Raw genomic sequence first — 1153433 nt, 5'->3', positions numbered from 1 at the left:
TCAAGACCGACCCCTTGTCCTGGGCAGGAGAGAATACTGGGTTCGTATGACCCCAGCTAGGTAACTATCCAGCCTTCTCTTAAAGACCCCCAAGGTTGGAGCCAGCACTTCTCTTGGAAGTTGGTTCCAGATCCTAGCCGCCCTGACTGTGAAGTAGGGCCTTCTAAATGTCCAGCCTGAACCTACTCTTGAACAGCTTATGGCCATTATTCCTTGTTATTCTGGGAGGTGCTCAGGGGAACAGGGTCTCTCCCGTTCTCCACTGGTCCCCCCTGGTAAGTTTATAGACAGCCACCAGTTTCCCCACTCAGCCTTCTCTTGTGAAGGCTGAACAGGTTCAGGTCTCGTAGCCTCTCTTCATAGGGTCTTCCCTGCTGTGCCGGGATCATGCGAGTGGCTCTCCTCTGGACCCTCTCAATGCTGGCCACATCCCGCCTAAGGTGCAGAGCCCAGAACTGAACGCAGTACTCCACCTGTGACCTGACCGGTGTCGCATAGAGGGGGAGCATCACCTTCTTGGCCCTGCTTGTGATGCATCTGTGGATTCATGACAAGGTGCGGTTGGCCTTATTGATCTCACGTTCATTTTGGAATCAATAATGACTCCAAGATCTCTTTCTGCCACTGTGCTGACGAGAAGGGAGTTCCCCAGCCTATAGGTATGCTGCTGGTTCTTACTGCCCAAGTGCAGTACCCTGCACTTGTTAGTATTGAATCCCATCCTATTCTCATTCACCCACCCCTGTAACCTGTTCAGGTCCAGCTGTATCCTGTCCCTCCTTCTAGCATGCCCACCTCACCCCAAATCTTGGTATCATCAGCAAATTTGAACAAGGTGCTTTTCACCCCCGTGTCCAAGTTGCTAATAAAGAAATTGAACAGTGTAGGCCCAAGGACTGAGCCCTGGGGGACTCCACGGCCCACATCCCTCCAGGTCGAATATGACCTGTCCACCAACACTCTCTGGATGTGGCCCCTCAGCCAATTGGCAACTCATCTGACTGTGTAGGTATCAATGCCACAGTCACCTAGCTTTTTAATGAGAATGGGGTGGGAGACAGTGTCAAAGGTCTTCCTGAAGTCCAGAAAGACTACATCCAGTGTGACACCAGCATCCAATGATTTTGTGACTGTTAAGTCCCTTTCCCCACAACCCCCTGTATTCTGACCCAGAGCACTTCAGCCCATCCCTCCTCTGACCCCATCCTGTTAGTTGAGAACGTGTATTGCTCTTTGACATGGAGCATCACACCCCAGCCTTTCCACCCCATTCTGTCCCACCTGTATAGTCTGTAGCCCCTAATGTTTACCGCCTAGTCATGGGATGAATCCTACCAGGTTTCTGTGAGCCCTACTATGTCCGGTTTTGTACTAGCTATCTGGAGGTTGAGTTCCTCCCTGCTTATTTCCCATGCTACATGCATTAGTGTAGAAGCATTTCAGGCCTTGTATTGGTGCATGCACCCCCCACCCCCCATGATTCTTAGGACTATCCAGACCCCTGTCACTTACCTGGGTACTCCTTGGGCACATCACCTGTCTTGGCTGGGTGGTGGCCTCATGTCCTCCTGTGGCCCTATACCCCAGCGAAGCTAGTTTAAAGTTTACCATATGAGATCAGCCAACCTGGAAGAAAAGACACGCTTGCCTTTAGGGGAGCGATGTAGCCCATCACTCCCAAGCATGCCCCCTGTGCGAAAGTGTGGGTTGTTGTCCAGGAACCCAAAGCCTGCCTGGTAGCACCAGCTCCATAGCCACCAGTTAACCTCTACTTACCGGGAGGATAGAGGAGAATACCACCTGTGCCCCTCTCTCCTTGAGCTTGGCCTCAAAGGCCTCAAAGTCCTCCATGGTGTGATCTGGATTGCCCCTGGCTGCATCATTTGTTCCCACATGGATAAGGACCATGGGGTACTGGTCCGAGGGTCGAATGTAGGCCAGGATCCTCTCTGTGATATCTTGAATCCAAGATCCAGGCATGTAGCAGACCTCACATGCCATGGGGTCGGGTTGACAGATGGGACCCTCCATTCCCCTTAGGATGAAATCCCCGATGACGAGGACCCGGTGTTTCTTCCTCCTGGTGCTCCCTTTCTGTGCCATCTGTGTCATGTGTGATGTGGCACCGTCCCTGCCGGAGGCATCCCCTTTGTCCTTCTCCTCCAAGGCTGCCAGGGCCTCATATCTGTTCCTGAGTTGTACCTCGGGAGGCTCCACCACACTAGCCGGAGAAGCCCTGGTTCTGGTGGGTACCTTCTGCCACTCCTGTGTTGGACGTCTTTCTTGGGGGATCTGTACACTGGACGCCTGGTCCTGCAGTGAACGGAAATAGGTGTCAATTTTGTCTTCTGCAGCCCTGATCCCCTGCAGCCTGCTCACCTTAGCCTGGCGCTCCCTCACCTGCTCCTCCAGGGCCCTAAGCTGGGCACAGGAGGGACAGGCAAGGGAACCACCAGACCCCACTCCTACCACTAGTCTCCGGGTCCCCTCCAGACTACCCCCACAGACAGGGGCAGGGGGCCGCCAACCCTCTTATGAGCTCCATCCGGGTGGAGGCCCCAGAGGAGGCCAGGACAGGTGGCATCACCGGGGCAGGGCCCCCAGCAGCTGTGCTCCGTGTTTGTACCATGTCTGTGGAGCTGTGAGTCTACTTCTCTCGTCTGCCAGAGGTCCCTTCTGAACCACTTCCACATACCCGCCTTGTGTGAATGCCGATGCAAATGCCGGCGCACCCTTACAGAGTGCGCCTGTTTGTGTGCGCTGTTCTCCCGCACCGCCCGCGCACGGCCCATGAGCTTGGCTCCCTGCCAGCTGAGCTGAAAGGGATCCACCCCTAGCTGTTGACAGACAAAACTTGTGACATGGGTGCTTGTGAAACTGACTGTCTCTGTCTTAGGGCAGTTGATTGTCTGTATTGATTCTTTCCTCTCCTGAGTCTGTGGTTTTGTAGGCATTAATCCTTGCTGGTTAACTCGTTACATTAGCTAGCTACTGTGTATTGAACTGATCCCTGAGTGAATCATGATTTATTGGTAACACAGAAACCTAGCAGCCAGGCCTGCAGTAGCTTCAACACCTCCCCCCCCTTGTGCCCCAAGACAGACATAGTTGCACAAGCACTCATGAGACGAGTTTTGCCTGTCAGCAGCTACAGGTGCCAGGCCCCAGAACCCAGAAGCCCTGCACCTATCTCCTTGACAGCTGGCAGACTTTGTGGCCACAGCAGGGGCTACCATCCCTGCAGCTTTCACCCTGCTGTGCCTTAACACACGCTGTCACCCATGTGACATGTTTTTCTTGTCTGCAGCTTGAGGTGCAATTTCCCTCAAAGCCCTGCACCTATCTCTTTGAAACTTGGAAGGCTTTGTGGCTTCATCAGGGGCTACCATCCTGGCAGTTTTCAGTCCAGTGTGGCTTAACACATGCATGTGACATGAGTTTTGCTTTCAAGAATTTGGGGTGCAGTTTCCCTCAAACTCCTACTTCTATCTCCTTAAAGTTTGGCAAACTTTGTGGCCTCAGTAAGTGCTACCACCTCTGCAGTCCTGACCCCAGTGTGGCTTAACATGCACACGTGACATGAGTTTTGTTTTTAGAAATTTAGGGTGCAGTTTCTTAGAAACCCCTGCATCTACCACCTTGAAACTTGGCACACATCATGCTCTCAGTAGAAGCTACCATTCCTGCAAGTGTCATCTGAATCAATCAAAAGACAACAAAGTTATAGATATTTCATTTATTCCCCATTATACCCTATGGCCAAATCTTCAAATCTTTTCTGAATCGATTTGGAAGCTCCAAATCTATTTGGAAAGACTAAAGCTTCCTGCGATTTGATTTGGATTCATAGATTCAGCCTCCGAATCATCTCCGAATCTAAGTCATGATCCAAAGCTTTGCACAGCCCTACTACTTGGCTCTGCAGTAAATGTCTCAATGTCTACATCTGTGCCCCTAATAGGGGCACAGGAAACTAATAAACTCCAGAGCAAGGTAGTACTTGTATTTACAAGTACTACCCTGATGTGGAGTTTTTTTTGTGTGTAATAGCACATGTGTAGACACTGCCCAGCTGGCTGCGATATGAGTGGGGCTGTCTGCTGGCTAGCTCCATGCTGAGCTCCTTTCTGCCCCAGCCAGGCCCTCCATAGCACATTTAGCCTGGGAAAGCAACACTAGGCTGGCAGGCTGACCTACTGCCTGTTGGGGCTCACTGCCCCAGAGCCCACTTCCAGCAGCAGGGGCAGCTTCGCCGGAGCTGCACATGCTGCTCCTGAAAAAACTGTGGAGCTTACAGTTTCAGAGTTAATTGCTCCTGGGTGCGCATTCAAATGGTGCACCTGGGAGCAATGAACCCAGGAGCAGTAAGCTCCGTAGTTTATTTAGGCACTGTAATTGCACATGTAAATGCACCCTGTGAATGTCATTTGCCTGCAACTTATTTTGGGGTAGTTATTTTCTCAAGGTGGATAGGCCATTACTTGCTCTCCAGCCATACAGCTGTTGGGTGCCGTAGTAGATACCTACTCCATGCCTATGCAATTTACATTGGTGTGGAAAAACGGATGAATTTACATGCATGTATACATGTGCACCCTGTGACATCTGTCCAGGATGTCAATCCATGATAGGGCCTTTTCCCTGGCCCCCTGAGAAGCCAAAAGGAGTTTAGGGTTTTTTGTTTTTTTTTTACTTTGACCTTTTTACACATTGTAGCTCTAGTTGGCAGAAGAGAGTGAAAGTGCTGAAACCTTGTGGGGAAAAAAAGACTTAAGACAGTAGATAGTCTGAGTAAATTTTCAGGTAAGCAACCAAACTGGGGAGTGCCTATTGGAACTGAATACTAACTCTAAACTTGTTGAAATTATGCTGTCATTATGCAAGGTGACAATTGAGATACGTTTTTAGGCCTGTGTGAGAGAAGCTTTCAAAATAGCAGCCTGGTAAACATTTGTTATAAACACTTCCCCATATTAATTGCCAAAAATTCTGCCAAGTCATAGTAAAAGTTAAAAAAAAAGATTATTTAAACCCTTAGACCTACAGTTCCCAAACTTTTTCTATGGAAACCCTATTTCTGAGATTGCCAAATGGGGTCACAGCCTCTAGCTTGGGAGCTGCTGCCCTAGATCTAAATAGTCCTACGTTTTGAATGGCTTGAAATCTTGAACTAGATTTCAATTTTGCATTTGTGGTCCACGGCTACTAAAAGCCAAAGACAACACTGAACTTTAGCTCACTTGTACCTTTTACAAGCTCTCCAAGAAAACACCCAGAGACAGGAATTTGTGTAACTAAAAACCTGATTACTGTGGGATCTACATGAGATGAAGCAAGAAATGGTGGGTAATGTCTGATGTTATCACATGAAAAAACAGCCCTAGAGCTTGAATTTATTTAATGCTCCTTTGGTTTCCCATACTTGTGTAATATTGATTATCCTGTGACAAACACTACCAATATTTATGTCCATGGGTACAGAGAGTTATTTGTTTTAAATCAGACTGTGAAGCCACCTTATTTCTGTCACCCGGGTGTCCCCAAAATGAGTGTCCCCATTCACCAATAGAAGGGGAAAGCCAGCAGGGCACATGTGCTGGGGTGGAAACTGCAGTCTACTTGCAATTTTTGCAATTCCCTCCCATCTATTGTGTCTCAATAGAGGAGGAACAGAAAGCGAAGTCTTAACCAGGTACAAATCTTATATATATTATAAATATGAGGTAGCAAACTAAAGTGAGTATTTACAGGTTACAAGTACATACAACTGTATACTTTCCCAAATGCAGACAGGTAAGCATAATGGTCCCAAATGGTATGAACAAGTAAGTACATAAATGGCACTCTAAAATACAAGGCATACAGTTAACACTTCACTCCAAAAATGCATAGTGTGTATCGAACAATCAATAATACGAGACGCAAGAGTTCTCTAGTGGGTCTCTTCTTCCTGCCTTTTTACTGAGGCTATCTTCCCCTGAGTGTCACTCCCCAGTGGGAGACCCGTTGCCCCACTGACTCATGTGTCCCAAGGAGCCAGGTGGGGCAGTATTCATAAGCTCCCTGGCCTGGCTAATGTTTCTCCAAGGGAGGGCTCAGTTTCAAGCCTCAGGGGAGAGGCATGACTTGCTCATGCATCCCAGTGGCTCAGTCCTTCTCAGGGGGAGTTGAGGGGGAGTTGCATGCCCAGGGCTGTGCCACACTAAATACTGCTCCCTGGGCTTGGGAACCGCTCCATTCCCAGTGGCCCTTGTGGACCCACTGCAGGGAATAGGTCCCAGACCTCCTGGCCCCTCCTTCTCCAGGGCCTTATACAACATAATGACTCGCCCCATGGTAGCACTGGCTCCTGTGCCCAGCCTCATGCTGCTCTAATTACTGTTTTCCCACCCCGCCCCACTCGCCTGCCATGATGGGAGAAAAAGAATACAAAGGGGTTGACAGTGAATCATGTGACAATGGATGTTTGGTGCTCCAGTCTCTGCTGCCTGGCCCATGTCCAGTTGACCAATTGGCTTCCTTTTTGGACACAAGAACCTTCACCCAGGTTATTTCTCCAGCGCACTGCTTCCCTGCCTCAATACTTCGTCTAGGTGGGGTATTTCTCTCTCTACCTTCTTATGTTTGCCCCCTCAAGTCCCACTTTAGAGCCTCCTCTACTTGGGCTCTATTTGTAACAGTTTTTACTTTCTTGAGCATTCCCACACAACCTCCAGCTGGGATCCCCCGTCTTTCCCCCGTCACTCCTCCCAGGGGTTCAGGGTCTCTCCAGGGCACTAACACTCACTGGAGACTATCTTTTACAGGCCCTTCCAGCTTGAAAGACCAATAAGCAGAGGTTTCCATGGTGGACCTTCTAGATTCTGGAGTCCCTGCTAGTGTCTGACGTTGTCAGACATGGAAGTAGTGCAATGGATTTGCTGCAGGTAAGGGGTCCGCCAGGGCTTTTCTATCCCAGGAACAGAGACTGGTACCAGTCCTCTGTTATAGTGCACAACGTAACCAATTGCCTTTAGGTCAGTGATGAATGATGATCATCAACCTTGTCAGGATGTGGGCCAGAATGACCCAGATCAGGTCAGAGTGGGAGGGGCAAGTGCTAGTACCCAGATGCTGCCAACAGCAGCATGGGAATGCTCCCACCATTGCTGCCACAGGGCAATCTGTTGCCACTGCTGCTTCTCTTTACAGTGGTACAAGAAAGCGACTATCACCAAAGCCCCCTCTTCTGAACACTGCCAAAGCCCCATGCCTGCAAGCTAGATCAAATGATTGTGGGCCATAGGTTACGACCCCTGCTTTAAATCATGAACAGTATTTGGGACTGAGAACTTTAGCACTAAGCCATGTGCTGTTTCCATTTGAAATAAACAGGCACCTGCATTAACTGGCAGCTGTGCTAGATGCAAGTTTATTCACAGGTTTTTAAATTTCTGAATGGGATCAGTTATGAGCATCTGTGAAACAAAAGATCGGACCTAATGACCCAAGGAGGTTCTTTTCAGCTCCAGGCCCTATGTTCCTGCTCATTCCTAACCTTTTTGTGAACCAGTCACTAACAGGAGCATAGATCTCTACTGACCTACCACCTCTGAAAATTAGTTCAAGTGGCTATACTTAAATGCTAAGGAAGAGCTTTTGCTCCTTAGTTAAACTGGGTATGCTATTTTTGGTAGTGATTATAATGATCCTTTCAATTATTTTCATTAACTGTAATACCACTGGCTCACTTAAGGGGTATACCTCCAGTCAACATTTCAAAATACAGCTTCATGGTAACTAGAAGAACAAATAGTACACTCTGGACTGCAAACCCATGTCATTTGTGGATGTTGTACTTAACAGAGAAATTAGTATTAGTATGATATTATAGATTAGTTGTCACCTGTCATTTACATTAAAACCTCATTTTCCTTCTTATCCCAGGGGCAAAACAGAAAGCATTTTTTGTTAAATTCATGATGGAGTCATCCAAACTGAAAAAAAGGAAATTCCTGGGCTGGGAAAGAAGTACCCTATAGGTTCCATAGGTGAGATGTGGAAGGCATAGAAATTAATTTAAACTGAACATTATTATATTTTTTTAAAGATTGACTAAGAAATACAGGGCCAAACTGTCCTAATGCATGTATCAGGAAAACATCCAAAATTACAGCAAGTATTAGATAGGCCACTCCATAAATTTGGAAATAATTCTTATTAGTAGTATTTTCAGCTTTTTCAGGCTACCTAATCCAAGAAGAGAAAGATAAAAAAAACTATTCTAAACTTGTAATGTTAACATTTTAATCAGTTCTATTACTGAAACAAGACCAGTAAGAAACAATTATTATAAGAAGACCTCATACTTCTATACTGATGTTCATCAGTAGTTTTCAATGTACTTTACCACAAGAGTTCCCCTTTAGTAGAGGGGACATAATGTAAACCAAATCTTCCTGTGTCCAAGGCCTGTATCTATCCATAGCTCCCTCTGAATGATGGCTCAGGATCCATCATTTAGGAAGAATGAAACCACCAAGGCAATAATTAAAGAAATATATTGGGCTGGATGCACAGCCCCTAGTCATGAATGGGCCTTGCTCTGAACACTGTGCAGGCATGCACACACACACACTCGCTCATTGGCAGACATTCAGTGCTCCAGAGAACTTCCAGACTAAAAAGAAGAAGGACGTGAGGAAGAGGTTCTAATTTTTCTGCTTCAATTTAATAACCCTTAAATGATGCAGCATAAAGCATTTAAACAGCCTCAAACTGTTCCTCAAATGTAATGAGGAAACTGTAAGAATGCCATGCAGCTAAATACATGGAATGAGTTTTTCCTTAGGTAGGGAGTGCGGGAACTGGGAAATTTACATCATGGACTAGAATCCTGTTCCGGTTCTCTTAACTTTCTTCTGCATCCTGTTGTTGTCACTCACTGCTTTAGTGCATATGATCATGTCTCCCTCTAGCAGCTGGCTCCATAGATTTTACAGACTGCTATTGTATCCCAGCAAAAGGAGAAGTCTGTATTCTCTCCTTCTATTAGCTCCTGTTATTTTCCTAGAGACTGAAAGTAATTTACTGGCTGATAATTGCCATGATCATTCTTTTTTTTTTTAAATCCTCAGTTCTCTATGATGCTATTTGTGAGGTGTTCTGTGATTTTCTTAGCTGCCTTACCTCATTGAAATTAATGTTATTCAGACTCATTTACTTGTCCAAGTATAATCTTACCTGTTCGCTATTCAGAGCTGCTTTTCTAAACACTGTTTCCTAATTGTCCAAACTTAATATATTATCACTTTCAGGGGTTTTCATATTGATCCCTTCCTTTCATACAAATGGCTCCATCTTTCCCCTAAAATTTCTCTTTTGTCTCCTTCTGATACTTGTAGAAGCCTTTAATTGTTCACCTGACCCATGCTGGCTTAAAACTAACTTGTTCTTTTTTGCTGCCATTACTTCTTTCCTTTCAAACCCTAACTGGTTCTGCCTTCTTGTTTAGTTTCTTCCTCCTTCTTCATTTCCAGTAAAAATTATTCTTTGTCCTCAGAGCTTTGAGGAGTCTGGTGTAAAAATGTTGTAGGATGCTACTGCTGCTGCTTTTTTGATGTATGTGGAGGCAGTAATACTGGGACTTTCATAATGGAGACCCTCCCCCTGTTACTTAAAGTCTATCTTGCAAACACTGTTGGGGAAGGGTAGAGTGCACATTAATACACAGAAAGTAGCACCAGCTGCCTGAAAGGAAGAAGAATGAGCAACACCTAACTTAAGAACAAAATGTAGGTCATATGATAATGTGTCTCCCAGTGTAACTGGTATAACATCATGCAGCATAACATGCTTTTTTTGTTTATTTGCTTGCTTGCAGTTTTTTACTTCCCATGTATATACAACTAAATTATAAGTCAGGCTCCATGTGAGAGTCAAGGAAGAGGATTTCATCATTTTATGACTGGTAATAAACATTATAATGATAGATATTCCCAAACCCAAAGTAAAGATTCCAAAACAGCCCCTGAACTTTGAAGGTGTTCAAAATGGAGCCTCAGAACCTACTCTGAAATTTAACAGCACCTCATTTTATAACAGGTTTATCTCTAGACCTGAGGCTTGGATTCAGAGCCACATTTTGGGGGCTTGTAATAGCAAAAGAAAGGGCTAGTCCAGACCTTATACACTGGGCCTACTTAACACAGGAGTGAGGATGGAGTTTTTCATTCAGGAGCAACAGAGCAGCTAGGTAGTGGTGTGATTGATGTTTCGTCATTTTAAAAAATGTGTCTTCCTTTAGCACATCCAAGAGAGGCCATTGCTGATATTATGAATTGGATTTGGATGATGTTTCTGATCCAGTAGGGTGGACTTTTTCTGCTCCCATTACAGTTTTAAGGGAAAGCATGTCCTTACTAGACAAGGAGGAGAGTTCAGATTTGGAAACATACCCAATTTTTGCATTAAGTCCAAGGATATTTAAAAGCAGGCTGAGACAGATTTGGAGCTGCTCTGGAATAATTTATGAATACTGCCTGTTAACTTCAGTTATTAGGATGTTTACTGTATGAAAATATTGGTTTAATTTCATAGAAAGCTGTTGGGAAAAACTAGCAGGAAGGAACAGAATGGCTCAGGGAAAGCTACTTCTCAGCAAACATTTGAGAGTTAAGGGACATTGACAGGATAGGAAGAGGCCTGGTATACCAAGGGAGCAAAAAAACTAAGGCAGACTGAAAAAGAAGCGCTCTCAAGAGCACTGACAGTTATGTGAGGGAACCAGACTGAGGCACCTCTATGTACTGCTGAAGCTGTTTGAAGGAGTTAGGCCTGTCCAGGTTACTGCCAGGAAATGGTAAGCCTTTGGGTAAGATGGCAATAGCTGGGGGTTTTGTTGATTCTTGTGGGGGAAATGGGTGAAAAATAGAGTAAAGACCAAAACATATTTTGATTAATTTTCTGCTTTGCCTCTGAAAAAACATTTTTTAAATTGAAATTACTTTTCTTTAAAGTTTCCTTTGATTTTGTTTTTTAAAAGTTTAAATATGTTTTTAAATCAAAAAGAAACATTTTGTTTCAAGCTGAATGAAGTATCTCATTTGACCTGCAGAAAATCCTTTCTTTTTCCCCAACTTCTTACTCACCAAACAATTTCAAAAGCCTTTCATTTTGGATTGAACCAAAACAATTTTGGAGGGAGCTTTCAGCAAAAAAAGAGAAATATTCACAGCTCTCTCTTGAATGTGTGTTCTCTCTCTCTCTCTCTCTGAACTGCTTGTTGTTTTAATTTTTTTTGCCAGCTTTGTTTCTGTAGAACAAATAAACTGTTCTTCTGTTTTAAGAAGACTGTCTGATCACTAGATAATATTGGTCTCTGACTCCTAGAGGGAAGAACCACAGGTATCTGAACTTAGCTGGACCTGGTGAGTAAGAGAAGGAGGATATGCAGGGTATTTTAGTCCAGGGCTGAGATTGAGCACGTATATTTTGCTATCATAGGTGTAATTGTAACACAAGAAGATGTATCCAACTGGCCTTTAACTTAGTTAGTGCACTAGAAATCTAATTCTTGGAATGAAGCAATGTTGTCTCTTTGTTTTGAAGAAACCACTAGGATGAAATACCAATTGCTTTAATCGGGGGTAGATCCAGAGGAGCTCCAGTTTTGTAGAAGCACCCCCTTTTCAAACCATGCTGTAGGAGCAACAGCTGGGGATTTTTTTTTAGTCCACAAAAGGTAAGAATCCCTCCATCCTACAGCTCTTGGCACCCCCTTCTTGTCCTTCCCACAGCAGGGATCTCTACCCCCTGTTCTTCCCTCTCCACCAGCTGCTGCTGCAGTCCCTACTGTCCCCAGCTGATCTGGGAGTGGGGTAGGGGCACAGGGGGCTCCACAGCCACTCCTGCTCCAGCCAGGGCAGGGAGGGGAACCTGCCCACCACTACCGCTGCTGTCCCCTGCTGATGCAGCTCTGGAACGCTTCCCCCACAACCCTCCCAAACCACAACCCAGGGGGAATGGGGAAGAGAGAAGGAACCCGCCTGCTGCTGTTCTCAGCTGGTGTAGAGTAGAAGCAGCTTTTGAGCTTCTCCTCCTCCTCCTCCTGAGTCAGCCAGGGATAGTGGGGGCAGTGGCACTGGTGGGCAGGGGAGGTAGAAAATGGGAGGAGAGAGTCTGTTGGACCCAGTGGGGTGGAGAGTAGAGCTAGGAGCACGGGTGCAGCCACTACTGCAGCAGTGTTCCCTGCTCCACAACCCTCCTTCATAAAATCCTGGATCTGACCCTGGCTCTTCTCATAATGCTCATCAAAATATATCAGATGACGTGGATCAAACATGACAGAGCTTTCAGAGACTTCTTCTTACTCTTTGAAGTGCATATTTATATTTGTCAGCAGAAGCTGCACATTTGAGTATGATGGTCAGAAGAGGCATTGGGTAATGACTTGGATGTGTTGCGTTTGAAGGGTTATCATCCCAAAGTGGCTGCTCATTTAAATGTTCACTTAATTATAGTGGCGCCAGTCTGTCCCACCTTGGCTAAAGTTATGCCAGTATGTTCAGAGTAAACCTTCATTTTCTCAGTTTTACATTTGCCCATAAAAAAATTGCTCCAGGCCAATACATGGCATACAAGATATGGAAAAGAAAGAGAAGCCACCCAGCTTCATAATACTGGTAGTAGCACTTGAAGAGAGTAGATGCAGATAAATCCTTTGGATCCACTACTGCCAAGACTTGTGGTAGTGGTGAACCTACTCTACAGCAGACATGAGTTTGATTTGTCCTTAAGACCATGTGGAGAGAAAGCATAACCCCCTTATGCCTGTGCTGGCCATCACAGATTTTTGTCCTTGTCTGGCATCCCTGCCAACATCCAATCCAGGTCTGCCTTTTCCATGATTCAGTTACCAACAGGTCACATTTTATCCCATCTTTCCAGGGTTCCACTATTGTTAAACTGTGATCCCAAACTCCATATCTCCTTTCCACCTTGAGTGCTTCTTTAGTTCCACTCTTCTTTTCAGAGAAAGAAGCCCCAATGCTTTTTCCTGGAACCACCCACCAGCAATCAAGAACAGCTCCAAACAAAGCAAATTTCATTTCCTCTCATCCCATGTTTGAGTTTCTAGTCCTTCCTGGACTCCTCTAGCTTCCCACTCTTCTTTCAGACCGGCAGTCTGCATTACTGACTCCTTGTGGCTTTACCTCTTATGCAGTGCCCAACAGAAGTGTTCACACTTTGCATCACCTTCCAACTGAGCCTTTATATTCCTTTACCTGGTACTCTCTTCACATGATGCTTTTTCAGCCTTATTTTAAAGGAAACCTACCTCCTCTGCTGTTACATCTGATAACTCAACCTAAACCCCTTTCAGGTGCAGTCATGAGGGACTAGTTAATCCATGCTCCATTCTCACATTTTTTCTGGCAGTGTTAGATTCTTGTACCCCAGAACAATCCTCTTGCCATTGGCTGGATGGCACTTGTCTTCAGTGTGGAACATGAATCACAAGGAGAAATCAAAGTGGGAAATCTCTGGGCTCTAGGAGGTCTTAGAATCCTTTTCTCCATTATCAAAAATAAAAGTACCTTCAAGTAAATCATTTTTCCTACCTGTGGCTCAAATTTTAGCCTGGCTACTGGCTAGGTTCTTGTATAGCATCCATCCTCATTGTATCTGGACAATGAGATCTCACTGTAGTCCTGTGAGGTGGAGAAGTGCCATTATACCCATTTGCTAGGTTAGAAATAGAAGTGCAATGAGACAGAATGCCCCAGACATCTCTGGAAGGAGAGCTGGATGTTCTGAGTCGTACTTTGCTGTTTTAACTGAATGTTCAACCTTCCTCTCTCTTGTTGGACAAGGCCTTTTTGAAAGAAACCTTTCATTCAAATTCTGGATCAGGATTCACCTTAGAGTGTCTATGGTCCCAAGAATAGAATTTTCAAGGGAATTTTGGCCCCGTGTCTACATTTGCACGTGTTTTTTGCTCCTCTCAGGTATACGCATACAAATGCTTTTGTTTGTGCAAATTGGGTAAATGGAATGTGAACAAGCTCATTTGGTCATGTCTTTGGTTGATCTTCTTTTTGCCTAGTGCAGAGACTGCTTAATAAGAATTAGCAAAGCAAATGTAAACATTTGTTCAAAAGGATTGTGCTTGGAAACCTTAATTAGAAGGCGAGAAGCCATTAAGGAGAAAAGCCTGCTGCCCTGAGGCTGACGGGGAATGCTGGCCTTGACAGCTACAAGCCCAGCCAGTTTCTCTTAGCTCTTTACCCTTTTGTTTCCCTTTACAGAGCCACACTGGGGATAATTCATTTTATTTGCACTTCAGATTCAAGATAACCTTGTCTTCCGTTCCCAAACTGGGACTGTGCTACTGGAATATTTTATATAGTGTCTTCTTTCAATATGGTCTTACAGGTATAGATGGGCTGCTGTGGACTTTTCCTGCTGGTACCCGCTGTGATTTGCAATGTGTATTATGGAATTACAGTGTTACTATGGGATTGCTCATATTGTAGAAATTCACTTATTTATTTGCTAAAACACATGCAAGGAAATAAACCGTAATCAACACATGACAAACAGATGTTTAATTGTCTAGCATAGGACCTCCAAGATCGGTGATTTCTGTTACAACACACATTCTGCTTAAGGTCTTACAATTTGTATCATGTTCTTTGGAGCATGCATCTTCTTTTTGGAGCTTCCAAGGAACTCATCACAAAAGGCAGAATTAAAAAAAAATTACATCTGTGTAGGATAAAAAAAACACAGGGGAAAGAAGAGAAAGAGAAAAAGGCAACTGGTGTTTTTCTCTTGTTGCAATATAAATCCTGCTGCTGTTTATGTGGCTTTGAACCTGAGGTTTTCTTATTTGGCAGGACCTAGATAAGGGAATCCAAAGGAAAAGTAAGGGTTGGGTATTTGGGCCCAAAGTCTGAACGGGCATGAAGACAATCTTTCTAAAGCCCATGGTCTGAGGCTTTGGAGTTACTTTTCATTCACCACTTTGGCTTTGACAAGGTTTATTTCCTGTGATGCACAGAGAATGTACAGATGCAGAGAAGGTGAAGCAGGTCACCAGCATTTGCAGCATGTGGAAAGGAGAATGTCTAAGGATGAGAGGCTGGTGTGTGAAATGTGAATACATTTTCTCCAAAGCTCAAGAGAGCTCATGTTTTTCAGTTATGAGGATATTCTTCAAAGAATTTGGCTTAGGTACATACATTCTTCCCTTGCAATGGGGCATGTAGAAGACAGTCTCACTCTTTGAGAACTGACAATTAAAGTACTTTATTAACCAATGAAATACTAGTTATCAACTCCTTACTCTATGTATTTTCTTATTCAGCCTTGTTCCATGAACCACAGTCTTCAAGGACTTTGACATTGTGTCAAGAGTATAGAGTTTGTTCTCTGTATAAGTGAAATATAATCTGATATTACTTATGATCAAATATTATCATCTATTGAAGGCAATGGGAGTTTACTCCTTGACTTCAGTGAGCTTAAGATGAGCTCCTTAATTAGGATCAATAAGGTTATCAGCTGATCAAAATATCCCATAAAATTTAATATCTGTTATACTACCCAGAGCTCTCCTGCCAAATAAGAAGACAGCTAGGATAGTATTATGTTGCTAACTATGCTAAGTGAATGCAATCTCAGTGTGACTACTTCTAAAATGCATAGCAAAATGAATTATAGAGCATGATTGAAAGGGATGAGTCAGGTAAACCCTCTTGATGGCAAAATAGCTTGCAGTATATGGCTTTTCTTCTACTCGTGAGGATTTCTCTGCAACCTGGTATTCAGGCTGTGATCTGCACCTCTGAACTGCAGCTCATTTTTCGGCTGCAAGGTGTGTTCTTGCTTGCATGTGCGTATGCATAGTGCAGTTTGCTTTCTGATATCAATGCACTATTGTGCCTTAGAGATTTATGAAGAAAATCCAGCAAGTGCTGCTTGAGATTTTCAAATGACAGGCAGATACCTATTAGAACTAATCCTCTTTCTGCATCCTCCAAAGAGCTCTTTGACAAGGGTGTGTGCAGGACAGGAAGCGCCTGACAGGATTCAGCTCCTACTCAAATCCCTCTATTACAGATGAAGAAAACCGAGTTACCTCCATTTTTATCCCAGGCACATGAGTAGGGCAGCACTCCAGATTCCTCTTCCTTCTTGCTGGTGATGGTGATACTGGGGTGGGCCTCAGATACACAGAAGAGAGGCCTGCAGGGAGTCCATGGTGCATTTCTTGCAAGTGGCCAAGTGAAGGGAGTGCATGGGGGTACGTGCACCCCCTGAGAGTGCTGGTGACCCCCGTCAGCCAGAGTTCCTAGGCGGTGGGGGGTGGGGAGGTAGGTGAGAGTGCTGGTGTCCCCCCCCACCCCTAGAGTGCCGTCTGGGGTGTGTGCCAGGAGAAGCGGTCCCCCCATGGCTGATTCTGCTGACCCAAAAGTGCCAGCGGTGTGCCTGAAAGTGCCAGCGGTATGCCGCTGCCAGTTGCAGGCACTTAGGAAGCACCAGTCACCCATGTTTCTTGCTGAAGCTCTTCAGAATACCACCTGGAAAGTATTTTAGTAGTGATTTCAACCTGGATGCTGTGGCAACTTGGGGTGCCTTGAGATCCTTTTGAGGGTACCGTGGGGTGCCATGCAACATTAGCATTGCTAGGTGTGCAAACATGATTCACAAGATAAACCCAGAGGTCACATCCAGACATGCAGGAACATGCAGTTTGTCGTGCTGCCAGACCTCTTTGTGACACCACAAACTGCATGCCCAGAACGTTAAAACATGCCCTGTGCTGCAAATTTGCAATGTGGGAACAAAACTTGTTTCCAGGATTTCCCAGTGCCAAAAGAAGATGCTGAGGGGAAATATCAGTGTCGCACACTCTACAATAGTATGCACTGGAACAAACGGAGGCTCGGTTCTCCAGCTAGATGCTTCCAGCCAGTGTGTCTGTACTATTTCATTTGTGCCCTGGCTGCTCCAGCACACTGGGAGCTGGGAGGAGCAGGGAAAGAGAAGTTTGCCGAAAGCAGGACAATTTGTCCCTCACCAAAGCTCACATGTAGGGACATGCACTGCAGCACAAAGTAGCAGCACAAATTTTTGCCTCTGTAAGCACATGGCCCTGCACATCTGGGCATGGCCAGAGTTTTCAAATAGGAATCCATTGTGTTAAAAATATCTGGCCTGGTGTGGTCTTTCTGAGTTCTTTGCAACAGAAGAATTGCAATAGTATTATTCTGTAGTCAAAGAAAGAGTGAAAACTAAGAGCTGGCATTTTCTGAGGGGTGCTTTGAATCTACTGAGGGGTGCCTTGCATCTAAAAAGGTCGAGAACTACAGGAGGGGTCAGAGTGGGAGAGATATGAGGGACCCTGAAACTTTTGTGCCCAAGGAATGACAGAGCCTTTCTGTAACCTCGAGTGCTTCCTTTCACACCCTGCCTAGTGTAAAACATATTACTGTTGTACCTTGCCTCAGAAGTATCGTGAGGAGTAGTTAGTTTAGACATGACTGGGTGGGTGTTGTAAAGATCCAAAGGATGTGATACTCTGGGCGGCAATGGTAACAAAGACAGTTAAGAAGGGGAAGGTCATCATGGACTCAGCCCTACTCTCTTTATTCATGTGGGGTTGTACCAGTCTCTGCAGATAGTTCTATTGGCCAGAAAGATGATTGGAAAAGTAGGAATATAGCAACATTTAGCCCTCAGAGACCAATGCTTCCACTCTTACTGGTCAAGAGGAAGTATAACAGAACTGGACCCTATACATATACTGCTATAGCTTAACAATATAGTAGCAATTGTCTTCCCTGCAATTTTGCTTATTTTGCTCCTGTAAAAGCTAAACAAAAGGTTGAGAGCTCGGAGATTTCCCAGAGATTAGGGTCAACCAGTGCAGGTATGGTCCAGACCAGATGGAGGTAATGTTGGTTGGTCAGAGATAGCAGTTAGAGACTTTTACAAAAATTATAGCTCTTCCCCACAAGATCACTGGCAGCAGTTTAGTTATTGCTGGATGACCATCTTTCAGAAGTAAGCCAGGTGACCTGTCATTGGCATCTGACTGGGAGCTTGCAGCTATGATTTTCTATGTGTCTATGATTTTCTTTCTGTTATGGTAATTCATCCTGTGTTGCCTTAAAACTAGACTTTTTAAACATGTTCTACTTTACTCTTTCAAACCATTAAGAATCAGAAGCCTAGAATCACAGGAGTCTGCTTGGCAAATGAAACATCTTACTCTGACCAATTCACTCACTTCTTTATGATGAGTAGTGGCTGCTGGTGACAGCTGATCATATTCCTACACAGGATGCTACCTGAGCAAGGAACCATTCATAATGCAGAATGGTGTAGTAGGTGAAGTAACAAGGAGGAGGTGAAATTATAGTTGCAGTAGGCTGCAAGATTTGGGTGAGGGAGTAGGTAATGATTTCCTGAATTCTTTATTACTGTGTTGGTGGTATAGTCACTTGAGCAGCCTTAGCAAATATTGAACAAATATTTGTTTGGAAGAGCAGCAATCACAAACTTAGCTTTATGTAATTCCTACAGATTAACGATGGTTATTGCTGAAATATGGGTTTTCACAATTTGCTGTCACATTACAGGAAAAGCTGTAGACACAAATTCCTTTACCCTGTTCTGATGTTTGTATGTTATTAACTTACTGCCAATCCTTCAAAAAGAAACTGTATATTCCCTGTAATTCTTTTATAATTTGCAGCTGTGAATTGTAATGGATTTACTTGGGAGTTAGAGGGAAGCATTTGGCCCACTGAGCTGAAGGTGATAAAAGGAAACTTCCTTGCCGGGTCATCTGTAATCCCACATATTATAGGCATCACAATTTGAAGTATTAATTCTGCCCTCAGATACACCAAAGTAAATTTATTGTCTTTTAAATTATTCTCTTTTTTACAACAGTGTAAATGAGATTAGAATTTGCCTCACGGAGACTAAGCCTTCCTTCTTAAAATATCTACGTTTCCTTGAACCAAGTTTGCAGTTGATCCACAATTACGGAGTCAGTTTGACTCTGTAATTTCAGTCTTTTCTGCCAAAACCCATCAGCCTTCCCTATGAAGATCTGAGCTTTTCTTTGGGAAGGAAATAATTTAGTTAATTTGCTGAATATGTATGCAGTAGAGTTTTGTGGGTAAGCCTAAGGGGGAAGATTGAAATCACAAAACACATTGCACATCAGCCTGCTTTGTGATATTCAAGACAATGACAATAGTAATTTTGTAGTACCTTGTTTTTTAAAAGACTCTTTCCCAAAATTTTGCACTAAGGTGGCAATACTGTAGTACTTGAAATAGCTTATACTTGAAATACCCCATAGCCAGTCTTACCTTAAGGTTAAAGACATTCTAATCAGTGCAATATTTTGTCTATTTGCCGAAATGTGGGGCTATTCTTCCCCCCTCAGCTCTTTAGTAAGTCTAGCTATCTCGTCAAAAAGCTCTTTGTAATTTTGTAAGTATATCAGTGCAAATGGAAGTCATTAATAGCTTTCATTCTTAAGATAGGTTATTTTATTTTTAAAGAATATGCTTACTGCTACAGATGTGGTAGCAATAACTGTATGATCAGTTCTGGAACCATATGATATGTTGCATTTATCATGCACTTCTGATTGCTTCACTGGCTTCACATCCATCTCAGCAAAAGCTCCTAATATTCTACATCTTTGAGCATATTTTAAACAGCTGTTATTAAAAAAAAGACTGCCCACAAAAATGTTTCCCAAGACTAAGGGAAGCTCATCACCAAGTAGTTGCTGCTATAGCAGAATCATTGCATCATACTGCTGAAGTTGCAAAGTCTGAAGGAGAAGAAATGGTGAGAAATGAGGTGAAGAGAGAAATGCAGTCAAAGGGAGAATTAAAACACCTCAGGGGAGGGAGAAGTTGGGAGCCAAAGAGGTTTCTCAAGTTCCTAGAGAAAGAGGTGAGAAAATGCCTCTGAAGTTACCCTAGGGATGGATGGAATGGACATTAAAAAGCCTTTTCTTGATAAGAAGCAGTTATGTAAATCACATGTAAATTTATGCAAATAACTCCCCTGGCTTTTATATAGTTCATGTTGTTGGTAGATATATTCTCAATGTAGGATGAATCCAGGAAGTGATAACTGAATGCCACATAACTGCAAATCATTCTTTGAACAAGTCAGACCTCTAAAGAGGAGATAGCAGCATGTCTTGAACTTCCTCGGAGGCCTATCTCCAGCCTGTTCATTCTTTTCCTCCATACTGTGTTTTCTTTTACTTTTGAGTTAAGCAGGGATCTTATCTTTTTATCTAATTGATCTTATCTTTTCATTGCTTGCTGATGAGGTCATCTGATGAGGTCAGTCTACATTCAGTACAGTTCATATATGTATTTTTTTATTTTATGAAGTGCCCAAATTCAGGGCATTTGGGATGTTCCATACAATATAAACCATCAACATTAGACCCAGTGGCTCAAGAAAAACAGATTCCCTATGCCTGAAGAAGGGTGTTTGTGCCTGAAAGCTTGCAAATAACTTTTCCCCAGCTACTCAGTTGCTCTTACAAAATATATCACATCTACCCAAAGAAGCTTGCCTGCCTCAAGAAAACCAGGCACTGTAGCAAAACAAGTGGGACCTAGTCCTACAAAACTCACGGAGGCCAAAATGGCAAGAAAATTAGGATTTGTGACAGGGGGTTTTAAGGCCATATTGGCTCTTTTTGCTGATTTGCCTGGGTAAGGGTTACTCTAAGGGAGTTTTGGAGGCTTTATATCAGAGGTCAAAAGTGTTTTTGGGCAGAGTGCCAAAACCCCCCACAACTTTGACTTGTAAGATGTTGGTATGCCAGGAGGGGATGGCAGGGGGAGCTGCAAGAGGCCTAATCCTTGTTGCAGCAGCACAGTCCTGGCCCCTTCATCAGCACCTGCCCCAAGGCATGCGTGCATCCACTGCTGCCAACAAGCCAGGCTGAGGCTCCCTGGACCCTGGTGCAGCTGCTTCCAGTCTCCCTGCAGTCTGCTGCAAGCAGGCCGGCTCTGTGACCAGCAGCAGGGACTGCCCAGAGCCCAGGCTCACTGTGGCATGCTGAGAAAAATGGTTTCATGTGCCACACTGTGGCACAGGTGCAGTGGTTGCCCTGCTTTACATGATTATGGAAGCTTGACATTTGAACTAGTGTTGTCTTTTCAGGCTGGCTGTGTTCAGGCTGGTTAAAGGATGATTCTGCATTGGGACAAAAGTTGTTCAGAAGTCACTAGTCATGAGGATGCATTAATATTTAGAGGCGTTTATACACATGCTCCAGGAGGGTGTGCGCGCTTTAATTAGAGCAGCTCCAAGAGCCATTCTAATTAAAGCTCCCAGAGCCTCTCATGTATCAGTGTCTCCACATTGAAAAATGGTGGCGGGGCACTCATCATTGAATGATCTTTAGTTAAAGTGCGCCCACTGCCATTTTTCAGTGCAGGGACACTGTTACACGAGACATTGGAGTCTGCTGGAGCACAGTAATTACTGTGGTGGACTTACCTGCTTGAGCTCTGGTGCATCCTGGGCTTGAGAATTCTCAATTTTGATTGATGGAGCCCATCTACCAATTGGGGAAATCTGAGGAGGAGCCAGTACCGCCCCTTTTTCTGAAGGGAGGAGGCGAGGAGCTCCCAGACTGAGTTTGGACCTGCAAGCTGCACGTCCACTGGACTTTGGGGGTGGAGCCCCTGAGGGTATAAAAGCAGCAGCATGAGCCACATGATGGGATGCAGCAAGAGACGTTGGAGAGGGAAGAGCCTGAAGAGGGCCTCCACCGGGATCCCTTCTTCTCCCCAGTGGTGCACAGATCAGCACGTGGGGCTCGGGCTCTGAGTCGAGGCAGCTCAAGCCTTGATCCCCAGCAGGGGGCCAGACAGAGCAGTGTGCAGACCAGTACATGAAGAGCTGGCCCTCAGAGCAGCTTGAGGATGCTCAGGCCCCACCCAGCGTGCAGATGGGCACAGAGAGCTGGCTCTGGGAGCAGCTCGAGCTTGCTCAGGTTAGCTCCGGCATAGGCCAGATAGCTGGAGTCCTGCAGTGTGGCCTGGCTCCGAAGCTTAGAGCAAGGCCTGGGAAAGGAAAGCTGAGGCATAAAGTTGGATAAAAACCAGCCAGCACCAGCTCAGTTCCCCCCTAGGGGCTGGAAGAACCCTCGGTGCCCAAAGTGGGGCACAGGGCCGGGGGGAGAGGTCTCAGCATGAGGCAGACAGCGTTGGGGGGCGTCTGACTGAGCGGAGGACCCTGAGATCCAGTCAGCGTCTTCTCAGAGAGGACTGTGAGTTGCTGGTGGAATCGGGTCCTGCAGGGGAGGCACTCCTGAAATAAGGTGTCTCCCCCACGCCAGCGGGAAGCCCCCGGTGAAAGGTTCCCTCCCAGCTAGACCCGCAGGAGGGGAGGTACCCCTTGCTAACTGGAATCCAGGGGTAGACGTGCCTTATATTGTATAAAGCTGTGCCTTATATTTTGTAAGACTGTTATCATGATTGTGGATATGTTGTACAGTATGTGATGGGATTGGTTTAGTTCTGTATATTTAGTTCCTCACTGGTGTGCTGCCTGCTCACACCTTTTCCCCACTCCTTCCTTCTTTCTATCCACTTGTACTCTGCTAATGGTTCCTCTGGGTTCCTTGTAAACCTGTTGACTCTAAATTACCTGGTTCATCCATCTGGGTATCCTCCCCACCTCCTCACACAAGCACCCTGAGGACCCTTCAGTTGTGCCAGGCCTCTGTAGGGCGCAGGGTTGAGAAGGCCATCCCTGAGGTGGGTTGCCCGTTAGGATAAGCAATCCCAGGAGGGGGTTCCTGGCTTACCATATTACAAATACTTATCTGTATACCCTTAGTGCTGTTGGATGATATCATTGGAAATACGTACCAAAAGTTTTCCTTTATTCGTTGGGTGATACCTACTGAGATACTTACCTGTGTATATTGGATAAGGATAGTCTGTATATTATAACTTAATACATTGTAAATAGTTAAGAGCATTGGCATGGGGCAGACTCTATAGAGGAAAGAGGGACCCAAGCTCAAATTGCAGGTGTCCCTTTCACAGCACTGTTGCCTGCCTCATCTATCCCTTCCAATTGAGGATGGGTACACCCTTGGGTGTTCCATGGGTTACATTACCAAGAAGACTGATTTTTAAAATGAGTCTAGCACCTACACTCTGAAACTGTCCCCAGGCTAAAGTAAACTGTGTCAAGTTAAACACCAAGAAAAAATGAAGGCAACCATCATTAGAAACCAATTTTAAAAAATCTTGACTTAGTTTCATAACATTTTCCATGCAAGATCTGGAAAAGGCTTTAGAAGTGTGCAGTATTGCCAGAACCTTAGTCTTCAGAATCATGAGTCAAGGTCTAAAAACATCATGGGAGTCTTTCTCAAGTCCTTCCACAACAACGATGTGTTTTTTTTCAAAACTGAGTACATGGTGTAGTTCTTGCCAGATCTTCAGTATTAAACAGCTCTTCCAAAATTGTACAGATCACTACGGACAGAATTTTATTCCCCTTTGTGTGCCTAAATGTCAACCTAAGGGTATGTGAGGTTTTTGGCACTTATGTACAGGTTGTGATTCTGTTCTTGTGAATGGTGGGTGTGTAAGCATGCACAGCAGACTATACAATGACCAGTCAGGTACACACACCCATTCTGGATTCATAAGAGCATGTATGTCGCAAAAAGCTGGATGGCCAAAAACTCATGACTAACCTGTGTCAAGTCACCAAAGGAGGAGGGTAAGGACTACTCCATGTTTTAGCTCTAACAGCAGAGTGCCTAGGGCATTTAACCAACAGACTCTGGATTTGGGCTCCCGTTGCCAGGGTCTGAATATGTGTATCTCTGAATTGCCAGCATAGTGCTGTAACTACCACACCACAGGCTAGGTATTATCTAGGCCTCTCCCTAGCATTCCTTTGAAGCTGGTCCCTTAGGCAGCCAAGAGAGGTAAATACATCCTATTCTGTGGCCACAGGGAGCCCCGAAGCCAAGGGGCCATGCCCCACTGCGCCATGTTTAAAGGGCTCGATGAAGTCGGGGAGCCCCTTCCTGGCTGAGCAGGAGAGGAGTTCCTGGCTCTGCTCCCACCATGGCCTTGGCCCCAGGGAGGGAACCCAAGTGTCCCCAGCATGTACTGCCCCCACCTGCATCCCCTGCAGTGCATCCCACGTACACACAGCCCGGCCCCGACTATTTTATTTCAGTGAGTTTATACGGCAATCAACTGCAATTTTGATTTTTTGTTGGCTCAGGGGGCCCCCAAAAATTGTGGGCCAGCCCTGGGTAAATATGGGGGGCCAGGAGAAAGAGCTCAAGGGAAAGGGTATGTGGTTCAGTGAGCAATAGATGCTCCCCTGCATAGGAGGGGATTGTGGGTTCTAGCCTGAAGCCTTGCTCCCACTGGAGCAGAAACCTCTGCAGTAATCTCCTTCCATTTTATCCAGTGAGAAGTAAATACAAGAGGTAGTGGCTCAGCTTTCAAAGGAGCACTGGAGAAGTAATGCCTATGGTGTGACTAGAGCAACAGGCTGGGAAGTCAAAATAATTCAGCTTCAATACTGCCCCAGACAGTGGTGACCTAGGACTCCCATTCTTTTGGCAGGTACTCAAACCACTCAACCTTTGGGAGCTAAACCATGGGAGGGGACACCTTTTTCTGGCCTTACACTCAAGGCCAGTGCGTAGCTTACTGGGCATGCTCATCCTTATGCATCCACAGTATAGGGGAATGGGCCAAAAATGCACAGGTATACAGCTAGAAAGCTGCCCTTTAGGTAAACAGAGACATCTACCTCAGGTGTACCATGCTCTGTGTCTCTGAATTCACATGCCGTGTATTCAGTGACAGCAATGTTGATTTTTCAATACCTCACTGATCAAGTTAATTTTCTATACTGCATTTTGAAAACATGACTTTAACTTCCAAAATAAAACATGATTGTAAGTGTGTTTAGTGATCTTTATTGCGGCAATCAAAGACAATTGGATTCACTTACAAAGCACGTTTTATTTGCCTCCTGTTGTTTGAGAGTTTAGAGGTCACGTTTTGCTAAGTTGTCTCTATGATCAAGAAATCTAAAAACTCTTCTAAAGTGAAAGCTGAGATTTGTATGTAATCTTTTGATTGGACCCAGAAGAAAAATGATAAATATCATGAGAGTCGTAGTAAAATATGAGCATTAGCAAATTCAGCCTCACATCACAGCCATGGGAGGAAGGGTGAAGGAAGGTAACATACTCTTATTTTACTGGTGGGGAAACTGAGGTACCAAGTATTACTTGACCAGTGTCACCTGGTGCAGAAGCAAAACCCAGTAAATTTGGCTTTTTGTCCTTTTCTTCCACTCCTCTGTTCTGCCTTGGCTAGAGTTTATTAGTCATGCTTAGAGCTGGGCAACAGGCAACTGGTATGACTTTCCTTGGGGTTATATTTTTTTTTTTTTGGTGATTATTGTGGTTTAATTTATCCACATTCAGAGTCCATATGAGTGGCATTTAATAACTGAAAGGTGCTTTCCATTTCCATCTTTTTCATAGTCCGTGAATTAAGTCACCATGGAGAGAAGCCAAATAATACACCCTTTTTGGCAAATAAATATTAAGATGCCTCAAGCATATTACATGCTTTGCAGGAAATTCCCAGACTTTAATATTAGAGACACAGGCCAGCACCATAGAAACTCTTCAGAGTGATAAAACATCACAGCTATTTACATAGGTGGCAAAACTAGAGGACTTAAAATGTCAGCGCTCATTTTCTCAGATGTAGAAGCTTTCTGAGCACATATACCTGTGCTTAAAATCATTTGCTTTTGTAGTGACCAGGATGTTCAGCTGCTGAATTTTATTATTCAAACCAGGGTTTTCATTAGCTCTCTCATATATCACAGTTTTCAAAATCACAAAGAGAAGAACACAACTCAGTTTGAAGGCATCTGTATGTATTGTCATCAGCTGTTCTTCTATCCCAGGATGATAGAATTGACTGGTTATTGGCACACAAACATTTCTTTCAGATTTTTGGTAATAATTAAAGTAGATGGGAATAGCTGAAAGTGTTCAGGGAGCTACCAAATGGTCAGTTTTCAAGTGATACGTGACAGATAACTAACTAGTTAATGTTCCTGATGGTGTAATAGAAAGTGTGGAAGGGTAGGAATTAGAGCTATTAGGTTGATTTGTGGCTTTACAGGATGTGACAAATACCCTTTTAACCCTAAATGTATTTTAAACATTTTGTGTGGGCTAGAATTGTATAAAGAAAAGCTGCACAGAGCAAAGTGCTGGGTAGCTGTTAATCAGTTTTGACTTACCAAGAGAATGTGAGCTGATGCAAGTGATGATCCATATGCCTTTGGCTGGTTTTTTTTCTTTGGCATTTTGTACACAAACAGAAGACAGAGAAAGCCTGGGTTGTCTCCTGACATGGCGCACTCTACAGTGGGGCAGAACGCCGCCCTTGGGGTTATATAAGGCAGATTTGACCCTGCATGTCTACATTCCTTTGCCTCTCGCTCCCTAGAAAATGCACTTAAGCTTGGAAAAATTCAGCTCCAAACCCAGACTTTGCAACTCAGGCCCAGAGCTACTTTTATGTTTTAGAAACAATGGTTGCTAAATGATAGCACATGTACTATGACTCATATGCGGAGTGTGTAGCACTGACTTTCCTCTCCACGCCTCATGGTCCTATCATGCCTGAAGCTGAAGGGAGCTAAGACAGTTGCCAGGTACAGAGAAGGTGGTAGATGTGGAGATTGCTAAATGTGAAGACAGAGATGCAGGGGATGAGAAGTTCAGTAAACCTTTGACCCAGAATCCATTGACTTCCAAGTTGCTCATTAGCTTCAGTGGGCTTTGGATCAGATATTACTACAGAGGAAGAGTGAAGAGCCAAAGTGTAAAATTGTCGGAATGGCCTGAGTGATTTAGAAGCCTAAAGTTGAATGCGTGGCCCAATAATTGCAACCTTAGTGCGACTAAAATTTCAAGTCCTATTTTCAAAAGTTACTAAGTGACAATTGAGAATTTTGGTGGGCTTCTAAGTCACAAGGGTGCTTCATAATTTTACCAGGACCATAATCCTGTCAGCTACCAAAATTACATGGAAAGGCTAACCAATCCTTTAAAACAAATGCATTTGTTTCCCTTTTACTCCTCATTTTAATGCATTCATCTGGGTGAGGAATGCTGGGTTTCAGCCATCTCTCTAGGAATGCCTGAAATTAAAACTACGTCGAGTCTGTGTGATTTTTTTTCTCCAGTCCAGAAAATGTTTTGTGGTCTGGGAGATACTAAGATAATTGCTGTTACTTCACATCTCTATGTAGTGCCACAGGTGATTTACATAGCATGTGGAGACAGGGCCTGGGCCCATAAAATCTCACAGTCTAAATTGAATTCTATAAGGCAAGATGCTGGGGAAGATAACAGGAGGCAAGGAAGTGAAAGAGGTGTACACCAGACAGGTGGGACTGTGTGGGAAGCAGCTCACAAAGCATATTATTCTCTTTCTGTTTTTTAAAAATTAAGGGATTAATAAGAATGTTATCATATGAAGGTATGGTGCTGCTTGAGGGACTGTAGGTAGAGGTAAGCAATAAAGATTAATTGCATGATGCCCCTGATAGGAGCAGACATAACTGAGTATCAGGTTATGGACAAATAGCCTGATACTTAAGTGCTTTAAAAGAGGAGGGGGATATGCCACTTGGGAGCTACTCTATAAATGTTATGTCTGTCTACTCCTGTAGCAAAGGAAGATAGTTAAATTGTCCTAACTTTGATCCTGAATAAAACAGGGTTAAAGCTGGAATGGTTTCACTACATTTGCATTGCTACAGAAGCATGGGGATGTGACAGACACATTTTAACATCTTGTATTGGCATCATTTGCTATCAAAACTGTTGTTAGGTTTGTCTGCCTTCTTGGGGCAGTGACAACTGCAGAAGGTGTTTGCTCTGAAAGAAATTTTGGAGAAGAGCCTCCAAAACTGTAATTTGCTAGCAGTGCACTAGAATGGCAACTGAATTTGAATGAAGATTAGAGGCGCTCACTTAGCAATCTCTGTCCCAAATGTTTTTTAAATTTAAAAAGTTATACAAGAAGTCCACCTCTCCCCTACTTTATCAGACAACAAGCAAACCTCAAAACTCTCTTCTTTTTCATATGGCATCAGATAGCAGCTTCCAAATCTATGAGCCACTGTTTGGTATTGTCACTCAATGGGTGGATTCCATCTATCCTGTCTGGGCATTTGTAGCGATTGCAAATTTTGATTTAAGTGCTGCGCTGTTTGCTGGACACTGTGTTCACACAGGGGGCTGTCCAAGGTGGTTCAAAACAACACTTTACAATATGAACAATTCAGATCCAGATCGCAGTCTGTTCAGCTTGACCCATGCTTCTCTGTTAAGGTCATTCCTAAGGGGGGGACTAATGAAACACTGTAGGAATAGGTCTGACCTTTCACAGAGGTTGGCCTACTCCATTGCTGCCCGTAAGTTTGATTCAGCATCTCCAATCTCTTCTATAGTTTCATAGTTTCTAGGGTCGGAAGGGACCTGAACAGATCATCAAGTCTGACCCCCTTCCCTGGGCAGGAACGAGTGCTGGGATCATAATACCCCAGCCAGATAACTATCCAATCTCCTCTTGAAGACCCCCAAGGTAGGGGAGAGCACCACCTCCCTTGGGAGCCCATTCCAGAGCCTGGCAACCCTAACCATAAAGTAATGCATCCTGATATCAAGCCTAAACTTACTCTCAATCAATTTGTGGCCATTATTCCTTGATATCCTAGGTGGTGCCTGGGGGAACAGAACCTCACCTATTTTCCACTGGTCCCCACAGTGAGTTTATAGATGGCCATGAGATCCCCTCTCAGTCTTCTCTTGTGGAGGCTGAATAGATTCAGGCCCTTTAGTCTGTCTTCGTAGGGCCTGGCCTGCTGCCCCCTGACCATGTGAGTGGCCCTCCTCTGGATCCTCTTGAGGTTAGCCACATCCCTCTTGAAGCGCTGTGCCCAAAACTGGACACAGTACTCCAACTGCGGCCTGACCGGCGCTGCATAGAGGGGAAGGATCACTTCCCTGGACTTGCTTGTGATGCATCTGTAGATGCACAACAAGGTTCAGTTAGCCTTACTGACCACTTACTTGCATTGGCGGCTCATGTCCATCCTGGAGGCAACAATGACTCCAAGATCCCTTTCAGCCACTGTGTTGTTGAGAAGGGTGTTCCCCAGCCTATAGGTGCGTTGCTGGTTCCTTCTCCCTAGATGCAGCACCTTGCACTTGTCTGCGCTGAATTCCATTCTATTCTCATCCGCCCACCCCTGTAACCTGTCTAGATCTAGCTGGATTCTGTCCCTCCCCTCCAGTGTGCCCACTTCTCCCCATATCTTTATGTCATCAGCGAATTTGGATAGCGTGCCTTCCACACCCACCTCCAAGTCACTGATAAAAATATTGAATAGCACAGGCCCGAGGACCAAGCCCTGGGGAGCTCCACTGTCCACATACCTCCAGGTCAAAAATGACCCATCCACCACCACTTTCTGGGTGCAACCATCGAGCCAATTTGCCACCCGTCTAACTGTCGCCTAGTTTTTTTATGAATTTTTTTATGTCACAGTCGCCTAGTTTTTTTACGAGCATGGGGGTGAGAAACCATGTCAAAGGCCTTCTTGAAGTCCAGGTAGACAAAATCCACCTAAACACCCACATCCAAGGACTTTGTGACCTGGTCATAAAAGAAAACAAGGTTAGTCAGGCAGGGGGTGCCCGCAGTGAACCTGTCTTGGTTGCCTCTGAGCATTACCTCCCATGCTGGGGCCCCGCAGATGTGCTCCTTGATAATTTTCTCAAAGGTCTTCCCAAAGACTGAGGGAGACTAACTAGCCTATAGTTACCCAGGTCCTCCTTTTTCTCCTTCTTGTAACTGGGGACTGCATTGGCCCTTTTCCAGTCCTCTGGGACCTGGCCTGAGCACCATGAGTGCTCATACAGCCGTTTCAGGGGCCCTTCTATGACCTCCGCCAATTCCCTCAGTACCCTCAGATGAAGAGCATCCAGATCCGCTCATTTAAACACATCCAGACCCTCCAGAAGTTCCCTAACTAGATTGTCCCTGACCCTAGGCATGGTGTTGTGTTCCCTGACCCTAGCTGGGGAGTTGTCCCAGTCCCTGCTCAGAAATATGGAGGCAAAGAACTTGTTGAGCTTTTTCCTTTGCTGCAATCACCAGATTGCCAAGCCTGTCCTGTAGGGGCCCCACGTTACCTAGTGCTTTCTTACTCCCTATGTATTTGAAAAAGGTCTTTTTGTTATCCTTAATTCTGGTTGCCAGCCCTAGTTCCATCTCTGCCTTGGCCTTCCTAACTGCCTCCCTACAATCATGAACAACAGAGGTGTAATCCTCCTTGGTGATTGCCCCTTGCTTCCACTGATTGTATGACATCTTTTTTGCCCTCAGGCCCTCCTGGATGCCTTTACTGAGCCAAAGGAGCTTTAGCACTCTTGGTTCACATTGGGACTGATTCCCTCTGAGCCCAGAGGATCCTCTCCTTAAGGAACAACCACCATCCTGGACTCCCATATCATTGGGCTCCGAGTCCCCAATATCTCTCTTACTAATCTCTTTAGTTCATTGAAGTCGGCCCTCCTGAAGTCAAGGACTTTTGCCTTACTGCTTGTTTTCACCACCCTGGGCCACATAGTAAATTCCAGCAGATAATGGTCACTAATGCCTAGCTAGTTGAGCACCTGCAGATCCCTCACCAGGTCATTGCCTGTGGCAAGGACCAAGTCCAGGAAGGCATTTCCTCTGGTGGGATTGTGTACCTCCTGGGTTAAGTAGAGGTCCTGTATGCAGGCTAAAAACATATGTGAGCATTCAGACCTGGCTGACTGATCCTCCCAGCAGATGTCTGGGTAGTTTTGGTCACCTATGACAACCACATCCCTTGTCCTTACAGCTTCCGTGAGCTGACCTGAAAATTCCTGGTCCAGCTCATCCCCCTGGTGAGGCAGTATGTAGTGGATGCCCACTATCAAGTCCCTTTCCCCATGACCCCCTTACATTCTAACCCAGAGCGCTTCAGTTTGCCCCTCTTCTGAACCCATCCTGATCATTGAGGATGTGTACTGCTCTTTAACATACAGCACTACACCCCACCCTTTTTTTTCCCTACTCGATCCCATTTATACATCCTATAGCCCTTGATGTCTACTTCTCAGTCATGGGTAGACTCCCACCAAGTTTCTGTCAGCCCAACCAGGTCTGGGTTTTTGCTAGCTAGCAGGAGGTCGAGTTCATCCTGCTTATTCCCCATACTTCTAGCATTTGTGTAGAGGCAGTTGAGACCTCCTGTGGGTGTTCATGCTGCCCTCTTGTTTCCAAGCTTGCCCAGGTCCTTGTCACTTACCTGGGTTGTTCCTGTTCACATCACCCGGCTTGACAGTGACGTGTCCTCCTGTACCTCTGCATCCCCATCCCCCGATGAACCTAGTTTAAAGCTCACCATATGAGATCAGCCAACCTGAAAGACAAAGGGGGCTTCATGTACAAATGGTTTATGACTTCTAAGCCTCTTAAGCCTCCATCTATTTGGGTCTTCAGCTAATAGTTGATGGAGCAGGTGATTTTTTTGTCATCTCTTGCCTGTAATGCCAGTAATGATGTTAGGATTTGTCTTTTCATTCTACTTGGTCTAATACCCAAGAGTACGGAGAGTACATCTGTGTGTGTATTAGTTGTGCAACCTGTTATATGAGTCTCAGCACACTGTTAAAGATAGTGTTGAGCTTTTTAGCGTGACAACTTGTGGACCATATAGGAGCACAATATTCTGGGGCATACAGCATTGCAGGTGTGGTGGTTCTGAGCACTTTAAAGTTGGCACCCCATGTCATGTTGGCTAAACTTCTTAAGGCAGCTACTAGGGGTGTGCAAAATGGGCCATATTCAATTCAGATTTGGCCCAAATCAGGGACAGTGATTCAATTAATTGATTTGGATCACTGTCCTGATTTAATTCAGCCGAATCTGAAGATTCAATTCTGATTTGAAGAATCAGCGATTCAACCATAAATACAACTTTAAATGTTTTTTTCACATACCTCGAGGTACCAGGTACAGCTCGTGAATGCTGCAATGCTGGGGCAGATGGAGAGTCCCACAGGAGCATGAGATGCCCCCCTGCATGCTCGGCAATAAACTTGGAAGTACTTCTAGTCACTTCTGGGTCTGCTGCCAAGCGTGCAGGAGGGGTCCCCCTGTATTACCCCTGGCTCAGCGATCAGATGTGGGGGGACCCTGGGTGGCCCCCCAGACCCAGGAGGTACCAGTCACTGAGCCGGGGAAGTGTGGGGGGACCCCGCAGCATGCTCTCTGGCAGACCCAGAAGTGGACCGGAAGTGCCGAGTGCGCTGGGGAGCCCCCTGTGCTCCTCCATCCATCCCACTATCTCAGTGTTCATGAGCCACCTGGTACCTTGAGGTATGTAGAAAAAATATTTAAAGCTATGTCTATATCTGAATCACCAAATCTTTCCGAATCTCTCTGAATTGATTCGGAGGGTTCCGATTCGATTCTGAGAGATTAAAGGGTCTCCTGATTCAATTCAGATTCAGAGATTTAGCTACCAAATTGGGCTGATTCTCCGCTGAATTGAATCAGGGACCGACACTTCGCACAGCCTTAGCAGCTACCCATGCAGAGACTTTACTATTGACTTTCTGGATGTGATGTTTACAGTCAAGGGAATGATCTAATGTTACTCCTCGCTAGGTTGCTCATGTGGTTGCCTACTCTGATATTCATAGTGGTTCTGGCTCAACAATTGCTCAGGTGGAAGAATGATGATACTGATTTATTTATGCTCAACTTTAAGTGTCACTTGTGAAGACAGTCAGTGAAGAGTTCCATTTCAGTACTCAGTGTTTTATCTAGTTCTGTATATCTGTTCCTTGGACTGCTATGGAGACATTGTCAGTGTATATATATTGCTTAGATGTATGCAGGAAGTCTGAGATATATACATTGAACAGTATTGGTGCTAGCACTGACCCTTGTGGTACTCCATTCTTCAGAGTTTATACTCTGCTTTTTTTTCCTTGGCTGGTAGTGAGTTTGAATAATCTGCTGGAGATCATGTTCATGATGAAAGCACATAGCTTGCGGTTGGGTATCATGGAGTGCAGTTTATATCTGAGGCTTTGATGCCATACATCATACATCTACATGAGTAGCCTATTAACACTGAGTGGTAGTGTAACTATGGTGCATTAATGAACATGTAGATGTGCCCACAGTGTCACAGGTGGCTGTGAAGTTGATAAAGACTGCATCTGTCTTCTATCTCACTTAAAATCCATTTTTTATATCAGATGTAAGTAATATAACTTGGTCAGTGGTATACCACTTTTTCCAAAAGCCAGCTTGTTCTTTTGGGAGCTGGGGATCAATGTTCTCTACTCTATTCAGGATTATGTGCTCCATGAGTTTGTATGTAACATGAAGTAATGAGATTGGTCAGTAGGTCTTTAGATCTTCTGGTGGTTTATTGGGTTTTAGGATAGCAGTGATGTCAGCTTTTCTCCACATTTTTGGAAGTCTGTTACTTTGTAGACATTTATACATATATTTCTGAAGCCATCTTTTAAATGTAGTTCTGAGCTTGGTAATGAATACTGGGAATATCTTAGCTGGTCCAGCAGCTTTGCCCGTCTTGATTGCTTTAATAGCTGTCTCAAACTTGTTATCAGAGATGGAAGCAGTTAAATTAAGGTTGGTGGGGGTGTGATTTAAGTTGTTCATGAGTCAGGTGTCCAATCTTTTCTTTGTGTCACTTCCTTGGGTTACTGTATTTGCTGTACCTCAAAACTGATCTTTCTGCTGGTTCAAAAATGTTTGTAATTATTGTTTAATCCTTTTTTTCTTTCATGTCCAGCCACACTTTCTGCTTCTGGAAGACTCCTGATTCCCTGCCCCTTCCATATATTCTTTTTTCCTAATCCTTTGCTTAGTTTTCAGTTTTTCATCATCATTTCCCCACAATCAGCCATCATATTTTCTTCCCAGTCCCACATTATTTTTGTTCTCTTTCACCCTTTCTCCTGCCTTGTACACTTACATTTTCTGAAAATACTTTTCTACCAGCTCTCACCTTCAAGATATAGCTATATGTTTATTGCCATCTTCTTTTATTCCTCACCTGACAGGAATGCAAGGAATCAACTACACAGTGCCAAATCTCTAGCTAGCCTTCTAATCAGTCCTTTCAGACAGACACATCTGAAGTCCTTTACCTATGATAGCTTGTAACTATGTCTGGAATTGCATTTCAGTTACATTTATATCAAAATAAAGGTGTAGTATGCTTTGTGTTCCCACCTACTCATAAGGTGTGTTGCCACTACGAGATAGTGACATAACTCAGGAAAAAAATCACTTTTGGTTAACAAAGCCTATTCATCAAAGGATAATTTTTGTTTATAAAAAATAAAACACAATGAATGGCATAAACCTAAAAGATTAATAGGAATTTTCCCAGGCAGGAGAGATGGGACTATGATCCAGGGTGAGAATCTGTAGGGATGTCCCAAAGATATTCCCCCAGTGTTTCCTACCACACAATCTTGAACTAACCTCTGCCTCCCCATTAGAAATCTATTCTGTTCAAAAGTCTGTTTTACAGACACCCTGCTCTACCCAAAGTTCTTGTACTATACAATACAGCTGTTATTCAAAAAGAGGCAGGAATTTTCCCAGTTGTTTGCCTTCATAGTTATTAAAGATAGTACTCATGTTCTGGAACAGAATACTCCACAGGTTAAACCACATTCAAGATGGTCTACCTTTGTTTCCTAGTTCAAAAAAGTTATGCCTGGTACATGCCTTTGTACTGGTGTTCTGTACGGGTGTACGGATACCTAACTCATCTTACCAGTCATCTGAAAGCTTAAGGTAGTAGCATTGTTTCTTCTCTTTCCTTTCTGAAGGCTGGCTGCAAAGCAGAGTTGATTGCTGACCCAAAATTGGAATATGCCCCTCTTTATCAAAAAATAAGTATTAACATATCAGGCTCTTTATGTAATTTCCTGGTGCAGCCATTTGGCTCTTTCCCATTTATTGGCAGATACTATCTTTATTCTTATTCACTGACAGATCCAATTCTGCCTTGGACCTCCCTTGGTGGAGAGTGCCAGTCGGCTATGAGGCATTATTTGTTCTATTTTATATTAAAATACACAAAAAAATGCCTCTAGCTGCCTTGGAACCATATTTAGAATAGAGGCAAGGATTCTGAACTGTGCTTCCAGGACATACAGCCCAGAAGGGGGGATGACAAAGGTGGCTTTATTTCAGCTTTGCCCTCTGTGTATTCTAGGCTTTCCTGGGGCTGCTGCAGCCCCTGCTGGAAAGTACAGGCAGGGACTGCACTGCTCTACAGTGATCTGCCCCAGAGCTTCCCCAAATCCCCATGGCAGCATGTGCTACAGAGATCCTGGTTCTGCATCATCCAACGTCAGGCATATGTGAGACTATGGCAATGCTATTCAGAGCCAGTTCTGGAGATGATCCTCCAGAGGTCATAATAATAACACTGCAGTTGTTTCACTTACCAATAGGGTCCTGCCCATGAATCTTTTCAAATAAACTGGACTAAAGCTTCAGAATATGGGTAAATCCTGCCCTCTAGACTTTATAGATGCTAAGCACATAACAGCAAAGGGGATTTGGCCCGATTTTTGCATGGGGCTGTTTGAGATCAGAATTCAGCCTGCTTTATTTTGCCATCATCAATAAAACACTTGTGAGTGCTGGAAGGCGCCAGGGATCCTAAACTATGAAATATGACCACAGCTAGGGTCCCTCCCTTCACTGTTTCTTCTGAGAGCCAAAGCAACATTGTCCTGCCTCATGATTTACGGCTGCTCTTTATAGGAATAAAAAATTTGGAAGGAAGCTTCCTGGCACCACTTGCTGAAGTTTTATTTTATTTAATACAGTCAAATCATTCATAATTAGAAAGAGTGAGTATACTTTGTTTGTTCTGTAGTGGTTATGCTGAAACTCATTAAACACCATTGCATCCAAGTGCACTGTTTTATGTAAACAAGACCTCTGAGAAAGATATACATGTGTAATAAAGATGAAAAGGAAAGCAGCAAACTAATGTTAGGACAAATTAATAATGGCCTTGTCATGCTTTAAAGGAAAAAATCATTTGCTGTGTAATAATTGGACATTTAAAAACAAGATGGCAAAAGGTTAGAGAGACCAATAGACTGAGAGAGCGGCAAAATGGGGTAAGGTTAACTGCAGATGTTACCAGTAATAATGAGGGTCAACTCTAGTTCTGAAGCTCTTGCAGAGCTAGAATGAGCAATAAACCAAGTCAGCATCTCATTTGGCACCAAACTCTAATGGTCAGTGTCTTTTTAAATATTCTTTGATCTGACCCAGAGGGTAGTACAGTGATCCACACTGAATTCTCCTTCATGCACTTCTGTTACCAGGAGTGTATGCTAACAAAGTTCATGCCTCATTTCTCTTAATGGGGTTTGAATTATCAGGCAGGTACAGCTACACTGGGCAGCTATTATTTTTAGACTACTAAAGCCAAACCTCCTTTTCTAGCTGCATCTCTCTCTCCCTTATGCTTCAAAGGCAATGGCAGCAGCTTGTGTTCCTTGAGGCTGCTGGTGTTTCTTCTTTTCAGTACTTCCTCCTCAAGGGAGTAAGGACCTGGGGCTAATCTCAGGCCTACAGCTGTGCCCTGCACTACAGTGGTATCAAAAATCTCTTGGTGCTTTTCCACAGTGGGTTCTATGCTACCCTTTCCAACAAAGACCTGCTGTCATGTGGGAGTAATCAGGATACTGTTGTATGGGTTGTGTGGGATTGCATAGAAGCTAGGAGGGAAGGCTAAGAGCACTGTAGGTTCCAGGGCCTTGTAACTTGGAAGATGTGGATCATGTGAACTCAATCTGTAACCAAGTCTTGCAGAATTCATTCATTCTATTAGTTACATTTCCTATGTCTGACTAGGACTAGAATTGGAAGAGAGGCAAAAGAATTCTTTAGGAAAGGATGTTCCTGGGAAATTTACAGCCAAGGCTGGCAGAGCAGAGAGCTATGGGGAACTCTAATACATTAGGCATTCTCTTTTAGAAAAGTCCCACAGGCCTATTAAATCATTTAAAAAAAATCATGTCAGTAAGTTATATGAGAGGCAAGGATTTATTGTGCTATCTTTTATTGGATCAACTGTATAGCTGGTAGAGTTGCTGGACAAGCTTTCAGGCAGGCATCAAGTACCCTTCGGTCAGTAAATAACTAAGTTAAGCTTGCTTAATGTAATTTGAAGTGTTAAAGGATCTAAACTGTCAATACTAGGTATTTGTACATGTTTACTGAAGCTGTTTTTTAAAATCAATTTAGTAAATAGGTTTACTTTTATAGTAAAGACAAATTCTTAGGCTCTGCTGATCTGGGACACAGGACAGTAACTTGTGACTTCCATCATATGATTTACTCCTTCCTAACCAGACAGTACTGAACTCAAAATATGTCACCAACAGCCTTCCACTGTTATTGTATACAATAACAAAACAAAAAGTAAGATAAACAGAGAAAAGTCCTGTGTCCAAAATCTTATGGGCACACATAAAGTTTATGCTAGTTTAACCATGCCTTTTGAACTCGAAATGGGTAATTTAAAATGCATTTTAGAGAAACACCTGAACTTGGGTACTTATCTTGACTGAACCACCTAACTTTTTTGCCTGTCAATAATGGCATATAGCCAGACTCACTCTGAGATGTGAAAGCTAAGCTGAATTCTCTTGGTCATCCCTAAACAAGCATGACTCTATGAAGAAGCAAAATAGAAATTTACTAAATCACCCATTTTCTATATTTATAGGACACCTCACTTGCCTTCAGTGGGAGTCACAGTCAGTCAATACTCACTATTTTTGAAAAGCACCTTAGTCACTGGAAGCATCCACTATTGGCTTCTGTTTATGCCAAGAAGGAATGAGCATGGGGAGACTTCCTTTTTGTTTTTATTTCTTTTATCATTCTCCTTTCTTTCTTTTTGTCTTATTTCAGACTGTGGTGATGATACTGATTATCAAGAGCACACAGATTTGGTCCAAACTTTGGAGAATCTATTCAGGGTTATTCATCTGAATAATAAACTATTGCTTTGTGTGTGTGTGAGAGAGAGAGAGAAGCTCCTGATGAATTAAATTATTCAGTTATCCACAAAGGCATTAGGTATGATTATGAGCAGCCATTCCTCTCATTTCTGAGCATGGTAATTAGTGGATTATGCCATTTGGAATGCTGCATCATCCAAACCAGAATAAATTGAGTAATTGAAGAGATCACAGATTAAATAGTCACCAAAACTCCTGGCCGCACAAACTCTTGAAAGCCACAACGTGTTCATTATAAATATGCAAAGTTTAAAACAGCTGGTAGGACCCATGAAGGCAATATTCAGAAGAATTCAGCTGTGGACCATTTGTCATTCCTTAAGCCTTTTTTGGAAGACTTGTCTCGGTTACAAAGTAGACTCTCAAGTAGGAAAAGTTGAATGAGTTCAGAGCCCATAAGAGCAACCACTGTGGAGTTAATACTGGATTGATTGTTTTTATGTTAAACTACTGTGTTGCATCCACAACTAGCAGCAGAATTTAAAAACAGCTTTACAATGAGAAAATATGAATGGTATTAATGTGGAAGATTGAACGGTATTTTTTTCTTACACATGCCATACAGATGGGTGGTGTACATGTTAAAAGACAGAGAATCTAATGTTCCCAAACAAATTGCCATTTTGCTTGTCTGTCTTCCTTAAGTGATTTTTTTGGTTATCTAACTCACAAACAGGTCACACAGTGGCAGCAGAATGGCTATATACACATGGTGGGAGGCACCTGCATAAATTGCCTAACAGCAGAAGTTCACTAGTGACAGACACTACTGCATTTCTTTCTGGCTCTTTCCCTCCCTTCATGAAATAACTGAATTCCATGCAAGAGACTTAAAAGCTAAAGATAATTATGTGTCTGACAGGTACACTGCTCTTAACAGTGTGGATTTTAAATCCAGAAACTGCAAAAGTGAAGATTATTGGTCCATTTGTAACAAGGAGGCAGTGCTTGTTTCAGATGCATGCTGATTTTTTTTTCTACTAATGCAAAAATCCCAACAAATGAACTAAAAAAACTACTGGCACTGGGATGTGTGGGTTTTTTTTTTTTTTTTTTTTGCCTAGTAGGGTTTTTCCACCTCCCCCCCTTACAAAGCACAAACCTTAATGAGTTCCAGGGGGACAGTGGCTTGTCAATCACAATATACTTTTCAAGTATAGTCATCTCTGCCCCATCACAGAACCACAAGGCATGAAATAATTAGAAAGCCCAGAGTAACTGCTCTGTTTTACAAGAGCAAAATCCTTGTGTGGATCATTTACATAAACTTGTCACTTCCCATTACTGTTCTAATGCAGGCTGGGTAATAATCATGGGATTGGAGGAGGGAAGGTCAAGGTATGATATTCCTCCATGTTTGAAGCACAAGGTACGCATGTGCCCAGCTTTCCATCCCCCCACTGAATTAATGTAAAGTATCTTTTATTTTCCATTAAATAAGAACTATTCATGCTGCTATGGCAGCAGACCATGTGCAGCCTCCTCTTCTTAAGAGAGAAAAAAAGGCTTTTACGTCAACCCATTGTTAGGGGAGAATTCACTTTGAGGAAGAGCATTTCAAAGCTGATCCGATTGGGGAAAGAATAATGTTAAATATTTGGTATGAAATATTTATAAGACACGCACATGAGCAACTGACAAAGTAGCCTAGAAAATAAACATTCTCCTTTCTGGCAATTTCAGGTTTATGTTTTAATGTGGGGGTCGAGTGCGGGTGTGCACACGATGGAAAATGTGTGTATGTATAAATACATATAAACACACGCAGACAGACACACTCATGCACAAACGGTTGAATGGGTTGATGGGATTTAGAACAATCTGCATCTGAATGCTGCTTCCCAAATATGGTAGCAATAAGAGGTTGCTGAAGACTGTTTCAGTAATTGTGAACAAGAAAGCCCTGTGCTAATGCCAATAGGAAGGGGCATCCATGGAGTATCAGAGCGACTGCTGCTGCTATTCTCCCGCAACCATTTTGTTGGTATTCTTCACAACCGTCATAGGGGATCATCCACTTCTGAGCCACAAGAAAGCCAGCCTTTTTGTATTCTGAAAGGGATTGACCCTTGATAATAAAATATGTATATTTTTTAGAATGAGGGCATATAAAGATGAGCAAAGAGCAGATTTGCCTACAGGCAAACCAACTTATATTTTTTTAACCTTGTTGTGTTTAATGTCTTTGGGGTAGAAAAACAATGTAGTTTTAATATTTTTCCCCTGGGGGTCTGATAGGGGCTTCATAAAATGGGTTGTAATTGCAGTTACATCCCTGGTGGCAATGAATAAATGTGTAATTTAATGGATTGCTCTTCCTAACATTTATGGTGAGATGCATGGTGCAGCACATGGTAAACAAATACTGAAACAAATCACATGATGTGCTTCACTTGTTACATAACACTCTTCCGGGAACAGCAGTTCCTTTCTTCTTGTCTTTTGTTGCCTATTGCACTTCTACTGGCTGTGGTTTGTGGTCTGTTGTTGTTGTTGTGATGTCTACCTAATTTAGACTGTAAGCAACTTGGGGCAAGGACCTGACTTCAATATCTGTCTGTCCAGGTCCAGGTATACCTATGGTGCTGGATAACTCATGGCAATGTTTCTGATGGAGCAAAAAGTCATATATTTCTCTCCCTATGGAAGTCACTTGGGAATGAATTATTGTTTTAAAAATAGTTATATCAAATACATCAGGTGGGCTCCACCTGTTGTATAACATGGCGCATGTGAGCAGTCTGACTGATAGCTAACAATATTGATGCCCTATTTGTGCCAGCCTGTGCAAAATATAAACTCTTTTTCTTTTGTCTTCTGAGTGGGGTGTTGTGAGGTGTGGGGAAAGGTAGCCTATGCACTGGGTCCATACTCTGTTTCTTATCTCTAAGATCACCAAGAGGGAAAGCATTGTTGATGGATTTAAATCAGCTCTTTCCCCCCACTTGTGCACAACAAAAGTCTAAATCCCTTTTCAGGGCAGATTGCTCCATTTCGCTGCATGGGCTAGGCAGATTGAAAACATGTTTGTCATTCAGCTTTTCTCCCAAGCTAATCAGTAGACACTGGGGTGGCGGGATTTCAGTGTTCAGTGTATCGCCTTTTAATCTACGGAGTCTGCCTTTAAAAGCTGCTGCTGTTGCTGCTGCTGCTATGTGTGAGCTGCTTCTGTCTGTCATCTCCAAAGACAGATACAAAAATAATGTTAACCACGAGCATAAGCAGAGGGTTTAGCAGGGATTTGAATCTAAAATGTGTTACTTCACACAGACCAACTTGATTTGGTCCAGCAGAGCTGAACGCCTTATTCTGTTATAACAAAGTGTGTCGTATAATAGAGGAGATTGTAGTGGGATTTACTGCTTCTCTGTTTTAGTTCTGATGCTGAATAGGCCTAAATGGTGAATAAACATTGGCTACAACAAACTTTGGTAGATGAGCAAAGTGGCTTGGCAGAAGTCACTACAGGTTTCAAAGGTCTCTTTGGTAATACCACAAGTTTATCTGTGTCTTCAAGCTCGGTGAGGTTCAGTTGATAGCAACAACAGGGGTTTTCAACCTTTTTTGAGCAGTGTACCCCCAGTGGCCGGTCAAGGGGTGGGGGTAGTGGCAGTCGGCCGTGGAGCGGGGGAAGGGAGGCAGTGGCTGCACACGGAGAAGCGGTGCGAAGTCGTGGATGGCAGTGGCACCTGCTGCATGCAAGCTTCTCCCCCCACATCTGGCCAGCTGGGTAGGGCCTGTCTGACCTGCAGAGGGGTGCCACTGCCTTCACCCTGCCCTGGCCCTACTCCTGTGAGGTGGCGGTGTGGTGTGGCAGTGTCCATCCTTGCCTGCCCGCGCATACCCCCTGGGACCTTTCGAAGTACCCCTGAGGGTACGCATACCCCTGGTTGACAACCCCTGGCATACAAGATCCATCTGTGCCAGCTATGACAATCTTAAAGTGATAAGCCATGACACCACACAAGTGTACAGAAGGAGGCTATCTTTGTGCTGCATGTTTGCAAATATAATTAGCATGCTGGCACATGGAATTATTTAATGGTGTTAAATTGTAATATGTCTTGTGAGAAATTGTATTAAAAATTAACCTGTTAAGTAGGTTTCTAGCTCTTCAGGGCAAGGATTGTTTTCTTTCTTCGTGTATACATGTCACTTAGCAGAATGTGATCCAGATCTTGGCTGAAGCCTTGAGATGGTCCCATAACACAAATAATTAATAAACTATTTAATCCTTAGGAGAGATGTTTTGCATCAGCTGGATGTGCAATTATACTTCCAACTTTATCTGCTGTTACACAAAGTTGCTGTGGGTAAACAACTGCACATCCATAAAGCTACATTCAAACCCACAATAAATGCTTGTTACAGCCTATGCTGCTCTGTGGCACTGAAGGGTATTATTACCAAATGGAGCCACGTTTACCAGCTTACATTGTATTCTATGTTGCAAAGGGAGTGTGGGGTATGCAAAGAATGCAGGATTGGGTACTTGGAAGATAGTGTTGATTCAAGAACTGGTCAAAACACTTTTTCATCAAAGGAAGGTGATTGGATGCAATCTAAACATTCTGCAGGAGCCTGCCAATTCCATAGAAACTTTGAGCAGAGGGGCTGCTGTCTGGGGAACTGGGTTGCTGAGTGTAAGGTAAACTACATTGTTTTGGTTCTTAAAAGATAATTTTCCCCCCATCAAAGCATTTTTTAGACTTTTTATATGCAGACTTTAGTAAAAAAAAAATTCCAAAATTTTGAAATATTCCATGGGAGGGAATTCCAATTTCTGGTGAGCTCTAGTTAATGTTTCCTTGTTCATGGCTGTGAAGAACAAGTTATTTTATTATTTCAAATATAAGCAATGTCCTGTGGCTTTGTTGTCCAAAAACAGTGGGAAAATACCCACTCCTGACCTCAAGGAAAGAGACAAATATTTAATTACTCTTCAGAATGCCAGGACTCACATTTAAAATGTGCAGTAGTCTTAAAGGGAAGTTTTCCAGTGGGGTTTGTCTCTCCTGGGACTCTTCACCATTCACAAGATTGATTTCAGTGGTGACGGAGGATACTCCCAGCGCCTGCCTGGATCAGGATCTAGGAATTCCCAACAGACAGTGGCATGAATATGGCAATAGAATAAAAAATCGTGGGTTAAAGAAAATATTTTGCAGACAGGCAGCCACATGAGGACAGCAATTTGCAGGGTTGATTCATAGATGTTAGGGTTGGAAGGGACCTTAATAGATCATCGAGTCCAACCCCCTGCATAGACAGGAAAGAGTGCTGAGTTCAGATGTCCCCAGCCAGATGCCTATCTTGAAGACCCCCGGGGTCAGGGAGAGCACCAGCTCCATTGGGAGCCCATTCCAGATTTTGGCCACTAACTGTGAAGAAGTTCCTCCTAATGTCCAGTCTAAATCTGCTGTCTGCTAGCTTATGGCCATTATTTCTTGTGATCCCCAGAGGCGCCTTGGTGAGTGGAGCTTCACCAATTCCCTTCTGTGTCCCCATGATGAATTTATAGGCAGCCACAAGGTCGCTTCTCAACCTTCTCTTGTGGAGGCTGAAGAGGTCCAAGTGCCCTAGTTTCTCCTTGTAGGGCTTGGCCTGCAAGCCCTTAACCATATGAGTGGCCCTTCTCTGGACCCTCTCCAGGTTATCCACATCCCTCTTGAAGTGTGGCACCCAAAACTGCACGCAGCACTCCAACTGCGGTCTGACCAGTGCCTGATAGAGGGGAAGTATCACCTCCTTGGTTCTGTTTGTCATGCATCTGTTGATGCATGATGAAGTGCAGTTAGCTTTGCTGATGACTTCGTCACACTGACGACTCATCTTCATCTTGGAGTCCACTAGGACTCCGAGATTGCTTTCCACTTCTGTGCTACCGAGCAGGTCATATCCTAGGCAGTAGGTGTGCTGGACATTTTTCCTCCCTAAGTGCAGCACTTTGATCTAAAGAAGGATAACTGTAATGAATCCCACCTAGAACCTTTGAACGGGGGCAGATGGGGAGGAGGTTAAAGTGAGGACAAAAATAAAGTTTTGCCTCTCGAAAAGACTTAACTTCTGTTTCAAACACAGCAAATGAAATTCAGGACCCCACTGAAGTAACATGGAGAACTCCAATTTATGTAAATGATCTGAGGGCTTCACCCCATGTTTCTGAATCTCTATTTGGTGACCTGATATCAGGCTGCAACATATTATGAATGAACGCCAAATGCTGGGAGGCAGAAGGGGAGATGATCTCCAAGAAGAACTCTCTCTCTTTCAAAGTGGCTTGCATACATAATTTTGAAAACAGCCAATTTAATTAAACAAAATTCCTTGCAGGCTGAGACATCACATGACAAGATACAACTGGGAATTAATGTTTTTTTAAACAGCAGTGTTCAAGCATAAATCTGTAAAATGTAAGAGCTTGATATCTCAACACAAAAAAATCTGAGAGCTGCTAGCTGGTCAGACTGATTGACCTGGTTTGCAAAAAAGGCCAGATCAAAGCAGTTTGATTGTCCAGCAAAGGTCCAGTTTAGGACGGTGAGAATAAGTGATATTTTGGTTCTGCAATGACACTGAAAAAAAAAACTGGAACACAATATTCAGTATGCATCGACCTGAATTTAAGACTTTTCAGTTTTTTCTTATTGATGTGGAAAACAGGAAAATTCTATTTAATTCAGTACAAAATGTTCCATTTGGCATGGTCAGGCACTTGCAAGGAAAGCAAAGAGAGTAGAAAGTAGTGGTTGTCCATTTAATCCAGTAGCCAATTGGATGTGGGAGACCTGGGCTCAGTTCCTTCTTCTATCTGGGAAGATTTGATCTCCCTGTTTCCATGAGTCTACCCTAAGCCACATCCTGCATGGTGCAGGGGGAGGGAAATTCTCTATCCTTCTTGTTGAAGCAGTTCCACATTGCACAGAATAATTAAATATTCATTGGGCCAGAGAGAGATAGAGAGAATGAAGCATCTTGGGGCATTTGCCTGAGAGAAGGGAGACCTAGGTTTCAAACCCTGCAGACTCTCTCTTTTTTTGTCTGTCCCAATGAATATTTAATTCTTCCAAGCAAAACAGAGCAACTTCAGAGAGTCTAAGATTGCTCCACACCAACTCATCCTATAACCTTGCAGTTCCCGCATTCACTGGGGAACTGGAGGTTCAAATCCTGAAGCAGAAGGGGGAAATGAATGCAGGTCTGGGTGAGTTTCCTGAACATGGGTCTATTGAACGAATGGGGAAACCTCCTTTGGCAGTTTTGTGAATCACGCACTCAATATTTTCTGTCCAGTTGAAACTATCGGATACATATGGACAAAACTGGACAAAAAATTAAAAAGTCTTGACTTAGGTATATCTGCTAACACTGTGAAGTTTGGGCTTGGTAGCCACACTTGCTGTCTATTAGTTCCTATGGCTGAGAAATTCAAATTAAACCCAGCAAGTAAAAACCTTGAATATTTTGAAATTCAACTTGAGAACCAAAACTCCTTGAACTTTGTTGGATACCATTCACCTTACTAGATCAGACAGTATTTTTTTAGAGAAAATATTATGCATGTTAAATGTTCACAGACCAAACACGAGTGTGCCTTGAAAAGGCAGGGTATGGTATTTTATTTCTTTTCTCATCTTGTTTCGTATTAGCTGTGGCTATATCCTGCGTCATACTCATGCAGAGTTACAAGACAGCATAGGGAGCCACAGGAGGATGAAATTAAAGATGAAAACATGTTAAAATTTAGTCAGTATTAAGAAAGAGACTTCTCAGGGATGACATTGATTAAATTAGAACAGTCTCCCACTTAGGTCTGAGTCCTCAAGAAAAGATAGGAAAAAGCACCTGAATTACAGAAAGGACAACCCAGTGATGAGAATGATTTTGGCAGTTTTTTCCATCTCTAATTTCTTTTTTGAAATGTTTTGACCTTGAATTTGAATTTTGAATCATTTTTACCTCATCATCTTGCTTGGAAGGTGCTAGATGACAGCCAAGTATTATCACCATTCCTGTTCTTCCTCTGCCATGCACCACTTTTTTCTCATTGGTGTATATTACATTCACCCTGGTTCCTTTTTTAAGGAGCCATATCCAGAAGAGCTGGGTATTTTGGTAATACTGAACTGAGGAATGCTAATTTTGCTGCATCTTTCCTTCATTCTGCAGACCCCCCCTCTCTGAGTGTTCAGCTGCACTCAGCACCTGTAAATGGGGAAGGGGCAACATCAAACCTCAGGTCATTCTTCTTGCATTGCCTCCCCTTTCTCCCTGCTCATGGGGAATGGCCACCAAAATTAATAGTGAGGATGTGGTTCTGATTTAGGAGAGTTCCTCCTCTGCTAAGGCCCTCTTTGATGGCGAGAGGACAGCAAACAAGGGAATCCATGCAACCAAAGCAGGATACCATGGAGGCGGGGAAGCACTGTAGAATATGACAAGCTTCAAGTCACTTACTATATGACCACCACCATACTATACAGTGTGAATTTGGGTCTCTCTCTCTCCCTTCCCCTTAACATAACTTCATTAATTCTTTATAGACTTCTCCACCAGAGCAACAACACAAGCCCAGTAATTGGATACTGCCGAAGCAATTGTGATGTCATGCATACGGTTGTGACTCTAGCTAGAAGAGGGAAATGTAAACTGCTGAGACATGGACATCATGTAAATGTCTTTAAAAATAAGAGTAAATAAGGAAAGAGAAATGCCATAGATAAGTTGTATGGGTAACATCGTTTCTAAACAAATTATGCTTTCAAATTAGGTAAGAGGCTTCAGCTGCGCTTCAATTTACAGTACTTGTGCGTCATTTCTAAAAGAAAATGGCTTGTTTTATAATTTCTTTTCCAGGAATATCCTCACCTTAAAGTGAAGCATTTGGTCAAGATATTCCAGCACTGATGTATGGAACTGATAATAGGCACAGATCCTGTCTAGAAGCATTGCCATCAGAAGAGTGTCTGTTTGAAAACAATGCCAAAACAAGGCCTTTTGGAATCCCATCTCCCAATAATATTCTATCAGGAATCCCAGCAGAGACAGATGATTTAGATTTGGCACCCACCCAGTATATATTCTAAATAAATTCTTAGTGCTCCCCCCCACCCCAGGTCCCTGGATATTTAGATAGATGTATTTAGAGACTCATAAAATGAAGAGAACAGCAAGCTTAACTCACTTTTTTCTGTTTAAATGACAAAAATATACTATTACCATGGAAAGGAAATGAGAGGTTAAGGCCCAAGTACTGTAGAGAGCACTGGGGTTTTTCCCATTTCTTTCAGCAAATATTGTGTATCATTCAGTGGAGGTGTGGAATCTCTTCTTTGCTAAATTCCCATGGGATAAGATTTCACCCTCAATAACATTTTTTACCAGAGATGGAAGAATCTTAGAAAGATCAACAAAGGAAGCCTTGTAATATTTTTGAATTTCAGTGGAATCCAGATCCCTAAGTCTGCAAGGTTCCCGTGATCATCCCAGTCTCAGAAAAGCATTGCTATTTTCTCTTATAAGCTTCATGAGGAAATAAGGTTCTTTTCCCTGAGTAATGGCCATGTTTATGGCTGCTGCCACCTTTCAAAGAAAGTATTACACCTGAATGACTGATATCCCTGCAGGAAAAACAAAAGAATTAGTTTCCTTTACAATTCAGTGGACCGACAAATAAACCATAAGAGTGTCTACTTAAGAGCATCGTGAAAAGCATGTCATTCTGCCTTGTTTGGTTTGGCAGGGCCAGAGCATCAGTATGAAATGAAGCTGCTACAACATGTCTGTCCTTTTCCTAAAGACGTGAAGACTCCTGTGCCACGAGGAGCGTTCCAGTGCAGCACACGAGGCAGGTGAGCGTTTGCCAAATGACAAAAACCCCCACAAACCGCCGAACAAGCATGTGAGGGTAGGGTGGGGATTCCAAATAGAGACAAATCTATGTCCCTCAGGGAATCTGGAGTGAACTGATCAGTACAAGAGCTATTTGACTGCTAATTAAGTCTTGATCCTTTGGCTGCACTTGAAACAGCTTGGGAGTGTATCAAATTTGAGAGCAGGTGCTGACTAGTTTGAAAGCAGTGGTCCATCAAATCAGGTAAGGGTTTTACATACAGTAACTCCCTTTAAAAGGGAGAATGTAACTTGCTAAGTGATATATATACCTAGGTCCTTTCAAGTATAATACGTTATTGACAGAGTTATAATGCCTCTGACTTAGTTTTATTCCCCAGAAAGTTTGTAAAATTCCCCTCCTGGCTGTAAAAGATCCACCTCTGTCTCATAGTCTGCCCTGAGACTTTTTTCTTGTGTGAAATGAGTGCTTGAGGAGCTAGGCCAAGGAGTAGCTTGGAAACAAAGAGAGGCTATAGTTCTGCACAGGTTAGCTTGGTTAGTGAACTTCTGGTTTGATGGCAGCAGATAGATTTATCATTCAGTTGATAACTTCATATCTTTCCAAGGTGGAAGATAACCCAAAAGATCATGTGCTTAGCTAAAATTCAGATCTTGCTACCTAGAGGTGTAACTAGGCAAATCCAAGTCCTGGGCAGTGGTAGTGCAGGAGGCTGTGGCAGGGGCAAGACTTCAAGCTGCTACTTTTGCACCCCCACTAAGTCGGTGACTGAGCTAGTGCCCTGGTTATCCCTTCTTAGTTACATTACTAGCACTACCCAAGTTCTTTGGAGATGGGTCTCATTATTAGTAGTCTGCAGATTTGTTGCTGGTCAGAGTCAGGAAATACTGAGTTCTGCAAACAATGTAAAACATTGTTAATGATAAATTTGATCATTTTTGAACCCAGAAAGAATCCCTTCGGGTTGGAGTTAAGTTTTATATTATGTTTAACTTCACATTGAAAAGCTTCTATATACTTCGTCTGAATGACCTCTACACTAGAGTAAAAGAAAGCAGATAGAACAAAAGGAAAAATCTTGATAAGAAACTGCAGTGCATCTCTCCTCTGATATGACTATCTGATCTGAATGCAAAATGGCAGCTGTCTTTGAAGACAGCTAGTACCAACAATGCCAAATTTTCCCAGTCATGAGATTAGCTTAAAAAATTATGACTTTTTAAAATACATATTTGCTTCTGGTGTTTGACTATGTAAGGTTTACTTTTTCAATCTTTCTTCATAACCATTTACTTTAGCAATTAGAGAGAGTCTCAAATAATCATATGCCTCTTGAAAGTATGGCTCCTTGCTCTGTTTTCCATGGTGCTCCCTGGCTCAGGGTAGAAGGGCTCAGTTTCCTTGCTCTACTCTTAACCAGGCCATGTGAGATGAGGAAGGGTGGAAAGAGTTGATTGTAGTACGTACAAGGATAGCATTTAGCAGAGAGAGCTGCACCTACTTCAGACAGCCATGTTCCTCAAGGATTTACCCATCAAATGGGTCCCAAGGCAGTAGAGTGGAGAGCTGTTATTTATAAGGCTCGGAGGATGCCCAAGGACATGTACAGCCAAGCTGCTTTTCTACACCCCCAGGAGCCCTGGTGAAGTGGCATGTGTCACTCCATGGTAAGCCAGCCAAAGTAGCCCTGAGCACAAGGTCCAGGCAAAGCTCAAATGCTTCTTGCTGAAAAAGGCCTATGAAATTGTGCTGACAGACTGGAAAGCTAATGTGAAAAGCTGGTCTGTGTGTAGCCCGTGGCAGTTTTCAGTTGGTGGGCTGCCTAGTCATGTGTGCTGGCTCGTTCCTATATTCTGTCCTCAGTCATATTGCGCCTTGAAGAAATTCAAGACATTTCTTTTCAGCCTGGTTAAGAACTTGACTACACTCACCACCCCCTCGTGAGGTCTGAGACACCTGCGATGCACTTGTAATTCTGAGGAAGTCCACTTTTGTGTACGGTAAGCAGTTATCTATTGTGGAACCAGCCTGATTCAGCCAAACCATTGTTCTCTGCCTATTTGCTGATGATTGGCCTCAGCAGGAAGAACTTTGGGATGATCTCTAACAATACCTGCAGAGCTTTTTAGTCATTTTCTGGAACCACAATAAAGTGCCCCAAAGAGGATATACTCTTCAAGACTGTGCAGGCTTCCCAGCAAAATGTAAAGGATGCAAGGCAGGGTCTGAACAGCTGCTGAAGGAGAGAATAAAGGATTGAGAGGTGCAGAAAGGCAGGTTGAAACTTCCTGAATGAATTACTGACCAGGGAGTACCAAGGATGCTGCTGCATTGGTTCCATTCACTCCATAGCATAAGCAATACAGGCAATCCTCCGACTTACGACACAATTGGTTCCTGAAAACCGTGTCTTAAGTCGAAATATTGTAACTTGAAACCAATTTTCCCATAGGAAACAATGTTATAAATGAGGGATTGGTTCCTGAACCAAAGCCCCATACCTTATTTTGACCAAAAATAACCCAGATTTTTTTACAGTACTTAATCAATTACTGATGAGTAATATAGCTACATTTAGTTATTTTATACTGTTCTGGGACTTATCTTTTTTCAGTACAGGTAGTGCTGCAGAGGTGACAAGCGAGCACCAGACGAGCTACCTGACAAATAGCTTCCAGAGGAGTGGCACACTGCTACCCTGGCCGTATGTCCAGAAGGGCATGGGGAGGGGGGAGCATGTGCTTCTGTATTTGCTCTGAGCACAGCCCACCCCACCCTGCCTCAATCATTTCTGGGAGCACACATCCCCATCCTCCACTCCCCATGCCCTCCTGGACAAGTGCAGGAGCTGCAACTTCTCCCACACCCACCCATAGCCCTCGCTCCCAGTGCCACTGTGGGCAACTGGGCAAGCAGGCACTGAGGGGCCACCCCACTGCCAGGGCCTAAGGCTCCAAAAATGCCTCCCCCAGACCCCCCGCTTAAGTCTCCCTGGCTTCCACCCCTCCCCTTTCCCCGGTGCCTCCCCACCCCGCTAGTAGCCTGCTCCCCTCCTGTACCTCCCATGGGGCAAGCCAGCCTGAGGGTCAGAGGGACCTGCTTCCAGGAGAAGTGGTGGTGGGCCTGATCCTTGCTGCTGCCGAGCCTTCAAGCCTGTCCCGGGGCCAGTGGGTGACCTACTGGCAGGCCACCCAGTCCCTGCCATGCAGGGGACCCTAGGCCTTCCCTTCAAAGTGGTGACACTCCCCTGGTGCCACCCGCGGGGTGGGGCAAGCTGAGCTGCTGCTGCCCAAAACCTCAGGTGCCAATGGGGGGAGACTTTCCAGCCTTCCAGCCCCCTGTGCTGGGTCCCCACCAGCTTGTGTCACCCTTAGCAGCCTCAGTTGCACCCCCACACTGCCCCCAGGGACAGCCCGGCCCTTCCCGGAGGGCCCCTGGGCTCATGGCGGCCGTAGGAGCCTCTAGAAAGCTAACGCAGCAACAGGCCTAATCCTTTTTTCCTTTGGGGCTGATCCAAGTCCCTAGCCCGTATAACCCTGGCAGTGCCTGTGTCACCCTGGTGGGAGTGGCAACACAAACAGCTGGATGAGCCACAGCTTCTGCACTTTACCACAGTGGCCAAAAGCTCCGAGAACTTCTTTGATTAGGCACATGGCCATCCAGAGCCAACCTGAGGAGGGTACAGGGCCTGGGGCAAATAAGCTCGTGCGGGGCCCTGCCCTCACCCTGTTCCCTTGCACCCTGGATGTGAAGAAGCTGCCACCTCTGGAGGGGAGTAGCAAGCATCTGGATGCAAAGCTGGCGACGGTGGCACAGAGTCGCCACAGCCACTCTGGCATGGGGCTCAGGGCGGTCACTCCGATTCATGCCCCCCCTAGGGGCGGTCCTGTGGCCATCTGTGATGCATGGACAACCAGTCTGCACCTTGTACTTTGTATCCATAATAACCTGTAAAGATAGTGAAGTAAGAACTGTTTGCTGCGTATTCTGTGGTGCATGGTGTGTTGTGCATGGTGTGTTGTTCGCTAATAAAGTATTCATTGTTTGCAAATCTTCACGCTTCTTTGTTTCAATTTGTGGCATTAAAGTGCTGCCTAAAGTGCTAGAAAGTAATTTGTATAGCTAGAAAGGATTCTGTACCTTATTAAGTAAATTAAACAAGTATTTATTTATTTCAGAAACAATTTCCTTTGCTTAGTCTGTATACAGCCACAATTATTTTATCATTGCTCTCTGGTAGCATTTCTTCCTTTAATAAATATTCCTTAAAATAGATTAATTCCTTAATGTTGTCAAATAAAATGCATCACCATTTAGGTACTAAAGATCAGGCAGAAACACTAGGAGTCTATAACCTGATGTTCAAGGAAGCTTTTAAGCAAATCCCTCCACTGAACTGTACCAGCTGTTGCTAATCAGCTTACTTTCAGCCTACTGGAATTCAGGTGGACAGCCAGCCAGACCACTTCAATCATCAGTCCTGGCAGTGGGGTCTTACCCATGCTCTCAAAGGTATTTAACAAGATGCAAGATGCATCAATAACTGCAGGTATTTTTGTATGTGCGATCTAGTCTTGTCATGGGACATCTTCACCTGCCCTTCAGGCCTCTCAGGCAACAGACTAATCTCTCATTGTGTTTGTTCAGTGTACCAGTGTATGGCGTAAAAGAGGGAGGTAGGGTCACCACAATTCATGTGGCACAGGAATCCTATTAATGTCATTTGGATGGTTCAGGTTTTGGCTTGTCAAAAAGAGCACTGTTTCCAAAAGTCTGGGCAACATGGACTTTTCCAGATGAACCCAGCTTTTATATTAGTAAATTGTTGTCGCTGATCCTGCAAGGCCTGCATAATTACTGAAAAATAATTCTTTTGTGTTATGTACTCAGTGTCTTGGAAAGTGAGATATGAAGGTGAGCTCACTGTGGAGACAGGTGTCTCAGTAATCACTCCGAGCCAGAAAGAGAAGTCCAGTGCATTGATTTAATCTGTTTATATCCTAGGGTGGCATTTCTTAGTCCTCTTACAACCCAGTACTGACACTCCACTGAGTGCAGTGATAGTTTGAACCATTGTTACTGCTTTCAGCTGGCCAGGCAAGCCTTTTCCACAGGTGTGCAGTAGGGATGGGAAATAGGGAGTAGGTCACAGCACTGCTTCCTGACCAGGCCTAAAACCCTGCTCTGAAGCTAGAGGGGAGAGTGCTGGTGTAGAACAAGACCTAGAAAGGCCAGTTTATTACTTTAGAAGGTGTTGAGAAGAAAAGAGAAGAATCTAAGTTGCTGGGGCTATGGCAGCTAGTACAAGGTAAAATCCCATTTTAAGATATGGCAGTTATTGAGTTAGCCAGTCAAGGTAAACCCTAGTCTCCCCTGTAGTCTGTAAACAAATGTGAAAATCATGTTGCATGCTTACTATGTATTAGCCAGTGCAGCTCAGAACACACCTTTTTTTCCTGGTGACTGCATGCCCTAAAGGTAGTGCTAAGTATTAAACTAAATTGAAAGAGCAGCTATTAGTAACAAAAGAAAAAACAACATCCAGGATTCCATGTGCTGCATAGAAATGTTGCCACTTCCATAACAGATGCAAGTGGCACATTTAGTAATAGGCTTATGACTCAATTTATTAGGAGGAGGAGAAGAATGAAGCTGAGCAAAGTTAATTTACATTCCTTAGACATCATTTTCCTAAACACAGAGGAGGAATCTTGTATCCAAAATTCTATGAATGGCTCTACACTTGACCTTAGATGTGGTAGCTCACAGCAATACCTAGGAGAGGATTTTAAGTAAAGCAGACAAGTACATTTAGTTGTTATCTTCTTGTTAGTCTGAAAATCAAAGGGAAGGCAACATCAACATATAGTAAACAATACTTATGGTATATACAAGACATATAGTTAATGTTATCACACATCTCTTACATATGTAGCTGAGATGCTGAATCAAAAAGTCTCTTTTGGAGTAAAAGCAAAAAGTCTGTGAGCATTAGGCCATCACTAGTATTTAACCGTTTCATTTTCTTCATTCTGTGTCAGGAATGGTTATTATGAAGTCATTTTCCAAAGTCTGCTTTTAATTTGGATCTACAGTACAAACTTCTTTTGGCATCATTTCTCTGTCTTCCCATGTCCTCTTTGGTCTGTGCGCTTGATGGGAGCAGTTCTTAAGGAATTCTTACAGTGTAGAGCTCTCCCAGGGTAGTTCTTTTTTTCCTGGTGAGAATTCAAATAGGAATTCATGGTGTTAAAAATGTTTTGACCTGCTGTGGTATTTTTGCAACAGGAGAATTGCTGTATTATTTGTCTGTAGTCTACAAATGAGTAAAAACAGAGAGCTGACATTTTTTGAGGGGTGTCTTGAATCTAACAAAGGGGTCATCAAGTCTAAAAAGGTTGAGAACCATGGCTTTAAAGCTCTAGAACATAGTGGAAACTGTACAGATTTCCTGTGATGCTTGGAAAGTTGTGTGTCATAGTTTGCAATACAGTACCATGGAAATAAGATCTAAGTTGTGGTACTTTGTGGAGGGTGGGGATTTCTGAGCCCAGCTCCTCTCTTTAACCCAGTTCTCAAATATGTTTATAAATAAGTGTGTTAGGCAGATTAAATGAGAAGCAGTCTTCCTGTTTCCTACTTTTACTGTAATACTTCCTTTGGAAAGTGAGAATTCATTTTTATCAATAGTGCTGGTCTGTGGATGAACCAAACAAAGCCCACAGAAATATTGCAACAGTTGGTTCCTATCTAACGTTTATCTTCTTTCCACTCTCCTCCTAGGATTAATATATACCACCTCTAAGTTATGGCAGGCTGCCAAGTGCTTGTGAGCCCATGTCCACACACTTGAGCTTGGAGCTACCAGCTGGCAATGGCAGCAGTCCTGTGCCTTCAGAATGGCTACAGCCAGTTCCTTTGAAGTCCTACCCTGCAGTTATCTCTTATTGCATAGTAGTTGTGATACATGAATCCATTTCACGCAGCTGTCACCATTTAAGTCAGAAGACATATGAAGATATGCTAGTTACCCCAGTGAAAGGGACAAGAGTTTAACAAAGTGTTCATCTTCAATTAAGCTGCAGTAAGAATCTGATGCACCTTTTCCCTATAAAGCCAAGGTCAGATCAAGGCTCTGTAATAGAAAAAAAAAACCACTGACAGCTACCAAGGTGTCTGATAATAGTGAAAAAGTGGTAAGGTGGTCGAGGTTTGAACCAAAGCAGTAGATCAGTAATGGGAGTGATTAGTTCTTCAGCTGTACATGCTCAATTTAGATAGTGACCTCAATATGATGTGCCTCGCCTTAACATTGCTGTCTTCCTAACAGACGATTCCTCTGCAAGCCCAAGGTTGAAAGTTTTCAGTTGAACACATGCTGTAGGAAGCCACAAAGCTAACACCATGGCAGCTGAACCCATTAATGCAAGCAGAGAGCTTTTGAAAAAAAGATTTCCTCACATGGAGCCAAATTCATCCTCAGTGTAAGTCTGACTCCTTTTCAAGCCACATCTGAACTTGCCGTTGAGCTTGGGTCCCCATCCCTTGTTGAAGCGGATGTCTCAGCTACTTCTTTCACACTATTGTAGCTTCATTGACTTCAACAAAGTTGTTCCTGATTTACATCAGAATAAGTGAGAACAGAATAAGGTTGTTGTAGCCACGTATTCCTGGGATGAACTTGTCAGAGTGTCTGTCTCTACATATACCTGCTTGTTGTGAGCCACAATAAAGCTATGGCTACAGATTGGCCACTTGCATTTCCTCCATTTCTCTAAGTGACATCTTTCTGAAAACCAATTTCTCTACCTCAGAAAAAGAAGAGATTCCTCAGCACTGTGAATGATGCATGACAACAAGCAGCCTCGTAATTTGCATTAATTCTACAAGCCTATATCAAAGCTGTGCTTCTCAGATTTATTTGTCTGTTGCTAAAGAAGTTTCTTTTCTTCAGTTCCAACTTCTGGAGTGAGTGGGACAGAGACTGCACAGCACAACTATTTACAGGGAAGGCTCATAATTGCATGGTTATACTCTTAAAGATCGGGCTCTTGCTCTCACTGACCAGCTGTCCCCCTTTAGTGACTAATACACATAACAGTCCTGTGAAGGAATCAAATGACAGAAAGTAAATTGCTCATTTGAAAAAAAAAATCAACATCAGGAAAAGCTTGCATCAGCTAAGTAACAAGTTGCCGTCAGCCTTGAGTGCCTAGCTGGCATTTCAGGATGAGACTAGAGATTTTGCTATTGAAATGAGTGAAAAATTTGTCATTCACAGCAGAAGAGCACCAAAGGAATTCAGGGTATGAGCGTTGTCTGTCTCCCAATGCATCTGTATACACCATGTGCTAGGCCACTTGGCAGACCAGGAGATTACATAAAAAATCTTGGAAGGTCTGCTGTCTTGTTTAATATACCAGAAACACTTTAGCTGCAGCTCTATTGTTGAGGATTTTAAACAGAGAAGAGCCTATGTCCAGAAAAAACCAAAAACGGTTCTACTCCTATTCATTTTGTGGACCTCAGTATGGTGCACTGGAAACAGAATACCTATAATGAAAATTCATACTGGGCTCCAGCACTTAGTCTATACTTTTTCCAGAGAAATTCATTCCTGTCTAAAAGGAATTTGGGCAAACCAAATACAGTCATACCAGCTACTCTCTAAAGAAACTAATAAGGCACATGGCCTGGGTCAGGTAGTGGGAGGTTTTCAAAATGTGCCAGGGAATTTAGCCACACTTTATTAATATTAATAATAGCTGAACCTGGGTGTTCCTGATCATGCTTCATGATACTGTGGGTGTGGAATCTGAGGGACAGCACCTTCTTATTGGAAATCAAATATTTATTCTTTAAAGATAAATCAGATGTTTGTACCTAGGTCACAAACACCACCCTTTATAGTTTACATCAGAAGGCGTTTATATAAAAAAAATTCCTTACTATTTTTTTTTCTTCGCAGTTAGCTTAGGCTGTAAATGGCATAGTCTATTTTCATTTTGCCTTTTGTTTATAGTTGCTGTTCAATCACTTTCAAGTTCATTTGTATTGCCACTGTGCAGTTTTTAATAAATAGATGTTCTTCAATCAACAAATTCTTCAATAAATTAAGATTCCACAAATTTTTATGGGATTTTTTTTTCCTTAATAAACCTTTACATTTCTGGACAAACTTGATCTAATATTCCTCTGCTAAAAGAGCCATCATACCTTAAGGTACTGGAAAAGGATTGGCGTGACCTGTAAACTGAAAGACAGAATCAACTTTTTAAAAGCCATACATTCTTTTCTGAAATTTGTGTGATTACTGTTATATCAAGCAATGCCTGAGATCAATGCAACTTAAAAGGATTAAAGAGAAATGATGGTCCTATATTTTTCAGTTGCTTTTCATTGTGATTTTTGCTGCCACTTTGGGTATAGTCAGGTTCACCCTTTTTCCTCTGAATTGTCTCACTTCAGTCGTATAGTGAGCAACCTGTCCCAAGAAGAGGTTTACACTGGTGTAGAAATAAACCATGATTCATGTAGCCTTATTTTGTCATTATTTTTGTTAATCAGTCAGAGTTTAGGGAGATTTTTCGGCTCTACAAAGTGTGTTTAGAACTGAGTAGAACTCTTCTGACAAGTATGTGCCCTAGTTGTATTTGTGATAGCTTCTTCAAAATCAAAGGACAGTATTTACATTTTTATTTTACAATAAAGCACACTATAAAGTTGCTTATATTCTATTTAGTCCTGCAGGCTCCTTTCCCACTCTGCATGACCTGCTGTACTACACTTCCGTCTCTAGAGACCTATGGAGCCTTTAAGCTCCAGTGGCATTTATGGGGTTATGCTATTCTGTAAATCATTCTGGATTGGATTTCTCCCTTGGGAAATGTTTCCTAGCCATATTATAGTCTGAATTCCTGTTTCAGTTAGTTAACAATTTTCCTATCTTTCAAATGTGCACAGCTTTTTTAAAAAACTATTTTGGTACTCAAATGTGTTACCCCATTACTTCATTTGAAATGAATAAAAGCTACTGAAAGTCAGCACCTCTGAAAACAGGTAGTTATTTAAGTTTTAAATCTTTTATTATCCTTGCATTAGGATAATAATAGTGTAGTATGTCTTTAAATCGCCGCTGAGCCCTCTTGTGGTGTTCTGCATTCTGTATTTTAGATGGCACTAAAAACCAGCCAAAATAGTGGATGTGTGTATCTGAACCTGGTGTATATTTTTTATGTAGTGCATAAACACAGTAATCTGGAACCCAACTGTGCTCCAGAGTCTCTTCATATTGTTTTTGTTATGTAAAGAGTGAAAGACACAGCAGGTCTCAAATACTGTATTTGAGAAAGGCCTTCACTTGTTTATTTATCAGAAGGTGTATTTCAGCCAAGTTCCCTTGACCTAATAGCAACAGTTAACTGGACAAAGGACATCAAGGAAATCGCAGAAAAGTTATTTACATCAGATAGTAGATATGATATGATATGCTATAAGACAAGCTTAATTAAAAACAATACATCACCAGGAAAAATTCTTATCAGACATCTGTACTATGTCCATCCGTCACTCCTTAAACCCAAAGGCTTTCAGAATCCTTCAGGTACACAAGACATACTCCATTTGACTGCAAACCCAGTCAAACATATTTTTGTGCATCTCCTGTTTTCTGCTATTTGCAATGTTGCCATACTATGAAATAATTATTCTTATATAAAAGTCTCATGTACTGCATTAGGAAATATTAAAGTTTGTGGGTTACTTGAAATGCTAGAATTTAATAGATTCCATCTATGGAACTCCATAGCATCGCTCCAAAAATGTAGAAAAAGAAAATGATTCTATGTTATAGGTGGAATTCTATAGAATTTCTATAGAATTGTATCAGTTTCATCTCAGTTGACTTTTATTGGACTCTTCCATAATGGAATGGCCGTGAAACATTATGTTACAGAGGGAAGGGGATTTTCTGCTTCAGCTATTTCTCAGATTTGGTTCGCATGTGCGTAGTGGTATGAACCTACTCATTGTCAAATAGTGTTCTTGCCAATGTTTGTCTCTTAACTCTTCTCAGTTGCTCTGGTCCATTTCTAATGGGCAGTTGCACTGATAGCAGTGCAGTTGCCTCTGGGTCTGTCATGAGGCTAGACTGCTGATGAATTTTCTGAGAATTGGCACAATGCACTTTCACACGCTAGAAAAATAATTTCTTGTGCTAATCCCCTGTGGCATTTACATATTATACAAGCCCCCTTTTTATGGCAGAAAAAACAGTGTTTTCCCATGACCACAGTTAATGTACTGTAAATCTGTGAATGGTTTGGAACTCTGAGCCACCTCGTAGTATTCTTACGTACTGAGAGTTTTCTCTCTTCCAGAAAAAGGCTTGATATACCAGTATCTTTACTTCTTATACAGTGAGGAAAGTTTAGAAATGGTTAGGGCATTAGCCTGGGATGTGGGAGACTTGTTCTTCTGCAGATTTCATGTCTGACTTTGGGCAAGTTACTGAAGGTCAGACTCTATTCAGCTTATTTAAGTGTGTAACAGGTACTGAAGGGCATTTTTACAAATGCTCCAGGGCTGGAGGGGGACACTTTATTTAAAGCGGCTCTGAGAGCTGCTCTAATTAAAGCACCTGGAGTGGCTCATGTACTGGTGTCCCCTCACTTCAAAATGGTGGTGGGGGCACTTTATCTAAATCTTGTCGCATGAGGTTTAGATAAAGCATCCCTGTTGCCATTTTGAAGTGTGGGGACACTGATACATGAGATGTGGAGGCTGGCTGGAGTGTGGTAATTACCGTGCTCCAGCAGTCTTGATTGATTGAGTCTGTTCCAATGTGCTATAATTACAGTGTATCAGAGCAGCCTGCTGGCTCATGTACAGGCACCTTAAGTGTCTAAATACAGTTCTGTTCTACCTTGCTCAAGTCCCTGAAAAACCATTAACGTGTCTCCTCTTGTAACACACCCCTGTCTCGCCTTAAGACTATTCATTAAAAGGGATAAGGAAGAGGAGGACTCCACCTTTTCCATTAACACTTTTTCCAGGACTTAACAGGGTGGAATAAGATTTTGGCTTTAGTCTCCCTGTCCCTGTTTCTCATCTATAAATCATATTATTTTTATGTTTATTGTGAAACTGTGTAAGGGCCAACCAGGAATGGGGCCACACTGTACAAGGCTCTTTGCAGCTAAAGAGCAGTTAACAGTTTCTGACCCTGACCAAAGAGATTCCAATCTGAACAGACTTTGTTAGACCCAGTGTTAGGAAGGTTGTATATCAGTTGTGATATCAACAATGTTATTTCTGTAATGTTTGGGAGGGAGGGGAATTAGGAGGGGAATCATCTACATGGATAGAAAAGTGAAAGAAAGGGAAGGGAAATGACAAGAACAAGAAGGGTGAAAGAGAAAATGAGAGTGATGTGGAGGTGAGGAAACTGGTTCTTTCCTCCCCACCACAAATTTTATTCCCATTCCTCATCATTCTGGGCACAAGCCTTATTTTGGCTCTTTCCGCAGCTGCTCTTTCTGGATGAAGTCTCTTCCTGGACACCTTTCTTGATCTAAGCAGTTCATCAAAGTTCATGGACCTACTGATTGTTTTTGTTAGGAGGAAAATTGATGATGGGGTCAGGTTTCTTTGGTGCAAGCCTTTTTATTAAAAAAAAATCTAAAGTCCAGTACTGTAATTATGGGTAGAAACAGGCATATGTAAATGAGAAGAACTAAACAATGAATTTTATTGTGGAGCAGTAGGCAATCTCTGTAGACACTTGGTCTCTCTCTAACTAATTCACTAAGTAGCTTCTCCCTAACTGAAGGACTGTCTCTCAGTCCCAGCTCTCTTAGTCTCCTGTTAAGGATCATCTCTAAATTATATCTTTTATCACTAGCTTGTTCCTTTTTTAACAATAACTACAAGAATCAATTAATACAAAAATCAAGTAATACCTATCTACAGAGCCGAGGTGAGGTAACTAGTACATGATTCTGAAGTGAGTCTCTACCACCCACATTCCTGTTTCCCCTTTTCTGAAGCTCCTTTAGCAAGTCTCTAAGAGCCTTTCAGGAAGTTACAATTTCCTCTCAGACCAAGGAAGTACCAGACTATCTGAAGCATCTGAAAAGCTTGCTTGTTGATTATCTGATTGTTCTTCTTTACAGGTACTAAGTAGTTTCATAGTTTCATAGTTAGTAGGGTCAGAAGGAACCTGAGCAGATCATCAAGTCCGACACCCTGCCATGGCAAGAAAGAGTACTGGGGTCAAACAACCCCAGCAAGGTGATTGTCTAGCCTTGTCTTAAAGACCCCCAGGGTAGGAGCCAGCACCACTTTGTTTGGAAGTTGGTTCCAGATCCTAGCTGCCCTGACAGTGGAGTGGCGCCTCCTGATGTCTAGTCTGAATCTACCCTCTGCCAGCTTGTGACCGTTATTTCTAGTCATTCCTGATAGTGCTCAGGGGAACAGGGACTCCCCCAATGCCTGCTGGTCCCCTCTGACTACTTTGTAATGGGCCACTGGATCCCCTGTCAGCCTTCTCTTGTGGAGGCTGAACAGGTTCAGGTCCCGTAGCCTCTCTTTGTAGGGCCTGCCCTGCTGCCCCCCCGATCATGCGAGTGGCCCTCCTCTGGACCCTCTCCATGCTGTCCACATCCCTCTTGAAATGGGGCGCCCCGAACTGGACACAGTACTCCAGCTGTGGCCTGAACAGTGCCACATAGAGGAGGAGTATCACCTACCTGGACCTGCTCGAGATGCATCTGTGGATGCATGACAAGGTGTGGTTGGCCTTCCTGACCGCGTCCCCACACTGCCGGCCCATGTTCATCTTGGCATCAATGATGGCTCCAAGATCCTTTTCTGTCTCTGCACTGACAAGAAGGGAGCTCCCCAGCCTGTAGGTATGGGTGCTGGTTCTTCCTCCCCAGGTGCAGCACCTTGAACTTGTCAGTGTTGAATCCCATCCTGTTCTCATCCGCTCACCCCTGTAACCTGTCTAGGAGTAGTTAATTGAGAATAGTTCATGTATGGAATTGTAAGCTTGTGATGCTTTGGTTCTTTGTGTCTGTAACTTAACTCATGGTAAAAGATCATGGCAACTCTATAGGAAAAGTTGTGAATTAAGGTAGCCTTGTAGGTACATGTGTTAGCACTTTAAATTTTCTTCCAGTTATGGATCAGGTGAACTTGCCTAAGACTGGTCATTGAAACCCACACAGGAATCACTACTACTACAGCTGAGACTCCCATCACTTGTAGTTTTGGTAACTGTATTTCTTCACATAGCTCTAAATTCATTATCTACAGACTGTCAAGGCTTATTTCTTCTTTCTGGATGATCATATTTATATTTGTGTCTGTGAGCACTTTTCTTCCCATAAGGATATGGTTGCTTCTTATGTTGTGAAACAGTTGGTTTCTTCCTAAGAAAACTGTCCAGATTTGGGTTGTGATAGCCAAAAAGATATCATCAGGAAGCAAGCATGTATCTTTTTGTACTGCAAGCTCACAGTTAAGTAAATTAGCTGCCAGACACAAAATTGATGTCACCTCCTGGGGTGAACGGGAGTTTGGTAGCATGGTATATCAAAATATAGTACACAGTGCATCTCCGTTTCACTGCTATATTTGTTCCTGAATAGCCAGTTATTTTGGTTTCAATTTTTAGTTTTCTACATTCATGCTCTGGTAAAATATTAACTGGAGCTCCAGTGTTCAATTTAAATGAAACTATTGTTCCTTGCACTTTCACTGGCAAAATGCAGTCCCTCTTATTGGTTCTGCTCAGTTCCACCATATCAATGTAAAACTTCCTACTCAGCTGTATGAACTTGAAGTTTTTGTGTTTGGAACCCATACCACTTGGCAAAATGTTTCCTCGTCACAATTATAATTTTCAAAATGAAGCACAACTTCTGGCGCCATGTTTCCTTCTACATTGGCTGCATGCCTTGTCTGTAAGCTCTCTTTTGCTTAGCATACTCCTTGCTAATGGAAAATTCTACCCTGTGAGAAAATTAGGGTTGGAAGGGACCTCAGGAGGTCATCTAGTTCAACCCCTGCTCGATCAAGCAGGACTACCCCCAACTAAATTATCCCAGCCAAAGCTTTGTCTAGCTGGGTCCTGAAAACCTCCAAGGATGCAGAGTCCACAACCTCTCTGGGTAACCTGTTCCAGTGCTTTCCTAGCCTTCTTTTTAATATCTAACCTAAACTTCCCTTGCTGCAACTTGAGACCATTGCTCCTTGTTCTGTCATCTGCCACCACTGAGGACAGTTCAGCTCCATCCTGTTTGGAACCCTGCTTCAGGTAGTTGAAGGCTGCTATCAAACTTCTCTTCTCCAGATTAAATAAGCCTAGTTCCATCAGCTTCTCCTCACAAGTTATGTGCCTCAACCCCTTAACAGTTTTTGTTGCCTTCTGCTGGACTCTCTCCAATTTGTCTACATCCTTTCTGTAGTGGGGGGTGAGGGGAGGAGGGAAGACCCAAAACTGGACACAGTACTCCAGAGGAATTACCATCAGAAAATTTCACTTTGTGAGGTGGTTTTTTCTGGCTGTTTTTTGTCATACCTACTTCATGGATGCCCCCTTTTGGTGTATTCAGCTCTCCAGCCTGAGCCTTTGCAGTTTCTGCTGTTAATACATTTGGATACTCCTGAGAGAAGTCTTTCTCATGCAATAGCCTTTGTTGTACTACAGAGCCTTTCTTATAATGCAGTATCTGCAGTGTCACAAATAATCTCTATCATTTCTATCATTAATCATAGATTCTGTCAAGTTTCCCAAAACATATTCCTTTTTCAGTCTCTTTAGTTCAGTAACATATTGATCTATTCTTTCCCCTGTTGTTTGTCTGCACATAAAAATTTGTCTTTCAATGGATAGTATTGCATTTATCTCTGTATTATGGCCTTCTTCAAAGGTAAAGGTGTTATAAAGAGCTAGCACTTCCTTCCCCATAATATGCAAGAAAATTGAGGATTTGACTTTTTCATTCTTTAATTCTGCCCCCATAGCTGCTAGTTACAACTCAGACCTCTCTCGGAACATCCTTCAGTTCTCTGCTCTGTTGCCTGATGTCAGAAAGGCAGGTGGAGAATGCAAAACTTCCATGACTTACTGTCTTTTTACTTAGATTGTATCTGTGCAGGAAGATAGCTTATAGTGGCCTTTGCCCTTTTATGTGGTTAAGTTGCTCCACTTGCTTTCAGTTTCCAACTTATTTTTCAGTTTGGAACTCAAATTCTTTCAAGTTCTTTCTCATCTGCCACTTTCAACACCATGTAGTGATCACCAAGTTCAATAAAAACAGGCATATTTGAATTAGAACAACTAAACAATGAACTTTATTGTGGAGCAGTAGGAAACCTTTGCAGCTGCTTGGTCTTTCCCTAACTAGCTAGCTGTTCCCTAAGAGAGAGACTATCTCCCAATTCTCAAGTGCCTCAGTATCCTGTTAGGGAACATCTTTAAAGTATAACTTCTATCAATGCATACAATTTCCTAGTACAATAAGTATCAAACAATAGCTCATTTCTTTGCACATAGGTTCAAGGCTCTTTCAGATAGCACTTGGCCGAAAAGGCCTTTCTGTATTCTTTTTCTTCTTCCACCCCTCCCTTTTTTTCTATAGCCATTAGGGGTGTGCGAAATGGGCTGTATGCAATGCAGATTCAGATTCAGATTCAGCCTGAATCAGGGACAGTGATTCAATTAATTGATTCAGATCATTGTCCCAATTCAATTCGGCCAAATACAAATCTGAAGATTTGATGCTGATTTGGAGAATCAGAGATTTGGCCATAGACACAGCTTTAAATGTTTTCTCTACATACCTCAAGGTACCAGATGCGGCTCATGAATGCTGCAATCGTGGGGCAGATGGAGCACCCCACAGGAGCGTGGGGGGGAGGGGGGGAGACCCACACATGCTTGATGGCAAACTTGGAAGTGGATTGGAAGTACTTCCAGTCCACTTCCAGGTTCACTGCCAAGCATGCGGAGGACCCACTCCCCCCTGCACTACCCTCTGGCTCGGGGATCAGCCATGGGGGGACCCCAGGTGCTTCCCTTAGACCCAGGAGGCACCAGTTGTAGAGCCAGGGGGTGGGTCCCCCGTGCACTCCCCTGTGAAGCCAGAAGTGGACCAGAAGTGCTTCTGGTCTACTTCCAGGTCCACTGCTGAGCATCCTGGGGGCCCCCCTTGTGCTCCCGTAGAAGGCTCCACCTACCCCACCATCTCAGCGTTCACAAGCCGTGCCTGGTGCCTTGAGGTATGTAGAAAAAACATATAAAGCTGTGTCTATGTCCAAATCATCGAATCTCTCTGAATCAATTTGGAGGGTTCCAATTCAATTCAGAGAGATTAAAAGGTCTCCTGATTCAATTCAGATTTGGAGATTTGGCCGCTGAATCAGGCTGAATCTCCGCCAAATCAAATCAGCAACTGAAGTTTCACACATCCCTAATAGTCATGTTACTAGTGTTTCTGTCACTATGCTTCTTTGCTGCTTTCTGTCTCAGAGTGTCTGCTGTTTCTGCATGCCTTTTTGTGTATACACAGACAAAAGCCAGGAAAACCCTTCTGCCTACATAGGCTTTACAGGCATCTTTTTATGTCCTTGTATTTCAGATGGAGGCTCCTGTGGCTGCAGCCACTTGATTCTAGACAGGAGATGAATGGCTTCTGAAAACTATCTTAAATAAAAGGTGGAGTTACATCTCATCTACTGCATCACCCCAGATGTTCAGCTTTTCTATGAAATTTGCTCATTGAGACCATCCTGCCCATTTTGTTTTAATGGGAACTCACCAAAACCCATCCAGCTTATGTTTCCAACATTTACAGCGAGCAGTCAGAAGCCCCTTGGGTCTTCTTGGGCTAGGAACAGACATTACACATAAACCAGTTTAAGTGAAATTGGTTTGTACCTGTAACAGAACAGATGTTCAGTGCACATAAACCAGTTTGAAAATGGCTGAAACTGGTTTGAGATAAACCTGGTTGAATGTAGTAGTATTAGACTTAACTGAGTTGGCCCAAACCAGTTTATGCAGTGTTTGTCCCAGATCCCTTGCTGGTTTAAGATAAACCAGAGTCCCGCAGCATCCCAACATGCTCTCTGGGGTGGGCTGGGCTGGGCTCTCTGCTGCACAGCAGGGCTTGCCCCTCCCCTGTTTCCTGATTGGAGCTCCAGAGACTGTGGGTTGCTTCCCCTCTTCCCCTCACCACTACCTGCTAAGCAGGAATTCCCTTCTCCCCTCTGCCTTGCTGAGGAGGTTTCTGTGTATTATCTAGCAGACCACATGCTGGCTATGGTCCATGCTGAATCAACAGGCAGAATCAACAGGTAGCTGGAGTGGCAGAAGGCCACCTCTGTTACTCCCCAAAAACTCTGCTCTGTGACAGTTTGGGCCCTGCAGAGGATATACACCTTACCCTATCTCTTTTAGGCAACCTGAGCTGAGCTGGATACATTCCTGAGGGAGCGGGAAAACCTGCTCCCTCTGCCTACATGACTGGCATCACATACCTGGGTGAAGGGCTTGGCTTCCTGGTGGGCTAGGGATTGCCAGTCTGCCCAGCACCCAGTGATGCATTTCAAATTGGTTGGCTGACAGCCACCAGGTGCTGGCCTCCATTGGACCAGGTAAATGAGGTCATAAAGGCTATATAATTTAAGGACTGCCCAGGAGGAGGAGGCAGCAGCCATGAGGAAGACTCAGAGGGAAGGAAGAGTTGGACCATCTGAAATTTGCTCTCTCTCCCAAAACTCATGATCAAGGAACTGCCTGCCTCCAGAGGGAATCTCCACCTGCCTCTGGATGATACTTGTGAGTAAGCTACCTGAGATCTAACTAGATATATAGCTTGCAGTAACTCAGATGTGTGATCAAAGGCTACTCTAGCCACCCTCTTTGCTCTATGGGATTTCTCTGATACTACTCCACTCTGTACCCTATTCCAACCCTACTCCTTGTAACCAATAAAGTTCTTTGTACCTAGCATGGGATACTTATTGGGAGTAGGTCTAGATTATGCCTTGGGTTCCCCTTGGTTCGGCTGATTAAGGGAGACCACTACTTGGGCTTGCAACTGAGGGAAGCATCCCAAGTTCTTGAAGTGGGTCAAGTACCCTTGAGAGCTACTAGGCCTGTGTTTCCTAGGGGGCGCAGTGCCAGAATCAAGCCTGTCCCTGGGTGGTAGCAGCTCTACTGTCAGGCTAGCAGGTGTGCTCCAGGAAGGGGTCAGCCAGACGTGAGATGCCCTCAGGGAGGGACAGTGAGGTGGGTGGCTCAGCACAGGAGCACCCCCTACTGGCCCACCACAGCTGGTAAGGTCTCTCTGTTTTCTTAATAGGGTGATAAACACTGTTATCAATTCCCTGTTGGGCTAATCAGAACATCCTGCTGGAACCTGACCACACCTCCCCTTAGCTCATTGCTGTGGAAGGGATGGGAGGGCTGCTCTAGCACCCCCCAGCTTCTAGCCTAAGCCACTGTAGGCATGTGTCTGCATGTCTGGGATGTCTGTGCAGTTACAAACTGGTTCAGCCTAGCCAGGTTAGACTAACCTGCAAAGATTGAATCAATTCAGGCTTTTGAATGTCTATCCCTAGCCTTGGAGACAAAATGGAGACCATAGAACTTACTACACAGGGCTGTCATGCAGATAAAAGCATTACACATTATGAAGTGCTCTGATGTTATGGCATAAAGGATCATGTAAGTACAGTAGCAGAATAGGTTTTTCTGCTGTCCATTTCTTACTTCAGCTCCTGCTTTTATCTTTGTTCTTAAGTATGGGCCAGGGTGTAGGGATTTATGTGCTGCCTCATGCTTAGTTGGTGACCTTGGGAAATTAGCCTGTAGGTTTCTGAGTAGCAGTGAAAACTCTTAAACTCCCATTGAACTCAGTAAAGAACTAAGCAAGATTGTCTGCCAAAGCCCAAATGCTGACTCTTGGAAACATACCACATCTGGCACTCCAAAGTCAGGAAGTGCAAGAGTGAAGACTGGCTTTATAAACTGTGGCACAATCTTTAATTATATGATGCCATAACATTTCTCAAACAATAACAGAGTACATTCTTCTATAACATCAGATACATGTATCTAACCTAGCTTGCAATAATACATGCATGCTCTTTAATTATATGCAAGTGTGGCAGGCTGGTTGGTGGGCTTATTGGCAGCTCTGGACTCTTAGCTTGAGCCTGAAGGGCTTGGGCTTCAGTGCAGAGACAGTTTCCTTCCCCACCAATCAGGGGAAGGCAGGAGCAAGTTTGCCCCACCCTGACCCAGGGGTTGGGGGGAGAAAGAGGACCTGAAAGGGAACTAACCCCTTGAGCTTCCTGATTGGTGTGCTGCCAACCGGGGGGTGGAGTCCCTGAAAGGAATAAAAAGCCAGTGTGCCCAGCACACAGGGAGCTGTTGGTGAAGGACAATGAAGACGAGGGCTGTAGAAGAGCTGGTTGAGCTGACCAGCAGGGTGGAGTAGTTGTCCCAGAAGTGCCCTGAAGACACTTCTGGTGGGGAGAAGCAGCAAGCAGCTGTGTCCCCAGGCCCATCGCAGAGGGAACTGCAATGACGGTGCACAGATCAGTGCACAGAGGGTCCAGGAACAGATGGGACCTTGGTGGCTGTACAAAGCTGCATGGGTCCCCAACCCTTCATGAGGCAGGAGCCCAGCCTCCTTGGTGCACAGAGCGGTGCATGGGCCTGGTGGAGAGCTGAAAAAGGCCACAGTGGCTGCACAAGGCAGCACAGATCCCTAACCCTGCATGAGGCAGGAGCTAGGTCATCAGTGCACGGATCAGTGCACAGGGCCATAGAGCTGATAGGACTCCACAGCTGTTCGAAGCAGTTTGGGTCCTGGTGCACAAGGCAGTGTGCATGGTGAGCTGAGAGACGGCTGATAGGCCCTGGTGGCTGCACAAGGCAGCTCGGGCCTTCTGCCATGAGCAGTGACTGGACAGGTCAACCACTTCTGCGAGGGAGAACACTGGAAGTCATGAGTTACGCAGAAGGAGATTCCCACAGGGGAAGAGGGGCCTTCCTCACTAACAGTTATTAAGGGGAAACCCATGAGGTGAGGGGATGATTTGCCCCCGGGCATAGAGGGGAGTCTAGGGCCTCTGTTAAGGGTGGTGTCATGGTTACAGGCTCCTCCTAGTTGAGTGACCTGGGAGAGGGTAATGATGTTTTATTAGGTAACAGGATCTTTCCCTGGATTGCCATTTCTTCTTTGGGCACAGCTGCTGTGTCACTGTGGTGGTCTTGTTCCTTATGCTGTTGGGATTCCTCTTATAACCCTGCATTCTTATTATTGTATTGTAAAATATTGTAAGTTGTTTTTATATCTGAACTCATTGTATGGGTTATTTCTACATATGTGTATTTCATTCGCTGTAAGCTTACGGTGTGTGTTTAATTATTGTCCCATCACTGCCAGATATTCTTGTCATTGATTTGTAGACTTTGCTTTATCATCAAGTGCTTCTTCGCCTGCTGCTGGAAGGGCCCTGTCAAGGGGGCAAGGCTTCAGACTAATTGGAAATCCATAGAGGGTTAGGCCTGTGCTTGAGTTTGAGGTTAAAAACAAAGAGTTATTGCTATGTAAACCTCTATCTGTAAATAACATTTGTGTATGTAGATACAGATATGTAAGTATGTTCATGGTTGTAAGTTTCATATCATGGTGTACCACTAAACCTGTAAATAATTAAATATCACTGGGTATCCTTGGTTCCTGAATAGCTGTGTAGGAAAAGGAGGTGAGCTGTCCTGCAGCTAGGCAGCCACACTTCCCCACAGCGTACACGCACCTGCTGAATCCCTTCAATTGGAAAGGGGGTACCTTCTGCATACCACCCATGTTACACAAGCCAGCAGAGTATTTGAAACACCAGCTTGATTAGATTTGTCTTCAATAAGGTTGGGTGACTGATAGCAATAACAAATGACTGCACATCTCCTAGCATAGACCGTGGGGGGCAAAACTCCTGAATAATTGTATATGAGGACCCATGGAAGTCTGGGCAGGTCCACCACATGACAGCTGTAGAGTTAGCAGGAGATAGCACTTTGATGGTCTGGGAGCTGGGCTCTGTGCCAGCAGAGGCCTATTGAGAAGGGTATTTGGGGGCTAGAGTGTAGTCCATTGGTCAGTCATGCAGTGGTAATCCTAGGCTGTTTACTGAGAAGGTGAAGAGAGGTCAACACATTTATTCCAGTCAAAATCTAATACAGTGACTGTAGATGGACCACTCTTAAGTATGGGTAGGTTTTACACGTTTTCCTTTTCACTGAACAGCTGAGGGCACCACCTCTGACTTAGCATGAGTGCGTGTGTGTTTCCTCTGCTAAGGACAGAGACAATAAAGAAAAAAACAAACAGCCAAATGTCTGTTACAATTAACTGTTTTAAATAAATAAAGTACAAGAGGTTTTTAAGATTAAATAAAGATCATGGAAACGTTTTCCATGCCTGGCAGCCAGACATGCAGCAGTAGCAGAAGCTGCAAGAACTCCACTTGAAGAGCTGAATAGTTGCCAAATAACTCCCCTTCTGTAGATAACCTTTACATAACCCTTGGAGTGTTCCCAGAGGTCCCTACAGCCTCTACCTCCTTCTTTCTTAATACTAAATTAACCCGGTTGCAAAACTCATTTTGTCTGAAGTCTACTTCTTTCCCTAAGCCAAGGGGAAATTTAATTAAAGAAAAAAAAAGATGGTCTTCAAGGGCTCATCCTTTTGAATAAGTGATCTGCCCTAATGAGGCTAACAGCTCATTTGAGAATTCCTTTAATAGCAGGAAAAATAGGTATGAAATGAAGGGCAAGAGGATAGTTGGCCAGCCAGAGAATTAAGCTAGACATGCATTTGCTCAAAACCCAGAAGTTTGTGCTCTTTGCAGCTAGATTCATAACTCTACAGGTAAGTAAAAGGATGTGGAAAGAGGAAAGTGGGGCTGAATTCCCACCCCCTGAAAAAGAAAGAGGATCTCTTTCTGTGAGGATTGTATACCTTTAAGGGGTACACAGTCACTCAGCTCCCTCCAGATTATCACTGTTATACATTGCAAGAGATGGATGAAGTTGGGAGAGGCAGAACAAGGAGTCTCATGGCTGTCTGGGTGATTTAACAGTAACCTAGTGTATGACTCCTGTAGTTGGCAGAAGGATTATGTAAAGACTCCCATTTCTATGGTTGCAATATCTCTTATTTCTTCCTCCTCCCAACTGTTGAAATGTTTAATTAAATTTTGTAACTGCAGTATGCAGTTTAGGAGGAAATAAAGATAATGTTCATGGAAAGGAAAAGAAATTCTTTTTAAGTCAGCTTCATTAACCGCTGGGCTCTTAGAACGAGGGTCACTTTGCCCAGACTGAAATAACTGCATATCCCTAATTGCATTTTATTTAAATTATTTCTTTATTTCAAACATGTTATGCTTATTAGTGATTTAATATGGCTGGAAGCACAAATTAATTATACCTGGCAGCTAATGCAAGAAAGTTTTGGTGATCAATGTTTATGCTAGTTTTTAATAACTACCTTTAGTGTATGTACTTGGGTGAATTTCTTCCCAAACATGCATAAATGTTTACAGCTCATGTTTCTATGAAAATTAGACTAATTTTGTCATATTCACAATGAAGAGACATCATCCCCAATCCTCAATATTTAGGCAGTTGAACAAGTAAAATGGTATTTTTTTAAAGTAGAGAATGTACTAGTTAGAAATAGAGAGAATTCAGCATAACTATTCTTATCAAAAATGGTTTGGGGGCTACCAGAGAACTTTAAATGAACTTTAAGACAATCAAAGGACTGAGCAGAAAAGTGATTTCTTCTGGGTCATCTCATGTTGAAGATGGAATGTGAGTTAAATACTGTCTGGGTAAATGGGGTTACAATAAGATAAACAGGGTTCTAAAGAGGGTTTAATTTTTGGTTATGATCCAAATTCAGTCCTTGCTCGCATCCCTACCCCTATAGCCACCTACCACCTCCCTTGTTTCTAACATCTCTTTCTGGAAGACAGTCTAATCTCTTAAGTGAGGCATTGGATGGGGATTTGGATTCTATATCTACATTTGGCATTGGGTATTGACCAACTAAGCTGATAGCAGAATTTTCTGTATACTTTTCAAGTGCTACTGTGAGATTGCTAGGAACCCCCCCCCAAGACATTTCTCTGGTAAGTAAACAAGAGTTACTCTGTCCATTACAGACAGGGAATGTAGATATAAATCTATTGAGTGATTTGTCACAAAGGGCTGATTTGATACATTGTCATCTCCAAAAGTGACAAGATCATCTGAAATTGGGGGATGGATTTGATATCTACATTTCCTATCCTTCCATAATTTTGAGAATTAATTTTGTTTTCCAGCCCAAAATTGGAAAGAAGGGGACAATATACAGAAAATATTCACAAACAGAAAATCCAAGAAATAAAAAAAAATGGGGCAGACACATTGAAAAGGTTATTTTAATAACCTACAATTGTTTTGCTTTGATTTTGACTTCTAATTCCTTTTTACATTTTTTACTATAAATAAACTTATATTCAGTATAAGGTAACTTTAAAGTTCAAAATTAAAGCTTGTTTTAAATTAAAAAGATGAAATTTTAATTTAGAAAATGTAAGAATGCCCTATTAAACACTTTAGAAACTTCTTGCAAGTGTTTTAAAATGTCAAATTTACTGAAATCAACCCTTTCCTATGAACAATTTTGCTTTTTAGCTAAATCAGCATTTACTAATATAAAATTTCCTCATAAATTCCTGGCCAGATCTTGTTCTGTTGTCAATTTGTGGCTCTGCTGTAGACTTAACCTCTCCATGCTTCAGACCTCCATTAGTGAAATGGGGATCATAAGGGTTCCAGAAATTATGGATATTATGGGGAGACATTTCATTATGACTGGGCACATCTACACATGCGGTAAACACACATAAATAAACTGTGGAGCAATTTGCTCCACAGTAAACATGCACATGGGACAGCAGCAAATTGAGCCAGAGAGGAGCAGCTTAGGTCAGGGCTGCTTCTGCCCTGCTCTGCCCCCTGAAGCTGTCAGGGGGAGCTCTAGCTGCAGCTGCCTGGGTGCCAGCCCCAAGTTGGCAGGGAGCACAGGGGTCAGGTTCAGGCAGTGGGTGGTTGCATAGGGTGGCAGAGGAGCTGCAGAGCCATGTGGCTAGGCAGCAGGCAGAAATGTGGCCCCCTTCTGGCTGGGTGCAACTTACTCCCAGGTCAACATCTACATGGTATTGCTGTACAGTAAATAACTCTGCAGCAGGCTAGTACTTGTATTTACACAAGCTATTGCAATTTGCAATGTCCATTCTGCATTTATAAGGGACTATGAACAATATGTAACATAATATTGTCACTGTTGTATTTACAAGTACTAGCCTGCTGCAGAGTTAATTTGTTTACTACGGCCTAATAGGGACACCTGTAGACATGCAACATTTACTGGACAACCGATTAGTCTACTGTGCAGTAAATGTCTCATGTAGATGTGGCCACTGTGAGGTATTTGATATGACAGGATGTGGCAACATATGAGGTATAAGATGAAATGATAAGGTATGATAAATAAGTAGATAATACTGAGATACCTGAGTGCCTTCAACTCACATTACATTTAGGAAGAGCTGAGTTCACCAGCTTGCAAAATTCAGCTTTCTGTCCTTCCATCTTTTTCAGTGCCTTTTTGAGCATGTCATCCTTACATTTTGTACAGACTGCATTCCCTGAAGGCCAAGCAATTTGCTTTTCTTTCTGTACAGACTCCCTCTGATAACCTCCTCACCTAAAAGGCACCTGCATGCTTTTCTGCACCTGAACTGTTGTTCAACCTACAGTAGTTTTTTGAGTAACTGTCAGGATCTGAGCAGACTGCACAAGCTATTGCAATTTGCAATATCCATTCTGCATTTATAAGGGACTATGAACAATATGTAACATAATATTGTCACTTTTGGAGATGACAGTGTATCAAATTAGCCTTTTGCAGTAAATCACTCAACAAATATATATTTATTTTCCCTCTGTATAATTGGGAGAGTAATTCTAGTTTAACTACCAGAGAAGCATTGTGGACTTTATTAGTAAGCTTAGAATAGCACTTGGAAAGCATACAGAAAAATTCTGTGTATTTTTTCTTCTTTAGCTATCTGTTGAAGAGTCAATATCCAATGCCAAAAATCTATCTCAGAGTCTAAGGCAGTGGTTCTAAACGCTTTTAGACTTGAGGCACCCCTCGAAAAATGCCAGCTCTTAGTTTCCACTTGTTTTTAATAACAGAAAAATAACAGAATACTTCTTCTGTTGCAAAGAACTCAGAAAGACCACTACGGGTCAGAATTTTTATGAATCTACAGATTCCTGTTTAAAATCTTTTGGTTTATCTTAGAAATCATGTGTAGCTGTTTGAGCACTCCTCCATACTCCATGACATATTTTGTAGCACTCTGTGTTTTGTGGCACTCCATGACACCCTTGGAAGGATCTTGTGGCACCCTGGTTGAGCATCACTGGTTTCAACCTTTTCTATTTCTTTTTCACATTTCCAGAGAGTTTTCAGTTTGCTGGGTTTTTTAATTGCGCCATTCTTTTACTCAAGGCACCACTGTTAGCTCTTTGTTATTTCTGCTGCCATATGGAGTTCAGAATTATACTTCTTGAAGGAGATCTGCTTTATTCTGTGTCATGTTCCAGCTGGCTGTGCATAATAGCCACACCTTCACAGCACTCCATTTACCCTCTGTCTGGGAAGCTCAGCCCTTAGGGTATGTACAAACATTACAGTTCAGCTGGTGGAATCATAATTCCACCAGCTGAAATGCTATGTGAACAGGTGTTCATATCATTGCAGCCATTTTTAAACAATGGCCAATGTGGTGGAAATCTCCACTGATTCAGACAAGGTTGAAGTGTTGATCAGTTGGGGTTCAAGCATTTTGAGTCAACCTGTGTACACAACCCCAATCAACTGGGGCTTCTGTGGGGCCCTCCAGTGCCCCCAGCATGCACTGTTCCCATTCTCCCCCTCCAGGAAGTAATTCTGTGACCTGGGATTCACTCTACTGCTGCAGCCCAAATCACAGAGAAAAATCCCACCTCCCTAACTGGTCCTTCAGTTTAAATGCTGCCCCCACTGCCCAATGCAGGTAGTGGCATTTAAATGTAAGAGGCCAGTTAAAGGGGAGGGGTTTTACTCTGTGACTTGGACTTTAAATGCTGCAGAAGCAGCATTTAAAGCAAGGCTAGGAACAGGGGTGGAAAGTTGTTCGCACTTACTCCCCTGACTGGAGTCTACAGTGTGAGAATTTCATGTGAGAATTTTTCCTTGTTGCTTTTCTATTTATACTCAAGTAATCTGGGAGAGGAAGGGAGCAGGGGATAATGTTCCTTGCCTCTTCCATATAACAGGGACTGCTTGGCCTGGGAAACAGGCTGGGAGCTTTTCCCCCTGTTCCCCTTTGCTCCCGGGGGCTGCACATACCAGCATTTATGTGCCCTAAAGGGGGTTGCTTCCACCCCACTTCCATCATGCAGGCAAGCATGCATGCATGCTTCCACCATGCAGTCATGGAGCTGAAGGTGCTGCTTTTAAAGTGCCAAAGGATGGGAGGCATCCCCCTGTGGGGCACATCCAGAGGGCTGATCCTGAAGCCCCACACGTGATATTGCAGGCACAGGCTTTTAACTGTTCCTTAAGAGAATAGTTTCCCTCTGCAGCACTTTAGAGCGTGCCTAGTGCCCCTGTGTGGGGCTGCAGCCTAGGCTTTACAATGTGAGGGACCTCACTGAATGCCCCCCGATTAGCATAAACCTGCTGTCCTTGCCCCTGGAAACCCCTGACCCCTCTCCATCCCTCACCCTACAAGAACGTGGCCTGGCCTCACTTCTAATGTCCCTGGCAACCCTAATTCCCCCTCAGCCTTAGCATGGACATGGTCTGGCCCAACCTAGCACTCCTGTTCCCAGATCCCCTGGTTCTAGCCCCCTCCTCCCCCAGACCCTACCTGAGAGATCCTGGGTCTTGTCTGTCTGGTGGGGAGGGAGTTGGATCAGGGGTCCCTGATCCCAGTGGAGGTGAGATCCCAGATGTTTGAGTCAGGAATGGGTGGGGTCTGGTGGAACTGGGTCCAATAAAGTGGGACCTGTGTCTGCCAGATCCCGCTTCCTCAACCCAAAGAACAAGGAAACTTCTCCCCCACCCCTGAGACTGGGGACCCCTGACCTGCCACCCATATATAGACAGGGGAACTCCTGGACCCCCAGAAATCCCACCATGGACCCTGGCTGAAGGGCTGGAGAGATGAAGAGTGAAGACTTTTCACCCAATTTGCACTGGATCTGATAGCTGGTGCTAGAGGGGTAAGGAATTATTGAGCATGGAAAGGAAATGGACAGGCTTGAGAGACAGCATACTCACTGTCATAAGCTATAAGGGAGGGTGGGGTGCTGTAGGGAGGTGGGGCATGGCTCTTTGGATCACCAGTTGGTTCTGACCTGTTCGTTGGAGGCTGCTGTCACTAGGCAGACAGCAGAGCCTGAAAAACATGCTGGGGTGTGTGCTTTGTGTCCCCCTGGCTGGGTGTTTTTAGCATTACCAGCTGTCTGCTTATGTACTTGTGTATAGGTTTCAACCAGCTGAATTTCAAACAGCTTAAAGTAACTGGCTGAACTTCAACCAGTTGATTTGAATGCTTGTGTACATTCTTAGAGGGACAGTTCTCAAATCCACAGATTATGCTTTTTCCTCACTCCTGAGATGAGGAAAGCAAAGGGGCTAAAACAATACCTTACTTGTATGCATAGTTCTTTGTAACTTCCTCAAAATTCATTCCTTCATCCCTCTCAAGGGCCAGGCACAATGTGGTTTCCTAGTTCCTGATGAATGCTGGTAGGACTTGGGGATAATATTCATATTGCTGTGGTCTGAGGGTGCCTTGTCAGTGCAGAGATGTATCCTTTTCTTGGGCTTCCTTCTCTTTTCCCAATTTTCCCAGCAATAGCTGGGGGTCGTCTCTTATAGAAAAGCACACAGTTGAGAGATGCTGATCTGTGCATATGTCAACTGAACTGAATTGCTGAATTAGCCTTGAAGTGAAAAGCCTTTTTAGTTGGGGATGTGACCCTTTCAGTTTTTCTGGCAGATTAACTGGTTGTAGGAATGTTGTTCCTTTTGACATAACAAGTTGCTGAGGGGCCAGTACATTGTTCTTGTGCCATAATACAGTATCAGGAACAAGAGCTGGGAGACAAAGGCCCAGGATTTATGCACTGTTGCAGCTGCTGAGAGCTGGTGATTAGTTCAGTAATGAAGTGACTCTCAAAGTTTTTCAAACTGAGAATTATTCCTTATGAGAGAGATCATCTTCTAAGAGCTCCTGCTTATCTGGTGCTTTTGAAAATCAGGCTGTTTATTTGGGCATCTAAATAAGGATTTAGGAGCACGTTTTTGAATCTTGAAGCTCAAAGTTTTCACCCATGATTTTAAAAGAGCAATGATTTTAAAAGAGCAACAATTCTAGCTCATGAGTCAGCAGTTAGACAGTTCCTTTACTGTGTGCAATGATTAAAGCATTTTTCTACAGGTTATATCCACTAGCTTGGCTATTGTTTTAGATTATATAAGCTCTCTAGGATAGAGACTGTCTTTCTGTGATGTGTGTCCTTGGTGCTTGATCTTTGATATTACAATTAAAATAATTACAACAATATACAGGAAAACCCAAGTATTGTACCCATTGATAGCTATGTGAGTTTTGCTTGGCCCCAAGTATATATGAAAAGATATTCAAAATCAGGTCATACAGTTCAGTTATGAAATTATTAAAATGTCTTCGATTAAACAGGGAAATCACAAACAGGAACGGGCAGGTTATATTACCTCTGTATTTGGAACAGCGGTGACTACTTTGTCCTGTTCTTTTGTCAGCAGCTTAAGAAGAGGACTCAGAGAAGAGCCATGACTGAACATGATTAGATGATTAGAAAGCATGCATGAAAGGGAAAGACCCCAGGAGTACAGTTTGTTTAGTTAACTGAAGAGAAGATTATGGAGTATCTTGATCACAGTCTATCATACTTTTGTTCTTCTTGTGGGTACTTAACAATGGATTCTTGAAAGATCCAATGGCTAGAAGGTAAAGAACACCAATTTTAAACTATGGAAAAAGTACTTAAGAAGGATGTGGCCTGCCTTGAGAAGGTTCAGAGGAGGGCCACCTACTTGGTTGGAAGGCAACAGGGCAGGACCTATGAGGAGAGGCTGAGGGACCTGAACCTGTTCAGCCTCAGCAAATGGAGGCTGAGTGGGGATTTGGTGGCTGCCTACAAACTTGTTAGGGGAGATCAGCAAATAGGAAGGGCCCTATTCCCCCCAGCAGCACCTGGGGTGATGACGAACAATGGCCAGAAGCTGCTGGAGAATAGGTTCAGGTTAGAGATTAGGAGGCACTATTTCACTGTTAGGGTGGCTAGAAACTGGAACCAACTTCCTAGGGAAGTGGTCCTCGCTCTTACCTTGGGTAAATTCAAAAAGAGTGTGGATGAACACCTGTCTGGGGTCGTGTGATCCCAGCGTGTGCTTCAGCCAGTGGCGGAGGGGGTACTAGATGATTTGTTTGGGTCCCCTTATTCTATGATGGCACCATTAGGTTACAAACAAAAGCATTTCAACATCATTATATAAAAAGCGTAAACTCCAGACCACTTTGTGAGGCTTCTCCAGTCATAGATTTCATAGACATTAGGGCTGGAAGGGACCTCGGGAGATCACCGAGTCCAGCCCCCTGCCCAAAGGGCAGGAAGTCAGCTGGGGTCATAGGATCCCAGCAAGATAAGCATCCAATTTACTCTTGAAGGTGTTCAATGTAGGTGCTTGAACCACCTCCGCTGGCAGACTGTTCCAGACCTTGGGGGCTCGGACAGTAAAGAAATTCTTCCTCATGTCCAGCCTGAAATGGTCTTGCAGGAGTTTGTGACCGTTCGACCTCGTCATCCCTTGGGCACTCTGGTGAACAAACATTCCCCCAGATCCTGGTGGTCACCCCTGATAAACTTATAGGTAGCCATCAGATCACCCCTGAGCCTACGCTTTTCCAGGCTAAAGAGTCTCATGGCTCTCAGCCTGTCATCGTAAGATCTGTTTTCCTGACCTCTGATCATGTGCATGACTCTCCTCTGGACTCTCTCAAGCTTCTCCACATCCTTTTTGAATTGTGGAGCCCAAAACTGGACGCAGTACTCCAGCTGCGGCCTCACCAAGGCCGCGTACAAGGGGAGAATGACGTCCCGGGATTTGCTCGAGAAGCATCTATGGATGCAAGCCAGCGTTTTGGTCGCTTTACTAGCCGCAGCATCGCATTGCAGGTTCATGTTCAACTTGTGGTCAATGATGACCCCCAAGTCTCTTTCTTCTGTAGTGCTATCCAACGTAGCACTGCCGAGCCTATAAGGAAGCTGCAGGTTTTTCCTCCCAAGGTGGAGAACCTTGTATTTTTCGGTGTTAAACACCATGAGGTTCTCGTCTGTCCATTTGCTGAGCTTGTCCAGGTCAGCCTGGATCACCCGCCTATCTTCTGGCGTGGATGCTTTGCCCCAAAGTTTGGTGTCATCGGCGAACTTGGCCAGTCCACTCCTGACTCCAATGTCCACATCATTAATGAAGATGTTGAACAGTATGGGTCCCAGGACAGAGCCTTGAGGGACCCCACTGGTCACAGGGCACCACGATGAGTGATTGCCATCAATTACAACCCTCTGGGTCCGACCACGGAGCCAGTTTCCCAGCCAGCGGATCATGGTGGAGCCAAGGCCACAACTGGCCAGTTTGGCCAAGAGGTGATCATGGGATGCCAGATCAAAAGCTTTTTTGAAGTCAAGATATATGACAGCAATCTCTTCTCCCTTGTCTAGGTGATAGGTCACCTGGTCATAGAAGGAAATGAGATTGGTCAAACAAGACCTACCCACAACAAACCCGTGCTGGCTATCCCTTAGAATGTTAGCCTGGGCCAATCCATCAAGGATGGCCTCCTTAATAAACTTTTCTAAGATCTTCCCCAGGATAGAAGTCAGGCTAATGGGCCTGTAGTTAGCCAGATCCACTCTCCTCCCTTTCTTGAAGATCGGCACCACATTGGCCTTCTTCCAGTCTTCGGGTACTACACCAGAGCGCCAGGAGTTTTCAAAGATCCGTGCCAGGGGCTGGGCTATGACGCTTGCCAGCTCCTTGAGTACCCTGGGGTGCAGATTGTCAGGGCCGGCTGACTTGAAGGTATCCAGCTTCTCAAGGTGTTCCTTCATAAGGTCAGCATTTATGGAGGGTAGGGGATCCCCATCACCCGGATCTCCCTGTCCTATAGCAGGCATGGGCGTCCCATGGGACTGATGAAAGACTGACTCAAAGTACCTATTTAATAGGTTGGCTTTTTCCTGGGCGTCAGTTGCCAGTTGCCCCATCTGGTTTAGCAGGGGTCCAACATTGCCCTTGCTTTTCCTCCGGCTCCCCACATATCTGAAAAAGGACTTTTTGTTGTCCTTGATGCTTGAAGCTAGTTGGAGTTCAGTTGCAGCCTTGGCTTTCCTGGTTTGCTCCCTGCAGGACCGGACCAGCGCAGAATAATCCTCCTTGGAGGTGAATCCCATCCTCCATCCTTTGTATGCTTTCCTTTTTAGCCGCAGGAGGTCCGCTAGGTCCCTGGAGAGCCACGAGGGCTGCTGTGCCTTCTTGCTGCCTTTCCTCCGTGTTGGAATAGATTTAGCTTGTGCATTGAGGATTGCTTCCTTGAGAAGCAACCATTCTTCTTGAACTCCCATCTCCCTGGGGTCATGGTCCCTGACGGCCTGACCGACAAGCCTCTTGAGCTTGTCAAAGTCGGCTTTTCTGAAGTCAAGGACTTCTGTGTTGCTGACTGACTTGCCAGCTTTACGGCGGATGGTGAAGGTGATCAGCTTGTGGTCGCTGTCACCCAGCTTCTCATCGATCACTAGGTCACTGATTAGGTCGTCCCCCATAGCCAGTACTAGGTTGAGCAGCGCTTTGCCTCTCGTTGGCCCATAGACTTCTTGAGTCAGGTAGAGGTCATCCACGCACGAGAGAAAGCTTTGCGACTGCTCGGATTTTGCTGAGTGATCTTCCCACGAGATGTCTGGGTAATTGAAGTCAACCATGACAACCAAGGTCCTGGAGCAAGCGGCCTCAGTCAGTTCCCGGGTGAACTCCTGGTCAAGCTCAGGACTTTGAGTGGGAGGTCTGTAGTAAACTCCCACCGTTGTGTCCCCTGTGCCGTATTCCCCACAAATTTTTACCCAGGGGGTCTCTAGCTGTCCATGCTGGTCGCCAGCATCAGCTTGCAGGGACATGTAGCTTTCCTTCACACAGAGAGCTACACCCCCGCCCTTTTTGTCAACACGATCCCTCCTGTACAGGGTATAGCCCTCTATACCCGTGGTCCAGTCATGGGTGGAGTCCCACCAGGTCTCCGTTATCCCAATGACATCATAATTCTTTGCACTGAGCAGGAGGACGAGCTCCTCCTGCTTGTTGCCCAGGCTCCTGGCATTAGTGTACAGGCAGGCAAGTGTGCCCTTGGGGGCTCTTGCCTTGCCCACAGATTGTGCCAGGGCTGGGGCAGGGGTGGGCTCCCTTAAGTGCCTTGGTCTGCTGGCTTTGCAAGGGTCGCTCAGCAGGCCAGCAGTGGCAGTAGTCCCCCCATCCCCCAGCGGGCTTAGTTTAAAGCCCGGTGGAGCAGGTCAGCCAGCCTGGCTGAGAAGAGCCTCCTCCCCAGGGGAGGGAGGTGGAGGCCATCTCTTCCCAGAAGCTCACTGCCTCTCTCGCCAAAGCATGACTATGCTGCCAAATTACCATGCAATGGTACACTTCAATGGGTCCTGCTGCCTCCTAAACATGAAGGAGTTTAGCTGTGTTCTTGAACAGTAGTAGATGGCTTAGTATGGTGAGACAGCCCATCACAAAAAGGTGCCTGTAACAAGTCGCCCTTCCCAGCACCATCTTTTTAGTACCTGGCGCCTTGCATGGTGCACCCTTCGATCCTTCTTTGGGGTTCTTATGTCCCATTCTATACTAGCCTGCCACGTCTTAGGATGATGTTCTTGTGAGTGGGAGGCTGCCTATTGTATTGGGTATGTTGGGGCCTTTCTCCTATGTGGGACTGACCCCTGATTTTCTCTAGCTGGGCCTCCCCGTCTAAACCCACTAAATAGGGTTTGACTCCGAGGCTGTAGCCTATTCCATTGTCTTTAGGCCCGGGGCCCCTTTTCCTGCTCCAATCTGGAGCCTGATCCAGAGGCTCAGGTGCCACCCCACAGCTGGAGGGCCACAAGCCCAAAACCAGGGGACAACCCTGAGCCTGCAGCCTCCCAGGCCACAAAAAAAAAAAAAAAACCGAAACCAAAACACCAAAATAAAGCTGCACCACAGGCGCACCAGAGCTCCCTGGCTTTTAAGATCTCCCCTCGCTGGCACTGGGGTTTACGTCCCCTCTCTGGGGCTGGAGTTCCCACGCTGCCAAGGGTCCCCTATGAGGCCTCCTCCAACCCCTAATAGCCTCACCCAAACCTCTGGTATAAAAGCAAAGAAAAACACAAGCCCTTGGGCTCTAACATAACTTCAAACCATCCTGCTAAAGTCTCATTGAAGCCCACCCCAGGATTGCTCCATCCCTCACCAGTCTCTGGGGCTGCTTGAGTAGTTCAGACCTCTTCCTTTTATTCATTCTGGCATAGTTCCTTCCCCCTTGGGCTGCCAGCAGGGAACTGCCTGCCTGGGCTGAGTCCTGGGGTTTAAATGGGAGCCAGGCCCTGCCCCTTCTGGTCAGCTGACCGCTAGCAGGTGTGGGTCACTGGCTCCCTCCAGTTGCCCTAGCAACCAGCACCTGAGTAGTTATTCTGGTTCTACAAGTAGCAGGCACCTTAGTGCCATGCTACACACCTCCCCGCTTAAGATTCAGACTCACTGGACCGGGTCCTGATTTTTTTCCACCGCACATCCTTTGTCTCCGTTCTCTCAAGTCCTGGCTCTAGTTCTTTGAGCATTGAAATACATTGAGACAGAGGTTTTAAGGTGCCTCCTGCTTGCCTTTTCCCCAAGGTGCACAATGTGGGATTTTATGGGATTTGCCCCACCATGGGCAGTACCCCCACACTAGCCAACCCTGGTAAAAACCAAGCTGCCATCCTACCTGCCAAGCTACTATCCTCAGGTTCGTAGTTCCCTCCTTTGGGCCACTCACCAGCTTCTCTGTGGAGCTCTTGGGGGCACTTCTTCCACTTCTGCCATTCCGCCCCGGATTCTTATCCTGCCCCTTTCCAGTCAGTTGACTAGTGGGCCGGGACCCGTCTTTAACCCCTTCCACTGCAGTACTCCAGGCCCAGAAAGTTCTTGCCTTAAAGGGGCGGGTCTGCTGTCTAGTGACAGGGTTAGGGTTCCCTGTTATACCCCACCCCCTCTTTTGTCTGGGGTATTTCTTTCTCCTCTGGACTCTCCTCCTCTCCATGCTGTCTTGACAAAAAATCTGCACTTACATTTTTTTCCACAGGACAATGCTCCACCTCAAAGCAGGAGGGTTGAAGACTGAGGGCACATCTCATTAGCCTAGCGTTATCAGTTTTCATACTCTGTAGCCATCGCAGTGGAGCATAGTCTGTGATTAAAGTAAACTTCCGACCTAATAGATAATACCAGAGCATTTCTATGGCCCATTTGATCACCAAACATTCTTTTTCTATGGTAGCATAATTTCTTTCTGGAGGATGTAGCTTCCTACTGATATATACTATTGGATGTTCTCCTCCTTCCGCCATTTGGGCCAATACCACGCTGATAACCCAGTTGGATGCATCAGTCAACACCACAAATGATTTAGTGAAGTCTGACATATAGTAGTGGCTGTGTACACAGTGCCTCCCTCACTTTTTTAAATGCTGCTTCCGCTTCTGGTGTCCATCTCACTTTGTTTGGGGTCACTGCCTTTACCTTTTTGGTTAAAGGTACCACTAACTGTGAAGTGAGGGATGAATTTCCAATAATTCCAGGTTCCTTTTCAATTGTGCACTTCTTTGGGTTGGTGGTCAGCCCCACCTTCCTTAAGTCCTGCAATACTGCCCACAGTGCTGTTAAGTGCCTGGGCCAATCTGCGGTATACACAATAATATCATCTATATATGCCGCAGCGTATCCCCTATGCGGAACCAGGACTTTGTCCATTAGCCGCTGAAATGTTGCGGCAGCCCCATGTAATCCAAATGGCATGTGTCTGAAATTAAATAGGTTGGCTGGAGAAAAAGGGCCTGTATGAAAATATGCTGAACATATGAGCGTGCTATACTGTAAGAACACTGAAGATTTTGGTTCAGATCCAAATAATTTGAAATGGGAGGGACTTTTAACAGTTACTTCAGCTTTTCTACTGTCTTAATGTATTTCCTTTTTGGAGGCCATTTGATGGAATCCCATTCCCTGGTGCCTGTGGAGAATCATGGTTTCATGCAAGAAGGACAGGTTTATATCCCAACAGGGGCTAAACAAGGTCCCTGCAAACACAGGTTGCTCACTGCCCTGAGGATGCCCCATCTTGGATGCACCTTGGACCTGCAATGTAGGAAGGGTTTGACATTGCAGCCCACTTCCCTCACCTGTAATTTTCGTTGATGGTGCTTGGTGACAGTCACAGGATCAGGTGTAAATGAAGGATGAATCAGGCCCTATGTCCTTTGTGCTATAATATTACATGCAGCATGGTTACCATATTGTTGACCATATTTGTGATAAGTCTTAAAAAAAGTTAATATAGCTTCTCTCTAATTCCTATTTACTTTGTGTTACTGCAACTATCCTTTGAATGACTGTTTGGGATATTGTGTTTTAGTTCTGGTTTTGCCATGTACTTTTATCTTTTGTTAAACCTCAAACCCTCTTTTTCCCTCTCTTTTTTCTGCCCCTATTCTTTAATGTTCCTCTCTTATTTTGCACTATGGCAATGTTTTCTTAACCTCATAAGGGCCCAAGGCACCCCTCAGGAATAACCAGCTCTCAACTTTCACCCATTTTTTTTTAATTACAGGAAAAAATAATAGAGCAATACTCCTGTTGCAAAGAATTCAGAAAGACCACAACAGGTCAAAATGGTTTTGATATTATGGATTCTTATTTTACCCTCTAGATTTATCTTGTAAATCATGTCTGCACACATAACAGTGCTAATATTGTGCAGCCCCTCAACAGGATTGTCTGGCACCCCAGGGTGGCAGCAGCACCTTGGTCGAGAATCATTGCTCTAGAGTATGACATCCTAAACACAAGAGGTAGTCTCCTCTACAGCTTTTACCCAAATTCAAGATGACTTCAAATTTACGGTGAACCCTTCCAATAATTATATTTCAAATTATAAATTTGTTACAGTTTTCACGTATGGAATCTAATTACTGGAGGGGAAAGCAGTGGGGGAGGACGGGGCGATGGGCCAGGCCCCCACCATTTGCTCTCCCTACTTGTCCCTCCTGCTGCCTGCCTCACCTACAGCTTGGCCTCCTAACCCCTGTCCCCCTTCCCTTTCCTCCCTGTGCCTGTCCTCCAACTCCCTACACCCCACCCCACCACTTACCTTCTGCTGCTTGGCTTCAGCTCTGGCTCTGGTTCTTGCTTCAGCTTCAGGGTAGCCAGCGGAGTGGCTTCCAGCCAGCTTTGTCCTGCCTTGCCCACCTAGGCAGAAGTAGTGGCAGCAGCTATGAACCCAGCTGGATCAGGGCTGGATGGGCTGGGGCCAGTGTCAGAGCTGGAGCTGGAGGTAAGTGATGGTGGGGGCACAAGCTGGGGGAGGTCTTTCCTGTGCTCCCCTGAGGTCACACAGGTACATCTTCCCTGTACCCTCCCTTGCCCCATGAGCCACCCCAGCCCAAGCTAGATGCCAGCTTGGCTCCACCTTCAGCTCTGAGCCTGGGGCTGACACTGGATGGGCTTCCTACACTGGGCTAGTACTCAAATTTAAAACGAGGCTTCCCCCCACTTTTTTGGGTGGGGAGAAAACACCTCATCTTAGATCTAAGTAAATATAGTAATACCACTTTGTGCTTATCATGATACAGAGAAAAGGAAAGATGATAATAGGCTACACTGTCAAAACTGTGACGTGGTCTTTCTTCAGCCAGGATATTTGCTGAACTCTGCCAGATGTATCTATCACAGTGAACTATGCATTTCTAACAAGTGTGCTACTTATTTCTTTTACATCTGGGAGTTCTAATGTTCTCTATAGCTTTATTAAATCCACTTAGATCGAGGCATATCTTCAGAGACATTTTTTATGCTACTGTTACTTGAAGTTCCCTGCATACATTATTGGTGAGAAGTGTAATGGTTTACATCAGCCCATTAAAGAGCAAATATCATGATTACTATTCAAACAAAAAAATCCCACTACTTAGGAAGAAATGGGTGGAGAAATTAGCTGATCAAGAGACAAGAACAAAATGTAAACATTCCTTCTCTCTCCCACAGAAATTTTCTTGTATCCCCCTTGCCTTTATGTGTCTAATAGCAACAATCACATTTTATCAGACATCTGTAGCTTATTTTATTGTGTGTGTAAGTGCTACATAACTAGCATCTAAGGGCATTTATACATATGCTCCAGGAGCGGGGGGAGGGCACTTTAATTAGAGTGGCTCCGAGAGCCGCTCTAATTAAAGCACCCGGAGCATCTTGTGTATCAGCATCCCCACATTTAAAAATGGCATCGGGGTGCTTTATCTAAAGCTCATTGAACAAACTTTAGATAAAACACCCCTGTAACCATTTTTAAACACGGGGACACTGATACATGAAATGCTGGAGGTTGCTAGAACGTGGTTGTAATTGATGGCAGTCACTCATCGTGGTGCCCTGTGACCAGTGGGGTCCCTCAAGGCTCTGTCCTGGGACCCATACTGTTCAACATCTTCATTAATGATGTGGACATTGGAGTCAGGAGTGGACTGGCCAAGTTCGCCGATGACACCAAACTTTGGGGCAAAGCATCCACGCCAGAAGATAGGCGGGTGATCCAGGCTGACCTGGACAAGCTCAGCAAATGGGTAGACGAGAACCTGATGGTGTTTAACACTGAAAAATACAAGGTTCTCCACCTTGGGAGGAAAAACCTGCAGCTTCCTTATAGGCTTGGCAGTGCTATGTTGGATAGCACTACAGAAGAAAGAGACTTGGGGGTCATCATTGACCACAAGTTGAACATGAACCTGCAATGCGATGCTGCAGCTAGTAAAGCGACCAAAATGCTGGCTTGCATCCATAGATGCTTCTCGAGCAAATCCCGGGACGTCATTCTCCCCTTGTACTCGGCCTTGGTGAGGCCGCAGCTGGAGTACTGCGTCCAGTTTTGGGCTCCACAATTCAAAAAGGATGTGGAGAAGCTTGAGAGAGTCCAGAGGAGAGTCACGTGCATGATCAGAGGTCAGGAAAACAGATCTTACAATGACAGGCTGAGAGCCATGGGACTTTTTAGCCTGGAAAAGCGTAGGCTCAGGGGTGATCTGATGGCTACCTATAAGTTTATCAGGGGTGACCACCAGGATCTGGGGGGAACGTTTGTTCACCAGAGTGCCCAAGGGATGACGAGGTCGAACGGTCACAAACTCCTGCAAGACCATTTCAGGCTGGACATAAGGAAGAATTTCTTTACTGTCTGAGCCCCCAAGGTCTGGAACAGTCTGCCAGCGGAGGTGGTTCAAGCACCTACATTGAACACCTTCAAGAGTAAATTGGATGCTTATCTTGCTGGGATCCTATGACCCCAGCTGACTTCCTGCCCTTTGGGCAGGGGGCTGGACTCGATGATCTCCCGAGGTCCCTTCCAGCCCTAATGTCTATGAAATCTATGAAATCTATGAAATCACTATAATTACAGTGTGTTGGAACAGCCTCACTGCTCATGTACAGGTGAGCTAAAAAGGCTGTCTTCTGGGTCCAGTACCAAATAGTTGAATGAAGGAATCCCAGGGTATTACTCTGAAGAGAGAGCAGTAGCTCATAGTCTTATGTTTAGTGAGAACTGAGACTGTTACCAGTTATTCTTGAACTTTTTGCTGGGGATGTTGTGGAATTGAAGTTGAACCTATCTGAGGTGTATCAAACATTCTTTACTTTCATGCAAACCTCTTGTTTAAACTCCTTTGGACTCCAATGGAGCTTCTCTTAAGTTTTTTGCCTTTTTCCTACTACTCTGATTTTAAAGCCTCTTAGGTGACAATTGAGAAGGCATGACAAAAACAGAATGAAGGCAGCCCTAATCTTTGCCTATCTCATCCTTAGGACCAGATAAATGTGAAGTAGAAGGGGGCTGAGATTTTGCAATCTGTCTGTGAAATAAATGCTGGTCAAAAGTTGAATTTGCAGATCATTTATCTGATTTACTGTGCTGATCTGATGTTATTTCCTTCCTTAGCACCTAATAAATCTGGGTAAACTTCATTTCTGCCTAAAGAGCCTCTAAAGGGTCTTAAGCTTCATCTATGATTCAAAATATGCTCTAAGTGGAACATAAGTGATGTAGCTAGTTTTATAGGTTATAATTACTTGTAGGTTATAATTTCCCAGAAGTTCCCAATTCCTGTGATGCAATTACACCCTATAATGTTGCATTTTGGGGCCTAGAATGTAAAGTATTTTTCTATATGTTAGTATTTAAAGCAATCTACATCATTCCAGGGGTAGATGGCAAAACTAGAACTGTTAGAAGTTGCATGTGAAATAATTTTTTAGTTCTGAAAGTATATGTTAAATGTAATTTTCAAAGATTTTAAATGTAGGTATGTGAGTTCATCTAAAGGGCAAACAACATGATCAAATAATACTTCAGAAATACTTCTTTCAAAACTTGGGTGCCTAAAGCTCATTCAACAAGCTTTAGATAAAGTGCCCCTGCTGCCATTTTGTTTGCAAGAGTTTAACCTTTGACTGAAACTAGAGTAGAATTGGTTTTACATTAAATACTACTGAAAGTCCCGCTCTAGACCATTTTGGAATTATTTTCTATGTATTTCAAAGTATAGATGCATTACAATCAATATTTAGTAAGGATGCATTCATAATTTTGTTGAGATTTCAAGAAAGGGTTTAATGCAGAGCTGGTGAAAAAAAGGAAAAAATCAAAAAGATATGGAGTGTTTCTTGAACTGTGATTTTTTTTTAAGAGGGGTTTGCAAACTATGGATGTAGAAAGACACTAGTAATTTAGAATCCTATAGCACGAGATTAAAATTTCATTTTACAAAGATTTCCCCCCTCAAAAAAAAACCTGTTCCTGGAAATTGTTACAGTCTGTAACCTTCCACTAAACGATATACTTTAAATTACAGCCCTTCATAATGCTCAGGCATAAACTACATTTTCAACTGACTACATAGAATGCTCTTCTGATATAAACAGAAATTGCACTTTGCCTTTTAAGTGACTACAAAAATGCTTTGAAATGTGATTAGTAAACAATATGTTTGTTTGTGTTTTAGCAACTCTATCACAATTTTACAGTTTACAAATAAAAAGCTGTTTTCCCCTTCCTAACTGCTGTCCTTGAAAATTAAACGTGGAATATAAAAGTTAAACTACACATTATCACTATTCATAAAAGTCTTGCAACTGGATTTTAGATCACAATTCCAATTAGGATGCCCAAGCCAGAAAATAGCTTAGCTCATTCTTCTTTCTTTTGTCTTTGATGCCAAATGAAACAGAAAAAAGTAAAACTGTTTTACCCACTAAACTAATCAAATGATTCTCTGCAAAAGGAGAAAAGGCCTGTTGAGTGAAATGGAGTCAGTACTCTTTTTACCAAGTAAAATCTTTACTTTACAAAGCAAAATCCAGCTATGCTTTTAGATGTGACGGGCTAGCTGCCAGTGACCTAGCCCAGGGGTTTTAAAGGGCAAAAGATGATTGGAGGACTTGGGATTCCCTTTCCTCACCAGTCTGGTAATGATTTGGCCTAGAGGTTTTGAAGGGGTAAAAGATGATTGGATGACTTGGGATTCCCTTTCCGCACCAATCAGGCCGCAGAGTCACCCCCCTGTGTCCCGATTGGCCCCTTGGGTCACCTGGAGGGGGAGAAAAGGGGCAGCATGGGCTGACTCAGAGAGAGACCAGCAAGGGACAACAAGGAAGGAGCTGTACAGACCTGAGCCAGCGGGGCAGGAGCAATGCCCCAGAAGAGCCTGAAAGAGCAGGACCTGCAGGCAGCTGTGGGACCCTTAGCAGCGCGGTGTGCGGCCGGCAGGAGAGGCTGCCTACTGGGCTCCAGGATCCCCTACAAGAGGCTGCAGCCAGCAGGAGAGGCTCCCCCAGCTCCAGGAAGGATCTGAGCAGGGACCTGGGGGTTCCCAGCTCTGTTTCCAGCTCCTCCAATCAGAGGCCAGGCAACTCAATGTCAGGCCAGGCTTTGGGAAGGTCAAGACGCCTAACAGGCTGGAGCAGTGCTACCAGTGGTGGCTGTGTGGCAGTGTTCCTACCTACTATGTGGGAGATATGGTTTTAAGTCCCAGCTGAAGTGACTTGGGTGAGTGAGATCACTGCAAGAAGATTTGCCCTTGTTGAGAGGGGCCATTGTGTTTTCACCCCCCCCCCCCTTTCTCCCTCTCCAGGTACCAAGGCCCTATATTTCCTTGTCATTTGACATTTTGGTTTAAGGTACAAAAGTCTGATTGACTCTTGAGTCTATGACTCTCAAGACATATGGCCCAAACAATCTTAAGTAACAAATAAATGAATTAAGAATATTTGGCATTAATGAGGTGCTGGTCTCATACTGGTGCAGCGGGCAATTACAATTATTTACTTTTGGGTTATTGTCTCTACTGACAGGCTACTTTTGGCTTCCATTGTCCACTGTTGCATGGTGTTCCTATGGTAAAGGATATGTAGGTGTTGCACAGACTATTTTACCTGCTCTGTAGTCTTGTCTTGATATCCTTGGTAAAAGTCACCCATGACAGGGTAGTTGTTAGCAGCACTGCCCATCCTTCAAAAATGATACGGTCAAGGAACTTTTCATTTACCTCCTATTTCTTTGACCTTTTAAGGTTCATATTTTCAAGATTTTTCTCTGAAACCATAACAAGAGACTTTTTAAAAAAATGAAAGCTGTGATTGCACACAATTATAGGATTCTAGGATCCGTCGCTTTAAGAAAAAACATCAAATATGAGAATAGTCTATATAAAATTATCAGAGTTGGAAACACTGTTGCTCTGCCAGTTCTTTTCACAACAGTGACTTTCATGGCATGCAGGAGCCACAAAAGATTGTAATTTCTACCACCCTGGGGATGCCGCACCATAGACATGCTTGGGCACAGGGCATATTTGTCCTTCTTCCTATTTGTCACCTCTGCAGGTGGGCCACTGAATTTTTTTCCATGAGATTGGTGTAATGTAGAATTTTTTTTCATTACTTTGCTGTCTGCGTTTTGTTCCCCTTTATCAGTATTTGTGGTACAGAGGCTGATTTCTACAGCAAGGGTACAGAGAGGAAGGGGCCACACAAAATATACAACCAAGGAGAGGGAATAACACAGCTAGGACTTCAGTGTTTGTATTTTTTTTGTTATAATGAGTGTGTGATATATACAGTTTTTCCTCCCTCTGCTAAATTACCTGCCCATCATGTAGGATTCACAAAACCTGGACTTGATCCATTGTTCTCCTTGACTATGTAGTCAGTTCAGGAGCTAATGCTAGCATAAGATGAAAGGTAAAAATAAACACCTCCAATATATCCAGTATATATTATACATGCTTTGCAAACTACCAAATGGTTGCACTCCAGAGTGTATTCTAGTCTTCGAATACTACTGTACGTCTCAGTGCCAAAGGTCAGCTCTTTTAATCTCCCACAATAATAAGAACTACATGTGCCCCTCTAAGAACAAAGGAACATAATTTTGCCCCATTAAATGAGCTTTTAAACTGATTGAACCTAGTTCATTGTTAGCACCTGAACTCACAGCAAGCAGTGAAATTAAAATTTTAATATATACCATTGAATCCACATGAATAAAAGAGAAAACAAAAGCAGGCAAAAATAAATTAACTATCAAATGGGAAGTACTTAAGGCTAGAGTTGCATGATGTTTCAAAGCATGAATTGTAATATGTGTTTAAAATATGACTGATCCTTTATTCTCAGCATGTGGGTTATACTTTGAATATGGAACAAGAATTTAGCTCTTTTTCAGAAGCTGCATTCTTAACAAATTATTCTTAAAATGAAACTGTTTAATGAAACAGCTCTTTAACTACTGTAAAAAGCCATGCATTATTAACAGACAACCATACATAATACAATACAGCACTGTGCAAGGCTACAACGATTCTACTAACTCATCCACTATACAGTTTTGAACTCTGTATATTTTTTTAACTTAAAAATATAGTAGGCCTGGTATCAACTCTACAGATACTTAGGAAGCTAGTGTGTGGGACAGTTAAACTGGCACAGCCTCAGATCTGGGAAGTTTGTGGTGTTTTGCAGAAAGCAGGTGGGTGAGAGACCTACACTGCAGGGCAGATTGCACAGCTGTGAGATGTGGAATTCCCCTCAAAAGGATCGGCACGTCTTTGAAAATAAATTCATCATTAAACTGAAAGAGATTTCTGATGCTGGGAAGAAAATGGGGTTTGATTAATTTCAAATTAACTCTTTTTGTATGTGTTTTGCCTTCATCTTTCTCAAACGACTTTTTCAAGAGAGATAAAGTAACAGCCTTTTTTTTAAAACATCCTTTAAAAAAAATTGTTCTAAAATGTTACCAGAGATACTTTTGTGCAGTCTGCTACACACACGGTGCCTGAGACAGGAAATCAGGAAATTAGATGTAGAATTTCTCCTACTTATCTACCAGAATACGTTTTTCTGATTTCCTCCTTAGATATTTAGTTCTTTAGTTTGTTTTCCTGGATAACAATAGCAAACCACACAGATTAGCACCTAATTTTAATGAACATGTTTTATTTTCTATTGATTTGGGGTTCAATTTTGCAAGATGCTGTTCTCAGTGGGAATTAAGGCTCTTCAGCCCCCAGCAAGGCCCCTAGGCTTCTCTGTAACTGATGAGTAGTGGTAGTATTTATTCAGTTTTTAGCTGCAAGAATGAAGACATCATATTGCAGTACCAGGTTTCTCCCTTTATGTTTTTAATGGAGTTTGAACTTTGTCTTTATAAAGAGGTTAGGCATCAATAAAGATGTGCATGCATGAGCAGCTATATCTTTGGCCAGTAAATATACCATTTATATCCACCATTAGGAGCTGTCATTTAGTGGCTGGTAGCATCAGACCACATGGAAAATGTCAGATTACCACAAACATGTTCCAGTTTTTCATTTAATTTGCGATACTAGAACTTTCTCTTGCCGATCAACATTTTCCTATTGATGGCTTTGTGGCAGTGAAACTCATCCAAATGAAAATGTTTTTCTGTTGCATCTGATAAAATTTTTATTACAAAATCAAGCTCCAAATAAACTTCACCCTTTCCTAAGCAATTCCTCAAAAACACAAATTAATTTGGGTTTGAATAATTCCCCCAAACTATTAAAGCTGCCAAATGAAAAGGGAACAGATAATTAGAAGATGACAACAGACAGCACCAAGCCAATGGTGGAAAAACTGGAACACAGCTAGACAGCAACACTGGCCATCTAATCCATTAACAGCCTGCTATAATTATGTTTTGCTCTTGTATTAAACTGGTCTAAGCACAAAGAAGACATTACTGAAGTTTTAATCTCCAGTAAAAGAAATCTCATCCTGCCTAACAGCAAGCACTGCACACAGAAATGTGACTTCAATTAGCACTGCTGTAAATTTTAATTAAGCACTTGGTAGGAGCATCGTATATATATATATATATATATATATATATATATATATATATATAGTGTGTGTGTGTGTATAAAGGGGGGAGGTTGTAACTTTAGGCATTTCATATTATTGTCCCATTCATCTGCTGGTGTCTTTATGAATTTTATTGGGGTGGAGAAAGAGGGATTTATTGTGCTCATGAAAATGCCCAGTCTTTTTTCTTTCTACTACATCTATTTACGTAGTTAAATATACTCTTCTTATCCTCATGTCAGTGACTGTTGATGTCTCTGAAATCTTCTGTTTAGGCTTTGAATGGAAAAGCATGCTCAGCAGTAGCACAAGCTTCCTTACTCTACTCTTCCAATATATTGTCCTGGACTTTGAGAGGCATCACCTGTCAGAGTCTTTGAGCCCTCTTTATTGCCACTACCAGTTGGGGCCTATTATTGTGGCTTTTGTGCTGTGAACCCCGTCTTCTACAGACTTGACTGAGGCCATCACTAAGATCACCTGACCACTTTCATTTCATTCCATCGCGTTGCCTGGAAAATTGCTGACATCCCAGTGGGTTAAGAGTTAGCAACTGTGTACATTTAAATGCCATATTGCAATGTGGCATTTGCTTGTTGTCATTCAAAACAACTTGCAAATTTTCTCTAGTCAGGTTTTAGGATTCAGTTCAGTCATGGTGCACGCAGCTCTTCTTTCTACAGGATTATCTTATGTGAGCAGCATACAGGTTTAATTCCAGCAGTCAACGACAGAATTTGAGTTGGGTTTAGCGCATTAAAGCACCAAGTACTTCTGTTTGTTGCTGTTGAATATTATTCCCTGGTGGCAGTGCTTATTTGTATTTAAGCCACAGACAACCATATTTATACAATTTAAATTGTCTAAAATGTCACTATTATTATTTGTTTTAAAAAAATTATGCTAGGTTTGCCACAAAGTATTCTGTGGTTTACTGTACAGCCCAATGTTATGTCATTTTAGTAAGGATCTTAAAACAAGGCCCTGTTTTTCTTTTCCCTTTTGGTGTTTGTTCTACTCTTTAATTACATTCCTATCAGCTACTTTGAAGTTAATGAGAATGTCGGGATATGTAAAAGAGAATGCTGTATTGATTTCAGTCCTAATATCTTATCTTATCTTTGCATGCTTTTTCCTTTCCTGAATGTTTCATGTTCCAGGTCATATTAACTGACATGTTGTGACTGACCCAAGAAGTTTTGACTATCATGGGACTTTATCATTAATAAATAAAATAAAAATGAATTCACTTTTTTACTGATAAATAACAAAATGCAGGTGAAATATTGCTCTGATTTTGGCAAGATTTCTACCATTTGGGCCAAATTCTTGGATGATCAGATGATCGTGAAAGGTTTCTGTGGTTCTGAAACCTGGGAAGAACAAATCATTTATGTAAGGGTTCTGTAAACTTGATCAGAAATTGAATCAGAATAATTAACTTGTCAGATTTCATATAGGCACATGCTAAAACAAGGCAATAGTCATTTTGTGGTTCTGGGAAAGACTCAGAACTAACCATGAAGGCAGGGGCAGGTTCGGCCATTCAGCTGCCAGGGAGAAATACCAGCACCATTTCTAAAAATGATTTTTTCCCCTTTGATTTCATTTGACAGCCCCCTGACTCCAGAAACTAAAAGATGAAGATATGCATTGCTTTGTTTCAGAATCTCGCCTAGCTGGAATCATTAAAAACAGCTGCACATTTTTAAGGGGTATATGCACTAGGCCATCTTCCTTTCATGAGGATACTCCTGGACTACATGTGGGTGGCTTCTTATCAGAATGGATACCTTGGTGTCGATACAGAACCATTCATTGGCTTCTGTGTGTCTACACATCGCCATATGGCACCGTTGCTGTGGCACTGTGGACATGGCACACAGATAATTTTTACCACTATGTCGCTGTAGCAGTGCTCTAAAATGGGGGAGCATGCCACTACAGTGACGCAGCTGCTGATCATGCGTACTGTAACATAGCACATCACTATGGGAATGTAGAGTGATATGTAGACATGCCCTGTTTGTTTTAAAAGCTTTAATGAACTCTACAGTCTTTTAGTTAACCTATGCTGAATCTGGAGTTTGTAATGAAGCATGAAACTAAGTGAGTTTAGTTGCTAATTTTTTTTGCATAGTTCTATTTATCATGAGACTTAATGTATCTTCCAAAATTATTATACTGAATTCAGAAATTACTGAAAGAAGTGTATGGTAGTATTAGAGTGATGCTGTAGTCAAGATGGTCAAGAATTTATGCAAGAGGCAAAGCTTTCTTAGGGTGATATCTTTTATTGGACTAACTACGTACTTGGGATAAAGTTAAAGAAAGAATTTTAAGAATTTTAGGGCCTATGTTTTAAAAAAACCTCCTGACATTGTGCACTCCAAGCATATTTTTCTTTGCTTGACAAGAAATTAGTTAAATAATTAGAGTACAACAGTCCACTTCACAAAGTTTCCCCACCTCACCCTCCAACCCACCTCAAACATGTATGCATACAGATAAATGCTACAAGCTTGTTCATGGCCAGTGCATCACACAGATAAATGACTCGGTTGAGTGACACCACCCTAGGTCTAGAGGTATGTGCCGTAAGTGCTGTCCTGTTATTTAAAAAGCATTTGACACAAGTAGTTCTGTTGAAATCAGCTGGATTACTCATGTGTTTAAAATTAAGCACGTGCTTAAGTGCTTTATTTTACTAGCAGTGAGAGAATGCCCTGCATAGCAAGTCTTCCTGGGTTAATCCACTTCAGCGGGAAAGTACAGTCTCCTTGTCCAGGTAAACACAACTCTTTTCTCTGAGGCTTTCCATGGCACTGACAGCTTTCTTGCCTCTGGTAGGCTGGGAATCTAGGCATTCAGGAAGAGGAACCTCAAAAGGGTGGCTGTCTGTCTAGATTATGAGCTCTTGCAATTATTATTTTATATCAAGCACTGGTGTCTGCAGTTTATTCTGTTTATGTTTCATTCTTAACCTTCTTCAAAAATGAAGTGCTACTATTTGTAGAAGGAACCACTGGTTTGATGAGTAAAATGCTAACAGACAGCAGCAGCAAATGTCACTATCCTGACTGCTGTACAAATTACATGCCATGTCCTTCCAGCTGAAGTTCATGTGGCAAAGATACTTTCTCAGAATGGGGGACATATTACACCTGACATGCCTTAGCAAGATCAAATGAATATTAGAAGTGAAGCATACAACCCAGCTTGGTCTTGACAGGACGTGGTACTTGGAGCTGAAATAAACATGTTTAGCATTCTCTCTCTTTCTTTAAGATGGGCATTTGTATTTTTTTCCTCACCAGGTGCAAATAGCAAAAGCAACTTTGAGAAGGCATCACTAAAATGTTTCCAGGTGCTTTCCCTGTTAAGTTTTACCTTCTGTCAAGAGTTGCTCTCAATAACCTTCAGCCTTAATAGACTGAGACCTTTTTGAAGGCCTTTAAAAAACAAAGTAGAATGTGAGACTTTTGCATTACATAATAGTGTCTGGAGTTATTTATCCTATCTCAGGTAGTGAGAACCACAAAGGATTTCAGATTACCATGTTTACATGTGTAAAGGTCAATGATATAGCCTAAAATAGCTCAGAATATAACCTGCACTGGTTAAAAGCCTGATCAGTTTATGGCTTAAGAAAACTAACTTAAAGGTGAACTAAAAACAGTAAGTGTAGTTCACTATTTAGCTTTATTGTACATATTTTGCACATTCCATGTGAACTAATGTTGGATCGTGATTCCAAACTTGAGCTACAAACTTGAGCTACTCCAGTGGTTATGGTGCTCGCCTGATTTCCATTCTCTGTTTCTTGCACAGTCCAGCTGAACAGGTGGTGCTACAGGCTTGCTATCCAGTTACTAAAGTCTCACTCTCACACTCCACTCCAGATAAGGAAAGGACATTGCAAACTGTACCCACCATTTTCCCGTGTCTGACTGCCAGTACCAGTGTTTGAAGGAAGAAGCTGCTGCTTCCCACAGAGCATAGGGACTATTGTAGACTCCCATTTTGCTATTCAGATGAGCACGGTGGAACTGGAAACTAGCACACAGAGGCCCAAATCCCATTTTACCACTAAGACATCTTGGATTTGGTCTCCCTTCTACTAGGTGAATGTAATCAGATCTGGGGCAGGTTTTTTTCCTCACCTGTGGAGAGGCAGCAATTTCCTTTTCTTCCACTATAGAGTCTGTGACAGGTCCCATGCCCTAGGGATGCAGTGACACCCCTTGGTGGACATGTGGCTCCTGCTCCTTCTGATCCCATTGGGCTGCACTTCCCTGTTGTTTTGCCTGCTTGCCCAAAAGGGGTAGTTAGGATGCAGCGAGGGCCCAGGGTGGGTCTAGTCCACTATAAACTTGTACCTCAGGCAATCGGTTGCAGCCCGTCTGGCCCTATCGGTGTCCTAGGACAGTGGTCTCCAAACTTTTTTGATCGCACACCCCTATCAGTAAAACATTTTTGAGCAAGCACTCCCCAATATATGTATATTTATATTCATGCACCTCTATCAGTAAAAAATTTTTGAGCAAGCACTCCCCAATATATGTATATTTATATTCATGCACCTCTATCAGTAAAAAAATTTTGAGCACGCATCCCCAATATATGTATATTTATATAAATATACATATAAATAGAGGTTCTAATATTTTCTTCTGCATCCCAATGGATCACCTTGTGCACTGCCTGGGGTGCGCACACTCCACTTTGGAGACCACTGCCCTAGGATACCAGATATCTTATGGCCTGTGTTTGTGGCCTCTGTCCTCTCTATAACTATGTCCATGTCTCATAGATGGTATATGGCAATGATTCTCAATCCATGGCATGTAGGCCACATGCAGACGAATCATCACACTGCTGAGGCCCATGTGACATCCTTAAAAAAAAAAAAAAAGTAAATATTGCCACCCATGGTTTGTTAGAGTTAGGCAGAAAAAATGCAGAAAACTGTGGTTTTCTCCTTGCAGGCTGCAAGGGGCTGCCTAGGACTGGGGGGAGCAGAAGGAGGGCAGTTGGAGGCAGGGGCACCACGTACATGTGCACACACACATATGCATGCAGTAGCCAGGCAGCACGGAGTGCAGCTCCCTCAGCTCCCTCCAGGTAAGTCTATGGTGGGGTGAGGAAGGGAGGAGGGCAGACTGAAGAAGCCACAGTGATGGAGGGAGAGAGGAAGGGAGTCGGGCAGGACAGGGCAAGGCTGGGGGTGCTGCTCAGGTGAGGCAGTGCGTGGAGCCTTGGGCTGGGGTGGGAATGTGCGTCCACGAGGCGCAGTTGTAGAGTGGGATGGAGCCAGAGGTCGCGCATCTGTGGCAGAGCAGGGTCGGGTGGGGAGGCTCAGTGCTGCTGCTGGGAACCTCATGCCATCCATGCCACTATGACAAGGTGCCTCCTGCCAGCCCAGCAGAGGAGGTGGTTGTGGTGGTCAGCGGTCCTGAGTGCCAGTGTAACGGTAACGAGCTCGGACGAACAGGCGGGGGCTAGCGGGGCAGAGACGGTACTGATGCTTGGTGGTTGCAACGTAGTTTTATTACTTATGCTTGCTGGGGGAGCATAGGTTACAGATGCAAGCTTTTGTTAACAGAACAATTGATTCCTAAGTTGAAATAACTAACTGACTAATAAACAAAACAAAGTAGATCAGAACTAAACGAAGTAATCGTAAAACAGTAGAAAGCAGAACGAGGCGGAGCAGAACGGGTGGAACGACAGCTGACGGAAACGAGTCAACTAAATCACGAGATCGAAATCAGAATCACGAGCATGCAGGGATGGGGTACGCCGGGAACATCAGTGGCGGAGAGACAGAGTTCGCAGGTGGCCGGCCTGTGAACTAGCCCTAGGTGTCAGCGGGTCTCTGGTCTCTGAGAGTCTGCGTCTGTCTCTGATTTTCCTGAGCTGGTCTCAGAGAGTCTCTGGGCTGGTCTCTGTCTGGGTGGAAACTGTGTTGGCTTAAGTACCTTTTAAACAGCCAATCACACAACGCCTTTTGTGGAAAGTTCTAGTTGATTATGTCACGGCTATTTGCTAGCACATGACTGGGCATGCGCGTCCTGTCAAATTGAATACCTCCTTACTCACATAGTGGCCCTGTGTGCGATGCGTGTCTGAACATGCGCACTTACTTTAGGAACTGTCTACCTGCATGTTGGAACTTGTCTCTCTTAACTTGTTGTCATTTAACTTGCTGTCATTTAACCTGGTGTCAGCAGCACCTTTAACTTCGGCTCTGACAGTGGTGTGGAGTTGTGTCCCCCACTACTGCTGGGCAGGCCGGGGGCACTTCACCAGGGCGGTATGGCTGGTGTGGGGCTCCCAGCAGTGGCACTGAGTCTCCCTACCCACCAGCACTAGGTCCTGCCTGCTGGGCCTTGGAAGTCCCATGGGGGAGGGCAGAACAGTTCTGGACCATGCTGCCAGTGGGACGGGGGGAACAGCGGGGAGCCAGGCTCTCTGCTCCACTCCAGCTGCAGCATCTGCTGCCTCCTGCAAGTGGCAGCCAGGTTTGGGCACTGCTGGGGGAAGGGCAGGGGCCTGCAGGCCCTGGCCCTTATCCCACAGCTCTGGTAGCTGGGGACCTCCTCAGCTGTGGGGTGCAGCCCACATAACACATTGAGAGCTGCAAGTGTGGTCCACTATGACAAATAGGTTGAGAACCACTGGTATATGGTATCACTTCAGAGGGGCTGCCCAGCCCTACTGTGATGTTTGGCTCCCCCAGGCCTCAAAGCTTTGTTGGGGCTTCAGCCTTCCTGGCTTTGGCTCCTTTTCTCTGGCTATGCCTCAGTCAGCCTAGGTCTGCTGCCCTGGACCTTGGCTTCTGGGCCCCAGCCCCAACTCAGCCCTCTTGGGCTCTGGACCCTGTCTTGCTCTATCTCAGTTTCAGCCCCTGGAATCACTAGCCCAGGCAAGGCTTTAAAGTGGGTGCCACTCTGGGGCCCCTATGGCCTCCAGACCTTCCCCTATAGCAACAACTCAGTCCTCTGACAGTAAACTCAACTACAAAAAAAGGGTATAAGCAACTGTTTTCAAACAAAAACTTCCTCCACTCTGGGTGAAAAACATCTTGCCAGCCCACTTTCCCTTGAAGCTGTCAGGGTCTTCTGGTCCCTGCCTGGGTGTCTGAAGTCCTGATCTCCTGGGAGTTGTTTTCTGCTATGGGCAGGGTCTGACTAACCACTTTCCTCCAGGAACTGGGCTTATGTGCCTGGATCCCTGCCTCATTTGGTCAGGTAACTCCCTAATCATGCACAGGGGTTTCTTGTTTTGCCTAAAGGGGAGCCCTGCTGCTTGCAGCCTTTATCTTCTGGCTGCCTGTCTGCACAGCCAGGCTAGCCTGCTGTGCCTGCCTCTTTTAAGTAACAGGGGCTTTTGGCTTCCTGTAGCAGAGCCCAAGGTGCCACTGCTAGTACATTCTTCATTTCCCCTCCAGAAATGCAGGTTCTTCCATTCTTTTTCCAATGGGTAACGTTGCCTCCAAAGCACGTTGTTCTCTGTTCTCTCAGTAGGAGTTTAACATGGTCTAGGAGAGTTTCACCTGGTCACAATTCTATTTGATGCAAATGGCATAAGATGATATATTATAAAAACTCAAGATCTGAACTTTTGGCTCAGATCAAGTGAATTAGGCACCTGGATGGCTATCTTGAATCACTTCTGAACACAGACAGTAGGACAGGTTTAATTGTTTGGGGTGAACATGGAGACATAAGGGATTTAGATATCTTTTCAGAATTCAGGCTATTGCAGGAAAAAAGTAGAAACTCATTTTGTGACAGACACTTTTAAAACATAAGTGCTACCTTGATAATTTAGGGGCCAAAGCGGAACTGGTCCATGATAACGTTTGGTGTGAAAGGACAGGAGAAAATGGGAAAAGAAAGAGTGGGAAGAGGAAAGAAGGGTTTTAAGAACCCAGTGGTTCACATTAAATGGTTCAGATCCAGCTTTCTGCCCATATGTTGGACTCCCAAAAAAGCATCCATCAGGTCTTCATATATTCTCTATCAATCAGATCACCACACTTCATCAGAATTTACCTTTCAGCTGAAAGAGAGTCTCTTCACTTCTAAAACCCTTTTCTACTTGCCTCCTCCTCCTCTTTCTTCAGTGGGGAAAGCTCTCCACAGGATAGCTATATTCTGTATGAAATGGAGATCCCATTACAAACCCTTGTGAGACACTGCATTTCTCATGATTTTTTTTTTTATCTTTCTTGTACCTTGTCCACAAGTTTGTTTCTTCCAAGACTACATTCTAACTCTAACACATCACATCTCTGAGCAACTACAAATCTTTTCCCACACAAATGCAAAATCTCTACTTCCAGACCTACACTGCTTCAACACCCAGCATAAGCAATATTCAGCACTGGAACAGAGACATAAGAAGATGCAATATTTCATGACCTAAAATAATTTTTCTGCCTGGAATTGTAATACAGTCATACCTGCGTGGTGAGGCCATACCAGAGAATAAGAATTATGGAGCACGCTGGTCTCCCCTTAGGGGAAGCTACTCTACATGATTTTCAGGACATGCAGTGGAAGAGGCAGCAAACTGAACAGGCCTGGATTCTATTTTGAGCTCTCTGGATGACTGACTGTGTAACATTTTGCAGGTCATTTCACCTCTCTGTGACTCATTTGCCCTGATGAGAAGTAATACTTACCACCTATATAAAGCTCTACATCAGTGTCAAAATATTTGTATTACATGCATTCCCACACCCCAGAAGTGTCTGGCTGATATCATATGTTACCAATTTCCTTAATCACAGATTTCTATGGGCTCTTTGTGATTACTAAAAGTGTATGGTTTGTCACTCATCAAAAAAGTCTTTTATATTTTCTATTGAAAATCAAATTATTTTTGCTGAAAATGGATTATTCCTCTCACAGTTTCATTTGCAAAAAGTATCTGGGCGCAATTAAACTACTCATCCTTTCAGAAATAGATTATCTGAAGACTACCAAATCTATTAATCTTTTCCTAATTTCAATATTTTTTACATCATTCCATAGGAAAAGAATCTTTTAGTGTTTGAAAGTAAAATTCCCTAAGTATAAAGTCCCATTTTATTCTGTAAAATTATGTTGTCAAGGAATGGCAGATTAAGAAATCCCCTTAATAGACTGAAACACTTCACTGGCCCTTGTTATGCCTACTCTAAAGTATGGATTTTACAAATCATTAATCATATGTTTGTTGTAAGACTGCAAGAAGACACATGATACTAAATAGAAAGTCACTGTTTAGATTTCTGGTTCCTATAGTTTCAGAGTGATCTGTTGCAGACAAGGAAAATTAGGACATAACTGGCAAAAGTCTCATCTCCAGAACGAGGTGCTTATAAGACAGATGTGCTCCCCTCAGCCGATCCATGTCTCAGTAGCACTGAAGTGTGGGGAATGAATAGTTTCATAGTTTCATAGTAGGTACGGTCAGATGGGACCTGAGCATATCATCAAGTCTGACCCCCTGCCATGGCAGGAAAGAGTACTGGGGTCAAACGACCCTGGCGAGGTGTTAATCCACCCTTCTTCTGAAGACCCCCAGGGTAGGAGCGAGCACCACTTCTCTTGGAAGTTGGTTCCAGATCCTAGCTGCCCTGACAGTGAAGTAGTGCCTCCTGATATCTAGCCTGAATCTACTCTCAGTCAACTTATGGCCATTATTCCTTGTTACTCCCAGTAGTGGTCAGGGGAACAGGGTCTGTCCCATTGCCTGCTGGTCTCCCTATATATAGACAGTCACCAGACCCCCTCTCAGCCTTCTCCCATAGGGCCTGCCCTGCTGCCCCCTGATCATGCGAGTGGCCCTCCTCTGGACCCTCTTGATGTTGTCCACATCCCTCCTGAAGTGTGGCGCCCAGAACTGGACACAGTACTCCAACTGCGGCCTGACCAATGTCATATAGAGAGGGAGGATCACCTCCTTGGACCTGCTCGTGATGCATCTGTGGATGCATGACAAGGTGCGGTTAGCCTTCCTGACTGCATCCCCACATTGGCGGCCCATGTTCATCTTGGAGTCTGTAATGACTCCAAGATCCTTTTCTGCCTCTTTGCTGATGAGAAGGGAGTTCCCCAGCCCGTAGGCATGCTGCTGGTTCTTTTTTCTTACGTGCAATACCCTGCACTTGTCAGTATTGAATTCCATCTTATTCTCATCTGCCCACCCCTGTAACCTGTCCAGATCCAATTGCAGCCTGTCCCTCCCTTCTAGCGTGCCCACTTCTCCCCATGTAATAAAATAAGTGCATCTCCTCTGATTATCCCATCCCATTTAAGCAGGATGGCTAAATGCTCTTTAAATTAGAAAAGACTTCAGTAGAACATGTCCTAAAAGCCATGTAGAAGAGCAACCTCCAAGACAGGGCTGTCCAGCTTATAATGGGCTGGGGGCCATGGGCCCCATAGGCTACACCAGTTTGGGGATGTATGTCACAGGTGCCACAGGCTCCCCAGGCTGCATGTCATACATACACGTGTGTTGGCACTCCCCACCTTACTGCACTGTTCATGAGGGAGTGAACACCCTCACCCTTGGCCCATGTGGCATAGTGCTCTGACTCACCTGTGGCTTCCTGTGGGTTCCCCCATGACACTGCATGGCACAGGTGCTCCTGGCTGAACACCCACGCAATACTGAAAGCTGTGCTATGTTGCATGGCCCTGCCCTCTGGGGCTGGGTCCAGCAGCAGAAATCAGCCAGGAGCGGGGAGAAATCAGTAGAGGGAAGGGGAGCCCTGAGCCCCAAGCTGCTATTGCAGCCATAGCAAGTGGCAGCAGTGGCTGGATGAGAGCCCAGGGGCTGGATGTGAGCTTATGGGCTGCATGGACTACCAGCTGGACAGCTCTGCCCTAGGAGGAGACCAATATGTTCCATAATTCTTATTCTCTGGGGCTGCTTTCTCTCCTCCTACTTTGCCTTGTGTAAAGTGGTACATATAATGCCCCTCCCCCCCAGTTCTTGTTGTGTGTGAGTGTCTCACAATCTTTAGTGTATTTATCCTCACAGCACCCCCATTTATAAAAGTGATCTGGTCCCTCTTTTATCTAGGGAATGGGGAACCTAGAAATGGTGGGTTAGATGGAGAACATAGGAATGGTAAGGTTAAGTGACTCATCCAACATCACACAGAAGACCTGTGTAGAGAGGAAACTGAACAGTAGTTCCTTGTGCATCAGATTAGTACCCTAAATACTAGATCTTCTGCCTGTGATCAAGATAGAGTAAGTCCTCTTGGACATACGGGGCACATCTCTATGAGATGCAGTAGAGCAGTTTACTGTGAAGTAACCACGTGTCTACACATGTGAATGCTTACTATACAGTAAACCTTGCTAATCACAAGTAAATTTGCTACCTGCCAATGCAAGTAGCAAATTTACTTTCGATTAGCAAATCTGCTCCTGGTTAGCCATCCACAAGGGGGCAGGAGATTTCTCCCTGTCCCCAGGAGCTGCCTGCTGCCTAAGTGAGGACCATGTCCCCCTGCCCCGGCATCAGGGAGCTCCAAACCCCCTGCTCAGAGATCATGATCGGGGGACAGAAGCTGGGAGATCTTTATCTCCTAGTGCTAGCTGTGTGGTCATGGAGCTGGTGCAGGGACATAAGGGTCTCTCAGCCCCACAGTCATGGAGCTGGTACAGGGAGATAAGGGTCTACTAGCGCTGGCCCCATGGTTTGGAGGTGGCACTGGGAGCTCCCTGTTGGTGGGTGCTAGGAAGCCTGTTCCCTGCCTAGCTCTGTGAGCGCACAGCTGGGTGTGGAACAGGCTGGGGAGCTTGTTCCCTGCGCAGCTCCACATTCATGAAGCTGAGTGGGGAACAAGCACCCCAGCTGGTTCTCCACCCAGCTCCATGCTTGCAGAACTGAGTGGGGCTCCCCAGCCTCTGCCCCGTGTGCGGGGTAGGGGCTGGGAACTGTCCTGATAAGGGGCAGGTCCTAGCCCCCTGCCCTGATTGGGTGATTGAATCACAGGGTTTGGAAAGAGCTGCAGGGATAGGGTAGGTCTCAGCCCCCTGTCCCACTGGTGCATCAGTAAACTTACCTCTGGACTGTAAATAGTTGTATATAAAGTTTTGTAAATAAAGGCCTGATTCCAAATTACAAAACTCCAGGTACTACAGTGGCTCCCTTACCTGGTGCTACCCCTCCAGTATTGTATCCAAGGACCTTACATTCAAGGACCACATTTTCTGTATGTGTAGCCATTTGTGAGCACATCCCTTCAGGTTGTGTATGTTGTACTAGAAGTACTGAAGAGAGACTTAATGACACCCACTTAAACTTTGGACCAGCTTGGTTTGGATTAGTTTCTACCCATTATTAATTTAAGTGTCCCAATCTAGCAAAGCCTTTACACTTTGAGGATCATCTGAAACCCCCCCCCCTTTTTTTTGTTAATTGACTAGGCTAGAAAATGTCAATATTGTGATGAAAAATCAGAATTTTCCAGTACATTTTTTCCATTGGTTTCTTCCGGTTTTTTGAATTTATTAACAAGTCCAGCTTATCAAATTTAACATTTTAAATTTAACAATTGAACAAATTTAACATTTAAAGATCTATCCATTTGCCTAAAATATATGTATAGATCCATCAACAGATTCTGGGAGGGTTTGGATAGGGAGGATCCCTGCCCAGAGCAGGGGGACTGGACCCAATGATATCATGAGGTCTCTTCCGGACCTAAACTTCTGTGTGAATCTGTGAACAGTGTTCCCTTAACCCAAGTCAGTGTCTGTAGGAGTCTTGTGTTCTTTTCTTCTCTTCCTTTCAGTCTCTGTGAGTTCCTTTGTTTCAGTCAACGTTAAGCATCTTTGTTTATTCATTTCTATAGAATAATTCACCCCCTCTTTTTTCTCAAAACTCTGCATAATACAAACCTTACTATCTTCTATTCTGCTTTTAAATTTTAAATTTATTCCAAATTTGTTCTTAAGTGTTGGCTTATAACTTGTACTTTCCTTCAGCAGTCAATAAAGTTTCTCAAACTTTCTGGAAGCAGGAAAAGATTATTTTTAGCAAATTCCAAGAATTTCCATTAAATTTCTAAGTAAGTGTCTTTTTTCCTTCTCCCTTGTAGAACACAGACTTGATAAGACAGCTTTTCCATTAGTAAAACTTCTCAAGCTTTTTGAAACAAGTCAGTGATTTTAAGGGTGTTACTTCTTTTCCAGGCTTTTGCCATTTTAATTCTTGCAGCCGTTAGAAGAAGAGCGATCAATTCTGTATGATTCCTATATGTTGCAGCATTCTCAGAAAGGTTCAGTAAGAACACTAAGTGTTTCTGTACCTGTGAACCAGGGAGGTGGGGTGTGTTTTAATTAGAGCAGCTCCCAGGCAGCCGCTCTAATTAAAATGCTGCAGCGTCACATGTATTAAGCATCCTCTGTTTCAGATAGCTTCAGGGGCACTTTAACTAAAACTCAGTTGACAAATTTTAGTTAAAGCATCCCCATGGCCATTTTGAAATGTGGTCCAGCCCTGCTCCCCCTCTTCCCCCACCCTTGCCACTTCAGGTTCAACCCTGTTCGAACCCCTCCTCCCCGCCGTTTCACATCTGGTCCCGTTATCCCACTCCTCCCCACTGCTTCGGTCTGACCTTGCTCCTCCCCTCCCCCCCGGCCACTTCAGGTCCAGCCCCATCCCCATCCCCACCCCCCCGGCCGCTTTGGTTCAATCCCACTTCCCCCTCCCCCTGGCCACTTTGGTCCAGCCTCACTCCTCCCCCTCCCTTCCCACTACTTTGGGTCCAGTCCTGCTCCCCCTCCTCCCCCCACTGCTTTGGGTCTGCCTGGCCCTCGTTCACCTGCCTCCCCACTCCCCTCCTTCCATCCCTGCCTGCTGCCTCCCCTCCTTGCCAGCTGTTCTAGGAAGCATCCAGGCTGGACAGTGGGAGGGTGCTGCCACCATGATCCACCCCTTCACCCTCAGGCAGGGCGGTGGGAGGCAAGCCCCACTGCTTGGATGGCTGGGGCATGCTCCCCACTGCCAAACTTCCCCAGCAGTAGCACAGACTTGGGCCCACACAGCCTGGGCCACCCAGCCAATCATTGCCCACCCGCTTGGCAGGATATGCTCAGCTGGCCAGAAGCATTATGGACAGACAGACAGACACACAGACAGATAGACTAAGCCTTTTATTGTATTACAATTGTTTTATATAACACAGACAGTAGGCTTATGTGTTTCAGAGGCATCACCAATATGTTCTCAAATTTTGTCAAACTTGTACAGAGCTTTATCTTTCTTTAAAAATATTATCAAATGTGACTCATTTGCACATATTGGAAAAAAGGGTACTTGCAGTACATTGTGGGTGAGAAAATATAAATATATTCTCCTTGAATAACTGTCCAAAAGTATTATATTGATATGTTTTCAGATATTATCTTCCTAATACATTATTAGGATTAAACTCAATACTATTGTGTATAGTTGCTAGAGGTGATGGGTATGAACTTAATTTCTTATATGTGTTATCTTAGTTCTTCTTTATAGTTATCAATAAACATTTACCCTGGAACTTTTCTTTAGCCAAGGTCTTTTCAGGATGGAATTTCTGAATCGAGGTTTCTTATTGCCCCAGATAAATGTATCTTACTCTGCCATTCACCTAAGAGATGTGTTGGCACTATAAGAGGTAGAGTTTGAACTAAAACTAATAATTTGAGCTAGACTATTTATTTTAATTGCTGTGATTCTACCTAACCATGAAACTTCATATTTTGATAATTTTCTAAATCTATTTTGATTCTTTTGGTCAAAGGACTATAACTGGAGCTGTACAAGTCCCATAATTTTTTAGTAATATTTACCCCTAATTATTTTAATACAGTAGTTACCAATTTATATCTATAACTATCTTTCATCTCTTTTTGTGCATGTGGTCCTACACTAATGTCTAGAAGTTCTGACTTTTTGCAATTAATTTTATATCCTGAATCTGCTATATTTCATTTCCTTGTATGTTTCTCCCATCTTTTAAAAGCCTCTCTTCTCAAGGACTGTAGATGGAAGAGACAGATTTAGGAGTACGATTATTCCATTAGTGTCTTCAAGAGCAGCAAACCACCTTTTTGATGTGTATTTAACAAATCTCCATGACTACCTAAGTACAAAAGGGTGCACCTGATTCAGCCAAGACGCTACAACTGGAAAGGCCTGTTTTAAAGATCTTAGATTTCTCTATGTATGCAGTATGTAGACAGAAAGGGTGTTCAGTTCCTAATAGATTTTTCATGGCCTAGTCACGTATTTTCATGGAGACCAAGCATTATGATTTGAATAGTTTTTAGTAGTGCATGGAATAATTTTGAGGAGTCAAATCCATAAGCTGTATAGCCCTACATAGGTCTATGGGCACACACGTGGTTCATACTGCTGCTTTGCACTTACTGGTAAATACTAATGCTTGGAAGAAGCCATAAAGGGTCTGAGGGACTAAGGGAGTCTATTCTCATACTGGCCTCCTGACAGCCTTATTGCTAGGAACATTAATTAAAATTTAAAAAGCAAACTCTAACTCCTGCTTGTTGGCCCCTGTAATATCAATATTTTGGTTCTAATTATGAACTTCAAAACTAAAGGTGTGACATGCTTTGTCTAAAACTCACTCCATTTCCAGGTTTTATGTGGTGAGGAGATTTATGCAGTTTTTGTTGTTTGTGCTTTGGCCTGAAGTGTGACACTGGTGAGAGGGAGAGAACAATGTGTACACTATTCTGGCAGCTTTCCAAACAGCAATGTATTATATGTCTCTTTGCAGCCTCCCTATGATGGCTTGGGTCCCTGGGACACAGGAACTGCCATATCAAGGCAAACCTGTTATCTGGTACCCCAGTCTAGTATTCTGTCTTTGACATTGACCATTGGCTGTTGATTTCAGAGCAAGGTGCAAGCACCCTTGTGTTTATAGGATACAATTCCACAGGGAAAGTTTTTTTCCTCAGTTTCCTTGCAACTTAGTTACTTTATGTCCTGAGGCAGGAGGATTTGTATCATTTGTAAAACCCTTTTGTAAATTATTTTTATTTCCTTCTAATCCTGGTTGATGTCATTCTTGTGAACTACATAAATGGCAGATCTTTCCTTGAATCCTTCGAGGCTAAGTACAGACAGTCAAAAAGCCCGAGGCTGAATCGATTCAATCTTTGCAGGTTAGTCTAAGCTGCATACATTCAACCAATAAGCAAGTGAACAGACATTCACTTTTTATTCTGAAAATGCTGTCACATGCCAGCAGGGGTCCAGGCCAGAAGCTGGGAGGCACTAAAGCATGTCTCCCCACTCGGTTGGAGCACAGCTTGGGCCAAGGCTAGCCCACCCACTCTGCAAGGTGGGAGGCTTGCAGAGGAGATACAAAGCATCCTGGGATTCTGGGAAGCTGTGAGTTAACTTGAATCTGGAGGGGATCTGGGACAGAAGTTCAGTAAACTGATTTGGCTATTTTGAGAGCAGTTTATGTGCACTGAACTTCTGTTGTGTTACATATGTGAACTGATTTCTGATCACTTATAGCAGTGTGTGTGTAATTTTTGTCCCTAGCCCAAAAGTCCTGAACTCCTGAAGAATAAATCAGGAGGATGGAAATCTGTGTACTTGTGGATCTCCTACCAACTTCTTGTTGGGATATGAAAAATAAGTTGTTTTCCTCTTATCTAATGGCTGGCATTTTTCAGTTTAATATGCCAAATCTTGCTTTAGGATTTGTTTGCACTTCATACATTAGCTCAGAGGGCTTCTAAAGGAGGACAGATAGTAGACAATGGGCTAGCTAAACAGGAATCCCAAATGTTTCATCTGCATTGTCATATGCCATAGATCAGTATGATATAACAGTGTCAAGACAGTCCTGCTTCCCAATACTTTTGATAAAGTCTTAGGAAAAATCCTATAGAATTTAGAGGGAATGAAAGAAAAAAATTCTACAGAATGGGTCAAAGCCTGTAGAATGGAATTGAGAATAATGCCCTTTCAATAAAATTTTTAGCCATCCTAAAGATTTCTAAATTAGGAACATAATTCTCTATTAAATATGGGAAGTGGATAAAAAATCTATAAAACGAAATCTCCCTTCAATTGTAAAGGATATTTTTGTGTGGGAAGAGTTGTCAGAAATATGTAACTAAACCATGAAATCCAAGAACCTCAAGATTTGTCATAATGTCTCAGACAATATAGTCAGTACACGTATTTCTGAGGTAGGTGAACCATGCAATTAGGCTATTATGTAATATAGGACACTTGGGTTAGGCACATTTCTGTTCACCACTGGATGATCAACTTATACCTTGAAACATGAGATTTCATTATCGCTGTTTTAGATTGTGGAACAGCAAACTTTGGCATTTGTCATCAGTTTATCCCACCCTCTGAAAATTTATTGCTGTTCATAAAACCAGTTAGTAATCCCTAAAAAAAGTCAATTTTGATTATCTACTCTGCATCAGACAGTGTCTTTCTAACTTGTTTTTCAATATGTTTTCATGCAAAGGAATTTGCAGGCATTAAATTACAAAAAGAGGTAGAAGGAGCAACAATTGTGTTACTTCTGGCAACATCTAGATTAACATCTGGGCTTCTATCTTCTGGACCATTAATTTTAAAATTAGATTCTCCAAAACTTTATTGAGCTTGTGTTAAGGAATTATAGAAATATTGATTTTGGAAACTGAGTTCTTTATCAAAGTTCTAGTAATAAAACTGTTCTTTCCAAGACAGTATGTCAATTGTCTTTTACCCTAATTAGGGTCACTCTCTGTGGGTGCATTTCCCTCTAGTAGCTATACCAGACAGTTCTAAGGGACAACAGCTGGCAAAGAGATGGAGGGCCTACGTAGCCCAGGACGCTGTACTGCTCCAACATTCCTGCTGATATTTCTTATTTTCTAATTCTGCACCAAATAGGGTCTAAGCAGCAGAGTGTTTTGAGCAGTTTGTTAGAGGGGCAATTCCGAGTCAAGGACTACAGTTCTGCAGTAGTAGTCTGCCTAAGTTTCTGGCTTAGACCCACGAAACTTTAAATGGAAATTAGCCCTCTTATGAATACCAATAAAGCCTGTAGGAAGACGTTTATACTGCCTGTACTAAGGTATGGCATATCTGCTCAGTGAAAGGAAGAACTTATTGATATGCGTCTATTGATGACTTAATGCAGCTACTATCTTGCTATCTTGTTCAGGTAGGGTAGCCAGCGTATGGCATGCCTTTGTTGCTCCTTGGCACCATATTGTGGAGTTTTCACATTGACTTGGACTGGAGTTCAGTGGACCTCTTATTGTCCATCTTGTACTACAGCACCATTTCCCTCCTCTCTCTTAACTATAAGAGAACTGTTTCAATCTTCAGTGGGACAAGATTTAATATTTCAAATGATTTGGTATAACATTTGATCTACTGTATCTAAAAAACACATGGAAAAAAACCAGGGTGGCACACACAGCTGCAGTGCATGCCACCTGCTGTAGTAACCTTAGGAGAGGGCAAACAAAGTGACCCTCAAGGCCCCACAATTTAGGGGGCCCAAATATTTTTGAACTGTAAAAAAGCTGTCTTTTGAATCATAAAAAAACAGACAAAAAGCACTTTTTATGAATCATAAAAAATAGTCAAGAATCTTTTGTCTGACTGATATGTGTATAGCATTGGGACTGGACCTGTTTTTTGACTTTGTAACTGCATTGATTACTTCATTCATTTTTTTTGTATAATTGATTATATAAGAAGGTGACAATTATTTATTAAGGGGAACTGGGGAGAAAAGAATGAGAGTTAAGGTGAGAAGTCAACTCTACATCTGTATTTTCTTCTTCGTTGAGTTTTGGAAGGGGCAAAGGTAGATGCCTGCTCCTTCAGAATGGAGCCTGTGTCTATTTGTCTTTAAAAGTATTACCATACAAAAGTCCACTTCCCCTCTGCATTGCTTGTAGGTCTTCTGGTCCTTGGGCTACATAGGAATATTTAGCACTTCTAGAACATGTATAATGTGTTCTTCAAATACACTGTACAGACATTAATTCATTAAGACAATTGCCTTTTCATAATCACTTGACCCTTGTACTTTTAGTGCTAGCACTAATGCTTTTGCTGAACTCAGTAACTCACGCTGTACAATTCCAAAATAGTAGTGTCTGAACAACAACCAATGAGCATGCTACCTGCTTAAGCAAACTTTATGTGGGTAGCATGAGCATTGTATAGGGGGGAAGTATCAAACTTATGTGGCCTTGGGTCCACCATGATCCACTGGCTGGGAAATTGGCTCCGTGGTCGGACCCAGAGGGTGGTAATTGACGAAAGTCAATCATCACAGTGCCCTGTGACCAGTGGGGTCCCCCAAGGCTCTGTCCTTGGACTCATACTGTTCAACATCTTCATTAATGATGTGGACATTGGAGTCAGAAGTGGACTGGCTAAGTTTGCCAATGACACCAAACTCTGGGGCAAAGCATCCACCCCCGAAGACAGGAGCACAATCCAGGCTGACCTGGACAGGCTCATCAAATAGGCGGATGAGAACATGATGGTGTTTAATACTGAAAAATACAAGGTTCTCCACCTTGGGAGGAAAAACCTGCAGTATCCTTATAGGCTCGGCAGTGCTATACTAGCTAACACTACGGAAGAAAGAGACTTGGGGGTCATCGATAACCACAAGATGAACATGAGCCTTCAATGCGATGCTGTGGCTAGTAAAGCGAGCAAAATGCTGGCTTGCATCATTAGATGCTTCTCAGGCAAATCCCAGGACGTCATTCTCCCCTTGTACTAGGCCTTGCTGAAGCCGCAGCTGGAGTACTGACTCCAGTTTTGGGCACCACAATTCAAAAAGGATGTGGAGAAGGTTGAGAGAGTTCAGAGAAGAGCCACACGCTTGATCAGAGGTCAGGAAAACAGACCTTATGATGACAGGCTGAGAGCTATGGGACTCTTTAGCCTGGAAAAGTGCAGGCTCAGGGGTGATCTGATGGCCACCTATAAGTTTATCAGGGGTGACCACCAGGATCTGGGGGAACGTTTGTTCACCAGAGCGCCCCAAGGGATGACGAGGTCAGACAGCTATAAACTACTGCAAGACCATTTTAGGCTGGATATAAGGAAGAATTTCTTTACAGTCCAAGCCCCCAAGGTCTGAAATGGCTTGCCATCAGAGGTGGTTCAAGCACCTACACTGAGCACCTTCAAGAGAAATTTGGATGCTTTTCCTGCTTGGATTCTGTGACCCCAGCTGACTTCCTGCCCCTTGGGCAGGGGGCTGGACTCAGTGATCTTCTGAGGTCCCTTCTAGCCCTTATGTCTATGAAATCTATGACATCTATAGAGGCATTCAAGTTTGTGGCCTTGCCATGGTGGCCCCTCTCTATGCTTTTGATTGGCTGAGGGGGTCTGGTGGCTCTGCCCCTCACCACTGATTGGCTAAGCGGACTGTCCATCATGTGGCCCTGCCCCTTGCCCCTGATGGGCCAAGTGGGCTGTCTGTTGTGTGGCCCTACCCCTTGCTGCAGATTAGGCCACATCCCCTTCAAACCAGCAGCTCCCTTCCCACCCCAAGAGACTGTGAGGCCAAGCCACAGTGGCCAGGAAAACTGCTGGCTCCCACTGGGGAACCAGCATTTTATTTTTAGTAATTTTTAAAATTTATTTTGTTAATGTTGCAGGCATTGCCCAAGTTCATAGACAATGCCTGATTTTGTGGTTTCCATGAAATCCGCAAAATCACTAATTCAGTATGTCCCTAGATATAGGGAATGTATATATGTAAGTTTAATAGAACAGCTGGAAACTGTATGCAAATAAATTAAGAAATCCCAGAAATAGACAGTAGAATGAGTTTCTATTTGCAGGGTGAAGTGATACTAATAATTCTCCTGTGTCACTAAATGAAACCATAGAATCCAGTCCTGTTATCAGAGCCTCTGTTCCACAAAGAAAGCTAGAAGCAAAATCACTTAAAATGTCAGGTGTTGTGGTGAGTAGAAGGCAAGTTTAGTTGTTTTTGAATGTGGAAATACCTGCTTGGCCTTTGTGGGGTTCCTCTCCCTGTCTCCAGTGTCAACCTGGTGACCACAGCCCTGTGTTTCAACATACAGTACAGAGTAGCTGGTAACATTTTTTACTTTCTTTCTCTCTCTCTCTCATATGGCATCAGATATCAACTCCCAAATCTATGAACCACAGTCTGGTTTTATTGCTCAGTGGGATGATTCCATCTACGCCATCTGGGCATTTGTAAAGATTGCCACTTTCAATTAAGTGCTGTACTATTTGTTGGACACGACATTCACGCATGTGGCTGTTCAAGGTGTTCATCTTGTGAAGTGTTGTTTTGAAGCGTCCTTATACAGATCTCAATCTGTTTAGCCTGACTGACACTTCCCTGTCAAGGTCATGTTCAATGGGGGACTCATTTGGAGTTAGTATAAAATGCAGTAGGAATAGGTCTGATCTTTCCCAGCGGTTGGCCCACTCCATAGCTGCCCATAGGTTTGGTTTAGCATTAGCAATTTCTTCCAGGAACTTGTGGGCTTTATATATAAGCAGTTTATGACTTTTGAGCCTCTTAAGCCTCCATCTATTTGGGTCTTCAGTTAACAATTGATGCAGCAGGTGATTTTTGTTATCTCTTGCCTCTATTATCAGTAATGATTTTAGGGTCTGTGTAACATTGCTCATCCCAGGAGGTGGCCACAATGTCCCTTGATGGCCACTATGCTTTTTTTTGGGTGCTCTCCTCTTTACTTACTTACCAGACCTTCCTTTTATTGTGTTTTTGGGAAAAAGGAGGCTGCCTCTGGCCTTCCCGAGCCTGATCTTACTCTTACATGACCACAGGTGTCCATGATCAGTGTCTTATATGACTCCATCCACCCCTTACACCATGCCTACACCTTGAAGGTGTCACTGTACAAGCATTCTCTTGTTGAGGCATTGGCCTTCTCAGCCTCCATCCCTTTCCTCTAGCTAGGCCTTTTAGCCTGGGCCCACTGTATTGGACCTCGTCTCTAGCCCTTATTTTGATCACCTTGGTCTTGAGGCCCCTGGCCCTGTCTCTGCTCCACTCTGGTTGCTGAGCCTCCCTGGGCTTTCTCTCCCTCTGGCCCCAAGCACTGCCCTGCTCCAGGTTCTGGGCCTTCTGGCTCCAGTCTTTGCCTTGAACTTGTCTTCTGGCCAGACTCAATGCGGTCACATGCTGCTCAGGCATGATTTGGGCTTCTGCCAATCCCTATTAATCCAAAAACCCAAACTGCTGGGTGTAAATTGTAACAAAACATAACCTGCTTCCAGACTACCCCTTACCCAGGTTGTACTCCTTTGTAAGGCACCAGTATTTGGCTGGCAGTTCCAAGAACAGCTCTAAAGTCAGCCTGGCATTGTCCCAGCAAGCTCTCTTGCCCAGAGCTCTTACAGGGCTAGACTCAGGGGCGATACGTAGGGGGTGCACATGGGTGCACTTGCACCCCCTGCATGTGGCAGTGAAGCCCCTGCAAAAAGGCGCTGCTGACACTGTTGGCGGCACCCTGGCCAATGCCAGTGCTGCTGGCAGCACCTGCAGGTTGTCACCGACCTGTGATTGGAGCTTGCCACCTCCACCCCTGCCACCGACAGTGCGGGAGCTCCCTGCTCACTGATGCTGGACTCCCACCTCTGCCAGCACACTCCTGCTGCTGTCGGCACAGCTGTGCCCCCCCCAGCTGCCGGGGGCACATAACGTTCATGGCTAGATTGCCCAACCAGCTCAGGACCTGGATTTTATATGCCTCAGGCCCAGTCCCCTTCTGGTCAAATGACTCCCTAACCACCTGTAGCAGTTCCTCCTCAGGGCCTAATGTCTGGTTGCCATGCTGAGTTCCTGCTCTAACAGCCTCCTGCTGCTCAAGTCAGGCATTGCCATTTTGGCTTATTGTGGGCTGCCAAGCCTGCAATAAGCAATCAGTGGCCTCAGGTTTCCAGCCACCTACTCCCTTGTGCAACCCTTTACCCTGATGGCCTCTCCCTTGCCTGGGCAGCAGAGTTTTGCCACTGCCTGGCTTCTCTGGCCACATGCACACAAGCAGGAACATGCAGCTTATGGCGCCTGAAAAACTTTTGAGGTACTATGATACACATGCGGTACATGTGGATCCATTTGCTGCACTGCATGTTTTCAGCACAGTGGCAAAATTAGATACTAGGAAATCCAGGTATCTAAAAAACACATGGAAAAAAACCTGGGGTGGCACAGATGACTGCAGTGCGTGCCACCTGCAGTAGCAGCCTTAGGAGAGGGGAAACCAGGAGACTGCTTAGGGCCCCACACTTCAGGGAGCCCCACTTTGTTTGGGGAGGGCCAAAGTTTTTGCAAGGAAGTGGCTCTAAGGGGCCCCTTATTTGGGGCCCAAATGATTCTCTTGCCCAGGGCCCCAACAACCCTAAGGCTACCACTGCCACCTGAAACCAGAGCCTGGTTGGCCAGAGCCATGCTCTGGCTACCGGTCAGGCTCTGCTGCCCCATGAGACCCCCAGAACCCCAGGTAGGGCTACTGGGGCCATCCCAGGTGTTGGCACCAGTCTCCCCTACCCCACCTGGGGCAATTTGCTGTGCTCCAGAGTGCACATGTAGCATTTCCCGAGTACAAGTAGCAGCAGCACAACTGTGTGTTGCTGCTGTTTGTCCCCAGGGAAACACATGTGCCTGCTTATCTAGATGTGCCCTTTAGCTGCAGTTTTCCTTCTTAAAGGAGCAGGAGTCAGTAGCTCTGTTACAGTCTGTTTTTAATAGCCTTGAGATACCTTCTGGAGATGAAACAATTCATTCTGTGTGCCTGTACCCTCTCCTTTCTCGGTCAAGACTGCCAACCAACCCTTTAGTGTGATGATTGGAACTGGTCAAAACTTTTTATTTTCTGCAATATGTTTTAGTTTGGGGATCAAAAAACAAGCAGAAACTTCTCTGCCACACAATTTCTTCTCATTCCAATGTAAAGCAAACTACAGGGGATGAGACCGAAGTAGAAATATTTTTGGTTTTCAGTTTGAAAAAACTGAAACATTTTCAATGTTAGGGTTCTTTGAAACAAAACTGAAAACAAGACTGTTCAGTGAAAACTTTTGTTTATTTTTTGTTGTAAGGGCCATTTTTAAGTAAATGAAATGTTTCTGAACACGTTTCTGGCAATTCTAATGATGATGGCTTTTCTGATTATGGCTTGGTGGTTGGAATAGGAATGTCATAGTGGTGCTCAGAGGCCTACATGAAGGACCCAGATCCAACCATGGCAGGCAGTACACAACCACAGCACAAAAAGATGGTTAAGGAACCTACACTCTAAGACTAGAAATATCGGGTGGATAAAGACAGATGAATGGAAAAGCCCCAGAACACCATGAGACAGCAGTGGACTGTGTGATAGACTGTGATCACAGCAAAGTGGCTGCCAAACCTGTTGCTATTATTTTGGATCTCTCATGGCTAACGTAACAACTTGTTGCACGGATGCCTGCATTGTTTAAAAAAATCTGTTATCAAATTACTCCCTTTTCCTTTTGGAATTTAATCCTGAACCCTTAATGCTCTCAAAACATGCGCTATCCCAGAGTTCCCTGTACTGTCAAATGTTTCAGCCGTGGAAGACAATAACTGATCTTTCATATGTGGGCTGTGCTACTGAACCTGACAAGAAGACTCTGTGATGCAACATCTGTGTGGTCAGAGGCTAGGTTTCTGATTAATGACTTTCTTGTAGCCTCCCCGGAATTGCGGGTTGGGCACTCCATCTTCCTGAGGGTATATACTAAGAGGCCTGTGATCTCCAGGCAGCTCTCAGGAAATGAATGAGCCAAAGGGAAGGGGCCTCAATGAATTTTTGTTTTACAAGAGATTCTGAAATTAATACCCACAAAACGTCAGTTGGAATGAATGGAGCCATTCATCTCAGCGGGTGCGTGTGTGGGTTGGAGATGGGATCAGAGAGAACCTGATAGACTTTGAAAAGGCCCCCAATCTATTTATAGCCTGGATGTCTGACAGTGCTGACCGGTTTCACTCAGGGTACTCATGCCCCTGGTTTGTCATGTCACTGCCCCATGATTGTGCATCTTATTGCTCCTCTGGCTAACGTATGTTTCTGGACCACCACAGTCTCTTGCCCTCATCCATACTGACTTTCACTATGGCTTCCTGCCTGACCCTTTAACCTCCTGCCTCCTCTCCCTCACACCCTCCTTTGACCTTCAGTCCTAGATCAATACTCCCACTCTCCAAAATGACTCTGCTCTTTTCTTCCCAAAACATGGCTCCTACTCTAACCATTCCAGTACTGAGTTCCCTCTCTAACAATCACTTGCTTTCTTTCAACAAAGCCCACTTACCCACTGCACTCTGACTCACCTTGTACCTCCGAGACCTCCCGTCCCTTGTCCTTCACTTCTCTGTCACTCTCAGCACCCTCTCCCTGCTGTCCCTCTGCCCTCTCAATTGACTGACTCATTGGCTCTTCTAGTTCTCTCATTCCTTCACCCTCTGTTCTTTCAGAAAACTACCCCATCACAAAGTTTGTCCAGTGAACAGCCCAACTCAGGTTCACCTCCAGAAATGCCAGTCTTATCTTTCTGTTTGCTTTTTTGTATGCTGTGTAAGTGCTTTCTCCGGCACAACACATTGCATGAGGAAATCATCAGAAACTTCACCATTCTCTCTTTCAAATTCCTTCTTGGAGGCTACTTTTATTGTAATGCCTAAATAGCAATCTCTGAGTTGAGGAACAGTTTAGGAAAGTTAGTACTGATTTTAAAAAGCCCTATATATTAGGCTCCCCCCATACCCCTTCAAGTTTGTCTTTGGAATATTCCCTTGTGCTTAGGCTTTCTCTCACATACTTAGCATTACCAAGAAATGATGCATGGATATGAAAAATATAAGCCAATATCTGAAGAATATAAGTCAACCATATCTCCTTCACAGTTTTGCTGAGTAACCTCTTCCAGGTTTTACTACTTTCTCAGTGAGCAAGTTTTTTCTAATATCTAACCTAAATTTCCCTTGCTGCAACTTGAGACCATTGCTCCTTGTTCTGTCATCTGCCATCATTGAGAACAGTCCAGCTCCATCCTCTTTGGAACCCCCCTTCAGGTGGTTGAAGGCTCCTATAAAACCCCCTTTTAATCTTCTCTGCTCTAGACTAAATAAGCCCAGTTCCCTTAGCCTCTCCTTATAAGTCATGTGCCCCAGCCCCTGAACCATTTTTGTTGCCCTTCACTGGACTCTCCAATTTGTCCACATCCTTTCTTTATTAGGGCACCCAAAACTGGACACAGTACTCCAGATGTGGCCTCACCAGTGCTAAACAGAGGGGAACAATCACTTTCCTCCATCTGCTGGCAACACACCTACCAATGCAGCCCAGTATGCTGTTAGCCTTCTTAGCAACAAGGGCACATTGTTGGCTCATATTCAGCTTATTGTCCGCTCTAACCCCCAGGTCCTTTTCTTCAGAGCTGCTTCTTAGCTGGTCACTCCCCAGCCTGTAGTGGTGCATAGGATTATTCTGTTCTAAGTGCAGGACTTTGCACTTTTCTTTATTGAACCTGGTGAGATTTCTTTTGGTCCAATCCTCCACTTTGTCTAGGTCCCTCTGAATCCTACCTCTACCCTCTAGTGCAGTAGTCTCCAAACTTTTTTGATCGCGCACCCCTATCAGTAAAAAATTGTTGAGCATGCACCCATATATATGTATATTTATTTATTTATAAATTACATACATGTACTACTCGCATACCGTATGTAACATGTGACCATCTGACATACAGACCGAGTGAGGGCACCAGTGTCAATCTGTATATTAAATATTAGTAAAGCTTAATTTCTTTCTTATTTTTTTAGATAAAAAATAAATATAAATAGAAGTTCTAATATTTTCTTCCCACACCTCAATGGATCATCTTGTGCACCCCCTGGGGTGCACGCATCCTTCTTTGGAGACCACTGCTCTAGTATAGCTACTAATCCCTTCAGCTTAGTGTCATCTGCAAACTTGCTGAGTGTGCACTTTATGCCATGCTCCAGGTCACTGATGAAGATATTGAGCAAAACTAGCCCTAGGACCAACCACAGGGGCACGCTACTTGATACTGTTAACTAGACATTGAGCCATTAACTACTGTCCTCTAAGCCCGATGATACAGCCAGTTTTCTATCCACCTTACAGTCCATTCATCCAACCCATACTTCTTTAGCTTGGGAGACGGTATCAAAATCCTCGCTAAAGTCAAGGTATACCACATCCACTGGCCTTCCCACATCCACAGAGCCTCATCACAGAAGGCAATCAAGTTTAGACAATCTCATGTCACATTACATATTTCTCTTAAACAGCCTGTTTAGCAGGCCATATGCAAGCAGCTTGAAAATGGGACTCACCAATATTAGCAAGTGTACTTATGCAGATAATGGAGGATGATTCCAAAAGGAACAAGTCCCAAGATGTTACTGTTAAATTGCTGTTGCATCAGATCCAAACTGCTGTTGCATCTGTTGAAAACCCCTGGTCTAGGACAAGTACATAGCTTTCCTTTCTTCTCTTCCCCTCCCCCCACCCCAGTAAACATCATCATAACATAAAAAACTTGTGCTTGCTTTGCTTCAGCTCTAGTGAGCCAATTTTTCTTTTATCACCAAGATAGGATCTTTTGCTTGATTTGACCTTTTAGTGTTGGTATGTACAACAAGACTTAACAGATTCTTCACTAACACTATCTACATGAGACCACTAGACCAGTATAGAACACACGCCCACATATCCGCACAGTAGCACTTATCATTTATGTATGAATTCCTGTACACAATTTCTTCTGTACCATGAAACATTTGTCATATTTTCCAGTGAATTTTCCTTGGGTGCTGAACAAAACCCAAACAGCAGTTTGCAGAAACAGTGTCCCCTAGGGTGCAAGCAGATGTCATCCTTGTGCCGCTGTAAACTTTTTTACAGTGGTGCAAGTTGCAAGCAAATAGATGTCCTTGCCACTGGTCAGGCTCCAAATGCCCCCAAATGTTGCTGCAACCAAAAGGTAGTCACAGCTTGTGACACCTTAAGTGGGAGGATATTGGTTTGCTTATTGCATGGCATAGATGTTCTCCTACAGGAGAATTTCCAAGATACATCTGTAGATGTATTTCCTGCAGACATATGCCGTGGAAATCCCTTGCAGGGGATTCATACACATATTCGGCTGCTGCACCCTGACTTGGGATGCACATCTACAAGCAGGGGAACCTCCATGCATGCTCTGGGTTAGGGCATGGTAGCAGGGGCTGTTGTCCTGCAGGATCAGGTCCCTGAAGCCCCTTGCTGGGGCTGTTGCCTGGCTCTGAGGGACAACAGCCACTGCAAGGTCTGTAGATGGTAATGAAGCAGATTAGCTGTGCCAGGATGCAATCCAGCACAGCTGATTCTTTTCCAGACACGGCATCTGTTTATATCCTTAGAGGGAGTATTCAACTTGTACCAACATGAGCTCTCTTTTTCTAAGACAGCTTATCAGAAGCCTGCTGATATTTGGTGTCTGCCATCTAAACCCAATATTTCTGAAGTGAAAAATATTCTCTTTATATGTTTGTATGATTTGATTGTGTACATGAACAAGAAGGTTCCACCTTTCTGTTCCTGTGGTGACCAGTTAATGCACCCACGCTCTCAATTTTTATTGACCGATTCCTATGGCATTGAGCCCACCCAGTTCTACTTTTAACTTTATCCATAGGGTGAGTAGAAGTTTCCTAGGGTCATGAATAGTTAGTGCGGGTTAGGCACTTTGAACTATTTTCTATACTTGTAAATTCTCCTGTCCTCTGGAAGATCTCAAACTCCTACTCAACTGTTTTAACCTCCTGCCTCTCCAAAGGGCAAACTTGCTGGATGAGACCAATGGCTTGACACATTTTCAACTTAATAATAATTGGTCTGTTTCCTTATGCTATTATAAACTACATCTTTTCCAATTAGACCACTGAAACTACACCCATCTACACCCACTGAAACTACACCCATTCATTTTGACCACTGAAAGCTTTGTTAGTATTTTAGAGTCGCTAACGTTGTGGAATGGCTAACATGGACTAACATGGCTACTCGTTGTTATTGTCCTGACCAGTGCCTAATTTATAAATAATAGATGTTCCATTTGTTTTCATCTTGTGCTGCATTATCCTATATTCGTCATAAGAAAAAATAATCTAAACTTATTAGTGCTGTCATTATCCTTTTTGCAGGAGCAAGTGAATATTCTGCTGGTACTTAAAACTTACAAAAGCGATTTAATCCATTTTTTGCTACATTTTTATACCTGTCATTATCCTTATTCCTGTGGATTCACTTGAGTTCCTTATGGTTTTATGCTTTAGATCTGTTTCCTGGGAGCTTTTGGATTGTTAATCATGTCTGCAATGTCAGCATGCTCCACTCCTGGTAAGCTTCATTTTGGACTGAGTGACCTTTGCTTGATAAAGCATTTAGAATTTGCCAAAGATTTAATCTAGGTCTTTTTGGAGTCTCTTGCTGAAATTGTTTGTTCCTGATTCCAGTCACAATCTGATCTCTTATCAGAGATACAGTTAGCCTTAGGTAACAAGACTAGGTAGCAACAAAGTGCTCCTCCAGCTTCAAATGTCTAGTTTTGTCTTCTCTAATGAAAACTCTTGAATTCAAGTGTTTCAGAGCCAGTCTATTTTCTGAAGTCTTCCTTTTTTACTGGCATCCATTTCTTGCAGACAGAGACTTTGAATTTCCTCTAGTTGTCTTCCACTACAAATGCCTTCCATTCAGGGTATGTTTTTTTTTTTCATTCAGGGTACTACGTGGTGTTTCGTGATCACCCACCCAGATGTCTATAAGAGCCTCAGGTAGGCAGGTTCTTTGAGTAGATGTGATATCTTTTATTAGACCAACTGAGTAGATGGAAAAAGGTTCTTGGCAAGCTTTTGGGTGCAATCACCCTTCTTCAGGCATAGGGATATCTCACTGATATCTTCTTTGTTTGGTTCTAACTGGATGTCTGTAACAGGAGTTTCGCAGAACATGTCCTAGACTCTGTTGGCAAAATTCTGTCTTTAAAGACATGGTTTCTAATGCTTTGTGTTTCTTATTCCAGACAGAATCAGAAGGAAAAGCAGTTATGGTCAGAATGCTGGCTTTCGGCATCTCTGCAGCTATCTTTGCTAACTTTGAGGTTATGTGTTAGGAGTTTTTTTTCTTTTTATGGACACAGCTATTTATTTGTATGCATGACATTGGGTAAAGCTTGGATTTACTTTGAATTTACCATGTTTTAAACCTTTCTGCCTTATTGACTTTGGGAACCATCTGAGCTCTGCTGACTATTGACTTAGGATCACCTGCACAGTATTTCGTATATTCTGGTCCACATCTTGATTTTTGAGTCTTGTAGGTTATACTGGTTTAATTTTCTTTGTCTTCAAATAAGCTCACATTGGGTTTATATATGTTTTGAGTTTGTTTGGAAATCTTGAACTATTTGAATGTTGCTGAAGCTATTTCCCAGGGAAAGCTGCAAGATGACTTCTAACTTCAACTTACCAACAGGTTTTTTGGAAATGTTTCTGACTCTTGAATTACAAAGAACAATAGGAGGTCAGGGCCCTGAAGGATATGTTCAGGTTCAGATACTGCCTTTTCAGAGAGAGTCCATTTAGACCACTAAAGATAGAATCTATCAACTGAAATCCGGTGGCAGCTTTTGTTTCTAAGCTGATCCAGGAAGATTGTCTACATTCAAAGCTAGTTGTGACTGACTAAATTGGATTATATTAAATATTATATATGATGCAATAATGAACTTGGACAAAAATGTTCACTCCTTTATAGAGTCCTTGTTTTATTACTACTGAGGCAAAATCTGAACTCCTAGAACATAATACTGGTTACAAAGATTGTTAGGGCTCTCCAACTGAGTTGACAGAAGTATTGATTACAGAATACTCTATACTTGAAGGAAAAATGGAGACTTGAAAAATTTTTCCAAGCTTGCAATTTGAAAAGGGAGTTGAAGTTGATGACTGAATTAATCCAGAATGCATCTTCCTTTTAAGTCTGCTTAAAGGTTGCTGAATTCTCCCGAAGTGTTGTGGTCGTTCTTAAAATATTTACTCACTTTTGAAGCGTCTTTACTGGCCTCCATGGAAATCTCCATCTTACTTATACAGCAGTGACTCTCCAGTTTCCCATATCATGAGCTCACGTTATGACAGAAACAGTTTCCTTCCATCTTGTCATAAAGAAAAGAAAAGGGCAGTTCCGACTCTGTCAGACTGAAAACCTAAGCAGTAGGGGATCTCTCTCAAACTAGCAAAACTTTTCAAACAGGAAAAACTAACAACTGGTTTCTAAATGAGGCAGACTACATATCCCTTACTTTTAAATGAATTGATGCAAAGGCACAGTTCAAAACCTTCCCTCCTGTAGCTTGCTTAGACAGAGAGTTCCTTCTCTATTTTCTGTGATGTCACTTTCATAGTTACTTAACACTCGCTCCATCTATTATTGCAGAATAACTTGGAGTCCTAAGAGTTATCCTGGTGCTCTGGGAAAGCTGTAAGAGGCTAAACCCTAAACCCTTGGTGATCTTTCATAAAACTCTGGCTCTGACTCTGCAATCTTGTATCCACAGGGAGTCCTGCCTGAGGGCAAAGACACATTACACTTAGACCAAGGGCACTTGAAGTGCAAGTGTTCACATGTTAAAGCTCACTAAGTGTTCATTATCCATGTTACTGAACATGGATAAAGACATATCTCCCAGTTAGATTATAGGCAGGCACAAGAGGCACCCCAACCCACCAACAGTTTGCATGGACCTAGTGAAGGGACACTTGGAGGGGCTGGATGTGTTTAAGACAGCAGGCCCAGATGATCTTCATCCAAGGATACCAAGGGAATTAGCCAATGTCACAGCAGAACCACTGGCAAGACTGTTTGAGCACTTGTGGCACTCAGGACAGGTCCTAGCTGACTGGAAAAGGGCCAATGTGGTCCCTATTTTTAAGAAAGGGAGGAAGGAGGATCCAGGTAACTATAGGCCGGTTAGTTTCACCTCTATCCTTTGGAAAACCTTTGAAAAAATTATTAAGGATCACATTTGTGGGAGTCCAGCAGGAAAAACAATGCTGAAGGGCAATAAGCATGGATTCAGAGCCAGTAGTTTCTACCTGACTAACCTTGTTTCTTTTTATGGCCAGGTCACAAACTACTTAGATGCAGGAGTCAAGGTAGATGTAATTTACTTGGATTTTAAAAAGGCATTCGATATGGTGTCTAATCCCATTCTTATAAGTAAACTAAGTGGCTGTGATGTAGATGGTTACACAGTCAAGTGGGCGGCAAATTGGCTTATGGGACACACCCAGAGAGTGGTGGTGGATGGGTCAGTATTGACCTGGAAATATGTGGGCAGTGGGGTCCCCCATGTTCAGTCCTTGGACCAGTGCTGTTCGATATCTTCATCAGTTACTTGAATGAGGGCACGGAAAGCACTCTGTCCAAATTTGTGGACAACACCAAATTATGGGGCAAAGTAAACACATGGGTGGGCTAGGAATGGATTCAGGCAGATTTGAGCAGGTTGAAAAGTGGGCAGAATGGCATAAGATGCAGTTTAACAAAGATAAGTGCAAAGTGCTGCATCTAGGGAGAAAGAATCACCAACACACATACAGACTAGGAGGTGACTTTCTAAGTAGCACAGTGGCAGAAGGGATCTCAGAGTCATAGTCAACTCCAAGATGAACATGAGTTGTCAATGTGATGAAGTGATCAGTAAAGCTAACTGCACTCTATCATGCAGGTGCATCACAAACAGGTTTAAGGGGATGATACTTCCTAGGCCTGTGTGAAGCCGCTAGTGTTCACTCTGGATTTGGATTTGGCCGATTCAGCTCCCAGAGGCCCCGATGGCTGCTGTGGCAGCCGGTGAGTGCAGGGCATTTTTTTTTTAAAGCATGGGAACACTGGGGTCAGGCGGGAGCAACAATGGGTGGGGCTGGGGGAGGGTCAGGGGGCACTGAGGAGGCTGGGGGAGCAGGCAGGGTCTGGGGCTTGGAGTGGGGTCTCCCCTCCTTCAGTTCCCACCTTCCCCCTACTTTCCAGCATGGAGTCCAGGTCCAGGTTCCTGAGGCGGTGAGCAGGGACTGCCCGAATCTTCAAAGTTTCTCCGAATCTCTTCGGAATCAATTTGGAGGCTTTGAATCGATTCAGACCCTTTTATTAGTCTCCCGATTTGATTTGGATTTGGAGATTCAGCCGCTGAATTGGGCCAAATCTCCTCTGAATCAAATGAGCAACTGAAGCTTCACACAGCCCTAATACTTCCCCTCTATGCAGCATTGGTAAGGCCACAGCTGGAGTACTGCATCCAGTTTTGGGTGCCGCACTTCAAGAAGGATGTGAATAACCCTGAGAGGGTTCAAAGGAGAACTACTCATATGTTTAGGGGCCTGCAGGTAAGGCCCTATAAGAAGAGATTGAGGGACCTAGATCTCTACAGCCTCCACAAGAGAAGTCTGAGAGGTGATCTTGTGGCCATCCACAAATTCATGGGGGAGCAGGGGGCAGCAAGAAATAGGAAATACTCTACTTACCAGAGCACCCCTCCGGGTAACTAGAAGCAACAGCCACAAACTGACAGAGAGCAGATTTAGACTGGACATCAGGAAGAACTTCGTTACAGTTAGGGTTACCAAAATCTGGAATGGGCTTCCAAGGGAGGTGGTGCTCTCCCCTACCATGGAGGTCTTTAAGAGAAGACTGGCCAAACACCTGGCTGGGGTCATCTGACCCACCGCTCTTTCCTGCCTGGGGCAGGGTTTCAGACTTGATGATCTACTGAAGTCCCTTCCAACCCTAAAAATTTATCAAATCTATTAACTCATGCTAAGTGCCCTCTGAGTATCTCACAGTTAAACTACTTTGGATAAGAGTTAACTATGGGCTGTACTACCTACCTTGTGTTAGGGCAACTTCAGCCTACTCCCTAGTGACAAAACGAGCACTGCTGCCACCCCTCCCCACCCCCTGCCATCGCTGGCTTCTTTGGCCACCCGCCAAACCCCCACCAACCCTCACACTGCTGCCGTCTCCAGCTTCTTCACATTGGGGGGCCCCAACACTATAGTTTGCAGGGGGCACCAAAAAATTGTGGGCCGGACCTAGCAGGGATAGAGCTCAGGTGTCCTGGTTCCTAGCCTCACACTTGCTCATGAGCTGTGCAAGAAATGGTTTTAGCCCTTAATGTGCGACTGCTCACAGCATGTTCTAACTTTTAACAGTTTAACATTCTACAGATTTAGTATAGTCTAAGTTTCACATGTGACTTTGCCCTCACGAGTCAGGACTGTAGACTCATGCCTCTAAGAAATCTTCGCTCTTCTTTTTTTCCCTCCCTCTTTCTTCCCAGTAGATGATCTCTGTGCTGACACTTGCTTTAGCAGGAGAGCTTGACAGAGCTTCCTTCAGGATCGGTCAAGGCCCAATCTGTCCTATTAGGGTGATCGAAGGCTCTTTGCTGTCCCTGAAGCAGAACACAGTAACAACTATTCTTCTTGGTTCACCAGGCAAGAGGACAAAACTAAATTAGTGTGTGGCAAAAACAGGCCATGCTGGCTGGCTGGAAGCACATAATTGTAAATCTCTAGCCTCAGTGTGTGTCTGCATGTGCATGTTTTTAATAAAAGAGCTATTGGATGATGATCTTTCTGGGACAGAGACTTCTCTACAATACTTGTATTTTCAGTACTAAACAAATCTGTCCTGTTTTGGTCTCCTTTGCCTGTAATGAATACCACTTTGGGTGCATCTACACAAGACATTTACTGTGCAGCTGACTAATTAACTATGCAATAAACATCTCGGCATCTGCCTCTTAGGGCACATAAAACTAATAAACTTTGCAGTGGAGTATTCCTCTAAAATACAAGTACTACCCTGTTGCAAGCTTTTTTGTGCTGGCCTGGCTGGCTGGTACACAGGGTACTTCAGTTCAGGGCTAGCTGGCAGGCAGCCCCTGCACTGAGAAACCCTGTGTCCCAGGTAGCTGCTCTACAGAACATGGAGATGGGGGTGGTCCTGGCTGGGGCACAGGTTTTCTCAGTGTGGGGCTAGCAGCCTCCATGCTGAAGCACCTTGTGCCCTGGTTAGCCGGGGAAGCATCTACACATGCACTGCTGTGCACGAAAAGACTCTGGAGCAATAAGCTCCAAAATGTTTTTGTGCAAGTTAATCACATGTGCAGATGCACCCCTTATGGCTTAAATATATCTCATGGGACCAATTGTGAAAATTTTAGCTACCTTGCTCAGCAACTCTGCTAATCTACCTTACTGTTATAAGGGAGAAAGTAAGTGATTTTTATCATTTCCACTTTACCTCCAGCTACTAGATGTGAATCCCTTGTGGTATTCAGATTGGTGTGAACTCTCAGACTCTGGGGAAATGGGGATCTAAATCCCACTTGGATTGCAGAAACACAAAAGAGCCTTTGGGTAATTTTTGTTGTGTTCTTTTGGGGGCCAGGAGAGAGTCCATAGTTGCGAGCAGAACCAGTTCATAGAGAAACTGCCCTAAATGTGCATTGTCTGTCTACTCTCTAGATTCAACCCACTTGTGTGAAAAGGTTCAGTGCAAGGAAATAAGAAACAAATTTGTGTACAAGTTTTAAGTCTGGTTTCAAAGAGTTTGACTTAGAATCCCAAAATTATCCCTGTTGTAACTTCAGTGACATCACTGTAAATTTACAAGGGCTGGGAGGGATGAAGGGCAGTCGGGTATGTTTCTGAATATTAAAATAATAGTATGGTTCTACCCATTAATTGTGGGCATTCAGGGACTATATAAATAGCAATTAAACCTAACTAAAGGCCTTGGGAGGCAAGGTGGGGGTTCACTGTTTGGAGGGGATATTGAGGCCTGCAAGAAGGAATGACTTAATGGCTCCACTGCAACTTGGTTATACAGCTGGGATTAGAAGTAGTCAGTTCTGTTCCTTGAGTTACTGCTCCTGTCCCTAGATGATCAGTAGAAAACTTGTGATCAGCACGTGTGGTATTGCAAGAGACAGAACATTGTTCAGAAACTTCTTTTTAAAATTACTATGAGACAATGAATAGCCACTAGCTAGGGCACTAGCCTCAGGTTCTGGGGGACCTGAGTTCAGGCTTCGTAAGGGCATTACAGACTTCTTGGCCATGTTCACATGAGCAGGGACATGTGTTTGCAGCAGCACAAACAGTAGCAGCACAAATTTGTGCTGCTATTTTGTGATGCACTGCATGCCCCCGCTTATGCAGTTTGTAATGGAACACATTGTCCTGCTGCTCCATGTGCTGCAGGGGGGCTGGCTGGGGCAGATGGTGCCTTAGGACAGGGCTAGCTGGCAGGCAACCCCCATGCTGAGGCACCTTGTGCCCCAGTCAGCTGGGGAGCAGCATGTGGAGATGGGGGGAGCAGGCAGTCCTGGGGCTGCAGGCTCCCCCATCTCCATGTGCTGTGGAACCCCCCATGCTGAGGCACCCTGTGTCTCAGACAGCCACTCTCCAGCTGGCTGGGGCTCAGGGTGCAGCATGTCCCCTGTCTTTGTGTGCCTCAGTGCAAGGGCTCCGCTGTGGAGCCCCTGTGCTGAGGCATGTGGAGGCCCTGTCTTGAGGCACGCTGCGCCCCAGCCAGTTGGGGTGTCAGCTGTGGCACACAGCCAGCTGGGGTGCAGTACGCCTCGTGATGTACTGCAGGGCTGCCTGCTCCCCCCATCTCAAGGCACACTGTGCCCCAGCTAGGCAGGGAGTGGCTGTCTGGGGCATAAGGTGCCTCAGTGTGGGGGCTCCGCAGCATGGAGACAGGGGAGCAGGCAGCCCTAGGTTTCCTGCTCCCCCATTTCTGCATTTGTCCTAGCACAGGCACTTTGGCGTGCTTTGCGCTGCCTGTTTTCTCAGGGGGTGTTTTGCTACTTGGAAATCCCAGTAGCAAATTTTGCCCCAGCACTGCAAATTATCAGTGTGGGTCATGGTTTAACATTCAACATGTTCAGTTTGTGGCTCTGCGAAGAGGTTTGTGGCACCACAAACTTCATGTGCCTGCACATCTGGATCTGGGCCCTGTGTGACCTTGGGCAGATCATGTGTTGTGGAATTTTTAAAAGGTTAGGCACCAGGTTAGACACTTAATTCCCCTTTGTATTAACAGGCATTAAGTACCTAAAATACTTAACAGTTCTAAAAACATTCCCCCAGGTTACAAACAGACGTCATGGGAGAAAATGTTTTCTTGTGAGGTAAAGCATGAGCATCCAGACGTCTTTGACTCCTGTCATAGGACAAACACCCAAAAAGTTTCATTGAAAAAGATGTACTAACACTTTGCCTCACACTATCATGATGGACATCTGAACAGTTGTCCCATAATATTCTTGCAGGGCTGGCAGACCAATAGGTCCTCCAGGCATCCTACAGTGCACTGTTTTGGCCCTGAACCTGTCTCATCTTGAATTCTGTCTAGCTGTTCCGGCCCTAACTACAGGACTGTATTTCTCAGAGACTCTACTGCCACCCTCGCCTATAAGTTATCTTGTATTGTGACTTGCTGGCCATGTCTTGCTCACCATTCACCCAAGACCAGCATCAGAGCCTATATCCCTCCTTTAAAATGAGTGGGAGTTGGACCACAAGTACCATTTTAAGTATCTGTGCATCAGTTCCCCACCTGCCTACAAGGAGAAAGTATCTCCCTATATCATAAGTCTCTTGAAAGGATATTCATCAAAGGTTATAAGGTATTAAAGGCCTTGTCACACAGGACACTTTGCACATGTAAAATCTATGTGGTGGTGTTAAAGTTAGAAAATGTTCTGAGCAGTTGCACTGTAAAGTTTACTACAATCTCTAACAGGCACAGATTGCTGATTATCAGTCCCAGCTCCCACACCACACTAGAGTCTTGAACCAGCTCTATAGTAGTGTCAGGGTTGGGGCTGGGGCTGAGACTGACAATCAGCTGATTGTTGATCCCAGCCCCAGTACCAGAGCCCTTTCAGTGAGGAAAGAAAGCAAGATTGGGTCTTGGGTGGGCTGCGGTGCCATGATCCCATTGGGGCACACTGATTGTAAAGCCCAGAATGGAGTTGGGGGCTGCAAGAATCAATCCATCTGCTTGCTGTTGCCACTTAGAATTTGAAGGGATGCCTCAGAGGCAGAGATGATCTGAGCAGGGTGCGGGGCCTAGGGCAAATCAGCGTGTGTGGGGCCCTGCCCCAACATGCGAGGAAGCCAGGGGCAGATTCGGTGGCAGGTGGCGGGGGGGATGGGGAGTGGCCAGACGCGCCAGATTCAGCAGTGGATTCAGCAGGGGGGGTGCCGAGCAGCCAGACGTGAAGCTGGTGGCAGCACGGAATTGAGGCACAGCTCCGCCTGGCTCCGTGGGGTCCCCCAAAGCATGGGGCCAGGGCGGTCACCCTGATTGGTCCCCCGCGGGAACGGGCCTCCTCAGAGGACCCCAGATTTTCATATTATCTGCACAGGAGAATAGCTGAGTACATGTTACTTAATACAATCTGGACTACAGATTGTACATTCTGTGCTTGTTCTACAGATTGTGTATTCTGGGAAGTCATGACTTGCTATGATATAATTGCATGTAGTACGTGTTTTACTGCCTGAACATTACATCACGGATGTGATGTTTTAAGTGCAACTAACACATCCTAAGGGCAGGTTGTACATTACACTCAACTTCCTATGCCCCTATCTACCTGCCATCAACAGCAGAAACCTGGCTTGCCGGTGTGCCGGGGCAGGCACCCCCAGGCTGGGCATGTGACAGGGAGGGTGCAGGTTTCAGGCATGGGGGTTGCCTGTCCTCACAGGCAGATTTGTGAGCTGCAGTGCCTGGTGCTAGGGTCAACACTGGAAAGGGGCATAGCTGGTTCCAGCCCCGTCCAGAGCAGGCTGAGATCATAAGAAGCATTACCATGCAGCTGCTCAGAACATATTTTGCATTTTAATAGGGCACGGTAATGCGTACTACGATGTCAGATAAAGCATGTACTATGCGCCCCATGTGACAAGGCCCTAACTGTAATGTGCAGCATGGCCCCAAGGTACAACACAAATTGAGGCCATATTAATACCCTAGATGAAGTTTGTTCTCTTTGCTCATGCTACTTGCACCTCTCTAAGTTGCAAATTAGACTAAAATTAATCCAGTGTAGCTTTTTCATCCTTGTAGTAATTTTATTAAGGAGCTTGTGCTTTAAAGTACTGTATTTTGGCACTTTTTTCCTTTAGGGCACAATGCAATGTAGTGCTGTCTGAGAACTGGGGATAAAATGGGACAGAGATGCTGAACATGTGGATACCAAGGAGATGGTTTCCTAGCAACCATAACCATGTGAAAACTCCTAGAACTTTCTCTTCTTATGCTTGACATTCTCGCTCTCTCTTTCCCCCCCTTTGGTTTTAAGATTGTGATAAATAATAATACAGTTCAGAGGTGAAAGCACTCATCATTAGCCAGATTAAAGATTTAAGTGAAGCCACTTTTGAGGGTGAATCTTCAGGATTAAGTGAATGGTTAAATCTCAGCCAATTGACATTAACTCTCATATTATTACATTGGTGGGCAATTCAGACAAAGTCAGAACAATGGTTGCTTTGGATTACATGGAGAAAGGTTGAGGTTGTTCTGTTTGCCAGCTCAGAAAAATTTCCAATACTGGAGAACACTTGGAGGTTCATCTGGAGAGCCACGAAGGAGGGAAGGAGTGAAATGGGAGGAATAATTGTCTCAGTGACTTTAAGAAAGTCGAGCTTATAAGAGAAGCCACCTAGGTGAGACTTTCATGTGGAGAAAAGAGATTATATCTAGCTATATATCCAAACTGGTCCCCACAGTTTCATATCCAGAGATCTCAAAACTATAACAAACCAGACTGGAACATCTGGAAATATGCTAACGTTCATATTCGAATCCAGATGTCAAGCTATCAAGTGCAGCAGTGGTTGGATCTAGATTTCTGTAAAAATAAAAGGACAAAGCATTAGTTCTTATCAAAAGATCTGGAAACTTGGGGGAAAAGACAGTGATTTACCACTTCCTCTGCCTCTGTGTTTTCAGGCTGGTCAACTGTGTAAACGAGAGCAGCCTAAATGCTCCTTCAGTTTACACCTGGCTAGGTATTATCACAAGGAGCAGTCCTGGCTGTCAAGGATGGTCACTATATAGCAGTTCTTTGACCCCTTTCCTATGGACATGGTACTTTTTTTTGGTAAACTTTTCAATCCCTCATAACAAGTAGCTATACTGACTGACTATGTTACTACTGGAGATTTGCAAAGAGGCTGTAGCGTAACTGGTACAGTTGAGCTGATAGAGTTCAGCTATAGCTCTGGAATTTGCGTCCAGGATTTTGGTTCAAGGCCATCATCTCCTTTTCCAATTATAAAAAGCCATTGTGACATCTGGAACGCTGTAGTAGAAATAAAGGTTTTACTGATATACTGTAGACAATATGTATTATTTTCTGGGTGGTGATAATCAACTCTTACTTAGCTGGCCCATAGAAATCAATGAACAGAACAGGGAAACTATTGTGGATTGTGAGGGTGGGGCAGAAAAAAGAAGGAAGCAGTAGCTGAGCATCTGGGGACGAGAAGCCTTGAATGAGATTTTTTTCCTTCTAACAGTAGGAACGAAAGGGGGCACAGGGAGAGCCTAAGAACATCAGTACTTGTGTCATGATACATCTACTGTTTGGCTGCTCTAGAGCTAACTCTCTTCATCCTTAGCTCTTTTTTCTGGTTCCCTGGTACTTCAGTAGGGCCTCGACTAAAACCGATGTGAGAAAAGTGTTAAGCGGAACTTTACAGAAAAATGCTTGGATGGCACCTTTGAATATGGTTTCCAATATGTCTTTCACAAGACACGACAATGTTTTTAAACTTGGAGAGCAGAAAAATAGTAGCAACCAATGAGTATGTTATCTGCTGGGCACTATACTGACCTACCTAGGAAGCAGAGGTCTTAGTTGGAACTGACTGCCTTAACATTGTCTCACTGCTAAAGTAACCAGTTCCTCATTTGCAACACTTTCACTAAAATGACCTCAGTGCTTCCCTGCATCATGCTGATGTTGGCATACCTTCTCTGACACTTGAACAAGCTGCTTTGCTTTCCTAAATCTGCCACTGCCAACTTAAAAAAAAAAAGGGGGTAAGGAAGGCTTACGAAGTCAGGCTATTGAGTAATTGGAGTAATGGTATTTGTGACCTCAAACCCTCAAGAAGTTTGTGAAAATCCCTAAGAGGTTGAATGAACTATTACTGAGGAACCAAAAAATGACTGCCACCTCAGCTACTGAAGCTATGGCCTTGTTTGCCTCTGAGACATCTGCCATTTGGGAAAATCAGAGTCAGATGAGGAATTTCATGCTTTCTGATGCCAAGGACTGCACAAGTGGATGGGCTAGATGTGCTTGAGTCAACAGCCAGGGGGGCTATAAAGGGTAGGGATGGGAAAGAGAAGGAAGTAGGGTGTGTTTGCTGCATGACTGAAGTGGTGTTGCCTACAGTGCTCAAGCAGGATGCGAGGTGTATGTTGGACAAAAATGTAAATATTTGTGGGGTTTAGGTTTTCAGGAGGGATAAAAATCAAGACTTTAGAAATCTGCTGAAAAAAGAAGGTTGCTTTGATGATTCTGTTCTGTTGCAGGACTGTCATTTTTTGTGGTTTCCAAAACCAACTCTTTTTAAAATATATATATATTGAGGTGGTCTATGGGGAAAATACTTTCAGAGATCTAACCTCAAGGATAGAAATACCTGCACAGGCATCTCAATGGAACTTAAACTGCAGCCCTAAACTATATTCATTGTGGTAGTGACAGACAAGGCTCTAAGCAGAATTTTTGAGGGTCCCAAGCTACTACTTAATGGAGGTCCTGCTCTTGCCCTCCATGAAGGAGTGCTAGAAGATAGTCACAAGTGAGAAAAAGGGAGGCAACCAGCTAAAAGGACCCTATACTAAGATTTTAGGGTCCATCCACATGCTGCTTGACAATGAGGTTTCCAAAGCCAGTACAATTGCTATTGCAACTTGCATGTGACAACATGTAGCCCTGACTAAATTTGGATGAATAGTGAAGATGCGTCTAAGTCATTCCAGGAACACCAGTGGTTGCCCAAGGTAAAGTCATGGCTGTCCTACTATGAAACTGGACCTGTGTTTAATCAGATAGTTTCACTGTCTCTTGTGTAAGAAATGTAAGCAGTATTTTGCAATGAATACCTGCATTCTTTTCTCACGTGAACATCAGCATCTTCATCATGCTGCTTCAGAATATGATAAATGCATCAACAGGGAGAAATTATGAATGACAGATTAATGAGTTTGAGCTGGGATTATAAACAAAAACACCTATTAGCTGTGAAACTGAGTCTGCAATTTTTGATGGACCTTATTTGTCATTTGCATAGTATCAGTAGTGATCTAGGTGCCCTGCTGTCATGTCTGTCTTATTTTTAATGAAAGTCTACCAAAAGAACCTAGCAAATGTCTGGTTCAGTTTTCCTAAGACTGTATGAACCCACCATGCTGCCTCTTCCATATTTAATATTGATGAACATTTTTTGCAGTGCTTAGAGACTCTGCAATGAATCTTCATCCATTTGTTTGGCATTTTCTTATTTGTATCCTTTCTGATTTTAGGGTCTGGTCACATGACTGTTGTTTGGACACTGGTGTCTGTGAATGATATTTATGGCCCTTTGCCTTAGCCTGCAGAAATTTACTTTCTGCCTGCCTTTCCATCCTGAGTTAAGTTGGTTCCTTTCACTGTGAAATAAAATGATTCTTTGCCCTTAACACAGAAGCTGCTGTCTTACTAGAAGAGTAGGTGTTGCCTTAAGAATGAAGGCACAACGTTATCTGGCCCCGTATGGGTATGCAAGGTGGGGCCAGGAGAATGGTACGAAAACTGTTTTAAACTCTTGGTCTTGAAAAGTAAAAAAGGACTGCTCAGGGCTAGAGCAGGCAGTGCTGCAAGTCCCTTACCCCACAATGACCAGAAGAGCAGGCCCAGCACCAGTGAGAAGGACTTCCAGTAGGGCTTCTCTGGCTCTTGCCCTCCCAAAGCCCCTGGAAGAATAATCATAGAACCGTAGGAAAGAAGGCCTTGAAGGGACCTCACACGGTCATCTAGTCCATCCCCCTGATCAAGTCATGATTATCACTGACTAAACCATCTCAACCAAGTGTCTGTCCAAGCTGCTCTTGAAAATTTCCAAGGATGGAGATTCCATGGTAGCCTGTTCCAATGCTTGACCACCCTCATGTATTCTTAGGCATAACAGGTCTGACTCTCCTTGCTCATGGAAGTGTAAGTCTATCATCATCATCATCAATAAAAATAACCACAGTGTAAACCAGCTCACAATCACAGCTTCTTCCTCTAGATAGCTGCATTGGGCTTGTGTACCCGTGCACTCTCCCACTATAGGGCTGTCCTTATGCATGGTCTAATGCTAATTTAGTTCTTATTGAAGACTATGCTACTAAATGGGCTATGAAGGAGCTACTTTGTTTATGGATAATGTCTCATCTTCACATTAAGTCACATTCCAGAGCACCTGAATCACTTCACTAATAACACACCTGTTAGCATGACTCATGGTGTGTGCACACTCCTTGTTGTGTCACAGGCTTTTCTTCAAACAACTGTTGGATCCATCTGTCTTTACATTGATATCATCTTGCCAGAAAATGCTATCGTGTCTTGAATCCAGCATGCAATTTATGCCATACCAACAACACTGTTTCAAGCTAAGATCTCTTCGTATGACTCACTGGGTGCTGTCTGGCTAATTACTCTTACCCAGCTCAAAATGTAAGGTGTAGCTGGAATGAGTCTAGAGCCTGTTCTCAGATGCCCTGTTGTAGTTTTGTGCAGTTTGTGTACACCTGTGTATTTGAGCCCATTTTTTTAAATAACAAAAGCAGTTTCCATGGGCAACAGTTCCTAACTGTCACAGTCAAGTTGCTTAAGCTTAAGCAGCTGCCTAAAAAAGGTCAGTGGAAAGTCCAGTGGACAGTAAATAAATGTTCGCAGCTTTTGGTAGTTGGAAAATCTTTGTATTATTTAATATTATGGTCCCACATCAGAGGCATATTAGGATACAGTCAAAACGTTTCATAATTTTTAACGCAAGTTTATCTTTGGCTTCTGAGAATCCCTTTGATCTTAGAAACAGAAACCTGTTTCTTCACTGAAATTCATTGTTCTCATTCAGCAGATTCCTAGATATTCGTAAAATCATGGGGTTGGTGTCGATCTCACAACTCCCCTTGTATAACATCTTGCATAGATGGTGGATTTACAAAACTATCCCAAGGAAATACCTATCCAGCCTCTTCCTGGAAAACTCAAATGGACTAAATTTCACAACTTTCATAGAAGTAGTGAGCTGAGTTAAGTTGAAGTCAGGCAGAAGGTAGGGCTGTGTGGCAACTTTTAGAGACCAGCTGGGTCAGAAAGGCATGAGCTTTCACAGGTAACAACCTACTTTGTCACAGCAGGTGACAAAGTAATGACAAAGTAATATTTGTAAAGTACTTTGAGAACCTTGGATGAAAGAGACTCTAAATTCACATTTCAACTGCTTTGAGAATCTGATCTTTCCATGAAGTTACATCAGATTAACACTTGCTTACGATCTAGTACTGCATATTTCATACAGAGTCAATGTGTGGAGTTTATAAAAGGAACAGGAAATAAGTAAAGTCAGCCTAGCTAGCTAACAATTGTGGGCCGAATCTTCTTAAGAGCAAGAAATAGCATCTGTGGTGAAGAAAGGCAAAACATGTAGGAGGAAGAGAGCAGCATAGGTTGTAATGGAAAATGAGCAAAGAGGCAGCATGATGAATATTTTCAAAAACATTAAATAACACCTTATATTTTTTAAATACTGTACTTTAGTTAACTGTCTATGTAACCAGTTGCTTTTGTAGCAATCACAAAAGTATGCATAGTCTGAGTGATGGTGAATGTGTGTGTGTTGTGCCCCATCCAATGAATGAATGAAGAGGTGTTTTATAAAACTCCTTATGATGTGGTCCATATACCGAAGCGGTAGGAGGGAGGGAAACTGGCAAACTGCTGCTAGAGAAGTTATAGTAACATTGTATAGTACCATTGTTATAGTAACATTGAGTGCCATCTCTTCCCCAGCTTTCCTCATAAGAAGCATCCCCCTTTGCTTCTGCTTCCTGCCAGGTCACATCCATACTTGGATCCCACTGGTGTAGAATCAGAGAAAATTAGTGTTGGCAAGGACCCCAGGAGGTCTTCTAGTCCTGCTCAAAGCAGAACCATTCCCAACTATATCGCCACAGTCAAGGCTTTAATCTAGCTGGGTCTTAAAGACCTCCAAGAATGGAAAGTCCACATCTTCTTTGAGTTGCCTGTTTCACTGCTTTACTACCCTTCTAGTAAGAAAGTTTTTCCTAATATCTAATCTACACTTCCTTTGCTGCAACCATTGTTCCTTGTTATTTGTCACCACTGAGAACAGTCTAGGCTCCATCCTCTTCGGAGCCTCCCTTCAGGTATTTGAAGGGGGATTTAAAAACAGTCCTCAGTCTTCTCCTCTTCAGATTAAATAAGACAAGTTCCCTCACCTCTCCTCAGAAATCATGTTCCTCAGCTCCCTAACCATTTTTGTTGCCCTCTCCTGCACCCTCTTGAATTTGTCTACATCTTTTCTGCAGTGGGGGGCCCAAAACTGGACACAGTACTCCAGATGCAGCCTCTCCAGTGCTGAATAGAGGGGAATAATCACTTCCCTTGATCTGCTGGTAACACTTCTATGAATGTTGCCCAGTATGCTGTTAGCCTTCTTCACAACAAGCCACACTGTTGGCTCATATTCAGTTTATTGTCCACTGTAACCCTCATAGCTGTTGCTTAGCCAGTCAGTCCCCAGCCTGTACTGGTGTATGGGATTGTTCTGACCAAAGTGCAGGACTCTGCACTTGTCACTCCTTAGTGTTGTCTGTACCTGAGAACCTAGGACTGGAGAGCATACGTTTTCCAATAAGACCAAAAGCTGACACTGACTTGCTGAGATTTATTACAGGAGCCACTTGCCTTCTCTGCATGTCAGTTCCCCCTTCCCTGCCCACCCCCTTCCCCACCATGTCAAATGGGGTTTGTGATAATTAATGGTTTTCCAGGGGTGATCTGATCTAATCATTGTAGTTTGCTTTGAAAGGGTAAAAGGCTATGAAATCTTTTCAAATGCTTCTATATTGTGTGTGTATCCTGTAGGTTGAAAAATATATACCTATTTGAAACTGTTGATAATTAGTAAGTCAGGCAATGGCAATTAACACCTTTAAACATCATGCTTTTCTCCAAGCTATAGCTCATTTAAAATTCTAACCCTATAATTTATTAGCAATATTTAATACCTCAGTGACCATAAACCTTAGTGTTTTATTACCACTGATTAACATATCTTTGATGTTCTGCCCAGTGTTATACAATCCAAAACAAATTACTTTCAGGAAGCTGGATATTATATAAATAGAAGAAAGCAATAAATAATGCATAAAAGGAACATTTCTACGGGTCCTAACATGCCACAATCTCTTCAAATGACTTTGACTTCTTGCACAGTTTTTCAGTCCTCCAGGGGTGTTTTCACCTAGATGTGCATTACACACCACACCATGGTGCTCTTACCAGACAATCAGTGATTATTGTTGGCTCATCAACCACCAGTGCTGTACAAGAGAAAGCCTGATATGAACTGGTCAAAGAATCTTGAGTTCTGACTTTCTTCCCAATTGACTACAGATGTACAAGACAGAAACTTTCTTTTACTTTTTTCATTTTCCTTTTTTCCTGTCTCTTCCATTTGGCAAGAGGAGAAAGGGAAAAATATTATAGGGCAACAAATTAAGAAAAACCTGACAGTTGGCTGCTGAGCCATGCTAAGCCATCTTGGAAGCATCTGGGTTGAGGAGGGGTAAGAACTGATCCTAGAATTACCATATGTTACAGCTGAGATCTTTCAACTGGGTTTTGATTCCTTACTCCCACAGGTATGTTTGAAAATCCTATTCTAGTCAGTTAACTTTTTTGGACCTAGGACTCACCTCTTCAGGGACAGCCTAGTGTTGTTGATCCTAGAAGACATTTGAACAGGAAGCCATGTTCAGATTTCTGGTCTTCTTTTCATATTACTGGGAGGCTCCCTCTTCCCCTCTTAGTTAGCTACCAGCTGGGACTGGTTTGAAAAAAAAAAAGGAAGGGGGGATTTTGTTGATGAAAAGTTAACTTTTGCTTTGAAAACTTTAATTTTTAAAAATGTTAAACCAGAGTACTCTAACAATAGCCAGGAGGTGGTGAGTAAGTTACAGTAAGTGCCTGTAAACAGGAAGAGAAAACAAGAAAGCAGAAATGATGTATACAAACAACAACAATAGTGTTATTTTTCCCTCTGTTTGCTTTGTGGCAATATTTAGGAGTGTCAGTTATGAAAGCAATGCACAGTTCTGTACGCTGTACATACACAGAACAAAAGGGCAGTCCCTGTCACAGAAAGATGACTATTTGGTGTAGAAATAGGGAGACAGGTATTATAGTACTGATCAGGCTCCCAAACTATTATAATCCACAGTTTCAAACATGCTGGGCTGTATTTAGGAGTGAAGCAGTATATGATATATGAGCAGAGAGCTGAAAAAAGAGTCATCTCTTGAACTCCTATAGGTACTGGCAAGATTGCACAGGATCTCCTTCCTCTCCATAGCTATAGCACTCGGCATATTTCAGGAAGAAGTTAAATGTTTATTAGTAGAGTTGAGTGAATAATAGACTCCTTAGTTCAGGGAACTCCCTGAAAATCATCGGGGGAAAATGTGAGATTGCATGAACTGAAACAGAAAGTTGCTGGTTTTTCAGTGAAAAAAGAATCTGCAAACTTTATTTGGTATCAACCTGAAAAGTTTTTTTTGGTCCTGAAATAGAATATTACATTTTCAGATTATTTAAAATCCTTTTAAAATCTTTTCTCTTGTTTTTTTAGTTATTATTTATTTAATTTATTAGTGTTGGGGGAAAGCTGTTACAAAACGAAAAGGCAGTTTTACTTTTTAAATGTTGAAACTAAGTATTTTAGTATTTTCATAACCCTTCCTTTCAAAAGTGTTGAAAGAAAATGTCTTGATGTAAGTTTCAATTAAAAAACAGGGTGGGGAGGGGAATGTGGAAAATTTTTGCTGAATTTGGATGGATTTGAAGTACAGTTACAATCTCTACCAAATTCCATTTTTTTCAGTGAATTTAAGAGTAATAAAATGTTAACAGCTCCTTAGCTATATAATAATCAGACTGGTTCCAGTCAACCCTAAGCCAACCACCTCCATGAAGAACTATCTTCTTCCTTGGCTGACAGATTGATATATTGACACTGGAGAAAATGCTCAGAAGGAAGGAATTATATCATAGAGAAAAGTCTATGAAACCACCTCTCCTCTAGATATGCTTGTCTCTGGGCTAGTGACAGTTATTGGAGAATGTGTGTACCTACCAGCCATCGCTCATGCATCCAGATATCCTTTAATAGCCCAGGCTGTTCTCAAAACACCAACATTTGTGACCTCACTACTGTTGACCTGACTTTGGGTATGTACAAAAGTGCTCCATGCACGTTTTACAATGCTGGAATTTAGAGCACTTTTTATAGCACTACAAAGTTACAGCACTCTTAAATATGACAGAAGAGGAGTGTTTGGTGGAGGGGAAGGGCCTCCAAGCTTCCCAGCACTTTTCAGGCTAGGAGGCAGGGGGTGCTCAGTTTACAGCACTGGCCATCATACAGAAGTTATTTAAAATTCTGTAGGTTACTAGAGTGTTGTAAAATTCAGTACTTCAGATTTAATACTTCATTGAACAAGAGTTAATTTAAAGCACTGTACCCATTTTTAGAGTTCTGTAAAGCCATGCACTTCTGTTAAGTCACAGCAATAAAGCACTTTAAATGGTGAAAAAAGCAACTTCTGTACACATTTGCAGAAGGAATAGTGGTGAGGTAACTGAGCAGCTGCTCATGCAGATATCATTGCCATTTTAAATCAATGTTGTCCCTAGGGAACAGATTTCTTCAGGCAGTGACGATGTTAATATTATGACCTCACTGAATCTGCTAACTTGCAGCCATATGGTGGCTAACAGGCTTAATTTTCTTGTGTAATATTCCCATCCAAACCTAAACCAACCTAAGTTAATTCAACTCGTGTTTCTTAAAAACAATCAAAGACCAGATTTTTAGGTCTCAGTAAATATTTCATGAGTCTGGGGTCCCTGATAACTTTGTGTCTTGCTACAGAAGTATTGCAACCCTCAACTGTGAAAGCACTGACGCTCAGCTCCATCTAGACAATTACAGATTTATTTCAACAAATCTTGCCACAGTCATCTTTTGTACTCTGAGGAACACAGAGTAAGTGGTTATGGGAGGAGTTCTGTGAAATACACAAATATTTGTTATTTGCCTACTTTGCAGCTAGGCAAGTGAGAATTAGGTGCCAAAGATACAAAGCCTTTGACGCTTTGAGATTTATATATTAAGAAATCTCTTCCTCTCCCCATCTTATTCCAGTGATCATTCCATGTTTTAATCCTCATCTGTCCTGCAGCAGTGCTTTCTGGGAGAGGCTAAATCTCTAAAGCAACTGCATATTCTCTCAGAAGTGCATGTTGGTGCCTGTTCCCTAATTGCACATCTGGCTAAGGTGAATTGGGATGACTCAACAGTTTGTCTACAAGCTGAAATTTCCCTTTCTCCTTGTTTGTAACTACAGTGAGATCAAGCTTTAGTTTCTTAATTTACTTCCTATGGACCTACTACTAATGTACCCCGACAATTAATTAACAGCGAGATACTAACCGAGTTGCAAGAAGAAATAAAACTACTCTCTGGTAATGGCTAGACATGCTGAAGTATACTTGCTGGCATTATATGAACTATGCATGCAGATGGTTTATACTGGCACATCTGTTTCTGACGGCTGTTCCAGCTTCCCTTCTCATTTGTTTTTCTTTTTTCCGTTACATCTTGTGTTTTGGACTATAAACCCACTGAAGGCCAAAAATGTAACTTGTCATTTGTTTCTACAGCACCTAGCACTCTGGGGCCTTGATTAGGTTGAAGCCTGTAGGCCTTACTTCAAAGTAAAGTTTAAATAATAATTAAAAGTGACATTCCATGAAAGTACATGATTTTGTCAAGACATTTCATATAACAGGTTGCTGTTTCCTGGAACAGGCCCATGAGATAATTAGTAAATAATTTGATTTAATAGTTTAATTACCTATACTGGGAATATCTAATCATAATCATCATAACCATCATCATCATCATCAAAATCATAATAATTATTGTTAGTTTGATAGCATTAGGAACCATTCTAAGCCTGCACTAGAACTTGAACAGAGCTATTCTTGGCAATTCAGAAGGTGTTAAATTTTTTTTCTTCATTTTTCATTGTCTCTTTACTTGAAAACCTTGGATGGTAACAGACATCCCAATGTACACTGATAGCTGTTAAAAGGGCAACATTTGCCCAAATTGCACCCAGCTATTGGTAAGCTGCTGAATTCAGTTCCTATTCCAGGTATAGAGAAATAAATGTGAATCAGGATCAGTGCTGGGTTCTAGCTGAGCTGCACTGATGCAGTATTTGTGACAGCATGTGCTTGGGGTGAGGTAGTAGGCAGAAGTGGGTTCTGTGCCACCTTTACTATCTCCCCTCCAATTCTGCAGCCTGCTGGGATGCAACTCTTCAAAGACCCAGCTGTAACAATCTACCAGGGGCTTTGGAACCACCAAGGACAGTTAAAGTGTAGTGGCATTCTGACATTTCCTAAATAATGGGAAGAAGTGGTATATCAATGCAACTTTCCCTTCAACTAGACTAGGGCTGCCCAACTGGTGGCCTGTGGGTCACATTCATGCGCAAGGTGTTAAGTTGTGGCCCCTGGGCTTCTCCCCAGCTGCCATTTACCCCCTTCCAACAGCAGATGGAGTCTCCAGGCTCCCACTCCTTTCTCTGGCTTTTACTGCCTACCCCTGTCCTAGAGAGTAGCACAGTGCAGCAAGGTTAGGGGAGTTGATGGTGAGCCTGAGGCCATGCCAGGAATTGAACCCAGGCTCCTACCTCAAAGTTGCCTGTTCCAAATGCTGGAAAATGCTCATGCTTTTCTTGCAGGGTCTTTGCCCTGGAGATACACAGTGGAAGTGTCCCTGTTTGCTTTGTGTAATGGTGGAGTAGGCCCAAAAGGTAGCTTGGGGTTTTGTGGAACTGCTTTTCTGCGTGGACAAGACAAGCTAAATAAATAAAACCGAATCTGTGCCTTCTACAGATTTGCAAAGGTAAAAATTGTGCAGGAGTCTCCTTTGCTGTGTAAGAGCAGGACGGCTGCTTTCTCTTCTTGTACCTATCTAGGGGAATCTTACTGCCAGTCTGTTTGCCATCCTGTACCCAAACAAGTAACATGTGTAATCAATGGTTATGAGTCAAAATTAAACCAGGTGCTAACATTTATCTGTTCTTGGTATCTTTTTTGTGCAAATACAAACCAAAGCAGACTCTGCCTGAGTAATACTGACAGAGGGAGTTTGCTTTGAACTAGCTGCTGATTAAGCATAATACGCTGTACAGTTTATTTCAAATAGGTGTTGGCAGTATTGCTAAGGACACATTGTGTGTGATGCCGTATTCTACACCCAGTACAGGCGTAAATTCCCCAATAGGATGATCTCATAAACAGTGGGCTGCAGGCTATGTCCTCTCCCAGGTGCATTGCTTTATGCAAGCTTCATGAAACACAGTGTTCATGCATACTTGGAACATTCTAGGGGGAAAATATCCAATACTTGGAAACAACAATAAAAAGTTGATTTGCCATCTATAGCTCCAGGGCTATTATAGTACAGAATTCAGAGTCAGTGAAAAGAAGCCTCAAGTCCGCAGTCATGAAGAAATTGAGTCCAGTCCAATTCTTGTTCCTGTACTGTTTGCTCATGTATGAGACTGAGTATTGTTCAAAGACCCCCCTGAGAGGCAAGCTTGCTATCTTGCAATACCCAGGTAAAATAGTGTGAGTTCAGGGGTGTGAGCCTCTATTCTGAACTGACATTCTAATCATGAGTTTTAAAGAAGTCACTGTGGCCCTGTTTACTAGAATAGATAAGCAAATTTTCATGTCTTGTCAGGTTCACAATTCTTACATAACTATTAGTTCTACTCTGTAGGAGTTTCTGAGCTTTATCTTAAACCAGCCTCTGTAGTACCAAATGAGGGAAACCAGGGTTATAGTAGCAGTCATATGCTTCCAGTGCTTTCACCAGGGGCATCCACAAAAAAAGTGTCCGTCTTTGTCCAGGATAAATTGCATAGCCTGAGGGCATATGTTTCTAGTGAATAAGACAGTGAAGGTTCGGGGAATATGTTAATTTGTTTCCACACCTAAGCCAAAGTACAATCTCATAACCATATTCCAAAAAAAAAAAGACAGTGCCACCTCTTGAATGCGCTATTTTGCTGGAGACATTTCTACCTTGCTAATCAGTAATGCAGTGAGTGTATTGATGATCCAATGAAGTCTCAACTTGTGTAGGTTAAATTGGTGGCATGAAGGGCAAAGACCTTGGCAGGGAGAAAGAGGGAAAAGCAAGATGCCCTGGGGATTTCTCTGGAGGGTGGGAAGGTGGAATTTAGAAAATATTTTACTTCTGGTGCAATCTGTGCTATTCTGAAGGCAGATGTTTTGTTTCAGCAGGATTTTTGAGTGACTCTGGGATAAGATGTCTTAGTAAAGATGATTTAGCAGCCTTGGAGAGGGTGGGAACTGCAGCAGAATCAGAGAAGTTTCCCCACCTTTTTTTTGGTAAGGCACATCAGTGTATTTTAGGCATCAGATAATAATTCATGTGCTTTCAGAACAAGAAACTTTTAACTCTGCACCCTTGCTCATTTTTTTCAGGATGTGTTTTCCTGCAAATATGAATGCCTGCTTCTTCTGTAAGAGTGGAGTATGGATCTGAGAAGGGGTTTTTGCCCACAAAATTGGCTTTATTATCTCTATTGGCTTTATTATCACTTGTTAGTGGGGTATGACCATTCTTAATACTTGCTGAAGCTTTCCAAGCGCAATTAATTTATACCATTCTAAGGCAATCGTTTGCAATAGGACAAACTTCATCTTGCATCTGGACAAAACTGACTGTGAGCAGTCGGCAGATTGCTCATATATAATCATATTATCCTCTGTCGGCAATAGTGCTGCAGGCCTCTGGAGAGGATCCAGGGCCATATTTATCTTGTTTATTTTTACTTATGACTTCTCATGATGGATTGGAGTTTAAGGAAAATATAATGTTCAAAGAGTAATGCATTTGCTTTCTAAGTATTTGTTTTAGATTCTGTGCCTTGTCCCAGAAAACACCAATCTAGTAAGGCTACAGTGGAGAAAGTAACTGGAAAGTGCTCTTGCGTACACCAACTAAAAGAATATGGATCTAGTTCTTCTCCTATTTAGTCAGGCCCACACTGATACAACTCTAGTGGAACTTGTCCTGAGTTTTGCAAGTATGAGAAAGAATCGTATTGGATGTCTGTATAGCCACAGGGCAATTAGGTGGGTCATCATGAGTCTATTCAGTTGGAGAATTGTTCACTTGTAAATGCTATCGTTCATTCAGCCCAGGTTGCTAGTAATCCAAAGTCATTTTGTCTGAGGGCTTTTTAGTAGGCTGCATGAAATGGGCATTGTGGGCTTGCTTCTATTCCTAATTCCTAGGGTTTACCTCATAAATAGTACTATCATCTTTGTGGGTGTTTAGGCTAAGGAGACTAAGGATTGGATAGACATAAATAGTGAACTTGTGCTCTGCAAGGTGATGCCTCCAGGTTAAGGAGCAATGACACAGAGCAAGTAGCCAGGTATAATCTTTGATTAATGATCAGAGATTGAACATTTTGCAGAAGGTATAAAATTTGTACAGCAAGTTATGGGGTTACCCAGTTAAGTCACAGATACATTATTCCACTTAACCCCTTTTCTTCTTAAAGCAAGCTATAAAGAAATGTATCTGCCATTCTATTCTTTTCAGTGAGGGTTCAGTGTACATGCTGGAAAAAATGCTTTTCTTCTTCTAGTATTCATATAATAATTATATACTGAACAGAACACTATGTGCAAAACTACCCAAACTGTGTGCCCCTTTCTTGTTTTAGTGGATCCTCTATTTCTGTATCAATTTTTGTCACAGCCTGTATGGTCAAACAGTTTGTGCAGGTCACTGGTATCCAGAAACAATGAAAAAGGTCATGGAAAAGATTTCCGTTATTTATGTACCTGGAGATGAGGTTGGGGAGAAAGCAGTTTCATGGAAGGTTGCCAGAAAGAATGCTTCTAAATTTTGATCAGGAATTTGCCCCAAAACTGTTCTCAATTTTGTAAAATGAAAGCTGCAGTGATTCTAAAATAAAGTTTTTCAAGTTATACATCGCTCCATTTATGAGTAGCCTGGAGGAGAGAAATCATCAGGCACCCCTTTCTAGTTTTCTCAAATTACCTAAATATCATGATACATAATAAGGAAATTATCTTGTATTAAATATAAAAGACTTTTCAACAGTTGGGATTTGAGACAATTATAATATAGCTTGAAACTTTTATTGCCTACTTATGAGTCAGAATTTCATACTTATTTCTTCTTGGATGAAGGATTTTTAGCATGAATGTCATGATGGCTGGAGTTTAGCTTTAAAGCTCCAGCTGAGGAAGATGAGCAGTGGTGAGGCACTGATGGTTTCACTGAACAGAGGTTGTTTCTAGCCTGTGTGATTGTAGCTAAAAACTTGAAAATCTGACTAGCGAAAAACCTATTTAAAAACTGAATTAAAAAATCCAGCATTTTGATATTTTAAAAGAAATTTCCTGCTCCTGCTGTTTAATCCAGGGGTGCTCAAATCCTGGTACACGTGCCTCATCTGGCCTGCGGGCCTCTCCATGGGTCTGGAAATCTGGCGGCAGAAGAGTGGTTGCATTGCTCCCTCACCACCTAATTTCCCAACCAGAGGGGAGCCCTGGGCCCTGTACCCTGGATCAGTGCCTGGTCTCAGCATGTAGGACCATGGAGCCAAAAGGGTGAGAACCACTGGTTTAAACCAATCTCATGATTTTGGGGGAATTCAGTCCTTCCTTTTGTAAATTTGGAGTTGTCAATACTGCAGACAAGGGGCAAGTGGTTTTAAGTAACTTTAAAAAATGCAATGTAGAGCATGTCTACATGGCCTCAGAATGGCACAAAGGGGCATCACAATGATGAAGGCTGTGCCCCTCCCATGCTCTCCCACCATAAAGCAAATAGATGCAATAAAGCATCACAAATGATTACTACCTTCTGTTGTAGCCACAAATTTTGGCATTTGTAAAATGACAAAAGGTATGAATGTCTGTTTGCTTTCACTTTGTTCCACCATAGAAAATACTATGGTCTTGTTATGCTCTCTGTTCTTTCAGTTTGGGGAGAGAGGTTAGTCTAAAGTTAGGCAGAAGGCAGGGTACAGGTGAACAGAATAAGAGGTGCGTAAGTTTTCATGAGCCACAGCTCACTTCATCATATGCTACGAAAGGACATGCAGAGAGGAGGCTATCAAATAGGAGTGGGTAGCATGCATAGAGCAAGTGCCTTGTGCCTCAATATGGCACTCCTTGATGTTGTGTTGAGTAAGTGTACACATGCCCTTGGGTTCCCAAATCTCCTATACATACTCCAAACTTTTACCTGAGGCCTAAATTTGCCACCATTATGAAAACGGTGTGTGTTTTCAATTCCTTGTATGTCTGTTGTTATTCATTCCATCTGGAAAAGTTGCTGAAAAAACAGGTTAAGGAACTAATTTGAACTCAAGCAGTGTGTTGGTCTCTCAGCTAAGATTTTAGAATGAAAATTAATTTTATTTAAAGACAATCTAGTATATTAAGAAGGTAAGTAGAGATAGTTAAATAAGATAGCTTTTAAGTTACAAAAACAAATCAAAAAGGGAAAGGAGGGAAAATGAAAGCCATGGTCCAAGAATTTTAGGTGACACATAAGATTATAGCCTATGGAAGCAGATGCTGTAGGAGTTAGATGGAAAAGAATTACCCCTTTGGACCTTAAATGATTAAGATTTTCTTCATTAGAATATATTTTTCTAGAGCAAAATCTTGCCTCATCTATAGATGGGTACATGGTATGGGTAGGGAAAAGAATAAAGGCTTTGCCGCTTGCAAGATCTGCTGAAGACACATTCAGAATTGTAGTGGGGGTGGCGGTTGCAAAAAAGAGAAGAGTGACTGCTTCACAGAGAGAACACAACACTCCAAAGAGGATAAAGGAGAACAGGAAGTCACTGGAGGGATATTACTTTTTTTTTACCTTGCGTGGTGACCAGCTGCATGGAGGGAGGGTGCTATACACTTTACAGAAGCATAGTAGTGTACAGAAAAAAATTCTAAAAGGAATATACCTTTGGTGGTGGTGTTCCCAACCCCTGTCAGCACAGAGTTGTGTAGAAGAGAATGCCTACATGAGACAATGTAGGAATGTGTAAAGACACCTGAGCTAGTTCTGAATGAGCTGACTTAGATACTAAAACAGTATAGCTATGTTAATGCAGTTCTCTGCCTAAGACTGTGTGTAGACGAAATGCGGGGCATCTGTGCACGACACTTTAAAGCAGGTTAAATGCTTCTGCACCACTTTAATGGTGTTGGTGTTTGTACACATTGGCAGTGTATTGCACTGTAATTCCAACCACTGTAGCAAATTTGGTGGTGTAACGCGCTTTAAATGACTTGGGTTGCAGCAAGCTAAAACTCCTCCAAGGAGTTTTAATTTGCTGCCCTACAGCTGTGGAGCGAAGCACTGGGCTCCACACAGGTCACGGGCTCTGCACAAAGCCTGTACAGGCACCCTGGCAGCACCCCAGAAAGGCAGGTCCCACCCAAGAAAAAAAAAGCGGCAAGCCTGATCTTTTTTTCCCCCCGCCCTGGAGCCTGCCTGCCTGCCTTCCTGAGCTGTGTGAGGGCCTGGTGTTTCCCTCCATGGCTGCGGTTCCCTCCAGGACCACCCAGGCTGGCAGGCAGGTGCCGCCTGTGGGGGGGTCACTGCTGCCACCCGTCCCCCTCCCCTTGCCCGCAGCCCAGGGACTGCTTTGTCCTGCAAGGCGGGTAAGTGCATGGGTGTGTGCATGACACAGGTGTTTACTTGGCCCTAAATTGAAGCAGTGTTTTCAAAAACTCACTGCTTTAATTTAGGGTCCCCATTTCGTCTAGCTAATATATTCTTTGGCACGGCATTTTGCCATGTAAACATATCCTTAAGTGGCCTAATAATGTTCCTAGTAATCTGTCCATTGCAGTTTTAAATGTCTCAGGCAATGGGACTCCTACTGTTTCCCTTGGGAGACTAATTAAGGAAGGATTGGGTCTTACAGACTAGATACCACTTACCTGTGTCATGTTGGGTGGTTCTATTGAGAAATCACACTCATGAGCAAGTAAAGAGGAACTGGCTTTAAAATAGCTAAACTGTACTCTGAAAGCTAGTGGAACATTTGGATATATCTTTATGTATTGGCAGTATGGATAGGCCCTCTTTCAAAGAACTGGAACTTGCTTCTTTACAGAGCAATGTAGGTCTGGCCCTTTCCATTTGGAAATACCTAGGTTGAAATCCCTTCCTGACTAGAATGAACATAGCTAATTTGCCACAGCTGACTATCTTTGCTGGGGACCAAGGGTTAGTTAGTTAGACTACTGCTCTCTCAGATTTCAAGATGAAGGTCACAGCAGAAAGAAGGTGATGGACAGACAGCCACACAGGTTGCACTTGTCCCATGAACAGCAAATGTGGCAAGTGTACCTCTCTGTGTCTGGGACCCTGACCTGGACCTCCTTCACAGCCAGAGGTAGGTGGGGCCAGTGGCAGGGAGGGAGGGACCCCAACCCCAGACAGCTGTGGGGCAACTGAGTCAGAGCCAAGGAGGAACCCCCCCCCCACTTCGCCCAGCCCCCAGTGAGCCACGCACCCAGAGCCTTGCGAACAGGCCACATAAACAGGCGCGCTTGTCTGCCCAGTGCATGAGTTAGTGTGGGAGTTCATGCAGAAGGGTGAGCGGGAGGGCCTGCAGCCCTGCCTGTGAATCCCTAGGGTAGGTAGTCACAGTTAGCCAGACTACCACCAGTAAAATGCAGATGGGCATGTGCCACAACCCAAGGGTCTCCTTGGGGTTTGCAGCTGCCCTCTCTGGCACCTCAGAGGCCTCCGCCTAGATGGAGCTCATGGTTTTGGGCTTCACACAGATGAAGCCTCTGGCTCTCGGCTGCGGGAGCTGCCTGAGACTTTTTCAGGCCCAGGGGTCTGGGATCATGGCCATCTCCCCTTGTGAGGTCTGGTCCCTTTTGGGGTCTCTGGCGTGCCAGCTGGAGGAGCTTCAGGCTGCAGTTCAGAGACTGCGCGCAATCAGGGATGGTGAGTGGGAGATCAACTCCTACTACCAGGCCCTTCATGCCCTGGAAGCAGAGGGTAGACCAAGGTCACCTTCCAGGACAAGGGAGGACACGGGGACCTCCCATTTTGTCCAGCCCAGGGGTCAGAGCAAGGTGGTCAAGGGCCCCAAGGCCCGCTGCACCAAGGTCCCCACCCCGCCCTGCCCCGCCCCACTGGAGCTTTGCAAGAGGTACAAACCTCTTGCAGCCCCAGCAGAGCCTGCTAAGTTGCCAGCTCCGGTAGACAGCACAGGCTCAACTATAGCTACCACCCCCGCTCTCCCCAAGACAAAAAGCTAAGTATTTGTTGTGGGAAATTCCATCCTGAGGGGGACTGAGGGGACAATATGCCACCCCGACCCCTTAGCCTGTGGCACTGGTGTCATCAGGAAGGCTTCAGCTTCCATGATGTAGTCCAATCTATGGTGAGAGAGGCAGCAAGCTGCTGGGAAGGGATGGCCTCCACCTCTCTCCACTGGGGAGGAGCTCTTCTCAGCCAGACTGGCTGACCTGCTCCATTGGGCTTTAAACTAAGCCTGTCAGGGGGGGATGGGGGGGACTACTGCCACTGCTGGACCATTGAGCAACCTTTGCAAAGCCAGCAGGTCAAGGTACTTGAGGGAGCCCACCCCTGCCCCAGCTCTGGAATGAGTTGTGGGCAAGGCAAGAACCCCTAAAGGGACACTTGCCTGCCTGTACACAAACGCCAGGAACCTGGGGAATACACAGGAGGAACTTGTCCTCCTGCTAAATGCACATAATTATGATGTCATAGTGATAACGGAGATCTGGTGAGACTCCACCCATAACTGTTATAGATGGCTATACCCTGTAAAGGGGAGATCAAGTGTACAAAAGGGGCGGGGGTGTAGCTCTATGTCAAGAAGGGCTACACGTTCCTGCAATCTGACATTGGCACCCAGGGTGGATGATTGGAGACCCTCTGAGTTAAAATCCATGGGGAACACGGCACAGGGGACACAATGGTGGGAGTCTATTACAGACCTCCTACCCAGGATCAAGAGTCTGAGCAGGAGTTAGCCAGGGAATTGACTGAAGCTGTGCGCTCCTGGTGCATGGTTGTCATAGGAAACTTCAACTACCCTGGCATCTCGTGGGAAGAGCACTCGGTCAAATACAAGCAGTTGCAAAGCTTTCTCTTGTTCATGGATGAGCTCTACCTGATGCAAGAAGTCGACGGGCCGATGAGAGGTAAAGCACTGCTTGACCTGGTACTGGCTGTGGAAGATGACCTAATCAGAGACCTAACAATTGAAGGGAAGCGGGGTGACAGATCATGAGCTGATCACCTTCACCATCCTTCGTAGAGCTGGCAAGTCAGTCAGCAATACAGAAGTCCTCGACTTCAGAAGAGCTGACTTTGACAAGCTCAGGAGGCTTGTCGGTGAGGCCCTAAGGGACCACAACTCAAAGGGGAGGGGAGTTCAGGAAGAGTGGTTGCTCCTCAAGGGAGCAATCCTGGATGCACAAGCTAAGTCTATTCCATCTGAGAGGAAAGGCAGCAAAAGGGCACAGCAGCCCCATTGGCTCTGCATGGAACCAGTGGACCTCCTGCATCTAAAAAGAAAGACCTACAAAGGATGGAGGACTGGATCCACCTCTAAGGAGAAATATTTTGCACTGTTCCGGACTTGCAGGGAGTGAACCAGGAAAGCCAAGGCTACGACTGAACTCCAACTAGCTACAAGTATCCAACTAGCTACAAGTCCTTTTTTAGATATGTGGGGAGCCGAAGGAAAAGCAAGGGGAACATCTAACCCCGGCTAAACCAGATGGGAAAACTGACAACCAATGCCCAGGAAAAGTCCAACTTGCTAAATGGGTACTTTGCGTTAGTCTTTCACCAGTCCCAAGGGACGCCCCTGCCCATTACAGGACAGGAACGCCTGGGTGAGGGTGATTCCTTATGTTGACCTCATGAAGGAACACCTTGAGAGGCTGGACACCTTCAAGTCAGCCGGCCCTGACAGTTTACATTCTAGGGTACTCAAGGAGCTGCAAGCATCAGAGCTCAGCCCCTGGCACAGATCTTCAAGAATTCCTGCTGCTCCGGTGAAGTGCCCAAAGACTGGAAGAAGGCCAATGTGGTGCCTATCTTCAAGAAAGGGAGGAAAGTAGATCCAGCAAACTACAGGCCCATCAGCCTGACCTCTATTCTGGGGAAGGTCTTAGAAAAGATTATCAAAGAGGCCATTCTTAACAGACTGGCCGATGGCAACATCCTAAGGGATAGCCAGCATGGGTTTGTTGTGGGTAGGTCTTGCTTGACAAATCTTATTTCTTTTTATGACCAGGTGTCCTATCACCTGGACAAGGGAGAAGAGATTGATGTCATATATCTTAACTTTAAAAAAGCCTTTGATCTGGTATCGCATGATCACCTCTTAGCAAAGCTGGCCAACTGCAGCCTCACCATGATCTGCTGGCTGGGGAATTGGCTCTGTTGTCAGACCCAGAGGATGGTGGTTGACAGAAGTCAATTGTTGTGGTGCCTTGTGACCAGCGGGGTCCCTCAGGGCTCTGTCCTTGGGCCAACACTATTCAACATCTTCATTAATGATGTGGACATTGGTATCAGAAACAGACTGGTCAAGTTCGCCTACGAAACCAAACTTTGGGGTAAAGTGTACACACCTGACAAGAGGAAAGCAATCCAGGCTGACCCTGACAAGCTCAGGAAATGGGTGGATGAGAACCTGATGGTGTTTAACACTGAAAAATGCAAGGTTCTCCGCCTTGGGGAAAAAACCCCTGAGCATTCTTATAGGCTCGGCAGTGCTACGCTGGCTAGCACTATGGATGAAAAGGACTTGGGGGTCATGATTGACCACAAGATGAACATGAGCCTTCAATGTGATGCTGTGGCTAGTAAAGCAAGAAAAATGCTAGCTTGCATCCATAGATGCTTTTCAAGCAAATCCCAGGACATCATTCTCCCATTGTACTCAGCCTTGGTGAGGCCGCAGCTGGAGTACCGCTTCCAGTTTTGGGCTCCACAACTCAAAAAGGATGTGGAGAAGCTTGAGACAGTCCAGAGAAGAGCCACATGCATGATCAGAGGTCAAGAAAACCAATCTTATTATGAGAGGCTGAGAGCTATGGGACACTTCAGCCTGGAAAAGTGCAGGTTCAGGGGTGATCTGGTGGCTGCCTATAAGTTTATCAGGGGTGCTCACCAGGACCTGGGGGAACGTTTGTTTACCAGAGCACCCCAAGGGATGACAAGGTCAAACAGTTATAAACTACTGAAAGACCATTTCAGGCTGGACATAAGGAAGAACTTCTTTACAGTCCGAGCCTCCAAGGTCTGGAATAGACTGCCGCTTGAGGTGGTTCAAGTACCTACTTTGAACACCTTCAAGAGAAATTTGGATGTTTATCTTGCTGGGATCCTATGACCCCAGCTGACTTCCTCCCCCTGGGGCAGGGGCTGAATTCAATGATCTTCCAAGGTCCCTTCCATCCCTAATGTCTATGAAATCTATGAGAGTGACCAGCTTGGCTTAGCAGAGAACTCTTTGGTGAGCTTAAATATAAAAAGGAAGCTTACAAGAAGTTGAAGCTTGGACAAACAACTTGGGAAGAGTATAAGATTATTGCTCAGGCATGCAGAGATGAAATCAGGAAGGCCAAAGTGCAATTGGAGTTGCAGCTAGCAAGGGATGTGAAAGGTAACAAGAAGGGTTTCTACAAGTCTGTTAGCAACAAGAGGAAGGTCAGGGAAAGTGTGGGTCCCTTACTGAATGGGGGAAGCAAACTAGTGACAGATGATGAGGAAAAAGCCTTTTTACCTCAGTCTACACAGGCAAGGTCAACTCCCAGACTACTGCACCAGGCAGCACAGAAAGAACAGGTTAGGGACTATTTAGAAAAGCTGGATGTGTACAAGTCCATGGGGCCATATACAGTGCATCTGAGGATGCTGAGGGAGTTGGCTGATGTGATTGCAGAGCTGCTGGCCATCATCTCTGAAAACTCATGGAGATTGGGGGAGGTCCTGGAAGCCTGGAAAAGGGCAAATATAGTTCCTGGGTTTAAGAAAGGGCTGAAGGGGGATCCAGAGAACTACAGACCAGTCAGCCTCACCTCAGTCCCCAGAAAAATTATGGAGCAGGTCCTCAAAAAATCCATTTCTAAGCACGTGGAGGAGAAGAACATGATTAGGAACCATCAGGATGGATTCACCAAGGGCAAGTCTTGCCTAATTAACCTGATTGCCTTCTATGATGAGATGACTGGCTCTGTGGATGTGGGGAAAGCAATGGACATAACATACCTTGACTTTAGCAAGGCTTTTGATACTGTCCCCCACAGCATTCTTGCAAGCAAGCTGAGAAAGTATGGGTATGGACTATAAAGTGGATAGAAACCTGGCTGGATTGTTAGGCTCAATGGGTAGTAATCAATGGCTCAATTTCTAGCTGGCAGCTGGTATCAAGTGAAGTGCCCTGAAGTGCCCCAGGGGTCAGTCCCATGGTTTGTGTTTAATATCTTCATTAACAATCTGGAAGATGGGATGGATTACACCCTCAGCAAGTTTTTGCATGACACCAAGCTGGGGAGTGTAATAGATATACTAGAGGGTAGGGCTAGGATTTGGAATTACCTGGGCAAATTGGAGGATTGGGAAAAAAGAAGTCTCATGAGGTTCAACAAGGAAAAGGGCAAATTGGAGAGAGGCCAACAGAAGGCAATGAAAATGGTTAGGTGTTTATTTTATTTGGAGAAGGTAAGACTGAGAAGGGATTGATAGCATCCTTAACTACCTGAAGGTTGATTCCAAAGAGGATGGAGCTAGACTGTTCTCAGTGGTGGCAGATGACAGGACAAGAAGCAACGGGCTCAAGTTGCAGCAAGGGAGGTTAAGGCTGGATATTAGGAAAAACTTTGTCACTAGGAGGGTGGTTGAAGCACTGGAACAAGTTACCTAGAGAGGCTGTGGAATCTCCATCCCTGGAGGTTTTTAAGGCCAGCTTGACAAAGCCTTGGCTGAAATGATCTAGTTGGGAATGGTCCTGCTTTTAACAGTGGGTTGGACTAGATGACCTCCTGAGGTCTCTTCCAACCCTAATTTTCTTTTGTCCCCACTATGTGATATTGTCATTGTCTTTCAGAAGTAAAAAAATGAGATGGAACAAAGGAGGGAGACAAGCAGAGTTTTTGTCCCCTGCCAGTACAGGATTGCAGTTCCATGAACACATGACTACATAAATGGTCAGCTCCAAGCAGCAAGGACACATAAGTAGAATAGACTAGGGATCTGTCAGTGAACATGCAGGAACTTTGGCAGACAAAAGGAACATCAGTTCCTTTACTTTTGAATACTTTTTCACTTTTATATACTGATAATAAGTTGGTGAATGGGAAGGGCCTAGAGGAAAGAAAGAAGGGAAGTGGGACAATCAGACATATACTTTAGATAGAAATAGTAGGCCTTCCTAAGGAGAGGAAAAGCTAATCTTTCAGTTTGAATGATAGGGGGCTGGACCAATTTTTGTGATGAGAGATGCTGAATGGCTTTGTTTTTAAGTGAATAAGAATTACTTAGTGCTCAACACTTTAGCATGTCTGGCTAGTACCTAAAATATGGAATTTGGGGTCTAATTGTATACTTCTACCTAAAAGTATGTTAGCCATGAACAAAAATGAAGTGGCTGATGGAAAGCTTTGGGAAAAACAAACCTGCGTCAGGTTTGAATTGCACTATGGGTGCTGTGGTTTTTCTGTTTTGCCACAAAAGGTTGTGATAGCAAGTGGTAATCTGCATCTGCCAGCCTTGGGGTGCTCTACGGCCAAATACCCACGAAGTTGCTGCTGAAGCTTTAGTCCTTGGGCAATCTCTGATTTCATAAGCATATAAATGACCTGTAAAGCAGATGATAGCAAGGATTGGGGGACAGTGGGGAGACTCTTGGGGTGGGAGTAGAGAGATGCAAGGGAGGGAGGAGTTGGGAGAACGATACATTTCCCAAGTGAAAAGAGGAAATGGGAATTAGATCAGTTAGGAAATTCTAAGGGAAGAAGGGGAGATTGTGCATAAGAGTTCTCATCATCTTAGTTGAGTCAGTGTCTGGCGCTGTTTGCTTATTTTAAATAGTGTTGCTTTTATCTTTCCAGAGGACATAATAAAGCTCTTAAAATTATTATTGGCATTCTGCATGTTGCTTTATTAAATCTTGGCAAATAGAGCTGCCTTGGTGCATCCTTCTTCCACCCCCCCTCCACCCACCAATGCAATGTTAAATCACTAAAGCCACAAGAAATAATTCACATTACTTAAGTAAGACGGTACTTTCCATTTTACTTTACCTCAGGCAAATTAAGCAGGCCCCCTTGAAACAGTGACAAGAAGAGTTATAGGAGCTTAAGAGCACCAGACACCAATTACAATTTGAAAACTAAATGCCATAATTAACAAGATACATACTTTAATCTAAAGCAACGCAAATATGTGGCTGGATAAAGAAAAAAGGTACAGGTAAACTCTGTAATTATAATAAACCGGTGTGTGGGGGAAATGTGTACCTTTGAGGGATATTCTTTTATTCTGCAATTAACTTTTAAGTGTTTCACTAAACACCCCCCACATGCCAAACTTACCCTGTTTCTCTTATGTGTCCCTAACCTGATGGTGCTCAAAGACACCCCAACTTTTGCATGGAGATGTTAGATTTGCAAGTGCAGCTCCATATCCATACCTGATATGTGATTTTCACAAGCACACAGCACTGGCCTACCTTTGCACGTATTGAAGTCAATGAAGATTGTCCTGTAGTTTTCAACAGGAGTGGAGTTAGGTGACTGCTAGGAGCTTATGAAAGACCCATTCAAAATGTCTCTAACATAAAAGGAACTACACAGAGGTACCATTTCTCCTAGATGCATAAGCCATATATACTTGTATACTGTGCTTTACATTTATTCTAGTGACTAAAGGCATGCTCCCTCTACTTTTGCTATTTAAATACAACAGCCTAACATATTTATTCTTTAGAGAAATCCTATTTATACAAACCTCTGCTTAGGCCATATTTTTCCCATCTTCAATAGGCATTCAGAATATGGGTTGGTAATAAACCATCTTGAATTCCCCAATGCTCTTGCTAACAAAGATAAGTGAGAAAATTCATTTAAAAAAAGAAAGAGACAGCAGTAGCCTCTTTAATTTAAAAAGGCATGTGCCAGAACCAGACAGCTATGAAAGGGAAAGGAGAAGGGACTGTTAAAAGTGGAGCTTTGTGAGTATAAGATGAATGTGTCAAGGTTAAAGTATTCCACTAATCCCAGGGTCGGGAAAGAAAGCTGCAGCTAATAAAGTCCATCCATGCAGTTTTATTCACTTGCATGCACATGAGTGAAGGAAGAAGTGCAGTCTGGAGACCAATTACAAATCACTCGTCTGATTCTTTTAATCCCTTTATTTCCATTTCTGATCAAAATAAAGATTCCCCTCCCTGCATCCCTGCCCCCCACCCAAATGAATAAAAATACCAAACTTGTGTACAAGGTACTGTGTTCAGCAACTGATGTGTTTTATACACACAACCTCCTTCTGTGTTCAAAAGTCTTTTCATTCCTCTGGTTTTCAGCATCATGCTGGATGCATGTTGATTTAGATGAGTGATTCTCAGCCAGGGTACTACAAGATCCTTTTAAGGGTGTTATGGGGTGCCATGAAATATTAGCATCATTAGGCGTGCCTAAATACCTATACAAATTCACAAGATAAACCCAGAGATTTTAAATAGAAATCCATATTGTCAAACCACTCTAACTTTGTTGTGGTCTTTTTGAGTCCCTGTGATAGACAAATTGTTCTATTATTGTCCAAAAATGAATGTAAGCTAAGAGCTAACCTTTTCCAAGGGATGCCTTGAATCCTAATGAGTAATACCTCTAGTCTAACAAGGTTGGGAACCACTCGAATTGATATTCAGACTTTTGGCACCCAAAGCTGCAGATAGACTCTCAGAAGGCTCAATATTCAGTGTGCATCACCCAGTGTCATGGGCTAGGGACAGATATTATACATAAACCAGTATAAGTGATTGGGAACAGGTTGAAACCTATAGTATAACAGAAGTTCAGTGGGCATAGACTTGCAAAATGGCTAAAACCTCTTTAAGGTAAACCTGGATGGATGTAGTATCAGACTTAACTGATTTAGGTTAAATTGGTTTGTTGACCTTCTGTCCCAGAGCCCCTCCTGACTCAAGTTAACTCTCAGTCCCCCAGCATCCCAGGATGCTTTGCACCTTCCCCACAACCCTTCCCTCTTCACAGGATAGGCGGGCTAACCTTGGCTGAAGCTGTCTGCTCCAGCTGAGCAGGGACGCAGGCTCTAGCACCCCCCCAACTTCTGACCTGGGCCACTGCAGGCATGTGTCTGCATTTCCAGAATCAAAAGTGAATGTCTGTTCACTTACTTATTGGTTCAGTCTATGCAGTTTAGACTAACTTGCTAAGATTGAATTGATTCAGCCTCAGGCTACTTGACTATCTGTACTTAACCTTAGCGTGGTATGTTAAAATGTGAGCTGACATCTTCTGAAAATCTGGGCCATAAAGCCTTCTATTGTAATAATTTGTACTGCATCCAGTGCTACTAAAGCCAAAAGGAAGCTTCTGTGCTTAGTGGAGAACAAAACTGATTCCATAATATATTTTGCCAATGCAAATATAGATAAAAATATATAGATACAAATATAGATAAAAAGTCATTCCCAAGTATGAGGGAGTTGGTTTCTAAACAGTCAAATTCTGTCCCTGGAGCCTTTCGCACAACTTCTGATTACTGTAAAGGGAGCTACACATGCCTAGTTGAGGGCAAACTTAGAACCTTTACTTGCTAATAGTTAGATCCTAAATAGTCAAACATCTGCTTGGGGGAAAACAAAAGCCATAAGTGCTCCTCAGTTAAAGAAATGATAGAAACAGGAAGCAATCACAGGGAACTACATAGAAAATCAAATCAACTGTCTGGTGCTAATTATGATGTCCTCGGTGATCAAAGAACCAACAATGTTAGGTGACCAACTAGTAGGTTTATAGAAGCATGTGCCAGTTCTGGTTGTTTGGTTAACTCTAGCAGTTGCTGGTCATCAGAAGGAGCCATTTGGTGATTCAGAGGTCTTCTACAGTTTCTCACAAAACTTCTCAATACTGTGGCAAAGGAGAAAAGGGGGCACAGTTGCCCAAAGCCACTAATTCAAGAGAACATAGGTTCCAGCACTTTGCAAGGCATGCCACTTTAGTGCACATGTGTTTGGAGATAAGGATGTCACCCTTGGTAAACAATCTTCTGCCTTAACTGACTACCTCAGGGTATCTCTAAATGTAGCAAATGGCATTGGCCTTCATTTTTTTATGACTTCAGTGAAGCCACCTAATATTCTTGGTTCTTTGATCACTCAGGACATAATAATCATACACACACAATTTGTTACTAGAATTTCATTGGTTTAAAGCAGGGGCGGGTAATTATATTTGGTAGCGGGCCACTTACTGAGTTTTGGCAAGCCATCAAGGGCCACATGTCAGGCAGCCCAGGGCAGATAAATATTAATTTTCTGAATTTTTTAGGGGACTTGCAGGCCAGATAGAATGGCCTGGTGGGCCACATCCGGCCCATGGCTGCATTTTTCCCACCTCTGGTAATATCACTTAGACTGGGACTGAATCAATATGGAAGACAGTTCTGGCATTCTGTGAATATTTTATTCTCTTGATCATTACATACCAGATGCAAGAGATACCCCAGATCAGTGAAGTGAGTTCTAGTATTAGTCTGCTGTTCTTCCTGCTTTCTGCTGCTTAATACTGGCTTCCTCCCTACTATTCTTTCTCTCTAAGTTGAGGTGCCTAAAGTTGTTCCTGAATAAAGTGGCTTCTTGCAAGTTAACAGACATCAACGTCTGACTGCTGCACTAGTGGTCATAAGATGTTAGCTAGGATTTCAGAGTTCTTCCTGTGAAGTCCAGTTGAGAGGAATACCCTAAACCAGTGGCTCTCAACCTTTTTTGGACCAGGGCCCATTTGCAAACATTGATGGCCAGTCCCAACCCAGTGCCCCTGCCCTGAGGCCCCAGCCCCCCAGTGTGTGGGACAGGGTGTGTGTGTGAGGGGCAGAGGCGTGGGGAAGTCATGGGGGCCCCAAGCAGCCCCTTGAAGGCTGAAACTCTGCCAGCCTACAAGGAAAAAGCCATGGTTTCCCATGTTTTTCTCCATTTGAAAGAGAATCCATTTTTAAAATTGGTTGATCTATTTTTAAAGTGTGTTTGCAACGCTTTCATATATTCTTGCGATCCGCTTTTGGGTCTGCCCTAAACAAAGCTCAATGGCCTTGATGTTGTCCTCAGATAGATAGTGCCCTTGCAATGCTGCTTATCTTGTCAGTCAACCTCCTAGTATTACAAGATTTGTAGAGAGCTGTGCCCTGCAGCTGAGGCAAGCCTGAGCCCCAGATGTGCATTGCACTATCATTGATTAAAGTATATTTCACAGTACTTTGTATTGTCACTTAGAAATTGTGGTTTTTATTCTGCTGACTTGGACTGAACCAAATAATTTCCACAATCAGGAGGTCTGTTGTGAATTACCTGAGGGTTATGAATTAGAAAATACAAGCCAAGCAATGGTTGGTAATATTTGGTTGTCCAAGAAAGAACAGAGATTTGTCTTTTCCCTCATTCTCAGTGCTAGCCCTCCACCTTATGCTAGCCTTCCAAAGATAGAGAGGCAGGGTAAGGCTGGGGCCTTGTCCTTATGTTCCCTTTTATGAGCAAACAGAGCTAAGTACCTTCTGCAGCAGTTTAAATTGTAGGGAGCTGCAGCATTTGCTCACTTCAGGGCTCAAGAAGGATTCTGGTTAATGTACTGTGCCCCTCTCTGGTAAGGAGAAAGAGCAAAGAAGAAATGTAGGGGCTGGGGTGGGTATGCATGAAATAATTGTGTATGGGACAAGGAAGGGAAGCAAAAGCCTCTTAAATATTCTATGCTTTAGGTTCCTGAAATGCATGCAGAGTCACCCTCTCCATACATACATTTGTATCATCGCCATAGTATCAGAGTATCTTAGTTGTGTTGTGAATGTGGTCTAATAGTTAAAAGTGATGCCTGAGTTTAGTTAAGCCTTTGTCAGTGACTAGAACCAATATCTGTCCTTTGAAATCCAATGGACTTTTCAAGTAATGCAGCAGGTGTTAGCCAGAATGAAAAGTGCAGCTTAGATTACAGTTCATCTTTTTTGGACCCCAGGGTTCCTGCATACTGAAAACTCAGTAGTTTTGTATTTAAATATATAAGCTTAGTGTTTGCACTTGGAGAGGGAGAGGAGGTTTGCAAGGACAAAGGAAAAGCTCATTGCTGCTAGATCTGAATTTGTAGTACACTATTTAAATAAATAAATACATCAGTAATAGAAAAATTAAGTAAAGAAAAAGAGTAAGTAAATAAATGTAATTCCTTAAATAGAACTCATGACTGAAATTTGGAAGCCATTTGGAAGATCATTCATTTTGGAAGATGCATGCCTTATATCTCCTAGAATGGTCTGAAGCTGTCAACCCCTATCTTGAAACATAGGAATCAGGGGCAGAGTTGAAACAAAACATTGATTCATTTCATTCCATTGACTTTCCGTGAAGCTTATTTTTTTCTCTGGCTAAAGTCACTTTTGAAAACAGGACTTGGGCTCTAAAGTCACTTTGGGAATGTCCTCACTGTAGAGTTAACCCAAGTGATTGGCACCCAGGTTACCCTCACCCAATTGTGAATGAACCCACAAGAAAGCCCAGTGATATCCTTATAATATCTGTACTTGCCTGTATGAGTCCAAGGAGACATCCTATGGCACTTCCATTAATCTAGCTACTCTTCTCCCTGCCAAATCCCCAAACCCCATTCCCTCCACAATGGTTGGAGCCAGGCCATGTCTCCTTTTCTCCATGGGGATGGGTTGGAGCTGGACCATACCTCTTCTCCTCACAAGGCTGGGCCATGTCCTCTTGCCCCTCATGGGACCAGGCCACACCCATTTCCCTGCAGGGCTGGCTTAGGGCTGAACTGCGCCCCCTCTACCCCCACAGGGCCAGGCCGTGCCTCCTTCCCTGCCATGGGGCTGAGTCAAGCTCCCTTTCCCACATTGTGGCCAGGCTGAGGCCAGGCTGTTCCCCTCCACACTGATTGATGGTGGCTTCCATACCAGTCTGGGATGCTGGATCAGGACCATCATCTGGCCCACAGTTGGACCAGGCACTGCCTATCCACGCCACCAGAGACAAAGGTTGTGGACCACTGATCTAATCTAAGAAAATGGAAACTGAGGAATTGATTAGTGAAAATCCAAACACACATCCTTAGCTACTTTTTGAAAATTTTGATCATGTCAATGGCAGGTTCCTAAGGCTCCCATAATAAAGTATTCAAAAGTACCTACATCAATGAAACTAAGGTATCTAATAACTTGGATATATTTTAAGTAGAACTTTAGCACCTAAAATTTCTTAGGGTGAAGTTGCATATTACATTTAGACCATACTAAGGGCACTTAAAACATGAGCATCCACATGTTAAAGCTCGTTAACACGTGCTAAGTGCCCTCTGAGCATCTCAAAGTAATGCCACCTTAAGCAAGGATTAACTGGGCCATGCTACCTAACTTATGTTAGGGTAACTCTGAGTAAATTGTTGTCCTCCAGCATCCCAGGATACACTTCCCCCAGCTTCCCCTTTGCCCAGAGCAGGAATAGAGCCCAGGTGTTCCTAGCCACACCCCTACTTGCCAGCCTTCTAGTGGCAAGTCAGAGGCAAAAATAGTATTACCCCTTAACATGCAACTGCTTACAGCACAATCTAACTTTAACACTGCTTGATATCACTTTATGCATCTATATTTACTCAGCCATTATAAATAGAGACAGATTTGGGGGTAAAAGCCACACAATAGTGTTTGAGGACAGAGCTGAGTGTCCTATTCTGCTTGAAGGTTTTGGACCCAGACAGAAGCCTTTTAATCCAAGGGCAATTGTTTACTGTGATGGCCTTCAAAGCTGGTCAATATTTGTTTTATTAACCTGTTGGCTGGATTCAGTTTAAAGTTTCACTGTAGTTTGTTTGAAGCAGTTTGCACTTGGAACTTCAGGGTGAGGCAAACAATGCCGAGAGTCACTGCAACAGTGGACTATTGTATTGAACTACTTCTAAATTCACAGACCGTTGGCCATTTGTGTTGCTTTTGAGGGCAGCACCACATGTTTCTTTCCTGAGACAACCTCAAAACTCCAACAGGTTAATAAATATTTATCAAAAGATGCTTAGAACATATTTTCCTCACCAGGATTTGCTGGCTTTGTGGTGCAGTTTTCTTCTTTGCTAATACTGCAGTCTATGCATGAGGATGTGAACAATGTCTTTATTAGCAAACTTCAAATGCAGGGCAGCTGCACCTAATTATGTTAAACCACATGATACTGCAGCATGTTTTTGGCATACGCAGATTTACTTTATTGTAAATGAACCCCTGAAGAATCTATTTTCATTGGTTAGAACATTAGTGTTTTGTCTCTTCATGTTTTGCATTATTCAGATTCATCATGGGCTGAGAAGTTTATTTGTGTAATTAGCTCCATGTGCTTTAACTATGCTCAACGTGTGTTTGCAAGTATAAGGGGCTGCTATTTCTTTAAGAAGCTGTCTTGCCCCTGGAGGCAAGCCTGGGAGATCCTCCATGGGAATTTTCACCGGTTTCACAGAAGCCTGAAAGCTGCCTCTTTGTGGCTGTTAAATGTATCCCTTGCCTCAAATCAGGATGGACAAAGGAAACTTCTTGAGGAATTCTGACTTAGATCACTACTAGTTATAATAGTCACTCAGGAAAAGATATATTGAGTGGTCAAATTATTGAGACATCAATGTATAAAGGATTTCCTGGTCTGGTCTTGGTTTGAAGAGACATTTCTATATACAGGCCAGTTGTATTGAAACCAACTGTCTAATTCATTATAATCCTGGGACATTGACAGTGCCACCAATGCTTGTGCATTCAAAAATCACAAACCGGGTACCAATGCCATCATAACATGTTACAATAATAAACTTTGACTTCTCTTTATTTGCCTCCTTGTATTCAACCCTTTAGGAGTCACATTCTCAGTCTTCTGCTTGAAATCACGAAGGCTAGCATCTTCTTTTTTAATTTTAATAAAAGCCAAGGGTCATCCAAAATGTCACGATTCCAGGGACCAAGGTCTTAAAAAGACTTGAGAAACAACATTGTTAGGAGTTGGCAATAGTGGGCAGTCTACAGTGTTCTTCACTAATCCTGCTCTGTATACTTCATTTCTGCACAGGTTCACCATCTGCTTCTTGGCTGATAAACAATGCAATGAATGCCACATGTTCTTGGGTGGAGCAGAGAAGTGCAAAGATGAAGTAGCAATGAAATCTTATCTCAAAAGGAAAGATATCTTAAGATCTGTGTCTGGGTCATGGGTAGGAGGAAAGCAGACTGGAATCAGAGAAAAGGGGAAAGGAATGGGAGACCTGAATGGAGTCACAGGGGATGGGGAAAGGAGGGGAAAAACAAAATGTGTAGAGCCCTTATATACAAAGTGCGGGTTATCCTGGTTTTGCTTTCCCTTACAGGCACACAATTACTGAGCACGAGCTGTGAAGTAGCTTTGCCACAAAGGTATCATGCTGCACTGCTCTTGCCTGGGAGTCAGACAGCAAGAGCCCTGAACCCAACAGTATATCGGGAGGGGGGAGCAGAGGGGTGGAAAAAGTTTTATTGTGGGAAGCAAAGGCCTATACCCAGGGCCTGGTGGGGGTGAGAAGTAAGAGGGCAAGGCCCCAGGGAGCCCACTCTGTTGCCTGTTTCTTAGTAGCAGTAGCATAGGTGTTTATACACGTGTTCTGGGAGTTGGGGGGGCGCTTTAATTAGAGCAGTTCCGAGCTGCTCTAATTAAAGCTCCCGGATGGTCTCGTGCATCAGCATCCCTGTGCTGAAAAATGGCAGCTGGGGTGCTTTAACTAAAGCTTATTGAACGAACTTTAGTTAAAGTGCCCCCACTGGCATTTTTCAGCGTGGGGGCACTGATACATGAGATGGTGGAATTTGCTGGAGCACAGTAATTACAATGCTCCAGCAGACTCGATTAATCAAGTCTGCTCTAATGTGCTGTAATTACAGTGTGGCTGGACCCTGGGCACAGCCTGGACCCAGCCTGCTTCACACTGCCCACCTGTGGCATGTTGTGCTGCCCCCTGGGCACACAAAGGGACTGGGGTGGCTTTGCAGCTGGACTGCCTTTTTAGGCAGCCTAGGCAGCAGTGGCTCCAGCCCCCCAGTACCAGTGGGGACCCACGCTGCACAGCCCCAACCCCATGTGCCTTGTGACTGCTCCAGGCTTACTCACCCAGGCTCAGCAGGGACAGAAGCTGATGCTCAGCATGGGGTAAAAGCAGCTCCTCCCCCTCTCCACTGCTGGCACTTGCTGGTGTAGCCGCCCAGAGCCTGTGCTTGGCTGTCCTGCATCTATGCTGCATCACCGCAGCCTCTGGGCTGCCCAGCAGGGCAGTGGTGGTAGCATAGAACAGATGCAGGGCAGCTCAGTGCTGCATGGGCTCCAGGTGGCTACACCAGGAAGGACCAGCAGTTGTGAGGGGAGGGGCCACTTTTACCCCATGCTGAGCAGCAGCTTCTGCCCTGTGCAGCTGCTGCTGAGCCTGGGCAGGCGAGCCTGCAACAGGCACGGGTTGTGCAAAGTCGGGGCCATGGCAACATATAGGGAGTGCATGCAGATACATGTGGACCCCCTGAGTGTGGCGGTGCACCCCCTACAAAAAGGTGCTGCTGCTTGCCACTTGCCACCCTCCCCCCCACCAGTGACACTGCCGGCAGCATCTGTGGGTGGTCACTTCCCCCTCACCAGTGCTGGTGAAGTCTGCAGGAGCTCCTCACTTACTGCTGCCATGCTCCTGCTGCGACCAGCGCCGCCATGTACCCCCCAGCCACCACAGGCATGCATCAGTCATGGTCGGGGCTGTGCTGTACGGGTCCCCAGCAGCAGCTGGAAGGAGTTGCCACTGCCTGAGCTGCCTAGAAAGGCAGTTCTGCTGCAGAGCTGCCCCCACGCTGCTGCATGCCCAGGGGGTGGCAGGATACTCCATGGCCAGGCTGTGTTTGGGCCAGGCGAGACCAAAGGACCCGCTGTGGGCAAAATCTGGCCCATTCCTGTGTTAAAGGCTTTTTAAGATGTTAGGGCTTAGATGATTTAAGATTTATTTCTTTAAAATGTAGTATGATTGTCATTTCTTTAGGTGAATGTGAATTTTATAAATTCTAATAATTTCCTTAATGTCTCACCTGTCCAGTTTGATTATTTACAGGTTTCCCTTGCTTTATGCTGTGCATGTGTTTGATATAAAAATCGTGGTTCGTTTCTCGGGAGGTGGAAAAAGACCTTCACAGACACACTCTATTAGCAACACAAAAGGTATATATTTGCAAATAGGGTCAGAGAGAGAGACAAAAGATCAATCACTCTGCCCCCGAGCACAATCATTAGCAGGCTTTTATCCCCCCTCTCCTGACCACGTGTGTAGAAGGAGGAATTTTTACAACTCATTTCCGGTTCATACAAACATATATGTAAACATGTCGCTTCATACGTCCCATTTGCATTATAATTAACTACTTAAGTATGCGGGGCGGGTAGGCTTAATATGCATTAGGCTATCACGCGTGCGTGGATGGAACCCAAGGTTACTCAAGGTTCAACCTGAAGGCAAAAATGGCATTTGCTCTTATCTTAGCCTTAGGAATGTGGGGTCATGAAAGAAAGTGTGATTTAGTGTAACAAAGAGATAGTAAATTTGCAGGACAGAGAGGGAGTGATACCTTAGTACAATGGGCTTTTGGTGGTTTTTCCCATCAATTTCCAACCCCCCCCTTCCCTCTCCCATTAAGGAGACAAGGAGGGGTAGCAGCTGTGTTTTTTTTTTTTTCCCTAAATCTGCTATTGATAATGCATTTTTAATAATATTTCTAACAATATCCCCCCTCGAGATGCTTTCTGATCTTTACTTCATTCGGGCATATCAAGATAATTACGAGGAATTTTTCTGAGGACCATGACCTTTGCAGCAGTCTGTGCTTTTAGAGGGACTGCTGCAACCTGCATTCCTTCCACTGTGGTGGTTATCAATCTAGTGAGACAAGGAATAAGGCAAGGGATAAAAATCAAACCAGTTAGAGCACACAAAAGCACAAACCCTACCTTTTTCCACCAGGGTCCTCCAAATAATTGAAACCACCAGTCCTTATTCCATGTGGTTTCCCACGTTTGTATTGGTACATGGGCTATTTTTCTAATCTCTTTGGCAATCTCTAAGACTGCTTTCCCGTTGTCATCTATTTGGAGGCAACAGTTAGAAAGGTTGAGCTTTCCGCAGACTCCGCCTTCCTCTGCAAGTAAATAGTCTAAGGCCATCCGATTTTGGTATATGGCTGCTCTCATCTGAGAACTTTGTCGGGCCAATAACTCGAGAGCAGTGGCGGTCTGGTTAGTAATTACTTCCAAGACTGCCTGCAACCGGATGATTCTATTCAGCATATATATTGGTGTCCGGTATCCCCAACTCCCATCATTAGCCCATGTAGCTGGTCCATAATACTCAATAATCCTCTGAGGGGGCCACTCATCCTTCTTCCACTTTTGGGAGCTACCCTGTGTCAAACTTACATCAATACTTCTCTTGGCCCTTTTCCAATCATCATACAAAGAGACTCCTAGCTTATTTCCAACCTCAGACGGTAACAAAAAGAAAGCTGGTACAATTACTCCCATATAGCAAGTTCCCGTCCACCCCTGTGGTAGTATTGTATAGGCCCGTCGTCCGCAAATCCAATAGTATCCTCTTAAGGCCCTATTTTCTCTATTGGTGGCATTTGGAGGGGCCCAACCATAGGGCATCTCGGGAAACCCCAAGCCTCCTTCTGGACCCAAAGGACCAGCAACTGCGTGGCCTCCTTTCATGGAACATTCCCATAGCCCATCCTGGTTCTTGTCTGTACAATCTGTCCGATCATCACTTTGATTTGTGGCACTCCAATATTTATTAAACCACACAATTGTTCCATTGGGATGCTGCCACACTAGCCGATTATACCCTGGGCTATTAGGATAATAAAGCCGTTCTAATCTTGTAAGGTTCATCCACCTTACTTTTAAAGTCCATATGCAACGGCTGTGTCCCAACCTTTTTCCTGTACCATTATTACTGATGCAATACTCTCCTAACGCCACTTGGGAAAGTTCCCAACTGTGGTTCTCATCCCATTTTTGACTAGTACTTTTAACATCTGCCTTACTACTTACTAGCCATTTCGGGGCCAAAGGAAAAGCCCTCCAAGGCCACTGGCCTCTGGCCTCCCGAAGCCCCCCACAGGCCCAGCAGTTGGTAAGATTAAAAGTACCTGCAATTCTTTCCATCATATCAACATACAAATTTGTCCCTGGGGGAGCAATTTGGGAAAGCGAGGGTGTGAGCCAGCGGTTAAGGCTGCTCAATTCTGCTTCTTTCATTATGCAGATAACAACAAGGCACATTAAGATTCCCACCATATTTTCCCTTTTACTTTCTTGTCTAATTTTCTGAGCTTTGATTAAGCCGTCTCAGGCGCACTTGGAGATCACCAGTAGGTTCACAGCTCCACTTGCTGGCTTCTTGTTCCGAAGATGACTCAGCTTCCGGAGTGAGTTCGTCTTGGGAGTTGTTGTCCTCTGATGCTTGTGGATGTCGTTTCACACGGGTATGGTGTATCCAGCGATCATGGCCAGTAATCTTTACAGCGGTGTGGGTTGTTAGAAGTACCTGGAAAGGGCCACTCCACCTCTCAGTCAAAGGCTCCTTTTTCCACCGCTGCACCAAGACCCAGTCTCCCGGGGAGAAGTCATGTACCGGTACATCTAAAGGCAGACGCTGAAAGGAGGCTGCATACCTTATCCAAGGTTACCACTGCACATCCTGTTCGTCTTTTTCCATCGATGACAGAGCTGGAGCCGTCCACAAAGTATTCAACATCTGGGTCTTCAATTGGGTCCTCAGCAAGATCAGGTCGCACCTGCGTGGTCTGATTCAGGACCTCAAGGCAGTCATGCATCGGTTGCCCTGGCTCTGGCAGCAAGGTTGCAGGGTTTAAGGCTGTAGTATGTTTGAAAGTAAGTCCTGGATTAGAGAGCAAAAATATCTCATACCGTGATTGTCTGGAGGGGTTAAGAAATTTCCCTCCCTCAGTCCCTAGGATCTGGGGAACTCCATGAGGAGTGAGTATTTCCATATCCGCACCCATGACTATCTTCTGGGCTTCTTCAACAACCACTGCTGTGGCTGCCACAGCCCGAAGACAGGCTGGCCACCCGAGTGCAACTGGATCTAGAACCTTTGAATAATATCCCACGGGTCTCCAGGTCGGGCCCGATGGCTGTGTCAGCACCCCTGATGCAACCCCTCGATTCTCATGAACATACAGTCGATATGGCTTTTTACTGTTTGGGATGGCTAAGGCTGGGGGCTGGGTTAATGCTGCCTTCAGCAGATCAAAAGCATGCTGCATTTCTTTATTCCATTTCCATTTAGTGAGACTCTCCTTAGTCAGGGATTCATACAGTGGTCTAGCCTTCCCACCGTAATCTGGTATCCATAGTCGACAGAACCCAGTTAGCCCTAGGAATGCTCGCAGCTCCTTGGGTGACTTAGGTGGGGTTAGACCTTGAATCGCCTGTATGCGATCTGCACTCAGGGCTCTGACTCCTTTTGAGAGCTTATATCCCAAAAATGTGACTTCAGGCTGACATATTTGGGCTTTTTCTCTAGAGACTTTATATCCTTTTTTTTCCCAGAGTGTTTAGGAGTGACCTCGTGGCTTCCTCGCAGAGCTGCAAGTTTGGGCTTGCAACTAGCAGGTCATCCACATACTGGAGGAGAGTCACTGCGGGGTGTGATCCCTTCCATTCCCCCAAGTCCTTCTGAAGGGCAAGTCCGAAAATATGGGGGGCTGCTATAAATCCTTGTGGAAGAACTGTCCACATGAGTTGGGCTTTATGGAAAGTATCTGGATCCTCCCATTCAAAAGCAAACAATTTTTGACTCTCTCGGTGAAGAGGAATAGAGAAGAAAGCATCTTTCAAATCTAGCACTGAAAATATTTCAGCTTCCCCCGGTACTTGTGTCAAAATCGTGTGAGGGTTCGGGACTACAGGATGGTCTGAAAGGACCTTCTTATTTACTGCCCGTAAGTCTTGGACCAGTCTGTATGAGACCCCATCTGCCTTTGGCACTCCAAGAATGGGGGTGTTATAGGGTGAAGACCCTTCCACTAGCCATCCGTACCTCTTGTATTTCTCTATTAACGGCTTGAGTCCAGCTCTGGCCGCTCAGCTGAGTGGGTACTGCTTTACCCGAACGGGCCCCTCCCCATCCTTGAGTACGATCCTTACCGGGGAGACGAACTTAGCTCGCGCAGGGGTTCCATCAGCCCATACTGAGGGGTCTACTCCAGTCATGTGATCTTCTGGACTTACTGCAGGGCGTCGGTCCTCCAGGAGAGCCATCTGATAGTTCGAGCTCTGCTTGACAGGTAGCTGGACCACCATCTGATCGTCTCTGAAAAAGATTTCAGCTTGCAATTTTGTGAGTAAGTCCCGCCCAAGGAGTGCAACCGGGCAACTTGGAGAATACACAAAGGAGTGCTCGAGCAAATGGTCTCCCACCTTGGTGAGGAGTGGTTTACAAACAGGGAGTCGAGTTTGCATTCCCTCAATCCCTTCTACAAGTACATGCTGTTCACTAGTTCCTGCACAGGGGGGGTTTTTCTGGAATCATTGAAAATGTAGCCCCAGTATCCACCAAGGCTTCAAAGTTTTTGCCACCAACCCTAATAGTTACCATGGGATCTTCTCGGGCTCCAACCCGAAGGGTAGTGGTCTTAGATCCCTGTCCCCTTCATTCTGAATCCTCACCCTTGTCTTCTGCCCGCATGAGGTGACCTCTCGGTTCCCCCTCTCTCTTCTCCTTCAACTTCGGGCATTCTCTCTTCCAGTGTCCTTTCTCCTTGCAATAAGCACAAACATCTGCTCCCACTCTTTCTCCCTTCCTCTTCTGTATCCCAGCCTTTCCAGGGTTCCCTCCAGTTATAGCAGCTGCTAGTGCTGCCATCTGTCGCTGAGCCTTTTTATCCTCCTTGCGCTCCTGCACTTGCTCACGATTCCCATACACCTTATATGCAATTTCCACCAGCTCTGAAATCGGTTTCCCAGCACCTCCCTCAGTTTTCTGTAACTTCTTACGGATATCAGCAGCAGATTGACCAATAAACATAAGATTTACCATGCGCTGGTTATCTGGGGCTTCTGGATCCAGATCCGAAAACCTGCGAAACGCCTCATACAGCCTCCCAAGGAAAGCTGAGGGATCCTCCTCTCTTCCCTGTCTCACCTCATACAATTTAGACAGATTGGTAATCCGAGGCACTGCCTTTCCCATTGCTTCCACTATAATTCCCAAATACCGTGCACTCAGCTCTCTGCCCTCTGCAGTATGATTGTCCCATCCCGGCTCTTCTACCGGGTAGGTATCACGCAGAGTACGACCAGCAGCACCCTCTGACTCAACTCTGGCTGCCGCAATACGCTCTGCTGTACCTAACACTAATCTCCTCTCCTCCGGGGTTAGGAGGGTCTGGAGCATCATCTGGACATCAGCCCAAGTGGGTCGATGAGTCTGCCCAATAGATCGAAACAAATCCCTCATCTTTTCAGGGTCTTCACGAAAAGAGGGGCTCTGATTTTTCCAGTTAAATAAATCTGAAGTGCTAAATGGGGTGTAGACAAAAGTTGCAGTGCCTCCTTCCCCAATAACCTCTCGCATCGGACAGTTCTACACCGGCTGTGACTCTACAGGCTTGCGCAAATAATAACCCTTATTTCCTGATTCAGATGAGGCACTTGGCTGAGGCTCACGCTCTACCTCATTAGGTATGCATTGGTACGTCGGTGGTGGTCTCTCTGAGGGAGGGGGCGGTGGTGCAGAAGGACTGGATGCTGAGGAGGCGTCTGACTCATCTTCGCTACCCGACAGGGCAACCGGAGCACGGGTCCGGTACTCAGCCAATTCAGAATTCCCCCCCTCATTAGACTCAGGAAGTACAGGCGGCCCCCCCCCCCGAGCCTTTTTCTTAACAAGCATCACATGAGACTTTGCTAAGTAATTCTTAATCCAAGGTGGCTGATTTTGAACCACCCACAACCAACAATCAATATAAGGAAACTGATTCCAATACCCATTTTGCATAACAATTTCATGGATAGCTATCACTTCTTTTAGCACAAAGGATCCTTTCGGGGTCCAGTGGACCCCAAATGTTGGCCACTCGAGTTGACAAAACTTAGTTAAATCACCTTTTTTCATTTTTATTCCATAATCGGCCGGCCTTGCAAATTTATTAAAATGACGTAATAAGACTTTTAGAGGGGTATCAATATTGTTTTCTACACGAGAGCTACTCGTTCCCATTTGCCCACAAAAATGCGCCCAATGCACACCAAATACCAAAAAGATCTCAACAACAGATGATTTACAATGAGAGCTAAGCCTAGAATTTCTCAGCAAACTTACACATCCTTTGTTTTAGATCCGTACACCAGATTGGGCAAAGGGAATTCGTATACTCACTCAGATACCCCAGAGATCTCGATCCAAATTCCAAAGTGTGTCTGCCTCTCCAGAAACTCAGAATTTACATAGGATACTTCCTTTAACTTCCCGGATATTTGGACTTAAACCTCAAATACCAGGGTGAGTCCAAAGTCGGCTCGGTGTGCACAAATCCCTGGTACCTGAGGTGCTCCGTCACTGAATTCCGGGGTAGTCCTTGAGAAGCCCCACGTTGGGCGCCAATTTTGATATAAAAATCGTGGTTCGTTTCTCAGGAGGTGGAAAAAGACCTTCACAGACACACTCTATTAGCAACACAAAAGGTATATATTTGCAAATAGGGTCAGAGAGAGAGACAAAAGATCAATCACTCTGCCCCCGAGCACAATCATTAGCAGGCTTTTATCCCCCCTCTCCTGACCACGTGTGTAGAAGGAGGAATTTTTACAACTCATTTCCGGTTCATACAAACATATATGTAAACATGTCGCTTCATACGTCCCATGTGCATTATAATTAACTACTTAAGTATGCGGGGCGGGTAGGCTTAATATGCATTAGGCTATCACGCGTGCGTGGATGGAACCCAAGGTTACTCAAGGTTCAACCTGAAGGCAAAAATGGCATTTGCTCTTATCTTAGCCTTAGGAATGTGGGGTCATGAAAGAAAGTGTGATTTAGTGTAACAAAGAGATAGTAAATTTGCAGGACAGAGAGGGAGTGATACCTTAGTACAATGGGCTTTTGGTGGTTTTTCCCATCAATTTCCAACCCCCCCCTTCCCTCTCCCATTAAGGAGACAAGGAGGGGTAGCAGCTGTGTTTTTTTTTTTCCCTAAATCTGCTATTGATAATGCATTTTTAATAATATTTCTAACATGTTCCTAGAAAACAGTGCATAAAGAGGAACCCACTTTACAATGTAACAAACAGGGATACATTCTAAGACCTCGACTGTACTGACCCCCAGGCCCATTTCTACCACATTTACAAGACTATTTTGGTACTCACCAACAGCAGACAGTACACACAAGCAGAGAGTAGTGGTGAATGTTACCATAATGGGGATGGCAATTACAGAAACATATGTTGCAGACAATGAGCAAGAAGCACAGATCCACACGGGAGACTATATTTTGGTGCATATCACTCCCACAGTGCACCACACAAAGCAGCTGACTACAGACTTCCACCCCACCAATCGCATAAGAGTGAATTTACCTTGCATATAAAGAATTTTTGGTATAAAATGGGTCATGGCATAAGAGCAAATTTGCACATACAAAACCTACATAAAGTGAGGGAAACCTGTATTAAATTTACTATTCAAATTGATTTACATTTCTCTTTGTATTCGATTCCAGTGGGACTAGCTCTTCAAACCTTTCTTGGTTCCCAGAATGACTCTAGGACAACACAGTGCAGGAAAGTGAAGAATTTTGCTATAGATTATAAGATTTTCAGTAGTCGAGTGACTAGATTCAGCACTGGCAACCTAGATGTGGAATGGTGTCGGTTGATTTGTGATGAAAGTACAGGCATTCATTTGATCAGGATGAGAAACTGGCGAGAGCAGGCACAGGAGCACTTAAGGCTCAACACATATCATTTAGACAAGAGGACTAGGGACAGAAGTCACACATAAACTGGTTTAAGTGATCAGAAATTGGTTTAAAACTGTAACAGAACAGAAGCTCAGTGCACATAAACCAGTTTCAAAATGGCTGAAACTGGTTTAAGATTAACTTGGTTGAATATAGTATCAGACTTAAGTCAGGTAGCCATGTTGGAGCCATACTGGTCTAGAGGCAAAAGGAATCAGAACTCGTGGTAGAGGTGATATGTTTTATTAGATGAACTAATTTTTGCAAAAAAAAATCTTTAATTGCAAGCTTTCAGGTACAAACACCCTCTTCAGGCATAGTAAAAAGATTGTGAAGTTCTCCCACGTAGAAATTAAAGTTCATATTTCATAGTTTAGCCTGGGTGTACACAGGTATGTACTCCCTTCTCTAATTGAAGGGGATTGTTAGCTGGCAGGGGTGCTGTGAGCAAAATTGCAGACTACCCAGTTTCCCTCTCTCCCAAAGGAGCCAGGCCCGGACAATATGGAACTTAACTATGTGCAAATTTATTATTATTTGCAAAAATGGATAAAAAATAGACATAAATATAAACATATGTACAGATATATATGTATAACAGTATCTATATATATTATATATATAACTATAAACCTTATCCTCTAAAATGAGTCACTACCATCAGGGTTGTAGGTAAGTGACAGATAAACACAGGGAAGTAACAGCAAGGGGTCCCAGTGGATTCCCCAGGCAGGGATATAAACTCTATTAGACTATCAATATACAAATATAGAAGTACACAAAATATAAGACACAATACTACAACATATAAGTTGCTCACCTTCAAAATATAAGGCGCATCAACATCAGGTTAACTTTAACTTTTTAAGCCCCTTCCCCCAAACCCTTCAAGTGGCCCACTGGCTGCACTCCAGTAACCAGTGGGAGGGGAAATCCTCAGCGCTCTCCAGGTTCCACTGTTACCTTCAGGGACAGGCCCAGAGGGAGAGACTTTAGACCTGGGGAGCCTTCCCTCACTTAGGCTTCCCCTCCAGCCTCACTACCCAGGGTAACTTTCCCTTCCCCCATGGGAATCCCCTTTCCCAGGTAACTCACAGCTCCAGGGTCCTGGGTGGGTGGTCTGCCTCTGCTGGCTGGCAAGCTAGCACCCCTCCTGCTGCAACCCAGCTGTCTCTGCTCCTTCTGGTCCACCGGCCAGCACAGGGCACGATTCACCCTCATGTGCACCCAAGTCTCTGCCTTCTGCTACAGGGATGGATGCCTGGGCTGCCTTGTGCAGCACCAAGGTTCAGTCCCAGACCTTCTGTGCAGTGTCATCTGCACCAAGCTGCTGCCCCAGTGCTAGCAGCTGTAGATCTAAGCTGCCTCAAGCAGCTCCCAGGGTTTCTCATCCTCTGTGCAGCGCCTTCTGCACCGAGTTCCCGGCCTCATGCTGGGGGTTGAGGACCTAAGCCTCTGCAAACGGCTCCCAGGGTCTTGCTCTGTGCACCGTGTCTCTGGCTGCAGACCTGAGCAAGCTTGCGTAGCTCCTAGGGTCTGGACGCTGTGCTGCCCACTGAGAGCCTGGCCACTGGAGCCATCTGCCGCTTCCTGCTGCCAACAGAAGTCTTTGGGGGTGCCTTTGAGCTACTGCTTCACCCTGCTGAGCAACTCTTCTGAGCCTCACTGTTCTCTTCATAGCTCGACATGTCTGCCATGTGCTGAACACTCAGCTCCTTTTATTCTCTTCAGAGGCTCTGCCCCCCCATGAAGTTCTGCCTGACCAGCACAGTGCAGTCTTGAACCAGGTCCAAGGCTTTTCTTTTTTTTTCTTTCTCTCTCTCGCCCTGAGTAAGGGCAGGGCAAAGACCCTCCCAACAGTTACCCAGTTGGTGGATAGGCTCCACCAAGCACGGAGAAGATTCTCTGAGCCCAAGGTGCACCAGGCTGTACCTGTAAGTCCACCACAATAGGAGAGTTAAAGGTGTGGCAAAATCTCCTGTTTGGCACAGTTCATTTTATGCAGGTTAGGCTCAGAGAAAAGTTGGAATAGTCTGTTTACCTCCAAGTTGTATTTCCTTCTGGTTATGATATTTCATATTTCACAAAAGAGTAAAAAGATAGAATGCTCTTTTGGTCAGGAATTTCTTATGTGGTGAAATGTCTCTGGGCTCTATGATGATGCAAATTACCTTGAACAAAGGGAGCAGGGCCTCAGGTTTCAGGTGGTAAAGCTTGCTTCCTCTTTGTAAAATTATGAAGATTTCATTTTTAAAAATTGGCTAAAATTTGATATCTTCCATGTGTCAAGTATCCAGGTTGACTTAACTGATTTGGGTCAAACCAGTTTATGAAACTTCTGTCCTAGACTCCTTCCTGGTTCAACTTAAATCACAGTCCTTCAGAATCCCAGCATGCTTTCCAGCCCTGGGCTGGGCTGTGCTGTCTGCTCCAGAGAGCAGGGCTGACCCCACCCCTCTGCTCCCTAGCTGGAGCAGTGTGGGCTGGCTGATGCAGGGCAAGCCTGGCTGGGGGCGCAGCCCAGTCTACTGTGGGGGAACTGCCTGCCCCAGACAAACCCCAGCTGGGGGCTGGGGCCAGGGAGGGGGGTTAAACACCCCATCCCCCTGCTCAAACTTATTGCTGGTTGCAACTGTGGACTACAAATCCCAGAGGCAGCTGGAAGCAGGAAGAGGAAGTGATGAACAACCCTGTAGAGTCCTGCTTCTGTGATTGTGGACTGCAAATCCTAGAGACCTTGGGGACAGCAAGAAAAGGAAGTGAACGCACAGCTAGAGAGCTGTGTTCTAGTACCTCCCCCTCCCCCAGCTTCTGGCCTGAGCCACTGCAGGCATGTGGCTGCATTTCCTGAATCAAAGGTTCACTTCTGTTTCAATTTGATCTGTACATCTTAGACTAACCTGCAAAGACTGAATCAATCCAGCCTTGGGCTTTTTGACTCTCTGTACTTAGCTGAGAAGTTTGTTTCCCTTATGCCACATGGTAGTCACGATATTGGACGAAACAAAAGGACTTAAGTGGTAGGAACAGATACCCATCATGCTACAGATGAATGCTAACAGCATGGATAAATTTAAGCCTGTCAGCACTGCTCAAGCACAGGATCTATCCTGCTCTAAGCAGTTCAACCCACAACTGTACTCTGATTGTTGCACAAACAGAAAAGTGTAGGTGGTGAATGGGACTCTGAAAGATTGTTTGACCTGAAAATGAAATGTGAGCAATGCCATGTGTTTTTACCAGTGGACAACACACCCAGCTACATAATCTCCAAAGACCAGGCAGACATCCAAGTGAAGTTTTTATTGCTAACAATCACCAGTCCATTGTGGCCAATGGGAGCAGCAATCATCAGTGGCTCCAAAGCTCACTACTGGTTTTAACTCTGGCATTTCCCATTGATTCGATTGATGGCTCAGGCTGTCAGATAAGGCTAAGTTGGGCTGAAATAATTCTAGTGACCAGCAAGAACTGTGTTGATGCCACAGTGGATTTGGGCAATAGGGGCAGCTGCTATAGCTATATCAGCTTCAAGTAACAATATGGTCCTTTTGGTAATGTTGCAGTATGACAATTTCAGAAACTTGTTTGAGCAGCTGATGATTCTGGCAGAACAGCTGATGACCCCTGCTGAGTATCTGGCAGTCAACTGGCAGCTTCAGATGTGCAAGCTGATGATGGATGGGCAGATCATTAGTTTTACTATCAGCCGCACTGACTGCAGCAGACAACAGTTCTCAAGATGTTTGGGTAGCTCCCAGCTTATTTAGGCTAGAATCTGCCCCCATCTGGGGCTAAAGACCTAATGGGTATTAACTTCTGCAGCTATGCTTGAGTGAGCCAAATGTAAGCTGTAATTTACTGGAAGCAAAGGTCCAGAAAAGGACCCTTTTACAGAAAGGGGCATATATAGACTTCTAACAAAAACATGTAATTTCTTAGCAAAGAGAAATGTTGTGTGACAGATTCCACATTGTCGCTGTCCACATTTGACATAGATCCTGATACCACATCCTTGTTTAGGTGCTCTCTCTTTCTATTGCCATTGTCTCATTCCTCTTCCACATGGTTCTGGAGAAAAAACAAGCTTTCCCATTGCTTGTATGTTCTTTTTCCTGTTTAAAAATAATTGATGGCCCAACCACAGGTCAGCCATTAGCCTCACCCTTCTCTGGCATGCCATTCAAAGCTGACCCACTAACATAGTCCCTGCAAACAGTGAATGGAGGGCAGTGCAGAAGGAAATTTCTGCCCCACTGGGCAAAGCCCCCTCCCCTTCCAAGCACATGCTATCTTTCTTGCTCCCTTCCTCCTGGTCCCAGATGTTTCCCACAGAACTCCCTCATGTGGCTGTCCAGGCTGCCAACTTCAAAAGAGAAGCAGAGCTGGCTCTGGCTACTGGTTCCTCTAGGGCTGTGTTGGGAGGTCAGGAAGACCTAGGTTCAATCCCCCTTGTGTGAAAGAGGCTTAGAGCCCAAGACCTCCAGCTTCCCTGGTGAGTGCCCTAGCTACTAAAAGAAGAGAAGAACAGATCCATGGCTGTTTCTTCTATCCCGGCATTGGACTTTGGAAGTCATGTGTTTTAAAAAAGAATGTCAGTTTAATTTAGGGGAAAAAAACCCCAAAACAATCTGCATCCCAGGCTAACATTCCCTATGAATTTCTTTGAACTGCTTGCTCTCTTCCACAGACACAGGGATTCATCTCTATATCATTCTTCAGATTATCCCTCAGGACCTGGACGTTTCCTCAGAGTATCCTCTGGCGCACCAGTACATTGATGAAAAATGCTGCATTTCTATTCCAGTTCAGGAGGAATCTCTACTTTGTGTTAAATCAGCATCTGCTTCCTGGAAACACAATTCTCTGGGGTAATCCATTGCTTCCTGCCAGTGACTGTGGGTACACTACATGTTAGTGCAAAATGTTGGTGCACTAAAAAGGTCCGCTGTGTCTTTCTGCCTAAAATTAATTACAGCACAAGCAATGGCAGTGTAAGATTCCCTTTCAGCCCCCAAGTCTTTGAAAGGAGAAGCTGGCTTTCAAGGTACACAAGGAGTTCCAACTTCTGAGTCAATTCATAGCTTTCCTGCCATGTCCCAACCACCAATATGTTCCCAATATTCCTGGTCATGTGAACATTTGTCTGCTGAGAATTGGGCTGATGCCCTGTTCTCCTCTGTCTTCAGACCCATCCAACTAAGTATGCTGCAGCTGGTATACATAGGCAATCATTGATCCTCTGAATCATGGTGTATGTGTGAGAAGTCTAGGCAGGTGCCTGATGAATTTGCTTGTGGCTAGCAGCTCAATTCAAGAGACTCACAGCTTGTTACAAATTTCACAGATCCATCTATCTGAGTTGGAGTCCAAGTTTACAGCATGCTGTTTTCTTCTTTCTTACTTTGCTTCATCCTCTGGATCAAAGCTGCTTCATGTTGAGCTGCTCCCAGTACCACATGCTCCCTCTATTTGGGATGGGTGTCCTGTCAAGCAGGCCTGTATGTTTTTTCTCCTTTTCCCAGGCTCATGCCACCCACCAGCCATCTAGTAAGTTTGTTGGGGCCCTGTCAGACTTACACTTGCACTTTGCACCATTGACTGTAAGGAAGAGAAGAATCAACACGTTGGAAAAATGTAGGCTGGACAACTACTACAAGGTGAAGAGTCACTGACTTAATAGCTGCAAGTAAGGATCAATTTTAAATGTATCCATGTGAGAATGGCAGGAGTCCTGCAGGGGCCTGTCTTGGGCCAAGAGCTGCTCAACATGTTTATTTTGACTTTCATGCTGGAATAGATTGCTTCCTGAGCATCTCTGAAGAAGACATGAAGCTGAGAAGGATTGAAAAAACACTGGAAGACAGGAGCACAATTCAGAAGGATCCAGGTAGCCTGAAAAAAAGATTAGAGTCAACAGGATGAAGGTCAATGCTGAAAAATGCAAGGTGCTGCTCCTTGGAGAGAAGAATCAAAAACATAACAAAACAGGAGAGACATGGCTGAATGGCAGCTCTACAGAGAAGGATCTGGGAATCTTGGTAGATCACAGACTCAACAGGAGTCTGCAGTGTGATGCAGCTGCAAATGGCAAATGGGGTTTTGGGCTGCATCAAAAAAGTACTAGATGAAAGAGAGAGGAGGTGATAATGCCTCTCTACTGGGCCTGGCACATCAGGTCTTAATGACTCTGGCACTGGTTAAGCCTCACCTAGAGTACTGTGTGCAGTTTTGGCCTCCACATTTTCAAAAGAATGTGTAGAAATTAGAGAAGGTCCAACCATGTGTGAAAACACGATAAAGGGCCTGGAAGGCAAATCATACAATGAGAGACTGGAGACCTGTAGCAAGGTCCTTAGAAAAGGGATGGCTACAGGGCCCATTAAACTGGGATACCCATGCATAGCACCCCACAGCCTAGACCAGGGGTGGGCAATTATTTCGGGCAGAAGGCTGCTTACTGTGTTTTGTCAAGCCATTGAGGTCCGCATGACAGGCAGCCAGGGGCAGATAAATATTAATTGTCTAAACTTTTTAGGGGCCCCATGGGCCGGATAGAATGGCCTGCAGGGCATTTTGCCTAACTCTGGCTTAGACTAAACACATAGTAGCAAAGCTCCCACAGTCCACCATAAGGAGGAGAGAACAGAAAGTGAAGCTTCCCTGTTCAAGCCTCCTGTAAATAAAGTCATTTTTTTAAACCAGAGAGGGAGTTGTTGTAATCCAATGGGGTCCAGATCATTAGGCAGGTTTACCCCATACTCTCCCTGATGCCACTTTGATCTCTTTCTCTTGCCTGATCTGCTGCTTTGCATTCTGCTTCCTGCTGTATCTTCTGTTGAGCTGTCCATCCCCTCCCTGGTTTGCCATATGTCACAGACAAACACTGCTTGTGCTACTTGTGACACCCATGTCGCAGGTTGACCATCTCCGTTCTAATCCATCTCCATCACCTCATCCCTGTGCTTATCCCTCTCCATCACTTCAGACTTCTGTTGTTCTTTCTTGATTGCCTTGTCCCCCTTCTCCTCCCCACCACTGGCTCATGCCTCTGCTCCTTCACATCCGTTAACTCCTTGCCTTGCTTTTCACAATCGATCAGCTCCTCCCATTACTCCTCATATTCCATAGGCTCAAAGCCTTGCTCCTCACAATCCATAAACTCAGGCATAATCATTTTGACACCAAGCAAAAAGAAAACTGCTACACAACATTGCTCTTCTCAGGGTAGAGGAAAGCAAGAATAAGGCAAATAGAGGAAGTTGAAAAGGAGTCAACATTTAATGACATCACAAAGGATTTGACATGTTGTCCCACTGCCCAATAGCTTGAGGCCCTCTCCAAGGCCCTGTGATAGCACAGTGGAACACACTTTGCAGGACTGAAGTCCTGACACTGGCCAGCCCAGCCTGAGGTTGAAGCCATTTCCCACTTTGTGCACTGGGTCACCCCATTTATATACATTCTTCTGGGGGCCAATCAGATGATGCATTAATACAGCAGAGACTTTTCTCTAAGTGACTCTGACTTCTACCTTTGTAGGTAGGGGGCAACTGTGTAGGTTAGGAGGTCAGAAGGGACCTGAAGATGAAAGCCAAAGTTCATGTCTAACATCTCAGACACAATGCATTCAGCAACAAGGTGCAGGTTTTAATATTGAGCTTGACTGACCATTTGAAGCAACAAATGAGGGCAGTGATGAATTCTTCATTGCTTAGTATCTTCCTGCCAAGACCAATGCTTTTATGGAAGATACATATCAGGCAAGCACAAGTAATTGAACCCATGACAGGACCAATAGGAGGAAATGTAATCTCCATGGGAGGTCAGACTGGATGATATCACAGGCCCTACAGGCCATAAATTTAATAGGCCTGTTGTGAAAGTCCTGTGATTTCCTAGTGCTGCTTTGTCAAAGAAGATTTCTTCCAGATCATGCCCCAGGTCCTTCCTTTTCACTCACTCAGTCCAGCAAGTCCATCCCCAAGGATGGCCTGACCAATGCTGCATAGAGGGGAAGGATCACCTCTCTGGACCTGCTTGCAATGCATCTGTAGATGCATGACAAGGTGCAGTTAGTCTTACTGACCACTTCCTTGCTTTGCCAGCTCATGTTCATCCTGGAGTCAACAATGGCTTCAAGATCCCTTTCTGCCACTGTGTTGACAAGAAGGGTGTTCCCCAGCCTATAGGTGTGTTGTTGGTTCCTTCTCCCTAGATGCAGCACCTTGCACTTGTCTGTGTTGAGTTCCATTCTAGTCTCATCTGCCCACCTCTGTAACCTGTCTAGATCTAGCTGGACTCTGTCCCTCCCCTCCAGCATGCCCACCTCAGCCCACATCTTGGTGTCATCAGTGAACTTGGACATCATGCTTTCCACACCCACATCCAGATCGCTGACAAAGATGTTGAACAGTACAGGCTCCAGGACTGAGCCCTGGGGGACTCCACTACCCACATCCCTTCAGCTCAAAAATGACACATCCATCACCACTTTCTGGGTATGACCGTCTAACCAATTTGCAACCCATCTGACTGTGTAGGCATCAATGCTGCAGTCACCTAGTTTTTTTAAGAGAATGTGTTGATAAATAGTGTAAAAAGCTTTCTTAAAAGTCCAGGAAGACAACATCCACCAATTGTTCCTCAGCAACAGTCTGAGGCTGGAGCCTTAACAATGGTATGGATAGATATTAGGGCTCTGTGAAAAGGCACTGTTCCATTTTGACTTGAGTTTCAAGGTTTGAATGCAATAGTGTTTTGTTTTGAATTTCATTTCAAGTCAAAACAGCTGTTTCATTTCACTTCATCGAAAGTGAAACTGAATGCTGTTTCAACGTTTCACTTGACCATTGTGCTGGGGGAAGGAACTCAGGGCTGAGTTGGTTTCCCCAGCCCAACCATCGCACTGGGGTTGGGAAGTCAGTCCATTCCATATGGGGAGGGTGCTAGAAAAGGTGCCCCAGACATAGGCTGTCCCCCCATATCTTACCTGACTGGATAGCTGCTTTCCAGGAGGATCACTCAAATTGTGGTCAAAACCAAAAAATGTCCTTTGCATCCTGGAATGTGTGAACCCTAATAGACAACCTGAATGAACAATGACAGACCTGAATGTAGAACAGTTATTGTTGCCCAAGAACACTCAAAATAGAACATCGATATTGCTGCTCTCAGCAAGACCAGATATGCAGTCAAAGGCCATCTGAGGAAGCAGCAGGGTAGCCATATGTTCTTGTGGAAAAGAAAACCCGCAAACGACACGCAAAGGCACAGCATTGGTTTCACCATTAAGAGCCAAAACGTCAGCCATATGAACAAATTCCTTGTTGCCATTAACAAGCTCCTCATGACTCTCCACCTACAACTGAGCAACAATTTGTTTGCTATTGTCATCAGTGCATATACCCCAATACTCAGTTCTATGGAAGAACAGAAAAAACAGTTTTATGCTGACCTTGATGTAATCCTGACTGTCATCCTGCAAGAGGATAAGGTCTTTCTCCTTGAGAGTTGGCTGGGACTTTAACACATGGAAGGGCATCACTGGGAAGGAAGGAGTGGGCAAGGCCATTTCCTACAGCATCCTCTTTCTCAGTAAATGTACAGAGCATGAGCTTGTCATTACTAACCCTATCTTTGGACAACATGGCAATTACAAAACAACATGGCAACACCCCTGGTTGAAACAATGGCTCCTCCTTGACTATGTCATTGGAAGAATGCATGATCTAAAAGATGTTCATATCATGCATGTTATGAGAGGAGCCAATGACTGCTGAACCAATCATTGCTTAGTGAGATCAATCATGTCCATTAGGGTTGCACTGAAACATTGAAAGCAACCCATATTAGTCCAAAGACAGTCCAACATCAAATACCTCAGAACTCAAGACACTGTGAAGACCCTCCAAACATATCTCAGCAAGAAATTCAAGAAACTTAGGATTGAAAATGATAATACTTGTGCTGAGAAAAATTGGCAAGCTCTAAAGGATACCATCCATGAGGCTTGCCTGGAATCAGTTGGCTTTATCACCCAATGCCATCAGAACTGGTTTGATGAAAACAATGCTGAGATCAAAACCTTTCTAGATGAGAAGAAAAAAGCTTTCTGTGACTGGGAAAACCATCCCACATCCATTCAGAAGCAGGGAACTTTTCAACAGCTTAAAGCTGAAGCCCAGAGGAAGATTTGAGAACTCAAAGACAAATGGTGGAAAGAGAAAGTGAAAGAAATCTAACGATTTGTTGACAGTCATGACATGCAGAGCTTCTTGAGAACAATCAAGGCTGTGTTGCAGACTCACCCTGCTTAGATCTGAAGATGGCAGTGTGCTCCTCAAAGACGAGTTCATCAAAAACTGCTGGAAGGAGCACTACCAAAAGGTTCTGAACCAAGAATTGACAGTAACTGATGAAACCATTGAATCCATCCTGTAGCATCCAGTAAGGAAAGCACTTGCCAGTCTACCAACCTCTGAAATAGTTCACTCGGAGATAAAATAGATCATTTGGCTCTGATGGCATACCAGCTGAGGTCTTCAAAGTTGGTGGGGAAACTATAACCAACAAGCTCCACACAGTTTCTCAAAATCTGGAACGCTGAAGAAATTTGTGCTAAGGAATAATAATATTGTCACCATTTTTAAAAAGGGAGGTAAGTCTGACTTTGTAAACTATCAAGGTATTGCCCTCCTCTCTATTGCTGTGAAGATCCTTACTCAAATTTTGCTGAACCAACTGCTTCCTCTTGCTGAGGAAATCCTTTCCAAGTCTCAGTGTGGCTTCAGACCTTTGAGAGGCACTACAGACATGATTTTAGCAGCCTTGAAGATCCAGGAAAAATGCCAAGAACAACACCAGGAACTGTATGTGGCCTTTATCAATTTGATCAAAGCCTTTGACTCTATTAACCATGAGGCTCTATGGAAGATCTTATTGAAGTTTGGCTGCCCAGGGAAATTTATGACCATCCTAAGACTCCTTCATGACCTGATGACTACCTCCATCTATGCAGTGGCTCTTCCATGGAGCCCTTTGCCATTTGAACTGACATAAAGCAGGACTGCATGAGCACACCAGTTTTGTTTTCCATCTTTCTTACAGACATCAAGATGCTGCATGATCATATCAATTGTATTTTTCATCTTTCTTGTAGTCATCAAGATGCTCATCCATGACTCTCTGCTGCATGGCATCAGCATCAAGTACAGGATGGATGGGAACCTTTTCAGTTTCTCCTACCTGTGTACCAAAGCAAAATTACTTTGGCCTCAATTGTTGCACATAAGGAGGGTGACCAGCTAATGGCTCTTAGCTGCTTCTCACAAATATACCAATACCTGGGACTGATCCTTATATCGGAAAAAAAAGGTGCTTCACCAGCCTGCTCTGAGCCAATCAACTCCTTGGCAAAGATCTTCATTGACAGACAGGAGCTGGCGAATGTTGAAAACTTTGCATACCTTGGCAGCCATCATTCAAAGAAGGCCAATATGAGTGAGGAGATCCAGTATAACATCAGGACTCAAACAAGGCTCCTACTATATAAGGTTGTGGTAATCCCAACTCTTCTCTATGTCTGTGAAGCTTGGGTGACCTACAGGGACCACCTGAAAAGCCTGGAATACCATCACCAAGGCTAACTCTGGAAAATCCTTGGCATAAAGTGGAAGGACCATCACACAAATGCCAGTGTCCTCACCCACACTAACACCATCAGTATGAAAGCATTGATTAGTCAACATCAGCTGCAGTGGACAGGGCACTGTGTGTACATGCCTGACGTACATTTACTAAAACAACTGCTATACTCCCAAGTCAGCCAAGGACGAGGGCATGAGTGATGTGTACCCTGGCGGCTGGGGGGGTACAGCAGCAGCAAGAGCTCAGTGGTGGTAAGCGGGAGCTCCCACAGATGCTACTGGCGCTGTCAGTGGCAGGAAGGGAGGGGGTGGTGAGTGCCAGCCAGGGGTTGGCAACCACCCACAGATGCCACCAGCACCATTGGCAGTGGCCAGCAGGGATTGCTGACCACTTGCAGACACCACTGGTGGTGTTGGTGGGGGTGGGGGTGGTGGTGAGTGGCGACTGCCCACAGGCACTGCCGACACTGTCAGTGACACCTTTTTATAAGGAGTGCACTGCCATGCTCAGGGGGTGCACGTGCACCCCCTACACATCACCTCTGGACAGGGGACACGCAGGGGCCAGAGGAAACACTTCAAAGACACCCTCAAGGTGAACATTAAGAAGTGTGGCATTGACACCACAAGTTGGGAAAAATTAGCCAGGGACAGGGTTACATGGCGCTGCCTTGTGAGAGAAGGTACATCTTATTTTGAGGAAAACCATCTCACTCTGGAGGCAGAAAAATGACAGAAATGGAGACAGCTGGGAGACAGTGATCATCGCTTGCTGGAATTCACCATCCAGCGTAAGGTGGCAAAGGGCTGCAGCAAGGCAACAGCCCTAGACTTTAGGAGGGCTGACTTCAACAAGCTAAGGAGGATCGTTGGGGAAGCGCTGAGGACCCAGAGGGGAAGGGAGCCAGATGTCCAAGGTGAGTGGTTGCTCCTTAAGGAGACGATCCTCCATGCCCAAAGGGAGGTAATCCCAACAAGGGTCAAAGGGAGCAGGAGGGCACATAAACCCCCATGGCTCACTAGGAGCATCCGGGAATGTCTCCTTGCTAAAAGGGAGGCATACACCCAATGGAGGGATGGGGTCATCACCAAGAAGGACTATGTTACAGTCGCCCGAGGATGTAGGGGGGCAGTCAGGAAGGCCAAGGCAGAGATGGAGATAGGACTAGCTTCCCGGATTAAGGACAATAAGAAGTCCTTCTTCAAATACATAGGGGGTAAAAAGAGGGTCCCGGGTAATGTGGGGCCCCTGCAGGACACGATGGGCAACTTAGTCGTCATGCCAGATGACAAAGCTAACATATTTAACGATTTCTTTGCCTCTGTCTTCCTAAGTAGGGACCAGTTCAGCCACCTCCCTGCTGGGCCCCCCTCGGGCCCCGGGAGAGACACGCCTGGGCCAGGGGTTAGCGAGGAGTTAGTTAGGGTACTTCTGGAGAGGCTGGACGTGTTCAAGTCCGCTGGTCCGGACGATCTTCACCCTAGGGTTCTACAGGAACTGGCCAAGGTCATTGCGGGACCCCTGGCGCGGCTCTATGAGCACTCGTGGTGCTCTGGTGAGGTGCCGGAGGACTGGAAGAGGGCCAATGTGGTCCCTATCTTCAAAAAGGGAAAAAAAGAGGACCCGGAAAATTACAGGCCAGTTAGTCTTACCTCAATCCCAGGTAAGCTCTTTGAAAAAATTATCCTGGCACACATCCAGGAGGGCCTTGCGGGGGAATGCATGCTCAGGGGCAACCAACATGGGTTCATCAGTGGCAGGTCTTGTCAGACCAACCTGGTGGCCTTTTACGATCAGGTCACCAAATCATTAGACGCAGGGGTTGCTGTGGATGTAGTCTTTCTGGACTTCCGGAAGGCTTTCGACACTGTCTCTCACCCTGTCCTCATCAAAAAGCTGGGAGACTGTGGTGTCGATGCCCACACGGTCAAATGGGTTGCTAACTGGTTGGAGGGCCGCACCCAGAGGGTGGTAGTGGATGGGTTCTTCTTGACCTGGAAGGACGTGGGCAGTGGGGTTCCGCAGGGCTCGGTCCTCGGGCCTGCACTGTTCAACATCTTCATCAGTGACTTGGATGAGGGGGTAGAAAGCACCCTGTTCAAGTTTGCTGATGACACTAAGATGTGGGGGGATGTGGGTGCACTAGAAGGGTGCAATAGGCTACAAGCTGACCTTGACAGGTTGCAACGGTGGGCGGATGAGAATAGGATGGGGTTTAACACTGATAAGTGCAAGGTGTTGCACATGGGGAGGAAGAACCGGCACCACACTTACAGGTTGGGGAACTCCCCTCTTGCCAGCACGGAGACGGAAAAGGATCTTGAGTCGTCATTGACTCCACGATGAACATGGGCCAGCAGTGTGGGGAGGCAGTCAAGAAGGCCAACCGTACCCTGTCATGCATCCACAGATGCATCTCGAGCAGGTCCAGGGAGGTGATCCTCCCCCTCTATGCGGCACTGGTCAGGCCGCAGCTGGAGTACTGCGTCCAGTTCTGGGCGCCACACTTCAAGAGGGACGTGGACGATATGGAAAGAGTCCAGAGGAGGGCCACTCGTATGATCAGGGGTCAGCAGGGCAGGCCTTATGAGGAGAGGCTACGGGACCTGAACCTGTTTAGCCTCCACAAGAGAAGGTTAAGGGGGGACCTTGTGGCCTGCTACAAACTGGTCAGGGGGGATCAGCAGGTATTGGGGGAGTCCCTGTTCCCCCGTGTGCTGCCAGGAGTGACCAGGAATAACGGTCACAAGCTGGCGGAGGGTAGGTTTAGATTAGATATTAGGAGGCACTACTTCACAGTCAGGGCGGCTAGGGCCTGGAACCAGCTTCCAGGGGAAGTGGTGCAGGCTCCTAGCCTGGGGATTTTTAAAAGGAAGTTAGATGAGCACCTTGCTGGGGTCATCTGACCCTGGTGCTCTTTCCTGCCAAGGCAGGGGGTCAGACTAGATGATCTACCTAGGTCCCTTCCGACTCTAGCTACTATGAAACTATGAAACTACTATGGAAGGAAAGAAAACAAGACCAAAAAATCCATGGTCTGACCCTTCCTTTAACCATCACCTATGACATTTTCCAGAGTCTGTGGCTCTAGTATTGGCCTTCGTAGTCATCGTGGACTCATTACAACCCCATACTTGACCTGTGGGAGTAATCATCTTCAACTATGAGAGATCACCAATGATGATGATAATTTGGGGGCACAATTCAATAGCAAATGTTTGCATAATAATGCTGTACAATTTAAAATGCTGTCTATCTGTGGTACATAAAGCTCTCACGTGGCTGCTTCCCCTCTCTTACTTTAAACAGAAGTTAATTGTAAACAATATAGAGCTTATAGAATATAAGGTTCTTCTTAAATAGCAGCACTTCAGTATATTGCTATGATAAATGCATATATGAGCACAGAGCATGTATTTATGTACTTGATCCTTACGATGGATTAACTTCCAATTTACAGGTCAGGAACTAAGATGCCTGCTGGATGGAATGACCTGGCCAAGGTCTCACAGAGAGTCTACAGCAAGACTTAAAATTAAACCTAGGGCCTTGTTGCACATTAATTTTAGGCAGCTTCTGGAGCTCTTAACCCATGGATTGTTCACACATTAACATCTGAAACTAGTTTTAAGCACACTTTAGGCAACTTAAATTTATGCCACTGCAGGGCAGGTTTATCTGTGATCTGTTTTACCCAGCTTATGTTCCATTGATTTGTAGCTACTCCCCACAGATGAGCTGCCTAAGTTGAAGTCCTAAGAGCATCCCAGGATTCAGTGTCCTTTCCCTCACCTTCCTATTCTGTGGGCACGTCTACAAGTGCAGTTAATGAGCAGAAAGCTTACTGCACAATAAAATACTGCACAGTAAGCTTTCCCTGGGAGCTCCTGTTGGGAGAAATGTGTGCCTGTTGGAAGCAAATTTGCTCCCAAAGGGAAAACGCCAGGGCAGAGCTACTTCTGCTCTGCTCTACTTCCATAAGATAGTCAAAGGAGCTCTAAACTCCCCCAGGTGCCAGACCCAGGTTGGCAGGGGACACTGGGCTCCAGGAGGTGTGTGGTATGTGGGGATTGTGCTGCCTGCCAGGTAACTGTTTCCCAGCCCTGTGTCTCAATCAGAACACTTTTGCAGCTCCCTGCCCTCTGCTTTCTAGGCTGACTAGGAGCAATTTGCCCTTGGTTGGCTGCCTACATGAGTGGTACTGTGCAGCAGCTAATGCACAGTTAATCTACTCCCTGTATTTATAGATAGTAGAAAATCATGTTTCCACCTAATTTACTGCACAGTAGCTGCTGCGCACCGTTAAATGGTGATGCTTTACTGCACAGTAGATTAGTCTACTACACAGTAAAGCGGCTGGTGTAGACACAACCTATGTGAGCAAACTTTCCTCCCCTTAAACTCTGCTGCCCAGGGGGCAGTTCTGGCATCAAGCCAACTCCTTCTCTTGTCCCCTGGGGTGTGAACTTCCAACCCACACAGGTGCAATCCCATGCAAACAGCCTGCAGAGCACATGTCAGATGGCCAGGTCACAGGGCATGGATATGTCTAGGACAGGGGTAGGCAACATTTTATGGCCAGAGCACTGAAAAAGCCACAGTGTCTACCTGGTAAGGTGCCAGAGTGCCAGCATGCCAGAAAAAAAAACCAGGGCAGGGGGTACATGGTAGGACATGCTGCATATTAATATAGTTAATAATCATAAAAGTTGCCCTTTTTATTTTTATTTTTTTACAGTAAATACAAGGTTTTCTAAAAATACTTAACCTGATGACAATAAATAAAACTTCATCTATTACCTTTGTTGTTGTGTATTCCTGTTTTGTTAAGCATGTTGCATTGAGAGAAAAAAAAGAGAAAGAAAAAAGAGGAGAGAGTGAGAAAAGGAGAGAAGAGAGAGAACCAAGCACATGCACACACACACAGAGAACCAAACACACACGCAGAACCATATGTGCACAAACACAGAGAACCAGACACACACACACAGAACAGGGACCGAATCAGCCCCCCACCAGCCACCAGCCACACAAACCCAGACAGAGGCAGACAAACACACAGAACCAAATGTACATGTGCACAGAGCCAGGCTGCTGGGCCACCAGACAAAGTCCAACACAAAATGCCCTGGGCCTGCCGCAGCCCCTCTGCTCCCCTGGGGAGCCATCCCCTGGGCTGCAGCGCAATCTGCCGAGGCCCTGGTCCAGAGCCGCTCATCAGCCAACTGCTGGGGAGGCACTGGGGGGCTTTGGGGATTCTCTTATCATTAGACAGTCCAAAATTTGCCTTAGCCCTCCTGTAGCCATGCCTCCCAGCACTGTCACCACCCACCCACCCCGCACAGTTATGCCTGTGAAGATGCAATGCTCCTTGCAGGGGCAGTGCCAACCTCATCTCGGTGGGTGGGCTGGGCCAGGGCTGGGCTCGGAGCAAGTGGTAGTCATGTGGGCTCAGCTGTGCAGGGTGGGTGGGTGGCAGTGGCAGCACTGGGAGGGGTAGAGCCCCCTGGCCCAGCCCCACCTATGGGAGACAACTGGTGCCGCCCTTGCTCTGGAGCCCTGGCATCAGCTCCATACTGTCGGCATGCCTCAGAGTGGACGATGGGGAAGGGGCCTGAGATGGTGCAACCCTGACGTCTCCCCCACTGTCCGCTCTGAGCCTGGCCTCTCTCCCAGTGTTGTGCTTCAGAGCCAGGCCCAGCTGTTTGTAGCCAGCCTGGGCTCTAGGCAGCTGCAGCAGGCAGGCTGCAAACAGCTGTACTAGGCTCTAGAGCCCTGGCATCAGCTCTATGCTGGTGGCAATTTCACGCACACCTCTGAGTGGACAGTGGGGAGGGTTGTGCTGCCTCAGGCCCTATCCCCACTGTCCACTCTGAGGCTTGCATGCACCTGCTAGCAGTATGGAGCTGATGCCAGGGCTCTGGAGCCCAGAGCAGCTGTTTGCAGCCTCCCGCAGCCGGCCAGGCTCTAGGTAGCTGCTGCCAGCCACAGAGCCCGGGCTGCTTGCAGCAGGGCTTGCAGCCTCCCAGCCACCTGCTGGGAGCACCTTCCCTCACTGATCCCACCTCCCATCCATCCCAGGAAGCATGACCAGCACCCCACACATCCTAATTCCAAATCCCAATTTATTAAAACATGAGGCTTTCTTTAATTGAATTCCTCTTTATTTCTTCAGGTTTTTTTTTAACTTTGTTTTATTTTATCCTTCAGTTGCTGACTTCCTTCATTTCACCACCCTTCCCCACAAACCCTTTCCTTCCCACCTCCCATTTTATTACCCAACCCATCCTTTTAACTCACTGCCTCCCAGCTTCATGTTCCTGCTCCTTCCCCTCCCACCTCCCTTTATCTCTCACACCTAGAGCAGGAATAGAAGCAGCCTGTCTTGGCTCACCAGCTGTAGTGGTAACTAACATTTGTAGCGCCTAGTCAGGCCCCTGCTTGCTAGCCCTCTAGCTGCAAATCACAGCTGTGCAGGTGGGGGACAGTTAGAGAAGGTTTTTTAGCCTTAAGGTGCAACTGTGAGCTAGCACTAACACCAATAAATATTTTAGTGGCTCAAAGTGCAACATGTAAAAAGGCCCAAAGTCTCTTGAGTCCCATCCATTGCCTAGTCTGTTTTCTATCATGTTCCACGTAACTTAAATAAGATCAATAGGCTGGATTTATCCCTTTTGTAACTATTGTTGTTGCTGTTGTTGCTTTATTATTATTCATCCCTTTGTAACTATTGCTGTTAGTGAAGTTCCAACAGGGAAGAATTAAATTTTGTGATTTTGTATGTATCCACTTCTGGTTTTTTCTCTATCTTTGTGTCTTTGTCCTCCAGCTTCCTGTCTGTCTTCCTCTGCTCCCCTGTGTTCAGTTCTCTTGCAAAGTGGTACTTGCTTTATAGGCTTGACTGATACACAGGTATAGATTTTTCTCAAAGAAGCACTCTACATATGTTCTTTCTCAAGTGAGCCTGTTCAAACAGATGTAAGCAATTTGTGAGTGTCCTCAGTCATTTCTTCCTATGATATCCATCCCCTCACTATGATATCTTTCCCCCCAGTCTTTGAAACACATTGGCCACCAGACTGAGTTAAGCACCACTGTCAGTTATTAGACTATACAGGTCCAATCACATAGGGAATGCCACACTACTCTTTAGAATTAAGCCAGTGCTCTGTGATTATATAGTATGTCATGGACAATGCACAAGAACAGTTGTTTTATCCATTACTACCTCTTTCACCCCCTTTTCTTTTCCAATCGCCCTGCCTAGTCTCTCCCCTACGTATGCCTCTAACATTCCACGTAAACAGAAAAGAGCACCACATTAAGTCCTAAATATTCTTGTCTTTCTGGATAAACCAGTAAGAGAAGCATTGCTTTTAATTCTAACCAGTCTTGGATTTATAGAAGGGAACACTCCTTGAGTTACCTGAAACTCAAATGAATGGTTTGGCAAAATAATAACATTAAAATAAGCACATAAGATTTTTTTTTTCTTGACAAAGTTATTTCAGTAATTTTATATCACCTCATCAGCTAGCATTTAAAAGGTTTAATCCAGTCTGTGCATTGTACAGATTCTTCTCCTGTGAACATGTAAGGATTGTTCATTCATCACATACTTTATTTTTCCCCCTAATGGAAAGAGACAAGAAAGGTTGGAACAAAGATGACTTTATTCCTGTTTTCTACTCTCTCCTTTTTTTGCCCAGGACTTAAATGGGAATAGTATTAAAAAAAAAAAAGAAAGAAAAGAAGTGTGATTGAATGTAAGCTCCTGTTTAAACAGGATGCATTTCATGCTGCCAAGAGGACTCTCACAGAACTAAACATAAAGATCTTAATTGAGAAAGAAAATTGATTTAATATCTTGACATGGCCTTTATTTTTTAATTTATTTTGACAAGGGGCCATTCATGGATGTGCGTGATTTCTCAGGCTTATATAAATGACACGCTTTTTTTTTCCATCTATGAATATTCAGGTTAGTACATGCAGGGCACTGACTATATGGGAGCTGGTACAAAGGGCAAGTCAGATACCTGATTTTAATTTTTTTTAAAAACACCATAATTTGTGTCTCAAACGCTGCTTTGTTCATGAGGAGATGGACAAAAAACTCTCCAGCCTGTATTTCATACTGTTAGACTTTTTACCTTCTTGCTATCAGATAAAAGGATGAGTCCACTAATGATGTTTACACACCTCCGATTATGTTTGTCTAATATATGAAAGGGATTCTCTTATCATTAGACAGTCCAAAATAAATACTTTTACAACATCAGCCGAACTGGGAGGAGGGAAAGGGGAAAGAGGAGGCGGTTAGAAGGGAGGGAGGGAAGTAGATATTCTATTACATTCCCCCACCATTTGCTCTAATAAAGGTTAGGTCTCTCTATTTATTCAGTACCATCTAGTGGTAGATGCTAATATAGCATCTTTAAGCATAGGCTAGAAAGGAAAAGACCATTTATAATAGGAATCAGCAACCTGTGGCTCACAGACTGGATCCAGCCCATGGAGCCATTTTATCTGGTTCAAGGATCCAGGGGACTTCTGCAGCGTTTCAGTAGCAAGGATGTTTGCCAGTATTTCTAGGACAGGGGGCTTCTGGATCTGCAGTGACGGAAGAAAGTGGTGATTTTATCTCCAGATCTGGCCCTGGTGGCTCTGCAGGCTAGGTTGGAGGCGGCCTATACTCAGAGCTGTACTCCACAGAAGCAATCCTCTTCTGCAAAAATAGATTTAAAAGGGTCCTATTCATGGTTAATATCATAGTCCAAATCTCTTGATAAAATATAACTCTGCCCTTTTTGTTGATCATATTGTTCACATGTGACCCTGTTGCTACTGTACCGGTGTGACAACCTCTCTGTGGTGCTTATTTGCATGCCATCATTGGTATGGAAGGTCAGATTATGGGGATTATACCTCTAATCTATATATCCTCCATTGGTATGCATGGGTGAAGGAGTGAAGAACTCTTTTGTAATTGTTTTGACTATAATAATATGTTTTAACTACTTTTAACGTTTTGAATATAAAAGGCACAGGAAGTTAGGTTTGTGTGCAATGCCCCTGCCTTCTAAAATTGTAAAGTTCACAAGGGGACTGATTTGGTAAGAGAAAGCTGAGTAAATGTAGCTGAGAGGTCACTGCTCACCAAGACTTGCATGGAAATCTAAGGTGAAGGGTCTCCCGGCTCAGGAATTGCAAGAAGAGGTAGGAGAGGCCTCACCTGACCTCCATTGTCTGGATAAAGAAGCTGTACACCAACATAAGCAGCAGGGTGCTGGAAAACAGGTTGGAGTTGGGAGTCTGGCAGGACTGCCCATTCTCCCTTATCCTATTTATCTGTGATGGAACCACTAGTCAAATGGCTCAGGGCATAGATGAGGCCACCCCGCTGTCAGTGCAGAAATGGGGTGAGGGGCAAGATGGGGGGACAGCGACATGCTCAGGCAGGACCCTAGGATCAAAAGAATAGAAATCCCCAGAAGTAACCACGAAGAAATGAGGGTCCTGGATGATCTAAACATCATATGAAAGGACAAGTGGTCAATTGAAAAAGTGTTACAACACATCCAGATACATGGAGTGGCAGCAGGTGCCAAACTCCATGTGAGCAAAAGCATTTGCCTGGCGCTGGGCAACCTTGGGGACCTGTCAGTTCTGGGGTCTCTGTCCCCCACAAGAGGGTGAAGGGTAGAGTTTGATCCAGAGCTAACCGGACAGAGGGCATGGGAAAAGACTGAGGCCAAATTCAAACAGACTGGGACTATGACAATTGTGTTGCCTGTCAAGGGGGGACGGGGGGGAGTGTACATGGCACTCATGAGAGCAATGTTGCTGCTGGTGCTTCTGTACACCATGCTTATCTTCCCCCTTCAGAGCAAGTCTCCCATAAAATTTAGAGAACCATGTGCATGTTCCTCTGGGGCTCCAGATGGGAGAAGGTTGCAAGGACTACACTGTAAAAGGCAAAATGGACTGGGGGCCAAGGAATGCCAAACGTCCTGTTGTTCCTCTGTGCCAAATACACAAGTCAGATCTGCAAACTGGCAACTGGGGCAGAATCCAAAACAGCCTGCTTTGTAAGATACTTTGAAGGGCACCTGCTGCAGCACTGGTGGATGTACACCCTGCCCAACACAAGCCCATGGACTATGGAGACACCATGGATCTACAAGGTCCTGAAATGCTTCCAGAATAAATACTATCTGCACAATGAGACCCCAGTTATCCTGGTGGAACATCATAAGTTGCAGGAGGTGGTAAGAGCAAGAGACATTTTGTTGCCCACTGACTTATCTGGCAACAGCTGCCAGGCTGTTTGGGAGTAATCCTTCACAAAGACCTGCAGAAGTAGCACACGGATTTGAATTGACAGGCAGCCCCCCAGGCGCCCCTTGGGCAGGTGTGGAAAAACAGTGGGGGCAGAGAGCCCCATAAAACTGCCCCAGGCAAATCTGCCATTGGAAGGTACAAACAATCCAGGAAGATGTGGAGGAGAGTAATTGTACTCCTCATGATGGTGACAGGGGTCAAGACCCTGACCAGAGAGGTAGTATTTTTTGGTCAATTGACCAAGCAGCAGGGAATCCTGGATAACTCGTGTCAACCAATTCATTTCCTGCTTCAAGAATGCTCTGTGGAAAAGCAGGTACCTGCTCATAAACAGACACACAAATCCCTACTCAAGGCCTGCATCAAAATGGGACTGAGTCAGATGCAGGGATACTACAGAAAGATGGTTACAGATGATGGGAAAGACATGGCAGAGATCACACAAAAGAGAAAGGACTGCCATGGACTGTTCAGAGGAGAGAGAGACAACAATGACAGAGATGATAACAGTGATGATGGCGATGAATGAAAGGACCGAGGAAACAAGTGGGAGATTAGGAAGGGTGGAGGAGAGGGAAGGCGGGCACAGAGACAGTTCTCCGTGTGTTTGTGACAGATAAAAATGATGGTGACGGGCACGTGGATGTGCAGGAGTGCAGATGCGCAAGTGCACAGTGCAGTTATTGTAACAGGAATGAGAATGGTGTCACTGTAAAGGTGTGTGTTGGACTGTCAGTTGGTATAGGTACTGGTGTAGAGAGAGAGCGAGAAATATTTTTGCAAAAGAAATGAAGCCCCAAACTGATGAGTCTGGGAGAGAGAATACTTGCTGGTGGTAGCGCCACACAGACTTGACAATTGGGCTCTGCCCAGTTGAAATTTGGAACTTCATTCTGGACTGATTTGGCCCTAGTAATTAAATTTAAAAATCAACTAGGGGGATGGTATTGTATCTCACAAGCCAAGCATAAAAAGATAAGTGCTAGTGATCTATGCATCCCTTTAGTGGGCTCACTCTGAGCCTGTTACCCACTTGGTCCTAAAGAACTGAAATCCTGAGGGTACCAGTAGGTAGAAGCCTGTACCTGCCAGATCCTGAAGGACTGAGAATTGCATCTAAAAGAGCTAGGTTGCCTCTGCAACCAAAACTGGTGAGGAGCAGCAATGGTGAGGAACAGTGCCCCAGTGGTGGTGAGGCATGGGAAACCTTGGGTTAAGTAAGAGCTATTCCAGCTCTACTGACTACACTGTTCATCCTGTGTGGGCCTAAGTGAGATCTCTGAATCTATTGACTGTGCTGAACTGTTAATAGTGGGTTGAGGTGGGCTACTGATTATTAAGGGGTTCTTAAATCTGTCTCTCATTCCACCTATAACCCTGCTATCATTTGGTATAGCTGGCAGTGGGAAAGTTTATTCACTTTGGAACGCCCAGACAGAAATTATTTTCTCAGGTTTCTGAGTGGGGGCTTGAGCCAAGTAAATCGATTTGTGTAAAATTTGTAAGGTGAAGTCGGCCCTTGTTGCTGCCCTCTGGTGCCTTGCCAAAGGGTTACAAGCAATTACTACTGGGAATGTTTAGTGTAGGAGAACATAAATGGTGCATAAGTGGCACCTGACTCCCTCACCCCAGCTGTGCAGCGCCTGCTCCTGCCCCAGCTCCACTCCCTCCCTCCCTGTCGTTGTTGGGCGAGCAGATCAAGGCCCCAGCGCTGAGGGAGGAAGTGGAGCTAGGCCTGGGGCCTTGATCTGCCTGGCTCTCCCATGGCTTTTTCCCCTCCCCCTGCCTCTTCCTGCTGGGGGGACACACTCCCAAATAATTTTTTCTCCCTCTGCCTCAATCTGTCTTCCCCCTTCCCTCCCCACAGACTTACCTGCTGGGCAGGGGGGAGGTGGCAGCGCACAGTAGATCTTGGGTTGCCAAAAGTGATCTCCTACTTAAAAAGTTTGGAGATCACTGCTTTAGAATGACCACCCATACCGATACTTAAAAGTACCTAGTTGTTTCAGGTGCTCAGTTTCACTGGTTCACTTGCACTTTGGGAGTTTAACAGTCAGGGGACTTGTAATGCTTCATCCAGAATTCCTGCCAACTCACATCCATCCATAATCATTCATCTGTAATCTGCAGATCTGGTTAGGGAGGAAATTTCTGAATCTGAACAGCTGCCGAGTAAGGCACTATATATTTGCAGTTTTGATATCTATGTAAATATTATTTGCCTTTTGATGCTCACTGCACAGAACTGATTTCCTAACTGTAGTTTCTTTCCAGAATATTGGCCTAAGAATGTGTTGAAATCTTGAAACTTTGATATCCAAAATCACTAATGACATTAGTCCCAAGAAGTAACATGACCGTTCTGAGAACCAATGTAAGAAATTGAACCTATTGTAGATACACATTGTAATTCTCTGCCTCAGTTCTACTTCTTTGGTGATACCAGAATAACAAAAACGAGGTGTAGTCTGGCTACAAATGCCTAGTTGTGAATTTCCTTCCCCGTGGAGGGAAAACTCTTGGCTAGTATCAGGCCTCATATTAATTATGCCATAGATAAATTGATTATGTTCATTGACTTTATGGCACCATAAAATGGCAAACCAGCCACAAACATATTACTTAAAAATGTGTAACATCTTTGTGGCTGGTATGTATGATGCCATAAATGTGTGGCATTCCCCATCATCCCAATACGGACAATCAGCTGATTCTCAGTATCAGAATGTAGGCAGCCCTGGGGCTGGCCCCCCTGGTGCCCATGCTGACAGGCTGATGATTGTCTGCTCATGATATGGGCTCATTAGGAACAGGCAGCTTTAAGATATGTGCCCTGCAGTCCCCATCCTTAAGGCATTTTAGGGTGCTGGATCCTGACTAACCTCAAGGTATGGGGCAGCTCTGGGGTCTAGCAAATAGCCCTCTGCTGCCTGATCCCTAGGATCAGACATGGGTCACCCCTGGATCCAAACCAGGCCAGGGCTGCCTAGTGCTGACACTAAGCTGAGCATTGGGGACCAGCACCAGGCAGCCCTTCAGTTCAGGACAAAACTTCCCTGGCTGCCACTGCTCTATCCCTAGAGGATGCTGGGCATGCAGCTGGGGATAGGGAAACTTCTCTCATCCACCCCTGCTTGTGCCTATTTAAAAACATGCCCAACGCATGCAGCAGGGATGAGTGATCATCTCCTAATTTTTGTTGCTTGTATCAGTTACCTCTTTAAATCAGCACTGTACAGCAGGCAATAGGGGACCTCCGGCTGCATCCCCAGCTGTACTGTGGGGATACCATGAGCTCATAATTAGGGAGTCTGTCCTCAAGGTTGGGCTAATAGCACTCAGGAAGCTTAAAAAAGTGGGTGGGCATTCAACCAAGGCTCCCAGCTGCATGCCCACTTTTTAAAGGTCTGGGAAACTATAAACCCAACATCAGGGAGATGGTGCATGAGTTCAAGCTAACTGTGTGCTGGACCATTAAAAAGCAGGCATGCAGTTAGGAGCCCCAGCTGCACACTCACATTTTTATATCCCTGGGCACCAATGAATCTGACACCTGGGGAATGGTGAGTTCTCTGTTTCCCTGTTGCCATTTCCATGTTTGCAGGGGTGCAGATGGAGAACAGGGAGCTTCCTGCTCCTTAGCTGCAGTTTACCCCTGTACTCTGGCAACTGGTAGTTGTGCAATGGGGTCTGAAGAATTTTATGCCTCATTCTCAGATTTGCATGACCTGCCATGCATGTGCAGCATAGCAAGTCATACAATTTAGGAAATGGGGCATAATCTTCCTCAGACCCCAGACCCTGCATGACTGCCTCAACATCTGCCAGAGCCTTGGACTGTACCAGCTGCATCTCACCCAGCACTAGTGTTGGGAGGTAGACCTGAAAGAAACTCACCAAATTCACAGCTTGTGTGAGGTACCTTTGTGGCCAGAGCCAGATGGCATGAGGCCCCTCTAACTAACACCAAGGCAGCAGCAGATTGAAAGATCACCTCAGTCTTCTGCACCATAGTTTCATAGTTGGTAGGGTTGGAAGGGACCTGAGCAGAACATCAAGTCCAACCCCCTGCCATGGCAGGAAGAAGTACTGGGGTCAAACGACTCCAGCAAGGTGTTCATCCAGCCTCCTCTTAAAGACCCCCAAGGTAGGAGCCAGCACCACTTCACTTGGAAGTTGGTTCCAGATCCTAGCTGCCCTGACAGTGAAGTAGCGCCTCCTGATATCTAATCTGAATTTATCCTCTGCCACTAGATCCCCCCTCAGCCTTCTCTTGTGGAGACTGAACAGGTTCAGGTCCTGTAGCCTCTCTTTATAGGGCCTCTCCCTGATCACGTGAGTGGCCCTCCTCTGGACCCTCTCCATGTTGTCCTCATCCCTCTTGAAGTGTGGCGCCCAGAACTGGATGCAGTACTCCAAATGCGGCCTGACCAGTGTCGCATAGAGGGGGAGGATCACTTCCCTGGACCTGTATGAGCTGCATTTGTGGATGCATGACAAGGTGCGGTTGGCCTTCCTGACTGCATCCCCACACTGCCGGCCCATGTTCATCTTGGCATCAACAGTGATTCCAAGATCCTTTTCTGCCTCTGCACTGATGAGAAGGGAGTTCCCCAGCCTGTAGGTATGGTGCTGGTTCTACCTTCCCAGGTGCATCACCTTGCACGTGTCAGTGCTGAATCTCATCCTGTTCTCATCCGCCCACCTTGTAACCTGTCTAGGTCTGATTGCAACCTATTCCTCCCTTCTAGTGTGCCCACATCCCCCCACATCTTAGTGTTGTCAGCAAATTTGAACAGGGTGCTGTTTACCCCCTTGTCCAGGTCACTGATGAAGATGTTGAACAGTGCAGGCCCGAGGACCGAGCCCCGGGGGACCCCACTGCCCACATCCCTCCAGGTCAAAAATGACCCATCCACTCTCTGGGTGTGGCCCTCCAGCCAGTTAGCGACTCATTTGACTGTGTAGGTGTCAACACTACAGTCCCATAGTTTTTTAATGAGAATGGGGCGAGAGACAGTGTTGAAGGCCTTCCTAAAGCAAATCTGGTTCTATATTTTCATTAAAAAATCAAACAAATTTGTTCTTCCAGAAGCTTTTCTTTTAAATGAGCTTCAGCGTACAAACCAAAGAGAATCTGAGCTACATATAGGCTAGTTGCCAAGATTTCTAAATATATTCTTAGTTACTTTATTGTAAACCTGGAGTGACTTCAAGGTTGGTGAAATTATACTGGTATAGTGAGATCAGGTCCACTATGAAGTTCCCTCATCATGTTTCAGATAATGTCAAGAACAAAAGAATTGTGCAATCTATACATTTCCCAGTTCCAAAACAGGTGGGAGGATTGTGCAGTATGCATAGGTCATATCTTCCTTAAAGTTGTACTTCATGTTGCATTACAGATATGATACTGATTGCAGGAGAGTTGGGGAGTTTGTTCTGGAATAGGAAGCATTTCATAGACCTGGTGTACAATTGTGAGGCCACACGATACTATCATCTCCCCACCTCAATAAGGAACTTCCCCTTTTATACAGAGCTATCTTTGAGTAACTGTCATCTGATACTGTTTGATGGGGAGACAGGCCCTGATATTTTTCAAGCTGAATAGAAAGCTGTTCATAATTTACTCTTAGGAGTTACATATTTCCAGTAACATTGCAGGAAAAAAAAAAGGAGGCCACAAAAGAGGACCTTTCTTGGCTTTATACATATATGTTATGTGATGCCACGTGTTAACTGAAAATATTTGCAAAGCACAGACATTCAGTAGATAGCACAAATACTTGGGCTTTGCATACTATCACAAATTGTGCTCTCAGTTACAGTGCCATAAACCCAGTGTCATAATTGGCTGTATGAGTTTGGGTGGGGAGATGAGGAGGTGGATTTACTAGGGGATGAACTAAATGAGATAGTGATTGTAACAGGACACTGACTTCAGTTCCTGTTACGAGTCCAGGTGTCCTACCGGACTGGAGCCCACAGGAAAATGTACTGGTGGACTCTGGGACAGTTGCATGGTTACCAGAGCTGTATAGCCAGCTTCTTGAAGCAAAATGTTGTCACTGCCAACCCACTGGAGTCACATGGGGCCATGTGCAACTGAAGATAGTTCCCATTGGCCAGTGGGCATTCCACCAGAAGTCAAAAGGGGCTGCTGGAACAGTTGAGATTCCCCCAAAGAGGGGATGCATGAGAGAATTGAGCTTGCACAATCTGTGCAGAGGCACAGAACTAAGGAGAGAAGCCAAGATGTCAAGCCCAAGGCATAAATAAGGGCCTGGTATTAGAAGATCCAGTTGTGACAAACTTACTGTTAATCATACTTAAAGTGAGAATGAGGTCCCAAGGGACATCAGATTCCTGTGCCTGGATTGGCCTAGTGAGGATAGGGTGTAGGGGAGGAGGAGCCCTGTGAAGAAAGCTCTTGCTTTAATCCCTATCATTATTGGAAAAAAAAGATCTTACCTCCCTTTTTCTTTTTCTTTACATTTTGAACATCAGGGTATGGCAAGTGTGTAATAAGCAGGGGGAATAAGCAAAGGATTTGAGACACCACCAAGGTACAAACTCCCACAGTGATCAATACCCTTTTGAGAAGGGCATCCTAGTAATAGAGTAAGAACTGAGTGTAGCAGCAGCCATCGAGTTTCCAAGTAAAATAAAGCTCTGTATTCAGAGCTTCTCAGAGATACTAGTACAGTAAAAGTTGTGTTATCCGGCACCTTACAAGCTGGCATGCTCTGTTAACCGGCATGTGGATTTGTAAGACAAAAATGAAACCAAAAATGTCCATCATGACACTTCTGGTTTTGCAGAGCCTCCACAGCCCGGGGCAAAGCAGCCTGCATGGGTACCCCTCCTGGTCCCATGGGACCCGCGGGAGGGGCGGTGATGCGGCAGGAGGGGCAGCAACGTGTCGGCAACACCCCAGATGCGGCAAGACAGGTAGCAGCCCAAACAGGCAAAGATGCCTGTTCAGACTGCTCAGTTAACTGGCATATTTTGTTATCTTCCACCCTCCATTCCCCATGGATGCTGGATAACAAAGCTTTTACTATACCTTCTGAGCCACTAAGTTTCAAGACAAGACTTACTCGTGGTCCCTAAAAGTCTAAATAGTGGTAAGAGGTTACAACATTTCTTAAAGACCTCATGATTTCCTAAAATCACTTAGGGGTGTTAGCACCCTAGCAGGACACAGATCAAGGGACCTAAGAAAGGCTGTTTTTCCCTTTGCACCATAGTACCAGTCACCAGAAGTACTTGAGCTGGATGCATTCATTTTAAAAGAGAAGGGAAAATTGAAAGAGTCATTTGTAAATCTCTCATCTTCCCAAACACCAACCCTAAAGCCCCCATTCTGAAATAGCCCTGGGTTTTGACCTTCAGGGAACTCTGAAAAGGAAACCTATTTGTGTGAGTAGCAGATTGAGGGTTGTTTGTCTGTAGGGCTCAGATGTGTGTGAGAGGAGGATAACGTTTTGTTCTTCCAGGTGTTTAATTTGCTAGTAACAGGACAGGCATGTATAAGGGCATCAGTAGTTGTCCCTTGTTATTTTCATAAAAATCTCCACCAAAGCAGATAACTAACCAAATCACATTGGGTTCTTACATTTCAGAGCTGCCAGTAGTTGGTTTACATTTTCATGAAGCATTTTATTTTTCAAAGGTTTCATTGTATTTTCATAGACTCATAAGTCCTGGACAGGAACTGCAGAGGTCATCTAGTCCATTCCCCTGTCCTAAAACAGGATAAACTATGGGCAATCTGTGTTTGTCTAACCTAATCTTAAAAACCTTCAATGACAGCCATTCTATATCCTCCTTCTGTTTCTTTCCAGGTATCGTTTAGAGAAAAAGAAAACAATTTCTTGAACAAGTCGGTTCTTTCCAGAGTTTTTCTTTTTAAGTGGGCTCCAGTGTATAAACCCTAGAGGATCTGAACTGGATGCAGCCTTGTTGCTAATGTTTCTGAACAGACTCCCTGTGTAATTCTTTAGATCAGTGGTACTCAACATTCTGGCCCCAAAGGCCAGAGGTTGAACACCACTGCTTTAGATTATCAAGGGCTCTGGGAGCTGTCAAAAAGGCTTGAAGGTTTGGGTTTTCACTAAATCTCCAGGCATCTGGATGTCTCAAACCCTGAAAGTCACCTGAGCTTTCATCCTCAAATGAGTTCACTACCCCTGCAACTGACTTCTTGTGGATAGGTGCGGTGGGCTGATGCCCCATTGAGCAGGTATTTTTCATCTTTAGGAAATAATGGCAGGACTCTTTTCCTTGCTCCTGTGTCTTCACAGGTTATCTTCCTTCCTCTCTCTTAGAAGGAATAGAAGGTGTGAGTTTCTTTCCTCTTTTCACCAGACACCTGATCCAAATTCTTTAAAGTTAGTGGGAATCTGCCCATTTCCTGCAATGGGCATTATAACAGGCCCAAAGAAGGAAAGTATGTATAATCTTAGGGTTTGTCACCTCTGTAATTGGTAGTGATTGTAGTATCCCATGTCTATCTGTCCCTTTTATCTGAAGCCCCCTTTTCCACATGGCATGCTTCCCCACTTGAGATCTCCTTACTGGAGATGACATGCATCACGGGTGACAGCAGCTGTAAATCACAGGTAGAAAAATGACTTGAGGTTAGCCTCTTAGTCAGGCCTTGCACCTGGAATAATTTTAAAGTTCTCCCCCATAAATTACAGACCTATGTGGGACTGAGAGAAGGGGTCAAGAGTTTGATGAAGAAGTGAATAAGTGTCCTGATAGACTTCACTCTTCCTCCAATTTCCTGACAGTCATAAACAGGAGAGCATCTACAAGTCTTTCCTTCCATGAACAATGGTCTGGGGAATAACTTATTTTCTTACTACCTGATATTTGGCAGTATCCATGCATTTGTGAACTACTAATTCTGAGAGCTAATTTTGCCTCGGTTGGCCCTCACCTCAATCTAAAGAAAGGTCATGCTTAGCTATGCATCTAATTAATGTGACTGCATGACTGTTAAATGGATTCTTTTAAATCTTTTTTAGCCTTTAGACTCTTAAACTAACAGACAAGATGGTATCAGTTACCTACCTTCACACTCCAGGCTTTCTTCCTCTGCATCCACTAGTATAATTATGAATGTCTGTATAGATATGCACACAGATATGAAGAGCAAAATATTAAACAGATGTCAAATGTAAGTATGACAGACATGCATGCATGTCTCCATTTGTATAGAAACATGACTTCAGAAATATTTGGTTGTGGTCCTAATCCAAATTTACTTCACCCGCCTTAGGTGCTTGCAGAACCACTTATCTCTAATCCTAGATTACCTCAATACAGGGATTTCCCATGTTACTTTCACAATGCCAGAAGCACTTGTCAAATGGTAATAGGACCTGAAGCAGCTGTACTGAAGAGCACAAACTGGAATTGCTTGTCTGCCTATGGGCAACTCTTGCTTCACATATCCCAGAATGTCCAAGGATAGATTAATGTGGTTTGAGTAGCAGTATCAGAGGTAGTATCACTGGAGAACATTACAGTACCCAAAGCAGTCATGGACAGATCCTCAGTTAGTGTCATTTGTTTTATTTCCATTGAAGTCACCATCTGCAGCATCAGTATGAAATTCTGTTATATAAAGTAGATTGGTTGTTAAAAAAAGAATAAAGTAGAGAAATCAAGTAGTCAGCATATCAAATTACCAGTGAACACAATAAAACTAAAGAAATGTCAGTATCTCTATAACTTGCTTATTTTACCCTGAAAGAGATAAACTTTTAGCCTAAGGGTTACTATACATTGTGCCTATTTTTTTCCTTAAAGTCAATATTATATCAATTTATAAACAAAGAGTCAAGTTGTCAAAGGTCAGTATATCAAGGTTTTTGAGAACACTCAGGTTCCTCCTCACGTCCAACTAGTAGAATTTGTGCGTGTTCATTTGTGTTTTTCAAAGAGCACAGATTTTGATTCATAGTATTTCTTTGGATTTTCTTCTGCACAATTCAGTGCTAGATATATTACACGTAACATTTTCCTTTCATGTATGGGATTTTATTCAGCTAAGAAGTGGGTAGCAGAATTTTCAACAAGCCTTGTTCAAAGATTGTTTTATGTAGGTGCTTGATTTCCACTTGCTCCTTGTTCAGCTACTCTACACAGTTTGCTTCAATACATGTAACTGATTTCTCTTCTTATTCCCTCCACACATATCCCCTGGCCTCTAACTTTCAGTGGTCCTTCATACAAGCTAGCCACAACGTAAAAGTCAGTTTGGATAAGGTCATCATTCCTTCTTTTTCAATCCCTACTGACCCATACTAAAGGCAATTAATGTACTCATCCAGGGTCAACTTGTAATCAGAAATAGAGCTGATCAAAGCTTTTCAGACAAAATTATACATTGTCAGAATGTGTAGTTGTATTCAAGCTAAAATATTCACAGAGACATGTAAGTTTTGACAGAGTTTTAATTGGGAAGTTCTTGTATGTATAAGACCCCTATGTCCCTTCTGGCAGAAAAAGAGAGAGAGAACCTGGATTTAAAAGCTCAATTTCTAATTAAAAAACACTATTTCAGTTTAATTTCCATGTGGACTCTCAGAAAATTAGGATTGAAAGCAATTTCAGTAAGGTATCTAGTCCAAAAGGGATTTCAGTAAGGCATCTAGCCCAACCCTCTGCTCAAGGCAGTGTAACCTCTTTCTAAACCATTCTGGTCAAGTGTTTATGCAGCCTACTCTTGAAAACTTCCTAGGATGGAAACTTCACAGTTTCTTTAGGTAATCTATTCCAAGGGTTAACCGCCCTCGTAGTTAAAAAAGTTCTTCCTAATATCTAACCTTTGCTGCAATTTCAGAATATTATTTCTTGTCCTGTTCCCTTCAGCCAGTCTATCATCATCTACTTTATAGCCACCCTTCTTGTATTTGAAGACTTATCAAATCCATATCCCTCCCCCTACTGCTGTCTTTTATCTGCAGACTAATAATCCAAGTTCTTCCAACCCTACAGTTTGTGGAATTAACAGGGAACTGCAAGTCATGTTTCTTAGACCTCTTACCATTATTGTTGCTCTCCACTGGATTCTTTCTAATTTGCTCACGTCTTTCCTGAAGTATAGTACCCAAAACTCTGCAGTTTTCCAGATGAATACTCTGTTGCCAGGGCTGAGGAGAGGATGAATCACTTCCCTGGCTTTTTTGGGTGGGAGGGATCAGGAGCATCCTGTTAACTCACATCCAGCTTGTGGTTCAATATAACCCCCAGGTCTTTTTCTGCAGTACCACAGCCTAGACAGTCAGTCCCCAACCTGTATTTGTGCATGTGATTGTTCCATCATAAGTGCAGCAAACAAATTTTTAAAATGTCAAATCCTTGCTCTGGGTAATTCTAGAAAGAAACCATATCATACTATCATCAGCCTAAGACAGCTAAACATTAAGTTCCACCAAATGTTTCGCTTCCTTCAGAACCTGGCACTCACCCTGCCACTTTTTTGCAGCTTCCTCAAAGGTCATCTCACAACTGGATATGAGCTGAGGATGCTATAAAGAAGGTGATAAACTGTTCCTCATTCACTCCTTGTCCTTGGAGCATTTGGTCCATAACACTTCAGGACACAATTTGGCAGCAGTTCTCTGCTTGTCAAGATGTTGACAGACAGAGCATGTGGTTCCTGATGGTTGATTATATAATTTGTATCTATTGTGATAATATCCTTACTTAGGAAGTGAAACAATGAAGTTCTAGGAGTTCACCACTGATAGTCTTCCTTCTGGGATTTACAAAATTTATTTATATGTATGTAGACAGAGCTCTGTATTTTTTGGAGATTGCACACTTCAATATAAATTGCAAAAACAGACACCCACAGCAATTCAATAAGATGAGCTATTTTCATAGTTTTGCAGTCAAAATCCATTTTCAATTACGTTCTTACTGCCTTTAATTTACAATTTGATTCCATAGTCCAAGGCCAGACTCTTATTCTGTCAATGATCCTAATTAGAATATAACAGTTTCTAAAATTCTTTCTACTGAATAGATGAAAAGAGAAGTACATAAACTTCCTCTTGAATTTCACAGATGTGAGGATATTAAATTATACTTAATAACCATGTTTTTGTCCAAAAATGTTGTACCGACAATTATGTCACATCTAAAATGATTTTAAAATGGAAGAAAATTAGTAGTGGGAAAGTTTTTCAATGTGTTTGCTATATTTTCAATATTTTTTTCCTAATAAGTTTAATTCGATTTAATTTATGCAATTCATTTGTTACTCCTGAAAATACTTTATAAACCTGGCTGTGTGGAATACAGAAACCTGTATGCAGCTTCTATTTTTTTATTTCTATGCATGTTTAAAAATTCATTTTTTCCAAAAATTGGATTTGTTTTCTTTCAAAAGTTGCCAGCTTAAAAAAAAACAATTGATAGTCTCCCTTTTGAGCTATGCCAAATGTCTAATGTTACAGCCAATCAACAGAAAATACCACAAGGTCTCCCCATCTATGATACTTTATTTGTAAGAGTGAGCTTAGCGTTGATGGCCTCTCACACAATTCTGTAGCCGTTTCCAGCACATATACTGACTTAAACAAATAAACACCAGGTTGTTTACTACATAATGTTTATATATAGTATATACAGAATACATTTTGAATATTGATGAGCTTTTGCTCTGACTCATTCATAAACAAATGCAAAGGCTTTATGAAGGCCTGTTTTTCTTCTCTTTCTGAAATGTCTTTCTTCAAAGAGATGTCGAATTACTTATTTTTTCCTGAAGTGATAAATGTGACCAAAAGGTTTTCAAGGCTTAGTAAATCAAACTCTCAAGTGGTAGTGGACCTTTAGCGGTATGTGTTGGCAGAAAAAAAACAGCTGATTGGTCTTCTGCAACACCAGAGACACAACCAGTGAGGAGGTGAAAGTATAAAAGGTAAAATTTAACAACTGCCTTCTCAACAATGGGGTCTTATAGACGTCCTCTCACTTTGGCAGTGTGTGCGAATTACTTATCTATTAAGCAGTCAAACTCGCTCTTAGAAATATTCCTATTTCTCTTGCCTAAGCAAGCACAACCCCACTTTAATAAAGCCATGCCTATATCTCTCTTCTTAGTAGAATTGATTGTAAAATCTTAAGTATTTTCATCATAAAATTTCACAGAAATGAAAAAATACATTATTCTGTATTTAAGAAATGTTTTGGGCCTTTTAATAAACACCTGATTTTTTTTTATAATCAAAACCAAAATTTTTGACAAAAAATAAATTACTTGGTGGGGGGGAGGACATTTTCTGTCCAGAATTGTTTTTATGTAAACATGTTGATTATGCCTTCTCTGTTTGTCTATCATACACCCAATATTTTAGTATCTGGGTTCCAGTTCTCAACAGTTCTATAAAATAGTAAAAGCCAAACTCTTACTATGTTTACTCACATTAAGTAATAAATTACTCTTCATTGATTTCAATGGGAATATTCAAAACTATGATGCTTGTCAGTGAGAATAAGCACATCAACATTTTCTGTCAAGAGATGTCCCATCAGGTTCATATTTTTTGTAAATCCACTGTCTTTGAGTTACACAATGGAAGAATTTAACTCATCAGCATCTGTAGATGATACCTTCTGTGTAGAACAACACTTGGCAATCTTGGTTCTTGGCACATAGTAGCCTAACACAAGCAGTTTCAATACAGAGGCAGGGCAGAGGACAGGTTGAGTCAGGAACTATTAAAGTCACACATAAGAAAATGCCCCAAACCATTATATTTCTACAGTATGATTTCTTGCATCATGTAGTTAAGTGCAGAAACAGAGGCAGAAGCGTTGGACTTAGCTTGAACAAATGGAGCTCTGAAGATGGTATAGCGTGGACAAAAAAACAAAATGTAGGGTCCTTTGATCTCAGTGGGAGGATAGGGATAGAGAAAGAGGGAATTTGTTACCCACTAACAGAAGTAGTTTCAAGCCTCCTGCTCCAGCAGACATAGAAATAATTTGCCTTTGTGCTCCACTCTATTCCAGTAGTCAGAAGAACTTCACAAGGTGTACCTGATGGGATGCATAGCAGGAAATGCCTTTCTGATATTCAGAAAAAGTACCATATTTACTCAAGTATGAGTTTCCCCACCCCACCCGGTCAGCATGGGGAAAAGCCCCTCACCTTATATTTGCATAAAAACTGGGGGGCAGGGTGCAGTCAGGAAGCTGTTGCAGCTCTGACTCTGGCCTTGAGCCTGGATCAGGTCCAGAGTCAGACCCACAGCAGCCTCCTGCCACCCCCACCCCACATGCCCTCTGCAGCTTCTGTCCTCCCCTGCCCCCTCCCCCACAACTTACTATCGGGTGCAGCTTGGCTGGAGCTGGATTCCCCACCAGGCATGGAGCACAGGGAAACTCTGTCCCCTGTCCAACCACTTAGCAGCACCACCAGTGGTACATGGCTTGACATAGTCTCTGGTTCCTCTATGACCCAGCAGGATACAGAGCCCCAATGGCAATTGACAGTAAGGGGAGTAGGGGGGGAGTCAGAGACTGTCAGGAGTTGGGGAGAAGGGACAGAGATTGTAGGGGTTGGGGGAAGGGGTAAAGACTGTGGGAAGCTGGGGAGGGGGCAGGAAGGCTGCAGGGGCAAGAAGGGGGGCAGCAGGCAAGGGGGCTGTCTGATCCCCCCTTCCCCAGCCACTGGTCAGCTTTCAGCTTCCTGTAGCTGTGTTGGGGAAGTTGGGGGGAGAGGAGGCAAATGTAAGAAAACCCTCCAATAATTAAATCCAATGCCTGAAAAATTATAACAAATGTATCATTTTTCTATATATAGAATCTAATGAGGGGGTCATCATAAATTCAGGGTCATCTAAGATTCAAATGAATACAGTAATCATCCCCCAGATAATATGCATTTTAATTAAACATGGCTGAGTTAGATGTATATACTACATTTCTCCCTTCTCCTGGAGAACTGTATTAGTATAACTGCATTTTAAGCAATGGGAAGAGGATTCCTTCTATACCCTCTCCCTTTTCCAAGACCCTAAATATCAGATTGAGCAGCATTTTGGTTAGGGAAGGACTCCAAGTTATCTCTGGATATGGCAGTTCTTCTGACCAACGTAGCTGTGTCAAGGAGTTATGAGCCAAAGCACCTAAGATAAAAAAATTGAACCAATACAATATGCATGATAATTGGAAGGTATGTCAGAGCTTTTACTAGCTACATACAAATCCACATCCCACTATTGGGAAGAAAGCTACTCTACCTAAAAAACCAACCTAGATCCAACAGAAAGTAAAAGAAACTAATCCAAATAAAAAATACAGACTCAAAAACAAAAACAAAAGCAACAAAGCCAAACAAACCCCTAAACAGCCCACCCTCTAAAAAACCCTAAAAACAAAAAAAGCACTACAGGCATGAAATGTAATATATAACAAATAGGGAAAGGAAAGCAATTAACTTCCTTTTTTAAAATGTTGTTACAAGTTAAATTGAGAAAGATATATTGTTGCTGAAATAGACTTGCGTGAGGCATTTGATTTAGTACCTTGAGACAATTTGCTGTAGAAACTAAAGATACAAAGTCAACATGGCACATAATAAATGTATTAAAAACTGGCTAAGTGTCAGATCTCTAAATTGGGGAGCATCTAGAAGGTATACTTTTAGGGCTGAACTAAAGATATTAGTTCTTGTCTCTGTGCTATTAAATAGGTTTTTTGTCAGTGATCGGGAAGAGACTTTAAAACCATTCTGATTCAAGTTTTCAAGTGACATGATTGGGAAGCTGGTAAATAATGAAGAGGACAGGTCAATGATACAAAATAATCAGGATTGCTTGGTAAACCTGTGTTTCAGTGAAACCAGATGTAAAGTCACTCTATGTAGGAATATGAATTGCAAGCTATAGTTACAAGTTAGGGAACTCTGAAAAAAAATTCAGGGTTCAGGGTAGACAGTCAACTGGACATCTGCTCCCAGTACAATAGGCAATAGGCAAAACAACTAATGTGGCTGTAATGGGTCCACTACCCCATCACTAAAAGAGAGAGGAAGCCAGGGATCAGCTGGCTGGCTCTGGCCTCCTGGACAAACTGGCAATGACAGAGGGCCCTTGAATAATATGGCTGCCCACACTATGTGCATTCAGCATATTGCGGCTGGTGATTGACAGGCCTAGGGTGGAAGCTAGAAAGAGGCATATAAGCCCAGGGCCTGAGGCAAGAGGGCAGTCTAGCTCTGCAGAGCTGAAGGGAGAAGCAGGACCTGACCAGACAAGGAGGAAGGACTCCAGCCTTCAGGGAAACTTCAGGAAGCCCCTGTACCACCAGACAGCCAAAGTATTTTGGGGCCTAGCATGATTGTTTTGTCATGATGTGATGTTAACCCCAGGACCTTTTGTTTGAGAGCAGATGCTTACATCTTTTCATTTGTGTTTAAACACCAGAGGGTCAGATTGTGGATGTACGGGTAGAGGAGGCCAATGAGAAGGATGCCAAGAGCACCCAAGGTCCTTGACTCTTTGAATGGTCTACCACTGCTGTTAGAAGAAGAACTGTGGTGTCAGACAGCAATGACTGGGGGTGCAACTCTAGAGCCCATGAGGGTGAGACCAGAGTCCAAGGACCCAGGGGCTATGAGGGCAATGCTGAAGCTGGGTCCCAGGAGCCTATGGAGGGGTCCAGCCAGAGTCAAGTGGCCCAAGGCCAGGGGGCCTCAGCTCAGACAAGACCTTAACACCCCAAACCCCCATGCCCTCTAGGGGCGGCCTCCCTGTCCAATCATAATATCAAGGTGTGGCAGGAAAGACAACAGGGTGGGACCCTGACAGGCCAAAGAAGGTAAGCAAGGTGAGGTCCAGGCAGCTGCCAGGGGGGTGACTTTGCTGCCCCAGTGCCAGACCCACTGCAGTGACTAATGTGAATAGCAGGTAGGAATAAAGAGACTATATTATTTCTCTGCTGGGACTGGTACAACCATAAATGGAATATTGCACCTAGTTCTGGTGATGACAGTTCAAGAGAGAAATTCAAAAATTAGAGGGTTCAGAAAACAGTCACAAGAATGTCTTCTGGTATGCGACAAAAAGAAACTTCATCTATGTAGGTAATAGAAGGCAAAGTAAGGGGGTGATTTGATCATTGTTTCTGAATTGCTCCATTTGATAATAAAGGGCTCTTTGATCTATCTGACAAAGGTATAAAAAGACTGAACTGCTCAGGAGTGTGAAGCTGGGCAGATTTAAACTGGAAACATGTAGACATCTTTGCAGTGAGAGCAGCAAATCATAGAAACAGTTTGCCAAGGGCTCTATTGGATTCTCTGTCTTTGAAAACTTTTAAATCAAAATCAGATTTTTGTCTCCTGAAAGATATGGTCAAGTTCAAACAATAACTAACTCAGAGAGATGCTACTGCCTGTGTTATACAGGAGATCAGATTGTCCCCAACGGGCCTTCTCGCGTCGCTCCTGGGAGCTCTGCCCTACTGGCCATTGGCTACTCCCTGTCCGGACCTGTTTGTTACCGTGGTTGTTCGTCCTCCCGCGTCGCCAACCCTGCTCTCTCCTGCCATGACTTGTTGTTCCCCAGTGTGGCGGGGCTAGTTCACGGGTCGCTCAGTGGCCCGGGTTTGGCCCGCCAGTTGCACATGGGGCTCCGCCACCCCTACACCCCGGCCTCACACCACCGATGGGCTCCACTTCCCCGTGCCCGCTCAGTGTTGGTTCTGCAGGCTTCTAACATGGCTCTCGTCTTTGATCCCCAAAATCCATGGGATACTCCTACCCTAATGTTGACCACTTCACACCAGCCTGCACCAGTACCTCAGCCGCAACCTCTATAGACCCCACACCACAAGCCCTTCACCCTGTGCACCCCGTGCGACACTCCCCCACTTGGAGGTTCTGACATCCTAACTACCTGGCTGACCCTCCACCAGATCCCTATTAGCATGGACGGGGGGGAGGGGCTCCCCTCGGTCGCTCTGTAGTTGCCCTGCTCGTGTTCCTTAATCGATGTCCACTGGTCTTGGCGGCGATCCCGCCCCAATCTCCCTCCAGCTAGGTGGTCATCCGTTTTTCGCTCCTCTTCGTCGTAGCCTGCACCCACCGTCTCGGCACTTACTTCGGGGTCCTCTGAATCCTCCTGGATAGTCCCGATCTTCCGTCACTCACCCGATCCGTCGCTTCTGGGTTGACCCGCTGGTGTTCCAGTCATCGGGCTTCCCTTCTTGGCCACTGGTCCCTTCGGCATGTTGGCTCTTCGTTGCCCGTCCCGTGGAGCCTGCGCTGTCGCTGGCCCTGACAGCAGTCTGGCCTCCGAGCTATCCGCTGCCTCCGGAGTGGCAGCCACCATTTTTAATTCCGCCAGCCAGCATCTGACGCCGCCGTCAGCTGCTGGCCGCAGCTGTACGAAGAGGTGGCTAATGAGCTGAGCTGGTTCTCCCTCCAGCTCTGCATCTCTCCTGGCCTGGGCTTCAGGTAAATGTCCCTTGTTACCTCGGCCCCCAGGACACAGATCACAATGAACTAGCCTTGCACTATATGCCAAGGCCACTATAGATCCAGGCAGGAGTTAGACCTTAAAAAGTAAAGTCAGTCATAGAATAATATGCACATATAACCCATAGCCTACTTGCCCTGGTCCCTATCAAATTCAGCAGCCTAATTAACAAGAATAGCTTTTTAGTCACCTTGCACTAGAAATCCAATATTCTTGTTCTTGGTACAAATAAGTTTACTATGTAAAAATCTGAATTTATTCCATGTTTTTTCTCATTATGACATAACTCTCTCCCTAGGAAGAAAATTATCAGTACAGTATGGATAGAGTAATTGGCCTTATGGCTGTATAATCTGCCCCAATCAGTCATGCACCATCACCCACTGGTTTGTGCTATCACAGATGAAAGAGGAAAACTCTGTCCGGTGGCGCTGAACAAATTCTTCCTTAACTAAACATGCATATGAGTGGGCTGGGTCCATTTGTAGGGGCTACACCAACAGGCTGCTGTTATATTTTCTTGCCACTGTTCTCTAAGTTTTTGATAATCTAGCATATTTAGCCATTAAGAAGCTGTCTTATGGGTCTATATATACAGGAAAAAAATAATCTGAGGTATGGTATGTAGTTAATTGTCTGAGGCAAGAGCTAACAGAGCCAGTGTAAAATAAATTACTTCCTTCTAAGAAGCTAAGTCCAGTGTTGTTTTATAGCATATGTAGGACCAGATTGTCCCCTTTTAACTAAAAGTTCACTGTATAAAAAGATATTCCCCAAGTTACTCTCAGCTAGGGAGGCCTGAAGGACCATATGTGTTTTTAACATTACCATCAACTGATAATTTTAGTTTCATTGATCTTAAATGAAAGGGATATAAGGAAGCGATATTGTTTGCTCATAGGATTCTATATTTAAAGCATCCTCATTTATAACTCCTGGAGACTCAGAAAGATTGTTCATAATCAAGCTTATTGAACTGTGATATTTTGTAGTGTGCACTGCAAAAAGCTGGTGTGAGTAGCTAGTCTTAGCTAAAGATACACACAATAGCAAGAATACAGATGGGTGGATAATGGGAATCTTTGGCAATACCTCGCAGTCATCTTCAAGTGAGGATGAGTGTCATCCAATGATTTTATATCTGTGAGTCTGAAGATGGCTGATGAGGCCAAAGGGATCAACAGACTCTGTTGCAACTTGGGCATGTGTTTCTGTGTAGGGTGGTTGGCTCTGGATTCTTGATTTGGTCCACAATGCACTGTCTGTTGCTCCCACTTTTCCATCTCCTCTTGTTGTCGTAAGATTTCAAAGTACTGAGACCCTTGCGGCAGACTCTTCCTCCATTTGGGGTGGTCCTAGGCAATAGTCTCTCATGAGTTGATATCGATGTTGCATTTTTAAGCCAGCCTTGAGGACATCCTTGAAGTGCTTTTTCTGCCCTCATCTTGACTATATGTCTTGACTAAGCTGGGAGAATAAAACTTTCTTTGGGAATCTGGAGTCAGATATCCAGGTGTGGCCAGCCCAGAGGAGTTGATGTTGGATGATCATTGCCTCAGTGCTCATAGTGTTTGCTTGCAAGAGGAATCTAATGCTGGTGCATCTATCTTCCCACTGGATTCAAAGGATCTTCCTTAGGCAGCATTTATGGTGCTTCTCTAATGACTTGAGGGGTCTCCTGTACATTGCCCATGTCTCAGCTCTGTACAGTAAGGTGAGGATCAGAACGGCTTGCTAAACCATGACCTTGGTTTTGGATATGTCGTCACAATCTTTGAACACCTGTTTCCTCAGGCATCCAAAGCCTACATTTGCATATTCGAAGTGATGTTGGATTTCTTTGTCAATGTCAGTCTTCTGTGAGAAATAGCTTCCAAGGTATGGAAAAAACTCAGTGTTCTCCAGAGTTTCATCATGAATCTGAACTAGCAGAGCTGGGGATTGCTCATTAAGAGTTTGTTGATGGAGGACATTAGTCTTCTGAATGTTAAGGACGAGTCCCATTTTCATATATACCTCGGTAAAGACATTGGCAATTACCTGAATGTCTGCTTCAGAGTGAGCACAGACTACAGCATCATCAGTGTACTTGAGCTCAGTGATTGAGGTTAAGGTGGTCTTGGTTTTGGCTTGGAGTCAGCTGAGATTAAATGGCTTACCATTCATTCAGTAGTTTAGCTCCATTCTGACTGAAAGTTGGTTGGTGATCAGATGTAGCATTGCGGTAAGGAATATGGAGAAGCATGTTAGAATGATGATGCAGCCTTGCTTAACTCCCACCTTAACCTCAAAGGATCTGTGATATATCTGTTACTGAGAACTATCGCTTGGATACTATCATGGAGCAGACAAAGAATGGTGACGAATTTGGTGAGTATCCATACTTCAGAAGGATCCTCCCCAGCGCTTCTTGGTTAACAATCAAAGAATTTCTTGAGGTCAAAGGAGACCGTGTAGAGAGATTTATGTTGTACCTGTGACTTTTCCTGCAGCTGACAAGCTGTGAAGATCATGTCAGTTATGCCTCTTGATGCCCTAAACCCACACTGAGATTCCAGGAGGAGCAGCATGTGGAAGAAGACAGTTCAGAAGGGTTCTCACAATGATCTTTCCTGTGGCAGACAACAAGGTGATCCCTCTGTAATTTCCAGAGTCAAACTTGTCTCCTTTTTTGAGGATTGTCATGATCATGGCATCCCTGAGGTCACCTGGGATTTGTCCATCATTCCAAATCCTTAAGATTAGGGCATGGAGCTGTGATGTGAGTTCCTCTCCCCCCTGCTTGAATATTTCAGTGGGGATTCCACCAGGACCAGATGCCTTACTGTTCTTCTGCTTGATGGCTTTCCTCACCTCATTAAGACTTGGAGGGATTCCAAGAACATCTCTGACTGGGTGTTTCAGGAAGGTGTTGAGAACACTCTTGTCAACAGCAGAGTCTTCATTGAGAAGGTCTTCAAAATGCTTCTCATGGGCATTGATGGCTCCCCTTTCTTTGATCAGGTCTCCTTCATCCTTAGGTCTCAAGGGGGTTGGTCCCTGAATGCTTGGACCATAGATGCCTTTGGTGATATTGAAAAAAACCCATGTATATCTTGGATGTCAACAAGATGTTGAATCTCCTTCACCTTGTCTTCCCACCTTCTATTATTCATATTATGGGGCCTTCTTTGGACCTCGCCTTGGCTTATTGGAGTTTCAGTTTATTTTGCTTGGAGTTGATATTATTCTGCCCAGCACAAAATGCCTTGACTTGCAGGTGATCAACTTTTGGATCTCCCGGTCATTCTCATAAAACCACTCTTGATGTTTCCTGGTAAAAAATCCAAGTGTTTCTCTGAAAGAGCTGATGACAGTGGACCTGAAGGCACTCCAAGCACTGCTAGCATTCTCCCATTGTTGTTGATTGGAATTTGCCAGTTTTTCATGGATGAACTGGTGGAAGAGGTCTTGGTTTCTTGGGTCCTTGAGTCCTTTGATATTGATTTTCCATTGGCTTTGCTTCTACTGCAGCCATCATTTGGGAGCCAGTCTGAGTAACATAACTGAGCAGATTGCAGGTGTTGCCACAATGTCTTGTGCCTGTTTTTTGGCAGAACAGGATAACAGAAATATAGTTGTGCTATGAGAGAGAATAACTGCTGAAAAAGGAGTCAATCAGCAGAGTTCAAATAAGTTGTGGTTTTACTCTACAGAAGATTATATGGTAAGTCCATTTGGACTGACTTTTATTATACCCTAGCACAGTGGCCCTCCAGCTTACTTAGGGCTGCAAGGTGCTGCTGGAATGCAAACAGTAATGAATGGTTACCTGAGTCAAATGCCAGTGTATACAAAAAACAGATACTGTGGTCTGTCGTCCTTGCTGGAATCAGCCATCTCCTCCTCCAGGGCTCTGCTTAGCCAAAGAGGATGGGGAAGGGGCCAGATCTGGCTGTTGTGTGATACAGAATTCTTTTTATGAGTGTCACAGAACCAGAGTTATCAATGTCTCCAATAGAGGATTATTTTATATGCAATACAGAGGGTATTAGTTTAATGGTTATTCTTATTTATCTATATAGTGCTGTGGGAGATGCACAGTAGAATAATTATACTCAGAAAATAATTTTGAGTCCCTCCTCATAAGGGCTTACAAGGCAGTGTAATACAGAATAGTACAAACTGGTGTAGATAGGACAGGAACATGGCAGCAGGGGGAAGTATGGCAGAACAGAGCTGTGCCTCAGTAGTACTCCCCTGGAATCACTCTGGCACAAGCTAGAACTCCTCAGAAGCAGCTCTAAGGGTATGTCTACTCAGCACAGTGCAGTACTCTCCAGACATGCTCAATGCAGGATGTGAATGAACTAGCTTCTGTACTGGAGTCTATATGGTCCAAAGCAGCACTGTGTAGCAACACCCATGCTAGCTCTGCATGGTTTACTCTAGAACTGTAAGCAGTAAAATGTATGGGTCTGTGCCTGGGCTAATACAAGTTGCTTCTCAGAGGAGTTAATTAGCCCAAATACAGAGGCATGTTAACACAGTATATTGCTTCCAATTCTGGAGCTAAAACATACAAAGCTAGTTTGGGGTATCTCTGCTCAGCTTGGCCTTGCTCCACACAGATGTGCCCAAAGGCATGGTAGCTACCAATTATTTTAAAACATCAAGCATCATGAAACTCATTATAGAATCATAAGAGTTGGTAATGTTGGGCCATCCTGTTCTTTCTTACACCGGTCTTGTATTAGTATTGCTCTGTTGGCTTTTGAGTCATTCTTGATTTACCCACTGTAAGGTAGGGAGTACCCAAGCCCCTTATGCCTGAAAAGTAGCACAAGAAGGCAAGAAAAACACTACACCTTTGTTCAATTTTGCACTGCCTTAAATTCTTAAAAGGATGCTGGAAACAAATCAGCTGCCACAGCTATCCAGCTGAGAAGTGGGGCAAGTTAATGAAGCTAAAATATGTGAAGAGAAGGAAAGATCAGAAAAGGAAGTTTGTCTTGTAACCTCAGAATATAATAGTATATTGTAGCCAATTTGATATACCTCCTGAAGTATGATTTGGGAGTTCTGGCCATGTAGCCCAGCTTTAGCCTTTATTGTCATTTTACTTGCTGCCCCAGGCAAGGTTACCTCTAAGCTGTGCATACACATGGCCACCCATGGTTTAAAACCATGTCGCGCATGAGCTCATTAATGCCAAGTGAGGAGCTGGGCTGCGGCTTTGAGAGACAACAAGCCGAGAGTGGCAGAGGCACTGAGGCTGGTGTGGGACACTTACTGAGGTAAGCTCAGGCAGCTGTCTCTCCCTGAGGCCATGTGCTGTCAGAGGCAGGGGCAGGGGCTGGCACTTGGAACTGCTCCGCTTTTGAGCCCCAGTGCTGTGTACCTCCTTGCTCCCAGAGACATGGCAAGGTGGAGACAGGGGCTGGCATGGGCTCTGCTGGTGCTGGAAAACTGCTCCGCTCCCCAGCCCTGATGCCACATGCCTCCTTGCTCCCAGAGGTGAGGCAAGGCGAGGTGAGGTGGGGGCTGAGGCCAGGACCGGGAAACTGCTCTGCTCCTGGTGGTGATGAGGGGGCTGGTGCTGGCGCGGGCTCCGCCGGTGTGGAAAAACTGCTCCACTCCGCAACCCCAATGCCATCTGCCTCCTCACTTTCAGAGATGAGGCTCCACTCCCAGAGGCAAAGCGGGGATGACTGGTGCATGGCTGGGGTGTAGGAGAGGTGGAGCTCCAGGAACACCGCTAGTGACAATGACCAGTGCATTCCCCATGATGGAAGGGAACCCTAATACTGAACATAACACCCAAGACATAGCAGGAAAGAACTGGGGTATCTTCCGAGGAGAATGTGACCTTGCATCGCGACACTGTTCTCCCAAGCACCGCCAGGAGTGACCAGGAATAACAGTCACAAGCTGGCAGAGGGTAGGTTTAGGTTAGATATCAGGAGGTGCTACTTCATGGTCAGGGCGGCTAGGGTCTGGAACCAACTTCCAAGAGAAGTGGTGCAGGCTTCTACCCTGGGGGTGTTTAAGAGGAGGTTAGATGAACATCTTGCTGGGGTCGTTTGACCCCAGTATTCTTTCCTGCCATGGCAGGGGGTCGGACTAGATGATCTGCTCAGGTCCCTTCCGACCCTAGAAACTATGAAACTATGAAACCAGGAGTCATCCCCACAATAAGGCCCTAATGCACGCTCCAGGGCCACATGGGAGAGGCTCCACGAAGTCAGACAGACACACTTGCATATTCATCCTTTAAGCAGTTTTAGCACAAATGAAAAGGCACTTCTACGCATGCTCTGACATGGTCTGGTTAGAACATGTTGGAGCAGACTGATTCAAGTCTGCTAGAGCATTCTGATTTTCATCATACTGCAGCATCTCATGTATTTAGCATTCTTGCATTTTGAAATGGCATTGAGGGTGCTTTAACTAAAGCTCGTCAAATAAGCTTTAATTAAAGTGTGACCGCCACCATTTTGAAATGCAGGACACTGAATACACAAGATGCTGTGGGTGTTTAAATTAGAGTGGCTCCCAAGAGCCACTCTAAAATGGTCCCCCCTGCCACCAGGGACCATATGTATGGGAGCTTAAGTCTGCTCCCATTGAAGTCATTGGCAAAAATCCCATTGACTTTGATTCAGGATCAGGTTTCAAGTCTCCAATAAGACATACAATGTATTCTATTCCTAGAATAGAATACTGTTCTGCCCAGATAACTACATAAAGCAGAGCTCCCTAGGACTGATTTACTGTTTGCTGTCCACAAGCCTTTTTTCTACGGACTTTGGAGTAGTGTATAAATGCACCATACTTGCTCTGTGTTTAGTCATGCCACAGTCTTTGTCAACCACATTCACATCTTTCTGCTTTAGGATGCTTCATGCACTCTTAACATGTATTTCTAGACTTAGATCAGTGAGCATAAAGGAAGTATTTATTATATAGCTCCTGTTTTCACGGACTTTTCCTGATTTTTCTTGACATGCTGTCATTAACTTTGTCTCTCTCTTTGTTGCCTTTTGTATGCTGTATAACAGACAAAACGATGAGGCCTTTTATATCACATGTACTCCAAAATGACCAATAGGCTCTTAGACTGGCCCAGAACTTGGTTGGTTGGTGTAAACTCATATACCTTTATGGGCTTCTGTAAAACCATCTGATTAATTTCAGCTGAAGAGCTGGCCCGTGGAAGTTAGTCTTTTTTCTTGACTTTACTGCAGTGAATCTTTAAAAAATAGAAGAGTTGTAGGAGGAAAATATTCTTCCACTGAAATAATCTAAATGACCAGATTTCAACAATTTTTGTTTCTTGTTTCTTTAAGTAGATTTAACCAGCTCTGAGGTTGGAAACAAATTGTCTAGTGTATCACTGTTCTAAACTAGTGGGGTTTTTTCTTGTTCTTGTCAGGATTTTTAAATGGACATTTTAGAAAAATGGAAGAAAGGAATCAATAGTGCTTCCCCCTTTAATTCAACTACTAAATGTTCAGTGCAGTTTCAGGACTTAAATGGTCTATCCATTCACTGAGATCTCTGCTGCTGAATGTTTCCATGGTCCAGGTTTCTTGCAAGTTCTTCATATTATTTTAAGCTCTCATTGCTTCTCTTTGGACTCCCTTGACCACAATCTATCATACCCAGGAATGTAACTGAGACGAAAACTAATAAAGGGCACGCACAGAGCATTTTTTCTGTAACTGAAAACCCCTCTTCCTCCAGGATTATTAATGTGCCCCACCCCCTCAGGAAAAAAAAAAATCTTTTACTTAAAACAAATAAAACTACGATGAACCTATGTTCATGACTCCCATTGTCTCCAGCTGTAAAATCCAAGCAAGTGAACAAAGAGATAGTTCTGTCTCCCGCAGGGTCTGGATTAAGAATGAAGAGCTACTGTACAGTAACAGTTTGCTCTTTGATCTCATGAACACACCTTCCCTAAAGTAAACACAGGTAAATAGAAATCCCAAAGGTGGTTACCACAGCCTGATTTCTTTCTCAAGAGTTTAGTTGGCTTCATGTTTCTGAACCACGAACATCCATTGCTGTTGCTATAAATTAAAGGAGAGAGAGAAATGCCAGTGTAAACAGAGTAAAAGTGCCAAATCCTGAAACGTTTATTTTTTTCACTGATGGTTAAATCAAAATCTATAAGACACACTGCCTCCTTATACAGTCTAATGGGAATTTCAGGCAGGTATCCAAAAGCAGAACTTGGCTTCCAAAATAGAAATATAGCACGGTTAATATAGTGACACATAAAAAAGCTGAAGGACTCCATGTCCCTTTCTGCTTATTTTCTTGTCTCCTTTACTTTCTGTCTTTTTCATTAGTATATTTGGCTAGGTACAGACATTTAAAAAGCCCAAGACAGAATTGATTTAAGCTACGTGGCTTTCTGTAAGGAGCATAGTTTAGATTGGTAGCATACAGAACGCATATTTCCCTTGAGGAGGGAGGTGGGGAGAGTAAATCTCAGACTAGGTTCTGCCATTTTTAAACCAATCTTTGTGTACTGAACTTCTGTGCTGTATAGATCGGTTTTGCATGCTGAACTTCTGTTCTATTACAAGTATAGACCAATTTCCAATTACTTTTACCGGTAAAAGTGTAATGTTCGTACCTGGCCTTTAAGGGCATTTGTACACAACACAGGAGTTTTATTCTCCCTAAATTGAAGCAGTGGTTTTTTAGACTGTGTTGTGTACACCCATGTCAGAGCCTGATCCTTACTTGCCTCTCCAGCAGCAGGGAAGGGAGAGTGAGCTGCTGCTGGGCAGAGTGGTCCCTGAGTTGCAGTGTGGGGACTGCTGCTTCCCTCCGCGGCAGCAGCGGCCCCCCCCGGCAGCACCTGCAGGCACCCAGCTCAGGCAGTCCCAGGGGGCACCACAGCTGCAGAGGGAAGCACTGGGCCCCCACGCAGCTCAGGCAGGCAGGCAGGTTCCAGAGTGGGGGTAAAGATCGGGCTTGCCGTTTGTTTTTGTTTTTTTCCTTCTGTGAAACCTGCTTTCCTGGGCTGCTGCCGCACAGAGGGCCCCTGAGCAGCACAGAGCCTGGTGCTTCCCTCCACAGCTGTAGGTGGGAAACCAAAACTTCTTGGAGGTGTTTTACTTTGCAGCACCCCAAAGTCATTTGCTGCATCGCAAAATCATTTAAGGTGCAATGCGCCACCGAATGTGCAAACAGCAATGCCATTAAAATGGTGCAAAAGGCATTTAACCCACTTTAAACTTGCTAAAAAGTGTCTACAAATGGCCTATGTTCCTGTCTATATTAGTTGGTAAAACTTATAAAGGATGTTGATATTTCAGTTGGCGTTCAGCTGAGGGGTGAGATTCTGTGCTTCTCTTGCCAGAAGTGCTGCACATAACCCACAGAGCAAGGACAGACTAAGGTGGCTTTAAACAGTCTTTTTGCTTTCGGGCCCTTAATATAAACTAGGCAGCGTGGAAGCCTTTTAAGTTAAACCAGTCATCCCAGCTGCCTATTAGCCAAGCCCCTACACAAAACGTCCTCAGCACCGTGTGTACTTTCTCTGGATTTTCAGGCTACCAGAGCTTCTAAGGGAGTGTTCAGAAGGCAGCCTTCTGGCTGTCATCCCTGATTCCTGCACTGGTAGAGCCCTAGATATGTCAGGTCTTTAGAACTCTTTACCCAATTCCAAGTGGTTTTACCCAATATAAAGGACAATGTTATCCCCTCCCCCAACTTCCCCCCACCCCAGCCAAGAATAGAGATTGGGATTTCATTTGCATGAATATGACCATACAGCTACCCACACATAATCTTTTCTTTTTGTCCATGGACAGTTTGTTGTGAAAATGCAAATGAGATTACTGTCACTACTGCCAGCTGCACTGAAGGCGCTCTGGGAAGAGTGACTGATACACCTCTAGTTACAATCCCCACATCCTATTAGTGGAAGACTACTGTGGTGCTCAGGCCTTTGAAGGCTGCATCAGTGGTAGACTCCCAGTGCAACTACAACTGTCACACACAGACTTGCAGGCAGCAAAGATGGAAGGCACATAGCAGGGACTATAAAATTCTGTGGAGCCGCTGGGATCTCGCAGCTGAAGCAGATCAGAAGGTGCTTTGCTCCTGCAGTTTCTGACCTTATCTGCTTTCTCCTAGAATACTGAAGAAAGAAGGGCTATGAAAAACACCGACTGACTGAGAATTGTTCCCCTTCCATCCTGCCTATTACTATAGAGTTCCATTTTTATTGTTCTGAAACAAGGCATGAGAGAGGGACCCTTTCTTCTTTATTCCCCACCAGTCTCTTATGTCTCCCACTACAATGAATTCTTGTACCTTCTGTACCCATAGACCTATATCTTAGGAGGAGGGGGGACATTTTCCCCTCTATTTAATAAATAAAGTGTCTGAGAAAGTGGCTTTATGGAGTCTAGATGTAAAAAAGCCAAAACAATCCCCATTCATTTTACAATAAAAATACTAAAATTTATAGTCGATATCTAATATTCAGATGAAGTTAGCAAGGCTTTTGTTTGCATATGATCTTCTGAGCTGGACCCAAAGAATGTTTTTTATACTCACTACAGGTCTGTTACTGAGTTCCTGAATACTGTCTTATTTTATCCAATCATTGCAGGAAAGAAAGATAATGGGTACATTCTGTCTTTGGTGGAGTATATTTGCATTGTCATTATCAGTGGTTGAGATATTGTACACTGGAATAGCTTATACATTACATTCACAGGTAGGTCCTAGTGATGCAGCAGCCATACACAACAACAGTCTCCTTCCATGCCAAAGCAGCAGGTAAAACAGATACCGAGAAAAGCTTTGGTATTAATACTAGAAGGGGAACAGTCATTCATGTGAGTTGTCCCACTGCAATCAATGGGACTGTTTGCTTGAATAACACTATTCAACATGAGTGAGAGTTGTGCAGTCTGGCCTAGTGATAGAGAGCCTTAATAAGAATAGGGCTACAGGTGTCACTTGTAATACATTACTTAGTTGTTCTTTATTTCATTTTGAACTGTAAGTTCTATTAAGGAAAGAGAGACAAACAAGTCATATCATGACAGTTCTACCTTGGTGTGTTTTGCGGGTTAGGGTGTGTCCAGATGCAAGTGATTTTTTCTAATAACATGGATAACAGCTAGCAGGATGATTCACCCCGTGTACACTAATGAGCAGCTATTGCATCACCTTCTGTTGTTTATTGCACCCTGAGGCTTTTTAGAATACAGCTTCCTTGATAAAGAGATAAAAGAAATTAATATAAAACTCAGGTAAAAGAAAAATCCTTATTAAATGGAGCCTACCTTTTCATCTCATCTTTCCCTGGTTCTTTATAGATTACTATTAATAGGGCCACAGTAGTGAGCAGTACTGCTCGCATGATTAGGATGGGATTGCTTCTATGAGGAACTACTGAGTGCTGTAACTGGCTTATGGTAGGGCCCTTGAAAATGCTGCCTGAATTAATCCATTTTTATGCCCAGAGGAGGGGCAAGTATGAAACTATGAGGTTTTACTAAGGTCAATGGTTGTGTGCCATAAACAAGGGCTGAATAAAACCTGAGCCAGGCCTCAGGCTTTGGCAGGATAACAGTTATGTTCACTTCTAAGAATCCTTCCATCTGGGGAAGTCAACATCCATCAAAAGGTCAAAGGTTCCCTTAAGCCAGACAGCAGAAGAAGCGGCATATAAATCTACCAAATAAGTCAAATAAATACAGACAGGTCAGTTTCTTTAGCCAGTAGAGTAGCAATTCTCAACCAGGGTGCCAGGGCACCCTGGGGTGCTGCCAGATTTTTTGAAGGATGTCATGAGGTGTGAGGAGATAAGTGAGGTGTTACAAGATAAGCAGATAAACTAAGCAAATATGTGCAAACTCAGGCTTGTCCCTGCTTGGCCAATCTTCCATTCCTACTGCCAGGCCCTTTTGCAAGTAAGCAACTGCTGTAATTGTTTTTGAAGCTGGGTGCCATTCAATTTACAGAAGTTATAGAGAGGTGCCTTGAGCCCAATGACGGGTGCCTTGAGTCCAAAAAGGTTGAAACTGCACTATACTATAAGGGAATGATAGCATTACATCTGGCTGCCTGTAGGTGACTGGGGGCAGCCTTTGGTGAAAGTCTGAAGTTGGGGTTTTGTTTTAATTTTACTTTTGATGGCACCTTACCCTCACTGCCACCACATCATACTTGATAGCCATAATGATCATTAATAAAATAAGTCTTCCAACCTTTGTGAGAAAGGAAGGAATTATTGCACCAATTTACTAACAGGGACATTCAGGAAGTGAGGGATTAGAAACCTTTTTTTTTCAAAGGGGGGTTCTAACTTTGGAGGCCCCAATTTCTTGGTACTTATCTTGAGATAGGATATCTAAAGCAGGCATTCAGAATCCACAGTAGCCAAAAGTGGGCACTTCTGAAAATGCTGACCAATCAGACTGTTTTTCCAGTGGTGCCAAGCACCCACAATCCCCAGTGACTTTAGCCAGAGATTTAAGTATCTATTGCTAGAAAGAACGCCAGTTTTGATGGTAAGAACCAAGAAGTCTGAAAACAGAAGTTAGAGTAGCCACTGAGAGCGAGAGGGTGGTGAGCACGTTTCACCTACACCAGGGCGCTACATACTAAACTCAGCAATAAATATATCTTACACTATTAATCTCAGAGGCTGAAGACTTCCCATTACTTCTTAAATAGGAAACCCCTCAAGTTATCATTCAAATAATTTAATAAGTATAAATGAATAATTTCTTGCTGCAAAGGCTTGTATCAGATTTCTCTCTGCAGTGAAGCTTTAAATTGTGTTAAATCTTCAGAAATAGGGCTTTGCAATGGACCTGCTAGTAGAGCCTTTCTTACAGCATCACCAGCATGGTCCAACAAATTATTGCAATCCAACGCATCTAGAAAATGAAGATTTACTTTGTTATCAGTGGGCCCAGGCTTAACTTCCTTCCATTGGCAAAACTGAGGGACAAGAGGAGTTATGCCTATATAAGCACTCCAGCACCTGTATATTCACTCCCTTACTAAACCATACAGGGAACTTTCATTCCTAGGAAAATTTGAGAAAAAGAAAAAAAGAAAAGTTCTTGACTAATGATGTTCAATGTTTCTTTTGGTGTGACTGAAGAAAACTAGGGCCTGATGGTGACATGGCTACTCAAGGAGGGAGGGCAGATATGACCTTTACTTCTTACAAACCATGCAGTGGCAAATCTTGTGCTCCTTTGAGTAGAAGGACTGCTTGTGCATAGCAGTGCTTCCAGTGCTGACTGCCTCCTGAAATGTGGAGAAGGGGTGTGGAGGGGAGCATCCTTTCTTATGCTACCCTTTGGTGATCACACATAGGTGGAGTAGGACACTAATTACAATGGCTCTTGGGAGCTCTTTTAATTAAAATGCTGCAGCGTCTCATGTATTCAGCATCCCATGTTCAAAATGGCCAGAGGGTTATTCCATAGACTGAAGAAGGGGTCTGCACAAACTGAGTTCCCCCTTATGTGAAAGTCCTCAAATGCATCCCTGCTGTTGTATGGAGCATATACCAACAAATATCCTAGACTTATTTTCACTCTTTTGTGTCTTTGTAGTTCTCATAAAACACTCTGAGCCATATGGAGCACTAACATTGACACAGGTGTCAGACCAGAATAGCTTCTCTGAGATAGATGTGGTAAATCCAGACTTACAGTGCTGTTCCAGACTAGAATTTGTCTCATATTGCACAACCTTTTTATCTTATTTATAGTATCTAGATCACACCCTAACATCTGATTTTCTAACTCTGTCAGACTTATCAGACTAATCAACTTTTGCCTCATGAATAACATGGGACTTTTTTCATGGCAGAGTGGCCAGCAGGAGGAAATTAACCAGACAGTCTGAATGACGGCGGAGAGGGGATGAAATAAGCCTCTTTAGGACAATGCTTTTTCCTGCTTCTGGAAGTTCCTCCTATTTCCACACTGGCTTCTGTATCCGGTACGTTACCAGGATCCTCTTTCACATCAAAGCATCTCTCCACAGGCTGCACATGTAGGGGCACAACCTTAGTTTCTATGGGAAAGAATCATATCCCAAAGGAAAGGGAAAGAAATGTTTAGTTTAACTATGCTTAACACTCCCCCTTCTGTATAAAACTCTCTGTTACTACACTTTCTCTAATCCCTTGGGGTAACAACATGTTCTTTACAGAAGTCATGCTTGTTTCTCAGTGGAGGTGTTTAAAAGAGGCTGTGAAGCAATTTTTCTCCCATCCAGCATCAATAAAGTAAACATGTATTATAAAAGCAGGCTGATTTTATGGGCTATATTAACCATACTGGAGCCCTAGTCTGTTCAGTGGTCTTGGCCCACTTCTGTCATTTAAAGGAACCCCACACCTCAGACAAAACAGAATATCATCCTCTCTTCTTTGGCCATAAGCTTCATGAAAAAAGCAAGTGAGTAGGTATTACCACCCTGCTATGATAAGTAGAGACACTGAAGTCCACTAGTTGGAGTGAAAGGCTGTGACCATGGAAAATGCTAGCAACGGGCTTTAATTTCAGATACAGGCTCCTTGGGTGCATCCAGACAAATGCAATCGTGTGGTATGTGGCGCTGCAAACAAGGACTGCATGGTCTGGTGTTCTCCATGCTGTAAGGGCATGCTGCCTGAGTGTGCGCTGCTTCGCTTTTTTTCCCCACAATTTTTTTTGACTCCTGGATATCCAGGGATCACAAAAAACTGGGAAAAAAAACCCTGAAGCAGTGCACTCGTGCTGCTAAGAAGTGGAGGTGGGTTGCTCGGAGCTGTGCTGTGGCTGCCGGCCAGGCTCCGCCCAGCAGGATCACCTTGGCTGCAGCTCTGGGAAGCCCCCAGGACCCCAGGCTGCCGGGGGCTAGTGCAGTCCTGGCCTCTGCTACTCCAACACAACCCGGGGCAACTTGCCATGGCCCAAATCGCCGGTGCCACGGGTGTTCCCTGGAGACAAGAAGCGGCAGCACAAGGTGCATCACTGCTACTTGGCCCTGGGGGACCAAACATCCACACACATCTGGACGTGCCCATTACATTGTTCTGGGCCATTCTTATGACCACAGGCAACCTGCAAAAATTAGGAACCTTGGAAAGGTGAAGGCTGCACCCAAGTGGAGCCTTCCTCAGTAAATAAATTACAAACAAAAATCACAGCCCTTCATTCACCTCAGCTCTCACTGAAGTCAGTGATAAAACTTCAATGCAAAAGAGGTCAGTAAAGGCCAGGTGCTCTTGAAAATCCTAACTGCTTTGTATTTTTGGCCTCATCCATTTATTCCTGATACACACAAAATATAATTAGTTCGGTTCCCCAATCATTAACTTAAAAAAAAATCTTCTCTTCTTTTCCTCCTGTGCCTCCTACCTTCTATTTCCTTACTCTTTCTGCCAGTTGGCATTTAATCCTGGTGTGATATGGGCACATTCCTTGAGAGCGACTGGGTGTTCACCTGCACCAAACTCGTTGATTCTCCTGGGCCACGTACTTGGGCTGGTTAGGTCTTTAATTATTTTGACTGCTTTCAATTTTGGCTTTAACTGAACAGCTTTGTAAGACACACTCACTTGATTGGGACCCATTTTCTACCACAGTAAGAGCTCCGCTTGAGCAAGGACTGCAGGATCAGGTCTGAAGTAGGTGAAATAAATTTAAAATGGAAGGGAGAATTGGATGCTTCATTGATCAGACTGAGAACATTTCTGTGAGCATTTTGTAGAGGAGACACCACAGCTACTGAAGACCAATAAGGGAAACTTCATTCTGTGCTAGTTGCATTCAGCTATCACACTTGAGCACAGTAGCCTTTTTCTTAACAAGTACCAATTTAAACTAAACTGTCAGTGCATGCTGTGGAAAACCCCTGAAGGCAGGGAACAGAGATCTCCTGATGCTAAGTGCTCATGCAGATGTGTGAAACATTTTAGGGATAAAGATTATCAGTTGTGGCCTAGCAAGTCCCGGCAGAGTTGAAGATGTAGACAAATTGGAGAGAGTCCAGAGGAGAGCACAAAGAGTAAGAGGTTTAGAAAATATGACCTCCGAGGAAAGGTTGAAGGGATTGGGTTTGTTTAGTCTAGAAAAGAGAAAACTAAAGGGGGACAATGATAACAGTCTCCCAAAACATGAAAGGTTGTTATAAAGAGAATAGTATTCAATTGTTCACCATATGTCTGTTAGGAGAAGGACAAGAAGAATTCATCTTAATTTCATAACGAAGAAAAATTAGGGAAATTTTTCTTTCGGGGTGGTGGAGCTCTTGAATGGGCTGCCTAGGGAGGTCCTGGAATTTCCTTCTTTGAAGATTTTCTTAAGAACACATTAGACAGACATCTCTCCAGGATGGCATGGGTATACACGAATCCTGCAGGTTGGACTAGGTAACCTCTTGAGGTCCCTTCCAATATGGTGAGAGGGATCCAAGATGCTCCATGTTGTACAAATAATACCAAGGAATGGTTATGGCAGTCAAAGGTAAGGGAAGCAATGCCTCCCTCTTTGCCAGTCGTGTCCCACAAGTGGGTGCCATGACAGTTTGACAAACCAGGCTTTACAGTTGCTATATTATTCAGAGATGCTTCTGCAAGGGAGCACCTTCTGGGCCATGGATCTGCCAAGTTCCACTGGTGGAATGGTGGACAGTGATGAAAGCACAGCTGAATGCTGCTGGTAGTAAGATCTAGCAGGTGTATTGTTTACACCTGATTACAAATGAGAGGCTTCTGAAAGGGAAAGTGGGTGGGTATATCAGCTGTCAGTGTCCTAGCCACCCAATAGAGATTTCTGTTACCCCCACTTTCATCGTAAAAAGAGTATAAGTTTTCTGCAGTACCCCTAGGCATTGACTTAACTTTCAAGAAAACAGTTTTGGGAATAGCAAAAGACAGTGGGCTTAACACATCTCTTAAAGCAGAATTCACTTTCCCTGGTAAGTACAAGCTTACATTTCTTTTTCTTATAGAAACCTTATAGTAACTTTTCAGTGCAGAAAAGATGCAAGAAAAGCCTTCCCTAAGTAGCTTTATTGGGGTACTTCTAGCAAGGTTTGGAAGATCCTCCTGCAGCTTATTCCAGTATTATTAGACATTACTACTTGTAGTCATAGATCACTTCAGTCTTCCCAACAAGGAAAATAGCACATGGCTTATGTGAGAGGGTGATAGAACTCCATGTTGTAAGAGCAGTAGTACCAGTGCATTAATAATGAACCAAATGTTCTTTGCCTTGCCCACCATATTCATGATGCTTGAAAGCATCAGACTCCATTCTTCCTCTCAACAGCTGTTGTCATAACCTGTTCTACTTGAAAAAGTAGAAAGCTTCTAGGACATCAAGGATGCACTGAGGTTCTGATTGTGTACAAGCAACACAGATAGATGATGCCCGCTGTAGTAGCCAGTTGATAAGGAAAGCAGCCAAGTGGGAGAGGTTAATGAAGTCACTAGTGGCATGTCAGGAGGAGCTTTAAAATGTATGGAATAGTGCAAAACGTAAATATTTAAGTAATACAGTAGATGGGCAAGGAATTTACAAAAAATGAATTAATGTTATTTTTTCTTGGAAAAATTTTGCATGGAACCATAATTAATTGCTATTAATTATGTCAACTGACAAGGTGGGACAAAAGGCAAGATGTGCTAGATCCTCCATGTAAAACCTGAAAACACATTAAGGCCCTGAGCCAAAGCCCATCCAACAGCTTATGCTTTTTGGTACCCTTCTTGGCAGTTGTAGCAGAAAGACCAAGGCTCGAATGGTCCTGGAAATAGAATGACCCTTGTGTGTGAAGAGGTGACATCCAAATCAAATGTGAGAGGAACCTGGTGCAGGTGGTGTTGCATGAGATCTACTTGTCTGCATCTAAAATAGAAATCCATATATACCTTTCAGCAGCATTTCAATTAAAAGTATAGAGGATACATTTTTAAAAAAACAAAAAACAAGTAGCTTAAAGAAAAAGTGACTTCTGCCAAAATATGAGCTTTCATGTTCAACTCCCACTTAAGAGTAATTTCCCGGGAGCTAAATTTATCTGGAGGAATAACCCATTATCAGATAAAGCAAGTACTGAACAAGAAAGATGCTTCTTTATTACCAGGTCCTCTTCTATCATGACCTCCTCCCCAGCACTGAATGTTCATTGACTTACCTGTGACTGAGATCTCTTTGCACCTTAAAATTTTGCCACCTGAATGCTAACTTGCTCTAAGGGTATTTTCCTTCTTGGAGCAAAAGTTGGCAAGATGACTGGAAGAAAGCAAACAGAAATGGCTTCAATCACTCACCGTGCTTAAAAATTCATAACCATTTCTATAGCCAAAGGCAGAAAAGCTAATTATTTACTGTCCCAATCAGTCTCATTGCCTCCCGGGAGATTGTGCTGTTGAGCTGGCTGCTCTGATACATCTGCAGGAGATCTCTCTCATAACTGAACACTCGAATGTACTAGACAGCATCACTGGTGGGGATGTTTTCAGCTTTGAACCTGTTCAAACAGGTTAACTATGAAGTCGATGAGGTCAGCCTATGAAAAAAGGAGAGAAGACAGTGCTGTATATTACTCCCTAGTGACTGTTCTGGCCATCTGGGACATTGACAGTAAAGAAGAGTTAAGATCAGGGCTGGATTGTAATTTTTAAACCACAGCCTGCTGCTGGTGGGATATAGACATGTTGCTCTGCTGTAGAAGATGCCTTGAAGGGATTCTGGTTGACCCAGCCAGGCACCTTCCCTGGAAATGGGCATTGCAGGGTCAGTTCTGCCACCTTTTGGGAGGAAGTAAAGCTCAGCTGACCCGTGTGTGTAAGCATGGGTAGGCACATGCATTCATCTTAACCCCATCTGATGCACCACTGCTTCAGGCTCCAATACTACAGGCTTTCAGACACCAAGGTCGCTTTGCACCTCAAAGCTTGTCTAACATCTCTTGTCCAACTACACAGTTGGTCCAATAAAAGGTATCACCAAAAAAACCCTTGATTCTTGCATATTTCCTGGACCCTCATGGCTATAACACCACTCCAACCCTGTTGCCAAGCTTAGACAGGGAAAAAAAGAGGGAGAGAGGCAGTGGAAAGAAGTTTATACCTGGTGGGAGGCTGATGGCAAGGACTGCTAGGGTCTCCCTAGAAACAAGGGTGTGATATCCTGTTTAACTTCTTCTGTAGTATCATGCAGAACTAGTGAGCACCTATCAAGCATCAATCAAGCTATAATCACTATTGCCTAAAATTTGAGGGCTGTCATTGTAGCTAGAAGCAAAAGCGCTGTGAGAGATGATCTGGGAACAGAGACATAGCTAAAGTTGGTGTTGTTAGGGATGACAATGCAGTGATGATTTAATGCAAGGGGGTGAGATGATATACAGCAATGGCATCATGTTAAGTACCACTGTGGCTGAAGTCAGCAATGCAGGGAGAGATAATTGTGCTGAAATGGCACTGCAATGGAAAGTGGCAGCATGCTGAGAAAAGATATAGGGGCAGTCAAAAAACTAGTCACAAAAGCCAAGGAACATTTTTCTAAGGGAGCTGGAAGTGGACCTGCCCAAGTATATTCCTGGGCTCTGGAACTTTATTCATCACTGATAGTGAACCACAGTTGAGCATGAGAGGGAAAAGGAGGCAAGTAAAATCTCAAAGAGATATTTGTCTATCAGATGTTCACTCTGGCAAGTGGGCAAAATGAGGCAAAGATTACAGTTCAAGACACTGTGTGGGTGGCTGTTTTAATTGCTAGTTATATAAAGTCATGGTTGATTTTTATTGTTGTTGTGTTTTCCTAAATGTGTGATTTCTCTTTGCTGTAATAAATTTGTCTTTTTTATGCATAGATTTAATTAATGCTGGAGGAAAGATATAGAAGGCATTTCATTTACCATATTTCTGACTTGGGGGCTCAAACTACTGCTATTTGTTAATTTTAAGAGGAACCTCTAGATATTCAAACCCAGCCTTTTTTGATACCAACCATTCCTGACAGAAAGTTCACACTGGCATATGTACCTACACAGTTAGTCAAGTACTGCATTCATAAAGAACTTACATAAACTGGTAATTAAAGAAACTTTTTCAGGGATGTACTATACTCATCATTTAGGAAATAATACCTATACTGCAGTCAGAAAATAACATTGGGACTCTTTCCTTGGAAATGAATGCAACTAATGACTTTTTGCTGCAAGAAAAGCTTTTATTCCCTTTTCCTTCAGGTTCTTTTCTCTTCCCTTCATTATGGGGGTGTGTGTGCATGTGTGTGTGTGTGTGTGCGTGTGTGTGTGTGCACGCGCGCGCGCATGCACACATGCATATACACATACAGGGCACAACTTAAAATTGGTTTGGTAGTATAAAGGGTACAAAAGGCTGGTGACATCTGGGTGATGACAGTGCATCTCACACATGGCCAGCATTGCAGATTCCTTGTTTTTCCAAGATAAAAGCCTAAATTTCAAAGCAGGTTAAAAGAATTTTAATGAATTGGATTGAAGACAGCAAACTGCATAGATCAAGGATTCCTTTTTCATCCTTCACTGCCCTCTATTGATGATTAATTCAACTGCAGGAAAAAATATGAGTCACCCTTCTTCAGGAAAGAAGAGTCTTACACTGCTGTTTTGACTAGTCACCTCCCTCAGGTTCTTTTTGTCAGAAAATATTTTTGACGTGTAAAAAAATATACATGATTTTGATCTAGTTAAGCTGTCCACTACATGCCTGTTCAAGATGTGAAGGCAGATTTATTAGAAACCTCAACTTCTGGCTAATACTTACTGGGCATGTCTACACATTCATTAATGCACTGTATTTACAGTGCATTAAGTTTAGTACCTGTAATGACAGGTACTTAACTTACTGTGCCATAATCAGCACTACTGTACACTATCACAGATGAACAGGGTTTTTGTGATGCTACTGCGCATTAGACTAAATCTGCTGAGCATTATTAGCACATTAGCATGGGTTTTTCACACCACATTAATGCACAATATAATTAGTCTTTTGCACTCAAAGCATCTTATGCCGACACACCCAGTGAGAATCTGATACCTACAAAATATCTCAGACTTAATGGTGCCAAGAGATTCACGTAACAACTTCCCTTCTCTTCCTAGGTTGCTCTAAACAACCTAAACTTCAGTGAGTGAAACTTAAAAAAAACAAAACTATACATAGAAAATCATGCTTGGGAATAGAAATGAGGATAATGAAAATATCTGACAACCTGACTTTAAAATTTTGATGGAAAACAGATTAAAAAAACTTGTGATGATACCAAGAAAGTCAGGGAATATTATAATATTCTGTCACTTTTAAAGCATCTCCAAGTGTTTTACAGTCAATTAATTGAGCCTCATGATGTCTCTGTGAGATATGTGAATATTAGTTTTATTTCCACGTTATGGATAGGGAAAAAAATCAAGCATTTGTACAAAAATATTAAATCCAAAATGTTTAAAAATGGGATCCCTAAAAGATCTTATAGCTATATTTTCATTTCTAAACAAAAGAACTGTCATTTTCTCCTGCAATTAAGGCCTTCCTGTCTCCCCCTTCCCCCTCAACCACGTTTCTACTTCCCCATGCTTTTATGATCATCACATGCATGCTCACACAAGAAGCACAACTTCAAATGGTGGGAGTGCTCCAAGCACTACAAAGAGATGATGACACCTGGGTGATGGTAGTAGATTACACAAGTGGCCCATATGTCTCACACTTCCATGGAAAGCAAAGGATTACCACTAATAAGCCTAACACATGAATCTTCAGGTACATGGAATTATCACATGTCGTTATCATAGAGAAGTAAGGCTGAAAGGGACCTCAGGAGATCATTCAGTCCAACTGGAGACTCAAACATGCCATTATCCTTTTAAACATGGAGTTGAATGGCATATTTCTCCAAAATGTATAATTTTTAACTATGGACAGAGCTCAGAGGATGTCATCTTTCTGGAAGAAATTTCAAGTATATTTGTACCAGACTCCAGACCTCTCAACTTGGAAAAGCTGGACGCGAAATCAGGCCAGAACAAGATCTCTCAAGATATTAATGTCAATTCCTGCTTCTTATAGGTAGGACTGGAAATATCAAGGGAATTAACTGCCTTTCTGACTACATTTTAGCATGTTCACCCTTGGGAGTTTTTTTTGGATCTGTCTAGAAAGAACCCAGAAGTACAGACTTACCTTGAAGTGGATAGAATTTTAAAAGAAAATTAGCCACACTTTTTGAGCTCCCTAAAAAGCTTTCATTCCAATGAAGGACAAAGTGTTTGGGGGACCAAGGAAGGTAAGTTTTTCACTCCAGCTTTCACATTTCTAACTATTTATTAGCCGCTATTTCTAGATGACCTTGTTTCATGTGCAAAATTCTACAGATTTCCCTGTACAAAAATACATTATGCCATTCTCCTTTAACAGAATTAAGTGTTGTGAAGGTCAGATTTTCCTCATATTCTTATGAACTCTTCTGCATGAAGGGAAATCAGCTAAGAAGCAAAAATGCCAGGTCTGAAAAATCCTCAAATCCTTGAAATGACAGATTTACATTCCAATAATCGTAGTCCTTCTTGCTTAAGCAGCAAAGCTAAGTTCTTTGCAGTATACTGAATTGGAACCTTTCATATCAGATTAAAAAGCCAAGGCTACCTCCTCCACATAGACATTAAAGATCCAATGGCACATCTTAAAAGTAGGTTTGTTCTTAGTTTAAAAAAAAACATTCTCTCACATAGCTGTGAATTGTCCTACAGCATCTATGTAATTTCTGTCTATACATAACTTGGAAACTGCTTTAGGACAAAAGCTACTACATGAGCCAAATTATGGCTGTTCTACCACAGGAAGATGATACAGAGAGGGCTCTTTCACCACAGCCCAACCCTGCAAAAGGAAACCACAGCTTAGCTGAACATCTTGGGGAATGGATGTTAGAGGTGTCAGGGTTGCATCCCCAAAGGGTGTGGTATACGAATGCCTATCTTCCTGCATACCAGCAAGTCTTCACTGAAAGAAGCACTGGCTGCACCTCTTCTGTAGGAGTATACAGACAATTGCCCCATCACTTCTTGAAGCATCACTAGTCATCCCATCCCTACAAGCAGTCATCCTCTGCCAGGTGAGCCCTGCAAATGTAAGATATTGCTCTGTAGGTAATGTCTGAAAAGGCCTTACATACTTTGCATTGTTTTTGAGAAAATAAATCCCTCCAAAATTTCCTGCATTGCATCTTGATGATGAAATTCTTCATTCACACAAGGTTTTCTCATGGAGTCACTTGCAGTTGATGAGAAGCCCAAGAAGCACAGACGACCATATAGACTAGAGATGCAGAAGTCTAAGATGAACTGGCAGAGGCAGCCTAAGATGAAGTGGCAGGCCAGATCTTGCAGCATGATTCTGGGGACTTCCGGAATTTGGGGTGGCCAGTGCAGAAGAATACAAGGCTTTAGCATACCACTAAACTAGTGACATACAGATGAAAGAGACTTTGCACAACTTCTAATGAGGATGGTGCTGGAAGAGCTCCTGTGTCCCATTATAACAGCTTATACTTAGGGTCACACCTGGTACCATAGCAATGAAGTTTGGCACCCAGGACAAAACCCACAGCGGCAGCCCGCCCTCGCCCTTGCCCAGTGCACCAATTCTGGGAGTGCATGCAGTGGTGGGAGCACCCTTCCCCCACCCCCTCAACCCCACAAACAAGCCACTCACAGCTCCATCCCGCCCTGGCTGGGCAGCACCTATTGGTTCCCCTTTGCTTTGGCGCCCAGAGTGGTCACCCTGATCACCACCCCACGCTTACTACAGCACTGCCCAGGCAAAAGTCTTCAATGGCAACCTGCCCTCACCCCACATACAGATCCAGGGGGCACATGTCCCCCCCCATGCTTGCCCAGGAATGCATGCAGCAGCCGGAGATGCCCTCCCCCCTGGCCCTGTGTCCTCCCAGATGAGCTGCTTGTGGCTCTGTCCTGTGCCCCACCCCAGCTGGGCAGTGCCTACTTGTGACCCTTCACTTCAGCGCCCAGAGCAGTTGCTCTGCTGCCCCCCCTCCCACTTGCTACAGCACTGGCCACATCTTGAGTATCAACCAAGTTAAAATCAAAACACACAAAGCAGGTTCCACTAGCAAACCTGAGCTACTCACAGGACAAATCCACACCAGTAGCTGGTCACAAGGCTCAAAAGATACCAAGTACAAGCAATGCGAAGACAGAACAAACTGCTTCTGAATGAGCAAAGTGGTTTTGATGATTGGGCTCCATCCTGATTCCCAGTGGTAAAACTAGGGAGGAGGGGTATGATAGGCACAACCACCCCAGGCACTGACTTGGGGGAAGGGGGAATCCCTATGGAAAATTCACCGATTGCATCCTAGAAAAAATGACCTCTCACAAAGCAACAGGAGTAAATTCATCCCTACCATTAACAGGCTTCACTCCATTGATTACATTGTCTCGGTGGCTCCTTACCAGAATGATACCAGGGTGATCCACAGCAGTTTACTAACTATTCTCCAGGAGCAGAGGAACTTCTGGTTCTATTTTTTTTTCCCTCTGGCACTGGATTAGAGAACGTGATTGACAATATATCCACTAAGAAAAAAGAATATTTTTTTCAATATGGGAAAAGAGGCATATAGAATAATTATCACTGTGATTGAAATAGTCAGCTCATTAATTTTAATGTAATGTAAATGTGGGTCTTTATGGAGGGGGAGGGTGCAGCTGAACCTGATGTAATAATTTCCTATTGCTATAGGGACCCTACCATGCTGTAGTCAGATTCTCATCCTGTTCCTGTAATGCTGAAAGCCTGTTAGTACTCTGTAAAACGATGAAAGCAACTGAGATTGAATAGCAAACAAAAAAAAAAGTTCAGACTTGATCAGTGATGATGAGAGAGCTCCAGCTGGCTTCTCTGGGGAGCAATGATCAAGAATTAAAGTCTTGATTTTTTTTAAACTAACAAATGAAGCTTCTTTATTCTACTTAAATGGGATAAGAAAAGGCCTATTAAACTGAGCTAACACTAGTACTAATCTTCAAGCCACATCCCTACTGGCCCCAGTGGAAAAAAGAAAGGGATTTGAAAAGAGTTTAGCAAAACCCACACAAAATGAGAGGAGCATAAGATAACTCAAAGCCATACCCAACTTTGCCTCCATAAAGAAAGAAAAGCTGAATCTTGAAAATGGAAGTGGCATTAGGAAGGAGAGGGAGAGGAAGCAATTTTCCTACTCTGCCAGCCCAGACCTTGAAGGCTGCAAGCCATCCTCAAAGAAGCTCTCCAAACCATGAAAAGGGATGGTCCATATGCTTTACTCCAAGGATCTGGTCCCCTGTGTACCTTCCCTTACTAGGATGCTAATCTTAGCAGGTGGCTGCAGGGAGGCTCTGTGCCCATTCTTGGGCAAGCCTGAATCAATTGGCTCACTTCCTTGCCATGTTGGCACCATTTAATATATACTCATTTCCATATAAATACTGCTTAGGCCGTGAATTTGGCCAATAGTGTAGTTATTCCACCATCTGCGATCTGTGTGCTCTTCTGTGCTACTGGGCTATTCACCAGCTGAGGAGAGTTGTCACCTGTGCCCTTCCCACCCTACATATGTCAGCACTGCAGTTAGTGGGATGATTGTAGCTGGGGAGGTGCAGTCATGTTAGCTCTAATTTTGCTAACTAGAGAAGAGGATCTGTGAAGCCATAGTGGCATGGACATTAGGGGTGTGCAAAGTGGGGCCTATTTGATTTGGATTCGGGTCGAATCAAGCACAGTGATTTGATTTGTTGATTCAGATCACTGTCCCTGATTTGATTCGGCCAAATCCAAGTCTGAAGATTCGATGCTGATTCAGAGAATCAGCGATTCAGACACAGACACAGTTTTAAAAGTTTTTTCCAAATATCTTGAGGTACCGGGCATGGCTTGTGATCGCTGTGATGCTGGGGCTCATGGAACATCCCACAGGAGGGCGGGTGGAGGCCTTCCACGTACTCAGTGGTGAACCTGAAAGTGAACCAGAAATACTTCTGATCCACTTCTGGGTCTGCCGGAGAGTGCGCTGGGGCCCCCCCAGTACTCCCTTGGCTTGGCAATTCACCACAGGGGGACCCCGGGTGCCCTCTCAGACCCAGGAGGCACCAGTCACCAAGCCAGGAGGGGCGTGGGGGTGCCCACAGCATGCTTCCTAGCAGACTCAGAAATGGACCAGAATTGCTTCTGGTCCACTTCTGGGTCTGCTGCCAAGTGCACTGCAGAGCCCCCCATGCTTCTGTGGGACACTCCATGAACCCCAGCATCATAATGATCATGAGTTCCTGCTACCTAGAGGTATGTAGAAAAAACATTTAAAGCTGTATCTATGTCCAAATCTCTCCAAATCGATTTGGAGGGTTCCAAGTCGATTTGGAGAGATTAAAGGGTCCTCTGATTCGATTCGGATTCGGAGATTCAGCCACCAAATTGGGCCAAATCTCCACTGAATTGAATGAGGGACCAAAGCTTTGCACAGCCCTAATGGACATCACAGTGGGATAACAACTTGGGTATGTATGCGGTGTCCCTGTACAGCTTGTTTGTTGATAACCCCTGCTGAAGGTTGATAGCCCCTGCAGAAACCCATAAAGCTGCATCTTCCTGGCTATTGTTCCCATGGTAGCTAGATTAAGCAAGTGCAGCTCTACCTACCCAGGGAACAATAACACCTTCATTTTGTGGCACAGGGATACCCTTGGTCAGGGGAAGAGAGAGGTGAGGCATGAGTGAAATAAAATAAACGATGTACTCGTGTATAGATCCTTCTCCTATGTGGACACCAAGTAAGTGATATGTGTTACCTCCAGGAAGGGAGGGAATTAGTGAAATGAGAATGGGAGGGATGAGAATAAAATGTCTCTGTTAACCCAGAATACTTAAATAATAGGAGGTTGTTGCGGGGTGGGGGGGAAGGGGAGATGTTGCTCCCAGATCTATATTAAGCAGTGGTTGTACCTTGATTTTATACTGCCTTTCTAGGAGGCAAGCAGAGCCACGCTGAGAATCTAGCCTCCTGGACAGTATGCAAATTGCTCATTACCTAAAACTGGTGTTCATATGTTAGTGATGATAAAATTATGGTATCAGAACACAGATGAGGGCCTGGCATCAGAAAATTATGCCTACACGTGCAACCCCATGCTTTAACATTGTACCTGAATAAGGCTGAGTTTAATGCATACTGATAGTCTTTACTGAATTGGGTCCTTGCGACGGGAGGTGAGCAAACAAATTAAAATAGAATAAGAAGGAACTGCATCCTTCACCTCAAATGCAGAATGAACCTATACTGAATGCTTTGAAAGAGTTTTGCTGTTGTTCATCATTACTTTTTATTTTTACCTGCTTTGCACTTCCACCCAGGACTGGAGAGTACACAGGGAAGGCTATCCTCCTAATCCAGAGCTGTCCAATTTATTTGGCACTACAGAGCTGTTGCATTGGCACAACTCTGGAATCCAGCAGGTGAATGCTGACACCATGAGCCCCCTTTTCCCATGCCACTGGTTTGAGTTGACAGCTGCAAGGGAAGACCCTGAATTTGGCGGGATTCAAGAATGGGGGAGGGAGGGGAGGTCCAGATCAGTGGCAGCGCTCATCCCTTGGGTTCTGGCATAGCACCAGGGCAGTAGCTATAGCAGCTGCACCAACAAGCCCTGTGGACCACAGTTTAACCCCAGGCCTGTGGGCTGCCATGTGAACAGACCTGTCCTAACTAATTGCAAGCAGAAAGCATTGGAAGTCTTGTGAAGGCAGTGCTGCCCACAGAAACAATCAGGCTCAGGACAAATTCTTAATTCAGGCCCTAATCATAATTCAGTGGCTGCCTACCTCTTTCAGCCACTGAATTTAAGATTGTGAGTGGGTTTAATCATGGTTCTATAATAAAAGCAAGAGCCCTATGAAGATCTTACTGTAAAAAGAAAAGTTACTAGGTTCCATCTTAAAGCCATTTGTGGCTTATTAAAGAAAAAAAAGGCCAGTCCAGATCCTCTGGATTTCTTGGGCTTGGGACAAAATTTGTAGTCCCCACACCTACGCTCGCCTCTCCCTGAACAATGGAGAGCACTGTTTAAAGCATATGACATTATCTGCAGCCTTGTACCATATGAACGTATTGGTAACCATACAAAGCAGGTGTGCAATATTTCCCTACTGATTTCAGTGCATTTGATATCCACTTTGAAATCCTACTCCATCTAAGTAGGAGTTTTGCCATTGATGGGAGTAGGAACAGAATCAGGACCTCTGGGTTTGGCTGCCAGAATATCCTTTTGAAAGAACCAAATCTGACTGATAACATTAGGAGTTGCTCTCTCAACCAACATCACTGTATGTTTTAAATGGAAATTCCCCTTAATAACATGGATTTAAATGTGTTTTACAATGTATTTATTATCTCACACTGTGATATTTTGTAACTTACATTTTTGGCTAACGAGTAGATCATCTAATGAAAATAATGATTTTTTCATGCTGTACTACATGGTAATTTAAAGTATTTCAATTAAACAAACCGTCTCATTAGTGTGCCTTGATAATACAGTTGAGTTTTCTTTGATATGGTCAGAAATATCTAGCATGCTTTTGGGATGCAATCAAACTCTCCAATAAACTTGTTGCTAAAGACGGCTGCGTTGCACCATGTATTTTCAGAACAGTCAAATGACCTACTTTTAGAAGTGTTTGAAGCCATTTTATACTGTGGAATAAGAACAAATTAACCTTGTTTAACAAGTAGTTTTCATTTGGTGTTCCAAAGCTGCACTGCGCTCTGCCATCTCAGATGAAGTAGCACAGCATTATTTTATTCTCTCCTTCTTGTAGAACATACATTTAGTAAGATAGCATTGGAAAGCATCCCTTCCATGCTGCACAGATTAGGGTGGGCTATACTAGACTCAAAGGTATCATAAGCCACAAGATGTGTTTGCTGGTGGTTCCTTTCCTTTGTTCTTTGTATGTAGCTAAAAAAAGTCAAGGTAAAATTGTTTCCCTTTGATTTGTTTGGCTAAGGACTCCCAAAGGACTTGCTTGAATGAAAAACCTGGCAAAGGGAGCACAGGAATATTTACAACAGAAATAAACTTCTGTATATTTATAGTCAAAATGCAGCGTCACTGAGGCAAGATATTTTTTGGTAGGCAGGACCAGATCCTCAGCTGGTATAAATCAGTGCAGTGCTATGGAAACTGGTGGAGCTTTACTGATTTATACCAGATTAAGATCTGGCTCCTGGTTCACAGTACTCTCATGTTCCCTAAGAGTGGGGTTTTGTGTGTGAAACACAGTGCAGTGGCCGGGTGCACTGACGTTACAATAGGATACTGCAGTTTAAGTGATGTAGGTCTGGATATCGGTCTTGTATAATTAGCTTGTTGTCACAGGAAAAAAATAAGCCAAAGCCCATTGAAAGAGACCTACATTTACATGTGATGTAAAGAGTTGAACATTCTGTTTATTCTCATCATAGACAAAATAAGGCCTGTTGAATATCAGAGACCCAGAGTGTCAACACAATTTGTAAGAGTGGAGAGAAAACTCTGCATATGTATTACCTTCCTACAGTATAGAAAAAAAGGGAAGAAGGATGACCACCCTTCTAATGGTTAAGGTACCCTGGACTCTGAAAATAAATTCCTTACTTTACTACAGATTTCCTGTGTTACTTTGGGCCAGTGATTTTCTCTCTCTGAGCCTCTGTTCCCAGACCATAAAGAGATAAATATATTAAAGACTATAAGGGGCTCAGGTATCAGCATGGGCAATTGGTGCCTCCTCTGTCTAGGGGAGCACCTGTAGAAGCTAACAGCAGCGGCAGGGATGGCTCTGTTGGGGGGGCACGTGCCCCCTTCCCCCCTGTCACTTTTGGGTAGCAGACACCTTGAGTAGGCTTCCTTACCACACAAGGGCCTCTCTTCATGTTCACTAAGTATGCTGGAGGAGGAAATAGAGCCTAAGGGTTGAGAAAATACTTCAGGAAACTTAGCTGCAAATGTAAAGCAAGAAAAACAAAGGGTAAACCTTTTAAAGGAACCCAAGTCCTATTTTGAAACCTGACTTAGGCACAGGAGCTTAAGTCTTGAAATGAGACTGAGAAGGACATTGGCTCCTCATCTCCTAAGCCATTTTTGAAAGTAGGATGTAGGCTATTTGGGATGTTGTACACACTTAAAAAAATCCTTGTCACACTACATAATAACAACCTTAGTTACTACTTGAGATAAATCTAAAAAATTACATAGTAATTAATTTGTGTATTTCACTCCCATTCTAGTGAAAATAGTCTAAATGGTATCATTTTCCATTTCTGACCACGTTTGCTTGACAGTTCTCAAGCACTGTGGTGATAATGTGCTTGGATTTATGAGTTGCAAGGAAATATTTACAACTTGCAAGCCCAGCACCACCCTCCTTTTAAGAAAACTGAAATTCTAAGCCTAATCTAAGATAACAGTATCCTTTTAATCAAAATTTAATGCTTGTCTTCAATCTCCTCTAAGCACTTTAAAATCTAGAGGCTTTAGAAAGAAAAGACTCATTAGCATTGCTTCCAGAGGGTGGGAGCTTTGACCTGGAGGTGTTGTGTTAATTGTTTGTTATTGTTTTGTTCTATATTGAACACATTTTTTTTATCTAGGGCTGTCACACTATTGCTCGTTCTGCTGTTTATTGGGGAAAGAAAGAGGAGGAGTGCAGAATGATTTAAAATCTTCTTAAGAACCAGATACAGCCAAAAACATTCCTTCAGAAGTGCACGAGAGCATCTGCTCACATTTACCCATTACAGAATAGACAGGTACAAACTGAAAAACATATCTGAGTATGTCAGAAATGTTGTGTGCTGTTGTGTAAAATCCTGTCACTGGTATGGCTGCTAAAGCAAAGCTAAGCAATTAGGCCAGAATTTTCAGAAGAGCTCAGCTCCCTTTTAGGTATGGAAAGCAGCAGTCACGTTGGCTCTTGGGCCCTTTTTGAAAATCTCACTCAGAGCTTGGAAGTTGAGCACATGACAAACTGGTTCTGAGCTCTTTGGAAAACAGGGGTATGTGCACACACTTGAGTCCCCTATCGGAAGTCACTCCCTGAAGATAATCTTGATTCAAATTGTGAGCAAGACTTGTCACAAACTCATGAAAATGTAATGTCTCCGAGGGTTTCCACCACACGGAGCAAGGTATGCTGTTGTATTTTTTGTGTTTTTTGTGTCCTCCTGTATGAAGCCAGATGGTTACAGGAATAGCTGCAGCTTTCATTAATGATCCAGTTTTCTGTTCAGTGTGATAGTTTGTAATTCGATGTACTTGCTTTATTGTTTTAAGTGTAACTTGCAGTATTCTTTTTGGATAGTCCCAGTTCTGCCTGTTACTGCCCTCTCCCTCCCCTTTTTTTCTTCTCAGAATACCCTATCTTTACATTTTTTGGTATTAGTCACACCCCATATTTTGATAGCCATTTTATTGTGTAGCCTAATTTCCTTATTGCAAACCATTATACCCAACATATAGTTTATATAGTTGCCTGTGGACCTTAGCTGTTCTATTTTTGTTTGTAATACTCTTTCTATCCAGCTTGCTGCACATTTCTGATATGCCCCTTATCAGAACTAATTAAACTTTTAAAAACTAAACTAAGATTATCCAAAAGGCCTTTATACAATCTGTCTTCTGTCTGTAATATTTATACTGCATTCATTATCATAGCATAGAGCCTGTCTGTTCTTTCTAGCTCCTAATTTTTGTCATTTTCCTCTGGAGAGAAAAGTGATCTTAGGAAGTATTCATTACATTATATAGTGTTACCATTCAAGGTGTCTTAATAAATGCAAAGCGAATCTGGTTATTAGTTCTAGAAAATACCCTATTTCTCACATATAGTACATACCACCAATTATCTAAACCAGGGGTGCTCAACCCTAGACTGTGGCCCTGATCCGGCCCCTAGCATCATGTCATCCAACCTTCAGGGCTTCTCATGCACTTGTGGGGAACCCTGCAGGCTGTGGCCCTGTGCACTAGATCAGGCACACAGGGTGGTGTGGGGCACAATCCCAGCATGCAGGGGCAGAACAGGGCTCCAGAGCCTGTTCCTAGCTGGGTGGGAGTATTATGGGGCCCCAGAGTCCAATCCCAGTTGGGAGGAGGTGGCTCAAGGCCCCTGCAGCCTGATTGGGGGCCAGGCAGGGGCAGCCTTTGGGCCTGATTCTGGTGCACGGGAGTGGCCTGGGGCCTGATCCAGCCTTGTGCTGTTCTTCTGGCTCTGGGGCCAAAACTATGAGCACCACTGATCTAAACTAATAAAGGCAAACACCCACTTTTGCATAACTATATGACTGCCTAAAAGCTGGCTTCATTGTGAAAAGCCTGAACTAAAACCTTACATTAAAACAAGCTCAAACTTTGAGGAACTGCAGCGATAGCTCTGGACAGAATGCTGGGATTTGAGTCCTCTTAATTAGCAAAGCTGTCTCAAGTCTTGCTCCATTTTCTGTTGTCAATAAGGAATTACAGTCTATGAAACTACTTGAAATTAGTCATCACAGTCCTGAAAGACTGTGTAATATGCTGAGGTGGAGAGGGTAGATGTCTTGCCTTCATATTTTGGGTCAGGAAGTTGTATGAAATTCTTTGGTTCCCAGCATGTCCATTGCCTGGACTGATGTGGCTTACTTAATCCATTCTCCCTTTTTGGCATACTTTAAATCTTAAACTTAAATTTCTCCCTGCTCTAACATGATCAAGAGAGGTCCCAATACAGGTATCCCTCTGCTCTGCAACTTGCATTTTAGAAAAATTCCCAACTGCAGGGAAAACGAGAGGCACTTTGAGCCAGCTGCTGCACCAGGACTCAAGAGACCTGGGTTCTGTTCCTGGTTCTGGTGACCTGTCATGTAACCTAAGAAAGTCCCTAAGAGCTGATATTATGATAATTCAGGCACTGTAAAGTCTAAGTAGTTTAGGAGCCTAACTCTCATTATCCACCAGTGACGAATATACATAGGGGATGTCTACAGTGCACAATACATTGTCACTTGAAGAAATAAGAATTAGCTCTGGGAGGAATAGCTGCACTAGCACAGTGTCCATCTTGGGATGATTTACCCTGATGGAGTAGGGTAATTTACTCCAGAATAAGAGTATTCACACATGCAGTTATTTAGGAATTGCCATTATGTCTTATATCCATGCTGTCTTCCCAGTAAATCTGCAAGGATAGACAAGGCCTCAGTCTGTCCCATTCATTTCGATTGTGTGCTGTTTGTAATGTTCATTTACAATATGTTAATATAATGATTCTCACAGTGGGATCAGACCCCAGCTGTACAACACAAATAATACTAATACAACACACATAATACATGGTTATTATTTTCAGAAATGAGACCTTGCCCAGTTGCCACTTTTGGTATCATTTATTTAATTAGTTGATGTATGCAAACACCCCACTCTGCGGGACTTTCTGCAAACAGTGAGTATGAGGGTGTTCCTTCCCCAAAGAGCTTGCAAAGTAGACAAGACCTTCAAAAAGTGAATGAAAGGAAATGTTATCCCCACTTTACAGATGAGGAACTGAAGCACCAAAGAGATTAAAGGATATGCTCGATATCATATGGGAAATCTGTGAAAGGTAAGAATTAAACCATGTTCGTCAAGGTCTTAGTCTAGTGCCATGAACAGGAGTTCATTCCTCAGTCCAAGACAGACAGTTCTTCACAGCTCTAACACAGTCACTTAGCAACAAGAAAATAAAACACAGTGATCCTGACATCTTTCCCTTTTCAAGAAAGATGTGCATGTGTGTATTGGAGAGGAAGCTGGGGGACAGGATGTGGCTTATTTTACTATTTTAATTCCATAATATGTATATGCTTAATTGAGGGGGGAGATGAATTCTTCTGTCTTTAGATGATGAAAATAAAAAGTGATCAAGATAGATTTCTGTTGTCCTCTGGGCACTAAAAGCTTAAATGTAAAATGCATGACTTATTATATCTAGTCTACTCTTAGGGGTAAATATTCAGTGTGGGGAATTAGTTGTTGTTAATTGGACTTGTAAGCTGAATTCCCAGGGTGTTGCACTGAAAATGTATCCCTTTGTTTTAATATTGAAATAGGGAGAAGCCGGCTCTGTGATCAAGGAAAATGTGTGTATTGCATTTTATTATAGCAGTGGATTCCAAGAATCATCATCGCCCAAATGCTGAATTGCAGTTATTTAATATCAATATTTTGGGGTGAATTGTTAAATGCGCCACAGGAGGTGCATGCTTGGTAAATTGTTTTTATTATATTAAGCACACCTCTTGCATATGCCATTTTGAAAGGTTAGGTACAGAACCCTAGCTGGTAGAATACCATATAGTTTTATTTGACTTTGGAGCAGCTAGTTGATTTACCACATCTGAAGACATGGTGCATTGTTCCCTAATGCACTGCCTACATGCATAAAACATTATATGCAAAAGGCAGTGGGCCCAATTCTGCTCTCAGTGACATCTGAGACACCCAAACTGAATTAACTGTGATTGCTTGGGTGTAGCTGAGAACAGAATTTAGCACTTAATCTTACAGTTGGTTTTATGGAAAGTAATTTCAATGAGAGGATTTTGAACAAAATGAGTGGATTTGAAAAGGGTCTGCTTTAAGAAGCATATTTTATGTCATTACATAAATCTGTAAATATTGCATGGTATTTCAGTTTCTCATGTCCATTCTCTCACTGTCTCTCTCTGCATAAGTTTTAATAATTATACACACACACACACATATACATACATGTACATATACATACACACACACACACATACACACACACACATACATATATAGGTATATGCATACACACCACAGTTTCATATATACAGTTTCATGTATGTGTGTGTATACACATACAAACAAGTAGATGTGCATCAACATATTGGTTACGTATCAGATCAGCACTAATAAAAGGAAAATTAACATGATTGGCTATCGGCTTTTTTTGACTGGTGTAGCTGATAATGTCACCAATAAATATGATATGCCTTCTGGCAGGGGCCCCTGGATTCCACATGCATGTGCGCAGCCACACACATACATGTGGACAGGAATGCAGCCAGGCAGCATGGAGAGCAGTGCCTTGCAGGTAAGTCTGTGGAGGGGAAGGGGTGCCCCTTCCCTCCCTCACATCTCTTCCCCTCCACAGACTTACCTACAGGGAGCTACTCTCCACGCTGTCGGTATCAGCCAAGAAATTCTTTATTGGTGCACCCCTACAAACAAGTATATATATGAAACTGACTCAGGAGACCAAGAAACACCCAGAGTCTGTGCTTCAGGCTTTTGCTCCCTAAGCCAGTCCATTCTGCAGAAAGTGTGATAAAACACCAATCTCTCGAACAGAGACCATAGGTCAGACATCTTATATAACACCATTTTTCAGCTGATCCTTTTTGCATGGTTAATTGCTACTGGTATAATCCAAATAGTAACAGTTAAACCTTGCCTAGATTTGCATGTTCCTGTCAGTAAAATGTTCTCAGTGTTCCTAAAAGACCCAGGAAAATAAGCTGAGGGGATATTTAAATGACTTTTAAACCCCTCAGAATATCACATTCTCAAAGTCTCCCATTACCCTTCATTTATCTTATAAGTGAAGAGCACAAAGATATATATTAAAATGTAAGTTGACTCATGATTCCCTTTTTCATTGTTACTCCCTGCTAGGTGTGTTAAGGTAGTCCTGCACTATTTTATAGGAGTCAACATGGAACATCACTTCCCTCCCACCTGCTGTTATGTTTTTCATTCAATCCACAGCTCAGGTTTGCACTTACTGAAGTCAAAGGAAGTTTGTTGTTTGACTGGAAGCAGGGTCTTACCCACATCTCTTTCTCACCTGCATTGGTAAGGTCAGTTTCAGCAAATGGCAGTCAAATTCTCACAATGAACTTTTCCCAACCTGTGAGGGTGGGAATTAATTATGTTATTACTGTATCTCTGTTTTACAAATGTGGAGGAGATGGGAAACAAGGAAGTTAAGCCCCCCAAAATTAATCAATTTGATTGCGTTAGGTTTTGAGTGCCCATCCTGAGACAGCTTACCATGTCTCCAACTACTGAGAAAGATGGAGGCATCCATAATCAGCAACCACTTTTGATTATGTAGCCCCAAGTCACTTGTCTAAGTCTACAGAAGGAAATAGTGTCAAAATCAGGATTAGAATTCTGTAGATTTTGCCTTCCTAGTCCTGTGTTTGGGACACTGAAATACAGCAAAATGCCTCACTTTTTTTAATGGAATACAATGAAGGGGTGCACTGATTTTGCAGAATGCTCTAGAGGTTTCAGCAGACATTTCTAGAAACTTATGAATTTAGCATATCATTATGTAAAAAATACACCCTACAGATGACTGCAGGAGAGGGTTTTGTAGAGAGTAGGCCTCAGATACAAACAAAATTAGTTTGCATCTGACATTAAAGATCAAATTTACCCAAGCCTGTACAAAATCCTCCTATATAAGGGATGTCCTAATGTAGTCTTGTAATTAGGGGATGAAGGCAATGTGGTATGACTCCCATACCTACTTTGGACTGGGGTGGAGGTCTCTACACTGATCTCAAATCATTTGGTGAGGAGAGAAACATTAGGCATGAACCAAAATTGATGCCACTCTATCAGCAGTTACAGGTTTTCAGTGAACTGAACCGCTCAATACAATAGCCACTACTGCAGCAGGAGTTGGAAAAGATGCAATGGAGGGCAAGCTTGAGCGTTGGATTCCATCCCAGATAACTCGTATGTGGGGATGTGCACTAAGCCCATTTAATTGGGCTTTCTGCAGGAAGGCTGAACTTCACCCCAAGAGAAGTGAAGGATTACAGGTCTCCTCCAGATGGTGATTTTTTTTGTTCAAGGTAAGAAGAAGTAAGCAGGTGTACAAATGGGGTCTACCTATGTTGGTTTTAATCAGCAACTTCAAGCAAACTCAGTTCTCTCATCAGAAAAGGAGAAAAATAAACAGCTGAGCACTGTGATTCATTTACACTTCAAATATACTTTGAGTTGGTTATTCCTCAATTAATCAAATAGCTGGTGTATCCCTAAAGTAGTATAAAGTGACACGCTGTGTGAAATCAATTTTGCCTTCCAAAATCATTAAATTCAGTAGCCTGTGACTACATCCCTGCTAATTCTAGCACTGGTCCTTTCATCCTCCATTAACTTTGGCGCGCCTAACAGGCTGTCAAAAATAATTTCCCAGAACGTAAATAATTCAGAAATTAAAAATTAATAAATAATAACAGAGAGCTACTGGGAGATAGACTGGGTCAATTAGTCAGCTCTGCATTCTGTTTCTTCGCAGCAGGGGGGCAGCCACATTCGTTACTAGAATCTTTCCTCCGATTCCTGGGTCTGATTTACAGCTCTTCATTACTGGATCCAGTCAGACACAATTACCTCCATCACTATCTCAGTTCCTAACTTCAAAGAAACACACATTTTCTTGTCTGCTTTTTTTCTCCTTGCAGCAGCCTCAGCTTGACGTCCCTGGAATTTCTTCCACGCGGACTAATTAATAAGACTTTGACTTATCATATTCACTTCTCTTCTTTGATGTCCTACCTTAGTCAATCATCCTATTTAATTAGAATTTCAATGATAACTTTACTTATCTTGTGGCTAGATGTAAATTAAAATAACGGGATTTTAATTCTCTTTCTTATGGGGTTATGACATTTTTGACAGAAAAAGTTTCAACCCAAATATGATGTTATGTACTTCCTATGCTAGGAGTGCATTCTGCTAAATTGTTTTCCCCTTTGCTACAAAATAATTTTGCTTGTTTAACAAGCTCCACTGAAATGGAAATGAACTCTAGTTTTTTGTAACATAATTTCCACAGGTCCATGTTGTGAAAGGCTACATTGACTTAAATGAACACAATTGAATCATGACACATGCCATGCAGTTAACAGGGAAAGAGGATGTAATTTTTGAGAGTATTTTCAGAGGCACCAGGAGTTAGGATCTTCACCCCCTCAGTTCGTTCCTTTCAGTCAATTTGTGGTATAACTCCAAGGTCTGTTACCTCCAGTCCTTGTTTAAAGGCCTAGTTTCACTGCACTTATTCAGGAAGGACTGTGGGGTCAGAGTTGTATTTAAATTTTTAAAAGTTTGTGCAAAACAGAATAAGGCTTCATTGCAATTAGTGGAAATACTGACTGAAAAAGGGCTACACATCAGGCCTTCACTAAGAAATGAGTGGCTCTCAAAGTATAACGATATGGACAAACAACAGGATAGCAGTACAGTGAACAGCATTTTTGATCTCCAAATTCATACCTTAACTGTAAATAGTAAAAGTATCTGGTACTTTTTTCATCCATAGGCAGGAATTTAGAATCTGTCAAAAATGGGATTAAATCATAAAGTCAAAGTGTTTGGTCACATAAACAGGTTGTATCACTGTACCAGCATAGATAAACCAGCACAGTACTCCTATAGGGCACAGAGATAGAAGATACCTTTATATTCCTATAACATGCCATGGATTACTTTAGTACAACCACCTCAGTAAAAAATAACCCTCCTTACCAACATAGTTATACTAGTGCGAAAGCTGTGTTGGCCAGTATAACCAATCTTCCATACATAGCACATTTTCTCACACTGTTTCATCCTCATGCATTGCAGGTTATACAAAACCATCCTATTTGGTCTGTACTGCTTTCTTCCTGCATGTGTGCTGGGGTATCATTCACCTCTGCAGATGCAATTGGATACAGTCTATACCAGTGGTCACCAACCAGTGGATCTCAATCCACAGGTACATCTTGGAGCCTCTTAGAGTCAATCTGGGCTGGGGCATGCACATGTCCCAGCCCAGCAGGTCAGTCCATGGGGGAGGGAAGGGGCAGGGGCTAGATCGGGGCCCCTGTGTTGAGGGACAGTGCCACAGAGGCAGGAGCAGGGGTTAGTTGAGTGGGGCCTCAACCAGGTGGGACTTACCCAACTAATTTTTTCTCCCTCTGTCTCGATCTGCACCCTTGTCTTCCCTCCCCACAGACCTACCTGCTGGGTGGGGTTGGGGCGGCGCACGGTAGATCTTGGGTTGTTTTTAAATTCCAAAGATGATCTCCTACTTAAAGAAGCTGGAGACCACGGGTCTATACACACACTCCACCAGTAAGACTAAGTGCAGACATTTGGGGAGGTTAGATCACATTAAAAATGGCGACCTGATTTAAGGTAAGTCGGGATGGGGGGCTAACAGAGGGGTTGGGGGATAGGGAGCAAGCAGGTTAGGGGGAAGAATGAGGGGTCCATAGGAGGAATAGAAGGGCAGGCAACATCCTCAGGAGTTATTGGAGGGAGTAGAGGGCAGGTCGGATCCGCTGGAGGGATCAGAGGACTTGTGGGGGGAGGCATGTGGCATCCCCAGGGGTATTGGGTGGGCAGGTGGCATTCATTGGCAGCTCAGGGGGCAAGTGGGATCGACAGGAGGGACGGGGGGCAAGCAGCATCTGTAGGAGTGATCAGGGGGGCAGGGGGGTCCATGGGGGGTTCATAGAATCATAGAATCATCATAGAAGTCGGGTCGGAAGGGACCTTGTAGATCTTCAAGTCCGACCCCCTGCCTGGGCAGTAGAAAAACTGGGCTCATATGACTCCAGCCAGATAGACATCAAGCCTCTTCTTAAAGACCCCCAGGGTAGGAGCCAGCACCACTTCCCTTGGAAGTTGGTTCCAGATCCTAGCTGCCCTGACTGTGAAGTAGTTCTTATGGGTTGCTGGGGTCTGGAAGGGTTTGGCACGATCAAGGATCTCATGGGGTCTGTGGTGGAGCTTGGGGGGCCCCAGGGACTATTTTAGGACCCCAAAACTCCCCTAGGGAACCTACACCCCTATCCCTCTGACCCTTCCCCCCCACTGATACTTACTTGCTCAGCTCCTGGCAGCAGCGATCGCTAATAAATCTGGTACCCGGTGTGGCTTCCAAGGTGAGGAGTTTGGGGGTGCTAACTGGTTTTGGGGGGGAGGAGTGTGGCAAGTGGCCAGGGGGCTAAAAGTAGCCCAGCACCAGGTGAGAGGGTATGAAAAGTGTAGCCCTGGGAGTGACACAAGCGGCTGGGCTTTCCCAGCCCTGGGGCTGTGCAGGTAACTGTACTGGAAGTTCCATGCACCGGTCTAACCTACATCAATTCAGTTGGAGTGTACATTGGTCCAGCTCTATCTTAGATCAGATTCTACATTTTAGACTCGTCTGTGTGGGAAGAACTTCTGTACTGTTCCAGGTTTAGACTGATTTTCAGTCACTGAGACCAGGTGTCAATGTAAGGTCCACACCTGAGCGAACTAAGTTAGATGGGTGGCCATTTTAAACCAGTTCTAACCTCCCTCTACCCTCCCCCCCGAATGCCTATACTTAAGCTAAGAGTGCACATATTGAGTTGGGGGCTTAGTCTGGAATTGGGCAGGTGGTATTTGTTCAGCTGCCTTTTCTGGGGAGTGGAGAGGTAAGATGTTCTCGCAGGGACAGTAACTTCAACCTGTGGCTGTGGCTTAATCAGTGTGTTCTCCAGCTGCTACTTTGCTTTTTTCCTCTTCACCACTCAGTACTTGCCTGCACACACAGTACTTGATTTTTTCCCAATGCCTCTCAGAGTTCTGGTAGACTATGTAGATAAGTCAATGAGTGAATAAAAAAACCAACAGTTAAGTTTTAAAGTTAAGTCTTATTATGAACCAGAAGATCCCATAGGACAGCAGAGGACTACTACAGTCTAAGGCAATAGTTGTCAATATTTTTAGACATAAGGCACTGCTCATTAGGCTTGAGGAACCTCTCGGAAAACTCTAGCTTTCATGTTTTTATTTGTTTTTTGACTACAAAAGTTAATACAGCAGTTTTCTTATTGCAAAGAACTCAGAAAGTCCACAGCAGGCAAATGTACACAAGACACTTAATGCTCAGAAACCTAATTCTACTGTGTATTAACAGAGAGAGCAAAACCCGTGCTAATGCACTATGTGCAGTAGATTTAATCTAATGCACATTAACGTCACTAAATACCATTCATCTGCGCTAATGCACAGTAGCACTGATTACAGTGCATTTAGTACCTATCATTACAGGTACTAAACTTAATGAGCTGTCATTATGGTGGATTAATGAACTTGTAGACATGTTGAGGTAGTTAGAATGCTTTGAATACTATAGATTCCCATCTAAAATATCTGGGTTTATCTTGTGAATCATGTCGGCACACCTAACAGTACTAATATTTTGTGGCATCTTGGGGCATCCCTGAAAGCATCTCAAGGCACCCTAGGGTGCTGTGGCACGTTGGTTGAGAGTCACTGGACTAAAACAAGTCCATGAAGTCAGAACAGGACATTTATAGAGGAGGCTTAAAACATCAGACTACCTGAGTAAGGCAGGATAGTCAGGTAAAGGAAATGAAGCTACTTTTTAAGGACCCAGATCTGTAAGCATTGCTCATGTTGAAAAATTAGATCTTTTACTCTCACCTTTATTTCAGAAGCACCATTCAGTAAGTGTTCTGCAATGGAAGGGATGCACAACTGGAGGTTCTGGGAAGAGAGAAGGGTAAGTAGAATTGTGTGAGGGAGAAAAGAACAGTAATTAATTATTAAAGCTGCCGAGAGAGGCTTTTAAACTATTAAAAAAGCATTTAGAGACCCAGTTCAGCTGAGGGAATTTGGTTATATTGCGTTGGCCAGTGCTAAATGCTGTCTTGTACTCAACTTCTCTCAGACCCAGGAGAACTGAGTAAAGAATTTAGATTCTCTCTGTGGACAAAGCCTGGGAACAAATCTTGTACAACTTAAAATGCATTTAATCTTCACTCAGCTGTTGCCCAACAAAATACAGAACAGATTCTATTAGATAAAAAACCTCCTGGGATTCAATAAATAGCATATCATTCTGAAAGAAGTGTGTCAGGCTTGCCACCTATATATCTGTCCCATGAAATGGTACCACAGTTCCCTCCTCTTGGAATAATCCAGAAGAGGGTGAAATGTCCACTGGAACTTCTCTGAGGTCCCTCACACAAGTTATTTTCCTTATCTACCTCTAGAGATCTGGGGCTTTCAGATCTGTGTTGAGGATGTGGCCTGGAAACTGTTTGAAGATCCAGATTCAGTAAGGAAATAAGGCCTTCTCCCTAGCCCTTTTGTCACTCAGGATCATCTTTGCAGGAAAAGACCCTTACGGGTGATCATGCTGAGTCCCATCCTGCATTTGACATTCACTGTACGACAGTACACTACACTCCATTTAAGGAAGAAGAAGGTACCGAAAAATCTTATGCTTTAGTCATAGAAAAAGTGCTATTTCCAGGAAAGAGAGCTTATCCCTATGCAGTGGTAGCACCAGTAGAGGGAGGGCTGAATCACTTGACTAATATCAACAATATCTAATTAGTCTAACCCTACTTGAGATAGTATCCACCGCACTAGGAAGTGTTCAAAAAATGTCAGAAAAAAATGTTTAAAGATGCCCTTGCATGCTGTTGGGCTAAGTGCAGACATTCAGAGGGGAGTTAAGAGGAGGTTAGATTGGGTTAAAATGGCCACCTAATCTAACTGAGTTTGCCCTGGTGTAGACCTTAAACTGAGACCCAGTCGAAAGACCCAGTCGATCACTGAGACCCAGTGATGGAAAATCAGTCTAAACCCATTACAGTACAGAAGTTCCACACACATACGCTGGTCTAAGATAGACCCAGATTGATTTGCATTCAAACTTAATCAAGCTAAGTTAGAGCAGTGCATCGAACTTCTGTAGTTACCGATGCAGCCCCAAGGCTGGGAAAGTCCAGCCACGTGTTTCAGTCCCTGGGCTGAGCTTTTTCTATCCACTCCCCTGGCACTAGGCTATTTGTAGCACCCTTAGTCCCTTGGTATCTGCCCCTTTGTGGACCATCCAGACCCCACCACCACCACCCTATCCTGCGAGCCACTCCAAGTGCCAGACTCCAAGCAATTGGTGGGGAAGGGGTGGGCTGGATGCAGGTGCAGGTATCCTGGGGAGAGTTAAGCAGCTAAAAATAGCATCTGGTCCTCTCCAACCCCACCACCCTCCTTGATCCCATGATTCCTCCCCCCACCCCCCTTCCCGATCCCTCCTGGACCTCAGCAACCCCCTGAGGACCCCATGCCCCACCCCCAATGGTTCCTGCAGATCCTGCCTGCCCCATAATCCCCACACAGATGCTGCCTGCCCCTCCACCCTCAATCCTTTCTGTGGATCCTGTCTGCCACCCTCCCACTCCAATTGATGTTCTCTCATATCCTAACTTACCTTAGATTGGGTCACCATTTTTAACACGCTCTAACTTTCACCTGCCCTCCCCAAATATCTGCACTTAGCCTTGGTCTGATGGCCCTGTTACTTGTACAAAATAAATTGCATGTGTTGTAAAACAATGAGCCAGCCCCTCAGTTGATGAAAATTACTACAATATCATGTCTCTGATTCTACTTATACCAGTTAAGGTCATCACCCAGTTTCGCTAAGTTTAGGTAATAGTACTATTGCTGACAAGAGGGCAATCTTTTGCATTCATACAATTTCTCCAACCTACGTTATCAGTAAGGTAATAGTATTGTTTTTTAACAATTGCATTTTGTTATATTTTTATAACTAGAGCATGATTATTTAATTTTATTTAATTGGCTTCTTTATTCTCCTTAGGGTTCTGGACCCAGAAAGTTCAAATTAAATGCTCTAATTGTCCTGAAATTCACTTGTTTCCTAAAATAAGCTGCATTTTAAAATGTTACTCTCACATCTAGTTCATACATATTTTCTCTTCTTTCATGAAGCAGAAAAATACTGGTGCCCATAATTTGCATTTTAAAAAGAGTCAATAATTAACCAAAATAATTATTATAGATATAAGACAGGGAGTATGCTGCACAACAAACTGTGAGTTACAAATCTATAAATAAAGCTATAAACACACACATCAAAGGTTTTTAAATACATGCTACTTCCAAGAGCAAAGCTCAAGTGGCTAATGATGGCATCAGAATCCTGAGCTACGTGCCTAGGTCCTTAGTAAATATATACAACATGTTTTATATTTCTATAATATTGTTTAGGCAAAAGCAGCAGAGGACGCTTCCTGGCTTATCCTCATTAGGCCAAATTCTGCTTCCAGTGTATACAAAGCACTCCCATGAAACTCTTGTGAATACTCTGTTCATCCTAAGGCAAAACTTGGCCTGAGAAATAAAACATAAATAAGCTGTGTTGATGACAATATCACCCACAATGTGTTCTCCTGAGCTGTGTGAAGAAAAGAGTGGACTTTGTACAGCACAGCAGGACAGGCAGAGTGCGACCACCAACAGCAATCAAGGCAAGGAAGCAGGAGGAATTGAAACACATGTTTTAGAAGATCTTGTTCTTTGATGCTTCAGTGCCACACAGCAGGATGGGAATGGGATCCATTAGGGAGCCAACAGAATGAAAAACATGAGCTGCCTTATTGCCAGCCAACCCCTGATTTCAAAGTGAAAAGGCCAACCAAGCTTGTCAACATGCTTCTCAACCTGTCAGGGCCTTCATGGGCGGCATCTGATCTGAGACAAAGGTCCAATTGAAGAAACATAATAGGATGGGACTCCTTAGAGCTAGCAGTCTTTTTTTAATATAAATGACCCTTTCAGTTGTCTAAATGTAATTGAAAAATCTGGATAGAAACCACTTTTTAAAATAAAATATATAAGTTTTGGCACTACTAAGTGCACTCTCCTTGGCTGTTGGCAAACCATCAGAAGAAGTATCTCTGTGCCCAACTCTTGCCATGTCTTGCCTGTCTAAGTGTCTGTACTGCCCTGTACAGAGAAGGCTAGAGGTAGTAAAAGTTCAGATAAGGATGTAGCTCGTTAGGAAGTCATCCAGGCCCTGCTGCATCAGATGCTTCACTTTTGTGTTTATGATCTAACATGGTAAGGTAAGTGGAACTTAACAGGGACTGTTGACAAACTTCTCCTGCCAGGTCCAATGTCCAGCCCTGGAGCTACCAATCAGGTAGGGTAGGTGGTCATTTCTCCTGGATTCCTTATGTGGTGTGGAAGAAGGTTTCAGTCAGCTTTCCCCTGCCCCCCCAACAAAAAATGGTGGCTGTTGAGAAGTGCTCCCTGCACAGTGAGAGAAGGTTGTGAAGCCTTCATATCCCAGGTCTGACACCCAATATTTGGTCTACTTCAGGCTCTGCCTCTTGTTGGGCAGCCAGTCTTGCAGGGAAATGGTTGGGAATTGGGCACTGCTTGCTGCTCCGGACACATTTTGTCCAGACCCAGTCACCTTTCCTCATAGACACTCTCACTGCTTGGATTGGAAGCATGGGGCAGAATCAGGTGCCTGGCACAGCACGGGCCATGAAACTTTGAGCAGTCAATGCTTTTGCACTCCCTACATGGTATAAGCCAAGTGGGAGGCTCTGCCAACCTAAAATAACAAAAAGAAAATTTGGCTGCTTCCTGGAAGTGCCCTCTGCCCAGGACGAGGAGACTATAGGCAGCTTTGATCTCACACCTTTCACTTCCTAGGTGCAATGCCTACTGAGAAGATAAGGTGTGTGTGTAGGGAGTATTGTTTCTCTCAGACTCCTTATGCTGTATAGACTTGGCTGGCTCAAAATAAAAAGAAAATTGGGCACAGAGCCTGAGAGGCCAGCAGGTTGACCAGTGGGCTAAGATTTGGCCTTTCTCAAGTTTTATCCTTTGTTGGGGGAAATGGACCGAACCTCATGTGCTGCTCAGCCGTATTTTGCTCAGACTGAGCCATCCATTTTCATAGACACTCCCAGGACTTGGATTGAAGAATGGGCCCAAAATGAGGCCCTGGCATGTCTATACACTGCTGAGACTCTCTTTTGAGAAATATTGGAGCTCGTTACCATTGGAACAGAGCTCATATCACTGAATTTTGGATGGCAAAAGAGGTTCTTGTTGAAGAAATGAGTAAGTCAGGAATTATGGGCAGAGAAATGGGGAACACATATATGAGAATCTGGTGTGGCAGGTTCAAGAAACTTAAGATTTCTCACTCCCAAGTTTGGTGGTTCAGTGTAAACTCCTGGGACCTTCGTGTCCTTGTTACACCAGAAAGGAATACAGTCTTGCTCAAAAAGGTCATTCTTTTTAAACCAAGCATCCTGCATACTGAAGGTGGTAGCTGTGCCACTTCTTAGACAGCTATGTCATCTGGCCCTGATCAGAAAGCATCTTCAGGATTTCAGGAATGTTGTTAAGAAAATATGGAGTAACACTGTGGATACTATGGACTCTCTTTCACTGGAGGTTTTGTAGAAGAGGCTGAGTAATTAGGCTTCTATCTAATATGGTATAGGAATCATGAGGAGGTTAGTGGAGGGAATTGGACCAGATGATCTGTGAGGTCTATGCCAACCTTATGGTTCTGTCATACTAAATTCTGCCTTTGCAGAGGCCAATTGAAAAGCCCACATTGACTTCAGTCGAACCAGGATTTCACACACACAATCTCTGCAAGAAAGACTAGATGTTCTTTGAGGTTCTTTGTCCGGCTTGTCCCATTAAAAAGCATAGTTCATCTGTTTGTGTATTGGGTTTTCATTTCTTTCTCTCTGTGTCCATAATGCCTCACCTTTTGATGCCTGGGTGCTCAGAGACCAGTATTTTCAGGCTTCTGAGGAAACATCTCACATGAATTCCATACCTCTATATGTAGGAATCACCAAGCCTTTGGCCTCAGACTCAAGCAGAGAGGCTTCCAAATCTCAGGATTATGGGCATAATGAATACTATCAGTGCAGTAGGTCAGCAGCCCTAACCCTATTTGATGACAAATAAATTAGATCAAATAGATTAGAGGAGAAGGCAAGAGACAGCTGCTAGACGACAGCTCTGGATACACAGAGGCACACTGCTGCCAGAAATCAGGTAAGGCCTGTGATAAGTCAGCTTTTTTCCTGCTGTAAAATAACATAACAACCAGATACCATTTGTTTTCCCTCAAAGAGACAAGCAGCAGCCACAAAGAAAAGTTTAGGCTTTCCAGTTCCTTTAATTTGGATGGTGTGTATTATTATTGTCATTCCACATTTTTGTACAGTAGCCTTGAGATGGTGTAAGAATGTTTGGCATGTGTGCAAGGTGCTTTAACAATGTCGGTCTTTGTGCCAAGTGTCATTTTAAGACTTATCATCCTAATATTGTTGGGGTGACCCCATGATTCAGCCTTTAAGGCATCTCTGATCAATAGGATTAGACTGTGTGCAAATGGACATCTTCCTCTCTCTGGCTGTGCTAAATGGCTGGGCCAAAACCAGGAGGCTATGCTGCATGTCGTAGGCACGTTGTTGTCTCTGAATCACAGGCCAGTTAAGACAATTGGCATTTCTGAACCAAAGAATGGGTCCATAAGAGAACCATGAGCCTGGGCTTTAATTGGAATCTGTGCAGGTGCAGAGAGCCACACTGTGTTGCATGGAGTTTGAATCACTGTCTTTGGCCTGCAAAAACAGCCACCAGCCTGGGATGTACCGTATCCATAAGACTGGATTGCGTGGCACGTCACTGTCAGACTGAAGGGCTGGCTGCAGTGGATTTGCCTCTCCAAAGCATGCATCTTATGCCAGAGTTTGGGGGTAAGAGATTCCCCCGCTGTTACCAGCGGGTCAGTTCTACTTGTGTGGGTTAGAGAAGCCAGGATGCTTTTGTCCTGGGGCCTTTAGCAGTCATCAGTCCCAAGTGACTGGCTCTTCCCGTCCCCATCCCCCCGGGGGGGGGGGTGAGTAGTGCCTGCAATGCTGCAAACGGGGCTGGCCCACAATTTTTTGGGGCCCCCTGCAAGAATTAGTTTGGGTCCCCCTGCTCCAGTGGCATCAGTGGCAGGGAGGGAGGGGGTGTTGAATGGCCAGACACAGGGGCCTCTTAGTGTGGGGCCCCCTGCGGCTGGAGATTTTGCAGGCTAGGGTGGCCGGCCTTGGCTGTGAGACCTCCTGGTGCTGTTCAGTTCTAATATGAGCCCTGCTCTGTGTGGTGCCAGGGCACAAGCCTTGTCCCTGCCCAAAGGAGGCAAGGCCAGGCCTGCCCCCTGCAATATTGCTAACTCATGGTTTTTGGCATTGTTCTTAAAATCTATGCTTCAGGAATGTGAAAACCATAGCTCTGTCTTTTATATCTACTTTAATATTTTAAATAGATATAAAAGATGGAGCTAAGTGTTTCGCGTTCCTGAAGCGTAGACTTTAACAATGCCAACAATCATGAGAACTGGCAATGCTACCCCTGCATCCTGGGTATAACACGAGAGTTAAGCTCCCCCTGGCCCTGCCCAAGGCAGAGGTACTTCTGGATCTAGGGCAAAGGCTCTGGGGCAGGCTGCGCAGCCCCTCCTGCCTGTCCTGTCTCTTTAAGCACCCCTGAACGGAGAGGTTAGGGGTAGACGTCAGAGAACCCGCGGGCTACGTTCCGGGAACGCAACAGCAGTAACTCAGCAGTAACCCCTCCCATCTGCTGCTGCGTGACCTATCAGCTCCCGCCCCTGCTGTTCGTACAGCATGGCGGCGCCTACGTCTCCCTCGGACACAGAGACTACTTCCGGGTTATGCCGGTCACTATTTCTGAGTTGACCTGTGCCCTTTTCTTTCCTCTTCCGGTTCCGGCGCCGCCAGGTAGGGTTGCTGTGTGCGCTCAGTCCGTGGCGGGGTCTGCGGAGATCCGCATCCATCCGCGGGCTGACGCGGGCAGGCGACACGGGGGAGTGAGTGCGGAGCACGCACGGGGCTCCGGGGTGTGAGGCGGGCCCTTTAGTGCGGAGCCGGGAGTGGTGTCGCGGCCCGGATCGGGCGCCACAGCGGGTGGGGGGCTCCTGGGCAGGCTTCTGCTGGGGTGGCGCTGCAGCGCCTTGGCTCCGCTCCTGCCGGGCGACGAGGTGGGCCCGGGACCGCGTTGCCTGGGGCTGCTGGGGTTTGCTCGGACCTAGCTGCTTGCTGCGGGAGGCGGTACTAGGGTGGGGGGGCAGGAGGGAAGCAGAGCCCTGGCCCCGGGGGAGCGTGAAACAGCAATCCGCCTCCGGGAAAAGCCCTGGCCTGGCAGGGTGATGCTTTGTAGTGGGCTCGCATGAGGTCAGTGCCTTCCCTATAAAAGTGCAGAAAAATGAGACCTCGCATGTAGCTTAATTTTTTGTCTCCCAGCTGGGACAGTGTGTTGGTGGGGCTGTGACAGCTCCATGTGTTTGGTTGCGCACCCTCAAAATGCAGCCTATTTCTCTGTATCGGCGTGTTGCCGTTGTCTGGGCAGGGGGGATATAATAGGATTTCCAAATCCTGTTTGTGTGGAGGAAACCTGTAGCTTAGGTTAATAACAGTTTTGGGCACTGTTACAGTGACAGGCAAGGAAAGTGTTTAAGAGTGATTTAGCGGAGACTACTGACAGATTTCATTCAGGTGTTTTCTTTGTAGTTCTTGAACAAGAAGCATGTTCATTCTTCAGCTGTTCATGTTGATGTAGAGTGGTTGGTGGTTCATATCTGTGCTGCATTTGCTGTTAAAATGCTGTCGGGTTTTTTTTTAAATGCTTTATAAATAAAAGGTCCTTTAAGTCTAACAATGTTTTTTCCCTTCGCTCATTTAGATATAAAAAATGGTTCAGCGCCTGACCTACCGCCGTAGGTTATCCTACAACACAGCCTCCAATAAGACCAGGCTGTAAGTAAGATCAAGAGTCTTTCTGGACAGTTTATTTGAGTTTTGGTCCTTGCATACATTATATGTATTCTTGTTTTCCGCCCAGGTCCCGAACACCAGGTAACAGGATTGTTTACCTTTACACCAAGAAAGTTGGCAAAGCACCCAAGTCTGCATGTGGTGTGTGCCCAGGAAGGCTTCGTGGCGTAAGTATTGTACTAATTTATACAAACTTTTTTCGGTACGAAAAACAAATAATCCTGTTGACATGACCAGCCTGAGACTGATTTGAACTCCCCACTCTTTTTTGCTTGCTGATGTGTATACTTTTTTTTTCTTTTTGCTTAAATGCCTTGTTCACATGCAGTCTTTAAATTGAGACAGTACCTCTTATATCTGGGTGGGTTGATTGATGACATGAGTTTTCTAAAAGCAAAATGATTTGATGGACTGTGATGCTATTTTTCTGCCTCCGATATTCATAGGATCCCTGTCATTTGTGTCTTGTCTGAATCTCGTTAGTCAATGAGATGAGCAATTAGCAAATGCCTGTGTCGACTTACATAACCAAGGGATATTATAGATGATAATCATGCAGATTCTTAATAAGAGTTATAACAGTTTTATTAACAATATTAAAAATACACAAGTTGAAAGTGAATTTAATCTTCTCTAGGGTTACTTACAAAATTACTCGCTATGCTTTGTGGCATGTCGAATTGTGAAAGTTGGTTTAACTTTTGGTTTTTAAAGGACACTGATCTCTAAAACTTGTTAAGTGGCTGACATCCTCTCTGATTCTATCACTTCTGAATAATGTCAGCATTGCTGATCAGTGTTTGAGTGACATGTCACAGTCCCCTTGCAAGGAAGCTTATTTGAAAAAAGGATTTTGTTTTTCAGTAATTAGATGTGCAAGATTATATGAAAAGGGACACTACCCAAGTATGTAAAAAAAATAAATTTCTTCAATTGTTTGTTGTATCGCTTCAGGTTATTGAAACTAGTATAAATTTGTTGGATTTGTTTCCCTTGTGTTCTAAATGGAAGTGAAATCAGTAAAAGTACGTTGATAAAAGGAAAACTAACATTATTGGCTGTTGGCTTTATTGGCTACACAAGCCAAAAATGTTACTGATAAGTATAATGTGCCATCTGGCTGGGGCCCCTGAACTCTGCGTGCATGCGTACAACCACACGTATGCACATGTCCAGGAATGCAGCCAGGCAGCACACCATGCAGGTAAGTGTGTAGAGGAGAAGGGGCCTGTGGTGGATGCAGATTGAGGGCCCCACAGAAAGGGAGGGAGTGGGGCTAGAGATGCTACCGAGCCAGGGCAGTGCATAGGACCCAGGGTGAGGAGCAGGATGGAGCCATGGGCAGCTGGTCCAGGGAAGCTGGTGGAGGGGGTGGCTCCCCACTGCTGCATCCACCCCCAGCATAGGAGGCATTTGCCCCCTCAGATTTGTGTGCAGGGCTAATGTGGGCTTGGGGCTTTCCACCCTGCTGCCTTTGCCTCAGGAGCTGTGTGCTGGCTATGTCCCCTCTGCCCACTCAGCAGCAGTGAGGGGCAGCAAGTTATGCCTCCTGCTGCCAGACAGGCTGGGGACAGGCAGCCAGTGTGCGGCTCCTAGGGCAAAGTCACCAGAGCGGAGAGCCCTGAGCCTGCAGTGGGCAACCTACCTCTGCCCTGCTCTACTCCTGAAGTGTGCCGCCATGCTTAAAAAATGGTGACAGCAGGGCTTGAACTAAGGTCACTTGATGATTCATAGATTCATAGATTCATAGATGCTAGGGTCGGAAGGGACCTCAATAGATCATCGAGTCCGACCCCCTGCATAAGCAGGAAAGAGTGCTGGGCCTACATTACCCCAGCTAGATACACATCCAACCTTCTCTTGAATACCCCCAGGGTAGGGGAGAGCACCACCTCCCTTGGGAGCCTGTTCCAGACCTTGGCCACTCGAACTGTGAAGAAGTTCCTCCTAATATCCAATCTAAATCTGCTCTCCTCTAGCTTGTGGCCATTATTTCTTGTAACCCCCGGGGGCGCCTTGGTGAATAAATACTCACCAATTCCCTTCTGTGCCCCCCTGACGAACTTATAGGCAGCCACCAGGTCGCCTCTCAACCTTCTCTTGCGGAGGCTGAAAAGGTCCAGTTTCTCTAATCTCTCCTCGTAGGGCTTGGCCTGCAGGCCCTTAACCATACGAGTGGCCCTTCTCTGGACCCTCTCCAGGTTATCCGCATCCTTCTTGAAGTGCGGCGCCCAGAATTGCACGCAGTACTCCAGCTGCGGTCTGACCAGCGCCCGATAGAGGGGAAGTATCACCTCCTTGGACCTATTTGTCATGCATCTGCTGATGCACGATAAAGTGCCATTGGCTTTTCTGATGGTTTCGTCACACTGCCGACTCATGTTCATCTTGGAGTCCACTAGGACTCCAAGATCCCTTTCCACTTCCGTGCCACCCAGCAGGTCATTTCCTAGGCTGTAGGTGTGCTGGACATTTTTCCTCCCTAGATGCAGCACTTTGCATTTCTCCTTGTTGAACTGCATTCTGTTGTTTTCTGCCCACTTGTCTAACCTGTCCAGGTCTGCTTGCAGCTGTTCCCTGCCCTCTGGCGTGTCCACTTCGCCCCATAGCTTAGTGTCATCTGCAAACTTGGACATGAGTTTTAGTTCAAGTGCTTCAGCTGCCATCTTTAAGTGCAGGCATGCTGATCCCCTGGATGAGCCTCCCGTGGCGCAGTCATGTTCCCTGTCCTGGGGTCCTGTTCACCGCTCTGGCTGGGCAGCACCTCCAGCCCAAGCCCTATGCCCTGTCTCACTGTGGGGGCTTCGATCTATCCACCCCCCCTGCCTCTTCCTCCCCTCCTTGCCCACAGGGGTACACTAACCAGCTGTGCTCCTGTAAATCTGTTATTGGATCGGTATCGGCCAATGTGCTTGGTGAATAATCCGCTATTGGTATTGGTCAGGAAAATCTTTATTGGTGCACCCCTAAAAATTAGGAATGGCTTCTGTCTTTTCATGCAATACCTGTAATGTTTTTGTTTGTTTTTAAAGACAAGCAATGAACTGATCTAATTGTTCACAAGTTGTCCTATAAAGGCCCATGTAGTTGTATAGGCCTGTGTGAATAGGGACACATTTGACTCAGCCAATTCAGAAGACCAGTGATTCAATTCGGATCGCCATTCTGAATCAATTTGGCTGAATTGGCTTTGGAAGATTCAGTGCTGATTTGGTGGTTCGAGTGAGCCAGGGAAAGGCAGGCACAGCCAGGCGGCTACAGGTTCTCCTACGGCTCCTTGGGCTTTGCCTGCCTCTCCCTGGGCGATGAGGAGTCACAGGAGAAGCCCCATGGCTGCTCTGCCCGGCCCCAGCCCAGTCCCGGAGCTTAAAAGCGCTGCACTCACTGGGTGCAGCAGCGCTGATTGTGGGGCCTCTGTGCAGGGGAGGTGGGCCTGGAGGCCGGGGGGGGGGGAGTTGTTCCCCAGTGGCTGATCGAAGCGCACAAAAGTGAAACCAGAAGTCCTGCTGGCGCTTCCGGTTTCACTGCTACAACCTGAGTCCCACCTAGAGGAACTTGGCATCCCGCTGGTTGAGAGAACCTATTTTATTAGACTGACTGAGTAATTGAAAAAAAATTCTTAGCAAGCTTTCAGGTGCAGTCACCCTTCTTCAGGCTGAGTCTCAGAAAAGCATCTTTGCTTTTCTGAGACTCAAAGACTCTGTTTCTTGGGGTCTCAGAACAGCAGAGACTCCGTATGCCTGATGAAGAGTGACTTCTTAGCAAGCTTTTGGGTGCATGTTTTTCCAGTTACTCAGTTGGTAAAAAAAAAAAAAAGATATCACATCTGCTCAAAGACCATTGCCTGCCAATACCCACACTTACAATTCAAAGTGGTTCTAACCTCCATTCACATTACTTCATTTCAAGACCCCTGAAACAAAGTTGAAAACCACTGCTATAAACAATTGAATTGTAGCTTGTAAAAGCATATCTTGAAAATTTGGGTGCAGTAACATTTTTTAAAATTAAATATTTGTGATGCACACAAACATTCCATGTGAGTTTTATCATAGCTAATAAGTAAAATAAGCACAGGATTATAAATTGCTCTGTATAATATTTCAATCTTTTTTTCGTATAGGTTCGTGCTGTACGTCCTAAAGTCCTTATGAGACTGTCCAAAACAAAGAAACATGTTAGCAGGGCTTATGGTGGTTCCATGTGTGCTAAATGTGTCCGTGACAGGTAAACTTTAATTACATTATGTAGCCCCCTAAATATTGCAAATTTATTTTCGATCAGCCTGTTGTTGATCTAAGGACATAGGCAGACAAGGTTCTTTGGGTAGATGCAAGATGTTTTATTAGACCAACCAAATAGTTGAAAAAAAATTTTTTTTAGTCTTAAATATTTTAAGTTCTTTTATTGTAGCTTTATTACAAATACAGTTTAATGTTATAGGACAGTAATTTTATTTTAAGGAAAATATCAGTGCTGAAACTTCCCATCCCTTTAAAATGGCACTGGGTAGACCATTTATAGGTCATGCTTCTCCTCACCACTCCTGCCCTTACTCTACACACAGGAAATATTTGCTGTTACAGCTAAATTATGTAATAATTCTGTTTTCCTGTGTGTTCAGTGCCTGAAAGAATAAGAGTCTTGCTTGTAATTGGAAGTGCACTTTAGTTTAAATGTGAAACTTTGGAAATTTTAATATGGGAAAGTGAAGTCTGGTTACAATTGTCCAAACCTGAGAGTAGGTTTTCTGCAATTAAGACTTGTGTCACTGTTTTTAATTTACCCAGGAAGGGAAAGCTAGTAATGAATTGAATTGTTTCTTTTGCTCTTGGTTAGGTAGGGAAGGAACAATATAAAATTGATACGTTGTTATCAAGAAGCTAAACAATACTCTGAGGCAGGCAGATATTGGAGACGGTTGCTGGTCTGAAGGAGAAGAGATCTTGATTGGTAGGGTTGTGTGAAATTTTGCTGGTGGTTTCTTTTCAACGCTGTTTCGACTCATTTTGAGATTGAAACAGCAAAATTGAAATGAAGCAGAGAGTTTCAAAACAGCCTCGAAATTAAACGAGGCAAGTTTAAAACATTTCGAACGTTTTAAAGTTCAAGCTGGGCTTGCTTGCGGGGAAACATAAACTAAAGTAAGAAGTGGGGGAAGGACCACTCTCGTTATTGACTGTGTAGCTGGCCAGTGACTCATCCTTTCCTGAGGTACCTTCAATCCCACTGCTCTGGGGGAGGGATGGAAAAACTGCATAAAAGGCAGCATTGTTTGAATTGCCCTGCTTTCTGCCTTTGTGTCAGTTGATTGAGGGCACACCTTAACACACACACAGTGTCACCTATCCATCTCACGAGTTTTGCTTGTCAGCAGCCAAAGGTGCAGGGCCCCAGAACCCCCTGCACCCATCTCCTTGAAAGCTGGTAGGCTTTGTGGCATCAGCAGGGCCTAGCAAGCCTACAGCTTTCACCCTGCTGCACCTTAACGCACACAGTGTCACCCATGTCATGAGTTTTGCTCGTCTGCAGCTTGAAGTGCAGTTTCTCTCAAATCCCTGCACCTATCTCCTTGAAACCTGGCAGGCTTCATTGTCTCAGCAAGGGTACCACCTCTGCAGTTTTGACCCTGCTGTGGCTTAACACATACATGTGACATGAGTTATTTGCTGTCAGGAATTTGAGGTGCAGTTTCCCTGAAACCCCTGCACCAATCTCCTTGAAACTTGGCAGGCTTCATGTCCTCAGAAGGGCTGCCATTCCTGCAAGCATCATCCAAATCAGGCCAGAAATGACAAAGCTATAGGCTGTTTTGAGCTTTCCCATTATAGCCTGTGGGGCAAAACCAAAACTGTTTCAGTGAAATGAAACAGAACAGCAGTATCAAAATGAAACGCTGTTCTGCCGAAACAGAACTGTGCCGTTTCACACAGCCCTATTGATTGGGGCGGGGGCAGGGGTCCTGTTCTTGGAAATGGAAGGAGTCACTGACAGAGTTTTTGGTACAAGACTCTGCGTGCATGCATGTGTGCACACACATGCTATCTGTACAAATAGAAATAGGACGAATATACATGGATTTGAGTCAGATTGATATAATTAGTAACATTTGCACACTCCTTAACTAATTCAGCATGCAGAGACTTGGTACTACACTCTCATGTATCTACTTCTGTATTTAATTTTTAACTTGGCATTTTTATTGTACTTTCGTGCTTGGGTGTTAGCTTGAACATCAAACAATCTGCTTGGTGGGACTTTAAGAATTTAATGTTTTGAGACACCTCCACATAGTAATGCCATAAAGTTTTAAATATGATAGTGGCCTAGTATTTTTCTTAACAGAGGAAAATATTTGAATCATGGAAGAGAAGCTAACTAAAATTACTAATACTTTTCTTCTCATTCTGCTGAAAAAAAAATCTTACAACTAACTTCTGACTGTAAACCTGTATTTCAGTATGACATAAGTTTCCCACTAAATTGAACAGTTGATATAGAAAAAGATTAAGCTAGATGTGAGGTTTTTTTTTTTTTACATTTTTATAGCAAAGGCATAGTGTCTGCTTTCCTATTAATGAAGGCTTTTCCCCCCCCCTCCTCCCTAGAATCAAACGAGCTTTCCTTATTGAGGAACAGAAGATCGTTGTGAAAGTCTTGAAGGCACAAGCACAGAGCCAGAAATCTAAGTGAATCTGTTTGTACTGTCTACCTAATAAATGAGAATCCAACTTTTCTTGTGTCCTCTCTTACTTTATACATTGTCAAAGCTGGGAGTATCTATACATCAACATGAAAAAACAGCTTGTTAAGTCAGTCCTCAGTCACAAGTCTTCTCCAGTCTTCACAACAGTTGCTGCAACGTGAAAGTTGTTAAAGGCCTCTGCACAGATCAGGATCGTGCAGCTTTAATCCCACCCCCACATATGCTCTCCCTCTGCATAGGAAAAGAAATAAGGTTTGGCTTAGTCTTGTTCAGATGGGTTGCCAAGGTAGTAATGAGTGAATCAACTTTAAAGCTCTACTCCAAACCTGAAAATAGCTTAGACAAAAAGTAGTCTTGCTAAGCAGGGCTCTTGGCTTTGTCCCACTGGACTAAAGGGATGGGTATTACATTTTTGTAACTATGGAAGAACCTGAAGCAGCAGCTGCATGTTGGGTAACTGGAATTTGCAGAACAACAGAAGAATCCTCCCTAAGAGGAAAGAAATAAAGACACTGAAGGAAGATTGTGCCTGAAGGGAGAGTGCAAGGTGATGAGCAGAGGTGGAATATTTATTTTCTGGATTCTTTGAGGATTACATGACCTTTTTAAGATGGGGGCAGTTCTAGGCAAAGAAGGAAACACAACCAATAGATCAGGGATTTAAGGACAGAATGCAGGGTAGGTTCTTCCAGAGTTAGGCATAGTTGAGTGGGGATTTTCAGGATTTCAAGTTTGGATTTATGTGGAATTGTGATGCTCATGTCGAATGCCAGATGCTAAGGTCTCTTGGATCTGGACTTTTTCTACTAGCTCCAGTTTAGCCATCAGTGAAGTCTACAGAGAAAAAAATAAGAGTTTTTTTCACTCTTCCTAGGTCTGTTATATAAAGATCATTAGCCATGTAGCTGGCATAAATAATCTGCAAGTGCCTTACAAAAATGGTAAGAATTATCCCCATTTTAAAGATAGTTTTGTTTCCCTACTTTTTAGACATCGGTTCTGTCTACAACAGACTATGACAAAAGGTCAAAAGGAAACACATTCAGCTAAAGGCAGCCACTTTTTTGTTTTTTTTAAAAGCAGAAAAAGGCCTTTATAGATACTTAACTGGAGAAATAAGATTATGTATTTTTTTAATTTAAAAAATGGCTGAAACATCTATTTTGAAGGGGTTCTTTATCTTTTGTGGGTGTTTCTTGATCACTCTGCCTTGGTCACTTTTTCACAGAGAAACAGTTCAATTTTTAATACCACTTGAGTAGCCTGGATAGTAGTGAAGTGAAACTACCTATCAAGGAAATGTTCTTTCCAAAGCTCCAGGGCAATGGGAAACAGTACATAATAAAACTGAATAAACATACTCTGACTTGGAATGCAGAGAAATGGCTGTAATAGGTCTTAGCTTGGGATCTCATGAATATATTACGTTAGTAAACTCAAAAGATATCCTGGGACTGTGGTGTGAGCTAAACTGTCTGAAATGCCAAAGTATTAATATACTAAAATAAACTTGTAAGGTTGAATTTTGTATTCAGTGTTTTGTTGCATTAGTACAAGGTAGCTTTTCAGTGGGCTAGAAAAACTGATTTAAGATTAAAATGGAGAGGGCAGGTGTGTGTTGTAATCTGCCCCATAGGTACTTTCAATTTGGCATAATTCAACAGTCACTATATATATTACAATCTATTAGTCTTCCTTCAGAGCTTTCCAAAGGGAGGGGAAGATGATGTGAAGAATGGAAGTTAATGTTTATAATCCTCCATTTTGTTTTGTGTAACACTTTCCACTTAATCCTAAAATAGCAAGCTAAACAAGCAGGAGGCAAGAGAGAAAAAACAACTAATTACATAAATGACGTCTGAATGAACAACAAAAACTAATGAAATTCTAAATTTCACTATGATGGCTCTGCTACTAGCAAAACTAAAAAAGCAGTCATTAGGCAAGTGTCAGGCTTTTTGTTCTTTTTTGGCATTTTCAAAAAGTAAGTCTCAAAGCAGACAGCTACAATTTAAATTTTGAGATGGTATAGAGGTCTGATGGGCTTATTAACTGTCAATGTCTTCAGTTACTGGATTCAGTTATTTGGAGAGACAAGGTATTTTTGCTCAGAAAGAAGCCTATTAAACACTAAGCAGTTGACAGTCTTAGGTTTCACTGTTTCAGTTTTGGAGTCAAATGACTGCTGAAAGGGGTCAACCTCCTTTGGGAGGCACTCTACAGATGCATTGGAAGATAGGATGCCAGCCCTGTTCTTAGGGGCTTATCCTCTTATCGATCAGAATTTTGATACTGATTGGCAGGAATATAACAGATTCTAACTTGCGTGTTACTGAATAATGATACTAGTGGAAGTTAGGGGGATGCTGGTTGTGGAAGCATCACGCAACTGACAGATGCTGCTTTCTCACATATCTTTTTGCTTAAAATCCGAGAGGTACAGTCCCAGAAAGGAATCTATTCATTTTCCCTAGAAACTAATGCAAATGCATCTCAAGGGAACAGAGAAATTATTTGCATTGTGTTGCTAATTAAAGGAGTGATAATGAACCAGAAGCAACACTGGTTTCAATATCACAGTTTTAAGTGGGTCTGTTTTCTTAAGCAATTCTCAACTGGTATGCTGCCACCAGGTCCTTCTATGGGTGTCATGGTGCCTGGCCCAGGAAGTAGAGGTAAGTAATAGTTCCTCCCACTCGGCACCCCAGCATCTTGCAAGCAAGCAGTGCCCAAGGTTGCTCCCTGCCCCCCAACACACCCCACAGTCCCAGCAGTGAGCTCTGCCATGCAAGCAGAGTTGGATATGGAGCTGTGGGGCATTTTTCAGCCTGGCTTGTTTCCCAACCTCTCTCTCCTCTGCTCCTGGGACCACAGTGTGGGCACACAGGTGCATGTAGCTCCAGTCACTGGAGGAACAGCTACATAGTGGGGGCTGAGCTTGCTCCTTCAGGTAGAGACCAGGAAAGGATCAGATGCTGGAAAAAGCAAGGCACAAGTGGCATGAAGTCCTGTCCCTGTCACCAACTAGACTGTAACTCAGTGGTTCTCAACCATGTGCCGCTAAATTCCAGAAGATTATGGAGGGGTACTCTAAGGCTAAAAACCTTAAGAACCACTGCCTTAAACAGTGTTTTGTTGCTTTCCTTCAATTTTTTTTCAAAGAAAAGTCAAATTAAGTGTATCAAGGTCCATTTGACTGATTCTGGACAGAAGTAAGTCAAGCCTCTAAATTTGCTGATGGGTTCCTACATCACACCTTCCTCCAGTGATGCCATCAACTGCCTCTTGATTGATCCCACTGGAAGTTCTTCCTGTTTTCTTCTGTGGCTCTTGTATCATTGTGTTAAGGGAGGGCATTTCATGAATAAGTTTATTCTGCTGAAAAAGGCTAAGCTGCAGTGAGCTGACACACTGCTGGTGGTGCTCTACAAATACTACTAATCATAGGCAGGCTGAAGTCTCCTCTTTAACCCCAATGGCACTGTGAGCTTTGTTTCAACATTGGTGGGGCAAGTACCAACTACTACCAAGTGAAATAATTGTTCTATTTCCTTGTCCTTTACAAACACTGCTACCAATTTGATTTTTTCCCCTAATCCAGGCACCTGTCTTCTAAGAGCTGGCATGAATCCAATAGATCTATTTCACATAAGACATGAAAAAGCACTGAGTTACAGTTAGCAGTAAATATTTATATATTGGTATCATCTAGATTGTATTGGGCTAGAGCTGTGCAAACTAAGAAGAGAGCTGGAAAACAACTTTAAAAAATTTAGCTCAGGTTAATTGAGCTCTAATTAATTTAGAAGTGGAAGACTGGAGTTTCCTCTCTAGTTCTTTGAAGAAACTTATTCCCCTTCCTTATACAGAAATGTTTTTCAGGATGTGGCTATTATCCAACCCTCCAGTGACTCTTTTGTTGACCTGAATCTACCTTTTCCTTTTATAGTTCTTAGTATTTTCTCTCCCTTTGGGTCTGCATCTTCCTTTTCTGACCAAGTAGCATGACAAACCGCTGGAGCATCATCCAGAATGTTAAAGGTTTTCCATTTTGTCAACATTAAGCTGTAGTGGGTCATAACTACAATTAAAGAACACTCCTGCCACACTGTGGCTGTATCAGTCAGCTACAGGCTAACTGCTACATTTGTCACTATAAAATAATATTTAAGTTTGATCAGTGATTAAACAAAAATACTTTCAAATAGAACAGGATTAAGTGCACGTCTAGGTTTAAAATCTAAGGAGGAATAAATAAAAATGAATACTAAAAAGGAAAACGGGAGAAAAACAGGCAGAAATTGGAAACAAAACAAGTGAGATGTTGGCTATACTAGGACATGGGTTCATACAGATCCATCAAAAAGGCTTCAGCTAAAAAGACTGGAAGCTACTTACATACATATATGGAGATGTTATCATCTAGTTAAACTGACGATAGATGGATTTAATTCTAAATACTATGGAGCCAGAAGTTTCTGTAGTCTTTTGAGTAGTTTTATATGTGGTTTTGTTCTACATTATTTGCAACGCACAACAATGCTTTGCATTATTTCTTTTTAATTTTCTGGACTATATTACTGATATCAGTTTCATTTGGCTGTGCTAAAACAAGTTACACTGCATTTATCAGAACAGATGATAAACAATAATTTGAGTGTAATAAGAATTTGTTGCTACATGATGTGTGATGGGGGCCATCTCCAGGGCCCGCCCACCATGCTTTGATGCATTAGAAGTGGATGAAAAGCTATGGGAGGCTGCCCATTTAATGCTCTGATGGCATAATACACTGCTCCAACCTTCCTTCTGTGTCCCATGCCTTGCAGATGGTATCCAAAAATCACTTCCACTATAACTCCCCTGGCTCCATTGCTGGGGCACACTCTGCCTTTGGCCCAAACTTGGCAACAGGTGTCCTTAGACATCCCCCTCACTGGGGCCTCTGGGCTTTATGCCCCTTGGGCCTCAGGTGCCTGTTGACATGGTTAGATCTCACTCTCAGCCTATGGCCCACTCAGGCCTCAGGTGACTGTCAACATATCTGGACCCTTGGCCCTGTGCTTTTCTGTCAGGGTATGCTCCCCTAGCCTTTCCCCTCTCCACAGGGTCACCCACAAGGCAGTGGGGGCTGAGGGTTTCCAGCACCCCATAGTTTTAGGTGTGGTATTTTCTGGACACTGCCTTGCCCCCAGGCAGTCCCACCACACCATCCAACCCCAGAAGGGTATAGTTTTAGGTCATTCCCCAGGACCACCACAGGCCTATCTGCCCTTGTCTTTCATTCCCTCATTTGGCTCCTACAAGTTCTCCCTGAGCTATGCACTCCTGGGCACTCTGTTGCAGCCTCCATCTCATCGCACATCCTCAGTCACTGACCCCATCTCTCTCAGGCCCCTTGTAGGATGTCTCCCATTTGGAGGTTGGGCTTCAGCCTCCATCATACCAGTATGTTGGCCAGCTGACCACCTAGCCTCTCTTTGGCAGCAATGTCTCCCCCATTGAAGGGACCTTCAGCCTCTTTTAGGCTCTGGCCCCACCTCCAAGCTGGTCAGGGTGCCAATAGCTCTCCACAGCCCTGGCCTGCCCATCATGGTGGGCTTGTCTTTTAGGCTTTCAGCCCTAGCCCCCTTGCTTTGACCAGTCAAGATTCCCTGGCATCAGCATAGCAGTAGCTGACCTCCCTACTCAGCAGAAGTCCCCCCATACATCTCATACCAGGCTTGCCTAGAGCCCCCAGGATCTTACACCATGCAGCCCATGACTCCATTGGGCTCATCTGAGCTCTGGCCCAAGTCATCACTAGTTCTATTCAATGGCTAGTCTAGGCTTCTCAGTAGGGCCACATTCTCTAAGCCCATCCCCTTCCTAGGTTAGCTTAGCTCTTGCTTAGGCCCATAGCCATTTCCTCAGGGCTTAGGATCCCCGTGGGTCCCTAGGAATCTCCTCCATCTCCATAGCTCCAACCCGGACTTGACATACATGCCTAAGAACAGAAGAGCTCCAGCTGGACAGTATTACTTCAGCAGCAACACCCCTCCAGCAACTACTACAGGTCTCCTCAGGGCCTGCTCTTATGCTGAGGCTGCTCAGCCCTGCTCCAATCAGGTGGCCTCCTGGCTGTCATATGATAGGCTCTGCAGTCACCTGCAGGCTGCCTTGCAGTCTGCTTCAGCCCTTAAAGTGGCAAGCACCCAAAAGGTACTCCACCATAGGTCTAATTCTAGCTCTAGCAGATTCTCTTTTACTGTTATTTTGGCCGAAGCTGAATAACTTGTGACAATTATTAAATACACAGAAGAAGAAAAATCTTTTCATTCTACATTGTATTGTTTTTGATAATACTCAACCAGGGGGCCACAGGATCCTTTCAAGAGTGATGTGGGGTGCCACGCAATATTAGCAGTGTTAGGTGGGCAAACATGATTCACAAGATAACCTAGTGAGTTCAAACAGGAACCCACAGTGTTAAAGAAAGGGCAGTTTGGGTAGATGTAATATCTTTTATAATACCAACTGAGTAGCTGAAACAAAGTTCTTTGCAAGTTTTTGGGCACAAACACTCTTCTTCAGGCACAGAGAGACTCTGCTGGTGTTCTCAGATCTCCAAGGTAGGCAAGAAGCTAAAATGGTGTGACAGTGAAAATCTAAATAGGTGGAAGTTTGGAAAACAATGGATAAAGAAGGGAGGGGAGAGGAGGAACAAGAGGGGTAAGCATGGGAGACTGCTGTAGTACTGAGATCTTCATGGCAGAAAAGAGGCAGTCTGTGAAAATGTAAATAGGTGAAAGTTAGGAAGACAATGGGTAGAGAAGGAAGGGAGGGGTGAAGGGTGATGGGGGGATGTGTAAATGTTAAGTTCAGGCAGGTACCTGGTGAATCAGATGTCAGGCAGGTTATAATGTATGGTAACAGCTACAACCAACAACCCTACCACAGTGTTAAAAACATTCTGACCTGGTGTGGTCTTTGAGTCCTTTGCAACAGAAAGAATCGCTGTTATTTTTCTGTAATCAAAAAACAAGTGAAAACTAAGAGATGGCCTTCTCTGAGGGAGGCCAAATAAGGTTGAGAAGCACTCATCTAGACCAGTGGTGCTCGGAGCTTTGGCCCCTGGGTGAGATGAATGGTATAGGGCCGATCCATGGGCTGGACTGAGACCCGTACTGCTCACACATACACTAGCAGGCGTGCATCTGTTACGTGTAGCCCCTGCTCTATGTGTCTCCAGGCTGTATGTGCCTGTGTGACCATTGCCAGACTGCACGTGTGTGTGTTCATCTGTCCCCAGGCTGCGTGCACATGTGTGGGCCAGGCTGTGTGCAGGTGTCCATTCCTCCCCAGGCTGTGTGTGTGTACGTCCATCCCCAGGCTGCATGCATGTGTATGTCCATCTGTCCCCAGGCTGTACGTGCATGTGTGCCCGTCCCGGGGGAGAGGGGTGTCTGCCCGTCCATTCCTAGGCTGTGTGTGCATGTAGATGCCTAGACTGAGTGCGTATGTCCATCCCCAGACTATGTGTGTGTCCGTGCGCCCATCTATCCTACGTGGTATGTGTACGTCCGTTCCCAGCTAATATGGGGAGAGTCCGAGCAGCAGACCCCACCTCGCACCACGCCTGCGCACAGAGAACTGCCCCGCCCCGTGGGCGTGGTATCTATAGGCCGACCCCGCCCCAGATCCGCCAGCGCGGCAACGTCAGTAACAGCTGAGACCGCCTGGTACCCGGGAGCTCCTCCCGCCAGCTTCCGCTTCCGCCTTCGTGTCGGAGGCGGGACGGCGGCCGCGGCGGGTCAGTCAGGGCTCGGAGCTGACTGCCGGCATCATGGAGACCCTGTACCGGGTGCCGTTTGCGGTGCTCGAGTGCCCCAACGTCAAGCTGAAGCGGCCGAGCTGGGTGCACATGCCCTCGGCCATGACAGTGTACGCCCTGGTGGTGGTGTCCTACTTCCTCATCACCGGAGGTAACAGTCGGGGATGGGGTGGGGAGCACTCCTGGGTCACGTGACCGGCCCGCGGCCGTTGCTCCCAGTGCCCAGTGAATGGGCGGCTCGCGGAGGGGATGCTACGTGTCGCTTCCATCCGCTCGCTGCCGGTTGCAGCCCCTTGCCTCTGCCCCCATCTCCGGTCCCGGATGCAAAGCAGAGATTCTCAACTGGGGGTGAGGGAGCTGTTACACGTTGCTTTTTCCCATTGGCTGTCAATCTGCTGGCCCCACCCCCTGCACCCAGTGATGCTGTCCCTCGTGCAGGGTGCAGAGCGGTGATTTTCAGCTGGGGGAAAAGGGGAGCTTTGAAAAGTGCAGGCCTCTCCTGTTCTGCAGGGGGGCAGTGGGCCCATGGTGCCCAGAAGCTGGCTGCCTCCCTGGTTAAGCAGCAGGCATCAGGGCAGGTTACTTGGAGCATGAGGCTGCTTATGGATGTGGAAAAAGCAAAACCAGTGCTTTTCTTTCAGCTCAGTCCCCCCAGCAGGGACAGCACGTTCATTGGGCCCGATTTGCAGATAATTTGGTCCTTTTATCTAATAACTGATTGGATCCCTTTTAGATAAATGCGCTAAAAAGTCCAGCTGAGTGCCTGATCTGTACAGATGCTGTGGAGCTGGGGCAAACTAATGTGCTGCTGCTTCTGGTAAAGTGCTGGCTTGTTTTGTGGGTGTAGGTTGTAGCTGTGTTGGTCTAAGGACATAGGCGGACAAGGTTCTTTGGGTAAATCCTATATCTTTTATTAGACTAACTCAAATAGTTGGAAAGCAATTCTTCTTTGCAAGCTATCAGGCTGAGGAAGCATCTGCAGCTGGTCTATTTTTTGGTAGTGAGGGGGTTGTTTTCACTTCTGTCATTGCCCCTAGAGAAGTTGGGCTGGAAGAGATCTCTTGATGTCATGTAATCCAGCCTCTTGCCTAAGGCAGGATTCTGAGAATAGCCTCTCCATTGATTTGAGATCTAGTGAGGGAATGGTATGGTAGAAGGGAAAACCTATCATGGCAGCAGGCTTGCCAGGCCATGAAAGGGAACCTGTTTGGGAATATTTTAACAACAAGAATGCACTTTTTATAGAAAATGATGATTAAATTGAGGCTTCCTGAGCAGTGATTTAAATCATGATTTAAATCAAATCCACTCTGTAAGCAAGTGGGGAGTCTCCACGTTTTTAATTTACATGATAAGTTTTTAGACTTAAGTCAGTGGCGTGGCAGATTTGAGCCTTCTCAGGATGTTTTCAAATGGCTGCATTTTAGAGAGGTGTTGCAAAGAGTTCCCAAGCAGAAAACTTGTGTGTTGGAGTCTCATCGACCAAAACTAGGCTTTTAGAAACATAAATAGTATCCAAGTTAATGAATGTAAATGTAACTGTGTAAGAAAACAAGGTTAATGGTCTTAATGCAAGATAAAGAGTATTGAAATCTTGGAGTAGGTAAATAGGTCAGTCTGGAGCATTGTGTGTGTACTGCATTTAAGTGGATATTCTAGGGCCTGAAAAGGATTGCAACTCCACTTTAAACACTGATCATTACCTACGGGAGTACCCTGCAGCTTTTTACGCCTTGTTGAAACTTGAGGTTCCAATTACACTTTGACTCTTTGGCAGGGGGAGGGTCTGCAAAAAAAAAAAAAAAAAATTGGGCTGCCTGTCACAATGCACTAATAAAATTGGAGGACCCCCCCAAGTTATGTTTTTCAAATCTTACAGGGAGGCTTATGGGGGGCTTAGCCCCTCCTGAGCTCCCCCATAGTTAGACGCTACCTTCCTTATTCCTCAGAGCACCGTACACATCTAACAGCAACCTTGAAATTAGGACCAAGTCAGTTCATGACTGCTTCAGAAACCTTGAAACTAGTGGGTTTCACCAATTATTCAATGGGTTTCACCAATTATTCAATATAGTTGACAGTAAGACCAAAGAGTTTCTATCCACTTAAGTATTTTCTGCTCTCAGTAGATAAATAACCAGTGTTTGTTTATTATGTATCCAGCAGGCAAAAAAAATGGGACTGCTGTCCTCTTATGCAGTTAGTTGAATTATGGGCTTATCTGAGATGTATATAGTGGAATTGCTATATAATATGCTGTATGTATATAACACAAGTACATTTTAAATTTCCCTCTTCTCAGTACTAAAGCAAAAATGAGATTTCTGTTGAGTAGTCATTCATTGGGACCTAAGGATGTACTTTATTAAAGTGATCAATCATGTTGATTTGAAAATACCTACTTAATAGCTTTCATTTTAATTTTAAATAAATTTAAAATTATGTTTGTATTGAATTGTTTATGCTGGTGATGGAAAGAAACCCTTTTGAACATTAGGAATAGCTTATGCTTGCTAACTTGCTCCACAATTCAAAACTAACATGGAACATTGTTTTTCTTTATAGGAATAATCTACGATGTGATTGTAGAACCTCCGAGTGTTGGATCTATGACAGATGAACATGGGCATCAGAGACCAGTGGCCTTCTTGGCATATAGGTACAAATTATTCTTTGCCTTAAAAGATTTTTTTTTGATTTTTCTGCCCCTGCATATGCAAGTGAAACCTAGCACTCTTATGGTGCTATCTGACTTTTAAGTTCTGTATGGACCCAAGGGTCAAGCTGTGCATCTGACTATAAGAATGGGGTCTTGATTTCCAAGTGATCTGTTTAAACATGCTGTGAACATTTAGTCTTGGCAGAATTCAATCTTATTTTTGTTCCTTTTAATAGATAATATTTCCAGGTATTTTTGTCAACATTGATTCTTTGCACTATAAAGGGGAAGGTTTGCTATTAGTTTTAATTTTTTTCCCCATATTCCTTATGATTTGACATCAAGATTGACAATAGGATGATGGGTGTATGTGTATGTATATATAACCACTATTTCATAGCTATATTGTCTTTAAGTGTTTGTCAGGTGAGTGAGTAGAAGTGAATTGTAGGACACTGGTTATGTGCATTGTTTCATTAGTATATTTGTATTAATTATGCTGTATTAAGGTTAGTTACTGCAGAAAATGTCCGTTTACACAATTAGCCAGAAATGAGTCCATAAAGACTATTAAGTTAATAGAATAATCTTGGAATGTTTAATCATTTGAAGACAGTGGTGCCCAACCTTTCTGCCGTGCAGGTCAGATGGGCAGTGCCAAGTCTGGCTGCAAGTCAGATCCGGCAAGTAGACATGATCTAGCCAACAGAGGGGCCCCATCCCGCTACAGGGTAGCGTGGCCTAACTAATTCAGGGAGGCAAAGGCAACCCCAATTCCGACAGGGAAGGGAGAGCAGTCCAGCCCTGGTCTGGATGCCACGTGGGTGGTGAAGTACCCTCTATCTGCATGCATGAAGTGGGCAGGGGTAGGCCTGGCCCTGATTCTACTGCACTGCAATGGCTTAGGCAGGGCTGGACCTGACTGCACAGAGTTTTCCCTACTTTCCACTTGCCAATTTTTTCAACCTATGGGGATCCCTGCAACCCTGAGGTCATGGTTTCACGGGCCTGAGGTCGAGCACCACTGTTCTAGGAAATTGTATGAGTCAGTCTCAGAGGCAAAAAAGTAGAATCCAGTTTACCCATAAGGCAAAACTTGCATGCGGTACTTGTGAACTCAAGGTATTGTGATATGTTTTGAGAAATAAGTCCTTCCTTATCTTACAAGCTACTTTTTGCATGAGTGCAAGAAGTCACTTGTAGGTACAGGACTGAAGCTAATTTTTGTTTGTTTTTTTTAATTCCGTGTAAAACTGTCTGCTCTTCAGAATGAGTTCACATATCTCCTTGCTTAAAATCTAAATTTCTAATATTGATTCAGCTAATTTAATCAGAAGTTACTTGAGAATATTAAGGAGTAAGCCTATAGAATCTTGGATAGTGGCTGCTGCTCTTAGATGCTGTAGTAGATGCTTAATGTATTTTCATTAGAACTACTACACTATTTAAAAAAAAAAAAGCTAAACATTTTAAAGGAATTGACTTAAAAATACTTTCTATATCTTGGTGTTCTTGTTCAGTCTTGGCATAGTTCCAATATACTGATGTAGCTTAAACAAAGCCATGTAGTATTTCCCCTTTGCATTTGTTTGGGACCATTGCAACACAAGTGAGTTGAGGAACTCCAAAAGCAAGAATACTTCAGTAAAAATTTATTTGGGGCAATAGATAAAATCACAGACCACTTCCTTTTATGGTAGGAAATGCTAACATGTAGAATATTTTGCTTCTGTTGTATATTACAAAGAATATTTTAGTATTACAGGTGGGAACACAGAGACAAAGAAGAAGGGTTAAGGAGCTTATTCAAAACCATAGCTAAGGAGCAGAGTTAAGAATTCAGTCAAGAATACTTGACTCCTAGTCCTGTGCCCAACCCACCTGGTAGAGCTTTAAGTAATGTGTGTGTGTGGGGGGGGGGAGGGGTTTGTTTGTTTGTTTGCTTGTTTGTTTTTAATTTTGTCACTTGCATTTCAGTATCCCTTCTAAACATCTGAATGGGAAACAAATTTGAAAGCTCAACAACCTAGCAGTTCTGGTTCCCTATTTATATTTTTGTTTACTTAAAACCTTGGTATCTTTATTCTTAAATTAACTTTAAAATTCTCATGTGTTAAGTATTATTTTATTTAGAGCTCACTTTTGTACATCACCATATATTATGCATGCTCCTTGCCAGAATTAAACTTTTGATCTGACACCTCCTAAACAACTTGTCTGTGAGCAAAATTACGTTTTAATCCATTGCTACAATTGATTTTGTCAAGAAGCAGAAGACAATTCACGCTGAAGCTACTAGTATGCAGGCATCAACTGCCTTGAACTTTTTGTAAATTGAAGTACTGTATGTAAGTTTTGAAACTGAAGTGGTATCTTTAGTTCTGGTGTCCTAATGAAACCCCTCTTGCTCTTTTTTTTTTGTAGAGTAAATGGACAGTATATTATGGAAGGGCTTGCATCCAGCTTTCTCTTCACGATGGGCGGTTTAGGATTCATAATTCTGGACCGATCCAATGCACCAAATATCCCCAAACTCAATAGATTTCTGTTGCTTTTTATTGGATTTGTCAGTGTGCTACTGAGCTTCTTCATGGCCAGAGTGTTCATGCGGATGAAACTGCCGTAAGTTTAGAGCGCTTCATTTTTCCCCTCCCTGTTAATTCACATGCAGTTTTGTAAGCTTAAACTGATGTAGGCTACACTTTGAAGCTAAATTGTGAAAGTGTTTTAACTAAAAATGAATGTGAACAGGCCCCCTTTATTGAGGTGGGATGCAACATGATTCTAAAGTGTTGCAGTGGAGAGAGAAGATTGATGGACTCCATTATTTTAATTGTAAGCTTTGACTTACTCTGGGTTGGTTAGATTCTGAGGAAAGATTGTACAGTCTAGGAACATAGGCTTGGAAGGGGCCTTCTTCTGGGCCGTGAATTCTGGTTTCTTGTAGAAGAGTGTAGGAAAAGTACCATGCCCCCATCCTTCAGAGGAAAACAGAAATCCCTACAGACTGTGTATTTTGGTTTTAGAGAGGAAATTCCTCTCTGCATCAATCTGTATGTCCTTAGTAGAAGAGTAAGACCCTCTAACTAGGAGTCTCTGGGTTTCCCAAATGCTGTCAGAAGTATTAATGCAAAAAACCCCAACAAAACAACCCCGCCCCCTCCCCCAACCAAACAGAAAAAACAAAACACTGGAGCTGGGTGGGGCAGCCATTGGCAGGGCTGGGAGAGTGGACAGGGAATAGGGCCTGTTTTAATTTGGAGATTCGGCCTATACGGCAGTGACTGAATCTCCTAATTGGATTTTGCTGAATTGATTCAGGACAGTGATTGGAATTACCAAATCGAATCGCTGTCCCCTGAATCGGCTGAATTCGAAGCAAATACAAGCCTGCTTCCTAGATTTCATAGACATTAGGTTGTAAGGGACCTTGGAAGTTCATTGAGTCTAGCCACCTGCCTGAGGGGCAGGAAGTCAGCTGGGGTCATAGGATCCCAGCAAGATAAGCATCTAAATTTCTCTTGAAGGCATTTGGTGTAGGTGCTTGAACCACCTCCCATGGCAGGCTATTCCAGACCTTGGGGCTTCTTCCTTATGTCCAGCCTGAAATGGTCTAGCAGGAGTTTATAACTGTTCAACCTTGTCATCCCTTGGGGTGTTCTTGTGAACAATCGTTTCACCCAGATCCTGGTGAATACCCCTGATAAACTTACAGGTGGCCATCAGATTGCCCCTGAGCCTGTGCTTTTCAAGGCTAAAGAGTCCCATAGCTCTCAGGCTGTCATCATAAGGTCTGTTTTCCTGACCTCTGATCATGCGTGTGGCTCTCTTCTCTGAACTCTCTCAAGCTTCTCCACATCCTTTTTGAATTGTGGAGGCCAAAACTGGCTGCAGTACTCCAGCTGCGGCCTCATCAAGGCCAAGTGCAGTGGGAGAATGACATCCCGGGATTTGCTTGAGAAGCATCTATGGATGCAAGCCAGCATTTTGCTCGCTTAATATACCATTCCAGTCAAATGTTTGTCTAACCTGCTCTTAAAATTTCCCAAGATGAAGAGTCAGCAACCTTTCTAGGTAATCTGTTTCAATGCATAACCACCCTCATAGTTAGAAAATTCTTTCTTATATCCAATTTAACTGTTCTTAGCTGTAATTTTAGAGCTGTTATTTTCTTGTCTTGTTCCTGGCAGCCACAGAGAATAGTTTGCCAGCATTCTCCATACCCCTTCCCCCCATCCCCTTTTCTTTTTTTTTTTTTAAACTACCCTTCAGGTATTTGAAGACTGTTATCAAACCTTCCCCCTCCCCCCCTTCCGTACTCTTTTTCCAGATCTAAATAATCCTAGTTCTTTCAACCTTTTTGCCTAAATCATGTTTCTTCAACTTCTTATCATTTTTATTGCTCTCTGCTGGACTCTGGTCCACATCTTTCTTCAAGTGCGGTGCCCAGCACTTGGCACAGTAATTCAGGAAAGGTCTGGCCAGTTCTGAATAGTGAAAGTATCACTTTCCTCGACTTGCCAGTGACACTTCTGTTAAGTCAATAGCATACTAGTTTGTTTTGGGATCCATTGTGGCCCTTTCCCCCTTTTTTTGCAATACTGAAGCCTACCCAAGTATTTCCCAGTCTCTATTTGTGTATGTGGTTGTTCAGTCCAAAGTACAGGACTTTGCTCTTATCCCCATTGAATTTCATTTGATTCATTTTGGAACATTTTTTCCAGATCATGTATTCTAATCCTGTCCTCCAGAGTATCTACAACTTCACAAAATTTGGTGTCTTCTGCAGATTTACTATCTGTACACTCCTTTCCATTCTCCAGATCATGGATGAAGATATTAAACTGTACCAAACCCAAGACAGACTTCTGAGGATTGCTACTTAATACCACTTCCCAATTTGACATTTAGTCATTTAATGACTATTCTGAATATGGTGATCCTACTAGTTCTGTCTGCCTTACAGTAGTTTCTTCTAGACTGTAGTCCCCAAACTTATCCTGTGGTATCTAACCTCATTTGCAATGACTAAAGTTTTAAAAAAACACATTAAACTTATCATCATCTATTATTAAGGAACTTACAATCTCCTTGAGCCTCCTCTTACTTGTAAAATGCTGCTGCTTTTTTGATTATGTCCCTTGCTAGCTGCATCTCCTTTTGTGCCTTGGCTTTCCTAACTTCTCCCTGCATGCCTGTGCAATGCTCTCATGCTAATATGGCCAAGATTGTTGCATTTATAAGATTTTTTTCTTTCAGGTTTCTCTTTCACTAGAGCGGTTTTTTTTCAGCTAACCTGATCTTTTGTTGCACTTCATATCCATTCTTCACACTGGGAGAGCCCACGCTTGTACCCTTCATGTGGTGTACATAAGGTACAGTCAGCTCTCCTAGACTGTCTTTCAACCTTGCCTCATGTGGGATCCTGCCCATGTTTTCCATGAATGTGTTAGTTAGCCCTTCTGATATCCAGTGTCTCTCTTGCTACCATTTCTTCTCCCTTCCTTTCCTTAGTATCTTATTTCACTGTTTTAAGTTACCTTCTATCTTCACATCTTTATCTAATACCTTCCTATTTGTAAGCAGCAAATTGTTGAGTTTCTTTACCATCTGTACCAAAAGGTTATCCCCATCACCCTTCAAGAACTTACCGAACTGCCTGTGCACTGCTCTGTTACCTTGGCTACAAGTGTCATGGTCATTTAAAGTCCCCTATCAGCACCAGGTCCTGTAATCTGGATATTTCAAATAATAGTTTGAAAAACAACCTTGTCCGCCACCTGCCTGACAAGGTGGCCTCCTGCTTTCGTGGTCAGTGACAGATATCCACTGTGATATGCCCCTTGTTCTGACACAGTAAGAAGCAGGGGATAGGCCTGTTAAGTCTCCAAGTCGAGAGAAAAAGAGAAAACAAGGATTATGTCAAAAAGCAGCACTAGCGTCTACCTGCTTGGCCTCCTTGAACCAAGTTATGCTCATTCATGGTAACATTTTAGTCATGCCAAGTTATTCCATCAAGTCTGTTACTGCAGCTATAGCACTACATACTGGTGTGATCATATCAGGACTTCAGTTCTTACTGCTTGTTCCCCATGCTTCTCTCACTGATATGTAAGAGTTAGACCAGGGGTTTTCAACCTTTTTTAACAAGTGTAGCTGTTCTGTCTCAAAGTTTCAGCTCATGTACCCCTTTTATATTTTTTTGTTTGTTTGTTTTTAATGTTACCAGTTATCTTCCTGAGTGCTGCCCCAACCCCAGCTCTCAGTGACAGCCCATCCTCAACCTGCACACAGATCCAGGGTCACATGTTGCCCCCTCCCCCCCCCCCGGGCCTCCTGGGGTGCCTGTAGTGGTGGGAGCTGCCACACCCCACGTCCCCTGGACAAGCAACTCGCAGCTCCATCTTATGCCCTGCCCCACTCTCTCCCTCACCACAGGGCCCTTCCCTCACAACAGACTTAGCAGCTGGACCTGGCTACTCATACCACAGGCAGCCAGGAGTGCAGCCTGGCAGCGTGCTGCACTGCAGCTGTGCACATGCACGGGGCATTTATCAGCCGCATTATCAGCTACACCAGCCAAAAAAAGCCGACGGCCAATACTTGTTCATTTGTTCTGCATATCCACTATGACCTTTTTAAGTACTCCTAGGGGTACACATACTCCTGGTTGACAACCACTGTCTTAAACAACTAAATTATTGTTGTGCTGACTTTCTTCTAAGAATACTTTGCACCTAGTTTAAACCTTTCCACACTGTTAGTGATTCTATATATAGTGTTCCTCTTTTCCCATTTTGCTCAGTGGACCTTGTCTCTGCCAAGAGGCCTTGGAATGCCACTCCATATTCAAGGCAGTCCAAGCCCTGCTGGGTAACACTAGCTATAGAGCTACACGTTAATATCAGGAGTGCATCTGCTCCTGCCTGGGCTTTTACCCTTGACTAGAAGGATCAGTGAGAACATATAACCTCTGTCCCTTTCACCTTTGTGCCCACAGTCCTATACTCACTTTTGATCAGCTCAGCATCATCTGTAGCAAAATTGTTGTGCCTGCATAGATGAGCAGCATGGGGCCAGCCGTCAGAGGTTTAGCTGATCTTGGCAGCCTTTTATAAGATCTCAGACTTGGGACTTCTGGTATGTGTAGGCCTCCTGAGATAACAAGTCTGCCTGCCAGGGGATGCTTCTTTTTCCTACAACAGAGAGTTGCCAACCGCTATCATGCGTCATAACAGTAATGATGGGGTTGTCTTGGAAAACTGTCCAGCAGCCAAAAAAATAAAATATTATATGAGGAAAGTAGCCTAACCTTTTGTTCTTGGAAATATTTAACATGAAAATAGGAAAAAATATTATATCCTACCTTACGTAAGATATTTTTTCATGGAAATGTCCATGTAATCCAAGGATTAAGAAACTGAAAAGACCTGGAAAATTCTCAAGATTATTTGGTAGGTGATAAGCAGGGATCCAGGTTTTCCCTGATTTTAAAAAATTACAGATTCTTTCCTAACTCCCCCCCCAATCCGTGAGTAAACTTAAAGGTTCTCCACAGCCCCCAACCAGCCCTGGTCGAGCCTCTAACCCCTCCCTGCGCGCCCCCCCCCCCCCCCCCGTCTTCCTGGTGCCTTTCTGTGCAGATCTGTGCATGGGGCAGGCATGGGCTGCAGACTTGTGCTCCTGCCCTGCTGCTCTCCAATGAGGCCTCCATAGTCTGGCCAGTGCAACCTAGCACAGCAGGGAGTAGTGGAGCCACACAGAGAAGCTGTGAGCTCCCTGCTGCCCTGGCAGTGTGCCCTCTGCTCATGCCACTGCTCTTGCTGCAGTCCTGCATGCAGGAGGCACGTCACCAGGGCAATGTGGAGCTTGCAGTGGCAAGCAGGTTCTTCATGAAGTTCCAAAAAAGGTGCAGTTCTCTTTCCAAAATGTCTGTAGTTTAAACAAAGTACGAGAAATGAGGGTGACAAACGAGGGAAAACTAGGAAAGGAAAGACAAGGGCTACAATAATATACAACTGTTCTCTAAGGCACATGCGTGTCTTGGCAGTTCTGTTACTTGGGTTCTTTGGAGTAAAGAATTGGAGGAGACAGGAAGGCTGAGAAAATCCAATGAAAGCTGGGGTTGAACGATGTAGGGATATGATGAAGAGCTTGAAATTGATAGTCTGTGTGAGCAATGCATATATGGAACCTTTTGTAAAATGTGATGAAGTCCTCAAGTGTTTTGTGATCAACTCAGAGTGAAAGACTGAATCTGTTCCAGAGATTATATCATGAAAGAAATAGGGGGCCTTTTAAGCTAATTAGTAAAGCAGAGTCTTGTTTGAGGCAGTCTTGCCCTTGATTCCCTCACCAATTGCTGTGTAAAAATGTATCTGAAGTTAATGGTCTGAATGTTATGGCCAGGAATGCTAGAATATTAGTGAAGAAGGATCATATTAAAGGTTTGCTCCCATGACTTACCAAGATACAGGCATGCCAGTTTCTGTAGTTAGCAGCACACAAGGGAGTAATATGACTAGTACTGTACCTGGTTGTCTTTGATTTCCACAGTGAATCACTAGGTTTAGTTGGATCAAGTAGGGGAAGCCTTTGACCCAAATATAGAAAAGGGTTTGCATTGTCCATCTGGAACAAGAGGGCACCCCTTGAATTTGACTGTGAAGTCTTTGGTGTCTGCTCAAGGCCATCTTGCTATAACTGCCTTCATCCCTGGCATTTGTAGTGCCAGAATGATAAATTCTTTCAAAATTTGGATCACTGTCTGAAGCACGTAAGAGTGAAGTGTCAGTAAAATTTTATAAGCTTCCCAGGCACCTGTATCAATGTTGGTCCTTTTCTAAGGAACATCGTATAACAGTTATTCTCAACCAAGCTCCACAGCACCCTGGGGTGCCTTGAGATCCTTTCAAGGGTGCTGCAGAGTGCCACACAATATTAGCACTGTTAGATGTGCAAATATAACTCACAAAATAAATCCAGAGATTTCAAACAGGAGTCTGTAGTGTTAAAAACATTCTGCCCTGTTGTAGTTTTTCTGAGTTCTTTGCAACAGAAAAACTACTCTATTACTTGTTTCTGTAGTCAAAACGTAGTGAAAATTAAGTTGGCATTTTCCAAGGGGTGTCTTGGATATAAAAAGGTTGAGAACCACTGTCTTGCAGAATCTGTATGAAAAAAAAAATATAATTAGCCCAGCATGATACTTTGAGAAATCTATAGGTGTACTTAAGACTGTAGGCTTTCTAGATTACTATTAGGAATTTTTATTTTATGGATATTCAAGGTCAAACTTCCCACTTTGGCTGAACAGCTGTTTTGTGATCTGATAGTATGTACAAACCACAGATACAAACGTAAGGAAGTGAAGTGAAGACTCTGATTAGTTATATTAACCAAGGATACTGTCTTCATGGTAAGAAGCATAGGGTTGGAAGCTGCTTCTTTTTTTTCCCCCTCTGGTATACCTGTTAGTGGAGAGGTAGGAAGAACCTCTCTTTCAGCCAACACAGCTATACCAGCAAAAATCCTAATATAGAAGCAGGAGAGCAAAAGGTCACTTGTATTCTGTGGGGGAAATTGGTTGAGCTGTAGGTCTAAAACAACTAATTTGTCTATATAAGCAGCTTCTGCTAGAGCACTTGACAATGTAACTTTTCAGTAATAGCAAATACCTATGTGTAAGGCAGGTCCATGGACTAAACATGTTACATGTTTAGTGTTTATTGAAATGTCTCTCCAGTAACAAAAATGTAATCCTACTTATTACAAGTTTTGCTTGCTGGTGTTTCAGGAACATGAATGAAGTTTCATAGATTTCATAGACATTAGAGGTGGAAGGGACCTTGCAAGATGGTTGGCTTCAGCTCCCTGCCCAAGGGGCAGGAAGTCGGCCAAGGTCAGATCACCCCAGCAAGACAAGGATCCAAGTGTTTCTTAAAGGTATCCAGAGTAGGTGCGTGCACCATTTTGGGGGGGAGTCTATTCCAGAATCTGGAGACTTGGATGGTAAAGAAGCTTTTCCTTATGTCCAGTCTAAAACAGTCTTCCTGCAGTTTGTGACCGTTGGACCTTGTCTGCCTTTGGGGTGCCCTGGTGTACAGATACTCTCCCAGTTCCTGATGCATGCCCCTTTATATACTGACTTCACTATCAAAATATTTATCAGATGTTAACAATTTCAGACAAACTTTCTTTCTCTTCAGAAAATGGCATGGGGGTACTTGATTCTTAATTCTACAGATATAAAAGGCTTGGTCCATCTGTAATGCTTTATTCACACTCTGGCTGTCACGGCGTGACAGTGGGGACAGAGACCAGGCCAGTACAGCTGCCGCCTCCCCCCTGCTCTGTGGAGGAGGTGGCACTGGGGTGGGGAACAGGGTCAGGGCCGCCATGGTGAGGGGAGACGAGGAGGAGGAGCAGCCCTGGACTCAAACCCCAGCCACCAGGGGGAAAGAAGTCGGGCCCAAACTGGATGGGGGGAGGACCGGATGAGGGTAGCGGGGGTGTAGGGCCAGACATTTGGGCTCTGTCCCTGCTGCGTCCCCAAGTGGGGGGAGTGGCTCTGGCCCGAAGCGGTGGGGGAAAGTGTAGGGGAAGTGAGCTTGGCCCCAGGCCTCTGTTCCTGCTCAGTGCCCCTCCCCCCTCCCCCCGCAGATGGTGGCAGCGACGGAGCAGACAGCGGGGGGCCAGTCTGTCTCCCCTGCTCCCTGCAGGCCATGAAAATAAAGCAAACGGGGGTGGGGGGGCAAGGCAAGTGCTGCTGGCCATGCTCCCCGCCCCCCGGCTCTGCAGGCAGCAGTGATGGGGGCATGGCTTGGCCCAGCCCTGAAGTGGGTGGGGGGAGAGACCAGGAGTGGGCCTGGTCCTGAAGGTGGTTGGGGGGCAGGGCTGGACATAAGTGTCTGTCCCTGGCCACCCCTTCCCCCATCCATCATTTTTGATGAGCAATTGGCTAGCTTTTTTTTTTAATATAGATCAAAGTAGGTCTAGAAGCAGTTACTGGAAGTTTCCTTCAATGTCTGGTTCTGGAACTGGAAGAGCAGAGAATCACCAAATCTATATGAAGATCATGATTTAATTGGATATTTCATTAGTATTTATAAACAGCTTAACTGCCTTGGTTTCACTTTTTGTGAAAACTGTTCCTAAAAGTGGCTCTGAAATTTTGGAATCAAGCCCATTATTGAATACTGCATGTAGATATTCAGTGGTTTCGTGCTAGTTTTTACTGTTTCTGGTGTGGGGTTTTGGGGATTTGAGCCATAACCATTTTGGAAAACTATGGTTTCATACTTTTTCATTGCTGACTAGATTAATTAACCCATTTTTCCAATTATTTAAAAAAAACGGTAATACTGGTAATCTGGTACAGTTTTAGTTTTCAGATTTCAATCTGTTTTAAGCATGGTGCTGTCTCTTTGTTTATACTTCTAAACTATCTTTTATGTTTGCTTTTTTCTGTAGGGGCTACTTGATGGGTTAGAGCCTTGTGATTTTTATATAGAAGCACAAGCTGGATTTGTTCCTCTTCCTGACAAGTTAAAAACAATCAAGCAACGAATTCCACAGTACCCTCCTCAACCAGGAAAATGTTCCACCTAAGAGAGCTGTCTCCAAAAAGAATGCTTTCAAGTGTCTCCTTTTACAAATCTTCACCTCCTATTGCTAGTTTAGTTTTTTTGAAACAGCATTTTATTATCTGCCTTTTTTAAATGGAAATGTTTCCTCTAGCTCTAGGTACAAATTTTTGTTTCTTGCAACACTTCAATATAAACAGAAAACTGGCATTTTCCCCCTTGCCTGTAATAACCCTTAAACGTGACTGCAGTATTTAGCTACAGTTTTACAGAGTTTGTTCTAATATTTGCAGCACTGTGGTCTGTTCTCTCTTGGTAGGAGGATTCTGTGTAAATCAGGGAAACTAGAATCTACCCTATTCCAAGTTTTTACTAGAACGGTATCTTTTGATACTTCGCTATCAGAACAGTGTGCCTAGCGGAAACTGTTTCTGAGGCACCTATTGCCTTGATATTCATGGCACTACCCTAATTCCAGATGTTCACTGGAAAGGAGGCAACATTGTGTAACTGTATCTTTGGAACAATGTATGAAAAGAGCCAGATTAAACGTTTTTTTTCTACCAAGCTACTTGTTTTCTGCAGTTTTTTAAAGGTTTTCTTAGATTTTACACAGGATTTAGTCTAGGTCTTAACTCCCCCAATCTAGACATGCCGTAATGAATTGCTGTATAATGTTTGTTCCCTGTTTTTTCTATTAGTGTGGGGGTCAAATTTGTAGTCTCACAAGAAGGTGCAGTTCTTTACAAATGCTGTAACTAAAAACTAAGCTTTTTACCAATAATGAATTGAACTCTTACATTTACTTCGCAGCTTCCTTGCAGGTCATGTGCCATGCCATGCAAGCTCCCTAGCACTTACCTCCTGGGCTCCTGTCATATTATGTGAGCCCATACTGGGTGAACTTGCTGCACCATGGACTCATCCTATGTGTATGACCCTACCCTACCACCCTCCCAACTCACCCACCCCACTACCACATGCCACCGTCACTGTCCCACTGCACTGCCCCAGTGGGGTCCTGGGTCCCTCTGCCCCACAGGCAGCATCACTGTCCTGCCCCCATGGGTGGAGATGGGCAGTAGGTGATAGAGGAAGGAGGGGCAGCCCAGGAATTCTGGTGGCAGCAGCACCAACAAGTAAAGTGGGGAGTAGTGCCTGGACCAGGAACTTGTGGGCCTCACTTCAACCACAGGGGGTCCACATGTGGACATCCATAGTGTAAATAATTTGTCCATAGTAGTGTGATATTAGTTTTTAATGATATTAGTTTTTAAACCTCTTCCCCCACCCCACCCAACACACCCAACTTAAGTTCAGAATTACTGGGTTCCTATATGTCTTTTTCACAGGCTGGATATTCTAGTTGTTCCTGTCTTGCTGTGAAATACTTTCTCAGAGGTTCGATCTTTGGGTGTAGACACTGGTACATTTGGAGCCATTTCAAAAGGAGGAATAGCCCTTATGTTCTAATTGTTATAATTTTTTAAATGATTACAAATATATGTATGCCCACAATCTTATATAGATTTAACAAAATTTGTGTTAAGTGGATTTAAAACCGGCTTATGGGCATCTGAAAATGTAATTGTAATGGTTAATTTCGGAGACCTAAAAAAATAGGGCCATTGCTATCAACTGCTATTGTTCTAGCAATCGGTTCTTGAGCCAGTGCTTTGCTTCTCTCTCTTTTTCATTTCTTATTTGTTAGGGAGTTGAATGACAATGTTTTGTTAAGCCTGCACAGCATACAAGGATTATAGTGGTAAATGCAATTTACCAAATATAAGAACTAAAGGTAGGTTATACCTCTTGGACAGAAATGATCTTGGAAAGCTGTGTTTTGTAAAAGGACTTGAGGCCTACATACATTAACACCAGTGTAAATAATAGCTTACACTGGTGTACAAAACAGTTATGATGGTGTTCCTCAGAACAGCTGGGATGACCAGGTTGTGTTATTGTGAGGACTACGACAGCATCTTGCCATTATGTTGCAGACAAGTTACCAATAGCTTATTTGCACTGGGCAAACTGCTACTGTGGGATAGATGAGAAGAAGCAAGACTGGTTAGGACAGATGGTAGATGAGCTTTCAGGAAAACCTTTTGTATGTTCCTTGGCCCATTTTGGCTACAACAATGCAGTGACTAACTTTTGGACAGAAGCAAACAATGCAGATTTAATTTAGCCCCTCATTTCTTTCTGGGGATAATTCTAGACTGGATTTCTGTCCATTACAGCTGTGTATGGCTGTGCTTCTTCCAAGGGGTGCATTACAGCAGTGTAAATGTATTGTTTCATTAAAATCATGAGCTGTTCCCTGAAACAGTCAGCAGATGGCCCCAGCTGTATGATTTTCAGGGATAGGCAAGTGAATATGCAGATGACTTCAAAACTTTCACTTTTCACAGTGGTGGAAAAAAACAAACAAACTTCTCACTGTGTTTTCACAGCAGTCAGAAAAATGCCACATTTAGGAGGCTGTAGTGTGGGTCAATTCACATGGTAGGAAGAGTGTTTCACTTTTCCAAGAAAGGATAGAAAAACTGTGCTAAAGCTGTGCTTTGCCCATGAGAAAATATCTTTCTAAACTGAAAAGAAACGTTAGGTATATTAACTTACCAACTCTGGTTCTTCCAACATGGTCCCGTCATGTAAAACCATGTCCGTATCAAAGTAGAACCTCTAATGTTGTGTTGTCTCCTAGCGTGGTGTTCTAGAAGCAGTTGACTCTGGTACTCCTTCTTGGTCCTTCTTGACCATAGGAGTCGATTCAACACTGTGCAAGGAGAGAGGTGTTAGACTGCAGTAAAACACTACCTTGATAAAGAGATATAAAGACTAGGCATTACCCTGATTCCATTCTTCCTAATGCTACCTCTCATTTGCTGAGAATTATGGTAGCAGGAAGTGGAGTGTCCATAGTATTGAAATAACCCCCTGAAAAAGAATACTTCTTTAGTTTTGAAGAAATTCTGATAAATGCATTTATCTGGAGTAGCAATAGCAGTAACATTACAATAACAGTGTGGTAACAATGTCCTAATACGGTAGAACTTGCATAATAAAACCCACAAATATTTTTAATTATTTGATTAATTCAGGATCAATAATAAAATTTGTGTTTTGAAGTGTATTAGCATCTTTTTGCTAGCACAGCAAAAAGTCCTTAAGGTAGCCAAACTGGCATGCATACTACAAATGACATGGGTAGCCTGTGTGTGCTACATGGCAAATCGGAGGGGACAAGAAGCACAGTGGGAAATAGGGCAGGGAGCAGAAAGCAGAGCAGCAGATCAGGCAGGGGAAGGGGATCAGTGTGGCACCTGGGGAGGATTTGCGGTTAATCTGTGGCAGGCCTGTCATAAAGGTTGGTCCCCACTGGCTAGACGTTGTTAACTTTTGTCAGATATACTACATGCATGTAGTACAGTGTTGGGATGTAAATATCACTTAAAAATATTCATTTAACTTCCTGTAATTATATTGGTTAAATGATTAACTGATAACAAGCTCTGCACTGGGATGGAGGGGCAAGGGTAACTAATACCTACAGCCTAAGAGGAAAAAGCCAGTAGCTTAATGATTTCTCAATTGAGCACTTAGTTGCTCTTCACAGGTGTTTCCCCTCCCTGTCCACCATCTACCTTCTGATTCTTGCTGGGGCACTCTGCAGCTTCCCTTTGCTGCCAGACTGTGCCTGCTTGGAGCCCATAATTTACCAATAATGTAAACCTTTAACTGCTGTATGCATTTGGTCATCCACTTAGTTTGGTGCATCCCTTAGTTTGGTGCATCCCCATTAGAAATACAGCAATAAATATTAGCATGACAGAAAAGGAATGTGGATGTGGCATGAGCTTAAAAGTAGGGGCCTACCCAAATTGTGATTTCACAGATTTTGCAAAAAGTAGGATTACCTGCAAAATCCATGGACCAAAAACATAATGAAAATAATCAGGGTAGTGTGGAATCCTGCTGGGGTGTGGGAATGAGGGGCCTGCCTACTTGAAGGGCTGCCACACCTGCTCACCTCAACCCTCATTGCTGATTGGCCGTGAGGGCTGTCGGTCATCTGGCCCCGCCCCTCCACCAGTCAGCAGCAAGGGCTAGGGCTCCATGACAGGCAGCCAATCAATCGAGCAGTGTCGCTGTTCCAGTGGATGTTCCTAACAGCGGACATTTAAGTGCATAGAGAACTCTTCTGCTAAAAACTTAGGTACCTAGGAACTTTACACACCTCCAGTTGGTGTTTGTTGAGGATCTGCATTTTTGAATTTAGGTACCTGTAATGGACTTTCGATGGCACTTGCTTTTAAATCTCTTTTGGCCTCCACTCCTCAAGTCTTTCCGTCTGTTGATTGCAATTGTAAACAAGACAATGAAGTGCTATTGGATTGATAGCAGAAGAGTTGTGTGAGGACACATTGCAGATTGCTTGGCATTATAGTAATAGAGAGCACCTACTGCCTAGATGGCATCTACTCAAGAGGGAAAAACAATTTAATAATGTTTTTAACATGCATTATTCGCATTGGGCCATAGGTGGCAGAAGGTAAGTCCTAGTGGGGCTTAGTCCCCCCACAAACTGTTTGTGGCGGCTGGCAACAACAGCAACATCAGCACCGCCGTCCTGTAGCACCTAGTGCTGCTTGGCATGAAGCTGTTCCTTCACCACCATGTATAGCACCAGTGCATGCTGGCCCTGCAACAGCCCTCAGACAGGGCTCCGCCCCTGAAATAATATTTGCCCCCACTGCTTATGATTGAGGCTAATTCTGCCAACCCTTGCTCCTTGGGTTCATAATCTGAGTACAGTTAGGTACAAAACACTCTTATTGTGGAAGTGCTCAGAACAATCTGAGTTGGTGCTGTTACACACTGCCCAGTAGGGCTGTGCAAAACACCATTGTTTCATTTTGAAGGAGCAGTATTTCATTTTATCGTTTCATTTCGAAGGATTGTCCCATTTCATTTTGTTGAAACTTTCGTTATCTTGACACATTTCAAGGTTTTGTCCATATGCTATAATGGGGAATCATGCAAATGCCTAATGCTTTGTAATTTCTTGCCTGATTTGGATGAAATTGCAGGGATTATAGCCCCTTCTGAGGGCACAAAGCCTGCCAAGTTTCAAGGAAATGGGTGCAGAGGTTTCTGGGAAACTGCACTTCAAACTGTTCAAAGCACAGCTCCTGACACTTGCAGACAGTGGCAGCCTCCTCTCATCTGGCACGCAGATCTGGAGGCCCGCAGCCCCGGGAGGGCTGTGGGGCTATGCTGGACTCTTCCCAGGGGTGTAGGCCCCCAGATCTGTGCACTGGATGAGAGGAGGCTGCCTCTGCCATCTGGGACTGGTGTTGGGCCTTCCAGATGAACACAGCCATCTCCTACTGATCACAACTGAGGTAGAGAGGAAGCATCTTTTAAAACAAACATTACTGGGTACAGTAGAAACAAGCTTCCTACTTTTCAATTCAGTAGCTAAATAAAACCTGCTTTCTGAGATGGTCCATAATGTATTTTATTAAAAAGACGGGAAAAGGCATGATAATGAAGGCTTCTCAGGCAGAGTCCTAGAAGGTAAGAGGCAGTCCTAAATTTCTGAAAGAGCATATTACAGGAAAATGTGATGTGATTAAAAGCCAGTCATGTTGGTGACACCCTGGTGAAAATTTCTGCTGTACAAGGTATTTTTCTGCTGCATTCCAGTGTTTGACAATGTAGTCAGCTCTATACAACTGCAGTTTGAAAACAAGATACAGTTGTCAATACTAAGGGTTCCTGCAACAATAGCTCTTGCTTATGTGTATGATTTCCTCATGCTTCTACAAATAACTGCAGTTATTTTAAAATAGTTTTTAAAGATTTATAAGACAGTGAATTGGAATCCTAGAGAAAATAGCACAGATAGCCCTGCTGTGTGTGTTAAAATTGTGTTAGTATAGGATATAGTATTTGTTTAGTGATGACCATTCACTTGGCATCAAAAGACACAAGATAAAGACATGTCCTTGCCTTGAAGGGTTGATGCTTGAAAAGACACGCACACAACCAAAAAAGGATCCAGTAGAAAAGTTAGAGGAAGCAATACTCCAGAGTGGTGTATTTTCTGCTATTCTTACTATTACCATAGATTTCTAGTGGAAATTTTGGAAGAAGTGCTCTTTAAGGAGAGATGTGAAAAAACAAAATGCTTGCCTTATAATACTTGGAGGGAAATAATTGTCATCTACTGATTTGAAAGTCTTTTTCATCCAGATATTTTCACTTTGCATGAAGTGAAAATATTTAGATATGTTGATTCAGATGATTCAGATATGCTTGTCATTTTATTTTTTCTTCGACAGCTGGAGTCTGTATTTCTGCAGTAGGAACAGAATACAGTCAGAACAGTGGACTAATAAAACCATGGCAGTGTTTTTGTGAGAAATGACTACTAAGATTTTGAGAGAGTTTAGGCATTTTCGTATCTCTGCTTATTTCTAATTATGTAGATGATTTTTGGTGTGCACACCTGTCAGATAATACTACTAGACTGAAACTATATACTTATTCTAGGTCAGCAGTTCCCAAACACTGACAGATTGTGCACCACCAATTTAAAACAATACAACCTCAAGTACCAGTAGCAAATTTTTTGTCATATAAAGAAATTATAATAAATCTGTTAACACATACTACTGACAGATTGGGAACTGCTGGTCTAGGCCAAGCTACAACAGTGGGATTTTAATAAGAATCAGTCATTTCTGATTTTGGCCACATTTTATTTGGTGATGTGGAAATGAAACACTAAATATTCAGTTACTTAAGGTCGGCTTCTTGTAGACTATTGATCTATCTAGCAATTTACTTTACAACTGGAGAACATTGAAATGATCACAGAACAGTTCTGTATTAGTTGTCCCTAATGCAATCTGAAAACAATAAAATGTTCCTTGATTATGGATGCATGTCAGTGGTCCTGATTGTTCCCTTGCAATGTGGATAGCTGGGGAAGGCGGATCCCTTGCATATCAAAAGAAAACAGAGTTTTTGAAGAGCTGCCTCTTATCTAAGTACTTCTGTCTTTTGCATAAAAGATTACTGTTTGTAGGCAGGCATTAATGACTTGACCCTTCCTATGGTATCTGGCCACGCTTTCTATTTGTTCAGATAAAATGTGCCCATGGCAAAGGACTAGCTAATATGGCTAGGCAAAAATAGAAAGTCCTTCCCAAAAGGAAGTAGAAGCTTCCCGAAAGTTTCCCACATTGGGATGAAAATTTGAAAGCTGATATTTTTTTCAGAAAAATATTTCTTTTTCTGAATGTTCTGAATATTTTTTTAAATATTTTCAGAAAAAGTATTTTATTTTTCATTCATCTTATACAAACATTATGTTTTCATAACTTGCTATAAAATCTTTGACAAAGATGATATGTCAAGCTTGGAGAACCAGTCTTTCTTCATGAAATACTCCATTTGATTAGCCTAATTACCTCCTTCAAGCTGGTAGACTTGTCCACTAATGATTTAAAACAGCAGATCTCATTCTCCCCTCCCAGTTCAGCTATCCTTTTTCTTTCATACTTTTCTTTCCTATTCTTTTCCCATGTAACTTTACTAGTAATTCTAATACAAATAAAGAAATGTGTCAAATAATCCAATATGCTTTCTGTTAGTGTGGCAAGTACATACAGAAAGGCAGGAATGGTGATCATAAAGCAATAATACGAATGACTTTTAGCAGGCAAGGCCAGGGTAGGGTGTGGGGGGAACTCATGCCTGCTTGATGTATGTCACCATTTCTGTTGTCAAAGGAACAGCTATGGAAAAGTAGTGTGCTCCACTGCATAGGTCCCCAAGTAGAACAAGGACTTGAATCTGGGTTGTTAGGTTATCAATTAGTCTTGGACAAGTAATTCCATTTCTCTGAGTTTGTTTCCCAACGGTAAAATGAAGGACCCCCAGCCATTTCTGTAACATGCTCTCTGGCCTACCTACATAGTGTTGGGTGTAAGACAAGACTAGTTTTTACTTTTCACCCAATTTTCCAAGAGCCAAATGTTCTGTATTTGAACCAACAGAGGCACTCACTACAGTCTTTGGTACTTTCTAACCAAAACACATACACTTATGTCTGTGTCCATATCTTCAGCAAATCCAGTCACATAGTCGCAACGAGGACTGCGTGCTTTGAAGCTGTGCTTATACATCTACGTGGGGTACTGGGAAGGGTTTTTGGTAGCAGTGTTGGTGGCACTCTGATTCTTCATATTCTGTGGTCCAGTGTCCTCCTTTCCAGAATCTACATAGCCTTTTAGTTTGGTTTGGCTTTGTTCCAAAGGAAAGAGTATGTGCACATATATCTTTCCCCTAATCTTAAAAAATAAATAATTGTGGGAGTTCCCCAATGATTCCAGGAGCTACTAAATTACTGCTCAGGAACTGAATCCGGTTAGGCAATGGTAAGGTCTTTGCCTTCAAACTTCTTGCTGAATGATGTTGTTTGCATCTGAGAAGGAAATAGCATGCTAGGGAATTGGCATAATAAGGGATGCTATTTGCTACCCCAGCACTACTCAGACCAGGGGTGGATGGGGGGTGCGGGGAGAGGGGAGGATGCAGTGGTGCAGTTGCACTTCCCCTTAATTCTTGCTCCACCCAAACCTTAAAAGCAAAGCGATTGGGGGAGGAGGGGTGGAGGCTGCTGTCATGCAGATCTGGGCCCCCCAGACCTAATCAGCACAGTTGGGGAGGGCCCTGTTGTGAGGCCTTCCTTCAGCTGGGCATCATGGCCTCCAGCCCTGTCCCCCACAGCAGCTGGCTGTCAGTATTGGGGGTGGTGGGGAGTGAAGGTCCATGTTACAGCCTCCCTCCCCCACCCTCCGCTGGCCCAGGTCTGGGGAGGCCAGGGCTGGGCCACGCTGGCCAATCAGGGGTGGCCAGCTGCTTGGCGTCTTGGTATTATCCAGCAGCCTGCTGAGAGGTGTGCAGGAGCGCCCTCAACCTGCTGGCCTTGGCCAGTGCAGGCAGCCTGCATGCCTCCCATCAAATGGCAGATGTCTGTTCTGTTCACTCCCAACCTAACCTAGGAAGCTTCTGCCTCAGGCTTTTTGAATGTCTGTACTTAGCCTCAGTTTTACTTTTGAAGCACACTTACTGTGTGTAGCTACATGATGTAAAACCAGGGGATTGGCAAGGTTTTGCAGTGGGGTGGAGGAGGGGGTGCAGCACTTAAAAGAGATTAACCCTGAGCATGGGATGCTTCCAACCCAGCTTGCCCCACTTGTGCTGGACCCACAATCACAGTCACTGCTCTCCTCCCGCAGTGCCAGTGCCACTGCTTCTCCTTGCCACCTGGACAATGCTCCCCACTGTTAAAACACCACAGAAGCCCCATATCACTGTGAACCATATAAAATGGCTCTGTGGGCTAGAGGCAGCCCACTGGCTGTAGGTTGACTACCCCTCCCTAAGACGGATCCTTTTCTTTCTCTCTTCAGTCTGAAAAATCTAGTAGTTTTTCCATCCAGGCATCACAACAGAGGTTGTGTTTGCTGAAACAGGAAGCAACATAGTTCTTGGGGCAGAAAAATTAAAAGACCTAGATGGATTTATGGGGCCTTCATCCTCCCTGCCCCTTTTTGTATTAGCTCAAAAGTGGTTTGTTACTAAGACTGCTTGCCATCCTCATCAAACATGCTGTTATCACAATCAAGTGGCTGTCAAAATAGAAATTGTACTGGAAAATAGCAACCGACTAGTTGGGTGGATGCATGTTGTTTTGGGAAATAGTAGGCTAGTGCTGTCCTCTCTCAGTTCTTTTGTCTGCTTTGATGTGAAGTAGCCATCATGAGCAACTGTGTGTATAACACCAGGTTAGTTGTTGTCAGTCCTCATCCTTGCTTTGTTAAGCTCTGGAGTTTTACTTTCCCCTGTGCTATGCTAGGTCTTTCTCAAACTGACTGTAGTCATACTTGCCTCACCAAAACTATCCTCTGTCCTTTCCCTGTGCTGCTCCAGGTTCTTTTTTTCATAGCTTTATATTACTGTCTTTCAGCCTTTCCTGTTCCTTCTGTCACTCCAGTCTTCTCTATTCAGGATCCCTCTGCTGCTTTAAGTTACTGCTTTTTGTAGTAACTCTTCTGTTTATTCAAGGTGTTTGTTGACAGTCCTTCCTGCCCTCCCAGTATAGACATTGTCTATTACTCTTCGGATATGTTTTGTATTGTCTTTACCATGTCAAGATCTGCTGTATTTTCTTGCATTCCATACAGCCTCAAATAAGACATGCATCTTGCTTTTGGGAAGGCAGAATGAAGAAAAACAGGGGGGGTTTTTCAGTTATGATTGCATGGATTGGGGATAGAGCCTAATCTTCATCTTGTTCACCCGTTTTTTCCCTCTCAGGCAAAATCTTCCATTTTAACCCTTTCACCATTGTCACCAGTTTTAAACCTGCTCCATTGTCAGCAGCTCTTGGCTACTCAGCCAAAAGCTGAAAGCATAGCTGCTGCTGAAGACTGGATTCCAAGGGGGAGTTCTAGGATTTTGGAAGAGCTAAAAACAGTATGCAGAGCTGAGAAATAGGAGAAGAGAGACCAGGAATAGCAAGCAGACAGCAAAATTGACGAAAAAAGGATAGCATGATCTGATATGCTTTGCATAGGCACTGTGAACAAAGCCAGTAAATCTTAGAACTTTGTTCAAAATTCATGCTATGGCCAAAGCCTCTCATCTCAGAGAAATCATAGTTAGCCATCTTGCCACAGTGACCCATAACTTGTTTTAGTCAGAACAGCTCAAATCATGCTAAAATATAGTTATTTTAATTTCATTGAAAAACCTGTGTCAGTGGAACCAGAGAGAATCTGGGTTCAGTAACACCTACTATTAAAAACATTGAGATGATTCAGTTACTGGCAGAAACAAAGGCTTTTTCGGAGGGGAAAGGGGAGACTTAGTTTTTATTTTGATTCAAAATCATCAGAGTGTGTTTAGCTGACCACATGAAAATATTTTTTTCTACCCTTCAGTAATTCAGGTATCACCCCAAACACTGAACTCCACTAGTTTCCAACATGCAATACATACATTTACCTAAAGCTGAAAAGTAGTTGCAGATTGAAATCTGCTCGAATTCTGGTTGAGCACTGGGTGGTGCTCTATACAATACTATTCACTTGGGTCTCAGAGTATAAAGGGGAAGAAAGGGACAAAAAAAATCTTTAAAAAAAAATATAGAGGAAAAAATACTGAAAAGAAATCAAGCAAGCACATCTTAGTAATTTAGCTGCTATTTGAAATTCCAATATAAAATATTACTGCTGTATTTAGCAATGTCTTTATCTTATTAAAAGTGAAATGATTGGAGAATTTTATTTTCTTGAATAGCATGTAACTGAGTTTTTAAAAATCTAATTAAGTTGCATGGAATTTCTTCAGCTGACATTTTATATTGAAACATTCTCTGTTTCTTTCTTAATTAAATCTGCTTGAAATGTACCACATGATTTCACCCCTTAGTAAGGATCTTATGAGCCATCTGTTGTCTACAAAAGCTTATGCCTCTGACTCGGTCTTAAAGGTGCACTCTGCCCTGCCTTCTGCCTGATTTCAGACTAACACAGCTAACTACCTCTCTGTAAAGGCTAATTAAACAATGGTTGCCATGAGCAAGTCTTGTGCATGTTTTAAAGATAAATAAGTTATGTAACTTCATAGTCTTATTTTTTCACTGTCATGGTACAGCTGTGGAAGGGTGAGGAATACAGGCTGACTCTGAGTTTAGTGTGTTAAGGAGGGAGAAGAGCTGTATGGTTAAAATTAAATGAAATTGCCAAAAAGAAACCTTGTTGATTATACTTCACTTTGCAATGTGCCAGTTTTTCAAAGTTACTCCAAACTGTGTCCATATATTTTGGGGGCCATGAAACTTCCAGCTGCTCAGCTTGCCCATGTAAATCTAAGAGCTATAGATTTTGGTTTGAGGACACCATGGGCATGCCCCCACATGCAGAGGCATGTGGTTGCCACAGCAAAAATATCAGTAGGACAAATTTGTGCCACTGCTTTTTTGCTGCTGCACGCAACCTTGCACATGGGGTTGGTGTGGGGCAACTTGTCCTGGGTAGGGGAGGCTGGGGCCAGCACTTGTGCTGGTCCCAATAGACTTACCTGGGGTCCCGGGGGGCTCCTGGGGCAGCAGTGGCAGCAATCTGGCAGCTTGGAGCCTGGCTAGCAGCCAGAGCATGGCTTTTTTTAGCAGCAGTTTTATTTGACATCAAGATCTCCCACTGTCCAAAAAAAAAAAAAAGTTGCACATGCACCACATGCAGTCTGTAGTGCCTCAAACTGCTTTGAAGTGTTGAAAACCGCATGTGTGCACTCATGGGGATGCACCCCATGAGTCCAAGTTCAGCAGGCAATACAAGACTGATACTCTTCTTCCTGCAACACAATATACCTATGAATCAAAATCAAAGGTTCAAAGCAGTAACTTTGGAAAAGCATGATTTGTATGTCACAGCAACATATGTTAGGTTTGAACAGAACTACCAGATTTCAGAGTTCTTAACCTAGAACCCAAACTTTTTGGGTGTATATAGGTTAATTAGCGAGCCATGCTAATTAAAAGTGCCTGAGCATCATGTGTATCAGTGCCCCTGCACTGAAAAATGGAGGCAGGGCACTTTGAACTAAAGCTCATTGAATAAGTTTTAGTTTAAAGTTCCCTGCCACCATTTTTCAGCACAGGGACACTGATACACGTGATGCTGGAGGCTGCTGGAGTGTGTTAATTTCTGCACTCCAGCAGACTTGATTAACTGAGTCTGCTCTGATACATGGTTTTACAGCACATTAGAGCAGTCTTGCTGCATGTCTATAGGAGCCCTTTCAGCTCAAGCCTCTCCCTACAAATAATGTGAAACTTCCTTTTTGCTATCCCAGCTTATTAAAGGCCACATTCGAATGTGTGTTGCTGAAGACATTGAAGGGAAGTCTATGTCACTTCTCAACATGTTGTGAGCACTCCATGGAAAAGTGTCCTGTCCCAGTAGAGTAGCTAAGAGGGTGTGACTGGGACACCATCTCTGTCTGGGTGTTGAGTTAGGAGTGGGGTAGGGGGTGGAAAAATTACAGCTTCTGTGCTTCTGGCCTAGCCATCACTGCTGGCACTGCCACCGCCCTATTTGCTGTTGCCATGCAGGGAGCCTCTGCTCTGTCCTGTTTCCTATTCCATAGGAGCCAGACGCTGAGAAAGCATCATGCAGTGCACTTAGTGTTCAATTTGTACCCAACACTTTTCTGGACATGCTTATTGTGTGCTCAGTACCACTCTAACAGCAGCTACATCCCTCTTTCTTTTCCACCATTTGGCCTGGACTCAGTGAGAGGAAGGGCGGGGAATGTTTTCCCAATAGTGCTTCCCCAGCATGGTCAAGCAAGGTATAAAAATCCCAAAGGGGGCTTAATATCAACTTCTGGTGTCAATCTGAAATTTCTGCTGAACTGAATACAGAATGAGCAACCCACCACAAATATCTTTGTATAGACATGTTGAATGATGTTTGGGACATTAAAAAAATGACAATTGGCGAGAATGAGTATGTGCCTGCAAGGGTCTGCTTGGTGCTGGGGGCAGTGGGATGCAGGGGACACTATTTGCATGTGTGCGCATGGACACATGCATGTGGCCAGGAATACAGTCCCAGGCCTTGGTGAACAGCAGCTCCTCTAGCTGCCTACAGATAAGTCTATAGCACAGCTGAGGGGGAGGCAGATTGAAGCTCCCACAGTGAGGGAGTGGAGCAGGGTTGGCAGCTGGGGCTGGGGGTGCTGCCCAGCTGGGGCAGTATGTGGAGCCCAGGGCAGGGATGTGCAGCTGTGGGGCCTGGCCAGGGAGCAGGACTGAGCCACAAGTAGCTCATCCAGGGGCTGGTGTGGAGGATATGCGTCCTGCTTCTGCTTTGCAAAAAGGTGGTCACTCAAGACTCCATACAAACCCTAATGGGCAGACTTCATCGTTCATTTGTAATTTTTAAATAGACACCAGCATGGTTTCTCCCTGGCATGCAGTTGGAGATGCTTCATTATTCTTGTCCAAATCCCTCCTTTTACACTCTCCTTTGCTGTGATACCTACTTAACTACCACTCTTTACCCTGCTGAACAACTGTGTCTCATTTGTTCCTTGTATTTCCTCTATCTGTGTACCCATCCCTTGTTTTAAACTTAGATTGTAAGTTCCTTGAGGCAGGAATCATGTCCTTTCTGTGCATGACACTTCATCCATAGCACTACAGGAACACACATAATTATAATGAGCTTTTATGTTCATTAAATTAAATCCAGGGAAAGCTCCCACCAGTTTCCTGATCAGCTCTGCTGTTAAAATCAATTAAACCAATGGCTCTCAACCTTTTTTAGACTGAGGCATCCCTCAGAAAATGCCAGCTCTTGTTTTCACTCCTTTTTTGACTATGGAAAAATACTGGAACAAATCTTCTGTTGCAAAGAACTCAAAGACAACAGTGGCCAACTAATGACGCTATGGATTCCCATCTGGAATCTTTAGGTTTATCTTGTGAATTATGTTTAGGAGTTTGCACATCTGACTGTACTAATATTGCATGCCACCATCATGGCTGAGATCCTTTTAAGGGTGGCTGAGAACTACTGAATAAGACTGAGGCTTCACATTAGTTTAGAAAGCTATTTTTTGGAGCTTCTCCACAGCCTCATGTTCCTTCTCCCTTTCTCTCTTCTCCATGGAGACCTATTTGCTGAAAAGTGCTGATCCACTAATTAGGCTGCCTGTGTTCGAAGGTCTCTATTAAAATCTCTCACTAGTAACTTTCTCACACTTTTGATTCTGACCCTTTTTCTACCCAGGAACAAATGCACGACACACCCTCCCCTGGTGCCCAATCCATTTTTGTGCTGACGCAATGTGTTTGTGGCCTGCTGCTTGTCCTAAAATAACCTCTCACAGTGTCTGTGTACAGTCACATTCTGTTACTTACTGAGAGGGATATTTTTTTAGCCACATGTTGTTGATGAGATGTACTGCTATAAACAGAGAATGCAGATAGAGCCTCTGCGAGACTGAGCATGTAAATGAGCATAAATATATTTGTGCTTCATGCAACTGCCAATTAAAACAGGAACACATTTTGCACTGGAGGAGATGAGTGGTTTCCCAGTAATAATGTTATGGCAAATTTAAGGTAGGGATGTCAAACTCAACTGGGGCCAGATCTGAATTGTAGGGACTCCTCCTGGGCTGGATATACAGACCCAGCAGCTGGCAAGTGGGGCGAGGCTCTGCATTGCCGTGGTGGCATGGGTACAGGGGCTTACTGCTAATAGCTATATCCATTAGGATCCAGGGACCCTGAATTCAGTGACCAGGCTTTCAGATTTCAGCGGTGTTACACCCTACAGGGCTGCTCTAATTCCTGAGATAGTGGCTGTTTGCGGGGGGGCCTCTCCTAATCTCTTCTGCTGAAGCAGCTTCTTCTCATGTAACTAATTAAAGAGTATTGGGCCAGAGAGAGACTAATTTCACACTGAAGCAACTGGACTTTCACGTGGAATGTGGGAGATAGTTTAGCCCAGGAGATACTGAGCATGTCTCATAGATTTCAGGTGTAAACACCTGGCTACAAAAGTCAGTGATTTCCTTTCTAGACCCATCAATATATAATAGACGGATGACACACAACTCTGTAACAGTGCTTCTGTTGCCTTGGGTTTAGGGCATTTGTCTGTTTTGCAGCCACTGGATTGTTGGCTTGTCTGGGGCAAGTCTCTCTGTTTCCCTCTGTCTCTCTTTATGTAAACCACACATCCCAGACAGAGAATAAGGAACAAATTTCCCCTAGGTCGAGACCAAGACTTGTGTCCCCTGTGAAAAATGTTGGTTTTGACAAATTTGGCATTTCCTGACCAAAGGAATTAAAAGTTTTGATTAAAAGAAATTCCTTGCCAGTTCTAGTTGTGGCATTCCTTGTACATGGTGTTTAGTAACACAACTTACCTAAGGATGCAAACATTATGGGCACTCAGAACTGTGGCCATCAGCAGTAACTCCACTGAAATTAGTGCAATTATATCCGTGTGAAAGAGATCTAAATGAAATCTGAAGCAGGCCCTAAGTGCATATATTATGCAAGGGACTGTGTTCTGCTGCTGTCTAGCAAACAACATGATTAATTCCACTGCAGTGTGTCACAATACCTTGTACTGCCCTAGCCTCTAGATATAGAGAAGTTCAAGGAGATGATTCTGTGAAGTGCGCCATGAGTTTAACTCTCACATTTTCATACAAAGTTTCATGACAGCTTCCTGCTGCACAAGTGGATTCCAACTATCCATCTTAGCAGTTAGTCTGTGTCTTTGTATGTTTTCAGGGCTCTGCAGAAAGTGAAAAGAGAGACCAGCTCATTTTGAAATGAAAACATTTTTTTTTTTGGGTGCAATGAGAAGGAAGCAGCAACTAACAAAGGCACTCATGTGAGCCACTTCTAACTCATCAAAAATTAAGAACATCTCCTTCTCAATGTTTTCCCAGAACAATCTTCTGGTGAAGCTGTCTATCATTTGGTCCAGAGAAAGCCATAAGAGGAGGATGGGAATTGGCAATGGAACAGATGAAGGTGATGTAAGGTTATAGTTATATGCTTTGCTTTACAAGTAGGTTTTACTGTCAGTGTTGGTAATTCTTGATGATAGTTTCCTCTTGGCCTGGAAAAACTACTCCTGAAGAAGCTGCAATGTCCCATATAGTTAGAAAGACCAATGCTAATCCCAGTTTTAACTAGTATTTTGTTTTGTGGAGGAAGCTTTGCTTAAACTAACTCAAGCACACAGCAAGACTACTGACTGAAATTCAAGCTTCCTTACTGTATAGGTATATACAATATGTGCATATTTGTTGGCTTGTTACAGAGAAAAGCCATAGGTAGCAGCTATGCATCTGAATCAGCTCCAATCAAGTTTGCACAAGGCTTGGAGATCTGGCCTCTCATTTCACTCTTCCACCTGACTGAGATTTTCCTCTGCTTTCTGGAATGCAGCAGTGAGCTACTTTAGTGCCTTCTGGACTCCTCTATGTTACTGCAGCAGTGGAATGGACTGGAACTGGGTGTATTCTTTGCCTCTGGTTCAATAGACATAAATTATTTATTTTCCACTATCTCAGCTCAGGCATAGTTTAATGTGGTCACAGGAGACTTATTTAAATGCAGCTTAATGCTTTTAAAACTATGTTCATCTTTTTGTTGTAGTCATAGACAGTGGAGGGAGGGGGCTAACTGGGGTCATCCCCCCAAATGCTGGCAGGGAGGGCCCCAGGGCAGCCTGGCCACAGGCTGCTGCAGCAGCGGGGGTGGGCCACATACACACACATCCTGCACAGCCAGGATCACAACCAGCTGAGCAGTCAAGTAAGTATTTTTCTGTTTTCTTTACCTGGGTTTGAGTGGGGGGAGCAGATCAAGACCCACATAGTGCAAGAGGCAGTGGGGTAGGGGCAGGAGCAAATCATTCACCCCTGCCCTGCTCCCTGCTGCACTATGGGGATTGCTCCCCTGTTGGACTTAATGACTGACTTAGTGCCTGATCAAGGTCACCTAATTAGTGGCTGACTCTTCAGCCTGGTATCCAAATGGGGTGGTTTTTGCCCCCCAGTGCTGCTAATGAGTTAATCCAGGCATATCTATTCACCGCCCAGTAAACCTGGCAATGGTTAAAGACAATAAAGACAATCACTCCAAAATATAACTGACATGAATAAATGGTTTATTAAGAACACAGGTGACTGGTAGGGGTGGCACAGGAGAGGGCGTGGGGGCATGTGCCTCCCCTAGGATTGGCCCCCGACCTGGCACTGCTCAAGATGGGGCAGTTTTTTTGCTGAGCATGTTGGTGGCGTGTTGGGCTGGGGGGGGGGCACTAAGCCATGGCACAGAAGTATAGGAGTGGATATGGGGCTTCTGGCCTGCCCCCGGGCCCACCCACTAATTGTGCACACCCAGACTCAGGAGGCACCAGTCACCTCTGATTAAAAAGAAATAACACAGGTAAGTAACCACACACACACTGCTAATTGGTAACTAGTTCTACTCAAATCTATCCTATAACCTGATTCTATACTAATTTCCTGGTTTAACAGAATTAATTCCAATTAGGTACAAAGCTTTATTAGGGAAAGGGAGCACTCAGGACAGATTTTATTTAACTTGTCTCCAGACCTGGTCCGCACCTTAGATGATCACTCTGGGTCCCTGCTGGCTGAGCTGGGAATATGGCACCTGGTATGGGAGGAGGGAGGATCGGGTAATACTCACCCCAAGAAGTAAAGGCCTGCTCTTTATGTGTGTGGTACATGAAAGTCCCTCCCCCGCAATTTTTTTTTTCCCTCCACCTATGCTTGTAGTCCAAGGCTCATCTGCCCTTGCCCTGCTTCTGCTCTCTCTCCTGCAAGGAGACCAAGAATAGGGCCTTGGACTGCACCATGCCAGACGCATTCTTTTCTAGGGGCATTGCTTGGGCCCATGTCTGCTATTGCAGTGATACACATGGCCAGTTTGTGGTACAGAATCTATCTCCACCTTGGAGATTTATGACCCTAGGTCAACAAAGTTGAAATGATGTCTGTCTTGGAATTCAGGGGTCAAGTAGTCTCATTCTTCCGGTGGCTAATATAAAAAGGGACATAAATAAACAAATAGTTAAAGTTGCATACAACTAAAATGTGGCCGCTTTTTCTTAATATTTGCAGAAATGTTCAGCACTGATCTAACTCTATTCTCAACAATGTCAGCAGTCAAACTCCCAATGAGTTTGGAAACAAAGTTAGGCCAATGCTGACTTGTATTGGCAATTTTATCATCAAATTTAGCTATTTTTATTTTCATAAAAATGTATGAAATTTGTGCTATTAATTATATATACTTAGCATTGTTTATAGTATGATAATGCTTGGAGATACAGTACAGATTGAGACCTCACTGTCTTATACCCTATAAACACCCATAGGAAGCATAGTGGATATATTGGCATTGCCCTGTGAAATGGAAGCTCATAGGCAAAGGAAAAGGATGTGGTTAGTTGCATGCTAATGATCAGTGTTAAATAACTTTCTGTACTGGAAACTCTCCCCAAAGGCAAATGGATGACTTGGGGAATTGGTAATAGGACATAACACTTTGATATCTAGACTGCTGGTCCAGATCTGTCAATAGAGACTGAAAGTAACAGCCTAATGACTATTCAGTGGCTCATGTGAAATGAATTTGTCCTCAGTCATTGCCACGTTTGGCTGTCTCAGAAAAGTCTAAAGAATCATTTGGAATCAGAGAATAAGCCATGCTCTCACCTGGACAGAAGGTCCAGAGTGAAATGTAGAGAAATTTAATGTTGGTAAAATTATTTATTTCTGGTAGTGTGCCCTTAGTGTGTTAGGACTCACCAGACCTTCAAGACAGCGTGATCTTTACTGAGCCCAAAAAGAGGTAGAAAGCTATTCACGAATCGCAACAAAAGACTTTTTTTAAAAGTCCAAGTCAATTTGGACAGCAAAACTGAAGAGGATCTTCAGGGATATGGGCTGTGCAGTGAGCTCAGAGAACTCTCATCTCTGACTGTGTGGAAGTGACTATGAGAGGAGCTGACAAACATGCATGAGGCTGAGAGTAGAAAAGATTCTGATGAAGGAGGATGGCTAGGAAGAGGCAGTGATATACAGGACTTTGAAGGTGGTGGCAGGAAGATTAAATGTGTTGTGACAGCAAATTGTATGTTAATGGTGTTATACTTACCTGGGAGGTATATGGAAGATGTCATCTGATCAGCAGATTATTATTATTATTTTTTAATGACTATTGTACAGCATGTTTCAGGGAGGGCTAACAGTCTATATTCATTCCACACATTATCAAAGAGTCTTGCCCCTAAGCTAACAACACCTGTTCACAGAGTATTTGCTATTTTGCATATAATTATCAAACTTGTAGAGCCAGAGCAAGATTGCTTATCTTCATCATCACAGATGTTCATTTGAGATCTAAGATCTCACCGTCCTAGGGGACCTTAGGGTGGATTGAAAGCTTGAGATGTGTACAGCTGCAATGACCATTCTTTTTGGACCATGAAATATTGATAGCATTTTAAAGCTGCTTGTAAAGGCAAAATTGGGCTTTAGTAGATGAGGACAACACCTATAATCAAACCAAGAAATCATGAGCAAGATTTTGCTTTATTGCTATTAGGAAAGCAATTAGTTATTAATCACCTTATTGGCATTCTCAGTAGACAGCCCAGTGATTCAATGAGCTGTATCAGCTGTATGACACATATCTCTAAGACCTGCTGGACTGGAGGAAGCAAGAGGCAAAAATCCATGCCTTGCTAATAAAAAATATCAGCACTCCCACACCCTCTGTTTCACTTCAGCAAATTTTTCAGACCATCCCTTTTGGGTGATGTGATTTAACATTTGTCGTATGGTTCCTTCTATCTCAGCTTCTCCTCAGGGGGAAAACTGAGTATGCAGTACTGTGCTTTGGTTTAGCAAGGGTTTTTTTTTTCCTTTTAAATGTATCTAGACTATGTGTTCATCTTACAGAGAGTAAGCAGTTGGTCTTTCAGCTGATCTGATTCTTCCATCCTAACTAACGCAAAATACTATGAAGTTCAATAGGAGTTTTGCCTGAGTACAGACTACAAGACTGAACCCTGAAGGGGAAATTCATTTTTGTGAGTAAGCCAGCAATAGAGCTGCCCCCAAAGTAAAGCCGGGATTGCACAGGGTGGAAGGGTCCTAGGCCTTGTGCACCGTCAATCACCTGGGGATAATTTCACCCAGAGTGAATAATGCCCCATCCTCAAAGTGACCACACTTTCAACTGCTGCCATTTGATTTACAGAAGGATATTATTCTTCAGCATTCCTACCACAAACTTCATGGGGCTTTAACATAAGAGCAGGCCATCAAAGATTATCAGTGTAACTGAACCTGGAGCTATCTCGGACAGGATAAAACCAGTCAACTTCAAGCAGACAGCCCAAAGGTCAAAGAACTAAAAGCCTAATAGCATCAGGAACAGCTTAAGTTACAAGGTTACAGTACAGAGAGGAGAGGAATGAAACAGTCATTTGGTAAACACTTGGTCAGCTCTCAGAAATAGAAAGTGGTTTTGATCCAATTTGGGAGAAATACGAAGCTACTGTAGAGTATATATACACCTGCCATTATAATTGATCTATTGCCAGGAGGAGATCAGCTGGTTTCTAACCCATCTCCAAATCTCACGGCTCATTTTAAATTACATTTATATCCAATTAAGAATTAATTTAATTTAAATCGACTGTTCAGCTATGTTCTTCATAAGCAGTACAGAAATTCTTAATTTTGGAAAACTAAGTATTTTGGTCAGCAGGACTGAGTCCAATTTCCGATCCTGCAAGTCTCATTCAGGCAAAAATCCCAGGGGCTTCAACTGGAGTTATCTAAATAATGAGTGCAGAAATGGGTTTAGTATCTTTCCTGTCTAGATGCAAGACATTATGACAATTTTTTCCTTTTTCTGTTCTGTAATGCAGTCTGTAATGCTCCATTCCATAGTTTTGTAAAACTTTTGCATGCATTTCTCTTACTAGAGCAAATAGGAAAAAAATAGGCCTGCATGAATAGGGAACTATTCGATTCGGATTCGGCCGATTTGGGCGCTAGCGATTCGATTTGGCCGAATCGGCTTCAGAAGATTTGGAGAGATTTGGAAATTCAGCCATAGAGTATAATGTGGATCAATGAAATATCTATAACTTTGTTGTTTTCTGGCTGATTTAGATTAAACTTGCAAGGGTTGTAGCGTCTGCTGAGGGCATGAAGCCTGTCAGGTTTCAAGGAGACTGGTGCAGGGTTTTCTGGTAAACTGCACCTCAAACCACTGACAAACAAAACTCATGACATAGGTGACATTATACGTGTGTTAAGGCACAGGGGTGAAAACTGTGGCCCCCTGCTAGGGCCTGCTTTGGCCATGAAGCCTGCCAGCCGTCAAAGAGATAGGTGCAGGGGGAGTCTGTGGCAAAACTCGTGACATGGGTGGGTGACATTGTGTGTGTGTTCAGGTGTGTCCTTCCTGGCGCTGGGGCCTCTGCACAACATGGCAGTGTGTCCCAGTGAGGCTCCTCCTCCCCTACAGCCTCGGTCCAGTCCACCAGTGTAAACGGCAGCAGGTAAAAATAATGTAGGTGACTCAGCGGTCAGCACCAGTAGCACCAGCAGCTTCTAAGGTAGGCAAACTGAACTGTCGCAGAGACTTTCTTTTTATAAAAGAATTGACAGCAAGAAGTAAAGATGTTGTGTTGGATATATGTTACTCATGGTATGTGATGGCTTATCTTGTTTATTATGAAAAAAGCCAGAATAGTTAGAGAAATATATCTTAGGAAGCTTTCAGGTTGAAAAACCCTTTGTCAGGCTGAGGAAGTACCTGCATTTGGTGTGTCTCCTGGTCCTGGATGGAAAGAATAGTACAGAAGCCAGAGGCTGGCCTGGCACACAATGCAGGCAAGAAAGCCCGTCAGTGAAAATGGGAAGCTAGTCAGGGGATGAGGGACAGGCTGGGGGGGAAGGGGATGTAGCAGCACAAGTAAAAGTGCAGGTGTACCTGGGGTGTCAGATGTCCAGCAGTGTGTTAGAATTCATCTGTGTATATTGAGTCCATGAGTTTCTGTACCTATTATTACCTAGGAGGCTGATGAAGTGCAGTTCATAGGTCCAGCTCTGAAAAGTGGTTTGTACATTCAAACAAGCACCTAACCTCATCACTAGAACTGAATCTAACTTCCTACGGCTCAAAGCACAAAACCTGCCAACTACCTCCAATACCACCAACAAACTGTACGCCAAAATCTATCAAAAACAACAAAACCCAACTGCTTGTTGGGGCACATTCCTCACCAAAAAAACACTCTGCCTCGTCTCTCAGGCCTGATCCTGAGAGGGAACAAATTACAAACCACTTTTCACAGCCAGGCCTATGAACTTCATTTCATTAGCCTCCTAGGTACAGAAACTCATGGACTCAATATAGATTGGACAGTGGAATTCTGGCACACTGCAACCTGCCAGACATCTGACTCCCCAGGTACATCTGCACTTTTACCAGCACTACTACATCCCCCTTTCCCCTCCTCACCCCCTGATGCCTCCATTTCCATTTTCACTGACTAGCTTTCTTGCCTGCATTGCCTGCCGGACCAGCCTCTGGCTTCTTTACTATTTCTTCCATCCAGGACCAGGAGACACGCCAACTGCAGGTACTTCCTCAGCCTGACAACAGGTTTTTCAGTGCAAAAGCTGGCATCCCAGGCAGTTAAGCTGAGCTCACCAGGAGCCTCACAATTGCAGTGCAGCCGGCAAGCCTCAGGCCTGTCAAAGACGTGACGGATCTAGGCTTTCCCCACCCAGGACTCTGTGTGTGAATGTGTTAGCTGGAGGTTAGGGTGCCTGCTACCCACCTTTCACTGGAGGATCATTGGTCCTGGCATTTATGGGGCTGCTGCACTGCCAGCAGTTCCACCAGGCCTGCCTACCTTGGCAGGGTGCAAGTTTAGTGGTCATGCCCAGGACATGGGGTCTCCTCCTTCCCCACAGCCTCAGTCCATACCTCCAAGTTCATCCTGGCAGGGGAGCAAGCTCAGCAGGACATGTTTTTCCCCTGCTGGCTGGCGATGCAGTGAGTGCTCCCTCCAGCTGAGAGCGGAGCATTAACTGTTTTTTTAAAAAGTGAAAAAAGTAAATTGGTGCAGATGGAGTGAGGAGGGTGGCACTCAGTCTGTCTGCAGGTAGAGCTTGGGGAACCCCAGCAATGGGAGGTTTACCCTCAAGAACACCAGCTGGTGCACCAAACCAGGATCCAAGCAGGTGCAGTGGGGTGTCACAACATGCCCAGCAACGCTGAATACCCTCTCACTTGGAACAGTGGTTGGTGGACAGGACATCTGGCTGTGGTTTGCCCAGTAGGCCAAGAGGTCACAGTCCAGAGGCTCCACATCCTTGGCGAGATAGGTAGGCACCGAAGTCTTGGTGCTACCTGCCTGAGGCTGGGGTCTGGTGCATCTGAACCCCAGCATTGAAGCCATGCCCTTGGCCCACGTTGGCAGTGGTAGGTGTGGAGAAGACTGGCTGGTACTGGTGCCAGTGGCAGTGCTGGTGCTGAGAGTGCTGGCACAGGAAAGTGGATCCCCCTCTTCCACATCCCCTCAACTCTGCACTTCAGCCTCCCTGACTTTGTTGACCAGCACCTACATCCAGTGATCGAGGGTTTTGGTGCTGCCAGTTCACATGGTCCCTTCAATCTTGGGTCACGCTTGCCTGCCAGCATGTGGACCATACTGGACTGCAATGGAGTGGCCTGCCCCAGCCAGGAATATTGATCACCTGGAACTTCTCCATTTGGTTCTCAAGTTCCCTTGCTATGGGGATCACCTGGATAAGGAGGGCATCGCCAGCACTAAGGGTCTTGGTGGCCTTGAGGAAGGGCTTGAGGACCACCAAGATCTGGGAAATGGTACCCCACTCAGCTTTGTTCAGGGGGCCACTGATACTGATCTCCCTGAGCAAGGCCACCTCATGGATGGCCTTCTGCTGCTCCACCAGGTATGTGGAGTTCTACCAAGTCTCCACAGCCTGCATGATTTTGTGCTGCAGGATGTTCAGCTCTGCCTGAAACATTGTTTCTCTCACAGTATCTTGACCCCCCCCTTGATGCTACAGTGAAAGTAGCACTTTGAAATCAGCTGGCTTGTGGCAGTAGTGGTGGCGATACCATCACAGACCGCATTGACCATAATAGCCCTGTTGTCAGTGACCATGAATCTGCTGGTGAGCTCAGCCTGTCCAATAAGCCACTGCTGCACCATGGAGCTCATGGCCGCCATGATCTCCCTTGCCACCTGAGAGTCATCCAGCACCTCAGCTTGGAGAAGAGCCCACTCAATGGTCTGGGTGATCTTGCTCCCCTTTGGAATGCACCCCCCTCTGCCTGCAGCTTTCGCCCACTGTTCCAGGGTGGCCTGCCTCTGCTTTGTGGGGAGGGAGGCTTTGGAGCAAGTGGGGGACTTCTCTTTGGGCATGCTCACACTGGTGCCAGGCTGAGCAGGAAAAATGGCAAGGGGGTGTTGCCTCTTGAGATGCAGCGGCATCGCTGTGGTGGTGAAGTATTTCACCTCCTTGCCCCAGCTGATCTGCCTTCAGCGGTGCTGGCAGATAGCAAACCTGGGATCATCTGCAACTTAAAATGCTCCTACACTATGCTACTCACCAACTTCTGGGTTGAGGGTGGGGATTCTGCCTTATTCCCCTATTCAGCAGGCTGAGACACAACAACAGGAGGAGCTGCCTCAGCTGAGCCACTTGCCTGAGCCTCCACAACCTCAACCTCCTCCAAGGTGCTGCTTTCTGGAGAAGAAGACCTGGGTCTAGGGGAACTTTGAGAGGTGTGGAGCACAAACTCTGATTTCTCCTTGGTCTCCAGAATTGCTTGAGCCAGGGTGGTCATGTCCCCTGGTTCCAGCTCCAGCTCCTCTTCTGGCAGTGGGAGGCTTACATTGGGAGATGACATTGGGGTGGAGGAGACAGTGATTCTGCTGCTGGTGCCTATTTCTGGAGTTAGGGGAGGTGGTGCAGGTGCAGGGACCTCAGGTACTGTACCCACCTCCTTGTTTCCACTGGCAACAGAAGCCTCATGGCTGCTTGGGAAGAGGATGCATATATGTTGGCAGGGGATGGGGACACTTTCAGCTCTAGGTTTCCCCTACCCCCTCTATCCCCTCTCCCTCCCCTGCCAGAAGACCTGGCACTTGCCTTTCCAGCATGCTTCAAATTAATGTTTCCTGTTCTGGGAAAGGTGTGTGTGTATATGTGTGTGTTGTGTTCTTCTTTGATCTGCTCTTGTTCTGAATCTGAATGTGTAGCAGGCTGTCAGTGGCAAGTTCTTCTGTTCGTGAGTGCCATGTAATTTGTTAACTGGTCTGATTGATTATTGATTATTAATACCTATATTAATACCTATATATTATTTATACCTATATATATGGTGTGTTGTGTTCTTTGATCTGGTCTGAATCTGCATGTGTGGCTGGCTGACTAGTTCTTTTGTTCTTCTGTGTTGTCTCTAGTCCGTATGTAAACTATTAAAACTAACTATAATTAATAATATTAATAACTGATGTAATAACTATACAATCTCTTCTACAAATATGTGATTTTTCTTCTTCTATGAGTGTGTGTGCATATTGTGTGCTTCCCTGCAAAATGATGGATCACACTGCCAGGGAAAACACTGAGCTTTTTTCTTTAAAAAAAGTATTGCAAAAAAAAAAAAAAGAGAGAACAAACATAAATTGAAAGACATGAATTGGATAAGTATTAAGTAAAGAGATTCTAAAAAAAGATAACCTAAGCAAAGCTATATCCTATCCAATACTTTCTAAGAACAAAAAGAAGCAGGCGACTGACTGACTAGGAAGCAAGCCAGGCACTCCAGTACCTTTCTGACACTGTTGCTCACTCAGAAGCAGCTCACAAAAGACATAGCAAGCCTTCAGACAGAGGCTTTTATGCTGTTTCTATGTCCCTCCCCAGACACTGATTGGAAGGGCAGTCAGAGGCAAATTACACTTACTGGTTAGCTAGAGATGTCAGTCCTTCACCACCCCATCTCCCACTCCCCCCTGTGCTCCCCCTCTCTCTTCTAAGTTTCTGTTTCCCCATAAAGACTGCCCTCTGATTCACCAAATCTTTTCCAAATTGATTTAGAAGCTCCAAATTGATTTGGAAAATTTTAAGCTTCTAGCGATTCGAGTCGGATTCCGAGATTCAGCCTCCGAATCCGGCCGAATCTTCTCCAGATTGAATCACAAACCAAAGCTTCACACGGCCCTAGAAAAAAATCTCTTCTAGGGGCCAGAGGCCCAGCTGGGTAGTTTTGCACCCTGGGCAATGGTAGTGCACAGGACAGCTACTGCAATTTTTTTGTACCTCCCCCTGCCCCACCTCCTCCCAAAGTCGGCACCCAGGGCTGATGCCCCACTTGCCATCCCTTAGTTATAGTACTGTCAGAGACCCTTTATTACCCAATATTCTTCTTACATTTCTGAGAAGAATGCAAAGGAGAGGTGTGGAATTCTGAATAGAAAATTGAAGAACTAGAAAGCCACCAGCCACCATAAGCTTTCAAGGAAACCTATGATCCCATATAATTTCTATCCTGTCACCTATGCCAAATGTAAGATACTGGGTATAGCCATCTGACACCAGCAGAATGGCAGGTTGTAGTCCTGAAAATCATATTATACTTGTAAACCATAGTGGAAATAAATAATGCAAGCATATGGAGTAGCACCAGGAAGGTCAGCTGTAATGTTTCAAGTTACTTTTGACTTGGAGGTAGGAAAAGTCAAGGAAAAGGAGAGATTTTGGCCAACTGATGTGATACTGAATCAGCAGTCTGATTTGTCCAGTGCAAACCAGATTTTTATTTGCTGCCACTATATTTCTGAGTCAGCATTGTACATGGGCTTAATCAAGGGACTGAGAGGTGGGAATGCTGCCAAATCTCAGTCCTTGTTTGGCCTTATAGCACATGTGTCAACATTACAGCTGGCCAGAAAATGACAATTCCACTTCACAAAAACTTCTGTTTCAAAACTTGTCCTTTTTTTGTTTTGTATCAGAACAAGATCAAAATCTTTGGAAAGGTTTACGTAAATGGCACTTGACCAGTGTCAAACAGGTCAGGATTTCATTTTGGGTTCTTTCTCTCTCATCCTCCCTGGACTTGTGAAATTTTCCTATACATTTTTTTTTTAATTTGATAAGCTTCAGCAAATATACCTTGTTGCAACCAAACAGGTTTTTTAAACAAAAATCCTCCCTTGGCAGATCCAGTGTTTTTGTGCTGCTCTAGTCCTATAAGGGGGGAAGAGCTGTGTTGAGGATCTCACCTTCAGACTCATAGGATGAGTTTTGCATCCTTTCAGATGCTTCAAAGCTCCCTCCATGCCCAGTCTGCAGAAGCACTTGGCTCAAAGGTCTAGCCAGTAACTTCCATGAAAACTTCCCTGAACAAGGGCTAGGTGCTGACTTGAACATAATACAGTTGATGTTAGCTTTGAACTTTGGCTCTATTTGTAAGGTACTCGGAATGTGCGTAACATGAAACAGATCAATGCATTTGCTGACATCAATATGCTAATGTAAGCAGTGTCTCTAGGGACATTCTTTTAACTAGTTCCTTTTTATTATCATGGAAGGCCTGTAATGATTCTATATAATAAATTAATGTCTCATCTGTTTTAATATAATACTGGGCTGTCTGAACTCCAGAGCAGCATAAAAGTATTATAATTTGGTTTATTTGTTGGTAACCCAATTCCAATTTGATCCAAGTACAAACACTGTAGATTTTTGGCTTCTGTGCAAGGACATATTTATATGCCCAAACAATTGATTTTTTTTCCTAGTTAATTGTGAAAGATTTTGCATTAGAAACTATTATCTTGCATTTCATTGAAGATTGTGTCAGTACATACAGGGTGCATCTACATGTGCTATTAGCATGGAGCAATAAACTCCAGCATATATGGTTCCAGAGTTTATTGCTCCAAAGTGCTGCATTTGAATATGTACCTGGGATCGCAGCACGTTGAGCCAGGTCTGAGCAGCTGACCCAGCTGACAAGGGACCTGGGGTATCCCCCTGCCAGCCCAGGGTTGCTCCAACCTGGCTCAACAACATGTTGCGGGGGGGCTGGCTAGGGCATGAGGGTGCTCCAGTGTGAGCCTAGCTTGCAGGCAGCCCCTGCCCTGAAGCACACTTCTGCCCCAGCCAGTCTCATTAGTGTCTACACATGATTCTGTGCACTAAAGAACTCTGCCATATGATAGTACTTGTATTTACAAGTACTAACCTGCAGTGGAGTTAATAAGGTTCCTGTGGCCTCATAGGGCTCCATGTGTAGATGCTGAACCTTTACTGCAGAGCCAATGAGACAGCTCCACAGTAAATATCTCATGTAGAAGTGCCCACAGAGACTGCCTTTCACACACTATTAGGAGCCCTAGGTATAGGCTAGGACCCCACTGTGTTTGCTGCTATACAAATGCAGAACAAAAGGACCTGTAATCTTACTAGGATCCATTTGCAAATGGATCAGCTTGTCATTGATTACCAATAAAAACAGTCTTGTTATGTTTGCACCACACAAGGCAGGGCTATGTGTAGGCATCCCAGGTGTGCTCTGCACATGATAGTGATCTATTCCAGCTAATAAACCCTGCTTTTTAGCAGACCTATAATGCTTCCAGCTCTGAAGCTCAGCTAACATGGCATAACCACAGTATAGAGCTTAACATGTACAAAGCTAGACTAGGGACCTCTGCATGGCACTGCCTTGCTCCTTTAAAGGCATGTATTCTGCTGACAGTCACCCAGGACTATACGCTAGATAGAGTCCAGGAACAACTATGATCCTTTGATTTTTTTTTCCTTTGTTTCTTTTTTGAGAAGATCTTGGGCCAATTTCAATACAGTAAAAGCTGAGCTATCCGGCATCTTACAAGCCGGCATGCTCTACTAACTGGCAGCCAGCTTTAAGATAAAGTGAAACCAGAAGTGCCCACCACGGCACTTCTGGTTTCTCTGAGCCCCCATGGCCAGGGGCAAAGCAGCCTGTGCTACTGAGCCCCCACAGCCCACGGGCATAACAGGCTGAGTGGGTTTGTGTGGGGCCCGGCTCCTCAACTCACAGGGCCTGCAGGACTGGTGGGATGGGCGGTGATGTGGCGGGAGGGATGGCGATTCCGTGGGAGGGGTAGAGGGATGCCCCAGACACGGTGGGAGAAGTGGCGGCCGGGGCCACTCAATTAATCAGCATATTTTGTTATCCAGCATCCCCCATTCCCGGGGGATGCTGGATAAGAGAGCTTTTACTGTAATTTATTTTAAGGACGTCCAACTGCTAAGCTCCCAGGGGCCACACAGCAAGGGGCCTCACCTGAGCTAGGGACAGAAGTTACACACAAACCAGTTCAAATGATCAGAAACTGGTTTAAACCTCTAACAGAACAGAAGTTCAGTGCACATAAACCAATTTCAAAATGACTGCAACTGGTTTAAGATAAACCTGGCTGAATGTAGTATCAGCCTTAACTGATTTGGGTCAAACCTGTTTAATGAAAATTCAGTCCCAGACCGCTTCCTGGTTCAAGTTAAATCACAGTCCCCCAGCATCCCAGGATGCTTTCTAGTCCTGGCTTGGGCTGTCTGCTCCAGAGACCAGGCCTGGCTCTGCCCCTCTGCTCCCTAGCTGGAGCAATGAGGCCTGGCTGACAAGAGGGGGTGGGGGGGAGAAGTTTTGCTGGGGATGCAGCCCAGTCTGCAGGGGGAAGAGAGGGACTGCCCCCTCCAGGCAAACTCTGGGTGAGGTCTGGAGCCAAGGAGGGAGGTTAAACACTCCTTCCCCTGCTCAAATTTACTGCTGGCTACAACTGTGAACTACAAATCCCAGAGGGACCTGGAAGTCGGAAGAGGAAGTGACGAGCAACCCTGCAGAGTCCTGTTGCTGTAACTCTGGACTGCAACACTCAGGGGCCGCAGGAAGAGGAAGTGAACACACAGCCAGAGACCCAGGTTCTAACACCCCCTGGCTTCTAATCTGAGCCACTGCAGGCATGTGGCTGCATTTCCTGAATCAAAGGTAAACATCTGTTCACTTCTGTTTCAATTTAGTCTGTGCAGCTTAGATTAACCTGAAAGGACTGAATCGATTCACTCGCAGACTTTTTGACTGTCTGTACCTAGCCCTAATGAGCCATGGCTCACTGAACCTCACAGACACTCCCTACCAACCCCCCTGCTGCCTGGTGCAGCCACACAGTCACCCCCATCTCTACAGTGGACACCCCTACCCCCTGCTGAACTGTGTGGTTTTCTCCCATCCTTCAACACAGAAGCATGAGTGCATTCCCCCCCCAGTGACTACCCCCTCCATCATTACCTCACCCAGGCATGGTCCTACTCACGCAGCCCCATCCCCTTCTCCCACACATGGCCTCAAGCTCACCCTCAGCTCCCCATACTGCTGTACTGCCCTACCTCCCTGGGGCAGAGGCAGGAAGCAGCAGCTGGAAGAGTGGCTTCTGTTGCAGCCAGAGGGATGTGAGGAGTGACAGCTGGGCTGGAGCTCTGGGACTGCAATTTAACATCACATGGGCTGCATGTGGCTTCTGTGCCACCAGATGGACAGTTGATTTATGTTATTCAGGATAGATATTGTTGAAAATGCAATTTGTGATGGAGAAAAAGTCCTGTGCTATTTTAGAGTCCTGTGCTTTGCTGTCTTATTCCTACTATGTTTGGGCCTTTGCAGTGTGGGACAATTTATAAAGTCAAATGCTAGCTACTTAAGTTGGGAAAGATCCCCTGGGTCTTCCAGTCAAACCTCACACCTGGTCAGGCTTTTATTGTACATCCACTAATCCTGTAATCCTACTAGGATTTTATATAACCTCCTATTGAATCCCTCAGATGAAAGTGACTTAGCTTCAGTAAGCAGTTTGTCTACTGGACTGTTTCTGTTAGTATTAGAAATGGACCACAGCCACAAAGTTTGAATCAACAGATCTGGGATATCTGGATCATGTCTACCGAATACCACTGAGCCGGCTCAAAAGGGCCCAAATAAAGTGAATAAATGCTGGGATCAGTGCTTTCAACTGGAAATTGGAAAGGAAGAGGTAGAGAGAGGCATATTGAGAAAGTGTAAGATCATTAGAACGGAGGGTGACACATTTATGTTTGCACAGGGAGGCAGCCCAATGGAGTCCTGACCCTGATCAAGGCCTCTGAATACTACTCTTAGGTAACCAAACCTGATCTTCATGTGTAAACTGGAGTCCCCTGATTTCTGTTAATTCAGATGTGAACCAATGTAATAATTCAGGACAGACCTTGGTGCTAAGAGATGGAAATCTGTGGGATGTTGCAGGTGCTGATGAACGATGGAAAGTCATGCTGCATAGAGCCAATGGGGGGGAAAAAAAAGCAAGCAGCACAGATGACTGTTTACAGGGATGGTGGAGTGGAGCAATAGAGGAACATGGATTTATTATTCTCTTGTGGAATGATTATGGGAAGCTATCTAACATCTCTTCTCTTAGTTCTCTGCCCAGTCTTACTCCATTCACTGGGCTACTAGATATACTCTCCTAAAAGGTTTAGCTATATCTTGATTGACTGGAAGTATGGTAAAAGAGAAGGTGAAAGAATTAACATAGAGCATTGATTCATGCTTGCTCATGTGCACAGATGGGCCTCTTGCCTCTTCTCTCCCACCATCTCTTTTAATGGTCTTCAGCTACTCAGCCCTGCTATGTTCCATTAGATATGACGTGACCACTTAGTCATCCTCAATTTCATGTTTTCTTATGTCATTTCAAATGCTTGGGGAAAAACCCTTTGGGCACCTTCTCTGTATTTTTCATTTGCCTTTTAAAAATGCATTCATTCTGGCAGGCTCACTAATTATAATTTCCATTCTGGTGCTATCTTCTCTCTCTGCTGTACTTGATTTTTTGCCTTCCTGTTTTTGTCTGAATGAAAAATGAGGTCTTCCAGGGATGGGGCTCTCCTGGGTTTGTTGAGTGCTCAATAAACCTATAACCCTCTTAAAGCCTGAGGACAAAATTATTTAATTCTAACCTAAATTTAGACACCTAAATTCAGATGTAGATGGCTGGGTGAAATCAGCCTTCTTTCCAGATATGCTGAAGATGCATAGCACCTGTTAAGCATAGTCACCTGTATTAATAGAAACTGGGTGCATCTACATGTACAATTAATGTACCTGAATTTATAATGCAGTAAATTTAGGTACATTAAAGTGTGCCTGGGCATGTGTCTACACATGTACATGGGTCAGGGGCAAATTGAACCCAATGGGAGCAGTTAAGTCCAGAGCTGCTGCTGCCATACTTTGTCCCCCTGCAGCAGCCAGGGGGAGCTCCAGGCTCCAGCCACAGCTGCCTGAGTGTCAGCTCCAGGCTGGCAGAGGGCATGGAGGAATCCTCAGGTTGGCAGGGGGCTCCAGGGGCAGCCTTAGGCTGGCAGGGGGCACAGAGATCAGGCCTGGGCTCTGGTGGCAGGGAAGGAGCTGTCTCTGGCTGTAGGGGCAGCCCCACATGGCACAGAGCCAAGCTCCAGCTCTGGGTGGTGTGGAGCTCCGGGATAAGGGATGGGGCGTAAGCTCTATGGGTGTGGGGCAAGCCCCTAACTCTACACTGCCCAAAGCTGCTGCCCGAGCTGCAGACAGCTCACCCTCTACCCCTTAGAGCTTGAAGCTAAGCTGAGCAAGGGTTGTGACCCCCTGCTGCCTGGGCTGACTGGGAGCAATTTGCTCCCAGGTCAGCATCTACACGTGCTGCTGCCCAGTAAACTCTGCAGCAGGATAATACTTGTATTTTACAAGGCTACCTTGCTGAGGAGTTGGATAGTTTTATGTGCCCTAATAGCTGTGCACATGTAGACGTGATGCTTTACTGTGCAGCAGATTAGTGTGCTGCACAGTCAAGTGGCTTATGTAGATGTACTTACTGTGGTTGCTTTGAACCTCTGGACATTAAGTTATCTTGTTCTGGTTTTTCAATATGGATGCAGATATCTAACAAAACATTAACATGTGGGATTCTCAAAAATGCTCAGACTTAAACTCAGAAACCCCAGTGAGAGTCTTTTAAAAACTCTGTTCACATGGGTCAAGCTGAAAGATCCTACTCAGCTGAATAGTCCCACTGAAGCAGATACAAGCATTATACCTGACAGGCATGTTGTTTTAGAAAGATCCTGGCTTCTAAAATTATTCAAGTCTGCAGGAATACTAGCCACCTTTAAGCCAGGCACAGACATTACACTTTTACCAGTATAAGTGATCAGAAACTGGTCTATACCATGCAGAACAGAAGTTTGGCACACACAGACTGGTTTAAAAATGGCAGAACCCAGGCCTAAGATTTGCCACCCCACACCAAAGGGCAAATGTGTGCTCTCTGAGCTACTGATTTGAACTATACCACTTACACAAAATCGCATAACTTAGATTAATTCTACCTCAGAATTTTTGAATGTTTGTACCTAGCCTTAGGGTCTGCTCCTGCAGTTGATTCATGACATTTTAAACGTGGTATGTCTGCTCTTGTTCCATAAGCACAGTCACATGCACTGAGTCATGCTGTTTGCTTTCCTGGGTTGCTATCTGAGCTGTACTCCTTGTATCTAAAAAGAGCCCGCTGGGGCACTGATAATGAGACCTAAGCTTCTCCATCCTGCTGTAGGAGGGTAAAGATGGATTTCCTAGTCTCGTTCAGCCAGTCAGGTATACACCTCCTAAACTAGGTACGGACATTCAAAAAAACCCAGAATCAATCTAACTTACGTTTTTTCTGCAAGCTGCATGGTTTGGATCAGTAGCAAACAGAACACACATTGACCCTTTGGTGGCGAGGGGCAAATCTAAAACTGAGTTCTGCCATTTTTAAACTAACTTATGTGTGCTAAACTTCTGTACTGTTACAGGTATAGACCAGTTTTATGTGCCAAACTTCTGTTCTGTTACAGGTATAGACCAGTTTCTGATCACTTATACCAGTAAAAGTCTAATGTCTGTACCTGACCCTAGTGCCTGCACAAGAAGTTTAATAGAATCAGTGCGCATGGGTACAATCTTGAGTCCCAGGTGCAGCAGGACGTTGGATAGCCATTTAGTGCTAAATTAATCCTTCATTTAGAAGTGGGGATCTGAAGACTTAGGCACAGTCCTCCAGTGCCTAGGCTTCAATGGGCCCAATTCTGCCTTGTTTAGTCACTTACATCTGTTTAGAAGTGAACACAGAGTACAGCTGTTGTGATCACATCCATTTGTTGCTTGCCTTATACAGAAAGCAGGGTAGAGATGCACATCATAGACTAAGTGAATCAGAGATGCCTAAACTTTTGTGAGCAAGAGCTCAATTCATCACTTCTGTGAAAACACATGCAGAGGCCTTAGAGGGACTGAAGCAATTTCTGTGGAATTGCTTCTGCTTTACATCAGTATAAAGATCAGAAGCAGACTCCATAAATCTGCAGTTGTGCCACCACCAAAGGAGTGTAGACTACTGTTTGGGACAAATTGTCCCTAACTAAAAAAAAAAAAAAAAAAAAAAAAAAGAAGTATTCCAGGTTTGTGGTTCACCTTTTCCAAAAAACCTTTTCTACTGTAATGAATTTAAAAGCTGGGCCCATTTTTCTCCTCAGATGCCCCCATGGATAGCTTTCAGTAGCTGGCAGGTACTTGTTTTGAACAGCTAAACATCCCAGAACACGTGGTGCCAGACATTCTTATAATAGTGTCCCGAGTCAGATGATGCAAGAAAAGCTGAGTGCATGTGAGGGTAGAATGTTACATGATCATTTTGAACAGTACTAGGAGGTTGGAATACAGCACGACAGGCAAGCCCATTTGCTATATAAGGAGCCTGATTCTACAACCCTTCAGCATAAAATTACTGTTGAAACTGGGATTCGGTTGAGTTAGAGAACCAGCAACAATACTAAGAAAGAGGTAACATGGCAAGCAATCTTACCCTGCCTCTGCCCAGTTGATGTTACTTCAATTCAGTGTTAGCTCTACACTAGAATAAGCACTTCCACACCAAAATGACTGCTTCTAATCTGGGAAAGGAGTAAGGTATACAACTTTTTACTTATACTGGTACAGCCATGCACTACAACTTTGGGATATAGAAAAGCTTTACACCCCTTTTAGAAAATGTAGTCTCCATACAACTCTTGCAATTTAGAGAGTGCAACTCTCTTGATATTTTTGCACATCCCTGGGTGGGTCTACATGAGATATTTAATGCGCATAAGACTAATTCTACTGCGCATTAGCACAGCTGGCAAAAACGATGCTAATACACTAATGTGTAGTCTAATATGCATTAACATCATTTAAAAGTCTTCATTTTTGCTAATACATAGTAGCACCAATTACGGCACATTGAGTTAGTACCTGTTATTACAGGTACTAAACTTAATGTGCCATAATTACAATGCATTAATGAATGTATAGACATTCCCTCCGTGTTCTAAAAAAGCTAAGTCTAGTGGACAGAGTTTTCTACAGTATTACACAGGTGGTCATTTACGCCCATGCAAAGTGAGTGTGTCATTATACAAGGGTAAGACAATGAACAACAAGCCAACTATGTCACACACAGTAAGTTATTGTCAAGTCTTCCTAACCTAGGGTATGTCTATATTGCAGTCACTGTAGCTCTTGTAGGTTTAACTGTGCAAGCTTTAAACCAGGTAGCGCAGATACCAATAGCATCATGGCCAAAGTAGCATGGAGCTCAGTGGAGACTTACAAGTACATACTTTCCTTTCTGGTAGATTTTGCAGCCACTGCTGAGTTCCTTGCAACTACACCTAGGGTGTGTTTATCTAAGCTGGAGTCTCACCAGTGGAAATGTTCCCCTAGATAATCCTAACACAGTTCTTCAGTTATTTTATAGGCCCCCATAGCACTCCAGTTAAAGTTAACAGGAGCCTTTCCACTGACTTCTAGTAACAATTGGATTAGGTCCAGGATTCCCTGCTTTAGATCTGTAGATGGGAAGTGTGGCCAAAGGGCTAGATATTACTTACAGTATAAAAATATTGATTGCAATTTTCTCATTGTTAGTTCATGGTTCTCCCTTTTGTTGGTTGTGTCCACCTGTCGTCTCTTGTATAGAAAGAAACACTTTGTGGCAGGAAGTGTGCTAGGTACCATACAAACCCATAACAGAACATAAGGGATTCACTATCCAGTGACTAGACTTCATTATCACCATGCTTAGAACCATGTATGTCTTAATTATGTTTTGAATTCAGGATGCTAAACCTGAAAAAATGTGAAATTTCCCTGAGTAAGGAACATTGTATCAAGGCCCATAACTTAAATGCTGTTACATGAGGGTGTGTATTAAATAATGCAAAACTTGGGAACATTGAAGTCATTGTAGTTCATGTATAGCCCCAATGCTTGCAGACAGATCGCTGTCTGACAATCTCAGCTGTCATTCAGTGTTTTTCCGCCCAGGAATTTTTTTCAGTACATGTTTTTCTGTTATAGCCTAACCTTTTTTCAGCAAAAGTTAAACTGCCAGGGATTAGCTTCCATTTGTCATGGGGCAGGAGAATGCAAATGTGCAGTTATTGTACAATTTCAGATGTTCTGTAGATTCACACCCTCACTTTCCTCAGGATAAATTGTGCTGAATAGTTAATCCACATGGATTTTCCCAAGGCTCTAGTGTAGACAAGTTCTTTGGCTCCAACTCTTTTCAGGGTAGCTCTTCAGTGTGATTGAAGTGTTTTCCTGAGCGGTTGGGGCCCCCAGGGAAGGAGGGAAGAGGCAGGTTTATATAAGGTTTCAGTCACCAAAAAACATTTGTTTCCTGGAAAAAAAGTGGAGCCAGTTTGTAGCAACATGCATTGTGAACAGCAAAGAGGTTGTTTTGCATAGAATGTGGGTGTGACTACTATTCTGTTAACTACAGACAGAGACTTTAAGTTAGTTATTGTAAAAATAATGGCCAGGGGCAACATTGATCACAAGTCAACACAGGTAGCAGTCTCTTTTATTTTTTTAATATTCCCACAAAATTGGAAAAAACTCTCCTCAAGTGCAGCTCACCGAAGTCTACTGAATCCTCACTCCAAACTTATCACCCCTGTTTACAAAGGTGCTTTGATGCAATGGAGATTCTTCTGCAAATTGGACCAGGAGGCCAAATTTGGAGGAGACTTTGCTGGCATTAACCATATGCTTCTGTGTAGTGGAGCTTGTGGGCTGCAGTGCAGGCAGCTGGGAAATGTCTTGTGGATCAGTAGCTGCGCAGATCCATCAGCTAGCACAGCAGGAGAAGAGGAACTGATAGGGTTACTGCAGCCTTGGGGCTGTAGTGAGAACTACATCTTGCTGTGGAGTGTGGAGAAATTAAACTTCCCTTACAACAGTACACGTAAACCTGCTACTATGCCTGTGTGAAGTGGCTACTATTTGCTTTGGATTTGGATTTGGATTTGGGGGACAGTGATTTGATTCGGTGATTTGACTCACTGTCCTGAATTGATTCAGCCAAATCACTGAATCAGCTAGGCCCATCCCCTGTATGCTCTCCCAGCCCAGCAACACCTGACTCCACACTGTCCCAGCCCCTGCCCCACATGGCTACCCCACCTGCCGTGGCTCTGGCCCTTTAAGAAAAAAAAAAACCTAAGAAAAACCCCAGGCTCACCTTGCCTGCCAGTGGAGGGCGACCCCTGCTGCCCTGCACTGCATGGGGGGCTCTTCCATAAGTCCCCCAAGGTCCCAAGGCTGCTACAGCAGTGGGGAGTCCCAGGATTTTTCTCATTATTTTTTTCTTAAAGGGCCAGGAGCTGGAGCAGGAGGGCAGCCATGGGGGAGGGGGGGGGCTGGGGGAGCAAGGGGGAAGTGAGTGAGGGCTGTGGCAGAGCCCCCCCCATGCAGCATGGTGCAGTGGGGGGCAGCGGGGATCACCCCTCCACCCGGCAGCACCCAGTGAGTGTGGCTTTTTTTTAAAGTCCCAGGAGCTGGGGCAGGCTGGGCAGCCATGGGGGAGGGGCTGGGGGAGTGGGTGGGGGTTGGAGAGGTCTGTGGGATTAGGCAGGGAGGGGGTGGGGGCTGCCAGGGGTCCCCCCATGGTCATTTCCCCCAGCCCCCAGCCCCCTACTTATCAGCTCCGAGTCTGGCTGCAGCTCCCTGCTGCAGCCACCGGGGACTGCCTAATCATCAATGTTCTCTGAATCTTTTCCAAAGATTCAGAGAGCTTTGAATCAATTCAGAAATTGGTCTCCCAATTTGATTCAGATTCAGAGATTCAGCCACTGAATCAGGCCGAATCTCCTCCAGATAGAATCACCACCTGAAGCTTCACACAGCCCTACCTGCTACTTAAACCAAAGGGAGATTTGAAAGCAGGAATGAAATGGGACAGACTGTAGTTTGTCAAAAAGTCTTTCATCCACTCTCTGTTGTAATCAGGTTGTTTTTTAAAATTTAATTTTCTTAGTCCAGAGCCTCAGGTAGATCAGTTTAATGTAACTCCACTGAACTCAGGAGAGCCAAGATGACTTACCACAGCTGATGGTCAGGTTCACTTAAAGCTATGTGGCTTATTGGGTTGTTGAGAGACAGAACAAGGGTTTATTTCATGTAGAAATCACTTTAAAGATTGTTGTGAGGGCTCCTCTGTCTGCTAGATTGTTCTACATTTAGACCTTTAAGTGTGCAGGAATTCCTAAGGAATCAGAGAGCTCTGTTAACTGTTGAAATGAACAGTTAGTTTGGAATAAAAACAAGAAGCATGAAATGGAGTTCTCCCTTTGTCAGCTTCTCTTCTAAGGTTCTGCCCAGACTAAGGCACCAAAGTCCATTTAGGCAGTAAATGATTCTTTCATGTGATTCAGGGTCATGGGGATCCCATGCTCAGGCTGCTCCTTGTCCCCCAGGCCTTGGTGCCATTAGGGGCTTCCCAGCAGCACCTGGAAGAAATTATACGAAATATTGAAAAAATCTCCAACCATTTGAAATAATTATCATAGAATCATAGAACATCAGGTTTGGAAGGGACCTCAGGAGGTCATCTAGTCCAACACTCTGCTTAAAGTAGGACTGTCCCCAGTTAGATCATCCCAGCCAGGGATTTGTTGAGCCGGGCCTTAAAAACCTCCAAGAATGGAGATTTCACTACCTCTTTGGGAAACCCATTCCAGTGGTTCACCATCCTCCTAGTGAGAAAATTTTTCCTAATATCCAACCTAAACCTCACCTGCTGCAACTTGAGACCATTGCTCCTTGTTCTGTCATCTGCCACCACTGAGAACAGTCCAGCTCCATCGTCTTTTGAACCCTGCTTCAGGTAGCTAAAGGATGCTATCAACCCCTTCCCCCCAGTCTTCTCTTCTGCAGACTAAATGGGCCCAGTTCCCTCAGCCTCTCCTCAGAAGTCATGTGCCCTAGCCCCCAAACCATTTTTGTTGCCTTCTCTCCAACTTGTCCACGTGTCCTATAGTGGAGGACCCAAAACTGAGCACATTACTCCAGATGTGGCCTCATCAGTACAGAACAGAGGGGAATAATTACTTCCCTCAATCTGCTGGCAACAGTACTACAGTAAAAGCTGTGTTATCTGGCACCTTACAAGCTGGCATGTTCTATTAACTGACATGCTGGCTTGTAAGGTAAAAGTGAAACCGAAAGTGCCCACCACGGGAGTTCTGGTTTTGCTGAGCCCACACAGCCTGGGGCAAAGCAGCCTGTGTGGGGCCCACCTCCCTGTCCCTCAGGGCCCATGGGAGAGGTGGCAATGAGGAGGGGCGGCAGCCCAAACAGGCAAGGGCTTCTGTTCAGGCCTCTCAGATAACTGGCATATTTTGTTATTTGGCATCCCCCATTCCCCATGGGTGCCGGATAACAAAGATTTTACTGTACTAATCTAGCCCAATATGCTGTTAGCCTTCTTGGCAACAAAGGCACACTGTTGACTCATACAACTTATTGTCCATTGTAACCCCCAGGTCCTTTTTTGCAGAGCTGCTGCTTAGCCAGTTGGCCCCAAGACTGTAGCGGTGTATGGGATTGTTCCACTGTCAGCGTAGGACCTTGCACTTCTCCTTGTTGAACCTCATAATATTTCTTTTGGCCCAGTTCTCCAATTTGTCTAGATCACTCTGAATCCTAGCCCTACCCCCCTGTGAATCTGCTAATCCCCCCAGTTTGACGTCATCCACAAACTTGCTGAGCGTGCAATCTATCTCATTTTATAGGTCATTAATGAAGATATTGAGCAAAATTACACCAACAGATTACCCCTTCTCAGGACCTCATTTTCAAGCATAGATGTGGTGAGTGTAGCTATTTAAGTCATGACTTTTACTATATCCTGCACTATCTCTATTTTTTGCAAAGACTGGCAGCCATTTTGGATATAGTTAAATATAGACCATCCTCAAGTGGTCATAAACTCATAGGCTAGGGACAGATATTACACACAAACCAGTTTAAGTGATCAGAAACTGCTTTAAACCTGTAACCGAACAGATGTTTGGTGCACATAAGCCAGTTAGAAAATACCTGAAACCTGTTTGAGATAAACCTGGTTGAATGTAGTCCCAGGCTTAACTGATTTGGCTCAAACTGGTTTATGCAATGTTTGTCTCAGCCCCCTTGCTGGTTTACGATAAACCAGGCATCCCCAGCATCCCAGCATGCTCTCTGGGCTGGGCAGGGCTCTCTGTTTCACAGCAGGGCTGGCCCCTCCCCTCTGCTTCCTGGGCAGAGCTCCTCCAGCACAGATTTGCAAACACAGCAGGGTCTGCTGGCTTCCCTGTGCCCTGCTCCCTTTCCCCTCTCACCACTTGCTGCTTAAGCAGAGATCCCTTCCTCCCCTTTCCCATAGCACGGACCATAGCCAGCATGTGGTATGCTAGCTAGTGCTGCAGAGACTGCAGACACAGCAGGGTCTGCTGGGTTCCCCCTGCCTTACCCCAGCAGGAAATCCCCCCCACTCCCTCCCCCTCCCATCTCCCACAGCACAGCCCCCAGCCCCACAGACCTTAGGCATGTGGTGTGCTAGCTAATGCTGAGAAGTGTCTGTGTGTGTGTCTCTCCAATTTCATTGGGACAGGCAAGCAGGCAGAACAGGGCTTTTGGAGCTAATCAACAGGTCACCCCTGTAAACTGTTTAATAAGAGCTTGAAGTAATGGAGAAAGGCTATTGTTTTTCTAATCAGGTGATAAAGACTCTTATCAGCTCTGGGCTACCTTGCTCACCTGTCAGTTTGTTGCAGACAGTCTGACAAGCAGGGAGGGAGATTGAAAAGCTCAGTATTATCAACAGACACATGCACTGCACACACTCTCTTGCCTCAGAGTGCTAGCAAGGGTCTGGGGGCTGACAACACTCTCACCCCTTGAGCAGCCATCAGGGAAAAGCCTGGGATGGTGCAGGCAGACCTCCCTAAGCAGAGGTCCTGCCAGGGCCTGGCTATGACCCGCATCAGCTCAACTCTGTGCATGGGAAGGGAGGGCTGCTATAACACCCCCAGGCTTCTAGTCTGAGCCACTGCAGACATGTGCCTGAATTTCCTCTGCCTGGAGGGATTGTCTGAACGTTTGGAAACTGGTCCAGCCTAGCCAGGTTAGACTAACCTGCAAAGGCTGAATCAATTCAGGCTCAAGCTTTTTGAATGTCTGTCCCTAGCCACAGACATTCCTTTCCTCCTTTTCTGTTTTATTACTTTCTTACTCTAAAATAATGATAATTCAGACTGAAACTATCCGCTGGCTCCTTCTGCGTAGAGGATAATAATGATCCTACCTCGCACTTGTCCATCAGGAGATCTTAATGCAGTTGATAAAGGAGGTCATTTTATAGCTGGGGGAATTGTGACACAAAGGATGAGACTTGTTTAGCTTCTACACCAGGTTAGCAGCAAAGGTGGAAATATATTCTAGGTTCCATGTGTCCCAGAATGGTAATTTATCCATTAGGCTTAACTGCTATGTCAACCTAATCATCTGTTGTTATGAGCTTCTGAATTATACAGTTAAGTATTTCAATCACCACCATCACTATCTCACCACCCAAATATATTTCAGCAGCCAAGGGTTAGTTTGAGCCCCCAAATGGGATCTGCAGGTGAAATGTAGCCCCCTGGCCTACAGAAAAGAGATTAGGAATAAGATAGCAGGTTTTGCACATAATGGTATGGAACATCAGTTCATAGATTAGTCAGACTTAGAGATGTCAGTGAAAATTGCCTTTGTTAGCCTCCCAAAGTTATGTAACACAGTCTTCATATGGGTGTTATTTTTATTTGTAAATTTCTTCTTTTTTTTGTTGAATTGCAGCCTTCTCAGATGTTTGTGCTTTGCTCTAGATGTTTCACAATTCTGTACTGTCTGGATTTGTAACTCCTTGTGTAAGCAGTTAAGAAAATAGGCCTGGCTTATGGAGCAATAGAAAAGAATTTGAAGTTTGTGTAGAATAAGTCTCTCTTTCAAGGAGAGGCACTTCTTGAGAAACCAGCCTAAAGAGTTGCTGAATGCCAGTGTCATTTTCTCTGTGTACTGAGTCTTAGTTGAAATTTGTTCCTGTACAATGACTCAAATGTTGTATAAGATGACAGACTCATGTTAATCAACTATTTCATAGCTCACTAGACAATAAACCAGTGCTACTCCTCCCTCAACCCCTGCAGAGTTATTTGTAGAGTGTTCTCTATGCACAATACTTTTGGCTTTTGTGGTTCTGCAGTTTGTGTATATGAAGATATGCTTGGAGATCCTAGTTTTGCTTGGATCATTAGGTACAACGTGTCAGAGAATTAAAAGACAACACTAGAAATTCTTTAAGGAAACAGTTCTCTTTTGGTGACACTTTCTTCACTGCTTCTCTTTTGTTCTAACTGAAGGTCCTTATTAAAGCTAGACAAAAGGACTGCAAAAAGAAGGATGGGAAAAGATGAATCAGTGAAGGAAAAGCAGAATTCATGTACTTAAAATAAAACCCTGAACTCCAAATGTTATGCATCAGATTCTGAATTCTCCACCAAAAAGTTTTGGTGGCAGAACACAAGTTTGAGTCCCTCCACACCCATTGCTCTTTTGTGGTGGTAGAATTTTTGCTGGTGGAATTACTCCGTTTCTACTGAGTGATGTAAGGCTTCTGTTACCATCCAAGCCTCATCTCACAGCTGGATGAGGGCTTTAATAGACATTCCCATGTCATTTGCTGACTACTACAGTCCCCTCAGTAGCTAGTCCCTTCTCAGGCTTCATGTTGTGCTCTGGTAATCCAGCTGTGGAGGAGGGCTGTGTGAAGCCACGAGAAGTCATTGGGCATGCATGCCTTGTAGCAGCTTGGTGGTGGCGGTTACTGTTTGCTACCAGAACTTTTAACATGGATTAGGTTGAACTGGAACAAGGCAGTTATTCCAGAATAAGTGTCCACTGAGTTACTTAGGAATAGCTATTTCATTATAAATTCACAATATCTTAATCAGAATTTATTTCAAGTATAGATGAGCCCTTTGATTACAGATATGACTACTCTGCAAAATACTTGTAAGAGTTCAGCGCATAAAAACTGCAAAATTGCCTTGATGCTACTTACAGCACCTTTGATTTGTTTTCCAACATGTATGAGTAGACTGACTTCCATAAGAAAGAGAGAATATTGTAACATTTTGAGAAAATGTATTCGCACCAATATTTGCATCAAATTATTTGATCAGGTTGTTTCGAAAGCTCGTTGTTGATCTGGGAGTCATCAGATTGAGGAGAAGAAAAAACACCATGGAATTCACAGAATTCATTCTAAAGTACAATCATTGAGTTACTCAGTGTAGTAGTTTATAAAAATGATCCCTGGTTAATGCAGACAGTAACTTAATGTTTGACAAGCATACCACTAAACAAAAATATGCCTACAAATAAGTTTTACACAGGAAGTAGAATAAGATCTGTCATATAGTCCAGTCTTTTTTCCATTTATGCACAGGTGTCGGTAGAACAATATTTCTCCCCACAATATGCTTTAACTCCAATCTGTTGGTCAGTAGGAGAATAGGGTCTCCTATGTAATTTGCGCCATAGTTCAAGTTACTGATGAACCTTTCCTTGATATTTCCATGGGAATTGTACCTGCTTATGTAAGAGATAAATGTGGCACCTTATCCTTTGCTTAATCCAAATTAAACTGTTTAAACTTTAGTGACTATGGAAATAGTGTTTGGCTCTGCACACACTTTTTCTGGGCAGCTACTCAAACCTTGGTAAGCAAAATCATTTTGTTTAATCTTCCACTGCAAATACATTACATAAATGGACTGATAATGTAAATGTCGTGAGGCAGCTTTTTTCCATTGGAATCAAACAGGTGACCAGATTTGAAGAGCATAGAAAAACAGGCAATGCAGAAGCCAAAACACTGATGGAATAAGCAAATGTAGTCTCACTGGATTAGCAGAAGCTGCACCTCATTTTCACAAACAGCAATTTTGGTGCTTATTATGTAAAATAAGTCATTGAAATCTGAAAATCTAAGCCACTTAGATTTACTAGGCCCAACACAGGGAAAATGTAAAGTTTTTGCTTGATTTTTTTTTTTGTCTTGATATTTTGATTTACAACCTGAAATCCAGTTTAGACCTACACAAAGGACAGGCCAACAGGAAACCTCTGCTACAGAAACATGCTGAGTTTTGTTTTCTTCTACATTTCCTTATACCCATAAACAGAGGCCTGATCAAAATAAAGTTGACTGCTTGTAACATGTGAGGTTCAAAATTATTCTTATATCTGAACTTTATCTTTTGACTGTCTGTAGTTGCTGCCCGTGTCTATGATTTTGTAAAAGGAAGGACTTGAAGGAGGTGGTTAATGGTAACCTGGCAGTACATCCCTACTACAAACATTCTGTTCCAAACTTTAGTACTGAAAATTGGTTTATAGTTACAGTGTATACAGTGTATGTGTGTTTAATATTGGATGACAATGACAGAATGTTATTCTTGGAATGAATAATCCTTTTCTTAATATCTTTAACGGAATTATAAAAGAAGATTAAATGACAAAGCCACAGATTGGACAGTTAATAAATAAATAAATAATTTGGCATTCATCCTTAATTGGAACAAAGCAGGATACCTCCACAATACAGCTTTGCAGAGTTGCATCAAATGAGGACCCAGCTCCAGATTTTTAAATATGATGATTAAAGAAAAAGAAAACAGTTTACCTCTCTTTTCATTCAGTTCTACTAGACTTCTGAAAATTCATAGCTGCAGTTTTTGAGCTACTTAATTATGATACTGATGTAAGCAATCCTGTTTTTAGGTCTGATCCACAAAAGTAAGTTTGGTTTCTCTTCCCAAAACACATTTTTTTTGTATAAGCTACTTTACATCTACATACAACTCCTCTTTATAGTGACAACTCTATTTTGTAGTTTTGCATAAACTGCTATCCCACAGTGCTGTGCTTTGTATTGGTCTGGTTGCTTGTGTTCTCTCTTCTGAGGTTGTCTTGACCAACATCTTACCTAGGTTTAAATTCTGGAACACATCTAAACACATTGGTTTGCACCTTCAGGTTGTGCTGTGTTTATAGATGCCAAGTCCATTGCAAGCCCCATGCTTGAGTATGTTTGCATCAAAAGATATTGGACTCTGGGAACAAGAACATATTCAGTCGCCTCTTTCCAGCAGTTATGAGAGTGCCAAGATCTACAGCAGCCAGCAAAGCCAATGCAGGTGAGAGACTTGAACCGTAGCATGGAAAAATGTGGCCCACACAGCTGCCTCACCCTTCCCTTCCACCCCGCCATATTGAGTGCAGTCCCAGGAACAGAGCAGAGCCAAGCCATGTGATGGAGCGCAAGATGTACTGGGAATTGCGGGTCTCTGGACTGCCAGTGTAGCTTGCTGCTCCCTGGGGAAACTTTCACCCATTTCTGGCAGCTGAAAGCCATATCTGGAGGGGGGGGAGAAGCTGAATTTGGCACCAAAAAATGGGAGTCACGTTGGTTCACTCCACTGCTGCTCTGCAAAACGAAATTTTCAGAATGTCTTGTACTCTGACATCCCTTGCCTGGCCCAGCTGCTTCCTGGACCCACAAAGTGCTGGCAGAGTGAGCAAGGCAGTAGGTATCAGTGAGGTAGGCTGCAGCAAGTAGCAAGCTCTCCCGCTCCCACCCCTTACGTGGTGCGCAGATCACATGCCCTGTTTGCGTACTCCATGTTACACTACTGTAAAATCCTAGGATTTTTGTCAGTGCTGATTCAAAGCCAGAAGCTGCAGTGGAAGCGCACAAATGCAAAATCAAGGGGCAGGGGAATGCTTCCAGTGACATTCACACTGGCTCTTGAGTTACAAGTGGCTTTTCAACTTACCAGCAGCAGTTCACTGTGGGGAATGTTATCTAAATGCTGCCTGATGGAGTTCATATACAGTTTATTTAGAAATAACATCTGGTCACTGCTTCTAATGCTGGGCAGAAGCTTGAGGACATTCCTGTGCTATGCCTTGATTTAACATACAAAACACAGGGGAAGTAGTTTCAGCCACTGTAAACAAAGCTGTATGGGGATGCTCCTCAAATCAGTTATATGCATTTCATTATATGGAAAAGAAACATGGCAAAAAATCTTTCCTGTGTCATTAAAGCCTTAATGAGAGATTTGCCTTCTTCACATTTCTGTCGACAGTATAGTCATCACTATTGCTCAGCTGGAGACCATGTGACATCAAAAACTTTGTAATATACACCACACGTCTCCCCCATGAGCAACTGGGTTGGCTGAATGCAAATGGTGGCCTGGAAAAGGATCTCAGTGGCTCTTGGCTTAGAAGGTGCTGCAGGTCATTTTGTGATGGAGGTGAGCAGCTGTACTGAACCCCAGAATCTGCACCGGAGCCAAAAGGATGGTTCTCAAATATATATGGGGGATAGGGTCACAGGCCAACTGGCCAAAGAAGTCTGGAAAAACACAGGTGAGCAAACATTAAGATACATACACTTAGAATATACATAACAGACAATGACTTACTGATAAAACCCTTCAGGGACAGATAGCAGGATAACAAATATGGAACATTAACAATGTGATGCAATACAATGAACAAACTTTAAGCCCTCCCTTAACCCAGGGGGACTCTCAAACTAGTCTTTAGCCTCACAAAACACTCAGTGACTGTTTCCCCACCTCCCTGTCTGCAGCGTGCTGCTGTGGCTTGCAGTCAGCCCAGCTGCAGCTCCTATGTCTCAGCCTGCATCTTGCCAGCTGCTGCTTCTCTCTCTCTCTTTCTATGCCAGCCAGTTTCTTTGCGCATAATCCCGGCTTCCTTTCCATTTTCTTCCTCTTTCCCCAGCAGCCTGCTGGGAATGGTAGCTCCTGCCGTGATGTTACAGTTCATTATACAGAGCAGATTCCTATGCTTCCCTGAGTTATGGCTAAGAAGCATATTTCTCCCATAGTATTTTTCCTCTACATGCTTTAGTTCTTTTGTGTCTGTGCCTCCATTTATGCATGTTTGCCATGTTTCATGGTCCCTTTCTGCATTCCTTCCACCATGGGTCCTAAAAGGTGCTCTAATGTGACTGAGTCCTTCCAAGTGCATCTACATGTGAAATTAAGGCAAAGCAAAAAACTTTAGTGTAGTTTGTGCCAGAGTCAGCTGCTTTTGGGTGCAGAGTCTAGACTTGCACCTAGGACAGCAGCACTTTGAGCTGGCACAGAGCAGCCTTGGGCTTTGAGTGGTGGTTTCAGGAAGTGGAAGGGCTGGCCAGGGCATGAGGATGCTAAAGTGCAGGGCTAGATAGCAGGCCGTCCCTGTACTTTAGCACCTTTGTACTCCAGCCAGCCCCTGTCACAGCCTACACATGTGTTTGATCGTATGTAATTACCCTGCCATAAGATAGTACTGACACTACTATCTTACAACAGAGTTATTTAATTTACTGTGCTCTACATGTGTGTGAACTGGACACTCTACTGCAGAGCTAATTAGTCTAATCTGCAGTAACTGACTGAGTATAGATGCACCCTCCTTGTCACAAGCTGCACTATACTTGTATGTCAGCACGACTTGAGCAACAGGAACAAGCAGCAGCAGCATTGGGTAGCCGTGGAGAAAGAGTAAGCAAAAGACAAATAGCAGATAGGGCCATGTGAAATGGCACCATTTCAATTCAACTACCATTTTGCCATTTCGACGGAACACTGTTCTGTTTTGTTTCATTGAAACTGTTTTGCTGTTTTGACGTTTTGCCCATAGGCTATAATGGGGAAGCACAAAACTGCCTATAACTTTGTCATTTTTTGGAAGATTTGGATGAAAACAGCAGGGATGGTAGACCCTTCTAAGGGCATGAAGCCTGCCAAGTTTGAAGGAGGTAGGTACAAGAGTTTCTGGAAAACTGCACCTCAAGCTGCTGACAAGCAAAACTCATGTCAAGTATGTGTGTTAAGGCACAGCAGTGAAAACTGCAGGTATGGTCACCCCTACTGAGGTCATGAAGCCTGCCAGGTTTCAAGGAGATAGGTGCAGGGAGTTCTGGGAAACTGCACCTCCAGCTTCTGACAAGCAAAACTTGTGACATGGGTGATGCTGCGTGTGTATTAAGGCATACACCCTCAATGGCTGGGGCCTCTACATGACATGGCAATGTGCCCCAATGAGAGGTCTCCTCCTCCCCTACAGCCCCATCCTGGTCCACCACTTTACCTGACAACAGGTAATAACTTAGTAAGCAGTGCAGCAGCATCTCAGGCAGCCAAACAGTCAGTCAATATGAGAGCAGTCCTTCCCGCTTCATTCCACTCCCTTTCCTTACTTTGTTTCCCTGCAGACAAACCCAGCTTCAAAATTCAAAATGGTTCAAAACTTTCAAAATGTTTTGACTGCCCTCATTTTGTTTTGTGGCTGTTTTGAAGCCCTCTGTTTCATTTCGATTTTGCTGTTTCACGCTTGAAACAAATCGAAACAGCGTTGAAATGGAACAGCCAGAGAAATTTCGCACAGCCCTCGTGGATATTGCAACAGAGAGTTAGGAGGTGCTGGCTTATGGAGGTATCAAAAGCTGCAGAGCACTGTTGAGTATCAGCTGCGCACAAGAGACTAACCTGTTCTGGTAAGAATGAGTTTTTCTAGGCTGCACAAGCTGCAAAACTTTCACAGGTGCAAGCTTAATATGCTTGATCAGTGGGATGAGCTTGCATCTGTGCTGCAGTGGTCTGACATAAGAATGAGAGTAGTTCTGCCTTTTGAGAAGTTGGTGAGAATTGCACTGTAGAAACTTTTCAGTGGTGCTGTGGGGTACTACACAATGTTGGCACTGTTAGTGTGCAAGCATGTTTCATATGATAAACCAGAGATTTCAGATAGGAATCCATAGTGTTACAAACATTTTGCCCTACTGCAGTCTTTCTGAGTTCTTTGTAACAGAAGAATTGCTCTAATATATTTCTGTAGTAAAAAATACAAGTGAAAACTAAGAACTGGCATTTTCCAAGGGATGCCTGAAGTCTAAAAAAAGGTTGAGAACCACTGTCTTACATGAAGGGTTTAGTGACCTCTAGGCCAGTCTGCCCTACCAAACAGGGAGGGATTGAGGGATATCCTAAGATGGGGTAGTTTAATGCCATCTAAACATAATTAACACCAGAACTGAAAAAAAATAATACATTATTATGATAATGACAAACTGCATATTGCTGCTTACTGCAAGAGAGATCAGAAAGCAAACAACCAAGCAAACACAATGTACTTCAAAAGGACAACACCCATAAGAACAACAAGAGAATGCAGATTGCTCTTGCAGACCCACACCCACCCATCCTCGAGTGGGGTGCCAGATGATCAGGGAACTAGTGTGCACTCCTGCTGGGGACTATGCATTGTAGGGTGCCCCATACAGGATGTTCTCCAGGACCTGAAGAGAAGGAAGGGTCTTGGAGCAGCACACACAGTCTGAACAGCCAGATTCTGCAGCATTTGTCTGCTACCTGAGGACTAGCATCATGTCAACTTGCACTTGCTTGTTGGCCCTCTACTTGCTAGTCTTCCATTGCTCTGGTGGTGGTGCTTCTCCCCCTGGTGCATTCCTTTCCACTGGAGAAGCAAATTTTTCCTTCCACTGGTGCACCTGTCTTCTGGTACCATTTATCCTATGCCATTTATCATCTCTATTAAATATCCTTCATTGATTAAAATCAGGTAGTCCTATCTGAGAGTCTTGATTAAATGTCTTCCATTGTTCTTTGAATCACTGTCAGCGGACTGGCTACCAGTAGAGTCCTACTTGCAGCCAAGGACATGGACAATGAAGAATGAGAGTATGTCAGATTTACAGCATTAGCTTATAGAGGAAAAAAGAAAACGATGAAAACACTTCAGTTTTTAATTTGTAACCTTGCTACAGGCACAGTGCACCTGCCATTCAGCTGGCAAGTCTTGGTTGCTGTCCCACCTGTTTTCACCCTGCTGTGCCATGATAAGTTTCTCTTGCTGGTGGCCACAGAGTTGCATGTAGCTTCTTGGGCTCCAAAAGGTGCGCAAGTAGGGAAAGACACCCACAGTGCTAAGCAAACAGTTACAAATGCTTGGCAGGCCATGGTTCTGGCTAAAGTCTTCCTGGTGATGGTTACCAAAGCTGGGTGAAGAGAAGAGACTGCAGGTATGTGTTTGGGCCATTTTTCTGCCTGTCTGCTTCCAGCAATAGTCCCAGCAAAACCAATAGTGTTCTAATGGGTGCTTTGTTACAGAGGGAGATATAAGGAGGACTTGCCAGAATATGTCAGAGCACTTTTTGGAGGTTGTCCCCCAAGGAAGAGTGGGATTTCCATTTCAAAATGAACAAGATTCTCTTGTGGGATAGACATAGTATAGCTGTTTGGAGAGCATGAGCCCCAACCTATGGAGACTGTGAAATCACGGTTTCCCCAGCAGAACCCTATGCTGCCATCTAAGCAAGGTACATTTCAATAACCTCAGCTAACTTCAGAACTCCGGAAGCTTGTATCTACACTGGGAGTGTCTACACGTGTATTTACATGCACCTAAACTTAATGTGCCTTTGCTTAAGGCACATTAAGGTGATTTAGGCATGTGTCTACACATAGATGTGCTAATGTGCATTAAGGCACATTAACTTTGAGGCGTGATTAGCTAAGTCGCATTAGCCCATATGCAGATGCGTCTCCAGATGCAGATACATTAAGCATCTACATGCGGGCTAATGTGACTTAGCTTATCGTGTCTAAATTTGCTACTTTCTGAGTATTAGCCTAAAATTGCCATTTTTTAAGGCACATTAAAGGTCTGTACATGTGGATACATGCCCTTAATGTGACTTAAAAATGGTGATTTTAGGCTAATCCTGCTTAAGGGGTACATGTAGGCACACTCACCATGTTTATAAGCAGGCTTCTCTGACAAGAGCCACCCTACTTCAACCAGTGACGTGCTATTCACTCACAAACCCACAAAGTTCTCATGACAATGATTAGTGGTTTTCAAGACTTAATAGCTACCACTAGATATGGTAAGAATAGAGGGTTGTTTCCAGGAATTACTTTTTTTTCCCTTTCTCCCTCCTTTGCCTATACCCTTTATGTGTCTGAGCAGCCAGTGGTCCATAAAGCAGCACTTAGGACCCTCCCCACGGGGAAGCGGGGGTTTAATGCTTTATCGGTGAAAATGTTCCCACCAACCTGATCGGGGCACGGGTTTGGAAAGAGCTGCAGGGGAGGGACAGTCCCAGTCCCCTGCCCCAATCCACTGCTAGCTGCCCCACTGGCAGATTAGGCCTCGATCACCTGATTGGAGCACAGGGCTGGGACCTTCCCCTAACCGGGACAGTTCCTGGCTAGCCCCAGGCTACATATGCAGCCCAGAGCTGGGTGGGGACTGCCCCAAACAGGACAGTGCCCAGCCACCTCCAGGCTGCCCATGCTTCCTTGCATAGCCTGGGGCTGGCTGGGATCTGTCAGGTCCCAGCCAGCTTCAGGCTGGGCAGGCAGTTGTCTCCATGCAGGGGAGCTCCCAGCTCCTGCTCCATGATTGCAGTTGCGATTGTGGTGTGTGGGCTGGGGAGCCTGATCCCTACCCAACTCTGTGAGTGTGCAGCTAGGGTGGAGAGCAGGCTGAAGAGCTTGTTCCCCCTCCAGCTCTGTGCTCCCAGAGCTGGAAGCAGGGAACAAGCTCCCCAGCCCCAGCCAGCAGGGAGCTCCCAGCACCAGCTCAGCCATCATGGTGCTGCTGCTGGGAGATGCATATTTCCAGCTTGAGTTCTGCAGTCATGAGACTTGGGCTGGGAGATGAGCATATCCCAGCAGTGTGCCTACAGTCATGGGGCCACTGCTGGGACATAAGGGTCTCTCAACTCAAGCCCCATGATTTCAGGGCTCAGGCTGGGAGGTAAGTATCTTCCAGCAGTGGCCCTGTGGTTGCGGAGTCTCTGCTGGGAGATAAGGGTCTTCCAGCCCCCTGCTCACTAATTGCAATCTTGAAGCAGGGGGCTTGGAGCTTGCTGCTGCTGGGGCAGGGGGACATAACTCCCTGCCCCCAGGAGCTGCCTTCTGGTGGGGCAGGCTCTTCCACAGGAACCCGGGCAGGGACTATCTCCTGCTCCCTGGTGGACAGCTGACCTGGAGCAGAGTTGGCTCCTGGTCAGGCATCTACACAAGTACTTCAGCACTGTTACTGATGCTGAGTAAATTTGCTACTTGCATTTGCAGATAGTAAATTTACTCGGGATTAGGGAGATTTACTCTGACGTAAGCATGTGCACGTGTAGATGCACATGCTTACTTCACAGTATACTATGCTAATTTGCTATTAAGCATCTCATGTAGATGCGCCCACATGCCCCTAAAAGCTTGTTGCGTAGTTGCCCAGTGATATGCCTAGTGCAGCTCTTTTTCTTTGACCCATTTGTGACTCCTCTCATACAACCAGATCTGCATTCTTGCTACAGTCTCATTATAGACGTGCTAGCTTTTCCTGTTATCATGGACATAGGAGTGGACTCACACCAAATACAGAGAAGATCCAAAGCCTCCTTCCTGCTCCAGGCAGAAGTGTGTGGGCCTCATTGCAAGCTTGTCTCAGCTGGTAAACATCTTTACTGTCTCTCAGGCTGGCAGGGAATTAAGGCATTCAAAATGTCTGTCTGCTTTTAAAGCCAGGGGAAGGGTTATAGACTAAGTTCTGGTTTGAATGTTATTGAGTGGTATTGGTCTAAGGAAATGTAGAATTGTTGCTGAAGGATTGTTAACGCTAACAGAGGCAGAGAGGCCCTATTTCATCTAACTGTATCTAAAGGCTGTTTTGGTATCAAAAATTGTCCTCCCTCCCTCCCTTCTCTCTGGAGAACTCCCTCAAGGTTTTGCCAGATAGACTTGACACATGGATGGTCAGAGTTTGAATTACACCTTAACTTTTTTTTTTTTTTTTTTTTTGGGGGGGGGGGGGAGAGGGAGGAGTCTGCAAAAAAAAAAAAAAAAAAAAAAATCAGTTCACTGGAAGGAGCAATCCAATTGGAGACACCCCCCTCCAGCTTATGGTTTTCAAATCTTATACAGGGGCTCTTGTCTCTTACAGGAGGGGGTCAGCCCCCCCTGACTTCCCGCCTCCTACTTCATACCCTGCTGATAGTACTTGCAAAACTAGCACCTTGAATTGTGCCCAGAAGGCTAGCGAGAGCCAATGCAGATGCTGGAGGACTGGAGTTACATGCTCTTGCTAGCTTATTCCCCACCCCCCTGGAGAAAGCAGTTTTGTACCAGATTCAGCCTCTAAACAGTTTTCAAGTATAGCCTCATGTAGAACGCATGGCAGTAGTCCAGATTTATGACGGTATGGTGGCCAAATCAAAATCCAAAAGAAAACTGTTGTGAAATTCTCAGCAGATGGAGTTGTTGAAAGACACTCCTAGCCACTACCATCACCTGAAGATGCAACAGAGGATCCAGGAGCACCCAAAATGCCTCTAATTCAGGAACATTTATTCACATTTGCATATTTTTAGGTTCTATTTTCACCTGCTCAGCTAGATTTATCCTCTGAGTATGCCCAGAAGGAATCCAGTGCATCTGGATGTCCATGGCAATCATATTCTACTTGGGTTTGGACCAGGGTCTACACGTGCCCTCTTCTGGCTTCCATGTGATGGCAGGGGACTTCCATTGTTCAGGAGGTGGTATCACCGGGTGTTCTGCTGCCTTTAAGAAACATCGTGTAGGTGCTACTGCTGTCACCAAAACTTGAGTTCTACTGACCAAACTTGTAGCATAGACCAGTCCTGAAAAACCACTGTCACATTAATGGACCTCATTTACTATCACTTGTGACGTTGTGTAGTCCTTTAAAATGCTAGCTTAATGTTAGCTAACTGATAAGTTCTTTTAGCCTGCTTTTAGTTTACATACAGAGTTTTACACAGGCCCTTGCTTGAGCTACTCATAAGCTCAAGTAGCATCTGCCTTCCTCCCACCCCTCAGACCTGAGGAAGTGTATTAATACATGAAAATGTGTTTCTATCCCTCCCAATTATACAGTTGATTCAATAAAATATAATCACCTACAAAAATCCTTGCCTCTCATCTCTATCCTGGACCATCATGGCTGCAGGATCATCCTAACACTAACATAACATGTTTATAGAACTTTTAACTTACTGGGGAGGTGCCAGACAGTCTCCGTGTCTTTTTTTCCTTTGGGTGTGTCTGATCATTTCTTAATGTTCAAAGCAGTCAGAACTTGACTTTATACCCAACAATCAGGCATTGTTTCTCAGCAAGATCATGGCTCTCTCAATAGAACTGTGTGGGTAAGTAGGTTATACAGGAAGTAAGGAAAGAGCCTGCAGAATACTAAATTACAGTAACTGCACCGCATCAATATACAATTTATTCTTCCTACTAATAAATCATGCTTATAATTAGGATGTTTTCAGTAATTTCAGTAACTAATTAAAATTTCCTCATACTGCAGATGCAGTAGAGACTATTACAATTATATTTTGTAAAAAGGGAGAGCGAGGCACGGAGAAGTTCAGTGATCTACCTACAGCCATATTATATGTAGCCTGGGTAAATCCAGGGGTGTGCCATGTCCACAAGTGGAAGGGATGGGGTAGTCAGGCAAGAGTGCTGTGAGAGGGGCCTGCCATCAGGGAACAGTTCCCTCTTTTCTCCCTGGAGCCAGGTTGGGACAAAGCACTTAGTAATAAATTTGTATATAGTTAAAGAAAAATAAATATGAAGAGACATTAAATATATACAGTAGAATTAGTATGCAACACCATATACAATAGCCTACTGAAATTGGGCTGGCTGCCCCTTGATTTCATGGTCTGAGCATTGCTGGGTTCACAGGCTCAAGCTACCTCGAGCTGCTCCCAGAGCTTGAGTGCCATATGCCAATCCATGCACCGTCAAGGCTCAGGCGGGGTCCCGATGACAGTCTTCTCTGGAGCTCCTCTTTCCTTGTTGTCCCTTGCTACATCTGCCCCCAGCCTGCCAAGCATGCTCTCCTTTTATGTGCTTCAGGGGCTCTGCCCCGAACTCTGGTGGACTGGCTGTGCTGCAGTCCACAATCCAGTTGGGAGCTCCTCTCCCACTTCCTTCAAGAAAGAGTGGTACCCACTTTCCAACTTGTTCCCGACTGGTGGACTGGTTCCACCTATTGGAACTGAGGATTTGAGACCCTGGAAATGTTGGAGCTCAATCAGGTAAGCCTGTCACATATACATTGATGAACTGAACCCAACTTTCCCCAATCTATACATGTTGTAGGGACCCAAGATAAAAGATAGTCATCCCAGGGCTTCGCTTACAGGTTTAGGTAGATGGACAGTCTCTTTCTACCTGGGGTTTTATGGTACTTCTCTCACTTCAGCATCTGATAAATAAATTAGCTGTTGTTGAAATGGAGGCACAAAGAGATGAATTTCCAAGTCACCCAGTGATTCAGTGGTAAAGCCCAGAGTAGAACTGGGTCTTCATACCTCCAAAACATTGCAGCTTCCACACACACACAAAAATTTTTTTACACATTTCAACTAAGAGAATAAACAAGAACCATCAGAGACTGATCTCACTGTTTTCCAAAAGACTGAAAAAAAAAGGAAGGGAAGGACTTAGTTATACGCTGGCCAACACATAGTGGAAGCATGTTGCCAGCAAGGAATCTGCTATTGCTGAAACCTACCAGTGTTTTGTCCACAGTAGGATTGTACCACGTTATCTACCATGATGCAGCCAAGCATGCTTTTAATAAAACTTTGTTTGATTTGCGAGACCACAGAGCCTGGGTGTGTGTATATACATGTATAATAACAAACCAATCTTCTCTTAGCCAGCCCTCTGAATGACTGACTCCCATTCCCTCAGCTTTTAAGCACCAAGCCTGGTATTTGGGTCCCTGGCACATGTTAAGACATGATTAACTGGTTAATCACATCTTAAGTGGTAGCCTGGCCACACATTTTAGCAGTTAAAGGCATTATAAAACACAGAAGAAGCCAAGAAATAATTACACAAAATATGTGCAATCATTTTATGGCTGGTTCCCATCACACCAGGCCCTCTGGCCTCTTGAGTAGCTTTGCCCCTCTGGCACCAGGCTCTCGGGCCCTTGTCTGGTGCACCTCTCTGAGCACTAATGAGGCTCTGAACCTCCCCTTAGAGTCTCATCCCAGACCTCCGGTTCAAACAACACCACAAACATAAGCCCCTGGGTTATAACATAACAATTTTAAGAAAGGGGCCACACTTTACCACTTTAAGAATGCAAACTTCTCCCCTAGTATAGTGTACCTTCTAGCCCTGGGTACCTTATGAGCTCTGAGAGCCTTACTAGTCTTGCAGGCAGCAGCACAGGCCATCAAACATCCCTGGATAACTTTCAAGTGCAGAAGCTCCTTCACCTAGAAGCTGCCAGAGACCTAACTCCTACCAGCCCCAGCCTTGGGCTTCTATGCACTCAGGACTCTGCCAGTCAGCTGCCCATCTGCAGGTACCAGCTAATTACTTAATTAGCCAGTTGCTCAGTCAACCTGCAGCTGTGGTGCCCTGCCCGGCCTGCAAAGCCCCTGGCTAGGCTGCTTCTGTCCTTAAAGGTACAATAACATGGTAGTGCCCTGTGACACAATGTAACCATGTCCCTTCCTCAGAGCGGGATGTAAAGGGTAAAGCAGGCAGTTGGCAAGCCACTGAACTTGCATAGCCCCATCCTTTTTCCACCTCCTATTCTGGTTCCTGCATGCCTGGACATCTACTTCAACCTTGCGTGGTCTCATCCCCTGCATCTTTCAGTTTCCTGACCCCTGTATAGATCAGCAGTCCCTGACCTTAGCTTGTTTGGGGAAGGGGGAGGCATAGTTCTGGCTCAACTCCTTAGATTTTAATCCACCTCTAGCCATTGCTTTAGTCTGCTAATGCTCCATTCCTTGACAAGTTAGGCCCCTGAATCTCTGCCTTGTGTTCTCACAATTTAACTGTACTCATGCAAACCTGGTTCTCTTTAATGAGCTTTTCACTGAGCTGGCTCAAACTAAAATTGCTTCTTAGGGCTGAAGCCAGAGTGTTTTGCTTTGAGAATAGACCTAGGTGATACTTGCTTTATTTTCATTCCTGCTCAGTGGCATTGTGTTGACATGGCAACCCTCTGTTATGTTTCTTTTCCCAGAACAGTGGCTGGGGAGGGATGCCTTCAGGTCCAACCCTGATGGAATTGAATTGAATTAACTGGTAGTAGATTTGGGTCCTTGTTTTGTACAAGGGTCTTTTCTAAGCTTTTTTAGCAGGTCCATGTCTGTTGTCTCTTCCATTGCTTTACTTGCCTGTCAAATAAAAGATCTGAGTGCACAAGAGGAAGTGAGAACATTGATCAGGTGGGGAAGGCAATGGAGAGTATGACTGTTTCTAAAGTGAGGAGAGCATTCACTGCCCCACAATAATGAAAGCCTGGTCTCTGGCCCTCATTGCGAAGACTAGTTCTGCTTTTTGAATCCATGCATGCCTCATGTGAAATGAAAAACCAATCCAGGGAGCTGGTTTAGGCACAGAGTCACCTATTTGTTAAATCCAAAACAGCCTTAAGCAGAATTTAATCACATTTATGCTTTGCTCAGTGAAGATGGAACATGCAGGGGTCCACATATGCATATAGTTACAGTTTCCAGCAAAGCCTGTGTGCCTAAAGCTAGGATTTCTCATGGGGGTGGGAGGAGAAGGGGTTGGTGTAGCACCCACTGGAGACTATGCATAAATTCCACTTGATGTACAATATAAGCATTTGCCTTCAATTTGGATCTAGTCCTTGTTGGTTGTTGTTGAGGTTTTTTTTCAATCCCTAGCAAACTTCAATACCTAATGCTTCACTGCCTTACACTTAATATGGTTATTTGTATTGCATGAAATAGGTACAAAGCGCTGCCAGATCAGAAGTGTTTTCCCTTTCCCTTTTGCAGGTATGAAAATCAGAGATGGAGTTACATTTATTAGGGCCCTAGGCAAACACAAATTTGGGGTCCCCTCTAGAGCTGCACCGATATATCAGTCACATATCAGATCAGCACCGATAAAAGGAAAATTAACATTATCGTCTGTTAGGGCTGTGCAAAATGGCACCATTGCATTTCACCTTGAGTTTCAACAGTTCCATGGAACAATGTTCCATTTCAAATTTCATTTTGATTCGAAACAGCTGTTCTGTTCCGTCAAAACAGAAAGGCTATTTTGACGTTTTGCTGGGAATGGGAAGTCAGACCAGCTAGGCTGACTCCCTGTCCCAGCGCGATCTAGCGTGGGGGATGGGAAGGCAGCCCAGCTGGACTGATTTGCCATCCCCAGTGCTATGGTCAAAATGTTTCAACTTTCAAAATACTTTGACTAACCTCATTTTGTTTCGAGGCTATTTTGACAGCCTTTGTTTCATTTCAATATTGCTGTTTCAACCTCATAATGAGTCAAAACAGTGTCTAAATGAAATGGGCCAATGAAGTTTTGCACAGCTCGATTGCCTATTGGCTTTTCTTGGTCTGTGTAGCCGATTAAAGTCATCAATAAACGCACCGTGCACATGGCCAAGAATGCAGCCAGGAAGCTTGGAGAGCGGCATCCTGCCAGTAAATCTTTGAGGGGTAATGGGCATGGGGGAGGGAAGGAGTGTGGGGGGGCAGATTGAGGTCCCCATGGTGAGGGAGGGAGTGGGGCAGGAACTGGGGCAGGAACTGGCTCAGTTAGGGTGGTGAATCTGACTTTGGGGCAGGCACTTTCTCCGAGTGTTCAGGGGGATGGGAAATGGGGGCAGCCCCCTGCCACTGTGCACACCCCTGGGGGAAGCATGGGAGGCATGTGTCCCCTGGATTTGTGTGTGGGGTGAAGGCAGACTGCCCACTGAGGGCTTTGGGATAGTGGTTGTGCTGGCTTCTACCTGGCAGGGGAGCTGGGCCAGGGTTGGGCTTGGGTGGGTTCAGTTGCATGTGGTGGGTGGTGGTGGCAGCAACACTGGGAGGGGTGGCTATGGGAGGGGCTAAAGGGAATTTAAGGGTGGCTATAGCCCCCCAAGCCCCTCCCCACCAGCACTGCCCCTGCTTGGGGTAGTCCACTCTGCTGTGTTTCCCTTGGGAGCCCCACATGGAGTGCCCTAAACAGGGGCAGTGCTTGGAGGAGAGGTTGGGGGGACTGTAGCCACTCCAGAATGCCCCTTAGCCACCCCTCCCAGTGCCACTGTGGCTGCTTGCCCCACACAGCTGAGCCTGCTCCAGGCCCAGCCCCCAATATTGGGTAGAGGCCAGTAAAGCCCCTGGCTTGGGGCCTGCAGCAGGCATCCCACCCTTGCCTTGCACACAAATTCAGGGGCACATGTCCCCCATGCCTCCCCTGGGGGTGCACACAGTGGTGGGGCTCTGCCCCCATACCTCTGTGCCCTCCCTAGATGAGCTACCCATGGCTCCTTCCTACTCCTGGCCCTGAGGTCATATTCACTGCCCTGGCTAGGCAATGCCTGCCCCACCCCCAGCCCCACTCGCTCTCTTACTGTGCAGGCCTCAACCTGCCTCCCCTTCCCATGCCCCTTCCCCCTACAGACTTACCTGCAGGGAGCTGGCTGCCCAGTTGTGTTCCTGGCCATGTGCGTAGCAGCACCTTTAATTTTGCAGGTCCCTGCACAACCCTCTGCCCCGTCAGTTGGCTGAGGGGCTCTAGTTGCAGCTCACTCCTTGGCAGGGAAGCAAAAGCTGCAGCTTTAAACTTGGCACCATTTTTGTCTCCCCACCACTGATTGACTGAGAGGCCCTGGTGGCCCTGCTGCTTCCTGCCCCCCAGCAGGGAGACAAAAATGGTGTTAGGTTTAAAACTGCAGTTTTCACTTCCCTGATGATGAGGAGTGAGCTGCAAGTGTGGCCTCTGATTGACAGGAGCCCCTGGACCCGGTCCCTGCTGGCCCATGCATTAATCTGCCTATGATGAAAATGACTATACAAGGTCCAGTGCATCAGAGAAGCTGGCCTACTGCATTGTAAATCACTTTAAAAATCAAATTAGCATTGCTAAAATGCTTTGTTTGATGTGTGCTCCAAAACAGGAGATTAATGATATGCACAGCATTTGGGGCCATGATCCAGATTTTTGGGCTGTGCTGCTTGAGGATTAATGTCCTAATAAATCACCCAGGAGCCTGTTGGATGGGAACTAAGTGCTACTTGTTCTCTGTGTTGCAAGTATGACAATATATACTAGGTCACGAGCTGTGCAAGTCTAAAATGTGCTTTTAGTTATAGCTAGGGACCTACTGAAATTGGGCTGGCTGCTCCTTGATTTCATGGTCTAAACATGGTGGCCCTCCCCATGCCCCTTCCTGGAGATTGACAGATGGCCATCTGTTAATCTCTGGAGAGAGGTGGGACTGCCAAGCCAGATGGCTATCTGTCAATCTCTATGGAGGGGTGGGAATTCCAGGGCCCCTTGGCCAATCAGCGGCATGGGAAGGAGGGGTGCTGCTACACTCCACTGCAAAATGTCCCTCCCTCCACCCCTCTGTGTTTCAGGTCACCAGGTCTTCCTGCCATTTTTTGTTTGCTGCTCTCTTTTTTCTTTTTTTCCACCACTTGCTGGCCATTTTCACACTTTACCATGGTCCCTGCACTTTTTTGTGGGGACCTACCGATTTCACAGTTTTTGCAAAAATTATGAAATCACAGTTTTGGTAGGTCCCTAGTTACAGTCCTTAGCCATAAGTGATATTCCGTCTCAGCAGATGCTCTCAGAGGCCACATACAGTGTTTTCTACAATACAAGGGGGCAGCAGCCAGACGGTGAATTTTTTTTCTGGATGGGTTTAATGTATTTGCATTTCTCCTCCTCCTCTTACCCAAATTTATGCTTCACAGGCTAAGTGCATCTACACAAGACACTTAATGAGCAGAAGACTAATTCTATTGTGAATTAGCAGTAGAATTAGTCATTATAGGTACTAAACATAATGTGCCATAATTATGGTGCATTAATGCATGTGTAGACACACCCAGGGTGGCCTACATTAGAACAAATCTCAAAGGAGTGTCTATAGTTATGTTAAGTAACTTGATTTAACTGGCACTTGATTAACACAAAGATTAAAAATATCTGGTGAACAGAGGCTGCTTAAAAGACTGAATGTTACTGGTAGCAAAGCACTAAGAAAGAACCAAACAAATATTTACGGGGGTGTAGGTTGAAATGTCCTTAGCCGGAAGAAGGGTTTTTGAACCTGAAAGCTTGCTTAATAATTGTTTTCCAACTATCTAAGTTGGTCTAATAAAAGATATCAGATTCACGCGAAGAACCCTGTCTACCTGAACAAATACTTAGGCACTTAAACCCAAGATTGACACTGAAAGTTCCCACTCAGCTGCAACATAACCATGGAGCAACATAAACTCCTTAGGCAGACAAGTTTCTTTGGGTAGGTGTGATATTTTGTATTAGACCAACTAAATATTGGTCTAAATATTTAGTTGGTCTAATACAAAATATCACACCTACCCAAAGAACCTTGTTTGCCTATGTCCTTAGACCAACAAGGCTACAACCAACAACCCTAAAGTGTAAGTGTCCTTATGTTTTTACTTTAAAGGTCCTCAGGTGTGTAGAGTTGCCTCTCTGTCCAATCCTACAACTGCCCCAGTCTGGACAGGAATGAGCAGCTTTGTGCCTAGCTCACACCTAAAGCTTTATTGAGACTGACCCATAGATGATGTATTCCTTTGCCTAAATCCTGAGTGGTGCTGAGTGACATTTTCAAAACTTGCATAACATGCAATCAGATTCCTCACAAAATACAGTAGTAGCTACTATTTTCTTTTAAAACACAAGAAGAGAACCTACCCTTTTTAAAATAGGCTATTTGTTAGAGCACTCACTTATGAAGTAGAGAGATCTACATTTAACACCCTCTTTTATCCAAGGCGGGTCAAGATTTGTGTGGGGTTTCATATTGGGAGACAAGCTTTTGAGCATCAGTCATCCTTCATCAGGTCTGGGAAAGAGCAATCACAGATCAGGCTAAGTACAAGTCAGAGCCGGTGTTTTAGTTTAATGTAATCATCTTAACATTTCTTTCAAGTGATCGAATTCATTACCAACAGTGGAGTAGAGCTAATTTAGCAGAGGAGAGATGAAGTCTGCGAACCATTAAAAAATGTTTTAAATCCATAGATTCTGGGCTCCATTAGTTATAAATTCCTGTTCCCAAAACTGTCTTCTCTAGGTATTATACAGGTTTCTTTCTGAGGGCAAGGACTGTAAAGTAAGAGACTATAAGAAACACTTCTGTGGAAACTGTTCTCCCATTGGTGATATAGTATTTCTATCCTTTATCATTTTTACCTCTGGGAGTTCATTCTGAAGCATAGTGCTTGGTTGTTTCATATGTGCCAGTTTGCTTCTACTAAGGAATTTGGTGAGGTTAGAGGTTGACTGAAAGCTGGGCTGGGTTGTTTAGGAAAATGTCTTGCACCATGTGGTATTTTTTGGTATAGATTGTAAAGGTTTAATGATCTTAATTAAAGGTTCCAGTGTGGAATAGCATGTAACAACAATCAAGGGTGTGCAGTCTGTAACAGGGAGAAGGGAAGGAGGAATGCAGTTCTTTTTGCAATGTAAGTTTGTATAATATATGTGGGTGGCCCATATGAATGTATGGTCTATTTTCCTGATGGAGCATCCCTGTTGGGCGAAACATGGTCTTTAGACTGAAATCAATATTCTCCTCACAGAAGATGTGGCGGTATCTGGGGCCTGACTATACAGCACAGAATTTGTGGTGTTTGGGGTGGCTGCTGGTTTTGTGTAGCAGCCTCCTGAAGTTTGTATGGCTGTTTGTAGGTCGCCATTATTTGACCACAATATCTGGAAAGTTGATGTTAGTATTAGCGTATTTCAGACACAATTTGATGGAAGGATGGTTGTAGTATGTGTTTAGTCCAGAAGATGATGCCATCTAAATCTTGTAGGTATAGCATTTGTTTCAGGACAACTTTTTTCTAAAAATTCTTCAAAATGGCTCATGAACAGGTTGATACATTGAAGGACCTCTTTGTCCCCACAGCTATGCAGGAGGCTTGGATGAAATTGTGGTAGGTGTGGGTAGCAAGTGCTGGGCCCTGTGGGGGTGGCTGTGCTGCCTCTTTGTGGCCACACACCCCTTCCTCTGCTCTGCCTCTAGGGTACCCTTCTTCTCACCTGCCATGCCTCATGTAATTATTGAAGCTTAGAAAGGGAGGCTACCTAAGGGTCCTAGAGCAAATCCTCAGTTCTTCTAATACCTGCTGGTATTGCTTCTACTTTATGCCTGGTGGGCCTTCTCAACCTGCTTGTGCCCCTTAGGGTACTTGTAGCCTTAAGGGCTATTCACAGCCTGAACCTCCCCTACAGCCATGCCCTTGCCTCAAAGACTTTATCGCTCTGTTATCAGGGCTTCGGCCACCCATTTTCTCTAGCTGGGCCTTCTATCCCAGGCCCACTGTACTGGACTTGGCTTCTGGGCTCCTGCTCTTATCTTGACTTTCTCAACCCCATTTTAGGCACTGAGCCTGCTTTGGCTTTGTCTGGGCCCCTGGCCCTAAGCCCTTCTCTGGGAAGTGAGCCTGATTTGTGGCTCTGTCTAGGCCCCTGACCCTCTATTATGTGGGCCCCTTGCCCCGATGTGGCTTGAGATGTGCTCTGATGCAGTCCTTCCCTAGGCTGTGACCCTATAAGGCTCAAGTCCCATCTATGTCTCAAGCCCCTGATCCATGGCAGTGCTCCAGATACTCTCATGCCCTCAAGCATGGCTGGGACCTCCATACCACCCCTACTAGCCCCAATCTCAAAGCACCAGTATAAACTATAATCAAGGAATAAGCTCTCTGTCTATAACACCCACCAATTTGCTCTGCGTCCGAACATAAACAGCGACTACCTGTCTGTACAACAGGGCTTCCCCCATACATTCCTCTGCAAGGCAGCAGCAGTGTGCTTGCCTCCTCCAGCGTAGCACCTGTCCTAGCTAGGAGATCTCCTGGCCCCTCCTGCTCTGGATCTCCTTCCCCTGCACCTCCAGGGCCAGACTGGCTGCGTAGGCTCAGGCCCTGAGTTTATATACACTGTAAGCCCTGCCCCCTTCCAGTCTGGTGACCGCCCCAGATTGACTGCAGATGTGTCCTTAACCTTGATGGACCGTAGGGTGACCATACGTCCTGGATTGGCCGGAACAGTCCCAGATTTTGGAGGCTGACTCAGTGCCCCAGCCATTCAAGAAAATTGAAGCAAAAATCCAGGATTGGTGGGAACCCACCTTCATGTGCTTGGCTCCTGAATCAGAAGCTGGGCACATGCAGGTGGGTTCAGGCCAACGCAGGACTTTTTCTTCCATTTTCTCCAGGGAGCATAGCCAATGGGCTGCTCCCTGGTCTGGACTCTGCTGGGCTGTTAGCAGAGTTGCTTGCCCAGTATAGTTGGGGGGCTGGGGGGCAGGAGGAGAAGGAGCTGCAGAGCTGTTGCTTGGCCCCACTCCTGGGAGCTGCGGGGTTGGGGCTGTGTCTCTGTGTGTGTGTCCTGCCCAGCAACACTCCTGGGAGCTGTGGGGTCGAAGTTGTGTGTATGTGTCCTGCCTAGCTCCACTCCTGGGAGCTGTAGGAATGGAGGTGGGGGGGAACAGTGTATGCATAACATGTTGTCCTGCTAGGCCCCAACCCCTGGTGCCCCACCCCATGTACTGGATTTCTCTTCAATTATTATGGTCACCCTATCTAGGCTTCTTTCCTCAGGTATATCTGGTGTTTCAGATGGAGAGGATGCCTTTAAGCAGGAAGATCCCTGGCAGTTTGCTTGTTTGCAAACTATAGATATTAGCAGGTGGCTGGACAGTAGACTGTATAGCCTATTTCTAGTGAAAACTGAAAGTAGGGCAACTCCCTCTTTATAGATATTTATTTGGTTGAACCAGGGTGTTTTGGTGTAGTATAAGTCAATTGAGAATACATTTTAACTGCTCTGATCTTTAAATATGAGCGTCCACACAAGGGGTTAGTGCTGGTTATATAGTAAATTGGCTTAAAAATCTGAAATTATATCAATGTAACTTTCTCATGCAAAGAAGGCCTAAGTGTTTGCAGAATCAGACCCTTGCATTGTTAGTCACAGTCATGCGGAATATACCCATTACATGTTAAAATTAGCCTAGCACAGATGTAGGACATAGAAAGATGTAGGACAAGAGTTTTGCTTTTAGAGAACTGTTTTAAAAACTGGTTGTTCTAGAAAGGTGTCTCTATCCCCCCACATCTCTCTCTTTTTTTAAATCTCAGCATAGACAACTACGCATAACTAATATATAATTTAGGTAACAGCCATGTTATATTTTATGCTGCCAGTAGTTGTATATAACTATTAACTTTTCAAACTGGGGTTGATGGTAAAGGAACAGGCCAAAACACTAAACCCAATATTACTTTCATAATTGACTAACTGTGTGTTTAGTAAAGAATTCATAAATCAATTCAAAACACAAACAACAGCTTGACTTTCAAATGGTTTCAATTTTTGGAATAATTAAGGAGTAGTAAACAGATAATGAGCTGACTCAGTGGCATCAGAAAAGTTCACATAGGAAATGCCAATATTAATATAAACAATAGTTAAAGGTATAAAACTAGATATTGTATTCTAAATTTTCAGTCAGATATTTAGTCATTAGCCGCAAGTATAAAATAGGAAAACTTGGTGCATGACTATTATAAAGCTGTGTTTTGTCAACTTCTTAAAACCCATTTTAAAAAAAACCTCACCCTCTTCCATAAATCTTAGCTATACATATGCTAAAATGTAAGAAATCCAGTCAGATTTTAACATTCAGACACTGTAATGCATAATCCATACTGCCAGAAACATAAAGCAAGTCTGAAGTGTCTGATGTGAGAGGTTTAGCACCAAAAGGGACGTCATCTGAGCTATGCTTGTGGAAACTTGGTGCAAGATAATGTTGCCTGATGCCTATGTTTTCACTGTCTTACTATTGTGTGGATCAACCTTTTTACTATTGTATCAGTTAAGGCCTATTCTGTCTGGTACATGGTACCGTTAAGGTCCTTTGACTGCAGTAAGAGTTAATGGTATTCAGCACTTCAAAAGGAGAAGGCACTAATTCCTAGGACCCTAGTACAGCATTGATGCATCTAAAAACCCTCATGCAATTTGAGGTTACTTCTGGAAATCTGACCTTTAAAATACCTTTACCTTTAAATGAAAGGAACTGATTTTTTAAAAGAACTACCTGTGTAGTTTGTGCCCAGAAAGAAGTGCTTTTGGTTTTAAGCAGACTTTTCACATCAGGTTTTCCTCAGATTACCACTTGCCACGGATAAAATTTAACAAATTTGCTTTGTAGAAAATTGCGATCTAAATTCTTCTCTCTGGATACTGAGTATGAAAATATTGCATCTTGCATATATCCATATAATAGGACCAGATCCTCAGGTGATAGAAACTCAGTGCTGCTCCATTGGCTTCTGTTCCCATCAGCTGAGGACCCAGTTCATAGGATACAAATGATCTTCCAGTGAGTTGCGAGTCAAACTTTGTAATAATATCAGCCATTAAAACATGGAAAATAATTAACATCTCAATATTGCACATTGAAATTTCAAATATAGTGTTATAGTTCTAAAAAAAAGATTTAACAGGATTGGTGCTATGGCTAACACACACCAGATTCAGGCAAAGCAACACATGCATCTCCACAGATTCACTGGAGTTGCATCTACTTACATAAAGCCCCAAATTGGCTCCAGCTGGTTAAAATGATAATTTTATCAGATACTTATTCATGTCAAGTTAAGGGCCTGACCCTACTACTTATGTACATGAAAATGCATTTTAAAACTCCTAATGAAGCTAACTGGAGTTCTTTTTTTTTTTATAGGAAGACCAGACTGAGACCCAATTAAATCAGTATAACAGGAACTATTGCACATATCCACCCATTCTTTAAAAAAATATATACACACACACAATGATCTAAGGAAACTCCCCCTTCAGGTTCTGATCCTTTTACAAGGCACAACATGGTTATCAGTGTAGAAGCCATTTTCCTGTCTGCAGGCATTTCCATTGATATGGTTGACGCTTTCACCAAGACAGTCTGACTGGAGATTCCCCTCATTAGTCTGAAACAAATAATATTTCAATTAATACAATTCCTATCAACTGTTAATCAGGACTTTGACTTTATAATTTGAAAATGGTGTGTCAGATTCTCTTCTTATAATATAGATTATCTCTACTTAATGGAATGGAGTTACTTCAATTTTGTACAGATATGTTTGAGGAGATGTAGGTTCTGCATATGGTACTCTACAATAATCATTACCATAGGATCGCTGCAAATGGGAAGTTACATTATGGCTCCCAGGCAATTCTAAAAACCCTTGGAAAATGCACTTAGTACAGGCTCTGCAAGCCAGTAATATGCATGTTTTAAGTGCATTATGTCTAACACTATATGATTTGTCAAAGGTCAGTTATGCTGATTGGTCATTCAAAGGCATTGAATGGAAGCATAATCACGGCATCATTTTTGCATGTTTATATCAAGAGATATAAGAAAGGCAAATTATCAGTTGGTGAAATTAAAAGTTCTTGACTTGTGGATTGACTCAGCAATACACAATATTCAAATACTGACTTGCCTTATTTGTACAAATCTGACTATGCTATGCATGTCAAGTCAAGCTGACAGTCTCTATTGCACAATTCTTCAGAAGTGTGCACTTAAAAAGTCTTATCAGATTGCACTGATGTAACTGAGATCAGTATTGGAGAACAGAGAAAAAGCTCTTAAATAATTTTGTACCCATTTCAGTAGCATCACACTGGTTTATTTTACTTTAAGAGAAGCAAGCAAAAAAAAATTACATACTTTTCTTTTACACTGCACATTTGTAGGTATCTTGTTTCCAGTTGCCTCTTCCATTTCTAAAGAATAAAATACCACGAAAAGTAATGTGTTCACATTTTCATTGTCTAAGTAGTCATAAATAGCTGATTGTTAGATTTTTTAAAACATGCCAATTATCAGTTGACATATTTACTACAGAGACAGATAATAAATTTCATTGAAGAATGATTTAACCCTTCCTAGCAAGTCTTCAGAAAATACAGTCAGTGTATCATGATTGTTAGCCTGCGGTGATGAACTATCCTGTACAAATCTAAACTCTGGTCAGCTCATAGAAGTACCTTTAAAAAGACAGAATTCTCACTTAAATATTTTTAAAACTGGCATAGCTTCACTGCACCACATTCTCTTCTTTGATAATCACTCAGTGGAGGTAAGGACTGCAGAGTGCAATGATGCTTTTCTGTGTCCTCCATTCTGGGGTCATCCTGTACTGGCCCAGTCCTCACATATCACAGGTAGCCTGAAGGCTTGCAGTTGTATGTGAAGTCATGATCTAACTAATCACATTTAAACTTGAGCAATGAAAAACTAAGTCAAGCATGGGTACCTGTGAGTAGTGCATCAATTTGGTCCACTACGAACTTTGCATCTTCCTGAGTGAAACTCATTGGTGGTTTAAATTTCAGAATGTTTCTGTGGGGTCCATCTGCACTAAGGAGGATGTGCCGTTCTTTTAGTCTGTTTAAAAAAAGAGATATTGATGAATGTACAAGAATGCAAGTTATTGCAAGCTTAAAATGTATATATCAGACAAGTCAGATCAATACAGATGTACTATATACTATAAGCAGGTTCAATTACACTGAAGTCCATGGAAGCACTGAAGTCATCTCTGCTTACACTTGATTGGGGTTTGGGCATCTGAGCTCTCTAATGCTATATTCAAGAGTACATTTGTTTCAGCTTAGAGCTTTATGTATATGTATCTACTAGAGAACAATTTAAAGTCTTCCATTACTGCATATTAAAAAAGAGGTTTGTAAATAGTTAGATTCAGATCACTACAGTATACTTTGAGGATGGACTCAAGAAATATTTACTTATAGACAAGGTGAAGGGCTTCTGCTGTGGCTGGTGTCCTTTTCTGTATATCCTTCACAAGATCTACTCCAACAAACAAACCAACACCCCTAGGATAAAAGAGAAGAAAGAAAAGTAATATCTACTGTCCAATAATCAAGCCCTTCTCTTGCCCACATAGACAATATTGAAGATCGTAAGACGTGAAAACTTAGGGAGGGTCTTTTGGCTTTTCACTCACTGGAATTGTTGGAAAAAGGCCTATTTCAGAGCAAGGCACATAGCGTGACAATTTCTGTAGAAATTAATTTAGATAGCTTAATCAAGTTGCTTTGTAACTTGAGAGCTAGAAAAAAAGCTTCCTCCTCCTGATCCTGCAGGTCTAAAATCACAAAGCTATACAAAACAAACTGGCCAGAAAAGAATTCTGCTTGTGTAAATTTGAGGTTTCCAAATTTTCATTCCATTGAAGAAAGAATTTTTTAACATGGTAAACACATGATGTCCTCAGTCTATAATGGCCCATAGCTGGGTCGGGCCATTCATCTGGTATAGCAAACACCTGCATTCAAGTTCCACCTCTGAATCAGGTATCATTGTAGTGAGTGCCTTTTACCTATTCAAGATGTACATGAGGATCTTGTCCTCCTTATCAAAATTGCATCTTGGGCTTGAGAAACCCTTCTAAGGAACAGCTTTCAAACTAATGCTACAGCACTGATGAACTGGAATTTTTGCTGAAAAATGTTTTGGCTGAGGGAAAAAAAAGCCCCCAAACCAATTATTTCAGAGGGAAGGCCACTTAATAAGTTTTGAGGATCTGCTGTGGGCTATATTCATCTCTCTCTCTGTCTCTCTTTCTCCTGTCTCTCTTCTCTCCTGTCCCTCCCTCCCTTCCTCCAGAACCAGCCAGAGCTGTAGTTCACTATGAGTCCTGAAGCTCAGCTGTGGACACAGATGAGGATTTCTGCTGTGGCAGGAAGTAGCAGCATCAATTGTGGATACAACCAGCAGGGTCTGGAGTCTCAATGCAGAACCTACCAGTGGTGTTCACAATTGATGCTGCTGCCTGCCCACTGCAGTGGAAGCCCTGCCTGGGTCCATAGCTGATGCCATCAGATTACAAGCTGATGCTGCTGGGCACCAGCAGTCCCTCCCACCCACCCAGCACCATGTGGCGGCTGGAAGTGCCAGCCGCTCAAAGGCCAGATCCAGTGAGTTGGCAGCTGTCCACCTGTGGGCTAGATAGAATCTGTTGTCAGGATGGATCTGGCCTGCGGGCCATATTTTGCCCACTCCTGTAGTAAGGGATCTGTTTGCTTGTATAAACAAGTGAAAACAGAGTATGTTCACCATTTATACCTTCTTCATTTTTGTTCTCAATTTCTTATTTACTGGGCTAGCATAATAACTCTTTCTCTGATCAGTATTCTGTCAGGGATACATTTTCATTGTTCCCAAGGTACTTACCGGATATCTCCCACTAAAGGATGTTTTCTCTTTTGTTCATTCAGCAGCTCTATTAGGTAATTTCCTACTTGTGTGGCATTTCCTTGAAGATCTTCTTTTTCAATTACATCCAGTACAGCCAAGCCAATAGCACAAGACACTGGATTGCCTCCAAACTGAAGGCAAAGGCAAATGGGGAAAACAGAGTGAAAAAAAAACACTGATACACCTTCTGCATCAGTGGCTTCACTACCATTCTCCAAGCAGTGACAAAAGCCAAAAGAAATGGAGGCTTTGGGAAAACCTACTTAGTCCCTGCTTTGTTACACAGGAAGACAATGGGAACCAGAACCCTCTTCTCTCAACCATGCAGGTACAAACACAATTTTGGTCCTCAATTATATCGGGTTGTATTCACTTAGGATCACAGGGATCAGCCTACTGTGTTGAACCTGAGATCCATCCAGTCCTACTACAGGCAGTGCCTAGTACCAGATGTTTCAGAAACTAATGCAATAAATCATGCAACAGGTAGCAATAGGTTAATCTTTGATCTCTTTGGAGGTTTTGTACTTATCCTTATTAATAAATTGGTTTGGAACATAATGTTTTTCTTTTCTTTCCTTCTTTAAACATTAACTATTGCAAATTTGGATAATTTGTATTTGGTCCTGCTTTGCAAAGCTCCTGATTGTATGTACAATTCAGCCATATGGTACAAGCTCAATTTAAGTAATGGAACTTCACAACTGTTACTGATATGACTCAATCATAATGGGAAGCATGGCATAGTGACTGAATTGGCACAAAGACTCACACCTGAACAAAGACTGAATTTCTGACAGCTGCACACTTCAAAAGGTTCCTGATACAGAATCATTCCTTGGTTGTAGTTGATAAAAAATGAAGAGCCACTTTAGAATCTGAGTTTAATAGGACTTTTAGCACTTCTGAAAACCTGGCCACTTGATTTTAGGTATCAGAGGGGGAAGATATCTTCTGAATATCTGGCCTTCACAGTTTCTAGCACTATGAACGCAACTCTCTTTTATAAGCACTAAGTCAGGGTGGCCAACCTGCAGCACACATGCCACAAGTGGCAAAGGCAGCTTCTGTGTGTGGCACATGACAGATCAGGGATGGGATAGGTAACAAAGTACCAGATGAGACAGGAAGCAGAAATCAGAACAGATCAGACAGGGGAAGGAGGGCAGAATGGAACCTGGGGAGGGTGGGGAGCTAGTTTGTGGTGTGACTGCTAAACAGGTTAACCCCCACTGCACTAAGTACAGACTGAAATACTGTAAGAGAAAAAAAAAGGAAAGATTTCAGCTGGAAACTTACTGTATTGAAATACTCTAACCCCGAGGCACCAAAGGCTTCCGCAATCTCTCTTGTTGTAACAACACAAGACATTGGATGGCCATTGCCAATTGGCTTTCCCATGGTGACAATATCAGGTACAAAGTCTTCCCCTTGTAGCTGGAAAGCCCAAAAATGTTTCCCAACTCGACCAAAACCAACCTGGACTTCATCAGCTATGAATACACCACCTGCCTCATGCACATATCTGAAAACAAAAGGAATGGTACAAATGTTACAGCATGCAATGAGTCTCCAGTATCCAGTCACAGGATGAGAAAGAGTATATTACAGAAATTTATTTTTAGACTTAAGATCTGCCCTATCAAGCAGATGATTCAGACTTTAAAATATTATTCACAAACGCTTTTCATGGCCAGTGTTTGAACTGAAGTCAATAGTTTGCTTTTTCTGTGATGATACAGAGATCAAGTACAGTTGTTCTTCAATTATTAATATTAAAAAACATATCCCTCTAAGAGACACAAGCTGTATTAGTGTTTAGAAAGTAGGACAAAAAAGAACAAAACTAAGGGTAAATTTCTGTTTCCCTCTGTGTGCAAAAATGGCACCATTTTAGCCAGGTAAGTGCCAAAAATGTCACTTAAGCAGAAGCAGTGATTCTATTACCCCTGCAGTGTGGATGCATAAGTGTGCAGCATAGATTGAGAATTTACATAAAGCTATGCACTTGCTGGGTATATACCCGTGACCATTGTGTTCATGTGTCTAAGCCCAGAAAGGGGACAGATCCAGAAACCTATGACAAATGGTGTCACTTGGGAGGGGGGCACAACCAGGTTTTGGCCTTAATAGTAGAGAGGTTAAGACACTCACCCAGAAAACTGGAGTCTCAGGGTGGTGGTCAGGGAGAGGGAGGTGTTGACTCTACATCTCTGATTTCCCCAGAAAAGTGCTCTAATTGCCATGACTCAAGTCCGGCATAATCCAGCCCCCTCTACTCCTCTCCCTTTCTCCCGCCCCAGTGAAGTTGGGTTCCTGGACAGGCAAAAGAAGGGCTGTATATGGGGCCAGGAGAAGAGAATACAGCAGAGAACTGTCTGACTCAGCAAGATGGCTGGTGCCCTGCAAGGGAGCAGGCTCTAGCCTAGAACCTTGCTTCCACTGAGGTGGAAACTTACCCACTGTGTTGTTCTCTGCCCCTTTTATCCAATGGTTATTATGCACAAGGGCGAGTGACTCCGCTTCAAAAAGAGTGCAGGAGAGGCCCTTGGATGATATTTTCTTGGTAGGGTTAGAGTAATAATCAGGGAAGTCAGAGAAATACAGGTTCAAATCCTCTTTGGGCAAGGGGGTGGGGATATAACTCAGATCTCTGGCTTCTGTTGGCAAGTATCCTAGCCACTGCGGTTAAAACATGGGAGGGCCTTTCCCTCCAGTCCTTTCTCCAAGTGACCCTCGTTACTTTCTCATCCAGGCCTTTTCCAAATCATGTACGTACTCTGCCACTTGCTGGAAGTAGCCTGCAGGTGGAATTACTTGGCCTCCACAACTCTGCATCGATTCAGCAATAAAGGCAGCAATCTATACAAAAGAAGTACAGGTAAGAGCAGCATTCCTTTATCTAGCCTTCACAAATAAACTAACAGTTATAGAAAGAAATGTTTAAAAACATGGCTTGCTTTAATAAAAATATTGGGGTGGAGAGCTGGGTACTCCTGTCAATGGCTATGGGAAAAGATACCATCAGGGGTGCCCAAATTTGCTGTATCAAGTGCCATACCAGCAATCTATCAGGGATGCAAAGGCCATACCCAAAGCTTAATAAGCAACCACTGATACCAGTGGAAAGGCTACTACTAGCATCAACAGGAGATAAAATAGATACTTGATGTGCTTGTAAGTTCACATGCACAGTTCAGTAAAAATATTATATTGGCATTTGCCATTGCCCCAACAGATAATCAGAAATTGCTTAGTGACAAGGCTCACCATCAGTATAAGCCTATGGTGATCAGCTTTGTTCTCACCGTAGTCACAGGGAGAAAGCAGGCATGTGATGTCTGCATTTTAGGCCATTCCTGAAGCTAAGTTTTGGGCACCCCTGCCTCAGGCAAATGACTATGCAAGCTGTATACAAGGGTGTGTCGCTTCACAATACAAAAAAAAAAGATATATACTCTATAAGTGAAGTAATTCCAGTTGCTAGGAATGAAAAAAGAAAGTTATTCCAAGTCAGGAAGGGCAACAGCAGCTGATCGGATCACTGGAATATTAAGGTTACATTTCTTGTTTATGTGTCTATTCAGCACAGATACAGTTTTACCCCAAATCTTCTGGGAGTGTCAGCATAAGCCTGCTATTTAACAGATTGGTTCCCATACACAAGGATTGCTTGTGCAACCCTCCCTGAACCTCAACAGGTCCATCTCAGCTGAACAGTGCAGTCTTCCTGGAAACAAGGTCGAGCAGTAAAGAAGCGTACACTACATTCGAAGAGGCACACTACAGCCAAACAGTACGAGGCTTCCCAAAGCATGTGAGACTTTAGCCTTTACCACAACTTGTCCTGCCACAGGTCTATGTCACCAAAACCTAAGAAGATAGGCAAAAGGAGGGAAAAAAGGAAGAAAAGAAAAAACTATGTATTAGTAAAATAAAAGAAAAAGTTGTTGTAGAATCTAAAAGGCAGGTGATCTAATCCTTTGGACTTAATGGGATTTTTTGATCCAATAGCTACTGAAGTCTTCCTTTTGACTTCAGCAGACTTTAGATCAAACCCTAAATGTCTCTGAAAATGAGACTTGTTGCACGAAACACCTTTATAAATATGGGTTTTAAATAAAAAGCTTTACAGATGTTCCTTATCAGTTATCACCAGCTTGTGCCTGACTTAAAGCAACAAGGTTTGAAGTATTATAAAAGCATCTCAAGGAGCAAGAGTACAATAGAAAATTTAGAAACACGATTACCTCTTATTTTTCTAGGTGTAAGTTTGTCTGTTTTTCAGTCTATTATCATAACCTCTCAAACATGATTGGAAAGTGTGACTATATTACAAGTATTTACAGAAGACAAACTCTTACAGAAGACAAACTCTTACACTTATATTTAACTCTTTTATATTTACATTTTTAATTTATTAAACTACTTTGGATCGATTTGCTTGTTTATGAATCTTATGTCCTCTTGATTCTTGCATGCATTTTTCATTGAGGCTAACATAAGCCCTGAAAATATTCAAGGGGAAAATGGAACCATTTGAATGTAAAACTTATGACAGAAGAATGGAGTGAAAGAGGGGAAATCTTAGTGTATAGGTCAGTTTCATCTCCTTTTCCCCATTCCCATTCTGCCTACAACATGTTGTGTTTCAGTATTCATCCAGCTAGACACAAACCTTGCGCCCATTCTTCTGAGTTTCTTCTATAATCTTTTTCACCTCCCCAGCATAAGCACCAGCTGGATCCAGATGATCTTCTCTGTATTTGCCTCTGTAAGTATCTGGTGAAGGTGCCTAAAAGTATCAAGAGGATTTATTTCAAATCCATGATGCCTTGAAATACTCTCTTCTATTGGGCAGTTCCCAGTACTTTTTAGAAGAGATGTAATTGTATAAAAATATCACAAGCCATTGTTCCATCTGTTGTTTAGATTTACTATGCCTGCTTCCTTCCCAGAGACCTGAGGAAGGGTACTGTAATATCTAGAAGTTTGTTTAAATCTATCCCTACTGTGCAGCTAATCCAATAAAAAATACCACCCACAAAAAACTCTTGTCTCTCGTATGTCCATATATCATATGAAGTTCAGATTAATGCAACAAATCAGACATATTTTACACAAACTTAAAAGGACTGAGAGCTTCTGCCTGGCCATGAAAGACATATCTGATATCATGGAGCACAGTTTTTCAAAGTGTTTTCCATCCCATTTTCTATTTGACCCATCAGGCACAAGCATTGCCAATTTTCCCATCCACAGGCTTAGCTGGCTTGTACACTTGCAGACAGTGAGAAACATGCATATTCCTTTCTGCCACTGGAAATCTGTGCTCTACCACTTGACTTCCTATTTCATGAGAAAAGGTGGAGCTGCTTACCTACAAACCTGTGGGGAGTGTTTCGGTAGCTTTATAGGAACGAGGGAAAGAAGAACAGGAATAGCAGATGGGGGGAGACTAGCTTGGGGAACATTGGCAACATGGAGGGAAAATGTTATCCTGCCCAAGTGATGGAAAAAAAAACAAAAAAACTTTGGCCTGGAGCTGTCTTTTTGTCTCAGTACTTTAAAAATATAGGTTGATAAAGGGCAAGACAGAAATAACTGGACATTCCCTTAGTTCACTCCAGATACCTCATTGCTTTAGATCCAGATTTTTAAGTATTGTACATTTGTATGTTAAAAAAGATGATGCTTCAAACTTTGGAGGAATTGAGAAGCTATACATTGTGGGGCTCTCTAGGTTTAACTAGATTAAGCTCTAAATTGCACAACAGTTGTTTACTGTTTTTTAAAACCACAAAATTATCTTACTGCTTGGTGTAGTACATCATGTTAGACTTCATGTAACATGAGGGAATTCAGCCTCTAGAGGCAAACATTTCTGTTCATTTTCATCCATAGCCATAAACTGACAGGAATGTGTCCTCTGAGAAGATGGAAAATTAGTTTGGGGAAATAAGGCAGATTCTGAAGTAAATGCAAGAGCAGAGGGGGAAGGAATCACTTACAAAGGGGTGTAATTCATGTGCACTTAGAAAAACAACCTCTGCCCATACACACATAAAACACCACTTACCACATGCACAAACTCCTTTTTGCTTTCCTTTCCCAACTGGTTAAATTTATATGGACTGATGTCAATTAAAGAAGTGACATGGCCATGGTAAGCACTGCAACAAGAGTTAAATGCAAAATCATTTTCACTAAGGTTACAGAAAAACTAAATTTACAGCTACATATGCACAAACAGAACCAGAATAAGATTTACCACCAATCTAGGTGTGGTGCTCATGGGGCCTCTTCAATCTGTATTTGCTCAATCCAAAACCTGAAGAAAATGGGAATTTTGCTATTGGCTTCAGTGACAGCAAAACTGGAATCAGCTGATTTTTGGCTGTCATGAGCCAATGCCAGTATAGCCACACTGACTCCAAAGATAGTTCACAAGATTTTGTGAGGTTGTAAAGCAGCTGGAGAGTAAGTCATCCTTGGTCATATTTGTCTACACCACGTACAGTTTGTTGCCTGCATCCAAGACTCTTGTAAAGCTGGATACAAGCATAAGGGGTGCTCTTAAAGGGCTCTTACATTGTGCCAGTCCAGAGCTGTGCAACTTTTGAGTGGCCAAGACACTGGTTACACACTGTGAGCCACACCCTCCCTTCCCCAGTGCAGCATGCTGGCATCTATGCAACATGCCCTGTGGTACTGTCTGGTGCAACACATACCCTAGCCCCCCCGTGAAATACTCTGCCACATGGCAGGTGAGCCCCACTGGGCTGCATGAGATTCCTGGGGGTTCAGACTGTCACGGGATCAGGCCCTTTTAAAGAGGTCTGCACTTGTGCTTGGTCATAACTATAGAGTACTTTCTGGGGCCAGAGCAGGTGAAAATTGTCACTTCTGTCTGTACCCTTCAGCTTGCAGTGTATTTGTCAGGCTGCCTCTCAGCAACTAATTAGCACTACTTGAAATGAAATCTTCTATACTGTAACTATAAAGATATGCCTGGTCAAGATTTTTTCAGGGAAAGTTTTTTTACCATCAGAAAACGTTGATCTGTCAAAGCCAAAACCTTGTGCTGAATGTGTGTACTAGTATTGGCAAGGATGGAATTTCTGGTCAAAACCCAGAGAATAAGGGAGCCTAGGGGGATAGGCAGAGACTCTGATGCACCCCAAAATAGCCAAGAGATACTAAGTAGTGCATATGCCTGGGATGTGGGAGACCAAGTTTGCTCTCCCTGATTCAGACCAAAGCCTTGAACATCAGTCTCCCACATTCCTAGTGACTGTCCTCTCAAGTTCCCCTAATCAAGCTGTTCCACTTCGCTACAATGAACATTTATTTATTTATACAGACTTGAACCTTGATATCTCACATCACAGGTGAGTGCCCCAGTATCTATCAAGCCCAAGGAACAATTATTTATGTATGGAAAAACATTCCAACTGGCGAGACAGAGTCCTTCCCAAAGTAACTCTGTTGGTACACCACTCACCTGAGGTGTGATTGCTGTTCAAGTCCTTAGCCTGAAATAGGCAGAACTTGACCCAAGGTTTCCTAAGTCAGTGTCATAACCACCAAACTTTCGAGAATCTGAGGTGGACTAGGAGGAGGGGTTTTGCTTTTTCCATTTTTTTTTTGTTTTGTTTTTCTTAATGCTGAACAAGAAAATTATTTCCTTTCTTTCCCATCTAGTGCAGTCGTTCTCAACTTTTTTTGACCTCAAGATGCCCCTTGTTAAATTTAAGGCAGTCCCCGGAAAATGCCAGATTTTGGCTTTCTTTCTTCTTCTGACCGCAGAAAAACGCCACAGTAATTTTTCTGTTGCAAAAAAATATAGTGTGCAGCAGATCAGAACCTTTTTGACACAATGCCACTCTGTTCGAAATCTCTGGGTTTATCCTGTAAATCATGCATAGGTGTTGCACACCTACCACCATTAATACTACACACCACCCCAGGGTACCCTTAAGAAGGAACTCATAGCACCCAGTGTGCTGTGTTACTCTGGTTGAGAATTAAATCTGTTCTTTCATTAGACTATGTGATAGAGTTGTATAATGTTTGCTAAAATCCATGTCTAAAGATACTGGAAGTGGCTGGTTACATTCACAAAGGCCATACTACAGACTTACTTATCAAGGGTGATCACATCTTGATGTCCGCTAAAATGCCGAGCTAGTCGCAAAGCAAGGTCATTAGCTTCAGACCTACAAAATAATAAATACATTAGGGGACTCTACAAAAAAGAGATTTCAACTCCCAGATGAGATAATTAGAAAGCTCTTATGAACAAAACGTTTATGCTAAACTAGAGAAGGGGTGTGGAACAAAAGGATACAAATAAACAATCAGCACAGAATGACCCTATTGTCATTATACAGATTAGAATGCTGGATTCTTGATGTAAATACCACATAAGAAGGAAAAAAAGCTCTTTGTATATGCAAGAAACAAAGGGATGCTTTATTCCTGTAATCCTGTAGCTCTGGTTGCTTGTGGGCACTTACCTCCTCTTTGTATACATCATACCATTCCATAGAAGGGCTAGCAGCCGGAAGAACAATGTGACTGCTACCCATCTTAAAGGTAAAGGCCCCAACAGCTTTCCAGCCTACACAAGGACTGGATCCTTCCTGGTGCCTTGCAGCACAGATGAAAACCCAAGTCTACTTGAGAACCCAGCAATCTCTTTTAGCACTGAAAGGTGCTTTTTAACCAGCAGGTATATATCAAACAGTCTGTAAAGAGGCTCACAAAAGTTCTTTTGTGGGTCAGTAAAGACCGCAAACAGAACAGACCTGTATAAAGGAAGGCAAACTCCTATAAAACCTAAGGAAACCTCCTCACACCAATGATCCATTCACTGGTACCACAAGAAATAGGTCTTTTAAAATGTGTAAAAGGGAGAATATGGGGGCTGTTATATGACTGAAAAAGGCTTTCATCTACTAGAGATACGTGTATATTCTCCCTCTGCACTATAAGAGCACTGAGGCATATTCAGAGACAGGTACTGACGGGTTCATAGGGAGAGATACAGGTTCACAAATCTGCTTAAACTTAGGAAGGAAGGTCTCCATTTAGCAAGTTTTGTAAGGACTGCTGGATAAAAACAGAATGCATGATACATGAAATAATTTAGAAAACAAAGTGTGATCAACAGATACCTCCTAGCCAGAACTGGGTATATTTCTTTGCTGAATGCTAATATTTCTTCCTCTCCCTCTTTCTCTCTCCAATTCTAAAAACACTGAGTTATTTGGAGAAATATTCTTAATATTACTCTTGCTCCTGTCGTTTCCTTTGGTCTTTACAGACATGGATTGTCATTGGTTTAAAGTTTCTGGAGAGTGGGTCAAATTTGCTCCTCATAAAATCAATATGAGATCTGTCACTGACTTCATAGTTAGCAAGTTTTAGACCAGTATTTTGTCTCCATTAGGCAAAACCAATCAGACACTGAAGGACCAGCCCACGAGGCAAGTGAAACTTCAGGGATTTATGACAGGGATAAAACTGGTGCAATGTATATATTTTTTAAATCTGGGATTAGAAATACATTGGAACATGTAATTTATATTTTAGGTTACTTGAATGAAATTAAATAGTTTTCCATTACTTACAGGGTGAAATGGTGAGGAAGCAAAGATTTTCTAGTTCTGGCGTTTCTCCTGAAATGTCTGTTTAATGAGGGGAAGCAGTAAATGATAAACTCTCTCTATAATTTGCTCTTTAATTTTAAAAAGTAACTTCTGTGCCTGGATGAAGTGCCTGAACAATAGCCTGGAGACAGATATGACAGGCTAGAGCCGCAAAACTATTATGACCCAATTAGCAGCTTCACAGATTTCTTTCCCTATATTAACTTTGTTCTGGAGGAAGAGCCTCTGGGGATGAGAAGATATATTTAAATATAACAATAAAATAACCAACACAATCTGATTGTCAGATGCACTGGTCAGCATGAGACATGGATACATGCATACACACTCTAAAGACAATAGACGTTTCCGGTGAGCATCACCTTTGAAAAATCTTGCCTCTTTTATTCACGTATCCATGTGTAGGTTTAGACACTTAATTTTAGGCAAAAAATGACTTGAAAATTTAAGTTGAGCTTCTTAAAAATGCCTTGCCTTTCAGTGTTCCTGTGGATCAGTGGAGCTAACAAAATGTTTAAGGTAAAGTAGTTTACTTTTCACCTTTCCTAATGTTTATTTCCCTAGTTTTGCATACCATTCAGCCTAAACACAGAATACAGACTAGTCTATTTAACTTTTCATTAAGATCAGTTACACTTTCCAGTTCTTATGCATTCAGGCAATACACCCAACATGAGGTTGTAAACTCCTCAGAGGACCTTTTTTTTACCCTGAACAAAAGAAACCCCAAAACCTCTGGCCTGGCACTATTGAAAATAAATTTCAACAAAAACATTTCTATCACTTCTATTAAACACTTTTTACAAGGCTTAAAATGTGAGCTTGCGTTAACCAGACACTATCCTTGTTTACAGAAACAAAATAATGGCAATGAAAAATACTTCAGACATACCCAGAATTAACAAAGTAGCAGACAGAGAGTTTTTCTGGCATGGTATCAGTAAGTCGCTTGGCATACTGGACGAGGTTGTCATGGAGGAATCGGGAATTTGTGTTGAGCAATTCCATTTGTTTCACTGCAGCCTTTATGACATCTGGATGGCTGTGGCCAACTGAAGAAGACAAATTATAAATACTTACTAGCAAGTAATAATTTCTAACTCAATCTGAAACACAGTTGGGGAACACTCCTACGTTTAGCATTGTCAGACTTCTTGGGAAAAGTATTCTGTTTTGTTTGTTTTTGAATGGGGTAGAAATAAATCCAGGCACTATTATGAACTAAGCAACTTACCATGTGCAACATTGTTGATACAGTCCAGGTATTTTTCTCCATTTTCATCAAACATATACTGTCCCTGAGCTCGCACTATCTTGAGAGGGTCCTTAGCAAAGAAAACTTTGCATGATGGCCTTAAAAAAAGTATAAAACAACATTATAAGCTCTTCAGAATCTTGAGGGAGTTTCTGACTTCTCCACTTAGAAAACTCTATTTTAGGACATGTCTGTGAAGCAGACACAAATCTTTTTTTCTGCCATGCAGTTGAAAAGATATAACTGTATTTGTATTTTGCTTAAAATACAAATGCTCTTATTGAAATCAGTGCAAAGGCATCCACTGACTTCAATAGGGGAACAGAAAGGCCCTTAGTGAGGTTATTTTCAAGCCCTGTGTCCGTATCCCAATAGGTATCAGTGATTCCATGTGAGCCCAGTGGAACGCAAATCATACTGTATCCTTGGATATCTGGGCATGTTTGCAGGATGGAGTCCTGTTGTTTCACACACATTATGAATCAATATCAAACGGACTCTATGGAAATCAGATTAGGTTGTTCAGAATTTTAACTTTAGAACCAATTTCTTTCTTCCATCAGTAACCCACTGACTGCCCTGCTGAGATGCTGCTTGGCGCAATGTGCAGTATTATTTGGCCAAAGCCTACTGATGACGTAGTCAAACAAAGGTAGTAAGGGACCTCCAAAAGGCATCTGGAAGGGGCTTCCATAGGGCATCTAGTCCAACCCCCTGCCTGAGGCAGTATCACCCCTATCCAAACCACCCCGTACAACCACAGTCTAAATTTCACAGAAGATCTACCATCAACCCTGACACAACACTGACCTAACACCCTAACCTGCCACAGCAGCTAATGTCCTGCTTCTGTGAAATGTTGTCAATAGGCTTGCCAACTCTCTTTGAAGCTATTCTGGGAGGTTTCATCCCATGACATCAATGCCGTTATATCAGGAAGGCATATACACATTACTGTTACATTATAAAAACCCACTGGACTACTATATAAATCAGATTCCACATTTCATATTTATTTTAATGCATGCCCTATCATTTATCTCCTGGGTGACTCTCAGCAGCCTCCTGGAGATTTATATCTAATTCCTGGAGACTGCAGGGAAATCCTGGAGGGATGCCAATCCCAGAACTTGTCAATAGACACTCAAGAGGTATATATTTATAATTCCAGTAGAGATGCAATAAAACTGTGAAGTTCTGCTTTCCAGCTATCTACTCCATTTGTGTTTCACAGAGCATTATTAGTTACTTCCAGTGCCTCCATATGATCTGTAAGAGCAGCTGTTTGTACTGAGTCCTTAGGCAACATTTCCCCTCTCTACTACTACTCAGTACTGGCTGGTGACTTCCCTGCAGGAGACCCTGTGCTTCTGGGACAAGGGCAGAGTTCAGGCCTTGCTGACATTCCCTGAGCAGACAAAAATCACAGCAGCTCCCTGAGGGAGGCCTTCTGCTTACAGGGCTCTAGTCTGCAGAGAAGCTTTGTTTGAAAGAGGTAGGGGGCACCTACAAGGGGTGGAAGAAGTGAGGCTGGGTACTGTGCATCTAGTGCAGGTGCAGGTGCCGGCTGCAACTGCATGGGAATTACGGGGACAGGAAACCCTGGGGAGCAGAGGGACGCACACATGTGGACACATGCACACACACACACGTACAGACACACGCACACACGAACACACACCTGCATGGATACATGCGCGCGCACACACACGCACAGTTATGGACACATGCACACGCATACACATGCACACACACTTATGGATACCTGCCCACACACACACACATGCATGGACACGTGCACACGCATACACACACACTTATGGATATCTGCACACACACACACACACGTACACACATACATATGCACACGCTTGCAGGCACATGTGCATATGGACATTTACACACACATACACACACTGATACTTACAGATGTATGCACACACACACACTTATGGACACATACATGCACATACACACACGGACACATGCACACACACTTATGGATACCTGCACGCACATACACACGGACACATGCCCACGTACGCACATATGTGCACACATACACACCCGCATAGACACATGTACCCCCCCCCACACACGTACACATGCTTACAGGCCGATGCACACATGGACACTTGCACACACATACCCACGTACATGGACACACACACAGGTACACACACACATGCACAAGGATACACACATCTGCACACGTCACACACACACATCTGCACGCACCTGGGCACACAGACCCGCGCGCGCGCGCCCACATCTCCCCGCTTGCCCTTGCCGTTGCCCCTGGCCGGGCGCGGCGCGCGCAGGCGCCCCCGCTCTCCCGCCCGCTGCTCACCCGATGTGCTTCCTCCGCAGCGCCAGGGTCTCCGCCTTGCTGTACGCCTCGCTCATGGTGATGGCGCGCTGCCCTGCTCCGTGCCCGGCTCCGTCGTCCCCGCCTGCCCTGCCCTGCCCCTGGAGCCTGCTGGTGCCTGGCCGGTGCCTCATCTTCCTTTTATCCCCGCACGGCCGAGCCGCTGCCAAAGCCCTCCTCCCCCTCCGCCTCCGCCCCCGTCGCAGCTGCTTGGCACAACCTCCCGCTAGACTTTGCACCGTCCCCTCAGCAAGGAGCCATCCTCCCTCCTCCCCCACCCTCGCCACCACGTACCAGGGCCTCTGCCTTCCACCCTCCCCTGCAAATGTCCCACTCCCGGGTTTTGAGCCCTGTCTGTCCTTAGCAAGGGGTTGAACCCTCTTCCCGAATTAACCAGAGGGCTCTTCTTGGCATTGCAGCTCGGCCCTTCCCTCGGAAAGGCCTGTTAAACATTGCCAGAGGGGCTGCTACTTCTGTGGATGATTTCCTTTTATGATTTATGGACTCAGGCAGTGAGGTTGAATTACCTCAGCATAAGAGGGATTTCAAGCGGGGAAGTGCTATTTTAGTATTAGAATGGCTTGGCCGGACCACACCGAAGGGTCTTTCTGTGCTGACATAATTCAAAGGAAATTGCATTTTAGCCCCTGAACCCCTCTGCTCCTAGGGAACTACGTCTAATCAATGTTTTAATCTAAAGGGCAGGAAAATCCCTCCGGACCATGGTTTTGTTACCTGTTTGCACTGCGCTTGCCAAGACGGGGCTGATCCATAACTGTGGGCCTTTGCAAAGGTGCTGCCACTGCTGCAGTCGTACCTCCAAAATACATACAAAATAACAACCTGGAATCCAAATGGAATTTGTCATCTTGCTTCGCCAACATTGAATTCATGTGTCCTCACACTATTTTGAGGAGGTAAAGATCAGGTGTTAGGTCTCACTTTAGCCCCGTGCATGAATTGTTGCCTCCCTCCTCCCCAGCTCAGCCCAGGCTGCTGTCTTTGAACCCAGGATCTATATGCTTCCATCCGAATAAAAGGAAATTCTCTACCTGTCACAGCCAGGAAGGAAAATTTTCAGAAACTGAACTTGAAACTGGCCTATATTTGACTGGATTAGTTGGTAAAAGTATTCTGCTATAGGTATGAGGCCCTCAAACAGTGATAAGCTTTGCCTGAAGAAGCGTGTTTGTCCCCGACAGCTTGCAAAGAAGAATGTTTCCAACTATTTTAGAAATAAGAGATATCTGAAATAAAAGATAGCAGATTTACCCAAAGAACTTTGTCTGCCTACATGCTTAGACCAACACGGCTACAACCAACACCCCTGATGCCAGGAAAGGGGCATCTGTACTAGTTATGGCTTATATCAGTGTCCTGAACAGAATAAACTATGCTGGAAAAAGCATTTTGGAATGCTACAATTGCATCGGTACCAGTATGGAAACATCATCAATATCACAGCCCCATTCAATTGTTATGCTGGCAAATCTCTTCCAGTGGAGCCCTACCTATACATATAACTGATGTCATGTTGTTTACCTGAGTGAACAGGATTTCTGAAATGGGCAAATACCCTGGCGGGCTTTAAACTAGGCTCGTCGGGGGAAGGGGAAGATGAGGGCAGAGGAAACATCAGACTGCCAGACCAAACAGCACCCACAACTACAGCCCAGCCCAGACCAACGAGCGAAGCGAATAAACAGGTAAGAGATAGGGGCCAGGGTAACGCTGGGACTAGGGGGTCAGTACACACACCCACAGGAGGCCTCAAATGCCTCTACACAAATGCTCGTAGTATGGGTAACAAGCAGGAGGAACTCACCCTCCTGCTGGCTGACACCAGCCCGGACATAGTGGGGATTACGGAAACGTGGTGGGACACAACGCATGATTGGGCGGTGAATGTCAAGGGCTATAGGCTGTACAGGAGGGACAGGATAGGAAAGAGAGGTGGGGGCGTGGCGCTCTATATTAAGGAGGAATACACATCCTCGTCAATTAGCAAGGAGTCAGGGGAGGGGCACTCTGAAGTGCTTTGGGTTAGAGTACAAGGCAGTTGAGGGGAAAGAGACTTAACGGTGGGAGTCTACTACAGACCTCCCAACCAGGGAGAAGAGCTTGACCAGGAATTCTTGGGTCAGCTCACAAAGGTAGTGAAGGCTAAGGATGTGTAGTCATGGGGGACCTGAACTTCCTGGGCATCTGCTGGGAAGAACAGTCAGCCATATCTGAACGCTCACGTAAGTTCTTGGCCAGAGTGCAGGACCTCCATCTAACCCAGGAGGTGCACAGCCCCACCAGGGGAGACGCCTTGTTGGACCTAGTGCTGGCCACGGATGATGACCTGGTGAGGGGGCTGCGGGTGCTCGACCACCTGGGCGACAGCGATCATCGCCTGCTGGAATTCACCATCCAGCGCAAGGTGGCAAAGGCATGCAGTAAGGCAGCGGCCCTAGATTTTAGGAGGGCAAACTTCAACGAGCTAAGAAGAATAGTTGGAGAAGCGCTGAGGTCCCGGAGGGGAGGGGAGCCAGGTGTCCAAGGTCGCTTCTTAAGGAGACAATCCTCCAAGCCAAAGGACGGTAATCCCAACGAGGATCAAAGGGAGCAGGAGAGCACACAAGCCTCCATGGCTCACCAAAAGCATCCGGGAATGTCTCCTTGCTAAAAAGGAGGCTTACACCCAATGGAAAGAAGGGGTCATCACCAGGGAGGACTATTCTGTAGTTGCTCGGAGATGTAGGGGGGTAGTTAGGAAGGCCAAGGCAGAGATGGAACTGGGACTAGCTTCCCAGATCAAGGACAATAAGAAGTCCTTTTTTAAATACATATGGGGTAAAAAGAAGGTCCCGGGTAATGTGGGGCCCTTGCAGGACGTGATGGGAAACTTGGTTGTCACACCAGACGGCAAAACTAACATGTTTAACGATTTCTTTGCCTCCGTCTTCCTAAGTAGGGACCAGAACAGCCACCTCCCGGCTGGGCCCCCCTCAGGCCCCGGGGGAGGCACACCTGGGCCACGAGTTAGCGAGGATTTAGTTAGGGAGCTTCTGGAGGGGTTGGATGTATTCAAGTCAGCCGGTCCGGATGAGCTCCACCCCAGAGTTCTAAAGGAACTGGCTGAGGTCATTGCAAGTCCCCTGGCACAACTTTACGAGCACTCGTGGTGCTCTGGTGAGGTACCGAAGGACTGGAAGAGGGTCAACGTGGTCCCCATCTTCAAAAAAGGGAGGAAGGAGGACCCGGGAAACTATAGGTCAGTTAGTCTTACCTCGATCCTAGGCAAGCTGTTTGAGAAAATTATGCTGGTACACATCCAGGAGGGGACAGCAGGGGACTGCATGCTTAGGGGCAACCAACACGGGTTCATCAGTGGCAGGTCCTGTCAGACCAACCTGGTGGCCTTTTACGATCAGATCACCAGATCATTAGATGCAGGGGTAGCAGTGGACATAGTCTTCCCGGACTTCCGGAAGGCTTTTGACACTGTCTCTCACCCTGTTCTCATTAAGAAACTGGGGGCCTGTGGTGTAGACACCCACACAGTCAAATGGGTCGCCAACTGGCTGGAGGGCCGCACCCAGAGGGTGGTAGTGGATGGATCCTTCTCAACCTGGAAGGACGTGGGCAGTGGGGTTCCGCAGGGCTCGGTCCTCAGGCCCGCACTGTTCAACATCTTCATCAGTGATTTGGACGAGGGGGTAAAAAGCACCCTATTCAAATTTGCTGATGACACTAAGATGTGGGGGGATGTGGGCACACTGGAAGGATGCAACAGGCTACAATCAAACCTAGACAGGTTACAAGGGTGGGCGGACGAGAATAGGATGGGTTTCAACACAGACAAGTGCAAGGTGATGCACCTCGGGAGGAACAACCGGCACCATACCTACAGGTTAGGGATCTCTCCTCTTGTCAGCACGGAGGCAGAAAAGGATCTTGGGGTCATCATTGACTCCAAGATGAACATGGGCCGGCAGTGTGGGGAGGCAGTTAGGAAGGCCAACCGCACCTTGTCATGCATGCACAGATGCATCTCAAGCAGGTCCAAAGAGTTGATCCTCCCCCTCTATGCGGCACTGGTCAGGCCACAGTTGGAGTACTGCATCCAGTTCTGGGCGCCACACTTCAAGAGGGATGTCAACAGCATGGAGAGGGTCCAGAGGAGGGCCACTTGTATGATCAGGGGACAACAGGGCAGGCCCTATGAGGAGAGGCTACGGGACCTGAACCTGTTCAGCCTCCAAAAGAGAAGGTTGAGGGGGGATCTTGTGGCCTGTTATAAACTAGTCTGGGGGGATCAGCAAGCACTGGGGGAGTCACTGTTCCCCCGAGCACCGCCAGGAGTGACCAGGAATAACGGTCACAAGCTGGCAGAGGGTAGGTTTCGGTTAGATATCAGGAGGTGCTACTTCACGGTCAGGGCGGCTAGGGTCTGGAATCAACTTCCAAGAGAAGTGGTGCAGGCTCCTACCCTGGGGGGTTTTAAGAGGAGGTTAGATGAACAGCTTGCTGGGGTCGTTTGACCCCAGTATTCTTTCCTGCCATGGCAGGGGGTCGGACTAGATGATCTGCTCAGGTCCCTTCCGACCCTAGAAACTATGAAACTGAAATTTCAAGGTGGTGTTAAGGCAAGGCTAAATGGCAACATTGCCAAGTTCTCCTCATGGCACTTAAAGAAAGATAAAAGTGATCAACTTGGGAAGATCTGCAAAAATGAATATGTAAAAATGAAAAATGCAATGAATAGCAAAAAAAAATGAATAGCAACTCAGGGAGGACAGACAGACTATAGACATTTACAGATGGATGGAAGAAGCTGCCAAAGACTTTGGGTGGGTCAGTGTGGTGGAGAAGGGGGATATAGGTGATGTAAGGGCAGAAGAATGTACACACACTTGCATAAGGCCTCAGTGTATGACAGAATGCCATGTCAAGCCCTAGCCCGGCTTCAATGCTTGTTTACTTCCTTTTTCTCTTGCTGTCTTTTCTAAGCGCTGCAAGAAAATGATGTATGGTTCACAGTATGTTGTAATAGACATGACTCAGGAAGTGCAGATTTCATACTGATCCCTTTATTAAACTCATGTAAACAAGAAAAAAAGCACTGCCCAGACATTATTCACTGTGCTTTATTAGTGTTTTATTATGAAACGAAAGCGTGTGCCTCAACTGGAAAAGAGGATGGAAGAGCATTTAAGGACAAGCCATTTGCTTCTGTTGTGTGCGTCTGCCCTCTGTTGGTAAAAAAAATACAGTCTGATGTCTGGCCATTAGAATTCTGTGCCGAGTGTCATAAAAATATGATTGGCGGTAGGGAAGATTATCAATAGGAAGTTCATTGGGAGATGTGTTAGCAGTTGCTTAGTAAAACAGGCAAAGGCCAGATAAGAGCTAGAAATAGACGGTTAGACGTCAGTGTGAGAAATCCTTACATGGTCATGTCAGAGAACAGAAGAAAACAAGCAACCACCTACCCTTCTGGCTCGCAGCGTTTGTACTCCCTTGTCTAGAATCAGCATGAAATCTGGTCCAGACACAGATTATGCACTGTCTCCTCTTGATTAGCAGAGGCCAGCTTCAATGATTATGCCAGCTGAAGCCTCATCTTTCCACTGCTTTTTTAGGGATAGTGCAGCTGTACATTGTCCCTGCCTCCAAAAACACATACACAAGCCTGTGCTGTGAACAGCCCACTACAGGGTAAGTGATTCAGTGGACTGATAAATAGTTTTTCAAATAAGAGATGTCCTAGTTTGCCATCCCCATTCCTTTTGCTTTCTACATATTTTTTCTTCATTATCTCTCTTCTTTTTTCAAAGACTGCCATTGTTTGTGTTCGCACAATGTGATAAAAAAGACATCAAAATAAATATAACAGTTGCCACTGTTGACATGGATAGCTAAAGTTGGAGCCTCATTGAGAGAAAGCAGCATTCAGTGACCACATAAGGACAAGTTCCCACCACAACATATTCTGCAATTATAACCTTGTAGCACAATAGTAGCTGGCCAAGCAAACTGGTAGACCTACGGAATTGTTGGCTGGAGTTTGTCTATGTGTGAGCTTATTCTGTGGACCTTTCCTTCTATCCCATTGTGAAACAACTGCAAATGCAATCATAAGTTGAATATTTTGTTCTATTTTAAACTTTAGCATCTACCATTTTTAGATCCCTGCCTCACTATTCTATTAGGTCATCAGACAGTTTCTTCTTGGTTGGCTGCCTTCTACAAGGCTATCTTCATATAACAGATTGGTCAAAATAGTTGAATTTTCCTCTTGATCATATCAATTACTCTCTCAGCATTCCTTTTTCTAATCATCTTTCTGATGAACTCTTGCAAGCTCATCATAAGCAACTATTTATACATTTCATTTCAAGGGCCAGCAGCCTTCATTGTTGATGGTCTATGTCTCTACTGCATAGATGGGGTCTGAAAACATGTATATTTTGAGCAGCCTGACTTTTGCATATATGAAGATTCCCTTGAGTCTCCATATCAGCTTTAATGCTGCCTGTACCATCACCTACTGCACCATCACCCAGAAAGCATCTATCCAATTCTGGAGTGGCTGGAGGTGGCAGGTAGCACCAGTATGCAGTATGCAGTCCCTGAGCTGCACACCTCACATATCTCATGGGCCACATGCTTCAGGGATGTTTATCTCATCCCCCTCTCCCCGCCCCCACTGGAATCTCCCTTCTGTGCCTTTCCCTGTTCCCCATGAGCAGCACACAGCCCCCTCACTCCCTGCTGCCAGAATTGCCAACTGTCACAAATTTATATACAGTCCATAAAAAAGGCTAAAAATGCCTATCCACAAAGTCTGTAAAAAACTGGAGCTGCCTATAAAATATCTAAGTAACCGTGAGCTTGATTGAAGATTCAACCCTGAAAAGTCTGGAGGCAAGCACTTATGGACAGATAGAGCAGAGCAGCGCTACTTGGTGTATGAGCTTCAGGGAGCATTCTCTAAGGGTTTTGTAGCATCGGAGCCTCTGTAGCCCCACTTCCCACCAGACGTGCTGTTGCTGTTGCTTTTCATCACCTGCTAGGTCACAGGTAAGCAAACAGTAAAAGGGAGGAGGTACTGTACATTAATTTTGCCATGCTCATAACTGATAGATCTCCATTACCTATCTGCAATAGCAACTGAGAGAAATGGTTGGCTTGGTTATAATATTTTTTTAAATCACCAGTCAAAATGATGCAAACTCCTTTGTGAACATTCCTAACCAGATTCAAGGGAAGTTTACTTCCATTTCAACTACTGGCAAAACCTCTTCCATGAAAACCCCGATTCTTAGAATATTATGGAAAACTGGGGAGGTGTACCTTTTGGTATCCCATGATTACAATATAGCTAAGGTACACAAAGGTTCTGCACAAGAAAACAGCAGTTCAGTGCAGCTGAGCACATCTCTGGTTGATCTGGAACAAGTCTGCATGATAGAGCCACTGATTTTATATCAGAGGTGGGCAGTTATTTTGGTTGGAGGGCCACTTAATGAGTTTTGGCATCCTCTCAAGGGCAATACCTCTCTCTCTCTCTCTCTCTCTCTCTCTCTCTTTCCCCTTCCTCCAGAGCTTTAGTATGCCCCAATCCCCACCCTGCCCAGAGCTGGAGTATGCCCCCATCCCCATCCTACCTAGAGCTGTAGCACACTCTGATCCCCACCCTGACCCAAAACCTGCCGGCCGGATCTGCAGTTTATGCCAGCGCCCAGCCATCACAGCGGAAGCAGCCCTGGGTGGGTGCCAGTGTCAACTGTAGACACGGCCAGCAGGTTCTGAGTGGGAATTGGGGTATCCACTCGGGTTCACAGCTAATGCCGCTAAGTCAGTGTTGGGTGGAAGCAGCCCTGCCCACTCGCTCGGTGCAAACAGCCCTGTCTACCTGGCACCACTGAGCAGCTGGAGTCGGAGCTCTCAGCTGCCCACGGGCTGGATCCCATGAGCTTGCAGCTGCCCACCTGTGGGCTAGATACAATCAACTGGTGGGCCAGATCTAGCCCAGAGGCCATATTTTGCTCACCTCTGCTTTATATTAAATTAGTATTGCTCTGTCATCAGACTACCCTGGGAGCAAAACCTGGCAATGGAGTTTTTACATATAGTCTCCTGTCAGCATAGGGGAGATTTTTTTCCCACTGTTAGCCAACCAGAATTTTCCCACTATGCCACCAGAATTTTGTAGTTTAGGCCTAGTCTGATCATCTGGACTCACATTTGTCACTCTACTAAAAGATATCCAGTCAGTATAGCTATCAGCAGTCCTCCTTCAGGAACAGGTCTCACTGAAATCAAATCATAGCAACAATTGGCTAACAAATTGTAATACTTAAAGAACGATGTCTTCATTTTCATGAAGTTAATCCTCACCTGATCACATTTGACATGACTTTGATATCACATCAGTACAAGCAACCCCACAGAGATGAATATGCAAAACTGATGCATCTCATAATGAATTGATTCAGCTATCCAATTCTGTACCTCGTGTCAGGGAGGATATTTATCTTTACCCTTATTAAACACTTAGCTTTTATAAACTAACCTGTTCTTTTGTGAAGCTATAAAAACTATCCTGGCTTATCTAATCTGATACCCCTCAAACACATTCACAGCAGTGACTTCCAACAGTAGTGTATTCCACCAGTGCCTTCTTACATTTTCATTTATAAGATCTGAAGAAGCACTTTCAGAGCTTTGATTTGCCTAGTGTACTGCTCAGAATTGGGTTGTTTTTCTTTTCTTCTCCCCTTTCAGTGGCACTGAATTACTCCAGAAACTGAGAGAGCTAACATTCCCTTGCAAAACTAAAACTTTCTGGAGTGAATTAATACCATTGCTCCTGGGTAGTCAGGAACTGGAAAATAAATATATAGGACTAGAGGCTACCACCTAGCAGGGAATAGCAAAAACACAAAGCTAAACAGCAGAAAAATAACATTGGAGCTGGGTATTTTATAATTTGTATTGGTGAAAAAAAATGGGAGTCAAATGAATTGTCCCTTGTAGAGCTCACGCTGCCATGTTAACTGCCCTGTGAATTTTAAGCTTGTGATGATGATTTTAAACTGGGAATATTGCCAAGTCCCTTGTTTGGAGACTTAGTAATACCCTTTGTTTTTTTTATGTTGACAGTACTTTTCCAGGGATTCACGTGGAAATGAGTGACATGACAGCACCTGGTTTCCCAAAGGAAGCTGTGGCCTACCAGCCTGCCACTGCTATTTAGCAAGGTTTTTTTCCTTCTCTTTTTTTGGGAAAAATAATTTAGTGCTGATGAAAGATGTCAGTTTGATAGCACTGATAGCTCAAGCCTTTTACTACAGCATTTAATAAATCCAGCGTAGACATTTGTGAAGGGCAAAAAACGTAAGCAGACTCAGAGAATTAGAAACAGGAGTGGAACAACAACAGGGGGAAATTTATGCTAATCTTTAAGAGGAAAAAATAACCTGAAACATATGTTGAGTTCATAAGAGAGAGGCAGTTAGCTAAGTTAGTTTGAAGTTAGGCAGAAGGTAGGCTAGAGAAGTGCCTTATAGACTAACATGTTCTAAGTGCTGGACCTGTTGAAGACTCCAGTGCCCCTTAGTGAACTGTGGGGGCTGGGACAGATAAGCTGTTTGTCAGTCCCAGCCCCACCCCACTGCACTGGAGTCTCTTGATCATATTACCTCTGTGGAGCTGTCACATTAGTTTAGTATGTGTTGCTGGAAAAGATACAACTTTGCTATGCTAGGATGGCATTTAGCATGCCTGAACACTCCACTGCTAGCATTTTAAGCACAGTTAATGTATGCTAAGGGAAACATGGGACAAGGCTGCAATTTAAACAAGAAGAAATGCCTGTTTGGCAGAACTCATCTTCAGGCTACTTTGCCACCATCCAGCTGTCCTGAAATTCATCCCTTGTGTTACAAGCTTCTCCCAGAACAAGATCTTCTGTGAGCTTATGGCCATCGGGTGCAGTGAGAAGACCCAGTGCCAGCTGAACTCCAGGGTATAGAATTCCTTGTTCTCTGACTCAGTTTCAGAGTATCTTGCAAAGTAAAGGATAACTGACTCCTAGAAAGAAGTCTAGGAAAAGATGAAGGAACTTAGAAGTGCTGTATAACATGCTCCATGGCAAACAAAAAAAAAATCCCAAACTGATACTTTTTGAGTGATGGATTCAACAGCAAATGTACAAGTTTTTCATTCTTTCAGATAGGGCCATACTTTCACTTGCTGGGCTATTTAAGAAATGAGGTAAGCAAGGTTATTTTGCTGGCAGCAGATAAACCTATATTTTATTCATTTGACTTGAACCTACTATACATACACTTACTCTGTCCACTTGTGTCTCTACTATTGCCCAATATTCTTGCAATTCTAATATATGTGCAAAGAAATTTTAACTTGCTATATTTACTTGAGTCCAAGATGTGGTTTTTTCCCCCTCCATTTAACATAGGGGGAAAAGCCTCTTATTTTGGATTCAGGTATGAGGTGCTGTGGAGGGGTGGTGTGGAGGGAACTACTGCAGCTCTGGTTCTGGTCCCTGTCGTGCCTGCAGCATGTGGCTGGTCCAGTCCTGTGTGCACCACACTCCAGCCCCAGGGATTGTTCTGCACACAGACCCAAGGGCCAACACAGGGTAGATGCTGCCTGTGGTATGCAGGCTGGACCCAGTGGTGTACACAGCACAGGGAGTCTGGGGCACAAGCTGCATGTGGCACCCTGGACTGAACCCATGTGAATAGGCAACATGCACAGTGAGTGGGTGGAACCTGGTGCCAGGGGATTGGTCCCGGATGAGTTTGACACCTCTGTTCTACACTATATCCTGACAGTACGAAGATGCCAGTTTTTGATTGGGATAAGATACTTATGTATTTAATTTTAATGGATACAGAAGTCAGGGGAACAATTTAAATTTAATAGTATAAGCATGCTTAGGTGTGTTACTGGGTCCCTATGCAAAAGAAAACACCCACTATTCCCTCTTAATTTAATTTATGTAAGTGCTTCAATCTCTCTCAAGTAAGCAGTGTTTATGGATTACAAAGAGAAAGCTGAAGCACTACAGGAGTGTTGTGGGGGGCTGAGCACCTTGTTACAGGTTAATTTTAGGTGGCTTCTGGAATTCTTAACCCCTGGTTTGTCCACATATTAACATCTGAAACTAGTTTTAAGCACACTTTAAGCAGCTTAAAGTTATGCCTCTCCAGGGCAGATTTAGCTCTGATCCATGTTACCCAGTTTGTGTTTCCATTAATGTGTAACCACTCCCCACAGATGAAGAAGCACCCTTTCGCATTGCTCCTACCTCCCAGCTACCCCACGGAGCATGACCAGCACCCCCCACATCCCAATTCCAAATCCCAATTTACTACAATGAGACCTTCTTTAATTTACTTCCTCTTTCTTTTTCAATTTTTTTAGACTTTTTTTTCACTGACTTCCTTCATTTCACCACCCTTCATTGACCCCCATTTTCTTTCCACCTGCCATTTCATTACCACCCCCATCCCATTAACTCTCTGCCTCCCAGCTTTACGTTTACCCTCCCATTTTCCCACTCACACATTTCTCACACACTCCCACCTTGAGCAGGTGTAGAAACCTGTCCTGCCTCACCAGCCCTGTAGTAGCAACTACTAGCTGTAGCTTCTAGTCAGGACCCTGCTTCCAGCCCTCTAGTGGAAAGTCAGAGCTGTGCAGGTAGGGGATAGTCAGAGAAGGATTTTAGCCTTAAGGTATGACTGCTCCAAACTAGATCTATCACTAGCACAGCTCAGAGTGCAACGTGTAACAAGGCCCTGAGGCCTTGTTAATTTACAGACATGGTTTTAACCCTAGTGATGTGCTAATGTAAGTCTGGTGACTGGACTGTCTCTTCAAAAATATAGTTTTTATTCTCTGCTAATGGTTGGGAAGAGACACAATCCTGATAAAATGAAGCATACTATATAAGTGGATGAAGCATGTGAACATTGCTAGGTCAGTTTAATATTCTAATAAACTCAAATTGCAGATCTGGTCTGGAAAACAATTATATCAGCAGGTGTCATTCCTTTCTACAGTTCTGCTTAATGTAATTTTTGCCTGCTGCCGAGATAAAATGTATGATTTTGCTGACATTTTCCTTGCCGAATCAACACAATTTTGGCAGAGCAAACAGGATTCTTTACTGGTGGGATCATTGTAAATATTGTTCACACAATAAAAGAGTGACACAATAACTATTGGAAACAGCAGCTCTAAAATAAAAGTGATTTTATTCATGGGTAGTTACTCTGCTTAAAAGTCTCTTTGGAAAATACACTTTTATTTTAAAATACAGTGTCCACACAGAAAATTATTCTGGAATAGTTATGAAGGTCAATTTCCCCTGTGTAGAATAGCTTTCAATTTGAACTGCAGAGCCACCTCTGCAACCCAGTCATCCTTATATTTTTCTCCTCTCCCAGCACTGTCCTCTTCTTTTTCCTCCCCTTTTGTATTCTAATCACCGTGTTCTATGTAGAAGCTCAGCTTTCTGAAGTCCCTTCATAATATCTGGTGAACTAAGCTGCTGCTGATGCATTTTGGATTTATTTAATCTATAAAGGTACAACTCTACCTGCCTTCTGCCTGATTGCAGACTAACTCACCCCTACCTGACAAAGTAGTCTTGCTCAGAGGTGACCAACCTGCAGCCTGAGTCCCACAAGTATCATAAACAGCTACTGTGTAGTATGCAGCAGATGGGAGGAGACAGGTTGCACAATGGTGCATCGGGCAGGGAGCAGAAAGCAGAATATTAGATCAGGCAAGGAACACACTGAAGGAAGCACAAAGTTGATCGGCAGATCAACTAAGGGAAAGAGATTACAGTGGTACTTGGGAAGAGCGTGGGACTAATTTGTGGCACTCCTGCCAAAAAGCTTGGCCTTTACAGCCAATGCTTATGCTTTTCTAAACGAGTTAATGCAATGGTGCTCAACCTTTTGACCCTATGGGCCAGATTAGTGGGGCAGGGCTGGTCTGCAGGCAAGATTGAGCCCCACACACCAGGACTGGGCCTTGGGGCCCAGCACTACCCCCTCCCATTAAGATTCATCACCAGGGCCTGCCACTGCCTGGCGCTGGCCCTGCCCAGCCCTATGTCCTAGGATCAGGCACCAGTCCAGGGCATAGGTTCCAGGGCTCCCCATGGGTCTGTATATTTGGTAGTGGGGGAGCAATGCCACTGCTCTACCATTAAATTTCCAGACCCATGGGGAGCCCTGCAGACCAGATGACATAGCACCAAAGGCCAAATCTGACCCATAAACCAGCTGTCGAGCAGCCGTGAGTTAGTGTAAGCCTTACCTTCTGTGTGATATAAGAAAGTGATCATGTTTTATATTCCTAACAAAGCATTGTCATGGTCTCAAGACTTCACTTCTCAAAAATTCATTTCTCCATGTTTTTGAACCTGGCAGTGTTTTTTTTTTGTGTGCTCTTCTTTTCCAAAAGGCAGCATCTGGCTCAAGAGTGTAATGATCAAGTTCTCCTCAGATGACAAAGGACAAACAAACCAAGGCTTAATTTTTAAGCTTTTTCATTCCACAGTGAAGCAGTAAGATTTTATGCTTGATTGTCCATATACGGATTTGCTGTTCAAATTTATTCAGACAACCATCAACACTTCTGTCCCTGTTAGGTCTGCTAGTGTGGAGCTTAATGGGAAATTAGATCTATGTGCTGATTTTAGTAAATAGCTCTCTCTCATCTAATAGTACACATTCTATCAAGAGCACTACTTAGCCTTCTGCTACTATAGTCAATATGATTATTCCTGATACATGTAGGTTGCTATGGGCAGAGTCTGGCCAGATCACAGCAGGGTATGTTTGGCTATGCTAGTTGAGCTGACCAGTTTTACTTTTGCTGCTGGCTTTGGCCAAGGACTCGCTGTTCAGGGCCCTTGCCTCTGCTGCAGCCAGGCTAGTAGATAATACTCAGAGGCCATCCAGTGGCAAAACAAAAGAAGTTAAACAAATAAGTTAGCACTAATCTGTCTTCCAGTGGTTCCTCCAGGTTTCACCTCCTGGTTGCCTCTTATCTTTCAGAAGCTTTGCAGAGCCTGCAGGCTTGTGCAACAAAGCAAATGATCAAGCAAACAACCAAACAAATAAACACAGAGAGAAGAACCCTGTTCCAAGTTCTCTTGGTGGCTACTTGTGTCAGCTCCCTTGCTGAGGGACTCACTATGTCCTAGGAGCTGGTTCCCCAGCCTCCAGTGAGTTCTCCCAGGTCTGGGGTAGGTGTGCAGAGGGGCTCCTGGGGTGTGGGGCTGTTCAGACTCCCCCAAACCCCTAGTAACAGGGCAGGGCCCTGTTACAATTCGTTAAATGGGCAAGTAAATGTGATTTTGCAAGACAGGAGCTTCTACTGGTATTTATACCCAGTAGGCATGCGGAATTGCTATAATAACTTGACAGCTGCTAACATAGGCTTTTAAGTATCAGAAGCTACTTGCTACAACCTTTTTGAAGTAATTGTTCACAGGTACTTGTATTTCAAGCCAAAAAAAAAGATCAGCTAAAAGATGCAGTTACTGTACTTGCACAAATCATAGAATTATAGAAATTGTGGGTTGAAAGGGACCACAGGAGGTCATCTAATGTAACCCTCTGCTCAAAGCAGGACCGTCTCCAGCTAGATCATCCCAGCCAAGGCTTTATCTAGCTGGGTCTTAAAAACCTCCAAGGATGGAGAGTCCACAACCTCTCTGGGTAACCTGTTCCCTCCTAGTAAGAACATTCTTCCTAATATCTAACCTAAACTTTCCCTGCTACAGGCTTGAGACCGTTGCTCCTTGTTCTGTCATCTGCCACCACTGAGGATAGGCTAGTTTCATCCTGTTTGGAACTACCCTTCAGGTAATTGAAAGCTGCTATTAAATCCCCTCTCAGTCTTCTTTTCTCTAAACTAAATAAGCCCAGTTCCCTCAGCCTCCCCTCTTATGTCATGTGCCCCAGCCCCCTCACCATTTTTGTTGCCCTCTGCTGGACTTGCTCCTTGAACACATCTTTTCTGTACTGGGGGACCAAAACTGAACCCAGTACTCCAGATGTGGCCTCACCAGTGCTGAATAGAGGGGAATAATCACTTCCCTTGACCTGCAGGCAACACTCCTACCAATGCAGCCCAATATGCCATTAGCTTTCTTGGCAACAAAGGCACACTGCTGGCTTGTATGCAGCCTATTATCCACTGTAATCTCCAGGTCCTTGCCTACAGAGCTGCTGCCCAGCTAGTCAGCCCCCAGCCTATTCTGGTTCAAGGGATTGTTTTGTCGTAAGTGCAGGACTTTGCACTTGTCAAACTGCATGAGATTTCTTTTGGCTCAATCCTCCAATTTGTCTAGGTCACTCTGAATCCTAGCCCTCCTCCAGCATATCTACTACTCCCCACAGCTTGATGCCATCTGCAGACTTGCTGAGGGTGCACTCTATGCCCATCTTCCAGATTGTTGAAGAAGATATTGAACAAAACCGCCCCAGGACTGACTCCAGGGGTGCCCAGGGGCATTCTGGCTGCCAACTAGACATTGAGCCACTGATTACTACTCTCTGACCCTGATGCTCAAGCCAGTTTTCTATCTATCTAACAGTCCATTCATCCAGCCCATACTTCCTTAGCTTGCCTGTGAGGATATTACGGAAAACCGTATCAAAAGCCTTGCTAAAATCAAGGAATACCACATCCACTGATTCCCCACATCCACACAGCCAGTCATCGCATCACAGAAGGCAATCAGGTTGGTCAGGCATGAGACTTGCCCCTGGTGAATCCATGCTTACTGTTCCGATCACCTTCTTCTCCCAGTGCTTAGAAATGGAGTCCCTGAGGATCTGCTCTGTGATTTTTCCAGGGGCTGAGGTATGGCTGACTGGTCTTTAGTTCCTTGGATCCTCCTTTTTCCCTTTCTTAAATATGGGCACGGTGTTTGCCCTCATCCAATCATCTGGGACCTCTCCAAATCACTATGAGTTTTCGAAGATGATAGACAGCAGCAATGCAATCACATCAGTCGACACCCTCAACACTCTCAGGTGCATCCTATCTGGCCCCGTGGACTTGTATATGTCCAGTTTTCTAAATAGTCCCTAACCTGTTCTTTCACCACAGTTGGCTGCTCACCTTCTCCCCAAACTGTGCTGCCCAGTGCAATACTCTGGGAGCTGACTTTGCCTTTGAAGACTGAGATGAAAAAGGCATCGAGCACTTCAGCCTTTTCTGTATCCTCTGTCACTACGTTTCTTCCCCCATTCAGTAAGGGACCCACACTTTCCCTGATCCTCTGGTTACTTACTTGTAAAAACCCTTCTTGTTACCCTTCATATCCCTTCTTAGCTGCAACTCCAATTGCACTTTGGCTTCTTGACTAGACCTCTGCATGCCTGAGCAATACTGTTATACTCCTCACCAGTTTGTCCAAGTTTTCACTTCTTATAAGCTTCCTTTTTTGTATAGTTTAGTGAAGAATTCCCTGCTAAGCTAAGTTGGTTGTCTTCCATACTTGCTAGTCTTCATGCACATTGGGATGGTTTGTTCTTGCACTCTCAGTAAGGTTTCTTTAAAATCCAGTCAAATCTCTGGGACTCCTTTCCTCCTCAAACTGTCTTCCCAGGGGCTCCTGCCCATGAGTTCCCTTGGCAAGTCAAAATCTGCCTTTATGAAGTCCAGGGTCCTTACTCTGTTACTCTCCATCCTTTCTTTCCTCAAGATCCTGAACTCAATCATCTTGTGGTCACTGTTGCCCAAGTTGCCATCTACTAGTACATTCCCTGCCAGTTTTTCCCTGTTTGTGACCAGCAGATCAAGAAGACCACGGCCAGTAGTTGGTTGCTTCAGCACTTGCACCAGGAAGACACTTTAATTTAAATACAAACTAAGATCATTCTTCAGCCTACAAGATACAAAGGTCTACATGTAAACCTGTGAGTGGATTTCTGATGTCAAGTTAATTTACTAATTTTCTTATCCAGGCAAAAAATCCCATTTTCTATCACAGGAACTCAGACTGAGTATGGATGATTTGGACCAATTACTACTATTCAGATGAGAGAATAATTGCAGTCATCCCTCAGAAAAAGGGACCCACTGAAATCAAATCATAGCAAAAAAATAGTTAAAAAACCTGTAATATTTAAAGAACTATGTCTTAATTTTCATTAAGTTAATTCTCATCTGGTCAGACCTAACATGATTCTTATATCACATCAATACAAGCAACTCCACAGAAATGAATATGTAAAACAGATCTGAAATCAGAAGCGGGCCTACAGTTTAATATTTATTCAAGGGAACAAGAGCCATGAGAGCCATGGGACTCTTTAGCCTGGAAAAGCGTAGGCTCAGGGGTGATCTGATGGCCACCTATAAATTTATCAAGGGTGACCACCAGGATCTGGGGGAACGTTTGTTCACCAGAGCGCCCCAAGGGATGACGAGGTCGAACAGTCACAAACTCCTGTAAGACCGTTTCAGGCTGGACATAAGGAAGAATTTCTTTACTGTCCGAGCCCCCAAGGTCTGGAACAGTCTGCCATTGGAGGTGGTTCAAGCACCTACATTGAACACCTTCAGGAGTAAATTGGATGCTTATCTTGCTGGGATCCTATGACCCCAGCTGACTTCCTGCCCTTTGGGCAGGGGGCTGGACTCGATGATCTCCCGAGGTCCCTTCCAGCCCTAATTTCTATGAAATCTATGAAATCTATGAAGATCAGTCCCTTCACTAAGTTTCAGAGGCAGTTATAAACTGGATATACCATATTTCCCTGATTTGAAGATGACTTTGAATTTAAGACACCCTTCGCCTCCCAACCTCAGATCCTTAAACTACAACTAACTGACTCCTTAAATTATAAATATATATTGTGAGTCCATCTGAACAGAAATGAAACTGTACTTTACTGCTGACATACTCGACAAAAGATGCCTAATACCTGGTTGGTTTGACCTTTAGAAACTTTAATTTCTTGCACTTTTTTTTGTGCAAAAGAATGAGGCATATTTTTCATAGTATTCAGAATTTATTTTCTAATAAACTGCCTTTTTACAAATAAAGCACTGTCAACTTGCCCTTAAAAAATAGCATCAACAAAAAAAAGACAGAGCTTGGATTAATTTGACTTCTTTCTGTAAAATGCACTTTCATGGGATCAAATACTTCATATGGTTCTTTAATTTTCCATGAACATTCAGTTTATACTTCCCTGCTACAGCCAACAGAAGGGTCATAGGAATGTCATGTTAGCAGTCTCCCTGGAAATCAACAGATGTCAACTGGTATGTGAGCAAATCTTAAGAGGTAGGCAGAGAGAAGAATTAGAATTGACAGAGCATGAGTGGGATATGTTGGCCTTTCTTTGATTTTCTGTGACTTTTTTTTGGATGGTAGCATTATTGCTGTAAAACCACAAGGTGGAGCACAGTGAGACAGTGGGAGAATGTAGCAAATCTAAAGAATTCTTCTGCCCTATATGGAATCTTTCCTACAACAAAGTAACTATTAGGCAAGTACCAATATGGTTATGAAAGTGGAGGACTAAGCAGGAGGGAGGGCCTTTGAATAACTACAATAGGAATCCTTTGTAAAAAAACAAATATAAGCAGCAAGGCAAGAATAAAATGGCAACTTTCCAAGTGCAATCTAGTGGTGTTTCTCTTTCAGGATTACTAGAGACTGGCAAGGATGGATCCAAAGAGATTCAGTTTGCTATCAAAGGAGGATCAAGTCAATGCAAAGGTTAGTGCAATGTGGTATGAAGCCTGTTGGTAAACTATGGCCCAGTAGAAGGAGGATAGCCTTTAATAAACATTATTTTGAGTGAACAATACATTATTATAGGTACCAAAAACAGGCAAAGATTGCAGCTATGTAAGATGGTATAAGTAGGTGTCTACCCAACTTGAAGAGGTGGTAAGCTAATTTTGCAGGGAGATGACAGGGCCGCCTGCCATTTTTGTGGGCTGACTGTGGAGTCCCCTCCCCACTCCATGCATCTGATTGTATGAGGGGTCCTGGTGGCCCTGCCCCATGCCACTGATTGGTTGTGAGGGCTGTCCATCATGTGAACCCACCCTTTGCCCCTTGTCACAATAAGCAGTGAGGGGTGGGGGTTGCAGTCGTTTTGGGCTCCCCTTTGTGCCAGCAACCCCCACCCCCTCAGCAGGCTCCCTCTGGGAAGCCAGCATTTTATTTTTAGTAATTTGTTGTTTTGTTTTTGGTGGGGGTTGTTTTGGGGGGGGGGGGGTTTGGGGGGCAATGTCACTAGCGTTGCTTGATTTCACCATTTCTGTAAAATCTGCAAAACCATGATTTCAGTAGGTCCCTAGGTATAATAGTTTTCATAGTTTTTCATAGATTTTAGGGGGCTGGAAGGGACCTTACAGTCAGTCACAAGGAAATGACCTTTCGGCATGCCTTGACATGGGCCATCTACCATGACCAACAGATCAGAGAATTAATGTGATAATTACAGTGGCATAACAAGCAGAATGGTTGCCTCCCATTTCCCAGGGTTTGGTGGAAAGGGCATGTATAGGTTCTGGCAGCAGTGGCAGCAGCCTTACACATGCTGAGAACTCCTAGAGTCCCTGGCTGAGTTGCTGCTGCTGCCACACATGGTCTGCCCCCCTGGGTGTTGCTTTTAAAGCAGCAGGAGCCATGGACTGTTCCAGCATTCCTGGCAGGGGAATGCTGCAAAGGCGCAGACTCTGTGGGGTGGGGGGATTCTAGCGCCCCTCCCAGCTTGGTGACCAGGATGGATGCCCTTCTCACCTGCCCCTAGTTACACTACTGGATCATTATCAGGTACTGAGGCAATTCCAACAGAGAACTATATTTTTCACTCCATTGTAAGAAAAGAAATAGAATGGGGCAAGTTCAAACATCAATCCATGGCATAGCAGCAGGCAGATGCATAACTGGGTAGTTTTGTGCCCCAGATAGCAGTAGCACATGGGGCAGCAGCTGCAGCTTGCATCAGCAGAGTCAGTGGCCAGAGTAGGTGTCTTGGCTGCCCAACCTTAGTCACACTACTGTAATGGCAGCAGGAATGCTTGGTCTACTTTCTATTTTGTCTGCTGCTTTCACAACTTTTGTACAGCTCAGCTCGCTGCAAGCCAGGAAATAGGAAGCAACCATTCAGCTCCTAGAGGAACATGCACCACGCATTATCACGATTCAATAGACCCTTAGCTCGTTTGCTTCTGTGGCATTATATCAAGTCAGTTTCTTCATCCAGGCTTTTTGCCTGCTGGCTGATGGGAGGGTCAAGTAATACGTTCTGAAATGTTCTGGATTATTTGATATATATATCTAGTTTAAAACCTGCTCAGGCACCTGAATGGAGCATGCTAACTATAAGGAAATGAATATGATATGAAAATGAGACCACTGTCTTCCCTAAGTATGTGCCCCTTCTGCTCTTGCAAGTAACATTTTTATGAGCTCCCAAATATCCTGCCTCCGGTTCCAGATACAGGTTTCCCTTGATTTATGCAGTACATGTGTTCCCAGAAAACTGCACATAAATCGAATTTGCATAAAGGAAACCCAGTTTACAATGTAAGAAATAGGGATATATTCCCATGGTTGTGAGAGAGGGAAGGAATAAGGCTGGGACTCGGAAATGGGTGGAGGGAGGGGTGTGGTGCCACTGTCAGTGGGTGTGGGGCACAGGACTGGGGGGCATGCATCTTGCTGGTACATGCACCATGGGAGAGCTGCAGCTGGGGGGATGTGCCAGGCTCTTCCCAGGGGGTGTATGCCTGCATGCAGGATGAGAGCAGGTTGTCGATGCAGGCTGGGGCTGATGGTGGCACGAGGCTCTTCCTGGTGCTTAGAGTGGGCAGTGGCACTGGGAGGGACGCTGCTTCCACCCCAAAATTTGCCATAGCCCCCACAACCTGTCCTGCTGCTGCCAAACACTGGGATGAGCCTTGTGCCGCCATTGGCCCCAGCCTGAAGTGACAGCCTGCTTACGTCCCATGTGCAGATCCAGGGGCATGCGTCCCCCAGCCCACCTAGGGTGTGTGTAGCAGCAAGAACTGGCCCCCCTCATTCTGTGGCCCACACCAGTTCTGTCTGCTTTGCTCCCTGCTGCAGCCCAGGCCCACTTCACCCCACCCCCTCCTGCAGTGCCGCTGGGTTGCACCATGCCCCAAACCCCCTGGGGCTCTGCTTGTCCCCCCTCACGCCATCTCCTGCTGCAGCAGACCCAGGAACAGCTGACACCACCCACCTGCACCACGGCATGGCACAGCCCTGGAGCTGGGGTGAGAGGGGACAAGTGGAACCCTAGAGGGTCTGGGACATGGTGCAGCCCAGCAGCATCAGCCGCTCCCAGACCAGCTGCAGCAGGGGCTGAGGTGAGTGGGGCCCTGGCCCCATGGCTCTTTCCCCTCCCCCTACAGACGTACCTTGGGGGGGGGGATGCCTATGCCAATTGCATAAGACTGAAGTTACCTTGCATATAATGAATTTTGGGTATAGAAAGGGTCATCACATAAGAGCGAATTCACATATACAAAACTTGCATAAACTGCGGGAAACCTGTAGCTCACAGCCTGAAGTGGGAGTGAGATGCTAAATTCTATTATTTCTGCATTCAGATATAGAGATTGTTCTGCAGGTCTTTCATTCTAATGTTAATGGAAAAAAAAATCAGAAGGTAGGGCCTCTGTCCACAGGCCTCTGTGGATGGTCCCAAATGTAGTTTTCAAGACCAGAGAAAAAGATAAAACTTGGGACCAGAAAAAGTCTGTTCTTACCAAACATCCCGGTCACTTTCCAGTTACTCTGTTTGCTTTGGGGTTTAGTTGCATGTGGGAAAATACAATCGTTTACTTATTTTGTGTATTTTGAATACCTTGTTCTTAGCAATGCCTGATGACCCTGTCAGTTGGCTGTTGCATTCCAGGAAACTGTCTGAAATGACTATTCCTTGTTCCTTTCAGTTGTTCAGGTATTTATTGATTTAAATATACTGGGCATGTCTACATGTTCATTCACGCGCTGTAATTATGGTACATTCAGTACCTGTACTAAATTACTTAATTACAGGTACTAACTTAATGTGGTGTAATCGGCACTACCACGCATTAGCACTGGTGCATGCTTTTTTTGTGATGCTAATGCAGAGTAGACTAATTCTACTGAGCATTAGCACGGGTTCTGCCTGCCTGTGTAGTGTCTCATGGAGATGTGTCCACAATTCTTAGATTTGATTCTATCATTTTTTTTGTCCTAACTTTCCTCAGTTCTAGTGGAGAGGAGCAATTAACAGACTTGTCAGTGTGGTGACTAGACTACAGAACTCAATGTGCAATGATGGGTAAAGCATTACTGTCCCCCATTTAGTATTCATTTTGCATACTAAATGAATGATACTTAAATAACTTAGTTAGAGAAATTAGGATTAAGTGCATGGAACAGAGAAGAAGCATATCTGAGAACCCAGCTCTACCATATGCTTCTTGTGTAATACTAAGCAATTTAATTAACTACCTTAGCCCTGAAATGGAGCAGAGATTTTTTTTTTACTCTTTATTGGAATATAAAGTATACCTGCACATTGTTTGATGAGAAGAGTGTGGGCAGAAGCCTGGCAAGGGCTTTCAGCACTCAGGCTGTGGGAGAGGGAGAGGGAGCAGAGAAAGAGAGGAGTCTTACCTGCTGGGGGACTCTCTTCACTTAAGTGGCATCTGCTATTTCTGCTGTTTGTCTCCTATGAACATGAGCATGGGCTGCTGTGTGATTTCCTGGTGCCCCATTCACTACCTGGGGCAGGGCTGTACCTATCATGGCAAAACCTCCCATAGACGTTTAATTCCCTCTCCTCCAGATGCATTGCTGGTTGCACCTGCCATGGGAAAGACTTCTTGTGGGGGGCAGGTTCGATGAGGACCATTCTGGTACCCCTTTAAGTCAGCACCTGGGGCTGAAGCCCATCTTGTCCCACCCTAGTTATGCTACTGAGAATGGGCTTAGATTGTGCAAAGAAGTGAAAATAATTTTCAAGACCTCATGTCAAATTTCAAGACCACAGGTGGCAGCCTGTTGGGAAGGGATGGTCTCCACCACACTCCATTTGGGAAGAAGCTCTTCTCAGCCAGAATGGCTTACCTGCTTAACCGAGTTTTAAACTAAACTTGCTGGGCGATGGGCGGACAACCACCAGGGCAAGTTCACCAAGCATCAGTCACAAAATCAGCAGGTTAGGCTGCTCAAGGGAACCCACTCCCCAGGAGTGGAGATTTTCCATGAGTGTAAAGAAGCCAAGGGCCTTCAATGACACACTTACTTGCCTGTACACAAATGCCAGGAGCTTGGGAAATAAACAGAAGGAACTGGTCCTTCTTGAAAATAGAAATGACTACTATTGTATAGGAATAACATAGGCCTGGTGGGACTCCTCCTATGACTGGACCACAGGTATAGCTGGCTATACCCTGTACAGGAGATATTGCGCTGAAAAAAGGGGAGGGGGGATGTGAAGGAGCAGTACGAGTCCCTACAAGCTGAGACTGGCACCTAAGGAGGATGACTAGAGACCCTCTGGGTTAGAATTTGAGGCAGTCATGGTGAACGGGATACAATGGTAGGAGTCTACTACAGACTTCCAAATCAGGAACAGGAGCTGGACCATAAATTCACTAGGGAAGTGGCTGAGGCTGCATGCTTTCGGTGCATGGTTACCATGGGGGACTTCAACTACCCAGACATCTCATGGGAGGACCACTCAGCCAAATCTGATTGGTCACAAAGCTTCCTTACATGCGTGGATGAGCTCTACCTGTCTCAAGAAGTTTATGGGCCAACAAGAGGTAAGGCGTTGCTGGACCTGGTACTGGCCAAAGGGGATGATCTAGTCAGCAACCTAAGAATTGAAGGGAAGCTGGGTGACAGTGACCACAAGTTGATCACTTTCACTATCCATTGCAAAGCTGCCGAGTCAGTTAGCAATGCAGAAGTCCTCATTAGGAAAGCCAACTTTCATAAGCTCAGGAGGCTTGTTGTCAAGGCCCTGAGAGGCCATGATTTGACAGGGAGGGGAGTTCAAGATGAGTGGTTGCTTCTTAAGGAAGCGATCCTAAAAGCACAAGGGAAGTCCATTCTAGCCCATAAGAAAGGTAGTAAAAGGGCTCAGCAATCCCTTTGGTTCAACATGGAATTCATCAACCTCGTATGTCTAAAAAGAGAAGCTTATAAAGGATGGAAGACACTAAGGAAGAGTATTCTGCACTGGTCCGCACCTGTAGGGAGTGAACTAGGAAAGCCAAGTCTGTAACTGAACTCCACGAATCAAGAACTATAAAAAAGTTCTCCTTCAGATATGTGGGAAGTCAAAAAAACCCCAAGGGCATCATTGGACCCTTGCTAAACCAAATGGGGCAACTGACACCCAGGAAACAGCCAACCTGCTTAATGATTACTTTGTGTCCATTTCACCAGCCCAAAGAGAGCACCCTGTCTGACAAGATGTGGGATTAACCAGGGTGAGAGTGAATATATGCCCACCATTGGCATAGATCTTATGAGGGAACACCCTGAGAGGCTGGAGACCCACAAATCAGCTGGTCCAGACAGATTTCACCCAAGAGTGCTAAAGGAACTGGCAGACATCATAGTGCAGCCACTGGCAAGGATATTCGAGAACTCATGGTGATCGGGCAAAGTACCTGAAGATTGGAAGAGGGCCAATGTGGTGCCTGTCTTCAAGAAAGGGAGGAAGGAAGACTAAGGGAACTACAGGCTAATCAGTTTGACTTCAATCCCTTAAAAGATCTTGGAAAAAATTAGGGAACATTATCGACAGGCTATTGGAAGGCAACACTCTGAGTGATAGCCAGCACGGGTTTGTTGCGGGCAGGTCTTGCCTGACCAATCTCATTCCTTTTGTGACCAGGTTACATGTCACCTGGACAAAGGGGAAGAGGTTGCTATATTTGGACTTTAAAAAAGCCTTTGACTTGGTGTCCCATGATGTCCTCATGGAAAAATTGGGGAACTGAGGCCTTGACTACTTTTAAGTCTGAAGGCTGGGGAACTGGCTCCAAGGTTGAACCCAGAGAGTGGTAGTTGATGGAACTGAATCAACATGGCACTTGGTGACCAGTGGTGTCCCCCAAGGCTCCATTCTCAGACCTGTACTCTTCAATATCTTTGTAAATGATCTGGATTCTGGTATCAGAAGTGGACTGGCTAAGTCCTCTAATGGCACCAAACTATGGGGAAGAGTGCCTACACTGGAGGATAGGCTGGTGAACCAGGCCAGCCTTGATAGGCTTGCAAGATAGGTGGATGCCTGATGGCTTTTAATACAGAGAAATGCAAGGTGGTCCACCTGTGGGGGGGGGGACCCGCATGACACTTACGGGCTCGGCAGTGCTACACTCGTTAGCACTGTGGCTGAAAGAGACTTGGGGGTCACGATTGACCACAAGATGAACACGAGCCACAAATGTGATACTGCAGTTGGCAAAGCGAATAAAACTCTGGCTTGCATCTACCAATGCATCTCAGCAAGACCCAGGAAGTCATCCTCCCACTGTCCTTGGCCTTGGTGAGGCCACAGCTGGAGTACTGCATTCAATTCTGGGTCCACAATTCAGAAAGGATGTGAAGGAGCTTGAGAGAGTCCAGAGGAGAGCCACACACATGATCAGAGGGCAGGAGAACAGGCCTTACAAAGAGAAGATGAGAGCCATACAACTGTTTAGCTTGGAGAAGCATAAGCTCAGGAGTGACTTGGTGGCAGCCTGTAAGTACATAAGGGGTGTTCATCAGGATCTGGGGGAATGCCTGTTCACCCCAAGGGAAGACAAGGCCTGACAGTCACAAACTCCTCCAAGAAAGACCGTTTTAGGTTGGATATAAGAAAAAATGTCTTCACTGTCCGACCCCCCAAGGCCTGAAATAGACTTCTCCCAGAGGTGGTGCACGTACCGACTCTGGACACTTTCAAGAAGCATTTGGATGTCTATCTTGCTGGGATCCTTTGATCTAGCTGGCTTCCTGCCCTTTGGGCATGGGACTGGACCCAATGATCTTATGAGGTCCCTTCCAGCCCTAATGTCCATGAAATCTATGACATGTATATCTCTGTAGTCACTGTATTCATTCCTCTAGGCCAAGGAAGTATTTGGCACCTGGGAGAAGGAGGATAACTTTTATTGCATCCTAGGCTGCCCAAAACTAGCTCTAATGTTTCCCAGCTGGTCTAACTAAGTTACTACATGTGCTCAGTGCCTTGCTGCTGAGGTATGCACTTAACTAGCAAAAATGCATTCTGTATAAAGCAATTAAACTGATTATGTTTCAGTCCAATGAAAATAAATTTCTGATAGAAATTATATGTTTCACTGAGAAGTATGTCCTGGCAAACTTACTACTTTCAAATGATACTCATTTTAGTGATATGGCTATTCAAAAACATGAAGCAAATGTTTTGTTATAATAGGAATACATTTTTTTAGCCTCCTCTCTCTCAATATGCTGTACATAGGAAATTTTTGCTTAGTATCTCCATTCCCAAAACCTTTCATTTAGGTAACGCAGCAGCTTGGAAAATGTTAGTTCCCTGAGAAGAGTGTTTGGAAAACTACATTAATCTAAGAACTGGAATTTATAACAGAAGCAATTTTGTAATCTTAGATGAAGCAGCTATGGCCACTTCACCTACATTATTTACTAGTATTTAATACAATTGTAGCTCTCATGCTCTGATGCGTCTCTCCCCCAGAAAGACAGTATAATAAATAACTTAATGTAAGACAGTGTTTCTCAACTTTTTCAGGTGGGCAACCCTTTATTCAAGGTTAAAAACATTTATGATCTTGCCCTTACATTTCTATATATCAGTAGTAAAAATGATAACCTTATAAAATCCACTTGTGTCTGTGTTTCAAGAGGCTGACAGAAAATATTTGACTTGGAAGGGTAAAGGCATATGAAGAGTTAGGGGAGCAGCTTTGTTTTAGATTGCTTTTCATAACCCTCAAGTTGAGTGACACTGATGGAATAGAACAAGTGTGAAGAGTAGCTAGAATGAGCTGCACTCTCTGTCCAGATGCTTTTCGGCTCAACATAAAAAAAACACAGTATTTTTCAGTTTAGAGAAACCAGAACAATTTCTTGCATGAACACCGAGAAAACTTTATAACTATGCAAATCAGTATTAATGGCTGGATTAATATTTTAATAATTACACACTTTTTACATTATGAAAATAAGTCCATAAATAGTGTAAAAATAATTCTGAAGATCAACTTCTCACAAGCTAGAAACAAACACCCAGTACAAATCTCAAATACAACAAAACAATATTAAAAACTGGAAACCAAGGAGAAATTTTAAAAACAAAACCAAAAGCATGCGGTTTGATCAGGTTCAATGAAGCCAGAGGCCACAATAAAATGAAAATTAACAACAAATGAAAATGGATAATTTAAACCTTGAAATGGGCAAGACAGGTTTTGTGCCATATTTACAATGATGAGACACTCAAAATATTTGTAGCAGAACTGATTGCATGAGACTTGCATGTTTTCCCAAAAGCAGTGTAATTCTCACCAAATTACTTTTCTTTGCATTATCTCCTCTACTGCATTTTCAAGAGACCATTTGTGATATAAAAATAACTGCACATATAGATGAACTTAAAAAAGTAAAAAATACAAATAAAAATATAGTATTTTCCAAAGGAAAAAAGTCAGATACATACATCTTAAAAAAAAAAAGTAAGTTGCACAATATTATATTTTCCCAAACATGTACAATAATATAAGAACATCCACATAAATGTAAAACATTCTTTTTCTAGCCAAACCCTTCAATAATACCTCAATGAAGTGTGCAAGTACCAATGGCATCTGGGAAGTTCATACAGTTTCTTAGTTAAATATAAACAAATAAAACACTATAGGTCCCAGGTTGAGTAAGGCTCCCGGATCTCCAAAGAAAGACAATTCTGTTTCTAAAGCAGCATCAATACCTTGATGTATTTAAAATACAAAACAAAAAAAAGCACAAATAACACTCCGGGCTCACTATTTTAAACATAAATTCCACCTGTTCTGTGGAGTATCCTTTTCAACTTCTATGGGAAACGATGGTGGCAGGCACTTGTTTGTGACATCACTTAATGACTCCAACCACCAAGTAAATACTTTTCCACACTACAGTAATCCTTAGATACATAAAAACAAGTGGCTATGAAATAACAGTTAGATATTAGGCGCGTTACTTTAATGGCCAAAGAAATTAGCCACAACCATTCTTGTTTATGTTTCTCTTTCCTTGCAGAGATCCATATTTTTGTGACATACTCTTTTTTTGTGAAAATTAAAATGCTCTCTTCAGGTAAGCTGTAAGATAGCCAGGTAGTGGAGGTAAGGATATTTGAAAGAAAAGGCTAGTTTCTGCATGTCCTGTAGCACTATATTGACTTAGTAGAATAAGAACATTCCTGCAGCCTTTACTCAAGTAGTCCTGACTTATACAAAGTAGTTCCACTGAACTCAACAGCTGTATCTATACAGCTTAAAAGTGTATACAAAAGAGATTTGTAGTATTTCCCCCATTTTACTGATAAGGATATTGTAGCACAAGAAGGTGGAATGACTTGTATGAGTTTGCCCAAGTGCCAGGGAAAGAGCTGGGAGGAGGTCCTAGTGATGAAATCTTGGCCCAATGAAGGCCCATCGACTTCAAAGTGGCCAGGAAGTGACTCTGTGTCTCCTGACTATGAGTTCAGGGCTCTATTCACCAGACCATACCACCCTCTCTTTAAGGTGTAAGGAATATTTGCATGAGTCAGGGCTGTATTATCTGTCCCAGTGTCATAATCAGACAATAAATACAAACTAGTTTGTGTGCTTGCAGTAGTAGAAAGCTTAATAACTCCACTTTCAATGTTTCTCCACTGCACATAACACTGACTTTTGAGAATAGCCCATTTAAAGCTATTAAAGCACATTTTTATTTTTGTGAATGCAGACATGCTGATTTGACCTTTTTCAAACTTTTCTATAATACTTATATGGTAGACAAAGAAAACATATAGAAACAGCTGGACGCCCAGAATCATACTGCCTCACCAGAATGTCAGACAGTGACACCAAAAGCACCAATAAATTAAGAAAAAATATATATTCAAAAATGACATTTAGCATCAAAGTTCCACCAACTGTGTTTTCATGCTTTACTTTATATAAATCAGTGTCCAAAACATCTTGAAAGAAAGTGTCCCTACAACAAAGATATGAAAATGATGACAGAGGTCATTTGTATCCCGTTCCAAACAGTGCTCGTAGACGTACTGTTCCTTTAGCACACTCTCCTTGGTGCGACTGCACTATGCTTCAGTAAATGAAACATCTGAAAGTTGGTGCCAAACATATAGTGAAAACCCTAAACAAAAGAACAAGAAATAATTGCAAAACAAAACAAGAAGCGAAGGATATGGAGCTTTTGTGAAATCATGCTTTCTATACATTTTTACAGCTGAAAAGGCTTGTCAATAAACTTTTCAGCCAGTTCCCAAATTACACAGAACAAAACTGTATTGAAGGAATGCTACAAAAATGAAATAATAAAACACAATAATAAAACATGGAGGTTTTCTGTGATATAAAAGAGAATGGTATAGTAGCACCAAAAGAGTGTTTTTAAACCACATAAGTTGCAAGTCTTCAGAGGGTGCTTTACAGTATGAAATACTCAACCTGCTCTTTTTGGTACTGTATATCAAAGTTTTATACATGCTGTTTAGATTTCCCCACAGTAAAACTTGGTATGATGTAGGCACCTTTTCACTGCCATTAATTGTCTATCTATATTTATGACAGTTGTTATTACTCCCACCAGTCAGATTACACTATGTATCTGCTGTTAAAATTCTGTTATTTCAATGGAATGATGCTTTCCTGGCATTAGCCACAGTGAAAGCTTTAAAAACATGGAAAAAAGAATAACTGAAAGCAGAAACCTTCCTTATTTCATGGGAGATCCTTATTTCAAAGGAGTAAAAAGAAGGAACTTATTTTGGAAAAAATAAATTTACGTAACTACGCATCCTCTGTGTACTGCTGTCAGTGACTGTATCGCACTTAGAGGATTATTGCATTTTTCTCTATGTTTTAAAGTCACAAATGGTGTCAACAGAACTGAATGGACTGGTTTTTTAAACTAGTGATTATAAATTAGCAGAACTAAGTTCATCATTTCCTTGTTTACAGAATATGACGTTTAAAGTTCAGGTTCTCATATCATCTTTAAAAAAAGGCAAATACTGGTGTGACAACACACATTTATTAGTCTTTTATTATCATGTTACTTCTTAAAATGTTTTGCTTTTATGGCCAATTCCAAGATTTTGCTACGATTCATGGTGCTAAAACATTGAATTAAATGGTAAGCTTCCTAAATTTATTCTGCACATGTAGAATACTGTAAAAAAGACATATGCATCTTGCACAGTTTCTTATATAATACAACATATAAGCATACTTGTAGATTATGATGAGGTGTGTTGTAAAAACATTAGCTAAATTATATTATGTGTTAAGATAAAAGATAACTAGGAAAATCCCTTAATGGAAAATTGGAATTACCATATTGGATTGGTCAATAGTCTTCTTTGTCTTCCAATGTATAGTGTTTCTGAGGCAAATGCAAATTCCCCACATCCACAATGTACTTGGCCAATGTGCGTCACAACAGGATCTGGATGGAGGGAATTCCATTCCTGCCCAGAGGGTAGCCTGAATCTTTGTCAGAAATGCAGAATAAAACTGAGAAGTGACTGGCAGGGATACTGCTTACGCTTCTGATCTTAAAATCGCCTCTGAGTGGGAAATTTCCATTAAAGTCACTACTGTGGCACCCAGAGGTATTACACCACATACCAGCTCTGTGTAATTGTAAGGCCATTTTATAAAAAAAATATTATAATATTAAGCTTGCTGGAGTTGTTTCTGATGGGGTTTTTTTTTGCTAAATGTTTACACCTGCAGCCCATTTTTGTAGGAAACTATAAGATGAAGAACTTCATGGAAAAGGTCCTTATTTATAATATAAAATTGTAGAAATATATTTCTCTCTTTAAAAGGCTATTTTTGATATGGCTTTGATATGCTGAAATGAAGATAAAAAATAACATTCTGTATAGAGGGCCTATATTCTATAGGCTTAGATCATAGGGTCTATTCACTATAGATTCTAATGTAGTACTAAAACAACCCACCTATTTGACAGGTGCCCATTTCCAGAAGAGCTACAAATCTACTGAGTGACAAATGATGCCTTTTTCCAGGAATGGCAAGGTGCCTACATATGAATGGAGACAGTCTTTTCTTCTGCAACTTTAGTTTTGGTCTGCATATGAAAAACTTTTTAGAAATGTAAATAAAAATGTTTGAGCTCATCTCAATACCCACAATCATCTGAATAGATAAAAAAATATGTGTTCATATAATCTCTCAATCTGAGCACAAATGCACCATATGAAGACTCAGAACTGTGAGTGAAAGAAAAGAAGTTTCGTGTAGCTAAAACTACAAATATACCCAAATTTAAAGTTTCCAATTATTAGAATGCAGAGCAACAAAGCTTCGTCTCCGCTTCTTTTGTGTCTGACTCATTTGATCAGAAATGGAAAAATAATTACACCTTATAAAGTGAACTATGACTACCATATAATGACAGTCACGTAGGCTCATTCCTTTTCTATGTTCTTTGGGTAACAATGTCCAGCAAAATCTTTTGCAACTGTAGAAGAAGAATCATGTCAATGAATCAGCTTGTGAAAGTAAAAAACTTATTTTTCTCAGAATAAAAGGCTTCAAATATTGTAAAAACAGATAATACTGAAACAAGAGGAACCAATGATTAGAAGAAATTCCTTCAAACCATCAAAACAAATGTTAATCAGGTTACTGAAAGTATTTTTTATGGAAATGTTTATGAGAAAAAATGAGAAAAATATTAAGTATAGCTTCCAAAACTGCAGAAAAGTTCAACAAAATGTGTTATTTAAATGGGATCATCCTAAAACCACACTACAGTGCATATGTATCTGATCAGTTCCATTACCCCCAAGAGGGGAGTGTTACACAACGCCCCCATTCCCAAGGATGCTCTTTCCTTTGGCAATTCCAAAATTCAACACATGGGTCACATAGCGTGTCAATCCTTTAATAAAGTCGTGAAGCTTCTTGTCCCAAGTGGTGTCTGCCATTAAATGATCCACTCAGCATCTTTGTAACTTGTTAAAACTAACCGCAAAGCAAGAGTGCTTTCTTCTTCAAACGTCTTCTCTTCTTGATTAAATGGTCAACAAGACCAGATATCAAAACCCGTCTGTCTCGAATGTCTTCAGGACTGCAAGCAGTGCAAGAAAATCCGATGCTGACCAATAGGCACGACCTTCTTGACCAAAAGGGTCACAGAACCCACAAAACTGGAAGCCGTCCACCTGCAGTTGGAACTGTGTTCCCCAAAAATTCAAGACCTGTTTCTAATCTCCTCTGCTTTATCTCTTTTTGGCAATAAGCCATGGTGTGACTCCCTTGAGATGACAAAAGGAAAAAATTCAGCAGTTTGAATCAAAGGTCACAGTGAGCAGCCATTTTAGCATGTGAAGTAATCACATAGCAAGCAGGTTTGGCACACAATTCATGCTTTTTTTTAGTCTGTACAAGCAAGTGTGGTAGCATGGATCAGTGATGGTGTTTAAGATGAACATGGAAGCCAAGTCAGTAAACTCCAATGGTAGTTGGTACAGTACATTTCATAGCATTTAGCTCATATTTGGTCACAATTTCATGTAAACTAGTTCATGGCACTCATTGTCCATGCAAGTCCACAAGCCAAAAGAGAAAAAGAAAAGAAATGAAAAGAAGATTTACAGAAATAATAAGATCTCCATGATTAGTCTCTGCATAGATACATCTCTATATAGAAACTAATCTTTGTTTCTACAAATTTTTCACGCAGTTATATAGTGACTAACTGCAGATGTAAGCGAAGAAAAGATGTACACATGGACAACTGCAAACAAGTAGAAGCAGCTACATGTAAACATATCTCAAACTTGTAAAATCAATTTTCAGTTTTTAACTATAAATACAAAAAGTGGAGCAGTATATACACAACTTCATGCTTGTAAGGTTAGATTCATCACTGAAAAGAGACAAAAAGAGACATAAGTTGATCAGGTTAGTTATTTAGCAGTCAAACTTTTATTCCAAATACACAAAGATTTGGCAGAACCGTGAACATAAATCCATTACCGAAAGTAAAAGTAAGTAAGTATGCTTTCAGTATGCCCCTAATAATCACTGCTAGATAGATTTTTTCTATTGACTGAAAAAAGATCAAAATGACTGCAACTTCCCTTTCTATAAACTCTGTGAAAGCAAGAAACATTGATTTAATGATCACATCTACTTCAGTCACCAATTATCTAAGAAATAATAAATAGATATTGACTGATCTTCAAAAGGAAAACAAGATTTATTGTCCTGAGAGGTAAACAATAAATTCTGGTTCCCTCTAGCAACAAGATGGACAGCACTGTAAACGCTGTCACCTTGAAATCTGGAGAATTGAAAAAAAAAAGGAATTACAAGTAGTTGCAAGTCTGACATCTGCTCCTGACCTGCCTTGCCTACTTTCACAGAGCCACACCTGGAATAATGCCTGCATTAAGGGAAGCACTCTTTAAAGAGAAACCACAGTCGCTTTTATTATCTGCTCTTCTGCAATTACACAAATACTTCAGGCCCTGCATTTTGGGTTTTCTTCCTTGGTGTGAAATGGGACTTTCACAAGAGAAAGTAAGATCTTTTTCAGCCTAGCCTACACCCTGTCTAGGTTTTGCACACAGGGCTAAACAGTGCCCTGCTCTGCTGCAGGATGATCTGGGAATGGGATTAACTCTAGAGCAGGGGGCAGGCAATTATTTTTGGCAGAGGACTGCTTACCCAGTTTTGGCAGGTTGTTGAGGGCCACATGGGTAGGCCCGCCCCTTGACAGGTGCTCTGCACCCTGGTCACCATCTTGGGACCAACATCCCAATGTCTTGGGACCAGTGTCCCAGGGCCAGCACTGGTGGGGCCCAGACCAGCAGGGGTCTGTGGAGCTGGGTTGGGCTGCACCACCAGGGAGGGGGGAGCTGGCCTGGCTCCATCGAGCCCCTGCTGGCTGGGACCCCGCCCTCCTGCTGCCCTGCTCTGGGCCCCACTATCACTGGCCCTGGGACACTGGTGTGGGCCCTTGTGCTCCCACTGGTTCCCTGCCCGCTCACACCCAGTGCCCCCCAGGCCCGCGGTACAGGCAGGGGGCAGCACACAGCCTCGACCCCCTGCTTGCCAGCAGGGAAGAAGCTGGTGCTGAACATGGGGAAAAGTGGCCCCTCGCCTGCCCCATGGCTGGCGCTCCCTGCTGCCGCCACTTGCAGCCCATGTGGGGCTGTCTAGAGCAGGCACAGTGAGCCTCACATGGGCTGCAGCACCGGGGGTTGGCCAGTCTAGCAATGGGGCTGGGTTACAAGGTGGTGCTGAGCACAGGGTGGGGAGAAAGCAGCCCTCACCCACTCCGTGCCTGGTGCCCTGCACTACAGCCATTCACAACCTGCCTGGGGCGGCCTGTGCCTGCTCCAGACAGCTCCACGTGGGCTCCAAGTGCCTGCAGTGCGGAGCACCTGCCATGGGGTAGGTGAGGGGCTGCTTTTCTCTGGCCAGAGAAGGAGCCCAGGGAAAAGCTGAGCACGGGGGGGGAGGGGGAAGTGGCCCCTCCCCCGTCCCACGGCTGGTGCCCCACGCTGCAGGAGCTCGCATCCCACATGGGGCTGTCCGGAACGGGCAGAGGCAGCCCCACATGGGCTGTGAGCAGCTGCGGCATGGGGCACTTGGCTTGGGCGGGGAGGGGCCGCTTACCCCCCCCTCCGCTCCTTCCCTGCCTGGGGTCCCACCTGCCCCCACTTATCTGAGCTTCCTGGGCCGAGGCAGCCAGGTGCTCCCAGCCCAGAAATCCCAGCTGGGGCTTCTGGCTGGGGGGCCGGGCCAGGAGGGCCCTGCTGTTGTGGGAGCTCGCTGGACTTCCCCTGGGTCCTACTGCCCTTGGTTCCTGTCATTTTTGACAGGAACCAAGGGCAGAGAAATATTAATTTTCTACATTTTTTAGGGGCCCCGTGGACCGGACAGAATGGCTTCACAGGCCAGATCCGGCCCACAGGCTGTATTTTGCCCACCCCTGCTCTAGAGTGTGTCCTGTTGAAAAAGCAGCACTGTTAACTGCTCCTTTAGCTAGCTGGCTTTAGGCATGGACTCTGTTAACACACCTGGCGAGGTACTGCCTGGCTTGAGAGCTAGATGTACCTCCTCCCCACAGGCCTACAATTCCTCACGAGTTGACATTTTCAAATAAAATGGTCAATAGATGTTTATTTTACTGAGCATAACCCTCCAGAATTAACCTCTGAAACGGGCTTGGTATGAAATCCTACCCCACTTATGTCAATCAGAGTTTTATCACTGACTTAAAATTCAGCCAGCAGTTCACTTATGGTTCATGTCTCAGTATTCAGAGAGGAATAAATATCCTTTCGCTGATATGTCTATTTTGACGGCTGATGACTTCAAATCTCGCATTCTCAGGGTTCTACCAATAAATGGCTGGAAACTGCCATCCCAGTGATGTTATCACTTAGCACTACTATAAAACAGCAACAAGCACAAAGAAAAATGAACTGGGGGTCAGGAGAATGCCTTGGAGGGTGAGAAGGGCTGGGAAACAGAAGCATGATACACTGTCCCTTTGGATAACCCAAGAAAAATCTAAGCTTGGAAGGTCATTATGAACATTTTGGTAAAACTGATTTCCCATATGGAAGGCTGAAAGATATGTAGTTCTTCCTGTGAGGAACAAAGGTTGTTGACTTCCCAGAAACTTAGCTGGCAACTGTTTTAAAATTGCATGAACAGTGTTATAACCCCTATATCTGACAGCTTCATCACACAGATAATATTTACAGAGAGCTTATTTGTTATGTTACTGTGTACTGAAATGTCCATAAGATAAGTCTCAAGCAAACTGGAGTGCTGATATTTGTGGAGCTGATAGGGTTCTCCTTAGGCCAAATAAAAAGGGACAGTGCTTCTGTGCAGAACTAATCTGCCTACTTTACCTTTTGCCAACAGCCAGGCATTGGTAATCCATCTGGCCCCTGTTTCAAGAAAAAAGATAAAAAATGCATAGTTGAATTTGATACTGTGTCTATTGAAACAACCAGGCCTTCTTATCTAATTGATAGCTCCTCCCTCCTAATTTAGAATTCTCTATGATACTCAAGATGAGGAAAAAGCCAAGTATCTAACAGAAAGAAAGTGCATTTACACTGCAAATACCTACAGTCCTGCCCTTCCTTAGAGGAAAATTTAATCCTGACTGAACAGCGTCTACTTACACTAATCTGTGTGTATCATAACTGCAAGCCTGTTGCTATCAAGGCTGCATCAAATCAGCTGAACCAGATTCACTCCCTGCAGAGCTATGCATTGCTTTAACGTGAGTCTATTATTCATAACATTCTACAGCTGAATATACAAAATCAATGAACAATGATGTATCACTTTTATCTGGAGTGTATTGCTTTATGCTCCTGGTCCAAAATTAACTCAGTGAGAAGACATTTATATCCAAGCACCAATGAGAATATTTCAATTTTTAAAAAATTCTTAGCTTTTAAAAGGAAAACTACCGAACCTACAACCACTGAAACCAGTTGAAGTTGTTTTGAAAAGTGGGAGCAGGATGGAAAAATAGAAGCTGACTACACTGTGTGACAGATATTTGGCTGTCAAGCTGGTTGCAATATGCTTGTCAGTACCTGGACTCTGTTTGCTGCAGCCACTTTAATCCATTCCTTTTACCATTCCCTGCTTTTGCTTACAACCTCTGTGCCCCAGATAAAGACCAAATTCTGATTTCAATTACACAGTTTTTAACTGACTTATTCCTGATTTAATGAAGTTGCTCCTGGTGTGTGGACTGAACCTGCAATGAGGCAAGTTCTAAGAGTCAGTGGAATTCAGCATCTCAAGACACTGAAATGTAAATGAGAAAAATCAGGCCCCATGTGTTTAAAAGATTATTTAGGTGGATTTCTTATCTGTTAACAATTCTGAGAAACACAAGAAACAATTCTGAGAAACACAAGAAACTTCTGAACTCTCATGGAAACTTCTTGCTTTCTAGAGCAAGAAAGATCACTGCTCAGTTAACAGTTTATCCTGACAACTGCCTATCTACAGAAGAATATTTTTCATTCATCAGTAATTATGTAAGGATTTTCCAGATATAAGTGATACAGCAACAGCAAAGGAACACTTTTTTTTAGTTATGAAGGCATGCTTGATTACCCCCAACAAAGTATATGAGATATGGTTATCATTAATCAGAAGCAAACAAAATATAACATGAACTATGTACTTAAGATTAAAATCCCACTAACAATTTAGATTAGAAACACTGTACTTGAAATAATATCTATTTAATTTTAACATTCATCTAAAGAGAACCGTGCTTAGCTAACAAACAATATCAGAACATGCAGACCAATTTTAATTTCCAACAATTAAAAAAAAATCTCTCTTAAGCCTTTAGGAAATGTGTATGTACTGTTCATTTTTAAATGAAAAAATTAATATGTCCTTTGATATATATATCTATATATAAATGTGAAAAAAAATCTCATTGTTGCCAGATTGGTACAAGGGAGAGGGTCAACAAGTAGAATTTTAGTAGAGATGGGAACTTGAATTCATGCTAACATAGAGTGGGAGAGTATTGTGTGTATTTCAGGGAGGTAAGTTCCAAGGGAAAAGACCATTAACTTGAAAATGTTAAATAACAAAGACAGTGAGGGGTTGGGCTGCAGACCATTATCTTCTTACAAAGCTCAGGTAAGTCTTGTGTTTCAAATTTAAATACTATTGTGACCTGTAGGCCTGATATGTACCAAAAACTCCATTCTGATGAATCAGGTCTGAAGAATCAGGACCATTAATTGCTTAGAGCAAGCATTTGTGATTCAACTTTGAAAGATCAATACTTATTTCATTCTTTACATGGATGTATCTCTTGCCTGAATCCTGAAAACATCTTGCATCCAAAACTCCTGTTGATTTTAACTGGAGCCAAGTGTGCAAAATGGTCCAGGGCAGGTTAGGATAAAATTCACACCTATGCAGACACAGCCATAAAATGTAAATGGTAAATGATCCTTATGCTGGTTTTCTGCCTAGAGGTGAATTTTGTTCTTAGTGAGTAAGGCAATAGGCATCTTGGGAGAAAAACAAAAACAAGCAGTCCTGAGGGGAAAAATTATATTCATTGCAAATGTTGGAAGGACACAAACTACCATGTGGGAGCAAAATGTTGGGTGTTAGGTTCCGTTGCGTACTCTCTCAACACTGTTATGATCAGTGAAGCAAGCTTGTTTTTTCATGCACATGCATGTATTATGTGAACAATGTAAAGTCTGCTCATAGAAACACTTTACATTGGGAATGACTGACTACAAACAAAGGAACCGCATGCAGGGTTGGTAGGAAAGAGAAATACTGTACCAATTGGCAAGGGGCATCCAGCCCATCCAGGCCAGGCTGGCCTGGCTCCCCTTTTTCCCCCTTAATTCCACGGAATCCCTGTTTGTAAAGATTAACTTGCAACGTTACTGACAAAGAAATGCCTTGGGCATTGACTTAGCTGGAGCAAACAAATAAAAACAGAGAACAAGAGGAGAAAGCTGACAGCAATGGTGCTTTAAATGTGTGGAAATGACTTTTTAAATGCACCTACTTCTATCAAGAAAAGACTACTTGCATTCCCAATTTGCACATAATGCTGGCAGACACAGGTAGCCAGAATGCTGACACAGCAAAATATCCCATCAATAACATCCAGTTTTAAAATCTTCAAAACTGGTATTTCGAACCAAATTGGAATGGCAAAAACAATGTTCAGACTAGCAAATGATGATCTTTTAATGAAGGAGACCAGGTTCCATGGTAGCTGTAGCTTGTTCCTCTCCCCTCAGATTATGTCATTCTAAAGTACAGTAGGATGATCGATTTCCAATACAGGAGTGAGACATACCAATGGGCAAGGTGCATCTAATCCAGGGGCACCCTGTTCTCCTTTCTCCCCTTTAGGCCCCTTTTTGCCTTTCTTTCCCTTTTCCCCCTGTGGACACAATGGTTTGGATAAAACAAATGTTTCATTCTTTTGGTAAAAAAAAGAATAAAGAAAGATTGGTGTAAAAATGTTTTTTAGCCAATGGAGAGCTGAAAGGACACTTACCACTGTGTTCTGGTTTGGATAATGCATTATGTGGAAAAATAAGTTACAGGATCATAAGCAAGGACTGAATCAGTTGGGATTATTGAACTTTTGTATTCATGTTGGCTTTATAAATGCTCTGGATCCTAAAGCAGGGCTTGAAACAATGGGGTGGATTTCCTGATGCAGAGACAAAGCTGAAAGCCCACCCAGTCTAACCTTTCTGCACGATCAGGTGTCTCCTACTTGTCCTCAGTGATTGTTAGTGCTGCCATTTTAACATGGAAACTGACTGGTATGACAAGCAGAATTTTTCACTTTCCTTGGGGTTCAACAGGCAAGCAGAATCTCTAATCAGATGTGGCTCTGCAAGAATCAGCATAATTCATGTGAACGGAGGAAGTGGGAACTGATGGGAAATGAAGGGAAAAATAAGGGGAAATGATTTCTTGTCTGACTCTCACATTCAGCAGAGTCACTTCAAGAATGATTGGCTTAAGATGCTCTTTGCTGAACTGGTGTCACACGTGTCAGTTCCACCTGAATCTGTGCCAAATTCTCCTCGTAAATTATGCCTGCATGAGCCTGTTGTAGTCATGGGGTTGCACAGATACCAATCTGAATAAAGTCTTGCCCTTCATTTCAATCCCTGGTAAAGGACTCAGAGATTCCAAACTGCTTGATGTAGAGGTGCTACAAAATTTTCTATTGATCCCTATCTTTCGCAAATCAGAATCTAACTGAAAGTGGCAATGAATTCCATGCTCACAACATGAATCTTCCTTGCAGGGAAAATTTCGTTAGGATATTTAACATGATTTGGTCCTTTGATCACATGACTGAAATCGCACAGAGTTGCTGTTACAAAGGGGATGATAACGTTTCTGAACGAGAGGTTTACAGTGGCTTTCACAGCTTTTGATTATTCAAAGGCTATAACACCCCTCCCTGCCCCGCCCCTCCGGTTTTTTGACGAGCTACCTGAAAAAGTGACCTCTACCTCAAGCAGTGCATAATACTGGAAGAGTTCATTTTATAATTGATTTCACACCAGTGGATCACAATGGTAAATGAGTTTCAGGCTCACTCTCATTTAACAACATCAAAATGCTTCTAGTAAAAAAAATAAATTGAAACTAGTTGAACTAGGGCTAAATAGGGCAGGGTAGGAAAAATCAGGAATATTACAAAGAAATGGGAAAAATAGTTAAAGGAAAATTAGTATGACACTGGAGCATAGCCAAGGGAGGGTGGTCAAGGTTTTGGCTGTAGGGAAGATTTAATTTGTAAGGAAAAGGATAAAAAAGACAGAGGAACTATAAGGAATGAAGGTAGAAGGAGAAGGAATGAGTGCACCTCTGGAAAGGCAGACATGTTTAGGATAAAATACATGAAATAGACATTCAACCAATTTCACAGCAATACATAAAGATTGCATTCATTTGCAGAAAGAAATAACTTTTTTAAAACAACCTTTAAATTATTAAGCAAACTAATGTATTTTACAAACTAAACACAATATATAAGATATGCTATAGTATACATTCACACTAAAAGATTTTTTTTTCCATGAACAGATGTACTATATTTATGATGCTATGTAAACAAGAGTTCTTCATCTATCTTTCTTGTGTGCCAAAAAGGTTGCATATCAGGAAAAACACATCCTCACAAAAACTTCACATTTAAGGCATGTTAAGGCTGTCACTTTCTCTCTCACACACACAAAACAATGTCAGGATATTTAAGCTAGCTCAGTCTTTACCTGTTGTGACAAAGATAGCATTTCAGGGTGAGAGCTTATACTATGTGTGTACTGTGCCTCCTGTATAGCACAAACACATCTAACTTCACATACATGCAAGAACAGGTGTAAAATCTTTTCAGGGTTAGCAAAGATGTGGATGGTACGTGTATGACTAGGCTCCCACTCATAATGACCATGGGCCTTATTGCAGCTTTGGTTTCTGGTGCAGCAGTCATTACTGAAGTCAACAGAAGGCCTTTTTCCCTTCTCTTCACAGATTCTGAAAATCCAGGCAAAATGGGGAGTTCAGCTCAACACTATTTATTTAGGAAAAACTCATTTACTTCAAGGTGAGATTGGTCAATTCCAGGGGTTGGTAAGATTATAACATTAAGTATAGTTAGATCCTGAAAAAAGTGATAATGTATAGTAGGAATTGGTTCCATATTAATTTTCTTTCCTAAATGCTGTAAGACTTTTGCTTCCAATGTGATCAATTTACAGGTCAAAAGATGATCATTCTGATTTCCAACCTTGCAGTGAAAACCAAGGGTCCCTGTTTCCTTCTAAGTGGAAAAAAATCTATGTATGGAAGAGGTGAGTAATTCAGTTTTAGGTCACTGAGTTTCCTACTAATTTCTCCCATGAATGAGGTTTTTTTTTTTCCTTCATTCTACAACTCACCCACCATCTGAGGTTTACGTGAACTTCAGGGGATCCACAGAGGACAAGGAGTGTCTTTGTGAATGCCTCTTTTATTCTGCTGCCTTCTACCAATAGGTTTTATAAAGCACTGCTCTTTCAGACACCATGCTTCAAGGAATCCCTCTTGGTCTGGGTTGGGCATGGCCTTACTCTTTCCACATTAGACAGATAAGCCTAGCATGGGAAGACTAGACTAAGACTGCAATAACTTGTGCAATGTCTCTCTTCATACTTATAGATGGAAAATCTAGAGAATCACAGCTGGTTTCATCACATTGTTTCCTGCCCCCTCCAGGCCCATGGACAGACTGCAACACAGTTAGAGAAGGACACATGCTCCTATGTCCCATGGGCACAGATTTCCCCATCAGTGCATGGGAGGGAGCACAAGGTCCTTAAGGTCATACCTGCAGTGTGCTACCACTGACATGAACAATGCTTCCCAGAGTCAAGCTCTTAGTCTGTAGTCAAAAAAATATCTCCATCCTTAATTCCTTCTAAAGGCAGGTTAAATAAAAGAAAAGAAGATTAAAAATGAAAAGAAGATATAAAATCTTAATTACTGGCTTCTCTGACTTTCTAAAATCTGTTTTAGTGACCCGGAATACCACAACGGTATTTAATTAAATGATTTATAAGGATTCATTTTTTGAATCATATGACAAAGAAAAAAACTGAATCAATTTTGAAACCTGTTTCTCTACTAGCACTCCACAGCTATACCCATGTCTGTCAATGTACAGCTCTGAAGACTTTTACTTTTTTACAGCCAAGTTAAGCAGAGATTATAATGCAAACACTGACTCCATTTCACTGTAGCAGACTTAGGGAGGACCTGTAGGAGAAATCATGTGCAGTTTGTTCACAGGAGGGAATAGAGATTTGGACCTGACTCAACATTATATGAAATATACGTCTATGAAAAACAAAAGTAGCATTATTATGTTATGGTATCAAAAGTAGCATTTTTGTTATTTGTGTTGAACATTTTTGCAGGTAAATTAACTTCAACTTCTTACTTTGGAAATTAGGGATGTGAAACGTTAAATGATTAATTGTTTAACTGGTAAGTGCAGTGATAACTGGTTAGCTTGCTGGTTATCCTTTAGCTCTGGGTGGGCGCAATCTGGCAGGGAAGTGGGGAAGGGAAGCTGCCAGGTGCCCTAGCAGGAATCAGAAGGCAAAGGGCAGGCAGCAGGGAGGCAGAGAGAAGCAAGGAGGGGAGGGGAAGAGGGGAGGGCAAGAGGGATTAGTACTAGGGTTGCCAACTCTGAGATCATTCAAGGAGGTTTCATCACAAGGTATAATTACATTAATGACTGGTCTACTGTTCTCTAAAACTCATTCACTACTGACTTTAAGGACCTTTGTACACACCACAAAATTGGCCTTTACAGTGGCTTAAATGTTCTTTTGCACCGCTTTAATGGTGTTGCTGTTTGCATGTTTGGCAGCCTATTCCGCTTTAATGGCATTGCTATTTGCACTCTCGACAGCATACTCCACTTTAAATGACTTTGGTACTTAGCAAGATAAAACACCTCCAAGTCATTTTACTTTGCTACCTAACAAAGTGCAGCAGTGCACGGGGTGCTTGAAGCCTATGTGCTTGGGGCTTGGTGGGCCCTGTGCCGCTCAGGGGCTGTGGGACCCAGCGGCAGCCCATGAGGGCAGGCTTCACTGAAGAAGAGGGCAGGCTTCACTGGTCTTTTTTTTTTTTCTCCTCAGAGCCTGCCTGAGTTGTGTGGGGGCCCGGTGCTTCCCTCTGTGGCTCTGTAGCCCCCCCAGGCTAGGTGCCAGTGGGTGGGTGCTGCCTGAGGGGCCCCCACGCAGCTCAGGGACCGCTGGGACTGCCAGCAGCTCGCTCCACCTCCCCACTGCCGAAAAGGCAGGTAAGGATCGGGTCCCCACCCTTATATACACACCACAGGGGTTTAGTTCAGTTTAATTCTCCCTAAATTGAAGTGGTATTTTTTAAAAACCCACTTTGTTTATCACAAGGGATACTACCTGGCAGGGGAAGCAGTGTGACCACGTAGGCGAGCTCCCCAGGGTAATTGTCTCTGATATGTCCTCCATAGGAGATCTATATTGAGCAGATTCTTTTTGGTATTGGGTGGTGGAACCGGAGCGTGCTCCATCCACTCCATGCATTGACCTGGTATTGCAGTGCTTCCAGGACCGGTGCAAAAAAAGCAGAAAAAAAAAAAATTTTTTTTAAAAACTCACGGTTTCAGTTTAGGGAGAACTAAACTGAATTAAACCCCTGTGGCCTGTACAAGCAGCCTACATCAGGAAGGTGAATGCACATTACTATTACATTTTAAAAACTAGCTGGACTACTGTATAAATTGGCTTCAACATGTCATATTTATTTTAATGAATGCCCTAGAATTTATCTCCTAGGTGACTCTCAGAGTCTCCTGGAGATTTATATCTAATTCCTGGAGACTCCAGGGCAATTCTGGAGGGCTGGCAACCCTGATTAGTACTCATAAACCTAAGGAAAACAGTGAGCAGCCTAATGGCTCATCAATTAAGCAATGATCTACTTGCTCACAGGTGCTCTCTGCCTCCCAGTGCAGGAATGTGGGGTGCAGACAGAAGTGGAGCTCCCCACTGTAACTGACAGTGCTTTGGAGGAAGCCTTCTGAGTTATAACAACCCCCCAAACAAACAGAAGTTCACTGTTGGATCCAGGAAGGAGAGGAATCTAGCTGCTGGCTACAAGCCTTCAGCCATTTTCCCCTAGCAATGGCCCCTCCTTTCTCCCAGCCTGTCCCTATTTCAGAATGGGACAGGGAAAAGGGAGCAGAAGGAGCTTGTGCTAGGGGTTCCCCAGCTGGTGCTGGAGGGTGGGGTAGGTGACTTGGAGCATCCCCCACCTCAGCAGGGGCTCCAATTCACCCACCCTACCCTCCAGCAGGGGTTGAAAAACTCCAGACCAAACTCCCTCTGCTCCCTTTCCCCTCTTCCATTCTGACAACAGTGACAGGCTGGGAGGCAGCACAGACACAAGTCACAGAAGATGCTGTGTTTTGAAACATCTTCATCTGACCTTGCATGGAATGAGGGTTCAGATTTTCAACAAACTGGCCATTTTTGAAGTAATCTGCAGCCATGCACTTGTATTTGGTCATGGCTATAGACTACTTTTTGTAGCCAGACAGGGTGAAAATTGTAACTTCTATTTGCACCCATGCTGTCTGGCTAGGTTCATCTCCTCTCCCCCCGTCCAATCAAGGGCTCCAGGAACCAGAGTGGCTCCCAGCAGCAGTTGTGTCTGAGCTACTGTGTTATCAGTTAATCATTTAACTGATAAAATTAGAGGAGGTTAAACCAATATTTTTAAAATGATATTTACATTCCTATTAGAAACATACAAAACAGAATCTCTGTGACATTCACTTAATGGTCACTATCAGTCAACAATATTTCAAACTGCTGACCCAGATCCTTAGCTGGAGCAAAGGGATGCAGCTGTGCTGGAGCTCAATGGAATTATGTCAGTTTACACTAGCTGAAGACATTGACCAATAAATTCTTCTTTTTCCTTAACCCACGTTATCAATCATTACAGCACCAAAAATAAATAATCACTGGATTAAAGTGTTTTGTAAATTTCTTTAACTGTGCGAACTGATAATGTACAAACATTTCTCTGTGAGGTTTGGACTCAAACTGGTGTTAAAAAACGGCATTTGGGCAGGTAAACAATATGCCATGTCTCACCTTAGCCAAAGGGGTCAAATTCCCCCTCTGGTGTAGAAATCACTGAGGCAGAATCAGGGCATTTCCCAGAACATATTTTTGTTAGTATTATTACTTATAAATTGCATCACCTCCTCTTTCTCTTTGAAAAGAAAGGGACATAATCTGAACAGTAATTCCCTTTGACAGAAGCCTCAGCTAAGATACTACTGTCTTTTTACCAAGAAACAACTTGGAATCTTACTGCTTAATATATACAGCCCTACTTTCTAGATGTGGCCCTGGACTTTCTGGAAAGTCCTGAAGTCCAAAATCTCTTACTTGAGATTGACACCTGAAACTGCTCTGTAACACAGAGGAACCTCAGAAAAAGTCTATCAAACAAGAAAGAATGCTTTAACCTCTGAGAGCTCCTTGAGGAAGGATTGGGTACAGTATTGTGTGGATCCCTTTAACTCCTTCTCTGGAAAATTTAATTATCCCAAATGGTTATACACCAGTGACACAGAATATTAGCATTTGTTGACCTAGCAGTATTCTTCCCAACCCTAGACTGGCAGGATGCATGAATGCTTCTGGAGCAAAGATCCATTATACATGTGACTTCATAATTTTGTTTCTGTCAGTTCTTGTCATGGGACTTTCTGTGAACACAAATCAGTGAAATGTGATCTCCTGCATGTCTGTGGCAAGTAAACTCAAAAAATAGTATTGAAATAATTAAAGTGAAGTCAATTAAAAACTTAAGCTAATAAATAATGTTTGGAACCATTTATACTGCAGTCCTTTAAGACAATACAGTCTGCTCCCCCAGCATACCAGGCTGGTATTGCAAGCCAGTTACAGAGTGGCCCTATGAGCACAGAGACCTATACTTGTAGCACAAGAGAAGGTGGTTCCTTGTGTGCTCACTCCGTTTCCCAAGAAAGGGCTGCTACCATTTTTGTTTCAACCCCTAAATTGCTCCTCATTGTGTTTGCTTAGTATATGCATGTGACTGTTCAGACAGTAAAATGAGGCTACGCAGTTCCTAGTTAATTTCACTGTCTGGTGCACTAGAGAAATGTTTCATTGTTTCGTTTACAAAAACTATGGTGCAGGACTTAAATCAATAAAGGCTATTGAATAGAAACAATTAAGTGAATTCTCTTAATCTTGAATTTGCATCGTTTTTGGTCCTTAGCAGCTTAATAATTGACCAGACCTTTAGCTAGTGTAAAATGGCACAGACCCATTGAAATCCAGAGCACTACATTGATTTTACATCAGTTGGGGAGCTGAGCAAAGGTCCCCAATGGAAAGTCACTGCTGCACTACCTCATGTTAGTATAATCTTCCCCAGGCTGACACAGACTTTCAGCAGACATGAAATGGGTTATAGAACAGAGCCTAATACTTGCCTGAGGGGGTGTATGGGGGGTGCATGTGCACCCCTGAGAGCGCTGGTGCAGCCCCTGACAGGCCACACTCCCTGCTTAGGCAATGGGAAGGGGGAACAGGTGGGAGTGCCAGTGCCCACCCTGTGAGCGCCGGTCGGGGAGTCAGAGAGCTGGATGAAGTGCCATAGCCGCTTCCCAGTCAGCACGATTGGCTGCAGGGGATCCTCTCCATTCTCCGGTCAGTGAGATTGGCTGCCGGGAACCCTTTCCTAGTCCGCAGGTGAACGCCCCCGCCCCCCCAGTCAGTGAGATTGGCTGTGGGGGGAGCCCCCCCAGTTGCTGACTAGTCCCTGGTGGGGGCCCCCCCCCAACTAAGGTGGTACCAGTTGCCTATGGTTTCTGGTTCAGCACATAGGTTTCTTTTCTCTTTGTGACAGAGGACTTTCTCTACCAAATATCTGTGACCTGCCTTTTGGCACACAGTAAGCAAGAGAGATCAGGTCTAATGGGACAAATTATAAGACAAAACTAACTGAGCTAAGGAGTCAAGCAATATCAAACAGCACTGAAGTCACCTTTTCTCCCTTTTCTCCTACATCACCCTTTTCTCCTCGAGGACCAGGGAAACCCTATAAAAAATGAACAAAGATTTCTGTTGGTTTTGACATGTACGTGGGCTAGATTGTAAAATACTGCTGGGAAATGTATATAAGACTACATTGCTGCATGCTTTATTTTGTAAGGAATGCAAATCATGCTATTTGGCAAGGCCATTTTGCAGGAACAGAAGCAATGGCAGTGACTCTCCCTGTTGTACATGCTAAGTGGCAGTTGTGGGCTCTGGGTGACAGGGATGCTGTGGTCTGTAGCTTTGGGAAATGGGGAATGGGATCCCAGGAAGCTCCCCCTAGCAAGTCATCAGAAATCCTAAACTCTGAATAATGCACTGCTTGTGGGGTTTGCAGTTATTCTTCTCAAACAGTGATGAATTTACTAACCCAGCTATTAAGGACTGATGTTCTGAGCCTAGTGAGGAATACTATTTAGGGTCAGATTGGAGAAATATTGCCATGTGTAGCAATCATGCTACTACAGTTATGAGTCCCAGGGAGGTTATGTTAGTAAGCCTCACTGAGGTTAGCAGGTTTAGGCTGTCCTTTTTCAAAATACACTATTTATTCTCTCCAGCCTTCTCTTCCTTCTGTCATATGCGAACAACAGCAGTGCAATGTTTAGTATATTCCCTACATGTTCAGCATGCACAGTAATTAAAAAAAAAAGATGTGCTGCATCCAGGCAACTACTGCATGAAAGAACAGTTTACCTACCATTGTGAGTAAACTGGTCATAAAAATTACTTACATCAAGGCCAGGCTCGCCATCTTTGCCCTGCCAAAGAACCATATAAACTCTATTAGCACCCCTAGGCTTTGTCACTATGGCTAAGTACAGACAATCAAAAAGCCTGAGGCTGAATTGATTCAATCTTCACAGGTTAGTCTAAGCTGCACAGATTGAACCGATAAGCAAGTGAACAGACATTCACTTTCAATTCCAGAAATGCAGCCACATGCCTGCAGTGGCCCAGGCCAGAAGCTGGAGGGTGTTAATGCCTCCCTGCTTGGCTGGAGCAGGCAACTTGATCCAAAGCTACCTGCCCACCCAGCAAAGGGGGATTTGTGGGAGAGGTGCACAAAGCATTCTGGGATGCTGAGAGGGCTGTGAGTTAACTTGAATCTGGAGGGGATCTGAGACAGAAGTTCAATAAACTGATTTAACCTAAATCATTTAAGTCTGGTACTACATCCATACAGGCTTAGCCTAAAATGGTTCTGGTCATTTTGAGAGTGGCTTATGTGCACTGAACTTCTGTAGTATTGTAGTAACAGTTTTGTAGTAACAAACTGGTTTCCAATTACTTATACCAGTTCATATATAATTTCTGTCCTTAGCCTGTGTGACCTCTTGTTTGCTTACGATACCCAAAAATGCCATCTTCATATGTAGCACCTGATTTCTGTCTAGATAATACAGGAATGTAGCAGGATTCTCTCCCTGTAGAACAGTAAAGCTCATTTCTTAGATTATACAAAGAGCATTGCCATTAGCAAAGGGTCTTTCTGTCAGTGTTTAACATTTCCTCTGTTTCCAGGAACTGATAACTTGACTGTAAAATGTTACTGTTGATTGAGCCTTAGCACACAGCTTCCAGGAGCAAGTTAAAATGAAGCGAAGCCCACAGTTTCCACCCCTTTCAATTCATAGACAGGAAATAAAAGTTTTTGCTTTACACAAGTGGCCATCAAATGAGCATGCACAGCAAACCACTACTCCACTATTTCACAAAGAGCTTTAGTAAAGAGACAGTGCTGAAAAACCATTGACACTCATGGACCTGCTTTGGCTCTGTCCAAAGCACATGGGAAGTTTGTCCTTGACTTCTGTCAGGAGCAGATCAAATGTTCTGACATCAGTATGAGTTGTGGACACCCAGCACCTCATGAGATGGGGCCCCAGTATGCACAGATACAGATATGAAAAGCCTCATGCTGTGGTCAATGACACAATTGCATGTGTTAATTTTTCAAGTTGGGTACCAAAACCATAAACCAGTTATTCATGCCACCCTACTTCTCAGATACTGAGAGGACAGAGTCCAGCTTATATCTAAAAGGGGCAGTATTGGCTTGGAAAAGTGCAGAACAAAAGGATGCACTCTTCCTTCAGCAACCCCTTTTGAAAGGGCTCTGTGGAACTTCGAGCTCTATTTAATCTACCCTTCCCAGAAGACTGTTATAAACTCTGCCTGCCTTCATGCTGGAAGCAACTTTGATGATGCAAGGTACAAGGCACATGATGCTATTCTTTCAGCTTGGCACCAAGAGGCTTACAACAGAGGATATGGACAATGCCCTACCATTGTCAAAAATGACCAAACAGGATATCAGTAGGAACCGCTGCAATCTCATCGAAGCTGGAACAGATCTGCGTTGTCACTGACTACAGCCCTTTGTTGTGTCAGTGCACACAGACACAAATGTATCCACGGCCTGGACCAGATCTGCAGTAGGTGTCAACTAGGATTGTTCAACCCACTTCAATGGAGCTAGGCCAATTTACAGTAGCTGAAACTATGGTCAACCTAATTTAGTGATGGGTAAACGACTTAATCAGTTTATATGAAAAAGAGCTTCCTTGCTCTTGAGGTGTGCTTGTTCAGGTATATTCAGATGCATCTTTTATATCTCTTCTGGTTTCTGATCAGGGAATGTGTCCTCTGAAATATTCAGTGAGATTTCAAGACCCAGAGTACAAACTTAGTGCCACTAGGAAATCAGATGAAAGATAGTAAGATAAGCATCTGAACTTTCAAATGTTTATCTGAACCAAACCCAAACTATCAGCCTTTGAAAGCTTTCCCATCTCATATACTTAGAAATACATAAAACCAAAATATAAAAGCAAAATATTATTGTCTCAAAGAAATCTGAACAAGAATCCAGACGTTAAGGAAACCATAAATACTTGAAGACTACAAATGGCTCTGAACCTTTGCCACTGTTTTGGTGGTCTCTAGACAGCTAATAACATGTATGACAATACATAATCCATGAGTGCTGGAAGAAGGAGCACTTTAAGTCTGGATATCCTCACTCGTGTTGGTTTATGTCAGCTTCATCCCATTACTTTTGCATAGTTGTACATGTGAATATGAATCTGTCGATCTTTGTGATATGGGTTGCTTCAAGTGCAGTGACCTTGCATTGTCAGGGATTATTATCTCTCCTTACCGCCCTCAACTAATTACACTGCCATGGAATATGGCCATAAAGCATACAAAGTTTAATTAAGGAGTGGTGAGAGTTGCAATGTTCACAGGTTACATGCCACTTACAGGCAAACCATATGGTCCTCTGGGTCCAGGGTCACCTACAGCTCCCTTTTCACCCTAAAAAAAAAGATAAAAGAAAAACAACATCTGGTTCAAATAGCACCACAGCCTCTTCCTGTTACAACAATTCCTCCTTCTTAAAAGGAAAATCCTTTATATCTCTCATCCTTGGGCATGTGCTCATCAGATTTTAAAATGAAAAGAAGAACAGGGCTTTATAGTCTTATTTAGGCATATTGCCTGCATTGTGTTTTTTGGACACCTTAATGTAAGCAATACACTGGGGGAAAAGACAAAATAGGTCACAGAGGTAAAACTTTGCATTTATTAACGTTATCATGCATTATTATTTAGTACTGAAAATACATATGCTCATTAAATTCCATTTTCATCAGTCTGTGTTATAAGTGTGTTATAGTTGCAACAGAGTCCTCTGTCAGAGGCCTCCATGGTAATGAATACTAAAGGTGCTTGTATATTGTAACTAGCTCTATGAAAGCAGCTGTGATTTCCTCCATAAAAACCTAAATTACCACCAACCAGAACAAATGTGTTTAACAAGCAATACTGTTAACAGCAGATCTGTGGAGACCATTGCTATGTAAAGCTATGCATTTAGCTGCACTTTCAGATCCTAAATCTATATTACCCCTCAGACCTATTACATAAAAACTCTAATAAGGTGCAAGGCAAACAGAAGAGATACCCACTCTCCACTAAAGTTAACTGAAGAATCAAGAGTTTCCAAAGATAGAAACTGGTAATATAACATTGCAACTTCTTAGAAGCTATAAAGGAAACATTTCCTAAATTAAATAAAATCCCAAGGGAATAAATATAAGGTTGGAACCAGTATTTTTAGTTTATGCATCTTTGCCCTCATGAAATGTTTTTCATGGCGACTGATCAAGGCGCTGATGAAGTGTGCTTCTGTGGCTGGGAACTTCAATCCAGCCAAGGAAGCACATGGTGAGGGGTGCTCTCAGCCTCCGGAGCACATGGCAGTCTTGAAAGTCTCCCTTGTGCTCCAGAGGGTGGGTACTGGCCGCACGTTCAATTACATGCACACTTTGTGTAATAACTTTGCCATGCCATCAATTGAATAAACATGTGGCCTGGTCAGTACTTAAAGCATGATTAACCAAGCAATCACATCTTAAGTGCAACATCTGTCAGGGCTCTGACATGCATCTCTGTAGTGGTGTTAGAATGTGACTGTAGCTGTGATTTCCAAGAAATGTAGGAGGCCTAAGGGTTTTTTTGTGATATCTTTTTGTGGACTAACTGCAAAGTTGGGAAAGATGTTAGACATCCTTTTGGGCAAAAAGTATCCTTCATCAGACCTGAAATGGAAGCAGACACAAGCTAAGCTAACACAGGGGAAAAAAGGGGCTCTGTGTTTAACTCTGTAAATAAGACAGAAAGGAGGGCAGGGTGGCACCTTGAGACTAACTGCTTCATCTGCTTCAAGGAATGGAAGCAGGCTATAAAACAGGAGCAAACAGAGATTATCATGAGCTTTCCTAAGAAAAGTAGAGTAGGTGACTTAGTTAGTGGAGGAGCAAGATCATTCAAGAATGAAAAGGCTCATTATTACCTCTGGAGTGAAGGGAGATTAGAAGAGATAGTTTTTAAGTTTGTAACAAGTGATTAAATCGTTGTCTGTTAAATCCATACTTTTTAATGTCCAGAAAGGCTGTGGATTCCCTAACCTGTCTCCTGGAAGTGTTTTGTAGATACCCTTTGAGCAGGAGTGTTATGAGATTAAAAAGAAAGTGGTTCTGTGCTCCTACTGGCATTCACATCTCTAATTTTTTCTGTGAGAGCTAACTGTGGTGCAAACTTTTTGTCTAGTTTCAACTACATAGTTTCCATGAAGGCACTATGAAACTATTTGGTGTGCTGGATGAGATATACTACATTCTGGGTGCATCTACACATGCTATTAATGTACCTGAATAAACTCCAGTGCAGTTCACACTGGAGTCAGCTGCTTCTCAGGCACAGTGTCTTTATGTGCATGTGGGGCTGCAGTAATTCAAGCTGGAGTGGAGCAGCCCTGGGCTGGCAGAGGGCCTAGGGGGTCAGGTGGTCAGGCAGCCCTGGGCTGGCAGAGGGCCTAGGGGGTCGGGTCAGATGGCAGTGTTGGGTGGTGTTGGGGCTGGCTGGGACATGGGGATGCTACACTGTGGTACTAGATGGCAGGCAGCTCCCACACTGTAGCAACTTTGTGCCCCAGCATGCCCTGTCACAGTTTACACCTGTGTTTGAGCACACATAATTACTCCACTGTAGGATAGTGCTTGTGCTGGACAGTACTATCCTAGAGTGAAATTAATTAATTTGCTGTGCCATAATAAGGGCAGACGTGTAGATGGTGACACTTTACTGCAGAGCTAATTAGTCACCTCCATAGTAAAGCACGTGTGTAGATGCACCCAGTATGATATATAGCAGGACTGTCCAAATTGTGTCCTCTGAGGGGTTAATTTGCAGCCTAAGTCACTGCTTCACTCATCTCTCCAGCTGCTATTACCGCCAGAGTCTCTGAGCTCCCTCTTTCTCCTCTGCTTCCTCTACAACATTCCTCTACAATGTGGTGTTGTGGGTTGGGTATGGAGGGATGGTGCAGCCCATAGGCTGAGGGAGCCTGGGGGGGTCCAAGGGAGGGGGGGAAGGGAGGGGGGAATCGCGGGTAGCTTCCTGGCAGCCTAGAAGTTAGAGAGGCATGATACCCATTATGCACCTCTACATAATTGCTGTCATAATGGTTGTGATGTCAGATGCCAAACACAGGTATATCTGATGAATAATTAGATGAGAGATGCTCACATCCAACATGCTGTACTAAGTATTATCATTTGCAGTCTATGATGAGTGCACTCTCAATAGGAAACAACACTCCAGGATATATATTTTTTGGCTGGGACTGAATTCCTAGATGTGGGTTCTGGATAAGACAAAAAAAGAGTGGTTCTGACCATAGGTTGTCTGCTCTGGACTTCCTGGAATGTCGACTGGATCTCTACTTTACTTCCTTCTTTAATGCAAACTGTGTACAGGGTTCGTGGCACAGAAAGACACTAAGTTTTTGCCCAAAAGTTGCCACGACTCAGTGGCTAATGAATGAACTATTTCTGGATGAAAAGTGCACTAAAATCTAAGTTATTTACTATTCACTATTAATTCACTGGCCACTATTATTCATAATTAAAAGCATAGGCCAGGGATTGGGGATACTTGAGAAGGCCCTGGGGGTACACTGAGGCAGCCAGGGATGGAGCACCGCCCATATGCTGGGTGTGACCCCACGTGTCAGGTCCAACTTGGTACACCAGGTTCAACCCCATGTGCAGAGGTTATGGACCCAGGTCCCAGCCAGAATGGCACAGGGGCTGTGTCATCTGGTCAGAGGGCTGCTCTCCATGGCTAGGGACAGACATTCAAAAAGCCGGAGCCCGAACTGATTCAACCTTTGCAGGTTAGTCTAACCTGTCTAGGCTGAACCAGTTTGTAACTGGACAAACATGCTCTCTGGACTGAGACAATCTGGGCACATGCCTGCAGCTGCTCAAACCAGGAATCAGGGGTGCTAAAGCCAGCCCTTGCTTGCAGGGAAGCTGTGCTGCAGTGGGAGCGGCAGAGCCCTTACTGGGGGTGGCAGCCCTTGCCACATTGTGGGGGAGAGCGAGTCCCTTTGTAGGGAGGGGCTGTGCTGTGGGCTTGGGTTGTGCATGGCAGCACTGGGGGCTGGGGCCAGAGCCCTGCAAGCCCCCACAGCGCTGCTGCGTTCCACAGCTCCTCTGCCAGCCTGGCAGCGTAGCCCTTCTGGGAAGCTGTGACGGTCTCCTGCCCATCGGGCACTCACTGCTCGCCACTCCAGCTGCCGGGTGGGGGCAGGGCCGGCCCCCGCAGCTCATTCTGTGCCAGGACAAGCCAATGAGGGGGCTTATTCAGCAGCCATTATTGCCCCTGAGCTTCAGCTGTGGGCCAGCCCAGCAGACCCCACAGCCAGCAGCTGAATAAGCCCCTTCCTGTTGGGAGGGGGCTTGCCTGAAGCACAGAGGTGCCACTCCACTGCAGCAGGGTCTGCCCAGCTGGGTCTGCCTGGCCTGGCTGCTGCTGCTTGGTGCTTGGAGACAGTGGCTAAAAAAGCCCCCTCTTGTCAGCAGGGAGCTATCTCTGAGCAAAGGGCAGTGTCGGCCATGCCAGGGAGACCCCACCGGGCAGACCTGGCTGTGGTGCGAGTGGTGTCTCTGTGCTTGGAGCAAGCCCCCTCCCAGCAGGAAGGGGCTTACTCAGCTGCTGGCTGTGGGGTCTGCCGGGCCAGGCAGCAGCTGAAGCTTGCGGGGAATAACGGCAGCTGAATAAGACCCCTCAGTGGTCTGCCTCAGCACAGAATGAATGGCAGGGGCCAGCTCCGCCGCACTCTGGCAGCTGGACAGCGAGCGGCAACTGCCCAATGGGTAGGAGCCTGTCGTGGCTTCCCACCGTGGCTGCGCTGTGGGGCTGGCAGAGCGGTTGTGGAGCACGGCAGCGCTGTGGGGGCCTTGCAAGGCGCTGGCCCCCTTCACACCCCAGCACTGCCGCACAGCCAGAGCCCACAGCGCAGCCCCTCACCTGGAAGGGGCTTGTTCTCTCCCACAGTGTGACAGGGGCTGCTGCCCCCAGTAAGGGCTCTTCCCCTCCCACTGCAGCGGCGGGGAGGGGGCACAGTCAGGCAGAGCCCCTGGTGGGGGTAGGGACAGGGTTATTCCTCCGGTGGAGGGGTGAAGCCAGGGGCCTATCCCGGGCAGAGAGCCACCCGGCTGCCAGTGGGGTAGAGGAGAAACTAACTCTGCTCCCTGCCCCGCTCCGCCTCAGGGGCCATGATGCCCCACTGCTGCAGCAGCGAAGGGGGAGTGTGGGCAGACCTGGCTCAGGTCCCTACCGGTGGGACAGAGCGGGGAATTAAACCCCTCTCTGGTCAGACCCCTGCCGGTTCCTGCTTGGGCTGCGGAGCAGAGGGGTGGAGCCAGCCTGGCGGGACTGGGGCAGAGCCCCTCCCAGCCCAGAGAGCATGCTGGGATGCTGGGGGTCTCTGATTTAACTCAAAGTAGCAAAGGTTCTGGGACAGACATTGCATAAACAGGTTTGACCCAAATCAGTTAAGTCTGATACTTAACTGATTTGGGTCAAACCTGTTTATACTACATTCAACCAGGTTCATCTCAAACCAGTTTCAGCCATTTTCAAATAGGTTTATGTGCACGGAATGTCTGTTCCATTACAGGTTTAAACCAGTTTCTGATCACTTAAACCAGTTTATGTGTAATGTCTGTCCCTGGCCCACAGGTCTGGGAATCTGGCAGTGGGGAAGCTGCAGCAATTAATGCTCTTACCACTCCCTTCCTTCAAATTTCAGACCTGTGAGGATTAATATTTGTCACATCTAATGTTCACTTCAATTTCTACCAGTTAGTTTTGTGGGAAAAGGTGTAGGAGTATAGAAGAAAAATATCGTAATACCACCTGGTGGTAAGAAGACTAACATTCGATTTAGCTTAGACACTTCATATTTTTATGAAATAGGGAGCAATATTCCTTATATATAGCTCACTGGGTGCATCTCCATGTGCTAATAATGCATATGAATAAACTCTGGTGCTTATTGTTCTGAAGTTTATTGCTCCCAGGCTCATATGTGCATATGTACCTGGGACTGCAGCATGTTGAGCAGCTCCAGCTGGTAGCGGGGGTTGGGGGGGGTCAGCCTGCCAGCCCAGGGATGATCCCCCCAGCTCAGCATGCTACGGAGGGCATGAAGGTGCTACAGAGGGCATGCTGGGGCATTAGGGTGCTTTAGTGCAAGGCTAACTGGCAGGCAGCTCTTGCATTGAAGCATCCTTGTGCACCAGCCAGCCAGGGTAGCATCTACATGTGTGCTGCTGTAGAGTTTGCAAATAAATACTATCCTGCTGCAGAGCAAATTAGTTTACTCCAGCCTAATAGGAGTAGACAGGCAATGTTTATGCTCAGCTAATTATAGATAATTTCTATTATAGTTTATAGCTAATTCGTCTACTACGCAGTAAATGTCTTGTATAGACTAAGTGTCTTTCTTGATTCTGTTGATGTTCTAGCTATTTCTGACGGAGAAGTGAGACTAGATACCCTTGTAAAAACTACAGGAGGCTATTTAAAAAAAACAAACCAGTAAATGTCTTGGGCCTTCAGTGCTTTCTTGCATAAAAAGCTTACTAAAAGATTTACTAATCACTCATAATAGTAGCTATGCAGCTGTTTGATCTATACTTGATATACGTCTAGACTGGTTAATGTTTTTTTTAAAATCTTAAACAGCAACAAAGACCATCAGAAGTCCTCTTAAAATAGCCCTACATAATCACTAAACATATGGTACACAAAAAATGCTGGCAAAGGGCATATAAGTTTGGGGAAGTAATTCCATGAACACATGTGAAGCTCTGACCTGACTGGATATGTACTCTACAGACTTCCTGTCTGCAATGTGAAGCTCCTGCTGAACAGTGTTTCAAACATTGGCTTTTGCCAGCAGTGGATTAATGGATTATGATGGATTAATAGATAATGGGAGGCAGGCTTTTGAAACTGCTGTGCCAAACAGAGGAAATACAGGGAAATAAGCATTCAGCCAGGTAATTTTGAGTAGATTTTATACCTAAGAAGCCATTTCCAAGCACAAGGGATTTACATTGTGGCTCTTCTGGGTTGTTGCCTATTTCAAATCCAAGATCCTGCATTATGTGATTTTGTATTGTATGGAAGTATTTTTTGGAGGAACAGAATAACTGGCATTCTCCCATCTAAATTACAAGTACAATTAAGGAGGCTATCCCAGTGAGAAACACTGTAAATTTAAAATACACCACCAGAAACTGTAATAGATTTTGAACTTTTGTGATGACAAGAGCTTTTGAGAGAATACAAATTTGAAAATCTGACAAGAGTTTCAGAGTTCAGAGATACATTTTTGCTATCACTGTTAAAATCCCTTGGGATTGGTATTTATTTAAATGTGCTTCTCTCAAGTCCTTTAAAACTGATGCTTAAGGATGACCCTGCCTTGAGCAGGGGGCTGGACTAGATAACCTTGTGAGGTCCCTGCTAGCCCTACTTTCCTATGATCTTAAATAACTGCAGTTTCTGACTAAAAAATCATAAATATGTGGAAATGACTGTAAATAAATCTCCATCAGTTCCCGGTGATATTGAAGTACAGTTAGATTTAACAGACAGTAATTTGAATCTATGCAACACTATCTTGAAGTGCTTTGCAAATGAATTAATTGCCATATATTTCCTTTATCACGACTCACACAAATAGATACAACACTGTGCCCAAAGTGTGCTCATCTCCAATAAGCAATATATTCTCATGTTAACAGAACTGTAACAGAACTGCTAACATTTTTAAAGCACTGGACAATTATCTATTATGATAACCCTGCAAATATCACCGCAGTTTTAAAGAAGAAGAAACTGGGACAAAAATGAAAAAATTTAGCTGTAGACTCAGTAGGTGCAACTGACTGAAAGGGAATTCAATTTTCTTAGGTCCGTGAGTCAGTGGCAGAGCCCATATGGGAATTCCACATTTCTTAGAAACTGGAGAGTTCCCAACACCAGTTCTCTAGAGCAGTGGCTCTCAACCTTTTTTGTACCAGAACCCATTTGTAAACATTGATGGCAAGTCCTGACCCAGTGCCCCTCATGCCTGACCCATTGCCTCTTTGCCCCCAGGCTCCAGCCCCCCAATGTGTAGGTTGGGGGGAGAGGAGATATGAGGTATGAAGGGCCCCAAGTAGTTCCAAACAGCCCCTTGCAGGCTGTTTCAGCCTACAAGGGAAAAACCACAGCTTCTCATGTTTTTTTCCTTTAAATGGGAATCAATTTTTAAAGTCTGTTGATCCATTTTTAAAGTTTGTTCATGACACTTTCATATAGTCTTGAGATTTACTTTTGGGTCGCGACCCACAGGTTGAGAAACACTGCTCTAGAACACCATGTCTCCCTTTAAAAAGCACTTGTATGTAGGGCTAGCCAGTGTTTTACTGAGATCACTGAAAAGTCAGGTCTGGATGGCATTATTTCTGCCATGACAGCATACCAAATGAATTTATCATTGCCCCAAATTCTGCATAAATAAGAAATTAATCCACATCCTTTACAGAGTTAAAGATAGGTTTCATTTGTATATTTATACTTGCTTTACATAATACTTCAGGGCTAGGGACAGACATTCAAAAGCCTGAACTTGAATTGATACAATCTATGCAATCTTTGCATGTTAGTCTAACCTGGCTAAGCTGAATCATTTTGTAACTGCACAAAGTTCCCAGTAATGCCAGCACATGCCTGCAGTGGCTCAGGCTAGAAGCTGGGGGGTGCTAGAGCAGCCCTCCCTTCCCTCGCACAATACTGAGCTGAGGGGTGTGTGGCCAGGCCCAGGCAACATGCTCTGATTAGCTCAGCAGGGAACTGATAACAGTATTTATCATCCCCTAACTCAGTGTTTATCACCCCATTAAGAAAACAACAGAGGGACATTACCAGCTACCTGTTGATTCTGCCTGTTGATTCAGCATGGATGGGAGCCAGCATGTGGTCTGCTAGATAATACACAGACACCTCCTCAGCAATACAGAGGGGAGGGGAGAAATTCCTGCTTAGCAGGGAGTGGTGAGGGGGAGCAGGGAGCAGCATGCAGTCTTGCTGGAGCTCTGGCTAGGGAGCAGAGGGAAGGAGCCAGCCCTGCTGTGGAGCAGAGAGCCCCACCCAGCCCACAGAGTATGCCAGGGTGCTGGGGGAATCTGATTTAACTTAACCCAGCAAGGGGTCTGGGACAGACATTGCATAAAACCAGTTTGACCCAAACCAGTTAAGTCTGATACTATATTCAACCAGGTTTATCTCAAACTGGTTCCAGTCATTTTCAAACTGGTTTATGGGCGCTGAGGATCTGTTCTGTCACAGGTTTAATAAACCAGTTTCTGATCACTTAAGCCTGTTTATGTATAATGCCTGTCCCTACCCCAGAAGACCTAAATCTATAATCAGAGGCAATATGCATTCCTGCAAACCAGCAAGATTGGCTTTCTAGATTTATTAAATAATAAATGGATTTGCCATTTAAAAATGTTTTTTCAATTGACCCACCCCAAACATTTTACCTTGAGACACTTGTAAACCCTCTCAATTGATCAATGGCCTCTGTTCTTGACACAAAATATTAGCTGTCAACAAGGACAAAATTTGATCCTGTTCGCAGAAGCCACGCTATGGCCTATCTCTCTAAATGTAGAGATTGAGGTCCAAGGACAACTTGTTTTTGCACCTGCATTTGCAGGCTCAATAAATGAATATTGTAATGATGCATGAAGATACCTGATTATACATGTATTTATTCATTTCAGTGTAAACAATACAAATACATCTAAACACTCTAGCCACTATGACACATAATTAATGCTATAAAAATACTCTCACAACATTATTCAGATAGAAATTTTGCTAACCTGCCACACCAGAAAAGCCCTTTCCCAATTTCTCATCTTTCAGCATCAAGTGGATCTACACAAGAAGTTTCTATTGTTTGAAAATTTGGCTATATAAACTTATGGAACTTCTAAGTTATTAAAAACTTATTATTTCCTTACCTACCCCTATCTACAGCAGCTGCTTCTTGGAAACTATTGTGACTTTAAGTCAGAAGGGTCATTAATACCCTTGCAAGCTTATGTAAGAGAGGAAAACAACTTATCTTTCTAAGACTACAGAGATATTATATTCCGGCAGATCTCTTTTTCAAGAGATCTTTGACTGCAGAGTTGCATATCTTTCAAGATAATATAATTTAACAAAGCAAAGGTTACTTAGGTGACATTTATTTTTAGAACGTAACAGCATAACTTATATCTAAGTTACTTGCTAATGTATATAGTATGCTGGACTGCCATGTGTTGAATTAACAGAAATAAAGTAAATCTAAATAAGAGAAACGCTTGAGTACTGTAAACCCCAAGAAAAAGCCCCCAACAAAACAGACTCCCAAGACCATTAAACATACCTGAGTGCCAACCAGATCGGCAATAATTCCATAATTACTTCACCTTGAACTTACATCTCACCACGGTTTTTTTTTTTTCGCAAAAATGAATTCTCAGTCCATGCAGACCTACTTCAGTTGTTCCACTTTTAAATCTAACTGGATCCATGCCATATTGCAATGTCTTCAATACAACAGGCCTAAAGTAGTGTTATTACAGTTGTTTGTTAAACTTAAAAATTCTCACAGATGCAGTTCTAGATTTGCTTTTAGTTGGAAATAAGTATAATCTTTCACTTTGTTGTTTAAGTAAAGAGTGATGATGTTAATGTTGACAGACTCATAGTTAAACAATAAACATGAGGGCCTGAATCCAACTCCAACTTTATACAGGTAAGTAGAATAGGTAAGTAAATAGAAGGAGAAAAGAGGGGATACTATTTCTGTCCCTTCCTTAATGAGGGAGAATCTATCCATTTTATTTTATGACAATTCATTTCAAAATTGAAAAACACCACTGGGAACAGAAGCAGGAGCCAGAACCCAGAAAATGCGTGAGGGGTTGTCATGATTAAATTTTTCAGAATATAAATGGAAATGAGTTTTAAACCTAAAATTAAAAGAGTGACCCTTAAACAAATATTATTCTGTTCAATAATACATGGGTATGTTTTTAGTACGACTTGAACTAATTTTAGTAGAACTTGTGTAGTTTTTTTCAGACAAAAAAAATACAGCCAACGATTGTTTACTTACTCTGTCTCCTTTAGGACCTGCTGGGCCGTGTGGACCAATTGGGCCATCTATACCCTAAAAGATCCAACAAACAGGAGGTGAAAAACAAATGCCCTAAAAAATTGTATCTGGTCTTAACAGGCTTTATTTGAGCAGGTTTATTCTAGCCAGGAAGCAGTTCATCTCCCACTGATTGAAAATCTAGGCTTAATTGTAATGGGAACTGGGCATACAGATCCATTAAGGGATTTTGAAAATCCAACCTATAAACTACTAAATTATGATGTAATCCATCTTTCATCTAATTTGATACTTTATTGCTTTCAGTCAGCAGATTTTAGAGGTATTAAAATGTAGAGAGAAATTTTGCACAGTAGAAACTGAAGGGTTAAACAAGAGAATTTATGTAGAGAATTGTGTGGGTTGCACATCAGAGGCGAAAGCAATGAATTATAAGGCTTAATGAGCTATGTTGTTCTTCATTTTCTCCTCTCATTGTTCATCATTATAAAGGCCAAAGAAAACATTTATTTTAAATATCAAAAGGATCAAGACAGAACCCTAGCAGTTTTGCACCAATCTCAGTGACACAGAATTAGTCTAACTGAGGCCTCAGTTCACACTGGGAAGCCTAATTTTACTCAGTAAAATAAAGAATATCCAAACCATTTTTTTTCTTTTCTTCCTTTCTGATGTTTCAGGATTTGCAAAAAAATTGCCAAGCAATGGCTGCCACTGCTGAAGACAGGAGGAAAAGTACAAGCAAAAGAAAGGGAAAGGAAGCTAGACACATGCTTCATGCAAATAATAGCTCTGCCTACATGGGTCTTGAGAGCTAGTCTCAGTGAAACAGCTAAAATTCCAAGGCAAACTAAGAATGAACAATACATTTAGAAACAAGATGAATAGGCTTAAATACACTGAGACATGTCTACATCTGCATAGGCTTTTGGGAACAGCACAAAACTAGGCAATACCAACCAGTCATACCAAAATGCACTCATGGGCCCATCTAGAGAACACGGCCGTGCCATCAATAACCTGTTCTATGCCTTCCTCCTGATTCTGCAAGGAAGCTGCCTGGGAGGTTTTGTCTCATTCTCTGTAAGTAGATGGTGCTACCTGAAACTGTTAACACCAAGTGCTGGGTGGTGATTAAATAACCTAGCAATCTCTAGGGTGCCAATGGCTTTGTGCAGAAGAGCACCTTAGAGGGGGATACTGGTCTTACCCTTGGTAGTGGAAATGCCACCAAAAAGTTGTGGAACTGAAGCCCACTCCATGACAGGGTAGATTGGGTTATTTAACTTTGTTGGCAGCCAGTCTAGGAGTGAAGCCCCAATAAACAGACAAATGGATGATCTCCTTTGCTCCAACAGCTCCTGCAGCCAAGACAGTTCCTAACATACTGGCAACTGCCTTTTCTACAGATTAAACCAGCAAGGCTGAGGGGGGGGACATTGGTGCAGTGCATGGGCAGCTTACCATCTCCATAGACACTGTCCAGGCTTTTGTGCCTTGGAGAAGTCACTCCAGCTTCACCTTATATTTAAGTGTGGTTTATGTTCAGTGAGCTAATATCACACTCAGTGTAATTCTATTGTCTCACGGGACAGATGCTTGCTACTACTCCTACTGTAAAATGTTATACGTAAACTAAGCAAATCAGGCTGTTGAGAAGCACATAGTATGACACAGGAACACAAGGGACTCACCCGGGGTCCTGGCTTCCCATCTAAGCCAGATGCTCCCTGTGTGATTAGGTGGAAGCACAGATGACAGGTATAACACGAATGACAAGAATGTGAGATTAGTAAGTGGTGTTGATGAATAAACATAATTTAAACACACAATACAAACTGTGACACGATTCTGGAATGGGTATCACATTACTACAGTATGTTAGTTAAAAAATTACATACAACATTAAGAGCCTGATTCTGTTCTCATGCCTATTGATTCTACATTTGTGTAACACCAGTGAACTGGATTCAATCCTGATTTGCAGTGGCATACTTTAGATCAGAATGAGGCTCTAGATATATTAGTGCTACAAATGCCAGACATTACAGTGTGCTTCAACACACAAAAACAGATTTGTAAATTGACTAAGAGAAGGTTTTAAAATCATGACAATATGATTACTGTATTTTGTACCCAATTTAAAAACATGTTTTAACATCTATATGAAGAGTTTAATGCAGAAAATTGCATTACGTCAGCAAAGAAATCTGGGCCCTAACAACAATGGTTTTATTCATTTCTAAGAGCCTGGGAGATAACAAATTCTTGTTTCTTCAGCTTGTTACAATTTTAGCACATAATCATTAACCTAATTCCAGGGTGGAGGTGCATATGACACACACCGCTTTAGGCTGTTCAGTTTTATATCCTTGGGGGCTGAGTGACCTCTGGTGGATTTTATGTGAATAACTTTAGTACAGTGCAATAACAACTTTAATACAGTGTAATATAAACCATAATATCCAATGTTTGCTGGATTATCAAAGAGACATTGGCAATACCATTGGCAAAAATTTTGGAGACTAGTAAATGGGTCAAAAATGCATTTTTGCAGGGGGAAGACCAGAGCTGTCTCCAAATTTAAAATACGTTTGGGGAATAATTTTGACTGAAAAAAGGAAATAATTTTGAAAAGTTAAAATGTTTCATTTTGATATTTTCAGAACAATAAATTTGGACTTTTGATTTGAACTAGTATTTTTCTTTTATTTTTAAAAAGGGGCAAGAAAGGTCTGAACAACCATAAAACAAAATTGAAAAGTTTCATTTTGGGGCAAATGAAACAGTTTGGGCAACACAAAAAATTTCTTCCCATTTTTCAGTGCAGTCATGGAACTGAAAAATCCTTATTCACATAGCTCTAACAGCTAGCTTCAATAAGATGAACTACAACCTTTTTGATGAAGGTGATCTTCAACAGAGTCTCCCTGCATGTCTTTTAAAAATTTGGACCAGATTTGATAATTTCAAATGCTTTTGTCCTCCCTGCTGCTTGGAAAGACACACACCAAAAATAAGGGAAATAAACTGGCTATGAAGTAGAAACTGTATGAAACTACCTTTTGAAAAAGTACTATCAAATACATAACCCGCCTAAAAAATAATGCACATTTTTCTCTGTTCACATATAGTTCTAACTATTTTGGGTGTTTCTTGTTAACAACATTTTCAGATTGACATGTGATCTTTAAAGCTTTGGTTTCCTTTTATTATCAGTTATACCAATCACCCATAATGAGGCCTACCTGAGCAGTACAAGGCAAAAGTAAAAAATCTATTATCCATGAATGAATGAGGAATATTTGAAAATAGTAAGCCAATTCCAAATGTATTTACTTAAATTGTAGTCAATCAAACCTCTGCTTTATTACTGCAGTTGTTCAAACAGTGGAAGACTGAGGAGACATCAATATTAAAAGAACAAAGTTGTTCCAGAAAACTATTTTTAAATAAAACATGACAACATTCATATCACAACACGATTAATGTAATGGGGATCACAGCATCCTCGTGACATTAAAGACTATCAACTAACAAATGACAAAAAGAAAGTGACAGCACTGTGTGTTACTTTGGACGCTAACACAAACTCTGGGTAAAACACAACTGATGTTTTGCACCAATATGGTTTTTATAAATGCTGCTGAGTAAACCAGAGTTGTTGGTTGAAAGTAGAAAGAGACGTTTGTGATTTGCATTGAAATTGAATAGTTTTGTTCTTTTTACTTACTGGAAGACCCAGGGGCCCTCTGTCACCCTTTTGACCTGGTTCACCCTTCAATCCTTTAAGACCATTCAACCCTGGTTCACCCTAAACATAAAAGTATAAATGCCAAATTTTTGGTGCTATAAGGGGTGCTATAAGGGGTGTTTAAACTGGGACACAAGAGAGCCAGTCTCAGAAATGGCTACAAATTCCAGTTTGAAACAACAAAGAAGGTCTGTTCACTGTAAGCTGCTATTTCAGCATTTACAGACTATTGGCAGTTTACATGGAGATACTGTACTGACCTGCACAGAAGTATTCAGTAGCTAACCAACGATAATTTTAAATACAACTGTCTGTTAAAAATACAGGAAACTCCCCTGGGTAATAGACTCCTGAATGATTTCTAAACAATTATTATAATATTTGGATGACTTGGGCTCAACTATTGTTTCCCTCCTACAGTTTTTTGACTTGCCTAGGAGTCTACACATTATTATCCTAGGCTGTTAATTCAATATAGGAACAATTTAGTTAGAGGAGGGGAGATGAAAAACTCTATTTTGTTCACATCAGTGATAACCGCAATAATATCTGATGAAAGGTGCTTTTTGTGTGGAAGCACCCATCCCCCTCCCCTCTCCTCTTCCCTCCCCCCCCCCCATGGCAAACTGGAATTTACAGCCAATTCTTATGCAAAGATATTTTTAAACCTTTAAACAGCATAATTAAACAGGAAATTAAGAGAAGCAGTGTGCTGTGCTGAGACAATGTAGTTTTGAGGCCCAGGCTTCACTGATCTTAGAAAAAGGGTATTCATACATGAACAGGAGGCACCGTTTTTTTGTGAAGATTAAATTACACAGATGTCATTGTGCTAAAAATTGTAGAAAAAATAACAGCAGGCTGGTGATCATTGTGGAAGCGTTCTCATATTATGTAGCTTTACCATGCCCCAGGGTTCTGCAGGCAAGTCAGGACACTAAACGTTCATGCACTCTGCTCTCCAGCTTTCCCTGGACACCATCCCCGCACCCCTACATCTACATTGAACAATATCCCAAATATAATCTGTTTGATTGGCTTCAAATACCTTCTGTGTCCTACACCTAAATAATTTTTGTATTCCTCCTTTATTCAAATCTATGTCATTTTCAGAGCAGTAGCCACAAAAACCCTGTTCTTTTGGAACAGGCTGAGTAATCCTGCCTAACTCTCTAGCTAAAATGCTGATAAAAGGCAAGTCTACTGATAAGATGGAAACAATTTTATATAATTATTTATCATTCAAATACTCAATGCCAAAGTATGGATGATATAGTTAAATTAGGGCTCAAAATGCTTAAAAATGAATATTTCTACAGATATTTCTGCATTGTTTCTCATTCAAAGAATTTTTAAAAATCTACAGTTTGTTTTTCTGAGAAGGTTGAATATTAATGTGGAAATGCTGCTTTATTATTTCTACGGTGTCATGTTGAATTTGCAATGATCATTTATTAAATAAAACATTAAAACAAATGAAAACAATGTTAATCCCTCCAAAGCCATCTAAACAACTTATTTCTTAGGAATTTTGCAGGGGGCAGTGTGTGCACTCTGTGCCAGCAATGAGGGACTATTTTCAGCAAGGCTGAGATGGCCTTTGGGCTGCAGTGGGACTTCCAATAGGAACATGTATAAGATAGGAGGGGAGATGGCAACAAATGAAACTTGAGCAGAGTGAGAGGGAACTGGCCTGTGAGAACTAGGCAGAAGGCAAAAGGGAACTTGTACTAGAAATAGGAGGTGAGAGTGAGCACAGGGGAAGAAGAAAGAAATATCTGCAAATGAGCTTACTTGACTTCACTTCCTCAGTGTACAACACACTCATCCTTTGTGTTCTAAAGTGTAATGTAAGGTAAATGCAACTGTATAATTGGAGTAGCATGAAGCTCTCACCCACAAATAGGACACTAGATATATTTATCGGTATAAAAACTGAGCGTACGCTTAGGTGAAACACAAATAGTAAATGACTGCATAATATTAACTTTTAGAAATACCCTTTGATTCTTTTTAAACATCAACTTTAAGGTTTAAAAATATCAGAAATATTTAACAAATAAACGAGACATAAAACAAAAACGTGGTTGCATGCTTCATTGCTATTAACACAGAACACAGCATGAAAAATTACAGATATAAAGAATACAAGCAAACTATTAATTTACCTTTGGGCCAGGCAGTCCATGGGGTCCCTGAAAATAAAGATTCCATCTTTTAATGAAGAAAGTAAAGTATACATGTGCAGAAGAGTCGGTTGCTTCTTCTAGGTAAAATTTACACCTGCATTTTTGTCCTCAAAAAGTAAATTGCAGGCACAAATAAATGTAAGACCAACTCTAAGCATCTGGTGAGGGAATAAAATAAAATTGGTAGTTACAGTGTTGACCACTTAGATTTGTAAACATGATCAGTTTCTCCACTTCCCAAGAATTTGGGGCAAGCCTGGATTAAGATCTCAATCCAGACCCAAAATCCATGATTTGGGATTGTCTCTGATAGTCACATTACTTCACATCACTTTCATTAGGCAAGTGTTACAACTGGGAGGCAGGAGTGAAAAAAAGAAGCTTACCATAGGGCCTGGTGGACCATGTGGACCTGGTGATCCAGGTGGTCCTATGATCTACATATAAAAACAACGTTGTTAAGAAGATGGAGGCAGGAAGCTCCCTTGCAAATACTGATATAGTCATAATGACCCTGCTCTCTCTGGTGCACTGCTAACAGTTTTGTTACCATTCAGATGGAAGAACACTGCAGAGCACTGAAGCTGCTAACCCATGCTTAGGAATCTGTCAGTTGGAAGAGCCCTTAGAAAATAGCTACATAACTCTATATGCATCTATGGCATCTGCCCCAAGGCTCTCAGAGTGGGTGTTATTCTCAGGAAATCAAAGAAGAATCAAAGAGGGAAGAATCAACTTGTCCCAAGCCATATTAACAACTGGAAACAGAATTCAGGTCTTCTGGTTTCCAACTTTACACTCTAGCAATCAGACATCATTATCCAGTAAAAATATCTTTAAAACATTACTTTACAGCAAAGCTTGGACCTTCTCTTTCTTGGCATATGTCATTTGGCTGTTGTTGCACTAGATTTTTTTTTTTTACAGGAATAGATGATATAATGTCTTTTCTGGGTTCCATGTCAGTCCTGATCAATGGAAAAAATACTAAGCAAATTTCTCTCAGGTCTTGGCACCACACCAAAATTACCCTTTTCCTGCCCTCTTATTTGATTTAGCCCAAGAATCGCTTGCAGCTTAATCCTCATGCTGAAGTCACTAAAACAGGTAATCAAGTTATTCTGCTTTCAGCATGTACTCATTATATGCTGGTTCACTTATCCCACCAAATCCAGAAAGGGCAATTCCATGATGAGATTCACACCATTTAATAGCATTTCTCACATGGGGCTCAGTCCCCTGAGGTGGGAGGGAGAGTTCTGAGAACACCAGCAGGGCTGCTGAACCAGTCTACTTAAGTCCTATCTCCAGGGAACATACAGTGTTCAGGTGGAGTTTTAAAACACACGGCTGGAAGAAAGGAGGGGGTAGGAGAGGGATACCAGCTGTGGGAATCATCTCCAATAAGAGAAGAAAAGGAGAGTGATTGTCATGACTGCATTCCCAAGGGGATGAGCTGGTTACAACAGTACTGCTAAGGGGGGAGAAAAGTGTGCTCTGTGATTCTTGTGCTCCACACACAAAGCGACTGATTTTCCCTCTAGGTCTAAACTTATGCTCTGCAGTGAGAGATGAAAGGAGGACAGAAAACCAGCGATTCTTAAATTCTTGTCCAATCTCTTTAGCCTGTCACTGTGGCCAAAATGCCTCAGCTCCATGACCTATAATGGTACTTCTTTCCATCACATTCTTTGTTGTAAGATTTAATTTGTGTTCTTAAAATGCTTTGAAGCATATAAAAGCCCAGATCTGCAAAAACTTGTACATGTGTTTATGCTTACTCATGTGAGTAATCCCATTAACTTCCATGGGTCTATTCACACCAGTGAAGTTACACACATGCAGAAATATTTGCAAGATATTTAAAAGGGCTCAAGCCTCTACAGCACCTGACATACTGCCCAATAGTTTCAGTGGGATGTTTCTCTTGACTTCAGAGGGGCTTGGATTGGGTCCTATGTCATTCTTGTCTTCATCCTGATAGCCAAATGAAAATCTGCTCTGCGGGTGTCTCTGAGGTATTCACTGTACAAGGCCTAAAGATAGATTGCTTAGACCGGAAATTCCCAACGATTTTATCTCCGTGTATTATCTTTCTAAACATTTATTCAATGGAACTTTTGTCACTGGATTATGTCGGGATATGGAACAGAACCAACATGTTTAGCAGGTTTTTAACCATATTGTGCCAGTCTAGTTTAGGAAAACAATGGATCTGTTTTCCAGAATCCTTAATACACTTATACTATCACCCAATGGATCCCAGATGACTCTTTTTGGTTGTCCTCAGGGGGTGCATCTACATGTGCCCCCACCGTGCAGTTGTTATTGCACCGTCATTTAGTATGGCACATGGTTATTTTTAGCAGCTACATTGCCATAGCTATGCCCTACAGTGAGAGAGCTCATTGCAATGGCACCATAGTGGTGGCATCATGGTTTGGGCATGCTGATGCTACGTCACCATAGCATGTCATTATGGCAGTGTAGCATCTCATGTAGACGTGTCCAGGGTGTAACATTTTGAAACCCAAATAGTAGGAAATGTGAGGCTGAAGGGGAAGGCTTTCCAAGGATGCCACTCTCCTGTAGTGCAAAGCGTTTCTCACATGGGAAGTTGGAGAACCACTGCTATATGTCCTGTGACAGCATGGGGAGACTTACAGAAGGACCTTGAGGACCCGGCAAACCAACATCTCCTTTTTCTCCTTTCATACCATTGGCTCCCTACAAAATCATCACAAAGTGGCATTTAACAATATGTTCAATCTTGATAACAATGGAATTCAGTCTAGAGAAAAGCACATTGTTTTGCTTAAATATTTTATTTACAATTTTCATGAAGCAATCATAAAACTATAGTACTACTTAAAATGGATGGTACCTCTTTACCTAAGCAGGGCTTCCAAACCCAGCAAAATATTTTGTAAATATATACTTAAAAAAAAGACAGTATCTATCAACTGTTAGGCTACCAAACAGTTAACAAAAGTAATGGTTGTATATATGGCTAAAATAAAGATAATTCAGACAGCATGACATTTACAAAATGTTCTCTCTTGTACCGCTTTCATCATTTGTGTGCTTGCAAATTTTTTGTACATTTGCGTATGTGTATATACATATAATGAATCCCTGTATAAATACAAGATTTTCCATAAATGTTGATGCATGTTCTCTACTTCCTTGAGTATGTGAGGAAGCCACAGAAGTTTCTGATACAAGAATATTTTTCTTTTCAACTACCTAAAGGGTGGCTAAAAAAAGGATGGAGCTAGACTGTCCTCAGTGGTGGCAGATAACAGAACAAGGAGCAATGGTCTCAAGCTGAAGCAAGGGAAGTTTAGGTTAGATATTAGGAAAAACTCTCACCAGGAGCAGTAAAGCACTGAAACAGAGAGATTGTGGTATCTCCATCCTTAAAGGTTTTTATGACCTGTATAGACAAAGTCTTGGCTTGATCTAGTTGGGGTTGGTCCTGCTTTGAGAAGGGGTTGGACTAGATGACATCCTGAGGTCCCTTTCAACCCTAATTTTCTACGATTTTCTATGATTCTGTGACAACAACCAGAATGGAAAGTTCTTACACATAATTTTTGATCTAGTGGTCATAGGTTTGCCTAGACCAGGTATAGCCTCCTTGTATTTTCAATTTATAATTTTTTATGCTATTTCTGCAATTTACAGACACTAAGAATTGCCAGTTATGAAAATTGAATGATTTTCAGGGGAAATCATTTTTAATACTTACTGGTAAGCCAGGCAGTCCAATTCCACCCTTTTCTCCTGACATGCCAGGCTCACCCATGTCTCCCTTTGAGCCTTTCGGACCCTGAAACATCATATTTTTATCAGGCAAATGTCTTGTGCGACAGTGACAAATCACTGAAGTCCTTAATTTGACCTTTGTTTTATCCTAGTATACAGGATAAACCACCAACACCTGGAGTTTTTATTAACAGGAATTAATGCATTCCCTATTTTATCATTCTATATAGATTCTCACCCTCCAACCCCATGTATAATGTAATAGTTTCCTCAAATAGGATTCACTAGATCTGGCACAAGGTGATGTACTCAGTACCTGATCCCCATCAGCTCCTGGAATTCCTGGAGATCCTGGTTCACCCTGCAAAACATTTTATGGAATTGTGTTATGGCTCCTAAATACTCCAATTACTGATGGGAATATTTCATGCTAAAGAAATTAGGCTGGCTAGTAACATGCCTTACATATCAAATGCAGACAACAAATTAAGTAATTACTAAAGCCACTGAAATATGACCTTATAGAGATCATGAAAGAGAAATATTCTCTTAGTAGATGTTTGTGGAAATGTATTTGCTACTTTGTCTATACACATCAAGCCTAAAATTGGCCCCATTAGAATACCAGAAGAGTGCTTCAAATGTCTGCAAGTTGACTGACCTATACGACAAGGAGAGTTCACTAAAAAAACAGCCACTGTGCAGAACATTGATCCTGTACCTTTCAAGTCAATCGGACCTTTGCAAATAACTTCAGTGAGCACATATTCAGGACCCTGGTCAAAAGCTTAGGATATTCAAGAATGGTGCTAACAGCCTGGGTGAAAAAGTATGGACCACAAAGAAACTTTAATTTTTCTGTTTATATTTGCCTCTCAATTGGCTGTCTGGGCAGGAAAGAGCCTGCCAATAACAAACATGCTGACTTACGCACTGACTCCTGAATGCCATTCCTAAGGCAAAAGCTGACTTGTATGGCAGTAAGCTGGACCTTTCTATCTAGCCTGATTCTGCTTTATCTCATGAATGCAGGAGGAGAAAGAATACCCAAAGAACAGGGAGCAACATCTGCAACTCCATACACCTTAAGCTTTGCAACGCTTCCCTAACTGGAAGTTGCAGAATCTCTCAGGGGTTGTGCCCCATATCAGGAGGGCCCCATGTCAGTTTGTAACCAACACAAAGGCCACTTTCTTACAAGTTCCTACATTGGCTCATATCTATATCAGCATCTGGTTAAAAACCTTTAGATTTAAAAATCATTTTTGGATAAACAGAAATGAATGCCTTTTCCTACCATATCATGGGGCACAATGAATCATAAAATTAAGACAAATGACTGTTTCCAGGATAGGCTGAATGACAAACTACTTGTTTTTCAGAAGAACCTGTAATTTACTGCTGTCTAAAACTGATTTGATAGAGCTTATATTATGCTACATTATAAGTTTAAAGGGCCATGAGAATTATCACTTAACTTAATATTCAACATGAGTGCAAAAAAGATCCGTTGCTTATTTCACACAGTTTTTTGTTTAAAAAACTTCATAAGCACAACTGTATGATTTACATGTCATAAACAGGATTCCACGTGAAAAATGCTTTGCATTCAGTTCCTAAAGCTTGCACTTATATTTGAACATCAATATATATTTGAAACCCATCACTTATATTTGTAGATCATTGTACAGAATATATTGGAACTATCAGAATATGTTGACTCGCAACTAATAAACGTTCTATGCTTAGAAATATTTTATATGAAAGAAAAATATTCCTGACTGAGGAACACAGGAAGACTCAGTCTTGTTTTGTGGGGATACCCTGGAAAAGCAGAACACTACCCATCCAACCCTGCGTATCACTGCCAAATCAGCACAGACAGAATGCTGGTTCTCTCAAGTGTCATATATGAGGCTGCCCTAACAGTGGCTGAGAACGGTAGTAGATGGCCTATGGTGGTAGCCAGTCTTCTAACTGCCTGTGCATTTTTAATTGTGATGGCAAATCGTGGGATTGGAATATGGTGTTCCTTTTTCAGAGCAGCAGTCTAGTGTGTTACAGCAGGGGCTGGCAAGCTATGGCCCATAGGTTGCATCCAGCATGCAAGAGACCTTACCCAGCCTGCCAAACAAGCCAAAACAGAAGTTTATATATCCCACTGTTGGTAAGTTTTGCATGGGAAGGCACCATCTAGTGCAGGGATGGGCAATTATTTGGGCCCAAGGGCCACACAGGAAGTTCTGAAGAGCTGTTGCGGGCCAGGTCAGCACCTTGCCTCCCCACTTTCCCCTGGAACAACTCACCAAAACCCACTGTGGGGCTTCAGGCAGGCAGGGAGCAGTGTTCAGGAGTGGGAGAGGTGGGTGAGGCTGGGATCATGGGGCTGGGTCACTAGGTGGTGAAATTTCCAAGCCAGGCCCCTGTGCTCTGCAGCCAAATCTGTTAGCATGCCTAATCTGAAATATGTCCCATCATTTAATATATCAAGGAGACATGCTGCCCTATAGAGTATATGCAGCCTCCGGCATATATATAAACCATATGGGCAAGCAAAAAGGGACACCAAGAATGCTTTCACATTTAGCAGAGGATGTGTAAAATAGAAAAGATAACCTTTAGTCCTTGTAGTCCTTGAGGTCCTGGTGGCCCTGGTGGACCCTAGAGACAAAATGAAACCAGTCTGTTATTTCTGAACTAAGTTCTTGAAGACTATCATCTACACACAAGTGTGAACTTCACCCCTGTTAATAAGCACAACCTAGTTTTCTAAGAAAATAATATTAACACATGGAAGAACCAACACCAACTATAAGCAGGGTGTTAATTTATGATAACTCTCAACAGACAGTGTCATCACACACAAGCCTCTGTTACAATGACATTAAACATTTAACTTGCCTCCTTTTGCCTTGCTACTTCAGCAGAGGTAGCATTTAAGATTGTTTATTGTTCTGAATGGTACACAGTAGGGGTGCATTACAAACAAAAACCTATCGATACTGTAATAGTGTCTGCAGAGATGGCAAAAACAGGACTAATGGAATGGGAGAGACAAACATTTTAACAAAAATGGAATACAACTACCATAATTACTTGCATACCACATGCACATCTGCCCCAAACATAAGTCCTCCAAAATTGGAGAGGCTATAAATGTCTGCTGCTTCTCTTCCATCTCTCACCACCAGGCAGCTGTATGGAGGGAGGGGCAGAGTCCGGTCTTCAGCAGCAGTTACAGTTTTAACCCTTTTGCAGCCACTGCTGCAAAGTAGGTGTGGCTGACCAGCCAAAAACTACTGCCAACTGCTGAAGATTAGGCTTTGTGCTTGTTCCATGTGGCCATGACTGGAAACATCTTTTTTCTTTTCTTAATTCTGCCTTCTCAGAACAAGAAGCATGTCTTATTTGTGGACATATGGTATGTGGGAAAATGCAGTTCTTAATTTGATCAAATCTTTAGCTGGGGGGCAAGGGAGAGGGAGATTGATTCTGCTTAATTCTGAACACCTCCTTGGGGGATATGGATCATTCTGCAGGATCTGAGCTGCAGGAAAAATTTTAGTATTTGAAATTAAAATGTCTTTTAAATGTATCTGATGAGTGGGGCAGGAGAAACCCATAACTGAAACTGCTAAATCCTCATCTAATATATAGCTGTTTATCTAAACTGGAACACCTTTGAGAGGAAAAAAAAATATACCCAGGAAGATAACTCAAGAGGAGTTTCTACCTGATCTGATTTAATAGAATGTCTTTCCTGAAAAATAAGGCTGGTTAAAAAAAAAAAAAGTGCTATCCAGTGTTCAATGCTGTCCTTCATGTGCAGGCAAAACTCTCATTTAAATTAATAAGAGATTTAAGCACAGAGTAAATCTAGCACCAGGCATCTGGCCCTTGATGGATATTGACAGATATACTAGGAGATGTATGTGCCCAGTTTGTGTCCTTTTAAAATCAATGTTATTTTTCTCATTAATTCAAGAGCAGCAGAATCAGGCCTATTGTTGAATGGGGCTGAACAATAAGGAAAAATTTAGTGAAGAGACATACGTCAAAATGTACAAGGTCAATATCAGATGAATGAAGACACTTCTTAAATTGGCAGAATTATGAACATGCTACTACACAAAAAAACAGCTACAAAGCACAGTAAGTCATGCAGTAGAAATTACCGTGACAGTTAGAGTAGTAATCCTCTGTTGGCAAAATGTATTAACAAAAGACATTGTTACCAGAAGTCAACACTGAATATTGCACTTATTTAGTAATGAACTATTATTAATTTGTGCTGTATCTACAAGACCATGTGTCTTGCGCTAAAGTTCAAATAACACTTGTCATGACCTTTTCATAAATATAATGATGCATGAGCTGCCAATCCTGCTCTCCTGTCCACATGCTTTACTCCCATTGATTTGGGATTTAATAGGGATAAAGACAGCTGGATCTTGTCATCAAGTTATCAGGGTCAAAGATGATGTACTTTAACAATAGCAGAATTTGGGGTGTTTGTGGGGGGGGATTTTGACTTCTGTATACCTATATGTTAATCTGCAATGGTTTCATTTTTCTGAGGACTTAATAAAAAAAATTAAGTGTTGTCACTCTGGTACAATTTAAATCCTGGTTTTGCATCAGTGGTTAATTCAAAATTACAGTTCTCAGAGCTGTGATACTAGTGGTGATACCAATACATAAACCAAGGCATTAGAAATGATAGTGCTAAATTTGAAGTTGCTGATCTACTATATCAGCCATGTTAATTTCAGTTCCATTTAAACCATTTGGAAACAGGCAAAACAATGTTTTTGTAATAGAGAAGACAAAATAGCTCGATCAGTGATTTTTATTTTGTCCAGATAGTACAGGCAACAAGTAGTAAAAATAGCTGGAGGCAATTAGACATTACTTGGTTGAGTCTTTTGAACACTGTAAGACCCAAACACTGTTTGTTTTATCAACACAGATTTCCCCATGTGAAATGGGAATACTAGCACAGACAGGCCATATGGTATTTCATCTTTAAAATTCTTTTCACTGTGTGCCTATGTTATACCAAAGATATTCCTAAACTTAATGTTTTCATCTCAAAATGAGATTCTTTTTGACACCTGCAATTTTATAAAGAACTACACAGTTGACACTGCTCAAAACTTGAATCTTATCCAAAATTAATAATATAATTAAACCAAACATAATAATATAGAGTTTACATATGCACACTGAAGTGTTCATTTTCATTAGTATATTATATATTCAATACTTAAGGCATCTGAATCTACATGAGCTACAAAGGAAAAACTACTTCCAGCTACTGTCTTTGACTTTGTGAGGATTATAGGAAAAGATCTGAGGAGAGGTTCAGTTACACAGTTTGTTTCTGGTCCTCTAAGTCAAAGCTCCACAAACTCAGCAGGGCTCTTGCTGGAACTGTGAAGGCAATTTCAGTTCTTATGGACTATGATGTCTTATTCTCCACTGACACATGAAATGTTGCAGGAGGCATGAACTAAAGCAATTGTAAATTGTTCTGGGCCTTCTGGGCTTCTTGATGATTTATTACCAAAGTCTACAAGAATGCAGCCAGACAACCTAGATCCTGTGAACTCAGTCAACTTCTACTTAAATCATTCAGTCAAATCCTGAGATAATGCCAAGTAGATGCTCAATACAGAAAATTCCCATTAGACTCAGTGGCAGTTGCTAGTCCCAGAACCTCTAAGAATTTGGCACAAGGAAATTTGAGAATAAGTACCTGCTGTCTCTCAGAACTGGGCAGGTAGCTGCCAAGAATAGTGCAACCTGACAGATCCTGCATCATCTTATTTATACAATCCTTACAGAAGTAGCCTCACTGCTATCAACTGTTCTGTCTCCTGATCAGATACTGATGACATTATTTACAATACGTCATCCTAAACCAGCTTGTTCAATGAGCTTGTTCTTAATGATAAAATATGCGGTTTTAAGTTATATTCAAAAGGGTGGGATTTATTATTTTTTATTTTTCTGGGGGAAGAAATAAATTACTAACACAGGGCTGGATCTTATGATCCAGTGAATTCAATGAATCCAGTGAATTCAGAGAAAAGAAATCTGAATGACTTCAGTAAGAGCATGAACAGATCACGGTGGACTCGATTCTGACATGAGTCATACATATGTAAACCTATGCAGTTCAGCGGGGCTGGACAGCTCAGAATCTGGGTCCAAGTGCAGATGACGATATAAATCAGAGTGATCCTAATGCCACTGTTCTCATCACGTCAGCTTGAGAATCACCTAGGCATTTTGCTTTCATACGAACATGTACTTACATTTTACATAGTTCTCCTCATCCCCCATTTCCAGAAAACTATTAGACATTAATTTTCTGGAGCTCAATAAGTACGAAGGTGAATCTTTAAATCTATTTAACATATTCAAGTTGGTGGTTGAATCCACAGTCTGCTAATGGATTCCAGTCACATGGTTTCTAAATCTCAAATATTCTGCTCTTTACATTTTGTAGGGCAAGGAAGAAGACAAAAAAATACAAAGAGAAAAACCTTAATATTATACTACTTAAATTGAAAAGCAGACACTTCCATGGGCCCTGCCTGCATAAGTGGTTTATTAGATGAATTCAGCGCTAATAGCACTGGGGCCAGCTATGAATCAGTTCTATCCTCATCAGATGATGTCAGCACAGTCCTGGGGATGTGGAGTTAATTCACTCAGCTAAATTGTATCAAGGAACCTCTTTGTCTAACTCCAAACAGCATCTAGCTTCTAAGCCCAGAAGGACATTCTTGATTAATAGGCCCAGCAAACCTTTGATTTTCTATCCTATACAAAAGAGAAATATAATTATGCACAAGCTGCCTTGAGACATTTTAGCTTCTTCATGCTAACATACCTGCAGAGCTTCATGGATGTTGCCATTATAGTCAATGATCTCTGTTGCACCTTGATCACCCTTTTGTCCAGGTGGGCCCTGTAATACATTCCCCAAATACTGCATTTCAATCAAGTGCCACAACTCACAATAACTGATGGTTCCATTCTAGTTGAATCTATCTTTAGTTTAAAAGAGCTCCCTAATCCTCAGAGCTTTAGCATGTTAAAATTCAAGTTTTGGATTGACCTAGTATAGAAACGATAGCCAGAAACTAATTTTAGGTCTGACTGGTGTCTTTGTTCAGGACCGTAACTTTGCAAAGTTTCTTATATTTTCCATTATCATTAGAAGGATTTTCAAAGGAGTGAAGTTCACTTGATCAATTAAAAGAAATATTGATCCCTTTTCATAATACAGTTGAGCTGGTGCTGGCAAAAACCTTCATCTAAACAAATTATTGCAAGCAGGTTTTTCTTCATCATTTTCCCAGATTTAGTGTTGAGAGGATTGTTTTCTGATACCCACATGGTTCATTCACATTTGTTCCTGCTCTTTTGATTTTGCTGCATTGTATTTTATAATTGTGTAGACTTTTCAAAAAATTACAGGTTGCAAAATTAATGTAAAATCAGGGGCTGTTTAAGAGGAAAAACATTTTAAACAAAAAAGATAAATATAAGTGAGGAAATTATAACACAGTGAATTGTTCTGGGTAACATCACTATATAAAACCATGGAGTGATATACCAGCCTCACTCTCACAGAAGAAAAACAGAGTGCCTTTTTGTTTTAGTGCCTCAAGATCTCACAACCCAACATTCCCGATCTTCCTAATAAAAGGAAGTTTGAGTACAGAAGTGATTTTTCAAATTGATGAGAACAGAGCATTTTTTACGTTAGATCCAGACCATCACTTTAAACTTCAGCTGAAAATCAGTGTTTTGCCAATGCAGAGCAGGCATTCGCCAAAAAGTACCACAGACAATTTGATTAATCTGCTATATGATAACATACTCTTCCCTATCAATACAGAACTCATGATAGCAACACTCTTCATTGCCCAACTTTACCCACAACCAAGTTTAACAAGTACTGCCGCACAACTTAAAATTTAATGTACTTACCCTTGGACCTAGTGCACCTGTATCACCTTTGTCACCAGTGTCACCCTATGTAAAAGTGATATTTGTAAACAAGAGAGATAAACAATTTGTCAGATACTGTTTTGGTGTTGGTAGTTCACATTATTTTCCTCTCCCTATTAAAACTCAGCCATATTTAAAAGAAAATTAAAAATATTTAATTTTAAGACAAAATATGATTTAAAAATCTTTGACATTTCAGTAGTAGAGTATAAGTCTTTGAAGTCAATGCAGTGACAAGACTAATGTGATTGTGTATGAGAGCTGACTTTAGCTGGGTGAACCATTTCCAATGCACACCATTATTGGATTGGCTTAAGAAATGAACAATCAAATAAAAGGCAGACTGCAAATTAGGTGATTTAAACAACTTCTCTAGTCTTAATATCATGGAAATTGCATGTTCCGCATTATCAAAAGTTTTAAGAAAAATCGTAAGAGTAAGTCATTTGGCAGTCTGGCTACAAAGCTGCTTCCAAAGGATTTTCCAAACTGCACATGCATTTCTTTCTGGGATCATTATTCCCACTGAAGCTTCAGAACTTCCTATGAGTCACTGCCTCCTTTACAAACATTACATTATTATCAACACTCGATGATTCCTTTGCCACAGTATCTCAGGTGGGATCAAAATATTTTTCATCTGGCTCTAATCTTTTTCCTCCTAGCTATCACTAACAAGCTTGGAGGGATGGAGGAAACTTTATGCCAGAAACTTAAATCCAATTCACAGTCACTTTCACAGCTCTTTTGTATTTGGTCATGTCAGTATATTTAATTACATTCTGCTATTTCTACTACTGTTTTGACCTATCTTGGTTCTTGGGACACAGGTCAGATCAAAAATTATTTACTGACTAGCATTATAGGGCAAAAGTAAGCCATAGTAAAAAGAGATCATAGTGATGCTTCCATCTGGCCCTGTTGACAGGGACTAAAATTTGAGACCAAGTCACTGTCATGTGACTCAAAAATCTGAGTTCAGTTCTCGGCTCTGCCACAGATTTCTTGTGTGATTTAGGCAAGTCAATTAACTGCTCTGAGCCAGAATTTCAAAAATACTGAGGCTCCTTAAACCTCTTGAAAATCTGTAACACTGTTTCCTTTCTGTAAAAGAAAAATAAAGATAATACTTGTCATGCTTCTGCACTGGGATATATATGCTAGACTACATGGGAGGTGATGAGATCCCACAATGATGTAGGTCAGAGAAACAGATCATGTTTTCAGAGGAACACAGGAACATGGGACCACTTGGAGCAAATCCAGGCCCTACTATTGTAGGCAACCATCGATAGTAAGCCCAGAAAGTTCCATTCTCTCTCTAGCACCGTAAGTTTCAAAGCACTCCCTAATGCTCTTCAGGAAGCTCTCTTCTTTCTGTGCACCTTTGATGGCTTAATTCCTTTATCAACCTCTTGCCCTTCACACTTCCAAGGACCCCCTTTAGCCAACACTCAGAACCTATAAGTGGAAAGCATACAAAAACTTAATTCTGCACACACTGAATTTAGCCATTGGGCTTCCACTATCTTGGGCGTGCTTTGCTTGCTGAGGGGAGCTTTCTATCCCTAGTCCCAGCACTGCTCAGCTCCTGGTTTCTCCCAGGAGCCGGGAGCTGAGCAGTGCTGATATGGGGGAGCTCTCAGTCCTTGCAGCACCAGGCTGGGGACAGAGAGCTTCTCTGCCTCCTCAGCCCTGCCACTGTCCCAGTTGGCTCCTGTTCTCTTCCCATGCCTGGGAGGAGCCTGGAGTTGAGCAACACCGGGACCAGGGACAGAGTGCTCCCCAGCAAGCAAAGTGAGGGGAGAGCTCAGGGTGCTGCTGCTGCTGCTTGGCCACAGGGCATCACCCCAAGCCAGAGCTATGGAGTCAGGCTGTGATCCCAACCTCCACGAATGTGGGAGCTCCTCTCAGCTCCGGGACAGCTCCCCACTACTTCCCAGAGCCCAGGCCTGACCTTCATTTCTCCTGACAGCCTGGATTTGGTACCAGGAGAGACTGGAGCTCTCCCTGGTTGCTTCAGGAGGGGCAGAGCAGGGAAGTGGGACAGAAGCAGCCCTGGATTAATCTGCTTCCATTGGGAGCAAATTTGCTCCTAATGTGGGCACACATGTAGACACATTCCTGGGTGCAGTTTACTGTACCTTATTCTAATGGATTTAAGGTGCATTATATCTTTTAAGGTACACTAATAGCACTTGTAGACACACCCAGGATATTTTCATTCTCTCAAAGAATTTTTAAAAAGTAACTGAAAAATAGTTTTATGTGGTGTTGACCCCATAGTTTTATGTAATTTTATGACATATTTTTAAGTAGTCCTGATGCCACGCCAGAGAACAGTAAGTACAGTCTTCTGTAAAATCTACTTAAAATCCATTACGATACTAAAGAATTCAAGCTTTAATTTTTTTGCCCTGGCACAACGTAGTTTTTTAGCTAGCTAAAAGATCTGTTGGAGGGGCCAAGAACTCTTACACCATAATTCAAAATAACTGGTCACAAGTGCCAAACAGGGTATTAGTAGAACAGCAAAAATAAATTATTTTGTATTTAAAGAAAATACCCTCTCAGTGGTTATTTTATCAGCCTAAAATTTTAACAGTTCTTTTCCACCCCCAAAGAAAATGGATTAGGACACATTAGTTAAACACAGAAATCAAATCATACATGTTAAAAAGAGTGGACAAAGGAGGACTCACAGTTTTAAAATGGTATGAGAGAGGAAAAGCATATGTACAAAATATACAGGGCTTGGTGCTGAAAATGTAAGTTAAACTCCAGCAGGAAGCTCTGGATGTTTCCGCTTTTTAAAAATTATAGGATCAGATCCTATTTCTTTCTAAACTGAAACAACAGTTATATGTAAAGTTACTAATGATGGGTCTTAGAAATCATGTTTTGCCATTAAACATAATGCAGGTGCCACTGACCTTTGACCCCTTTGGGCCTCTAGTTCCAGGTTCGCCTGTTTTCCCCTGTATGAAGGAAGCCACAGAAGACGGACAGGAGAAAAATGTCAGAGAAAGGAATAAGTAGACAAAAAATAAATTAGTAATGACTGTTAGTAATTGGGCCGTGAGAACACTTTATTTCATAGACTCAACATCATGACATACTGAATTTAGTTAATAATTTAGCATCAATTTGCACTTTCTGCAGGTTCTATCTTTCTACAAAAATCATACTGGTTACTCTCTTACCATTATTTGGATAAGATAGAGGCAAGTAAGCCTAGTTTGTAAGAGATGCTCATTGCATTGTCAGGCCCTTCCCCCAAACCTGATCACTAAATAGACCTTTCAAGTGTTTATAGGATTTTGCTATTCAAATAAAGTGTTGCCACAATGTTGTTCCCAGAAAAATCAGGTGAATAAAGACGTAGCTGGAACACAGATTAAATGTTTCCTAGACATAACCAAGAGTGGAAAAATTTAGTTGCATTAATGTTGAGATCTCTAAGAGAATATAAATATGCCTAGGATTATTTCATTTTTTCTTACAGTTCAGGAAACAAGCACATGGGCCATGTCCAATCACGTGGGCAAGAAGTCCCAGTATCAAAAAAATACACAATGGGGAAAAAGTGGTGCAGGGTGCACTCCTGGAGAACGTCCTGAAGCAACTGAAGGGTGGGTCCTCCAGAGAGACATTCTAGCAGCCGGCCAGAGCATCTCTATGCTTGCTGCATGTCTCTGCTGCTCCAGCACACTGCTTCAATGTGCTGCAGCAAATAGAAGCAGGGCAAGGCTGGAAGGAGTGTCTTGGAGCTGCCTGGGACCCAAGCTCTGTCCCAGGCAAGCAGGGATGTGGGGGAGGTCCCCAACCCACCCCCCTGCAGCAACAGCCAGCATCATGACATCAGGGTGCTCACTGCCCACTGCTGGCAGAGCCCCCTGGCAGTGTGTGGTGCCACCTGAGACCCAGGGGCTCCATGTGGCACTTGGTGCCAACTGGACCACTGGTGTACACCTTCACACAGGACCAGGCCAGCTCCTGACATCACCCAGGGCTTCCAGCACTGCATGCAAGAACCATGCACCATTAGGTTGGGATGGCTCCTGTCTCCAAGTGCCCCATATCCCATCAGGCCAAGTCAGCTCCGTGGAGGCTGGAGCCTGGAGCCAGCCTGGCTTGATGGTATGTGGCTCCTGCACGCAGTGCCAGGATTCCCAGGTAATGGCAGGAGCTGGCCTGGTCCTCCCTGAAGTTGCACACCAGTGGGTTGGGCTGGCTCCGTATGCCACATGGATCCCCAAGGTCTCAGGCAACGCCGTGCACTGCCAGGGAGCTCTGCCGGCAATGGGCCATGAGTACCCTAACAGCCCGCTGCTGGCTGCTGCTGCTGTACGGGGGCTGTGCACCGTGGGGAGGCAGATGGGAGACCCAACCTACCCCTGCACATCCCCCCCCACATATCACACATCCCTCCCACAAATCTCACACTGTGCATATCCAGCCACCAGATGGGATGAGATCTGCTGGCAGGAGCTGTAGCCACAGGGGCAACTGCCACACTGCAGCCTTGCCCCATGTCCACACCAGTGCTGGGACTTGCATCCCAGCCTGCAGGGGTTCCTGGTCCCAGGAACTACTCGGGAGGTGTGATGGGCTGGACGAGGGGTGGAGGTGGCAGCTGGGGTGTGTGAGAGAGACACAGAGATGGGGATTGGGGATGGGGAAGTACTCCAGGAAGGAGAAGCCACCAGAACCAGGCCTACAGCACTCCTGCCACCCTAGAGCAGTCTAAGAAGGGGGAGGCCAGCGTGGAAGGGAAGGGGCTTGCCCAGCCCAGTCCCTGAGCCCCAGTTGAGGGCTTCCCAGGAACAGCACGGGGATCACTGAGGCCTGGACACAGGTTCAGGGAGCAGAACAGTAAGGGCTGGCACTGCTCAGAGCCACAAAGTAGTTGGCGGGACAGTTGCAGCTGGACTCATGTCCTAGTTCTTTGGATGGAGCTGCTGCTGGGAGGGAACAAGTGTGGGGAGGCAGGGGCTGCAGGTCAGGAGTGAGGGGTGCTGGTGAGGCTGTGAATTGGGAGCAAGAGGCAAGGGCATGGGCAGGGGCAGGGTACTGGCAGGTCACCGTTCGGTGGGCAAAGGGGCAGGGGAAGCTCTGATTTTTCTATGATAAAAAACCAAAAGCAAACACCAAAGATAGTTAGAATTCATTTTATTACAACGACAGAGGCAGTGGTAGGCTTCCAAATTGCTTAAAAATTGTAAACATATCAATAAAACATTGCCCAACAGATCTTTTTATATATATAGTGGTGTTTCATTTTAACCGTGGAAGAAAGTGGATTTTGGGTATTTAATGAGAGAATTTGTTTCTTTGTTTTTTTTTTATCAAAGACTTTGCAATTTTTAAACAGGGAACACTAGGATCCCTGCGGGTGAGGCAAGTAGAGGGATCTGGGCAGAGGACCCTGCCCAAGGACAGCACCAGGCACCCAGCTGGAGGGCAAACAAGGTAGCTGACCTCCTGGCCATTTAGGGCCAGGAGGACATGCTTTGACAGTTCAAAGTGGGCCACTGCAACAAGGATATCTTCTGGGAGATAGCTACCCAGATAGCAGAGTGGAAGCACCAGAAGACATGACAGGAGTGCTACCCAAAGGCCAGCTGTGCAGCCACAGCCAACTGGCAGCTGGTCCTGAGGTGTGGGCAGCTCTGCTGCAGTGCCTGTTCCAGAGCCCAGGTGCCCGTGCAGTTCCCATCTTGGTCTGCAGGTGCGCAGCTATGGAGCTGCAGGTCCAAGGGGGTGGATGCTGTCGCTGGCGGCAGCAGTTCAGAGACAGGCCACTGCCAGACTGCTGCAGTGGGTAGAGGGTGCAGAGGCCACTCTAGGTTAGGGTTGTTTCAGCAGTCCAGCTGGAAGAATGGGCTAGTGTCCCCAGATACCAACTGGCCAGGCCTTAGAAGCTCCTAAGGCCATGCAGCCCTGAGCTGCTCGCTAGGGCAGCTTTTTATAATATTGGGGCTAGCACAGATGCTGGTCCCAGTCTCTAGCTACCCCTGCCCGAAGATCTGGGAGGAGCTGGGCAGAGTCAGTTTGCCCCAAATGGCACAATTTGCCCCACACCAAAGGAAATGTTCAGCTACATGTGCTGAGGCATAAATCTCCAGCACAAATTTGTGCCGCTGCTATCTGAGCTGCTGTAAGTGCATGTGCCTGCGTGTGTGGATGCGCCTGCAAAATACATTCTCTCTGAACTGTGGCTGAAGTGGGCAAACCTGGCTCCCTAAAATGAGAAACTTCAGGGGAGCCCACTAGCTGAGTAAATGCTCATAGCTCCATAAATGTTCATAGCAACACAGGGCCAGCTCCCTACATCTCAAATCATGGGCTCCCTTTATGTTCTAGTCTGCCATTGTAAACATAAAACTGCTACTGGCTTCTGGGTGACACAGTTTGAATTTAGAATGCTTCCTTTTGAAATCTCATGGCTGTGTTTTTAAGAAGCAGTCACTGCATGTTCATAGATGCAAAACTAACAAAACATTTTCAGTGTAATATTGGACTGACCTTTGGTCCAGCAGCTCCAGGTTCACCTCGTTCACCTTTCCCAGGAGGTCCTGACTCCCCTTTTTCACCCTGTCACAGATTACAACACACACTTAAATATCACAAAACACTGGTAGCCTTTCACTATGATGCCAGCTTCACTAAATTTAACCACGTAAGGGTAGATTTTAAAGCCCCCCTGATAGTTATGGAAAGGAAAACTTCTACAGAAATATAAAGTACTCTTAATGCAGAAGTGGACATTTTCTGCAATGCCATCAATCATGTGTTTGTTAACCAAAACTGCACTATTTGAGAAACAGCAGGTGCATCTACACAAGACACTAGCTCATTGCTACTACACAGTAGCATTGCCAGGCACTAGCCATGCAGTGATGCTACTGCGCTGTAGCGTCTGGCAAAAACCGTGGCAACAGTACTCCGCAGTAACACTGGTTACTGCATAATCATTTAGTATTTAAGCAAGTGAGCAGGTGTGGTGGTCAGGGCAAGGCATCACAGGGCACAGGCAGCTGTGGGGGTGAAGGTGGCAGGGAGCAGGCAGGAGGGGAGAGGGTGACATGGGGCAGAGTCAGGGAGGAGCACAGGGCAGTGACTAAGACTGACTCCAACTCCAAGCCCAGGTCAGAGCAGGACTGGACCCACAACAGCTCTTTCTTCTCCTTCCCAACCCTCCCACTCGAATCTCAGATGAAGAGCTTTCCCTCCTATGTTGAATGGGGGTGAAAACCTTGTCTTGGATTCAAATACATATAGTACATGCAGTTGTGGTGCTTCTGTCCTTTCCTTGTAAGAATACAGGATTTATTCCAAAGCTTCTAGTGCCCCATATTGCTTCAGTAGCTTCTCCTTTCCCTTAAAAACAGACACTGACTCAGCATTCTGCCTGTATTACTTCAAGAGCTGACCACTACGGTAGACTGTATGTTGGGCTAAGAGTGAAAAAGCACTCCATTACTCCAGTTAGTGCAGAATACAACTTTAAGATTAACCTTAAGCAAGTACTAAATGACTGAACAGTAACAATTGCACGGGACCCCAGCTGGGGTCTGCTCAGCAGGGGCACAGCAGCCCCTGCCTGGCGTTGCTCCACTTACCGCTCCAGTGACTGGCACACTGAGGCAGAGGGGAGGGAGGCAGGTTTAAATCCCCTCTCCCAGAGTCTGTTTGGCAAGGGCACAGCAGCCCCTGCCAGGCTTTTCTGCACTCACCATCAAAGCAGAGGGTGTGGGGGTGTGATGAGAAACCTGGCCACGTCCCCGGCCACACCCCTACCACCTCCGCTTGAGTGATGAGTGGGGAAAAGCCTGGCAGGGGCTGCGCTGCCCATGCCAAACAGACCCCAGGTGGGGTGCCATGCAGGAGGAGGAGGGGGTTTAAACCCCACTACTTCCCTTTTCTCTGCCTCAGCGTGCTGGCCCCAGCTGATGTCTGGCCACATCCTTCACCCCTTCTGCTTCAGCAGCAAGCAGGAGAAAACCTTGCCAGGGGCTGCTCTGCTCCTGCCAGGCAGACCCCAGTGGGGGTCCTGTGTGGAAGAGTGAGGAGGCTTAAAGGCCCCTCCTCTCTCTGCCTCATTCTGCTGGCCTGGCCCGGGGTCTACCCCCCACTCCAGCAGTGACCAGGGAAAAACCCTGCGAACAGCTGCTCTGTCCCTACCAGGCAGACCAGGCTACAGTCCCAAGCTGGGTTTCCCACCCCACCCTACCATCTGCTTCTCAGCCAGCCAGAGCAGTGATAGTGCTCTGGCTAGGGAGCAGAGGGGCAGGGCCAACCCTGCTTTGCTGAAGCAGGCAGTCCAGCTTAGCCCAGCCTAGGGCTACAAAGCATCCTGGGATGTTGGGCAACTGTGAATTAAATGGAACCAGGAAGGGGTCTGGGACAGAAGTTCCACAAACCAGTTTGACCTAAATCAGTTAAGTCTGATACTACATTCAACCAGATTTATCTTAAACCAGTTTCAGACATTTTGAAAGCAGCTTATGTGCACTGAACTTCTGTTCTGTTCGAGGTCTAAACTGGTTTCTGATCACTTAAACCGTTTTATGTGCAACTTCTGTCCCTAGCCTTATACGTCTCGATTGATAAGTACCATATTCTTGTAAAAATTTTCATCCTTAACTTAGAAGTAGGCCCTTAACTTTGTCTTTGAACACTGGCATAAAGAATCCTGATATAAGAAGTGGGGAAATGTTAAACTTACCTTTGTTCCTGGTAATCCTGGTAGCCCAGGTTCTCCCTGTGGACCAATGAAACCTGGCTCACCCTTTAAAAATGAGAACATGTCAGAAAATTATTTACTTAACAGAGGAAATAATTACAATAACACCACTGTATTTCTAATGGTATTTTCCCCTGATCCCTCATGGCTTTCCTGCTGTGATCCAAGAACTAGAGATAGACACAATTAATCAGGGACGTTTCCATCAGTATAATATCTTGCAGCAAAGCATCCCAAAGCTTAAGAAAAGCAAATGAGCTGGAAGGCATCAAAGCTTGCTTTTGCAAAGTTAAGAACTGTTAATATATTGCATGGATTATACTGCAATTTTACTAAATAAAAATCCATCCAAGCAAAACTAATACAGAGGATTCAAGCAAGAAAGAGGCTCCAAGCAATTCTTTGTTTCACAAGTTCAGGTTCATTTATTCACACTGAATAAAGCATGTTTAGTTGTTGCACTGCAATTTTCACTGGGGCATGGGGATGGATAGGGAAGTATGTACGTCATGTAGGTGTTTAAACTGGCATCTGGGCCCTAAATACAACAGGTAATTGTTCTAAAACAAATCATTAAAAAAACCCAAATGATAAAGTCTCAACAGTAACTTTACAATCTGCCCTGAGTATGAGGTGGTATGTAACTGCATTTCTCTAAAAGTAGGTCAAAGAATGATGTGTAATATGAGAAGTCACAAAAGTCTACTATTCTTCCTGCGTTTCCCACCTTGTCCTGAAGAGTAAATGACTTCATGCCTTTTCCCGTAGTTCTTTAATTCATCCATTCTACCCAGATGGTTACCCAGGCCAGCAAGTAGGTGGGATAGGTCTAGGACTCTTCCTATTTCCTGTCCCCCTGTATCTCCACCGTGACCTTTGTAGAAGGGAGTAACAAACAGCAAGTGGCCTCTACTCTGCCCCACTGCAGCCAGAGTCACCATATGGGCTGAGGAAGGGAAGCATGAGGACCTTCCTCCTTCCTCCTCTCTTTGAGTAAGGGTGGAGGTAATCTAATTTTCAATTAGCCACTACAATCTGACAAAAAGTATTAAATAAATTAAGGAGCAGCAGTTCGGATAGAGCACAAAAACAAAAAGAGAAAGAGAGAAAAAGAGTATGGAATAAATAATGCAGAAGCATGTGTTTCTTATTGCTTTTAGGACATATTACAATAATAAAAAATGACCTTGTGGTTTAAATGTTAAGCCTTTGTAATGTAAATATATTAGTGCATATCAATGAGAATAACCATCAGGTTATTTAGTGTGGTGCCAAGCATTCCCTTTTATTGACAGCAAGCAAATAAAGGTACAATTTCAATAATTTACTTTAAAATCAGGAACATGATTGACAGTTCAAAATTATTTTAATATCCAAAAACATTAGCTGTCACATGGCTACCAGGACAATTTATCACTAAACCTGTTGATTATTATTTCTATAGAAAAGTGCATCATTCCCATCACCCAATATTTTCTATCAGCTGTGTGGTTTAGCAATGTTATCAAAAGATCTTAATGCAACACTTCTGGACTCAATTCTAGCAGGACACTGTATATGGGACCTTATCAGAAACATCAGAGATTGCAAGATGATGACTGACACATTTTTTCTTGCTGAACAACCCTGGCCTCTGCCAAAAGCTGCATAGAAGTTGCTTTGCAAGTTATTTTGTGACAGAAAGTAAGATCATATAGTAAGAGGTCTGTGGTTTTAACTGCATGATTTAAGATGATTCATTTTAGTATTTTATTAAATACTATTTAATATTAATATTTTATCTAATATTTTATCAAAACCAATTATTATAAATACCTTGGGCCTAGGATAAATGTAGTGGACAAATCTGAGCAAATAAATCAGATTCCTCCCACTCTTTCAAACTGGAAACTGCAGCCTATCATAACCCTAGATCTCTTCTGGGATGAGGCATAGGGACCTTTTATTCCATGTATTTTTATGTAACTGTAACCCTGACTTAGGAATGACTCCTAACTAAAACCTACCTGAAGGGTTTATTTGTGCTTATAGCAGGAGTAATCTGCAGGGAGTTCAGTGTAGCTCTGGATGGGCCAGGTGTCAGAAAAAATTATGGCACCTATTAATGGTGCTTGTGAGGCATATCATATTTTCATACAACAGACCCTGGGATATAATATGCACCTTGTGTTTGAAAGGTATAATGAAGAAACTTCTCTTTCTGGAGTTATGGCTGAATGGAGCAGGATCAGAGCCCAATCTTCAGCTGCACCACCCTCCTGTTCTTGCTTAACTAAAGCTAAAATCTTACCTGTTCCTAAAGACTGGTCACAAATATTGGATCTTTGGTTTTGAAAAGAGCTAAAGAGCCTCCAAGACTGTAAAATAGGAGGAAAGAGACTAGAGTAGCTAGCAGACAGTGAAACTGCCCTAAAAAATGTGTCATGTCAAGACCACAAAAAGGAGAACCATTTATTAACACTTGTGCAGTGGTGAACAAGAAGCCGTTAATTCAATTGACTTTCTCAGCTTTCCTAATATACAACAGCTACTGCACTGTGGAGCAGAAATCAAAGCAGGGTGCTTCTGTCCCAGGCAGAAAATCAGTATTATTGTTTACCATGTAAAACACAATTTTCTGGAAAGAGGTCTTGTATGTCAAAAAACTCAGTATATAGGAATATATAGATTTTGGCTAACAAACAGAATCTAACATAGTCTCCTAAATTAGTATACTTAAATAAGTTGTTGAATGTTAAAAGATTAGCAAGCAAAATTAAGCTTCCATATGAATGTTTTAATAAACTTTAAAACCCTCTAAAGCAGACTGGGATGACAGAAAATGTCCATAAAGGACACTCTGTGCTGTATAGTAAGTGCAGGTAACTGTAGCAAGACGATCCCTGGCTTTTCTGCCAGTTACTCATAAGAAAATATCTACAAGTAAAACAATGTATATTCATCTTCCTGCAAACAATACTGGCTTCCTGCTTTGTGTTATCATCTATGCCACTCAGATAAATAAAGTAAATGGGATTCCATCCAGATTAGTATTGCCAGTGATGTATGAAATGTGATGAAAACAAGCAGTTTCATCTCAGTAACACATGCTGATGCCCCTGCAATGCAGAGGAAAGGGAGAAATCATGAAGTCCATGATGCAAACACCACAGAAGGGTTATATTAAAAAAAATCCAAGAACTATCTTTTTAAAGAATGGGTGACACTTCAAAACTAGCCAGCACAGTGCCATAAAAATATAAGATTAAAGGCCTGATTCTGATGACACCTACAGTTATTTTAGACTGGTGTGCTCTCTCTGTATATAGCTTATTTAGCCTATAAAGGTACTTACCTACCCTGCCTTGTAACAATGCATGTCACAGCAGCTTCTCCTAATTTAGTCTTATTAAGTGAAATCAGACTCAATCCCCAAGTACTGTGGGATAAAATACACTTTGATGCAAACAAAGTGTGACCAGGTTTTGCCATACCTGCTATCAAACATGCTGATCTGCTATAGTTTAAGGTGGTGCTTTTAGAGACTAACTGGTTCAGAGAGGCATATGCTTCCGTTAGCAACAGTCTATTTGTTTTATGCTAGCACCGTCAGCATCTGATTACATAAAATGTCACCTATGAATGCTTATGCTTCTGTAAACTAGGTAGGCTGCTTGCAGATATTAACTCCCCTACACCCCCCTTCCCCCCCCCCCCCCAACAAAAACAACCATTTACTGGAAGTAGCAGCACATTACTTCGACCCAGCTCTGCAGCATCTATACAGCAGGGCTTTGGGGGGCTTTTAGCTAAAGCTGATTCAATCAGCTATTAGATAAAAGTGCCAAAAAAGCCCTTCTAAAATGCCTGATCTTTATAGATGTCAGGTGTGCTGCTTTTGGGCATGCATGGGACTCAGTATGGGAACACACCAAGTTTAAAATAGAGCACCATTTTGGTTTTTTTTTAATGTTTGCAAGCAGCCCCAGTTTCTAAGCCTGCTGACATATACATTTGAAGGCATGATGTGATCTAATTAGCGATCCCCAAAATTGCACCTCCTGCCATGCCACATGTGCATGGCAGAAGGCATGATTTTGGCATTAGGGATCAGATCCTAATGTGACACTTGCCAGTGCAGATCCCCCTGCACTGGCAAGGTTCCTGACAACCAGCTGGCTGTTGGCTGGCTCCTGAGACCCATAGGCAGTTTAAGCTCCTGTGCAGCCCCCAGAGCCAGTGATGATTAGCTGATTGTTAGCAGATTGGTACCCTTCTGGCTACACGTTCAATTTAAGGCACAATAGCAGCATTGCCAACTCTCATGATTTTTGGTGTTGTTCTTAAAGTCTACACTTCGGGAGACAGAGCTAAGGTTTTCACATTCCCAAAGCATTTAAGGACAATGCCAAAAATCATGAGAGCTGGCAACACTGCAATAGCAACCAGCCACAGAATTGTTGCAACAGAGTTTGTGTAAGAACTTTGTGGCTGGTTTCCTGTTTTACTGCACCATTAATCACTTGAACATCTGGCTGGGTTACACTTTAAGACAGTTGTCTCCAAACTTTTTTGATCGCGCACCCCTATCAGTAAAAAATTTTTGAGCACATACCCCCAATATATGTATATTTACATAAATAGAAATAGAAATAGAAGTTCTAGTATTTTCTTCCCACACCCCAATGGATCGTCTTGCGCACCCCACTTTGGAGACCACTGCTTTAAGATACAACCAACAAGTTAATTGTTTGTTAAGTGTAACGTTTGTCACAAGCCTAATGTCTACCCTGCCCTACTTCTGCCTGACTTCAAACTAATGCAGCTAACTTCTTTGTATTATAGCTTAGCAAACACTTCTTTTAGCTAGGTAAAATGAGCAGAATTTACACCAAAACAGAGCATTAATGCAAGGTCCTCTCCCTTAAAAGAAGTCTTGAAGGGATCTTCTGTAGTGTGGTGAATGGCATCCTAGATGAGGAATCATCTTTGCTCTTTGAGTCCTCATTAAAGAAATCATAAGAATAAACTGGATCCAGTTTGCTTCGTCATTTAAAAAATATCACAATGAGAAGAATGAAATATGCATTTAGTTGTCATTTACTTCATTGCAGACAGGCATGATATGCTGGGGATAAATGCTTGTAATCTAGGCTATGTATTCTAAATATAGGCTCATATTGCTTGCAGTAAGGGAGCATATAAAAACCATGCCAATGTTAAAATGATCCACAGTATTCTGGCATTCTGATGCCTTGAAATGAACACAGTCAAGTATGAAAATCAAGATGACCTTTAACATTCATGTTTTGAATGTAGCAGTTTCTTTCAGTGACAGGGAATTTTTACCTATTAAGGCTCTTCTACAAGCAAGAAATTGGTCTAGGCCCCTACTAGACCCTGGAGGTGAAATGCCACATAAGCACGGTTATGCGAGGAAATTTGCCACCAGCCTTTTCTAGAGAATCAGTAGTTCTTCTCTTAGTAATACTTTGATTTAAATAACCTAAGGATTGCCTGTTTTCATTTTAGCTTACCTCATTTGTGCAATTATAAAATAATTGCGTAGTAACTCTCATTTTAAAGAGTAAAAGATCCAAGCAGTCCCCACAAATATTTTAATATAATCTGTTTGTAGGGTTTTGAGCAATTCCTACTTCTACCAGTTATAGCCACAGCTAATGTGATGTCTGCATATAACAAGCTTCTTAATGGCTTTCCTTGTATGGAAGACGTGGAATCATTTATTTGTACGAACAGCAAGATTTTAAACCATTAAAAGACATCACATCAAATCATGAGAAACAATAATCCACACCCCTTCTTTCCTCCCATGTGACTGTTCATGCAATGTGCTGTTGCCATGTTAGCAAATGACAAGTTACAAGATGCCTTTTGCAAACCTCGTTGTTATTCTAAAGCCTCTGCAGACAACAAATTGACATTTTGCTGCAGCTTTTATAGAAGCTGTAATCTGTTCAAACTTGTACTTTGTTTTCAGACACCCTAGTGGTGAAAATATCACCTGTCGCACTAGCTGCTTTTTAATCACCATTAATTTGTTGAAGGATTTACACTGCAACTTATTGGCAATAGATTTCTAGCCGCTTATTGACTTGAGCTGACTCTTCATCTCATAGTTCATATACATAACAGAATTATTTTCAGTTAACTTATATAGAGGCTTACTCCGTTTCAGGTGCCTAAAGTATATTTCTACAGTACATGAGTCTCAAATACAAACGAAATATGCTGGGAAGATTAACATATACATTAATCATATATCCAACAACTATTAACTCGTTGGCAAGTATACATATTATTTTGAATGTGTAAATAGTGTTTGCTTTTAGCATTAATATTTTATTGAATATAAGAAGATCTTTCCCATCCAAGTCAGAATTTTTCACAAATAAACCAAACCTTTGAAATAAAAAACCTATTCTACACAAAATACCATCATTTAAAAAATATGGATTATGCTCAGATCACAATTCTTACCTCTAGCAGGGCACATGAAAAATATTCCACTGTTACGGAATTAAGATATTAAAGACACTTTGAAATTATTGTTGCAGTACTTTATTGATGTCGTTTAAGGCAGTGTTTCCCATCCTTTTCCAGGCCAAGGCATACTTACATTAATAAATATTCTCTGCAGCATGCCTGTTAAGGCATTCGCCATCCTCATACCTTTTTAGCTCATTGCCATGGCAAAATTCTGTGGCATGCCTGTTCACTTTTCACAGCACACATTTGTGCTGTGGCACATTGGTTGGGAAATACTGGTTTAAGGTCTAGGAGGTCTCAGTTGGTGGCTGTGTGTGATGGACGCTACCCCATCCACCAAAACCAAACTCCCCTCCCCTCTCAAAAAAATAACAACAACACAGCAAACAAAACTCTTAGCAAAGTGATAGATTCCAAAGCACATGCTTCTCCCTATGAGGAGAGGATGAACAAACAAAGAGCATATAGTAGATGTTAGTCAGGTTGAAATGCCCAGGGCTTGCATACTTTGATGATGACTGTGATATTAAAAACTATATAGAAACACCACTTCCTGGCTCAGCAAATGACCCACTTTACACATAGACACAAGAGAATCTCAATTTCACAGGGGCTCCTACTCATATTTTTCTACACCACATTTGTGCATCTACTAACGTAGAGGGTTACAGAAGTTTGGCATCCAAGTCACATGGTGTTTTAATTATTTGCTCTTTAATTCTCCATAGAACCAGTCCTTTGGTTGTTTTCCAGTTGGGGATGTACATACTGACATCCATTCCAACAGATGTGCCAGCATGTGACATGGCTGTGCTAGTCATATCTTTGTGGCTAACTCTTAGACATACTTAAAATGGACACAACATAAATCACATTCCCTCCTGAAGGCTAATTATATATATACACATAGACTGAGATTAAAAAACCACACACACACAAATGCAACTTGAATGGAAACAATTAATTTACAACAGGTCTGAATTCAATCTAATGCTCTCTATGCTGAGTCTCCAGAAATTGACATCCGCTGTCTTCAGGTTTTGTTACTAAGATCTCTGTCTAGCCAAAATATTGTTAAGTCTTCTATTGTGCAAAGGAAGCGGGGCCAAATTCTCAAATGTCTTCTAAGCAGTTCCAACTCCACTGAAATCAACACATTTACATTTGCTCAGACCATGCCTGAATTTGCCATAGGGATTTTGTAGAATTCAGTTCCAGTGGAAAGATTTATCAGAAATTCAGCTGGTTTTAAACTATGGAGATCAGACAGAACTATACCTTCCTCTTTCTCCTTGTGAAGGCCATTAGTGCGCTGACTTTATCTTGACTGAACTCTGTGAGAATGTTGCACTACGTAAGACCATAATAAGGAGATGAAGAGGGTAAAATGCAACCTCATAAACAACATTCCCAATTTTATGAAGTCTTTAAAAAACATTTTCTTACATTAATTTAAAATTGGCATCCCTGTTAGGTTTTCTGGTTCACTCATCACCTATGAAACTCTAATTAGACTATTAGTCTAATTTTCCCCAGTATCTAAACACTTTCTCAGTTTAGGAAAAAAAGGCTCTAGTTTTATGTTGTTAGCCATTCACTGGTTTTTAAAATTTCATTGAAAGTTAAAATGGAAAAAGGTATAGTTAAAAATCCAAACCTCCAACTTAGCCAGGCCTTGTTTTCAACAACATTTTTTGCTTTTTAGTGAGTCCAATTTTCATTTTAAAAAAGGTAGAGTCTGCTTGAAAAGGCATGTACAAATTTGCAAGGGCATTAAAATTATAAGCAATACTTTTGATAAATGTGTCATGATTTTGCATGCATTAGCTATAAAGAGTACCTCTTACTTAAAGGCTAATGAGACTTCAAGTCAGCATGACACCTGGTTTTAAGAATTACAGTAAAAACATTTTTTGTAATAAGAGTCTTGTTTTTTCCTTACAGCAGCCAACTTTTGCCATGATTAATCTGCTAATTTACTAGAAGAAAAGGATGAGACTCTATGACCTGTTCCCAAAATTGTTTTCCTCTAGAAACAGGTGAGATGATACATTTAAGGTTTTGTTGCTACTATTAAAAATGAACTGCAAATGCATTTACTCACTAATAATTAACTAAAAATTAGGATATTTTTGGTGATGTGACATCAAGAGGGTACTTTCAGCTTATTGATTCCCGGTCTCATTTTTGTGGTTGACAAAATCCCTGATCTCTAAATACACATAGATCTGCAAACTGGATTCTCAAATTACTCAAACAGATTCAGAACTTGAACTGACTTTATCTGACAAAGAAGAAAATTTAAAAACCAGTAAAATAGCCTTTTTCTATTAGATAAAACTTTGAACTAATAATAGTTTGGGGGGAGGGGAGGGAACAGAATTCACATCTTGTATTCCACTTATACTTTAGCCTTTTCTCACTTCCCTAGGATTTTGGTGTTTTTTCCAGGAAAGAAATCATGGCTTTGGGGGATTTAGGGGATATAGTTCTTGATGGAGTATAATGAATTGCATATATCCTGAAGAATGCCATAGTAAATACTCTTGCCACCTGCACAATTATTCCATTGACACACAGTCCAATGTCAATGATGATTCATATTCTGGACTTGATATCCAAAATTAGATCTGGAAAATTACATGCCTAATTTATTCACGTAATTGTCACAGTAGCATATGGAAGCTAGGTAACCTGGCATACAAATATAGAGTTATATGAGCAAGTATCTTTCTGTGCATTCAGTTACCTGATTTGCACTACAATTCCGGTAATTGCAAACTCACATTAATAGTACAATTAGGTGTTACTTTTGTATAAAAAAATTGCATAATCTACTTTCAGAAATTTAGGTGATAAATAAGAGAAGCCTTTGTGCCCATTTTCATCCAAGTATTACACTTCACTGAAATCTGCTTGACAGCATTTATGTGCACTATCTATTTTTTCTTCTCTTAGCGATGACCTGTTCTTTAGGACAACATTATTCGGGTGATGAAAGTTAGGAGTGAATTAGCCCACTTATTTCCAAGACAATTTTAAAGGCAGGCAAATGCATACGAGGGACCACAACTGTGGGCAGAATTCCTGGAGTTCTTAATGACTTCAGTGAGATGTTCAGCATTTCTGAAACTCAGGGACTTATATTTAGCTATCCAATCAACAGGCTCAGCTGAGCCATTTAGACAAGTTTAAGACCCAGCTCTGTCCTCTTCCTGATTTAAAACTAGAAAGAAAGAGGATACTTGTCTGTAGGGCTATTGGACATTATCAGCTGGGCAACAGAGACTGCATGCTGAGAAAAGGGAAGTGGTCCCTTTTTTCAGTAACAGTGAGACTTCTTTTTCTAAAGAAAAGAATGAGAAGAATACAAGAATGGCTTACAGCTTGCTCTGAAAAGAGAACTAGGCAAAAGACCTACCATGCCATAGAAACCTGTTCAGTTATCCCTGGAAAACTCAAAGTAACAAAGAGAAAGGGAGGCCTTGAGCTCTTTGACTCTTACCTACAGCAGGTGTTCAGTAACCACAGGGGCCAGGGACAGAAGTTACACATAAACCGGTTTAAGTAATCAGAAACTGGTTTAAACTTGCAACAGAACAGAAACTCAGTACACATAAACCAGTTTCAAAACAGCTGAAACTGTTTTAAGATAAACCTGGTTGAATGTAGTATCAGACATAACTGATTTGGGTCAAACAAATTTATGAAAATTCTGTCCTGGACCCCTTTCTGGTTCAAGTTAAATCACAATCCCCTAGCATCCCAGCATGCTTTGCAGCCCTGGGCTCCAATGTGTTGTCTGTTTCAGAGAGCAGGGCTGGCCCTGCCCCTCTGCTTTCTAGCTGGAGCAGTGAGGGCTGGCTGACAAGGGAGGAGGAGAGAAAGCCTGGCTGGGGATGCAGTCCAGTCTGCAGGGGGAGACGCTGCCTTCCCCACTCCCCAGCAAACTCCAGCTGGGATCTGGGGCCAGGGAGGGGAGTTAAACACCCCTTCTTCTGCTCAAACTTACTGCTGGCTGTGACTATGGACTACAAATCCCAGAGGCACCTGGAAGCAGGAGAAGAAAGTGATGAAAAACCCTGCAGAGTCTTGCTGATGTGATTCTGGACTGCAAAGCCCAAAGACATTAGGGGCAGCTGGAAGAGGAAGTGAATACACAGTCCATGCTGGCTGTGCCAGAGAGCTGTGCTTCTGGCCTGAGCCACTACAGGCATGTGGCTGCATTTTCCGAATGAAAGGTAAATGTCTGTTCAGTTCTGTTTCAATTTAATCTCTGCAGCTTAGACTACTCTGCAAAGACTGAATCAATTTAGCCTTGGTTTTGTTTTTTTTTTTGACTGTCTGTACTTGGACACAAAGACTGAAGGGGCAGATTTTTTTTACTTTGGATTTTGTTGATACCTTCCCCTTTTGCTACAAGGTGCCAAAAGGCAGAGCAAAGACCGAAAAGATCAGGCCCAAAGAAAATGAGAACAGGGAATACAAGCAAGGAACAACATCTTGGATTCAGAAAGAGAGAAAGATTTGTAAAGAGATCATAAATGAAGATCAGCTAAAATAAATATAGTATTCAAGTCAATGACTGTATTGATAAAATACTATATACATTAACATGGCTAACAGAACATTTCGAGAGAAGTTGTACACATTATGAATGAATAAAATTACAAATATCTTTGATTTCAATCCATACATTTCTTATATGACCTACTGAACTATGGTACTTTTTTTTGTCTTCCTGAAAGTATTCTGTATCCCATAGAGTGTTTCTAAGGGGTAGCATGGATGATACAAAGATGAGTCAACATTCTGTGTTTAGGTGCCTTACTCATTTTCTGAATGACAGTGTGGAACAGAGTCAGAAGTGTATTAAGTTTCCAACCATTCTCAAACAGCAACAGGTGGTCAAGAAAAGTGTCTTTCTACAATGTCACAGATAGCTCTGCCTTGAAAAATTACCGACTGCATTAGTGGCAGCCAGTGGCACCAACTGATACGTGGAATAAAAAAGAAGAGGAACATCTGCATGCATGTGGTGAATGAGCCTCAAAGTATAATTAATGCCTTGAAGCATTTTCTGAATTCAAACAAAGTATTTATATGTCTCTATTCAGATCCTGAGATCATGTTATACTAAACTCTCATTAGCTACCTGGAATGTATACTAAATCACCACTTTAAACAATTAATCTAACAATGCGGGATTATTAAATTGACAAAGTTCTTTGGGTGAATCTGATATCTTTTATTAGACCAACTTAAATAGTTGAAAAAAACGAAGGGTTTTTAAACCCGAAAGCTTGCTAAACATTTTTTTTCCCCAACTGTTTAAGTTGGTCTAATCAGATTCACCCAAAGAACCTTATCTGCCTATTAGGGCTGTGCAAAGCTTTGGTCCCTGATTTGATTCAGCAGAGATTTGGCCTGATTTGGTGGTCAAAGCTCTGAATCCAAATTGAAATTAAAGGGTTAATCTCTCTGAATCGATTCAATGACCTCTGAATTGATTCAGACAGATTTGGCAATTTGGATGTAGATACAGCTTTAAATGTTTTTTCCACATACCTCTAGGTAGCAGGGGCTCTGAATGCTGCAGTGCTGGCGCAGATGCAGAGCCCCACAGAAGCATGGGTCTCCTCAGCATGCTTGGCAGCAGACCTGGAAGTGGACCAGAAGCACTTCCAGTCTACTTCTGGGTCCACCAGGGAGTGCGCAGGGTTCCCTTCCCCCTCTGCCCGCCCCCAGCTCAGCGACTGGGTTTGGGGGGGGGGGCACCCAGGGTCTGCCTGTGGCTGATCACTGAGGCAGGGGGGTATGGGGGGGGCAGGGGGGCCAGCCTGCTCCCCAGCAGACCCAGATGTGGAAGTATTTCTGGTCCACTTCTGAGTTTGCTTTTGAGCACACTGGAAAACGCCCCCATGCTCCTGTGGGATGCTGCATGTGCCCCAGTACCACAGTGATCATGAGTTGTGCTGCTACCTCAGGGTATATAGGAAAAAACTTTTAAAGTTGTGTCTGATTTACTGATTCGCCAAATCAGCATCTAATCTTCAGATTTGGATTCAGCCAAATTGAATCAGGGATAGTGATCTGAATCAACAGATTGAATCACTGTCCCCGATTCAGGCCGAATCTGAACCTGAATTGAATAAGGCCCGTTTCGCATAGCCCTACTGCCTATGTCCTTAGACCAACATGGCTACAACTTACACCCCTGAATTATTAAGTTGAAACCTTTCTACTAACTGATCTTAAGGGGTGTAGTTGACTGACTATTCTTTCCAAAGTAACTCAATGGACCCCTCTACAAATATATATCCAGCACAAAAAACATGAGCCACAGTTTGAAATGTGTGGTTCATTGATTGACATGGCCCTTGAGTTTTTCAGAGTTTATTTAAACTGCTTCTCACATTCTATGGAGAAGCCTACATGCATCAGTTAGTCAAATCTTCAGCTAATTCCAAAGCTATTTAGAAGACAGCGGTACTGTCAATGTGCTCCTTAGTCATCTGTGTCACTAAAAAGGCTACCTCACTATAAATTTGATTATAGTCAGCATATACTGAACTTTGTTATCACTTCATTCATTTTTTAATGGTACCATTCATTGATACTCTCCCCTCAGGGGCTGCCAGTGGAATGCAGCCTGCAGCCTTAAACTCTGTTCAGGACTACGTAAGAATTTGTGCATTTTACAGACAATGTCATCACCTATCCTATCACTGTTAGCCACTTTGGACCCAGAACTGGCTGGCTGCGGGCCCCCCAGTGAAACAGCATTTAGATATTTTGAAACACACAGCATCCATTATGCAGGCACCTCATTGCCAGGTCTTTAGTGTACTCTATCCTAGTCTATATAGACGTGTATAGTGTGCTCAACACCATAATATGTGATAGTGTATCCACAAGGTGCAGAGTAGCACTGTGCAGGCTCTCTGTATCCTAGCTCATGGGCTGGAGGCAATATAGCTCTACTCATACAATGATGTGCTCAGGGTTATTTATTCTGCTTCTGAAAGCTATACTACTTATGATGTGAGAGCTAACATGAGCAGAGCTAGCTTGAGCATCTCTATGGGACGCTGCTTTGTGCCATGTAGATATAATTTGGTACTACCATGGTCAGGCATTGAATGCTGGCCTCATAAGAATTCTAGCCAGTGCTTCTGCTCTGCAGTGGCTTATTCTAGCAGACATGAGAGGCTCAGTATTGAAAAATACCTCTTCTACCATATCCAGAACTTTCACGCTCCATCCATTTCCCTTGTTTTGTTTCTTAAGCGCACTTATCCTCAGTCCTTTGTGTTCTCTCATTTTCATATATATTTTCAAATATAGTATGTGAAGAGAGCCTATAATCCTTTAATATGTAAAGGTAAATTAAAACCTTTAATATATAAAGGTGATTGATTTCACAAATTCCAGAGGATTGATTGTTTAAATTGATTGTTTTTGGGTCCACCTCTCAGCAGACTCAATAGCCACTGCAGAAAATATGCAGATCATGGAATATCAGCAACCACTGGTCACAGGATACCTAGAATAACATTAAGTATTGTGAATTCCCTTAAACAATTAAGAAAAAAAAAGAAAAATCCTTTCTAGAAACCAAATTCATATGAGGGGATCCAACTCTGATTCTTTCCTAGGAGCTTCATGTTTCTAAACCTCATCAAAATAATAACAAAATAGGCATTTTGTGTACCAAAAAGCCAGCTCTTATAGTTATTCTTAATTTGCTTGGACCCCCAATTCAGTGATATGATGAGGAACACTTCACAACATATGTTATATTTATACCTACTTTCCAAAGTAGAAAGAAATCATTGCTAAAATTGTTTTTCATCTATGTTGAAATCCCACAAACACACTTCAGTGTAACCATCCAGTTACAAGAAGATTGTTCTTAGCACAACTAACATGTTTCATTCTTACTGAATAGATAGGTCTTAACATTATTTGGATCTCCAGATATTACATTTTACAGTATAAAAACACACACTTTTAAAGCAAGCACATTCTTTTATGTGTTCAATTAGTTCGACAAACACAACATTGCCACTAAATTAAAAACACTGCTGCACTTGACAAGTATTTTTGAGATAGTTGCTGCAAAACTTGTACACCATGGAGGAAGTCCTGAGTCTACAAAATGACAACAGGAGTTTTGCTATTGATTTCAATGGAACTAAGACTGCACACTCCACACTTAGTAGGTAGAAAACACCTCCATATTGGATATTCATGGAGTGTGCTGGAATACAGGAAAAAGATTGAGGAAGTGTACTTGCTGTTTGAAAAAATAATCTTTTACAGGAAGTCAGAGATCCTTCATAAGATTTAAATCTGCTTGTATTTCCTGTATAATAGAGTATAGATTACACTGAGCTTCCAGCTTAAGTATCTTTAGCTCCTAACGCAACTGCTTACATTAGGACTAAGTTGCCTGCATTTCTTTTAAGACAGGTTGCCTGAAGACAGCAAACATGCTGGGAATATGGAACAAAAAACATTTAGCTACCAGATTGTGTAATGCTAATATTGGGTAACAGCTTATTGAAATATTTTGTCTTGTCAGCTATGCAGTGGGAGTACAGATTATCTTTGCCCATAAATAGAGCAGGTTCTCCACAACTTGTGAATAATGAAGACAGTTTTCTGGCTGTGGGCTTAGCAGCTTCTGTATGTTATTGGCATGTCCTTTTTAAACTGCAAACAGAACAAAATGTTGATGACCAGCATTTTGCTTTATACAAAACTGTAATGAAGAAATTATTTTTTAAAGTAGTTAGGGTTACTTTTTCCAAAGCAAGGTGACATTTCATTGCATGTTAAAGTGTAAGACATATTATTTGTTCATTCAGGTCTGAATGATCAATTTTCTGTGTGAAGCCTTCACATGACAATTCAATCCATTTTAAGATCAAAAGAGTCTGAGAAGATTTAAACACACTTTCCCCAACCCATCCACATTCTGAGTTCCTTTTCCCCACTCTTCATCCTCTCCTCCACATAACACAACTGTACAGAGACTATGATTTATTTACCTTTATCCCAGGGAGTCCAGGAAGCCCAGGGAGACCTGGTTCACCCTATACAGGAAAATTGTATAACATTACAGAATAATATTCAGTTACAACTGATAGCCAGCAAACAGCCCATGTGTATATTGTAGCAGGGACAGTATGCTATCACAGACCACCTATCTGATTGCTGCTTAGTTCCAGGATCACTCAATCTCAGCCCAACATAATGTACATTAACCTAGAAATGTGAGTAAAATTTTCAAGCTAGGTGACTAAAATGACTCCTATATCTACATTTAACCATACTAACTTATATGGACTAGGAGCCTAACAGACATTCAGATTGAAGATTTTGGTATTTTTTTTATTAAAAGGAAAAAAATACATAACAACAGTTCAATACTGTATTTCAGTAGGTCATTTACTGTATTTACAACAAATATTTAATCCTATACTGGCTACCCCAGAGAGCTCAGTTAAAATCATACACTTTCAGTGTTCGCTCACAACTGAACCATCAGCACTATGAATATTTGGGTGCAAATGTTGCAGACACTCGCATACACTCCTCACACATCTACATGCAATCATTGACTACTGCTTTTTTCAATAAATATGCTGTTTATTCATAACTGCATTTAAAAAGGGCTATACTTTCAAGAGGGATTTGTTTAACAGGAACTGAAGAGTGATCACATTCATTTTGGAATAACAGATAAGCACTACAGTCACACACATATAATCATTTTAACATATTCATTAAAATGAAGATGAAAGCATTACCTCCTGGGAGAAGAAAAATGATTGATAAACATCAATATTAAAAGGTATTTAGGACTGAATTTCAAGGAAATGATTTTTAAGGGCATGCGATTTCAGTTTAATACATAATAAAACTTAAACCAAAGCCCTGGACCTGAACATTTTCAAATTTTAGGGAAGTTCTGGCCCAAACTTGGTAGCCAGCCTCTAACCCTACATTTACTTGAACTCAATTCTGGGTTTATATAATTTTGAATTATGGAGAAATCAAAATGTCAGTTTTGTGGTTTTACTACACTAATAAAAATGTTCCTCAGCTTACATAATCAATTACAATACTTTTATTCAATAAGACTAAAATATACTTGAAAAACTTAGTGCACAAGTAGAGTCTAGCACATACTGAAAAATAACAGTTGATCTGAAAATGATTTATCAACCAAAGGAAATCTTAACACGTTAGAAAGTTCTGATAAATATTTCTCCATCAATTTCATTCATTCCATAATTTTAACAAATCATCTTGACTAAAATTACTGAAATGGATAATGTTAAGCATGAAATAAAATGAAGAAAGAAAGGAAGGATACCTGTTTCAACTGACTCTTTTAGTTGTTGTTATGCAACCTACCATTTACTAACCCAAAAATAGTGCTACTACTCCTATTCAAAGAAGGAATAGGAGTCCTAAATGATGGCACAGTAACAGGTGTTACCGTGCCATGCCAGCAGCACAAAGTTATTTGTCTTATAGTGAGAGCACATCACTATGGTGACAAAGCTGCGGTGTCGCGGTTTTTGCCCGCCGACCTTATGTCACCGTAGCATCTTGTGTAGACGCGCCCAGTCTGAATTACATTTACTTTTGGTAGAGAATTAGTTCACAAGTTCTAGTCCTTCATCGTATTTTCTTATATGCGGACTCAGATATGCCAGCAAAACAAAGATATCAATCTTACAGTTATCCTGTTACCAGCGCTGAAATGAACATTACTATTTCTCCGTCAATTTTCAGATAACTAAAATTTACTGTGAACATAAAATTTTAATAATGAAAATTATTAAATTGTTTATGTTTTATTTGCCTTGCAGTTGACCCCAGCCAGGGCCCGGTACTAAAAATAAAGATGGTACTTCAAAATGCTACAAATTCTAAGTATTCTCACTAAAAAGATTAACACGTGCTCACAAGTTAAGACCTTTTTAAACACAGAAGAATCAAAAACATATTTTAAAAGCTAGTGTTTCACCATGAATCATGTTGTAGTTGAATGCGTGGTATTTATATTTCTTGACCTTTTCCAAAATACAAGACATTGATATGATTTATGAGATGAATGTCTTCAGGACAACTAAAAACTTGAATGCAAAATCCAGTCCATTGCACTGAAGTGGTCAAGACTGTTATGGAACATGTATGAGACATAACTCAATAATATATAAGGCAGATTCATTCTATTTCATACCATCATGCAGACATAGTTTATTTGTATAAACAGAAATATTCACACCATATAAATAAATGAATAAATAAATGAAATACATGATCCGGGCTAAATACTTCTGTTTTGTCCTTTTTTATTATTTTGTGGTGTCTGAAGGGAGTTTTTTTCTGAGTGAAGACTAAGGATCTGATCCAGTCCTAAAACAAGCCTGGGAAGTCAATGAGTCTCTGCATGTATCTGTTCTAGTGAATCCCAGTGGTGGACTGAAATATTATTTAATCAAAGGAAACGCCCAGCGGGCACTATAAAAGCATATATGCTTTATGAGTTAGTACTCATGAAAGGAATAAAAAAAATCTGGGAGACAGGCATTCATCAGAGTTTATATGTCTCTATTGCTAGCTTTTTTTTTAAACGTCTTCACTATATTTACATTCATAAGTCAATCTTGTTCAAAATGTGATATGCATGGATGCATGCTGGCGATATAAATTCTTGAGACAAAAAATTATCCCTTGTGATTTCTCCCCAAGATTGAGGGGTCTATTTGTATTATTTCCTGTATTCTCAAGACACTAGAATACATTTTTTGCCCCTTATCTATTTTTAGGATGTAAATTCCCTCTTTTTTTTCATAGAACTTCATATACTTCTACACAGATAAAGCCATCATCTTACCTAACTTTAAATTAATGAGGGATTTGTGGGCTACTGGTTATTGTCCAAGCTAGAAAAGCTCTATGTTCAGCATGAAGACATTTCTATTTTGTCATTGTCTGTGTCTTGATTTATCACGATAAAATTATTTTTTTAACAACAATTCCAGTAAAAAATGTTCTGGCAGCAACAGGCAGAATCCTGTTGATTCTGGAGCAAGTCAGAAAACTGTAAGAGGATAAGCACAGGGCATGGAGCCCTTTTTTCTATTTAGCAGAATCATAGCTTTGAACACTTCTGTCATTGTCTATGGTCACTGTATGGCACTTATACAGCACAACACCCCAGTTCATCTCTACTCATGCTTCCCATATAGCTTAGTATGCTCACACCATGAATGATTTATCTTCCAGAAGGAAAGATGACAAATGATAATAGTTGGGAAGAAAGGTGGAATAGGGGAACAGTGACAAGAAAACAGTGCCTGGCATGTGGTGGCAAGTGGGATGACCTAGTATGAAGGGAATGGGGAAGGAGAAAATGGGGGAATACAGAGCCTGACATGGGGTAGATTAGGAGACATTGGTACAAGACAGGATTAATAGAGGCATATTGAATCTCTGGTGGTAAAGATATTGTGGGATGCTGGTAAGGGGAAAGGTGGAATTGGGACACACAAGGTCCCTGCCTAGGAGGTGGAGGCTGCAGGAAGAGTGAACTGAGGAAGGGGACATAGGGACAGACACACCTGGACATGTAATGGAGGGGGTACAAATGGCCTCTGCCACAGAAGTAAATGAAAGGCACACAGAGCTCCATGCATGAGGGAGGAACTGGAGGATTTACGGGGAGTTCTTGATATAGAGGAGCACGGAGAGGTAGCAAACAGGCTGCTTGTGGGGAGAAAGGCAGAGTCCCCTGTTGTGTACCATAAGCTTAGCCTATAATGTTTAGGAATGCACACTCCTGCTTTATCCCTATTATATCTATTACATCAAGCGTGGTTGTACTAGGCATTGACATCCACTAGCCTACTGATAAATCACTGCTGGTTGTTCCCTTCCTGGCACAGAGCAAATGACAATATGAATCTAAACATGTTTTAAAGCACTTTATCTGGTTTATTATCCAATATTACACAGTACATGATATGAAATTTTAATGATTCCATAGATTAGATAACTTAAAACTACTTTCATTAGCTTTTCTAACTGAAACTAAGTTTTATTGACAAAGTATATTTGCATACTGTAATAGTCTTATATCTGTTCAGTCTGTTACAAATCATTAAGATCATAATTTGTGATGGTGAAAACTCAGATGCAATTTTTGGCTTTGTTTCCTGATTCTTAAAATTTTTTTTGGAATTCTGCTTGGCTAGAAAAAGGGACTGAATTTTAGAAAACAGCTGTCCCAATATTCCTAGATGTAGTCATATGATTTTAGTCCTTTGCTGACCCAAGTACTGGAACATGATCTACATGAACCTTTCAGAGTTAGTTTCTGCTCTCCTCTGGCACAAGCTGTGGTTTCTTAGCCCAGCTATGGGTGGAACCCTGCAGGAAAACCAAGCTGTGATCCTGTGTCACAGAACTGCAACTACTGAAATCCAATGTCACTTTAGCAATCCCAGGGTATCCTCAGATGTTGAGATGACAGGTTGTCATAGGCTCTCCCACCTACGGCTGTGTCCTACCTATTTTTGGTGGGGGGAAAATAGGTCTAAGGCACAGGAGAGTAGTTAATGCTATTGATGACACTGTGAATTTCCTACTGGAAATCTGGTAGGCTCAGGACACTTCACAGCATATAAAGTAGCTGCACCCCTGGCTACTCACTACCCATCTTCGAAAGTCCTGGCTGCACACTGTCCAGTAGAAGGGCTTTTCAGGAGGGAAGAATACAGCAGAGCTTTCTAAATCCTGTGTCTGACTCCGCCAGTCTAAATCCTCCCTACAAGTATGAATGAAAGGGTGTCTCCAGCCCTCAGGTCACTATTTATTTCTTCTTAATGAGTTATAATAAAATACTATAACCTGCAGGTCAGTACTTAGTCAAACATGCAAGGTTAACTTGTTGGTATACAGAAAGTAGAGCCGTTCATTGTTAGCTTCACACTATTGAAAAGAGAGAGACTGCATACTTCCAGTGTGGTAAAAACCATAAGAAAGGGGAGGATTACCCTAATTCTCAGATTTCACTATAGGCAGTGTCATTCTACTGACAGTTTTGAAAACACAAAATGGTCATGAACAAAATGTAGACAGGCTTTTAGCAAGCTGTTAAAATGCACTATCTTGCATCCACTGCTGTTACAACATAAGCAATTATGTGGAGAAAAGCACCCTTGCTAATGCTCTATATAAATGTGATTTCATCATAAGTGTAATAGCAAGAACTGACACTGGACAATTTCAGAGGGTTACCTTTTGTCCTGGACGACCAGATTCTCCAGGTTCTCCCTAAAAAAAAAAAATTAAAAGATGCATAAAATACCAGATCAGAGCAAATGGTGGGGGGAAACATGACTGGGGAAGATCACAAAAGAACATTACATTAACAACATTAATTGTGGTCTAAAATGTCAGGAAGTTTGCTCAAAGCTGACCACTATTATAAACAGTAAGTTACCTTAATTCCTGCAGCAGATGATCCAGGGTCACCCTAATATGAAATCCACAAAGAACATTGATCACGCTTATCATGTACATAGATTTGCATGAAGCAGATACAAGAAACAATATGGACACAATTATCCTGACACAGTCTCAAGGTGCCTCTCAGTTACAATAGCAGTTAATATGCTCTTAGACACTGCATACCAATGTGACCATTGACAAAAAATATTCTTTACAGGAACAACCCAGCTTTCAAAGAAATGCAGATGAGGGATTTTCTTTCCATTTATCCTGACAACATAATAAACCAATTCATTTTATTGAAGTTTCTCAAGCAATAATAGAGTTGCTGCAATAAATATGGATTTTAAATAGGTGTACAGCAGAAAGCTGGAAGGATGCCCAGTGTTCTGACATCTCCAGATTGCTGATGCACAGTATAACTCATTAGCTGTCTTTTTCAAAGGGCATAACTGATCCCTTTGGTCTACGTCTACGGATGGCAAGTGTCAGGCCTGAAATGACAAAGCCTTTGTGTTAATGACATTCAGTCTCAAAGAGCCCAGTGACCCCTCCATTTATCTTAATAAAGACACATCACAGTAACTAGCTCTTTTCCTCAGTTTCTCTTCACCATTTTATCCTGGTGTTTTTATGCAGCTCAGTGTTGTAAGTAAGAGGACAATGTCAGAGCATTTGTAATTTATTTTCCTGGTAAAGCTCTGTTCTGATGAAGTACCTAGCTTTCAAAAAGCTTTTCCTTTTTTTTCCCCTGCAGTTTTCAGTTGGGCCAACTGGGTCTGATTGAGGTAACTTGCTGGAGGGTACAGAATCAGCTGGTGGCTTCACCAGAGATGCTTGCTGCCAGCCCTTCATTCTTTGCTCTGTGTGTAACCTTCACAGACTTTGGAAAATTCTTGTGTCATATTTTACTGTGGTTTGCCTTAAATGAGATGCCAAAGGAGAATGGAAGAACTAAGCTAATTAAATATCACCCCCCCCACTAGATAAACTGTATTATTCAACTTAGTTAAATAAATTAAGCAGAAGTTGCAGAAGTTGTCTCTAGCAGCTGTATGTACAGAGTTTATTATTAATTACAATTGGTCATTAAAATTAATAAATCACATCACAGTAAGTCAACTTCAAGTTGCACAGAAGTATGCTACTGACTTACATGTAGAAGTAAAATAGCTAATACATACAACATATTTTGGATGTATTAGCACAACACATCTGTTAGGTATTATTATTATTATTAGCATGGTATAAAAAACTACCTGTTGATGATTGGATGGTAAGCTGAATGAATGGCTGTGATGATTTCATGTTTTAAAAGCCCATTCTTTGATATTATTTTGAGTATTATACAGTAATAAATTAAATGGTGTAAGGCCCTGTGCTCACAGCCTTTTGAGGATTAGGACTAGATTTCCTTTTCATAGCTATTTGCAGTTCTTTCCAGAGGGTAAAGAAACAACAAAAGGCAATTTTCTGAAAGGTTGATTCATGTCTAGAAACCTGAGCTGCCTCATTTTGATAGACAAGTATGAGTGATAATGCTGCTGTCCTTCATAAGCACGTACAACTGTGAAATCTCAAGGACTTTTGATAGCTATAAAGTAGCAAAGCAACTGGTGAGAGACATTTGTAAGTTAAGCATTTTAAGGGATAATACCAGAGAGAGTGGAAATAAAACACAAAGTGTTTATAATCTACCTTCATGCAAGAATGAAAATTAATATGGGATTAGAGTAAAAACTATAGCTAGAGCATGTTCTTAGTTCTTCACTAGGTCAAGCTGGTTTCAGAATGAAAGAACTTTAGCAGGGAATACACACATGGGATAGCATGTCAAGGAGACGCGGTTGTTTGAAAGGCCCACAGTTAGAACAGGAAAGCATAAGCAAGTGCTAGTGGGTTCTGCTCTCACATCTGAGATCTACAATGGTTCACTTATGCTAGCATTTCCAAACTTAGAAACCTACATGTAGGCTGTGAAATCCATATTTATGTAATGAAATCAATTCAGGTTGCAGATGCTTCCTGTACCTTGCCTTGAGAACCCAATGCTCAATTAGTCTGGCAGCTTTCTGCAGCTCATCAATTCAGGTAACCGCCCTTCAAACAGTGATGTTCTAAGATGCATCCCATATTGCAGAATCCAGATAGCTATTGTTCTGGGACAGGAGGTACATGGTATGTTTTAGGGAAAAAACATCATGAAAGCTATAGGCAAGCACCCAGTGTTAATGGTACAGAACAGAGGCTCATGGAGAGATCTGGTGGACCCCAGTGCCATGTACATCTATGGAAACAGGTAAAAAAGGCATGGCTTGCTCCATACCCCGCCACAAAAGATACTGGCTAATGAAGAGTATGACAGGCTTCTTCTCACTGAGCTACCTCAAGACCCTATAACCATGTTGAAAGAAAAAGCCATAAAACTTCTGTCTCCTTAAAGTGATCCTGCTGCTGACAGGTATAAGCACATGTGTAGATGGCACCTAACTGCAGAGTAAAGCATCACCATCTACATGTGCAACACTATTAGACTGTAGTAAACTAATTAATGCCACTGTACGAAAGTACTGTTGGGGACAAGTACTATCTTAGGGTGGGGTAATTAACTGTGATTAAATGCATGTGTAGATGCTGAACCTGGGAGCAGTTTATTCTAGCTCAAATTGCTCTGGAGTTTATGCTTTGAATTAATTGCACATGCAGATGCACCCATATTGACTCTGATAAGTCAAAAAAAAAAAAAAAGGCAGAAAAGCCAGAGCTCCTAATCTTATTTATACTGAAGAAGAAGCAGCATCACTAACAAAATTATCAACCATTGGGGTAAATTCATCCCTGAATTAATTATAATGATTATACTGCAAGCTGCCCTCCCTCTCCCTTTCAACATGATCAAGATTAGCATAGGTCATATTCTGCTCTAAATTCTGCTTGTAGAGATGTGGAGTAATTACAGTGACTTCTATACTTACTCTTAAACCTCCCTACCAAATGAGTTCAATGTCCTTCTATACCTTTCTTACAATATCTAAATGGATGTAAAGCCTTACACCCTTTATTCTACCTGGCAGTTTTTTTGTTAGGGAGGTGGAAAGGGAATCAATTCAAGTCCACTATGCTACATTGTCTCCTTTGTTCCAACCCAGACATTTGTCATATAACAACTAGTCTGATGCTAGTAAAGTAATGAGCCTGGCACAGCCAATATCTAAACCCATGCAATCCCAGTACTCCTTACAAGTGCCTGGAAATTGGACTGGGTGAGAGCCATAAGTGTTTCAGAACTCCAGTGAATTAAGTTAAAGTTCTTCAGATAAATGGTGAGTCATCTGCTCACCTACATTTTCCAAAACTCCATCCTAATTAGACTGGCAAACCATTTGAAGTCCATGCAAAAACACTTAAATGTCCTGCTTTGGAAGGATTTTGAACAGAATGGAAATAGATCTTTTTAGCAAGCTTACGATCCAGGGTATATCTATACTCTAGACTTCAACATAATGTCAAGATACCTTGCCCTACTGTTCAATGAGCTAGCTTAGGACCAGAAGCACTCTAGCTGTGGCAACCTGAAATACCAAGTAGTCCAATTTACCCTGCTTCTCAGCAGTGGAGATATACCCCACCAGTGTGTTTATTTGGATGCATGCCAGCTATATCAATAGCTGACAAACTTGAAGAAGTTTGTCAGCTGTGCGCCCTAGAGAAATTCTTAACTTTATTTGCTTCCTACTGTTTCATTCACGTATACATGATCCATTTATATGATCTACTATTTCCAATGATTTGCCTAGAGATGATGGTCTCAGAGCATAGAAAAATGGCCTGAGGCAAGCAATGGAATAAAGATCAAAGGCTGTCATTTTGTTAAATAAGAAAGCTACAGTTAAATGGATTTTTAAATAGGGTGTTAAACCCTACTTCTAACTTTAGGGTGTGCCCTCTACTAGCAGTTGTGTTTCTGACTTCACATCTCCATAGCATTTTGAGCTGATAAGGTTGGAAAGACTTAAACAGTTTTACTAACTAAAGCAATGTTATCAAACAAAAACCTAAGGGAAACTCATTATTAATCAATCCATTATACAATTAACTACATGGGCAGAATAAAATGTTTTTGTGTTGTCCTATAATTGTGATATATTAAGCAGGAAACCTGTTAGAAGCATATTGCTGTCAAACAGCTGAAACAAAACAAATATATATTATACACAAAAATATAGGTTTAGAGTTTCATAGATCATGAGGTCAGAATGGACCATTATGACCAACTCACTTTATTTCCTGTCTAACACAGATCTGGAACTCCTCTGAATTCATCTTTGTTTGAAGCAGAGTATATTTTTTGGGGGAAAATGACTCAGTTTAACTTCCCCTTTTCTGATCACATCACAGGGGGTACACCAAAAAAATAAAAAAAAAATAAAAAAAACATACATTCTTTGGAAACCTCTGCAATATGCACCCATGCTGAATGAGCTGACTTAAAGGCACAGAGCCAGATCATCAGCTGGCATGACCTAGCATAATGATTCCAAACATTTGGGGGTTTTGATTACCATAACTCTCTTGGCTTCTTCATTGGAAACTAATGTCAAAGGAGGCCAACTTTTTCTTGTAGAACTTTATTTTCCTATGTAATCATGGAAAGGGCTTCCTGCTCTGAGGAACACAATGCTTTGTCCCCCTGAACTGTCATTTCCTGCATCCCGAAAGGTCTTAAAAGATCTCCTGGAGACACTGCATCTCTGAACAGAGGTCCTGTTCCTTGCCACATTTCTTTTGCCCCAACTCTTTAGCAGCGTGGTTAAATGGATCTTTGTCGCTTTTACAGAGGCATATTGTGTGTGGGAGAAAGGAAGGGGATGAAAGTACTGTCACAGGCATAGTCTTCCCATGTCAATCTTGAAAACAAGTCCCCCAGTGCACATCCTGGTTAGAACTGTAACCTTAGTACTAGAAACCTGAATCATTCACCAGCCAGATGGAACAACAGTAGTTTGATAGCTTGTGACCCAACTTTTTGCATGACACATTCTTCTGCAGAATAGACCTTCATAAAGTTTGCTGATGGATTCCATGCTATAACAACTCTAGTATATATTCAGAGACCATTTTTTTCCTCATATTTGTGAGGATAGGTTAAAGTAAAATCACCCAAATTCATAAAATCTCTCTTTGTGTATTTTCCTTTTGGTCACATCCCTCTTTCATTTCTTAAGGACATCCTTTCATCCCTAGTCATTAATAAATTTACCTTTTCACCCATGGCACCTTTGGGTCCATTTTCTCCAGCATCACCCTACAAGTAAAAAAAATAATGTTTACGCAAGAATACAGCATCCAGACGTAGCAATTCTCAAACAGCATTGCCAAGCTAACAGTTGTAATTAATTAGCTGGTATGTATATAGCATGACTAAAAACATATTTAGGTATTTGAAGTTACAAACTAATTGAGTACTCATGCAACTAAAATCCACAGAAGGAGAAAACATGGTACGATGTATTTCATTTAGGTTGCCTGAAGTACAACTTTTACTATTGTTATGTGTGTTCAGTGATAGGAAAGACTCTGCAAAGTTATAAAGTCCTTCATAGCTCCTTGAGAAAACACAAGCTGTCACATCACTTCATCTTTTTGTCAGTTTAGTCTACAGACTTCTCCAGTTCATTTTGGCCCAGCAATGAAGAACTGTTTTTATGATGATTCAGCACAGAAACAGCCAATACATGTGTTTCACCAGAGAGACATTGACCGAGACCCATCTGATCAAAGAAAGTTAGCAGCTACTAACTTCCAATATATTTTATTAGGATTTTGAAGTGATTCATGATATGCTCTTTGACTTTCAAGTATTTCCCCATGAATCAGTCACAAGCTAGCAAAACTTCAATAAAATCCAGAATGAGCTGCCAAAGCTGTCCATGCCTATGTGAAAATGCTAAGTACTATTTATTATTAAAAGAGAGGACGTCCAGCTAATACTCCCAGCCCCAGCTAGCAGAAAAGTTCCTTATTTTAAGTTATCTTTTCTTCCCAGAGATACTTCAAAAATATTACCCATATGCAAAGAGGTTGACCCTTATTTATACTAATTTATCTGCATTAAAGCAACAGTACTTGAGAAGGGCTTTACTGTAAATGAGAACCAGGCCCAAAGACTGCTACAGAATAGCAAGAAACAAGAGAGAATCATTTTTTAAAAATATTTTTCATTATACAAAAAGCATTGATAAATATTATCTGTAAATGGCCCAAAGAGTAGAATAGTGTGCAATGACGAAATACACAGAATCCTGTGCAAGCAATAGATAACTCTCATTTATACCGTATTCGCTGAGCAATTTTCATTGCTTTTAAACTTTTCATGTGTTCCTATCCTCCCACTCCCCTGCTTCCATACCTGGTTGGAGTTACTTTCAGGAATGGCTAGAGGTAGAGGCATAATTGGATGCCTGAAAGCTCTGGGTGGTAGCAGTGTACATGGCAGCATCACCAGCTGTGGCACTGCAGGCACGGTGGCGGCCTAGCCGGCAGCACAGCTGCTGCCATTTTTGTGCTCCACCCTCAAGGTCAGTACCCAGAGCTGATGCCCTAGTTGCTTCCCCTTCATTATGCTACTGGCTCTCAACTACTTGCCTCATTGCCCCAGAATGAGGAAATTTTAAGAGGGTCAAAATACATACGGCCACTGTGTGATCTGACAAACCAAAACAGACCTTTAAGGAAATGCAGCCAGGTTTTGTTTTTGGCAGCTGTGAGATTGCACTAAATTTTATTCACAGGGGATGGACTGGCCCCCAACCCTCCCCATGAGGTCTGTAGCAGCCAAGAATTGGGCTCCTAGTGTTCCCAAGAGCACTTTTTTGTAGTCTGATTTTGAATCACTGACTTTTATGGCAGTTACTAAAATCTAGTGGCAGGAGAATAGAAATACAGGGTTACAGCTGTTTGAGATGTCTAGACATTCAAGGCAAATCAATTGCTCCCCACTCATAAAATGGCTATAACTCCTCAAGGCAGTCTAATAAATCTGCATAATAAATGGGATGTTACGTTGGGATGGTCCCCTTAAGTTAGAAAAACATCTAATCTTTCTGAGAGAAAGTTTTCATTTAATAGTCCACCCCAAATTTGATATAAAATTCCACTTAGCCAGAGAGCTTTATTATAATAGACAGGCTATTCCATACACCCTAAACATGATCATAGTGGCTAATTATATCTAGCAAAATTTTAATTAAAGACCTGGTGAAGCACAAAAATACCCTGCAGAGCCGAAATGGAAAATCTTTCCAGGCATATTAAACACTTTACATCATGGCTTAGGCACTGGTTTTATCATGACACTTTTTAAGAAAGCTAAGATATGATCATGATGAAATATAACGGGCAAAAATAATGGACGTACAATACATGACATCCAATAATGATGAAACATAATAGGCAAAAATAATGGACGTACAATACATGACAGGTATTAATCTGTGTGCCAAATAAACAAATACATGAATACTGAAATTGTTCATATGTCTTGAAATCTAAAGAGAGTCAAACATTTCTTAGGGTGATATCTTTTACTGGACTAACTGCATGATCATAATTGAAATTTAACGAAAGTGACAATCAGATAGGAAAGTGCTGATTGTGATGTTTACATTTTGGGGTAAGTTTTCTAAAGTACTCTATATGTGTCTTCCCAATTTGCAAGTGTGATTTCCATCTGTGATTCTGAGTACACAGAAAATGAATTGTGGGTACAAGCTCTATTTACATCTACAATCAGATAGACTTACGCAGATCTGGAGCTGTAATTCAATTGCAGATGCAAAAAGTGAGTGAAAACTTCTGACAAGCAAATGGCTCCCCCCAAAGTGTGGCCACCATTTTGAAACCATGGCTCTTTCTATTTATAGAAGATCAAACTATGCATCTCTTTCTCACATTAGGAAGTATCTTTCTCCTTGATTAGCTCCACACATTATGTTGCTTCAAGTACAAACCTTCCTCATGTTAAGAAGCGCTTTTTCACATGAGGACTACCACTGAAGTTCTGTCCTCACTGACTCCCCTTGCAAGTGAGAAGAGAATCAGATTCTCTCAGCCGTACCTAATGTGACCCACACAATAATACGGTGCTAAGCAGCAGAGAACTGTGCCCTGCCTCTGCCCCTCTGAGAACTGGGTATCTATCACTGGGCATCTATCATCAGAAATCTAGACAGATCACCATGCAATCTGACATTTCTGTAATGAATGACTATTCACAGACAAGCAGAATCCCAAGACAAATTATGAAAAGAGTTGATTTTCCATGTATTCATAATAGGTATATCTTCTTTCAATATTGTTTGTAGAGACAAAGCTTAACTCCACACTCCTTGCATGTGTTAGCAAACATGTAGAAAATATACAGTCTCATTGGATTCAACAGAATTACTTGCTTAAGCAGGTGCTACTTTGTATGAGTCAGGATTGTGTAATGGCCACAGTCTTGAGAGTTTAGCGACTTAATTCTAGTTACTAACTTCCGACATGGTCAGCAGATGGTCACTGATAGATCAGCATCAGCAGTGAGGATAATTCTTCAAAACAAGACAAACACAGGGAAAGTGAAATATGCCTCACCTTTTCTCCGCGTTCTCCTGGATCCCCCTGATCAAAGGAGTCAGAAGAAAGAAATCTTGATTTTATTAACATATGCAATGTTCAGAGTGAGTCATTACATGGCTAAACAGAAGGGTCATGAGACATCAGACAACATATTCAATACAAGGCGCTGTAGAGCAGCTGTATTTTATTTAATACTATGGATTATTCCAGAGAAGAAGTCATGTCATGAATGATTCAAAATAAAATTCCTATGAGCTACCCAACATTGTACTTGCAGTGCCATCCACAGTTAAAAGACTGGTAATTTTGTGTGTATGACTCATCTTGGTTTCTTACTCTGGCTTACACAGAAGGTAAAAATCAGGGTCATGTCTCCATAAAGAAAATCATCAGGATAAAGAGAAACCAAAAGAAAATGTACACAGCTCTTCTCCTTGCTGAAGGAGAGGGAAAAAATAAATGAGAATTCTTGAGGGTGAACAGCAGATCTTCACAATTGTGAAGAAAGGAAAACCTTTTAAGCACCTTGACCAGATTCATAATATAGGACAGAGTAAAAAGCCTTCAGTGTTCCCAAAGCGCAAAATAAAAGACAGTTTATAGCTAGTACTTTTAAAAATTACAATGGGCTCAAGAGGACAGTTCAAAGGCCTATATATATTCATATGCTGAATCTGACCCTGACAACTCATCATTGCATTTTCGACCACTCTAGCTTATCCCCATCCCTTTGGATGGCAGATGGTCTCTAGGCAACTCCATGAATACTGCTGTGAATACAAATTAAACATTAACTGCCATCATTTGGCTTTCACAGTGGATAAAGTGAGAAAAGGCTATACCCCCACATGGCTTGTTCTTTTTCCTGATGGACAAGAAGCAACACAACAAATTCTAAAGTCTGCCCCGGCTGTCTGTCACTGCCAATGTGATGGTAAAAGCAGCTGAGCGAGCACCCACAGATACTCTCATACAGATGAATGGATTAGACCCTGGTGTTACCCTTTCTGAGAGGCCACCAATCCAAACATGTTGCACACACAGAAAAAAGTTGTTTAAAAAAAATATGCTTGTTTTTGCTATAATGACTAGTGGCCCAACCTTCCTTCGCTGGAGTTTTCTGCTAACTTCTAAAAGAGCAGGATCAGATCACACATTTTAACCTTGAAGCTTATCAAATAATTGAGCACAGTGATCCTCGAAAAAAAGTCTGAAATATATGTCAGGAGCATAAATAAAGGCCTAGGAAAAGAGCTCCAAATTTCCAAACACTTGAACATATGGCTTGCAGTACATATCCATGTATCAGTGATGCTGGCTGGAATTGTATGCATGCCATGGAAAAATATACTGCTTTATAGTGAAATATGGAAAACTTTACAGCACTGATGTATGTAGGAAGATCATTGAAGAAAAATCATGAAATAAGCCAAGCCAAAGCATGACAGAGCCATTCAGCTGTGCTTCTGTGCTTTAATTTTAACCAGTTTTGTATACTAACCTTAAGTCCAGGTGTTCCCCTTTCTCCAGCTGCACCAGGCAAACCTGGATCACCCTAGAATGGCAATAAATACAGAGACTGATAAAAACAAGATGAAGAATATCATCAATATTCTAACCAAATATCCTCTAGTGGAGAATAGGTAACAATGAACAAATACCAAACGCATTCCATTTAAATACAGGCATACTTCGTTTTATTGCGCTTTGCTTTATTGCGCTTCGCAGACATTGCGTTTTTTACAAATTGAAGGTTTGTGGCAACCCTGCGTCGAGCAAGTCTATCGGCACCATTTTTCCATTGGCGCCATTTTTCCAACAACATTTGCTCACTTCGTGTCTGTGTCACATTTTGGTAATTCTCGCAATATTTCAAACTCAAATTTTGAAAGAAGTTCTACTGTGGGTAAAATGCTATCAAACAGCATTGCATGCTACAGAGAAATCTTTCGTGAAAGGAAGAGTCAATTGATGCGGCAAACTTCATTGTTGTCTTATTTTAAGAAATTGCCACATCCACCCCAACCTTCAGCAACCACCACCCTGATCAGTCAGCAGCCATCAACATCGAGGCAAGACCCTCCACCAGCAAAAAGATTATGACTCGCTGAAGGCTCAGATGATGGTTAGCATTTTTTAGCAATAAAGTATTTTTTAATTAAGGTATATACATTGGTTTTTTAGACATAATGCTATTGCACACTTAATAGACTACAGTATAGTGTAAACATAACTTTTATATGCACTGGGAAACCAAAAAATTCATGTGACTCGCTTTATTGCGATATTCGCTTTATTGCGGTGGTCTGGAACCGAACCCGCAATATCTCCGAGGTATGCCTGTAAATATCTGAAAGTTGGGGTGCTTATATTTAGCATTCTGAACCACTTGGGATGGCTTCTGATTTCAGTTACTACAATATAAGTCAGTCACTGGAGTCAGTGAGTTTACAGAGTTGTAAGATGGAGATGAGAGAATGATCAAGACCTTTGAGCCTGCAAAACTGACCCATTAACCTCATACAAGTAGCCTTTCAAAGGCATGTGCCCTTTCATAGAGTGAATCTGACGTTGACAATTTATCTCTTCATTTTTTGACCTTTCTAGCTCATCCCTGCATTTTTGACCCCTCTAGGTCATCCCCAGTCATTTGGATGGAAGTCTGCCATCCAAAGACTGCCAGTATCTCCTCTTATTCAGCCTGGAAAAGCACAAAAAGACTAGTATTGGACAGATGTTTTATTGCATTGTATTGTGTTGAAAACTATTGAGTTACTCTGGCACTTCAGTTCTAATCTCAGTCATAAGACAGATATGCAGAGACTTGTGGAAAATTATGACAAAAAATGCTAGATTTCAAAAAGGCCCAGTTCTAGAAATGAAAGTTTTGGGGGAGTTGGTGATCTTTTAATTTTTGTATGTGAACTCATTTGGCCATTTCTCTTAGCTTGGTACTTGTAATAAGGGCTGATAGTTGAAAATGAAGTGATTTCGAGGTTTTTATTATTCTCATTATAATTTTGAAATAAAGTAGTTCTCATTTTTGTTCCCATACAGGTAAATGAAGACAAGTTTAAAAAAAATGTAATGGATACTTCACCAAATTAATACGTTTAAGAAGTTAACAAATAATGCCCCCAATAAACTCTTCTTTGTTCAAACATTTAATGAGATAATCATCAGCCTCAGTAACTTTTAATAACACACATGCAGAGTACAGTCTACTGTAACTACGAGTCTTTGTAAAAAGTATTAAAATGGCACAAGATTTAAAAAATGCATGCCTAAAAGTGGACTCCAAAATTCATAGTTAGGTACTTAAATTAAAAGGTCTGGTTTTCAAAAGTGCTTAACCTTCAATAGCTCCCCTTATAATCGAACTATAAATGGACACAAGCAATGCAGAAGAGTCTACATTTAATGTTCAGGAACTCAGAGGACAAAATGATGTTTGGAGAATTATTCAAGCCTTGCCTTGCCTTCTCTTTTTTCTTCATAGAAAATCAGGCAATTTCCCTAACAAGTTATTTTGTAAGTAAATGTTATAGGAGTCCTATCACGGAATCTAGTTGCAACCTCCATTCGAAAGAGACTAGTTTTCTGCAACATTTGCCACAGGCAAGAGCCTTTGCCATTTTTAACTTCTTTAATCATTTACAAAGCACATATATAGAATACAGCTCCTGTTGAGATTCTCCCAAAAGCATGTGTGACATGCAGTGAGGAAAGTCTTCGAAGCAGGAGATGAGCCATCTAATCACCATGACGGTTACACGGTTACAGGGAGGAATAAAGTCACAGTCAATGTTCCCCAGGATTCTTGAATGTGTCCAGTCTGATACTGTAGTAGACAAGCTTGACCCATCAGGAGGCAAGCATTTACAGCTACTGACTCTCAAGCATCAGGGCCCTACAAAGGGCTACCCTAAAAAGCACTTGAAGAAAAACTGTCATTTGAGACAACAAGTTGGAAAAGGCACTTGCATGTACACTCATTTCTCCTCCTCCCCTCCAAAGAATGAGTCACTGTTCATTTCTGTCCCCTTCCCTTAAAACAGCTGTTGCCCACTGATACTCTCTCAGTGCTTAAGTCTTTAATCAAAGTGTCAGGGTTCCAAGGCTCCATCTTCTACTAGGGCCTGCATATCAGTGGTATTAATGCCTGTAGCTACCAGGGTGGTAGAGAGAGACTGCTAAAGTAGGTCAGAAGAATCAGCTTATTTTCCCTGAAATCAAGGGAAAACCTTAAGCTGTTATCTGGTTAGAGTAAAACCCTCTTAAAATAACAGTCTTGTCCTGAACCTCTTTGCAAGTCTCTCTAACGTAGTTCTTCTGTCCTCTGTGCTGGATTTTTGGCACTGCTGGTACAAGGGCAGAGGGTATGCCCCACAGGAGATCAGCTCTAGAGGAAAGAGAGACTGAAGGCAGGACTTCAGGAACAGTTTATGAGTGACCTAATGGTTCTGAGATGATTTTCTTCCTCTGAATTTAATGACCAGCACTTCAGGGATAATCTCACTTTCTGACTTTAATAATACATACTTTCCCTTCAATTTTTCATCTTCAGAAAATTGTTTTGTTTCTGGGGACTCATCTACCCAGGGATGTTTAGCTAAAGCACAGTAACACAGTACTCTTTCATCCACTGTGCAGTAAGTTCATCGATTGTGCCCTTGTGCCACCATAAAAAATGGGGTGCAAAGGTGGCAAACAGGCATCCTTGCCTCTTGTTATGTACTAATTGCCCACAAACATTTGCACAAACAAATCTAATCACAGACTGTGGTTCTTATGGGGAGGACACATATTGCATGCTCCTACAGACACGTGTAAGTGCATGTTCGTGCTGCCCTGCCCCAACCCAGGGCATGCATCTGCAAGCAGAAAACACCTGGGGGATGCGTGACCTGGGTTAGATCCCCTTGCAGGGGGATTCCTGGGTCACATGTCTGCAGGTGGAGGAACCCATAGGCCATTTTCCCTCTGGATCAGGCCCCTGAAGCTCCAAGAGTGGCAGATGAGCAACCATGTGGCACAGAAGCTATGGCGATGTCTGCTTCTACTGATCAGCTGTGCTTGGACACATCTCAGCACAGCTGATGCCATAACAAAAACGACATCTATTTATACTTTAAGGGCAAGCCTTATGGGCAGTTACTGTGAAGTAGCAGATGTGCTATAAATCCTGCCCCACATACCTCATGGCAAACAGTTCATGGGCAGATACACTTAAGCCTCATACAGACATTCAGTTCCTTCTGGGAGAGTGGATGCTCTCTCAGGAGAAACCACAAGTGTATAGGGCTAATTAAAGACTGTCGAAAAGCCCCAGGCTGAATCGATTCAATCTTCACAGGTTAGTCTAAGCTGCAAAGATTGAACTGATAAGCAAATGAATAGACATTCATGTTTGATCCTGGAAATGCAGCCACATGCCTGCAGTGACCCAGGCCAATAGCCAGGGAGCAATAGAGCTCCCTGCTCCCTTTGCTCATCTGAAGCAGACAGCTTGGGCTAAAGCTAGCCTTCCCATCCTGCAAGGAGGACCTGGGAGGGGGAGTTTGCAGGAAAATGCAAAGCATCCTGGGATGCTGGGGGGCTGTGAGTTCATTTGAAGCTGGAGGGGATCTGGGACAGAAATTCAATAAACTGATTTAACATAAATCAGTTAAGTCTGATACTACATCCATCTTAAACCAGTTTTGGCCATTTTGAAAGCAGTATATGTACACTGAACTTCTGTTGTGTTACAGATTTGAACCACTTTCTGATCACTTATACCAGCTTATGTGTAATTTCTGTCCCTAGTGCAGATGTTCAGGCTTTTTATCCCAGAGTAAAAATGGCTGCTCTAGGACAAAAATAACCTGAGAACAACCAGGGTTAAATCACTCCCAAAAGTTTTTCCTGGGAGAGAGAATATCTGTACATGCTGTGTCTTCTTTCAGAAGACAGCGTAAGTCCCTTGCTGGACTCTGTTGCCCTAGCCGGAAGCAGAACATGCCCCTTTCACAGTTCCTACATTGTGCTGCAGGGGAACACAGGCTGGCCACAGGCGGTCTGGGTCAGATGATCAGCACTGCCTAATGCACTGCAGAGGGACCCTGCAGAGCATGCTGAGATGTGCACACAAGGCCCTCCCCTGGCTGCATAGTGTCAACACTGCAAAATCTCCACTCTTCAGAGCCTCAGCATTTGAATGTCTGTACACACAGTTCTGGGTATGATTTTCTACCAGAAAAACAAACTTGGAGAATTCTCCCATGATTTGAATGCATGTGTGCTGTCTGTGTGTACCATAGCTTACATCGCTTCCACTTAGTGTAAAATAAGACCATCTGCATGAGAACAGTTTGAAGCAGCTTGGTGCATTGTAAATTCTGTAAGTTTACAACCTAGCTTGCTGAGCCCCAACTTCCCCACGTAGACAAGCGTCGAAAGCCTTGGTGGCAGAACTGGCTCTGATATTACTGAATATGTTTAGCAGCATGCACACAGGAGACTCTACACAATCAGCAGCTTGCTTAGAGCTATCAGACCCACGTGACTTAGCAGATTCATGTATTTCCAGGAACTTCATAATATGTACTCAACCCACATCTCACCTGGCAGCCAAAGTAACATCTTTAATTCCCCATTCACCATTTTAAAATGTGTTAAACAGCATGCAAGTGGAGCCTTCCAGATGATAAAGGACTACCATTCTAGTCCCAGCTTGTTTGTAAAACTACCATATGCTAAGCTTCCTAAACTTTGACCACAAATGTAGTACAAGGCTCCATGTTTCCTGCAGCAGGACATTAATGCAAAACTAAAGATTTCCTTTATCCCTTTTCCTTTTTACTAATAGAAAATCTGTCAAGCCTAAGGGTACCCTGAAAGCTTATTTCACAAAAACTTTCTAGCCAGTTCTTCCTTAGTGGTGTGGCCACAATGGACAGAAGTGGGTGACCTTTGAGGCAGGAGAGAGAATATATAGAAAAAGTATCAGTGGCCTACTCTACAATGCATTCCATCTCTGCAACCTGCAGAGAGCACCACTACAAAAAAAGAAATTTAACCACAAAAGGAAAATCGCTGAACTTTAAAATGTGACCATCTCCAAGGAATAATTGATAACATACTTCAAGAGCAGTAGCAAAACAGAAGGGGAGGCTGCAGTTTTATTCAAGGAAAGTTAAAATTTCACAGATAGATACTATTGCACATAATCACTTACGGTTTTTTAGCATAATTGTCTGATCATAGTATGGACCAAATTCTGTCCTTCAGTTACATGGTTTGAACTAAGGGCAGATTTTGGCCATATATGCAATTTACCAGTTTCCACTTTAAAAAAAAAAATTCCATAGGTAGTTACAAAGCAAAACAGCAGCTGACATCTTAAATACACAGAGATTGATAGTGCCTCCTCTGCTATACCTTAAAACACAACATTATTTAAAAAATATTGGTCCCAAATGACTTTAGTACTTAGGCTGAAAATAATTTAGAATGTATTAGTTAGCAACTATGGTTTATTACTGTTTTGCTATTTATTTATTTACATATTTATTTATTTATGCATTACCAAAGCACATTTTTAAGCTAGAATATAAAACACTGCATGGGTTGTTTTAGCCGCTCAATCACTTACTGTTTTATAGAGTAATGTAAAAGATGGATGTAATTTTAAAGGTTAAAGAATGATTACACCATTCTTTTGAGAAAATGAGGCACCAAAGGAAAAATCTGTCATTCAACAATGCTATTACATGTAATAATTTCAATCAGATTATTTTTCAATGGGGCATTAGTCAATTGAAAGAAACTGTGAATTTCACTCTTTCTTCTAATATAGTTTTACATTCACTGTGCCACCATGGATGTGTTTCCTGACAAGTGTTGAAGTCTATCCTTAACAATGCTGACGGTGAAGGTGTTAGATTGTAGAAACAGTTGTCTTCTGCACATCATTTAGATTTGAAAGGTATTTAGTTCTTGTTTGCTTTTTTCCCCCCAAACAGTGACTCTGTCCACTGCACATTCCAACTTCAGTTAATTCCCTACTTTCACTTTTGTTACCTCCTTGGAAACAGGAGGCACTGTTAGTCTGAAAGGAAAAATCACTTTGCAAAACATATCTATAATTTTCTAATGTATATCTAAAAACGTAACCCATACTCTTTCTTAAAATGGAAATGAGGACCATACTGTACTCTTACATGGGAGACAGACAGAGGGCCCAGGAAACTATGAAGTCAACAGTGAAGATTTATCTTGTGATCTTCCTCCTGCAGGCAGAAACCTGAGGGACTGAAAAGGAGGCAGGCTTGTAACCTTCCAACCCCAAAGAAATAAGTTAACCTGAAACCCTAATGGCTGGTTGGCTCTTCTTCTCAGCTCCTCCTCCAGCTAGAGGGCTCCTTCAGAAACTGTGCTGCTGGATTGAATGGGCTTCCATTACCATGTCTACTCAAAAGCATCCTATGAATGATAGGCATGGACTGTTAGCTAGCATAGCTTCTAATCACATTAAAATATGTTGTGTTAACCACTGTCCCTGGAGATGGGAATGCAGTTTAATGTTGGTGCTCCATAGCAGTGTGAAGCACACTTGGTTGGTCAATGGCTTCCTTAGTTGTTCTGCAGGAGACACTATGGCATCCACACATTTCCCATATGCCAAACGGTTTGCAAGTTTGCAAAAGCAATCAGGTCAATATAAAACATATCCTGAACCTGTAAACTTGCAATTAAATATCTTCCAACTTTTTTCCTCTACAGTACTACTCATTAGCCTTTAAGAAGACAAGATATTGCTCAAAGGCAAGCTCATATACTTACAAAAGATATGACCACTCATGCAAATGACAGTGAAATTGTAGAAATGTACTGTTTGATTTTTTTTGTAGATTAATATCCCAAGTCCACAGAGCTATAAAATTTGTAGCAGTGAGTCACAATATTCATGCTCATACCTCATGTGAAAAACTGCTAGCTGAGATGTATAGATAGTGTCCAAAAATGGCTTTATTATTTTATGGTAGTGTAAGTGTGATGTTGTAGCAGTGATAATCCAGAAATTATGTGGGAGGCAAGGATTTCTTAGAATGACATATTTTATTGGACCAAGAAGTTGGCATAAAGTTAGACAAGCTTTTGAATGAAAGATTTTCTAAAAGCCTCTGGATTTTTCATTGTAAGTGTCAGATTTTGATAGCTTCCATGTTATGGTAGCATAAGCATGTGGAGATCTGACAAAGAAGATCTTGCATTCAAAATCTTGTCTAATTTTTTCCAACTACATCCAATAAGAGACATATCATCCTTGGCTCTTGCATTTATTATTTAATATACAATATATATATACACATATATGTATACATATACACACATAAACTATGAAGCCTAACGATATTTATTATGTAATTGTTCACGTTAGTAACCTAAATAGGAATTAGTTTTAATTTCTAGCACTGTTGTATCCAGTAACCTAGGCAGAGAGAACACATTTCTACTCCTTGAGTGATGGAAATGAAAATCAAAGCAAAGGATTATTTGACACAGAGAGATGTTGCTAAGCACTGATGATCAGGCTGGAAGTGCAAATGCTTAAAAGGAGCTGCACGGAGGGTATGGGAATCTGAACTGTAACTGGAACAAAATAGGCATTTTGCCAAATTCGAAAGCATTAAGTGTTGCAGCCAAAGGACCAGCATATGGTACTGTGACATCAAGGTCAGTTTAACTAAATTCAGGACAAAAGGACATGAGGCCTTCAGTCTCTCCCCATCTCAGAGAGGAGTATGTGGTGGCCTAGGCAATGACACTTTGGGACCTTTGTGCATGTTGGCAGAAGCATTGTAGCTACATTTTCAGCAATATGCATGAGGATTTAATGAAGCTATAACGCTCAGTATTGTGCAGCTTGCCAGGACGAGGCCACAGGGTGGTACCTGTGGAAAAAGAAAAGTCTGCATCTAATAAAAGGCTGAATTCTGATATAATTTGAATCGGTAGAAATCAGGATTAACTACATCAATGGATCAATGGATTTATATTGATGTAAAAGGCATCAGAATTCGGCACATAATCTTTGGATTCCCACCATGTCTTTCAGCTTTTCACCTTACACACATGACAAACATTTCACATTACAAATGGAAATCCTTTGCCTGGTAGGTATTATTATCTCCCTATTACACACTGGGGCAACTGAGACCCAGCCAAGCAAATAGACTGCCTGACTGGAGTGAATTTCACAACTCCAGCAATTTATGTCAGCTGAGGGTCTTACCCAACTTCTTTAATGTCCACCTCTGACCATTAAATAAGGGTCTTCCAGCTGAAGTTAATGAGAGGGCTGGATTAGGCCTTATATGAAGGCTTAAATGTAAAACCCATTCCATTTTCTTTTTTACAGGACTGACACTGAGAATGGCAGTCTCTTACAAAGGAAAGGTTTTCCCTGCAAAGGAGCCCGGAGCCGCTGCTTTTATTTAAGTTTATTATAACCTTGTATTTTTAGCTCCTAGTGGTCATGAACTGAGAGAACACACAGATTAACAGGGCAAATTCTGTCTTTAGTTGGTCCCTCTGTACTCAGAACTGAAGGTGGAATTTAGGTAGCATGCTTATATGTGTTGCACCTAGGCAGAAGACTGCAATTAGTTGATTTTTCCTTCAATTGGTGAACCAAAAAAACCCCAAAACAATTCTATTTTGACCAAATCTTTACAAAAATATTCCAAATGGAAAACTGAAACATTTAATTCACTTTGATAAATATTCAATCCAATTCAAAATGCTTCTGTTTTAGGTATCTGTAAGGAAAGCAAAGGAAACAGAAGACTAGATACAAAAAGCTGCCAGAGGAGGATTTGGCTCCTTTTTACTCAAAACCCCAAGAGGGTTAAAGCAGTCATGAAGGTTGTTGAACACACTGCTTCAGTTTTCTCCCATACCCAAGGGAATTTCAATCTACATTTCTAACTCACAGAAGAATCCCCTAATCAGGAGGCTGAAACAAATAGAAAGTATACTTGAACTTGCATATTCTAACCATTGTGCAAGCCTCCCCTCTGCAAAGCTATAGGGTATTCTTCAGTGTGCTTCACTCAACTCCTCCTACAAGGCATTGTGTTTGTTTTGGGACAGAGAACAGGGGAGTGAGAATGACTCTTTAGCCCAGTGTTTTTAGGTTGCTCATCTCAGAAGTGGGACACATCCAGATTCCACCCCTTAGCCAGAGCTTTTTAAGTATTCAAACAAGTGAAACAGTCATCAGAAGGGACTAACAGCATCCACCCCTAAAGATCCTTAGGGCATGCTCCTGCGAAGAAGGCAGCTGCGGGGTGAAATGCTGTTAGGCAAAAAAGGGACTTTGCCTCCATCTTCCTGGCTGGTTACTCTAATCCTTGGTCTATTAGGTGAAAAATAGGGAAGTCATCACTGACCTAGAAATTTTTGTGAGTCTGCCCCACCCCTCCTCCACCGCCAATTTTTTTCAAGCAAAAATTATTCAGTAAATTCAATCTGAATTCCCAAATACTTTGGGGACTATACAATTCTTGTTCTCCAGCTAATTTACCATTTGCTGAAAAGAAATCACTCAGTTCTACTCAGCAAGAGAGTAAATGCTCCATAATTTAGCTGCTGACCACTTACACAGAGAATTATTGTTGCTGACATAGTGGGGTTTTGTTTTTGTTTATTAACAACATGTGGATTCATTAGGCACTCTTATGTGTACAACACGATCCAGAGGATTGATGGTTGCCTAAAATAATATACTATACAGAAACTCCAGGGCCTTCATTAGCAGAATAATGAGAAGGAGTTTTCAAATGCACAAATATGTTGAAATACCTTGTGGCTGTCAGTAAACGGAGGAGGGTTTCACGTGTTGCAGAATCCAGCTTCTGGCTGTGTATCTGCCATTAACACTAACTGAAGTTCCACATATTAACCCCAAGTGTCCTGATGGGAGACGTTGCACTTTGGTTCACTATCAGCAGCAACATTCTAACAAATTTGACTCCTTCTGGATGTTATAGAGGTCACACAATTGCCATTGTCAAAGAAAACTGTTTTATCAGTAAGTTGTGATGATAAGACACCATTGCGTTACATCGGCACTAAGCACAAACAACTCATTTTGGACAATAGTAGTATTGTCCAAATAGCAGTATTGTCCAAAATGACTTGTTCATGCTTAGTGCCGATGTAACGCACTGATGTCTTATCATCACAGCTTGGTCAAAACTTCTGACAAAGGTTCCGAAAAAGGTTTTAAGATTGTGAAATGTTTGGACATTCTTTCCAAGTCCGAGTTGCAAATAAATGACCAAAACAGGAAGGCTAGAAATAACCAGAGGGGAAAAGGAAGCGTGCTCTTGTAGTCAAAGCAACGGAATGCTTGAGTTCCAGTCCTTGTTCTGTCACAGATCTCCTATATGACCTTCGGCAAGTCAATTAGTTTCTATGTATCCCGTTTCCTTACAAATGATGATAACATTTTCCAACATGGGAATATAGTAAGGTTACCTTTATTTATGCTGGTAGGTCACTTGGATATTATGATAATAGGGGTGGCCTGACAGATCTGAATTTCTGAATGTTTATCTGAGCCTGAATTTGATTCAGTTTGAGGTATGCATACTGTTAGCCACGATTCAGCTCTTGTAGCATGACGATATTGCACAAGACCCCAAATATATATTGGCATGGTTTTAAATTCATATAACCCATAGGGAAGACATGTCAAAGGAGCCAAAGGGAACTGACATGTTCCACCTTGCAGGAAGAACTAGCTGCTGTACAGGTTCAGGTCCTAAAATGAGAACTGAGCAGTCAAAACGGAGGTGGGTAGCTAGCCTAGTTTTCATTATGCGTGTTTAATTTAAAAGAAAATGAACTGAGAGGGTAAAAACAGTAAGAGAGAATCCAGACTGTTGCATGACAGCATAGTTTTATGGGATGCGTAGTTCTTGTTCCAGCTGGCTGATTTTTTCCCTCCCTCTGAGAGGAAAAGTTTGTCATTGTGGCTATATTTTTCATTCACTAAAATGTAATTAATTTTAAGGATGAGGAAATACAAGAGGCCCCCACAACCTAATCCAGTCTAATTTTACTGTAAAATATATAAATGAGAACAGGGGGGAGAAGTGCTTTCTCAGACACGTTACTGTGAGTTTTCATTTCAAGCCAGGGTTGAATTACCTCCTTTCAACTTGCTTTTCAACTTTCACTTCCCCCCTCCTCCTCAAAAGGAATTTAAAATTGTTTTTTTAAGCACCAGAAATCTCTCCTGGCCCACTCACCAGGTGAAATGAAGTGAAAAGACTCTTCAACAAGGCTCAGCTGGTCCACAAACTCGTCTGAGAGTTTGTGAACTATACTCAATCATGTTTCCTTCTTTTGTCTTTCTTCTTTCAATAAATGCCAGCATATGCAACATAATTTTAACCTCCCCTCCCCAAACAAAAAACCCTTCTTTAAAGTACAAAGATGATACCTGTGGAATAATGTCCTGTGTGATAAATAGTAGTGAAGAGGAAATACACATGAACTATAGTAATATTAAATAAGCATGCAAAAGGGCAATAATAAATCTGCACATGCACAGACTCTAAATCACTGGGCATATTAAAAATAAGAAAAATCTTTCAGGGTTTATCAAACTGTTATAGTTACCTATTAAAACCATTTAAAGTGAAATGATCTACACTGACCACACATTTTGCTCTCACTACATCCTTCAAAGACTCTTAAGGAATGCATAAATAAAAATGAGGGTCCAGCCTATGTAGGAGGTGAAGAGGGGAGGATTTATGTACTGGAGGTAGAGTCTCATTGAAAGCTTATGAGAATTACATGGCTCAAGTCATGTACTTCAGCCTATTCCTTCAGGCAACCATACTGCATTCCTTCCTTAGGAAAAGGCTTCAAAATTCTTTTCGACTTGTTGCAGCCATGGGAGCTCTGCCCCAATAATATTTGCATGTGGAATACCAGATTTAGATCAGATCCGTGTAGTATCTGAACTTATCAAGAATGCCTTGGAGTCATTTTCCGCCTAGTGATCTCAGGACAGAGTACAGGGCAGCTTCATTACAAGGACCCCCATTTATAACAAACCCCCACTTGGAACCATCCTAACAGCAGGAACCAATTATTTTCAGTTATGATGCAGCAAATGGACTTACCCTACTATAGCAAGCACTTTCTTTCAGTTAACCTTTTTCCTGGTACCGGGTGGGTTTATTATACAGGCAACCCCTGCTTAATGCTGTTTCATTTAATGCTATTTCACTATAATGCTAATTTTAAATTGATACCTGATTCCACTTAGTGCTCAGCAAATTTCCTTATATCACTCACAGTCACCATCTTGGGTCATCAAAAACTTTTGATTTCTCTTAACACTTGTTTCACTTAACACTCAGTTTTTCAGGAACCAATTAAGAGCGCTAAGTGGGAGTTGCCTCTAATGAGGTTGTATACTGTGGGTGCATCTATACATGCAATTAGCACATAGCAATAAACTTTGGTACAGTTTGTGCCAGACTTTATTACTTCTAGGAGTAGTGTTTACATGTGTGCCCAGGACTGCAGCATGTTCAGCCGGGTCTAAGCAACCCCAGCTGGCAGGGAGCTCAGGGGGTCAGCCTGCCAGCCCGGGACTACTCTGCCCGGGATCAGCCAGCAGGTAGCTCCCACAATGTAGCACCCTCATGCCCCAGCCATTCCCGGTTACTGTCTACATGTGCATTTCAGTGCACATAACTACTCTACTGTAGGATAGTACTTGTCCCGGAAAGTACTATCCTACAGTGGAGTTAAATAATTTACGGCACCCTAATACGGGCACACATGTAGATGGTGATGCCTTACTGCAGAGCTAATTAGTTAGCTCTGAAGTAAAGTACAAAGTAAAGTAAATGCATCCTGTATGTCTAAATGGCAATGGTCCATTCCTACTCCTTGTGTTTCCATGCAGGCACTAAGCACAGTCCTTGCACTGTGTTCCCAGGCAGGCCTGTGCCACTGCTAGTACTAGATTCTCCAATGGCGGGGGACAAGTATGGGGTTATATCTATTAGCTAGCACAGCATAGCCAAAAGTGAGAGGAATGTATGCTGTGATCAGAAAAAAGGAAGAGGAGGTCCTATTTAGAGCGGCACCCTCTTGGAGGCACTGCGACCATCTCAGACACAATGGACCCAGCATTAGATATTGTTATATGGTTCTTCCTTACTGACATTCCCAATAGGGCAGTGAGTAAAATTTCACATATTCCTCTTAATCTGTGCATCACACAAGAACAGTAGATATTCTTATAAGAACTCTGTAACGTTTCATTGGCTTTGGCCTTTCAAAAATAATACAGTATATATGGGAGTTTTTGGGGGGAGTTACCTTGCCACTATTTTTAACACAATGAAATCTCTTAGTTTAGCACTACCATGAGACAGCATATGGATCATGTAATATAACACTTCATTTAGCAGTCAGTGGTTGTCTAAAATAAGTGGTTTATATGTTAAGGGACTGGAAAGTGATTCTATGTACACTCTGAACTTGTGATTTAATTCCCAGACCTATCGGTTAAAATTGTCAGCCATCTCCCATATTCCATTACTCTGATTAAAGAAAATACTGTAACAGGAAAAAAAGAAGAATACGGAGAAACCTTGTATGACTGAGATTACCTATCTGTATGTTCATTTTTTATGCTAAGAAAAAAAAGCATTGCTGACTTTTTGCTGCTCAGGGCATTGCTACAGATGAGTAAAATTTAGAAAAGAACTTGAGTACATTATTTAACTTTCAGAATGTGCTTAAGACCAATGACTAACAAAGTAAAGAAAAAAATATTAATTGTATTAGTACCTCCTGCCATCAGAAATTGAGAGAATTCCCTCATCAGAAACCTATAATACCTTTCCAAGCCTTTTAACCATGTGCCTTCTCACAGTAGTTGATTAGCATTACACATGTGAGCCTATTCTGCAAATCACACTAAATCTATAAGGTTGCTGCCCAGATCTCCAGCAAACAGCCCACATCCTGCTCCAATTTTAATCGATACAGATTAGTTACTAAAGTGTAAAAAAATATTTCTCAGAAGGCTGTAACAATAGTTTGAGCCTATGGAGGATGAGAAGCCAGAGCTGAACGATGGAAGAATTAAGTTTGATGTGGAAATTACTATTCCAGTTTTTATCCAGCAACATCTTCCTGCATAACAGTTCACTGCATCTAAGAGCATTTGTGGCTTTGCATATCATCTGAGGCTTAAGCAGCCTGTCAGGGAGGCATCCTAACTATGGCACTTTATGCAAAATGCCATGAATTAGGGTGCCACTAAATCCAACAGGCATTCCCTGTTGTGGGGGAGGAGGGGTGGCTCAGATCCTGCCTGCACTGGCCCAGGCCAGCAGGTAGTGGAGCTCTCCACAGCTCCACCCTCCCTGCCAGCTGGCAACTGAGAGCAGTGACCGGGGGGGGGGGGTGGAGACCCCAATGCTGGGGTCTCCACCCCTGGAGACTGGAGCTGGAGACTACCCAAACTGGGGTCTGGGAGGAGCTTGGTTGGGCCTGCACAGCGGAGGATCTCCCTTCTCTCTCCTACCTCCCAATGTGAGCATCTTTATAGTGACAGCCTTGTAGCTGCCGCACCCAGAGCTGGGATGGGAACCGAGCCCCCCCCTGCCTGGCAGCCCAGCCCAGTCCAGCTACCCCTGCTGGGGTCTTGGGAGGAGCCAGGCAAGTCCTGTGAGGGCAGAGGGCCCACATGTGGCAGCCATGAGGATGCCACCGTCAAGAAGCTCACCTAGGGGATGGGGGAGGAAGGGCCCCTGCTGCACGGGCCCAGCTTGACTTTCCCCAAGACCTCAGGAGGTGTAGCTGGGAGGGCTCCCTTCCTCCCTGCCTAGCTGCACAGGGGAGAGACAATGGTTTTCTGTTTGCTCTCTGTGACAGCCCTAGGGGCAGGACACGGCAATGCTCGTGTTCACATGTGCGAGAATCAGTCTAGCCCTGCAAAGCTGCATGGGATATGGGAAAAATCACCAAAAACTAACCCTCGCAGGGAACCTGTACACATGTTCCTTAAGGCAGTCTGCCCTAGAATGCCCCGATCTGACACTACTTCAGATGAGGGTTAAATTTTCGAGCAATCAGCCAATTTAAAAGTATTCTGCAGCCATGAACATTTGTTGTGTTATGGCTTTAAGGGGGCCTCAACATGCAAAAAATTTAACTTCCATACACACCCTGAAAGAATTAACTTTTTGGCAGCAAAAAATGAGTTCAGAGGGGTCTTGCTGGGATGGGACCTTATGCTATACTTTATATGGTATGTTATAAACCTCTTAAGATAAATTATATTTTAATTTAGTTTATGATAGTCCCTCTCATGTATTCCCAAACAAATAGACCTTATTAATTATTTATTAAGTGAGGTCTCAACATACAACCCATGTCTTATTTGTGCTACATGAAAGCAATGGATTTTCTTTTCATGGAAAAAACAACATGTACTAGTCAAGAACCCTTTACTACCAGCTCTAGCACAACTGAAATAATTTTCTCTACATTTTATTTTTGATTTGTTTATCTTTGCAAGGTCTTTGGTTTACTAATGCCTATATTTTCCCTCTGAGGTTAAAAATCAAAATACTCAAGTTAAATTGGGTGCTGAAACATTTATGGAAAATGATAATCACAGAAGAGTCCTCAGATAATCACTGTCTTCAGGTTGTGCCTCAGAAAATGGCTTAGCTGTTATAGATACTGAAATAAATTAAAGCATAAAACTATGAATTAAAAATGTCAGGATCTGTTTCTGAACCACAGTATAAATGTAATTTGATGTGGAGCTTGTAAGGACCTGTCAGAATTTTTCTCTTTATGGCACACGAGAATTACCTATTTCTATTTTGTTTATAAAAAGAACAGCTCACAGTACAGGTAATTTTCAGAAAGCAGATTTAGACATTGCAAAAGTACACTGCAGTAAAGGATATATTTGTCTGGCATACAGCCAGTCACTGCACACAGTCTACATTCACATGGCTTACTTCAAGCCTCGTGCATGTAGATGGGGAGCGGCACTCCCAGGAGCCACACAGGGTATCTGGTATAAGCAGCTCAATGTGAGGTATGGGGCAGGATCAGAGGGAGAGCTAATGGGTCCATAGGGGGGTTGGATGGATCTTGAGGGGGGTTCCACAGATCTGGGGGGGCGGCGTCTAGCCAGACGTAGATGGGTGAGGGGGCTAAAAACAGCCCAGTCAGGGTTGGAGGGTTAGGAATGGCACAGCCCCAGGGTGGGTGAGCAGCTGAACTTTCCCAGCCCCACACCTGCACTTCAAATGCATACAGGTGCTGAATAGATCAGGTTAACCCATTCCTGATCTAAATTAGTTAATCTCTTCAGGTAAAAATTTAGATTGGGCCTGCCTTTTTGGGGAATTTACCCCCCCCCCCAACACCTGCACAGATGGGCATTTAGATTGACCTAACCCTATTTTGCAAATTCTTATCCATTTTAGTAGTCTGTTGAAGTCAGTGGGTCTTCTTTTGGGAGTAAAGACTACTTACCTGGGTGAGTTTGAGGGATCAAGCCATTTATAATTAAAGTCTGCTAAAAAAAGTGAATTATCAACTAAATACACTTCAACCTGTTTGAGATCACATTTTGTCTTGTCTACAGTGACAACATTTACAATTTAGAGACATTCCCTAATCTAGAAGAATTGGGAATTGGGAAATAATCCCCAGTTAGGTAGTAGCTGTTAGCTAGAGAAAGACGAAGGGTCTGTGGAGTTTGCTTCCTGCTTCAGAATAAAACCTGTTGTATAGTTCTTCTCATTCACGTATACCTGTATTCAGCAACCTGGTGATCATTACACTGCCCTTTCCCATCATTATCTTTTGTCTTGTACTCTCAAGTCTCTAAAACTGCCCCATCCTCTCAAATCTTTAAAACTGGGCTCATTAACTTTGCAGGTACACTAATGGACAGAAAGATAACATTTCAATGCCAGATTACTTGCTTGGTGGACACAAACACCACTGAATGTCCAAATAAAGTACCCACACTTAGTGTTTACACCTAGGGCTACAATTGACTGCACTTAAAACCTATGTTTGAAATGTGATCTTTAACCACAAAATAGCAAAAGTGCAATATACGGCTTCATTATAAAACCGGCCCATAGTATTTTGTTTAACATTTCTTAGGCCTTACATATGCTAATTCCAAAATGCTTTCTCTTTTGCTGTTTAATGGATGACGCAATCATTTGTTTTGTCATTTTTAATATTAGAGTGATGTTAGGTTCAAGGTTTAATAGCACTAAATTACTTGCATTTTTCCTAATAAAAGAGATACATAATGTACAGTATTAGACAGGCCATAATATTGTACATGATGTATTTCTTTTATTAAGAAAAATTCAAGTAAAATACATTTTTAAACATTTCATTAATTCTTTAGGGATTATTTTTATACACACTGATTCATCATCCTTTAGTGAATCAATTATAATTTTTACTTATGGTATTTCCTGCACGTGTATGTGGAACATGGTATGAATATTAGTGTTTGTGTGGTATGGAATATTAGTGGTATGAATATTAGGGAACAACAGAGTACCATCTAGAGCCAGAGGAGGCATACTATGTAAACACATCCACCCTGCTCTGCCAACAGACCTTAATGATGATATGAAACATTTATGTCTTTTCAGTAGGAAGTCCCATTTTGGAGGCTGTCTTTCTCACCTGAATGATGGGAATATGAATTTCACTTCATTAGTGCCCTTAGTTAAATTGTTCTCCCACCACCACCACTGAATAATTGCATGTGATGGTATACCTTCCTTTTCCCCCCAGGTTAATCTCATTTTTTTTTAATTTCCTCTTACCACATTATTATATCCCTTGGAATAAAATACATATCTTGTTTTTGAAAGGTAGAATGAAGAAAAAAGATTTTCCCATTTATGGCTGCATAGATCAGAGAGAGGGTCTAATCTTCAGATGACCAACCCTCCCTTTCCTGCTTAACTAAAGCTGGAAGCCTAGCTGCTGCTGAAGACTGGTCCCCATGGGTGGATCTATGATTTTGAAAACAACTGAAGAGTCTCCAGGCCTATAATATAGGAGAAGCATGACCAGGAGCAGCTAGCAGATGTCAAAACTGCCCTAAGGAATGTTAGCTTAATTAGTGGAACATTAAGAGCATTAAAAAGGGGAGACATCTGTGAAGTGAAGAACAATAAGCCCTGAAGTCAACAGATTCCCTCAGCTACCTGAATAGTAATACCACAGCTACTGCACTGTGAAGCAGCAATCAAAGCAGAGTGCTTTTATCTTGGGAAGAAAATCAGATTTCTCACTTAATACAAGCACCCTAATTTTGGGGGGAAAGGTGTGCGTTGTATGTTAGAAATGACATTATTTATTACTAGTAGTGGCCCAACATACTAGGAACTTTGCAAGCAGAAAAAAAAATATGGGACTGTTTTATATCATAGCAGGAATTTATGTGAATGAAAAAGCAAACTGCAATCTTTATTGGGTGTAGGGAATAGAATAGATGAAGTTATACTCTTCAATCTGAAAAGTCTGCATTTATTCCTAAAACCCAGTTGCAGAGCTTGAAACTATAAACGCAGCCAAATATAAAAAGAGTCAACAAAAGCATCTCCTCAATAAGAACTGCTTCTCAGTTCTGATTTCAGAGGTCTCTTGCAGGGCACAATGCACATATACAACAGACCTGCAGGACTGGGTTCTAAAATGGGCTTACAGGTTCTGTATTTCTTTTTAGTGTGCCTAATAATTTACGTCCTGTTCATGTTGCAATTTAATTGTAAGAAGGCTGCAAAATTTCATGCTCTGTTACAAATGTAACAAACATTTTTTGTGCCCTGGGCAGCCATGGCAGCTGGGTCAACAGCAGAAAACAGCTGACATTTTTGTGCCCTGTCTAAGTCTGTGCATAGGAATGGTGACATGCTCATCCACCTTTAGTTATTCTATTATAGGTATACCAAACAATTTGAACTAATTTAAACTTATAAGATTTGTTATCTCTTCTCAGTTAATGAGCCAGATCCTGGGATCCTTGTTAATCCTTATTCAAGCAAAGTTCCCTTGTACTTCAGTAAGAATTTTGTCTTAGTAGAAAACATAACAGGACACTGCAGGGTTTGGCTATAGATGAACAGCAAATCGAAGTAAACTCTCCAATACAATTTTCTATTTGCACCCAACAACAAATGTTATACTGTACTTATTTATCTTGCTATCTTTTCTGAACGATATTAATGTATTTCTGAACAGAATCTTCATCTGTCTTTGCAAAACCATGTATCTATGCATACTTTTATACCCAAACAGTCACTCATCCTGACACATTTCATATCTATACCTGGCAATTCAGAAAAATATATATGATAAGAAATGGACAAGTAAAAATGATCCCTAAGTGAGATGTGGGAACTAAGTACTTATGCATAAGAAAGTTACACAGGTATAACTTCAGTTTGCTTTTTTTTCTAAATCAATGCAATTAAAATCATGCAAATCCTGATGCAAATCCTTGGAATAGAACTCTTATTCCTTTTTAAGACCAGCTTCTTTCAATTTATCTTAGATCTGTTTCCAATCGTAGAATCATAGAAAATGAGGGTTGGAAGGGACCCCAGGAGGTCATCTAATCCAACCCCTGCTCAAAGCAGGACCATCCTCAACTAGATTGTCCCAGCCAAAGCTTTGTCTAGCCATGCCTTAAAAACCTCTAGGGAATCATATCAACCTAAACTAGAAAAAAAAATCACTCTTAAGGAAGCACAGGGAAGTAGAGCTAGAAGGAACCTCCTGAGTTCACTTATAGTATGTACAGCCATTTGGGGAGATTAGGGAAATGTTAGTTAGAGTTAAAAATGGCCACCTGATCTAAGCTAAGTTGGGATGCAGGGGACAAGCAGGGTCTGTGGAGGGTGTGAGGGGATTGTGGGAGCAATCAGGGTCCATAGGCAGGATTGGAGGAACTAATATGGTCCATTGGGGGGGTTGCGGGGGCTGAGAGGATTTGGTGAGATTGCAGGGGGGCTAATTGGGTTCCATGGGGGAGCTGGGGGCGGGGGGACTGGCAGGGAAGGATAATGAGTTCTGAAAGGGGGTTGGTGGGGTCTGGGAGGGTTTGATAGCATCAGGAGGGCTATCGAGGTCAGTGGGAAGGCTGGGGGTTGGGGGGGGTGCTCTTTAGCCTCACAGAACCAGAGCATAATTTTAGCCCCTCAACCCTTCCCAGATGAACAACACCCCCCCCACAAATCAACCCTCCCCTGATCCTTCCTGCCCTGCCCCTCGCACTGACTTACTTCTATATCTCCCAGCACCAGTGAATGCTGGTAAAACTAGCACAAGGAGTGGCCTATGGGATGGAGGAGTTTGGGAGGCTCAGAGGGGCTGGCTGGTTTATGGGGTGGAGTGGGGCATTGTCCCTCTAGAGGTGGGGCAAAAGCCTGGGGGGGGGCGCTAAAATAGCCCAGTGCCAGGGGGGAGGGGGAAGAAAAGTGCAGCCCCACTTAGGGCTGGGGACAGCAGCTGGGCTTTCGCAGTCCCATGGCTATGCTGGGATCTGTACAGAAGTTTAATTAAATCGATCTTGCCAGACTCAATCTAAGTTAGACTACCTCCAAGGTACAGTTAACTTTGATTGGGTCAATCTAACCTTTCTGAAGTCTGTACAGGTTGCATTTGGATTGACTTAACTAGGGATCTAAGTGTAGGGTGTGTACCTGGACGAAATAAGTTAGATGAGGTGGCCATTTTTAACATGACTGATTTCCCCCTAACTTCCCTGTATATACTCCTAGTCCAGCCCCCTACTAAGCCATCCCAGTCAAGTGCCTGTCTAACCTGCTCTTGAAAATGTCTAGAAATGGAGAGTCCACAAGCTCCATAGGTAGACTATTCCAATGCTTGACTACCCGCACAGTGAGAAGGCTCTTCCTAATCTCAAACCTAACTTTCCTCTACCATATTTGAGGCCATTGCTCCTAGTCCTCTTCCCCCAAAATAAGATTTTTCAATGTTTTGCATCATTTTAACAAAATCCAATAAAACTCACACTTTTGATAGCTCCATTTCTAATGCAGACAAGCTGTTATTGACTTCTGGAATTATATTAATTTATTTCTTCAGAGACAGATACAATGCTGAAGAAAGAAGACTAAAAGATTTTCCATTGAACTCACCGTTTGTCCATCCTTTCCTGGAATACCAGGCACTCCAAGAGACCCCTGGTGGGAACCATATAATTAAGTTTAGTAAGTTAAACAAAGCAATTTTAAAACATTTCAGCCCTGAAATACAGTACTTTAATAAAGAAGTATGTTGAACATGCGCGTCCTAAGCGCAATATATTTTTTTAAGTATAGTATTTTTTGTTTACCTGCTGTTGCAGTTCAGTGGTAGAATCCTTGTCTGCCACATAGAAGACCTGGGTTTGACTCCTGGACATGCAACAGTCATTGAGGCACTGAATATCTAGACTTGTCTGGCCTTTGGATCTTGTATCAATGGCCTAAAGAGTAGATGGAGGGTCCGGGCATCCTCTGCTCCTCCATACTCCTACTTAGGCATATACATTGAAGATTCTAGTGACCTCTCATGCATACATCATGATCCAGAAGCATCACCAGTTGCCTGCTAGTCCTATTTTCTATTAATTTGTTATCTCTTTCCCACTTGACCTTCTGCATTAATTAAAAATGCCCTAATGTCAGTTATAAATTACTGGGTTATTCAGTGTCTCTTACTTAATTACCCAAGTTCAAAACAATGATTATATTGCTAGGTTGTGAATGCCTCACCAGGAATTAAGGAATTAAAATGCAATTCCTTTTAACACTCTAGATGAAGACTGATCCCGCTAAATCTAGTATTTGTGCCTGTGTGATCAAAACTGCTCACATGGAGAGGTAAGCTTTAAATCCAATGACTGGTAGCACTGATCTATCTTTAGTGCTTTTAAGAGATAAGTGGTAATAATTCAGTCTGGCTTTGCAAACCATAGCCATCTTTTTAAACAGCATCAGTGTCACTTACTGCAGTCAAAATTTTAAAAACCACTATAGATCAAACACGAAGCAGATGTGAAGAAAGAATTTAACAGCAACATTGGAGGGTTATATATATATATTTTTACAAAGCTTTAGCATAAATTCCAACTTGTTTCTGATGCACAGTTTATTTGTTATATTTTGTACAACTGTCAATATGGATTTTATGTGACAACTCAGGGGTACAGGAAAGCAACCGTATAGTATCTGCTGACATGGCAGCCTCTCTCTCTCCTTTTTTTTAAACCTACACACAAGTTACAGTACAAAAGTAAATTGAAACCATCGGTTTATTTTTCATTTTTTAAGTTCATTATGAATCGAGATTAGAAGGTCTAAGTATCTGTTGAAATGGACTTGTTTTAAAATGAAGGGGGAAAAGTGGAGGAATCAACATGGACATGGCAAACTCTTGCCCAGCCCCCTTTCAAATAAATGTGGGGCTCCCTATAAAGCCATTCAACCAGGTTTACTCTATACAAGACAAAAGATCAGTGTGCTGTATTCTACCCTCCAGTCAGATGTTTATATGACTTATGAGGTTCAGCTCACTGCCACAAGCCAGGAGACAAAGAAGCCATTAAGGATCGTGTCCAGCACCGGTGGACAGATGGGATTATGAGAAAAATGGATGGAATAGTATGATGAAATAAGAGTATGTGGAAACCTGTGCCCCCAGACAGGGCTGCAATTAAAGGAAGAGCATCTTGAATTCTGAGGAGGCCCCCAGCTCTACTCAACATGGAGCTGTGCAGCACTAAGAAACTTTGCTTTCCATATCACATGCCACTAGAACCTTATCTAGAAATACCATACAGGTATTTCAACCTGTCCTTGGTGAAGTGAGGCCCCAGGGTCATGGAAACACCTCTGAGTTTGCAGACTTGGCAGCATCGTTTGAATTAGCCTATTTGCTGCCTGATGCAAGACCATGAATGCTAACTAGGAATAAGGGGCAATACTGAACACTTTCATATACTTTTAGGGCACTGACAGAAGTGACAGTTTATCATGTGATTTGGCCCCTGAAGCACTCTACATTCATGCACTGACAGAAGTGCATGGCTGCAGAGTGCTTTAAAAATGTCTGATTGTGCAACAGTCTGAACCCTCATTACATGAGGATTCATATCAAAGCACTCCAATGTTAAGCACCTTCATTAACATCTGTCAGTGCATGCAAGGAGCAAGGTTGGGCTGGCCTCAACCTCAGTGCTGTTTTCAGAATGACAGCGGAGGGAAAGGAGGGGAAGAAGCTTGGTTTGGGTTTTGCCCAGCCTGTGCTGGAGGGTGAGGCAGGTGTATTGGAGTGCTTCCCACCACCCATCTTGGTGGCTTCTGTTTTTTTGGAGGGCTCCAATCCACCTGCCCCACCCTCTAGTGCAGGCTGGGCAAGCTCCAGACCAAGCTCCCTCTCGTCTCTACCCCCCACCCCCTATTCTGTAGATAGCCTGGGAAGAGGGAAGGCAGGGCTAAGGGAGAATGGCTGCAAACATGTTGGGTCCAGGGGATCATTGTAACTCATGGTGCTTCCTGCAAAGCACCATGAGTTACAGCAGGGAGTGCATGTCTGTCAGTGTTTTTACTGTTCCTATCAAAAAGCCACAGGGGAAAGGCACAAGTTCACAGGGGAATTAAGTCATCAGGCTGTCCATACACTCTTCTTTTATTATGGAACTTTCTCTTGTCAATATTGTCACACACCTTTATCTTATGAGACTAAAAGATGATAAATTGCATGAACAAAACCGACTGAAAATGGGCTAACTTTGCATATGCTTAATAAAGCAAAAGTATTTGATTTTCAAAGAATATCATGCAAAGATTTTTACTGAGGTTTATTATGCTAGTAATAAAGTCCCTCCCAAGTCAGAAGGAGGGTTTTTATATTGGCAACATGGGAACAAGTGCAGCTTTACAATTTCACACTCTGACAGTGCTAAACATGCAATGCTCCTCTCCTTTCCATCTTAGGAATTTACCCTGCCCTTAAGAAAAAAGCTCTCATCATTCTGAATAGTGCTAAAACAAGCTCTTTCATATCAATAGCTTTTAGTTTCTTTTGTTTGAAAGGGTTTTTGTTTAACAGATGCCAAAAGAATGCTGTGCTTGTGATACTTTCAGAGACCGAAATATAGAGGACAATAACTTTCCCACCTGTGATAATGCTAATTATTCATTCTTAAGTTTCTTTTTAAGTATTAAGCAAACTTTATTAAAAGCGCTCTACATCACTTTTTATCTTTTGAAATCACTTTTCAGACAATTTGGCTTTTGTGGTACTTGGAAGAGATGCTGGCAAAATGCCATCTACTAGTTTTATTACTGATACAGTTTGTATTGTTCGAAACATGAAGCTCCATAAATCCTTGGTTCACTCCATCAAACTACAGCAGTCAGTTCTGCTGAGTGTAAATAATGCTGAAAGCATTTACAGGAAATCAGTTCTCAAGTTACCGTGGAAACAGGAAGACACCAGTGGGCCACCTGAATACAGCCAACCAAACACCATTTATCAGCAACACCTCTATCCTTTGTTTCTTTGGTCAAATTTTTGGTCATATGGCACTGATCTACTTGAGTAAGGACAGGCATTCAATTTGAAACTTTATCCCCCACTTTTCACAACGTTTTAACTTTGGTTTCATAGTTATACCAGTACTTGAATGAGAATATTATAGTGCCCTTTTAACCTGCAAGTTGGGGAGACAGACAGATTGAAAACAGTCAGCTCAGCATTGCCTGAACTTCCTATAATGGGGGAAATTAGAAATCTTACATCTTACATTACGTAGTTGTATTTTGGGAAAACAAAATTCACAGACTGAAGTAACTGCTTTTATGTGCCATACAGTAGCTAATACTGTTCACCTCTTCTGCTTGCAATTTAGCCCTAGGAAATATAATCACTTTCACAGTATTGTTGTTTATACTATACCTTTTGTCCTGGAGGCCCCTGAGGTCCCTGAAAAGGGAAAACAATTCAATTAGCATAATAATAGTGTAGCCAATTTAAGCTTAAGTGACCAATTAAAAACGTCCTCATGTGTAAGCATTCTTATGCCAGAGTGAAACCAGCTGATGTTTTTTACATCAAGAAAAAAGAAAACTTTTTGCTGGAAATGTACAATGGATCTTTTCTCTTCTCTTTAACTACAAACTAGAAGATTCAGATTTCCCCCTTTCTAATCTTTTCTATCCTATCCCATCTGTTTCTTCCAATACTGACAAATCTGTCAGCATTTAGAAGGCTCAGGCTTTCCTGCTTCTCTGATACCAGCTAAAGGCCAGTTGTGTTTCCACAGTTAAATATCCACATTATATGCTTGCTTGGCAGCATAAAGGCAAGATTTAAGCAATTGAATACTTGAGGAATAAAAGCAGAATAAATCTCCCACCTAGTTCAGAAAAGGTAGCTGAGTGAATCTGCATAACAACAGTGGTTTTGACATTTTTATAGGGCTTTTCATCTGCAACACAGTTTGCAAATATTAAGTAATTATTCCTGTTAACACCCTTGTGAGGTGAAGAAGCTTCGTTATTTCCATTTTAGGGCTGACCAAAGAGGTGAAGAATAGGCAAGTAAACTCAGGAAAGTTCACCTGCTTAATTTCAAGCCTGGTTTGAAGTCTCAGGGACTTTATTACGACTGTCAGTGCTTGGATGCTTCACTCCACCGAGTGGAGTGTGGCTGCAGAGAAGAGGGGGCACCAGAAAAGTAGTATAGCTCTCTGATCCATTATGTCAGTCAGTCAGCGCAAAGTGCCAGAGCTGGACTTGTTTACAATCTCAGCCTGTATGGTATGAATTCTGCTTTACAAACACAGGGCTAGTTTTTACTTCGTAGGTATTACCTAGAAGGGCGGAGCAGGATCCTCCCCACACAGTAGCCATTACACTTCTCTGAGCTCCCAGGCATACATTAACAGTACTGTTAATACAACATAGCTCATGCTGATAGCACGAAGGAGCTCCAATGGGACAGATCACCAGCTGAGTATCAACCCTGCACCATGAAGACCATGTGAGTTTTGCCATTGCTACTCATAGGAACAGCATTAAGGTCATAATGCACTGTTCTGAGCATCTTCAAGTCCTGCTGACTTCAGGACCTGTGAGATACTGAAAGCTGAGAGCTTTCTCCATCCAATCTTCAATGGGAATTGAGTGTGTTCAGGCTAAGGATCAGGCAGAATAGAGTGGCACCTAAAAGACTAACTCATTCAGAAAGGCATAAGCCCTCATAGGCTACAGTCTACTTCACCAGGTTCTATAAATGGACTTGCCCAGAGCTGGGGTACTACATAGAAAGGAATGAATAAACTGAAATACAAAGGATAGGGAAAGAAGGGGAAAGAACAGGGGCAGGAACCACTGCTAAGAGAGGCAAAGTTGGGTTGAAGAGATAAAAAAGGATAGACAAATCCTAACTCTACCTCACTTCGGGGCATAAGGGTTATAAAAACTAGTCCAGGTAATGAGGTAAGAATCCAGAATCTCTGTTGAAACCATACATAACATAGTCCACCGCACAGATGATTTCTTGTTCCATAATTTCATGTTCACATTAGTTTTTAAAATTTTGTTATTTAAGATCAGCTAAGGGCAGTGATGAAACATCCTGAGTGGTTAAAAGTGTTCTGCTACAGGCTTTTCTTTTGTATCTTTCTAAAACTGATGCCAAATCAGTGTCCATTTATTCTTTCATACAGGAAACACCGTCTGTCCAATATAGACAGCAGAGGGGCAGTGTAAGCAGGTGATGAAGTATATGGTGTTGGTAGAGGAGCAGGTGAACGAACCCTGGGTATTATAATCTGGGTTGTTCATGACAGTGACATCTTTAATAGGCTGGAGAAGTCCTTTCAGCCCATAGGTTTCAAGAAAACACGCAGAGGTAATCAACTCTAATTTCCAGTAAATGCTTAGTTATAAGATCTTTCAGCAGCTCCGAGAGGGAGAAATGCTGGACATCATAATGAAGGAATGCATGTTTCTCAAGGGCTGATTGTGGATGGTACCAAAATGCAAGAAACTGAAGGTTAGATTAAAAGGTAAATGGATGTTTATATTTTGTCTGCCTGTGCAGTTGAGTTCGTTACATTTAATAAGTGGTCATTAGGATCATGAAAAATATAGAGCCAATTTATCAAGTGTATTGTTTGTTTTCTCTCCTCGACCCTAAACTAGAAATGGGATAGAAAGCTTGTTCTGCTTCCAGCCACCATGGCACATGATCTATAAACTCCCACCAATAATATGCTTTTCCTAGCACCTACTTTTACTCAGAAAATGCTGCCAGAAGCATTTCTCCATTTTCTTAAGCAGCTGGGTCAAGAAAGAGGCTCCCCAACCTTGGTGGGTTGTTTAGTTCTGATTGTGTGTAGGAGGTCAGGTTGTCCCTCTCTATTTTTCTTGGTTTGTGGGGAAAAAAAGGGACAGGACTTGGAGCATGGTTGAAACATGGCATCTATCTTTTCCAATTTAAGCAATGTTTATTATTACTGCTATTGTTTATGTAGTGACAGTGGTGTGTTAGGCCAGGGGTACCCAACCTCCAACCTAAGAGTCAAATGCGGCCCACAAAGCCATCACATCTGGCCCACAGGGGTCCCTGTGGGGCAGGAAATTTAGTGGCAGGGGAATGGTGGCCATTAATTTGGTCACCCTCCACCAGCTAAATTTTAAACCCCAAGCCCTGCCCTAATGGTTGTAGCCAGGCCACACCCCCTCCCCTACATCTGGATCAGCGACCCAGCCACACACCCTTTCCCCCTCATAGGGCCAGACTGGGGCCAGGCCATGCCTCCTTTCCACATGAAGTTAAACCATGCCCTCTTCCTCCGCACGAAGCTGGGTCATACCTTCTTTTTCTCCACAGAGCCAGATTGAGGCTGGGCCACTCCTCTTCTCCCCCATGGGGTAAGACATGCCCCCATTTTTCCCCGCATGGCCAGATTGGGGCCGGGCCACTCTCCTCCCCTGACCCCAATAGGACCAAACCATCCCCTTTTTTCCCTGCAGGGCAAGGTTGCAGCTGGGCTGCCCTGCATCCCCCTCCACATGGTCAGACAGTGCCCAATGCACTGGCCTCAGGGCTGGATCAGGACCACTGGCAGGATCCAGCCTGTGGTTGATGGGCCACTGCCCATCCAGCCTGCAGGGAAAAAGGTTGAGTGCCACTGCATTAGATGGTCATTGGTTACAAAATACCCTGGGTGAAGCAATCAGAACCCAAGACCCCCCACTCCCTGGAGAGTAACATCCTCACTGCCCCAAACCAGAAGTCAACAACCTTTTCAGGCCACAGGTCTATTCTAATGATACATATATTCTGTCCTAACCAGGAGGAAGAATTTGACCATGAATTCACTAGGGAACTGGTGGAGGCTGCACGCTCTGGGTACATGGTTGTCATGGGCAACTTCAACCACCCTGACATCTCACGGGAAGAGCATTCAGCCAAATCTGATCATTTGCAAAGCTTCCTCACTTGCATTAATGAGCTCTATTTGACTCAAAAATTCTACAGGCCAAAAATAGGTAAGGAGCTGCTGGATCTGGTACTAGTCAAAAGGGATGATCTAAATAGTGACCTGAGGATGGAAGGGAAACTTGGTAACAGTGATCATGAGTTGTTCACTTTCTCTATCTATGACAAAGCTGGCAAATCAGTCAGCAGTGCGGAAAGCCTCGACTTTAGGAAAGCTTTCACAAGCTCAAAAGGTTGGTTGTTGAGGCCCCTACGGGGAAGGCAGTCCATGATGAGTAGCTGCTCCTTAAGGATGTGATCCTCAAAGCGCAAGGGAAGTCCATTCTGGCCCATAGGAAAGGTAGCAAAAGGGCTGGGAGACCCTCTTGGCTCAATAGGGAACTCATGGACCTCCTGAATCTGAAAAGAGATGGAAGGGATGGAAGTCAGGAACTACCATTAAGCCTCCACACCAGAAAAGCCAAGGCTAAAATTGAATTCAAACTGTCTAACAATAAAAAGTGCTTCTTCAAATACATGGGAAGTCAGAAAAAAAAACAAGGGCAACATTGAAACCAAATGGGGCAGCTGACAACCGACACCCAGAAGAAAGCTAATCTCCTCAATGATTACTTTGTGTCAGTTTTTCACTAGCCAAAGGGGATCACCTTGCCTGACAGGACACAGGACTACCAGGGTAAGGGGAATTATATGCTTGTAATTGGTGAAGATCTTGTGAGGGAACAGCTTGAGAGGCTGGACTTCCACAAGTCACCTGGCCTGGATGGAATGCACCCAAGAGTGCTAAAAGAGTTGGCTGACATCATGGCATAACCAATGGCGAGAATATTTGAGAATTCATGGCACTTGGGAGGTTCCTGATGATTGGAAGAGGGTCAATGTGGTGCCTATCTTCAAGAAAGGAAGGAAGAAAGATACAGGGAACAATAGGCCAAGCAGTTTGACCTCAATCCCTGGAAAGATCTTGGAAAAAATCATCAAAGAAACCATCAGCAACAGGCTAATGGAAGGCAAAGTTCTGAGAGATAGCCAACATGGCTTCATTGTGGGTAGGTCTTGCTTGACCAACCTCATTTCCTTCTATGACCATGTGATGCACCACCTGGACAATGGAGAAGATGTTGATGTCATATATTCAGATTTCAAAAAAGCCCTTGACTTGCTCTCCCATGATGTCGTCATGGTAAAATTGGGGAACTGCAGCCTCAACAACCTTATGGTTCAATGGCTGGGGAACTGGCTCTGTGGTCAGACCCAGAGGGTGACAGTTGATGGAACTGAGTCAACATGGCACATGGTGACCAGCGGTGTCTCCCCAGGGCTCTGTACGCAGACAAGTACTCTTTAATATATTCATAAATTATCTGGATTTGGGTGTCAGAAATGGATTGCCAAAGTTCACAGATGATACCAAATTATAGGGAAGTGCAGTCACTCTAGAGGATAGGCTGGCAGTTCAGGCTGACCAGGACAGGTTCGCAAGGTGGGCAGATCAATACCTGATGACACTCAACACAGAGAAATGCAAGTGCTCCACTTTGGGGAAAAAATGCATATCATACATATAGGCTCAGCAGCGCTACACTCACTAGCACCACAACCAAAAGAGAACTGGGGGACATGACTGATCACAAGATGAATGTGAGCTACCAATGCAATGTCACAGCTGGCAAAGCAAATACAACTCTGGCTTGCATCTACCAATGCATCTCAAACAAGACCTAAGAAGTCATCTTCCCACTTTACTTGGCCTTGGTGAGGCCGCAGGTGGAGTACTGCATCCACTTCTGGGCTTCACACTTTAGAAAGGATGTGGAGAAGCTTGAGAGTCCAAAGGAGAGCCACACGCATGATCAGAGGTCAAGAGAATAGGCCTTATGAGGAAAGGCTGAGAGGCATGGGACTTTTCTGCCTGGAGAAGCGAAGGCTCAGGGGTGACTTGGTATATAAGGGGTGTGCATCAGGAACTGGGAGAATGTCTGTTCATCAGGGCACCCCAAGGAAAGATAAGGTCTCATGGTCACAAACTGCAAGAAGACTGTTTTAGACTGGACATAGGAAAAACTTTACTGTCTGAGTCTCCAGAGTCTGGAATAGACTCCTCTCAGAAATGGTGTAAGCATCTACGCTGGATACCTTTAAGAAACGCTTGGATGCCTGTTTTGCTGGGGTGATATAACTGTTGGGTAGGGGGCTGGACCCGATGAACTTGCAAGGTCCCTTCCAGCCCTATGTCTTTTAAATCTATGAAATCACAGAAAATGAGGGTTGGAAGGGACCTCAGGAGGTCATCTAGTCCAACCCTGTGCTCAAAGCAAGATCATCCCTAACTAGATCATCCCAGCCAAGGTTTTGTCTAGCTGGGTCTTGAAAACCTCCAAAGATGGAGATTCTACAACCTCTCTTGGTAGCCTGTTTCAGTGCTTTAATACCCTCCTAGTGAGACAATTTTTCCTAATATCTAACCTAAACTTCCCTTGCTGCAACTTGAGTATATTGCTCCTTGTTCTGTCATGTGCCATCACTGAGAACAGTCTACCTCCATCCTCTTTGGAACCTTCAGGTAGTTGAATGTTGCTATTAAATCCTCTCTCAGTCTTCTCTTCTCTGAGGTCAGTTCCCTGAGTCTCTCCCTCAGAAATCACGTGCCCCAGCCCCCTAATGATTTTTGTTGCCCTCCACTGGACTTTCCCCAGTTGGTCCACATCCTTTCTGTATTGGGGTGAGGAGGGTGGGACACAAAACTGGACAGTTTTCCAGTTGTGACCTCCTCAGTACTGAATAGAGGGGAATAATCACATTCCTCAATTTCCTGACAACACACCTACTAATACAGGTCAGTATGCCATTAGCCTTCTTTACAACAAGGACACACTGACAGCTCATGTGCAGCTTATTGTCTACTGTAACCCTCACGTCCTTTTCTGCAGAGCTGCTGCTTAGCCAGTCAATCCCCAGCCTGTACCGGTACATGGGATTGTTCCATTCTAAATGCAGGGCTTTATGCCATGCCATGCATGTATTATTGCTATCTCCATACATAAATTGTGATCCATTATTATTATTTATAATAATAATGATAATATATAGGACATTTCTGTGTCTACTACTAGAGGCTGACACCTCATTTAAAAATGTCAGTGGGTCACTATGGCTGTGGTTATGACTAGTCTAGAATTTTCCCCAGAATTTTTCACCACTGTGACCACCATTTCACTTTCTCCAGGGAGGAGTAATGACTGCAGTTGAAAGGAAGACAGGAATCCTGGCACCTGCTGATAGATCTCAGTATTGTGACATCTAGCTCCAGTGATGCCTTCTGTACTAGAGCTCCTGTGACTGCTACCAATGGCAACATTAACTGCAAGAAAGTTTAGAAACTGCAAGAAAGGGAAAAATTCTAGCCTGGACAAGAAAGCATGGCCAGTGGCAGAGAATGCAAACTATTTCTTATCATGTTTTTGAAGAACAGCAGAGGACAGTCATTAAAAGAAACAAAGGAATAACATTAGAAATGAAATATTTAAATATAAATGTCAATGTTTCATTTAATGGTGCTTGCACCTTATTTATATCAGGCTGGAAATTATTTTACTGTATCTCCCTCTACTTTTGAGTCACTTATGGTAAAACTCTTAAGCAAGATGGGTGCCTCTAGTGCTTACCTCAGGAATGCTCAGGGCTGCATTAAACCTTTAGTGGGCCCTAGGCAAAGCCCTAGTGGGCCCCTACTTAATCCTGTATATTTATATTACTTTTTCACTTAATAATTATATGTAAAATAAGCACAACTGGGCCCCTTCTTCACTTAGGGTCCTAGGCATGTGCCTAGTTTGCCTATGTGTTAATGTGGCCTGAGCAATGTTAGTTGTAATTAAACACTTACCTAAAATGATTCATTACATAATTTACACATGCTGGCAAATGCTTCTTACCATATGGACTTCCAAACTGCTGAGCTCAGTTAAACTGGAACAGTTTCTCTATAAAGGATCACCCATGGCACTGGGAAAGGAAAAGGCCTGGCACACAAAGCTGTGTGGAGACTGTGCAGCTGATCCACTAATAACTCTCTCCCCACCCCACTTAGTCACCCATAAAGAACAATTGAAATATTGTTCTGAATTTAATGGAATAATACAGTTCTAGCATGGACTAGACTTACTTTACATATCTATTTTCAATTACTTGCCTGCATTTTCTGAAGAGAGCACATTCCCTTTTATGAGCTATATTTAAATATACAAAAGCATGTAAGAAAAATGCCTGGAGGAAAAAGGTGTTAATTACATATTTTTTAATGCACCAGGGAAGAGAGGGGAGCTATCTTACATGGGGAAAACCAGCATAGGAACTCAGAAATACAATGCAAATTTATAGAGTCTTTTCCCACTTGTTCCACTGGAATAAGAGGGCTGTGTTGACTACACCAGGGTTTTGAAAGATATGGCCTAAGGCTCGGAAATAGCCCACAAAGGTCTATCATCTGGCTGCCGGTGCTGCCTCTGGGTCTTGGAGTTGACCAACAGGCAACATGCAAGGAGCACCAGAAGGCCCCATACACCACACACAGCACTCACTTCAGCTACTCTGGGACCATGTTGCTGGCAGGACCCACTTAAGTGTGCATCAGCTCCATGACAGATCCAGCAGCATGTCCTGGTATAGCTGCTGTGGGCACCATGGTCCCAGAGTAGGTGGAGTAGGGCCATGCCGCATATGGCCTCTACTCCAGCTGCTCCAGGATATGCACTGGATCCAGCAGGCAGGGCCAGCTTGTAGACCAGCCCTGTGCTACTCATCCAGCCTGTGGACATGGATGGGTTTGACATCCCATGGCTACACAATGGAAGAATTACAGCTAGTAAACTCTATAGGCCCTAGAATAGCTGAAAAACACAGAAATATATGCCCAGAAAGGTTCCAACCAACTCCAAATGGTTGCTGCTGGGACCAAAGCTGGAGGTTCCTGGTCAGAGGGTCTTTCACGTCTTCTCAGGGTCAGATTGATCACTATACTCAGGGCCAGAAAGGAATTTTACCCCATGGTCAGATTGGTATGGATTGTGTAGGTTTTTGCCTTCCTCTGTAGCAGGGAGTGTGGCCTCTACCTGGGACCTTTTGAGCATATATTGACAACATGTTATAGAAGCAGGACATTAACTGATGTACTTTCCCTGCTTTGCCTGTGGCAGGTTACGGTATTAGGTCTATGTTGCGTCAGGTTTGATGGTAGTCTTATGTAGAGTTTAGATTATGGTTTGTACAGGATGGTTTAGATAGGAATGATCCTCCCCAAGCAGGGGGTAAACTAGATGCCTTCTGGAGGTCCCTTCCAGCTCTGCTTCTCTATGACACTGTAAATTATTATTTTTTTCTTTCACAGCTTGGTTCCCCTGACCTTGGGGTCAAGTCGGCAAATAGTTCCTGCCAAGGGCCGCAATTTTGGGGTGGCTTTTGATAGAAATTCTGCCTAGACTTGAGGGAGGCATGATTCTCCTGTTTCTCCAAACCATAAAATGTCTACCATGTATAGAAACTTCTGCAGCGCTTAAGGACCAGAAAGATAGTCTTGTGTAGTTTGGAGATTGATTTATAGTTTTTTTGTTACATTGTACAAGTATAGCATGATTGACACATGGCCACTCACATTTTTACTATTAGCAGTGGAAATGATATTATGGAAATTAAGAAACAGAACTGGAAGACAAGAGGCCTAACTTAATTTCAGTTCCCACTTATATCAAAGACTTATATAAGCAAGTCAGCTAATCACATTCTTCCTCAGTTCCCTGTGCAAATGGAGATGCTAATATTCCCCTATCTTGATGACTTGGGCCAGAATGCTCAAACTCAAGTGCTCGAAATGAGGTTTCTAAATCATTCTTTAGTAATCCATATTAAGGTAGTTTGATCTTCAAAAGCACTAACTGAGATTCCAGAAATCCTAGTAAGTCAGTGGCAGCTAGCTTTTATTTAAATTATTAAATAAAGATCCAAAAGTCCAGGTTTGCAAACCTTAGTGGTAAGTTATTGCACAGAACAAGGATCTATCAACATGAATATATCGAAAATAAAAAGTAATCTCTGCTAATCAAAATGGAAGCTGTTTGTAACACTTATTTTAAAAGTGGTGTCATACATTAAGATGTACAGAGTGAGGAAATCAGCTAGTCAACTATGTCAGAAGATGGAACATTACCAAAGATGGGAGACGGGGATTTATGTGCCATTGCAACTGGGAAGTTAATAGGTTGCTCTAGCTGACAACAAAGGTGTGTGCAGTACATTGTACACGCATCCATCTTATACTAGTGGATATCATAGGGCAAGGTGGTGAAACAACTGTTTTCTGAGTGGTTATTAAACACCGGATTTCTGTATTGGCTGCCATTCTAAAATTACGGCTTTTTTAAGTTATAGTTACTCCTGTTGTCTTGTGTCTTATGTTGTTATCATTTGGTAATTTGTCATCTCCTGGAAAGAAAAAACTTGGGGAAAAATCCTGTTCCTCTAAAATCAAGGGAAAAACTCCTAGTGTCTTCAGTGAGGACACAATTTCTACAGCTCTTCCTTATCTAATATTTTTTCTGAAATGAAAAAGTGGTGTACACGAGAACAGAATTGGGTCTATAACGATTAAAGTGCCCTGATGCTTTGAGCACAGTCCATTAGTTATTTATGTTTTAGCAAGTTACAGAACAGGAAAAAGTGTTATAGTAAGCAGAAAATATATAAATCTGTCCTGTAAAGTTTACAATGAAGTTCAAAAGTGAAGTACTTTCAGTTTATACTATTTTAGGAAGAGTCACTCAAGGTGTTTGGCATCCAATCTCAAATTACTCAGACTGTAATGGTTAAGGAAATATAACAAATATATACTCTGGTCATTTTTTATTTGCATGTCTGCTACAGCACAGTTGATTTGTTTTACAAGATATCAGATTTCATGGACAGTGAATGTAAGTGCCAAACGTGAAAACACAATGGCAATGTAAAGGACAAGTGAGTGCCTTGGTCCACTGAGGAATATTTATATTAATTCATATCAGATACTTCTGGAAAACAATAAAGGAAAATGTCTCTTAGTGGAATAATACATTATTGTACCAAAATTACCTGATACTGTCTTTGAAAAAAAAGTCCTTTGTCCTATTTGTGTGTTGCCTGTTTATAACAAATAATCTTTGCAATCAATAGGAGTGCAAAAGTACTGTATATGTATATCCAAACGAGCAACAGGAGCATAGATTTCAAAGATCAGGCCTGTAAATGGATTCTTCCTCTTTAGCTATAAGAATGAGATACTTCTTTACTCTTTTAACCTTAACCCTTTAACACCTCTAGGCCCTTTCAGACAGAGGCAAGAAATACTGGCACAGAAACTCAAACTAGGACTACAAGATAATGGGAGCTCTGCCATTCATTCAAGTCAGATTTTCACTGATTGCAATTCTGATTGTGTTTTATATGAAAAAAGCACACAGGAAAACATTTTTAAAAATGTGGACCTACCTGAAGACTTGCCCAATAAAGTAATAATTTGCTCACACAGCAGTACTTATATTTTACTGTATTTGGCTTTAGCATTAGGGAGGTCACTGAAGTAAAACAACGAAGAAGTAAATAAAGAAGGAGACTGGTTATCAAAAGGGCAACTTCACACAAATGTTGATTTTGCTGTGGCTTATCCTATTTGTATTCACTGCTGCAAAAAAAAAAAAAGCAGCAGTTAATTAGCTCTCCTATATTGCTTTACATCAGCAGATCTTTATTAATGGCTGCTGTAACAGTAGGATGAGGAAAAGCAGGGAAGGTACCAGCCAGAGAAAGGAAAATAACTAGCCAGAGGACAGGAGGATTAGGGGTAAAAAAAGGATGAAAAAGGAAAGTGTAGAATATTGATGAACTGGGAAGGAAGATACAAACAGGAAGAGCAAAGAGTTAATGGGGTGCAATGAAAGGAGGGCATTCCATAGAGGCATAATGGAAGAGGGAGCAAGAGAAGGAGCAGGTGATAGGACACATTTTTTCCTGAGTCTCTAGGCTTGCTTTTCTAATACAGGAGATGCTGGAAGAAAGAGACTTAGAGATGAAGGGACCATTAGATCAACTGGTCTGACCTTTTATATATCACAGGCTCTTACATTTCACTTAGTTATTCCTGTATTGAGTCCAATAACTTGTGTGCAACTAAAATACAAATCGTTTGTTGGCTAAAGCACATCTTCCAGAAAGGCATCCAGTCCTGATTTGAAGACATCCAGAAATGGAGAATCCACCACTCTCTTTGGAAAGCAAAGCAAGATGAAAGAGACACAGGAAGGAAAATAGAATACAACTGAAAATATGTCTTCGCTGCTTCACTTTCTTTTATTGCTAGCAACAGCTGAGGGCTGTTGGCACTTAAGCCAAGTACTAAAATGGTCAGATGCATCCAGTAAGGGTGGATACAGAGAGGATACAGTGGCATGGCTGCACCCCCTTTTTGGACCGCACCATACCATGGGATCTTCTGGAGACCTTTTCAAGTCCCTAAAGCAAATGAAAATCCCCCTTCTCTTCCCTTCCCTTTCATGCTCAGAGGTACACCCCCTCACTTTTCTTCCCTCCCGTCCCACCACCTGGTGCTGCTGCTTTCCCTACTGGCCTGGGGATGAGGGAAGCACAAGAGCCATTCCTGCCTACCCCACCCAGTCTGTGCAGGGGCTGGGCTCAGCTGGGGACTGGAACAGCAGCAGTGGGGATGGACAGCAGGGTTCCCCTCCCCTAAGCTTGCTCCTGGGGTAACCAAGCACTACTACATGGGAGCTACTCTCCCATGGCACTGTTGCTGCTATATGGGAGCTACTCTCCCATGGCACTGTTGCGGCTACATGGGAGCTACTCTCCCATGGCACTGTTGCTGCTGCCCCCATCTCCAGATGTGACCAGCCCCTGTGCAGCCTGGCTGGCTCAAGCTTCCCCTGGGACAGCAAGAAAAGCAGCAGTGGCACATAGGGGTGGTGAAATGGGGGTGGAGGGGAATGGGACATGCTTCTCAGCACGAAAGGGAAGGGAGGGGGGACTGTCACCTGCTTTAGGGACTCAAAATGCCCCCAGAACCTCCCAATGGTGGTCTGTCCATACTGGTGGGGGTGGAGGAGGCTGGGAGCTAGGGCTTTGGTCCCTGGTTCAATTTGGTGGAGATTCGGCCCAATTCAGTGGCTAAATAGTTTCATAGTTTCATAGTTTCATAGTAGCTAGAGTCGGAAGGGACCTAGGTAGATCATCTAGTCCGACCCCCTGCCTTAGCAGGAAAGAGCACCGGGGTCAGATGACCCCGGCAAGGTGCTCACCTAACTTCCTTTTAAAAATCCCCAGGCTAGGAGCCTGCACCACTTCCCCTGGAAGCTGGTTCCAGGCCCTAGCCACCCTGACTGTGAAGTAGCGCCTCCTGATATCTAATCTAAACTTACCCTCCGCCAGTTTGTGACCGTTATTCCTGGTCACTCCTGGCAGCGCACGGGGGAACAGGGACTCCCCCAATACCTGCTGATCCCCCCTGACCAGTTTGTAGCAGGCCACAAGGTCCCCCCTTAGCCTTCTCTTGTGGAGGCTAAACAGGTTCAGGTCCCGTAGCCTATCCTCATAAGGCCTGCCCTGCTGACCCCTGATCATACGAGTGGCCCTCCTCTGAACTCTTTCCATATTGTCCACGTCCCTCTTGAAGTGTGGCGCCCAGAACTGGACGCAGTACTCCAGCTGCGGCCTGACCAGTGCCGCATAGAGGGGGAGGATCACCTCCCTGGACCTGCTCGAGATGCATCTGTGGATGCATGATAGGGTACGATTGGCCTTCTTGACTGCCTCCCCACACTGCCGGCCCATGTTCATCGTGGAGTCAATGACGACTCCAAGATCCTTTTCCGTCTCCGTGCTGGCAAGAGGAGAGTTCCCCAACCTGTAAGTGTGGTGCCGGTTCTTCCTCCCCATGTGCAACACCTTGCACTTATCAGTGTTAAACCCCATCTTATTCTCATCCGCCCACCGTTGCAACCTGTCAAGGTCAGCTTGTAGTCTATTGCACCCTTCTAGTGCACCCACATCCCCCCACATCTTATCACTGTAATGGAAATTTGTAACACTTGCCCAATGGATAATTTTTAAAGGTCCAACAAGCATGTAAGAAATAAAGCATACAAAAATCTCCGAACCCGAATTGAATCAGGAGACACTTTAACCTCTCCGAATTGAATCAGAGCCCTCCAAATCGATTTGGAGAGATTTGGTGATTTAGACATAGGCACAGTTTTAAATGTTTTTTCTACATACCTTGAGGTACCAGGCACAGCTCAAGGTATGCCTGGTACGAATGCTACGATGCTGGGGCACATGGAGTGTCCTACAGGAGCGTGGGGGCCCCCCCAGCATGCTCGGCAGAAGACTCGCAAGTGGACCACAAATGCCTCTGATCCACTTCTGGGTCCTCCGGGGAACGTGCTGAGGGGGCCCCCTTTCACCTCCCGGGCTGGGTGACTGGTGCCTCCTGGGTCTGGGGAGGCACCTGCGGTCCCCCCACAGCTGACTGCCGAGCTGGGGGGGCACAGTCCCCCACCCCCATGTACTCCCCAGTGGACCCAGAAGTGTACCAGGAGTACTTCTGGTCCACTTCTGGGTTTGCTGCCAAGCATGCAGGGGGCCTCCCATGTTCCTGTGGGATGCTCCATCTGCTCATTACAGCATTCATGAGCTGTACCTGGTACTTTGAGGTATGGAGAAAATAAAATGAAAGCTGTGTCTATGGCCTAATCACTGATTCTCCAAATCAGCATTGAACCTTCAGATTCAGATTCAGCCTAATTGAAACAGGACAGTGATCTGAATCAACTAATCAAATCACTGTCCCTGATTCGGGCTGAATCCGAATCCAAATTGAATATGGTCTCTTTCACACACTCCCTATTGGGAGCAGGAAGTGTAGCCAACCCTGCAGTCCAAGTTTCTGTTCCCACACCCACTTTGGGAAATCCTGGATCCACCACTGCCTTCAGTAATACCACTTCAGGATGGGAAGGCCTCCAAATAAAGTCTAAGTGCTGCAGCAATGGATACAGACAGTTCAGGAGTGTGCTCTGCCCTCTGACTAAGCGGAGAACACAGTTCAATAGTAGGGCTATCTGTGAGACATCACATGGGGAAGAGATTTCTGACTAAGAACTTGTCATCTCTAATACGGAAGTTCATCTGCCTGAACACCCAATATCTGCAATCACCTACGATCGCTCATTTTGGAAAGCCTTGGAAAAGGGCAACAAAATAGAGTTGTTGTCCTAAATGTTCCCAAAACACGTAAAAGACCTGTATCACTGTAATGGAAATTTGTAACACTTGCCCAATGGATAATTTTTAAAGGTCCAACAAGCATGTAAGAAATAAAGCATACAAAAAAAAAATCACACCTCTTTTGATATTTACACCATTTACACTTTCATTTGTATTGCTGGACGTGCAAACTGATTTCAGCTCCTCATTTACTGGCATATACTCACATCTGCTGCACAGGCACTTGTGTCACTCATCTGCTGATCAGACCTATGAAAATTTGGCCTAAAACCTCAGTATCTCAGCAAGTTGCATTTTTCCCTTTTCAAAATAGAGGAACAATTATCCATTACGAAAAACAACATCTGGTTTACAAAACATGCTATATTTTCCTAAGAGATGCCAAACTTCATTAAAAAAACAACAGAGCCCTACTACCGTTTTAGGGACATTAAAGAGCAAAACTAAATGACAAATTTTCCACTGCCACTTGCATTTGTAATACAAAACAAGTGATGACCAAGAGGAGTTTTTGGAGAGGAGAATAATTGTCTTAGGAGACAAAGGCTGAAAAATTATGTGCCAGCTTTTAGCCCTCAATAAATTTTTGTAAAGAAGTACATTACACAATAATTTATTCAGAGATTTACATTGAATGCTGGGTCAGAATCACACACAGAGTGCTGTGCAGCAGCTTTGGCTATGTACTTCATGGATCAGAACAAAATTATTAAACACTTAGAGGCAGATGGAGCTATGAGAATCTATACTAGCTGAGAATTTGCCCCCAGGCTTGCAAAACTTGGAGTTCAAGCCAACAGAACTAACTTCCCAGTCTCTGTTTTGAATTCACTTTACATTAGGATGTCTTCTTTTTCTCCTCAGATGAACAATACTATGCTTTCAGTTTCAAAATGTGGCACTTGAGAATATAGAGTCTGATACTGAAATCTTCCACTGTCCTTCAAGGATGACAGTTTCTTATGAAAAACTCCAGGATCAGGCCCTTCTGTACAATGAGGGGGGGGGGAAACAAAATTAAGCTACAGTTTTTTAGTCTAGTAACTCATACTAGATAGGCATGCATTTGTTAGTTCTACAGATGTTTTACCTTATTTTGAGGGGTGTGTTTTTTTTTTTTTTTACTCTGAATGATCACTATAGCCATAAAATTACATTTGAATCCTGAAAACAAAGGGTCTTCTTTACTACTGCACTTTGGTTGTCCTGTGCTGGGATGGAGAAGCAAAGCAATTGTAAAGCTGGCTTACTTGACCATTAAGCCAGATTTCTGCCTGCTTTTTGTCTCTGGAGTGGCTGATACAAGCTACTAAACATGGACAAAACATTTTAAAAAGTTCCTCCTTCCCCCAGAGATAAAAAATATAGCCCAATCACTGATGTTATTTGTTACTTTAGCATTACTGTTGTAAGTTCAAATATTATAGTTATAAACAGAAAAGCACCAATTCCTAAAAGGAATCTGGACAGGAAGACAATTAAACACCCCACACCCAGACTCCATCTTATTTTATTTTAATACTCTAAGAACTTTAATATTTCAGTGCCAGGAGTTGAGGTTTCCTGTTGCTAAACCACAAATGAGGCACTCACTGGTAGTCTGCACTGGAAATTCTTATTCCTGATGCAAAAGGATGAGAAACTCAAATATCCTCTAAGTTCTCATACTAAAAAGTTGTTGAATATATTGTTCAGAGTACAAAGGTGAATGAAACACAGGGACAGATTAACACAGGACCTCCATGATACCGCAGGGAAGCTGAATTCCTGCCAATCTGGTCTAAAAGTTGGGCAGGGGGGAGTTTATCTTGACAGAAGAACACACAATAAGTCAGACCGAATGCATCTTGCAAGTAGAGTTCAACTATACCTTAATCCCAAGAGGGAGGACAGGGCAGCAACTTCAGCGAGCTGGCACCCAGGTAGCTGCAAGGGCTTTACATTGAGAAAGGGTTGTAGAGGGGTCCATGACCTCCCAACTCCCCACCTCTCCTAGCGAGTCCATGGAAAAAGAGAAGGTCATGCCCTCTACACTCCTATTTGTATTTTAAAGCACAAGGGATGGACTAAGCTCCTGCATGTCTGAGCACAAGCCCTCCTGTCTCATGGTTTCATAGATTCACAGAAGTTTAGGGCTGGAAGGGACCTCGTGAGATCATCAAGTCCAGCCCCCCTTGCTCCCCAGCTCTCAAGAACCTCACAGACAATCCCATCCCCATGCTGTTACAGCCAAACATCCCTCCAGTCCTAATGCCCCCTGTTGTCCTAATTTAATCTGAAGTATGTGTATTAATCAATGCAGACCGGAGGGGGCGGGGAGGAAGGGGAGGAGAGGTTGGTTTCTTTTTAAGGAAAAGCAGGCAAATAATCAATTGGTGGAAACTGTCTTAATTTCATTTAAAGCAGAGGACCTCTTTATTAACTGAATCAAAAAATTTCTTCCTACAAATCCATATGCATTAAAATGATTTAAAATGTCCTGTGCATAAAGGCATAACCTGCTCAAGTATATAAGAAGTAACACACAACATGGTGTGCAATTGTTGTGAGATAACGATGAGCCTGGGGTGCGCTCTGAGACACTGGCTGTGAGGACATGCTGTTACCTCATTATCTCCCAACAGTCACTCTCCCAGGAGCTTTATTCCACTCAAAAACTTGCATGCCTTACTGTTTGTAAGAGGAAAAAACAGCAAATCTAAATATTTTCAAGCTGTGCAGTGGTTGGTTCATAATCCCAACAGTTGGAAACTTAGTTTCTGATTCTAATAATGCTTTGCACATCAAGGCACTTGACCAAAATTAGGCCTCACAACTCCCACACAAGGTAGATGTTGTAATTCCCATTCAAATAATGCAAAGCTCAGTCCTCAGCGTTTTTGAGCCATTCTATGAATTTTAATACTAGTTTTATTATGCGTTTATCCCTATTATGATATTGGGCTTATTTAGTATGCAGAAGAGAAGGCAGAAGGGGGGATTTAATAGCAGCCTTCAACTACTTGAAGTGTGGCTCCAAACGGGATGGAGCTGGACTGTTCTCAGTGGTGGCAGATGACAGAAAAAGGAGCAATGGCCTCAAATTGAAGCAAGGCAGGTTTTAGGTTGAATAATAAGAAAAACTTTCTCACTAGGAGGGTAGTAAAACACTGAAACAGGTTACCCAGAAAGGTTGTAGAGCCTCCATTCTTGCAGGTTTTTAACACCCTGCTAGGCAAAGCCTTGGCTGGGATGAGTTAGCTGGGGTGGTCCTGCTTTGAGCAGGTGGTTGGACTAGATGACCTCCTGGGGTCTCTCCCAACCATAATTTTCTATGATTCTATGAATCAGAGATGCATAAACCTCAATGAGCAACAGTTCACTTCACCATATGCTATGAGCTTCTGCATCTCTGATTCAGTTAGTTTATAAGGTGCAACTCCACCCTGCCTTCTGCCTGACTTCAGATTAACGGGGTAAGTACCTCTCTCTTTCATGTTACAATCGTGTTAGCTTCTAGACCCTAAGTTAACGTAACTGTGTTAAAATGAATATAGATTAGGTGGGTACTATGTAGCATTTTAAATATAGCTATCACAAATGACCAAATTTGATTAAAAAAACAACCTGCTCCTCAGTTTAAACATCCCCTAAAGTGTTTGTTAATGTTAAATTGATCAGTAGTATATATATTTAAGTAAGCAACTATTTTCATTTGTGGGGTTTTTTGTTTTTTTTTGAGGAAGCTGGCTGACAGAAGGTATTCAGTATATTAGTAAACTATGCTACTGGTGACTCTTATTGCCAAGGTGCATACAGTTAATGTATGGATTTTTAATAAAGAAATTAAATTAAAATAATTAAAAGGTTAATAATGTTAACATTTAAATAGTCATCTTTGGTTTCAGAGTTGACATGCTCCTGAGACGGTTATAGCAATTCACACATATTTGTGTGCCAACAACTGTTTCTCACTGTAATTTGTGTTAAAAAAGACTGCTGCATCTAAAGTGGATTAATCCCCGGAAAAGACAAATGCTCCTGAATTGAAAGAAGCTGTATGATTTTTTTATAAAGACCTTATTAAAGGTCTCGTAGCCAATGATGCTGAGGGGATACTATAGATGAGAGCATCCACAGTGCTTTTGATTCTGTTCCTCTCCTTTCTCCTTTACTACTTCTATTTTTGGGATGGATGGCTCCACCTCTGGTCATCAGTGGCAAAACAGTTGTAGGCACCTTGGACTTCTGCAAACATTATCCAGTGTGGTGACCCTATGTCAAGACCCTAAATAAACTTAACCCATAGTGCACTAAAATAAACCACCAGAAGAGCTCTACAGTAGGCCTAAAAAGCCCTCAAAGCTATAATGCAAGAGGCAAGGATTTCTGTGGATGATATATGATTTGTTGGACCAATTGGTTTGGATAGACAAGCTTGTGAATGCAAAGCATTCTTCATCAAGAAGTTGGTCCAATAAAAGATACCACTCACAAAATTGTTGCCTCTCACATAATTCCTGCACCACATCACTGCAACATTTCCAAAGCTATTTTAAACATTATTATTGATAAGCAATCAAAACACAGAAAAGGGGCTCAGGAGAAAAAAAAAAACCTGATTAAAATACCGGTTGGCACTTCAAAAAAAAAAAATCATTATGTTCAAATGAACAAGCCCCAGGATTCTAAATGCCTGATCCCAGCAGGGTATTTCAGAGTCTAGAAATGTCCTTTTTTTTTGTTTCACCAGCCTCTAAGAATATGTACCTGCTGCTACCAAAATAATTTGAAGTTTGGCTTGGTAAAAATATCAGCACGCCTGCTCAAAATTGCAGAAGTTCAGTTTGAATTTTAAAAATTCAAACTAATTTACACCTGATTCCTGAACCAATGGTCTTTTTACCTACAGAGTATCATGGGTTGTGATTTGCTCAGTTCTTATACGAAAGAAAGAATGACCTGCACTGCAGTGGAAGACCTCACAGGGTAAGAAGCTGTGAATGGACCACCTACTTTGTACACACTAGCTAGACACTATTTGATCCCCTCAGCGGGCTTTTTTAAAGCACTGGAATTCATTTTATCTTGAACTGAATAGAGTTAGTTTTCTTGATGCAGCAGAAAACATCTATTCTCAAATCAGTATGCTTGTAAAAAAAAAAAGCCCTCATATCACCACTGAATGAATAGGCAGATTCTCCCATATATAGGAGTAATAAACTGCACAGAGAGAATAATACTCTCTAAGTTTCGACTGTATTTCCTCTGTAGGGTTCCATCAGAAAAGGGCTCAGGATTGTAACCACAAAGATAGATGAGGATTTGGCCCTATGCAAGAGTGACTAGATATTCTACCATTCAATGCTCTGGAAGGAGTCATACATAGGGGCTGTGGCAGTGGAACTTTATGCAGCTGACCTATTTCCCCATTTACTATCTTGGTTTCCAACTCTTTCTGTAAGTTGAGAGACCCATCTGGCCCTCATTGTCATTCTGTACTTTCCTTACAAATGTAGATCCAAGTAGGCTTGTGACAAAGAAGGGTTGAGGGAATAAAATAAAACCACAGAACTATTTAAACTGTTTAGGAATCAGGAAACAGAAGAAACAGGTACTTACCAGCAATCCTTGCTCGCCTGGTTTTCCTGGCTCTCCCTTAAACACAGAGTTGATCAATATCAATATCAATGTTATGTACATTGAATTTCCATTTATTAATATTAAAGCAATTTAAATTACATCAAAATGTAATGAAGCACATATAACAGCTGTATGACCATCTAATATACATTACTGTTATTTCTGGCTGTTAATCTAACAGGCCAAAATCATGCCCATGCCGGTCTCAAAGAATTGATATTTATTTTTCAGTTTTTTAATGAAATTACTCTCTTAATTCAGTGATTTTAAAATACCAAATATGTTGATACCCCTCCTGTTCTAATAAACAGATAGATAGCACTCCTTCCCTGTAAAAAGTAGTTTCTAGAGCACATGCAGTTGTTTTACATATATATCCTTAGACTTATTTTTTTACATTTCAGAGTAATTTGCAGTTACATGCTGTATTCTGTGGTAGTAGAGCTGAACTGCCTTTTGCAAATTCAAACATTAAGATATTAAATATTAAAAAGTTCAGGGTTGAGATTTTCAAAACCAGTTAGGGATTTTACCCACACAATTGCCTTAGGAATTAATAGGGGCTCTATAGCTTTGAAAATCTCAACCCTGAACTTTTTAATATTTAATGTGTTTATGTTTGAATTTGCAAAAGGCAGTTTGGGTCTACAACCACAGAATATAGCATGCAGGTGCAAATTATTCTGAAATGTAAAAAAAAATAAGGGTCTAAGGATACATACATAAAACAACTTTGTGTGCTTTAGAAACTACTTTTTAGAGGGAAAGAATACATTTCCAAATCCATTCTCACATTGAGCAAGTCACAAAAGGATTAACAGGTTCGCTAAAGGACACGAACATTTTCATTTGCTCAGCAGCATACAAAGATACAAGGTATTGCTGATGAACTTTCGCAGAAAGCAGCAAAACAGAATCAGGACTGTCTCAGTTTCTCTCAGGATCTGGATGTGTCTTGCCAGTTGCAACACAAACAAACATGCCTGCACTAACTAGCTGAACATAGTGAAGCCGTCAGAGCATTGGTTTCAGTTCCAAGTAAGCACTTGACTGACTCTACAAAGACGCACCGAAACATGTGCTATGGTGCCTTCAGACTTCAAGGTAGACATAACTTCACAATATGCTAGATGTCCAAAATTTAAAAGCATGCTGTGCTTCCAGATCCACATGCTGTTGGACATGATCACTGGGAAAGCACTAGTGTTGGTGCTGGTATGACTCTGTGGTGTTGCCTCTTCAGGCAGGGAAACAGAAACTAGAGCAACTAGAGGAAGGCCCATCGGTTGGTTGTTTTCTTTTAAATAGAGTCACAGGGGAGGTAGAGTGCTGGGTCCCACTGATGATTATTCTTGAATGGAGTTTGGTAGAGGCGGCAGTAGCTGACAGGGTCTTTGCCCTCAGCCATGGAATTATAGAGTGTCCTTGTTCTTACACTCCCTTGTCACTGTTTTGTTGACTTTGTATGACCAATGTGACCTCAGGTCCACTTGTATTTTAAATCAAAATGAAGCTGTCAGCCTGGTAAAACTAATGCAACTCAAAGGTAGTTTGGGGCATGCTTATGAGGAAAAGTGTAGATGCCTACGCTGATATTCAACATGCTCCTGACTCAACAGTTGTCCAGGTGGAAGAGTGATGATATTGATTTGTTGATGCTCAACTTAAAGCACCACTTGTGAGATAGTCAGTGATGAGTTCCATGTCAGTACTCAGTGTCTTTTCCAGTTCTGGTGTCTGTTCCTTTGGTGACTATAGTGACATCATCAGTGTACACATATTGCTTAGATGTTGTATGCGGGTAGTCTGAGATATATACATTGAAAAGTACTGGTGGTAGCACTGACCCTTGGGAGTCATTATATTGGTCCCTCACCTATAAACCATATCCAGGAGGTCAGCAGTAAAGTTTCTGCATGGGTAGCTGCCTTAAGATGTTTAGACAGCACAACACAGGGTGCCAACTTCGAAGTGCCCAGAACCACCGCACTTGCAATGATATATGCCCCATGAGTATACTGTGTTCCTGCATGGTCCACAAGTTGTCACACTAAAAAGTTTGACACTGTACTTAACAATGCAGAGACTTGTAACAAGTTGCACAACTTATACACACACAGATGTCCTCCCTGTATGCTCAGGCATTAGACCAAGTGATATGAGAAGACAGATCCTAACATCATTACTGGCAACAGAGGCAAGAGATGACAATAATCACCTGCTCCATCAATTATTAAGTGCAGAGCTGAACAGATGGAGGCTTAAGAGGCTCAGAAGTCGTAAACTGTTTGTACATGAAGCCCACAAACTCCTGAAAGAACCTGGGGATGCTGAACTAAATCTATGGATGGCAACAGAGTGGGCCAATTGCTGGGAAAGGTCAAATCTATTCCTACAGCATTTTATAGCAACACAAAACAAGGCCCCCATTGGGCATGACCTTGACAGAGAAGAATGGGTCAAGCTAAACAGACTGAGATCTGGATAGAGATGCTTCAAAACAGCACCTCAGAAGCTGAACACCTTCGACTGCCCGCTGTGTGAACACAGTGCTCAACAAACAGCACAGCACTTAATCTAAAGTTGCAATATCTCTACCAATGCCCAGACAGGGCAGATGGAATCTGCATATTGAGCCACAATACCAGACAGTGGCTCATAGATTTGGAAGTTGATCTGTAATGCCATATGAAAGAGGAAGAGAGCCAGGTAGATCCTATTGTCTTTGGGCCTTGTACCCACTTTATAATTTTTTTTCTGTCAAGCTAAATATCAGTCAATCAGCTACAGAAGTAAAAGCTGTGGTGTCAGGATGCCAGGAATCTGGAAATGTCACTCCCAGGAGCCTGAAGGCAGAGGTTATGTCTGCTCTAGGAGAAGAGCAGCCCCAGACAGATGCAAAACATCTACAGCAGCATTATGCAGTAATTAGTGAGGGAGCATTATAAAATTCTAAACTGCTGTAACTTCTGCAGCTGCATTACTTGGGAGACACATTGTAGGTCATTATCCGGGAGTATCAGCCCCATCTGCGCTTACTTTGTAGAGAAGTAGGGATGCTTAACATCTGACAGGAGGCACTTGGGACCAGGTTTACAAAGGTATTTAGGTATTTAAAAATGCAGATAGCCACCAAGTTGGAACTTCTTGAAACTGCTGCAGACAGGAAGCAGTTATAATCCTCGTCTGACCTACACTACTGTAACACAGAAGGTAGGACAGAGTGACTTACTAAGTAAGCTGCAGAGGGTGAATGGGGGGGTAAGAGGTGCTTTAATTAGAGTGGCTCTGAGAGCTGCTGTAATTAAAGCATCGCAACGTCTCATGTATCAGCTTCCCCATGCTTCAAAATAGCAGCAAGAGTACTTTATCTAAAGCTTGTTCGACCAGCTTTAGGTCAAACTCCCCTGCTGCTATTTTGAAGTGTGGGGATGCTGATGCATGAGATGCAGAGGATGGCTGGAGCACAGTAATTACCACACTCCAGCAAACTTGACTAATTTAGTCTGCTCTGCTGGTCTGTAATTACAGTGTGTGGGAGCAGCCTCCATGCTCATGTACAGGCACCCCAAGGTGCCACCATGCCCTGCCTTCTGCCTAGCTTCAGGTTAGCAAGTCTAACTACCTCTTGCTACTGTAATACAGTATCTTAGTACCTCTGAAGGCAGTGAAGTTGTACCAGTTTGAAATTTCAAAGGATATTCAAATAGGGTCCAAATTTTTTTCTTAGCAGCACAGGAGTTGCACAGCACTGGCAAGGCGAAGTAGGTAGCCAATCTGAAGTTTCAAAAAGGGATGGCAGTAGAATAACAACCATATTCTAATCAAAGGTTTTTCAAGGCAGCTTTCATAAAGCATAAGGCTTTCATAAGTATGTCAAGTCTTGTTGTGTTTTCCCAGAGTTGAAATGCCATCATTACATTATGTTCTACATATTTGTTCAGTTAATATATATTTAGATAAGGTGCTCAAAATGGGATTAGAACAGGAGCTTGGATGCATTTCCTTTTTGGTCCTATAGGGAAGGTATGTTTTCCTGTTCTGGCCCCACATGTGGAAACATGAATTTTTCTTTGCGATATTGTTTCTGTTTCCTGTAAGACTAAGAAAAGGTGCAGGGCGGGGGACTCTCTCTTTTCAAAACAATAAGGAGTTTAGTAGTTCACAAAAGTTTAATCTCAAGGCATTTCCAAGGGTTGTTAAATATACAGTCCTACAACTTCTGCATTTATGTTTTGGTTGAAAAAAAAAGTTTTAACGCTCAGACTTCCAACAATGCGTCAAAGAGCTAAGGGCCCAGATCTGCCTCCTGAACCAATGATGGCTCTATTTTATTCTATTACTGTATTCTATTACTAGCCCCACAGAATATGGACTGTCTGAAGAATATGGTACTACTCCAGCCTGAGCAAGGATGGCAGAATATGACTTTAAGGAAAATAACTGAAGCATAGCATCATACTTCACACAGAGCTTAATAATCCATTTTCTCCAATTTCATGAGATCTTCATTAGGGGATTAAAAGTCAAACTAGTACATGTAATGATCTAGTTTCAAGCTTAGTTTTAAATGAAGAGCTGAATGGAAATTGTTTTGTCTTGCTAACAAAGGGGCTGCCCTGCATTGCAATGATTAAAATAAGAGGAAACAATCTAGAAATCTCTGAATCTGAAGGAAATGATTATCAGGACTGGGAGCCAGCTGACCTGGGTACTACTGTTCTTGGTCCCGCTACTTACTTTTTATTGTAAATGTCACATAATTTTTGTTTCTCCATTAATATTTCCCACTTCACAGGAGCACTTCAGACACCACAGACAGACTTGAAGCTAACTCACCGGTACTCCAGGCATCCCTCGAGGGCCATCTTTCCCAGTATCTCCTGGAGGACCTCGGGGTCCTGGTGGCCCTGGAGGACCAGGGGGTCCAGCCTGTCCTTGGTCCCCCTGAACAGAAGTCAAGAAAATCATCATTAGAAGTTTGTCTTCAAGTGTACCATCTCCAACACCAAGACACTGATTTACCCAGAAGTAGTTCATGATGGGCTGAAACAGCTGTTGCTGTGCTGGATGCTCATTTTGAGCATGGATAACAGTTTCTTCATTGCTCATAACACAGACTGAACTTTGCCTCTGAAGACTAGGGTGCCGCACATCTGCCATGGAACAAACCATGCTGTGTGAGGCTCAAGTTCTGAACTAGTTGTCCAATGAAGGCCATACACTGATGTAGTGCCATACAAAACTCTACTCACCCAAAGCATGTAACCATTGTCCAAAGCATGTCATCGTTTTGAATGAGCAGTTAAAGCATTCCCTTTGCCTTTGTTACCATCATGACAAAGGTTGAAGAAGTAAGTGTGTGCGAGAGAGCTGTTAAAATGGCATGGCAGTTTTGTAAGGATCAACAATGAAGCACTAACAGAGTTCTAAAATGAGGATGCAACATAATTGCCTTGCTGAAAAGTTGTTCATCTAGTTCATCTGTTTTTGGCAGATGTTTTAAAGTGATAATTAAGTGGGTATCTTAATGGTTTAGACGAGTTCATTTTGTAATAATCTAATTTACAAAGAAGACTGTGGAAGGACATTATCTTCCATCCAAAAATAGTAATATATATTACTGTTTCCACCATAAGACTACTGCAAAACACTAAAAACAAGCCTCACTAGCTGAATTTTAAATTTGAACTTTTTAGCAAAGCACCATATAATTTCCACTTGGGTTACACACAAATATAGTTCACTAAAAAAATATGTGGATCTGAGATATTTTCCAGTGATTAACCTGCAATAAGAAGGCATCTGACAAAAAGCATAGTACAGAGTAAAAAAATTAAATGTAAAGAAGAACCAGAATCCAGCAAGATTAAGCACTACCTTAATGAGGCGGCGTTTAATGAGCTGCTGATCAGCAGAGAGAAACCCATGATTGATTTTAGGAAACACCATCTGATCAGGCAGGTGAGGTCAAAGGTTGAAGTTCAGAGATGAGAGAATTGAAGAATAGACATCAGAAGGCCCCAAGAAAGAAATAAAGATATATACATTAGATTTATAGCAGCTAATATAAAATAAACTGGTGCTTATGTCTAAGAAAAATCTGTGCCTTTTCTTTTAAAGAAGTTAACATCTAGAATCACTAGATACCTTTATATAAATATCTTTATTAGTCATGTGCTAATAGTAGGCAATATATAGCAGGTTTTCTTCACATCGATTCTTGTAGTAGTCTCTGTGCTTTTTCTTTATATAAACCCAGGGAACTAAAATGAGTACTTTTCTTATGTGCTGATCTTTCAGCAAAGATTCTACAGACAAAGCACCAGTTCATCTTTCAGTCAGATTTTCCAAACAGCATATTTGTGCCATGAGGAACAATGCCATTTTAATGATGACTGAAGTCCATACTTAGATGGCTTATATCCTTCATGCTTAATTTACAGTTTTGTCAAAGTGTTCTTTCAAGTGAAACCCCTGATGCATGATACATAAACAGATAATTGAATCTGCATATGCTCATTAGGTGCCTAATGTATAAAATTTTGACATTTCCATGCTCTTTTATGGCTTATTTAACCATAAACATAATCAAGGTTCATCAAAATGTCCATCAAAAGCAGGTGTGATGTGGATAATATGCAGAGGGCTGGATCCTAATTTCACTCGCACAGCATATCATGAGTAATTTGACTGAAATCAGTGGAGTTGCACTTGTGTAAAATCAGAGAGAACAGAACTGGACCCACTGCAGGGACTGCTTGGTATTCCATGGCAAAATTAACCTTCATGTGCACTCAGATGCTGATGTAGAGAGATCTGACTGAGCAAGTACGTCAGCCACAAACCTTGACGGTGAGGATCTGATTACTGTGCAGAGCAGCGACTGTGGGGAAGCCTGGCAGACCCTAGGGACACAGCATAACATGGTACCAAAACGACACAACACAGAACATCACATAGACAATCTGCTAATGGACAAACAGAACAAACACTGTGTTTAGTATGTCTCACTGTCTATTACCAGACCAACAGCTTTGTCTGTCATATGGGGAACAGAACAAGGTGGGCAGAATACCAGAGATTTAGTTGATTATTTTGCAAATTGCAAAATTATAAAGGGGTTTTACAGAGAAAGAAACATGGGATATTAAATGCTATTATGGGTAATTATGAAGATTTGACAGCTGCTATGCTATAAATTGCCTTCAGAAGTAAGCCTTTTCAAATAAAACATGTCAAGATACTTCTAGAAAGCTGCGTACAGTGCTCTGTCCGTGGATCACTGCAGAGCCTACAATTACTTTCTATTATTGCTATTACTTTCCCACCAATATTCTGCTTAACATATGACATCCAGCACATGAACTGGTAGTATATACACAGTAATACACATTGAACAGAGGTCTACTGCTTGATCTGGAGGCCTCCAGAATTGTTGAGATCAACATTCTTGACACACATACAGCACTATCTCTATATTTGGGGCAAAATTCTCCCCTCAGATTCCTATGGTGGATTTTGACTCGTATATTAAACTCTCCTTACATGTGTTGCTCCCATAGTACTGATGCAGGGAGAGGAGAATATTTGGAATCATAACCTGCCGCAAGAGATGTGACAGGTGAATTTTGCTCTCAATTTACACCTTTCCAGTATTGCATTGGAGTGTCGAAGTTAGACCTTTTGGCAAACGGGGAGAAAGGGCCTCTCTCTTCTACAGATTTTTTTAAAAGGAAAAACACCTTCTAGTCTTAAATGGTCTTTAAACTATTTAAAGCATCTGAGGACACTTTAACCTGACAGAAGCTTCAGCATGCTCTTTTCCCATTAAAAATGGTAGTTCTATTTCTCCCGCTTTTGATCACAGTGATTTATGGCTTTTATTTACAAATAAAGGTATATCGACTGTTAGACACCTATTTCTTCATAGGTGCATTTGAATTGCATCTTAACTAGACACCTTACCCTCCTCCCAACTTAGTTTCACACTGTCATTACTCTATTGAATTCCATGGAGTTATGACACCAGTGAAAAGAGAAGAGGCTCAGGCCCTCACAGTATACAGTAAGAAAGCAAATGTTATTGGCCTTCCAACATTTTTCTGACTAAATTGAGAGAATAATTGTATATTTTTAAATTAATTGCATCTTCCTTTTTTTTTCACAAACTAAAAACACCAAACATTTACAAACATATTGCTAAGAAATACATGAATGATGCATAATTTGGAGAACATATGCACTGAATTTGCATTTGTCTTATTTCACCACATAAGGTTAAAAAGTTATTAGATGATAAATACCAGCATCTTTACATCTGTGATTCATTAGTCCTGCACTGCACATGGTCTATTCCCTTCCTTGCTAATATGCATGTGACAAAACAGATACAAATAAGGAGCCTAAAAACAAACAAACATCCGTAACATCTGAATAGTAGTGATAAACCTGATATCTCCTTTGATAAAAACAAGATTAACTTGAAACTCTCTTAACTACTTCATTTTTATTCTGCTGGCTTTCAGATCACAACATAGCAAGGCCAGCATTTTTATAGCTAGCTCTGAATACAAGAGGCTGAACATTTGGCATTTTTTTCATATTGATGACAAGTTATGAATTAATTTACTTTATCCTGCTTATTCCATCTTTTCTATCCTAAATATGAAACAGATCTGAAATAGGAAAATGGAGTTTTTACTTTTCAGAAGCCATGAAAGGCTACACCTTGTGAAAAATGTTATTCAAAATCCCTTGCTTCCCCAAAACATTTAGATGGAGGGCTGCACATTTACCCGCTGCCATCCCCAAGCTTCAGAGACTATACAGGGTCTTCATAAAGTCCTTGTGCACAACCTAAGTTATTAAAGTTTAAAAATGCACAAGGACTTTATGAAGACCCTGTATTGATCAGGCAGAAAGCTGTCATTCAGGCTTCAGCTCTTTGCCTGTACAACAGATACACTTGGGTTAGAGATTAACCCTTTCAATATTAGTTCAGCAACAGATTCCAGCTTGCTCTTACACAGCTGTGGGGAAGTAAAAAAGGCAGAGGAAGGCTTCTCCTTCCCTCCTATTGAGTACAAAGCGTTCTAAAGGAGGCAGGTTTACCCCCTCATATGTAGCATCCTGTGGAGCTGTCCTCCAAGGACATAAGGAGAACCCTGCAAAGGGAACAATGCTCTGCCCACCAGAGAGCAGGCATTTCCTGCTGGCTAGAAAACAGGCTGCTGGTGCACAAGTATCTGAATGGATATAAGACATCTCTCCTTCCCACAAAGTGAGCTACCGTCCTTCTTCTGTCAGTGCTCAAATATCTCCCAGGTGGGTTTGATTTGGGGTTTTTTTTTCTAACAATTCTCAGTGATGGATTCAAAATTGCTTGGTAGTGGATCGCTTCATTCATTTTGTACAACCAATAAAGAATGCATATTGGCTAGGGACAGAAATTACACAGAAACTGGTATGATTGGAAATCAGTTCACAGATGTAACACAACAGAAGTTCAGTGCATATAAATTGCTTTCAAAATGGCCAAAACCAGTTTAAGACAAATATGGATGCATGCAGTATCACACTTAACTGATTTAGGTTAAATTGTTTATTGAACTTCTGTCCGAGATCCTCTCCAGATTCAAGTTATTGCACAGTCCCCCAGCATCCCAGGTTCCTTTGCACCTCCCTTGTAAATCCCTCTCACAGGCTGGGTGGGCTAGCTTTGGTCCAAGCTGTCTGCTCCAGCCCAGCAGAGAGGTGTGCTCTAGTGCATGCCCCACCCCCACTTCTGGCCTGGACCACTTCAGGCACGTGGCTGCATTTCTGGAATCAGAAGTGAATGTCTGCTCCCTTGCCTATCAGTTCAATCTACACAGTTTAGACTAACCTGCAAACATTGAATCAATTAAGCCTCAGACTTTTTGACTGTCTGTACTTAGCCATTATGTTCGCAGGCTCTGAGCTGCCCTTCCAGTAGGTAAAGTATCACTTAATCAACAGCTACACCAGACCACAACATTGCACTACTGAACACAACTCATTCTCACCTCTCAGTTAAGTTTTAATTTCCAACTAAGCATACTGTCACACCCTCTCCCCAAATAACTTAGCAAACAGTGAGATTTGGAACATCCTTATAGCCATAGCATTGTAAAATGCCCCCTGTTCAGCAACTAAGAAACATGTATAAAGTCCATATGTTCCCACAGGACAACTACTGAGGAAACTGAAGAATGTTAGAACTGTCTGATGCTTTCCTTCTGTTTGAAATGCAGTAACTTTCCTGTTACATCCATCCTACTGTAGTCTAACATCTTTAGTGGAGGAATTCCTAACAGCAGTCCCAGAAGTCTCAGAATACACTCTGTTCAATGTAGCTGCCTCCATAAGGTCAATATTACATTAAGATATTTGAAAAAGCGCATTTTTATTTTACTACTGTACTGTAAGTACAGTAACATTGTACATTCAGTAATGCTAGCTCTGTATTGTGCTGCATATACCATATTTCAACTACTGAAGTTGCTTATTGTGGTAAATGTGACAATCTTCCGTAGGATTTTCCTTCTGACCTGCCAATAAACTCATGCTGCACAAGCTTACATGTTCCTATGAAGACATGGTAAATGAGACAGGAATTACCACCTGCTGTTCACTTGCACTTCCTAAGGTTACAGCCAGCTGCTGCTCTTTCACATCAAATCACACAGGCTTCAGGCCAGAGTGATCCTGACACACTGTATGGCTGCCTTCCCTCCCCACAACACCACCTCAAGTTCTAATTAATCCTTCAGACTGAGTGCCAGTCCTGTAGCTAATTATTGTACCTGCCCTAGGGAATACAGCGTCCTGTATCACTCTATGCAGTGCCATGGACTGTCAGCATGAACTCTTTTATATAATCTCTTTTATCACAACTGCTGCTTTCTCCATCAGGAGAGATCTGCTAACTGAAACAATAAGCAGTAACAAATGACAAGGACTGTGGGGATTCTTTTTTTTAACATATACAATTATTCAGTGTTAGAGCTTCAGTGTGCATGTATGATATCTGCATTATGATTTTGGATCTACTGAAAAAAGAGCTAATATTTAGCAAGAAGCACAAACAGTCTCTAGCTAGAGATGGACCATTGTAAAGATATTTTCATCTGTGGTCATCACTATATTCCTGATCTATTTTGTATTTTAGTTTTAGGGGCATTCGCAATAATGCCAGCATCCTCTCCACAAATAACTCAATTGCAAGTATATCTTAAGTGGGATGTTTTAATGTAAACTGACATCCTCTGTTTATCTACATAGTAAATACACTGCTGTCAGGCAAAATGTGAGTTCCAATGAACAATCTCAACCTGACCTACACACGCTATCCTTTCTGATGACAGTCCCTTGGAGCCATCCACCTCCCAAAGTAAAGAATCCCATTGACTTAAACAGGGGTTGGATTAGGCCCTTGATATGGTTTCAGCTGAAACCCTTGACAAATTGTAATTCAAAAGCTATGAAAAGCTTCAGCTTGCAGAAATATTGTGCAGCCCCCCACAAAACATTCACGTACAGCGCTACATATTGGCCCTCTGGCACTTTTAAGATGTGAACTGAATTCAAGCAGATCTTAATGCAGCCAATGTCTTTCTCCAGAACAGTCTGGTTATAATTGCAGTTGTGGGTCATTCTACTTGTATTCACTTTGTCCCCACTGCAGTGTCTGAGCAGCTCCATGGCACAAGCTATATTTCAATTATTCACTAGAGTTTTGATGTACCGTGCTGTGCCTCCTCAAGTGTTTCCACATGGGTCAGTCAAAGCTCTGCCCGCAGACTCAGCTGGGATTTTCAGGACAATGTAAACTACCAATATGGCCAGAGGTGGACAGTGCCTCACATCATAATGGACTATTCCATATAATGTGATTAAATGAGAATCTAATTATTATTATTGATGACCAGATGAAATACATAAATTGAACTTCAGTTGATCATGTTTGTTTGTTTCAAATATGAAGCATTTGAAAATCAGGGGAACAATTTTATGAAGTGTCAACACTGTTGTGAGAAACACTGTCTGTTTTTTTTCTATAGTATTGGGCCCAGTGAAAAGCCTTCCTTCCCAGCACCCCATATATCACTAACCAAGGGCACAGTACAGGCTCACTGGTGATGAGTGAAGCCACTGTTCCCAGCTATCACAGCACACTACCCTTTTTAACATGTGGGCAGGCATGCTGCGCATTTTCCTATACTGTAAAAACTACTTCTGCACTTCCTCATGGCACCCCAAGGCCATGACATAAAAGCCACTGCATGGCTTTGAGCACCTGCAAAACACCAGAAGGACACTTTGTAGATTTGAAGAAAAGAAATACCCAAACCCTATATGTTCTAATGGATTAAATACAGGGCTGGCAGCCAGGGGAACCCTACTTCTATTCTCACCTTTCTTATTTGTTGCATGCAACAATTATGGGGATAGATTCTTTACTCTGCTATACAGGTGTTATGCTAATCTCTATTAACTGCAACAAAAAAAGGAAAATTGATGTAGCACTGTGGATAATTAGTCCAATTTATGTATTAAGTAAATATGTTTGTTCCATTTGACAGACAGGAAACTACAACTTGGAAATTAAATTACTTGCCCAGGGGTAAATCAGAATTACAACCAGCATCAAAACCCATACTTCTAATGCTCCAGTCTCTGTGAATTTTACTAGCTTATAGCCAGCCATTTGCACCACTAAGAAAGATTTCAATTCCTCTTGAATTTAAATACGAGAAGACAACACAGATGTTTAAGAGCTTGTCTACAAGGGAAGTTACACCAAGACAGCATAAAGTGTGAATCGAAAATGGACATAGTTATAATGGTATTACTTCTGCTCATGTGGATACTTTTTATTCTAGAGAAATGATGGCTATTTCTGGCTCAACTTAAACTGCACCTAAAGCCACATAAATTAAAATAGAAAAGGCCATATACAGATGCTACATTTGTAGCATTACAAAAGTCCAGCAGAGAAAACTTTGAGCCCCCTTTATGGCAGAAGCACTACAATACTTCCTGGATGAAACAGGAACTTCTCTGTAGCACTATGTTTTGTAGCACCACATGTAATATCTGTACAGTGAACCATAATAGGCCCCAGAGTTTCTTGTTCCCTCAGCATCCTACAATAATCCTCTCTGCCCCACTTCAAGGGACGATGTTAGGGGCAGTGGTTTCATGACCGCTTGGGCTAAGCACAGACTGTCAAAAGGCCCCAGTTAAAAAGCTGAATTGACTCAATCTTTGTAGATTAGCCTAAACCCCACAGATTGTACTGATAAGCAAGTGAGCAGACATTCATTTTTGAGTCACATGCCTGCAGTTGTCCAGGCCTGAAGTTGGGGGGTGCTAGAGCATACCTCCCTACTAGGCTGCAGCAGACCACTTGGGCCAAAGCTAGCCCACCCACCCTCTGGGGGAGATGCAAAGCATCCTGGGAAGCTGGAAGACTGCAAGTTAACTTGAATCTGGAGGGGATCTGGGACAACAGTTCAATTAATCAATTTAACCTCAATCAGTTAAGTCTGATATTACATTCATCTAGGTTTATCTTAAACTGGTTTTAGCCATTTTGAAAGCGGTTTATGTGCATTGAGCTTCTATTATGTTACAGATTTGAACTGGTTTCCGATCACTTATATCAGTTTGTGTGTAATTTCTGTCTCTAGCCCTAAAGAACTGGGCACTCGACACTGCTTAAAGCAGGATACCGTATGACACTATATATTGTGGTAATTTCTTTTTTGGTGACTGATCTTATTTTCAATTAAGTTAACACAATGACATCAAAAGGGAGAAAGTCAGTATTCTAATGGAAATACATTAGAAGATGGTTTAAAAGCAAGTTAAAGAGGTTTAAAACCAGTGGTTTATTCATCAGCATCTAATTACTGTTTTCTGATTCACTATCAAAAAGTAAATAGAAAAATAATCTAATAAATTCAACATAGGCTTGGTATTTAGTTCTGTAGAAGCAAGACAGGTCCCATAGGGTTGTTTAACTGTATATTCACAGGAAAAATATTTATGAAAGCTACTACATATATGAGAGGCAGTTTTACAAATGGAATATTAGGGGGTATTTCAAAAAAGTTAGTTCTAGTTTAATACGGAACACTATAAAAAATCTTTACAAACAGCATCCAAAATGCAACAGGCAAAAAGGTGCGTTGATTTTAATATATAAACAGTACAAATTTTAATTTTAATGAAGGTGTTGTCACTGTGCCAACTTCCGGTGATACTGAAAGAAAAGAAAATGGTTTTCCAGCACTGATGTACAGCATCTGTAAAACATCTCTTGCACCACGGCTCACTCTCTTTCCTGGGTCATAATACAGCAGTAAATAGGCATCAAATTCATTAAAGACAAAGTGAGGAGAGGTAAGGGTTAAGCAAATAAGGACCTTACAATACTATCTGGGCCTAACTGTTTTAACAGAGCAAAGAATCTGTTTAATCATTCAAGTCAACAAAGGTTAAGATAATAAAATAAACTTCTGAATGCCTTTCTTTTCTGGAATTTAATCTCTCCTGCTGAAGACATTTTGGAGATGCTATCAGTTCTGTGCAGGCCCAGCTGTTAGAAAAATTGACTTAAACACACCACGAGGAAAAAATAATTTTATGAAAATAGCTAAGTATGGCTCCTGGGTGGCTTGTTATTGCACCTAGACCCCTAAACTAATTTAGAGCCAGCTGCTAGTTGATGATTTTTAGACCTGATAAACACTATATTTCTCATGTATCAGAACTAAAAGGGAGAAGCTGCAAGATTTTGTGCACTAGCTGTTTTGCTTCTGTACATTCACTTTTCAAGGTCTACTTTCATTAAGTAGGGTACAACCTCTGCTTGGATAATAAATCCTTCATAATCAAAAGGTGGAAAGGTTTCTTATATTAAGAAATTTTCAAAGGTTTTCTGATCCAGTAGCTTTAAAATGAAGTAGAACTGGGCAACTGGAACTGAGCAGTGGCTTAGCATCAGCATTTATTCTAATTGTCCAGAGGCTGAAGGGCATCATTTTTAATTTTCATTATCAGCGCTGGGTACAGTCATGCAGACCTCTACAGACATGCCATAAGACAAACATCTTCTACAGAAACAGAAAAATTATTTAGACTTAATTCATTTTGTGCCTCTTTTTACTTGTCATGGGAGGACTTCTCATTCAGCAAGAACCTTTGGGTGCCTATACACATGATCCGACACATTCTAATTAGAACATATCAGAGCAGACTCATTTGTACACTCCAGAGTGCCTCACCATCATGTGTATTAAGTATCCCGCATTTCAAAATGGCTTCAGGAGTGCTTTAACTAAAACTCATCTAATGAGATTTAACTAAAGTGCCCTGTGGCCATTTTGAAATGAGGAACACTTAATACACATGACACTGTGGCATTTTAATTAAAGCGGCTGTCTAGGAGCTGCTCTAATTAACGTCCTTATCCCTTACCCTGGAGCACATGTACAGACACACTTTAATTCTATACCCAAACAAGCATAGAGTAATATATAATTCCACAAAAAGAAATTCTAAGCCTCCAAATGGTATTAGCCAGATGTTCCAATCAAATGCAGTCTCTATTTTATTGTAACTATATAGAACTGTATTTTCCAAAAAGTCTAGCATATTTAGCTCTTGCATGCTATTACCATCGCTTGCATGCAAAACTCTAAAATACTGATTTTTCTTCTTAGCAGTTCTAGACCTATGAATGCAAGAAGCACCTTAAATGTTCAAGACCTAAAGAGATCAAAATACAAGGTGCAAGAGGACAGAAAGCAAAATATTCTGGTCTCAGGTACAAGCAATGAATGAAGATGACACTCAAAGTCCTCCTTTTCATTTCACTGGATATTTTTGCCAGCTCATGAGTCCCATTTTGACTTGGCAGATCTCTACTTTTTCTTTTTGGTTTCTTTTACTAGTCAAAATATCTGGAGGAAGAATGTGGTTGTTACAAAGATTAAAAGCCGTTTTTAATTTTCAAAGAGTCAAAACTGACTTAGAGCAATAAAACCTTTGCTAAAGCAAGTATGAGTTTCAAAGCAATTGATAAAAATTGTGAAAAACAGAAAACTGCAGACTCCTTAACTTCAAAAGATGAATTAGCTTGAAAATGTCTAGGGCTTTCAGGAAAGCATTCCATTTATCTCAACACTTTTGGAATATTAAGGTTAAGGCCATTCTGATATTCTTTTCTGGCAGAATACTTCTGTGAACAACAGAAAACAGTATGGTGGCACCAACTAAAATATCTATTTTACGTAGTCAATGGTAGAAAAAGCTTGGCAAAGGAAACCAAGCAGGAACAAATTAATTTAGCTTCATTTTAGTAAATAATGGATTTACATTTATATAGCTTCTATTCATTGCGTGGTAAACCCCTCGTCATAGCAAGCTGAGCATATATACCCTGAAGACAGTCATCAGAAAAGATAAATATGGTGAAAAAAAATAACATGTTCCAAAGTATTTTAGCACTTCGTATTCTTAAAATATATAAAGCTGGGAGGAGAGTAAATGAGAGGGAGGAAGCTACTGTAAAGTGAATCCAAACATACTTAAAAAAAAAAAAAAGGGTAATGAAAGAATAGGTTAAACTTTGAAAATAACCCAAATTAAAACTATAAATATCTAAATGAAATGCCTGACTATAGTGTAAACTAATTAAATAACTAATTAAATATGATCGATACAGCAAAGATAAGATTTGCCCCCTCAACCTCTCCATTCCTTACTTATTTGTTTTCTCCTGTCCTGAAGTTGAATCAATTTCACAGTTGTCTTCTACTGGATATCTAAGTGTTCCCTCACTTAATATGTTTAAAACTGAATTTCTTGAATCCAATTCCTGTGTGCATTTCAGCCACTCAGCATCAGCCTGAATATGAAAAGTAGCTACCACCATGATTTACGCAGCTCTGTGAGGATTCTTTCTGCAGAACAAGAATCTCCCGATGCTGTCAGTACTCTATTAACTCCCATATCACCACCCCATTACATCCTAACATAAAGGGCAAGGTTGCAAAAGAGGTATCCTTTTTGTGCCCCAGAGATACCACAGGGTTTGGGCTGTTCCCTGCAAGCACTAAGCTAGTAAAATAAGATACAGAAACCAGCTTCAGGATATTCTATTTTGTTCCTGAGACTAAAACCACATACAGACATTCAGTTTCACCTGGGAGACTGATGGCTCAGTTATCAATGTGTACAGATGTTTGGGGGGGAGGGGGGGAAGTGTCTCCCAAAGCCAAAATGGACACTCTAGCAGAAAACTAACCCAGGAACAACCAGGGTTAAATCACTCTTGGGAGAGTTTCTCTGGAAAGAGAGAATGTCCATACAACGTATCTGTCTGAGAGAAGCTGCAGCACAGTCCTCCAGCATCCCACAGTGCTTTGCTCTCACCCTCTTTTCCTCCCTTGGGGAAAAGAGTGTTACTTTGGCTGGACTCTTCTTCTTCTTCTTCAGCCAAGCATGGAACACAACATCACCCTCTACACTGCCCTCCTTGTAATGCAGGAAGACATAGCCTGTAAGGCAGTCTGGGTCAGCCAATCAGGGCTGTCCTGTGCACTGCTGCCATCTGTTACCAGGTAGACTGAAGGAGCCTGCAGAGCATGTTGATATGTGTGATATGCTCCCCTGGCTGTGCAGCATCAGCAGTGCAAGTTCTCCCAGCTCTCTGCTTTTCAGGGACTCTGTTTAGGCATCTCCAGGCAAGTTTTTCTACTAGAAGAGCAAACCCTGGAGAATTCTCCCACGTCACTTCAACATGTGTACACAGCTTGAAACTGCACTTAATAGCCACAGGACTGAATTGCTGCAACAATGTTAAAATCCCCGTTCCTACTTCCTTTGCCTGAACTTATTCCGAAACAGCTGGGCCAGTCTGGAAAAATCCAAGTCCTTTGTTCTTAAACCCTTTTCAGTTCTCTTATATTTTTTCACTCCGCTCTCTGTTTTGCCTCAGCCACTCTTCGCCAATTAAAATCTCTTCATTTCTTTGATACCATTTCCACTCTCCCAAAGCCCTCATCCACTCTGATCATATCCTGTCTTATCTTTTCCAGCTGTCTCCTCTCCAGACCTCAAATACACCTACTGTTCTAACCATATTAACCCTTTCCCTCCACTGACTCTCCTTCTTTACAATATCATATTCAAATCCTTGTTCTCACCTCTTTAATGTCCTTCACAATACCACTCTGTCACAGCAGCTTATTTAGATTGTTAAGAAATATCTCAAGCCTTGAATGCCTGAACATCTACTTTCCCTACCAGAATTCTTTGCACATCCTTCTATGCCATGAACATAACAGCCTTGCTAAAATAGCTGATGAGACACAACCTTGCCCTCTTTCAAGATCTTTGTCTAGATTTACTTCTACCCCGATGTCTACAGGAAAAACAACTAAAGTAGATAGCCAATGAGTATTTCTACAATTTATTGCATCTCCTTATAATTAAAAATCAGCTTTAAATTATTCACAACCATTAAACTGATATAGACATCTGGTCCATTTAACACCGCCTTGTTTTAACTGTTGCACCTTACTCTTTCCCTCATTTTTTTCTTTTCTTTGTTAACTCCTCTTGCTGTGTCTTGTCTCATGTGGTTTTGGGCTCTTTAGAATGGCACCACTATATGCTTGGATATCATCAAGCACAATGTAGCCTATAGACTCTACAACAACAATAATGGTAAGCAAATATGTTATGACCTCAAAGGATTTAATTTACTTTAAAATGAAAATATATTGACAAATCTGACAGAAAAATTCACATGCTGTTTTAAATCTACTATTGAACAGATCCTCTGTATCATTGGAACAGTATATCCAAATATTTGTATAATGAAGCACAGATGTAAAGGGAACAAGCTGGGACTGCCAACGTAACAATATGTTCATCGCTATATTCTTATAAGTAAAACAAATGTAATATTTATAAACTCATGGTATGTTTCCATTACCAGCTCTAAATGGTGTTCTGTGTTTGAAATAGGTTTATGAGGCTCCAACTTATTAAGTACATAGATGTGTTGACAAGAACTATGTATCATATTTTTATACAATGTTTAATTTTGAATACATTTTATGTGAAAATCTAGGCCCTAACTGATCATGAACCCACCTTCCCTCTCTACTGCAGGAGCCCATGCAAGATCTTTACATTGCTGTTGAAACTGGAAAGTTTGCATAGGGAAGCCAGACAGTAGAGAAAAATCACTGTGAAATGCTTTTCCATCCATAAGAGAAATTGCATATTTGAACGTTCCATAAGGCTGGTAATAATGGCTATTGTAACTTAAATGCTTCTCAGACATCATTTGGTCATATTTGGTATTGTTCTCCTGCAGACACTTACTACAACATGCAGGGTAAATGCAGCTAATAAGCAGAATTAGCTAAGACACTGTTTAATTTAGTTGTGCGCTAAAGACTAATTGCCTACTCAGCGAAGGGGAAGTGTAACATTTTTTTTAAGATGCTTACCCGAGGGCCCTGATCACCTTGATCTCCCTGCAAAGTGGAAAGATGAGATGATAGTTTTAACACAGCATCTGTGTTCTACCCAACTCTCTTACACAATTTCACATTATATTGCGAAAAAATAAACTGCATCTTTTGTTAAAACCAGGAGGGGTTTCCATTATTTTGTATATGTTCGCAGAACATTTACTCACCTTCTCCCCTTTTGGACCAGGAGGACCCTGAGAAAAAGAAAAAAAAATCAGAAAATTATTGGCATAAAGGAAGTTCAACAATCATTTTTAGAGATATAACAAGCAGGTATAAATGATCCCAAACTCTCTCCCTCACATCATGATTTCTCCCAGGCTTTTGGTCTTTAAACTGCCAGTATTTTGGGGCCAGGTTTAGCAAAGGTATAGCAGCAGTTACCATGAGGTTACTTTTGCAACTAGTTCCATCAGGCACAAGGTATTCAACTGGGCTATTCACAGACATATAAACTATCGATGAAATCCTAGCCCTACTGAAGTCAATGCAAAATGTCTGGGAGGGAGGGGAGGCTTTTTACATGGAAAAGCGACTGGTGCTGCAACGCATATGATTGTATAAGCAGCGAAATGCATGTCAGCACAAAGAAAATTGCGTTGCTACGTGTTTGAACTAACACACCTCAGAGGCTTTACTTCAAAAGCTCACCACCACCATTTTCTGCATGCTGAATGGCATTTTGACACTTATACAACTGCATGCAGCGCAGTGTAGTGTGTGTCAGCTCACGTGTAGAGCAGACTCCATTGAGTCTGCTCCAAAGCAGCAGATCTCTGGTGCATTGTGGGACAGAAATGTAGGTGTATAAATGTCCAAGTGACATAAAAGAAGGCTGGATTTTATCCTGTATCTGGTAATGATTTTTTTCCGAGGTCTTTTTCTAATTCTTAGCATTCACGCTTAATAAATTCAGAATTTTAGAGAATAATACATGAAAAATAAGACAGCAACTGTGGAAGAGAATGTTTTGATTTAGATCTCTGGCAACAGAGAATTCACATTCAGTCTTGTGGCATACTATCAAGATAGAGTTATTTATGTGATAGAATTATTTACAAGAATTAAGCCTGATACGATTTTTCAGAATGAATAATTATGTTTAAAACGCCTGAAAAACAAACTGTTTATGGTGGGAATCCAGGTTCTTTCCTTAGTCTCTTCTTGCTGAACAAGTTCCCAGCTTGTTTGTTCTGCAGCACTTCAGAAACAATTTTCTAGACTACTACCTCTCAAGCTGTGCTTTGTGGATCAGTTTCTACCAGATTACATGGTGCTGACTCTGCTTCCAGTTTTTTCTATGGAGTGCCAAATGTTTCAGTGGAAATAAGTGTTTGGGCACCATTAAAAGCAGCTGGAAACAAAGAGGACTCGCCCCTTTCCCCTGCTGCTAGAGCTCATTGCCACAGTCAGAGAAAGAGAAGAAACAAGAGCCGATACCAGAGGCTGGTGTTACCAACAGCATAGTTAAAAATAACACAGAATAGTCCTAATGTCACTTTTCCATGTACACAAGGATATACTGCCTGATTGAAAGTGAGACTGGAGATGGTTTGCATGAATACAAATGGGAGGGGAGAAGGTCTATGAGACACTGGCTATTAAGATGCAGTCTACAATGCAAAAACCTTTGAGAGCTCCTGTTGTATCCAATTTCCTGCTCAGTTTTAAGAGCTCCCCAGAATTCCGGGAGAGTGAGTCTGCTGGCAAGCCTATCAGGGAAAAATAGTACATTTCCTTCCACAGCTGACCAGCACTGTTGGTTGGTTCAGGAAGCAGCAACATGGCCTTGGGCCATGTACAAATGTTCATTTTCTACTGGGAGAATTGCTGCCCTCCTAGTAGAAGCCACAAGTGCACACATGTTCCAGCTTTTTCTTTTGGAGCAAAAGTGTCCATTCTAGGAGAAAAATAACCCAGCTAAAACTAGGTAGAAACTCCCAGGAGTTTCGCCTGGGAGAATTAACATCTGTTCTATACACCTTCCTATGTCTTAACTCCTCCCAGGGACCAGGAGGAATGGAACCATGGGGAAGGCTCCCATGCCTTCCAGAGACTGAGAACACCCCAGAATGGAGAAGGCAAGGGGAGCAGCTGCTCCTGCCTTTCCTGTAGGCTGGGAGGGGAGGAGCAAACACGAGCTCCATACCTGTTTCCTACTCCAGAGTCCCTGAATTGAGAGGCAGGGAAGGAGCTGTGCCTCACTGCTCCCCTCTCTCAGCTCCCAGAAACTGGGAGACCAATGCAGGGAGTAAGCATAGCCCCCTGCCAGCTTCTCACTCTGGAGTTCCAGAAGTAAGCAGCAGCAGGAGGCTTTGCCACACTGCTCCATCTGCTCAGCTCCTGGGTGCCACAAGCCCTCTGCCTGCTTTTGATACTGGAATCCCCAGTGGGGAGAAGACTTTTCCCTGCTGTTCCAATCCTCCTGGGAATGGGAACGGGAAGGCTAGCACACTCCCACCTTCCCCAGATCAAGATCTAACCAAGCTGGGGAAGGCATAAGGAGCAGGGGACAGGAGGCAGTAGCAAACTGAAGGAGCAGACAGAAGGGATACGCCCCACTGTAACTCATAGCACATCAGAGAAAGCACTGTGAGTTACAGTGATCCCTCAGACACAACAGATGTTCACTGTTGGATCATGGGGTTTGGTGGATGCAGCTGCAGTTTGAAACAGCTGCATGTCTGCAGCCACTCTCCTCTAGCCCTGCTCCTCCCCCACTCCCAGTGGTGATGTGTAGGGGGTACATGTGCACCCCCTGAGAGCACTGATGCACCTCCTAACAGCCAACATTCCCCACTTAGGTGACGAGTGGGGGGGGGGGCAGGCAGGATTGCTGGTGCCCCCCCAACCCCGAGAGCACCAGCTGGGGAGTAAGGGTGCCAGGAGAAGCACCCTGGCACTTGCAGGTCAGGAAAATCAGCTGCAGGGGGACACCCCCCGACACACCTGTCAGTGCAATTGGCTCCCAATGTAGGTGCACATGCAGATTCATGCCTTAATGTTCCTGCATTTTCTGCATGTTCCTGCATTTTCTGCACAGAAAATTCAAGCACATTAATTGTATGTGTAGACACACCCACAGTATATTATACTATCTGTGCCGGTGAGGCTCCCTGAAAACCAAAGGTCTTCTCCTTAAGAAAGGGCAGAGGATTTCCCTGTTACAACCCTATCTTGCGGTTCCCTTTGGAGGAGGTAGAATACTTCTGGTTTAGTCAGTGTTCCATAGAAAGTCTACTGGCAGCATGAATGTGCTGAATCAAGGATGCTACAGTACGAGCATTTTCTAGCCACTGCCAGCAGCGAGCAGTTAACTCATTCTGACGTAGCTAAAGTTACAAGTCCTTTACACTACTGGAATCTTGTCTCTAGCAGACCTTCTGCTAGACCATTCTGGTAGCATGAATGAGTGATGCCCATGGTTTTTAATAGAGCTGATTGAACTACTTGTTATGAATAACTTATTCAGTTAATTTTTCCCACTTTTCTCTTTGCAGATGATCTATAAACAGGTCATAATATTTGCGCATTGGTTATTTTTTCACAGATGCCTGTGTAAGACTGAACTAATAGCTATGAGTATCTGCATTTGCCCCACAAGATGGATCCCCTAAGTCACATGGCATTATTCTTTTCCTGATTGGTAGGTTCTGTGGGAGGCTTCGGACAGAGCTTCGGATCCAGACAAGCTTCAGATGCTTTGGGGTCCAAAGCAGCATGTCCAGGTCAAAGCGCTGGCCTCATTCGGCTTCCCGAAGAGCTTCGGAGCCACCTCAGAGATCCGGCTATCGGGTTTAATGGGGAAACAATAAAATACCTATGACTTTGTTGTTTTTTGTCCGATTTGGATGAACCTTTCAGGGGTGGTAGAGTCTGCAGAGAGGATGAAGCCTGCCAAGTTTCAAGAACAGCAGTACAGGGGCTTGTGGGGAACAGCACCCCATATTCTTGAAAGCAAAACTCATGTCACGTCTAGGCATTACAACATAGCAGGGTGAAAACTGCAGGAGTGATAGCCTATGCTGAGGAAGCCTGCCAAGTTTCAAGAAGATCGGTGCAGGGATTTGGGGGGAACTGCCCCTCATGCTGTGAACAAGCAGAACTGGTGCCATGGGTGCTTGTGGGACTGACTGTGGCTGTCTTCGGGAGGGGAGGGCAGACACTACTGCAGGCCTGGCTGCAATGCTGCTGTGTTCCCAGTTACCAATCAATCAGTCATGATTCACTCAGGGACCAGCACAATACACAGGACCTAGCTGCTACATAATGACTCAAGGAGCAGCAATTAGCACCTACAAAACCAGGCTGAAGAGAAGAAAGAATCAATACAGACAATCAACTGACCTAAGACAAAGATAGTCTTGGCACAAGTTTTGCCCGTCAGCAGCTAGGGGTGCAGGGCTCCAGAACCCCCGGCACCCATCTCCTCCACAGCTGGCAGGCATTGTGGCCTCAGCAGGGGCCTCCATCCCTGCAGCTGTCACCCTGCTGCACCTTAACACACGCAGTGTCACCCATGGTACCAGTTTTACTTGTCCGCAGCTTGAGGTGCAGTTCCCCCCAAACCCCTGCACCCATCTCCTTGAAACCTGGCAGGCTTTGTGGCCTCAGTAAGAGCTACCAGCCCTGCAGTTTTCACCCCCCTGTGGTGTAACACACAGCCGTGACAGGAGTTTGGCTTTCAAGAATTTGGGGTATAGTTGCCATTCCCAAACTCCTGCACTAATCTTCTTGAAACTTGGCAGGTTTCATGCTCTCAGCAGAGGCTACCACCCCTGCAAGTTTCATCCAACCTGGACATAAAACAATAAAGTTATAGATATTTCATTGATTCCCCCATTATACCCTATGGCCGGATCTCCAAGGCGGCTCCGAAGGTTCAGCCGGATCGAGGTGGAAACCCGGTCCGGAGCTCTGGATTGGACTGCGGTCATCCGAAGCGGCTAGATCCGAAGCCGGATCGGATCACTGCCAACTCACACAGGCCTATTGATTGGATGCTTTTATAAATAACAGGGGTCGTCCTGGCTGCTTACAACTCATTCACAAGCATTCACAAGCGTTGAACAAATTGACTGCACGAGTATTTAAAAACAGCTTTTCAAAATAGTCCCAGAGCATTTCTGGTGTGAATACCTGCATAAATATTTCTTATTTGTATTCATAGTGCTTATGCTTTCCCCCAGCATTCTTGAACATAACAAACAATAGCTCTCCAGATTACCAGAAAAGGGAATCAATGGCATTTCACTGCAAGAATATTCATGTAATAGTTTTATGGCCATATTCATCCACTTCTAGTTTTCAAGTGTACTGTTTTCTAGTGTTTGGGAACTTATTAAAGAAAAACCCTTCTACCCTCAGCTCCTGACATTTTCTTTCTATTTGTGCTAAGGAATTCTCCCCAGGTTTTACTGCGGATGTTATTAGTGTGTGCATGTTGGAGGGGGGAGGTGAAGAGTCTGTCGGCACGAGGCAAAGTTATGTTTGTGTGGGTAGGGTGAGAATTAGGGGATTGACTTGTTTAAGGGAGGGCGAATGTTGCACAGGGTTTGTTTTCCCCCCAAACTCCATTCTTTCTTCTTGTTAGGAGCATGTATTCAATGAAATACATGAGTAAAACAAATTACTGACTTTAAAGGCTGTTAGCAGAGATGGCCTGCCCTTTTCCCATGGAGAGTTCTGTACTTTAGTTTGTGAGATGGCAGAGATCAGGCCTCTAGCTGCTGCACAAATGTGAAAGCATTTTATGTAGTTATATGAAACGTCTGAGGTCAGAACATTTCTGAAATAACTTTACAGTGTTTTCACTGGAAACAGAGGCTCTTTTCTCAAAGTGTAATTATCTACTGCAGACTGCCATAAGTTTCCAAATATGGTTTATAGCCCATTTGGCATCAATGAGACCTCGTAAATCACAAACACATGCAAAATTTGCATTGACAATTGCGCGATAAATACTGCTCTTTTTAAAACAGGGTGTTTTAATGCAGACTGAAAGGCATCCAGGCACCTGCCAACTAAGAACAAAGCTGAAGTGAGGGTCAAGTACATTTTACAGCTGCTGCCACTGCCCGTTAGCACAGAGACAAGTTACATTTCTACATTCAAGATAAATGGCAGGTGTTTCTTTCTTGGCATCTTGACTGAAATCAAGGAATTTCCATTCCTGAGTTCCATCCTTGGTATTAGAAATAGGTATAGAAGGAGCAGGAAGGCAGCAGAATAGGATAGTACAGTGGAGGCCAACATGGTTGTAAGACATGCCTCAAATTAGCCCCTCGACCTCCCTGAATGCCACTCCAATCTCCTTCCTCTGCCCAATCTTGTTCTGCTTTTTGATCCCTGCTCTGTGCTTCTTGCTGTTTTCTGCTTCCTGCCCTATCTAATGCTGTGCTGCCTATTCCTTCTCCAGTCTACTGCATGTCACACACAGAAGCCACCTGTGCCACTTGTGCATGCTGCAGGTTGGCCATCCCTGGGATAGTACAAAACAGAAGGCCATATCCTAAAGTTTGTACTCAGGCAACATCCCCATTGAGGGGAATGAAGGATTTCTGGGTTAGGTCTGTGGGATTTGTCAAATGGACACTATTTTATGGTATGTTATCTGATAGGTGCTCATTTTTGTATTTACCCCTGAGAGCTCTTGCCACCAGTAGAGCTCCTCTGATAAATATATTTGCAGCATCTTGTCAACAGCCAGTATTTAAATTATCCAAGTCTTACAAGTACATTTGACTGTGCCTCTGGGTTATTTTTGAAGCTAGTCCAGCCTTTATTTCTGTCATTGTCCCTCCTTTAATTCCTTCACTGTATATCAAATTATCTTCCTAGTCTATATCTTTGCCTGAGAAGCATTACACCATACATGTTTATAGTATAAGGTATGTCTTTACATTATGGCCCCAAATCAAACATGAGACTTGAGTGAAGTTTAGTATAATGAGTAATGGTCATAGGGAAAAAGTGATAACTTGCAGCTCAGGAACATTCTTGAGGAGGTTTAAGGACAGAGCCCTGGGCCCAGGTTACATGTCTAGTGCCAGATACTCAGCAGCAGGGCTCCAGCAGGAACTTCAGTGTTAAAAAAAAGCTGCCTCCCTGACAGATGTCCTGTGGGAGGAGGTGGAGATACTATTTCCTACCCCTTCCTCCTCCTTACACCTCAGCTAGCACAGTTGCCCCCCCATGGGCCCAAAACGATTCCTGCATAATTGAGGCTGCTGGTGTGAAAGACCTAAGGCAGGGGCAGGGAATTATTTCAGGCAGAGAGCCACTTACCGAGTTTTAGCAAGCCACTGAGGGCCAAATGACAGGCAGCCAGGGGCAGATAAATAATAATTTACTAAATTTTTTAGGGGCCACGGGCTGGGTAGAATGGCCTGGTAGGCCACATTTTGCCCACTCCTGATCTAAGGCATCCCCAATTTATGTTTTCATTATATTTTGGGCAAAATACAATACAAGCCAATTGTTATTGAAATATATTGGTTCCTGTGTTCACAATGAACGTGTAAAAAAAACATTCCTGGGAGGAGGCAAGACCAAAACAGGAACAACAGATGGACTCAAACCAAGAGGCAGCATCAATACAAACCACAGAACCGGTCTGCCAGTTAACAGAAAACGGTGAACCAATTAACCGATAACACATACAATTAAATGGTTAACCAATAACATATACCTAGTCCTTGGTGGGGGAGCCACTGCTGGGGAGGGGCTGCAGCTGCCCGCTCGGTGCACCGTGGGGACCTGGGGGCTATGCACAGACCCATTCGGACATAACTGCTACTGGGAGCCACTTCCCAGGGCCTTTGACAGGGGGAAGAGATAGCAGCAAGCCTTGCCAGACAACACAGTCCACATGAAGTTGTGGGTGGCAGCAGGAGGCCAGGGGCTTTCCCAGGCAGTTGCAGCTGCTGGTGCATTAGAAGGGAGGGAGCAGACAAGCTATGGGTACCAGTCTTCCTTCACCTCTCCCCCTCCCCTCTTTCTTGCTTCTCCCTCCCTCCTGCCTGCTCTTCCGCCTTCCTATTCCTGAAGCACAATGCCACTTCCCTTCCCTGCCAGACTGGGCCCTGCTCTAAACATTAACCAGTAATGCATTACTAGTATGACTATACTTATTGTTTACATGTTTAACCTTTCACATCCCGAATCTGAAGCTGTCCCTGAACCTAACAGAATTATTACATGTAGCTTCTCATCACTGAAACACTAGCATTCAATCATATTTCCACAAAATATGAAAATATAGCATGCTATGTAGGTTAAGATAAAATGTTGTTTATTTTTGAAGGTTTTGTTTCAGTGATGAAAGGTAGTTTCTGCAGGTTACAAGGAACCATTTCATTATGAAAGATATTTCTTCCTTCATCGTTTTCCTGGTGTCTGTTTACTGTCCCAAATTACAAAAGATTTCCATGGCTTTGAAAAAAAAAGTTTATATTATTCTCTCAAAAATTCTGTAACTGTTGTAAAATATAAAACTGGATATGCTGAATCACGAGATGCAATGTTAGGGTTGTATTAAGAAAAGACTTACAAGATCATTTTAAACTTCCTGCACTATTATTTTTCTTGTCTCCCTTTGCAAGCTCTGAAATGTTAAGCCGTGTGGTTTTGGCCTTCATTAAATTTGGCCATGCGTCTAGCCAAACTCGAAGTCTGCTAATGCACAATGCCAGCTTCTCACCTTGGATCAAATTTATTAATGCTCTCAAAAACTTCAAATGGATTTGCAGAGTTTCTACATATTAAGCAAAGCTGCCAGTCACCCCCTCTTGTACGTTTCATTTTCCCTTCTGGGAGTCTCCTAAGTTATCCTGAAACCTGGGAGAGAGGGGAAAATCTTTCCTCCCCTTGTCTTCCTCTTTCCTTGCTTCAGTGGAGTTTGCCTTTGTTACAGCTTTCCAGTACAGAAAAGAAGTCTGCAAATTTGCTATTATTCGTGCCCGACTTAGTGGTCAATAAGCCCTATTCAAGTGTATACAAACAAAGATTTAAATTCGAGCTGTATAACATATCCTGGATAAACAATTCTTTGCAATTCACTTTTGGATGTAATATCACCTAAACCTGACATTTTTTTACACTGTTGTGTACAGAATACAGTGAGGTACTACATACTGCTGGTTCTTAAACTGCAAATTACAGTCTCTCCAAACATGCCAGGAAAAAGTAGACCTCCATTACAATAGCCCTAATTTACCATTCATCTTCTATTCCTATGCAATACTTTGACCAGGATTTGTTGGTCTTTGAGGTCTTACAAGACTGCTTACAAAGCGGTCAGAATGCTATAAAATAGCTGGTGGTTCACTGCAGAATTTCTTCACAATCCTTCCAGCTAGTCCCATAATTAGGAACCAAGCTATAATATGATGTTCAGATTCCCCTCATGGTGCTATGGCTTGATCTTTGTTGAATTCTTTCCCCTTTATCTGACAAATGTTTATCTGACAAAGCTCCCTTCCTTTTTTCCCCATTCTTTTCCTTGAAAAACCACAAACAACAATGCAAATGACACTGAAAGAATAAGGGCACTTGTCCTTTGAATTGGTCAAGGATCAAATTTGCCTCAGGTGCAAAGGAGAATTGTTCCCACTCATGCTAACACTTCATTTGGCCCAGTTCATCTTCCTGCCCATCCAACAATATAGACAACCAGTCAAGTGTAAGGTTGGTCTGAATTATCGGTTAAGTCTCTTATGAACTAGACTTAGATGAATATCTGCAGGAAGCTTCTAGAGTAAACCTACTGCACAAAAATAACAGCATGGCTAAGAATATAATGACAGAAAAATTAGCTGGACCAGCAGAAGCAGAGCACACCCTTGTTCTAATCCATAATAAAGTCAGACAGCTCCTGCGTGCCATTTGTCGACTGTTATAATGCATATACTTCCCCAATAAAAATAATTTGAGCTGTCATCTCAGTGTTCAGAAAGAAGTACTTCTTTGCACTTGTACCTTATATCATTGCATAAAATATATGTACAAATCATCTTTTGTTCCACTGGTGTGTTTTTTTCATACAATGAATTCATAAATCCCAACCCTTATTATAAAATGAAAATAAATCACAAGATTTTATAGGCAAACTCTGAAAGAGTTAGGAACAATAGGTAAGTTCAGCGAAGCATCTAAAACTTTGTTTGAGTGGTGTAGTAGTGGTGAAGGTGCTAACAGCCCTGTAGACTTCGGTCATTTTTATGAGGAAGATAACCACAATGAAGCTCTGATGTGCCTCACGCATGACCTGGAGGTAATAGCTGGGGTCAAAATCAGAAGTCATTTTCAATACTATCCACAGCTGCTGCAAGTATAACCACATTGATTCATCTTTTGGGTATGTGGGCAACTGTTTCCTGGAAAATGGATGGAAAACACCAAAGTCACATAGGTGACAGAAAAATATAGTTGATGATAAGACCTTTCAGTTATAACTTCTCTGGGTCAAAGATTATTTCGAAAGCTAGCTACACAGACACAGAGGCACAATTGTTTTTTTTTTTTAAAAGCGGATAAATCTCAAAATAAACCAGGTATCGAAGAGCTGACAAGGTCTCAGGCACTGGAGGATAATGTACATCAGGTCATCTGCAATGATACAGTTTTCAAGTCGAGCATAACATTCCACTTATTATCAGTCCAATTTTTGTTCTTTTTCTTCCTCCAAGCCTATGATTTTGCTTCATGTAATCAAAATATTGTAAATGTGTCTCAAGTTTTTATCACTCTGATACAATATTCCAAAAAAAATAAAGCCAATCTCATTGCCAGTGTTGTTAAACCACATAGAATGAGACTTTTGATATTTGGTCGTTCCATGGCTCCTGGAATTAAGCTATTTTAAGAAAATCTCAGGTTTTTTTTAAAATAAAGTTTAGTACTCATCAGCCTAGAAAAGAGTTTGAAAACATCAGTCAAGTACATCCTACAGACTCAGAAACCATAAGGCAAACAAAAAGAACCCAAAATGTATTATTTTTATTTTTCAGCTAAATTTTGTGACTTTTGAGGCTGGGACTTATGAAACTTGAATGTTCAGACTGACAATACAGCAAGTCATCAACCTCAGTACTGAAGATTTGATTTGGAAAAGCATCCTGAAGTTCAGCTGCTAAATCAGACACATGGGTTAGGCCTCATAGGCTAGGGACTGAAATTACATATAAACTGATATAAGTGATTGGAAACTGGTTCAAATCTGTAACACAACAGAAGTTCAATGCTCATAAACCATTCTCAAAATGGCCCAAACCAGTTTAAGATAAACCTGGATGGATGTAGTATCAGATTTAACTGATTCAGATTAAATCTGTTTATTGAACTTCTGTCCCAGATCCCCTCCAGATTCAAATTAACTCATAGTCCCCCAGCATCCTGGGATGCTTTGCACCTTCCGCACAAACCCCTCCTTGCAGGGTGGGCAGGCTAGCTTTGGCTCAAGCTGTCTGCTCCAGCCCAGCAGGGAGGTGTGCTTTAGCACCCCCTGGCTTCTGGGTCAGACCACTGCAGGCATGTGGCTGAATTAAAAGTGAAAGTTCGTTTACTTGCTTATCAGATTGATCTAGCAGCTTAGACTAACCTGTAAAGTTTGAATAAATTCAGCTTTGGGCTTTTTGTCTCTCTGTACTTTGCCATAATCATCCTCCACTATACATGCCTCTCTCCCTCCTTCCCTTCAACAGATCACAATTGTAGCTAAATGTTGACCTGGGACATAAAGCAAGTTTGCTACCTACCGCTATATAACACTACTGACAGTGGCCAGTAGGCCCATTCCGCATTCGACTATCTAAAGACAAAGTGGATGACAGCCTGTTCTTCCAAATTATTCATAAAGCATCCCCCTTTTTTCCCTCTTCCACTAAAGAATTTTCCCTTCTTTATATGCAGTCTCTCCTTTCTACTGTCAGAGCAAGAAATGGAAGCTGGGGTCCTATCCATCCATATATTGAAGAATTCCCCAGGGCACTCTTTTTCTTCTCCCTGCCATATCTTCCCTCTACTGGGAATAAATATGTGTACCCACAATGGAATTTCAATCTAATCTGTATTTCTGAAATTACCATTCACTCAACAATTCAGTGTTTTTAAGTAATGAATAACAGAATGACCAATGATATAGTACTGCAAACATGGATGGGTGGGTAAAAGTTTCCAGGTGTCCTCTAACACTAGACAAAGATATTTCTGGGATGTCATGGGCAGTTGATATGATTCACTAGCAAAAGAAAGTGCAACTGACTAGTCCATTATATATTATTTGGTTAATAAATTATTCGGAAAAACTGTATATTATTCAGTTAATAAATATTCACTGTAGTCAACAGATATTTTCACACAAACTCAGGGAGCAGAACAATAAATTCACCAGCTGTAAACCTGCATGACCAATAAATAAATAAAATAAAAGAGAGGAACAATAAGCAGAGAGTGAAAGTCTGCCTGAAATGTACAATAAAATGGAGATTTGTACTGTCCAAAGAATTATCAAAGCACATTGTCCCACTTTTCCACATAACCATGTTTATTAGAGTGTCAAACTCTACTAAGCCAGGGAAGGGAGTTATAGCTATAAACAGATTTATAGCTTCAGACTTTACACCTTTCCTTTTGCATTGAAGATTAAAGGGGCCATGAAACAAAGTAGGAAAAGTGAGAAAAAATGAACAGGACGCTAATTTTACCCATTTATTAGACTACCAATAGATACAGCACAATCTGGTATTGTTTTATATGACTATGTCTTTCTTCCAAAGCCATTGTTTTCCAAAAAGTATGATGTCTGTTTGAGTTCTGGACTAAGAAAGCCTACTGGATACTGATACTTTGAATCTGATCACAACGTGCTGCCTTATGGAAGCAATTTATATACTCTCGTACTGAAAAAAGCCCTTCGGAAATCCAAAAAGGAAAAATAAGAGAGGCTTAAAAGGAAGACTAATCAAGTCCACTGGAATTTAGGGCTTATAAAACTTCAGGAATTGTGGAAGCCCTTTCCCAACACAATAAAAATTAAACATTGCAAAATTATACCTCTTGCCAGTCAAAGTCATTAAACCTTTTTCCTCTGAGGTCTTTGTAGATATGGAATTGCTCTTAAAACTTTTCTGCATTTCCCTTTGCAGATTTTCTCAGTTGGCATGTTCTTCCATTTACTGCTAATAGTACAATGTGCAAATAGCTCTTTGCACAGGCTTTGTGATATTTTAGGCACATGTAGTGCACAATGTTATGTTTTATTAATTATTTTAGCTTCACTTGAGAAAGCAAGCCAGGAAGTCAGCAATTGTTGGGGCTTATGCTCAAAGATCTAACAGAAACTTTAGTGCCTTGTTAAACAGTCACTTTAGGGGTTGATTTTTAGCATCTTCGGTTCTGAGGAACAGATAGAACTACAAACACTGAATAACATAATTATTCTGAAGGCAGGCAGGACAAATTTAGAGTAGTGTGAACCTGACTGTACTAGGAGCTATCCTTCATTAAATAAGTGCAGATCATCAATGACCATTCACATATCAATATTTACCAATAGTTCCATACAACATAATTAAGTGAAATAACTGTTTAATCTCACACTAAAGGCTAAATTGAAAATTGTGGCCATCATTAAGATTCCAAATAACTTTTTCAAGACCATTTGGTTTTTCCCAGTGTGAAAATGAGATTTACTAACTGGAGATTCAACAGCTAATTTAATTTAAAACCTGCAATTAACTTCCAGGTGCTTCTTTTTCAGCCCCCTTCTGCTCTCAAATATATAAAACATAAAACATGAAGCCAAAAGAATATGAAATTTGTAAAACTGAGCTGAACTGATTATTCTCTGTTTAAAAAGTCTTATGCAAGAAACTTGTTTTATAGCTGCACTAAACTGTATTTTAGAATTTAGCTCTTAACCCAGGTCTTTAAAAATCTGGAAGCCAAATTCTGCACTTGTATTAATGGAGTTACTTTGATTTTACTTTGGTATATCTAAGAACTGTATTTCATCCCATCTTGTAATATTTTCCCCCCATATCTTTCTAGGAAGTACAGCACATCCATTCTTTCAAGGAAAAAGAAAACCAAAACCAATTAGATATTCTTTTAGCAATGTCTACAAATACTACTATAAAATGTGACTTTAGAAGATGTGGTAGGTTATTACATAAATCACAACTAGTTGGGAGGGCAATAGTAGTAAAATATTAATATGAAAACCACAAATATTCTGTAAAATATTGCCCAAGAGATAGAAAGGTTTCTGAGATTGTAATATAATATCCATAGCCAAAGAGTGGAGGAATTATTTCAGAATTTAGGTAAACTTTTCATCCTTTGGGTATGCTAAAACATGGAAAAACTGTATATTTGCTTGACAAAACATCATGCAGAGTTGTTGCAGTGAATTTTTGCACCAACCCCTTTTCACCCTGCTTTACCCATTCTGTAGGTTCTGGATCTGTTCCTCCCGTCATCACTAGTGTTGCAACTTCAACCATCGTGTAAATAAATCACAGCATCTTTTTGAAACAGTGTATCTTGGCTCATTCAATAACTATGGTTGTTAAGTGAAAAACTTCACACAGCAGAAATCTACCTCAGGCAAATTACTAAGCAAGCAGGATAGATCCCTGTAACAGACAAAGTCTGGAAGTCCCAGTTCTAATTATGATTTTAACAAGGACCCTTTAGCCACTACTCTCAAAAATTATCCCATGGAAGTCAATGAATCAAACACATAAATAATAGGGCTGTGTGAAGCTTCGGGTGCTGATTCGATTCAGAGGAGATTCAGCCCAATTCGGTGGCCGAATCTCTGAATTGAATCAGGGGACCATTTAAAAGGTCCAAATTGATTCGAAGCTCTCCAAATCAAAAGATTTGGAGAGCTTTGATGATTCAGGCAGTCCCTGCCTGCTGCAGCAGGGAGCTGGAGCCAGATTTGGAGCTAGTAAGTAATGGAGGGGGGAGGTGGGACTGGAGAAGGGAGAGGGGACCATGGGGGGACCCCTGCCAGGCCTCACCTCCTGCCTGCTCCCCCAGCCTCCCCTGCCCCCCTCACTCCCCCAGCCCCCCCATGGCTGTCCAGCCCACCCCAGCTCCAAGTGCTTTAAAAAAAAAAGCCCCAACTCACCAGGTGCTGCCAGGTGGGAGGCAATCCCTGCTGCCCCCCAGTGCCCAACACTGCATGGGGGCTCTGTCACAAGCCCCCTGGCTCCCCCTTATTCCCCAGCCCCGCCACCTGGCCCAGCTCCAGCCCTTTAAGAAAAGACTCCAGCTCCTGCAGTGGCCTCAGGGAGATGTCCACATGCAATGTGGGACAGTGGGGACAGCAGAGATCACCTCCTGCCAGGCAGGAATGGTGAGTTCTAGGGTTTTTTCTTCTTAAAGGGTCAGAGCTGTGGCGGGCACCACCTGGTGAGTGGGGGCTTTTTTTTTTTTTTTTCCCCAAGTGCTGGGAACTGGGGAGGGTACGGCAGCCATTGCCAGGGCTGAGAGAGCGGGCAGGGGATGGGGCCTGCCCGATTCGGCAATTCAGCTGAATCGATTCAGGAAAGATTCAAATCACTGAATTGAATCACTGTCGCCCAAATTGGCCAAATCCAAATCTGAAGCAAATACTAGCCTCTTTGCACAAGACTAATAAAAATGACCTATTCATGTGAATGCTGATTGATGAATCAAGCTCTTAATATTGTTGCCTCAGTTTTCCCATCTATGACAGGAAAATAATCATAGGCAGACAAGGTTCTTTGGGTAAATGTGATATCTTTTATTAGACCAACTAAACAGCTGGAAAAATTGTTCTTTGCAAGCTTTCAGGCACAGACACCCTTCTTCAGACATAGGGAGAATCTGCTGGTGTTTGTGTGCTCTTCCGGGTGGAATAGAAGCCAAAATGCAAGTCTGCAAATGCAAATGTGTAGCAATTAGGATCAGAGGGAATGGGAGACAATAGGTGTGAGACAGGAAGTTGTGGGGTTGGGGGGAGGGGGAAGGCACATCATAACCTGCCTGCATATCTGGTAACTCCAAGTTACCTGTCTGTATTTTACCAGCTACATTCTATCACCAGTTCAGCATCCCTTGCTTCCCCTGCACCTTCCTGTCTCACACCTATCGTCTCCCATTCCCTCTGATCCTCACTGCCACATATTTGCATTTTCACAGACCCACACTTTGCATTTTGGCTTCTATTCTACCCAGAAGAGCACACAAAACACCAACAGATTCTCCCTATGCCCGAAGAAGGGTGTTTGTGCCTGAAAACTTGCAAAGAACAATTTTTTCCAGCTGTTTAGTTGGTCTAATAAAAGATACCACACCTACCCAAAGAACCTTGTCTCCCTATGTCCTTCAACCAATACAGCTACAACCAACAAGCCTGAAAATAACAATAGGCATTCTTTAGAGGGTTATTGTAGGAATCAGTTAACATTTGTAAAGTGGTTTAAAGATAAACACTATACAAACGCTAAGTATTTTTTTATACACTAGTCATACATATACATGCACATTTATTCAAAAGTACATATAAACATAAATTGACCCAAGAGATCCTGGTAACCTTTGAGGCTGGCAAGCATTTCCCCCCCCTTTTTTTTTAAAGGAAGCAATTTAAAACAACATAAAGTTTATTAAAAGCAAAACTAAAAAATTTCCTAAGACTAACATCTTGGTCTGCAAAATTCAGACCATCTTCAGAGGAAATTACACACACATGTATGTACATACATATATAAATTACTATTATTCTTTTGGCAGACGATCACTAACAGGCGCACTGTTTCATATAAATGTATTGTATTTCTTGAAAATATGAAGCCTTTTAAAACGTTGCCAGCAGTTTGTGACTCTACTGGTTCCTGATGAATGGCACTGTTTGAGTTTATCCAAGGGCTTCTATTCTGCAGCAGAAACACCTAAATATATTCTACTGGCAGACTATGGCCCACCAAGTTCTTACTCATGGCCTACATACAACATGACAATCTGGATGCCCTTCTGCCACTTGATGAAAGGAGACAAAATTACCAACAATGCCTAGGACTTTTTTGATCTGTCATTGTAAAAGGGACTATAGCACTTTTTACTTTCCTCTCTACTGTTTCATGTTATTTTCATACCTATACGTACCAGCTTGATCTTAAATGCAGATGGAACGTTACATTTCTGCTTAGAGCTGTGGAAGGTGACATGATTAGGCTTGCCAAAAATCAGACATTTTGCTGAAAAAATTATTTGGTTTCCCAACAAAAACAAAGAGTTCTAAATTTCCTACAGAAAGAAACAACAACAACAATAATAACAAAATAATTTAAATGCTTTGTTGTGAAAATTTGAAAACAAAATCCCAACTGGCAGCCCAAATTCCAAGGTTCCTGCTTCAACCCAGGGGTCCTAAGACTTACAGGTTCCATGGCAAGAAGCACAGAAAATCTGAAAGTCTTCTGGTATTCACTTCTTTGGCACTGGATGATTGTCTTCTATGACTGTCTTATCTGTGTGTCCAAAGATGGCTGATGAGGCCTATCTGGGATTGACAGACTCTAGTGCAGCTTGGACATGCATTACCATGAAGGGTGGGTTGCACTGGATTCTTGATTTGATCCTCAGCACACTGTTTCTGCTGCTCCTGCTTTTCCACCTCCTGTTGTTGTCACGAGGTTTCAAAATACTGAGATGGGTGCTGAGGGCCCTGGTCCCCCTCGGGAAGAGGGCTGTCACTTGAAATATTTAAAACTTTCCACGTGTCCATCATCTTAGGCCCCCTCCCAGCAAAAATAAAAGTTGGTGCCTATGCCTGCAGCAGACTCTTCTTCCACTTGAGGGTGGCCCTGGGCAATAGTCTCCCACAAGTTGACATAGATATTGCACTTTTTAAAGTTGGCCTTGAGGATATCTTTTCTCTGCCCTCCTCTTGAGCTCATGCCTTGGCTCAGCTTGTAGAATAAAACTTGCTTTGGGAGTCTGGAGCTGGACATCCAGATGATGGGGCCAGCCCAATGATGTTGTCGTTGGATTGCCATTGCCTCAATATTCATGGTGTTTGCTTGCAGGAGGATGCTAATGTTGGTGCATCTGTCTTTCCAGTAGATTGGGAGGGCCTTCTGCAGGCATCACTACTCCAACAACTTTAGATGTATCCCGTATGTTGTTTACGTCTTAGCTCCGTACAGCATGGTGAGGATCATGACTGCTTGATAAGCCATGAGCTTGGTTCTGGATTTGATGTCGCAATCTCTGAACACCCATTTCTTAAGAAGTCCAAAGGCTGCACTTTTGAGGCAATGTTGGATTTCTTCACTGATGTCAGACTTTTATGAAAGACGGCTTCCAAGGTACAGGATATACTCACCACTCACCAGAGTTTCACCATGGATCTGGATTACCAGAGCTGGGGTCTGCTCATTAGAAGTTTGTTGATGGAGGGCCTTAGTCTTCTGAATATTAAGCATCAGTGCCATTTTCTTGTATCCCTTGGTAAAGACATCAACAATTGCCTGATGGTGTGTTTCCAAGCAAGAACACGCTCTACAGCACCATCAGCATACTGGAGCTCAATGACTGAGGTCAGGGTGGTCTTGGTTTTGGCTCAGAATCAGCTGCAGTAAAACAGCTTACCATCCATTCAATAGTTTAGCTCCACTTTAGCTGGAAGATTGTTGATGGCCAGATGTAGCATTATGGAAAGGAATAAGAAGGGTGTTGGAGCTTTGCTTAACTCCCATTTTAACCTGAAAGGGATCCGTGATAGATCCATTACTGAGAACCACCGCTTGCATACCATCATGGAGCAGGCAGAGAATAGTGACAAATTTCAGTGGGCATCTGTACTTCAGAAGGATCCTCTATGACATTTTGCAGTTGACAGACTTGAAAGCTTTTGTGAGGTCAAAGAAGGCCATGCAGAGAGGCTTATGTTGTTCCTGGCATTTCTGCTGCAGCTGGCAAGGTGTGAAGATCATGTCAGTTGTGCCGAAAACCTGCACTGAGCTTGTGGGAGAAGCTCTTCAGCAAGTAGAAGATGATTCAGGAGGGTTCTTACAATGATCTTTCCTGTGGAGGACAGCAAGGCAAACCCTCTGTATTTTCCAGAGTCAGACTTGTCTTCTTTCTTGAAGACTATCACTAATATGGCATCCCTGAGGTTGCCTGACATTTCCTCATCATTCCAGATCCTTAAGATTACAGCGTGAAGCTGTGATGTAAAGTCCAATCCTCCCTGTTTGAAGATTTCAGTAGGGATTATATCTGCTCCAGATGTGTTGTTCTTCATCTGCTTCATGGCTTTCTTCACCTCATCAAGGCTGGAGGTAACATAAGTGAGCAGACAAATGAGTGATCAGTCCAGCTATCATTAGCTCCTAGCATAGCTCGAGTGATGCAGACATCTTTGCAGTCCCAAGCACAGATGATGACGTAGTCAATCAGGTGCCAATGCTTAGATTGTAAGTGTCGCCGTGTTGTCCCGGGCCTGTTTTTCCAGTGGAATAGGTTGTTGGTGATAGTGAGTCCATGTTCCATGCATTTGGTCAAAAGAAGGATGCCACTGGAGTTGACCTTTCCTACTTCTTCCTTGCTAAAGGTTCCATTCCAGAGGTCAGAGTCCCTTCCAACTCTGGTGTTGAAATCACTGAGAAGATGTCAGAAAGGACTTGGTCAAGGTTGGCATAGAAATCCTTCTTGGTTTCATCAACGGCATCAAGAGTCAGAGCATACATACTGATGAGATGCTCATTAATTCTGACAGTGAACACATTGAGTTGATTTATGAGTTCATTCTCAATAGCAAAACCAACTCCATGAATTCAGCAGTCTCCTTCCTGTTTACCCTTCCAGAAAAAGGTATAGTTACCTGTTTTTTGAGCTTCCCATCTCCCGTTGATTAGGTCTCAGTCAGTGCGGGTACATCAATGTTGTATTGCCTGAGTTTTCAGGCCATAATTACAGTGCAGCACTTTTGAGTTTCACTATTAGGGTTGTCCATGAGGGTCCTGATATTCCAAGTCCCAAAAATGATGGTGCGTCTTTGCTGGTATTTTCGACTGCAGTAAGGCGATCCCACTGGATGCAGTTATCCAATCAGGAAGAAATACAAAATACTGCATTAGACAGGCTATGTTTAGGGCACCTTTTCTAGTCCCCTCCCCATGTGGGGCGAGCAGTGCAGATCCTGAAGAGGGCTGCTCAGTCACAGTTACAGCTGCCAAATTGCACTTCTGTCTTGTTCAAGTGCTAGCCGCCTTTGTGTCAGTTCATAACTAGAAGCTTCCAGACTTCACAGTCCTACTCCCATCACCATTAGCTGGTCACCAAAGGGCTTGAGGAATGTGCTGGAAAAGCTGTTTCCATGGAAGACTCCTGTGCATGACTTCATTCATCACTGAGAAGCTGCTGCACATCAGCTTCCACATGGCTTTTCACAGAACAGGACCTTGATCCAATGGCAAGGAGACCAAGACAACCTGGGATCTTGTTCCACTGCAGCCTTAATCCACCTTTGCAGCCATTTAAATTCTAACATCTTCTTCTGCCTGCTCTGCCATTGAAGATTCGTAGACCCATGGCTGGGGGCTGGGCAGGCTTATTATAGTGGAGACCTGTACTCACCATGTCACAGCACTGTCAAAGAATATATGTGGCTTTTCAGGAGGGAAACCATTGCCATCTGCTGTCCCCACCACATCCTGGTGGTGCTGCCACTGCTTGTTCCACAACAGCTTATTTGTCAGAGCTACCCCTGCTTATTTCACAGCTAAGTTTCCCTGAAGATCATTCCATTATCCATCACCTGTGGACAGACTGTGTAGCAGTACAACTCTGCCTCACACATTGGTGTTCGAAGCCAAGGGGCAGCAACAATAGTGCATAGGCTGGCTGGATCCAGCCTACAGAGCTGGAGAACTTTGTCAGTGATCATGCCAGCACCCATGCCAGGGCTATGTAGCAGAGCTGTACCACCTGCTTATCCCCGACTCCTCCCCAACCCATCCACCAAAGCTGCAACAAGGGTGCTTGTCAGCTGCACTTGCACCTCAGCCGTGGAGTAAGGGGGACTGGGAGAAGCCTGGGCAGAGATCCCAGCTGTCTGGCCCTGACATAGGTGTAGGGAAAGCCCCCTGATGCTGATGCACTGCTGAAGGCATGTGGCCTGTGTTGGACCAGAACTGGGTTGTTGCAGCTCACAGCTTGAAATGGCTGCTGTTCTAGGCTACTTCCTTCTTACAGTGAAACTAAGGTGACATGACACAGTGCTAAATTAGCAAGTTTGGGTACTTGAAATGACTATAGCTAGGATAGCAGTACTCCTCTGCTCCCTCCTCCTCCAGGTTAATTTTGATGAGGAGAGTTTTAGACTTATCCTAGGTCTCACTACAAGACACTTTGGCATATAGACATATCCTGAGAGACTTAGCTAGAGCTGAAACTCCATGAGCTTTCCAAATCTGTCAGGGTCCTGGCTCTATACCAAGAAAACTGAAAGTTCTGTCAGCTGTAGTTGAGCTGGGAGCCCAAAAGCTTGGGAATCCATAGTCTTGGTGTGGAGACATTAGCAGGTAAATTTTGAAACCTGCTCTGGACAAATCAGCATTTTCTGTCAGAAAAATGTGAAATCAGAATAAATCTGAACACTAGCACAAGCTCCAGAAATTGATGGTAAATCCTTAAAACATTCTACTACTTGAGCATAATTCCAAAGTTAAATGCTTAAGATGGAATCCTAAAAATAATCTAAAGAAAGAAACCAAGTATTTTGTTGCCCTAAGTAGACACACACTTTGAGAGCTGACAGACATGCAGCCCCCCCCCCCCAACTCATGGCCCTTTACATAAAGCACCATGAGTTGGAGCACCCACCCCATAACCTAACATTCACTTGTTGGGGTGGAGAGAGCGAATTGGGCCTGCCTGCAGGAACCCAAGGAGCCTGCCTGCATCTGAATGGCCTCCTCTCTCCACAAGCCCTGCCCCCCTCTCCCAGCCCCTGGGCCTGCCAGCAGGAAGGGAGGGGAAGCAAACTGCTGACTGGGGTTTGCTCAGCCTAAGCTGAAGGAAGGGGGTTGGGAGGGAGCCGCAATGTGGGGGGAGGGGAGGGGGCTCCAATCCACCTGCCGACCTTCCAGCTTAGGCCGAGAAAATCCCAGCCAGCAGCTCGCTCCCACTCCCCACTCCTTCTGCAGACAGCATCGGGGGTGGGGCTGGGCTGAGCTGGGCTGCATCAGCCCAAACCTGATCACGCCACAAATTAATCCTAGGGAAAACAAGTTCCCTAAGGCACTCTGAAGTGAAACATCTTCATCGGATCCCTCATTTGATGAGGCTTACTTTGTCACGCAATCGGCTACTTTAAAAGCACTCTGCAGCCATGCACGTGTGTCATGGCATGGCAGTACAGCACTTTCAGGGGACTGATCCCACGGCAAATGTAACTTGTCTGCACCTATAGGGTAGCATACTTAGATGAGATCCTCACCCCTGCCCCAGCCATTGTACCCCAGCTAAAAGGTGGGAGCAGGGCAGGGAGTAAGGGTGCTCAAAAAATGCTGGTTTTTGCCACAGAGGATTCACCTGGTACAGGTACTGAAGAAGACAGCTATAAGTCTGTTCTCTAAGGATCACTTTGCAGATCCTGCTAAAAATGTTTTGGAATGGAGTACTGAGCAGGATGTGTGGAGAGGGGGGGCCCCTCCACAAAGCATTGTGGAGATTTTGCTCAGTGCTGCCATTTGTAGGGCAGCCTTACAAAGGCTGACATATCTAAATGATATCTGTTTTCTCTCCAGTCCCTGGAGCAGTCAAAGATAGAGATGGCACAATGGTTTAAAACTGCAAATTCTGTGCTATGTCTCTTACTATCACAGCACAGAAGCTCACTCCTGTTTGTATATGCTATTTCTCAAGTGAGTGGGTAGTCAACATCAGACATTCATAATCACCCTCTTTGCATTTGTGTACATGTACCAAGTGCAAGTGAAGCACTTACGTTTAAAAGCATGCCTCTTTCTGCCAAATTCTTTTAGCAAAATCTAATTCTTCCTTAATATATGCAAAACTGAAAAACAAAACACTTTCTAATCTATTAAATAAGTGAATAACTACTGGGAAATTAAATGCCTTGCCTGCTTTTGTGGCTGTGTTCATATCAAGTAGGATTATTTTTTAATCAACAGACACTGGATTATTTTTTAATCAACAGACACTGGAAACAAGAAGGTCTGGAGCCTGATGCTCCCCGAATTTTCTCTTGTGTAAATCAAAAGCAACTCCATGGAATTACATTAAAGTAAAATTGATGTGAGAGGTAAATCAGCTCCACTCATTAGGCAATTACTATAAAGAACCATAGGCAAAGCGTTTAATTTGTTATACAACTGAATGCTGACTGAGTGTTTCATGCAAAGTTCACATTAAATGTCACTATTATATAAAGTTTATATAATGGCTGCAAAAGGGACAGAAGGTTACCAAACAGATCCAAAATGTATAGAGCAGTAATAAAGTCTGTTTTACCTGTGAGATACTTAGGCACTTTATCCAAAAAGGCTTACTTAAGAGATACACCCAGTTTAGGTTAAATCCTTACCCTAGAGAAGTCAATGGCAGAATCCCCATTAATGTCAATGGGAGTAAATTTTGGGCCTTGCTGCTAACACACAGAAAGATAAGAAATAGCTTTTTGCCTGCCCCATCTGTAATTCTGTTTGCCTTGCCTCCTATTTCTATCACCTGTGCTTGGTTTGGAGAGGTGAAATTTAATGCTTAGAAACAAATAAACAAACAACATAGCAACAACAAAATTAAAAATTTTTAAATCCCAAGTTAAACAAATGGGCCAGATTTTCCTCTCACTGGTGTAACTCTGCTAAATGGGATAGTCTGGACTGAAATGGTGGTTACTAGAACTAGTACAGACACTAAAAAAGCCAGAGGCAAAATCAATCTGTGTGATGTAGTTTTCTGTAAGCAGAGTACTTTAGACTGGTAGAGAACAGAACTCACAATCCCCCAGAACTCACAATTTGGTGGTGGGGGGGGGGGGGGGCACATATCTTAGACTGGGTTTTGCCATTTTTAAACCAGTGCACCGAACTTCTGTTCTGTTATGGATATAGACCAGTTTCCGATCACTTATACTGGTAAACGTATAAAGTCTGTACCTGGCCTGAAAGTTTATAGAGGCAGACTTCAATCTATATATCCCTTAAGTACCTTAATAAAGAGAAACATTCAGAATAAAAAAACCCTTTTATTTTTGGTTCAGTGTCTATTCTTCTTAATAATAAAAGTCTAATAAATTGTTAAGTCCCCAAAAAAAAAACATTTCCTGCTAACTTAAAGAAAAGTGCCAACATGCAATTCCAGGTTTCTATGTTTCCATTCAAGAGCTGTTGACATCACTAACACCTAAACCAGGACATGGGATTTACAGTAGCTCTCTGTACTGTTGATGTGTTAGTGAGGTCATCTACTACAGGAGAAACAAAAAAGTGAACCAAGGTCTTCATAAGTAAAAAAGACTTTTGGCTGCATTTTAAATGAAAGTTTACAGTGCACACTCAAACTCCAGGTTTTGCATATATAAATGCAGTTTTATACAAGGAAACAAGTGTGTGCACAAATGTCAAAGTAGGAGTCTAAGAGTCTGGTTAAAGTTCTGGTTTAACATCTTGTTAAAACAATGACCAGCCAGACATGAAATTTACTGTACTGTTCCTAGAAACTGAAAATTGTTGAGAATCTTACCTTTATATAATTCTGAACAATTTTTAAAATGGGCAGAGGATCTAAGTTTGACCTACAAACATTGACATGTTTATACTTCGGTATTTTTACATTTAGATGGACAAATCTTATCGCAGTAGTGTCACTAGGGGTCCAGTATCAAGCTACTAGTCTTGAGTGCTGACCTAGGGGAGTGTCTCCAGGTCCTCTCCACCTGCTCCATCCACCTGCTGTACGCTCTCTCTCACCATCAGATCTGAAGCTCACATTGACCTGTGGCAATGGGAATCAGTGGCAAAAGTTAAGGTGAAGCAAATGCTGTAGGGGCTGCAACAGTGAGAGAGCAGCCCTCAGCACAGAGCAGGCACGGCTGGACTAACAGCAGCTTGGTTGCTGCAGAGAAACAGTTCAGGAGCAGAGGGGCAGGGAAGAAAAGGGGGACACTGGCCCATGATGCAAACTGTACTAGTTATGCCTCTGTCTTATCCTGTGGTTCAGCAGGGCAGAATGCGCACCTGGGGCAGTGAAGTATCAGCACCTGCAAGGAGGGAAGATGCTGCCAAATCATTCTGCTGAGCATGGGTAGTTTGGGCCAGGAACTGGCGGACCTAATATTGGCACTGACTAGCAAGAATCTCTGGCTAACACAATTTACTGAGACATGTGCAAAGAGGCAACAAACAGGGCCTCTCTTTTTCTGCATCTAATAGTGAGACTACTTCCCTATTATTGGTCTTGTGAAATGCAAGCATCTTTCCCTCTTTCCTCTTAAGATCACTGATAATATAGGCATCCATGGAGAGAAACTGTTAGAGAGGGATGCAGATTTAAACTTTGGTTTGTGGCAACTGGCAAAAAGGAAACAAGTCTGAGGTTGAGAACAGAATGGAGATTATTGGGCTTGGCTGTTATAATGTGTAGTACATAAGCTCATGTATTTCTAACTGGATCTTGATAGTGTACCTCCACTATTGTGATTTATTCTGACATGTATAGCTTTAAAATAGCCAGACTAAACAGAGGGACATTGACTAAACCAGCCTTCCTAAAACTAAAGTACATTTATACTGAAGAGTATCCCTGAAAAGATTCAGAATCCAAAGTGCCTATGAGAAACGATATTAGGCCCTGAAACCCGTGATCCCCACACAATTCTTTCTAGGGTGACCATTTATCCCTAATTGGGCAAAAGAGTCCCTAATGTAAACATCAAGTCCTGGTCCTGGGTTGACTGACTTTGGGACAGCATTTATTCCGGATTCCCCTCAACACAGTTCCCATGTGTCACCCCCCACCACCACCTCTAAGCCTCAGGGGCTCTGGCCTCATCCCCCAGCATGCTCCAGAAGGGCAAACCCATCCTTAGACCCCCCCACTATGCCAGGGGAAAGCACTACTCACCCACTGTAGCTGGCTCTCCTTTCCCCTCCTCCACTCCTCCAGCTACCCCTTGCCAGCATCCTGTCACCCCCCCACCCCATGCTCATTTCTTGTTGTAGAGCTCCTCCAGGCAGTGCCAGTCTTACAATACCCATCCCCCAATTTTTTTTTAAATGGTATGTGTCCTACTTTTGCATTTTCAAAAGTTGGTCACCCTAATTCTTTCCAGCACTACCTGCTGATGGATCCTTAAAAAAAAAAGATTTGCTACCTGCTACCTATACTTCTGACATATTTGGTAGATGGTAGGGATGTGCAAAATTTCAACAGGTGTTTCGTTTCAAAGCTGTTTCGACATTTTTCAAGCTTGAAACAGCGAAATCAAAAAGAAACAAAAGGCTTCAAAACAGCTTTGAAATGAAACAAGGGCACCAAAAATGTGTCAAAAGTTTTGAAACGTTTCAAGTTTCAAAGTGGGCTTGCTGCAGCATGGACCCCCAGATTGTGCATGAAATCTGCAGCTGCTGCTGCCGGCTGAGGTCAGTAACAGCACCAGGCTTCCCAGAGCTGGGCACAGGCTGCACCCAGTGCCAGTCCCAGCCAGGAGCGGCAGCATGCGGTCATCCTGCATGCAGATCCAGGGACCAGCACTCCCTGGGAGGAGTCTGGCATGGGCCCCTGGATCTGGGTGCAGAATGACAGCATGCTGCTGCTGCTGGCTGGAGCCAGTGGCAGCACCAGGCCTTCTGGCACTTGGCTTGGGCTCTACCTAGCATTGGTCCCAGCCAGCAGCGGCAGCCTGCTGTTATCCCGTGTGCAGATCTGGCTACCCATGCCCCCCAGGAGGAGTCTGGCAAAGCCCCACAGCCCTGGGAGATGTAGGCCCCTGGATCTGCATGTGGGACAACAGCAGGCTGCCGCTGCTGGCAAGTGATAAAGTTTTGCTTGTCAGAAGTCTGAGGTGCAGTTTCCCAGAAACCCCTGCACCTACATCTGTGAAACTTGGCAGGCATCACGCCCTCAAAATAGGCTACCACATTTGCAATTTTCATCTGAATCAGGCAGGAAATGACAAATCTATGAGCATAATACATCATTTCATGATTCCCCATTATAGTCTATGGGCAAAACATCAAAACAGTTTCAACGAAACGGAACAGTGCTTCAAAGGAAAACAACAAAACAAAACACTGCCCCTTTGAAACAGTGAAACAGAAGTCAAAATGAAATGGTGCTGTTTTGTACAACCCTAGTAGATGGGCTTCAGTGCCTTCAGTACTCTCAGGCAACCCTGAACATTTTTAAAGAGATGTTAAATTGATCTTCCCCACACTCTTGTTATACAAGACAGCACAGAGCTATTCCCTGTGGCCAAGTGATTTTTTTTTTCCAAGTCACAAAAAAAGTATTCTATGAAGGCATCAAAAAAACAACAACCAGCCCATCAAAATAGGCTCTGTTAACCCTGCTGATTGTTCGAGGTAGTTTCAGCTGATCATAAAAATGGAACTAATACCATGGGACTTCTGGAGTCAAATACGATGATGCAAAACCTGAACTTCAAAAATCTCATACCTATTTGTAACAAATCACACTACACATAAATAGTGTGGCATTGGGAAATTTCAAATTGAAGTAAAATTTTTTTGCAGGTATTTACCAAACATGAAAACAAGAACATTAGTTTATGTAATTCATATTTTGCTCAGATGTGAAGGCCCACTGTGGGGAAGAGGGCAGTTTCTCTGTGGGTACTATGTCTTATACACAAGAGGAAAAGTGGTATGAAGAGTGGGTTACAACCTAGTTCTGTCTTCCCACCAAAACGATCTGCCTGACATAGTACTGTTAGCATGATAGAGACCTTGAATAATCAAGGCATCACATTGTCTGGTAGGCAGGCTATATGACAAAGCCCTAATCCACTACAATGACCACAGATTCTTGCATACCACATGCCCTGAAATAAGACACAGCTAGTTTTGGGAAGCCAGAATGAAGGGAAAAAAGATATTTCTAGAGACATGTCTGGTCACACAGAGCAGGGGCACAGTCCAATTGTCAGCTGCACTTGCCCTCCCTTTCCTATTAAGACAAATGCTACAGGTGTAACCTTCTCACAAGGACTGCTGAATTGGCCACCAAGCCAGAATTGTAACAGAGTTAAAAACTAGGGCTGTGCGAAGCTTTGGTCCCTGATTCGATTTGGCAGAGATTTGGCTTGCTTCGGTGACCAAATCTTTGAATCCAAGGAGAATTATTCTGCACTGGTCTGGTCCTGCAGGGAGCAAACCAGGAAAGCCAAGGCTGCAACTGAACTCCAACTAGCTTCAAGCATCAAGGACAACAAAAAGTCCTTTTTCAGATATGTGGGGAGCCGGAGGAAAAGCAAGGGCAATGTTGGACCCCTGCTAAACCAGATGGGGCAACTGACAACTGACACCCAGGAAAAAGCCAACCTATTAAATAGGTACTTTGCGTCAGTCTTTCATCAGTCCCATGGGACGCCCATGCCTGCTATGGGACAGGGAGATCTGGGTGATGGGGATCCCCTACCCTCCATAAATGCTGACCTCGTGAAGGAACACCTTGAGAAGCTGGAGACCTTCAAGTCAGCTGGCCCTAACAATCTGCACCCCAGGGTACTCAAGGAGCTGGCGAGCGTCATAGCCCAGGCCCTGGCACAGATCTTTGAAAACTCCTGGCGCTGTGGTGTAGTGCCCGAAGACTGGAAGAAGGCCAATGTGGTGCCGATCTTCAAAAAAGGGAGGAGAGTGGATCCGGCTAACTACAGGCCCATTAGCCTGACTTCTATCCTGGGGAAGATCTTAGAAAAGTTTATTAAGGAGGCCATCCTTGAGGGACTGGCCCAGGCTAACATCCTAAGGGATAGTCAGCACGGGTTTGTTGCGGGTAGGTCTTGTTTGACCAATCTCATTTCCTTCTATGACCAGGTGACCTATCACCTAGACAAGGGAGAAGAGATTGATGTCATATATCTTGACTTCAAAAAAGCCTTTGATCTGGTATCCCACGATTACCTCTTGGCCAAACTGGCCAGTTGTGGCCTTGGCTCTACCACGATCCGCTGGCTGGGAAACTGGCTCCGTGGTTGAACCCAGAGGGTTGTAATTGATGGCAGTCACTCATCGTGGTGCCCTGTGACCAGTGGGGTCCCTCGAGGCTCTGTCCTGGGACCCATCCTGTTCAACATCTTCATTAATGATGTGGACATTGGAGTCAGGAGTGGACTGGCCAAGTTCGCCGATGACACCAAGCTTTGGGGCAAAGCATCCACGCCAGAAGATAGGCGGGTGATCCAGGCTGACCTGGACAAGCTCAGCGAATGGGCAGACGAGAACCTCATGGTGTTTAACACCGAAAAATGCAAGGTTCTCCACCTTGGGAGGAAAAACCTGCAGCATCCTTATAGGCTCGGCAGTGCTACATTGGATAGCACTACAGAAGAAAGAGACTTGGGGGTCATCATTGACCACAAGATGAACATGAGCCTGCAATGCGATGCTGCGGCTAGTAAAGCGACCAAAACGCTGGCTTGCATCCATAGATGCTTCTCGAACAAATCCCGGGACGTCATTCTCCCCTTGTACTCGGCCTTGGTGAGGCCACAGCTGGAGTACTGCGTCCAGTTTTGGGTTCCACAATTCAAAAAGGATGTGGAGAAGCTTGAGAGAGTCCAGAGGAGAGCCATGTGCATGATCAGAGGTCAGGAAAACAGATCTTACGATGACAGGCTGAGAGCCATGGGACTCTTTAGCCTGGAAAAGCACAGGCTCAGGGGTGATCTGATGGCCACCTATAAGTTTATCAGGGGTGACCACCAGGATCTGGGGGAACGTTTGTTCACCAGAGCGCCCCAAGGGATGACGAGGTCGAATGGTCACAAACTCCTGCAAGACTGTTTCAGACTGGACATAAGGAAGAATTTCTTTACTGTCCGAGCCCCCAAGGTCTGGAACAGTCTGCCAGCGGAGGTGGTTCAAGCACCTACACTGAACACCTTCAAGAGTAAATTGGATGCTTATCTTGCTGGGATCCTATGACCCCAGCTGACTTCCTGCCCTTTGGGCAGGGGGCTGGACTCAATGATCTCCCGAGGTCCCTTCCAGCCCTAACGTCTATGAAATCTATGAATCAAGAGACCCTTTAAACTCTCTGAATCTAACTGGAACCATCAAAATCGATCTGGAGAGATTTGGAAAGATTTGACGATTAGGAAATAGACACAGCTTTAAATGTTTTTTCTACATACCTCAAGGTACTGAGTAGCTCATAAATGCTGAAATGGTGGGGCAGATGGAGAGTCCCACAGGAGCGCGGGGGGGGGTGGTGCTCCCCACCATGCTCAGCAGCAGACCCAGAAGTGGACCAGAACCAATTCCGGTCCACTTCCGGGTTCACCAGGGAGCATATAGGGGACCCCCGGCTTGGCAACTGATGCCTCCCGGATCTGGGGAGGATGCCCGGGGTCCCTCCATGGCTGATCGGTGTTGGGGGGGGGGGGGGCGTATGCTCAGTGGTGGACCCAGAAGTATGTCCAGTCCACATCCAGGTTCACCACCAAGCACACGCTGCACTCCTGTGGGATGTTCTATCTGCCCCAGCATCACAGCATTCAAGAGCCACACCTGGTACCTTGAGATATGTAGAAAAAACATTTAAAGCTGTGTCTATGGCCAAATCGCTGATTCTCTGAATCAGCATCGAATCTTCAGATTTGGATTTGGCCAAATCGAATCTGGGACAGTGATCCGAACCAATTAATTGAACAGAATTAATCACTGGCCCCGATTTGGGCCAAATCTGAATCTGAATCGAATATGGCCCAATTTGCACACCCCTATTAAAAACCACTAATGCCTGGCTGAGCTGCAAACTCTGTCCCTCCTCCATGCCACATGAAGCCAGCCCCACCAGTCATCCCAGGCCTCCAACCTAGCACAGAAATCAACTTCCTCATTTAAAGCAGGCATACCAATCTTGGATGACTAACTGTGAAGAAAAAAAGTATGAGGTATTAAAAGCAGCATTTATATTTCTCAATGATGGGTAGTGGCTAAGTAGGATTTTCTAATTAAGATTGGTTTCTCCCAGGAATATTATATATTGTTTTCTAATATTTACATGATTTTTTTATTACTAGAAAAACAAACTGTTATTCTATGAATTAGGATGATACATTCACCTCTGATTAGCTCCAGATTATAGATTCTTTTGTAAATGCGAGCAATTCCATGTTTTTAATATGAATGGCATGGTCATGAGGTGAGAATGTGGATATTGTAGACTGACAATAAAAATGAACCTGTTTGATAATGGTCAATCAGTAGATTTCATGCTTCTAGATAAGAAAAACTTTAATTTTAAAAAATAATTTTAAAATGGACCTTTTAACTAAAAAAGTAATTAATATATTCCCAATTATTCCTCAAAATAATTTTCTTGACGAACAGTTGAAACTGTTTCTCTTGTAATACATAGAAGTAACCACAAGTTGGTACTGTAGTAGTTAAAGCCAGTGCCAGAAATTCTGTAGTTCTGGTTTAGGGTTAAGGCAATCGGCATATTAAAATAAGTATAAGCTTTTTATGGAAAATGCTTTTAATTTGTACTGTAGAGATCATTTTGACTGAACTACATCAGGAAAACATAAAATTAAATAATCTTTTTTATGTATTGTATTTACCAAAAAACCCCCACATTATTTTTCTTTTTTAAAGTAACAGCAATTTTTTAATGAAATCATTTTCTGTGCACTGATCATTTACTGGACCACATCATTTCTCTACAGGGGTGTAAACAATAGGTGCATTCAGCAATGTTGCAATCCATGTTCCCCGCTGCTGGGTAGTTTCCTACTTTGTGGCAGACACACAATGTGGGCAACCATTTTGCCATTAGTTTCTGAAACACCCCTGTACAAATATGGAATCAATACAAATTAAGAAAAAAAAGCGTGGGCTGTTATACAGTTGTTGTGGATGCATTTATATGCAGTATTTCTGTATGTGGTAGGCAGTTTTAGAAATCACATCATAAAAATAAAGGCAACCCAAGAATAGGTGTTAATATAAGACTTAAGTATATACAGCACTGTAATCTAGCTCTGATTTTAGTACAAATTAATACACACATAACACTGGAAAGTTTCTAAGTGTTCTTTTGTCAACATAGGAAACTTGCTTTTTGGTCCAGGAAACCATTCAATTTAGCCAGGGCCATCAATAATTTTTTACAGTTCAAATTCCTCAAAAGCATAATTAAGACTGGTAAAATTATTGCTGGTAAGATTGGGCACTTTTACACGTGCTGTGGGGGTGGGAGGAGGGCAGCGTTTTAATTAGAGTGGCTCTGAGATTAAAGCGCTACAGTGTCTCATGTATCAGTGTCCCCTTGCTTAAAAATGGTGGCAGGGAGGCTGGGCATGTGGTTGGGTTTCTTTGCCATTTCACTTGAGGAACAGTCAGCAATAAAAGCTCTTCTGTTAATCATGGCTCCTTATACAACAATCTGGATGAATTTTCCATGGACTTGGCCCTTACAGGGTGAAAATCAATTCACATATTTTAAGGCTCAGACCCATCTTGCATCACGGCTCTATGCAGTTTCATAGTTTCATGGCAGGCAGGGTCGGAAGGGACCTGAGCAGATCATCGAGTCCAACCCCCTGCCATGGGCAGGAAAGAGTACTGGGCTCAAATGACCCCAGCAAGGTGTTCATCTAACCTCCTCTTAAAGACCCCCAGGGTAGGAGCCTGTACCACTTCTCTTGGAAGTTGGTTCCAAGAGAAATCATGGAGTACAGATGCCTTTTTATACAGCCGCTTTATCACAAAATCATTGTGGAACATAAGAAGTATGAGATGAGGGTCTTTGCACAAGGCCTGGATAGGCTTCAGCCATTATGCGTCATAGCCCTGTATTTATTATAAACAGCTGAAAAGGGACAAATACCAGTGACATGATATTCATAACATAATACTTGTCAATGGTACCTGATACTCTGCATACAGGGTGTAAGACAACAATGACAGATGGTGCTCCAAACTAAGGGGTGAGGACTGGATCAAAATTTTTCCATCAAAGCAATTTTTCAACCAAAAAAGAAAGTTGGGGTTTGGATTAAACAACATTTCTATGGGAAAAATGTTTTGATTCCTTGAAAAACTGAGCGCACAAAAACTGAAAAGTTTCCCCCTGAAAACAGAAGGGTTTGGGTTTTTTTCTGAAATGCTGCAGCATCTTCTAGCATTTATAGTTCAGGTGCCTCATGCTCCCATTTTTAAATTACAGTTCATATGACATTGGGTTGTGGTATACTTAACCAAAGCAGAATTAATTCATGTATAACTAATCAAAGTAGCCAGCAGAGAAATAACTGAAAGATTCCTGGACTGTAACACTATTAGTATGCAATTTATAAGCAGTTAAGGCATGCCAGATTCTGCTCCAGGTTTAAGTTATTTTACCTTCCTTTAAAGTTATCAGCCCACAGTTAAGAGGCTTGCTTTGCTATGTAGTCCACTGTTAAGCCCATCATTTGGTTAAACAGCTGATGGGGCTCAAGCAAGCAAATGGAGACCCTAGGTTTCTCTATCAAGAAAGATTTGTTTACTGTGTTGTTTAACAGTTACCAGTTTTGTGAGTTTTCATGCCAAGTTGAAAAGGAATTTCTGATAACCTTAGTTCTATGGCCTTCAGTTAGGCATAATCTATTGTAAAAGGATGAGATAACACTTACTTGAGGACCAGGTTGACCCTGCAAAATAAGGGAAAAAAAGGAACTGTTACAAAAAGCTATTAGCCTAAATACACACGGTCAATCACAGCTTTCTGATAAAGGGACAGTAGCAACCTTCATAAATCTAGATTTTGAAATCTGAATGATATATTCAAATAGATTTAAATTAGTGGATGTTTGTTATAAAGAAGTGATCCATGAAAACCAAGACTATAATAGTCTGAGTCTTCATTTAAGATACCTCGTAGGCGACCTACGAGCATATCTCAGAAATAATAGAAATATTAAAGTTAAGCACAGGAGCAAGCAAGAAGTCACAAATATTTGGCTTATATAGATACAGACATGGAATGATTTTCCTTTATTTCATTGAAATAACTTAAACAGGCTTGATTCCCCGGAGTTGTGAAATACTCTCCACTGGGCTAGAGGCTCACATGTTGGGAAGATAAACCTACCAGGAAGGTCTTTCTATCTCTCACATAATAATTGCTTTAAATCAAGGTTGCAGCCTCAGAAGGCTAATAGAGGCCAAATGTGGCTACACCAATTCAGTACATCTCTCATCTATTCCCCTTCCTGGATAACAATTCTCATTTCTGGGCCAGCCCTAGTCCAGGCTGAGGGACCCATAATAGACTGAGAAGCTGCAGGAATCTCATGCTGTTGCGACCCCTTTCTGGAGAGACTTTCCACAACAGGTGTCCACAACCTGAACTGTATGCAAGACAATAAAAATGGGCGAGTATATCCCATTCTCTTCCTATCATTCATGAGATAAAGAAGTGCACTCTGGTATAACAGAGTAAGCATGACTGTGAACTACAACCTTACAGATGATCAGATGACACTGGAAGACAGTGAGGAACTTTTACAAAGAGGCAAGTATCTGAGCTTTTAAAACTAACTTAGCTTTTGTCTTTCTTAGTAATTCAGTAAAATTTTAGTTTAATAAAATAACCATTTCTTTTGTTGCAAATAACTGCAGAAATATATTTTTAAAGATGTATCAAGTTTCTTCACTTTAGCTGCAATATATCATAACTGCTAAAATGGATCAAGTGGTTTGTATTACTACAACAGACTTGATCTATTTTAAATTTTAAAGAGAATAATTCAGATGCATTTCAACTAATTACTTGCAGCAAAGTTATCTGAAAAATATAACTTTTTGCTTATAGTTAACCAAATTTGATTACATGCAAAATGCATCTCAGAGTTACAAAGCAGCATTTTACAATAGTAATCCTATGACTATCACAAAAATTGTGGAGTGTTATGGGTTTATCGCAGTGAAACTGAAGCAGAGTAGTGGTTGTCACATTCTGCCCTGAGAGCAAATTACAAATTTCCTCAAGTGTATTTGTTATGTTATGTTCATCCTTTCTGAGGGGTGAGTTTCAGCATCAGCCGCATTTAAAGTTTGTTTTTCAGGCCAAAGCAATATATATGAAGTCCAATGGATCTACTAAAAATGGAACTTCTAAATGTGTCAACTCTGGGGATTTACATTTCAGATTGAATTAATCTAAGACAATGATCAGAACTACACAGGTTCTACAGAATCTCCCAAAAACCCATACTTCATCCTACCAACTGCAACAATTTAAAGGCAATGGCACAATAAATATACATTTTGGGGCCAGTACAAAAGTCAATGGGAATTTTGTCTACCAGTGACTGGTACACTGCAGGACTGTGTATGCTAACCACTCAACCTTACAATGAGTTTACTATACATGAACCAAATTTAGAAGAATGCATGAAAATACATATAAACAAACAGAGGCGTACAAAGTTATGTAAATAAATAATTTCAGAAATATCTCTGCATCCAGAAATACCAAAAAACATTCAAGGAATGTTAAGATTTGTAGTTAAAACAATAAAAGCAAAAAATAGTTTAAAAAAAGCCAGTTTTCTTAATTCCCCACTTTGTGCCAACATACTAGCATGTCTCAGAGTGACTGATATGAGCTGCATAGCAGCTTGCTGTATATACGAACATATGGGTAAATAAAACAAAAAGATGACATTTTGGTTCCTCTAAAGCCCATGGGAGTCTTACCACTGACTTCAATAAGGCTGGGATTTCACCTTTTAACTCAGCATTTCTTTTACTATATATGCAATACAGGGTTGTATGACATGGGTTACACTGGAACAAAAACCCTCTTTTGTGCACTGGGAAAGGGTGGAGCAGTATCATCCCAAGAGGAGATCTACTGCAACTCCACTTCATGAAAACATAAAGCTTTGTGGAGACAATGGGATTATTAGAGCTGCATCACTCTTAAAAAGATTCATATATACAAGCTGTCTCAATCACAGGAGCTAGGATTATCCAACTTGCAACTGCATACTAAACTCCCTAAAACACACAAAAAAAATCCATGTCTGCTGTGATCTAAATGTATTATCTCCCTGCATATGTGAATATATAATACAAAACCATGTATAGATCCAATTCCCTATTTCATGGCTATTAATCCTTCTTGATTCTTATGTATTTCTGTATATCCTTTATAATTTGGATATTCTGCCTTTTCCTAACCAGGTACTGCAGATAGAGTAAAATGTTCTCTTTGTTCTTCCTCTAAGTATTTCAATTAAATCGCATTTAAAAAAAAATGTCACTGGGCTATGCAAGCAAAACAGGGTACAACATATCCTGGGGCTGGTCAGCTATGCTGACAGGTGCAGACACAAGGACAGCTCTACAGTACAGGTGTGCAAAATGACCTATACTCGATTCAGATTCAGTCTGAATCGGGGACAGTGATTAGATTCATTGACTCAGATCCCTGTCCCCGATTTGATTTGGCCGAATCCAAATCTAAAAATTCAATGCTGATTTGGAGAATCAGTTATTCGGCCATAGACACATCTTTAAATGTTTTTTCTACATACCTCGAGGTACCGAGTGTGGCTCGTAAATGCTGCAATGCTGGGGCAGATGGAGTGTCCCACAGCAGTGTAGTGGAAGGTTCCCCGCATGCTTGGCAGCAAACCTGGAAGTGGACTGGAAGTACTTCCATTCCACTTCTGGGTCCATCACTGAGCATGCAGGGCCCTCCCCCGAGTCCCTCTGGCTTGGCAATCAGCCATGGAGAGTCCCCGGGTGCCCCCCCAGCACCAGTTGCCATGCTGGGGGGCGGTGCAGGAGGGCCCCCACGTGTGCTCCTGGTGACCCCAGACGTGGACCAGAAATGCTTCTGGTCCACTTCTGGATCTGCTGCCGTGCACACTCCATACTCCTGTTGGATGCTCCATCCACCCCACTATCTCAGCATTCGTGAGCCGCCTGGTACCTTGAGGTATGTAGAAAAAACATTTAAAGCTGTGTCTATGTCCAAATCATTGAATCTTTCTGAATCTCTCTGAATCAATTTGGAGGGTTCCAATTTGATTCGGAGAGATTAAAGGGTCTACTGATTTGATTCATATTCAGAGATTTGGCCACTGAATCGGGCTGAATCTCCGCTGAATCAAATCAGGGACTGAAACTTCGCACAGCCCTACTCTACAGCTCTGATGGTTGCCATCAAGCCTTGAGCAAGGGGATGAACTAGATGACTTCCTGAGGTCCCCTCTAGCCCTACTTTTCTATGAGTCTGTGATTGCCCTTCCAGAGGCTAGGTGCCTTTTGTGATACACTGCAGCATAAGAGCTCCAAATGTAAGGGACATAATGGAAAAGCACTTTGCTTCATTCTCTCCCTCCTTTGTGTATCTGCACATGACAGGGCATACACTGGCCCTAGATGAGTGACTTCTGTGTTTCTTTTTTTAAATGGTTTTATGAATATTATTTATTTTTTAAATTCTCTCAATTAGCTCCATAATAATCACATGGTGATGATTTTACAAGGTAATACTAAGAACACTAAAGTGCAATGTAGCTTACTCCTACTTAAATCCTTTCCAAAGAATGACAGTATGGATTTTTAACACAATGCATTGGATGGCACAATATATGCAGGTTTTAGCTGGGAATGAATTTTTAAGTTCTAGGTAAGAAACACTGTGAAAAAACTGACTTAAGCACAGAAAGGCTAGCAGAGCCTTTTTTCCTGAAATGACAGCATGTGACTATTAAAAATGGTACATATTACACAATGTTTACATTGCACATGCAAAAAAGGATAACATCAACTTCACTGCAGTAGTCTACATGTATATGGGATTTGATCCTATATATTTTGGAAAATACTATCTGCTTTCATTTGTATAACTTATAATATTGTAGATGATTGCAGTATAATTCCCCTCAGAAAAGTGATTCTAAAAATGATTTTGCAGGGCTGCACATTAATTGGTTCTGCCATATCAAATTTTGCTGACATTAAAAATATTAAGCATTATTTTTTTCTGTCAAATCTGTGAAGTCACTCCAGGCTCTGAAAATCCAGCTGGATTCTAACTGCCTTTTATAGTATCACTACTAATAAGATGATGGTTTTGACTACAGTATATGAGGAAGAATAAAATCCCTCTTGTTCTCCTGTACGTGCAATACCTCTGTAATACTAACAGGAACAAAGACTTGTTTTGCCAATAAAGTAAGCCAATATGACTCAAAGACCCATATAAAAGTGGACAGGTTGATCATAAAAGAGCAGAGATACAATTAAGTAGAAAAAAATGTAGTGGTCTGTTCCTTTTCATTAAGGGTATGCTCTATTTTTTTTTATTTGACCAGGAATAGGGAGTCTGACAGTCACCAAGAGCCCCCAGTTCAAACCCAGCCACTTCTGTATAACTTTCTGAAGCTGCCAGAATTTTAAAAATATAATGTCACTATTGAGGTATACATTTTATTTCCTTTTTGGCACTATCCTCAGTTTGGCTAATGATGCTACAATACATCATTTTATTTCATGTTTATAGTCCATTACTGGCTTTCATGTACAGCAGAACACTGCTGTGTGTGAATGTACAACTTATTCCCTATGCTGATAGGGATATGGAACATAGGCAAACTAGTTGGACTACTTCTTACATTTGCAGCTTTGAACTATGCATGGCATTGCTTTTGTGATTATTATATCAACAACCCTTTTTGATGTGTTTCATTGCATTTCCACTGCTTTTTTTGTGTACACGGAGTTTGATGATATAACTCTTCTTGTTTTCAGCTGAGTCTTGTGAACAGTTTTACTTTCTATATATATATATATTTTTTCAGATTTACACATATAAGGCTGCAGTGTTCAACATTTTGCTGCCAACATTTATAAATTTTCAGTTCAATTTGGCAGCTTATTCAGCTGCCTGGATCAAAGAGGGCTTGAGTGCCCGCTAACTGACCACTTTATCCCAGTTAATCAGGTTTCAACCCTGATAAGGCAAATAACACTGAAAGAAAGGGGCACGGAAGTGACAGGCAAGCTGATGAAGTACTGAAGCCAACAGCAAAGGTCTACCAGTCAAGTAACAGAGGTGGCAAAAGTAAGATGAAGATGCTTAGTGACTGGAGGTAGCACTTATAACAGGAAGCTTAGTTTGCAACAGAAAGATGCTCCTTGAGCATAGAGGAGAAGGTCTCTAAAGATGGGAGAGAAGCTTGGCCCTGAGAGATGATGGGTTTGGCAGGTGAGAGAGACCAAAGCTGGCAGCAAGACAAAGCAGCTGGTGGAGAAAGAAAGACATTCCTGGTATCAAAGTAAAGATGGGTCCTACTGGTGAAAGAGGAGAGGGAGAGAGAAAGAGAAGCAGAAATGGGGCCCAATTATCATGGGGAACCCCAATTAGCAAGGCTGTAGGGGTGTGTGAAACGGGCTGTATTCGATTCAGATTTGGCCCAAATCGGGGACAGTGATTCGATTAGTTGATTTGGATCATTGTCCCCAATTCAATTCTGCTGAATCTGAATATGAAGATTCAATCCTGATTCAGAGAATCAGCAATTCAGCCATAAACACAGCTTTAAATGTTTTTCTATATACCTCGAGGTACCAGGTGAGGCTCATGAATGCTGCAATGGTGGGGTGGATGCAGTGTCCCACGGAGGCCACTTCCAGGTCCACTGCTGAGCACACTGGAGGGCTCCCCTGGCTCGGTGATCAGCCAGAGGGGGACCCCTGGTGCTTCCCCCACCCCCAGACCCAGGAGGCACCAGTTGCTGAGCTGGGGGACGGAGCTGGGGGCTTCCCCATGCACTCCCTGGCAGGCCCAGAAGTGGACCGGAAGTGTTTCTGGTCCACTTCCGGTTCTGCTGCTGAGCACGCTGGGGAGCCCCCCACACTACTGTGGGATGCTCTATCTGCCCCAGCATCTCAGCATTCATGAACCACCTGGTACCTTGAGGTATGTAGAAAAAATATTTAAATCTGTGTCTATGTCCAAATCATCAAATCTTTCTGAAGTTCTCCAAATTGATTTGGAGGATTCTGGTTCAATTCAGAGAGATTAAAGGGTCTCCTAATTCTATTCAGATTCAGAGATTTGGCCGCTGAACTGGGCCGGATCTCCACCAAATCGGATCAGGGACCAAAGCTCTGCGCACTGCTACAAGGCTGCTCCAACGTGCTGTAATTACAGCACGTCAAAGCACACTCCATTAATTGAGTCTGCTGGAGCATGGTAATTACTGTGCTCTAGCAGACTCCAGTATCACACGTATCTGTGTTCCTGCTCTGAAAAATGGAGGTGGGGGTGCTTTAATGTCAAATGAGCTTTAGTTTTGAACTTTAGTTCAAGTGCCCCCGCTACCATTTTTCAGTACAGGGACACTGATACAAATGATGCTTCAGACACTTTAATTATAGCCCCTCTCTCCCCACTCCTGGAGCATGTGTATAAATGCCACAGAATATCCTTTACTGTTTTAAATGCTTAAACTTTAAGAGCCTCAATCCCTGATGCATCTCAATTTTTATTCACAGAAGCTCATATATGCATTTTGTGATTGTAAAACTGTTGTGACAACTAATAAATGACTACATTCAACTATATTAAACTTGACCACTCATTTAATTAATTAATTCAAGAAAATGGATTCCCCCAAAAGGACGTCTGGAATATGATACAAATAAATTCAAAAACAAAGCTGGGGCTTCCCATATGCAATCAGCCAACAAAAGTGGGCAAAGGAATGAAAAATACAAGAAGAGAGAGAAAAAGCAAGCCTGAAAGGATCATAGAGGTGCTGTTAGAAATCAAAAGGCATCTTAGTGAGCTTTGAAGACAGTCACAAAGCCAGTTTGATGGAGCTCCAGGGAGATAATTCCACAGACAAAGACAGCCGTACTTCAGCAAAACAGACAGAATGTGTTCAGGATGCAAGCTTGATCTGGCTGATCTCAGTTTCCTTGGATGGATACAAAAGAGAAAGGTGTTTTCTCACCTATATAAATCAAGCCTAGATTGTTAAGGGCTTCATAGGTTATGCCAAGAGGTACAATTTAGCACAAATGATTCAAACAGGAAAGAAGAGAGAGAAAATGCAGGGAAAGACCTAGGTTATACTTGTTTTGAACAAATCACCTACCAGCTTTCCATCCATACCAATCGGACCCTAGGGTAATCAAAAGCCAAAACAAAATTAAATGGTTAAAGTATGTGAACACTGATGTCAGGGGCAAATATATATGTTAGTAGAACACTGTAGACTTTAGAAGATGATTTACTGTATGTATGCAGTTAAGTGAAATACCTTAAGGACATCACAGGCACCAAAGTTAAGGAAAAAGAGCAGCAAGAGAAGCAGACCTAAGAGTGTAGTAATAAGAACAATATGGTAAGAAGTAATCAGGCAGTAGCTGGTGTTTGACAGGAAAGTGTTCAACTTGAAATTAAAGATTTGTTAGGCTAACAAACCACAATGGTACAACATGACAGAATATATGAAATAATGCATCTGGCTTATGTATTTTGCTTTAAACAATTAGAAAACGGTATTAGGTAAGCCATCTATGGTAAGGCTGTTATCACAATTATGGCTTCCAGAACACATGAAGACTGCTCTCTAAAATCTCAGAAGTAATTTAATCCACAACTGAGGTTATTACAAGGACTGTTAATAAAAAGGCACCATTTGCCAACAATTACTACATTTCAGTAGCTGAAGTACTGACATTTTCCCTATACTTCACATATTTAAAAAAAACCTCCACTAAATATTGGTTTTTGCTTAGTGACAGCTGAATCTACTGGCACACAATAATGCACAGATTATTTTTACTACCCAATAACCACATTCTGATTTCAGTTACATGGACGTAAATTCAGTGAAACTCCATTAACTTCAATAGATTTATTTTGATCCATATTGATATAATTCCGATTCTGTCCCTTTCTGACGTATGTGATGTTAACATTCAGCAAAATATTATTCTTTAAGATTTAGGGCCAGGTTTTCAAAAGCTGTCAACACCCACAAATGGAAGCTGCTTGGTGTCGAGCTGCTTTGCAAATATGAGTCACTTGTGTAGGATACCTAAATGGGAGAGGCTGAGAGCTGAATTCTTGAATTTGGTGTTCAGCCATTATGACAGTCTTCTGAAGTTACAGCCTGTATGTTGGTTTCCCCTTCATTTAGTTAGCAATGTATTTATGCAAAATCCTTAGCTTTGTGCACTGGGACATTGTGATTCACATTATATAGAATTAGGTTTTGATATGATATTTTAATGACAAAATGAGAATTTTGCATCAAGAAGGAACACAGCATCAAATGGCAATATTTTGCAAATCATTATAAGTCCTCGATGTACAGCAAATTAGGTCCACAGTCCAAATGAACTAATCTAATGCTAATTGGAATAATTAAGGCAATTCAACACCCTATGTACATCCTAGATAGCATCTCTACAGAGATACCGGGTTTCAGTTCAAATGAATAAAGAAATTTGTGCAACTTGGAGCCACTGTTTCATGCTGTTGGCAGAATCAGGCAGACATTGGTGCAACAGTTACACATGGGTCACATTTTCTAACTTTTCTTCACATTTTGAAGAGCTATGACCATAATTTTTAAAGCAGAAGCATAATTCTGACATTATCCTGTAATGCCAGATGCTTTGGATCTAATCTCTGGTCTATATCTGGACTAAGCCAAACCAAATGGAATAGAGAACATGAAGAAACTAGAATACTGTCAGTCCAACAAACACAGTTCAAAGAAAGCTAACTCATATCCTGTGCCTAAAACATAAATGGCTTTAAATGTGTAGACACTTTTAAAGTTTAGCAGTAAACAACTGCAGCATCATGAATGGCAGGAAACATGCTGTACAGCAACCAATTTGAAAGTACTGCTTCCAATAATGAGATTTTCTTTTGCTCCTTCATTTATAAAGCTGTACACCATATATACAATGAAAAATATACTTAAAAATGGCTATTGGTGCCTCCCTTTTAGAAGAGTTATTCTAAGACATGGAGGAAAGTTTATACTTGCCTTGAGATACTGCAAAAGTTTTTATTTGGTCTCATGAAAACAAACCTCCTTTCTTCCCCTCTCCCAATAACAATTTGTATTAATGTATAATAACTAAACTACATTATCCAATGTACTGAAAAAGATAAGAGTTCATTATTCTACTTCATTAATATCTCCTAACCTGATATATAATATATACATAGGCCATGAACAGGTGTTGTTCATTTCTACTGATGGAGACTTATAAGAAATGTTCACTAGTAGAACTCTTTCCAGGAGAGAGAGCACTCAGGCGTTCAGACTATAGCCACTCCATCTTCCCTACTCTTTGAACCTTCCTGAGACAGGGGTGATCCCAGTCTGGGAAAATCTGGGATACCAGTGGCTGCTTTGCCCCTCTGGGTCCCTGCACCTACCCCAGGTTGGGAGCAAAGTGGAGGGAAGAGCAGCACAAAGCTCCCAGTCTTTTCTCTAAGCCAGTCTTCTGCATTCAGGACCCTGGTCTGGAGAGTAGGTGGGGAACACCTGGCAGCTGCCCCTCCACTCCTTTCCTGATCTACAGCAGGGATGGGAGCAATGGGACAATGCCCTTATGGCTTCTCCAAACCAAGGTGACCCCAGTCTGGGTAAGGCATGGGAGCCCATCCCCACCATTTGACTTCCCCTGGGACCAGAAGGAGGTGAGTAGCATCTATTTCCTGTTCCTTCCTGAGCTTGGGTTCACCAGTGTGGGGAAAGTCAGTGAACAGGGATAGCAAACAGAGCAGTTTGCAAGCAGTTCACCAGAAGCAAGAGGAGGAAAGGGAAGGGGAAAAGGAGTCAGGCACCAAGCACAAGATTCCACTCCAGGAAGGGCTGCCTGTGTGTTTGGCTTATTAAGCATTTGGTGGCGGTGTGCATTTTGCCCATGTGATTTGAGTAGTGAGGAGTGGCACTGGCTGAGTAATTGCTGCCTGTGTCTGACAAAAGCCCTAACAACAGGGTGGAGCTAGACCCAGCAGAGTACAAAAGGAGACTTCCCTGGTGATTAGGGAGCGAGTGAACAAAGACAGCAAGCAGGACAATTTGCAGTCAGATTGCTGCCCCCCTCTTTGAAGGGGAGCTTTTAAGGTAAGCTCTTTCTTTCATTAAGAGTAGCTAACCTATATGTATTTAGTGTAAGTAGCTAAAACTCAGGAGTTAGACCAATACTTAAACCCATTGCTTAACTAGGGTCCTAAGCAAGGGGGACTTCGCTAGGGAGTTTGCCTGGACACTCACTCTCTCTCTCTGTCTCATTTTTCTTCACTGTAAGCTTGGTGAGAGGAAGCAGGGAAAAGGGAACCTTTTGGGACCAAGGAGCAACAAACAGGCCAGCTTACAGGGGAGTTTGCTAGGGAAGGTGTGCTTAGAAAGAGGGGCAGGAAAAAAGAAGTGGTGGATTAAAAGACCCAGAGAAATGGCTGGAGAACGGTCCAATGCCAGAGCCACTGCCATTGCCCGCTCGCTCTTCCTCTGCTTGCACCTGTGAGGTGTCTGTCTAGGCAGGACTGCTCACTGTTATGGCTTCCACCCAGGTCCTGGTTTGGTGCTGTGGAGACCGCAGCTTACAGGTTCCTTTCAGGTGGGGCAGTGCCTGTGATGTGAGAATGCCTCCCAGGAAGGTGGAAGCTGGAAGCTTGTGACCTCTGGCAACAAGTAGAAGTCATCTCCACCTGCAGTGGTCTACGTGAAGAATAGATATGGAGCCCTAGCTACAGAGGAGGAGAAGCACATTCCATTGGTGGAGGAGGCCAGGACAGGCCTTCTCAAGGTCGGGAAGACTGACCCAAGAAGCAGCAATGGGTGGTTGGAGACACCCTTCTGCAGGGGATGGAGGCATTCATCTTCTAGCCTGACCTCAAGGAAGTCTGCTGCTTGTCCAGAGCCTGGATCCACGATATCACAGAGGGATTACTGAAACTGATCTGACCCTCTGACTACTACCCAATGTTGCTCATCCATGTGGGCACCAATGGTACTGTGAGGGGTGACCCTGAGTGGGTAAAAAGTGACTAAAGGTGCAAAGATGAAGGGGGCAAGGACTCAGACAGTGTTCTTCTCAATCCTTCTGGTCAAGGGGAAAAGCCTGGGCAAGAGCAGAGGCAGATTAATGCATGGCTGCACATATGGTGTCGTCAGCAGGGCTTTGGCTTCTTTCATCATGGCATGTTGTTCCAAGAAGGACTGCTAGGAAGAGATGGGATCTGCCTGACAAAGAAAAGGAAAAGCATCTTCACAGACAGGCTCACTAACCTAGTGAGGAGGGCTTTAAATTAGGTTTACTGGGGATGGAGACCAAAGTCCTGAGGTAAGGGGGTGACCTGAAGGAAGCACAAACAGGAGGGGAGCCTTCTCCTCTGTTGCCCTGCTTTCTATTCTTCCTGAGAAAGTAGGGCAGTTGGCATAGGAGGCATAAGTGGAGGGAGAAAATATAATTTGGGGTGGGGGGAGCTGAGTGTGTGTATGTGCAAGCATCCCCCCCAGCAAGTAAGCCTGTCATGGGAAAGGGGGGGGGGGCAAATTGAGGCTCCCACGGTGAGGGAAAGAGTGGGGCAGGAGCTGGTGTGAGTCACAGGACACTCGAAGGCTAGGCAGCTTGTCCAGAGATGTGGGGGAGCTCCCACCCCATCACTGTGCGCACCCCTGAGGCAGACAAAGGAGGCATGTGCCCTCCCAATCTGTGTGTGGGGTGGAGGTGGGTTGCTGCTGCAGGGCCTGCTGGTGCCCTAGGTGTGATGCCATGTGCCTTCTGCATGCTGGCTGTGCCACCTGCCTGGCGGTGGGAGGCAAATGGCATTGCGCGGCTGCCAGGGCACTGGCAGCAGGGTGCAGAGCACAGCCCACAGTGGCAGCCCAACTTCACACCGCACTCAGCACAGATCAGGGGGCACATACCCCTGTGCCTGCCCCAAGGGGTGTGGGCAGCAGAAGCCCTGCCCTGGGGCCCCATTCACACCCCCCCGTTGGGGGCCTCGACCTGCCCCACTATGCCCTTTCTCTCCCCTGCACCCCTTCCCATTCACACATTTACTTGCAGGGTGCTGCTCCACATATGGCTAGGCTGGGCTGAGTTCCCAGCTGCCTGCACACTCTGACTGCTCTTCTCTGTCTATGCACGCCCCTCTCCTTCCCTCCACCCCACTGCAGCCATCCAAAACCCATGGCTGGGTTGTCTGCATGAAAGACATGTGCCCCTGGAGGCTGGGGGCACACAGTGACTGCCCACAGGTGGTGGGGATGTAGCGGCAGCAAGTGGGGAGCTCCTGCAGGCAGCCACATTGGTGGTGAGGGTGGAGGAGTGGTGAGCACTGACTACCTGCAGATGCCACTGGTGCCCCTGGTTCTCTTGGGGGACTTCAAGCACCCTGATATCTGCTGGGAGGACAATATAGCGGTGCACAGGAAATCCTGAATTTTTTGGAGAATATTGGCAACAACTTTCTGGGGCAAGCACTGGAGCAGCCAACTAGGGACCATGCTTTTCTTGATCTGCTGCACATAGATAGGGTGGAATTGGTGGGGAATGGAGTAATGCAGGGCAACTTGGGCAGCAGTGACCATGAGATGACTTAGTTTAGGATCCTGAGGAGAGGAAGGAAGTAGAGCAACAGAGAAAGGACCCTGGACTTCAGAAAAGAAGACTTTAACTCAGTCAGGGAACTGATGGGTAGGATCACCTGAGAGGCTATTTTGAGTCCAGGAGATCCTGTTCTGAAGAAACTGGGTTGTCCCCTGCAATCGTTGAACATTATTCACTCATTACATCAAGGTATGAAGGCAACTGTAGTGTATGAAAACAAATAATCAGATACCTTTGACATCAACAATGGGGTGAAGGAATGGTTCCTTACTCTCAATGCTTTTTAACATCTACTTTTCATTCCTGCTTCTTCATGCATTCAAGGACAGAAATGATGACATTTATCTTCAAACCAGACTAGAAGGAGGCTTTCAGAAATGTGGACTACATATGCTAAGCATATCAAGAGACTGAACACCTTCCACATGAGATGTCTTCATAAGATCCTGAAAATATAGTGCAAAGATGGAATACCCAACACAGAGGTGCTGGAGTGCACAAGAGTGAGACACTTAGAATCGCTATCAAGAAGAAAAGGTTGCAATGAATCGGCCATGACAGGAGAACGGGAGAAGACAGTATCCCCAAGAATATTTTGTATAGTGAGATTCGAGATGGCTGTAGAAAGTGGGATTGCCCTCTACTACAATGTTTGCAAAAACAATATCACGTTGTTCAGCATCAACACAGAAAACTGGGAGGAGTACACAGATTCCTGTATGATCCAGAGAGAACATCTGGCTCTGGGTGCAGGTCAATATGAAGTGGCTTTGATTCAGAGGATGGAAGCAAAGCAAGAAAGAAGAAAGCAGCATACTATAAACTTGGACTAGAACTTAGACAACATATGGATCTGTGAAACTTGTAATAAGCTGTACCACTCTTGAATCGGATTTGTCAGACATAAATAGATTCATCAGACATCAGACTAGACTTCTTACATATACACAATGATCCAGAGAATCAACGATTGGCTTCTAGATAGGGCAAGGGAACTCCATCCACAGATGGAAGGATTCAGCCCTTTAGCAAAAGGCAACAGCAGGGCAGGGCAGGAAAAAAGAGTGAGGAGTGGTTGTGTGTGCAAGGGGCCCAGTGGTGCCATGGCACAGCACTGTTGCTGCTGCTGGGTCTCTGCAAGGAGCGAGGCTTGGGGGCTGGGGTGTATGTGTGTGTGTGTGTGCGCGCGCGCGCACGCTCACACATGCATGTGTGTCTCCAGCCTGGTCCTGAGCAGGGGCATGGCATATAGAGGGGAGGAGGGGTTTTAGCTGCTGCTGCTGCTGCCACTGCCCCTGGCTCTCTGTAGGGAGCCAGGTTGAAGGTGGGGATGTATATGTGCATAGGCAACGGGGGGGGCACAAGGGGGCATGTGCCCCTCCAGATTTCCACACCAACAGTGAGGGGTAGGGCTGCAACCCAGCCAGAGACAAAGCCCAGCAGCAGAGGGGGTGGTGGTGGCAGTGGCGGAGTGGAGTTGTAATTGCCCAATGTCAGCACTTACTCACTCACTCACCTGCATCCCCCACCATATGCGATGCATAAAGGAGAGAGAGAGATCTGTGTGTCTGCATCCAGCCTGGCCCTAAGTGGGATCACAGTGTGGGAGAAGAGCAGGGTCAGAGCTGATAGCTGGAGGCACTGCCACTGCTGCTGGCTTTTTGCAGGGAGGGGAAGGGAAAGGTGTGGGGAGAGAGAGAGTGTGTATGTGTGCGCACGTGTGACAGATCTTTGTCAGTCTGTGTCCATCCTGGCCCCAAGTAATCCTACCCTGCACCCCTCCCAAGCAACCCTGCCCTGCACCCTTCCCTTCCTCACCCCCAATCCATGGCAGATCCAGGTGGGACAGAAGCCCCCAGCCCCATTGTGGCTCCAGGGAGATGTACATAAATATCTGCTGAAGGGACAGAAGCCCCCAGCCCCATTGTGGCTCCAGGGAGATGTACATAAATATCTGTTGAAGGAAAATTCATTATATGGTCAGACTTCTGGCTCAGAGAGAACTGTCTCAGTGGCCCTCCTGGTAGAGATAGCTGCTAAAATTATAACAATGTTCCTATTTTGTAAATAAAAACTGTTTCAGGGAGTGGTTCTTGCCTGAGAATAAACATGGTACAGAATTTATACTACAAGTTGCCTTACCTTACAAGATTACCTTTAATTATGTTTATAGCTTTTACTTTCTTCATAGCGATGTCATGTAATGCCTGCACTATAATTAAGAGTCTTTTCCATTACTAAGCGATTGATTCTGGTTGTTTTATAACTCTTGGAGAAGCCAAAGTGGAATTTCCTACACAACTTAAAATAAACACATACAGGGCTAGATTCTGCTGTCTCCAGATTCCATTTGGAACAGGACAGTGGTCTCAGTCTGGGTAAGTGTTCTGGAATTTCTTTATAAAATGTAAGGAAAGGAAAAGAAAAATTATTTGGGGAATAGTGAGTTACAGGAGAAAAATATAAATTGATGTCATATTTAAGATGCTTTTTTTCTTTAGAGGTGTGTAGCAGCTGCATGCCTTGGGGGCTGCAGCCCAGGTAGAAGCAGGTAGAAGGTGAATTCAAGGCTGCTTCAATGGACTGAGCCAGCTGATGATGATAACTGGGTGGCCTCATGGGAATAAAAAGCTCCTAGAGAAAGACCAGGAGAAAGACAGGAAGGCTGCAGTGCTGGGGGTAGAAGCCCAAGCCAGAGTACTCTCCTTGGGACAGAGAGCACACGTAGCAAGGAGGAGAGAACAGGGAGGTCGACTTCCAGATAAGCACCACACCATGGCTACCTCTCTCCTGGGTTTTACAGAAAAGGCCGCAAGGGAAGCTGAGAAACCATGAGTTTGTTGAAAGGAGTTTGTTCCTAGAGAGGAAAAGGGAAGAGTATAGACTAGCAGCTGTAACACTGTACCTGGATATTCTCTCTGGGTCTGTTTGTGTGGGGGGATTTTGCTGGTTGTTTGTATTGATTCCTGCAGGAAGGTAGTTTTCCTTGAGAAAATAAAACTATAAACAAGGAACATTGAGCTGAGTTATCCCCAACCCGCTTCACATGGTGGAGAATATGGGCAGTTGAAACTGAACTCTAGCATGGAGACCCTGGAGAGAAAGCAGCATGCTACTGATAAAACACAAAGTACTAAGAGCCTTGTTACTAGAGTGCCTTGACTGCTAGTTGGGCTAGGCACAAGCAAGATTTCGAGGAACTGAGAAAGGTGCTGGCTAGACTCGCTGCCTAGTATGAAGCCTCTCAGGAAGAGAGGCAGGGACTAGCAAAGTAGTCACAAATTGAGCACCACAGATGCACGTAGAGAGAGATGGAGATGGCAACCTTGAAGAGCCAAGTCCTGTGCTTAGAAGCAGAGTTGGAAGGGGCTAAGATGGTATCAGCCATTGTCCCACAACAATGGGCAGAAACACTGAGCCCTCTTAAGAGAGATGGAAGGGTGGCCAAGCCAGGGGAGGACCAAGAGAAGATCCTCAAAAAGACCACAGTCAAGGGGGAGGGTTACAGAAACCTCAAGTGACTGTGAGGATGGCTGCCCACATTGGGGGCCAGCAATATGGGTAGTGCTCCTGGAGGCGACTGAGAAAGGCAGCAGTGGCAGAGGAGTCCTTTCTCAGTAGCAGTCTCAATAGGAGGGACACTCCGGAGAAGAGTGGGCAGTAGCCTAGTCGACCACAACCAAGAGTGGGGAAAATGCCAACACACCCCAAGGAAGAACTGTGGGGTTGAGGGATGGGGAAGAAACCCTAATAGAGGTGTCGGGTCCATCTACCCAAGCACAGAGAGAAAGTCCACACCTGCATGCAACAGCAAGGACTCAGGAGGAGACAAAAGTGGGGCCCACCCAAAAGTAGATAATCCAACTCTAGTGAGACTAGGGGTGGTGAAACTGCAGGGCACTGAAGAAGTCCTATGGGTCACAATGGAGCACAGTAGACCAGAGTGGGAACCACCATCAGAAACTACAGATGGAGCACCTAGCAACAAAGGAAGGCCAGAGGTGAGGGCAAAGAAGCCCTTGAGCATGATCAAGAAGAAGGCAAGGACAGGGAATGGCCCACCTCAGATGTTACCCAGACAGGAGCTGAAGCCAGAGGGAAAGATGGTGACAGCACATGCAGAAGTCAGGAAGAAAGATTTGGATATCCTGCCCCAGGATAAGCCAAACATGAGGGTGAGCAGACTTGGGTCCACCATACTTGTGAACAACCTGTGGGAACTTTCACATGTGCTCCAGGGTGGGGGAGGGGGATATTTATGTACATGCTGTATACACTGCAGCATCTCATGCATCAGAATCCCCACACTTCAAAATGGCAGCAGGAGCACTTGAACTAAAGTTCATTCGAGCTTTCATTTAAGTGCCCCCACCACCATTTTGAACTGTGGGGATGCTGATACTCCGGATGTACAGGCTGGCTGAAGCACAGTAATTACCACTCTCTAGCAGACTCAATTAATTGAATCTGCTCTGACACACTGGAATTACAGCACAGTGGAGCGCCCTCACAGCACATCTACAGGCACCTTCTATTTCAGAATGAAAGGGAAGAGGCTGAAACAAGTGTTCCAAATGGCAGGAACTGTAAGGTATGCTGAGGTTTGAAAGAACAAGAAAGGGAAGAGTTGAGACATGGAGACTGTTAGCTTTGAACACCCCAGCGAAGCCACTCGAGCAGTGGCAATGTTTGCTGGACAGGTTTTATGTTGAAGACCCATGTGGGTAAAAATAGATGGAGATCGCTCCTTACAGAGGCTGCCAAGCAGTGCCACAGCTGCCCTGGGACGTGTGGGATTTGGGGGTAGGATATGGACCCAGGAGGAAACTGCCCCCAATCCCCCATAGAAGGAGGGATTCAAGAACAGAGACTAACCTATGGGGACACTTGAAAGACTGTGGTTGTTATACTGGATACAGGCAGGAGGTTGTCTCGGAAATAAACAGAAGGGAGGAGATCCCCAGGTAGGATGCCCATTTTAGGCTGGCTGCAGGGGACAGGCAGTCAGATATTAATGAAAGCAGAGAGGGCACTGTTAAGGCAGCCAGAGTAGCAGCTGTGATCTGCCCTAGAAGCTAGCCACAGGACCTAATGGAAAACCACTGCAGGTGGCTGGGGGGAGACACCTGACCAGAAGGGGTGGGGCTTAGGAGATAGATAAGCTCAGGGCCTGAGCCACAGCAGACAGTCTGGCCCTGCAGGCAGCAGAAAGAGGAGCTTTTGGGCAGGAAGGCTGCAGGAAAGCAACTGCCTGATACCTGAGCTACCCTGAGAATGGCAAATAAGAGCCCGCTTTAAAGTGTTGTGGACACACGCCCCTGGTTTCATCTACACATGGCCTAAAGGACCAGAAATGACTGGTAGGGGAAGAAAGAGCTCACCTGGGGTGCTGACAGACGTGGAAAAAAAACAAAAAATCCTGTACCAGAAGCAGCAGCGTGTAATGTTAACCTGGCTCTGCAGCATCTGTAAAGATCAGGAGCTTCAGTGGGGCTTTTTTGTGAATTTATCTAGTAGCTGATTCACTCAGCTATTAGATATAAGGCCCAGAAAACCTCACTAAAGCACCTGATTTCTACAGGTGTTGGGAAAGCTGGGTGCCACTAGTGCACTGCCTCTTTTGGGCATGCATTGGACTCAACGCAGGAACACACCAAATTTGAAGTGTCATTTTTTGATGGGGGTGGGGGGAATTTCAGGTCTGCGAGCAAGACCAGGAGGGAAGCTGAGAAACCATGAGTTTGCTGGAGGGAGTTTGCTAGAGAGGGAAAAGGAAGAGTACAGGCTAAGGATTGCAATACTGAGCCCAGGCACTCTCTCTGGGTCTGGGTCTGGGAAAAGACCCTGAGCTATTTCTGTGTTTGTTTTGCTGATTGTTTACATTGATTCCTCTGGTGAAGGAGTTTGCCCCGGGGAAACAAAGACTATGAACAAGGACTGTTTGAGCTGAGCTATGTCCAGCCTGCTATAAGGACATTAATTCACCATAAGAATGAATACTTATTTTATAAAGAACATTGAACCTGAACCAGCAAAACTTTACAGTTAATTTCCTTTTACCTCCATTACCTCCTTGTGTTGTTGACAGCAGACAAATGTATATTATTGAAAAATGGAAACAATCAGTATTTGGCCAAGCAAAATAGGGTGGTTCAAACAGAATAATAAAAGAAAAGCTGAGATTACGCTAAAATGCAGTTGAGAAAATTATGCAGAAAGTAAAGGAGATTATTTAAGTGGACGCCATGATTGGTATGGAAATCTTGTACATACTTGAAGACATTTTATTGTCTCTTACTCTTAAAAAGGAAGACTTCAAAAGATGACCATATGTTAGTCAGTCTTTAGCTCCAGCTAATTTAGTTCCTTCCAGAGCTGTGTAGCTAGAGAGAACAAATCTCTAGTTTTTGTTACTAATTAGCAATTTTTACATGAAGAAATAAAATGTATGACTCTCAATGAGACAATGCTTCCGATAAGATCTAGACACCATGATAGAGAGGGAAACAATAAGACTGTTTTTTTAAAAGGTTAGCATTATTACTGGCATACTTCCTGTGGTCATTTGTGGAATCTATAGAGCATTTTCTTTCTACATAATCTCTAGTACCTTTAAAAGGTAGTTTACTGAATATTTACTGAATGTACAATTTGAACTGCCCTCAAAGGTCTCCCAGAACAGAGAGGTTTTCATCAAAGAATACCTATAGAGATTTAAGTAGACAGTACCCTAGAGTATTGGTCTGGGCTGACTATTCAATAGCAATGAATGAGGTGATGTTTGTATGTAATATGGTGAATGATTACTCCCCACTCATTACCTATAAATTGTTTTGCTCTAATTCACAATGATTTCCCTGCACAATGCCCATTTATTCTAGTTCTCTGCAGAAAGATGAATTTCAATCATCAAGAATATTTACAGATTGAAAAGTGTTGGAAAAGTATATTATTTATATATGTACAAGTGACAAACATTTACTAAATAAATTTATTTCTGTTTACAGTAAATGCTTTTTTTTATATAGGTGTTACTGTACATGCCAGTATTTTGTAAACATTTATATTTAAAACTAATGTAAAATATTGGGGGGAAAATCAGTAGGGAGAGGGAGAGCTTTAGGATATACATAAAACTGGTTTCAAACAAGCTATCAGCTATATTGTTATCATGCTTTCAGTTTGGGCGTATTTAGGAATAATAGGTGACATTAATAAGATATATGCTCAACACAAAAACCTCCTATTAGAAGGTTAAAGAGTCTTCCAGGAAAAGTGAAGAAGAGAGATCAGAGGAAAGACCTAGATGAACTACCACCATCCCCATCTATAACTTAGAATCACAGAAAATTGGACGGGATCTCAGGAGGTCATCTAGTCCAACCCTCTGCTCAGAGCAGGACCATCCCCAGCTAGAACATCCTATTGAAAGCTTTGTCAAGCTGGGTCTTAAAAAACTCCAAGGATGGAGATTCCACCACCTCTCTGGAATTCCACAACCTAGTCCAGTGTTTACTACCCTTCCAGTGAGGAAGTTTCTTCCTAATATCTAACCCTTGCTACAACTTCAGAACATCGCTCCTCATTCTATCATCTGCCACCACTGAGAACAGCTCTATCCTCTTTTGAACCTCCTTTCATGTAGTTGAAGGCTGCTACTAAATCCCCCCTCTGTCTTCTCTTCTCTAGACTAAATAAGACCAGTTCCCTCAGCCTCTCCTCATAAGTCATGTGCCCCAGCCCCCGAACCATTTTTGTTGCCCTCTGCTGGACTGTCCAATTTGTCCACATCCTTTCTGTAGTGGGAGCCCAAAACTGGACACATTACTCCAGATGTGGCCTCACCAGCGCTGAATAGAGGAGAAGAATCACTTCCCTTGACCTGCTGGCAACACACTTACCAATACAGCCCAGTATGCTGTTAGCCTTCGTGGCAACAAGGGTACACTGTTGGCTCCTATTCAGCTTATTACCCACTGTAACTCCCAGGTCCTTTTCTGCAGAGCTGCTGCCCAAGCAGTCAGCCCCCAGCCTGTACTGATGCATGAGATTCTTCTGTTCTAAGTGCAGAACTTTGTACTTGTCCTTATTGAACCTCATGAAATTTCTTTTGGCCCAATCCTCCAATTTGTCTAGGTCAATCTGAATCCTAACCCTACCCTCCAGCTTGGTGTCACCTGCAAGCTGGCGGAGAGTGCACTCTATGCCATCTTCCAGGTCATTGATGAAGACATTGAACAAAACCGGCCCCAGGACCAATCCCTGGGACACTCCACTTGATACCAGCTGCCAACTAGACATTGAGCCATTGATTACTACCCTTTGAGCCCAATGTTCCAGCCAGTTTTATAGCACCTTGCAGTCCATTCATCCAGCCTGTACTTTCTTAGCTTGTCTGTGACAATGTTGTGGGAGACTGTATCAAAAGCCTTGCTAAAATCAAGGTACACCACATCCACTGGTCTCCCCGCATTCACACAGCTAGTCATCTCATCATAGAAGGCAATCAGGTTGCCCAGGCATGACTCGCCCCTGGTGAATCCTGTTCAGGCAGATCCTCTCTTCCCCCCACTGCCCTGCGCTGCATGGGGGGTCTCTGCCACAAGCCCCCAGGGGCCCCAATGGCTGCAGCAGCAGGTGAGGGTGCGGCTTTTTTTTTTTTTTTTTTTTAAGCAACAGGACACTGGAGCCGGATGGTGCAGACATTGATGGGGCTGGGAGAATGGGCAGGGTTCAGGGCCTGGCAGGGATCCCCCACTCCCTTTTTACCCACATGATCCAGCTCCCTGTGGTGGTGAGCAGGGACTGCCTGAAACACCAAATCTCTTCTGAATCTTTTTCCAAATTGATTTGGAAGCTTTGGATTGCTTTGGACCTTTTAACTGGTCTCCTGATTCAATTCGGATTTGGAGATTTGGCCTCCGAATTGAGCCAAATCTCCTCCGAATCGAATGAGCAACTGAAGCTTCGCACAGCCCTACTGTATATATCCATCTTTTCTAAATAGTTCCTAACCTGTTCTTTCACTACTGAGGGCTGCTCACCTCCCCAAACTGTGCTGCATGGTGCAGCAGTCTGGGAGGTGACCTTGGCTGTGAAGGCTGAGGCAAAAAGGCATCAAGCACTTTAAAGTTTTCTGCATCTTCTATCACAATGTTGCCTCCCCCATTCAGTAAAGGACCCACACTTTCCCCGATCTTGCTCTTGTTACCAATATACTTGTAGAAACTCTTCTTGTTACCCTTCACATCCCTTGCTAGCTGCAACTCCAGCTGCACTTTGGCCTTCCTGACTTAATCCCTGCTTGCCCAAGCAATGCATTTATACTCCACCCTAGTTTTCTGTCCAAGTTTCCATTTCTTATAAGCTTCCTTTTTGTGATTTAGTTCACTGAAGCGTTCCCTGCTAAGCCAAGCTGGTCTTCTGCCATACCTGTTAGCCTTCCTGTGCATCAGGATGATTTGTTCCTGCACTCTCAGTAAGACTTCTTTGAAGTACAGCCAGATCTCCTGGACTCCTCTCCCCCTCAGACTGGCTTCCCAGGGAATCCTGCCTATGAGTTCCCTTATAAGTTGAAGTCTGCTTTTCTGAAGTCCAGAGTACTTACTCTTCTGATCTCCATCCTTCCTTTCTTCAGGATCCTTAACTCAATTATCTCGTGGTCACTGCTGTCCAAGTTGCCATCCACTATACTACATTGCCCACCAATTCTTCTCTGTTTGTGAGCAGCAGGTCAAAAATACCATGGCCCCTAGTTGGCCCCTCCAGCACATGTACCAGGAAGTTGTCCCCAGTACTCTCCAAAAACTTAATGGATCTCCTGTGCTATATTGTCCTCCCAGCAGATGTCAAGGTGATTGAAGTTCCCAAGAGAATGAGGGCCTGTGATTGGGAAACTTCTGCTAGATGTTTAAAGAAAGCCTCATCCACTACTGCCTACTCGTCTGGTGGTCTATGGCAGATACCCACTACAAAATCACGTTTGTTGCTCTCCCCTGTAACCTTAACCCAGAGACTTGCAACAGGCCTATCTCCAGTTTCATACTGGAGCTCTGAGCAATCCTATGACTCTTTTACATAAAGTACAACTCCTTCTCCTCTTCTCTCTTGCCTGTCTTTCCAGACCAGTTTGTAACTATCCATCGAAGTGCTCAAGTCATACCAGCTATCCCACCAAGTCTCTGTTATTCCAATCGTGTCATAGTTCTGTGACTATGTAAGGACTTCCAGTTCTTCCTGCCTGTTTCCCAGGCTCCATGCATTCGTCTACAAGCATCTGAGGAACTAGTCTATTGCCCTGAATTCTCAGGTAGTAGGAGAACACCTCCTTTATTTCCCCATCCTGCTTTCTCTTCTTCCAGACCTCCCACTTCCCCACATGCCTTTGGTCTCCATTCCCTGGCAAACCAAGTTTAAAGTCCTTCTCACTAGCTTAGCGAGTCTGTCTGTGAAGGTGCTCTTCCCTCTCTTTGTCAGGTGGATCCCATCTGTTCCCAGCAATCCTTCTTATTGAAAGAACAACCCATGACTGAAGAAGCCAAAGCCCTGCTGGTGACATCAGCTGAGCAGCCAGGTATTGATCTGCAGGATGTACACATTCCTTCCCAGGCCCTTTTCCTTGGCCAGAGGGATTGAAGAGAACACAACCTGAGCCCCAGACCCCTTCCCCATTGCACCCAGAGCAAAGCAGTCACTTTTGATCCACTCAGGATCTCCCTGGCGGTATCACTGGTGCCCACATGGATGAGCAGCATGGTGTAGTAGTCAGAGGGCCAGACGAGTCTTGGTAGATGCTCAGTGATATCTTGGATCTGGGCTCTGGGCAAGCAGCAGACTCCCCGAGATAACAGGTCAAGTCGGCATATGGCTCCCTCCAACCCCCTGCAGAAGGGAGTCTCCAACCACCACCACGCATCACTTCTTGGTGGTGGTTGTCTCAAACCTTCTCATGTTGGTGAGGCCTAGCCTATCTTCCTCCACCAATAAAACGTGCTCCTCCTATTCTGTTGCTAGGGCTGCATATCTGTTCTCCAGATGAACTGTTGCAGGTGGAGGTAAAGATTTCTGCTTGCTGCCAGAGGTCACAAGCTTCCAGCTTCCACCCTCCTGGGAGTCCATGGCCTCTCTCTTCTCTGGCGGTGCCTCCAGCATTTCTTTCTCCACAGTTCCTTGGGTCTCAAGTATCAAATCAATGAACTCCACATGAGGGAAGATGCTTCATAGCCTCACCACTTCTTCCTGTAGCTCTTTTGCCTGTTCCCTGAGAGACACCACCAGGAGGTATTGCTAACACTACAGGCACCTCCCAACCTGGCCATCACTGGAAGGAACCTGTAAGCTGCAGTCCCCACAATGCCAAACCTGGATCTGGGTGGAAGCCTCAATGGGAAGCAGTCCTGCCTGGATATAAACCTGACAGGTGCAAGCAGAGGCAGTGACACTGCCTCTGGCATTGCAATGTCTTCCAGCTATTTCCCTAGGTCTCTTAATCTACCTTCTCTCTCTTACGACCCTTCTTCCAAGCACACCTTCTCTAGTGAATTCACCTGGAAGCTGGCCTGTTTACTGCCTATTGGTCCCCAAAAGTCCTTTCTTCCTGCTCCCTTACACAAAGACAAAAGGATCTCCCCTCAAAAGGGGTGGGGACAAACTGACTTGCAAACTGACCTGTGAACTGCCAGCAAATCACTTACCCTTTTTGCAACCCCAAATCTCACATTATCCCTTACTGACTCTTTTGTCTCACCAATATTAACCAGAAGATTACATTCTAAAATTAAAAGTCAAGTATTCAATTGAAAGTAGCTACTATATATTTATTTGATATGTTCAGAGTTTCTATTGCATTAGATGCTTTTTATTTCTTTTGCATAGTTCAGGCTCTTGGGTTTTAGTAGTTGATGTTCGCTTTGAACCATTTATACTCTTCATTGAGTTAATAATTCATTATAACGTATTTGTTGTAAGCCAGTTTTTCTCTGGAGGGCATGTTAATAAAATTTTGAAGTATGTCTGTATTTTTATGCATGTAAGTAGAAATGAAACAATGTGCCAACAATATCATGAACTCCAAAACTGTATAGAACTTCCAAAATTTAAGCACTCACTGGTTTTTTTTAGGCTGTTTTATGTGAAATGAAATATCTTGGACAAAATTATCTTCTCCTGTCTAGATCTCTATCATATATCCCACATGAAAAAAATCAACGGAGGATTCTCACATATGTTAACGTGAGATTGACATAAATCTTGAATAGGGACCATGTTATGGCATCCCAGAGTAGGACTTTACTCTGTACAGTACTGCAGATTCACTATATGATACAAAAAAATGGCAGAATTTACTTCCACATGGGCAATGCAAGAGTTTGGGCTAGGTCCAGAGACCCCTTAAGTATCTAAAATGGAATACAGAAGAAATTCAGGCGCCTAAGTCTAAAACTGTGTTCCAAGAAAACCCCACTCTAGTAGCCATAATATCCATTAGTTCTTAAATTCATTCAGCATAATTTTGGACCTCAAAGTTCCTTAAGTGCCTAAATTTAGGCTTCTGTGCATGTGGAAGTGTCTCACTCTCATGTGAGCTCCATTGCAATGTAGAAACAATCTGCTGAAAAGTGTCCCCAAAGGATCTGATTTGGTAAGCAGACTTACAGCATGCCTAAAACACCCAACAGCATAGAATTTAGCATAAGGCACAACAGGCAAAGTTAATTACATTGAAAATACACAGTGAGTGCATCTACATGTGTGCTTTAATGTGCAGTAGCCTTTGTTACTGCCCATTAAGGCGTCATGTAAAAAACTGTGTGATTACAATAATGAGCAGTAACATAGGCTATTGCACATTAAGCGTCACTTTAAAAACTGTGTGCATTTGTTACTGCACATTAACATGGCCTAATGTGCATTCCTTTAGTACCTCACATTGGAGATACTACATTTAATGTGTGTTAGAAAAAGCAACTTAATGCATGTTTAGATGCGCCCAGCGAGGATAAGCTACTACTGCTCATCTTTTGTCTAACAACCTAGTGGTTAAAGGCTGAGTACGTGGTTGACTTCAGTCCTGAGCTCAAGGAGAGTCAAGCAGACATGTTCCATTTCCCAGGACATTAGTCTGCGTGAAGAAGAGAGTGCATCACCTGTACCTCCTCCTTTGGAAGGAGGAATGAATGCATGACTCATGGGACCAGAAAGAGATTGAATAAGAGACAGCAGTGGTCAGGTTTCTGCTCTGTTATGCTTTTTACATTAATCTCAGGATGAAAATGAGAAAAAAATTCTGGAAGTAGGGACTGAAACAGCACCCTCCCCTCCCCCCCCCCCCCCAAGCCCTAAGTCAGGGCTATCTCACTTTTAAGCAGCTGGTGGCAACACACTCCATGGGATGCAGCAGTGGGGGCCTCACACCATGGGAACTACATTAGTGGAGGCCACAAGCCTCTCAGGCTGAACCTCATACACGTGGGTCGGTGTCCCTCCACTCTGCTGCACTACACATGCAGGCAGGTACTTTCCCATGTACAAGGGCAGGTAATCCTCCACTGTGTTGCACCACGCACACAGGGGTGGGCACCTGTGTCCCAGTATGGTGCAGTGCCTCACCTACAGCTCTTTGTGGGCTCCCCTGTGGCACTGTGCTGCACAGGCACTCTAGGCTGTCAGCTTTCCTGGAACTGCGGGCTGCAGTGCACCATGCCACCTTGTCCCTTGGGCTGTGGATGCTGGGAGAGGAAGAGGATACCCCAAGACCCCAACTGCTACTGTATTAGTGCAATGGGGGTAACGATGGCCGAGAGGCTACATGTTAACTCCTTGCCAGCCACATGTGGCTCACAGGCTACTGGTTGGACAGCCCTGCCCTAAGCAGTACATCAGAGTCAGATTCCCTTCTGTTTGGTTTCCTTCAGGCCTCCTCACTCTTAAATTACTTTCTGCCCAGTGGCTGAACTTCAGAAGGAAGAGTAGTGGGTGCTATCAAATAGCCTATTCTATATCCTGGTAGTTTTTAGACATAGTCCTGGCAGCTGGGAGATGTATACTTCAATGCCCTCAAGTGGAAGAAGGCCTAGAATGCATGTCTCCCACTTCCACAGTCCGTGATCTATTTGGCATTTATGCAAAAGGTGGGCAACAGCACCATCATCATTATTTTCACCAGCTGCATCTATAAAAGAGCACATCCTTTTCCCTTAGGGATTCACCCTCAGAAGGGAACGTTGGGCTCTGCATCCATTGAGGGGTAGGAGTTCAGACACACGCCTATGCTCATCAACATTTCCCACTGACTAGCCTCCTACTGACTCAAGGGATCCAACCCTTTTTGGTCGGAGGGTCACCATAAAAGGGTAAAATGGGCTTTTGTGAATTATTCCTCTGAGGTCTCTCTCTCCATTCATTGTATAGGGAGCCTAAGTACCTATTTCTGTTTCCTCAAATCACCTCTAATATCCCCAGGTGCCTAATAGGCACCGAAATGCCTAAATTGGAAATATCTACAGGGCCTCTCAAGTTCTTTTCCTCTGAGCTCACAAATAGAGACAGCAATAATGAGAGAGCCCTCACTGCTGTCATTTAAGACAGGTGATCTAAACTCACATTCCACTAAAGTCAAGGGGAGTTTTGCCACTGACTTTAGCAACCAGGCTTTGCCAATCTATGGCCCAATAATATTTTAATATATAGCCCAAGATGATTTTTTCCATTTTTATCTGTGGCATAAATTTGACACTGCTTTAAATTACACTAATTTAGACTGCTACTGTTAGTGGAATTCACAGGTTTCTAGTCTGATTAGATTTAGAGGGCTATATTAGCTCAATTTTCTAAATACTGGTTTGTGAAAGTGTTACTTGCAGCTGTCTGAAACCTGTTATGTAATTACATATTCACTACAAGGGCTTTAGCTGTTTCAAAAGAAATAATTCAGAAATTCAGATGCATAGCAGCTGTGTGAGTTGCATACCATTTACTATTTTCAGTGAGTGTTTTGAAATACCTATTTTTAAAGTTTTTGAATGGCAAGCAGCAGTTTTACAAATTATACAATATAACTATAGATAAGGCAATGGGTGACATGTTTTTCTTTTCAGATTACCTAAGAGAGTTCAAGTTTCATATTAGCTAAAAACTCCACCATTGTCAAAACTCCTCATCATGAAACCATTAAAAATAAATTATCTCCATTTCTCCTTTTTTCCCTAGCTAATTATATGTTTAGCAAGACTGGCTTTAATTAGGTGCTGCAATGCGATATCCCAGTAGTCTGATGAGATTTCTTTCTTGTAAAAAAAAACTCAGAACTTAGGTGAACAGAGTGTTATTTCCTAAGAAAAGCTCCTCCACTAGCTAAATTGCTTGCTTCTGTTGTTGACACTCTGTTGGTTCTTTCTGAGTGAGTCAAAATGATCGCTGTTAAAAAGAGTAATGAGGACAAACAGCTCAGCTGCAGAAGTCATGCGTGCAGTCCTCTGAAAGCAAGAAGCACTTTAAATCATTTTACAGCAACTCCTTCTGTCCACAAATAAGAACATCACTGATGGGCACAAGGGATCCAAGCCCTTTTTGCTTGGAAGCAGGGTCACTATGAAAGAGTGAAAGGGGAAGTCAAAGGGAACACAAAACCAGCCTAGCATGGAACATTTTCCCTCTAACCCCACCCCCCCAAATAACAACAAAAAAAGACAGAAGAGATGTCTGCAAACAGTACGGGCAAGTAATTCTACAAATGACTGTTATGGAGTTCCTTGTAGTTTACCCCTGAGGTGTCTTATACCAGCCAATGCCTGAGACAGAATAGCACACTGTGATTAGATGATCCATTGGCTTCACATGGTAAAGGAAATACATCCACTATGAGGTGGGGATTTAATTTACCATTTTAAACTTCCATTTGAAAGGCTTATATGCAATTTCACAGCATAACGGTACCTCCCTGTCCCTATTCATCAGCAACTTAGCCACATCCTGTCACCATTTCCTAGTTCTCTCAATGATTGCATCCTTCCTCTTCTCCAGCCTTGACAAATGGCATCTTAAATCCATTCAAAGTACTGCTATATATATCATTTTCCCAGCTTATTACTCTGACATACACACGTATTTCTCCACTGGCTCTCCTTTTTCTACTGCAGTGAATACATTGCTTTTTCGTTTAGAGCCCTCAATAGCTTAATTTCATATTATCCTCCAAGTCTTTTTTGGCTGCAAGCCTTTAACTTCAGCCTCAAATATCCTTTTTATCACCCACCAGTTTAATTTTCCTTTCAAATATCTTTGCAGGTTCTTCCATGTCACCTTTCACACACAGGACAAGCTCTCCCTAAAAAAACTGTAAAGCCACTGTTTTATGCTTCTTCAAATCCTTCCTTAAAGTTTACTTCCATACACTGCCTTCAAAACACCTTTGCCACTTCCCATATCAAGACACTGCTGCCTGGGAGTCCAAGTCAGGTCATCACCACTGCCACCATAATGGGCCTGTAGGGGTGATGAAGTTGACTCAGTACCATAGGCAAAAGCACCACTATAACTGCTGTTGCAGAACCTGGACAACTATAGCTGTCTAGAGGAGGTAAAAAGGCTGGCTTATGAGCAAACACCAAGTATCAAGAATTCCTATACCCACTGTCTTCTATATCAAGACAACAGGAGCCCAAGATCCTTCCCTGAGCATGGACAGAAGGGGCAGAAACAAGCCCAAGAGAAATCCAGGTAAAGCGGGGTGAATGCTGGGACTCTGAATCAGGCCTCAGTCATAGAGACCCCTGTATAGGAATCCAGAGAGGATGTCAGTCAGAGTGGAAAAAGAATAAAGTCTCACACTACTCCCCAACCAGTGGAACAGTGAACAGAGGAACAGGCATCCCAAAGTAGTCACCAGCCTGAAGTACAAGTTTTGTTTCTATTTGAAGACTGTGCTTTTAAATTACTCATCCTTTCCAGTGAAGCCTCAACACAACCCAAGAGAAAGCTACAGCATGTCAGCAGAAGGAAGCCTAGCATTAGGCTGCTGAACAGCACTGGTAAATGCCCCAGGATAGCCATTAGTCTGTTCTGTTTTATGTGCATGTTCACTGCTTGTTTACATGTCCTTTCTTGAATTTTAGGAGGCAGAAGAAGAATAGAATTTGAAATCATGAATTCACTCCAATGGCCTGTCTAGGCTGAGTAGGATCTAGGCTATAAGTAATAAAAAAAATAATACTTCGACTCTCTATAATTATGCTGTAACTTCTCTAACAATATGACCTATTGTAATTTTTTCCTTTTCCTTCCTTTAACTCCATTTATATTTTCCCTTTCCCTTTGTCCACTCTTCTTTTCCTTCTTCCTGCATACCCACTAGAAATATACTGCACTACACCTTCCATGGGACACAAATATCCCAGCTTGAGCAACCCTGCTTCATTGAAAAAAAGTTGATTTGCTAGTGCTGCTAACACTGTAGAGTTCTCGTTCTTACTCTTGCTCTTAAAGAAGGCTAAGAAAGGCTTTGGTGGATGTTTGGACCCCACAAAAGAACTATATATCAAGTCTAGGTGGTCTACTGAGCCCAAACCACCTAAGCAGCTGCTAGATGACAGTGGTGCATGCCTTTGGGAGACTATTGTTAACTGGAAAGCTAAAGTGAGCTGAACAATACATGACTCATATGCAACAAATGCAGGAGCAAGGGTGTGTGCCTTGCAGAGGGTCAAAAGGCAGATATACAGAAACTGTCAGGACACATCTGGCACTGTGTTAGTCACCCTCTCCTAAAGGACAACAGCCAAAGGGATGTTACCAGGGATATCTCGGAGTGCTGGCTTTGAAGAAAGAGTATTGCGTTTTGGATCTGGCCTCAGCCCAATGCTTTGGCTAAATACAGACAGTCAAAAAGCCTGAGTCCAAATTGATTCAGTCTTTGCAGACTAGTCTAAGCTACAGAGATTGAACTGATAAGCAAATGAACACACGTTCACTTTTGATTCAGGAAATGCAGCCACATGCCTGGAGTGGCTCAAGCCAGAAGCTGGAGGAGTGGTAGAACTTGCCTGCCAGTCACTGCCAAAGGGGAGGAAAGAAAGCCCTCCAAGAATTTTCCCCCCTCCCTGATGGAACAGAGGGGCATGGCCAGGCCCCAGCCTATGCTCTGCTTGGGCGGCAGGGGGAAGGTAGTGCACTGAATTTATAAAAGCCTGAACAAGACTAGTTCTTTCTCTGAAAAAATATAAACTGAAGACCTATAAAACACAGCATGGGTTGTGTGTTCACTCACTCTTCCTGCTGCCTGCAAGGTCTCTGGGATTTGCAGTCCAGAATCAGAGCAACAGGATTCTGTAGGGTTGCTCATCAGTTCCTCTTCCTGCTTCCAGGTATCTCTAGGATTTATAGTCCACAGTCACAGCCAGCAGGACAGGGCAATGCTCTGTTTAACTCCCCTCCCTGGCCCCAGCCCCCAGCCAGGGTTTACCTGGGGGTGGGTAGTGAGCTGGCCAGTAAGCCAGTCCTCATTGTTCCAGCTAGGGAGAATAGGGATGCAGCCAACCCTGCTCTCTGGAGTAGACAGCACAACCCAGGCCTGAAAAGCATGCTGGGAGACTGATTTAACTTAAACTGGGAACAGGTCTGGGACAGAAGTTTCATAAATCTGTTTGACCTAAATCAGTTAAGTCTGATACTACATTCAACCTGGTTTATCTTAAATCAGTTCCAGCCATTTTGAAACTAGTTTATGTGCGCTAAATGTATGTTCTGTTACAGGTTTAAACCAGTTTCTGACCACTTAAACTGGTTTGTGTGTAACTCCTGTACCTAGCCCTTGAGTTGTCTGTTACTGTTTTGAGGGCAGGCAGTGCTAGCATAGTGCCACAGCCTGTTGGGACATGTGTACTGGTGTTTGTTTTGCATGCTCTGTATGGTACTGTTAACTTTAAAGAGAAGGGCAGATGTGAATCCACTGTGGGGGATATGTCAGTGTTTGTTAAACATATTTTGTACACCTTTATTAATTTTGCAGAGAATGGTGCACTTGATTTCACTATGGGGAAATGCCAGTGATAGCACAACGCCTTGCCCTCAGAGGCAACTGGGGGCTGCAAGTTTTTGCTATGCAGTTTGTTTTGCAGGTTTTGGGTCGCTTAATGAATGTCTGGAAGTGTAGTAGACATGCTTAAGCTATATTGGCAGAGTCCGGCAGCCTGGGGGTTTTCCTTGCCGATGAGCAGGATTTGTTACATATGCTTTGTAAATCCAGATGAATTTTAAAAAGAGGGAGGTATGAACTTTCACTGTTGGTTAGGAGCTCTGGCTCTTGAGGAAAAATAAAACATCTCCAAATAAGAACACACTATTTTCAAAGAAGCGTAAATGCTCTAATACTGTGCAAATAGTAGGGGTTTAAACTAATGAAGGACACTTCAGTTCAAAAGCTTTTAGCTTTTGATTCACTGCAGAAGAGTTGTTCGTTACCCCAGACTTCCCTTTAGCTGGCTGTTCAGGACTCTCAGGGACTGAAACAACATAGCACCAAACCCCAAAGTTTGGACTAGAGGGATCAAAGGACTCAGGTCTCAATGCCTGCTGTTTTTGCTGCTACGTGGGAAGAAGCTGTGGCTGGAGAGCTCTTATAATAAGCTCTTATTCCCAATAGGAAGAATTCTGCAAACCTGTAGTACCAGGGCTTGTTGTGAATGTAGTGGTGTGCCAAAGGCGAAGGAGGTAGAAGGCAAGTGGCAGCTTTGATGAAGCATGCTTTCAAGTAAAATGTTTGTCTAATCATTATCTTCATCAGCAGTTCCAGTACCTTCCCGTCAATTTCTAAAAAACCTGGGGCACAGTAAGGCTCCATTCTCCAGAGCAAGCCCTTTTCTGTCAGGTCCTTGCCACAGTAAACCTCTCCTCCAACATTTCCTTGACCACAGAACACCCCTACCTATTTACCTCTCTAACCTTTTGCTTTTCATCGTTGAAAAACACTATCCCCTAGAGCAGTAGACATGCAAGTCAAAGGACTGGCCAATCAGGCAGGCTTCAAAGCCCTGTGGAAAGGCAGCTGGAGGACCACCAAATTAGTCTACAGTGCAGATAAGACCACATAAAAATTACCTAATGTAATTTACTGCAAAGTAAAATTGCCACTGATTCTAACAGGACTAAAAACATCAAAGCACTTCACCTGTTACATCATATTAAATAATTTATTTATGTGAATACAAACCTTTTAAAGGTGTCAACCCAGTTTACTACCCAGTAAAGCCCTGTGTATACAAGCCCTACCCATTATTCAGTTACTTCTTTATGTAAAGATCTGAAGCCAGTTTATATGAATCATGAAAGATGGTACATGATAAAAAAGAAAGAAAGAAACCCTTCTGCCTAGGGACAGACATTACACATAAACCAGCTTAACTGATTTGGTTCAGACAGGAATTACCATACCTGCTGTTTTCATCCCCCCTGTGCCTTCACACTTACAAGTGATGTGAGTTTTGCCTTCAAGACTTTGAGGTACAGTTTCCCAGAAACCCCTGCAGCTATCTCCTTGAAACTTGGCAGGCTTCATGGCCTCAGAAGGAGCTCCCATCTCTGAATCAGGCAAGAAATGACAAAGATATAGGTATTTTCATGATTCCCCATTATAGCCTATGGAAGAAACGTTGAAACACGTCGAAATAGTGAAACAGTTTCAACGAAACGAAACAGAACAGTGCTTCAAAATGAAATGAAATGAAAAACACTGTCCCTTTGAAATGGTGAAACAGAAGTCAAAACAAAATGGTGCTGTTTTGCACAGCCCTACTGCTCAGTAAATACTTCATTACATTACCTAATTTCCTTGTAACTTCACAGGTACTTGAATATTGTGATTATATGTATAGAGCAGATCGGAATTCCCTCCCTGGTGACTCAAATTTTCATTTCTCCTGAAGAAACTGAATCTTCTGCATCCATAAATAAAAAGCACATGACTAATTCATCAATGCCAATGCCACTCTGTGAATATACTTGATGTGGCTGGTACCACACTGATGAGAAAACAATAAACTGTGAAAAATGTCACTTCTCAAAAATTAGCTGGCTGGGATTCAGCAGGAGATAGATTGTTGTAACAGCTGTGGTGTGATGACTTTGATGAATTAGTTTTTTATTCACTCTTTTAATAATTCTGAAGAACTAACTCTACCCCTGCCCCTATGAAAGTAAGTCCATTTGTTCACTTAAGCCATACTAACCAATAATCATTTTTATCTTGGTTTTGATGGCCACAAAGGCTTTGTAGAGAAAATGAAAAGACTGCCAAAATGAAAAGACAAAGGCTGCCAAAATGAAAAGAAAATATTTTTCAATCGTCTTCCAGTAGGTTTCAATTTTTGTTTTGGTTCCTAAAAACATTTACCTGCAGGAAAAATTTTAGGGATTCATAAATGAAACCATAAACTCTACAGATTCTACGTGCCCCATCCCCTCTCCTCTATCAATCCTGTTGAGTATCAGTCTTTCTATACTTTTTCTTTGACTTCCTTCTTTCCTTCTTCCTTTTGGAGGAACTACACTATCATTGGCCAGCTATACAGGCCAAATGGTACCAGCATTAATGCAAGTGCAGATGTTAGGAAGAGAGTGAAAATTGCTCTACTCTACCTCTTGCTTGCAGCTCCACCCCACCCCCCCCGCCATATATCCGCAGAGCCTGAAATATGTACTAGCCTGGGAGTCTTCCCTGCATTTGAAAAAGGGTAGAAACTGCCAGAGAAACAACTTTTCCATTCTACTTTCCCTAGATAATAGCCACCGGGGTTCTAAGTTTTCAAAAAAAAAGAACAACAAACACCCTAATTTTGGGGAGGTTTTTGGATAAAACTATTTAATCTAAACCTGATTTGCATTTATTCTGTGCAAAGCTATCTTACTGATCCCCAGCTAACTCAGGGCTTGTAATTAGCTGTGGTGCATAGGTACAGCATTTACATCTGGGCTAGAAAGGTATGAAAAAAACTATGCAGATACACTCTGTTAAATTTTAACACCAGAGCAGATGCTTTCAGTCCCTCACTGCCATACTACCTAGATGTTAGAGTTTGCAACTGTGCACATCTAGGCCCATTTAGATTCCAGGTAGTTGTTTCATGTAGTTCCTAGATTTAAATGACATTTTATACTTGGAGCTACTGTAAATAGGCAGTTGTGGCTTTGAATATAATTTGACTAAATTCTTTTCTCCAGTGTTTATCATATTGTGTTCTACCCCCATTACCCTTAAATAAATATGTACATCAGTGCACTTTCAGTAGAGTGTCAAGCATTAGTAAGATACATGGATTATGTGATTTAAAGGCCAATGAAATACTTGGAAACAAAGTAGAATTCAGGTAAGGTATTTTCCCTTCTTCCTTCCTAAAAAAGTTTATTTGAACAGCTTTTTATGGTATACCAATGGTATAATACCATATGTTGTGATCACACATTTAACAACAAAAGTTAACAAGGAAATTAACAAGGAAATACTTCACACCTGAACAAAGAGTCATTTCCAGACCTAAAAGAAAACTTCTTCACATACATCTTCTCTAAAAGTACTACCAAGCCATAGTTTCTGAAATAAATGTCTATTAGCATCCCATGAAATTAAATTTAGTGGGCATGCAATAACAAAAATAACGGGGTAGGCAAGCTTATAATATGTATTTTTGAAAGGTATAGGATGTGCTTATAACTACTTAAATTCCTTTAACTAGAGCTGAAATAACTATTTCGCTTGTACGCATGTGGCTCCACTAGCCTTGCAAGATGCTGAAAACCTCCTGTGAAGAATACCCTGTTTCTATCAACTTAAATAAGGGGTGTAAAATATAAATGGTGCTCTCACTGAGAAGTTCTATACTTTGCTCTTGAAAGATATGGAACCTGAGCCAAAGTACACTAAAGTCCATGGAGAAAGTAGTCTTCAATGTGCTTTTTCAGCAGAGTCTGCTGATAATAGACCATATGTACTTAAATTTAAGATTTATCCTCCAATAATGAGATGGTAGGCATGGAAAATGTATAATTTTGTAATAATTTTCCATGTCTAAATTTATTGGAGGGTCATCTTAAATTCATTCCCCCATCACTGCAGCAGGGGCACGTTGGGGAGGGGGGATGAGCCAAGTGGCCCTTTGCTACCTGTCCCCTCCTCACTTGCACCCCTGGCTGCCTGCCTCTAACTCAGTGCCTGAAGACCCCATGTCTTTTCCCCCACAGAGCCTGTACCCCTAGCTTCCTGCCCTCCTGCACCTTTCCCCCACTCCTGCTACCTGTGCCTCCTGGCATCTGCCCCTCCTGACAGCCGCCCCACACCCATGACACCTTCACCCTCTGGAGCCTGTACCACCCCACACACACTTGCCCTCCCTTCTGCCTGCCCCCCGTACCACCTCCCCCATAGTGTCTGCCCACCTGCTGGGGTCCCACTGCTGTCTAAACCCCCTGCCACCACTCTATACCTTCCCATGGCAGCCTTCACTCCAGCTAGGGCCCCTTCTGGTCTGGTACAGGGCTCACGGAGCACATGCTGCCTCCACCCCCCAGACTGGCCACACAGTATCTGCTGTAGCATGCAACAGCTCCAGCCCTAGCCTGAGAGCTGGGGCCCGACCTGCTGCCACCACTGCATGTCCAGGTTGGGGACAGAGGCAGCACATGCTCTGTGTGCCCTGTCCTGGGTCAGAGTGGGGTCCCAGCAGGAGCCAAAGGTAAGTGGTGTGGGGGTAGGTTGGGGGGGGCAGCAGTGGTGGCAGAGGGATGCAGAAGCTGTGGGCTTAGGATCAGAGCTGCTGCCACTGCATCCCCCACTTCTCCTCACACCTTTTTGTTTATGCACACCCCATCGGTCGCCCCACCAAGGCCTGGGACCTCCTAGTCAACCTCTTCCTGGCTCTGGCCAAGCTTACCATCTGGCTATCCAGGAGGGAGGCTCTGGCCGGGAAGGCTCCCAGTGACCTCAGGTGTCCTTCATGCGCATCTCCGGGCGGAGCATCGCTGGGCAGTAGCTGCCAGCACTCTATCTCAGTTTGAGAGCAGGTGGGCACTGTCTGGCATGCTCCGCTCGGTGTCCCCCCGGGAGCACTTGTTTTGGCCCTTTGACCTTGCACGTGCACACCCTGTTTTCTCTTGTGTTGTCCCAAGATATCCAGTTGATGTTTTAAGGTGCTGGCTCCCCACCCAGTGGCCGGCCCTTAGATTTTTAGCGGAAGATGTTAGACATCAAATAGTCCCACTAATAGTCAAATCTAAGATGAAGGGATCCCCCTCCCCCAAGTTGAATGGGGGGAAAAAACCTCATCTTGGATTTGAGTGAATAGGGTAACGTAGTATTCAGCTCATGCTACCTGAGTTGGAAGATGGAAGAAAGTGTTGCTCTTGTCTGAAATATTCTCAGTTCCAGCATTATTTGAAAATAACTGACACTTGCTATAGTCTGGTCCATTCCAGGGTTGGAATGTGCATTCGTTAGAGTAAGCCCTTGGCTAATTCAATATCAACAGAAAACAATTAACAGTATTTCAAAAAGGAGTGCTGCACTCAGGCAGAAATGGGGAAAACATTCTGGTAGGGCTAGAATTTTAATGGGGGCAGACTTTGAACTTCAAGAACCTATTCTCTTTCAATGCATTACTGAGGCATACCAAATACAAAATGAAGAAAGAAGAGGGGGAAGCCACCAAGGAGAGAAAAACTGGAGAGCCTAATATTGGAGAGAACAGGTGAAAGCCAGATAAGGTGAGCAAGAAGTTGAAGGAAATAATACAAACATTTGGAATCTAGGTGGGCCCCTGGATGATAGTTGAAGTCACTGTTGGAAAGGGGAGATGTCAAAGGGCAAGGGGAGAGAAGAAGGGACAGAAAAGAGCTGAACAGCTTCAGGAGGAGGAAGTATGGCCAGGTAAGTACTTGGCAGATAGGATCAGGATGACATACATTTTTGTACGTCTTTTGGTAGCTGCGAATCTTTGTCTTTCCCAATTGTTTTGCTTTTCTGTGGGGACAATGAGGTGGGACTATAAAAAAAAAAAAAAGTCTTCCAAAAGTGGCTGCTTTTCTTTCTCACCCTGGTTTCAGAGAAATATAGGAAGTGTTTTGTGGGAGGGATAAATGAACAAAGAAAAATGAAAACTCTTAACCTTCTTCTACTTCTTCTACTTCTTAACCCCTTCTTTTACTGCCAGAGGCTTACACAGTCACATCTACTCCTTGGGCTACCTTTTTGCACTGTCCCCATCTTGCCAAGCCAAAGACAGAAGGGGTAATGGGAGCTCTGAAATCCTCACTTTGGGTCCTGTTTCCTTGCTCTCCATGGCTGTTCCTCATATATTCTCTGGAGTTAAGAGTATTTCACAATTTGCAGATTGGACCCTGTTGCAAGAATTTGGTCCTAAGCTAAGAGGCCTCAGAGTTCTTGGGTTTACTTTTGATCCAATAGTTCTTGCAGATACACAGCCTCATTTCTTTCTTATGTTGCAAGGAAAGGAAACATCCATTTCCCTTATTTTAAGCAGAATTAAAGAGATGTGACTGAAGCTAGTCAAAAGTCCCATGATCTAGGCACTGATTGCCTTCTTCAGAAAAACTAAAAGGGACATAAAAGGAAGGCACTTGGTGCTGAAAATGCAGGAAATTTGATGGCTGCTTCTACTAACAGATCTTGAAATATACCAAACATAAAATGAAACAAAGATTTCTCTTCTCCATGTTCAGGAGAAAGAACACAGCTGTACTGTAAGCCTATCTACTGGCTTTGCCATTTTTAAAGTTATAAAGGGCCACTGAACTCTCCTGAACCCACACACTGATGAGTGTAAAGTAATTTATTGCAGGCTGAGCATCTGAAGCTGAACATACTTTCTTACGATAGTTCTGAAATTTCCCCATCATTTAAAAACAGCCTCAGAACCTTCATATTTCTGCTTAGATTTGAAAATGAAGTCCTTCCTTCCCACCCCACTGCTGCTATATGAACTAGTTTCACATAAGATGAACTAGCTAATAATGAAATTATTAAAAACACATCAAAATGAACGTATCTGTTCCATTCAACAGAGTACATTGCAAACAGTATTTCAATAGCTTAAACATTTCCCTGACATTTCTGTTATAACTTTCAACCAAATTCTGAAATTCACACTCAACTCCAAAGGAACTATACGGGTAGATCTGAAGATGGAAAGTTGCCTGCTGAATCAGTTTTTTACATCCCATTACATTTATCAGCTTTATCAATCAATTTCATCTTCTCCTTGCTCTCAAAAACTAAGCCAGGGTAGCACATGTATGGTTACAGACTGAATCTGGTCTGGGGCTTCCACAGAGGTTGGGAATTTGGGGGTGGGGTGCACAAGCATATGGTCTGCTCCCAAAATCTTGGCCATGAAGCCCTGTTGCAGGTGGGGGGCAAGTGATGGCTGAATTTGCCCCTACAGTCACTGTTCTCTCCATTACCACTAGGCTGGCTGTTGTGTCCAGATCCAGCCTGCAAGGAAAAGTGAGCTTGACATCCTTGCTCTAAAGCAGGGTTGTCAAAAATACAGCATGTGGGCCGCACCTGGCCCATAGAGCCACATGATTCAGCAACCGGCTCTTCCCCCAAAATCTGGAGTTGACCAATGTGGCACACATTGGACTAAACCCAACACAAAGTCTGGGACTTCTGTATGCACATTATCCTTGCACTAGCCAGTCTGGGACCCACGCTGCATATGGCACCTCCACCCCTAGCTGCTCTGGGATGGATGCTGCCTGAAGCACAGGTCCTGGGATGGGCACTGTGTGCACAACATCTGGTTTTGGGTGGAGAAGGAGACAGGGGGTCCAGGTCCACGGACCAGCCTTCATCAGTTATCCAGCCTGTGGGGCCAGATGAATTTGACACTCCTGCCCTAAACTATACTTTAAAATGTGACTGGATAGAAACAGCATCACATTAAGTTAAATAATTGTTAAGAATGCTCTAACAGACTGAAAGCAAAATTCTGAAAAATCCAAACAACACAAAGGCTAGGCATTTTCCTAACTTAAGTAGGTCTCAGGCTTATAAAGAACAGTTGCAGAAACCAATGGCACTATAAGGAACATAAGCTTGCTTCTTTGTATTCATGTTCAGGGAAAAACAATTTGTATGAATGTATATGATGGCAATACCAGATCAAACTTCACATGCTCTGAGAGCAAAAACCTAAAATGAGATATTGCTTATCATGTACAGAATGGGGAAAAAATCAGGATAACTGATCCACACGGCTGGAAGCGGAAATGTTTAGGTCATTTCCTATTTGGGAATATACTAAAGACCAGCTGAAGATTGGTCAGACTACCTGAACAAAAACCACAGCCTGATTAGTTCCACTCAAGGGGACCTTTTAAAAAAAAATATCTGTACTTATGCTTTAGCATTGATTAGAAGTGTAAGTGCTAAGCCATGTATGATGAAAGCTACTGAACTGCTGTAAATTATTTTGGTCGCTTGCACAGTACTGTAATGTACTCTTTCAATCTTCACTCTGACCTGTGGAAGTCTGCAAGGTTGTTAATAATATTCTATGGAACCAGCTGTAAATAGCAGACTAAAATCATCCTGATAACTGCAAGTCAAGAGACAAAGTATTCATGTCTAATATTGTTGAATAAAACTATACATCTAAACATAAACTTTAATTTCTCACACGCAAGGATAAAACTGCTCTTTCATTTGCTCAGCACAGTGTATAGCTTCTGAACTCAAGCATCATGTTGCATAACTACAATTTTTCTTCTGTAAAGTCCCAATTTTTAGCATGTTTTTACAGTGAGTAGGGCTTCCTGATGCAAGTAATCCCTGCAATATGGGACTGCTCATCTGAGTAAATGCTACTCAATGTGAACACCAGTAGCAGAATCAAGGGTTGACTGATGACTTATCAGGGGTTATAAGGGACTGCTCCAGAAAGAACTTGTGTGTGATATTTACCAAAAAAGCCACAAGAAAAAACATACAAATGATTTCAAAGGTTTTCTCTATTTTTACTTTTCTTGTTAACGCTGCAGATACACTTTAGTAAAAGAGCATTCAGTGTGTAGTAGTTTATCATGTGAAAAAACTTCATGCAACAGCAAGAAACTGATTTTTACATTAAAAACAGAATATTACTATGGATTCATGAGTGTTGATGGGCATGACTGGTTTTCTTCATGGTTGTCTTGTGGAGGAAAGAAACCAGGGGCAAATTCTGCTCAGTTATTCTAGGATGAATTGCTCTGAAGTGACACAAAACTAACAACAAAAGTTTGCTCACTGGTTTTATGTTGTACTGTCTATACCGTACCACGCACAGCTAAATAATAGTAAATTGTAATAAAAAATTGTAATTGTAATTTTATGGGGGTTTTAGTGACCTCTTATGCTTACAGGTAAAACAATGTGGTTTCAAAGAACTCAGAGAAACTGATTTATGATCTGTACCCAGGCTTCATTTCTCCTGCTTCATACACACGTGTGTACAAGTGAACTGATGCATGCATTTAAGGGACTACAATTACCTCCACACAAAACTACAGTATATACCTGAATCCAGGACAACTCTGAATTTAAGATGACCCCCCCCCCCCCCCCACATAATTAGATTCTGTCTGTGGAAAATGGATAAACTTGTTATAATTTTCCATGGATAGAATTACTGGAGGGTCATCTTAAATTCCTCCTCCCCCCTGCACCACTGCATCAGGAAAAGCAGTGGTACGAGGTATGCAGGCAGTGTGGGGCAGGCAGTTGTGGGGGAGAGAGTGTTGCACAGATGTGCCCTACCTCTGGACATGGGTGCATAATGTTCCATTCCTGTTATATTTGGCTTTTAATATATAGGCACCTAATTTCAAAAGTCAGCTACTGCTCAAACGTCCATGCCCACATGTTGATTTTATGAACCAATTTGATTTGCCTATCCATGAATCTCAAAGCAAATGTATTAATTTAAAGAAGGGGCATGGGGACTGAGAAAATGATTAGGATTGTCTGTGCTACTATGTATAGATGGGAAGACAGAAATTAGGAGGGTAGGCAGCAGGGGAGTCAAGCAGACTGACCCCTGGCCCCTTCCCCTCCACAGCTTGCCACCCCTGCTACCTGCCTCCACCCCATACCTTCATACCTCTACACCTGCCCTTATACTCTTGTGCTACTTATCCCCCTGCATGTCTGCACCCCCCAGCACCTGCCCCCTGGTGCCTGCCCTACCATTCCCCCAGCCTCTGTCTCCCCACTGCTGCTTATTCTGCAGCCCCACTTCAGCCTCAGGCATGGGGCATGCTGTTGCTCCAGCCTTCACTTGGCCATGCAGCAGCTACTGCGGTGATAGTAGCTCCAGCTAGGTCCCAGAGTTGGAGCAGTAACCACTACTGCTGCTGCCATGAGGCTGGGCTGGGGCTGGATCAACCATGTGCTCCATGTCTTGGGGTAGAAGGTAAGTGGCAGTGGGGTGAAGAGCTGGCAGGAGGATAGGCAGGTAGGAGGGGCTGCGGAGGTGGGGGGCAGGTGGCAGGCAGTAGTTGCAGCGCTGACCCCAACCCAGGGTCGGAGTCAGAGCTGCAGCAATTGCCCACCATCCACCCTCCCCACCTCTCCCCACTCATTGTCCCATGTTAAATGGGGGGAAAAAACCCTCCTCTTGGGTTTGAGTAAATACACTATTGTCCTAATTTCTTCTTCGATGTAGGAGAGGATAGATATCCATGTTCAATGTGCCTGTAGATCCCATCAATGGAGCAAGTTGCTTTGAAAGCAGATGGTATGAACTCTTACAGGCTAAAATGAAAGGTTAGGGACATTAGGTCATTCCCGACAGTTGTCTACCAATAGAGGATTGTTTTCCTCAGCACACTGTCAAAGCCTCCTATAAGAATGAAGACCCCTGATAGTTCTAGCTTTCAATGGGAGCTGGATGAGCAAAGAGCTTGAAAAATCACCCTCACACCTGCTCTGTCACAGAAACCTACCATCTGAGGCCATTGTTTCAGAAACCAGTATCTTGAATGTAACTTATTCCAGACCTGTGCTAGCATGAGCAAGGCACATGAGCTTCATTTGTGTGTACTCACTAGGGAGCTGTTTGGCTACATGGGATTTTACACATCTTTCAGCTACATCATAGATCTAAATGGAAAATCCAGCATTCAGGGAAATCATATGGATTTGTGACACTCCTCAGAGATCACTGAATTGATTACGCTCATTCTCATATGCAGGATCTTTTTCTTTTGTGACATATAATATGGGTAATCCTCATGTTACAATTAATCAAGAATTAATCACGACGTATTAATATAAATATTAATTTCAGGATCTCATCTTGTGAGAAAACAGCAATTTATACAACTTTAAAAATGTTTTAAAGTGATACAGTTCATACTGATGAAGTAATATATCATTGAGTTACATTATATATATATGTTTTCCTTGCAACTGTCACAAATACAGTTTGACAAATGGGGTCCAGTATTATATTTCCTTCTTATATATATGTTGGCTAAAGCATTTGGAACCTGAAGTTTCCATCAAAGGTTGCTTATTTAATATATAAGGCTACTTTCAGTTAATTTGTTGGTCTATGCTACATGTAGAAAGGAAATTAATATGACAGGAAGAACAAGGCAAAATAAAAGGCATAACCAAAAATGGTCTTAGCTATGGGTAAAACATGACACATTTGCCAAAGCACGGACATGAAAAGTCTGCCTTTGAAAATGTGGTAAGAATAAAGAATAAATCTAGAACAGAAATTTACTCATTTTTAATTTGTCAAAGAAATGGTAGGCCAAACCCCTAGCTATCTGCATATTATTGGCTTCTCATTGTTTACAAAGAACTCCAGCATAGGAAAGAATAAATTTCTAAGCAATGAGAAAAAATAATCAAATAAAAGAAAAAGATTCAGTTGTCTATTTGCAGATACTCCACCCCACCTGGTACGTCATCTTCTTTTTATTTTGTTTTATGCATAAGGTTAAGTACCCAACTGGCATAAGTCAGCCCAGCTCCTAATGATGTCAGCTGACTTACACAGATGTACTCCAGCTGTGAAGCTGGTCCACAGTGTTCAGTTTTTATTTTCCTCAGTCTTTAATATACAGGCACCTCATCTCAGAAGCTAGCTACTGCTCAAAGTTCCATGCACAGATGGTGATTTTATATAACAGATTGATTTACCTACCTACGAATCTCAGATCAAAATTGCTAATTTAGAAATGGAGCATGAGAACTGAGAAAATGATTATGATTTTCTGTGCCACTGATGATGCCTCAAGGTGCTGATTGGTAGTTTGATTTATTATTTTATTCGTTTTTTTGTGGTTTTTATTTGGTGATGTATAGAAAATGAAGATGAACTTCATAAATGAGAAATTAAATCAGGGCACACTGTGGCCCTCATTTAGGACATAAATCCTTTTCTAAAATCACCATATTTCACTTTTTTATGTTTTAGTTGCATAGTTGGTGAACAAGATAAAATTCTCCTCTGCGTTCTACACCCTCAACTTTTTGTCTACAGTAAGAGCACGCTGCAGGTCTGTTGCATATTCATGACAGTTCCACATACAGCATCTCTATTGGCATAAGCTGGAGTTCAGTAAAGTCAGGCTACTAGAATTCTGATATTTTATGGCACCACGCTACTGACCTTATCAGTGGCATTTGTTGTTTGGCCTCTATATAAAATAGGCCATACCACAAATAAAGTGGCAAAATTAACTACTGAAGGTTATAAATGTCAAGTGTGTAATTGTGTCTGCTGCTTGTGGAATGAGTGCATAATGTGCAATTGAGATCCATAAATGTGGATCTGAGAGAAGAGCTTTGTAAATAACTCAGACACATTTTACAGACAAATTCTTGTCCTTGAGTTCTGCGTGACTGAACTTTTTGATTCCTGGGCAACAAGCTCTTATAGCAATACCACAGATTTCAAAGAACAAAGAGTAAATCCTCCATACGAAGGAGTAAATCCAGATCCTACGTTGCTAGCACATACTGCCTACATCGGTGGTTTTCAACCTTTATGCATTTGCAGACCCTAAAAAATTTGAATGGAGGTTCAGACCCTTTTGAATTGTAAGTGTGGGTATTCACATACTTTTGATTGATCAGTCATCTTTCACAGATCCCTTAGACATAATCTGTGGACCCACAGGTATCCATGGATCACAGGTTAAAACCACTTACCTAAATAATGTACATCAGGTTTGGGTGCTTTTATGGTGTAGGGGATGGGGTGAAGAGACAGGACACCTAACCTCTGGAATAAGGCACACCTCTACCCTGCCCTCTGGTATGCAGTAGGATTCTGGTCCATGGAGTTCCTGCAGTAATTTGCAGGGTGGAAGGTTTGCTGCCAGTGGATTTGGGATTACGAGTTTCTACCATCTAACTTCCTTCATAGAGCAGGATAAAGTTGCTGCAGACACTGATGACACCCTACCTTCACAACACTAGGTGTGGCATAGCTGCAGTGACACTTTGGGAGGTCTTGAGGAAAGGGAATTCCATTGAATGTCAGAAATGATTGGACCCTGAAGATACAAAGCCAAATCCGGTGTCACTTTTAATTATACAGTCCCACTGAACTGTCAGTTACATGGATATAGATGAGGAAAGAAGAAGGCCCATAACTAATACAGCTAAAACCAGTTTTACAGAGTACATATCATCAAAACTCATTAAAGCAACTGTAGTCCACAACATACAGTATTCTAGGCGATGTTGACAGAGTTGCGATCTGTGATCTACATAATTAATGGTAACAAAATCTAAGAGCTCTCAATTTTTTTGTCCAAATACATTTTAATAAGGAGTTTTAAATTGTTTTGTCTATGAGAAAAAAATGATCAACTGAATTATGTATTATTCACATATCTGAAGGTTAGAAAGGACATTATTACCACTGAGTCTGACCCTCAGCATAACACAGGCTTTGATGACTAACACAATAATGTCAACAAAAAGACTCTTCAACTTGCTTAGTAAAATTAGAAATGTATTTGTTCTGCATTACTAATATGTCCTCATTTACAGCATTTGTAAATTCATACCATGAATTACTTACTACACACTTGGCCTTCCCTGATTTCTCTCAAAATGACAGTCCTATAAGGTTAAGTTGTTAAGCAGTTGTGCATACCTGTTTAAATCAAGGAAAGTGCCTGAGAATGCTGTAAAAAGTGGTACTGCTGATATTGTGTTGCTGAGAAATTCTGAGTCACTGTGTTAGAAACCCTAGGGATGGCTCTGAGGTGCTATCAAAGTTTTATAGTATACTGAGATATTTCCTATTAGGACACCTTGCAGACAGACCATGGCAGCCTGGAAGGCACAACTGAGCTTTCCCTAGAGCAGAGTTTACCTTTTCCTTCACGTAAATATGGATTATGCAAGAATCTCTGGGTATGTATACACATGCTCCAGGGCTGGGGGGGTGGGGAAGGGAAGATTTTAATTAGAGCGGCTCCCAGTCAGCTGTTTCAATTAAAACGCGTCAGTCTCACGTTTATTCAACATCCTGAATTTCAAAATGGCTGCGGGAGTGCTTTAACTAAAGCTCATTCAATTAGTTTTAGTTAAAGCACTACACACATCATTTTGAAACATGGGACACTGAATACATGTGATGCTGCAGCACACTGGAGCCATATATAGGCACCCTCAGTTTGAGGCTGTCTAACCTTTAGAGGAAGGTCAGACAGAATTTATTCTGCAACAAAGGCCATACCCACGACTCTATATCAAGTGCAAGTTCTTGTTTTCATAAGAGGCTGAAAGGGTAAGGGTTGCAAAAAGTGATACTCTTGCCATATGTCAGGGATCAGTATCCACCTACACCAATCCTATAGCAACTTTTGGATGCTCAGTAGATGTGCGGATGGAGAAGGCAAGACACATTTTTCTCCTACCCCTGGGGATGAATGCCTTGTTCCTACCTGATAGGCTGTTTGGAGGGGCCTCAAGGACTCTTTGCAGAGCTGAGCTGCATGCCATATCTCCTAGTTCAACTATGTAGTGGTCCAAACACCAGTCCTGCTACCTAATAGGACAGGACTATGGCAGTTAGGCACTGAGTGCAAAGAGAAGGAAGGATGGTCTAAGAATTATTACTATTAATAGCTCTAAGGACTGACAACTGCTCAGCAGTAGGTGGGTCGTTGTGAGTTATATCAGAGTTGTTTTGTTTGTTTTTAGCATTTGAGAAAAATAGGCCGCAGTGGTTTATTATTTATTTTAGCTCTAACATGTTTGTCAGTAGTTCCCTAAACAAGGCAGGTGTTGGCATCAGGGAACAACATTTTAGAGTGGTCATCTTAGTTCAATGCCAATGAGGAAAGGAGTTCTTATGAAGGGGCTTATTGAGGAAAAATCCTGTAAAGTGGAGAAGGAAGGACACACAGGGCCATCAGGCAGAAGCCCAAGGGGGAGACCTGGAAATTGACAGTGACTTCTAGTGCTGAAGCTGTTGTATTGTACAAGAACTGTGGTAGAGAGGTGCCTTGATTCACTACTGCCAAAGCTGCAGCTTTTGCTGAGATGGCTAATGCTACCATAGACTGAGACTGAGCATAAGCAGAAAGAGATGGCAGGACCAAAAAAGAAAACATGCGCTATGCAGTACATTATGGAATTGATGCTCCCATGGCACCTGCTGGAACTACTTACTCCTGCCACCATCCCAACCTGTGTCACCTGCTGTGCCAACTCCTCAGGCTCTGTTGCTGCAACCAGCTTGCTGAGTTATGGAAGGAAAGTGCTAAAATAAGATGATAGTAAAGTCTACCTGGTCATACGTCACTGGGGGGCTCTGTCAATTGCTGCCTTCTATAAGCCTTCAGGCCAAGATATCCAGGAATAAAAAAAGTCCCATAAGTGAGATGAAAACAAGGTTATTCAAATTAAATTAAAGAACAGAGTCTCTTAAGCAGGTAGGAGTGAAATCTCGCAGCATTTTCAGATATAGATTTACTAAATTAATATCCTTCCTCTGCCTTTAAAGATTGGGTAGTAATTGTTTTTGGAGGACTTTCTTCTATGTAAATAGTCATTTGTCTTGCTATGATATTTTTTTTGTAGCACATCTGAGTTCCTGCTATCTCAGATGATACTGCAAATATCTTCAACAATATTAATTGGCTCCCTGGCTGCAAGCAACTTTGCTGCATTCATAGAATCGAAGGACCAGAAGGGACTTTCAAGTTCAACAAGTCCAGCCATGGGCAAGAAGCTCAGACGAGTTCAACAAGGTGCTTGTCCAGCCTCATCTTGAATATCTCCAGGGATGGCAACTGCATCACCTCTCCTGGAAGGGTGTTGCACAGTTTGATGACCTTTACAGAGAAAAAGATTTTTCTTATGTCCAGCCTGAATTTACCCTCTATTAGCTTGTGCTCATTGGTCATCATACTCCCTTAAGGTACCTTCCTGAAGAGGTACTCCCCTAGATCTTGATGCTCACCCCTTTCGTACTTGTAGGCTGCTATCAAGTTCTAGATCAGTAATGAAAATAATGGAAAGATACATTCTGTTATGCACCCAAACTCTTATGCAAGCCTGTGGGAGATTCAAGTGTGCAAGGAACACAGGATCCAGCTCATACTGTCAGTATTCACAGCTATACAAGTTGACTAGTAGGAACTGTAGCAATTTTGAAATATTTCCAAAGGATCCCCACTTACACTGACATACTTTGTAGTAAGTCAGTGTCATTTATACCGCAATACAAAATTAGTATCATAGCCAAGAGGTATGAGATAACTTGTGAATACGTCTGACAAGACAATTTTAATCCTGCCTATACCAAGCCTTCAAGGAAATGATGCAAATCAAAAGGAAAAAGGCCAAATGTAGCCTCTTTGTGATTAATGCAGGAGGAAACCACTAGTTCTGCTACAGTTAGGGACCTGACAAGTGTCTACCCATTACAAATCCCTATTTAAAGAGGTTCCAATACTAAATCAATTGTCAAAACTGAGCCTGAGCTGAAATTCTAGCTTAAAAATCATTAGTATGATGATTTTATGCTTATGTTTTATATACAATAAAAATCCCAGAAAGATGGGTACTAAATACGAGCTGGACAAACTTAGAATTATTTTATGGCCCCAAAGTATCTGGAATATTTTGACTACCTCAGCAACTTCTCAATTAGTACGCAGAGCAGCGTTGAATGACACTGTAGAGAGCTGCATGTCCAAGAATATTGCTGTTGAACAGGGGGAGCTGGCTGATAGCACAGGCATAGCAAGGAAGACAACTTTTAACACAGAAATACACAAATCTGGAATATTATCTTGCACCTAATGACATCAATGGATGTAATTTCATATCTAAGTAACATCTGGTTAGTAGGACACAATATCATAGATATTAAGTATTTGGCTGGGTCAACTAACTATGTGCAGTGTTTTCAGGAAACAGATTACTCTGGGTCTGCAGGCAAGTTGTACAGGATATTGTATTTGTAGGGGACTGCTTGGTGGGTATTGTATACAGTTGAGCAAAAACTGCTTCCCAGAATCTTCCACTGATGACCATTTATGAGCCTATGATGGATGAAGGTCCAGTACTCTGCTTAGAAAAGGGACTGGAAATCTGCCTTTTTCTTCCATGGGCTGCATAAGGAAAGGATTGGGAGAAGGAAAGGTTCCATATTCACTCTCCCAGCACTAGTGTCAGTGTAACAGAGAAGCTGAATCTAGCCCATGGAGAATATCATCATGATACAGAAAAAAGACAGAGGAATGATCACCCTATTAAGGTGGAAAAGACGGGGGAATAAAAAACTTGGTACTAGAAACTACAGGTGTCCTTCAAAGAATACAGTAAAGAATGGCATACAAAAGTATTCAGTTTCAACAGAACAAATGGGAAATTAAACCTCCAGACAAATTCTCACAGGTGCATCAGGACTACTGGAGGCACCAAATGATGTAGATGTAGCACTGTTCTGTTGAAGAAGGAGAACCAGGGTGCAAAGAGGCTACTCTCCATGAAGGTACTCATGGTGCCTCTTTTGAGAACTGTGCCCCCAGGCCTACAACAGCTGGTCAATGAGGGAGAACTTTTAGACCCACAAGCTAAAAACTGTGCAGAAGGGAAATGCTACTCCTTATGCTACTCCCACGTTGGGATAGTCCGATCTGTCCTTCCCACCCACCTGCATAGCTCCTGCTTGGCCAGGATGTGCACAGGAATCAGGATTTGGCCCCTAATGAGCATGATTTTGTGGGAGGAAGTATTAAAATGCAGGAGTCTGGAAAAGCTTGAAACATCTGGGGATGAATAATCCAAAAGACAGACATTCAAGGATGGGGGGCGGGGGGGAGACTTGGAAAGCATTAATGCCAAAAAGACATAAGGGCTAAAGTGGACAGTAAATTATACACGAACTTGCAATCTGATACAGCTGCAACAAAAGCCAATGTATTTTTAGGTTGCATGCGCAGAGACATCCCTTAAAATTAGACTCTCTTATTAAAAGCAACACTGTAAAAATGGCATCATGGGGTTCCATGTTTATTGTCTCTCAATTATTTTCTGATTAAGCTTACTTAGCCATAGTGCAAGGAAAAATATGTTATTTCTAACTACTAACCCTGAAATTCATTCTAGTATACTGAAGTCAAGCTCTGTTCTTTCTTGTTTATATGCATATGTATGTACCTGTATTGTAATGGAGAGAATATTAGAGGTGTAACACTTCAATTTCACCTTTGATATATCCATAATGCACTTCAGTAGGATCTGGAAAGTTGATGGGAATGCATAAACCCAAAGAAACACATCTCCATTTTCTAATTTTTGGGGTGAATTGCAATGAGAAATAAAATTGGGGAAGACAGTAGCTGAAGGAACTTGATTTGGAAGTCAGTGATAGAAAGTAAAATTGTGATCACATTACACCATTTCTAGAGTCACCACTGGGGAAAAAGAAATTAGGGAAACAGAAGGAATAAGAAAAATCTAAAGGAAATCCTGAAGAGAATACTTTATGTATGAATTGGAAACAAACTATTTCTTACTGTAAAGTCCATGGATGTTTTCTACTTAGGAAAATGTATTAACTATTTACATTCATAAAATCAAAAAGACTTATTCCAGCATTTCTCTAATCTTAGAAATGGTCTTGCATCACTTATGCAAGTTTTTTCAAGAACAGTGTCAACTCCAAATCTAATCAGAATTAAATACATTTTTTAAAAATAATTTCTGGTACTACTCTTCTGCTTCCAATTCCCAGTATAAATATTCCTGTTTTGTAATAATTTTATCATAGTATAAAAGTAATTTTACTCTCCCAGTTGGTGTATGAGACCCACAGAAACAAAAGAAAAATGTCAGAGCCCAATTTCATGGCTGTTCTGGGCAGGAGGCCGTAATGTGCCTTACCACACATCTATGCATGGTCCTTGTAAGGACCAGGCAGAACAATAACCCCAGTGCTTGGTAGAGTTCAAAGGTATTCCTCCCATATCCCATACTGCCCCTGAGCTCCAGGAGGCAGTCAAACACAATCTACAGAAACCCTTCCAGAGCTTCCTTCTGGATGGCACAGCTCTGTTCTATTCTTTTCTGTGGGTTGTGTCTAGATGACACAATCTAGTTCTAATAAACTGTCCACATAGTGAAAATAGCAAAATGGGTTGTACACAGAACACTGTCAAATGCACCGAAGCCATAAATATTTTATTTAAGTTCTTCTAGTAGTGGCTTTCCACCTATTCCATACTATCATCTAATTTTCCAAATTCACACAAATACCACCAGCAATTTAACTAGGACACCCCCCCACCCCCACACACACACACTTCCCTTTCTATTTAGCAATTAGGAAAGAGCAGGAGGGTCCCCATATCCTGACACTTATCTTTGATATCTTCACAGGTCACAACCCACAAGCTGAGAACCTTTGCCCTGGACTACATGTCTGTATTACTTTTAACTAGAGTGGAAAAGTCAGAGGTGTAATGACAAAGCTGTCATTTAACCTAGAAGACATTATTACTATGGGACTATTGAAAGTGGAAATCCTATCATTCTAACCTCAGCTCTTGTGGCAGTTACAAACGCTGTCTGTATGTCCATTACAGTGCCAAGAGTGCAGTATATTTATCTAGAAATCCAATAAGTGTTGAGTGAAAATCCCAAGGCTCTAGACTTTGGATTTGAAAAAACTGATTGTATCTAAATCTTACTCAGACTAATGTGTTACAACTATAGGAGCCAAAGCATTTTATGTGCATTGCCCCTTTCTTCTCTATGGGAAATCACTTAACACCTGGAGGAGAAGGGACAAGTTAGGAAAGCAAAGGACTCACTGCGGAGGAATAGTCCTCCTCAAAACCTCTCCGTTTTCATGGGTCCCAGAAGCCCAGTGGATCTTTGGGAATCTCAGGCTGGTGTTCAAGACTAACATCATGAGACGAAATAAGATCTTCCCTCCTGCCCTGAGAGAATGACAGTCAAACCCCATGGTGGACCTTGGCATATACATACTGTGAAGGCCATGATACAGGAAAGTGATGGAGGCTATATATTTACACAGATAAATTTCTGTTCCTGATTTGTTCCCAGCCAAATTGAGCAGGGAGGGAGGCCTTCATGCCTCCAACTTAGTTTTTAAAATGGTAAACGTTTTGTCGCTAACTGAAGGTTAGTCAGAGATTCAGCCACTTACTCAACAGATTCTATCTTTTTCTCCAGACTCAGTGGAAGATTGAATATAGGTTGCAGGATCTGGCCCGTTCACAGCAACATTTGCACAGAAACATGGGTATAGGAGCTAGAAGGGTGACTGCAACTCCATTTTCATGAGACCTGACTAATGAATAGGGACTACTGGACTTCTGTACCCTGTGCAGAGTGCCTTCCTCTTGGCTGAACACCCCCTCCAATGGGCCTACCCCATAGGACTGCCTCAGATTTTGCCCCAACTCAACCTAAATATTTTTTCATCCCTGCATCTAAGCCTTTATTTTTAGCTACAGCAAAATTTCTACAGCAACAAATTTGCCTTCAGGCTAAATCCCTGCAACATAAATATGCCGTTGCTTATGTGGTGTCTATTAAAATCCTTGTATTTTCTTATTTTTAAAAAATCAGGAATAGGCTATTTGAGATGTTTCAAATGGAAGCTGGAGTAATTCCCATAAAGAGTTACCACTCTTCATGCGCTTGATTACTCTAGATATCCTGTATAAAGCCAGTAATGGGAGAAAAAAAGCAGCTGAATTAATTTTCTATTTTTATAGCTTTCATGGTGACTAACTTCCACCAAAGCATTAAGCGGGGCAAGATGCTGCAGGACAAACAGGCAGAGCTGAGCATCCTGCAGCACAAAATCATCCAGGATGTGGCGACTTCATGGAACTCTACATACCTGATGCTCAAGAGGTTGGTAGAGCAACAGAAGGCCATCCATGAGATGGCCTTGCTCAGGGAGATTGGGATCAGCCCCCTTAATGGAGCTGAGTGGGATACCATCTCCCAGATCTTGCTGGTCCTCAAGCCATTCCTCGAGGCCACCAAGACCCTCAGCGCTGGCGATATCCTCCTTAGCCAGGTGATCCTCATAATCAAGGAGCTTGAGAACCAAATGGAGAAGTTCCAAGGGATCAATGTTCCTGCCTGGGGCGAGACACTTTCACCAGAGATGCAGGCACTGGTGAAATGGCTGAAGAAGGGCATCAAAAAACAACTGGATCCACTAAGGTCCAGTACAGTCCACAAGCTGGCAGGCATGTGTGACCTGAGGGTGAAGGGGAGCATGTGCACTGGCAGCATCAAAATCCTCAATCACTGGATGGAGGTGCTGGTGAACAGAGTCAGGGAAGCAGAATGGCAGAGGTGAGGGGACATGGAAGAGGGGGATCCACTTTCCCGTGCCAGCACTCTCAGCAGCCGCCAGTCTCCTCCACACCAGCCACTGACAGTGTGGGCCAAGGGCATGGCTTCCATGGTGGGGTCCAGACGCATCAGACCCCAGCCTTGGGCAGGTAGTGCTGAGCCTTTGGTGACTACGTATCTCGTCGAGGACATTGAGCTGCTGGACTGCGACCCTTGGCTTATTGAGCAAGCCACAGCCACATGTGGCAGGATCTGGCCACAGTTGCCTGGGAACACCTGTCCTGTCCACCAACCAGAGCTTCAAGCGAGAGGGTGTTCAGCATTGCTGGGGATGTAATGACACCCTGCCGCATCTTCTTGAATTCTGGTTTGGTGGAGCAGCTGGTGTTCCTCAAGGTGAACCTCCTGTTGCTGGGGTTTCCCCAAGCTTCACATGCAGATGGAGTGAAAGCCATCCTCCTCACTCCATCCACACCTATTTCCTTTTTTCATTTTCATTTTTTAAAACCATTTAATGCCCCACTCTCAGAGCTGGGAGTGGCATTCACTGCATCACCAGCCAGCAGGGGAAGAACATCTCCCTGCAGAGCTCCCATGCCAGGATAAACTTGGAGGTATGGGCTGGAGCTATGGAGGAGGCGGCGGCCCTGGGTCCTGGGCATGATCACTAAAACTGCACCCTGCCAGGGTCGGGAGGCCTGGTGGGACTGCCAGTGGTGTGGCAGCCCCAGGAAATGCCAGGACCGAAGATCTGCCTAGTGAAAGGCAAGTAGAAAGCACCATAACCTCCAGCCGCCACACACACTCACAGTCCTGGCTGGGGAAAGCCTAGACCCCTAAGATTTTTGAGAGGCCTGAGGCTTGCAGGTTGCTGGGGAGTTGTGAGGCTCCAAGTGAGCTCAGCTTAGCTGCCTGGGATGCCATCTGCGAGGCATGGGCTTTTGGGGTAAAATCCTTCATCAGGGTGAGGAAGCATCTAGTTGGTGTGTGTGTGCGCTCCTCCTGGAGGGAAGGCATAGTAAAGAAGCCAGAGGCTGGCATGCAGTTCAGGCAAGAAAGCCAGTCAGTGAAAAAAGTAAATTGAGGCACCAAGGTGAGAGACTGGCATGAAACTTGGCAGGCATCATAGCCTCAGAAAGGGGCTAGCATCCCTGCAAGTTTCATCCAAATGAGGCAAGAAATTACAAAGTTATAAGCACTTTTGTGATTTCCCATTATAGCCTACGGCCGAAACACTGTCAAAATTCCGAAACAGTTTTGGCTGAAACGGGACAGTGATTTGAAACACCAAAATGAATCACTGGCCCTCCAAAATGCCAAATCTGAAACTAAACAAAACACAGCTGTTTTGGACATGCCAAAACAACTGCCCCTCCAAAATGCCAAAGCTAAAACCAAAATGAAATGCAGGCATTTCACACAGCCCTAAAAATCTTCAACAATGCCATTAGTAGCTTTACATCATTAATAGGTGACTTTCATAAGCTTTTTTCCACCTCTGGATTCTAAGACTGACTTGCTCAAGTTCCAAGCAACTTGAGTAGGATCAACGACCGGATCTTTAGAAGTCTCTAAACAGACTCGCAATTAAAAATGAACTCTATAGAAACTCTATGTATGTATGCAACCATCATTAAACAAATTAACAAGCTCTGTAGCAAATATTCTCAGGCAAAACTAAGTGAAGTCTGGCTTTCTGTTTCAAGCATTATGTTTTTCATGTGTTAAAAACATTAGAAATTCTTACTGAACTTTTTCAGGAGCCTAATGTAACTAAAGTCCCAGCTTGCGGTGAAGGCTGTATACCTACATCCCTAAAGCTTCTTTGGAAATCCCAGCTGCTCTAACCAAAAAACATGTCACATTAGTGAGAACAGAATCATAGTACAGTAACTTTTCCCCAAAACAGCTTCAGTCTAAGTGGATTTATCAGTACAAACAAAACTGTAATTTGAAATTGAAATTATGTCAGGGTATCCAGATACTTTGGAAACAGTTCTCTGTTTTCTTATATATTTCACTGTTACTTGGCTTTAAACTGCTGATTCATTGTGTTGGGTTTAGGTTTTAACATTTGACAGTGAACTCAGCACTGGTCAAACTTTGAAGATGTAAAAGGTTAGATTGTCAAAGTAAACTCTACTTTTCCTCTCTCTTTTGGAGAGTCCAAAAACAATAATCTGCATGCATATACAAAAATTGTTAGCATATATCAAAGAGTAAGACATCTAACATCTAAACATGCAAACCAGATCTTAATGGCCCTAAAACATACCAGCAAGTGCCCAAAGTGAGACCATTGGCATCATCATACTTTAACAAATATTATGTTTTGCACTTATATAATCTGATTTGTCTAATAATATTTCTCACTTGATATACAATATATAATACATGTATATCTACAATCTTAGAAATATTTTGTCTCCCATGAATGTGGCAGGATAACTCTGACTTTTTCTGACTGGATATTTCCTAAAATTCTTTGGAATAGTTTACCAGAAATATGCATTATTTCATATATAATAATTTTCAGAAAACAAGTCATACAGGTATAAATGAAAATTACGCAAAAGCATATATATTAGCATAAGATTACTCTATTATAAGCTTTGCATCCCATTCCTAACTCTCTAATTTACCTTGCTAAAGATATAGTGATTTAAGGAACTAAATAAAACCAAACAAAATGCAAGTGAAGGTTGTGGAGATTCAATAAGCCAGCTGAACAGTTGTCTAATAGAGAAAATTGGTACACAGTATCCAGTTTAAGTCATTATGGTGACAAAATAATTTCTGCATGCTAGAATAAACAAACACAGCAAACAAAACATTTATGCTATGAAAATAATGGGTATATTTGTGTTTATGGCATATATTGTATGTGTTCCTATCTCGGATTGTTTATAAAGAACTGCCAAGGAAACAAATATTAAAAAAAAAAAAGATTGCATTTTGTAGGCAGTTAAGACACTTCAGAGAAGGGTTAATTTAGCCTAGCTTTTTAAGATTAAGACAAAGATAAACACAAACACAAGGGAGAAAAGAATGACAAAAGCTATCATAAATATATGATAGAACAGTTACCGGATAGCCATTTCGCCCTGGTAGACCCTGGTAAAATGAGATGAAATGGTAGGACATACATTAACACCATGTTCATGACAGGTGACATTACAAACATGCACATTACATTACTGGAAAATTTAAGTTTGCGTGTCCATCAATTCTTTACAATTTATTACATTTTACATATGAACCAATGTGGCCCAGAATTGGTACACTGAATAAATGGGTGTTTTTAGTAAAGAAAACTATTCAAGCTATAATGCAGTCAAAAAAAACCAAACAAGCCATTTACTGCCTTTGATCCTTGATTAACCTCTTATCAACAGGATTTAAACATAGACACTGGGGGACAGCAGGGGACTGAAAAAATCTCCGAAGATTTGATGCCTAGATACCAAAAAGAGGGGAGAGGTGAGATAGGTTGATATGCTATTGCCACTACCATCTGCATCAAGGAAAAAAAATCTGAGGAAGCTGTAATACATCATTTTAAAAAAATGAAAAGGAACAAATGTACTTTGATCACCATTTTGTGTGACCCGCAGGAGTTAGCCAGAGGAAAGCTAAAAGTAAAATTGTTACCTTTGAAGATACAATATTTACTTACGTTAATACACCTGATACACCACAGTCATTTGCTATTCTAAATAAAGAGAAATTCTGTGGTGTTGTATCTCAGATGACACCTATAATTGAGTTTTTAATGGTTACCGCTATGCACACTGACTCAAAACTAGACAAAACGGTTTCAGTAAATAACTTAATGCATTTATACATGTACCTTTGTCTGCTCCGATGCCCTGGAAATCCAGTGCATCAGACCAAGCTCGATTAATAGAGTCTGAGGAGCACATGAACTGACGCACCCTGTGCTGCGTCGCATACATTTGTATAAACAGCGAAATACACATCAGCACACAGAAAATAATGGCAATGCCTTTTTGAACTGAAACACCTTGAATGCGCTTTAGTTCAAAAGCACACTACTGGCATTTTCTCAGTGCTGACATGCATTTTGCCATTTATACAAATGCATTGGCCGCAGCACCGGATGCTTTCAAGAGTCTGGTGCTGTGGCACATACATGTATACAAATGCTTCTAAGTGTTAAGACTCTAAGGCCATTGATAGACATTACATTTTTCTAGGTTTAATCCAGACTACAGCCATCACTATATACACATGGGCATCTGTAGTCCGAATTAAAAATGGTGCCAGTCCAAATGAACTAATCCTCACTGAATGAAGATTAAAATTAATGCAGACGAGGGCAATCCAAATTAGACAATTTGAACTGTATTAATTAACATGTATATGCATCATTACTTTTAGGAAAAACAGTCCTTAGGAATTCAGAGAAGCATTGCAAATATCAGTTCCTGCAAGGGAAGCTCAATTCGGTTTTTGCAACAACAGAGGCCAACAACACCTCACCTCACATTTTTACATGTGCTCCAGGGCTTTAACTAGAGCTCCCGCAGTATCTCATGTATCAGCATCCCCACACTTCAAAATGGCAGCATTTTGAAGCATAGGGATGCTGATACACAAGATGTGGATGGTGCTGGAGACTCAATTAACATCTGGACATGCTCCAGCAGACTCAATTAATCTCTAATTACAGTGCATTGGAGCAGCTTCCCGGCACATCTACAGGTATTCACAGTGACTAAGTATCAGGTTAATTATGTCTTCTGGAACAGAACTTTAGATAACTGTAACAATGTAGCAATACTTGAACAGGCTTATTATTGCCTCATAATTACTTGCAGCTTCTGTTAAGGGGCTGTCAAGTGTACAGATTGTATATAGCCGGTGCCCCCTGCCACGACGGTCAATGATCATCTATTAATCCTTAATTCAAATTGAAATTTGATTCGAACTGTATGATGCAAATCAGTTAACACAGTTTAGAAAATGCTGAGAATGTTTAAAAAATGGTCTAAGTGACTTCAAAGCCTAAATCCCATTTTCAGAAGTGACTTAGGTATGTAGGGGCCTAAGTTGCACTGTCTTACAAAGAAACTAAAGCTCATAAATTACTTTTCAAAATAGGATTTAGACTCCTAGGTCTATTAGACACTTAAAAACTTCATCTCAAGTCTCCAGAGCTATTTCACAATTCTACTAATAGTCTATGGCTCCAGATTTTTTTAGACCAATTAGTATGGAAATGAAGTCAAGAAGTGCAGATTTCCATAGTTATTGTCCACTACCTGCTACGCTAAATCGTCTTGCTATAGAAAGATCATTTGTATCATGATTTATGTTTGATCTATGCACTGTAGGAAGACTGAAAAAGTTATTTAGGAATCCAACATTACCTTCAAATACATTTCCAAATAAAGAGCACTGTCAAACACTAAGCTATTTCTTTTGCTGATAGCTTGATAGATGAATTTCTCAATGTGAACCACTGACATTTGGACTATTTAAATGTTAATGATTCAATAATGAAGGTTGTTACTGATTTGTATATTTACACTTAGCTCTAAATGTATTGTGTCTGATAACAAACCTTGAAAATATTTACATATTTTCTAATACATATCCAACCTAGAGTTGATAAAAATCTGTTCCTGAAAGCAGACTGTGAATAAGCCATACTTGAGACAAATCTAAGAAAAGAAAAAGAAAAGCTACCCTTTTAAAGTCACTTGATAGGAGATATAATTTCTATGAGCACATTATTATTTATATATGATACAGTAGCATAATGAATGCAAATACTTTAAGTGCATAATTTCAATACCATACATAAAAAGAAAAACATGACCTGGTCTGGAAATGCTCAGTGTAATATAAAAAAATAAAACAGAAATGGGAATTATTTTGTTGGAAACAAATTTAGGGCCAGAATTGCCAACATCCCTCAAACTAAGTAGTAGTCTCTCTCATTATTTTTATAGTCTCACTGAGTAGTTCCAGCCAGGATCATGACCCCATTAAATTAAATGCTGCATGCACACACATAATGAAAAAAAGACTCCCTCACAGAGTTTACTAAGCAATGAGACTACTTGCAGAATAGTTACTATTCCCTGTGAGTTAGGACGGCTAAGGACCTATCATGACATTTTGATACCATCTCTCTTTGACTTCTGGTACTGTTAGGGCCTTGTTACACATTAATTTTAGGTGGCTCCTGGATCTTTTAACCCCTGGATTGTCCACACATTAACACCTGAAACTAGTTTTAAGCACACATTAGGTGGCTTAAAGCTATGCCACTCCAGAGGTTTATCTCTGATCTGTTACCCAGCCCATATTCCATTAAAGTGCGGCCAATCCCCACAAATGAGCCACCCACACTGCATCTCCCACATTCAGCATCTCCCACCTTCCTCTTTTGTGTGGACAAGCTTTCCACCTCTTGATTCAACTGCCCAAGAGGCAGTTCTGGTACCAAGCCAACTCCCCCTCCTGGCCCCGGGGCTGTGACCATGACTTTACCAACCCCATGCAAACAGCCTGCAGGGCACATGCCAACTAGCCAGTTGCAGGGCACAGATAGGTCCAGGAATGAGTGAGGAGAAAAAGGTGGTGGTCTGGATCAGGTCCCCATGAGCTGGGGCTTCCTTTCTGATGCAGGTTCAGTAGCTCCCCCAAAAGTTCCTTCTCTCATCGCTCCCATCCCCCAGCTACTCCTAGAAGCATGACCAGAACTGCCTGACTCCAATCCCAAATCCAAATTTATTAAAATGAGACCTTCTTTAATTTACTTCCTCTTTATGTCTTTCAATTTTTTTTTTACTTCTTTTTATCTTTCAGTGGCTGACTTCCTCCATTTTACCACACTTCCCCCACCCCCATTTCCTTCCCACCTCCTACCTCCCATTTCATTACACACCCTCATCCCTTCCAGCTTTATGTTCCTGCCTCTCCCACCACACTCACTCATCTTTCACACAGATCCCAATTGGGAGCAGAGGTAGAAGCCTGTCCTGGCTCACCAGCCCTGTAGTGGCAACTCACAGCTGTAGGCTGTAGCTCAGGGGTGAGCAAAATGCGGCCCGCCAGGCCATTCTATCTGGCCCGCGGGGTCCCTAAAAAATTTAGAAAATTAATATTTAATCTGCCTGGGGCTGCCTGTCGTGCAGCCCTTGATGGCTTGCCAAAACTCGGTAAGCGGCCCTCTGCCCAAAATAATTGCCCGCCCCTGCTGTAGTTCCTAGTCAGGCTCCTGCCAGCCTTCTAGTGACAAGTCAGAGCTGTTTAGCTGGGGGACAGTCAGAGAAGGCTTTTAGCCTCAAGGTATGACTGCTCCAAACTCAAGCTAGCACTAACACTGATCAACACGTGAGCAGGTCAAAGTGCAACATGTAACAAGGCCCTTAAATTTCTGGACAACACAACGACAGTTGGTAATAAGTAGTAAAGAAAATGAACTCAACATACTTACATGTTAAAATACTATCTTTAGTGCTGATGTAAAGTTTTACAGTTTTAAAGGTTCTTTTGAAAAATAGGAGCCTATAAGTAAGCCATTCAGCTCCAGAAAAAATAGTAAAAAATTACACTGTACTAATAGTAAATGTAAATTTCCTCTGGTTGAAACATGAGCAGATTACCATGGTGATAACTTAACAGGGTCTAAACTCATTCCTGCCTGATCCTGGTTAACCTGGGAGACCCAATAATGTATCAACTGTACTTACAGGAGGTCCTGCAGGGGGAAAAAAAGAAAAAAAGATATAAGTTTATGAATCTACCACAGGAAGATTAATCTGCATAAAGCCAAACTTTAGAACTTTTGATTAAATTAGATTTTTTCATGCAAAATATTACTTTTTGAGACTATTAGTAGTAGTAACATCTTGCCATTAAACAGTTTCTTTATCAAAGAATGAAATATTCTCATGCAATCTCAAGCGAATTCTTCATTTGTTTTCAAGCAGCCTCATGCCATACTAAATATATTAATGACTGCATACAATTTGTTTTCTCAGATTCCACACACACACATTTTTTATAAATCTATAAGTTTCAATTGACTCAGCATTAAAGTTGCATCTTGCCTTCAGAATTGCACATTTTTTTACCCTTGGCATTTAACCTTGGCATCAAGACAGAAATATTTATATTTAGATTTTCTTACCATCCTCCTTTGCCAATAAGAAGTAGTATCATTGGTCACCTGACACTACACAACTTTCTTTTCATCACTTCCTTTCTCCAAGACACACTTATCAAATGGTCCCTATTAAAATGTCACACTTTGTGAAGTGATATTTGCACATTTTTTCAATTATTTAGACTCAAAGGCTTTTGTACAGAGTTCTTGAGAACATTATCAAAGGCTTCAAATCAAATCTACTATTTCAGTCTTATTAAGCAGAGCAGCTGCAGCTCCCAAGTCAATGGCATTTCATTAGCTTTTATGCCTCTCTCTTACTTCTGAATAAAGTGAGGTGCAAAAGGGGTATAAAATAGCAACAGCTGTACTTTCAGCTTGCTTTTGATATTGTCAGGCTTTCATTTTTAACAGTGCAATTTTATTGTCTGGTAACTAAGGTAATTTCTTTAGATTGGTAAATATTCTGAAAGAGTACTTTAATGTACAGTGTCTGTTTCCAACTGCAAGAGATCAAATTCCTATGTTAATATTTTAATATGTGCTTATCTGATGTGTAAAAAGAATGGATAAGCAGACTTCAAGGTAGGTTCTAAGATCATCTGAAGTCAGAATCCTTTGTAAAGCCAGCTTCAGCATTAGTAATTGCCTCTACATAGTTTTTTCTTGTTTGTTTGTCTGTTTGTTTTTGCAGCAGGTATCACAAGCTGATTATATATCAAATGAAAACAACATCAGCTGGACTCTTAGCAGAGCTTGGCTTTATCTTGTCTATACAGGGCAAAAAAATATTTTAACACCCAAAACTAAGTTCTAATTTACATCTAGAAGCAAGACTAAACAATGGATTACTGTGAAGAACTAACATTATTTATAAGAATTAAATAGATTATGGGTTCCTCCCACCCTGGTATATTAAATCAGAGATCAGCAAAATCATCTGAAATGCCCATTTTCTCTGCTGTCATGTCATCTTCACAAAGAGCTCAATCCTGCAAGTTGATCAATACAGTACTTTCAACTCGCATTGATGCCCACAGAAGATGAACGTGCCAAATACTTTTCAGGCTTGAGCCCCAAATGAAGTTCCTAGTCCTATCCCCAGTGTCAGCATTTCAGTATCTGTGTTGCATCAGCAAACTTTCAGCTACCAACACAATCCAGTACCAAATGGATTTTAATTCCGGAGCCTCGCCTCCTAAACTCTGCAGACACACAATTATGAACAAACAATATGGTTCTATACATTTTAGTCAACTTAGCACATTATTTCTTCAATTGCTGACATAATAAATATTTTTAATTCCTCATGAAATTAAATTTAAATTACTCCAATTTTCCACTATAATTCTATTAACATCAGTGGAGTTATTCTTATTGGCACAGGTGTAAGTGAGAGGAGACTCTCTACACCTGTGGTTTGCAACCTGTGGTTTGTGGACCCCTGAGGGTCTGCATATTACATTTAAGGGGTCCATAAAAGATGACTTAGATCAATCAAAAGTATGTGAATACCCACGCTTACAATGAAAAGGGGTCTAGCATCCCATTCAACATTTTTTAGGAGTCTGCAAATGAAAAAGTTGATAACCACTGCTGTATACTGAAACAATTTCAGCATTACCAATAACCAGTTTTTATACCAAGTTGGTAATATTTCAGATGGGGAAACAACTTAAGAGGCCAAAAGTTATATGCCAAGGATTACAAAAATTGTTTTAGAAAAAATGTAGAGACCTTTTCTTCCAGTAACTCCACAGCTGATAACAAAACGAAGGCATGCTGTGATCAGGCCCTCCCTTAAGAACAAGCTCAACTCAAAACAATGGCTGAGTCATCATCTATCAAGGAAGATGACAGCTCCATTTGTACACAATGGGCAAAATCTTAAGTGAAATATTTCAATAAACATAAACTAAGATCCTCCAAAAGTGACAAACTCACCTGTCTCTCCTCTTCTGCCCCTCTTACCTCGTTTCCCTGGAGGGCCTGAAAAGCAAAGAGTTTCTGATTTGTAATTTTGCAATTGTATATCTTTCTTTAAATTGGATAAATATAAAATTAATGTTAGATAAAATGGTGTTAAACAAATCCACAAATGTCCACTTCTTGGCATGGTTTTAATTGTCCTGTGCAAAGTTTCTAAGAAACAAGTTCAGAGATTCAGGGAGATTCAGGCTACATGGGCTGTTAGATCATCTATACCATAGGGTATTAACATCTATTTAGCTACTCCTGTATTGAGCCCAATAACTTGGGTTCAACAAAGGCTTATTTTCCAGAAAAGGATCCAGTCGTGATTTCAAGACATCATGGCATGGAGAATCCATCACTTTCCTTGGTAGCTTATTTCTCTGATTAATAATCACCCTCACTGGTAAAATTTTGTCTCTCTACTTCTTATTTTGTTTGGCTTACTCTTTCAGCCATTGGTTGTCTAGCTTTCCAACACCTGTTAAATTGGGGAGATAAGAACTTCATGCAGTCCGTTCCTTCTTTCTCACACTCCTATGTGACTGTTACACGTACGAGTGGAAAGCATGTACTATATACTTGGTACTACCTGTCTATTCAGTTAGATTCTATTCTATTCGATACTTCCTATCTATTTGATTCGGTGATTCGAACCACTATACTGATTTGATTCAGTCGAATCTTCAAATCAGCCAGGCCAGGCCCATCTCCCGCCCCTCCCAGCTGACCCACCCGCCCCAGCTCCCAGCACTTGGGGGGAAAAAAGCCCTGAGTCAGTAGGTGCTGCCAGTCTGAGTCAATCCCCACTGCCCCCCACTGCACGGGGGGCTCTGCACAAGCCCCCCACCCCTCCGCCCCCTGCTTCCGCAGCCCCACCATAGGTGCCCCACATAGGCCAGCTCCAGTCCTTTAAGAAAAAAGAAAAACCTGAAGAAACCGCAGGACTCACCACTCCTGCTGGCTGGGGCCGATTCCCACTGCCCCCCGCCACGTGGGGGCTCTGCATGAGCCCTGAAAGCCCTGAGGCTGCACCAGGAGCCATGAGTCCCGGAGCTTTTCTTGGCTTTTTTTTTTTTTCTTAAAGGGCCAGAGACCTGGCAGGTGGGGCAGCTGTGGTGGGGGGGACGGGGGAGCAGGGGGGCTTTTTTTAAAGTATGGAGCTGGGGCAGGCGGGGCAGCCATGGAGGCAGGAGTCCCTCCCATGGTCCCCTCCCCCCTCCTCCAGCCCCCACCCCTCGCTCTTAGTACTTACCAGCTTGAAGTGGCTGCAGCTACCTGATGCAGCCACTGGAGACTGCCTGAATCATCAAAGCTCTCCAAATCTTTCCCGAATATTCAGAGAGCTTTGAAATGATTCAGACCTTTAAACTAGTCCCCTGATTAGATTCAGAGATTTCGCCACCGATTTGGGCCGAATCTCCTCCAAATCGAATCACCACACAAAGCTTCGCACCAGCTATCAGGAGGTTGCAGCCTGTTTGCTAGTGACTTCAATGGTAAGATTACATTAGCATGCCAATCCTGCAGGCCCAAAAACTGGCACAAGAAGCAAGGGAGAGTTCCCACTGTTATATAGAAAATCACAGGAGTTAGGGTCACAAGTCAGTGAGCCAAAGGGAGGGGAAAGGGGGTACATCTACATGAGATGTTTCATAGATTCATAGATTGTAGGGCTGGAACGGACCTCAGAAGATCATTGGGTCCAGCTCCCTGTACCAGGCAGGAAAGACAGCTGGGGTCAAGTGATCCCAGCAAGGTGACTGTCTAGTCTTCTCTTGAAGATTTCCAGGGTAGGTGATTACACCACCTCTGGAGGCAGCTTATTCCACAGTCTGGACGCTAACTGTGAAGAAGCCTGAAACATTTTTCCAGGATTTTCTGGTTTTCCCCAAGGGTGCCCTGGTGAACAGCTGTTCACCGAGCCCTTGATGTACACCCCTGATGTAGTGGTAAGCTGCTACCAAGTACCCTCTAAGCCTTCTCTTTTTCAGGCTGAAGAGTCCCAGGTCCTTCTGCCTCTCCTTGTATGGCTTGCTGTGCAAGTCTCTGATCATATGGGTGGCCCTCCTTGGACTCTCTCAAGTTTTACCATGTCCTTGTTAAGCCACCTTACTGCAGAGTAGACTAATAAGCTCCACAGTAAATGTCTGGCATCTACTTGTGCAGCCCAATTAGCTTGCAGGAAACTAATTAACTGCCACACAGTATTATTTGTAAATACGAGTACTATCTTGCAGAGTTATTTATTCTGCAGTACTGCCTGTGTAGATGCTGACACAGCTGCCTGAGGCACAAGGGTGTTTCAGTATGGAAGCTGCCTGCTGTACTTTCCCTAACTATCCCCGCACTGAAGTACCTTTATGCCCCAGCTGCTAGCCCCTCTGGACTACACTGACCCAAGTCGGAGCAGCCCCGGGCTGGCAGCCTGACCCCCAGCCGGGGCTGTTACAACTTGGCTTAGTGTGCTACAGTTCCAGGCGCACATATTAATATGGAACCCGGGAGCAATAAACTCTGGCACGATGGATGCCAGAGTTTATTGCTTCACCTTAACAGCACATGTAGATGCATCCAGGTAAAAGATAAAGAAATATCAACACTGTGGTAACTTATATTCAGCACCTTAACTCCTCCCCAACACACACCTCTGGAGGTGTCCCCAAACAAGCCTGTAGTCCAGGGGTTTTCAACCTTTTTTAATCCCTCGGTACCCTCAGCAGCCTGCAGCTGCCTCCAAGTCTAAGTCCAGTTCCTTTAGTCCACAGTCCTGGCTGACCAAGCCACTGAACACTCCTCTGTGTAGGGCTGACCAGGTTCTACATGAACACTGCTCTCTCATCCCATTACCCCAGCATCAATCTTCCTCTTCCTTTTTCCCTTGTACCCCCAATCCCTGGGGGGTTTGGGGAGTTGCAATCCAAATTAACAGTCAGCACAGCTTTACAAACTTCCCCCTGATTCCTCCTGGTGTTACACAGATTACATTCATGTTACTCTAGGAACCTAAATACGATTTAAGCATATAGGGCATTTATACATGTGCTCTGGGAGTGGCAGGGGGGAACACTTAAGCAACCAGTGTCACATGTATCAGCATCCCTGCACTGAAAAATGGTGGCATGGGTGCTTTAAAGCCATTTTTCAGCACGTGGAGTAATTACCACGCTCCAGCAGACTCGATTAATCAAGCCTGCTCCAACACACTGTAATTGCAAAGCATCAGAGCAACCCCACTGCACTGCACTGTATAGGTGCCCTTAATCTTCAGCACTTGTGTTTAAAAATTTTGTCTACCTTCTCTGTGCACCCACTTCCTCTTCTGGAAAATGTCAAAATGGATAATACCTTTCTGCCTCTGTAAGTCATAATGAATTCATGTTTGCAAATATTTTGACATCTTTGCTGCTGTTGACATGCAAAGCTTTGTCATTATTTATATGTATAAGTCCTATTGACTTTTAGTAAACACTACTGGGTTCAAGTCATAAACATTCACACAATATTCTGTGGCATTACAGAGGATTATAAATTTTACTTGAAGTAAACCAGGAGATAGAAGAGGAAAAGAGAAGGAAGGATCTATTTTTATTAGTACTTTTATTTCTAATAAGTATTTGGTTTGTCACCAAGTATATCCTCCTAGCAAGACATCTAATTAATGCCAAATATTTTTCACATATATAACATATATAGATATAGATATATATAGAGAAAGATCTATATATATATTTATACACAAAGAGAGAGAGAGAGAGAGAGAGAGAGAGAGAGAGAGAGCGCGCGGGAGGGAGGATAGGTTTATAAATCTATCATATTCTGGAAGGAAAAGGGCAATAGGGTACAAACCTGAGAGAGAAAATGTTTTGGTTCAAGCAAACTATCCAAAGTGGTGTTCAGACTTCAGCAATACTGTACGTCACACTTTATCTATTTGTATTATGTGCAGCTTTATTATCAGAGAAAAAATTTGGACATCATTTCATCCTCCATGAAACCTGACTTACAACTTGGAAAACCATAGATTTGTCTGGTGCAATTAAAAGAATTCAAGCCTATTCCATTACTGTTGACCAGCAGAGCCACTCTAGCAGCTAAGAAACTTTTGAAGAAACAGGTCTCACCCAAATTAAAGGCTCAAAAACATAAATGTGAATACATTTTAATAGCAAATTTAATAATGAAATATGGATAAGATGTAAATGACCAGACAGTACAGATAAGGCATATCAAGCAAAAGATAGATTTTTAAAGTGTGCATTCATCTAAATAAAAATTCTATTGGTATTTGGAAGAAATGAATGTTAAATTCGCTAAGCTCTAAGGTCTTAAATATCTTATAACAGGTGGCCAGCTTGTTAGGGAAAGTCCTTCTTCCTGAGGGCAGTAGATGGGCTGTCCAGAGAGTACCAAAGTCCAAAGCAAAGATTTGAAGATGAATCCAGATTTTATATTTTATTATCTGATCCAATTTCAGAAACTAAATAAAGCTAAAAAAATATGGAAATACTCCTAATGAGTTCTACTTTAATTAATATTCATATGCTTATTTTTTTTCCTTTTTTAAGTTGTATCCTGTTCAGCTGGGGTTCTCACAATCAGGGGATTGTCAGTTGGGGCTGGAGACTTGACAGACCGATTCCAGACCCCAGTTTGTCAGCTGGGGCCAGGGAACAATCAGCTGATTGTGGGCCCCCAGCTTTCAACCTGCTGGACACGGGAAGCCCAGAATCATGGTCTCAGACACCCCCTTCAACAGCAAGTAAGGTGTAAATGGGATCTAATCCCCAATCCCAAAATCAAGTGCCCTGCCATGGATTGTGGATCAGATCCCATCATGCCTTTAAGTGAATGTCTGTTAGTGGTCCAAGCCAGCACCACTTAGTTTGAGTAGCTGCTATTTAGTGATGAGAGATACCAGTCCCTCCTTTTTAAACCTCTTTAGGAGATTGGAAGATGAACAGTGAAATAATGAACAGAATCTTCAGACTTGCCTGAGAATGTTGAAATAAAAGGAGTATTACATCTGATTTCTACGTGCAACGGATACTACTTTTAATTGTTGATTGTATCAATATCACCTACACCGTCAAATGGATAACTAACTGGCTGGAGGACCGCACCCAGAGAGTGGTGGTGGATGGGTCATTTTTGACTCCCTGTTCCCCCAAGCACTACCAGGAGTGTCAAGAAATAACGGTCACAAGCTGGCAGAGTAGATTCAGACTAGACAACAGGAGAAGCTACTTCATGGTAAGGGCGGCTAGGATCTGGAACCAACTTCCAAGCGAAGTGGTGCTGGCTCCTACCGTGGGGGTCTTTAAGAGGAGGCTAGACGAACACCTTGCTGGGGTCATTTGACCCCAGTACGTTTTCCTGCCATGGCAGGGGGTCAGACTTGATGATCTGCTCAGGTCCCTTCCAACCCTACAATCTATGAAACTATGAATATGCCCAGACAGAAAGAATCAATTTATGTGCTTCAAATCATGGCTACTAGCATTATCTGTGGATGCCTAGCTATCAAAAACATAGATCCTTAATTATAAATGTGAACTTTTTTCCAGGTTTGTGTTGTTAGAAATTTGCTATTGATCTAAGGTTTGGGGAGGATCCTGTAGCAGTGGAAAGCATATGTGAATACTTACAAGCTATGTGAATCAGGCAGATCATTTCAAGGCAATGCCACAGATTTTCATTTATAGTTTGCTGTGATCTACAGTATATAAAGCAAATGTTCTGTACTTTTCTGGCTCTGCATAAAATCCCTGTAGAATAGGATCAGCAGAGTCTGTGCTGAGTTATATTTCACCCATATAAAGTGTTTAAACAATACTTGTTTGTTTGAAATGTCCATTTCAATTTTCAGTTCTCTAAAAGGAAAAAGAATTTAATCTCAGTGGGCTAAACTGGTTTAATAAAGATTAATGATACTAAACAAAAGACAGTAGGGAAAACCAGTTGTACAGTAGCTGAACTCAAGAGCTGCCAACATACAGTTCTATAGGGTTTACTAAATTTACCTACAGGTTAGGAGTGCAAGTGAAATGCTGGAAAATCAGCTCTTGTTCATTTTGTTGATATTTGCCTTAGAGATATTTGAAACAACTTCATTCTTCAGAACAGTATTTATGGACCCCATCTCTACTAGTCTTTGTATTAATAAAAAGCTTAAGACAGAGACAGCATTTTTGCTATTCGAATTTAAGAAATGAATACCATAATTGCTCTTATTATATATAAAGTTTTGAGAAATCATTATAGTGATTTTTCCATAATTATTAAAAGCCAAATAGCTAATGATCTATCAAATAGTTATATTTGCTCGTGATAGGAAAAATGGTAATTATTGATAAAATTATTACTGGAAATTCTGAGCTTTTACATATTTAGAATTAAAGTTCAGATACAAATATACTCCAGCTAGATAATAATGAATCAGTTCTTTAAAGCTAGTATGTGCATGCCATTAAACAAAGTAAAAAAATATATAAATTAATTTATTACACTATGTTCAATTAATTAAACATAAATCAAATAATAAATAAATAGGTAAATAAAATTATTCTAATTGTTAAATAAGAAAGGTGTCCAAAGAATGCAGGTCACAGGTCAAGAGCAAAATCTCATTGAAAACCTATGGATAATTTCCTTTCCAAAAATATAAAGAATGCACAGCAAGGCTTTCGTTTTATAAAAATCTAGTTAAAGGTGGCAAACAACTTTTCATGCATTCAAACCCCAAATTATATATTCACAACATAAATTACTTCTACGAATAGCCTATGGCTATAATAATTTTTCTTGATATACAATTAGTCTGATGCAAAAAATTTTATTCTTGTCAAATATTTTTTGGTTTTCCACAAGTAATTGATTTCTCAACCTATGATTGCTTTGCATATCAACAGGTTACAATCACTTCATTCTTTCTTTACTGGTAAATAGAAGGGGATTCCCAGCTATATCTTAGATGGGAAAAGGGTCCCTGATTCCAGGGAGAAAACAAAAAGGAGCTGAATATCCCTCCTGCGGCATGGGTTGTGGCGGGGACAGCCTGCCACAACACCAAGAAGAGAAGCCCTGAGAACAGAGCAAACATACCCCTAAATGGGCGTAGCTGGGGCAGATGAGCTGCAGAGGGGTAGAGTATTCACGCAGTTTGTCAGCTGCTTTTTCTGAAGCTGGGGCCGGTGCAGCCGATGACATTATCAAAAAATGCCATACCGCTGGGATAAAAGCCAGTGGTGGGGAAACAGCTAGGGGGACGCAGCAGGGGAAGAGCTGTGAGACATCCCCTGAGCTGATTGGAGGCCGAAGAGGGACCCAGGGACAGGCTGAAGAGGGACCCAGCAGAGGGTTCTAGGATCCATTTAAAGGGATATGTCACTCTGGACAACGAGGGAGGCAGACTAGAGGAAGACGCCAAGAGACGACAAAGTCATCAGATGCAAGATGCATAAAGTGAGGAGTGGCCTGAGGCCTGTCCCTGAAGTTTCTGTTATTTGCTTCACTTCCTTTTCATTTAAAACCCCGGAGGCCAGGAGAAAGGTCGCAGGATGCATGTCGGGGGTCAAGCAAGCTGGGGCCACTCGGGCACCTTTGACGCTGATAGGCCTGACCCCTCACAGGGGTCACCTCACTGTCCAAGTAAGCCTGCGTGGCGGACAGGAAAACTGCTGTGAGCACTGAAGGCCAGGAAGAGTGAGAGATCAGGACATGACATCCAAGTGACTTGAAGGTATCCAGCCTGTTGAGGTGTTTCTTCATGAGGTCAGCTTCGACGGAGGGCAAGGAATCTCCCTTGCCCAGGCCTCCCTGACCCATATTGGGCAGGGCCGTCCCATGGGGCTGCTGAAAAACTGACGCAAAGTACCCATTTAGCAATTAATCGATTAATTACCATGCTCCAGAAGCCTCCTGCATCTCATGTATCAGCATACCCATTCTTCAAAATGGTGGCAGGGGCCCTTGAATTAAAGCCCAATGAATGAGTTTTAGTTCAAGTGCCCCCAGTCTCAGAGCTGCTCTAATTAAAGTACCGCCCCCACCCCCAGGGCCCATGTAAAAGAGCCCCAGAAGTTTGTTTTTTTATTAAGCTGCTCTAATTTATGCATTGCTGCTTATGGATATAAATAGCCCTAAGCAATTATTTAATCAGACATAGAGCCAGGAGGCAAACTATCCTAGAAGCCATTATGCCAATGGTATACTACAGAAAATTCCCCTAGGCAATTTAACTGGTTTACAAGCTCCTTTGAGGCACAGAAGACAGCACAAAGCAACCTTACCAACAGAGAGAATCTGGCTCAATGAGTTTATATTTCTTATGTGTCCAGGATAAGATTTATAATGGCCTTTCCTACTAATTTCTTTACTTTTGGATTTTGCAAATGATATCAGAGGTAAGAACACTGCAATCGCTATTAATCTTGGACTGAATAATTTAATGAAGGAATTTTGGTTTTGGAATGATGTGGAAGATCCAAATTGAATAAAATATATTAAAGGTTCATTCCTTTTTAATTGTTATTTACTGTTATGTTTTCCAAGTCGTAGGTTTGAACTTTAAACAAAGCTCTTAGATAAATGAGGAGCTCTGTCATAATACTTTTTTTTAATAATGCTATTTTATTAACTAAGTAGATTATAAATTATAATAATTTTGTTCTAATTCTTGTGAATTGTTAAAGACCATGAAACTGCTCATTCTTACAGTTCATTTACTTTAACAAAGCCTGATGTGGCACATTTGTTATTTCTACTATTCTGATAACTTTTTAAAATGCATTACCCTAAGTAGTGCAAAAAAAAAAACAAAAACAAAAAAAGAGAAAAGTTATTCTCATCATAACACTTTTATCTACAAAACTCAAACTATTTTCAGGGGAACTTAGTGAATATTTTAAATTGTTGGGTTTACTTTAACTTCTTAGAAGCTGTATGAATCACACATTATGTATGAATGTGTGTGAAAGACAGGAAAATAAGATGAAGAAGAATCAGGGACCTGGGATATTTCTGAATCTAATTTTCAATCGACATTCCAGAGCAGCAATCAGGCTGTCTACATTTCATGGATTTTTGAATGGTTATTCTTCTAAAAATATGAATGGTTCTCCCCAGAGCAAATCATTATAGCAATATCCATCTAGTAGTAAATAATATATTAGTGTTGTGATTTTATTTTTATTTTTGGTTGTACAAAGAAAATAGATTTAATAGGGAATACATGTGAGTAGATAGTATTTTGAAGCTAAGGACAAGATCCCTGGTAAATCAGAGTTGCTTTGTGGATCTATATTGCTTTATATCAGCAAAGAATATGGTAATCAAAGGCAGACGCTATGCAACCTTCTTCTTCCCTGCTTTGGCCGTGCCACTTACACTTGACCTTGCAGGTAACACTATCCTGAGTTGGCAAAGAAGTGTACTCTATGACCAAATGGCCAAAACTAGAAAAATAGCAGTAGAAAATAGAAATATTATTCACAGAACTGTAAATCTGGCTACTGGGGATGACCTAATCAGTGACCTAGTGATCTATGGGAAGCTGGGTGACAGCAACCATGAGCTGAACACCTTCACCGTCCGCCGTAAAGCTGGCAAGTCAGTCAGCAACGCTGAAGTCCTTGAGTTCAGGAAAGCCGACTCTGACAAGCTCAGGAGGCTTCTCAGTGCAGCCCTAAGGGATCACGATCCCAGGGGGAAGGGAGTTCAGGAAGAGTGGTTGCTTCTCAAGGGAGTGATTCTCAATGTACAAGCTCATTCTAGTCCATCTCAGAGGAGTTGAGGAGATTAGTGGGAGAAGCACTGGGGTTCTCGAGAGCAGGGGAGCTCAGTGCCTAAGATGAGTGGTTGTTCCTTAAGGAGATGATACTCAGGGCCCAAGGGGTGACCATCCCAACAAAAAACAAGCGGGGCAGGAGTGCCCAAAAGCCCCCCTGCCTCACCAAGGGTGTAGGGAATGCCTGATTGCCAAAAAGGCGGTGTACGACTGGTGGAAGGAGGGTGCTATCTCCAAAAGAGGAGTATACCTCCTCTGCTTGGGCCTGTAGGGGGGCTGTCAGGAAAGCTAAGGCGGACATAGAGCTAGGACTTGTGTCCAAAATCAAAAATAATAAAAAGTCCTTTTTCAAATATATAGGGAGGATGAAGAAAGCACCAGGAAACGTAGGGCCCCTACAAGATCCTCTGGGCAATCTGGTGGTTGCACCAGAGGAGAAAGCAGACCTCTTTAACCAATTCTTCACCTCTGTTTTCTTGTGTGGGGCCCAGGACTTCCCCTCCATGATGCAAAAGGGACTCGAGGGGAACGCCTCCAGACCTCAGGTTGGGGAGGACCGGGTTAGAGAGCTTCTGGAGGGGCTGAATGTATTCAAATCAGCGGATCCAGATGCTCCACCCCAGGGTGTTGAGGGAGTTAGCAGGGGTTATTTCAGGGCCCTTGGCACGGCTCTACGAGCACTCGTGGTGCTTGGGCCAGGTGCCAGATGATTGGAAGATAGCCAACGTGGTCCCCACCTTTAAAAAAGAGAGGAGGGAGGACCTGGGCAACTATAGGCCCACCAGTCTTACCTCCATCCTAGGGAAACCCTTTGAGAAGATCATCAAGGAGCAGATCTGCAATGGGCCGGCCTCAGGGATGATGCTCAAGGGCAACCAGCACAGTTTCATTAGGGGCAGGTCATGTCAGACCAACCTGATTGCCTTTTATGATCAGGTCACAAAACCACTGGATGCAGGTGTCGCTGTGGATGTAGTCTTTCTGGACTTCAGCAAGGCCTTTGACACCGTCTCCCACCCCTTCCTCATTAAAAAACTAGGCGACTGTGGCATTGATGCTTACAGTCAGATGGACTGCAGATTGGCTGAAGGGTCGTACTCAGAGGGTAGTGGTGGATGGGTCATATTCGACCTAGGGAGAAGTGGGCAGCGGAGTCCCCCAGGGCTCGGTCCTTGGGCCCACGCTGTTCAATCTCTTTATCAGCGATTTGGACGATGGGGTGAAAAGCAACCTGTTTAAATTCGCTGATGATACCAAAATTTGGAGTGAGGTGAGCACACCAGTAGGGAGGGAAAGACTGCAGCAAGGCCTGGATAGGTTACAGGGGTAGGCTAACAAAAACAGGATGTGCTTCAATACTGACAAGTGCAGGGTGCTGCACTTGGGCAGTAGTAACCAGCAGCACACTTATAAGATGGGAAACTCCCTTCTTGAGAGCACGGAGGAAGAAAGGGATTTTGGAGTCATTACTGACTCCAAGATGAACATGGGCCCACAATGTAAGGTCACGGTTGGCAAGGCTAACTGGACCCTGTCGTGCATCCACAGGTGCATCTCAAGTAGGGCCACGGAGGCGATCCTCCCCCTTTATGCAACACTGGTCAGGCCACAGCTGGAGTACTGTGTCCAGTTCTGTGCGCCCCACTTCACAAGGCATGTGGACAACATTGAAAGGGTCCAGAGGAGGCCCACCCGCATGATCTGGGGACAACAGGGCAGACCCTACGAGACTGTGGGACCTGAACCTGTTCAGCCTTCACAAGAGAAGGCTGAGGGGAACCTGGTGACCAACTTTAAACTCAGTAGGGGGGACCAGAAGGGTTTGGGAGAGATCTTGTGTCCCCTAGCACCCCCTGGCATAACAAGGAATAACGGCCACAAGTTGTTGGAGAGTAGGTTTAGATTAGACATCTGTAAGAACCACTTCACAGTCAGGGCGGCTAGGATCTGGAACCAACTTCCAAGGGAAGTGGTGCTGGCTCCTACCCTGCAGGTCTTCAAAAGGAGGCTTGATGCCTACCTGGCTGGAATCATTTGAGCCCAGTTTTTTCTCTTGCCCAGGAAGGGGGTTGGATTTGAAGATCTACAAGGTCCCTTCCAACCCTACTTCTATGATTCTATAATTGGCACAGCAGGGCCCCTGGCTCTCCAGGGACCTAGCAGACCTCCTGAGGCTAAAAAGGGAGTCCTACAAAGGATAGAGGATGGGATTCACCTCCAAGGAGGAATATTCTGCACTGGTCCAGTCCTGCAGGGAGCAAACCAGGAAAGCCAAGGCTGCAACTGAACTCCAACTAGCTTCAAGCATCAAGTCAATAAAAAGTCCTTTTTCAGATATTGGGGAGCCAGAGGAAAAGCAAGGGCAACACTGGACCCCTACTGAACCAGATGGGGCAACTGACACTCAGGAAAAAGCCAACCTATTAAATGGGTACTTTGCATTGGTCTTTCATCAGTCCCATGGGATGCCCATGCCCACTATGGGACAGGGAGGTCCGGATGAGGGAGATCCCCTCCCCTCCATCAATGCTGACCTCATGATGGAACACCTTGAGAGGTTGGATACCTTCAAGTCAGCTGGCCCTGAAAATCTACACCCAGGGTACTCAAGGAGCTGGTGAGCATCATAGCCCAGCCTCTGACATGGATCTTGGAGAACTCCTGGCACTCTCCTGGCAATGACTGGAAGAAGGCCAATGTGGTGCTGATCTTCAAGAAAGGGAGGAAAGTGGATCCGGCAAACTATAGGCCCATCAGCCTGACTTCTATCCCAGGGAAGATCTTAGAAAAGTTTATTAAAGAGGCCATCCTTAATGATCTGGCCAACGCCAACATCCTAAGGGACAGCCACTATGGGTTTGTTGCTGGTAGGTCTTGCTTGACCAATCTCATTTCCTTCTACAACCAGGGGACCTATCACCTGGACAAGGGAGAAGAGACTGATGTTATATATCTTGACTTCAAAAAAGCCTTCGATCTGGTATCCCATGATCATTTCTTGGTGAAACTGGCCAATTGTGGCCTCGGGTCCACCACGATCCGCTAGCTGGGAAAGTGGCTCCATGGTCTGACCCAGAGGGTAGTAATTGACGGAAGTCAACCCTCATGGTGCCCTGTGACCAGTGGGGTCCCCCAAGGCTCTGTCCTGGGACCCATATTTTTCAACATCTTCATTAATGATGTGGACATTGGAGTCAGAAGCAGACTGGCCAAGTTCACCAATGACAACAAACTTTGGGGCAAAGCATCCACAGCTGAAGACCTGGACAGGCTCAGCAAATGGGTGGACGAGAACTTGACGGTGTTTAACAGTGAAAAATGCAAGGTTCTCCACCCTGGGAAGAAAAACTGCCGCATCCTTATAGGCTAGGCAGTGCTATGCTGGCTAGTACTATGGAAGAAAGAAACTTGGGGATCATCATTGACCACAAGATGAACATGAGCCTTCAATGTGATGCTGTGGCTAGTAAAGCGACCAAAATGCTGGCTTGCATCCATAGATGTTTCTCAAGCAAATCCCAGGACATAGTTCTCCCCTTGTACTCAGCCTTGGTGAGGCCACAGCTGAAGTACTGTGTCCAGTTTTGGGCTTCACAATTCAAAAAGGATCTGAAGAAGCTTGGCAAAGTCCAGAGAAGAGCCACGCACATGATCAGAGGTCAGGAAAACAGACCTTATGATAACAGGCTGAGAGCTATGAGGCTCCTTAGCCTGGAAAAGCGCAGGCTCAAGGGTGATCTGATGGCCACCTATAAGTTTATCAGTGGTGACCACCAGTATCTGAGGGAACGTTTGTTCACCAGAGCACCCTAAGTGATGACGAGGTCGAACGGTTATAAACTACTGCAAGACCGTTTCAGGCTGGACATAAGGAAGAATTTCTTTACTGTCCGAGCCCCCAAGGTCTGGAATAACCTGCCACTGGAGGTGGTTCAAGCACCTACATTGAGCGCCTTCAAGAGCAAATTGGATGCTTATCTTCATGGGATCCTATGACTCCAGCTGACTTCCTGCCCTTCAGGCTGGGGGGCTGGACTCGATCTTCCAAGGTTCCTTCCAGCCCTAATGTCTATGAAATCTATAAAATCTATGAAATGGACTACTGCATGAACAAATATAGTTATATCACTGCTTGCATTCCTTATTGCATTTTATTTTATTTATGGCCACTGGCCTCTTTTCTTTTCTTTTTTAAAGTGTAGATGGATCTTTTTAACTCATCATTTCTATTGCTTTATTTCTACTCCTAAAGGCAATGACTGTCAAGCTATTTCCTGGTCAAACTGAAGCCAAGAAATCAACTGCAGTCTCTTTCTGAAAACAGAACTCCAGAGGTTAAAAGCATGCACTAAACAAATGCAACTAATCCAAAGAGAAAAAGATATGCCCAAAACTCCATTCACAAGGTAATGAATGTTCTGGGCATTACTCAAACACCTCTCAAGATAACCATAATTGAAATTAATAGCAACTTCATACCCACAAAAAATATGTCCCTGACCATTTAAAAAAGGATTTATTACAAATGTTACAGGGCTATAGGATGTAGCTGTGTTGATCTAAGGACACAGGCAAACAAGGTTCTTTGGGTAAATCTGATATATTTTATTAGACCAACTAAATAGTTGGGAAAAATTTTCTTAGCAAGCTTTTAGGTTTAAAACTCCTTTTGCAGGCTGAGAAAGCATCTGCAGTTGGTGAAGAGCACACACACCAACTGCAGATGCTCCCTCAGCCTGACAAAGGGTTTTTAAACTAAAAAAAACCCTAAGAAAAAAAATTCCAACTATTTAGTTGGTCTAATAAAAGATATCAGATTTACCCAAAGAACCTTGTCTACCTTATTACAAATGTGAGGTTTAGCACCTTGTGTTAATCCTCTGGGTGGAAGGTGTTTAAAATTATGGCTCTCACTATGGCATCAGTTTTACAGGTGTAAAACCTGTGTAACTTTAGTGAAATCAGTGAAATCCTTCCAGTTTCTAATGCACATAACTGAGAGTAGAGTTTGGCATATGCTATTAAAATAATGTGATGGCAGGGATCCTGGTTTTCTCTTTTCAAAAACTGCTAATTCTCTGATTAACCCCCCCTCCCCCCTGTCAAAAAAATCCATCATTTTCTGAGATTAAAATGAAATAAAACTATATATATAGGCATCAATTTAACTCAGTGTTTTATTTATATATTTACAATATTAAGGAAACTTGGAAGCCTACCAGCGCCTCAGTCGTTATAATAAAATACATTCTAAATACCTATATATTTTGGTGTTTTTTTGGGTTTTTTTAATCACAGAAAATCAGGGCTCCCTCTGCTCCCTTCACTCACCAGAAAGCAGGTCCAGCTGCAACTGTTCCCCACTGCTGCTCTCTGGTGATAAGCAAACCTGATGTACCAGCCAAGCCACAGCCCTACCCCCAACCCTGATAGTGTCACTCACTCCTGACACCTGGTCCTGCTGGTGCCCCTTATTCCTGACCCACAGCCCCCTGCCCCCTTTCAGCCCTGCCAGAGGGGACCCCCACCTGCCCCCTCCCATCTGGGCCAGAGCACAGTGGCTGTGGCGGCTCTGACTTGTGTGGGCAGCAGCAAAACGAGTCTGGCCCTGGCATGGGTTGGTGGGAGGAAGAGGGGAGGCCTGTGGCACCCCTCTGCCTCAGACTGTAGCTTCCATGCTGTGACAAGCAGCCTGGTCATCCTCCCAGGCAGCGTCTCCCAGCTGCCCCACCCCTACAAGCACGTACAACAGCCCTGGTGCTGCTGCCCTACACAGTTCTCTGTTACCCCCAAAGGGCCCATCTTCCCCCTTCCCCTGCTGGAGGGGCAGGTGCTTCTCCCTCCCCCCCACTGCAGCCTCAGAACCTGGACACCTCCACCCAGCACCAGCAGGCACCCCCCCCCAAACACACCCTTGTCATACATATATACACAGACTCATGTGCCACCAACCCAGACAGTCCCTAAGCCCTAGCCCTCCAACCCCTGCCCCTATATGAAGCTGCTCCCATCATGCCTGGCTGTATACTGGCCACATGTATGTGCAGGCGCAGATGCACATAGTGTCCCCTGCCTTCAACCACCTTCCCCCAGCCATTGCAGGCTAGAAGGCTGCCAGCCTGCACTGGGAAACCTACAGTTTCCTGCAATTTTCTCCTTTAAAGAAAAAAATCTCCATTTCTCTCCTTCAAATGAGAAAATCCACATTTTCCCACAGCAAACAGAAAACTTGGATCCCTGGTGATTACTGAGCCTAAACATCACTTTTTAACCTCAAAAGACCTTTTCAACCTGACTTCAGCATGAAAAAAGATTTATTGTTGGCCTTCTCACACAAACTGCTTCCGTCTACTTGTAAGCAATTTCAGTTTCCCTACTTATTTCAGGATCCAATTCCTCTGTTCTCATTTGATCTTGTTGCCTCCTTTACTGAAGGGAATAAAGTGACAGGAACTGTTTGCAAAGATGCACTGAGAACAAAGTAAACCATACCACAATTTTTCTATCAAGCCAGTTGCCTCCCTGAGCTAAATCTATCAGGATGCACTCTGCAACTCTGTAGATGAGGGACATGGATGGACAAAGGGGCAGTCCTGAGCAACAGCTGCTGAACATGACATGTATTCCAGTGAGATGTGCACACCATATGCAGAAAATGGACTCAAATTAATGCTTCTTGATTAGCTATTCCTTTATGCTATGTTACTTGAGTCAGAACAGTCATACAGCACAGCAAACACCAGCATGACATCTGAGCAGAGAGAGACAGTGCCTGTCATCATCTTATCCTGAAGATTTCTGACCTATGTCAGATCCAAATGCCATTTCAGGGCTCTGTAAAAAGAGCAGTAGGATACTCCCATCCCAAAATGGGGAGAGTAGGGATGTTTCCTATCCATAGCCAAGTCTTTGCATTTATTGTCTGATTGGGACACTGAGAAGGCCTCCCCTTCTGCATGGCCTTTCACAGAAGAGAACACAAGGACAGTTGATGAAGTGGTTCCAGCCTAATCCATGGGTTCCCTGCCCTCCCTCCTCTACAGTTTAACTAGCTCAGTGCCAGGCCAGGAGGCGGATTCATGCTGTCCCCCTCCACACATCCCCCACACCCTACTTCTCAGAGAGACCAGTGACTGGCAAGGGGACAGGGCTTGGGCTGTCCCAGCCCAGCTCTCTGGGCTACAGGAGGGGAAATAACCTCCCCATGGGGGCTCCCCCATGCAGATCCTGGCTGGGAGAGAAGGGGGCAGTGCTGGGCTGGGGTGGGGGGTGTTCCCATCCCGCCCAGCCCATCCTGCTTCTCTAAAAGGCAGGCAGATGATGAGAGGATGGGCCTGGAATGATCCCAGGCTTCAAGATGACAAAATCCCTGCTGTGAGGGTTTCCCCCTTGCACCATGCAGACCTCGGCTGGGGGGGCTGGTGCTCCCCACCGTCCCTGTCGCCCCCCCCCCCCAAACTCCACTTTTAAGAGAGGTGGGTGGCTGGCAAGGGTGGGGGGCTGGGGTGGTCCCAGCCCAGCTTGCCATGTTATAGGGGAATTAAAAGGATGAAAAAAACATGCTGTCCCCCCACATGCTGCCATGCTGTGGCACCTTTCCCTCCCCTTGTGCTGTGGAAACCCAGGTTAGGGAGGTCTGGGGGTCTGTTCCCCTGCCCCTGTCCTGCTGGGTTGACAGCCCTAGGCAGAAAGCAGGCTAGGGAACAGAAGCTTTACTGCCTCTGCTCCATGACAACTGGGGGCAGGGAAGACCCTGCTCTGCAGGAACAGATAGCACAGCTCAAGGCTGAAAAGTATCCTGAGATGCTGGGGAACTGTGAGGTAACCCGAGTCAGAAGTAGATCTGGGACAGAAGTTCCATAAACCAATTTAATTTAACCTAAATTGGTAAATCTGATACTACATTCATCCAGGTTTATCTTAAACCAGGTTTGGCCATTTTGAAAGTGGTTTATCCACACTGAACTTCTGTTCTATTAGGCTAAGTACAGATAGTCAAAAAGCACAAAGCTGAATCGATTCAGTCTTTGCAGGTTAATCTAAACTGCAGAGATTAAACTGAGAAACAACTGGACATACATTAACTTTTGATTCAGGAAATGCAGCCACATGCCTGCAGGGGCTCAGGCCAGAAGCTGGGGGGAACTACAGCATGGCTCTCTGGCACATAGCCAGAATGGGCCATGTGTTCATTTCCTCTTCCTGCTGTCCCTGAGGTCTCTGGGGACTCCAGTCCAGAATCACAGAAGCAAGACTCTGCAGGGTTGCTCAGTATTTCCTCTTCCTGCTTCCAGGTGCCTCTGGGATTTGTAGTCCACAGTTGCAGCCAGCAGTAACTTTCAGTAAGTTTAGCAGGACCGGGGAGCTCTCTACTTGGGAGAAGGGAGTGTTAAACCCCCACGCTGGCCCCAGATCCCAGCTGGGGTTTGCCTGGGGGGAGCAGTCCCTGGCTTCCCCACTTCACCCCAGCCCTTGTCTGCTGAAGCAGATACCACAGCCCAGCCCAGCACTGCAAAGCATGCTGGGATGACGGGGGGACTTTGATTTAATTTAAACCAGGAAGGAGTTTCATAAACCAGTTGGACCCAAATCAGTTGTCTGATACTACATTCAACCAGGTTTATCTTAAACCAGTTTCAGCCATTTCAAACTGATTTATATGCACTGAACTTCTGTTCTGTTACAGGTTTAAACCAGTTTCTGATCATTTAAACTGGTTTATGTGTAACTTCTGTCCCTAGACTTACAGGTTTAAATTGATTGCCGATCACTTAAAACTGGTTTATGTGGAATTTCTGTCCCTAGCCCCTGTGTTCTTGGCCTGTGTAAATGAGCTCCACAGATCAAATCCAAATGTGAAAAAGTATTTCCTTGCACTGAGTTAGAATTTGCCACATTTTAATTTCATAAATATCCCTTTGTACCGTGCTATGAGATAGGAAGAATAGAATTTTCTGATCTGCTTTTTCTGAACTATTCAGTATTTTAACTACCTACCAACCTACCTATTGTCTTGTAATTTTTTTTAAGGAGAGAGTCTGAGAAAAGATTGGGCATAAAATCTTTTCAATCTCTCTTAATGAGAGCTTTTTCCCATGCCCTATAGCATGTTTAATGCAATTCTGAACTTGATTTAATTCTGCAGTAACCTTTTTGAGATGTGATGACCAATACTGAATGTATTATTACTAATGAGGCCGCATGCTGATTTATATGAAGACATTATAATAGTTTGTGTATCATTCACCACCTCATCCCTTCTGTGCACTAACAACTTGTTTGATTCCTTTGATTGAAGCTGCACGTTAAACAGAAGTCTCTGCTGACCTGTCCACACCAAAACCAACAGGTCTTCACAGAGGTGTTCTGGTTAGCTCAAATGAAAATATAAACGTATATTTTACTTTCTTTCCTGCATGATCTGGACCTTTGCAAGTAGGCAGGGGACTTTGCTGTTTATGTGTCTTTATTACTGAAAAGACTAAGCAATGTAGAGGTGAACTTCACTTCAGTGACCTTTATCCATTGTTTACTTGAAGAATATCACAGTGCCAGGGTTGACTGAGGTGATCTCTGGAATATGTGTGACTAAGGTCCATGGTCATTTATTTAAACAATGTATTTTATTAGTGATGAGTTTAAAATAATGTGGTTGTGATGCCAAAATTTAAGACAAAGATTATGGAACAACCAAGGCAGAAATACACACTAGGTAATAATTTGGTGTTCAGTCATAACCTTGTGAATATTCACAAGTGCAGACATAATCAGTAAAGCACGTTAAAATGTGTAGCTCATTGTTGCACTCTGACTCTTGGACATTTTCCCAAGTAGCCTGGGCCACAGAAGCAGTTCGTTCTAACAAACTGCACAGCAGGGCTGTTAAATTATCTTAACGAACATGCCACACTATATGCACACACTGACATCTTTACAAACACAGAAACAGCTGCTGTCACCTGGTTGACAAAGATGGCCGAGGGACAGCTGAAGTGGGGTGGGATAGTTTGTGTATACTAGTAGGGTATGAAAACTTTCTCATTGTTTGTTTGCCATTCCACTGTATTATTACCATATAGCTTGCTTTATATGCTGTTACAGTACAAATATTAATTTACAAATGAACTGCAATCTTAAAGATGGTTAAGTTGCAAAAACAAGAAAATGAGAGAATTAAACTTGCCCATATTCCTCCCTCTCAGGCTCTTATCTCTTATGCCCACCACGTTCGGATATTTTCCAAGTTGCATTTGAGTCAGGATTTTTTCTTCCTCTTTGCTGTCTGAGTGGAAGCATCAGTGGGGAAGGGAGTCCTTGAAAGAATAGCTACTCTAGTGCCTCCACTGCCTGTGACAGCTGCAGAGAAAGTCCTGTTCAGCCTCTGCTTCCCTGGGACACAGCATGAGCAGACACACTGTGGAGACACTGCAAGCATGCCTAGTTGCATGGAGGAATGGTGAGGTGATGAAGCATGTTTAATAGAGATGAAATCTGATGATTTAGAGGCCAGACTCTAATAAATTTGTATGGAGCACATGAGAATGGAAATTTTTCAAAAGTTTATAACTGCATGAAAATTGGATATATATGTTCAAGGTCAAACATGCCTTGAGACTAAAAAAGGTTGAAAATGACTGATTTTAGACCAAGACATGTTTCTCGGGACAAAAGAAAATAGCTGCCACAAATGTTTATTGCAAGATGGACAAGGTAAAACACCACAAAGACCCTGAAACTTGGTAACAGTTCTCTCATTTCAGCTGTGCATCCTCCTGTTCCAGATGATCTGTTTCAGTAGGTGCAAGAGTTAAAATATCTCTAGAAAACTGCTGTTGTCTCTTTAACAGAATTTCCCTCACAGAACTCACAGCATCTTCCACTAACTTAGAAATCATTGGCAGCACTGTATTAGACTTCAACAACATGATCATATTCAAATATATAATTTCATATTTCACTTGCGCAGGTGAACTATAAACATGGTATTGTTTACATGCATGCAAAAATAATGTATCACTCAATTTTATACCGGGCTTTCAAATTGGACAAAGGTTTGCAAAAATAATTGTTAGAAGATGTATCTTTGTTTTTAAAACACAGTCATTTCAGAGTTTCATAGTTTCTAGGGTTGGAAGGGATTGAGTCCGACCTCCTGCCATGGCAGGAAAGAGTACTGGGGTCAAACGACCCCAGCACGGTGTACATTTAGCCTCCTCTTAAAGACCCCAGGGTAGGAGCCTGCACCACTTCTCTTGGAAGTTGGTTCCAGACCCTAGCCGCCCTGACCGTGAAGTAGCGCCTCCTGATATCTAGCCTAAATCTACCCTCTACCAGTTTGTGCCCATTATTCCTGGTCACTCCTGGTAGTGCATGGGAGAACAGGGACTTCCCCAGTGCCTGCTGATCCCCCCTGACTAGTTTGTAACAGGCCACCAGGTCCCCCCTCAGCCTTCTCTGATGGAGGCTGAACAGGTTCAGGTCCCATAGCCTCTCCTCGTAGGGTCTGCCCTCCTGCCCCCTGATCATGCGAGTGGCCCTCCTCTGGACCCTCTCCATGTTATCCACATCCCTCTTGAAATGCGGTGCCCAGAACTGGACACAGTACTCCAGCTGCGGCCTGACCAGTGCCGCATAGAGGGGAAGGATCACTTCCTTGGACCTGCTTGAGATGCATCTGTGGATGCATGACAAGGTACGGCTGGCCTTCCTGACTGCATCCCCACACTGCCGGCCCATGTTCATCTTGAAATCAATGACGACTCTAGGATCCTTTTCTGCCTCTGCACTGACGAGAAGGGAGTTCCCCAGCCTGTAGGTATAGTGCCGGTTGTTCCTCCTGAGGTGCATCACTTTGCACTTGTTGGTGTTGAATCCCATCCTATTCTCATCCACCCACCCCTGTAACCTGTCTAGGTCCGATTGCAGCCTATTCCTCCCTTCTAATGTGCCAACATCCCCCCACATCTTAGTGTCATCAGGAAATTTGAAGAGGGTGCTATTTACCCCCTCATCCAAGTCACTGATGAAGATGTTGAACAGTGCGGGCCCAAGGACCGAGTCCTGCAGAACCCCACTGCCCGCATCCGTCCAGGTCGAAAATGACCCATCCACCACCACTCTCTGGGTGCAGCCCTCCAGCCAGTTGATGACCCATTTGACTGTGTGGGTGTCAACATCACAGTCCCCCAGTTTCCTAATGAGAACGGGGTGAGAGACAGTGTCGAAGGCCTTCCAAAAGTCCAGGAAGACTATGTCCACTGCTACCCCTGCATCTAAGGATTTGGTGGTCCGGTCACAGAAGGTGATCTGACACCAGGTTGATCTGACATAACCTGCCGCTAATGAACTCGCTAATGAACCCGTGTTGATTGCCCCTTAAGCATAATCTCCCCTGCTGGCCCCTCCTGGATATGCACCAGAATAATTCTCTCAAAAAGCTTGCCCAGGATTGAGGTAAGACTAACTGGCCTGTAGTTTCCTGGGTCCTCCTTCCTCCCCTTTTTGAAGATGGGAACCACAGTGGCCCTCTTCCAGTCCTCTGGCACCACACCAGAGCACCACAAGTGCTCGTACAGCTGTGCCAGGGGTCCTGCAATGACCTCAGCCAATTCCCTCAGTACTCTAGGTGAAGATCGTCCGGACCAGCTGATTTGAATACATCCAGTCCCTCCAGAAGTTCCCTAACTAGTTCCTCACTAACCCTGGGCCTAGGTGCGCCTCCCCTGGGGTCTAAGGGTGGTCTGGGGGGGGGGGTGACTGTTCTAGTCCCTGCTCAGAAAAATGGAGGCAAAGAAATCTTTAATACGTTGGCTTTGTCATCTGGTGTGACGACCAAATTTCCTAGCGTGTCCTGCAGGGGCCCCACATTACCTGGAACCTTCTTTTTGCCCCCTATGTATTTAAAAAAGGACTTTATGTTGCCCTTGATATGGGAAGCTAGTCCCAGTTCCATTTCCGCCTTGGCCTTCCTGACTGCCCCCCTGCATCCCTGAGCAACCGCAGTATAGTCCTCCCTGGTGATGGCCCCTCCCTTCCATTGGGTGTACACCTCCCTTTTAGCTAGGAGACATTCCTGGATGCTTTTGGTGAGCCATGGGGGCTTATGTGCCCTCCTCCTTTGATCTGTGTTGGGATTACCTCCCTTTGGGCTTGGAGGATCGTCTCGTTAAGGAGCGATCACTCTTCTTGGACACCTGGCTCCCCTCCTCTCCGGGACCTCAGTGCTACATCAAATTCAGATTTTCCTGTCTTGTCAGCCTGCAGTGATCTTATTTTGTTAGTTTTCTGTACCGCTTCCTCACACTGTCATATCGTTATCGTTGTTATTAGCAAAGCAAGTATGAGGCGCTAAAAAGTACTGAAACCAAAATGCCAATATGCTAGTCTTGGCAATTGCTACAGTATCTCCAGCAGGAAATATGCACAGACATTTATTTTTGCTTTAGCAATTTCTTCCTGAAATTGACAGACATTTCTTCCTGTCAAGTATTACTTCTATTCCTATTTTTAACGTGTGGAACAATAAATGAACAATATTCATTTAAAGCAATAAAACACACGTACTTAATATCCTACACTTAAACAATGTCCATTTACATTGTGGTGCCCAGGTGTATCCTCTTATGGATTTGATCGGCGTCCTTAAGTTTTAAGCCATGATTGACAAGACTTTGTGATTATGATGACAGATTAAAGTGTTCATTGAATTTGGGGGGTTTTCATTTCACTTGCATTAGTACTGCACCAAGCAACAACGAAATACAATACTAGAAGATTAAAGGCACACATAACAAGTCAGGCACACTGATACTACAATAATTTTGGTCTAACCCACACATGTCAATCATCCATTTAAACATAAGACCCCACCCTGAGCTGAGCATATTCCTTTCAAAGCCTTGTTCATGTGTCTCCTCTCACTTCTAGCACAATAAATATATCATTTGATGAGGAGCTTAGTGACAGCTGCAGAAGTTAGTTCTAATTACAAAAAATAATCAGTGGCTTTAAAACATTCAATAATCCCTTATTGCATAACAGTACTAAATGAACTTACACATTGTCTATAAGGAGCAAATGTCAAAAAAACACTACCATTGTTTTGTTCATGATAATCAAATGGCACAGTTATGTACTGATACTCTATGGCAATGCCTCCTCTACAGATGCTGCATCCATTTAAAAAAATTGTGCATTTTAAAATGCTTCTTTTGGGTTAATATAAGTGAGTGCAATAGCAGAAGTCCAAGAAACAATAAAAGGAAGTAATTTACTCCTAATGGTTTACTTCTCTCAACTCCTACTAGCCTACTCTAGCAGTATTAGCTTTGGACTCTTAAGAAGATATCTGTTCATCCTTTCAGATAAAGGTAAAATACTTTCATTATATAGAAAATAACATGCTGCTCATTCTCAGCCACAGTCTGGCCCCTTGTCTCAATGGCTTCAGTGAGAGACTTGTTTGGAAAATAAAGGTCTCAGTGAAAGCACTGTACTACCCCATCAAAATCCTAGTTGTACAATTCTTGTAAAACATCCCAGACAGAATGCAGTCTTTGGCACAAGCGAGGTAAGGCTGAATTTCTGGCACAAAAGTAACAAAAGTTTTATGTATTCTGGAAAAGGATGTCACTAATTATTCTGTGTGTGCATGTTTCTGAAATAATTTAAGATTAATTCTGAAAAATGTGTAAGAGGCTAGGCTCAGAAGGGGACTTATAAGTTAGAGGATTCACATTTTATCCCATAACATCACTATAATTTGCAAGCAATTATAAACAGGGATCCTGGTTTTCTCCGATTTATAAAAATCCCTAATTTTCGGATTAAAAAAAGTAACCCCAAATCCACATTTTTCCATGATCAAAATGAAACAATATCTACCTATCAGTGGTGTTTCATTTCAGTCATGGGAAAATGTGGATTTGGGGTTACTTTTTTTATCCAAAAAATGGGGATTTTTTTAAATCAGAGAAAACTAAGATCCCTGGTTATAAATGTGTCAAAAAACCCCCATAGAATTTTCATATTTCAGTGCAGGGCATGTATTAGACAACATTCAAAAGGCAGCAAGGAGGAATTGAAGCTTTCAGCTGCTTCTCTATGACCAGCTGTACCTTCAGCAGCTTGGAAGCCATCCAGTACAGTAACTTTGACAGCCAACTGTAACCTCATGTTGAACTTAAAGAACTTAATCCACTCTATTATTGCCTTTTCACAGGTGGAACTGTGCCCTTTTCTTTTATCAAGGTCCTCCTCGTGACATAATAAAGACTCCATAAATCCAATGACTTCATATTATTTTATGATAAAATAATCTAAAATAATCAGATCTTACTCAAGCAATTATATTTAATTCCTTACTCACCCAAAAAGGGCAAAGTAGTAGTACAAATATGTAGGAAAAATCCAGCCGTAGGAGAACTTGTTGAGTTGATCTAGCACTTTAGACAGCCAGACACAAGAAAAGAAGTCTAGAATCTAGTACACAAATAAAATACTTCTATTTAAAAATAATTCCTGGGATCCTAGCTCATATTTGAATTTGAAAATTAGCTAAATATCCCACTGGAAGTTATTGGTGATTTGCTTAAGATTTGAAAAAAGGATAAATATAAAGATTTGACCCAATTTCTGAGAAAGCAGCTTTATAGATATCATTTTCCCCACTGTACTGAGAAAAATGAAGGCCATCTATTATATAATTAATTTTATACACCAAAAACATTAAGTAGTTCAGAATGTGCTTTTAAACTTACACACAGAAATAGATGTAAAACAGAACCAAATCACTTTTGATTGGGACACAGCCCAAGAAAACAGAGTGCTAAATGTAGCTGAACAAAATCTCTCTTCACCAGTAACTTACAACCCATACACAACATTAGAGAAACAAGACATTTCCTAAATATATTAATGTCTGTATCTGCCTAGAAAAAATATTGATTTTTCCCCTCCAATTAGGGACAACACCACAATTCATACTATATCACTGACACAGTGAAAATCAGAGGCAACAAATATGGGACTACAGCATGATCAATTCCTTCCTTTTAACACCAAGGGCCAGATTTTGGAAAGAGCTTTCATTATGTTTGGTATGAAGCTTTATTGAAAATCTGGCAACTGGTGTCACCAGGAATACTGAATAGGTACCAAACACTGAAAATATGGTTCTTAGATACTTAAATAAGCACTCCGCTCTTTTTAAAATCTACCCCAATGCAAAACATCCCAAGAACAGTGAATGGAATCAACCAAGTATTCTTATGGATTTCTCTGTGTTAGGTAAGCTAGAGAGTATAACATATTAGTATCTGAACAAAAGGGATGCTAAAAGGTGTTATACTCTCTATTCAACCTGAAGTGTTCTCCAGAGCCAACAAATTTAGGTGGCAGTGCAGTGAAATCTACTGGAAGTGAATTTACAGGCAGTTAGATTAATAATGAAGTGACAAAGTTCAAGTGTTGAATTCTCCTTGCAGTACAACAGAAAGTCACACTCATAACAACTGTTCATGTTAAGCACTAATAGAAAAAGTTCTCTTTTCAAATCTTAAACAAAGCATAAAAAACAGCAGTTTGACACTGGGTCAGAAAGTCAGATGGCTAAATTAAGGTTAAGAAATCGCTCTCCTACTAGTGCTGCAACATAACCTTAGCAGAGATCATGCTCCTGTTGGAAAGTCTCAGAATTCTGTTTCTGAAGGACTTGTTCATTCAGATCTTAAATACTAGCAGCTTTTTTAGCAGGCAACTATTGCAAAGATATCAAAATCTGTTATCTAAATGCATATGCCCTGGAACAAGTTAGAGTTTACTTATCAACCTACTTGGCAAGCCAGCCAATAGGGTATTAGAATAATCTAGCTTGGATGAAATGAGGGCATAGACAAGTTTATTAGTATCAGTGACAAACAAGCTTGCTAAAGGCTGGCAATATTCCTCAGAAGACAACACAAGATCATAGTCATCTGATGAACATGAGGGTCAAAATGTCACTTCTGAATCCAGAATAATACCAACCCTAATTAAATGATACTAGAGTAATTGGTCAAAAACTATGCAATTTCAGAGGATGCTGAAACCACCTGTTTGATAAGGCCTTTCCATGAGTGTCAACAACAAGAATATGTTAATATAAGTCTACATAGTTGATTGATTCTCTCTCTTTTTCTCTCTCACATGCACATGTACACATACACATGCAGTCACAAATACACATACATGCAAGGAAACCTGGAAGAGACAACAAACAGAATCCATGCATAATCCTATACAAATCTAAATTACTATATTCAGCACTAGAAACTAGGATGAAAAATGTATCATGATTATGACAGAGAGATAATGACACCAAATGTCACCTGTGTTATTACCAAATTTAGTGCTTTTACTATCGAATAGGGTAGCAGTTTAAAAAACATACAATCACTGTTGTACTTGTATTCATTCTACATCTGTTAAATGTATTTACTTGATCTGATGTTAAGAGCCACTATTAACACCATTATTTTACTTGAACATAACTGGAAAATAACAGCATTCATTAATGAATAATATCTGCCTCACTGCCAGAAAAACAACTTCATGATTCAATTTAATCAAACTGGTTAATAGACTTATATACTGTCAGCAGAAAACTGAAATTCAGCATGGTACCTATGAATAATCTAACATTAAAGTAATACATAGATATAAAACAGTGACACACCAAGATTAGAAGTCTGTGCAATACTACTATTAATAACCATGCAGAACAATTGCTCATCTATTTATATATATATGGTTGAGCTGTCAGGCATATATGATTGAAATCACTTTAAAACAAAACCAGACATAAAGGCAAAAATCTCTCATGTGTTTTGAGAAGCATATCAGAATCAATGGTGTTGAAAACTGTTCTACAATCAAATACTTTAGGATGAGACTAGATGGGAAGACAAAAAACTGTAAATATAAGATGGTCATTTATAACCTTGACAAGGGCAGTTTATACACGCCAATGCTTTTGCAGTGTTAACTGAAACTTATCATTTAAAGAGCACTTTGATAAATAGTCAGCCAGTCATATAGGTATCAACCATTAGAGAATTATTTAGTGGGGAAAGGGAGGATGGAGGGAAATTTTCTGTCTTTTTGGTCTTGTTGTTTCAGAAAATATCACTGCTGATGGAAAAAGTCTAAATTTCTTCCTTCACAACTTCTTCAGCATGGTCCTTAGTGTCTGTACTGTTAATTTCTTGAACCATAATTAATGATCAAATATCAGTACGCTGTCACCTGTGGAACGGACACTAAGGCCCCCTCTATATGTTACAGGTAATGCACAACGTAGTAGTTAATTGTGCAATTACCTTCAGACCAGCTATACATGCACAGTTCATATCACATGATAAAAAGCTGCAACCAGCTATAAAGTTATACCTCAAAAATGTGCACTAGCTTTATAGCTGGTTGATATCAAGGTTTAAGTTGCACGTGTAGCAGGGTCTCCTCTGTGGCTAGAAATCCTGTAAGTAGACAGGGCTCTTGACTGCAGAGGTGTGCCATGCCCAGCATGAAACCCTTGGGCCCTGGGGACAGCAGTTCCCATGATCCCTATGGCTAAGGGGAGCATGAAACCCCCAAGCCCTGGGTATCAAAGCAGTCCCAGTCCCTAGGTCTCAAGGGTATCCAGCATGAAACCCCTGGGTCCTGGGGAAGGAGGCATCTGAAATCCCTAGGGCTTAGGGATGTGTGAAGCCCTGGGCCCTGTGGGTCACAGCTGCTGCAATCCCTAGGTGCATGAAACCCCTGGGGGAATGGAAACCTCCAGGCTCTAGGGATCATGACTGCTGCAGTCCCTCAACCCTGGGGGTGCATGGGATGTACCCAAAGTTGGGAGCCCCTCAACTGAGGGACTCCCAGCTGCAGGAGCTTGTGTCTTGCTGGTACAGTGGGAGCCTGGGATCAGGCAATAAGGTGCAATGGGATCTAATGTGTGGTTTATGCGCCTTTATCTGCATGCGTAGAGGAAGGCCTCGTTCTACTATTACTCTACTATTATTTTATTATAATGGTTCTGATTGTTTTCTTCAGAGTATTTTAGAAACTAACCTATGTTGCTACAACAGAATGGTATGGATTCAATAATTTTTAAAAAAATGTATGGAAGTGGTCATCCCAGCGTGCTCATACACTTAAAATAAAGTCATGGATTCACAAACATGTTAGCATTTTTTCTGTCTTTAAGGCAATCCTTAGATAAAATAAAATAAAATAAAATAAAATAAATGTAAATACAAAACAGGTCAATATTTTCATGTTTTTATTGTTTGGGACTCAGAAAAGCCAGGTACTAGCCCTGGCTGTCACTAGCCTGCTGGATGATCTTGGCAAGAAATTTTCTTTCCCGCTCATAGAATCATAAAAAATTAGGGTTGGAAGGGACCTCAGAAAATTATCTAGTCCAACTCCCGCTGCTCAAATGAGGACCAAACCCAACTAGATCATCCCAGGCAAGCCCCCTCACCATTTTTGTTGCCCTCTGCTAGACTCTCTCCAATTTGTCCACATCCTTTCTGTAGTGGGGAGCCCAAAACTGGACACAGTACTCCAGATGTGGCCTCACAGTGCTGAATAGAGGAGGATAATCCCTTGATTTGCTGGCAGCACTTCTACCAATGCAGCCTAATATGCTGAAACAAGGGCACACTGTTGGCTCCTATTTAGCTTTATTGTCTACTGTAACCCCCAGGTCTTTTTCTGCAAAGGTGCTATTTAGTCAGTCAGTCCCCAGCTTGTATTGGTGCATGGGACTGTTCTGTCCTAAGTAAGTGACTTTGCACTTGTCCTAATAGAACGTCATTAAGATCTCTGTACCGCAGGGCTGAGCGGCACCGGGAGTGAGTGGGCGGGGACATCGAGAACACGGGGCCTGCACCAGTGTCCCGAGGCCAGTGCTGCCAGGGCCCAGAGCAGGGTGGCAGGAGCATGAGGTTCTAGCCAGTAGGGGCTCTATGGAGCCAGGGTAGCTCCCCATTCTCCCTGCTGGTGTAGCCCAGCCCGGCTCCACAGACCCCTACCAGCCTGTGCCCGGCTTTGGGCCTCACCGGTGCTGGCCTTGGGACATTGGTCCCAAGATGGTAACCAGGGGGTGGGGCACCTGTCAAGGTGTGGGGCTACCCATGTGGCCCTCGACAGCCTGACAAAACTGGGTAAGCGGCTCTCCACCTGAAATAATTGCCTGCCCCTGTTTTAGGAGAACAGCTCACTGCACTGGAATTATTTCAAATCAGATTATTATTTCCATTTGTTGCACTACCTGTAAGGTATATACAGACATTTAGGAAGGTTAGGGGAAAATTAGATGAGGAGAGGCTATGGGACCTGAACCTGTTCAGCCCTCACAAGAGAAGGCTGAGAGGGGACTTGGTGACCATCTACAAACTTACCAGGAGGGACCAGTGGGGAATGGGAGAGACCCTGCACCTCCTGGAGTAACAAGAAATAACGGCCATAAGTTGTTTGAGAGTAGGTTCAGGCTGGACATTAGAAGACCCTATTTCGCAGTCAGGGTGGCTAGGATCTGGAACCAACTTCCAAGGGAAGTGGTGCTGGCTTCTACCTTGGGGGTCTTTAAGAGGAGGCTTGACAATTACCTAGCTAGGGGTCATATGAGCCCAGTATTCTCTCCTACCCAGGGCTGGGGGTCGGACTTGATGATCCACTTAGGTCCCTTCCAACCCTACATCTATAGTTGGATGGGACCAACCATATGAAGATCAGGTTAAAAACAGCCACCCAACCTAAGGTAAGTCAGAATTAGGGAGGCTAAAAGAGGGGCTTGGAGGGATTGGGGGAACTAGTGAGGTCTATGGAGGGGCAGTTGGTGGGATCTGGAAGAGTTTGGTGGGATCAGGGAAGTTAGCAGAATCTGAAAGGGGGTTTGGGGGCATGGAGAGGGCTCTCTCCCCATCCCCCCCAGGCAGCAAGGGCTACTTTTAGCCTCCTGACTCCCCACCCCCAGATGAACAACTCCCCTAGCAAACCAACACCCCCAAATCACACCAGCCACTCCCTCCACCCTGACTTACTTCCTTGGCTCCTGGCACTGGCAAACATGCGTAAAACCAGAAACAAACAGCTTTCAGGTGGGCTTGGGGGGAGCTGATTGCGGGGGGGAGGGACATCTGGGGGCAGGGAAAAGGGGCTAAAAACAACCTAGTTCTGGGGGAGAAAAGGGTAGGAAAAGCACAGCCCTAGGGCTGGGGCCAGTGGCTGGGCTTTCCAAGCCTTGGGGCTATGCTGGGAACCGTGCAGAAGTTCAGTTAGGTTGATCTCACTGGACCTGACCTAAGTTAGACTACCTCTGAGGTACAGTTAATTTAGATCAGGCTGGCCATTTTTAGTCCAATTTAAACTTCCTGAGCTTCTGTACAGTTCATGCCTTGATCAACCTAACTAGGGATGAACTAAGGTAAACAGGGTGGCTATTTTTAAAGTGATCCAACCTCCCCGAATGTCTGTATTTATGCACTGAAAGTAGAAAGCAATTTACTGTTATCATTGGCCACATTACATGCGTTTGCTATCGTGAAGCTCTGATGAACTGGAAGTCCCTGGCTACTACAGATTTTCTTCAATAGGAGAAGCAGGCTATTAATTAAACTATTTCCCAAACTCCTTTAAAATGTATAAAGCCTTATTGGATGCAGCTCACTAAAGCGCAGAGTTCTCTCAGACAATGGATCTATCCTATGGAAGAGAGACAAACATACTTAATTATGAATTCTCATAAGTTATCTACACAAAATGCACTGTAAATCTCATCACTACATTCTTTTGTGCCTCTAAAAGCACCCAAACCAAGTTACTATTATAAATGTAACAAGAGAGCCTTGCTTCTATCACTTCTGTGGAAAGATCTATACTATATGAAAAAGCTATGTAGAAAATATTTTAAGGATACGAAAAAGATCCATTTCTCTCAGTAAAGATACTCTCATAGCTATGAACTGTGAAATATCATTTGGATGGCATCTCTAAAAGCTCTTTACTATGATAACTAATGACTTTACTATAATAAATAATGGCAGTATATTTTGTCATCTCTACTGGGGCAGTACTTTGGTAGTTGAGTGTAACAGTCATTAAACTGCCTCAGGTTCTTCGTGACTTTTGAATACACTGAAAACATAACTAAAGACTAATGGCCAGCTTTGCTTACAGATACAGAGTTGCAAACATTCTGGCAAATGACACCAGACTTTCCACAACATCTACTCATTTACAATACATTTTCTTCAAGATAAAACCCTAAACCTTTCTGGCTTTCCTTGATTTTTCAGTTTTTTCTTTCTGCATTTCATTATGTTATTGACCCAATAAAGAGAGATGGAGTTATATTCAATAATTCTAATATTAGGGCTGTGTGAAGCTTCGTTCGCTGATTTGATGTGGCAGAGATTCGGCAGCCAAATCTCTGAATCCAAATCAAATCAGGAGACCCTTTAATCTCACTAAATTGAATCGGACCCCTCTGAATTGATTCAGAGATATTCAGAAAGATTTGACAATTCAGACACTGACACAGTTTTAAATGTTTTTTCTACATACCTGAAGGTACCAGGAGGCTTGTGAATGCTGAGATGGTGAGGCAGATAGGGTGTCCCATGGGAATGGGGGGGGGGGCTGTCCCCAGTATTTCTGGTCCACTTCTGGGTTTGCTGCAAAGCATGTGGGGGACTCCTCCTCCTCCCCTTCTGCCCCCCAACTCAGTGACTGGTGCCTCCTGGGACTGGCAGGACACCCAGGGTCCTCCTGCAATCAGTTGCTGAGCCAGGTGGTGCACAGAGGGTCCACCACCAAGTGTGCAGTGGCCCCCCCATGCTCCTGTGGGATGCTCCATCTACCCCACCATCTGTTCACAAGCTGTGCCTGGTACCTCATAGTATGTAGAAAAAACATTTAAAGCTGTGTCTATGGCCAAATCGCTAATTCTCCAAATCAGCATCGAATCTTCAGATTCCGATTCGACTGAATCGAATTGGGACAGTAATCCTAATCAATTAATCAAATCACTGTGCTCTGATTCAGGCCAAATCTGAATCAAATACAGCCTGTTTCACACACCCCTATCTAAAATCATTCTGCTTAGAAAACTCTCAACAAACATAAACATTGGTACCAAGTTTCCTCTCAGTCATACAGGGGTAATTCTCAGAGAATTCATGGTAATGCAAATGTCAGTGAACATAACATTTCGAGTCTCTAAATATGTTTTTCCTTTGAGTTAATGAAACACTATTTCATCCAATTACTAAGAGAAAAATGGCCATGAGCTCTCAATGACTTCTTGAGAAACAGAAGATTTTTGTTTCAAGATTTCTCTGCTTGTCTAGACTGGATATAACAAGAATAGCAATGGGGCATGATATTGCTGATGCTTTCTTTTTTTAAACCACTGCAAACCATTTCTAGATGTCTGTTCTAGTGCCCCTACATAATTCTACCCTCTTCATTTAAGTCTGATTTACACTAATTTAAGAACTGAGTATGAACCTGTTTTCCTCATTAATGAGCATATACTTACTTATTTATATTACAATAGTGGCAAATGGCCCAATCAGGATCAGAGTCCTATTCACTACACAAATATCTAGGAAGAGACGGTACTTGCTGTCAAGATCTTACAATTCAATGCTCAACAAATCAATAACAGAGTATTGCTATGTGCATTATTGTTACATGAAAAACGTGACAAAAAATAAAAATGAGTCTTTGTAAAATTGCTTATCATACCAACAAGTAGCTTTGTCTTTGCATAAAACTTTTTGTGCATGAGGGAAGGAGGCATAGGACTGAATTCCAGTGTCTCTTTCAATCCTAGCTTAGTATTCTACTGTGAGAGGGGAGACAAAAGCCCCCCCACCTCACCCCAGGCCCCCTCCCAACATGCCCCAATATTTACCACAGGGACAAAAAAGAGTGGCAGCTGGGGAGACACTCCGGGGCAGGGAGAACAGGCTTGGCAGTTTCGGAGCTGCCTGAGCCTGCAAATCAGCGGGAGCAGGGGGCACGGCCTCAGAGTGAAGTGGGTTGCTCAAAAAGCAGCTGAAGACTCAGCTGCAGTATGGTGGGAAGGAGAGCTGAACACCAGCAGGGAGACTCCAGCTGAAGACCTGGAGAGCGTGCACCCCGAGGACAGGGGCGAGAAGCTGAGTGTCTGCAGAGAGACTCTAGCAGGTGAGCCACAGAAATCAAGCCCCAGGAGCAGAGGGACACCAGGGAGCTCCTTCAGAGAGAAGTGGCTCCCTGGGACATCAGGGAGGAGAGCCAAGGCCCCAACAGAGAGTCCAAGCCCAGTGGCGGGGAGCAGCACCGAGGGACAGCCAACACCCCTTAGGCAGCACAGCAGGAAGAGAGATGCAGATAGCCACGAAGCCTAGTGCAGGAAGGATGAGCAACACCAGCTGGTGGGACCCAGACAGCCCAGCCACAGGTCAGATGGGCCCAAGGGGAGAAGGAACGTGGGCCCAAGGGAGGCTTCCCTGAGAGGGCCAGCAGAGTACCAGCACAGGGCGGGCTACCCCTAGCAGACACCTACTAGGCAAAGACGGGTGGAGGAGTCCTCATCAAGTCCAAGGGGCCGGAGAGACAAGATGCCAGGGCCCGTCAACAGACACTGACCTTTTATGTTCAGTTTTATTCCTAAGTTACAGTTAACCATGGACTGGGGTTTGTTTAGTTGCCAAGACCACAATACAAAGATGAAGGATGGCCTCTGGAGGACTGACAGCCAGAAAGCCCTGACCCTTGAAGGCTGGTGACAGGATCATCCAGGAATAAGACCTGTGGAGAACAGAGTTCACCCTGGCTGTGGATGTGGTAAGGATGGGGGAAAGGGAAGGTTGGAGCCCAGGGGTGAAATCTCCTCCGGCCACCTACCGGGAACTGCCTCCCAAGAGGAAAATAAAACTTCAAAGACATGGCAGGCAAGAAGGAGCAGCAACTGAACCACCTAAGTGGTGCTGAATTTGGATCTCACCCTGACGTTGCTGGTGAACAAGGCACCAGCCAAGAAGGACCCAAAGCCCTATAGCACCTACCAGCAACATCTGCTATTGAAACGCTCCACCTGGGAAATGAAGATTTCAGGCGACAATAAATAAAATACTAGGGAAGAATGAGCTGTGTTAACTGAGTTGAATCTAAATTAATAAAATTCTAACAAAAGTAAAGACAGTAATTTGTTTACCTGTATTCATTTCATAAGAAATAGAGATCTCATAGGATGGTGCCAAAAATCCAACAGCAGGATAAATAACTTTTTCAATGATTTATAACTTCAAACTTCAACTCCAAATAGACTAAAAGAAAGTTCACATCTGAAAAATTCCTTCAGAAACCTGTTGTGTGTGTGCCAAATTTTGAATCTTTTCTGTCCAACCTTAAGATTGTGTGCACCAATCTATCCTCCTCGTGCTATTAGCAGCAGTATTCTATAAAAAGGGAATAACAGCAGTGTTCTGTACTCAGGGCTGTTAAATTTGTTGATGCTATAAAAAGGAACAATATCTGTTATACAATCTTAAAAAGTGGTTGTGACTGTACAAGGTCTACTGCAGCTTTTACACAACATTTCTAATGATTTTAGATCTGCAATGCTTATCTTACTAATATTTTATCGTCATCATTTATCATATCATGCAAATGCTTCCTGTTGCCTCTCACTCTGAGTATTTCTGTTAACTGAAATAAAGAACCTGCATGCTGAAAATAAAGTTTGTGGGACTGGGTTTGTAGTTACTTTATTTCATCATTAGATTCAGAAATAAAATCATAAAACATTGGTATTTAGTAGCTGTAAATACAAACCTTCAAAGACAAACAAACGAACAAAAAAACCCAAGGAGAAATGTATTCAAACAAACCCATCACCCTTTTCATTCCTACATAATTATAAGAGTTTTTAGTGTTTCAAGATCAAGATTTCTCAGCTCAAAACACTTTAATACCAAAAATAGGAATAGGCTATTAAGTGTTACTGATCACAAAGTCCTAACGATAGGCATATAGTTACACCACAAGCTCTAGAAACTATGCAATAAAATCTACCAACCCAGATGCCTATGGTGTGTTTTGTTTTCACATCACTGGCTTTAACTCACTAACACAACAGGGGGCCTAAAGACTTTATTCTAGTAAACCATATTCATTGGGTACTGATACCAGTACTAAGTCATGCACAAAACTGCAGACCAAATTTTTATACCCTAGTATCTAAATCCCATCTGCAGTTTGGCATACTGCCAAACTTGGTACAATTACAGTGCTATGCCAGCTTCTCTCTCTTTGTTTAAAGTGATGGATTTCATATCTGGGCAACTTATCTTGCTGGAGTCAAAAGTATTTTCTTCTTAGAAGCATGTTGGAATGGCATGAGAGCGTGGGCCAAATTCAAAGTCCTGTAATATTCTCCTGTAGCCTTTTTCATTGGTAACATTATATAGTAATTTATATTATATACCCTGCCTGCACTTTATCCTAAACAGGTGCTCAGATAACTTTAAGAGTGGTACAGTATAATGTAGTTAATAAAGTTAGGATATGAGCCGCTAACCTTTGCTACAAGCCTGAAACAGTAGCATGTGGGGTGGCTGATATATTATGTCTACCAAGACACTAAGTGAGAGTCCTGACTCTGCATGGTGTGCCAAAGATTTCACATCTTATTGATATCAGTAATAGATTTTTGCACCTCATGGTGCTCGGCAAGGCTGCTGTTCCTAGCAACAGTCCCCAGTTCTATTCATCTTTGAGGAAAAGCATGATTAAGCCTGCTGATATGTCAGTCATCAAAAAACATCACTGTGGCCCAAGCCATTTGTCACAGCTTGCTCAGTGAGTTGCATACTAGTAAAATACAAGGAATCTGATAGGAAACCTTAACCATAATAAAGTACTACCTATTTAACTTGTGTCTGTACAACTCTTTTGCAAGGATTTATTTATGATCAATACAAGAAAAAAGCAACCTTGAATTTAGAGCATCTTGTTGATGTATATAATACCGTATCTTGTCTGGTTCATAAATTATGGGGAAAGCAGCCAATGTGGAATTCTCCAGAAAAATAGAGGTGGAGGCATTGGGGGGAGGGGGCAACATTCAAAATACATTTAATGTGCTCTGCACTTTTAACAATATTTAAATTACATTTAAGTCTCCACTGAATACTAGTTCCCTACACATGCACCAAAGATATAAAATTAAAACTGTGTGGAAACTTGGGGCATAACATGACAGGAGGAACACAGACATGGGCACAAGACCATCAAAACTCACTGAAAATCAATTATATTGATTGCCCCTTGTTTAGTCCTTGCAAATTGCCTAGAAACAGACACATAGTAGAGGATAAGCATTCAAGGAGACTCTCCCACTGTCTTGCAAAACCCATGTAAAGGCAATTCATAAATGCAGACCCTCCTCACAAGAACACATCCATAGGGAAGAAAGTCACCTGAAAGCATCAGTACAGAGCTTTGCATAAAATGCCCAATCTGGCCCCTATTGAGCAGAGGCTATCCAGGGATTGAGACATACCCAGAGTTCATTCCCCATGCTGTGCCCCAGGGATCATGTCACCTTTGAAGGGGGAAAAAAACAGCTATATAATATGCCCCAACTTGAGGTGGATCCATGAATTAATTTTTGCAAAGCACTTCAAGATCCTTGGGCAAAGCACCATAAAAGAGCAGAGAATGACAAGTTCTTCATCTTCTGCTATGCTCTTCTCAGAGATTCTGTTCTCCCAAAGCAGATTATATAGAAAATCACCATCACCTCACACACCTTTTAAGGAGCTAGTTTAAAAGCCTCACAAGAATTTCTCAGGCATCTCCAGAGTATTATCTGAATGCCACAAACAGATTCAATAACAGGTCTAGTAGCACAGTATGTTGCATTGTGTTGTACAGCAGGGGGAGGAGGCAAGAAAAGGATCATCAGACAGTGAGTAATGGAACACCTGCTGTCACCTATAGTCTGTTTTGAATCCAGGCTATACAGTTTCACCATTGACAGCATTAGGGTGTGAGTAATGCTGAAGGCTAAATATGGACTTGCCTATCAACCACCCAGTGCTTGGACAAAATGTCCCTAGTAGTTGACAGAGCTGTGACAATCAAGAAATGTAAGAATCATGGTTGGATCCCAGCCACTCAGCAGTGGTGTTAGTGATTCATGCTGTGGTATTATTCCTAATTTCTATAAACTCTTTCACTACAAGAGAAGCACATGCATGGAGCAAATATGGCCCCAAGGATTACACAAAACCTTCCTTCCCTTTAAATTTATTGCTGCAGTGAAAAGAACTTGAACTTGTAGCTCAAAAACGAAGCGTGATGGAAGACAAAAGTGCTGTGAGGCATCCAGACATTGCTGCTTGACTAATGCCAGCACGATCAGCTGCCACTTGCTGACCCAGTGCACTAGTTACTCTCCACCTCCCCAGCTAATAGTTTGCACAGGTGCAAGAGAGCCTTCTCATCTAAATGGAAACAGCAGAAGCTCTGCTCATCTGTCATGCACAGGATGTTTATTTCAGATCTGGAGGCCCTTTGCTCTACTTTGTCTCCCTCAGCATCACTAAGGAAGTTAAGACAAACACTGGCAGAAGCAGAGGCTATATGAGTCTGACCGTGTAAGGTGCTGAGAGCTTCTTGGGCTTTGCTCAGTGCCATCAGCTCCAATAAAATTATGAAGTTGTTTTTTCTTCTTGGCCTGTGTCTTTTCGGCATGCTGCATACCGCTGTACAGATGTACAAGTCAGAGTCTCTCATCATGGCTTTATGTCCTTCAACCCCAGCTTCTCGCTACATTCAAACCTGCAGTGCTAATCCCAGCAGAATTCCTACTGTTTTCAGTGGTATACTTTTCCCAACATAAGGCCTGCAGAACTTTCTATACTGTATGTGCCTCCTATCCTTTCAAGGTGACAATTTTACCACCTTTGACTTAAGAAATGGACTTATGAAGAAGAGCACATTACTGTTCAGTGGTAAGCAGAAAATCCTGCCAGCGCTCCATTATGCTGGTCTGGAAAAGGATCCTGCTCATTTTCATTACTGCTCAACACATTGCATATGGTGTTCAGGCCATTAATTATATACTTTAACGCAATAAAACACTGATAATCAGCCTAGTAGTTAAGTGTGCAACTGATTTAATAAGACAGTACTACTGTGGTAGTGAATGAACTCTAAAGGAAAAATCACAAGGTAACATATTTCACTTATAAAGAAGAGAATGTCCGAGACTATTAGCACTATAAGTAGCCGCAGTTATTTCTCTCTTCTTTTTCCCTCACTAGCACACTTCAGAGTCTGCTGCCAAATTACAAATTCCTTTTCCTGGGTACACTAAAGAAAGTTCACTAGAGAACACTGGAATTTGTTTTATCCTTAAGTGTTGAATGAGAGACTTTTTCCTTAGAGTATACGTCAAGTCAAACAGACTACAAGCCCAGGAGAATTGCCCCATTTCTGCAAGAGAGGTCCAGAGAAATAGAGAGCTTTTGCAAGGTGATACAAAAGCTGCTGCCCACCACACAATCAAGCTCTGTGGCTGTTTTCCAACATGGGGACAAAAAGAATGGCTGAGAATCAAAGCGACAGGTAAGTACAATGAAATACAGTCACTTCTATTATCCACAACTGTAGCCCCTGGGTAGCTTGCTTGTTTCCTTCTACACAACTGCATGCAAAGCAAAGCCTGAAGAGGTGCCCTGTCAATAAGGGACTGGAATTTTACGCAAATCCTCCAAGTGCATCACCGATTATTGTTCACAAAAGCTCAAATTCATTTTTAAGCATCTAGTAATATACAATTCATAATGCCTTAGTAACAATTCTTAGAGTTCAGGTATTTCAGAAAAAAAAGATCAGTGGCCTTATGAGTGAAACAAATCAAATAATTGTCACTATACAGTACCCAGATATCACCTTCTGGAAGAAACATGATTTGAGAAAAGCTTTATATGCAATATGCAAAAGGCTAAACCACAAATCTAATAAAATGGAATGAAGTGAGTTCTTACAGCAATACTTCCAAAGATGTAAAGCACTAAAACTAAAACATCACTCTTGGAGGAAACCAAAGTGTTTCTAAATTAAATTATTTCAGTTTAAGAAGAAACCTTTTTTGTATATATAAAGAACATGTATTCCAGCCAGCCAAAGAAGGAGGCATGACAGTGTTGTCAAACTTTTTCCAAAGTCTAGTCAATTGATACAACCTTTGATAATTTATTCATGAGTGTCAAATCTAGCAGTTTAATCTTCAAACAGTTTCCCTGCTAATAGATTTCCTTTCCATATTCCACCTCCACATAATTACCATTTTGTTTTGCAAATGATTTTCTCTATTGATTAACCCAGTGAGGAAGATGTCCATCATCTGTAGCCTACTGTGTTTATCTCAATCTGGTGAAAAGTGCAGGAAAAATATCAGGATTGTTTACTTAAATGAAATTAAGAGTGTGCAACCCTTACACATGGAATAACCACTAAAAAGTTGCCCTTTCAAGGACTGAAATGTAATTAGGCTCCTTCCCTCCTGTTGTGTGTACAACTACAAAAGTAATTTATTCTTAAATATTAAGAAATACTTTCTTTGCCACTCCAATTTCAAATGCTCACACTTCAGTTTGAATGTAGCAGAATATATACAGTTGACATTCCACTTGCAAGTTTATTTTCTCTACCCACATTATTCAGACATCTGGGAGTAACATAACATTGTGTGACAGAAGTAATTACTCAAAATGGGGTAGTGACTGATTGCTTTCAAACACTGACTTTGCCTTCCTGCAGGTTCACCAAGGATAATGCTAATGATACCACTACTTGAAAAATTGTTCTATGGACAAATAAAAGTGGTAGCTCGTAAGAACGAAGTTAAATATCATCCATACCCTCAGGACCCAACTTCAGAATGTACTATCATTTCCAATGCTCCTTAATGCTGAGAAAAACCCATCAATTACAATACATGATTACCAACAACTTACAAAGAAATATATTGCACCCAAAAGCAGCTAGCTTTGCTTTGGAGGTCAACAAATCAGTGTATAACCTAGATTTTAAATTGTTTTATAGAGCACCAGGAATGTGTAGCAGTGTATGCCATATACCTTATGTGGCAGATAATAGCTCTTCAGGTAAAACAGTCCTTTAACACATTTCTTTCTGTAGGTCTTGATACAATAGAATCAATTTTAATCTGAAGTAGGCTGACACATTTCACCATTTATCTTGAAAAATCTGCTGTTGTGCTTGAGTGTGCAAAAACAGTAATAGATTTTCCAAGGACACTGCTATGGTTACTAGTTTTTTCTTAGATAAGGAGAGAACGTGAACCAAGCTCACCTATAAAATGAAGTCATTAGATCCTGAGCCCTGTGCAGTACTGAAAATAGGGGCACTTTTTGGGTGGCAATGAAGGTGGTAAGAGTCAGGAAGAGTTGGGACCATGGCTTTGCAGCCTCTGCATAGAACAAAGTCAGGTTACTGGGTGGTATGTTCTTCCTCAGTCTAATGCCTGAGGCAAACTGGACAATTATGGGAGAAGGGAACAGCACAAGACAGACTGTGGCTGTCTGAGGTGCCATTTTCCAAATGTTCTTCCTTGAATAACGAGACACCCTGCAGCCACCTATTCAGGTTGCGTGCTTAAAGTTCACAATCCTCTGCTTTCCTGATCTCTTTTTTTAATAATTCACATATGAACATCAATACAAATATAAAACCACATAAAATAAATTTGCTGAATGAACAAAAGGAACATGCATAAGGCCTAATGCAAAACCTGCACTTAAAGCCCAAGCAAATAGTCCATGATGGGTGAAATAAAATCCAACTTAGTCAAGGAATGGTGCAAAGGACCCACACATCTTCTCTATGGCCACTCTTGCTTCAACTCTCATGCTGAATATACAAGCATTATGCAGACTGCATATGTGAATTTTGATTCAAGGTTTCATGTGCTCTGGAGAATGGTGCATGTCATGGAAGCCATGGATAGAGGCCTTTTCAGGATTGTGCACTAAGTATTAACCCCCTCACTAGTGCTCCCTGTTCAGTAAAATAGCATTGATTTCACTGCATTTGCAACCATCTCTGTCATTCCATGTTTGGGAGGATCAGCAGTTACATGGTAATATTCGTACTGACTCCACAATTGAATTGGGCTCCTATCCACTATCCAGCAAAAGATTTTGTCTTGATTTTATTCTCAGTGGATATCCTGCGTGTCCTAATGGAAAACAAATTCCCCTAACCATTCATTCCAGTTACTTCTTATTAACATGATTCCCTTGAGCTGATTTTAAGATGACGGAAGGAAGACTAGGAAAAGGTATCTTCACTATAAGAAGCAATTATTAATTCAAACAAAAGGTGCTTAAAGTAAGTGGTTTTGAAGGAGCAAAGATACAAGAAATCTTAAATTTCTCCAAGAACATTATCATTATTATGAACTTAATAATTTGCATTAAAAGGAAAGGTCAGGTTCTAAAATGTTTGAGATGCATGCTAGTGAAATCATAAAATAACTGAAATTAGCATGACAATAAACAGACTTGGTTTCTAAAATTGAATAGCTCATTGTTTTGAGTAATGCATGGAAAGCTATTTACTCAAAAGTACTAGTGAAGAACAGAATTGTTTTGCCTGTCTATCAAAATCCCAGGGCCATAAAATTCTTTCAGCGAATAAGTCTGCTAAATTCTCTCTTTTCATAGATTTTTCTGTTATGAGGAGGTTAATGTAATTTGGAAGTAATCTGGGTTCTAGCCAACAAAGCTCAGGGACACTGTAGCTAGGGACAGACATTACACATAAACTGGTTTAAGTGATCAGAAACTGGTTTAAACCTGTAGCAGAACAGATGTTCAATGCACATAAAGCTGTCTGAAAATGGCTGAAACCAGTTTGACATAAATCTGGTTGAATCTAGTATTAGACTTAACCGATTTGGGTCAAACCGGTTTATGCAATGTCTGTCCCAGACCCGTTGCAGAAGGTAAACCAGACTCCCCCAGCATCCCAGCATGCTCTCTGAGCTGGGCGGATCTCTCTGCTCCACAGCAGAGCTAGCCACATCCCTCTGCTCCCTGACTGGAGCTCCAGCAGAGACTGAAGACACAGCAGAGTCTACCTGGCTTCCCTCAGTCCTATCCCCGTCTCCCCCTTCTCCCACAGCACAGACCCCAGCCCCACAAACCCTAGGCATATGGTATGCTAGCTAATACTGAGAGGTGTGTGTGTGTCTCCAATTTCACTGGGATAGGCAGACAGAACAGAGACAGCTTAGGGCTTTTTGGAGCTAATCCCTGGTAAACTGTTTAGGAAGAGTTTGAACTAATGGAGAGAGCCTACTGATTTGCTGATGAGGTGATAACCACTGTTATCATCCCCCTGCTGGCTTGTTCACCTGGCAGTTTGCTGCAGACTGTATAAAGAAACAGCGAGAGGGAGACTGAAAAGTTCCATATCATCAACAGATGCATGCACTGCACACCCCTCCTTGCCTCAGAGTGCTAGCAGGGGGCATGGTGTCTGTCAACACTCCCATCCCTTGAGTAGGCAGCAGGGAAAAGCTTGGGATGGTGCAGGCAGACATCCCTAATCAGAGGTCCTGCGGGGCCTGGCCATGCCCTCCTCAGCTCAGCTCCCTGGAGAAGGGAAGGGAGGGCTGCTCTAGTGCCCCCCTGCTACTAGCCTAAGCCACTGCAGGCATATGCCTGAATTTCCTCAGTCCAGAGAGAATGTGTGTCCAGTTACAAGCCAGGTTAGACTTACCTGCAAAGATTAAATCAATCCAGGCTCAGACTTTTTGAATGTCTGCGTCTAGCTCCTGAGACTGTATCTGTGGGGAGGGCCCTGTACCACTCTTACCTTCTGATCTTAAGTTCTGCCCCAGCATCTGTCCTGAGCAGTTTCCCCAGAGATCAATACTGGGCTTTCTGCTTAGTAGGACTAAATTACAGCTATGATCCTCAACTGTTCTCTCATTTCTTTATCAAAGACAAAACAGAGTAATAATTTACATACAATGACATAGTATCCCAAGCAAAATTTAAGGCAAACCAAGGAACTACTAAATTCTGTATTTAGCAAATTTTACTTAATACTTCATTTCCCCAGTCCTGATGTGGCATTTGAAGATCCTACAGGGTAAGAAAGGCTCTAACTTCACCTGACCCATTATACATGCACACACACACTGATTTCTTTGGAATATTAAGTAGTAATTATCAGACTGCACATAAAGAACTGACTTTCTCCTGGAAGCTACATAAAGAGGACATGCCAGTCAATTTAAGACAAACAAAACCTTGTGTTTAAAATAAAATTATACAATCCTGTTTTCTATTAAAAAAGAATAAACTCATTCATATACTCAAGAGGTACTGATGTTTTATGAATTAGTACTGGCTGGTAAATAAGATTACTGTTATATTCTTTCTTCCATAACTCTGTGACACATTAGAAGAATCAACAGATCCTCACCTTAAATCATTCAGACTTGTTTCTCTTTTAAATAGATTATCTACAATTCCTGTGACACAACAAGAGAGATTATCAAAGAAAGAGTGTCATGACTACTAAATCAAAGGAAACTGACATGACATTTGGTAGTCTGAGCTGAAGCCAAGAGTTTCTGACTACTTTATACCTGAATGTGCATTTTATTCCTAAATCTCCTCCGTTTTATATTGTAGTCACATGTGTAGTTTACTTGCTTCTGTAACAACATTTTAAGCATCTATAAAAAGGTGATTAAAGTAGTATCTATCCATCCAACCTGAGAAGGAAAGATTTTGAGGTCCCACCAGGACTGGATCTCCCATATTTCACTTCCTTCTTATTTTCTTGCTATTTGCCTTCTAGAAAATCATGCCCTTGATTTATTTAATGTCCATACTGTGTGTGACTGCTAATATTCTTCCTCTGCTCTATCAGCTGCAGGCTTCCAGTTATCTGTCCACAGAGCTGAGGTTTGGTATTGAACTGAAATGTTATAAGGGTGCATTGCTGGAAGACAGAAAGCAATATAGTATAACTAGAGTAAAAAATGAAAGCTGTAGTTCTAAAAAAAGGATACGTTTCCAGAACAAATTATAGTTTGACCACCAAAAAAAAGAAAGAAAGAAAAGAAAAAGAGTACAGCATCCAATACTGGTCTCCAGCCAAAAAACAGATATTTGCCAATTCTGAGTTACAACTTTTCTGGTTACCCAAGAAATTATCCAAAAGCTATAAAAATTCCAATTCTAATCCTCCTCTTTCTTTCTTCGTATTGAAATGTCTTAGCATGATTTATGTCTGTCTGCAGAAATATGTAGAAGTATTTGAACACTCATTACTATAACTAACAAAATTATGTAAAAGAAATTGCTCTTTCAATAAAAATATTTTTCTAAAACGGCATAATTACCATTCAGGGTGCTTTGGCTCAAATCTGGCAAGACTTTAACTTGAAAATATTTACATAAATTAACAACTTGAGAATTCTTTTTGAGAGGTCACTCAAGGTTCAGTTTCTTGAAAAGCTAACATAATCAGTGGTTGTAGAAATATGTTTTATTTTATCAATAGCCACTTAATATACAAAACTGTGGTCTGAACAAAACCATGCAGACCACATGTAATAGCTAGGATACATGATTTAGGGATAACTAAAAACAAAGATCTACATTCAGATCATGCCAGATTACCCAAAGTTAAATCAGAACAGCCCTTGAATTTAATTTTCTTCATTTACATTATCTTTGCTCAGCACACAAACACTGTTAGAAATAAACACATTGAAAACACCACCATCCTCCTTATGAATACCAATTGACACATGCTTTTAAAACTATTTGAATAGATATTATACCCAGTTTCCTTATTGGATATATAGAAATCTTCTATTTGGTTTTTTTCAGTGCTGTTATGATTTTCAAGAGTTTTATCTTGATTCACATATATACCTAGTGCTTGACATAGGTTAATATTTTTGGTAACAAGTTGTCAGTTCAAGCAAATAATTTACATCACACAGCATTAAGAAACTATATTTTGACAACATACCTTTTTCCACGTGTTATAAAATTCCTAAGGTTAGAGATTAATCAGCCAGAATTGTGGATTTTTATGGGAACTGTCTAAATTTTGTGACAGTTATTTTGCTGGTATAATACTAGCAAAAGCACCACTCTGAGCTCTCATAAGTTGTTTGACAGAAAACAAAAGCATTTTGTTAGAGAAAGGTAACAGAAGAATAATTAATAGTGGATCATAGCTAACGATGGACAAACCAGCTGGTACAAGTTAAACACCAACTCAAATCTTTGTCAAAAAATGCTGTCAGGCCAAATCTTGGAAATCTGAAAAAGTCAATTTAACTTTTCTAACTTCGCTTAAATGGATTACCTATAGAACCAGTAGCATTCCATATGTGACATCTGTGGGGGGGATTAGTTTAATTTAAGTAATATATATTGTGAATTAGTACAGGTAGTTGGGAATAGAGTTGGTCATTTTGCCAGACATTACAGGAAGATTTGGTAGCTGAGGGCCCTGGCACACATTAAATTTAAGATGTGGTTAACTTGTTAACAGCACCATAAATAGTAAGCTGGTCACAATTTATGCCATGATAATATAGCAAATAAGCCACAAAGATATTCCACATATAACATCATTGTGGCTCATTTGTATTACACCTTAAACTAAACATATGGCATGTCGATGCTGAACCATGAGAGATGCCAGTGCTCAGCTGAGTGTATGGATTTGGCATCAAGCAGTCCCAAGGTCTGGAATACAGTTGTCCCCTACCCAAACAGTGGAACTGGGCTAGAGGCAGCATCAGGTCCTGGTCCTGGCATGCCAGTCTAATTCCAGAGGCAGACAGCAGGAGGGTTTCATGAGCCCAACATTCAGGGAGCATCTCCCTGACCATAAACTCACTGAACCCTGGACCCTTTCAAAGGGGGCATGCAGCTACAAGCCCTAGCTACAGGATCACTTAAGTTTCCAAGGCATCTGTGGAAATGGCAAATAGGGAGCTGCTTCATGGTGTGGGATATAGGCAGCTGGAGACCTGGGACCTCCCAGCTCACCATACCCCACACCCTAGGTCCTGCACCATGAGTTCTGGCCAGGGTTGCCCAGCCAAAACATTTTTTTTTTAATTAGCAATCTGCAAACTTTTTACTGACAAACTTTTTTTTTACTGATATATCTTTTTACTGACTTATGCTTTACATAATGTGAATGTAACCCTTCTACCAGACCCTGGGAAAGAGCTAGGTTCAAAATCAAGGATTTAAATACCAACCATTAAAAAAAATGTGGATGTCAGTAAAAGTCTGCAAATTACTAATAAAAAAAAATTCCTTGGATTGCCAACCCTGCTCAAATGCAGCAGTGGTTTTATACCATGCTGGCTCCACCTCAAGGGTTCCTTACGCACCCCCCCCCATAATGCCACTGACTGCACTCCACACCATGCTCCACCTCCAACCCACCTCACTCCCCAGCCTCACCCCTGCCAGTCCTGCTTCCCCCCCTCCCCCATCCTAGCATAGACACCCAAGGAAAGACTACTGACTGCCTACCTTGGACCCAACAGTGTTACAGGCAGATGACAGTATGCAGCAGCAGCACATAGTCGGGGGATGCGGGGAAGAGAACAAGGAATCAACAGAGGCTGCAGTGGGCTATAAAGCCCTAAGAATGTTCCTTACAAGGTGCTGTGCTCATGCTCAGCCACCAGGTGATGCTGCTCTGCTCTCTTTGTCCTTCAATACAATGCTTGCCTCTAGTTTCTTTCCAATCAGGAATCTTCAAACAATCTCCTGGTTGCTTAGTTGTTTTTTTTAAGGACAGATCTATTTTCATGATTTCTTATTTACAGACTGGCTTTTTAGCATTTTTTTTTTTATGGGCTGCCTGTAAATTTATAGACAGTTGGCAACTCTAGTCTTCGTTCATGGAGAGCTTTAAAGAGCACTGCTGCGGTGTTTCCCCTGCTGGGGATTTTAAATACTATGTCCAATGGGCGCAGGGGACCAGAGGCTCCTGGTGAGGTTTAACATCCCCAGCGGCGGATGAGCTTTTCAGCTCCCATCCCACCCTGATCCCCTGCACCCAGCAGCCCATCCAGACCTGTGGGGTACAGTGTATTTGTTGGGTTGGCTGAGACAGCCACAGCCTTGAACTAGATTTGGAGCTGTCTCAGGCCCAACAAACAGCTGATTATCCATTTTTCAGCCCTTACACTATACTAACTGGCCCCATTGCAGTCTCTGGAGGTGGGCTGACAATCAGTTGATGGTTGGCTCTGGCTCCAATTATCAGCTATTGTCAACCTGTCCTCAGACCACTCTGGAGCCAGTTCACATCCCTGATAGTGTCCCCAGGGGCTACCTGACAATCAGCTCATTGCTGTCTTGGTTGTATTTGCAGGCAATCCTGTTCCAACTTCCTGGTACAGGGGGAGGCCATGATTATGATCCCAGGCTCCCCCTGTGCTGGCAAGCAGTAATGGTGCAACTGGGATCAGATCCCAACCATCACGCCTCCTTGCCATTCACATGTGGTGTGGCAAGAGGAATGGTTGTTGGGAATGGGAATCAGATCCCATCGTGCCATTAAAGAACATATGCTAGTAGTCTGGGTCCCTGCCATCCCTCATTTGTCGGTGCAATGGAGACTTGAGCCATATGCTGCTTTTTTTCCATGTACCAGTGTAGTGACACAGTAGTGTACACACCAATGTAGTTGCATGATACCCAGAATGATACTTTCAGAGATTTTCCCCAAAAATCTGTGTGTGGAATGGATACAAACCAAAAACAATCTTTAATTTGTAGAAAATTCCAATGGAAAAAATATTCAAAATCATATTTAGACACTAATATGAGAAAAAGGCTTTATTCTAATATCCAGATAAGGAAAGGGGAAAAATCAGGAGTATCATACAAAACCTGAATACATACTTCAACCTTCTTTTGCTTTGAATTTCAGAGCCTCAACTGAACTGTGTTTGGGTACTGTCAAACAAACATATGAAGAACTGCAACAGAACACTGAGCATGAACTATCAGTGTCTCAACTGCTTTGTGGTAACTGCTTGGGCCCATACGCTTACCCCGTAGGAAGTGAAAGATAAACCACAGTAGATTAGTTCCATTTCACTGAGGGGCCCATGTTTAGCTTTCAGTTACTGTGGGGTAGAGTGGGCACATAAACAGAGCAGCTGACACACAGTAGTGTCCACGAGCTTCTAACATGCTATAATTTGTTTGTTTGTTCATATCCTAAATAATTTAACTGATATAAGAAAGAGAAGGAATTAGTAACACAAGTAGAAAATTTCAATAGAAATGGTTTGTAAAACAATTTCTGTTTTAAATTTCAACCCTTTTCCAGGGAGCTAGTAAGCATATCCTGAGGTGTACTGCTTCCTTGCATTGCCTTTTCAATTCAGTACAGACTGAGATTTCAACTACTAAGGCTAAGCTGCAAATATTGTATTATATAACCAGATAAAAATACTTAGCACATGGTAGTCTCTTTTCCTCAGAGTAACCACTTTTTGTTTTGCCTGAATAAGTTGTATGTTTTGGTGACTTTTTGTGTGTTAGCATTCTCCTCTTGAGTCTTCTACATGATTATGGTGTGTTATTTTTGATTACTCCATATTTATTCTTTCCCAAACAGGTGGTGAAAGACTGACAGAGACTTCCCTTTCCCCCTCCTTATCTCTGTGCTGCTGAAGCACATTTCAGTGATTAAAGGATATAGTTTTGAGTGTTTTCTTTATTTTATGCTAATTCAGTAAACATTTAATATTATCTCCTTATTAGACACTGAAAGACAATTTTAAAATTTTATGTGACAGCTTAATGATGCAGTAACTACTTAACTTCACCTGATAATCATTTTCTCTCCCATAAATAAAATTAAAAGCTTCAAGAAGTTCATTTACCACTTGATGGTAAATTTTATTATACATATCTGATTGGTAACAATTGCTTTTAACTGTCAGAAAAGAAAATTAATTATTATTTATCTGTTAAGCTCATACAAGGAATTGGAATGAAAACTATTTGGCAAAAGGTTGAACTGTTATTCAGTTCTTCATTAAATGAGACCGAAGTCTTTGTAATTCATGGAAATTGCATGTCAGGAATATATTTACGACTCTTTAGTTACCTCTGTAATGGACCTTCCTCAATGGTGATCTTTGCACCAGCTAATCATTTAGAAATTTATGGTAAAAATGGCAGGATAATATAAATAGTGGCCATTAAATTAAATAATTCATTACTTCTCTTATCAAAGGTAAAATTAATTAAACTTAAATTATCTCCAATAATGTTATCTATTTTGAACTCTAGTTATTGATAAAGCATCAATTTCATGTTCTGCATTTGGAAGACATTTAATCCACCACTGGACTATAACATATATTGTAGATGGCTTATGAGGCATATGTTGCTGTGGATAGTGACACACTTCTAATGCACAATAAGCATTCTGAAATGCTTGAAAGTGAGTAAGAATACAGGAAAAGCTTTCATGAACAGAACTACATCCGTCTTTATAACCAAACGCTCCTACAAAAAACTATGGGATATACAGTATTTTTTTTCCCTAAACAGTGTTTGGTGATGGGGTACTCTTAAGAAATGTCTTCCTTTCATTGTTATCATATTCAAATTCTAAAGCAAACTGGTTTCATATTCTGTCAGTGTTACAAGTTTGAAAATTTGGGGCAAGGGAGAGGGCTATTAGAAATTTTTCTTGATGTATGGAGTGGGGTGGAGTGGGGTTTGATACTATTACAACATCATAAATATGGACTGGTTATTTTTTTTTAGCAGCAAAGAAACTAAATCACTATAGGAGATATAATAATTCAGTCTAATACTTTCCTAATTTATTCTTCATGAACCTCATCAATGTTAACGGAGTTATGCAATGTGTTAATTAGGTCAGACTTGGGGCTTTTTGCCAAAATGTTCAAAGCCCAAAGTTAAGGTCTTAAATTAATAATTAGTTATTTCATTAATGTGAATATGTTGTCCCTCTTAAAGTTTGTCCATTTTGATTTTAAGAGGGTCTAAGAACCCACAACAGCCAAAGGGAGTGAGCATGATTTCAACTCAGTACCTCTTGAAAATTGGGCTGAATTTATTTAAGGGATAAACTTAATTTACATAAGTTTAGAAACCTCACGTTTTGGGGCCTTCTTTTTCTGAGTTAAAACTTAACTGAGTTAAAAATTTTCCTAAAATAATAATTAAAAAATTATATACCCATGCCACTCTTTTTCTTCCCCTTGGGAACCTCTTCTTCTTCTTCCCCCTGGCACTACTGATTCAACAAACCTCTCCTCTGAATCTACCCACAGAATAATCCTGAACAGACAGCCTGAACCTGTATTCCTTAAGCAGGTAAAACTTTTGCTGCATTAAATAGCATGTAAGAGTTCTACACTGAAAATGAAGAGAAATAGCTAATGTAGTAGCAAACAAATGGGAATTGCAAAGTGTTTTGAGGTTTGGCTCAGGAAGATGACTGGAATCATAGAAAATGATGGTTGGAAGGGACCTCAGGAGATCATCTAGTCCAACCCCCTGCTCAAAACAGGACCAGCCCCAACTAGATCATCCCAACCAAGACTTTGATTAGCCTGGTCTTAAAAACCTACAAGGATGGAGATTCCACCACCTCTGTGGAGCCTGTTCCAGTGCTTTACTGCCTCCTTGTGAGAAAGATTTTCCCAATATCTAACCTAAACTTGTTGCAACTTGAGACCATTGCTACTTGTTCTGTCAAGGAGTAATGAACTAATATTAGGCCTTTGGAAGTAAATAAAGACAATTTATATTAATACAAGTCAGAATTTTTAGTAAGGGAATTTTTCTTTGTGGCAAGAATTATATCAGGAGTGGATGGTTAGGTAATACTATGCATTCTTTCTACTTTGTCACAGGATAAGTGCAAAAATGAAAAGAATAAATTCACATTAATGTTGGGTTTCCAGCTCCTTCCCTTTCCAACCAAGTGAGATTTCCATATACCACATTCTCTCTGAGACCCGCCTGTATGCACAACAGTTCATTCCTATATGCTGTTGCTTTTCATATTATAGGAGCTATTCACAGAGAAAAAGGACTTGGTCTTAATGCATTGATATGCATGCAAACCATGACCATTTTCCATCCTGGATATTTTTAAGTGCACCAGTTTACAGTTCTATAATGTACTTGTCCCCATGACTTTCCAGGTCAGGCAGCCAATTTATAATGTGCTCCTACTGCTGCTTGCTGGTTTTCTGCCAACAGTATTTTTAACTAGAATTATTATTTAGCAGCATTGTAAGATTTGGCTTGTGCTTTTAGCTTTTTAAAAAATAAATAAAGGTGGCTTATAGTAGGATAAAAAAGAAGGGTAAAGGTGTCACCCTGCAGGCAACTTATTACCACAAGCAGCAACATGCATTTCAGGAACAGGTGGTCTACCCATCTCAGAGAAGTCAGATTGCCAATCTGGCAAGGAGCACATGCAGCTGCCATAATGGAATCCAAGATGGCTGTCATGGACCCGGTATGGCTACCATGGCAGAAATGTTATGATTGATCTCCCTAGTTCATACAATGTCAGTTTTGTCATTGAAATTAATTTTCTAACCCTAGCGAAAGCTGACATACTGACCAAGACATGAAATCCCGGCAGGCATCTTGGATTCCAGCATGGTGGCTACATGAACTACTTGCCAGACTGGCAACATAACTTTTCTGATAGGCCACCTCTACTCTTTTTAGAGTAGGCCACCTCTACTTGAAACACACTGTTGCCACTTGTGGCAGAGTTATCTATGACAACAAAATCTAGAGACCTTATTGGTCAATTTACACCCTACTATTATTCCAAAAGATGAGCTGGGGGATAGTTGAGGAGGATCCTCTATGTCTTTTTCAGTACGTTCACCCCATCTTTGACGCACCTTCTAGAGACTGACCCCTTCTTCTGTAGCTTATGTTGCTGCTACGTGGGTGGTTTTTTTCAAAATGGAAATGAGCTGTTCCTTCCTGTCACGTGGATGAGTGCTCAACTTCCATAGTGTCCCAATACTTGCTAGTTTGTAATAAGCTCAGTACTTAAATTCAATTTTTGTGGTTATGTTGCAAATTGACCTCTGGCCTAGTAGTGTAACTAAGGATGAGTGAGTGGGGCACCCACCCTGGGAACCAAGTTAGGAGGGGCACCAGAATTACCCCTCACCCCTGCACAGTGTGAGCCTTGGCCATGTCAGGGATTCAAAAAGAGTTCCCTGCTGCTGTTACTTTTAAGAGAAACAGAAACGGGTGCATAGAGCACACACAACAGCAGCAGCATGGCCAGTAGTGTGTAGAAACTGCTGTCCCCTGCCCCTGTCTCAACTGTCAGAACCCGTGCCCACCGTCCTCCTGAAGGGTTTATCCCAGGCACCAGCTCAACTTGTTACACAACTGCTCTGGCCTATACTGGTTATTATGAAGAGAATGACAAACATTTTGTATTCGTGTATATACAGCAAGGCATGAAAGGTTCCATGTCTGTTTAACTTCATAACATACACTAAGAGCATGTTCTGCCATCCTTGATCTCTTCTTTGTGGATCATGGAAGAATAAGATTTGAGATGCTGTAATCATGTTATTTCTCTTTATTGAAGTTGGGGAGTAGTACCTTGTAAAGTATTTAATTGCTCAAGGAAATAATAAAGCTTTTAATAGTATAGAAGGGATATGTTCCATGTTATTTGTTAAAAGTTCTCTTCCATGCCATTTCAGTCTAGCTGTAATGTTATGTGTTTTTATAAGATGAGCTGTAGTGAATGGTTGGTTATAAATTTCTCACTGGGGAGAGAGAGGGGGAAAAAAAGAAAAAAACTCCTGTAGTAGCTCAAACAGCTTAGTGTATGTGAAGGGAAGGACTAAGAGGAGCCCTGAGAGTCTGACTTTCTATGGGAGACAGCCAGATGTCAGCCTGATGGGAAATTTTTGTCTGTGTCTGTACAGGGTAGGCAGCGTTTTGTGAAAGGATAATAAACATATGGAATAAGTTACCAGGAAGTCTACTTTAGCAAACAGTATAAATGAGTTCAAGAGACACCTAGATTTGTTTCTGGAGAAGGTGGGTATTGAGGAATGTTGTGAGAAAGCAGGAAGGTTGGATTAACATCATCCTCAAATAGGATGATATGTTGGGCCAGATGGTCTTTTGTTCTTAACATTTATGCTCTTTTAATTTTCTGGAATCCTTGTGTTCCAAATCATCCAATTCCAGTCCCAGTCCAGCTCAGGTGCTGTTCAGCCAACACCCTATTACAAGCACAGCAGCAGTCTTTGTTTGTTTGAGTTAGTAATTGGGTGGAATGGATTGCTCAGGGAACTGACAATTGGTGTATGGAACCTTTCACCACTGACTGGCTGGCTGGAGACCTTCTGGCAAGATATATTTCACAGAACTAGGAAACTGGCAGTAGTTAGGGAACCTTGTGGAAAGTCAGCAGACAAACTCAGAATGGAACAAACCGCAGACAAGGAGCCATCCCTCACTCCTAGACCCTTACAACGAAGGGCTAGGATGGTATAAAGCAGACTGTATTCTCATTCCTTGTGTTTTACCAGCAACTCAGAGGGCTTCCGTCTCCAGAACTGTTAACTCAGCACTGCTCATCGGTGCTAAATATGACAAAGCTGATAGCTTGCCTCTTATTGGAAGGGAATAAAAACATTTTGAAAAGATGGAAATGGAATCAGCAACAGCACAGCCTAATCACATGCCAAATTGTTTTTTCACACTTATCCATCTCAAACAGAGGTTTCCGTGGAAAACAAGAACGCATTTGTACTTTACATTGATTTAAAATTTTAAAAAACCCATAAAATTAGTTTATGGCCTGAAATATTCCAAGATTCTGTGAATCTGTGAAATTCTGTGAACCTGTAAAAAAAAGAATTTGTGCTAAGCATATTTTTATGGCTGAGCTTGGGAAACCTGGAGGAGTCTTATAAAGTAAATGATAACACCTGTTTATTTTCACCCTACTGGCTTGTTTACAATGATGGAGTACGCTTGAATGCAACTTTGCAAAGTAAGAACCTAGTAAAAACCCAGTTGAGACAAATTGTAACAATACATAAATATGACATAATATAGTAACTACTCTCTGATCTACTCCCCCTGCAACGTACCCAGTACTTCATGCTGAGTCACTACAACTCTCAGTTAAATTGAGAGAGCTGAGGCTAGACAGAATCTCACATGATCAGGCCTATAAAGTCCTTGGTATTGTATGGTATCAAAGGGAAACATTATTATTATTATACAAAAAAGCCCTACATTATAAAATGCATCTTTGCTTTAGGTCAAAGCAAAACATTTTTAAGCTTCAGTTTTCATTAGAGTGAAGAAAACAACAATAACAACAACAACAAAACAAGTGTAATTATATCTGAGTGATGCATAGCATTTAGAAGTCACATTATTTATCACCAGATATGCCTCTTGGATTCCAGTTCACCCATTAGATCAGTGCATGCTGTGGATGCTTATAGCTGAACACAATTTCACTGGAATCAGTAGGGTTTTGCACATAATCTAAGGACTCCATATAGAGGGGACTGCAGGATTGGGACCTGGATAAACAAAGAATTGCCAGACACCCTCTCTTATGTACAGTATATTTAAGCACTGGTTTGAGCAACATACTTAGGCATATACCTCAAACTGAAATTAATGGAAATAGTCAAAGTGCACTTGATGGTAATGTTTATTAGGTTCCCAATTAGTCATGCGTTGGAGAGTCTTGCTGATTCAGGGCCTTAAATAGATGGAGGGGAAAAAAACCCCATTGAGGCTGGCCTCTGTGGGCATGCACAGGACAGAAAAAGATCATTTCTTTCTCCTACCTTTCCTCTAACTTCCTCCCTCCCCCCAGGCCTCCCGGGAGCTTTCCACAGTTGCTAGCCTTATACATAATCTGATCTTAATCTTCATTGTTATAAATTATTTTGCATTTACCTAATGTAAAAGCTGGAATTCCACCTCCATCTGTTTTAAGTTAAGAATAAGAGACAGAAAAAGTTTCCTTCAATTCAAAGTTGATCATGAGAGATCTGGAAAAATAACTTGGTGGTGTTGAAAAAACCACATCATGCTGCTGAGTCAAGTAACACACCTAACTGCAGATGGGAAGGATCGTATGAGCTCCTAAAACACATTTAACAGTTATTTCTTTAAATTGTCCAGAAGTAGAAGCAGAGAGTGTAAACCTTTACCTCAACCTTAGTGAATCTGGATTAGTTGCTCAAGTCATGTGGAGTTTACCGGGGGATGTGAATGAGGACGTAGACCTAGAAATATTTCTTGAAGATGGTATTAATGAACTGAATACTCTAGACTCAAGTACAGAAAAAAAAATTTTCAATCTTGAACACTGGCCCAATCCAAAAGTACCCAAGCTGATTGTCTCACAGCTGCTTCTCATTCTTCCTTTCCCTCAGTGATAAACACTCCAAATTTGTTGAATTACTGACTGCTGAATAAGCAACTCTAATCCCTATTGTATGCGGTCCTGAATCTGCACAGTATGCAAGTGTCACCTTTGTGGAGATTAATGATAACTTTGCGAGGATTCATGTGCTTTGAGAGATTTATGAGTCCTGAACTGTCATGACAGATTTTCTGATCAAACCAGAAATCAGAAAATGCTGGCCAATCATGTGTTCTGTTTTAACAAGATTCCTAGATGGAGATCTAGACAGCATGATCCAGGGTCTCAAAAATTCTTAGGTATATAACTCCTACCGATTTTCAATGGGAGTTCAACACCTAAATACCTTTGAGAATCTGGGGTCACGTCATCATCTGAATTTACACTATTTATTTATTCCTTAAGGACAGTATCATTCCTTCTGGAAGTCTTCAGCTGCAGACAACTCTGGATTGAGCCCTATTAGAAAGATAAAGTCATCTTCCCTCCACACAGCCTGCCTCCTCACCATCCCTCTTTGCTTTGTGGTGGTTAATACACTGTGACTTAGGTATGGCACATGTGCCATAAATGGCATGAGCAGCCTCTGTGTGTGGCATGCAACAGATCTGGCAGTAAGCAGGGAAAAACTATAGACAGGGCAGGGAACAAAAAGCAGAGCAACAGATAGGACAGGGAGCACAGGGCAGGGAGCGGAAAACACAGCAACGTACCAGTCAGGGGAAAGGAACTGTAGTGGGACATGGGGAGAGTGTGGGGCTTTCCTTGTGGCACACATTTCAGAAAGGTTGGTCCTTACTGCTCTATGGCAAGTAGACAAGCCTCACCCGTAGGAAAGTAAATAGATTACAGTTGTGCACTAGTGTAGGTGTGAAGGTAAAAAGGCTTTTTGAGGTCTTTTCCTGATAAGGACCAGTTCAAGGACCAGGAACAACTTAAATCTCACAACACTCCTGTTTTGCTGAAAGGAGGCAGGTATCTTGACTCCTTGTCCCTTGCCTTGATTGCTAGACAATGTGCCCTTCCTGACCATGATTTAGAGAGTGCTGCACTAGCTAAAGCATATGGATTAGCGGAGCTGTGTGTTTTCTTTAATCCCCTGTTAAGTTATGAAACAGCTTAAAACAGTGATAGTTTATTTTTCAATGGAGGAAAAAAATATATTCTCCTTTACTGAAATGAATGGAATCGGCTATGTGCTGTAGGTTTGTTTCCAAAATGACCCGTGCATTACCTCATGCTTTTGCTACTTCTGTCTTAGGAACTTCTTGAATTTCTCTCTCACTATTTTTGTATGACATAATGTATAAACATGCCCATTGAAATATAGGCCAAGTATTACCCTTGAAGACTAACATAACTGCCGTCATATAACGAACATACTTCACTAGTACTGCATATACAAACCTGTTCTTGATCAATTATTTAACAAATATACGTTTTGTACAACATTTAGAAATGCACCATCCTTCTGTCTAGACATATAAATATTTGACTTGGACAACTCATGCAAACGCTGAATTTTTTAAAATGAGCTCAGCATTGCCTTTTTATTAAGTCAAGTTGCTTCTCTTTTTTTTCTGCCTTTGTTAAGTTTAACTTTCCCAAGCAAGGCATTCCCTTTTGAATGAATTCTTGTACAAGATCCCTGCTGCTGATTCAGAATTCACTGTCCACTGCTATCTACCTTTTAAAACATAAAGAGAAGGAAAACATTCTTATTGCATAATGCCCAGTAAACAAAAATTGCATTGCCTTGTAATCTTATTTGTTTGCCAGGAACTGACTACAATGAAAAACAATGCTAACACATGGGAGTTTGATGTTATTTTATGTTTCTTTGTCTATATTAAATTTCTTACAAATAGGTGGCATGATCTGAACTAGACTCATATGCATTCCAAGTTTGTTAAGCAAAAAAGTGGATATATCAGAGGCACTTTCTAGAGTGCCTCTTATCCTATTGGTATAAACTTGGTATCAAAGCTATTCGTGTAAACGTGTGATCAAAGCTAATCCATTACCAAAAATGCTTAATTATTATTCTGAAAGAAAAGAAGACGGAAATTAAACTGGATTCAAGCATACTTTCTGGAATGTCAGAAAACATTCCAATACCTTCCAGTGTAGCAGGGTGGTTAGTCACGTCTTTTAAATCAGTGCTCATGGATAAATGGGCTTTGCTTATCTTTAGGTAAACAAGCTGTGGTGTCAAAGCCAAAAGCAACTCAATAGTTGGTTTTCTTAGAATTGTGGTCCATCAAATGCTCCCTATATTTTCTGTTGCATTACTGCATCAGTTGCCTATATTCAACCATCACATCCTGCTTCATGTTACAAAATACGCTTGTCTCTCTGTATCAGATATTTATTTACATGATGACTTGAGTCTTGCAAAGCAGATATCAACTTCAGCAATTTTGAAACAACTACATCTGCTTAAGGAAAGTCAGCACATCGTAAATCCGGGAAGTTTTTCAGGACACACATGATTTTGAGAAAGAACTATAAAGTGCTTTCTGAGATAACAAGAGCATTCACACACATTCTGATAAAGACTGATAAGGTATTTCTGCACAGAGAAGCTCTACACAAAATCAATAGACCATCTGTCCCTCTGCGGATGTTGCTGTCTCATTCTTTCAAATTAAATGTCATTTACCCCTTTAAAAATGAAATTTGTTGTTTGCTTAGGACCATATAATCTCAATTAAGGAAATTCACATGCCAACTACTGCCCCATAATCTGAAATAACATTATGCTGTGAAGTGTTACGGCAGATGGGATGAGCTTGTGTGTAAATTTATATGTCAACAGTCATAACACACTGTTGAGTTTGTTTAAAAAAATTAATAAGGATGCTTTATTAAAAGCCTAAAGATTTAAACAAACAAGCTTACAGTAGTCCTCACAGATTAGTTATGTTTTCTCAAATTATGAAATGCAAACAAATATAATCTCTATCTGAACTCAAATTTCCATGAATAAATATACAATACTGGTTCTCCAGAAATAGTGCAAAAGAGTGCACAACATAAATATATCCATGTAGAAGACTCCAAGGGTGGCTCCCTACATGCACCCTCAAGGGAACTAGAACCCACAAAGTGGGTTTGCTCTTTCAGCAAAAGGAGTGCTCAAAGGGTGGTAAGTATCAAGCTGAATGCCCTATGTGGGCTAACTTAGTGATAACACCAAGTCAAAAAGCTTTGGTGAGACAAAGCTGCTCTCAAACCGCTGAGATCCACAGGAACTCAACTTCCATTTGTTGCTGAGAGGGGCAGATTTGCGATACATCCATGGCTTTATGTTAAATGAAGAATGGATCTTCCTTGGTTCTTAAGATGTGTAGGACTCTTGTGTGTGCCAATTTGTTCACTTGTTGGTTTAACACAGTGGTGTCAAACTCATCCAGCCCCATGTACCAGATGAGAGTTGCTGGGCAGGTCTACCACTAGACTTACCCCTGGGGCTGTGTGAAGTTTTGGTCACCGATTCAATTCAAAGGAAATTCGGCCCGATTCAGCAACTGAATCTCCAAATCCAAATCATAGATTTCATAGACATAAGGGCTGGAAGGGACCTCAGAAGATCATTAAGTCCAGCCCCTTGTCCCAGGGGCAGGAAGTCAGCTGGGTTCATAGGATCCCAGCAAGATAAACTTCCAAATTTCTCTTGAAGGTGTTCAAAGTAGGTGCTTGAACCATCTCCGATGGCAGGCTATTCCAGACCTTGGGGGCTCAGACAGTAAAGAAATTCTTCCTTATGTCCAGCCTGAAACGGTCTTGTAGAATTTTATAACCATTCAACCTTGTCATCCCTTGGGGCACTCTGGTGAACAAATGTTCTCCCAGATCCTAGTGAACACCCCTTATAAACTTATAGGTGGCCATCAGATCACCCCTGAGCTTTTCCAAGCTGAAGAGTCCCATAGCTCTCAGTCTGTTGTTGTAAGGTCTGTTTTCCTGACCTCTGATCATGCACGTGGCTCTTCTCTGGACTCTCTCAAGCTTCTCCACATCCTTTTTTTAATTGTGGAGCCCAAAACTGGACGCAGTACTCCAGCTGTGGCCTCAGTGAGGCTGAGTACAATGGGAGAATGACGTCCTGGGATTTGCTTGAGAAACGTCTATGGATGCAAGCCAGCATTTTGGTCGCTTTACTAGCCGCAGCATCACATTGAAGGCTCATGTTCATCTTGTGGTCAGTCATGACCCCCAAGTCCCTTTCATCTGTAGTACTAGCCAGTGTAGCACTGACAAGCCTATAAGGATGCTGCAGGTTTTTCTTCCCAAGGTGGAGAACCTTGCATTTTTTGGTGTTAAACACCATCAGGTTCTCATCCGCCCATTTACTGAGCCTGTCAAGGTCAGCCTGGATCACTCCTGTCCTCAGGTGCAAATACTTTACCCCAAATTTTGGTATCATTGGCGAACTTGTCCAGTCCGCTTCTGACTCCAATGTCCACATCATTAATGAAGATGTTGAACAATACAAGTCCAAGCACAGAGCCCTGAGGGACCCCACTGATCACAGGGCACATGACAATTGACTTCCGTCAACCACCATCCTTTGGGTCCGACCACGACACCAATTCCCCAGCCAGCAGATCATGGTGGACCCGAGGCCACAGTTGGCCAGTTTTGCCAAGAGGTGATCATGAGATAACAGACCAAAGGCTTTTCTGAAGTCAAGATATACGACATCCATCTCCTCTCCCTTGTCCAGATGATAGGTCACCTGGTCATAAAAGGAAATAAGATTGGTCAAGCAAGACCTACCCACAACAAACCCATGCTGGCTATCCCTCAGGATGTTGCCATCAACTAGTCCATTAAGGATGGCCTCTTTGATAATCTCTTCTAAGACCTTCCCCAGGATAGAGGTCAGGCTGATGGACCAATACTTTGCTAGAGATTCGGGATTTGACAATTTGGCCATAGGCACAGCTTTATATGTTTTTTCCATGTCCCTCGAGATGGTGGGGCAGAAGTAGTGTCCTACAGGAGTGCAGGGAGATCACTGAGCTCGGGGAGTGTGTGCGGGTGGTATTTCCGGCCTGCTTCCAGGTCCGAGGTCAAGCACATGGGGGACTCCCCTTGTGCTCCCATGGGACGCTCCATCTGCCCCACCATCTCAGTATTCATGAGCCATGCCTGGTACCTCGAGGTACATAGAAAAAACATCTAAAAAGCTGTGTCTATGGCCCAATCCCTGATTCTCCAAATCAGAATTGAATCTTCAGATTTAGATTCAGCTGAATCGAATCAGGACAGTGATCTGAATCAGTGAATCGAATTGCTGTCCCCCAAATTGGGTCGAATCTGAATTTGAATCAAATACTGCCCAATTTGCACACCCTACTAACTACACACAGGGGCCAGCTAGGGGTGGGCATTGCATTCAGTACCCATGCCAGAATAGCACTGCATGCTGGCTTCAGTGGGTCCTGATCCAAACCAGGCTCAGAACCAATGCACAGGGCTGGTTTGACTTAGATGACAGTGCACATCCCAGACTGGCCCCATTGGTAGTGCCCATGGCACCAGATCCAACCTGTATGCCAGACTGGCTTTGCACACTATGCAGCCTGTGAGATCTGTTTAAGACCCATGAGCTGGATCACACGACTCCATAGGCCGGATCCAGCTGATGTTTGACATCCCTGGTCTAAGAAGTTGGGAAAAGGAGAAAGCCAACCCCCGGGTAGATCCAGTATTTACTCGAGGGGTATGTGGAAACAGCCCCTCAGACCATGGGAGAAGGAAGGTGAGGCATGGCTGGTTGGGGATACTAGGAAGCTGGGCAAGGACGAAGCACATAAATGTGGGTGGGGGGAGGAGAAGGAGAGAAGGGGAACACATGCACCTCTGCCGCTGCTGCTGCTGTCCCCAGTTGACTTAGGGGCTAAACGAGCCCTAGAGCCACCCCGTCCTGCTCCAGATGAGGACAGCAGGAAGTGGCTGTGTGGAGTGCAGGGCTCAGCTGGGGATAGTGGTGGTACGTGCCCCCTTCCAGCACCTGCTCTCTACCTTGCCCTCACCCCCAAGCTTCCCCCTCTGGTCAGGAGCAGGCACTGAAAAGGAAAACCTTGTGCATCATTACCACTGTCACCAGCTGAGCCCAGCTTTCCATGCAACTGCTCCCTGCAGCCCACGGCTGGCATAGGGCAGATGTGACCATGGGGCTCGCTCCATGCCTGCATCAGCTGGGAACAATCAGGAGTAGGTTCCTCCTACCGGTGCCTGGTCCCAACCACAGGGAGGTGGCAGGGAGCTATAGGCAGATCCAAGATTTTGTAAAGGCAGATGCAGAAGCAGCAACCAGTACCACTCCTGCTCTCAGCTTCCCCTACCACAGGGGTAGGGAAAACCATGCTACAGGAGCAGCAACCAGGGACATTTTTTTTTAAGTCTTTCACTGAAGTAGAATCCAACCCTTCCCTTCCCCCACCCATATGTCTCCACACTTTCTCCCTTCCCTCTCATTCTTCCACTCCTCAGGCCAATACTGCTGCTGTCCCTGGCTTATCCAGGGATGGGGGGAGCTCCAGAACCCCTCATTCCCCACTCCAGCTGGGCTGCACAGGGAGCCAGACTTACCTAGGACAGTGACAGAGGGTGGGGGTCTCCCTTACTCAACCTGTTCCTGGGCTGGCACAGAATAACCCAGTGGGACCAAGCAGGAAGAAGGAATCTGTCTGCTGCTGCTGCCCTTGGCTGAGCCTGGCTCCCCATGCAGTCAGGCTGGGGTGGGGCAAGAGTGGCTCTAGAGCTCCCCCTGCCCCAACATCAGCCAAAGACAGCAGGGACAGTGGCTATGAAAGGCAGGACAGAAAACATGCCATTGATCACGGAGGGGAGCAGGAGGAATCTCTACCTGCTATGAGGGCTAAAAAGTCCTCAACTGCTGATCCCTAAGCATGATCTGAAGCCGGGTTAAGACCACACCACTATGCTGCTGCTCACAACTGGAACAGGGCAGAGGTGGCTCTTGGGCTCCTCCTGTGCCCAGGTCAGTGGCAGTGACAGCAGCAGCAAAAGGCAGATGTGACTGTAGTACTGCATGCCACAAAATCCAGCTATGAGCCTGTCCTGGTTTCTGCATGAACTGTGGTAAAGACATGTGAAAGGAAGAGGTCAGACAATAAGTTTCCCTCCATTGTAGCTCATCAATTCCAATCTGGGTCTGGACAGGCAGGCAGGTAGTAGGTCAGAGAGGTGGAGGGTACCAGGCACAAGCCTCCCAATGAGAGAAACACAGCTTGACCCTACTCCCTCTCTTCCTCCTAGTGCCCAGCAGGAGCTACCGCTGCTAGTGCCTGTGGTGGTAGGCAGAGGATGTAGTGCCCTCTTGCAGCAGTTTTCGTAACAACTGTAGGCATGCACCGATGGCGCAACAGCTGCCTGAATGTGCAGCAGCAGCTCAGTCCCATCTGACATTTTTAACAAGCAGAACCAGCCTTAATATGCTGCGGCAGGCTTGTGGAGTACTCTGAAACAAGGTCTCTCTCAAAATACTAATGTCTTCTGTCTATCATAACCACATCTCTGCACAGGAACACCTAAGGAACAGAGAGACAGAGAGCGAGAGAAGAACTCTCTGAGACCCACTAATACTGGACTGGCTCATTTCACTTACTTGCGCGTGAATGAGTGAGAGGGGAGGTATGAAAAGAACTGTAGTACTCTAACACAGGTAGGAGAAGTAAAACCCAACTACTTAATGATCAACTATTTCTGTGTGTAATAGGGATAGACATTTCCTTTTTTCTTTAGTGAAAGATTTTCTTTCATGGGCCCTGGATCTAGCTCTGTGAACAAGAGGCCCAGTAACTTCTCTCATTCATCAGCAGATCTTCCACTGGTGTGAATTAGGAGCAACTCCACTGAAATGAGTGGAATTATTCTGAAGCTAAAAAACAGTGCAGTACAGCCAGTAACACACTTAGTCAATCAAGAGAAGGCAAAAATGCACTCTCAAATCCCTGTCTTCAGTACATGTTTTCAATTTGATTCTTTATTCCACCAAGCTTGTTTCAGACCTATAGTTTCTGCCTCTAGAAAACCTCCAAATCTGCATATATGATGATGAAACCCAATCTTTCCACTTTCCCAATAATGACTATGTGACAGGAGGCCATCACAAAGCCAGTCACAACATCAGCCCACCCACTTGTCTAGGGAAGTCCTCCTACGCCTTTGTTGGAACTAAAAAGTTGTTTATAGGTGGGAGGCTGTCCATTTAACGCCCCAATACCAAGGGCATAGTACATGGCTCCAAACTACCTCTACATCATGTCCCATGCCTCACAGATTACATCCAAGATCACTTTCAACTTCTCTAGCCCCTTAGGTGGGCTGCACTTGGCCTCCAACCCAAACTTGCCCTCAGGTGTCCTCAGATGTGCCTGGGCCTCTCTGCCCCACTTCACTGGGGCCACAACTCCGCCCCTTTACTAGGGGCACACGCACTCTGCCCTACTCTGCATGGTCCTTTGGCTCTACTCCATAAAGCCCTTCAGGCTTCCTCTTTCTCACACGTGGTCCTGACCCCTTGCAGACCTTCAGGCCACCCAATTCAGGCACTACTCTACAACGGGCACCAGGCCTACTGCCCCACACTCTGGACTGACTCGAGCCCCTTCTCTGGCTTCAGGCATCTCAAACTCAACCTACAGCCCACTCAGGCCTCAGGTGTCCGTTGATGTACCTGTACCCCTAACTTGGTCTCTTGCTAGGCCTCATTCTCTCCAGCATTGGGCCTTGGGCCTTCCTGGCACCTGTGCTGTCCCCCAAACCTGTTGCTTTTCTCTAAGGGTGTGCTCCCTTAGCCTTTCCCCTCCATGGGGTACCCACAAGGCAATGGGAGCTGAGGCTTTCTGGCACCCCATACTCACTTTTCACCGGGGTGAAAGGAGGGGCACAGGTGTGGCATTTCCTGGGGACTGCCCTGCCACAGGCGGCCCCCCAGCCACCATACAACCCCAGCAGGGTGTAGTTTCAGGTCATGCTCCAGGGCCAAGAACTTCCTCCGTCCCCATGGTCCCTACCCTGACCTCCATGTATTCTGGGAGCTGCAGTCTGCAGACTGAGTGATGCTGTTTCTCTGACTCCCTAGATGAAACTGCCAGCTCTGCTCTTAGAGCATGGACTTGTACTAAGGCTGCCCATCCCTCATCCAATCCAGTGGCCCCCTTTTGGTCATGTGACCATCTAATTGGGCCAAACCACACTTACCAGCTACCCAAAGCCTACTTGTAACCTCTTAAAGCAAGAGGCACAACTTGTGCTCTGCCACAGTGGGACAAGCTAATCAAAAAGAAAACATGATTGTTTCTTAAACTCAGTCTACTTAAAGTTAAACTGATCATAATCATAACTCTTATTCTAGAAAAGTTTTGGAATAATTATTTACAGCATATATCAAAGCAGTGTTAATGCTCTCAATCTTATTTTATTTATTCCAAAAGTGCCATAGGTTCATCAAAAACTTCTGTCTCATAGTCACAGCCCAGGAGGAAACTGTTTTTCCATCCTGTAAGACTAAGATTGCCAAACTTTTCCAGTTCTGCATTGAGACAAAACCAGGCCTTTTGAAGTTTTTCACAGAGCATCAGACTTATAGTTACTCTTGAGTAGACATGTTTCAACCTGTTCTCTGGAAGCTGCTACTTTTCATAAAAATAAATATTAAATAGAACAGACATTTGCACATGGGTCTCTCACATTCCAAGTAAGTACACAAGTCTACAGAGTCCTTCACCTTCTTCCTCTGTGGTCCAATGATTATTCAATTATATAAACAAAATGGAACAGCTCCAACAAGAGAGCAAGACAAGGACTGACTCTATAATTCAATTTTTATGACAATCACCTGGGTTATGAGAGACCCACCTGCATGTTCCTGTTCTGAATCCAGCAAAGCAAGGACTTGCAGCAGGATCTCCAAGATATGTGTGCTTACCCTGGATGTGCTCACTCTTTCTCTTCCCATCTCCCCACTCCCTTCCCTCCTCCATCTATCCCCCTACTTACTTCCTCCTTCTCTCTCTCCCCTCTTAAACAGTAATCTCATCTTAGAACTGAGAAACTTTCCTAATTAAAGTTCCATTGAAATAGGAATATGCCCATGAAAAGTGTCATTGAACCAGCATTTTCCAAAACAAAAAAACAAAACAACCCCCCTAATTTATCAAAGAATTCCTGACCAGTTGTACTAATATCCTTTCCCATATCCTTTTTCTCTGTTCCTCAGTTCAATATTCTGGGACAGAACTAACAACAGGCCTCAAAAAAGTTTTAAACATCTCAGTAAATCACTAAGAGGATATGCACAGCAGACAAATAACCACTATGAAACTTGGTCAGTAAAATAATCTGTCATTCCTGAAATCTATCATACTTCATATAGACCAATGGACACGTCACATACCCACAGGTAGAAGACAAAAGTCAATTCTCAGGGTCTGAAATCGTATAACTAGGCATCTAACTTAGGCACTCAATCTTCAAGACTTTCATTACTGTGTGCAGGGCATACTGCCGTGAACAATCTCAGGTCTCTTCAAAATACATGGTCACTCTGGAGGGCTGGACCTGAGTTAGTACACGGTAACAAACAGATGTTAAATTTAAGGCAACCAAACTAATGTATATTTTCAACTCAAAGACTCTAGAGATTAAAGTTTACATTTGGTTAAAATGTATGCATACAAAACCAGAAAGTCAACTTTATGTTGAGAAATATATTGCTCCACAAGCAACTCCATTTATTTAAACCAACTGATTTCAGTGAGGCTACTTGGGAAATTAGGTATACTCAAAACAAGTAAGGGTGGCAGAACTGGGAGAAACATTTAAACTGACAATACACTATATCTGAGACACTAAGAGTTTTCTTAACCCTGGATAAATGGAGTGCAGACAGTACAGAAATATAAAACAAAGAACCAAGTTACAGCAGCATTGGGCGACTGTGAATAATCTCTTTCTCTGATGTATTTCCCTGAATAACTGCAGGGGGGACTTTTTAACAGAACAGGAAGAAGACTGCTTCTTTAACCCGTACAAATTGTTTTGCAGCTATGGAAAGAGATTTGCCACAAATGTGCAAAACAGATCTTTCTCTCTTGATATTATGCAGAGCTGCAGCACCAATGAATACTGTTCTTATCCTATAATAACATAAGAAAATTTAAGTGTACAGCTCTCTAGCGATGTTCCTGATTATATGAAGGTCTTTTATTTTTAAATGTCTTATCATGGAATGGGTTTTTTTATGATACAAAAAAAAAAAAGTCAAATCTCCAAATGTTAGCATATCCTTCCCGTTACTTTTTTTTTTCTTTTACGAATGATTAGTTTTTGAAATAAACAAAGAACATTTCTTACCCACACATTTTGTATCAAATAAATATATTACAAAATCATACCAGAATATGCTAATGAATACATAAGATAAGTAATTATCCTGAGCCACTTTTGAACTGTCACTGGCAAGTTCACTGTGACTACTCATGTAGGTAATTACATACTAGTGGTAACAAGGAATTCACAAACCAGCCCTATATCTTTAAAGAAAGGCTTACAAGCGTTCCACTTGTAGCAGTGTATGTGGTACTATGTTATACGTTTGCCAGTATGCTCTACCCCGGTGTAATTCTTTCTACTGAAATTATGTTATGTTTTATATACCACATATGTTTGCCTAGTAGTTTTGTTAAAAAAAGTAAATTAAAGTATGTTTCAGTATGCGGTGAAAGGGAGCGAACCTATTCAGCTCTCAAAAGGATGCCAAATAGCCAAAACACTGAAGCATGGGATGTAGCATAAGACTGGCACAGTACAGAAAGTGGCAGTGCACGCTTTTCCATGTTGACTGTCTAAAACAGGGGGACCTTCCAGGGTAAAGGATGCTTCACATTCTTCTTGGCCTTTGTTACAACTGACAATGAGGTTTCCATTTCTGAAGGTTGCTTTGTGATATGGAGAGTTGCCTATTGAGAACCAAGCTAACACAAATTCCTACAGTTCATGTAGTGCACTGATTTATCATTGATAAGAGCCTCTAGTTTTAGTCCCATTTTTGTACTTTTGTATCTAGGTTTATTTTTTCTTTAAATGAGACTTTGAAAATGTACTTAAGAATGAAATAGAAAAAAGCCAGACTTTTATATGATGCACTTTATTGCACAAAACATTGACATTTTATACTCCACACCATTGGCTATCTACAGACACACTGTTTCTACTAGGAGAATGGCATTCTCCCAGTAGAAAGCAAGAGTGTACAAATGTTCACGCGCTTTCACTTGGACCAAAAATAGCTGATCTGAAAGAAAAATCAACTGATTCCAACCTGGTAGAAGTTGGTGGTAGGACAGTTTCTCCCACAAGAATGAACTTTTGTATGGTTTCCCTAGGCTTAACTCCTCCAGAGGACCAAGACAAGTAGAGCTGAGGGAAAGGCTGCTGTGCCTTTGAAACCGGGGTCACTCTGGCATGGAGAAAGTGCAGAGACAGCTGCTCCTGCCCCTCCCATAAGCCAGGAAGGGAAAGGAGGATTAGCTGCCAACTACTCCCTGCTAGCTCCTCACACACTGGGGATCCCAACATGGGAAGTGGGAATGCTGGATTGGGAGAAGAAGCAGGTAGTTGCTGCTCTCTCCCCTCCGAACTGGTCTAGGAGGGAAGGGGAGTAGCAGCCCAAAGCCACCAGCCCGCTTCTCACTTTAGGGACTCCAGTGATAAGAAGGCAAGGGGCTTTACTCTGCTGCTGTCTCTGCTCAGCTCCCAGGCACTGGTAGCCAAGTGGAAACTCCAGCATTGGAAACCTCCTGCCCAACTCTCACACCCAAACTCTCAGTGTTAGAAGCAGGCAGAGGCTTTTCCCCACTGTTCCACTCTCCTCAGGAATGGGAGGACTGGAGTAGCTCACACTTCCCCAAAACTGGGATCATCCTAGTTTTAGGAAGGTGCAAGGAGCAAGGGAGAAGGAGCAGTTGCAGACTGAACATCTGTACTTTTCCCTCTCCCTGAATCATTTCTAGTGGTAAGTCATCTAGTTCACCCCCCTGCTCAAAGTAGGACCATCCCAGTCAAAACTTTGTCTAGCCAGGTCTTGAAAGATGGAGAGTCCACCACCTCTGTGGGTAACCTGTTCCAATGTTCAACCACCCTCCTTGTGAGAAAATTCTTCCTAATAGCTAATCTAAACTTCTCTTCCTGCAACTTGAGACCATTGCGCCTTGTTCTGCCATCTGCCACCACTGAGAACAGTCTAGCTCCATCATCTTTTGAAACCCCCTTCAAGTAGTTGAAACATGCTATTAAATCCCCACCCCACAGTCTTCTCTTCTACAGACCCAGTGGGCCCAGTTCCCTCAGCCTCTCCTCAGGAGTCATGTGCCTCAGCCCCCAAACCATTTTTGGTTGTCCTCTGCTGGACTCTCTCCTATTTATCCACATGCTTTCTGTAGTGGGGGGACCCAAAATTGAACACAGTCCTCCAGATGTGGCCTCACCAGTGCTGAATAAGGGGGAATAATCACTTCCCTTGACCTATTGGCAACACCCGTACCAATGCAGCCCAGTATGCCATTAACTTTTTGGGCAACAATGGCACACTGCTGGCTCATACTCAGCTTACTGTCCTCTGTAACCCACAGGCCCTTTTCTACAGAGCTGCTGCCCAACCAGTCAGCCCCCAGCCTGTGCATGGGACTGTTCCATCCTAGGTGTAGGACTTTCCACTTGTCCTTGTTGAACCTCATGAGATTCATTTGGCTCAAACCTCCAATTTGTCTAGGTCACTCTGAATCCTAGCCATATCCTCCAGCTTAGCCCTATCCTCCTACTACTCCCCGCATCTTGGTTTCATCTGCAAACTTGCTGAGGGTGCACTCTATGCCATCTTCCAGGTCATTGATAAAGACATTGAATAAAACTGGCACCAGGACCGACCCATGGGGCACCAACTAGACATTGAGCCATTAATTATTACTCTCTGAGCCCAATGCTCCAGCCAGTTTTCTATCTAACTTATAGCCCATTCATCTAGCCTATACTTCCTTAGTTTGCCTGCGAGAATGTTGTGGGAAACCATATCACAAAAGCCTTCCTAGAATCAAAGTATACCACATCCACCAGTCCCCCTGGATCCCCCAGCAACCAACCTCATCATAGAAGGCAATCAGGTTGGCCAGCCATGACTTACCCCTGGAGAATCCAGGCTGCTGTTTCTAAACACCCTTTTCTCATCCAAGTGCTTAGAAATGGATTCCTTGAGGATCTGCTCCATGATTTTTCCAGGGACTGAGGTAAGGCTGACTGATCTGTAGTTCCTCGGGATCCTCCTTTTTTCCATTTTTTAAACATGAGCACTATGTTTGCCCTTTTCCAATCATACAGGACAGGACCTCTCCTAATCGCCATGATTTTCCAAAGATTATGTCCAGCAGCTCTGCAACCACTGATCCTCCTCTTGCTACTGAAATACTTGTAGAAACACTTCTTGTTACCCTTCACATCCCTTGCTAGCTGCAACTCCAATTGTGCTTTGGCCTTCCCGACTTCATCCCTGCATGTCCGAGCAATGGTCTTATATCCTTTCCTAGTTTCATTGTGTCACAGGGCACTGAAGTGCCTGCTCCTATAGAAAGACAGGTGTTGGTTGCCGGGGCAACCACAGGGGTCAGCTGACCAGGAGGGGGCAGGGCCTGGCATATATAAACAAGCCAGGCTGAGACCAGGGTCAGTTCTCCTCTGGCAGCCGATGGAGTAAGAGCGCTGTTGAAGCATGGCAGCCTGCAAAAGCTGAGGGCCTGAATCAGCTCCCGAGTAAGGAGACTGGCTGAAGGAAACCCTGGTAGGGATTTTGAGAGGATAAGCTACCAGATGGTTTGGGATCATGTTTGAGCCAGGAGGCTTTGTTTGAGTTATAGCCAGTTGGCTCACGTCATTCTGTTTGTTTGTTGTTGTTATTACACCAGAGGACCGGGAGAGGCTACAAGGGGTTGGAGGAGGCCTCATAGGAGCTCCCCAGCAGCGTGGGGGTTCCTGGTGCCAGAGAGGGCACAGTAGTTAGGGGGTGCATTGACCCCAATCCTGAGACGGGGATTCAGTGGATTGAGGGCCAGGTAAGGCTGAGGACACCTGAACCCAATTGTGGGAAGCCCCAGTGGGGCGTAGGACCTGAGAAGGGGGTCTGGGGGCCAGTCATGGCTACGGCCACCCGAGCCCCCCAATTGTGGGAAGTCCCAGTGGGGTGTAGGACCCAAAAAGGGGGTCTGGAGGCCAAGCACAGCTACGACCACCTGAGCCTCAATTGCGGGAGCCGTGAGGCAAGGCCCCAGTGCGGGCGGCGTGATCGCGGAGACAGGCCCCAGTGCAGGCAGTGTTGTGCAGGAAAAGTCCCAGGGAGGGCGATCATACTCAGACCATGGGGGAAAGGCCCAGGGTGGGCAGCAGCTACGGGAGAAGCTACGGGGTGTCTGCGAGGGTGCATAGGCGAATAGCCCGGAGAGGGCGCGAGTACTGGGAGAAGCCCCAGAGAGGGCACGAGCGTACCGAGAAGCCCCAGTGGGGTGTAAGACTCAGAAAAGGGGGTCTGAGGCCAGTTAAGACTGAGGCTGCCTGAGCCTAATTGTGGGAGGCCCTGGTGCGGGCGTGGGCGCGAGCAAGGCCCTAGTGCGGGCGTGGGCACGAGCAAGGCTCCGGTGAGCAGTATTGTGAGGGAAAAGCCCCAGGGAAGGCGATCGTATAAAGGCAAGCCCAGGGAGGGTGATCGTACACAGACTGTGTGGAAAAGGCCCAGGGCGGGCAGCAGCCGCAGGAGAAGTTAGGCGAATAGCCCAGGGGTGCACAAGAATAGAAGCCCAGTGAGGGTGTGCGGGAATAAGAGCCCCGGAGGGGGTGCGAGCACACAGAGAAGCCCCGGAGAGGGCACGAGCTCAGAGAGAGGCCCCGGAGAGGGCGTGAGCTCGGAGAGAGGCGGACCCGGAGGACATCCGCAAGGGTGCGGGCAATAGTTAGTTGACCCAACAACGTCCAGTACACCTGAGAGGCTTGGGGCATGGTATAAGGGGTGGCAGGAGCCACGCATAGCCCATAGGGCTGGGTGCACCAAAATCACTCTTCACAGAACAGGGACCAGGATAAGTAAGAGCACCGTGTCCACTGGGGACAAGGCGGCAGCCTCCCTTAGAATACATATACCATCAAAAACGTGGCGGGCAAGAACAAGGGTGCTTGATGGACAATTTGGCATGGTAGGGGGCGCCAGGAGAGATCACGGCCGCTCCTGGGTCCCCGCCCTGTGACACACTGATTTACAATCATGAAATTTGGCTTGAACTCTATTATAATCAAATCAACATAAGGGAAATCACAAATATGAAAGCTGACTTTCTGTGAGAGGTCAGCCAGAAGAACATCAGCAACTTCCTAAAATTAAATTAATTTCTTCTGTGAGGTGCTCATGTTGGATATGAGTCCTTGGAGATTTGGAGAAATTAAGGTCTCTTAGATCACCAGCTGTGTTTAACAGGTTTTAGTCCAAAATATCGGTGAACAGGAATGAGTATAACACAGATGCTAGTGTCAATATGCATGTTTAGCTAAAGTGCATGTTGCTGTCAACAAAAATTAGTAAAGATAATTTCAGAGCCTAAATTAATCCACTTGAGTGAAACAATAAAGGATGCCAAAACTCAGGAAGAGATAAAATACTTTGCCAAAATTAGATCCTAATGATTGGCATTGGACATGGTGTTACAGAACCTGGGACATAATTTTCAGTATTAGATGGACATCACAAGGACATTTATAATGTATTTCAGCAATGAATTACTCAAAATAACATTTTATTACTCCCTCACTTCCTCCCTCCTTCCTCAGTCTTGGTAAGAAGATCTGCACAGAAGCAATGATGGACTACATTAATTAAACATGGATCTGATCCAACTTCAAAACAGATAGGAAGAAGGAATCCTATTTCTGAAGAGCATGCTATATTATATGTTGGTATGCTGTCCTTGGTATTGTACTGAGTGTATAGATAGAAAGAGAGGAAATTCTGAGTTATATTTTCCACTAGATTTACACAGTAACTTCCATTAACATACCAAAAGCTAATCACCTACATCAAGGAGAGAACAACACCTTCACAAGTAAGTGTAAACTATATGTATGCATATACCAGTATCAAGAGTGTCTAATATCACACCTGGTAATCAGAACCACAAGTGGTTTATGGTAAGAAACTCTCACTCATTCTAAGGTGGTGTTCTCACTTTTTTCTCATATTAATATATTAGTATATCTTTTCATACTAATTCCAGGTAATCAGGGCTAGACTTCACTACCCTTCTTTACACAGAATTGCCACATATTCCAAGTATTGAACCAACTGTTTCAACAGGACTACTTGTGCAGTGTGTAGGGATAGCTCAGTATGAGTAGTGGTGAAATTACTTTCAAACTTACCACAGTTATCAAAGCCCAGCTGAATCAGTGAGTGGTTCTCTTAGATCACTGTTTTTCAATTATGTAGCAAATTAAAGAAAAACAGAAAAAGTCCTCAATTGCCCAAACCCAAAGTTAAAAATTCCCTACTTAACAAGCCTCCTATTTTACATCATAGCATAAACTATTAAAATACCTAATTTATCATTGATCAAGAGAGTAAAATCATTTTCTCAAAATAGTACTTTCCAGGATTGATTACAAATCCAAGGATTCAGTGTTTCATACAGAATTCCCTATATAACTATCTGTATCATATGCAATAGTTCATCCTGCAGATTCTCAAGTGTATGCAGAAAAGGCAAAGAATGCTTTCACAAATCACCCATGTTACTCTCCATTTCTGCTTCTCAGAACAAATTGCCTGATGATTACAGTTCAGACTATATTTAGTATCAAGTACACAAAAGGCATCTTGTTAAAGACCAGAAAGAATGAAAAAGATGCATGTTCTTTCCAAACATAACTTAAATAACAGTTCATGTTGATGGAAATGGTTTTTCTTTTCCATAAAATATATCCAAGACAAACTTAAAACATCCTCATTTGTTTCCATGCAGGAAGAAGGAAAGGTAACCAGACAGCTATCCATCAGGGGAAAGAAAGACTTAGATTCAACTACTTGATTAACGAATACACAGATAAAAATCTATTCCTGTAAACTCTGTAATCTATTTAGCACATACTTTATTCTCAGTGGAAAGGAGCACAGGCATCTCAAGAGGTAACGTTATAATGGAAACTTCTGTTAGGAGAATAACTTTTAAGGGCTGAGTACCTGATAAAAGCTTTTTCCTCTGATGTGGCTTTTACTGAACGTGTTTGCATGCTGTAAAACAAAACTCTATACTTTCTGAGAAGAAAGTGGATTCTAGAATTTTTCATCATGTTTTAAAGTGTGTTTTATTCCTTGAATGTACTAGTTTGAAAATGGCATTATGGGATCTTTCATTGTTTTTACATTATTTCAGAACCAAACCAGCTCAGTTTCCAAGTGAAAAAAAGGAGCTCTTCTGCCATGCTGCAGATTCATTTTTGGACAGGAAAGTCAAGCAGGGCTCTTTTCTTCGTGTACATTGGCACCTTTAGTACAAATTCTTCAGGCCACTTTATTGGTTACCTGCATATATGGTATCTCTCCAATTTAAAAAAAGCAGTTTAGACCAGGACATTTACCAAGACCCACATCATCTCCTCCAGTAGTGGAGTACACTGTGTAATGTGCTATTCAACAGACTGAGTCACTGACTGCATTTTTTTAGCTGCTACATGCTCCCGTGTAGATCCTTATCAAACCTATCCTGAGCACTCATTTCCAAAGGACAAAGACATAAATGATTGTCAGACTGAAAAGGAAAAGCCATCTATATTCTGCTATCCTGGCAGATAAAGACATTTTTTGATTTAAAGTATTATCCGATCTTCTAATAAACAATCCTGAACCTAATGAAGCATCAGACAAGTAAACAAACCCATGTTACAAATGAAATACAATCTCCTTCATCAAGGGTGAGGATAGTAAATTACCCTTGCCAACACTTTTATTTGCTCTGCCCAACTCAACTTCATTTTGGTATCATCCGAATTATTTATTAGAGAGCCTGTCTCTTGGAGTTTATAAAGATACCAGGTTATTCACTCAACTGCAGTAGCCAGGAGTGAGGATGGAAACACAGAGCTAAGTTTCATCAGTGTACGAATTATACTAGCTCTCCTAATTATACTAGGCACCTGTGTAGTCCAGTGGTTTTCAAATCATACCCTTAATGGCACCTTTGGCTGGCTTGCTCAGATTGGAACTGATGACATAAACAAATCCAATTTACTCTCTCAAGCCATTTTAATTCTCTACAGCTAATGGAGTAAGATGCAGTAAAATCTTGTGTCCTAACTAAAGGATGCTTTTTTGATTCTATGGTATGATGCACATGGATGCATATATGTTTTTTCTGTTTTTCTTTACAAAACCATAGGGTTTTAATATTCTGTAAATGTTGATTCCCTGAATATAGATGTTTATCATGAAAGAAGGATAGTTAGACATGCTCGTCTGAAGTTAGGCAGAAGGCAGGGTAGACTTACACTTTATAAACTAACTAAATTGGAGGTGTATAGCGTAAGCTCTTGTAAGCTTGAGCTCACTTATTCAGATGCATGCACCTGATGAAGTGAGCTGGGGTTCATGAAGGCTTATGTTGTACATCTTTGATTTAGTTAGTCGGTAAAGTACAAAGATATCAAGAGGCATAAGCATTTTTATCCCCCTCTTCCATGGTCATAGAAATATTTCTGCAGAATCAGTACCAAGCCTGCAATCCTGGCAATTGTCCAAGTTTATCTGCTGTGGTTTGTATACCATTTGTGTCTAGGTATTTGGTGACATTAATAATACTGATGTTTCCTTGCTACCAATGATACACCTGAAACCATAGTTTATCCAATTCCTAGACGGTTCTTTATCAGAGTTCATTTGCTACATAGTGAAGTGCCATAAAAAACAATTAAAGTTGTGATAAAAAAAATTATGATGAAGGGTCCAATTATGTCTTGATGTAAGTGAATGCAGCTCTACTGAACTGAGTTGATTTTGGCTCTATCAATAATTTGACAGAGAAAAGTCAGTGAAATTCCACATTAAGGTTCTCATTCCCATAGTAATTCCCAATAATTTCTGATTTAAGAGCCAGGTTCTCAAATCACTAGTCCTACTTCATATTGTATGATGTGAAAATATGATCAGAATCTAGCCTGCATGCAGATGTTAAGACCAGTTTCCACATGTATTGTGAAGTCTCTGAAGTCAATAGAAGATATAAGCACACAAAGCATGTGGCATCATACTCCCATCTGAAATACATTTGAATTTATCAGTATATCGCTTTCCCTTTTAATATCCAGATTTTTAAAGTTTAAAATAGGATAAGATTATACCTAATGATGTGGGTCTGTTGCTAATGTCACCTCAAACTCCTATACCACTAGATTTTTTTAAATAAAAGCTGTTTAGCTTACATATTTGTTTTGCTTACATGCATCACCTTTAAGATCAATGACCTTGAGTGGCAGGACCAATGTGAACGTAAATCTTTGAACCACAAGATAGAGTGAAACGGAACATTTAATACATGGCTGTCTTACTAATACATATTAACTATTCTAGTCAATGTCATTACTACCTCTTTGTGCACTGAGAATATTAAATACTGTACAACTACAGTGTTATGATGCTAATAGTTCCACCAAAATCAGTGGGACTTAATATTATTGTAATGGTTCTAGAATACACAGTGTGAAAAGCCATAAAAAGTAGTTTCCATCTGCAGAAATGTGCAGCAGAGGATGTTCTAATGCTAGTGCTTTCAAATTAAAAACAGAAAACTATAATTAGCCTATTCTGCCACAGGGATTAATGGCCTGAAATAAATTCATTTTAATAATCACTGTGGGTTTTCAGGTAGAGGAGTTTTTAAAATATTCAAATGTGCAGAAGTACAGGGGCAAGCTGCCATTTCTTAACACACGTGAAGGCCAAAGTCGAGATTTTTGATGCAGCCTAAGGGTATGTCTATATGGCATGCTGAGTGTAGAGATACCAAGCTAGCTCTAAAAATATTAATTCAGGTTCCAGAAGTAGCATATATGCATGGGCAAAGAGCTCCATACTCTTCAGCAGAGTAAATAAGCTCAATCCAGTGGTGTGGACACTGGGGTGAATGACTGGGAGCTCAAGGGCACAGCAGACGTGCTTATAGTGTGGTCATGTCAGATCGCAACAAATCTCAGAATTCCACTAAATACTTTGTCACTGGGAAATGAGAATGGAAAGCAGGATAAATTAACCCAATCAAAGCTCCATTTTAATGTAGCTATACTGCATGTGCCATTCACTATTAGGGTAAAAAGAAGGTTGTATTCAGTGTTGGCCTTCGGTGGAGTGGAACAAGGTCAGTGTTGAAGGCTTTTGACATCTCTATCTGATTGTCTGGCACTAACATTTGGTTTTGCTGAACCTTCATGCACTTCATGCCCACTGTGAACAGCTGTGAATCCACTGCAAGTTGATAAGAACCTACTCCCCAACAACACCACCTCATAAACTAGTGTCAGAGACAGAGGCACTAAAATTATCAACTCCACAGCCTCACTTAAAACTGACTAACCTACTAAGGGTATATTCACATATACATTAACAACAAAATAAATATACTTTTCTTAAAAGTTCCCTAGCACATTTACAATAATGTTTTCCTCATACTCTTTCTGTTCATTCAAAAGACCATCATGCAAACCCACTGTACTTAATTCCCAAATATTGCCAGCATCTTGGATTTTGGAGAAGGCAGAAGCACCTTAGCTAATTCAAAGGATCTAGGACCTCTTTTTCCCCCCCTACTTTCTAATCCCAGTTTTCATGGGGATCAGAAAATGGCAATGGCACATAAGAGCCCAGCAGTGGTGAAATAGATATTAACATTGATTCTTTTATCACAGCTTCACAACAACCGGTCAGCAGGAGGCAATTATATCTCTTGTTCATGAATGCAAGGTCCCTCATTAACAAAATCAGTACCATCCACATAAATCCACAAGATGATTATGGGCAAGGCATCTGAATTCAAATGCATCACTGAGACCTAATTTAGTATCAGCAACTCTCTCCTTGCTCATCCGGTTCCCATTCAGTACAAGACCAACCAAGAAAATCCCACAGAAAGGCAAAATAAGGAAGAAATTATGAGAGAAAATAAGTGAAATTGCTTTCACTCTGATCTTTTCACACAAAAGCCCACACAGCAATACATAAGTGTATAAGCAAAGGCCAACAGGAGATATAGTTTGGAAAATAGAAGTTGAGTCACATGTTTAGTATAATTTACACCACTAGTGCCCAACCTCTTCACCCTACGGGCCAGAGGAGTGGTGCCAGGTCAATCTGCAGGCTGGATCTTGTCCGTGGTCCTGATCTGGCACATGCTGCTGGCCCAAATGGGGCCTGATTCAGCCATGTAGGAATGACCCACCCAGAGCCCGATCCAGCTGTTTGGGATGGACATAGCCAGATCCCAATTCTCTGCATGAAACTTGATGAGACAACAGAAATGAATTAATCAAACAGTACAAGAGCAGCTAGTGAAAGCTCAAATCTGCATAGTGCAAGTGTGGAAGGTTGAATATGTAACTGCAAATTAAAAAGCAACCAACTGAACAAGGACAAGCAAATAATCAGTTTCTGCCAGGTTATCCCTGCTTAGCAGGAATGAGGCCAAAGAGGCAAAACACACATCCAAGCATCTCATAACAATAGTAAAGAGTGTGCATAGCACTAGGCCATGTCATAAGGTCTCCATTCAGATTCTTCCCCTTTATTGCCCTCTCTTTAAGTAAACTACCAGGCAATTGGGAGGCTATAGAATTAGTTCCGTTTATCATAAAGGGAGAAGTTTTTTTATTAAACCTTATTTAAACTGATATGTAAGCTCTGTTGTTACTTGAAATCACCTGCACTAGAGTACATCAAAACTTGGCTGGCTGAGGCCTCATCCAGGCACATGGGGCCAACATGGGGCCATAGCTCAATCCACTGCTATGGAGCTGGAGTCTGATCCAGCCACATGGGGCTTGGAAATTTGGCAAAGGGGGAGCAATGGTAGTATTATTTGCCACCACTCCCCCATCACCAAATTTCTGTACTTGTGGGGAGCTCTGCAGGCCAAATTACATGGCTGGATCTGTTTCAGTACCCTTGAGTTACACAAAATATAATTGCATTCCCACAGTCCTGTCCAAAATTAACATATCAAGAAGACATTTCATAAGCACACTTGCTGAAACAAACAAGTCAGAAGAGGCACTTCAGACACACAGGGACATAGGAGTAGTGTCCTTCTACATATGATTCCACTTATCTTAGAAAGAGAGCCAAACACTGAGCGCCACACATGGGCCATCACTTGGATTTGTGACATTATCTTTGGGATTAAGGGTCCATGACTCAATCAACACATTTCACTTATTTATAGAAGCCTCTCAACCATGATAGATATTATATAAGAAAAGTTAACCATATGATCAGTAACCCAAGTGCAATTCAAAATCAGTTACAGTACAAACTGTAAGGAATGGAAATAAATTACTTGAACTGAGAGAGGAAACAGCATTGTATATCGCAAGGCATTACTCTTAGTAAAGTAAAATGCTTGTCACCTACTGGTTTATTGACTGAAGAATGCTTCAATTTAGCTGGCCCATCACAGCCAACCAGTTGGCTTTTCATACACTTTTCACTTCTGTGAGAGGTATATTATCTGTCATGAAATACTACAACCCAAACTGCTAGGTGGTGCAATATATTTTGATGAGACAACAGAAATGAATGAATCAAACAGTACAACAGCAGCCAGTGAAAACTAAAATCTGCACAGTGCAAGTGTGGAAGGTTGAATATGTAACTGCAAATTAAAAAACAACCAACTGAACAAGAACAAGCAAATAATCAGTTTCTGCCAGGTTATCCCTGCTTAGCAGGAATGAGGCCAAAGAGGCAAACACATCCAAGCATCTCATAACAACACTGGGCCATGTCATAAGGTCTCCATTCAGATTCTTCCCCTTTATTGCCCTCTCTTTAAGTAAACTACCAGGCAATTGGGAGGCTATAGAATTAGTTCCGTTTATCATAAAGGGGGAAGTTTTTCATTAAACTTTATTTAAACTGATATGTAAGTTCTGCTATTACTTGAAATCACTTGCACTGGAGTACATCAAGCTTGCATTCCTGGCTGCTCACCTAAAATCTTTCACCTTTGAACACAGAATGGGTGGACTTACAGGGGGGAAAAAAAAAACCAACAGCAGCAAGAAACTAAAATACCTTACTGTTAGTCACAGCTATAGCAAGCTTATTTTCTTCTGTGCAAAAGAGTATCACAGTAATGACATGTTACATCCCACCATGGTTACAGTTGATACTGGTGGCAATTTGTGGAACTGTTGGGCACCAGCTAGACTCATCATTTTGGTTCCTTTGGACAAATGAGGAACCTCAGGATCCTGGTACGGGGATACCTCCCGTAACAGCACTTTGACAGAATAGGTAACTGTTAACACTATTTATTATTTACAATATATATAGGTACTTATGAATTTATATTCAGATATTTACATACATACATATATTTATATTCAGGAACATACATTGCTATCTACTATAAGGTTTAATTCATACTCAACTTACGGAATAGTACTAACGAACTCAACAATTATAAATATATAACTTTGTAACATGTATAGGTAACTGATCACACCTCTGGTAGAGCAACAGTAGGTCTATGCCCCATACAATAAGGCAATTTTATGTGCGTGCAAAACCTGAAAGAAACCAAAAAAAAAAAAAAGGACATCCCCTCCCAGAAGATATGTCATAGACACCGAAAATAACAGTCTTTCAGTTGACTACTGTTGCCTTGAGGTCACCTTAATTCAGGCAAGAGTAATCAGTCGGGTGTGGATGTGATGGGGGCTCCCTTGGTCCTGCCTGAGGCTGTACTCCTGACAGCACCTGGTGCCCATGCTTGGCCTCCTGTAACACATAAACAACCTCCTCCTCACGACACCCCTTTCTGCCCCTCAGACAGGGCTGGTGGATCTACTGTACCAGTTGCTCACTCTGACAGCCTTCTTTGACACTCAGGGTTAGGGCTTCACTAGCAGGGCTCCCTTTCCTGTTGTCCTCAGCTGCACTCTTGCCAGCTGAAGCTGGGCTCCCCTCAGGTCCCCCATATGGGGGTCTACCCCAAGGGGAGAGGGCTATGCCCACTCATCAACCCCCAGGCCCAAGTGCCTCCCCTTTAATCAGATCCAGGGATGGCCTCTGGGATCTGCTTGCTTCCCTCATTCACGTGACAGGTGGCTTGCCTCCTCCAGCCTCCCACACACATCTCTGGCACCCCAGTAAGATCCCTGAAGTATCCCTGCCATGGTTCGTCCCTTCCACAGCTCCTCAACTGTCCCCAGCAGCCAACCTCCCACACCAGATCTTGGTGGCCCACCCATCCTGGCTACAGAATTGCTCCAGTCCTTTCATTCTGGTGTCCTCAGGGGGCCAAAAATCTCCTAGGCTCAGCCTGTTTTCAGCTCGCGGCAGGAGACCCCCTACAGCTGAGTATCCCTTCCATTACAGTCTGTTATAGATGTATGTTACACAAGGCTCTAGTGGATAAATTTACTTTCAGCTGCTATATACTTCATCTCTCTACCACTTTCCACCCTGTATAATAATCTCTACCTGTGCAATGTGGTGTACTATTCTATCAGACTTCCTACTTCCATTTTATACCCAATGCCAGATTTTTTGTGTCTTGTTTGTACATCTTTAAAATCAAGATATGCCAGCTGGTATCACATAGATATAAAAAATGCCTCCTCTTCTAATGCAGGGAAATATTATAGTAATAGCAAGAGAGTGGCATGTAGTAACTTGACAAATTTATTATTATTTATTTGGATTTAAAACTATACAAAACTCTTGCCCAAAGTTCTAAACACCCAAACACCTTAATAAATCATACACCTTGATGAAATCCAAACAGCACTGAAACAATCAGTCTAACAAGAACTCAGTCAGTCAGATAGCTACAGAACCAGATTTCCTTCACCTGTCATTAAAAGAATCCTATCCTCATCTCTCTACCAAAATCCTCTCCAACAAGCATCTTTCTCAGTGTGTCCAGTAGGTCACCAAATTCAAGCTACTACAGACTAACTGGTGACTTTTTCATGATGACCTCTGTAAATCCGCTGACTAGCTGAAGTATTTGTGCTCTTCATCAAATTAAATAGTGGCCTGCTATTACTCAGAGAATATGCAGTACCAAAATCCTTGAGTGACCTACCCCATGTGCTGCTGGCAGAAGCATATTGCAACGTGCATAGTCAGCATGTCTCTGGCTTTGCTCTCCTTGGCTTATCATCTATGTGCTCTCCTATCTGCTGCTCATTCAGATGTGAGGCTGGAAAGGGAGATTTATTAAAAGCAGTCAGGGGAAAGAACGCAAACCAAACATTTTTGGAACACTAAGATTTCCAAATATGAATATCAGCAAAACCTGAATAGTCACCTACTCAACAATCTTTGAACAAAGGCATGATATTGCAAGTCTCTATCCAAACAGTCACATGGCATTACACTACATTTGTCCTTATTTCTCCTGCTATGTGTGTATTGCCCAGTTGCAGGTCTCTATAATTAAGGACCTACCAAATTTTGGGCAGCTGCCTGCCAGTTTAATGGGCAGAATACAGGGCCCAGCAGCCATTTCACAGGCAGAATGCAGAGCCCATCCCCCCTCCACCCCTCTGCTTGGCTAAGGAGCTCCAGTGGCCCTGCCCTTCTGCTGATTGGTTGTAAGGGCCGCCTGTCATATGGCCCTGCCCCTTGCCACTGCTTGGCTGTGAAGGCTGCCTGTCATGCAACCCCACCCCTTGCAGTCAATTGGTGGAGAGGGACGGGGCCACATGACAGGCAACCTTTCCAACCAATCAGCAGTGAGGGGTGGAGGGGTGGCAGCCATTGAGCAGGCAGACCCTTCCTCTCCCTTTTCCCACCTCAGTGGGCTTCCACATAGATGTTTGGGTCAGACAGGAGATCAAGTCTGACCCCCTGCCCTGGGTAGGAAAGAGCACTGAGGTTAGATGACCACAGCCAGGTTCACGTCCAGCCTCCTCTTAAAGACCCCCCAAGGTAGAGGAGAGTACCACCTCCCTTGGAAGCCCATTCCAGATTCTGGCAACCCTTCCTGATGCCTAACCTAATCTGTTCTCTGTCAGTTTGTGGCCGTTGTTCTGATTTACTCCAAGGGGTGCCCTGGTAAACAGAGCATCTCCTATTCCTTGCTGCTCCCCAATTAATTTGTAGGTGGCCACAAGATCACCTCTCAGCCTTCTTGTGTGGAGGCTGAAGAGATGCAGGTCCCTCAATCCCTCCTCATGGGGCTTTGCCTGCAGGCCCTTAACCATACGAGTGGCCATCCTCTAAACCCTCTTGAGGTTGTCCATGTTCCTCTTGAAGTGCAGCGCCCAAAACTTGACATGGTACTCCAACTGTGGCCTGACCAATGCTGCATAGAGGGGAAGTACCACCTTCCTGTACCTGTTCATCATGCACCTGCTAACTCATGATAAAATGTGGTTAGCTTTACTGATCACTTCATCACAATGACAAGTCATGTTAATCTTGGTGTCAACAATGACTCCGAGATCCCTTTCTGCTGCTGTGCTGAGGAGAAGGTCCTCCCCCAGCCTGTAAATGTGCTGGTGATTCCTTCTCCCTAGGTGCAGCACTTTGTACTTGTCTTTGTTGAACTGCATCCTATTCTGTTCTGCCCACTTTTCCAACTTGTCTAGATCCGCCTGGCAGCAGAACAGTGGCACCAATCCACTGCTACCAAATTTCCAGACTGGTGGGGAGCTATGACCCCAGTGTGTATGGCAAGGGGTGGCACTAGGCACCAGGACCTAATCCCAGCATGCAGGAGTAGTGCCAGGCCCCTGGGGTCCAACCCCAAAGTAGATGGTAACAAGGGAGCGGTGCCAGGCCCCTGGAGCCCAATCTCAGCACGTGGGACAGGAGTGACAGTCCTAAGACCCTGCAGCAGGGAGTGGGCAGTGCCAGGCCCCAGAGTCAGATTCTGGTGCATAGGGCTTGATCTAACTGGCAGACCAGCCATGCACCACTCATTTGGCAATGGGGCCAAAGGTTGAACACCACTGGGTTAAATTATTTGAAACTTGGTGATGTTTCATTAAAAAAAAAGATTATTTTTCAAATACTATTCATCCCTATTGCTAGACTAAACTAGTCCATATTAGGTGCCATGATAAAATCAGTAGGAAGTCCAGTTTGTATATGCAGTAAGATTCACGGTCAAGAATCAGACTGGGAAAAAATAGTTTTTTCATCCCAACCACCATACCTACTACCCCTCTGGAGTACCCCAATATAGACTCTGCCACCATCACTAAGTTGTTTGGCTATGTGTCTGCCTTTGCAGAGTGAGCTCTGGGTATCACTAATGGCAGACTTTGACTCTCAGGGCTTGAACCTCTTGGACTGGTGATAGCACTAATAACAAAAGCTTCAATGGCAGAAGAGGTAACTTTAGCAGCTCCCAGAAGCTGGTCATGGGAGAAGCTTCCAGGAGCTCCCTAGTTGTAAAGCTGGTTGAACCTGACTGGTAGGTTTTCACATGCAGCAGTGTTTTGGATCTGGTTCCACTGACTGTTTGTCCACAGGCACTGTCATTAACTTGAGGATGGCTGTAGAGCAGCAACAGAGTCTCATTGGCAGCTATAAAGTGGTAGCAGCCTCTGTACTTTGGGTGGCAGATGTACTTTGTGCATGTGGCCAAGAAGACTTCTGGGGGCAGAATGCCCCCAATTGTCCTTTTCAGGACGTAGAGCTTCAATCATCTCTTACACTGGGTGGTGCACTACAGGCATGAGGAGTCCCTCTTGTCCATTATATTACACTGACAAACTATACCTAACCAAGGAATACGACTATCAGGGTGTGGATGCAGGAGTTTAAGTGTCCACAACCTCAGTCTTTTGTTTGCTTGACAAGCCTGCAGCTCCCTTAAGATTGTATATGCATGTATGTATCTAAAGATAAACATAACTCTAAAATCACAATAAAATATCTACGCCCTGCTATAGAAATACTTCTTTGTAATCCTTTAAAATTCCTCACAGTTGAAGAAACAGACATTCCAACATAATGATTCTCTGAATTAAAAGTACTCCAGTGGTGATGAATACTGAATCCTAATTACACCATTTTGCTAACCCTTCAGGCAGTCAAAGAGCAATTTTCCTTGGTATCAAGCTGTACCTTGGCTGCTAAGCACACTTCACTTAGCAATGAAATCATATGCTCTACGTATATTTTATCTTCTTTTGAATTTTTATGTGTATTGGATGTAAAGACAAAAAGTAATGCATAAAAGGGTACAAAAATGTAGATGGGTTCCTTTGTAACATGTCATTTTAAGAATATCATTTCTATGTATATGAGATCTCAGTGGAAGTTACGTACAAGCAGTATGACAATTCATAAAGGGGGAGCAATCTGAGTGCCATTCTCATAATCAAAGTAGATTCTCCCGAGTCTACAAAAGAAAGGAAATCAGTAAGATTCAAAACTGATTTTCTGAGGGTACCAGAAAAGTCACCTGTCACAGGTAGAAAGATGGTTAGTTATGTTAGTCTGAAGTCAGGCAGAAGATAGGGCAGAGTGGCACATTAAAGATCATTTCAGAAAGGCAACAATTGCTAAATGATGCTAAGTAACCTTTAAAATTTTGATCGTACAGAGTGTGAGGGGGATTGAACTGGCCCAGGGTGTTTCCTGCAAAGCATTCTACCTGGAGAGGATGCAGAATACCTTTCTCCCGTACCCCCATATCTCCCCGACATGCAAGCTTATGTGATTTTTGTTTGATGATCCATCAGTTGGTAGAGTTACACCCTGCTTCCTGCATATTCACTTTGGAATGCTATGTGCCCCAGGGGAGTAAAGATGTAGCAGAACCTATGCTTCCCTACGCGGAGACCCAACATTTATCCCCGGCCTGTATAAAAGTTGCTCATACATATACTCCTTACATACTTGCCCCAACCTGCATGCATATGTACAATATCCAAACAAAATCTCGCCCTTCTGGGGATTTATACATATATATATATATATATATATAATTATTTATATAATTAAAAAGATACATAGTCATATTACAATATAGATTAGGAAAAAATGAAATTGGAAAATGTAGCTGGTAGAATTATAAGTCCAGGATAAAGTTGCTGAGTAAGTTTTTAAAGTTTTAAGGCCTTAAAGGTCTACTAGACATTTGGACCACCTGGATATCATAGGCTGTAGAATTTCACAATTACCTCTATACCAAGTCTAATAACTTGTGTTCAACTACAGCATATTTTGCAGAAAAGCACCCAGTCTTAACTGGAAAACAACAGAAGATGGGAAAATCCAGCACTTGCTTTTGTGGTTTGTTTCAAAGATTATTTATCCTCACTGTTCAATATGTGTACCTTTTTTAAACTGGAATTTATTTGACTTCATCTTCCAGCCACTGGTTCATTCAGTGAAGAGCCCTTTAATGACTAGTATTTTCTTTCCATGAAAGTACTTACATACCATAAATCAAGTCACCTCTTCATTTTCTTTTTCTGTTTGCAAAAATTGTATAAAAACTGACAATGTGCAACAGGTAAGTTTACTGACTGCTATAGCCTCCCATATACCTTGCAAGTAAAATGCAGATTTTTTCAAACCATTATGGTTAAAAAATCCTAAGCATTCCTCTTACATGTTTGTGCTGCCTTCCACTGAGTCAGTAGCTAATGGAGCAATAAAAATGATTTAAAAATTTTGCACAACCAAAAAGATGACATGCCAGTATCAGAGACAGGAAAATTTCATTGTATTTTGACAATCTATCCTTAAATAGCGTCATTGAGGAAAGTGATGACGGGCATCCAACAGTAGAACATACTTAATAATGGCACACTGTAGGATTTCAGACAGTGAACTGCCAAAGTAAATTGTCTTCTGCCCACATACTGTCTGGGTCTCTTCTGAAAGCAAGAGCTTTCATTTGACTTGCATCACTGTGCTTTTCATGTCTTGGAACAGCTTATCAGGCAAGCAAGTGGACTTACCATCACTTCTATCTAGTTTTTAAGAAAAAGATTAGATATCTTTTTAAAACATATTCTTTAATCCAGTTTCTAAAAGAATTCCTGGCCTATTTGTGCAGGGGCAGGCTGCATGGTTAGAGGTCACAGCAGAACTTGGAATCTGAGAGTCCTCCTGTTCTTCTCTTTCTTCCTTAAACTTCAGTTGACCTTCAGCGCCTATGGAGAAAATAGGACTACCTGACTTCTCAAATTCTAACAACACTCACACTTCTGTTTTAAGATAAAGACTAATCTTAAGATTTTATGCTTTGCAGTGTTAGCTAGATGTCTGCAAGAAACCACAAAGGAATTTTCTTCTCTGACATAAAACTGGCTAGCTGCATTCTGGTAGGTTTTGTATGCCTGCTTTTGAAGTACCAGGGACTGCCTATGGTGGAGCTGAAACACCAAACTAACTGGACCAGGGCTCTCACTAGTAGAATCCTCTTTTTAGATATGCAGTTGGTGTGTCTTGCTCAAATGCTCAGTTTTACACCAGATACCAGACCTGGAGTCTGAAATACAGTCGGCAAGGCTTAGGTTCAAGGTGAGCTGATATTTCCAACCTGGTCACTGCTGCCCCTGCCACTACCGCCTCCACTGCCTTTTATGACTGCTAAGTCTCAAGGCATGAGCGAGGCACCAACGGCTGCCCAACACGAGCATCTGGAGGGGGAGAGACAGGGAGAAGTGGCAGCAACTGCCAGCTTGGAAGCTGTGTGGACTGGCTCTGCCCCATGGGCCATATGTTGTTGAATCTTATTTTTACAGCATGAAACATGTTTGCCTTCTGGAATTATCTGGGCATATCCCCACCCTTGCAGGTGCTGAGGGGATGGGCAATACCTTGATATTTCCAATCTTTGTGTACAGCACACAGTTAAGTTTCCTGAGGACAGAAATACTTTGGCCTATCTAAATTTTAGGGGCTTAAAAGAGAGGCCTCAGGGTGAAACTTTACAACATATGATATACAGGTTAAATGTTCTAACAGTCTCATCTTAAACTCTATGAAACCTTTTATTTAAAATGATCATCCACTCATGGGGATCCATGTAAAACAAACCACTTTTGGCTACCAATGTATAAAAAAATATATTTTCCTGGAACAGTCTGATGACCTCTCATTTCTTACCTGTATTACACTATACCTAAATCTATAACAAAATAAGTCATGTCAAATTGGAATGAATAAGTAAATAAAATACATTTTAAAATATTACAAAATAGCTATATAAATGAAATAGTATTTGCAGAATATGCTAGTTTTGAGTTGTTACTGTGTTTAGGATTTTTTCATATGAATCACTATGAGTCTGTTCCAGGGCCAATTTAACCCAAAGAAAACAAAGACTAAACCACCTATGGATTCACTCTCAAACAGCTCTCTATGCTGGACATGAGGGTGAAACTATGAATCATCTACCGGTCATATACTTCCATTGAAATAATAATTGACTGTATGGGAACAGCATCCAGCAGCACTGGTAAACCTCAGGATCTGTCAGTGTTTCTATTATATATCCTTGTTTTGAGAGGTTTATAAATTGGCATTAAGTGTACTTGCTCTAGGCCAAAATTTGGCATGAAAGGACTTAATTCAGAAGAAAATTTATTGAACAAATTAACTCTCTCCCCCAGAAGTCTATTTAGCCATTCTTAATTAATGTAAATTTTGGTGGTAATTTTGATTTCTTATTTTGAACTTGCAACTAAAAGAGAGGGTTTAATTACAGAAATGTAAGCAAGAAAAGGGGTATTTGTGCAGGATACTTGTACTTAATAGCTCAAGGCCTATTTTATTATTTTTAGATATGCCACTCCTAGTGTGTCACCACTTAATACTTGTTGCTTTAGGTTTTTTCCTGACATTTTTCAAATATTTTTCCACAAGAGCCTAAATACTCAGGGCTAAATCCTTCAATGCTTACTTTGCCTTGTCCAGTCAAACTCCAGAGGAGGAAAAACCAAGGAAAAACTGCAGAAGATACTAGTCCTTTTTCTACTAGAAACAAATAAGAAAGGAGTAAGCCATTCATATTAGCAATGCACAGGAAAGGAGGAAATTTGACACTAGAGACAAAAGGGTATGGACAAATTTTTAGTAGTGCTGTGCAAGAGGGATAAAGCTTATGTGGATTATATCATTTTATAGACAAGCAGTATAAATACACATATAATAAAAGACAGTTGCTACACTGACAAACCTACAATTTAAATAGGCAAGACAGACAATAAGTGATAGGAAAAGTATTAATTTCCATTTTATGGATGGGAAACTAAGACAGAAAGTAATCTGACCCATCTCACAGTCAAATGCAAATGTGAGAACAAAATCCAGACCCAGTGTTAGCACAGCACTCTGCCCAAGTTCATATACCATGCTTCTTAGGATGACTAGCTAGTCAGGGCAGAATGCCATTCAGAGCCAGCTACCCTGTTTTTGGCAGACATGACTGAGGTCCCCTCTACATGTTACAGGTGTTGCACAATTACCTGGTTAACTGTGCAATTACCTAAAGACCAGCTACACATACAAACCAGCTATTGCACAATAAAAGCTCCAACCAGCTATAAATTTAGACCTAAAAAATGAGGACTAACTTTACAGCTTGTTGCTATCAAGCTTTAATTTGCACTTGTAGCAGGGTCTCCCCTGAAGCTGGGAACCCTGTCAGCTATAGGGACTGCCAGCCACAAGGGTGCACCATGCCCAGTGTGAAACCCATAGACCCTAAGGATTGCAACTACAGTGATCCCTAGGGCTCTGGGGTCCAGGAAACTCCTGGAGCCAGAGGATCACTGTAAAGGTGACCCCCCACCCCAGGGCACAGGAAACCCCCAGGGTCCAAGGATCATGGTGATTCTTCAGCCTCAGGGGTTTCCCACACCCCCAGGGTGGGGGCGAAATCACCCTGCAGCAATCCTCTGGCTCTGGGGGTTTCCCTGCAATCCAGAGGTAGGGAGATCACCATAGTGCCTCTAGCCCCATGGGTCCTCTAGATCCCCCATAGATCCTCTAGCCCCATGGGTGTGTGTGGGGTACCCCCATGACTGGGGCCCCTCAACTCAGATGTGTGGGGCTCCCAGCTGCAGAATCTTGCTTCTCGCCAATGCAGGAGTGCCTAGGATCTGGCTCCCCCTGAACTGGCAATAAGGCATGATGGGATATAATGCATAATCCCACAGTTGTGCCTCCTGCCATGCATGTGCGGCATGGCAGGAGGCACAATTGTGGAATTGTGCATTAGATCCCATTTTGCCTTTACCTGAATATGTAGAGCCCTAACTGTACCATCACTCTTTTCTATCCATATCACAGACATTCCATCTTATTTCTGACAGACTTCCATCTGGAGTCAGCATCTAGTATTACATGGATGGGACTCCCTTTAACTTCAACCAGTTACATTCCAGATCCAATATAACCAACATCGCCACTGCTTTGTATGCGTTTACACGTGTATTGCACAAATGGAGTAGGCAGACCTTTTGTCCAAAGTGTTTTATTTGCTCCATGCAAATATCGCCTCACCCAGCAGTTTTAGACCTATATTTTTACTATGCCATCTTTTCAAACTCTTTGAACACCTTACCTTAAACCAAGGGTGGGCAAAATATAGCCCAGAGGCTGGATCCAGTCTACCAATGGATTCTTTCCCATCTGAGGTGGGTCCCTTGTCCCGCTCAGCCCAGGAAAAGGGGTACCCCAGGCTGTGGCACATGCAGCTGGTCCTGCTGTCCCAGAACAGAATCCCAACCCCTGCTTCACAGTCCTATATTTTTCTTCTGCACATATATATTCCGCCTCCCATTTTGGGATTTTAAATTGATTTATGAAAGGTAACCTGATTTTTAGGCCAGTTAGTATTTAAATCCTAAAAGAAATATAAAAAGATTCATTTACAAGTTTCCTATATTTTAAGTTGTAAATCTCTCTGAAATGGACCAGTTTAGCAGTTTTCATCAGCTGAGTACAACCTTGTTCCTTCATTGCATTCATGTTCTTTCATGTTTTTTCACCCTTGTATATTTCTTACCTTCAAAATTGCTAGCAAGACAATTTTTTTTTCCCTGGGACATTTCTACATGTCCAAAATCATTGTTGAAAAGTATCATAACTCAATAGTTAAAGTGTAATTTTTTTTAATGGAAGCAAAATGGAAGGAAATGAGAATAGGAAACCCTAGGAATACAAATACATGGAGACCCTTTTCTGTGTATTTAAAGGCAATTGTTGTGTCAGGACATGGTATGCATCACTGCTGCTACTTAACAAGTTCACCATGGAGAGAGACAAATTAAATTCTTTCAGTTGCAGTTTTGAAGCTAAAAGTGTTTGACTGGTTCAGGCCCTGAATGGTTTTTAAGGAATAAAGGAAAAAGACCAGGAAGTTCTAATTGGCAAATTACTCCCTGTTATTTAGTTTGGCTTCCAAGTTGGAAATTACGATAATGAGGAGCTTTGTGGGACATGCCCTTGAACAGGACCAGGAGGCTTTTTGTTCAATTGCTATTTAATGTGAAGATATTCAAGGAACATGTTGTAGCATTTAAGCCATCACTTTCTATTAAACAAATATTTTAATGTAATGATTTTTAAGTCTCTCTCCATGGATGCTTTTATGATTTTAAAATGTCTAAGTGAAGTGTAGGTGGCAAACAAGGGCTGAAAGGATTATCTTGTTACTAACATTAGCAAAGTGGCTTTAAATATATTCCTCAGAATGCAAAAAAGCCAATAGTGTTTATATACAATAACTTGATATTGTTCCAGAATATTAATATCTGAAAGTATTATCTTATGATCTAACAAATACCATGTATTTGAATAAGAAACTTTCATATCAAAGTGAATTATACTGGTTCCTGGTGCATTTTATATATTTTAATTTGTATATTGTAAATTTGAGCTTATTTTCACTGCATTTTTAAACAAGAAAAGTCAGAGAGACAAGAAAAAACCATAATGTCAGGAAGTGGCTGATCTAATCCAGGAAACAAATGCACAATAGCATCCTTATGGACATGAGTTACCTTCTTACAAGATCAGGTCCTAAATTTTGAATATACTTGTTATCATGTAACACGCATAAGTACAAAAAATGTCATTGTGCAAATACTTAAAGCCTATATAAAGAAAAAAAAGGGATACAGACATTGAGGCACATCAGTTTATTTAAAAAATACTTTTTATTCCTCTATATTTCTTGTATTTTTGACCTTGAGTGGTTGAGTTTATCAAACCTCATACATCTAAGGGGAATACGACACCATAGATACAGCTTCTCCTGTTCTACCTGTGAAATACTTGTTTTGATCTGTATCTAATAGGTATTATGCCCATCATCTCTCTCTGTCAATCATAATTGGGTAGGAATACAGTGGCAGGTGTTTTACAGTGAAAAAACAAGCAATGAAGACTCCAACTCTGCAAACAGGATTAGGGCCACAGTCCTTGCCCTAATATACCCAATTCCTTAATTTCATACATGAATATAGGCATGGACAGAACTGGGATCTTGAAAAAGGGTTGCAGATGGCATGGTGCATCACGTATAACACAACACATTTTTCTCCAGTTAAAAAGAAACTCAAAACTTTAATAATACGATTGGGGTCTAGGACTACATTATTCATTTAAACACAGAACAAGAAGAAGTACATCTTTATTGGGATGTTCAATCATCTGCTACATGATATATAACAAGCACAACAACCTGGGCAAAAAGAAATCAAAAGAGGTTTCATTAGGCCTCTTGTCATTAAATGTACATCTCTTTCAGATTCATACAACAAAATTTAGCCTTCTTGATCATTTCAGCAGTGTATGCAATGCTTTACTGAAAGTTATTTCCACACCTGAGGTAATGTTTTTAGCGAGAGTTAAAAACAGTCTCCAGGGCTGTGAAACAGAAGCTATGTAACCAAGAATGGCTAACAAATACCAGAATGGCAGAAGAAAGAATGGATGGATTAGTAGAACATTAAGGCCCTTAAAAAGGAGAGAGGCTTGTTAACATCTATATGGTGAAAAGTTTAGAAGGAAGAGGGTAGGTTATAATGAGCCATGAAGTCAATTGATTCCCTTGCTGTTGCCTAATTAGGAATGCTGCTGCCACTGCCAGGCAGTTGGTTTTAAACTTTAGGTACAATAGAAATCAATGGGAATGTGTCTGTAAAACAGCACACTCCCTGGATCCAGCTCTGCATATAGGCAGCAACCAGTATGGAATAGAAAGAATAGCATGAGGGAAGACAAGTGGTTCCAACAGTAAGATCAAACAATAATCAGTCTGGGCATGTGCATGTTTTGATGATTAATTGTATTTTTTATATAAATTAACAAATTGGCTATTGTTTACTTTCTTTAAATCGTGGAAGAAGTCTCAATTAGACATAAGAGAACTTAGTGAATTAGCAGACATGGCTCAATAGGCTTAGATGTTAGATAACTGGTACAAGTGGATGGAATGGTACAAATGGTATAAGTGGATGGAACAAAAAGGTAAGTATTTCCAATAAATATAAAACATATTTTCCTATTTCTCTCTGCGATTTCCATCCCCTTCTTAAAGATATCTGGCTTTCCTCATTCCTCACGCTTATCAATAATTTAGTGAAAGGCTGGCCTGATACCAGTGGTTTATACAGACTTCTTTATCTTTCTGGATGGAGCACTCACATGATGGCCAAAAGCTCCTGGACAACCAGTTGTGCTTGTTAGTTTTATAGACTTAACTGCCTTAAACTGCCAACCCTATTAGTTAGTTACCACGGAGCAGTTTTCCAGTTTCTTGCATTGCACACTCTACAGCAGGTATGTTTTTAAAGTCAAGAGATAGTCAGTTTTTCTGTAGGTATACACTGCATGAGAAGGAGGACAGGTTTGAGGTTATAGCACTGACCAATCAATGGTAGGAAGTTGAAAACTAGGGAATTTTACATTAACAACAACAACAAATTGTTAATCACAGAATCACAGAAAATTAGGGTTGGAAGGCACCTCAGGAGATCATTTAGTCCACCCCCCTGCTCAAAGCAGGACCATTTCTAACTAAATCATCCCAGCCAAAATAGGGTTAGCAATTAACCACTTGAACAATTTACCACAACTGCAGATTCTCCATCACTGTCACTTTTAAAAACAAGATTAAACATTCTTTTTTTTTCTAAAAAATATGCTCTATTTCAAAGGGGAATTAATTCAGTGAAGTCCAGTGACCTGTTTATAACAGAAGTCAGATTAGATCACAATGATCCCTTCTGCTCTTTATAATATATAAATGTTAATACCAAGTGCGGGATAATAATATGTCTCTGTCTTCCAGGATGATGCATGGCTAAATTCATGACAGTTTGCAAAGCAACTTAATAACTTTGGATAACAGGTACTAAATCATGTGTTTACAAAATAATGGTATTATAAAAACTACTAGTTCAAATGTTTAAAAAATATATTTTAAAACAAGATTTTCAAATTGGCTCCTTATTACCTTACTTGCCAGGACCTTGTGATCTCCTGAAATTCCAGATAACATCATATAAGCATCTAGAGCAGCACCTTTATCCATTAAGAGTCCTGTATCCTTTAAAATACAAATGCCTGTGAATTTTTTTCTGCTTATTGTATGACCTCCTGCAATATTTTCCTCAAGTAACTAACTCCTAATGAGTCAATGGGTCTATTTGTTCAAATAAGGTCATCCACAATGGCCCTTTTGTTGTGTTTATTTACAGAAAGCTTTTTCATTCACCTTCAGGTTAACAGCTTGATCTGATGAGAACTTTGATACTTTTGAAAGGAATGAAACAAGAGGTATAATAATCCTTATCTCTGATGGCCTCCAATAGTATCAAAGTTTGGAGGTTAAAAACAGTCTTTAAAAACTGTCACTGAAGGCCTGGCAAAATTTCTATGCAATTTTGAAAGGAACAAAGGTTTTAAAAATAAGGTGAAATTAATTACGAATTTTTTACCTTGTAAAATTCTTGGGGGCTTTGGCAAGATTTAGGCATGATTTGATATCTTTATACTTAAAATTCATCCTTTAATAGGAGGAACAGCCCTCACAGCCAGACTCATATATGTTAACTTTTTTTTTTTTGCCCAGATTACTTCTCTCAAAGTTCAAAAATAGTTTTGCTTTATTTTCCTGTAGCAAACTTTCAATCTTCAAATTATGCTGGCTATTTAAACTTCTTGTCACCCAGCTGTTTAAAAATAAACTGTCCAATTAAAAAAGGAAAATACAAACACCCAAGTTTTTCTTATACCCTATTTACTGTGACTATGAACACACATATTTCTAGCGATTTCAAAAGGGGAGGAGGAGATCTCGTGCGCCAATCCACATAGCATCTGTAACATGCTAACATTTGTATGTGGACAAGCCAGGAATCATACAAATGCAGCACCAGCTCCAATTTTAAAACAGCTTCATCCAGTATAGATTTTCCTACATTTGTGCCGCCTCTCGCTTGTTCACATGCAACTGTTAAAACGTGATAGCTGCTATGTACTCCTGATCAGCAGCTTCCCTTTTGAAACATTCCCCTCTTGAAATGGCTCCAAATGTGCATGTGCCCATACACTGTGAAACTAGCATTAGCTTCAGTCAGACCCACTAGTGATTCCATGACCTTCAAGCTCCCAGCTCTCTTCTTCTCCTCTGTAGCACTCCATGAGTCCTTGCAGTCCTACTCCCTTCAGTCCTCTGCTCCTTCCTTGGTCCCACAGAGACAATCTATTCTGCTGGAGGCACCATAGTACCTCCCCAGCCCCTGGACACACAGCCAGATGAAATATTAATCCTGGAAGACCATTGGCTGCTTCAGACATTTTGAACCTCACTTTTAGTGCAGCCAAGGTGAGGGAAGGGGCAAATGTAGCAATAAGGCTTCATTCTGCCTTTCCCTTCTTTAGCTTATAATGCACTCTAATTGCAGCAATGGAGGCTCAACACGGGCTGCAAAAAACACTCCAGTGGTTAGCCCACGTTGGTACCATGCTCCAGGAGCTAGGCTGCTATCAGCATCTGAGTTGCCTAATTTAAAATAGTCTTAGCTGTGCCTACACTACACTATCATCATGCCAGTGATGGCACTGTAGATAGCCTCCTTGGTCAGAAGAACGCTAACAAATTTCAACAGTCAAAGGAAGAAATGGACAACAGAACGTAACAGTTTAATAGTTCAGTTAAATGCTGCTGGGTGTAGGACAGGATTTACTAACTTAAAGAAGAGGGTCAAGTTAGCCAGGGGTGTGGATCGCTGAAACATTTAAGCTGGTTCTAATCATTTAAATATCTAAATCTTTTCTAATACAGATGCATTTTTATAGATATCACTTCTTTCTGACTAAATAGTTTTGTTTTTAACTTTGATATTTTGCGGGATGGGAACACAGGTTCCTTTACTGGACTGACTAGTCCAATATAAATATCCCTGTCTTCCTTCATGATGCTTAATGGGGCCCATGTGTATCTATTCTCTATACGATATATACAGATTATATCAATCTTAATCTAAGACACATACATTGCACTTAGAAATAAAACTACACAGTAGGATACTGTATAACACTTTCCAATCAATACTAAGATAATACTTCAAAAATTGCTTCTCTGACAAATGAAGTTTTGAAACAAACTACAAGAGAGGCGCAGAACTGGAAGAAGAGGAAAAGAAAAAGGAAGGAAAGGCAACACCAAAAACCAAATTCCGGCATATAACTGTTCTCCAAGATGATTAAATATTTAAACACATCCATTTTGCAATATTTTGTAAAAGGAAGGCAGTATGCTGGAATCTTATTTATATATAAATCTGGTGGAAAAGAAAAGAATAATTTTACCGTATCTAATAATCTGAAATATTTCAAATAAAGTAAGGCCCAATAGAAAGAGGTAGGGGAAAGAAAGGTTCATTCATAGACCACCAGGGTAATATAAGTATGCATTTTAAGATAAATCTTGTTCTGATTACTCTGAAGTTTGGCTTACACACATATGGTTCTCAAAATAATACACTATTGGGCTTCTTAAATTTCTAAAGTTTCTGGCAGTTCTCAACCTAGTTAATTATGTAGTACCTCCTAAAGAGTCCTTCTGAGATGAGGAAAGGACCAGGGTCATAATTTCTTCAGTGCTATGAAAATAGCATTTTATATGTGAGATAAATCCATGGGGTGATAACTACTGTGAGCACTACTTTGTCTGGGGAAAAGATAAACATATAGACTTAATGAAAAGTGCTTGCAGCTTTCTAATTTATTTTAGCAGCATGTATCAGAAATAATGGTTAGTTAAAAAAGTGAATGAACAGGGGGAAATGAATCAAGTGCTGAAAAGAGACAACTTCTGCAAGTCTTCATTAAAACTCTAAGGAGTGACCATTACATTCTGGTTTTATGTGCATTGAGATTCACGGCAACAATACATATATGCACTTAAGTAAAATATTCCACCTGTAGATGGAACATTTAGAAAATTCAAAAATTACATGTTGTTACAGCTCTCTAAGGAAGGCATTCTTACACTGACATTACAAATGGGTAAACTGAGGTATACAGAGTTAACAGTGAAATTTGCAAAGAGTCTCCTCTGGTTACCTAGCCAGGGTGTAGTTGGCTAGATTTAGACGCTCAAATATTGAGATGCATTTTAATAGCAGAATATGGGTGGTGCTAATTCTTTGTACCAAAGCCCTAAAATGAATAACTCACAAACTCTCAGTTGAGCATGCAACCATAAGAACTTTCAAAAATCTCATTGCTAAATGAGATCTATGCTGACCAGGCACTGCTGTTCTCCCTGCCACTCCCCTTCGTAGGTCTTGCCTAACCATTCCCATTTCCTTCTATGACCAGGTGACGCATCACCTGGACAAAAGGGAAGAGGTTGATATCATATATTTGGACTTTAAAAAAGCCTTTGACCTGGTGTCCCATGATGTCCTCATGGAAAAACTGGGCAACCACGGCCCTGACTATACCACAGTACGATGGCACGGGAACTGGCTCCAAGGTTGGACCCAGAGAGTGGTAGTTGATGGAACTAAATCAACATGGCACTCGGTGACCAATGGTGTCCCCCAAGGCTCCGTTCTTGGACCTGTACTCTTCAATAAAACCATCTGGAGATTGGTGTCAGAAGCGGACTGGCCAAGTTAAATGATGACCAAACTTTGGGGAAGAGCATCCACACTTGAGGATAGGCTGGTAATTCAGGCTGACCTTGATAAGCTTCCAAGGTGGGAAGATGAAAACCTGATGGCATTCAATACAGAGAAATGTATGGTGCTCCACCTCAGGGGGGAAAAAAAACCCACATCACACTTACAGGCTTGGCAATGCTACACTTGTTAGCATCACGGGCGAAAGAGACTTGGGGGTCATGACTGACCACAAGATGAACATGAGCCACCAATGTGATACTGCAGCTGGTAAAGCAAACAAAACTCTGGCTTGCATCTACTGATGCATCTCAAGCAAGACCCAGGATGTTATCCTCCCACTGTACTCAACCTTGGTGAGGTCACAGATGGATTACTGAATCCAACTCTGGGCTCCACAATGCAGGAAGGACATGGAAGGGTCCAAAGGAGAGCCACATGCATGATCAGAGGGCAAGAGAACAGGTTTTACGAAGAGAGGCTGCGACTATGGGACTCTTCAGCCTGGAGAAGCACAGGCTAAGGGATGACTTGGTGGCAACCTATAAGTACATTAGCGGTGTGCATCAGGATGTGGGGGAATCCTGTTCGCCAGAGTACCCCAAGGGATGACAAGGTCCAACAGTCACAAACTCCTGAAAGGCCATTTTAGGCTGGACATAAGGAAAACCTTTACTGTCTGAGCCCCCAAGGCTTGGAACAGACTCCCCCCAGAGGTGGTGAAAGCACCTACTCTGAACACTTTTGGCACATCTTTTGCTGTGCTTCTCTCGATAAACAGAGTCAGCTGGGATCCTTTGACCCTAGCTGACTTCCTGACCCTTGTCAGGGGGCTGGACCTGATGATCTTATGAGGTCCCTTCCAGCCCTAATGTCTATGAAATCTGTCAGATTACTTCAGCATCATTCAGTGGGATACCACTGGCCTCTGTGAAACTACAGTGGCTTTAGCAGCAACTGAACTAGTACAATGGCCTCACAATACAGATACCAAGGGCAGAACTGGTCACTGTTTCTTAAAGTAATGTTAAAATTAATTTGCCTACCGAGTGAAGCACTGACAAAGTAAATTGGGAAGTAAATAAAGGACAGTTTCTTGAAACTACAGACCAAAATATTAAAATGTTTGGACAGGTGCACATAGTCATTTGACTGCTGATCTAGTGACTCAAGTAGGAGATGAAGGTCTAAGAGATCTTCTAACCTGATGTTTGGCTATGCCTAAGTTTGCTGAGAATTCGCTGCTCAACATCTTTTGAGAAATGACCATACAAATTTCATGGATGCACAAGGTTGAGAAAAATGACCCCAAGCTACAAATTAGAATATGTATCTTAGTGGCTATTGAAGGGCTTTTTTAAAAAAAATTTAGTGCTGTCAGGCTGATATTGTATCTATCAGGAGAAGCACAGCAAATCATGTGCCAAAATAAAATAAAAAGGGAACGACTGTATTTTCTGCTCCTACTGTTTCATATGCTCAACTGATGATGTATAAGATTTTCAGAATTCAATAACATAACTCAAGGTCCCTTCAACTCTACCAGAGTGAAAATTAAGCAGGTACAGGAACAACTTGATTCATACCCACAGCTCATTTTGCAGGCATGCAAAATCTGGGGAGATAAGCACACAAAAAAGTATGACTGATGCCTTCCTTGCATTTGCCTCACTTCCCCTGAGACCCCATGGAAGCCCTTCTGAGTGGCTGACAGGCACAGGACATCATGGATGAGGAAGGAGTAGGGCAGAAGCAACTGGGTTTGGGAGTACCTAGGTAGATACAAATGGCTTTTGACAAAACTGCACATTCCTGTTACCAAAATTATTTTTGTAACATGTTTCAGGGGAAGAACTGGGTACAGAGAGGTTCCATATCACACCTGACAAGCCTTCTGGCTGTAGTTTTTGTATAAAATCTAGCTGAAACATTACTGTATCTATTAAACATTCCACTGGAAAACTAATTATATAGTATATAAACATTTTAATACACAGTAATACATTTACACAAACAGTGATACTCATTCTCTGCTGTCTCTTAAACCATGTCAAATGAATTGGTGGTCTTGATGCAGTTCCTAGAGAACACCTGTCTGCAGCACAAAAACCACCATCATAATTGGCAGTTTCTTGGCAGTCTCAGCAAAGAGGTCAATGACTGGCATAGAGAATGAATTACCCTCTCAGACTGGAAGGCTGTCATACTAGAACATGACTGAGGCATATTGGCACAGGGGAGTGGATGAGTCTGCAGTGAGTCTTGCTAGTCAAGGTTTCTATTCAGAAAAGCAGTTAGGTACATGCGCAAATCCAGCTCTAGTCATGTCAGCACTTAAGCGGCATGCTTAATTCCCATTGACTTAAATGAGTCTTAAGCATATGTTAAATCCTTTTCTTCCAGGGATGCTTTCCTGCCAGACTAATCCCAAGCACCATGCAAGTGACGCAAGGAGGAAGTATCCATGGTTTACATTACTGGAACCAACGTCCTGAAAGCCCATGGCTGCTTGGACACTGAGAGTTAAAGAGCTTTAGGCTCTGTATTTAACATACCAGAACCAAGAAAGTAACAGGTTGCAGATAAGTCATCCTAGTCTGATCAATTTATATATTTGCTTAAGGGACCCTGAGATGAGTCAAATTAATTTATGCCCTTATTACAGGGGTATAGGTTGTAGCCATGTTGGTCAAAGGACATAGGCAGACAAGGTTCTTTGGGTAAATCCAATATCTTTTATTAGACAAATAATAAAAGATATCAGATATCTAATAGAAGATATTGAACCTTGTCTGCCTATGCTCTTATTATATATATTCTGGCAATGTTCAAAATGTACTAGGTATGGTTATATCCATAAGCCAAAACAGACCCTGCAATACTTACAATCAAAGGGCTGGATTCTGTCCCCCCTCCCCCATCCTGACCCCCTCAGCTATTTCCTATTTATCAGTTTTATATTCTGAGTTGCCCTGTTATACTCATGGGGCTGAATTTACTTTTTTATATAAAGATATAAAACAAATATATGCATATGTATATACATATATATGTACATGTATAACCTAGTTATACAGTGATGACTTGTAATTAAGAACTAATTTAAATAATGAACGTGAGGGAAAATTAATTAGTCCCACTCTTTATTCTGATAACATCCCAGAGACCATGTTCTTCTGGGATGAAATTAAATTAATAGGATTCCTTGAAGTTCAGAGGCTTCACATGCTACATTTAATAGGAGCAGGCACTTAATAAGACCAGAGCAGGGGAAAAAGCACATTAACACCAATAATATATGAATTCATAATCATAGAAACTGCAAGGGGAAATGTATCAAATATCCTCCCCTGTGCTCTGGAGCTGCGTGAAAGCAGGGCTCTGTCCAGAGCCCACACCCATAAGCTGGCGAGCTCATATTGCTTACAGCAGAACTCTGGCAGAAGCTGCACTGACAGGCTGGTGAGCTCAAAGAGCTCACTGTACATACACTGCACAGCCCAAGGTGTGGTGGGGTACAACTGCACCACTGCACCCACCCTCTCCTCCCCCGCCCTATCCCTAGCCCCTGGTCCCTGGAATAACTTATAAAACCTAAGAAAGATGAAGAGATCAACCATCGTATAAGGGAACTGGAATATCAAAATAAAATAGAGCCTCTGCCTCCTAAACAGTATCTCAGCCTAAATTTGTTTGCTAAACACCTGCCCAAATAGGAAGGTCTTACAGCCCTTTGGAAACAGCCACGCTTGGGATCAACTGGAGGGCAGGAGTTCCAGAGCTGACGAACAACAGCCGAGAATGACTTCCCACACATTTTGGCCAAGTAGACTTGATGTATTGATTGTATTTGCTGGAGGTTGCTCTCAGCTGACCTTAGGAATTGCAATGGAGCATGAGAAAAGTCCCTTAGGTACCAACAGCCCAGACTAATTTGGTCCCTACAGGTCAAAAACCAACTCTCTGAATTGCAAACAGAGCTCTTGGGAGCCAGTGCAGATTCTGAAGCATTGGAGTAATATGTTCCTGGTCACCCTCCCCCACTGATACTCCCCCCTCCCCGCCCCCTAGGAAGGCAGGCTGCCACATTTTGCATGGGCTGAAGTTTCAAGGACACAATTTTCAAGGGCAGCCTTAAACAAAGCACACTGTAGAAGTCTAGCATTAATGTTACGGAGGCATGGATGACAGGCCAGATCCAAAACTGAAAGAAAGGGTTGCAGCCTTCTCGCCAGACAGAGTTAGTGAAAGGTATACAAAGACTGCAAACTTGACTGACAAAGGGAACCTCATCAGTGCTGGGTGTCCCAGTCCTCCCAATGTATAATCTACGCATTTACTATAAAAAAAAACAAAAAAAAACAAACATGACCTGTGTCAATGGTTCTGCATGGTTTCTCTTTGAAAAGCAAATCACACACAACCCTTCTGCTGGGCACCAGTTGGTAGGAACAAGTGCTGGGTTCAAATTTCAGAGTACCCAATAAGTTTTCACAGTGGCTTGAGCCCCCACCCAGAAATATGGGATCATTGAATTTTGCCAGAGCATCCTGCATAAATAAAACCCCCTCCTCGCAAATAGTGTAAACACAGAGGACAGATTTATTACGGGAAACAAAGGCAAGGATAACAAAGGAAAGCACCAGTTACAATCTAAAACACTAAAGTACAGTCTCTAGTTTGCACCCCTTTTGGGAAGACTCCACCCATGACCGAGGAGTCTGAGATATGGGAGAAGCTCACCCAAAGGGTTAGTTCCATGGGGCCTGCGCCCCTATACCTGCTACTCAGCAGAAGAGTCCTATAAGCTGCTTCTTGGATCTCGCTGCATCTTGAGGAGCTGCAGAGTAGCAACCTCCACATCCACATGGTGGCTCATGCGAGGGGAGGGTAACCGCACCCCAAAATTTCTAGTTCCAAATCCCACAGCTCCAGGTGGGGAAAAACTGCAAAAAAATCCTCAAAAGAAGGGGAGACAGACCTGAGAGTTTCCCTTCACATTAGTTTCTCTGTCTGAGGACATCCCTGGGGTCCCCACCTCAGCCCCCAGCTCTCTCTTCCTATGTACCTAGCATGACATCGCCCCAAGTATACAGTCAGGGGTCAGCCATGCCTTCAGCCTTTTTCTCTTAGCCAATTAATTTTAAATGGGCCACTGCCCAGTTTAACCAGCTAGGCTAGGGGCCTGATGCCTCCTGCTTACATGACTGACCCCCATGCCCTTTTATTTACATTAAATAACAGGGGAATCCACAGACAATAGACCTAACAAAAGCCAAAGGTATCTGACTATGTGCAGTTGTCTCCTGTCCCTGACCAGCTTACCCAAGCAGGGGAGAGAAAATAAGAAACTCAAATACAGAAAACATGGGTATATGCAGCACAGCAGAAAATATATATAACAATCATATTTAACTAAAACCATATATAACAACATACTTTGCAATACAAGTGGCTTATATATTTTGTGTGGGTTACACCACGATAAGCCTGAAAAAGACAGCAGCATAGTTATCAAAAAATTTTCAGAAATTAGGATATTTAAATTCAGAGCAGAGTTATTTTGCCTATTGTGGTCAGTGATGCATGTTATTTGACTATGAGGTCACTGGCAGGGGCAGTGCCTGGCGTTAGCTTAAAAGAGAATCCTTTCCACAGCTGATTAAGGATCCACTGGATTTGGTACTCTATAGCCCATGGATCCCTTGGAGTCTCTATTTCTGAGAATACACTTTGTATCCCAGCTATATTGCCATCAGTCCCAAACCACAGGTGAAGAAAGTAATAAGGGCCATCTGCCATGGCCAACTAACTTTCCAAGTCCTAAAGTGTAGGTGAAGAATGTAATGAGGGCCATCTTCCCTGGCTAACTAACTTTTCCAGGTAATTGTTATTCTTCCTTATGTTTTTATGCAGGAGAAGGACAAGATAAGGAGATGCAAGTTGGTATAGCCAGGATATTCAATGATTCAAGCAACACTAGATAATAGTCTACAAGAACCTATTGACATGTAAATTGTCTATAAATGTCTGCTCTTCTGAAACAGCAACAAGGTAAGAGAAGCCATCCTAATTCCTCTACCTTGTTGCTGTTTCAGAAGAGCAGAAATTTATAGACAACTAGATGACTTCTTAATACTATGGTCTATAAAAAAAAGAGCTGAGTCTGAGGGAGTAACTAGATAAAGCACAACAAAGTGCTATGGAATGGCTTTCTAATGGTTGTGAAAGATTCTACCACTGGAATAATTTAAAAAAAGATGGGACGATATATTTTGGAGAACAGTCCTACACTAGTAAAATGATATACAAGATAAGCTACTGAATCTTTTCTATCTTTTGTTTCTGTGATTTAGGCATAAAAAACTAACATACTGACATTAATAAAACATTGTTGGTTCACGATCTGATTTTGCTGACACCAGAGGTAAAAGGGTGGATAATTTATAATACATAGCAATAATACTTGTAACATTAAAACATTCCAAAAAAGTTCAGTGGCAATAACTTCTACTGAAAAAAAAACACCTCAAAAAAGCAAAAGCTAATAAAAGTTTACACTAGAAAGAGATAAAAGTCCCTTGAAGCCATTTCTTAAACTGTTCTGAAACAATCGGCCTCTTTTTTATATAGAAACACCAAGGCACACAAAAGAGAAAGAAAGCCTTCCTGTACAGCATGTCTGACCTTCAGAGCTAACCCTTAGCCTACTGGGAAAAAGCAGCCTGTATTCCAGACCCCTATTCATCACACTTATTGTAACTGTCATAGATTACTTCCAATGCTATAAAGCAACAGAATTCTAATCCGATTAAATAAGACATCTTAATTTCACAAACTTTATTCAGATGTATGCACCATTTCCAACATTGAAAAATGTCCCTATTACAATAATTGGCTCAATAATATTATGCCAGGAGTGTCTCTCGTGGAGAGACACTCTAAACTCTATATGAAACATATAGTCTATACTCTAAACATATATGAAAACTGAATCTTGCCCTACCTTTTTTTAGGTTCACAGCGTATCTCAGGTGATGCCGTGCTATCAGTTTGGCTAACAATCCTTCATGATTACATAAAACCATTCCGCTTAAAAACTGACAGCATGATATGGCTAAAAGATTATACAAAAATTAAAATGAAGATAGTATCTCCCTTGTATAAAATGGAGCAAGTTTTAAAAAGACATTAGTTATCTTGCTCCCTCTCACCACTTTCCTTCTCCCTCACACACCCTTCAAATATATATACACACACACTTAGCTCAGTATATATCAATCACAAAGAGATCTAGATTGCATCACGGCTTCTCACCATTCACTATTTGTTGACAAGAATCCTGTCACAGCACTCACAACGTATGCTGAAAGTGGATCTACATCTCCGAATTAAACCTTCAATTTATTACAAACTTAGGGCCCATTCCTGCAAACGCCTGCTACCAATAATAATGCTTACTGGAATAAGGAGTCCTAGGGAAATCAGCAGCAGCCCATTCCTGTGGAAAAAAACATTATACACAGTACAAAAGTGTCTGCAAGATTGGGGGCATAGCTTTTTTACTTTTGTTAATATTCAATTACCTGGTGAGCATGCATGGTGATAAACTGTATTAAAACATTTACCTATCTTTAATGCGTGAGGCCCAACACAATGGGGAAGACAAAGACCAAAGGAAATGAGTCAAGCATTCAAATTAAGAAAACAGCCCCAGGAAGAATGAGTACAAAAACCATCTATTAGAAGCTTTGTCAAGGTTGAAATGTTTATGGAAGTTATTTTAAAATCCCTCCAAGTAGCTACCTTACATTATCTTAAGAGGCAGAACGGCGCTGATGCTGTCAACTGTCACCACCATGGCTTGGCATGCATGTGCTCTAATTTGACCCTTCTGAGAAAGAATCACAATTAGAAATGCATAAAAGGAACCATTTAGACATGGTTCTTCGGGACATAGGCTGACCTAATGTGTAGGTGTCAAGTGAAACAAAAAGCTGAAGGAACTTTCTAAAGGTCTTTGTCTGCTCCAGATAAAAGCTAAGGACCTTTTTAGACCCAGCTTTTGAAGTGGGCCTCCTCAGACTAGGATAAGGACAACTAAGAGAGTGGGAAGTGGCTTCTTTTTCCCCCCCTTCATGTACTAGAGGGCGTATACAAAGCTAAGAAACTTAAATATGATTTGTAAATATCTGAATAGCAACTAATTAGCTGAAGTATTACACTAACTGAGTCCCCCACAGGCAAGGTTATCGGAGCCTTTCAAAAACGTCTGTTATTTAGAAGCATTCTCAACCTTTTTTAGATGCAAAGTCCACCTCATTAAACTCAGGGTACCCTTGGGAAAGACCAACTCTTAATTTTCACACATTTTGGACTACCAAAAAAATATTAGAGCAAGTCTTCCATTGCAAAGAACTCAGAAAGACTGCAATAGGTTAGAAGGTTTTTACATGGTAGATACCTATTTGAAATCTCTGGGTTTATCTTTGCAAATCACGTTTGCACACCTAAAAACACTCTTGGAAGGATCTCAAGGAACCTGAGTTAAGCATCACTGATTTAGAACATTGTTTTGTTTTATTTTTATGGAATCAAGTTACAGATTTAAACGTCATGTCTCTAATATACCTTAGCATGCACTGTGGCTCCAATTCAGAAAGCTCAGTAAAGTGCATAGGCACATGCTTAATTTTAAGCAAGTTTGTAAGTGCCTTTCTGAATCAGGGCCTCTATAGGTGATTTAAGATCTATAGCTGATACATGTCATGGGTACACAAAGGAACAGGTTAATGACCTTTTTTGTTAAATAGAATTGAGTGTTCTTGTTACTATTTACATTTAAAATTGCAAAAAAAAATATTAGATGTATACCCCTTTATCTGACTTTGGACAAGCCAGCACTGTGTATCAATAAGATTATATGTCGGAGGTGATATTTTCAGTATGGAGACATGTTTCAAGGCAGAAGCCTAACTATGCCATTTATAGGGCTTGTGAGTGACAGAACCTCAAAGAAAATAAGGATGTGTTAAGAAAAATCCATGCGCCAAAGATGCTTTTAAAAATACAATCAGGGATTTTTTAGAATTATTAATAGATACCCTACAATACTCTGGCTATTATTAATATTACCATTAGACAGGAATGCTATAGAGAAGACTAATCAAAAACATACATGGATCACACAATGCAACACAGTCAGTAAGAAGAGTATCCATGACCTTTCAACTGAACCTTTTAGAATTTTAATTTCATACACTCATTCCTTTCGCCCCAAAAGACTGCAGTGCAGTTTTCAATATCTCTTTTAAATACTCAGAAGACATGCCTGTTAAATCTAGTATCAACATGCAGTGCTCTAAAACAGATGCTGCTGATCAAGAAGTCCAGCAATCTGACCACCAACCTTGACTACAGCCAAGTTTTCAAGTATCAAAACATCTCTGCAAAACTTCTTAGTCCAATTCATTGAAAGGGGATATGGGTTTCAAAGTCACTAGCAGAAGCAGACAAATACGCTTAAATAACAAGAGATCACTGCCTGTACCTCCTGAAAAACACGAGGCTAAAACGATTGCAAATAAAAGCTGCTAGCTCTTTGCTCTTCCTAAAAGAGTAATCTGACTAGCTTTTAGTCCACAGTGGATCCCCAAACTGCTGGACCTGCAGGGAGTAAGTTAAGTCAAACCCAGCAGATACTCAGAACTGCCACTACAGAGTACCTGCAGTCCAACCTGTTATTTTCCACCAACATAACTTTAAAGACAATTGCCTTGACTTAACTCAATCACACACCTGTATATTCCTGTCCAGCAAATGCCAATACAACTGACACCAAGACTGATATTTACCCCTTATAAGCTACAGAAGAAAACACTTATTCAGTCTATGAGTGAACATATGCTGCAATATTCTGAACAGTTTCTCCACAGGTTTTGTGAGCAAAACGCTTAAGGTTTTCCTAATTTTTGTCATTTGGAAAGAAAGAAGAATTGAATTCCACATATAGAATAGATTAACCACCATCACTCTCACTTTTATATGGAGCTGCCACCTTCCACACCGACTATAAAAATGGAATAATCATTTCATATATTCCAAGTGAGCAAGTGACACAATTTAATCTTTGGTTAACATTCTAAGACTTGATCTCTGAGAGCAGCTCTCTGGCATGGATTTAAGAACATAATGGATGTGTTTGGCAAAAACCTTATCCTAAATGTACCTATTGTACCAAAAAAGCCTAACTGATATAACAATGTGATTGCATACCTTAAAATAAAATAAAGCAGATGTATAGCACAGAGAAAATGTTCTATAAACTACAGGACTGATGCAGAAGTATCGTGGAACATCCCTATATAAAAATGTGTTGTCACCTTATGTTCTATAATTAGCAAAGTAAAATTAAAAGCAGCCAGTCAGCTGGCCAGAATATCATCAGTATTTTCTATATGTCAAATTTAATTTCTGATGAAAATTAGATACATTTGAAGGTATGTATATTATTTAATACTGTAATTCAATTTTTAACTATTGCCAGTTCTAAACAGTATGCATTTTACTTCTCAACCCCCTTGCTCAATTGGATTGCCCCTTGATGTGCCTCTCCATGCAGCAAGGGAAAGAAGTGACCTCTGCCAACAAGAGACTGCAACTTTAGCTTCCTCTTTCCTGCCCAGCCCAGGTGAGCTCAGCTGCTGATGGTGGAGAATTGGTGCTCCACCTTATAGCCTTAAACTGGTCCTTCTTCACTCTTGGCACTCCCCCTCTAGACTTGAAAACTGGTGAGGAGAAACACAGCATTGCCAGGAATGAGAGAATATCATCCACCTTCTAACTACACCCAGGTTTCCTTGCACTACTGTCTTATCCCCCACCTGTTGAAAACTGCACTTTCCAGTACCTCCTCTATGAACATACAGACTGTAGCCTCCCCAACAGCAACTTGGCTTTTTCCCATCTGCCAGATTGTGCATTTCTCATGTAAGAACTTCATAGGCATCTACCTCCCTGCTTTCTGGTTGCAGCATAACCTGGGGGAGACCCTTCATAGATTCATAGATGCTAGGGTCGGAAGGGACCTCAATAGATCATCGAGTCCGACCCCCTGCATAAGCAGGAAAGAGTGCTGGGCCTACATTACCCCAGCTAGATACACATCTAGCCTTCGCTTGAAGACCCCCAGGGTAGGGGAGAGCACCACCTCCCTTGGGAGCCCGTTCCAGACCTTGGCCACTCGAACTGTGAAGAGGTTCCTCCTAATATCCAATCTAAATCTGCTCTCTTCTAGCTTGTGGCCATTATTTCTTGTAACCCCCGGGGGGGCCTTGGTGAATAAATACTCACCAATTTCCTTCTGTGCCCCCCTGATGAACCTCTCATTTCTCTCTTTTCTTGAAAACTTTCCAGGACTTCTACAAGCCTGGAGCAGCTAATACAATTACGACAAGGAGCCAAGAAGCAAGTTATAACCAGGTACTTGGTAGACATTTAGTGATCTACAAACTACAATTTGAGAACCAATAAACTAAAGTTTAGAGACAAAAATGGCTAAGTTTTGTTTACATAACAATCAGATGCTACTATACACATTGACTTCAGGACAAAAATCTTAGCAACAACGGAGTTAAGGTTAAAAGAACATATCTCAACCTTATGGGTAGAAAGCATTGCAGAGTTGTTATTCTTAGCAGGTCCTGCCAGCACAACTGCATTTTTTCCAGTATCACACCCATAAAAAGGGACAGTTTCTAATATTGGCAAAGTCTTCCAGGGTGAGCAGGAGCTAGCAGACTACCACCAGTTCCACGGTGTATCACCAAAGTCACCTACATGTGGGTCATTACAGTAACCCAACTTGCACATGTTGTCTTTGGCCTGTTGGTTCTTGTTCAAAGGTGACTGAAACATCTCTAAGTCAACCACCCCTTCTCAGTCGGAGTGACATTCCACAAGGTCTATGTGCATTGCAATGTCCTAATTAAAAGGGTCAAAGGGTCAATTCACAGTTGCCACATTTCCAATTGTGTAGCCACTGGCAGCTAAGAGGTTCTGGTGTGACCAAGAATCTTTTTGTGACTTCAAGCACCTAACAGCTGCAGTGTGGCCATGAAATGGATGTCTGGTATCTTTGATATATTATAATTGTTCCATTTTGTTTGTGACCACTCTCATGACGTCTAGTAGAGCAATTCCAACAAGCACATATAGGCTATTCACATTCTCTGGTTTTAGAATCCTATAATGCAACAGCAGCTGTCATTTAGCTCTAGGTCCAGCTTCTTTTCCTATGTCATATATGTTCAGCAACCAAAAATCAAAGTGCAAGTGCAATGGCTTTGTCTTCTCCAGATGTGACTTGAAGGAGAGTCTGCAGTCTAGTGTCAATTCAAATTAAACATAAGTCCAATAATAGGCAGGTGGCACCCCATTCTAGACACTGCTAAGCTGGTATCACTTTTCAAGAGGTGGAAGAAACTCAATTACACTTTAGCTGGGTTGGCATATCATTGGCATACATGCAATAGCAGAACCGTTTGTATCATGGTACCTGTCAGATTTTCAGTCTGAAAATCCTCCTGAACTTCTTCCACTACTGAGATGTAGCAATTACAAACCAAGAACATACAGAATTTAAACTGCAATTAAAAGAATCCAAAGAAAATAAGACACAGGAGTGACCAGTAAGACAACCTAAACTCCACCAATAAATATCCATTCAGATTTTTTTCATGTCTGTTTCACCTCATAGTGTAATTATGTTTGAATACAGTATTATTATATTTTATAATGGAAATGATACATAGCTTTAGAGAGCTCACGAGGCTAAGACCAGCTGTGTACCTCATTCATTGTTTCTTCCTTGTAACTCAGATTCAGGGTTGCGGTCTGCATCTACACTCTTTGACATCAGTGGCAAAACCATTCAGTTCAAAGGGAGCAGTTAACTCCCATCACAAGAGAAATAAGGAGGCACCAAGCAAGCAATGTGCATTATGCATTTTGGTATTACCATATCGTAGAATTTTCTCCAACTTGCCATGTAAGTGACAAAGTGGCACTGAGGCACAAATAGACAAATGAGACCCAATTCTTCATACATTGCTGTAAATCAGGTCAGTCAGTGGAACAACTTGAAAGCTTAAGTGTTTGATCTAAGTAGGTTAAACATATTCCTTAACCCACTCTCCACAAAGTTAGAATGTCCTTCCTTCTTCTAGTGATTGCTTATAATATAACTGCTCTTGAAATTGAGAGCAACAAATAGAACTGACTATCATGCCTATATGCTGCTTTGGACAGTGTGCATGAACAAAAGCACCACGTGCTGTGACCTCTCCCCTTATTCAGCACATTTGTTCAGCCCACAATATTTCATGCATTATCTAAGAGGCTGTTTTACTATGAGGTTTGTACATTATCAACAAATCTAAGAAACCCAAGCTTTCCTAGTACAGCTGCCTTTTACACGCACAGCATGAGCAGTCATTGACATGAGAAAGCATTGAGCTGGCACCAGGCACATAACCATGTAGCCAACACTGACATAGACTGAGTTTAAATAGTGCCATACCATTCCTGACACTGTAGCACAGTATCAAAGGCATAGGCATAACTGAAATGCCATAGTCTATGTCCCCAAAGCTTCTGAATATCTCTATATAAAATTACAGTTATGTTGACAAGCCACCTGTTGAGTTGAAGAAAAACTGTGTAACATTGTGCCCTTGTGAGGCCACCTTTTACTGAACGTTCTTGTGAGGTTTTCCTTCTTCCCTGCACCAGTGTTTTAGATGAGGCTGTGCAAATTGCATGCAGTTCTGTAATGGGGAAGTACAGAGCCACACAGCCCCTTTGGGAGCACCAGAAAGGATCGTGGGCCAAAGGGTACATTCCCCTCCAAAGCACCCCAGTATACAAAGGGAATGGACAAGGAGCATCCGAAGGAGTGATTGTCTACAGCCATTGAACTGGGTGCATGGAAATGGGAGAGCTTCTTTGGATTCTACCCTCCCCACAGTGCTAGTCCCAAACACTCAAAAACTACACATTTGGCTTAAAATCATAAGGTTTCATAAAAATAAATTTAGAGGGTTTTTTTTTCCTTTTTGGGTTGATTTGGGTTGTTTTGCCATTTGGTTCCTGCACCTTGAGGGTCCATTTGGATCACTTTTCAAAGTTTATTCTGCAATCAGAAAGGTTAGAAATTTCCTTTAAAAAAAGGTTGAGATTTACATACAATTCCACAACTTTAAGAACCAAGGCGTTAAGTTAAACACTGAATGGGTCTCTCAGAATCCACATGGAGAGCCATACAAAACCAAGGACTACATGGCCTTCTATTAGTAACAAATGGCTGAGTTCTTAAACCTTTATAAAACCATTGCAAATGATTCACCATCCTTGAAACTGTTCTTAACAAAGAACACAATTATTTAAGTGGTTACTGGAAGATCTGATAGTGTTTCCTATAGTTAGGATACCTGACACTTCCCATCAAAAGACTGTAAAGCTGAAATATTCTTTTATTCTACATTAGTGGTCTAAAACCAGCTGAAAATTTTCAGAATTTCTTAGCACAGTTTCTCAGTTTAGGACACAAGCATAACCTTGAAATTTTGCCAGCTGGATGCCAGAGATGCTCCTTTTGACATCCCTATAAATAATTCATCCCAATTTGATTAAATTATAATATGCCTCTAAAATATATCAGTTTCTGTATTAAGACTGTATTAATAATTTGGTAGAGATTTATTAAGAGGTTGGTAACTACATTTCTCAAAGAGTCTCTGTGCCAGGCATGTTCCAGCTCTGGACCACAAGGGTTGATGAGAACTTGATTTCTGATTCACAGGTTTCAACTGCTTGCAATTAAACCCTGCAACTGCGTTCCCTGATAGCTGTGGGCCATTTTGGTGCTGGGCACAGGAACTGAGAACATGAAGAATGCCTCTTCTGTGCTCTCAGTGCTCTTCCTGCTGACGTACAGGACAAGGAGAAACAGCCTGACTGGAATGCACAGGTGTAAGGAGAAAGTGGTAGGGAGGAGGGCGAGGGAAAGGAATGACAGGAGGAACAGGGGAAGAGAAGCAGATAGGGAGGGATAGATTTGACAGGGCTAGGGGCAGAGTGTGGAGGCAGAAGCATAGGACAGAAACAGAATGGGCCAGGTTTGAGTATAGGGAAAGAAAAATACTCATCAAAACTCCCTTCAAGAATTCAGAACTTAATCTAGGATTACATTGTTTCTCTGGGAAAATACGTGTGCTGCCCCTGCTTCTAGTGACTGGTCTGCAGGGAGAACAGCAGTCTACTGTAGCTGCCAGTTACTCCATTAAGCAAAGCACTATATGTCTGTGCTGTTGATCTACTCCTGCTAATGATCTGCCAAGGCCATCACTATGGTTTCACATGGATTTTTTTCTCCAGTTTGCTTCTTTAAAAACCACAGGAAACCAGCATAAATCTTTTTGTATAGAATATTATTTTATACACTGCCAGCCTAAGTCATCACTGGTGCTGAGAACCACAGATTACTATTGACTAATGAAAAACCTAGGTGCTAAAAAATCTCTGGAAAAATCAGGCTACATGCATATATTATATATTATCAACCATTTCTTTAATGGCAAAAATATTGAACACAAAAGTGCTCTCGTTCCATTGCCCAAGGATTTTCACTTTAATTTCTCAGATTTTCACCTGCCTAAACTTCAAGCCCCATGGGAAATAAGTGTTTAGCTGTTCCAGATTACAAGTACTATTGCTTGGCATCTAACCTTCACTTCCTTAGACACTGTATGCTTAGAATAAGCATCGCTTTATCATGAAAAATTTGGATTTTGAAAAACACCAAAAAGGAAAATATGATGAGAAACTCCACAGAGAATTGCAAGGAATTTAAAGGCATCTTAAAATGAAGGGAAGTATATTTTTCAACCCTTTTTATCTCTTTTTGGGATGGTCTGTTTAAGTTTGATTGAAAGGTTGTGTAGAGTAGAGAGATCTAATTGTTGATATAAAATTGGTATTTCTGATACACGGGTTTCAAAGAGGTCTTTGTCAGCTTGCTGTTTTCTTTTATAAAGATAATTTAGTGCTCTTGAAAGATGCCACATTGATAGTTCCAGAAACAGAATACCTAAACTTCTTCAGAGTACAAGAAGCATACTTGACCAGAGTTTTAAGCCTGAAAATAAAGTTAAACTGTGACATGAAGTCACAGCTTCTAGGGGTGATAGGACAGCTCAGTTTCTATACCGATTCAGTCCCTTGCCTTTATACTGAGACTGTGGGCTAGGACAGTAATTGCAGTAGTGACTTTTTTGCAATGTGAACACCTGTTCCCCATGAATTGGACTAAGAGCAGCTACTTATTTCATGTAAACCACCAGCTGTTAAATGGTACCAACTTTCAGTGACTATTGACCTGGTACAGTTTTAAACTGGTGACCTAGGACTCAAAGACTCTGTATCCAATTACCAAACCCCATTAAAAAGTGTATATAAAGATTCCTAAATTGCACCACTAATACATAATTGAGGTTTTCTCTGGTTTTAACAAACTGCATTCACTTAGATGAAGAGCAATAGTGTGCGTGTGTTTGTGTGTGTGCGTGCGCATGCCCACCCATATGCATGTACCTATTTCCTTACATTTATTTAACTGAGCTGAGGCAGGCATTTCAAATTTACTGCTGGCTCTTTTTATTTATTTCCTCATCTCCCTTGCCCATCTTTCTGTATATGTTAAAGGTATGTAAAATTCTAAGGCAGTGGTCTCCAACTCCAACCTTTAAGTCGGAGATCACCTTTGAAATTTAACAGAAACCCAAGATGTACCCTGTGCCGCTGCTGCCACCTCCCCTCCCCCCAGCAGGTAAGTCTATGGGGATGAAAGAAGGGGCCAGATCAAGGCACAGGGAGAAAAAAATATTTGGGAGCTAGTCTCCCCAGCAGGTAAGTCTGTTGGGGAAGGGGCAGGGGGAAGGGAAAGGGCCATCAGGGGTGGTGGCAGGCTGAGGCCCCACCCGTAGCCCCACTCCCTCCCTCACCACTGGGACCTCAATCTGCCCCCCACTGCCCAAGTGCAGTGAAGAAGGGAGTGGGGCCAGAGCAGGGGCAGGCCCTACACAACTGGGGAAGGGTGGGATAGAGCTGGAAGCAGCTAGTCCAAGGGGCACGGGGGGGGCACTCAGCCTGGGAGGGCATGGGGGAGGCGCGTGCCCCTGGAATTTTATGGGGCAGGGCAGGCTGCAGCTGCAGGTTGGGGTTGGGCTGTTCCCACTGGCAGTGGGGCTACAGGGGGCTGCAGCAACCTGAAAATTTGCTGTAGCCCCCGCACCCCCACTCAACACCCTTCCCAGAGCTGCCACTGCCTGGTGCCACCTCCCAGCCCCAACCCGCAGCAGCAGCCTTCCCTCTACCATGCAGATCTGGGGGACACAGCCCCCATGCTTCTGGAGGGTGGGGAAGGGGCTAGGGATGGGACGTGGCACTGTGCTGTTCTCGGCGGAGGCTGAGGCTGTGCTGCGGTTAGGTTGGGTGGAGCCAGTGCTGGGAGGTGGGTTGTGGGGGCTGCAGCAAATTTTTGGGTGGCTGCAGCCCCCCCTAACCCCACTCCCAGCACCACTGCCTCCCATCCTGATTGTCTGCTGGGAACAGCCTGGCCCCAACCTGCAGCTGCAACCTGTTCCACCCTGTCCGATGCAATTACAGGGGCATGTGATCCCCGTGCCTTCCCAGAATGAGTGCTTCCCCCTCCCCATACCCCACTGATGAGCTGCTCATGGCTCCAGCCTGACCTGCCCCACCCCAGCTGTGCAGGGCCTGCCCCTGCTCCAGCCCCAGTCCCTCTGACTGCTGCTGCAGCCACCCACATGTGCCTCCCCCTCCAATCTGTGTGCAGCAGAGGTGGCTTTTGTGTAGGGCTGGGCTTTGCTCTCCGAGCCCTGCTGCAGTTGGCCTAGGAGCATCCAGATGCATGTGGCATCAGGCCATTCCCAGGCAGCTGCAGCAGGGCTCAGGGCACTTTTAGCCCAGCTTGCAGCAGCAGCTGCCTCCATCAGCCACAGATGGGGGGGGGCATGTGCCCCCCACCCCGGGGCCTCCACCAGGCTGCACACAGCAATGGGAACCACTGCTCACCCCAGGCTCCATCCTCCCACTACCCACCCAGCCAGGGTCCCACTTGCTAGGCTGCTCCTGCACTGTTCTCACCACAAGGGCCTCTATCTGGCCCCCACCTCTCCCCTTCCCCCACTTACTAACCTGCTGGGCTGGGGGCATGCAGGATCAAGTGCAAGAGGCTCCGGGATCAACCAGTCGATCCTGATCAATCTGTTGGTGACCACTATTCTAAGTTATTTGTACCTATAATGAGTGAAATCTATGATCTACTAGCAGTGAAATACAGCACCTTGAGAGATATATATCTATAGGAGAGACAGCAACCTGGACAGTAAGGTGAACCAAATAATGGAATAGCTAAATAGGTTCTTAATTCCATCAGTGTCTAAGAAAAACAGTAAATGAAGCATGGTAAAGATATATAACAAAAGCATAATGGAAGAAAACTTTGTTTACAAGAAAAAAAGCAGTATCAGAGGGAAAAAAAACAGCCCATGAACCAGCTGGTAGGCAGGAAAGTAATTATACTAACTATCATAGAATAAAGCTAGAGAGAAAAAAAAAGACACTTCCACAATACAGGAATGAGTTGGGACATCTCAGAGTGGATGAAATAAAGCAGATCCACTGGTTTCAAAATTCTACCTTAAACAATACATAATATGTGGCATTATAGCAAAGAAAAAGAAAAAAATATATACCTGCTTCCTTTTAAATGGATAGATGGCATGATTTGTGGAAAATACCTAAATAGCAGTGACCAAATTTAGCTAGATTTGGAAACAAGACTGAAGTATATACTGAAAGTCTACAGCAGGAAGTTATGGAATATCTACTCAGAAGAAAGTCATTCACTAACCCTTATTCATTAGATGTTGGGCTATTTCCTGAAGCCTGAATGGTTATTTCACTTCATTCTTTAAAAACACCCCATATATCATATAAATATGCAAGGAAGAGAGATGGGCCTAAACCACAAAGTTGAGACCTGGATCTAAACTTTCCCAGAGTTTGAAAGAGCAGGAACCAAAGGGCTTGGTTCAAACACGACTCCATTAACTGTTTCTTGGGGCATTTATACAGGCTCCTGTAGATAGACAGACAGACAGACTCACACACACTTCTGTTTCTTCCCAAGCTCATCAAAGTTATTAATTACTTTCTTGCTTTATGATAATTATCACTGAATAAAGGCACCAGCTGTGGAATTTCCTTCTTCCATGACAGGAAAGAGGAAAGTTGTACAAACAACTCATGGCTTTCATATCTTACCACCAACTGATGTGCTACAAAGCCTAGGTACAAAATGACCAGACATTGTGTCAGGACCTGGATCTGGTTGATCTATACAACAGCTGAGTTCAAAACATTTTCATATTCCATATTTACAACCCACTTTACTTGTTAAATAAGGAAGGGGGAATAGTTTAAGAACTGTTACATGGGCCTACATTCATCTTTGGACAGGAATCAATCTCTGTAGCTGGTTACGTTGACTTAAGTGACAGTGTATCTTACTTTTGTAGTGAATATGAGTTTGCTGTGCTGAAGAAACCTGGTCTATTGTCATTTAACCAAGAAAATACAAGCACTAAAGGGTAAACCAAAGATCTCCTCTTAGTTTAAATTGGGCAAACCAGCCACTGAAGTCAACTGATTTCAAAAGGAAGGAGTCAACCATGGCATCCACATCTTACACATCCCTAAACATCTTCCTAAGGTAACCGATTTATAATGACTCCCACAATACCTCATTCTACCAAGCAGGCAAAAACTGAATAGCAAGCAAGGCTACACTGAGCAGGAGCCCATGGAAATACCTAAAACTCTCCACATCATCCCCTCCTCCCACAAGGAATCTCCCATAGGAAAGCTTCTATACACTTTTAAATCCCTGTTTAATGGTGACTGAGAGCAGCCACAGCTAGAACTTCCCCTAAGACCCTGATATATGTCAAAGCGATTTATCTAAGTGTGGATTCAACTGCATCCAATTTAGATGCATGCCCATGTAGACGAGGGTGATATACATTCATCCAGTCATGTGTGTGAAATTATGCACCTTGCAGCATCAACAGATGGCATTTACACACCATGATGTTTTTTAGAGAGTAGATTCATATACTTCAAATTCTCATGATTTGGGTGGTGCTGTTCTAGAGAGAAAGTATATCTATTTAATTTTAATTCAGCTGTAATTACTTAGCTTTAACTTAATTTCTCCAAAAGCTTAAATATTTAACCTTAAATACATGAATATTAAAAGCTTAAATATTTACGATTTAAATAGTTAGCTTTAATAGCTTAGCTTTAATTTAGCTGTAATTAATAATATATCTGTATGTAGGTATATAAAATAAATTAAAACTTTCCTCTCTGTAAAGAATAAAATTTATTTGCTTGCTATTCTGAGCCTGGTTTCTTCTTTGGGGGAGGGGAAGAGAGATGGGTATCCCATCAATGTCTGTGGTCAAGGGGCTACTTGATTTCACAATGGTAGCAACTACCAAGTTGATTGCTCACTAATTGCTCCTAGGTGCTAGCCTTCCAGTTTCTATTCATTTGTTTGTGAAACTTAAAGGCTGTGTGGGTATTCTTATTTTGGCTATAGCAGCCTGTATTTCTCGTTATCATAAAGGTAAAATTATTGTGGGTTAGCATAAGGGTAAATTTAAAAGGGCACAATGCATAGGACCATAAAATCTCAGCCACCTCCTCACTGTAGTTGAGCTGAAAAAATGTTGCAGGGTCTCAGGGGGTTGCAGTGAAGGTTGGGGGGCTGCCATCAAGGACTGAAGTGCCCAAGCAAGGCCGGGGGCTCCTAGGGCTCCAGTGAGAGCTTCCCGGACCTCAATACTTGTGCTGCCCCCACAAGCCCCCAGAGCATGGTGCCTGGCTCCTGTCCTGGCTGTTAGTCACACACCTCACCCACCACGTTCCTCAAATATGTACTAAGTAAAGCTCAAAGTTAGTCAGAAGCTCATTTTGAGGCTAATTCGGTTTACAAAATGCTTTGAAATCTCTTGTATTTTGCATTTAAGAAGTGCATGTTGCTCCTCTCTCATATTCATTGAATCAAACTAGAAAACAATAGAAATGAATTATAGTCTATATACTTTTCTTCCTTTCAAAATATTAATTCCTCACACTGCACAAGACAAATACAAGACAAAATACGTAAGACAAATATTAAGACAAAATTCCTTCATTAGAAGTGCTAATGCTTCCAGCAACCTACATCAGTTTTACCCTTCCAAAGAAAAAGAAAACAGTCTTTTCCTATAACATAAAGGGAGGTCATACTATGATTGTTTCTTTACAGACCTAAAAAACCTTTTGCTTTTTCTTACCTTAACACTTCCTTCACTACAGCTAACCTGGAGTCTGACTTTTTATTAGTATAATAAATGGAAGTTTTGCCCCTCCCATTGCTGAGACAATGACAGCACTGAATTGTATCTGTATGTATACTTGAATTTTCAGTGCTGGCTGTGTTGGTAGGCAACAAAACTGTCTTTATCTGGAGGACCTGAGTTTGCGGAAATTGCCATGATTCCTGGCAAAAAACTAGCAATTTCAATACATATCATACTCCAGCTTAAGCTTGGCCTTAATCATACCAACACTCACCCCCCACCTCACCTCCACCCCAAGGGTGACTGCTTGGAGGATGATGAGGAAACCTCCTAGAACAATGCATTGCCCAGCCCACTATCTTGTACGTCAAGCAGTTACTTTCAGAGTTGGCAAATACTAGCTCCATCTCACACCCATGTCTGTGCCCTCTGTGGTGGGCCAGTAGGGGGAGCTCCTACGCTAAGCCACCCACCTCACTGCGTTCAACCACCTACCAACCTCCAAGGACCTCCCCATAGAGCCTCACATCCTGCTGACCCCCTTCCTGGAGCACACCCACAAGACTGGGGTACCCAAGGGTGCTGGTCTGTATTCAGGACCTGTGCCCCCTGGGGTACACAGTCTTTGTAGACCTTGAGGGTGCTTGACCCCCTGCAAGAACTTGGGGTGCTTCCTTTAGCCTGAAGGACAGAAAGTAGACTCCCTTGGTTATTTAAGCCTAGGCAGCTTACGGACATGCCCTGTTCCCTCTCCCCACAAGCTCTCCATGCTTGTAATAGTGGATAGCTTTATTGGTTAAACAGGGTAGGCTTGGGGAAGGGTACAGGATAGGGAAGTATCACAGAACAACCTTAGAGCAAAAAGTGTCAGCTTAATTGCTGGTTAATACACTTCAACATTACAGTAAGCTACATATCTAGATAGATTTGAAGCAGTTTACTCACTTCAGTATCCTCAACATCCTGAGAAACAGAGTTGAAGATGTTCCAATTGCTGTATGCAACTTAACATGGCTGAAGCCCCCTCCTCCCGGGGAGCCTTAGCTTATATAGCCTCTTTGACATGACCTTTGAGAGCCAATAAAGGCCAGGTGTTGTTGGGTGTGGACCAATCAATTTAAAGACCATCACTAGAGAGTGGCAGGGGCTTGAGCTCCTGCCCCCATGCCATGCGGTCAGTGCTACCACAATAAAGAGGTTAAGTTTACATCCTCCTACCTGCAGTTTCTCATGTCCACTGGCAACCAAGTTGACAGCCAGATGAAAAAACAATGGCAACCTAATAGAAGAGTCAGGGAAGATATTGGGATGCCATTCTTCCATAGCCTGCACCAAGCATGCACGTTCTCAGCTCCATCTCACACCCATGTTTGAGCCCTGCACTGAGCATGGTCTCAGTGCCTTCTCATACCTGTGTCTAAGCCATTATAGCTGCAGGACCATCCAGGATCCCACTGCTGAAACCTCGTAGCTCAAGTGGCTACTTGAATTTTCAAGTTGGCAAATACCAAGGTGAGTACTTTGCACTTCCAGAAACAAAACCTACTTTATCTATTAAACCTCACTCACACCCACACACAACAAGGAAGCGTGGAGATAAAAAATTGCAGGCTCTGGAGTTGCACATAGTAGACAAACTACTTGACTCTCAATGCAGACAGATGCTAAATTACGTATGTGTGATAGACGTTACAAAACCAGTCACAGAACCTGATTCAACTACATCTGGTTCACCTAAACTACAGCCATCAAGCTTTAGATATCATATGATGATCGGGCCCTTAAATGAGATTTAACCCCATGCATGTGCATCACATTACAGTTATAACACATTACCAGGTTGTAAAGTGTAATGTCTATCATGGCCTTTAGAGTTGAAGAGAGAGGTGTCCCTTGGCTGCTAAACAATCTTGAAGGTGAGAAGGCCTTAAGACAGATGGCTCAGAAAATCCTGAAGCCAGGGGCAGAGCAATAACCCATTCTGAAAAAGCCAACATTTCAGTAGTTTTGCACAGAAAAAGCTAGCTCAAACCTTGTTAATATCAGGAGCTGGGACAATGGACAAGCTAAACACCTAGCAAGTTGGCCCTGGTTACCAGCATGGTCCTGATTGCTAGTGGCCAAACTACTCCCAGCTGGCCCCAGCTGCCTACATAGGCATGGCTGCCTGCTTATAAGCAGCAGCTCTTTCAGAGCCCTGCAGGGTTTTCACCAGGATGATATCTCTCTGTCCAGCCTTGAACTTATGACATCTTATTCATAATATCTTGGCTCCTACCTTTGACTCCTACAGTATAAACAGTTGTTGCCACTGTGCTGCCATAACCTTTTTTATGGTATCACAAAGTCCAAGTGAACAGACATGCATACATATCTTTTGTCACACCATAAATGTCCAAAACGTGGCTACAACATAGGTGGTATGAATTCATGCTGCTATTTTGCAGCGGGCATCTGTTTGCTTTAAAGAGGGAGAGCAGCCTGCAGTTGCCCACACTCTCAAACTGCCCAGGCACGTGCTCCGGGGGCAGACAGGATCGAGACCCTGAAGCCCTGGGAACACCTGCCCGGATCCTCCCTGGGCTTGTGCTTCAACCAATGGGGAAAATCTGATAATCCTTGGGCATTCCTCTACTAGCAGACAAACAGTGTTCTCCCATTTATAGATGGGTGGCATGAATGTTGTCTAGTAGGATTGCACCCCAGGAACAGCAGGGGCCTGACTCTGTGGGACAACAGACAACGTCTGTTTTGCCCAGCGAAGCAGATTAGCTATGTTTGGACACATCTTGATTCAGATGAGCCACTTCATTTGGCAATGTTCATTTATACCTCTAGTTTTCCAGTCCTATTTGTTCCCAGGATCCTAGGTCTTGCTTGTTTGTTCATGCTTTCTTGTTCTCTTGTTGGCTTCTGCATGTGGATTTGTTCCAGACTCTAGCTTTGACCCTTTACTGCCTTGCCAGCTTCTAGGCCCCTTGTGCTCCAAGTTCCAGTCCAGGCCCCTGTCCTCTGACAGGCAGCTCCTGGCTTGTGGTTTAGCTTGATGATCACCCACATCCTGATGCTTTACAGCTCTAACTCTGGACACCCTGGCTAGTGATTCCACTCTGAATCCCTGGCTTCTTTTCCTGACTCCCCCTAGTTCGTGGCTCTACCCAAGGAATAGAACCTACATACCAGTCCTTTACAGACCTTTGTCTACTGACCTACCTACTCCTGAATTCCTGACTCTACTTGGGACCCTTACTTCCCTGACCTTGTCTGTTCCTGATCCCCTGGGTTGTGACTCTGTAGAGTCTAGCTCTGACTGCCTACACGCCCCCTTGTGCCCCGATATTTAAAAAGTCTGATGAATGAGAAAAATGAGCCCTGTTCCACCTCTCTTACCGTTGTTGGCTCTGCAGGAATAAAAAATAACGACACTATATATTCACAATATATTCTTTCCAGGTATCATAAGCAGTTATGAGGCATTACATAGAAATAGCAAACCAGTTGACTTAGTTAGTGGCATTTTTACATTATCAGCTGCCTTGTTACCAAAGGTAAGGATAAAATGATGCACTACATGGATCTTGTAAATAATTTCAAACATAATTTTTTTTGTATTTATGTATCCATGTACCTGAAGTCCTCTCCATAAACTATGTTCCTGAAAAAATTAATTCCCATCAAAAACATTTTCCCCCTGTAGTTTGGCAAAAACAGTTTGGATCAAAATGATTTTCTGAATCGCTAAAGTTGAAATACAATATATAGATTAATTGATCTAATTCCCCTTTTGATGAAAAATTTGTATCTGAAATGACAACTCACATCATGCTGAGGCAATTTAAAAGCAACCAGACACTGTATTAGCTCCCCAATGAGTATAATAAGGTAAATTGCAATTATCTTCCAAATCATTGCAGAGGGAAAAAAGCCAAGTAAAAATAATCCTGCAGCCAAATGCTGTGGAGCTGTAGGTCACAATCTTCAGTAACAATTGAATATTCTGATCCACAGAATTACCCAGTTCCAGTTCCGGATAGGTATACAAGCTAGTTCTAGACATAGTCCATTGCTTAGCTGGTATATTGGTTATAGACAAACACTCCTGTTTACACAGTATGAATTCACTTTTTATCACTCTTACTACGTATTTCTAAATAACAGCAGCATATTTCACATCCCTTTTATACTGAACAACATAGATTTTCAAACACGTTTTCTTTGAACAGCTGCTTCCTCCAGGCTGGAGAAACAGCATTTCCACTGCTTTTGGGCCTCACAGACCCACATTAATTAGCTCAGGATCTGACCCTATAGCAACATTTAGTAACTGTAAATACTCAGTGGAAAGCCACATTCCTGGCATGTGATGATTGAAACGTATTTAGTAGAGAGAATTAGGGCTTTTTGTTTAATCAACCTTGAAGTGATGAGTCAAAATCTTGAACTCTTTTGTCTGCCTCTCTTTCTTGCTGTGTGTGTCTATTTATTTGTCACAGGATAAGTAAAACGTGCATGAAGTTGTGGATCCTAAATCCAAGTTCAGAAACAAATGACATGCAAATTATTGTTCTTGTAAGATAGCATTCAAACTAAAAGTTAATGCTCATTTTCAATCATATCTATTCACCACTTCAGTGATGATAAGTAACAGTCTCCTTTAACATTTCCTTGCTACTGAAGATTAAATTAAATGGAAGATTAAATCTGCTATACAGCAATGTTAACATGAGTACATTTCATTTTATTAGATAGCATACGTGCTGTTTTATGCTCTTGTTTGCCAAAGATTTTTAATTATATGTTTAAAGTTAAGCATATAATTACATTTTCACAGTCTTGAAACCTTAGAGCACAAAAAACAAAAGGAAATTACGTATATGATCATTATTATAAGGAACTGGTTATCTGTGCTCACTTATGAAAAAAAGAAGAGAAAGAACAAACCCTTTAGAAAAACTCTTTTGCACAATACGAAGAACTAGGTTCATTCTAATAAGATTGGGACTGATTTGACTTATATTGTTTTTTCAGCCTTTAGCTGCAAGCCCTGCCACCACCTGTAAGTTCCTAAAAGTCTGACCTTTGTCCATCTGTACAAACTTGCCACGTTTCCTATAATTACTAGAAGAGTGGCCTATTGTTAACCCAATGACAACTTACACACTGAGCCAGTAGTCAGGCAGGGAGAGATGTGTGACCCATTTATTGACCTGAATGACTAGCTGATGACCTTGTGGCCTAGCCTGTAAAGGAAAGGGAGCACTTTAAAATGGTCATTATGATTAATGGTTTTCTCAGACTACACCAAATGGGAAATTATGCAAACAAAAAAAAAAACAGATCCTAAGATAGTTTATTAGATATTTAATTTTTTTTTTTTTAACTTTCTTCATTCGCATTAACGTACAGGGGGTTGTTTTATTTTACCTCATACTATATGAATCTGGATTAAAATTTTGCAGGCTAAGAGAGCACATGATTAAAATGTGTTTTCCCTATGAAGGCCACACACACACACACACATAAATAATTTTCTAGTTTTAAGTATAGTACTGAATATTATATTCCAGCTACTCTACCTTATATGACCCCCCCACTATAGCAACATCTCATCATACTATGCAACTTTTTCATTCCAAACAAGAATGCTAGAAAAGTATAATGAACTAGAAGAGATAAGGTTAGAATATGAAACATGTTATTCAGAGTTTATCTGAGAACCAAATCAGAGTATAGATAAATAAACAAATTATACTGATTTAAAGGGGGAGTATATCAGTTGTTCTGTGGTAACTGTTTCATGTGACTGCGCCTACATATAGTAAGTGGAAGCTAAACCAGGGCAGTTGAGTCAGACAACAGCCTCAACACAAACGCACAAAACGGTTATTGCAGTCATTCACACCCCCTCCCTTTATTCAGTATAATTTGTTTGTCTGCCTCAGACACATTGGGTGCATCTACATGTGCACTTTACTAAGGAGTTGACTAATTAGCTATGCAGTAAAGTGTCACCATCTACAAGCTCACCCCTGTTAGAGTACAGTAAATTAATTAACTCTGCTTTAGGATAGTACTGCCTGGGACAAGTATGGCAGAGTTATTTAGTGTGCTGAAACATATGTGTAGACAGTGACCGGGGCTGGCTGGGGCATGAGGGTGCTACCATGCAGAGGCTGCCTGTTGGCTAGCTCTGCATTGTAGCACCCTTGGAGCCCCAGACAGCCACTCTGCAGCACACTGAGCTGAGGTGGAGCAGCTGCCGGCTGGCAAGCTGACCCCTGCGACCTTCTGCCAGTTGGGGCTGCTCTGCCCTGGCTCAACATGCTGCAGTCCCCAGATGTACTTGCAAACACTGCACCTGGGAGCAATAAATTCCAGCATGAACTGCACCAGAGTTTATTGCACATGTAGAGACAGCCATCGTGTATCATCTCAAATTGTACAGATCACGTTATTTGTCTCTGCTACTGGCCCAAGGGCATTTTTCATCTGAAAAAAAATAAAAACTTCAGCAAAACTGAGAAGAGACTGCAACCTTATACAGTTATCAATCCTTTATCTTAAAGCGGCAGAGGGAAAGGTGTTTTGCATTAGCATTCAGAAATTCCAAGCCCAGGGAAAAAGCCATCAGGAACTTATTAGCAAGACCTCTAAGCATCATTAATGTTATCCATTTGGGTTAAAGCTGCTGGGACTTACTATTTGTTGATCCGAGGGGTTATAAGAGTGGCAATCCTGCAGTCATGAGAAGTAGCCCAAAGCATCCAAGTACAGGACTGAATGTCCTTAGCCATCACAAGTGTGACTGAATACAGAAAAAAAACTGTGCTATTAAAGTCCTAATACTTCAGGGCTTATTTGTGTTTGTCACCACTGATGAATTCACCCAGACTTTAGCTCCTTTGAAGTCCTTAGTTCTCAATGGAGAACTTCACATAAAAAAGAGTTACTTCTCCTACATTTCAGAGAAAATAATAAAATCAAAATCAGTCCTGGTAAATCTTTATCATCAGTAATTTCTTATCTGTTTTCACTTCATTAGAAAACCAGGACCTTTGTTTTTTAAAGAGCTAAGTGATTATATATCTAAAGGGTTTCATGATCTAGGACAAGGTCAGACCCCGCCATTTGCAGAATGTGACAAATGTTGTTAGAAATTATGTCCCTTACCAAAGTAACAAAGCTAACCTGGTAACAAGAAAATGTAGACATTTTCAAAAGATCTCTCAAATGTTCATAGTTTAAGAGCAGAGAAAATACACAGATAAAATTAAACAAAATCCATAATATTTAATTACAGATTTCAGCTAGAAAACTCTCTCAATGCATTGAAAGACACTATGAATGGCAGCTGTCACTGACCGCTATAATGTTTTAAATCTGTGGCAATCATTCTTCAAATCAAAGGGGTCTGATCAATGCTTTACTTCTTGCCTTGAAAATACTGTTTCCTGAGGTTTCATACCAAATTTGCAGTTTTGCAGTTTCTAATTAATTTCCAAAAGACGATATATTGTCAGGATGGAAGCCCGCTATCCTGATATGAGTTCATAGTATCATGAAATAATATTCATAGCTGAAGAATTCCGTATTTTATTTCAGATGAGGTGGAGGAATAAATTCTATTGGGTAACTAGGAAGTGATCCAGAATTAGGGGGTTAAATAACTGCTAGGTCTCAGGCAATCTAAAGACTGATAACATACAGCAAAGTAGCTTGTCTGCAGATCATTACCCAGTTAAGAACGATGAAATTCATTATTCATTATTCCTTTTTGTTACTGTTATCTTGCTTTCTGTTTATTGCGTGTTTTGAAAATGTGTCTTACTCAAGACCATATGAATCAAAACTCAAAAAAAACAACCATGGAAGCCCTCAGGAGTCCTTCCTCATTTTAAAAAAGGGGAGTGGTACTTGGAAACCCAAGTCTTTGGAGTAGCAATACAAATGTAATATTTTTACATCCAGTTTCTGGAACTAAACATGGAAATGTTTATGTACAAAATGCATGCACATTTTTGCACACTCAGTTACTTTGAAAAATAAAACCCTCTCTTTCCTTTTAGAAAAGTCAGCTTTTCCCTGTTAGGATTTTTTTGTCTTCAGTTTTGGGTCACTGGGCTAATATCTAAAGACCCTAGAGACTTCTTTCTCTTAAAAAGATCTCTTTTTGGATTGCTGCCCTTACCAACTGCTCTTTCTTCTCTGCTTTATTAACTTTTGCAAAAGACAAAATGTGCTGCCAGTCTGATTTTTCCCTGCTTTCCTTCACACACAATTGCAAACCTATCAGTCTCCATGCACCAAATTCTCAGTCAGCTCATTCCTTCACCCTGCTTGCTTACTTTTTACTTCAGACAGTGACAGGTTTCCTTTCTTTTCCTTCAGCCTCATGAGTCTCTATCTATCTTGGCTTCAGCTGCTATAAGCCACTGCTCTAGACTGTTCTGTCTTTTAGCAAGCCTATTATTTTTAGTAGACAGAGTTCCAACTGTCTGCTCCTTAGTGGAGACAATACCTTACGTGTTATCAGTCACAGTGTTTAAATCTCTTTTCTATAAAAAAAATCTACAGCACAATGAGCTGGAAATGGCAGGAAATCTGGTGCTTGCACTATTTTAATCTGCAGGTCCCATAAAAGCAAGATATTTTCTCCTGTGTCCATCTCAATATGTAAAGTAGTAAGTACAAATGTATACATTTATGTATTGGTCTTGTATTCGTATACTGAGATGTTCCATTTTCTCCTTCCTTTCATCCTTACTACATGCAAGATCTACCATCTTTACTCCACAAGCAGTTCTAATGTCAAGAGGGCATCATTAAGGGCCTTGCTGCATTGGGCATTTAGCATGTGTTAAATTGCAGTGTTAATATGTGGTATTAAGGTTAGAACGAGTTCTGAGTGGTTGCACAGAAATGTTTAGCATGAACCATACGTGTACAGCTCATGCTACAGAGCCAATTAGAAGGCTTCCTAGCATGCTGTGCTGAAGCGACTTATCCCCACTTTCCAACAGCAGCCAAAAACAGCTGAGCACAAATGAAAGTGCCAACTGGCCGACTGTCCAGCTGAGGTGAGGACTTGAATTCCAAACCTTCTTTGCCTTGCATGGGATTTCCAATCTCTCCCTGACCAACTGTTCCAACTGCGATCATATCTCCAGGAACTTCCTGGAGATGAGAAATGAAGGAACTGAGTGAATCCTTGCCCTGAACACTCGAATCTGCAGGCACTCCATGCTTCAGTAGTACAAACCCCTGGCCCTGGTAAGGCACTGCTTTGAGAGCTGTCATGCCACTAGAGCGTGAGGGGGGTGGGGAGTGCAAAATATGGCTTGCAGGCCAGATTCAACCTGCTGGACCATTCTATCCAGCCCGCACGGCCCCTAAAAAATTTAGAAAATTTGTATTGTCTTCTCCTGGCTGCCTGTCAAAGATGACAGGAACCAAAGGCAGTAGGACTCAGGGGGAGCTGACAGCAAGACACAGGCAGCCCAACCCTGCTCCATGCCCAACCATTTCCCTGCTATCCTGCCCCCACCCTGCTCCAGCACCATGTGGCTCCTGGCTGCACCGCCAAACTGGGGAGCATGGGGACATTCTGGTACCTTTGGGGGTGGGGGGAAGAGATGTGTGTGTGCATGTGTTCGTAGGAGAGTCCCACACGCACACCCCACCATACACATATACCCACACCCCCCTCGCACTGCCGTACAAGCAGACTCCCACACCCTCACACACACACCAGATACCCTCCCCACATACACATTCCCCCATAAACCCCATTCCCCACCACACACCACATATCCACACCCACATGCTCCCTCACCCCATACCCTCCCACACACCCACACCCTCCCCCACACCCACAGCCCCCCCCAATATACTAGTGTAAGACATAATTTTAAGCTATTATATATAGTCATCTTTATGTACACTACACAAACATGTCAAACAGGACAAAAATACGTTTGAAAGCAAATTAATGAATGTTTTAGATGTTTGCTTTTGGTATCTTTCTGGTTTGGAGATGGCAAAACCCCTTGCTGAAAGGAGGATTTTCAGGGGCAAGGGGATGGGAGGGACTTCTGGTGGCAAAGGTCAGGGGTTAGGGGGTGGGACTTCTGGTGACAAGATAGTGGCTAGGGGATGGGGCACCTGTCAAGGGGTGGGGCTACCCATGCAGCCCCTGACAGCTTGCCAAAGCTCGGTAAGTGCCCAAAATAATTGCCCACCCCTATCCTAGGGGCATCAGACTGCCCCACTTGCAGGAGGCACACCATGCAAACCAACGTGTTGTAGGCCTGTTTCAGCACAAGGACACTGGGCTTAAGTGCCCTGTGTCCATTAAGAGACATGCAGGCCTGGTGATTTGGAAGTTGGTGAGCACAAACAGCTCTGGTCCCATCACCAACCAGATCAACACTGGGCAGATAACAGTGCCATGGACAATGGCCATGCATGAAGTCTGCAATGCCATACTTGAAGACCTAGGGCTTCAGTTCATTTGGCCCAGAGACCTGGTCATCACTGGGCTCACACAGATGGGCTTCCCAAACTTCATGGGGGCCATCAATGGGACCCAAATACTGATTCTGTGCCCCCCCTCACACTGCACCTGAGATTACACAAATTGCAAGGCGTTCTTTTTATACTCCAAGGAGACATGGACCACCGGGGTGCTTCACTACCATCAGTTTTGGGTGGTCAGGCTACATACACAACACCTGCACATTCAGGAACTCCAATTTCCTGGACATGACAGAGTGAAGGGAGTTCACCCCTGGTGCCCCCACTATGAGTTTGGGTGGGCTAACCGTTCCCCCATTGAGTATAAGGGATGCAGTCTACCTGCTGCTTGTGAAGCCAAATGCTGGCTGGCTGGACCCCAAGAAGGAGTTCTTCGATTACCAACTAAGCAGCTAATGGATGGTGGTGGAGTGCTTCTTTGGGCACCTAAAGAAGTGCTGGAGGTCTCTAGGGGTCCACCTTGAACTCAGGCTGAGGAACATTTCTAGCTTCAAGGCCACTGCCTGTATCCTCCACAATATATGTGAGATGAGGGGGAAAACCTTCCTGAAAACTGGGCTGACTCCAGACAGACCCATAGCAGGAGAAGCCCCTGGCACTTTGGATGGTGACGAGTGTCCTGGACAGATCGACTACCAGGCCATTCTGATCTTGGAAGTCTTGGCTGATTACTTGTGCCAGGGGGAAGTGGGTGCAGGGGACTTCTGGCAATTGTGAACTCTTCATTCACCATGTGCTGTACCTCAACATCTCAGTAAATATCTTTCACACTAACTGTTGGACTTAAGGCTCCCTGGCAGAGGATTGGGGTGAGAGAAATGAACAGAAAAGATCAAGGAATGTGAGTGCTGGAAGACCCATAGAACAAGTCTTGTGTTGGGAGTTTGCAAGAGCTGGCTAGCAGAGGGAAACTGAGTTATGGGCTGCTTGATGAGTCAGGGTTGTGAGTGACTCAAGTGGAGGCCTGAACAAGCAGCACAGAAATAACAAATTTCACAACTGCAGAAGCTTTATTTCCTCAAATAAAGTGTGCAAACTATGTTACATGTGCTGTAGAATGGTTTGGGGACCACACAAATCCCTAATCTACAAATCTCCCTGCTGGCTGGGAATGCTGTGTTGTAGAAGCATGACTCCCTAGTCTGATCCAGATGGGTTTAAGAAGCTCAAAAACTTCCTCTTCATGGATGGGTCCAACTCCACACTTCTGGGGAGCTGAGTAGGGACAAACAGTGCCAGGGTCCATCCTCCCATCTCATCATCAAAGTTCAAGTAACTTTTTGCAGCACTTCCCCCCTGCTGCTGAGGTGCAGGCACCTGGGAGGGTGATGATGCTTCTTGTTGCTTAGGGCAGGTAAAGGTCACCCCTGCCATGACATTCCATGGACCTGCTCAGGCCTCCACTTCTTGCTTGGTGTCTAGCCATGCCTGATGGCGCAAGGCTCTGGCTGGTCAGGCCCACTGGAGTATGGAGAAGCATGTACACAGAACACCTGGTCACCTTCCTCTTGTTCCTACTGACCAGAGGAACCCATTGGCCAAGAAAGGGTGGGAGAGGATGGGCAGGAGGTGACCAGCCTCTACAGTAGACTCACCTGGCGTGAGGCTGTGTAGCAGGGCACTAGGGTGCCTGCTACTGGATAACAGGAATATGGACACAGCTGCCACTCACTAGGGCAGCACAGGTGGGGGTTGCTAAGGCAACTGATTGGGTCAGCTGACCAGAAGGGGGCAGGGCCTGGCCTTTAAACAGAGAAGGCTGAGGCCAGAGTCAGTTCCCCTGCTGGCAGCCTAAGAGGAAGAGGGAGCTCTGTTGGAGCAAGCAGAGCAGAGCAGAACATAATATAGAAGCCTGATGGCTGGAGAGCGCCTGCTTGACAGTACTAGGTGGAGGAAGCCCTGATAACAAGGAGATACGTGAGAGGGAGCCAGGTTGGCTTGGAAGTTGTGTTGTAACCCAGGAAAGGGAGATTTTGGTTTTGGTTATTGTTACGAACCGGAGGACCGGGCAAGGCTGTAGGGGTGGAGGAGGCCTCAAGGGAGCTCCCCAGTAGAAGGGGGGGCGGTTCCTGGCGCCGCAGAGGGCGCTGCGTTTTGGGGTGTCCCAACCCCGGCCCCAGTGTGGGCGACTATCGGGACAGGCCCCAGTGGGGCATGGGCCTGAGAAGGCGGGTCTGGGGGCCAGGTAAGGCTGAGGCTGCCTGAACCCCAATTCTGAGAAGCCCGAGTCGGGCATAGAGGGCCCCAGTACAGGCGGAGAGCACGAGAAGTGCAAGCAAGGCCCCAGTGCAGGCAGAGAGCGCGGGAAGCGCGGAGGGACAGGCCCCAGTGGGGTGCTGTCTGTATGGGAGAAGCTCCAGACGGGGTGAGCCTATTGAGTGGCCCCAGGTGGGAGCGCGAGGCACAGGCCCCAGGAGAGGGCAAGCATACGGAGGAGCCCCGGGAGGGGGCGAGCTTACTGAAAGGCAGAGGCCTCGGGAGGGGGCGAGCGGATAGAGAGGCAAGGCCCAGAGCAGGCGGCGATAGAGAGGCAAGGCCCCAGTGCAGGCTATGAGAGCCTGGGAGACAGGCCCCAGTGCGGCAAGGGCCATGAGAGAGGTGAAGGGGGGCGCCGGGCGCTGGTGGGCAACTGGACCGAGCCCCAGTATAGAAAGGTAGGCACCGTGTCAAAGCAGAGATAAAAGGCAGCCTCCCCTAAACACTTAAAACATCAAAGACGTGGTGGGCGAGATTGGTGAGGGTGCATTTGACACCGGCTTGACACGGTAGCCAGGGGGCGCTAGGGGAGGTCACGGCACCCCTAGAGAGCGTCCTGCCATAGGCTGGTACCATTGCCTCTGGTCAAGTGGCAGAAGTTAGGCAGCTATAGGTGTCTGCTACCTTGCTATTATGGCACACGCACAGTCCTCCATGCAGTAGCTTCCTTGTCCAGGAAGGACTTCCAAGACTCAGTGATGGACTGAAGAGATGCATGGTTCTGGAGGGCCAATTCCTGGACCCTCTCTAACATCTCATTTTGCTGATTCTGTTGACATTTCAACTACAGCACATCCTATAAATGGGTGTCCTATAGCATCCTTGAAGTAGCATCAGTGCTGGAACCTCCCAAGTGCTCACAGGATGGACCTAACTCTGTTTAAGAAGCAAACACATTAGAAGTGACCTTTTGCATGCTTCCACAGGTGGCAAATAATGTGTGTTTGTTCTAGATGCCCAAACAAACTCTGCAGGTGCACAGACAACAGTGCATTGACAGAAGAGTAGACCCTGAAAGCATTACAAACTGTTAGACCCCGACTCCATACAGAACCCAACAACTAGGGAGACGATGGTCCAATTGTTCATGGATCCTGGTACTCATTACCCAGAGCAAGCAGGGAGCAAACACCAGCACACATTGCTCGCAACAGCTTTATTCAGAATGGAGACAGCTTCAGACAAGGGTCCCTCATAGATACACAGCCCATGAACCAGGGGACCTGCCCTGAACAATAGTTCTTTCCAACATTTATACACCTTGGTTCGTACGTATTAACATTCACCCCACCTATGTCCCTCCTTCAGTTCCACCCATTTCTCCTCCCATCTCAAGCTTCACCTCTGTTTACTGTTTGCTTCCTTAGCATGGTATTGCCTATGCATTTCATTCATTTACATGCCTCTCTGTTAAGAGCGCACATTTAAGACTTTGACCTTTGCTTCTTTTGGTCACTTAGGGTTCCTCACTTGTTCTTTCTAGTTTTCTTGCTGACTTCAGCACCATCTCCAAGGCCATATTTCTGCTTTGTCCTCTAACAATAACTGCTGGTCTGTATCCTACCCAACACATCATGCACTTTGCACCCTATCCTTTTGTTAAGAATCCACTTACTTAAGCATTAGCCAAATCAGTTGCTTTTAATATATTATCCAAACTTGTGACTAGTGGCTTTTATTGAGACGCAGGAAAAAAAGCCTTCATTCAACTGCACACCACCCAGTACTCCCCAAAATTCATATTATTACTCTAACACAAACATCTAGATATTATAAGGGAAAGCCTAAGCATCTTGTTCTCCCAGTACATTCACTTTCATGGGCAACCAAGATAAGGTTGGGAAGTACTCTCAGCTACCTACCATCTCCCCTACCTCTTCCATCCTCAAGGTTAGAAAGGCACTCCTACCCATGCTAATGTATCTGTCCCTGTCTCGGAACATTTTCTCTGGCTGATATGTCCTTGGCAAAAGTGTCCCAGCACTGCAGAAGCAGCACTTTGAGCTTTTATGTGGCCTGGCTGCCACAAGATATGCCTGGCTGCTTCTACATGCTCCTGTGTGAGCGCCAACCCTAGAGTCATGGAAGTGAACAGCTAATTAGAATAGCTCCCTAGGAAATGTAGCAGTTCTACTGAATGTACGTGAGGCTTTGTGTATGTGATCCTACACTTGTATTACAGCTTCATAGCTCTGCAAGATCTCCTAGCAGTGAATGCAATGACCAATTATGGATCTAGACCCTCAACCTCCCCCCTGAAAAATTATGCTATCCCATGACCAACCTGAATAGCTTGTCCACTGTTGCTGTAACCCTGAGTTGTAAAGGGGACTTGGAATTCAGAAGGATGATAGCTTTCATGGCCACCTGGCACAGCTGTATGCCATATGCCTATGCCTGGGATGACAGAGGCTGCTACCATGCCAGGACCCAAGCGATGACAGCATTCCCTACTGCCAGACTAGTCCATGCCTGGCCTGCACAAAAAAGTGTATGAGATTGCCACTGACTGAACAACAGTACACTCCAGAGAAAAGCCACAGGTATGATCAGAGGGCAGGAAAGCAGACCTTATGAATGCAGGCTGAGAGCCATGGGGCTCTTTAGCCTGGAAAAGCGCAGGCTCAGGGGTGATCTGATGGCCACCTATAAGTTTATCAGGGGTGACCACCAGTATCTGGGGGAACGTTTGTTCACCAGAGCGCCCCAAGGAGTGATGAGGTTGAATGGTCATAAACTACTAGAGGACCATTTCAGGCTGGACATAAGGAAGAATTTCTTTACTGTCTGAGCCCCCAAGGTCTGGAACAGCCTACCATCGGAGGTGGTTCAAGCACCTACATGGAACACCTTCAAGAGCAAATTGGATGCTTATCTTGCTGGAATCCTATGACCCCAGCTGACTTCCTGCCCTTTGGGCAGGGGACTGGACTCGATCTTCCAAGGTCCCTTCCAGCCCTAATGTCTACGAAATCTATGAAAACCCTTGGGGTACAAGGATGAAAGGCAGCATGGGGCTACAGTCTATTCTACACCTTCCCACACTTTGGGGCTTTAACACCTCTGCTACCTCTCTGCTTGTGCTTAGATGCCCCTAAATAAAAGCCTGTGATTGCATGTTTCTTTATGTTGATACCCCAAAAAGCTGCCCCAAGAGGTAGCCTCCCATAAAATCTGCCAAAGTACCCCACCGAACACAGGACATCCAGGAGCTGGATATGAGGGTAGCTGCAAGTTGCCATTTCTAGGCAGGGTAGTTTGGGGAGTAAAGTGGGGTGGGAATGGAAGATTAGGTTTTCAATGACATCTTTGCACACATGAATTAACCCTTAACTAGGGTTAATTCTAACTGGCTGTTTGCATGGGAGTGCTCAATCAAAGGTGGCAAGCCTCAGCAAAATTAAGGCATTCAAAATGGGTGCTCAGAGTGGTGCCATGTGGATTGGGGGTCACATTGCCATTAGGCAAGTGGGGGCATCACCTTAGTGTCAGTACTACCCCCCAGGCAGTGGAGTTTGGGCAGGTGGATAAACCGGCCCTTGGAGTGCAAGTAGGGAGGCTGGGAGCAGTGCATCCTGGTTCTGATGGATTGCAAATTGCTTGTATTAGCTTTGTGGAGCAAGCTGATAGTAACTGATCATGTGCTACCTAATATGACCTAGAGATACTACTGGCGCAAAAAGTCATAAATTTACTAAAACATGAGCAAATGTAGCATGTTTTACTGCTTGAACACATGGATGCTCACATTTTAAGTGCATTTACAATACTGAGTATGACATGCAAAATGGCCCTGTGTTAAGTTGTTGCTACCTATGACTAAATAGCTCCAAACTTTCCCTCCATTGTAATGCCTATTCTTTTAAAGGATTCAGAATAAAATGCTTAGTTGACTGCTGGAATTCAAAACCTCTCAGGGTGTGCAAACATCTCTTCTGGTATCACTACAAATGCTCCCCCACCCTTTACAACAGTGGTCTTCAACCTTTTTAATTTGGAGAACACTTCTGGACTTTAAAAGGAACCTAAGATTTACCCTGTACTGCCACCCCCCTCCCCCAGCACCACCACCCAGCAGGTAAGTCTGTGGAGAGGGAAGGTGGGGGGACAGATCAAGGCAGAGGGAGAAAAAATTTTTGGGGGCACACCTCCCCAGCAGCTATGTCTGTGGGAGAAGGGGTGGGGGGCACGCACCCCCCCTGCACCCTCCTGAGGTGAGTACCCCACTCCCCATGTCCCCCAGGCAAGCCGGTCACAGGTCTATCCCACCCCACCCTGGCTGTACAAGGCTTGCCCCAGTTCTAGCCCCTCTCCCTCTCACCGCTGCTGCAGCCCACACTGCCCCACATTTGGGGAGGCATGTCCCCCTCCCCCAATCTGTGCAGGGAGGAGACAGCTTCTGCTGCAGGCTGGGCTTTGTGCCCCAAGCCCCTCTGTAACTGGCCCAGAGTGTGTCTGCCATATGTGTCTGGCTGCTCCCAGGACAGTTGCAGCAGGGCTTGGGGAAGCAAAGCTCAGCTGTCAGTGGAAGCTGCCTCCACTGGGCACAGCTGCGGGGGGTACATGGCCCCTGGGGCCAGGTTGCACACAGTGGTGAGACCTCTCCTTGACCCTGGACAAGCTGCCCAGGCTTGATCCTCCCACCACCCGCCCGGCCAAGGCCCCACTCATCAGGCTGCTCCTGCACTCTGTCCCTCACACAGGTTCTCGATATGGCCCCCACCTCTTCCCCTCCCCCACCGACTGACATGCTGAGCTGAGGGGGGAGCACATGCACGCTCATCCCCCCCAGCCCGGAATAAACTGGTCTATCCCAATCAACCAGTTACTGACCACTGCTCTACATTTTAACATTAAGAGTAATTAAAGTATCATCTTAAATGGAACTTTTCCAAATTCTTAGCTGTTTCTATCCACCAAATAATACTCTCAGTTACACCCATTTGGCTCCATGAGTTCATATAAAGCCCGAGGAGGAGGTATCTGTTTAATTATGCCAGCACTATTCATCAGCATGCCACGTATCTGTTCCAATGGCTGGGATTCCAATTTTAATTTTTTCTTTTTATAATTGTTCCACACTCACTACCTTCAGACAGATCAAATACCGCTGATTGAGCTAGGCTCGCATAGTTCTCATAATCCTTAGGCCACAAGCTATCCAGTTGCATGTTCACATAGAGATAAGAGGCATTCCTTTTGTTTATAATGCAGCATTATGTTGTTTTCTGAACAAAGGATTCAGGAAGAATATGGTGATTTTTAGTAAATAATGTCCTGGCTATCCCCCTCTTTCCCAGATTCAAAAACAGAAAAGCCATAAGTACAAGAAAAGCGAGACACAGGTGTTGGATGTAGATAAACGCTGTTTTAGAATTCTTACTAAAGTTGTGAAACTTCTTCCTCATGCCTTTTTATAGAATTCAACACACTCACATAACCTGCAGCTTTATTTGCAATAATTACTAGGCATGTGATCTCTCCATATTGTTTTTCATTTTAATCATTTCAAATAATTAGTACAGAGAACTTGTTCAGTATATTTCAATTTTGCATATAAGGTAATTCAGCACCTTTTAGTATTTTCCTATAATCTTCAGTTATCCATTAAAATTCTCCAGAGATTAAATAACAGATAAAAGTCACAGCTATTGGTCAGACAGAATTCAGCCAGGAAAGAGAGACTGAATATGGCTTCTGACATATTTGTGGTCACAGCCATTGTTTTGGCCCCAATGTTTATATATACACATTTAATAAAAATACTGCACCTAAACTGTATGGCACTTCAGGAATTATTGTTTTATTAAAAAGCTGGAGTCAAATTTACATTCTTTTGCATGTTTTCACCATACCTCTACCTGTGAAAGGAATAAGCAACTACTACAGCAAAAACAAAGAAAAAAAAAAGGCAATCATTCCATCTGAGACTGAATGTGCCCTTTATTTAATTTCAGTTTGCCCTAACCATTAGGATAACACCATTTCAAATTGGAGGGATTTAAATGGCCATTAAATTCAAATTTAGGTGCAACCAAGATGAAATACAAGTCCAACAGTTTTGGCCTAGATTATATGGAATCCATCTTATTCCCCTTTCCATTAAAAATACAAAAAGCACCAAAAATAATAAAAAAAATCCCCAGTGTCATAACAAAGGGAAACTAGAGTGTAGACATGTGGATAGCCAGCTCTGTGTGTTAGTTACTATCTTTTTGTTTGGTGCTTTGTGCAGTGCCTGGCACAATGGCATATTGCTCTACGTGGGGCTCCTAGGTGCTGCTGCTATACAAAAAAATAAGAACAGAAGGCAAGTTGGCTCTAGTGTGGGCTTTAAAGATCTCAAGACAAAAAATTATACATCAATAAAACATTTAGTGCCCTATCAAACAGAAAAGAACATCTGCAGCTGCCAGGTCATAAAAGTGTGATAGCCATCCTGATTATACAGATATGAAATCTACTCCCTATCCTGATGGGATGGCTCCTCTTTTAGAATGCTTATTTAGTACAAAAGTCCCTCTCACCCACCCTTTCTGAGCAATCACAAACTCTAACACGTCTAACTGAGGTGATCAGGGAACAAAAATTGCACTTTACCCTCCCCAAGCATACGATCAGGTACTTTCACAGAATCACAGAGAAGTCTAGCTGGAAAAAAACTCCAAAGGTTGTCTAATCCAGTGTTTTGCACCCATGGATCACAACCCAAAAGTGGATCACAAGAGGGTTTCAAAGGGTCGTGAGCTGTGGCAGGGCAGACGGGCAGGTAGAAGTGGGTGAAGGAGAGCTATGTGGCCAGTCTGGAGGTATCAGAGCCAGTGTTCATGCTCATGGGGGAGGTGCCACAGGCCTCTCTTCCTCCTCCCCCCTCCAACCTGTGCCAGGGCCAGACTTGCTCCACTGCTGCCTCCATGAGCCAGAGCGGCTGAAACCACTGCACTCTGGCCTGAGCAGGACAGGGGCAGCTGGGGGCCCCTCTGACAAAGCCGGTGGGAGGGCAGCAGGCGCCTGTGGGTCGGAAGTGAGGGACACCAGCATGGCCCGGGGGGCGGGCAGAGGACTGGGGAGCAGGGGGCTGGGGGTAAGATACCAGCATGGCCGGCGGGGCGTGGATAGGGACAGCCCATGGATCTTTGCAAATGGATCCCAGTAGGAAAAAGCTTGAGAACAGCTGGTCTAGTCCAAGCCCCTGCCTGATGCACTTTCATCCCTATCCAAACCACCCCATACAAACTATAATGTAAACTCTACATAATGCTACCATCAGCCCTGACAACTAACACCCTAATCTGCGACAAATTAAACAGGGGAACCATGGCAGCCAATGTCCTGCTTCTATGAAATGTTGTCAATGTATGCTCAAGAAATATCAGGTAGAGGGCAACACCTACAGGAGGCAGCAAAACTCCACAGTCCTTACTAAGCATGTGTTTTATGTATTTTGTGGGGGGGGGAAGTTTGTAATATAGCTCCTAAGTTAACTAGAGTGTATCCTGCCACCTCTTTTGGAGTCATTCCTTAGGGCTATTGTAGCAAAAGGATTGCAAGAAGTCTAAGTCAATAAGCCTATACAAAGAAACTAATATGGACCAGACCTACAACCAACCTAATATGGGCTAGACCTTGTTCTAAAATAGCTTGTCATGGTTACTGTTGTGGAAGGCTTGGAGCACTGACTTCTCTGCATCTTGGGAGAGGAAAGCGAGGGTAGTCAAAGTATGAATGTCTTGTCTGCTCAGTATCCCTTTATATGTCACTTTGCTTTAAGGAAAAATCCTGTTCCACAATGAAATAGATTTCTTTACAGGTAAAGAAGTCACTATGTATAACAATATGAAAAGTAGCATCCAGAACTGATGTGCTAGTGTTTGTTTTTTTATGATTTCAAGCAAGGTTTGTACCTATAAATTCAGTCTTCAATGAAAAACAAATGTTTGTCCTTGAATCCAGCATTTTCTCATAGCTACCCTTTAACTTTGACTGTTAGTTGAGTCATCAAACACAACAGAGCACGTGTGAGTGCACGCACACGCACACACACAAATACAGAAGGAAAAAAGGAACTAGGGGAGAAATCATTTCTTGGTAATAACTGTTGGCATAATTTTAAAATATACTTTACTTATATTAAGTTCCAAGCTGTGCTAACAGGTTTCAGTAGCATATATTTTATTCCCTGTTGGATAACAAATGTGTTTCACTTGGCACAACTGCTATATCAATTGTCACAGTCTCCATCCATCCATCACTTGTTAATTTTCAAAACCTGAAAGATTTTCTTTTAAATGCAGCTGTAACTCATTAGCTTCCCTATGCCAAACTCACTGCAATGCTATGTTTTAGTTTTTTTCCCTCTTCCCCACCCTGCCACTGAATGATAGTGTCATTTTCATGCTTTGGTTCTGGCTGTAAATTCAGCAAAATAAGGCTTTAGTAAATATGGGCCACATGCTCCGTTATCGTCCTCATTGTTTCTGGCTCATAAATAAAAATAATTAAGCTCTATTTTACTGACATGGTAATTTTGTTGTGTTTATTTGGTTTACATATTCCACAGCTGGAACAGGAGCCACTGCCTACCTAGAGCCTAAACATCAAAATACTAGTGCAATTTACTTTACAGTACATTGATCTCTTCCCAAAGTCAACATTATGACCAATGAAGCACATTTATTGTTAAAATATTACATGGTACCTTGAAACCACCAGCGTTGTGCTAGCTCAGATATGCTAGTTATGCATTTTTCTATCAGCTAACCAGTGGCACAAATGTCAAAGAATCAATTTACGGAGGCTTTTCCCAACAGGGTAAAAAACAGTTTAGAATTAATAAATTACCAAACTAGTGAGAACAGAGCTATAACTGCATTCATTCTACCAAATTCTACCCTTAGTTAAATTAATATTTAAATCAGTACAGTAAGTAAAATCTAGCCTATAATCTGTCATGCAATTTCCTGCATCAACACAAGCTTCCCTTCCAGAGTTGTGCCAAGCAATGTCTGCACCTCAAGTGGCAGTGTCAGCCACAGCAGTGGCAGTGGTGGCTATTCTTGTGTGCCCCCACCCACCCACGCCATAACAAAATCAGCATTGACAGCTGCCACCTACTTGCCACCCCTATTTATACTACTGTTTATGTCCAAAATGGAGATGACACAATGGCAGCAAAAGGGCCATTTCAATGAACTTCAGAGCCTTCTCTAAACAAGTCTGGCCTGTGACTCAGCGAAAGCCGAAACACCTGGCTGGGTCTGTGTCTACATAGAAGGACTTGGACTCTATTCCCAGTAATTTTTATTAAAAAACAAATATTTTAGAGTTGGTACAGACATTCAAAAGGCCTGAGGCAGAATCAATCTAAGTTGAAGGGTTTTCTGTAAGCGGCACAGTTTAGATCCGTAGCACGCAGAACAGACATATATGCCCTTTGGTGGGGAGGGGCAAATCTTAGACCAGGTTCCACAATTTTTAAACCAGTCTATGTGTTCTGTTACAGGTGTAGACCAGTTTCTGATTGCTTATACTGGTAAAAATGTAACATCCATACCTGGCCTTTGACTTTGTCCTATGTGATTGGTTTCATGAGTAACTAAAGTCGCAGGCATTGTAGACACATGGATACAAGAACAGCCCCAAAACAATTTTTACAGTCTTTCCTAAATATTCATAAGGTATTTTTGGAGTGTACATGATGGCATAATATGGTATGAAAGTTTTCACAGCCCTCATTTGGAATTATTGCATAATTTACTCATGGTTTTCTCAACGAACTATATATAAAAAAAGATTCAAAGCCCTTGTTACCAAAACATTTTCAACACTACAACTATTACCAGGTATTTTCTTACTAGATCTTTTTCATATGTTGTAAAAATACACACATACAAACCTCATACAGGACTAGATTTTGGTCTGGCTGGTGCTAGCTACCTGGCTTACAGGTAGCAGTGCAAGAAGGAGAGATGCCACTATGCAGCTATCACATTCCTTCTCTCCGACAGAAATGGACAAGAGTAAGCAAAAGAGGACTAAGAGTATACAGACCTTTTGATCTAGTTCCCCAGCACTCCAACCATCATTGCTATTGGGTGCACACCGGGAAGTTTGCTCTGCCAGGCCTAGGCCTGGGATGAGGTAATTTTTCCCATGATGTAGAAAAAAACAGAGTGTCTTCTGGTCTGCTACTGAAGCAGTAAAACAATGCATTTCCTCATGCTCAGGGCAAAGCCTGTGTTAAGATGTTCTTAGAAAAATGTGCCACCACTTAGGAATCCGTCTGCATTGGATAATCTATATTGAAAATATGGTCTGTACAGCACACATGATCTTCAAAATGGCATTAATAATTCTTAAAGTCTTCTGCAAACATCTGGGGTTTTATAAACATCCAGCACTGAGGAAATACCCCAAGATAAACAAGACAGATAAAAGGGTGAGTGCCAATGAGATGGCTTTCTGCCTTCTGATCGTTCATGAATCAGGACCACTGTCACACAATTCACTCATGAGGAAACATTTCTCTTTAGTTATGGTTCCTTCTTTCATTTTTGAAATAGTAAATTTAAGGGTGACAGAACACCATAGCAGTTTGTTAAACTAAGCCTCTGTCCTTTCAGGTAGACATGTATGCACATCCCTGCAATTTATCCAGAAAACGGGTTCACATTACCACTTGAATAAACAGTGGGACTAGGTAAGGCTGATCCCAAAAATATATTTTCTCCAATACTTACTCTAGACAGTTTTCATTGACTTAGTAATGGTGCTTCTACCATTTCCCTTGAGAGACTATTTTATAATCTGATACACTTCACTGTTGCAATTCTTTTCTAACAGGCTTAGTTTTCCTTTGCTTGATTTAATTCTCTTTCATTATTCCTAGTCATATGCCCCGTTGCATAGGGGAGTGCGCGAAGCAGGCAGTATTTGATTTGGAATTGGATTTGGCCCAATTCAGGGGACAGTGATTTAATTTGCTGATTTGGATCACTGTTCCGATTCAATTCAGCCAAATCTGAAGATTCGATTCTGATTCAGCAAATCAGCGATTCAGCCACAAACAGCTTTATATGTTTTTTCTACATACGTTGAGGTACCAGGCATGGCCCATGAATGCTGCAATGATGGGGGCAGATGGAGTGTCCCACAGGAGCGCTGGGGGGTGGTCCCCACGCACTCAGAGGCAGACCCAGAAGTACTTCTGATCCACTTCTAGGTCTGCTGCCAAGAATGCAAGGGACTCCGCCCACACACACAATCCTTTGGGATGCTCCATCTGCCCCACCATGTCAGCGTTCACAAGCTGTGCTCCCTACTCTATGCTCCCTGCCTAATCTCCTCCTCCTCTGCTTTCTCCCTCCTGCCTTGCATTATCTCAGCCTGCTTTCTTTTCCCTGCCCTATCTGCTGCTGTACTGCCTGTCCCCTTCCTGATTTGCCATATGTCACACACAGAGGCTGCCTGTGCCACTTGTGGCACTCATGCCACAGGTTGCCCACCCTTAGGTTAACCCATCTCTGCACATTTGATCTTTTAATTATTTCCCAAAAGTAAATTTCCCAGCATCAAAATGGTTTTTGTTGCCCTTAGCAAATGACGAGGCATTTTTCAAACATCTTCCTGGGACCAAGAGATGTCAATTGTTGCATTTGTATTACAGGTACTCTCCCTTCCAAGGTGATTACATGGTGTCTCAGAAGGCACAGTTTATAATCCACCCTTTCTTCTTGTACTCTAATACAAATTCATATGTGATTTCTTTCTAATAATCATGCTGCAGCATTATGTATTTCCATATAACTTCCCACCAAATACCTTGGTTGTGTGGTTATCTTCCCCAAGATGCATAAGGCTGTTTTCTCAGGTTCAGTCCTATGTGCAAGATTCACAGGAACAGAAATTTGGTGCTAAAGTGTAGAATCACTACTTTGATACATTCATCTAATCCAATTTAAATGAAAAACACTATTTAAATAGAAAATGTATATATGTAAATCAACACCTAACTACATTTTCTTCAAAACCACTCATTGCACAGTTAAATTAATTAAACAAACTTGATAACTTCCTCTAAAACAAACACTATTACTTTTATTCTAAAGCAAAAGATTTTCTATGGCAAAGTGAAGACCAAGAAGAATATGTTTCATAGGGATGACTGAGACAACACTTCATAATTTTCCACAGAAGAAATGCAGGCGAGGAGGAAATTAAACAGGTATTCTTACATATATTTTCCTGCTGTTATTTTCATCATGGAGAGTAAAATTACAGTTATTCCCTTGATAGCAAAGGTCAAACAGACTAATACAATTTAGTTAGTGCATTCAAATTGAAGGCCATTTAAAAAGGAAAGCCATGCTGTTTTATATAACAAAGACTGTTTTATCTATTTTATGCTATGAATAACTCAAAGCTGTTTATGCTCAGTATAATAAAAATGCCTACCACTGAACTAAGTAGAGAAGAGTGATTTAAATTACTCAAAACCAATTTAAATTCTGGACTCTCATATCCAACGAATGTTTAACTCTCCATAATAGGTATATAATAATACATATCTCCAATGACGAAAACTGCTATTTAAGTGCCAGGTATCATAGATTGATTATTCATTATTACTTCAATTCTTATCCCATGTGAATACCCAAACACCGCCTTTCTAAACCAGCTAAAAAACCCAAATATTCTACCTTGTAAATTGCTCGTAAAAAACTGATGCCATCAGTAACTTCATGGATAGTAAGATAATAGGTCCACTTCTCACTGAAATCAGTAAAATATTTCCACTATATCATCACATTTTGGCCTTAGAAGTACAAGCTTTCTATTTTTCTCCACAGATGGGCCCAAAAAGTTAAAACTGCAGTCTCTGCATAACCATCTAACACAGATTATTGCAATTACATTAGTAATCTGAATGACGGAAAATGAATATGGAATGGAGGGCTCACATCTAAGATTTTTTACTGTTCCCTACTAATGTCTAAAGCTTCTACTGTATTTCGAAAAGCCATTATTTGGACCAAAGCAGCATTCGCATGCAATTCATCTCTGAGTTGCATTTTTTCTTATTTCAGTTATTTGATCAATGAACTTTGCTAGTTGTTTCCATAACAGAGAAAACCCCAACACAATTTCCTTATTTTTTGCAAAGAAACAAGTAACAGAAAGAATGTTTTCTAAGGAAATTCACTTTAAAATGTACACAAATTAAGAGAATACATTCCAATTTCTTTACTAAAACTTGTTTTTTTAAAGAAAAATCAGGCACGGAGTGTGAAGTTCTGGTCTTAATTATATTATGTGTCCTGGAGCCTACATAGCTTGAATTATATAGCTCTTCCTTGGCCAAGTAAAACAGCAAGGCATTATTTTATCTCCTCATCATTAAAATGAACTATAAAACTTTCTTCAAAGAGAGTCCTCACCCCTTAGCCCACAACCTGTGTGTGTGTGTCAACTACTTCAGGGCTGATGTGGTGGGTACCATCTGTTATCAATACTGTCCACACACTTCCCAATCAAGATTTCTTTCAGGCCAAGTTTGTCTTGTGACATAACAGGAGGTGACAAGCCTGGCAGTACATGAATTTTCCCTGCATGATTGATTCAGCCTGGCTGGCCAGATCCATGCTAATGAGGTTATGCCAGCTCACAACACAACATTTTTGAATAATTTAAAACTTCAGAGCTTGATGTGCCAGATAATGTGATTCATTGTTTAATTATGGCACCAGCAGAATCTACCTTAGTATGCATCTACAACAAACATTAGTGATTGCAAAATTGCTTGTTATCAAAATTAACTCTATAAATAATGCAAAAGGGGGGGGGGACTTACAATCTATAGAAGCAAAATACCACAGAGATAACTTAAATGTAGCATGCACCACCATACATTGGTCTTTTAAACGACAACAAGTATTCACAGGAATATTTAAATATTCTAAATGAAAAAGTATGTGAAATTTAATTAAAATGCTGCAATTGATGTCAGCAATTACTGGCTTCTAAATATGGTCTAAAATTAGCCATTTTCAATGCTCTGTAGCTTTTCCAAAGCTATTCTTACATTTGCTTCCTCATATTTCCTTTCCTTCTCAGTATTAGTGGGATTGTTGAAACATTTGTACCATCCACCTAGGAAGCTATGCAAGTAATTAAGTTCCAGTCCCAATGTACTGACTGGCCAATTGAACAAATACTGGGGACACTCCCTTAAGAAAGAGGGCACATCATTTCTGCAGTTTGTCCAACTTCTATCACTCAAGGCCTTAGAACTCAAATCTAGTCTACCTCAGTAGATGGCTACTAGGCATGTGCGAAGTGGGCCCTATTCCATTCAGATTCAACAGAATCAGGAACAGTGATTCGATTTGTTGATTTGGATCTCTGTCCCTGATTCGATTCATCCAAATCCGAATCTGAAGATTCAGTGCTGATTCGAAGAATCGGCGATTCAGATATAGACACAGCTTTAAAAGTTTTATCTACATACAGTAAAAGCTCTTTTATCCGGCACCAGTGGGGAATGGGGAGTGTCGGCTACTCAAATATGCTGGTTATCGGAAACTTAACTCCTGCCCGGTGGGTTGGAGGCATCTTTGCATGTTTGGGCTGCCACCCCTCCTGCTGCATGTGGTGTACCAGGGCTTTCATTCCTTGGCTTCAGTGTGCCAGGGAACAAGGAGGGGGGCCCTGCGCAGGCCACTTTGCACAAGGAAGAAAAGGGACTTCCAGTTTCTCTTTTGCTACATCTATCAGCACGCGGTACGTAAGATGACAGATGTTGGTTAATAGAGCATTCCAGACGGTAAAGTGCTGGATACCCCTACTTTTACTGTACCTTAAGGTAGCAGGTGCTGCTCGTGATTGCTGCGATGCTAGGGCGCATGAAGTGTCCCACAGGAGTGGGAGCCCTCCACGTGCTTGGCGGTGAACCCGGAAATGGACCAGAACTACTTCCGGTCTACTTCTGGGTCTGCCAGGGAGCACGCTGGGGGGCCCCCCCGCACCTCCCTGACTCAGTGATCGGCCATGGGGGGGACCCCCCAGACCCAGGAGGCACCAGTCACTAAGCCAGGGGAGCATGGGGAGGCCCCCCCAGCACACTCCTCGGAGGACCCAGAAGTGAAATGGAAGTGCTTCTGGTCCACTTCTGGGTCTGCTACCGACCATGCTGGGGAGCTCCCCACGCTTCTATGGGACACTCTATGTGCTCCAGCATCGCAGCACTGATGAGCCACCTGGTACCTAGAGGTATGTAGAAAAAAACATTTAAAGCTGCGTCTATGTCCAAATCTCTGAACCAATTCAGAGGGTTCCAATTCGATTCGGAGAGATGAAAAGGTCCTCTGATTCAATTCGGATTCAGAGATTCAGCCACCAAATCGGGCTGAATCAAGTCAGTGACTGAAACTTCGCACAGCCCTAATGGCTCCACAATGCACTTCAGTCATTTGAGTTGAATGTTATCCTTTTTAGTCTACACCCCAATACCATAATCTGTAACTCAAGGAATATATACAGGATATTGGTTAAGTTAAAACAAATGGAGTTTGTGGTTCCATCATTTAGAAGGTTAAGGAATGAATTCATTTATAAATGCGACAGGCTAGATGTGTTGCACTTTGTTAGATATGAAAAGATACTAGTACATTTCATCTTTAGATGCAGCATAATTATGGTAATGATTATGAAACCTTTTAAGTTTTAAATAATTACCTTCTTTTAGCTTTTCTCTCTAACTAGACTTGTGTCCAAAATATCGCACATAAGTTTAATGGAGATAGGTTGTTAGTGGTCAACAGTGCTTTGTACAATTTCATGCACTAAACAATAATATTATTGGAGGTCAATAATAATGATTAATTCTTAAAACCTGGTCCCACATTAAATAAAGCATCTGAACTAACATAATAAAGTACACACAAAAAATACAGAACTCAACCAAAATACATCCCCTCTTTCACTCTCAACATAACCTATATTGGAAATTTAAAAAATATTTTGCCTCACCTAGGACGATACCATTGATAGACATAAATGAAAAATAAAAACAGGATTCCAGTCCTCCTCATGACTCACAGAGAGTCCAAAGATCCAACCCACCAATCTCAAGTGCCATTTAAAGTACTGAAGTAGATGATCCATTATGTATTTAGTTTAACACAATAACATTATAGAGAAAAAGCAAGAACTACCCTGTTCCTGAGAGTGGTACACAACAGATGCTTCACAGGAAGATAAAGTCCTGTAGAGCAAGGTTATCAAACATATGGCCTGTGAGCCGGAACTGGCCCACTAAGCTATATCATTCAACCTCGATGCTCCCTGAATGACCCACAAGCAGCATGTGGGGTGCACCAGATGGCCCCCACTCACTGCATGGGGTACCTATTGGAGCTCATATCCTAAAGCGCAAGCTGCACAGCTTCAGCTGCATGTACCATTCTAGGGCTGTGCTGTACATGGCAGGTGCTCTAGGCCATGCAGCACAGCCCTGCAGTGGCAGTGGCTCTGGGCCCCTGCTGGACATCCTGGACAGCCTCAGAGCAGCTGGAGTAAGAGCAGTGCCCACACCTTATATCATGGACTAGCCCTATGGACTCTTACAACCCCTGGCACTATTTGAGTTTGACACCCCTGCTGTAGAGAACAATTACAGAATAACCTGGCCAGAGGGTAAGTTTCCTAACCCCCATAATTTAGTGGCTTGTTTATGATCTAAACCATGAGAGTTTACATATCTTTCACAAGTCAATTATAGTGACTATAGGCTCCCTGAAGAAGAAAGATTGAGCTAAAACTGCTTACAGACTGGCAACCAGTTTCTACCCACTGAACTTAAAGCTCTTGTGTGGATGTGACTTTTCAGTCACCTACAGAAGTAGGACGTGAATTATGTAATTGGCAAATCTAATACAGATGTGCCTCAAGCCGAGCATTGCCTACTATGACATTTCCTTTCCTATGAACCTCTACTCTGGGCTCTACAATTGAGACCACATTCTTCTTATGTCCTTTAGTCTTTTTTCCCAGTAATCTACCCCAGCCCTGGGACAGCAATACAGCAATCACAGAGCCAGCTTCCCACACTTATTCAAAAGTACATGCTACAAAGAGGTAGGAAGAGTTTATTGGAAAGATGGCAGAGAGACTCATTACAGTGAGGTTTTTAAGATAATGTTCAGAGCCAATTAACTTGATTCACACTTTTAGGTGGCCCAGAGGAATTCAGCCTGCAAATATTGTGCCCTTAGGAGGAATAAGTACATTGTAGCTACTAATGTCCTTCATCAAGGGACAGCAAGTTGACTACCAGATGAAACACTAGTCAGTAGGAGCCACCCCAGAGATAAACTGCTATGTCCTTGTTTCACCCTACCTCTGATAGTGGCAGGCCAGAATCCCCTGAAATAGTGGGAGTTGAGAGAATACTTGAGAGAATAAGACTTTTGCTTTCCAAAGCCAGTTTGACTCTATCAATTGAAAACCTGGGCTCAGAGATATTATCAGGCCGCACAGTTTATGTAAGGATAATGCAGCTGTATTCTCATGATTACTATCTATGTAGTTTGGAAGAGTATAGTATATACCTACCATGTAATCTGAGGTGATATGTAAAATATATTTTTAATTACTATGCTTTTTTTGCATGCATATTTTCCTTCCCATCTGCATTAAATATAATATAGACAATTCAACAAAAGTAAACTTACATAATATTAGAGAGAATACCGTGTGTCTCAATGTCAGTTTTGCAACACATTTAATTACAAAAAGGAATTGTCCATTAAGACTTAGGAAACTTCTCCTCCACCTTCAATAGCTGGACATCATTTTCACATCCCCTCCAACATAAGTGTCTCAGTTATCACAGAATGTATATCTTAAGGAAGAAAACTGACATTATGTAGTCTAAACAACATAGCAATGTGATAATTATCATCATTATAGTAATTAATAATACAAAAAAAAATAGCACTTAGGGACAGATTTTCAGAAAAGCTCAGTTTCCTTCCTGTTCTTATAAGTAGAGCAAATAAGTGGCTGAATTCTTAAAAAAAGAATTAAGCATGTAACCTGCTACACTCATTCAAAAGTCTGACGTTTTCAGCCTAAGTACCTTGCTTCCAGGAAAGTGAACATCCACCACAGAATGCAGGGATTCCTGTCTCTGCATCTTTTGTTCAGACTGCTGATATATGTATTCTACTTTTTATTTATAGTCTTTCTCTCTCCGTCTCTCATTTGGAATCTCTCACTTTCATTAAAACACAGGCACAAATTAATGATATATGAAGCAGCAGTAAAGCTAGAGAAGAATGCCTAATCTATCCATTTCCTACACCCATCACATATTACCATTATGTATTTCTAATTTTAAAGGCACAAATGTTTTTTCACTGTTCTTCCTCCTGCAAAAGGAATATGAGAATACTAGCTAAAGAGTATTAAGCTGTGCATGTAGGCACACTTTGGACAGCTCAACACTACATGTTGGAATAGAAACAACCTGACGTATTTCTATAAATTCCCACAACTCGGGCATGGCAGGCTTAGGAATTTTATTAGATGCTTTAATAGACATGGACAGGCAACTGTTAGGGTTAGGGATTTTTAACGACTCTAGTCCTCCCACATGCCACAGAAAATTGGCATACTGCAAGAACAGGTAGTATGAGAAATGTTCAGTTGGAGTAGAAAGGATGCGTGTTGAATTAAAGAAAAGAAAAGAAATGGAAAAAACCCAAAGAAAACAATGAACTATTTCTTCTTTTATGATATTTACACAATTTTGAGAACTGCCAGTGTATTTGGAGCTGTGCAAACAATTATGAAGACCCAGTCCCTGTTTTGACAATCTTTCAGTTTTTATTGCTTACAGAATGACTAATACATCACTTTTTTTACTCATTTATAAGAGGACGGTCAATGTTCGACATCCTCAGAATGTGTTCTGCCACTGGTATAGGAATGCAGTGTCATACCCCCATATCCTTGTTAGCATTTGCCAGTGATTGCAAGTTTGCACTAATTACAATATGACCAAAGGTGACAGTCACCATCTGTGCCCCACTATATTAATGTCCTGAGCAGCTGATTTTGGAATTCCTCCAAGCTGGCAAAAGGAACACATCCTCCGCCACGTCATAGATGGCCTCCCATGCAACCTGTCTTGACTGGCCCCAATTGCACCTGACACAACAACTGTTTGGACAGCTCCAGCCAGCACTGCTGATTTCAAAGCCCTGTACGGTTAAACTATGCATGTTGGTCTCATCCTGGTTATACCAGGGTCATACGAGAACTCTGATATGTTGTCATGATCCCAAACATTTGCTCCAGCTCTTTTCGACTTCAGAAACTAAATCCTGAATCAAACTTGTGTGTATATTTTCAAGTGAGAACACAGTTTTAATCTCCTTTTCTGCATTATATAAAACATGTTGTGCAATAGGTTTTGTTGTTACCTCAAAATCAAAGCTATAAGAGGAATGAACAACTTAAATATTTTTTAAAATCCAGATTCGTAAATCTGTCTCTTCCTCTTTGGTCTCTAATAAGATATTTAATAAGTTTTATATTTTTTAAATCAGAGCTTTGTATGAAATACAACTAGCAGTACTTACAAAATGCAGAACCCCCATCTTGCAATTTAGAAAGGACAGCTCAAGACAGAAAAAGAGTAGTGTCAGGGATTTTTTTTATTCCAGCAAAGGTATTGGAAGAAAGCAAGTCTGTGATCCTTTATCATTGTCACATGGTAATAAATGCCATCGACCATGCCTTCAGTGGGAACTGATGACACTTAGCAACACACAGGTCAAGCCCTGACTACTTATAATGGGAAAAGAAAGGTCAGAAGCATTATAGTTAGCATGTTATTCTCTCCACAATAAAAAGTACTTATAAAAGGAAAGATTTACATATTTTAATTACTGTCAAATTGGCAACACAGCAAAAAAAAATGTTCCCAAAGGATATAAATGGATCTTCTTTGCTTGATCTATAACCAAAGAGTTCAGAAGTGCCTTTTAAGTACAATCTCATGCACAGAAGTGTCAGCAAACACTGCTTCTCTACCACACCAGTTTAAAAATGCAAAGTGAGCACCGCTCTGCCAACAGCCACATCCAAAACAAAAAAAAAAGCTAGCCTGGAAGCAAAAGCTGGCTTATAGCTTCACACCTCTGCCTCACCTTGAGGTGTCTAGCACAAGTCACTCCTATGCTCAGGTACATGCAGGGGCTGTGATCCTGTCTATGCAGAAATTCAAGTAATTCTCTGGTCCATGTACACTCACCTAGGGGCTGGCCACATTTTGTCCCAAACATTTTTCACTTCTGTAGAAGAAAAGGGAAGAGACTGTCATGCTATCTCAGCATGACAGTTCTACTGAGAAAGGCATGAGTTATCTAAAAGAAAATAAGCTATGAGACTTTCATGCAGATTAGCAAATGCTTGGAAATTAGGGAAATCCAGAGCCTGGTTTATGCTGCAGAAAGGGGTGCCCACTTCAAATGGTGACAAAAACTCACTAAATTTGAAACTAGAGGCACTAAAGAGAGAGTGGGGGGTGACAGCAAAGGTGTGCCCCTGTTCACCAATCAGATAGTGAAGTATAGCTTAGCAAAAATGGGAAACCAAGAAATCATCAGCAAGGTCTGGCATCCTTACTTTGACATCTCAGCCTATACTTGAGCCAGACAGTCAGTGTTTCCTCACCCTGGCTGACTGCTCTTTTTCAAAGCTGTCAGTCAGGAGAGGTGATCTCCCTTTGGACCACATAGCCACTTTATAGTTTGCTCCAGGTGGCTGAAAATCACCTTGACCTCACCAGGGTGTTGGGGGAGGCTCTGTACAAACTCTTTTTTCCCCTGCTGTCAACCTCAAGCACCTGACCACCATGTAAGGCAGGATTATGTCACCGTAGAACAAGAAGAAAGAAAAATAGGATTGTGACTGACAAAATCTTATTCAAATACAAGCAGCTGAATAATAGCAAGAGGGACCTTCACAAGAATTAACCAATCATACCACTTTGTGTATAATTATTCTGCGGTTCTTTACCCCCAACTCCACACCTTCAAGGGTCTGATCCTGCCCTATACAATTCAGTAATAATAAACTCTCATTGATTTCATGATTTCAGGACTGACTTTGCTCCCTAAGGTTTTCCCATATCAAAGTCATCCTTTTAGAAGATGTAGGTGGTATATCATTAGGGTGACCATACCTTGGCCAAGACAGTCCTGCATTTCATAGGTCGGCCCCAGCCAGTTGGTCAAAATTTAAACAGCAGTCCCAGAATTGCAGGGGCACAGGGTGCAGTCCAGCTGGGAGACAGACTGTCATGGTGTGCCAGAAAGCTCCACCACCCTGCCAAACTGCACCCATGCCCCTGCCCACTGCTTTTTGCCACTGGCTGCAGCAACTCCGTTGACTTGTAGGGGGATGGGGCAGTGTCCCAGATATCCTGGATTTCCTTATGATAACCCTATATAACACGTGCAATGCTATTTTTACATATACCTATTTCACCCAGGTGGATCAACTTGCCCTTCAGGTGCTGTTGGGTGCCTCATATACGAGCAGTCAGCAAGATTTTCAGGTTGCAGGCTAGAATGACCCACCTTGAGCCAGAAGAATCGGAAACTAGGACCCAGATGTCACTTTTCTGTGCTACAGCACAGGTGAAGCCACCATCACCGAATGCCACTAAACCCCTCCCACCCCAAACACCACTGAAGCCGCTGGCTCTGTGGGCCAGATCCGGCCTGTGGGTCATAGGTTGCTGATCCCTGTTCTACACTTACTAGCTTTCCAATGGTAAAAGAGGTAGTATGCAATAAAGGCTCCAGTCCTCAAAAATTAACAGAGTTTGAAAATAAATGTATTGAGAACACTGCTTGTGCTGAATTGTAAAGGTCTGCTTGAAGCTTGCAGCAAAGATCCCACTGCAAAATCAAACGTATACACTTTAGACATAGACATCCAATTTTTAAAATGCCATATTAAAATCAATAATAGAATTAAAATATGCAGTAAGGCTTTTTATTTATTTTTCTTTGGTCACATAACTGTTCTGAAGGTTATCTCCCTTGGCCTCTTTCAATCATCATCATCTAAGCACACTATACAGAAACCTACCACATGAAGGCAAAGCTGCAACCAAGAAGTATGACTTTCTTGCAGCAGACAGGATACAATGTTTTTATTGTCCCACATTTCAGGACATACTGTAAACAGGGCATGCTGTAGTTTTCTTGGCTGTGGGTTTCTGTTACTGAGCAGATGGCCTTGTTCCAGATGGAAGCTTTCAAGGAATATTGCTCATAGCTTTATGATGAGCTAAATATTTAACAGATAATGCATTTTACTGGGTTAGGAGAGTACATTTGTTTGGGTCCTACATTAATAAGCCCAAAATGACTGCTTACAAATTTCTTCTGTGCGGAGTATTTCTATTCTAAAAGTCTTCTTTCTTGCTTGCTCTCCCTCCCTTTCTATAGGACCGGAAGAAAATAGGTGTGCAGGCATTTACCGTGAGAGCCACATCCAGATTCTAATGAAGTGTCATGCAGCAAGTGATTCTACGGCATAGGTTTTTGGTATCTGATATATAAGTACATTCCCAAGCAGTATTTTTATAATTAGAGACAGTCATGACAAGACACAGGCATCAACTGACTAGACTTAAAGTTCTATAATTTTATACAGAAGCATTTGCAATGGGATCCCAGTTTCCTTGTACTTCTGTGATGCTGCCATGCCACATCCACATTTCATTCTTTTAACCCCAAAGCAGTGTGGCAGAGATATAATATTTTCAAAGTGCTGGTATGAAAAGATCCTCTCTAGCTGGCTAAGTGCCTATAGTATCATCTGGAATTAGGAAAAAGAATGCCAGGAGGGAGAGAAGTCAGGGGCTCTGTATTAACTAAAGGCTTGGCCTTTGTCTATTAAATATTTAAAACTGCACAAGTTGTGACAGCCTTGCAATTTGTCACACATTTTCCTATATGTACACATCAGTGAAATCCCATTTCCTCAGACCACTCTGACTAAAAGCAACTGCAAAACAAAGCTCTCTCACAATATTAAAGGGGAGAAGGAAGGGAAAGTCAGATGTTATAGTCATAATTGTTTATCTTGACCTCACAAGTTTTGCTGCTATTTTCACAAAAACACCAGCCAAACAAACAACTACTGAAGAACTGCTCAAATGTAGTGCTGCATGCTAAACCCATAAAAAACAGGTCAAATTCTATACAAAACAGAGAATTGCCACTGCCCTTCTTCCTCCTCTTCTTCTAAAAGTGTTAGAAGTTTCTGTATGTGTTTACAGTACCCATTGGAAAAAAAGCAAGAACAAAGCATTTGCAGACTTATGGCTGCTTACTCTAATAGTGAATTTTCAACCAGAAAAGGAGAGCAGCATGGGCCTGCATTTAAAGATGTTACATTCTCTGGGTCTTCAAATCATGACGAGTCTGAGCTGGCAACACTGGAGCTACAGGGGGAGTGAGCCACTATACCTCACAGCATGTACAACCCTCTCAGCTGGGTACAATGGGGAAAGGCTCCTGGCTTTACCTTCTGCTAAGTGCTTCTGTTTTGAGTGCCCAGTAACTCAGCACACTGACAACAACAAGGAGTACAAGGACTATAACTGGACTGCAGAGGGAGAAGCCAACAGGAGTAGAGGTGCAGCAAGATACCTCAGTGCCCGGGGCAGAGGTGGGGGTAGAAGGGGAAATTCCGCTGACCACCAGACAACAGGGGTGGGATTGGGGTAGGGGGAGTAGGATGTGCCCTGGTCTCTTTCCTCAGGCAGCAGCTGCCATAGCCCCTACTGTAGCAGTGTGAGCATAGGCTGGTGTAGTGTGAGTGTAGGCTCACTGAACACTGGTGCAGCAGTCCAGCTGGTGCAAATTTCAAGGGGCTGCTCCTCGTGCCCCTTTTGTGCCCCCCCCCCCCTCACCCAGTTACACTTCTGGACACAGGGCTGTGCCTCTCTGCAAAGCCTCCAGGGGGTGGCTAATTCACCACTTGCCTCATTCACCAGTGTCCCTCACAGATACACCAAGGGGGTATGGAGCTGCACCTGGCCATCTCCTATGGCTAGGCTGCACAGGGCTGCCCCTGCTGTGGAAAAGACTCCTGGGGGGAGGGGGCCATATTGGCACCCCCTCCAAGTTGCTGCCCAGGGCTGGTGCCCCATTCACCCCATCTTAGTTATGCTACCAGACAGGAGAAAAGGATTCCCTTTATTCTCCACTCCTCCCAAATCCACACTATGACCTTGCAATGTAGCCTGATTTCAACACCTACACCAGCAGTACTTAACCATTTCAGACTCAAGGCACTCCTCCATAACTTTCCTGAATTTGGCAATACCCACGATGAGAACCACTGTTCTAATGTCTGACCTTACCTTACCTACTTTAAACTCCAGGCTGCTACTGCATTGCCATCCAGCGAAACCAGCCTGCATACCTCTTCTAGGAGGTCCCTTCGGGGCCGGATCAGGATGTGGCCATTTCCTGGAAACAGAGACACGTGGGGCTGTGGTCCCAATCCGCGGCACCCTGAAAGGGTCTCGTGGCATCCCAGGATGCTGCAATACTCTGACTGTCTTTCTAGGCCGGGGCAGGCAATTAGTTCAGGTGGAGGGCAGCTTAATGAGGTTTGATGAGCTGTCAAGGGCCACATGGGTAGCAGCCCCTTGACAGGTGCCCCACCCCCTGGTCACCATCTTGGGACTGGAAATCCCACCCCTAACCCTTGACCTTTGCCACCTAAAGTCCCTCCCTTCACCCCTTCCAGAAATACTCCTTTTGAGTGGGGGGGAATTGCCATCTTAGAACCAGAAAAATTCAAACCATACACTAAAAGTCAAACACCTACTATAACACATTTTAATTTTATTACAAAAAATATTTTTGTCATGATTTGTGTTCATGTACTATACATAGAGGTGACTGCATAATAACTCAAAAATAAATTCTGTCTTTTATATTGTGGGGAGTGTGTGTGTGTGTGTGTGTGTGCGCGCGCGCGCGTGTGCGTGCACGCGTGCGTGTGCGCGGTTTGTGGGGTGTGAGGGAGGGTGGGGGATGCGGGGATGCAGGGATTCCCCCCCCACACTCCCCCCCCAGAGCAGCAGCAAGTGGGGGACCAGCACCAAGCAGAGTGCCCCCCACACACATTGCTGTCCCCCACTGCCTGCCAGGACTGCACATCATGGGGGAAGTCCCCACACCCTTCCCCTCTCACACCTACACCCTACCCATCCAAGCTCCGTGCTGCTGCTGCCCCCCTGGGCGAGGGCTCCGTGGTGCAGCCAGCCCCAGCTCCACACTCCATGCAACCTTGCCCCTGCCCCCAGCTTCCCCATCTGCTGCCTGAAGGGAGCTGGATGCCCAGGAAGATGCAGCAGCAGCCCTTCCCAGTGGTAGCAGGGCTCGCCCTTCCGCCCACAGGGGTAGGAGCAAGGCATAATAGGATATGTTGAGGGGGGGTTTAAGTGCCTCGCTCCCACCCTTGTGGGTGGAAGGGTTGGGCAGGGCATGATTCGCTGGGAGGCGCTGCGGGCAGGATGAAAGTGCATGGTGGACCAGATGCGGCCTGCAGAAAGTATTTTTCCCACCCCTGTTCTAGGCCAATCGCTCTAAAAGTTGGTTTTTGGTCATCTAGTGGAGATAAAAATCAAATATCTATATAGCACCTATGGATTACACAATGGTGGGCTACAGCTGTGCTCATACATGTTATTAGATGTTAAGTCTTGCCATAATAAAATAGCTTATAAGTGGCAACTCCATATTCCTCTACTGTTCCATGAATCCAAAGGCCTCTGTTGGCCTATCCCTGGAAGCTTGCCTGCCCCTTCACATATCATACTGCATCAAATGCTGCATAGTGTATAAATGTGCATCATTTCAGTAATGTACGGTATTTTCCATTTATTTACAGTTGCCAGGGAAGTGGATTCATTTAGGAAATTCCATTGTGCTACTAAAATAAACTTTCTTCTTCCACTTCCTTCCCTCCTTCCTTAACTACCCTTACACCAAAGCATTCCTTATAACCATGCCTTATTTCACTACCTTATACCAAAGCATTAATGTTGAGCTTGGGGAAGACATTTGCTTGATCTTTGAATAATCCATCAAAAAATACAAGTAATTTATAAATCAAATAATCTGCCTTATTCACCAGTTCAGAAAAGCAGTTAAGCACATACCCACTTTTAAGTGTTTAGGTATGTGCTTAAAGTTAAGTTTTATACTTATGTGCTCTGATGAATACAAATGAACTGCTGATTGAGACTTACAGCAGGTAGTTACCAGAAACCTCATAATATAACCCTTGCTTATTTGAGCAGCTCCACTGACTTTAATGGGACTGTTTGCATAGGGTTATGAGACAGGGTCTTTGAAACAAAATTAATGCAAAACATTTTGACCCTTTTGTGTAAGGCAAATAGACATAATGAAAAAATAAGACACAATTCATTGTTATTAAAGCTTAAAATGTCTACAGATTTCTATACAGCGTGGCCATTCACAGCTTCTTCAAAAGCCATGCTTCCAAAAGCTAAACAACTTAAATTAACATTTGTTCAGCTTAATGCTTGAAAGAAATAAAAAACATTATACAAGCGTAGTCCTAACTTCTGGGTTTTCCCCATAGTTCAGTGCCTATAAAAACATGATGCCATTACAGAGGAAAACCACAAGGGTCCATTTATCAAGCATCACCCTGAAGTTTGAATACATTGAGAATACAGGCTCTTCACATAAATTTGCAACTAGTGAAAACTATGGACTGTCCACTAGACTTAATGAGACAGACACACTGTACCCATCTGACAAGAATGTACTTCATAAAACTTCACACACAGCCAAAAAGAGCACAGTAGGCCAGATCCACAGCCAGAGAAAACAGGCACCGTTCCATTTAGCTCAGTGGGGCTGTGCCAGTTAATTCCAGCCGAGGAACTGTCATAGGGTAGTAACAATTTTTATCAGAATAATTTGAGAGAACTATATTAAGCAACTATATTAGTAGAAAATTTAACTGCATAATGTACTCCCAGACTGCAGATTTTGGCCTTCAATAGATTATGCTGTATGTGAAACTCATCCTTAATCTGTATTAGAAAACACTGCAAAAATGGGCCAGATTAGGCCTGGTCATGTATGAGTGCGTGCCTGTAAACGAAGTTTCAGAGTGACTGGAGGCAGAAGCTGTACTCCACAGAACCGACTAAAGTGCACACCTGCAGCTCTATGCCACAATCCGAGTTCTGTAGATCGTATTTAATTATCTAAAGACATAGTAACATTATAGTGGACCTGATTCACCCCTGCCTGCCTTTCTCCACTCTTACGGTCCTGCAATGCCATTCATTTCAACAAAGTTATAGCCATGTAAAACCAAAACACCACAGGAAGAAAACACTTCATGTTGATAAGAATATGGCTTCTCCAAATACTCAATGGTTCTCTGTAGTATAATATTCCTAGGACTATAAAGTATTTAGACTGAAGCTTGTTGCGATATCCAGTTATGCACTTGACCTTGCAGGCTGGAAGGAAGAACATCCTTGTGGGAAACCCTGAAGGATAGTGAGAAGAGAATTCTAGCTATCTGACTTGGGTGACAAACTTCAACAGCTGATGCTATGGACCCCAATGTCCCTTCCTTCTCTCTGCCCCCCGCCCCCCTCCTCAAGAGACATTTTACTTATCACCCACAAGAAACAGAGATGTGAACACACAAATTTGAGCAGCTGCTCTGAAGGGCTAAATGTTCGTTAACTGACAGCCTGATTCTAGGTGGCTCTGCAGTTTCCCAAGATTAAACACTGTGTTTCATTTTGGGAAATATAAACTTTAAAAAAAAAAAAATCTACAGGGGTGAATTGGGGAAATGGTAGTGTTCATGAAACTTAGAGAACGATAGTTTTAGGTGGAAGAAAAGTACCAGTTTAGAGGGGGAGAGGGAGGGATGATTGCAAAAGAATGCTTCCCCAGACAGCTCTGCTGATTTACTAGTACCTTGACCTCTAGTGTTTGACCCCCAACTTTTCAATATGCCTTCTAGGGCAGAGAAAGCCTATTGTGACAAAAATAGATACTGATTTGTGACTAAGATAAATATCGGCTAAGGACAAGTACCAGAAAACTGACTTTCATTTGTGACCTCTGTGAGCTTTGCACAAACTTCCCTGCAGGTGAAAACTCATTGCTTTAATCCACTGTACTAGCTAGATCACAGATTATTACAATTGATCTTAACCAAGCACCAGAGGTTAAAAGTTGGGTCTGATAGGGCAAAATATTCACCTAACTTATAGTCTCTTTTTAAATAACATTTTCACTAAATGGAAGTATGAAAGGATGTGAAATCCCAATCTCAGTGAACTCCTTGCACAAAGGAAATTTAGAAGACAATATTTATTTATGTAATTATAAAGACAGAGAGTATATATATGATAGGTATATATCTGACTGTCTCTCTTGCTCCCATTCATGGCATACTGTCCGATTTCTAAAGCCCCAACTCTACAATGGCCTCTGCAAGGCCGGACCAGTTACAGTTTTTAGAGCATAAGCTCTTTTTCTCAGAGTCCATGTTTATGTCTTCTGTGTACAGCAGTTAGCAAAAAAGGCCACACTTACAACTGGGGTCTCAGATGCTACTGAGGTGCCTGGCACACATTCATTTAATGGAGCGATGCTATCTGATCCCCAGTATCAACAATCACAACTCCTGCCATGCCGTACCACATGTATATGACATAAGACACAATTTTGGAATCACAGATCAGATCTAAATCATACCATTACTACCTGCCAGCACAGGGGGAGCCTGGGATCATAATCCCTGGTTCCCATGGCACTGATGAATTGTACTGGGACTGAAAATCAGATGATTGTTGGTGCCACCCCCAAACTGCATGGGGTCTCAAACTGGCCCTCATGCTGTACCAGGGCTGATAATCAGCTGATTGCTACCTCCAGCCCCAGGACCCCCTCAGGGACTTGAACCAGCTCCACTGCACTATGAGCCTAGGGCTGTACCTAAGTGAAATGGGAAAATTTTGTTTTCCATGCTCTTTGAATTTCTTTTTAAATTCTGTTATACTTCTCTACCTATCATCTCTCCCATCAAGACAAGGTTCATGACACGGATAAAGCACAGTTCCTCTATTAGGGTACCAACTTGCAAAGATTTTCAGCTTGTAGGTCTCCGTGTGTACAACTGACAGAGCTTTTTGCAAGTTTATACGTATCTCCAACCCTCCAATCTGCCTGGTTGGTGCATTCTTAGGGGAACATAAAAATCTATCAGAGCCATGCTCTCAGAAGTGCTCTAAGAGCAGGGTTTTGTATGTTGCATTACAATTCACAGCAGTCAGACAGAGTCAAGGGGCTTCATGACACAGCTGCAAACCCAAACAAAACCATTAAGTCTAATGCCAGAGCCAGCAGCCTTGACAGCATACGTCTAACATAAATGAAATGCATGCTGTACAGTGCACCCTCAGGACTAGAACTGAGCATCAGCCCACCACTTTCTATTAGTCTTCCTCTGCTACACAAAGACAAGGCTTAGCATTCAGACTTGAGACCTAACTAAAATTTACAGTTTTCCAGACCCTGTCATCTTGAACACATCATGACACACAGAAGCCAAGGAAAACAAATGAAATTCATGTTTTACTGTGTCCCACATGCTGTGATATTTCCAAGCCTGCTAGCATCCAGCAAGAAACACTCACAATGCTTGATTCTGAAAACAAATCCATTATGAGGATGGAACACAGAACAAAATCAGCTCAACAAGTTGTTCCATATGTTTTTCATTTAACTGTATTCTGTTGAGGAAGTGAATGCGGTATATAATATACTTGGCTCCCATTTCGAAGACTTCTGTCCATTTAATTTATTTATTTTAATATACATCTACAGAGCCCGACTTCATTCATTGCTCAAGCTTCATCCACAGCAGTTCAAACAGAATAGCACAAAAGGAAAGGAACCTTGCTCAAAGATGGGAGAGAAGACCAGCTTGGAGATAATGTAGGCAAACAAGTAGAAATATGTACCTATTGTAAATACAAGACCCATGTGTTCTATATAACATAGTTTATTCAAGTTACTTGGACCAACCAAACTGGAAGCTTTTTTTTGTTTACTGAACTACAAACATTGGCAATCATGTAAAGAAGTACAAGCAATACTCAAAGTCAGCAAGGATAAGCAGCTTTCCCTCTCACCATAATAATTTTTAAATGGCAACATATAAAAGACGTTTATGCAGTCTTGATATCATCCAAACGTTTACTGAACGAACAAAAAATTTCCCAACACTGTTTACACTAGAACATATTGAATACCATCTATACTATAAGTATATTACAGCTAGATGGCATGCACATATATACACTAACACAACATATACATACTACTTCCAACTGCCTCTTGTCCCATGTAGAAAAAAAGCAATAGGCAATTCTAACTACATTAAACTACATTTAAGTAACTTCTACTTCATCCTTCAAATGAGTTACAGTGGGATTTTTATCTCCTTCATAAACCTGTTAAAAATTATTGTCAAGCATTTCACTTATCACAATGCCAATCATTGTGCTTACCTCACTTTATAAAATTTCTTGGTAGAAGAAAACTAATGTACTATTCTTCAATTTGAGGCATAGAAAAGCTTTGAGAGCAAAGAGGAATAGTACAGTTAAACTGATTTAGTTTTTCCATTAAATCATCTGAATTGGAATCTGGGTAAAATCCCTGGCTGGGCAGTGATGCATAGGTCATTGTCATAGATGCAACTTCTTGGGCCTGGATCAACTGGTTGATCATTCATGAAGATGAGTCCAGCCTTTTGTGAACTGTGTATAGAATTTCTATGTCCATGGATGTACTGCTTTGCATATATATGCAAATCAATGCTTTGCATATATGCTGTTTTCAGCATTTTGTGAGTGCAGCTCTACAGACTCATGTCTGAAAATTTAGTTCAGTCATCTATAAACCTAATAGCATCTCCTGAAAAAAAAAGGCAGGCCTGGGTAGAAGCAGAACAACCAAGAAGCCACTGCTTAGAAAGTCTCTCTCCACTGGTCTGAGGTGTTTTCCACTGGAGCTTGGCAATGCAGAGTAGTCAGAACTCTTCAACTGGAATCAGCAGGTTTCTTACTACTCAGTCAGTCAGTCCTGAGGCCACACCAACCACTGGGGTACCTTTGATGTAGCAATAACTTTCATTCATTCTTCCCAGTCCCTTGCAATCCTTGTACAATCAGTCAGATTTAATCCCAACCAGTCTTTAACACTTGTGATCCAGCTTGTCCTAGGTCTCCCTCCTTTTCTTCTACCATCCACAGCACCCTGCAGGATGGTGATGGCAAGGTCGCTACACCTTCTTGTTACATGTCCAAACCACTGCATCTTTCTTTGTCTTATGATTTCAACTAAAAGTTCATATTTGCTGACTTCTTCTCCGATTTGATCTTGCACAGATTCACATGTTCTACATACAGTGTAGCGAATGCACAGAAGTCTTCTGAAGCACCACATTTCAAAGGTCTTGATTCATTTTTCCAGTGCCCTTGCAAGTGTCCAGGTCTCGCATCCATAAAGAATTGTTAAAATGACAACAGCATACAGTAGGTGGAGTTTTGTTTTCATTGTGATGTTGCTACTAGTCCAGATTTTCTTCACCTTTGCAAGCTATTTAATAACAATCATTGTCCTTGTTTTTACTTCTTTTTCTGATGTAGCATCTTCTGTGATCGTTGCTCCAAGATATTTAGTGTGTTACTTTTTCTAGCTTCTCATTACTAATTGCATCATTATTTGCTATTGGCTGATATTATCTTTGCTTTGCTCTTCTCTGCACTCCATGTCTTTCCATTCCATATCTCTTTGTAGCCTTATGCAGCCTTCTTATTCCAACACATTTATTAATGCTCCACATGCTAAAGCAATTTACAGCACTTTCTATATTAGGTCTTGTAATATCTTCTCTGTGTAATGTCATAAGAGGCCTTTGTTAAATCAAAAACATTCTGTTTTTTTATAATGTCGGGTTTTCCCAGTCTTCTTACAAATAATAAGAACAATAACAATACAATTTTGAATATGGAAATCTCTTTTCCTATAATGTTCATCTCTACACTAATTTATTCCAGCTATGAAGATCTGTAAGTTTTCCTTGCCAAATGACTAGACCACTTGTATACTATCCAAAGGCCTTCAGTCTCAAGGACCAATAAACTCTGCTTTAAGCTCTATCATTATAAATCTGGTATTAACTCAAGTGACTTTAGACAAATTATTCCAGATTTATCCCATCACAACTGAAAGCAAAATTCAGCCTCAAAATTGGGACCATAAATTCATTGAATAAAATGAATTTATTCAGGTAATTTATTAAAAAGTACTATTTCACTTGTTTGGCAAGCTCTTGACTATCAGATTTCAATAATTTTTAAATGCATGTACCCTACGAGTGATGATGGCAACATGAAGAAAAGGCCTCTAGTTCCACAGGGAGGTAGGTAAAACCTTACCTATAAAATTAGACTGCAAAATAGAGTCACAAGCAAGGAGAGATCTATGAGATGCTATAGAACCAGATCTGAACAACAATACATTGTTTCACAATATTCCCTGCAGCAATGGGATCTTGGCGCATTTGAACATTTTTTCTTCAGCAATCCCATTACAAAAGGAATCACTGATTCAGCTGTAATCAGAAATATCTAAAGAGCAAAACCACTCCTATCATATGTGGTTGGACTCAATATTTAACATTCAGCTGTACCTGCTTACCATCTATGCTGTATCTGATTTGGCCCTGATTCAGCAACAGTCTTAAGTATATTTCATAGATTTCATAGACGTTAGGGCTGGAAGGGACCTTGAAGATCATCAAGTCCAGCCCCCCGCCCCAGGGGCAGTAAGTCAGCTAAGGTCAAAGGATCAATATTGTTAATTGTGAAGTCATGGGAAGCTCCACTGATAGACCCTGGGAGTGCTCATGGGATTAAAATTAAGTGCATACCCCAATAGTTCCCTTAATCAAAGTCTGCAGGTAAAAAGGGAGTTTCCAGGACTCTTAGCCTGTACTTAGTACTAGCGTAAATTTACTGAACAGTAACAAAAGAGGAGGATGGTAATAATGGGATGCAGTTAGGAAGCAGACCTGATTAGCTAATACAAGCATGATCCTTGGAAACAGACATACAGGTCAAACTGATAAGCTCAAACAATGCATTACACTAAGGCATTAAATGGAGAGCCTACTTCTATCCTTATTGTTCATTGCACAGAGATGTGTTTTAATTAGGTGCACCTGCACCTATTTTGATTTCAGTGTATACCTTACCAGTCATCCCTTTTTCTATTATCTGTTCTAGTGGGGAGTGTAATTTAGAGCTGACATGAACATCAGTTAATAGGCTAATCTACTGTTTTGGAGGTTACAGAAATGAGTTCACGGATTCACAGAAAAAAGGATCTGTAGTATGATAATGATAACAACAGCATTCACTAATATAGTGGCTTCCATCTCAAAGGATTCAGTTCATTTCACCCATCCCTGAAACACTGCCATCTTTAAGAAAACTGTTTAGGAACACACAGCAACACCAAACAACATCCTGAGAGAAAAGATAAAGACTGTGATTTCAAGAGTATGGAAAATCTGTCCATCAGCAGTTTATAAATCTCTGGTTAATTTTTATGAAATGTGTTACTGAATGCCTCAGTGTTTAGCGTGCTAGCCATGAGCTGTCAAGGCTTCTGACACCTTAACATTTGCCCTGTCTGCAAAAAGCTCCAGAACAAGAAGATATTACCCTCAGTGACTGTATTGTGACTGAACAATATGTATACTAAAGAGTGCCCATGAAATGGAAATTCAATTTAAGAAAATGTACTTGCAGGAAAGCAAAGACAACAAGAAAGATGAAAAAAGGGGCCTGCTTTCTATAGCTGGTCTTCTTTGACTCCACGTGTAGCTAATGAGGTAGGATGCTAGTTGCAAATGAGAAATACCGTGGTTCAGAGAACTAGGTAGGTGTCCAGAGAGGGATCCTGAATGCCCCCAAAGAAAACTTAACAAAGGCAAGGAGACTGATGCAAGAAAGAAAACTGATTTTTTGCTTAAATTTGTAGACTTCTCTCGTGCTATCTAAACTAGAGAGTGATTGGGTCAGAAAACTCTGCAAACCCGTTGTGTTATGTACTTCAACTATCTGAAAGACAAAATGCAAAACAGACTTTCCATGAGATTAGTGGTTTGGGAAAAGCGCTGGGGGGTCTTGGAGGGTCAGCATTGATCCTTGGGATTTAGGGTAGATAAGCCATGAGGTCACACTCCTATAAAGGGGTTACAAACAGAAAGCCTGTGTCCTTGAAGCATGCCAGAAAGACAGAGATGGAGTCAAACCAAACAAGGCAAACTAGGAAGCCACATGGCCAACCTGACTAATGTCCAGAAGGGGGAGTTTCAAAGGACCCCAGACAACATCCATTTAATGGTACAACAGGATCTGATCCCCAATTCCAGCAATCACATCTCCTGCCATCCCATACATGCATGGTAGAAGGTGTGATTGTGGAACCAGGGATCAGATCCCAATCACACTTTTACTACTTGCCAGTCCAGGGGGTGCCTGGGATCATAATCCCAGGCTTGTAAGGACTGCACCATTAAGTTGAAGGTGGGATGCCTGAGAGTCTAGCCGGACTGACAATCAGCTGATTGTGAGCTGCCCCTGTAACCCTATCAGAGACTCAATCTGGTTCTGACATGGTCTGGGCTGATGACTAGCTGACTGTCAACCCTAGCTCCAGGCTGCACTGGGGCCAGTTGAAGTCCCCAGTGTGGTCTGGGATGGGACATCTCTGGGTCTGATTCAAGACAAGGGTCCAACAATCAGCTGATTGTCAAAACTCTGTGCCCCACAGCTGTGGCCAGGCTGCTGGGCACAGGGGATCAGAGACTCCCGGCAGAGTGGGGGTAGCCAAAGGACCTTCCCCACTAGGGACGTTAAACCCTGCCACAAGCCTCTAATCCCCTGGACCAGACAGCTTGGCCAGAGCTGCTGGGCGCAGGATTTAAAGTTGCTAGCAGGAAAGCCACCTCAGCCACACTCTTTAAAGCTCCATGTGCACTGGGACTCACACTGCCAGGCACAGGCAACTAGAAGATCCCAGCTCTCAGTGGGGAGTGGGGAGCTCCCAGCCATTCCAGGTCATGCTTCAATGGACACCAAAGGAACTTAAAAAACAAAACAAAAAAACCCCAACAGATGTAAAGACAGGACACATCCACTTCGTAAAGGTCCAAGACTGGGGAAATATTCCCTCATGTCAGGTGATACCCCTTCCCTCCATCTACCTCCAAGGTTCAGGTAGCACTGCTGGGTCCAGAATCCAATGTCGATTCTACTGATTGGGTAGGGGACGGCTCTGTCTTGGACACCGAGGCTGCCCCATGCCAGATCCCAATTCTCAGCTGAGCATCAGGATCTCTCATGGCTCTGTCCTGACATGCCGTATTTTCAGTTTACGATGAAATATAAATGAGCCACAAAGATGGAATACCTGTGGCCCATATGCTCCACTGCCATGGCATAAATTGCCTTTAATACATGGCCAGGATACTATTTAAGGCAGAATTAACATGTTAATCACATCTTAAATGTAATGTGTGCTAGGACCCAAGCAGTACAGATATGAATTACACTCAGATAGATTATTTCACAGCAACAATTTAGCTTACTCAAGATTTTCACTGGTATAAGAGAAAGCATAATTGGGCCTAAGCATCAGGTCAATTTCCGACCAAGCTCTAGTTTAACAGTGATTTTAATTCCATAGGCTTCACTGATATTAAATGGGGTGAGATCCATGGAAAGGATTGAAGTAGATAAAATACCATTTCCCAAAACAAATCTGATAAAGACAGCAGTGTTAATACCATCCTTGCTTGTGAAAAAATGTGTAACAGGACTTTTAGAACACATGAGCAATGAAGGTTTAAGAATTTACATATCCTTCAAAGGACAAAATGTGTGCTCCATTGCCCTGCTGGTTCCATGTTGCCTCACAGTGAGCAACATCACCCACTGATTTACAAACATCACACCCTACAGATTGCTGCATTTTATCTGATGCCTCCCATCCACATACTGACTGACTAGGTCTATTTTACAAGATCACAAAACAACAGATTAAGAGGATCTGGCTGCAGGCCATGTAAAAGTAGATGCTGTATGGAAGCCAACACTGAAGAAAACATTTGACATTGGAAACGGATGGAAACTTAAGAGTTCTTCATTTGTTTTGTTTATCGGAGAAATGAACCTGGTAACAGACAAAGAAGGATTTGTGTTTACTCTTTTAGGTTCATTATAGGAATTAACTCATGTTTTCCCTGCTTGTCTTCACAAAAATACCTAAATCATGATAGGAAAAAAAGGATAGGATGCAAAGATACCTCATGGGTGACTGATATTGCAGGCTTTATATAATTCCTTTCATAAATATAACCAACACCATTTGAAAACCAGCTAGGACTTTTGCCCTCTTTTTCCTGTTGGAAGCTAATTCCAGATCTTTAACTGATGGTTAGAAACCACCTTCTAAATTCCCTGCCTTGATTTATTCATGGCCAGTATAGACCACTTGTTCTTATACCAACATTTTCCATTAAGTTAAACAATTATTTTTTTTCCTTAAATTCTTCGGAGGTATTTATAGACAGAAAATATCTCTCTTCTCATTTTTCATTTAAACAAGGCAAGATCTTTTAGCTTCCTCTTCTAAGAAAAGTGTTCCATTCACCTCATCATTCTGCTAGTCTTTTGCTGCACCTATTCCAGCTTGAACATAAATGAAGTCTTCCCAGTGCCTTCTACAATGCCATTAAGACTTCTTAGCCCTTCTAAAACACTTGCTCTTTCATGAATATTCCAGTTGTTCTCTATATTGATGATGCTTCCTAAATTTTCAGTAGCACACTCATTAATGAAGATATTAAATAAAAATGTTCCCAGCTCTTGATCCTTGAGAAATTTCATTCATAATGCCTTTCTGAACATCTCAATGTTGTCTTCCTTTTAGCCATTCCTTTTATCCACCTTGCAAACACAGTATTAAATCTCATCTGTAACTATACCTTTCCAACTGTCACTACCAGAATGCTTCATAGAAGTCTAAAATAGGTTTACCATGCTTCTAAAGGCAAATATCTTACAAAAAACTATCATATTATCCTGACAGGATTTAACCCCTGTTAAACGTATTTTGTATTTTGTCCCATTTCCTCCAAGTTCGTAAATATTCTTTTCTATTAAAAAAAAGTTCTAAATTTATTCTAAAGAATCAGCTTCAATATGTGAAATCTACAGAGGCCAAAAAATATTTACAACTGGCTGAAATTCACATAGTTGTGGATATGCAGGCAAGGAAGGGTAAACTGCAAAGAGAGGTCAGGCACAACTCTAGCCTGGACCTGGACAGTAAGACTAATGTCACATGTAGTACGAGCCATGCTATGAAAGGCAGAGGACTGCCCTCCTGCTTCTCTACAACAAGAAAACCCATCAGCCCCCATGGAGAAGCACTATTCAGAAGTATGGAACCAAGCAGCCTTCTGGACCAGGCAGACTCCTTACTGCTTCCATCATTGTGCAGAAGAAGAAAGAACAAAGGCATTCAACACATCTAAGGAGTGCTCTTCCCAGTAATACCAACTCTGATAGTTTTGTCACCCATCTCATGATTTCACAGCTTCCTTAAAGTGGCACCTCCTAGAGTCCAATGACTATATGAGAAATTTAATTTTCATTTTAAAAATTAAGTTTCTAGACCTCATGATTGCAGAAAAAAGATTGAACTCCAAAGCCTTAAAACCCAAAAGGGTTCAAGAGGGATGTGGCTAACCTCAAGAGGGTCCAGAGGAGGGCCACTCACATGGTCGGGGGAGCAGGCCAGGCCCTACAAAGATAGACTGAAGGGCCTGAATCTATTCAGCCTCCACAAGAGAAGACTGAGAGGGGATCTGGTGGCCGTCTATAAACTCACCAGAGGGGACCAGCGGAAAACAAGTGAGGCTATGTTCCTCCGGGCACCACCTGGGATAACAAGGAATAACGACCACAAATTGATTGAGAGTAGGTTCAGGCTTGATATCAAAAGGCATTACTTTATGGTTAAGGCTGCCAGGCTTTGAATGGGCTCCCAAGGGAGGTGGTGCTCTCCCCTACCTTGGGGGGCTTCAAGAGGAGGTTAGATAGATATCTGGCTTGGGTATTATGATCTCTGCACTCATTCCTCCCCAGGGCAGGGGGTCGGACTTAATGATCTGTTCAGGTAGGTGCCTTCCAACCCTAGAAACTACGAAAACCCAAAAGGAGTATAAATCTTAGTTTGATTTTTTTATTATTATTTTCATAATTTAAGACAATCATGATTTCTAAAGCCCAATATCCTCTTTTTGAACATTTGACCTTAGCAATATTTCCTCACCTTGCAGGAGTGTCCAACACACTTTCTGAATTTCACCATTATCCATTTATATAACAAAAAACCCCAAACACTGAAGCAAGCTCTGTCCTTGTTGCAAGGGTTAATCCTTTTAAAGAGCCTCCATTCTTGCTCTGTTCTTCTGATGAGCCCTCAATCACTTTTTAAAACTCAGTTTTAACTGTAACAGAGGCAGTGGCCTGTGATAACAATCCAGTGACTCACCTGATCATCTGAATCACCTGAAATAACTGTAATTCAGTGCAGGATCTTTGCTCCTGATGGCAGAAAGGGTGAGCAGAAATAACTGCGATCAGTATACATAGTCATATGAAAATACCACCATTCCTCTTTTAATACTTAATGAAAAACCTGAACCACAAAAACTGTTTTCCTTTTAATAATCACTTTAAATAACACGTTACTAAACAGACCAGTTGTTTCTGAGGTAAGCACATTCAAAAAATTAAATTTGATTACCTACAGTAGACTTGAGAAAGGCATTTATGAAGACAAATTATAAAATTCTCCACATACTGTTTCTTGCCTAGCGAGAACAAGTAGGTGATAGGGCAAGTGGCTGCTGCAGGAAGACTGCTCATTTCCAAAGTTATTTGTCTGACCCTTGTTTTGTAACCATCTCATACCAGCAGTAAAAGTAGTCTCCACTCATTTGAAAGAAGACCCCACCACATCAAATAGAATTCCTAGACATTTCTCCAACATGATTTTCTGATCCTGAATAGCAACATGATAGATTGTTTCTTACACGTACATTTGTTTGTTTGTTATGATGGCTGACATCAGTTATGGGATAAGGATGCTAGACAGTTCAGAAAAGATAAAAGAACAGACTGATGCTGCTGGGACCCAGAGGTCATCTAGTACTTGGGTACGATCTGGCACATAAAAATGGTTAATGTACTTAAGGGAATTCAGTTGCAGAAGGAATTATAAATTGAAAACCTTATTTTCCAATTATTTCTCTCATCAAATTTAGGGGAGATTTTTTTTTTTTGACTGTAGGAAGCTAATGATTTTTTTTTAAATATCTGTTGTCTAGGATTCACTGCCTTAAATACTAAAACCCATGCATAATAGAGATTTGGGGAGGATCTAAAGCAGCAAGGAATAGGAACAAGGGAGATTCATCAAGAATAGCAAAGCCAAAGGATATCAGTTCTTTAGGACATTATGTCTACTACCCCATGGGGCTTAGCCAGTAGAAAAAAAAATGTATCAAACAAACTATTTTTCACTGTTTTATAGGTTTTACACACAGTTCCACAATGAGCAACTAATTTCAGAAGAGTATTTGGAAATGGGAATAAAACTGTAAACAAGAAAATGGGATTGTAAAGTATTTTAGTTCAGTCCATAAATTACTATGTGTTTTATCCTTAATCTGATACCTGACACCAAAGTGACCCTGGCTAACATCCTGTTTACCCTCACACTGGGTTAAGTGCAAGACTTCACTGCTTTTGGGTGAAGTGCCAAGTGTTTCAGTATGCCCCGTGCTGATTTCGGAAGTTGCCAAACATTGAAATTAGAAATCAGCCTTCCAGCTGCCCCTGTACCTCACTCTGTGTATATGTGATACTGCCGAGTCAAAGCATCCCATATCAGATAATCAATTAACCAGGGGGAAAAAAACAGAAGCTTAAAAAATCTTGGCACAGTCTCCAGAGTATAGTTATAGAGATGTAAATAATATCAGTGTCTGAATGAATAGCAAAAGGGACATTCAAGGTCTTACAGTTACACTGCCATCTCCCCCGCCCCCCCTTTTTTCTTCCACATGAACACACTTACACTATACCATAGGTGCTGCAGGCATTATCTATAGCAAATGGCTCCAGTAGCTGAGATTTATCAATTTTTCCTTGGGTGTAAAAAGGAAATTTGCTGAATTATTCATTCCTTTCAGAAAGACGGAACAATTCAACAGATTTTCTGAGATACAATCTATTAGAAGGATTTTTTTGAAACCCACTCCTGAAATCTCTGATTGTGTTTTCCTTTATAAAGAATTTGCTATGTATACAGGAAGCCTGAATAAAAAATAATTGATTCTATGTCCTCTCTATCAGCACAACTGAGACCTTCACTAATTAGTCAATTTGGCAAGAAGTCAAATTTTAACCTTAGGATCACTCAACTGAGAACTGCAGGAGTAACAGCACTGTTCTTGTGTCCTTTTTCATGATTATCATCAGGGCATCTTAATCAAGATTATTTCAAACCGGAAAATATTTGTGAAAAAACAATGCAGAACCAGAACAAGATTGTATAGGTTGAGACCTGGCATAATTCAACCCAAGGGGTAGAAAGAAGCATTTATTTAGCCACTCACATTAGTTCAAAGATGTCTATACAGAATACATACAACAGCCTTGTTGTCAGCCTTTCACTCTTCCTCTGATATATGATGACCTAACCCCTCTACTCAGTTGGACAACAATAGAACATGAGTTAAATTATAACTCCATATGAAAGGCATTAGAGAAGACGTGCAAGACTGGAGCACTGGTCAAAAAAGCAATTCAAGAGAGAAGAAAATCTGGAGAGAAAATAAGGTGCCGACACTCTCATTAAATAGAAGAAAGAAGATGGGAGGACCAAGAGTTTTCCTGTGTACCACTGAAAGACCAATACCTTGAACTTGATTCAGAATTCTGTGGAGAGTTCCCGGAAGTAATGTCTGTGCACCAAGTTTGTTTGGCAAAAACCATGTGAGAGGTCACCCTCACTAGTTGCTCCTGAGCTCTGGAGCTCCCTCCTACTGGGGCTTGTCAAAGTCTGCCCCAGAACATCTTCAGGAGGCAATCTGAGACCTTTTATTTGGGCAAGCTTTTAGTGAGAGGAGTTTGCTTTTATTCGGACAGTTTGGCGGGGAGTTTGTTGTTTATTACATACTATTCTATTTTAACATGTTGTCTTCATAATTTAACTCATGTTCTATTGTAAGCCACCCTCAGCTTTTTTTTTTCTGAGGAAGGCAGCATATAAATCTAATAAGATAAATAAATAAATAACAACATAGAGGACAGGTTCTATATGGCCTTAGTAACTTATGTTGCTGGTCAGGTGAGGTCTTGGAAGACTGGAAAGCAGCAAATATAATGGACATATTATAAAAAAAAAAAAATCAGAACAAAAATGACCCAGAGCATTAAAAGCCAGTCAGTTTAACTTTAATAAACCAAAAGATCCTAAGCATTCAAATCTATTTTAAGCACCTAGAGGATAACAAGCTAATAAGGAATAGCTAATATGGACTTGGCAAGAGTAATTTACATGTAACCAACCTAATTTCCTTCTGTGACAAAGTGGCAAGCTTTCTGGATTCAAGGAGAGAAATGCATGCGATATACCTTAACTTTAGCAAAGTTTTGACAATGCCTCCCATGACATGCTCATAAGTAATCTAAGGAAATATAGTCTAGATCAAATTATTGTAAAATGGGTGTATTACTGGTTAGACCATTATTCTGAAAGAAATTATGGCTCAGTACCTAACTGGGAGAAGTTATCAAACAGGGCTCCTCAGGGGCCCATCCTGAATCTGGTACTGGAACAAGCTATAAATAAATGGTTTTATTCTCTGAGGTTTTTACAAAACAATCTTTTCTCAAATGCGGTAGATATTTTATTGGGCAGAAGGTATGATTCCCCTTCTTCATTGTTTGCCCATACAGATGTCATTCAACATCTTTATTAAAGACTTGGACGATGGAACTGAGTGCACCCTTAGTAAATTTGCAGATGACATGAAGATTGGTAGGGCAGGACACATCTGAAGGATAGATTTAGGATTGAAAATGACCTTGATAAACTGGAAAAATGGTCAGCAATAAACAAAATGAAATGTAATACGAACAAGTCAAAGTACTGCACTTACACTGAAACAATCAAATGCAGAAAGTTGGGTTGCATATTAGGGAGATATTTCAGAGGGTGAAGTTACAAGTTACTCTTAGACCATACTACAGACACTTAAAACATGAGCGTCCACATGTTAAAGCTCCTTAACTCATGCTATGTGCCCTCACCATCTCAAAGTTATGTCACTTTAGACAAGGGTTAACTTTAGGCTCATCTTAGGGCAACTTCACCCTGCTCCATGGAAATAAAAAGGGCTATTTTTTTTTTAAAGTCCTCCGGTATCCCAAAATGCACCACTCCCAGCCTCTCCCCTCTCCTCCCCATCCCAACCCAGGGCAGAGATACAGCCCAGGTGCCCTAGCTCCTAACCACACTCCCGCTCACCAGCCCTTTAGTGGTAAGTTAGAAATGTGCAGGCAAGAAGTGGTATTAACCCTTAGCACGCGACTGCTCACAACATGTTCTAACTTAAACACTGCTTAACATTCCATAGATTTAGTATGGTCCAAGTGTAATGTGTAACTTCACCCAAATGCCAAAATTTCACAGCCAATTAGCACTCCTCTCATCATTCAGTACTATCTCCTGAGGAACAGGCAACAAAGACCAGGAGATTTTGCTATGAAACACATTTATTGTGCAAGGCACATATTTTCTACTCAGGCTGACCAGATCAAGAAGGTAGAACAAAAGTAGATTTAGGCTACCTTTACATTTCCACAGTCCTAAAGCTTTTGGGAGCCAATCAGCTCCCTGCTCAATTTAAAGTAGCCCTAAAGGCCAATCAAGCAACCAGAGCTCCACTGACTCTGTCCTTCTTCTGACCCTTTAGGGTATTCTGAAGTCTAGGAGGAGTAACCAGGGTTGTGTACAAGAAAATACATTCTTCCCCACCACACTCTGCACCTATTAAGGGACAGGCAGGATTTCAGCCTCGGTAAATATCCAAGTTCCTTATTATTTGGCTCTATCCTGAGTTTAGAACAGATGACACTATCCCCTTCAAGGAAAGCTTAAAACAGATTATACTACCCCCATTACAAAAACGTCTACAATTATTTCCATGAACATTGGAATATGCTCTTCAAATCAATCAAGGCTTAAAATTCAGAATGCTGGAACAATGTTCTTTTCATGGTCCATCACTTAACTATATTCCCACATCCAGTAAATTAAATTTCACCCATATTGACATATGATTTGGTAAATGAATTGGCCAAGTGGAACTAGCTACAATAAATGGTTTTATTCTCTGATGTTTTGCAAAACTATCTTTCCTTGAATGTGTACATTGTTTACTGAGTAGAATATATGTTCCCCTTCATCATGTTTGCCCATACAAACACTGTACAAATTCAACAGAATTTTAAAAGGTAAAAAATTGTAATATATTACTGTTATTAAATCTCCCAAAAGATGTTTTATCCATTATGGATAATAATAAACAACTACTGTGGTAGACATAGCTGTAAAATGCACATTAAAACAAAACCTGTGAAGCCATATTGGGACAGGGGGGATGCAATTCTCATAACAAAAAGAGCTCTCCTTAACATTAATAACTCTTTTGCTTGATCAAGAGTAAATGGGTCTAATTGATGCACGTATTCCAGAAAATAGAACTGACTATAATCAGTGGTACTGATTACCTCTCATACAGTTTCTTCTCTATAGATTTCAAGATGCTTTACATTATTCCCTTTTTACAGAAGGTAATAGCTACAGAACTTCACTCCATAACACCAAACTATGGTGATAGTAAGAAGCTGTGGTGAAACAAAGTAGTTACCAAAAAAAAAACTGTTTAATTTTTTTTTCTTATTGGGTATCTTGCTGAGCTTCAATATTTTATTTTAACAGCTACTTAAATATACCTTTTGACATTCTGGTTCATCATAAACAAAAGTATAGGTTTTATCTCAAAAGCTAGGGATAGACATTACACATAAACTGGTTTAAGTGATTAGAAACTGGTTTAAACCTGTAACAGAACAGATGCTCAGTGCACATAAACCAGTTTGAAAATGGCTGAAACAGGTTTGAGATAAACTTGGTTGAATGTAGTATCAGACTTAACTGATTTGGGTCAAACCAGTTTATACAATGTCTGTCCCAGACCCCTTCCTGGTTTAAGTTAAACCAGAAACCCGCAGTATCCAGGCGTGCTCTCTGGGCTGGGCAGGGCTCTCTGCTCCACAGCAGAGCTGGCCCCTTCCCTCTGCTCTCTGGCTGGAGCTGTAGCAGAGACTGCAGGAGTCTGCCTGGCTCACCCCTACTCCCCCTCACCACTCCCTGCTAAGCAGGAATTGTCCCCTACCCTCTGCCTTATGAAGACACCTCTTAGCATTAGCTAGCATACCACATGCTGGCTATAGTCCCTGCTGTGGCAGACAGGAAAAAGGCAGGATCAACAGGTAACTGGTAATATCCCTCTGTTGTTTTCTTACTGGGGCGATAAACATTGAGCTGAGGTGCTAAACACTGTGTTATCAATTCCCTGATGGGCTGGTCAGGAGGAAGGGGGCAACTCCTCCTTAATCAGAGCATCCTGCCGGGGTCTGGCCACACATCCCCTCAGCTCAGCACTGTGGATGGGAAGGGAGGACTGCTCTAGCACCCCCAGCTTCCAGTCTGAGCCACTGCAGGCATGTGCCTGTGTGTCTGGGATGTCTTTAGAGTTACAAACTGGTTTAGCCTAGCTAGGTTAGACTAACCTGCAGACTGAATCAGTTCAAGCTCAGGCTTTATGACTGTCTGTCCCTAGCCAAAGAGGGAAAGCTTTCTGCCAATGCAATACCAGATTAATGCCACACAGAAAGAGATGGATGGTGTAAACTGCTATATATTCAACACCAGTAATTGCAACAAAACTACACCAATTTACACCAACTGAGGCTCTGAATAACCTCTTTGCCTCGCTGTTTCTTATGCAAGTCAAATAAAGTCCCTAACACAAACCAAACCAAAAAAGAAGATATGAGTTGAAAGAATGTCTGCGAGGATGAATTGCTGATTTTTTCTTGCAAGTTACTTTGCTAGGGATAGGAAGGCAACATAAGGCATTCTACATATCACTCAATCTCTCGGGTCACGTTAATTACATCAACATTAACCCATAGGTTCTACAATTAACACCACTACAGATGTAGGTTCAAAAGACAAAAAGGAAAGAATGGAAATTTTCTAGGCTGTTGTCTTTGCATAAGGTGTCTCTGTACAGTTTTAATAGGACTGTGACTTGACGGCCATTGACTGGGGTGTCATCATACTAAAGGCTTGTGAACATGTGTGTGCACATGGTCTATTTATAAGTGGAGTGCCACAGTGTTTTGTTAATATACAGTACTGGCATATCTTTCTGTAAAAAAGTTAAATATGCAAGATTAGATCCAATGCACTGAAGCATTCTGGCAGAATATAGAAAGGAATTACTACAAATACAAAACTGAGTATATCAAAATACACCCACAGGATACAGTATTGCTTCACCTATTCCCCCCAACAGTAATAACTTCAGGAGCTTGGAGATTAAATGGAAAAGCAATACATGAAACAAATTATTTGAAAATAACTAAATGAGTTGGTTTAAGGAATGAAGAATAACTTTTGGATTGGGTGAAAAGGAAGTGCCCAACTGCTTACTCATTTGTCATTTTATTGGGTGAGTTATAAGTTTACCAACAAGATGTCCTGAACGAAAGCCAACAGAAGTGTTTATACAGAACAATTACTAATGGCTACTTGAGTAGAGTTAATGATTTCATGCTTCCTAATGAATGCACTGTAAATAGGATACACATGTTAAAAGCCTGAGAACAAGATACAGCACAGATATTACAAAGAAAGAAACAAGCTTTCTATCTTGTTAAAAATAATAACTTGAGAGCAATAAAAACATAGAAATTTATCGTTTTAGAATCCTCTCAAGAGCTTCAGAGCTGCTGGACACAGAACTTCCACAGGACCTCTGAGAATTGTATACTTCCCACTCAGGCATATTATCCACCTGAGGGCATAACTCATGTTTTCAATGGTCTTTCATTTTTTCTCAACTTCCAACACATTTTTGAACATCCACAGACCTATTGAATAAGAAATAATGGAACAATTTCATAAACATTCAGAACACATATACCCTGATATTCATCCACTGTGGCAGCTATAACGTGTACTAAATCCTGACAAGCACAGTAGGGAAGTGCCCAATGGAGTGCTAGAAATCATGCACTAATGACACTTGCATTTTTAGAAGGCTGTTTTACTATGGAAATGAACCTAGAAGAACACAATAGTATTGGCAGTGCATGGCTAACACAGGACTTTCAAAAAACAGATCTAGTATATAGGCTAAACAGTCTTGAAAGCAGAACCTTAGCAGCAGCCAAGCCTGAGAATACGGTTTGAGCTGATCAAGAGTGATCTGAAGATTTTGTGTTAATAAAATCAAGCCCCACAGAAAGGATGAAATTGAATTCTTCATGTAGCATGGGACTATATTCAGGTCATGCAAAGAAAAACACCTTCTAACAAAAAAATTATGCAATTATCTATATTTTAGAGAAGTTTCACCACAAGTTCTACCCACTTAGAAGCTGCCTTATACCCAGACAGCTCATACCCCCTGTAAAAACTGTTTCATAGATTCACAGATTGTAAGGCTGGAAGGGACCTCGGAAGATCATTCAGTCCAGCCCCGTGCACCAAGCAGGAAAGACAACTGAGGTCAGGTGACCCCAGCAAAGTGACGGTCAAGTCTCCTCTTGAAGATTTCCAGGGTAGGTAACTGCACCACCACCGGAGGGAGCTTATTCCACAGTCTGGACACCCTATGAAGTTTTTCCTAATGTTGAGCCTGAATTGATCTTCCAGGAGTTTGTGACTATTACTCCTGGTTTCCCCCAAAGGGCTGGCCTGGGCAACAGCTGTTGACCAAGCCCTTGATGTACTCCCCTGATGTAGCAGAGAGCTGCTACCAAGTCCCTTCTTAGCCTTCTTTTTTTTCAGGCTGAAGAATCCCAGAACCCTCAGCCATTCCTTGTATGGCTTGCCGTGCAAGTCTCTGATCGTATGGGTGGCTCTTCTTTGGACTGTCTTAAGCTTGTCCATGTCCTTCCTGAAGTGCGGCACCCAGAACTGGACGCAGTACTCCAGGTGTGGTCTCACCAATGCAGAGTAGAGTGGAAGAATCACTTCTTTGGTTTTGCTGGAGATGCATCAAGTGATGCATGCCAGTGTATCATTTGACCTGCCGGCTACAGCATCTCACTGCCAGCTAATATTCATACTGTGTGGTCTATTATAAGACCCAGGTCCATTCCATTCAAGGTGCTGGTCAGTTTGGCACCACCATGCCTGTATGTGTGCAGGGGGTTGTTCACTTTACATTTCTCAATGTTGAACTTTATCTGGTTCCAATCTGTTCAACTTGCTAGCCTGTCTAGGTCTTCCTATATCTGTAGTCTATCTTTAAGCATGACCACACTCCCCCATAACTTGGTGTCATCTGTGAACTTGGCCAGTGAGCTCTTCACCCCCACATCCAAATCACTGATAAAGAAGTTGATAAGTACTGAACCAAGCACTGACCCCCATGGGATACCACTGGCACTTCTCACCAGCATGAAACAGATCTGTTCATTAGAAGTCTCTGGGTCCTATCCTGCAGCCAGTTTCCTACCCACCCAACTGTCTCAGAGTCAAGCTCACAATCCTCCAATTTTCTTGCATGGACATTGTGGAATACCAGATCAAAGGCTTTTTGGAAGTCAAAATATACAATGTCAATCTCCTCTGTCTTAATCCTTTAAAAAGTCTTAGCAATTGTATGATGCTTTTTGAAATTACAAAGACAATTACTAGGAAGCTGTTTAAAAGGTTTACATTAATCATGGCTTATTTTTAGATGTACATCTTAAATATCTCCTAGAAGGCATATGTAAAAAAAAAAAAAAAAAAAAAGGTTACCCACAACCTTTCACCTGTGAGTTCTCTTACGAAAGACCCAGCCTACAAGGTCAACATATAAAAGTTAAAAGGAAGTAATTTTAGCCCAAACTGTTCCCTAATACATATTAGTTTGTTACCACAAAGTTTTCTCTAAACCAAGGGTGTCAAATCCATCTGGGCCCCAGAGAAGGCCCCTGGACCCTCCTGCCCACATACCTGACCCAACATGGGCAGCACCCACCCAGGGCAGTTCAGGCAGCACCCAGGCAGGGACCTAGTGGGCTACTCCACTGGAGCCAGCCCCCAGCTGTACTGCACACACCACTAAATGAGGCTGGTCCTGAGCTGCACCACCCATACCACCTGCTGAGGCACAGGTGGTGTAGCCTGGGACCCAGCCCTAGCAGACAGCATGGGTGGTGCAGGTTGGGACCAGCCCCACTCGCTGCTGGTCAACACAATACCGCTGGGGTGTGGGCAGTGCAGTCACAGATCAGCAAGTGACATGGGTGGCACAGCCTGGGCCCCAGTGAATGGTACAGCCTGAGTGCCATGGGCAGTACACTTCTCAGGGATTGAGCACAGGGGGAGCACTGTAGCACACCAAATTGTCTCTTGAAGGCATTCAAAGTAGGTGCTTCCAAACCTTGGGGGCTTGAACAGTAAAGAAGTTCTTCTTTATGTCCAGCCTGAAATGGTCATGGAGTGGTTTGTGACCATTCAACCTTGTTATCTCTCAGGGTGCTCTGGTGAACAGATGTTCCCCCAGATCCTGGTAAGCACCCCTGATAAACTTACAGGTGGCCATCAGATCACCCCTGAGCCTGCGCTTTTCCAGGCTGAAGAGTCCCATGGCTCTCAGCCTTTTGTCATAAGGTCTGTTTTCCTGACCTCTGATCATGCACATGGCTCTTCTCTGGACTCTCTCAAGCTTCTCCACATCCTTTTTGAATCGTGGAGCCCAAAACTGGACACAGTACTCCAGCTGCGGCCTCACCAAGGCCAAGTACAACAGGAGAATGACGTCCTGGGGTTTGCTGGAGAAGCATCTATGGATGCAAGCCAGCATTTTGCTTGCTTTACTAGCAGCAGCATCACATTGAAGGCTCATGTTCATCTCGTGGTCAATCATGACCCCCAAGTCCCTTTCGTCCGTAGTGCTAGCCAGCACTTTAGGAATACCCTTCCCTTCAAGAGGAGGCCATGCAGGAACTTTAAATAGAAAGGTTCACTGACTTTTTTCTTAATTTATAAATGCATTCATAGATAAATTAACTCCATTAACAATATGGATGGGCAAAATTGAGTTGTATTTTTAATTTCCTTACATGTTTTTCAGGTATGCAACTTAACTTTTAGGAGGGGCCAAATAATGCCTCACACTATATCAGCACACAAGTGGAATAGGAGGGCACAGCAGTTCTATACTTGCTTTATGAAGCATCAGGACAGAATATCATTTTAGTTATTAAAAGAACTAAGAGACAGAGCATGACCAGAAGCAGATCACCAGGGTGGTGCAGGAGGAAGGGTACAGTTGCATACCCCTTTTAGCGCAGTTCACATGCTGGCAGCTCTAGTTCCCTGCAGACCAAGACACCTGGGTCCCCCCACAGAGTCCAAGGGGCAACTGGAGCCCTGGGCATACATGGGACACCCAGGGGCACCAAGCAAAGAGCAAGTGAGAAAGGGGAGAACCACCTGCTGCTGCCATTGTTCTTGGCTAACTCAGGAGTGAAGCCTCAAAGCCACCGGAGGTTGTGGGGAGTGGCTGCAAGAAGTGCCAGGCCCCTTTCTACCATTTTTCCCCACCATACCAGGGTCCTGCTGCAGTGAGCAACTACATGGGGTACCAGGCTCAGCTACAGGTGCTGAGAGGAGGAGGAGGAGGGAAAGCCTTGGAGTCTGCTTTAGACATTCACGGAAGACCGTGATGCTATCCATGGCATGGTCTGTCCCTGAGGGAAGGCGAGGAATGAAAGGGCTGCAGCTACCCTTGCAATGCCAGCTGCATCCCTCTTCCCCCTTTCAAATTCCTAACTAATAATGATCCAGGCATGGCCAACAGGCCAAAGACAGTATATAGGTATGAACATGAATGTTCAGGAAGGAGGTATGCAGACAAAGAGGGGATGCAGGGGTACTGTTACACAACGATTCTCGCAATTGTAAGAGGCCTAAAGCAAAAAGAAGAATCTTCTCCAAATTCACCAGAACACAAGCTAGCCTTACAATTTAGAAGGCAAAACACTAATTTTGTTTAAAAAAAATGGAAGCAAAAGTCCTCTCACTTCATTAAAAAGCACATTATTTTTTCCCCATGCCCTTCCTCCTAGAGTTTCCAGCCCAGCCTTGAAGGCCTAAAGACTTAAATATGGACTAAAGCATCGTGGGAGTAAACAATTAATGATTTAAATGTGGGGGCCAAGAAAGAGTTCATTGGCCAAGTTCATAGATGACACCAAGTTATGGGGGAGCGTGGTCATGCTTGAAGAAGGCTAGAGATACAGGAGGACCTACACAAGCTAGCAGGTTGGGTGGATTGGAACCAGATAGTTCAACGTTGAGGAATGTAAAGTGTTCTACCTGGGGATGAACAACCCCCTGCACACCTACAGGCTTGGCAGTGCCAAACTGACCAGCACCATAAATGGAAGGGACCTGGGGTTATAACAGACCACAGTATAAATATTAGCCATCAGTGCAATGCTGTAGCCAGTAGGGCAAATAATACTCTGGCATGCATCAATCGATGCATCTCCAGCAAAACTAGAAGTGATTCTTCCACTCTACTCAGCACAAGTGAGACCGCAGCTGGAGTACTGTGGCCAGTTCTGGGCACCACAGTTTAACAAGGATGTGGACAAGCTTGACAGAGTCCAGAGAAGAGCCACCCATATGATCAGAGGCTTAAAAGGCAAGCCATATGAAGAAAGGCTGAGGGATCTGGGACTCTTCAGCCTGAGAAAAAGAAGGCTGAGAGGGGACCTGGTAGCAGCTTACTAATACATCAGGGAAGTACATCAAGAACTCAGTGAGCAACTGTTCACCAGGGCACCCAAGAGTAAAACCAAGACTAATAGCCACAAACACCTGGAAGATCGAGTCAGGCTCAACATTAGGAAAAACTTCTTCACAGTCAGGTGTCCAGACTGTGGAATAAGCTCCCTCCAGAGGTGGTTGCAATGGCCAGCAGCTAAATAAACCCCCTCAGTGGCTTGCCCGAGCACAGAATGTGTACCAGGGGCCACGCCGGGCCCCACAAGGCAGCTCAAGTGACGAGAGCCTGATGGGGCTGTGCTGTGAGGCCAGCAAAGCTACGGGGACTCGCAGGGCTGTGGGGTAGAGGGGAAAACTAACTCTGCTCCCTGCCCCCCTCTGCTGCAGCAGTGAGGGAGCAGTATGGGCAAACTCCTCTCTGGCAGACTCCTGCTCCTGCTGGTCCCTGCTCGGGCTGTGGAGCAGACAGGCAGAGCCAGCCTGGCTGGGCTGGAGTAGAGAGCCCTGCCCAGAGAGCATGTCGGGATGCTGTGGTCTCTTATTTAACTCAAAATCAGCAAAGGTTCTGGGACAAACATTACATAAACTGGTTTGAGCCAAATCAGTTAAGTCTGATACTACATTCAACCAGGTTTATCACAAACTGGTTTATGTGCACTGAACATCTGTTCTGTTACAAATTGAAACCAGTTTCTGATCACTTAAACCGATTTACGTGTAATGTCTGTCCTTGGCCTTACTAGGTAAAATGGAAGATAAAAGAAGAAACTAAAGCATTATCAATTAGTATTCAATCCTTCAGTGTTAGGCTATTCAAACAGATGATCCTAGCTGTCACGCATTATCTGGATGAAAGATGGAAAGAAGGAAACTTGAATTGCTTTTCATAAAGCTGAAATGCTGGACCGTAACAGTAAAAGTCCTAACATGGGAGCTTTGGGATTTGTAGCTGGTAGTGTCAAAGATTCTGTGGCCTAGATTCTCCTCATTTTTATCCTAAATATTTTTGGTTTTGACAATGTAATGGGAAGCTTCCTCTGTTTTCTCTTTTCCATTTGTTTTAGAGTTTTTCCACTTATCCTATACAACTATGCTTAAGAAATGTCTCGATCCCTCAAAATAATCCTTCCTTTCACTGATTTCATCTCAAATCAGTGAGATTGCTGGATGCCAGGAATGTCAGAGATCAAGTATTTAGTCAAGTTTTAAACACGGGATAGTTGTGGTTTTTCATCCCACGTATCACATCACCAAAATGAGACAACAGGCAACTCATTTATATAGCTCGTTACAAGCACCTCCTTGACTTTCTTGGTTTTCTTACCCCAGACAATTTAATTAATTTTCTTTCCAGACTGTATCAGGAGAACTCCTGTAACTGCAAATACCACCTGGGAGCTACTGATTTGCTGCATCTTGGGCAGTAGTCACAAAAGTAGCTGATAGACCTCACAGAACCTCAAACACGTATGCAATGTCCACCAAACAATTTAGGTTCATAGCTTTTAAGGTGCCTAAAGGGATAGCAAAGTGCCCCCTGATTTTCAAAAAGACCTAGGTGCTTAACTCTGAAATCAGTGGGAGTTAAGTGCCTAGGTGCTTTAGGAAAATCTCACAAGGGGCCTCTCTGTATTGTTTGGTATTTGAATACCTTTGAAAATGTGGCCTGTGGAGCTCGAGTCAATTGGAATCTTTGTGTCTATAGAAAAAAATGAATCAAGCACACACGATGAGAAGTTCTGTGTTGTCTGCAAGATGCATTATAATATGATGTCAGCTATCTGAACTATGGTTTCTTTATCTAGCTCACTGCATTTTGTTTTAATTATTTACTGATTCACTCTTCAGTAGACCCCTGTTCACAATCCTTAAGACTCCTTGAGATTGAACAGACCCCCCCGAACTCTTTAGGTACTTGTATTAGTGGTTTAACTCGCACTGAAGAGACATTCAGAAATGACTGTACAGAACAGATCTATTAAAAACAAAAAGCAGTTCAGTAGAGACAAGCAGATTGCCTACAAAGGCCATTCACAAGGCTCATAGTGGCCGTTTTGCTGTGGAATGCAGGAACAAAATTACCACAGAATTTTAAATATGTTCAGCAAAACTGAACTCTCCCAAAGCATCATGCCTGAATTTAACAGTATGCAATTAGGTACAGAAACTATTGCGCAGTTAAAGATTTTCATGGCATAAATATATGTTAAACTCCAGTTCGCTGGAAGTTTTCTCTGACTAAGGACAGTGAGATGGGGCCCAAATTTATGTCCGATTAATTACTAAATCTATATAATAAAATAAAAATGTTTATCAAGTGATTCATTTGAAAGCATGGGTTAGATCTAAATTCTAAAATATAAATCAAAATGTAAAATGGGCACATGGAACCAATTTTCTCTTTTGTAAGACAGCACATTACTTTCTTTAAACTGCTGTGTTATTTCAACACTTTTGTGCTTTACTTTATCATGGTTCTGGATTTCTATTTAGAGTCAAACATCATCATATGGTCATACAGATGACAAAAGAGCAAGGTCAATATGTTGTAGAAACAATTTTTCTCTGTTTAAGCACAGAGCCCAAATGAAGTAACTTACACTCTCCGAACCTGATTTTTCTATGGCTTAATAATCTTCTGTGATCAGCATGGCAATTTGCTACACACTTCTCAAACAGACCTTTTATTCATCTTCACAAAACTAAAGCACCATGTCGATACATGACAGTCCCAAACAGCTTGTCAGATTCTGAGAACCTAAACCAAAAACTTTCCTTCTCTTTAAATGTGCATTTGCCTGAAGGGTGCCAGCATTTAGCTGGAATATTAAAAAACAAATTCACTGTCAGATGCCAGACTGGTTTGAACCACTGTGGTGAAGCAAAACAACCATAAACTCACCATGACCACCTAAATTGACAGCTGCTTTCCTCCCCAAAGCAGTGCAAATCAACACTAGCAGAATTGTAGATTTTGTACTTAATATTAAGATGTGTGGAGGGCAGAGGAAAGGGGGGCAAGAGAAAGAAGTTTGTGTATTGCTAGAGATACACTACATGTGAATTAGCTGTACTTCCCCACAGAAAAAGTTATTACATGAGAGATTCTCCTATGCCAACCAGATGACATACTTATTCTGCAGTGGATTAAGAAAGCCTTGGTAACTGTAGCCAAAGGCAGATCTAGGAGGGGCGTGATGGTGAGAGTGCACCCCGCTTCTGCTGTTCCCCACTCCAGCCCCGAGATGCATCTGTGCAGGGTTCCAGGCTCGGTAGGGGACAGCAGTGGCAGGGCACAGGTTTTCCTTCCAGAGCCTGCACTCTTCCCTGCTTGTGTTTCCCCTGGCCAGAACCAGGCACTGGGAGGAGGAACCTGCAGACTACTGCCACAGTTCCCAGCTGATGCAGGCATGGAAGCAGCCCCAGAGCTGCTCCTGACCTCGTCCTCCATGGTGTTGCAGGGATCGACCATGTAGGGAGCTGAGCTCATCCAGGGCCAGTAATGACAGCATGCAGAGTCCACCCTCCAGTGCTCCACTCTGTTCATGCTCAGCAGGGGAACTAGGGAGTGTTGGGGAAAACAGGCAGGGAGCAAGAGGAGGAAGGAGAAACTTGCCCGGCTCACCACACTCCACACTTCACAGCAAGAGCGAAGTAGGTGTGGCTCTGGGCCCTCCACCCACCTCCAGGTCAGCTGGTGACATCAGCAGCGGTGTCTGTTGGGGGCATGAGACCCCACCCCCCACGATGCATCTGCTCCCTGTCCATATCCTCGGTGCCCTCCACCAACCCAGGGCTCCCAAGGTACGCTTACAGTTTCATAGTTTCTAGGGCTGGAAGGGACCTGAACAAGTCTAATCCTCTGACCTGGGCAGGAATGAGTGGATCTTAATACCCCAGCCAGATATCTATCCATACCCACCATGGTCTGAGAGCATGGTGTGTCACAGCCACCTTTAGTAAATCTTAGATCTATCCATGACTGTAGTTCCCATGTAGGCACCTAAATAATTGGATGTATTTTCAAGCAAATCTCTCCAACCTAAGCACTTGGGTTAATGGTACCTGCCCAGTATTAAGAACTGCTAAAAATCTGATTACTTACTTTAGTTATGAAAGAGGAGCCAAACCCTTTTAAAAACATGTGTCAGAGAAGACATGCTAAATAAGTACATCATTTCACAGGCTCTCTCATTTATATTTAATCTTCAGTTCTACCCTCCTAACACAGATTTAATATAAGGTTGCAGCAGTTAGAGCAAGTGAATAGCACTGAAAGGCCTGTTTGGATGAATAATTCTGTTGCCCCTTTTGTGCATCATTATTTGTAATTAATTCTATTAATTCATGCTTTGTTATATGCATAGCATTTATCCTTTGACCTCATGGTTAATCCCACACGAGAAGTGCAGTTATAGCGCACAATTCATACTTTGTTAAATCTTATTCCAGAGAGATTAAATCCTTAGTCAGTCCTTAATCAAGGCTTCAATGGAGTTTTATCTGACTACCATACTTTTATGACTACTATGATGGGATACTTTATACACTACAAGCTTTTCACAGAAACCTGTCTGAATTGGCTGACTAAAACTACACAGTAATTTTCAGAGATTCATATATTTTAAGGCTGGAAAAAAAACATCCATCTATACAGTTTGACGTCCTACGTAATACAGGCCATAGAATTTCACCCAGTGACTCTTGCAACCAGCCTATAATTTATGGCTTAGCTCAAGCATGTCTCTAAAACAGACCTAATCTTGATTTAAAGAGTTTAAGTGATGGAAAATCCACCATAACCCAACATAAATTATTCCAATAGTTAATTACTGTCACTGTTAAAAAATCTGCATCTCATTCAATTTATAGGAGAGAGCTAACAAAATGGTAACACATAGAAATGAGTGTGGACAAAAACACCTGAGAGATGCTTTATTCTGAAAAGGTGAAACAGTTATAAACCAAATTATCTTGCTTAAAATAACACTGCTTTAACAGTAAAAGTTGAAAAATCCATGACCAATAAAAAAAAATATTAATACTGAATAATTTTCTCCATTAATATTCTGATAACAGTAGCAGACAAAACCATGAAGCAATAAGGTGGTGCACATGACTGCTGCCATTTGTCCCCAGGGAACATCTGTGCCACACATACTCTAGTGCACATGTTACCCCAGGTGGGGTAGGGGAGAATGAGGCCAGCAGCTGTGCTGGCCCCAGCAGCCTTACCTGGGGGTCTGGGATTCTGGGGGCCTCAGGGAGCTGCAGCTGCAGGGCTCCTGCAATATGGAGCCTAACCAGCAGTTGGAGCTTGGCTCTGGCTGGCCAGGATCTGGTTTTGGGCAGCGCACACTGCCACCATGTGCACCACCCCGCTTTTTTTAGGCATGGGGTTTTGACCTTGGGATCTCATGGGGTAAAAAAACACCAAACAAACCCTGCACTGCAGAGTAACTGTGCCTGCATGTGCGCACATGGTGCTGTAGATGGGTCTGCAGCCCCGCATGCCACATATTCATGTTGGTCTGGATGCACCCTCTGTGTTAAGAGATGGATGACTAAAGTTCAGAAAATGCTTATTGTTTAATGGTTCTGTCTGCTACTGTTATCATAATACTAATGTAGACTCCCACCGCTGTGTCCCCTGTGCCATGTTCCCCATGGATTTTAACCCAGAGGGTCTCCAGTCATCCACCCTGGTCGCGGATATCAGCTTGCAGGGACACGTAGCTTTCCTTGACATAGAGAGCTACATTTCCGCCCCTTTTATCTACACGATCCCTCCTGTGCAGGGTATAGCCATCTATACCCGAGGTCCAGTCATGGGTGGAGTCCCACCAGGTCTCCGTTATCCCTGTAGCATCATAATTATTTGCACTGAGCAGGAGGATGAGCTCCTCCTGCTTATTCCCCAAGCTCCTGGGGACTTAAATCAGTTAAGTCTGATACTACATTCAACCAGGTTTATCTCAAACCTGTTTCCGCCATTTTCAAACTGGTTTATGTGCACTGAACATCTGTTCTGTTACAGATTTAAACTAGTTTCTGATCACTTAAAACTGATTTGTGTGTAATGTCTGTCCCTAGCTAAGGTGTGCCAGTGCTACTTGTCCCCAGGCAACCATGTTCCCATTCATGAGAATGCACCCACAGCACATATCCCAAGTGTTTTATTTAATCCTGATACAATCCCACATTAAAACAATGGTTTTGGGCGTGGTACACCATTAGCTGCTACACTGCACACTTTTTTTTTTTTATATTGACATTAATTTACAGTTCTCCCGGTTAATGATATGCAACAGTTGCTATAGTTTATTAAAGAACTACTATCCAACTTTCCATTAGATAAATCATTAACACTACAAAGTCAGAGACTTCCAGAAGACCCTTAAAGTTTATTAAATGTTATATATTATCCTTAAACTTAGAAAAGAAGAGGCAAGAATTATCATGGGAGACTGCCTACTTATTTCACTGCCAATAAACACTGAGTGAAGGAACATTCATTCCAAGGCATGGAAAAGGGAAGCCTCTTAAAATATAAAAGACTCGCAGGAAGACAATGATTAGATAATGAGATTTAATCTAATTTCTGCCTAAAATTCAATACCTGCAATAAGCATCAGTTTCATAGAATACTGAATTTGTGCTTCTGCTGCACTGTGATGCTCTACAGCAGGACTGACAAATTGGAGGCCTGTGGGCCACATGCAGCCTCCACTCCTCATTTTGCTCTGGGTGCACTAGCAGCCAGGAGTTTAAGGCTTCCCCTCCCTGCCCCAAGTGACAAAACAGTGCAACATAGCTCAGCCTTCAGTGCCAGGGGAGCATGTAGCCCAGGGGGCTGAGTGGTATGGTATAGCAGTGAAGCTCGTAGACACAAAGCTACAGGTAAGTCAGGACTCCTGGGTGCACAGTGCAGTGCAGTAGTGGGGCACCAGGAACAGTGTTGGGTGGAGGAGTGGGGGGGAAGCACACAGTGCAGTGGGGAAGTACTGGAAGCAGGAGTGGGGAAGGGGGCAGTGCGATGGGAAGGTGCCAGAAGCAGCAACAGGGGGGCAAGGGAGGAGGGGGAGAGAAGGCAGTACAGCATGGAGGACTGCAGGGAGCAGAAGCAGGGAAGCACATGGTAAGTAAATATTGTTATCTTCATTTCAAAGGGAGAGAGAGAGGCAAAGCAAATCCCTCTTCCTATGTTCTTGACATGCCCAAAGTCATGCAAGAAGATTGTGACAACTGGAAACAGAATCCAGATAGCTTGTATTACTTATGAAATAAGTGTTCTCTTCCATGTGACATAATTAAGTGAGCAATTATTTTGGGGTCATAAATTATACGTTTTCTCTTTTATTTAAAGAGAATTCTGCCCATGAACGCTGGCAGACAGAACCTTAGACTTCTGTATTTTGGTTGGCATATGTGTAAATGGGACACTGATGTATATGAGACATTGAAGTATCCCCTGCAAATTCACACCATCTCTCCTTTATGCCCATCTACAGTGCTTTCTTTTTGTGAAAAGGCAGCTATAAATGCAGCTACTGAGATCACTTACAGAGTTCTGGCTGTTTCAGGAATACCATTTCCTCTGGCCAGAAAACAAAGATGACCCTAATACCAGCTCCCTTCTGCCTCAGTCATAATACGACAAGACACGGAGACAACACATACACTTCCCCCTCCCTCCCATACAGTCAACAGAATTAATTTGAGTCTTTGAGAACATTTGTACAATCCAATAAAAGTATGGTCACTTCTATATCTACACCTGCAAATATAAACACATTCCATTACTCTTAGTCTTTCTGAACATACATGTCCCACGAAATACGACCTATCACACCAGAACGCCAGTTCAGAGCAAAACAAACACAAAAGGCATTTATACATGTGCTCCAGAAGTGTAGGGAACTGCTCTTGGAGCCACTCTAATTAGAGTGCATGGAGCATCAGCGTCCCCATGGTGAAAAATGGCAGCGGGGGCACTTTAACTAAATGAATGAGCTTTAATTAAAGTGCCCCTGCCACCATTTTTCAGCGCGGGGATGCTGATACATGTAATTACCATGCTCCAGCAGACTCAATTAATCGAATCTGCTCCAACATGCTATAATTAAGCACGTCAAAGCAGCCTCGCTGCACGTGTATAGGTGCCCAAAGGTTTGGAGTTTCACTGAATATTTGCATATAACTATGCCTCTGCTATAGGGAAGGAATCCAGAACCTCGGATCAGTTCAAGTTGAACTGCTCAGCTGGAAAAAATTAAATTTATATTGTTGCCATCTTCCTTTAGGACCAGAGGAAACAGTTAATACTTAGGTGACAACTGTGTTCTACTGCCCTGAATTTAGGTTAAAAGATGTGACGTATGAGTCCTGTTCAGAGATTTTTGATCATTTATTCTGACTTCCTACATCATACAGATCACACACTGTCACCCAGTATCAAGCTCAAAACCTTGTGGCTGAAACTATCCCCTCTCCTCCTGCCCCCAACACTGATTCACTGTGTGACTTGGACCCAGGTCCTTCAATTTATTTACACACAACTCTTATTTAAGTGATTTTCTCCTATTGAAATAGTGTTCTTTCCAAGTGAAACCATAAATGAGACCTAAAAATCCCTATTATTTAAGCCAGTGGCTCTCAACCTTTTTTAGGACTCAAGGAATCCCTTGTTAAATTTAAGGCACCCCTAAAAAATGCCAGCTCTTAGTTTTCTTTCATTTTTTAACTACACAAACATAATTGAGAACTTTTTGTTGTAAAGACTGCAAAGACCACAACAGGTTAGAAGGCTTTTAATACTATGAAAACCTATGTGAAATTTCTGGGTTTATTTTGTGAATCATGTCTGCACACTGAGCAGTGCTAATACCATATGGCACCCCATAGCATTCTTGAAAAGACTTTCTGGCACCCTGGTTATGAATCACTGACATATTGGTATATATTTGTTCCATCATGCAATTTAAACTAAAAAATGAAGGACAGTGTATAAGTAGCTTCCCACAGTTCTTCTCTGGAACACTGGGTTAATATTGCTAATACATCTATGTAAAGCTCTTTGGCTAGGGACAGACATTATACAAACTGGTTTAAGTGAACTGGTTTAAACCTGTAACAGATGTTCAGTGCACATAAACCAGTTTGAAAATGACTAAAACAGGTCTGAGATACACCTGGTTGAATGCAGTATCACACTTAACTGATTTGGTTCAAACAGGTTTATGCAATGCCTGTCCCAGACCCCTTCCTAGTTTAAGTTAAATTAGAGTCTCCCAGTATCCTGGCATGCTCTCTGGACTGGGCAGGGCTCTCTGCTCCAGAGCTGGGTTGGCCCTCCTCTCTGCTTCCTAGAGGCAACTCCAGCAGAGAGGGCAGACACAGCAGGGTCTGTCTGGCTTCCTCCTGTGCCCCTCTCCCCCTCACCATTCCCTGCTTAAGTAGGGATTCCCCCCTCTCCTCTGTCTTATACAGGCACCTCTCAGCATTACTTAGCATACCACATGCTGAATACAGTCTGTGCTGTGGGAGACAGGACAAAGGCAGATGGCAGAGTGTCAGTTTAGGGCTTTTTGAAGCTAATCAACAGGTAGGTGGTAATGTCCCTCCCTTCCTTCCTTGGAAAAGTTGTTTCAGAAGAGCTTGACCTAATGAGAGAGGCTATTGTTTTCTTAACGGGCTGCTAAACACTGTGTTATCAACTCCCTGCTGGGCTGCTGGGGGGTGGGCCTCCCTAATCAGAGCATCCTGCCAGGGCTTGACCATGCCCCGCCTCAGCTCAGCATTGTAAAATGGACGGGAGGACTGCTCTAGTGCCCCCTGACTTCTAGCCTAAGCCACTGCAGGCATGTGCTGGTATTTCTTCAGTTTAGAGGGGATGTCGAACTGTTACAAACCAGTTTACCCTAGCTATGTTAGACTAACCTGCAAAGACTGAATCAATTCAGGTTCCAGCGTTTTGAATGTCTGTCTCTACTCTCAAGATTCATAGGTGAAAAGCACTCTGTATATAGAAGTTATGTGAATACTGTTTCAAAAATATGATAATTATAATGCTTTTGGCAATATTAACATTACTTTTAACCTTTTGCATAGTCTTGAAACAGATTTTAACAGGATTAAACAACTTGAAAACCGTTTGCCACATTTAACAAGTGTATCATTTACAGTTCTAAGATATGTTGAAGCTACTTAGCAAACGCTATACACTGAAGTCTAAAAAAGAACAGGCGTTCACAAGTTCTTACTTCAAGAACACAGCAATAGCATAATGATGGGTGGGCAAGTCGGACATGAGCCACAGGCACTGCCTAGAGGGAGGGGGCACCAGAATGGAGCTGGGGGGAGCACCTCACCCTCCCATCCTCCTGGCCCTACCCTCACTGCATCCTGTACTAGCTCTGACTCCAACAGCAGGGAAGGCAAAAACAGCAATGGCAGCACCCAGTGCTCTGTGTAGAGCTGATGTATATAGTACAGGAGCAGCAGATGGTGGATATCTGTTGCAGGGGGAGATGTTACCTCATTTTTTTCTGTCAGAAATTGGTGTTTAAATGGCTACTCAATACACATGTATGGGGCAAAAAGAGGTGATATCTACCCCCACAAGAGCAAACCTCCACTTGTTGCTCCCCCACAATGTGCTACCACCAGCCAAGGTGCACAACTGGTCAGTTATGCATCTAGACGATGGACTCTCACAGCCATTGTTAGACACATCATGACAATCTTAATCTAATTCCTCATGTATGATCCAGGAAAGGCCAGGAACATCAAAATGACTGCAGCTTCTTGACTAACAGCTAAGATCAGTCAAATCTTTCTACTCTAGTACATCCTTTCAAGTACCTGCGGTTCAAAAATTGCTGCCTTTGAATATAAAGTTGCCACATCTATTTAGAATTTCCCTCCTTTGACACTATGCTGCAATTCTAATGCAGCATAGAAACATTCCATGCACTTAATTTACTCCCCTTGGCATATCTACACTGCATACACAAGTAAGATTGTACTTTAATCTAGCTAGCCTATGTAACAAGAGCAATGCAGATGAAGTGGCAAAACCCTCAGCACAGGCTGTACAAGCCTTCTGGGAATCCTGATTAGGTGTTCGTGTTCCCAACCCGCACTTAAGTCCATGATACCACATCTTCCCTGATGTTGTTTCCTCTGCAAGATAAAAGCTAGCTCAGGTATCCCTAATCCAGCCTATAATCACACCTTCCTTTACTGTGCAGCATATTCTGTGTAGAATACCTTATGTGTACTAATGATGGTATTTCCCTATAATTAATGCAGAAAATTAATTACAAATAATGCAAATAGCAATTAAACAGTTAAGCTATTAAATACTTTGCGGTAAGATTTCTCAGAGTACGTTGAACACTAGCCACTGTGAAAGCACAGTGTAACAGCTGTTACTGAGGGTTTACCAATTTAAAACAAAAAATCACCTTCTACTAAAAGTGTTATCAATAAAATGAGTAACATATTTGATAGAAATTATTTTCTAATCTGTGATCACGAATGCGTTTATCAGAAGAGAAGACAAGAAAAAGAATAAGCAATTAACCTAAGCATCTATCATTGAAGAGGGCACACACAGAATTAATAGCTGTGATCTGATAGGCTATGTTACTCTTCAGATATACACATGAATTTGCTTATTACTGTGACCAGGCTTCATCAACCTGCCTGTTGTGGGAACAGAATAATTTTCTGCATAGCTCAAATTATATAATGGCTAATGAAGAAGCTGATAATTCTCCTGAGAGTACACAGGTCAGAACCAAAAGGGCACAAAACTAAGTTTCCCTGTGGACAAAAAAAGGACAGGCAGGAGGAAAGAGACTGGACAAGAAGGATTAATATTCTTTAAACATCACCTCTTCAACAGCCCAGAGAATCTCCAAATAAAATTATGCTAAATCTCAAACGTGGCATTACACCTTGTTCTCCTTCTCTTGGTAAAGGGCTTTTGAGGTTAGCAGTCACTTCAAAAAGTTGTTTCTATAGGATCATGGCATCTTATGCAGAGTGCCCAGAAACAGGATAAGTACTGCAGAAATGATTCTGTTCCTGCAGCTCTCTTCCAAGCTTCATGAACGCCCAAGTGTTTACAAAGATTAAAAGGAATATAAAATGGGTTAATTAAATTCAGACAGACAGATCTGAGCTTGATCCAATAGTTCATTTGCCTGACAGCTATTCTTAAATATTTTTAAAAGCTTGAGAATTATAATTTGATCCTTTACTGAGACTGATTGGCACAGAAGAAAACATACCATGGTCTTTCAGTGAATTATTTTATGAATGATTCTTTTTTATTAACCTTTATCGGTAGAACGTATTTCTGGTAATGGCCTGGAAATCCCTGTCCTTATCTTCAGCTGTTCCATAAGTATTAAACACAGAATATGCCACAAATAGTCTATGGTAGGGATAGGCAACCCCCAGCACGTGTGCCAGAGTGTAGAACACAAAGGCATTTTTCTTGGCACATATGCCTTGGTTAAGGGGCTGGGGCTGCACGGCCCCAACAACAAGGATTAGGCCCCTTACTGCCTCTTCACCATCCACCCATGGCATACCAACACTTTACAAGTCAAGGCTGCAGGTGTTTTTGACGCACTGCCCAAAAACACTGCCAGCCCTTGGTCTATGGCATGCATTTTTGGCTGTAGTTTGGATTCCAGATTACTGGTTAAAGCTTGAGTTGAAAATCTTGCCAAGGAGCCTAGATCTTCAGCATTTTAACCATTATATCTAGATACATTGATATGGGATCCAATCACTGTGCCCAGGAAATGTTGAGGTGGGGCATGTTTCAAACTCCAGGGCCATGGCATGGCTGTCAGTGGCAAAGGGGTAAGTGAAGACTGCTGACATAGCCTCACTGGCATGGTGGCTACTTGGCCCACTGTCACTCCCACTTATGCTGCCTCCACTTGCCTGCCACCACCACCATTTATGATCCCTCACTGCAGGAAGTGGCTGCTTAGCCTATGGCTGCAGGCCAATGACAAACTGAGGGAAGGGGGGCAATAGGGGCAACTTCCCTGGGCACCATCTTGGGGACAGGAGACAAAAAAAAAAAAAAAAAAAGCTGCTGGCAGCCACGTGTTTGCATTCATAGCAACAAGCAAAGTCACTGCTTCTGCTTTGCTCTCAGTACCCAGCCACATCCCTAGACTGCTGCTGAAGCCACTGGCCCTGCTACAGCCACTGCTTGCCCCAGCACTAACCATGTATGGTGGAGAATGATTAACTAACAATTTTAAACCATTTCAAATAAGTTTCACTATTTATTTCCTTTACCTTTGTCCCATTTTTACAATCCAAACATGCTCTCACACACAAGACATGAGCTGGTTTCCCAGCAGGAGGAAACTGAAATTTAAGTGAGAGAAAGAAAGTGTAGGGATCTATTTTTGAACTTATCAGAAAATCTGAAGCATGTGTAGCGAGGTACTGTATTGTATATCTTGGATTGGGATAGGCCCCTACAGCCTCTATTTAAATAAAGTATGTCAAAGAAGGCTGCTGTGATAATTTGATAAGTTAAGAAACAGGTGTTAGTGTGTCAGATGGGGTTTCCCTTTTATTGAGAATTCCCTCACAATACATAGATCATATGAAAGATCCTCTTAATTACCTGAAATCAGAGTTCATTTGATACAACCTATGATAGACACAAACATTAAGTACTGTAACAGACCATATTTTATATAGCATCTAATTTTCCTACTGGGTTGGGATTTAGAGAAAGGCTTGGTTAAGGCAAAGTTTTAAAAACCTTTACTCACATTAAGAACAATGCATGATAAATCAGCCTCTTATTTTACAGCTTGCGGCACACTTAAAATAGTCTCAACTAGATCAATGTCTTGGTTTCAGTTTAACGTGTATACATTTTTAAAACCATCAAGAGAAAGTGTGTTAACCAGACAGAGCCAAAGAAGCAGCTGGCACCACCACTATGTGAAAAGAATGTTCCAAAAAAAGTTCAAGCATGTACAATGCTATCCATCAGGCTTCTCCTTCTAATATTTCAAAGTCATATAAAAAGTGCTAATTACCATTCTAAGTAAGAAAGAGGAAGTCAGCCACTGGTGGAATTAGAGAGGATGTTGGGCCATCTGACTGCACACATCCATGCCTTCCATTTCCCAGACATTACTTATGCCATGGGGTTTTTGCTGATAATTCAGGCAGGTCCATCCTAAATTGTGCTAAAGCATCCAATTGTGTCAACACATTTCACCAAAACTGCAACATCTCAAGTTCTGATCCCTATTAACTCCCTATCAATGGTGCACATTTGTGCAAACTGGTTGACAGGATCAGTGCTTTGAGCAGGGGTCAGCAACCTACAGCTCATGGATCTGGCTCATGGAACTACTGGAATTTGGCCTGTAAAGCTGGGGGGCTTCAGCAGCACTTGGCAGAAGGGAGCCTTGCTTGCACCACAGCTGGGCAGTGAAGGATTTGCTCATGCTGCATCAGGGAGCTTTGCTTGTGCCAGGCATGGGCAGGTGGCAGGGAGAAAAAAGGCAGCAGTGCTGGCCAGGTCCTGGCAGCAGTCCACCTTGGACCCAAGCTGGGTCACTCCAGCCCACCACAAGGAAACACTGCTGACCACTGCCCTACAGGTTTCAAAATAAAATTCATCTAAAGCCCCAATTTAAGAAAGGACCAATGGATCTGTTTAATTTAAAAAATGCAAAGGAATATGGCTCCTCCCCAGTCTCTGCACATAACTTACAGCTGCAGCCTTGGAAGGAGGTGCTGAAGAACGGACAGGATACAGGGAGGTAGGAAGTAGGCTCTTGTCTACACAGTGACCAGAGCGCAAGTTGGATGTAAAGGGAAAGAATGCTGCACCTTTTTAAGTACTGTAGTGACTTCCCCCCGTCCCCAGCATAACAATGGAGCTGAAGAGCGAAGAGGATCTCTGTTCTTCTGGAGGTACCACTATGCACACACCCCCTTGCTCAGGGAGGCTGCAAAAAGCAGAATCTAGCCACAAGCAGAGGTTAGGTATGAATAATAATGCAAGATACTTGACTCAGTACAGTTAGTAAAATTGACAGCCTGTTATTTTCCAGGAGTCTAAAAACTACTACCCTGATCTGCATTTAAGTTGTTAAACAGTTTACAGCTCGGGAAACTACAGCTCCGCCCAGACCACCGAGCGAAGCAAATAAACAGGTAAGAGATAGGGGCCAAGGTAACGCTGGGACTAGGGGGTCAGTACACACATCTACAGGAGGCCTCAGATGCCTCTACACAAATGCTCGTAGTATAGGTAACAAGCAGGAGGAACTCACCCTCCTGCTGGCCGACACCACACCAGCCCGGACATAGTGGGGATTACGGAAACGTGGTGGGACTCAACGCATGATTGGGCGGTGAATGTCAAGGGCTATAGGCTGCACAGGAGGAACAGGATAGGAAAGAGAGGTGGGGCGTGGCACTCTATATTAAGGAGGAATACACATCCTCGTCAATTAGTAAGGAGTCAGGGGAGGGGCACTCTGAAGTGCTTTGGGTTAGGGTACAAGGCAGTCGAGGGGAAAGAGACTTAACGGTGAGAGTCTACTACAGACCTCCCAACCAGGAAGAGGAGCTTGACCAGGATTTCTTGGGTCAGCTCACAGAGGTAGTGAAGGCTAAGGATGTGGTAGTCATGGGGGACATGAACTTCCCGGAATTCTGCTGGGAAGAACAATCAGCCAGGTCAGATTGTTCACGTGGGTTCTTAGACAGAGTGCAGGACCTCCATCTAACCCAGGAGGAGCACAGCCCCACCAGGGGGGACGCCTTGTTGGACCTAGTGCTGGCCACAGGTGATGACCTGGTGAGGGGGCTGCGGGTGCTCGACCACCTGGGCGACAGCGATCATCGCCTGCTGGAATTCATCATCCAGCGCAAGGTGGCAAAAGCAAGCAGTAAGGCAGCGGCCCTAGATTTTAAGAGGGCAAACTTCAACGAGCTAAGGAGGATAGTTGGAGAAGCGCTGAGATCCCGGAGGGGAAGGGAGCCAGGTGTCCAAGGTGAGTGGTCGCTCCTTAAGGAGACGATCCTCCAAGCCCAAAGGAAGGTAATCCCGACGAGGATCAAAGGGAGCAGGAGAGCACACAAGCCTCCATGGCTCACCAAAAGCATCCGGGAATGTCTCCTTGCTAAAAAGGAGGCTTACACCCAATGGAAAGAAGGGGTCATCTCCAGGGAGGACTATTCTGCAGTTGCTCGGGGATGTAGGGGGGTAGTTAGGAAGGCCAACGCAGAGATGGAACTGGGACTAGCTTCCCAGATTAAGGACAATAAGAAGTCCTTTTTTAAATACACAGGAGGTAAAAAGAAGGTCCCGGGTAATGTGGGGCCCTTGCAGGACGCGTTGGGAAACTTGGTCGTCACACCAGACAACAAAGCTAACATGTTTAACAATTTCTTTGCCTCCGTCTTCCTAAGTAGGGACCAGAACAGCCACCTCCCTGCTGGGCCCCCCTCGGGCCCCGGGGGAGGCACACCTAGGCTAAGGGTTAGCGAGGATTTAGTTAGGGAGCTTCTGGAGGGGCTGGACATTTTCAAGTCAGCCGGTCCGGATGATCTCCACCCTAAAATTCTAAAGGAACTGGCCGAGGTCATTGCAAGTCCCCTGGCACGGCTTTATGAGCACTTGTGGTGCTCTGGTGAGGTACCGGAGGACTGGAAGAGGGCCAGCGTGGTTCACATCTTCAAAAAAGGGAGGAGGGATGACCCGGGAAACTATAGGTCAGTTAGTCTTACCTCGATCCTAGGCAAGCTGTTCGAGAAAATTATTCTGGCACACATCCAGGAGGGGCCAGCAGGGGACTGCATGCTTACTGGCAACCAGCACAGGTTCATCAGTGGCAGGTCCTGTCAGACCAACCTGGTGGCCTTTTACGGTCAGATCACCAGATCATTAGATGCAGGGGTAGCAGTGGACATAGTCTTCCTGGACTTCCGGAAGGCCTTTGACACCATCTCACCCCATTCTCATTAAGAAACTGGGGGCCTGTGGTGTAGACACCCACACAGTCAAATGGGTCGCCAACTGGCTGGACAGCCGCACCCAGAGGGTGGTAGTGGATGGGTCCTTCTCAACCTGGAAGGACGTGGGCAGTGGGGTTCCGCAGGGCTCTGTCCTCGGGCTCGTGCTGTTCAACATCTTCATCAGTGATTTGGACAAGGGGGTAAAAAGCACCCTGTTCAAATTTGCTGATGACACTAAGATGTGGGGGGACGTGGGCACACTAGAAGGAAGCAACAGGCTACAATCAGACGTAGACAGGTTACAAGGGTGGGCGGATGAGACTAGGATGGGTTTCAACACAGACAAGTGCAAGGTGATGCACCTCGGGAGGAACAACCGGCACCATACCTACAGGTTAGGGAACTCCCCTCTTGTCAGCACAGAGGTGGAAAAGGATCTTGGAGTCATCATTGATTCCAAGATGAACATGGGCCGGCAGTGTGGGGAGGCAGTTAGGAAGGCCAACCGTACCTTGTCATGCATCCACAGATGCATTTCAAGCAGGTCAAAAGAGGTGTTCCTCCCCCTCTATGCGGCACTGGTCAGGCCACAGCTGGAGTACTGCGTCCAGTTCTGGGCGCCACACTTCAAGAGGGATGTCGACAGCATGGAGAGGGTCCAGAGGAGGGCCACTCGCATGATCAGGGGACAACAAGGCAGGCCCTATGAGGAGAGGCTACGGGACCTGAACCTGTTCAGCTTCCAGAAGAGAAGGCTGAGGGGGGATCTTGTGGCCTGTTATAAACTAGGGGGGGAGGGGGGGACCGGCAGGCATTGGGGGAGTCACTGTTCCCCCAAGCACCGCCAGGAGTGACCAGGAATAACAGTCACAAGCTGGCAGAGGGTAGGTTTAGGTTAGATATCAGGAGGCGCTATTTCAGAGTCAGGGCAGGAACCAACTTCCAAGGGATGTGGTGCAGGCTTCTACCCTGGGGTTTTTAAGAGAAGGTTAGATGAACACCTTGCTGGGGTCGTTTGACCCCAGTACTCTTTCCTGCCATGGCAGGGGGTCGGACTAGATGATCTGCTCAGGTCCCTTCCGACCCTAGAAACTATGAAACTATGAAAAAAGGAAATGATTGCAAAAGAATATGCTAACGATTGTTTCTAACTACTTTGAACGCACACTCAAACAGGATTAGCCTTTTCAAAGGCAGTGAACTTTTGGCATGTCACTCAGCTCTCATCTAGTCAGAACACTGCTCAGTGCCGATGTACAACCAGCTACGTTTTTTTCTTTTTCTGCAAAAAAGTAAGTTTAGTACAGAGTTTGAATAAATTATATGAGCTGCATCTAAAACCAAAGTTCTTCTACTTTCTACTCTTGCCAAGCAACAGAGGCTGGCAGAGCACCTTAAATGTCAACTGGAAACCAAAGGCAGATCCCAATGCACCTGTAACTTCACCTCATTTTTAACCCCCTCCTGCTCCCCCATTTAAATTAATAAATGGAACCACAGATAGACATTTCAGTCCTTCAGGATTCCAGCAGATGAATACTCTTTCTACAAAGCCTTCCACAAAATTAAAATTAAGCACAAAGTGTTGGTCAATATAGAAGACTTCCATTTCTCCCCAACAGAAGATATTTCACTATCTCATCTAACCGATATAGAGTGAGGTTTACAGATTTGCACCATCAGCTTTTTCTTTATTAATTCCATTATGCCATAACAAAATAGGAACTTTATAGTCTTGTAATTATCTCTTAAATTCTCTGTCCTCTGCTGATATTTGGTTTCATTCCCCTCCCCTACTGTTATAAATCAAGTTTCCCAATTAGTCAGTGCTATTACACTGATGTAGAATTGGTGAAAATAGGAGTCAGGCGTAACACTACAAAATCCTGAGAGACCAAATCATCAGCTGGTATAAATGAACATGCTTACTTCAATGGTAGTATGCCAGTTCACACCAGCTGAAATCCTGACTTGGAACATTTCATACCCTTCCTAGTTAATGGTCACAGCCTCAAGATTCAGCTGAAAAACTCTGACTGTTTCCTGTTATTCCAATTAATCTATAACTATCAAAAAGCAATCAAATGAAATGATAGTAAAACTATCACAGGCAGTTGTTGCTAGCTATTTTCATGGGAAATAAAAATAATAATATTATTTTAAACTCTTGTAAATGGAAGGCCTAGTAAATATAATAAGCTAAAGCACTGCCATCTGACTTGCACTGTCAACTTGGAAAATGAACTTACCATGAACATGAACTTGAATCAGGACGATCCAGATCAGTCATGTAAAAGCAACAATTTAAATTGTTTTCCCTTTTACTCAAAATGCTTAGCATTACCCAGAGAATATGGCAACAATACCTGTCTTTTGAATTGGTAACCAGATAACTACACATAAAAATGTTTTCAGTATGATGTATTTCTTAGATAGAATAACAGTCTGTGTTGCTGAATTTGACAATTCAGAGAAACTGCTTTACGGCATAAAAACTGGAAAACACAAAGATTCCCATAAATCATCTATGAATTAAGGATGAGCAGGGAATATATCACTTTTGATAGTGCAATATAAAGACAGCTGCTGAAGAGTACTTGCTTTTTACAAGTTTCAGGTAATCCCATGAAATGTATAGTCCAGTAGCTTTACAAAAAAGACAACTACAAAACAACTTTTTCTCATTAATGGTAACAGTGAAATGACCTCTGGTTAAAGAAAACAAAGGGATATGACTATAAGTGGTACTCTGATCTCCCAAGAGCTCACATACTAGGTAGAGTGAGGATGGTCGTTACCACAATGGGGAATCTCCAGCAGCAAAAAGTGCTACAAGGATCATAGCTCATTGTACAATCGGTAGCACTATCTCCATTCTGCGTCCATTCTATAACAGTTTTGCAGAATGGCACCGCATAGTATTAGGCCACCAGATGTGCCACCTTTCAGATGAGAATCAAAGTGCAATTTTAATCTGAAAAGTGACTGGAAAATCATTTTTGTGTAAGTTCCCTATTTATTTTTCTTTCACTGATTCCACAGTAAGTGTGTTAACTTTACAGGTTACCTATTCAACAGAATTATACCGGTGAAGTTCAACGGACATTATTAAACATATGTTGGTACAAAACAAGGATGAGAAGCTAACTCATTCCTCCACACTGTACTGGCTGTGCATTGCTCACAAGAGTATTGGTCACTAAAGTGAAAACTGATGACCTTTAATACACACTGATCCTTAACAGAACAGAAAGATGTTACTGTTAGTTACTTATGAAAAACTTCCCTTCAAACAAGGTCCTCGCTAGTGTTGGTTACAAAGGTCTTTCTACAATCTGGATAAACTACATTCTGCCTGAAAACAGAATGTCTGGCTGGTTCAGACAAAAAAACAAAGTATTCTCCCCTACTTGCCCTGTCATGCTTTTGTGCTGTTTCTTGCTATTAATCATCCGCCATACTCCACTCCAAAGGTAGATGGTTTTCAGTGCTAGGTGAAGGGAGTGTGTATTCTACTAATATTTTAAACACTTTGAAATCTATTGTTACTCCAGCTCTCAGAATCTTTTTAGTATTACAGTAAAAGCTGCCTTAACCGGCACCTTACAAGCCGGCATACTCTATTAACTGGCATGCCAGTTTGCAAGGTAAAAGCAAAACCAGAAGTACCCACCATGACACTTCCAGTTTCGCCGAGCCCCCATGGCCTGGGGCAAAGCAGCCCGAGCTGCCGAGCCCCCATGGCCAGGGTCACAGCAGGCTGCATGTGGCCCACCTCCCTATCCGTCAGGGCTCACAGGAGGGTCAGTGATGCAGCAGGAGGGTTGGTGATGCCCTGGAGACGGCGGAAGAAGTGGAGGCCCAAACAGGCAAAGTCGCCTGTTCGGGCCTCTCAATTAACCAGCATATTTTGTTATCCAGCACCCCACATTCTCCCTGGGTGCCGGATAACAAAGCTTTTGCTGTATTATATTATTACTGCCACGACCAACTTAGACCTTGAAAATTATGAGAGGATAAAATATTTATTATTTATGATACATTCAGGTAACTGCACTGAGCATCATGTATGTACTTAACAACATTTGTTGAAATACTTTTAACAGAAAAAAGTTTTCCATTGAAAATGCATTTCAGAGGCAATGCAACTAGAGTTGGTCCAGTAATACACCACCAACAAAAACCGCATGCTTTTTCCGAAATTAACACTGTGCAGGAACATGGCTGTGTTTATGACATTTTGTATGAGAAGATGTCAAAACAAGTCACTCCCACTTTCTCATTTCAATTCAGAAATATTTAAGTACAGGCAGTCTTTGACTTACAACGTTTCAAGTTGCAATGTTTCGCACCTACAACATTTATAAATTGACACCATTTCAACTTTCTGACTTCAGTTTCGACTTTACAACACTTGATCTGATGTGACAACCCACCAGCAAACAAGTTCTCTGTGTCACCCATGTCCCTGGAGAACATCTGTCCAAACCTGGTTGGACACTTTCTTTAAGCAAGCAGATAAGACTCCAGAAAAATCTACAGCCAGGACTCCTGAGAAGACTCCAGCCAAGAACCCTTCAAAAAGTCCAGCAAAGTCACCTCAAAGTACTCCATTTCAAATCAATATGATTGCTATTTACAATATAAATGCATTAATGTAGCTATATTATTCATCTATAATTGATTGAGTACAAAATTTTGGGTTATTTTTGGTGAAAATAGAGTATCGGGCCTTGGTTCAGGAACGAATCCCCATTTATAACACGGTTTCCTATGGGAAAAACAGTTCCGAGTTACAGCATTTCAACTTACGACGCAGTTTTCAGGAACCAGTTATGTTGCAAGTCTGAGGACTGCCTGTATTTCATTTCAACAATGTCAAGAAGTTTCCATTTGAATTTACCATTCAGTTCCTTTTTGTTTTTAAGTTTATATTAATATAAAATATCTATAGTATATTCTATACCTATAGTATTATAACAGGTTTGCCATTAACAGTTTAAATGAGGAAAGATGAGGAGAAAAAAATAGGGTTTAAGTTAAAAATCAAGTGGAACCATGGGTAACATCTAATTTTTAAAAATTGCCTTGCGAGGAAAAACAGTCTCTGGGATATTTTAATATTTCAGCCAGCCTTTCCATGACTTCAAAGCCAAATTTTATTACACTTGGCAGCCTGACTGCTAATTTTTATATAGGGTTAAATCATTCTTGGATATTGCCAATGTATAACACATAAAGAGGCTGCCCTTTTGCATCAGACATGTATGCTTTCTCTTTTGAGTCTCTCTGAAGAAGCTGTAATTCTGACCCCCGACAAATCCATCTCCCCACTGTATTAGATTACTTTACAAAAAACTGTCTTGCTCTTCATCTTTCCCTGCTTTCTCTTCTGTCTTTTGTCTATGTAGATTATAAGGTCTTTCTACATGTCTAATTTGCCTAAGACATTGAGATTTCTTCAATTAATAAATAGCAGTAATGTTATCACATTTGTTTAGATCATTAAGTACCTAATATTATGCAGCTAAATCCAGACATCTAGAAGATCTCCCTCTCCCTAAGACAGCCCCCTGGCTCCTACTTGGCCCAGCCCCCCAGCAAGCCACAGGACCGGGCTCTCAGGGCACGAGCCAGGTTAGGGGGGGCACTCACCTGTCCCCTCCTTCAGTAGGGGGGAGGGATCCCTCTTAACCCCCAAGAACAGCGCAGCACCGGCCAGCCCTTCTGTGCATGCACACAGTTTAAAAAGGGCCCAGCAACAGTAAAAGTCGCGCTTGGGACCCAGCTGAAGTGCAAGACACACAGGTGTAAGCCCGCTGCACCTCCGTGAGCCCAGGGACCACCAGGAAGAGATCCCAGGCCCCCCGATGAGTCCGCAGGTAAGCAGGGGCCTGTGGTAGGAGAGGCATAGCCAGCTGGGAGTGGACTGAGTAGAGGTGGGGTCACCCCCCGAGATCCTACTTCACCCAGCCCCCAGGGAGCTGCAAAACCAGAGCCTTGCGAACAGGCCACGCAAACAGGTGCACTTCTGGGCCTGGCACGCAAATTAGCCTGAGAGTTTGCACAGGAAGGTATGCAGGAGGGCCCGAGGCCTGTGAGCCCCCCAGGGTAGGCAGTCCCAGCCACAGCTGGCCAACCAGCATCATGACATGGATGGACACATGCCACAACCGAAGGGTCCTCTCAGGGTCTGCGGCCTCCCCCTCTGGTGCATCTACCCAGACGAGCCCATGGTTCCGGACTCCACACAGACACAGCCCCTGGCTCTCAGCTGCAGGGGCTGCCTGTCACTTTTTCAGGCTCTGGGGTCTGGGAGCCTGGCCACCTCCCCGGGGGAGGTCTGCTCCGTTTTGGGGTCTATGGCGCACCAGCTGGAGGAGCTCCTGAAAGTTTGTTGCCTCCCGGGATCCCGTATGTGAGGCATTGTGGAGAAGATCCCTGAACTCCTCCAGCCCACTGACCACTACCCTATGCTCTTTATCCATGTGGGCACAAATGACATGACTCAGAGCACTCCTATCCAGGTCATGAAGCACTACAGGGATTGGGAGCAAGGCTAAAGGGTCTGGGGGCGCAGGTAGTGTTTTCTTCGATCCTCCCAGTCTCAAGCTATGGCCTGAGGAGGAAGAGGAGTATTGAGGTAGTGAACCAAAGACTGCGGCGGCTGGTGTCACCAGGAAGGCTTTGGCTTCCATGACCACAGTCCACTCTTTGGTGAGAGAGGCAGTGAGCCGCTGGGAAGGGACAGTCTCTACTTCTCTCCACTGGGGAGGAGGCTCTTCTTAGCCAGACTGGCTGACCTGCTCCACCAGGCTTTAAACTAAGCCTGCCGGGGGATGGGGGGGACTACCGCCACTGCTGGCCCACTGAGCAACCATTGCAAAGCCAGCAGGCCAAGGCACTTAAGGGAGCCCACCCCTGCCCCATCACTGGAGTGAGCTGTGGGCAAGGCAAGGGCCCCCAAAGGGACACATGCCTGCCTTTACACAAATGCCAGGAGCTTGGGAAATGAACAGGAGGAACTTGTCCTCCTGCTTAACACAAACAACTATGATTGCATAGGGATAACGCAGACCTGGTGGGACTCCACCCATGACTGGACCACAGGTATAGATGGCTATACGCTATACAGGAGGGATCGAGTGGACAAAAGGGGCAGGGGTGTAGCTATCTCAAGGAGAGCTACGTGTCCCTGCAAGCTGACACTGGTACCCAGGGTGGATGACTAGAGACCCTCTGGGTTAAAATCTGTGGGGAACATGACACGGGACACAATGGTGGGAGTCTACTACAGACCTGCAACCCAGGATCAACAGTTTGACCAGGAGTTTGCCGGGAAATTGGCTGAGGCCGCACACTCCCAATGCATGGTTGTCACGGGAGACATTAACTACCCAGACATCTCATAGGAAAAGCGCTCGGCCAAATCCGAGTGGTTACAAAGCTTTCTCTCATGCGTGGATGACCTCTATCTGACACAGGAAGTCTACGGGCCAACGAGAGGTAAAGCACTGCTTGACCTGGTTCTGGCAACGGGGACAACCTAATCAGCAACCTAATGATTGAAGGAAAGCTGGCTGACAGTGAATATCATCTGATCACCTTCACCATCCACCATAAAGCTGGCAAGTCAGTCAGAAATACAGAAGTCCTCAACTTCAGGAATGCTGACTTTGACAAGCTCAGAAGGCTTGTCAGGTAGGCCCTAAAGGGCCACAACCCAAAAAAAAAGGGAGGGGAGTTCATAACGAGTGGTTGTTCCTCAAAGTCTATCCCATCTCAAAGGGCACAGCAGCCCCCTTGGCTCTCCAGGGAACTAGCGGACCTCCTGTATCTAAAAAGACAGACATACAAAAGATGGAGGACGGGATCCACCTCCAAGGAGGAATGCTCTGCACTGGTCCGGAACTGCAGGAAGCAAACCAGGAAAGCCAAGGCTGCAACTGAACTCCAACTAGCTACAAGTATCAAGGACAATAAAAAGTACTTTTTTAGATATGTGGGGAGCCGGAGGAGAAGCAAGGGCAATATTGGGACAACCAACACCCAGGAAAAAGCAAACTTGCCAAATGGGTACTTTGCGCCAGTGTTTCACCAGTCCCATGGGATGCCCCTACCCATTATGGGACAGGGAGGCCCGGGTGAGAGAGATTCCTTACCCCGCATCAATGCTGACCTCGTGAAGGAACACCTTGACAGAATGGACACCTTCAAGTCAGCCAGCCCTGACAGTTTACACCCCAGGGTACTCAAGGAGCTGGCTAGCATCTTAGCTCAGCCCCTGGCATGGATCTTTGAGAACTCCTGGCACTCTGGTGAAGTGCCTGAAGATTGGAAGAAGGCCAATGTAGTGCCTATCTTCAAGAAAGGAAGGAAAATGGATCCAGCAAACTATAGGTCAATCAGCCTGACCTCTATCCCAGGGAAGGTCTTAGAAAAGATTATCAAAGAGGCCATTCTTAACAGACTGGCTGATGACAACATCCTGAGGGATAGGCAGCATGGGTTTGTTGCAGGTAGGTCTTGCTTGACCAATCTCATTTCCTTCTATGACCAGGTGACCTATCACCTGGACAAGGGAGAAGAGATTCATGTCATATATCTTGACTTCAAAAAAGCCTTCGCTCTGGTATCCAATGATCACCCCTTGGCGAAACTGGCCAGTTGTGGCCTCGGCCACACCATGATCTGCTGGCTGGGAAATTGGCTTCGTGGTAGGACCCAGAGAGTGACGGTTAACGGAAGTCAATCGTCTCAGTGCCTGTGACCAGTGGGGTCCCCCAAGGCTCTGTCCTTGGGACTATACTATTTAACATCTTCATTAATGATGTGGACATTGGTATCAGAAGCAGACTGACCAAGTTCACTGATAACACCAAACTCTGGGGTAAAGCGTCCATACCCGAGGACAGGAGGGTGATCCAGGCTGACCTTGACAGGCTCAGTAAATGGGTGGACAAGAACCTGATGGTGTTTAACACCAAAAAATGCAAGGTTCTCCACCTTGGGAAGAAAAACCTGCAGCATCCTTATAGGGTTGGCAGTGCTATGCTGGCTAGCACTAGGGACAAAAGAGACTTGGGGGTCATGACTGACCACAAGATGAACATGAACCTTCAGTGTGATGCTGCTGCTAGTAAACCAAGCAAAATGCTTGCTTGCATCCACAGATGCTTCTGAAGTAAGTCCCAGGACGTCTTTCTCCCATTGTACTCAGCCTTGGTGAGGTCACAGCTGGAGTACTCTATCCAGTTTTGTGCTCCACAATTCAAAAAGGATGTGGAGAAGCTTGAGAAAGTGCAGAGGAGATCCACATGCATAATTAGAGGTCAGGAAAGCAGATCCCGATTTTAATTTCAACTACATGGCATTGATTTTAGTGGAATCACTAAGGATATAAAACTAATGCAGTGAAGTTGTAAAGTGATTTCAGCTCAATGGAGGTAAAGAGCAATATGTTTTTCTTCATATTGCACTTAGGAATGAAGCATTACAGAGCACTTGGACAGTGTTGGGTCCAAACCCAAAACACATAGTGTTCACAAACTGCAGTAAAGATATCAGTTTCTGTTTTTTTCTATATAGTATAGCAAGGCTTATGTCTTATATGTGGCTCCAGGGATACGCAGACAAATCTGGGCATTCATAAAACCACACATCTGTACAGACAGTTTTGATAACTGCACTTGCCAACCTGTCTTCTGATGCACACCAATGCCCTTATCCACCTGCAAGTTTTAGGGCTTGATATGTCAGAATGTGAAACAGACAAATCGTTTTAAGTAGATTTATGGGCCAATCTTCACCTGATTTAAGTAGGCATAGCCTAATTAAAAACTGGGGGAGTTACACCAGCTCATACCAGCTAAAGGCCTGAGCCCTAGACAGTCAAAAATCCCAAGGCTGAATCAATTCAGTCTTTGCAGGTTAGTTTAAACTGCAAATATTAAAATGGAGAAACAACTGGACACACACTTACCTTTGATTCAAGAAATGCAGCCACATGACTGCAGTGGCTCAGGCCAGAACCTGGGGGGCACTGAAGCATGGCTCTCTGCCACCCCCAAGGTCTCTGGGATTTGCAGTCCAGCATCACAGCAGCAGGACACTGCAGGGTTGCTCATCATTTCCTCTTCCTGCTTCCAGATGCCTCTGGCATTTGTAGTCCACAGTCACAGCCAGCAGTAACTTTTAGTAAATTTAGCAGAGCAGGGCAGCTCTGTACTTGGGGGAAGGAGAGTTTAACCGCCCCCCCCCCGGCCCCAGACCCCAACCAGGGTTTGCTTGTAGTTTTAGGCAGTCCCTGCCTCTCTATCTTCCCCCCCCACCAAACCTTCTCGGCTGGAGCAGATAGCACAGTCCAGCCCAGGGCTGGAAAGCATGCTGGGGAACTCTGATTTAACTTGAACCACGAAGGAGTCTGGGACAGAATTTCATAAACTGATTTGACCCAGATCAGTTAAGTCGGATGCTACATTCAACCAGGTTTATCTTAAACCAATTTCAGCCACTTTGAAACTAGTGTATATGTAGTGAGCTTCTGTTCTGTTACACATATAAATCAGTTTCTGTTTACTTAAACTGGTTTATGTGCAACTTCTCTCCCTAGCACTAGTGCAACTTCTCTCTCTCTGTACTAAAGGACAACTGATGTAATTTTTAAAGCTTATAAAAATATTTGACATTCCTTAATACAATAGAATATAAATACAACCTCAACCACAATCAGCACTTCAAAAAATTCAAAAGGGAGCCTGATTTTCTTGTGTCATACTTCCAGAAAAATTAGAGTAACACAGTAATCATTGCTATCCACTGTATTTAAACGTTTCAGCTTTCATGCATCTACTCTCAGGTTTCTGCATGTCCTCTGGTAGAGCTAATAATTTCACAAACTACTTTATGTGCTGATATAATGTGCTGTGCAAATGAATGTGGTGCATGAAAGAAATTAAAATATGTTGAACTCAAGTCATGGTAGATAAAAGGCCATTCAATGCACTTCCCAAAACAACAGCAACAACAAAGCTGGGCACAACCGACTGAAGTGGTGAGCACAACCTATGAGTTGCTCAGTGTCATACAGAGACAAAAACGCTCAACTAAAACAAGGCAGAATATCTTTACTAAATAATAAACGCAACAAAATGTGGTTTCAATCATCCTAAAAACTATTCACTGACTAGTTTCATCTGGAATTTTTTTTCATGGTTAGTGTTACAAAACTGTCAAAAGACAAGGTATATCATTGTCTCCATTGTGTCTCTTACCTCAGAAGGTAGTGCTCCAACCCCAGTACGTTTTTGTAAAAGAGAAATGATTCTTCAGCAGTTTTGAGAATATATCCCTACACTTCATTTGCTTTTCTTAGAAATTCCCAAAGTAAAATATTTTGTTGCAGGTCCAATGGAATATTTCATATTGATTGAATCAAAATATTTTGGGTTTTTTTTCATTTAAGCCGAAAAAGAAAAAGAACAAAAACAAATGCAGTTTCATTCGAACAGTTTATTTTATGTTTAGAAACAAACAAACAAACAAAAAAATCAATTCACACACCTATACACTCTCAGTAATAGACCTCAATGGAGGGTCCAAATTCAAAACCATATTCTGTCTATGCACCAAACTATACAGTCATGTATATAGAATGTTTTTTTCCAAATGCAATATATCTAAGGCTCCTGTCCAGCTTTTTCAACATATGTCTTTGGAAAAAGGATACCACTACACAAGAACAAGCTACAGCCCTCACTATTTTAACCCCATAAAGAGCCCCCACAGAGAAAGTAGCTTTCTTAAGAAACATATAACAAAACATTTTTTTCACCTTTAGTTTTTTTATTTTTCAGGCAATGGGTCTTTTTGTGCTTCCAGATGGCCTTAATTAAAATAGAGTAGTTTATAATTTACAGCACAGGAAACATTTTTAATTTGTTGTTGAAGTAAAGTTAGTGAAACCCCAATAACCCAAGTCTCACCCCAGACATCTACTTCAATTGCTTTAATTTATCTGTTCAAGTTCCTGATGTGTCCATAAGTCTTTTTTATTGCAATAATTATGGTGGACTTCCATGGCACTTCAACTTCAAATAAATAAATACATGAATGAAAGGTTTTACATTAAACACATTTGTTATTACCACTGACATCTTTTGGTTCACCTTGCATCCACTTGAGTTGCTAAAATGACAAAGGCAGAGACAAAGCACAAAATACAAAGAGCCTTCGATCTGGAATATTAATAGCTGCCTTCCTTTTCCCCTCTATACACCACATTTTATAAATGTGACATCACTGCTCAAAAGCTTCTAAGTGGAATACCACTCATCTTTGCACAGGCTTGTCGTGTATCTTACCAGGCTGCTTTTCCTGTATACAAACAGCCAAGAAACTGCTGTCTGTTTCCTCAGCTTTGTGCCATGTGTGCAACCCCTATCCATTCAAAGTATAACCATGCAAACAATCCCTCTAGTATTCTCTTCAGATTTAAAATCTTTAACCTTTTTTTAGCCACCCTCTTACAACTGGTAATGAATGGGCCCTCCTTTCTTCATAAATACACACACACACTGCCAGATATTTTTTGTCAAATTAATAGGTAGTTTTATGGCATTGGCTAGAAGCCAACAGGAATGTATCATAAGACTATGAATGAGCTGGACTAGGAGTATTGTGCAATCCCAGTGGATATGAAGTTATGGCATGTGTGAATGATTTCCTCCTTCAACAAAAAATATTCAGGTTACTAAAAGAAGAAAGTCACAATGATATCACTGTAAACAAAATAGTGTGCATTCTAACTTTCCTGAGGAGCTGGGGGCACAAATTGGTGCCAGTAAAAAGGGGAGAGTGTTGGTTTTTTGTGCAGCAAAGACTGGGAAAAGGTTTAGATTTATGAAGCTGCATTCTAAACATTCTCTTTAACAAGGTTCTATCGGCAATTTATCCTTTTAACTAGTGTTTTTAGTGTTGTCTATTATTTCTAAACTCCAGGAAATACAACCTTAATTTCCATGCTGAACTGCCTAGCACCAATACATTTCACACTGCCAAAGTCCAATTCCCAGAGCCAAAGGATGTACCAGAATTGCATATTACCACCACCATGCACTGGTCCCTGGATGTAAAGCAACCATAAACTTAAGTCAACCCTTAACAGCCATATCAGAAGAGATGCCAAGGGGCCCTAAATCAGGCATTGGCAACATGTGGCCCACAGAGCTTGAGTGCTTTGACTGTGCCTATCCCTATAACCATGTGGGGGCATGGCAACTTCTAACACCACTCATACTGCTACCACTTCTCCCCACCCTCCCAGTTTCAGTCCAACATGAGCCAAGTGGTCTCAGCAACATGTCAGGGGGGGCGGGGCTTTGCCTGTGCCCACACCAGAGCCAGGCAGCTCAGAGCTGAGCCTGTGCTGCCACTGCTTCCTCCAGCCCTGTAGTCCCCAGCTCCAGTATAGGTGCCACTTCCAGCCAGTGGGGAGCTATGTTGGGGCCGGGCAGCTTCCGAATGTGCCAATGCTGCAGCAGGGCAGGGGTGGGGGGAAATGGAGGAAGCAGCAGCAGCAGCAGCATAGACACAGTTTGCAGATATCTGGTCCCAGTGCAGCTCCCCACTGACTGGAAGTTGTGCCCACAGTGCACCCATGGAGCAGGGGCCTGGGAATAGCAGCAGCAGGGCAGATGCAGTTCCCAGCTGTCTGGCTCCAGCAGGGGGGCAGGAAGCTTCACTCCAGTGCAGACCCGCCACTGAAATAGGGGTGTGCAAAGCGGGCCATATTTGATTCAGATTCGGCCCGATTCAGGGGACAGTGATTCAATTCGTGGATTCAGATCACTGTCCCGATTCGATTCAGCCGAATCCAAATCTGAGGACTCGATTCTGATGCAGAAAATCAGCGATTTGGCCACAGACAGAGCTTTATATGTTTTTTCGACATATCTCGAGGTACCAGACATGACTCATGAATGCTACGATGGTGGGGCGGATGGAGAGTCTCACCAGAGCGGCAGAGTGGCAGCATTCACTAGCCTCCTGGCACCTCGAGGTATATAGAAAAAACATATAAAGCTGTGTCTATTTCCAAATCATCAGATCTCTCCATATTGAATCAAAGGCTTCTAATTCAATTTGGAGAAATTAATGGGTCTCCTGATTTGATTCGGAGATTCAGCCGCCAAATCAGGCCACATCTCCTCCAAATCGAATTAGTGACCAAAGCTTCACACAGCCCTACATTGAAGCCACCTGGCCAACACTGGACCACAGTCAAGTTCTTCTGGCCTGTGTCTTGTAAACCGTTGGCGGCCCTGTCCTAAGCCCATTTTTAGCCACCAAAAGGAGTAGCTTGGTTTTTTCAAAGGAACTGAGGGTTGGCAAATCCTGTTGTCTTCACCTGGTGTCGCCGCTTGACAAGAAATTTTCAGGATTGATGTCGGATTCCAAAGGCCATAAACAGTGTCATCGCACTCTGTATTCTTCAGCTGGCAAACTAGGCTTTCTGCTGTTTGTGATCTTCTCTCGCTCTTACCCTGCTAGTCTCTTCTAAACTTTTTCTGCTTTTCATGTTCTTGCCAATCCTTTCCTTTCTCCTCCCTCAATATCACCCTAGCCATTCCTTTTGTTCCCTTGCTCCTATTGATACATCTTCTACATAATGTTACATATATGTTTGCTAATTATCCAACTCCTTTGCTTATATGCATTATTCTTTCCCCTCACTCATCTGTACTGTCTAGCTAGAACACAAGCTTTATAGAACAACATATTCTTACACGTTTGTCCAATGTCTAGCTCAATGGGGCCTACAACCTGTCTGGGGCATTTAAGGGGTCTTGCAATATACATAATACTAATTCTAATATAATAATATTGAGGTTTTACCTTCTTCCCTTTATGCACAGACAGCTTCGCTTGACACTAGACAGAATTTCATGCTAATAGAAAGCATGGCTAAGCATACATCTCCAGGGGAACCCCCACATATCTGCCTAAGATGATGATACAGTTGCTTCAGGAAAGCAATAAAGGGGCTGAAGCAGTCCCAAGGATCTATCCCCCAATTCTGCTATAATATCTTCCCAAAGGATGATTCTTTGATAGCAGGATGTCTGGATATATGTTTTTAAAAAAAAAACCACACACAAAAAAAAACCTGATTGGTCTAATGAAGTAACCTACATTCAAAGAGCTAAACAGCTGATTTCCCTGCTCCCCTTACAATAGAAGGGAATCAGAACATGAGAGGGGGGAAAACAAACACAAACAAAAGAGACTTCAGAGGAAAAAAAAAAAGTCCTAGTCATGGAAAATCACTGTACTGTACCTACATATCATTATTCACCTACTTCAACGTTTCTTTTTTAACTTATTTTCCTGAGGTGTAATTCTGCTTTTGTACTTTGCATAATATCTTGCAAAAAATGTTACAGTTATCATGACAGATGCAACTGAAATAACTTTTGGCACTGTCTGATTTAGTCAGACAAAGAAATGTCTGTTAGCCAATCAGGAAGTGAACTCTTGTTGAAGTAATATTTTATTTTACCATTGTTAGAGAACCATGTGAAGTGATCTGCCTCTGTTGTGACTGTTTTCAGAAATCCATTTAACCTTAGGTGGCCTTAAAGAGAAGCCAGCAGGGCTGGTGCCTGCATTTATTGGATTAAGTTAAAGAGAAGACAAAAATGAGAGAGTGTCATGACAATGGACATTTACTAAAAATGTAGTGCTAAGTCCTAAATTTCTTATTCTCTCTGAAATCAGGAAGAATATTCTACCAAATACTGGATTGACTATATAATATCCAAGTCATGTTATACACATTGATAAACTCTATTCTAAATTGAAATAACACTGTCCTATCTATAGGTACACAGGTAATGTAACAGTATTTTAATCTGTTTTAGTATTGTAGCCTTTACCAGTGTTTGCTTGGTTCAATAAAAAGCCTTCTAGAGAGGAAAACAAGCTTCAGCTCATGAAAACAAATAGGCAGCCTTAGCTAGGAAAAAGTAAATGCATTCGGTTGTCAAAAGGCACTGCAAAATAGTAAAAAAATAACGTGCTTGATTGAAAATAGACCTGTGAGCTTGTGGGATGCTCTCTGAATTCCTGGTACCTACATCTGCTGCAGGGCCTAGGATAGCAAAGCAGAATGAGCAGCAACATGTACATACAAAAACTCTAGAATGTGTGACAGAAGGCCAGATCTTCAGCTGATGTACGTTGGCATAGCTTCGCTGGTAGCCTAGAGGTACTGCTGATTTTTATACCAGCTAAGGATCTAGGATTCTGTATTTATAAACAACCGTCTCTGTCACTGCTGGAGCATGGAAATAAACATGCTGTTTGGTCCTCACAGCCATTAGCTACATCGAATACCCTTCAGGTTCTTCTGTGTCCCGCTTGCTTCCAGCCTATCATTAACTGTTGGATTACTATCTCTTTATGTATGAATTCATACTCAATGAGTTGCTTGCTTTGGATTATATCTTCCATGAAATCCAAGGGCAGTTTCCATCTAAGATTCCCACGCTGATTTTCCTTAGTACCAATTTCTACATTTTCTTAAATAAAAAAAGCTTAGATAAGGATGTGGACCTTATTCATCCTAGTAAATGACCATTTCTAGCTGCTTTGGCTTAGTGGAAGTTCAGAAATGATCTGACGTGTACGTATATCAAGATGTTTAAATTTAACATTATTTCTCAGATGGTGAGCTGGAGACTCTGGCTTCCTTTTTAAACTGCAGTTGTTGTCAGTATTTTCTGTTTCAGACTATCTGGATTTCTTACAACATCAAGAGCCCCAACATATATTACATACATAAATTGGTACACACACACACACACACACACACACACACACACACACACTCTCTCTCTCTCATGATATTGGTCAGTGACAGTAGGTTCCAAACTAAGTTTCAGTGCAAAAAGCATCATGACCAGAGATCCATGTTTTCTGTTTCCCTGTGGAAAAATGGAAAAAAACCACAGATTTTCCCTTTTAACCAAGAAAAACACAGATTTTTAATTTTAATGGAGAAACAGGTTTTCCACTTTTGCAAGAAGCTCTCTGCAGGCTGGCAGAGTTCCAGCCTGCAAGACGTTTGGGGCAGTGGGAAACAGAGAGGCAGGCAGGGGGCCCCATGTGCATGTGCACAATCACACATGCACATGGCTGCCAGGCAGCCTGGATAGAAAGAACAGCGGGACATGAACAAGTCCATGGGGCTGAATGGGATGCACCTGAGGGTACTGACAGAATTGGCTGATGTGACTGCACAGCCATTGACTAGCATCTTTGAAAACTTATGGCAATCAGGAAAGGTCCCAAATGATTAGAAAAGTGCAAACATAGCGCCCATATTTAAGAAAGGGAAAAAGGAGGATCCAGGGAACTACAGACCAGTCAGCCTCATCTCAGTCCCTAGAAAAAAAATTACGGAGCAGATCTTCAAGGAATTTATTTCTAAGCACTTGGAGGGGAAAAAAGGTGATTAGGAATAGGCAGCATGGATTCACCAGAGGCAAATCATGCCTGACCAATCTAATTGCCTTCTATGCTGAGGTGACTGGCTCTGTGAATGTAGGGAGACCAGTGGATGTGGTGTACCTTGATTTTAGCAAGGCTTTTGATATGGTCTCCCATAGCGTTCTAGCAGGCAAGCTAAGGAAGTATGGGCTAGATGAATGGACCATATGGTGTACAGAAAACTGGCTGAAGTATTGGGCTCAGAGGGTAGGAATCAAGGGCTCGATGTCTAGTTGGCAGCTGGTATCAAGTGGAGTGCCCCAGGGGTCGGTCCTGGGGCCGGTTTTGTTCCAGGTCTGCATCAATGACCTGGAAGATGGCATAGAGTGCACCCTCAGCAAGTCTGCAGATGACACCAAGCTGTGGGGAGTAGCAGATATGCTGGAGTATAAGGCTAGGATTCAGAATGATCTAGACAAATTGGAGGATTGGGTCAAAAGAAATGTCATATGGTTCAACAAGAACAAATGCAAAGTCCTGCACTTAGGACAGAACAATTGCATGCACCAGTACCGGCTGGGAGCTGACTGGCTGGGCAGCAGCTCTGCAGAAAAGGACCTTGTGGTTACAGTGGCCAATAAGCTGAATATGAGCCAACAGTGTGCCCTTGTTGCCACGAAGGCTAATGGCATACTGGGCTGCATTGGTAGGTGTGTTGCCAGTAGGTCAAGAGAAGTGAGTATTCCCCTCTATTCAGCACTGGTAAGGCCACATCTGGAGTACTGTGTTCAGGATCTCTGATTGTGACATCTTAGTAAGAATTTACTGCAATTCTTAATATGCAATATACAGCATAAATTTTAAAATTCATATTGCTCTGCCATCCTGGACCCTGCAGCAGAGGTACCAGGAGTTCAGAGAGTGCCCATAAGCTCACAGGTCTGAAGAATGACTTGTGTCAGGCTGAAAATAGATCTCCTTGAAGTGCCTTTTGACAACTGAGTGTATTCACTTTTCCCAGCTAAGACTCCCTATTTGCTTTCATACATTGAAGCTTGTTTTTCTCTCTAGAAGGCTTTTTATTGGACCAAGCAATTTTCTGGGAAAGTCCTTTATGTGAAAAGTCTACAAAACTACCTAGAAAAAAAGTACTTCTCTCCAAACCTTAACAAAAGCATATTGAAAAAAAGAAAATTAGTTAAGAGTTTGGGAATTTTCTTGTTACAAAATAACTCCTTCCTGTTTGTTTTTTTATTATATTAGACATCTTCTTCATATGCTGACAATTCGGTGAAAAAAACCAGCCTATATTATTGAACGTTAGGGCTGGGATATTGCTTTTATAAAACCAGGAAATTCACAGTTAAGACCTTGATTAGTTTTAAGGTATGTCTACAAATCTACTCATCACATGAGTAAAGATTTACAGGATCAGTCTCTACTATTCTAATATTTTAAAGCCTAAGTCTGTCTGTCCGTATCACTTTATTCGTGCTCTGATTGGCTGACAGAAACAGCCAAACAGAGTTCTCCAAGCGTGGGGGAAAGCCGCTGGGATTTCCCCCACCGAGGACCAAACAGAGGGTGGTGGAGCTGAGGCCAGCAGCACTTACGATTTTTACGCAGAGAAAACCAGGATCTCTGATTGTGCCAACTTAGTAAGAATTTACAAAATTCTTAATAGGTGATATAATGGGCTGCCATTCTATGTCCAGGCAGACTGAGGGAACCTGCAGGGCATACTAAGATGTGGGCAGAGGCCCCCACCCCAGTCTCTGCAAGAGGCAGAACAGCAGCAACATGGGGTATTAGGTGGTGGCATTCCATCCCAGCCCCCTCCCCACTGCCATTCTTGATGGGCAATTGGCTAGTTTTTATAAGAATGCTGATCCTGTTTTCCTGTGCATCATGGAAGAGTATTTTATTACATGCACATACAACAGAAAATATTTTGGTACAAGTATAAAATGGTCATTAAAAATTAAACGAACAAGGATCAGTAGTGTACAATTTAACTTTAATTACTGTATTTCACAGTGTACAGGTCAAGGTTTGAACACAAAAAAAATTTACCTCAACTTACACACCACATCAATACTTCTGCTGAACACCGTTTTGGCGCCTTACCACATGGGAGGGTGGCATGCTCCAGGAAAGTTGGATTGGGCCCCCTGGGAGCTCAGGTAACACAGAGCCTGGGGGCCGCTGCCATCATGGAGGGAAGGACCGGGCCCCCCCACAACTCAGGGGCTGCCCAGCTCAGCAGCAGCTCACCTCCCAGCCATGGGGGGAAGGGGGAAGCAGTCAGCCACCACCAGAAAAAGAAATTGGGCCCATCAGGTGAGTTGCCAGCAGGCCAGGAGTTGCCCACCCAGATCCAGTTCTTACATAATCCCCCCCCTCCACCTCCAGTGCCTTGTACACACACCATCCCTGCTGCCTTCTCACCAGCCACCCTCCTGCAAGGTGTGGTCGACTTATACACAGGATCTATGAAAATCCTAACTTTTTTGAGTGGAAACATGGGGTCAACTTATACAATGTGTCATATTGTACACCATACACTTGGTAATATGAATTGAGGCCCTGAGTTTGCAAACAGATTAGTGTCAAGAGCAGGGGGGTCCTGTGTATTCTCCCAGCTAATGGTCTGTCTCTTGCAGTTGCATCCTTTCAGATAGAAGAGCTATAGGAAACAGTAGGGCTTCTTCCCTTTGCACTGTATTGTGCTACTGACAAAGGAATGCATCACAATGCCAGTTTTACTGTATGAAGATCATATGTTAAATGTACAGAGACATAGTTAAGTTTGCTGCAAAATAGGTGGGAGGAGCTGCTTTACAATTTCCTGACTTCCATGAGTCTGTATTTTGACTAGAATCAGTACTACAATGAGATTGATCAAAAAGTCAACATCTATTCACACTTCATGATATGTTTAAGGGCTACAAAATGAGGCATTCAGCCACAGACCTTAAACTGGGGGAGCAGGACTGCACTGCATCAGGATGGGCATAAGGAGGCTTCACTAATCATAAAGCTTCACAGCTGTGCCAGGAGGCTATGGGCATAGGATTAAAGGGCTGTGATAAATTTCACAGCACAGTCTTCCAGCATCCCGGAGTGCTTTGTCTCAGCCTCTCCCATGGGAAGACCATGTCACTCCCTGGACTCTGTAGCTCCTGCCAAGCAGGGAGCAGAACATGCCCCCTTCAAAATCCAGTGTGCTGCTGGGATACACAGGCTGACTCTGAGCACTCTGGGTTAGTCAATCAGGGCCACCCTGGACTGCCATTCTCTGCCCAGGCAGACTTAGGGAGCCTGCAGGGTATACTAAGATGTGGGCAGAGGCCCCATGACTGTACAGTGTCAGCATGGTAAGCTCTCTGCTCTCAAAAGCCAGCATTCAAATATCTGTTCAGGAGTCTCAAAGTAAGTTTTTCTGCCAGGAAAACAAACTTGGGAGAATTCTTCCAAATCATTTTAACATGTGTACACAGCCTCAGTTTTATTTCTGTTTTAATTAGGGGTACCAAAAGACACAACAACTGAAATGGTTACAAATGATAAGGCTTTAAGTTGTTACAAGACAAATGCTATATCTACAGGATTTTGTAGCAAAAATAAGCATTCCAAAAGTGAAAAAAAATTAACCCTGTTTCATTTAAAGAAAGTTAGGGAGATCTAGATAACCAGTTTTGCTACGACATCATGCATATTTAATATTTAAATGGTAAAAGCTGATGTGCACTCCCAAATTGCTACTCCCCCTTTTAAAGCAATTATGTTCATCCAGACCATGCATTGGTTATAGTTGGTAGCTAAAAGGTCTAATATAATATCTACCATGACATCATGCAACTTAAGCCACATGAAAGCATTATATTTCTATCACTGCTCTCCCAGTAGGAACTAAGCCCCTACAAGCTTTCACTCAGCTTGTCCTGGGGGAAAACATGCCCGCTCTAGGAGAAATACCTTTCAAGTATCAACAAAAATGAACACTTGTACAAGTGCGGTCCAGAAAGGAAAGGAAGCAACAGATTTGCCTGGTTTGGAGAACAGCATGGGAGCTTAGCCCTGCTGCTCTCCTCCCCTCCCAGACTGGTCTATGATAGGGAAAGATTCCTCACCCATTCCCCAAACCTGGGTGTCCCCCATCTGGGGAAGCACACAAACCCTTTCTCCTCTGCTTCACTTCCCTCTGGGAATGGGAAGAGTGGAACAGACAAGGATGATGCCATCTTAAGAAAGTGTGAGGAGCATGTGAGAGGGCGATGTTCCAGGCTGAAGGCCTGTACTGCTCCATCTTCCAAAAAATATCTAGTGGTGGAAAATAATCAGACATGTACAGTGCTAGAAATGAACACCCATGCCTTTAGTTTCATTTTCCCTGCTTTTCGCTGGGCCTTTTTCCCACCTACCCTTTCTCCTTCTTTTGAGTTTTACTCTTTCCCCACACTCACCCGGGCCCTGCCTGAATTTGTTTTGCTGCTCAAGACCCTCTCAAAAATTTACTTATTTTTTTATATCTATCTATCTATCTATATATAGAGAAAAGAACCTGCTGTTGCTCCATGCATTTATTTGTATTAACTAATATTTAAACCACAGAACATTAATGGAAACAAACAACTACAATTGCTTAACTGTGTGTGGTATATACAGTTAAATAATGTATTAAAACTGTTAAGCATTTTAACAGCCTCAATTCCAATGGTTTATGGATTTACAGCCCGAGATTATCATGTCAACACTCTGTGTAGGCCTTCCCCCTCAAGGTAAAAGCAGAGAATTTTTTTTCTTTATTTCCTGGGATAATTTCCCTTCAAAGTCTGAATCAGTTTGTCCACTACAGCGTTACAGGCTCAGGGCTGCATCAAAAAAATAGCATACCATTTACCAGCATTTCACTTCTAGATAAGGGATTTTCTTAGCTTTATGCTCTCTGCTATCAAGCTCCTGCAGCATTTGCTCTTCTGTTGTACTCTTCCCCTTAAAATCCTCTACGCAGGATTGTGTAACCACTAAGATAACCTTCATTTGCTTAAATTCTGATAGAGTAATGTAGTTTGCCTTTAGAAAAATGGTTAGAGGTAAAAGGTACTTAGAGTCCAACTCAAAACAAAACCTTGTGCTCTCTATTTGAAGCACAATTTAAACATAAACCTGTTGACAATTAAGAACTCTTTTAAAGGTGCTGTTAACTTATACCACAGTAAGTTTTCAACAGAAGTCATTGTTGTTTTCTGCTGGTTGATAATATGAAGTGATAATTTACTATTTTAAAATATTCCTGCATTAACCAAAAGGTTCATGAAACTATATGGAAAACAAGCTCAGGAACTGGCAGAAAAGAAATTTCTTACATCTGCATATCCATCATCAAGAATAAACCCAAAACAAAACACACAAACTGGTCCATATGCTAATATCGTTCTGTCAAAGTTTAATCAAGCATGACAGTTATTTTCTAAGATCCAAGATGATGTGATTATAACAGGTTCAAAGTTACTGCTTAGTTCACAAAGCCTTTAAATATGATACAGGCCTTTATTTCCAGGGCACGCCTGTCCCACAGGCATCCTCCTACATCAGTCAGTCCACAAACACTTATATAAATACAGTCCATAAAGGGTCAATTCACATGCTGCAGTTTTCTTCAGCCCCTGAGAAAGGGCCCCCAGTGTACTGCTGCTCTTGTTCACTACAGTCTTTCTTCTCACACTGGCTGTGACTTATGTCTCTGGGAGCAGCAGCACCACAACAGTCTCACAGACCCTGGGTCTTTTCCTAGACCCTTAGAGTCTGGTACTGTAGCTGCTGACCAGGCCACTCATCTTCTTTCTTCCCGACTCCCCGGTTTCCCTTCCCTGAGAGGCTTTTAACTTCCTCTGGTCACTAATTATCTCCCTCAGCTGGCCCAGTCCTCCTGAGCATCCTGTACTTAACATTACTGCCTGCAGCTGGGCTATAACCTCTGGCTTCAACAGACTGCTACAGTAATAAAAAGCTTGATGCCAACTAAATATCTCCCACACACACACACACCCTCCCCAGTTGTACTGTTTCCTTGAACATACAGACAAGTGTTCTTATTAACCCTTTTCTTTCAAGGGCATTTAAAATAAGTTTAGTGCTCAGGTAAGGTACAGCACCAGAGTGAAAGACATGGAACCTGAATCCCTCTGTTGATTCCACAGGCCAACTAATTACATAAATCTAAATAAACAAACACCATATCCAGTTATGTGCCTCAACCCACATCTAAAGAGACTGGGCTGAATTCTGCTCCCAGTTATAAATCTGAAATATCAGTCTTTGGTGTTGGTGGACTCTGGCTAACTCCAGCTTACTACTCTTTAGATCAGAAGTAGGGTCAATTAAGTTACTTTGGAGCATAAGCAAATTAACCATATAAGAAATAGGCCCACTGACTGTATCGGTAATAAATCAGTCAGTGTTTGCTGACTTTTATGGAGTCTAGCATGGGTAAACCTGAAAACAAAATTTCCCTCAAAAGTAGGCAAAGAAGCAATAAGATAAACTATAAGCATAGTAAGCACAGGAGTTTACAGGGCTTTAGAAGCCCCCAGACCCAAGTACAGATGACTATGCATAAGAAATAGAATGTACAGTTATGATTTCAGTTGGCTGCCTTCATAGTAACTTCCTTTCAATCAGCTGGTGCCTTCTGAGTTTCAATATTAAAGTTGGAGAATGCTGCCTTCGTTTTAAGACACGTAAGTCTTTGACTATGATACAAAACTTCCTGTTCTACAAAACACAGCTCAGAAAACCAAACCTCCATATTTAGTTCTAAAGCAGGGAGGTAATGTGGCTGCCTTCAAGTTCAGAAATAAGAGACTCTGGCATCTGGTGCAAGGACATTAAGGCATCCTTCAGATTACTTGGGAGTCTAAGTTCATAACTGACAAGCCAAAATATTCAGATGATTTTATTATCCCATACTGAACCTGAAGATACATCCAAAGAATATCTAAGATCAAAGTCTTTCAGTGCAAACAGGCTGCAAAACCGGAAGGGTTCCAGTTTCACAAAGAGAATTTATGGCAAAAAAATATTTCAGCAACATCCTTTTAAATGCTGTCATAGTCCTCAACTCAGGGATCACCTCGTACTAGCCAAAGGAAGGATGCATTTCCTATTAGGAAGCAATTATTTTTGGCCGCTAGTATCCATCTTCCTCTCTAAAGTTCAGTAAGATAAAGTTCTTGCTCTTCTGGCTGATAGACTGACTGCAGTTCTTCCACTAACTCTCTCTGCACTACACTCACTATAAATCCATTTTTCTCTCTTCCCAAGCAACAGCTACAATTAGCCTTTCCTCATCTAGAGAAATAGTGGTAATGGATCTACCAAAACAGCTTCTTGTTCCAGTGAAAACACAGAAAACAATGCATATATTCATTAAAATAGTTTATATTATGTTATATTCCCTTTTACACTCAGATTTCTAATCTAGGACTTGAGGTTTGTATTCGATAATACATGCAAATTTGTATACCCGTATTTTCATGCAAAATGAATGTAATCATCCAAGGCATAAATATATATTTCATATTCAAATATCTCACATACATTCCAAATGGTGGTAGCTGCTCTTAAATGTATAAGCAAACAAATGCAAAGGTGCTCCATACATATTTAGTTAGTCCTCATCTGTTTCTGTGACGTTATTTTGCACCTCCAGTATTTGTGAGGAAAGGATGTCTCTACTTTATGAACACTGGAAAAAAAATCCATGCAAATACAGTTATCTACCTGCCTTAAAGAATAATCAAGTTAGAATAGTTTACCATTTTGAAAACCATGCCAATAACAGATTTCTCTCAAAGCCCATATAAATTATACCAAACAACTTTTTTTCTGTTTACACAAGCCCATTTCCTATTACAAGAAAAAATTAGGACTAGATTCTGATACCATGTTTCCCAGTGAATTCAAGTAGGGCATACTGTTCCACATTTGTGGGGACCTCACCCTCATTTTCAAACCCTACCTCTGGCTAGTATGTGTCCGGGATGTTTTCAAAAATGGCACTGCTACATGCTGTACTTTCTATTCTTATCTTCTACTCCTCATAAAAAAATTAGAAAAAGAAAAGGCACTTCCATAAAGGAATACCATGTTGGCAAGTGTTGAAGTAGATCAATCCAGGCCTCTAACTTGACTAAGAAAAAAAGAATGAAGAAAAAAAAAAATGGTCTTGCTTCATATTTTAAAATGTTTTAAGGTAAGAAAAACTCTTAAAAGTTTGAAAAAAAGTTAACATGTGACTATGCTTTTTCAGGCTGGAAACCACAGTATACAAGGGATGATCTTAAGTCTCCAAAGCACTAACAAGTCTTTTTGGACTCTTAACAAATCCTCTCTCTCTAGTCAGCATTTGTATTTATTGGGAAAATTTTCCTTTCCCAAACTATCAGGCTTTGCCTTTCCTTATCCTCCAGATTCTTCAAATCTCCTTACCTCAGCCACAAAAATATATATAACAGAAAACTAACAAGTTGTATAGCCTGTCTCTGCTGGCAATCAGAGTAGATCTGGACTCCAAAATTGTATGGTATACCACTGTTGCTTCCAATGCTCAGTAAACAGTGGTTTTTTGTTAGGGGCAGGGTTGGATGTGTGTGCAGGGCAAGAAATTACTTATGGCTTGGATGCCAATTTTTTTTTTTTTTGCAATCAAAACGGCATTTTTCTGATGCTTCTAGAAAGTCAATTAACATTCAGAATTTTACTGCTACCATCTGCCACCTGTTTCCTCTAAAGATAACCTTTTTCATTGAACTGAAGCTTCAATGACATAGTTACTAAAGAATTGAGCTTCTGAGCAGATATTAGTAATTCTGTTCCCTTCTCAGCATTGATCTCACCCATTATCCTCCCACCAACTATAGAGTTCTAAGAACATAGGTAGCTGCATCACTGAACTATGTTGTTTATTAATTTCCAGTTTGAAGGATTACTGGAAGTGAAACATGACAAATAGTGGGATATCTTATAGTAATTTTAATCTCTCTCAGTAACTAGCTGGAAGTACAACAACATATGCATTAAACTTCGTATTTCAAAGTAGATAATTACTTCAATTACATTTAGAAAAATAAAAATGATGCTGCAACTCTGTTCTCTTTTTTTCTAAATAGTACAGGCATAGGAAGAAATACATTTTAGCTCCACCTGCATGCAAGACAGTAATAACAACATATTTATCAGATGTCAAATTCAGAAAAAAAAATCTCAGAAATGAGATCAAATACTAGCAAAACTTCTGTTCTATCAGGTTACATGTTTATTAAACATACTACAGATGAATTTCACCCAAGTAGGAACCCTGCAAAAGGCTCCAGTGAACACCATTTAGAGCTTGATGCTTGCAGCATGGTTTGTGCATGTCAACAAGACTTATTCATGTGGTTAAAATATGCTGTATTCTGACAGTGTCCTAAGAACTAAGCACAAGGCTTTAAATGGGACTGCTCCAGTGGAATGAATACCAATTTTATTTTCATTGTCTACTTTTACTGAACTTCTACTCACTCATTTCTTTAAAAGTAAATAAATATAGCACAAATATATAGATACATACAGTTGGGGAGAATTTGCTCTGAGCAGCTAGAAAAAGGGTTGTTTGTTTCTTTTAATGGTTCATGGTTGCACATATATCACAAAAAAAATCTCTATTACCTTTAAGAAAAATAGCACAAGCTCAAAACAAATGACATCTTTAACTTTCTCATTACTCAATTCAAATGGATTCACCTGATATATATATATATCCGTTATGCCGTTGCTTCAGCCACCTCCCCTTTCTAGTCTGTTTCATGACCTGCTAAGTCATTATAGTTAACAAATCAGGCAACACTAAGTTCTGGCCACACAACACTGAAAAAAGATGCTGCATGTTTTATTTGGCCTGAATGTTTTTTTGATTTGCAGGGGAAAATGTAATTTCCACCATCATCATCATTCTATCCCAACCTACTATGATTCAAGGCAACAAAAACACAGAGGAACCCTTTTTTATATCACCTCACGTATATAGGACCATATCAAGTCCCTAAAGACTCTAGACGAATCAAAGTTACGAAAAGAGCCAAAGATCTCTTTGTAACTACTGGTATATTTTTTTTAAATTTCTCATTAGTTTGGGAGGGTTCGCACCAGTCTATTTTGAATAGGTCTAGCCAGTTCACTAGGGCTAGGGACTGACATTCAAAAAGCCTGAGCCTGAACTGATTCAATCTTTGCAGGTTAGTCAAAACTGCCTAGGTCAAACTGTTTTTCAACTGCACAGACATTTCCTTTGGACTGAAGAAATGCAGGCACATGCCTGCAGTGGCTCGGGCTAGAAACCGGGGGGCGGGGGGGGGGGGGTACTAGAGCCGCCCTCCCTTCCCTTCCATAGTCCTGAGCTGAAGGGAAGTGGACCAGGCCCTAGTAGGATGCTCTGATTACAGAGGGCTTTAAACCCCACCCTGGTCTGCACCATCCCAGGCTTTCCCCACTCGCCGCTCAAGGGGCAGGAGTGCTGCCAATCCCCAGCCCCCAGTTAGCACTCTGAGGCAAAGGAAGGGTGTTCAGTGAATGCATCTGTTGATGATACTGAGCTTTTCAATCTCCTTCTCCTTGCTTCTTCATACAGTCTGCAAACCTGACAGGGCTGCAAACCAACAGGGGGCTGATAAAACGAACAGGGGGCTGATAACAGTGTTTATTAGCACATCAACAAAACAAAAGCCTCTCTCATTAGTTCAAGCTCTTCTTAAACGGCTTTTTCCAAGGAAGGAATGGAGGGACATTACCAGCTGACCTGCTGATTAGCTCCACAAAGCCCTAAGTGAACACTGTTCTGTCTGCCTTTGTCCTGTCCCAGTGAAATTGGAGATACACACACACACACACACACACACACACAGAGCATTAGCTAGCATACCACATGCTGGCTAGGGTCCAGGGGGCTGGGGATCATGCTGTGGGAGATGGGAGGGAGGAAATCCTTGCATGAGCAGCAAGCAGAAAGGGAAGATAGGCAGACCCTGCTGTGCCTGAAGTCTCCCCCGGTGCTCTAGCTAGGGAGCAGAGGGGTAGGGCTGCCCTGTTTTCTGAAGCCAAGAGCCCAGCCCAGGGCTGCAAAGCATCTGAAATGCTGGGGGACTCTGGTTTAACTTAAACCAGGAAAGGGCCTGGAGAGACACTGGATAAACCAGTTTGACCCAAATCTGTTAAGTCTGATACTGCATTCAAACAGGTTTATCTTAAACCGGTTTCAGCCATTTTGAAACTGTTTATGTGCACTGAACTTATGTTCTGTTACAGGTTTAAACCAGTTTCAATAACTATAAAATAATGCCTTCTGATGTCCAGCCTGAATCTTCTAACAATTTGTGGCCATTATTCCTAGCAACAGCAGTGCCCAGGGGAACAGAGCCTCCCCCATTTCTCACTGATCCCCCCTGGTGAGTTTGTAAATGGCCACCAGATCTCAGCCTTCCCTTGTGGAAGCTAAATAGGTTCAGGCCCTTTAGCCTCTCTTCATAAGGCCTGCTTGCTGCCCCTTGGCCATGCAAATGGCCCTCTGGACCCCCTCAAAGCTAGCCACATCCCCCTTGAAGTGCAGCACCCAGAACTGGACTCAGTACTCCAACTGTGGCCTGACCAATGCCACGTAGAGGGGAAGGATCACCTCCCTGGACCTGCTTTGGATACATCTATAGATGCATGACAAGGTGCAGTTAGCTTTACTGACCACTTCCTCGCATTGGTGGCTCATGTTCATCCTGGAGTCAGCAATGACTCCAAAATCCCTTTCTGCCACCGTGTTGACAAGGGTGTTCCCCAGCCTATAGGTGTGTTGCTGGTTCCTTCTCCCTAGATGCAGTACCCTGCACTTTTCTGTGCTGAATTCCATCCTATTCTCATCCACCTACCTCTGTAAATTTGTCCCCCCCACCCCAGCGTGCCCATCTCGCCCCACAACTTGGTGTCATAAGTGAATCTGGACAGCGTGCATTCCACACCCACATCCAGATCACTGATAAAGATGTTGAACAGTACAGGCCCTAGGACCAAGCCCAGGGGAACTCCACTCCCCACATCCCTCCAGGTCAAAAACATTCAATTCTAAGTCAGGGGTGAGCAATTATTTGGGCCCGCGGGCCAAATAAGGAGTTTTGGTGAACTGTTGCAGGCTGAGTCAACATCCTTCTCCTCCCTCCTCCCTGCACAGCAGCTCTCCAAAACTCCCCAAGTGGTCCCATCCCATCTGCCTAGCCACATACCTTGCCTGGGCACATCCCGATCAGTCTCCATGGAGACCCTGGGATTACGGGGTGGTGACAGAATGGGGCTGGAGCCCAGAGCAGAACTGCATTCTACTTCCCACATGCCCCTGCCCATAGAACCGGTACCCATCACAGGGGTGTGTGGGGAGCATATCACAGCTCTGCTGTGCACTCAGCCAAGATGGTTTAAAGCTGAGGTTAAAGCTGACCTGCTTGACCAGGCTTTAAACCAAGCCCACCAGGGAATGGGGGGAGTACCACCACTTGAAGCCCACTGGGCAACTTCTATAAACCCTGCAGGCTAAGTCACTCAAGGGAACCCAACCCCTAACCCAGCCCCTGAGCAATCTGTAGGGAAGGTAAGGGCCCCAATGAGACACTTACATACCTGTACATCAATGCCAGAAGCTTTGGGAACAAGAGGAACTGGTCCTCCTGCTAAACATAAAGGATTACAATCTCATAGGAATAACGGAGACCCATTGGGACTCCACCTATGACTAGGCCATAGGTAAAGATGGCTATACCTTGTACAGGAGAGATTGTGTGGAAAAAAGGGGCATGGGGGTAGATCTCTATGTCAAGGAAAGTTATGCATCCCTGCAAGATGACACTGGTACCCAGGGGGGACGACTGGAGACTCTCTGGGTCAAAATCTATGGCAAACAATGCACAGGAGACACAGTGGTGGGAGTCTACTACAGACCTCCGACTCAGGATCAAGAGCTTGACCAGGAATTCGCCAAGGAACTAGCTGAGGCTGCATGCTTCCAGTGCATGGTTGTCATGGGAGATTTCAACTACCCTGACATTTTCTGGGAAAAGCACTCCACCACATCTGAATGGTTGCAAAGCTTCCTCATGTGCGTGGATGAGCTCTGACTGAAGAAGTCTGTGGACCAACAAGAGGCAAAGCGCTGCTCGACCAGGTACTGGCAACGGGGAATAACTTAATTAGTGACTTAATGATAGAAAGGAAGCTGGGAGACAGTGACCATGAGCTGATCACCTTCACCATCTACTGTAAAGCAGGCAAGTCAGGTCAGCACAGCAGAAGTCCTCAACTACAGGAGAGCTGACTTTGACAAGCTCAGGAGGCTTGTTGGCAAGGCCCTATGGGACTGCGACCCAAAGGGGAGGGGAGTTCAGGAAGAATGGTTGCTCCTCAAGGGAGTGATCCTGGAAGCTCAAGCAATGTCTATCCCGCCTCAGAGGAAAGGCAGCAAAAGGGCACAGCAGCCCCCCTGGCTCTGCAGGGAACTAGTGGACCTCCTGCATCTCAAAATAAAGACCTATAAAGGATGGAAGACTGGATCCACCCCAAAGGAGGAGTGCTCTGCACTGGTCTGGACCTGTAGGTGAACCAGGAAAGCCACGAATGCGACTGAACTCCAACTGGCTATAGTATCAAGGACAATAAAGAGTCCTTTTTTAGATATTTGGGGAGCCAGAGAAAAAGCAAGTGTAACACTGGACCCCTGCTGAACCAGATGAGTCAACTGACAACCCAAGAAAAAGCCAAACTGCTTAATGGGTATTTTTCATCAGTTTTTCACCAGCCCCAAGGGACGGCCCTGCTCAATACAGTACAGGACAACCACAGCGAGGGAGAATTGTTCCCCTTCATCAATGTTGACCATGCGAAGGAACACCTTGAGAGGCTGGACACCTTCAAGTCAGCTGGCCCAGACAGCTTACACCCCAGGGTACTTAAGAAGCTGGCAAGCATCATAGCTGTGCCACTGGCATGGGTGTTCAAGAACTCATGGCACTCAGGCAAAGTGCCCAAAGATTGGAAGAAGGCCAATGTGGTGCCTACCTTCAAGAAAGGGAAGAAAGTAGATGCAGGGAGCTACAGGCCCATCCCTCCGAGGCGGGATAGACATTGCTTGAGCTTCCAGGATCACTCCCTTGAGGAGCAACCATTCTTCCTGAACTCCCCTCCCCTTTGGGTCGCAGTCCCATAGGGCCTTGCCAACAAGCCTCCTGAGCTTGTCAAAGTCAGCTCTCCTGTAGTTGAGGACTTCTGCTTTGCTGACTGACTTGCCTGCTTTACAGTAGATGGTGAAGGTGATCAGCTCATGGTCACTGTCTCCCAGCTTCCTTTCTATCATTAAGTCACTAATTAAGTTACTCCCCGTTGCCAGTACCTGGTCGAGCAGCGCTTTGCCTCTTGTTGGTCCAGCCTGACCTCTATTCCAGGGAAGATCTTGGGGGGGGGGAAACAAAGCAAAGAGACCATTCTTGACAACATGGCCAAAGGCAACTTCCTGAAGGATACCCAGCATTGGGTGTGTTGCAAGTAGGTCTTGCCTGACCAATCTCATCTCCTTCTACGACCAGGTGACATATCATCTGGACAAGGGAGAAGTGATTGATGTTATATATCTTGACTTTAAAAAACTTTCGATCTGGTATCCCATGATTGTCTTATAGAAAAACTGGCCAACTGCAGCCTCAGCTACATCCCAGTCTGCTGGCTGGAGAACTGGCTTTGAGATCGAACCCAGAGAGGGGCAGTTGACTGAAGTCAGTCATTGTGGTGCACTGTGACCAGTGGGGTCGCCCAAGGCTCCATCTTCGGGCCTATTCTTTTCAACATCTTCATTAATGATGTCAACATTGGTGTCATAAGTGGATTGGCCAAGTTCACTGATGTCACCAAACTCTGGGGTAAAGCGTCCACACACAAGGACAGGATAGTGATCCAGGCTGACCTTGACAGGCTCAGAAAATGGGTGGATGAAAACCTAATGGCCTTCAACACCGAAAAATACAAGGTACTCCACCTTGGGAAGAAAAACCCGCAGCAGGCTTGTAGGCTCGGCAGTGCTACGCTTGCTAGCACCACAGCCAAAGGGGACTTGGTGGTCATAATTGACCACAAGACGAATATGAGCCACCAATGTGATGTTGCAGCTGGCAAAGCGAGCAAAACTCTGGCTTGCATCCATAGATGCTTCTCTAGCAAATCCCAGGACATCATTCTCCCCGTACTTGGCCTTGGTGAGGCCACAGTTGGAGTACTATATCCAGTTCTGGGCTCCACAATTCAAGAAGGATGTGGAGAAGCTTGAGAGAGTCCAGAGGAGAGCCACGTGCATGATCAGAAGGCAAGAGAACAGGTCTTATGAAGAAAGGCTGTGACTATGGGACTCTTCAGCCTGGAGAAACGCAGGCTCGAGGGGACCTGGTAACTGCCTATAAGTATATAAGGGGTGTACAACAGGATCTGGGGGAATGCCTGCTCACCAAAGCGCCCCATGGGATGACAAGGTCAAACACTCACAAACTTCATCAAGACCGTTTCAGTCTGGACATAAAGAAGAAATTATTTACAGTCCAAGCCCCCAAGGCCTGGAACAGACTGCCACCAGAAGTGGTGCAGGCACCTAATCTGGACTCCTTTAAGAGTCAACTGGACGTTTATCGTGCTGGGATCCTGTGACCCCAGCTGACTTCCCACCTGTGGGGTAAGGGGCTGGACTCAATGATCTTCTGAGATCCCTTCCAGCCCTAATGTCTATGAATCTATGAATCCGAGGGAGGAGCATTCAGGAGCAGGATGGGTAGGTGGATGGGACTGGGATCATGGGACAGTGACAGTGCAGACCTGGGGCTAGGGCCGTTATTTGATTCAAGTTACCACAATCCACTCCCTGCATGCCCCTGCCCATGGAACCTGCACCCCTCACACGTGTGAGGGGAGCAGACTGCAGTTGTACCCCAGCCCTGGCCCCACATTGTCACCACCTCAAGATCCTGCCCCATGATCCCAGTCTTGTTTGCCTGTCCCACTCCTAAAGCCCCATCCTATCCACACACCCTGCTTGCACAGGTCCTACCCCAGCACTGCATGGGAAGCAAATGGGCTCGGGTGCTCAGGCAGGGGGGCTGGGTGCAGCAGTGGTGGCAACCAGAAGGAGCCACTGCTGTAGGGGCTGCCAGGAAGCAAGTCCAGCCACCATGCTGCCCTGGCCCCAGTGCACACCCATGGACAGAAGGACCAGCCACATGTCAGGGCCCATGCTATCCTCTGCTCCTGCACCATGATTAAAGGACACACTATGGGCCAAACAAAAATCCCTTGGGCTGCATCCAGCCCGTAAGCTGTATTTTGCCTACCCCTGTTCCAAGTGCTCTTGGCCTGAAGCTCATACCTTTACATCTGGTACAAATGGTCTGCTACAAATACATCATTGCTTGAAGACAGCACTATTTCACATGCAATTTTAAATTACTGATTAGATGGTAATGCTGCTGAAGATAATTTATTTAAAACCTTGGCCTTCTTCCATTTATATATATAAGGATGCATTCACAATTAAGGCACACACCACATACTGGCCCCTATTCAACCCAGCAGTTAAGCACACGCTTATTATGTAAGTCCTGAATCAGGATCTTAGACCACCACTTTTAAAGAGGTATTTAGGGTCCTAATTAACATTTCAGTAGAATCAATGTGAATTGGGTGCTGAAATGCCTTTAAAAATCCAGCCTTTGTGACTTATATTAAAAGAACTGATCATATGAAGCATGCACTTGTAAAATGAATAAGAAATGTGCAAATAGTAACAGCTGAATAAAATGCAGTTCACCTTCCATTTGATTATTTAATTTTATGGTGGTGGTTTATGTGACTATTATCTTTTCATTACAAAGTAAACTATCCATTTGTTATGGGAAGACAGAGTTACAGAGCATAAGGTATAATTCAAAGACCATTCTAGTGCTTGCACTTTCTTGAGCCAATTTAAACTAACACTTCTGTACCTGGAATTTAGATAGCCAGTTATTCCAAAGTGAATGTAAGTACACTCCAAAATAAACTAGCTTTTGAACATGATTCCTCTAACACAAAATAATGTCACTATTCTACCACAACCTACACAGAGGTTAAGATTTTCAGATTATCAATTTCATTACGATTCAGCGGTACAGCTTAAAAAGTAAAGCATTACTCAACATGAATGAGTATGGTAAAATCTGACCCATTATGCTTATTCTAACTTAGTGATGATTATGCCTAATCATACAAAACCTTACTTTCTACTTAAACTATTCTTGTTACACTTTTTACTGAGGAATGAACTTTTCCTAGGCAAAGCTCAGGAAACCAGTAACTCCATCCCATTCTCCCTGACTTACTAACCACCTTTCACACCACTAACCATGGTGCTTTTTCACTGGCGCTTCTCTTTTCCTAATAGCTTACCTTCCTTGGCTTTTGTGTCTGTCCTTTCCTAGTTCTCTCCCTACTTCAGTGTGTTCTTAAGAGGATCCTTCTCATTCACTCCCAGCTTTACATGCGTGTACTCAAGGGTTCTCATCTTGACCTCCTTCTCTTATTCCACTCTACTTTACATCCAGGTAAACATCCACAAATCAACTATAATTCCTTGTTGAAATAGAACTCTCAATATTCCCATTCCTAAACACTCTTCCCATCTATTTTCTCAATAACTCTGGACAATAACACCATCCTGCTCATCACTCAGGCCCATATACAGGGTATCACCTTTGACTGAGACATCACTCTAGCCATTATATTTAGGCTATACATAACATTTCTAAGGTAGTCCCTCCCCATCTATCCACTTGGCTAAAACTTGCGTCCAGGTTTTCACTTCATTTTTCATTCTTGCAGCATTCTTTTCTCTGACCTCAATAAACACAATCAAACTTTGCTTGTATCTGTTCAGGATGCTCATACAAACAGCACTTACCCATGATGGCTTAGCTCATGGTACTCATGAAGCAGCCAAAGCCTTGAATAAACACCAAACCTACTTTTGTGGTCTATCTTCAAAGTCCAGGTAACCCATGTATGTGAAATTGATTAAACTATTTTGTTGAGAACATCAAATCAACTTGATACAAGTTGACAACAAGAAACTGGATGAGCAGATAAACTGCTGCAAAAATTAAGAGAAGGAAAAGCCTGCAAAGCCATAGCCTACACTTGTAATGCTGTCAAAGACTACGACCATGAAGTTCAGGCCAAAGAGGTGAAAGGGTAATTTAAGAAATTAATGTGGAAGGAGAAAGCACTAAAAAAAAAAAAAAAGAAGAAGAAACAAACAAACAAACAAACAAAAAATCATTTTTGAGATGTTTCATTAGGCCATGTCACCTACCTCTTTGCATCTTCCACTGGCTTCCCCCTTTTTAGCACAAACTAAAATTTCTTGGCTTCATTTTCAAAAACTCTCACATTTTATCTCCCACAAATCTGCCATACCAAATTCATTATCAAAATATCAATCTAATTCTCCATCAAACAGATGTTAGTTGCATTTTTTTCCTCAAACTTAAGTTTCAAAGACTTTCAAAGAGTTTATGTACTTTCCCAGGAGGAAATAGTTAATAGGACTACCACCATTAACCACCTCCCTCCCCAGACTGTATTGCTGCCTTTGCAGGCAGCAGACACACATAAACTGAATTCCCACAATATAAATAACAAGGGAAAGCCAGTCAAGCATTGTCTGACGCTCCTCAAAACACTTGGTTTACTTAGCACATACTGAATTAGGCAATGGGCAATGAGTCGTGTTAAGTGAGCATTTTTTATCCTTTTTTTTAACCAATATTCTTACTGGTAAGTAAGTAGCTTATTGACAATTACGTGTATAAAATAGCTATTTATTATTTGATCTAGATAGATAGATATATCCATCGAGACAGACAGACAGACAGACCTATTCACATATGGGAGGCAAACTTTAAATTTAGGAGGGGCTCCAGAGCAGAGGATGGGAGTCATTTAATACATTATAAACTGAACTAAAAACTTTTTCACTGGTAAAGAAGGAACTAAATCATATGACCTTACAATTGAGCAAATTAAAAAAAAAAAAAGAAGATAAAAACAGTATTCAAAATGTCTAGCCTGAAAATAGTGTTATACTTCCAGAGATCGCCATTTTTACTGTTTTCAGTAAAGGAGGTGTCAATTGCTGCGTTATATTACTATAACAATTTTCAAGGCTATTTTAACAAAGCAGTCTTGTCTAGGTCTTGGAAAATGTTAAACACATTAAGGGATTTTGGTGACTTGAATAAAATTTTTAAAAGTTTGTGATGACGTGTGAATGTTTCTTTTGCATTATACAGGTACAGTTTAGGAAACAAGTTTCATGTTTAATTGATCAGATAACTGCTCTATTTTTTTAAAATAAAGAAAAAATATCACTATCCTGTATCTTTAAAAAAATGCTATCAGCTCCCCAAACTCCTCAAATTGATGACAGTCAAGCATTACTTATTTTCTTAATATTGTTATGTGATGAGATCCTTTGCTTTACAGTTTGAAAAAAACCCACACTCCTTTCTAAGGAAGACATTATATAAAATAACAACTGAAAAGTGTTGATTCTAAGCTAAGCCATTATTTCATCATCCATATTTTTTAAAACATCTATTTTCCATCTTAAAGATACAATAATTTATTTGTTACAAGACCTAGCCCATTGACTGAATATCCATACAATTTTATGCATCTTTGAACAGTCATAAAAAGGAAATAGCCATCACCTCATTTGCATAAATCAAGGTCACAATGCAATCTCTCTTTTTCCCCCACTTCATGCCAACAAAATGCCCCAAATGTTTCAGACAAGTTTCCCAGCACTACAGGAGAGCGAAGGCCAAAAAGTAAAGTTAATTAGGCCAAACGGGCCTTCTAGTTCTTGCGAAAATGTTAATCTTACTTGTAGAAGAAGTGTGGGACACCCACAAAATCTACTGTTCATAAAATGTGTTGCTGGAAAAATGCTTACAGTATTCCATTTGTCCAGATTACCAGAGAGGGCTTGAATTATGAAAAACTAGATGGAAAATAGTTTCCCTTAATAAAATATATTAATTAGTTTAATTAATAAGTACAGTTCCCTCCCCTGAAAAACAAAACCCATAGCACAAACAGCAGGATTCTAAAAGCCTCTAAATCCACCATCTTGGATTTCGTCCTCAGATAATAGAGTTGCCTCTGAAATTTAAATACTTTTCATGTCAAAAGCTTTGGGTTTTTCTTAATCTAATGAAGGCATATGCAATGGCACCAAAGATCAAGTTGGTAAGGATGAAACCATACTCCACGTAGGAAAAGATTCTCAAGGTACAAGGTCTTCTGTAAGTGTTAATATTTTTGTTTTTACTAAGACAGAACTTTAAACTTAAGTAAGAGACTGAGTCTGAATTCCCAAGTACTTTTCCCATCTCTGAAGTGTGATATTGGATAAGAAAATGTCTTTGTACCTCATTATCCCATTGACATAATGGAATAATAAGAGTTTCTTTCTTTATAGGGACATTATGATTTTTATAACATAGAAAAAAAAAGTGCAAATCAGCCTAGTTCAATTAACTTCAATAGAACTATGACAATTTATATCTGCTGAGGTTCTGGCCCAGTATCTCCAGTCACCCTCACATTAACTTTTTTTCCTTCACTTGGTTTTGCTATGCTTTTTTAGATTCTTTTTGTTTTGAATTAAACAACTGAGATGTATATATATTACCAACAGAGATAACTAGTAACTTCAGTGCCTTGGGCAGAGATGCTGTCAAGTGCTGAAGAGTAGGGGTAGGGCTGGGCATGGTTATTTCACACTGGGGAGCTGGGAAATGCCAAGTGCTGAAGAGTGGAAGGTACAGAGAGCAATGGGGTACCCAAGGCTAGCACACCCCTAGTTATACTACCAGTTACCCTCCCCTAGTTACTGTATCAGTTACTGAAGTACCATAATTAATTAGTCATAACTTTCACTTACTAAACACAGTTCTCCATTATTTATAATATACCACTAAATTATACTTCTTTTCTGAACTGCCCAGTTAGAAATTCATTTTAATTTTGCAAATGTTTTGCCCCAAATTAATATCTTCAAGTATCAAATTAATTTAACCCTGAAAGAAGCAATGGTCACATAGCTGAATTAACTCCTCTAAATGAAAGCTGAGCTGGGCTCACACAAGTTTCATCATCATCCATCATTTAAATGCAGTCCCTCTCTGAAAAATATTGTCTTTGAAAAAGATCAGGGAACACTTTTTATTAAGTTTCAATTATTTCTATATGAATTGTGCTCAGTTTACATATAGAAAGGGTTTTAACTGCCAAATGTTGTGAATTTAATCCATTATCTGAGAATCAGGCTTGTTTCTTAATTTTAACAATCAACACTGCCATAAATGCAGAGATGTCGAACTTACTAAGACCTGCAGTCTGGTATCAGGGGGCTCCCTGCACACTTGATCCAGAGTGCAGAGCCATGCTATCTGGCCTGTGGGGCCAGAAATCTGGCAGCAGGGAAGCAGTGACTGAATTAGTTACCATGACCTTTGAAGCAGTGGCAGCCACTACATATCCCACTACCGAATTTCCAGTCCCATGGAGAGGCCCCCACAAGCCAGATGACACTGCTCTGCACCCTGGATCCAGCCTGCAGAACTCGACATGTTGTCGGAAATTTTGGTGGCAGGACAAGCAGCAACTGCTGCAGTCCCAAAAGCCATGGCAGTTAACGCTGTCCCTGGTCACCCTTCTGCCAAATTTCTAGCCTTGAGGGCTAGATGACATGGCTCTGTGGGCCACATCTTTGATATCCCTAGTGTAAGGCAAATTCTACTAACAGGGAGACTTTTGCAACATCAGCCCAAGTAAGTTGCCCAAGTGAAAATGATTAGCCTTACTAAACAATTGTGCTGACTATGCACAAAGAGAAACAGCATCCAACTCACTCCCTATTGGAAGCAAAAGTAAATAGAAACATATCCTTGTCACTCAGCTCAACTTACATAGGTCCAAATATGCAGAGAGAGCAGTTTTGTGGGAGAGAAGGTGTTAATTTTACAAGTCCGTTTTTAGAGTGGAGCCACACTTTAAAGTCAAGTTTGTTTAATGTCTGCTGCCAGCAGACATACCCAAGAGGTGCCCTTAGCACTGTGATGTTGACCGCAACCTTTTTCTTACAGAATATAAAGAAGTACCAAACTTCTAATTTTCAGCCAGACAGGGCCCCCACAGATGGAGGTTGACTTGATGTGAGTCTGTCCCATTCAGTGTCTCAGAGGAGTATATCCTCACCCATGACTTTAGACCCCCTCCCTGCAGGATCTGCAAAGTCAATGAAGGGATAGTATAAGGAGATACAGATCTTGCCATCTCTACCCACTAAAGGAGCTCCTAAAGAAGCTATCACACAGATGTGTATTCTGTGTTCTTTTCTGAGATGCTCCCCACCTAAATAAATTAAATTAAAAAAAAACAAACAGGGCAGTATTGGGGTATTTTTTATTTAATTTATATTAAATTAATTCACTCTAGGGCCTGTGTAATTCAGCTTCCTAGGATAGATGTCAGTCACTTCAGCAGAGTTTCTGCAGATTTCCCAATGTGTGATATAGATCAGAATTTAGCCTAGTTCTCATAAAGTCAAACCAAATGACAATTTTCATTTCAAGAATAAATTAAACAGACACATTAAAACAGTGATCACAATTTCAATTTAAACTTTACACAAAAAACAGCGTCTTGCACAGTACAATTTCTCAACTGAATTAATGAGTCAACACTGATGCAGGGAGAAGAGTACTACCTGTTATCTCCCTTTCACACTTCCTGAAACCCCCCCATTATTCCTTAATTGAATTACTGGCTAGACTTGATTATAGCCTGAGTCTGCTTGTACACATCCAATTAGGGAAAAATTTCTTGGTATTCTTGTTTCTTGGCTTTATGGGTAAAATCTACTGGTGCAACAGAAGCAAAAACAAATTTCTAATCAAAAGGTTTCTGGGCTCGGGTGCCATATCGCCACCTGAAGAAGCAAATAAATCACTTATCCTTTGACAGCATCCTAAAAATACCAAGACACTTAGGGAGCGTCCACACATGCAGAGACGTGCACTTGCAGCAGCTCAAATAGAAGCAGTGCAAATTTAAGCCACGCTTTTTGCCTCAATGCATAGCATGCACTTTGGTGGTACAAGTTGTGCCACTTGGGGGAAAATAATGCTGCCTGGCTCCTCCAAGATATGCAGCTGGGGGGGGAGCTAGAGCCTGTACAAATTTGTACAAAGTTCAGTACAAAAAGCTGCCCTGGCAAGTACCTCAGGGCTACTCAGGAGCTTCTTGGACCCAGCCAATTGGTACCTGTGGACACTACTCCTTGTACCAGCTGGACTGCTGAAGCAGCCCCGAGAGCTCCCTGCATGCTTTACCCACCACAGCAGTCTGGCAGCGGGGGTTGCTGCTTGGCTGTGACCTGCTGTGCACCTGCCAGACCCAGATGGGGACTGCACAGCCAATAAAACATCTCCCCCTCTGGGCCAGCTGCCAGTGGGCTGTGGCTGCAGTGTTGGTCTTTGTGCGGCATTACTGCCTTGTGTGCCCCTGCCCAGCCATCTGGGCAGCTATTGCCCAGAAAATGCTCCCCATGTGGTGGCCTGCTTTGAACTGTCAAAGCAGGTCCTCCTGGCCCCAACTGGCCAGGAGGTCAGCAACCTCCAGCTGGGTCCAAGGTGCCAGCTATGAGCAGGTTCCCCTGTCTGGGTCCTGCCACTGGCCTCCCTAGCAGGAATTCTGGTGTTCCCCATTTGAAAACTGAAAAATCCCTGATAAAAAAAATCCCAAAAAGTCACTCTGTAAAATACCCCGAAATCCATGTTCCTCCGCAATTAAAACAAAAGACCACTATATGTGTATAGAGCGAGAGACAGAGATCAGTTGGGCAATGTTTTATTGATATATCTACAGTATTAAAGTAATTTGGAAGCATACCAGTGTCTCCATCATCATAATAAAATGAACTCTAAATACCTATATGTTTTGCTGTTTGCCTTTGGTTTTCTTACCATAGAGCAGTTAGAGCTCCCCCTAACTCCTTCACTAACCAGGATGTGGGGACAGCTGGCCCTGCAGCCACAGCTCCTGCCAGCACATTTTGTCCTGTCTGGCAACTGGGCATGCAGGGTGTATGTTAGGGGGATGGGGGGTTTGCAGAGGGATGTGGGGGGCCATGGGGTGTGTGGGTAGGCATGGGTGAATCATGGGGGGACTGTGTGGGGGGCTGCTCAGGGGGGTGGGTGCCCTGCCCCCCACAGGGTGCAGCCTCCCTGCACAGCTCATAGACTGTCCCCCTACAGGGCCACAGCCCCTCCTCCCCAAGGCCCATGTACCCGCCTGCTTGCTCCCCCAGTCCCCTGGATTGCTGCCCCACCCAGCCCCAGCCCCCAACCAACTCCTGCAGCCCCCAATCCCACCCCCACTTGCACCCCTAGAACCCCCAACGGCTGCCCCACCCAGCCCCCACACATTCCCCCAGATCCCTTAACGGCTGCCCAACCCCCACTTAGACCCCCAATGGCTTCCCCACCCTACCCCTGCTTGCACCCCCAGCTGCCCAGTGGGTGGAGTCGCACAGAGCCCTGCTGACCCCAGCCACACTCGCACGATCAGGCAGTGGCAGTGCAGGTGCCAGACAGCTGAGGCCAGTGCCTGCTGCCCTATGCTGTGACAGTGGTGCTCTGCCAAGAGGCCCCAGTGACCCCAACAGCAGCTGCTACTGCTGGTGAGTGTGGGGTTTTTCTTTTTAAATTGCCGGGATGCTGGGACCAGGAGGAACAGCAATCAGGTGGCTCGGGGTGGAAGCAGGGGTTGGGGCTGGATGGGACAGCGATGGGGGGTGCTGCAGGAGCCAGCAAGAGATGGGACCAGCAGGGGTCCCCCCCATGGTTCCCTCCCCTCTCCTCCAGAGTCCTACACTCCATACTTATCAGCACAAAGCTCAGGTCCAGCTCCCTGCAGCTGGCACACTGCCTGCCCTACACGGGTATGCAGTGCAGGGCAGGCAGCGTGCTTCAGCACCAGAGCACGGGCTAACGATAGAGATGCTCTGGCTGGCTACCAGAGCATCTCTGTGAAGGACCCAAGCCTCTGGTTTCATAGTTTCTAGGGTTGGAAGAGACCCAAGTAGATCATCTAATCCGACCCCCTGCCATGGCAGGAAAGAGTACTGGCGTCAAACGACCTCAGCAAGGTGTACATCTAGCCTCCTCTTAAAGACCCCCAGGTAGGAGCCAGCACCACTTCTCTTGGAAGTAGGTTCCAGATCCTAGCCACCCTGACCATGAAGTAGCACCTCCTGATATCTAGCCTAAATCTACCTGCTGCCAGCTTGTGACCATTATTCCTGGTCACTCCTGGCAATGCTCAGGAGAACAGGGACTTCCTCGGTGCCTGCTGGTCCCCTCTGACTACTTTGTAACAGGCCACTAGATCCCCCCTCAGCCTTCTCTTGTGGAGGCTGAACAGGTTCAGGTCCCATAGCCTGTCCTCGTAGGGCCTGCCCTGCTGCCCCCTGATCATGCAAGTAGCCCTCCTCTGGACCCTCTCCATGTTGTCCACCTCCCTCTTGAAGTGCGGCGCCCAGAACTGGACACAGTACTTCAACTGCAGCCTGACCAGTGCCGCACAGAGGGGGAGAATCACCTCCTTGGACCTGCTTGAGATGCATCTGTGGATGCATGACAAGGTACAGTTGGCCTTCCTGACTGCATCCCCACACTGCCGGCCCATGTTCATCTTGGAGTCAATGACGACTCCAAGATCCTTTTCCACCTCTATACTGACAAGAAGGGAGTTCCCCAACTTGTAGGTATGATGCTGGTTGTTCCTCCCCAGGTGCAAATCACTTTGCATTTGTCGGTGTCGAAACTCATCCTATTCTCATCCGTCTGGACTGGTTGCCTGGACTGACCCGCTTTTTTTTGCCCAGAGTATTTTTTTGACCCCTGGATATCCAGGGGTCTAATCTGCAGCACGGAGAACGTTTTTATGTTCCCGCACACAGTCTTGCAGTGTCTCAAAGGGTTTGCTACAAGAGGCATGTGCGTACTCATGTGAACATGTCCTTACTGCCTGGTGCAACCTGGATAAAAATTCATACCCAAAACCAGGGTTCAAATTAGATTTCAACTCTTGGGGGGGGCGGGGTCTGCAGTGGTGGCAGCTGGAAGGAGCTGCTGCCACTGCTTGAAGAGCAGGATGAGCTAAGGAGGCTCTCGTCTCTTATGGGGGAACTCGGCCCCCCACAAACTCCCCTGTAATTGGAACCCTGCCCAAAACCAAAAATCTCCTCTGGACCTCCTGTACCAAACAATTAAGAAGAATGAAAGAATTCAGCTACATTACATAAATGTGGATTTCAAATCTCTCTCAGTGCAAAGCTGCTAGATAATTTTTTTTTATATTTAATTTGGACCTTCAAACAAAAAACACAGGAGCCTTTTAAAGCCCCAAAGCAAGTAAAAGTTCCATCCCCCACCCCGAGAAGCACATAAAATTTCTCTTCCCTCCCTCCCTGCCTGCCACTGTCCCGGGGTCATGGGGAGCTCCAGAGCCATTTCAGCTGGTGGGGCACACTGGGGCGTGGGACCAGACAGGGAGGAAAAACCCATCTGCTGCCGCCACTATCCCAGGCTGAGCCCAGTCTTCCTCTCCCCCTTCCACACACGGAGCCCAGCTACAGCAGAGTGGGCAGGAGTAGCTCTGGAGCCTCCCTCCACCCCCAGGTGAGTGGGAACAGTGGCAGCAACAGATGGGGTAGGGGAAGGAAGATTAGGAAAGGGGAAAGGACATGCCTCTGAGAATAAATGGGAATGGAGGGGAGAATTCTTACTTGCTTGGGGGATCTATAAGTCCCCCAAGCAAGCTCCTGTGGCATGGTCAGAAGTGGGGGTGTAGCCATGCCACTGCACCCGCCCAACCCCAACCCTGGATTCACCCCTGCCTCCAGACAGTAATATGTCTAGGAACAGGTCTGTGCATTAGTATCTCTTTACTGTCAATTATACATTAAAGTGCAACAAAACTGACAGTGATGGGAGGTGCCAGACTTGAGTACATACATACATATTTACATTCACACAAATACCACTTAACCCATGGCTAGATGACCCAGTCCCCCTTTCAGATGCTGAATGCAATGCAATGAAATACAAATTACTTGTAATTCATAATTAGTAACGCCTAACAATGAGTCAAATGTAGAGGCTACAACAATTACATTCCTATGGCTAATAACTGGCTTCCTGGAATTTGGAATCCATGAAGTAATGACATCTGTCACCAATTAGGAGTCAAGCCATTGACTGGCCCTCCCTTTTATAAGGTTTAAGATTATGAGGTCTGGACACAAGTGGAGAAACTCTGCCAAGGAAAGTGTTTGAAAAACTGTTGGGAACCCACCAAGATCCACAAGCAGTCCCACTTTCTCATCCCACCGATCCCGCCTGCTTACTTGCTGAACCAACAGACTAAGTAGTGACAGGCAGTTAAATAACTTTATAACTAAGAAAATAGTAGTTTAATCTTAGAGTGCTTTCATATAAGTAAATCCTATTCAGCAAAGGAATATATTTAGACTGTATGATTTTATCTTTAGCACGCGACAGAGATAACTTTAGCTACTTCGGCATAAAAGTTTGCTTTCTTTAAGCAAATATTATTTAAAGCTTGCTTTCCTCATTAAAAACTCAACAATTTTGCTGAATTTCAGGTTAACGACATTTGAATGGAAATTATGCACTTGTCATTGCTTGTTTATGAGAACTGACCATGTTCCTAGACAAAGTGCATTTGTAACCTTCATACAATATAAAATTACAAGTGTAGGTGTTTGCAAGATGTTAGGAATACTACTGGGACAAGAAAGGTCATGCAATCCTGACCCACCAAATTTCTATATACTTATGAAAAAAGTCTTTGGCAGGCATCAGCAATAAAGGAGATGTAATCCAGGCTACATTTGTTCCGTTAATAAGATATTTGAGAAAAAAAGTGTGTTCAAGACCAATTTGAGACAAAGGAAAGCTAAAATTCTGTAAATGACAGTCGATGGATGACCAAAGCATAAAGGTTACAAAGTAGTATAGTCAAATACTTAAAAGGAAAAGCCAAGATTGTGTATGCAGATGATGTATGGACAAATATGCACAAATAAATGTTTGTAAGGTAACTGCATATACAAACAACATTGTTAAACACATTATACTTCATCTGTAGATGCAACTCATCAGTTAGTATGTTAAATCATAGTAAATATTCTCTCAATTTTAAGGAAGTTAATTTTGTAAATGGCATTTATTCTGGAAATGCAGCGCAGAAATTGCAATTATGATTGGAACAGAGCTACATAAAAGGTGACATTACCTAAGATATCTTTTCCCAATGTATCCTTGTATCTTATCAGCTTAATTTAAAATCAACAAAACTAAATTTTACTACTTTCTTTTGACCAGAACCAATGCAGCTACAGAAGTACAAGCTAATGCTCTACTGCATTTTGCATCATAAACACTATTTTGTCAGAAGTGTTTTATATAGCATTCACACTGCCAAGTCCATATTTTAGTCAATCACATAGGAACTTAGTAAGACTTTAGCCAAAACATGAAACAGTAAGCAGTGACATGGCAAGGAAGTTTGGTGCCCAGGGCAAAGCTCACAGCAGCACCCTGCTCTCATCCCGCGTACAGATCCAGGGACCCCAATCATGGGGTCATGATTGCCCGGAAGTGCATGTAGCGGTGGGAGTCACCCTCCCCCCATCCCCATGGCCTGCCAAAATAAAATGCTCATGACTCCATCCCGCACCCCACCCCAGCTGGGAAGCAACTGTCCATGCCCCTTCACTTCAACACCTGGGGTGGTCACTCCACTCACCATCTCCACTCTCACTATAGCACTGACAACAACAGTATCACAAAGAGGAAGAAACTGATTATTTGAATTAGGGGGACAGTTTATCTTGGATAGAAAGACAGATGTGTTTTTGTATATGTAGAATAGAAAGACTTGTCCTACAATAACAACTGACAATCTCAGGATGGAGAACCCCAATCTCCCTTTTAGAATTACCTGCTCTAAGATACAGTGAACACCATCTTTCGTATTAAGGCTGGTCAAAAATTTTCTGTAAATTGGCTTTTCTATTAATTTAATTTTTTTCACGTTTCCTTTCCTGAAAAGATTTCACTGTTCCATAAGAAAACCAGATGCACAAACTCCTCCCCCTCCCTCCAAAAGCAAAAAACACATGCTAGCAGAGAGATTGTCACTGCTTCAGTTTTCAACTAATACCTTTTTTTTTTTTTTTTCCCTCTAAAATACCCAAGTTTCTTTCTGGCTTCAAGTTTGGTCAAAAAAGACAAAAACTTCCCACGGACCAAGTTCTAGTGTTCATTTTATGAAGTTCCCAAAGACTTGCTTAAAAATACGTTTTTTTATTTTCTCAAATAAATATTTGCACTACATTATTTTACTTTTATACAGACAATTTGAAATTCATACATTGAAAGCTTTCTTTGAATTTTACACAGCAAGTTCAACTGAGTTCAAATGTTCATTTATGATAACCTTGAATTTGAAATACAGACTTTGAGCTAAATCCCATTTCACCTTTATGTACCTAAGTGGCACTTACATAGTCACAAAGTCCCCAGTGGCTTTTCTGAAGCTGGAATTTAATATTCATTGGAAATAAAGAGCTGTGGGGCATTTTTTTGACCTACTGAGATACAGACCAGAACCCAGGGCAGCAACCATCTCACTGAGTCATTTTCCTCCTAATTTGTTCCTCTCTGCCTGTCCTAACGCAACCAAATGGGCCAGCTGCAAGACAGGGAGGTGCTCCAGGCAATACCTAGCCATGATCTGGTGGTTAAAGGAACAGGATGGAACATGGCAATGCAAAGCAAATTTAGATAAGGGAGGCCCTGAGTCCTAGGTTTCTTTGTTTTGTTTTGTTTTGTTTTGTTTTTTTACAGGGTTCCTTAATCATTAGGCTACTCCATTGAAAAATTGGAAACATCAAGCAATTGCTAGTTGTGTTTTTTCTGTAAATATACTTTTGGGCCTTACCTAGAATTATGCACAAACCTAGGTGATCCTCTTCTGCGCCAGGCTAGTGACAGACATTATACATAAACTGGTTAAGTGATCAGAAACTGGTTTAAAGTTGTAGCAGAACAGATGGTTTCAGTACACATAAACCAGTTCAAAAATGGCTGAAACCAGCTAGAGATAAACCGGGTTGAATGTAGTATCAGACTTAACTGACTTAGGTAAAACTGGTTTATACAATGTCTGTGCCAGGCCCAATCCTGGTTTAAGTTAAACCAGACTCCTCCAGCATCCTGGCACGCTCTCTGGGTTGGGTAAGACTCTCTGCTCCAGAGCAGAGCTGACCCCTCCCCTCTGCTCCCTGGCTGGAGCTCCAGCAAAGACTACAGGAGTCTGCCTCACTTCTCCCTGCTCCCTCCTTCCCTCACCACTCCCTGCTAAGCAGGGATTCCCCCCTCCCCTCTGCCTCACACAGCACCTCTCAGCATTAGCTAGCATACCACATGCTGGCTATGGTCCGTGCTGTGGGAAGTTGATTCATTCCTTGGAAAACCTGTTTAAAAAGAACTTGAACTAATAGGGAGGGGCTTTGTTTTCTGATGGGGTGATAAACAGAGTTAGGAGTGATAAACACTGTGTTATCAACTCCTTGCTGGGCTGCTGGGGAGGGGAAGGAACCCTTCCCTAATCAATGTCCTGCTGGGGCCAGGCCACACCCCCTTAGGTCAGCACTATGGAAGGGAAGGGAGGGATGCTCTAGGATCCCCCAGCCTCTAGCTTGAGCCACTGCAGGCATATGCCCACGTTTCTGGGAGTCTGTGCAGTTACAAACTGGTTTAGCCTAGCCAGGTTAGACTAACCTGCAACCATTGAATCAATTCAGGCTCTGGTTTTTTGAATGTCTGCCCCAGAGTCTATGTAGCTGGAGCAAGGCAAGTGGAGACAGAATCCAAATTGGTGTAACTGCTAAAAATTAAAATTAGAAGGCTACATAAGTGTCGCTTGGGCATAGAGAGTTGAAAACAGATTTTTAGTTGTCTTGCTCTATGATCAGGGGACTTATTGAGTCAAGACTTCTAAAAAGTGTGTGTGTGTGTAACACCCAGTTTTAGGTATGTGAACTAGTTCTTAGTCACATGGGTGGTCCCATTTAAGTCAACTTGACAGCAATATGTTGCAGATGCTCTATTTGTAGGATGAAGTGATGTCTGTCTATTGTCTGCTTTTTGTATTTTTTACTTTCAGTAAAATCAATGTCTTTAAAAAAAATCTATAATAAAATATTGTTAATGAATGCCAGCTTGAACTTCAGGTTTTTAAGAAATAAGTACTAAAATGGGAAAAAAAAAAATCAATGAGGGAAAAAGGTCAGAAGGAAAACATAATTACTTTTGATGAACTATAATCACTAGCAAGCCTACAGATTTTACAACTCATTTTCTCAATGCCAAACTTTAAAACAGTCATTTCCAATAAAATTATTCAGTGGTTAACAACCAGAATAAAGGAACAAGATTTGCACCTCATCTTAGTTTCACCACATATAGTGAATGCATAACTATATGTTCTATTAGCATGTTCGCCAACAGGAGATAAATTGACATTTATCATAGACAAAAGACATTTCAGGCAGAAAAAATATATTAGTTTTCAAAATAAATTGTTTAAGGAGAAAGAAACCAATTATATGTACTATTCTTTAGCTTTTGCCTCATTTTATCTGAAGTTAGCTCTTAGTAAACTGAAGAATAAAAACTCCCCCGTAATTAAACCAATAGGACTTTTTAGATCCCTGTGAAAGTGCTGTTATCATAAAATCAAATTTTGTGTAGGCATAACTGAAAAAGAAAAAGATTAAATTGCAAAACATGCCCATTTATTTAATGCAAATGAACACTAGGAACAGCTTGTTGCTGCAGAATATACATCATTAATGTTATTATTTACATTTATGAAAATTAATCTACTTCTATGTCCCTTCTTTGTTTCCTAATAAGTACATAATTAATTTTCTCTATGAAAAAAAATATTATTTTATCCTATTATCTGATAGCAAAGTTGAAGTAGTCAGTTATATTTTACCAAACCACAGACAAAAGGGATTTAGAGTTATTAGTTCCTATCCTTTCTTTTGATTGTGTTTCAAATATAAAATTAGTTTTTACATAAAAAGTACATATGTATACAATGACTGTCTTTATGAAGCTGTTGTTCTACTAAAACCCCATTTCACTTAACAAAAGGGCAGTCTTAGCCTCCCAACAAAGCAGCTGAAAGGAAAAGTATCAATGTGTAGATGTCCCCTCCCGCTGTGTCTATGAAAAGTGGCCTTCATGAAGTGGCCATGCAACCTCACATGGTGGGGATGCAAGCACTGCAGCCATTGTATATTCTGTATGATCTCAAGTGGAGAAAACCCTGTGTCCACTTGCCATGAAAAGGACACCCCCCTCCCCCCGCCTCCAATGAACCTCTCCTCGGAGACCACTATAGTTTCTTCCCAGACTTTGAACTGATGGCTGTCTGTCACAAAAAGTCCCTCTCAAGCCATTTTTACTTGGGGATTTCACAGGGTTTAGACTGAGGTGAACAATCATGGCCTAACAAAAAGATTAGTGTGCCTGGACACAATCCAACACAGAGATGTGAGTAACCCTCTTTGTACTGTCCTGCAACTCAGTCTAGAGAACACTGAATGCAGTCAGAGAAAGAAAATGCCTGGGTGCCTGAAAAAAGATGATTTTGAGGGCAAATCTGTCTTCATTTGGAAACAAGTGTTCTTTAATACCAACATGAATTTTCCCAGAGTCTGAATAATCTTGGATCCATTACTCCTTATCCAAGAGCTATTATTAGTAATTTACTAAGTTAAACAGTCACAGTTGAGCTCAAAGCATGATTAATGGCAGCATAATATTCTGTGTCCCCTCTATATAAGGCTGGCTCTTGGAAACCAAGCAGCTTGTATGTCATAGTGATGCGTGCGATAAAAATGCATTTATAACAACGTCCAATGGAATTCTAGATGCATTCACTCCTCTCACTGGAGTAGACATGTAAACTGATGTGCCTTAAGAGGAGGAAATCCTGGGAAATCTCCCACTTCTCCACTGCTAACAAACCATGCAAAGTTCAAGAGCCAGATGAGAGTTCAAGAGTTGGGCTTTCTTTGCATTAAGCAAAAGATGAAAGCCTATGGAGACCAGCATGCTCTGGCCAAAAAAAGGAAGTAGTATAGCAGTGATCTAGTTAATTCAGGAGTTGGGTTTACAGCCTGGAGGAGTCAAATCTATCCTCCTCATCATGAATGTTATTATTCAGTTTATATTCAGTATGGACACCAGCAGGCAGCTATGCTTGCCATGACAATATGGGGCTTCAGGAAAGATGAATGAGATTCAAGATTAAATGCTTCTCTGAAGCTTTCAGAAATGCCCCTTTCAGCACCAGTGGTGGTAAGATGTAGGGAGACAGAGAGCAGGCAAACTGACTTCCCAAAAGGAAGTGTATTAATACTACAAGCCCTGTGACTTGTATGGTATGTTGGAAGGTAAAACAGGGCAATGTGCCCCTTTACCAGGGAACAGTTAGCTCTGAAAGCCCCACTGCAGGGCATTTGGATAATAAATAATAATAATAATAATAATAATAATAATAATAATAATGTAGCTCCTGACAGGAGCACAGAACATATACGACACTCTGAAAAATGCCTACCACTAGAAATGTTTCTGGTAAAAAGTACAGGCCTTCAACCTGCAGCTGCCCTGTCCCATGCTCTCCACAACTTCATCAGATCAGGGTGATTCTGGTCTGGGGAAGGCATGGGGAGCAGTGGCTATTCTACTCCTCCCAGTCCTCATGGGGAGTAAAGGGTAAAGCAGTAAGAAAAACACTCCCTGCTCCCAGGCAGGGATCATGCTGGTTGGGAAGACAGGTCAGGAGAATACTCCTTTGTTCCGCTCCCTGTCTGTAGGAGCAGAGCAAAAAAAGCATCAGGGCAAAGCTTCAAGCTCATTCTCTGACTGGGCAGTCCCTGGCCTGGGGAAGAAGCAGGGAGCATTTCCTAGCTGCTCCCCTCCCTTTCCAAATGAGACTGGGAGAGGAGCAGATCTTCCCATTGTCAATCTGAAAGATCTCTCTCCCAGAGGGGGCATGCTTTCCCCAGGATAAACTGAATAAGTGCTTGTATGCTCCCAGCCTCTACCTGTAGAGCGGTGATTCTCCCACTAGAAATATAATGTCTGTACATAGCCTTAGCCAGAGTTTGAATTCTGCTTTGGCTCTTGGGGGAGTATGTAAAAAAAAAAAAAAAAAAAGACTGGGCTGCCCATCATGATGCCCTAATAAAATTGGAGATCCCCCCCAGGTTATGATTTTCAAATCTTACAGGGGAGCTCTCTTGTCTCTTATAGGGAGCTCAGCCCCCTCAAGCTCCCCCATAATTCAAACTATAGCCTTAGCACATAACAAAATCTACAGTCACCCTTCCCTATTCGCTTCTGGATGCCTCACAGCTCCGACAACCCCAAGCAGCCCCATGTTATTTTAACTCCCAAAGTCTATACTACAGCCATTGCCACAGTGAGTGACATACAGTGCAGAGGAAGTACATGGGCCACAAAATAGAAGAGGTTAACCTCAGCTCAAGAGAAATGTTAGTGGAGGTCTTGCTACATAGAGTTTGCCTGAATGGCAAATATTATCTCTGCTCTGAGAGCTGATCTGATCCTCAAATACCCTCCTCTTTTTTATGGTAATGGCTTGTCTTGGCCTGTGTTTATAAAAGCTCCTTCCTATCTACTGTTAATTTTTATTCCTCTCCACTGATCTCCTTCTTTTATGACTGAGCTCTTTTTAAAGTACTGACATCACTTTCTAACCTTCAAGCCTAACTAGATACTAAGTGCTGAAGCAATCCCTCCCCTAACAGAAGGGGTGAGTGCCCTCTTAATACTCTCAGATTCAGCCAACCCAGATTGAATTTTTTAATCACTTCACACAGAGACTTAGAAAGCACAGTACTTTCAACAGTGCTTCATTCAAGAAAGGAAGGGAACATTTGGTTTTATGAAATAATGATATTTGGGGCACAATGTCAGGGAACTAGAGAATGGGAGAACTAGCAGAGTTTGAACAAGTAGAAGGGACATATGAAAGAAATGAGACAGCCTCTAGGGGTTGCAAAGATCCATCAGGGTGATAAGGAAAAGAACGTAAAAGCCAAACTCTATATATTGTTCTATGTTTTCACATTTCCAAACTGATGCTTTAAACATCTCTGAAAGGTAAGAAGGATTTTTTAATAATTTAAATCCACTCATTTATAAATAACCAAGACTTCTCCTCAAATGAGACCCACATTTTAACAAAAAAAAAAAAATGAGTACATGTAACATTCCTAGGAGAATAAATACTCTCATCTAGATTACAACAGAGTACTAGTAGAATGATTACAATATTATGAAACCTTATTTGGTATCTCTGAAAGTACAAACAAGTAATTTTTTTTTGGTTCCTAGAGCACCAATTGAAAAAAGATGATAATATTTACATCTGCTTAATAGTAGGCAGTTCCTTTCCATAATAAAATGCTCTTACTATTGAAAACAGATATACTTTGGTTTCTAATTATAAAATATAGAGATGTTCGGTTATAAATGTAAAGACCCGAGGTCAGATTTTGTTCTTACGTAGAAATCTAGAGAGTTAAAAAAAATCAGTTAAAAGCCATCCGCTTACTACATATAGCAAGTATTCATAAATGTTTTCAGGATCAGGCCTCATTATTCACATTGATTATGCTCTTGTTTTTGTTAAGATGGAGTACAACTCTGTAGTAGTACAAATATCCTGCAGTTACTACCACCAATTAAAGGCAATTAACATTCTTATGTCAAAGACGAGCAAATCCTTGTGTTTTTACCTGTGTTAACACAGGGCCTTAATTCTGACGACTGTCTGAATAAGACGGACTGCTTTTACCTACCTGGGTCAATCCATGGAAAATGCTCTTTTAGCATCTTTTCTTTCATTATGAATTGATTTCTTAAATGACCTCTCAGAGAAGCAATTATGAATCACTTTCTACAAAGCAATGTAAAGAAATAAATATAGATCTGAAGCCATGAACTCTTTAGAACTCTACAAGCAAGAGCGATCAGGCACTGAAAACATGTTTTATCTTTTGAAGTATTTAAATTCAATCATCAAATACAGGAAAAATCCCTCTGCACTGAATATATACTAATCTCAGTTTTAAAAAAAAAAGAATGCACGGATATTTCTTCTTTGTTACTGCCCAAAGATGATCTTTATGTATAAAGAAACTATTCTGATTTTCTAAACAGGGGACGTGATTATAACAATGTGGCTGATGTGGCCTTATTCTCTTCAGGTGGAACCTTTTAGAATGCACCTGGGATACAGATGGTTATGATCTAAAAGAAAACACATTGGTTTCCTCTCAAAAGATTACTTTAATTACAAATCAATTTACTTGAAACCACCTTTTATTTGTGATGGTTCAGTAACCTTAAAGAAGAACAAAGGATATGCAATACCAAATCTTATTTCAGTCATCTTAAAACAAAAAAAAAGAGCTCAGAATTGACAACGATGACGCTTCTATGAATTCTAGCTGATTACATTCTCTCTTAGTAATCAAAAAAGAAAGAATATGACCTGTATACCAGGAGTTGCAAGAAGCCCATAGTGTAGAAGAGAGGAATATGTTGTACAACAGAACCCGCCCCCCCAAATAATTTATTTTTACTCTACAACATTTTACCAGATCTGTGGGCCTACCAGAGTAGGGCCCCACCATAGCAGAGGTGGCCACTCCCACACCCCTCTACTTCAAGCATCGCCACTGCTCCCCCACCACTAATTGCCACTGCTGATTGCTCCCAGCAAAAGGAAATTGGTGGCTTTGATTTACACATCTTCCTACCCCAGAAACACTTTGGACCCTTTGGGTTGCACACCCTACTTGCTAATGCAGGGGGAGCCTGGGGTTATGAACCTGGGCTCCCCCTCCACCAGAAATTGAAAGCTAGGTGCCCACAGCGCACTGTGACCCCGTGCAGTCCCAGGGCTGGGTCCAACAATTAGCCTCAGCCCCAGGACCACATCAGAGCCAGTTTGAGAGGGGCTTTCCCCACTGGGACTTTAACTCTGCGCCCAGCAGTTCTGGTAGGGCTGCAAGGGCATGGGGTTTAAAGGCCTCAGCTGGCAAAGCCCTTTGGCTGGGAGCCTCAAATTCTCATCCCTCCCGTTCCCCCTGCCGGGCAGCCCCAGATCCAGATGGTGAACCAGAGCTGTCCTCAGGACCAGCACTGACAATCAAGTTGGAGACCACAGCTGCCCCAGGTCACTGCTCTCCAGGGCTGGTTTCATTCAAACTAAAGCCAAATTAATGTGAACAGGAACTACAGAGGGATTGCCATAGTGGGTAATGGGTTTGGCCATCTTTCAACCATTCTTGTCCATCAGTACTCTGACATCTGGTCTCAAGAGCCACCTGAGACAACTGTATCATTTATAATATCCTGCATATACAAGTTAATTATAGCATACACCATGACCACTGCTGTGAGATCCCTGTATGACTTGTGACAAGTTCACCCAAGCATACAATGATCCAGACCAATGAGGAGATAAAAACCAAAGTCAGCTCTATTCTTAGCCCATCCAAAAGCAGGGCAGAGACTGTAATGTCAGCATAGAGCACAGAACCAACCAGTGCCAGCACCAACTTAGACCTTGTTAAAACATACTTTCAGGTATCTGAGACAACAATCAGACCCTCAAAGCAGGAAGACATGCAGTCAGCTATGTAATAAGCACTTCTACAATGACCTGAGCAGATCCTCAGGAGCAAGGCATTCACTAAACTCTTATAACTGGAAGCACCTGCTTGTAAAATGTGGGAAGGGCAAGAGTTGACAGAGAACAGCTTGATGCCTGCATAGGTGATGCAGATTAATTGGCATTAAGGGAACTCTACAATATAATGGTCTTTATCATAATGATTACACTCAGTGTGAGTGTGTGTGCATATGTGTATATAAGCTTTTTGATAGGGAGGGGAGGAGGGTCCATGAGCTCCAAGAGACCATCTTTTTTTTTTTTGTCCTCTGTGCCTACTCTGTCTGTAAAAGGACCATAATTTAAATATCATGGTGATGGGACTGGCAGGAAAAACTGAATAAAATAAAAGGTACAACTACAACCCATGCTAAGAGAATGTGAGTCTTTGCTGCCTTCTAGTGGCTGGTCTTCTTATTCTTAAGAGATTACTACAGCTGCCACCTAAAGGACATATCCCTGTAGTCCTAGAAGTAGAGGCTTTTTCTTTTTATCCTTTATTAAAACCCCACTGATGACTTGAGCTAAGGGAGCACTGTTGATGGAAAATAAATATCTGTCTCCATGCATGCCTTAGAATAGTGGTTCATAACCTTGTCAGAGCCAGGGAACCCCTCCTCCACTTCTCTGAATATGGCAGCACTGCTAGTTGAGAAGCACTGATGGTGCTGCTTCAATTTATCTCAGTACTTCACAACTGGGTGCTGCTGCCTACTTGACCCACATGCCTACTGCCAAGCCAGCCCAGAAAAGGCTGTGGCACACATATACAATTCCTGCATTAGGGCTGTGATCAGCCTAAAGCAGGTAGGAGCTGCCTCATCCTGCATAGTCCTTCCCACTCCAGCCCCTCCTACACGCCTGGAAACAGGGGTATGCCCCCAAGAATTGTCCCAAGTTTCCAGGAGGAGGGTGGGAAGGAAGGACCAGAAAAGGCTACCACCCAGTCAGCTCCCACCTACCTTTTGAACAATCACAGCCCTAATGCAACAGGAATGAACATGCAGCATTTTTACCTGGCTGCTGCAGAAGTCATAACACCGGTGTTGTGGCACCGCTGAGGGATGTTCACAGCACCCCAGTTGAGAACAACCAACTACAGGAATTGGATGTATATTTAAATTTTCAATTTGTTAATAAAACAAAGTTAAAAAATCCACTCATGATCCTAGCATGGGCCTAATACACAAAAAGCCCTAAACTGCCTAGACCAGGGGTCAGCAACCTACAGCCTGCAGAGCCTGGAGACTTCTGCAGCATTTCAGCACAGGACAGCAATTCAGCAGGGAGCTTCGCCTGCAGTACAGTCTTGAAGTGGGAAGAAGTGGAGGCAAGACTGTGGGGGAGGTGAACGCGGTGATGCGACTACAACTGCAGCACTGGTGGCCAGGTTGGAAGTGGCCAGTGCTCAGAGCTAAGTTCTGCTGAAGCATCCCCTCATTCCAAAATGTTGCTGACCCCTGACCTAGATCCTGCATCACCCCCTACTGACATTATGAAGTCTAGCCCTTAATCTATATTCAAATAGCTCCTAACTCTCTTGCAGGCTGCATTTGTATATGCTTTTAATAAAACCAAACACAATGAGTTAACAGCTTTAAGCCACCAAACCACAGGGGACAGTCTGACCTCAAATGTTCAGGTAGTCACTCTGATAGGAGTCATGATTTGGAGGGTAGATTTTGGTCCTTGGTCATTGAAAATGTCTTATGGTTTTGAAACTACTTTTCTCCTCCATCATTAAAAAAAAAAAAAAAAAGGCTTTTACATTTTTTTCCCCCAAACTCTCTAAATAGAGAACACTGAGAATGAATGCTTCTATGGGTTATGGAAAAAATCCTACTCATGGAGTTAAACCTTACACTGAATCTACAAGTATATTTTAAGGTTTAACTCCATGAGTAGGATTTTTTCCATAAAAATAACATGTTACACTGAATCTACAAGTATATTTTAACATGTTATTTTTCCTCTATGCTGCGATATATGGAGAAGGGTAGTGCCAATATAACATATGAGAACAGAATATGTTAATTTATTTTTAAAAGACAGCATAATTTACAAAAGGAAGAACAGCACAGGACTACGAGTGATGCAGGTAAGAAGGATATATTCCTGCTTTACCCTCTCCCTCATGTAACTTTTCTTTGTTGCATTCATACCACTACCTTCAACAACTGAAAGTAACAGCTCACTACTACTTCAAAAGCTAGGGAAGGCTCAATGCCATAACAACCTAGGCCAGGGTGGGAAAAAATGATGGGTCCAGCTGGTGGCCCGACTTCATTTCCCAGCAGCACCTGCGCATCACTGTGGCCAGTTTCCATGGAGACCCCAGCAGCGACAGGGCTGTGACAGCTGGACCAGGATTTCCATGGAGATCAGCCCCATCAGCACTGGAAGGGCATGTGGCTGGGTAGAGAGCTTTTCTAGGGCCAGGGCTGGGATCTTGCAGTGGTGACAGTGTGATCCAGAGCCAGGGCACACCCCTAGGGCATGCAAAAAAATAGACTGCAGTCTGGGGTGTGCAGGTCATGCGGGGAGAACTTCACAATCTGCCCCAGCTCTGAACCACACTGTCACAGCACAAGATCCCAGCCCCAGCCCCACAGCAGCTCCCCACCCAGCTGCACACCCTGCCAGCGTTGCTGAGACTGATCTCCATAGAAATCATGGCCCTGCGCTGACACAGCCCTGCCACTGCTGGGGTCTCCATGGAAACTGGCAGCAGCAACGTGGGCAGGGGATGCTGGAAAATGAAGTACTCCCTGGGCCCAATCTGGCCCATGGGCCAGATTTCGCTCAACCCCGACTTAGGCTCTGCTCCCTACATAAGTGGAGGCAAGAGGAGCACACTTCTGCAAAGCTCTGCTGCTTGGAAAGAATAGGAAGCCTGTTGCAATGTCTTTCTGATACCAGCGAATTGAAGTAGGATCAGGACACATGGACCAAGCCATAATTCCCAGCACAGGTCAGATGTTTGAAGCCTACAGGAAATAACAGAGCTGTCCACTCTGGCTATCTGAAGGGTTTCCCCATAGCTCCAGGTTGTCTACAATGTTTTCCTCCAGCAGAGATAGCAAGTTCTCTACCTTGCTATGTTGCCATGGCTTGGCACACAGCCTACCCTGTGCCTATATCCATTGCACAATGTGAAAAGTGGCATAGAGGATCTTACTGCTGCCTGACTGGCTTTTACAGGATAAGTTACACTGCTGAGGGGAGAGACTATGCCTCTCAGAACAGCTGTTCTGGGATCCCTTCTCTGCCCTTTGTAGATGATGGATCCTCAGCTGAGCTTGCATGTTATGGCCACAGATAGACTGAAGAGGCTACACAAAGAATGCAAATTCATCCTTCTTTGTCTGGTCCAATTTTCCATCTTCCAAAGAAGTTGAGTTTTTGTCCCACTCTATACTACACAGGAAAAGACGGTAGATGGGCTAAAGGTGAACTTCTCCAGAACAGAATCCATGAGTCTCATTACAAAGTCCTCCTCTGTACACTTGAAACAAGTCAATTCATTCTTAAACAAAAAACATTAAGACATACTTAGACTTCAGATTCCCAGATCCAATACATCCCAACTGCAAAATAAGCCACACATCCATCCAAGCCCTGAGTAGGAATCTTAATGTTTAAGTAAGATTTAAAATATAAAATAGCCCAATTTTGCATGTCTAAATTGTATAGAGAATCCAGAGTCATCAGACCAGAGTTCTTTCACACTTCTGATTTTCTCCTTTCTCTAATAATAAGTGTGTTTTTCAAAAGATTCTGCTGTGTGAGTTTCTCTCTTACTTCTTATATTGTTGTCACTGGAAGCAAGTCACAATATTTCTTCAACTAATTTGAGACCATTCTAAGCGTGTATATTTTTAATCTATGTTTTAATTTCAAATGTCTAAAAACATGCTGTGAAAATGGCAGAGAGAAAAAAGGAGCCATCATCACAACCTGCTTTTTAATCCAAAAAACTGTTCAGCTACTTCCACCATAGAAATAATGACCTAGAAATGTATTAAATTGCCTGCCATTAATTTTGTCCAACACTTACACTCAACTCAAAGCCATTTCCCACTCTGATTCACAGCTTTCTCTTTGACATAATACAGCCCCTCTGCATTTTTTCAGGTGAAATCCTGGTCCCACTGAAGTTAGCAAAACTCCCATCAATTTCAGTACAGACAATATTTCACCCTTCTTGCATCTATCTGTTCTTATGCCTTTCTTCCAGCAGTTTCAAGCATATCCTCAAGCTTCATTTTAATAATAACTTTAATCATGTTGCCTCTCACTGGTCTTCTCTGGAGACCAAATTATCCCAATTTTACCACACTGCTAATATGCAGGTCCTTCATTCCATTTGTCATCTCTTTGCCCTACACTGGACTCTCATCATAATTACATATTTCTTCAAATAACCTTACCAATTCTCTCCAGTATTTTATTCCACAGCAGCTTGAAACAAAGCCAAAAGAACAAACATATTTTCTAGCTTCCTATTTCACGTCTTGAAGGAGTACTAATTGGGTTCTTAAAGAATTAGCAGAGGCATAACTCACCAGGATTGAATCCAGAGCTAACCTCTCCCTCTCCGTACCTTCTTTGCAGGGCTTCTGGAGGCCTCTGGAGGTGTCAGCAACAGGCAGAATTCGGAAGCAGCAAGCTTAAGTGGGCGGGGAGGTGTCAACTCACTTTTTACTGAAGACACCAGGCTCAAATGTAGAAAAAAAATGCCTTTTTGTTTTTTGCTGCTATGAAAAGGGGACGGCACCACAGCGAACTCCAGCTGCTGCTGCCCACTGCTGCATGACAAAACTATATTTCCCAGAACATAAAATAGAGGGTGGTGGTGGATGGGTCATATTCGACCTGGGGAGAAGTGGGCAACAGAATCCCCCAGGGCTCGGTCCTTGGGCCCATGCTGTTCAATCTCTTTATCAGCGATTTGGACGATGGGGTGAAAAGCAACCTGTTTAAATTCGCTGATGATACCAAAATTTGGGGTGAGGTGAGCACACTAGTAAGGAGGGAAAGACTGCAGCAAGACTTGGATAGGTTACAGGGGTGGGCTAGCAAAAACAGGATGTGCTTCAACACTGACAAGTGCAGGGTGCTGTGCTTGAGCAGTAGTAACCAGCAGCACACTTATAAGATGGGAAACTCCCTTCTTGAGAGCACAGAGGCAGAGAGGGATCTTGGAGTCATTATTGACTCCAAGATGAACATGGGCCGAGAATGTGAGACCACAGTTGGCAGGGCTAACCGGACCTCGTCATGCATCCACAGGTGCATCTCAAGTAGGGCCACGGAAGTGATCCTCCCCCTCTATGCAACACTGGTCAGGCCACAGCTGGAGTACTGTGTCCAGTTCTGTGCGCCCCACTTCAGGAGGGATGTGGACAACATTGAGAGGGTCCAGAGGAGGGCCACCCGCATGATCCGGGGACTACAAGCCAGACCCTACAATGAGAGACTGTGGGACCTGAAACTGTTCAGCCTTCACAAGAGAAGGGTGAGGGGGGACCTGGTGACCGTCTATAAACTCACTAGAGGGGACCAGAAGGGTTTGGGAGAGACCTTGTTTCCCCTAGCGCCCCCTGGCATAACAAGGAATAACGGCCACAAGTTGTTGGAGAGGAGGTTTAGATTACACATCCGTAAGAACTACTTCACAGTCAGGGCGGCTAGGATCTGGAACCAACTTCCAAGGGAAGTGGTGCTGGCTCCTACCCTGGAGGTCTTTAAGAGGAGGCTTGATGCCTACCTAGCTGGGATCATTTGAGCCCAGTTTTTTCTCCTGCCCTGGCAGGGGGTCGGACTTGAAGATCTATAAGGTCCCTTCCGACCCTACTTCTATGATTCTATGAATACTCACTGACACACGCTCTCGAGTCATCACTGCTTGCCGCTGAAGCTGCAGCCAGAACCAGAAAGTGCAGGAGGGATCGGAGGGGGAACAACCCAGATCCAGTTTAGAACACGATATTTGAAGGAAGGTTCAAACAAAACTGAATAGATCAACAAAAGACAGCATGACAAAAGAGGTTGAGATAACTCTGGCTTTGGTTTGAAAAGAGCAGGTTAAGTAGAGACACAAACACAGCTTTCCAAGGAAAGACAGTAATCAGTTTGTCTCCATGCTCACTGAAGGTAGGACAAGAACCAGTGGTATTACTTACAACACTGAAGGAGATAAAAGTTAGATCAGGGGTGCCCAACTCAACTGGCTCCATGGATCAGATCTGGAATGCACGGAGTGAACTCTGCTGCTCAGCCCTCCTTTCCCCCCGCTGCCTATTTCAGTTGCTAGCAGTAATGGAAGACCTCTGGCAATTAGCAAGTGCGAGGGGACAAATAGCAACATCCCTCCTCTCCCCTGGGTCCTGAAGCCTTCCAGACCTACATTTCTATGATTCTAAAATCATCCAATGTGCATGTATAAATACCTGCTCCATGTGTATAAATGCTGTAGGTGAACATTCTGCACGTGATATTTTCAGAACTGCCTGCCTAAATAGGTTTCAGTGTGCTTCGTTTTTTTATCCCAGTCTCACAAATTGAATATCGTTTCCTTAATTTAGTTTTATGAATGGATCTCCAAATACACACACACACAAATTGACACCAGCACAGCTCTCAGACTCTGCTTTTCACTCTAATAGGAGAACATGGACTGAGTTGAAAAGTTCAGAAAGCATGTCTACAGCATTGTGTTAACTAGGGTGAATATTAGTTTTCAAAAAATTTGTTGAAGCTCTCCTATGAGTCTACCTGGACAGGCTTGTATCTAACACCATGACCAGGGTGGGCATATTAAAAACACAATAAAAAAATACAATGAAAAGATCAATTCTATGTTTCTTTCTGGCTACCTATAAGAGTACTTAGAGAGTAATACTGTCAACCAAGCTGGTCTTCCATAGCTAGCTGATTATTATAGCATCAAAACACTACAATAAATAGGTTGGTTGGCTGCAGCAAGTTAATATAGAAGAAAGTCAGGAGAACAGGCACATCTTCTAGAAAAGCCCAGTTTTCGTATCCCAGTCAACAGAACGTACTAACAATTAACTGAATTAAAATCCAGCATAATTTTGGCTGAACCAAACTGAACACATCCAAATTTTAAAGTCTTACGGTAGAATAGAAGCATACAAATATCAAGATTCAATTCCATTTATCATACAAAGCTGATATCATACAAGCATTACAATGTGCTAATTTCAATTAGCACATATCTTGGTCAAGCGTCTCTAGAAGTCAAATATCTCTCAAATCCTATATTACCAAATAGAATAGTTCAGTAAGATTTAATCCAATACTTTTGAAGCACCTTTACTAATAAAACATATAGGTCCAAATTAACCTTTGGTATAATGCCACTGAAGTCAGCAGAATTACACAGGAAATGTATTTTGTGCAGATCTTTGTCAATCAGATCTTTCTTTAATCATCTTTATGTTTCATTCATCATGTTGTACATTTTTCCCCTAGGGGGAAGAGAACTAAAACATCACATCCTAGCCAATAAAGTACACGCATCTGTTTTATGGGGGTGAAAAACAAGTATTCTTAAGCAGCCATCCAAACATAACAAAAGATTACCCAGAAGGTAATATGTGACTGCACATCAAACATCTTTATCCAGAAACTGGAAAAAGTGTAAAATTATGGCAAAGTAAATAAAAGCATGGTCAAAAAATCATAAAATTAAGCAAGAGCATGGAATTCAAAAATAACTGATGTAGAGACAGCACAGAAGTTAGTACTAGAAGCTGGGAATAAGACACTGCACCCTGAATTTTAAGTAACAATGAAAAACATTTATAATATTGTCTGTATTATTTCATACTCTGTTTTTGTTCCCTATCCGATTAACTCATCTCCCCTCCACATTAATACTTTGGTCTCTGTAGGAGTTATTCACTGCATCATAATACAGTAGTAATACCCTGTTGATGTCAATTTCTGGATTCATTTAATCCTTGAAATTGATTTCTCTTCCTTTCTTTCAGTCCTCTTAATTGTAATGCTCCACAGGAAACAATCTTTCTGGAACACTGAGAACTGGAACCATCTTGCTATATAGTACAGTGTTAATACTCAAGATCCCCATTTAGCTGCCAGCAATATACATTAAGAGAAACCCTAGGGTCTTATGAACTCTGGTACACGTAGAAAATACAGTGATCCCACTATCATAATAAACCTGATACGTGCATTATAGCTATGGATGTGTTTGTCTGTGGCTAGGGACAGAAATTACACATAAACTGGTTTAAGTGATCAGAAGCTTGTTTAAACCCATAACAGAAGAGATGTTCAGTGAGCATTAACCTGTTTCAAAATGCCTGAAACTGGTTTAAGATAAACCTGGTTGAATGTAGTATCAGACTTAACCCATTTTCTGTCAAACCAGTTTACGAAACTTCTGGCCCAGACCCCTTCCTGGTTCAATAAAACCAGAGTCCCCCAGTATTCCAGCATGCTTTCCAGGCCTGAGCTGGGCTGTGCTGTCTGCTCCAGCAGAAAAGGGTGCGTGTGTGTGTGTTGGGGGGAGGAGGGGCGCAGGACTGCCCACCCTTGCCCACCCCCCCAGGCAAACCCCAGCTGGGGTCTGGAACCAGAGAGGAAGGGGAGTTAAACTTCCCTTTCCCCAAGTACAGAGCTGCCCTGCCCTGCTAAAAATTTTTGGCTACTGCTGGCTGCAACCATGTACTACAAATCTCAGAGCCACCTGGAAGCAGAAAAAGAAAGTAATAAGCAACCCTGCAGAGTTGTGCTTCCGTGATTCTGGACTGCAAATCCCAGAGACCTCGGGGGCAGCAAGAAGAGGAACAAAACATAGGCCATGTTGGCTATGTGCCAGAGACCTGTGCTTTAGTGCCTGCCTCCCTTCTGACTTGAGCCACTGCAGGCATGTGGCTGCATTCCCTGAATCAAAAGTGAATATCTGTCCAGTTTTCTCAGTTTAATGTCTGCAGCTTAGACTTACCTACAAAGACTGAATTGATTCAGCCTTGGGCTTTTTGACTGTCTGTACTTAGCCTGTAGCACTACAAAGTGTCTCAACACTGGAGGCACTAGCTCTTGCCACTGCTCCCACCGCAGAGGCAACCCTCACATTTTCCAGCTTCCCTTGCCTCCCTATGGAGAGACTAGCCCTCTCTGCTGCCACTGTGATACCAGTCCCTGCCAGAGTAGCAATAGAAGTGTTCCACAGGAGAGCTGGTGCTCCTCCAAGGCACATACTGTGCTACAGCTCTGATCTACCCTGGCTGTCAGGGAACCAGCCACTCTCCCTCCCTCTTGTTTCAAGGAACAAAGGGAAAGCAGAGTAAATATAATGCTGGGGGACCAGGCGATCTTCTGGAACTGTCCATAGGTGACTTGTGGCTACAAAATACAGTGCTACAAAGAAGTTCTCATGAGAAATGAGAACTTTTTGTGGTAGATCCACCATCTTTGCAATACAACAGACACCTTGACCATATATACATTAGTTTTTTTGTAGAGCTATTTGAGTATTTATAGCATTACAAATGTAATGTATATCCACAACTTATATTCCAGAAGAGCATTAAAACATGTGTGCACTCCCCACACAAAAAAGACAAACAGTTATATACAAAAGTAGGCCAACCCATGCATCCCTGAGAAATGTGGTCTCTGATGTTGCTCCATCTACTAACTGAGTGTGTTTATACGCAACAGCACTGAGTATAGCAAACTGCTCGGTGAACTCAGAAGCACTATAAAACACCAAACCACAGGGATCTCTGAGGCCGAGACGGAGAATCAATATGGCATGATTACAGAAACAGCATAAAATAGCAATAGATGACAGAAGAATGAAAAAGGCATTTGAGAATTGTGACAAGATCCAGAATTTGAATAGGATTCCAAGCTATATGTGTCTAAATACAATGGGCAAGGCAGGGTTTTCTGAGAGAAAATGTTTGAAAAAGGAACAAGAGAAACAAACATTGTCCTGTGTCCCAAAGGAAAAAGGAAACAAACAACCTTGAACTTGTGTATGGCCATTTGAGGCTTTGTCAAGCACTCAGACTCATGCTACTGAATTTAGCGTAGGTTTCTAAAAAAAGAGTACCCACTCAAACGCTATACTGTGTAAGTTATAGATACATACAGTGCATAAACTGTGCATTATAGAAAGTTAAAGACAGAAAACACCAATTATGCCATTATGCAGTCCATGGCTGTCTGACTTCCAATTGGTCAGGGGCCACACCAGGGTGAGCCAGGGGTCTCTAAGTCATGGTCCGTGTAGATGCACCCGCAACTGCACCAAGTGCCCACATAAGCTTCCCTACCCTCTCCTCCCCAGTGCTGCACTGTGCACCCACACACAGCCTGCTGCACAATGTACCCCCATATTGATCCTCAACTCAGTGCACCATGCACCACATTATCCCACCCCCTGGGAGCAGCAGCAGGAAGAGGGAGGGGGAGCCCTGAGACTTAGGCTGCTGTTGCAACTGGAGCAATAGGGGGAGCATCAACCAGGCAGGTCCCTGGCAGCTGGAACTTAACCATTTGGGCTAAGTACAAACAGTCAAAAAGCCCAAGGCTGAATTGGTTTAATTGTCGCAGTTTTGTCTAAACTGCATAAACTGAACCATTAAGCAAATGAACAGACATTCTCTTTTGATATCAGAAATGCAGCCAGATGCTTGCAGTGGCCCAGGACAGAAGTGGGGCAGGGGGGAGGGGTGCTAGAACATGCCTTCCTGCTCAGCTGGGGCAGACAGCTTGGGCCAAGGCTAGTCCGCCCACCCAAGAGAGAGGGTTTGTGGGGGAGGTACAAAGCATCCTGAGCTAACTTGAATCTGGTGAGGGTCAGGGACAGAAGTTCAATAAACCGATTTAACCTAAATCAGTTAAGTCTGATACTACAGCCATCCAGGTTTATCTTAAACCTGTTTCGGCCATTGTGAAAGTGGTTTATGCGCACTGAACTTCAGGGCTAGAGACAGAAAATCGCACATAAACCAGTATAAGTGATCGGAAACTAGTTCAAATCTGTAATACAACAGCAATTCAGTGTAGATACTTCAGTGCAACAGTTATGTAACTGTTGTGTTACAGATTTGAACCAGTTTCCAATCACTGATATTGGTTTATGTGTAATGTCTCTCCCTTACAGGCTGCAGGCAACCCACTGACTGCCAGTTGGACAGTCCCAATATAGTCCAAGCTCTTGGTAAGACAGAAGTAAAAAGACAGTCAATAGGAGGCTGTAGAGCTCGTAGCTACATAAACAATTAGCTAAAACAAGCAGCAAATAAAAACCAACATTTGAGTCTCACTCATAAATGTATATATAAATATTTTTAAAGCCTTTGTGCTGAAACAGACCAAAGGTAATAAAATTCAAAAATATCTCTGGACTGTCAACAAAATGCTTAGGATCATTCTAAACATCCCTGCTGTATAAAGTAACTCATTCTACAATGCAACACTCAGAAGCATGTCTTGCATTCAAAAGAAAATCTCTCTCAAGTACTCTGATTTTTTGCTTTCTTATTTTCCCTACTAGTAATTAGTCTATTATATTCCCAATATGTTCTACATTTTTGTGGGGGTTTCTTTGCTTATTTTTTTGTCCGTTTGTTCTGCAGAAGAATCAAACTCAGACAAGTTAAACTGTTGTCTAAAAATAGCAAGATCAAGACCATGCCAAAGTAATGGGTGTACCAACTTGCATTCTGAAGTCTAATAAAACATTTTTTTAAAGTTATAGGAACATTAAATAACTGCATGGTGCATCAGCCACTATGTTATAAAAGCTGTTTGTAATGTTGTTATGTTTAGCTGAATGGCAGTACCCAGCTAAAAACCGACTCATCCTATGTTTTTACATTTTTCAGTTCTAACTTCAAACTACCAGTAACCCTTAGAAAGTTCAGGTTAATCATAAAAACACTTCTCCCTCATAAACAACCTTTGTATTTTTTCTCCAAATGCTATTCATGTCCAGATGTTATCATCATGTCCTTATGCATCAGACTGCTCTCTTGTTCTACTGTTGCATAAGTCAAGATCCTACTGCCACTGAAAATCAGAGAGTTTTGCCAAATGAGCCTAGAATGAATATTAAGTGCTATTCTATAAACTGCTAACATTACTTACAACCAGGTTCTGATGCCCTTGTAGATAGTAGTATTCTGACACTCATTCTAAGTACCATCTTTTATTCCATAAGTGTTATCACTAGGAAAACTCACAAAGTAAAGTGCAATTCAGTACATATATCAAAATCTATCCTTTATTAGATGAAGACTCCAATTCACCATAACACTTAATCATATCCTTAACTCCTAAGAAGTCAACATGTCCTAAAAATATGCTTAAGTATTTTGCAAGCCCTTACTGGAATGGGCCTATAACAACAAACCTAAACAGACCCACAATCATTTTAACGCAAGACTTAGAACATACTGATTTTTTTTTACCAAAACAATGCCATTTTAAAGCATCCTAACAGTAGGGGGAAAACCCTATATATAACCTACAGAAAAAGTATTAAAATTAAATCATTTAATAAATAATTTTTGGCAGCCACATTTTCTCCCAATCCCCTGGGTAGAAAATATCTTGGAGGTATTTGCTGTAGTTGGAAGCAGAAGATTTAAACTAGCATGTTCATTAGATCTGAGTTAAATTAAGGGGAATGTTAGTATGCATTTACATTTCAAACTTTATTGCTTAGTGAGGGGAAGGAATACCTGTTATTTTCATATAAATATTTGCAAACTTTTCAGACCTTTCACAGTTTCTGCTTTTAGTTCTACAACTGAAATCAAGACATTAATATACCCTTTAAACTAAGTGACTTTTTTAGAAGTAAAATGCATCATTAGAAAAAAATCATGGTTAATGGAAATATTTACTTAGAAGAGAAAAGAAAACATTCTTTAGACAAGAAGAGAAAGGCTATGGCTTGGTTAAAAGTATCTAACTCGTACATCCTTGCAGGTTATGAAAAGATGTGAATATAGTTTCCCCTCACTGTCCAACCTATTAAAAAACCATTTGCCTTTGAACATGATAGTTCCTGCCATGGAGAGCCATAAAAGGATGGGCTGAATATTTAAGACTAATAAGAGCTTCACTAATTACAGAAATTTACTCCTGAATCAAACATCAATTCTCACTGTCTGCTGACTGAATTTCCCTCTCCCTCTTTACTATATAGCCCAGATAGAAAGAAATAATTGATTTGTAAATAAGCTTTATTCCAGTTTGAAGAATAGAGTGATGAAAGGCTACATTTAGCCATTTCATAGATTCATAGATGTAAGGTCGGAAGGGATCTTGTAGATCTTCTAGTCCAACCCCCTGCCACGGGCAAGAGAAAACTGGGCTCAAATGACCCCAGCTGACGCGCCATGCAGTTGTAAACATCGAGCCTCCTCTTAAAGATCCCCAGGATAGGAGCCACCACCACTTCCCTTGGAAGTTGGTTCCAGATCCTAGTCGCCCTGAGCATGAAGTCGTGCCTCCTGTTGTCTAGCCTGAATCTACTCTCTGTCAACTTATAGCTGTTAATCCTTGTTACTCCAGGAGGCGCTCAGGGAAGCAAGGTTTCTCCCAAACCCCTCTGGTCCCCCCTAGTAAGTTTATAGACAGCCACCAGGTCCCCTCTCAGCCTTCTCTTGTGAAGTCTGAACAGGTTAAGGTCCCGTAGCCTCTCCTCACAGGGTCTGCACTGCTGTCCCCAGATCATGCAAGTGGCCCTCCTCTGGACCCTCTTGATGCTGTCCACATCCCTCCTGAAGTACAGCGCCCAGAACTGGACGCAGTACTCCAGCTGCGGCCTGACCAGTGTTGCACAGAGGGGGAGGATCACCTCCTTGGCCCTGCTTGTGATGCATCTGTGGATGCAGGACAAGGTACGGTTAGCCCTACTGACAGTGTTCTCGCATTCTCGGCACATGTTCATCTTGGAGTCAATAATGACTCCAAGATTTCTTTCTGCCACCATGCTTTCGAGAAAGGAGCTCCCCAGGCTATAGGTATGCTGCCAGTTCCTACTGCCCAAGTGCAGCACCCTGCACTTGTCAGTATTGAATCCTATCCTGTTTTCATTTGCCCACCCCTGTAACCTGTCCAGGTCCTGCAGTAATCTGCCCTTCCCTTCTAGCATGCCCACCTCACCCCAAATCTTGGTGTTGTCTGTGAATTTAAACAGGCTGCTCTTCACCCCGTTGTCCAAGTCACTAATAAAGAAACTGAACAGTGCGGGCCCAAGGACCGAGCCCTGGGGGACCCCACTGCCCACTTCCCTCCAGGTCGAAAATGACCCATCTACCACCAATTTGCAATCCATCTGACTGTGTAGGCATCAATGCTGCAGTCACCTAGCTTTTTAATGAGAATGCAGTGGGAGACGGTGTCAAAGGCCTTCCTGAAGTCCAGAAAGACTACATCCACCACGACACCTGTGTCCAATGATTTTGCGACCTGATTGTAGAAGGCAACCAGGTTGGTCTGACAGTACCTGCCCCTAATGAAACCATGCTTGTTGCCCCTGAGCATCATCCCCACTGCTGGCCCATCACAGATCTGCTCCTTGATAATCTTCTCAAAGAGCTTTCCCAGGATTGAAGTAAGACTAACAGGCCTAGAGTTGCCCAGATCCTTCCTCTTCCCTTTAAGGATGGGGACCACATTGGCCCTCTTCCAGTCATCCGGCACCTGGCCAGAGCACCACAAGTGCTCATAAAGCCATGCCAGGGGCCTTGCAATGACCTCTGCCAATTCCCTCAGCACCCTGGGGTAGAGAGCATCTGGACCTGCTGATATGAACACATCCAGCCCCTCCAGAAGTTCTCTAACCCAGTCCTTCCTGACCCTAGGCTTAGCGGAGTTTCTCTTGAGTCTGTCCTGAATCGGGTCCCTGCACAAGAAAACAGAGGTGAAGAAACTGTTAAAGAGGTCTGCTTTCTCCTCTGGTGCAACCACCAGATTGCCTAGCATATCCTGCAGGGGCCCCACATTACCCAGGGCCTTCTTCATTCTCCCTATGTATTTAAAAAAGGACTTTTTGTTATCCTTGATGCTAGCCTTAGTTCCATATCTGCCTTAGCTTTCCTAACAGCCCCCCTACAGACCCGAGCAGAGGAGGTATACTCCTCTTTGGTGATAGCCCCTCCCTTCCACTGGGTGTATGCCTCCTTTTTGGCAATCAGGCATTCACAAATGTCTTTCGTGAGTCAGGGGGACTTTTGGGCACTCTTACCCCCTTTGCTTCTTTTTGGGATTGTCACCCCTTGGGCTCTGAGTATCTTCTCCTAAAGGAACGAGCACTCTTCTTGGCAACTATCTTGTGCTCATAATACTGGTGTTAACACAACAACCTCTGCATGTACTTTGAAGGTTTTCTGGAGTCGGATCTAATGGCCATATACAGATTAGATAGGCTTAACGAGAAGTTGAGGGAAAAAGGTAAAAAACAGCAAAAGGTAAATTATGCCACTGTGGTAAAGATGTAATTTACTCTTCTGAATCAGGACTGGCTTCACAGGCTGCAAGCCACGGGAATTTCCATGACTCCGTACCTGTTAAGCCAGGGGTGTCAAATTCACAAGACCCTGCAGGCCAGATGAATGGCACGGGGCCAGCCCCTGGGCAAAAGGCACAGGGCAGGGACCAGAGACCAGATGGGGCCCACATACTGGCCCCACATGCTGAATCCAGCAGGCCACCTGGCACTGTGAGCAACTCACCACCCAGACTGGGCCCATGCAGCACAGAGTCAATCCAGCATGCACTGTATACAGCGTATGGGTCAACTCTTAGACCCATAAGCAGCACCGCAGCCACAGAATAAGTTTCCTGAAATAGCTTCACAATTGTAATGAAACCATATTTAAAAAAAGAAACAAACCAAAACAATCAGGCAAACAAAACTCCTTCATATTTAGTTAAAGAGTAATTGGTCAAATATTATAACAGTATTATTTGGATGTGAAAGTTATAACAGTTGCCTGGAGTACGGACCAATTCTATATTTTAAAAATGGCACAATATGAACAAGAGCAGTACAAAATTCCCTCACATTTCCCAACTCTACTATAACACCAGTAGAAAGGGTTACTTCTCAGAGCAGGCTTAGTGATTTTGTCTTCATGCCCATCAAGCCTCATTCGCTCTGCTGAGCCTGCCAACACAATGGCATTTTGAGGTAAACGCCTGTCCATTGGGACGGAGGATGAGACAACTACCTCATTTTAAATAGTCCAAAATGCAGCCGTCACATGCTGATAACTTTCAATCACTACAAACCTGCCTCCAAACTGAAGTCATTACCAAGAAGTGAAAATCTCCATATCACATATCCAATTCCCTGGCCAGTTATACCTCTTTGTAAAATGATTTTTGACAACTATTCATCTCAATTTTCCTACTCTTATAGATCTAATTTGCACACCTTGAAATGTGCTTTAAATATTATTTGGACTGAGTTCTAGTGAAGATTTTTGTCAAATCCCATGACAAATATTCTACTGTTTGTAATCTGCTGGAACCGAGATAACAGAAAGATATGCTTCAAAATAAGGTATGTTCAAGTAAAAATTGGTATAATGTGGAGCTCTAGTGGTAGTAAAGAAGTAAGACAGCATGCAACACCAGCTGCAACAATGGCAGAGACTGTTCCTCAGCCTGAAAACGGAATGGTTGTTAAGTGACCAGATCAATGCAAACTACTATGAACAATAAACCCTGAAAGAGAAAACTAGGGGTTCAAATTCATAGACGCTTCAGGATCACAGACTAGATCTGTGTGTGTAACGCTGTGGGCAATCTACCTTTTAATGTTACATCTTGGACTTCAGTCATCTTCATGTATTTAAGCTATAAGAATGTAAGCGAGTAATAGAAATGTATTTATTAGCCAAAATCAGTTATAAAAATCATTGTTTTTTTTAATTAACATTATGAAATATGTCACATCAAAACTAACTGAGTGAGTTTAATAATTCTTGTATTCTGTTAAAAACTCTGGCTCTAACAAACAACACTGCCCATTTCATTCAACCGATAAAGGTTCCTAAATGGGCTACTAGGGTACTCTATCAGTTATATTATCAAAAAGATATATTATTGTCACAGGGACTTTCATTCCTGTGGTTCAATAATCCCTTCAAGATGAGTCTGTCATGAGTTAAACCTCTGACTAGAAGAGTTCCTTCCATAAATACCTACCTTACAGTCGCATGTCTTACTGCAAATACTTTTTCAAAAACATAAGTGTCAAATATTAACTCATTATCATCCCTACTCTTGATGCATGTCAACATCCCAGCTTTTCTAAGGGGAAGATGTTTTTGTAAATGGAAGGACATATACAGCATACTATATTTCCATGGTACCCTATTATAAAAGTGTGCTAGATTTGTTACAGCACCTTGTGAATCATTAAGCATCATATTACCAATGCCCAAGGAATAGAAACAGAGGGAGAGAATCTCAAAAGAAGTCTAAGACAAAATAAATCATCATCAGTTATCTAAATCTGGTATCTAAAACCAACAGCAGAAGACAACAAAACATACAGAAAGCATATAACACAAAAAAGCATATGAATACATTATTCAGGTCTACAAGCAACTGATACTATGAAACTATGAAACTATGATCCCCGTATCACAGGGCCCAATCCTGAAGTTCAACAATGCTGTTGGGACTGCTGCCTGAGTAAGAACTTCAGGATTGTGTCCATATTCCTATAAATAATATATATTATGAGAAAAAGTTGTTTTCTAAAAGACCATTTTATCTATGATGGGGGGGACACCCAGATAACTAAAAAGCTCATTTTTATTATATAACAACTAGATCCTAAATATATGTCATTTGTGTTTAAAGCTATTTCATATATCAAAAAGCTGCACAATGCCAACAGAAGCACTAACTGAATACCATGACATTAAAGATCAGAATACTTGTTAAGCTGTGGCACTGGCTTGCTTACACCTTCTACTTATCATGCATTTCCCAGCCTTATCCTACTGTCATGAATATTTTAATTTAAATCCTATGTGACCCCAGAATGGGAAAGGCTAATATTCTACCCAAGGCACACTTTATGAAAAGAAGTGTCCCTCTGCCCCTCCTATTACATGTGATATTTGATGTTGCTACATGTTCATCTGACAGACAGATAAAAAGAAGTGTCAAAATCCCCCGATACCAAGGAAAGATTTCTGAGCTGTTTCTGGTTACCTGGTGGACAGTTGCACTCTGGAGGCACTTCTCTTGCTATTCTTATTTTTGCCAAATGCTCATAGGATTTCTGTGGGTGAAAGGAGCAACATTAGCAAACTTGGTAAGCACTCGCTCAGGCTACTACAGCCAGGCTTCTAAATCGGCATATGTTAAGCTGTGATTTACAGTGATTTGATAGACAGCATAACTAACAATCGACTTGGATGGGATTCAGACTGTATCAGATTAGATGGTATCAGTTCCCCACCCCCCACCCCAAAATCAAAGAGCATGACAACTGAGTTTTGTCCAACTTTGCTGGCCCTGTGCTGTGTTACATCCCCATCCAAACACCTCCACACCCCCACCAAGCATCCCAGGCATACAGAACCAAATGTAGGGATGTGGGTTTGGGCAGATCTGCAAGTCCCAGGCATGAAGACAATCAACGGTTCAGATCTGAACGTCAACTACTCTATCACGTTATAGCGCCAATTGTTGCCAACAGAGGTCCGGCTACTGCCAGATGGACTCTGGACACCCTCATAAGACCCTTGAAAGCCCAGACCCCCTACTCAAAGAGCCACATCTGAGCGGTTCCTTTCTAGTACGGGTTGTATCTGATGCCCACCAAAAGAAAAAAAAAAACAACCCATACATCTATTAGCAATAGTAATAACCAGCCCAAGAGACAGATTTGGCTAGAATCTGCGGATGCAATATGAAATACATGCCCAGATCCTTGGCAGCCAAGGGTCTTTGGGTAGAATTGATGTCTCTTATTAGACCAACTAAAGAGTTGGGAAGCTTGTTCTTTGCAAGCTTTTGGGCACAGACACCCTTCAACCCTATGCCTGAAGAAGGTGGTTTGTGCCCAAAAGCTTGCATAGAACAGTTTTTCCAACTATTTAGCTGGCCTTTTTTAAGTTTCATTTTCCATATTCCGAGCAAAATTTGCCAAAACAAATTCCAAATCTGAGAGTCACTCCATAACCATCAGTGGCCCTGCTACCGCCTCCACCCCCATCTGGGGCTTCAGATGTTCCCAAACCCTTTGGCAGGCATCCTACTTGCAGGGCTATGTAGTTGGTCTAATGAAAGACATGGCATCTTACCCAAAGAGCCTCGTCCGCCTACATCCAACACAGCTACAAGCAACACCCCGGATCCGTGTCATCTCTCTCCCTCCCAATCCCTTCTGCCACTCAGGGAAATGTCGCTCAACTTTCCTGGAAAGGCCAGGAAAGAGGTTCCCCAGCGCCCAGCGAGCAGCCGTAGGGGGCACTGGCCCTGCCCGAAGCCAGCCCTTCCCCGCGCCTCTCCGCACCTGAGCGAGGAGCCGCTCCACTGTCTCTTGCACCACGGACTGGAGCTGGTCCAGGGAGCAGCCGGGCAGCAGGCGGGAGGCGGCGGCGGCAGCAGAGAAGCCCCCGTGGGCGCTCTCGATGGCCGAGACCCGAGCCTGGAGCTGGCTGGTCCTCAGCCCCAGGTACCCGCAGGAGGCGGCGGCGAGCACCGAGAGCAGCGCGGCCAGTAGCGGCGGCCGGGCCGGGCAGCAGCCGGGCGCCCCGTGTCCGTGGCCGCCTGTGCCCGGCGCGCTCGGGCAGCCCGCGCCAGGTGGCACGTCCTTCCCGCCGCCCCCCATGGAGGCACCGGGCTGGCTTGGGGGAGGAAGCGGGGAAGAGCTAGGAGCAGCGGCGGCGGCGAGGAGCGGACGCCCGTCTCTCACACGCGCATCGCTACGAGGCGACTGCAGCACCCCGGCGCCGGGGCGGGTGACGAACTTGTTGCGGCTCCCGTTGTACTTGGTGCCTGCCCCGCTGTCCGTGGCCAGAGCGGGCGAGCTCCGCGCAGCAGCAGGGGCCCCTCGAAAGCGCGCTGCAGCCCCCCGCGGGGGTCGCGACGGGTGGCGGGGTACAAGCGCGGAGTCTCCCTCCCTGCGCTGGGACGAGCCCGCAGCTCCGGCGACCACTGCCCTCCTGGCTGCGCTGTGCACAGCGACTGCCGCAAGCCGCCTCGCCGCGCCGGGCTGAAGCTCCCGAGCTACGTTAGCATAATTTATTCACCTAGGCAGAGCGAAGGCCGCCCAGCCCCGCGCGGAGATTCGACACTTTGCATAATTTATGCAGAAGCCGGAGCCTGGTTGGCTGCGCCGCGAGCCGCGGGATTCGGAGCGGCGCTGCCTAGGCGCTCCGGAGGAGCGCGGCTCGTACTGGCTCGAGGCGGCAGGGCAGGCCTGGGACAAGCCCGGGACAAGCCCGGAGCTCTAGGTACTACGCTGGGTTAGCGTCCCTGTCTGGGAACGCTGGGGAGTCCCTGGGAAAGTGACTTGATCAAGGCCATCTGGACCATCTGTGGCAGAGGCAAGAATAGACCTTCCCCTTGCACAGTGTGGGACTGTCAGTCTACTTTAAAGATTTTTTTTTTTTTTAAATCAAGGCCAAACCAGTTCCACCTTTCATTGCATAAAGGCCAATACCAAGTTCCAAAATTCAACTCAAGTCTCAAGTGTGTATGGCTCTACCACCAGGAAACCGTCCTCCCTCCCAGACCCATCCATCTGGATATTCACTAAATCCAGGAAGGCGCCCCAGCACATGCCCCGGCCCCAAAGGCCTTGGCATTCAGATACCCCCAGCAGGCATGTCTACACAAGACCTAGTGATGCACTATGGCAAAGTATCCATTGGCAAAAACCATGATACTGCAGCCAGGTTGCCGTAGCAACACGCTTCCTCATTGTAGTGCATTGCTAGGGCAATGTAGTTGCCAAAAATGACCATGCACAGCCAGCACGGTGCAGTACAGGCTGTTACTGTGCCATCTTTTAGTACTTCCAAAAGAAAGTTCTAAATGACAGCACTGTAACAAAGGTGCCCTACAGCCACATGTAGGCACACCCAGCATCACTTCACCTTAGCCAAAAGGCCAATAAAGCTGGATAGAAGCCAGACAGAGTTGTTACTCGCTTCCAAGCACTTTTTTTTTTTCTTAATAGCTGGCCAGTCATTTTGATGGTATGATGATTACTTTGCACTGTGGCTGGTCTAAAGTTATTATGCAGTTAACTAGTTAAGTGCGTGATATTTACTTGGCAGGTCTGGAAGCCTAAATATACTTCAGGATTGACCAGTTAATTGCATAATATGTGTAACTTGCCAGAGGGGCATGATAGGGCACTTTTACACATGCTCCAGGGGTGAAGGGGAACTTTAATTAGAGCAGTTCTAATTAAAGTGCCACAGAGTCTCATGTATAAGTGCCCCTGTGCTTGAAAATGGTGGCAGTGATGCTTGAATTAAAGTTCATACAACAAGCTTTAGTTCAAGCACCCCCACCACCATTTTGAAGCACAGGAACACTTATACACAAGATGCTGGAGGCTGCTGGAGCACAGTTATTGCCACATTCGATTAATCAAGTCCACTCCAACATGCTGTAATCACAGCACATTGAAGCAGTCTCCACACTCTGCTACACATTCAAATGAAAGCTGGACAGAAGCCACCTATTAGACTTGTTATACATTTCCAAGCACTAACTTTATAGCTGGTTGGCTCTTTCCATAGATAGAAACTCATTTTTATCATGGCAGTTACTTTGGATGTATGGCTGATCTACATTTATTGTGCAATTTACCAGCTAATTATGTGATAATTACTTTGTACCTGCAGCCAGTCTAAACTTTTTGTGCTATTAACCAGTTAATTGCATAATATAGGTAACATGTAGATGGGGCTTAGTACCATATAATCTCACCCCTACTGCTTCCTTGTCTCTGCCCTTGCTACATGTTTCCTATATTATGCAATTAACTGGTCAACCACACAATACTTTAGACCAGCCACAGGTACAAAATAATTATCACGCTATAAAAATAACTATTCAGCTACAACAAGAGCCAACTAGCTACAAAGTTAGGGTTTTTTTTGTTTTTTGAAATTTTGTTTCAAGGGCTAAATCAGTTCTGAATTTGCTCAGTCTGAATTTGCTGAGTCAAAAGTTCCACATTTTGACTGAGCAAAGCTCGATCGTTCAAATCAATGTGGCTCTACCACCAGGCAAACATCCTCTGTTTCACACGCATCAATCTGGGGCTTCGGGTACTCCCCAAATCCATGGCAAGCATCTAGTGCCGGATTATGATAATGTGGACATAGTCCTAAACTATGTCCAGTTTAAGAGGCCCCATATGATAAAAATAATCCAGTGTATGTATATTCTTGTCATATTAGAATGAAAATGTCCATACTTAGAGAGTCATTTTCCCATATCTCCTTTATTCACCAACTGATTATTATAAAACTTGATATTGAGTCAGTCATTTTTTTCTTATTTAGAGGCCCCTCATATTGTGAGGCTCTAGCTTAAGGCTAAATCTGGCATCGCAGGCATCCTATGTGCAAGCCCCAGTCCCCCCTGGAGTTTGAATGCCCCCTAGTCTTGCTTGCTCCTAACCAAAAGGCCAAGAGGAACAAGCCAGAAGGAAAGCTAGAATGCAGTCCCCCATTACCACAAAACTGTGTAGTCAGGTTTCACACACTGGGGAAATTTGCAGTGGTTAGCCTGCCCAGAGTGCAAGGGACAGGACTCACCCTGGGAAACCCACCTTATTGATCATGGTATCATCCCTGCCAGGAAAATGTAACAACTCAATATCTGGTTTCTATCCAGCTTTCATTTGAACATGTAGCAGGGCCCAGAGATGAGAACTCTTTCCAAGTTTGAGTGAGGCAGGAGGCATGTGGGATGCACAAGGGACGGTTCATGTGCATACTTGGATTTTCTATCATTATTTAAAATTTACTATTATTTATTCATGCATTTGAATGACATTTCCCATGCAGTTGTGTAAGACATTCACAAGCTCTACAAAATTTGTCTCCTTTTTCTATTGTACAGGGTACAAACTTGCAAATACTTAGAATTACCCTTTCCAAAGTGAATGTGCCAACAAAATACATGTACTCTGGGCTCTGGCATAGGTAATAATTTCAGTAGTGCTTCTCCTGCCCCCTGAGTCATTTTAGCTATTTTGTTTCCCGTTTGTTTTTTTATCAACTTGCTTCTCCACTATTCTATGCACACTAATGAATTTTCATTATTCCTGGTTTGTATGAGTAGAAAGGAAGCTTAGCATTCAATAAATTACTACATGGCCTGTTGGCAAGTTGGTGTTTTAGGTGTTTTTTTCCTATGTCTCTTCCTGCTAATATGGCATTTACCCATTGTGTTCTTTTTCTCATATTTACCCCACTTAAACTGTATCTAATACCTAGCAGATAAAAAGCACTTTTCATGCTAAGACCTTTCAAACATTAAGGGCTAGCTTATGGAGGCCTGACTTTTTTGCTGGCAGTTACTTCTGTTAGTATTTTTAATGACCTCAGTAAGACTGTGCAACTGCATAACATGAATAACTACTGAGCCCTAGGGAGTAAATATTCCATAACCTGGGCTACACTGCTTAATGGAGCTGGTAAGATAATAAAGTGAATTGTGAATATCTTAACAAACATAAACAGCAAATTCAGTAGGTCCTTCTTTGTGGAGTCAGCTATTGTTTCTGCTATAATAAATGTTTGAACATTTCCAGAGCTTCATATTTTAACGTGAATGATTATTCATCAAAAAAGTTGTAGTAGCAGTGCATTATTCATAATTTGTCATTTGTTGTTCTTTTTTTTTTTAAAAAAAAGAAGGATTCAGGTATTCAGATGGGAGCAGAAATACTGTCGTGCAATTCTAAATGATCAGTAAGTCTTTAGAAAGAGTAAATGTTTACAGTAGTAAGCAGTTAAGTAACCCATAAACCAAAAATCATGGAAATCATTGAGTCAGTAGGTATGAATAACACATACTTTCTTCAAAATGAGAACTGGGTCACCAGTTATTTGATAGCAATAAAAAGCTAAATTTGCAACAAACCTTTTCAACGAATAATGTAACCACATGAACAAGATAATACTCAAACACACCTGTGTGATAAATATGTATTGTCTCAATTTTACACACAAGAATACTGAGAGTTAAGTGACTTGATTAAAGTCATTGAGTGAGGCACTGTTACAGTCAAGATCATGCCTGTGCCCCTCTCATGGCTATTTTCTGTTATATTTTGTATTATACTATAAGTAGGTCCTGCCTCACTCCTGTTAAAGTGGAATTCTCCCCTGAGATCTATATTGAAAATGGCAATTAATTTCTGTTTCAGTACAGAAAAATGGCCTTTTTCCAGCTGTACCTATGCCCCAAGAAGCCATAAATTGCATGTCTTGATGCAAGTTGGGGGGGGGGGTGATTTTTGGCTAAAATTAAGCATTCCTTTTTCATGCATGGCACTTCAGTTGTACATCCTCCACCCTGAACCGGGATGAAATTAAATATTATAAAATATATTTCATTCCAAAGAGAAATAATTTTTCCCCCTTCAATCTCAGATGTGAAACCACTAACCCCAACTGGATGGACACCTTTGTATAGCCACATATCAACCACTGCAAAATCTAGCAAGCAATCAGCAGTACAGTTCACCATGTTCCTATTATTTCTTCTTTCAGATGTCCTCTCTCACCCATCCTTCAGCTCTCCAAAAAAGTAAAAATAAACCTTTACCTTTCTGCTATCCAGGACACACAAGAATCATTATTGTACTATAGTCAAAAGCCAAAATACACCAAAGCAGACCCTTACAACTTTTACATACTTAATACACCCTTCAATTGTCGACTACATTGTCAGACATCCCTTGACATACTGGTAGATGAAATGCTGTTCCTGACTTTTCTACCTTCAAAAAAAGACAGAAGGGAGTCTTGATGACTCCTCATGCATGTCTGCTCTCATATATCCTCAAACAGTGAGGAATATAATGTATGGCATAAGATTAAAAAATAAATAAATAAATAAGTGTGCCAAATCTTCTGCCCAGCTGTGATTTACGTGAGCCACATTTTTCTTTATCACAAACAGCTGGTTCAGGAAGCACTTGTCATATGAAGTGCTGCTTATAAATGCTTGTGAAATGATTTGTCTGGATATTGAGTAAAGATGGGGAAGACAGTCGAATCTTGGTTAGTTGCCCCACACACACATAGACTTTGCATCTGTAGGTACATGCATCTCAGCAAGTAGCCACGTTTTTCTGTTTGCAGAGAAGCTGAAAACATCATGGTGGGTTTCCAGATGGAGTCACCTTCATTCATCTCCCTGTGCCTGAAGCTGCAAGGCTGTCTATAAAACTGGTACCAAGTTGGAGCATTTGGCTTAAGCATGTGAATAACAGAGCAAATTAAGTAGGTCATGACTACACCTACCATATGAGGAGCTAGTATGTATGAACACATCATCATGGTTATACAACTGTAACAAATAATTGATCCTTCCCTGATGAGAAAGAAGTAAGCTGGTATACTTTCCTCACTTCATTTATCAGATATTCCATAATGAATAACTATTAGTTTTGTGAGTTATTCATTCTTCTCTGAACATAACAAACTGGGGGGGACATTAAGCATACAGAACTAAGCTATGACACTGGTCTTTTGCTTTATTTCCACAGGCTTCAAGGAGAATTCAAGACTTGTGTCTGTTCCCATGCCAGTGTGTCCTGTTCTTATTTTGGAGCCATGATTATGCCAGAGCTCAAAATGCATCTATTTGAAGCCACAGTTAAGATTGAAACCAGATTTCCATATTGCTTTTAAATATGCTTTTCATGAAGTGAAGGAACTGTTTTTTATTTTCCTAAAAATAAATACTATTTTCTACTTGTGTTTTATTGGTACAGATATATTATTTTGGAACTGCAAAGGCTCACTGGATCCAAACAATCAAGCTCCTGCTGCTGGAGTAAGACAGATGATGGTTCACATGAGAGAGCAGTAATTCAACTGCCCACAAGCTACAACTGAAGTTTAGATATTGCTGGTCAGAGTTAAGGCGAGATTCCATGAATATTCAGATTACAAAATATCTCAAGTGCCTGTTCTGTATTTGGTAACCAGAATACAGAAATTTAAAATACAAACTGCTGCACAGAGTAGGGTGTTATTCTGTGCAGATTGATAAACCTGGCCAAATTTATAGTAATCAAATTCAAGGAATATTAAAAAAAGAACAAGATTCTAAGTAAGAGCTGCTGAGTTTCTGGTGCAACAACCAGAGGGAATAGTGTTCCCTGAAAGATTCAAATCTCTAAATACCACATTTCAACAGACCTTGTATATGACCAGGCCAGAGGCACTTATACCAGATGCTATGGTTTGGTTTTCATGAGTCTGTGAAAATGTGGACGGTGTTTGCAGATAATGCATTTACTCCATACTGGCTAGCTGCTAGAGTATCTGGATTTCTTTTTATGTCAAGTTTGTTTCAGTCTGGCTGACCAGTCCACAACTGGATAACTTTACCAGAGGTGACATTGGCCTGTCATTGGAATCACCCAAGAATACACCAATGGAAAATAAGCAATCACCTGTTGAAATTTTAGGGTTCACTAAGTTTAGAAAACATATTGTGATCAAGAAATGTAGGAGATAATACTTAACTGACAGTTACAGACACAACTATAAATTTAGGTCTCAGACTCTGCCTTGGGGTTCTGGTAACACATTCAGTGAGTAACGCTTGAAAAGTTAATGTAGTTAAAAGCTCCAAGACCAAACTGTAGCCTTATATTAAACGCATATATTATCTGGAGTTGAATTCAGCATATATCCATACTATTGCATCATCCACCATTCTCCTTTCCTGCTAACTTCACACTTTCCCCTAGAGAGAATTTCTCCTTCTGCTCAGATGGCTCTAATAGGTTGAGTCACATGATACATAGCTGTGAAGTTCCTTAGCACTACATCTGATGAATTATAATAACAACACCTAATTCTCATACTCAACATTTTGGAGGTAAGGAGTGAGTATTTCAAAGGGAGGAAGCATGCTACACACAAGCTTTTCAACTGCGGCATAAATGACAACATTCACTTCACAGTCTTGTCACAAAATACAAGCATGCCATCTCTGCGCCCCCCCCCCCTTCGCCCCCTTGTATATTTGGCAAAATAGTTTCTTTTGCACATGGGACTGGATTCATTCTTGTGGGAACAGAGAAATAAATTTTGCTTGCCTTGAACTTATCAAGCCAGCTACATGCAGTACTAGCACTACATTCTAATAGAGAAGAATAGCTTTAATAGAAATTCTGCCACCCTGAATGACCATTTCCAGGTGCATTTTTCTTTTCTCTTTTCACTTTTTGGGCTGCACCAGCTGGCTACAGGCCCAGCAGCAAAACCCTGTGTAACTGAACAAGGATAACATACAATGTGGACATAAACTAAATAAATACATTTAAAAAAAAAACAACAGAACAAATCCAAGATAATAAGCTCCCAATTCAGCACGGATTTTAGACGCATGCAACTTCAAGCACAAGGATTATTCCATTCAAGTCTGTGGAGCAACTCATACGTTTAAACATTAGAGCTATGTGAAGCTTCAGTCCAATTTAATGTGGTGGAGATCCAGCCTGATTTGGTGGCTGAATCTTCAAATCCAAATCAAATCAGGAGACCCTTTAATCTCGCTGAATCGAATCGGAGAGATTCGGAGATTCAGACATGGAGACAGCTTTAAATGTTTTTTCTACCTACCTCTAGATATCTGGGGCTCATGAGTGTGATGATGCTGGGGCACATGGAGTGTCCCACAGAAGTGCGGAGGACTTCCCAGCATGCTCAGCAGCAGACAGAAGTGGACCAGAAGCACTTCCAGTTCACTTCTGGGTCTGCTGGGGAGCGTGTGGGGGGCCCTCTGCACCCCCCCCCTCGCTCAGCAACTGGTGCTTCCTGGGTCTGGGGGGCACCCGGCATCCCCCGTGGCTGTTCACCAAGCCAGGGAGGCACGGGGGGCCCCCAGCACCCTCCCCAGCAGACCTGGAAGTACTTCTGGTCCACTTCCAGGTTTGCCGCTAAGCACATGGAGCATCCCAACGGAGTGTGGGGGGCTCTCCATCTGCCTCAGTATCACAGCTATCACAAGCTGTGCCTGCTACCTCAAGGTACATAGAAAAACTTTTAAAGCTGTGTCTATGTCCAAATCACTGATTCGCTGAATCAGCATTTAAAGCTTCAGATTCGGATTCGGCCAAATCGAGTTAGAGACAGTGATTCGAATCAACTAATCAAATCACTGTCCCCAATTCAGGCCAAATCCAAATCGAACAGGGCCTGCTTCACACACTCTTATTAAGCATATGTACATGCTGACATGCCTTGCTGAATCAAGACCTAGTTTGGCTTCCCTGTGTATTTTATGTCCCAAATCAGGTTCTAGAGAAGCATTTATACTTTTAAGTAAACAAAATGTGATTAGGAAACCTGAATCCAGTACTTTAGTTCTATACTTCACTTAATGGCCCCTATCATTCTACTAGATTATAGTGCAAGCTGCTCATGCCATGCACTTACACAGTGTATAATAACCACATAGTATTAAACCTTGCCAAACCAACTGCACTGCTTCAGAAAATATAGCTAGCAAAAACGTGCACTTTTAACTGTCCAAATTGATTGCCTTCTGTCACTGAAATTGAATGTAAGCATTTATATTAAAGTATGGTGTACATGATACAGTAAATTAATATACTTAGCAGATGGATAACAGTTGTGATTTACTACTGAGATATATACATTTCACATCTACTGTACAAACACATAATATATTTGAATATTGAAGTCAGACTTATCTTCAGACTTGGAGGCAATTGGGTCACATGAGCATAGGAATGAGTTTATTAGTTCTATAACCATAGAGGTATTTTGGCAAACTTGATAAAATGTGCATCTGGATTTTAATATATTTTACAGGATTTCCTTTTCCCACATAATGAAACCAGCTCTCCTAAACCTATGAACTGACTGAAACAAGATAAGATCCACAATCATTTTTACCCAAGTTCACAAATGAAAAAAAGATCCAGTCTTTATTTCTATTTGTCTCATAGAACACTTCACAACAGAAAAAAAAGTCTCCTGTGTTTCACATAGAGTCAAATATTCACTTAACACCTAGCTTTGTAGCTAACACTTGTGAAATTGAGTCTTTGGACTTTTTGATCTGTCTGGTATTGAGTCATTAAGCATTTCTGTACAAAAGAACAATTATATGCTTTCTAAAATTTTAAAGTAATGGAAAAGAAGATGGAACAAAAAGTGGTTTACTTTATAGAACACAGCATGTGTGCCATATCAGTAGGAAATTATACTAACTCAGATGATAACTCTGCTGATGCCTTTGCACATAGGCAGAGTTGCTACAAATTGAAAGCTTTGGACACAGAAAATAAGATGTCACCATGTTATCCATTTATTAGATGGAATTTGAAAAAAGTAAGGGAGCCAGTTACATGGGAATTTTCCTCCATTTGACAAGGTGGAGGGCATTTGCTTTAACTGGGTTCCAGGCACTCCAGATTTAATAAATAATTTGAAATAAAGTATCTTCCTACAATATTTCTAAATTCAGTTGTCAAATTTCTCGATTTCTAGCACTACCGCCATACAAGTATAGGGCCTCATATTCCTCTCCCTCTGACCAAATTACTGAAAAGAAGGCAACAAGCGAATATCCCTATCAAAATGTCCAGCATTCTTAGTTTCAGGCATTTACAAATTCCCCTCTTGCCACCTTTAGTGATCCCTCTGTCCTTGTTATATTGCTAGATCTGCAGAAGACAGACTATAATTGGCTCTGCCACTATTGGTTTGATAGATTTTATTTTTCCAGTCTATTCTAGATCCTTTCCTTATTTCATTGGGGTCTGGATAAAGATGGCCCCATGCCTGACTGCTATGTAATCACATTTGAGGAAGAAGATAATGTTGTTAAAAGTCCCCTGCCCAACTATCAGTGTTTTACTGAGCAGTTGCCATGTGAGAAGAAATGTTATAGCTTCACCTAGTTTCATTTTAGGTTTGACTGTCTGGATCTTAACAAGTCTGTGACAGAGGAAAGATTATGATGATGGCAGAATGCTAAACTACCATGATATACTTTAATTGTTCCCCTAAACTATTCCTGAGATATTGTCTCAGTTCCCTACTTCTGTATAAGAACCAAAGTTTTTTCTGATTTTGCATAAAGTAGGCCTTAGAAAGAAGAAGAACCATTGGTCACAAAGGATTGGATCCTGTGAAACCATTGGGAGTTTGCCCATTGCAAGAGGAAGGGTCAAACAAGGATAAGGTACCCTAACATGAAACAGGTTGCTTTTGGATTCCTCACAGACTGCAGGTTCACAAACTTCATAGATTTGAGTGTCACTATCAATATTTGTTCCTTCTAGAGTTCTTCCATATTAAGCCAATCATAGACATTGATCTACAAGAGCAATTCCTTAAAATATAATCTCCAAAAACTACCCCTTTAATAATCTATGATTTAATCTTCAGATGAAGAACATGAATAAAATCCTGTGAGAGATAGTGGCTTTGTTTCTACACATTTTCAAAGGTATCCCAGGATTGTTTTTAAATCCAGGAAAGCACATAAGGAGGCATTTGCTGTTGAATGACCAGATTAAGTGTGCTATTCCAAGCAATCTAAAATAGTTCCTTCTTATGGTGTACATGTAGTAAATATGATACAGTATAGAAAACTAAGTAGGTTCTCAGCCAAGTTCCAGGAAGGGCAAGTGAGTGTCTAACACAAAATGCCAAATTCAAGACTGGGCTTCTCTGATTTGACCAATGGAACCAGGAAATCATTAAATTTTGTTAGCCTCACTTGAACACATAAAGGAAAATGTGAGTCAGAAAAAGTTATTTCTATACTGCTATCCAGGGCTCCCAGCTAATTGAACTCCACAAACCCTCTTCATAAAGCTTTTTAGCTTACCCTTATATCGCTCTAGGAACAAGCTTTTAGTCTTCTCTGCCCTGCAGTGTGTTCAGAACTCTTCCCAGCACTGCAAGCTGGGGTTTAGAAAGAGTCCAGCACAGAGCAACATGAGATGAGACTTACAAGGACAAGCGGAAAAAACAGTTAGTTAGCTTAGAGAAGGAAAGACTGAGGGGGGATTTGATAACAGTCTTTAAATACCTGAAAGGTGATTGTAGAAAGGATGGAGATGGGCTTTTCTTTGTGGATGTAAGGGACAGGACAAGAAGCAATGGCCACAAGCTGCAGCAGAGGAAATTTAGGCTGGAAAATAGGAGAAACATTCTGACTATGAGAGTGGTCAGGCATTGGAAGAGGCTATTTAGAGAAGTTGTGGAATTTCCATCCTTGGAAACTTTCAAAAGCAGGTCAGATAGACACTTGTCTGGGATGATTTAGTTGAGGATGATACTGTCTTGACCAGGAGTTTGAACTAAATGACCTTATGAGGTCTCTTGCACCCCTACTTTCCTTTGATCCTAAGCCACGCACACAGCAGGTTTCCAAAGAGCAGTCCCACAATTTCCTGTTCCTGGTCATTCTGCACTCTATTCCCTGACTCTACTGCAGACCTCCTGGTCAGTATCCGGAGACAGACACTACGTTTCTTCAGGCCAGGATGGCACAGGTTCTCTGCAGGTGTCCTGTGCCTTCCATTGCACAGGGTAGGGGAAGAGGGTAAAAGGATGACTCAGAGCTTGGTCGGCATCTGGGGTCAGGGCCAAATCTTCCACCTTCACACCCTGCAGAGGCTCCTATGTGGTGCCAGTACCCAGGTGGTGTGGTGCCTGATCACCCACACATTCTTCCACTGCCTCTGAGGGTTCTGATATGACCAGCAGTTCTACCTGAGAGGTCTCTCCAAGCATGGTCCAAGGAGCTACGGGCTTTCTACCAGGACCTCCTCAGGGTCTGGAGGCTGGTCTCCTCCTCCAGGTCCCCAGAAGCAGTTGCCTAGGGCACTGGCCTCCTAGCCAAGCCCCTGGTGAAAAGTCCACAGTGAGTGGTGCCAGCAATGGAGGTGTCTTGGGTGTGTCAGAGGATAATCTTGGCCTTTAACAGGCTGGGGTAGGTGAATCCCTTTGCACTAGCCTGGTACACTGCATGTGCCCTGCCACTTAATCCAGAAGGTCAATGCCACTGATTTGCCCACTGCCTATATCAAAGAGAATCTGTTCAAGGGCAGTCCCTGCCTACCCACATCCTTCAGCCCTTTGGACCTTGCTGTGGGGCCTTTGCCTCAAGAGGACCCATGGAACTCTGCACACCAGCTCAGCAGGCTGGGAGATATCAAGTTGATCCACTTCTGCAAAGCCCACCACCTCCAGCTTTACACACTCATGTTCCACACTGTGAGGGAGTGGGGCCTAGGAGCGGCCGTGTACTCCCTAGCGCCCCCTACCATCACTCAAGGCTGTATTCAGCACCCTCAGATTCTCGCCCGCCACGACTTTGATAATAAATGAGTTAGATGGGAGGCTGCCTTTATCCCCCTGGTGAACAGTACGTATGTTTCTGCCCCTACTCCAAATGGGGTACCTCTGTGCGCCCCCGCCTTAAGGGCTATGCATGCCTCCAAACCTCCCCTTTAGCATGCCCCAAGCCTCACAGCTGTTCCGTGGGGCGTTGTACGGTCCCCTGCCCCTCTGGTGCTCTCCCTCTGGCACCCCGGGCTCGCCGCCGCCGCCCTGTTACCGGCACCCCCGGGCCTGGCAGGCTCGTGTGCTACTCCTCAGCCCGTTGCCCCACTCTGGGGCCTACTGCCCACCTCCGGGCTTCCCCGCCCCTCTCAGGGCCTCTCCCGCGCCTCTAGCACCTCTCGCCCCTCTCGAGGTCTCTGCCGCGCTCTCCGTGGCCATTGCCCCCCTTCTGGGCCTATGCCGCGCTCTTCACCCGCGTCCTCTGTCCCTCTGGGGCCTTGCCCTCTCTGGGGCCTATACTGCGCTCCTCGCGTTTGGGGCTCAGGTGGCCGCAGCCGTGCCTGGCCCCTTGACCCTTCTCTGGGTCTTTTGCCCCACTGGGCAAAACACCACCCTTACGGGCTGGGGTCCGAAACCCTGCACACCACGCCTCTCCAGCGCAAACAGTTATGCCCTACTGGCACAGTGCCCCTGCTGGGCACCGGGAACCCCAAGCTGCTGGGGAGCTCCTGTGAGGCCTCCTCACACCTGTACAGCCTCACCCAGTCCTCCAGTGTAACTATAACACAAGCCAAGCCCAAACGGCTGTAACAAAACCAACAAAGAGTCTTCCTGCTCGTAATGCAAACTCCCAGCCCCAGCAGAGCTTCCACCCTACCTCCTTTCAGGGTTCTCTCCTCCCTAGTATCATTGTGGCCTGCAATCACCAACTCTGGCCACTCAGCTCAACCACAGACCTCGAGCTCCTACTCCTGCCACTGGGCCCAGGCCTGAGCTGTTATAAAGGGCCCGGCCCTGCCCCCTTCCAGTCACCTGACCGGCTGGTTGCCCTAGCAACCCGCAGCTGCACTGCCCTGTTGATTGGCAGCTCTGTCAAACAGCACTTGAGCTGCTCTGGTGACTGACAGCTCACCTGCTCTCCTTCTCAGGCACGGAGCACCCCAGTGCCTCCGTGACACACACACTCCATCATCTCAGCCTCATGTCTTTTCCAGACATTGGCGATTCACGGTGGGTGTACACAGGTGCAAGGGCACCTCCTGAGATTGGCCACCGCCAATGCTGCCCACGGTGCCTGCAGGCAGTTGCCGATCGCCAACCCCTCACCACTGCTGACATCACCAGCGGCATCTGCAGGTAGCTGCTGATCGCCAACCCCCCACACTGCCAACACCTCTGTGGCCACCTGTGGGAGCTCCCCACTCACCACTGCCACACCCCTGCCACTGCCATGCCCCCCCATCCTGCCACTGCCCCCCCAGCCTCGGGAGGCACTTGACATTCATGCTCCCACACATCAAGTGGTGGGACAACTTCAGGGAGGATGAGGACACCTCATGAAGCAGTCTGTATTCTACCCTAATCCCCAAGGCCTGGGCCCTTCACTTCCATTTACATAACAAATAGGCCTTTCTCTACTGCCTTGTAATTAAAGCCATATAAAAAAAACAAAGACACATAATAGGCAGACCAATTCCTAGAAGGGTTCTTTTGATAAATGGGAAGGGGAACTCTCCTAGGAGTCAAGTCTACCCACTACTTGTCTCTCTTGTGGTGTTTGGGTGCAGCCAGCACAAAGTACCTGGGTGGCTGACCCTAAGTAGCAGGGTAAATATACTCTCAAGAGTATACTCTAAAGCATCCAAATTGTCGCCCAATTGAATGGGTCACTAGTGTGACCTTTGGGTTTGTTTGGTTTCTTTTTAACCTGTTTCAATCTCTGAAGGCTAGAATTATTTCCCTAAAGCAGTGGTTTTCCACTGTGTCCCATGCAACGCTGGGGTTCCACAATAGGTCACAAAGAGATTGAAGGTAATGGCAGAGTAGACTGGGAGATGATGCACTGCCACTGAGTGGCCAGGTTGCCTAGATCTGTGTCAGCTCTTATGGCTCATGAAGCCAGGGATAGTGTAGAAGAACAGGGAGAGTAGGAGGAGGAAAAACTATGCTCATTCCTTTCCCCTTAGTATCTGGAAGTCAAGCAGCCCCAACAGTAAAGGGGCAGGCCACCGGAGTGGTTGAAACAGGGCAACTGCAGAGTCATCTCAGAGGCAGCAAACAGAAGCAGCCCCTAGACAGGTCTGGGAGCGTGGAAAGGACTAAATCCTTACCTGCAGAGAGCTCTCAAGGTGAGGGGAGAAGTATCTCAGCAGGGAAAATCTATGTTGCAGGGGGCCCCATGAGAACACAGAGACAGTTTGGTCTCCTTAAGGTAAACAGAACCCCTGGAAGGGGAAAGTCCTACTTAAAAACACTAGTATGGGGCTGAACCAGCCCAGGCTGTTTATAACTTCTGGGGAAGAGTCACTTGATGTTAAATCAGCCCAGGTGCTCCCCTCAATACAGGACAGATGAGCCACAGCTGGGGCTCAAAAAACTCCAGTATTCATAGGCTGGGAGTGCAGGGTAGAGAGCCTAGAAGGACACACACAGTAGTAAGAGGGGAAGCCCTGCATGGGATGGGGAGGCCAGGGGTGAAGAATATCCTGAGCCATATTTTTGCATTTTTTTTCCTAATGGGCTGTAGAGGCTTCCTGGGAGTCATCCAAGAAGGTATTGAGAGCTGCTCCTAGCTGTGACACCTTAACAGCAGGAGCCTGTACTTAGACCCAGAGGACTATGGTGTGGGAGCTGGGGTTGGAGGAGCCCCCTGTGGGGCTCTGCTACAGGCCATAACTGATTAGTTTTAGAATATTGGACACAGCCCTGATGGCAGAGCCAGTTTTTCCTTCTCAGGGACAGAATTCTCCAATTATTGTTACCATCAAGTCATGGCAGGTGAGTGGCCCAAGGAGGTAGCATACCCCTTTAGGGGTGTGTGGTGCTGGTTGAGCTATAGACAAAGGGACTCCTCCACAGATAGGAGTTCCATAGCAGAAGGAGTTATATGAAAGAGTTCTGTGACTAGGAAGTTTGAAAACCAGTGCCCTAAAGAGGGTCAACAACTTATTTTGCTAGCCTGCTGAAGGCTTAATCAACATTTTTGAAGAAGTAAAATTAAAAAATGAGGCCTAGAAAACTTATCTGAAGAGGTCAGTAAGAGGGTTTAGGGAAATCCAGCTTAGCCTTAACCTTTGCTCAGAGCCCACGACTGAGTTTACCAGGAGAATGTGCAGGGCAGGGCATGTTTCACAGAACGAAGGCACCTCTGTGAAAGCACCATAAGTACATGAATCTTCTACACTGATCAACTCAAGAGAGGTCTGCATGAGGATGGTGACCTTGATATTAAGAATCTGTCCTACCCAACCCATGAAAGAGACCTTAAGCGCTCCTAGTTGAAGTTCCTACAGGGACAAAGGGAAAAGTGTTAAAATATTTGCGATAATAATAGAGTTGTACTATCAAGAAAATTGAGGCACTAATATTGGATAATGGCTATTGAAGAAGTCATGGTACTAAAAGGAAAACTAGTAAAATGCTATTAATCTGCTCACTCTGAACCAGAGAACATGTTAGCAGAGCCCTGTGCTATTCTGAAATCCTGCTGGTAAAGAATGTGTATTGACATTTTTTTCTTTCTGCAAGAACAGAGAGAAAGTAGGCTAGTCAGGAAGAATTAGCCATTTCAAGAATCCATGGATCTATAGGAGATTACATAAGGGCTCATATAAGCAAGCATAATGTAATTCCCATGTTTGCTTGGGAATATGGGCCTCAGCATTTTGCCTACATCATCCTGACCCCACGGGCCCCCTGCTGTCAGAACCTTTACTGCATCTTTCCCTAACACAGATTCCCTAAATTCTTGCTATAGAGTTAACTGTCTCATGCTTCAGAGTAGTTCTGTTATTTGTAATGAGGAATAAGTGAAAGTCAAGCACTTGAGTTTTCCCTGTGAGCCTTCCCTCTCTGCAAGCTTAAGCTTGTGATTTAGATTTAGATTTCATAGATTTCATAGACATTAGGGCTGGAAGGGACCTCAGGAGATCATCGAGTCCAGCCCCCTGCCCAAAGGGCAGGAAGTCAGCTGGGGTCATAGGATCCCAGCAAGATAAGCATCCAATTTACTCTTGAAGGTGTTCAATGTAGGTGCTTGAACCACCTCCGCTGGCAGACTGTTCCAGACCTTGGGGGCTCGGACAGAATTCTTCCTTATGTCCAGCCTGAAACAGTCTTGCAGGAGTTTGTGACCGTTCAACCTCGTCATCCCTTGGGCACTCTGGTGAACAGACGTTCCCCCAGATCCTGGTGGTCACCCCTGATAAACTTATAGGTGGCCATCAGATCACCCCTGAGCCTGTGCTTTTCCAGGCTAAAAAGCTGGTTGTCAGATGCTGATTGTCAGATGCTGATTGTCAGATGGAGTAGCTCACTGTAAGCAAGAAAACTTACTGTCACCGTTCCTCCATGCAGTGCCACCTAAAATACTCTCAGGGAGGGCAGCAAGGACAAAGCAAGGTGCATCAAAGCTGCTGAATACTTTTTTGACATGTGTTGCTTCTATCTCAGACCTTTCATTCAGTTCACCTCAGTGTAGGATTTAGGCCATAGCAGCAAGTGGCCCTACATAGGTGAGGGTCAGAAAGTAGGATGGGGGCCACCGTTAGGGAAGAATGAAGGGATTTGGTGCAAAGAGAGTGGAAGAACACCAGGGAAACTGCCAGACTACTTCGTAACTGTGTGTGACTCTCTCTGGCCCTGGAGAATCTGGGAGAAGGAAGAATAGGATTTGAGAAAAGAAGTGCTTCACCAGTTATAAAGGGACTGGAATTCTGTAGCTCTTAAAAACTTAGAAGAATGGCTTTCACCTATAAGAGGGAGGCTAGCGGTTAGTCTCTAGGATGTTTGTGGCCGGGTATGTCGTGAAAGACTTACCCAAGGCATGCAAAAGTATATCCCAAAAAAGAACTTCGCTGTGAGGTGGTGGAAACTATGGAGCACAGCCTCAGGCACAGTCCCAGACCTGGGCAAGGAATGTTGCTGGGCAAAATCTGCCCTTGGGATTGACATTCACAAGTGGGATGCAGCAAGTTTTGTTTACTTATTTTCTCCCTCTTACGGAAGTGTGGCTGCGAGCACAACAGTTGGGAGTGGGCTATGATGTCTTCAATGAACTGTCCTCTGTAAAACAAAGGGAGAAAAAGTAGCATCAAGAAAAGGTATAGCACTGGTGGAGGAACATACAGCTGTGCATGCAGATATAAAATTGCTGCGTGGACTGAGGACTGTTTAAGTAGGGTTAGTTTCTTACTGTTCTAATGGGGGTTTTCCTTGGGATAAGGGGCCATGCTATGTTGAGGTGCAAGATCTGGCACTTATTCAGTTTTCAGTACTGCTTCATGTGCAGCATGAATACATAAGCATGCACAGGGCTACTTAGCATGCACAATAGGCTGCTTTCTGGCTGGGTAGATATGTGGCTCCATATGTACCTGCCATCAGTGAGCATAATTCATAAAATTGCACCTGGTGGGAAAATCCTTGAGTAGGGCATGTGTTAGATGCCAGGGGAGGAAGAGGACCACTCCATTATTTTTCTGTAGTCAGATAAGGAGTGAAAACAGAGCTGGCATTCTATGAGGGATGCCTAGAGGTTGAGAACCACTGGGCTAGGATATTCATCCAAGAACTGGAAAACCCAGATTCTAAAACAATATGGAGGTTTTATACACAAAGAAGGTTTGACCCTGGTTGGGATAGTTGGGGCTGATCTAGCTTTGAGCAGGATCTTGAACTCTCCTATAAGCCTATATTGCTTTGAGCTCCTAAGCACAGTGTTCCATCCACAACTTAAGTATTATCCAGTCTCTTCTCCACACTCTTTTTGAAGCTGGCCCTCTGAGTTGTCAAGAGTCAGGGCAGCGAGCAGACAGACAAATCCCTAGCTAGCCCTGATTGCCTGGGTGGGACTCCTGTCAGCAGCCTGAGTGCCCCCAGCTGGCTCCTGTTCAAGCTATTAGTAGTAGCCCTTGCAGTGCTGCTCTGTGGCTTCTTAATTAAGTTGAATTATTTTTCTCTCTTCTTTCTGATCTAGTGCTAAATATGCTTGATTCCTGGCTTCTAGCTTCCTAATCCTAATCCTTGATCCTCTGCTCCTGGCTTCCCTAGCTCTTCTCCAAACCTTTGCCAAGTTTCTAGTCTCCAGCTTCTGCCTACAACCCTACCTAGCAACTGGTGTCTGTACTTCCAACTTGTGACCTCTGGCTCTGGACTTCCCAGGATTGTGTCCTGACCCTTGAACCTTCAGCTCCCACATCTTGATTGTGCCTGTGACATGTGCAGCCTAGATAGGGAGGGCCAGGAAGAGGAAAGCAAGCAAGGCTCAGTGAAACAGATGCAGTCCCTGGAATGGAGTAAGCTCTAGTTTCTAGCCTGCCTTGCTGCTAGTGGGGCACAAACTTCCCTGCTAGCCTTTGTCCTTCTTGTCCAATAAATAGTAAGTGCAAAGTGTTGTGTCTTGGTTACAAGAGGATATTTGAAGAGGGACCTTCAGCTGGCGTGCCATTTGGAGGACCTCCAGGCCACAGTCCAGAGACTGCACGCCATCAGGGACTGAGAGCAGGAGATAGACTCCTACTGCCAGGCCCTTCTCCCCCGGGAGGCAGAAGGTAGACCATGGCCTCCCTCCAGGACAAGGGAGGACTCCGGGACCTCCCTTACTGTCCAGTCAAGGGCATGGACAAAGGGGGTCAAGGGCCCCAAGGCCCGCCACACCAAGGCCGCCAGAGCTTAGCAACAGGTACGCACCTCTTGCTGCTCCATCAGAGCCTGCTGAGTTGCCAGCTCCCACAGGCAACACAGGCTCTACTGCAGCTACTGCCCCCACTCTCCCCAAGACAAAACGTAAAGTGTTTGTTGTGGGAGACTCCATCCTGAAGGGGACTGAGGGGGTAATCTGCCACCCTGATCCCTTAGTCCAGGAAGTCTGCTGCTTCCTGGGGGCCCTCATCCGAGACGTTGCAGAGAAGATCCCTACGCTCCTCCAGCCCACACACCACTATTCCATGCTCCTTATTCATGTGGGCACCAATGACACTGCTCAGAGTGCTCCCAACTGGGTCATGAGGCACCACAGGGATTTAGGAGCGGGGCTAAAGGGGTTGGGGGCACAGGTGGTGTTTTCTTGATCCTCCTGCTGGGGGATGGGGGCACTACTGACACTGCTGGCCCACTGAACAACTATTGCAAAGCCAGCAGGCCAAGACACTTAAAGGAGCCTACCCCTGCCCCAGCCCTGGTACAATCTGTGGGCAAGGCAAGAGCCGACAAGGGAACACTTGCCTGCCTGTACACTAATGCCAGGAGCTTGGGGAATAAAGCAGGAGGAACTCATCCTCCTGTTTAATGCAAATAACTATGACGTCATAGGGATAATGGAGACCTGGTGGGACTCCACCCATGACTGGACCACGGGTATAGATGGCTATACCCTGTACAGGAGGGATCATGTAGATAAAAGGGGTTGGGGTGTAGCTCTCTATGTTAAGGAAAGCTACGTGTCCCTGTAAGTTGATGTGGGTGACCAGGGTGGATGACTGGAGACCCTCTGCATTCAAATCCATGAGGAACATGGCACAGGGGACACAATGGTGGGAGTCTACTACAGACCTCCCATCCAAATTCAAGAGCTTGACAAGAAGTTCACCCAGAAACTGGCTGAGGCCACACGCTCCAGGACCATGGTTGTCATGGGTGACTTCAATTACCCAGAGATCTCGTGGGAGGATCACTCAACACAATCCGATCAGTCGCAAAGCTTCCTATCATGTGTGGATGACCTCTACCTGACTCAAGAAGTGTACAGGCAAACGAGAGGTAAAGCACTGCTCGGCCTGGTACTGGCTACTGGGGATGACCTAGTGATCGATGGGAAGCTGGGTGACAAAGACCACAAGCTGATCACCTTCACCATCCACTGTAAAGCCGGCAAGTCAGTCAGCAACCCTGAAGTCCTTGACTTCAGGAAAGCTGACTTTGACAAGCTCAGGAGGCTTGTCAGTGAGGCCCTAAGGGACCATGACCCTAGGGAGAGGGAAGTTCAAGAACAGTGGTTGCTCCTCAAAGGAGCAATCCTCAATGCACAAGCTAAGTCTATTTCATCTGGGAGGAAAGGCAGCAGGAGGGCACAGCAGCCACCCTGGCTCTCCAGGGACCTGGCAGACCTCCTGAGGCTAAAAAGAAAGGCCTACAAAGGACGGAGGATGGGATTCACCTCCAAGGAGGAATATTCTGCACTGGTCCTGTCCTGCAGGGAGCAAACCAGGAAAGCCAAGGGTACAACTGAACTCCAACTAGCTTCAAAAATCAAGGACAATAAAAAGTCCTTTTTCAGGTATGTGGGGAGCTGGGCAAGGGCAACATTGGACCCCTCCTGAACCAGATGGGGCAACTGACAACTGACGCCCAGGAAAAAGCCAACCTATTAAATGGGTACTTTGTGTCGGTCTTTCATCAGTCCCATGGGACGCCCATGCCCACCATGGGACAGGGAGGTCCGGGTGAGGGAGATCCCTTGCCCTTCATTAATGCTGACCTCATGAAGGAACACCTTGAGAGGCTGGATACCTTCAAGTCAGCCGGCCCTGACAATTTACACCCCAGGGTACTCAAGGAGCTGGCGAGCATCATAGCTCAGCCTCTGGCACAGTTCTTTGAAAACTCCTGGCACCCTGGTGTAGTCTCCAAAGACTGGAAGAAGGCCAGTGTGGTGTCAATCTTCAAGAAAGAGAGGAAAGTGGATCCGGCTAACTATAGGCCCATCAGTCTGACTTCTATCCTGGGAAAGGTGTTAGAAATGTTTATTAAAGAGGCCATCCTTAATGGACTGGCTGACGCCAACATCCTGAGGGATAGCCAGCACGGGCTTGTTGGGATAGCCAGCACAGGTTTGTTGGTTTTGCTTGACCAATCTCATTTCCTTCTACAACAAGGGAGAAGAGATTGATGTCATATATCTTGACTTCAAAAAAGCCTTCAATCTGGTATCCCATGATCACCTCTTGGTGAAACTGGCCAATTGTGGCCTTCGGTCCACCACGATCCGCTGGCTGGTAAATTGGCTCCGTGGTCGGACCCAGAGGGTGGTAATTGACAGAAGTCAATCATCATGGTGTCCTGTGACCAGTGGGGTCCCCTAAGGCTCTGTCCTTGGACCCATATTGTTCAACAACTTCATTAATGATGTGGACATTGGAGTCAGAAGCAGACTGGCCAAGTTTGCCGATGACACCAAACTCTGAGGCAAAGCATTCACACCTGACCTGGACAGGCTCAGCAAATGGACGATTCAGGCTGACCTGGACAGGCTCACCAAATGGGCGGACGAGAACCTGATGGTGTTCAACACTGAAAAATACAAGGTTCTCCATCTTGGGAGGAAAAACCTGCAGCATCCTTATAGACTCGGCAGTGCTACGCCGGCTAGCGCTACGGAAGAAAGAGACTTGGGGGTCATCATTGACCACAAGATGAATATGAGACTTCAATGTGATGCTGTGGCTAGTAAAGTGACCAAAACGCTGGCTTGCATCCAGAGATGCTTCTCAAGCAAATCCTGGGATGTCATTCTTCCCTTGTACTTGGCTTTGGTAAGGCCGCAGCTGGAGTACTGCGTCCAGTTTTGGGCTCCACAATTCAAAAAGGATGTGGAGAAGCTTGAGAGAGTCCAGAGGAGAGCCATGGCCATGATCAGAGGTCACAAAAACATAACTTATGATGACAGGCTGAGAGCCATGGGTCTCTTTAGCCTGGAAAAGCATAGGCTCAGGGGTGATCTGATGGCCACCTGTAAGCTTATGGGGGTGACCACCAGTTTCTGGGGGAACATTTGTTCACCAGAGTGCCCCAAGGGATGACGAGATCAAATGGTGATAAACTACTGTAAGACTGTTTCAGCCTGGACATAAGGAAAAATTTCTTTACTGTCCAAGCCCCCAAGGTCTGGAACAGCCTGCCATCGGAGGTGGTTCAAGCACCTACATTGAACACCTTCAAGAGTAAATTGGATGTTTATCTTGCTGGGATCCTATGACCCCAGCTGACTTCCTGCCCTTCGGGTGGGGGGCTGGACTCGATGATCTTCTGAGGTCCCTTCCAGCCCTAATGTCTATGTCTATGAAACCTGGGTAATGCCTGACCTGTAACCTAGGAATTTAGAGTTATGTAGGCTGAAATATCCTCTGGGTGGATGGATAGGGGGAAGAGTACGGAGGAGGGACACCAGAACCTGGGTCTCCTGTTTCTGAGGTAAGCACCCTAACCTAGAAGTTAGTACCCTATGCCCAATACACTAGATCTGGTCCATTTGATTCAGCCTGTGGATGTGGAGCATCAGCAGCCAGATTGACCCAGTTTGGGTCAAAGGCGTACTGATGCATGGCAGCTAGGACCCACCACTACCACTGCTGTTCCCTGTCATTGTGGGGAAAAATGCTGGCTGTGGACACCTTCCCCATATTGCTGGGGGGGAAAAAGTTGTGTTGGCAGGTGCTCTTCTTGTGCTGTCACTCAGGACAGCAGTGGCTAGAGATCCTAGCAGCCACTCACCGCAGGCTGGGACAGTCCCACCCACAAACTGGAAAAAATTGCCATCCCATGCCCTAACCAGTAGGATATTAGAATAAGCCATGAGAGGGTCCTCCTTCTCCTCCTTGTTTTTGTCAGGCCAGAATTGTTTTACTTACGCTTAGGAATGTATATACATAGCCATATACCTGCTTGTCCAGAATACTGCCAGTTGCGTATGCTCAGGAACCGTGTGAACACTAACATTTCCACACTGCACATATAACAGGATTGCAAACTGTGCATAACAGCCAAAACTGGCAGTTGTGCAGAAGCTGGATAACTGTCATTTGGACACACAAAATGAAACAGGATTTGGTGTATGGTAGGGCAGGGGAAGGGTTGTATTCTTAAAATTCTTTGACCCAAGGCTAATCTGGTTCTCCACTGCCTCTGCTTGTACGTACTCTCTGGGTCTCCTGGGATGTAAAATGTTTGAAGAGTTTTAATGAAAGATGTCAGCATCAGCTGGGAAGCATCTGATCAGTCACAGGTGGGGGCTAACCAAGATCTCTTACTGGACCACCCCTTGATATTTTATCTGTTTATACAGCAAGGTAAAAATGATACCCAGGCATCACTTTTTCCATGAAATTCAGTCACAGCTGGGATGAAATAACAAATGTTGAGCACAGCAGGTTTTACAGGAAGGGAAAAAAATCCTTCTCCAGTGGAAACTACATGGTAAAATTAAGCAGAATATAATTATATGCAATTGAATTTGTTTCAGGATCCTACAATATACATGCTTATACTTTGCTAAATGTGACATGGATCCATAAATGCTTGGGATGGCAGCAGTTTGCCTCACAAGTATATAACACTTGTAGTACCCTCTAATATCTGGGTGGCAGACCAATTGATTCATTCAGAAGGAAGAAAGCTACTTCTAGGGAGCTCACAAAAGGATTCCTGGGAAGTTCCTCAACCTAATACTACTAGAGACAGACTGTAGTTAATTTGCAAAATGTGACAGACTGCCAGCCGACGGGCTGTGGCTTCAGGCAATGACACATTAATATCTAGAATGTAACAAATACTTAGAAGTTACCAAGATTAAGGCATACCGGTAGTATCATTCAACAAAAGGGCCATAAAATTGGGCCATAAGGTGGGAACCCATTTTTTCTGGCAGTTCTCAAATATTTTGTTGCCAAAGTTTCATCAGCTGTACTATATGGTTTACTTATTTGAGGCTCCCTTAATGCATCTGTTCTGGAAATAATTTTTTAGGTGGCTTACCCACAGGAATACCAGACCATATGCTTAAAATAAAATGTTTTTTTTAAACATTAGAGCATGCCTGTATATGATTATATATTATAAAAAAAAAAACCCTAGATTTTCTCCTTAGTCTGTGTTTATAGGAAAAGGAAAAGCCTTATTTACTTATGAAAGAGGTATCCACTGAAGAATCCTGGATCAAATGCCATATAAGCTTTTTAAAACATCATGAACTGCAGCTAGGAGGCAAGGTTCTCTTGAGTGATAGGAGAGATTCAGATTATTGGTTACAGATTATTGAGTAACAGAGGAAAGACTACTCTTTGAGTGCACTGCAGCGTGTTTGCTTAAACAGGAGTTTACATGCTCCTTCTGTGCTTTCCATGGAAGGAGCTTGCAAATTACCTCAATGATCTCAGAAGGTGCATCTACATGTGCAATTAATTCAAAGTAATAAACTCTGGCAATAAGTATTGGAGTTTATTGCTCTTGGGCACACTGTTTAAATGTGTGCCCAGGACTACAGTACTTTGAGCTGGGTTGGAGCAACCCAGGCTGACAGGGAGCCCAAGGGGATCAGCCTGCCAACCCAAGGCTGCTCTGACCCAGCTCAATGTGTTACAGAGGGGCTGGCTGGAAGGTGCTCCAATATGGGGCTAGTTGACAGGCAGCACTCACACTGAAGCACCTTTCTGTCCTAGCCAGCTGTATCAGTGTCTGTACATGAGGTGCTGTGGAGTAATAAATTCTGCAGGAAGATAGTACTTGCATTTGCAAGTACTATCCTTCTGTGCAGTTTATTAGTTTATTGCAGCCTAATAGTCCTGCATGTATAGATTCAAGATTTACCGTGGAGTTAATTAGTCAGCTCCATAGTAAACATCTCCAAAGATAGGTACAGGCAGTCCTCGAACTTGCGACACAATTGGTTCCTGAAAAGTACATCTTAAGTCGAAATGTTGTAACTTGGAACCGATTTTCCCATAGGAAACAGTGTTATACATCAGGGATTGGTTCCTGAACCAAGGCCCAATACCCTGTTTTCACCAAAAATAACCCATAATTTTGTACTCAATCAATTATAGATGAGTAATATAGCTACTTTAATGTATTACATTGCAAATAGCAATCATACTGATTTGGAGTACACCCACACAGTCAATTGGATCACCAACTGGCTGGAGGGCCGCACCCAGAGAGTCGTGGTGGATGGGTCATTTTTGACCTGGAGGGATGTGGGCAGTAGGGTCCCCCAGGGCTTGGTCCTCGGGCCCACACTGTTCAACATCTTCATCAGCAACTTGGACGAGGGGGTAAAAAGCACCCTGTTCCAATTTGCTGATGACACTAAGATGTAGGGGGATGTGGGCATGCTAGAAGGGAGGAATAGGCTGCAATCAGACCTAGACAGGTTACAGGGGTGGGCGGATGAGACTAGGATGGGATTCAACACCAATAAGTGCAAAGTGATGCACCTCGGGAGGAACAACCGGCACCATAACTACAGGCTGGGGAACTCCCTTCTTGTCAGAGTACAGAGGCTGAAAAGGATCTTGGAGTCATCATTGAATCCAAGATGAACATGGGCCAGCAGTGTGGGGATGCAGTCAGGAAGGCCAACCACACCTTGTCATGCATCCACAGATGCATCTCAAGCAGGTCCAAAGAGGTGATCCTCCCCTTCTATGTAGCACTGGTCAGGCCACAGCTGGAGTACTGCATCCAGTTCTGGGCACCGCACTTCAAGAGGGATGTGGACAACATGGAGAGGGTCCAGAGGAGGGCCACTTGCATGACCGGGGTCAGCAGGGCAGGCCCTACGAGGAGAGGCTATGGGACCTGAACCTGTTCAGCCTCCATCAGAGAAGGCTGAGCGGGGATCTAGTGGCCTGTTACAAAAGTAGTCAGAGGGGACCAGCAGGCACTGGGGAAGTCCCTGTTCCCCCGAGCACTGCCAGGAGTGACCAGGAATAATGGTCACAAGCTGGCACAGGGTTCACTCAGGTCCCTTCCGACCCTAGAAACTATGAAACTATGGAAAGACTTCTTTGAGGTGACTTTGCTGGACTTTTTGAAGAGCTCTTTGTTGGACTTTTTGAAAGGTTCTTGGCTGGCGCCTTCTCAGGAGTCCTGGATGCAGGTTTTTCTGGAGTCTTGTCTGCTCTCTTAAAGAAAGGGTCCAAGGAAGTTTGGAAAGATGTTCTCCAGGGAGGTAGGTGATGCAGCAAACTTGTACACTGGCATAGTGCCACATCCAATCAAGAATCATAAAGTCAAAACTGACATCAGAAAGTTGAAACAGGGTGTCAGTTTATAAACATTGTAAGTGTGAAACATAGTAACTTGAAATATTGTAAGTCAAGGACTACCTGTAATTAGCCATGTTAGTCTCAAGTCAGACAGAAGGCAGGGTAGACATGCATATTATAGACTAACTCATGGCTCTCCGACTTCTGGCCAGCCAGAGCGTGGGCTACAGTCTTGAGGTCTCTACACCATGCCCTCCCCCGTACCTGGCAAGTCCTCTCTGCCACATGCATCACCCACCTCCCCGCCCAGCCACATGTAGAGCTGCCCCTCTTCTAGCCATATGTGCTACACAGGTAGCATGAGCAGCCGGACTCCCTGCCATGCAAACAGCCCACCCATGTCCCTCCCAGCTAAGCACACTATGCAGACAGCCTACCTGCAGCACAGGCAGCCTAGCTCCCTCTGGTGAGCACTGGTACATGCACCCAGCTCAGCACCTTCTCATTCTGTTGCCCCAACCCTCTGAGCAGGGGCAGGAACCTGAAGCTGGAGCAGGGAGAGGAAGCCCAAAGACCCCAGTCATTGCCTCGCAAGAACAATGGGCCAAGTGGTGGCCAGGAGCCCATAGGGTACATGCTGCCCATCATTTGGACATCTCTGGACTAACTAAATTAGATGTATATGGTTGTATGAACAAAAGCTCAATTCACCCAATGCTATGCATCCGATTCCAGTGATCTCAGTCAAAGGATACTTTATCATTGAACTCTTATCTTGGAAAGTACGCTGACAAAGAAATTCAGATAAGCCTGTACAAGATCACAGTTCCTGCAGGCAGACTAATAGCTATAGCTCTTCCCTTACTACCATTTATATCCTTGTGATTTGGATTAATTTAAAAATACTTCCATGTTATCTGTCAGAATGTCACTTGCACGATCTTGAAAGATCAAAATGGAGAGACCTCTTCCATCCAGGAGATGGTAACTTACCATAAATGAACCATTTACATTTCTGATTGCTTTCCTTCTGCATTTATCTCCATGGCTTCTGTAAGACCTCTGTTAGCATTCTGCCCTCAAACAAAAGGGATAGTCAGATCACTTCCCTTCTATGGCTTCATCTTCCCTCTGGATACTGCTGCTTTATCCAAGACAAGTGACTTATTTGTGAAGATCCTAAAAAGACTTCTGACAGGTGACTTTTTGTCACCTTTGGAATGAACTAGATTGTACTAAGTATAACCAATTGTTTGAAAGAAATGATGTATTGCTTCTAAAGGGAAGGATGCCCTCCTTTAGCCCCCCTATAAATTATACAGTGTAACTCCTGTACCATTAATATACACAGGGCAAATCATAAACTGCTATAAATCAACATACCCAGTAGTTCTGTAGACATTAGTGCAGCTATACCACCAACTGAGCATATGATCTGTTACATTTACACCAAATGAGCATATGATCTGTTACATTTTTCAGGAATAAAATATAAATATTTTCAGCAATGCGCAGCTTTATTTGTCAGGCTATAAAAAACCACTTACACAGTAAAAAAAAAATGGATAGTTTCTTCTCCTTCCTGCAATCACATGCAGCCTTTCTCTATAAAATTTAGAACATGATTTGGGAGGGGGGAATTGATGAAACTCCTTAATAAATTATTGGTAGCACATATCTGCATGATCTGGTTTTGTAATTACCTACTGTAGTCTTGGCTGATCTTGCAGTCACTGGCCAGAGAGAATAGTTCTTTCTTTTTTACAGGGTCAAATCCCCACCTGGTACAAATCAGTGTACCTCCAGCTAAGGCAGTGAAGCTACTTAGATTTATGGTAGCTCAAGGAACTAATCTTTTTTTGTTTTGAATCCACTGTATTCTATACAGCATTTTATATGCCAAAGTAATAGGTTGGCAGTCAAAGTTTTGTTATTTGCCTAAAGAACTCTGCTAATTTAAAAATAAATTGCCTTTATTTCATCAGCTTCTATTGTTTCCATTTCTATTTCTCTCTGATCAACTCTACATACGTAATGCAGATACACAGAACTGAGGCAGTTTCTTAAAAGTACCTCTTGTGGTTTTTAATTGAGTTTCGCAAGATCCCATTTAAACAGTATAAGGGTCACTGTTTTGTCCCCTTGAGCAATGTATTTAAGTGCCATTAACATTAATAGGATTTGTGGGTATGCACCAAGGGAGAATAAATATCTTAAACACCTTTTTTACTGTACCCATTTTGTTTCCTTGGCATTTCTCACCTCTCAGCTATTTTCTTTCTTCCCTGTTGTAAAAATATAGCCCACATTTCTTCCTCTTCCTTTCCCTTGTATGATGACTCTCAACAAAGCAGGAAATTCTGTTCCTCACTGTTTTCCATTTTCATTGTGAATTTCAGGGGCTGAAAAATTCTTCAAATACTTCTTTACATTCAGATAGAGGTTACACCCACACTTTACCTCTAAGAGGTGACATGAACACGTCTGATTTAGTACTAATAATGCCTTATTTTAGAACTAATACCATGGCTGACTTTTTTGTTTACATTGTCTTAACTTTTCAAAATTTAACATCAGTTTTTCAAAATGCCTTTCATTCCAAAAGATTCCACAAATTATGGCTAGGGACCTACTTCATTTGCGGTTTCACAGATTTCACAGAAACTGCAAAATCTGGAATTGCCCACAAAAATCAACCAAAAAAAAAAAAAAAAAAAGAATAAAAATAAAAAGCTGGCTCCCCAGTGGGAGCCAATGGTCCCAGCTACCAGGAGGGAAAGGTAATAGCTTGCAGGGTGGCATGACGGGCAGTAGGCAGCTGCCCCCTCATCCCTCCTCCCCCCGCCAGGGTCTCTCTGCCAACCATTGCTGAGGCATGGGGCCTCTCTGCTAATCAGTGCCGAGAGGCAGGACCTCCACAAAATGCCCAAAAAATTGGCTCTGCATGCCATGAGCCAGCCATGAAACAACCTCCACGAGCTGGCCTTTGTCTCACCATGATTTAAGTAGGTCTCTAATTCTAACCTATTGCCAACATTAACTACTGTTATATAGTCTTATTGAAATAGACTAGGGGTGTCGAAGATACAGCCTGACTGGGGTGGAGCTGGAGCTACCATGTGCTCTGTGCTCCAGGCCAGAATGCAGCCACTGCTATGATTAATGGTAAGAAGAGGAAGAGGGAGGATGGGTTGGGCAGAAGCTGGGGAACGCAGGCAGGGAGCACAGAGGGGGGTGCAGGTAATAGGGATGCAGGTATGGGAGACAGGCACTGTGGGTGGGCAGGACACACAGGTGCAGCAGGAGAGGTGGCATGGGGTGCAAGCACTGCAGAGGAGCAGGCGCCGGGGTGAGGACAGTCAGCAGAGGGGGACAAATAGTGAGGGGCAGGAGGAAAGGAGTGGGAATCAGGCTGCTTCCTCCCGTTCCTCTCCTTGCCTCCCAGCTACCTCACTGCAGTATTGGGGGGAGGTGTGGAAGGGGGTATGAATTTAAGGCAACTCTTCAATAATTAGATTCTATACATAAAAAATTATAACATTTATACATTTTCCATGTATAGCCACTAATTATTGGAGGGTGATCATAAATTTGAAGTCACCTTGGATTCTGGTAGATAGGGTATGTTAGTCACAACTTGTTGGCCTTGAAACTCTTATCCAATGTGCATTTAGTTTACATAATTACCATTCTATCTTTTCTATAGCAGTTGTTAACCTCTGATTGTGGTTTGTCTGAAGTGTTAATGCTCTGAATCTGCAACCGTAAAGGACCATTTAGTACTACCTTTATCAGATGATCAAAGATATAGCAATAATGGCAGCAGACAATGCAAGGAAGGAGCAGTAAAAAAAAAAAAATACTATCTGGAAAAGTAATAGCAGAAAGTGAAATGGAGAGTGAGGACATACCATCCCATATAATTCTAAAAGCATGTGTTGTAAAAGGATACACAACAACCTTGGAGTATGTGAAAAGTTCCACTGGTTATCATCAATACCAGGAGAGTTTCCAGTGTGAGCAGCAATTAGTAGGTATAATGGTGACATTCACAGATGGTGATACCCTCCCTTGTACCTGACTTCATAGGAACACAGCTAACTACATCTCTATCACATATGGTTCTCCTAAGCAACAGGCATTGTTACCTCCCTTTTATCTATATCACCCAGCTCCTGTGCAAGATTCTTTTAGTGATATGCAAAGGAAAGAGGTAGGATAAAGCAAGAGCTATCACTGGTTGCTTTATCCTTGCTTTTTTCAGTATTACAGAATTTTCTAGAAAAACAGCTTTTCATCACAGAATACTGAAGTTTCTGTTTTGACAGCTCACATGAGAACGTGCATGTGCTAATTTCAACAAGGATGGTATTTCTGATAAACACTAAGCAAGCTGAAACACCCCCCACCCCTAGACTGTACCATTGGATGAAAAATCCAAATCCCTATGATGATGTACTGTAGGAGTGTCAAACATGTGGCCCACAGGCTGGCTGGTGGACCTGTTACATCTGGCCTACTTGTAATCCAGTGGGTGCTTGTAAGTGTGCACCCTTAGCTCTGTACTGCTATAGCTTTGGCAAAACAGACTTACCAGAGATCCATACTAATGGACAGCAGCACAGACCCACATTTGGGTGACAGCGCCAACATTTAGCCAGTGTCAGGGGCATGCAGGTCTGGACCACAGGGGCTCCTCCAGAGCCAGGCAGCAGCATGAGTCTGGGGCTAGGTAGCTGCACACAGCCACACTGGGGCACTGCATAGCCAGGGCCATGCAGTGGCTCAGAGCTCTGGCCACCCAGTGACACAGAGTCAGGGCCATGCAACTGCATAGAGCCATGTTTGGAGCTGGGGGGCTGCCACTCATAGTCCATGTCTGTGTCGCTGCCCAGCCAGAGCTCTGTATCACTGTGCCCCCCTGCCCCTCACTGCTGCACCCCCTGGTTCTGTACTGCTCTAACAGCTCCATGAAGCTGCCCTGCCCTGGACCCACAAATCCAACCCAGGAAGATCCCCTGCAGTCTGAATTTGAGCTGGGGCCTTGAGTGAGTTTGATACCCCTGATTTTCTATAATGCAAGACAAACCTTTCCCCTCACTGACTGCTTGACTCTGGTTGTTACATACCTTCCCAAGCTGGAACCTATAAAAAGGGTTATCAACAATTTCAGCCTATACTTGAAAAGGATCAGACCATGGGTGACTGATGCCACCTTAATTAGGCACGTGCCACCCCCCCCAGCAACCAGTCAGCGACCGGGGGTTGCCCCCGCGTGGCCAGTCTCACCAACCGGAGCGGGGCAGCTGCAGCGTTCCCACTACCTGGCCAGCACTCATAGCTGGGGCACCAGTGCTCCCATCTGCCCCCCTGCCTGTTGCCTAAGCGGTAAGAGTGGCCTGTCAGGGGGTGCATGTGCACCCCCATGCACTGCCGCTGAATCAGACCTTGACAGAAATATTCCTATCCATCCCCACCACTTAGCTGTCAAACAGTCTCCAAACCTAGCCAAACTCCCCACCGATCAACAGACACCAATCCTGCCTTAACAGTAAATGAAAAACCTGTCAATGCATTTCCCCTGGCACCATAATCAACCTTCTCACAGTTAAACCATCAGAATTCATGGATCCTACACAACTATAACAGAATACGGCATCTCTCATCCCAAGCAACAAATGTCTTCATGGAAATTATGTGGGTTATACTAAACAAAGACTATACACTAGAATGAACTCTCAAAGGAAAAAATGAAGGGACAAAGACACACAAACACTTGTAGGAGAAAACTTCTGACAAAACAGCCACTCTCTTTCTGACCTCACAGTCCTCACACTCAAGAGAAATCTCCAAAAACACCACCAAAAGATGGGTCTGGGAACAAAAATTCATAATCTTCTTGGACACTAACAAATATAACCTAAACACAAACAGTGGCTTGATGGCTCATTGCAATCTACCTACTATCTCACCTAATCTCCGTACACTCCATAGATAATAATAACAACCTTTTCCCCTCTTGAATGGCCCTGTTCTTCCACTAATTAGGTCACATATTCTACAGCACTCCTCTTATTTTGTAGTCAATTCTGATAACATCTCTTCCCTCCTATTTTGAAGCCCTCCTCCATGCCTTTAAATGGACTATTTATATATGGAGTTATATACATCCTACTTGTCTATCTGCTGTTTAACTCAAACTGCTTCTTTCCCAGACCTGAGGAAGGGCACTTTGTACCCAAAAGCTTGTCTAACATCTCTCCTAACTATGCAAGTGGTCCAATAAAAGATGCCACCAAAAATCCTTGCCTCATATATATTTCCTGGACCACCATGGGTACAACATCACACTACCTTAAGTACTGATCAAAACTAAAGACTTTCATCCACCCCAGAATAGCCAGTAGTCTTGTGGTTAGGGTACTTAATAGGGGTGTGTAAGCAGGTTACCTAGCCTGCTGGGTTTTGCTGTTGGGCTTTGTTCCCTAAGCAGCTTCTCAGCCAGTCCTTTCAAGTATCACAGTTCTTAGGCAACAAGTAAACCAACAAATAAGTCAACAAAACAAAAGAAAATCCTTCTGTCTTGTCCCAAGCCCTCAAGAGGGAGCTTTCTGGCTCCCAGCACAGCAGCCTGGCTTCTTTCTTGTAGCAAGTACTTATATTCAAAATTTACTTACTCTTCTGCAAGCTTTTGAAAGCTCCTAGTAGTATACTCCTTGTCTATCCAAACATCTTGCAGTGGGGATCAACAGGGCTGACTGTTCCCTCTTAAAGGAACATACAACCATGTTACAGCATGGTGGAAAATTCACCTTCAAGTCCTTGCTCTGTCAAATTTGAACTCTTGGTTTCCAGTGTTGATGGTTAGTGCCATAACCATTGGCCTAGTGCTAGAACCATTGTTCTAAGGAAAATGAATCCCTCACTTTCCAAGAAAAAGTTCAGATGGTCTTGGAGCCATAACAATACAAAAACTAGAAAATGTTTGAATTTCAGATTTTAACAAGACAGACAAACTATTTCCTGCTTACTTCTAATCACTGGATTGTATGGTCCTTGATCCCTGGGAGTAGAGATAGAATACATACATATAGTACAAGGAAGCTGCATGTAAAATTATGTGCATAATTTACCTGTCATAGTTTCATAGTAGGTAGGGTCGGAAGGGACCTGAGCAGATCATCAACTCCAACCCCCTGCCATGGGCAGGAAAGAATTCTGGGGTCAAATGACCCCAGCTAGGTGATTATCTAGCCTCCTTCTGAAGACCCCCGGTGTAGGAGTGAGCACCACTTCCCTTGGAAGTTGGTTCCAGATCCTAGATGCCCTGATTGTGAAGTAGTGCCTCCTGATATCTAGCCTGAATCTACTCTCCCATCAACTTATGGATGTTATTCCTCATTACTCCCGGGAATGCTCAGGGGAACAGGGACTGTCCTATAGCCTGCTGATCCCCCTTGGCCAGTTTGTAGATGGCCACCAGATTCCCTATCAGCCTTCTCTTGTGGAGGCTGAACAGGTTTAGGTCCCGTAACCTCCGCCCGTAGGGCCTGTCTTGCTGCCTCCTGATCATGCGAGTGGCCCTCCTCTGGACTCTCTTGATGCTGTCCACATCTCTTCTGAAATGCGGCGCCCAGAACTGGATGCAGTGCTCCAGCTGCGGCCTGACCAGTGTTGCGTAGAGGGGGAAGATTGCCTCCTTGGACCTGCTCATGATGCATCTGTGGATGCATGACAAGGTGCGGTTAGTCTTCCTAACCATGTCCCCACATTGGCGGCCCATATTCATTTTGGAATCAATAATGACTCCAAGATCCTTTTCTGCCTCTGTGCTGACTAGAAGGGAATTCCCCAGCCTGTAGGTATGCTGCTGTTTCTTCCCATCCAGGTGCAATACCTTGCACTTGTCAGTATTGAATCCCATCCTGTTCTCATCCACCCACCCCTGTAACCTGTCTAGATCTAGTTGCAGCCTGTCCCTCTCCTCCAGCGTGCCCACTTCTCCCCACATTTTAGTGTCATCTGTGAATTTGAACAAGGTGCTTTTCACCCCCTTGTCCAAGTCGCCGAAAGACGAAGATGTTGAACAGTGCAGGCCTGAGGACCAAGCCCTGGGTGACCCCACTGTCCACATCCCTCCAAGTCGAAAAAGACCCATCCATCACCACTTTCTGGGTGGCAATGGAGGTATAATCCTCCTTGGTGATGGCCCCTCCCTTCCATTGGATATACGCCTCCTTTTTAGCTTTGAGACATTTGTGGATGCTTTTGGTGAGCCATAGGGACTTTTGAACACTCCTGCCCCCTTTGATCCGCATGAGGATTGTCACCCTTTGGGCTTGGAGGATTGTCTCCTTAAGGAATGACCACTCTTCCTGGACTCGCAACTCCCCTCCCCTCTCCTCCAGGATCTCAGTGCCTCCCCAACTAGTCTCCTTACCTCATTGAAAACTGCCCTCCTGAGGTCTAGGACTGTTGCCTTCCTGCAGGACTTTGACACCCTCCACTGGGTGGTGAATTCCTGTAGGCAATGATTGCTATCACTCAGGTGGTTAAGCACCCACAGTCCCCCCACCAGGTCATCACCTGGGGCCGGGGCCAGGACCAGATCCAACAAGGCATTTCCCGTGGTGGGACTGTGCACTTCCTGGGTTAGATGGAGGTCCTATAACTCAGCTAAGAACCTATGTGAGTGGTCAGACCTGGCTGACTGCCCTTTGCAGCAGATGTCCAGATAGTTTAGGTCACCCATGATAACCACGTCCCCTGACTTAACTGTCTCCACAAGCTGACCTGAGAATTCCCAGTCCAGCTCTTCCCCCTCGTTGGGTGGTCTGTAATAAACCCCTACTGTTAAGTCCCTTTCCCACTGACCCCCTTGTATACAGACCCAGAGCACTTCAGTCTGCCCCTCCTCTGACACAGTGCTGTTTGCTGAGGATGTGTATTGCTCTTTGACATAGAGCACCACACCCCCACCTTTCCTCCCTGTTCTATCCCTCCTGTACAGCCTATAGCCCCTGATGTTTACTGCCCAGTCATGCGTTGGATCCCACCAAGTTTCAGTGAGCCCCACTATGTCCAAGTTAGTATTAGCTAGCAGGAGGGCCAGTTCCTCCTGCTTGCTCCCCATACTACGAGCATTAGTGTAGAGGCATTTAAGGCCTCCTGAAGGTGCATGCACCGCCCCCTAGTCCCAGGACTATCTGGGCCCATCTCTTACCTGGGTATTTCTTGTGCTTTTGCCTGTCTTGGCTGGGCTATTCTTGTGAGTGGCTCTTTGTTCAGTGTTCCATGGCTCCCTCTGTCCTCAACTTCCCTTTCCCTTGACAAGCCTAGTTTAAAGCCCACTGGAGGAGATCGGCCAACCTGAAAGAGAACAAACACGGTCCTAGGCAAATGATCATTTGTGAGGGAGTGAAGGAGTGGGCAGGCTCTGAGGCTTCCCACCCCGGTGCAACCACGCTAAGTTCCCGCACTCAATCCCAGAATGCGGGGCACAAACTCACCTTTTCCAGGTGCGCAGAAGAAGGCGGGGCCCGGACGGCGAGGGCCAACATAAAGGAGATGCCAGCACCAGGAAGAGGAGGAGCGGAAACAGAAGAGAGCCACGGGGGAGCCGAGACCTGTAGAGGCACCTTCAGGTGGAGGTGTACTGTCCTGAGGCACTGCAGAACCTGGTGGGGTAAGGGTAAGCCCCAACAGGGCTTGGGAGTCGGGTCAACGGGCTCAGCAAAGCCGCCGACTGTTTGACGCTGTCGGGAGTGGCTGGACCCGGCAGAAGCTGGGAGCCATACATACCGTAGCGTAAGGGCACTCACAGAAGGCAAAGGGGCTTGCCGGTACTCGAGAGGACTAAGTGGCTTTAGGAAGCCCTGGAGAGGGCTGAAGAGCCCAGAGAGGGCTGCAGAAAAGGGTGCTAAGGCCCACAGCAGATAGGGTAATAACAAGGAGGCCTGCGGAGGGCAAAGCAGCCTCCTTGCCCTAGAGAATCCCTGGCTGTAAACTTTGTGTTGACCTTATATTTCTTTTGCAGATGTTTTGAGTGACATACTGACGGGTGACCTGCCCAGATAGGCAGTCACTTACCAGTGGCACGGGCAAGGGTGTAGGGGTGGCAGAGCCCTCATCGACACGGGACACCGAGAGTCAAGGAGTCTTACTTTTGGACTGACACGTGCCGGACAAACAACACTGAACCGGATTACAATCCAAGTCGTGGCAGGTGAACTGGACGCATGCAGCCCTCAGGTGACCAACTCTTAGCTACAGGGAAGCAGTCCCGACGCGGGGAGGCAGTGGGTACAGCGAAGCGCGCACCCCCCCCCATCATTAAATTAGGTTACATGGGTTTGAAGCAGATTATGCTATAAAAGCAAAGATGTGTCTCAAGTCTGGTATAGAAAATAGCTGATGTCAACATATGTGGGAAGGCTCCATTAACAGTGTGAGGGACCGGCGGCTAGGGACGGCCGTGAGCTCCCTAGCGCCCCCTACCGTCACGTTAGGGTGACGTAGCACCCTTAGAATCTCGCCCGCCACGACTTTGATGGTTAAATATATAATGTGGAGGCTGCCAGTTTCCCTAGTGGACGGTAATGGTGTTCCTGTCCCTATTCCAGACTGGGGTATCAATGTGCGTCCCGCCTTAAGGGCTATGCGTGCCTCCAAACCTCCCCCTCAGCACGCCCCAAGCCTCGCAGCTGTTCTGGGGAACGTTTGTGTAGTCCCGCGCCCCTCGGGTGCCTTCGCTCCTTTGCTCGGGCCCCGGGACTCCTCGCCCACCTGGCGCCCCTTTGGGTTGGGCTCCAATCTCTAGCCCGTTCCCCGCACCCTGGGCCTGTCTTACTGGCGCCCAGCAACTTGCTGGTGTCCCCTGGGTCTGGCTCCCTAGCGTCGCCTAATACCGGCGCCCCCTGGGTCCGGCACGCTCTCGCCGCCCTTGGGCCGGCGCCCTTGGGCCGGCGCGCTCTCGCCGCCCTTGGGCCGGCGCGCTCTCGCCGGTTATTCTCTCTCACTCTGGGTCCTCGCCCCCTTTTGGGGCCTGTACTGCACCCTCTGTGCTTCGCCCTTCTGGGGCCTTGCCCACTCTGGGAACTTGCCCTCCCTAGGGCTGACACCGCGCGCCTCGCGCCCTGTCTTGGCCCCGCTCTGGGCCTTGCCCTCTCTAGGGCTGACACCGCGCGCCTCGCGCCCTACCTCTGCCCCACTCTGGGGCCTTGCCCTCTCTAGGGCTGACACCGCGCGCCTTGCGCCCTACCTCTGCCCCGCTCTGGGGCCTTGCCCTCTCTAGGGCTGACACCGCGCCTCGCGCCCTGTCTCGGCCCCGCTCTGGGCCTAACACCGCCCTGATGGGCCGGGGTCTGTAACCCCGCACACCGCGCCTCCCTGGCGCAATATGGTGCCCTGCGGCACCGACAATAGTGCCCTGCTGGCAACCGTGCCCCTACTGGGCACTGGGAACCCCCAAGCTGTGGGGGAGCTCCCGTGAGGCCTCCTCGCTCCCCTACAGCCTCACCCGGTCCTCCGGTGTAAACTGTAACGTAAACTCAAGCCCTCTGGCTACAACATAAACAGAGGCTCCACACGCCTAACAATAACTCCAAGCCCTGCCAGGGCTCTCAGTCCTACCTCCCGTCAGGGTGATCCTGTTCCCCGCATCATCGCAGCCTGTTAGTGGGGTAAGGCTGCGACCACCAACTCAGGCCACTCAGCTCGAGCCGCAGAGCTCCTGCTCCTGCGGCAGTCAGAAGGGAACTGTGAGGCAGGCTCCGGCCTAAGCTATATATAAAGGCCTGGCCCTGCCCCCTTCCGGCCATGTGACCCACTTGGTTGCCCTGGCAACCAGGCACCTGAGCTGCCTGGGTGATTGACAGCTCTGCCAATCACCCTCACAATCACGGGGCACCTATGTGACTCCGTGACAAACAGCAATCAGCTGTTCCACTGCTCAGACTCAAGACATATCAGAGTACAATATAGCTATGTGTAGACACATAAACTGACCACAGTCAACTCCTCACACTGCAGATGGCAGACTACCCCCAAACCAAAAGCAGAAAAGTTACTTCCAAACAGGACTGAATCTAGGCTAATTAGTAATGTGTAATGCTTTCATAGATTTCATAGACATCAGGGCTGGAAGGGACCTCAGGAGATCATCGAGTCCAGCCCCCTGCCCAAAGGGCAGGAAGTCAGCTGGGGTTATAGTATCCCAGCAAGATAAGCATCTGACTGGAAGAAGGCCAATGTGGTGCCGATCTTCAAGAAAGGGAGGAGAGTGGATCCGGTTAACTACAGGCGCATTATCCTGACTTCTATCCTGGGGAAGATCTTAGAAAAGTTTATTAAGGAGGCCATCCTTGATGGACTGGCCCAGGCTATCATCCTAAGGGATAGTCAGCACGGGTTTGTTGTGGGTAAGTCTTGTTTGACCAATCTCATTTCCTTCTATGACCAGGTGACCTATTACCTGGACGAGGGAGAAGAGATTGATGTCATATATCTTGACTTCAAAAAAGCCCTGATAAAGATCTGGTATCCCATGATCACCTCTTGGCCAAACTGGCCGTTGTGGCCTTGGCTCCACCACGATCCGCTGGCTGGGAAATTGGCTCCGTGGTCGGACCCAGAGGGTTGTAATTGATGGCAGTCACTCATCGTGGTGCCCTGTGACCAGTGGGGTCCCTCAAGGCTCTGTCCTTGGACCCATATTGTTCAACATCTTCATTAATGATGTGGACATTGGAGTCAGGAGTGGACTGGCTAAGTTTCATAGTTTCATAGTTTCATAGTAGCTAGAGTCGGAAGGGACCTAGGTAGATCATCTAGTCCGACCCCCTGCCTTAGCAGGAAAGAGCACCGGGGTCAGATGACCCCGGCAAGGTGCTCATCTAACTTCCTTTTAAAAATCCCCAGGCTAGGAGCCTGCACCACTTCCCCTGGTTCGCCAATGACACCAAACTTTGGGGCAAAGCACCCATGCCAGAAGATAGGCGGGTGATCCAGCCTGACCTGGACAAGCTCAGCAAATGGGCAGACGAGAACCTGATGGTGTTTAACACCGAAAAATGCAAGGTTCTCCACCTTGGGAGGAAAAACCTGCAGCTTCCTTATAGGCTCGGCAGTGCTACGTTGGATAGCACTACAGAAGAAAGAGACTTGGGGGTCATCATTGACCACAAGATGAACATGAGCCTGCAATGCGATGCTGCGGCTAGTAAAGCGACCAAAACGCTGGCTTGCATCCATAGATGCTTCTCAAGCAAATCCCGGGACGTCATTCTCCCCTTGTACTCGGCCTTGGTGAGGCCGCAGCTGGAGTACTGCGTCCAGTTTTGGGCTCCACAATTCAAAAAGGATGTGGAGAAGCTTGAGAAAGTCCAGAGGAGAACCACGCGCATGATCAGAGGTCAGGAAAACAGATCTTACAATGATAGGCTGAGAGACATGGGACTCTTTAGCCTGGAAAAGCATAGGCTCAGGGGTGATCTGATGGCCACCTATAAGTTTATCAGGGGTGACCACCAGGATCTGGGGGAACGTTGTTAGCCTGAATATTGCAATACATAAATTGAGTACAAGAGCTTCCCTTTCAGGAAGCAGTCCATGGAGAACACCACATGTTTGAGAGCACCACTGCCCAGTAAGTTTGTGACCTAAATATGGTCTACAAATGGTGCTCAGTGGTCTCTTCCAGTGTAAACCATGATTCCAGAAAAGAATAAGTTGGAGATCTTCAGTCCAGAGTGTAAAATGCAGTTTTACATTTTGTGCTATATCATAAGATAGACTGAAAAATCAGTCTTTCCAAATGACATCTAAAGAGTAGGAATCATACCATATACATTTGGTAGAGTATATGCTATCACCTTCAAAAAATGTCATTGTGGAAACAATTACTCTTTCAAAACATTGCTGACCCCTTACCTAGACTTGCACCCGTTTAACTAAAAATGTGATAGCAACTTTGTATAGGTTTTAAATGTCTTTTAAACTTGTACTGGTTTATACTTCACTGGCATGAAAAAAGGAGAAAATTGCACTGCATTAAATTAACGCAGTAACATGCCATCAGTTAACATAGAAGGCAACTGTGTGGAGACCAGGTCTAACATTTAATTGGCCACTGAACAGGAAATGTCTAAATCAAACAACTCCAAATAAATACAATGAATGAGAATGAAGTTAGTGAACCATGCAAGTTGGTACAACATTTCCCACCGGTATTCCCCCTCCCCCCTTCTCACTAACTTTAACAGATGATGACTCTTGTGTGAAGGGAAAGTTAGCATGCTATTCCTTACTTGCTTTTTCTGCTGGTTCTGGAGGGCAGTACAAATTAGGAGGAAGTTCACCACAACTATGCTTTTGAAGAAAGAGCATACAAGATGTGAACAAACAGCACACATACTAGTCTGCCCCTACTAGTCTGCCCCACTACGCCTATTTAGAACTCTTTTGCCACCATGTTATTACCATGATCTCTCATTCTCTTTCCAAATTGTTCATATTGTTACATGCAGCTCACTTTCTTTTCCATTCACTTCATGGCCAGTGTAACTGATAACTATAAGAAACAGCAATGTGGTAACACAAGTATCCTCTAGGCTTGTGAATGGAGAGCTTAACCTCACTTAAAGCCTGGTGGGAAATAAATAGGTGACCAGAATTTAGCTCATACTCCTAAAACTAACTGCAAAGTGGTAAACAAGTACCACAACCAACTGCATACATGTACAAGATGGACATATTGCTTTAAGACAGGGCACTTTTGGAAGATGGAGAGTGCTAATCATTTTTAAATTCCTATCATAACACCTGATTTTTTTATTTTCAAATCATGATTAGACTATACCTAATTGGGATTCTGATTAGCAGCCAAAATCCTCATCCCTGATTCAAATTCAAACTATACTTCGAATGCAGTGCATCATACAGAATCCCAGGATTCCTGGGTTTGAAAATTAAAAAATGATTGTATCCAAATGGGAAACTTTTTGATCAATAAAAGATTTCTGGCATCATCAATCAATACTGAAGATGCAAGAGGGTATTTTCTCCTTGTTCAGTTCTACACAAAAAAATAAGTTGCACTGTTTTTATTTCCTTCGTTGTTTTAAAGCTGTGTATGCACAGTAAAACTGAATTACTGTTGTAAGACATACAACAGCATTCCTTGTTAAGATCAAAAAAGAGCCAAAATAGAAGAGTACAGTAGCCAGATGACCCAGTCCATAATACCATGGCTCCCATACGCAAAGATCCATGCTCAGCACGGCTGATCCTCAGGCCAACTGTGAGGCACCCATTTGTCTATGAGATGTGATGTCCTCAGCCTCCAGGGCACTCAGTCCATTGCACTTTTTGCGCTTTCTAGCAGGTGGTTACCAAGCAACAATGCAGTTTCAGAGTTGTATTGTCTTCACAGCCGCTGGATGAATGCATCACTCACAGCTGCTGCTATTAGGAACGAGAGAGAGTATGATTTGGGGGAGGGGAGGAAGAGGTGAAGATAGCCTTAAATCAATGAGTTCATAGAGAAACAGAGTATTGCTGTACGAATGGCTGATATTTAGAATTACTGCTTGGGGAAAAATCAGGGATCTGAACTTACTCTTCAAGTGAGACCATAAAGAAAGATACAGGCTCCTGAGCCTTCTCTCTACTTGCAAGACAGACCAGGTACCCTTACCACCTGTCTTAACTATGTGGGGGCTACCACATCCCACATGATGAGCTTCAGGGAAAAGAAACAAAGAAAGGCAATGGTTTTCAAATATGCAGAAGTAACTATATACAGTGCATCTTGCAGGATGAGGCTCTAAGAGATGCACAGAATGAAATCTTGGCTCTACTAAAGTCAATAGCAGCGGTCCTACTGGTTGCCATGGGGCCCATATTTCAGCCCAGATCTCACAATCCTCTTCATACCAGCGTAATTGTTTTCGACAGTTACTTTCAAATGTGGCTGGATTTATTGCAGGCTGATCATGAAAGCAATAATAATTCCCCCCTTTCTCTCTCATCCTCCTGAGCACTGAGCAGCCTATGCACCAACCACCACAAATATACACAGGAGATTTTTAAAAAATAGTTCCGAAATGAAACCTGAGGGATGTGCAGTGTTAAACAGGTATAATGAGTGCTTCTCCCCCACAGTGATCTTTAAATCATTCAGACACCCAGAAATGCCACCTCCAGCATTCTTCTAACAGTTTCCCTTATGCTGGTTTCTCTTTGCTCTTTTTGTCTTCTCTTTGCTGAATGGTGGAAGATAACTTATGTCTGCTGACTTCATAGATGCAGTCTGCAGGGAAAGTATTCTCTCCCTTATTGCACCCTTGCAGTGAGACAAATTAGCACACAATAATATTTCTAGTTGCACATGCTATCTTGTTTCACAGAAAGAATCAGCATTTCTTTCACTTTTTCAAACTTATGCCAGATCTCCAAAGCAGCCTTCTAAATTGTGCCTGTGAAGGTTACACAGAGAAATCCTTGTATGTGTGTTTACATATGGAACTGTTGCTTACATGCACAACTTCTGCAGTATAGTTTGGGAGGAGCCGTTTCCAAAATTGGCTGCGTATAGGCTGGCACAGCTACTTCACAGTAAAAATACTGGCGAAGCAGCCAGAGGACTATGATGAAATAATCAGTTGTGTCATCCAAATACTGAAATGGTAAATGTGTAAATTGCCCTCACGTTACTATTCTGTTATTTATTCAAATTATAGCATGGAGGAGATGGTCAAATAATGGCTCCTGGCATCAGCAGTTAACAGAGGTTTCACCTGATGAGATCAAGCACCAGCCCTGTCTCTGTTGAAAGGAGGTTGCCTCACATGATGTGCTGTTCACAGGGAGAGTAAAATAGTACATTCTTCTTTCTGCTGCAGGAATGCCACCAGAAGCAGAGAGAGGCTGTTGGGCTCCCAGCTGCTTCTCACTTTGCTGCTGTAAGAATGTGACTGAATTTGAAAACTTGTCACCAAGCTGAATCTGTAATACACCTGTCCCTCGTGTCAGTCTCCTTCAGTAAAGTCTCACAGGGACTTAAAAACTAAAGCCATAAAAATGGGATTTAACTAGACTTATGCTAGAATGCAATATATAACATACATACTCCATATGTCCCAGAACGGGAATGTCCCTTTAAACCATGCTATGTAAACAAGACAACAGCTGCGGAAAGGCATGACTCCCGCCACATGAGCTGTCCCCTACTAATTCAGAGAATAAGACAGTTAGACAAAACTTTAGAGGAACATTCCTTTTTAATAAATACATGGCAAGAGACACAGGAGGAATATGTGAGGGAAGCAGTGCCATTTGTCTTTTAATAATTAGATCTGTGCAAAGAATTCCTTTTTATAGTTTTCCAGCTTAACCACACACAAAAAAAAGAGGGCATAAACACTGGTCAGGCAGGAAAAAATGTTTTATTTGACCTGAAAATAAAAGATTTTGGTATGGTTTTGTCTGGGAGGAAGGGATTTGCAAAATATATTTACAAAATAATTGTAGGTAAATTTCAAAACAGTGTCATTTTGAATTGCAAAATTGAAATGAATAATTGAAAATATATTATTAAAAATGTTGAAACTAAAAGTGTTACCATTTAAATTGTTCTTAATTTAAATTGCTAAATTTTTGTTTTAAATTAATTGCTAAACAACTTAATAAACTGAATATGATTTTTTACAAATACTTTCACCTCCCCAAACCTGCATTCTTGGTGAATACATTTTTCAACTAAAATATGGCTCAGCTTTAATAACAATACACCTATTCATTTTTCTCAGAAAATATGAAGTGGTAGTAAACGCTGAGTAACCTGCTAGCTCATATCAATAGATGTAATGTACTTACATTTATTTCAAAGGAAACAGAATAACTAAACAATAAATTAATTAAGGTTGCTAAGGGTATAATTATATACTTCCCTATCAGATCACTGAAAAAAGGAAAATAAGGGGTTAAGGCTATCATAAATCTTAAACATCTCACCTAACTTATTCACAGAGGCATGAGTTGTGGTAGGCTACAGTCTATTTTGTCACATGCATGAGATGCATGTGACAAAACCGTCACAGCCTACAGAAGTTCATACTTCTCTGAATGAGTCCTTACAAATGACCTTAGTCTGTAACCTGCCCTGCCTTCTGCCTAACCTCAGACAAACATGGATAATTACTCTCTTCTCACATAAGGAGAGACTATGAACCAGTAGCTCACAGAAGTGGCCCCAAGGAAGTCCCACTTACACTGATCCAAGTTATAATTTAGAAATGCTCCCTATCAGGAGACTGATGGAGCTGGGAATTTGGAGATAGTCCTTCAGTTAGGGAGCACCTAGTTAGTCAGTCAAAGGGAGAAAAATTAAAGGCTGAAGAGGCTCATTTACTGCTCCACAATAAAGTTTGTTGTTAGTTCTTCTCATTCTTTATATGCCTGAATTTATTGAAACCAGTGATCACTACATAATGTCAGAAATGATAAATGAGAAAGAACTTGAAAGATTTAAGCTCCAAAATGAAAAAGAAGTTGGAAACTGAGAGCAAGTGGAGCAATGCAGCCATGTGGAAAAACAAGGGCCTCTCTTGAGTGATCTGCCTGCATAATTATATTCTAAGGCAGTGGTGCTCGACCTATCTAGACTCAAGGCACCCCTCAGAAAATGTCAGCTCTTAGTTTTCCCTCAATTTTTTGAGTACAGAAAGATAATAGAGCAATTATTCCGTAGCAAAGAAATCAGAAAGACCACAAATTGGCAGAATGTTTTTAACACTTTGGATTCCTATTTCAAATCTCTTGATTTATCTTGTGAATTGTGTTTGCACACCTAACAGTACTAACATTGTGTGGCACCATGTCAGTCAGTCAGTCAGCATAGGCATAATTGCCAAGCCATGTGATAGCGACCTCAGTGCAGTATCTGTAGTCCACCGCTGAACTTAGTCAGTGGGCAGTCATGAACAACAAGCAACATGGTGTGTATTTTGCCACTGTTTCAGTCTGGGTTGTCACAGAGACTCCAGTAATGGAGGTTGGCCACACACAGACCTTGGCCTGCCAGAACCTAGACACCAACACTCATTGACAGCATAGCAGGTTGAAGCCAGGGGGGCAGACTGTAGGATTTGTAATAAGGAACTTGTTTGATGGTGATTTCAACCACCACTCCTCACACTAGAGGGTCTCCCCTGTGCAATCTTGGTGCAGCAGTTTGGACCACAGTGGGTGTTGTGATGGTAGAAATGCAGCAGGTGGATTTAAGAGATCTCATACAGTGGCAATAGCTTCTTCAGTAGCTTGCTAGTTGCAACTTCCTCAGAGATGAGGGGGAATAATGTTGCTCAGGACTGGGAGGCATAGTAGAGGATTCAGTTGAAGAGATCCCAAGATGATGCACATCACCAAGTGTCACTGCACATCAATGAGTTTGGTGCACAACAACTGATTCCAGACTGGTGTGCAGTACTCTGCTGCAGAATATGAGACAGCAAAAGCTGACATCCTTAGGGTTGAGGTTCTTGCACCCCATAATAAGCCAGCAAGCTTGTCATTGGCTGGAGGTTGTTGCATGTCTTAACTTACATTGCTGTCTTTTTCAAGTATTCATGATAGCTTAGTGTCTGGTCTAGCATCATGCCCAGGTAGATGGTTGTGCTTGATTCTTCTGCCTCTGGCCATCCAAGAAGATGTTCAGCTCCTGAGCAGCACTGGCATTGTATAGGTAGAAAATGTTGGAAATTATCTTACTGACGCTTGGCTAGAGGTGTGTTCTAGCTCAGAGAACGTCCAGGCCTGGAATCCATAGCAGATGCAATCAGTGGAGATGAATTTCCATGGCTGGGTTTGTGGCAGGTCATTGCTATAGAGGTTGTACAAGGTTGGAGCAAGCACAGATCCCTGAGGCAGTCTGTTGGTCTGTCTTCTCCAATTCAAGCACCCTGTGGCACCCTTGAGATGATCTCATGACACCCCGTGGTGCCATGGCTTCCTGGTTGAGAATCACTAGTCTAAGGACAGTTAGTTATGGAAGTTTTGCAACCTACACCTGTCCTTCTGCTGTCAGGTAATATAGCAATGAACTGCATGGCCTTCAGACAAAGGTTTGAATGGTTGCCTCACACCCACAGGGTCAGAAGAGAAAAATGATAAATCCCCAATCTTCTTGCATATTGTGCGGGAGGAAGATCTAGCTGTTTATAATACATTTATCTTCAAAAAAGTTAAAAATATGAAATTAAGTAAAACACTGTACAAATTTGACAAGTACTGCATGCCAAAAAATAATGAGACTCTTGAATGACACAGATTTTTATGAGCATACACACAACATAATAAAGTATAGATCAGTATATTAATGACCTAAAGAGACTTAGTGAGAACTGCGCTTTTGGGAACGTGACAGAATCTCTGATTAGAGATAGGATTATTTGTGGCATCTCATCTCTTGCAGAAGCCTGACAAAGAAATCCAACATTGCTTCAGATGTGCAAATGCAGCCTTTGGATGCCTAAGGAAATGTGTGTTCAAAGATTGTGACATCAGATTCAAAACCAAACTCATGGTTATCAAGTAGCTGTGATCCCTCCCTTATTGTATGGAACTGAGACAGGCAATGGACAGGAGACACGTCAAGTTGCTGAAGTACCATCAGTGCTGCCTTTGGAAGATCCTTTGAATCCAATGGAAGATAGACACACTAACATTAGCATCCTTGTGCAAGCAAACACCACAAGCATCATTCGACATCAACTTTGCTGGGCTAGTCACATTGTCCTAAAGCAAGTTTTATTCTCCCAGCTCAGTCAAGGTATATGCTCAAGAGGAGGGCAGAGAAACCATGTCAAGGACATCTTGAAGGCCAACTTGAAAAACGCAACATTGACATCAACTCATGGGAGGCTATCATCCAGAAGTTCCCCAGATGAAGGAAGAGTGCTGCAAGGATCTCAGTACTTTGAAACCTCAGGATGACAGCAGAAGATGGAAAAGTGGGAGCGGCATAAACAGCGTGGTGTGGACCAAATCACGAATCCAGACTCATCCACCCTGAATGGAAATATGTGCAAGAGCTATAGTAGATCCTGTCAATCCCTGATTGGCCTTGTCAGCCATCTTCAGACCCACAGATAAGACAATAAGGGATGCCTGTGAGGGATTGCTGCTAATGGTGATGATCGCTGATCTGTGGCATGGCAGACACTGTGTTCCAAGAAAAACTATTGCATGAGGGAAACTTGCTCCTAGAAAAGATTGTGCAAATGTGCAGGGCCACTGATACTGTGAAGGTCTGGGCTGCAGGGCTAAATGCATCAAAAGGGGTCATCCATGGAGTAGGCATGAAAGCACATGACTAGAAAATGCTAACTTATAGAGTGGAATTTTCCAGTGGAAGGGAGCATGAAAAGGGAGAGAGAATTTATAGGCCATGCACCAGGCATGGCAAGCAACATGGCACCAAATGTTCTGCTGCATTTGGAAAGTTCTATTTTAAATGTAAAAAGGGGAATAATTTTGCTAAGTGCCATAGATCCGAAATACATAAAGCTCGAGTTTACATAGTTGAGCATACACTAGAAGAAGAATTTTATATAGATATATAGTTGAATCAAGCAAAATCAACTTGAGAGACTGGATTTTGCCAGTGGAAGTGCAAGGAACAATGGTTTCATTTAAGCTGGACACTAGAGTTCAGGTTAATATTTTACCAAAGCATGAATACAGAAAATGAAAATTGAAACCAAAAGTGCATCCAACAAATATCAGAATAATATTCAGGAGCAAATATACCAACAAAAGGGAGATGCATTGCTAACACTGAATAAAAAAAATAAAGTATACAAACTCCCATTCGTTGTGGTACCCAAGTAGGTGACATCAATTTTGTATCTGACAGCCTGTGGGAAACTGACTCTAGTTAAGTGTCTGCTTGCTGTACAAGAAGACACAACATTCATGCCTTCTGTTGGCCATCATGATCCAAATCTAGACATCCTTCTTAGAAAGAAACCAACTGTTTCAGAACACAAGAAGCAACCATATTCTTATGGGAAGAAATGTACCTACAGACACAAATGCCGATAGTATCATGCAGAAAGAGAAAATCAGCCTCAGTGGTCTGTAGCTACTGAAGGTTGTGTTATGTGCAGTAGCACAGCCGCCAAAAGTGCAAGTCAATCAGATCCCAATATAAGAACTCAAGTCTATCAAGTTTTAGAGGAATTGTTTCCAACCAAAAAGAAATCAGAAACTGGAACTGATGCTTTGTAGGTCTGAGAAGAAAGTGTAATCTTTTGAAAGACTCACAAGCTAAATTTAGACAGTCAAAAAGCCCGAGGCTGAGTTGATTCAATCTTTGCAGGTTAGTCTAAGCTGCATAAATTGAACTGATAAGCAAGTGAACAGCCATTCACTTTTGATTCCGGAAATGCAGCCACATGCCTGAAGTGGCTCTAGAGCATGGTGGGTGGTGGGTGAGTTGGTGGGCACTAGAGCATGCCTCCCTGCTTGGCTGGAGCAGATAGTTTGAGCCCCACTAGCCCACCCACCCTGTGAGAGGAGTGTTGCTGAGGAAACGTAAAGCTTCCTGGGATGCTGGGGGACTATGAGTTAACCTGAATCTGGAGGGGATCTGGAACACAGGTTCAAAAAACTGATTTATCCTAAATCAGTTAAGTCTGATACTACATCCATCCAGGTTTATCTTAAACTAGTTTTGCCCATTTTGAAAGGGGTTTATGTGCACTGAACTTCTGCTGTGTTATGGATTTGAACCAGTTTCCAATCGCTTATACTGGTTTATGTGTAATTTCTGTCCCTAGCTACAGAGATATGTTAAAAGAGCTGCAGATAAGGGGGATAGGAAAGTGTGTGTAAAAGGCTCACTCCAGAATGACATGCTAGTAACCTCTCCTCTGTAGATGGGCATTAACGGAATTCTGTGTTAATTTATTTTTCTACTTTTGTTAAAGGGAAGATATACCGATAGAAGTTATAATGTATAGATGCCCCCTAACAGGAGTCTGAGTGAGTTGGGAACTGAGAGATGGTTCCTTAGTAATAAAGCAGCTAGTTAGTCAATTTGTGACAGACCCAGGGTTTATACATGTTGTATACTGCTCCACAAATTCAAGTGTGTTGTTCTGTTCATTCATGTTAGCCTACATGTATTGAACCCAGTGAGCACCATACCACTTAAATGTTTAATAAGGGTATTTGGGAAGTTAACTGGTAATTTCAGCGTCTAAATGCAAGGTTAAGCATTTGAACTAATGGATTAGTGCCACACACTCAAATATGCCCTACATTACAAAACATGCTAACTACTACTAAACATGCTAACTATGCTTGTTCAAGTTCAGATTTCAGTAGCATTGGAAAAATGTGTTTTTTATTAAAAGAATTTCTTCACGGCTCTGGGTAGAAAGCCAAAATATGCACTTGCAAAGATTTTCAACAAGGAAATAAATTCAATATGTCCTTCCTATAAAGCTTTCCATTATGAGGTTAGGGTGGCCTATAAAAAGTCTACCTTGCCCTGGCTTCTAGTCTAGCTTAAATCCATTATTTATTACAGTCTTACTATAACAGATCAGTACTCTGCATTACAGAGAAGATGACAGTCTTGTAAAAAACTGTCTAATAAAGTTTTCAAGTTAGGTTCTTAAAAAGGATATCACACCTATTGTAGTGAGAACCCCATGCATGAAAGAAGTACAGTATGGAGGCTAAAGGTATGGAGTGACCACTATTCTCCTTCTTAACAAAGCACATTTTTGAATAAAGAACTTACTTCTCTCAGACCTTTCAGTTTGTTTCTTAAGTTTGAGCAGCAGTGGCATAGCTGTGGATTGTCTGTGAGCTGGAAGTGCATATTGGCATACAAATGAGTGCACCAACCACACTTGTTAATAGCAACGCAACAAAGAATGCTCGGGGAAAGAGGTAATAGGCAAGGAGAAAGGGATCTTGTGGGTCAGATGTGTGGCTAGGGAAGATGTGTGACTGAACTATCAACAGTCTCTCTCCATTCCCACAATAGGGCATTGTTCACTCATCTTGGTGGTGTCCTATATTAATAATGGTGTATTCACTTTGAGTAGACTGCCCTAGAAACTTCACTGTTTAGATAAGCAAGCTATACACTATACTAGGGGGAAAGAGAGACAGCAGTGGAAAAACATTGTATGTTTGTATAAATCAGGTTGGAAAACTTCTTAATGCTTACTCTGGTCATAAGGGATCGAACAAAAATAACGATAATACTACACTGTGATCCCAGTTTTCAGGGCTCTCTTCATGGTCATATTCTCTGTTCCTCTATGTTACCTCTGCTGAAGTGTAAGTGATAAAACAAGTCCCTGTTGCTGTTGTATTGGTTGTCAACTGTAATAATTATAGTCATTATTTTCATTGTGGCAGTGCCCAAAAGCCTGCATCAGGATTGGGGCCCAATTGTACTAGATACCAACTAAATACAGAAGACACTAGCTCTGCCTTGAAGAGCTTAGAGTGTCAGTTGAATGCAATAAAGGAGTGCTACAAGTGACACAGCTTGCTTACAAGGTAAAACAAATGGCACTTTAAACTCTTGTGCACCCCCATGCTGAGCCCAGCGCATGCCCAGAAGAGGCATCACATTAGTTGGACCTGACTCACCCAGTGTCTTTATAGATCGGACACTTCAGCACAGCTTTTTTGGTGTTTTTGTCTAATAACTGATTGAATCAGCTATTAGATAAAAGCGACAAAAAGCCCTGCTGAAGCACCCAGTCTATACAGACACTGGGGAGCTGGGTCGAACTAACACACTGCTTCTTCTGGTAAAGAACGTTTTCTTTTTTTCTCCCCACATCTGTCAGCACCCACAAAGAATGTGGAGATTCAGGGCCTGGATACACCACATTGTCATACCAGCATAACTGATCTTTACAATAGTGTAAACACAAAGTGGATCAGTGGCATGAACACCTTTTTGGAGTTAACTTTTGTGCAATCTGGTCTTAAATTACCCCTGAAAGAATCACTGAGTTGCATAGGATAGTTTTATATGCAGCCTGCAGCCTCAACTATTTAGGTGTGGGAGAGGGTGTTGTAAACAGGTAATTAAATAATAACTCTGTCACTGCACCAGGCCATCAGATCTGCCCGATTTTTAACTGTAGAATCAGAATTTTGAGCCCAACTTGCAATGAAGCTTCATTTTTTTCACAGTTGTGGCAAAAAGGTGAAAGAGTTATGCTCACTGTCAGTTGTGGAGGGTGGGATATTCTGCCATTAAGAAAAGATTGCTAACAAAAGTGGATGGCTTGGTAGCAATGTACACTGTCATCCATGTGTTCTAACTTTGTAAGCCTTGTGCTGAGAGCTAGGACGACAACGGTACTGTGAAAGCAGATGCAGGTACTAAAGGAATTTAAGATGCATTTCTTTGCACAGAAGATAGTATGTAACAGCTGACTATCAAAGGCAAAAATAGAAGTGCATCTGTGAGCATAATCAAAAGTTAGGCACTTCAGGGAAAGGAACATTACAAGATATGCTGTCTAAGTAGATGGGAGACTATCATCTTGTCTACATGGTGAATTTAGTGTGGAATTAGCTAGAATGTGAATTTACAGTACACTAGCTATTCTGTGGTAATTCCTTATGTGGACGGTCCTTGCCCACGCAAACAGTGCTTGTATGCATGCCAAGGCGCTCTTAGTACTGGCCAAAAGCATCCACATAAGGAGCTAGGGCAGAGAAACCATGTTGTAAATGTAAACCCTAACTTATTCCGTCATAACTTCCCCATAGATGTATTATTTGTTTACATTTTTTTTTTTATCTGATTTATACGCTGTCCTTCCAAACACAGGCTCAGGGCAGCGTACCGTAGAAGAACAGAATAATTTACAAAACAGAAAAGAGCTTGTAAAACAGGAGAAAAAACAAAGCATAAACCCATTAAACAATATCCCAGCTTAGTTGCGTTTCCTAAAACACCTACCCAAATAGGAAGTTCTTATGGAGCTTCTGAAAGATGTCCAGGCTCCGGCTCTGCCAGGCCCCAAGGAAGAGGGAGTTCCAGAGCTGAGAATGACTTTCCATATGTTTTTCTCAAGTGGACTGGTGTAATGATGGCCCTTGCAGAAGATTTCTTTCATCAGACCTTAAGGATCATGATGGAGTCTAAGTGAAAAGGCAGTCCCTTATGTGTGTGGGGCCTGGACTATCTAGTGCCTTATAGATCAAAAACAGGACCTTGAATTGAACCCAGAACGCTACTGGGAGACAGTGCAGTCCTGTGCTCCTGGCAACCCACCCATGTCAGAACACCTACTAGCTGCAGCTTCTACACAGTCTTCAAGGACACCTTCGTGTAGAGCACATTTCAGTAATCTAGCATGGAGGTGATGAAGGCATGGATGATGGCAGCTTCATCTGAATCTGAAACAAAGGGTGAATGAAACTGATGAAAGGTACTTTCTAATCACTGTTATCACCTGAAGATCCAAGTGCAGCAGAGAATCCAGGAGCACCTCCAGGCTGCAAACCTGAGCAACTGAATCCCTTCAATGATAGGTGTCCTAATCCTCCCTCCCACACCTAAGTTAAGCAGTCTTCACCTCAACCATCACCCCTGTCTTGTCTTGATTCAGTTTCAACTTGTAGGTACATCCAGTTAGCATCTGCATCTAGGCATTGGGAAAGAACTGAGACTTCAGGGCCTGGGTGAGATGAGAAAAAGGTAAAGCTGGGTGTCATCAGTATCCTGATAGCATGTCACTCCAAATCTCCACAAAATTTCACCCACGGCCTCAGATACATGTTGAATGGTGTGAGGGGTCCAGGACCCCGCGGGGCCCGGCCCGAGGGAAGAATCCTGGAAATCCGCCCCGTTTCCGGGCTAGGACCCGGAAACCCGGCGGGGAACTTAACGGGTGCCGGAACCTGAACCGCGCCCGCGCGGGATCGGCGCGGGAAGATAAAAAGGAGACACTTACCCGCAGAGGGAGAGGGAGGCTTCATCCGGAGCCCACTCCAGGAGCGGCGGAGCCGCGTGTGGTGAGGCCGGGAGACACGCGGCGGGACCCGGTGGCAGCGGAGCCAGGAGCCGCGGACCCGCGGACGGTGAGTCAGGGAGCGGCGGAGCCGGGAGCCTCGCGGCGGGGGCCGGCGGCGGCGCGGCCGATACCGGCGGAGCCGGGAGCATCGCGGCGGAGGCCGGCAGCGGAGCAGCTGGCGGAGGCGGAGACGGAAGCCCCGCAGCAGAGGCTGACCGCAGAGCAGCCGGCAGAGACGGAGCCGGGAGCCGTGCGGCAAGAGGCAGAGGCGGCGTCCCGGAGGGCGGCGAAGCCCCACATGACCCCAGACGGACCAGCGGCGCAGGAGACTGCGGAGGCAGCAGCGGCAGGAGGCCGCGAGGACAGGAAGGTAACGCGAACCCCGGGGGCAACCGGGAAGGGGGCCATCGACGGGGGCACCCTTCTGCAGAGACTGCGGGACAAGTGGTCGCGCAGGACGACCCGTGGGCGGGGAAGGCCGGCCGTGGAAACCCCGCTTGGCGGGAGACAGACGTACGGGGTTTGGGATAACCCCAGACCTTAGGAGCCAGCGGCGCCAGGGGGACTAGGTGCCGCAGGAACACCGGTGAGGGTCTGGCTGGGGAAGGCCCCCCCCCTTTCCCACCGGACTGGGACTCTACCAAAGGAGCCCCTCACGGAGGCTCAACCCGGAGGACCGGGCGAGGGTGTAGGGGAGGAGGAGCCCTCAGGACCCCTGGACTTTGGAGGTACCGTACCCCACGTGGACCGCCAGCTTCCCGGCACGGGTGAACCCCATATTTTCCATCAAGTCGTGGCAGGCGAGAGCGGTGAAGCGGGACAGTCCACTGAGTACCCCTCCTCTCCAGGGGACATCCGGATTCGGGGTCCCACGGTACGTGGTACACCCCCAATCCTTACAAATGGAGGGAGGGCAAAGATGGAGACCTGGGGGATGCCACAGGAAAGGTCCCAAGAAGGTGATGAGCACTCATCCATCACCATCCCTGGGACCTCCCTCAGAGGAAATAGTGGAACCAGTTTAGAGCAGACTTATAAATGCACATCAGGTCAAATGTATCAAAGGCTGCTGAAAGACCAAGCAAGAGCAGTAGGGCACAGTTTCTCCTGTCCATCTTCAGGCAAACATCATTGATGAAGGCCATGAGCACAGTCTGTGCTATATCCAGGATGAAAAGCCAGAGTGACATGGGTCCAGGAATCTAATGGCATCCAGATGTGCCAGGAGCTGTTGGGCAGTGACTTATTCGCTGACCTTCCCCAAAAAAGGGAGGTTAGAGACAAGGCGATAACTGGCTAAGTAGTCCCAGAAACGCATTTAAAGTGCTGGTTACCGATTCAGTGTCAGAGCAGGTCTGTCTGTTTTGCAGTTCATGGTTAAGGGACCAGATTTTTAAAATGATATCAAGGCATGATCAAATGCAGGTAATAGAATAAGAGCAAAAACTCTTGAAATATTGGGGTTTAGTATAAAAATGAAAACTGACAAATGCAAAAGACATGAATGATAATGCTTAATTGGAAGAGAAATCTCTATTTGTAAGTATGTATACACATACACACTAGCAACTTTCACCTCTACTGTAGGTCTCAAATCAGTTTAAAAAGGAACTTACCTTTATTACTACCATCTTGAAAATGAGGAGACTGATGAGGTGAAGTGACACACCCAAAGCCATACATGAACCTGCCTTAGAACCAAAAGAACCAGAGCTCCTGGTATTCTGCCTTGTGTCCTAGCCATCAGGTGTTATACACAGAAGTTTGAGAGGTTAGATCAGGTTAAAAATGGCCATCCAATCTAACTCCGTGATTAGACAGATGTTAGGAGCCTGATCTCAGGTAAGGCTGGGTAGGGAAAGGGGCAGGCAGGATCAGGAGGGTAGCAGGACTGGTGGAATTGGGAAGCTAGTGGGGTCTGTGGAGGGGGTTGGTGGGGTCTGGAACAGGGTTCACAGGATTGCGGGGAAATAATGAGATCCACAGGTGGGGACTGATGAATCAGAGTGCCTCTGTGATCCTGCCAACCCCCCTTCTCCTCTCCCCCCCCTGTCGCAGACCCTCATAGATTCATAGATTGTAAGGGGCTGGAAGGGACCTCAGATCATTGGGTCCAGCCACCTGCACCAGGCAGGAAAGACAGCTGAGGCCAGGTGACCCCAGTGGGGTAACTGTCCAGTCTCCTCTTGAAGATTTCGAGGGTAGACGATTGCACCACCTCTAGAGGGAACTTATTCGACAGTCTGGACACTCTGACTGTGAAGATGTTTTTCCTAATGTTGAGCCTGAAACAGTCTTCCAGGAGTTTGTGGCCATTACTCCTGGCTTTCTCCAAGGGTGCCCTGGTGAACAGTTGTTCACTGATCCCTTGATGTACTTCCCTGATGTAGTGGTAAGCTGCTACCAAGTCCCCTCTCAGCCTTCTCTTTTTCAAGCTGAAAAGTCCCAGATCCCTCAGCCTTCTTCACATGGCTTGCTGTGTAAGTCTCTAATAATATGGGTGACCCGTTTCTGGACTCTCAAGCTTTATCACATCCTTGTTAAAGTGCAGTGCCCAGAACTGGATGCAGTACTCCAACTGCGGTTTCACCAGTGCTGAGTAGAGTGGAAAAATCACTTCCTTGGTTTTGCTGAAAATGCACTGATTGATGCATGCCAGAGTTATATTTGCCCTGCTGTGTCACAGTGTCACAGTGCCAACTCATATTCATACTGTGGTCTATCATTACCCCCAGATCCCTTTCAGTTGTGGTGCTGATCAGTTTGGCATCACCAAGCCTGTAGGCATGTAGGGGGTTGTTAATCCCCAGGTGGAGCACTTTACATTTCTCAGTGTTGAACTTCACCTGGTTCTGACCCACCCAGCTTGCTAGCCTGTCTAGGTCTACCTGTCTCTGTAGCATATCTTCAAGCGTGACCACACTTCCCCATAACCTGGTGTTTTCTGCACACTTGGCCAGTGAGCTCTTCACACCCACAGGTAAATCATTGATAAAGATGTTGAAGAGTACTGGACCAAGCACTGACCCCTGTGAGACACCGCTGGCCACTTCTCACCAGGATTGAACAACTATGTTCATTAGGACTTTCTGGATCCTAACCCGGAGCCAGCTTTGTATCCACCTAAATGTCTTACAGTTAAGCCCACGATCCCCCAATTTTGTTGCAAGAACATATGCGATTTGTAAGGGGTGCATGGGGGTGTACATGCATCCCCTGAGAGTGCTGGTGCTTCCCCTGAGAGTGAGTGCTCTCAGCTTAGGTGACGGGTGGGGGGGCAGGTGGAGCACTGGTGCCCACCCCAGAGAAGAGCCACTGGCACTTCCAGATGTGCCACTGGCACTTCTGGGCTCAGCATCTGGCCACAGGGGCCCCCAGTCAGCGATCAGCTGTGGAGGGACCCCTCCCCCTGCTGCCACCTGCACATGGTCCATGCCTAGCCTGCCCTCGCTGCTGATGAAGGGTCTTTGTGCTCCCCCAGCCTCAGGAGGTATGGATCTCCTACGTGCGAGAACATCATGGGATACCAGATCAAAGGCTTTTTGGAAGCCAAGGTAAACAGCGTCAACTTCTTCTCTCTTATCCAAGCGAGTTACCTGATTGTAAAAGGATGTGAGATTGGTAAGGCAAGATTTGCCTGTGATGAAGCTATGCTGGCAGTCATTCAGAATCCTACCTTCTGCAAACTTACCACATATAGACGCCTTAATGATTTTTTCCAGGACTTTTTCCTGGTATAGAAGTTAGGCTAACTGGCCTATAGTTGCCTGGGTCCACCCTCTTCTCCTTCTTGAAGATGGGCGCAACACTGGCCCTCTTCCACTCCTCAGAGACCTCTCTGGAGCGCCACTAGTTTGGGAAGAGTGTCACCGGGGCTCCACGATGACTTTGGCCAGTGCCTTCAGCACTCTTGGATGGAGTTCATGTGGTTCTTCTGACTTATATATGTCTTATTTCTTTAATTGATCACACACCAGTTCTATGGCAATAGTAGGAAGGCAGTCATTCCTTCCCTGTTCATTCTGTACCCTATCCGGCATGATTTTCCCCTTGGCCTGGTGAAATACTGATGCAAAGTAATCATTCAGGAGTTCAGTTTTCTCCTGAGTGCCAGTAACCAGCTATCCTGAGTTGCTGAGCACAGTGGACCCACATTCCCATTTGTTTTCCTCCTGCTCCCTACAACTTCTTGTTGTCCTTGATTCCTGTTCCTAATTTAAGTTCAGTTGCTGTCTTAGCCTTTCTAATTTGTTCCCTACAAGTGCAGGCCATTGTTGTATAGTCCTCCTTGGGGCCTGTCCCAAACTTCCATTGTTTTTACGCCTCTTTCTTCTTTCTTAGGAGGACCATGATTTCCCTGTTTAGCCAAGGAGGGCTTACCACCCCTTCTGGTACTTCTCCTCTGCATGGGAATGAACTGCTTTCTGCTTCAAGGATCCTGTCCTTATGGAACGACCACTCTTCATGCACTCCTTTCACCTTCGGCCCGTGGTCCCGCATTGCTACTAGTGACCCAAGCTTGTTGAAATTTGCATTTTTAAAGTCCAAAACTTCATCCCTGCTATCTGATTTGTCTGCCTTGTGATGGACAGTGAACATGATGGTTTCACGGTTGCTGTCACCCAGGCTACCCTCTATATTTAAGTTGGTCACCAGGTTGTCTCCTTTGGCCTCCAAACCCCCCTGATCCTATAAAAAAAACAAACCCTGATCCTGCAAACCACTCCTGATGCTGGTTTTAAAGGTGTTTGCCAGAGTCAGGAGCCAGAATCCCAGTTGAAGTAAATTGGGTTAGAGGGAAGGGCAGGCAGTTAGGGAGGGTGGGGGACTCTCTTCCCTCCAACCATGGCCAATTTTTAGTCCCCTAACAATACCCTCCTCTGAACTATTTCCCACCTCCCTGATCCAGTGTACTCCTTCCCCCACCTTGACTTAGTTCAATTGGGTTCCTGGCACCAGCCAATGCCGGTAAAACTGGCACTAGTGGTGGCTTACAAGCTTGTGGGGGAAGGACATTTGGAAAGCTCAAGGGGGCTAGCTGGTCCATGGGAGAGTTGCCTATCTGAGGGTGGGGGAAGGGATTGGGGAGCTAAAAATATCCTGGTTAGGGGGATGAGGTAGGAAAAGCACAGTCCCAGAGGTGGGGTAAGGCTGTCCTTTCCCAGCCCTGTGGTTGTACTCCAAATGTGTGCAGTCATTCAATTAGATCAGTTTGACCATGCCCAGTCTAACTTAATACACCTCTCAGTTGAACTAAAATTAAATCAGGCTGGCCATTTTTAACTGGTCAAACCTTTGTGAAACATCTGAACATCCCTAACTAAGGATCTTAGTGAAAGATATGCATGTGGGAGAACTAAGTTAGATCTGGTAGCCATTTTTAAGCTGATCTAAACTCGCAAATGTCTGTACGCACCCATTATGTCAAGACATAGAGAAGATTTTCAGCATTTGAGAAGCAAAAGAAACAGGATTTAGTATTCTCATTTGCTTTAATGTACTTTGATTAGAAGATAGTGTATTTTTGCAGTGACTGCACAGAAAAGTTTAGGAAGAGAAGCCATCCAGGACTCTTTTTATTCAACCAGTCAGAGATAAAGAGTTGGAATCAAATCTAGATCTTTATCCAAATTTTGTAGCTGAGGCAAAGACATGATAATAAGCACCTCTCTAATGAAAACTAGGGCCATTTACAGTTTTTTCAGGGTGAGCATCCAAATCATGAGCCCCCACCTCCAAAATACAAATCCCCAATCATTTTTTTTAAATGGTGCTTTTTTACCTTATCTTTGACACCCTTGCTCACAATGTTTCAGGGGTAATATGTATGCAATCAGATTGACTTTGCTGTGAACAAAGGAGGCTCTAACTAAACAAAGATACTGTTTTTTTAAACATGATGCACTCAGCATGCAGTCTGTCATGTTCAGAATGACAACAACAATTTCATACAAACAACAAATGCATGACTCTTCATTCCATCGCAAAGAGCATGTCATTTTTATTATACCAAGCTATTAATTTAAGTAATAAAGATTTATCAGCGTTTCACATTTTACTTAGTAGTATGCCACTTATGTCACATTGTCTTGTTATGTGATCGTGTAATGAAATATCACTATGCATTTTCGCATGGGGATTGAGAGAAGCATACAGAGAGAATATTAACTCTGAAATCTGGCTTTGGTGAGTCTAAATTTCAATCTTATGATTGCATAAATGTTTTGTATAAACGCAAAACAGTGGCATTCAGAGCTGACAACTGGTACTGGCCACAGGAATGTAATCTCATCTCCTATGAAAGCAAACAGTAAAGTGTGTCACTATATATGAACAAAATTAGGTACTTCTCAGAGACATTTAACCGGTTTGTTACTCTCTCTATTTCTCTTATCCATAATGGTCAAACAGTTAATTTATCCAATATGAAACATCCATAACATTTGGCTTTGTTGTATTATGCTACATTGATGGAAATAAACTGCTGCATATAGATTAGTAAGGAATATAGTTATTTTCAATGTCCGCTTGCTACCCACTCAGATAGGAAACATCTGTCCCATATTTATGGATATGGTAAAAGTAGTTAAAGTGCTGCTTCTTTACTCTCCACTCAAAGTGGCCTACTCTGCAGTTTGCCAACTATTTAAATCTAATCTAAATGTTCTGCTATAGTTTCCAGTCTTGAAATAAGCCATAATCTTGCTCAGTGTGCTGACATTTCTGATCCTTTTCATCTAAAGAAATGTCTGCTGATTTCTTTTCAGCTCAGACAAGAATGGTATGAAGAGAGTGATTTCCTCAGCACTCCAAGGTAGGCAATTCATTCAGGCAGCGAATGATTCTGTATTACAGTATCACATTTGCAATGCTATCGTTACATGGTTGAGTTGCAGTTTCCATTATAAGCCCCATTTTCAGAGGTTTGTCATTCATCCGTGACTTGCCACTAAAAGTTGTCAGCCCAGCAACAAATGTTATTCCCAAACTTTGTTAGAATGTTGTTTTCTTTTTTGTTTTTAAAGACCTCACATATAAAAATAGATTTTAGATGCTGTTTTGAAAATCTCTACCATTAGCAGCACATAAATACTGAACTATCACAGGATCTTTGAGACATATTTTCAGAATGAACTGAGCAGTGGAACTTGCATTAACTTTAACTGAATATCCTTTTATGGCTTGTGTACTGAGCAGCTTCACCCAGTCTTCTGATCCTTGATCAAAATGCTGCCTAAATATAGCTTTTTCTATGGTAACTTCTATAGCACCATTTCTGCTTTCTTGCTGGATTTTGACCCTCAATTTTTATAACTATTATTTTTTAAATGGAGAAAAGCAGCACCATTTGAAAATGCTGAGGAATGCTAAATGAACTACACACATATGGCATTTTACAGCATTATAAGGATTTACAGTTGAAAGCCACTTTCTTTCCACACTGTCTTCCATAGAAGGACAGATCTAGTGAGCATGCAATAGTGCTGCCTGGTGCCCCCACTTTGATTTCTGGTCCACCAAAACTTTAAAGCTAACTGCCTGACAGTGGCAGAAATATTTCTCTTGAGGCAGCAGTAAGGGAGTCAATTGATGTCATGGTCATAATAATCTACTTGATTGCTTCTAAACACTTCATTCTACAGGTGTTAACAACCTTCATTTCTTTTTAATGGCCTTGATTTTCCAAATATACATCTATCCTTTCTCCTGAAATTCTGCTCTTTTAGCCATTCCTGGTAATGCAGCTCTTCTTTCACAGCCCTGGAGATTGTTTTTAACCCTAGCTAAAAGGCATGGAAATAACTTCCAGTGAAGGATTGGCTGCACTGCCAAGATGCTCAAGAAGGCTAAATTTTGTTTTCACAAGTCTGAAAGAGATGTACATTTATTCTAATAGCAACAGCACTAGTGAAACATCTTTTGACTACTTTTTACCTAGTTTGTTGTGGGTTTTTTATACATGGTATATGATACAGTAAATGAATAAACATTCCAATAGAGATGCATTTGTTTTTGCCTCCATCTTAAATTGAATAAAATAACCTCAGGTCCCAAGCATATTAGTAAAGCTTAGTTTCTTCCTAATTGGAGAAAAATGTGTTGTGTTACACATGATGATGCACTACACTATCTGCACACCCTTTTTCAAAATCCTAGATCTGCCAATGCTTCCCTACCATCTGTTTGTTATTCAATATATCTAACTTAAACCTTCTTTGTCCTGCCTGTGGAAAACACATGGAAAGAACCTTAGGAGCAGGAATACTCTGGAAGTTCATTACTTTTTTTCTAAATAGTTCAGGATAGGAAAAGAGCAATTTGTTTTCTTGAGGAACAATGTGGGTGACCTCCAGAATCTATAGATACTTCCCAAGCCATGTGGATTCTGCAGGTGCTTCAGGAAACCAGAGAAATTTATTTGTATAGATGTTCTTTGCCTCTGCACTGGTTCTGGAGCTCTGTTTCATCTCCAACTCATAAAATGTCTCCATAGAAATTTCAGTATCCGGCCTTGATCCACTGGTCTCTAACATTAAAGGTGGATCTGTCTTGTACTGAGATCTACTTTTTACCCATAGCTCCTGAGCTCACATGCAGGCTCCAGATTACAGTGATATGAATGCAGTCAATCTTTCTATTGGTGTTGGGCACCACAGCACTACATACCCTTCTTATTTAGTTCTAGATGGCATGAACTGACTGCTAGATAGCAAAGTCACTTATGTCACTTATGTCAATGTAGTTTCAGTAGCCCAAACAAACAGGAATTTTTGATAGATTAATAACTTTGGAATTCATACCTGGACACCAAATAATATAAAAGGTAGAACTCCTCTACAGGATTGTCATATCATCCTGTTTCACATCATCCAGCCATCCAGCTTCAAAACTGATATACAAGTGGTACAAATTCTCTCCAAGTAATGGGGTTTCCACCACTTCCAAGGAAAAATATTCTGAAATCACGGGAATGCCACTCAAAAAAAGTTTTTTAAGTTTTCTTTTTTCAACATAAATTTTCCATTTCTTATTTTCATATCATTATACTCATTTGCACCATCCTGAATGAGCATCGTCTTTCATGCTTTAATCTGACAGGTGTTTGTGGACAGTTATATCATATCCCTTAATACATCTGGTTTAGACAAGGTACATTTATATTTATATTTAATTATGCATAATTCAGTTGTTCTAGACACTGAAAATATTTGTGGCTCTTCTCTGAATGTCTCCAGTATATCACTGACAGAATCATGAAGGGCATGTCTATACCAGGCAGATATACATCTACAGCTTTATACTTGACAGATTATATCTGAGTGTGTCGAGAAGCATAAATTTATTTGCAGGCGCAAAGTACCATGCTGACACATTTACACTACCTCCACTTTGTAGTCAGTTTTGCTCATCTCAGCACAGTGCTGCCTGGTGCCACATAGACATAACCACAGAGGAGTATTCCCACCTCCCTGCCCCACAATCTAATACCTTTTTATATGCAGCAGTAAATCATATTGCCTGAAATAAATTCAAGTAAAACTACATTAGAAAACAGATTTCCAAAAAAGTGTCTGCTTTGTGTCTTGCATATGTGTTCTCTGAACTTTTTTGGTTTTGTTTCTTTCCTTTCATCCTTTTTTTGAACACTACCGTGGAAGAGGAAATTAAATTGCAACATCAATTTCAACAGTTCTTAATCAAATGCTCTATGGGTAAAAACTTGTGCCATTAGTAAACATATGTTAAATTTGGAAAGATTACAGTATAGATCTGGGATTTCTAAAATGAAAAGGAAATAACCAGTCTGATTGCCCTTATATTGTCTTATACCTGCCTGGAGTATTAAGAGACAGAAAATTAGCAACAACATGTGTCTACATGTGCACACCCGAACTGCGCAGTAACTATGACAACTTACTCTGACTTGCACATAAATCTGCTACCTGCATCATACAGGTAGCAAATTTACGCCTGAGTTGTTACTGTGCAGTAGGGCATGTGTCCCAACGTCAGTCCCAAGTCAGTCCACACACAGTGTTACTGCACTGTAATGCCTGCATATGTAGACACTGGCGTAAAAGCCACTTACTGCACAGTAAGTTACTACATGTGTAGCGGTACCCAGATTTACATATTTAGTGATTTATTCTCGATGTAGGAATAGTCTAATAAGTAGCAAATTGAATGCATTTTGATGGGGATTAAATTTATTCTGCCCAAGTTTTTACCCAAAGTATACGTGGAAGTCATAAAAGTCTTATATACACTAGAAAAAAAATTAATCAGAATAAGACTACTGTACATCCATCCCTTCCTATTTATAGTAAGCTAAATTCAGATCTGGTATAAATGGACACAACTACAATGGAAAAAGGGGGATTTGTAATACCTTGACTTAGTTTGTCTATTTTTGCTGGTTTATCCCTGTTTTAATTTAAGTAGTAAATATTAGTAATAATATTTTAAAGGGGAATTGGGAGTCTAGAGGAAATGCAGGTCTAAAGTTGATGACTCAGATAAACAGTTTCCTACAAACAGAAAACTACAATAGACAAAAGAAGACATACAAAACTTTTTCAATACTGACTGCCAAAAATTGAGTTGAATTCTGGATAGTACTGCTCATGGGTCTGGGATACTGCCAGTAGAATCATGAGTGCATCCACACTCACAAACTCTCTGTGGTGGCACAAGCCTTTCTTTCTGCTGACAGAGCAACCCAAGATCTGTGACCAAAAGAAAGCTTCTAAAGCTACATGGCACCTAACAGAAGGCAGGTATAGGATGCAAGCGAGCATTCAAACAACCCGACTCGGGTTAGGTGGCTTAGTTTGAGCTGCCTAAACCTGAGTCAGGTTCTGCTACACGCAGGTGTTTGCCCAGGAAGGTGGAGGTAAGTAAATTTGGGGAGGAGGGTGTCCCAGGGGAGTAAAAATGGTGCTGGAATGGCCTCCCATGATGGGACCCAAGGCAGGGGCAACATGCCTGAGGAAAGGGGAAAAGAGCCCTGAAAAGAAGAAATACGTCCCACAGGGAAGAGCAAGCTGTGCCGAGAAGGGCCACCGGCGCAGTTTGTCAGCCACTTTTATTGCTGGCTGGTGGCAGCATCGGCAGATGACATCATAAAAAAATGCGACCTGGTGGATTTAACAGCCAAGAGTGGAGAAATGGTGAAAGAGGCAGCAGGGATGCTGGAGGGCAAATGTGCTCCCCAGCCTACATCCCAGGGAGGTCAGCAGCCCTGGTAGGGGTGAGACGAAGATCCCTTGAGAGGGGCTCTCTCCACATTAAAGAAGCCCACCACCTTGATCAGTAGGACAGCCAGGGTGGATCGCAGAAGGCCAAAGACGGTCAAAGACAGTGGACCCATGAGCGGGGTGGGTAGAAGCCCCCACCCTTTTGTTATTTTTTTCTCTTCTTTTTTTTTCTTTTCTTTGACCTACTCTATTTTTGGAGGACACACAGAGTGGTAACCAAGGAAAGACCCTCTACAGGTCCAGGGCCATGGAGAAAGATTAAGGCAAGATTGGGCAGGAGCCTCAGAGGAGGGACAGGTACAAAGGTGGAGATAATTGTATGCCCCACAGTCATCAGGAATAAGCGAGCCAAGGAGCAGGCCAAAGAGCCACCATCCAGAGGACCTGAGGGTTGGCATTTGGTTGGGATGTAGGGGAGGGGAAGCCCCAAGAATGCCTCCGATGGGTGATACCAAGAGTAGCGAGACACCCTGGGAGGGAGCCGCACTACTGGGACATAGAAGACCAAACCATGGCAGGCGACTGTCAGGGCTCCCCTCAGGGTGCAGCACAATCCAGCACATAAGTTCCAGGGACACACCCCTTGGACGGGGTCAGGTAAACACTCAAAGGCCGCCCGTGATCATCTATATGAAGCCCAATGGGGGCAGAGGGACTGATGAAATGGGGGCGGGGGTGGGGCTGATAGCCTCCTGTTACTTCAGGGGAGAAACTGCAGCAGATAGAGATTAGGCAGCTAACAGAAGCTAGCTGTAAGAGGGAAAGCAGTGAGGAAACACCACTGCCTAGGCAGGGAGATGCTCATTAAGGTAAAAGGGCAGACCTGGAGCCAGTCAAGGGAACTCCTGACTGGAAGGGACAGGGCCAGGGAACCATACAAGTCCAGGGTGCCTGATATTGGGCAGGCAGTCTGCCCCTACAAGCTGTAGAGGGAAGACCTCCTGGGCTGAAAGGCTGCAGGAAAGTGCCCAGCTGACTCCTGAGCTGCCCTGGTGATGCAAGTAAGGTGCTGAAGGCCTGCAGGGGAATATGAACTAGGGCAGGGGGGAAAGCTTGTTACACTGCAGTAGGTGTATTCTTTAGTTGTAGCAAGGGTGCTTATGTTGTCATTTAAGTTCATGCTGGTGGCCTGGGTTGGGACTATCAGGGATGGAGGAGGTCCCAGGATAGCTGAGGGGCCCACAGCTACTTGAACCCTGCCATGGACTGGGCTTAAGGTGTTAACAAGTGGCAGTCATGAAAGGATTGAAGCCCAGGCTGAGAAGGCTCTGGCCCAAAAGAGGGTGGAGACAGGGCCCAAGGGCCCAGTGCCCGAGACAGGTGGAAATAGGGCTATTGGCCCCAGTGCCTAAGAGGGACAGAGACAAGGCCAAAGGCACCTAGTGCCAAAGAAGACTGGAACCAGGGCCAGTATGTTAGGTTCAAGAGGCCTGGAACCAAAGTAGGCAAGATAAGGGCTGGATCCCAGCACCCAAGAAAGGCCTACAAAGGATGGAGGATGGGATTCACCTCCAAGGAGGAATATTCTGCACTGGTCTGGTCCTGCAGGGAGCAAACCAGGAAAGCCAAGGCTGCAACTGAACTCCAACTAGCTTCGAGCATCAAGGACAATAAAAAGTCCTTTTTCAGATATGTGGGGACCCAGAGGAAAAGCAAAGGCAATATTGGACCCCTGCTGAATCAGATGGGGCAACTGACAACTGACACCCAGTTAGGAAAAAGCCAACCTAAAAGGGTTAAATGGGTACTTTGCATTGGTCTTTCATCGGTCCCATGAGACTCCCATGCCCACTAAGGGACAGAGAGGTCCGGGTGAGGGAGATCCCCTGCCCTCAATCAGTGCTGACCTTGTGAAGGAACACCTTGAGAGGCTGGACACCTTCAAGTCAGCTGGCCCTGACAATATACACCCCAGGGTATTCAAGGAGCTGGCGAGCATCATAGCTCAGCCTCTGGCATGTATCTTTGAAAACTCCTGGCGCCCTGGTGTAGTGCCTGAAGACTGGAAGAAGGCCTATCTTAAAGAAAGGGAAGAAAGTGGATCTGGCTAACTATAGGCCCATCAGCCAGACTTCTCTCCTGGGGAAGATCTTAGAAAAGTTTATTAAAGAGGTCATCCTTAATGGCCTGGCCGACACAAACATCTTAAGGGATAGCCAGCACGGGTTTGTTGCAGATAGGTCTTGCTTGACCAATCTCATTTCCTTCTACGACCGAGTGACCTATCACCTGGACAAGGGAGAAGAGATTGATATATCTTGACTTCAAAAAGGCTTTTGATCTGGTATCCCATGATCACCTCTTGGCAAAACTGGCCAATTGTGGCCTTGGGTCCACTATGATCCACTGGCTGGGAAATTGGCTCCGTGGTCGGACCCAGAGGGTAGTAATTGATGGCAGTCAATTGTCATGGTGCCCTGTGACCAGTGGGGTCCCCCAAGACTCTTTCCTTGGACCCATATTGTTCAACATCTTCATTAATGATGTGGACATTGGAGTCAAAACTGGACTGGCCAAGTTCATTGATGACAACAAACTTTGGGGCAAAGCATCCACACCAGAAGACAGGCAGGTGATCCAGGCTGACCTGGACAGGCTCAGCAAATGGGTGGATGAAAGCCTGATGGTGTTGAACACTGAAAAATGCAAGGTTCTCCACCTTGGGAGGAAAAACCTACAGCAACCTTATAGGCTCAGCAGTGCTACGCAGGCTAGCACAACGGAAGAAAGAGACTTGGGGGTCATCATTGACCACAAGATGAACATGAGCCTGCAATGCGATGCTGTGGCTAGTAAAGCGACCAAAATGCTGGCTTGCATCTATAGATGCTTCTCAAGCAAATCCCGGGATGTCGTTTTCCCCTTGTACTCAGCCTTGGTGAGGCTGCAGCTGGAGTACTGTGTCATTTTGGGCTCCACAATTCAAAAAGGATGTGGAGAAGCTTGAGAGAGTCCAGAGAAGAGCCACGCATATGATCAGAGGTCAGGAAAACAGACCTTATGACAACAGGCTGAGAGCCATGGGGATTTTTAGCCTAGAAAAGCGCAGGTTCAGGGGTGATCTGATGGCCACCTATACGTTTATCGGGGTGACCACCAGGATCTGGGGGGATGTTTGTTCACCAGAGTGCCCCAAGGGATGATGAGGTCGAATGGTTATAAACTACTACAAGACCATTTCAGGCTGGACATAAGGAAGAATTTCTTTACAGTCCAAGCCCCCGAGGTCTGGAAAAGCTTGCCATTGGAGGTGGTTCAACCACCTACACTGAACACCTTCAAGAGCAAATTGGATACTTATCTTGCTGGGATCCTATGATCTCAGCTGACTTCCTGCCCTTTGGGTGGGGGGCTGGACTCGATGATCTTCCAAGGTCCCTTCCAGCCCTAATGCCTATGAAATCTATGTGGCAGGCAAGGTGGAGGTGGTCCCTTCCCAGGGTGCCCATGGGCTCTGTGACATCTAGTTGTAGTGTCTGTACTGTTCAGTAGGCTTTAGCGCTTTCAGAACCAGGAGCAAGGCATTTTCATTAAGCCCTTAGGTTCAAGTTCACAGTTGTCTCTAGACTTTATTTCCTGACCCCAACATTCAAAGAAAGAGAGAGAAAGGTGCCTAGATGTTCTCTATAATGCTTGTACTTTTACTTATTATGATAAGTTTCTCTACCTCTCACTCTCTTACTAATTATTCAATCATGTAAGTTTGACTCCAGCTCAAACACAATCTAATTATTTGGCAAAGTAATCAGATTAAACACTAATAGATTCATTGAAAACTTATCTGGCTGCATGCAATCAGATTACCTTCTTCTCCACCATTATTTTAATGTGGTGTAAAACTGTGACTTGCTAGCAGCATCCTTCCACACTGAGATGCCCAGCTATATGGATAGTTCTGGAAAGCTTTTCTTTTCTTTTCCAAGTATTCTCAAGTAAAAATGATAAGGCAAAGAATGACAGGTAGCATAGAAACAGTGATGCAAATGATAGTGCCAGTTACATCTCAGGTGTAATCAACTGGAAACAAGTGTAAATGGTAAAGCCTAGTGTAAGAGGGCTTGCACTAGGATGGTACTAGGTAGAAGTATAAAAAATGTTTCTTGTACCCTGAACAGACAGGAGGAGGGTGAAAAACCATCAGCAAGAACTGCTATATATGGATAATTGAGGCTATTTTATTTTCCATCCATTTGTTATCAATTTTTCTTACTACATACAACTTTCTCACCCTCTCCCCGTGAATGTTACACTAATTTTTCAGGTGCACTAAATGCTAAATTACTTGGTATAAATAGCACTGTTTTACCACTTATATTAACTTTCTGTTCAATTAACACTTTGCAATTAACTCTAAGTTTTACTGGTGCATATACTGCCATATGAGCACTAGAACCATAAAATCATCATAATATTAGTGCTAGAGTCTGACATCATAGGACATGTGCTATGTCTATACAGTATACATGCTTGCAAACATCACTATGATATCAATGCAAACATGCTTGCAAACATCATTGTGATATCAATGCAAGTATCACAAATGAACTCAGTTGGTTCTCAGCCTTTTCCATGCCCAGACCTTCCTGATATCCACTTACTATGTAGCAGTATGGTAGAGTACACATAGTTCCACCTATCACCCTGCTCTACTTGATATCTGTCCACCAACTGCATAGAACAGCTAAGGCTCTCGATTTTTTTACTCTGTTTCTTCTACTAGAAGGAGAGGATAGCACTCTAGGCCAGTGTCCTTACCTTACACAGTATCACTTGAAGTGATGGTAAAAGCCTGAAATGCTGCAAGTCTTCCTAGCTCCCTACTTCAGAAACATCTGTGCTAACTGACATTTTGCTGACTCCTTCAAGAATTCAGTGTTCAATATTCCTTTATGTTACTTGAAGGAAGGTGGTGAACTTCTGGTATATTTAGTGTTCTGTATTATAGCCAAATATCATCTAAAAGGATTTTTTCGTTTCTGCTGATAGCAAGGTACACTGGCTTACTCTCTCTCTCTACTGATTAAAAAGCCAAATTCCACCTGGCTCTTTTGCAGGTGCCAGTACATGTTGCAGTGCATAAAGAACCTGGGTGAATTAAGGTCATGAAGTGATACGTGTTTGCAAATAGCTTTGCATAAACTCTTCAGAACGAAAGCCTGCCCAATTAACACTAATCCAATTAATACTAAAAGATGATTTAAAATTATTGTTAAAAACAAATTTAAAGCTGCCTGTTGCACCTGGCTTGTAAATTTACAATTGTTTTTCCCCATAAGAACACTTTTAGAGGGACTTCTCTTCCATGTCTGTGATAAAACCACAATACATTCAACAGGAATTTTCCACTCAGGAGAATGATGTGTGGAGAAATTGTATAATTTGCAATAAAAGCAAGCATATTTCAGGGCAATCTACTCAAAAATACCTCGTCTGCTTGCTGATTTCGTTGCTGATGGTAGACCCCCTACATAAAGGGGTGCTTAAAATAAACCTCCTGCATCCATAATTATCCAAATATATATTTATTTGCATATTTATCTTTATCTCAATAAGTGATCTGAATTGTACAAGTATTGTACAACATGTAATTCAATTTCCATGGTACTGAACTTGAAAATCAGGTCATTTATCTAGATGCCTAAGTCTTCTGGAAATCTTAATCTTTGATATTTAACTTGCTGTGGTGCCAACTGCCTAGTCAATTCTGTTGTAAACGTCAACTGTAGATGGAATGGAACACCTTAAGTATAAACTTGCAAAAAGTTAAATAGCACTATAAACTATTTCTTCATCCTTGTATCTAGAAATAGAACCAGAAGCAGTCAGGCCAGAAGCAACTGCCAACATTCCCACTTTTTTTATATCTGCATGCCAAGATGAGCGGGCCTGTTTTAACTCTTTATAAAGTTCTAGCATAAAGCGCATTATTAGCTCCACTTTTGTGCTATCGTGTTGTTGGAAGACCTTGCCAAGAAGCAAGTGCATGGAATAAGATAGCCAAAGAGAGACCTAAAGATCTGAAACACAAGTGGTGGGATCACAGTGGGGTAGCACTGAAGAAGCTGGCACAAGACCAGAGAGCTGTTTGCAGTAATAGAGGAGGGAGTTACTACAAACCCTTATCTTCATTCCACTAGAGCAGTTGGTAGCTGTTAACTACATACAGACTATAAAAGGAGAATGAGAAGTGGCCATATTCAATCATAAGAAGAATGAAAAAAATGCATTAGGTCTCCTGCATGCAAAGAATCAGAAACCTATGCAAACAAACCATTTTTGTAACAGCCACAAGGCCAGCACCAACATAATTTGACCTGTCAGTCTGATTTGAGAGAGATGTGAAATGGCAGCTACTCAAAAAGGCATCATCTTATAGTAATAATAACCCCCCTGAAAATCCACATGTCACTCACTGTCTGATTGTTCAAACAACAGAACTATTTTATCCAGATAGACTTGTCTTCTTGGAAGAACAGAAAAAAGCAAATTTCATTTCAGTGTGTTTAAAGGAAAAAGTGCATCCCCTAAAGTACACACACAGCCCTGGCTGGCTATAATGCAGCATCTCTTGATTTCATTCATGATTCTCAGTTTTAACCAAGCTACTTTTTGATACATCTGGGAGGCAGTTTAGGAACATAGAGAGCCTGGTTCTCTTCTCACTGGCACTAGCAGCAGTTGACTGAACTTAATGGTCAGCACACAATCGATGTGAGACCAGAACTGGAAACCAAGATTTTCAAAGCAGATTAAGGCCATTAATTTTAATAGTAGGCTTCTTTCAAAATCTCAGATATATAGCTGCCATTAAATCCCCCTACCTTACTGTGAATATTACAGAATATTTCAAATAAAAGAAATAAAAGAGGGGGACTCCTACTAATTTGGATCTGAGCCTTGTAGCATGGCACCGTTAATGTAAACAGTGGAGAGAGATACAGGAAGAATGATTTTAAGCAGATCCTCTGATTAACTGTTCTAATTCCTTTCTTCCTGCTGTATTCTATTACTATCTTTCCAATATTTTTGCTTCTGCAAATGAATCACCAGGGAAAAATAAATCCACATTTTTGAATGCTAGAGAAAGTATTGGAAAAGTCATGTGCCAGGGATAGTGTCTGAGCTCAGCTCCAGTGAATGCTTTGTAAACACCAACATTTACACTACGCACAGGCTGCATATCCCTTCATTTTTCAGAACTTCAGAATTATTTTTCATACAAAAAGAGTTTCATGTGGTGGAAGAGCTGTTCTCAGGAAGAAGACACTGAAGTGAGCTTGATGTTATATTAGTCTCTCCCCCACTCAGTCCAAATGAAAATTAGGTAATTATAATTCCTTACTAACTTGAATGGCACCCATCTTGATACTCCCGAGCGCATTAACAATCCACAGAGGTCTCCATCAAGGCATAAATTTAAGATTATAGGTCCTGAGAAATCACATGCTAGTGACCATTAAAACGTATGTCCAGGGCTGATGCTTGCAGATCAAATATCCTATGACTTGTTCAATGAGACTGTTCTGAATGCTGTCTAGTCATTTATGGATCAAGTCTAAACATTTCATCATAACCTTTCACATGCAAGGCTTTCTTCACTTCCTCCTCCAAATCCCTCCTTAGAAGCATTTCCTTTCAAAGCCTTCCAATGTCAATTTCTTCATTGGCAACATCTGTACTTATGTTGGACTAGTACCCAGTGACTTGTGTCTAAAGTACACTGTAAACTTCCTAGCTTGAGGGATGAGTACACTTGTTTTCAGTGTGTTTGTAAAGCATATTTGTGGCACTATGTCTGAAAAGAAAATGAAACTAACAAACAAACAAAACCACCACAAGTATTAAGGCATGTCAGCAAGACCTTTGCCTAACCCTTGGCAGTAAAGCTGCTGAGGAAATGGAGGATGGAGTTACATTTAGATTCTTAGGGACTGAAAGAAGCAATGAGACTTTTGCCAAACCATTTTTACACAAGCATGTCAAGAAATGTCACTGGCACAACGCACAAACACACACTCCACATGCAGCAAAATTTAAAATATCTCATATCTCCCTGCCTCTAGGCAGCCGTCTCTGTAAGGCATAACTTTCCTGACTGTTTAGGGATCACCATCATAGACCTCATATAGTTAAGCCAATATTTTCCAACTTGTAAACCTAAAATGAAACAGGTATTTAATGAGTGTGGTTGCTCGAAATACTAAAAGTTGGCAGCTTATTTAAGGATAATCCAAAATGGCTCATGTTTAGGCACCTGAATAAGTGGCACAATTTTCAGACAGGTTGAGTATCTTTATTAGCAAACTATGGAAATAAGTGCAACAGAACTGCAATGATGTATATATCCAAAACATTGTTATTAAAAAGAGGAGTCCCCGTAGAGAAATTTATGTTGCCAAAGAATTAAAATCCTACATAGTGCTATTCATTTTCACGCAACTTATTTTACAGCAGGAATAGTAAAATAACAGCAGAAGAAAATAATATCTGATGGGCAAATGAATATTCTGAGCCTGGTATTATTCTGAGTCACTGAAGAGCATTAAAGCTATTCAGCATCTGAAGCTTCAATGCACTGACAAGCAAATACAAACGCATCAATAGGGTTTACAGTTCATACTGGTGGAAATCCATTACCCTAGCTCCAGGAAAAAAAGCTTTTCAAAACCTTGAGTTTCAACTGGAATCATCATTAAACCTATCATGTTTCTTCTCAGCCAAAGAAAATGTCATTATTTAAATTGTCAGGAATCTTTCTAATTTCTTAGTTGAAAACCATCTCAAAAACTTTATTTTATTTTACTCCAGAAGTGTTTTCAATGTATGTCAAAGTCACACTAGTAACTAGCTTCTCCTCTATGCAGAGAGACACATCTTTTCACTACATTCCTAGTATTCAGTACTCTTTTTCTGATGATCAAGAATAACTTAGTCCTGATTTAGTAATTTACACAAAGACAAAAAAACCCCAATCCCCTTTAAAAGCTTTTAGCACAGTCTACCCAAATTACCAGAAACTATGGTTTACTATTTCACTCAGCAACATGATTCTACACATTTGTTTCCCTAATTTCTTTCTCCGGTAAATACCTGCTGAAAATGTGACACAGTTTGATGTGTTTTAAAGTGCAGTATTTCATCCTTCCTTTGTCTGTGCATAGTCAGTGTATTCTATGTACAGCAGCATCTCCTAGTGGACATATTATTAATTGACATCAAATAAATGTAGCTGAATGTAGTTCCCTTTATGTACATGATAATAAGAAGAAGAAAAAAAAGCTAAGTTTGCAATTGCTTCAGAATGAAGAATAAATAATACAAAATCAGACATTAACATTAAAGACAATAGGCAGTATTCACCCTTTAGCTTTGGCAATTCTAGGATAAAACCATCACGAACTGTAACTTGACATGCAGGACATTGGCAATATGAGCTCTCTCTGATGATCTGAGATTGGCCACCAACAGGTAGGGAAGGAGGTAGGATTGGAACAAGAAGAACAGAGCTGGGTGACCAGGAGATGCAGCTACCAGGCATTGCTAACTATGCTGTTGTGGAATTTGCAAAAGTATGCATCTTGGTCCTAATTCCATTTCACTTACTCTAATATAATACCATTAACTTTCTGATTTACATCAGTGTGGGTGCATCTAAGACAGGCTAATGTGCATTTTCCTAGTACCTCACAATAGAGGTACTAGATTTAAGCGTGTTAATGCACATGTAGACATGCCCTGTAGGTAAAAGAGAATTCAGCCCTGCCTCTCTACTTACTGTATAAGCAATTTAGAACAATGACCTGTTCCTTAGTTGGTCTGCAAAGAATCATGCACATTTACAGCAATACAGAAGTAACAGGTATCTGTACATGTGCTGGGAGGCTACTTTGACACGCTGGAATTATAGCATGTTGCAGCAGACTCAATTAATCAAATAATTTAAGTTTTATGTATCAGCATCCCCATATTTCAAAATGGGGGCAAAGGCATTTTAACTAAAGCTTTTTCAACAGGCTTTAGATAAAGTGCCCCCACCACTATTTTGATGCACGGGGATGCTGATACATAAGACGCTGTAGGTGCTTTAATCTCAGAACCACTCTATTTAAAGTGCTCCCTCCTCACCCCTGGAGAATGTGTTAAAATGCCCAACAACATCAATAAGTTCCAGCTAGCCAACAATTTGTAAAGAAATTATGGATTATATCAATCTTTGGCATGGAAAGATAGAAGAGGGAAAAGGAAACTGAAGCTAATATTCCCTGAATATTGCAGAAAAATGCTACTGTGAAGAAAAATAAATCTACAAGGAGAAACTGTTCTAAATTCCTGGAATGATTGTCAACACAACACTATTTTACAGCTATGGGGGGATATGAATAAGAACTAAAAAAATCATAAAGGGAGGGGACCAAGTGGAAGGGAGTGGAACAGGGAACTGTTGTTCACCAAGTCCCAGAATACTAGAACTAGGGGGCACCCACTGAAATTATTAGGTGACAGATTTAAAACTGGCAAGAAAAAATACTTCTTTACATACAATGTGTAGTTAACTTGTGGAATGTATTGCCACAGGAGGTGATGGAGGCAGAGAGCATAGCCAGCTACAAAGAGGGACTGGGTATATTCATGGATGATAGATCTATTAATGGCTATTGAACAGAATGGTTGGAGATGTTTCATCTGGCATGTCTAAAAGAATAACAGTGAATGCCAGGGAAGATATTTAACAAGGGATAGATCACTCTAGAGATATTTGATTCTGTACTCCTTCAGTAGCATCCATTTTCACCACTGTCAGAGGTAGGATACTGGGCTAGATAGATCACTTGTCTAACCCAGTATGGCTTTTCCTATGTTCTTATTATCATACTGTATCCTCAAGAAGCTAAACACAGCACAGTAGCTTCAGGCCCTGTAATGCTTCCACTCTAAACTTCTGTTAACCAGGTGAAGTTAGATGAACTGAGACATCAGTGGGACTCATTTTAAAAACAGTCATGTTTTCAGACAGTCCTAGAATGCATTTGATCTTTGATGGTGCTGAGCACCCACAGCTCCCACTAAATCCAATTGCAATCTTAAGTCAGCACACCTCAAGGCAGGGGCGCTACATAGCGGGTGCATGCAGGTGCATGTGCACCCCTGAGCATGGCAGTGCACCCCCTACAAAAAGGGTGGTTCATGATTGCTGCTAGCCACTGAAGACACTGCCAGTGGTGTCTGCAGGTGGTCACCAACCCCCCCCACCGACAGTGCTGGCGGCATCTGCAGGAGCTCCTGCTTACCGCTGCCAAGCTCCTGCCACCACCGCCGTGCTCCCACTGCTGCTGTGCCCCCACAGCCACCTGGTGGCACATGTCATTCATTCCCCAAGGTGGGCCCATTAAGAATGTAATTACTACTCAGAGCAGCTCTTCAGCACACACATAGTTGAGGTCAAGTTCAAATTAAAGTCCATCAGTGGTTTCCTCAATCAGGACTACAAAGGGACTTTTGACAAGACCCTGCCTAATTCCTCATTTTTAATATTGGCCATTTGACCCTTCTTTGTTTTACATCAGTCCATAACTATTTTGAACTTCTTCATTATGTGCTTCATTATGTGCTTTCTGAACAACTTTTAAACCAGACTAAGTGCCCAATCCATTACTGCAAACACTGTAAAGGAAATAATATGTGACCCATGTAGGAGTAATTCTGATTTTACACATGATTTCCTGTGTTATTATTTTCTGCTCAGAGAAACTATTTGGGCTTTTTGTGTAGCTCTACATAGCTACTTCATTTGAAGTTCTCTGGCAATGCAAAACATAAGGAAGAAAAATCATACGGCACCATTAACAGCAGTATTATTTATTTACTTACCAAGCACTCTCTGTGATTGATATTCCACAATGCACTGAGGAAAACACATATCCTGCCTCAAGGGACTCATAACCCAGAGAAATAATACAGGTCAGAGCCATTGACCAGATGAAAATACAAATCCAAAACAATCTCCAGTCTACATTTTTAAATTTGCTTTCTGGTTAGATTAAAGTGGAAAGACTCAGCAAAAGAACTAGATTTAAGAAGCAGGAAATTGAAGAAAGTGGTTATTTTGCTGACTAAAAGAGGAAGGCAATTCTGGGCAAAAAGGATAGCATAGAATAAGGCACAAAGATGAGAAATACAGCAGAATACATGGAGGGACTAGACAGAAACCTTGTGTAGAGCAAGAAATAACAAGTCAGTGCAGGAAGAGGTTTGGTGCTCCTGCCACTTTAAGAACAGCCAGGCTATGGCTGAAGCAGCCTGAAGGTGGGACCAGGGCTGATATGGGGTCATCTGACCCTGGAGGAGGGCTGGACTCCTGGGCAGGATATAAGCCCAGGCCCTGAGTGGCGCCAGAGCAACATCTGGGATGCTGCTGAAGGAACATCACTGAACCAAGATGGCTGCAACTCCCAAATGCCAGCAAAGAGAGTGCAGCCTGCAGTGGTCTAGAGGTTTGGTAAGGGACTACAGGGGTGGAGGAGGTCCCTAGGGGGTCCACAAACTCAGGAAAGTGGGATGAGTGTATTGAAGGGCCACAATAGAGGGCCTGACTGTATTGAGGAGCCCACACAAGAGTGCTAAGTGTATTGGTGTGTATTGAAGGGCCCAAAGAGGGACTCAGGGAAAAGGTTGAGTGTATTGGTATGGAATGAACAGCAGTGATGAACATCAATCAAAAACAACACCTGAGAGGCATGGGGTGTGGTGTAGAAGTGGACTGGAGCCATGCAATTAGCCCTTAAGATAAGGAGCCTGGTGGTCATTAGTGGGAGACCAGATTAGGAAGCCTTGTGCTCCCTTATATAAAATAAAATCCATCAAGGCATGGTAGGCAATTTAAGGGGTGACTGCCCAAAGACAGCAGAGTGGGCATGGGCCAACGTACCTCCAGGGGTTTCACAGCCATCCCTGGAGAGCCACCCTGTCACAAATAGTGCATTGGCCAGGAACAGCCAGCTGTGCAGAGAGTGAGTGGACCCATGAGCATTGAAGAGGTGATGGCCTAAAGATCACAGAGTGGGCATAGACAGGAGAGCCTTCAGGGGCTTCACAGTCACCCCTGGCTAGTCACCATGTCACAGTGAGGTGAAATAATTCAAATGTACATTACAGATGGAGCTGCACTATGTGGGAGTTGCTTCACTTGGGGAAACTGTAGGACCATATCCTTGGTGGGATTTGAGCTAAAGTTGGTGTGCTTGAAGAAGAAGACTATAGTATTCACTGATCCTCAGTGCAACTAGGAGCCAGTTTAGCCAATACTGAAAATTAGAGAAGTTTCGGGCTTCCACAGCACCTTTCCAGTGCATCAGGATTGCCTTTACCTTCATGCCCATGAATGCCTACTGTGCTGGACAGACCAGGACTGGGCAGCACAGAGCTGATGATGTAATCTTTGCTCTGCCTGGAAATTCTCCCAAGCAAGTGGAACACACATATGGCCCTTAAAACCACCTCTTATCTTTGTGTCATTAAAATAGCTCAGGGGAGTCACAGGTGCCCAAAGGAGGGAGGCCATGGCCCTTAATCTCTAAAGGTCTTTCACAGGTTGCCAGAAGTCACTGCAGAAGTTTACTCAAGTAATTGTTCTTGTCTGAATGAACCACTTTACTTTCTCCGTTAGCCTTTACCTTTACATGCATTTTTATTACCTAGTCATTTTTAACATCAGTTCCTCTACTTCTCTGATTCAACTCAAGTTATTCCTGCAGACATCCCACATCTTACTCACCATGAGTTTAATGTAAACTTTAGAATTCCTTTAGGTAAACATGGTAACATAACTAGGACCATGGACTGGATCTGGCCTGCAGACTGGTGAGTGAAGTATGCCACTAATTTTAATCTAGAAAAGAAAGAGTGCCTGAGGTATCAAAAGTTTGAGAAATGCTGTACTAATGGAACAAAATACATCAGTATATGTCAGGGGATCTAGACACCAAAATATTAGCAAAGGCCTACCTCTCACCCCCTTCTACAAAGCACAGACCTCATCTTTGTTACTGTGACACTCCAATTATATATGAGTTCTTCCCTATTTCTTTTTTCTGGTCACAAGTTACTCTTTCTTTTGAACTGCTAGCATTGTACAGTTTAGCTCTATAGCTAGGTAAGAGGGGAACATTGTCTTCTTCAGGATCCTGTCTCCAAGAGACTTAGAGAAGAAATTTGTCTTTTGCCAAACTACTCAATATAGATACTATTAGATAACTTTTAGAAATCACATATAAAAGCCTTGCCCAGAAAACCAAAAAGTGTCATTAGAAATTTAAGAATTTGAACAACTAGCAGATTCCCTCTTTTCTGAAATGTTATATTTCACCATCAAGGAGAGTATATTTTTTTAAGTTTATGTAAATGTTTTATTTCATTTTGTATAACTGCCGCATGGCATTTTTCACATTTATGTAACTTTATAGTCTTATCTTTTAAGTCAACCCAAACCAAAATGTTTGTTTAGTAATAGCTATAACCGGAATCCTATTGTGCGCGCTTTGCGTGCGCGAGTTCTGTATTTGCCGCGCGCGCGAATTTTGTATTTTCCCGCGCGCGCGAATTTTGTATTTTCCTGCGCGCGCGAATTTTGTATTTGCCACTTGTGCAAATTTTGTATCAAGCTGCACATGCGTACTTTGTAAGTTTCTTTTCTATCCTGTAAGTTTCACCTTTGCAGAAACACAACCTATATAAAAATCTGCCTAGCAACACCCATGTAAAAGAAACTATCCTATCCCTGCACGCTTAGCTTATGTCATAGTTAGTGTCATAGAGGCAGTCCAACCGACATCAATAAAGAGACAAAGAAGCAGGAAACAGCAGAGACGACGACTGGATAAACCTTAGGCTTGATCACCCTGTTGCCAGTCCTCAGCCTCCCGTCTGGGCGTATCCCAGCAAAAACCCATCAAAGGCCTCGAAAACCTGACAACGAACATCAGCCTCTCAGCATAGCTTAGACTGCATACCCGCTTTTACCATACCTCCGCGCTTATACTTTAGCTGCAACTTCGCTCCAGCCGGTCTCCCCTCTTATTCGTAAGAGGGTGAGGCCAGGTGAGTTGAATAAACCCTTTTACTATAAACTTTGAAAGCGTATAGCATTTTGCCTACTTGCGCCAGTAAGGCGAACCTCGAGGGCGGTCGACGAGCCACCTCTTATCCTGCCCCACAAGCCGTGTACTCACTCGCTCCGTAAAGTCTGCGGCTCACCAAGCGGTGTCGGAGTCTCTAATCCGGCATTTCGCGACAGTTTAGTAACAATCTGATGAATTGCTTTAACTAACTGAACACCATATCTGAAATCCAATACCTAGTCTATAGCATCCTTTTTTTATCAGTTTAACTTGGCAGGTGTCTTCAAAGGAGCCTCCCCAGCCCCTGCTCAGAAGAGCTCCCAGACCACCTTCATGACCATGGTATCTCCCCTACTAAATTAGTATTAGAGCTGACTGAAACATGGAATTTCTGTTTCACAGGACATTTTAATATTCAGAAGTGTCTATTTTATAGCAATGCAAACAAGAAATGCTTTGATCTAAAAAAGAAGGAAACCTGTTCCAGTCGATACTGTGAAACAGTTCCCCTTAATAATTTTTAAAATAAAATGTAGGAGAACAATTATAAGATTCTATTATGACATGCTACATTATGCACTACTACTAATATAAAATTCAAGAGCAAACTGAATTAAATGCTGAAATTTTCTAAAAATCAAAATTTTTCCAAGTTAATCTTGTTAAAAATATTTTCCGTATGAATTTTTGTCAAACTGACATTTTTTCTCTAAATATTTTGATTTAATTGAAAACAACACTTTTTTTAGGGGGAAGAAAAGTCAGCCAAAAAAAAAAAATCCTGACTAACCCATCTATGCACTTTTGGGCCAAAATGTGTAATCATGGATGGCTACATCCTGATTTAGAAGATCAGCTACATCCTGATTTAGAAAATCGGCTAAGCAATCTGACTGTGTGGGGCACTGAGCCTTCTGGTGCAGTCAGGCACATCATTGCTTTTATGGGCTCTGCCAAAAATAGCCTCTGACCTTAAATCAAGGGCTTTATGGGTCTCACTTAACCACCTTTATCCACACTGAGTATAACGTATAGCTCAATTCACATGTGCCCATAGGCAACATGTAAGGAGGGCGGGGGGGGGCACATGCCCCCCCCCAAGATTGGCTGCCGCCAAAGCCACTACCAGCTTCTGCGGGAGGTTGCTGCTGGCACCCCCAGCCCCTTGCTGCTGACGCAGCTGGTGGCAGCTGTGGGTGGTTCCCATTCGCCACCACCGACACTGCTTTCTGCCATGGTTCCCCCCCCAGTTGCGGTAGGCACCAGTTGTTCATGCATGTACCCAAGCTGCACCAGAGTCTTTCAATCTTAGATTGGCCTCATCAGCCATCTTCAGACCCACAGATAAAATGATCATGGAAGACAATCATCCTTAACTGTGAGGGATTGCCAATGATGATCGTTCCATTTTAATGAATGGGACTAGGTACTGAGTAAGGTAATGTGATACTTAACACAAGCATGGGACAGAATCAGGCCTAAAGTTAGTAGAAGGTTTCCTGGGTGAATCTCCTTTGAGTACAAAGTGTATACCTGGTGGTGTGCAGCTTATTCCCACATGCTTGTGCATCTGACCAGTTGTCTTTACAATCTCACGGGGGGGTATGGAGGTTAACAATTTCTGAACACTGGCTCTGAAACTGTGCCTGGCCCCTGTAAAAACTATGAAAGAGGGGTTGAAGGCTCCTGATGACCATCCCCCTCTTCACTGTGCACCCACAAAAGGAGTTTGATTTTATGGAACAACTCTGAAGCATTTAAAAAAATCCACTTTGCCATAGGAACAACATTAATCATCACAGCTCTAGAAAATAACACAGCATGAAAGTTTTTCCAAGGAGGCAAAGTTTAACCTCAATCATCCAAGGGCCAGGAGCTGGCATAAAGCCAACTGCAAGTTCCTATGCTACAGTGTTCTTTGTTTCCTAAGAGTTCTAAAATATCAGGGGTGAATGAGTACTACGGGTGTCAGACACCTCGGCTCACATGGAATTAATTTTTCTGATTTTAAAAAAGAATCCTTGCTTTTAGAGACTGAAGAACTAGTATGAAAGAGCCTGTCTAATAAAATACTCATGCAGCAACTACCTTCAGGTAAAATAAGAGGGCAATATTTTGCTCTCAGACACTTTTCAGGAAGGAACTTAAACACATGTTTTGATCCATAGTTACTCAAGAAAACATTTAAGCCTGTGATCACTTTTAGGCAAATACTAAGGTTCCTTAACTATAATATAAGGTACCTTATGCGTAAGTACTTCAAGAACAGGCATGCTTCTAGAGCTGTGCAAATAATTAATTTTGCATGTTTTAGCCAAATTGAAAAACAGGAAAATTGGGGTCAACTTGAAATGAACACTTTTCGGGTATTCTTTTGGCAAAGAGAAAAAAAATGGGGGGACAAATTTTGTTTTCCAGTTGAATTAAACGTTTTGCTTGACCCAACATGAAATGTTACTAATCCTCTTATAGACTTTTTTAAAATTATATTTTGGCAATTTTTAAAATTAAAATATTGTATTTTGAAAGTGTTGAAATTCATTTTAATTTTTCCTACTTATTTTTTTAATTTTTTGACCAAAACTGTTGTCTACTTTAACCAAAATTTGCAAACAGTGTCATCCTTAAACTTTATTTTTCAGTGAATAAACTATTTATCAAATTAATTTGCCCAGCCCTAGCTATTTCCTGAACTAGGGCCTCAGCTACAAATGAAAGCAAGGCCACTGAAATGAAAAGGGTACACAGAATTTATCAGAGAAAATTTAATAGGAAAAAGGATAGGCGCACAAGTTTCCAAATGTAGGCTATTTTCCTAGGATTCTGTGCAGCTCTGTTCCAGCTGTAAGCTAGTTTCAGTATTTTTAACAACCTGTTTCCTAATGGAAAGATTCTGCCTGGCCTTTATGCAGCTGGCAAGTCAAGGAAGTGGGAAGCAAGAAACTTCCATTCTTGTATAGTCCCCATACAAGCCAACTAGAACTGCATGATTAAGAGCTAATTTAAAGAGAAAATACAACTGAAAATGTGGATGGTTAAGAGGAAGAGAAGCCACAAAGAGGACAAACAAGCATTTGTGGGACCCAGTTCAGGTTTTGATGACTTAGAAGGATCTTGGAGTCATTATTGACTCAAAGATGAACATGGGCCGCCAATGTGGGGATGCAGTCAGAAAGGCTAACCGCACCTTGTCATCATGCATCCACAGATACATCATGAGCAGGTCCAAGGAGGTGATCCTTCCCCGCTATGTGACCTTGGTCATGCCCCAGTTGGAGTACTGCATCCAGTTCTGAGCGCCGCACTTCAGGAGGGATGTGGACAACATCGAGAGGGTCCAGAGGAGGGTCACTCACATGATCAGGGGGCAGCAGGGCAGGTCCTATGGGGAGAGGCTATGAGATCTGAACCTGTTCAGCCTCCACAAAAGGAGGCTGAGAGGGGATCTGGTGGCTGTCTATAAACTGGCCAAGGGAGACCAGCAGGCAATGGGAGAGTCCCTGTTCCCATGAGCACTACTGGGAGTAGCAAGGAACAATGGTCAGCTTGACAGAGAGCAGATTCAGGCTGGATATCAGGAGGCACTACTTCACAGTCAGGGTGGCTAGGATCTGGAACCAACTTCCAAGTGAAGTGGTTCTTGCTTCTGTTCTGAGGGTCTTTAAGAGGAGGCTGGATAGACACCTTGCCAGCATTCTTTCCTGTCTGTGGCAGGGGGTCAGACTTGATGATCTGCTCAGGTAAGAGCAGACTACTAACTATGAAACTATGACTTAGTTTAAACCTGAGCTGGGTCCCACACATGCAAGCTTTTGATATTTGCTGGAGGAAGCACAGGCAGCCAGAGGTAGGTAGTGGAGGAGGAAAAAGATGCTTGTGAAGTCAGGGCAAGGAGGAATGGAGGCGTGGGGAACTGAGGGTTGGCAAATCCACAGAAAACAGCCTAGTCAGGGCCCGAGAGGAGCACAGCCCTGAGACTAAAGCAAGTGGCTGGGCCTTCTCAGCCCCATGGCTGTGCTGTCAACCTGTGAAAGCATTCACTAGGTTGAGTTAACCTTTGCTAAGTTGGGTTAACCCTTTATCAATCTAACAAGTTAGTTCACCTCAGCAGTGAACTACCTTTAGATTGGGCATACCATTTTTAGGGTAAACTAAGCCCTGTGAACTATTGCATACTGGACCATTTAGATCTCCCTAACCTTGGTTAGGGCAATCTAAAGTTAATGTTTCTACATACTCAAAGACACTTGAATATAAGACCTGCAAAAACTGTTGGGTTGAGCAGCAGGAGGGGACATACCACATAAAATAATGTCACAGATTCTTCTACCCACTTTCTCTGAAGCATAATACCATCCATTTGCTTCTCAAAGTGTGTATCAAACCTATCTTCAATGTATAGTGGTGGCCAAATGCCACTTGCTCACCTTATGAAACATAATAGAACCATTTCTAGAAAGTGTTAGATGTTTCTTTAAAACAGAATAGGACACCAAAATATGTTGGTGTTACAAGTTTTTATAGGGTCTCTCTCATGAGAAAGTTAACATATTTTAAACTAGGTGAGTTATTTATTAGTAAAAAGAAATAGTGGATGTGCACTGCAGTTATTTTGACTATGTTTTATTACAAGGTACTGGGACAGAAGTGTAGTTACTAACTGGGTGTGTCAACATGAGATGCTTAATGCCCCTTGGACTAATTCTGTACGTTATGCGTCACACAAAAGACATGCTAATGCAGAACAGATTATTCCAGTGGGCATTAAGTGTCACCCAAAAAGCATCCACTTGAGCTAATGTGCAGTAGCGCCAATTACAGCGCATTAAGTTTAGTACCTGTAATAACAGGTACTAAACTTAATGAGCTATAATTATGGCCCACTGATGAACATTTAGACACATTCACTAATAAATATACTTATTATGCTGCTTCACGTACAGGTGAATTAGCAGGTATTGCACCCTGGTTCACTTCAACAAAAGCTAACAATGTAAAATAAATAGCTATCCCCACTTTATGACACGTAAAATTAAAGAAAAACTGCTGGAAAAAAGCCATGGAGAGCAAGAAAATACAGAAGGAAAGAGATTTATATTATAGATTTTATCCTGTATTTATGCTACAGATTACATCCTTAATAATATCAATCTTACACAGATTTAATCAGTATTTGATATATATGAAAAGTTTAAGACATAAATTGGTTTTGAAATAAATTTATCTTTCTCCGTTAATTCTACTTAATCATTGCTTGAAATATGAAAATCTAGGCTGGATATTTTGGTTGCAGTTTTGGTTTATCTGCATGATTTAGATTTTATCACTTACTACCCTGGAAATCTACTTTTAAGAGCTAGATTCTGCTATTGTTCCTCATGCAAAGTAGTACACCACTTCTCTGTTTGCCCCACTGAAAATAGGACAAAATTCAACCTTAAAGGAATAGTTTGATGGAGCAGAATTCTTCTTATGTCCCCATAAAGGGGTGAATATTTCCATTTGTTGATCACCTTTAACAAGTCAGCATTAATGAAGTATTATACTCTAATCTAGAAGTATTGCCATGCCACAAAGACAAAAAAATCTATCAAATTCAGAAACTTTTCTTAGAAAATGCAGCCAATGGCAGATAATTCCAAGGAAATTGTACAGTCCTTATAATAGATACTGTAGCATGAGTAGGTCATCACCACTCCTTCTGGATTATGGTGTATGTATGACAGGTCACCAAGACCTTCAGTACAGATGCCTTGGCAGGAATATGGAGGAGTGGAGGCTGCCCATGCCTCCCACCCGCTTTTAGACCATTGAGAAACCAAATCCAAAGGCCAGACCAAATCCAGGCATTTGGTGCCTTGATAACTGTAGTTATATGCATGTCTAGGAATCAAATCCAGGGTGTCCGATCTGACAAATAATATCAATGAACTACAACAGCAGGTTAATGGCTATAGTAACATGCTTGTGAATAAAGTTCCTTCCTAAGCATGGGTAGTTTAATGCATCTTACTGCCCAATTTGTCCCTGTGAAGCCAATGGGACTACTCAGGGCAAAATGGGGCCGTGGTCAATTCAATTCAATAATACTTATGAGCATTACAAGCTGTACATGTATTGCCAAAGCATCTTGTGACAGGAATTTCACAATCTGTTCCAGAGGGCAGCAATCTCTTTAGATAAAGGTTCAGTCAATTTTCAGCTTCTTAAGTTGTTTAAAAGGTACACAGAACACCAGGGTTTATAAACTGTGACTACAGAAGCCTTGAAGTTTATAGTTCCCATTAAACTGCTAATCCACAGCATGGTCCTTTTGAGCTTTAATTAGGCTTCAATGGCTTAATTAGCTTGTATTTTAGTTTTGGATGATGGGATCTACAATTCACATGAGCCTAGTCTTGTTGCCCTCACTCAAAAGAGAAATCCCTTTGAAGCCAACAAGACTATCATGTGAGTGAGTTCCGCAGGCCCTGTAGTGACAACGTACATAAATAATGGAGCACATGAGGCTGCAGGATTTTAATCCTCAGGAAAGGCTGAACTGTGTTTTGTTTTGTTGAAGGGTATCTGTGCTGTGCTGCTACTGCAACGATACCAGGAGAATCGGTGACTTAAAATACACTGAAAATAGGGAAAATGTTTCTAATGAGAGTTTCCAGTCTTTGTACCACACTGGTCTTTTAGAACTAACAGCAGAGCAAGCCTTAAGGACAAGTGGTACTTCCTGAGCAACATGAAAAATGTAGGGGCTGCACTGGGCCAACAACTTTTTAAATAGAAAACTTGTAAAATGTCAAAGGCTAAGGACAGACTTCAAAAAGCTTGAGCCTGAATTGATTCAGTCTTTGCAGGTTAGTCTAACCTGAGCCATTTGTACCTACACAGACATCCACTTTGGACTGAAGAAATGTCAGCATATGCCTGCAGTGGCTCAGGCTAAAAGCCGGGGGATACTAGAGCAGCCTTCCTTTCCCTTCCACAGTGCTGAGCTGAGGGGGGGTATGGCCAGGCCCCAGCAGGATGCTGTCATTAGGGAGGTATTCCCCTCCATGCTCCTGACCAGCCAGGAATCCAGCACAGCTGGGAGTTGATAACATTGCAGGGAGTTACACAGGGAGTTGTTAGCATTTATCAGCCCAACAAACAAAACAAAAGTCTCTCTCATTAGTTCAAATTCTTCTTAAACAACTTTTTTCAAGGAAGGAACAGGGTGACATTAGGAGCTATCTGTTGATTGGCTCCAAAAAGCCCTAGGCCAACAGTGTCCTGTCTGCCTTTGCCCTGTCTCCCACAGCACAGACCTAGCCAGCATGCTAGATAATATTGAGAGTTGTCTGTATAAGGCAGAGGGAAGTGGGGAATCCCTGCTTGAGCAGAGAGGGGTGGGGGCGAAGCAGGAAGAAGTCAGGTAGATGCCTCTATACCTTCAGTATCTGCTGGAGCTCCAGCAAGGGAGCAGAGGGGAGAGGCCAGCTCTGCTGGGCTGGAGCATAAAGCAGAGCTCCACCCAGGGTTGCACGGCATCTGGGAAGCTAGGAGACTCTGGTTTAACTTAAACCAGGAAGGGTTCTTGCACAGACATTGCATAAACTGGTTTGACCCAAATCAGTTAAGTCTGATACTATATTCAACCAGGTTTATCTCAAACCAGTTTCAGGCGTTTTCAAACTGGTTTATGTGCACTGAACATCTTGTTTTACAAGCTTAAACCAGTTTCTGATCACTTAAACTGGTTTGTGTGTAATGTCCCTAGCCAAACTATACTAGATCTTCCAGGGGGTCTTTTAATTTTACAGGGCTTATTAGAGCAATGATTTTCAAAGAGTGTGTCATAAAACCCCTTTGTGTGAGAAATCAAATGCTCTCTTCCACTGTCTGACACCCTGCATTTGCTCCAGCTATTACATAAGCACCCGCAGCTGCTCCTCAGGAGACCACAGCTGCTGCTACTGCTTTCTCCCTGCTCTTCCCCACTCTGAGGCAGCCCCTGTGCAAGGATCCCCCCCCTACATGTGCCCTTCCTCCTGGGGCTGGCAAGAAGGGCTCTGGAGGTGGTTGTCAGCATGTGAAACCCTGTGGGAACAGCCTAAGCAGTGTGGGCTGCCCTTGCCTCCTGAGATATAGACCAAGGGTTGGGAGGGGGCAGACAGTAGAAAGAACAGGGTACAGCAGGTAAGATCAGCCCCCATCACCCCTAAGTGGCACCAGCTAGATCAGCAATTTTCAACTTTTTTAGCTTCCAGGATCCCCCTGTATATCTTTTTTTATTTAGACAGATATGGGGTAAAAAAGAAAAAAAACATTTATACCTGAAAAAGTGTGTGTATGAGTGAACCGTGCTGCCAGTCTTAATCCAGAAAAAGTGTGCCCCAGGTATCAAAAGTTTGAGACACGCTGTATTAGAGATTACCATAAAAGCATATAACTTCAATAGTTTAAAACTTAAAAGATTGCATTAGCCTCTTTTGTGCTTTGCATAGCTCCAAGCAGAAGCCCAACTTCTATAATAGGTTAAGGATGTGACACATCAGTGGCAAAAAGGGATGTCCTGGGGAGCATAGCTGGAGTGCTTTTGTGTAGATTTCTTCTAATGTTAGACCAAAATGGAAAGGTGAAGTTTAAATATAGAAACTTCCCTTGTGCACAATTTAATGGAACTATTAGGCCCTTTGGACACAGCAGGTATGTATGCAGTATTCAGTTCTCTTTAAAACATCCTGTCTGGCAGCTCAAACCTGATACTGTTTGATGGGTAAGTGCAGAGAGTAACAGCACAGATCATTCATGCCAGATCAGGACCATGCAGTGAGGAGGTTCAACAGCGTAATTGTCCATCAAGTGCATCCTATTGTTCTTTTGGGGGTTTTCATTAGTTTAATGGCAAAGAAATTATATGACATAAGGTGTGTCTTTTTCTGGCTGTTGATAGTAAAGACAGAAGCCATAGTAATGGAATCCAGAATCCATTTGGTGTATTTGTGGAGTGGGGGTTTTTTGTTTGTTTTCTTTTTTTATTTTTTTTTATTTTGCAGGAACCCAAATTCTGGATCCATCCAGTGATAGCTCATCTCCTAGAATAATTTATAGCAGCACTGGGACTCCTCTAGACCAGAGACAACCAAGATCTAGTCTATGGAGCAGCACTATCCAGTCCACAGAGCTCCCCACAGATCTGGAAATTTGGCAGCAGGGGAGTGGCAACAGTGTTAATTGCCAAAGCTCCCAGAGCTGCAGGAATTAACACTGGTGTTGCTCATTCTACTGCCAAATTTCCAGACCTGTGGGGAGCCCCATGAGCCAGATGACACAACTTCATGCACCAAATCAAGGCCACAGACTGACTTGGCACTACTCATCCAGCCCACAACACCAGATGAGTTGAGCATCAGTGTTCTAAGCCAATAGTACCCAACCTTCTTCCCCCTCCGGCCAGATAGACAGTGCTCAGTTTGTTCACGTCCAAATCTGGCTAGTGGGTCAAATCCAACATAAGGAGTAGTGATGTGTAGCTTGATCCAGCCACATGGGCGGGGTGGAGGGGAGAAAGGGACATGGCCTTGTCTCAATCTGGCCATGTGGCAGGGGAGAAGGGGTGCCGCCTGGCCTTGATCCAGCTGCATGGAGTTGGAAAGTTGGCAGTGGGAGAAAGGTGGCAGTAATACTTGCCACTGCTCTCCTAGCACCAAATTTCCTGATCTGTGGAGAGCCCTGCAGGCCACATTTGTCCTGAGGGTCTGGAGTTGAACATCCCTGTTCCAGACAAGGCCAGAAATGTCCCAAGGGTCTATCTACTGGCCTCCATCATTCAAATGCAGTGTACTCTGGCTATACACTCCACTTCTTGATAGCATCATTGGCATGTCCTTTATACCAGGGGTGTTAAACTCATCCAACCCCACAGGCCGGATGAGTGGTGCAGAGTCAGCCCATGGAAGAGATTGTACCTACAGCCTAGCCCCATGTTCCAAATCCAGAATGTATCCTAGAGCAGCTGGACTGGGTACCACATGCCAGAGGTGCAGGCACACCCCCTAAACATGACAAAAAGGCTGCAGGTGGTCACCACTCACCACCCCCTCCCCTTTCCTCCCCCACCACCGGTGTCTGTGGGCGGTCAGCGGTCCCCACTGGCTACTACCAATGCTGCTGGCGGCATCTGCAGGTGGTCACTGACCCCTGGTCAACAGTTGCCACCCCCACCTCTGCCGCCAACAGCAAATACACTAGCATGGAATTTAACATTGAGCACAAAAACTTGTGTTCTCAAAGTAACTATCTTTTCATTTGCATCAGTAACAAAGCATAAACTAATTTTAAGGTGCTTGCAGAGAATAGAAAAAAAGGCCTATGTAGTGTCTCTCTACAACATCTTCCCTGGGGATTCATATCAGGATTCATATCAGTTCTGGGGCTGTCAGCTGTCTTCAGTGAAAACACCAAATGAAAAGAAGGAAGGAACATAAACACTGAAAAAGGAAATATTGTACCAAAAGAATGAAGAGTTTAGTCAATCCAAGTGAGATTGACTGATAGGGAGAAAAAACAAAGAAAGAATGTCACTCTCTAAATCCTGACCTGCATGGTGGAAGAAAGGCAAAGATGTTGGTGCATAATAATGCCAGATTTTAACAAGAACATTGACCTCATTATAGAAATAACTTGAGTTACCTGCAGTTGAGTTTACTCTGCTTAAGTGAGAATAGCCATATTGCAAAGAACAGATTGAATGTTATTAGTAGATGTTAACCATTATGAAACCAAAAAGATGACAAAGCCAGGAGGGAAATACAGAGTGCCCGAGTGAGGGAGTAACATAAGAGGAATGGGGGTGAGGAGGGGAACGTAACTAGGTTACAGAAAATATAGTGTTACGCCACTAAGCCCGGGGGGTGGGGAAGGAGGTTCACGATGCTGAGAGAGAAAGAAGATAGATACACACAAACCTGTACAATGGTCCACAATGGTGGAGGAAGTAGGTTGAAGAAAGTTTCTTAGTCCATATAGAGTCTCATCACAGGGGTCCTCTTCAGGTGGAGTGGGGTGGTCTGTTGTTGATGATTCTTCTCAAAGTCCATCAGGTGCAGAGGTGTGTTCAGGCAGTCCCCTCTTGGTCTGGTCCAGTGGCGGTTGGTCTGGTGGGATTAGTGTACTGGTGGTGGCCCATGATATGCTCTACATAGATGTCATGGGACCAGGCTGTGCATCAGCTTAGCGGCAGGAGACGCAGAAGACGTGGCAGACATGCAGGATGCTCTCGTTGCTGGGGTCCCAGGCTCCAAGCATTCCCACGATGAGCACATTGACCATCACGTCATAGCCGTGGCCCCTCAGGATGTGGGCCAATGGGGCATACTTCTCCCACTTGCAAACCCGGGCGTCGGTGAAGGTTTGGTGCCAGTTCTCAGAGGGGATGGTCACATTCATGATCACAATCTTCTTGGCCTCTTCATTCATGATGACAATGTTGGAGTGCATCTGGCTCTTGCATCCCAGGATGGTGCAGTTCACAGAGATCTCCTCCACTGCGGCCGGGATGGCCATCACCAGGCAGTCCTGGACAGTGTTGTGGTGGAGCTACCAGGCTCTGGCATGTAAACTACAGCTGCACAGCACGTGAGGGAGTACGTCTCTGCTGCATAGCCAAATCATTGGCACCGCTTGTCCCAGTGGCCAAAGCAGACAGCCCCGTTCAGAGGCAGGCAATTGAGGCAGGTGTGGTGGAGGAAGCACCAGTCTATGAAGCATGTGAAGCTCCCGCTGGTCGGGTTTGGCCCTCAGGTTGCCAGTGTACTTGTTGGAGATGGCATCCTTCAGGAGCTGCTCCAGGAAGGTCCTCATGTGGGGAGTCATGGTGATGCAGTCAGCGTGCAGGGCTGGTTGCAGGGAGACTTTCAGCTTGTGGTGCTCCTCAATCCAAGTCCAGGTGCAGCCAATGCACTTCCTGAGGCGGCATCACGGCCTCAGCTCTGCAGTGAGGCAAAGTCGCTGCTGTCTCTGTCAAACTTGCCCTCCAGCGAGCTGCTGAGGAAGGTGGCCAAGTCCAGTCAGTTGCCTCGCGATCCTCTTGAGGGTGGTCTCCTCAAGGGCGATGGCGGTGATGATACTTGCCATCAGGTCAGGGCAGGTCAGGAGGTGGAAGGCACGGGTGACCACCACGATGTCACAGAGGTCTTCCATGCAGGGGATGTTGGCACCTCCCTGCTGGTAGGGGACGTGCACGATCTCATTCCTCGCCCTCAGTGGCAGGTGCAGCCACTTCTTCAGTAGTCACCAGATCTTGGTGTCTGCCTTCTTGAGGGGGGTCTTGGGGACCACCAAGCCTCTCAGGATGAACACAACACGAGGGATAAGGAAGGTGTTCACCACTTCTGTCTTCTGCCAGGGGACCAGCAGAGATGAGTCCAGCTTGTGGGCATCCTGCATGATCCTGTTGATGGTCTCCTCCAGTGTCTGCCTGATTCAGTGGCTAGTGGGCATCCACAGGTGACAGTAGGCCTTACTATCTTATAGGTGCCTCATCGCCTGGCCCTGGATAGTGAGTGTGGAGTCCAGGATGTAACTCTACGGCTCTTCTGCCTGCCATTGATGTGCAAGGAGGTGCCTTGGTAATGTTGAAGCACAGGCCTATCCACCTGGCCACCTCAGACATCATATCCAGCATCTGTTGCAGCTGGGTGGCATCGTTGGCACAGAAAACGAGGTCCTGGCATAGGCCAGGATGCTCAACTTCTGGTCGTACAGGTTGAAGCTGCCGGGGCCGCCTGCCACGGCCCAAAGGAGTGGTTCCATAGCCAGGTTAAAGATGATGGGGACTGAGAGGGCAGCCCTGTCTCACCCCTGACCAGATGGGGAATCTCATTGGTCTCTCCATAGGTGGTGCAGACGGTTGTTGTGCACCCATCATAGAGTTCTTGCACCAGGTCAACGACGCTGTCCAGCAGGCTGAGCTTATGAAGGGTGCCAAGGATGTGGCAGTGGGACACAGAGCCAAAGGCATTGGAGATGTCCAGTCACACCACCATGCACTGCTTCTTGGTCCTCCGGGCATTGTCCAGCATCATCTGGAGGGTGAAGTTGTGTTCATAGCAGCCCTCCATGACTTAAAGCCCTTCTAGCTCTGGCTGATGGCCCCACTGGTCATTGGCCAGTCAGTGATGTGGGTCGCCAGGCAGCTGGCATACAGCTTGGAGATGGTGGAGCACAGGGTGGTGGGTCTCCAGTTGCCTGGGTCAGTCGGGTCTTCTTTCTTGTGGATGAGGACCTTCATGGCTTCTCTAGGGTCACGTTTCTTTAGAAAACCGTACCCGATGCCATCCTTGTCAGGGGCAGTGTCCCTGGTTTTCTTGAGGTGAGCTTCCACCTCCTGTGGCATGAAGGCATCCTTCAAAACACTCTGCTTGGGGAATGGGGGTCAGTGCTTCAATGGTCACAGGGTGTGGGGTGGCAGCTTCTGCTGAGGGGTTGAAGACCCCACTGAAGTAGTTAAACAGAGTCTCCTGGGGGACTTGGCAGAAAGCCGAGGGTCCCTCCAGGATGTCTCTCAGCACCTTGGGACGGTTGGCCTGGTACAGCTTCTGGATCCAGGAGGCTGCTGCTAGGTTGTAGCGTTAGTGCATGGGTTGTCTCTGTGGCTGCAGTCTGTTGTCCTGTTGTGTTGCCGGTTTGTTGTTGCCTCCTCCCGCCCCACCAGGGCTGGTTGGGCGGCCACCGAGAGCTCCTCTGTGAGCTGGGTCACTAAGACCTTGAGGACCTTGAAGGTGGTGGCCCAGGAGAGCTCCTCCAGCCACAGCATTTGCCGTGGGGTGGGCATCCTCTGCTGAGGGGTAGGCTGCACCTCCGGAGGCCCTGGTACACTCAGGAGATGGGGGGCTTCCGGTGGCTCAGTTCCTCCAGGCAGCTATGGGATTCCCCAGAAGTTCAGGGACATCGGCTGGCTCTAGGGATTCAGGGGGAGGGTTGTCTGGTTGGGGCATCATGTCTGTTTGGGGATCCCTAGGTGGAGGCCTGCGTGGTGGCATTGCTGGGGCAGGTCTCTCTGCTGGGAGGTCCCTGGAGGTCAGGTCTGGTCTGGTGGGGTGGCAAGTCTGGTGGGCCTTCACACTGTGGCCTGGGTCTGGTAGGCTGGGTTGGTAGACCTCACCAGCATGCTGGGTCACCTCTCAGCTCTGTGGTCCTCGCATCCCTTCTGGTGGGTCTTCAGGAGTTTCAGGGCCTCAAACTCGGTGCTGCAGAGGACACAGTAGAAGGCTAGGCACAGCTGGTGGTGCCATAGATGTTTGTGCAGGTCATTGTGTGACCTGTATTGTCTCAGCAGGTGGCAGGTTGGGCAAAGCAGCTTCACAGGGAGAGGGAAGGGGAGGAACATGAGCACTGCCTCATTTGCACCCTCGCCTAGGTCATCCATCGGGGGGGTCCAGTGTCAGGGGGGTCTGGGGCTCCTCCACCAGAGACAGAAGGTCCTTGGGAGGGTCCTTGGGACCACCAGGGTCTGGGGGGCATCACCACTCAGGGCCTGCTATCATTGCCAAGCAGCTGTGGGTGTCTGGAGGGGTCCGCCATCACTCAGGGTACTTTGCCATCATCTGGGGGGGCATCCTCAGGATCTGGGGTCCTCCACTGGGAGGCAGCTTTCATCATCCAGGATACTGGACTCTGATAGTCTCACTGCCTCCGGGGGTCTGCCGATGTCCGGGGGTCCACCACTGCCCATCGGGGTCCTGACATCATGGAAAGGGTATGTCGGGGTTTGTCGCCAACTCAAATTCACTGGTCTACCCTCCTGGGAGGGTCCTCTGTAACCTGCAGTCAGCAGTCTGCCATAGCTGGGGGTCTCCTGGCATACCTTGAGCGTTCTTGTCAGTGGATAAGGGCATCATTGGGACCTGGGGGTGTTTTGTCCATGTTCTGTCCTCTGAGCACAGGCGTTTGCCTACTTCCATCTGGGAGGGGAGGCCCCTGGTTTTTGGCTACTGGCCCAAGTTGGGGTTTTCACACTTTCTGGTCTGGCAAACTGTAAGACCCTTCGGTTACTCACCTGAGCAACGCAGTCACTTGCGCAACCAGTGCTCTTTCGGACATACCAGGGGCACTGCCTTCCCTAGCCCATCAGGACTGACAAGAGCCCACGCTGCACTGGAGGTAAGAAAAGAGGGCTGCTAGTCCACTCCCTTTCTAAGACAATTGTTCAGGCAGTCTGCTGGACTAGGTTGGCACTGGTCCTGGAGGAAGTGCAATACCAGGCCAGGAGCAGGAAAAAAGAAGCGGTTCTCTGTCTTTCCAGCAATTAAACTGATAAGAACAGATTGAATTATATTAGTAGATGTTAAGAGTTACGAGTCCCAAAAGATGATAAAGCCAGTAGGGAAATACAGATCGCCTGAGAGGGATGGGGGTGACAAGGGGACCACAACTAGGTTACAGAAATTACAATATTAGCCAACTAAGTCCAGGGGTGGGAAAAGGGAGCGCTATTGACCCTGGTGTGATTTGAACACACAGCCTTCTGATCTGGAGTCAGACGCGCTGCCATTGCGCCACAGGGTCAGCTACATTTGAAGTGAGCCACAGATCTCTATAGAGCTGTACAAACCCTTTTTTTTTTGCACTACATAGTGTTTGTGCTTAGGTGCTGATGAATTTTTCTAATGCAAGCTCAACAGAGAAAGCTTACTGTTATCCTCTTGTTTCTTCTTATGGGCTGATCCAGTTGAACATATCCATTGTCACCTGTTTACACAGGAATGTGTGACAGCTTTACAAACATTGGGCACTTGTACACATGCAGTGCATGCATTTGTATAAACAGAGAAATGCGAGTCAGCACTGAGAAAATAGCAGTGGTGAACTTTTGAAATAAAACACATCAAAGGTGTTTTAGTTCAAAAGTGTACCGCTACCATTTTCTCAGCACTGATGCACATTTCACCATTTATACAACTGCACACAGTGCAGCACCAGGTGCATCAGCTCTCATGCAGAGCAGACTTGATTAAAGCAGAGTCAAATCAGAACCCAAGCCCACGGTACAGCCCTGATTCTATCCCCACAGGTAGGAAAGTGGTGGCAGCAGGTAGGGGAAGTGGTGGTGGTGGTAGTGGCAAGGCGGGGGGAAGCGGCAGTGGGCGGAGGGAGGGAGAGGAGGGAAGATGACAGGGTGGTGGGAAGGTAAGAAAGTGGCAGGTGAAAGATGGCAGGAGGTGGTGGGTGGCTCACAGGGGAAGTGGTGGTGGCGATAGCAGTGGCAGTGGCAGGCAGGAGCAAAGCAGGAGCTGGGCAGGAGCGTAGGGCCTGCACCAGTGCCCTGGGGCCAGAGCCTGCAGGGAACTTGGGTGAGGTGATGAGAGAATGGAACGGCAGAGGTGCAGGGTCTGAATGGTTCCATCATGAGGGGCTTGCATGCACTTCTCAGGCTCTCCATTCAAGCTGTGCACCTCTGGGGGGAACCCCACATGATGGAGCCAGCAGCCCAGTCTCACTCACTGCTATGTGCAGGTCATGGGGAATGGTGAAGAGCTCTGCGCTAGGGAGCTGGGCCAGCTCCACCCCTTTTTCTGCTGCACCTCAACCGTCATCATGTGAGGCTTCCCCTGGTGGCGTGCAGCTCAGGCATGTGAGCCCCATGTAATGGAGCTGGTGGCCTGGCCACACACAGTCCTGCACCACTGGGGGGTTGCACCTGCTGCTGCCACTGGCGGCAAGGGCTGTGCACAGTAGGGGGGCATGTTTGTAGGGGGACCACCATACATACACCAAACACATGCACCCACACACCCCATACCCACACCCCCCCAGCCATCCTCCCTCTCCACACCCCAAAACCCACACATCCCCAAAAACACCCCCCATACCTCCACCCCCACATCCCCTACAAACCCCATACCCACCCACACCTACCCACACGCATCCACACAAACACCCACACCCCACATACACACACCCACAGCCCTCCAAACCCCCATACTCACCCCATACTTTACAAGAGTAAGACTTCATTTTGAGCTATTATACAATCACCTCTATATACACAATGCAAACATACACAAATCAGGACAAAAATATTTTTGAAATAGAATTAAAACATGTTATTGTAGATGTCTGATTTTTAGTATAGAATTTGTTTTTTTTCTGGTTCCAAGGTGGCAAACTCTCTTCCCAAAAGTAGTACTGCTAGGGGCAAGGGGAGGGACTTCCAGTGTCAGAGGTCAGGTTTATAATTATCCCGCTGACCTGATGCCAAGAGTGAAAATTCCAGTTTTTCATCCAGCAGCCTGCAGTGGATCCCTACCCCTTTGGCACCAGCTAATGGGACCAGTTTCAGCACAGGCTGAATGAGTCTGTTCGGTGGGTGCTGGCAATTTGGGACTGTGGGCTCTGTTCCTGGCGGGGGCTAGATTGGGCCATTCCATGTCAATAGTGGGGCTTGATGATGGAATGGCAAACTAGCACATCTGGATCTGCTAGTAATGAAAGGATTTAAGCACAGCATAACTGCTAGTGACAGAAAATAGTACTTTGAGTTTTGCGATAGGCCATGTAACATAGAAACAAAACTCAGTGAAATAAACATTTACAATGACGTTGCCTGTACTGACAGACACTTACATAAGGTTGGAGAGGGAAGCCAGCCACCATGGCTAGAGCTGGAACACTTGCTGTAGTGGCAGGGCTTTGCCCAGTGTGCCAACACCTCAGCTCTCACTTTGTCATGGGCTGTGCTGCTATGGGAAGCCCTGCCTCTATTGCCAGAGCTTGAGAACTCTGGCTCTAGTGGCATCAGTGCCGTAGCAACCAAGTTTGATGCCCAGGGCAAAGCCTGCAGCAACAGCCTGCCCTCAACTCGAACACAGATCCTGGGGGCACATGCCCCCCTTGCTTGTCCAGGAGTGACGCAGAGGCAGGATTTGCTCTCCCTCTGTCCCCACGCCCCTCAAATAAGCTGCTTGCAGTTCTGTCCTGCACTCCACCCTGGCTAGGCAGCGCCTGTTAGTGCCCCTTCGCTTCAGCACCCACGGCCATGAATGACATGTAGCCCCAGAAGCTGGGGGGGCATGGTGACTGTCCGCAGGTGGTGGCAGGGGGGTGGCAAGTGATGACCAGCGATCAGCGATCACCCACAGACACCACTGGCAGAGTCGGCAGAGAAGGGGGGTGTGGCAAGCAGCAACCGCCTGCAGGCACTGCCATAGGTGCTTCTCAGGGCATGCTCTGCCAATTTTAGGGGGTACACATGCATCCCTTATGCATCGCTAATGCCCAGGGAAGTTTCCCTGCTCACCCGCATCATCCCCTTGCTGGGTGGCATAGACACATCCATGCAAAAACACTCCCCGCACAGTCTTGGTCTGGGCATTGGCTGGGCAGGGGGAACCCTTACTACTCAGGATAGCATGAAGCTGACAGCTTCATAGACATGGGCTGTGGGGATGAGTATTTTTGGATCAGTAGGATCTCAAAATACCAGCGGAACTGTGATTCCACCAGTAGACATGAAATATTTGATTGTATCCTAATTCAGCATTCTGGTTCTGCAACAGGATGTGGCAAATCAGAAGGCCTTCCGTCTGGTATATTAGAAAGCTCTTCCCAGTATTGCTTACACTGATCTTGTACAATTTTTCAGTATTCTTACCTTTGAAACTGATGAAACAGTCATCCTGAAATTTGGCAATAACATTATTCAGTAGAAGAACTGAGAACTGAACTTGTGGTCTTTGGGATTGCATGTTTATTAACGCAGTTGCTATTTGGCAGTGTGGTGTGAAATTACTCACGTATTTTCCTCCTTGAACTCAGGTGATAGATTTAACTCTCTGTATGATTTTAAAACTATTTCAGCAACAGTAAAACAGAATTACTTGCAATACAAATCACACCAGTTGACAGTATGGCAAATGCTTCTGGTGTAGTACTTAAGAAATGTTAATGGGATTGCTCATGATGGTAAGCCACACTGTCTATGTTAATAAAATCAAGCTTTTAATCATAGTGGTATACATTATTGCAAAATTCAATATTATGTATTTTAGAAACAAATCTCTAATATGGGCAGTTATAAAAGGATTAAATAATGGTATGTGCATCTATTGAAGTTAAAAAAGTAGAAAGAAAGATGAACTTGTACATAAAGGAATAAGATCATGGAGTGCATGGGTCTAGAAAATTCATATTATATATATATTCCTACAGCACTAAACAAATGACCAGATGCATTATGGGCACTTTGTTCTCATCCTCAGAATCAAAAAGAAATAGTGCTGGGAGTATGATATTAGACAACATGGACCAATGGTCTGATGCTGTCAGCCAACTTATGTCATTTGTCACATGATAACATTAACTGCATACAGATTTATTATCCAATTCCTGATTATGCACCCAGATTCAGTATCAATGAGAACAAAATTAATAGATTTGGCTTGATTATGGAATGGCATTCTGTGACCAGTGTACTAACTACTAGCACATCTGGATTTGCTACCAATGAATGGATATAGCAGTGTAATTGTTAGTGATAGAAAAGTAGCTGAGCTTTGCAATAGGCCATGTAAAATAATCAAAAAACGTTGAAATAAACATTTACAATGGCATTGTCTTTACAGACACTTCCCCCCACCCTGTAAAGCATGAAGTTTTCAGTCTGGTATTTAAAAAGTAAAGCCAAAGAACTGTCAATCAGTTTCCATGATGTCTTATGCTATTAATTAATTAGTACAGTGGGGGTCAACCTTGTAGGTAGGCATGCTGCAAGTTAGCTCTGCACCCTTTCCAAGCACCACTCTGACCCTGTTCTGCTGCCTTGTGTCCAATCTGCTGCTCTGATTTCTGCTCACTGTCCTATCCACTACTGTGCTGCCTGTCCCCTCCCTGACCTGCCATGTGCCATACAGAAGCTGCTTATGCCAGTTTCAGCATGCACATTGCAGGATGGCAAACTTGACTTAATCTATGCACCTTTAAACAAATGGGGGGTTTTTTCAGCTCACCATTTATACTCCCCTTATATTTGATCTTACACTGAAACGATATTAGATATGACAATAACTTCCATGAGAATAGATTTTAATGTAATTGTAACAGGGGGGGCTTCCCTGGGCCAAGTTCCCTGTGGCCTGCCCACCTGTTTCTGGGCTAACCGCCCACCTTCTCACCCACCATGCCTTGCTGTTAATTAATTAATTGATGTTAATTAAGTGGGAGGCTGCCCATTTCTTGCCCCGATGCCAGGGGGCACTACCTCCAGCTCCGTTCCTCCCCTACACTGCAGCCCAAGCCTTGCAGATGGCATCCAGATGTTACCAACATCACTGGCCCCACACTGGGCCCCAGAATCCTACTAGTTGAACCCCACTTAGACCCCTCCATTCAGGCAGCCTATTCAGCCTTCATTCCCAGCTGCATAGCTCCCTGAGCTGCTCTCCCTTACGGGTGTGGTCCCCCTGGGACCTTTGGCTCATTAGCCCTAGCCCACCTCCAGGCCAGTCGGAACCCCAGGCCCTTAGCTCTTGGGCATTCCTCACGGTGGGCCCCTGGCCCTTTGGCCCTTCCAGTCCTGGCCCCAGTATTGACCAGTCAGGGGAATGTTCAGAGTGGTTCGTGAGTCTATGGCCTCACACTCTTCCTCTGGGGTCCACCTTCCAGACCTTACACAAAAGGGTAACCCACCCGGTTGTGGGGGCTAGGGGTTAAGGCACGCCAACCCACCTTTTACCAGGTGGTAACTAGCCTGGTATTTCCTGGGGGCTCCCACACCACTAGGAGCCTCACCAGGCCACCCACTCCTGGCAGGGTGCAGTTTTAAAAGCCTCCTGACCATCCCCTATAGCTCCTCCCTTACCTCCAGATGATACTAGCAGCCCTGCAGCCAGGCAATGTTATAACCTGACCTTCCAGCAGCAAAATGCCCTGTTCATATGGGCAGCTCTGAATCCAAAATGGCTGCCTTCATCAGGCACCTGCCGGTTGCTGTCTTCAGGCCCTTAAAGTGGCAGGCACAAACAATGCCCTGCCACAGTAATAAATGACCATACTAAGATAGACAAATTAAGAAACAAGACTGTGAAACCTTTTAAATCTCAACCCCCTATGTGGCCTACTCTGTACAAAAAAGTGATAATACATTACTAATGGAACATTCAGATGGAAAAATAAAGCACTCAAGTCTGCAAGAAGGTATGTATAAAAAGCCAAACCATGCAGTTAATTTGCATCACCTGTTATCATACGTGGAACTAGATATTTTTTAAAGGGGGTGCAGAAGGTGAGATGCATCATCACATATAAAACAACATATTTTTCTCCAGTTAAAAATAAACTAGAAACTTTACTAATAAGCTAGAGGTCGAGGGCTGTACTAGTCAGTTTAAGATTGAAGGAAAAACAAATTTAACTTCATGAATAGGTTAAAAAACCATCTGTGGGGCTGTGAAATAGAAGCTTCATTACCACAAGCAGCTAGCAGACAGCAGAACTGCAGGGTAAAGGATAGCTTGATTGGTGGACTATCAAGACTATTAAAAAGAAGAGAGGATCATTAATACCGTGGAATGAAGGGTTTAGAAGGGATCAGATAAAGTATAATGAATCATTAAGTAAAGTAACTCCCTCACCACAGCCTGAGTAGAACTGCTGCTGCCACTGCCAGGCAGTTGCTTTTAAACTTTTGAGTGGACCAGGAATCAAAGAGGATGCAAGTATGCCAGTGCAACATCCACCTCCCTCCCCTCCCCGCTGCCCTGATCCACCCCTGCTTGTTATGAATTTGTACTGCTTTAAACATGTCAGTCTATAAGCTTGTTAGACTCCAGACGCCCCTTAAAATGCCAGCTTTTTAAGCACAGAATACAAAGCAATTCTTTTGTTCCAAAGGACTTGAAAAACCACAAACAGCTCAGAATATTTTTGACACTATGGATTCCTTCTTGAAAGTATACAAACATATTATATGTTGCATATTATATTATATTGCGTGTCACCCTTAAAAAGGATCTTATAGCACCCTGGGGTTCTGTATCACCCTGGCTGAGAATCACTAGTGCATAACTTGCTATAGTATGGCAAGCTGTTGAAGTCACAAGACCATTAACATGCAAAAATTGACTTAATAACTCCTACATTGTTCTGCCCATGCCTGAGGCCTCATTAGTTTCCAGAATATATATTCTTTAGTTTTTGCTCTTCACCATTTGAAAAAAATAAATAAGTTTAGCTGTTCACACCTCTTTAACACCCAGTTCAGTGCCACTGAATTATTTGGTGCTATTTAAACTCCCTAAGCAGCATAGTTTATTTTGCAGAAGCTGGTTTGCAGATTCAGGGTTGATATGGAAGTTTCCAGTTTAACAGGAACTTTACATATTTATTTTAAAAAAACTTGAAGAAACCTCATTATAGCAACAAACCCTTCCCCCTGCCAAAAAAAATAAAAAGTAAACACTGGGTACATCTACACATTCATTAATGCACTGTAGTTACTGCACATTAAGTTTAGCAGTTGAATAATCAGAGTAGTAAATCAATGCACATTAACTCATGCTATTGCACAGTAGTGATGGCGCATGGTATTTTTTGGACACTACCTGCGCAGTAGCTTAATACTACTACACAGCAGTGTATTAGCATGGGTTTTGCCCGTACGCTACTGCACAGTGTTATTAGGCTACTGTGCAGTCAGTGTCTCATGTAGACACCCACTGAGTACCATGCAAATGTTTTGTGTTTGTTTGATAAAGAAAAATGGGTTCATACAGGGAGAATATGGATTTAACCCTGAATTGTCCCTCCCCTTTTTTTTAATCCCTTTTGCAAAAGTATTTTTGCATAAGTTCAAATACCACCCCAAGAAGTCTACAAACAGTAAAGAGAGGCCAAATGCAACAGCTTTGAACTAAGGTCTCAAAAATAATGGATAAAAGAAAGATAAAATCAGTAATATAATACAGAAAAAGTTTAAAATTTTTGGATTGATCCAGAAGTTGGGCTGTCCAACTGGTGTCCCATGGCCCACATGTGACCCCCAAGGGGTTAACCTGTGGTCCCCAGCTTCTGGTCCAGACACTGCCCTCCCTCCCTCCTGCTGCCCTGGCTAGTAGCATCTAACCTCTCTCCCCCACTCCCCACACCCCCTGCAGTTTCTGCTTCCAGCTCTGTGGGCAGGGCAGCACAGCACAGCCCTCAGGATTGAGGGAGCCAGCTGCTAGAGTGGGGGGATAGGGTGTGGAAAGCTGCGAACTATGATTGCACCATTGCGGTGGGGAATGCCCACAGAGAGCAGCAGGGGAGGGGGTACCCACTGCACAGCACAGTAAGGGAATCATAGGGACAGCATGCATAGCACAGGGCCTTGGGGGAATGTACAACTCATGCAGTGTATGGCTGGGGTGGCGGGCTATGATCTCCAGCTACTCAGATATTGGACACCCCTGATCTAAAGCAGGGGCTTCCACAGTACAGCCTGTGAGCCCCTTTGGTGCTGCTTGTGGCAACAGTAACCAGTTATTCCCAAAGTGTGGACCAAGGGGCTCTTAGACTTCATCTGACCACAAGACCTTATCTGACCACCCAGGATAGCTCCTATCAGCGGCAGCCCCTCGGAGTTGAGGATGGTGTCCATCAGGCTTGATGGATCCCCAGGTGACTGAGGAGCCCAATTCTGGATACACACATTCTTTGGCAATGGGGGCATGTTGTTGTGCAGGGAGTGGGACTCACAGCCCCAGGTTGGTCTCCTTCTCCTTTCTCCACCACCACTGTTCTGCGTCAGTATCGAGTCATTGGGCCTCAAAGTGGCGCATGCCTTGGTGGACCAGGTGGCACCACACCTTATGGTCAGCAGCTTGCTCTTCCCAGCCATTAGTGTTGATGCCTCCACGCTTGAGGGTGACCTTGAGTGAGTCTTTGTACCATTTCCTTTGGCCACCCTTTGAGCATTGGCCAACAAAGAGCTGGGAAAAGAGAATCTGGTGAGAGAGGCAGTTCTTGGACATCCGGACACAGTGGCCCATCCATCGGAGTTGATTTCTCAAAAGCAAGGCTTTGATGCTGGTGGATGCAACTTCATGGAGGACACTCTCACTGGGCCAACTGTCCTCCCATTTGATCCCCAGGATTCGACCACTGGTGAAAGCTCTTGAGGGTCTTAATGTGGTGTTGGTAGATGGTCCAGGTTTCACTGTAGAAGATGAGGGTGGTCAGCATGACAGCCTTGTAAAGTAGGATCTTCATTGACTTCTGAAGGTTTCTGTTTTTGAAGACACGTTATTGCAGTTTGAAGAAGGTGGCACTGGTGCAGTTGACCTGGTGCTTCTCCATCAATGGTAGCCTATTGAGAGAGGTGGCTGCCAAGATACAGAAAGTGCTCCAGATACTCCAGAGCCTCCCAGTCTAAGTAGATAGCATGAGGGATGTTCAGCTGGCCTGGGGAGGGTTGGTGCAGAACCTTCATATTGCCAACATTCAAGGACAGGCCAAATCTCTTATACGAAGCACTGAAGAGCTATAAGGTCGCTTGCACATCCTATGTAGAGTGAGCCATCCCACAGCAATTGTCTGCAAACTGGAAGTCATGGATGTCCTTGGTGGTGAGTTTCATTTTTGCCCAGAAGCACCCAAAACTGAAAAGCTTCCCATCTAGTCAATATTGGATACTGACGCCGGATGGTAAATAATCTCAGATGAGGTGGATGATGGTCAGGTAGATGGTGAACAGGGTGCGGGTGATCACCCTTCAAGAGCAAAAGGGTGGGAACCTTTCCAAAGCCTTAAGAAACTTTTCAGCGTACACACTGCTACAAGATGTAACTACACAGTGACATGTGAGAAATGGAAAAAAATCTGTTTAATCATGCCTAGACCAACCTCTGAGGCCAATGCAGGGTTGTTTCTATCAACTATTATCTAGCAATTTGTTCAGTCTGATGTTAGTAAAGTAAAATACATGGAGGGGTTTTTTGGTTTCATTTTGTTTACCATTTGGTACAACATTTTTATCATTTCAGTTCTAAAAATTTTTTACCATCCTGTAAGTATTTCATAATAAAACTGTGTCGCTGCACTATTAAATCAACATATCCAGCTTGTTTATTATTTTCTCCACCTATGTATTTACAGATCTATTCAGTTTAGAGGTGAAGGGGGGTAGGGGTGGAAAAGACAAAGACCCAATTCTGGAAGTGTCATGGTGAACCTGATCAATTACTTCATGATATTTTTAAAAATTATTATAGCATGACAATGTGTAAAGCCAAGTATATACTTTATAGTACTTACCAAAGCCTGGAAACAGCAGATGCTTTGAGCAGTGAAGAGCTGGGCCAGAGCAACATTTCTTAATTTGTTGTCTGATTTCATCCACTGTGGGGAAGTACAAGTTACCTTATGGATATAGATTTCATAGACATTAAGGCTGGAAGGGACCTCAGAAGATCATCAAGTCCAGCCCCCAACCCAAAAGGCAGAAAAACAGCTGGGGTCATAGGATCCCAGCAAGATAAACATCCAATTTACTCTTGAAGGTGTTCAATGTAGGTGCTTGAACCACCTCCGATGGCAGGCTGTTCCAGACCTTGAGGGCTCGGACAGTAAAGAAATTTTTCCTTATGTCCAGCCTGAAACAGTCTTGCAGTAGTTTATCACCATTTGACCTTGTCATCCCTTGGGGCGCTCTGGTGAACAAACGTTCCCCCAGAAACTGGTGGTCGCCCCTGATAAACTTATAGGTGGCCATCAAGTCACCCCTGAGCCTGCGCTTTTCCAGGCTAAAGAGCCTGTCATCGTAAGGTCTGTTTTCCTGACCTCTGATCATGCGTGTGGCTCTTCTCTGGACTCTCTCCAGCTTCTCCACATCCTTTTTGAATTGTGGAGCCCAAAATGACACAGTACTCCAGCTGCGGCCTCACCAAGGCTGAGTACAAGGGGAAAACGACATCCCGGGATTTGCTTGAGAAGAATCTATGGATGTAAGCCAGCATTTTGGTTGCTTTACTAGCCGCAGCATCGCATTTCAGGCTCATGTTCATCTTGTGGTCAATGATGACCCCCAAGTCTCTTTTTTCTGTAGTGCTAGCCAGCATAGCACTGCTGAGCCTATAAGGATGCTGCAGGTTTTTCCTCCCAAGGCGGAGAACGTTGCATTTTTCAGTGTTAAACACCATCAGGTTCTCGTCCGCCCATTTGCTGAGCTTGTCCAGGTCAGCCTGGATCACCTGCCTGTCTTCTGGTGTGGATGCTTTGCCCCAAAGTTTGGTGCCATCAGCAAACTTGGCCAGTCCACTCCTGACTCCAATGTCCACATCATTAATGAAGATGTTGAACAATATGGGTCCAAGGACAGAGACTTGGGGGACCCCACTGGTCACAGGGCACCATGACAATTGACTTCCGTCAATTACCACCCTCTGGGTCTGACCACGGAGCGAATTTCCCAGCCAGCAGATTGTGGTGGACCCAAGGCCACAGTTGGCCAGTTTTGCCAAGAGGTGATCATGGGATACTAGATCGAAGGCTTTTTTGAAGTCAAGATATATGACATCAATCTCTTCTCCCTTGTCCAGGTGATAGGTCACCCAGTCATAGAAGGAAATGAGATTGGTCAAGCAAGACCTACCCACAACAAACCCTTGCTGGCTATCCCTTAGGATGTTTGTGTCGGCCAGTCCATCAAGGATGGCCTCCTTAATAAACTTTTCTAAGATCTTCCCCAGGAGAGAAGTCAGGCTGATGGGCCTATAGTTAGCCGGATCCACTCTCCTCCCTTTCTTGAAGATAGGCACCACACTGGCCTTCTTCCAGTCTTCAGGCACTACACCAGAGCGCCAGGAGTTTTCAAAGATCTGTGCCAAGGGCTGGGCTATGACGCTTGCCAGCTCCTTGAGTACCCTGCGGTGTAGATTGTCATGGCCAGCTGACTTGAAGGTATCCAGCCTCTCAAGGTGTTCCTTCATGAGGTCAGCATTGATGGAGGGCAGGGGATCTCCCTCACCTGTCCCGTAGCGGGCATGGGCGTCCCATGGAACTGATGAATGACCGATGCAAAGTACCCATTTAATAGGTTGGCTTTTTCCTGGGTGTCAGTTGTCAGTTGTCACATCTGGATATAAGTGCATAGATGCAAATAAGATGTCTATTTTAGTGGATGCAAAGCAAGATCTAGAAGAAACAATTACATGTGGATGGATGGTACTCAGCCATGTGCTACAGTTGTTGGTAACATTTTATTCCCCAACTTGTCCTTTGAATACATTCCTTTTTAGTTGAAGGTAAATAGGAGTGAAAAAAAAGTGAGGCTCAGTGTTAATGGAAGTTATCTTAAGCCCATTGCACACTCAGGTCCCTCACTGCAGCATTTTGCAGTTGTTAGGCCTGGCTACAGGCCCACAGCATCAAGGCTCTTCTCTCAGTTCACAGTCCTCAGCAGTCTTATAAATGTAGCAGGCTTACCTTTCAGAGCTTGGGTTGAATTCCAGGCTTGAGATCCTGCTCTTTTGATTGGTGGAGCCCATCCACCAATCAGGAGGCAGCAAAAGAAATAACATCATGCCCCTTTCCGGAGGGGAGGGGGAGAAGAGCTTCTCCGGACCTGATTGAAGACTGCAAACTGTCAGGTCCAGAAGACTTTGGGGGAAGAGCCCTGGAGCATATAAAAGGAGCTGCGTGCCCAGGACAAGGGGAGATGCCTCAGGGATGGAAAGAGAGAAGAGCGGGGTTTAGAAGAGCTGAGGAGAGCTGCTCAGCATGGCAAAGCAGTAGTCCAGGAAGAGCCCCTAAAGACTTCTATCAGCAGGGAGCGGGGGACGGCTCCAGCAGCTAGGTTCTTGGTGCGCAGCATGGCGCATGGTGTCCAGACCCCAGCAGCTGTGTGAGGTGGCTCAGGTCTGCAACCTCTGGTGTGTGGCCAGAGACAGAGTTCACAGGCCAGTGCACAGAGCAGGATCTTTGGAGCCTCTGGGGCAGCTCAGGTCCTCAACCCCCAGAACAATGCTGGGAGTTCGGTACATGGAGTGAGAGATCCTGGGAGCCACTTGGGCTGGCTTGGGTCTACAGCTGCTGACATGGGGCAGCAGACCAGTGCAGACGACGCAGCCCAGATGATCCGGAAACAAACCAAGCCCTGGTGCTGCACAAGGCTGTCCAGGCCTCCAACCCCTAGCACAAGGTGAAGCGTCCACTACACGCAGCAGTGCTTGTGGCCCTAAGCCAGGACGGCAGCAGCAGAGTCAGGTGGCAGGAAAACCTGGCAGCGACAGAGCTTGATCTGGAGAACAAGAGGCAACCCTCCGGGACTGCAGAGTAATAGTAAGTTACGCTGGAGAGAGGGTCCCCACGGGGGAGCCCCGCCCCCTGAACTGGGCGTGGTATATCTGTAGATAGATAGATAGATTATAGGGTTTATTGTTTTGTAAACTTGTACAAAGCTGATATATGTCCTTACCCTTTAATGGTTTTGTTGTGATAAATCTGTATATAGTTAAATAATTGATTGACTGGCTCTGACTCTATAGAGGATGGAGGCAGCCACTGGGCTGTTGTGTCCCTCCACAGCACACTGCCCTGCCAATAATTTCCTCAATTGGAGAGGGAAGTACAAACCTGTGTATACCCAGGCTACATAAACAACTCTACAGTGCTTTCCCACAGGTACCCCCGGTGACCTCCTTCACACCTCCAGCCACTCTCCAGCCTTATTGATTTAGCCAGCAACATTAACCCAGATGATTTATCTTCAGTGTTAAACTGTCTTTAGTGCTTCCATCACTCCAGACGCTGTACAGAGCCACTTCTCTGAGCCTGGCAAGGACCAATCTGAAGTCCTATTGGTGAGTCTAGCTTCAAAGGCCCTTGTCCATCTCTCCTAGCCACAGCCTGCCTCTTCCAGGCAGCTGAGGTAACTTTCTTATGGGTGTCATTAGCAGAGTCCTCAGATGAGCTGTGTTGATTATCCAGTGGCCTGTTAGGAGTTGGCTGAAGCTATTCCAGGAGATTAATTTTTCCAACATGGCATAATGTACTGTTCAACCCATTCACAATATCGATCTCCTGGTTTGCTTTCAATAGTCACCGGGAGATTGATGCCAATTCCAGTAGACTCCCAGAGGAAGTCACTGGGAGATTGATGCCAGCCCAGGAGGGGTGGCAATCCTATGGCCTGATCATGCCCTAGAGTCCTGCAGCTTCCTGGCTCTGCAGTCTCCCAGTAGCAGGGGTAGGGGCAATAGCATCCTCCAGTCTCTGCATTCCCAGTGGATCCTGTAACATCCTGCTCAGTTGTGCAGCCTAGAAGTGGTTCTGACAGGGCTCAGGAGTCTGGCAGCAGCTTCCACAGTTCTGAAGCTTGCCACACATTAGGCAGACTGGGGTCTTCTTAAAGATGCCCGATCTTTCTCGGGTACTCTCTTCCTCACCAATGGGGCTTTCCTAAAAGAGGATGGTGGTCTCTCCTAAGAAAAATGGTTTGTCATATATGTTTTAACCAGGGCAGCTTGGCTTTCTCCGGGTTGCCCCATGTGTGCGGCCACCCTGGAAACTGGCAGTGTGGGGTGTTTTACACAGCTTGTCTTCCTTGCCTGAACGGGGCACCCCGAATTATAGATTCTTATCTGATTACCTGGATTAGCTTTTGTGACTCTCCTGTGGGTTTACTGTTCCTTTGCTTTTCTCTCCCAGCATTGTCCCCCTCCTCCCTAGTTCTCTCTCTTTCTCTCTTCCCCCTTCCCTTATCTTTGCATTCTAATTTTTCTCCTCCATATACTCTGCTTTCTGAATGTCCTTTCCCAGCACCTGATGAAATGAGCTTGGATTTCTGAAAGCTTGTGCTACGTGTGTGTCTGTGTGTGTACCTTATTTATGTATATACAAGCAAATTGCACATCAAGAATGATGGGGGGGAGGGCAGGTGGGGACAAAGCCCTGTGTCCACCCCCCTGCAATCCAGGCCCATTCCCCACCTTCCCCCCCCGCCTCCCCCATTTTGAGTTTGGCCCCATTCTCCCCCTCCCCCGCCGCACTGGGCCTGGGCCTGGGCCCGCTCCTCCCCCCGCCCTCCCCGCCGCAGTCCCCATAGTCCTGGCAGGGCTCTGCCACCGCCTGCTGTCCAGAATGCTCTTGGAGCACTCCGATTAGTGAATGAATCACTCAGAGTGTGAATGAAGTGTATTGGACAGACAGACTAAGTCTTTTATAATATTAGAACATATGTGTGTGTGAATATACCACATTTTATGTGTGTGTGCATGTGAATCTGTATATATGTTTCAGGGAGGTATTTGGTAGCCATGTTGGTCTGAGAAAAAGAAATGCAAAACTCTAGAACTCTTGGTTCAGAGATGATACCTTTTATTAGGTCGACTAGGAAATCACAAAAAAAAAATTATTTTGTTTGTTACATAGAGTTATGGTGCTGGGTAGCGTACAGTGCTGTGGAAGGTGCTTTGGGATGAGGTATGTTCTTAGAAGCTCCATGGTACTCCCTGCAAGTAAACGCTAAGGAAAGTTTAATGTGTGTACACCCACCGCCCTCCATATACAAACATACACACAGGCCTGGGCAGGGTGCAAGGCACGGGGCAAACCAGCCCATGCGAGGTCCGCCCCCGCTCTGATCCCAGGGGCCCCCTGACCCAAAGAAGCCGCAGCGGCGGCGAGGAGCGGGGGAGCGAGTGACCAGATGCGAACTTCCATTCCACCCAGCTACACGGGGCCGGGTCAATAGCCCCGATTCACGCCCCCCTCGGTCAGCCCAGACCAGGTGGGCAGCGCAGCCGCAGCGGGAGGCAGGGCCAAGGCCGCGCTTCCGCCAATCCTGGAGCCGGCTGAAGCCCCGACCTGCCGGAAGAGCCGCAGCGACTGCAGAGCCCGGAGGCCGCGCTAGGGGGCGCTGTGGGCTGCGGCTGTAGCTGGGCCCGGTTCGGCCGGGCCGGGCCGCGCGTGCGTCCTGGAGGCAGGCGGGGAGGCGCAGGGCACTCGCGCTCCAAGCCCGGCTCGGGCCGTTGGCGGCGCACGCGGCTGCAGGGAGGGAGGATAGGAGGGGGACGGGCGGGGAGAGAAACGCGCAGCCCGGAGCCATGTCCGCGCCCGCCGGGCTGCCCCAGCGGCCCTCCGCCCCTCCCCCTCCCGGGGCGCCCGCCGGTGCGGCGCAGGCCGGAGCGCGGCCGCAGCACAACGGTGAGCCACCAATGGGGGGAGGGGGCGGGGGCTGCGTCCGGACCACAGCGAGGCTGGACGTTCGAAGCTACAACGGGAGAGGGGGAGGGGGGCTCTGCTGCCGTTGGGGCGGCTAGCCAATAGGCGGCGGGGTGGCAGTTGGCGCCTCCAAGGGAGGTGCTCCTTTGCTGCTGTCTTCAGCTGCTTCCCTGGGCAGCAGGGCTCAAACTCAAAGGGTGCCGCACTTCAGAATAGGGGCCCGCTACACCTTGTCCCTCCCTGTCATCCCGGGGGGAAGAAACCAGCGTGTAGAACCGTTACCTGTTTTCGAGCACTAACGCTGTAGCTGGTTAGCTCTTTTTTTTGTAGCGGGATAGTTGTTTTTACCACCCTGTGTGGCTGGTCTGCATTTTATTGCACAGTTCTCGAGTGAGTGTGAGGCTGTGGCTGTACCTGTGCGGGCCATCTCACAGATTCTCAGTTTATCAAGCGCTGGACCAGTGGGTGGAGTGATAGCTACTTACCCTGTGTGGCCAGTCTGAATTTTACTGCGTGATTCACCAGTGAATTGTGCAATTAGTTATTTTGCCTGTGCGACTAGTCTGAATTTATTGCACAGTTCACTGGTGAATCGCGTAATATATGTAATGTCGCAGGGGTCTGAAAAGTGGAGCTTCTCTCAAAAAGCAAGTGAGCGTGTTTTGCTTCCCCAATAAACTATAGATTCTTGTTGTGTTTAGACAAGGTGAAGTGGCAAAACTGAGTACAAACGATGGGTATGGGTTTTTAAAATTCTCATTGCATCATGGAAAGCAGATGCCTTTAAGTTTTGAACAGGCTGTAAACATGATCATTAATCTATGTTGCTAATAAACCCATCATTAAACCTGGTTTGATTTTAAAAAGTTTTGAAAAATAAATTTTGCAGATTCTTGCATTGCTGTCCTCCAGTTCCATAACTATTGAACTTGTCTTGATTTATTTTTGGTTTCACACATTCTCTTTCAGGATATATTTATAATCTTATAGCTCTGCTGATGGATAGGTAAGGCATTTATTTAATTTGTCATTTCACATTACCCACACAATAGTAGTTCAGCATTTTTAAGATGAGAGTTCTTGGTCTTCATCTCTCTGTCATGGGGAACTTGTACACAGGGTTTGTAGTCTTGTTGTTGTACAGGAGATTGGGAAAGAAGAAAGATACAGAATCCAGACCAAGACTACCAGACTTGATTTTTTTTTCCCCTCCCCCTGAGGTTTACAGCTAATTTCCACTTCCCCCTTCTTCAAGTGTGGCCTGCTTCTGTAATCATTGTAACTTACGAAGTTTAAGCATAAACTACTTTGATGAATATAGTTATTGCTGTGTATTATATGGAAGACATCAAATGTGTATTGCTGCCAGGCTAGTGTAGAAGTTAGACTTTATAAAGTCTTGAGAGTTTTTCATGTTCAAGTATTGTTGTTACTGCAGCCTGATTACTGCTCAGTTGAAAGACTGTGTGGAAAAAATTGTTTCCATTTGAAGGCCAGTTCTTGGCAGTCCAGTTGATATTCAAAAGGATGTTTGGGCTCCAGTCCTTGACAGTCTGTCTGATTCAGAGAGGAAATCTGGATAAGAGTTTCTTAGTGACTTTCACTAAAGATGCAGTCTTGAAAGAATCCTTATACAATTGGCTCGCCTCCCCCCCCAACTTTTTTTTAAAGTGCCTCTAATTTAGCCCATAAGTTTCAGAAGCTTAAATATAAGAATTTGTATAAATACTGTGAAATGTAGAAGAATTATTTGGTTGCCGTCAAATTGAAAAGTGGCATATAATAGCATAGTAGTATGAATTCAGACAGTCTTGGTGGCTGACAAAGAACTGCAGGGCTAGCACTTAAGCATGCTAAAGTATTCAGAACTTGAAGTGACATAATCATACTAAGCATCCTCATCCTTTTGTTTGAAGAATCTTTTTACATACTTTTGTTTTATGTGACTTCTAAAATCTGTAACTGAAACAGGACTGTGTATGTTCAGTACATTTGATAGCACTTTAGAATAGTAATTTTAAAAATAGCCTTAGCTACATGCAACATCTTAAAACTAATACAACTAGGTAAGTTAGGATGGAAGTATTGAGGTTTTGTTTTCTTTCTTTCTTTGTTTGTTTTAGCAGTAAAACCCTTAATAAGCATGTAAAGGATAAACATCCCTTAGACCAGTATGTTATTGCTACATGGGAAAAGAAATAAACTATACACATATTTAACGCCTCATTTTGGAAGAGGGTTTAATATTTTTTTTACAGATATTAATAGTTAAAGCAATAAAACTACAAGATGTAGGCAAGGGCTGTTTATTCTTCTCTAGTTAGCCTATTCACTCACAGCAGCGGATAAAAGAACTTAACAGAGAATGGCTAGAGGTTTTAAGAAGTGTATAATACCTGAAATTTCAGCTCATCTTTTGCAACTGATTAGATTACACAAAAGTGTAACCCCAGACTGCCAGTGTTAAAAATTATGTGACTTTGACAAAATAGCCACCAACAATAAATGGGATTAACTGTTAGTTATAATTTAAAATGAAAGGCAAAAATTGTACACTTTTGCATGTAGTTTACATGTAGATTCATATTCTTTAAAATTAGAAGGACTAGAAACAGAAATTCATGTAGACTGAAACTCAGATTTTGCAAAGGTTTGGCATTTGCTTACTTCCGTGGTAAACTTTCTACTCATCAAGTATGCTGTATATTCTAGTTTCAGGACTGCCTCAAGTTTCAAGCATTTGCTTTTTCAAGGCATGTTTTATAATTTTGCTGATACCCTAATACGGCTGGGTGCCTCTACATGTGCATTGACACGCTTTAGTTAATGGGCATTGAATCTAGTACTTGCATTGTGAGGTACTGAGAAAATGCACTTTATCCTGTCTATGTGCATTAACTAAAGAGCAGGTTTTTTTAGTGATTCATTAATATGCATTAAAATAGGTGAATGCACATTAAAGTGCATGTGTAGATGCATCTGCTGACAGTCATTGACTATAATCCTGTTGGAACTTTGCTATCTACTGTAGTTGTAGGAATACCCAGACATCACTCATTCAGAAACCCATGTCCCTTAGAATAATATGTTCTTTGGAAAATGCAGATTGTATTTGGTGAAGTTTTTGAGAATTCCCTATACCTGCTTGGCAGAGTAGAAGTGCTGGAGGAGGAAAGGGGTACTGGGATCCAGGAAGCAGGCACTCTGGGAAACCACTCAACTGTACGGAGTGAAATTGCTATGAAGTTTCTACAGGCCAGCACTTAGGTTTTGTAAAAATCCTAAGATCTAGATGTAAAGTGTTTGGTGGTGCTTGCCAGACAGACCCTTGTTGCAGCATCTTGACTGAGCTGATCAATTGCCAGTTTTTAATGGGATATTGCCAAAGAACCTTGAAGTCCATTTACTCGGGTTTCCCCCAATTATCTGAATGCTTTCTATGTCCCTAGACACCATTGGGAACCTTAAGGGAATGGCACATCCATCAAAATGGGGATAAATGGGAGAAAATCTGAAATAAAATTGTCAGAAATAGGGATGAGGGGAAAAGGACAGAAGGAGGAGGGAAGGAGCACACTGGTTCCCTGATAATCCATTCGGGGGTGAGCAATGTGGCACGGATCTTTGAAAACTCCTGGCGCCCTGGTGTAGTGCCTGAAGACTGGAACAAGGCCAATGTGGTGCCTATCTTCAAGAAAGGGAAGAAAGTGGATCCGGCTAACTATAGGCCCATCAGCCTGACTTCTGTCCCGGGGAAGATCTTAGAAAAGTTTATTAAAGAGACCATCCTTAATGGACTGGCCGACGCCAACATCCTAAGGGATAGGCAGCACAAGTTTGTTGCGGGTAGGTCTTGCTTGACCAATCTCATTTCCTTCTATGACCAGGTGACCTATCACCTGGACGAGGGAGAAGAGATTGATGTCATACTTCTTGACTGCAAAAAAGCTTTCGATCTGGTATCCCGTGATCACCTCTTGGCAAAACTGGCCAGTTGTGGTCTTGGGTCCACCACGATCCGCTGGCTGGGAAACTGGCTCCGTGGTCAGACCCAGAGGGTAGTAATTGTTGGCAGTCACTCATCATGGTGACTTGTGACCAGTGTGGTCCCCCAATACTCCTTCCTTGGACCCATATTGTTCAACATCTTCATCAATGATGTGGACATTGGAGTCAGAAGTGGACTGGCCAAATTTGCTGATGACGCCAAACTCTGGGGCAAAGCATCCATGCCAGAAGACAGGCGGGTGATCCAAGCTGACCTGGACAGGCTCAGCAAATGGGCAGATGAGAACCTGATGGTGTTAACACTGAAAAATACAAGGTTCTCCACCTTGGGAGGAAAAACCTACAGCACCTTTATAGGCTCCACAGTGCTACGCAGGCTAGCACTACAGAAAAAAGAGACTTGGGGGTCATCATTGACCATAGATTAACATGAGCCTGAAATGTGATGCTGCGGCTAGTAAAGCAACCAAAATGCTGGCTTGCATCCATAAATGCTTCTCAAGCAAATCCCAGGATGTCATTCTCTCCTTGAACTCAGCCTTGGTAAGGCCACAGCTGGAGTACTGTGTCATTTTGGGCTCCACAATTCAAAAAGGATGTGGAGAAGCTTGAGAGAGTCCAGAGAAGAGCCACACGCATGATCAGAGGTCAGGAAAACAGACCTTACGATGACAGGCTGAGAGCCATGGGGCTTTTTAGCCTGGAAAAGCGCAGGCTCAGGGGTGATCTGATGGCCACCTATAAGTTTATCAGGGGTGACCACCAGTATCTGGGGGAACGTTTGTTCAACAGAGTGCCCCAGGGGATGACGAGGTCGAACAGTCATAAACTACTTGCAAGACTGTTTCAGGCTGGACATAAGGAAGAATTTCTTTACTGTCTGAGCCCCCGAGGTCTGGAACAGCCTGCCATCGGAGGTGGTTCAAGCACCTACATTGAACACCTTCCAGAGCAAATTGGATGCTTATCTTGCTGGGATCCTATGACCCCAGCTGACTTCCTGTCCTTTAGGCAGGGGGCTGGACTCTGAGGTCCTTTCCAGCCCTAATGTCTATGAAATAAGGGAGCCATGTGGGGACCCTGACTTGGAAAAAATCCCATCCCACTTCACTGGTCCTGCCAGGAGGAGGTGGCCATGTGTCTACAGCTGGAACCCTCCCAGATTGCCAGAAAAATGGTCCCTACCCATCTGGAACCCTGCACTTCTCCAGGTTGGCCCAGAGGCGTGCAGGGGGTGTAATACAGCTGTGCCATGATGACGGGGCTCTTTGGACTTAGGGAGCCTTGCCACTATGAGAGCATGGTCCCACACCCCTTGCACTGGTTTCACCCAGAAGAGTGCATGAAGCAGAGACTCTTCTCCTGGGGGTGGGAACTGGGAGTGTTCCTGCCAGGGGAGAATAGCACCCTGTTCCTTCAAACATTTGTTTGGTGGGATGAGCAGTGGAGACATTATACAAGGGCTGAAACCCTCCCAGCTTACTGTCCTGCCCTGTCCCCAGTTGCTCATGGGAGAACTATACAGACAGTTCAGGGAAGTGTTTCAAAAGGATGTTTCAAAGATGTTTCTCACTTTTGAGGGTCATTTTTTAAGTGATCCATTTTTAGTTATACATATCTGTATTCTCCTGAGACACCAGCAGTAACAATATCTAACCTGGGTCACTGGTGAACTTTCTATTTCGTTTCTAGACCTACATCTTTATATATGAAAGTTTGCTGAAAAAGTATCTTTTTGGAAGGTAAGGACTGAATTACTTTAGTTCTGGTTGATTTAAAAAAAAAATGCTTTTCAGTGGCTTTGTTTTAGGCCATTGCAATTGATAATAGTTCATAGTTTCATAGTAGGTAGCGTTGGAAGAGTCCTAAGCAGATCATCAAGTCCGACCTCCTGCCATGGGCAGAAAAGAATTCTGAGGTCAAACGACCCCGGCTAGGTGATTGTTTAGCCTCCTTTTGAAGACCCCCAGAGTAGGAGCGAGCACCACTTCCCTTAGAAGTTCATTCCAGATCCTAACCGCCCTGACTGTGAAGTAGTGCCTCCTGATATCTAGCCTGAATCTATTCTTGGTCAATTTATGACCGTTATTCCTCATTACTCCCGGTAGTGATCAGGGGAACAGGGACTCTCCCATTGCCAACTGGTTCCCCTTGGCAAGTATGTCGACAGCCACCAGATCTCCTTTCAGCCTTCTCTTATGGAGGCTGAACAGGTTCAGGTCCCATAACCTTGGCTCATAGGGCCTGCCCTGCTGCCCCCTGATCATGCGAGTGGCCCTCCTCTGGACCCTCTTGATGTTGTCCACATCCCTCCTGAAGTGCAGCGCCCAGAACTGGATGCTATACTCCAACTGCGGCCTGACCAGTGTTGCACAGAGGGGGAGGATCACCTCCTTGGACTTGCTCGTGATGCATCTGTGGATGCATGACAAGGTGCGGTTAGCTTTCCTAACCACGTCCCAACATTGGTGGCCCATGCTCATTTTGGAATCAATGATGACACCAAGATCCTTTTCTGCCTCTGTGCTGACTAGAAGGGAATTCCCCAGCCTGTAGGTATGCTGCTGGTTCTCCCTCCCCAGGTGCAAAACCTTGTATTTGTCAGTATTGAATCCCATCCTGTTCTCATCCGCCCACCCCTGTAACCTATCTAGATTTAGTTGCAGCCTGTCCTTCTCCTCCAGCGTGCCCACTTCTCCCCACATTTTAGTGTTATCCGTGAATTTGAACAAGATGCTTTTCACCCCCTCGTCCAAGTCGCTGATGAAGATGTTTAACAGTGCAGGTCCGAGGACCGAGCCCTCGGGACCACACTGCCCACATCCCTCCAGGCTGAAAAAGATCCATCCACCACCACTCCCTGGGTGTGGCCCTCCAGCCAATTTGCAACCTATCTGACTGTGTAGGCATTGATGCCACAGTCACCTAACTTCTTAACGAGAATGGGGTGAGAGACCATGTTGAAGGCCTTCCTAAAGTCCAGAAAGACTATATCCACTGTGACACCTGCATCCAAGGACAGGTTGATCTGACAGCATGATCTCCCCTGCTGGTTCCTCGCAGATGTGCTCCTGGATAATTTTCTCAAAGAGCTTCCCCGGGACCAAGGTAAGACTAATGGGCCTGTAGTTTCCTGGGTCCTCCTTCCTCCCTTTTTTGACAATGGTGACCACATTGGCCCTTTTCCAGTCCACTGGCACCTTGCCAGAGCACCACGAGTGCTCGTAAAGCTGTGCCAAGGGTCCCCCAAAGACCTCTGCAAATTCCCTCAGCACTCTGGGTTGGAGATTGTCAGGACCTGCTGACTTGAACACATCTAGATGCATCAGAAGTTCTCTGACTAGGCCCTCACTGACCCTGGTCCTGGCAGCCCCTCCCCTGGGTCTGTTGGGGATCCCAGCGTGGGGAATGGCCCAGTCCCTGCTCAAAAAGATGGAGGAAAAGAAATTGTTAAAGAGGTTAGCTTTGTTGTCTGGTGTGACCACCAGATTTCCTAGCGCATGCTCCAGGGGCCCTATGTTACCCGGTACCTTCTTTTTACCCCCTGTGTATTTAAAAAAGGACTTCGTCTTGTTCTTGATCTGGGTCGCTAGTCCCAGTTCCTTCTCTGCCTTAGCCTTCCTCACAGCCCCCCCTACAGTCTTGGGCAATGGAGGAATAATCTTCCTTGGTGATGGTCCCTCCTTTCCATTGGGTGTACACCTCCTTTTTAGCTTTGAGACATTCGTGGTTGCTTTTGGTGAGCCAAGGGGGCTTTTCAGCACTCCTGCCCCCTTTGATCTGTGGGGGGATTGTCACCGTTTGGGCTTGGAGGATCGTCTCCTTAAGGAACGACCAGGAAGATACTCTTGTGAACTCTTGATTATTTTCTTAGCTAACTGTGAATTAGTTAACTAAACCTGTAAATCTTATTTAAATCATAAAATGAACCTAAGAGATTGTTGTTGTACATTGACAATGATAAATTGCAGAAATGCTTCCACCCAAGAATACTACTGGAGCCTTTAAATATCTAGAGCCTTTTTTTGTCAAACTTACTGGAGATAGGGCTGGGGATTTGAAATTTTAGTTAGGTATTTTGTTAGGTTTCGTTGTAATGAAGTTTACTGTCTCTTACTGATGGGTTACAAATAATTTAGTTTGGGTTTTTTTGTTACTGCAGCTTTTACACTCTTTCTTGCCATGCATTTTGAAAGAAGGAAAACATCTGATGATTTAGAACAGACTGCTGGTAATACTAAAACTGTTTCAATCTAGGAATAAAGCATTCTAGTTTTTTTTCATAGGAGATTTGAAATCCTGTGTATTAGCTGAGCCTGTCTCCATGTCTGGTCTTTACATTTATTTAATGCTAGTTTAAAAATAAATTGGCAAATACAGGTTTTTGTATTGTAACATTTAGAGATGAAGCCCTACAAAACACAATTTCTGGATTGTGCAGAGTCTTTTACTTACTAAGTCTCATTCAGAATACTCCTTGTTATTAGAGGATCATAGACATTTTGCACTTGTACATAGAAACTTAGAAAATTTCTTTGTAGAATAGAAAGCTGTTAAAAAAAATCAAATGTTAGGTGTTTTAAGTATTTAGATAAAGCAACAAACCCCAGAGAGGGGATGCACATTTTTAGAGTATTTGTGCATTGTTGGGTCTGTCCTTTCAGCCATGCAAAAAGTGCATTGGGAGTCTATTAGTAACACCATTAAAACTTTGTTATTGGAATATGGCTAATTAATTGAATATCTCATTTTTAAAAAATTTGGAACTGTATGCCAACATGAGCTTGCACTGATGAAAACAATGCATCAGTATTTCTGTTTGTATTTTTTTTTTTTTTAAATGGCTTTTGAGCTATGTGGACTCTGTTGTTCCCCAAAAGCCCAGTTGCCATTTTAGCAGCAATTTATGGCCTAACACTTTCATCTCATCTTTTTGTATTAAAAAGAGTGGGAGCTATTCAGTAGTCCATGTTATAACAGAAAAATAGTGCATTGAAAGGACAGCTAGCCACTTCAGAAAATGAGTTTGTTTTCCCCTTTCTATTCACCTCTTTCTTTCTCGACAGGGAGCTTTACCTTTGTCCCTTTTATTAGCTTTCTTGCTTGCATACTGAACATAATAGATTGTGATTTCAAAGAGGCTCCGTCAAACTAATCAGACTGCACCTTGGGTCCATAGCCAAGCACTAATAGGGTTCTATTCATAGTTACAGTACCCTTCAAATTCATCAGTGTTTTAATTTGAAGAATTTTCTCAGACTGTTTTTTTAACAGTCATTTTTCTGTGGCTTGTTCTTTAAAATGATATACACAAAATACAATATTTTCATTTACCTTTTATGCCAAACACACAAAAAAAGTTAAGGCATAAATCAACAGTTCAGTAATTATGAGTTCCCCTTTTGTTTATGGCTTGTTGCTGTGTTGTCATGCGTTGTCTCCCCTGGCTAAATGCTATAGTCACCTGGGCAATAATTGTATAGTAGCTCAGCATGATCCAAACTATGGGGATCCTTTGGTGTCATTATAAATTGGTTCTGATAAAAAAGAACATCACAGTAGAATAATGCTACTTTCATATAGGACTGACCTGTCTAGAGGAGTCATCATTTTTACTATGGGCCTTTGTATAAAAACAGGGATGTTGCATTGTCAGTTCTCAGTTCCTTAATACCTCAGTCAAGAATCCCAGTATGTTTAACTTGTACTGTTGCACTTGTGCTTAGCATAGTTTCATTGGTTAGTCCAACTTATCAACCTTCTAATGCAGCAGGCCACTGCTTGTGTCCCAGTCCTCTATCACCCCCCTCCAACATACCTAGGCCTCTGCATGATGCCTCTACCATCTGTCAGAGTCTTTGCCCTTTGGCGTTGATTCCTGTCCCCGGTAGTGGTGAGGAGTGCCAAATTCAGCAGCAGTGGTGAGCAGCACATGGTCTAGGGGATGAAATGGGGCTGTGAGCAGGATTGGTGGCATGGTGTAAGACAGAGGGGGACATGCTGAACTGAGCTATCATACTGTCATTCCCCAGTGCTTCAGGTCAGATACAGTCTGCAGGCCATAGGTTGCCAACCTCTGTATAGAGCAGTGAATGGAAATGAAGGGGTGTCTTAGGTACTGTTCATTTTATAGTTAGGCTTGTATAGAAGATGAAACTGTTTCACGTTTCTCACTTATTAGGAATTCATAAAGTAAGATAATACTTTCTTTCATTCACTGGCAGACTACTTTGAATGAAAGATCTTATTTTTCCTTCTCATTCAGGAGAGAGGTATCCTTAGTATGACATACCAAGCAGTGCCAATTTTTATTATTTACTTTTCTGCTATAGATTCTTTTCCAGCAATGTGTTTTTTGTTTTGTTTTTTTGTTTTGTTTTTTGTTGTTTTTTAAATACTCTTTAAAAATGTTCCAAATACAAATGTGACATGTAAGATTTCAGTCTTGGAGAAACCTTTTACAACATATCTTCAAATATCTAAGGTGAGTCACTGACGATCAGGTTTGGTGTATGTATACCAGTAATTCTCAAGGAGGGTGCCAGGAGGTGCAAGGAGAAATGTGCAGGCTTAGGTTCCTCTATACATGGCCACTGCCTACCCCTCTGGAAGGGGGCAAGCACCGTAGTAAATTAGCTTTTGAAATGGGGTACTGCTCAATTCAAGTAGTTATGGAGGGGGTGCCTCAAGTCAGACAATGGGTACCTTGAGTCTCAAAAGACTGAGGACCCTTGATTTATGCAAATGAGTTAAAACATTTCATTTTAATGTCTTCTGTTACTTAAATCATTCTGTCCCATCCATTGATTGGCTAGAATGTGCTTTTTTTTGGTAGTTGCTGCTCATTGCTATCTTAGTGTTAGTGCACACAGGATTGCTTCTGTCTACTGTCTGTCATAGCAAAATGCCATAAAGAATACGTGTATAGTTCTAATGCAGATGTTTCTCTTTATTTCAGGTCCAGTGCAGCATCATATGCAATTCTTCACTGGATATCCTCAAAATTATAGTGCTCCCTCAGGACACTATGCCCAAGTGCCCAGTAAAGCTATCCCTTCACAAGTAGATAATCAGTATGGAGCTGGTTACTACTCTACTGGCTATTCAGTACCGGCACAAAATGTTCTGACACCTTCTGTGGGTTCCAACCTGCTGAATGCACAGGGATCACAGCAGTCATACAACAAAGTTCCTCCTCATCCTGTAGAGTCAGCTGAAGGACTTGGACAAGGAGCAGTATCATCTACATCCTATTTACATACCAATATTCCACAGTCATATTCTGCTTTTGGTAGCCACTACAGTACTTCAGTCAGCTCTTCAGTTGCATCTCAGGGATTTCCCCTTAATACTGGTCATTATGCCATGCCTGTGGTTTCCAGTGTTGCATATCCTAGCCTTTCCTATCCTTCCATGGCTACTGCTAGTCCATATGGGCAGGTGTTTACTTCTCAGAGCCTTCCGGCTATTGGACAGTTTAAAGAGACGAATCCATTTTCTGGTCAAAGTACAGTTGTATCCCATTCACTACAACAAGTTCCTATGGGATATAATTCTACATCATGGTCCACTTCAGATGTTCAGTCAGCTCAAGACACCCTCAGCAGAAATCACACTGGATCTTTGGCTAAAGCAAGCAACCAAACAAGTACAGGTACAGTATACCAAAGATGGGATACTTCTAAATGAAATGAAGCACTTTTCCAGGAAAATAGGTTATACTGATATGGCCTCTTAAAAATCAGGAAATATTTTAATAAATGTGTTACTGCTTACTTGTTTGCATGAATATATGGCCTCTATCTTAATTTGATCAACTTCTGTAATTTAATCGCCCTGTGATGATTATTTCTTTCGTGACCATAATCCTCTCCAGAGCAGCCAAAAGATTTCCATTGAAAGCAATGCAGGTGAGCTATAGAAAAGAGATGCTGTTTTGTGCAAATGTTGTTGGTGACAAATTTGGTGAAAGAATATATACAAGTTTCAGTTAACAGAACTGAAAGCAGCCTGTTTCATGACGTTTTATGGAGACTTTAACATCTAATAGATCCACAGTTCTAAAAAAGAGCATATTTTTCTCTCAACCAGCAATGCAGACAGAAAAACTCTGTTTTTAATTATATTCCAGCATGACTGATTCTTTCAAATTTTATCTCTAGTGAAATATAAAAGCTCCACAGTGTTGTTGAGGTTTTAGTTTGAGGAGTCAAAAGTTGGAAAGTGATGACTTGAATATATTTAACAACTTAGTTTTCTAAAAAATATTTTGGACACCTGAGACAACTGCTGATGGCACCTATTTTGTTTGGTAGGAAGTCATTTTGTCATCAGCACTACGATATTTCTACCTCCAGGTGGTATAGGTGGAAATATTAACGGTAATAAAACAGAGCCTGTTCTGTTAGGTATCTTCAGTTTTATTTGTGATTTTGTACTTACTGAACTTCATGATTCAGCTCAATACAACGACCACTTTATAGAACACATGGGTGTTGGAAAATTGAACGGCATAACCTAATTTGTTTCCATGTAGAGGCTTGCTAAAGGAGATTCTTGAGTAGAGATGCCTCTCAGGTTTCTTTTGTTTTAAAGATTTGACCTTGACCAGGAAAAATGTTTAGCTCAGGTCAGACTCGGCTAAAACGTGAGTTAAACCTAAATTAAATTCACTTTTTTTTTTTTTTTGGATGGTAGAATGGCATTTTTTTTCAGTGAAATTTTAATGAATTAAATTGTGGTTTAGGATTCTGCCTCAGTGCTGGATTGAAGATCTGCTAGCATTTAAGATTTAAATCACTGGTCAGGAAGTTTCAGTTTAAACATTATTTTCTACAAAAAGTTCATTCTTGTTGTTTTGATATCCATAAATCATTTAACTTCTTGAAACTGCACTTTTAGAGAAAGGTAAGGGCTTGACTCTGTACACAAACTTGCAGAGAGATGAGGGCTGATGAGCAGGTAATCAGATCTGTTGTATTTAATCTCCATATACTGCTGTTAACAAGGATTTTATCGCTGGATTGGGGCTGGGACAAGCTGCCCAGCTAGGGCACAGGGGCACGTTATGCAGGGAGCAGGGCAGGGGGGCCGCAGAATGTGGGCGCAGCAGTGTTGGGAGCAGGAGCTCTGCCCTGCTGCCACTTGCCCAGCTGGGGCTGTGGGGAGTGGGGCAGGATGTGGGCGCAGCTTGCTCTGGGTGGAAGGGGTCAAGTGGCAGCAAGGCAGAGCCCCCGCAGATCCCCCTTCTGGGGCAGAGACAGGCACAGCCGGAGGAGCTGTGAGGGAAGCCCACATGGCTGCCCTGCCTGGCCCCATCCCCTGCCCAGCCCCAGCCTCTGGCACTTGGGCGGGGGGGGCGGGGAAAAAAGCATTCATTGGCTCTGGCAATAGGGATCAGGGGCTCTGAGGGCTCATGGCCAAGCCCCCCTGCGTAGTGCAGGGCAGTGAGGGGGCAGTGGGGATTGCCCCCCCCCACCTGGCACCCATGTGGCAGCTGCCCCATGGCATGGGTGCAGTGTGGCTCAGTAGGGCTCTGCGCGCTGCCTCAGAGCTGGGGTGGCTCTACCTGTTAGCCTCAGTCCAGCAGCACTCAGTCCCAGCTCCCAGACAGCATGAGGCGCCCTGGGACAGTGGCATAAAGAACATTGTTTTCTCAGATCTGCTTGTCTCTATAACGCAGAAACCAATTAATGCTGTATTAAGATTGAGAGTTAAAAGCATTAGGGTCTCTCCACATGTGCGGGTAGAGGCACTGTGTGATCTAACATGCAGTTGAAATAGTCATTGACTGTGGTGTTCACAGTGCGGGTAGTGCAAGGAAACATTGCGGACACTGTGAACTCCTCACCTCGGGGGTCACAGCAGCAGCAGTGTTCTCTCCCTTGTCCCACAGTGATGTCAGCTGTGGGGCTTGCAGTGGGGGCAATGCGAGGAACCCTGCTGGTGCTGCAAGTCCACGTATCACGAGGTTCACAGCAGGGGCAGTATTCCTCTGCGAGCCCTCCAGCTGAATATGCTGCCCCACCAGGCCTTTTTTTTAAAAACTGGCTTGTGTTTAAATAGCCTCCTGGCTTATGTGCAAATAGTTACTCTTCACTATTGCTGTGTGTCTAGGAGGGTTCTTCCCAGACGGAGAAAACAAAGTTAACATATCTGTCCTCTATTTGGGTCTTACTTCTCTCTGTCTTAACCTCCTTCTCTGTCCTTCTCGCCAGACTGCTGTCCTGAGGCTTCAGTTTACCTGAAGGCTGCTTTGTCTCAACTTCTTCCCTGTCAGCTCCCTCCCTATAGCTGACTCCCTGAACAGCCTTCCTGGATGCTCTCAGCTGTTCCCAGTCTCACTGTTGGAGTCAGGAACTTCCATTTCTGGTTGTTTGCCCTTTGTCTGCTCTGAGTCTCTCTCTCTCTCTAGCAGAGCTTATGTTCCTTCCTCCTGCCCTCCAGAAACACTGGGAGAGGAATGTGTGGCTGTTTAGCTTTGGCAATAGGACAGCTTCTTGCAAGCACCCTTCAAACCCTGGTGTCTTACTCTCTGCCACTTCACTTCTCTTCACTTACTGTGTTAATTGAAAGTGTGGCTGTTTGTTTCCCAGTTAGCAAGTCCAGGTGTGCTGACTTGCCACAGAATTTTGGGCTGAAGCGATGCCCCCCACCCGCTGTGAATACACAGACAGATTGGGGGGGGGGGTGGCGGCTCCAGCCAGTGATTTGCATCTGCACGCTGTGTTCAGCCCCTCTCCCCCAGCACCGCTCTGTTTTTGGCCAGTGTGCTGCAGGATGGGAGAGGCCTGGTAAGTGTGCCACCAGAACCAAAAGGTGAAATACTGAATTCATGGCATGATTACAACAAGCTACAAAGTTGAGACACAGTCTTTACAAAATAACTTGGTAGTTTATTGCTTGCTTTATCATACCATTAATTGGTTGAACGTGTAGCTGTGTCACAACTTAAGGCATGATTACCTATTAATGATGCCTTAAGCATAATCTGTGGAAGGGGCCTAAGTCTGCCAACTGAATGTTTTAAAGGTCCCACAATTTTAATCTGCTGCTGGGTTTTTGGTTGTAACCATGTTGGTCTAAGGACATAGGCAGGCAAGGTTCTATGAGTAGATGTGATACCTTTTATTGGACCAGCTGAATAGCTGGAAAAAAGTTCTTGGCAGGCTTTCATGTACTATTCAAACAGAGACTCCCTATACCTGAAGAAGGGTGATTGCGCCCAAAAGCTTGCTAAGAACTTTTTTCCAACTGCTCAGTCTTATAAAAGATATCACATCTACTCATAGAACCTTACCTGCCAGAATTTAATACTAAACTTAACTATAAAATTGTTCAGTCAGATTAACATCATGGAAGCAGCTAGTCTGTCTGTGGCAGTCTGTTTTGTGCTTATTCAAATTTTTGTAATTTTATGCCTTACAGATTTTTCATTTAAATGGAGTTTTCTTGGTAGACCTGTGACGTCGCTTGTTTGCTCATAAGAATGTTGTCTCCAAGGAGCTCTTCTTTTACGAATGGAAAAACAGAACTAACAAAAACCTAAACAAGAACATTAAGATGTCAAATTTTTGTGGTATTTGCTTAAGTAGTCATTGCTTATTTTAAATGTAATAGTTTTCATGCATCGTATCTTCTTTGGCAATCCTTCACAGTTGAGGATGACTGTCTTTCATTAATGCCTTACTTTCACATCCAAAGATGGCTGTCAAGCCCAATCCGAGATCGACAGGCTGTTGCAACTTGGGCACGTATTGCCATGTAGGGGTTAGTGGCTCTGGATTCTTGATGTGGTTCATGATGCTGTTTTCTGCCACTCCTGCTTTTCCATCTCCTGTTATTGTCTTGATGATTCAAAGTACTGAAATCCTTGCAGCAGACTCTTCTTCCATTTGGGGCAGTCCTGGGTGATAGTCTCCCATGAGTTGATGTGCATATTACATTTTTTTTTTCAAGTTGGCCTCGAGGACATTCTTGAAGTGCTTTATTTGCCTTTCTCTTGAGTGCATGTCTTGACTGAGATGGGAGAATAAACTTGCTTTGGAAGTCTGGAGTTGGGCATCTGGATGAAGTGGCTGGCCCAGTTAAGTTGATATTGGGTGAGCATTGCCTTGATGTTCATCATGTTTTCTTGTGAGAGGATGCTAATGCTGGTGCATCTATCTTCCTACTGGATTTAAAGGATCTTCTAGAGGCAACCCTGATGGTACTACTCCAGTGACTTAAGGTCTCTCCTGTAAGTTGTCCACATCTCAACTCTGTACAATAAGGTAGAGATCACAACTCCTTGATAAACCATGAGTTTGGTTTCAGATCTGATGTCATGATCCTGAAACACTAGTTTCCTCAGGCATCTGAGGGCTGCACTTGCACATTTGAAGTAATGTTGGATTTCTTAGTCAGTGTCAGCCTTCTGCGAGAGATGGCTTTTGAGGTATGGAAAATACTTAACATTCTTTCGAGTCTCACTGTGAATCTGAAATACCAGAGCTGGGGACTGCTTATAAAGAGCTAGGTGAAGAAGGACCTCAGTCTTCTGAATATTAAGCATCAGTCCCATTTTCTTGTATGTCTTGGTAAAGATGTTGACACTTGCCTGAAGGTCTCCTGAGGTGAGAACAGATTACAGCATCATTAGTGAACTGGAGCTTGATAATTGAGATTGGGGTGGTCTTGGTTTTGGCTCAGAGTTGTCTGAAGTTAAACAGCTTACCCTCCATTCAGTAGTCTAGCTCCACTGCAACTGGAATCTTGTTGGTGGTCAGATGTAACGAGGAATGTCGAGAAGAGTATTGGAGTGACGATGCAGCCTTGCTTAACCCCCGTCTTTAACCTCAAAAGAATCTATGATAAATCCATTATTGAGAACCACCACTTGTATACTGCCATGGAGCAGACAAAGAATGGTGACGAATTTCAGTGCGCATCCATACTTCAGACGGATTCTGTACAGTGCTTCTTGGTTGACAGAGTCAAAGGTTTTTGTCAGGTCAAAGAAAACCATGTAGAGAGGTTTGTGTTTTTTCCCAGCATGTTTTCTGCAGCTAGTGAGCTGTGATGATCATATCAGTTGTGCCTCTTGATGCCTTAAACCCACAATGAATTTCTGATAAGAGCAAGCAGAAGGAGGCGGTTCGGGGGGATTCTCACAATGATCTTGCCTGGGGCTTACGATCCCTCTATAATTGCCAGTCAGACATGTCTCCTTTTTTGAAGATTGTCATGATGATGGTGTCCCTGAGGTCATGTGGGATTTCCTTGTCATTCCAAATCCTTAAGACAACATTGATCTTCTGTTGGCATTGTTTCTGCTGCAGCCATCATTTGAGAGCTGGTCTGAGTGGCAAGCAAGCGGATGAGTTTGTGATCTGCCCAACATTTGTCAGATCCTAGCATAGCTTCGGTAATGCGGACGTGTTTGAGATCCTGGGCACAGACAGTGACAGTCAGTTAGGTGCCAGTGCTTATATCATGGGTGTTGCCATGATGCCTTGCGCTTGTTTTTTCTGGCAGAACAGGGTGTTTGGAAATGATGAGTCCATGTTCTATGTATCTGGTCAAGAGAAGGATGCCATTGGAGTTGATCTTTCCTACTGATTCCTTGCTGATGGTTCTGTTCCAGAAGTTAGAGTCCCTTTCGACTCTGGCATTGAAATTGCTGAGAAGAATAAGTTGGTCTCCCTCCAGGATGTCAGAAAGTACTTGGTCAAGGTTAGCGTAGATTTCCTCCTTGGTTTCATCAGTGGCATTAAGAGTCGGGGCATACATGCTGATGACAGTGCCATATTGGCTCCTTGCTGGTTTAAGATGGAGAGTCATGAGGTGTTCATTAATTGTGGTAAGGAACGCATTGAGTTGATTTTATGAGCTCATTTTTGATGGCAAAACCAATTCTGTGAATCCAGCATTCTCCTTCCTGTTTGAGAAGAAGATATAACTGCCTCCATGTTCTTTGAGCTGCCCATCTCCTGCTCATTGGGTCTTGTTCAGTGCAGCAACATTGATACATCTCCTGAGTTCCTGAGCCATGACTGTAATGTGGTGCTCTGGGTATTCACTATTAGAATTGTCTGTGGAGGGTACTTGTGTTCCAGGTCCCAAAATTATTTGTGTGTCTTCGTTGATTTCGACATCAATAGAGGTGATTCCACTGGACATGGTTATCCATTCAGCAAGAAGGTAGACAGACTATGTTTAAAGTACTTTTTGTAGCCCCCTCCCCAAGTTGGGTGAGCAGAGCAGATTCTGAAGAGGGCAACTCAGTTACAGCTGCCAAATTGCACTTCTAATGTATCATGTAAAATTATATGCTTATACCATATATAAACTAGGGGTGTCAAAGGTGTAGCCTGTGGGCTGGCCCAGAGACCTTCATCTGGTCCATGGAGCCAAATGAATTTGACACCCCTGATATAAACTGGGTGTAAAATTGTAAATTTCTTGATTCAAACATTATTTCCAGGGAGAGGGCAGGAAACAGATTTCGGTTTAGATTTTAACAAATGTAATACTTTATCGATTTTTTTATAAGCTGTTTGATGCTGAAAAAGTCTAGTTGAGGTTTTCTTTTCTTTTTTGTCCAGTGGTTTTTTGCTCTCCAACTACAGCTCTTAAATGATCTTGTAATTGAAATGTTAAATAATAGTATGGTTCTTGACTTTCGAAGGGTGATAGAGAGAATTGGTTAATGTGGTACTATTTAACTGAAAATTATGCATAAGCATTTATAGTTATATTAGTGCTTATTCTTGTATAGTACTCCTTTTCTACAGCAGTAGAAAAATATAGCAATACCACACTATTTAAATGCAGCATAAGTATTTTATAATCAGTAGTTGATCCAAAGACTTTATTTTCTCAGGAAGTGTACCCAATTTAATTTTGTCATGCCCTTGGATACTTCATATTAGCACATTCAGCAACAATTTTCCAAATGCACAAGAAGACTGCTCTCAACACTAAATGCCTAAAAGCCAGTTTTATAATTAAATTGCACCATTGATGGAGCCTAAGATAAACGGTGCTTAATAAATAATATCCAGTTTGACTTTAAATTTCAGCCTTTTGCTGAGACTTGCAGTTTCTCAAGAATGCTCAGCACCATTTGTAACCATAACTGAAGTGTGGCATTGCATCAGAAATACAGTTTTTATAATAATCGCCCATTTGAAAGATAGCAGCAGCAGCTGTTCTGCTGTAAACAAGTCACTTGGGGGAAAGGGTACTGTGACAGTTTTATTTACTCTGAGTTGTCAATGAATACCTTGAGTGTTTTCATATGGAGTAGCCTTTATATTTGGTATTTCTGAAGAACGTTGCAGTGACTTACTAAAAGTATTGTTTGATCACTAGTCTGAGTAGATCTTTTTCCTTGTTTGCTTGGCTACATGACATATGTCTTGGTACCTGCCTTTAAAAAGGTAGGTGCCAACTTCACCATTATGTCTAAATGAAGGATGTACTTCCACGTGACAACATTTTTTGCAGTATTAGGAGATGATCATTATAGACATAAATTTACTATGCAGAAAACTTTATGCCTTTAATGATTTATTTCCACACACATTCATTTTGAAATGGTGTGAAAAAATAAAGCACCAAAATGTAGGAAAAAAATGACATTTAAATAGCTATTTTGTGGATTCCTGAAAATTGCCTAAATCAATTTTAGTAATGCACAAAAGGAAGCAGGTTTTTGTAAATGGTAGCTGTTTCACAAGATGTGATTACCTGTCCTATAAACCTCATGCTACTTTATACAGAAAAATTGTCAATTAAATAACCTGCAAGTGTTCCAAGGTCTACTAGAGTTCTTAAACATGCTTTCTGGGAACGTCTGTAGACTTAAATGATTATTTTGATCCACGTGTGCATATGAATTTCAGGGGTTGGGGGGAGGGCAGGCAATGGAGATGTACTCTGATAGGGCACTCCAAGTTTGTTAGATTTAACACTAAGAACAGAAAAATGAGGGTGAAACTCTAGATTTAAAATATGTCTAAACAAGGCCTAGACAATGTCCAAAGGAGGATACAGTCTAAAGATTTTTGAGCAGTACTAGGTTTCAGCTGATGAGCTCCTTGGAAAATGTAGGAAACGGGTAATGGTCTGCAATTAATATTAAGGCTGCTTGCAAACATTAAAAAAACACAAAAAACCGCAGCATTTTAAACTCTGTGCACTCCTGCTCTGAGCCTACAAATGCCCAGATGAGGCAGCATGTTAGTTGGGCTGGGTGCTTTAGTGCAGCATTTTTTGTGCTTTTATCTAATACCTGATTGAATCAGCTCTAGCTAAAAGTGTGAAAAAGCCCCACTGAAGCAACCAATCTATATAGATGCTGCATAGCCATGTTGAACTAATGCGCTGCTCCTGCTTCTGGTAAAGCAAGCTGTTTTTGTTTTTTAACGTCTGCAAGCCACCTAAATTTTTATGTTCAGGGGAAAAAATATTAATTAAACTTGCTTACCTGAGGAAGGCCATGTTTGCAACAGACTTTAATTGACAAAGCTATGTCAATCAGTAGCCTGATGAGGTGAGATTTGTTTTTTGGGTAGATAAAAGTTTAGTTTAAAAAAAAAAAAAATGGATGTTTTAATTTAAAGTCAATATTTTTCTTTTAAAATGAAAGCCAATTGACATATGGTTTGTTAACTAAAATACTACAATTTATTTTTTTCAAACATTCAAATTAGAAAAATAATACATATTTGCTACCAGATTTTAAAGCAAGTAAAACCATTGAGCTGGTGAAAGTCACAGGCTCTAAAGCAGAACTAGATTTTCTTAGAAGTCATAAATCAGCTTTTGGCAGTCCTATCATTTTCTATATTACAGTCTATTCAGCTAATGATAAACTATTTAGTTGCTAGTTCATTTAATGGTGAGCAACTGACAAGGAATTGCAAAAATATGGAAGCTTTTTTTTTTTTAAATGTAAGTAAGTTTTGAATAGATGAGTGAAGTGATGAAACTGAAATACTTTGTTTCTATTCAAAATCATTTCAATTCACTGGTTACAGATAATACTTCCTTTGTTTACTGCCAGTTATTTTTAATGTAAAACATGTTTTGACAAATTACCTATGTGTCCAACATACTTGATATATTTTTCTATAATCAAAAGAAGTCAGAAAAAAATTGTGCATTTTAAATTTTAGTTTCCAAAATGCAATTTCATACCGAGGGGGGTGTAAAAAAAAAAAATGTAAACCATTTCCTATATAAGAAATGTTATTCATCATTTTGTAGTAAAGTAACTATTAGGAATATAAATTCTATAATTTTTAAAATAATTATACAAAAACATGCTGGATAATAAAGAGCAGCAGATATAATTTAAAGGCCATATTTACTTGTAAATCAACTTGCCATATTGGCTTCTCAAAGTATAAGTACAGTAGAAGATATTAAAACTGATCATTTAAATCAAGGTTTCATCTTTGCAGATTTAAATCATGATTAAAATTAGTGACTTAAATCAGTTTTTAATTTGAATAAATCCACCTAGTTTGCAATCGCCATGGCTTTTTAAGCTGGGAAAAGTCAGCAAAAATAGTTTTTCTTGTTGCCACTTATTTCACTTGGGAATTAGCGTTGCCAATATAAGAGTCATTTGTACTGAAGATGGCTTTGCCATCACAGGTATATTTACAGTATAGCTGTAATAATTTCTAGCCAGAGTTCCAGTTTCATGTTTAAATGCATGAGGGATAAATCAGCCTTTGAATATGTGGTAAACACTAGACACTTTTTTTTTTCTCCTTGGTCGCAAGGCCACTGTTTGAAGTACAGTTTATATTAACATGATTTGTAAACCTTTAAAATTACCTTTGAAATGTCATGCACTTGTACACTGAACTGTCTTTCAAAGTTGATTAGACTCTCAAAGTGACAATTTCTGGGTTATTGTTAGTTCTGGAGTGGTGTTGTAGCAGTGATGATCCAGGAAATGTGCAAGAAGCAAGTTTTTTTTTTAGGGGTGTACTGTTAAAGATTTTCTTGGTTGATACCAATAGCTTGATTATTAACCAGACATATCGGCCAATACCAATCTGATAACCGATTTACAGGCATGTAGCCAGGCAGTGTGGAATAGTGCCTTGCAGGTAAGTCTGTGGAGAGGAAGGGGTGTGGGCAGACTGAGACTCCCATAGTGAGGGAGAGAGTGGGGCAAGGCAGGGCTGGGAGTGCTGCCAAGGGAAGGTGGTGAATGGGACCCCAGTGCCAGGAGTAGGATGGAGTTGCAGGGCAGTGGGAATGGGGGATAGCTCCTTGCCGCTGTGCTCTCCCCTGGGGGAGGCATGGGGAACCATGTGCCGTCCCCCAGATTTGTGCACAGGACAGAGGCGGGCTTGGGGTCGGGGGTGGTGCCAGCCTCTTCCTGGTAGGGGGGCTAGGCTAGGGCTGAGCTCAGAGTGGGCGGGAGCATGGTGGGCTTAGTTGCGTAGGATAGGTGGTGATGCTGGGAGGGGTGGCTATGCGGGGTGGGGCTAAGGCAAACTTTGGGATAGTTTATAGCCCTCTCACACCCTCCTTTAGTACTGCTCCTGCTCACGACTCTACTCTGCTGCCTTTCCTTTGAAAGCCCCCCGCTGCAGGGTGGGCAAGGAACACACAGCTGGCACAGGGCTCCCAAGGGAAAGGCAGCAGACAGGAGAGCCCTGAGCAGGAACAGCACTAGAGTTGGACCTGGGGAGACTATAGCCACCCCAAAATTTGCCTTAACCCCTCCCCCCCCGTAGCCACTCCTCTCAGCGCCACCACTCCCCCTCGGCCCGCATAGCTGAGCCTGCCCTGTTACTGTCCACTCTGAGCCCAGTTCCCGCACTAGGAAGAGGCAGGTACCATCCCTGTCCCCAACCCCACAGCAGGCAGCCTGCCTTCATGCTGTGCACAAATCCGGGCCAGCACACGCCCCCCAGTGTCTCCCCCAGGGGTGTGTGCAGCAGCAGGGAGGCACCCCCCACCTTCCCTTGCCCTCTGTGCCCCCTGGACAAGCTGCCTGGGGCTCTGTCCCACTCCCAGCCCCTACCCCACTTCCTCCCTCATTGGGGGGGGCCTCGATCTGCCCCTCCACCCCTTTTCCCTGTCACAAGGGAAGCTTCAGGGAGCTGCCTTCTGTGCTGCTCAGCTGCATTCCTGGCCATGCGCATAGCTGCTGTGCACATGCATGTGGTATCTGGGAAGCCCCAGCCAGAAGGCCTATTGTACTTACCGGTGACATTATCGGCTACACTGGCCAAAAAAACCCAATAGTCAGTAATATTAATTTTCCTTTTATCAGTGCCGATCTGCTATGCAACCAATATATTCGTGCACCTCTATTTTTTTTATATCTTTTATTGGACCAACTATATGGTTTGGGCAGATGTTAAACAAGCCTTTGGGCACAAAGTGAAATTATGTTGGAATTTTCCTTTAATCCATGCTAATTTTAGAGTTTTTAATGTTACTGCGACCTGACAGGTCATCTGTTTTCAAGGTGTGTTCTGTGGTATTTGTTAGCTAGAGTATCTGGGAAGAGGCAGCTAATGAAGCTTGCCCAGGATAAGCTAATAAAAAATACGTACTTTAACAGATGTTTAGTCCAGCTTTATCTGGGGCTTGATTGCTACATCCTAGGTTAATCGCTACTTGAATTGGTACATCATCTCCTTGTCAGCGAACCTGTCCTATTCAGCAAAATTAAAACCACAGTACGTTGTACTTCATAAGGTAATTCTTTCAAAACTGGGGTATCACAGCTGCCACAATCTCCGAGACTCCAGGGTGTGTGAAATCCCAGGGCCTGGGGGATTACGGCAGCTGTGATCTTTCAGGCCTGAGGATTTCACATGTACCCAGGGCAGCTGTGGCCCCAGTTGCAAAGACCCAGCATCCATAACTACAGGACTGTGGGTCCTATTGCTGCCAGGACCAAGCATTGGCAGCTGCTGGGGCTGAGAGTCCCCTCAGCTGCAGGACTCCCAGCCCTGGCTGGGCATGGTGCACCCCTGCTACTAGGAGTCCTGTCAGCTGATGGCTCCCAGCTGCACCCTGCTACACATGCAAATTAAACCTTGATAGCAACCAGCTATAAAGTTAGTACACATTTTCAAGGTTCATTTTATAGCAGGTTGGAACTTTTTAGAGCTTATAGCTACTTAGCACATGTAGCTAGTCTCAAGGTAATTGCTCACTTCCAGTTAATTGTGTGGTACCTATAACGTGTAGAAGGGGCCTATGTGCCTTAGCTGGAGAGTAACAGACGAGAGAGAGGGGCCTGAGAGGTGAATCTGTGGAAGTGTGTAGTTTTTGGTAGTTGAATCTAGGCTCATTTAACATTAATCTGCCTATGTAAAGTTTTCACTATGAAAGTATTTTAACTGCTTTACTTGCTCAGAACACAGTAGTCTTTTCATCTTAATGGAAAAGTAACAGAAGAGCTTTTTAATTGAAAAAATGGCCTCCTCAGCAGTCTAGAGCTATTACTTTTTTGAGGTAGTTTTTCTTACATACTACACAGCTTAACAATTCCCTTGTATTGTCTTTGATATAAGTAAAATTTTCTGTTGCTTTCCCACTCTTTCAGTTGGTGGTGTTGATTCATCGCACTTTGTAAGCCAAAATGTTCGATTTATCAAGTCAGGTGTTGGATTGTCTGTTTCTTCTGCTGTGACCTCTTCAGTAAGAACACCTGTAGACCATTCAGCTGAGCCTGGGCCTGTGCCATCTGTCTCAAAGCCATCGGAGTCTCTGCTTCAAGAAGGTACTAAACATTGATTTTAGAACATAGACTGGTATTTTAAGATTTCTGTTTTTTTTGAAAGTGTCAGTTTATTTCCTACCTGGTTATATTTTTACTAAGGATTGTGGTAGGATGTTTTTAACTTCTTAATGCATCCCTGTCCCCTTTTGGCTGACCTATGAAAGGGCAGCCCTTCTTTCAATCTTTCGGGGTATCAAACTATGTTTCTCTCTCTCATGTTTTTCTTCCCTCTTTTATGTTCCCATTATCTCCATCCCATCATTGGATTTATTTGTTTTTATTTCCCCATTTTATCTTTGTTACTTTCTTCTAGTTCCTTTTGTTCTCCAAAAAGGCTATTGGCTGTTTTGTGTCATAAATATAATGATCATCAAGTGGCTACATACAAATTTTTAAAATTTCTCAAATGCTTTTAAAATCTTAATGTTTGGCTTTATAGGAATGCTTTTCATTCATAGAACTCCAAAACCCTTTTACATAAACGTCATAATTCCTAATTTTTATTGATGAACCAAAAGAGCCAGTGGGCCATTTAAAGTAATTCCATTATCTGCTAACCGATCTTTTATCTCCCAGACAGAGAGAGAAAACTGTTGTATGTAAAGCACTATCCACATAAAGGCTTGAAAACCAATTCATAGATTTCATAGACATTAGGGCTGGAAGGGACCTCGGGAGATCATCAAGTCCAGCCCTCTGCCCAAAGGGCAGGAAGTCAGCTGGGGTCATAGGATCCCAGCAAGATAAGCATCCAGTTTACTCTTGAAGGTGTTCAATGTAGGTACTTGAACCACCTCCGCTGGCAGACTGTTCCAGACCTTGGGGGCTCAGACAGTAAAGAAATTCTTCCTTATATCCAGCCTGAAACGGTCTTGCAGGAGTTTGTGACCGTTCGATCTCGTCATCCCTTAGGGCGCTCTGGTGAACAAACGTTCCCCCAGATCCTGGTGGTCACCTTTGATAAACTTATAGGTGGCCATCAGATCACCCCTGAGCCTATGCTTTTCCAGGCTAAAAAGTCCCATGGCTCTCAGCCTGTCATCATAAGATCTGTTTTCCTGACCTCTGATCATGCGCGTGGCTCTCCTCTGGACTCTCTCAAGATTCTCCACATCCTTTTTGAATTGTGGAGCCCAAAACTGGACGCAGTACTCCAGCTGCGGCCTCACCAAGGCCGAGTACAAGGGGAGAATGATGTCCCGGGATTTGCTCGAGAAGCATCTATGGATGCAAGCCAGCATTTTGGTTGCTTTACTAGCCGCAGCATCGCATTGCAGGCTCATGTTCATCTTGTGGTCAATGATGACCCCCAAGTCTCTTTCTTCTGTAGTGCTATCCAACGTAGCACTGCCAAGCCTATAAGGATGCTGCAGGTTTTTTTTCCCAACATGGAGAACCTTGCATTTTTCAGTGTTAAACACCATCAGGTTCTCGTCTGCCCATTTGCTGAGCTTGTCCAGGTCAGCCTGGATCACCTGCCTATCTTCTGGCGTGGCCCCAAAGTCTGGTGTCATCAGCGAACTTGGCCAGTCCACTCCTGACTCCAATGTCCACATCATTAATGAAGATGTTGAACAGTATGGGTCCAAGGACAGAGCCTTGAGGGACCCCACTGGTCACAGGGCACCATGATGAGTGACTGCCATCAATTACAACCCTCTGGGTCCAACCAAGGAGCCAGTTTCCCAGCCAGCGCATCGTGGTGGAGCCAAGGCCACAACTGGCCAGTTTTGCCAAGAGGTGATCATGGGATACCAGATCAAAAGCTTTTTTGCAGTCAAGAAGTATGACATCAATCTCTTCTCCCTCGTCCAGGTGATAGGTCACCTGGTCATAGAAGGAAATGAGATTGGTCAAACAAGACCTACCCGCAACAAACCCGTGCTGGCTATCCCTTAGGATGTTAGCCTGTGCCAGTCCATCAAGGATGGCCTCCTTAATAAACTTTTCTAAGATCTTCCCCAGGATAGAAGTCAGGCTAATGGGCCTGTAGTTAGCCGGATCCACTCTCCTCCCTTTCTTGAAGATCGGCACCACGTTGGCTTTCTTCCAGTCTTTGGGCACTACACCAGAACGCCAGGAGTTTTCAAAGATCCGTGCCAAGGGCTGGGCTATGACGCTTGCCAGCTCCTTGAGTACCCTGGGGTGCAGGTTGTCAGGGCCAGCTGACTTGAAGGTATCCAGCTTCTCAAGGTGTTCCTTCACGAGGTCAGCATTTATGGAGGGTAGGGGATCCCCATCACCCGGAACTCGAAAGACTGATGCAAAGTACCTATTTAATAGGTTGGCTTTTTCCTGGGTGTCAGTTGTCAGTTGCCCCATCTGGTTTAGCAGGGGTCCAACATTGCCCTTGCTTTTCCTCTGGCTCCCCACATATCTGAAAAAGGACTTTTTGTTGCCCTTGATGCTTGAAGCTAGTTGGAGTTCAGTTGCAGCCTTGGCTTTCCTGGTTTGCTCCCTGCAGGACCGGACCAGTGCAGAATAATCCTCCTTGGAGGTGAATCCTGTCCTCCGTCCTTTGTAGGCTTTCCTTTTTAGCCGCAGGAGGTCCGCTAGGTCCCTGGAGAGCCAGGAGGGCTGCTGTGCCTTCTTGCTGCCTTTCCTCCGTGTTGGAATAGATTTAGCTTGTGCATTGAGGATCGCTTCCTTGAGAAGCAACCACTCTTCTTGAACTCCCATCTCCCTGGGGTCATGGTCCCTGAGGGCCTGACCGACGAGCCTCTTGAGCTTGTCAAAGTCGGCTTTTCTGAAGTCAAGGACTGACTGACTTGCCAGCTTTACGGCGGATGGTGAAGGTGATCAGCTTGTGGTCGCTGTCACCCAGCTTCCCATCGATCACTAGGTCGCCAATTAGGTCGTCCCCCGTAGCCAGTACCAGGTCGAGCAGCGCTTTGCCTCTCGTTGGCCCATAGACTTCTTGAGTCAGGTAGAGGTCATCCACGCATGAGAGAGAGCTTTGCGACCGCTCGGATTTTGCTGAGTGATATTCCCACGAGATGACCCCTAAGCCTCGCTCCCAACTCCCTGTAGCGCCTCATGACCTGGCTGGGGGTGCTCCGAGCCGTGTCATTGGTGCCCACGTGAATAAGGAGCATGGAGTAGTGGTCTGTGGGCCGGAGGAGCTGCGGGATCCTCTCCGCAATGTCTCGGATGCAGGCCCCTGGGAAGCAGCAGACTTCCCGGGCTAAGGGGTCAAGGCGGCAGGTTGCCCCCTCAGTGCCCCTCAGGATGGAGTCTCCCACAACAAACACCTTTTGCTTTGACTTGGGGAGAGCGGGGCCAGTAGCTGTGGTTGAGCCTGGGTTGCCTGCGGGAGCTGGCAACTGAGCAGGCTCTGCTGGGGCTGCGAGAGGTGCAAACCTGTTACTAAGCTCTGGCAAGGGAGGGGCCTTGGTGCAGCGGGCCTTGGGGCCCTTGACCACCTAGGTCCATGCCCCTGACTGGGCAGAGCGTGGAGCCCGGGACCGTGGGCTCCGTCTGAGTGGCCGTCTCTGAGGTGCCCAATGGGGGGGGGGGCTGCAGAGCCTGAGGGGACCCTCGGTGTGCGGTGCATGCCCACCCGTGTCATGCCTCTGGTAGGCTGGCTATGGCTGGGGCTGACTACTCTGGGGGGCGGGTCCCAGGCAGGGTCTCGTGCCCTCCCAAGTCCTCTCCTCCGTGGACTCCGCACTAACTCGAGCGCCTGTTTACGCAGCCTGTTCGCGCAGCTCCCGTCGCGTGGCTTCCTGGGGGGCTGGGCCAAGTAGGGGCCTGGGCGGGGGCTTGACCTGGCCCAGCACCAGGCAGTGGCCTCCTCCCAGGGAGCGAGGAGTTAACCCCTTCCCACCATGAGCCCGCTTACCTCCGGCTGTGCTGGGGGTTGGCAGGGGGCTCTGCGGCTGCTGAGGGGGTGTCTGGGGGGCTTCGGGGGAGCGGGGGTGCAGCGGGCTTCACCCGCACGTCTCTCACCGCTCCGGAGCCTAACTCAATTCAAAAAATGGTTTTTGTTTTAGGTGCTTTGTAGTTGCTTTAAAGCCATTTTACAGCCAAGTAAAATAATGAAACCTACTGGGAGTGTTCCTATATGTAGCACCATTTAACGGAATGTAGTTGTTATATAGCTGTGCTGAATGGAGTTTACTCAGAAGCATGTAATTTGATCCTTCTAGGCCAGTGTTGTTGAACCTTTTTGGCCCATGAACCAGATGGGCAGTGCCCAGGTTGTCTGCAAGTCAGACCCAGGTAGTGGCCCTGATCCATCATGATGTGCTGATGGCAGGGTCCCATCCAGCCATGCTAAGGGGCATCCCAGATCTAACTTGGCCCTATGAGGGGGAAGGAAGAGGCATAGCCTAGCCTTGTGGAAGGAAGGGGGCATGGCCCGGCCTCAGTCCAGCCTCATGGGGGGGGAAGGGGGCATGACCCTACCCTGCGGGGGGCGAAGGAGGCTTAGCCAGCCATGGGGAAAGGGGCATGGCCCAGCCTCTTCCAGCCAGGGGGTGGTGGGGAGGAGGCATGACCTAGCCCTAACCTGCTGTCTGGGGCTCCAAGTTTAAGAATTAGGCAGCAGGGGAGGGTAGCTATGTGTATTGTCACCACTCCCCTGCTGTGAAATTTCCTGACGTGGGGAACACCATGGGTCAGACGCCTATGGATCCACAGGCTGCATTTGACCCACGGGCCAGAGGCTGAATATCCCTGTTCTAGGCAGTCATATGGTAATCATTGCATAGTAAATGTATAGAACTGTTAGTTTGAACTCAGAATGCAGGGCACAGTGTCACCTTAGGTCTCCTACCAGACTATACATTTATTGTCCAAATAAGTTAATTGCACAACAAATTGTAACTTGCTAGATGTTCAAGGAGTTTATTATGCGATGAAAATGGCAAACTAGCCACAAAGATATGTTACTCATTAAATGTGTTGGAACATCTTTGTAAGTGGTTTGTATCCCACTTTAATTTGAACATGTGGCATACTAGTTCAGAGCGTGTTTGGGAAACGTGGACTCTCAGGAGTCACTCGCCAGTGCTCTGCTGCCCAGTGCATTTTAAACTTGCTGGCGTGTGAGGAGCCCAGTGTAGGCTGTCTCGTGCCAGTGTGCTCACAAAGTTACTTAAACTGATGCTGTGTTCCCTATGCACCAGGGCACTGGTCTTCAGTGCTGGACTTCCTGCATCCTGGCAAGTTTAGAGGGACATGTTCATCTGGGGACTGGGGAGGTGCTCCCTTGCCCTTTAAATGGGTGTACTCGGAGTGTGGGATCAGGGAGCTGACCCCTGGTTCCCTGCATGCCAGCAGAGGTCTGAGATTTTTATCCTGTATCCAAAAAATCATACATCCTGCTGTGCCAGATGTTCAAGATTTGGGATGAGAGGACAAGTAACTTCTATGATCTGGGATAAAATTCTTCATATCCTATTCCAAAATTAGAAGAAGGGTTAGAGGCTCTCTAACCCATTCAGAGAGGGATAAGCCTTTGTAGATGACACCCACCATGCGAGTTCTGTGCTTTCACACCAGGATTTGGCATGGTGAAATATTGAAATGAACATGTTAGTCTTAATGTACAATATTATCGATATGACATTGACAGTGATTTGTTTGAAATTTATTTAACGTGTTTTGTACACATCATTTCAGATCTTGGTAAATATTCTGTCCAAATGTAAAAACCTCTCAGTTTGAAGGCTCATGCAGTATGTATTGAATTGAATGAATAGATTTTTTTTTTTTTTTTTTTTATTTAAGCCAGAGAATCCAGTATCATAATATCAAGAACCTTCATAATTTGCCAGGGGCCTGAAATGTGTATTCTAATTTTCTTGTGTTGACTTTATCAGACATCAGTACGCATAGATGCATTTTTCTGTACTTCCATGTTCTCGGTGTATGAATAAACATATATGTTCTATTTTACCTTAATTCAGTTCAGCGTCACTTGCAAAGTGAACTGATAAAAGCAAATTAAAGCAACTTTAATTTGGAATGAGTTTCCGTGTAGGGATTTCATGTAGTTTATTTAATTCATTTTGAAGTCACACGTAGTTAATTCAGATCAACTTTCTGTGAGTGTCCCTTTATAGACAGATCCATAATATATAAATAAACTCTTTTGCTTGCTTACATTCTGAAATGGCAGAATCTAGTGGATTATTTTCACTCATTCATTATAACAGCACCTGCATCTGAAAGTTCATCATTCGTTTTGCAAAAGTTTTGATACTAACATTTTAACATTTTAATCTTTTGGTAGAAAATGAGGTGAATGCATTAGAAATATGAGGATAATGGAAAAGAGGCTTGTTAAGAAATCTAATTTCTTTTGACTTTTTTTTTTTTTTTTCCTTACCTCTCTTCCTACGGTAGGGCTACTGGTATGAAATTTAAGCCAAGCAAATTGACATATAGAAGTTTTTTGCAATATGCTTAATGGCTACGTATTTTTTTTTTTAAACAAAAATGAGGACTTTTGTGGCATGTTTTATAAATAAGCCCCTTTCCCTTTTTATCTTTTTCCTTCTTTCCAGCTACAGTCTCATTTGCCCATAAATTGTGTGGAATAACATTTTAAATACTTTATTGTTGGGATACAGTGGTAATGAGCCATACCACCAATGCAGTGTTCACCCTTTCTTCCTTTGATCGTGTAGATTGTAAAATTTTAACAAAGCTTTCTTTTGGGATCTCTTTTGGTCAAAAATGCCAAGCAAAGTATCTCCCTAGAATTATGGCTTTTTCTCTTGGCCTTTTTTGGTTTTCCACTTTCCCATCCTTGGATATGATGTTATTTCTCCCCTATACTTTTCACTTGTATTTATCCACTTTCAATTCTAGTATTTGCTGAATTGAGATCAGCATGGCTTGCTTCAGTTAGCTTTAGTAGATTAGAGTTACTCTAAACATATATATCCCTCAGCAAATCTGTATTCTACCCAGCTCAGCTCAAGAAGAGAAGGCAGGCAGGCATTTTGGCTCCACCAACAGCACCTGCAACATCCTGGAACTAGGGGATTAACAGAGAAGCCACAGGGTCCCCCTTTCTTCTCTTCCCTTCCCCCCCCCCCCCCAAACTGCAGCTGCCTGTGTTTTTCATAGGAAAATAATGTATTTACCAGTCTTTTAAAGGGAAAATCTTTTCTTTCTTCAGTCTTCCTTACTAAAATAAGACATGTCTTAATGTTAACCAGATGCTTGTGTTGAAAAAAACAGAACTCTTAATCTGACCCTTGGAAAAGTCTGGGATTGCTTGTACAGCACAGTAGTCCATTGGTTTGCCAAAGGAGAAACAGTGGCAGCCTGCATCAATGACAGCAAAAGAAGTTCATAATTTCATGGCATACTTTGAGTCAAGTCAGTAGTCCTGTACACAACTAATTGAAAACTGATCTGCATTTGCTGTTGTGCCATTTTGCACATCTTACAAAATACTATACACATTTTTTATATAGGTAATTGGCATATTGCATATACAGAAGAGGCAGGGAGCATGGAGTGTGCACTGCCTCCAGCCCCAACCTGGGCCAGGGCTGAAGCTGTTGTTGCCTCCACTGCAACAGCTGGAGCTGCAAAGGGGAAGAAGGGGCAGCTGTGGGGCAGGTGAGAGGGGAAGCAAGTGGTGGATGAGTAGATACCTATGGGTTCAGGCACCGTGGAGGGGTCGGGTATTGGGGCGCAAGCATGAATGGGCAGGCAGAACAGGAGGCAAGGTGGGGCAAGCAGAGGAGGCAGAAAGGCAGTTGGGAGGCATGCAAGTGGTGGGGGCAGACTGCAGGGAGTACCATGGGGGCAGGTGTGGGGCATGCCTGCATTTGATGTGGGGCGGGGACAGGTAGTAAGGAGTAGGAGTCCCCTGCCACCTGCCATTGCTTCCCCCTCCCCCCCCACCCACACACACAACTGTTGGGGAGTGGAGGAACAAATTGAAGATGATCCTCCAAAAATTATATTCTAGACAGGAAAATTATGACAAATTTATACGTTTTCCAAGTCTGGAATCTAATTATTGGAGGCTTGTCTTGGATTCAGGTAAATATGGCATTTCATGTATTACCAGAAACTAAAAATTCCAAAGGATTTGAATGACACTCACAGATTTGCTAAGAACATTAACTAGGAAAGAATGCACATTTTTGTAAGCATTGTAAAAAAAATTCTTAATTCTTATTTTAAAATATACCTTCCTACTAAAACTGTTTGTGCACTAATGCTTAACTAACGTAGCCCACAAAACTTGATTGTGTTAAAACTACTTTTGGAGATCATTTAGCTAAGTAGACTAGATATGGACTCTTTTACTTGCATGTTAAAGCGTTTTCTGGAATGCCTAATTTCTCTCACTTTTAATGCAATGATTTGTGACTTGTTTCTCACCTTTTCTGTCTGTCTGACTCTGATGTTTGTGCTTTCCACTTCACAGGCATGCAGTATGGTGGATATGTTAATAATCAAGCTAGCTCTGCACCAGCTCCCTTGTCATCAAGTTCAGGTGATGAGGAAGAGGATGAGGAGGATGAGGAAGCAGGTCTGCTTTAGCTTTACACCAGTATCTTGCTCTTTTCCTGCCTAAATTCTGTCTTCCTATTTTGACCTCCTTAAATTACTAAAATCAAACATTCAAGCCAAAAAGTAATTCTGACTCTTCAGACAGCAAGCAAATTAACTAGAAAATGTCAAACTATTCTATGAATATAGTAGTTGTCTGACAAGTAGCAATATTCACCCTAAAATGACAGACATTTTCTGTATTTGTAATTTGTAATATATACATTTTGTAAAACCATCTTAATTTCAATATTCTGACTTTCAACAAATATCATAATGTTTTTAACTAAATTGCACCTGTAGAGGCATTTGGTTGATTATTACTTTCTTTGTATAAATATATGAGCAGGTGTCATTTTAAAAGTATTTTACCACTCATGATGAAATTTATCCCGGTATTACTGTGTTTTTTCCTTTTTTCTATGTATGGAAAGCATTGTAAATGATGAACTAAAGTAAACACTACATTGCAATATATATCTTTTAAGTCCATAACTATAAACAGAACTTGTACTCTTATGAATGTATTTTTTTACTAGTATCCAACCATACAGCTCAGACTATATTTATTTCTTAAGTCTTCTTGCTTGTGTTGAGATCCTGGAGAGGTTACTGGGCTGGTCTGAAGGGATGCCACATGCAGCACACCCTGGATCAGCCCTGTGTACTGCATGCAGCACATATGCTAGATCCAGCTTTGCATTCCACATGCAGCACACACTGGCCCCAGTCTGAGCCCTGTGTGCTGGCTCCAACCTGCAGGGGTGGTCTGTGGTCATAACAGTTTGTGTGGCCACTCTTTTTTCAAGATCTCATGGTCTCTTCTGCAAGGATCCCTGTCTATAGTTTATCAGAATTACTTGGATTTGAAACTAATTTCACACTTTCTTACTATGAAAGTTACTTGGGAAGTCCCTCTCTTGGTCTCGTTTAACTCTCAAAGAAAAGTTGTTTTATAACTATCTCTGTTAAGGTGCTTTTTGAGAGAGGAAGAAAACGGGCCATTTTTTCATCCTGTTGATAGGTGCTTGAAATCTGTTGTATGATGTATACTACAGATTCTGCATTGGTGGTTTTGAGGTTTATTAGGGTTGAGGGGCCCAGTACAGGTCATGAGTTTGTCTTGGTTTGGAAGTATAGGTATTACAGTGGTCTTACTAACTACACTTTTAATACTTCCTCCTTAAACCTTACTATTACAAGCTTTCATGGTCTTTATTCCCCTCTCTACACAAAATAATTCGGACTCCTTTCAACAGCATTAATGAAAATTTGATAGTTAAATTATAGCCTGTAGCAGCTTTTGTTTAACATTCCTTTTAGATCAGCAGAATCTCCCAGATTGTGGTTTAGCATTCACTTCTAGAGACTTAGTAGTAGCACCGTTTTTCCCATAAACATGGGTTCGCATGTTAATGAAAAATTGAGGCATTCTTCAATATGACAAGAATTCAAGCTGCTTCTGTTCTTTTTTTTTCCTCTTGGGATTGTTCTCTTATGGTTTTTGATAATGAGGTTTTGGATGGATTTTGTAAGATACTCAAGCTAGGTACTCCATACCATGTCCTCCTAATAATCTGTATGTAGAACAGCATAGATGTTGAATGGCTAAATTGTCTAGAAAGAAGGTATTCCTTGGTAGTGAGGATGATTTGTGGAATAATAGAACCCTCTCCCACCTCACCCAACACTTCTTTAAAGCAAATGGAGGTATCTTCCTGGACTGAAAACCAAAATTAGATCCAAATCACATGCAAATCCAGCTTCTTGAAAATTCATTTGGCTAGGGTACAAGCTGTCTATCCCCTAATTCAAGGCTGCTCAGTTTGTTGTTGTTGTTGTTGTTTTTCTAATCGCATGACAGATGGATTCTTCTAAGTTCTGATGAGACCATACCCCTCAAACCTCCATGCCACCCTGTAAGGCTAAATGCAGACTTTTACAGAGAATAGGGGGAGGTTAGATCATGTTAAAAACAGCCACCCAATCTAAGGTAAATTGGGATGGAGGGGGTGCTAGTTGTGGGGATGGAGGGCCAAATAGGATCTGTGAGAGTGATGGGGGGCAGGCAGCATCTGTAGGAGGAATTTGGGGTTCAGGTGGTATTCTTGGAAGTGATGGTGGGTTTGGTGGGATCGGGGGGCTCATGGAAGAAGTTTGGAGGGGGACCAGAGGCTATCTTTAGTTCCCCAACGCTTTCCCACCCTCTGCAAACCTATTCCCCATCCTCCCTGGTGCTCCCTCTACCAATACTTACTTTCTCAGTTCCCAGCAGCAGCGAAAGCTGAAAAAAAAAATGGCACCCCAAGCTGCATGCAGAATGGGGCTGGGGCTGACTGGTCCATGAGGGACGGGGAATGAGGGGCTGAAGGACTAAAAATAGCCCAGTGCTACAGAGGCAGGTAGAAAAAGTGCAGCCTTGGGACAGGGGCAAGTGGATAGGCTTTCCCAGCCAGGTAACTACAGAAATTGGATGCACTGATCTAACTTAGATTGATTACATTAGAGTGTATATTGATCCAGATCTATCTTAGACCAGTTTCCTCCATTTTTAGACCAGTGTATGTGTGCAGAACTTCTGTAGTTATGTGTTTAGACTAGTGAATTGCCCATCAAGAATGATTTTTGATAGGCATTCTTGACACAGCACTGGCTGGAGCTATGCCCCCCAAGAGCATTACAGACAGACAGGTAGACTAAGCCCTTTATATGTATACAGATTGATTTTCTGATCGACTGGGTCTCAGTGTAAGGTCTGCACCTGAACAAACCAGGTTATATCGGGTGGCATTTTTTACCTCCTTTAATCACCCCTTAACCTTCCCGAATGCCTGCACTTGGCCCTTTTCTGCTAGTTCTGGTTGGACTGGCATTCAGGCCTATTTTAGATTAGCCAGTTGCCTGTCAGGAATTCCAGGGGGGGTGGACAGGGATGAAGCTCCAACACCCACCAGCCCGCGCTGTCTCCTGGGGTTAGGGCGGGGGAGAGGGAACCTTGCATCTCCGTCTCCCTTGGCCAGCACTTGATACCACTGCCACCTGCAGTGAGCAGGGCTGGGGGAGCAGTGGCCTCGCCCCCCCCTCCGCCCCCCGCCAGCCCCCACTCGATCCCAGGCCCCCACCCCATCCCCTGCAGTCAGAGGGGGACCAGCATGCACAACCCCAACCCCATGCGCCTCACAGTCACGCATCTGGGCAAAAGGATCCCGGCTGTCACTGCCTCCCAAATGCCCGCATGCTCCTGGCTGCATGGCCGGACCACGGGACTCGGCAGGAGCTGGCCCAGCCCTAAGGACTGGGGCGGTCATCCACAGTTCTCTCCCGTCCCATCCCTGCCCCTCACACTTACCTGAATTTTCCACATTGATGCAGGGATGAATAGCCCCATGGTCCCAGGCCAGAAGCCTCTGCTAGGAAGGGGCTTCCAGCTAGGGGGGCAGGGCTGGGTGAGCCCTGCTGTTCCAGGGGCCTGCCATGGTTTTCTCTGGGTCCTAGTGCCCCTGATTCCTGTCATTTTTTACCAAGGCCAGGGGCAGATAAATATTAATTTTTGTAAATTTTTTAGGGGTCCTGCAGGCTGGATAAAATGGTCTGGTGGGCTGCATCTGGCCCACGGGCTGTATTTTGTCCATCCCTATTTTAAGTGAACCTGATAGAGTTGTGCTGCTTACCAAGCTGGAGGACAGAGTAGTAAATAGACATCATGTTTGCTTCTGCTTTTAGAAATTTTCCCCAGATTTGGGAAAAGAGGCAGAACTTGATAAGGAGAGAGAGGTGACTGTTACATTCTCTTACAAACACAAAAACAAAGGAATGTATATATGCTTAATTTAAAAATAACCTGAGAACTAACACACTATTTCTAAAATAATCTGCTTAAATTTTAAATATATATAGGCTAAAATTTCACCACTCAAAGTGACTAATTTTGAATGTTGAATTTCAGCCTTATTTTGTATCCCAGGTAAAAAATGTTTATATAAATAACTGAAATGTCAAAATAATATTTACAATAGTGGTGTTTCCATGTTGTTAGTAAAGTTCTCACAGAAGTTTTCAGTGCATCCCTATACAATGAATGCTTTCTCCCTCATGAGTTTTTAAAGCCACTGTCCTCTCTTCATTAAAGCACTTCCTTAAAACCACTTGGCTTTGCAAGGAGGGGTGAGTTGTAAAGAATGTAGACCTTAAGTAAGGTAGTAGCAGAGGAATCTCTTTAGGATTTCCATACTGCTTGTCCCACCTGCAGGAGTTGTACATAGCTTTTTATTGTTGTTTTGTTGTTGAACTCTTATACATTCTTCTTGTTTGTGACCTGTAGTAATTAAGATATAAAAATTCAAAACCCAGAATCAGAAGCCAAAATTGTTTTCAAAGAGCAGGTGTACCTACTTTCTTCTTCAGTGGTCTCTTTCATGTGGCAAAGGTTTATGAAATTGCATCAACTGAAACGTTTTTAAGACTTTCTTTTCAAAATTGGTATCTATACTATGTTATAATCCAGATAGTCCATTAAAAAGCAAACATGCATTGCGTAGTGAAAAGTATAAGTAGCCTACTCGGTACAAAGAAAACTGCTTGAAGTGTTTTATTAGTTAATTTAGGTGAGCCTTTTTGGCTTGTCCTTCTGCCTCCAAGAAATGTTCAGTAGGACTTTTGCGTCTAACAGTAAAACAAGATGAACTGTCTCAAACAAAGGAAGGGCATGTTCTAAAATTTCAGAGAACAAGTCACTACTTAACTGGTCTTATCTGAAACTCCCAACTCAGGCAAAACTCTCATTTGAAGATGAAGGGAATTTTGCATTATCCAGTAGGTAGGAGGAAATCAACCAAGCATTTAAAAATGTTTTTTAAGTTGCTTGATTACGATTAGAAATGGATGTTCATAAAATGCTCATGGAAACAAGAAATCGTTTTTAATTGTTCTTTGTCCTTATCCATGTTTTGCTTTTCTGTGAGTTTTAGTGTAAAAAATGGCTGTGTTTGTGTAATCTGTGTTTTTCAGTAGTAATTTTGTTTTTCTGTAGCTTATGGGCAGTGGTGTTTTTTTTCAGGATCTCGCTAATGTTTTTTTAAAAACCCTTTTCTCTCAGAAACTTGCAAATGCTTAATGTTGCAAATGTTCTTATATTTACTTATAGCTATTGACAGCTCTTCCACTACTAGCAGTGCCTCTCCCGTTCCTAACAATTATGATGCCCTTGAAGGAGGTGGCTTTCCAGGTAAGATTTGCTACATGCTAATTTTCAAATTTACAACTTTTAAACTTTTGGTTTTTTTTAAAAAAAACCCTCTTAGAAACACTAAAGAGTAACTGGCAACAAGGGAAGAAGGAATAAGTATAGAATATTGGAACAAGTTATTAAAATTTCATTCACCAAAGTATCTTGCTTTTTAATTGACATTTTTATCTCTATTACAGTTAAGATTAGAGGAGCTGTATAATAAAACTTGTCTGTCCTACAAATCATAATTTAACTGTCATGACACTGGAGAAGAATCCTGTTTTGTTTGAGACAAAGCATGTTCTTAATTGTCTAATATTTCAGTTGAAGACAGAGCTAAAACTGCCTCTCATTTCCTGTTGTTGCAAAGCAACAGACAGAAAAACAACCTTCCTCCCCCCACCACCATTTTTCTGTCTTGTTCTAAAAATATTATTCTTAGTCGTCTTAGTCTGACCAAAAAAGCTGAAAGTTTTCATCCGTTGAATTCCAAGCCAAGTCATTAGTGACCCCCGTCAATTTCTGTTGACTTTTAAATACTGTGTGTGAAAAGAGTTGGTACTATTCCAAATCCTAACGGGCATGTGCGATTCACATCACATTTGGTAATATTGGGTGCCTGTAGATGTACAGGACACCTGCTCCAACACATTGTAATTACAGGCACATTGGAACACACTTTATTAACAGAGGCTGCTGGAGCGTGCTAATTAGCACACTTCAGCAGCCTCGCTGTCTCATGTATTCGGCCTTTCCCATGCTTCAAAATGATGATGGGAGTGCATTTTACTAAAGCTTCTGGAATGCACTCTAGTTAAACCTCCCCTGCCATGGGTGCACGTGCACCCCCTAGAAACACCAGCCACAAAACTGGAAGTGCATTTCTAGTTTCGCTGCTTGTGGTTCCAGGCTTGGTGATCACTACTGCCGCCGCCGCTCCCCCCCCCCCCCCCCCCCCCCCCCCCCCCCCCCCCAATCGGGTGCTAGGGGCCTTGCCCCACGGTGATGATCTGGTGACACCCCCCCCCCCCCCCAAACTCAGGAGGCACCAGTCACCTGTACCAAGAACACATGTAAAGATGCTCATTGGCATCTATACTGAGAGTTTAAGATGCCAAAGATTAGACTTGATGTACAGAGTTAGATAATATTTGTCCTTTTTTTGTCTTCCTTATATACGATAGAAAAATCAAAGTATTAAGGCTTTTGTGCTCTAAAAAATATCAGGAATGTCCAGACCAGTCTCAGATAGTTTTGCTGATAGTTTCCTGAGGGTTTTAAAAGGTTCTGTCTGTGACCCTGCCACTCATCTGAAAACCAAGGGTACTAAATCCATTAACATAGGCACATTTTTATTTAGGATTTTGATTAGTAATTGAGTTAATCCTGGGCTTCACTATATTGTTTTTATTGTTCTGACCTCATAATATGGTTTCAGTAGCTTGCTTAAGCCCACAGCTCAGGATTCCTCTAGCAGGGGAAGCATCTGTCTAGTCCAGGGATTCAACCATCCAGGTTGAAGAGCTCCTCATGGTTCAGAAATTTGGCACAGGAGTGATGACAGTTAACACTGCCACTGCTCTCCCACTCCCAAGCCTTGTGCCACTGTATTGGGCCACTGCCAGGCTGGCTCTCTATACCACATCAGGTCCATGGACCAGATCCAGCCCACAGACCAACTTGGCACCATTCATCTGGCCCATGGGGAGAAGAGTTTTTGGGCACTACTAATTTAGTGTAAAGCTGATATAATTTCTCTTACACGGTCTACCTTAAGATAGAGGTAAGATAAAATGTGGTTTCAGTGTACTGTACTCTATTTACTAGCCTGGAAAGATTAACTACTTTAAAACTTGTTAGAATAAAATTTGTATCACTTGCTTGTTGAGGGAATTTGAGTCAGCTTGACACTTTTCTGGTTTCATCCACTTTCTTGGCTACCCAGACCAACTGTAGATTTTTACCGGATGGCGTTTTGCACATTGCTTGCACTGCTATGCCATGTACTTGACTTAGGTCAGCACAGCTAACTTCTCTCTGCTGTGCATCTACTTCACGTAGTCTTTCCTGTCTTGGTTCCCCAGCAAGAGACCATGGTTTTAGAGCTTTTCAGGGCAAGGGGGGACACCCATTAAAAACTTGAAATATACCAGTTGCAAAACAGCATTTCCCCCTTATCTGAGAGCTACAGAGATGTAACATGCACTTGTAACCTAAGCAGTGTTTAAATCTCTTGTCCAAGCTACCTCTCTGCCCCATATAACAGGCCACCTGAATTGGGATCTATGTTTTATTTACAGTTTGACCTTTTAAAACAGGGCCAAATTGTGCTATAAAATATACAGGCAGGACTTGCACTGATTCAAGGGAGACCATATGCACTTTTAATAAAATTTTGCAATTTTGTCACAGGTAAGCCAGAGGGAGGTTGAGGGTCAGTATATTTTGATGCAAGGCTGGCAAAGGTCAGGAGCAAAAAATGTAATGGAGAAAAAATATATAATTATGGTCTTTTTGTTTCTTGCATTGTAACCAATAACATTTTTATTCCTATCTTTTTCTGTTAAAAGGAACAAAATATAAAATTACATGAAGTTTTTCTGTTTAGTTCATAATCACATTACACTAAATAAGATTACAGAAAATGTTAAACATGTAGCAGGGCTTTGCAACTTTCAAGCAGCTAGGGGCTTCATGCCACGCAGATTGCACCAGCAGAGCCTGCATACCCTGCAGGCTACACCAAGACAAGCCACGGTCCCTGTGGGCCACACACTCCTTCCACGTTCCCATGACACCTACCACCATGGGCTGTGTGCCTGTTCCCTCGTTACTGCTACACTGCACACATGTGCAGGCTCCCCTACTGCACCACAAACCCACAGCACCCCTGCCAGACAATTCTCTGCCCCCTTGCTGCACCATGCACTTGTGTCCCCTTCCCTTGCCTCTCTGCTACACCAGGCACCGGTGACTCCCCCAGCCAGCATTATGTATGCATACACGCATGCACACCACCCCAGGCTCACTCTCAGCTCCCTGCACTGTCACAGTGCCCCAGCCTATGGTGCAGAGGCAGGGAGGAGAGCCCGAAGACACCACTTGCATGGTAGCCAAAGCAATGGGTAAAGTGGCAGGCGCCTGCAGGCTAAAATGTAACCCTTTGTGGGCTGCAGGCAGCCCACAGGCAACCAGTTGAACAGCTCTGCTGTATGGTAAGGCCAAGAGTATCCTCTGGTTGCTGATAACAGGATATAAATGTTTCTTACTATTGTGGTGTTATACATATTTGGTCAGTGTAAAGACATTTGGCATTGCTGCTTTATAATTAAGTTTTATTATTCAGCAGCAGCTGGGAATTTCCTTGGTGTACTTAAATGTAATAAACACCGTCTTTTTTTAAAGAGAAACGTTCTATAACAAGTAGTCCAGCTCCTGCCCCCTCTATTCCCCCAACATCAAAGACTTCTAAGCCCTTTGGTTATGGATACCCAACTCTTCAACCTGGTTATCAGAATTCTGCACCACCTACTTCTGCTATGCAGCCCACAAACCCAGGCCATCATTCTGGGTTTCAACAATATTCACAAGTAAGATCTTTTTAATTCACAAATTACTTGTTTATCTTTCAGTCCTTTTGTGAAGCTTATATTTTATGTGTCTTATGTTATCATTCACAAGATTATTTTAAATTTATTGGAACAATTTTTAGATGTAAGAACCATTCATATCAATTAGATTTTACCAATATTCATTATTGATGAATGCACAAAAGCATTGCTCCGGTAAGCCTTCCTTGTTGACTTCATAGTTTGATCTATACCTGGAAAGTCAGACTTCAGCCAAAAAGATTTTTTTTAAAGCAGTTTTGTAATCTTCTTTATACTGAGTGCATTATGGTATAGGACTCCAGGTGGTTTTGTGTAATGACATTAAAACAAATTTCAATTTAACGCCCCCCTCTAGTTTGAATATCTAAAGCAGGGGTAGGCAATATTTTTTTGGCTGGAGTACTGAAAAACACCACAGTGCCTACCTTGGAAGGTGCCAGAGTGCTGGCATGCCAGAAAAAAAGAGGGCAGGGGGTACATGGCAGAATGCCCTGCTTGTGCCCCTTGCCCCCCAGCCCAGGCTCTGTGGCTGTCAGCAACTACCCTGGCTCTGGGTAGCTGCTGGAGCCCGGGCTGCTCCTACCAGGGCTTGCAGCATTCCAGCTGCCTCCTGGGAGCAGCCCGGGCTCCTGGCTGGCAGCAGCTACCCAGACCCGGGGCTGGCTGCAGCTGGGAGGCTGCAAACACCTGCATCGGGCTCGGGAGCCTGGCATCAGCTCCTTACTGGCATGTGTGCACCTTGGAGCTGGTGGGGGGGGAGGGGCCTGAGGCAGCGCAGCCCCAGTCTCTCCCCTGCTCCTGGCACAGAGCTGGTGACTGGGCTCTAGAGCCTGGTGCAGCTCTTTGTAGCCAGCTTGGGCTCTGGGCAGCTGCAGCAAACAGCAGACAGGCTGCAAAAAGCTTCACCAGGCTCCACAGCTCCAGCATCAGCTCCATGCTGGTGGCAACTGTGCACGCACCTTGGGGTAGACAGCAGGGCAGCACAGCCCACACACTGGCCCCAGCTCTGGGTAGCTGCTGCCAGCCGGGAGTCCAGGCTGCTCCCAGCAAGCAGCTGGGACACTGCAAGTCCAGGCTCCACAGCTGGCAGCAGCTACCCAGAGCCAGGGCTGGCTGTGGCATGCCAAGCAAAATGGCCTTGCATGCCATGTTTGGCACATGTGCCAGGGGTTGCCGACCCCTTACCTAAAGTGAAAGAGATTTCACAACTATTCATTTGACATTACTTTTGCTAAATAATAGAGAGACAAGGCCAAGGCATGAAAACACAAAGTTTCGTGTTTACCCTGCATTAGAGAGGGGAAATAGATTATGTTACCCGTCTCCTTGAGACTCGAAAACAGTGTGGGTGGGGGGGCATGATATTCTGCATTTGGGTATTGTAAGACCTTTTGAGGAGGAAATATCCCATCTTTTTTTTTTTTTTTTTTTAGTGTGAGATGGTTTCCTCAGTCTTTGAAGTCATTCTACCATGAAAATGAGGTTTATGCTTTCCTATACAAGTTTCTGTCTTTTGTGTTGATCTCACAGTATAAATTGAATTTCTTTTAAAGCAATATGCATTAGTATTTTAGCACCCAGTTGTCCAGTTTATTTAATATTTTTTAAATTACTTCAGTACAAGTGGCTATGCATCCAGACAGCAATATTAACTAGTTCTGTATTTTTCATAGATCCCAATGAATAATGCAATGAATTAAAGTTACATGTATTTATTAGAGCAGCATTATTCATTTGCAATGTTTCTTGTGTTTTTTGTTCTCCCTCAGCAGTATTCTGGCATGAACCAGCTGTCATCCTCCTTAGGAGGATTAAATCTACATTCTCAGCAGCCAGAAAGCTTAAGACCTGTAAACCTTACTCAGGACAGGAATATTTTGCCCATTACTCCAGTTCCAGCTCCTGTGCCTAATTTGAATTCAGACCTTAGGAAATTGAACTGCAGTCCAGAGTAAGTACACAGTTTTCCTCTTCAGGCACATTTGACATAATGCTTTTCTCTTATTTTTTGCAACATAGTTATAAAGTAATGCAAACAGATTTTGAACTTACAAGGGAAAATGAACAATGGCGTTCTGCTTTTTTGCTAGGTGATTTATTCCACTGTTCACGGTGGGAAGCAGGGAGGGGGCTGGGCTGTTCAGCATTATTAGCCTTGAACAGATGTTCATTTCTACAGGTGGAAATTTCTAACAAACTCCTAGGCACTGGGACTGAGCCCTATGCAAAGCCCCCATGTGTCACACATCTGGGACTCTGGTGTAAGGAGTGGGTGGGTACTTTCCCCTGCCTCCCTGGGTCCCCCACACCTGGTTCCTGGCTCTCCTGGTTCCCCTTGATGCCTTTGCCAGCCAGTTGGGTGGTGATTTTAAAAGCCACTGCGGCCAGGAACCAGACTTGGGGAAGCTCTCCCAGAGCCTGCTTCATAGCCCCCCTGGCTCTTAATTGTTGCCCCACCACCCAGCTGGGCAGCGTGTGTGGAAAGGGGAAGCCATCGGGACTGGCAGAGCCATTCACTTCTTCCCAAAACCTGGGGAACTTGGGGAGCAATAGTTGCTGCTTCTATTCCCTACCAAAGTCCAGGATGGGAGGGGAGCAGCAAGTCAAAGACCCTAGCCCATGTCTGTTTTTGGGGACTTCAGTGTGAGAAGTAGGCAGTAGAAGTTTTTAATGCTGGAGCCTCTGTTTGGCTTCCAGTGCCCAGGACCCAAGTGAGCAGAGTAATGTGCAAAGCCTCCTGTCTGCTTCTCCTACCGGAGTCCCTGAAGTGTGAGGAGCTGGCAGGGAGAAGCTGGTGACTGCTCCCCTCTTCTCCCTACCAGCATTCTCCAGACCATGGTGATCAGGGACTAGATTCTAGAGAAGGCATGGGAGTGACTGCTCCCACCCGGGGCCTAGGGGGCCCTGCTCAAGGAGGCATGGGAGCCTTACCCCAGCTCTACTTCTTCCAGTTTTCAGGAAGAGTTAAGCCAGGAAAAAGTGTGTAAAAGTTCATTCTCCCAGGAGAAACTCTCCCAGAACCAACTTCTCTCTGGCTGGAATCAGCTTTTTTTCCTCTTGGAACCACCATTTTTGGCCCAGGAGAAAAAAATGAATGTACGCTTTTGGTTTCCACCAAGAAAATGTGTATTCTTCTGGTGGAAGCTGAACATCTGTATCTGTCTGAACCCTGAAATTCTCTGATTTACATCTCCTACCATCAGCAGTATGGTTACCATTCTTACGATAATTCAGTGAGACTTTTTTTCTACAGCCTAGCAGTAATACTGCTTTGACCTGACACTCTGGAATCAGGAGAACAACTTCCAGTGAATTTTACAAAAGTTGCATGAAATTTGCTATAGCAATCGTAGCCAACATCCTAGTCCAAACTCTGCCATTTTTTGCTTCTGACATTAAACAAGCCACTTAATTCCTGCCTTGTTTTAGCTTTATATAAAATTTCTTAATACCTAGCTCTTAAGTAGTGTTTCCCCGACTAATTTACTCGTATGTTTTATAGTTTACTTGCAATAATAAATTAATTGCTTTTAAATACCTTAAAGAAAAAAAAAATACTCATAGATTCTGAACTGTGTTTAAAGGGGAAAAAAAGGCTAGGATTTTTGGGGGGTGATATCTTAATGGACCAACTGCATAGTTGGAATAAAATTTAGAAAAGCTTTTGAATGCAAGATATTCTTGATTGGGTCAGAATTTTCAAAGGTGCTCAGCATTGGCCTAGCTCTTGTCAGAGTTGAAGTTAGTTGGAATGGTTAGAGCAGGAGTGGGCAAAATATGGTCTGTGGGCTGGATCTAGCCTGCCAGTTGATTTGTATCTGGCCCGCAGCTTCCCCCACGCCACTCCACGTGGGGCCAAGCCCCACCTACTCCTGCCTGGGACAGGACATGCCACACTCCTGCGCACACCTGGACCCAGCTGCAGTCCTGGCCACATGTACAGCTTCCTGGCAGGACTCCCTTCCACCCACTCACCCGTCCACAGATGGCTGCTCACTGTGGCAGGCAAGCAGAGTGGTTGGAAGGTGGCTGGGCAGTAGAGCTTCCTGACTGCAGCTTCCCCGCTGCCTGGCTGGACATGTAGTGTCTGGCATGTAGGAGGAGAAGGAACTGCCACTGGAGGTGAGGGGCATAGGGGGAGCCGAGCAGTACCTGGGCGGCTGCAGTGGGAGCAGCCCAGCTGGGAAGCTCTATATGCTGGCTGGAGCAGTGCCATTGGCGATGCAGGCTGCTCCAGGCGGGAGTGGGTGGGACTTAGCCTCATGCAGAGCATTGCAGGGTCAGCTGTGGGCCAAATGGGGGGAGAGAGCATACTGTACCTGAATCTTCATTATACTACCTAGGAGAACTACTTCACATGCCCCCTGCTCCCCCTCCCTTCCTTCCTCCACCGCTGGCTGGCTCCTGGGACTTAGCATGTGGGTAGCCCCCCAACGTGCTCACAGCCTCTCCCCACCCCATACCCTCCCCCCACACGCGATATAAAAAAGTAATGCTCTATTTTGAGATGTTAAGCAATCGCCGTTATATACACGACTCAAAAAAACCAAACCAGAAAACAAAAAATTTTTTGAAATAAAATATGTTATAGTAGATGTGTGCCTTTTAGTGTATGATTTTGTTTTTTATATATAATTTGTTAATGATATCTTCTGAAAGATTTTGTGTGACCCTGAAAACCTCACCAGAACTTGTTATAAGTGACTCACCAGTTGCCCACCCCTGGGTTAGAGAAATCCCTGAACATCTGATAACGTATGGATCCCGTGTAATTTGTGATTAATATCATTATTGGAAGACTTATTAAACTATAAGCCCATAACAGAGAGGTAGGCAAAAAACAAATAAAAGACAAAAGTTTTAAACTGTGCCCTAAAGGTCCAACATACTAGGACTCTGGTTGACCAGTGGATGAAGTCTAACATCAAACTGTCTTTATAGTATATGATTCAGATTATTGTGGGACGGAAAGAACCCCAACTAATTCTAATTGCCTTGGTGATATTTTGGGAGTTAGGCGATCTGTCATGTAGGCAAGATCCAGATCCTCAATGATTTTATAAATCAGTCTTGGTATGGAGAACTGCACCTGAAACCAGTAGAATCTAGTATGTTTTCCTTTCACTTCATTTCAGTGTAGACTGACAAATATTCCCTTGGGATTGGTTCTACAATGTGCAGTCTCTGGAAATATATTCATGGTACCAAGCAGGATGATACTAGCATTTTGCATTACCTGCGGATTGAGTGATGTTCCAAGCATGATGTGTATAGTAATAGGCTGGAGTGAGGGAGGGGATTTCTTGTTTAATGTTTTAATGTTGCTGTAGTGCCTAGGGTCAGATTGTGTTGGGCATAGAGAAAATGAGTAGAGGTGCACTGATGCATCAGTCCAATATTGGATTGGCACAATATAAAGAAGATTGACTGTATTAGAAATCGGCCTGATGTGGCCAATAAATGCTGCGTGCATGCACGCAGCCACAGCACAGCATGGAGGCAATGAGTAGCACAGCCCGGCAGCTTGGAGAGCTGCGTGCAGCTGGTAAATCTATTGTGGAAGGCGGGTGGGGGAGGGAAGGGGCATGGGGTGGGGGTGTAGATCAAGGTGAGGGAGGGAGTGGAGCTGGCATGGACATTGTCCAGCCAGAATGGGCATGGAACAGAGCTGTGACTGGTTCATCCAGGAGGGGGTGTGGCTCCCACCACTGCACACACTCCAGAAGGGCATGAGGGGCATGTGCCCCCAGATCTCTGCATACCTCAGAGTGCTGGGGCTGGGCCTGTGCAGGGCTCTTCCTGGTGGGGGCAGGGAGGCAGTGGGCTGCTCTCGGGGCAGGGTGGGCGGCAGCACTAGAAGTGGGGGTTGTGGGGCTGCTGCGAATTTTGGGGTGGCTGCAGTTCCCCTTCTGGTGCCACCACTGCCTGCCCCAAGCCAAGCCCAGCCCAGCCCAGCCCCTGCTGGGAAGAACCCAGTGCAGTTCCTGGCCCCAGGCTGCAGTGGTAGCATGTCCTGCCCCACACAGTTCCAGGGGCACTTGCCCCCCACCCCATGCCCTCCTTGGTTATGTTCAACGGCCAGAGGCACCCACCCCTCCCCACGCCCTCTGGATGAGCCGAAGCTCTGTCCCACACCCTGTCCCACCCCACTGTGGCTGGGCAGCACCTACCCCAGCCCCACTCCCTCCTTCCCTCACTGCAGGGGCCTGGATCAGCTCCCTCCACGCCCTTTTCTCCTCCCGTTCTACACAAACTTACCAGCTGGACATTGCTTTTCAAGATGCTGGGCTATCAATCGGAAATCAGATCGATATACTGATATGCCTCCTTAAAAATCGGCTATTGATATTGGCCCCAAAAATCTCTATTGGTACACCCCTAAAAATGAGTTTGTCCAATAGAGATTACTTAGTAGTGTTACAGTAATGCTTTGGCTGTGAAGGTCCAGGAACAATGCAAGAGTCAAGGACTTTTTGGGGGGTGATGTCTTTTATTGCGCCAACTAAGTGGTTGGAATAAAGTTAGGCATTCAAATGCAAGACATTCTTCATCATAATTCATAAGAAGTTAGTTGTAATTCTGGAAAAAAACCAAACTTTATCCACTGTCTAAACTGGAGACGGCTTTAGTGGCAATGTGTTCTGGCAGCAGGGGGAGTAATGGATGTTTTGAATCTGAAATTCAGTCCTAGACTTGGAGCATACTAGGGGTGCACCGACGGATTTTTTGGGGCCGATACTGATGACCTATTTTTAAGGAGCCATATCGCCTGATACTGATCCGATTGCTGATACGCACCCAGGCAACTTAGAGACCAGCATTGGGCTAGTGTGTCTGGTATTGGGGAAAGGGCGTGGTGAGGCAAATCAAGGCACCTGCAGTGAAGGGAGGGAGTGGGGCTGGAGCAGGCACTGGTTAGCTGGGGCAGGGCAGGGCAGAGGACAGCCACGAGCAGCTCGTCGGGGGGTGTCCAGCCCTGTATGCATCCCAGGAGGTGTGGGGGGGCGTGTACCCCCGGAGGATCTGCAAATGGGGCAAAGGTGGGCTGCTGTTTGTGATCTGAGGCTGGAGTAGCACTGGGCTTTTCCCAGTGAGGGGAGTGGACTAAGCTGGGCTGTGCTTGGGGTGGGTAATGGCTCTGGGAGGGGCAGCAGCCACCCCAAAATTCACCATAGCTGCCCCCTCCCAAAACCCCCATCCCGACACCACTGCCACACACTCTGAGCGCAGCCTGGCCCAACCCCCACCACTGGGAAGAACCTGGCATAACCCCCTCCCCTCCCCCCCCCAAACCCCCATCCTGACACCACTGTCACATACTCTGAGCACAGCCTGGCCCAACCCCCACCACTAGGAAGAACCAACATCCCTGGCCCCAGCATGCAGCAACAGCTTGTCCCACCCTGCCCTGCCCCATGTGCAGATCCGGGGGTGCATGCCTCCTGGGGTGCGTGCAGCCTCAGGAGCTGCCCTCCTCCAGTCCATGCTCCCCAGAAGAGCTGCTCACAGCTTTTGTCCTGTGCCCACTCCTGCCTTGGCTGAGTAGCCCCTGCCCCTGCCCCTGCCCCACTCCCTCCCTCACTGCAGGGACCTTGATCTTGCTCCTCCTCTCCTTCCTCCACAACAGACTTATCAGCCAATCCTGCTCTCAGGCTGCTGGGCTGCGCTCCTGGCCACATGCATGCTATGGCTGTACTCATGCATGGGGCATTTATCAGCCACATCAGACAAAAAAAAAAAAAAAGCCCATTTCCAATGCTGTCAATTTTCCTTATCTGTGCTGATACAATATGGGATCGATGTATCTGTGCACCTCTGGAGCATACTCTAGATAGTGTTTGTTTCTGAGCTCCATATGCCTTTGTATTTGTTCCCCTTTGGTTACCGTACACAGTAGTATAAATTTTAACTGAGCCACATCCATTTCACATCAATAAGAGGAGAGAATGATTGTTGACAATGTTTAAAAAAAGGAAACATAAAGATCCTCCTGTATCCCTTCCCACAGAAAAGTAACATTATACAAAACAAATGGAGTTTTCCTCTACTGGGTTCTGATAACAGAAAATCTTTCATGAGTTAAAGTACTATCTTATTATTTAATATAAGTTTTGGTAGTAGATGAACTATAAGAAAAGAAAAAAACATGATAATCAAGTAATAGCTGTAGTATTTTTTCTTGTGTTTAGTTTTTTGTTTTTTTTTTGACACTGGAACTATTCATGCCAATGCTTGTTTAAAATTGGTTCAGTTGTAATAATAATGGCAACATTTCTGCAACACTGAAAGAATTTTTGTACCTCGAGATCTGTTAGCAGATAATGAACTAGGGTGTTGCCTATAAAACTTCATGTCTCAGAACCAGTTAATCTCTAGGTGCCACCGTGCTGTATTTTTTGCATCTTTTTTATTTACCCTGTATACAGAGGCATAACAAGCAGGGTTGGCACAACTGGCAAACCCCGTGGGAGAGCTGAGGGGAGGGGGTAATGGGGAGAGTGCCAGAGGTGCATGGGTTTTGAGACTGGGGGTGGGCAGAGGGGCAAGAAGGGGGACAACACAAGAGTCATACCTATACCAGGGACTCCAAAACTGGCCTTGCTGGCCACACGGCAAGTGCTGCCATGTTGTCTGCTCCACCCCAACTATTGCTCTTACAGCAGGATTATGGTGTCCAGGCATCTGGCTGCTGCTGCTGAAAGAGCAATACTGATTTCATTGCCAGGGCACAAACTCTGTTGGGGTTGTGTGATGATTCTAAGGTGGCAGCAGGGCTGGTGCCCCTCTCACCCACCCCTAGCTACTCTTGTCTGTAAGAGACTTGCTGTTTTGGAGATATGGTTTCAGTTTGTTCTGAAAGTAGGTGTGTAAACATTTTTTTTAAATTATTAAACTGTGGGACTCAGAGCAAATATAGGCTATGTTCTAAAACGTTCTTTGCGAGCTAATTTTGGTATGATTTCCTTTCAGTTCATTTCGATGTACACTGACAAATATTCCACAGACTCAGGCTTTGCTAAACAAAGCTAAACTTCCCTTGGGACTGCTGCTACATCCCTTCAGAGACTTAACGGTAACATTATGTTTTATATACTTCTCACAGGACGTTGTGTTTTGTTTTTGTTTTGTGGTATTTTCTTATTTTACCTATGCTATAAGATTTAATAGAAGTATCTGGCAATGTGGACCACACTATTTTTAAGTAGAATTTTTACACATTGTGTTGATTTCTACATGTCCATTTTAGTCAGACTTTGGTTAAGTTTCATTTTTATCTCATCACTGTGAACTGATTCATTTATTGTAAGATTATAGAAACTACATTATATGACTATAAATCTTGCATCCTTTTTTAATTGATAGGTTTTATCTGGTCAGATGTTCAGAATTGAAGAACTTCATCAAATAGATGAGGGTGGTTCAGCTCTTTTATTAGATAACTCTTATTTCTTTTAGGCATCTTTTATTTAGTCTAATAAGATAGGAGATTTTACCCAAAGAACCTTGTCTGCCTAGTGTGCTCTGAGGCATTCAGGTGTGCAGCCTCCAAACTGCCCAAACCCCTGGTTTCTATAAACTGAGTTTTAATTGAGAATCTGAACGTCCTAGGTCAGTGGTATGCTCAACTGTGTGGCTCTGTGGGTTAGTTGCATATCCCAGAGCTGGTCCACTGGTTGGATGGAGCCTCATACGCCAGGGTCAGGCCCTGGGATTTGGCACAGCCCCCTCTGTCCTCTGTGCACCAGGACTAGACCCCGGGGGGCATGGCATTGCTCCCTCCTGCAGCTGCCCACCCCTGCACACCAGGATTGGGCCCTGGGGGCCCCAGCACCACCCTTGCTCTAGGTAAACAGAAACAAACACTTACTAAATCCTTTAACTTGTCTGGCACGCTCACCAACAGAGAGGGGCTGTCCTGCCCCTCCTAGTGGCTCTTCCTTTTCTAGTGGACATAAGCTTGCTACAGTCTGAAGGAGCATTCCTTTCTCTCCAATACTCAGGACTAGAGTGCCGTCTTTTGGCGTGGAGGCCAGCCTCACCTTTGCCAGTCAGTTAATCCTTGCTCTTCAGCCCCAGTGTAGGGGAGTTCTTCATTATCCAGACATCTTCTTTATTAACCTTCAGCCTATTCTGCCAGAGGCAGGTTCACAGTTCTGGGTTTAGTTACTCATTAAGCAGCTTCTGTACCAGCCTGCAGCTCCTAGCTTACTCCTGGTCTAGAGTTTAGTCTTTGTGACTCCTATCACTAAACGACTAGTTACCCACAGGAGCTGGTACCCCTGTTACTTTAGCCTCTGTCCTCCCTTGGGCTGCTACTGCAGCATATACCCCTCTTTTTTTTTTCCTCTATGGCCTCCACTTCTCAGAGACTTTTTTCCCTGCTGGGCCTGGGGCAGGGTTGAGCCCTTTGTCCTGCTCCAAAGCCAAATTTAAACCATCTGAGTTCTTGCCTAATCCAGGCCCCAGAAGTCCTCCTTTTTAAAGGTGCCTCATGGGTCCTTCTCACCCTTCAGGCCTTTCTTCATAACAGGGCTAGGGTTACCTATGGTTAATTGGCTCTCTTGGGCAATCTTTGAGGTGTAGCAATTAATGCCTTTAGTTATCAAATATGTGTGTGTACTCCTGCATAACTTTTTCTTCAAAACTTGCTGCTTTATAAAATTATAATAATATAGTTGGTGTTAAGGGTGCACTTATACCAACTAATCAGATTCCTTTAATCCAACTAGTGTATTTACCTGAATCCAAGATGACTCTGAATTTAAGACAACCCCCTAATAATTAGATTCTAGACATGGAAAATCTATAAATGTTGCTATTTTCCATGTCTAGCATCTCAACTTTTGGAGGGATATCTTGAATTCATTTTCCCCGCCACACCATTGCAGCAGGGCAAACAGTGGCAGGAGGGCTAGTGGTAGTGGGGTAGAAGACATGGGAGTCAAATGGCCTGTGTGCCCCCTACCTATGCCCACACTACCTCTTCCCCCTTTCTGTCTGTGTCCCCTCCACTTGCATCCCTCCCACCTAACCCTCTTCTCTCACCACTTTACCCCTGCCAACAATGCCCTGCTTCACCACTGCTGCGTGCTCCCTGTGGCTTTCTTCTTCCTTCCCCCCCCCCATAGCTGCTGCTTACCTTCCATTTGGAGCTCTGACTTCTGCTGGGGCCCCACTCCAACCCAGAGCAGGGAGCATGGAGCACGCGCTGCCTCTGGTCCTAGCCCAACCACAGAGCAGCTGTTACAGCATGTAGTAGCTACAGCCCTGGCCATTTGGGAGCGGGACACCAGCAGGAACTGGAGCTGCAAGGGGAAGGTAAGTGTTGGCAAGGAATAAAGACAGAGGCTTTAGGGTGCTGGTGGCAGAGGGAGGGGCAATGGGTGTGGCTCCAGCTCCACCGCTGGGTCCCTTCCCTCCTCGCTTATACTCAAGTCTAAGATGGGGGCTTTTTTCCCACATGTTGAATGGGAGCGAGACGGGGGAGCCTCATCTTAGATTCAAATAAATATGGTCATATATTAATATGCATTATTATAGCAAATTCTTCTGATCTGTATGGGTTTTGTCTGCATATGTGCTACATTATAATCCAGTGAAATTCTTGATTTATATTTTGAGATTAAAATTGACCTCCGTTATTTTTTAATATCTTGTCTTTCCTTTATCATGATAAAATAGTTTTATGAATATTAATATATTGTCATATAAAAATATGCTAAAAGGCCAAAATGGAGGACAAGACCAATAGAATATTTGAGTTTATGAAGATTTCAGATTGTACTGAAAAATTCAATCCTGTGAAAATTTTCCAAGAGTCCTCTTTGCTTCAACATTCCTTTATTTATTTATTTATTTATTAATTAGCAATTACCGGTAATAACATCAAGCACCATTGTGAGGTGTAGATCATGCAGGACGTATATCAACCCTTTTGTTTCTTTCATTGATCAAAGAAGGTGGAAATGCAACCTTTGTTACAGAGTTAATGATGGTAAGTTTTTATAGTAGAGGTAAGGAGCAAGTTTCTTTCATCTCCATGATCCATTCAAGCCATTTTCAATTTTTATGAACAGTTTTGTTGGCATGCCTTTGTTCCAATTAGAACGGGCTGGCACCATACTGCCTACAGGCTGGATCTGGCCTACAGACCCATCAGATCTGGCCAATGGAAGTAGGGGGCTTCAGCAGCCTTCCAGTGGTGGTTGCGTTTTACCTTTGCCATGGCCAGGCTCTGGGGGGAGAAGCACTGGCCTGCCTCCAACTCAAGCTGGGTTGTTCCAACTTGCTGCTTTAAAAAGTTGTTGACCACTGAATTAAAACATTTTAGGATTGTTGCTATCTAACAACAAGATCTATCTTGGGGATCAGCAGCATCCATGATTGATACAGGTGAAAAGCTTTCATGCAACTTGGCAGGATACTGGGAGCATTTTATCAGATTGTCCCAATTTGTATTGCTTAATTAAAGCAACTTTTTCCTGACTGCAGTAGTAATAAAGTCATAGTTAACACAGTCAGTAGTTAAAGAAAAAGGCCATTTTGAAAAAGTACAGTTCATCTTGAAGCATGTCATTATAGGGCACACTATAGGAACTGATGTTCTAGAGGAGATGTATTTTACTGTCCATAAAACTGATGTTTAGTTTTTAGATGTGTATGTAACGCTGGTGTTTGTTTTATAACATTTTGAATGTTCATTTTTTAAACATTCTGTAACTATGATTTCCTCACTATTTTATAATGCATATACATTTATTAACATAATGTTGACTGTATTTAACAGTTGTGACATCTGTGTATCTGTGAATAATTTACATTAGAATCACGATTGTTGTTTAGTTCCTGAAGAATTTATGTATAATCCTTTGACACGGTCCTATGGGGAGCCTCACAAAAGGCCAGAAGTCCAAAATTCTACAGTGGAATTCATTGCTTCTTCAGACTACATGGTAAATAAACATTTTTAAATTATGAATTTTTAAGGCCTGTAACAGGTGTCATTGTTTATCACTAAAATATGTGTAGGTTTGGCAATGCATACTTCCCTACACTGCACCGCTATTGTACATCAATATTCACTAAACATTTTGATTAGGAAGAACATGCAGGATGGAATTAATAGTATTAGATTCACATTTGAATATCTGGTGCCTCTGGTAAGACAGAGGCTTTATTAAGTGTTTGTGATATGGGAACTGGACTGCAAACCAACTGGGAAGAAAAAAATACATGTGCAACCTAGACTTCATTGGTATGACATCATAACCAGTGACTTATGAGTAGGGAATTCAGTGACAGAAGATTAGAGGTCTTGCTCATACCATCATTAGATGACTGGTTCTGCCTTAGTTTCATAGTTTCTAGGGTTGGAAGGGACCTGAGCAGATCATCTAGTCTGACCCCCTGCCATGGGCAGGAAAGAGTACTGGGGTCAAACGACCCCAGCAAGATGTGCATCTAACCTCCTCTTAAACACCACCAGGGTAGAAGCCTGCACCACTTCTCTTGGAAGTTGGTTCCAGACCCTAGCCGCCCTGACCGTAAAGTAGCACCTCCTGATATCTAACCTAAACCTACCCTCTGCCAGCTTGTGACTGTTATTCCTGGTCACTCCTGGCGGTGCTCGGGGGAACAGTGACTCCACCAATGCCTGCTGATTTTCCCCCCCCCCGACTAGTTTATAACAGGCCACAAAATCCCCCCTCAGCCTTCTCTTTTGGAGGCTGAACAGGTTCAGGTCCCGTAGCCTCTCCTCATAGGGCCTGCCCTGTTGTCCCCTGATCATATGAGTGGACCTCCTCTGGACTTGCTCCATGCTGTTGACATCCCTCTTGAAGTGTGGCACCCAGAACTGGACACAGTACTCCAGCTGCGGCCTGACCAGTGCCGCATAGATGGGGAGGATCACCTCTTTGGACCTGCTCAAGATTCATCTGTGCATGCATGACAGGGTGCGGTTGGCCTTCCTAACTGCCTCTCCACGCTGCCAGCTCATGTTCATCTTGGAGTCAACGATGACCCCCAGATCCTTTTCCGCCTCCTTGCTGACAAGAGGGGAATTCCCTAACCTGTAGGTATGGTGCCGGTTGTTCCTCCCGAGGTACATCACCTTGCACTTGTCTGTGTTGAAACCCATCCCATTCTCGTCCGCCCACCCTTGTAACCTGTCTAGGTCTGATTGTAGCCTGTTGCATCCTTCCAGTGTGCCCACGTCCCCCCCACATCTTAGTGTCATCAGCAGATTTGAACAGGGTGCTTTTTACCCCCTCGTCCAAATCACTGATGAAGATGTTGAACAGTGTGGGCCTGAGGACCGAGCCCTGCGGAACCCCACTGCCCACGTCCTTCCAGGTTGAGAAGGATCCATCCACTACCACCCTCTGGGTGCGGCCGTCCAGCCAGTTGGCGACCCATTTGACTGTGTGGGTGTCTACACCACAGCCCCCCAGTTTCTTAATGAGAACGGGGTGAGAGACAGTGTCAAAACCCTTCCGGAAGTCCAGGAAGACTATATCCACTGCTACCCCTGCATCTAATGATCTGGTGATCTGATCGTACAAGGCCACCGGGCAGGACCTGCCACTGATGAACCCGTGTTGGTTGCCCCTAAGCATGCAGTCCCCTGCTGGCCCCTCCTGGATGTGTGCCAGCATAATTTTCTCAAACAGCTTGCCTAGGATCGAGGTAAGACTAACCGGCCTATAGTTTCCTGGGTCCTCCTTCCTCCCTTTTTTGAAGATGGGGACCACGTTGGCCCTCTTCCAGTCCTCCAGTACCTCACCAGAGCACCACGAGTGCTTATAAAGTTGTGCCAGGGGACTTGTAATGACCTCAGCCAGTTCCTTTAGAACTCTAGGGTGGAGATCATCCAGACCGGCTGACTTGAATACGTCCAACCCCTCCAGAAGCTCCCTAACTAAATCCTCGCTAACCCGTGGCCCAGGTGTGCCTCCCCTGGGGCCCGAGGGGGGCCCAGCAGGGAGGTGGCTGTTCTGGTCCCTACTTAGGAAGACGGAGGCAAAGAAATCATTAAACATGTTAGCTTTGCCGTCTGATGTGATGACCAAGTTTCCCATCGCATCTTGCAAGGGCCCCACATTACCTGGGACCTACATCCCCGAGCAACTACAGAAAGTCCTCCCTGGTGATGACCCCTTCTTTCCATTGGGTGTAAGCCTCCTTTTTAGCAAGGAGACATTCCCGGATGCTTTTGGTGAGCCACGGAGGCTTGTGTGCTCTCCTGCTCCCTTTGATCCTCGTCGGGATTACCTTCCTTTGGGCTTGGAGGATCGTCTCCTTAAGGAGTGACCGCTCGCCTTGGACACCTGGCTCCCCTCCCCTCCGGGACCTCAGCGCTTCTCCAACTATCCTGCCCTCCTAAAATCTGCCCTCCTAAAATCTAGGGCCGCTGCCTTACTGCATGCCTTTGCCACCTTGCGCTGGATGGTGAATTCCAGCAGGCGATGATCCAGTAGGCTGTCGCCCAGGTGGTCGAGCACCCGCAGCCCCCTCACCAGGTCATCACCCATGGCCAGCACTAGGTCCAACAAGGCATCTCCCCTGGTGGGGCTGTGCGCCTCCTGGGTTAGATGGAGGTCCTGCACTCTGGCCAAGAACTTACGTGAACGTTCAGACCTGGCTGACTGTTCTTCCCAGCAGATGTCCGGGAAATTCAGGTCCCCCAGGACTACCACATCCTTAGCCTTCACTACCTCTGTGAGCTGACCCAAGAATTCCTGGTCAAGCTCTTCTCCCTGGTTGGGAGGTCTGTAGTAGACTCCCACCGTTAAGTCCCTTTCCCCTCGACTGCCTTGTACTCTAACCCAAAGCACTTCAGAGCGCCCCTGCCCTGGCTCCTTGCTAATTGACGAGGATGTGTATTCCTCCTTAATATAGAGCGCCACGCCCCCACCTCTCTTTCCTATCCTGTCCCTCCTGTACAGCCTATAGCCCTTGACATTCACCGCCCAATCATGCGTTTCATCCCACCACGTTTCCGTAATCCCCACTATGTCCGGGCTGGTGTCAGCCAGCAGGAGGGTGAGTTCCTCCTGCTTGTTGCCCATACTACGAGCATTTGTGTAGAGGCATTTGAGGCCTCCTGTGGGTGTGTGTACTGACCCCCTAGTCCCAGCGTTACCCTGGCCCCTATCTCTTACCTGTTTATTCGCTTCGCTCGTTGGGCTGGGCTGGGCTGTAGTTGTGGGTGCTGTTTGGTCTGGCAGCCTTATTCCATGTGGAATAAAATCACCTACACGTGAGCAGATTAAAAAGACTGCCAAACAAATTCTGTTTGTGGGTCTGCTGGAGTTGTCTTGCCTGATCCACAGTCTGGGCTTCTCCTCCTTTCTGGAAAAAGATGGGCAAGACCGATAACTTACCAAATTGAAAGGTGTTGGGATTTTCTGAAGTACCCTACCTCTTCAGTTTTATTCCTGTGTATTTGTAGATAACAGGAAGGAAGTAACCTTACTGAACATGTCTCTGATAAGAAATTATTCCATTTCTGTTTCCAATTGTTATGGCTTGGACATCCTTAATCATGTTTTGCTAACCATCAGTAAACCTGAAAATAGAGAAACCAGAGGCAATGTCTGTTGGTGCAACATGTTGTAAGCCAACAGCTATAAGAGCAGTGAGAATTACATCTTAATTTATGAGCAAGTCCTTACCTAGGCAAGATGAAGGTTGTGAGGATAGTGACCTATGGGAAGGTATTCCTAGAATTCCAGTTTCACAGTGGGAACAAAGACTTATAAGATGATCTGCAGGTGAATATTAAGTACAAACCTAGGCCTAAGTTTTAAAGAGGAGAATTATTCATTTCTGAAAGCAAACTTAAACTCCATGTAGCTTTTGATGATCTCCCAGAGCTGTAAATGTCTCAGTGTGTCAGGGGAAGACGGATCCACTTCGTTGAGTTATAATTGGAAAGGATTATGACAGGCAGAATTTCTATAGTTTCTCACTGAAGTTTCCTTTATTACGTTCCTGCCCCCTCTTTCCCTACCTGATCAAAAGGGAAGTTTCTGACCGAACAGTGAAGAATCTTTTGGAAGTCAGAACAATTGATCAGAGAAGAGCAATGGGGATGTGATCCCTAAAATTTATAGATTCAGAAAAGAATTGTGGGGAAAATTATCCTTCTTAGATCTGAATTAATATTCAAAACTTAAGCTCAGGATGCAATTTCTTTACTATAACTTGTCTGATCAACTAGAGGAAATTTTCCTTTTAAGTAAATTAAAAGAAGCCTATCTTTATTCCCATCACATTAAATATTCCTGAGGCTTATCCTGAACTTGGCTTTGTTACTTATGCTCTCTGGCCTTTTAAGTTAGTCTCAGTCCTGAGAATCTTTACAAAGATAATGTCTGTGATTCCAGTCGCCTCCTGAAATGAAGGGATTCTGTGTAATGGTTTGAGCATGGAGGACAATCATAGAATCATAGAAAATTAGAGCTGGAAGGGACCTCAGTAGGTCATCTAATCCATCTGCTCAAAGCAGAACCAACCTAGCCAAGGCTTTGTCTAGCTGGGTCTTTAAAAACCTTCAGGCTCTCTGAGTAGCCTATTCCAATGCTTTACTATCCTCCTAGTGAAGAGAGCTTTTCCTGATACCTAACTTAAGCTTCCCTTGCTGCAACTTGAGACTGTTGCTCCTTGTTCTGTCTTCGCCACCACTGAGAGCAGTCTAGCTTCATCTTCTTTGTATCCACCCTTCAGCTAGTTGATGGATGCTGTTAAATGCCCTCTCAGTCTTCTCATCAAACTAAATAAACCCAGTTCCTTCAGCAGTACCTCATAAGTTATGTTTCCCAGCCCCTAATGTCTTTTTTTTTTTTTGCCCTCAGCTGGCCTGTCTCCAATTTATCTACTTCCTTTTTATATCAGGGGCCCAAAACTGAACGCAGTACTCCAGGTGTTGCTTCACCAATGTCGATTAGAGCAGAATAATCTCATCTCTGTATCTACTGGCAATACTCCTACCAGTATGCTATTAGCCTTCTTGTCAGCAAGAGAACATTGTTGGCTCATATTCAGTTTATTATACACTGTAACCCCAGGTCCTTTTCTGCATTGCTGCTGCCAGTCAGTCCCCAACCTGTAGCGGTCCATGGGATTGTTCCATCCTAAATGCAGGACTTTGCACTTTGTCCTTATTGAACCTCATGACATTTCTTTTGCTCCAGTCCTCTAATTTGTGGAGTCTCTCTGAATCCTAGGCTGACCCTCCAGCATATCTACTACTCCCTACAGCTTGGTGTCATCAGCCAACTTGCTGAGGGAGCGCTTCATCCCATCTTCCAGGTCATTGATGAAGATATTGAACAAAACCGGTCCCAGTTTCCACTTGATACTGCCTAGAAGTAGACCGTTGATTATTACCCTTTGAGCCTGAAAATCCAACCAGTTTTCTGTCCACCTTACAGTCTATTCATCCGATCTGTACTTCCTTAGCTTGCTTGTGAAAATGTTCTAGCGGACTGTAGAGCTCCATCCAAGGGTACTGAAGGCACTGGCTGATGTCATTGCACAGCCACTGGCAAGAATATTTGAGCACTCGTGGCACATGGGCCAAGTCCCGGAGGACTGGAAAAGGGCCAATGTGGTCCCTATTTTCAAAAACGGGAGGAAGGAGGTTCCAGGCAACTACAGGCCAGTCAGTCTCACTTTCATCCTTGATAAAGTCTTTGAAAAGATTATTAAGGCTCATATGTGAGAGCCCAGCAGGAAAAATTATGCTGAGGGGAAACCAGCACAGGCTCGTAGCAGGTAGATCATGCCTGACTAATCTAGTCTCTTCTTATGACCAGGTTACAAAACACCTGGATGCAGGAGTGTAGGGATAGATATCATTTACTTAGACTTCAGGAAGGCCTACAATACGGTATCCCACCCCACACTGGTGAACAAATTAAGAGGCTGTGACTTGGATGATTACACAGTCCGTTGGGTGGCAAATTGGCTAGACGGTCATACCCAGAGAGTGGTGGTGGAGGGGTCGGTATCGACTTGGAAGGGCGTGGGCAGTGGGGTCCCGCAGGGCTTGGTCCTTGGACTGATACTCTTCAGTGTCTTCATCAGTGACTTGGACGAGGGGGTGAAGTGTACTCTGTCCAAGTTTGCGGATGATACAAAACTGTGGGGAGAAGTGGACACACGGGAGGGCAGGAAACAACTACCGGCAGACTTGGACAGGTTGGACAAATGGGCAGAAAACAATAGAAAGCAATTTGACAAGGAGAAATGTGAAGTGCTGCACCTAGGGAGGAAAAATGTCCAGCACACCTACTGCCTAGGAAATGACCTGCTGGGCAGCATAGAAATGGAAAGCGATCTCGGAGTCCTAGTGGACTCCAAGATGAACATGAGTCATCAGTGTGACAAAGTCATCAGCAAAGCTAACTGCACTTTATCATGCAGCAGCAGATAAATGACAAACATAACTAAGGAGGCGATACTTCCCCACTATCGGGCACTGGTCAGAGAGCAGCTGGAATACTGCTTCCAGTTTTGGGCGCCACACTTCAAGAGGGGTGTGGATAACCTGGAGAAGGTCCAGAGAAGGGCCACTCGTATGGTTAAGGGCTTGCAGGCCAAGCCCTACGAAGAGAGACTAGGGCTCCTGGACCTCTTCAGCCTCTGCAAGAGAAGGTTGAGAGGCAGCCTTTTAGCTGCCTATAAATTCATCATGGGGGAACAGAACGGAATTGGTGAGGCTCTACTTACCAAGGCACCCCTGGGGTTGCAAGAAATAATGGCCATAAACTAACAGAGAACAGATTTAGACTGGACATTAAGAGGAACTTCTTCACAGTTAGTGGCCAAAATCTGGAATGGGGTCCCAAGGGAGGTGATGCTCTCCCCTACCCTGGGGGTCTTCAAGAGAAGGTTAGATAGGCATCTGGCTGGGGTCATCTGAACCTAGCACACTTACCTGCCTGTGCAGAGGGTTGGACTCGAGGGTTGGAAGGGACCTCAATAGACCATAACATCTATGAATCTGTATCAAAAGCCTTGCCTTGCTAAAGTCAAGGTACATCATGTTCACTGCTCTCCCTGCATCCAGAGCCAGTCATCCCATCATCATAGGCAGTCAGGTTGGTCAGGCATGATTTGCCTTTGGGGAATCCATGCTGACCGTTTCTAACCACCTTCTCCAGGTCCTTAGAAATGGATTCCTTGGGGACCAGCTCCATGACTTTTCTGGGGACTGAGATGAAGCTGACTTGTCTAGTTCCCTGGCTCCTCATTCTTAGCGCAGCTCTCAGGAGCTACTCTAATTAAAATGCTTTCAGCAGTTCCTGTATTCAGTGTACCACACTACAGAATAATAGTAGGGGTGCTTTAACTAAAGATTGTTTAATGCTAATAAGCATGCTCCAAAAGATTTGATTAATCCAGTCTGCTCCAACACACTGTAATTGCAGCGCATTGGAGCAGGCGTTCCCACATGTCTCTGGGCACCCTATATTTGCCCTTTTCCAATCATCCAGGACCTCTCCCAATTGCCATGAGTTTTCAAAGATAACAGCCGGCAGCTCTGCAGTCACATTGGTGACTGGTTTCTCTTCCTTCTCCCCTTCTTTTTCAGTCCCCCCTGGTGTATTGTCCAGTCCCATGGACTTGTATAGTTCCAGCTTTTCTAAATAGTCCCTAACGCAGGGGTAGGCAACTCCCAGCATGCATGCCAGACCGTGGCATGCAAATGCATTTTCTTGGCACACGCACCTTGTGGTGGGTGGTGGGGGAGCCACAAAGGGCCCGATCCTTGTTGTGGCAGTGCAGCCTCAAGCCCCTTCTCTGCCATCCACCTCAAGGTGTACGTGCACCCGCCAATGGCAGCAAGCTGGGCCATGGCTGCATAGACCCTGGTACAGCTGCTTGTAGCCTTCCCGCTATCTGCTGCGAGCACCCTGGGCTCTATGGTAGGCAGCAGGAACCTGCCCAGAGCCTGGACTGGCTATGGCAGACAGCCAGGAAGCTGCAAGTAGTTGCACCAGTGTCCAGGAAGCCGTGGCAAGTTGCATGCATGCCTCAGGGTGGATGGAGGGAAGGGGCTAGAGCTGCACTACTGCTAGAAGGATCAAGTCCCTTGTGGTTCTTCCCACCATCTGTCCCTAGAACACCAGCAATTTAGAAGTTGAGATTGTGGGTGTGTTTGGCACTCTGCCCAAAAACATTCCCGACCCTGCCTTAACCTGTTCTTTTGCCACTGTTAGCTGCTTACCTTCTCAAACTATGCTGCTGTGTGCAGTAGTCTAGGAGCCAACTTGGCCTTGGAAGACTGAGGCAAAAAGGCATCGAGTACTTCAGGCTTTTTGGCATCATCTGTTGTCAGATTGCCTCCCCCATTCAGTAAGGAATCCACACTTTCCCTGACTTTCCTCTTGTTGCTAACATATGCGTAGAAACCCTTCTTGTTACCCTTCGTGTCCCTTACTAGGTTCAACTCCAATTGTGTTTTCGCCTTCCTGATTTTATTCCTGCATGCCCAAGCAACACTCTTACAACTTCTCATTTGTCCAAGTTTCCACTTTTTGTGTAAGCTTCCTTTTTGTGTTTTAGCTTACTGAAGAGTAGTTCCCTAGTAAGTAAAGCTGGTCTTCTGCCATACTTGCTAGCTTTTCTACACATTCAGATGGCTTGTTCCTGCACCATCAGGTTTCTTTAAAATACAACCAGTTCTCCTTTCTCCCTCAGACTGGCCTCCCAGGAGATCCTGCCCATTAGTTCCCCGAGGGAGTCTAGTCGACCTCTGAAGTCCAGGGTCCTTACTCCGGTGCTCTCCTTCCTTCCTTTTCTCAGCATCCTGAACTGTCATCTCATGGTCACTCCTGCCCAAGTTGCCATCCGCTTCTATATTCCCCACCAATTCTTTCCTGTTCGTGAGCAGCAGGTTTGAGAAGAGCACGGCCCCTAGTTGGCCTCTCCAGCACCTTTTTTTACCAGGAAGTTCTATGCTCCAAAAACTTCCTGCATTGCCTGCACACTGCTGTATTGCCCTCCCAGCAGATGTCAAGGTAATTTAAAGTTTCTATGAGAACCAGGGCCTGTGATAAGGAAACTTCCGCTAGCTGTTTTAAAGAAGGCCTCATCCACCTCATCCTACTGGTCTGGTGGTCTTTAGCAGACAGCCAGCATGATGTCGCCCTTGTTGCTCTCCTCTCTGACCCTAACCTAGAGATTTTCGTACTGAAGCTCTGAGCAGACATACAGCTCTTCTCCATAAAGCACAGCTCCTCTCCTCCTTCCCTTCTCCCCTGCCTTTCCTTCCTAAACAGTTTATATGTTCAGTTTATATCCATAACAGTACGTGGGTCATGCAAGCAATCCCACCAAGTTATTCTGTTATTCCAATAGCATCATAATTACTGACCCTTGTTGGGGCTTTTGTCAGACACAAGCACCAATCACTCAGCACTCCAGCTTGTTCAGAGCACATGCCCAAACACTGCTTACCAAACAAACAGCAAGCCAAACACAGGCAGCCCTGGCTCACTTAAATTCCTGAAGCAGGATCTGGTGCCTGACTCCTCTTCCTCTTGCTCCCAGCGAACTGCTTGCAAACTGCCCTGTTTGCTGTCCCTGTTCACTCAACAATATGTGAAACCTTGAATATGTTTCAAAATGACACTGAACTGGACAAAGTAGTTAGTCATGCCAAAATCCTGGGGCAGGTACTAATATTCTTAAATAGGTTAGCAAGCAATGAGCAAAACCAATGGAGGAGAGATTTTAAAAACTGAAACAATTTTAGACCTAAGTCTAACTTCTCACTCTAGGACACTCAGCAGCTAGCAATCCTGTTGTATAAAACTTTATATTTAGTATACTAGGAGTGAAACGCATTCTCCCAGAAGCGGAAGAACCAGTTTATCTTGTACAAGCTACTCGGTTTCCAACAGATGGTTGCATTTAAATTCTCCACTGCTGACTTGGACTCTTGGCTGAAAAATTAAACTTATAGGTAGGGGCAAGTTGATAATCGAATATAGGCATTTATAATGTAAATATGATAACCATGGGACACCGATGATGTTTTAATTCAGGATAGTAAAAAATGAAAAAAAGTCATTTTAAATGATAAATGTTATTCCTCACATCAAAAGCTCTCCTTAGACACAGTCAATTAAAGCAAAGACTAAAATTTTAATTTTGTTTTCTAAATAATTATGTGCTTAACATAAATGAGATTTGTTTTTAATCTGGCTTTGTTAAAGTCCTTGAGTGATTGTGCTAATTTCACTGTTACCCTTTTTTGCATAAAAAGTTAATTTTAATACAAGCTATTTCCTTTCTTTTCTTCTCATCTTTCACTCTCTTAAATTATAGTGGATAACAGTCCTTTTTATTCTTTAAAATAAGAATTTTAAGTTTTGTTTTCTGTACTTCACAGCTTCGTCCTCCTCAGCCTGCGGTGTATTTGTTTGTTTTAGATGTGTCTCATAATGCAGTAGAAGCTGGATATTTGACAGTTGTCTGCCAGTCGCTCCTGGAAAACCTAGACAAGTAAGAATATAAAAATAAATCTTTTTTGTAGTAGCTAAATTACATGTGTGAGATCAGTCCACAGTGGTGCCTCTGCTATGCTCTTCTCTGTCCATGCAATATGTACTTGCATATGGTGTGTACATAATCTGCTCATATAAGGCACGTTTGCTGCCAAAGGTGATAGTTTCATTTTGAAATATGAATCTAGAAGAAGTGTATAGGAATGTGATTCATAGCTGTTTGCATCATGGCAAAGAATATCCCTGAATGTATCTTATTAGAAGTAATGTACAAACCGGCTTCTGTTTTTGTTTTGTTAGATAACCCCAAATTATATCCTGAATGATCAAATAGCAGCAGATAAAGAGGGGTCCTCATATTAGTTATTCTGAAAAACTTTTAAAAATGTTTGTTTTTCTAAAAGTGTATTGATCACTCCTCCTGGAATACATAACGCTGCAGCTGCTAGGACTTCTTGAGGTGCACCAATACATCAGTCCCACATTGCATTGGCACCAATATAAGGAAAATTGACAGTATCAGCAATTGGCTTTTTTTGGCTGATGTGACCAGTAATGTTGCTGACAAATGCCTCGTGCATGCACAGAGCTGCAGTGCAGCATGCAGGCAGCAAGGAGTGCAGCCCAGCAGTGTGGAGAGTAGCCAGGGCCTGCTGGTAAGTTTGTTGTGAGAGAAGGGGGGGGTGTTGGGGGATGGGGGGAGGCAGATCGAGGCCCCAGTGGTAAAGGAGGAAGTGGGGCTGGGGCTGCCCAGGCAAGGCTGGACACAAGACGAAGCCACAAGTAGCTCACCTGGGGGGGGCTCCCACTGCTGAATACACCAGCAGGCAGGGACTGCATCCAAGCAGACCTGGATAGGTTGGAGAAATGGGCAGATCTGAACAGGATGCGGTTCAACAAGGACAAATGCAGAGTGCTGCACCTGGGGAGAGGGAACCAACATTATGGTTGTAGGTTAGGGGCTGACCCTCTCAGCAGCACAGAGGTGGAGAGGGATCTTGGAGTCATGATTGACTCCAGGATGAAAATGAGTTGCCAGTGCAACGAAGCAATAGGCAGAACCAACCGCACCCTGTCATGCATCAACAGGGGCATCACTAACAGGTCCAGAGAGGTCTTGCTCCCCCTCTCTGTGGCACTGGTCAGGCCGCAGGTGGAGTACTGTGTCCAGTTCTGGGCGCTGCACTTCAAGAAGGACGTGGAGAACCTGGAGAGGGTCCAGAGGAGGGCCACTCGTATGGTTGGGGTCCTCCATGGCCAGCCCTATGAGGAGAGGCTGAGGGACCTGAATCTCTTCAGTCTCTGCAAGAGGGACTGAGGGAGGATCTTGTGGCTGCCTATAACCTTATCAGGGGCCAGCAGCAGGGACTTGGGGGAAGGTCTGTTCACCAGGGCCCCCCTTGGAGTCACTAGGAACAGTGGCCACAAGCTGAGGGAGGATAGGTTTAGGTTAGATATTAGGAAGAACTACTTCATGGTAAGGGTGGCCAGAGCCTGGAATAGGCTTCCCAGAGAGGTGGTGCTCTCACCTTCCCTGGAGATCTTCAAGAAGAGACTGGATGGGCACCTGGCTGGAGTCTTATGACCCCTCCCACCCCCCGTGCTCCTTCCTGCCCATGGCAGGGGGTCAGACTCTGTCTGGGTCCCTTCCAACTCATTGATTTTATGATTCTATGCTGCACACACCCCAGGAGAGCATGGGGGGCATGTACCCCAGATCTGTGCATGGGCAAGGGTGGGCTGCTACTTTGGGCTGGGGCCAGGGTGGTACTGAGCTCTTCCTGGCGATTGGTGCTGGGCTGGGGCTGCACTTGGGGCAGGCAGTGGCGGCCCTGGGAGGTGGGGCTATGGGAGGGCTACAGCAAATTTTTGGGGTGTCTGCATCCCTCCACCCCACCCCCACAGTAGACCACCTCCCAGCATCGCCACTGCCCACCCTAAGTACAGTCTGGCCCAGCCCCCAAGCAGGAAGTGCTCTATGCTGCCTTGGCCCACTTGCGCCCTGTATGCAGGTCTGGGGGCACATGCTCCTTGTGCCCTCCTGGGGTGCACGCAGCAGCAGGAGCCGCCACCCCCTCTCTGTGCCCCCTGGACAAGCTGCTTGCTGCTCCATCCTGTGCCCCGTCCCGACTGCAGTGCCTGCCCCAGCCCCACTCCTTCCCTCACTGCGGGATCCTCAGTCTGTCCCCCCCCACAACCCACGCCCCTTCCTTCCCCCCTCTCCCCTTCCTCCACAACAGACTTACCAGCCTAATGGCACTCCATGATGCCCAGCTGTGTATCGGAATCGGATTGGTATTGGCTGATAAGGCTTACTAAAAATCAGCAATCGGTATCAGCCCAAAAAATCTATCGGTGCATCCCTCGTTTCTAATTAGCAACTGGAGCTGGCTAATCTGACTGGCATTTACCATATTGAATTTTTCATTTGGTGATGCAAATTTCTGGAGGTATCTTTTGATGTCTTGTGCATCATATTCATCTCTTACTGCTTTATTGGCACTGTCACAGTAAAAAAAATGCTCATTTTATACATTACCAAAGATTGCTTCCAAAAGTAGTAATTTTTCTAATTACCATGTTTTCTCACATACCACATGCCCCAAATAAGAAATGCGTCTTGTTTTTTAGGAAGGCAAAAAAGAATTCCCCCCCCTCCCTCCCCAGTTATGCATGCATGCAGCAGGGACAGAGCCTAATCTTCAGCTCACTCACCCGCCTTTTCCTTTCAGGCAAAAGCTACACTTCTAACTCTTTCATAGCTGAAATATGAGCTGCTCTTGACTGCTCAGCCAAAGGTTGGCTCTGTAGCTGATGCTGCTGAAGACTGGACTCCATGGGCAGACCTAGGAGAGAGATCAGGAGTAGCTAAATTACAAATTCTTCAGCGCAGTTGCTGAAGGAAAGAATTGCTTGATTTATCCATCAACATGATTGTAAAATAATAGTTTTTTTAACACCTGTTGAGTGAAGAACAATTAGCAGGGATTGGGTAGATTTCAATTGACTCTTTTGGTGCTGCCTGAATAGAAATGCCACTGCTGCTATTCTGGGCAGAAAATCAAGCTTCCTCACTCAAGACAAGCATCCCAGTTTTGGAGAGGAAAAGTGCATGCAGTAGGTGAATATATTAGGAATTGGAAGTAAAACTTATTGTCTTGACCATCAGATACCACCAATAAGTAGAAGAAAATATTTTGCTTACTTTTAAAAATCATTAGAAGTAGATACTTGTTTTAATCTTTGTCCGTAGATGTCTTGCTATGGAAACGAATGTTGTGGATGTTTTTATTCTTGGGCAGTTCCCTAGTGTTTTGATGCTTTCTGAATGCATTGTTAAAGTGGGGTTTGCCTATCTTTTGGTTATTTTAACTCTGTGTCATTCTTTAGTGAGAACTTTTTCCATTCAAAATTGGGGATTTTTAGTACTTTGTGTTAATTTTATAAAGTGTTCTGTGTTGCAGAATTTTTTGCAATTTTTATTGGTGTTGTTTTAGACGCACAGAAAATATATAGAATAGAGTAATACATAGATTACATTTTACAGGTATCTTCGGCTCTCCTGCTTTATTTTAAATAAATTACCACTACACTGCGCCTCTCAGAGAGGATGCAAAACTATAGTTTGCATATTCTGTTTGGGGAGAGGGTTGTGCACTGCTTGCATCATAACAGCATTTTTCTGAAACTGATCCAGTCAAGTTAAAAGGAAGAAAAATACGAGAATCGAAAAAAATGAAATGAGGAGAAAAAAGAAATATTTAGGTGTTTTGTAAACCAACGCAGTTCCTATATGATTTTGTATGAACTGTTTTTCAGATATACAAAAGTGAATGACGGCATGCTACAAAGGAGGCATGAATATTTTTTTTCAGATTTTTGAGCAGGGTGGAATAGGATCACATTTTAACATCTAAGTCAACTTACTTGACATTTTACAAGGTGGAATAGAATCTGGACCCTAATCATCTGCAGCCTGCTTTTTGTTAATTTCAGTAAGAGCTATATCAGCGCTTAAAATGTTGGTCTTTATTTTTATTTTTGTTTTTTTTGCTTTGTTTTTTTTAATCTTAAGGCTGCCTGGAGATTCAAGAACAAGAATAGGGTTCATAACATTTGACAGTACTGTTCAGTTCTACAACTTGCAGGAAGGATTATCACAGCCTCAGATGTTGATTGTTTCAGATATTGATGGTGAGTAAGAGAAGTGGTTACAAAATATTTTAGAATCTACTTCTGCTGTTTCTAAGGAAAGATTAAAATCTACTTAAATTTTCTGTTGTATAGTAGGATGGTGTGAAACTTGGATGCGTTTCATTGTGAAGTTGTTTCAAGCTTGAAACAGCAGAATCGAAACGAAAGGCTTCAAAACAGCTTTGAAACGAAACGAGCACTCAAAACATTTAAAAACTAAGGAGAGGGAGGGGGCAGAGGATGGGAAGGACAGCTCTGATATTGACATCTAGCTCCTGGTTCAATTTCCCAGCTCTCTGATAGCTTTCCCTAGCTCTTTCCCAGGGGGCGCAGGCCCCTGATCTGCGTGTGGGTTTCAGCAGGTTGCCACTGCAGGCTGGGGCCAGTGGCACTCACTTGAGGCAGCCTGTGTTGAGCGCTGTGAGGACTGTGGTACTGCTGCTGGCCCTAGCCTGCAGTGACAGCCTACTGAAACCTGGCACGCAGATCCGTGGGTCTGTGTTCCCCGGGCAGAGCTGGGGGAAGTGATCAGAGAGCTGGAGAATCAAACTGGGAGCTGGGGGAATGTTCAGGTCCCTCAGCTCTCTGATTGTTTCCCCTAGCTCTTCCTGAGGGGATGCAGGCCCCCGGATGATGTGGGATGACAGCAGGCTGCTGTGGCCAGCTGATGATGGCAGGAGCTCTGGGCTATTTTCCCAGCTGGCTGCAGCAACCTGTTCAAACCCCACGTGCAGATTTTGGGGCCCGCACCCCTCAGGAGGGCTGAGGGGATGTGCCAGACTCCTCTTGGGGGGGCATGGGCCTCTGCATGTGGAATGACAGCAGGCTGCCGCTGCTGGCAAGTGATACAGGTTTTGCTTTGAATAGTTTGAGGTGTGGTTTCACGGAAACCCTTGCACATATCTCCTTGAAATTATGCCCTTAGAAGGGGTTAGCATCCCTGCAATTTTAATCTGAACCAGGCAAGAAATGACAAAGTTATAAGCATTTTTGTGGTTCCCCATTATAGCCTATGGGCGAAATGTCAAAACTCATTGAAATAGCGTCAAAACAGTGAAACATTTTCGATTAAATGAAATGGAACAGTGCTTCAAAACAGCGAAACGAAACGCTGTCCCTTCAAAATGGCAAAACAGAAGTCAAAACAAAACAGTGCTGTTTTGCACAGCTCTAAAAAATATGCATAGCAAAATGAGGGTGATCCATACATAGTTTTTACTTAATGTACAATCTGATCATTTAAAAAATAGTTGGATCTGAAAAAATGAAATTATGATCATAATGACACTGGCACTGATAAAAACCATTTGTTTATATAAAGTAGATTTTGTGTGTGTGCGTGCGCGCGCACACAAAAATAAATTTGAGTTATACAATTTTTTTTTATACCACAGATCTAATATTTTTGTGGTATTTGTGTGTTTTTCATTTAATAAAATTTTTTTTCCCATAGATGTTTTCTTACCTACACCTGACAGTTTACTTGTAAATCTACATGAAAGCAAAGAGGTAAGATTGATCAAAAAGTACTATTAAGTTCCTTTTAATTCTAAAAAATAAAAATATGTTTCTTTTTAATTTTTTTATTATGTACCTTGTTATATAAATTCCATTGATTTCAGTATTTAAGTTCAGTATCTTTAAGTTTTGCCTGAAAGTCATTAACATATTTTAGAGTGGAAAAACTGTTTATTTCTTTATTCTGTTTGTTTGAGATATCATTGGGTTTTTTAAAAATGTCATTTTTTGTGCAGTGTGTTTAAGATGAGATGAAATATACATGTATGTATGTATGACATGACTGTTGCCAGTACAGCTGAAACTGGATCCTTTTTTTTTTTTTTTTTTTTTTTATCAGTAATACCTTTCCATCTGTTTTGCAGTTGATAAAAGATTTACTGAATGCACTGCCAAATATGTTCACCAATACAAGAGAAACGCACAGTGCTTTGGGTCCTGCACTTCAGGCTGCATTTAAACTGATGTCTCCAACAGGTGGCCGCATATCTGTGTTTCAAACACAGCTGCCATCCTTGGGTGCAGGGCTTTTGCATTCCAGAGAAGATCCCAATCAGAGATCAAGCACGAAGGTATTATTAACTTTATATTGATGCTTCATTCATTTATTTAAAAAAATGTAACTATTTATTCTTTATGTAATGTACCTCTCTTTAAGGCAAATGAGCAGTTTTCTTCAGAGCCAAACTGATGTTTGGCTAATGCTGCAAGAGTAAACCTAACTAATTCAGTTTTGATCGGGCCTGGAACCTGGAACTGAATGAACAACTGAGTCTGATCAGTAGAATAATTCTGGAACTTCAGTTCTTAATATTTTGTCCATTTGTTTTAAAAAATCCCAGGAGTAGTATATAATTCAAACTGTTTCTGACTGGAATGCTTATAAACTTCATAAATATTATTAATAAGCAATTAATATTTATCATATTAAATATTAAACAGGATTATAGTTGGCTATAAGCTTAACCTAATGTGGTTTAGATTTGAGAAAATAAATGCAAACAACAAGAAAGGTGTAAAGTGTTAAAAAAAAAAAAAAAAAAAAAGCAATGCTTTATATTATGCTTCTTTCTCTTTACAATACTATGCTATTTAATAGCACTTTTTCTGTCCAGCACAACATGTTCCCAGTTCTTAACCTTGCTGTGTTCTTATTCTTTGTTGTCTACCAAAGGGTGTGCAGCATCTTGGCCCAGCAACAGATTTTTATAAAAAGTTGGCATTGGATTGTTCAGGACAGCAAACGGCTGTGGATTTGTTTCTGTTGAGTTCACAATATGCTGACCTGTCTTCTTTAGGTAGGGGAAGCCAACTTCCATACAAATGTACTTTCATGTTTGTCACAGTTTTCACTTTAATGCCTAATAAAGGCTCCCTAGCAAATTTTGTCTTTTAAGTTGTATAAATAAGTTGTTGTCACTTCTCTGAAGAATGATGGAACTGATTTGGAAATCAGTAATAGGAAAGAACAGGAAAGCCAAGCAGGTCATATCAGAGGGTCTGTTTATGCCAAGTCTCATTCATGCTCAAGGAATAAAATAACCAGAAGGCAAAGAATGAAGAGAAGTTTGTTAATGCTCAATGTGGAACACAGGACAAATATTCTCATCCAGAGTTTTCTAAATCTAAGCTAAGCTAAGGCCTGTCTCTGTACACCAGCCATTGATACACTGTGTAATATGGCATGAAACATTAGAATTGTGTTGTGGTGGTAACAAATAGTGGTTCTTACCCAGGCGGCTGTGGAGATTGTGGAAGGGCCATAGCAAAGAATTCCTGGCACAAAGCTGCTCTACAGGTGCCAGCTCTGAAAAGCATCAGAGCCTCACAAGTACAGACAGGCCAGTTAGCTCTGCCGAGAGGTAAAGTTAGCTCAGATACAGCGCTGTGTGAATACAGCTGTGTTGCTTCTCCTCCAAAGCTGGTATGATTTGCTTTTCAAAAACCTTGTGAACTATCTGGTTACCTAAGGTTTAAGGACAAAATCTAAATTAGTTCTTTAGGTACTGCAACATCTTGACATTCAGGAGCCTGGCAGTAGGAGACTGATCCAGAGAAAGTGGATTAGGTACTAAAGTCCTGACAAAGTCAGTAGAAAGATGGATTCACTTTCAATTCAGAGACCCTGGAAGTTGCTAGAGGCAGACCAAAGGAAACACCAAGCATACGAGGTGTGTCTGAACTCTCACTGCTCTGCAGAGCTTAGGCATTTGGCACAGGGGTGAGCGTTGGATACCTCAATTCACTTGAGATCCAGAGTGCTCAGTCCCTCTTCAAAGAATAGATACTAAAATGACCAGTTGTAGTGGGAATGGTGTATACCTTTTGGCTAATAGCTTAGTAATTGGAGTGTATGCTGAGAACGTGCTGGGTCTCGGGTTCTCCTCAACCTAAGGATTTAAAACTACATCCCTCATCTTCCAGGAGAGTATCTTTAACCACAGGCTGTAAAAAAAAGTCTAGCTGAAAGCTCCCACTGCCCCTCCTTCTGAAGAAGCTTGTTCATTGTGCAGTCAAAAATGTACATATTATGGGGTCAGGAGGAGGTAAAAAACAGAAGCAATGGCCACGAACTCCTGGAAGACTGCTTCAGGCTCAACTGTAAGAAAAACTTCTTCACAGTCAGGGTGTGCAGACCGGAAAACTCCCCCTCCAAAGGTGGTGCAATCACCTACTCTGGAAATCTTCAAGAGGAGACTGGACGGTCACCTCACTGGGGTCACCTGACCCCAGGTGTCTTTTCCTGCCTAGTGCAGGGGGACTGGACCTGATGATCTTGCAAGCCCCTTACAATCTATGCATCTATGAAAAAGGAAGAAACTAGTGATTCTGGCACTCGGCTAAGAATGGGATAGTCCTTGCCAGTCACTGCTCTGTGATGTGTTTATATGTTTTATGTTATGTTTAAGTTATTTCTACATGTATAAATATTAACCACCTTTCTCTGTCTCTTTCTCTCCCAAAGCTTGCATGTCAAAATATTCTGCTGGATGCATCTATTATTATCCATCTTTTCATCGTAGCTACAATCCTGCTCAAGCAGAAAAATTGCAAAAAGACCTTAAAAGGTACCTTACAAGGAAGATTGGATTTGAAGCAGTCATGAGAATAAGGTGTACAAAAGGTATGGCATAACAATTAAAAAGTAGAAAATGTTGTTTGTGTATTAGTTTAGACATTGTATGTAGTCATTAAGTGAGATTAAAATGCACCATGCTTCTTAAAAGACATTCATTTAGAACACTGTTGTAAGCTGCGTGGGTTGCTTTTGTTTTTTGCTTACATGAGTAAGCATTTGAACTAAGGTTCTTTTTTAAAACTTTGGGGTTAAAGTAGGTAGTTTTTTGTGAATCTCATTTTTTCTTGTCCAGAATCAGCTGGAATAGTGACTCATAGTTAGGAACTTCTTTCCACTTAGAGGAAAAGATGTGTTGCTGCTAATGCAACTTCTGTTGTTCACAGGATAATCGTCTGGAAGGAATTAAAAATAACTAATATAATTTTCTGTGCAACGTACTCAAATGGTAAATATCACGAATAAAGTCTTTCCATTGGGAGATCCTAAATTTTAGACCTTGAAGTTTTCCAGATAAGAGCTGTTATAACTTGTGGGGTGGGAATCTTGTTGTAAGAAGAGGACTCTCTTATTTTCTGTCCTGGGGACAATAGAAGAGGTTTCCATCAGCAGCAGAGAACAGTTCCTTCCTAATCCTTAAGGGAGAAGGCCAATGGCATTTCATCCCAGACCTGAAAGAGGTCAGCTGCAAAATGAAGTGGAAGATCATGGCAAGCTACAATAATTCCCTTCCTGGAATCAGAATGGTTTCATATTTCTCAGCCTTCAAGGTGTTTGTCAGCATTTTCTCTCAGGTCTTCCCACAGAAAGTTCTAGGGTTTATGGTAGGTCAAAAGCACTACCGGTTCAAGTTCTGTTTTTTTGGCTTGTTGATAGCTCTAAGAATATTCACTAAAGGTGTGCATGGTTTTAGCTGTATGCCTGAGAAAAACAACCTGTTTATGTGTTCTTCCCTAGCTGGCTGGCTAATAGAGAGTAGATCTTGATTACAGATTTCCAAAAATGTTCAAGAGGTGCTCACTCTATCCAGAAATTAAACCTTGTACGAGTGCAGTACCTTTGAGCCATTTTGACAGGCCTAGTATTTTCCTTAGAACATATTCCAGAAACCATTTTGTCCATGGTGGTGAGAACTTGCCATTCCCTGCTAGGATTACATGCTATTATATGAGGACCTGATACCACATGCTGTGTACCAAGTACATGCACTGTGTACCAAATACCTCCACAACTGGTCAATATACATTCCAGACAAGCATTCCCTTGACATATTCTCCTGCTAGCAGTATCCTCTATGAAATAGAAGGAAATCAGAAAGCATTTTCAAAGGGGTCGTCAAAGCCTGGAGATCCATCCTGCAGCATATTTCCAACGGACTAGTAGTAATTAACGTGATTGCACAGTACCACAGGCATGCTTTGCATCAGCAAGTAGAGGAAAACACTCCCATTTTGTTGGCAAGCTGTCTAGCTGTGAAACTGGTGTACCAGACATCAGATAAACTTGTCTGCTTTCTGTCTGCCTAGCATCCAGAACAACTTGGTGTGTATACCCACTATAGGAAAATTTATCTAAATCAGGGGTGCTTAACCCCAGGCCCTCAAGCCAGATCTGGTTTCTGTTGCTATGTCATTTAGCCCATGGAGCTCCCCATGGGCTATGACCCTGTACCCTGGATTGGGTATGCATGGTAGTGTGGAGCCTGACTCTTTTTTTTTTTTGTGCACGGGGTGGTCCAGGGCCCTATCCGAGTACACGGAGCCAGGCATAGTTGGTGCAGGGCCCCATAGCCCAATCCTGGCGCACAGGGCCCAATTCCACACATGGGGCCAGGCAGAGGCAGTTCAGGGCCTGATGCAGCCTGCAGACTGGTCCTGTGCCTCTCATCTGGTCCATAAAGCCAAAAGGTTGAGTGCCACTGATCTTAAACCATTTGTAGAATTGGAATTCTGTATTTCAGAACTTCTTCTCAGACTAGTCCAATCTCAGAATGTTTGCTACTTAAAACAACAGGTATTACGACTTGGAAGCCTGAGGCCAGTATCTCTGATTCTTTCTGATATCTGGGGCTGGAAGAGGGCTTCCTATATCTCTATACAGGTGTGAAGTCGAGCAAAAATAAGCCAGTCTGAGTTTGACAGTCCCAACCAAAGGTCGACCAATTCTGGTTCCTGCATTTTCTGTGTTTGTCATTTCTTATTCCCAAGAATTTTGCTAGTGGTGTCAGGCTTGTTATTATAGGGTAAAGGGAGAATATTCTGCTTAGACTTGAGCACCCTTCATCTTGCAGTCAGATGCTGAATGCTTCTTGAATTGTAGAGGAGCCCCTGCTCTTCGGTGGTTTGACCTATCTAGATGCACCTATCTAGATTTTCTGACTCATGCACTACAAGGTCCCTCAAACTGCATGAGACATCCATATCTGTAATCTTGCACTGTCTTGTAGGTATGAATCGAAAGATCTTGACTGTCCCTGAATTGTCAGCTGGGAGTGTGGGAAGGGGCATGGGCGGGGTGGAGCACCGCCACCCACCACCCCATGCTGACGCCTCCCAGGATCAGGGCCAGAGCAGGGTGAAAGCAGCAACGCCCCTCTGTGGGTCCCATAGGCACCACCCAGCTGATCAGATGGTGGGTGGGGGGCAGAGATGTTGCATGTGGTGGCAGCCACTGCTACCATCCACCACCTCCCGCCTCCACTCGGCATTCAGCCACACACACGCCTCCTTGCAGCCATGTGCCACACCCCTGGCCACCAGGCATACACTTATTAGAAAAGATAGAGAGCACGTGAGGTATTAGATAAGTGCCAGTCCTCCTCCATTCCCCCCCCCCAAGCACTCGATCTATACAGATGTTGGGCAAGCTGGGTCAAATAAACACAATGCTGGGCATGTGCTGAGCTCCATGCTGGAGCGCACCAAGTTTAAAGCACCATTTTTGGTTTTGGTTTTTTTATGTCTGCAAGCAGCCACTGTGATCTTATGAGAGCTTTTAATTCTTAAAGATCTTATGGGATTACTGATCCAATGGCATCATTCTCCTTACTGCCTCTATCAAAGAAGGTGTCTTTATTGATTGCTATTGCCTCAGTCTTTCCTTAGTAGATGTCTATAAAGCAACTATGTGGCTCTCAATTCACGCTAATCACTGTGAAATCTCCAAAACCCCAAAATGCAATGCTGCATTGGAGAAAATAATGATTCAGTCATTAGTCTCTTAAAACTCTTGAGTTCCTACCTCCATGTGAACAAATTTATATTTTAGAGTCGGGTACAGTACAGGTCATCACCGGGGGAGAAGTTGCTTACCTTACAGCAAATGAGCTCTTTAAGAGGTGTTCCTTATATACTCATTCTGCAGTCTGCCCTTCAGCTTCCCCCTTGGAGTTTACTAATTTGTTCAGTGATTGAAAGAAAACTGTGATACGAGTAGCACAGATTATCCTTTGTCATTTATGCATAATATGAGGAGAGGCAAGGTGCAGATACTGTTGAGCTCAAGTTCCCTGAGGTTGGAGTGTGTATGTAGACAGCGTATTTTGATCTGACCAGCTTATAAATTGTGGTCTGACACACATCTTCTATACCTTTCCATACAGCATAACTCATTAAGGCATGTGATACAATTAGAAGTGTGTTTTGCAGGATATGGAGACATACCTGCAGTGTTTTTAACTTTACTAGCTTGTCCACATAATTGCAGCCAAGGTGCCTATTATTGTGTACCATATTTCACAGTGTACAAGTTGAGTTTTGAAGCCCAATTTTTAACATTTTAAATTCATCCTCAATTTATACGTCATATCACAGTCCCCTGCGAGTGACACGAGGCTCAAGCACCAAGCCCAGCCCTATGAGCAGTGCTGGACTTGGTACTCGGCTGGTACAGCCGGGCTCAGTGCTCAGTAGTGCCTCTTGCAGCAGGTGGGGCTGGGCTTAGTGCTTGGCTGGCATGACCCAGGCAGCACAGCCTGCAGGGGGTTGGGGCATGCCAGCTGAGCACCGAGCCTGGTAAAGTTCACAGGGGATGGGGATGGGGATGGGTTTGGCATGCAGCAGTCAAGCACCCATCCCCTGTGAGTTCTGTTGCCTGGGCCACACCAGGCGAGCACTGAGCCTGTCCTCTGCAAGCAGCGCTGCTGAGCACCAAGACCAGCCACACCAGCCAAGCTTGGTACCGCTCGCAGGGAATGGGGCTGGGTTCAGCACTCGGCAGTGCCGCTCACAGCAGACAGGGCCAGACTTGGAACTCAGCTGGCACAACCAATCCCATCCCCTGCAAGCAGCGCTGGGCTTGATGCTTGGCTGATGCAGCCCAGGCAGCAGCCACTCACGGGGGACGGGGCCATGCCAGCCAAGCCGGATCCTGTCCCCTGTGAGTGGCACTGCAGCACATGTTCACCCCCCCAGGTGTCCAGCCCACAGTGAAGGCGCACAGGGGCCCCTGCTGCTTGTGGCCATGTCCACTGGGGCCCTAGGGTCCTGGATTCAGCAGCAGTCCATGCCCCCAGATTCCAAATTGGTAGAATAGCCCAGTGAACTGTTCGTGTGACACCTTTGCCATACAGGATTGTTCCAAAATCTCTTGCGGTTAATATTATGGTTATGCAAGCATTGAAATTCCATTGATATTTAGAAAAAAAACTATTGTACTGTTATACTGTTGAAATTGGACACTTTGATTGACAGAGAATAATTGGTATTGAGTTTTCATGCTGTTGTTCCTATCTTTAAATTATTTAATCTGTTTACAGGGCTTTCAATACATACTTTCCATGGAAACTTTTTTGTGCGATCTACTGACTTGTTGTCGCTTGCCAATGTCAATCCTGATGCTGGATTTGCAGTACAGATGTCCATAGAGGAAAGCCTAACAGACACATCTCTGGTTTGTTTTCAGACAGCCCTTTTGTATACTTCCAGCAAAGGTAATTGCATAAATCCACTACCCTTAGTTATATATCTTGAATGACTCCTGATTCATTTTGAAGCAGTAATTATTATGTACTTAATGCAGTAACCTCTTGGAGAATGTCTATCCCGCTATGTCTTAATTTATGGCAGGAAAGAGGAATATTTACTTCAAGACAAAGTTTATTTTGTGTTGAAGTAGTTGCGTTGCTAGTTAATGAATCTTGCAGAAGCCAGTGGGTAATACTGTTGACAGAATACAAATCTCCTCTTTGCTCTTGTAAGTTGCTTGCACAGCTGTCTCATTACCAGGACAACCTAATTAATGCTCATGATTTTAGTTATACCAAGTGTGAATTGCTGCAATGCATCTCAGATGAAAAATTCTATGAGCTAGTAAGCATAACAAAGACTCATGACATTACTTAATTTTATACATAATCACTATTTCCATTACGGTCAATGGCTGTATTTATGGTTATCTGTATTTATGGTTATCTGCAGATATATAAGACATCAGGGCCTACAAAATTTATTTTTAAATTTAAAAAAAAATCCAAATTGCACCTAAGTCAGTTTAATCTTTTTATCTAAAGAAGCAAAAATTCTGTTAAAATACTTATTTTTTGGGACCTGCACCCTATCTCTGTGCTGTTCATAAGTGTTTGGTACAGACATGCTTATTCTGTAAGTAGTCCCACTGAAATCAGTAGTTTCCTGTGGAATTGGGTATTAAATTTGAATAAGTAGCAGAAACTGGCGAGTAGAGTCCCTGCCTGTGTTTTGTAGTTTAAAAAAGACTTGCTTTGTTACTGTCTTCTGGGGCTTTACCATCGTTTCTTGTTCAGAACCTTTTGTAAATGACTGCTTGTCCAAAGCACTTGTCCAAATTGTAAGGCGTAAAGCAGCATCACCTTACTGCATTCCATATGTCAGGGGTGTAAAACTCGCTCTGGGCTGTAGGCTGGATGTAGACAGGGCTACTTCCGAGCTGGATCTTTGGGGCCAGGCCAGCAGTGCAAGTCCGAGGGTGAGCGGCAGCGCGGGTGTATGAGCAGGCAGCGGCATAGATCGGGGATTAGACAGTGGCATAAATGTGGGGCAGGTGGCAGCATAGGTCCAAGAGCAGGCAGCTGCACAGATCCAGGGGTGCAGTAGCAAGCAGCACACATGGGACAGTGTCTGGTGGATCCAAGAGTGGGTAGCAGTGGGGCAAGCAAGGGCTGTATCTGCACAACCCGTGCTCACCTCTCTGCTGCCAGTGACCATGTCGATCAGATTCGGGGCCCCTGAATTCTGCAGCAGGCCATGCTCCTGTGACCAAACCCTCCAATTTTCAGTAGCCAACTGGACTACCAGTGGGCCAGGTAGAACAGTTCCGTGGGCTGAATCTGGCCCACTAGCCATGTTTGACACCCCCGCCATAGGTAAAAGCAAGGGTTATGAGGGCACTGGCAGTGCCTTACTACTGAAATGGCAGGGAAGTAATTGGTTTCAGAAGCCAATGTACAGACACCATGTGTTACATGAAAAGGAATAGTCTGGGGCACTCTGTAAGAACTACCATCGCTGGTAAATTCCAATACTTCTATAAATGATTATAAACTCACAGTGTGGATATTCTAGAAGTATTTTAGGAGGTATTTGAGTGTGAAGAGTGTGCTAACTTTCTGATGTAGGATAATAGTGGGCAGTATGTTACAAGGTAAAAGTAGAAAACAGTTATATCAGAAGTGTCTGGGACATGAGCAAGCATGTATTAAGCAATATTAGCCAGCACTTTTCTACCCAGTTGAAAAGCAGTGAGTACTTATGCATCATTTCTGTTGTAGGTGAACGGAGGATTCGAGTGCACACTCTTTGCTTGCCGGTTGTCAGTTCACTGGCTGATGTGTATGCAGGAGCAGATGTTCAAGCAGTTGTCTGCCTCTTAGCAAACATGGGTGAGTACAGGCACAGATGTTCAAATATTACGTTACCTAAAAGAAATGTATTAGAAGAATTTTGTTATTTAGGAAAAGCTAGATTTCTTATTACCCATGCAATTTTAATTTGGTCCAGAGTATTCAGCCTGTGTATTTAAAAAAAACAAACAAAAAAAACAAAAATAAAAACAGGTAAAGATTGAGGGGGGAGGAAATGTATAAGACACTTAAAGCATACTCAGAAGAGGGTAAACTAAATGACTTTTTGTATGTAACTTGCTAGGATATTTTTAGAGAAAATAAAAGCAAACTTTGTTGTGCATTGTTGTAACGATTCCCAATCAGATATCCTCATTGTTTGTACCCTGGAACTTTAGAATTTTACAAAATACGAAAATCAAAAGCCCCAGACTGCCTCATGCTGCTGGCAAAGAAATCTGTCTAGCATCTACTGCTGCCACCTGAACATATCAGGAGCAGTAGCTTTACTTGGTGTATGAGAAGATACTTCTGTTAGAATTCCCCCCCCCACCCTTACAGATTAAGAGAACCTTAGAAGGAGGGGTTTAGGGATGTACTGAGAATTTGGGGCTGGCTTAAAAATAGCTGATTTTTAAGGAGGCATATTGACCGCTACCAGTCTGTGATTTCCAATATGCAGCTCTTCAAACTGAAGAGCTGGTAAGTCCAGCTGGTAAGTCTGGTGTGGTGAAAGGAGAGGGAAGGGGTGTGTTGGGGGGCAGATCAAGGCCCCTGTAGTAAGGGTGGGAATGGGGCTGGGGCAGAGGCAGGCGCTGACCAGCCTGGGTGGGGAAGGGTGTGGGACAGAGCCACAAGTGGCTCGTCCGGGGCGTGGGAGGGGCATGTGTCCCCCCAGATGTGCAGAAAGCAGGCTACAGCTGCGAGGTGGGGCCGGGGTGGGCACAAGACGGAGGTGTAGCTCGGCGGTGGGGGGGGGCAGGCAGCTCCTGCAGTTGCGCACAGCTCATCCAGGGCTCATCTAACAGCTCACACCACTTGTGCAGGGGGGAGGAGGGCGTGTGCCCCCAGATCTGCCTAGCCAGGAAGAGCCTGGCCCCAGCCTGTCCTGCCCTGCACAGATCCGGGGAACATGCCCCTGGATGAGCCACGGGATTAGCAGCAGGAGCTGCCAGACGAGCAGCACACAACTGTGGGAGCCACTCCTTCCCCTCCCTTCCTGCACCCTCTGACGAGCTGTGACTCCGTCCCATACTCACCCCGGCCCCAGTTGAGCAGCCCCAGCCCTGCACCCTCCTTTACTGCAGGGGCCTTGATCTGCCCCCCACAAGCCTGCCCTCCCCCTTTCTCTCTCCCATCCCCTCCCACCGCACCAGACTTACCAGCTGCAAGCAGCAGTCCATGCTGCAGGCTCTGTTCCTCACTGTCTACATGTTGCACTGTGGCTGCGCACACGCACGGGCATTTATTGGATAAATTAGCAGCCACATCAGGTTGATTTCAGATACAGAAACTTTTCTTTATATTGGTGCCAATCGTATATTGGACTGATGTATCAGTCCCTCCAGAGGGATTTTAGGAGGAGATTTGGGTATCTTGGAAGGACAATGAAGAGGTCAAGCAACAGGAACCAGACAATGAAGGTGGAGGGAAAGGGGACCACAGAAGACTAAGGAGTATGGTTATGGTGAGGGAGGCAGGGAATGGGAGAAGAAATGGAAATGGGGGATGGAAAAGGAAGCAGGGACTGGAGGGGAGTAGGGGGTGAGTTGTGGAAATGGGTTAGGTAGAGATAAAAGCAGGGTCACGATGCCCAGGGACTAGAAATAGGCAAGAGAAAGGATTTATTATTAATCCTGGGTTTTGTCAGCCCAACATTCATAAATAATCAATTTAAAAGAAAAAGGGTTTGTATGGGAGTTCAGTACAGTGATTCTCAACCAGGGTGACTTGAGATCCTTTTAAGGGTGCCACAGGATGTCGCACACTGTTAGCACTATTAAGTTAACAGACATGACTCAGAAGATAGAAGGACCACAACTAGGGACTTCTGAGCTCATTGCAACAGAAGAACTGCTCTGTTGTTTTTCTGTATGTAAAAAGAGGGAAAACTAAAAAGTAATGGATGTAGGTTGTAGCCGTGTTGGTCTAAGGACATAGGCAGACAAGATTCTTTGGGTAAATCCAATATCTTTTATTAGACCAACTCAAATAGGAAAAATTCTTCTTAGCAAGCTTTTGGGCACAAACACCCTTCGTCAGGCTCATTTTCCCAGTGTTGCCTCAAGTCTATCCAAGGGTGGTTCTAGTCTAAAAAGGTTGAGAACCACTGGTTAGTAGTTTCCATGTATGGTTTAAGGAAAGACATGAAGTCCTGACTTCAGATGAAAAGGGATAGCAGCTCAAGCTACCAAGTCACAGGACAAAACCCACAAAATTAATGTCAACTGAAGAATCTCTCTGACATCCCAACTTGCTGCCTGTATAGATTGCCAGCAACAACTTCGTGTTCATCGTTGTCACTGGAGCACAGCACTGTCTACAGAAGGAAATAAGTGCTTAGCCCTTTAGTCTATGCTGTGTTTTAACTTAGTGGTCTACTAAACAAATTTTATTAAGAGAAACTAGTAACATTTAGTTTATAGATGCTAAATTTACATTCACCCAGCAGATGGCTTCCTACAACCAAAAGAAATTTCTAGTCCTGGAATAGCAATGAAGGAAGAAGCTCAATTTGCACTAGCTGCAGCTGTGTTAGAGAAACTGATCAATATATATCTTAATACAAGTAGATCAGAAATACTATATTTAGTGCAGTTATGTGTCTCCGAATATAACAGTTTTATGAATATATTCAAATCTTAATGTGTGCTTCAAGTCTGTGATATACTGTTTATTTAATTTTATAATTATTTAAACTGGAATTGTGGAATAAATTTGTCTGGAGAAGGTCAGTTTACTGGTTGTCCATTTTAGAAATCTGGCATTAATTGATAGGTTTGGCAGGAGCTGTACTTCGCAAGCAGCATTACTTAGCTTCTTAGAGGCTGTGCCTTGTTTCACTTAAAAGGGGAGAAAGGAAGGGAGAGAAACTGATTGAATCTTTATTTGTAGAAATTATCACCAAAACTTGGAGACTTCCTGAGGGCTCCTGGGCACAAAGGCTGCTGACAGACATGGGGGGAAAAAACCCCCAAAACGTGCTTTAACTGGAAGAGGCATCGCGTTAGTTTGACACAGCTTTGCAGTGTCTGTATGGATCACTCACTTTAACAGGGCTTTTTGCACACTTTTATCTAATAGCTGACTGATCAATCAGCTATTAGATAAAAGTATCCAAAAAGCCCTGCTCAAGTGTATGATCTATACAGACATTGGGCGAGCCAAGTCAAACTAACGTGATGCCTTTTCTGGGCATGTGCTGGGTTCAGCATGGGGATGCGCCAAGTTTAAAGTAAAGCACTATTTGGAGTGGGAGGGAGTTACATCTGTAAGCAGCCAAAGAGATTTCAGCTCAACTCCTCTAAGTCCACTCCTCCTCCAATTGTAATCTTACTGTATAATGAGATTTTAGAATTATCAAATCTTTCTGAATAAAGAATGACACACATAATAGCCAGTTTATTTTCAGTATTTGACAGGCAGGCAATCTTTTCAAACAGGAAACTTTTAAAAACAGTTTTCCAGGTCAGTTATTCAAAGAAGCTTTGGCCAAACTAGAGCAATAAGGGGAAGCTTCAGCTGAAATTGACACTAGAAATGACTGAAGAAGAACAAGACATACAGTGGCAATTTTCCAAAGTGTTCAATTTAATAGGCAGTTTATTAAAAACCAGTTGGGAGTCCATTTGGTATTTTTGTTTGACAGGCCTCTTCATTTTTCATTTCAGCCTCCTGAGTAGGTCTTCTTTCTAATGACTGCTTCTGATTCAATATTTCTTTTCTTGCCAGCATGTCAATCTGGCACTTAAAGAACAGTACATTTACTCTCTCTCTTACTCCCCCAGTATCACAGATTTCCAGGAGCTTGGGAACAGAGAAGGAGTCACTGCATTGTTTTTCTTTATACGTCATAAGCAGATGTTTTTTCCCTCCTAGAGAAAACTCGCTTCTAATAGAAATTCACTAGCTATTTAAAATTCTTAAAAATTCTATAACAAAGTAACTGACTTCTAATACTTTTTACAATTCTCATATTAAAATACAGTCAGTAAACCTGCATGTCCTGTTTGTTGCTGCTTAAATTCTACAGCTGTGGATCGGTCAGTTTCATCAAGTCTGTCGGATGCAAGAGATGCCTTAGTGAATGCTGTGGTAGATTCGTTGTCTGCATATATGTCAACAGTCTCAAACTTACAACAGTCGACTCTGATAGCACCAAACTCTCTCAAGCTGTTTCCTTTGTATGTTTTGGCTCTCCTTAAACAGGTATTTTATAATCTAATGGCATTCATTTTTTAGATCAGATACAAAGTTGTGTTCAATTTTAACTAAGTCTTCCAATAGACAGTCTAACCCAGTCATTCTCAACCAGCGTGCTGTGAAATCTAAACCAATGAGTCATGGGTGTAAATACTAGGATCTAGAGTCTGTCATCTTCCCCCTTTTTATAGTAGCTCCTTTGTTACATTATTAGAAAAGTGGAACTATCTCTTCTTCGGGTGGCAATAGTTTGATTAAAAAAATAAGCTCAACAGCACAAAAGATTTAACTGATGTTATCTGATCAGTCCGTAACCGAAACTTTAAGCGCATTTGAATTTCTGTTTTTGAAATTCAGTATTCTATGTCATTTCTGTTTTGAAACAAAATGTAAAATATTAGTATTGTGAATATTAACATTTCCAAAATTTGGAATGGACACCTTTCCTTGAAATTATTGCTAGAAGCCATTTATTTCTACTTGCTCAATTTACATGATGAAGGAAAACACATCTATTAAATACTCTCAACATATCTGACACATCCATGAATGATCAGTGAAGTGAAATGTGTACCAGCAGATGTTATTCTTATACATTATTAAATGAAACTGGTAATTAAAGCTAAAAATAGGTTGTTTAATATTTCACTTCAAATTAATGTGCAATAGTTTGCAGGCTCTTTCAATTTTTACTTTTGAATTTTTTTAATTTAAAAACAAAATTAGAATCAATGTTATGGTTAGGTGTAGAAGGTATTTTCTGAGTTCTTATCTCCTGTAGTGTTCTATATAATGTTTTCCAAATTAAAAGGTAAGTCTCCAGAATTCACAAATAAAGTGAAAATTATTTTTTTTCCCACCCCAAGGATCACTTGCATTTATCTCTGTTAGGATTGCCTGATTCGGGGTACCCTGGAAGGCTCAGCAAACAAGGAAAATAGCAGCAAAGCTATCTTTTTGTTCTGCAGAGGGTCCATAGGAGGGGTGAATAGATTACATTGATTTAAAAGTCCCTTAACAGCAAGTGAAGGAATAACCTTCTGATCCCAGCAGTCTTTCCTGCCCAAGTGCAGGGGGGCGGGTCCTGATGACCTGTAAGGTCCCTTCCAGCCCCTAACATTTATGAAACCAGATACTAACAAATTTTTGCATATTAAAAAGTGTGTAAGGGATACAGAAAGGAGACTGGAAATGGTACTGAAACATGGCAGACCAGAGAAATCAAATTCTTAGAATACTTTATGCAAGCAGAAGAAATTCTAGGCATTTTAAAGCAATATTACTGCACAGACTTCTGAATTTTCATTATAGGAATTATCTTACTACATCTGGATGGCCATGTCCAGACGAGCATGGATGTGCAGGTGTTCACTGTACTGCTACCTTGTGGGGGGGAGTGGGGAAGGGGTTACCCTTGGAGATTCCAGGGTCAAAAAAAACCCACGCCAAAAACAAAGCGGGGTGGTACACATGGTGGCAGTGCACACTGCCAAAAACCAGAGCTGGGCCAGCCAGAGCCACACTGCGGCTGCTGGCCAGGCTCCTAGCTTGCGCACAGTAGCTGCAACTCCCCAAGGCCCCCGGGTAGGGCTGCTGGAACTAACTACAGTTGCTGGCCTCATTCTCTCCTACCCCACCTGGGGTAACCTGCTGCGCACCAAATCATGCATGGCATGGGCATTCCCTGGGGACAGGTAGCACCAGCATAACCCGCCCACACTGAAACATAGTAGTGCTGCTGCTGCTCGTCCCTGGGGAAACAAATGTCTGCACTGCAACAATAAAGCTAATCTGTTATGTCTAAAATGGTGATCCATCCTTTTTGTTGCGAGGGTTTTCAGTTGCAGGAAATTCTAGTCTTGGAAGCAGATCAACCTGTATGGGTGAGGAGCTCGCCTCTGATTAGGAGACGCACCCCATTTCAGGTCCCTGCTTCAATGAGAAGTCCGTTATTTATACAATGATGAATAGCTCCAGCAGTGCTTACCAAGGGCTACAAAAGAGAGTGCAAGGAAACCTGCAGAAAGCAGTTATGGAATAATTTGTCCTCGAGAAAAGATTCTTGCTGGCCCACATTTGTAAAAGCTTGTTTTTGTGCTGTGAAATATAAGAACTGTCTGTGCTGTTCTGTATTTTATAGTTCTTGATTATTTTTAATCCTTATTGCCCTAAATTTGGATATAATAATGGATGAGTTTTTTTAATTCATTTTGAAACCTCTTAAACTCTTTACCTCAGTGATATCTGCTGGCAATAAGTTTCATAACCTGTTATAGGAATTAAGTATAAAGATAGAAGAAAAATGCTGAAAGGAGCAATATCTGTGATAAATGGGAGAAACCATCTTGCTCTTGATTCTTCCCCTAATACTTCTCAGAACAGCAGGAGGATGAATTCTATTTAAAGTGCCTCGAATTTGGCATTCAGATTTAACTTGATTTTATAATTAACATAAAGTGAATGTTTTTCCTCATAAAAATAACTGTGTTTTTGTCAACTCTGGATTTGAGTTCTTTGCAATGAATGTTTTGCCGTGATATATTAAAATTCCTTATGAAACATATAAAAAGGGTCTTAAACTGAATTTGATACTTTTTTTTTACAGAAAGCTTTTAGAACTGGCACTAGCACACGCTTGGATGACCGTGTATATGCCATGTGCCAGATGAAGAGTCAGCCTCTTATTCATCTGATGAAAATGATACATCCCAACTTGTACAGGATAGACAGATTGACAGATGAGGTATAACATAGAACTGTTTTATATAGAATACAACTGAAATATATTGCAGAATCTATGGTAACAGTTTCTTACACATTTTGATTGTAATTTAAGTGTTTTATTTCTACGATTTTTGACATGGTAAACTATAAAAATCAGGAATAACCTCTAAAAGTAAGTGTGCTTACAAGGTTTGCCAGAAATACAGGTTGGGTAATGAGTGCCCAAGGTCTTTCTGCACACATTCTTAAGAATGGTGTTTCAGTGACTGTTATTTTGTCATCTGTTGCCAATTTATGGAAAGCTAAAAAGATAATGCATATCTGGTTTCTAAAGGTAAAGCTTTAAAATCATGTGAAGATAATGAATCAGCAAGCTATGCTTGAGTTGTAGTTTGGCTGAGGAGAATGAGTAAAGGTTGCTTGCAGACCTAAAAAAAAAAAAAAAAAAAAAAAGAACAAACAAAACATGCTTGACTGGAAGAAACAGTGTGTTATTTGACTTGGCTCTGCAGCATCTGTATAGATCAGGCGCTTCAGCAGGGCTTTTTGACACTTTTTTATCAAAAGCTGATTCAATCAGCTGTTAGATAAAAGCTCCAAAAAAGTCCCACTAAAGCACCCACTAAAGCCGGGCTTGGTGCAAGAGCACACAGTTTAAAGTAAATCGCCATTTGGTTTGTCTGGGTTTTTTTTAAACCACCTGCAAGCAGCCCAAGTTATCAGTCTCTCTTAATGCAGAGGTAGATACTTAAGTGTTTAATGTGACAGAGAATACAGTATTTGTGTATTTTACCATAGACAGTCTAGTGATTGGGCAGATTGGAAGGGGTGGGGGGGTTTTAAAGCTTTTCATATAAAAAGGATTTTAGCAATCTATTTAAAAATATATATCAGGTATGGTGATTGGCAGTAAAAGGGTTTCACTTACTAAGAAAGACACTTTAGTCAGGGTCAGATTTAATCCTGTTTGCAAAACTAAGTCTCCGTTTTGTAAGGGTGGGGGCCTTCAACATGTTTTAACAATTGGAAATATTCAGTAGAGCTAGTTGTTCATATGCGTGACAGATGCAACTTTTAGCTTAGTAGAGTTTTGTTTGCTAATTTCCCACTAGCTGTCTTAAATATAATTACGTATTATTGATTTTTTGCTTCCGTTCCTTAAATCTGAATTGTTCAGCTACAGAATTAACTTGCAGGCTACTGTTTCTTCAGGTTGAAAAATAGTAAGCTGGAAGCTAAATATGTCTTCTTGTGCAGTATCAGTTAATTGTTGAAGCTAGTGCCAACAAGAACAATTGAAATGACTAGTTGTTTTTGGCATGTCAATCTTTTTTTTTTTTTCTTTTCTTCTTACTGACGCATGAAAAGCTAAAGTAGCATTAACGCCCAAGCATGAAACAAAGCAAAAGGAAAATGCATTGAAAAAAATCTAATTAGTAAATACAATGTTGCTAGTTCCAAGGGATTTTAATTCAGTTATCTCCTTGCTAGAATTTCATTTTTTAAATTTTATTTTTATTGGCTTAGTGAAGTTGATTTAAATACTTTATTTTGCATAGTGTGAGTAGCTCTGGCCAGCCTGGAGGTTTTTCTTCCATTTGAAACTTTTGCCCTGTACTGGCTCTTGAGCCCTCATTGTTTTATCCTTGTTTGTTTGGTTTATTTGTTTTAAATAAAAAGCCTTGCGGACTTAAACTGTATAGGAAAAAAATATCTGAGAAGAGCATTCAATCAAGGCAGCTTTCCTTTGAGGGATTGTCTATATGCACATCCTCACTGTGGGTGAACAAGGATAATGCCACCTGTCCTTGAGAGGAGAGTTTTTGCCTCAGTAATATCTTTAGGGCACACTTAACTCCACTCTTTTCTGCTCTGCACCAAGGATAGAAAAGGCAGTTTGCTTTCTACTTCATAGTGCTTCTCAACTGTTGTTGGCTTTAGATGGAGAACTCTGTGATTCAAGACCTAAAATAATAGTTGAAGCCCTTTAAGAATTTCTGACCTCTTATTTTTTTTCTGGTCTCTTTTTTCCAAATGTACCCTTTTTTCTTTTTAATTAAATTCTTAATAATCTTTGTATTCCCTTCCCACCCTCACTCTTAGTTTACCTGTGCCATGAGGCAGTCATCTGCAGTCTGTTTTTGTATTTCTTTAGTAGACAAACAAGAAAAGGAAAAGGCTAGTCTCTCTTACTTCTGTCAAGAAAGCGAAATCCTGGGATTGTTTCCAGGTGATCTCTATGAACACCAGGATCATTGTGTCATTCATTGATATATTCATACCTAAAAACAATGTGGACCTAAGATGTCAAATTTAATTTCTCTTACTGTCTTAACTTGCATAGAGGTATGAATTGCATAGCTCAATATTGCTTAAAGCCATATTTCTTGCAATGGATTTTAAATTTTTACTGACCTTTAAAATACAGACCCCTTCTCTTGATGTTCATTGCAGTTGGGTACAGCTCCTAGTTCTTTGCCAAGACACTCTTATAGTTTTCATTTTCACAATGTCTTTAAGGTAGTGCTGTATTTTTTTTTTTTTTAGATGAGATCATAATCCATCCCAGAGGATATACTATGACTTATGTAATTATTTTTCATATTCATATTCTTAGCAGAATGATCCACAGGTCCTTAATAATAGATCTTCAGCCTGCCTTTATAACACTGGGCTCAGATAAATTGACAGGGTAGTGTAACTCAGCTTCTGTAGAGTCTGGCAATTCTGTTCTGCTTTCTCAGGTACAGGCAGGGAGTGGAAAAAGAGATTGTTTGGTCATTCACTGTATTTCAGAGCAGTGTGCCAAAGATGGAATTGTGTTAGCTGACACAAATGGCTCCAAGCAGGATCTGACCACCAGGTGCTTTCTACCACCACAATTTCCTTCAGCCTTCTAGTTTACAGGAACAGTCTGGGGAGTCCTTGATATTGCCATTTGTAACTTTTTCATTAGATAGTAACGGTCAGGTTTTTTCATTTATATTTTTGGGTATAGATGAGAATCTGTCTAATGTAATATACATATTAGTATTTAGTTCACACAGTATGCATAGAGAGATAGTATACATAATGTGCTTAGTTAAATTATCATCCCTTAGTTTATATAGTAAAATAGATCACATCTCTAAATTAAAAAATTCTCATTCTGGAAAGATGTAAGATTTATGTGAAGGGTAGAGGTGGGATTTTGTTAGATAAGAATCTATGTAAAATACAACTAGAGAACAACACTTAGACTAAACTACCTAATTTGTCAAATAATGATTTAAGCTTTAAGTTAATTAATCGTATGTCCTGCTTTATGTAACGGGCACTGTTGTAACTATTTATTACAGGGTGCAATTCATGTTAACGACAGGGTTGTTCCTCAACCTCCTCTTCAGAAGTTATCTGCAGAGAAGCTGACAAGAGAAGGAGTTTTTCTTATGGATTGTGGCTCAGTAAGCTACTTGTTTGATTCATTTTTATTTAGGCAATGACAAATGAGTTTAACTTTTAATCATAACCAACTTACTACACAAATACTATAGCAAAGCAACACAGTGATTAACACAAGGCTCTTAATTCCTGTCGCAGTTGAGACGCTTTGCTCTTAGTAAAAGAAAATTCTGAATCTAGCACGGAATACTAATGTTTTCACGTTGTTATAGACCCTAATGACAATGTTTAAAGCTTCCTTTTTCCACTGAGTTTTTCTTTGAAAGTGGTAGTTTAACAGGACATGCTAAAGTCTGCTCTAGCAAAACATTTACTCCCATGTTTGATTCTCATCAGAGTTGAGGACATACTTAAATACTTTTATGAATTCTATCAGAACTTGTGGTAGAGGTGATGTCTTTTATTAGACCAACTAGATTTCTGCAAAAAAAATTCTATGAATTGTGACTTATATGAACTATGTTTGTCTGTGGGGAAAGTTATGTTATGACAATTGAAGAAAATGATCCAGATTTCTGTGGAAAGTGCCATAATGTTTTCTCCGACAAATTGTTAGTGTAACTTGGAAATGAAGTACTCTGAACTTGTGGATATAAAGGATTCAGTGTGAAAAGTGATTTGTCTATAAATGTCATAAAAAATTATTGACCTTAGTCAGATTTTCAGAACATTAGGGCTTATCTAAACAGGAAAGTTAGTTTGCAGTAAGCTGCAGTGAGAATGTTATAGCCAACTATGAATAGCCAGTTTAGAAATTATTGTAGAGCAGCTATTGTACTTATAAGCCCTTGTAGCTGCGCTTACGGTACAGTAACATCCACCTGTATACAGTTTACTACAGTGTTCGTACTTCCTGTAGTTTTCTGATGCTATTAAATGATCTTCCTGTAGATGGTGCCAGTTTACTGACAAAGCAAAATTATATAGACTTGGCTGTAGAAGAATGTGCTTTGAAGTTGTTACTGAATTTGTGCATCAATTGATTTTGAATTAAAAATATGTTCTGATGATAATACTTCCTTGAATGTATTATCAAATTTTATATCATAATTTCAATATTTAGGATATTTGGGGAAAAAAATTCAGGAGATAATCTACTAAATACTGTATATCCCAGACCAAAGTTCTTAAAATAGTTTTTCCATTTCCATTTAAACCTACGTTCCAAAACAAAACATGAATTCTCTGGAATCGGGTTGTATTTTTCTCTAAAAGATATGCAAGACTTTTACTGAGACTAATTCTAATCTCTTGTAGATTTTTTACATATGGATTGGGAAAAGTTGTGATAATAACTTCATAAAAGATGTACTTGGGTACCCAAACTATGCAGCCATACCCCAGAAATTGGTAAGCATTTGAATGTTTTGGATCATATCATATGTATATTTATAAGTAATCAGCATTTGTCTTGACTCTGTTTGTTTGGTTGAGAAACTGATTTGAATTTATTTCATGGTAGAATTTATGTGCATGGTAGGAGAATTATGAGTGGTTTCAAGTCTGCCAAACATAGTGAAAATTTCTGCCTATGGTTGTTTGAATCAGATGCATTGATACTTCAATAGAAGGCAACATGATAGCTATGGAATTTTTTCCAAAATATTAAAGAACATGATGTAGAGGGAACTTAAACATGTTTAGCATCTTGCTAAATTTAATTACTATATTCAGAGAAAACCAAACTGTGCCAATACAGTGTTAATCAAGGGGGAGACATAATACAAGGACAGGGGGGTTTTTTAATGCAAAAGGAAGGGATTAATTACATAAGGAAGGACTAATCACTACAGAAATGTGGATTTGTTTTAAATATAGCTCATTCCATCCATTTACTACAAAGGTGGCAACAAAACTAATTTTAAACATGCAGTCAGACTTGTTTTTGATCCCATATTAATTGTTCCACAAGCTACATAAGCTATAGCAGTGGTTTTCAACATTTTTGGACTCGAGGCATCCCCTCCATAACTTTTGTGAATATGAATGGCACCCAATTTCAGAAACTAGATACTACGGTGCTTATCTCCTTGCAGAGGGGCTAGGTGATGGGGGATCTAGGGACAAGCCTGAACCTGCACTTTTCTACTTAGCTTATCCACTTACCTCCTTATACCTCACTTATCTTGTCATGTCTCAAAGCATCCTTCAAAGGATCTGATGGCACACCTGGGTACCCTAGCACTAGGTCAGAATCATAGAGAAGTAGGGGTGGAAGGGACCTCCAGAAGTCATCTAGGCCAGCCCCCTGCCTGAGGCAGGATCATCCTTACCCTAACTATCCTATACAAATCCAAAATCTAACCTCTTAGTAAAACTAATCAACCCAGAAACAACACAAGACATAACCTATCTTTCCACAGGTAAAGCAGGAGTACCATGGTAGCCAAAGTCCTGGTTTTGTAAAAGATTATTAATTAGGGGTGCACCGATAGAGATTTTTGAGGCCAATACCGATAGCTAATATTTAAGGAGGCATATCAGCCGATACTGATCTGATTTCTGATACAGCTCCCTCCAGCTGGTAAATCCAGTGTGGTGGAAGGGGAGGGAAGGGGTGTGGGGGTAGATCAACAGGCCCCCCCCCCCCCTCCCCCCCCCCCCCCAAGTGAGGGAAGGGGCAGGTGCTTCCCAGGCAGGGGTGGGGTGGGGAGCCAGAGCCGCAGCTCGTGGTGGGAGGGAGGCGACTCCCGCTGCTGCTTGCACCCCAGGGTGCGGGTGGGGCGAGCATGTGCCCCCAGATCTGCGTGGGGTGGGGCAGGGTGCAGCCAGGGCTGCATAGGCTTCTTCTCAATGGGGGCTGGGCTCAGAAGGGTACTGGTGGCACTGAGAGCATGGAAAGATGCTGCATCTACCCCAGACTTGGCTGCCACTCTGCTCCCAGTGCTGCTGCTGCCAGCTGCCCACCGCAGCCCCAGCTTAACACCCTGCCTCCACCCACTCACTGCAGGGGGCGTTGATCTGCCCCCCCCCACACACGCCCCTTCCCCCACACCAGACTTACCAGCTGGAGGTAGCTCTCCACGCTGCCAGCTATGCTTCTTGCTGCCTGAGTACTGCACTGCAGCTGCGTGCAACACAGGCATTTATCAACCAAATCATTGGCCCCATTGGACCAGTATCCAATACAGCCAGTTTTCTTTTATATCAGTACCGATCTGATATCAGACCGATGTATCGGTGCACCTCTATTATTAATATATACTCAAGAGATCCCAGGTAGAGGGTCATAGCCCCTGCTACAGAGGAAGGCAGAAACCCCCACAGTCCATATCAGTCTGACCAGGGAGTAAAATAACTGGGCTAGAGATAGTCATTCATTTTTGGAGATGGAATTTTCAAAGAAAACTTGCAGCGCTTGAAAACATGGCAAGAAAGGGAGTGTAAAAGCGCTCCAGCCTTTTGGAAAGGGGAAAGAGAGACGGCAGAGGGCTGTGGGATATTGGGGGTGTCCCAGCTATCTTCCACAAAAAAAACCCTGTCTTTTGTTCTCAGAAAAAGGTGTTTCTCCTGGCACATCTGTAACAGCACTCCAGATGCAGATAATTCAGATGCAGTATACTAACTCAGAAGAAATGGCTGAAATATCTGATGCTGCTTAGTGGTGATCCCTCACCCTGTTAAAGAGCCCACTAAAGTCATTGTTTTGAACCTTAGTGGTTTCAATTCAGGACTTTTTTTCGGTGTTTGTCAGTATCTCTTACTGTGGAGCACAACATTCAAGAATATGAATGTGTATGTGTAGAGGGCAAATTAAAACACCGTATTTTCAGAAAGGAAATTAGTTTTCTGTGGGCCTGTTTTCTAAATTTCTTTCAATTAAAATGCAGTTTATTTAAACATTTACTTTGGCTCAAATGAAAGGACAGATCCAGAATTGTTGTACATAATCTAACAGGAGCCTATAATACAATATGTAGCAGATTTTTTTTTTTACAAAATCAAGTTCAGGCTACTTTCCATGAGATTCATGTCCTGAGAATACATTTTTCTACTAAACATTTTAAACTCATCATGTACCTGTTTCTACTCTGGTATCTATGCATGTACCCATTCTTTACCTCCATATTCAGTGTATCAAAACAAGCTATTTGAAAGACATTCATAATCAGAGACTTTTGGGTGGTTTTTTCTAGATTAGTATATATCGTACCTTCTGGCTTTCATCCAACCATTCATTTATTTCAGCATGATTTCATGTTACTTTGGTATATATTGAAAAGAAATAGCCTCTCTTTCTAATGGTTTTTTAACCAGACCCAGCTTCCGGAGTTGGATACGCTATCTTCAGAGAGAACAAGGTCTTTTATATCCTGGCTTAGAGACAGTAGACCTCTAAACCCAGTTCTTCAAGTAATAAAGTAAGTTCATCTTTAGTTACGTTTATTATAATATTCCTGTTTTCCATATATGCATCTCAGCGGAACACATTTAGATTTCATAATAGCAATTCTCGCATAATCCTGTAAGAGGCTAAGCACCCTCAGCTTCTAATTGAAGTTAATTGGGAAATGAGGCTGTTCAGTGCAGGAGAGGAAAAACAGCACCCTTGCAAGTTTAGGGCCCCACAAGGGTCATGCTAGAGAATATCTGTGTTCTTTTCACTTTCACAGATTCATATTTTGTAAGGGGCTGGAAGGGACCTTGCAAGATCATCAGTCAAGCCCCCCCTGCACTAGGCAGGAAAGACAACTGGGGTCAGGTGACCTCAGCAAGGTGACCATCCAGTCTCCTCTTGAAGATTTCTAGGGTCGGTGATTGCACCACCTCTGGAGCTTAGTCTACAGTCTGGACACTAACTGTGAAGAAGTTTTTCCTAGTGTTAAGCCTGAATCAGTTTTCTAGGAGTTTGTGCCCATTACTCTTGGCTTTCCCCAAGGGTGCCCTAGTGAGCAGTTGTTTGCCAAGCTCTTTATGTACTCCCCTGATGTAGCAGTAAGCTGCTACCAAGTCTCCCTCTCAGCCTTCTCTTTTTTAGGCTGAAGAGTCCCAAGTCCCTCAGCCTTTCCTCATATGGCTTGTCTTGCAAGTCTCTGATCATACGGGTGCCTCTTCTCTGGACTGTCTCAACTTCTGAATATCCAATCAAAGTTTAAGCGTAACTTCTAATATCTAATAATTGTTTAGTTATAAACTAAACCTGTTTGCCTAATAGAAGTTAATAATAAATTTATCAGTGGATTACTTCATAGACATCCTGTAGCCTTTTCAATCCATGGCCTATTTTAAAGCATCTAGGCTTTGTGAAATTCTTATATTTAGTTAATAGTTTTTCTTCTCTGACACTTATCAATTTACTAGATCCCATGACTGGTTGGTTGGTTTGTTTTTAAGGAAAGTATGTTATGTTTTTAGCTGCCAGCTTTTACCTTTGAAGCAAATAGTAGTTGTTTTTTGTGCTACATTGATACATTTTTATGTATCTTACAAAAGTGGTTTGGGTAAATTGTATAGCCATGCTTTGAACTTTACTGCCTTGTAGTAAAGACTGAATCAGAACTTCCTTTGATTCCTTATTTGTAAAATGTATTATTTAATAGTAAAATATCTGTAAAAGATGTCTTAAGTAAATGTTTCTCAACATAAAAATTTGAATACATTTAAAAAAACACCCTGTTTAGTAGTTCAGCGGGTAACTCTAGAATATAAAGTAACAAATATTGGAATCAAATTAACAGAAAAACAATAAATTCAGAGTGAGGATTGAAAGGACTTAATTTAACTCCTGGTATTGCTGCTCTTTGGATTGCAGTAGTATTGAGTAGCTTTAAGGATTCTAGCTTGATTGCACTAGATGCTGTAGAAATAATAAAGGATGATTTGTGCTAAACTGAATTTACTCACTGATCCTACAGACTCTTATGCTTAACTTAAACATTACTATAGTAATTTCCAAGATACTGTTTGGGTTGTTGAAATGAAGTCCATCACTAAGTATTTGCAGAAATACTTTTGTAGACTCTGTCCTTTCTTCTCCCTGATCTGCTTGGAGGAGATTGTATGTCAGCAGTGAACTCAATGTTGCAGATATGTAAAAAGTTTAAATATTTATTATCAGGAATCAAATTGTAACCTGTGGATGGCCTGTAACTTTTTACAAGTCATGATAACTGCTGGCAAAAATTGTTTTTATTCTAAAGTTTTATCATATTTATATTTTGTTGTTCTTTCTCAGGTTTAAAGATCTTTTCATTTCAGATATTAGGAGTGTTCTTTTTATAAGACAATAGTAACATGATTTATACTGTTGGAAAATGGAATACTTCATTAATAATTTTATGCTGCATGTTCTCAAAGGCAATAAGCATTATGTGGACTTTTTCTGTTTTTATACTTTTTTGTAAAATGTGTTTTATTAATATTTAATGGATCATATACTTTCTCTTCCTTTTCAGAGATGAGAGTCCAGCCAAAACAGATTTTTTTCAGCATTTAATTGAAGATCGGACAGAGGCAGCTTTCTCATACTATGAATACTTGCTTCAGATTCAACAGCAGACTTGTAAATGAAAGAGTAAAGAAGAAACAATTTCCTGATTGTGGATGCAAACATCAGCTGTGAGAAAAGCACATAGAAAGTTTCAGTAACAGGAGTCTGTTTTTCCCAATATACAGTCCATAACACCAGTTCCAAGCTAATGGACAAATACATCTGTATTTCCAGAGGAATTACACAATTTTGCTTCAGCCTAAACATGGTAGGAGTAATGAAGCGGTTTCACTAGTACATTTTAAATTGGTTTATACATGCTTCCAGTAGTGCAGCAGTATGGTGCTCTGTTTATTGCAAGCTGGTGAATTTATGTAGCGATGTGGGATATTTCTTAATGAAATGGAAAATTAGATTAAACCATTTTTTCTTACATTTATTATGGTAACCCTTCTGGATTCAAACTCTAACAGAGAAGCCAAAGGGCAACACTGTATGTTGTTTGTTTATATCAATTACTTTTTAAAAGGAATGATTCGTATTTACTAAAAGACTCAACATTTTCCCTGTGAAGACTCTAGAATTTCAATAAAGTACATGAAATGTAGAAATAAAATATATAATGTACATAAGTGTTACATTTGTAAAGATGATGTAAAAATGTAACTAAAGAATGAATAGTTCAGTGTGCAGCAGTGTTGAGTGTTCAATGACAAATCAGTTTGCCCTAGATAAAGAATGAAGTTGACTAAGACATTAAGACATTGGAATCCACAGAGGAAACAACACAACTTAAGTTATTCAGTTCATTCATTCTTTTAGGTGAATTTATTTATGATTGGCTTATTAATTAAAATATTTTGCTTCATCATGTGTTTTTATATTTCTGCAACTCTTACGGTTTAGAAGCTGAACTCTACTGAATCTAGAATTCGCTGTTGAAAATAATGTGTTTAACACTCTATTTTGCAGACTTTTCTAGAGGGGGAGAAGAGACTGTTTGTTTTATAGAGGGGAATGTGCTGTAGGTATATCAATAAAAACTAATGTTGGGACCTTCATTTACCTTGTTTTCTGAAGAAGAGTCTCTCTTAATCCTGATTTATATTTTGTTACTTGCCCCAATCTTGGTCCATGTTTTTGAAATTCAAAATAAGCGTGGTTAACTACTGAATGCTATGTCACAGTATGATTTCTTCTGTGATGAAAATAAGGGATATAAAATGTGTTTTAGTTGAAGAGTTGAAAGGGAAAGTTGTATTTCATTATTTGAAAAGAAGAAAGATGTCCAAAAAACCCAACTTTGAAATGTAAACACGTTGGTGTATTTTTTTTATAACTTCATTTCTGCTGATACCTGTAACAATGCTGTGGTTTGTGAACACAGTTTCAACTTAGCACCTCAAATTTGATGGTGGGTGGTGATAGTCAGAGGTAGAGGGGGAAGGATGTTTTGGCTGCCTGTTTCAAATACTGATTTAGGCATTGTCAGTCATGAATCAGCCTCAGCTTTGTCACTTACTTGGTTTAAATGATAATTTTCACTGCACTGTCATAATTAAAGTGCTAAAAATGCAGTTAAAATTTTAAAGCATAATCCTTTTAAAGTATTTTAAAACAATCAAGAAGTTGAATATTCAGGAGCTTTATACCCAGAAAGATTCAAATTGAATCATGTGTGATATAATCTTCAAGAGAAAAATACAATAGATAAATTTCACAACTGATTTATGACTACATTAGTTGCACCCTAAAGGTGGGGTATCCTGGTTGTTTGCACCAAGTCAGTTGAGAAGTATCCTTTTATCATTTAAATTAGTCTCTTTCACTTAACCAAAAGTATTTGAGTACCCAAAGATTGCTCAGAAGCTCAGACTTACTAGTCAGTCCGCATTTCTTATCAATTGTCTTTGTTGATGCTGGATCTTGCCCCTAAATTGAGACAAGATGTCAGTAACTGCATATTTTTTTATTTTAGACTACTTCACATTTTGAATAAAAGCTAAATGTCACTGAAAAGTAGACCTTATAAATTATTTGAAACCATAAAAGTGTCAAAAGGGCATATTAGCATAATCTCAGTGAACAGCTCTACAGAATACACACTTATTTATGAACTTGACATTGAATATGAGAACACCTGAAACTGGTTTATGATGATATCTTCTGTAAAACTGTTACTTAAAAGCTTTATTCTTCTATGTGTTTTGTATACAAAAATTATGAAAAATACATTTGAGAGCTATTTGCTTATTTGTTTAGTAAAAATCAATTTACAGTATAGACAATCTAGTAGTTATTTATGCTTCTGTATATGGTAGAAGGTTTATGTAATATAATCTGTTTGATTACACTGCAAACATTTAAAGAACACTCCCCTATGCCTGCTGATGGAAAATTGAAACTGATCTCAGGATATATGTTTATTAAAACTAAATCTCCTGGAGTGGCCAAGATATCCAGCAGCAAAGTATAGCCCCCTAATTCCCAACCAGGATGCCATGATATCCTCTGAAGGGTGCTGTGCTACTAGGCGTGTAGACAACTACACATGATTCACAAGGTATATCTAGAGATAGAAAAGAGCAAACATTCAAAATTCTTTGCAACAGAATTATATTTTTTTCTGTGGGCAAGAAATGAGTGAAAGATAAGAGCTGGCAT

General features: G+C 43.2%; 7 protein-coding genes, 2 non-coding genes and 1 pseudogene across 14 annotated transcripts; 4 read left to right on the top strand and 6 right to left on the bottom strand.

Annotated features, from left to right (window-relative positions):
- Positions 1–173252: 173252 nt before the first annotated feature.
- On the bottom strand, positions 173253–174711 carry LOC149870713 (uncharacterized). The gene is made up of 2 exons (XM_090034741.1): positions 173809–174711; positions 173253–173452 (listed from the first exon to the last, which is right to left on the bottom strand). Exons 1-2 carry the CDS (start codon positions 174596–174598, stop codon positions 173367–173369), a joined length of 876 nt encoding a protein of 291 aa, XP_089890867.1. The 5' UTR covers positions 174599–174711; the 3' UTR covers positions 173253–173366.
- Positions 174712–266295: 91584 nt separating this feature from the next.
- Positions 266296–274158, top strand: RPL34 (ribosomal protein L34). 3 transcript variants are annotated; one of them, XM_090036726.1, is made up of 5 exons: positions 266296–266370; positions 267332–267405; positions 267491–267590; positions 271547–271650; positions 274032–274158. In XM_090036726.1, the coding sequence occupies exons 2-5, from the start codon at positions 267341–267343 to the stop codon at positions 274114–274116; spliced, it is 354 nt and encodes a 117-aa protein (XP_089892852.1). In that variant the 5' UTR covers positions 266296–266370; positions 267332–267340; the 3' UTR covers positions 274117–274158. The 3 variants fall into 3 exon arrangements, with proteins under 3 accessions (XP_089892852.1, XP_089892853.1, XP_089892854.1); XM_090036727.1 differs by lacking the exon at positions 266296–266370 and adding an exon at positions 266385–266459; XM_090036728.1 differs by lacking the exon at positions 266296–266370 and adding an exon at positions 266579–266630.
- Positions 274159–281870: 7712 nt separating this feature from the next.
- OSTC (oligosaccharyltransferase complex non-catalytic subunit) lies at positions 281871–296753 on the top strand. Its single transcript, XM_090036723.1, has 4 exons — positions 281871–282093; positions 284508–284601; positions 287026–287223; positions 296074–296753. Exons 1-4 carry the CDS (start codon positions 281955–281957, stop codon positions 296090–296092), a joined length of 450 nt encoding a protein of 149 aa, XP_089892849.1. The 5' UTR covers positions 281871–281954; the 3' UTR covers positions 296093–296753.
- A 66159-nt stretch (positions 296754–362912) lies between these two features.
- Positions 362913–381301, bottom strand: ETNPPL (ethanolamine-phosphate phospho-lyase). Its single transcript, XM_090036722.1, has 13 exons — positions 381146–381301; positions 378775–378893; positions 378433–378592; positions 376011–376085; positions 373946–374039; positions 372545–372661; positions 370646–370728; positions 369166–369391; positions 367843–367997; positions 366393–366482; positions 365900–366030; positions 365311–365366; positions 362913–364558 (listed from the first exon to the last, which is right to left on the bottom strand). Exons 1-13 carry the CDS (start codon positions 381295–381297, stop codon positions 364427–364429), a joined length of 1590 nt encoding a protein of 529 aa, XP_089892848.1. The 5' UTR covers positions 381298–381301; the 3' UTR covers positions 362913–364426.
- A 26691-nt stretch (positions 381302–407992) lies between these two features.
- On the bottom strand, positions 407993–656941 carry LOC149870708 (uncharacterized). The gene is made up of 37 exons (XM_090036721.1): positions 656921–656941; positions 607467–607493; positions 599976–599993; positions 566269–566295; positions 566078–566104; positions 553370–553429; positions 551361–551468; positions 546501–546536; positions 526020–526046; positions 522215–522259; positions 500452–500505; positions 498966–498992; positions 495592–495636; positions 490324–490356; positions 490119–490154; positions 484850–484894; positions 469287–469349; positions 467084–467152; positions 463489–463533; positions 460535–460579; positions 459429–459506; positions 456703–456726; positions 455144–455188; positions 452844–452888; positions 452511–452591; positions 451424–451486; positions 449146–449196; positions 448739–448765; positions 446550–446630; positions 444511–444546; positions 442817–442870; positions 431995–432048; positions 429462–429488; positions 428675–428728; positions 420375–420461; positions 417403–417441; positions 407993–413781 (listed from the first exon to the last, which is right to left on the bottom strand). Exons 2-37 carry the CDS (start codon positions 607479–607481, stop codon positions 413746–413748), a joined length of 1707 nt encoding a protein of 568 aa, XP_089892847.1. The 5' UTR covers positions 607482–607493; positions 656921–656941; the 3' UTR covers positions 407993–413745.
- Positions 425066–425204, top strand: LOC149870709 (U2 spliceosomal RNA; annotated as a pseudogene).
- Positions 656942–663119: 6178 nt separating the features above from the next.
- Positions 663120–941366, bottom strand: LOC149870707 (collagen alpha-1(XXV) chain-like). The gene is made up of 4 exons (XM_090034525.1): positions 940665–941366; positions 939356–939425; positions 663921–663965; positions 663120–663181 (listed from the first exon to the last, which is right to left on the bottom strand). The coding sequence occupies exons 1-4, from the start codon at positions 940980–940982 to the stop codon at positions 663120–663122; spliced, it is 495 nt and encodes a 164-aa protein (XP_089890651.1). The 5' UTR covers positions 940983–941366.
- A 2452-nt stretch (positions 941367–943818) lies between these two features.
- On the bottom strand, positions 943819–943983 carry LOC149870706 (U1 spliceosomal RNA). The gene has a single exon (XR_016440885.1). It is a non-coding gene; the product is annotated as a U1 spliceosomal RNA (small nuclear RNA).
- Positions 943984–1036802: 92819 nt separating this feature from the next.
- On the bottom strand, positions 1036803–1036874 carry TRNAW-CCA (transfer RNA tryptophan (anticodon CCA)). Its single transcript has one exon. It is a non-coding gene; the product is annotated as a tRNA-Trp (tRNA).
- Positions 1036875–1052225: 15351 nt separating this feature from the next.
- Positions 1052226–1152788, top strand: SEC24B (SEC24 homolog B, COPII component). Of its 4 annotated transcripts, none has more exons than XM_090036717.1 (24): positions 1052226–1052483; positions 1063468–1064163; positions 1077085–1077261; positions 1085663–1085767; positions 1090931–1091011; positions 1094420–1094604; positions 1096398–1096576; positions 1103596–1103698; positions 1106494–1106620; positions 1107469–1107578; positions 1118033–1118145; positions 1122223–1122341; positions 1123795–1123850; positions 1124225–1124431; positions 1125034–1125157; positions 1126825–1126983; positions 1131692–1131865; positions 1133681–1133791; positions 1138005–1138180; positions 1140780–1140917; positions 1144237–1144341; positions 1145597–1145689; positions 1148597–1148700; positions 1150735–1152788. In XM_090036717.1, exons 1-24 carry the CDS (start codon positions 1052384–1052386, stop codon positions 1150847–1150849), a joined length of 3657 nt encoding a protein of 1218 aa, XP_089892843.1. In that variant the 5' UTR covers positions 1052226–1052383; the 3' UTR covers positions 1150850–1152788. The 4 variants fall into 4 exon arrangements, with proteins under 4 accessions (XP_089892843.1, XP_089892846.1, XP_089892844.1 ...); XM_090036719.1 differs by having other exon boundaries at positions 1052231–1052483; positions 1096395–1096576; XM_090036720.1 differs by lacking the exon at positions 1085663–1085767 and having other exon boundaries at positions 1052227–1052483.
- Positions 1152789–1153433: the final 645 nt, after the last annotated feature.

This window comes from Crocodylus siamensis, chromosome 2 (assembly GCF_052110815.1).
Source record: "Crocodylus siamensis isolate JL-2025a chromosome 2, ASM5211081v1, whole genome shotgun sequence".
NCBI classification, from domain to species: Eukaryota; Metazoa; Chordata; order Crocodylia; family Crocodylidae; genus Crocodylus; species Crocodylus siamensis.
This window is presented reverse-complemented; position numbering and strand designations above follow the sequence as displayed.

Excerpts from the sequence above, each read along its gene's own strand:
- LOC149870708 (XM_090036721.1), bottom strand. Across the intron at positions 490,155-490,323 it reads CATCTGCTGCAGGAATTAAG|GGAGAACCTGGAGAATCTGG; the intron begins GTAACTTACTGT and ends TTTTTTTTTTAG. Across the intron at positions 420,462-428,674 it reads TAGGAGAAAAGGGAGAAAAG|GGGGAAAAGGGAAAGAAAGG; the intron begins GTGACTTCAGTG and ends TTGTGTCCACAG.
- LOC149870713 (XM_090034741.1), bottom strand. The coding sequence starts at position 174,598 with ATGAGGGATTTGTTTCGATCTATTGGGCAGACTCATCGACCCACTTGG. Across the intron at positions 173,453-173,808 it reads CATGCGGGCAGAAGACAAGG|AGACGATCAGATGGTGGTCC; the intron begins GTGAGGATTCAG and ends AATCTTTTTCAG.
- LOC149870707 (XM_090034525.1), bottom strand. The coding sequence starts at position 940,982 with ATGGGGGGCGGCGGGAAGGACGTGCCACCTGGCGCGGGCTGCCCGAGC. Across the intron at positions 939,426-940,664 it reads TGGAGCGGCTCCTCGCTCAG|AAATCCTATGAGCATTTGGC; the intron begins GTGCGGAGAGGC and ends TTTCACCCACAG. Across the intron at positions 663,966-939,355 it reads AGAGTGCAACTGTCCACCAG|GCCCTCCAGGGAAACGAGGT; the intron begins GTAACCAGAAAC and ends TTTGCTTTTCAG.
- ETNPPL (XM_090036722.1), bottom strand. The coding sequence starts at position 381,297 with ATGAGGCACCGGCCAGGCACCAGCAGGCTCCAGGGGCAGGGCAGGGCA. Across the intron at positions 369,392-370,645 it reads TACTTCCAGCAAGTGGCAGA|ATATGTGCATGAGGCAGGTG; the intron begins GTACGTACATGA and ends TTTTGTTTTCAG. Across the intron at positions 365,367-365,899 it reads AATTGATGCACTACTCACAG|AAATGGAAGAGGCAACTGGA; the intron begins GTACCCATGCTT and ends TTTATTCTTTAG.
- OSTC (XM_090036723.1), top strand. The coding sequence starts at position 281,955 with ATGGAGACCCTGTACCGGGTGCCGTTTGCGGTGCTCGAGTGCCCCAAC. Across the intron at positions 282,094-284,507 it reads CTACTTCCTCATCACCGGAG|GAATAATCTACGATGTGATT; the intron begins GTAACAGTCGGG and ends TTTTCTTTATAG. Across the intron at positions 284,602-287,025 it reads GTGGCCTTCTTGGCATATAG|AGTAAATGGACAGTATATTA; the intron begins GTACAAATTATT and ends TTTTTTTTGTAG.
- RPL34 (XM_090036726.1), top strand. The coding sequence starts at position 267,341 with ATGGTTCAGCGCCTGACCTACCGCCGTAGGTTATCCTACAACACAGCC. Across the intron at positions 267,591-271,546 it reads GCCCAGGAAGGCTTCGTGGC|GTTCGTGCTGTACGTCCTAA; the intron begins GTAAGTATTGTA and ends TTTTTCGTATAG. Across the intron at positions 271,651-274,031 it reads GCTAAATGTGTCCGTGACAG|AATCAAACGAGCTTTCCTTA; the intron begins GTAAACTTTAAT and ends CCTCCTCCCTAG.
- SEC24B (XM_090036719.1), top strand. The coding sequence starts at position 1,052,384 with ATGTCCGCGCCCGCCGGGCTGCCCCAGCGGCCCTCCGCCCCTCCCCCT. Across the intron at positions 1,052,484-1,063,467 it reads AGCGCGGCCGCAGCACAACG|GTCCAGTGCAGCATCATATG; the intron begins GTGAGCCACCAA and ends TCTTTATTTCAG. Across the intron at positions 1,091,012-1,094,419 it reads TGAAGGAGGTGGCTTTCCAG|AGAAACGTTCTATAACAAGT; the intron begins GTAAGATTTGCT and ends CTTTTTTTAAAG.